Raw genomic sequence first — 1,153,433 nt, forward strand, 5'->3', positions numbered from 1 at the left:
AGGTCCACACCAGTGCTTTGCAGCAACCTAACCTGGATGTAACCAGAGTATGTTTTAACTGTAGCCAGAGATCATCTCCCCAAGAAGGGATATGGCTGACATGCTGGGCAAAGCTTATGGAAGGCACTACAAGCAGCAGTAGCCCAGGATCTAAACCAGGTGTAGGAAAGCTTTGGCCCTCCAGATGTTGCTGAACTGCAACTCCCATCAGCCCCAGCAAGCATGGTTCATAGCCAGGGATGATACACAGTTGAACAACATCTGGGCTTCCACAAACCTGATATAAATGCTTCCCCCAAGCTTTGCACCTCTTTCTTAAGGGACAGTGCAGCCCCATAACAAAGAGCATTCCCTAAATCATAGGCAGACAGTGCCTTAAGAGACAGTGCAGCCCCATAACAACAGCATTCCCTAAATCATAGGCAGACAGCACCTCTGTCTAATGTACAGTGATCTTCAAAAAAAATTTTAGCTTTCAACCAGCCTATTACTGTCTCAGGGTCTGCTTCCTAAGTTACGGAGAGTATCCTCCACAGCTTATGAAACGAGAGACCCGGGTCTCAGCTCCTTGCCTCAGTTCCTCCCCTCTCTGCTCTAGACCCATTTTTTCTGCCAGCAAAGAATCTGCAGACAGCCAAATCATAGCATTCAATAGATCTTCCAAGCACTTCCCGGGTTGCAGGCTGAATATATTTTAGTCACTAGGAAAGAAATTGCCTGTAAGGGGATTTATGGCAGTCTTTTCGTTTTGGTTTAAGAAGCTCAAGTGGATCAGAACAAAGGCAATTCATTTCCAAACTACATCAGGAACTTATTGGATTAATGCACATTTCGGCTTGAATGGCCTCCCCAAGTAACTTTATGCAACCGTTTATTTTTATTTTTGCCTCCAGTAATATCCAATGACAGTTTATTCATAATTAGAGTTTATGCAGATTGTGACATGTCTTGCTAACCTGCTTTCTATGCAGACTGAGGATGTGAGAATCATACTTGATAAAAGTAGTTGCTTCAGGCCAAACATGATGTGTGTCAGAAAATGTGCCTAGAAAAAAAACGAGTGAGCAGTTTTCCACTTGACCCACACTTTCTACACATGGGTCCAAGTGGTTTCTCCCTTGCCCTGCTCCTTTCCCCCTAGGGAAAACCAATTTTCACTCTAAATAGGAGCAAATGTCAATCCGTATAAAACCTGAATTGCTGTTTGTTCCAATTGAGCACTAAAGAGTGGTTTTCCCTGGGGGAAAGTGGCAGGACAAGAGGAAGCATGGATTGGCCTTAAGTGTGTGTGTGTGTGTGAGAGAGAGAGAGAGAGAGAGAGAGAGAGAGAGAGAGAAAGAGGGAGAGAGAATGAATGAATGAATGAATGGAGAAAGAGCTTTAAAATGCACCAGGAAAGAGCTGAACATCCCCCTTTGCACCTTGTAGGGCTCTGTAATTGAAAGTAACATGGAAGAAAGCTGGCAGGTGAGAACCAAGTTTGGAGAAGAAAAGGGTGACTAGGGGAGTCTGTGGTCCTCCAGATGTTGGACTCCACTTTCCATCCATCAGTTGCAGCCTGTATGGTCAATAGTCAGGGATGGTGTGGTCCAACAATATCTGGAGGGCCTAAGATTCTTCATCCCTGGTTCACCTACTTTTGTCTTTCCTGCCTATGCTGCACTTTAAGTCACTGCACACCCCTCACCTTTTTATAGGATACTGGCAAGCTGAGTCTTGCTGCTGCTCTCCTGTATTATCGTGCCTGTAACCTCACTGCTACAGGTAGAGATTCTTCCTATGTCACAAGGTAGTTAGTCTGGGGTACAGATGGTTCCAAATTATTGGTCAGCTAAGGAATCCAAATTACTGGTCCCTAAGGAATCCTCCAGGCATTCTGTTTATTGAGAATTCAGCTCAATTAAGCTACACAAAGCTTACACAGAGGTATGTCTACAGGAAAAGGTAATTGTGATGTGTCCATGTATCAATGATTGCATTCCATCAAGTGATCTACCACCAGAAAGCAGAAGTGCTTCCAAGCTTGAGGGGGACATAACAAGAGAGCCAGTGTGGTGAACCTCACTTCACTACAGAGTAATTTCCCATGTTGCATGTACCACTGCTGCATTGTGGGTTGCTGGGCCCAGAGAACTACTCAGACATGGTGACACCAACTAGTATCCATGCATGTGTGACATCTTACACAGTGTTGGGCTTAGGTATAACCAAACACACTGGGTTCATCTTGGTTTTCCAACCATTAATATTTACAGTCCACAGACCACTCTGACAGCATTTAGGTCTGGTGATATTTGAAACAGAATTTAACTTTTTCAGGAGGATGAGGTGGAATGTGTTGAATTTCCCTAGGTTTTAAAATAATAATAATTGAATGTTAATGTGAAAAAATGTTTTCATGTGTAAGCACTGTATGGTGGTAAATTGGAGGAGGGGTTAAATTTTGGTTTCTACGATTTCTCTGTTGAGAATAAGAAACAAGTTGGACATGCAGTGCGATTCATGTAGCTATTCTTGGAAGTCCATTGAAGTATGTTCAATGATGCTTATTCCCAGGAAAATGTGCTGCAATCTAAATTCCCAGTTTTTAGACTTTGTGCTTCAGTTTCTGCACTAAATACATCAGATTCATTTATTGAAATTCACTATTTGAAATTTTCTATGCATGAAGATGCTTGACTTGTAGCATTTGGCTGACTTTTCCACATTAAGTATAATTGTGTTCATGACCATTATTGCCACTGGTTGTCATTTCTTAAGGCTGAACTGAGAAGGAAAAGTAGAATCCATAGCCCTACCATGTTGACCAGAAGTAAGAGGATGGCTGTAAAACATTTTTGCAAAAGGAGAAACATTCAATAGCTGGTTAATAGGAAATATGAATAACTTTGCATGCACTCAAGGATAGATATGACCTGCCAAAAGGGCAGGCTGTAGCTGACCTTGCAAACAGGCCTAGAAACAGACTTTCAGAGCAATCCTAACTATAGAATATCAGTGTAACAGGTTGGCATAGTTTGACTCATTCCAAGCTCCATCTGGGAGTCTCTGGAAGGGGCTCTTGCTGGCTGAGTCTGCAGGTGAGTGTGGGCCTAAGTGTTGAGGATTGGGCCCTAGATGACAGGATGGAGCCGAACAGGGTTTTGAATAAGTGTAAGACTCCCTTTTCCCTTTCCCACAACTCCTCAGAAGTTCCCCTTTCAAGATGACTGCAATGGGATGTTGATGAACTCTCATCCCAGTGGATTTTGGATTTGGTTTGTGCTGTTCCTAAATACAAAGAGGTTTGGCTGAAAACTGTTTTTCGAAAGAGTAATCCTGTCATCTAGATATAGCCACAGCTTTAAAAAAATGAATATTCTGCTACGGTTTTCATTGTTTTACAGCGTGGCAGAGTTGACGCTGCTGTTCTAGACTTTCAGTTATGACATATGTTCTTCTTGTTGTTACAGTTTCTGCTTTGTGGAGCGTGTGGAATACTGTGTGCCAAAAAAAAATCAGGACTTGTCGTAAGTTTTTGCATGACTTGTATTACGTATCAATAGATGAAATGCAAACTGTCATGTGCCTTGAATTATTTGCTGCTGCAAGACGCCATGCTCCATCTCCAAAAGGACAGTGGAAAGTGCCCTTGGGAAAGGTAGGTACTTTCCTACTCTGGGCCAGAGGCGAGCGACTGGCAAGATTCAGTTTAATTCTGTGCTGCCCTTGGCCTAATCCCATAGGAGAGGGAAGCCCTGAGGGTGAGAAGGAGTGTAAGAATTATTCACCTAGGCTTTTAAAATTTATGTTTTGAATCTGGGCTGTACATCATTTTATGCTGTCTCTGGGCAAGGAAGATTCTTCTTATTCTTTTTGTCCGTCTTTTATCATTTATGGTTGGTTTTTGGAAAATCTATCTTCTAGATTCTTCGAATTGTAGAGTTGGAATGGGGCCACAGGGTCATCTGGTCAAACCCCCTGTGGTGCAGGCATCACAGTTGAAGAATCCCCATTGCATATACAGTGGTACCTCGGGTTAAGAACTTATTTCGTTCTGGAGGTCCGTTCTTAACCTGAAACCGTTCTTAACCTGAGGTACCACTTTAGCTAATGGGGCCTCCCGCTGCGCCGCCACTGCACGATTTCTGTTCTCATCCTGAAGCAAAGTTCTTAACCTGAGGTACTATTTCTGGGTTTGCGGAGTCTGTATCCTGAAGCATCTGTAACCTGAAGTGTCTGTAACCCGAGGTACCACTGTAACGTATTGGCCCTAATATAAGCCACACTTTCCTCCCAAATTCTGACCCTGTAGCTTATATTTGCGACCTTACGGTATGCAGCTAGGAGTGTGGGGCAACGCCCCCCCCCTGAGAGTGAGGAAGGGGAAAGTTCACCGGCAATGCAGCACGCCCCCCCCCCCCAGTATGTAGCCAGGAGCAGCAAGGAAGGGAGTGACTTATATTCAGGTATTTTTCTTTTCTTTTCTCCTCCCTCCCTCCAATTTTAAAGCTGCGGCTTATATTCATGTGCGGCTTATGTTCGGGCCAATACAGTATTGCTTGCAAAATACTTTGTCATCACCTGCCCAGGGGAGTTTTATTTATTTATTTAAATGTTTTGGGCCGCGCAGCTATATATCCGTCAGTCAGTCACTCTGCTTTTTAGCCCCCCCCCCGCACCGCAATTGCCTTCTCTGGCCGAGAAGTCCATGGTAACGTGATCTTTCTTGTCTCCTCCTAGATGATACTTTTCTCAGCCTGCTGTATCTGTGGACTAATTGGAGGAATATTAAATTTTCAGTTCCTTCGGGCTCTGACAAAGAAATCCTCAGCCCTCTATCCTCTGCATGTCACCTCCATGTCCCTGGCTTGCATCGGCATCGGTGGCTGCACTCTGTCCTCGTGGCTGACTTGTCGGCTAGCCAGCTACGAGCAAAGAAGAATGTTTTCAGAAAGAGAGCACTCGCTGCATCACTCCCATGAAATGGGCGAGAAGGTAAGTTGGGCAGTCTTCCCGAACCGTTGCGTTTCCTCTCAAAAGGCTCTTCTTGTGTTCTAATATATTCATTCAGCAGTAAGGGGAAGAATTCAATTTTCGGCTTTACAAAGGACTGGGAAATGAAACACTGTCGTTTGGTGCATGCCTCGTTCTGTTATAGAAAGCTATTTTTGGATACCGTATCTCCGCAGTACACCCATTTCAACAAAATGCGTCAATTATCTACATTGTTCCATTGTATAAGATAGACAAATGCTGAGCCGCTAAGTCTAGCACTCCCTAAATAACCTGCTTAATTAATGTGAATATACAGACACACCTCGTTGCATGGAAATATTGTTTCCAGTGATATTTTCCTAGAAAAAAAGGTGCCGGAACTCACCATGAACGCCTCCCTCATTCTCTTATAATGGCAATGGTGCCTACCTGAGAGGTGCAGGAGCTGAGTTTTGGCGACTTTTGGCTGGGGGAAAAAGCCCTGATTGTTTCCCCCTGCTTAGTACTTTGTAAAATGGAGAGAGTCCAAAGATTAAATCTATGTGGGACAGGGATGAAAAACCCATGGTCCTCCAGATTTACTTTTGAATGACAACTCACATCATCTCTGACCATTGGAAGCTGGGAATGATGGTAGCTCGGATCCCAACAACACTGGAGCCCACAGGTGAACTCCACCCCAATGTTGGAGGTCAAGCTGAACAATCAGCAACCCCATGCAATGGATGTGTTGCTGGTTTGTACTGCTTCAAACTGCAAGAATCAGATGGCTGAATTTCCCCCACATCTTCCCAGGGCATACAAAACCTGCATACCAGGGAGGTTTGAGCTAGGCTTTCTGGGGATGTACAAGGTATTCTTAGCAAGAGAATGCCCTTGGGCATCTGCTCCTATACAGTGGTGCCTTGCAAGATGAAATTAATTCGTTCCGTGAGTTTTTTTGTCTTGTGAATTTTTCATCTTGCGAAGCACCACTGTGTATTGACGGTTTCCCATAGGAATGCATTGACGGTTTCCCATAGGAATGCATTGACGGTTTTAAGAAAAAGGCGCAAGACGTTTTCGTCTTGCGAAGCAAGCCCATAGGGAAATTCGTCTTATGAGGCAACTCAAAAAACTCTTTCGTCTTGCGAGTTTTTCATCTTGCGAGGCATTCATCTTGCGAGGTACCACTGTACTCTAAAGAGGTACAGTCCAGCACTAGAGTATATTGCCAGAAGTTGCTGATTGTGTACATCTGTACAGGAAGTACAACTTTCTATATATTGATACTGACATGCTGCCTGTTTCTCTGCCTCATTTGTGACTGTTATATTAGAGATTGAGGGGTATTGAAATAACCGACCTGCCCAGCTGCCCAGTGGTACCCCCGACACCAGAGTTACCTTCAAGGTATGCTAAATTCTAGAATGCTACAATGCTTGGTTTGGTTTTTAATATCTCTGTAGCAAGTTTAGTTTCTTAGAGGAATGCATAATCAGTCTTGGGGTGGATCTACACGCAGGGGGGAAATGCTATAAATAAGTCAGAAATTAAATCTTTAAAATGAAAGAAAGAAAACACTATGGAAAATCGCAAAGATTTTTTTCCTTTTCTCTCCAGCGCTATCTGGCGTTGCATGTTTATAACACATTCAAAGTGCTGTTTTTTTACTAATGTAGCTGAGTCCTTGGTTGATGCTTTGAAATCACCCCCAGAAGTCTTTATTCACTTACAATACTTCTAGGAAACATGACACAGAAAACTGCACAGTAAGATGTTAGAGTTGGAAGTATGTTCTTCACTTAACTTATTGATCCTTATTATAAGCATCCAAATAGGCATTTTGTTGAATGTACCGGTGGACTGACTGACACCTTTTCAAATCAGTATGCACTTAAAATACAGACCCTTGTCACAGACAGCCAAATCATCTTTTAAAACAAAAAACAAAAAAACTTACACTATTTTGCATTGCTCTTTCCTGAGTTAAATTGACACGGTTGCAGTGCTTTTTTTCTAGAAAAATAGGTGCTGGTACTCACCATGAAGTTGTTACAGTAAGTGCCACACTTTTTAACAACAAAAAGAGGTGCTGGTACTGCGTACCCTTGAGTACCCCATAAAAACCCCCCACAAAGCACTGCACAGTTGGAAGCTTAGTGTCATGAGTTAAACAATTTCGTTAAAAAACTGACCACCAATAATCATAATGACTTTCAGGAGCAAAATTCAAATAGCTAACTTTATGTAAGCATTTTTGAATGAATGTACTGAGAATTTATTTCTTATAATAATTTTTATTAGTTTTCAATTACAATAATCCAGTAATAGCCTCATTATAACAATGCCAAATTATAATACAATTACCAATTATTCAGATGCCAAATTATATAATTTAGGTGACCCCCCCATGTGCTAGAATTGATGCTTTACTTTATTTCTGCATTCCAAAGTCTTCTTAATTGCAGTTACACTCCAGTCAAAATAACAATCCCTTATACAACAACATATTAACAACTTCCATTTGTATTGACATATTAAATGATTTATAAATTTACAGTTAAACATTCAAACTATTTCCTTGCTCTTCCTGTGTGTGGCAATTATTCTGTCTGTGATGTTTCTTCCTGTCCTTGTAAAACATTATGTCTATCTTTTCCCGGTTGTTGCTGTTCTCCATCATGCCTTGGGTGGAGCTAATATCCTGGCAAGAGCCAGGTACTGAGATGAACTGCGAGTGAAGCCCATTCCCCCCTGTCCCTGGGGCGAACTTGCAAGGATAATTACCCTCAATCATCCTTGTTTTTTCTTTGGCAACGATCTCCCGCTGTCGTGGGTGCTGCCTCCATTAAGGCAGACCGGAACTGGAAGCCCAAATGAACTGAGAATTTAGACCTACCCCCAATAGCTCACAAAGGATACAAAACCATGATGTTGCACTTCCCATGTGAGAAGTGCCTAAAATGGCCCTTTAACCATCCATCCTCACAACTCTCCTGAGTTGTTCTCCTTTTTCAACTATTTCAACAAGTTTGGATTTGTTTATACTATGAAGTTATATCTGAGGCTGAATCCAGTTATAATGGGTATAATCAGGGACTTTCCTCCTCCTCCTTCTCCTGTATTTTAATGTGATAGTACTCATAGTACTGATACACCCTCGTTATTTCTGATCATGTAAGCAAGCTCCATAATTTCCATTTTATAAATGGGGAAATCTAAGCAAACACAGTGACTTGGCTGACTGAGGAGCTCCTGAGTCCTCCTCCAATATTTGTTTTACTGAATGATACTGGCTTTCACTGGTGACATCCATTGGCTGCTTAATGGCTGAAGGGATGTTAAGTTTACTCATCTCACTCTGTTTCCCAGCAGACAGGTATCTACATCCCCACATCCTCACCTCAACCGGCATTATCTGGCGCCCTTCCTGGAAATCCCAGCAGAGACCAAGGTATCAAATTGTGACCCAACTGTCATCTCTTCCATAATACAAACATAGGTTCCATTTCTTCCATGGGGCATTATAAAAACAGGACAAGACAGATTTATTGTAAGAAACTGCTTAGGGCGACCATTAGGGAAGCTTTTTAATGTTTGATGCGGTATTGTGTTTTTAATATTCGACTGGAAGCTGCCCAGAGTGACTGGGGAAACCCAGCCAGATGGGTGGGGTATAAATAATAAATTGTTGTTGTTGTTGTTGTTGTTTCTGCTGCTACCGCTTGTCAAAGACACTTTTTCAGTCACATGCTATCTGCTGTCTAGGGTGAAGGAAGGGCAGATGTCCTGTTGCTGTAAGGAGAGTTGAAATAACCAGGAGGCAGATCCCAACAGCACTGGGAATGAAGGAGAAAGAAGTCAGTAGACCAGGGGTGAGGAGATAAGGAGTCTAGGGCCTTCCAGATGACCTTGGACTCCAACTCCCATCAGCCCCAGCCACCATGGCCAATCGTGAGGGATGATGGGAGTTGGAGTAAAACAACTAGATGAGCCACATCCCTAAAGTAGGTCCACATCTCAATGTGAAATATAAGTTGAAACAGAAACCTATCAGGACCTAACAGCAACTGGAGCTCGAGGGCCACCACGAAAAGAAAGTGAAAGCTAAGTTAAAGTGGCAGTGAGGCAGATGTCTAACACAGGGGTCCAAGGAAAATACCAGACAAGTCATAAAACGTAGAGGGATTAGTGACAACCAGGCCATCAATCTTAAGAACATAAGAGCCTGCTGGATCCAGCCAGTGGTCCGTCTAGTCCAGAATCCAGTGGCCAACTAGATGTTTATAGGAAGACCGCAAGCAGAACCTGAGGGCAACAGCACTCTTCTCCCCGTGGTTTCTTGCAACTGGTATTCAGAAGTGTACTGTCTTCTGAATTCATAGCCATTTGGGGTAGTCTCTAAGCTTCAAGATCAGTTGCAGGTGTACAGGGGATGTTTTCATTTTACCTTGTTACCTGTGTGCTGGAATGGGTAAGGCTGGTGTTGGTGAAGAAGCTTTTGCTCTGCTTCCGTGCGTAGCATCCTTCCATTTGGGTGGCTGAAGAATGTCTGGGGTTTTTTTCTAGCTCTCTCATGCAATCACCTTTCATTACATCATGTTACACAGCATTAAGCTCCCCTAAACGATGAGTCGGGGAAGCAGCCTCAGGCCTGTGGGCTGCAAACTACCAAGGCTTTTCCACACCCATGACTAAGGGCGCTTCCAGACTGTCACTCTTTTGGGTGGGATTCAATCATACCCGAGGAAATTCAGGCGGTGCAATTGAAGCTGATTTGGAGCCCTCACACCACAAGCCTGATTTCCAAAAGACCAGAACTTTTCCCTAGTAAGCAAAGGGATGAGGAATGACACTTGCTTGGGATGACACTTGCTTAACACAATGTCTTCTAATCTCACAAACAGATCAGAATGATGGCTCATTCAATGTTCATTTATTTATAATTTTCTATGCCACTTTTTCCTCCAACGAGCTTGAGGTGGTGTACTTAGTTCTCCTTCTCCTTATTTTATCCTCACAACAACCCTGTGGGGAGTAGGTTAGGCCGAGAGGGAGCAACTAGCCCAAGGCCACCTTTAGAGCTTCATGGCCAAGTGGGGATTTGAACCCTGGTCTCCCAGGTCATGGTCCAACACTCTAACTGCTACACCATGCTGACTCCTAATAGTCAGTGTCATCCAATCTCTCATTGAACAGATTGTCTGGCAGCTCCATACTGTCATTGTGTGGCAATGCACCCAGGGGCTGATCATTCTGGGTGGAATAATTCTAGGAAAGAAAATCTGGCACAGGCCAGATGTGAGCTTCAGTCCTTACGTTGCTTAAATCTGTACTGGCTAATTAGCAACATGCAAAGCTGACAAAAAAAATGCCTTTAATCATAACTCCCCATTTTATGCTTACAGGAAATGACAGACAACATGTGTAATGGAGGCCCACACCTAATTTATAATGGAAGAGCCTACTGAGTGGTTTACAGTTTTCAAGAAGAACAACTACTTTCAGGATTTTCTTTAAGAGGCAAAGATGTAGACGGCAGCGACTTTTGAGAGAAGGCAATGGAAACATGGCGGCTTTTTATTTGCAATAAGTTCACAGCTGAAAACAACAACAGCACAGTGGCATCTCTTGCAGAGATTCGTCTTGATTTTCTCTCCTGTTATTTGAAGATATTTTACTGCATATTTTGACGATACACAGTAGTGATAACGTCCTTAATGTTTTCTTCTTCTTTTGTCTGAATGATTTTTGGATGGCTGTGATCATATTTTAAAATGAATTTTTCAGACTCTTACTCGGGCTCGCCTTATGACGATTTTCTGAAATGAAAACTAAAACACAACAACCCGCAGACGTGAAATGGAGAGCGTTTAAACAATGGCTTGCACAATGGCAGGAATGGAAATGAGACTTGAAAGGCTCGCCTTTCCTACGCAAAGCCTAATGAATGAATTATGAGCATGCTGCAACAACACGGATGTCTTTGTTTTGAAAGACAGAATGCTTTAAGGATGCCATAAGTCAAAACCTGAACAATGCCTTGCTGTAAAGAAACTGTAAATATTTCCAATTTGTGAGGTATATTTCATAATTTGTTCATACAAGATGTCAAATAAAGAGAAACCTAAAAGTGTGACAGTTCAGAGTATTTGTGAAAATGTTCCTGAAAAAGATACATGGGAACAAAAAACCCTGATTTTGACTGACCAGTACCTCCTAACCACTACAAACAATCTCTCACATTCTGACAGAGTGGATCATTCTCCTGGCATGGATGTTGGATTATTTTAAATGGAAGATGACGACTTCACTTCCTTTCTGTCGCCTGACCTGGAATAGTGTTGCACTGAGTACCCAAGCAGACACAGCTAGTCTAGGACAGGGCTATCCAGATTATTTGCCCAGGACTTAGTTAAACACACCAGGTTGTCCTCTGTATCCATAAACAAATTGTGGATGATAGATGCTTTATTCTGGGCAGACCTGGGACGGATCTACACTTGTCGTTTATAACGTTAAAATTGTGTTTTTAAAATGTGACACTAGAGGGCACTGCAGAGCAGCGACCCACTGGCAAAGGGAAACTGCCATTAAGCATTATAGATCGTTATATTTTATAACGCTTAGAAGATCAATGCAGATCCTGCCCTGATGTTTAACACCACCACCAGACCAGGGGTCAACTGACCAGCACACACAAGTTATAACATGTAGCAGGGGAAGCAGAGAAGGAGCAAGGCTTTGATGCAACAACCCTCCTTTGACTACCTCCATACCGACCCCTACCTACGATCACAGGCATTACAACCAAAGTATAATTAAATTGCTTGGTCAAACATTGCTGCCAAGTTCACAGACTCATCCTTATCACAAGCAAGTGTATAACAACACTCAAGTAGTTCAGCCGAAATTCACAGTAAAGAGGCTTCCTCTGCCAAAGGTGCCGCTACAATGCAGAGCGCTTGTCCTCTGCATAATTGACAATCGGGATCATGTGTAAGCCTTGCTTCTGGGGAACAATGATCTGGCTTACACCCAGGTCATAGATTGCAATAACATAGACAATACTACTTTTCAGGGCACACAGATCTGCAATGTGTATATCTGCGGAAGTAGGATCTGGGCCAAGGACAATAAACCCAAAGTGTAATTGAATTGCTTTGTCAGACGTTGCTGCCAAGTTCATGGAGTATACACAAGTAGGCAAAGGACTTTGTCATACATTTGTGCACAGCATGAAAGCTCTCACAAATGCAAAACATGAAGCTGCCAAGAATTGATGTTCAGGTCACCCCTTTCATTAAATCAAACAGAGAGGCATCAGTAGAAACTAGATCTATTTGGTTTGATTATTACAATTATTTATTCAAATAGAATAGCTAATCTTCCCCTTTGCTAGAACTAGAGAGCAGTGGCGTAGCGTGGGTTGTCAGCACCCGGGGCAAGGCAAGTAATTTGCGCCCCCCCCGCTGCACTGTCCCTCCCCCAGATAGTCCCTCGCTCTCTCTCCGCACCGCACCACACCCCTGGCACCCTCCCCTCCACAGTGGGCGGCGACCCGGCGGCTCGGATCGGATTCGCACAGCCAGCACTGCAGTGAGAGAGAGTGAGTGAGCCAGGTAGGGGCAGAGAGCTGCGAGTGTGAGCGCGCCCCCCCCAGATGTTGCACCCGGTGCGGCCGGGGCCCCCCCTGCACCCCCCCACACTAAGCCACTGCTAGAGAGAGATGATATAAGTGGGTCTTGCTGTAAATGTTTGATGCATCCTTGAAGGGGACCATTCTTGCTGCCATTCACCGCAACCAGTGGCCTGCATTACCACTGTAAAGCAGTAACTTTGGCCATTAGTTATCTGCACAGTCACAGGAAGCACAACTGAGTCACATTGCTAGCATTCATCATTTGTTGTCAAAGAGAGATCTCATGCATTCATCCCTCTGTTACAGGGATGGCTCATGCATCTTGCCTTCAGAGATACAATTTTCATCTTTCTGGGCCTGTGAATAAGACCTTAGGGTCCACCCTTAGTTTCCTTTCACCCATATAGGACATTTGCTACTTCCACTTTCCACTGCAGCTCTCCGACAAACTTACTGCCTGCTGCAATGCTACAGGCATCTAAGCGACTTGAGACCACTACAGGCAGTGGCATAGCGTGGGTTGCTAGCCCCCGGGTCCACACGGGTGTGTGTGTATGAGGGAGGGGAACAGATGGCGTGCCCAAGTGCATTCAACTGCCTGACGGCATCCACGTCACCTGTGAGATCACAGCTGCCACAGAGATAAGAAGAGTCATTCCGTTGTCTAGAGATGTCACTTCCTGGCTCACATGGAGAAGCCAATTTCAATGGCTGACGGAAGCACACAGCTGTATTGAGGCAGCACCAGGTGTTGAATTTTTGTGCCCTTAACAATTTTTCACTTGGGGCAACTGCCCCTGTGCCCGCACCCCCGCTATGCCACTGACTGCAGGGCTAACAAGCAGGATACATTTTCCCTATTTAATTGTACCTTCGTCTGTTTCTGGATTTAGGGAGGCCAACTAGAACTAGCATAGACAGAGCAGTGTCATAATACTAGAAAAGCTATAATGTTAAGAACTGGAACCTGAGATTGCTATTTTTATATATACGGTAACTTCTCCTCTCTCCCTATCTGCTTTTCCTTGTGTGTCAAATCTTTTCAGATTGTAAGCTTGAGGGCAGGGACTCTCGTACTACTGGTATTTGGCTTAAGGACAGGTTATTGATGTTTAAAATAAATATGGTCTAGATCAGGGATCAGCAAACTTTTTCAGCAGGGGGCCGTTCCACTGTCCCTCAGACCTTGTGAGGGGCCAGACTATATTTTTTTTTGGGGGGGGGGGAATGAACGAATTCCTATGCCCTACAAATAACCCACAGATGCATTTTAAATAAAAGGACACATTCTACTCATGTAAAAACATGCTGATTCCCGGACTGTCTGTGGGCTGGATTTAGAAGGCGATTGGGCCGGATCCAGCCCCCGAGCTTTAGTTTGCCTACCCATGCTCTAGATTTTGATGGCTTGTTTAATAAAAGCAACACTTTCACTGCTCCTAGAAAGGCCCTTTGTCCCTCACAAAGGGGAGGGAGGAAGGAGGGTGATTGTGTGGGAAGCGCAGGCAATTGACAAGAAGAGGACCCAATCCTGTCTTGATCCCTTCTCACAATCTCTTGTGACTAATACTGATACTCAGATTGCCCACATTTCACATTGGGAGCAGTGCTGAAGATCACGGGCAAGCCACCCATTTTCTCCGCAACGAAGATTTTCGCTCAGTTGCGCTTTCTTGCTTTGTTTTTAAGAACACTTTATTAAGACTTTCCATATGAAAGAAACAACAAAACCCAGAGGGTGTACACCTATATATTTGGTTGCAGTGAATAGCAAAACGGAACAAATAAACAACATAACGTCTCCTACACATTTGCAGTCCATATCACACAGACAAATAAAGTAATCAGGGAACCATCAATAGAGCCAATCAGCTAGCCAAGCATAAAAAGAAGGCCTATAATATCACTCAGTAAAGCTGCATGAGCTGATGGAGAAAGCCGCTCATGCTCTGTGACCGAAACATATTTGATCAGTCACTTTTAAGTATGCTGTGAATCCATGCCAATAATTAACTATTTCCACTTTGCTTTGATGTGCAAGTTCCCTTGCCATCAATGGCAGATTCTTTTCCTAATGCTAACTGCTGTCTCAGGAAGGGAGAGGTGATTTCCCACCCCCACCGGTATTATAGATGCGGAGGGAAGGTTTCACCTTTGCCTTCCCAAGCACGGCACACCTGAGAACACCGGTCACCCCCATAGGTAAAGGTAAAGGTACCCCTGCCCGTACGGGCCAGTCTTGCCAGACTCTAGGGTTGTGCGCTCATCTCACTCTAAAGGCTGGGAGCCAGCGCTGTCCGCAGACACTTCCAGGTCACGTGGCCAGCGTGACAAGCTGCATCTGGCGAGCCAGTGCAGCACACGGAACGCCGTTTACCTTCCCGCTGGTAAGCGGTCCCTATTTATCTACTTGCACCTGAGGGTGCTTTCGAACTGCTAGGTTGGCAGGCGCTGGGACCGAACGACGGGAGCGCACCCCGCCGTGGGGATTCGAACCGCCGACCTTTCGATCGGCAAGTCCTAGGTGCTGAGGCTTTAACCCACAGCGCCACCCGCGTCCCAGTCACCCCCATACCTGCTAGTTAATTTATAAAAATTTGCAGCGGGTGGACTTTGGTCTTGTAAATTTCAGTGGCGCCCTGAGCAAGACCAAAATTTGGTGCCCCCTGCCTCTTGCCTTCCATGCTGCTCAATTTACTACATCATCATTGCGACTCCCTATGACATCACCTAGGCTCAGCGCCCTGCACAGCTGATTGGATGGCTCTGAATATATTATTGCCCAATTTTAAGCTATTCTCTGAAAGCTAAACTGTGTCAGAATGACTTGGAGGTGTGGGGAGGAATCTCCTTCTGGTGTACATTAACATTTAGACAGGCTGTAGAACATTTATGCCTGTGATTTATGGAAAATGAACTATGTGCTCCCATGAACAAAGATAATTTGAATTTTGACAATCAAAAGGGGGGGGACCTCAGTGCAGATTATGAGGGAGAAATTGTTGCATGTGATATATGGCTGAAGACTTTGCACTGCTCTCTCTTGAATACATATTTATCACATATAAAATGAATTAACAACTGCTTGAACGGTGGCAAAGTCAAGTTCAGTGCTAGGCTTACATAAAGCCATTCATTATCTCAGGCAGACCAATATTCATATCAAGAGTTCTCCTGGAGGCCAAGATTTTCCCTTGTAAAGTTATCGCTGAGCTGTCAGGCCATCAAGACTTGATATATAATTGGATTCTGAGTAATATAGCTTCTTAAATCTCAGACGGGCAAGTGTTCCATTTTTAGAGTGTGAGACAGGAGGTTAACAATAGCCCTAATAGATTAACGCATGACACACGCAGGCCATGGGGACGTTACACCTGTATCACAAAATTTTAAAAATACACCAAGAATGAATGTTTCGGACTGGAAGGACAAGAGGGGCTGTGGCTCAGTGGCTTTATATTCAGAACCTTCCAGATTCAATCTCCAGCATCTCTAGATTAGGGGTGGGGAAAGGCTGTTGTCTAAAACTCTGGAGAACCCATGGCAGTAAGATCCTGAGTTCTGTAGTTTGTTAAAAGTGCTGGGAATTGCAGCTCTGTGAGGGGTCTCCTAAAAACCCTCAGCAAATACAGTTCCTGTGATGCTTTGAGGGTAGCCACAATTGTTAGAGTATGAAGTGTTTCTAACCTTTGTCACGGCTCATTAAAGGCCTTGTGTTAGGTTATAGGTATGGGAAGAAATTTGCTTGGGTTGGTCTTACACGCTCTTTCTAGAGGAAAGAGAAAGTAAAGGTAGAATTGAACAAAAGAGATGTGAAATGAAGCAGAACAGCTTTCTTAACAATTGCCCTTTTCGTTGTCCCTTTCTGTCCCTAGAGGTTAGGGTCAAATTCAGCAGGTTTAATAGATTAAATGTGCAAGATTCATGAATATGAATTGAAATACAGTGGTACCTTGGTTGAAGAACAGCTTAGTTTATGAACAACTTGGATTAAGAACGCTGCACACCTGGAAGTAGGTGTTTTGGTTTGTGAACTTTGCCTTGGAAGCAGAGCATGCTTCGCTTCCAGTTGAGTGTGTTCCATTTGTAAATTGTTTCCCCCTCTGATATGGGAAAGCACGCCTTGGTTTAAGAATGCTTTGGTTTAAGAACGGACTTCAGGAATGGATTAAGTTCATAAATCAAGGTACCACTGTAATGTGATCTATGAATGTCATGGAGTCCTATGTTGTTGGGAAGAACCGTGTGCAGTACATAGTGAGCTTGTAGAACAACCCATCATCAAAAGCATATTCAGATTGGAAGAGAGGATATGTTTATGTCACGTTGATATGATTTACTCTTCACTTGCCATCCTCCCAATTCTTAGAAAGCAGGGTAAGACAATTTTACTTCACAGTGGGGATAATTTAATAATAATTATAATTTTATTATTTATACCCCACCCATCTGCTGGGTTTCGCCAGCCTCTCTGGGTGGCTTATAGCATATATAAAAAATTGTAGCACATCAAACATTAAAAAAAATTCCCGATACAGAGCTGCCTTCAGATGTCTTCTAAAAGTCAGACAGTTGGACTAGGAAGGATGGAAGGATCTTCCAGCTTTAGTTCTCTCTTTCGTTTAGTTCTTATTTTACCACTCTTCAATTCACTTCTCCACATTTTACAGCAATTCTCCATTTTTAAAAAATCCTCATGAAAATTCATCAGCATTCTGGTTTGAATTTCTCCTAATAAACACAATTTTGACTGAAATGTTGGCCAAGGTACATATTTGTGCAAGCAATTTCCCCTAATATAATGCACTAGTGAGGAATGCCTGATGTTGGCCTGGGTTTCTAATAAGCAAAAAAATACTGTGTCTTTAAAAAAAATATATAAATAAAATTATAGTGTATTCTGTGAGTTTAGACTCACCACACCAAAAATTGAGTAAAATAATGTCAAACTCATATTTTGGTCTGCTACTTTGGTTCAAAATGGCACCCAGCATCCAAGGAGCAATGAAGATACACACACACAAACACACACACACTTCCAGAACCCTTGTACCAAATTGGGCAACAATATTTAGAGTGGTGGTTCAACCTATGCCAAACAACAGGGAAAGTCATGCCCAAGTCACGGGTTGGTCTGCCATCTTGTTTCAGAATGGTACCCAGAATCCCAATGGTGACAAAGTCCACCAGCCCCACCTCAGGAACTCTGGTGCCAAGTTTGGTGACAGTATTTTGAGAGGCAGTCGAACCTATGCCCCAAAATGGGCAAAGTCTCACTGAAGTCATGATTCAGTCTGTCATCTGGGTTCAAAATGGCAGCTGACATCCAAATGATGACGAGCACTGCCCCCACCAAAGGAACTCTCATGCCAAGTCTGCTGCCAAGGTATTGTGAACCATCCAAACATACAGAGAACAAACAGAAAGACAACCATTTCCCAACATATATAGTAGATTTGTGTCTGTTACTTTCATCAATATAGGCATTTTTCTGCACCCTAATATAGGCTTCTTTGTAAGCATTTTTTGGTTGGCAAACTGCTAATTTTGGATCAGTGTGAATTTTGAATGAAAGTTGTGTTTCTGTTTGCATATTGCTTCAGAAAGTGCAAACGTGATCCATTCAGCTTCAAATGAGACCTGAATTGAATTTCTTGGCCATCCATACTTCATAGCACTTCTAACTGAAGTTAGTGTATGCTTTAATATAATCTGTGGCTGGTTTTATTCTTCATATATTGTAAGCGATACATTGAAGTGATATTTTGCTTCATGGCAAAATATGCCAAAATGCTACATTTATCTAAAAGTAAGAGTTTTCAAATCTTTTTCCATACTGAGCTTAGGCATTTGATTTCTAATGTTTATTAAAAAAAAATTAAGTAGAGATTAATATAAACTTTACATCCAAATACTGTTTCATAACTTGGCAGATGCACGCTGATTTTGTAAATATATGAACTCTTGAGCCTTTCCCATGGAAACGTATCTAATATTTCTTACTAAGAGCTTATAACAGCCAAGAATCTCAGTCATTCTATATCTATAAATCTAACATTGTCAGATCCTAGCGCTAATACACAAAATGAAAACAATTACATTAAATAATTGACATTAAAACCTGGCATGCTGGCTAGAGATTTTTGTATGTGCAGAGTTGCCTATGGAAATACAGGACACAGGTAACTAGGAATGTGGAGGTGGACGTTTTTCCACAGAAAAATAATACGGAAAACACTCCACTACTATATTACTCTGTGTACATATTCCCAGTTTTAGAAACGCTTTGTTTCTTAGCATGAATTAGCAATGGGAATCCTACCTCGCTTTACATAAGGCAGGGAGTTGGAGTGTGGAGAGGGAAAACACAAGAAAATAAACAGAAAATAAATAGTTCCCTGCTGGATAAGGCCAAAGACCCATATAGACCAGGTTCCTCTTTTCAGAGCAGCGAACCAGATGCCTGTGGGAAGCCTGCAAACAGAGCCCAACCACGACAGCGCTCTCCCAACCCACAATTCCCATCAACTGGTATTCAGAGGTATCATGTGTCCAAAAGTGGAGGTAAAACATAGCCATTGTGGCTAGTAGCCATGGAAAGATTGGCTTGCAGATGAACTAACATGTTAAACGTGCTAACACCAGTCCTAAAGGATCTTCACTGGCTCCCAGTACGTTTCCAAGCACAATTCAAAGTGTTGGTACTGACCTTTAAAGCCCTAAACATCCTTGGCCCAGTATACCTGAAGGAGTGTCTCCACCCCTATCATTCTGCCAGGACACTGAGGTCCAGTGCTGAGGGCCTTCTGGTGGTTCCCTCCCTGCAAGAAGTGAGGTTACAAAGTGGCACCCGTCCTGTGGAACACCCTCCCATCAGATGCCAAGGAAATAAACAACTATCTGACTTTTAGAAGACATCTGAAGGCAGCCCTGTTTAGGGAAGTTTTTAATGTTTGATGTTTTATTGCGTTTTTAATATTTTGTTGGGAGCAGCCCAGAGTGGCTAGGGCAACCCAGTCAAATGGGTGGCATTATCACAGTTCAGGGACACATTCCAGCCAGGCAAAAGCACCTAGAGAAAACACAGAGCAGGGGTGGTGAGAGGTGTGGGTTGGAGAGAATGCCAAGGTCCAGAAAGAAAGGCATGGAGGGCCACACTTACTGTGCAACACGCAGGAGATCCATTGCATTCATATGTCACTAACTCCCAGGTACGTGAGCACAGGATACATACAACCTTTGGCTCTCACTCTGAAGTCAAAGGAACCTGGAAGTTATAATTTTGCATAGATAGGGACCATGCACGAACGACTACAAAGAGAGACAGAAAGAGTTTGAAAGAAATCCAAGTTATCTTGGCAAAATAATATTGAAATATTATATTTGTCTGAGTTTCTTTTTCAAAAATAGAAATCATTATTACATTACTCGGTACTTTGGAAGCTAAAGAAGAAATCCTATATTCACATACTTAAGGATTAAGCATCATTGAACTTAATGGGACTTACTTCTGAGTTGACATGTAAAGAATTCTACTGTAAATCTCCCTGAAGACAGAGAAGAACTGAGAAGAAGAGAGTGCCCTTAGCAGGGCTTTGCTTCTATTTGTTTAAAGAAGTTGTTAAATCCTCTAACCAACCATTAATCCCATATTTATTGGTTAATAATGACCTCAGAAACCCACACGCCATTATTCCATTATTAGTAACAGCATACTCTGAGTAACTGTAGCCCTCAGGGAAAGCCGTTTTTTGTCTGTTTCTCATGCAAAATGTGCAAATGGTTCAACTGCGTATTTTGGCAACGTATTCCAGGAAATAATATATTATTTCAATACATTTTAATCTTTCCACCCACACAAAAACGTGCACCCAAAAAACAAAACGTGCACATTGTGTGTATCTATCTGTGATTATGACAAAATGTTGAGACTTAATCTAACAAAATGATTGTCAGAAGCTAGTGTAACATAGTGGCTACGAATCTAGAAGCCCCCAGTTCGAATTTCCCCTTTGCCATGATCTCACTAGGTAGCCGTAGGCAAGTCGCTCTTTCTGAGACTCAGCTCACACCCACACCATACCTTTAAAGCACATGGCTTCCCTCAAGGAATCCTGGGAACTGTAGTTTCCTAAAGGTGCTTAGAACTGTAGCCAAGTGAGGGGTAAACTATAGCTCCCAGGATTCTTTGCAGGGAGGCATGTGCTTTAAAGGTATGGTGTGGATGTCAGTTCAGACCCTGCATCTGCAATCATTTTTATTGTGTGTGCATTACCTTCTAGGGTCGTTGTAAGGATTTAAACCAGCGGTTCTCAACCTGTGGGTCCCCAGATGTTGCTGGACTACAACTCCCATCATTCCTGAGCTCTGACCTTGCTAGCTAGGAGTGATGGGAGTTGTAGTCCAACAATATCTGGGGACCCACAGGTTGAGAACCGCTGGTTTAAACTAACAAATGGACATGAAGGACATTGGAACTCTTGAAATTGCCGTATGCTTTCCTGTGAGCCCTATTCATGCCTTTACTCGTGTGTAATGTAACGGCGTTGCAGCACACCCCTGATCTTTGCAAGTTGAGCCTGGAGGTCTGAGCAGCAAACCCCAGCAATAGGAATGCAATGTCGGTACCCTGATGTCAGGGACTAGGCAGATGGGGAAGACTGGCAGAGACCTCCACCTCAAAAGCTGTCCAGGCAGGAGAAAGATGGCGATAGTATGCAGGAGTGGAGGAAGGGGTGTGTGGTGGGTGCGGTCTCCCCCGGGTGTTGACACTGAGGGGGGTGACAAAATGCCGGGTGACACTCACCGCGGGGCCTGCAGCGCGCCAGAGCCACGCGTCTCTCCTGGGAGAGACACAATGGCTTGGGCACTTGCAGGCTCTGTGCTGCCCAAATGGTCCACTGCTGCCTCCCCCCCCCCCCCGAGCTGTAGGGCAGCTGAGTGGAGGTAGGCAGACTCCGGAGGCCCCACGGTGTGTCCCACCCCTATGGATGGCTCTCCCCACCCTTGCCCAGCCCTTATGGGCAATTTGCCCTGCTCCTGTACGCCCGAGCTGCTTTCTCCGCCGCTGATAGTATGGACCCAGATTTCTGGTGGCGAACAGGACACACTCCAGAAGAAGAAGCAAAGAACTGGGAAATAATGGAGGATGAGAAACATGGGCAAGCTAATAGATGTTTTAGTCTTGAACAGAGACAGGACTCAGAAGTGGGAGATACAGCACAGCATAACAGTGGACACTACATCACTTGAAAGCCTGGTAGAACCTCCTCCTTCTCCAAGAACCAGGCCATCCCTTCCTATCTGACAGCAGATGGCCAAACAGAGACAGAAAGGTTTGTTGCTGGTCCCCGTAGGGAGTAAGGAGGGGTTTGGAAGCTAGGAAGTATGCAAGGGGGATAGAGAGGGCACTCTGACAACGTCTCAAGACCGAGGGAAACATAATCCATGATCTCTCTGTGTAGTCTGTTGATTTAAATAAAATAACTAGCAGAAGCTCTCTGTGTCTCTGATTTCACTAGGCAGATAGCCTGGGACACCTACATGTGAATAAATGCAGGAAAAGTGGGTAGGACCCCCTTGTACAGCCTTGCACGTATTGCTACATGTGAATGTGCATAAATATTGAGGCTACAGGGACCCCTAAGCAGCAAACTGGATTTTACAAGCAGAGTGCAATGCCATGAAAATAGGATGCAGACCCCTGACCAGATTAGCAAAGGTTCCATTCAACAGTGACCCTAAACAGGCAGCTAACTTTGGAGGAAGCTTCCTGTCTGGAAAGTATTACCTGGGAATATCTTTGGGCAGGGAGGAGGCTGGGTGGAGCTGGTGCACTCATGTGCCCTCTCCCCTCCTCGCATGTTGACTTAAACTCCATCAGAGGTGCCAGTTTCTAAAGATGATTGAGGGGGTCTGACGCGATGTCCTGACATCACACATATGTTACCAGGAGCTGGGGGCAGGGCCAAATGCCCTCTGAACACTGATGGGTCCTGCCCCCCCCCCTCAAAAAACATTGATGTGTGTGTGTGCAAGTGCTTCAACCCCTAGGAGCTGGCACTTATGGGTCAGCATCTCCGTTTTATCTAGACCAAGTTCTGGTTTGTTGCTGCTCACCTCAAGATGTGAAGGTCTGGGGTGGAATGGTGAAAAAAATTGGAGGATGGCCAATTCCCCCCCCCCCCCCATCTTTCTGATTTCCCCCCAATTTGTTTCCAAAAAGATGGGGGTAGGAACATGGACATAGCCGGGATTTATGTTTGGGAGGCAGGATTTATGTTTGGGGAGCAGAACCAAGCCATCTGCAACACGATTGGTCAGTTAGTAAAGTATTTCTATTTATTGACATGATTTAGGGAGGCAACTGCCCCCTCTGACTCCCTGGCTATGCCCATGGGTGGGAATGGGAGGGAATGTCTCCCCCAATTTTCCAGGTTTCCCCCAAGACACACCTCAACTCTCATCTGCATCAGAACAAGTTTGTGGAAACCAGAGGAAGGACGCAGGGTATATATGGAGTCTGTTATTTGATCCATCTAGCCTAGGATTATTTACGTGGATGGGCAGTGATTTGAGACAGGGGACTTTCCCAGTTCTGTCTGGAGATGCCAGGGCTTGAAACAGGGACCTTCAGCAAGCAGAGAAGATGCTCTACCACTGAGCTAGGGCCCTTTGCAGACCATGATTCGCACAGTGAGCATGCCTGAGTCCATATCCCCGGATGACCGCTCCCAGTGGTTTTCATGTTCAAGAACACAGTGGACAAGATGGAACCCTGAGGCATAACATGGATGAAAGGCCACTGAGAAACATGGAAGAAGCCATTGGGAGAGGTTCAAACCTCCAACCAGCTGAAATCAACAGAACTTAAAAGTGCTTAATTTTGCCCGGAGCAGCCCGTTATTTTGCACGTACTAACTAATTTAATTCATTTTTCATTTGGATACACATGAAAGATGTGTGTGATTGATTCCACATTGAAAACAGATTGTAGTCACAGCAACGGTGAAGCAACCATCCTCTCAAATGGCTTGAATGTTATAGCTTGGTGAAAAAGAAAGAAGAAAGAGAAATATCTAGTCTTCAGAGCATTTGCTTCAACATTCTTACAAATACGTGGGCTAACAACTAAGGCTAGATTTCTGCTACAGTTCTCAGATATTCCATGTTTCTTGTGCTTTTCTTTTTTAAACCCATAAAAAATACATCATTGACTTTTGACATCTTGGGATTTCACTGTATTTTTCACATGTGGGTGGATGAATAGGATGGTAAATAGTCAAACCCGTTACACTGAGAACCTAAAGAGCTGCCAAGTTAAATCTTAAGCTGAGTGGGAAGGAGGGGAAGAGAAGAAGCCTTCAAAACAACACTGAGGTTAACGCAACACTGAAGCACACACCAGCGGATTCTCAGCGGGGCTTTTCCATTCCTTCAGGGCTAAAGAGGCTTCAGTTTTCCCTACAAGTCTGAACTAAAAAAAAATGGAGAAGAACTAGTGGAGGATAAATGGAGCCTGGCTGAGTTCACAAAATATTGGCTCTGGCATTGCAAATGTTTGACTCAGAAGTTCAACCCAGAGAAACTTTGCAGCATAAGCACATATAGAGCCTTGTTCAGAGCTAAATCTTTAAGCAGCACCAAGAAGAAAAGGAGAGTTACCAGCAGTCAGCGGTTTTACTCAGTGCAAGGGGAGAAAAAAGAGATGCAATAAATCCTACTTGGCCCAGATCATGCCACTTTCATTGCGGTGCATTATTCGTAGTCATCACAAGCCGATTCCAAAAGGGTTTCCACTGATATGATTATAAGGAGTTGACTGGTGTGATTTACAAGGCACTGAAAGCAGCTTACTTGCACTTAAGCTGATTCAGTTGCCTCTGACTGAAGAAAACCAAGTTAAATGTTAATGGGCACATTCACAGTAACAACAACAACAACAACTTATTATTTATACCCCGCCCATTTGACTGGGTTTCCCCAGCCACTCTGGATGGCTCCCAATAGAATATTAAAGACATGATAAAACATTAAACTTCCCTAAACAGGGTTGCCTTCAGATGTCTTCTAAAAGTCAGGTAGTTGTTTATTTCTTGACATCTGCTGGGAGGGCATTCCACAGGGCGGGCACCACTACTGAGAAGGCCCTCTGCCTGGTTCCCTGTAACCTCACTTCTCACAGTGAGGGAACCGCCAAAAGGCTCTCGGCGCTGGACCTCAGTTTTCAAGCTGAACAATGAGGTGGAGACGCTCCTTGAGGTATACTGGGCTGAGGCCATTTAGGGCTTTAAAGGTCAGCACCAACACTTGGAATTGTGCTCGGAAACATACTGGGAGCCAATGTAGGTCTTTCCGGACCGGTGTTATATGGTCTCAGCGGCCACTCCTAGTCACCAGTCTAGCTGCCGCATTCTGGATTAATTGTAGTTTCCAGGTCACCTTCAAAGGTGGCCCCACATAGAGTACATTACAGTAGTCCAAGCAGGAGATAACTGTGCATGCTCCTGCACATTTCTGTGCAGAACTAAGCACTGTTGAGTTTAATGGGACTTACTCCCAAGTAAGCACGTGCAGCAGGGATGGGGGAGTTATGGCCTACCGGATGTTGCTGCACATCAGCTCCCATCATCCCTGGCCATGGATGCTACTGGCTGGAGCTGATGGGAACTGGAGTCCATCAACATATTCCCCAGGTATAGGATTGCAACCCTTAAGGCGTTATCCATTTGTCTGCCTGATTTTCATTCTTAAAGTTGATGCCCATGAGTTGCTCAACTGAATGGATATTTCATCACTGTATATATCTTTATGTTACGCTTCAGTTTCACTTATGTAAGTTATGCAACTGATGTTGATACCCTGAACTACCCAGAGCAAGTAGTGTGAAAACCAGAGGCCTTTTCTCTGTGAAATTAAGTGGTTGGTTGAAAAGATGAACTGAATGGGTCTATCCTAGTTTTCTGGTGCTGCCATTGCAGTGCCTCTTCTCCACTGCTTGAGCAAAATGTATTCCTTGCTCTCTTATAATCTCTTCCCTTGACGGTATTAGGAAAACTTCAATTGACAGAAATATGTTTCCATATCTGATTTGGAATAAACTTCTCTTTGTCTTTGTATTTGTAAGGCGGATCAGGAAGTGTGAGAAATCTCAAGAGGTCTCTAGCTGGTTTAATGGAGCAATGGAATAATCTCACTTGCTCTGTATCCCAGTAACTATGTTTTGGGCTCAAAGCAAAGTCATGCATAATTGACACTGCCAAAGGAAATTTAAACAGCTAATTCAAATATTCTAAAATCATAAGCGAGAAAGCTAAATGATCTGCAAGTTCACTCCTGGGATTAGTTTAAGTCCTTGGCCCTGTGACATGTGAACAATGACTATACGTGTGTGTGTGTGTGTGTGTGTGTGTGTGTATCTCCTCAGGGTACAGTTGTTTGACAGTTTAGGAGAGTAGTAGTTAACTGCTGGCCTTCCACACATTGTTGGACTGCTGCTCTCATTGGCCACGCTGGCTGGACTGGGGCTGATGGGAGTTGGAGTCCATCAAAATTTGGAGGCCACAGGTTCCCCATCCCTGCTCCAAGAGCCAAATATATTCATCTTCTTAGCAGTACAATGCAAACTTCACATATGTAGCTGCTGACAGCATCTGTATCCATTCCCAAATATATGCGAGCCAGATGCTGGCTAAATCAAGTTCAGCTCAGCTCAGTATAGTGCGGACAAATCCTAAATCAAGAATTACCTTTAAATAAATGTGCACAGCATTTATATTGATACGTTCTCTTGCACAGCATTCAATCATCTCTAGGATTCCTGAATAATGATCATATCACAATAATTGCTGTAACTCAAATTTTAATGTGACATTTTCCTACCATCCAACATATCAAGGGGGGAAATTGGGACACACATCTTCCAGAGCTATGCTCCTGCCTGAGCAATGTGACGTGTGCATAATTGTGCCCCTGAAATATGTGTCGGGGGGGCGGGCTTTTTAAGGCATCCCCCCTAAGGCATCCCCTTCAGCAGTAGGAGAATCTTCTTTACTTGGGCAGGCTGCCCACGCAAGGAGACCATCAATAATCAATAGGATTTATTTTTATGCATGTGTTACAATCTGACTGCAAGTCTGAATAGTACAATTACCCTAGGACAGTTGTTGAAAGTCCTGAATCAATTACAAACATATTGAGAAAACCAATCTTCAGGTTACAAAATACATCTTTGGACATGTTTATGTACGCAATATTTTAGCTACGTTTGATTTCAGAAATGACTTAAATGTAGGGGTGGACTGTATCTCCAATTTCATAGTATCTAAAGACCCTCTACAAAAAAAAGATTAAAAAATGATGGTCAGAAGCAGAGATATTTCTTGAAATGCCCATAACTGCCATCACCGTTCAAATGCTACCGTGAAGAACAAGAAGGAAATGCGAGATAACCACTGTCATGTTACTTTTACCATTTCCTATGAAAGAGTTTCCATCACAGTTAAGACTGCAGCACTGAGCACTGCAAAGGCTATAGGAACAAGTTCAGGTTCAGATTTCAGATTTCAGCAATATTTTGCAGAATATTGTTCTTCAGCCTTTTGATGCTAAATGATGGGAAAGCTTCTATTGATTTCAGAGGAGTTAAAAACAGAATTTGCAAAAAGCAATTCGAGGCTCAATTGTGCCATCTGGTGACTCCTTCCTAAACTACATTTCTTTTATCATTGTAGATTTTTCTTTTGTATGTACTCACCCTCTCCACAAAGACATAGAGAAGTTGACAATATGGGGTTTTTTTTTGGGGGGGGGGGAGATTAAAAATTCAGATGTACAAATCATGCTAACATTTACAAAAAGGGCTAGATCTAATTATTACTATTAGCTGCTTCCCCCCCCCCCGCCCCAAGAAATGAGGCTCAAGTGACTTACACAAAAAGCAATGCATGTGTGCACCCACTTAAACGTCTTGCGGTACTTCAAATAATGTGCAAGTTCAGATTTAGCCAAAAGAGATGGAAACTTCAGAACTGAAGAGGAGCATCTTTTATTATTCTTTCATGCAGGCAATTGGTGGTATTCTACTAAGTTTTACTCAGAATAGACCCACTGAAATAGTGTATGTTTAGCCTGGAAAAGAGGAGAGTGAGAAGAGATATGATAGCCATCTTTAAGTATCTCAAGCTTGTTTTCTCCTGCTCTGGAGGGTAGGGCTCACAACAATGACTTCAAGTTACAAGAAAGAGGATTCCAACTAAACATACAGAAAAATTTTCAGACAGTGAGAGCCGTTCAACAGTGGAATGGTCTCCCTTGAGAGGTTGTAGACTCTCCTTCCTTGGTAAGTTTTGAAGCAGAGGTTGGATGGCCATCTGTCATGGATGCTTTAGCTGAGATTCCTGTATTGCAGGGGGTTGGACTAGATGACCCTTCCAACTCTAAAATTCTGATTCTTATCTTATCTTCTTTTACATCAGCAACAAGAGATGCTCTTGATTCTTCCCTGCGAGGATTCATTCAGTGAATAGTGGATGGTGCTTTCATTTGAATGGAAAACAAAAAGATATTGGTATGACTTTCCATGACACTGCTGAAGACAAAGGACTTTAATTTCACATGCAAGGCCGCATAATTCTTCTAGTCTCTAACTTTTATTTAATCCCACCATTTTCCTTAAAAGTGGGCAGTGTGGCTATGTGAGCGCCAGAAATGAACATCCCCATAAGCCATATATCATTTTTTTGCAAAACGTAGGTAGGTACTCTCCTTCTGCGTTTGACTATTCCAGGGTTTTCACATTTCTGAAAACTCTGCTGTATTACATTTTGTGAGGGCAAACCACATCTCTAGAATCCTAACCAGGATTCCGTTCTGCCACTAAGACCCACACTTCGACCTATATTCGTATTACACACATGCAGTCCATGCTACTGTGAAAATAGGGTGCTTTTCGTTGGCGGTGTATTATTTGAGGGAAGAAATTCCCTACGTAATAATAGGACAGAAAAAGCAGTAAGAAAACTAATCGGTGCTCCCATTCGTGGGAGACACTTAGATTCCCCCCCCCCCCCTTTTCTTCTTCTTCTTGCTCAAGTTAAAGAGCTGTGTGGTTGTAACTACAATTTGCTACGCAAAAAAATATAGTCATAAAAACAAAGCACAATTTCAGGCAGCCAGTGCAGCCACTAACAAATATCATAAGAAAAAATAGTATCAGAGAGATCTCGGTCGCGCATTTAGAAAATCCAGTAAGTGAATTATGTAAACTCAAATAACAGGCGCACGTGATGCCAAAAAGCAAAGCAAAACGACCTTAGCGGCTCACGGTGAAACATAAACAACTGGGGAGCTAGGATTGGCTAATCATTAGCATGTGGGAGGAGCTTCCAGCTGGGCTGATGACGTTATAGGCTGACGGGCTTAGCCGGCGAGCCAACCGTTCTCCGAGCTCTTGCCTTAAAAAAAAGAAAGCGCTTTCCAAAAGACCCGGATGAGAGAGGCCACACCTGAGATGGCTGCCAAACTAGCACCGGAAACAGAAGAGGAGTCATTTCCTCCCCGCCGTCTCTTCCTCTCGGCGCGCCATTCGAGGCGAGTCGCGAAGACGTCATCGCTGGGCGACAGCGAGGAGAAGACGTTGCCTCGTGTAGCGCCATGGAGGAGGCTGAGGAGAAGCCTCCGGCCGCAGTAGCGGCTCCCCCGGCGCCCGCCCTGCCGCCCTGCGTGGAGCTGCCTTCCTTCGAGGCGGCCCGGGCGCTGACGGAGAACCGCTACTCGTGCCTGGTGGTGACTCCGCAGCGGAGGCACGTCGCCCTGCCGCCGCGCTTCCTGCACCGCAAGAGGACGGGCATCCGCGCGCAGCTCGACGCCGAGCTGCGCCGCTTCTCAGAGAGGTAGCAAGAGGCTGCGGAGCTCCGTGGGGGGGGGGGGAGGCCGGAGGGACGCCCTGCGCAGCCTCCGCCGCTTCTTCACACGGCGCGTGGTCGGGGCTTGAAAGAGGACGGGTGACGCAAACTCCCGGAGGATAAAGGCTGTGTTCTGCGGATCGAAAGCGGGGAGAGCCCCGTGGCAGCCAAGAACATTAAGCGAAGCCTGCGCTGGATCAGGCCAGTGGCCCCTCTAGTCCGGCATTCTACCAGTTGCACGTAGGAAACCTGCACAAGGGCATATTTTTCCCCAGGGGTAGATCTACTACGAAACTAATAAAGCTTAAGCTTCAGGGCCATTGATCCCAGGGGGGCTCCAAAAGTGATTCAGTCCACATTGGGTTGGTGTTTTTTTTAAGGGTCTAGTAGACGCAACTTGAGTCTGGCGGCTCAAACTGATTAATTTGTTGTTGTATATAGGACCTAGATTTTGGGCTCCCCCAAACATGAACTGTGACGAGGTCCCCTTCGATTGCATTCCTCCTTTTGTATCCTATATGTGGCAGCTTCCACATAAATTGTATCTCTAGAAGATTTTACTACTTCCACTTACTTGTTCAGGGTAATACTAGGAAGATGTACAGTGTTACCTCAGGTTACATATGCATCAGGTTACATACGCTTCAGGTTACAGACTCGGCTAACCCAGAAGTAGTACCTCGGGTTAAGAACTTTACCTCAGGATGAGAACAGAAATCGTGCTCCAGCGGCGCGGCAGCAGCGGGAGTCCCCATTAGCTAAAGTGGTGCTTCAGGTTAAGAACAGTTTCAGGTTAAAAACGGACCTCTGGAACGAATTAAGTACTTAATCCGAGGTACCACTGTACTTGAACAATCTTGGTTGCAGCTGACATTGGATATATTATAGCCTTAAAACCATTCATAGTTCTTAGTTGCTCTCCTTGAAATGTGTCATTACCCAGTGGCTTCTTTTATCTTGCAGCTTTCAAGGTGTTCCTGTGGCTTATGATGATATTAAAATAACAAAGGAAGTGGGAGATATAATTGATGACATTGGAGCTGTCCATCTGGACATTGAAGCAGATTTTGTCGTGTTCCAGCCTAAAGAAGGGAAAAAACTTGTGGTATGTAAATAAATGCTTCTTATTTACCATTGCTTTTAATGCTTAAAACAGGACCTTTGTATCATCTTTCTGGTACATGGTACAAGTATTCTGTGGGAAATCTTCACACAAAGTACTTGAGGTGACTTGCTATAGTGCTCCAGGGTGTAATTACAATTTACAGCATGATTGTATGCAGTATTCTGCATGTTGGTCCCCTGAAATTAATGGTTTTAGATGTGCCTAAATGCAAAACCTGTGGTCTTCTCTTTTTTTGTTGTATGTGTGTGAGAGTGTGGTGCTCTTTAATTGCTAACTAGTATTGCAGCAGTGCCAGCAACTGCAGGTGCATGGTGTGTGTGTGAGTGAATTATTTGTAAGCAATATATTACAGTTGCTCTTGAAGCCTTTCACAAGCATCAGATGGTCATAGGGCTTCAGAAATGTCACACATCAAGCTCTTGGATGCTTTAATTAAAAGTTAGGTTCCTGAGACCTTGCCAGTTCAGCGGTTATAGCAACAGTATTTAAGGTATCTGCAATGTATGTCAACTGAGCAGATACAGGATAAGGTTCTGAAAATCCGAAAGGATAACTGAGTTCCTAAAAATAGCAAGGATATATGTTTCTGTTTGTATTTAATTTTCTTAGTGTTTTAGCATACACCAAAGTTCCATACCCGCTTTTTGTAGCTGTAATACAAGGAGCTTCAAATGTATGCAGTGCTGCTAAAGATTGGGCCATATCCTGTGGTGAACATTAAACCTAACACATATACCCCACCTGAAGTGTTCAAGTCAATCATTATAATGTGCATTGGCAGACTAAATCTGTGCACACCTGTGACACTGATCTGCTTTAAGATAGTGATGGTGTCTCTTAATATCTTATTGTATTGTCCGTATTGAACATAGAAGACACTAGTAAGAGAAACAACTGCTTGCATTTGTGAGAAATTAGAGGCTACATAGCATACCTTTTTAATTTGTCTGTCTATTTCCAGGGTACAATCAATAAAATGGCACCTAGTCACATAGGCTGCCTGGTACATGGCTGTTTCAATGCTTCCATCCCCAAACCTGATCACATGTCAACCGATGAATGGAAAGACCTTGGCTTCCAAATAGGCAACAGACTGATATTTAAAGTATTGTGTTTTGATTCAGATGCTGCTGGAGTGTTCTGCATCAAAGGAAAACTCTGTAGAAAGAGGTACAGTAATGTGTCTTTTTGCAAAGTACTTCAGAAGAATGTTTACTTCCAGCATATAAGGGAGCAAAGTCTTCTCAGAGTGATTACATGTCAAATTTAGTTGGAGAACAGATTTGGATGAAATATTAGAAGTTGAAAGATATGAAGATGAGGGTGGGAAATAGTTTCTCTTCCACAAGTCTGTGTGTTGTTGGAGCTTCACCTATATTTAGACTGAAGAGTAATGCCTGTCTTGTTAGCAAGGATATTACTGAAAGTGAAGGTTGTAAAGTATACTCAAATGAGCTCCGCTGTATTTGACTGCACTTTAAATTTAGTGAGCTGGTGGGGGCCGAGATTGACCTTTGAGTGAAAAGTAAGAAAATGACAGACAGTATGGGGAGGAAACCAAGTCAAATTGAAAATAGAATAGAATAAGAAATAGAATAAACAGCTTTAATTCTGAGGGGCTAATAATGGTAGCTTCTCTTATTCTCATATATGATATGATATCCTTTGAAAGCTCATCTACTGCCCCCCTTTCACTTTTTTCCCAAAGCAGCATTGGAGAAGAGTTCAAGGAAAAGCACAAGGGAAAACATGAAATGCCCCATGATGTGCAGAACGGCACAGAGGAGATGGAGATGGACATAGCGACAGCTGGTATTGAAGAGATGAGAAACAACGACGGGGATAATGGAATATTTGATGCGTCAGATCGAGGGAATGGGCAACACAGAGCAGACCTGGGACTGCATGCAAGTGACTCAAGTGGCTACCATAGTGATCACATCAAATCTAAGAAAAAGAAGAGAAAACTTGGCGAGGAAGAAGGTGGACTCCCTGAATTATTAAATCCCAAAGCTAAAAAGAAGAAAAAGCAATGAGAAATAGTATGGATAATACCAAGTGCCTTAACTTGAACCTAGAACTCTTCCATCAGGTGTAGTTGGAGAAGGAATGCTGTTGTAGATTATCTACATGCACAGGAAAGATGAATAAAATAATATGAAACAATATAAGAAAAGAACTTAGGTTTTTTAGCTGCCAAAGACTGTATTTTATGGAATCCATTACCAACAAACAAACTAAAAATTGAGTCCTCTCTCTGTTATTACCTATCTTTTCTTCTGCCTGCTGGCACAGATAGGGAGGAATGGGAACTGAAATCCATCAATAACTAGAGAGTTGCTTTTTGAATGCTGCAAGTATGCATGGATTCTGTTTGATCCAGTCAGCACTAAGACCCACAAATACAAAAATATGCTTTTAATGCACATAAAGACAATGAACAATAATGGAACAGTGGTTCCATTTTCACCATTAAGTCTTTTTCAGACTTGTCCCAGTTAGTCCTTGGGAAAGGTTTTCTCAATAATTTGGGGGATGTGCTCCAATAATTCTTCTGAACCAGGGATTGATAACTTCTCAGTTAAAAGTTTTCTTTTACTGAGAGGCTGTTCTCCTGAGATGCAGATTGGATTTTTTTTGGGGGGGGGGAGGGGAGACAAAAATTGATCATTTGCCCTGTCTTCCCAGGACAAGTTGGGAATATTGTACTATGTTTAGACTGAACGCTGTCAGAAACCACCTTTGCCTTGACATCCCCAGAGCAGTCAGTATTCTTTCAAGTATTATGAAGAATTTTGGGGAGTCATGCTTTATCCTTCTCAAAATAAAAGAACTTCGGGAGAAATTTATGCTGAACATCCATAACTTCTATTTTAATGGACTAAATCTGGCATTTAGTTACATCTAGAAATTGAAGTCTCTAAAACATGTCTCTTAATTATTTGTGATGAATAACTATTTTTATAAATTTACAAAGGTGATGTGATGCCTGGAGCCTTTATGGTGTGATTTATTTTTGTTTACAGCTAGAGACCCGTCATGGTATCTGTTTTTCAGGGAATAAATGCAGTCAAAAAGCAAATATACAGAATATTCTTTTTAAAAACTCTTGTAGCAGTTGGGATTACAAGCTTAAAATTGAGGCAAATTTTAAATAAATTGCTTTTACACATAGAGAGGTGAAACTGACTGGCTGCAGTTTTACGCAGCTGATCGACTTGGGGACAAGCTTGTGCTGTCTCTGAAGTTCTCCATTCCTGTGGTCTGTATTGATTTGGTCTACTGCTAATGCAAAGAACCAAGTGGCAGCAACTAGCTGTGCTGGTGAGTCCTCCAACTACAGATAATTTGGGGGGTTTCCCCCACTGAAATCGAGTTGGGGTTTGTTGGTACAAGGAGACTTAGAGAAGGCCTATGTGAAAACTGCAAGATGTCTGAACAAAAAGTGGGCCCTTTACATTTATGAAACGGTTATCTTGTGCAATACATAAAAAAAATACTATTTGCATTTTAAGTATAAAATGGTTTTGTTGGAACAGCCAAGATAATGTGTGCTTGGTGGCCTTAATTGCCTAGGTAGCATGTGTTCAGGGGTGGGAATTCTTCTCAATGGTCACCATGGAATCTCAAGAAGCAGGAATTTGAAGCACCAATAAAAGCAGTGAAATCTTTAGACCTGGTGTGCATGGACAGTACAGGGGTACCTTGGTTTAAGAACAGCTTAGTTTATGAACAATTTGGATTAAGACCAATGCAAACCCGGAAGTATGTGTTTGGTTTGTGAACTTTGCCTTGGAATAAACATGTTTCGCTTCCCGTTGAGTGTGCTCCATTTGTAAATTGAGTCTCCCGCTGGTATGGGAAAGTACGCCTTGGTTTATGTATGCTTTGGTTTAAGAACAGACTTCTGGAACCGATTAAGTTCATAAACCAAGGTACCACTGTATAGCAGAGATGGGAGAGCTTCAGATATTGGGCTCAAACTCCCATCAGCTCCAATGACCATTTCTCAGTGGGGTTTTCTTTCTCCCTGCTGGATAGCCAGAGATATTCACAGGCCTTGCCCCTGATGTTTTTCAGTTGTTATGACTTACTGCTTTTAATAATATGAGGAGTCAGAATCGTAGAGTTGGAAGGGACCCTGACAATCATCTAGTCTAGGGACGTCCAACTCCCAAGAGACTACGATCTCCCGGGGGGGGGAAAAGGCAGTGATCTATCCATTGAGCGGGGAGGGGGGTGCAGAACTTAAATAAATCGCTCATCGGTAAGTGTGCAGAACTTAAATAAATCACTCATCAACAACACAATAGCTAACAGACAGGTGCAGTGCTACAGCAGACAATGCGACACAGGGAAAGACAAAGGGGGGAGGGGGGGAGACATAATTCTAAACAACGCAAGCGATAAGGATCCCGCGATCAACCACGATCATCTGTTCTAGAGTGTCCAACCCCCTGCAATGCAGGAATATGAAGCTACCCCGTACAAGGATCAAACCTGCAATATTGGCATTATCAGCACCATGCTCTAACCAACTGAGCTATCCAGGCCTGCTGGATCCAGATCCAAGGCCCATCTAGCTCAGCATTTTTAAACAGTGGCCAGCCTCATGCAATTTGGAAGCCTACAATGAGGCCATGAAAGCTACAGCTCACCTGTTCATTTCTGTTCTCCGGATAAAGCCTCCGAATCTGGAGTTCCCCATCACAAACTTGCCAGTTTGGTTTCATCGTACTCCAGACTAGGGCGGACTGTGAAGTCCCAAGCAATCAATCCTTACTTTCACAAGCTATTCATTCATGGCCCCATTTCCTCTGAATGACTGGTTGCACTGTGTGATAGAAAACTTTTCAACCAACAAAATAGGCCACACCTAAAGGGCAGTTAATTTTATATGCCAGGGGTCTGGTTAGCTATTGCCTGTAGATGGAAGACTTGAGTGTAGAAATTTGCATCTTTCATTGTGTATACTTGATGGTCCTTTAGACTTCTCTATCATATTCTCCCATGCCCCATGAAACCAAGAGGATTCCAAAGCAGCGTGTGATAGGATATCAATGGATTGTTTTTACTGCTATTGCTGTACTAATAAAAGCAATTAAAAATGCAACAATAAAATTTCCTAAAAACACAACCAAAACACCACATATCCAAACAGCAGGGGATCTTGAATTTGCCCAGTTAGTACTTGGACAGCAAACAGCCACTCGTGCCACTTGGACAGTCTTCTGCACTATAATGCATTACACTTTTATTTAAATTAAAGTTATCCTTTCTAAATTGGCATTTACTGTATTTTTCGCCCTATAGGACACACTTTCCCCCCTCCAAAAATGAAGGGGAAGTGTGTGTGCATCCTATGGGGCGAATGCAGGCTTTCGCTGAAGCCTGGAGAGGGAGAGGGATCGGTGCGCACCGACCCCTCTCGCTCTCCAGGCTTCAGGAAGCTATCCGCAAGTCTTGCAAGCCCGGCGGGAGTTCCGCAGGTGTCCACAAGCCTTGCGAACTCGGCAGGAGTTCCCGCGGGTTCGCAAGGCTTGCGGATAGCAGCCTGTTCTGGGGGCTGGGGAAGCTCGGGCTTCCCCCACCCCAGCCCCGTGGCTGGGGGGGGGGGAAATAAATTTTTTTATTCATTCCCCCCCCCCAAAAAAAACGAGGTGCGTCCTATGGGCCAGTGCACCCTATAGGGCGGAAAATACGGTATATATACAAATTCTACGCACATTGTAACTTCCTTTGATATTTTTAGCTACCCTAGGTTTTCAGTTCAAAGACGGTGCGATGTCACTTGAAATGTCCAAAATTTTAAGGCCCATCTAAGCTGTTTGCATTCTGGTTATGTCACACCTTCTGTGAATGCAGATAAAATTGAACTTTGTCTTTGGGATAGCTAACTTAGGCTGCTGGTTTTATTTCTTTACCATTTTGCTGAATGATTATGAGAGGAAGGGAAAGATGTGGGGATTGCTCCACAGATTTGCCCAACGTTTATCCACACCTGACTCTTAACCTGTAGGAGTCACTTGAAAAAATGATTATACAGAAACTGTTGTGAAGCTGTCCCATCTTGAGCTTATTCTGAGCGATCCTATCTTTAGGAAGAGGTGATCTCTTGAGGGTCTTAGACCCTCATTTCTAAAAGCAGCTTCTGTTCTTTGCTTTCCAAAGGTGCTTGTGTGTGAATGCTACTCGATAGTCCTTGACTGGAACCTAAACTATGTGGCAGGTGAGGGAGTGGGGTGGGGAAGGTTTGAAGTGAAGTATAGTTTTCAAAGCATACCAGAAATGGTGAGCTCAGTAGAGATACACTAAAAGTGATGATGCTGAACTTTGTAAATACTTGCTTCCTAAAACAAATACAGTGGTACCTGGGGTTACAGACGCTTCAGGTTACAGACTCTGCTAACCCAGAAATAGTACCTTGGGTTAAGAACTTTGCTTCAGGATGAGAACAGAAATTGTGCAGTGGTGGTGCAGCGGGAGGCCCCATTAGCTAAAGTGGTACCTCAGGTTAAGAATAGTTTCAGGTTAAGAACAGACCTCCGGAACGAATTAAGTTCTTAACCTAAGGTACCACTGTATGTCCAGGTTGTGAGGCTTGGCTGCATTAAAAATTGAGGCCCAGTTAAATGCTTTTTCAGCTTGGAATGTGGAAGGAGATCCTGAAAATGAGATCGGTGGTTCAGCATCCTGTTCTCAACCAGCTGTCTGCAAGAAGCCCACAAACAAGACCTGAGTGCAACAGCACTCACCCCTCATGCTGTTTCCAGCAACTGGCATCCAATGACATTTTGCCCCTTGACAGTGGAGCATGGCTGTCACAACTAGTAAACACTGATAGCCTTAGAATTTGTTTAAGGGTAAAGGTAAAGGGACCCCTGATCATTAGGTCCAGTCATGGCCGACTCGGGCTGCGGCGCTCATCTCGCTTTATTGGCCAAGGGAGCCGGCTGCTTCTGGCGAACCAGAGCAGCACACGGAAACGCTGTTTATATTCCCGCCGGAGCGGTACCTATTGATCTACTTGCACTTCATGCTTTCGACCTGCTAGGTTAGCAGGAGCAGGGACCGAGCAACGGGAGCTCACCCCGTCGCAGGAATTCGAACCGCCGACCCTCTGATCTGCAAGTCCGAGGCTCTCTGGTTTAACCCACAGCACCACCCGCGTCCCTGAATTTGTCTAAGTCCCTCTCAAAACTAAGCTGGTGGCCATTGCAGGCTGTTGCCATCTAACTCGTGAAGGTGAAGGGGATAGAAAGGCAGAACTAGTGTACTCATCTTTATCCAGAGGTATACACCCAAACAGGCATCTTTTTTTGGGGGGGCGTACTGGTGGTGGTAAGTAACTACCATATTTGGGAACTGCTTTTGATTGTTTCTTGCCAATGGTTTTGTATGGTCTAGAACACATCCTTGTTCCTGGATTATGGAGCTCCTCTATGGCTGGTGCTGGGAACTACAGTTCCCAGTGTGCTATGCAGCAAAGGGTTTTTGTCCAATGCCATCACTGCATATGGCAACATTATGAGCCATAAGAAAGCTCTGAAACAGATTTCCCTCCCTGAACGTTCATGGAGAAAGCTCATAATTACTATGCTGGTTCTGAATCGAGTGAAAATAAATTCACCCATCACCATTTTTAAAATCAATTTGAAGCCATGTCTATTATGTGACCGAAGGATAAAATATGGCAACATTTGTGTTCATGCTGCCAGTATTGTGCTTATGAATCATTTTAATAAAGATTTATAATGTGTTAAAAAGGCAACTTCAGAGTTTCCTAGTGACTTCAGACACTGCTTTCCATATGCCTAAAAATGCCTCATTCGCTGTCATGATTTGTGACTTATATTAAAACATTTAGCATGTATTATAGACATTTCCCTGCCAAAAGGACACCGTTAGGTGATGTCTAGAAGGAACCTGAAGCTTAGCCTATTGCATTTTCATTGTGGATTTAAAGGATAAGAATATAATGGAATTCCTTGCAGGTGTTTGAGACCTTTACAGTAAAAACCTACAGGGTCCGTGGAAACACTTGCACGAAGCTTAGCAGTTTGAATCCGTTAATTCCATTACGTTTGACTGTGTAACTACTCATGGTCCATTCTGAAATCATTATTTCCCAGTTCTAAGGTAAGCAATGTTGGCCAAAGGGTGGTGGCAGCATGCATTTGTTGTTAATGCTGTGACTCTATTTTCCAAGTGATGTCATCCAACATGCAGGATCTCTTCCTCCCATATAAACCTGCTTGGATCTTCACTGCTGCAGGTTCTCTTGCCTAATGAGGTGAGGCCAGTGGTTACTGCAAGTGGCCTTCTCAGTGGTGGAACCCCATTTATGGAATGTCCTCAGAGAGGCTTGCCCGAATGCATATGGGAGGAACTTTTGGGCACCAGACAAAAACCTTTGTGTTCTTAAGGGCCTTAAAATTAGAATGATTATGTTTTCGCCTTTACTGTTCCCTCCTACCCCCCCCCCCAAAAATTTGACTTCCCAAAAATGACAAAAGTTGCTTCATATTACATCATGCCAACCTTTATCCTAGTGCAGCTATTGTTTTAATTGTATTTATGCTCTATAGATTTTAACTTGTGAACTGCTCAGTGGACATGGCTAACTTGGGCAGTATATAAATTGTTGTTGTCGTTTAGTCGTGTCCGACTCTTTGTGACCCCGTGGACCAGAGCATGTCAGGCACTCCTGTCCTCCACTGCCTCCCGCAGTTTGGTCAAACTCATGCTGGTAGCCTTGAGAACACTGTCCAGCCATCTCGTCCTCTGTCGTCCCCTTCTCCTTGTGCCCTCCATCTTTCCCAGCATCAGGGTCTTTTCCAGGGAGTCTTCTCTTCTCATGAGGTGGCCAAAGTATTGGAGCCTCAGCTTCAGGATCTGTCCTTCCAGTGAGCACTCAGGGCTGATTTCCTTAAGAATGGATAGGTTTGATAGTATATAAATAGCCAAACCTAAATAAATGAGAATTTTCCCCCCAATAGGCTTGTGCCACAATCCCAAACAGAATTATGGAATTATGACTGAGATCCAGCTGCAACACACTCCAAGTAGGTCCACTGAAATCAATGGACTTAAGCACAGTTGGGTTTCTCAGTTTGCTTCTTTTGAACAGCAAAAAAAAGGGGTGGAAGACAGTGGGCTTATGAAATTTGGGGCTTTCAAAAGCTTATCACAATGCACTGCCATTCAAATAAAAAGTCTCACATGGCTAAAAGATCTTTTTGAACTACAGCTTTTATACATATATAAAACACACACACACATATCACATGAAACACATGTTACACTTCTGATTCTAAACCATTTGAACACTGCAGGATAAAACTAGCTCTTAATGGAGAAGATAGCCAAGAGATGTTAGCATGCTGCAGGAAATGAGTAAAACACGATCAAAGACGTAAAAAAAAAAAAAGTAGTTAAATGGATAGAAAAAAGACTAAAAGCCGCAGAAGGTAATCTGAGATCTATGGGAATGATAGTTTTCCAAATGGAAGTGATGTCTGTTCCATTGCTTAAATCGTTTAGGCCCTTAAAAAAAAAAAACTGTTAAAGGTACAGCCCACAGTTCTTGAAGTCAGTGGCAAAGTTCCCATTGATATTAATAAACTTCAAAACTGCATCCCATGTAACCCTTTGCTACTCAGCAGAACTCTTGCATTACTGTGGAGAACACAGAGTATATGTGCCTTTTCGAGACCCAGTCCAAATGCAGGCGTCTTAGTTAAGAGCTGTAAAAGAGAAAATCCATTTCTTATTTTTAAAATTATACTTGCTTCTTAAAACTGAGGCTCATGAGTGTTCATTGAATCATAAAATTGTAGCGTTGGAAGGGACCCCAAGGCTCATCTAGCTCAACATCCTGCAATGCAGGAATCTCAGCTAAAGCATCCATGACAGATGGCCATCTAACCTCTGCTTAGAAACCCATGCCAGAGCTCCTGGAAATGCCATTTACCTTTCCACCGCAGCAGTACCTATTTATCTACTTGCACTGGTATGCTTTCAAACTGCTAGATTGGCAGTTGTGGTCAACCACTGAGCCTCTTGGGCCTGCCGATTGGCAGTTTGAATCTGCACAATGGGGTGAGCTCCCGTTGCTCCCGTCCCAGCTTCTGCCTCAGAAAGTAAAAGGTCTTGAACTACCCTGATTGGAGATGACGAGGATGGAAGTTGGTATCTTCTGTATGTGAAGCATTTACTTCCACGTGGTTTGGTTAAATTTCTCTGGCTTTCTTTTATTTGTTTAAACAAAACAAAATAAATAAAATAAAAAATTAAAAAATTCCTTCCAGTAGCACCTTAGAGACCAAGTTAGTTAGTTATTGGTATGAGCTTTCGTGTGCATGCTTAAATTTGAAATGTGATGGAGATATCAATCTATCCACTATACATTTTTCTCAGAAGATGTTTCCACAGGAAGAAAAGCTACCCCTGTCTAATCCAGTGTTTTTAAAGAACGTAACACTTGTGACTTCTGTTACTGAAGCTTTCTAAAACACTGCTTTGTTTTTGCAAAATGCCACATGGCGGAGTATTGCTTTACATATGGATTGGCCATGCCATGCTAAAAGTAATCAAAAGGTTTCGGACACAAACTTTGGGGAATTTCTCCATTGAAATAAGCAAGCTCTGTGTGTGCATGCATGGGAGAAAAATTACTAGAGGATTTTGCAAGCATTCCCATGTATAAATAAAATTTCCAAAGCAAGCAATTGCAATAGACAGATACTATCTAGTTGTGGCCAAATAGGGGCATTCTAAATATTCTACTTTATTCTTTGCATTATACCTTAGATCTCTAGCAGCTGAAAGCACTACTTATTAATAAGCATTTTATTTATCTGATCAAATCAATTGTTTTCTATTTACTCTTATGTATGACATTTTCGCCATCCCTTAAATTTATTTAATTGCGGCACAATCTTATGCATGCCAACTCAGAATAAGTCTTATTCAATGGGGTCTTACTCCCAAGTAAGTGCATATAAAAGGCTTTCCCAATATGGTGCTCCAGCCAGCATGGTCAATGGTTAAAAATGACATGAATGTCCAAAACATATGAAAGGCACCAGGTTGAAGTAGGGTTGCTGTTCTTCAGTAGTTACTGGAACCTTCCTGAAGAGCAATTTTTCTAGGAAAAAGAGGTGCCAGAACTCACCACTAACACCTCTCTCTTTCTCTTAAAATGGCAAGAGATGCATTGGGGCCCCAAAAGTGCCTTGGCCCATAGGAGTCAGCACTGATAGTTAAAGCATTGGCCTTAGTGGCAGGTGGGAGTCAATTTGGGATCTGCTTTCAGCAGCAAAATGTGTTCAGCCAGCCCTGACCCTTCCTCCTCTCTCCACCATATGTACATCAACCTATTGACTTGCATTCCATCTTCTGGTGGATTTTTAATTGCAGCCTGCTTAGGCATCCATTCTTGGCTGGAAGCAAATTTCTAAATACAAATAAATAAATAAAAATGCAGGATCCATATGTAGACTGCCCTGTAAATCCGTCAATCAGCAGTTTTGGCTGGAAGAACAGCAGAAGAGGAAGGGTGTGGTGTGTGTGTGTGTGTGTGTGTGTGTTGAACAGACCTAATGTATTGTCCGAAGAGTGCCAACCCAAATAGGAACAAACTTTGATCCCTTTCGAAAAGCTTGAGTTTTCAGCAATGCTCAGAGCAACCCAGTCCCCTTCTTTGCAGTGCTCAGGATCTGAAGCATGTTTTAACTTTGGCTGCCTGCATTTCAGCACACTGATTTGACAGCTTGGCTTTGATCAAATGCTCTTTTCTGCTCTGGTTCTTCTCATGACCTTTTGAAAATGATAGGCTCTTCCTCTCCTGCTCCTCCCCCTCCCCCTTGGCACATCTTTTAGAATCCCCCTATGGGAAATCAATCATCATGTCTAGCATATTTTAAAATGATGCCTAGCTTTTTTTTCCAAGTGTGCCTTCTGTCGGTCTGTCTCTCTTGCTCAGATTTATAATTTTGCACGCCACTCTGCTCTCCGCGCCTCCCCAGCATGCCTGCCCTTTCTTTGGAACGACCAAGGGTGAATTATTCTGTGTTAAATTAATTCACACTTTCACGATGCCGTCTGATGCCTCTTTCCTTGGAAGTAAGACCCGCTGCATTCATCGATGCTTACTCCCTAGGATAGAAGCCTCAGTAGCCTTTCCTGTAGTTGTACGGGGTTAGAGTTTGCAAATTCCCTTGATACATTCCGTTAAAAAGTTCCATATGATTCCTTTAGCTTAACACATTTTTTAAAGTATTCCTGCCTCCTTCGGTTGACTTTTACAAGTTTCGAGATTGATGGCAGCTAGTCTTGATTAATGACTTCCCCAAACATTTAAGCAAACATTAAGATGTTTTTTTAAAAAAAAAAAATTGGTTGCAACCATTCCTCTGAAAGACCATATATATAATTAATTCAAGGTTCTCTCCCCACCCCCACACGCCAAATGCCACCTAACAAAGCAAGGCTTGGAGACGTCTGAACCATCTGGGATCTGATGCTGGAGATTGCTGCCTACTTGCAGAACCCACCCCCAATTAATTAGTCCTATTTTTTATCCTTCTTTCTGTGGGTGTATAAGCTGTTGAAGTGGTTAAACTTTCCCAAAGTAAATAAAAAATGGCTAGACTTTCAGCAGGTGAGAACGAACACTTGTAAAAGATTTGTGCATTCAGATATAAAAAGATCTAAAAAGGCCCTCATATGGAACTAGGATGTTAAGCATTGCCTTTTGGAACCATCTTGTAGAATGATAATTATCATAAATTTACCCCACCTTTTATCTAAGGAGCATAGAATGACATTCATTGGAGTCATTACAATCCAATTAGGGATGAACAGCCATGAGTGGTTGTTGGGTTTTTTGCATAAAAAAAATCAAATTTTATTTTATTTGTATGCACTTCCCTTAAACTTCACGTTCTGTATGCATTCTTCGCCTAAAATACGCATTTGCATACACATCTTTATGTGCATTTTTTGAACTGTATTGCAAAATCCAGAGAATGTCACCCAACTGATAGCTGTGCTCTAATCTACATATACGCCTGGGACTAGTAAGTCATGTTGGTTTGCCCTAAAATACAGACCATATGAATTTTTCCTCCATCACTAAATGTATTACATTTAGGCTGGATCTAGACCCATCAAAGAAGGGAAATCATGTTGAGGAAAAACAAGACTCCACAGCGCCATCTGGTGTCACAGCGTTATAGTGCATATAAAATGGTTTTTCATTACTAATGTAGCTGAGTCCTTATACAGTAGAACCTCGGTTGTTGAACGCTTTGGAAGCTGAACAATTCGGAACCTAAACACCAACAACCCGGAAGTGAATGCCTCCATTCTTGAACAATTTTCGGAAGTCTAGCGGCTTCTGATAAACATTTCTCCATTTTTTTTGCCATTTTTCCAATGGATTTTGCTGACCAGAAATGGTGCCTCAGTTGTTGAACAGTTTTCTGAGTCTTGAGAGCCAGTGTGGTGTAGTGGTTAAGAGCGGTAGACTCGTAATCTGGTGAACTGGGTTTGATTCCCCACTCCTCTACATGCAGCTGCTGGGTGACCTTGGGCTAGTCACACTTCTTTGAAGAACAAGAATATGTTTTTTTAAAGAGGTAAACAAAATACACCTCATAGTCCCCCCCACCATTCAATTGATTGCTTGTCAATGTATATGGGATACGTATTCAACAATGCTAAACAGGCTAAGTTCCTTCATCGCTTCCCCTGCCACTATTTTCAGGGCTCAGACATTAGATCTGTAGGAGGGGGGCAATGGGCCAAATAGAGATTTGCATGCGTCTCATATTGTGATTTGTCACTTTTGATTTTACCCATTTTGTAACCCAGGCTGGATCTTTACACATTAAAAAATCGCTACCGAAAATTGCATTATAAAAGCTCTTAATGGAAAACCCCATTGGTGATGAATCATAGCTTTACAGTGCTATCTGGTGTCGTATGTTTATACCACAATTCTAACAATATAATTGACCAGTGTAGCTGAGTCCCCAGTCTCCTTGCTTACCACCTAGAGATCTAGTTGCTGCCCAAGACATTTTGCTGCATGAGATGGACCATCAGAATCATGGTCAGAGTCCCATGAAACTGGTCAGTTTATTTTGGCACCCAAGGCAGGAAATCCTGCATGTAACTTTTGCTGGCAGTAAAAATACAATGAAATAAATAATTTGTTGCTTGTTCATGATACTCAAAATTAGGTTCCTGGTGGGCAGCTACCTCACTCTGCCTAACAACAGAGTGTACAATATACTTCTTGAGTTTCATACGCCCTAGCTGGAAATTGACCCCAATGGACATGTATTGTTCTAGATCACAACAATAGTGGCCTGGTTTGCATGCCACCCTAAAGCAAACCATGGTTTAGCAAAAATGCATGGACTTCTCTGGAAAGGAGATCACGGCCACTCTGCTCTCCCTTGGCTATTTTGCTGCTATGGTGTGCCAAGCCACGGTTTGGCTTAGCACGCCATCTAAACCTGGGCTTGGAGTTTGGCTGTCTCCGGGGGGGGGGGGGGGACAACCACCATGAGCTGTAACCAAGGTTTGTGCTATGGTTTATGGCTTGTGATTTGTCTGGGAGAGTTAAACCAGGAGCCCAGATGTGGATGACATGCTAAGCCAAATCATGGTTCAGTAGAAAAAGCAGGGAAGAGCAAAGGAGCTCTGACCTTTTCTCTAGGAAGCCTGCCTGTGAATTCTTGTTAAGTCATGGTTTGACTTAATGTGATCTGTGAAGCAGGCCAGTGTCTGGAAACCTTAATCAAAATTTTTGAAGCACATAGTGGCAAGGAACCTTTAGACCCCCCTTCATTGCTTTCATGTCCATTTGAAGTTTTCCTGCTGTGGATCAAAAGGGGGGGGGGAGCTTTTAATGAGATCTCCTTAATAGGGAAGCAAATTCACAAAGCATCTAACCAAATAGTTATGAAATGGAATATTGCTGAGACTTCCTGAGCCAGAAGGTGGGGGGACGGGGGACGGGACACCAAGTCCCCCCCACCCCCAACCTCTGTATTGTAAATCTTTAGAAACTGCAACCAGTAATAAATGTGAAAAAAATCTATATCAATGGAATTTGGGGCTTTTGAGAATGATAAACTGTAGAAAACAACATGAAACAGCATCAAACGTGGGCAATATTTATTTGACATGATCCTGGCTCTTTCTCCTGATCACTGGATGCATCTCATTTAATTTGTTGAGGTCTGAAAGAGGCAGGAGAGACCTCTCAGTGCTGCACTTCGTAAAACTGCAGCCAGAAACTGATAAATCTCTGTTTATTTGTCTCAAAAAATGTGCCCTGGTTTTTTTTAACACAGACATCTTGCATTTGTGCTGATGGCAACAACATCCCTCTCCCCGCTCCTTCCAGATCACAAACTTTTTGAGACACATTGCCAAGAATTCTTTAACACAGCCTTCTCCAACCTGGTACTAACCAGATGTTTTGCACCGCAACTTCCATCCGCCCATAGCTGGCAGGTTGGGGAAAGGCTGCTTTAAGGTGGCCCCTTTGCCTACGCAGCACCTGAAACTAGCTTAGCTCGAAGTCTGCCTTGGCGATTTCAATACAGCACTTGCTCTGGTAGCTAAGAATTGACCTTGAAGAATGATTGATACTGTGTGGGGGCTGATGACATAAATCTGCTAAAGTGTGCCTGATGTACAGCTTCCCAGGCCTGGAAGCTGGAGCCACGTTGCTGTTCGAACACAGTGACACTGAACAGACTGTAGCAAATAAAAAAGAAAAAGGTAAAAACCAATCTGACAAGTCCTTAAAAAAAAACACCAACCCTCTCTATGCAGAGGATATGAAGGTTTATTGCCTTGTAACCAGCAAACCACTCAAGTAATAGTAAACAAGAATTATGATTAAGTGATTTTTTTTTAAAGGGTTTAAAATGTCTTAAAAGTGTTTTCTGCAGAAATAGTTGTTGGGAAGTTTAATCACGGGGATAACCAGTGTTAATCATAATCAAGAGTAGACTCGCCCAGTGAAATAAATGTACATTAATTTTCTTGGGTCTACTCTAAGTAGGATGGATGTCACTATAACAGAGGAACCATGCTAAGTGATCCTACAGCTGTGATCCTGTAAGTAACCCCATCAACGTGGTTTATTCCTGGGGAAGCAGGTATAATACTGCAACCTTAAGGCTACTTGGGAGTAAATCTCTTTGAATTGAATGAGACTTACATGTGTGAACATGAATAAGACTAGTATGCAAGGCTGCACTTTTGTGCTCTCCAAGATAGCTATTTCCTAGTAAATATGAATGTAGTCAGGATCTATGCAACTAAGCACCAGTTCACATGACCAAACGGAAGTGTTTTGACTACAGTTTGAAGGCACCATCTTGCAATGGTCTGTGATTGTTTCTTTTCCAGTTATTCTGTATGTGATGGATGGAAGCGCCAGCTAGTTGTGCTATGAAGCAATCTGTGCTCTATCCATATTCCCAACGTGCCCTCATGGTTGTGTGAACAGATCCAAAGCCTAACCTAAACCTGTACTCAACACTTTGCCCTTCTGCAATATAGATCAGACCCCCATGGCCATGATGTAGCCACAACATTGGTGTAAAACAACTCCCCTATTGTGAAGGCATTTAGATCTCAATCTTTAAGTCCTGTTAACTAAGGTTATGTGACACGCCTTCTTCATAGTTTGGTTAGTCAGTTGATTTATACGCCACATTTTCCACAGATTTGTGCTCAGATCTTAGCATATAGTGGTACATTGCAATACAGTGGTACCTCAGGTTAAGAACTTAATTCGTTCTGGAGGTCCGTTCTTAACCTGAAACTGTTCTTAACCTGAGGTACCACTTTAGCTAATGGGGCCTCCCGCTGCCACTGTGCAACTGCCACACGATTTCTGTTCTCATCCTGAAGCAAAGTTCTTAACTTGAGGTACTATTTTTGGGTTAGCGAAGTCGGTAACCTGAAGCGTATGTAACCTGAAGAATCGTATGTAACCCAAGGTACCACTGTACTGTGTTCATGAAGTGAAGATCTACACTGAAACCTCAGTGTAGCCAAAGTATGACCCTGCAAACTTGCTGACTGCTTCTCCTTGGTTTTTTTTTTTTAGATAAATGCAGGATGCCAGCTAAGCCAAGGTTTGGCTTGGGATGTCATCCAAACCTGGGATTGTGGTTTAAACCCATCTTCATTAACCACAACCTGTTGGGCAAACCTTGGCTGAAGAACGTGGTTGTATGGAGGAGACATCTTAACCATGATCCCTGGTTTGGATAAGCAGCTAAGCCAAAACTTTGCTTCACTGCCATACTGCATTGGCCTAAAAAGCCTGTGGTGGTGAGAAGCAAAGAGACTGATCTCTTCTTTGGAAGCCAGTTTGTTCACACTAAACAACGGTTGGCTTCATGTGATGTGCACATGCAGCTATTGTGTGTGGGTTCAGCATGGATTTAATTGTACTGCTTGCTGACCCAATTTCTTAGCCCTGACAGTCACAGAATTTGTCCTCAGATTATTTTTTTTAAAACACACACCAGAGTATAGTAGGTCTGCCTACAACTTTGCCAACACACACACACACACACACACACACACACACGAACCTTCCTTTTGCTCTGACTTCCACATTTGAGCTAATGGGCACATTATGTATTTGTTCTATTATAATAATTATAATTTATATCACACCCTTCATTTGTAGATCCCAGGGCAGTTTACAGCACAAAAATGTGAGATAAAAAACCCCCAGGAAATACAAGAACAAACCAATAACACACACACACATACCCCAAGACATTTAAAAGGGTATTGGATGTTAATCAGACAAAAGCCTGGTTGAAGAGAAAGTTTTTGCCTGGTGCCTAAAGGTGTATAATGACGGCACCAGCTTAATCACCCTGGGGATTAAATAGGGAGCTACTATGGAAAAAGCCAGTTCTTGTACAGTAGTGCCTCGCAAGACGAAATTAATTCGTTCCGCGAGTTTTTTCGTCTTGCGAAGCACCACTGCATTTAAACACTGACAACGGCGGGGAGGGGCAAGGAGAAGCAGGACAGCTGCCACAGCCGGTACCTCAGACTCACCCGCGCATTGTGGCCACCGTGCGACGCGGCTGCTGGAGAGCAGCGGGGCTCAGGAGCGCAACTCGGCGGAACCACCACCATCCTCTTTACCTGAGGGAGAGAGGGAGAGAGAGGCGCTGGCAGCAACGGCTCTCTGAGGGGAGCGCGCGAGGGGGGTGGGCAGCGGTGCGAGGCACCAACTGTCAGCGGGAAGGTGGGAGGGAGCCGGAGGAGCGGGGAAGCGAGCGTGCGTGCATGCGTGCAGTGACCGTCACCATGACACGAGAGGCAGGGCCGTTTCGTCTAGCGAAGCAAGCCCTTAGGGAAATCTGTCTTGCGAAGCACCTCAGAAAACGTCTTTCGTCTTGCAAGTCTTTCGTCTTGCGAGTCTCTTTCGTCTTGCGAGTTTTTCATCTTCTGAGGCATTCGTCTTGCGGGGTACCACTGTATACTATAGCAAAATATCCCATGGTTGTAATTTTGGTTCATAATATAAGAACATTCCAAAAGAAGAGCCCCACTGGATCAGACTAAAGCCCCATCTTGCCCAGGATTCAGTTCCTACCATGGACAACCAGATGCCTATGGGAAGCCCAAAGCAGGACACCATTACTGCTCTCCTCTTTATACCCTGCTTCACCTGGTATTCTGAGGCTTACTGCCTCTGGTTCTGAATACATAGACATAAGGACTCGTTACCCTTGATAACCTTATCCTCCTTGAATATGTCTAGCCCCCTCTAAAGCCATCCATGTTGGTAGCATTGCTACTTCTTGTGGGAGCAAATTCCATTGTTCAACTGTGCACTGTCTCTTCTGTTGTCTCTTCTAAGCATAGGATCTACACACAGGAAAAAACAACAACGCTATAAATAAGTCAGAAATTAAATCATTATAACAAAAGAAAAAACCGCTATAGAAAATTGCTTAGAATTTCTTTGCTCTCTGGCGCCATCTGGTGTTGCATGTTTATAATGCATTCAAAATGGAGTTTCTTGCCTAATGAGTCCCTAATCTACCTACAGTTGTTGTTGTTTATTCATTTAGTTGTGTCCGACTCTTCGTGACCCCATGGACCAGAGCACGCCAGGCACTCCTATCTTCCACTGCCTCCCACAGTTTGGTCAGACTCATGTTTGTAGCTTCGAAAACACTGTCCAACCATCTCGTCCTCTGTTGTCCCCTTCTCCTTGTGCCCTCCATCTTTCCCAGCGTCAGGGTCTTTTCCAGGGAGTCTTCTCTTCTCATGAGGTGGCCAAAGTATTGGAGCCTCAGCTTCACAATCTGTCCTTCCAGTGAGTACTCAGGGCTGATTTCCTTCAGAATGGATACGTTTGATCTTCTTGCAGTCCATGGGACTCTCAAGAGTCTCCTCCAGCACCATAATTCAAAAGCATCAATTCTTAGTAATCAGCATAATTGGAGTACCCTGGGTTCTAGTATTATGCAGCAGAGAATAATGTTTCCCTGTCTATGCTTTCTGCACTATGCACAATTTTACAAACCCCTGTCATTTATGTCCACACTGGTTTCTTGCCTCTATTCCAGGCCAAAAAGGCCTCAGACTTTGCAACATTTCCTCATCCTTGCAGCAATCCCAAGGAAGAATTGCCGTTTGTCTTTTATAGATGGGGAAAGGTGGGTGAGAAGTAATCTCCCACCCAAGGCATCTAACCAACCCAGGGTCAACCCTTTGTTCAGTGAGCCATGGTGGCCTCCCATGTCTATAGTCTTTAGCCATACTTCCTCCGCACCTGAAAACTCTCTCTAAACGTGCAAGATTTGTGCCAGAGTCAGCTAATTTACACTCCATTAAATCAGCCAGCCAAGGAGGATCTTTGAAAATACTTCATATTTCAGAGCATATTTTAGGTGTGTGTTTCTGCTCATGCTCTTCCATCAAATGTTTGAGTAGCGTTACCATCTGTAGCTAGTACAATAGCCAGATGTCAGAGAAGGTGTGTGTGTGTGTGTGTGTGTGTGCGCGCGCACACACACACACACACACACACATATGTGGGCATGCACATACCTAACATCTTGAGGAAAGCATTTACTTTTGCATGTTCAAGTTGGAGATTTATCCCCCTGTTGTTTAAAAATATTGTTTGTACTGCTGGCTTTCTGAATAGCACCCTGCTTCCAGTAAAAAGAGCTTTGCCATTCGGTCACTTACAGAAGCAAGCAGTTAAAAGGGCTAAGATAAAACGACAGTGGCAACAATTTCCGGATGAGCCCCCAGACAGAATTTTGATCCTAAGAGACACAGATGGAAAGTTCTATCAGCCAGCCATAAACTGCTGCTTTGTATGTTGTGATAGGTGTCAGGCTGGCTACACTGTTGACATGGAAAGGAAGAGCTACACTTATTGTTATGTACTGAGCTTGGGTCCTAGAGCAATATGTAGATAGGATCCTAGAAGCTGCCCAATCAGGCCACAATAGGAAGTGAATCAGCCTATCACTAGAACAATAGGCAGGTAGGATACCAGAATGCAGCATCCATGGCCTGCAGGAGCAGCTTAATCAGGATCCAGGAGGGGAGCAGAATCAACCAATCATGCGGGACCCATTGTGTAAATAATGTATATAAAGCCAGAGGGGGTTTTCTTTTTTGGGGGGGGGGGATTCAATCATTTGTCCTATGAGCTGAAATAAAGAGCATGAAATCACTACTCAACTTGGAGTCTTAGCAAGTTGCCTATTGTCCTCACCCCAATACTTTTATACCAAAGAACATCTCACTGTGATTGTATTTTATCTGGTTAATAATTGAAAACGAAATTCCAGATTATCACACTAGCCCTAAACCAATTTGATTCTTATGGAATTTGTCTTCATTAAACCAAAAGTTGGTAGAAATGCATATTCAGCTCTGTGGATCAAGAAGTCTCCTACTTGCTATCTAATCAGACTGAGCTTTGGTGTTTTAAATATTGTGAATTGATTATGCTTTAGTTCTATTTTCTGTTCCTAATATTGATTTTTTAACAGATTTTTTTACTATATTCCCATGTGTTTTTATGTGAGCCGCTTTGGGGAAGTGGCAAACAAATAACTGTATAAAATAAACATACATAAATAAATACATTCCTGAATAGATGCAGTGTCTTCTTAAATGGAGTTTTATATACACAAATGAGTTTTCACACCTTGTGATCAATGAGTTAAAGACCAGATGTAGTGTTGTTCACATTGTTAGCCTTCTAAAAATAAAGCAGGCATGGGGGGGGAGTGATTGGGGACAGGGAAGAGGGGCCTTTATGTCTTTGTCATCGCTGCAGTCTCAGTCAGAATTGGGTCCCTATGGATTTGTATCTGGACTAGAAGAATGACCTTCAATGCAAATAGCATGAGGAAAGCACAATGCCATATCCTCCAACATTTCTCTGATGAAAATAGGGAAGTCATATCCCATCACGATCATTCTTTTGATATTTAGGTAAAGGTAAAGGACCTCTGGATGGTTAAGTCCAGTCAAAGGTGGCTATGGGGTTGCGGCGCTCATCTTGCTTTCAGGCCGAGGGAGCCGGCGTTTGTCCACAGACAGCTTTCCGGGTCATGTGGCCAGCATGACTAAACCGCTTCTGGCACAAAGGGAACACCATGACAGAAACCAGAGTGCATTGGGACCAAGATCAGAAAAAACCCCTCCCTTCCACATTAGGGTCCTGATCAGGATTAGGTCCCTCCATGTCTGATACATAAATTTTAAAAATCATGCAAGGGATAATGGCATGAATAATGCCATATCTAGTTTGGTGCTAGGGACATGGGTGGCGCTGTGGATTAAACCACAGAGTCTAGGACTTGCCGATCAGAAGGTCGGCGGTTCGAATCCCCGTGACGGGGTGAGCTCCCATTGCTCGGTCCCTGCTCCTGCCAACCTAGCATTTCGAAAGCACATCAAAGTGCAAGTAGATAAATAGGTACCACTCCAGTGGGAAGGTAAATGGTGTTTCTGTGCTCTGCTCTGGTTCGCCAGAAGCGGCTTAGTCATGCTGGCCACATGATCTGGAAGCTGTACGCTGGCTCCCTTGGCCAATAAAGTGAGATGAGCGCCACAACCCCAGAGTCGGTCACGACCGTACCTAATGGTCGGGGTCCCTTTACCTTTATTTTGGTGCTGACCCATATGGGTTTAGCATTTTGATGGCGGATGCTTTTTAGAAACAGTTCACTGTCGTCCATAGACTCTGGTTTTGTTCTGGGGTGTTTTGCAACAATTCTCAAGGATGAAAAAAGAATTCCAGTTGTTTTGAAAATAAGAAACTGCAATTTGGGGGACAATGCAAGCTTCGTAAAACCTGATTGCTAAAACATATGTACTTCTGATCAATGTCACTGACAAACAGGCTTACAAATAAGCATATAACAAAGTCATCACTTTTTAAGTTTGAATAAAGTGAGAAAAACTAATTGGCGGAAGGGTATGCTTAATAAATTGTTGGGATTTCCCCCCCCCCTTTTTAGCCAATCTCCCCATAAACCAAGAAGAATGAGAATGTGATACATAATAAACTAAGTGTTACTGTTTTCTACAATCACCCAGGCCTTACAATTTGATTAATTGCAGATCCTGAATCACTGAAAATAAATGGCAGTTAATTATCCCTAACACCTCTGCAAGAACAGATTGGGGAGGACTGTGAAATTAGCACACTGTGGTCTGAGCTAAATATATCATTTTAGCTTAACGAAATGCAATAATATTGTAATTCAAACTTATGTTCAACAAAATTAATAGCTTTTAATACCGAAATACCTCCATTTGATCTATCCCATATTTTACATGCACTGACGTTTATATGGATGGTTGTTCTGAAATAACCATCACTTCCAGAAACTGGTTTTGAAGTTTGGATTTCAGACTGCTATTCTTAAGTGAGAGTTTTAAATGGGAGAGGACTTTGTTTATCTTAATATTTTAGGTGACTTTTTGCCCTCTGTTTTATTTTTCCACATTTAACTATAGCCAGTTCTGTTATGTGTCCGAGGAAATAGTTTGTAACTAAACTGTCATCTACAGTGGCCATAAAAGAGCTTCCCACTTTAACAGAAGTTATGATATACGGTGCTCAAAGTTTCATATCTGCCCTAGAATTTATATACAGGCATCCATCTGTCTTAGGAGAGAATGGAGGATTCCATCTTCAGCAATGAAGTCAAAGGTTGGTGTCTGTAAAGAACGATACACTAGATACAATCAGGGAAATATCTGGGCCAGGATAATTCCACAATTAATTCCGCAGATGTACCTAAAGCTTTCTCAGAGTTAGTCTTTCAAGGTGTTCTCCATCCTACCCAACAATTCCCCCAAACTGCTGTGACCTGGTTTCTGTAATTCACCTTCCAGATCCTTTTCTAGAGGTGTGTGAGTATACATTCACATGCTGTGCTCTGTGTGCATTTATGTACTTCAACCAAACAGGACAGAGGTTTACATGAAGTTTGCATATGCCAACACACACACACACACACACACACACACACGGCACTTAGGCCCAGTTAAGATCATGGAGAGTTAGGTTGATTGGGGTTTTCAATCAACCTAACCTAACCTAATTTCAATGAAATTTACATTGGATCCATTCCTATATTACTTTGCATAAGAGTGTGTTGTAGGGTTATAAGTGCATTGTCCATATAACCTGGGCTACGCTACTTGGCTACTTACTCTGAAACAGGTGCAATGGAGTCATCTGAAGGAGGCCCAAGAAACATTGCGAGATGCAAAATCTAGAGTGATTTGCCAGGACAGACTAGGCACCCATCTTTACTTTGCATCTGAAACACAATTCTCAGGGTTCTGTGGGAACCGTGACTGACTGTTCAACCACTCTGAAACTTGTAGCTCTGTGAGGGAATAGGGTTCTCCTAACAACAACAAGCTTGTTCCCTCTTCCATGTGACACCCCCTGAGAGATTGGAAGATGGCTGTCATATCTCCTCTCAGTGTCTTCTTAGTCTCCTTGGTCTGTTCAATGGGGCTTCCTCCCTAGACTGTGATTTTAGCACTGTACTATGATACCACTCCAAACAGTAATGGCTTCCTTCAAATAATTCTGGGTTCTGTAGTTGGTTCAGGGTGCTGGGAGTTGTTAGGAGATCCCCATTCTACTCACAGAGCTACAGTTCTCATAGATCCTCGGGAAGAGACATTGATTGCAAAAAACCCCCCAACTTTGGGTTGGGAATAGAAATCACCTAACAACTCTCAGCACTCTTAACAAACTACAGCTCCTAGAAATCTTTGGGGGAAGCCATGACAGTTTAAAGTGGTATCGTAGTGCTTTATATTGAGTGTAGTGTAGTGTAGTGTAGTGTGGTGTGGTGTAGTGGTTAAGAGCGGTAGTCTCGTAATCTGGGGAACCGGGTTCGCGTCTCCGCTCCTCCGCATGCAGCTGCTGGGTGACCTTGGGCCAGTCACACTTCTCTGAAGTCTCTCAGCCCCACTCACCTCACAGAGTGTTTGCTGTGGGGGAGGAAGGGAAAGGAGAATGTTAGCCTTAAAGGGAGTGAAAGGTGGGATATCAAATCCAAACTCTTCTTCTTCTTCTTATACGTGTGGTGTGAATGGGGCCTTAATCTGGTAGAATTTGCATATGCTTGATGAAAATATCTGTTTGATTCAAGACTTCAGCAACAAAACACTGGACCAGTGAAGGATATAATTTCACTTCAAGGGTTGGCAGATTATTTGCCAGACACAAAACTGCATAGGCCTATATCTATGGAGCTATCTTGCTGTTGAAAGCTGAGGACGTACACATGCTTTTGAAATTAGGCCCATATGTACAGATACCCAATTTGTGTGAGCCAATGATGAGATGCGTTTTTCCATGACTACTTCAACTTTTCCTTATTAAAATATTTATTTGTAATGCAGTAGCAATAACAATATTTTGTGGTCAAACACAATATGATCCCTTCATTTCAAATGTAATGGAATTTTTTTCCACCAGGCATGCAGCAATGCCATGCTTAAAACAATAAACCAAGAAAACAAATTTATATTTATATAAAAGTATCAGAAATCACAGATAGGGCCTATAAGGAGATGGTTAAACTAGAACACCCCAGACCACAGTGTTTCTGACTTTAATCTTCCAAAATAGTTTTTCATCCAAATCTGACTAAAAAATGGCATAGCATTTTTATATGACATACTTCAAATATTGTTGCTTATGATCTCACCCTCTGACAGTAAATATTGGGTTAGCAATTTTCTGGAATTTAGAAAGAGGATTTTCTCTCTCCTCTCTTCAGCTGAGTTTCTCTGTAATAGATCTTTTGCTGACTTTGCCCTTTCCTTAGACATGAGAAGTTCCATCAATATTTGAGGACGAGTGAAGTGGGGAAAGTGGATTGAAGAAATCTATTTATTATAGACTGAAAGTATGTCTTAGGTCTGTAATGGCATCCAGTTGATTGAGGCTGGTGGGACAGTGCCCCATTTCCCCAAATGGACCACCCTCCATTGGTTTAGACAGTCTAAACATGATAATTCCATACCAGAACAATGCTTTCTATGCAGAAGGTTCTACATTCAATTATTGATATTTCAGTCTGAAGTTGCAGCCAGGGCTGAGACCCTAGACATCTATTGTTAGCCATTACAGACACTCCATTAGGTAGGGTACACAATTAAGGCATTTACACATTGCCAGAAAAAAAGAAGAAGAAAAGGAAAACTACCACCAAAAAAAGATTGACATTAAAGATGTATGTGCTAATTTATAGTATAGGTTCAAATTCAGAAAGAATCACTGTAATTCAAATAGAAATACAATGCATCCCGTCATAGTGAAGAGGTTGCCTGTGGTGGGTAATTTCAGGGCCTCTGCCTTCCCTTCTTATGGTTCATATGGGTACCCTAAACACCGGAGAAGATGGATCAATTGTCTAATTCAATGTAAGGCAGTTTCATATGGTCACCCTCTCCAGGCATCTTACTAACATGTATAGTTAATATATGAGTGGGGAAGAGCATGCCAAGCTTTGTCCCTGTCGCCATCATCCTTCCTAATCTGGAGGGCAAACTCCATAAGTAAATACACAGGAGGCTTCCTGTGTCGGATCTTCCCCTTCTAACTCACAGAGGATGAGAGAGACAGTGAAATCAGGGAGCTTGGTGCTCATCCCCACCTTTCCCAATCACATGCTTGTTTTACCCAAGAGCAGAACTCGAGAAGCATGTGTATGTGTGTGTGTGTGTGTGTGTGTGTGTGTGTGTTGGAAGAGATGTTTATCAACAACAAGTATTCCCCTCAAATGTCATTTGCTGAATTTTCTCTCATCAACCTATCCTGGGCCCCCAAACCCTCAATCTCTCCCTCAGTCCAGAGGTCGGCATCCCCCTTCTTTAGACCACCTGTGACTATTCTGCATCTTTATGGTCATTATTATGAGATATACATTGTATTCATAAAAAACGGTATTGGATACACTGAAGGGTTTTTCTCTTTTTTTGCAGCTTGCTCTTTTAGATATCACACCTGTCAGGGGTTCAGGAGCAGAGTCACAGGAGAGGGAGGAAATGGAGAGCGAGGGGGAGGAGTCCGAAGGAAATGTCAGCGATGGCAGCAGTCCGAGGTCTCTGAGTCTCTCCAGTGACTCGGAGGATTCACAGAAAGGGGCCCCCATAGTCAGGGCAAGGGGAGTGCCCAGGGGGGCACCTCGGGAAGAAGGGGCCAGAGGGGACTCAGAGAGTAACAGCTGGAAATCCGGACCAGCGTCCCCCCCAGAGGGCAGTAGGGGGGAGGAGTCCCAGGCATCGGGATCAGGTGGCGCGCGGGCAGCGGAAGAACGTGAGGCAGGAGTGACCACACCCTCGTCAGGGAGCGAGGAAACGGTCATCAGGAAAGTTAAACGCGCGCGCGCGCCAAGTTCAAATGTACAGGAGGGCGGCAAGGTGGGCAGCCCGGGTAGGGAGCCAGGTCCTAAAGCCCGCCGAAGAGAGGGGGAGGAGTCAGAGGGGTCAACGTCTGCGTCAGAAGAGTCCAGGAGGGAGGAGACCCCGGGGGGTAGTAGGACCCAGAGGAAGAGAGAGAGAAGGAAGAGGTGGAGTAAGATTAGAGTCTTAAACTGGTGCACAGGGGGCGGAGACTCAGACGGAGCTTCGCCGGTCTAGACTCCAGACGTAGAGCTGGGACGCTGAGGCTTGGAAATGGAAACTATTCTTCAATAAAGACTTTGATACTTTACTACCGGCTAGCGTTGGTCCTTGGTGAGCTGGGACCAGGAGCCAGCTCTGACAACACCTCTTGCCAGCATCTGAAATTGCCCAGTCCTCTCTCAAGAGTCCTTCCCCCCCTTGAGATATAACTCGCCTCCATCTTCAGATATTACTTTCCACTGCATTCTCATTCAACACTCTGTCAGCTCCATAACTTCCTCTTATTTCCCGCATGACACATGGATGAAGACACTAAACAATAAATGTAATTAAGGGCCATTAAATTAAATCTGCAATGAGCAAATGACAACATGTGAAGCAATGCAGGCTGAAGTATTCGGTTGGGGTTGAAACTCACCTTTGAGTTTCATTTAGGGCAGGCATGGCCAAACTTGGCTCTCCAGATGTTTTGGGACTACAACTCCCATCATCCCTAGCTAACAGGACCAGTGGTCAGGGATGGTGGGAATTGTAGTCCCAAAACATCTGGAGGGCCAAGTTTGGCCATGCCTGATAGGGCAATGGCACCTGGCTCAAGTTATGGATCAGCCAGCTGATGTCCCCATATGCTATGTTGAGCACTAATGATCTGGGGAATTGTGAGGAATTTAAAATGGTAGTCACGAGTTGCTGGTCAAAAGTGTGCCACCATTGAGTAAGTCCACCAGATGTGGATTCCACAAACAACAAGTCCATGATTCTCATTCACTTTCCATGTTTCTATATTGCTGATGAAAACTACCTTTGTTCATTTGGCTTGCTTGCAAGGTTTATTTACAGGTATTGGCCTTCTGAAACATTTGACTTTTAGTTTGTGAGCTACAGTTCCTAGAGTGGTTTATCAATCAATTCCTCTTCACAGGGCATTCTGGGAATTGTAGTTCTGGGAGGGGCAATGGGGCTTCTTACCAACTCGCAGTACCCTTAACAGACTATAGCTCTTTGGGGCAAACCATGGCTGTTTAAAGTGGGATTACAGTGGTTTAAGTATGATGGAAAGGCTGTAGTCCTATACACATTTTCCAGGGACACGGGTGGCGCTGTGGTCTAAACCACTGAGCCTCTTGGGCTTGCCAATCGGAAGGTTGGGAGTTTGAATCCCCACAACAAGTTGAGCTTCTGTTGCTCTGTCCCAGCTCCTGCCAACCTAGCAGTTCGAAAGCACACCAGTGCAAGTAGATAAATAGGTACCGCTGCAGTGGGAAGGTAAACGATGTTTCCATGTGCTCTGGTTTCTGTCAGGGTGTTCTGTTGTTCTAGAAGCGGTTTAGTCATGCTGGGCATATGACCCGGAAAGCTGTCTGTGGACAAACACTGGCTCCCTCCGCCTGAAAGCAAGATGAGTGCTGCAACCCCATAGCCACCTTTGACTGGATTTAACCATCCAGGGGTCCTTTACCTTTACCTTTTCTTTACCTCACAGTAAGTCCCATCTAGTTTTTCTTCTCTCTTCCTTGCCTCACCCCCTGGACCCTGGCCTTGTTCCTGGCACTTTTATTTTATATTTAATTGGGCATTCTTCTTTAATTTGCTGCTGTGCTGGAGGTGAGCATGAAGAAGCGGGACTGAGAAACGGGTGGCTGTGAAAAGTGTTCCTTTCCCCGGGTCTACAAAAACAAGCCAAATGAGCAGTTGGTAAAGCCATCAGCTTCTCTCCCTGAAACATACAGCAAACATGTGCTGTGACCTTCGCCTCTCCCCTTTGATTTACAGCTGCATTGGAAAGCAACTTAACGAGGTGGCATGGAGCTTCAAGAGCCGCTGAAGTCAATTTATTGTCTAAGTGTTATGGATGTTAATTAGATTAGGAATATGCTGAGGCTGTTACAGTTCCTGTATGGAGAGACGGGTGGAGGGCACTCGTTTGAAACTCCGCTTTCTGTGGCATGGAAATGCAGGAAAAGGAGAAACTCTACACCCAGGGAAATTGTAGGGTTCCACTGGATTCCACAGAATTGTAAAAAGTCCAATAATAATAGCATTTATGAAAGAGCCAAGAAAGTACCAGACACGGGCTTTTAGAAATAATAAAAATAAAATAAAATAGCCCTGTTATTCTTGCATTGTTTTCACTATGATAGTGACAACCAAGAACGGTTTAGTGAGAAAATGCAAGTAGCGGGGCATTTTCTAGGCAGTACAAATTCTAAGACATAAATGTGAATTAAATTGTGGGGGAAAGCAAAGTAGTTGAAGACAAGGGGTGACTTTTCAAATGGTTCTCTGGGGTTTCTATCTCCAATTCTAAAATAAAACCATTCTAAAACAGAGTAGAGCTGTGCTGGTGATTTTTTTTTAAAAAAAAGATAATTAAAAAATCAAATATATGTAATATTGCTGATACTTTGGGGACTGTGGGATGTTACTCCCAGCTACTTTGCTGGAAGATGTGCATGTCTTTCAGGTATGGAAACAAATAATCCAGATGAAAGGAAGATTTTTTAAGTATTCAATATCTGAGGCTCTTTTAGGGTATCATGCCATATCTGAGGCTCTTTTAGGGTATCATGCCATAAGGAAAAGGAATTAAGAAATGGTTAGTAATTTGTTAACAGCTGCTAAAATAGAGATTGCTAAGAAATGGAAAACTTCTGTTACACTTTCGATGACACGCTGTAGAGTTTGCTGTCTGTTGGGTGACAGAGATTCCCCAGAAACAGGGGTGCCAACTTGAATGAAATATGGGGGGGGGGGGCAGGTAAGCCCCACCCTGCATAGTCAATCAAAAGACGTGGTGCAAGCACAGCATTTGAATGGCAATACCCATCAACTTTTTTTGGGGTGGGGGTGCAGTCCCCTCAAGCATTTTATTCAGGGACCCAAAGGGACCTTGGCCCCTAGGAGTTTGCTCCTATGTCCAGAAAAGAACCATCTATATCATTTTTGGCAGAATTGGATGAAATTTGCAGGCTTCTTAGTTCATTCTTTTCAAAAAAAGAAAAATATTAAAAAGCATATTTCTGTTACCCTTATGGCTAAGATGGGTAATTGTTTTTGCACTTACCTTACTTCTGAGGTCACCAAGGGGTGTGTGAGAGTGCCTTTTCTTTCATTCTACAAATCACCTTTCAGCCTCCTCAGTTTGTTGAGTGATCATTGTGCAATAGAAGAGGACATTCGTTCACACCCCCCTCAGCCACCTTGTAAGTAAAGTAAATGCTGTTAAAATGAAAATATAAAAGAATTCATCAAACTCTGGGAAAGAGAAACCGGGGGGGGGGGGGGCTCCTTTTGCACAAGGCAAATATTACCTATAACAGAGGTTATTAACATTTTTGAGTCCACAGCTCCCTTGACCAACTACATTCTTTCTGTGGTACATGCGTGGGGCACAGGAGCCCAGTTATGTCACCCCTTGCCAGCAGAGATTCTCACCCTTTTTTGAACACCCTCCCTTGTGTAGTGTTCCCTCAGCCTCCTCCCCTCTCTTCTCTCCTTGGGATTCCTCTGGGCAGCCACAGCAGCTGCCCCTGGTCTCTGAGCTGCTCCCCCATGCCCCAAAGAGAGGTGCCTCCTCACACTGCCCCATAGGGGCCTGGGAACCACCCCGTGGCCAGCCCCAGAGGAACCATTCACCTGGAGAGTTTGTAGCCAGGGCTGCTGCAACAAACAGCTGTGCAAGACTTTGGGAGGCAGAGATGCAAGAGGGCGTCAGAGAAGGGAGGGAAGTAAAGAGGGAATGAGGCAGGTGTAGCCTGCGGCACCCCAACCATCTTTCAAGGCACCCCAGGGTGCCACGGCACACTGATTGAAATAATAATAATAATAATAATAATAATAATAATAATATCGTTGTTTATACCCCACCCATCTGGCAGGGTTTCCCCAGCAACTCTGGGCAGCTTCCAGCAAAATATAAAAAATAATAACACGTTAGACATTAAAAACTTCCCTGAACAGGGCTGCTTTCAGATGTTTTCTAAAAGTGTAATTCTTTATCTCCCTGATATCTGATGGATGGATGTTCCACAGGGAGGATGCCACTGCTGAGAAGGCCCTCTGCCTAGTTCCCTGTAACTTTACTTCTCGCATTGACGGAACCACCAGAAGACCCTCAGAAGTGGACCTAAGTGTCTGGGCTGGACAATGGGGTGGAGACGCTCCTTCAAGTATACTGGGTCAAGGTCATTTAGGGCTTTAAAGGTCAGCACCAACACTTTCAATTGTGCTTGGAAACATACTGAGAGCCAGTGAAGATCCTTTAGGACTGGTCTCAGCGGCCACTCCCAGTCACCAGTCTAGCTGCCACATTTTGGATTAGTTGTAGTTTCTGGGTTACCTTCAAAGGTAGCCCCACACAGAGTGCATTGCAGTAATCCAAGTGGGAGATAGCCAGAGCATGCACCACTCTGGCGAGACAGTCTGTGGGCAGGTAGGGTCTCAGCCTGCATACCAGATGGAGCCCTGGACACATAATTGACCTGCACTTCCATGGACAGCTGTGAGTCCAAAATGACTCCCATGCTCCGCACCTGGTCCTAGAAATTTGAGGGCAGGATTTGGTCCAGCACTACCTATCACTATGAACTTGGCATGTTCAGAACTCGACTTGCAGTGACTTTGGGCACAATTCTTTGGGCATCCAATATCTAACTTTCCTATATAAAAAAATCAAATCAAAGTAGTTGTCAGTTCTCCATGGATGACATGAGTCAGTTGAAGTTGGGTGCATGGGATGGATTCAAGGCTTCCATCTCATAAAGAAGCTTCCATTCACAAAGGAAGGAATGGAATGCGAACAGTGAATACTGTGACAGAGGCAAATAAGCCACAATACAGAACTGAAAAAGAACAGTTTGTGAACAGAAAGAGTCTTCTCCTTCTATGGACGGACACTCCTTTCATTCATGGATCAGAACCTATGGAGCATCTAGCTAAGAGACCCCTGGAACTGCTCACTAGAATGGCTCCATTTCCCAATGTTCATGCTTGTTGAACTGAAATCCACATTCACTACTTGTGTGGCATTTAAGATACAAAGGATTCCATGGTATGAAATAATTGGAAAGCCCTTTCAGGATCTCTGTTATGGTCATTTTGTTTCATTTGTTTAGAAAAGTTAATACATTTCCTATTTCAACGAAGTTGCCGGCTTCATGGGGGGAAAGGCTATTAATGGAACATTAAAAAAGAAAGAAAGAAAACTATGCAAGTATGATTACAGATCCTGTATATCACTTGCATCTGTGTGGTTTCCAAATGAAACTTGTGACTCCTGGGAGAAAGAGAGAAAATCAACAGGGAAGTAGTTGCCCTGTTTAAAAAATATAATTTGTTTTCAGCTTTCAGAGCCATGTGTGTGGGACCATTCTATACATTTTTTTTTATTTAGAGGGTCCCATTTTCTTAAGCTTGGTTGCTTAACAACAACAAAATTTAATCAGCGAGGTTGTAGCTGTAAGTTAACCGCTCATATATCACGCGAAAGATGCAGGTATTTCATTTATGGCACACCCACATATAAATATCCAAAGTGGAAATGGTTCTTAAGCTACTGACTTCACAGGCTCCATCTGGCATTTCAAGTACTCCATCAGCAAAAGAGAATGCCCGGTTTCGACTCGACTACAAAATGTCCCATTGACTGTGCAATTTGTCATTTCCTGAGAGAGAAGGCAATGGCTAAAGGATGCAGACATGCAGGGAATGTTCAGTTAGGCATATCTGCTGTGTAACAGCCCAGAGATGGAACAGTGTAGTGGTTAGTGGGTTGGACTAGGACCTGGGAGACCAGGGTTCAAATCCCGACTTAGTCACAAAGTTAACTGAGTGCGTATGGGTCAGTCACTATCTTTTGGCTTAAGCTGCTTCATCGGATTGTTGTAAGGATAAAATGAGAGAACTATGCATGCCATATTGAACTCCTTGGAGGGAAGGTGGTATACAAATGGGATAATGATTATTATAATTATAAAAACTGTCACTAGTGTGGATGTCCCCTACTTGCTTTCTTGGTCAACCTGGAGCATTCAATTTTATTTATTAGAAACAAAAGAGTCAAGGGCTCAGATGGAGAACATTTTAATTAATTATTTTTTTTACAAAATTTATATGATGATCAATAGTAGTATTTTCTGTGTAGTTTACAGGCAATCAAAGCATTCAGATCTCTCTCTCTCACACACAAAGAATACAAATTTTGACATGAAAATCCTGCACGCACATTTCAACAGCAGCAAGAAAAACAGCGTAGAAAAATACCCAGTGCCGCTAAAATTTATATAGCAGATCAGTGGATACAAAAGTTCATCATTTCAAAAGCCTGTGAAAATAAAAAAGGATCTTCACTTGTCACTGAAAAGAGCACTAAGAAGATCCCAGGGGAATCTTTCCAGTGACATGACTGAAGATTTCCTCTCTTTTGAATCCAATTACAATTCAGGTTAGAGGAAGGAGAAGAGCCATGGCTCAGTGGAAGAGCCCTCCATGCAGATGGCCCCAGGTTCAGCCCCCAACATCTCCAGGTAGGACTGGGAGAGAACTCTGAAATCCTGGAAGTGCAGTCAGATGGCAGGTTCCTATGTCCCAAGAAGTGGCAATAACCTCTGAGGACCATCTCTCTCTCTCTCTCTCTCTCTCTCTCTCTCTCTCTCTCTCTCTTTCAAGTAATACCCAATTTGCCCCCCCACCCCCGCCCAGTTCCTTATTGCTCCCATAAGTTTTGCCATTTTGGCATAGTCCATTAATTTAGTTTGCCACTCCCCCTTGGTTGGTACAGAATCTTCTTTCCATTTCTGAGCATAAATCATCCTGGCTGCGGTTGTAACATACATAAACAGGTTTGTTGTTGTTGTTTTTGGTATCTCTGTACCAATTATCCCTAAAAGAAAAGCTTCTTTTTTCTTCTTTTTTTATTAGAAGTTATTTTAAACATTTTCTTCAATTCATTATAAATAATTTCCAGAAAGCTTTTACCCTCTGGCAAGACCACCACATATAGTTACAAAGTACCTTCTTTCTTTTTACATTTCCAGCACGTATTTGATTTTGATTCATACATTTTTGCTAACTTACTTGGTGTTGAAGACCATCTGTACATCATGGTCAAATAGTTTTCTTTCAATGTATAACATACTGTGGATTTCATATCTACATTCCACATATTCCATCTCTGATTCCAGGTAGGTAAATATAGAGGATGTACATTATTTCCTCATCCTATCTCTGTCAGATTCTCAATAAAGTATGGGGGAAATCCTCTCATTTGTGTTGGGAATTCCATTCCACCCTTTGCTGCAGATATGTGGGGTTGTTACATGTCACATGTCTGTTTACATTCCAGCACAGTTTGCTGGAGTCCCGTGAGCGGAACATCCGCTCTGTATTGCTTTTGTTTTCTCTCTCTCCGAGAAGAACGGCAAGGAGAGAGGCCATGTTTTTCTTTGTCCTGATTTATGTGTAATAAATGCGTAGTTTAGTATAGTAGCCATGCCTCGAGTCTGATCTGTTGTGTGTTTACTGAGGAAATGTGTGCTCCTGCTAAATAGCTCGAGTTGCAGACGCACGTTGGAGGAGGATGGTTGATGGGTCTTCACAGCAGCAAGGCTGAGAAGGGACCAAGGGCCAAGCCAGCTGGCTTTCCATCCCACTGTTCCGACAATTTGAAGACTGGGAGGCATACCTCTACTTAACCGTAGCACAAATTAAGATTGAGGTTCTGGTATTAACCTCACAGTGGCCGTTAAGTAGCTGGTTGGGTGTTGCAGATCACCAACTGCACCTCACCACAATGCCTCCTTCTCTTATCAAGTGTTTTTCCCCAGGGATGCTACCGTGCTACAGAAGCTGAAGACCCCACTTGTCAGAGAAAGGCTTCATTGTGGCTGTTACAATAGGGGAAGTTAAGCCCTGTTGCTAGAGATTTGTCAAACATTTCAGAATGTGCTTCTCAGTTTGCAATCAGTTTGGCACTGGACTCTCATAACTAAACAGAGATCTCTCTTAAGAGGGACGTCTGTAGGCCTGAACAGAAAGCATTTTGTCTTCTCTAACAGGAAACCTAAGGCACTACTTAGGCAGCCCCATATATTCAGCTGTGCCTGTCAGGACAATCAACATGTATCTTTTGATCTGTGTGGCAACAAATATATGAGTTGTCGTTTTGCGCTGGAATGGAATGAGACACAAATCTGCCAGAGGTGAGCCCATGCCCCTGGAAGACTTCTCCACATCCTAAATTTTGCCAAGCTGAGACTGGGGGATTTCCAATAAATATGTCTAACAAACCCATAAAAAAATTCCAACTAGCATGATGACTTAAGTCCTAATGTCAAAATACAGAACCACATAGGCTGTGCTGCATGATTTTTTGGCTCCTGCACTGCAAATTAAATCTCAGTAGAACCACTGCTTTTTCAAACAACAAAAATGAAGTCTACCCCCTTCCCCCCCTCCTTCCAACAAGGGGAGAGAAAAAAATGCAGAATAAGCTGTCCTGAGACCTTGGGGCCAAACGTAGGAAGACTGAAAAAAAGACGTGTTCTTATATTTAGGTAATCAAATCGGGGCAGTAGCTTCCTAGTCCTGGATAGGGCCAAGCCTTTGGACCTCATTGTCTTATAATTTCCTCTTGCCATCCACAGAGAGAGACAGTATTTCACATAGCACTTCTGTTTACAAAGCAAAGGGCCTCACTTAAGCACCGTTTGCTGAAAAAGAGGGCTGTTCTGAGGAAATGTGAGTGGGCTGGAGCGGGGATCCCTGTTGAGCAAACTTGGCAGGACCCAAAATCCTGGCTCGGTCTGATATTAAAAGTGAGTCATCAGTTTACCCACACAGCAGGGCTTCTCTCCGGCCTTTGCGTACTGAGCAACTTGACAGAGCTCCAGAAGATCTAAGCCCAGTTTCTATAATTAATAATAACTGTCTGAAAGAAGCTCCTTGTTAAGAAACACTTGCTTTTGTATTGTGCGACTACTCTCAAGAGCATTTCTTTTAAAATCTATTAAAACATTGCAGATCAAATCTAGTACTTGAAAGGATAGTTCAGGCCACCATCTTATACACTGTCACCAAGATTTCATTTATTAATAAAAACTATTAAATTTATATACCGCCCTTCATCCATAGATCTCAGGGCGGCTCGCAACATAAAAAGACAGTATAGAAACACAAAATGCATGATAAAAATAAGAACAAAAATACAACTCAATGGGACTTACTTTTGATTAGACATTTAAAGCAGTTTTATCTTACTATAACAGTCATAGCTCCCCCCTCCTAAGAATCCTGCAAATCCCCCCCCCCCCCGCGCGCAAGAGCACAGTTGGACATTTTGGGTGCTGTGATCTCACACAATTTTACACCAAGATCTCGCTGTGGGGGGGAAAACCCCCACATTTTTCAGGGGCCACAATTTTGCATTGCACCCCCAAACAGGCATTTTTAGGTGCTGTGCTCTCAAGCCAGGGCACAAAGAAACATGGGAAACACACAAATGGTGGCTAACCAGTGCCAGTAAGAGGAACACTGCCACTTCCAGGTAAGATAAGGTGGAGAATTGGCCTAGGAGGAAGCCCCACAGTGGGTAATCTGTGAAGGGGGCCCTCAAGCTTTGTGCTGACTCTGGTCAGCAAAGATGCTGCTGCTCTCCCACCATGCGTTGGGGAGCTCCATAGCATAGTGGTCCCAATTTCAATCACTGGCACCTCCAGGTAGGACTGGGAATGCCCTCTGTTGGAATCCTGAAGAGCTGCCTCCATGGCAATTTTGAGCTAGATCAGGGGTCAACAACCTTTTTCAGCCGTGGGCCAGTCCACTGTCACTCAGACCATGTGGTGGGCCTAACTATATTTTGGGAGGGAGGAAATGAACGAATTCCTATGCCCCACAAATAACCCAGAGATGTGTTTTAAATAAAAGCACACATTCTACTCATGTAAAAACACCACGCAGGCACCACAAATAACCCAGAGGTGCATTTTAAATAAAAGGACACATTCTACTCATGCAAAGACACGCTGATTCCCAGACCATCTGCGGGCCGGATGTGGCCCAAACAGACCTTAGGTTGCCTACTCCTGAGCTAGATGGACCAGTGGTCTGATTCTGCATAAAACAGTTTATGATATGAGAATGAAAGTGAGAACAAGGCCTCGGAGCATAAACTGAGATGTGGGAGTCCCTAGTACAGTGGTACCTCCGGTTACAAACTTTATTCATTCTGGAGGTCCGTTCCTAAGCTGAAACCATTCTTAACATGAGGTGCGCTTTCGCTAATGGGGCCTCCCGCTGCTACTGCGCTGCTGGCGCGTGACTTCCGCTCGCAATACCCAACTCTCTGGGTAGCCGCGAGCAAGCCTTCATCTCTTGGTCTCCGAACTGTCTCCATCCGTATGCAATGTGTGGGTAATAACACTTATTTGCTATCTTTATGTATGTTTCTAACTGTCAGTCCCTGCCTTTCTACAACATACCATAAGATATTGCCTGGCATATGCCAGGTGAGACGAGTGATGCATACATTTGAACCACCAGCAAAGATCCTTCCGTAAACTGGAATCCGAGCACCATGAAGCCACTCTGAAATCCACAGGGGTCACAAAGAGTTTCATTGGATAGTCATAAGCAAGGCATAGGGGAGACAAAGTAAGTGAAACAAAGCTGACAAGCAAACTCACTTAAATGCCTGGCTGTGATAGGACAAAAACCAGAGCCCTTTCCTACTTCTGAACTGGTATTTCTGTTTCTTACATGGAGGGACATAAAGTGTGTGTGTGTGTGTCAGAGAGAGAGAGAGAGAGAGAATATAAACAGATGGCTAACCACTTTAACAATCAAAATGCATGCTTTCTGAGTATGCAAGCGCATACTATAATGTTATTCCCCACACCTGTTAGTTCAAAATACTTCAGGCATTTTAGCAATGGTGAAGAAAACAAACCTCAGAACAACCTGCTAGATATATATTTAATATACACCTCTCTCCCTCTCTCATTGGCTGCTGGAGAATATTTTACCTTCCCTGGGGATTTTACCCTAAGATGCTTCTCTCTCCTTCCTAGCTTATCAGACGGAGCATCTACTTTTATGGTTAGAAGGCTGGTGGTGTAAAGTTTGGAAATTGGTTCTGAAAGAGAAACTAACCTAGAAAAAGGCTTAGCAAGGGCGCAATAAAAAAGGATGAATTTGAGAAAACTTGGTAGCCTTTTCTAACCCTTTTAATCCAGCCTGGATATACTACGTAAATGTCCACCAAACGACCATGTTACTTTTTGGTCAGACTGTATTCCCAGATACAGTGGAACCTCAGTTTTCGAGCATCTCGGAAGCTGAACATTTTAGAACCTGAACGCTGAAACCCCGGAAGTAATTGCTTCCGGTTTCCAACAGACCTCGGAAGTCGAACAGCTTCCGCGGCATGTTTTTCCATTTTCACCATTGAAATTGCTGACAGCCCTTTGCGCCTCGGTTGTCGAACATTTCAGAAGTCGAATGGTCTTCCTGAATGGATTACATTCAACAACCAAGGTTCCACTGTATTAAGTTTTTATTATCCTCATGCACCCCGTCCTATCATTGTATTATTTTGTCCAGTGGGTGTTTCTTTCCATTTTGCTCCTGCTCTGAAATGTAATCGCTGTGTTCATGGGTATTTGTAATTTTTGTTGTCTTTTCCTTTGTTTATTTCTTTTGATTATTGTGATGTTAATGCTGAAAATTATATATAAAAACAATGAGAATTAATTAGGCTGCAATCCTATATCAATTAATCTGGGACTTACTTTTGAGTAGACATATGTAGGATTGGACTATTAATTGCATGCATAGTTTTATAGCCAAAGGTTAAAAGTAGGTATTGTAGTCTCTCTCTCCATCCCTTTTTGTCCTCATGTGTACAACTTTATGCAATGAAAACTTGCAGATGAATTTCCTTCCTTCTACAATACCTCTGATGATTGATTAAAAACCTTGTTGGTTGGACTCCAAGATTATGAATGAATTCCCTCCTCCATTTTACTCTCTCACCTAGGTTTTCTGAGGAAAGGACAATGCCACATTATCTGGCTGCCACGTCGCAGGTTCGGCACATAGTAAAATCTTTTGTCTGTAGCCTTTGCATGGCGAAGTTATCATCTTCTGCAGGGTGTTTGAGCACATATTTCACAAGCCACAAGCTAAGATGTGTCTTAATTAATTGAATCTGGCTTGCCCTCAGTCCTCCATCAAGCTTTCCAGACCTGCAAAGCTTTGAACCTTGAACATGAAAGGAAGAGGTATTTATTGGAATCTGTAGCGGGCAATGCTTTGCTGCTCATCTGAAAGTATTGCTTGTATTTCACTTCATAAAATAATGGACGTTGGAGCTGTCTTTTGTGAACTAGGCCGGCAGTCTTGTCTAATTTTAGTGGTAAAGGCAATAAAAGTTAAGTATTCCAGCAGCGAAGCTAGCTCCATGGTTGCCTTCAAAAGCTTTGCTTCTGTCTTGGCCTGTACATTAGGATATAATAATATCAAAGGCCTAGCATGGAATGAGACCTCATTCTTACAGCATTCCCATGTCACAGAAGTCAGCTCTTTATTAAGAATTTAGGATGCCGCAACTTCTTTAGTGTGATAGGAACAATGTGTAGAAGGAACGATTTCTCAAGGAGTTATTGGGCATTTCTTTTTGTTCTTTTTAAAAGTTTCATTCTCATTCATTTCCCCCTTTTTCCCACTTGTGGTTTCCTTTCCACACAGTCTTTTAAGTCTTTGGGGTACCTTTATCAGGAATATAAACTCAACTTCTTTTTGAAGCATGAAAGCTTCCCAGGAAAGTTTTTTGTTTAAACAAAATGATTTAAAAAAAAAAAAAAACTCTACAGAATTGGCTGTTTCCAGACCACTTCTTGTCACTTGGGATAGGCACGTGATGGACTCGTTTGAGATTCATATTGCATTTGATTTTATTTGGTCTGGTATATATTTTTTGGCTTGTTTCATTCCCTGCTCTCTGCTTGTGTGAGATCTTGGAAACAAAAGAAGATCTGATCTTGGCACAGCATAAGATGGCTGGAAGTCCCTTTGCAAAAATGTTGAAAGCAGCATATATCATCTTAGCTTCACACGCCTGACTCAGTAGCACTAACAGAGAGTCCCTGTCAATTGGAAATTATTTCCAGTTGCTGCCATTTCTCATTTTATAATAATTTGTGTGTGCATCAGGGGCAACGTTCCCCAGATTTCTGATAGCTGATTCTCAATTCAAATTGGAGAAACACTTTATTCTTACTCCTGGGCTATTTTTTAGAGTGTGCAAAACAAGTCACGAGGGAAGCTGATTAAAATGGAGGCAGACCATTGGTCCATCAAGCTCAGTATCGCCTTCACTGAATGGCCACAGCTCTCCAGTATTTCAAGCAGAAGACATCACAAGCCCTGGCTGGAGATGCTGATGGTTGAACCAGGGACCTTCTGCATTCAGAGTAGAAGCTCTTTCACTGAGCTTCATTTTGTTAGGATTGCCATATGTCCGGAATTTCCCAGACATACCCAGAATACTGCAGTCAGAAATTGGCAAAGTGTCCGGGAAATGTCCGGATACATGGTATCCCAATTTCGTGTTCTCATTTTGTATATTTTTTTTTATTGTGAGTCACCCTGCGATATTCAGATAAAGGATGGTATGCCAATTTAATAAACAATGCTAGAAAAATGCAACCTGTGCCATTGATAAAGATAGTTGAAAAAGACTGCTATACAGTGGTACCTTGGGTTACATACGCTTCAGGTTACAGACTCCGCTAACCCAGAAATAGTACCTTGGGTTAAGAACTTTGCTTCAGGGTGAGAACAGAAATCGGACCTGGTGGCACGGCGGCAGCAGAAGGCCCCATTAGCTAAAGTGGTGCTTCAGGTTAAGAACAGTTTCAGGTTAAGTACGGACCTCTGGAACGAATTAAGTACTTAACCCGAGGTACCACTGTATAATGAAATGATTTTAGACTGTTGTATTATTTTACTGTTGTTAGCCGCTCTGAGCCCAGCTTCAGCTGGGGAGGGCGGGATATAAATAAAATATTATTATTCTTAGGGCAAAACAGGGATAGAATGCTGGCACCCTGCCTTCTTTATAACTTCATCTGCTGGTTCATCAGCACCTCAAAGCTACCGGGAACAACGCTGAAGTTACCTTTTTCTTGAATTTTCTTGAACTTATGTAAAAAACAAGAAAAAAACTAAAAACTGAGTTAAGAATGTATAAGAATCTAGTAAAATCTGATATTGCAAGTTCACTTTATTTTAGGTAGTTTGAAAGTTTTCATGGCACTTTCTCACATATTTGATAAAGGATGCAAAATTACTCTTGAACAACTGTGTGAATATTTGTCGCCATCGTGCTGAACAAATTTAATAAACAACAGCAGCCACAGCAGCAATGTCTCAGCAGAATTCTCTGATTACACCCACATCAAGAGATTAGGAAAAAAATCTTAAGATTCTGGCTGGAAGGCAGTAGTGTGATGGAGATGCGGGTCCCCACAAAATTTTCAAGGAGAGGCCAGGCCCCCTCAATATTCTGTAGCCTGCTGCAGGCTCTGGAGGACCTTTCCGCACCTATGGCAGGCCCCATGGGACCTACCCACAGCTGTGATGGACCCTGCCAAGCCTACTCCCACTGCGTGTCTATCCTGGAAGGAGATAAGACCAGAGCAGAGAGCCTTGTGTGTGGTTACTTTGGCCTCACAAGAGCCTTCAGTTAGTTACTTGAGTACACTTCTCAAGCCTGACTTCCTGCTAATGTGGAGATGTCAGTATTCCCAGGATATGAGAGTTAGAAGATAATGAGCTGTATCAAACTAAGTCAGAGTAGACCCACTGAAATCAACAGACTTAAGTTAGTCATTCCCATTCCTTTCAATGGACCTCCTTGGAGTATGACTTAGTTGCAGACCCTCCAAGTGTCCCTATTTTCCAGGGACGTCCCTGATTTAGAGAAGTCGTCCCAGTTTCTGATTTGATCTTGGAATGTCCCGCTTTTCCTTAGGATGTCCCTATTTTCATTGGAGAAATGTTGGAGGATATGGAGTTATCCAACCCCCAAGCTGCCTGAAGGCAATCCTGTTAAATGTTTAATGTTTTACTATGTTTTTATATACGTTGGAAGCTGCCCAGAGTGTTTGGACAACCCCCCCAAAATGTGTGAGGTATAAATACTAACATTATCATTATGGAATTGGACGTCCCTATTTTCATTGGGGAAATGTTGGAGGGTATGTAGTTGCTATCTACCACTTAGTTTCCATTTGATTAGGAAGCTGACACAATGGGCATTGCTTCTTATGTGCTGAACAAATGCTGTAACATCATGTATTGACTCTTGCTATGCAATAACAAACCGTCAGCTTACCATGGCGTGCAAGTGAGGAGCACTCTTTGGTGTTTGTGGTGCAGAGTTCCAAGATCAGAGAGATAGTTTGGAAACCTGGGTCAAAATGCGGTAAAACAAGTTACCATTTCAAAACTAACCACTGGCACCTACTTATTTAAAGGTTGTAAAAAAATTTTTTTTTGGGAGGGGGTTGGCTTAGAATGCTTATTACCAGCAAAGAGTTTGAAGCTGAATACACCGTGCTGAGGTCACAGTTACTTTGATGGCTCAGCGACATGGCAGTTTTCTCCCTGAGCCGAGATTTCCTTGGTAGCTATTTTAAATGTTGCTCCTTTGGCTTTTCTGCCAGGAGAGAGAAAAGGCACCTGCAAACTCATCCACATCAATCAGCCCACAACACTCAAATATGTCAGGGTTACTGCACAAGGCAAGCTGGAGAAAATTGGCAGTCTGGATATGAAAGCTGTAGACTGGACACAGGGTGTGTGTGTGTGTGGGTGTAGCTTCAACAGATGATTGACTATGAGCAGAGGTGATGAAGCCAGCATTTTCCTAAGGCAAAGCTCCCAGAATCCTCTGGAGCCTCTAACCAACCCTCGTTTTTATACCTGAAGAGACTGCACTGTAATTGTGCATCCAGATGTTCGCCTTCCCCACAAAAGCCAGTAGCAAAACAGGAAGACTTGTTATCACTGAGGTTTGGAGCTACCGGTTCAGCTTTGACTTACTAGGGATGAGGGAGAAATTTGCTTCAGTTTGCGTCAGTTGGCAAGGGAGATACCTTGGTCATGAAGGAGGTTTTCCCAGGGTGAGGTCCATCCGCTGCATTCCGAAGTGTGCTGACCCCTGAGATTTCTCCAAATGTGGGAAACCTGACTGCATAATTTGTGGCACAAAACTTACCTAATTCACACTTTCTGAAACAAGATGCAAAGCAAAACACAGCCATCCATTAATTCCCTCCCCCTGCTTCTCTGAATTCGGCAAGGCATTTCTCCAGCCAAGTAATGTGGACCAAAATGCATAAATTAGTGTAAACTATGTATATAGTTGCATATATTAATGAAAATGACTGTGTTTATTGAACAAATGCCCCACAAAATCCTATGTGAAGGGTGAGTAGAAGCAGTGCTTTTTTCCCTGGGGGGACGCAGGGATACGCATACCCCTAAACATTTTGTGAATCTAAGTTTGGCCTCATTGAGGGGCAGTATTTCAATATGAGTAGGAAAAGTACCCCCTAAACATATCTTTAGAAAAAAAAGTACTGGGTAGAAGTAACACAGGTTAAATTACACAGGTGCAAGTAAAAGGTAAAGGTAAAGGACCCCTGGCAGTTAAGTCCAGTCATGAATGACACTAGGGTTGCGGAGCTCATCTCAATTTACTGGCCGAGGGAGCCGACATTGGTTCACAGACAGTTTTTCCAGGTCATGTGGCCAGCATGACTAAGCCACTTCTGGCGAAACCAGAACAGCACACGGAAATGCCGTTTACCTTCCCGCCAGAGCGGTACCTATTTATCTACTTGCACTCTGACATGCTTTTGAACTGCTAGGTTGGCAGGAGTTGGAACCGAACAACGGGAGCTCACCCCGTCATGGGGATTTGAACCACCGACCTTCCGATTGGCAAGCCCTAGGCTCAGTGGTTTAGACCACAGCGTAACACAGGTTAAATAAAACATATGAGAAAAAGAGGTCATGCAACCAAAGACAGGAAAAAAATATCTTGCTTCATTTGCTTCCCTGGCGAATGGAACATTGGTCTGTTTGGTTTAATGGCTGACTCTTGCTTCCACTAGTTGGGGGTAGCAAAAAGACTCTTTTGTGGGCAGCTTCCAAATGCTACAACTTATCACTGGCTTCAGCATGCACTTGGGGGAATTAATGAATTAATCAATATATTGCAGAATGGCAAAATAGGCTACCAACCACAGGTTTGCTATTATCTCCGTGGACTCCATCATCCATATACAGTGGTACTTCGGTTGTTGAACGTAATCGATCCCAGAATATCGTTCGACTTCCAAACGTTTGACAACCGAGGTGCAATGGGTGGTCGGCAAATTCCATTGAGAAAATGGAGAAATGTGCCTGGGAAGCTGTTTGACTTCTGAGGCACATTTGAAAACAGAAGCATTCACTTCCGGGTTTTTGGCATTTGGAAATCGAAGCGTTTGGCTTCCGAAGCGTTCGAGAACCGAGGTACCACTGTATTGTGTTTTTACAACTGTTAGTACAGCTACAAACTGGTGAAACATTTCTATATAACTTGGAATGTGTTAACTTGTTGCCTAGCATTCAAAGTAGATGTATCACCAGGATAAAAGCGATTTTAGACATCAGGTGAAGAAGGGTGACTTTAAAAAAAATTATATAAAAACCCATGTTAATGCTGTGAAATACATATAAGACAAACAACAACATTTTTTTCACTCCAGCTGTTCTTCAAAGAGTACCATAGAATGGAAAATGGAAAAGCTGATATTATGTTGTGTGCATTTTAAAATCTCCATCTTCCATCAAGGCTGCTCACTACTTATAGAACTTTTGCTTGATTAATAATCTCATTTGAACAGGCTAATAATTAATTTGGTTAATATTCTTTAATTTATTTAATCAACTACACCAATTAATCAATTAAGGCTTGATCCCTCACCATATGTTGTTTGTGTCTGTGTAGCACTGTGTATCCTGGACAATTTGTTTTCCCCTTTGTTCTGAAAAATTAGAAACACAATTGCTATGCAGTAGACTTATTACTGAGGCTTCAAGTGCAGGTTTACTCCTCCATACACTTAAGTCTACATTGCAAAGGGGGGAATCACTCAAATATCAGGGGAAAACACTTCTGAAACGTGGTGGCTAGATGGCGCTCCATTTCCTCTTTGAAATTCAGGGAAGGTGGTTCTTTGCTGAGAACATCAAACGCGAAAAGGGAAGATAACAGAGGATCTCTTGTAAAATGATGTTGCACAGCTGAGAAGTTGCCAGAAAATGCCCAAAAGCTTGCATGTTTATAATGCAACAGTAGAAATGTGTGAATATGTAGCCTAACTTGCAATTTTTCTGTGGCACATCTGGCATTTTACTTGCACTGGGTTGTTTTGACCCCACAAAGGACTTCATATATGCCTCTTTTCTTGATTTCCCCCAAATGCATGTCTCAAAAAGTTTCCCAGAGCAACCTAAAGTACAGGCACTTGGGAAGGTTGCCTTGCTCTGCCCACATATTTTCTTCCAACACATTTTGAAATGCATTTTGATAATATTTTGGAGCTGCAAACTGTCAGAACATTCAGGAAGTTCCAAAGCCAATGGATAGCTAAGTTCTGATCCACATATATAAGTCCAGGAGCTGCAGATAACAGGCAATTGGTATTGGAATTCATGACAACAGAATTGGATTTTTTTAAAAAAAAATATGTTTGATGCTCCTCTAAGCGCAGCATTTTTGAGTGGCAAGTGTTGAAATGGTCTCTTGGAAGGAAGCCCACTGAGAATTGATACGAGACATGGGGATTGTTTTAAATGTCGTGTATCTCTGCCTCTCCTCCAAACATCAATGCCAAGGCATATTCCCCCCTCCCCAGTTAACACCAGGTCTATATATAATCTAGAAACTTGTGCAGGAGGAAGAAGGCAGAAATTTCCATTCCAACATTTATTCCTAGGCTAGCTCAGTCAGTACAGCATAAGACTCTTAATCTCAGCGGCATGCGTTTGAGCACCACGTTGGGCAAAACTTCCCTGCTTTGCAGGGGATTGAACTAGACTACGTCTGCGGTCTCTACAATTCTATGATTCTCTGTATTTATCGCAACATACATAGTTTCCATTCCGCTGCAGTTTGCTTTCCAGCAAATACTTCAATCTTTATCTTGCCGTGTGCAATTAATACAAGTTACCTAACGGATGAAACTATTTACATAGCTTACTTAACTGGCATTCATTTCAATGTAAAAGAAACTTCAAAATTATATTTAAAAGTTGTTAATTATGTTTGCAGACTTAACCTCACGAATCAAGAAGTTCAGATGACATTGTTGTTGTTGTTGTTGTTTAGTCATGTCCGACTCTTCGTGACCCCATGGATCAGAGCAGCCCAGGCACTCCTGTCTTCCACTGTCTCCTGCAGTTTGGTCAAACTCATGCTGGTAGCTTCGAGAACACTGTCCAACCATCTCGTCCTCTGTCGTCCCCTTCTCCTTGTGCCCTCCATCTTTCCCAACATCAGGGTTTTTTCCAGGGAGTCTTCTCTTCTCATGAGGTGGCCAAAGTATTGGAGCCCCAGCTTCAGGATCTGTCCTTCCAGTGAGCACTCAGGGCTGATTTCCTTCAGAATGGATAGGTTTGATCTTCTTGCAGTCCATGGGACTCTCAAGAGTCTCCTCCAGCACCATAATTCAAAAGCATCAATTCTTTGGTGATCAGCCTTCTTGATGGTCCAGCTCTCACTTCCATACATCACTACTGGAAAAACCATAGCTTTAAATATATGAACCTTTGTTGGCAAGGTGATGTCTCTGCTTTTTTAAAAAGCTGAGACATCCGATGACATAGACTGTGATATTCCTGCATTCTCTCACTCCACACTGGTTAGGAGTCATCTGCAGGCAGCAGGGGGCTTCCCCGAACTGATGCCCCAAAGTGGTTTAGCCTGGATTCTTAGCTCAGATACATATTGAGCAGAAAAGTTTCCATTTAGCCTGGAGGACAACTTGTCTTCATTTCATTTGTTTATTTGCGATACTTAGTTTCTTGGCTACAGAAAGTTCTCGGTGGTTTTACAGTGGTGCTTACCTTTATGTTAAAGTCTTCAGCAGAGGGTTTTCTGCAGGTGAGATGAGTGGGCGCCAATGGGTGGCACCCCAATTGTGGAATGCTCCCCCGTACGGCTGTGCCAAAATGTTAAACTGTGCTCCCCGCTCTCAACCATTCTCCATTCATTTAGGAGAAAAGAGATTGTGTTCGCAAAGGAAATGGAAGATAATTTTTGGCAAAATTCTTGTGGGTGGAGTGCAGTGCTTTTGGTCGCGATTACCTTACATTCAAAGTGGAAGCTGCCTTGGGCTATGAACACACCGCACGTTTAAAGCACATTAAATGGGGATGCAAGTGCCGCTGTGGTCTAAACCACTGAGCCTCTTGGGCTTGCCGATCTTAAGGCCGGTGTGACAGGGTGAGCTCCCATTGCTTTGTCCCAACTCCTGCCAACCTAGCAGTTCAAAAGCACAAGTAGATAAATAGGTACCACTGCGGTGGGAAGGTAAATGGCATTTCCATGCACTCTGGCACTCGTCATGGCGTTCTGCGTGCCAGAAGCAATTTAGTCATGTTGACCACATGACCCGGAAAGCTGTCTGTGGACAAACGCCAGCTCCCTCGGCCTGAAAGTGGAGATGAGTGCCGCATCCCCTAGTTGAATTTGACCGAACTTAACTGTCCAGGGGTCTTTTACCTCTTTACCTTTTACTTTCAAAGACATTTAAAGCACTTTAGTTCCACAAAACAATCCTGGGAATCCTTTAGTTTGGTTAGGATGCTGGAACTTTTAGCTCAGTGAGGGGTAAACTGTACTTCCTTGGATTTGGAGGAGATCAGGTGTTTTAGATTTATGGCCTGTATGCAGTCCTACACTAAGTCAGATGGTGTGCAAGGCGGAGACGTTTATATTTTTCACATGCTATCAACAAAGGGAAGACGTTGTCAATGCAGTGTAATGTTGGATAGTTAAGTATTCTCAAAACACTACTGTGCCCTCTGTTTTGTTTAATCCCCGTTTACAACTGCCTTATGAAGCAGGACAATACGTACACTAATTTTTGGTGATGGGGGATTGAGCCATGGTTCTTGCGGGGGGTGGGTAGCTAACCATGTTCCTGCTGCTGTGTCAGTAGGCCAGAAGTTGGAGTGGCAATGGAGCACTCACCAGTTTTCTTAGTGGAGTGACTTCTGACAATCTCTGAAAAGAATTACCCTACTTCCATGGATTCCCAAGCACAGGGATAGACAACCGTTCACTCTCAAGATGTTGCTGTGCTATAGTTTCCATTGCCTTTGACCATTGGCTGAGGTTGATTGGGGGTGGGGTGGGGGGGAATCTAGCAACATCTGCAGTTTCCTCCCTCTGATTCTAGCATCTCAAGCCGTGCAGAACATGATCGTCGCCCGAGGATGTGAATTTCAATGCAAATGCATTTTACACGACGACAACAGCACAATTCCCCAAAGAAGAGTTGTGTGTGGAACTGTCGATTGAAAGAGACCACTGTTTTTCCCTTCCAGGATGCAATTGATTTTGCTACATGGAAGGCACTCAAATTTATTGCCTATTAATTTATTTATTTTATTGCAAAGTTTTGCTAACTTTGAACTGCATTTCTTCCGCAGGTATCGTTTTTTAAAAATATTTTGTTAGTTGCCACCACTCACCACTCTCCTTGTGCCTGTGTGTTCTTTTACCCATCACTGCCAATTAATCATAGTCGCTTTTAAATTGCAGCAGCTATTATTTTAAGTCGTGCTGAATCATAAAATTTAGGAAATTTAAATCCGGCTCAAATACTGGTTTTACAGAGAAGCGGGTTATTGAACCAGACAACCCGTGTTATTTAAGTACTGGGAAAGTCAGATGATATATGTGTGAACAGATCTTGATTGCAGCCAAACTACTTATAAGGACAAATTCCAATACTTTTTAAGGGGTTAGAACTGAATCAGGAAACACTCGGGGTTTATTTTTCAGTCATCAAGATGGAGGAAAATATGTTATTTAGCAAATACGCTGCATTTCACAAAGTCCTCCGTTGCATGACTAACTTCTTTTTAAATTAAATGGCAAGCATTCTTAAAGTGTAATTTACTAGCACAGCTGAATTCCCAAAGGTTGTATAAGCAAACTGTAATGCTGCGCAGTGGAATGCACAACAACCTTCCAACTATGGATAGCATCAAGTCAACAATTTTGGACTAGTATATATTTGCAGGCTCCAAAAATATAAAACAGAGGTAGAGAACCTTTTTCTGCCTAAGGACCACATTCCCTTCGAGGCAGCCTTCCAGGGGCCACATTAGTGGGTGGCATTAAAGGTGAATATAGATGGAGCAATAGATTTAGATTTTACACAGTAGGCAAGTTTCTACATACAGTCACAACTCAGTAGGAGCATGTGAAGCAAGGCTGGAGAGGACTGGGGTCTTGGGAGAGAACAGGCAGAGAGGCCTGGAGGCCCACATTCAACCCTCAGGGCTGAAGCTGCTCACTCTTGACACAGGATGTTTTCTTTAGATTCACGAACAGAAGAGCAGACCCTCCAAGTGCCCCTATTTTCCAGGGACAGTCCCGGATTTACAAAAGCCATCCCAGTTTCTGATTTGACCCTGCAATGTCCCGCTCTTCCTTAAGACATCCCTATTTTCATTGGAGAAATATTGAGGGATATGGAATTATGTGACCCCTGAACCAAGGAGATAAGTAACTGTTCAACCTTTAGAAGACACCTGAAGGCAACCCTGTATAGCAGGCATAGGCAAACTCGGCCCTTCAGATGTTTTGGGACTACAATTCCCATCATTCCTGACCATTGGTCCTGTTAGCTGGGGATCATGGGAGTTGTAGTTCCAAAACATCTGGAGGGCCGAGTTTGCCTACGCCTACTGTATAGGAAGGTTTTTTAATGTTTAATGTTCTATCATGTTTTTATATATGTTGGAAGTTGCCCAGAGTGGCTGGGACAAGCCAGTCAGTTGGGCAGGGTATAATAATAATACATCTCTATTTTCACCGGATAAATATTGGAGGGTATGGAAGAGTTTGAATGACTTTTAAGCATATGCTTAAATCTCTCCCATTAAAATCAACAGACATTAAGGCTACAATCCTATGCGTTCAGTTTCTTGGAGATGAGCCCCACTGAACAGAGTGGGACTTTCTTCTAAGTAAACACCCATAAGATTGGGTTGTAAAAATACTTATCTCTAGCTGGACTGTGCCCTAAATTCCTCCCCGTCTTTTCCAACCTCTGCGCGGTGAGGTCACTTGAGATTTCCACTGACCTTTTGAACACAGTATAATTTTGTTACCGGTGCTGCCGAAACAAAAATTATTTGACTTGCAGAAAGGGGAGCTGGCCTTTGTTGTCGAGCTGAGCCTCTTTTTGTGGGTTCTGCAAACTGTCCTCAGCACTGATTAGCTTAATCCCTGCCTCATAAAAAATATTTTTAAAGAGCACTTTCATTTTTGCTTTGAAATACCCTTCCTTGCATTTAATAGAAGATATTTATAAAGGGGTTTCTGCTATGTATCTGCATCTCCACAACCGGTTCCCAGGGCTTATTTATGTTTCGCTGTGCACGACCCTGGTTAGTTCCAATAAATATAATTTTTAGCTGTAAACAGCTGAGGGTGTAACACTCATCCCTTGAAACTCCCACTCCCCCAACCCCCCCTCTAATTCCTGATTTAAATTGAGCTCAGCTGCACCTGATAACCCAAAGTTGTATTTCAATAAAACAACAACCAAGAAGCCTCAGAACTCATTTCTTTGGAAATTATGAGCAAAATGCGACTTCATAAACCCGAAACACTTTTGTCTTTGACAGTCTTGCCTTTCGGAAAATGTGTGTTTAGGAACACCTAGAAACATAGTCTTGTAGAGTTGGAAGAGACCCTAAGGATCATTCAGCCAGATGGGCGGGGTATAAATTATTATTATTATTATTGTTGTTGTTGTTGTTGTTATTATCTCAAAAATATGCAGCAATTCCTTTTGAGGATTGAACCTGCAACCTTGGCATTATCAGACCAAGTTCTAACCAACTGAGCTATCCAGGCTGACTGGAATTGGGGATGACTTTTGCAATTAGTGACACTGTCTAACCCTAAGCAAAGGATTCTCAGCCTTTTCACAATCTTTAAAGTAAGAGCTGCAAGAGGGAATGCAGGAGTCAGTCGAGGGGGTCAAAGCAGACAAAGTGGAAGTGCCTCAAATAAGCGCTTGTTTCCAAGCTTGATTTCATCAAGTGTTGCAAGCCCCCAAAGACCATTTGCAAATACGTCGTTTTCTTCATTGCCTCTAATTAACGTTTTCCTTGGCTCTCGTGCTCAGTGAACTTGGGAGGATTTCACTGGGAGGATTTTGAAGAAGAAGGAAAGTCTGTTTCCCCACTTCCCTCTAGCAGGTGGACTTTTCCCTGTTCGACCAGTAGTGACATTGTGTGATCCTTCCACTATATTTTATTGGATTTATTATATATATATATATATATATATATATATTAGTCTTCAGCTCTGACAGAAGATGGAACATTCCACAAATCCCAGCACGGAGCTTATTTGATGAACTAAGTTTGTGCAGTGTGTCCAGGAGTTATGGAGTTGTTTGTAAAGAACTTTATTGTCCAAAAATTTATGGCAGCAATATAAACTCACAAACCTCTCTCTCTCTCTCTCTCTCTCTCTCTCTCTGTCTCCTGCAAGGAGTTGGCTTCAGTAGCCAAATGATGGATGATGTGACAAAGTGTGATAGCAAGCACAACTGCAGGGGAAACAGCAATAAATAAATAATAATAATTAGAAAAGATAAAATGGGAGATAAAATGGTTTTCAGTCAAAGTGCTAATGAATGCCTATGCTTTACTTTTTCATAAAGTAATAGCCTCCTACCAAAGTTCTCCCTTTGATCATATTTGTGGTTCTGTGAAATATACTTAAAGTCGCTTTTAAAAAGGGGTTGGCAGTTACAGTATTTCAGCCTTGGAGGATTTGACAAGTCCCCCCCCCCCCGCAATGCCTCTTAAGTAAAACATCTTTACTGTTAAGCCTTTGCTTTATTTGTTTTTTCTTTTCTTTCCTTTCCTTTCCTTTTCAGAGATATTAAGCATCTCACACAAAACTAGGGTATTATTATTAATAATAATAATAATGATAGTATTTATACACCACCCCTCTTTCTGGGTTACCCCTGCCACTCTGGGCAGCTTCCAGCAAATTAAAACTCAATACGACATCAACTTTTACAAACTTCCCAGAACAGGGCTGCCTTTAAATGTCTTCTAAAAGTCTGATAGTTGCTCACTTCCTTGACATCTGATGGGAGGGCGTTCCACTACCGAGAAGGCCCTCTGCCTGGTTCCCTGTAACTTCGCTTCTCACAGTGAGGGAACCGCCGGAAGGCCTTTGGAGCTGGACCTCAGTGTCTGGGCTGAACGATGGGGGTGGAGACGTTCCTTCAGGTATACTGGGCCAAAGCCATTTAGGGTTTAAATAAATGACAAGGTGTAGTCTTTGCAGCAGCAATAAGTTCCCTCTCCCTCCAAATGTTCTTCCAAAAACAGGCTTCATCTTAACCAACCTCCTGAAGCTATGAAGAGATGAGGCCAGTAAGAAGAGAGTCACATGTGCAAGACATTTCCACTGGGGGAAAAAATCCCTTCCTTGACTTGAGATGTACCTAAGGGTTGGTGAAGCCAGATGCCACCAGGGGTGCAGGCCCAGCCCCCCCCCCCAAAAAAAACCACCCTGGAAATTTGTAATCCATTATCTGTATAAGGTCGTGAGCTTTGACAAGAGCTGGGATCTGGGCAGCAGGAGAAATGGCAGTATGAAGAAAGGCTGCTGGAGACTATGGAGTGTATGGTGCATATGTGTCCAGCATTGCGCTGCCACTATCATGGTGAGATCCAACATGGAAGAAGCTTCCCATCCTTCTAGCACTACGGCGGAAAGATGTGCAGTCCCTCCCCCCTTTCTCCTCTCCTTGCCCTCACTCGGATGCTTCAAGTACATGGTTCACGTAAAATGTAGTAATTTCTAATGTAGCTACTGCAGTAAAGTGAGTTATTCAGGGGGAGGGGTGCCGACACAGCCCCTTGCCAAGGGCGTTGAAAATCCCCTCCTCTTAACAATTTGGTGCCCGGGGCAACCGCCCCTGTGGCCCCTCCCCCACTACACTATGCCACTGGCACATTTGGGGGTACATATTTTTTTTATTTAATGCATCTCTTTTTATTTAATGGATGCCCAGAAAGATAGCTTACAGTTTTGTTTTTAAATTAAAACATGAAACAACTATAATACCACAAAATAAGCATCAACGTTAAAAACCAGAAATAGTCACACTTTCCCAGCCTTGCAGATCAGCGTTCGAAACAAACAGTCAATTTTTGTGACAGGAAACATCCTTACTTAAGGTTGCCAGGTGTTTTTCAATGAATCCGGGGACACTTTTCAACTTCAATGGATTTTGTGTGGGGACTGATTTGTAAATCCGGGGATTGTCCTCGGGAAACGGGGATGTCTGGTAACCTTATCCTTACTGTGATTGGTTGAGGAAGCCTTATTGCAATGACGGGACTTCAAAGAGAGCCCCCCCCTCACCCCAATCATCTCATTCTGATTCACCAGATTCAGCAGCTCCTGCATTAGGGTGCATGTCCTCCATGGCCGGGACCTATGAGGACCCGGCCATGTTTGGTGTTAGAGCTTAGAATACAGAAGGTCCAGGATGAACCTCAGGCATCTCTGATAGGGCTGAGAGAAGCCCAGGAGATGTTGCTCTCCCCCTGACCAAGAGCACGGGGATTAATTCTGAGAAACCTCTTGCAAAGGAGCACCCTTCACTAGGCAGGACTGGTGCCTCCAGCTGTTCAGTGGAGACAACGATCCTAGTCAATTGCAAGTGGCTTCCCTACGGAGGGCACCATGCAGAAGTCAGGATCAGTGCTGCCACTGAATGCTTCTTCTGCAGCATGCTTTGGGATATTGATGAAGATTTCATGATACAGGTGGCAATGTCGATCCTGGGGTTCTCCTGTACCACCTGAGGCCCATTCATTTGATATTGTTAAGTGCCATTTAAGTTTGGCACTTAAATGGTCACTGTTGACCATTGGCACTTAAATGGTCACTGTTGACCATTTAAGTGCCAAACTAGAGCCAGGGAAAATTTCCAAGCTGGTGCTCACCAGACTGGTAATCGTAAATCACTGCCAGAAATTCAGTGGAGGCTGATGGCACCTAGACCTGGTGGAGCACCTAGGAGGTCCCATGGGTGCAGCGGTGCCTCCTTGTGAGATACCTTTGCAACGGCAGCACAGCTGAACAAATTTTTGGCACCTGAAAGTGTCCGAGCTTAGTTCAGAATGGGCCCTTGCTGTCACACTTGCTTGTCTGGAGGATCCCACTTCTCTTATCCTTGATATTATTGTGACAGGAGAAATACTGGATCAGGGGTCAGCAAACTTACTCTGCCTCTGGCCGGTGTCTCCAGCGCCGGTGTCTCCAGTGCCAGAGGGTGGGGGAGTGTGTGCCCATATGCATGTGCACACGCTATTTCCAGCGTACTTCCGGGTCAGAGGAGCACTGGAAGGAGCTTGTGTGCATGTGCACGGGCCTCCTCCCACCCAGATGTGCACTGGAAATAATGCTTGTGCTTGCGCCCAAGCTATTTCTGGTGCTCCACCGACCTGGAAGTGGGCAGCCGCGCCTTAGTTTGGGGACCCCTGTACTGGATCATGGTATTTGGATGTTTTGGAGAGTTCAGAATCTTGGCAAGGCTATGCCCCGCTTTGCCCCAAAGAGATGCCTCCCCTGCGAAGGGCCCTACAGACTGCAATTGTTTTTCCAAGGCTCAGGTAGCTTGCCTTCCAAAATCCAGGACTCTTGACTCCCTTTCTCTCACCAAGTAGTCAACACATGCTCACAAAGAAAATACAACGGAGGTCAAAATGGCGGGTTTTCATTGGGCAACGTGTTGATACTAGAGCAAAGTAAAACAAGAAGCTGTTTTACAAGAGCTGTCAGTAATTAGCCCCGCTTTTGAATTACATATTGGTTTCTAAATGTTGCTTCAAGCGGGTTTATTGGATTCCCTCTGAGTTCAGTCATTTAATATTGGCTTAATATAGGCATACACTATGCTGGAAAGGAACAGCTCCTGTTTATTTATTTAAAACTTTTATATGCCACTTCTTTCTTAAAATACCCAAAGCCGTTTGTGATATGAGAAATCGTAAATTGATAAAAACACAGCAAATGCAGTTTAAACAACAGCAGCCAGAGGAAGCGATCTAAGATCCAATAAAACATTATGTAGTTAAGTACATTATTGCTCTATCCAGAAGATACAAGTTCAAACATGCCCTCTACACTTAGAAGAAAAGGGCCTCTAAGAGATATCATCCAAGCACTGGCAGTGGTAACATTTTGATTTGGTAGGGCTGCAGTTTTTAACCATGCTGTTTTCGTCACAAGAGGACTTGTTCAACACTTATTTAGGAAAGTGCGCCGTTGCACATGTGCAGAGTGCCGTCATCTCCTCTGTTCTCTAAAGAAAGAAAGAAATTCTTCTGTGGACATCTATGAACAGGACAAGGCTTCCATGTAAGAGGACCAAGTTTGACTACATACTTCTTATTTAGAAATTAAGCCACACCACACAAGTTTTTGAAAATCTTTGGAATGCAATGCAATTCCATAAAAAAGTAATGGTTAAATATGATCAATGAGTTTTGAAAAATAGAACATAGATATCCACTTCCACCCCATAGGGTGTAATTTAAAATAAATCCAATATACCTTACCATATTGGGAACCTAGTGACCCAAATGCTTGCTCTTAAGATGTTTTTTAATTTTTTTATTATTTGTTTGCTGCCTTGGGCTCCTTTGGAGGAAAGGTGGGATATAAAGTTAATAAATAAACTAGAGGACATCTTCAAATAGATGTTTGTTGTATGTAAAGTATGATGCATGCACATGCCTACTATAATATCCAACCGGTGCTATTCTAGAATACCTTCCCAATACCAAAGTCAATAAATTCAGTCATGCTCAAGCCCAGCATACTAAATAATAGCAGTTACAGCTTTTAATAATGGCTCTGCTAAATGAAATTCTGGTTGCTTCGTCACGACTTTATTGATGGAAACCAAGGCTTGAGGGATATTCTGATTGACTTGTCTAAAATCCAGGACAAAGCACCCTACTATAGGCATACTAGTCAAGCAGGCTATTGGACACTTGATTGCTTGCCCCTTCTACATATTATCCCTTATTTCATGGGTGTTTATAAAGTTCTCCCAATTGTAGAGGAAAACTGTAGCCAGCTTTTTAGCATGCATGGAACGACAGTATTTTCCATAGGCAAAGAATGGAAGCCATTAAGCTGGTGTGTGCTCTGTTGTATATATAATGTGCGTACATTTCGACCCAAGGACCCAATTATGTGAAACGTGAGAACATTATCAATGGCTTGGAAAGTCTTTTAAAAATTAATTTTCAAGGAAACACTAAAGCGTAACCTCTGTGGAAATTTTATCACATCTTCATAAAAATACTTCTCTTGGAACAGTGGTGGTTCATGATTACACTGTCAAAGTATTATTTTAAGAATTCATTCGGTAAACCCTGAAAACATCTGGACAATTCCTAATGTTACTGACCAGGAGAGCATTCTTTATATTATGAAACTGCTGTAGAACAGGAACAGGTAAAAAATAGGGAGGGAGAAAAATAAGAGTAGAGAGACCCACCATTTTTACAATTTGTCTGTAAAGGGGGTTCCTGAAAACTTATAACAGAGGTGATGATGAACCTGTAGACTTCTAGATGTTGCTAGACTACAACTCCAACCATTCCTGAGAGCATTAGCCATACTGGCTGGTGTAAATGGGAGTTGGAGCTTCTTACATTCTTAAGCTTAGGACTTCTTAAGCATTTCTTCCTTTCCAGTTTAGCTCATTGCATTTGCCATAGGTATTAATGCATTGTGCGATACCTTTCAGTATGTATGCAGTGGATAGGATCTTGGAACCTGGATTTAAGAAATGGAAGTATATGGGGATTTAGAAAAGACCAGAGCTCACCTGGAAAACATCTGAGTAGGCTTTTAAAAACATAATATTATACTACATTTCACAGCCAGTTTGTGATTGCATGAACTAGCTGTATTCTCTAGGCAAGGATTATTCATTTCATACATCATTTAGAACTAACTGTAGAGATCCTACAAAGGAATGTTGTCTTGAACATTAAATTAGGAGAAGCAGCATGGCTTCTAAAGCTTTCTGATGTCTCTGATTTGAATTATTTTATTTTTCTTGACTGCAAGAAGGATATGCACAGTTTTCTCTTTTTTACTTGGAGCATTTAAGTGGAGAAAAATAAGGTTTTTGTTGGGGTAAGTTAAGCCAAAACCATGTTATTTGGGGCCATAACCCACCGTCCTCAAACCCTCCTCCACCACCACCAGCGAAACTAGGTAGAATATAAACCTAATCAGTAAACATCAAGACAAATTGAAAATAATCTCTCAACCTGGTGGGGGGGGGCAGGGGGGCAGGGAGGGAGTTCATCTTCACATACTAGGAGTATTACAGTATTTCAGATTTTCGGGATGGGCCAGGGTTTTCAATGAAGGTTTAGAGACCTGTTTCCAGATAAATTCAAATTGCAGATAATAAATTAATATATTTCAAAGAACATTTGTTTTGGCTACTTTTAAAAATCTCACCCTAAGCACTAGAGGCATGCTGTTAACATTAGGCAGGCATCCACATTATACTTTTTAAAAGATATCTACTCTTTTCATTTAAACAAAACTCTCCAGTTATATAAGTTAATATTTGCTTCTAAATTTTGCTGATTTTATCCATATATTATTTATATCTTTTATATTGTATATATTAATACTTAGAATTTTTTTTTGGGGGGGGGGGTATGTGAAGATCATAGCCACTGGTCCCATCACCTCCTGGCAAATGGAAGGGGAAGAAATGGAGGCAATGAGAGATTTTACTTTCTTGGGCTCCATGATAACAGCAGATGGTGACAGCAGCCACGAAATTAAAAGACGCCTGCTTCTTGGGAGAAAAGCAATGACAAACCTAGACAGCATATTAAAAAGTAGAGACATCACCTTGCCAACAAAGGTCCGTATAGTAAAAGCTATCGTTTTCCCAGTAGTGATGTATGGAAGTGAAAGCTGGACCATAAAGAAGGCTGATCGCCGAAGAATTGATGCTTTTGAATTATGGTGCTGGAGGAGACTCTTGAGAGTCCCATGGACTGCAAGAAGATCAAACCTCTCCATTCTTAAGGAAATCAGCCCTGAGTGCTCACTGGAAGGACACATCCTGAAGCTGAGGCTCCAATACTTTGGCCACCTCATGAGAAGAAAAGACTCCCTGGAAAAGACCCTGATGTTGGGAAAGATGGAAGGCACAAGGAGAAGGGGAAGACAGAGGACGAGATGGTTGGACAGTGTTCTCGAAGTTACCAGCATGAGTTTGACCAAACTGTGGGAGGCAGTGGAAGACAGGAGTGCCTGGCGTGCTCTGGTCCAGGGGGTCACAAAGAGTCGGACACGACTAAACGACTAAACAACAACAACAACAACATGTGAAGCAGTTTATATATGTTTTCTAAATAAATAAATTTCCCCATGCAGTCTTCCTCTTTGCAAGCCAATGGTAAGCTCTCCATTGTATACCCCCTAAAACCCCAAACAGAGGCTACCCTTACTGATTACCCTTGGAGTAACAGGTCTCATAGCAATTAACAAGTTTTCACTTTTAAAAATTAGTTTGGTGGCCTTTCCTTTTTAAAAAAGAAAGTTCTTGACTTCCTTTTACATCAATTTATATATAATTGCCGCCTCCTCATTAGTTCAGTGCAGTAGAGAAAGATTTTGTATTTCATCAGCTCCTGCTTGAACTTGTGTGATCCTGCTCTTTCCATTTAGCTCTCAACACTTTGCAGACTTAAGGAAATTTCATATCTCATTATGCTATTTGTGGAGGTTCTAGTACAATCATGCAAGATCTCATTACATTAATTTTCCATTTGTTTCTGGCATGCTCTGATCTTGTAATTGGAAATACTAACAAATGGGGAGTTCTCCAAATATGGTGCAAGCATCGTATTTCATTCCTCAAAATGTTCCAATCGGGATATTTTGATACCCTTTGGTTATATCGGGGCCATTGGAAGATGATGTGGAAATTGTGAAATAACGTCAAAAATATCAGGAGAGAGGGGCAGAATTTTGCCAGTATGATTTTGGAAGATCTTTCCATTTTCACAATTCTAAAGCTTACAGTAACGTTTCCCAATGTGAATAGAGTTCGGCCTTGGAATATAGAGCAAAACCCCTCGTTGGGAGGATGTCTCTGTGCTTGGACAAATATGAAAGTGAACAAGATGGGCCAGAAATGGAGAGGCAGGATTATGGGACTGGGGAAGTCTCCAGATGTTGCATGGCAAGGCCCCAAGCACCACCCCATTTCTTAGATAATGAAACACATGGGCACCAATATTTTGGGTTAATGGGATTAATAAGGCCACAACTTTATTGGTTACAGATGTGAGCAGTGTTGGCTTAGGCACTGGAACTGAACCGACTATACTGACTCCTGCCCATCATTCAGGTAGTCTCATAAGGGTCAACCACCAGTAGGGGGAGCCCTGTTGATGTACATCAGGGGTCAGCAATTTTTTTCAGCAGGGGGCCGGTCCACTGTCCCTCAGACCTTGTGGAGGGCCAGACTTTATTTTGGGGGAAAAACATGAATGAATTCCTATGCCCCACAAATAACCCAGAGATGCATTTTAAATAAATGGACACATTCTACTCATGTAAAAACACGCTAATTCCCGGACCGTCCATGGGCTGGATTTAGAAGGCGATTGGGCCGGATTCAGCCTTAGTTTGCCTACCCATGATGTACATCAACTGCAAACTCCCTCAGGGTCCCTGATGGGGTCGTGGCATGGTCCTAGCCCATACCTGGGCTTCGAAGAGGATCCACACCCGTGCATCCCTTTAATGGAATACCCTTAAAGAGGAGGGGGAGGTGAAGGCCACAACCTCCCCTTCCATAAACCAGGTTTACCAGTGTCTAACTGCCAAGCCTTACAAAGCTGTGACGATTGCTACGAGGCAGGTGAAAACCACATGGCTGGTGCCAATTTGCCAAGTGGGAAAATTCCTACCTGGCCCCCTCAACAGGTGACCAACCATAGGCCATAGCAAGGCCAAGATGATGAATAGGGCGGGAGATCCGATACAGGAGGAGAAAAAGGAGAATGGGCCCTGGCCACACCAAGGTTTAAATCCAGTAAGCCACACCCCATAGTTCACCCGATTGGTTGGCCATAGGGTGTGATGCAGCCGGGACTCCCAATGATGCGAGCGGCATCGCCACACCTCCCGCTGTACCTGGGGGGTGCTCATGGCCAGCCTGCATCTCCGCCTCCTGAAAAGGTGAGCGGTTTACCCAGGCAAAGGATGAAGCGGAGGTTGCTGGCCATAGGAGCCTGTGATGGCCTGGGATTCAGACTCGGATGCTGAACCTGAGGAATCCCAGCCTGCACAGGATTCCCCATCTCCAGAACCAGCTGAGCCGGGGCTGGGGCTTGAGCCTGAAGGGTCCTCACCTGTGCTGGATCCTCAGGTGCAGGCATCAGCTGAGTCTGCTCTGGCTCCTGAGGGGGTGGAGGACCCATTGCCTGCAGGTGCTCCACTCTCATCCCCGTCAGGGGAAGGTGAGGTTGTCTCTGGGTCCGGTAACCCTCCAGCCTCTCCTGAGCTGCAGAGGCTCAGGGCAGAGAAGCAGAGGGAAGTAAATTCCCACAGGAGGAGTGCTCGCCTCCAGGCCAGGAGAGGTGAGTCACCTGTGGACCGAGGCCGCCCTATGCCTCGGGGCAGGTAAAAGCCAGCGAGCCCCAGTCCCAAGTTGTGGGAGCAACATTGTTGATAACCAGATCCTGCCCGAACCCTGTCCTGCTTTCCTGCCAGAGCTCCTGACCTCCACCTCCCTGCCTTGCACCCAGCTTCAGCTTTGATGGACTGCCTCCATCCTGCACCCTCGACCTCGGACTGGACTCCGACCTTGCCTCATGGTTAACCCACAGAGCCAATTCCTAGGGGCCAAGGGGGCTCTGCTCCCCAATATTTAAGCCCCCCCCAGTTGATGGGCATTGCTATTCAATTGTTGTTCATGCACCACATTATGTGATTGATTATGTGGGGTGGGGTTTGCCTGGGCCCTTCCCAATATATTATTCAAGCTGGTATCCTTGCTGCTGGCACACTAGGGTTCTCTGTTTGGGCCTTGGAACTTCCCCAGACCACGCCCCCTCTCCCAAGGCCACACCCCTCATTTGCCCTGCTTCGAATCCCAAGTGTTTCTGCCTGGTTTGGATGCGGCCTTGAACTCTGATGATGCATCTTCATTGTACAGATGGAATACTGAGAGGATGTGTAGAAAGTAGTCCACTGGGCAAATGCAGACATTTGATGCTCTGCTTGTTTTTGCCTCTGGCCCCCACCCATCTCAGGTATTTGGCCTATGGAAGGTTGTCCAGAAGGGAATGGGACCCTGAAATTGAAAATGGTTCTAAATGAGTGAAATTCTGCACCATGCAGTCAGTTTCCATTGATTCCTTCAGTGTGCAAACTATCGTTCTGAATTTTGTAGCGCTTTACTGCAGCAGCATGTTGAGAGAATACATCAATTAAACCCTAAATATATGTATATTGCAGCTGGGAACCAAATGCAGTTCATTTTTGTCACCCGTCTAGAAAGTCACATTTGAAAAACGACATGTAAGAAAATAATTAAAATCAAGCCTGAAGTAGTATTTTATTTTACTTTCTCTTTCCAAAATTAATGTGACCGAGGATGGAGAAGGGAGGGAACTCATATTTACACTACTTAATATTGGTAGGCAATCTGCTTTCTTTTGTGTCACTTGAACTAAAACCAAACGAATGAGGCCAAGTGGATGTTTATAAGCCCAAATCAAATTAATTAGCAGTTCCATTCCCTGTCCAGTGTCAGCGGCCAACTATTGCTATACTCATGAGACTGAAAGATGAATGTCACTTATTTATATCGTAATTAAGAAGGGTTTCAATTTCCCAGTGGCAGAATTGAAGACCGTTCCACTTTCTCGGGAACCATATGATGAAAATGACCTATATTTACCCTGTTGTAATATAACACAGATTTCATCGGCTTGGAGCCCTCTGGGTTTTCTGAACTACAACTCCCATTAGCACCTGGCACCACAGCCAGTGGTCACAGATGATGAGAGTAGTGGTCAAAAATGTCTGCACCACAACAAGTGGGGGGGGGGGAAGAAGGCTGATATAACAATACTGCTGACATAATGCTAATATCGGGAAACTGCTGCAATATAAACACTTGTGCCATATCTTTTAAGTAGAAGCAGGTTATAATAGGCAGATTTTGCCTTCTTTGCAAAGCAATAACGTACAGATTCCAGTTCTGCTTTTCTAGTAGTAAATATTCTTACAGGATTGTTGGGGTGGGGGAAATCAATGTGCTTTTTTTTGTTTTTTTGCTAGTTTGTTTCCTGATTAAAGAGTTTTAAAATGTGGTTTTACTCTGCTCTATTATCTTCTAACAGGTGCTGGCTTTCATTCAAATAGAAATGCACACTGAAAGCTTTTGGCCAAGACCAAAGCTTAATCAGGACCAGAACCCCTTCTGATTCTACCATTGCTAATTTATACAGTAGTACTGTAATGAATACTGCCTTGGTTAACCATAATCTTCATTTACCTCATACATCTTTCAATTGAGTTAAGTCATTAGGGGAAAAAATAGATTAAAGAATGAAATCGGCAGTGGTATAATCTCTTCCCTTGCTGAAAGCAGCAAGATGTCATGATGCCAAAACACAGGGTGCAGGCTAATCCGAGGTCTGCTACTCAGTGAGGTGGTAAAGCTCTGTCTGGACTGTACCACTTCAGACTGCGGGGGGTGGGGGGTGGGCAGGAATCGCATGATGGAATACCCTTCCATTTCCCTCAAAAGCCCCTCTGCATAAGGCACTAGGTAAGCCTTTCCCAACCTGCTGCCCTCCTGATGTTTAGGACTGCAACTCACATCAGCCCCAACCAGCACAGCTGTATTGGTATTAGAGAGGAGCGCCTAGCCGTCCGCTTGACATGCTGACATACACTTTGTGTGGAGGCACGTTCAGTCGTGTGAGAACTAGACCCCACAGGGAGAGATCCACTGGGATGTTTTCCTGTGCATGCCCCATTACACCGAAAAGTGGCATTCCCATTCATTTAAATTAGGCCCCCACAGGAGAGTTTGTTGGTGGACTGTGTCAAAACAGTTCATTATGCAGCGAAAGAGATGTTTCTCCCCACCCTCTAGTCTTATAATTGCTGTTTCTGAGACCTTTCAGCTGTCCGTATTTCAAAACCTCAGTGGCTTATTGTTACTGCTCCCTTGCACTGCCCAAAGAGGATGTGACTATTCAAGATTTTCTTTTTTAAATGCAACTTCTTTTCGTTGGTAATGTTGTTGTGAACAGTTGAGGGGGGGGGGAGTACTTCCGTGTCCCCTTTCTGCTGAAGGATCCCTTTGCATTAGTTTTCAGTTGAGAAATCCTTAGCCCCGCCCAGATATCCATATGTGTTGAAAGGGAGGAATCCCATTCCTGACTTCCATGTGTCCTGGGGTGCCGTTGGTATACAGCAGGGGTCAGCAAACTTTTCCAGCAGGGGGGCAGTCCACCGTCCCTCAGACCATGTGGTGGGCCGGACTATATTTTGAAGGGGAAAAATGAACAAATTCCTATGCCCCACAAATAATCCAGAGATACATTTTAAATAAAAGCACACATTCTACTCATGTAAAAAGACCAGGCAGGCCCCACAAATAACCCAGAGGTGCATTTTAAATAAAAACACACATTCTACTCATGTAAAAACACACTGATTCCCGGGCTGTCCACAGGCCGGATTGAGAAGGCGATTGGGCCGCATCCGGCCCCCGGACCTTAGTTTGCCTACCCCGGTATACACCGTCCCTCCATGCATTCACTTCAATGCATATAGGTTCTTCTATGCACATCTAGTGCTGTACAGAAATGCAGGGCATGGGTGCTGCATGTGTGCTGTGCATTCAGGCATGGTTCAGATAGAACCCTTGGCAACCTGGAAGACCCGAGGCCCCTGGGACCAGCAGGCAGCACCCTTATCTACATGTGCATTTACTCATATAAATGATTGAACTATTAATATAGTTTCTATGTTATTATTGTGATGCTTCGTTTCACCATTAAATGAAGATTCATTTCATTTCCTAATTAGGTGAGCTGCTCATTGGTGGGCACAACGAGGCTGGAATGAACCAGGAATGACATCCCAATGAAATGCAAGGGACTTGCGAACTACACAAAGAGTTCTAGTTACAGGTAGGTAGCTGTGTTGGTCTGCTGTTGTCAAAACAAAATTAAAAAATTCCTTCTAGTAGCACCTTAGAGACCAGCTAAATTTGTTACTGGTATGAGCTTTCGTGTGCATGCACACTTCTTCAGATACACTGAAACAGAAGTCACCAGACCCTTATATATAGTGAGAGGGTGGGGAGGGGTATTACTCAGAAAGGTGGTGGGAATGGGTGATTGGCTGGTAGGTGTGGTAAACCTGTTGACGACTGTTAACGCCTGCAATTGGTCTTACAGGGAAAAGCAAGGGGTGAGATGGATAAAAATAGCTCTATCATATATAATGAGATAAGAATCCAATGTCTCTATTAAGACCAGGTCTCTCCATGGTTTTAAGTTTGGTAATAAGTTGCAATTCAGCAACTTCTCTTTCCGGTCTATTTCAAAGCCAACGCAGATACAAAAATCTCCACTTAAAAGTCTGTTGTTGAAACAAGGAAAGTCTCCCACAGGTGCTGAAAAAGCAATAGAGCTGGTGTCTGTCTGATATGCAACAGGAGGGATTTCCAGAAGGTAGGTGCTGCCACACTAAAGGCCTGAGTCTGACAATGTGAGGTCACTGTTTCCCTCTCCTGCAGAGTGCAGTGATTGGCTGTATCTTTTAGGTCTCCTGTCCACTGAGGTCACATGGACCTCTAGCAACAGAGATGGATACAGGACCACTCCAGACTATGTACTGGCTCCTTCTGGGGGAATATGACCCCATCCAAAGTAGGCAAGTCACCAATAATCTGAAGTCAGGAACTGCCCATCCACAACACCTCCATAATGCCCAGATTCCGACTCAGTGTTTTGGTCTTCATCCAATCCCACCACCAAGTCCAGGACTTGCATGGCCTCTTGACCCAGATATTAAAGAGAAATAGAGCTGGATATCATCAGTGTACTGGTGACACCACATACCACATCTCCAAATATCTGCTCCCAATAGCTTCATGTACATGTGATGCCCTGCGGCACCCCACAGCACAGCTGCTAGAGGGTTGAGAGATAATCACCTGGTGCTATTCTCTGAAACCAGCCCTGGGGATGGGTCCAGAACCACGGAAGAACTGTGTACTTCCCCACCAATGTTCAGAGTCAATTCAGAAGGATGCCCTGGTCAGCGGTATCAAACTTGTTGAGACACCAAGTAAGAATAAGAGGGTAACACTCCCCATGCATTGTGTGGAAAGCTAGATTTGTTGAAGTTCTCCATTTATTCTATGAGCCTGCTGGTTCTGTTTTGACTTTTGTCCCTTCAACCCTTAAGAGCAACGCAAAACTTAATCATAAGACAAATTGTTCTTGTTTTGTGATGGTAGGGGAATCCCATTGACAGTGGAGGCAAGCTAGGGTTATGTGCTCTGTGTGAGTATGTCTTCTGCTATTAGTATGCAAGGACACCCAGAGTAATAGTTTTCTTCCCGCCTAGAAAATTCACATTGAAATGCTCCTATTTCCCCCCAAAAGTGCCTGTATTCCTTTCTGGTGAAGTCAAATGCCTGCCTTGGCATTTTATACATCTGAGCCATTTGATCTATCAATTAATAAGACTTTAACCAAACACTGTAAAGTAGGGGACCATCAGAGAGGCCTCAGCCCTTGGCTGGGATTGCTAAGGCTCACTGTGAACAGCTGGCCTCTTTACAGTCCTTGTGATGCAGATTAAATGAAAATAATACATGGCAGAGAGAGAAAAAGGCAAAATCATTTGAACTTCACAAGTTATAGCCCTGAGCCATTTCACTACAGCTCATTAGGGAGTTTATGTTTATACTGTAATGCCTTTAAATATATCTGATTTTTCTAAACAGGGTTTTGTAAATTAGAACTTTCCCAAGGGGCTAACCCGGTGCAAGCTGTTCTACTTGGACTGTAGCCGGAACGAAAAGGCTACAGGGGAGCAGGAACGGATCAGAGTATGAGGGCTGGGGCCGAGATGGTACTCGACTTGGACAAGTTCAATGTCTCTCAGCCATGAAGCTCACTGGGTGGCCTTGAGAAGTCCCCCCTCTCTCTCTTAGCCTAGTCTGCCTCTCAGGGTCATCCCAAAGCTAGTGGAAATCCAAGGAAGAATGATAAAAATGTGTTGCTTAATAGATTCACATTTTCCCATTGTGATTTATGCAAGAAGTTGTTGTTTGTCTGTTGTGAGCTGGCTCCAAAATGCACAAGTAACTGATTACGTGGGAAATAACTTGCATGAGCAGCATTGCACCAGCGAGTTGTGACATTGCTCTGGATTCATGACTTAGGACAAGCTTCCTCAAACCTGGCCCTCCAGATGTTTTTGGCCTACAACTCCCATGATCCCTAACTAGCAGGACCAGTGGCCAGGGATGATGGGAATTATTGTCTCAAAACATCTGGAGGGCCAAGTTTGAGAAAGCCTGACTTAGGACATCAAACCAAGACCACAGTATCTGTAGGCAGCTGCATCTGGCACTGTCATCGTCACCAGATGTTGATACCACACATCACAAACATATTTGCCATGGAGTTTGTGCAGATGGGCGATGGCAAAGACAAGACAAGGGAAGCTGCATCTCTGCAGCAACCCAAGGGCTTTCTCAATGTCAACAACCCAGTTGTATCAATGGGAAGCTACATGTCTGTTAATGTAGTCATAAGCTGTTGGGATCGCACGCAGCATAGTTGGGCAAGTTGGGCTTGGTTGTCTCACGTAACCATGAACACTATTATGGCTACTACGCTAATCTGTGTTCTGTTCCAGCTTCACATGTCCACAGGATTAGGGTGAGCCTCAGTTGCTGCTGCTTCTCATTTATATACTGGTGGCTCCCCACTTGTGTGTGCTCGATTCACACACAGCCGTGGATGTACACTGTGCCAGAATTTTTTTTTAATAAATTGACTAAAACTGCAAAAAGGCACGAAAAGGGCAAAAACAGACTGAAAAGAGTGGGGAAAACTGCAAAAACCGCATAAAAAGGGTTAGAAAACAGATAGTAATCCCAGGAGCCTTTACAACTGCAATCCCAGGAGCCTTAGTTAATGACCTTTGAGGCCTGTGGAGATTTTGAATTTGAGAAAGGTGATTTGGAGGAAGCAATTGTGGTGGAGTTTGACCGATTTTTGGCGTAGTTTAGCACTTCAGGGAATTGGTCCACCCATCTTGTCATTGTTTCCACATCATCCTCCAGTGAAGAGGAAGCCTGAGAGCCACCATTGCCACCATTCATGCCATTCTGGTAAGTGTTGCTGGTTTTTAAGGGGTTTTCAAGGGTTTTCCTGAGGTTTAGAGGGTGTTTATAGTCTTTTTAGATGGTGTTTGTTCCCTACTATACGTGATTTCATGTATGTGTGCGGTACCTGGAAACATAACCCCCACGTCAGTGAGGAGATGCCTGTACAACTTTTTCACCCACGCATAGTTTGTGGGACTAATTTTAACAGTGGGGTATGACAGTAAGGGCTGTGTCATATATCTACTTACTACTGTCCTGTGTAAAGCTATCTGGCAACAAGACACAATGAGGTACGTATGGTTAACTCATCCAACCTTTTTGAGGGAAGTCACTTGGTGCTTTGAAATTATATCTCCTGGCCCCAGGGAATGGTCTAAGAAGATGTGAAACTTTTCCATGGCGAAATCTCACCTCAGTCAGTGCCGGATTGGAGTTCCATTTAAGCTGCTCTGAGCTTCAGTGTGATATGGAAAGACTTCAGCTCTGTGGCAAAGCACTTGCTTTTCATGCAGAATGTCCCAGGCTCAATCCTTGACCTCTCCAGCTTGGACTGGGAGAGGTCCCCATCCGAAAGCCTAGATAACCAATCAGCACAGACAATACTGAGCTAGACGGACCAATGGTCTGACTCAGTATAAGGTAGCTTCCTCTGTTTGTAACTAAATAATTGACTCTCTTTTTTTGAGAGCCAGAAAAGGTAGAGAGTTGGACTGAGACCAAGGAGATACTTTAACTGGAATGTTTTATTCCATATTTTAATTTTGACTGATTAAATTTTAATGTTTTATTAGGATTGCTTTATTCCCTATTTTCTTTTTGGGCAATTTTATTTTAATGGGAATGCCTTATTCTATTGTAGATGGCTTGCGGAATTGGTTTTTATACTTGTAAACTGCTTAGAAGCCTATTTTGACATTAAGTGGTAGATAAATAAGTAATGCATCTTTTTTTAAAGGGAAAAAAAATCACTACTCATCTGTAGACGGCCTTGGACTCATCACCCTCTTCCCACCGTTGTTTTTCAATCTAACCAGGCATGCTGTGAGGATAAAATTAGACAACCCATGCAAAGCCACCATAGACTCCTCGCAGGAGATTCAAGTCTGACAGCTACAAATAAGCCATGGACTGAATATATTTCATGCACATATGGTTATCAGCTAAATTTCAGGCTACCAATGGCTCACCGTTGGCTAATTTAAAGTCAATGATTTTTATTATTTTTTAAGTTCTGTATGCCTGTACAGAGAATTCACAATCCACACACCCCTTTCCTCCATAAATTCCACTTCACAGAGTACATTTCTGCTTCCTTTTGTGTATTTCAACAACGGTAAGAGCTAATAAAATATGGTTATTTTCCTAAAACCTAATGAGCATAGGAACTTATTCTGCATATCTCACACTGCCTTAAAGATGCTGGAGATAGGCCCCAAAGCCAGGCTAAAGTTAGCACATACTATATACTATCATTCAAAATTGTTTAGACTTTTTCTTTTGATTCATGCCGTTGCTGTATTTTGCACATCCTCCTGGCCACTCTGAGCAGCTGTAACAACACTTGTGGTATTACCAGTAATTTGCAACTTATCAAACATGATTGAACCTTGTTCTTTTGTGTAAATGAAACAGAACTCTCTGGTTAGCTTTCTTTATACTTTGGAAATAGTGCAAAGGAAACCAAAGCTATATTTGCATGCCAGACAATGAAACATAACACACAGTGTATACATGCCTTTGACATTGTAATTACTAGCTGTTGTTTAGATTCCATGTATGGTCACTGGCTTTGGCAGTGTCGAAATCAGCTGTATCAACATTTAATCAAAGTCTTATAGATTTGGGGTGTATATTTTTCTAATGTCAAAATGGAAATGCTAAGACTAAAAAATAAGTTTGAGTGGGATGAAGATGCGTGCCTGATAGGCTGCAAAAATAATGAATGTTTGCGCCATAACGAGCAAGGCCCTTCTCTGAGGTTTCGCCCCCTTAATGAAACAAAACAGAGCGAGCAATTTTCAGTTGGAATGGCTTTCCTCAGAGTCTTGGCAACTTTTAATTAGTTCTGCTGGGATTCAAATGTAAAATTGGAGTGCAGCGCTCTCCGATTCAGCAGGCTGCATTGCTTACCTATCCTGCAGAACTCCTTCCAGCTAGAGATTGAGAGTTGATCCTATCGTTGCCTGGGTTAAATCATATCCGAGCCTCTGGCACATAGCATTTGGAGTGCAACGACTTGTACCTAATGCCGTCCAATGTCAAATATGCATCACATGAAACAAAGGCTGGAGAGATTAAGACTGGAGCTTCATTCATCTAAATGCACATGGACAGACCCTGTCTATATCTTCTCTAAGTGACGGTATGTATCTCCTTGAATGCCAGTATATATATATATATATATATATATATATATATATATATATATATTGGCATTCAAGGAGATACATACATATATATATGTATTGGCATTCAAGGAGATACATACATATATATATATATAGGGACCTCTGACTATTAGGTCCAGTCGTAACCGACTCTGGGGTTGCGGCGCTCATCTTGCTTTAATGGCTGAGGGAGCAGGCATACAGCTTCCAGGTCATGTGGCCAGCATGACTAAGCTGCTTCTGGCAAACCAGAGCAGCGCACAGAAACGTCGTTTACCTTCCCGCCGGAGTGGTACCCATTTATCTACTTGCACTTTGACGTGCTTTCGAACTGCTAGGTTGGCAGGAGCAGGGACCAAGCAATGGGAGCTCACCCCGTTGCGGGGATTCGAACCGCCGACCTTCTGATCGGCAAGTCCTAGGCTCTGTGGTTTAACCCACAGCGCCACCCGCGTCCCTTGACTAAGAACAACATAGGAACCCACGTAATACTGACCCAGATCATTTGTCCACCTAGCTCAATATTGTCTACATTGAGTGGCAGCAGCTCCCCGGGGTTTCACAGATGGGGCTCTCATGTTTTTATCTTTTGGCATTCAAAGCAAATGTTCTACCAATGCCACTTAGCTACAACACTTTGCATATAATCCTTTATACAGTAGTGCCCTGCAATACGAATGCCTCGGAAGACGAAAAACTCGCAAGACAAAAGAGTTTACCGTTTTCTGAGGTGCTTCGCAAGACGGATTTCCCTATGGGCTTGCTTTGCAAGACGAAACGTCTTGCGCCTTTTTTTTTTAAACCACCAATGCATTCCTATGGGAAACCATCAATACGCATTGGTGCTTCGCAAGATGAAAAAACTCGTAGAACGAAAAAAACTCGCAGAACGAATTAATTTCGTCTTGCGAGGTACCACTGTACTAGTAACCAAAAATTACAAGTAATCACCTTGGCCTGAAAAAAATCAAAGAGACCTAATGCTTTAGATTCAGACAATAATTGTTCATAACATACATTATCAATTGGCTATAATTTGGCTAAAATCAACTGTATGTGTGTGTGTTTTTCTGTGTCAGCTGAAGCGCCACATTTTCCCTCCACATGTAGGATCAATGTGTAGAAGGTGGAGCTGCAAACTCTGTTGTGTGTTGATTTCATTAACTTAGGTAAAATATTTATACCCCATTCCTTAATCTCAAGAGCACACACAGCATCTGACAAACATAAAATTCCAATAAAACTTAAAAATCATGCAGAGAAACCAATTGGGGGTGGGGGTGGGGAGATTAAACACAGCAGCAGACTACTTTAAGGGGAAGGGGCGAGACACAGCAGCATCTTCAAAGTCTTTCAGAAATTTGGCAGAGAAGGACCCTGATGAATTGATGGTGGAAGATCATTCTAGATGTGAGGGGCCGCAACTGAAAAGTCCATGCTGCTCTGTCCTCACCCAACTCACTTCATAATAAAAAAGATACCCTGAGCTGTTCTAGAGTGCATGTGGAGTCTGGCATGAGAAGTGCTTTCATTCTGAGCCCCCATTGTTGAACTAATGAGAGAGCTTTCTGCCTGTTTTTTTTTTTTTTTTTTTTAAATGCAGGAATGGTTTTCACATATGATTTCATGGAAAGGCACGGTGACTCGGTGATGTTTCCTTTCGTATGAGAATTGGGTTTCCATTGCTTTCACAATACCTGAATGGTTCGTGATGAAGACCTAATTGAAATGCATCATGTTATCTGTAAAAGAATTATAACCAACATGTGAATTTATAAGCATTTTGTAAAGTGAGTATAAATGATCAGCATTATTGTGTATAGGTTATTTGATTATTATTTTTAGAACATTGTACAATATGTTACTATGCACTATTACTTTTTCATCATTTGTGACCTTTCCAATTATATATTACTTTTGTACAATTTCAAGTGCCCTTTCTTTGTTTTGTTTTCTGTTTTTCGTCCACAAGAGGCCTTTTTTTGTTATCCTAGTGAGAACCAAGAGAGAATACAATAATGCATCTTTTCTCCTTGGCCTGTGGGTTCAGCTGCCTACTGATGCTTGTTTGTTCTGTGTTTTGCTAGTTTGTCGAATTTGTTTTTGTAACCAACAAGTAAGTGCTCTCAACTGAGATGTGCTGCTTTAATAAAATAATCAACCATCACAACCATCTCTGTGCTCTCTCTGACTTTGAAGCCCGAGGCATTTTAGAGAGCTAAAGGATTTCCTGAGAGCAGGACATGGTGGAGATCATGAGAGATAAGTAGCACAAGGCTATCAATGACTACTAGCCCCAACTGCCACTGTTGGAGGCAAACTACTTCTGAATGCCACCAGTGGGAAGAGGGTTTCTGGGCTTCCAATAAGTATCTGGTTGGCCACTGTGAAAACAGGATGCTGGCCTAGATGGTTCATTGATTTGATCCAGCAGGGTTATTCTTATGTATATAGGAAAGTACTGCTAGCGAGCTCTCTACTCTGGCCCAACAAGGGGTCTGATCCCTGCCTCTTTCTCCTTAAAGTATTATAGGACGGATGAGTGACTAAGCAAACAAGTGTGGCCATCATGAGCTAGCAAGATATTGGATGTCCTACAGTGTTCAGCTTCAAGCCTTTCTTTAAATTTTGAAATTAAGTGAAGAGGTGGGAAATTTGATTCTGTTCACATTTAAAGTCAAATCTTTCATTTTTGCATTTTCCAAAACAACATGAGAAATGAAGCACAGCCATCCTTCCGAATTCGCGGTTATCTGAATTTTGCAATGCAGTTAGCCAACCAAACAGTATTAACAAAAATGCATGTATTAGGGGGAATTGTGCATAAAAATGGATATATTAGTGGTAAAAAAGCATCATGTTAGATGACATTGCTTGTGAAAAGGTGTACAGTGCTAATAGCTGCATACAAAATGTGTTTATTTGGATAAATTTTCACAAAAATGCTGTAGAATTTTCATGCAGCAGAATTTTCATGCTGTAGAATTTTCATATTGTTGCAGAAATGTGGAGAACTGAATTTAAGAAACGAAAAAATAATAAGGTGAGAGAAGCAAAATTGATAGGCCTTTCTATCCCTAAAAGTGAATGAGAGACAATGGGAGGTTAGTCAAAGTAGATCCATTGAAATCAATGAGACTTCCTTCCATCGTAAATGCATGAGTTATTTAATATTTTTTATTTAAATATTATACCAGCCTCCAGGCAAATCTCAAGGCAGTTTAGAACAGTCAACGATAACTTTTTAAAAAATACATTAAATAAGCAGACTAAGATACAACAGACGAAGAGGCATGCTGGATCAGGCCACAAGCCCAACATCCTCACAGTGGTGGACAAGATGTCCTTGACCAGAACATGAGCACTATAGCACTCTCCCCTCTTGTGATTCCCAGCAATTTGTATTCAAATGCATAAAGAACCACAGAGGCAACAATAACCGTAACAGCCAGGCAGTCTCTCAAGGCTTGGTATCAATAACCCATAAAGTCTAGAGGAGTAAATACATTTTCAGGAGTTACTGCAAACTCAACCTTCATTCAGGGGGAGATGGCTCTGCAGACACACAAAAATCCCTCCCTTGGTTATGCCAGATGTCCTTCAGTGGTTTGCAATAAAAAAGGGTCCTCATCCTGAGCTCTTAATAGCTGGTCTCATCACATAGGTGAAAGCTTTCTTTCAGTGATCCAGATCTCAGGTTGTTCAGAGCCGTATAAGTCAACAGCATAACCTTAAATTTGGCCTGGTAGGAAATAGGCTGGATTTTCAACAGTGGATGTTATGTGATCGTGGTAGACTGCTCCAGTTAGCAGTCTCACCACTACATTTTGTAAACCATTGTGTTCCTAAGGCAGCAATTGTTGTGCATGTTTTGCTTATAAAACTAAACTATGTTTGGACTTTAGTTGCAGCTCAGGTGCATTACTCAATTGATGGTCATTTCTAGGGATCTGGGTTCTGAGAACCATGTGGAGTCACTATAAATACTTGGGAAGCAGAACTGCTTAGAGAGAGAGAGAGGAGGAAACCAAGGCGGAGATCGATGACAAAAGAGGGCTGAGCTCAGCTGGGTGGGAAAGACCATTAAGAGGACAAAGTCAAATTGTTTTTCAAGGCCTCAAAGGCTATGCCTGCTGGACTGTAACATTGCTGAAGCCACTGGAGAACTGTGGATGTATCACCGGCTGAGAGAGAAGAATGAGGTCCATAGAATTTTCCAAGAGGTGTGTGCAGTGGCTCTGGGCCAATGGCTGAGCACAGTGGAAAAATGTTATTGATGCCAGTGACTGGAGAGATTTCTGTCCCTCTGCAAGATTTGTGAATGATCCACACAAGGATTTGGCAGCAGATACTGAAATACCTGCATGTCACATGTGCACAGCTGTGTATATGAGCCATGCCTTATTGACCCCTGAGGTCAACCATAGGGCAATCCATAGGGATAAATGCTGTACGCTAATGAACCATTTATCCCTTCCTTTCTCTAACTTAATTAATTTATTCTCTCACCCATTCTTGGGGGACTTCAATTAAGTCAGAGAAATCTGTCAAACATGCAGGCCCCCTTCCTTACTAAAACATTTGCTGGCTACGCGGCAATCCCAAAATTCACCGAGCGACGCCATAACTCTGGTCGTGTCTTCCAGCAAATCAAAACGGTTGACATGAAGGAGCAATCAATCAGACCTATTCCTTGGGATGTATAAAATATGTACACGGCGAGGTGCTTAAGCCACAGCATTAAAGCAGCTGCGAGTTAGTATTTAAACGGCAAATATGCTAAATATATTTTAAAATTTGCAGCATTTGCAATTCCCATCATCAAATGAAGTTTGCAGGTGTTCAAATACGTTGTTAATCCTGGAGGTTTTTCAGAAAACTATTAGCAATATTAAATTGAAACTATGGAACACAGGCAAGCTATTTGGTTGGAGGAAAAAGTACAGCAATAAATAATGTCTCTTGATGACTGATACAATAATTCAAGACCTTTTAAGGTGGTCCTGCTTTTGCCCCATTTCAAGCACAGTAGAGCGACTATTTTAATATTACTATAATGCAGATAAAAACAGTTGCATTGGGGTGGGGGTGAGGAACAGTGCTCCTTTGTTTAAGACAAAAAAAGGGAGGAAAACAACCCCATAACTTTATTTAGCCCATCAGAGTAAAAGTTCAATACTGTGATGAATGTAAATGTTCCTTACTCTGCACCAAAGCAAGGAAGTATATTTGTGGCACCATATCCCCAGCCCAAGCCCACCTTGCTCTAACCAAACCTAACAAAGCAAGTATGACTGGATGTGCTGGCATTTCCCTCAGTGGGAGAGGAGAGCTGAAAAGAATGTCAATATATCTCACATCTGGCAACCATTGCGCCCATTTGATTTCAGATAATACATGGGTAAAAAGGTAAAGGTAAAGAACCCCTGACAGTTAAGTCCAGTCGTGGACGACTCTGGAGTTGCGGAGCTCATCTCACTTTACTGGCTGAGGGAGCCAGTGTTTGTCCACAGACAGCTTCTGGGTCTTGTGGCCAGCATGATTAAGCCACTTTTGGCAAACCAGAGCAGTGCATGGAAATGCCGTTTACCTTCCCTATTTATCTACTTGCACTTTGACATGCTTTTGAACTGCTAGGTTGGGAGGAGCAGGGACTGAGCAACGGGAGCTCACCCCGTCATAGGGATTTGAACTGTCGACCTTCTGATTGGCAAGCCCAAGGCTCAGTGGTTTAGACCACAGCACCACCCATGTCCCGTTATGTGGATAAATGAGTCTAAAAAGCCAAGGACACAAAATTTCATGGCCCTCTAGCAGCCATGGTGGCTCATTTATTGATTCTGACCAAACTAAGCCTCCCGATGTATATTTTGCTCTAGGAGGCTTAGTTTGGTCAGAATTGAGTATGCACTTCCAGAGTTAACACTAAACACATTACTTCTGGTAAATGAGCCACCATAGCCGCTAGAGGGCCATTAAAATTTGTATCCCGGCCTTTTTAGATTCGTCCACCCATGTACTATCTAAAACCAAAGGGGCGAACTGGAATGCCAGATGTGAATTTTCTTTTTCAAGCTCTCCCACCCCACTCCCTCTTTTTCTAGGGCATGACTACTTCCCACAAGTAGCAAGTGGTATTGTCACAATCTGACTACAGAGAAAGGTTATCTCCATATCTTATTATTCATCGCATGCAGTGCTGTGTTTGTTCTGCTGTAGTTCGACTTCCAACAAAAACAGCATCATTCACATCTCTGTCTGCTGCAGCAGAATTTTACAGATCTAAATGTAAAATCCATAGATTTGGAGAGCTAGGAAAGGTTCAGAAATGCACAACCACAATGATTGTGTGTGTGTGTGGAGCAACTCCCCTGCGAATAAAGGTTGCAGCAATGGGAACTTTTTAGTTCAGAAAAAAATGGGGAGTAAGAGGTGACTCAATAGTCATTTATAAAATTATCCATGTCATGGAGAAGACAGATAGATAACACTTGGAGCATCTAGGGATAATAATAATAATAATAATAATAATAATAATAATAATAATATGTAATTTATACCCCACCCATCTGGCTGGGTTTCCCCAGCCACTCTGGGCAGCAACCAACATAATAATAATAATAATAATAATAATAATAATAATAATAATAATAATGTGATAAAACATCAAACATTAAAAACTTTCCTAAACAGGGCTGCCTTCAGATATCTTCTAAAAGTCAGATCGTTGTTTATTTCCTTGACATCTGATGTGAGGGCGTTCCACAGGGCAGTTGCCAGCACCGAGAAGGCCCTCTGCCTGGTTCCCTGTAACCTCACTTCTCGCAGTGAGGGAACTACCAGAAGGCCCTCGGAGCTGGACCTCAGTGTCCGGGCTGAATGATGGGGGTGGAGACGCTCCTTCAGGTATACTGGGCCAAGGCCGTTTAGGGCTTTAAAGGTCAGCACCAACACTTTGAATTGTGCTCGGAAACGTACTGGGAGACAGTGAAGATCCTTTAGGACTGGTCTCAGCAGCCATTCCCAGTCACCAGTCTAGCTGCCGCGTTCTGGATTAGTTGTAGTTTCCAGGTCACCTTCAAAGGTAGCCCCACGTAGAGTGCATTACAGGGATGTTCTTTAGTATATGCTGGGTTCACACTGTATAGAATTTTATAGATAAGAAGGTGAACTTGTCATGCTCTAGATGTTGGGGGACTACAGTTTCCATCTTCCCTGTCTTCCCTGACCATTGGGCTTGCTAGCTGGGGCCGATGGGAGTCATAATCCAACAACATTTGGAGGACCTTGGGTTCCCCTGACCGTGACTGGCTGGAATAATCAGCAGCCGGTATAATCCATATTACTGTTCCTTCCTTTCCATTCTTCAAGCATGAATAGCAGAACAGTACCACAGAACTGGAATTTCAAAAAGCTGTGTCTTTATTCCTGCCTCATTGCTTTAATCTTAAAATGGATACCAAATGAAAGTCGTTCGAAAACTGTACACAGCAGCTGTGACTTGTTGAGTCAATCACAATACAGGATATTTTTAAACCTGTTTTAAAATAGTATATAAAAGAGCCATCTGGAGAATATTGAGTTTCATAACAGGCAGGAATTATTCAATAACCTTCTCCCAAATAGGAGTAACAGCTTCTGGATCTTCAAAGAAGAATCCTGAGCTTAAGAAAAGAGATCTTATGCTGTTTAAAATCAGGAAACATGTAGAATAAGGAACTCTTTTTGGTCTACCTTAATAGCTTGTGGGCTAAGGAAATGACCTCCACAGCTGTCAAAGTTTAGCTTATATAGGGGTGGAGATGAATTTTTCTCCCTGTAAATATAAAAACTTTGAGAAATCTAAACTCTTGTGATCTGTATTGCTAGTGTGACTAGGTTATGCCAATATTCGTACTTAGAGCGCAATTCAGTTAGGATCAGTTAGCCAACCTGGTGGCTTCCAGCTTTTGTGAATCTGCTTCTCTTAACTGGGACTGGCAGGGGCTGATGGGAATTGGAGCCCAACAACATCTAGAGGACCACATGATAGTCAAACACACACCCGCACATTCAGGTTGTGCAATGACAACTGATTAATGCTCTTGTTCAGTAAAACTTCCCCTAACTGCCCAGCCCAAAAGATAAAGTGATGACAAAATGCACCAGAAAGTGCGGAATAACAATTACTTAACACAACGCCGTCTAATCTCTCTGCAAACTAATCAGAATGAATGCTCGATAAATAACTGACGTTGTCTAACCTTCCTGCAAGTTTTGTGCAAGCAAATCAGGATGGATGCTCAATACAGTTCATCTGATCCGAATAGAATTGGAGCTTCTTTTCTTCTGCCTGTGGCTGGCTTCATTAAGCGTAGCACTTAGAAATAGGAATGGTTTGCACTGCTGAACTCGGTTAGCAAAGCATTACCTAATGCTAAAAGAGCATCAGTGGTGTAGTAAAGCTACTTGGAAGAAATGGAAAACATTAAAACAAAAATATAACTCCCTTTTAAGAAATCATGCTCCTGAGCATGTTGGAGAGCTCAGATTTCTTGCACAGCTTTCTGAAAATAAAATAAAGCAAGCTGGTTTTGAATATAGCTTGCTATTCTGCTTTGCCATTGCGAACGTGTGTGTTTTTTCTTCTCCCTTTTTAAAAAATATTATTTGTCTATTAGAAGACAACAGCTTCTCTCATCATTAGGAATGCCTTTGGGGAAAAGCAACTCTAAAACAACCTCATTTGGAACACCCCTGGTGCATGAACTCTTTATAGAAATGACATGTTATCAGTTTGAAAGGATACTAGCTCTTTGAGTAAACACTGATCTGTAAAAATAGAGATTATGCAGTTAATAACATTTAATATTTTGGTATCTCAACCTCCTCCTGTGTAGATCAGCCTGGGATAGATATGTTTGTTTACTTGCTGCATGTGAAAGTTCATTCTCAGTATCAAGTTTGTTTGGTCCACTAACTTTGTTAACCTTTGCATTCACTTGTATTATTTGGTGTCGTTCCATGAGTAGCCCGGATAGAAATGGTTACATTGGGGTTAAAGGTCATAACCATTACGGGATTTCAAGTTAAAATACACGGTGCTTTTTTGAGGATCAGAGTCTGTTTATGCTTAATTATTTTCTTTGTGAGAATTTCTATGAAGAAGATTATTATAATATATAAACCATCTGGTTGAGCTTTAATACCTACCTCGTTTCTTAATGAAATAACAATCCAAAACTTTACCGAGAAGCAGCTAAATTCCTACTAGAACGGCAGGGCTTCATATTCCGCAGTCACCGCTGCTTATGGAAATTCAATTAACCAGAAGTGGGAAGAAATCAGTGCATGGTGCCAATATATTTATTAAAACTGCTGCCACTCTTCATATTGCACCACAAATTGAGAGTTTTACAATATTTCAAAAGGATTATTTTATGTTGCATTAACATAGCCTTCAAACACACATGACTGTGAAATTCCCTTGTGTCATACGTTGCTGTCGAATGTAATTTTTTTTCTTTTTTAGTCAAAACACCAAATAACTTTTTTAAGGTCTCATAAAATGATATTTATATCTTTAAAACATTGCATTCCTAATCACCAAGCCGAGATTCATAGCGCTCAAGAGACACTGAAATCACTGCTTAGAAACAGTATTTGCTGACTTCACCAGGGTAACAGTTTAATCCTTAAAGTAATCAACTTTCACCCTCGTCTTTGGGTCTCCTTGACTTTTAAGTTCTCCCTCGCTTTTTCAGAGGGGGGAAAGAGGCCTGGTGCTAGGCGACAGCTATTATTCTCCTCCATGGGATAGTCCACTTCATTCAGACAAGTAATATCATCTTCTATTTACACTCATTTGAAGCAAGTGCACAGAGGTCAGCCGCCGGTACACTCTGAAGTTACACCAAAGCAAAAGGAAAAGCCAGGGCAGCAGGAGACAGCAGGGTTTTGAAACCAGAATAACCTGGGAAGCAGATACTGCATGCTTATTTATTTCTTTTATTTGATCCTTCAGGGGAAAAAGAAACAGACGCACACACGGAAACATCCAAATCCCAGTGCCATGTCGTCAAAGGATTTCACACAAACTTAAGCAGGGTAAATGGAAGATGCAGCCCTGGGCATTATTCCTTTCTTGCCCATCCATAATGCCTTAGGGCTAATCTTGGCAAGCATATCTCAGATAAGGAATGCTCAAAATATAATGCAAAAAAATGTATCATTTGTGTGTGGGTTGGTGGAAACAAACAAAGATAACTTGGAATGACAAGAAGTAGGGCTATCCACCCAAAATGAGGAGTGATTTTTTTAAATTAAAAAAAATCTATGCAACATGGAAGTGTAGCAAAATTTCCACCCAAGATCACCATTGTAAGTTTATTTTAATACTGTGACTCACCCTGAGACCTTATAGGGTGAAGAGCAGGCAATAAAATATGATCATCATCCTGGCTGGTCAAGGACCATTTTTTAAGTCTTGGTAGGGTGATAGTAACTTTGGATACCACATGCCTCTGTAGCAATATGCCCAACTGAAGGATTTATCACTGAGCAACAACTTTATTGCACGATCGAGTGAAATTTCATTTATGTGCTGCTTTTTCTCTGAGAGCAACACACATGGAATCCTTCTTTTCTCCTATGAACCAGAGGGATAGCTCAGTCAGTAGAGCATGAGACTCTTACCCTCGGGGTCATGGGTTTGAGCACCAATGTGGGGTGAAAGATTTCTGCATTGCAGGGGATTGAACTAGATGACCCTTGTGGGCCCTTCCAACTCTTCAAGTCTGTGATTCTGAGATAGATGGGGTACACCCTGAGATCAACCAGTGAGCATCACAGCTGAGCAGCAACTTAAACCCAGAACTCTCTATTTCAAAGCCACCACTCTGATCGCTACAAAACACTGGTTAACGCAAAATCTCTAGCATTGAATGATGCACTTAGTCAGCACTATGTGGGAAAAAAGTCTGACATTGTGGGCATTGTTCAGAAAACATGGCTAGCCAATGTTGGACTCCAATTCCCATCTAATTCCCATCAGCCCAAGCCAGCATGGTCAATGATCACAGATGGTGGGAGTTGTCATCTAACAGTGCTACATTGGCTACACACCAATGACAGTTCTATACAGTTCTAGATTCAGGTAGGTAGCCATGTTGGTCAGACACAGTTGAAATAAATTAAAATAGTAAAAAAAAATTGTCCAGTAGCACCTTAGAGACCAACTAAGTTTGTTCTGGGTATAAGATTTTGTGTGCATTCACACTTCTTCAGATACACTGAAACAGAAGTCACCATACCCTTATATATAGTGGGAGGGTGGGATGGGGTTTTTCTCAGAAGTAGGAGACGGGTGATTGACTCAATGGGTATGGTAAACCTGTTGACGACTGTTAACGACTGCAATTAGTCCTACAGGAAAAAGCAAGGGATAACATGCAGATGACCAAAAATAGCTTTACATATGTAATGAGACAAGAATACAGTTGTTGTTGTTTAGTCATTTAGTCGTGTCCAACTCTTCGTGACCCCATGGACCAGAGCACGCCAGGACTCCTGTCTTCCACTGCCTCCCGCAGTTTGGTCAAACTCATGCTGGTAGCTTCGACAACACTGTCCAACCATTTCGTTCTCTGTCGTCCCCTTCTCCTTGTGCCCTCAATCTTTCCTAACACCAGGGTTTTTTCCAGGGAATCTTCTCATGAGGTGGCCAAAGTTTTGGAGCCCCAGCTTCACAATCTGTCCTCCCAGTGAGCATTCATGGCTGATTTCCTTCAGAATGAATAAGTTTGATCTTCTTGCAGTCCATGGGACTCTCAAGAGTCTCCTCCAGCACCATAATTCAAAAGCATCAATTCTTCGGCGATCAGCCTTCTTTATGGTCCAGCTCTCACTTCCATACATCACTACTGGGAAAACCATAGGTTTCACTATACGGACCTTTGTTGGCAAAGTGATGTCTCTGCTTTTTAAGAATGCAGTACCTCTGTACAGACCAGGTCTCTCCATAGTTTTCAGTTTAGTAATAAGTTGTAATTCAGCAACTTCTCTTTCAAGTCTATTTCTGAAATTCTTTTGTACTAAGACAGCTGCTTTGAGAACCTGTATTGAATGTCCTGGGAGATTGAAGTGTTCTCCTACTGGCTTCTCTGTCTTGTGGTTCCTGATGTCAGATTTATGTCCATCTATCCTTTGGCGTGGGATTTGGCCTGTTTGTCCAATATAGAGAGCTAAAGGGCAGTAGGAAAACACTTCCATACTATCTTGTCATCTGCATACCATCCCTTGCTTTTTTCTGTAGGACTAATTGCAGTCGTTAACTGTTGTCAACAGGTTTACCATACCCATCTCCCATTACCCTTCTGAGAAAAACCCCACCCCACCTCTCACTGTATATAAGGGTCTGGTGACTTCTGTTTCAGTGTATCTGAAGAAGTGTGCATGCACAAGAAAGCTTATACCCATAACAAACTTAGTTGGTGTCTAAAGTGCTACTGGACTTTTTTTTTTTTAAAAAAGAAAAAATATCTATACAGTTCTGTTCATTAACCTGATTTTACTAGCTACTCTATTCTCTTCAGTCATTGTTGAATAATATGGCCAGTATCCACAAACTGTAATGGGAGCTCTTGGTAATTTAACCACACCCGCTAAATGTGTGTATGGTTGTTTAAAGAAAAATTGCTAATATTTATGTTTAGCATGCCAGCTTCCAAACGGCATTCACAGTTTCCAGTGGAACAGGTGTCTTTTCTTTCATTCATAAATTCATTCATAACTGCAAGTGCATATCGGTAGCAGCTACTACTATATAGGTGAACTGCAGTGGATCGGCAGCACTCACTAACCAATGCTCCAATTCTATTCATAGTTACTTGGGAGTGTCGCATAGAAATTATTGGGACTCGCTTCTGAGCAAATATGGACCAGATCAGTGCTGTGAGCCATTTAGTGTTTTGCAATGTCAGTTGTCTGCACAAAATCCTTTCATCCAGGCTAAATATTATTTAAAAGATATCAGAAGGCAATTTCCTTTCCTAAATCATATGCTACATTGCCATATATTCAAAGCAGTCTCTATCACACACATGATCAAACACAGCCAATACCATTTGCCAATTTGCTGTATCACCAACTCTCAGATTACTCTCAGGACCGACAATCTGGATCAATCTGTTCAATCAGCACCGTAATGAGAACCCAAACCTCATGATCTTCACTGACAACATTAGGGAATGCTGTAAGTGTGGCGCAGCAAGAGGCCATTGTCTTTCTTTCTGTCATGCAACAGAAATTTCAGCCATAGCTCAGTGATAGAGCACATGTCTTGTATGCTCTGCAGAACAGTCCAGCTTCCGTCCTGATCAGCTTCAGCTAGAAGACCATTGGTATATCTGGATAGGTTCCAGGAGGCCTGAAAAGCCATCACAGGTTAAAATAGACATTGCTAGCTTAGATAGACCAACAGTCTAACTCATTGTATGGGTAAGAGAATCTGAGAGCCACGTGCCACTTTAAAGACAAACATGTGTAAGCATAATCTTTAAAGGACCATGGTCCACTTTGGCAGATCCAGGAAGGCATATGCCCCAGTAAATAGATAGTCTTGAAGGTGTTATAAGACTTTTTGTTCTTGTTGTTGCAACAAATTAACACAGTTATTCTTCTAGAAATCAGTATAGGGCCATCATCATCATCATCATTTGACTAGGTTGCTTATCAGGACAAAAATTGTGTGTGTGATAAAGAGACAGAGTAGCAGGGAGAGGGAGAGGGAGAGAGAGAAAGAGAATTAGCCTCATATCAGTGCCAACAGGGCTGGCCCAAGACATTTTGCTGCCTGAAGCAAAGGATCAGATGGTGCCTCTACTCCACTTTATGTACGCAACACCTATTGGACTGACAGCCGGGTGTTACTTGAACTCTGGTGGTGTCCTCCACTGTATCAGAGGGCAAGAGACTAGTTTAGGTGGCACAGGGCAGGGTGTCTGGCAAACATAGGCATGTCCTCCAACATCTGAGGCAGTTACCTCACTCTGCCCAATGGCAGGGGCAGTTCTGACTGCAGAAAAATGTGGAATTGACTTGAGCACCACAAGTTACTCATATTGGCCTACAGACACATAGGCTGCAAGGCTGCAATCCTATGCACACTTCTCTGAAGAAAAGTCCCATTGAACTCAGTGTGGCTTGCTTCTGATTAGAGTCATGTCTAGGATTGCACTGTAAGTTAATAATGCTCTCTCCTTGTATTGCCACACTATTCCTTTCCAAAGTAAAGGCTCAAAGTAGAGAGTACTAACTGATACATCTATGTAAAATCTGCAGATGACTTCTGTGGGTTTACATAGTTGATTTTGAACACAAAACATTTCTTTTTGGGCACAGAATATGGATCTTTTACAGTTTTGGATGTATAGTGTGAAGAACTTTGCCTATTGGCTTCAGATGGGCTAGACTAGTATTAAAGGGATTATTTATTGCTCCCTTGGTCAAATAATGCAGAACACAGAAGCAAGTTATACAATACCCCTCTTAGTCAGGCATGGGATGTAAAGTTATAGTATAATGGTTGTCACACAATTCTTTGGAACTCCACCCAAAAAGGAGATTCCTCTGGTGTGTTAATAAAGTTTGATTTAATGAGCCCATCATTCTCTTTCTACTTCTCGAAACCAGTAGCAACCATCGGATGCCAAATCAATAACTGAAAGCTGGTTGCAAAATGGAAACTCTCGTCTATAAAATACTACAGTGTTTTGAGATTTATTTTCATTCCTAGTTAGGGTGAAAAGTTCACCAAGCAGAGAATTTTTATGCAGGAGAAAATTTTCAGGGAAAAATCAGTTTAGTTGTGAGTTAAAGCAAACATAACCCTAAGTGTGCTGCTTCAAGTCAACTCAGAAAAAGTGAAACAAAAAAGGCACTTCCATCATAGGTTTACTGCAGTGTCTACAATAGAAACCAGCATGTTGAAAACCAATGAAGGAAAATATATATATTTTTGGAGGGGAGGTGTCATTTACCATTATGGAACTCATTGACCTGTAGTTGTTGGAAGGTTATCAATTGCTCAAAAACAGTAAATAGAGATCATCCAGATTTTCATAGCTCTCTACAAGATGGAAGCATAAGTGGGTAATAAAATAATGTATCTTTCTTAAACTTTTCTTTTAATTCTGGAATACCAAATTATAGAGTCTTGTGCTAGCTAGCTAAAGCATTTTGTCCATTGAGAGTTGGATCAATGCTGACCAAAGCTGGAAACAGGCAATATTTTTTAAGAGAGCTGAAAGCACGATAGAGTCATCATATCAAATTCCCCTTGTCTTATTCTTCTGTCTGGTGAAATATATTTTCCCGAGAGGGGACTACAAAAATGGGTGTGACCAAAGATGATAGTGGAACAGAAATTCTGAAAAAGCCATAGTCTTCAGAAAATTGCTGGGTGTAGTTTTCAGTATAAGAAAGGGAGGAAGATGGCATAAGTATAATGTATTGATCTTATTAGATCTTTCTTTAGCATGAGTTGGGGGGGAGAGCTGTGCCTATAAGCATTTTTCAGCAACTGCAACTGTACTTGATGAAAAGCAACAGCAGCCCTGTTCATGCATAAGGAAAATATTGGAGAATACCCTTTTTTTCACTAGATGTAGCAAGAAGCTCACCTTGTGACAAGCGTGAACTACCAAAAGCAAACAATTCTGGTGCTGAACTATTTCCATTGCCCTCTAGGCACAATGCAAAAATGGCTGGCTTTAATTTGAAACTCATTTGTGCCTTTACTTCACTGGTTTGGTCTACAGCACTACTCGCTCCATAGTAAATTACAAGAAGTACCAAAGCAGCGCTAAAAGGTGAGAAAGTGTCACAGAGCTGTTAAATTTTGTATTTTTCGACGAGGGTTCTTACCTAGGATTTGCGTAACAATATGACTTGCATGCTTAAGTGATTACAAAGGCTTGAACTCCCTGTCTCCATTTTGAGCATATTATTTTTAGGTCTACCAAGAGATTTAAGTAAACATTACTGCATTCACCTGTACAATCTGCACAGTTCTTCCAGTAAATTAATCCGTTTGCACTTCAGTCCTTGTTCGTAGAAATTGTTCCACTGATTTTAAGGGTGAATATATCCAAGTAAAGGATATATTCCAGACATTACTTTTGGCCATTTTCCTCATTCAGCGGAGAAAAGGAGACTCAAACGAACAACAAAGCAGGCGATCTGGGACCTCGTGGTTTTCAGTTATGGCAACATCTATGATTTCAAAGGAAGCTTAATGCTTAGGATTGCAGTCTGTCCTTAAGCAAAAGTTTAATTCTGGAAGTATTTATTTACTTGGAGAATACACACACACACACACACACCGCTTCCATCCAGGGCTGGACCAAGACTTTTTGCTGCCTGAGACAAAGTTCCCATCCAAGTTGAGTGTCCAGGTTATTTTGGCACCCCAGGTAGAAAATCCGACAAATGCCTCTCCCCGTCTGGCAGTCAAAATACAACCGCCATAACAAAATATCAAACCCATTCGTGTCCTTTCAGAAGGGCTAGCCTAGTTCTGACCTAAAGCGCAAGATTATTGGGGTTGCCAACAGTGCCCATGGATATTAGTGTGCCCACTGGTACTTCCTGTGGCACATGAAAAATCCACAAGGCATGAGTGACTGTACCTGCTCAGTCCTATTTACATTGGCTCCTCCTCTCCTACAGTTACAACATATAGAGCGCAACAGGCTCAATGGTAATGTTTGTAACAAATTTCTTTACACTACTAGTTACTTCCTAACGTACGAATCAAGTGCAGGATGTAAACCATATACAATCCTTAAACAAGGTATATAACCTATTTAATTAAATCCAATGCAGATATATTTCTTCCTTTCTTAATACTTTCTTGTTTGAGTTCATATATTATAGACGCCTCGAATGTGGTTAAGGAAAGGTCCCCGGAATGTCACAGACAATACAGCTGATGAGGTCGGCTAGCATAGGTAGCAGACCCAGGCAGGCTGGCTCAGTGTCTTGTAACTTGTAACTATTGCATCTGCGTAACAAGGTATTGTATTTGTTTTGACCCTCCTCTCCTACATGCCGCCACAGCAGCCATTTTGTGCTATATTGCATCCCCACCGCAGCCATTTTGTGACAGATGCACACAGCACTTTGTCAGCATTCCAGGTGTTGGGCCCACTGGCCCAATCCCTGCACAAGAAGAACTTGGTGGATCTGACCATGGGTCTATCTGATCCAGAATTTTGTTGTCACTGTCGTTAAGTAGGTGGCTATGGGAAACATACCAACAGGACACGAATGCAACAAACCTGTCTTGCTGATTATTCCCAGCAACTGGTGTGCACTTAATATTGGAGGTAATTTAGTTATCATGATGAGTATCCATGACTAGTAATCTATTGTCCTATCCTCTGTGAATTTGTCTAATGCTTTTGAATGAATTTCTCAGGGGAGGGTGTGTGGAGAGAAGAGGTGGTTTTTTTTTAATCTATATACAGTGGTACCTTGGGTTAAGAACTTAATTCATTCTGGAGGTCTGTTCTTCACCTGAAACTGTTCTTAACCTGAGGTACCACTTTAGCTAATGGGGCTTCCCACTGCTGCCACGTGATTTGGGTTCTGATCCTGAAGCAAAGTTCTTAACCCGAGGTACTATTTCTGAGTTAGTGAAGTCTGTAACCTGAAGCATCTGTAACCTGAGGTACCACTGTACCCCCCACATACTTTTGGTGCTATGGTGGAGATCCGAAAATGCAGTTTGTGGTAGGAATTGCCAGGAAGTGAAGACCCCACTAATTTTAGCCTATAAACTTCAATGTCTTGCAAGAAGGAACTAGAAATATATCTGTCACACAAAGCAGCAGGTCCTTTCCAGCCTCTCCCCGCTCCCCTGCCTTCTATCTGAGTTCCTTCCAGTCAGTTTGCTATTATCCCTCACACAAACAGCATCAAAAGTTACATTCAAAGAAAGGAAGTAGCACAAGATAAATGTCTGAAAATAAAGTTTGCTACTGGAAAATGTACTTTAAAAGTTTCCACATGGCTGTAAAAATCTTTCTCCTGGAAAAAAAGAGGCACTTGATCATGAAATAAGCAATATGAATACGTTTGTCTCAAGATAAAACTTCTATGGCTTTTGCGTCGGTGTATTACTGTTATTTAACTCACCACCCCATATGTGCCTATAAAACTCACTGCAGTTTTTATTATATTTTACTGAGCAGTGTTCAGCTTTGGGTATTGGAAGGAGTACTTTTATTTTCATTTTTCTTTTAAATGTCAACTTTTGTACAATATCTAGACCTATTGTGTAAATGGTAAGTGCCGTATTCTTAGAAAACAAGCAGGTAGACCATTGGGGGCGTATTTTATCCATTTATTAAATTTGTATTCCATTTTGTAATATTGCCTCCACCTTTTGCTTTCTAACTTTAAAGGTGCCCCATTGACTTACTTTAAGAATAATAATCATGAAAGCTTAGAGTTCAGTCCTGCTTTGGGGGAAGTAGTGAATGTGAAGACAAATCAGAAATCATTCACAGCTCTACCGCAAAGTGAAGTTAATTCACCTTTAGTTCAGTCGGCAACTATAGGAACTCCTTTCAGGTGTAGTTCAGCAATTCCCCCCACCCCTTTCAACTGGACTAGTTAATTCTAATACTGGTTTTGCCTGGGAGTGCCTGAGTTTGTTTGTTTACCTAAACTTCCTACACATGGTAAATTGGGGCTGTGGCGTGGGGTGGTTGGGTAGATTTAACCCTTTGCCCCTATCACAGTTCAGATCCTGCTTCCCTTGCTGCTGCAGCAATTTTTGTTTAAAATCATGCACGTCAGGTCACACCATGTGAATAACATCACATGTAGGTTGCCCATGAATAAACATGCATTGGATTGTGCTGTAAAGTGGGGAGGAAAGGGGAGGAGGGTTGCCAGGCCAAGACTGTAAAAATAAAAGGCCAAACAGATGTTACAGAGCTCATCTCATTGTTCTGAAATGATCACTTAAATCAGCCCAACTTTTGCACTGAACAGAATAATCAGGGATTGGTTCAAGCAATGGTCTCTCTTCTGTCTTCAGGATAATTCCACCATTTGTAAACAGCCCCACCAACCTCTTCACTCTTTATGAAACCACACACATGGCATATGATATTATTTGGGCTTGATACTAAGAGGCAGGGACTAGTGAGTCATCGTGGGCAATGAGATCCATTTCTGACTCTGGGAGATAAATTGATTCACTACAAGGGTCATTTGTAGTATCTTCGTAGGCTTTCTTCCTTTCACTTAGCAATCGCCGTTCCATCAGGTTGAAGAACAGAGTTGCCCCCTCTCACTGAGTGACAACCATTCCATCAGACTGCCTGAGTCGTTTCGGTTCCAGCTGGCCCTTTTATCAGCTGTAACTTGAAGAACCGTTGCCGGAGCTTGCCTTTCCCTTCTCCTTTCACATCCTTTTTTCCTTGTGTGCTATGCCTTTTAGTGCAGCGACTATCCTGCTGCCTTTTGTAAGCCACTCTGGGAGCTTTTCTGGCTCAAGAATGGGATGGAAATCTTGAAGTAAATAATAATTTATAGACAATGCGGTAGAAAATGAATTTGATGACCAATAGTCCCTTTCTTCTCCACGCTGGAATGCACATTTTTGCAAGAGTTAAAGTGAACTTTCCCTCTTGTTTTCCCCTCATTTTGCCCCTTGTATTGTATAGTTTAGTTTTAAGAGAGACTGTTTACTTCCAAAAGCCTGTCCTGGCACTTTTCTCACAACGTGCTAATTACAATGTCTTTGGTACTCCTTTTGCCGGCTGCATCTGTGTTTACATATCTTCTGTGATCAGTCAGAGGCCTGCTCTGGGGCCTTTCAGCTCCTTTCAAAGCTAGTCCTCCAGGAGTTTAACCAAACTCTGCATCGCTAAGATCAGTTACTCCCAGGAGTCTTCCCTGGTCAATTTCTACCATCCACTGACATTTTGACATAAATAGGCAGGCAAGCGCTCCCTAGTCTGGAGATATGAGACTTGGGAAAGTGTGAATTCAAATGACTGTTGATAAATTGCTCTATAAGGCCTTCACTATTAATTTCTGTCAGTAGACAGTAAAATGGCAATGGCTGCTCAATATGGTTCCAAAAACAACACTTTCTGCTGTGGAGCAGAGCATACAACACTGACAGATTGGAATTAATCTCGCTCAATTGGATATTGAGTGCTATCTAAAATTACACAGCTGGTGTTGAACAGAGGTATTGTTCCCTCTCCAGTTTATGAAATATAAACACAGGCAGGATCATGCCCCTCTGATTGGCTTGCAGAGGGGACGTTGGCTTTCTCTGGACATTGCAGGGAAAGGTCATTGCACACTATGGAAACTTGCAAAGGAATGGGACCAGGGTGGCTCAGTAAGGATGTCAAGACTTTGAGAGGGGGAAATAGGTCCATTTCTCATTTGCACGCGCTGACTCATTCAAATAACTCAAAATCTGAAGTTTCCCACTGACTAGCAATGAAGTAAAAACAAAGGTTGCCGTAGACCTTTTTTTTAAAAAAAAAACCACACCAACATGATTCATTGTATGGGTTGGGTTTTCTTCTTTAAAACACTATACAAAATTCACAAATTGTGGCATGGCCTTAAAGCCGTGCTTCGAAAAACTTAGCAAGTTGCTAGCATGTTGTTCAAGCTTATGGCTGAGCTGTAATGGTAAGAAATGCCATTAAGAGCAGCTGGTGAGAGCAAATGACCATTTGGGCCTTGAGCACACAGAGACAGGCGGACCTTACCTGGAATAATTGGAAAAGAAATGTTTAACTCTGAACACAACCTCTGGAGTTTAAGTATCTCTTTCTTCCCACTACCTTTGTAACATGTCTGTCATTTGTAAAATGGTCCTCACATATCAAGGAAGGGGAGATTATTTGAATGATTTTTTTTTTTTTACTCTCTCTTCTCACAACTGCCATTTTCAACATATCTTGCAAAGAGTGCTTCTAATGTAATGGGCATTCAGTGGTCTTGTTTGCTTAGCCATGTTTTTTTAACAAATCATGAGTTTTCCCACAGATGATCAAACAAAAGCATGGTTTGTTTCTTCAGAGTTTGGTTGGTCTTGCAGCTTCTCTTGCCTCATGCATTTGTGAATAAGGATGGTCAAACAAACAAAACCATGGCTAAAGATGGGTGCCAGGTTTGCACGTTACACCAAGGCATAGTTAAACCAAGGTTTGTAAGCAAATAGCAACCCATGGCTTCAAATCATAGTTTGTTGTCAGTAAATAAGCCATAGTTATGCCACTGGGCAGAGTTCAGATGATCAAACAAGCCATGGTTTATTAGTATTATGTGAGAACCAGGTCAATGAAATACAGGGGGAGATGACTGGAATAAAAGCATAGTTCCACTGGTGGTCATCTGCCTAGAATTGCCATAGACACTTGTCTTCTCTCACAGATGGTAGAGATAGGCTTTATCCATAAACGATAGCTTAGAGCCTAACTACACTTAACTTTTCATGTAACTGTAATTCCATCCCCCCACGTCCCAAATTATAATACAAGCTTGAAGGAGTGATAGATAAAAGGGTGGAAATGAAGTGTGAAATCTCTATGAAATACAGATTCCTAAACATACCAATATATTCCTTTCTCATTATTGTGCTAATTTGGAACAATGCCTTATATTTGTGATAGTGTTTATTTGGCACAGTTAATAGAAAAGGTACAAATGGAGAGTAGGCATAAAGTTACACACAGACAAAAAATAAATCAGGAAGATCACTTTGTTCTGAACTTTTTCATCAAAGTATGGAGTCCTTTTTAATCACCTTACTTTTTGTTAACAGGCTGAACAATTATCCTGCATGTATTTGTGAAGTTCTATTACAATTAACTTATGTTGACGAACACTTATATATGATGTTTTACTTTTTGTCCCTCTGAAACTTTGCATCTTCTACCATGTACCATTTTTCTAATAGTCAAACCATTTTCTTCTAGTTATGAGGGAGGACTCTGGCAGATTTCTTCCAAACCTTGATGCAGCATTTCCAAGTGAAACTGCCTGCTTTGGAGCAGGGGAATTTATTACCATTTCCCCAAAACTGAATTAAGCTTTCTTTGTGACAGCAGAAGAGTGTGAAATGACCATAACCAAGCCATTAACTCCATGCTTGTAAATAGATGTCACTAGAAGTTTGTCCTTGATTGAGTTTCTTCTTTTTAACTACCGTATTTTTTCCTCTATAAGACTCACTTTTCCCCTCCTAAAAAGTAAGGGGAAATGTGTGTGCGTCTTATGGAGCGAATGCAGGCTGCGCAGCTATCCTGGAAGCCAGAACAGCAAGAGGGATTGCTGCTTTCACTGCGCAGCGATCCCTCTTGCTTTTCTGGCTTCTGAGATTCAGAATATTTTTTTTCTTGTTTTCCTCCTCCAAAAACTAGGTGCGTCTTGTGGTCTGGTGCGTCTTATAGAGCGAAAAATACGGTACATGTAAGTAATAAGAAGCAATAACATGGAAGTTCTTATAAATAAATATGCCAGTACTAAAAGAAATACAGAAAAGATTCAATTTAGCATTACTGTAAAGAACAGTGTCTAAGTAGGATATCTGAAGAGATGCCATCTTTTTTTCTAGTCCAAGTTATATGAAGGAATCTAGCTTTGAAAACAAGATAAACGACTCAGTCTCCCTGCATCTTTTCCCTCCCCTATAGCATCCTTGCACCTGCAAGAGTCCCGTGAGGCTCTTTCAACTGCCCCAGAGGTCAGCTGTAGCTTCTACATCAAATCCAAAACTTTGATGGGACAGCTGAAAAGAACTCTGTGCTCAAGAATTTCACCCAACAGTTTCTACCAAGAAATCTACAGTGCAGTCATATATATTTACTCAGAAATGAGCCCCATTGAGTTCAATGGTTACTGGAACATGGCTTACTTGCATTGTTGATGGTATCAACATGTGGAGACGAGCCTTTGGCTGCCTTGCTGACAAACTGTGTTGGTTTTTGAAGCACGGAGTAGAAAAAAAGAGAATGGGGGAGGCTTGACATGAATCGGTAATGAATGCATACATTCCTCTGTTTATTTTTGCATGCTGAAGCTGTGAGAGAAGGGTACGGCTCACATTTCAATCCTATTCTCTTGTCAGGTCCCTGGGTATATTTTTCTACCCGTCAACGTATCTGCAAAAACAGAAGAAATTCTGAGAATAGAAAAACTTTGGTATCAATTGAGGGCTCAGAAGCTGCAATGCAAACAGACTTGGTTCCAGAATTGCCACACAAGAAAAACCCAATTTCTAGGAGGAAAGGATCTGAAAATAATGTGGCCCTAATGTTAAAGTATAAATTTGCCACCACGGTCTGGATTCTGGAGCAATAAAAGCAGATAACAGAAAACTGCATTTGGAAAGCACTTCAGAACATTTAAAGTGCATCCTATGCATGATGTTGCAATTGTTTGCAACTTCCTGTAAGGCAGATCAGTATTGTTCTCCTCATATTGCAGCAGAAAGACTGAGGGAGAGTGGCATGCCCAAGGCTTTTTACTAACAATTCTTATTCGCTGGCCACTTTTTAAAAGGGCAGACTTTGCACCATGTCCCATGTCCTCTTACCCTTAAAATCTTGCTGAGTACTTTGTGGTACTAACAAGAAGCAGTATTGTACTGTTTGTTTGTTTCATAATATTTATACACCACTTGGTTGTGTGTTTTTTTTAAAAAAAACAACCTCAATGCAGTTTATTTTTTAAAAAAAAACTCATTAAAATTAACAACAATAATTTAAGACTTTTGAAAGGTTAACATAACAATAGTCCAAGAGCAAATGAAAACTTGCAACAGCTTTCTAAATGTCATATTCTGAGTACAGCAGTTCAACCACCTCAGCTCAGGGAAATGGGATTCTCCTGCAGTGGGGCTTCTGGGGATGTGGGATTTCCCAAGGTTGCTTCTAAGGGGATTCCTCTCCCATTCTAGCACCTCCTCAGAGTTCATGGCCTCATCCCTTGGGACCACAACACCAACATACTCCACACAGAACTTATCCCTTCTGACCGTCTTGTCTCTATGCAGGGGGTGTTACAAGACAGAACCCACCATCATCTTTTAGAACCCTGTTGATTGGAGCCACTTCATCTTGGGATGCTTCCACCTACCAAAATGGTGTGTGTGTGTGTGTGTGTAGAGAACCGGAACTATTGGAAGTGATTTCATCTTGCAGGATACCACATAACTGTGAAACAACTATACATTCCCTACGCAATGAAATCATCTTCTAGAGGAGGGGTCAGAAACCTAAGGCCCATGGGCCACAAGCGGCCCATGGGGGTCATTTAACCGGCCCAAAAGCCGCCCCCGAAACAAGCCGCTCGCTCGGTGAGTCCCTGTCTGCTGCGCTAAACCAGTGAAGCACGGCACGGGGACTCGCTTCCGCAGCACCAAAAATTGTGTCTGTGCCAAAAATTGCAGGCATTGTGGCCTACAGAGGGGTCGTCTCCTTCCAGCCGTCCCACTGCGAAGACCCATCAGGCTCTGCTCTGATGTAAATCAGCGACCTGGGCGTCAAAGCCAGGGCACACTATATCAGCAGAGCAAACTGCACACAAACATGTCATCCCTCTCTTTTTCTTCTTGTTGAGAGAGAGAAAAGCAAAAGCTATACACACAACGGAAGTTCCCAGCAAACTGTGCTGGTATGTAAACAGACATGTGACATGTAACAATCCCATGTCTGCTCTTTAAGGTGGAATGGAAATTCTCAACACTCCTCTGGAGTAAACCTTGCCGACCCCTGTTCTAGAGTGTCCCTACAGTTGTTACCAATCTGAGCTGGATGCAAACCATCAATCTGAGCACAAAGGCTAAACATATGAGCCATTCTGTTTTCCCCAAATAATAGCTAATTTTCAAAGAAGTCTTATTTAGTGAACTCAGTTCTTAGCCTAGGAGAGATCTGAGAGAGCGAAAACTTGTAATGGGCATATTGGCACACATCTATTGCTTCTGCTGTAATCAAGCCAATTTCAATAAATAATTGTTGAGGTTTGTTTTAGAGAAATCACTCAATGGGACATTATTTTTTTTGTTATTTTTAGAATTTGCCATGATTAAAGAAGTGAAGACTGGAAACAGACGGTTTCGGCAAAAGCCAGTCATGCTTTCAGAGTGAAAGGAAAGGAACAATGCAAGAGCCAACTGCACACCTACATAAATACTCCCATGACAAACCATCCTTGAAATATTTCACCTACTGTTTATTCTAGGGCAGTGAAAAGCGACAAAACAATTAATTTGCCCTGAATTCTTTCGGCATCCAAAGATATTATTTTGCTGGCAACTTTTAAAAAATATATATGAGCCGCAAGGGTCACATGAAACTACGTTGCTGTGGAACGTTAATTTCCATGCATTTAAACAAAGTAATGTCAAAATCAGGATAATTGAAAGTGTGCCCATTTTTGCAAGTTGCTTCCCAGCATGTTCCCTTTGCAACAGCTGCTGGGTGAGCTGAAAGAAAATAGTAGTGTTGGGTCAGGTGGCATTAGTATATTCATGACACACCCAGAAGCTTCATAAAGATGTTTTATGATTGCACAAAACTCTCAGTAAAGGTGGAGGCATAACCTCCATGCCTCATCAGTACTCATTTTTATGCCATTGGTCAGGAAACACAGAATCCATTCCAGGGCAAGTCCTTTAATACCTACATACAATCTATTGGAATCAGCTGTTCAGTGGTTACATTAAGCATCTTTGAAGTTCTGCACCTAGCAGAATACCTGAAGGAGCGTCTCCACCCCCATCATTCAGCCTGGACACTGAAGTCCAGCTCCGAGGGCCTTCAGGTGGTTCCCTGCCTGCAAGAAGTGAGGTTATAGGGAACCAGGTAGAGGGCCTTCTCAGTAGTGGCACCTGCCCTGTGGAATGCCCTCCCATCAGATGTCAAGGAAATAAATAACTATCTGACTTTTAGAAGACATCTGAAGGCAGCCCTGTTTAGGGAAGTTTTTAATGTTTGATGTTTTATCGTGTTTTGAATATTCTGTTGGGAGCTGCCCAGAGTGGCTGGAGAAACCCAGACAGATGGGCAGGTTATGTATGTATAAATAAAATTGTTTCATCATCATCATTAGACTTCCTTCCAACACTGATCAGCTGACTGGTGCTGACAAGAAGCCCTGTTTGCAAAGGAAGAATTGGAAAGTCACCTTAGGCTTCCAGTTGTTCCTTCATAGCTGTCTTCATACCTGCTCCACAGCTGATGTCACATGTGACATCAAGTATAGGCCAAGTGGGTGTACTTTGTGGGCAAAAGCCTTGCAGGTCAAACTGAGACCTGTGCTGGACTTAATTAGGCTCACGGGTCGGTGAACACCACAAGAAGATTGGGTACCAGGATCTAGGATGCTGACTATCCATCCCAATAAGCCAGAAGAAGATGCATGGTCCGTAATAGACAGGGACCGTGTTCGAGAGCAGATCTCAAGGATCAGAAGGAGACAGAAGAAGGAGCATGGAAAGAGACAACTACTTTTTTAGGGCTCTTTGGAAGGGCACCTACTTGGCATGCAAACGGTCCCAGGTTCAATCCCTATCATTTGCAGGTAGGTTTTGAACCCTGGGGAATTGCTGCTGCACTAGATGAATGAGTGGACTGAGGCAGTGTAGGGCAGTTTCCTCTGTTCCAATGAAAATAAGCATACAGTATGAAGATGGCATTAAGGAACTTAAGAAAACAGTTTTAAAAGTAAAAGTAAAAGTAAAAACAAACAAACCACAAACACCCACATAAGTTGAATCATTTCAGACACTCTAAATATGAGATGGAGAACTGACGGTTAAGTCCAGTCAAATTTGACTAAGGGGTGCGATGCTCATCTCCGCTTTCAGGCCAAAGGAGCTGGCATTTGTCTGCAGACAGCTTTCCAGGTCATGGGGCCAGCATGACATAACCACTTCTGGTGCACAGAACACTGTGATGAGTGCCAGAGAGCACAGCAACATCGTTTACCTTCCCATTGCAACAGTACCTATTTATCTACTCCTGCTGGTATGCTTTCGAACTGCTAGGTTGGCAGGAAATAGCAACGGGAGCTCACCCCGTCATGTGATTCGAACTGCCAAACTTCTGATCAGCAAGCCCAAGAGGCTCAGTGGTTTGGACCACAGCGCCACCCACATCCCTCTTGTCTACATATAAAATCATCTACATAGTGAAGCATTTCCATTGGCCTCTGGTTGTCAGTCAGCATGTTTGATTGGTCCTGAAAGTAGATTTTGCAATATCAGATTTGTTCAGTTTCTGTTAATTGATTCTCATGAAAACTTACAGATTCTGGCTTCACACAATTAACTCAAGGCAGTGTCAATTTACTCTTGGCAGAAAGCCAAGGTCTGCTTGACCTAGAAACTACCTACTCTGATTGGTTAACGACCAGCACTCAACTCTGTTATCTAGGAATGCTAGCACAGTTTGGTGTTAGGTGTGTTAGGAGTAGGAGTGCTGTGTATGGTTAAGAGAGAGAGAAAGAAAGGATTTATTTTGCTTTGTTTTGTATGCAGAAACTCTGCTGGTTTCTTTTCCTTTTAATAAATCCTGTAAATAGTTATTCTGAGTCTAGCTGACTAGTCATTTCCACCTCAACTAGCTTCTTCGCTGTGCAGGAAAACTCTGCTACGTTTGGGCTAAAGCCATTAGAGCTATGCCTGACACTTCAAAGGCCATATGATTGGCCATACCTATTGCTGTAATTCGACAGTGCTCCAGACCATAATGTCATGCTAGGATTGCAGATATATAACCCCATTGAAAAATATGTAGAAGCAGAAAGGTGTGTTCAGCTTGAAAGCACCTACAACTCTCACCCAGTAAATTGAGACCTCTTCTTTCAGTAAGCTATGATATACTGTAGATTGACCACACACTCACTAGCATACAATGTTGGAAAGGAAATCACAAATTTCCTCTTAATGACATCATGACTTGGCAGGAGCTGGGACAGAGCAATGAGAGCTCACCCCATCGTGCAGATTTGAACTGCCAACCTTATGATCGGCAAGCCCAAAAGGCTTGGTGGTTTAGACCACAGAGCTACCCACATTGAGACCACATTCATGTCACACATTTAAAGCACTATGATACCACTTTCAACATCCATAGCTTTCCCAAATAATTCTGGGAGCAGTGGTTCATGTAGGGTGTTCAGAGTTGTTAGGGGGCCTCTTTTCCCCTCCCAGAGCTAGTTTTCAGCGTGGTTTAACAGTCAATGCCTCTTCACAGGGAACTCTTGAGAACTGTAGCTCTGTGAGGGGAATAGAGACCTCCTAACAACTCTCAGCACCCTTAACAAACTACAGCTCTGAGAATTATTTGGAGCAAGCCATGACAGGGCCAGTTCCACTTGGAGGTTCTGCTTCAGATGGCTGATGGAAATCATCTCCTCCCTTTCCCTATCACAGGGTCAAAGAATTACAACTAGCTATTAAACAGTGACATTGCTGCAATGTGTATGAAAGAGTGCTATAGAGGCAAAAAAAGATGCTATGATGTATTACCACTTCCTTCAAGCAGTTGCAGAATGATTAAGGGTTGCCCTCAGTTATGTGGTTAACTTCTGAACATCTCCAGATGCGATGTTCATGGAAAATATTAAGTGCTGACATGCCCCAATTCAGATTGCAGTGAGTTATGTGTCTGTAAAGGAAGTGTGAGATTAATTGCAATTATGATGAAGATGAAGAAGGTGAACATATATTGTGCATAGTTTTGTCTGTGAGAAGGATAAATTTATTATGAGGAAGCAGTTATCTTGGTTGCTCATTTACCCTTGCTGTCCTCAGTACAGTGGTACCTTGGCTTACAAATGCTTTGGGTTACAAATGCTTCAGGTTACAGACTCTGCTAACCCGGAAGTAGTGCCTCAGGTTAAGAACTTTACCTCAGGATAAGAACAGAAATTGTGCGGTGGCGGCACAGCGGCAGCAGGAGGCCCCATTAGCTAAAATGGTACCTCAGGTTAAGAACAGTTTCAGGTTAAGAATTGACCTCCGGAACGAATTACGTTCTTAACCAGGGGTACCACTGTACTAGAAACCTTGTACCAGAATACTACATGGTAACACCTCTCTCTTAACTTAATTGCCTCATCAAAAGTAAACCTGTGATTTCTATCAAGACTTTGGGTTAATCTCAGGGATCCTCATATTCAAACTGGCCTTATTTGTGGTCGCTCTTGACCTCTCATCTCCCTGACAAAATGTGAGACAAAATGCTTTTCTGAAACTGCATCCCTCTCAGAAAGTTGTTTTCACAATGCCCCACAGTAAAACACATGAAGGTTCTTTGCTCCTGAAGATGGTCACCATATCATATAATTGCTACTTTCAAATGCCTGACTCCCTTCCTTCTTTGAAAGTGCGTGAACACTTTGTCAGTCTCAAGTTATTCTTTCACTAGAGATGGCAAAGAAATTTGATTCAGTTTCCATTGAAAGGCAAATCCATCTAATTCACACTTTCTGAAACAACGTGCAAACTGAAACACAGCCATTCTTCACAATTCGTGCTTCTCTGCATTTTGCAATATAGGTACAAGAATGCATGCATTAGAGTAAAAGTATGCATATATTCATGACAACAGCACACAGAAATGCATGTAAAACGTGTGTATTAAAACAAATACACACTAAAATGTTGATAAATTTTCATGAGGAATAAAAAAACCCGAAATTGCAAAACGATGTGGAAACAGAGAGAACTGAACTTAAAATTGGAAAAATGAGAAACTGAGATTTGCATATTTGTCCATCCCTTTCTCTCACTTTGCAGTGAGATCTGCAGAGTGATCAGAACCCCATTCTCTGCTCCAAAGCACAGGGTGAAGTGAGTGGTTAAACTATGTGCTGCAATTTAAAGGCATCTGAAAGCTGGGGGGAGGATTCTTACCTCAATCTCCTGTCTGCAAAGTCCAGCAGAAAGTGAGAGAATTGGTTGACATCTGCCCCAAGCCCATTTGTACACAGGACACAGGGCTTGGAGGAGGGGAGGGGGTCCCCTCTACATATGTATTTGTCAAATTAAAGTACAGATGATTGGTGGGTGCATTTGTAAATATCATACTGGGATTTGGTTGGTGCTGGTCAGGAAGTAATTCATTTGGAGCACCCCCTATGCTGATCTGTTTGGGATATAGCTATTTGAATAAATAAATGTGGCCCAGTTCACCCAACCCTTTGTGCCTTGCCTCTTTATTTCTCTGTGCGGCCGCAAATCACATACTGATGTGGTAATATGGCAAATGGAACCTAAAACTGGAGTTCGAGAAACTGAAAGCAATGGATTCTTCTACCCTTAGTGCATTGTGACTTTTAGCGATCAGGATTCTGGTGTGACCAGAGGAGCTTGGTTTTTAGGAAAATAATTATCATGTATTGAAAGATGGAACAGAGGGAGCCTGGTAAATCGGCACCAGAAGGGAGTTCTACAACTGTGGCATTACTACCAAGAAGACTCTAACCTCTTGTACTCATCCACCAGATATTATACATGGACTGGATTGAGACCTGTTCCTCTTGCTTCCTTTTTCTTTTCTCCCTGCAGCTCCACTTCCCACCTTATCAGACCAAGCTGTGCACTGTAAATAAGAAAGTTAGGACTGCAGTCAGGGACAGAAGTTTTTACAGACAGAATTAAGGGAAACAGCTACTAGGAAGTGACTCAGTATGGAGACAGAGAGTGCTAGGAGTTGAATGCAAGTTAGTTTAAATGAACTTCTTTCTTTTCTATTACTTCTGCTCGGTGATGAATTTAATTAACCCCACCTGAAACATGTCCCACCTTGATGAAAGAATCCAAACTTCCCCCAAAGCAGAGGTGGATTTAGTGCAATGCAACCGGTTCCTCCACGAGGGGTGCCAAGCCTAGGGGGTGCCGAGGGCACCAAAACTATGATGTAGTGAATTGAGCAGAATGCAAGGCAGTAGGCAGGGGGTGCTGAATTTGAGCCTCACATAGGGCGCCACTGAAATCTGAAATACCAAGGTGTGCCACCACCGAAAGAAAGCAGGATTAATACAGTGGTACCTTAGGTTACAGGGATGCTGGTGGCGCTGTGGGTTAAGCCACTGAGCCTAGGATTTGCTGATCAGAAGGTCAGCGGTTTGAATCCCTGTGACGGGGTGAGTTCCCGTTGCTCGGTCCCTGCTCCTGCCCACTTGGCAGTTCAAAAGTACGAAGTGCAAGTAGATAAATACGGTAGGTACCAAACAAAAAGCTGCCCTGTTCATTGCCTTTTTTGTTCATCCTGAAACAAACGCAGAGCCCTACTTATTCATCTTGCCTACACATATATTGCTTCTCTCGACCATTCCCCTCTTTCCTTTTCCGTTTGGTGACATAGATTCTTTTGCGTGGTGTTGCTCGTGCGTGAAGTTTAGAATTCCATCAAAGGGCCTCTAGGTTCTGCAGTAGCAGATCTCAGAAAGTGTCTTCGCCTGAGCTTTGTGAAGAATAAGGGGAGGAGGGTGTTTTGGTTTTTTTAACCTTGGGTACTTAACTTTTGTGTCTTGAACAAAGAGCCCTTTAATGTTTCTTCCCCCTCTCGCGTGTTTGTTTAGTTCTGCCGGCATTTGCTCTTTCTCCCATTCCATGCCCACTTCAAAGCCAGGCCTTTGCCATAATCTTTCCTTTTAGCGAGATTACTACTGTTCATGCAACTCAATGTGCCTGTATTGTTTTGATTAACATAGGAGGCGGCATCTTCTGTCACACCAGAGGAATTTGTATTATACCCATGTCTTACTTCAGGGCTTCGGTACGACACAAACCAAATACATGGAAAACTGAAGGAGGGGGGAGAAGATTCTGTTCAATATACCTACAGATCTTCTTCCAAATGCCATTTAATGTGTGGGTTGTAGTAGGGCTGCCCCTCCAGCTTCCACTATTCATAGCCTTCTCTTTAGGCTGTTTCATTTCAGCAAATCATCATCATTCTTCCTTATCTACAATAGAAAAAAATGAAATTTTCTCCATACCTCCAGGAAACATTTGTATCTTACCCTAGCTACACTTCTTATATTGCTTGCATTGTTGTTGTTGTTTGCTTTTGTGTTTCCAGAAACACACAGTATCTATTCATTTATCTTTTTTATCTTTATATTTTTATTTATTCTCTGTCCTTCATCAAAAGCATTCCAACGTGGTATACAAAGGTGGTGGTGGGGAAAACTATTCATGCAACATATAAATGCAATATCAAAAATCAAGAAAAAAAGTAGAACAATCTGCAGCTGAAACAGGAAGCAGACTAAAAAGATTAAAGAGTAGAGCGGGGTTGAGGAACCTGAGACCCTCCAGATGTTTTTGAGCACCACTTCCTATCAGCCACAACCACCCTGGCCAATGATCAGGACTGATGGGAGTTGTAGTCCAGCAACATGCAGAGGTCCACAGGTTTCCCAGCCCTGAACTAGAGGAAACTTCTTCCCAATTACAACTCTCATAGTGACACCTATAAGTAGAATCAAGCACTACACGCCTATGAAGTTCATAGAATCATAGAGCTCGAGGGCCATCTAGTCCAACCTGATGTTTGATGCTGGAAATCCAGTGCTAGAGTGTCCCCAACAAATTTTGTACTGACTGCTTGAAGAACTCCAACAAGGGAGAGTCCACCACCCATCTAGGTCATTGTTTCCCACTGTTTTTTTGGTGTTTTTTTTAAAAAAAACAACAACCATGATTCCCCCAGTTTCGGTGCTATGATGAACTGGGGTTGTTAAAAGTCAGAATCAAAAGTGTCTGATCTCATCCTCTGATGTGTATGGGGCAGGGGAAGAATGGAAGTCTGAGACCTGCCATAGCTCATTCTCGTAACCAGAAACCATGAATGAATCAGGCTACTGAATTCTGCTCATACATTTGGCATTACATGTGTCAAGCATAGCGGTGCAGTTTTAGCACAACTGGGAATCAGCACAGATGGACTGAAGTCTAAAGCTGCCACACACTGATAGGATCAGAAATGATGATATTACATCATAGCTCTCACCTGTGTACTAAGATGGCCTTTGGAGTCCACAGATCTTGTTGCAATGAGATTTTGGACACTACTTTCAGAGAACAATTTCAGACGTTATAAGCCATTCATATTTTTAAAAGCTCATTTGAAAATCCAAATTTCTTCCTCGGTGCAAGATACTTAGGATAAGTTACAAAACTTTATTATTATTGAGTTTTGGGTGGCTATTTTCTATTTTGATGATAGGCCTGGAAGAACCTCTGGCACACATTGGTGACGTGGTTTCGCCATATACATATTGCCATCGGAATGGCTTTTCATGACAGTTCTGGAGGCATTATATAAATACCAAGGGAAATGCTCATAAATGGGGGGGGGGGGAGTCATCGTTAAGTTCCCAATCATCAGTTTTCTAATTAGAATAGCCTGCAAACAGTTAATTAATGATACCCTTATTGGAAAACTATAACATTTCATTTCAGATCACTGTGATGAACGTTTTTCTGATTTTCCTTTTAAGAGTTCTGCCTCTGAGGATACTGCATGAAAGGTAAACAAGACCTCTTCTGAAATCACTCACTATGCCAAATTAATTTTAATACTAATATGCCTGGCCTTTGCTAGTTTAACAGATTAATAATGTTGCGGGGGGGGGGGGGGGTTCACCATTTGAAAAAATGGGGAGGAAAATGAACAAAAGATTGTCTGGAATTGGTGTGCGCACTTTAAAGCTGTGTGCCTTGATTCCTTCATTCCATAAAATTCCAATTGCAGTGCCTCCCCAGATGTTAAGCTTTGTAATTCATGGCAGTGATTCAAAAGGAATATGAGCTGCTATTCTGCCACTGAGTAACATGTATTTATTGGTCTTCTTGGCTTTCATATTAATTCAAAAGAACCTCTCTCCCTCTGTGTGAAGTCACAGTAGATCTACCTGCGTCGATGGCCAGTCTCTTCCCTCTCCCCACTTGCGAAATTAAAAAAAAATCAGAAAATCCTAGAGCAAAAAACCAGAAAACCTAGAGCTGAACATAAACAGCGGAGGTTACTTGAAGTCCTAGAAAAGATGTTGAAACGGATGGCTTCTTCCATTCTCATCCGGACAGTGGAATTGCAAAATCAGTAGAAAAGGCGAAAAATGCCATTTACTTACTGTAGCAGCAGGAAATCGAGGAAAGAAAATAAACAGGGTTTGGATTCTCGGGCCTTTTAACCTGCTAGTCAGGCAGCTTTTCTATAGTTTCAGATCTGTGCACGCCGGTGCGCTGGTAAGCAGCAGAGGGGAGGCAGAGGGACTGAAAGCATGCGAGATCGGTGGAACTCCCACCACTATAAGCACAGCTGTACAAACACAGGGAAGGGCTTTGTTAAAGTCGGGTGGGCAACGGAGGCTGAAGCTATTGAGCCTATCTGACCTATTAAACCCCTTGCAAAAGCCGTACCTGAGCAAAAGCCAGGAGTTATGCGCAAATGTTTTAAGCTCAGCCAATGCCCCATAGGTTTCCTCCTCTTACAAAAAAAGAGAGAGAAATTAAAAGGAAAAGGAGAAAGGGAGAGGGTGTCTTATTAGCCAGATAATTTCTGAAGTTAATATATGTAGGTGCTTGCAATGACTCAGTGGCGAAGGCTTGATTACCTGCCAGTGGAAGGGGAGGAGAAGGGGAGAGGAACTAATAACTCAGTGAGTCCTTCAAATGAATTTTGGAGGTTTTAAAGGCTACACCATAAATTAAACGGACTGGGGAGGGCAGAGCTGGATTAACAATTATGGTACTTGGTAGGGATCCAGCAATATGAGGCATGGCAGGTGAAAGCAGCTCTGTGCAAAAGGGCAGATGCATATCGTAGATGGTGAACAAGTTAATTTCTACGAAGGCAGTCCTGGGACGCCTCAAGCCTGCCTTAAAACCAGTGATCTTTGCCGTGGTTGCTTGTGCTCACTGTAGGAATGGGAGAGGATTTCAGTTTGCATTGAAAAGTGAACAGATGCGATTTGCACTTTCCAAAACAAACCAAGATGCAGTTGTCTCTCAGATTTGCACATCTCTGAATTTTGTAAGGCAGTCCTCTAAATGAGCATAAAAATGCTTATGCTAGGGTAAAGTGTGCATATAAATACATACATAAAGTACAAAACCCAAATTATTTTAGGGGATATTGCAAAAAAAAGTGTATATTAGGCAAAATCACACAAAAAAATGTGTGTGGAGAGAAATTAGGAGAAATTCTTAATCAAACGCTGACGAATTTTCATGAGGACCTGTCAGAGGGAAGAATTGCAAACTGATGTGGAAAGGTGGAACACTGAACTTAAGATTGTAAAATTGAGAGAACATGAAATTGACAGATTCTGTCCTTCCTAATTAACTGATTTGGTTTGTACCATATACAAAGGCAGCACTTGTTTCTGGGGACTGAAGGCAACTTACCTTTCTTTTCTCATCTACATTTTCTAGCACTTATTTACTGGAACACAGAAAAGATTCAACTCCCAACTCAGCAGCGAAGCTCATGCAATCACGGACTCTCAGCCTAACCCACCTCCCAGGCCTGGAAGGAGAAAAAACATGCAGGGTGCCTAGAACTCCCTGGAGGAAAGGTGGAACATAACTGTCACCATCAAAGCTGCTTATGGTCAAAATAAAACAGTACATACCCTGGAGAGCCACAGCTGGTCAGTGTAGGTTATACTGAGTTAAATGGACAAATGGTCTGATTCAGTATAAGACTGTTTCCTGTGTTGCTGTGTTCTGCAGATGAAGACTCAATTTGTGTGATGTATCCGTGGTTAAAAAGGAGTGCGGGCAGAGAATTTGCTTGAATAGGAACTCTATTTTAGTGGGTGCTCTTTGGAGACCCTGATTGCGTATGCTTAGTGAGGCCATTCTTTTTTTGTGGCTGGTTTGAGCTCTGCACACCTTGTGAGTTGAGCTGCAGGCCAGTGTCCCAATAGACAACCCAGAGGGCAAGAAGGATATTCTAATAGTCTCTTGGAAGAGTGCTACTAAATATGCTAAATGTCAGGAACTGGGCAGAGGAGAAATGGTGGAGACCGCCTCCCCATCCTGACCCTTCCTGGGAAGAGGAAGAGGAAGACAGTGTAGATTTACAACAGGGGTTTGAGGGAGGTGGCAGCTCAGAGGCAGATGAGGGGGAAAGCTGGGAAATCATGGGAGAGCTGGGACAACACCCAGCTGACACGTTGTCATTAGAAAGCATTCCAGACCTTCCATCTCCCAGAACCTGGCGAGTCTTAAAAGTAGGGGAGCAAAGAGATCAAAGACAGAGGGCACGTAGCAGCACCCGTAGAAGTGACAAGTGAGGAAGTGGGAGATGCTGGGAGTAGAGATTCACTTGGGACAACACCATTATCCAAGAGGCTGGGTCCTATAGCCTGTAAAGATTGAAATAAAAAAGGATAGTAAGAAACTTTTCCTTGTCTTTATACTTTCCTGGGCAACCAGCCGGGAGCCGCTGACAGCATCCTGACACACTGAACAGCTTGACCCAGGTAATATAACGGCACTTCCAGATCACCTGTTTATTGAACATTCATCCTGAATTGCCTGCAGGGAAATTAGATGGTGTTGGCCACTTAATGGGCATTTGGTCTGATTTGTTTGTGGAGAGGTTAGATGATGTCATGTCAAAGCAAGTGTTATCTCCCACTTTCCATACATTAATTTCAGTGGGTCTGCTCTAAGTATGGTTAATATTGGATGCAACCCAATGGCTGGTATTCAGTTAGGTTTTACACACAGTAGGACCATCTCACTTAATGTACCTTAGTCATGCTCCTTAATTTGAATGGATCTGCTCTTTGTAGAACTTAAATACCACAAGATGTCTCTAATCCAATATTTGCACAGGCTGCTCTACCAATAACGAACCTTAAAATAGTAAACATAACAAAATGATCAAAGATAGATGAAATCATCAGATTTTAAAAACATGATGTGGTCCCAATGAAAATCACCTCCAAACAAACAAACTAAAAAAATCACCCTGGAAGCGAAGTTGCCACTGGAACTTTCCGATCTTGTAACAGGACTTTCAGACCTTAAAATGAACATGTGGAGGTGGGGGCACACTCAATTATAGCCCCCCATGTTCAAATAATGTCTGAAAGCAAGAGGGGTGCATTGAAAAGAGCCCAATAATTATGGAGCTCCATTAGGAAACCCGTTAGCACCAGAACTACAGATTTTCCACATAAACTTAAATTTCTTTTGTTTACAAAGGCTTTTATTGACGAGGACAACATTGGTTTTAAATGAACTGCTTTTTTTAAAGGCCTATTTTAAGGCTTTAGATTTAGGGGTGTTTTTTAGTTGTTGGTTATTTTACTATATACTTAAAAAAAGAAAAGAAAAAAACCTTTAACCTAGAACAGTTACAGTTATTGGAAGGAGATCCTTGCAGCAGCTGATGTGGAATGTTCCTGCAGGAGACTGCTAGTTTCCCATTGTACTCTAGTATTGTGGAAAGGCATCTTCATTAGTCACAGGGGAAGTATCAGAAAGGCTCAGCTGAGTGTCCTGAAAGAGCATCCTTTGAACATCAGCTATTCTGGAGATCGCAGAGCTGCCATCAGAATCCCCTCCAAAAAAGAACTTTCTCAGATTCCTCCCCTCCCCTCCCCTACTTTCCACCTCTTTCCCAAACATTTCTGAACTCTGCGTGACCTCTTTTAAAACCGAATCCCAGCACCTCCAAACACACGGTGGAGTTATAGCTTAGAAAGCAGAGCAACACGGTAAAAAACAATAGAAGTGAAACAAAGTAATGGGACATGAAACATGCCGGGCTTAAAATGAAAGTCAGGTGGCTTAAGCCCGGAGAGCACTAAAATAAAACACATGGATTGGAGCATGAAACACCGAGCAAAGCATGTCGTCTTTGTTGCCTGCGCCCGCTCTTGCACCCCGTAACAAGCCTTCCAAATACATGAGGGTAATTTCACACCTGGGATTTATGAAACAAAGTCGATGAGAGCAAAGGGAGTAACGTCACTCCCGTAAATGATCAAAACCCACCAATTATGGGGAGGTGCTAATCCCCTTCTGACCCTGCTGCTGCCGTCGCAGCTTGTGGAGAACAAGCCAGCCTAGTGGTGCTTAAAGATGATTTGTTCCAAAAGCACTTTAAGAAAGGGAGGTACCTCATCTGAGCCAACTCCAGATCTGGTCATTGCTTGTAGCAGAGGTAGGAGTAGTTGGGGAATCTATAACAACACTGTTGCGCTTCTTTCCTTTGTACAGATGTGAATCCAAAAGATGGTTAAGTCAGGATACCAAGAATATACAGTCAGTGAATAGCAGAGGTCGGTCCACAAGGGTATGCTTCATACCTGCTCTGTGAGAATATTCAAGGGTTTAGAATCAGAACAAGGCTCCATTGGAAGGTATGTGAAGTTGATTCAACAGCTCTGATCAGTGCTTAGATAGATGATCCACAAATACCGGCATACGTTAAGATTGGTGATGGCATAACTTTCTTTTGTTAGCATATGTTACACTTATATCACACCTTTCTTGCGAGGCGCTCTACATGCTACACACACACACACACACACACACACACACCACCCTTCTCAAACTCAAAACTTGTCTAGGGTGTATGAACAATCTATGTCATGAGTATCCAATGTGGTGCTCTCTAGATGTCATTTCACTTCAGTTCCCATCATTCCTGAACCCTTGGCCATGTTGGCTGGGCTCATGAGAATTGATCCAGCAACATTAGCTACCATTGATCTGTTGCATTAGCTGAAGCAGAATAGTGTTGCTCACTTTCATTTTCCATAATGATAGAAAGAGGTTGGCACCATTTCTAAATGCTTACCCTGGGGTATAACAGACCAATCCATTCATAACTTTGACATGGATTTGTTTTTTTAGATCTGCGTGGGGACATATCCATTCCCTTTAGAAACTGAAGCCACTGGAATGCTCCATGGGAAATGTTCATGGAAATGTTTGAAGATGCGTCAATGAATATTTCACAATCCTGATGAGAGCTTTTCATCTCACCCTTCTGTAAGTTTGGATTAGTTTTAATTTGACGTTTTAAAAAAACCAACCCTGCTTGGGTTGATATTGTCTGTTTCAAATGAATGACCAAGCATGGCAGCTTCATTTCCTAATGACTTGACAAAAGAACAAATTTCTCTCCAAATGACTGTTCCTCATTCCACAGACATTAACAAATATTGCTTCGTCCTCAAACCAATGAACTCAAGACAGGAAGCTAGTATGTTTATAGAAATGACAAGTAAACCTCTAGAAGTGCTATAGGACAACAGAACATGAAGTGATTGTGTTAAATATATATTAACATTTTTTCCAAGGGTCAAGTTTCATAAAAGAAGCAATGTTTTTCTTGGGGAACTTTAGCTCGACTCCAAGTGTTTGAAGTTCTGCCTGAGATCTGTGTGCCTGTCTGCACTGTTAATCTCCTGTCTTCTTTGATGTTTCTGTATGGCCAGGCTACCTGAGACCATTCAGAATTCTCATAAAAAGATGAGAACCTAAAGCAGTACTTTTGATTGGGAAGGTTGGCAATATGGTGGTATAGTAAGCAGATTATCTGGATAAACAATGCTTTATTTGCACATGTGAATTCAGTTAATTCCTATGTATGTGTGTGCATTTATATATGCATCTAGCTAATGAATAATATTTCTTAAGCATATGTTTTTACCTTCCAAGCACATCATACTGTCATTTTTTAAAGCAAAGCAAAAGATAACAATTCATGAAATTTCTACCGCAAGATATTGTGAAGGCTAATAGCACAGAGAGCCTGAAAAGAGGGATCAGAAACCTCAGACCTGGGGGCCAAAAATGGCCCTCTGGAGTCTATCTCTCTAGCCACACACATGCCTCCCCAGCTATACTCCTCTCCCAAGGCCACATCCCTGTTCTACACCATCTTGAGTATCTTTGCCTGGCTGGATGTATTGAACTCTGATAACGCCTAGGAAGAGGATATACAGGGGTGGGTGTAAAAACTAGCCTAGTACAAAGGTGAAATCTGCTTCCATTGCTCTGCCCACTTTTGCTTCTAGCCAATCACTGATGTGTGGCCCATGGAAGGTTGCTTGGAAGGGAATGTGTCCCTCAGGCTGAAAAAGCTTCCCCATCCCTGCTTTAAGAGGAGATTTCACAAATCCAAAGAGGTTAGGACTTCGATGCCTGTTTCTCAGGAGCGCTGCATGGAATGCTCAGGTTCGGAGTGTGTAGGCCTCAGTGGCTGGGGAGGAATAGCAACAGAAGACTATTTTCTTTTGCCTTCATCCTCAGCTAGTGAAATTCACAGAGGCAGCTGACTGTGAAAAAGGGGACGCTGGATTTGGTGGACTGATCCAGCAGGGTTTTTCATACCTTCCAATTTTGGAATTTCTATTGATGCTTTAAAGATTTTCTTCCTCAGTGCTGAAAAATATATATTTTTAATGACTGTTTAAAACAAAATATCCAGATTCATAGAGATGCAATGAAATCTGTTTTTGGATAAACTAAACCAGGGTGGTAATGGTCCCTACTAAAGCTTCCACAGTCCGGATTATATGGACTCCCATTCAAATCAGCTCCTTTTCTGCCATAAAGCTTAGTTACTCTTTGATTTTTCCAGAAGAAAGTAAGATTTCTGGAACAGAATCGGCCATTTTGTACTCTCTGAAAGCCCTGTGTACTCACTGAAAGTGGAATTAAGCTGAGAACATTAATCAGATATCACAGATAGGTAATAGCTGTTTTTCAGAAGATGGATTGTACCCATGATTCAATCCCCAGTCTTGTTCACATCCTCCCTGTGGTGGTTCAGTAGATGCTAAGGTATAATTTTCCCCTTGAGCAGTCTCCCAAAATTTCTCAGTAATCATACAAGGTCAAAAAGCTCTTACACTGAAGCTTTGGTGAAAGTGACCCTGTCCTTCAGGATAGTTTTGTGAGGTTAGCTTCTCTTGCATTATGCATTTTCAAACAGCTCATCCACATTCTTTTTTCAGTATATTTTACAAGTTCATAAAATGAAATTATTCTAAAATGTATGGTTCCTGGTTCAATGCCTACTAGTGATTTTTCTATCTGGATAAATTTAGGATACGTCATCTAGGGCTGAAGAACATGATGCTCGTATGCTAGATAGCATGTGTTTTGTTTGTTTTCTTCGGCCCTGCACACAGGTAATTTAAATAATTACAATATGTTTATATTCCAGTTCCCATCAGCCTCAGCCAGCATGACCAGTGTCAGGGTCAGGGATGATGGGAGTTGTAGTCCAACAACATGAAAGGCCACAGACTCATCACTTGTGCCCTAGATTCTTTCCAACCTTGGCTAGAAGTTCCTTTTTCTTCTTTCAGCTTACTGCTATTTTGTAAAAGGCGATTCTGCAAAACTACTTTTGCGCGGATAAGTTTAAATAAATACAACAGAGCGACACAGTCATTTCCAGAATTTCACAAGGTATGTTGGGGGGGCGGGTGAAATAAAAGTGTGCAACAACAAGATGATAGTGCTGTTTACCCAAAAAGCAGATAGACAGGAGTAGACAATTCCTGTGGTACCTCACATTTATGTGTTACATTCTAGGCTCTGGCTCCCATCAGATGCCCTCCCAAAGATGGTTGAGTGCAATGAAAAATTTGTTTTAATTGGTTCCATGTGGAATCAATTACTGTAGATGGAGACAAATTGAGGAGGTGGTTACAGATCTGGTATTGAGAATGCTTTGGTAAGCTTTGTCAAGGAAACACAGATTAATGGCATCAGAATTAATGAGAAATAAAATCTACTTCTTTACTGATGGAATTTTGCTTGGCAGCAGTAAACTAAATATTAATTAATTTACAATGATTTAAGGAAAGCAGCCTTCAATCAATCAGTGTCCAGTACAGTTTCAATAGCTTAAAACGGTGAAATGAAGATCTGCCTTTCCTATTTCAGAATGATCTGCCATTTTTCAAAATTTGCTTGGAACTTTCAGATAAACGCTGCAGACATAACTAACACTTCTGGCCTAATGTAGTCTGTAGTTCTGGCCTTTAGATGGTCATTGAAACAGTACGCTGCTTATGTCAGCTACACTGTTGACAGTGTACACTTCTGTTTTAAAAAAACAATGTTCATCTGTAGACCCACTTCAAAAGTTGAGCATATTTCATCCCTTAGAAGCTTGACAAATCGGTGACTAATGCTTTCAGTTCTTTAGACCGCAGACTTTAGACCGCAAAGTTCTGTAGGATTCTTCCCTATAGGGTATGTATGCATCAGAAGATCCAAAACAGCTAGATAAAAGAGATGAACAATTGGAAACCCTGAGTTCATAGAAGTGCGGAAACCAGAAAGCCAATGCCTGATTTTAACATCTGGAAAGGGCATTGCGGCAGCATTTTTCTGATGCTGACATTTGTAGAGTATACTTCACTAGCTCTGTAATCCTGTGAGTGCTGTATAAAATGTACCAATGCAAACTAATGGATGATACATGCACAATACATTTGATAGATCCCTGTCAACTGTATTTCTTCAGGGTCATTAATTGTGGGCCCAACCACAATCTGTGATCAATGCTACCAAGCAATGGTCACAGTTCTAAGTCCATATTATATTTAAAATGGCTATGTTCCTAGTCATTTCATAATTCCTAGAGAAAAACGGGTTTTTTTGGAATATTTTTGGAGGTCACACCATTTGCAAAGTAAATAAATACTAAGTGAGGAAAGGATTGAACCTCTTTCACTCACCATTGCTTTGCTTTCAATTGCCTTCTGTATGGTTGCTTTTCCTTTTTAGAAAGACAAACAATTTTGAGGTTCAAGTTACATGTATCTAAGTGTAGGATTTACCCTTTCACAACTTCTGACTCTCTTCTCCTTTTCTTCCATCTTCTAATTTTCTATGTATATTTTATTTCTTTTTACAGTATTTATTTCCATTAATGCTTATTTTGGAGATTATTCAAAGTGGCTAATGGGAAGAACCAACATCAACAAATGCATTATTACTAAAATATAAGTATAAAAAGAATCAATATATTGATTAGCAGTCAGAATCACAAATCACAATTCCATATTTTAAGTTACATAGTTCAATAACAAGAAATATTTCTAAACTGTGGACATAAGTAAAACAACTAAGAACCTAAAAAGCAAGTCATATATCAATCAATCAATCAATCAATCTCCTTTATTGGCATAGAAAAAGTGCATCACATACATGGATCAGAACACAAGAGAGTTAATGAAACATAGTAAGAGATACTTTAGGATAAAACTGTCCAGATGAGTCATATATAAAACATTACCAAAATACATCAAAATACACCAAAGTACAGCATCAGAATGCAACACAATTGCTGTATATATCATCATGAAAATCTCATGAAAGCAACAGATATAGTTATCCGATAATCCAAATCATTCATATACACATTCACATTACACATAACTAATCTAAAAACCCCGACCCACATACACAATCACTCAACAGTCATAATCTCCTTATACCCACCACATCTCTCCTTCCTTCAATGAAGCACTCATTTGTTCATCTAACCAATAACCATGTACAGAGAAGTATCTGTTCCAAATAAGAAAAATCAATAACATCAGAAAAAGCCAACATCTGCCACCCCACATTTCTCTCACCTGGAGCAATGCAGATACCCTCTCCCCACTCTCCCCTAAGGAGATGGAGCCCTTCTCAACCAACATAATCTCATCCTGTAGGCTGTTGGATGCAATTACCAGCACACCTGATGCTCACTAACTCCCAGAAGATCTCCCAGAGGTACACCAAAGCATCATGTGATGCTTCCAACTAAAAATCTTCAGACTGCAATGTACAATGGTCTACCATTGTCCAAATGTTTTGAAGCAGAACCCTTAGTAGTGGTAATCCTGGACAAGGAAGAGGGACAATGGATTGGCCCATACACGGTGGGTAAATGTTTTAACACGCTGCATGTCCCTTCAGACTCTTGTCCTGAGCTACAGCCTAAAGAGTTATCCCTTTGTTGGGGGGGGGGGGAAGATTTATCCCTATCACTCTTGTGCAGATGAATGCTGCTTGTTCCAATGAGATCAACCTGTTAGTTCATCAAAAACAGGATCGGGGAACCTTTTCCAAGTTGAGGGCCACATTGCTTCCTGGGCCACCTCCTGAGGGCCACATGCTGTTGGTGGGTGGAACCAGAGGCATAAATAGGTACAGTTATGAAGGTAAATTGCACCCAGGCACATTAGGCTAGTTTCTACACACACCTTTCTGTCTTCCATCCAGATAAGCAAGAGGCATTGTGTTCAAGGACACATTTGAGTGTAGGCAATAACACCCAAGAAAGTGAGGGATCTGGGTTGGGATGAGGGGATATAGCTTGGGGAGATTTCCAAGAGTCAGGTAGAGCCTGAAGGGTTGCATTGGCCTCCAGGCCTGAGGTTTCCCAACCCCTGATCTAAAATGTGGTGAAGATGACTTCTGCAACCCACAACTGCCATCACTTGACCCTCCTTAACAATACCCTTCATTCCCTTTTCCCCCAGCCTCACCACCATGGAACTGGCACACGTATTGCTATCACAGTTTTACATTCTCCAGGAATATATTCAACTAGGAGAACTCCCAGCTTTGTGCTGATGGTGGCATTTAACTGTCTGGAGAAGAGCTGAGAATATGCCTCACAACAGTCTGGTTGTAAATATTTCCCAGCCATAATCTGACAGAACAGACACAAGTAGGAATGTAACGGCTGCACATAAAAATGCTGAATCAGGAAACAATATGAGAATTCCTTTTTTTGTCTTTAAAGCAATTCCAACTCCCCCCCACCCCCCACCCTATTCCACCACTGAAATTTTAATCCGGACCATTTGGAAATGGTATATATACATATTTTTTTTTCAGCATGTTGTGTCGAGAATGAGCAACACAGTAACTATAAAAGCAACTTTTCTATGCAGCTGAGGCCAAACTCAAGCTGCAGATGATGGTGATTACATTTATGGTCTACCTTTCCTCCCAGGAGTTCAAGGTGATGCACATGGTTTCCCCCATTTCCATTTTATCTTCACAACAAACCTGTGAGTTTGGTTGGGCTGAGAGATAGTGACTAGCCCAAGGTCATCCAGGGAGCTTAATGACTGATTGCAGATTTGAACCCTGGTCTCCCAGGTTCTAGTCCAATGCTCTAACCACTACACCACATTGGCTAATTTGTGGCAATGGGCAGACATGTTAGTACAGCTCAAAACTGTTTATTACTAATATTAACCCGAAACACAGTCCAGTTTAGCATCTACATCAATACAAGGCCCTGGGTCAATGATTTTTTCTTTTAAAAAATGTTTAGGGATACTCTCATTTTCCTACTCATACTGAAATACTGCCCCTCAATGAGGCCAAACTTAGATTTACAAAATGTTTAGGGGATGTGTACCCCTGTGTCCCCCCCAGAAAAAAGCACTGGATTTATGTAACTGTCAATGTAATTAACTGCTATTACACTAAAGTTCACTTTTTAAAAAGACTTGATATTCATGTCTATTTGGAATTAAGATATTCTTTTTGGTACAAAATTAAAAAGTGCAGAGGTAGTGACAATACTGTGTTCACATGATACTTATAGAAAAGAGAGCAATGGGTTAGATCACCTAATGCACTAATTCCCACAATGTGTTTCAAGACCACCAATGGACTGAAATGACTCTGTTAGGCCAGAAGAGAATTTGAGAACATTTTGAGTTCTTATTATTAATGTGTTTCTCCTAGTATAGCATTGATGCAAGTATTAATGGTGAATTTGAAGACTAAGCCAAGACTAAACTAAGGTAGTATTGAGACATTACAGTATACAAATGTCTTTGGCTCCCAGATCTTCATTGGCTCCCAGTACATTTCCGAGCACAATTCAAAGTGTTGGTGCTGACCTTTAAAGCCCTAAATGGCCTCGGTCCTATATAACTGAAGGAGCGTCTCCACCTCAATCATCCAGCTCGGACACTGAGGTCCAGCGCCGAGGGCCTTCTCAGTAGTGGTGCCTGCTCTGTGGAACGCCCTCCCAGCAGATGTCAAGGCAATAAACAATATTTTACTTTTAAAAGACAACTGAAGAGGGCTCTGTTTAGGGAAGTTTTTAATGTCTGGTGCTGTATTGTTTTTAATATTCAGTTGGAAGCCGCCCAGAGTGGCTGGGGAAATCCAGTCAGATGGGCAGGGTATAAATAATAAATCGTTGTTGTTGTTGTTTCTTTTAAAAAAATCTTTGGGGAGTTTTTTTCCGGAAGCATCCTCAGAAGGAGTTAACCATATTATCAAACAGAAATATCATATGAACCAGACTCTTTCCATTCAAAGAAGAGATCATAAGATCGATTTGGGTCCAACGGTATATATCTAGTTTCTGCACACATGTTCAGAGATTATCAAGACTTTAGCATAGAAGTGCTTTTCCTAGTTGCATCTGGAATTAAGCACGGCTGCAATTTGAAAGGTCACTCTCAACGTGCTGAAAGACTGAAGAACTCAGCAATGTTCAAGACATGCTTGATCTCAGAAGAGAGATCCAAATTTTAAATCAAAGATAAACAGGTGAGTGTGGGTATCAGTCCTCTAATCCTTTGGGGTTTCATCTCTCTCTCTTTTAAGTATGACACCTTCTTTTTCTCCCCCCTCCCTTTTCGGATGAAACATCCTAGTGAGCCATTACATCATTCAGCAACCCCTTTATTTTCTTCCCACATGTGTTCCTTATGTTGGCTACCCCACCCCGCTCCTCACACGCATACATAAAAGGACTGTTGAAGGATGAATCAGCTCGCTAGGATTCTCCATCAAGTGAATAAAATACTACCGCTGTAACTCACAAACTAGTTAAAGCATAGAAGTCTCTAATTCAAGAAAATGACATCAGTAACCCTCCATTGACGTAAATCAGTGGGACTGGTTTACTGGATAAGGTTGTAAGCATTTGGAATGTATAGAATGCATTTTTGTTTGATGTTGTCTAAAAGTTCATTAAATAGATGTTGGTGGCTAAAAAACCGAAATCTGTTACCTATAACAGAGTATCATGGGACTTTTAGAAGAAATTGAACTAGGGATTATTTTTGATGGCTTAAAGATTCTAACCACAGTTTGTGTAAGCCCAGCAGTGGCCTGCATATCCACTGCTGGATAAATATATCCACATGTCTACTCGCCAGTGCTGATCAAAACTGACAATGGAAGGTGGGCAGGAGAGAAGACTTGGGCAATCCCCTCCCTACATGAACAGGTGCTGGGCATTGTCAAAGCAGATAACGCCAATCATATGACTAGCGCTAATTGTACAGTCCAGCCTAAATAACCAGAGCCACATGCTTAGTCTGTGTGTGACAATCCAGCCATGTGGGCTGTGCAAGTGGCACTCGCTAACCCACGTGGCAGATGCTTCTTCATAAGATCAAGGCAAATTTTTGGAACTTGTTGGTAACAGTGCTTGGCAGAGTTGATGGAGAGCAAAACACAGTCCGAATTTAATTTCCCTGATTCAGCAAATATGATATCTCTACAAGGAAACCTATTTCTCTGCATACAAATCATCTGTCGGGAGCTGATCCCACCTGCACAATTTAATACAACATGACTGGCGCTGTAGGTTCCGTGTCCATGGAGTTTTCTTGGCAGGGATACTGGAGTGGCTTGCCAGTTCCTGCTCCAGGTGGATCACGTTTGGTCAAAACTCTCCACTATGACCTGTCCATCTTGGGTGGCCCTGCACGGCATAGCTCATAGCTTCTCTGAGTTATTCAAGCCCCTTCGCCACGGCAAGGCAGTGATCCATGAAGGGGATCTATATGATAGCTTACTGAAATAAGAAGTCTCAGTTTACTGGATGGGAGGAGTTGTAGGTGCTTTTGGGCTGAATACACCTTTCTGCTTCTAAATATTTTTCCATGGGGTTACATATCGGCAACCCTAGCATGACACTATGGTCTGGAGCACTGTCTAATGAAAGCAATAGATGTGGCCAATCATAAGCTGATATTGCAAAATCTACTTTCAGGACCAATTCAAACATGCTGACTGACAACCAGAGGCCAATGGAAATGCTTCTCTATGGAGGTGGTCTTATATGTAGACTAATCATGTTTTGTAAGCAATGTACCATGAGGAACAGCCCAGTGGCAACTGTGTCTCCCCAATCAGATCAATCCATACAGAAAGTTCCTTTCAGATTCCATGACCCCTGTATGAAGCCTCCACCATAGATATGTGTTTCCATTCCAGCAACCACCACATGGCAGCCGTAATATTTGAATTGACGCTAAGGCACAGGCAAACACCGGAAATGGTAAAATGAGTCCGTGAAGCCACCATGTGTTGGCCATTCATGAGAATGTGATGACATGCCATCTCTCACTGGCCCACTCCAGATTTCACTGTGAATCCAGGGAGTGAAGACTGGGACTATCACTACTTGGCTGCGATGTGTCAGAAAACCACTTGAAAATGCAAGAAGAGGTATGCGAGTGTAGGTGTTAAAGTGGGCATCTTCAGAGACTAGAAAAAGAAAACAAAGAAGCCTCCTTCTCAAAAAGAATGAGTAAATCTAGAATTTTAAGTGCATTCGTTCATAGCCCCATGCCCAAGTATAAAAATAAAAGGGGAGGTAGAAGGGCACAACTACCAGAAAGAAAGACTGTGATTAAAAATAAATACAAAATGTAGAAGCACAAAAACACAATCACCTCCTAATCATTTGAAGGTAGGTAAGTAAGAAACAAACATCTCAGGGATTATGGAGGCAAGTTTTACTTCCCACACAGAAAGCCCCAAGACCGATATGTCTGCAATTCTGCAATTCAGTGCTCTTCATGTCTGTTTTGCTGTTTATTGATCACATGTTTTTGCTGCTGCTTTGTTGGGTTTGGTTTATGGGTTTTTGTATGGGCTTCAGTTTACTATTGTTTTAAAATTTTATGTTATGCTTCACAGTCATAAAATTTTGCAAGTTGCTCCAAGGCTTCTTATATGGCAAGTCACTAACAAGTTGAATAAATAATCATCCATCAGAAACAATCCAGCCATGGCCTTTATTTGAAGATGTTCCATAAAAGATGACTCCACCAAGTCAACAAGACACTCACCAACCCACTCCCCTCCAACCTGCTGCAAGAATTACATTTGCATTGGTTCTGGGCTACATCAGCATTGCTGTGTCTGTTGTTTGGCCATTTGCACAAATTATTCCATTTGGCTAGTTTGGGTTATTTTATTGCTGCTTTTGCTTGAAGGCATTCAGTTACTGCTAAAATTAGAATGAGACTTAACATCAGGCGGTTCATAAACCTGTAATTCTTTTAATTCTAAGACACTTTGAGATAACTGTACATGTTACAATGTGAATGAACTTGATGTGCATTATTGCCAGAGGTGTCGCAGAACTGGGAAATACACCCATCATGCAAATTCCTAATTTCAAAGCTCTAACCAATACCAACATGGAAGGTGATTACAGTCATACCTCTTGTTACGTTTGCTTCAGGTTAAATCTTTTCAGGTTGCATCCTGCGGCAACCCGGAAGTGCCTGGAAACCGGGTTTCGCCACTCGCACATGCTCAGACACTCAAAATAATGTCACCCGCCTGCGCAGAAGTGGCGAATCATGACCTGCACACGAGCAGATGCGCAGATGCGGGTTGCGTTCTGCTCATGTTGCAAACAGGGCTTCGGAACCAGAGTTACCACTGTGTGTGTGTGTGTGTGTGTGTGTATCTGTGGTATAAATCCACTTTCCATCAAATTAGTAGAATGTAGAAGCAGATTCAAGCGGAATTGTTTAATTTACCATTCTGAAGACGTGATATCATTTTTAACAAACTGTGAAGGAATGAGCTTTGAAGAAAGATTTCAAATATACTGACTCATTTCCTGATTCAGATATGAATGGGCTTTCAAAGCTGTCATTACCCATGGGCGCCATGGGTGCAAACACATTGCAAGAGCGACCCTCTGCAGAACAGATGCACTCGGAAAGTCGATACAGCCATAGTGAGGACCTTTCTTTTATAGTGCACTATTTTGAGCCTAGGGAGATGCAAATCATTACCCTGATCTGGTTATTTCCCCTCCCCTTTCCTGCCAAGGCGGAAGGAAGGGCCTATTCTTCTAAACACTTCCAAGACAACTGCCTCCCAAAGCGCAGCTGAGAGTATGCTCTCTGTAATGGCATAAAACAAATGTGCAATCTGGACTGCTTAATGAAAAGAATTCGCCCTACTGCAGTCACTTGAATGTGCGGTGGGGATAATTAGTGCACTGAAACGTGATTGGATTAACACCAGACTATCCCTCAATGGAGTCTTATCTCCACACTCCTGGTGGGTCAAATCTGACAAATGGGTGGAACCGGCCACCTATCAGCCACCTGACATTATTATGATGTGCTGTGAAATCCTGATTGTTGGGATTTCCAACTGGACTGTTTGAAAGCCCTGTTGCAAACAGCTCTGCACTGCTCTCTAAGCCTCTTTAAATTGTAAACCTCTGATTCTAAAAGTGAGGTGCAGCAGGGCTGTTTGCAAAAGGGCTTCAAACAGCCCAGCACTGCTGTCTGAACATCCAATTTTCAGAGGTTTCAGGTGTTAACAGAAAGAAAACACTAGAAAGTTGTGTTGTTACCATCTCATTGTTTGAGCAAAGAATTTTTCATCCAATAGTTGCTGAGGATACATAGAATCTTTTAGAAGAAATATAAAGTATTGTAGCTAAGGATGAACAGAGACAACAAGTCTCTAGACCTCATTGTCATGAAGCAATGTGTTGCACGGCCTTTGTGCCACTTCCATGTAATGCATTTTAAACCGACTTCGTTTAAAATGAAAGAGTTTGAATTAACACATTGTGGCATAATATGGATTTTATAATGTACTTATTTCCCCATCTTGTTCTTAAATGCTCTGCCACTCTGATCATAAAAATTAACACAGACATTCCTGTTAGTTTTGCAAGAGTAATATCCTTACCATGCTTACAGGATGATTATTCCAATATACCTTTTGGAGATCTCTTCCCCCCAAAGATCTCAGTTGCTTTCCCCCCTCCCCAACCCTGGGGTATGTAAAAAACATTTATTTCAAAGACATCAGGAAAGAATAGAATTGTGTGCTGACTTATTTCACAGGATAGCAACACCAGGAAGGACAGGAAATAGAAAACCAATTATATGCTGATTTCGGTAATGTTATTTTTCCAGATTAAATGCCACTTGGAGTTACAAAAACTAGCACTTGAAGCTGTCAGTTTTCTGAATGCCTTCACATGAAACTCTGTCATAGCAAACAGAATGTTGGATAGTTCAGCTCTATAGGGGGCCTGCAAAACGTTGACAGAGGTTTAACGGCCCTTGAAATTATATCCCCAAATCTTAGAGAGCCTGCTGATTCAATGGGAAAAGACATAAGCTAAGCAAGTTATAAATAAACTCTTTTTATCACAGGCAATACTGTCTTGGTGACTTCAAAGGCCATGCTAAGGATATACCAATTTCTCTGAAGTTCCGTAGACAGTAGGAACATTATTATGCTGGATAAGCAGGTTTCACATCAGTGTCGCAATGTGATAAAGACGTCCTCTCCTCACTACTCTTTGCCCTGCTTTCAGATTGCCATGGGCGAAAGTGTGATAAAATGAGATAATTTCAACGTAATACAGCATTGCCAAATTTGGTCATGTTACTTTAACAGCTTGCATGCCCTTGCTCAAACTTGGACTGAAAAGGCGATGAATGAAAACGTCAAGGTTGTGAGCTGGCCATCTTGGTTACTGTAACCCTATCTGCTGTGAATGGGCCCAAGAGAACTAGCAGGAGCTTGACAAAAACAACAGCACTACAAACAGAGAAAACATTTATCATTCACCATAAATGAAAATTCTAGTTGCTAGTAGCTATTGCATGCAAAATCTTCCAACCTTGGGCTCCTTCTGCGCTATACATGTAAAGCAGTTTCATACTACAGTGGTACCTCAGGTTAAGAACTTAGTTCGTTCTGGAGGTCCATTCTTAACCTGAAACTGTTCTTAAAGGTACCACTTTAGCTAATGGGGCCTCCCACTGCCACTGTGCCACCACCGTGTGATTTCTGTTCTCATCCTGAAGCAAAGTTCTTAACCTGAGGTACTATTTCTGGGTTAGCAGAGTCTGTAACCTGAAGTGTCTGTAACCTGAAGCGTCTGTAACCCAAGGTACCACTGTACTTTAAACAGGCATGGCTTCCCTCAAGGAATCCTGGGAACTCTAGGTTTTTTAGCATGTTGGGAGTTGTTAGGAGACCCCTATAATTAATCCCTCTTCCCAAGGAACTATGGGAATTATAGCTCTCTGAGGAGAATAGGAACACTCCTAGCAACACTGCTAGCCATTTTGCACCCACAGACTTATCCCATGCTGAATTAATGACCTCCATGTTTCCATGGTTTCCTTCTGAGCTGGATCCCACTTTCGCATGGAGCCAACTCCAGAATGTATGTGGGCAACCTTTGCCTTTTTAAAAAAGCACCGCTGGTCAGGCATGCTGAATGGACTTTTTAGTAAGCCACTGATCATGATGATGTCTGGCAACCCTTTAAAATAGAGGGCTGACTTCTGAAAGCAAAACACATGGCTACCCTGTAAGAAAGAGAAGGAAGAAGGTTGCAGAAAGAGAAAGGGAGAGGGAGAGAGAAGGAGGGAGAGGGACAGAGGCAACAATTTGATAGGGGGGATACTTTTTGCACTGGGGGGGGCCCCTCTTGTTCACAATCAGCATGTACCCCTGACAGACTACCCTCAAGGAAATGCAGCCCTCAGTAGGAGGGGGGAAGGTTGCCCAATGCTGCCCCACCAGGGTGAGGTTTGTATGTATTGTTGTGTGTGGGATTGAGGCAGAAGATTGGCCTACCTGGTCCATTTACAACTGCTATTCAACATTTTTCAGCATAATCAGTGATCCCCAGATCCCTTTCCTTGTAATTTATTTTATGATTCTTGCGTAATAGGTGTAAGGTAAAAAGTAACAGTATGGGATACAAAATTATTGGCATAAAGGGAATGAAGGATAGGTTGGATACAGTATGCGATGAATGGCCTGCACATGGCTTTTGTTAACAATTCATTAACAATTATCTTAATGGTACCATAAATGTACAGGGAATATAATCAAACTGCAGGATAGCATAAGCGGCAGGCCACCAGGAGCTGAGAGAAGCGAGCAGATAACACTGGACCTCCCCAGCACCTACCTCTTGACAGTAGGGATGGAGAAACTGTGGTCCTCCATACAATAATTGGACTACAGCACCCATCACCTTTGACTATTGGGCACACTGGCTGGGACTGGTGGAAGCTGGACTCCAGAAGGCGACAGTTTTAATGCCAGTTCTCCCATTGCTAACCTTCTAGTTTTCAATACAGGGTCAAAGTAAAATGTCCAAAGCTGGAGATAGACCTGAGCAGTATGGGAAGCTTAGCCACAATGGGAGAATGAGATTTCTTTATAGTAAAAACATGTCAGTTCCTGCATACCACAGGTGGGTTGGCTTCAATCTTGCATAGCCGGTTTCCTCCTTTTTCTTTCATTACCAGAATCACCACAGCCCATTCAATGTGTTTCAAATGTACAAAACAGGAAAGCATACTTGGGGTATCTTAAGGCATAACTAATCTGGGTTAAGAGGTTAAAGGAATCCCACCAAGTAGATGCTCCACCAGAAATTAGCCAGGGACCTCCAGTGGTCCATGATGAGCTTCTCTTACCACTGCCACACACAGTTGTTGGCAAACGCGGCATGCACAACCAATCGTTCATGATGGACAGGAAGGGATTGCTCTTAGTATAGGGATTCAGGTTGTTGGAACCCCTTTGCCTCTTCAGTCCCAAGGCAAAAAAAAATCTGCCTCCCCCCCCCCTTTTTTATTCATAAATAGCTCAAGTTTTGACAGTGAGGAAAGTTGCTTGTGGCACAAGGACTTTTTGACACACATATGAGCCGTCCTTCATGCAACACTCTCTTTCTCATGCGACTCCTTTGATGTTCAACAATATATTTTATTCGGCGGGTCGCATTTCACCTCTAATATATTTCAGTTTTTGTACTCGGTTCAAGTATCACTATTAGGGTTGTTGCTTTTTTCAATATTTTGGTCTTAGAAGCCTAACAAATCTGCAGCCAATAAAAACTCGTTCTTTTTTTCTTTTTCTTTTTTTTTTTTTTGTTCCATGCCCAAAATATATCATCATGTAACTAATAAATATCATATTTTGGTTTCGATATCAGATGGGCAGAACTCGTTACCTCCCAGAAGATTAACCTTTGAGGCTGTACCGATTCATTAACTATGCACATCAGTCACCAGACTGTGGGGAAATTTATTGCAATTAAGGGTTGCTACACTCTTGTGCCTGAAAAGGATTCGCCATTATCAGTGCCGTTAATGGTTTTCTGAACAGCTGCCAGTTCATTCATTCACCCCACCCAGTCTTCAATAATACAATAATTTTGACAGAGAGCCCATGTTTCAACGTTTTTAATAAAAACAAAATAAAAAAATAATATCGGTAACAGAGCAGTAAAGTCCCCCCCTCTCTCCTCCTTGCCAAAACTAACAGAAAGGAAAATGTCAGCCTGGCCCTGGTCCCAAAAGGGAGGAAATTGAACAGTCTTAGTTCTTACTCTTTGACTGGTAGCATTGTGTACACAGAAGACTTGACTCGTTTTGACGAATCTGAAGCACAGATAAGAATGTCGAGGACTAGATCCTCTAATTTATAGCCAATGATTCTGTTTAAGATCTTTCAGTACCACATAACAAATCAATGTGATTTAGAAAATAACATGGTTTCTGCCATTGACATAAGCCATATGTGAGCTGCTGAGCTACTAGGTAAGCCGCAGCTGTAAATTTGAAATTGTTAGGAAGGGATCTTTTTTATAAAAAAATAAATATATGTGCTCCATACAATTATCATAATTCTGAAAATCAAGTAATGAACTTGAGGTACTCCCTTACACTGTGGGAAGGCACAAGGCTCTCGACAAATCTGTTCCATCTGCAGCTCACTCAAAGTACAGAGTGCATCTCACCAACATCCGCTTTTCTAGAACAAAACCAGCAATATGGCTTGTTGTCCTGCAGTCATCAAATAGCAATACAATCATGGGATTAAGATGCACATGTTCCGTTAACTGGCTTGGGCGTCTTTGTATCACTTCCAGTTTTTATTTTCTAATTAGAGGTTTAAACTCAGCCTGAACTGCTTGCTGAGAAGCTCCTTAAATGCTTGTCAAAGCCTGAGAAATGTCAAATTTTGTGTTAGCTTAAAGAACAAAGCCATAACTGAAGTATCCCCCCCCCCCAAAAGCACAGGGCTTAAAGCATATGAAGTCAAGACATGACCAACCAGAACCTGGCATTTGCCGAGTTGTCCATTTAGCCCAGTATTGCTAACTCTGGCCATTTTCACGCCATACATTTAAAGCACTGTGATACCACTTTAAACAGTTATGGCTTGCTCCAAAGAATTATGGGACCTGTAGTCTGTTCAGTGCTGAGAGTTGTTAGGAGACCCCTCTTCCCCTCACAGAGCTACAATTCTCAGAATTCCCTATGGAGAGGTATTGGTTGTTACATCACTCTGGGAATTGCACCTCTCTGAGGGGAATAGGGGTCTCCTGACAATTATCAGGACCCTTAACAAACTGCAGCTCCCAGAATTCTTTGGGAGAAGCCATGACTGTTTAAAGTGATGTCATCGTGCTTTGTTCTCATGGGTCACATAATGTGCCTGCCTGGGCAAAGGTATAGCATGAATGTGGCCTCTGACTGGCATGAATAATTTCTGCTACCAGATACTTATGTAACCTGGAAATTAATCCTGGAAGTTTCTGCATACGGTAATTGTAGAGATTTTTTCAGAATTCATTTAGTTTCTGATGATTACCTGATGATTCCACATATCCCAGAACAGGTTTTCTTTTGCAGTTGATGCTTGAACCCATTTTACAAGGTGGTTCAAGAGCTCCCTCTTGATGATTTCTTCAAAATCCTTTTTATTTTTATTCTACAGGTAATAGCCAACCAAGTGGCCAAGCAACTTCCACTTCTGCTGCCATGCACATTCAAAATGTGACTGCAAATACCTCTGGGAGCAATGGGATGTGATAGTGATGATGATGATGATGATGATGATGATGATAATTTTATTTATACCCCACCCTCCCCGGCCAAGACCGGGCTCAGGGCAGCTAACACTGAATATAAATACAGTGAAAACAGTAAAAACATTTTAAAAACTGGTTGATTAAAATATAAGTTAGAATACAGTTTAAAATGCAGCTTAAAATGCAGCCTCATTTTAGTGGTAGCCTATAGATCAAAGCTGTAAGGGGAGAAGACATCAATGTGATGACATGCTGTCCCTTCCCAAGGACATGAGAGGTGGCCTGTGTGGGCCCATTTCCTTACAATGTCCCTTGGATGGTACCATTTAGAATTCAGCTACCGTGACAGAGATTTCACAACAGAACATCTTCACACATCACCTGCATCACATATTATCTTGTACACCAGTAAGAAAACATATGCTCCCAACGCCTGTTTTCACACATGCAGAATTCCTGGACAGTTTCCCTGTGCCTATGAAGGTTATAGCTTCCAGACCACAAATACAATATTAATTCCATGGAAGAACAATCATGCCTCTTTAATGCGGCATGTTTTCATATCAAAGCATACCCTGTGCTTTCAATGATCAAGGTAGATTTGTCTGACTGATTTGAATGAGCACCAGACTTCATGTCAATATACAAACAGAACCTGTTTATGTGGAAAACTCACAGTATTTGCACTATCATAGGAATTTGTGGTTAACGACCCTAACTTTTCTTTCAGAATTTTGTCGATTTGATCTTGATCAACATGTAATTGGCAGTTGAATGACCAGCGGACGTGTGTGTTCCTTTTCTCAACCACTTCAGAGGAATAGGTGTGGGTTTGTATCCATCTAAGTTCTACTCAGATTCCCGCCTTTCAAACCAATGTATCTATATTAGCCGTCCCCATTAATTTCAATGAGACTACTCTGAATATGACTAATGCTGGATGCAAGGAGAGAGGGCGTAGCAATGGACTCCAACAGTCATTCCCAACATAATAAACTATTGTTTGTGATCACCCAGTCAGTCCACTGGAAATGAATGTTCATAGAAGGCAGCTGGGCATACACCACAGTTTGGAGCAAAAGTTAGATCTGATAAGAAGCACAAAGTCAACAAACTCTATGGTTTTAATCAATGGCCATTAACAAGAGCTCTTATCCATCTGTCATCAAAGGTCTAGTGCCCAATTCAAAGCAACTAATGCATTAACAACAGAAAGCTTTCAACCAGGAGGCAAATCATTTCACTCCTAACTTAATTTTATCCATCTTAATCTATGCCACGCTATTTCTAATTCCAGTTCACTTTTTGAAATAACTTAATGATTTATTGTAGTAAGTATTTCCTGGTATACATATGAAGTAAAACCTGTCAAGGGACATTTATTTATTTATTATTTATCTTTTTTACTTTGGTCTCAGACTTTAAAACAACTAAAAAGGGAGCCTTATTTGACTACAGCTACACCATACAACTGTTTTGGTATTTTTCGTTTTCTCTCCTGTAGTGACATTTTACAATGGTTACTCTGTTTAAGACTTTTTTTAGGATTGCTGACATTAATGCAATTATTTTTGACAAGTTAAAAATCTTCCTGTAATTGAATTCCTATTTGACTTTCATGTTTACCCCATTTAGGAGTCCTCGTTAAAAGATTTTGAGCAGTGATAATAATATTTCCTTCCTATATTATCAAAAAATCTAATCTGTTTTTCTTTTTTCAATCAGTACTGCTCTGAATGGGTAAAAGGCATTTATAAAGGTGAAAGTGCTCTTGAAAGTGGCCTGCTGTTTTTGACAGGTAACTGACTGATATAGGCAATGGAATAAGAAAACCAGCAGCTAAATCAAGGACATCTGAAGTGCTTGAACATTTTAAGTTCTGGAAAAACACACTGTACTCTCCGGCTCAGGCTGCATACAAACCACTATCCCTCAAAGAATTCTGGGCACTGTAGTTTGTAAAGGATTGATGGGAATTGCAACTCTTTGAGAGGTAAACTACAAGGCCCATGATTCTTGGGGGGGGGATGTGCTTCCAATGTGATTTAAAGGTATAGTGTGTACACACTCTCACTCTGTGCACTAAGGAAGCCTATAATGCAAGATTGGGAAACTTATGAGCCTTCTGATGTTGTTGGACTCCAGCTCGCATGAGCCCCCAGCTAGCGTGGCCAACAGGATTGATGGGAGTTATAGTCCAGCAACATCTGGGGCCAAGGCTGGCCCTTGACATTTTGGCATCTGAGGTGAACCATAAAATGGTGCCCCCTCAGCCAGGAATGCAGTGGTGAGTGAAGACCTACATCAGGAACGAGGAGGGGGAGGAAACGTCTCCTATTCACCAAGAGGCCACTGTAACTTGAGTTCAACACCTTCTGAAACGGTGTTGGGATGTTGAGAGGTTATACAGTGGTACCTCGGGTTACATACGCTTCAGGTTACAGACTCCACTAACCCAAAAATAGTACCTTGGGTTAAGAACTTTGCTTCAGGATGAGAACAGAAATTGTGCACGGCGGCAGCTGGAGGCCCCATTAGCTAAAGTGGTGCTTCAGGTTAAGAACAGTTTCAGGTTAAGAACGGACCTCCAGAACGAATTAAGTACTTAACCCGAGGTACCACTGTACTTTAAAATGGAGACCGCAGAAGCACATTTCCAGTTCTTTAGATCCCACCTCTCCGTTATTACGCACTGTGCTTTAAACAAGATCACTTCAAGGACATATACATCAAGGACAAAAATAGAGGCATTCTCAAGCATAATTCTAGAGCCACATCAAACACTGTGAATCTTACTTTGAAGTGTACAATTCAGAAACCCTCCATTCCACAAAAAGGGGGTGGTATCCTTGCAGGGGTCTATGAAAGATTGCATTGCTGGTACAGAATCTGATTGGAGCATTTGCCAGATTCCCAGCCAGGGGCTCAGCTAATATCTTGAGTACCAAAACTGGGGCGCATGTCTTGCTGCCCGTGTTCCCGTGTGAATCCCATTACCGGCGTGAGATCACAAAGCCCCAAAGACATACTTTCTTCAGGGCAATGCTTGCACTTATTTTGGGGTGAGATTTCAGCACAAAATTGTGGCACCCAAAATGGCTGCCATGCTCTCACACAAGAAAACGGGATGTCCTGTTTTTTTCTAGGACACTTGCGAGATGTGCTAACTTAGGTGGCCCATTAGGGCAAATGGACCACTGTCCCACAAACCCAGTATCCTATTCTCACAGTGGGCAGTCATAGCCCATGAGGAGCCCTCAAGAAGAACTTGAGCACAACAGCACTCTTCCCACTTGTGATTCCAGCAACTTCTTTAATCCCATTATAAAGCCATAGAAAAGTCACTATAGAGGTATTCTCAGCAGGCATTTAAAGGTTGAAACAGAGGGCACCTGCTGAATCTCTGTGGGCAGAACATTCCCCAGGACTAGGTCAATGTCACTAAAGGCTCTGTTTCTTGTTGCTTTCAGATAAACCTCACCAACTCAGGGGCAACCATTTGATGCTCCTGCAGATGATGTTAGGCTGGGATATAAGGATCTAAGCAGCCCTTATATTTGCTATTAACCTAGTAATTCTGCTAGAGAAATTTGGGGTTTAGCTTTATTTATTTTCTGAAGTAAAATATTTTTTAAAAAATCAGATTTAAAAAATCATCCATTTTTATCTACCCCGCTACGCAGACCAGTCCAAATCTAGCTGTTGACTGGATCATTCCATAAACAGTACTTTTTCCACACTTGGTTCACGCTATTATATTTCTGTGGGAAATATGTTTAAGACTAGGCTGGCAGTGTGATTTAAATGTTATTGAGGTTACTAGTTTTTTTTTTAATGTCAATACTTGCCCAAAGTCTGTGGGACATTGTAAATTATGCATTTAACTAAATTAGTAAATAATAATAAAAAGTATTTTCTTCCAAAAGAACTGTGTATAATTTTTAAAAGCTTTCTAAATAAGATCAGAAAAGTCCAGAGTACCCCAACTGCAAAAAGAAGTAATACTCCCAACCTGCCATCTTGAATTAAGAGAATTTAATAGGTTTTGGAAAGAAAACAGAAATTCACACCCATTATCTAAAGCACTGGCACTGGGTGGGAAGGATTGAAATATTCTATAATAATAAATCACAGAAGTTCATTGTAGACCCATTCCACTTATATACCGTGATTTCTGCAGCTGGCTCAGACTTAGACCACCCCCAAGTTCAGCTATGCTGCCCACCAGAGATGTTTCTCTACTATGAAAACCACAGTTTCAAGATGGATCTTCTTTTCAAACCTGGTTCTGATTGCTTTGTAATGATTTTTCAGGGTGCACTGGTGCTGGACTTCAATCAGAAAGATTTACTAGATTATTGTAGATATGCTCTCACTGCAAGTAATTTCAAGTGGTGCTGCAACAAATGATCGTAGCATTGAGTTCTACTGTTCAGGGTCTGATGCGGCTTTCTCTTCACTATACAGTGGTACCTCGGGTTACATACGCTTCAGGTTACAGACTCTGCTAACCCAGAAATAGTGCTTCCGGTTAAGAAGTTTGCTTCAGGATGAGAACAGAAATAGTGCGGCAGCGGCACACTGGCAGCGGGAGGCCCCATTAGCTAAAGTGGTGCTTCAGGTTAAGAACAGTTTCAGGTTAAGAACGGACCTCCGGAACGAATTAAGTACTTAACCTGAGGTACCACTGTATTGCATTTTTGGAATTATAGTGTACGTGATGGTTGCTTTTTAATTGCTGTTAGCCATCCTCTGAGGTGCATAAGTGGCACTAGAAAGGTAGAAGCTAAGTCTTTGTATGATTAAATGAGAAATAAATGTCCTCCCATGTTGTTTATCCCCTTGGTTAGTCAGGACACAAGAGCCATTAAGTACTCAGTTGCCATTGGGTATCACTGAGCTATAGCTCCTATGAGCCCCAGGAAGCATGGCCAGGAGTGAAGGAAGTTGCAGTTCAGCAACAGACAGAGGGCCAAAAGTTCCTGGGCTACAGCATCCAAAATTTAAACATCAGAAGTAAAATTATTCTCGCTTATTTGAAACAATGTTCTGGGTCACATTTTTTATTCCCCATAAGTGACCTTTTCTGGTCTTCAAGATGTGCCCATGGGGAAATGCAAGCCATTCAGGTATTTCATCACCACTGAGTGACCAATGTGTTCCTACAAAGCCCCTACCCCACAAGCGTCCCAGAATAACCAGGACATCCCATTTTCTCGTGGAAGAGCACGGTGGCCATTTTGAGTGCCATGATCTCATGTGATTTCGAGCTGAGTTCTGCCCTGGAAAAAGTGCTTTTTAAAGGGGTTGTGAGGTGCCCCCAAACATGCAATTTTTGGCCCTGTGCTCTAGTATGAGAGCACGGCCCTCAAAAAGTGTGTCTTTGGGGCACCATGATTTTGTGCAGGTCACATGAGCACAGCCTGGAAGATAAACATCCTGGTTTTGGGACTCAGAATGTTGATATGCAAAGCCTAGAGGTAAACTGAGACCTTTTCTTCCTCTACCTTCTGTCTGCCTCTTAGTCGTCTCCTTTTTGAGAATTACAATCCTTAAAGGGCTTGCCATCTGGCCTGCAGCCAGGTACTTTTCCCGCAGTCTCTGGACTCCCACTTTCTTAGCTGATAGAATGATAAAAGTAAGTTGGGGTTCACTTGGCTCCTCCAGCCCAAGGGAGGGCACCCATGTGGGTCTCAGCAATATGGGGCCTGACACTGTGGCATCTTCCCCAGGGAGGTACTGCATTCCAGCCTTGGGATTAGTACCCCCTCCCCAACATCAGTATCAGAGTCAGGAACCCAGTTTGTTTCAGTAGCAGGTAACTCTTCAGCCTCTGACTTGGTGCCTTATTCACTGCTCAATTCTGGTGCCACAGCAATTCAACAAGAATCCACCAACAGCATACAAATCAATATGGCTAACCTGATCCAAAACACACCCACACACCCCACTCACACATGAAAACAAAGTTCACCACAGCCAAGCACAAATGAACAACCACACCCTAGGCCAACCCCAACCTCTCTCACCACCAAAGGAACACAAGCGAATAGCAAAGAGAACCTGCACAAGCGACACTGACACAAAACCCCACACATACATTAAGCAAAATAGAAACATTCCCCCCTCCACCTCTTTCCCCCTTTTCTTCCTAATGTAACACTAACAAATGAAACTGATCTGTAGAAAATGTAACTTGAAAAAAAAGACAATGCACATACTTTTGTAAACCAAGAAGTCTTTAATAAAAATACATTAAAGACCAAAAACGAATGAACATAACATGCTGCAGTCAAGATTTTAAAAATAAATACCCCTTGCTTATGTTTGCTTCAGGCAAAAGCTTTTCGATGTGATTTGAAAGTATTAATCAAAGATGCATTCACAGTGCAAGCCTATGCTCTACTGAGCCCAGTGAGATTTGTGGAAGCACATATAAGATTGCAGTTCACCAATTCCCCCAGCACTCCTTGGAAAGCTGAGGAAATTCTCTGGAACAGTGTGGAAGGTGCCATGAGGAGCTGCCGCAGGTGGGAGGCAGAAATCACCTCCCCTCCCACCCACCAGGGGGAGCCCCTGTCAGATCTTAGTCCCTTCCACAATTTGCAGCAGCCCTTCTGGGCATGTAAGTGACACTCTGTATATCCAGCCTATGGTCTTCTATGTATTGTTATTTTAAGGTGGAAAATCATTAAAAAACAGCAAGAGTGAAGGAAGATGGGCACAATGAAGGATTTCAATGAGAGGTTTGCTAATTTTGCCAATGTGTAAACATTGTTTCCTGCTTTATGCTGGATTGGTTTAATGTTTATAGATAGAGAATAATTAATTCTTTTACACCACTTTGTCACTGCATTGTGAATCATATCCTCAATGGCTACTTCCCACGTATTGGGATATATTTTAATCTCTGTGTTTAGTCATTGCCTAACGTTATGTCTGTGTTGTAAAACCCAATGAATAAGCTGATTTATGACAACTTTGTGGTGGGGCTATATAAACTAAACTCCACAAACCATTAAAAATGCACACATTGGGTTTGCTTTTTTAAAAAATGTGATCACACACAATACTTGTTGCAGAAGCCAATTCAGGAAAGTCCTCTGGATTTTCTGTTTCATTCAACAAGACTTCTGCAGATGAATTTTCCGGTAGATACTGCTCTCCCAGTTTTGTTTGAAGATCACTGCTGGTCAAAAGAATATGAGGCTTAGCTAGATTATGAATATTGATGAATATTTATTGAATGGATTTTTAAACACTGTTGCAGACACACAGTAACAATGTGGACAAACCCTGAAACTTAGACGCAGGTTTGGGTAAGGGTAAAATATAATCTTGACCATGTTTAAAAAAGGTAAAGGGTCCAGTTGTGGACTACTCTGGGGTTGTGGTGCTCATCTTGTTTTATTGGCCGAGGGAGCCGGCGTACAGCTTCCGGGTCATGTGGCCAGCATGACTAAGCCGTTTCTGGTGAACTAGAGCAGCATACAGAAACGCCGTTTAACTTCCCGCCAGAGCAGTACCTATTTATCTACTTGCACTTTGACGTGCTTTCAAACTGCTAGGTTGGCAGGAGCAGGGACTGAGCAACAGGAGCTCACCCCGTTGCGGGGATTCGAACCGCCGACCTTCTGATCGGGAAGTCCTAGGCTCTGTGGTTTAACCCACAGCGCCACCCGCCTCTCTGACCATGTTTACTTGGAGGTAAATACCACTGAGCTCAATAGTCCCACTGAGTTGTATTCAATGTTGCAATATGATGAACTTTACATCAGTTCAAGAATTTTTCCTTGCACAATAGAATATTCTCCCCCTCTCCTTCCTAAATCTGTTCTGGTGATACTCCCAACATTCCAGAACAGATTGAGGTGTGGCATGCAGTTGGAAAGAGGAAAATTGTGCTGTGCTCGCACTAGTCTTTGCTGAAGTACAAGAATTCAGTTGAATACTTCCCACTAGTTGAATACTAGTCTCCAGTCTAGTCTAGAATTCAGTCTTTGGCATACAAGCTGACCTGATCCACACCTCTCAAATAAACGTGAAGATCAGGGCATTGCTATCCATCAGACTTGGCACTTCCAAAGATATTTGGAAGCAGTTTTAGTAATGTGTTTATAAATGCACATTAGCTTATCAATTACATTTAGAAATGCATGTTTTAAAAGAAAACGCGTTTATAAATATGCATAGTAATACATGTGAATTTTTGTCTGCTCCACCCACCCACAAAGCAGATTAATGCAGAAATGGCAGAGAAGTGGCAGAGAAAATTCATGAGCAAACCAGTGCGGAAGTGACATAAACTGGAAACAGACTGATCTGTCCACCCTCATCTCTAGTACAGGGGCAGTGAATATGGTGTCATCTAGATTCTGTGAACTGCAATTCCCATCACCCCTGGCTACACTAGCTGGGGATGATGGGATCTGTAGTCCACAACTTCCCATATGAATAAAAGTATTGGAATGCAGTCATACCTCAGAAGTCGAAGAGTCCGTTCGACTTCCAAAACGTTCGGAAACCAAGGCGCAGCTTCCGATTGGCTGCAGGAAGCTCCTGCAGCCAACCAGAAACCATGGAAGCCATGTCAGATGTTCGGATTCCAAAGAACGTTTGCAAACTGGAACACTCACTTCTGGATTTGCGGCGTTAGGGAGCCAAAACATTCAACTTGCAAGGCGTTCGCGAACCAAGGTATGACTGTATTGGAATACAGGTTCTTAAATTATTACACTGGGTACCCTGCTTAACTGTGGCTTGTACTGCAGCCCTAGAATAGAAAGTTGTTAGAATACTTGCCACTGGGCTAAGTGCTATGGTTGCATAATGTAAATATTGTGGTATTTTTAAAATAAAAAAATCAATCAATAAAACAAGAATGTTAAAAGTGGATTGAAATGAATTCAAGTTTGCTGGATTTCTTAATTTCAGTTTTATCACTGTTAGTCTAGGCAGGGCTAAGGAGGACATATCAGTGAGTCATCAAGCAGAGAGGAGCACATATTTTTTTTTGCCATGCAGCAGAAAGAAGAACATTGTTCGTATCCCTGCGTTCCCACAGACGCCTTATGCAAGTTCAGAAATGTGTACGGATGTCTCATACCCAGTTGCTGAGGTGGTTTTCCTGTAAAACAAAGCCTGGATAAAAAACACTGTGCAGATGCTTCCCAATCAAAGGCCTCTGTCTTTACAAGTTAACTTTACTGCCTGATTTTGAAGTTTTCATTTTCAGTGCCAGACAGGTTCAAAAAGAATGTCTGGTTTTATTTCATCAAGCCTAAATCCATACATAACATCCTTTCCCACTATTTACTAGACTGTAGCTATCAAATAAAGATATGATGTCTGTGTTTGGGTTAGTTAGTTTAAATTCTAATGAGCATGATGTAATCACTATAATCAAGCAAAGCTTGTCTATCTTTAGATTTAGCTCTCTTTGCCATCGGCCCAAGATGCAGTCACTTGCCTTGTCATTAAACTAACCACAGTTCTGCCTAATTTTCAATTAGCAGTAAGCCAGCTGTATAAAGCTGTGTGGCCCTAATTTAAAGCTCATTTCATGGCATGCTTTGTTCTTTCGTAAGTTTACTAATATTTACATAAGCATCCTCAATTTTCAGCAAATGCCTTTGTGAATTGAACTTTCCCTATTGCAAGCCATTGTCGTTGTCCCCAGATTCAATGTTACTCCGTAACTTCTTTCCCTGTTTTGAGGAGGCATTTGGACAAGAGTTTCCTGGAAATGCCTAAATTCAGACCGAGGCAGGTAAAAGACTCATTTGGTATCATGTTATCCTGTATACCTCTGTGACCACACACACACACACACGCACACACACACACACGCGCACACACACACACAGAGAGAGAGAGAGAGAGAGAGAGAGAGAGAGAGAGAATTGTGGAAGAGATTAAAGCTGAACATCAGACCTGACAGACAAAATAAACACAATTATTCCTGACTTAATAACTATGAAAACTATGGAAGCATTAAAAATTTAGGTTTGTCAGCTAAAACCCATACAATATACATATTATATAATGTCCCTAAAAGTGAAATTACGGCTATCTTTTCTACTCATTACCAATTGTCTCCTTTGGAAAGACTTGGAAAGGTAGCCATAGTTAGGTACTACTACTACTACTACTACTAATAATAATAATAATAATTTATTATTTATACCCCACGCTCTGGCTAGGTTTCCCCAGCCACCCTGGGCGGCTTCCAACAAAAGATTAAAAATACATTAAAACATCAGTCATTAAAAACTTAGGGGAGCAAATGGCAATTGTTTAACTGACAATAATGTGAAAAAAAACCATATAAGACAAGTGTGAATGGCTGGAAGCCAGTTGTGCAATACAGTGGTACCTCTGCTTATGAACTTAATTTGTTCCAGAGGTCTGTTCTTAACTTGAAACAGTTCTTAACCTGAGATACTACTTTAGCTAATGGGGCCTCCCGCCACTGGTACACAATTTCTGTTCTCATCCTGAGGTAAAGTTCTTAACCCGAGGTACTACTTCCGGGTTAGCGGAGTCTGTAACCCGAAGTGTTTGCAGCCCGAAGTACCACTGTATATAAAATGTGGGTTAGGGATTGTATTGTATGCTAATGTAACGTTTGTAGCATAAGGAAAGATAAAATGTGGCATTTAATTATCACATTAGCTATGAATTCTTATTATGAAATATTTGGGCAGGAGCTGTTTTTTCCAATATTTGGAGGAGCACATGCATATCCATGTTTGATAGATGGATAGATAGATAGGTAGACAAATAGATACTCTTAAAACATCCTTTTATTTCATTATTGTGTACATTAATTCATGTACATTATTGTGTACATACTGCAAAGTCATTAATTTCATTTATGAAATTCCTTAAAGCTCTTTTATGTGGGCTACATAAACTTTCTTCTTCTCTCATATAGTTTTTCAGCTCTCTTAATGCTGTGCCTTAGGAGTGAGATCTGCCTGTTGTGCAGCTCCCATTACTTCAGTGGCACTCATGTGGCAGAACATCCTGGTGGATTGTGCCACAGCCCTAGGCCTTTAGCCTCCCAAGCATAAATCAACTGATCACATGTCATTAGTCAATTTCCTATTCTCCTCAGTGCACCTGCACCATTCACTATTCACGGAAAGATAAATAAATAATTCCTTACCTAAATTTATTTTTCCCTGGACTAAAACAGAAAGGGGAGGAGAGCTATGCACACCCCACATTTACTTTCTTTTGCATTTTAGAATATTTTGTCACATTTACCGTAAGCTTAGCTGTTGCTTCTAGCTTCGCACCAACTAAGATCAATTCAAGCTATAACTATATTAAAATTTCAGAATAAATAGAAAGCTCTAAAATCTATTTGCATTGAAGCGAATACATTTGTCATCCCGCTCTACCCCACAAGAACGATATAAACAAATTAAGAGGGTGGCCATAAAAAAAAGGGAAATGGGTGAAATCAGTGTGAAAAGTTAGTCCTGACCAGGTGGATTTAAATGGGAACTAAGTAAAACTAGTTTACACAAAAGTTTCATTGGCTATCATTTTATCCTGTGGCTGCACACACACATATGGAATTGTGGAAGAGATTAAAACTGAACATCAAACCTGACAGGCATTTTCAGGACAGAATCTCCAACAAATAGGGCTAGCCTGTTGTGAAGAAACAAACAGGTAAGGATCAAACAGGAAAGGATCAACTACATTTTTTTATGTGAAGCTGAGGCTCCCATACTTTGGCCACCTCATGAGAAGAGAAGACTCCCTAGAAAAGACCCTGATGTTGGGAAAGATGGAGGGCACAAGGAGAAGGGGACGACAGAGGTCGAGATGGTGGAACACTGTTCTCGAAGCTACCAGCATGAGTTTGACCAAACTGCGGGAGGCAGTGGAAGACAGGAGTGCCTGGCGTGCTCTGGTCCATGGGGTCACGAAGAGTCTGACACGACTAAACAACAACAACAACAAAACACACAAAGACAAGTGAGAATCACCAGTTCAGTGCCAAACAAAGAAGATAATCCAGTTATGCTATAGAAATCATATTTATTCTGAAATGCCAATGCTACCAGCATGAGTCTGACCAAACTGCGGGAGGCAGTGGAAGACAGGAGGGCCTGGCATGCTCTGGTCCATGGGGTCACGAAGAGTCAGACACGACTAAATGACTAAACAACAACAACATTTTTTAAAAAAAATCTAGAGAACAGAGGGGGGAAAGTCCTCGATGTTAATGTCAAAGGGGTTTGTTTTATTTTTAGCTGTACAAATGCTAAAACAATAACTGTGAGGTTTATGAAGAATAGTGACTGTTGAATGAATGTAAAAATAGAAAAGGGCCATGTTTTAAAACCGTTGTTGGTGCTTATTTTAGAAGATGACTACACAAAGCAAACCTAAGGAACGGGATTGCATTTCGCATTTTATTGGCATTTGGGGGAACTTTATACGCTGTCTCTGGAAAAATCAGAAAGGGAAGTGGTTGTATGAAATCCACATAATAATGTATGGGAACGCCAAGTGGGATTTACAAGGGAGTGGACTATGCTGGCATATCAAAGTGCGGCCAGATCACATGATTCACAATTAATAATAGTGAGGTGCTCTTGCTGCAAGCCATAGCTCTGCTTTTCTCTCCTTTATTACCCATTCTGTTCTCACTTAGGCATGAAATCGCTTGTGCTCAGCTACTGATGCAAAATGCATGTTGCTTTTCTGTTGCAAAACCAGGTCTCAAATATTGCTTGTTGCAGCTTTATATGGAAAGGCAAATAAATAGTGTTGCCTGAAAAATCTGATTTGTTTTCTTTAGCTGGGAAATAATACTTCATAGCTGACTGTTATAAGACACCAAGTCATCACTAAAACTTAAGAGTTTCTGTGGCTGAGTTGGGAGGCACATTTTAAGTCTATGGAATGAGCTTACTCGATGTGCTTTTGACTGCGTTCCAATTTTCCAGCTGTGACTCCCAGTAAAGGATGTTTATAGACAACCACTGACAGAAAGGATTTTGTTTGAAAGTCTTTTCTGTTGCATTCCAAAATGCCAGATATCACACGTGTCAGCATAGTGTCGGACCACGTGATTGGGCAGCCTCTGGCTGAATAATATCGCTCAGCAAAACACACATCCTTATAAAGCAAAAAAAAATAAATAAACATGCCAACTTTGTCTAGGAAGTCTGAGCCTCAAAACAAGCATTGGCCAAACCTAACCATTTTGGGTTGGGTTGGTTTTTTTAATACTCTTCCATATTTAATTGCAGCATGATTATTTTGTACAAGAATGACAAAGAACATTTGTATTCATGTGGAGAAAAGTAGGAAAGGGAATAAAAGTTGTGTAGGAATGAGAAAGAGCACTGGGCCGCCATCACAAATATGCGTCTCCCACTATCATTGAAAAGAAACAAAATTCTCTATTACGAAACTGGAATTTCAAAACAATCCTACTTCCTTCAATAAGATAATGTTCCTGGAAGTGATACTTCATTTCATCCTCAGAACAAATTTATGAATAGTTTAGGCTGCAATCCTAATCCCAAACCTAATTACCTGGGAGTAAGGCCCACTGAACGCAGAGGGACTTATTCCTGATTAAGCATAGTTAGGATTGCAACCTATGTCTTAATACTTGACCCAAAGTTAAGCAGTCGGCTTAAAAACAAAATAACAGCCTGCTGGATCAGGCCAATGACCCATCTAGTCCAGCAGCTTGTTTCATGGTGCCCAACCAGATGCGCGTGGAGAAACTGCAAGCAGGAGCCTAGCACAACAGCAATCTCCCTTCCTGAGGTTTCCAGCAACTGGTATTCAGAAGCACTACTGCCTCCAACCATTATGACTAGTATCCATCATGACTAGTAACCATCAAAAGACTTTTCCTACATGATTTTGTCTAATCCTCTTTTAAAGTCATCTCAGTTGGTGGTCACCACTGTCCCCTGTGGGAGCGAGTTCCATGGGCTATGGGCTGCATAAGCATAATGAATAACAGTTCAATCCTATCCATTTTTGATAGGGCTTGTTCCCAGGTAAGTCTGTCCAAGTCTTTCCAGGGCAAGTCAAACATTCTATGTACCACAACACACTGATACAAATTACCATCCATTTTAAAGGCATAGAAGATAAGGTTATCCGATTATTATTTTTTAAGTGAATCCGGAGACACTTTTCAACTTCAATAGGAATGATAGGATTTTGTATGGGGACTGATTTGTAAATCTAGGGACTGTCCCCAGGAAAGAGGACATCTGGTAACCTTAGTAGAAGAGGAGTTTTGGAGACTATTGGATGGTGGGGTGAAAAGTTTGGATGTTTGGAACTAGCCTATGCCTTTTTATGAATTTTTTGCAGGCAGAAACACATTTAGGCTTGGAGAAGGGGAGATGGTAAATTACTATCATTTCATAATGTAATAGGCCCTGGCTTTAGGGGACAATTCTCAATGATCCAAACTATGGAATGTGATGTGAATCAAGAACTCTGTGACATGAAGGCTGCAATCTTATACCCCCTTAGCTGAGAATGCACTCCTCTGAACTCAGTGAGACTTACTTCTTAGTAAACACATATAGGATTGCTCAGTCAGTGACTTTTCTGGGAATCCTCCAAGAACAAAGACAAATGTTAAACACAAGAAAATTGCAACCCAAAAAGGGGGGATAGGGTTAGAAATATTCAATTCAGAGTCACCAATATTGAAACCTCCTGCATGAGTCCAAATAGTACAATCCTAATTGTACACGCTTATACATAATTACGTGCGAGAGAGAAACCCAAAGTTTGCTACTGTACTCTGAATGTCAGGCTTCTTTGTGAAGAAAATTCAATCATTTGTGCTAGAAATTCAGAATGCCGTGTCAAAATGAATGTGGAGATCCCAAATATTTTAAAGAAGCCAGGAAGTAACAGAATGTGTCTTGTTTTTTTCAGAGGGCCCAAAATTTAGCACCATGGAAACCTGTGGTCCTCTAGAGTATGTTGGACACCCATAATCTCTGATCATTGGCCATGGTGGAGCTGGGGCTGATGGGACTTGGAGTCCAACAACATCTGGAGAGTCTCAGGTTTCCCATCCTGGGTCTAGAGCAACTTCCAACCAACAACAAAGTATGGCTGCAGCATTAGGATCTAAGACAGGTGACACAGGCAGTTGTCATCCACATTGGCCTGGTTTGCTCATCACACTAAGCCAAATCTTAAATACATGGGTGTGCAGGCTCTGGGAGAGAGGCTTACAACATCTCTGCTCCTTCCTGGTTGCTCTTGGGTAGCTCAGTCGGTAGAGCATGAGACTCTTAATCTCTGGGTTCTGGGTTAGAGCCCCATGTTAGGCAAAAGATTCCTGCATTGCAGGGAGTTGGACTAGATGACCCTTGTGGTCCCTTCCAGCTGTGCAATTCTATGATTCTGCTGCTGTGCTTGACACAGGTCCTAGTGGTGTTGTCCTTGCCCCTCTCCTTTCCTAGGGAAAACCCACTCTTTAGCTCTAAATCGGAACAAATAGCAATCTGCAAAAAAACCCCCAAATTACTGTTTGCACTGACTGAGCACTTAAGAATGGTTTTCCCCAGGGGGAAAGAAGCGGGGCAAGAGGAAGTGTGAATAAACCCTAATACATGGCTTTGCTTAATACGTTCTCCAAACCCAGCTCTCCTGTACAAGATATGAGCCATAAACCTTAGGAGAAACCTTGGTTATGGCTTATCGCCAGTATGAATAGAGCTAAACCATGAGTCCAGGTTTGGATGACACACTAAGCTAGACCATGGTTTCGCTTCACTTACCATTGCAATCTTCTCTCATGAAGCCTGCATGCTTACATGTTTTCCTTAAGTCGTGGTTTGACTTAGCATGGTGTGCCAACCAAACCCTTATTTCCATACGGAAAAGGTCTACATTCACAGTGTGTTTCCATTATCTGGTAACGTGATGTTTGCCCTCTTTCAACAATCCCCGGATTCCTTGCTGCAATGTCTAAGACAGGGCAATTTAATTATTAGCACCCAGTCCTGTAACAGCAAGACACAGCAGCCACTTTGACTTAGTTCACAGAGTTAAGGAGCACAGCAAGCACAAGCTAGCTGGCATCCTGGAGTCTTTATTTAAGGATATAGGTTTTTGTGGAATCTTCTTTGGCAGTGAAAAATGCTTTAGAGCCAGATCTTCATTGCCATGCCTTAAGAGATGTACCATTTGTGGCAACCAATTTACAGCACAGAATCCTAAAATGCATTTTCAGCCTCATAAATAAAGCAAAGTACCTCTCATTTGTACGTCTGCTATTTCAGAAGCTGACCACCTGAATGATGATCCAGCCAGCAGTGGCTTCCTAAATAAGATGGCCAGTCCATTATTGTATAGTACACATATAATTATGGGCAGCAAATTTGTTTTGACAACACTGACTGCTCTGGCCTGGGTAAGCCTTCTCCAGAATCTCTGTGTGCTATGCTTCTGACAATATCTAGAATTTACTGTCTGATAGCCTTTCTAGTGCTACACAGTGAGACTGAACAGAAATTGAATTCCTGGTAGGCTGAATCAGAGTCAAAGGAATCAATGGAGCACACCAAAGAAAATGGTTTTATTTCCCTTCCTTCAGAAAAGAAAATAATAAAAAAGAAAAGAAAAAGCTCTTAAATGAAAAGGTGGATCTTAGAGTCCAAAATCCAAAGTCTACCAAAATTCTGTTGAAAAAATTAATGCTGCATTCCTATACACACTTACCAGGGATTCTAAATGAAGCCTAAGTAAACTCAGTGGGGCTTCTAAGTAGACATCCATAGGACTGTGCTGCAAAAGGATTTGTTTGTTGCTCTGGATTCTCATGTACTCCTATTAATAAGTTTCCCTGTCACCCAGCCTTCCTCCTTCCAGATGTTTCAGACCACATCTTCCATCACTCCCATCCAGCATGAGCAATGGCAGAGAACAATGGGATTTGTAGTCCAAACCATCTGAAAGGCACCGGGGGGGGGGGGGTGAAGCAACTTACAAAAATATCTGAATCTTCCACTAAAAGCACCTTGACATGGCTTGACTGGGAGATGGGTGGCAGGGTTGGATCAGAGGACAGTCTGTCGATTTGGCCAGCATTGTCACCAGGCAGGCAAGCACGACTTCTTTGACGAAAATCAAAGAAGAGGCTTTAGAAAAGCAGCTAACCAAAGGGGCTAGAGCCAAGGAGCTCGTCCAAATGTGATGAGCTGTCAACCAGCCATCAAGAAACCTCTTCCTGATTCCTTTTATAGAAACTGCTGAGTATCTGGAGCCAAAGAAAACAGGGCAGTTCAAGCAAGCTGAAATGTCTCAGGGAAGAATTTTCCAAGAAATTTTGGGAAATTTTCTTAGTCAAGCTCCTCTTGAAATGTTGGGAGAATTTCCGTCTTCCTCTGAAGAATAGTTAGGGGAATGGCCTCTTCAGCTGAAATCAGGGTGAAAGCTTGGGAACTTATTGCTGGTAGAAGAAACAAGTTTGGCTTGTTGCTAAGCATTACCTTCTTATGGGAAGATCTGGCCTTTATTGATCCTCATCTGGGAGGAGAGGAAGTCTTGAAAATAAAAGACACGTGTTTGGGGTTGGCAACCAGTTGCTGCAGCAGGGCTCTTGTGCTTTTGATAGCGGCTTGCCCAACTGCGATGTGGCAGGTGCAGTGGTCCAGATGGCCCTAGGCTGGAAAACCTCCACCACCTCCAGAGCTAACTGCAAAAAGAGCTTGAATGGGTGCAGGAGACTGCTGGGAACAGTGAGTTGGTCATACCCCATGGAAGCTCAGCTGGGAGCATCCTAGTTACTGCTGCTTATGGGGTGAGCCTCCTTTGCAGTGTATTGTGGGTCCTGTAGCAGCTGCCTTTGGGGAGCAAGTGAAGATACAGAGAGTAAAAAGAAAATCCAGAAGCGAAAACAAACATCACTGGACCTCGATGCATAGAAGATTTTAAGCTTTTTGTGTTTTTTTAATGGAAAAAATCAAACAATTGAATTAAATGGGAGGGAAATTCATTGTACCAGGTTTGGGGCCCATTAATGAACGGGTGGAAGATATGGCATAGGTTTGCTCATCCCCTATACTTGCTGCATCCCACCCATGGCTCCACCCTGTTTTAGCCATTGCGCCACAGAGAAAGTTCCCATATGCACAACTGAGGCACCTAGATTGGCAGCAGATCTTGCATTTCACCACTACGGTACCTCCCCTATCACATGAAGCCACACATCAGCCATGGATCAGAAGTCATAGATCGGATTGTGTCATAAGTCAACAACAACTTGTAAGTTAAGCAGTGAAAGCTATACAAAGAGAGAGATGGTAGCAGGCTCCCTTAGCTAGGTCTGTAAAAGTTTTGAAGGTGGAAACCTGGTGGAGCTTTTCGTTGTCTACAATTATAAGAACAAGGTGGATTGTCTTCTCTACTGTGTATCTCCTCGGTGGCACTTTCAACCAGTTCAGTTCATTCAGGTCAGTGAAGCTCAGCTGCATTTAACTGCCAGGAATTGAAAACTCCTCCGGTCCTGTGCCAAGGGAAAAATCATTAGAAGATGACTGAGCTGGAACAACCTATGACTCAGCTAGTACAGAGGATCAAGGAAACTGTGTGTAGTGCAGCATTGATTGCTTGTTTTCTAGGAGGGTTGAAGGGTATCTCGGGTGAAGTATAACTGCCAATTTGCTGCTTCTGTGATAAGAGGTCCCTGAGCATCCTCTGCCACATTTAAAACAGGAACAGGAACTGTTAGGAAGCTGTCACATACTGAGCCAGACCACTGGTCCGTCCAGCTTGCTGTTGTGATCCCTGACAGACAGCAATTCTTTCACAAAGGCTCCTTTCCCAGCAGCTACATTCCTCTGCAGGACACATGGAGCCCAAGCAATTGCAGTGTTTGCAATGCATGTGGTATATTTTGCATAAAGAGGACAGTTTTCTTTTGAGAGACAAAAACGGCCAATTGATCACAGCTAACAACTGAGTGATGTGGTTTCAGACTGCGTGCCAAACTACAATTTCATCCCAAGCCATCTTCCAAACAAAATCCCAGCCTTTATTGTGCACTACCAGCTTTTCTCTGGTACTGTTCTCTAATTAAAGAGGCCTTTACGAGCTGCTTTTCCAATAACAAAAAGCAGCCATTTGGATATCCACCATAGAGAGAGAGAGAGAGAGAGAGAATAGGAGTGTAGGTGTGGAAGGCTGCAAGTCTTTACTTTAGATTTCCTCCCGATATTTTTTTTTTTTTTAATGTCAGAGAACTAATATTAAAAAGCGCTTTTTTGAAATAAAAAAGGAGAGAAGTATATCATCATTGTCTTCATCATCTTCATGATTGCTATTATTACTGTTAGTAATTACCCACCCTTCACCAGCAGGGCAGGTTACAACCATGTAAAATTCAGATTTAAAACCAGTTAAAACATATGACATTCCAAGAATACAGTGGGTCATGCAAACACACATACTTCAGCTGAACTCGCATCTCCTAGTTCATGTAAAAGTTTTGTCAGAAGAGTGGGGTGGAACCGTGACATTAGTTTCCACCAGGCAGGTTGCTGTTGCTTACCAGGAGGAGGAAGGCTGAAGCTCCAACAAAGCTGCAAATGCACTGGTAGGAACACTGGATTGGCTCTGCTGGTACAGTCGCACCCTGACAACCTTCCCATCCCCTCCAGTCAGAGGCAATTGAGAGCCAGTGTGGTGTAGTGGTTAAGAGCGCTAGTCACATAATCTGGGGAACCGGGTTGCGTCTCCGCTCCTCCACATGCAGCTGCTGGGTGACCTTGGGCCAGTCACACTTCTCTGAAGTCTCTCAGTCCCACTCACCTCACAGAGTGTTTGTTGTGGGGGAGGAAGGGAAAGGAGATTGTTAGCCGCTTTGAGACTCCTGAAGGGGAGTGAAAGGCGGGATATCAAATCCAAACTCTTCTTCTTCTTCTTCTTCTCTGAATACCAATTGCTGGGAATGGCAGGAGGGGAGAGTATGCTTGTGCTCAAACCCTGCTTGTAGGCTGGGCAAGATGGGCTATTGGCCTGATCCAGAAAGCTGCTGTTGTTTGTGTTCTTAAGAACAACACGTGCTTAGTGGCTACAGATGCTGAGTTGATGAGACAGAAGTGTAATGGAGTCTCTTGGAGGTGGGCATGGCTGGCTGGCTGGCTGGAGCCCTGGTGTGATGGTCTGGGAATTGGATTTGGATGCTGAACCTGAGGAATCCCAGCCTGCACAGAATTCTCTGCCTCTAGAACCAGCTGAGCCGGGGCTGGGGCTTGAGCCTGAAGGGTCCTCACCTGTGCTGGATCCTCAGGTGCAGGCACCAGCTGAGTCTGCTCTGGCTCCTGAGGGGATGGAGGACCCGTTGCCTGCAGGCGCTCCACCCTCAGCCCCGTCAGGGGAGGCTGAGGTTGCCTCTGGGTCCAGTAACCCTCCAGCCTCTCCTGAGCTGCAGAGGCTTAGGGCAGAGGGAACTAAGTTCCTGCAGGAGGAGTGCTTGCCTCCAGGCCAGGAGAGGCGAGTCACCTGAGGATTGGGGCCGCCCTATGTCTTGGGGGAGATAAAAGCAAGCCAGCCCCAGTCCCAAGTTGCGGGAGCTGGCTGTCAGTTCCAGCTTGATCCCCCACCTGCTTCTCTGTCGGAGCTCCTGACCTCACCCGACGCCCTGCCCTGCACCCAGCTTCAACTTCCACGGACTGCCTTCATATTGCACCATCGACCTCGGACTGGACTTGGACCTCGCCTCTCGGTTAGCCCCCGGGACCAGCACACCTGGAAAGGAGAACTCCACACTCCAGCGTTTTGTTGCAGGATCAACTTTTTAAGTTTCTCTATCTTTTTATGACAATGCTTGGCACCGTGGGCTTCCGATATGCTGCCAGACAGAATGCAATCAAGAGGGAAATTACAAACAAGATGGGCTTTTCAGCTGAGTCCTGAGAAAGGGATTATCATGGCTCTGCTGCGGACAAGAAGCTTGTCGAGAGGCAAGGTGACATGCAGAGCAGTTTGGGGCTTCACCAGGGTATGTGCTTCTCAAAATGCTCAATATATCACAGTGGCACATAGCGCGCTGCACTTTGGGGAGCCTGTTGCTAAAAACCTCCCCCCTCCCCTCTCCCTGGACAGGGGTGTTTCATTACAACAGTGTGGAAATTCATTAAGAAAAAGACCTGGTGGTCCAGAACATGCACGGGAGGCTGGCTCAGAAGGAGTTACTTTTATGAGGAGCAAAAAATTTCTGTGTAATACAGTATTTCCCAGCCTTGTTATGAAAGGAGAAGATTGGGGCTGAGTGGAAAATCTAACTGCATGCTGTGTATGTGGTTGAAGTGGGGAGTGTGACCTTGTGCGTGTGTTTGCACACACACACACACATAAAAGAAGGTGAAAGAAGGGTTACTGTGCAACGACAGCAGAATTGTAAAATTCTATAACGAGGGCCACACCAAACCTGTGGGGAATTTGAGTATTTTTTAAATAGAACTTTATTTTACTATACAGCCAGTTTCAAAATAACCGCTGCAAGTACATTCTCTCTAGCATTTAATCTCACTTACATTGAAATAAACAGATTGGGGAAATGTAATGACAACATAACGTGTGTAATTTACGTGATTAATTGCATCGATTGTGAACGTTGCTGAATTTTGCCGCAGCAGACAATGAGTTGAGTTACGTCACTTTTGGTGGAAGGTGAACTGCAGTGGAATGGAAACAGCGCTGCCTGTGAGGAATACAGAGCAAAATGGAAAACAATGTCTTCTTACATCCCTAGGGACAGCAGCAGAAACCCACCCCCATCCCCAACAAGTCCTCTTGAGGTCCTCAAAAGTTTCTGCACCATCACCTTCAGTGATAGCAAAGCTTGCTTGTTGCTGGTTTTGATGGCTGCCTTGCATGCCCTTATGCTAGCCTGCTGCCCAGAGGTGTGGTGAATTTCGACTCAACTACCACTCTGTTTGCTGTCTGAACTTGGGATCTGAGTGCAGAAGGGCATCACCTTGTACTTTGCCTCAGGCAAAAAAATGTCTGCATTCCACACTTTTCTCGGTGTGGTCATGATCTCTGAGCACTAGAAATGCTGTTTGACGTAAGCTTTCACTAGCAAGGTAGCAATGGTTCATTCCTGCACCTATCAGTGACAGCACATTTGGGCCAATAAAAAAGTATGCGTTTTCTCCTATGGCTCATTCGCAGATTTACTTGCTATACTTTTTTTTTTTTTTTTGGCTTGGTTTTTCTTCTTCTGTTCATTGTATTTAAATCTTCCCCTCTCCCCACCAGTACTCACAGATGAAAACGTGATCAACACTCTGCAATACAGCCCCTTTGGGTCTCACCATCACAAAACTCTACCAGCTGGTCCTTTAACGGGCTTGAACAGCATAGCCCTTTAAAAGTCCCCATTCTCCCTGGCAGCCCCAGAACCCAAGATTTACAGACTCTTGCACCTAGTATTCTTAATGTTGGCAACAGTCCTGTTGCACCACCTGTTCTCTGGAACTGTAGACACCAGCAACCCATTGTTATGGTGGCTTTTTTCAGGTGGTTCTTACACTTCCCTCCCATTTTTTCTAGGATTTGCACTCATCATACATAGTGTGGAGGGGGGGTAGATTCTGTTTGCATTTAAAGGTAGATCTATCAAATCCACACTTTCCAAAACAATATGAGAAACAGAGAGAACCAAAATGGGCAAATCCTTTGATCCCAATCAAGCAATTACACACACACACACACACACACACACACACACATCTGAAAGCATCCCCCAAAAGAAGACATGAAAATGAGCATGGCAGTTTGTTGTAGGGCAACCAGTGTATGAGTAGTTGCTTACAAATTCCAACGAGCCAATGTGACATAGTGGTTAGAGTGTCAGACTAGGACCTGGAAGACCAGGGTTCAAATACCTACTCAGTCATTTATCTCGCCGGGTGACTACCACCCCAGATTCTGGGATGGATGGGGGTCTGCACTAGGTATTAATCTTCCTTTGTCAACTGATTGCCAATGATGCACTTGGGGTCATGCCTAGTCCAGTCCTGAGCCAGGGCTTCCTCCTAGGGTACCATATGAGAACTTATTTGGAACTTCAGAGCACAACTCTGGAGGATGTGAAATGATCAGAGTGACTGCGATCATGTGCAGAGGAAGGAAAAGAGGGAAGAGAGGATCAGAATCTTTTACTGAGAATGAAATCCTCCCCTTCTCATAGAATCATGGTACCTTGAGGATCATCTAATCCAGGCATGTCCAACCAATAAACTTGGTTTGGCTCCTCTAAAACAAGCTCAGCAAATTAGACCTGGATTTTTAAGGATTTCTTCCTTCCTTAAAAAAAGCTCAACAACTGCGACCCAAAAAAATCTTCCAGATTTTTCTACCCTGGGGTAGATCACTGCCAGTCTTTAACTTTGTGAGTAGATCGCAGGAAAGTAGATGCAGGAAATGTGCTGCTGCACCAACATGTCTGTTAGGAGATAACCCTACATCTGCTTAAATATCTCTAATGAAGGAGAGTACCTGTTACAGGTACCATCAGGTCTCAGGACAGTTTCCTTCCTATGGAGAATGGCTGGGTTTTGATGATGATGACAATGATAATTGTTGTTGCTGTTGGCATCTACCTGTCTCAAGAGACAATGGAGTGCACCAGGGTGAAGTCAAACTTCTGTATTAGCAGCACCAAAGTGACCTCCAGGGGCCAGGCCTGGGCAGTGTGCATGGAGATCCTGGGCTCCCCAGTTGACAATGGATCATATCTTCACTAAAGGGTTGCATTTCCACTATTTGAGCATTAGTTTATTCACTAAAAGAGTGAAGGCTTCTCTTCAGTGCCTCCTGACTCAAGCCACAGCAAGAATGTTTAGCCTTCCCCATGATCTTCCTTAGAAATAGTTCACATTTGATGAAGGAATCATCCATTTGGTACTACGAGGTGTAATAAAAAGTGCAAAACTGCTTGAAAAGAGTGTCCCAGCCATAATTCTTTTGGCACTGAGGAGAAATCTGAAAGATTGGACTTCCAGCAAAACCAGAGCTGAAGCCAAATATTTGAACACTGGCACACACAAAAAGGCCTGCCATCATGTCAAATTTTGAAACACCCATAAAAATTACTTAAAAGTCACAGCTAATCTCAAGATAGTATTTTTTTCCAGCCCTTAAAAAAAAAACCTGACTCATCAATATTAAGGGAGTATATTTTTGGCTGCTCTTCTTAGCTTTCTTCAGCATAGTTAATATTTACTGAGTCTCCAGGGCTCAAAATTACCTCAGTTTTTTTGCTTCAGGTCTACAGCTGCACTTTCTTGCTGTCACCATAGCAATGTCTGGAATGTAAGCATTGTGTTTCCCTTTCTGCTAAGAAAATAAGTAAAACTAAAGTAGCCAGCTCCACCAGGAGATGGGCTGCGGGGAATGCCTTTCTGCACTATTGCAATAAAGAGTCTAGCTTTGCATTAACATGGCTCTGTTGTGAGAGAGATAAATCTACAAGTGAGAGGCACGTAAGTCACCTAGGGTGCCCAATCTAGCCCAAATGCCATTGAGCTTTGCATATCCAGCTCTGTTTATCAAAGTTATCCTAATTAAGCAATGTTTGCCAGAACTGTATAGGAAACCGCAGAAGCCAAACCTTTGAAAAATGGCTGGAGGCCTTAGGCATAGGAGTGCAAATCAATAAACCTCCCAAGGATTCAAATTTCTGAGGGTGTGTGGTCAAATGAGCCAAAAATCTATTTATATATATATGCCCCTTTTTCCAAAGGGAAAAAAAAAATCTGGGGAGAACGGGGGAAAGCCCATTTGTAGTTGAGTCCATAGTTGCTGCTGGCATCCATCTGTCTCAAGAGACAATGGAGTGTGGCTCTGGGGTGAAGAGAATCACAGGGCCTGCTGTGGCTGCAGAGGCCAGTAACTTGCAACTGCTGCCTCCTGTGTTGTTTTTGCTGCCTTAGCAGCACCAAAGAGACCTCTCCAAGGTGCAAGCCTAGACAGTGTGCATGGAGGTCCTGGGCTGGCCAGACAATAAGACTGTTATGTACTGAGTTGAATAGGATCCAAAAGGCAGCAGTCTGATTAGTCCTAGAACAATAGGATTCAGAATGCAGCAGTCTGATTGGTCCTAGAACAATAGGGTCCAGAATGCAGCAGTCTGATTGGTCCACAGGAGCCACCCAATCTCGCTCGAGGTGGAAGTGAATCCGCAACTTGATTGGCCTACAGGTGAATCCCGGAATTAACCAATCACATGGGGCCCATTGTGTAAATAATGTATATAAAGCAGACATTCTGGGGGAAGTTCCATTCCTCCTCACCACTATGAGCTGAATAAAGAGCATGAAATCCACTCTTGGCTCCGAGTATATTTCAAAGACCTTCCTCTCAGCCTCACTAATATGGTCTAAAGGAAAGCAGAGCAATTCATTTGACACCAACTTGGCTGCAGGAGGGGTACAAGAGACCATCTAACTGTCTTAGGGACACCACTCTGAATATGTGTAGGGCTTACTCCTTAGCCTTTTCTTCTCCTGAAGATGTTCCGCAAGGTAGCAGGTGAGAGTCTATGGTAAGCTGCCGTTGTCAGACCATTAGTCCATTTAGCTCAGCCCTGTCTACTCTGACTGGTAGTGGCTTTCCAGAGTTTCAGACTAGGATCTCTTCCAGCCCCACCAGAGCTGCCCAAGGTTGAACCTGGAACCTTCTGTGTCTAAAACAGATGTTCTGCCACTAAGCTACCACTCCCAAAATCCTCTCTTTCTGTTATGCCAGGAAACATGTAGGTCAGTAGATTGTTGGAGCAATTTGGCACTGTAATGATCTTGATTCATTTGGTGGGTTTGTTTCTCTGTTAAAAAAATATATTTGTAGCCTGCTGCTTTTATATCCTTTAACTGGGGCACCCAAGGGGGATAACACCAACATGATGAAGAACAACCACGTTTTGTTGTTTTTTAAAAAGGGAAAGTAGCAGATTAAAAACAGTTTATAGGAACCATGTACAAAAATCCAGAGAAATTTTAAAACATTCACATTATTCTTTTTCCTGTAGTTTGCAGATCAGAGGAATTACCAGCTTTTTTGTTTTTACTGTCAACATTGCTTAGATGATATTCTCTTCTTTTCCACTGGAAAGTGTTGGGGAAACAGTGAATTGTCTTTAAAAACATGGTTTTCAGTTATTCTGGTTGCAGACAGTAACTGGATTATACGAACGCCGTTGCAACTACAAATTTCAGAGGGGGGTCCCTGTGTTTTGTGGCAGAATCTTCAAAAGACAGGCAGCTACCCTGTTTGCAGTAACCATCACCACTGTTGATGATGCACTACCAATCCTCAGTGCACTGCCAGCTGTGAAGGTAAGTTACATATTATTGCTTGCCCGGTGCCTGTGTGGTTGCATTTAGACAATATGGGTGGAGCAAAAATTTCAGTAACTGTAACTAAATCTGGCACTGTGGGGCTTTTAAATTTTTCAACGTTTACATTCTAAGATTGCAAAGAAACGGTATGGCAAAGAAGGTTCTGTAACCACCCTGCTAAACTGGTTTCTTTCTTATTCATGCCAACAAATAAATCTGGGAAACTCTATCAACTACTAAGTTAGGTGGATAAGAAAACTCTGGGTGAATTCTATAATAAACGTATCATGTGTTAGGCTTAACTACCTATGATGCCTACAGCTGTGCCAGAAAGATGCCAGCTTGTAACTGTGCTCTAAGCATATTTGCCAATCTAGTCTGAGAATCAAAGATGGAGCATTCACAAGGAGAGTGCTTTGCTTTCTGATTGTGCAGCACCATTTCCCACTGCCAAAAAGACAAGCAACTTTTAAAACCAAAGAGTGGCTTGCCTCTTTGTCACAATGAGAATGGCTGCAGCTACACCTCTAGTTTGGATCCTGGTGGGATATGCGCTAGTTGTTTGCCAGTCAAAGGCTTAACACAGCCAAACTGTTTCCTTTGCCTTTTGATATAACTTTACTGGATATATGTTGGGCAAAGACCAACTTTACAAATCTTCGTCAGCTAGCCTAAAACAGAGAAACCTGCTTCCTACATTAATTTCAGTACATATTTGGACAGCAAACTGTAATCTGAGAAACCCTTAGTCAGATAGCGCAATCTGAACACATGTTCACAAAGGATCCAAGATAAGGATCTGGCAAATGAAATATGAAAGCAAACATCACTTATCAAAAAAAAACAGAGGGGATGAGAAGAAGCAAAAGAGAAGAAAATATCAAAAAGAGAGGAAATCTTATCACTGAATTTCCTGATATTTACTCCATTCTACTTCCTGATAATATTGTATCTCTCCTGAGAGCTACATTTCTTTATTTGTGTAGTTCCAAGTTTTCAAAAAAGTAAGGCATATAGACCTGTTTCACACAAAATGGTATGCTGAACTATGAATTATTGTGACCACGTGAATATGTGAGGTCCCCAAGAGGAGCTCCCAAACACTTTGATCCTCCCCAGCCCTTTTTTACTGCCACACATTGCTGAGCTCTCTCCTAACTTACCACAAGTTGTAGCCAAGAAGAAACCTATACAGGTCATGGTTAGTGAGGAGAGAGATTCACCACAGGTCCTGGTCTGAGCAACCCTAAGCCAAACCTTGGTGTAGCTCAAAGAGGCATAATGACTGCAAGCTCCTCTCTGAGCAGCATAATGACTGCAAGCTCCTCTCTGAGAGTTCACATGTTTGAGTGGTCATGATAACCCATATTTGCACTTACCATGTCATGTGAACCTGGTCATACAGCGGCTATGGTTCAGAGTGTGGGATGTAATCCACTGGGAGCAGTCAAGTACAACACTCCTTGTAATGCTAAAGTGGACATGCGGGGAAATGTTTGGTCCAGCCAGTCAAAACTTCCTGTTCCTCCTGGCTGGAGCATCCTTCCTTTGCATATGACTGAAGGTGGGCATGACCTTACCTGTCCAGGTAACAAAAGGACGAGTCACGCAGCACACCTCTCTCTTTTTCACTTCCTTCTATGTTTGACCAGCTTTCAGCTAAGACTGCTCTGCTAGCTCTCAGATAGCTAAAGCACTGGGATTACCCCCCCCATGGGGTAGATCCACATGTACATATTTGTAACTAAGTCTGCCTTCAGGGATCCAACTGTGAACTGATGTAAGTAAACTTATTTTATTGACTTTGAATAAGATTGTGGTGTCTTTATTCTTTTAAGAGGGATTCAATGGACCTTACCAGGAACGTACAATTCAATCTAAGATGGATTGAGTTGTATAATTGTGAGAGGCTTACACAAGCCTGCAACCAGCTATCTGTATGTATGTGCATGTAAAAGGGGAATGTAAACTCTGCTAAGTAAAGGAACTTGCTAGCGCAATTTAGGAAGGATATTAATAATCAATACATCCTCTCCTGCCACCCTTAACATTCCCACACAGAGGGCTGCTGCTACCAAGATGCAGCCTGCTTGATACAATCATTGGCGCACCCTGGTGGAGAAGAGTACTACGTACTGTCTATGATGATGCAGCATGTCTCCCGGGTTTCAGATGCACTCCCAGCCCAACCTGGAGATGCTGGGGATTGAACCTAGGGCATTCTGAATGCAAAGCGCATGTTCTTCCACTGAGCTATGGTCCACCCCAAGGGTGATAGTAACCAACATCCCTTTCTCCTCCTGAGGTCTTAGACAATCGGTTGGGCAATCAGTCAAGAAGGAGAGTCCCATAGGGGTGTGCATCACCCCAACTCTGCACAAAGATGAGCAAGGTATAGGGAAGTATGTCATGTGGTATTACAACAGCATTTCCTCTCATGCCCATTGCCTCAGATCTGATGGAGATGCCCTTCTCTGCCAGTTGCCTATACGCAAGTGCAGTTGGTGGTGACCAGAGAGAGATGGTTCAACTGCCCACCCCTTGCATTATTTTGCTCTGGCTAGCAAAGGCCTGCATAATCCAGCAGGCTTTTTTCCTTACCAAGTAGACAATGTTTTGATTTGAGAAGATTTTTTTTTATGCCATACCCAACTCTATTGTAGTTTACTGGTATAGTGTCCATTACAAGCCTGTAATTTTGATTGATGTCACCTGCCTTGAGTGACACAGGCAGCAGAAAGGCGGAGTTTTAAATAGCCATTTAGGAATAAAGTAAAGGAACACAACTGGAAATTTGTGGGCTTCTTCAGAAATTATCCTGATTGCATTTTTCATTCCTTGGCATTATGAAACTTAGATTGGAGATCCCCTGTTTTGGAAAGGGTGTTCCCCCACGCTTGCTACCATTTACAGCACATACTGAGGCCCTATTTGGGTTTCCTAAATTCCAACTATGAGCTCATTCCTTCAGATTCATTTGTATTAAGACAGATTTACAGTCTCTTCTAATGAATATATATATCTTTAATGTGTGTGCATCTCTCCATATTGTTTGTTCCAGTTTATGCAAGCCAAAAAGCATGAGCGAGAAATAACCATCCTTGTCTTGTGATATCCTGAAACAGCTTAGATGTTGCTACTGCTGTAAATCTACTTTATGAGCTGTGCCATTGAAAATTGCCTCTTTGGCTGAGGGCTATGAATAGCCACACTTTATGTTCGAGTTGGAAGACTATGTCTTTGCTGTGGTCTTCCTCCATTCGTGAGCCAGCATCGTTTTTGCCAGCATCCTTTAAAAAACCATTTTTATCTCCACATATATAATGACATAATTGTCGTGGCAAACAAGCTAGTCTGAAACACCTTTAAGACCCCTGCAGTACAAGGCATGAGATTTATAGGGCCAGAGTGAGCTCACATAAACACATTTACCAGATGAACTGTCTGACAGGCTGATGGTGCTGCCTTGGACAATTGTCAAGAGGCTCTTTAAAGTCTCTCTCTTTTTTTTAATCATGTCCCAAAGTGTATCACGTCTCGCAAATAATGAGACCACAGCAATCCCCACAGAGTCGTTGAGACAAGCAGATAATAGAAGTGGAAAGCATTGGTAAAGCTTCGCTGTGAGTTAGAAGGTTTTTGATTTGGCACCAGTTCTACAAGTGATATAATGAAGTCTGTACTTACATGATACATGATCTAAAAGGAAAGTCCAGAAGTTAAGTGTGTGTGTCTTGCAGTGGTTAGGTTTTAATTCCCAGGACTTTCGGGAGAGGAAGAGTGAGCACCCTCCCTCTTGAAATATGAAACTTATCATCATGCATATCCATCATTTGGAGGGTGATAATCTTTTTTCAAATGACAGAAATTAGGAGGAGGAGGAGTGATGGTCAGCCTCTGGTATTTGCTGTAGTTGCCAAAGTTGTAAAAATAAATAAAAAATCTTAAAGAGATAGTTCTGATGGGCCGGTTAATTTAATTCAGTGTTTCCCAAACTTAGGTCTCCAGCTGTTTTTGAACTACAATTCCCCTCATCCCCAACCACTGGTCCTGCTAGCTAGGGATGATGGGAGTTGTAATCCCAAAACAGCTGCAGACCCAAGTTTGGAAAACACTCATTTAAATAAGAATATTTTTTTTGTCAGGAATGAGGAAACTTGTGGCTCTCCAGAGGTTCTGGACTACAACTCCCATCATCCCTGACCATTGGCCATGCTGACTGGAGCGGATGGGAGATGGAGTCCACAACTTCTGGAGGGCCACAATTTCCCCAACCCTGTTTTAAGTTGTCATCAATGAACTAAATTCAAATTCTGTGTTGTTGTAAACAAAACGCATGAACTTCTCACCAATGTTTTTTTTAAAAAAATTCTTTGTTTTATCAGGAAGGCGTCTGCTACAAACTTCCTCAGTGAAGATGGGAGCAAGGTAATATGAGCAAGACTGGGGAGCTATATCCCCTGTATAGATCAAGTGTGAATTCAGAGATGAAAATGGTTCAAAAACTTCAGCTGGTGCAGAATTCAGTGGCCAGGTTGCTCACGGGATCATAGTACACCAATCCTGACCTGACAGCACTGGCTGTCAATTAGTTACTGGGCCCGATTCAAAGTGCTGGCTTTGACCTATAAAGCCCTAAATGGCTCAGACCACATTACCTCAAGGACTGCCTCTCCCCATATGAACCGACCCAGACTCTGCAATCATCATCTGAGACCCTTATTCGTATGCTCCCTCCATAAGAGATTTAGAGGGTGGCAACACAATGATGGGCATTTTTTTGTGGTGGCTCCCCATTTGTGGAATGCTCTCCCCAGGGAGGCTTACCGGGTGCCTTCATTACATATCTTTAGCTGCCAGGAGAAAATGTTTCTCTATAACCAAGTCTTTGGGTGATTAAACATTTCATGGCCTTTTAAATGTGCTTGTGGGTTTGTTTCTGTTTTATTATGTATGTTGTGTTCTCATTTTATATCTTTAGGTTGTGTGCCATCCTGTGATCTTCAGATGAAAGGCAATACAAGAAGAAGGCTGCATGAGTAGTAGCGTACACCATGAATCAAGGACTTAGTGTTGGAGTTCCTTAGGCAACTTATTTCCAGTTCTGGGTAAAAAATTAAGCTGAGGAACTTTGGGAATGAAACTGTCTCATGTTACGTTTGCTTCAGGTTGAGCGTATTCAGGTTGCGTCCCGCGGTGACCCAGAAGTATCGGAAAGGGTTACTTCCGGGTTTCGCTGCTCGCGCATGTGCAGATGCGCAAAATGACATCACGCACATGCGCAGAAGCAGCGAATTGCGACCTGCGCATGCACAGACGCGCAGACGTGGGTTGCGTTCTGCTCATATTGCGAATGGGCCTCCAGAACGGATCCTGTTTGCAACCAGAGGTACCACTGTACTTTATTTAACAAGCGACCAATGAGGGATAAGGCATAATGGTAACAGCTCAATACTTAGGGTTAGTCATAAATGCTGTTGATAGGCTTAAATGAGAACTTCCACAGAACTATTTCAGTATAGCTAATTCTCGGTCTTAACCAGAATTCAAAACCTAGCTAGGAAACTGCGTAAGAAAATAGTCAGATACATTTCCTTCTCCCCAACCATTCTTATTGAGTTGGCAGCAAACTCCAATTGGATTTTTAGGCCAGATTTAGGAGACCCAGGCTTTGTAAACTACTTTAAGCCCAGCAATAATTAATCTGATCCGCCTGAAATAATTCTGGATCTCCTACCCCTGGACCTTTGAACCCTCTGAATTTGTTGAAGCTCTTCTGGAATGCACTAGCCTTTCCAGATATGCCACACAAAATTAATCAAGGGGTAGGGAGGCTCCAATCTACACCAGAGGAAAACGCCTGCCCAATGATGTCTTCAGGAGCAAGCTTTTGGGGCCCATTTTAGATATCTAGTGCCTAAGCATGATTGTTGGAAAGTCCATGTTCTCTGGACCACCTGAGTTCTCCAGCAACCCTAAATAATCATCCATCGGGCTCATTCACAAATAGGTGAAGCCACTCAGGTGCCACAGAAGTGAAATGAGCATCCCAGTGTTTTGGTCCAAAAAGGTTGACTGAAGTGTTATCCACTGAATTTTATCTCCTGCTTATATCTGAATATTTCCTGTGTTGTAACATATCTGGGTTTCCCTATATGACAATACCACTGAATCTTAGATGTCCATAGAAATTCAATTTAGGACCTGAGTTTTTGCAGCAGTGGGTGGGGAGGAGGTCAGGATGACTTCCTCTCTGCCAAAAAGTCTTCTGCCCCACAAAAGAACCTTATTGCAATAAATAATAAACATACAGTACTCCTTCCTTAACTAGATTCCAAGAATTTTATATGCTGTAACTTAATCCTGAGAGAACTAGAGGATATTAAATGAACTAAACTGTCTTAGCCAGCAATCTCTGATTTGGACTGCCCCTTTGATGTTTTCATCTGAAACTCTTTGATGTCTCAACATTGTTTCAGAAATTAGGGGGGAGGGATCCAGATTTGTAAATCATTTTGGGATTACCTACGTTGGGACGACAATATGATGATGAATGGCACAGAGTTTTGAAAGAAATTTATATTTTTTCTGAATATTAAATTAATCACAAACCAAAGATTGTCTAGCATTAGTTTCTGGTGACTTCAGAGATCTTTTGGCATTCCAGATGCACAATGAGTAAAAAATATTTTGACTTTATTAGGAGCACCTTTCCACATCTGCAACCCTGTTATACAATAAAGTCTTGTTCTTTTGTTGCGAGATTGCAATGGTTCATATATATATATATATATATATATATATAATTTAAAACATGTGGCCAAAGGGTAATCCAGTAAACCATAGGCATTTTATATCGGAGCTTTCATCCAATCACATATAACGTCAACCATCTGGATGTATGGCTAGATACGGAATTTTTGTATTGATAGATTGCAAATGATAGCGAGATGAAGAGAAAGCGGTCCTCGGGTCTAAATATATTTTATTCTCTTATACCAACTCACCATTGTGTCATTATCATTCATTTTGAGACAATGACCTCTTTATACAATGAGTGTCCTGTTTTGTACCAAGACTGGAGTAAAGACCCAACAGAAGGATGACAACCACATCTTTGCACTCTCCCTTTTTACATACACAAACACACATATGGATGATTCTTATCTAACTTTTGGTTGCTTTGCATCATACTGGCAAGCTAAAGGGAATGAAATAGAGTCTCGTGTTTTGATTTTTTGTTACATAATGTAAAACAAGAAAACAATTATGCATTCAGAAGAATCACAGATGCATAAATCTTCTCAAAAGGTTATTACAAACCCTTTGAGATAAAGGTACAATAGCACTATCAAAATAATAATAAATGTGAAGGTTTCTCTGCCTTAGGCTATGATCCGAAGTATGATCAGGGAAGTTTTTAACGTGTGATATTTTGGTGTATTTTTTGTTTCTATGGAAGCCGCCCAGAGTGGCTGGGGAGGCCCAGCCAGATGGGCGGGGTATAAATTATTATTATTATTATTATTATTATTATTACTGAATTGTGTTTGGACTGAAATCCATTATACCTGGTTCCAAGCAAGTCATCTGAGGGAGATCAGCATACATAGGGAGAAAGTTAACAGGTGCAATCAGGAATTATGCAGACTTAACAACTGATGTGGCCTACAGAGATCCCATGGTGGGAAGCTTCCCCCAAATCTACTCCATTGGACTGGGCACAATTCTGGTTTCTGAACCATATCTGCAGCAATGGGCCAAGAATGAAAACAACAATAAAAACAATAGGAGGGGAAAACTAGGAACATGAAAATGACTTCCAATAAACTCTGTATTGAAAAAGTACAATCATAAAATCATGCGTGCAATTTGTGTGCAAGAAGTAAGGAGCCAAATGCCTCAATCTTAAGTCCTCCTCTTAAAATCAATACTTTCCCAATATAATAGCATCCACGCGCAGGATCTGTCAGCAATCAGGGCTTTGGACAGCAGAATTCCAGGGGGTGATGCCCCCACAGAGAGTGGCACAGCATGGGGAAGCTGTCGGGGCGATGGCCCCAGGCACATTTCTTGGGCACTGCTCAGGAAAGTGATGTTTGATGTTTCATGGGGTCACACTTCTGCTTGAAGCTGATGTTCACAACTTCCGTATCTTCCCAGACCCAACCTTGCTGGTGGATACCCTGGTAGGTTTACTCCTAAATTAATATGTATTCAACTGTAACCTTAGCCTCTTTGGACTGAAACCTAAGTATTTTATTATTATTGTTATTGTTATTATTTTATATACTGCCCTATATCCGGAGGTCTCAGGGCAGTTCACAGAATATCAGAGCACTTCACATAGTACAGGAACCTTTGGAGTAGGTTTAGAACCTTAACATCTTTGAAAACACAGCAGAATCTTGATTTCGTTAGGTGACTATGTCTCTGAATGCAGAAAATGAGTTTCAAAACCCTCTGCTGCTACCTAAAAATCTCTGTGTGTGTGTGTGTGTGTGTGTGTATATATATATATATATATATATATATATATATATATATATGCCGGTTTTGTTTGCAGTTTAGCTTTGGTGGTTAAATTTAATTTATGTAACATTAGACATGAACATTAAATGCATTTTGCCCAGAATGTGCATCTAAACGTACTTAACATTTTTATTTGCTTCCTTGCTTCCAGGTTATTAATTTCACAAAAAAAGTGAAATTCATAGTGTTGAATAAAGGGGAGGGAAGCATTTCTCAGCTAAATGTTCCTAAGATCTAATTGCTGCTAATAAACAGCATCTCAGTACTTAGGCACTGAATGTGTCTGTGTGTTTCATTCCCCCCCCCCCTCTCTCTCTGGATTTATGACAATTAGCACAGCCACCTAAAGATAAGGCCAAGACGGATGTAGCAGAAATTTTGGCAATAGTACACTGTCAGCTTTCCCAAACAGCATAACTCTTGCGCAGCTGAGAAGAGTTAGCTTGTCGGAGTATTTAAATGCATGTATGATTTTCCCTGTGGGACTTCACCTCTGCTTATTGCAGATTGACACTGAGCTTTGTTCCTGGGCTCTCCATCTAGTGCAACCGGCTGGGAGATGAGGCTACAGTAAGATAAAAGAGCAGCCAAAAATGTGTGACAAATGGCAATGACAAGGTCGCATCTGCAGCCTCTGAAGCAGTGAAATGAAGCCCTTTGCTCAAGACTCCAAGGTTGAGTCCGCTGAGAGTCTCAGCCGTGGACAGGCCTGCACCTGCTCACTCAAGTTTGAAAGCACCGGCTAGAGACACAGCCTGCAGCCCCAGTGTTTACAAAGGGCTAATGCAGTTATGATTGTGGCAACATGATAGATCAGAATGGATCTATGTTGCACCTTATTCATGTCAAAAAGGATGATCTGTGGTACCCTCTGCAACAGATTTCCCCATCTGTCTGCTCTACAAGATTAATGCAACCAGAAAGACTTTATCTGCTAGACACCAGGGAAGAGGAGTGCTGTGCCAAAATCTTGGCCTCCAGTTTCTCAGAAGTTTTCTTCCTCTCTGAAAGAAGCTTCCATTTGTTTCATTTCATTATTTTGCCAAATTAAAGTTGCTTTGAAATTTGGGTGAGTGAGTGGCGGCTTCTGAGCTTAATTTACCATTGCAAAGTGACCAAGGGGGATGTGTGTGGTCTATGTGATTTTCTTTCTAGCAGACATTTTCTTCCAGCACTCTACAGCCTCCCTGGCTGCCTGAGCTTTCTGGTTTGAAGAAGTCCCATGGAAGAAGCAGCTTCACGTCGCGATTAGGGATGTTGTGGAATTCACATCGAAACAGAAAGGGAGACAGAAATTGCTGCTGTTCACATATTGACTTGTTGTCAGAACTGGATTAACTTCTTGCAAATGCAAGTGGAAATGGTTGACACCAAATTTCCAAGCTCTGAATAGCAATCACTACTCATGATGTCTTCTGCTAGGCTTTAATTGAACCATAGACACCCAGGAAGGCTGGGTGCCCAGACTACTTAAGTTATTCAATGGGACTGAATAAACAAGAAGATATTCACCTGGCCTTCAAGATGGTGCCAGGTGAAACTGTCTAGGAAGCCTGTTTGATAACCAGGAAACCACTAAACTTCACTTTTTAGCCCCTGCCCAATATGGCCCCAGTATTCATTTAGCTGAAATTAATTAACCTACTTTTTGTTGCACTGCCCCACTGTTTTGTCATTCAGAATAGTTACTTCTTACTGGTATGTATTGACATTGTACTTTTACCCAAGAGGGCGGGAAGACCGTTGAATCACCTTGATTCACCTCATTATTTGGCCCACATACAAAGCCAATGCTTGGGATAAAGTGATCGCCGTTTAGGGGTAGAGTCACTGCTGGTCAATGCAAACAACACAGAGGGAACCAATGGTCTGTTTTAGTATCAAACAGCTTTCTGTGTTCCTAAGGAACAAGGTAACTAACCCATAGTGAATGGCAGCTTCTCTGGTCTCTATTTCAACCTTACAACCTTATCACTTGTCACTGCTTCTGATCAAAGTAAGTTTCCAGTGAAAGTGAAGCCTTTAACACGCTCTATAACCACTCCTTTATCACAACCTGTTGTTATAGTGTTGCCAAGTAAACACATATTGAGAAATAATTGTGTACGGTCATAAATTCCATTAGGCCAGTTTACACTTCTATGCTTTTAGGAGTAATATATATATATATATATATATATATATATATATATATATAATTTAAAGAGGTCCAAAGCAAATACATGTGAGATAGTTTAAACAAAATATCACCAATTGCTCCACTTTTTCCTAAAATAAAGCAGTCCAGACATTTATAATTCTTTACAGTGGTACCTCGGATTAAGAACTTAATTCATTCTGGAGGCCCGTTCTTAACCTGAAACTGTTCTTAACCTGAGGTACCACTTTAGCTTATGGGGCCTCCCACTGCTGCTGCTGCGCCGCCGCCACACAATTTCTGTTCTCATCCTGAAGCAAAGTTCTTAACCTGAGGTACTATTTCTGGGTTAGCGGACTCTGTAACCTGAAGCGTCTGTAACCTGAGGTACCACTGTATTGTTATTCAACAATTGTTAACAAGCCTTGGTTTTACTCTGTTGCATACCTGTCTAATCCTGCCCCAATATATGGTACTCAAAAATGTCAGAATACTGATCACTAGAAATTAATCATACAAAATAAATGGCATTAAGATGTATTTATTTTTGATGAAACGCTTAACACTCTCACAAGCAGAATCAAGCTGGAATGCCACCTCAAACAAACAAAAAAATCCTGTAGTAAACTGATGAAATTCTCTGATGAAATTATTCATGTTTATACCTAGCTTAACAAGATGTTGCCCAAGGACAAACTAACCGTGTCTGGGTCTATATGATTAAGGAATCGTTTGAAGAAGTGGGGAAGGAGAGCAAGATAACCCGACTGTGCGGTAGGCAAATGTTGTTTACCTGTTGCATCCGCCTTGGAAGACGCTGAGTTCCGGGAGCTGTCCAATGTACTTAGCAGGACCTTTGTATCCACAGTCTCCGTCAGAAGGATGTTCTCTCCGAGCTAAGCTGTAATATCATTCTCCAGGGATTGCCTGCATCCGAGATGGACCAGATTGTTCATTTTCAAGACGTTAAGGGAAGCGAAGAAGGGCAGATCTGTTTGCCTCGCCTTGAAAAGGAGTCAAGGAGGACTAATCTTTCTCCCCTCGTTTCCCCGCTGCAAAGGCTGGTTTAATCGCAGCAGCTGCTGCCCAGCCTGCAACAAACAGGGTCGATTTTTGTGCTCGGTGGGGAATGTTTACTGACCTGGAGTCAAACAAAAGCGATGCTCTTTGTTTGAGGATAGTTGAAAGAAAATCTCCCAAAGCGAAGGGCTGTTATTGTTGTTGTTATTATTATTATTGTCGTTGTTGTTGTTGTCGTCATCTTCATTCGTCCTGGGCTCAAGGAGAGCCAAAACATTCGTTTAAAGTACCTGTAGTAGGAGGAACAAATAATAGCCTTTGGGTGAGTTAGGCAATAACATTACAGCTGAAGAAGGGATTGAGGAGAAAAAATCAGAAGGCCAGCTTAGACATCGGCAGCCAGGTGGTATTGGAAGGGTGAGCGCGCACCTGACAGAGAAGTAAGCTTTCGCTGGGGTCGCAGTTAAGATCTAATGCCCCGTTCCATGGGAACGTACTGGGCTGTAGGAGGGCAACAAACTAGTATTTGCTTGCTAATAACCACAGCACCCCGCGGCCGCTGCTAAAAGCAATAAAGCCCAGGTTTTGTTCTGGAATAGGAAATGAAAAGCTCACAGCTCATCAGGGGTGCTATTTCAAGTTTCGGGAGAGGTTGGTCGCAGAGGTCACATCCGCCCCATACATATAAAGCTCTCTTAATAGTACTTTAACCATGGTGGTTCCATTCCTCCCCCCCCCCCCAAAAAAAAGAATCCTGGGAACTGTAGTTTGTTAAAGACGCTGGGAATGTAGCTCTGTGAGGAGTCACCTAACAACTCTCAGCCTCCTTGGAAAATTACTGTTCCCAAGCTTTTTTGAGAAAAGCCATGACTATTATAAGTGCTATATAGATTTAAGGTGTGGAGGGAGAGTCACGTAAGGTACTTACTGCTAGATATTTGCAAAACGAAATGAGGAAGGAGAAAATACAAAAAAATCATCGAAACCCTCCAGTGTCTTTTTAGAGCATTTCCTGCAGTCGAGTTAATATGCTGTAATGGTTAGACAGTCAGACTAAGACCTGGGAGACCAGAGTTCAGCCATTCACTGCTTCTCAATCTAACCTTCCTCACAAGGTTGGTGCGCAGGATTAAATGGGGCGGGGCAGAAGCATGTCCACCACCGTGAGCTCCTTGGGGGGAAAGATGGGGTGTAAATACAATACAAACAAATAAAATGCTTCCTCACAAGAAATATGGATGTCCCTGAAGAATAGCCTCTAACAAGCGAAGGGCAGTCCCTATTATGATTTATTATTATGTCTCAATTTCTCAGCCCAGACTGCTGCTAAAAGGCACCTAAAACGTGTTCGGAGACCCCTGGAGACTCTCTCGGGTGTCTCCCCCCCCCTCCCGCCTTTATAAGCCCTGCTAAGCAGAGAGCTGTTTGCACACTTATGCCAGGAAAGGGGTGGGATATTTGAGGAAGGAGTCCCAGAGTTACCACTGGGAATGCAATGGAGGGTCTCCTCCCTCCCTCTCTCCCCTCACCACCACCTCCCCAACTATGCTTACTTAGGCTAATGGAGGCCTTCCCATTCATCTGCCATTGCGCTGGGATACGGGGCAAACATTCCCCCGTGACCCTTGGCAGGCAGGTTCGCTCTTCAGGGCATCATTAAAAGCATCCCTGCGCTTGTCTGTGACATCCATTGAAAGGGCTTCTTCTCCCCACCCACCCCTCTCCTTGGTTCTACACACACACACACACACACACACACACACACACACACACTACAGGCCCAGTGTCCCTCCTTCCCTCCCTCCGCCACCCCTCCCCAGCTCTTTCCAGAGTGAAAATCCTTTGGTCGCGGCTGCAGATGGGGATGAAAAGGGTCTCTCCCCAGGTGGCTAAGAGGGGCTGTTGCCAAGAAGGAACTGGCGGCCTCATCTCTGGGGCAAGGGCTGCTTCGTCCCCGGCGGCAACTCGCCTCTGGCAAGGCTCCTGTGTCTCCGACAGCCTCGCCTGTCGCTTCGCATCAGCCTCGCCCCTTTGGCCAGCCTCCTCCAAGCCCTTAATCCGGTGATCCTCCGGGGTTATAAATATTAATGCCCACCACGAGCATCATCACCACCAGCAGCGCCTTCCCGTCGGGGCTATAAGCGTCAGAGGACGGCTCAAGTCACTATGACCTCCGCCACCACTAGTCCCAGCACATCCTCCACCTCCAGCGAATGGCCCCCTCACCACCACCACGAAGGAAGGCTGGGGACCCCATCCATGCTGGACCTGTTGGCCGATCTCAGCACCGAAGGGCTTCCCCGACTGGCGGCGGCCCCTTTGGATCTCTACGCATTCCCCTCCGGAGCTCCCTTTGGCCAAAGGTCTTCTACTGCCTCCGGAGGACTGCTCCGCATGGGTGAGGAAGACCCCGAGGTGGAAGAAGAAGACGAGGGGGAGGAGGGGGAGGAGGAAAGAGAACGGGGGCCAGATGGAGGGCTGAGGAGGGCCGCTTTCCTGGGCAGACCCAAGCGTAAGCGCCTCATCACGCACACCCAGCGCCAGGCGGCCAACGTGCGGGAGAGGAAGAGGATGTTCAACCTCAACGAAGCCTTCGACCAGCTGCGCAGGAAGGTGCCCACCTTCGCCTACGAGAAGCGCCTCTCCAGGATCGAGACGCTGCGCTTGGCTATCGTCTACATCTCCTTCATGACCGAGCTGCTGGAGGGCCGCGGGAGCAGCTAGGGCGAGGCGGGGGCGCCGTCCATCCAAGGATGGAGAGCACTCAGAAGCCCATAGCTGCGCGCTCCCAAGGCAGGCTGGAAGGCGGGAGAGAAGACGCAGGGAGACATTTCCTTCAGGCTGAAGGCAGCTCCTGAGTCGGTCTTCTCTAGAGAAGCTAAGGAGCGGGCGCACGTCGAGGCCATATAACTGGCACTCTTCAGTTATCACGGCTGACTTGCAACGAAGGACTCCTCTGCCGCTTCTTTTGGACGGGGGAGGAGATCTGATGGGATGATGCTGCAACTGACAAGGGAAAGGGGTCGTTTGGACCCCCAGTGGGCGACCTGACACGCTTTCTTCCCGAGAGTTGGGATCCCAGGGCCATTTGTTTTCAAAGGAGGGAGCCAGAAAAAAAAATTCTGAGGGGTTGGCGCAGAAGGGGCAATGTATATTTCTAGGTGGGTGAGAAAGGAAAATAGCAGCCTTTTAATTATAGAAGTGCAGAAATGGGGGACAAATGGGGATTAGCTCCATGTTTGTGGGGTTTCGCCCCTCTGGCGCAGCCCAACTGGGGGTGCGGTTCCAGGCAAGGAAGGGCGCACTGGACGAAAGTTGAAAAGACATGGAATAAAATCCAGGCGAGGTAGAAGAGGAGAGCGAGGGGGGAAATGCTAAGGGATGTGAAATCAGCAGGTAGCTTGGAACATTAATGGGAAGCTGAAAAGGGTTTTTGATTGAGTTTAGGGGATGCAATGGCTGTCGGAAGAAGAGAGTGGAGATGAGCAGATTGGGGGGCAAAGGCATTTCCAGTCACGGGCGTAGCGGGGGGGGGGAGAGAGAGGAGGGCCACTGCCCCCCTAGATCAAGTAAAACAATAAAAATACTTAACTAACTGACCAAACACGTTGGTTCGGCCCCCTTACCAAAGCCCTGCCTCTCTTAATAAAGTCCTGCCCCCCCCCCAAAAAAAAATCCTGGCTACGCCCATGCCTCCCGCGCCTCTCTCTCGCCCTCTTTCAGAATGCGGGTGGCGATGCACCTGCTTCCATTTCCTTGCTTTTCCATCTCGGCAAGGGAAGGAAGGCAAGACAATTCTTGAGGAAAGGCTTCTTGGGGGCAAAGTGAGTGTAGCGGAATACAGAGGAACTTGTGGGTCCCCGGAGTGCTGGGTGGCTGTCAGTTGGCCCAGATTTGTTCACAGTTCCCTTTTCCATTCTCTAATTAACGCACCAATCACCCACCCCTCCTCCCAGCGATGGGTTTTTTACTACCAGAAAGTGATCGGATGTAATCTTCGTTTTGACAAACTGAACGATTATGTTTTAATGATCTTCCTTCTCTCCTTCATACATAGTCACCTGTTCCATCAAGGAACTGAAATGCTGGTGGGGTGGGGAAGCTGTAGAATTTTCAGGAAGGTGGGGGCTGAGAGAGCAACGACCACACACACACACACATACAGTCTGCTCAATCCACAAGCCACATGGTTTTAACCACTAAGCAAAGTCAAATACGTTGTAATGTATGAATGAAGACATAGGTGGATGGCTTCTTGTTCCCACCGCCACCATCTTTGGTACATGTGCCAGGGGGCACTTTGGCATCAAATCCACACTCATGTCGTCGTCGTCGTCCCCTCCACCTGCAAAGAAGGAGAAGATGCTTCCATCGCATGTTCCAAGGTGAACATCTTTCCCCTGACGTAGAGTTTAATTTCTGGATCATATAAGATATCATGTGAAGTGGTATTTGTGCTTCCAAGTACTTTGGCTGAACTGGATTGTCTTTAACTTTAATATATCCATCCAGGTTCAATGTAGTGTTTGTTGCTTCTCTCTTTTCTATTTGACTCCAGTGAAATGTAAGGGCAAACTGTAACAGCATTCACAATTTGCATTAGATGCCATTGTTGCCTTTGTAAAAGTCTGGAACTATGCCAGAAAGGTACTCCTTTGTATTTCTGACAATATATCTATCGCAGTTGAAATTTGCCTCCAAATATTCTTTTTACTGATATTATATTGTCTTAGGTGGCTTCCAGACTCTCACTTTTTTGCAGGTGGAATTCAAGTGCATATCCGCAAATTCAGGCTATCCAGTTACAGTGGCTGTTTTGTGCAACAAAATCTGCTTGAGAAAGAACAGGACTTTTTGTGGCGATGGGGAAACTGCACTGGAAAGTGTGGGGACAACAATTGCTTGATGCAACCTTGTATAACCTCCCCACAAGCATTTCAGAATGCATGTGTTATAAATAGCTGGTGTTGTATAAGCTCCCTACAACCTAATTAGTATAATGCTCAATAAACTGGAAATGATCTAGATTATGATATAGTATTTTGTGTATTTGCTAAAATGGCTCCCTAGACTTCATCCTTTATCTCAGAGTTAATTGAATGTCTTTTCCTACAGAGACTGGCCTGGAGTTCATGGCATAACTGGTGGATTTCACATACCAGGATATTTGTGATCAGATTATATTTCACTCTGTCACTGTGGACAATGTCAGACACAGACAAGTTCATTAAAAGTATTCAGAAGTTCCCTGATATTTTGGTTTCATAAAATAAATACTGTGTTCATTACACAACTCTGCTTTCCACCTAGTGTGCTTTGATAAAATTAAAATGCTATCACTATTTTAAGTGGATTTCTTAATAATTAAGCACATCTCTGCCAAATAATACGAATGTTGTTACTTTCCCCTTCTTGGCTTAATGTTAAAACACTCGCACATGACTAAATTGCGTTTTTCTACAATGAAAAAAATTTAAAGCCAGGGAAAAAATTCTGTTCATGCTTCATCCCCAAATTCATGGTCCTTATAGTATTCAAACAATTAGTTATTATGACTTTACTATAGCAGAACTTTATAGTGGAGCAAGGGTGTCGTGCCAGGTATCAACCAGTAGCCAGACACACAGAAAATATAAATATCTGTTAAAAGCATGTAAATAGTTTAACCATGTAGCAACTGAGCTTCTGATACCCAATATAATCTTTGGAAGACAGAATTTGATTATCTGACTAGGAGATGTTCTGGATTAAATACAGGCATTGGAAATGTGTGTCATCTGTGGTCTGTTCTACACATACATCAAATGGATGTGATGATTTGCTGAATGTTCCCACAGGAATTCCAAGCCTGGAGGAAAACCCATATCCACATTAGATCACCCTCTTTTGGATCCTGCTTCTGATAGGTGAGAACATATAAATAGCTCATTGGTGAAGAGTGCAAGTAATTTGTGGTTTTCCTCTTCAAAATACTCAGAAGTGGAGACTTGGTCCTTCTCGGGCTGCTGCTGATCACAGGTGTAGCGAAAATGGTGTCTTCCAGATGTTCATAGACTACAGCTCCCATTATCCCTGATTATTTGCTTTGCAGGCTGGGACTGATGCACACTGGAGTCCATTCTCTAGAGGGCATCACATTGGTTACCTTTCACATACAAATATGATGGAGAAACACCAAATTAGGGAAACACACTTTATAACTGAAGTGATTGTGCGTTGGTTGGTTGGTTTTATTTAGCTATCAGAACCAGAGTACAAAACATATCATAAGAAACCACCCAGGAAATAATTATGACCTTAGTTTCTGGTTCATAATTTCTTGGGAATATTCAGCAGGTGCATCTTATTCACCTGCCTTTTTCTTTTTTTAATCAGTTAGGGCAGTGTTTCCCAATCACCATGGGACATTTTTAATTTAACTTATATACCATTTTGTATTTCAACAGTAACATCTAAGTGGTTTACACATCCAAATTAAAAAAAAAAAATCATATTTAAAAATGCAATGCAAATTCCACATTCCTAGCATAGATTCCTTCAAAGAAACCTGGGAATTGTCTTTTTTCTGAGGGCTTTTGAAATTTTTTATTAGAGACTTTTGATTCTAAAACTATAGTCCCAGAGTTCCTTAGCTGGCAGTCTTGAGTTAAACAGATCTGGAACTGGTTTAGATTTTGAATGGAGATATGCCCAATGAGCAGCCAAAAATAAATGCTCCTAACAGATGGTTACTCAATCACTAATGTTGTGCTTAAGAACATAAGGAGAGCCCTCCTGGATCAGGCCAAGGACCCATTGAGTTTAGCCGTCTGTTCTTACAGAGGCGAACCAGATGCCTATGGGAAGCCCAAAGCAGAATCTAAGTGAGGGAGTCCTCTTCACTCCTGCAATGCCCAGTAAATAGTCTTCAAAGGAATTCTGCCCCCAATAGTTAAATAGTCATCATGGCTAGTATCCATGGAGGGCCTTACACTCCATGAATTTCGCTAGTCCTCTTTTAAAGTCATCCAAGTTGGTGGCGTAGCGTGGGGGGGTGCAGGGGGGGCCGGCCGCACCGGGCGCAACATCTGGGGGTTAGGGTTAGGGGGTGCAAATCCACAGGCTAGGGGGCGCAAATCCACGGGTTAGGGGGGGCAAATTACTTGCCTTGCCCCGGGTGCTGACAACCCATGCTACGCCACTGGGCCATCGCTACTTCTTGTGGGAGCGATTTCCAAAGTTTAACTATGCACTCTGTAAAGACATACTTTATTTTGGATGTCCTGAATCTTCCAGTAGTTTTTTGATGTACTTTGGGTGTATGTGTCACATGGCAAACCTATGTCAAAGTGGAAATTGGGTGACAGATGGGTGTAATTAACCCCCATAGACTGCGATATAATTTTCTCCTTCCCCATTCCCCACCTACCCTGGGTGCATGAGAGTTGTCTTCTGCTTGGTGTTCTGGAAGGTATTTTGGCTGCAGAAGACCCAGTTTCATGATCTATCACAGGGTTCCCCAAACTCAAGTCTCCAGCTGTTTTTGGACTACAATACCCATCATCCCTGGCCACTGGTCTCACTAGTTAGGGATTCTGGGAGTTGTAGTCCAAAAACAGCTGGAGGCTCGAGTTGGGGAAACCCTGATCTATCACAATGGCTGATTAACAGAGTTGTAAATGCTAAACTGGGACGCGGGTGGTGCTGTGGGTTAAACCACAGAGCCTAGGACTTGCCGATCAGAAGGTCAGTGGTTCGAATCCCCGCAACGGGGTGAGCTCCCGTTGCTCGGTCCCTGCTCCTGCCCACCTAGCAGTTTGAAAGCATGTCAAAGTGGAAGTAGATAAATAGGTACCGCTCCTGCAGGAAGGTAAACAGCATTTTTGTGCACTGCTCTGGTTCACCAGAAGCGGCTTAGTCATGCTGGCCACATGACCTGGAAGCTGTATGCCGGCTCCTTCGGCCAATAAAGCGAGATGAGTGCAGCAACCTCAGAGTCAGTCACTATTGGACCTAATGGTCAGGGGTCCCTTTACCTTTACCTTTAAGTGCTAAACTATACCGCTACTTTCAAATGCAGAAAAGGACCCTCTCCCATCACCAGTGTTAAAGATGCAACTACAAGACCACTTGGGTTTTGTATGTAGCCATCATCATCATCAATGATTTCATTTATTAATTTCTTCCAAGGCCACATTCACACTATACATTTAAAGCACAGTGATATCACTTTAAACAAACGTGGCTTCCATACCCGCACGCTTAATGTACATGAGAAGAAGTCCTATGTACATATCAGGCAGTGAAATGTCTTGATCTATTCCTGAATAGCTGTATAGACATGGAGATTTCAGCAGGCATAGTATGCCTTGCAAGCTACACCTGCTGAAAACCCATTTTCTACACAGACTTTTAGAGATGTGTCTCCTTTACACTTCACTACACCTGCTGAAAAGCCATTTTCTACACAGACTTTTAGAGATGTGTCTCCTTTACGCTTCACTACCACAGTTAAAAGAATTGTTGCACTGAGAGCCAGCGTGGTGTAGTGGTTAAGAGCGGTGGAGTCGTAATCTGGTGAACCGGGTTTGATTCTCCGCTCCTTCACATGCAGCTGCTGGGTGACCTTGGGCTAGTCACACTTCTCTGAAGTCTCTCAGCCTCACTCACCTCACAGAGTGTTTGTTGTGGGGGAGGAAGGGAAAGGAGAATGTTAGCCGCTTTGAGATTCCTTAGGGTAGTGATAAAATGGGATATCAAATCCAAACTACTACTACTACTACTACTACTACTCTTCTTCTTCTTCTTCTTCTTCTTCTTCTTCTTCTTCTTCTTCGTCTTCTTCTTCTTCTTCTTCTTCTTCCTTCATGGATCCTTTTATCTCTTGAAACTGAGCAGTAAACTGAGTGTGCTCTCCCTCTCTCTCTTTCTCTCTCTTCCAACGCAATACTATTTGGGGGGTGGGTACTGTGTCTTACATCTTAAAAAGCAGCAGATCTGAGTGGATTGTTTGATTTGTTCACTTCTTAAGTCTGAGGAGAATAATCAGATCTGTAAGAAACTGAAGACTAAAAACTTTATAAGAGGGCAGAAATAATGGTTTGTTTGTTTTTGGTAAAATTCCTTTTGTATGGAATTAATTTTATTCTGCATTGGAGTTGGTATTGAATTTCCACAAAATCTTATCAGATCTCTGGAAACTTTGCCAAATGATCATTAAGCTGATATTTTAGCTCCTCTTAAGATGGTATCTTCTTCATACACAAGACACAACTGTTAATCATGGGCGGGTGTAGAATTAAATGTTAGCCAAGCAACGTTTCCTTGGCTTCTTACAATCCGATAGGAGGGGGAGAAATTTGTGGGTGAGGCCCAACAGACAGTTCAACGTCTAACACCCTATAGCAGTACTAAGCTATTAAAACAAAATATACTCTATGCTTCCCAAGGCTACAGTGTAGCAACAAACAAGCCTGATGTACATCACTGGTATATTTTTACACAGTGATATGTTTGACACCCCATTGACACAATGGGATTGTTCATTCAAATGTCGTGTCTTCAGCACTGTAAGTTAATATGAGAGCAAGCTCAGTTCCCATAGCCTACTGTGCTAATAACCTAAACCTCTCCCTGTATGTTGATATAGTACTTTGGTAGTCTGATAAATTGGAATCTATGCTGTTTTGCTAGGAGCTCTGGATGACTAAGATATGAACATGGATGGGATCAGAGATCTCTAGCCCTCTAGGCATTGTTGGGGCACATTTCCTATTGTCCCTGGCCATTGGTCACACTGACTGAGACTGATGGGAGTTGGATTCCAATAATATTGGCATGGCCACGGGTTCCTCATCCCTGGTGGTCCAGATGGCAAACAGTACTATATGCCATTATTCAGAACAGAGTTTTTCTCATAAGGTGGTAACTGTCCAAAAAGAAGAAAGAAACTGGTTTCATCTGCTACACATTGTGCATACATTGAGTGGCTTTCGTTGAAGGAATCTGTGAAAGGCAGCAGCACAGTGCTAATGCTTCCCACAAAATGCACAAGACATGCTCAATGTTCAATAGGAACAGAACATCAGTGGGGAAAGGAGTCTGGGTATTGTCAGGACCTCAAGGCATGTCCCAATGGCCAAATAGCCATACAGCTATTGAAGCCACATCTTACCAGGAGAGTTCAACTGTGGGCTAATCCTGCCCATAACCACTGGTGCACCTGACAGCCACACACACTAACACTTTCTGTGTGCATGAGAAGGAGCCCTGTGTATGTGTGAACATACACACATAGAGCATCTTCATGCAAGGAGAGATCCTCATTGGCCCTGGACCCCTCTCTGCTCCCATGGAGGTGTTCTATGCACTGATATGTACATAGGGCCTCTTTCTATGTACATCATGCATGCAGGTAGCGGGCATGACTAGTGAGGTGGTAGAAGGGGATGCATCTGTGAACATCCCTGCTATAAAAGCCAATAACTTGAGCTGAAGTAATTCATAGGGATTCAGATCATTGGTTCTTCATGCAAAACAAAACACACACACACACAAAACCACTCAGGATATAGGTTTTGAAATTGGATCTTGAATGCTGAGCAAATTTGTCATTTGGGGATTAATTCCAATGTATGTGGAACTTAGGTGTGACAGTAAGAAATTGCTCAGATTTGAGTGAGAAATTGAATGCTGGCAAAAACTTATAACTAATTTCAAATATACACAATCTGAAGCCTAAACCAGTGATATTCCAGAAAGAGATATCATCGCCCTCACTTCCCTTTAGATGCATTGTCCCCTTTCAGACATGATCACACAGAAGTCATAGAATCATAGAGCTGGACGGGACCCCCAGGGTCAACCCTCTGCAATGCAGGAATCCTGCCAACAGCTGTCCTTGGGTGGGCTTGAACTTCCAACCCTCTGGTTAATAGCCAGAAAGTACATCCTGGCATGACTTACTGCACTGCCCAGGTCTAGAGAGGAACCATGATAATTGCAGAAGGTATGAAATCAGCCTTCATTTACATGAGCTTTAAATTTCCCTAGGTAGATGCCATTCCCCAATTCATTAGCCCAAGCTGATCTGCTTGTGTGGTCCTTAGCTGGATTGGGAGGGAGGAGGAGTTGGAACAGCTCCAGCATTGGCTTCCAATCAGTTAGGCTGGCTGGAAAATATTTCAATGTACCCATAAGGGCATATACGTGCATATTGGGACAACAAGCTTCTGTTTCTTTTCACTCACACCAGCCACTGAATACAGCCTGCTTCTAGTAAGAACGAAGATTTACTCTGCCCTTTCCTTCTTCAGGTACACACACACCTGTTCACTGTTGTAAGGCAGATGATGGCCACTTTGGTCCTCATGGGTATGAATTCCATTCTTTTAGCGAAGAAGCTTTGTATAGCCAGTACGTTCCATCACAGAAAGTTGTGATTCAAAGCTGAGCTCACATGCCCATTCAGCCATTAGTTGTCTCATATAAGTCCTGGTCTAAAGGCCTTTTCAAGTCATTTCACATGATAAAGCCAGCAGTTCTCACATGAGAACAATGCTAAGCACTCACTCTCCAATATCTCATAATGTTGCGCCAAGCCAATCTTTGACTGTTAATTTTCAGGAATGTAGTTTGGGAACTCAGGGCACTATATGATGTTCTCATGCCCATTTTTTGTCCTCACAATTCTGTGAAGTAGATTGAGCTAAGAAACACTAGTTACACATTTCCAAGTGAACTTTGTGGCTGACCGGGAATACAAACCTGGATTGCCTTGGTTCTAACACTCTGCTCATTAAACCACAATGACTATGAAACTCCATTTCACTTAATTTGCTCCTTACATGTCCAAGACTGATATATAGGAAGTCTTTGAAGACCTCCACCATCATTTGATACTGTCTCCAGAGTCAAACCATCTTCTTGTATCCAGGGCTTTTTTTTCAGCCGGAACTCACCAGAACTCAATTCCAGCACCTCTCAGGTGGGTGCCATTGCCATTATAAGAGAACAAGAAAGGCATTCATGGTGCAGGTGCTTTTGTGGGTGCTTGGGCACCCAGGGCCCCAGCGAGTTGGCACCTATGTCACGGTGAGCTCCAGCACCTCTTTTTCTAGGAAAAATTAGCACTGCTTATATCAATCTGTACATCTGTCTGCTGAGACTCTTTCTCTTGCCTTCATACATTGCTCTGTGAGGACCAACGTCTAAAAAATGGCTTAAGCTACTTTAAATTGTGGTGGAGAACCCCCATCCCAGGGAGCAGAGACAGTCCTACAGGCCTCCCTGACCAGCTCTTGAGATTCTCCTCACATCACAACCCTTATCAGCTCTGCTGCACACTTTGCTTGAGTGCTGTTGCCTGGTGGGAATCTGTCCTCTTGCTGGCCTGGAGGGAGACAGAATGTCTTTGTAGATACATTCTGCAGGGATGGAATTTTGCCTACAATAGGTGAGAGTCACATTGATTGATCTGACACTTTTGCTTCTGACTCTGCCTACTTCTGCCAGGCACACCCTGGATGGTTCCCCAGCAGGAAAGGTGACCTCAGCCTGGAAAGGGCTCTCCAGCCCTGCTTTCAATAAATAATAAAGCTTCCATGCTTGAGAGTAAATTCCACTGAATTCAGTAGGATTTCTCTTGGAGCAAACATGCACAGGATGGTGCTGCAAGCTAGAAAAGGGAAAGCTGTGATGCTGAGAGGGTGCTGGTCCACAACATCTAGAGGGGTTGCTGGTTCTCCTGCCTCTTCTGTAAACAGGATTTCATAACTGGCGCAGGATTTCAACCAAATATTTCACCTTGTTTACATTTTAAAAGCTCATAGTAGTCACTTACACCATATAGTATTTACAAATTGGCACATGACTGAGCTGTAGCAAGTGTGACAGAACTAGTATCCCCACGGCTACTGCAAGAGCTGCAATACAAAAATTATTTACTGTTATTCTGTTGAAATTCTTCTGTCCTGAAAGCTAATGAAAATATTAATGTTAACGTGCAGGGAACAACAAATGGAACTGCCAAAACCACCAGGATTAATCCTAAATAATTCCACAGAGGTTTAAAGAGTGGTCCTGGATTTTCTACTGAGAACCCTGTATGCAATATACTTGTTTATACCAAAGTATTACGCAGAAAATGAGAGTTGAACTGATACAGTTTACTTAGCTGATAGGCTTCTGATCTTCTTCCTGAAGCATTTTTCTTTAATTAAAACGGGGTTCTCTGGGAAATTGCATCCTCTTGTGGCCATTAGTAATACAACACACTCCCTTTCACACCTCCTGAACAAGGATCCAAAGTGTACAGAAGTTTGAATTAAAGAAGATATTGCTGTCATTTGGTTTACATCAAAATAGTGTTCGCATTTGAGATTTAAATTTTATTCCCATGTTATTATATACTGATATACTTTCGCCTTGCTAATCAATATTATGATGGATTTTTAAAAAATGTACATTTTAAAAAAACGAATGGGAACAAGTAAAATGACTCTCCATCTTTTACATTTCTATTTGTGGTTCTAAGGACCAGATATGGTTCTTAGAATTTCGAAGTACCAATTTGTCAAGAGGAAGTTTGATTTTAATGTGTAAAAATATACAGAACATTGTTATTTGTCTGAATGAGCAACCTTAAGGGTAACCCAGTCTCTGAGTAATCAGCACAGCACTGTGTATAGGACTGCATTGACCTGAGACTTCGTGGCATATCCATAAGATTTCTCCAAGCCTGAGCCACATATCTTCTCTGATGTGCCTGTGGAGCTACATAACTTTACCATTCAAATATATGTGAAACGCCCTCCCATCAGATGTCAAAGAAATAAGCAACTATCTGACACTTAGAAGACATCTGAAGGCAGCCCTATTTAGGGAAGTTTTTAATGACTGGTGTTTTAATCTATTTTTAATCTTTTGTTGGAAGCCGCCCAGAGTGGCTGGGGAAACCCAACCAGATGGGCAGGGTAGAAAAAATAAATTATTATTATTATTATTATTATTATTATTATTATTATTATTACAGTGGTACCTCGGGTTACAGACGCTTCAGATTACAGACTCCGCCAGAAATAGTACCTTGGGTTAAGAACGTTGCTTCAGTATGAGAACAGAAATCATGAGGCGCGGCGGCAGCAGGAGACCCCATTAGCTAAAGTGGTACTTCAGGTTAAGAACAGTTTCAGGTTAAAAACAGACCTCTGGAACGAATTAAGTTCTTAACTTGAGGAACTGCTGTATTATTATTAGAGGCAGTTAGTCCTCTCCTCTCACGGAATATTGGACTTGACTGACAGCTTTATATCCCACATTATCATCATCATCATCATCATCATCATTATTATTCATCCTGTGTGTGTAGTGATTGGTCTTATTCTCTGAAGGGAAAAGGGATGAAGGCACTTCTTTATGTTTATACCAAAGCCTATATTTTTACAATATACTTCAACAGAAAAATATTGTCCAGATCAAGGAAAGTAATAGTACCACTCTATTCTGCTTTGGTCAGGCCACATCTGGAATACTGTGTCCAGTTCTGGCCACCACAATTTAGGAAGGATGTTGACAAGCTGGAACATGTGCAGAGGAGGGCAACCAAGATGATCATGTAGGGTTGCCATACATGCAGAATTTGCAAGACATACCCAGAATACTGTAGTCAAAAGCAGTATCCAGGCAGAAATCGGGCAAAAATAAAATGTCCAGGAAAATCCGGACATGTGGCAAGCCATGTCAGCAGTGTCGTTTTTGCCAATTTTCCTTTAAAAATAGCTCAAGTACAGCAATTTTTTGTGCCCGGTTTTTCACTTTTTGAAATATGGCAACCCTGTGATCACAGGTCTGGAAACCAAGCATTAGGAGCAGTTGAAGGAGTTGGGCATGTTTAGCCTGGAAAAGAGGAAACTGAGAGATGTGATAGCTTTAAATATCTGAAGGGCTGTCACATGGAAGATGTAACAAGCTTGTTTTCTCCTGCTCTGGAGGGTAGGACTCGAACCAGTGGATTCAAGTTACAAGAAACAAGATTCTGACTATCCTATTGTGAATTAGAATGCTTAATACCCAACTTTTAGTTATCATACCAACCTCTCTTCAGAGCTCTCTCATACCAGTTCTCTCTTCAGAGTCTGAAGTTGCAATCCTATACTTGTCTACTCAGACATGTTCATTGGGACTTACTCCCAGGTAAGTGTGTATCAGATTTCAGCTCAAAACTGCAATTCTAGGCACTTACAAGAAACCCAGTTGATCTCAGACTCTTACTTCTAAGTAAAGATGCATAGGATTTGACCACGCATATGTCAGGGATGGACAACTCCAGATGTTGTTGGACTCCAACCCCCATCAGCCCCAACCAGCAAGGTTAACTGTCACAGGTGATGGGACTTTTAGTCCAGGGATATCTAGAGAGCTATGGGTTCCCCCAGCTTGAGATTATCTGTATATTTAGGAACACGACTTTCTTTTTTTAAAAAAAGTTTGGAATCAGTTGTCTTGACATTACAAATACTTTATAAATCCCAGTGATAGTTAACGAAGTCAATCTAACCTACCCTCCCAAAAACCGAGCAAAAAGTAAGAGGCACCATTTTGCCATCTGGCGAGGTTCCAGTTCCATTGCCATATATGTGATGCTGGACCTCAGCAGATCCTTTCATTTTCAAGGGCCTCCGTCCAAGTCTTGGCTGAGCCTGGCCTTGGGAGTTAGCAAAGAGAAATTCAACCCAGGTCAAGCTGACCAAGGTCAAAGCTTGCCTCTGTTCATTAGAGACAGCTGGTTATTGCCTCTTTTTATTGTCATGGCTGACCAAGCCCCTTCCTACCCACCCCCAAAACAACTCATTTTAATTTTTTAAAAGCATTTGATGTCATGGATGTTTAACTTGCTGATCTTCATTTTATGACTTTGTTAACAAAGATCCAGATAACTATCTACGGAAAGGGTCAGTGATGGGGGGATTCTATGCTGTGCAGGTCTATCTCTCACTCTGGACAAGGTCCAGGGCTCTAAAGGCCTGCCAGAATGACTTCGGTCTCTCCCTCTCCACTGTGAAAATGGGCCCTTTGTAGGACCAATAGTGTTCACCTGATTCCAGCATGGAGGATGGAATTGCCACATCTCTAAACTGAAACAACATCCATGATTCTGTACGAATATTGGAGCAATCTCTATACTCTACTGAAAAACAACAACAGTGTAGACCACTGATCCCTGATCATACATGGAAATACTTGTGGTTTGTGATTCTCACAGCCTCAGTTTCCATGTTTTGTAGACCAAGGAGATCTAGGGATTGATGACCCAGGCGTGCTGTATAAATAGCCACAATGCTTCTGTTGATTTGATAGATTTCCATTGATTGGTTCCTACTTGAATTTGATTTCAATGGGACTTCTGTGTTAAGTGTGTCCTACAGTGTGCCTGGTGTGAGATATATATTTGTGTGTTTGTGTGTGTGTGTGTGTGTGTGTGTGTATGGAAGGAGCCCTTATACTCCTTTTATTGTGCTGCTGATTTCAGGATGTGATAATCCAACCCATGTTTCAAGTTATTAAATAAATATTGGTTTGTTTGTTCTTCACTACAATGTAATACTCATGGGTCTGCCTTTGAAGATAGTTCAGAAACTGCAGCTGATGCAGAATTCAGTGGCCATATTGTTGACTGAGACCAAGAGGTCCGAACATGTAACACTGAGCCTGGCCCAATTGAATGAGCTGCTCAATTTGGTTTGGAATTCAGCCTGATCAGTTGCAGAGTCCTAATAATTTGCAGTCTTCACTATGTTCATCATATTAAAAGTTCATCATGTAAGGTAAGGGACGGTTTGGTGTGCTGGGTGGAAATGGAAAGCAATACAGAAATCATCTAAATAAGGAAACATACTGGATAGTGGGGTGGTAAAGAAAAGAGAGATGACTGATGCCCTGCTTCAGAGAGGCATCTAGGCACCTTCTGACAGGGGGGTTGCTGAACTAGGTGGAGACTAATGGGGGCTAATAGGGCAAAAACATCAGTTTCCAGGAGGTAAGCACCACTGAATTCCTTCTGGATAGACACGGTTAGGATTGCACTGGTAGAGCAATTTACATGTCCTTTTTCTCAGCAAAAACAGCAACATCAAATCCATTATTTGGTTTAGGTTTCATTATGGCCCAAGCTTCCCTGGGCTGCAGCAGTGAAGTGGTCCATGAAAGCTTAGAAATGCGATTGTCTTTAAGGTGCCCCAAGACATGAGCCTGTCTCAATTGCAGCAGCCTAATAAGATCTTGCTTATCTGTTGCTAATGTTTTTGTTGCAGGTTTGAAAGAACAGAACCCTCTGCAAATGCAGCGTGCAGTCTAGTAAACTGGGCACCATCTAGTAAGCCTAGATATTAAACTCTTATTGCTGACGGATTTAAGAAAAGAAAAAAACACACACACAGCCTCCGGTGTGGAAACACCTTTCCTGTCACGTGTGAAAACGCCCCAAGGCCCGTGTAAAGTGGCCCTTCGCTTTCCGTTAACTGCCTGAGAGGCTAAACCCTCACTCTTTTTAGTAATTATCCACCAAATTTAAGCTCAAAAGCAGCTGGGAGGGGGGTTTAAGGCAGGCCTCGCTTTTTTAAGGTTTTAACTAGAGACTCTCTTCCAGGACGCTGGCAATTGTATTCACGTGCAGGAAGAAGGGGGAGAAGGGGGGGGGGGTCTGTTAAGTTTCCAAGATTTCTCTCTCTCTCTTTCGTTGGCAGCACTTGAAGGGGTTCCGTTTATTCCTTTTTTCCAGCAACTGACTTGTGGCTTATTAAAAAAATTAAAAAAAAGCTGCATCTCGTGCGTTTTTGTTGGGTGGTTATATTAGATTGGAGTGGCAAGTTCCAGATAACGCAATCGCCTTGTCTGCAAAATAATAATAATAAAACATTATATCTGGTGCTGTTAAGCAAACGGGGCATTTCGACTCGAGATGCGAGAGGGAAATAAATAAACTTGGCAGACTCGGGCAACCCTCCTGCTTCGGAAGAACACTTTTTTTGTTTTGTTTTCGCTGCCAAAGCTGCTTCAGCGCGGCCGAAGGTTGCCCCGTGGGTTGCTCCAGCGGAGAAGATAGAGATTAGCCTTGATTTGATTCAGGACGCTCTTAGGTCGATTTCATGGACCGCCCGGGAAGAAAGGGAAAGTTCGCTTCGAACAACTCTCAGTTTCCGCTCGATAGCAAAGCGGCCTTTCGATACCGCCTGGCCAACATTCCTCTGGTGGGTGGGGGACGCGTGGCCTTCGGAATTTTGGTGGCCTCCAGCTCCCATTAGCCGCAGCCATTCAGGATGATGGGGGCTGTAGTCCAGCAATTTCTGGTCCACATCCCAGCATGTTGCAGTGGGAAGAGCTCGGAATTTCCACTCTTTCATTTCATTTCATTTTTAATCTGTACGCCGCCTTTCTATATTACAATACACAAGGCGGTTTACGACATTCACAGTCCGGCACAGGCAGGAAATTCAGTGGCTGTTCACACACCAACACACGCTATTTCTCGCAGGCTTAACCTACCTCGCATGTTGGGAGGATAAAAAGGGAAATGGGGGTGGAATATACGTCGCTTTGTGTTCCTGAAAGAGCAACCGGGTAGAAATCCAAATGATTATTGCTTTCTGTTTCAGTGGGGTTTTTTGCAAAATTATAAGAGGTATAACAACAGCCCTGGGACAAGTGAGACAACAAGCTACATCGTAGGCAACCTTTCCGAGCAAAGATTCTATTTCCAGGGCCTGCTAGTTCACACATACGTGCTAATCATATGTGCACGTGTGAAGGCCCTGTGAAAAGGACACCGCTTGCCTCTTTCCTAAGACACAGCGCTGACCTACATTCAGTCTCTAGACATTAAATATTAACTAATCAAGTCGAGCGAAATCAGCGATGTGCCCGAACGTGTGAACCGGCTAACGCGGAAGACTTTTGTAACGCCTAAACCGGGAGAACGCTTGGAATCAGGATACCGAACCCTTATTTTCAAACTTCTTCCCCGGGTGTGCTTACATAAGACTTCCGAAGGACTGGAGCAACTCGCCTCAAAAGAGACCTGGGTCCCAAACGGTGTGTTCTTCAGATGTCAGGCCGCCACTCCGATCCTAACTTCCTTTTCTTTGAAGCAAGCCTGGTTGAGTTCAGTGGAACGAGGTCAAGTAAGTGCTCGGTGGCCTTCAGCTACAATGGAATGTATTCCCGAACTAAATGTCAAAACCGAAGGAAACAGGCGCTCGCAGCAGCGCAATGGGGAATTGGGAGAGACCTAGGGCGGAGGAACGGTGGGCGGGGTGAGGTTGAGAGACATCCTTTCATCTCCGCCCCCCCTTCCCCTTCCAGCGGTTCTCAACCTGTGGGTCCCCAGATGTTGTTGGACTACAACTCCCATCATCCCTGAGCTCTGGCCTTGCTAGCTAGGGGTGATGGGAGTTGTAGTTCAGCAACATCTGGGGACCCACAGGTTGAGAAAGGCTGCTAGGAAAAGCAACGCTTGGGATTTTGCTACGCGTGGCCTGCAGTAAGGCGCTAGTCCGTGGCTTTACAGAATAGCACTGAATACCCAAGCCTGCCCAGCAAAGTCACCAGTTGCAGACTACAAATTATACAGCCGTACATAGAATAGACTATACGCAGAATAGGCTAACGTTTTGTTTTTCTCCCTTCCCCCTCCCACCCTTTTCACCTCACCGTAAAGACCGTACATGTTACTTTCCCCTCCATACTCTGAAAAGCAAAGCACAGAGGACCACGGAAATTCTGATCCGCCGACCTTCAAATGCTGCCCAGGAAACCTCCCAGGCCAAAAGAGACGGTTTCCAATGCAGCTGTTTCTCTTTCTATACCGCTCGCTTGAGCAGCCTGCATACCGGCACAAAGTGCTTGGCTTTCGGATCCTCCAGCTCCTAAGAAGGCCACTTTGGAAGTGGCTCAGTTGAAGAGATCTTTGGCCCAGGGATGTGGCTCTGCAGATGTTGCTGAACAACAGCTCCTACTAGCCCTGATCATTGGCCCTTCTTGGGGCGGGAGCTGAATCCAGCAACATCTGGAGAACCACAGGTTACCCATCCTTGGGTCAAAGATCTCCCCTGAATTACCCTCAAGAAAGTCCTTTTCAATGTGGCCTTCTTCTTAAGAGCTGAAGGATCCCAAAATCAAGCACTTTGAGGGGTCTGGATACTGCTCACCGAGCTTTAAAGAAAGAGAATCAGCTGCATTGGAAACCATTCACTTTGACTTGTGAGGTCCAAGGAACTGGACATGTAGAAGGAATGCCTGGAAGAGCAATGCTAGCACCCTTCCAATGAGACATTAATCCGGGCTACCCCTGAGCAAAGAACCAGTTACTAGATCAGATTTCCCAAAACTAGGGTATCCAGCTGTTGTTGGACTACAACTCCCCTCATCCTTGACCACTGGGTCCTGCTAGCTAGGGGTGATGGGAGTTGTAGTCCAACAACAGCTGGATACCCTAGTTTGGGAAACTCTGTAGTAGCTAGATGGAATGAGCGTAAGTTACAGGAGGTTTTGGCTGAACATTGGGATTCACTTCCTGTCCTCAGGTCTGACAGTGGAACCAGTTTCCTAGAGAAGCGATGGGCTCTTCCTCGCTTGAGGACTTCACGCAGCCACCTAGCTCTGGCTTCCCTACACGGAACAGCGGAGTTGGACTACAAGATCTTTTCCAGGTCTTAAGAGTCTCTTCATAGGCTTGGGTTCAGTGTGACAGACGATCGAAAAGATAGCAAATGAAGAAAATGGGCGTATTTTTCTTTCTTTGGCGATCACTAGTAGCCTAGTAAGATTGTCTTCCATGAACACGGTTTCAACAGTGAGTCTGTGACTGTGGAGGCCAATTCTGGATCCACACGTCCTTCCACAGTGGGAAGGACGGGCGGGAGTTGATTAAGGTGAGGGTTTGCCAAGCGTGTCTTCCTCTTAGCACGCTTCTCCCTTTCATCCTGAGTTCGATCGTCTGCAAAGTCTACGACACCTTTGAGAAAGGCTGTTCTCCAGTTGCAGCGCTCGCATGCCAGTTTCTCCCGATTGTGGAGATGTTACTCTGCCATGTCATGTGTGGAAAAGGGAAGTTGTTTACCACCGTGAGGATGATGTCTTCGTTTTGCAAGGTGCAGGTGAAGCCTCTCCTCGCCTCTTCTGGGGTTCCCATCCTCGCATCCTGAGATGTCCTCCAGTAATTCGCTCATTCATTACCCTAATTCAAGAAAGTGGTCCACATAAATAGAGTCCCCTGACACCTGTCCTCCACGCGCACCATTGACAGCAATGCGCTTGGCCCATTTCAATAGTTTAGGGGTGGTGTAGGCGTGGCTTGTGCGTCCGAGGCGCCCAACAGTCTCCCCGTCTGGACGTCCGCTGGAGTCCCTAGACAGCATTCTTCCCCCTTCCCGCCCTTTGGGAATGACTTCGATCGATCAGCAGCCGGGAAATCAATCCTGCGGGTAACCACACGAGTATACTGCAGAACAGGCGAGGCCTCTGCGGGTTTCCTTACGTCTAGGGTGGGGCTAGGAGGGTGCCTTTGAAAAGCCCACCTGTACGCTTTTTATGTTATTTGCGAAAAGGAATGCGGTGGGCGGCACATGCTTTGCATTCAGTTCTACACGCTTAACGGTGAGATTCCACACATCCGTCCTTGTAGAACAAGAGGGTCCCTGTCTTGGAAAAACAAGCAGGATGTTCTCAGGGAACTCGATTCAGGTTTTTCTGCAATGGAGACACATTTTCTCCGCACATCCAAATATCGTGGGCCTTACCAGTTGTGCCTCCGTTAACAAAACATCCCGAATTTTTAGGAAATGAAATAAGATAAAGTCAGGCTGGATAAAAATATTTTTTTAAGGGACAAGGGCTGGGATATCTTTTTCAGATAGACAGCAAACTATTTTCCCTTTGTTTAAAATTAGAGGAATAGAATGCAAAGGGGGAAAAATATTGTAGATCTTGATTCTGTTTTTTATTTTTATTTTTTGAGATAGATGGAGACTCAACAAACCTTTTAGAAATACTGTATGCAAACTCTTTTCGTATTGAAGTGACCTGATTTTTTTTTAAATTAAAAAGAAAACCGCATTTATTGCCACTCACTTTATGGAGGTACATTCCCCTCCATGGGCTGTTTACTTACTTACTTACTTTTGGGGGGAAGCGGAAACAACCAAGCAAGAAAACCACCTGTTCTGAAATGGGGGAAGCGAAGGGGAATGCTAGAATCAGGGAGGAAGATAGCCAAATGACAATATAAAATCGAATATGCTCCAGAACAACAAGACACCTCCCTTCAAATAAAATAAAATAAACGGAAACAGAAAGTCTGATATAATAAATCTCCTAGATTTCAGAACGACTCCTTTCTGTGTAAGGCTTCGCTTCCACACACGCTGTTTTAGGAATATGTGCCTATGGAATTTCACTGGGGAGAAAAGCAGGGTATGTGTGGTGTGTTTATGACAGCCAAGCAAGTAGATACATCTGAACCGCTTTTACTTTCAGAAAATAACATGTCCTCAAAATGGGCCCAGCAGTGTCACCTTCCATTTCCCTCAAACACCTTGGCGATTCTAATCCCCTGGATGTGGAGCCATTCAGATCCACATGGCTCCTTTTCTAAGCCAATGGCCTTCAGATTAGGTGCTCTCCTCGGGGCAATCCTCAACCCCTGGCCCGCTGGGGAATCTGATGCCCAGTTGACGCTGAGGATTGCCACAACACCTCCAGTTCTAAATCCAGTTTGACGACGAGTCTCAACTCAGCCGAGGTTTGTGTTCTTCGGGATGGAAGTGGGTGTGAGGTGACCGGGTCTGAATATTTCTTCTCCTTTTTAACCTTTCCCAGTATTGTTGCATCTACTGAAAATCAGCGGGCATGCCTGTCCCAAACGAGCCCTCCCGCCTTTGGAAGCCGGTCCCAGCGGGGTTCCCTTCCCAGCCAGCCAGCTCAGCTCTGCTGCAACCCACGGAAGAGGATTCGCTTCAGATCTGATTCGTATTGTGGACACAGCCTTTCTTTCCCCCGCGAGTGACATCACCCGGCTTGCTGACCCACTGCCCGAGAAGCAGAGAGATGTTTTGCCTGGGCGGGCTGCGCTGAGCGGGCGCAGAAGCGCTTAAGGAAAAGGGAGCCTCTCCAGGTCGCTTGTCAATTTCACCTCCTCGCCTCGAAAAGCCGCAACTAAGGAGGGGAAACCGCCGAGCGAGGCGCAAAGCGATCAAGTTCCCCGAACTGCCATAGGCGCTGCGGTGGAGGGTACAGCCGCCGTCCTCCCGGAGCGATCCCCAGAGCCCTTAAGCCGGGCTACTGGAATGCAAGGTCGCCCCTTGATGATCTGAGGGTTTCACTTCCCCGCTAAAGCGGTGGGGGGCTGGCAGCTGAGTTCACACGCTAATTGCACTGCGGAGCGAAACTGGATTAGAGGCTTAAGTAAGAAGCACTGCGGATTGGGAGCTGGTTTAAAATTTGAATCCGCCAGCTCTGCAGAACTCCGGTTCCCCTCTTAGCCATCTTCACCCGGAAGGAAGTCCCGTGGATTCTTCACGGGGATTCACTTCCAGAACTTGCGCCTACCTTTAGGATCGCAGCCCTTCCAAGGAAATGCGTTGGGGATCGGAGCGGAAAGGAGACTGGTGGAGATTTGCTTTAGCTGGATTGTTGCGGGGATTCTCCCCCACCCCGCGGTCACAATTTGATCCCCAACCCCATTGATCTGGAAGGCTCATTGCAGTTGCGAACCAATGGCTGCAGCGATCCCAGACCTGCTGAAATATACGTGCGAATGAGGGTCTCGGAAGCCAAGCCTATGGAAGCCAACGGGCCCTACTTTCAAGGAAACGGGGTGGGATGCGAAGGTATTTATTTTGATCTGAGCAAAAAACAACTTTGCTGAGGGAGTGTGTTTAAAAGCGCAGTCTCGGAAGGAAACGGCTTGCTGAGCTTAGGAGGCCGTCAGAGGGGGAATCGGGGTTCTCTTTTGCTATACTTAACAAAAGCTCTTTTTCCGAAAGGCGGAGAGCAATCTGCTCCGAGACCTACTTCAAACGAGGGGAACCCGGGGTTTTGGAAGCGGGGGCTCCTCCACTCGATCTCTGGCTAACGGTCTGGGAACCGTTTGGGAGGGGAGGGTGCGGGGGGGAAGCGGAAACTTTCCTCTCAACCTCGGCAAAGTCCCTCCTCTCCACGTCAAGCCAATGACACCGCTGCCCCCGAACTTTCCGCCAGCAGGAGCTATAAGAGCGTCCCTGGCTGCAACTTTCTCCCAACTCCCAGCCAGCTCCAAGGAGCCATCGGGAGGGGAGCTGACACCGCCAGGGAGATTTCCACCGTCCTCGTCGTCCTCTCTCTTTCTCTTTCTCTCTCACTCTTTCTCTTTTTCCCCCCGGCTCCCGATGGCCTCCCCCCACCCACCCAACTGAGGCCCTCCCCCAAGCCCCCACCCACCCACACCCTGGTCCTCCTCCTCCTTTTCTTCCGCAGGCCCAGGATCCAGCCAGGGGGAGCTGGCTGGCTAGGCACCCTCTCCTCCTCCCCCCTCTCCTCTCCCCTCCTCCCTCGCCCCCTAAAAAGGGCTGCTCAGCGCGCTGCGGGTTGGCCCCCGAGATGATGCAGCAGGACGAGTCGAACTCTCCAGTCTCGCCCGCCGACGACAGCCTGAGCAACAGCGAGGAGGAGCCCGACCGGCAGCAGCAGCAGCTTCAGGGCTCCGGCAAGCGAGGGGGACGCAAGAGGCGATCGAGCCGAAGGAGCGCCGCCGGGGTCGGCGGAGGAGGCGGAGGCGCAGGAGGCGGAGGAGGAGGAGCCGGCGGGGGGATCGGTTCGGCGACCGAGGAGCCGTGCAGCCCGGCGCAAGGCAAGCGGGGCAAGAAATCCGGCGGCGGAGGCGGCGGGAGCAGCGGCGGCGGCGGAGGCGGGAGCAGCAGCGGAGGGGGCAGCCCGCAATCTTACGAGGAGCTCCAGACGCAGCGGGTGATGGCCAACGTGCGCGAGCGGCAGCGCACACAGTCGCTGAACGAAGCGTTCGCGGCGCTGCGCAAGATCATCCCGACGCTGCCGTCGGACAAGCTGAGCAAGATCCAGACGCTCAAGCTGGCCGCGCGCTACATCGACTTCCTCTACCAGGTCCTGCAGAGCGACGAGCTCGACTCCAAGATGGCCAGCTGCAGCTATGTGGCCCACGAGCGCCTCAGCTACGCCTTCTCCGTGTGGCGCATGGAGGGAGCCTGGTCCATGTCTGCCTCTCACTAGCCTCCCGCGCCGACTGGCCCGGCCGGAGACCGAGGTAAGCGGGAAAGGGACGGGCAGGAGAGAGAGAGAGATCTGGGATTTGGGACGAGGAGGGGGGCCGCGCTTAGACTTGGCCTTCGCCGTGGGCCTGCTGGAGCAGCCTGACTCTCGAGGAATCCCTCTGAGACGGGCGGGCGCAGCTGGACTGCAGCCTCGCCTAGACTGCGAAAGGAACTCGCTTTGCGCACGATCTCGGGACCCCGGACACGCATCCGGGTGGAGCGGCCAAGTTCCCTGGAAAATCGGGCCCTTTTGCCTGCAGGCCAAGCTGGGCTAGGCTTCCTTGTGAGGAAGCACTCCCGTCTCACAACCTCTCTCCCCTCCTCTCGATCCTTTGCTTAAGAGAGAGAGAGTGAGTGAGAGAGAGAGTTATCCCCCATTCCCTTTGAATCCTCACTTCAGTGCTAGTTAAGAATCCGTCCAAGGCCGCTGGTACTTGCAAAGATCTATAGGGAGAGAGCCTCTCTCTCTCTTTCTTTCTTGGAGACGGGAGAAAGAAGGCCTCTAGGACGCTCCCTCCTGGTTTCGGAGATGCTGAGGCTCGCCCGCCACTCTGACGCCTCCTTAACTTCCCGCATCCTCCTGAGTAAGTCCCTCTGGACTCCAGAGCGGACTAACTTTTTTTCTGGGGTGGAAAAAAAGCATTCGAGTAACACGCCCTGCCTTCCCCCAGCTTTCAAAGATGGAAGGCTGCCTTTCCAAAGCAGCGCGCGTAGGCCTTAGCAGCCCGGCTTAGGCTGGATGGATTTCCGCGTGCGGGATGAAGGAAAGTCAGGCTAGACCAATAGCAGCAAGCGAAAAAGCGAGGGTAGCAAGTCGCCCGGGATGGCAGAGAGCGGGGTCCACCCCTGAACTGTATTGTTAAGGCATCCATCTCCCTCCCCTTCTGAACACGTGCCCTACCGGGGTGCACCCCGGATCGTCTCTGCCAGAGCCAAATTCCTTGGTGGTGGGGCAAGGTTGAAACGGGACTTCCGGGCCTGCAGCCTGAGAAGGGAGTTAGGCCAAAAATCAGGAAGAGGGGAAAGCCTTTATTTAAAATTCCAATTGCTAGACACCCCTTCCATGCACGCAGGCACCCCTCTCGCAAACAATCAGCGAACTCGCTAGATTCGCCAACCCAAAGCAGAAAAGCTTCCACTTCGGCATTTACTGTATTCGAGTCGCCCTCCACTTCGGGGGAGATCCGGGTGATCCCATCCCAAGAAAGCTTCCTTGGAGGCCACTTGGGCTTGAAAAGGAAGAAGTAAATTCTTGAGTAGGAAGGGTATCGCATTTCCTAACGCCGACCCACAAACCCACCGCTAGATCCTAGACACACGCTTTCTTGCGGAGGTCCTCTCTTGACTTCAAGGCTGGTTAACTGTCCGTGGAGCCAGCCAGAAATAACACGCAGTCCACAGAAGCGTCTCCTTTAAAGAGCATGTGCCCTGCGTTGGACCGTGGCTGTGGCGTTAAGTTTAATGTTTTGTTTAGTTTAGTTAGCCCCACCCAAAAAAATCTTGCGGAATTTCCAAATGCGTTGATTCCGAGGGAGCTCCTTCCCAAGGAAAAGGCTGTTGGAAGCAGATCGCTTGGTTGTGGGGAGTCTTAAATGCGCCTTTTCCTTTTCTCGGAAAAAAAAATCCTGTATGCCTATGGCATCGGGGTCCCGAAGGACTGATGGGACGTTGACTGATTCTCGTTGGGATTCTTCGGCAAGTTGGATCGGCCGCCCTAAACGTAATCTCTCAAATTACGCAACTAAACTGGTTTGGGCGTAGTGGTGACTTCTTATTTAAGGTTTGCAAAGCGTTCTATGTTGGGTTAGAGTCTCAGAGTCAGCGCACACCGCTTCATTTTTTAAGAAGATCAATGAGCCCCCATAATCAAACAGGTCCTTCTTATGACTGACTGTTGCAGCCTCTTTCCATGAGTAAATTCCACGGATCCCAGTCAGACCTGCTGCCAAATTAATATGCTTAGGTCAGCAGGCGGCTCCTGTGCATGTTTCCTCGGAGGTAGGTCTCACGGAGTCCGGTCGAGCTGGTAGACAAGCATTGACTTGTCCCAGCCTAGAGACCGGTGGCGCCACCATGGAAGAATCTCAAGAACATTTGTACCTCCATCCTGATGCTGCGATCCTCTGCACACAACACCTAGGGAGAAAACCTAAGGAGCAAGCATGGATAGGATCGAGCTGTTAAATCTGCTTTCTTGGAAACTAAATGGATTTGAAGCCTTCATTCGAACCTTTATCAGTAGTACATATCAATACTGATCGAAATGGTGCTGGGATGGAGCCTTACTCTGCTGAGGGTTACTCAGCCACGTAAAGCTGCGGGAGAACTCAAAGAGACACTCCGCTCCCAAACGTTTGTAGTTTTTAATCTCTCACAGAGCTGCAATTCCCAGCGCCCTTAAGGAACTACAGTTCCCGGGGTTCTTTGGGCGAAGTCGTGAGTTTGAAATGAGTGGCGTGTAGGCAACCTAATTCTCAGTATTCTAACAAAATGTGGCGTATAATGAGATGTTCAAGGGGGAGCCTGGCCTGAGAGATGGTCGCAGAGTCTCCCCTATTGGGGCTGCAGCTCCATTAACTGACTTCCGAGTAAATATATAGAACGAGGCTGTAAGTCTCCTGGCTTGCGGCTTTGAGGAGGACAGACACGTGGGAATGTACTACACGTTCCTGTCCGTGGAATCTTCAGGAAACGCTTAGGGTGGCGTGGGAATTTGGGAGAGAAGGAAGCACCGCAACTCCCGATCCCATGCATGTTTACTGGGAAGTCAGACCCACCCAGGAGCGTAGCTTAAGGTCTAGTCTTGTGCAAACGTACTTAAAGTACCAACCCTACTCAGAGCTGCATATGACATTCCCCAGGGAAAACACGAGCAGTACCCGGGTGATGCATAGCTGCAATCCTATACTGTACACGCTTCCCCCGGAGCAAAAAGTCCCATCGGCTCAGCAGCGGGGATGAATTGGTGTGCAAATGAGACTATCCGGGCAGCCAGGGTTCCTCGCCACCACAACTCCCTTTTGAAGGCATTTGGGGTTTGCTTCCAAGTAAACATGATCGCGATTGGAGCATTACGTGAAGCCAAGGGCCGCCCAGCATTTTCTCCTCCAGTAGCATCAGGCGACTGCTGAGCTAGGCCGGAGGTTGAGGGCCCAGACCAGAGCGCCTACCTGGTCAGGTTAAACAAAGCAGCTTAACTGTCACGGGGATCGCAGCTTGCAATCGAACCGCAATCGGCAGCCTGCCCGCCAGCCTCCTACTGCCTCTCTCCGGATGGGCAGAGACCCACGACCAGCCTCTGCTTCCCCTCCACCCCCCCAAAAATATTTGTTTTGTTTTAAATTTGTGCCTCAGTCTCCTAGCAGTACTTACAGCGCACACAGGGAAATTAGGTTGGGGACAACTCATAAACCATTATTATTACTATGATTCCTTGAAGCGACTGGGAAAGGATCCACCTCGGGTTGCTGAACAGGCTTCCTTGAAAGCAAGCTACCCCCAGATCTGAGGGGACCTGCTTCCAAGTAGCTGATCTTAAGAGCACCAGGGGGAAGCGGTCCCCATGCACTAGATTCTCCTAGATATCCGTAACACTCCCCTCTGCGCGTTTCCTAATTTCATGCCTCTCCAGCAGGGCCCTCCCCCCTCCTTCCTTTGTGCTTTAATTCCTCCTTCCCCCCACCCCCGTGGACACACAGAAGCACATTGTGTAGAGCAGGCTAGAATCAAACATTTGCAGCGGTGTTATTTGCTGGAATTGTGACGCGTATTTTTATGCCGCCCTTCAATCGTACTCAATCAGGGCGGTGTACCAAAATATATACAGTGGACATGTGCAGAGATAGGAAGTAACACAACCGAAAGAAGGAGGTGTTTCATTTTTTATAATAATTTTAAAATATGCCTCTTTCTTTTAATATATGTGCGCAATATATTTCATTTTCCATTTCCAGTAACCAACATTCCCTTCTTCTCTTTCTGTTTCTGGGTTTTTGCAGATGACATTTGTTCCCAAAGAAGGAGAGAAAACGGACAATCTAGAGAGAGACTCTGCACTTGGACTCGGCTCCCCTCCTTTGTTTTTCTCTCCCCCCTTTGTTCCCTCTAAGACAATATATAACGCCAAGGATTTTCTTGGAAATTGAGCGGCGTTCTTGGCCCACGTTGCAAGGAGCAGGGCGTTGGGAGACCAGGAGAGGCGAGAGACCCGGGGGGGGGGGGGGCTCCTCGGATGGTGAGGCGGCTGATCCAGAAGCGGCCAAAGGGCCCTACCAGACATCTCTGCATTCTGATCAAAAATCTGAACCGGTTTTATTTTTATTTTTCTATTTTGACGAAGAATGTTGGAATTTAACTTTTTTTCCTCTTTACTTCCTTTTTTTTGTTCTTGCATGCATGCATTCCCAAGAGAGTTTATGAGCCACTCATGAAAGGAAATACGTTACTGTGGACTCCCCCCATTCCCCTCGCTCTCTTTTTGGAACAGATCTAATGACAGAGAAACCCGGAAAGAAAAAAAACCCGTTTAGAACGAGTGAGAAAGGAAAATATATTTTTTAAGAAAATATGTTTAGGGTAGCTATGCATTATGGGCTCCAAAACTCTTATATCCTGCTCCTCTTTCATTTATATTTTATTTCTCCTGCAAGAAAAAAAAGGAGGGGGAAATGGGGTGGGGGGAGAGCGAGAGAGAAACAAAATGAAACATTCTATTTATTTATTGATGACCCATGTTAAAAAAAAATGCAAATAGATCCGGTGTCTAAATGCATTCCTATTTTTATGATTGTTTTGTAAATATCATTGTATATTTTTTTCCTGCAATAAATAAATTGAAATGTTAAAAGGATTTTAAAGTTTGGTCTGTACGGAGGAAAGCGGGCTTGAAACTGAAGGTAAATAATGCTCGACCGCGTAGATCTGAAATTACCCAGGAGAGTAAGGGGCCAGGGTCAGAGAGAGGGGGGGAGGGAATATAAACAAACGAGAGAAGAACGCAAATAAACTAGCTACTGACAGACACATGAGTGTTAATTATCGAGACAGCTTTATGATTCTGCTTGAAGATTTTGCAGGACTTCGGATTCTCTCCCCCTTTTAATCAAAATAGCGAATTTTATAATGGTAAAGTGTAGTGTATTAATATTATTATTATCATCCTCATCCTCCTTCGATCTAAATTAAGAACCACCCATTGGTCTGCATGCAATTTCTCCACCGCTGTGTTTCTTGTTATCTCGGGCGGGGGGGGGGGGCGGGCAGATAAAGGTGCTCAGCGGTCGCGTAGCTATTTGTGTTTGTTGAGGGTTTGGGGCGGAGTGGAGGTTGATTGAAGCCCATCCATAAGCCAAATGCATCCAGAGTTTTGTTTTTGTAACGAATTAAGTCGGGAGCAGGGAGTGGGTGGTGGTTTTTCACACCTGCCTCCAGAAACGTGTGTTCGAAAGTAAGCCGGGGGGGGGGGAGGGAGAGAGAGAGATCGCATTGATTTTTGCTGGGACTGACTTCCTCGGATCAGGCACGCTGGCTTTCCAATGAGAAGTGGCGAACCCTTGACGTGCGCGGCGTTGCAGATAGATGACCGAAAGTTTGAGCCTCAGACTTGAGGTCTTCAGACTGTGTGTGTGTGTGTCCCCTTACCCCCCGATTGTTTTGTTGCCATCGATCAGACAAATAGACGGTAGTGCCGCAGAAGGAACTCGACGACGAATGTCCATGCAAGAAAACAGCCCAAGTCCAACTCAACGCCTTGCAAGCAAAGAAGCCCCCATTCATTCGGAGGGAGCTTTGCTTCCAAGCAGCGTGTCCGGCTATAGCAACAGCCCAGCGGTGATCAAAACGGTGGCTCGGAGGCGAGCGGCTTACTCCAGGAGTAGGGAAAACCAAGGTCTCCTATTTCACTGCTTTTCTTTTTTTTAAGGATCAGTTTTTATGTTGTTGTTTCACACCAGGCGAACAAATGGCACGTCGGGCAACCCCTGGACTCGCCTTATCCCTTCCCAAATGACGCCCACCCCCCCCAGCCCCTTCATTCCACTTTATATAAGCCGAAGTAGAGGCACTCCCGATCTAACGGACGCGGTTGGGTGCGACGCGATCCTCCCCGCGGTGCCCATTAGACAGAAACCCGTTGGCGCCTCTAGCATTTCTCAAGCCAGAGGCAACTGGGCTTCCTTTCGTGTAAACGTGCAATAAGATCCGGCAGCACATCTCTCCCGCCCCCGCCCCAAACCATTCGGATCGGCTCGTTTGGGTTGAGCTGCAAAATCCAAAGCGCCTTCCGACGCCGACCTGCGGTTCAGATCCGCGCGGGTTTACACTCGAGGAAGCGAGCTGCCTGCCATGCAAAGCGGTCCTTGAGGTCCTTGATCCGCATTTGTGTTGAAATGGAAGCATCTGGGAGGCAGCAGATGCCAGTTTGCTCTGCCTTATCCATGTCTGATTACTCTGGTCGTATAAATAAGTCCGGGCTGGTCTCCCTCATCCCAACCATCCCTGTTTGTTTTGCTCAGGTTCGGGTTGACGTTTCCGGATGCCTTGTTTACCTTTCCCTGGCCATCCTTTTAGGCCACCTCTCGCCGCCTTCCCCAGCTCCTCACGGTTCTCACCATCGGCCGTGTCGGGGGCCGGTGAGCGCTGTTGACAGAATTTTTAAAATAAATAAATAGATAGATAAACGGCAGAGTTTATTTGTGTTTAAGGGGATTAGCCAGGACTTTGACAAAACTGGATTTGAGGCTTGCGGAGGTCCATCTCCCGCCCCCCGTCAGAAGGAGGAAGGGAACCCTGGCAGTGTCGCCCAGCAAGCTCTGGAATCGACCGGATTTCCCCAAATGAAGTGGCCTGAGATTGCAGAAGATCTGGGGGGCCAGTTCCGACCTGGAGGAGAGCTAGAAAGCAGAGAGGAGGAATCAGAGCATGGTCTGTGCTGTTGAAAAAGGTAAGGTACAAAAACCTTTGTCTAGTCTCCCACTTGAATGGACTTGATCCTAAAAGTTGTCCCCGATTGGCATCTCCGAATTTATGGGTGGAGATGGTGTGCGGTAGTTGCCATTGGTTTTTCAGGAAGCCTGTTTCTAAATCTATGGATCCCCATGTAAATCTGACGCTCACGCCCTACGCCTGAAATTCAAATTCATTCACCTACTCCGAGAGGAATTGGTTTCAGTTCGGTTCCTCGGGCGCTTGCGAGGAGTGAGTCTTCCCCTTGGATTCAGTGGGGGTAAATGTGCACAGGATCAGGCTATTTAGTACTGTATCCTGGGTCCCTACACATGGGACTAACCCTTTTTGAATCCAGTGGGACGTACTTCTGAGCAAACGTTTAGGCCTACCCGCCTTCCTGTTTTTTCCCCAGCCTAACTTTCTTCTAAGAAAGTATGTTCAGGATTGCTGCTTAGGGCTCCAAGGCTAAAATGCACTTCCTGGGGAGCTGAGCCCCTTTGAGCCATGTAAAGATGCATAGAATTATCTCAGCCTTACAGCCAGAACTGGACAATGCTTACTCGGAAGTAAAGCCCGCTGATTTCCCGCGGAACTGATTTCCAAGTACTCTCGTTTCCAAAGGCTGCCTTAGGCTCTGGCGCTGAAAGGAGATCCGATGTCATTCTTTGCATACTTCTGTGCGGAAGTGAGGGCAAACACCAGTGGGATTCGCTTCCAGGTAAAAGGCGTCCGGGTGCCTGCTTCGGTTTCATTGGGCGTGCTTGAAAATACAGGCGACTTTCACTGGGATGGGAGCCTTGAGGTGTTATTCGTTGCGCTGGAGGGTGGGGAGAACGTCCGTCACGCCTGCAGAGGGTTTCCAACTAGGGCAAAGAGTGGAGAACTGGTGACCTTCCAGAATATTGTTTGGACTCCAGCTCCGATCACCCCTGACCATTGGCCACGATGGCTGGGACTGATGGGAGATGAAGTCCAACAGCGTCCGGAAGGCCACCGTCCCCCCTCCCCTTTCAGAACAGGGGCCAGAGGCACCTTTCTCTTCCACCCTCTTTATGCTGGCTAGCTGGGGGTATTGGTATCCTTCCTTAGTAAAGGATCATAGAACTGTAGATATCCGGTTTTTTTTATTTCACCCCTTGTTCCTTTCAGAGAAGGGAGGAGGGTGGGGGAATATAGGAGCCAACTCCTGGGCGCCAAGGTCCCCTCAGCCCCCCAATAAAATATTTGAGGGGGCCATGGCCCTCTCAAAGTTGATGGCCATTGCCATTCAGATGGTGTACATACGCCGAGTCTTGTGATTGATTATGTGGGGCAGGGTTTACCAGACCCCACCCTAATATTTTATTCAAGTTGGCACCCCTGGGAGGAAGGGAGAGGATGCTGCCGTCTCAGTCGAGATGGCCCTTTAGGGAAATGTTTGGGATTTAGGACATTGTGGGATTAGCTGAAGCAGGAAGGCGTTCGCTTGGTATACTAAAGAGCCATCGGATGGATTCTCGCGTTCTCCAGCTCGCCTCCTGCTTTGGGTATTTTGGGGGCCGCTGCAGACTGCTGGCCTACCAGTCAGTACCTGAGAGACCAGGGTTCAAGTTCGCACCCCACAGGAGCCAACTCCTAGGTGCCGAGGTCCCTTCGCCCACCCCACCCCAAATAAAATATTTAAGGACTCTGACCTCCTCAAAGTTGATGAGCAACGGTGTGTGTGTTCCCCGTCTTGTGATTATGTGAGGCGGGGCTTACCCCCCCCCCCATTTTTTATTCAAGCTGGCCCCCCTGCCCCCCCTCAATGGTGATGTCCACTGGGTGACTTAGGCTTAGCCACTGTCTCTCAGTTTCACCTACCTTGCAGGGTTATTGTGAGGATAAATTGGAGGAAAGGTGATCGATAGATGATCGATCGATAGATAGATAGATCTGTGTGTAACATAAAAAACAAGGATGGCTATAGTTTTCTGAGTATTGAGAAACTCGCTGAGAATTGGTGGGGAGAGTCAAAGCTGCATTTGGAGCAGCCAAACTTTTCTGACTTCTCTCTCTCTCTCGCCCTCCCCCCCCCCCCCCAAGCCTTGTACGTTCCTCACCCACTGATCTGCTTCCCCATAAGGAAGCCGGCCATGTTTGGTTGCCATGGTGTTCATCCTCTTGCGAAACCGGGCTTTGATGACTGGCGAGAGGACTTGGACCACTCAGAAACCTGGAAGAAGACAAATGAATTCTGGGATACCCCCCCCCCCCAGCAACCCACTTCACACACGCACATACCTCCCCCTTAATTTTGCAAAGGCTCCTGGGACTTTTTCTTTTCTTTTTGCCAATCAAAGGGGGAGAGAGCGAGGGCTCCGGCTGCCGGTGGCCTGGTGCAGCAGGGAATGGAGTGTGCGGCGCTGGGGCTGTTGCTACTGCCCTAGAAGCAAGGCAACCTTTTGCTGCAACTTGGCCCGCGCGCCGCAGAGAGAGCGAGAGAGAGCGCCCGCGGAGCCTTCTTGCACATTCCACGGTTTGGCAAACGCCGATCTAGTTATTTTCTCTAGTCCAGTATCAAATTCTTCTCAGGCATACGATTTCACTTGAAGTCCTGCCCAGGAATCCTTCAAAGTGAGCGTTTGTCCCCGCTCTCATGATGTCAGGCGGTTTTTCCCTGCATCTGTAATCTTTTTTTAAAAAAGTTTTTTTGTTGTTTTTTGAGGGGCGAGGGGAGATGAAAAACAAACTTAAATGTGCGGGGAAACAACAAATGTTAGGGAAATCCAAGCAGATCCAATGAAAATTGGAGGAAGGGCGCGTGTATTTGGGTGGCGTTGGTGGTAGTGTTTGTGCCTAAGTCTTAACTTCGTCCCATGCAGTGACGGGGCTTTGGGCTGGGTGGCGCTGTCCTGGGCATGTTTACTCGCGAGTAAGCCCTTCTGATTTCCATGGGGCTTGCTGCAAAGTAAAGGGCTGCGAGGATTGCTGTTTTAAAGGACGATCCTAGGCAGGTCTACTCAGAAGTCAGCCTCCTTGAGATCAGCAGGGCTTACTCGAATGTAAGGTTGCACAGATACTTTAAGGACACGGGGCCCCCGCAGACGTCTTTTCACTACCCTTATCGTTAGTACTTACCACGGTGGTCGTGCTTTCAATACTTTTTGCTCCTGCAAACGTTTCAGGGTATGCATGCTGCGTTTCCAATTGGTGCATGTCTCGTAACTTTTTATGCCCCAAATATTCCGGGTTTGTGTGCCTCTTTTGTTCAGCTATAGCGGAAGAGCGTCCCTGCAGACCGCGCTAATGCTGTAACGTTGGGAAGACACTGCAGAACAACGAATAAACCGGAATACTGTGTGGATGGACCAGTGGAACTCCACCAGTAATTCAGTATTATTGTGTCAACGATGACACGTTGCAGAATACACACCCACACACAAACCAGTCTGGAGGGCCGGGTCCACTGGGATACCTTTAATTTTCATTTCCGGAGGGGATGTATTCGTCTGTTGAAACACAAACAGTTATGAGTCTTGTGGAGCAGTGACAAATTCGTTATGGCATAATCGTGGAGTAGAGCTTACCTCGAAGTAAAGGGGTGCTGGACCGCAGCCCTGCTTGGGAACAGGTTCAGGAAATGGATGGAATATTCTGAGTAAATAAGTGGGTGGGTTTTGGTTTAGGCGGGTATCCAGGTTGAGAAATGCTACGGCTTCGAGAAGACGCGTTTTGGATCTTAAGCATGTAATGGGGTATATGATGAACGGCAGGAGATCCTACCTAAAACACCCAAACCGAAGCAATTACGTTATATCAAACGATGCAATCCGTTAGCATGCAAATATTAGGGCCGGGGGGGGGGGGAACAACCCTCATCAATTTATATCATATTTATTTAACCGGATTTATATACCACACAACCCTCATAACCTCTAAGCGGTTTACATAAATTATGCATTATTGTGTTAACTCAAAAGTGTCCTATTATTCACCTGGATTCATCTTAGGGTACACTTAAAAGGTAAAGGGACCCCTGACCATTAGGTCCAGTCGCGGAGGACTCTGGGATTGCGGTGCTCATCTGGCTTTACTGGCTGAGGGAGCCTGCGTACAGCTTCTGGGTCATGTGGCCTGCATGACTAAGCCACTTCTGGCGAACCAGAGCAGCACACGGAAACGCCGTTTACCTTCCCGCCTGAGCGGTACCTATTTATCTACTTGCGCTGCGTGCTTTCCAGCTGCTAGGTTGCCAGGAGCAGGGACCGAACAACGGGAGCTCACCCCGTCGACCTTCTGATGGGCAAGCCCTAGGCTCTGTGGTTTAACCCACAGCGCCACCAGTAAGTACACTTACTGGAGAGTAAATCCCACTAAATCCCATGATACTTACTTTTGAGGAACTACATACATAGAAGCCCTCTGGTAGAGCAATGGGGTGGGGATCGCAGCTGGAGTGTCGTCCAAGCAGCGGTGAAAGAAAATCCCAGGGCAGTCAAGGAAACATATTTCGAAGTAATATGTGTTCAATATTTAAGCAAGGAGACCTACTTTCCTTGTCAATATAAATATGATTACCGTGGCTGTGTAACACACCATACATTAAAAGCACATGTAAAGCGTACTCCCCAGGAATCCTGGCAACTGTAGTTTGCCCATCGCAACACTGTAATTTGCAGCACCCTTAACAAATTTCAGTGCCCAGGATTCTTGGGCGGGTGGGTGGGTGCTTTTAACACATCTATGTGCTTACGCCGCCCCTGTGTGCTTGACTGAGGTTGTAAACTGAGAGTCAGGTTGTAAACCTGAAAGGCACCTTACCCTGAGCCAGACCATAGAGAGGTATGATTTGGGGATAGCTCACGTTTTATTTGTGGGGTGCAACTGAGACTTGTAAATCTCAGCTCTTGACTGAGGCTTTTCCTGCGGCTTTGGGTTCAGTGAGAAACTCGTGGGAAAGAGCCCTCTCATTCGAGTACTGCCTGGAAAACCGTTTCGGGGTGAGTTTCCTGGTTGCTACTGGACTCCAATTCCCATCGACTGGGGCTGATGGGAGTCGGAGTCCAGCAAAAGCTGGAGGAGCCGCAGTCTCCCTCCCCATCCATGATGCGGATCCGTGACCCTTAATTCCTCCTCGCCGAGGAGGCTCCATTAAAAGCCTTCCAAGGACTCTTGGGTGCCAGTTGGTACAACAGACCAGATTCAGGTCAGGAGGAGGAACCTCAGAGAGACATGGGAAGAGAACCCCACAAAGCCACCCGAGACCGTGAGACTGAGCACCAGAGATAGGCGATGAGCACCTCCAGCGGGTCTTGGCACCACACAAGAGCACGACCCCTCGCCTCCAGATTCAGCCTTATCTCGATCGTTGCGTGCATTTTGAAGGACGGGTAATAGCAATAAGTGATCGCGATTCGCCTTCTTCTTGCGGTTATTGTGATGATGATGATGATGATGATGATGATGATTCCCCTTTCATTGGTTTCGATTCCGATTCGGGATTTTGCATTTGCACTTAGCGTAACACCTTTTGTTTCGGTAATAGAGCAAAGGGAGTCAGGTAGGTTATCTGCGCATCCCAGGCCTCGGGTTGCGGCTCAGTAGTGCTTACTCCAGAGTAACTGCGCTCATGGGAGAGTGCATAGAATCGCAGGCTTGGTCCATTTTCTTTAAGCAATGCCATCGGAAGGAAGGAAGGAAAGAGAAAGAAAGAAAGAAAGAAAGAAAGAAAGAAAGAGAAAGCCTCTAGGTTTAGCGAAATAAATGAGGTCAGGCCCCGCTCCAGTCTGGAAGCCCCTGGAAAATTAGAAGCTTTCGGCCCCAAACCGGATCGATTCGTTCACAAAACAACATAATCTCCCCGCTTCCCCTTTCTCCAGGCAGAGAACATTGTACAGCATCCCCCACCATTTTTTTAAAAAAAACCCATGCGTTTTCTTTCCCCCTCTTTCTTTTGCAGTAGTGCTTTTTCTTTTTTCTTTCAAACTTCGGCCGACTTTAAATGTTCTTGGCAAATCAAAGCACGTGTCCTTTGAAGAAGGTGTGTAATTGGCGTTTAAGGCATGTATGGAATTCCCAGATGTCTATAAAATAAGAAAGTGCATTTGGCAGGTCACTTCAAGGTGGAGCAGGTTAAAATCACTCGCACAGGCTGCCCCCCCTCTCCACATCCCCCGCCCTCTTCTGAACAGCAGACCCTGTTTCCACTTTAGAAGCAACTGAGCACGTGATCGGCGAATCCAGAAAGGGTTGCCTTGCTTGGGAATAATCAATATTGGATTTAAAAGATGCCGAGAAAGAGGTTAGTTTAAGCAGTCGCATCCTTCCCCCCCCCCCCCATCTGAGCTTCTACTACATAAAAATCACGTGCTTTAGAGCAGACAGCTAAAAAGAACCAACATTGGAATGGGAAGATCTCAGCCCTTGAACTAATTTACTTGGGAATAAATCTCATCCAAATCAGTTGCATTTCGCTTCCCAGTAAACGTGTTTCCTATTGGGGAGTGGCTTTTCTCTCTCTTTCCTAAACAGTGCTTCGACATACCCACGTCGATCTGACCGGTTAAAGGAGTCCTTCATCAGCTAGAATCCCTGGAAGTGGTTCTGAATCATAAGATCCAACCCTCAATTTAGAAACCCAAAGAAAACCACCCGGTTGCTCTTTCCTCCGAAAATGTCATCTCTCTAGATCACGAGGTTTTAATATAAGGGAGGGAGAGAAAAAATATCTTCATGAAATCGACCGACGTTCATGGTGGTGTGGTGTGCCCGCTTTTGTGTGATACAGCACTCTTCCTCATGACGCTTGTTGGGGGAGGGGAGGAGAGGCGTTTCTCTGAATACAGACTATCTCCACCTCGTTTCCCCTTCTTTCTTCAATTGCCAGCTTTGAGGAGGAATGGTGTTCTTCACATCAGGGACACTAGTGTCATTTCCGGGGGGGGGCAGGTCTTCCCCAATCTGCCTCCTAAACAAGTAAGCTTTCCCCCCCGGGTAGATACTCTCCCAGTAGGCTAAAGTGGTTAAATACAGGTTAGATTGCAATGCAGAACGGCCATTTTTCTTTTGAAGGTGGGAATACAAATTCCTCTTTTTATACTGACCAACCAAAATGTTAGGAGAAAGTGATCAAGCTTCAGAGTCCAGGAGTTATCATCGATATTAAGCCAAGCGGGAGGGGTGGAGGTGAGAAATTTGGCTTGATATTAAACCCACGATGTCGGCGTTGATCAAAAAGTAGTTTTTTGTTGTTGAAACCTCTTAGAAGGTTGCGAAGAAGGAACTATTCCATTTCAGAATTTACTCTGTTGAAGAGTCCTGAGTTACTGAGAAGCTGGCACATTTCTGAACCTTGCTTGATCCCAATAAAGGTCTTCTTTTACTGTCTCTGTTTGAATTTTGTTCTAATGGCCAATATGACTTCCTGCTTTTGATTAGTCTCAGATGCGTCTTTTTGCCGCAGCTGTGTATGAAATGGTCTATCTTACACATACGTACATGGTAAGCTTTTTTTTTTTTTTTTCAATTCGATTTAAAAGGGTGGAAACACGCCGTTCAAGAAAGGAGCGGCATCTTAAAAGACTTAACAGTGCAATCTGGTATCTACTCAGAAGTAAGTAAAGGGCGACTCTTCGTGACCCCATGGACCAGAGCACGCCAGGCACTTCTGTCTTCCGCTGCCTCCCACAGCTTGGTCAAACTCATGTTTGTAGTTTCGAGAACACTGTCCAACCATCTCGTCCCCTGTCGTCCTTTTCTCCGTGTGCCCTCAATCTTTCCCAACATCAGGGTCTTTTCCAGGGAGTCTTCTCTTCTCATGAGGTGGCCAAAGTATTGGAGCCTCAGCTTCACGATCTTACTTACTTACTGGGACCTTACTCCCAGGTAAATTGGCACAGAACCTTCCTTGGGCAGCGGACGAAATCTGATGCCCTCAGAGATTTGCGATGCTGCCAGCCTCCCTTTCTTGGGAATAAACGCCATGGAACTAAATGGGACTTTGCTTCAGGGTGGGCACGTATTGTATTGCTCTGTTGCTCTCTCCAAATGCCGCAAGCCTCTTTGCGGTGACAAAACCCTAGAATAAAAAGTTCAAGGAAGTAGGAAAAAACTCGACCCCCTTTGAGAGCGCTCAAAATTTCTGATTTTTCATGCGCCCGGTTTTTGTTGACGAAGAGGAAATCTTTCCCTGCAGAAGCTGAATGCGCCGGCGGCAGCTGGTGGCATTTTCTTTGCTCAAAGAGAGAGTCCCATTCAAGGCAATGGGACTCCCGAAGTCAGCCTTGTAAAAGGCACGGATCTTGAGGGCAGCGTCCAGGCTTTCGTATTTTCTTTGGAGAGGTGTCAGTCTTTCCAAAGAGAGATGTCAGTCGCGTCTGCCTCTTTGCCTTCACAACGGACGTCAGTCTTGTTGTAACCTAATCGGCAGTCAAATCGGGTTGACATCTGCCTGTCGTGGCCTCGAACTGTCGAGGCTGCGCCGAGAACGCGCTTGTTGTCACGCCAAAGCTTCAGAGCTGAGGAGGACAGAAGCTTGACTTGACAATCCTTCTCGGTTGTCACCCACACGTGCCGAGAAAGGAATATAAAACAGGTAAGGGTCTCTCGATTCGAATTCGAGCGGAAACACCCACCAAACACCGACCGATCCGAATCTTCCTCCCCTAAATGGAAGCCTTGACGATTCTGCATTTGGAACGGAAAGTTATCTTGCAAAGGAAATAGGCTGCCGAATGGCAGCAGGGTGAAGGGAGGTCAATGCGACTTTCTTTCACTTTGCACGGCCCGATCCGATGCGTGTTTACTCGGGAGTAAGTCCGAGAGAATTCCACAGCACTCCGCACCCTTTAACTTTGCAGAGGAACTGGCCGCATCCGGTCGAATGTACGCAAACGGGCGCATCGGATGGCAGATTGATCTTACGCGCATGTTTACACGAAAGTATAATTCGCAAGTGTTGGGTCCCAAATAACTGCATAGGATTGTAGCCTTAAGTGTTACAGCTTTTGCTCACCGCCAGCCCCCGCAGCTGCTGATTTTGTTCCAAATTATGTTTTCTGTGATTATGTGAGGACGGACACATAATTTAGAGTGGGCGGGGGGCGATCCTACTGCCAGCACTGAAAAAGGGGAGCTTCACAGCTAAGCAGGTACCTGAAGGAGCTTGATTTTGGCCAGATGTTGGAACTGAGGGTGGAGGGATTGTCACGTGAAGCGAACAGATGTGGAAATTGCCAGCCGGGCGCTTCCCCCTCCCCCTCCGTCTTCTTGCCAGTGAACAGCCAGAGCCAGGCTTGGAAGAAAGGAAGTTGAAGTTTAAATCGAGGAAACAACCCTCCGCTCCCCACAATGCCCCATTTTTTTATTGCTTGTAAAGACTTTGCCTTGCAAAGAACGTAGGAACGCAGGAAGCTGCCTTATCTGGAGTTAGACTGCTCGCTCAGTATTGACAACGCTGAGTGGCAGAAGGTGTGCAGGATTCTCTTCCAGGTCCTACCTAGAGATGCCAGGGATTGAACTCGGAATCTTCTGTATACAAGACAGATGCTCTACCGCTGAGCCAAGAGCCTTCTTCTTTCCCATTGCCATGCCTTTGACATAGTACACACACACAGAGAGAGACCTCCACCGCTCTTGTCCTATGGTTTTGCCCAACATGGGGCTCGAACCCATGATTAAGGGTCTCATGCTCTACCGACTGAGCTTTCCAATATCATCTCTGAATGCTGAGCCTTAACCTTGGAACCTTGGAACCTGAGGAGACGTCATCCTGCGGGTTGCAGAACAGAGTTGGTAGGCCCCGCCCCTCCAGGTGTTATTAGGTTCCATCGCCAATGGCCATGCTGGCTGGGGCTGACGGGAAATGGAGTTCAAAGACACCCTGAGGGCCGCCCACAGGCGCCTCATTCCCCGTGGTCGAACGTGGGTAGGATACCTGGCTGAACTATTAGGAGAGTTTCTGAGTATGCGACCCAATTCTTGAGAGTCTTTAGCTGACAGAGGATCCCGTTGGCTCCAACGAGGCTTGGAGTCCAGTATAAAAGACGCGAGCAGCCCATCCATGTAAGGGAGTCCTAGCCCAGTGCTAGAGCCCACACCTGGAGCTGACATACCGAAGGTCCCATGCTGAAGTTCCTGGCATAACTAGTCAAAAGCAGCCAGTGATGGGGAAAAGCTTCTTCCTACCTTAAACCCTGGGGAATAGCAGCTGCCAGCCAGAGCAGGTGACACTAGGCTGGGTGGGGTCTCTGACCTGAGGCGGGGCAGCTTGCTGTGTTCTTATATGCAGAGTTCCCACTGAATTTCAGTGATCCCAAATGAGGGCAGCGCCCTAACGAGGAAGTCAAGTTTCCTTCTATTCATTTCAGCCGGGCTTGCTTGCCAGTCACTCTCTCCCTGCCTAGCCTACCTCACAGGGTTCTTGAGAGGACGACAGGGATCTTGTTCCTAAGAGGAAAGGTGGTCTAAAAATGTATTTGTTCAGACAGACGAATGTAGCAGGCGGACCTTTTGTCCATTTCCAGAAGGAGAGCCAGGATAGTTGTGGCAAAGATTCGGAAAGAAGGATATACATTTGTATCCGCTTCCAAGCACTCTAGTCCTCAAAGGCTTAGTCATAGGGGAGTTGTTCTACTCTTCAAGCTTTTTGATAGAATCATAGAGTTGGAAGGGGCAATGAGAGTCATCTAACCCCCCTGCAACGAGGGAGCCTACGACTCGCTTCTATAACAGTCTTCAATCTGGGACAGGCAGCCATTGCTTCCTCCTCCAGATGTTGTTGGACCACAACTTCCATCAGTCCCAGGCAGCATAGTCCACAGTCAGGGATGGTGGGAACTTCAGCAATATTTTTTCCTTGGATAACCCTTGTCACTATTCTTATCCCTCGCCAACACTGTGGGGGGACTTGTAAGAGACACACCTTTGTTCCCCACCCCTCTGGAATGCCTTCTACAATAGACAGCGGCGGACAGGTGGTGAACCCCTCTGTACCCCTACTCCTTGTCTTCACTGGGCTGCTCCTTAAGTGATCCACCACGGACCCAAGATGAATTAAGTGCCTGTTATAACATGGCGCTCTCCAAATACTGTTAGAATACAACTCCCATCTTCCTTGAGCATTGGTCATATCGGCTGGGACCGATGGGAGTTGTAGTCCAACCATGTGTCAAGGGCACCATGTTCGGTACCCCTTTGAACAGAAATTAAAGGGAATAGAATTGATAGTGCCCTATCCTGGATGCAAGACCCGTCGATATCTTTGGCTTGGGGTGTGTCAATCTGCTATCCTTAGCTAGCTTATCTGAAAGAAAGAGCTGTTGAAATCCGAGTGACCGACTTGCAAGCAATCGCAGCGATGGAGGCTGCAGAATTTCATTGGTATGGGGGCTCTTTGGAAAGTTACTTTCTGAATAAATTTTGCAGGGCAATCATCTGCTTGTGGGAAGCCCCATTGTGCAAGGTAGGTCTTACTTCCGAGTAAAAATGGATAGGCTTGCACTACAGATCACGACTATATTAGCAGGCTCCAATCCTATACACACTGACTTGGGAGCAACTCACCAGGAGTTATGTATTGACCTGCGCATATATATTTCCTCCTCACCCCAAAAAACAAAACACCGCAATTTGGATTAGGAGAATCCTCCATGCTGAAGGATGCTGAGTTGAATTTGCTTAGGACAGAGCTGACTTATACACTGCCTTAACACAACGCTGGTCGCCACATCGGGTATGAGGTATCTTCCATCTATTTTACTATTTTGTAAAATGGAACCAAATCGAACAACTTCCCTCGTGTGTTTATGGTTCGGAGAGCCGAGATGAATTTAATAAAGGGTTACAGAACGTTGCACTCCACTAAAGACAAAACCCCACACTTCAATACCTTTTTTGGGGGGTAGGAACTGAGCGCTGAAGTCCCTGAAAACAGGTGTGCCTTATTTAATACCTGGAGGAAAACGAGGGTGTGCGTAGCGATCACACGACGTGGTCTTGGCTATGACAATCCCGGCTTCAGGTGTTTCTCCAGAAATCCAGCGGCGGGTGACCTCGGAGGCAACATCTTAAGCCGATGATCTGACTGGGTGATTGTTGGGAGTTTGAGAAAAAACACATGGAAAATACGCGATGTAAGCCGTTTTCGACCCTTTTTAGTAAATGGCGGCGTCTTTGTTTTGGAGAGTGCTTCCTTCAGAACTTGAATAACACCCACAGCTTTGCCCCTCACGCGTGCAAATCACTTCCTAGAAAATGCCCAGCGCAACCTGCACGTCTAGGATTAATAGGGGTGGGGGCAGGCGAACCCGGCCGCCACCCATAGTCCGGGAGTTCCCTGGAGGAAATGTACTTTTCATCTACAAACCAGGAATGGATCCGAAGCTGGGAGTTAAAGTCAGGCTGCAATCCTCAGGCTATTTCTTTGACAGCTGAACACCTCGAAACAAACAGGATCCCTTCCAGAGAATATAGGGTGGGATCGTTAAAGTGGCATTTCTGTTACAGAAATCTGAATTAAAGAGGACGCTCTCTGGGCCCATATGTCTGGGGACACCGTTGCTACAAAGGAAGCTGCCTTCTGTCCATTGGTCCATGTAGCTCACTGCTGTCTACACTGACCGGTAGTTGCTCTCCAAGGTTCATGACTGGAGGTATTGCAAGCCCTACCCGGAGATGCCGGGGACTGAACCCCGGAGGTAGAGCTCAGCCAATATAGAGCACGAGACACATCATCTCAGGGCCGTGTGTTCAAGCCCCGTGATGAGCAAAAGATGCCTGCATTGCAAGGGGTTGGACTAAATGACCCTCGTGTGCCAGTGTGGTGTAGTGGTTAAGAGCGGTGGACTCCTAATCTGGTGAACCGGGTTCGCGTCCACGCTCCTCCACATGCAGCTGCTGGGTGACCTTGGGCCACTCACACTTCTTTGAAGTCTCTCAGTCCCACTCACCTCACAGAGTGTTTGTTGTGGGGGAGGAAGACAAAGGAGAATGTTACCCGCTTTGAGACTCCTTCGGGTAGTGATAAAGCGGGATATCAAATCCAAACTCCTCCTCCTCCTCCTCTTCTTCTTCTTCTTCTTCTTCTTCTTCTTCTTCTTCTCGTGGTCCCTTCCAATTCTATGATTCTATGACCTGCTAGGATTAGAAAGGGGATTTCCAGCTCTTGTAGGCACGTTTTATACCCTGTGTGTAATTTTTTAGAGGATCTAAGGCCAGAGCCCCACTGAGCCCCACTAGTTTCAGTTTCGACCAGACATCACAGGACTGTGTGAAAGAATCAGCAGGAGCAGGTTTTTGTTATGGCACAGGGAATGATGTGGCAGAAGAGACGATGTAGCAATAGGCTGGGCAATGGGGACGTGTCCACCTGTTTAAGCACAGACAGTGGATGGGCGGCTGGGAATCCTGAGAGAATGCCTTTGCATCTCTGGATCAAGGCCTCTGGGTGTTCCTAGCTTGGATCAACCGTTTTGTTAGGAATGATGTGTTTTTGGTTTTCATTTTTTTATTAATCTATATTTCTAATAAACTTTGTATCTTGGGAGGAGGGGAAAAACCCACATATTGCCATTTGCTCCTCAACTGGCCTTGGTGGGACCCTGAATGCAGCTTTAAGGGAGACCGCAATAGATTTTGCCTTGGAACAAGGGCATAGCGACCAGAAAATGAAAATCCATATGGATCATATACAATTGCCACACTAAATTAATTTCCCCAGTGTTGCCTCCTACCAGGAATGGTGATAGATGCATTGTCTGTGGCAAAAAGCAAAATTGCTGTGATCCGGGATCAAATGACAAGAAAGACATCTACAGACACGCTCGCTCTGTAAGAACCTCTTGACAGTCCGGCTTCTTCTGACTGGTTTGGGCCACGCCTTCAAGTGTGGGAGGTGGTTTTGCGAACAAAAGACTCCACCAGGCCCCCGCCCCGAGGCGCTTACACGTTGTAATAAATCATAGAATTATAGAATTGAAAGGGACCCAGATGGTCATCTAGTCCTTGCAGGAATCCTGCTCACAGGATTGGGCAAAGGGGTGGATGATGGAGAAAGACTGAGCACTGAAGCTCTGCTTAGTTGCTGCATGGTAGAGTCCTGCTTGTTCCCTTGCTCTCTATCCCATAAATGAGCATCTCGCACCCGCAATGTATTTCAGCCATACAGAATCGGAGTCACACCGGAGTCACACCGCAACGCTCTTAAACTTCCGAAGATGGGCGCGCATCAAACCAGCTGGAAGGTTGGTTGCGTAGGGCGCGACGGGATTGTGCGTGAGTTACCGTCGAAAGAGACTCACCCTGCCACGAATCCCATTGAACTGAACGAGAAGACGGGCAGCGCTCCCAGCTTCTGTTCTTTTCAACGACTTCTCCGTGAATCGGGCCCTCTGTCACGATTATTATTCCAAGCGGGACTTGAATTATCGATGCCACTGCGCAGCTCGCTCGGATTCGGGCCGCACTGACTTATGCTAAAGTTAGCCGAGCACACGAGGACTTTAAACTTCCGACTCAACATCCTCACGGTCGAGCTGTCGGGATTTGGGCCGCTGGTTGGAGGCAGCGGACTCTAAACGCACCTTTTCCGCACACCCGGTTTCGGGAGGGCGGCTCGCTTTTCGGGTTTTCGCAGGAAATCGATTCCTGCAATGCATGAGCCGTAGCCCAAGAGACACCGAGCGTTAGAAATTCACGGTGTTTCGTCCCTTTTACAGAGTCTGAGTTAGCACGACCCTGAGACATACTCTTCTCGCCCTCCAGGAGTTAGATAGATAGATTGATAGATAAAATGCACCGAATTAAATTAGGATAACGAGCGGAACGAGGAGTCACCCCTTCGCTTTCCTCCCGGAGCGTTTTTATCATAATCGCTCTAGCCTTAGATCTTATTTTTATTGCTTAAAAAAAGGGGGGGGGTATCACCCACATACACAAACAAATACGAGCGTCTGGTAGTACCAAGACTAACAAATGCAACCTCAGGCATGTCTACTCGGAAGTAAGACTCACTGAGTTCAGTAGGCCTAGGGGAAGTGTTCCGTTACTTCAGTTTTCTCCGGGCAGAAGCTTTTCTGAATTTGAGTCCATTTTTATTAAATAACAACCCGGGAAAACTTAAGCAGCCTGTTAGTCTTTAAATGGCCACACGATCCTGACCACGTGCGTGAGAGTTTATGTGCTGTAACAGACCAGGGCTGCAATTCTAACGCAAATCCTACCTATAAACCCGATTTTCCTATCGAGTTCAGCCTTTCTGAGTAAAGACGTGGTTCGGATTGTGCTGTTAAATCTTGTCCCCTTTTCAACCTGGGAGTCAGCCCCATTGGATTCAATGGGACCTACTTCTGAGCAGCGACTTACAGAATAGCTGCAGTCGCTGCCCGTTTAACTGGCAAGAAGCCTCACCGAACTGAAAGGGACTGACAGAGCAGGCATAAGATTGCTCTGTGAAAAGCGCCCCCCCCCCCACTTCCAAAAGTCGTCGTGTTGCGCTTCGCCTCTGATCTTGTGAACAGGAGCGAAAGAAATTCAGTTGTGGGGCATGGTGGTGGAATAAAACAGCAGCTGGGCTGTCCCTCCTTAGGGTAGCACTTCGGGCCATGACTCAGTGGGAGAGCAATCTCTGGGCAAGCAGAAACTCCCGGGTTCCATTCGTGGCATTTTGGGGGCTGGGGCCACCCCCTCCCCGAAACCCTGGAGAGCCGCTGCCAATGTAGACAATAAAATAAAATAAAATAAAATAAAATAAAATAAAATAAAATAAAATAAAATAAAATAAAATAAAATAAAATAAAATAAAAAGAATATATTCCTTCCAGTAGCACCTTAGAGACCAACTAAGTTAGTTATTGAGCTAAATGGTCTGACTCAAGTTACTGGCTAGCGACACACCTTTAGCCCCCCACTCCACCCCCGCTTCCCATTTCACACGATTTTAAGCAGCAGCCAGTTTTGCCACGGACTTTAACAGATTCAGACCCGGTCTACCGCTTCGCAGTTGGATTGACTGGAACCTTTTAGGGTCAGTGCTCTACCTTGCAGGGTTGTTGTGAGACTGAACGACGCAGCGAAAGAACGACGTGTGGCGCGTTCCTAGGAGGAAGGGGAAAATATAACACAGAATCACACACACGTGTGTGTGTGTGTGTGTGTGTGTGTGTAATAGTATGAGGAGGAATTGCATCTTGCCTTCTGTCCGGATAACTTTCTGACAGTAGTAAGAGCTGTTCCAGCCAGGAGAGGTGGTGGGCTCTCCTTAAAAAAAGCACCCGTCAGGTATGCTCGAGTTGAGTTTCCTGCATAGCAGGGGGTTGGACTAGATGACCCCGCGGATCCCTTCCAACGCTACTAATTCTAGGATTCAGAGGAACAGCGGTGCCTTTCCCCCACCAACGATCAAGCGAGAACGAGGAGTACCCGGTGGACCTCAAGCGGTGTGGAACCGGAGGTCTTTTCAGACGTAAGCCCCATTGTAGTCAATAGGACTTACCGGTACTTCCAGGTATGCCCGTAAAGGACTGCAGCCTTCTTATCCCATGCAACCTTTAGCCACGTTTTGTCATTATTATTAATCATATCAATCATATTGTTGTTATATTAACAAATAATAATAATCATAACAACAACAATAATAAATGTTCATTATTATTATTATTATTAACCATCATAATCATTATTAACCTATTATTGACCTATTATTAACCTATCATCATCATCAATTACCATTGCCTTGCGTTTTCCTTCTGACGCTGGGGAGAAGGCAAACATTGGAGCCACGTGGAAATGTAACATAATCAAATATTCCAGTTATGCCGCGGCTGCCCCCCGCCCCCCCCGCCAGTTTCTTCTGTTCGCGGAGCACCTTTCAACTTCAAGGGCTTTGCACCAATATAAACCAGATCCAGAGCCGGGCGGCTTTTCCTCCCCGCTCCGCCGCCGCCCCACCTCACTCTCTCCCTTCAGATCTAAACTTAAAACATATATCATAGATCAGTTTTCATCCTGCGAATTTAGGCGCAACCCCGAGACCTGTCTTTTCAAAGGCAGTCGAGGCTGGAGTCTGCTATATTTAATCCAGCCAGCTATTAAATGTCCTCCGGCTTGAATCGCGAATTTCAAACAGGAATCTGGAAATGGGGATAATGACAGGGTTCCCCCCCCCTTTCTTTTTCCTTTTCCTTTTTAAACAGTTGAGTTAGGGAAGGAGGGAGAGGGAGGAAGACAATTCTTGGGTCTTTGATTTTGATTCCCCGCCCCCCCCCCACAAAAGGAAAAATAAAAATGAAGAGAAATAAATGAAATATCAATGAAATATCAGCTCAGCTCTAAGACCCTGCACAATTTCTAAGGGCCATGAGTTTTTTTATATATATATAAAATAAATAAATATCAACAATTGTCCTCTTTATCCTAATTTCTGTCATGAGATGCAGCTGGTCCTACTTGGTGTAAAACAAACACATTGTTATTTCCCAGAAATTGCTGCTTTTGCCTGGGACATGCACCATACATTTAAATCACATTTAATGACTCCCCCAAAAGAACCGTGAGAACTTTAGTTAACCCATCATAGAACTACAATTCCCAGCACCTTTAAACTACAGCTTCCAGGTTTTTTTTGGGGGGGGGGTGCAGCAATGTGCTTTAAGTATGTTTTAAATGAAATATGTTTGTCATTATTTACAGGATTAACAGATTAATTATTATGAAATTTTTATGGATCACAGCCCACTTCATCTCGTGCATCACACACACACACACAGACACACACACACCTTTCTTTCATTTGCATAATAGGAAAGATCTGTGATAATAATTGTTTTTGATGCAAAGCTCAGAATATACAAGGTAATGTACTGAACCATCCACAACAGCAGTAGCAGCTGGTGAGAACAAAACCACCCTAGCTTTTATATGCTAACATTACACCTGTTGTGGGAGAGAAAACCCTGGTCTGGATTGAGTCCTAAATACATGGAATCAAAGGTTGCTGAGACTCACATGCTGGAATCTCACTTTGAAGTTCCTGTGCTGAAAAAAATCATTTCACTCTATCCCCACCCATCTCCTCATTATTCATTTTGACCTGCCTCTGACCAGTTTGTTGTGTCCACATAGCTGCTAAATTTCCCTTTCCTGTGTTGCCACCCCTGACTTGCAATCGGCTCATCCTCTCTGTGATTTTTCACGCTTTAGTGGAGTTGAATTCATCTATTAAAAAAAATTGTGGCGGCTCGACACACACACATCTGATCAGTGACATTGTGGATATGATTCCAATGCACACTTACCTGTAAGTATCACTCCCTTGAACGGAATAGGATATACACATCTGCATTATTAAGTATGTTTAGGATTGAGCTGGAAACTCTCTTCCTTGAATCAATGGGATCCGGGGGGAAAAGCTGATCTCACAAATTACCTGAAAGCAAATTTCCACAGCAACCTATGTCCTCCTGAATATATGCAGATGTTTTATGCCTGAGCATCAATGTCCTTTCCCAGAAGTTTCTAGGATCTGAGTCCCGCTGACTCCGTGTAAACAGAAAAATGTCAGCAACAATTTCTTGTTAGGAAATGTCTCCAAATAATAATAATAATAATAATAATAATAATAATAATAATGATAATGATAATAATAATAATGTAATAAACTACAAGGTACCTGCAATTGGGACTGCTTGGAAAAAAGTCCGGATATCCATGTACAAATTAAGAAATAAAATCCTGATATCATGTAGCAGTTCCCTGGTTTATGCCACAACAAATTTGTGAGGCACCACAAGATGGTTTGCTGTTTCTGATACAGCAAACCAACAAGGTGACACTTCTGGAATTTGAAATCAATGGGACCTAAAAAAACCTAAAAAGCCTTTAGGTAAGCACATTTGTTGCTGTTGCTGCTGCTGCTGCAATTTAATTAGCAGAAATAGCAAAAAAAAACCAAAAAACCCAACAACATCAAAACATTGTCAGATCACATTAACAATAAGATATAATCCATTGATCCTGCCTTAAACATATACATTAATAAAAACAGTCCATATGGATATCAAAAAAAGATTGAAGATTGGCAAGATTGATAAGGCAAGAGGTTCAAATGCAGAAAGGAAAGTGAGCTCATCAGATTGCCAAGCAATTTCAAGTCTAGCTTTTAACCTGCAAAGTGCATTACAGTCCTTTTCATAATTGGTGATGATCACCCCTATTTCACAAATTGGAATAGCCACATGCTGTATCCCTGGCAAAGGTGAGGCATGAACCAAGCCAAATCTTGAGACAGTGGAGAGTGTTAGCTTTTTAAAGTGTGTGTGTTAGTTACTAACCAAGGGTTCTCTGTAGGGCACATTGTGAATGAAGAGCCAGTGTACTCTAATGGCTGATAAAGCAATGGGGATGGTCTAGGGCCAGGGCAGGGAACCTGTGGCCTTTCAGATGTTTCTAGCTCCAACTTACAGCCTCCCTGACCATTGCCCGTGCTGGTTGGGGCTGATGGGAGTTGGAGTCCAACTGCACTGGGAAGGTACCAGGTTGGGGAAGGCTGTTTTAGCCTCTCTTACAGGGCTCTTGTGGAGCTAAAATGTCATTAGGCACAAACATACCATATGCTGCCCTGAACACTGTGGATGCAAAGTGGAATACAAGTGTGAAGATGAATGTTTCTGGCCACTCCATACACTCTTGCATATGGTTGCTGCTGTTAAAAATATTTATTTGCCACTGAATATTTTTAAAGATATAAAATGGTCTACAACACAGAATTATAAAACACAGCAAGGACAATGAATCAGGAAAAAGCAGTCCAAATTGACAGGTGTGTATGTGTGTGTATGTGTGTGTGTGTGCAGGCAACATTGTTTCTTCAGTTTATATCTCATCTTTTAGCCACGTCTCTTAAGGTGGCCTACATGGTTCTCCTCAGCATGCACACATTTTATCCTCAAAGCAACCCTGTGAGGTAGGTTAGTCTGAGAGAAAGTGCCTGAGTTTCATGGCTGAGCAAGCATTTGAACCTTGATCTCCGCAGGCAGCACTATTTAATCTCTACACTGCCCTGGCTCTCTTGCAACAGCCTGGTCTCATTTCATGGCTGATCTGTTTGGAAGGCACACCAGCTTTTGACCATGGAGATCTCAGCCTTTGTACAGTACTTGCCATCCTATTCTGCCCTCCCCCTATGCCCGGTCTGAGAGATAAAGGAGATAAAACCTTCACCTGGAGTCTGAGGACATCTGGAGGGCCACAGCTCCCTCACATCTGTGTTGCAGAGAGAAGGGGTGGGGAGACTTTTAAGCAGGTTGATTAAAATACAGAAAATACAGTGCTTTCTGTTAATGTAATTCAAGGGGTTTGCTGTTGTTGGTTTTTGCCTGATAGAACTGTGAGACAACCTGTTGGGGGGTGGTGTGGAGGTCTCAGAGAGGAAAACCCAGCCCCCCTTCTTCTCCCCCCACACTTTCCCCCTCCTGATCAAGGTGCATCCTCTTGACAAATCACCCTTTGCCTTTCCTAGGTGTTTAAGGCTTGAGGAACAGCCTTTTGATCTCAGGACCCGGGAGGGTGAAACCTGCGAGGGGTCCCAAGGCACTGGGGGCGATGGGAGCACCGTTTGGCTTTGATTTATGAGCAAAGGCTTCTTTCTGACATCGCCAGATGTAGAACCTCTTACCCTGCAGAAAGCAAAGAGGAAGGGGGAGGGAAGGGGCTCTGAGCTTGATTCCACACCAGCCTGGTTTTGCTTATTCCTGGAAATATACCATGCTGTGGAAACCTATGCATGTGTACTCAGGCATATGTCCCAGTGTGGTGATGGAATTGCTGCCTAGTAGGTGTGCCTAAGATTGCCTTCCGTTATGGGGTAACAACAAAAGGAAGATAAGATCCAAAGATCTCCTCTTAAATCCAAAAAGATCTTAATTCCAAAGATCTCTGCTGCTTTGGGAACCTAGCTTGTACTCTGGAACGTTGACATTCCTGAGCTCTGGACCACAATTAGCACCCCGTTGGAGCAAAAAATATTGTTGCCTGCATCCCAATCTCCAAATGGTGGGGGCCTCAGCTGTAAAATGACTCCCACAGATCTGGGATTAGGAAGCTGAACTTCCAGGTCAGAGGGAACAATTTGAAGGCAGACTTCTGTGCCTCAGCACCTGTTATTTTTGAAACAAAGCAATGTCACAATGTTACAAGGGTTCGGGCTGTTTGGTTTGGATTTCCTCTTGATTACAAATGAGGCTTACATTGTATGATCTCTGTAGCATCCCTGGTTCAGTCATTTGGTGCCCGTGGTTAAGATGGCATGAAGATGGCCTCTCAAGTACCTGGATTGCTCTTCCTGCTAGATGCTGGCTTGCGTGGCAGCCATTCTCATCCCAGCTGAAACATATTTGTATACATGCACAGGGACTCCCTCCATGGAAATGCAAACCCTTCCTTCTATCTCTGTAGGCCTCCTACAGAATGGACATGGCTGGGAACCATGGTTGGATGGGGTTGCACAACAGGGTCATAGTCTGAGGTTGGTGCTATCCCTGGATGCTCAGGTGACACTGGTGGCCAAGTATGCTTTTGTCCAGATGAGGCTGGGGTGCCAACAATACCTATTCCTGGATTCTGAAGATCTGAAGATATTTATTACATCATGTATGGACTACTGCAGAATGCTCTATGTGGAACTGCTCTTGAAAAGTGTCCAGAAACTTCAGCTGTCCCAGAATGTAGCAGTTGAGTGGAGCTGCCTATTGGGAGCATGCAAACTCACCTGTTGAAACAGCTGCATTCTGGGACAGATTTGACTCAAGATGCTGGTGATGACCTTGAAAGCTCTTATGGGATTGGGATCAGGTTATGCTTTCCTGTATGAACATGCTCCCTTGCTAAGTGCTCCATCAATCCTAATGGTCCATCATACTGGAACTAGCAGAGAGAGAGAGAACATATCAACATAAGAAGAACCTGCTGCACCAGGCCGATGGCCCCTCTAATCTAGCATCCTGTTCTCAGAGTGGCTAACCAGATTCCTCTGGGAAACTGGCAAACAGGACCTAGGCACAAGAACCCTCTTCCATCCTGTGGCCTCCAGAAACTGGTGTTCAGCAGCACTGCTATCTCTGACTGTGGAGAATCTTCTCAGATTCTCCTCCTAAAAAGTGCCTCCTAAAAAGAAGTTGGTCTCACCTTCTCCCCATATAGCAAAGACCTTTCTTTTTATAAAGGCTTCTGGATAGTCACATACTCAGCTTGGTTTTAATCTGACTGTTAATTATCCGGGGGTGGGGGTGGGTTGTTGGGTTACTTTTTGCAGCTGTTTGATGGAACTTGCTCTGCTGGGATGTCTAATTTATCTCACATTTTTCCTGCTGTTCCAAAGTGAACTAGTACTGTGAATTTTATTGTTTCCAGTTTATGCCGTGAGCTGCTTTGCAAAAGCAGGACAGGCATTTTAAAACTAAATAGAGTTGAATACAAAGAAGGGCCCAGGCAAACCATACCAAGGAGAGCATTCCTCAAGCCAGGATGCCACCACTGAAAAAATGAGAAGTCCTAACACCTCAGAGGGTGTGGGCTCCCAAAGGATGGCCTCTGAGGAAGATTTCCATTAGGGCTGGTGAGCCTGTGGTCCTCCAGAAATTGTTGGACTGCACTTCGCATAATCTCTGACCATTAGACATGCTGATTCTGAGGTTGATGGGAGTTGTAGTCCAGAAACACCTGGACAGCTACATGTTCTCCATTCCTGATTTGAATGAATGGACAGGCTGATGGCTGCTGATCCTTCAGATCCCAAGCTGTACTGGACTTTGAAGCTAAATCACTTGTATAATGTTACACTGTTAGCTTCTCAATAGTTTGAGGGTTACAGATATTGGGAGATGTGAAACAATGCGAAGATTGAATCCATGCACGTGGAATCAGTAAAATTCCTGCTCCAGCTGTTCTTAACAGAGCATGGAACACAACAGATGTTTCAGATGCAGAGGGGATAGTTTACATTGGTTAAAGACCAGGGGATTTCCCATTTCACACTCTCAGCCACTGCATTACCCTGCACCAGTTCTCACTGTTCACCTGCACACTATCCTTAGTTAGTTTCCAGTCCATACAATGTTATCTATGCCCTGTGTGTATACCATCTCTGTGTGCAGAGGATTGAGAAGTCTACCGTCAAGGTTAATCAAACCTCATAAACAGCTCTCTCTTTAATTGTGGGCCAAATTCACAGCCACTTCTAGGATTTTCTTTGCCATTGTACGTTGAAAGTGAATCGGTGAAATGACAGTCCATGTTTCCTATCACTCATCCAAATACTGCTTAATTGATTTAATGCATACTTGTTTCAGGTTCCTATGTACACTTTCCTGGGAGTAAGTCCAGACAATGCTTCACAACCATTCCCTTCCAAAACACAGTGATGAATGAAGCCTCAACAAAGGGCCACTTGGAGGGAGGTCATAGGTTAATGGTAGAACTTGCACTTTGCATGCAGAAGGTCCCAAGTTCAATCCTAGGCTCCTCAGTGTCAATTCTACCTGTGTTTATCAAAGTGTTGGCTGGGACCCAGTAGTGGTTCCAGAACCACTTTGAGGGGGCATCAGTGCCACAGGCTGCCCAGTGCCTCTTCACTTGCCTACCATAGCTCCTAGCGATGCCACAGCCCATTGCAGGCTATGTCTTTTGTGACTGGTGGGTCCCAATATTTTTCAGCTACCTCAAGTGGACCTTAGGGGTAGGAAGTCTGAGAACCTTTGGAGTACACAATACCAAGCTAGAGAGTATAAGGTAGTTTCCCATGTAAAAGAAGTCTGAGAATCACAGGTCTCATCAACAGAAACGCCCATAGTCAATTTACAGCTGTCAGATGTTGTTGCTGGCATCCGCCTATCTCGAGAGACAATGGAGTGCGCCTCTCGGGGCGAAGTCAAAAGGCTAGTTTAGCAGCACCAAAGTGACCTCCATGGGCAGTGTGAAAAGAATTTAAAAAAGCTTAAAAGATTACTTGAGACCCAAGTTAAACCAGAACCACAAGTTGAGTGGTGGAATGAATGAAGCAACAGGATATGGGATGATGACACTATGTATGAATTTAGTGTTCTCCATCTTTTTGAACTTGCGCTCCCCCTCGCCTTCTTAACTTTGCCTTCCTGGACCTTTCCAGCTTGGTTTTCAACCATCTGTTTGGCAGGTGAGTCTGGGGAGGGTATTTGGCATGTGTGAAGGAGAGGAAGAAAGAGAGATCACAGCAACATCTATCCTGCTGCTACATTTGAGAATGTGAAGACTGAAGCGGAGGAAGATAAGCAGGAGAAGCACCAACCTCTTCTCCCCACAGACCTGTCATCCTCCTTCTCCTGCCTGGCAACAGGACCCACCTGGACGCTCTAGGCCTTGACCTCAACAACAGGAAGTGACTGAGAAACTTCATCTGCTGGGTGCTGCTTCTAGGGTTTGAGGGAGATGTGCGAGCTGCTGCCTGTTTCTCTGGAGCAGGGGATCACTCCCAGGTCCCTCACATTAAAAAGCAAACAAATGGCTGTGAGCCCCTTACAACTGCTGCCCAGGTTCTAATATGTGGGTTAAGAGCCTCCATATGAATGATTCACACCAGTTTCTTTCTACTCTGCAGAAGGAGAGAGACTTGAATGGGAATGACCACTCCCCACATTAAATGGGGGGGGGGCACTTTGCGTGGTCACGCGCAGCCCCTTGGACCCTATGCGGCACCATTAACACAGGCTTGGCTTCGCTTTCCCCAAGTGGGATACCTGGAGGTTTCCACCTACCTCAGCCAGTTGCCCAATCCTGCCTGGGGAGGCGTTACCAAGGTGACCAGGCCAGGTAGGGGGAGGGACTACCTGCCCGCACAATAGAGGGAGGATCTTACCTGGGAGTCTTCACTTGGCTCCAGAGCTTCTCCCACCCTACCCAACCTCAGTTAATACTTCTTTTGCAGGTTAACCTTCTCTCCACAGGTACGTGGGCGCTGCTACGTCAAGGTTGCTGTTGAAGGGCCAGAAAGGAATTCTTCTGCATTGGCAGGTTTGCCAAACGTCACAACTTTGGCAGTTTCAGGCCTTGGGCGGAAGCCTTTAGTCTGTCTTCCCTAAATTGAGGGTGGGCGTGTAGTGGTGAATCATGCCCCCCTTCTCTTTGCGGCGGTGATACCAGGATTCCCCATTAAAGGGGTTGTTTTGAGGGGAGGCTTTGGCCATACGCTGAGAGGTTGTCATTGCTCTCCCCTGCGATGGCAGCGTAACGGGGGCGGGCTCTGCGCTTGAACATATGTTCTCCAGAGCCAGCCCATCCCCCCCCCACACTCTGGATAACCCTGGTGTTCCCCAGATCCCCAGTGGGGGACTGGGAGGGATAAACGGCCAATGCCTGAGCCAAGGTCTACCCACACCTGAAACATAATAAAGTTGTGGCCAGTTTTAATCCCAAGGCACGTTGTCTTGAGTTGCTATTCCACACGGGGGCCGCCCAGGGTTTTGGGGGACTCCGCCTGTCCACGCAAAGATGGTGGCAACAGCTGTATTTTCGGATGGCATGCGACATCAAATGTGATCACTTTTCCAGCTTTGCACAGCCTGGGATAGGAGAAAGGAAAGGAGCAAGGATCCAAGCCGGGTTTAGAAAACAAGACTAGTAGCGGTGGCGCTGGGGGCGTGTGTGTATTTGGCCAAGATGCGGGATCCCAAGGACAAATCCATTAATCTGTGGCTACAACAATGAATTTTAAATTAGCATTGGGAATAGGATCCTTTCCAAAATGAAATCAAATGGAATTTGGCTAATAGAGCAGACATAGTATTTGAATTAATTCTGTGGAAACTCATTTTGGCTGGAGGCTGATTAGCACATTAAAAGACATGATATAGTCGTAGCTGCGTTGGTCATTGGAGATGGAAGAGGAATCCATTTCAAATTGGATTTCTGTATTATTCAGACTCAAATGCCTACTTATGTTCAAGCTGCTTGTGCATTGCTGGGTTACTTTTTTTTTTTAATTAAAAAAGTCCAACTAATTACATGCAAAAATATGCACGAAAACAATCAGATGCATAAGATAGATATAATATGTATAAAAGAGTCAAGCCCCATGCTGTATTGTACTTCTGCAATTGTATTTCAGTAATTTTATATCAATACATAAGGAATTATACAGTTATATGCATAGTTTCATTTAGTTGTTTATGTGCTGGCAACTTTCAGAAAATTGGAGTATATATGCAGATAATATCATATGTATGACAAAGTATATAATATGCACGATTTGTCCATATTCATAGGAGAATGAGAGGTAACCTCCCTTCTTATAAAGGAATGAGAGCCTGGATAGCTCAGTTGGTTAGAGCATAGTGCTGATAATGCCAAGGTTGCAGGTTTGATCCCCGTATGGGACAGCTGCATATCCTGCATTGCAATTTTGTAGGGGGTTGGACTAGATGATCCTCAGGCTCCCTTCCAACTCTACAATTCTATTATTCTATAAAGAGGGAACTGGGCAGATAAGCACATTGATACTTTTCAGAAAATCCCATCCCTGTTGTCCATTGTTACAGTGACACTGGCATTCTAGGAAGTGTAATGTGGTCACTAGATAACTATTGACGTTGGATGATTGAGGGTAGATGATTTGTTTGGATTAAGAGGGGAGCTTTATGGATTATAAAGAGCTGGCACCCATCACCTTGGTCCAATGTGGGCACATTTGGAATTTTGAAAAAGTGCTGTTGATGCTTCTCAAATTAGCTGGCATGGATGTGTGGCACAATACAAAATGACAGCCACATCTTGAAGGAAAACGAGACAGGGAAAATTGTGTGGGCATCAATGAGAAAAAGGTCACCCACATTAGCTACTATCTGGCTCACTGAGACGCTGTTACGCATCTCCTCCGTTCAGAAGAGATGGGACAGTGGGTCTCCAATCTTGGCATCCAATGAAATGAGGGCATGTTTAAGAGGACTTGTTCAGTGTAGATGAGGCTGTGCCAGTGCAAACAGGAATTGAGCAAGAAGAGCAAACAGTCTCCCATGTATTGTGGATGCTCATGACAGCCTGGGAAATCTGCAGCCCTTCAAATGTTGTTGGACTACAACTCCCATCATCCCTGATCATTGGTCATGCTGTATGGGACTGATGGGCATCAGAGGCCAGCAACATCTGGAGGACCACAAGTCACTCATCTTTGGTAGGGGAATGCTCCTCTTTCCTTTCTAAACACATGGAATCCTTGCAGCCCCTGAACCGAAATCAACCATATGTTCTGCAGATGACCATGCAGCGATCTCTTGCATTCATTTGACTGCACGAGCCCATCAGATGAACACGAAGAGGGTCTGTGGGCATTGATCTAACTTTAGAAAAGGAACATAACAGGATCTTTGATACCAGGATATTCACAGGAAGCCATCACTAGAACAAAGCAGTAGCTGTTTCTTAGCACCCCGCTACAGGGCAAGAGGATGGCGTGACTGGGGAGCAATTCTCCCTCACCTCAGAAAAACCTAGTCTGTGGATCTAGATTCCTCTTCACTCAACCTTACTTCAGGATTCTCTCCCTCAGTGGAACTCCCTCCAGGTGTTATATGGCCCATCCTACAGTTTGAGGACAGGGTAGACAGCTTCCAAGGATCTCCATAAGATTTATTTTATTGTATTTAAAATACCATTTAAACCAAATTGGGTTTCAATTTCATAATAACAAATTATTATTATTCCCAATTATTCACCCTTTACCCGCAACAATTGAAAACACAACTTTAAACCAATCACAAGCATAAGGTGGGTCCTATACCATAAACCAAATTTATGAAAACAACAACAATAACAATTGGCCGAGCCGCCAAGAAGATTTTTAAAATGCTTCCAGTACTTGAAAAGCCTGGGAGAATAAAAATATGGGAGAAAGGAGATATGTAATTCCTGTGTGGTTCATACAGTCAGATCCTCTGTGAATAACTCTTGTGAAATTGTTCTGCTTCTCCAGTGGGAATCATATTTATTTTGAAAGTGGGTTGGAAATCATCTTTTAAAAATTACAAAAAAAAAAGGATTCCCAGCAAGAATCTTATAAATAAAATTATTCTGATTGCTTTTTAATTGTTGTCATTGTTATGCCATTTAAATAGCTTGTTTTATTACATTTTAAAATTGTGGATGCTTTTAATAGCTTTAATGAAATAGTTTTATTATGTGTTTTATTTTTTATCTTAATTGTGCATTTGTATGCTTTTAAAAATTGACTTTATACCTGTAAACTGCTTAGAAGCCATTTTGGCATGTAGACAGTAGATGATGATACATCTTGATTTCCTGTTTGGAAGACAGAGAAGAGTAAATAAACCCACTGAACAAAGGAATAATGTACTTCCATTGCTCCACCTACTTTTGACTCTGGCCCTGTCCACCATTGCCATGTGTCTCCCAAAACATTTCTGAGAAGGGAATGTGACGCTTAGGATGAAAAATTCTACCCCACCTCAATATAAGGCAATATTATAAAACAACAGAGACACAATGTGTGTGCAGTAATATACCTTTTTTTAAAAAACAGTGTATCTATCTTGACTGTATGTCTCAACAGGAATGGTTACCCCAGAGTTGAGAGGTCAAACTCATTAGCAGCCCATCCAGTATTTGAAATCATTTGCTCTTGGCTAAATAAACATTATTTCTTGTTCAGTAGACCAGGTTGGCTGGGATTGCAAGAATGCTGACGAATCCATCAAATCAGATTTTTACCGGATGGTGCTGAAATGACATAACACCCAACTATGTGATCCTGTCCATGTTGGTTTCTTTGAAAATGGCAACTCTGACCTTTAAAAATAAAATTAAAAAAACAAAGAAACAAAATCATTTTCTTTAACCCCTCCCTCGCCTGCTTGGCTTCCTGATGATCACCAAGCAGATCAAAAGGTATGGATAACTTTTGTCCTGTTTCATGAACATTTTGGAGAGAATTTTAAAAGCGATGCTTCCCCAAACTTCAAGCCTATCAAATGTTTAGCAGCTGAGAAGGATATTCGCTTTTAGGAGTGAGGCCAAAATGTCAGTTAAAAATTTAATTATTTCTGAAACATATGGGAGCACTTAGAAGAGAAGAAGAAGAAGAAGAAGAAGAAGAAGAAGAAGAAGAAGAAGAAGAAGAAGAAGAAGAAGAAGAAATTCGCAATATTGACATTGAGAGGAAAGTGAACAATAAACTTTCATATTTGCTGGTCAAAACCTTGTCCACTCTCTTCCTCTTGCAAAGGAAATGGTGGCCACTGATTCTGCAATTAATCCTGACAGGCGCTCCAAATCTTGTACTTATGGGATGCCCAGTGGCACCTGCATCCATTTCCATGACAGATGTGTGTCTATAGCTTATGAGTGTAACCAGCAAGGAGAAAAATATTTGTAAGGGGAAATGGTTGCAGTCTGATATAGTTTACTATGTCCTCTGTACCGATGAGCCTGGGGAAAGTGCATGGTTTGTGGTGCCCAATCATGATCTCTCTTCTTTGAAGATAAAGACTTGGAGTCTATAACTGGGAACCACAATTATAGCAGGTCAGTCCAGGGTGTCCAGAACCCTGTTTATGGTTGGATGATCTTGAAGTTGGTACAGGTCATGGATGTGGAAAAGATGTTTGGTCAGGTCTATACAATTACTTGTATGCTTGTTCCTTGCCCGTTGTGGCTTATGAAATCTAGCAGCTGGGCCAACAAGGTGATTAATACATAGGTTTTTTGGGATCCATTTCATTCACGTTTAGGTCTGGATTTGGCACTGTGAGTGTCTTGCCCACCCTTGGAAGAGAGGTGGAGAAAAATGGCCCTGTTGATTTTCCTTAATTTGTCAGCAGCTTTCAGTACCATCAAAGATGCTTCTGGAGTAACTGTCCAAATTGGGAATAGCTAGGACTGCTTCGCCATGGTTCTGGCCCCAACTGAACTACCAAATCCAGAAAGTGGTATGGGAGGTGGTATTGTTTGACTCCCATGGAGCTATCAGTATGGGGTTCTGGAGGATTTGTTCTTATCCCTTATGTTTTTCAACATCTGCATGAAACTGCTGAGTGGCTTTATTTGGAGTTTCAAAGTGATTTGTTATCTCCTTTTCATTGGCACCTGAACTGTGGCAATGGACTGGATGAGGGCTAACAAACTGAAGCTCAAGCTAGACAAGACATGCTGTGTGTGGTTGGTTCCTTGGCCTAGATAAATGATAGATTATACCAGGGGATACACCTGGATCTACTACTGTCACTCGAAGCCCAAGTGGCCTCTGTGGCATTGAGTGCCTTCTACCAACTTCAGCTGGTAGCGAAGTTATATCACTTTATGGATGAGCGTAACATGGCAGGACCCAGCAAGCAGCAAGCCCCTCTCAGGAAAGCCACCTTTCCATTTTCATAGGGTAAAAACATTTTACTAGAAATCACAGAGGGATTCAACCTGCACCTCCCTGGTACACTCTTTTTTTATGTCCTGACCCTTCTGAAATGACTCTCCAGCCCCAGCAGGTCCCCCTCATCATAACATTACTGGTTATGGGCTAGCTCTGTGGGAAGCCACAGTTGACTCTTGACGGCCCACAGTATGTTCTAGTGTTATAACATCTGTCCAAAACCTCCTCATCACAGAATATTTCAGGAATCTACTCCTCTCTCAGCATTCTTCCACAGATGGATTTTAGCGACTGTTGATGGGATCACTGTGAATAGTATCCACCATAAGCTATGTTGGTGACACTTGCGGGTCAGAGAGTGGTGGGGGTGAAGAACATAAGCCACCCCACAAGCACTACAGCTGTCCATCAAGTGACAAGTGCCATAGAGAAGTGTAGCATTTGGTCAGATTTTTGGTGCTTGTGTGCTGAAGTAGGAAGCTGAGGAGATCTGCTTGTCCTTATCTTGTTCCTCATATTTTGACAGTAATAGTTCTTAGGCTCATTAATCCAGATAGATTTGTGCTTCAGCAGTTCATTTTTATTGTGGCAGGAGGAAAGCATTTGGTTTGATTAGTTGTGCTAGTGTTTGCAAAAGATGATGGATATGGTCCTGTTTATTTGCTACTTTGCTTAAGAAAGGAATTAGTCATCAGGTTCGAGCTGAACTTCCCTTCCCTTCCTCGATACATCAAAGCTGAGGTCTGAAGCCTTGTAACCTTTTCTTGTGAAAGGTTCTCTCGTGTATTTCTGTTTCTTGTTTTGTTTTGTGGTCACTAACCACAGGAGAAATTTGTCTTTTTAAAAAATGCTGGAAATAATTTACTGCCCTTGGAAATATTAAACCACAAAAAAGACATTAAAGTAACGTGAAGGGTCTGCCTAAAACCCTCAAAGAGCCAGGAATGGAGAGTTAAAGCTAAAATTCAGGGCTGACACTCCATCCAAAATTCACCTTGGAATAGTTTGGTTGGACTTCTCAGGCTTGAAGATGAAAGGTATTTTGGGATACATGTCCTGAGCTTCTTCTCAGGACGAGTCACATGGATATTGGCCCCAAAGCTAATTTCTGGTCTCCTCCCACCCCCAGAGAAAAATGCAAAGGGTTGATTCACAGACACCTTCTTTTCATGCCATAACAATCACTTATAAGGGAAGCAAAATCTTTCCCAGCTAAATGTCCCATTAATATCCCCCACTTCTGAGTGTCAACCCCCATCTGCTGCACCATGCAGTGGGCACTTCAGACATTACAGCCAGATTGGTGTAAACTCACCATGTTTGATTGCAGTCCTTTGCTGGCTAGTATGACATGTAGAGGTTAGAATGTTGGACTAGGACAACCAGAGACCATGGTTCAAATTCCTGCCTAGCCATGAAACTCACTGGGTGACTGTGGCGATCACACAGGGTCCCTGGACGTTTGACGGTCTATTGATCCCTGTGCCACCACTGTGAATGCTTCCCTGCTGCCACCAACCTATTTCTCTTGGGTACACACGGAGTCCAGACAGTTGTTAACATTAAACCAAATAAACAAGTTTATTTTATAAGCCTTAACAAGTTTATGGTTTCAGATAATTTTTCTTGTCAGTTTCTTAATCTTAGTTTCTTTACCAGCCTATACCTTTATAATAACTTCTAACTGATTATCCCAACTGTCTATCTGACCCCTATTAACAGATTCTCTCACTCTCTCACATCAAACTATCCCAACCCACAGACTTATCCTCACTCTCCCTTCTCCAACTCCCAACTGACTTCCCAACAACTTCAACTCTAACTCTAACTCCTTCCCTTGGGTTCCCACTGGCCAATCACTTCACACACATTTAACCCTTTCCTTATGACCCACCTAGGAGGGCAAACGCCACAGTGACCTTGGGCCAGTCACAGTCTCTCAGCCTAATCTACCTCACAGGGTTGTTGTGAGGTAAAATGGGGAGGAAGAGAACAACGTATGCCACACTGAGCTCCTTGGAGGAAAGCTGGGATATAAGTGCAATGAATAAAATAAACAGCGTCTCCATACCTTTGAAATGAATGGGACTTGTACATTGAAAGTGCGCTCCAGACTTACCGTATTTTTCGCTCTATAAGATGCACTAGACCACAAGACGCACCTAGTTTCTGGAGGAGGAAAACAAGAAAAAAAATATTCTGAATGTCAGAAGCCAGAACAGCAAGAGGGATCGCTGCGCAGAGAAAGCAGCGATCCCTCTTGCTGTTCTGGCTTCTGGGATAGCTGCGCAGCCTGCATTCGCTCCATAAGACGCACACACATTTCCCCTTACTTTTTAGGAGGGAAAAAGTGAGTCTTATAGAGCAAAAAATACGGTACTGATTCCAATGGAATTTCAGCACACCTCACTCTCTGTGTGCCTTGAAGTCAATATGTCTAAGACCATGGGTGTAGCTGGGGGGGCAGGGGGCAGCTGCTCCCCTCTAAATCAAGCAAAATAAATACAAATCTGAGGTTTTGCCCCCTAACAACAGCCTTCCTTCCTAAAAAAAAAAAAAAAAAAAAAAAAGCCTGTACCCCCAGCAAAAATCATGGCTATGCCCATGTCTAAGGCTACGTTTTGATTTTGATCCTCTACAAAGCCAATCTTCACACTCCCCTCCCCTGGATAACATTGGTCCATTGGGGCAGCATGCTCCAATATGGGCTATAATAAAGGCCCACTCTGGCACCCCTTTTTCCAGGTTGGAAACTGATCTGCGTTACAGATGCACTTGCTGTCAGACGTCTGGGTTTTAACTGCTGCATCTTATAGATAACAGCATTTGGAGATTACATCACTTTTTTTAACCCCCTCCTCTCTTTGCTTTTAATTCTCCCCCTCTCTCCACCCTCCCCTTTCGTAAAGCTTTCAAGATGGCACAATCTTAAATACCTCGCATGGAAATGATAAACGGCTTGGTGTGCCTCCACTTTGAATGGGCTTCCCCTGCAGAGTATCATATTTAAATAAATTGCCATTGAGGAGACCAGGCAGCCCAATCATGTGCCTTGGAGAGGAGCCTTTTGATCATGCTCTTCTACAAGGCAATCAAGAGCCACATGAGGATTCAAGGATGTAATGGACATTATTCCATGCTAAATAGGTAATGGCAAAGGGAAGGATAGAGTATTAATTGTGAACCTGGAGTACTTGACAGAAACATGAAAGCCCAGCTCTGCCTCTCCGGGTTTTTAATTTTATTTTAGAAAACTTGTTTGTGTATAACAGCAAAATGTTTCCTGATGTAATACAAGATGATCAGCATTCACAGCCAAAGAGGGTTAATGGAGTATTAGAAATAAATATAAATCACCACTCCCCTTCGTTCTAAAGGACTTGTTTTCCCCCCTCCATCCTCAGAGGATCAGGGATCACCCAATGGGATCACCCATTAGGAATTGCTAACTGATGGATTAATTGGGAAAAACTTATGGATGCTGTTGAACTTCAGCTAATAATTTAGGGGATTAAGCAGAGGCAACAGATGTGGAGGCGAAAGCTGGCAGAGAATGAGCTGCTCGGCTTGCGGAGATGCTGTGTCCTCATTTCAGTTTCAAATGAGAAAACAAATGCAGCGAGAAAGTGATAAATGATGCTGTTTAGAGATGTTGCACACGACAAAGATGTGCTTTCTGACAAGGGTGCGCACTCTCTATCTCTCTCTCTCCCCCCTCCACCCTATGTGTATAATATTATTTCCCTGGTGCCCTCAGTGTCTCCTCTCTAAATTAAGCTTTAGATTAGTTTCTTTTATCTTATTGTATTATATAAAAAAGTTTTAATAAAATATTATGGGGAAGGAAGGAAGGAAGGAAGGAAGGAAGGAAGGAAGGAAAAGAAAGAAAGGAAGAAAGAAAGAAAGAAAGAAAGAAAGAAAGAAAGAAAGAAGCATTCTGTTGTAGCCAATGGATTACCGTAGGTTGTGGTTTGTGCTTGCGGTGTGCAGAGGCTGTTGTGTTTTCCAGTTTGTAAATGTGCACAATAAGGTTGATGACCTCTGGCATGAATATCTCATTCATTCACATACATACATACATACATACATATATACATACATGTTTAAGAGATATTCAACCATCATGAAGCTACTTGCTTCCAAGTCTGGACTAGAGCTCAGCTAGAAAACTGAGATCCTTGTATTTCAAAGATCAGTCCTGCAATGCCTAAATTAGCTGTATTAAAGGGGGGGGGGAGTCCGGGTTTTAATTATCTCATTTGACCGAAAACCATATGACTTATTCAGCATCCTGCTTTTGTCAACGTGGCCCACATTCCTTGAAGCTAGAAAGCTGCACGGAGAAAGAGGGAGTAGATCGCACAGAGGGGTCACTAATGACTTAAAAGTGATGGAAGGTATCCAACTGAACACATTACATATACTTTCCCTCCGAACGTATTCCTGTATATATATATCTACAGAGGTTAAAATCTGAGACAGGAACAAGTCTTCCACCACACTAGACTGCTCGTATCCAGATTCAAAAGGAAAGGCCAAAGTTAGCCAAGCCAAGTATATAAATTCAGGGTTCTTTTCAATGGGAGGTCAAAGTCCCTTTTGAAGTGCATAATTCAAACTGAAAGCCCTGGTAGAACATGCTCTCTTTTGCACGAAACAGTCTTTCCATTTCAGTTTTCAAAACAATAAAAAAGAAAGAAAGCCGTCCCTCTGATGAGTTTCCAGTGTAAGATTCCCACATTCAGACCCATATGGATGAGTAGAATGAGAGTAACCATGACCTAAATCATTTAGTCCTAGTCATTTGTGGTGCTGTGGCACACAACATGAAACATAGGAAGTGTTGTGGACAGAAAACAACCACCAGACTCCCCTGATGGATGTGGGAAGCCAGCCATATCACTTTTGCAGCCCTGCTATTCCCTCTTAGCAGTGTGGACCTCTGTCGTGGGAAGAATCCTCATAGGTGTTGCAATAAATGGAAGCACTGGTACAGGGTTCCATGGAAGGGCTGTAGCTCAGAAGGCAGAGCATCTGCTTTGCATGCAGAAGGTTCCAGGTTCAATCCCAGGCATATCCAGGGCTGGGAAAGATCCCTGTCCAAAATTATGGAAAGCCACTGCAAGTCATTGCAGACACTACTGAGCTGCCTATGTTCTAATATTCTATGAGCCCTAAAAGTCAAGATTGATGGGATGCGGGTGGCACTGTGGGTTAAACCACAGAGCCTAGGACTTGCCGATCAGAAGGTCGGCGGTTCAAATCCCCATGAGTGCCATCCTTGTTCTCTTATAATTGCAATGGTGCCCACCTGAGAGATGCTGGAACTGAGTTCTGGTGAGTTCCAACTGAAAATGCCCCCTGAAAAAAATCCTCCCCAGGTTGGTGAGGTTTTTTTTTATGGTCATCCCCACATCTTCTGGCAGAAAATTCAATAATAATAATAATGATGATGATGATGATGATGATGTTATTATTTGTACCACGCCCATCTGACTGGGTTGCCCTAGTCACTCTTGGTGGCTTCCAGCATATACAAAAACATAAAGCAGCAACATCAAAAAACTTCCCTATACAGGGCTGCCTTCAGATGTCTTCTAAAAGTTGTATAGTTCTTTATCTCCTTGTCATCTGCTGGGAGGGCGCTCCACAGGGCGGGCAGCACTACCGAGAAGGCCCTCTGCCTGGTTCTCTGTAATCTCACTTCTCGCAGTGAGGGAACCACCTGAGATAAACACCTGCTGGGAACTTTTCTATTCTGTCAGGCCTATGTAGGCAATAATGAATACAGTACACCATCCCACAATAATTAGCTGATTTCTGATTTTTACTTTTTTGTAAGGTTATTTTACTGTATGGTTTTGTGTACTATTACTGTAAACCACTGTTTTTCTAATGAATAGCTGTATACACATACTTTTTAGAAACAAAACAAATAGAAAAAACAGAAAAATAATCCGAAGAAGGGAAAAGCACAGGCTTAGCTCAGTGGGGACTGAGCATGCTCCGTAGATGTGGAATGCTGACTGACTGTTGGAGGGAAGAAACAGAAAGCTGGGGGTGGAATGAAGTATCCTGGAAAAGGGAGCCCTCAACAGAAGTATTCCACACTTCTCTGCCATATAATATATGTCTATAATGTGGACAATATCTAGGTTTCCCCCTCCTCCTTTGGACTTTATCTTAGATGGATATGTGTCAAAAATCTTGCTGACTCATCTTAAGGCAATAACATTAAGTTCCCACTTGCCAAATCCAATTAGTAAAGGTTGCATCAGCAAACAAGGTCCATATGTAAAACTTTAATGCTTTTCTGGCCTGCTCTGACGGCCCCGGACTTGAATGGCAGCAACACTCCCCTCAGTTTGCACAAGAAACAGAAGGCACAGTGTGTAGGACATAGCCCAAGAGAGTTCACTCGTAGTGTTTTATAAACATGTAGGCTGCGGCAAACAAAACCCCCAAACTGATCTGCTAAGGAGTTATTCAAAATGACATACAAAGCACTTTGGGAAGGGATGTTGCTCAGCAGTCGAGCACCTGCTTTGGTCCCAGATTCAAACTCTGTCATCTCCAGGTAAGGTTGAAAAGGGCTTCTGCCTGAAAAGCTAGAGAGCTGCTGTGGCTTTGGTTGCAGGAGCGTCCTGCACTCAAACGGAAGCCACGTCATACGTTTGGCTTCCAAAAAATGTTTGAAAACCAGAACACTGACTTCCGGGTTTTAGGTATTCAGGAGCTGAAACGTTCCAAAACAGAGGCATTTGGGATTTGGTGTGACTGTAATGCCATATATATTTAGTTATCAAAACAGTGTTAACTTCTGTTCAATTTTCTATTCAGAATGAAATATTTACCGTATTTTTTGCACCACAACACTCACTTTTTTCCTCCTAGAAAGTAAGGGGAAATGTCTGTGCGTGTCATGGAGTGAATGGTGGCGGGGGGATATGCTGCAGTCGTGAGCAGAGGATCCATGGTTCCCCTTCCTTCCCTCCTCCGTGGTTACAAAGCATGGATCCACACGGATCCTCAGGATTTTTGCATTGGGCTACTCCAAACTCACTGTCAGATCACATGTCTGTGGCCACAGCATGAACCACAAAAATCATATATCCACTATTTCGTTTAGAATTTTTTTCTCCTTGTTTTCCTCCTCTAAAAACTACGTGCGTGTTATGGTCTGGTGCGTGTTATAGAGTGAAAAATACGGTAACTGTTTTTGTGATGGCAGAGAAACCAGAGACAAGCTTGCTCAGAAATTCAGTGAGCCCAATCTGTCCGTCCAGAAGGTTTCCTTACCTCATCTTACTGGTTCTGCAAAGAACTTCCAACTATTACCTGAGTAATAGTCTTCTGCTCTCTGTAGGTGTTTTTGGGTGCCGTTATTTGCCTTTTTTATGGGTTCTGCTTCACTGATTGATTTTTTAAGAACCTATTTTATAGCTGCCCCTCACTACAGAGGAAGGATGAGACATAACTCTTTTAAATAATAACCAAATTCTGCTGTTGGGCACAACAAAGACACTGGATAACAGGAACCGAGAATATAATATTATCAACCAGAGGTAATCTCCATCACTTACTGTATTTCTGCAATGTGGGCTGCAACACTTTTGTCTCCAGTGCATTCCTATTAAGTCGTCCATCCTTGGAGAGTGCATTCCCCATATTGTCATTGGTCTACTCAGCAGCAACTGGACTTCTGCCAAAGTTGAGCCTATATGGGATCAGGATCTATTGTCCATCTTGGGTTTAATTTCTCGTTTAACTCTCTCTTTTACCAAACAACCAAAATGATCAAAGGGCTGGAGAGACTCTTCTGTGAGGAAAGGTTGCGGCTTTCAGGAATTCCTAGTTTGGAGAAAAGGTGGGTACAGTGGTACCTCAGGTTACATACACTTCAGGTTACATATGCTTCAGGTTACATATGCTTCAGGTTACAGACTCCGCTAACCCAGAAATAGTACCTCGGGTTAAGAACTTTGCTTAAGAGAACAGAAATCGTGCTCCAGCAGCATGGCAGCAGCGGGAGGCCCCATTAACTAAAGTGGTGCTTCAGGCTAAGAACAGTTTCAGTTTAGGAACAGACCTCCAGAACGAATTAAGTACTTAAACCGAGGTACCACTGTAAAAGGTGGCATGATAGAAGTTAACAAAATAATGAATGGCATGGAGAGAGTGGTCTTCCACCTTTGAGTAACTGCTCCAGTGTTTCCTTCCCAATCGCATATGTTTTGAGCGCGTACTGAGCCGCAGCCCAGAAATTTGCCCATTCCATTGCTATGATTCCCAAGATAGTAATATCACACCAACACCAAATCCCATATGTTTCTATTGAAGATGAAGAAAGTTGGGGGCACATCATCCTTATCACGCCCCTCCCCCACAGGAGCAAAAATAAAGAAGTAATACCAGTCCATTACCCCATAACAATAAGCAGAGCTTCCCCTCATTGCCTTCCCAGTTTTTGCCACATAGCCCTGGTTTCAATTCTCTTTGCGTAACTACTTGCCAAAAAAATATCACTTGATGTAATTTCGCAGAAGGAAGCCTCTGCACTCCCCACCCACCCCTTTCCTGGTAAACGCTAGCTTCCCACTGAAGATTTCTCACCCACTTCTGATTTTTGCATCACAATCTGAGGCCTTTTGTAACACTGACTTCTTAAATAACCACTTTGTAGCTCGGGCTACGGAGGATGAAATGAAGGCGCCGTGTTCTGTGCCTGCGTTTTTTTCCACGCACGTCTTCCTATGGCTTTCCATACATTTGGGAGAGGGCGGGGTGGGAAACAATAGTTCAAAGGGAGCCAATATTTGTAGTGGAAACTAAATAAAATCAGATGGGAATAAGCAACGGCAGGGTAAGGGGAAAACAAATTTCAATCAGCCAAGCTGGTTCTCACTCTTAACCTCAGTTTGAAGTTAAAGAGAATTTGATTGTTAAATGATGTCTTCCGTTGACTTCATAAGATTTTCGTGTGACCTCTTGGGACATATGGAACGTCTTTTCTCATATGGCTCTATTTTAGGCAACTTCTTTTTTTAAAGGAACTGAAATATTAGCGTGGCATGTGATGAACAGCCTCTTATCATATGAAATGCAACTAATGGTTTCTTTCTTTCTTTCTCTCCCTTATCCCTGTTTCTTATCAGTGATAACAGGGCCAAATGAAATCACACCATAATGTTGTTTTAAAGATCAAGTTGACATCTTTGGGATCCGGAATTGGTGTGCCTTCCTTTCTATCTCATTTAACATGGCATCAATGCATATTTTGAGAAGGTGCTGAGTAGTCTATCAAGCATGTGAAGCCCACTGGGTGCCCATGCGTCCTCATCATCATTTAGACTAACCTGTCTCAAAGGGTTGTTGAGAGCAGAAAGCATTGCTCTCTGAATTTGCTTTGCCATGTGACTGCACAGCCAGATCTGATTGGCTACATGATGTTATAGTTTCATTGCAGATGAGCTCTGGTTGGCTGCTATTATACAGTCAACCCAACAATGTCAATGTTTTAAAATGACAGCTGATGAGTGGGACATGGAACATACACACACAAAAATGTGGAAAGGTAAGATTTATGTTTGGGGACAGGGAAATATTCCAGACCCCATCTCAGCTCAATCTCCCTTTCATACCACAAATGTGCATTTGCATACACTCAGTGAAAATGTGATAAATAATAATTATTCTATTTCAAATATATTATTAATTAGTAAGCTTATTCCTTGCCTTATACCGATCATCTCTAGGTCATTTACAATGCAAGAAACATATCAACTGTTGGCAGTGGGTTTTTTCCTGGAGGGGGTACGCATACCCATAAACATTTTGTGAATCTAAGTTTGACCTCATTAAGGGGCAGTATTTCAATATGAGTAGGAAAATGAGAGTACACCAAACCTTTTTTTAAAAGAAAAAAGCACAGACTGCTAGCATATATAGACTCAAGTCAATTGCATGTCATGGGCACAGAAACACAACACTGGGCTGAGTTAATTAGCAGTCACAGAGGTCTTCCTCCTTCAATGGCCATGATTTGGTCAGAGACAGCACACTTCCTTTGTGCAGCAAACCTTTGGCCCTCCAAATGTTGTTGAACTACAACTCTCATCAGCAAGTCCCATGAATGGCCAGGGATGATGGGAGTTGTAGTTCAGCAACATCTGGAAGGCCAAAGGTCCTCCACACCTGCTGTAGATCCCACCCATCTCTATGTAGCAGGAGATTTAGCAAGAGGCCTGGTTTGTCTTTAATACTGCAGAGCTTCTTTAGGAAGAGCTTGGTTACTCCAATCTCAACATCAATATTTCCCAGCATTCCACAAATCAGGTTTGCCCAACTGATGATGAATGGCAAGGTGATATCCTGAGGCATGGACCTGCTAGAAGAGGAGTAGATAATGTAGTGCCTACAGATGCTTTGGAGTACAACTCCCATCATCCTTGGTCATTGACCATGTTGGCTGAGGATGGATAGAAGTTGCACTCCCAAATATCTGGAAGGCTCCATGTTGGCTGCCTCTGAGCTAGAAAGCAGAATGGTAGTATCTGAAGCCCTGGGAAACTGGCCAGCCCCACATGGATCTGATGCAAAGGGACATAATCCCTCCCATATAATGGTTTGTCATAGTTTAACTATTGATATACAAACTCCTTATTATGGGGGGTGCAAGCCACAGATTTTATAATGGTGGAGATGTGTGGTTGACACATAATACAAAGAGAAAGCAGGAAGTGTAGGTCAATTCTGCTTCCTGTTGCTGCCCTTTGTAACAAACAAGCTTAGTACAGTGGTACCTCGGGTTAAGAACTTAATTCGTTCCGGAGGTCTGTTCTTAACCTGAAACTGTTCTTAACCTGAGGTACCACTTTAGCTAATGGGGCCTCCCGCTGCTGCTGCACCGCCGAAACACAATTTCTGGGTTAGCGGAGTCTGTAACCTGAAGCATATATAACCTGAAGCATATGTAACCCGAGGTACCACTGTATTGGCTTTCCATTGCTGCAGCAGTGAATATACGATCCCTAGTGTTGATTCATGCTGTTCATGCCTAGAGTTTTCATATTGCCATATTCCATTTAAAATTATGATCTGTTACTTCACAAATCCACTGCAAATGGTGGTGATGTTTGAATAACATGCTATAGTCTCATGTTTCCTTATTTTTTTTAAAGGCTGTTTCAGCCATCCCATCCCAAATGTTTGTTTAGGAAAATAGGAGCATGTTCAGGGTATATATGTACTATGTGTATATAGCTATAGCTATAGCTATAGCTATAGCTATAGCCATAGTTAGATATGCTGCCCACATTACTAGACTTCTAGCATTTTCTTCCTACATTCCATGCAACAGGATGTATGATGATGCAGTTCCCTATTTACTGGGGATAACTAGCTAGCTAGCAACTTTTATATGGCTTCTCATAGAAGAATGCTTGTAGAGAACAAAATGTGAGTTTCTTTTTAATGAATCATATCCTGCCATGTCCTTGTTTATTAGACCTATCTCATTTTCAGAACAACCTCCAGTAAACCCAGAGGAGATCATTTTGACTGTGCACAAATGCAGGAACAAATCAACAAAACATATGAAATCAAATAATTCAAATTCATTACTGTGTGTGGGTTTTCTTTTAAAGATATGGTGTTCCAGATGTCAGCCCTTGAATGGGATTTTGATGAATATATCTAAGTATGTATGGAGCATTTTTCCACCAAAAGATCCACAAGTCACCAACATCTCGCATGAGAGGGAAGTTCTGCCGGATGAAGAGCTCAAACTTTTTCAAAGTTTTGCAGTTACACACCTCAAGGTGTAGAAATCAAACACTGTGTGCAAGCAAGATGTTCTTAGCATGGGCAGTGCCAGGGGTGTGTGTGTGAACGAGGGAAGTTCCCTCCTGCCCAAAAACTTGCTTCCCCTTGCCCTCACATTGTTGGGCTCTTGTTATTAACATGTGAGACACAACTCACCCATTTAGAAATATCCTTTGCCCCTTCTCCTTCTCCCCCAATTTTTTTCCTGCTGCCACCACGGGTTCTTGATGTGACACCATTTTTCAAATGGAGAGAAAGGAAGTCCGGTTGGGCCCTGACACAGCGGCAAAAGAAACCGAACTAAGCATAGAATCGTAGCTCAAAGTTGCCGTCTTTAGATCTGCATAGTTTTCTTTTTTCTTTCTGTGGTTTTTTAGGCTGACAAGTATCATTAGTTTCAGATTAATGCTCGCGGTTCCTTTTTTTTTATGCACTCCAGCTTGATGGTGCTCAGAGACATTATATTTTAAGAGCTAAATCCCAACAATTCAACGAGGGTGGCAAGAGCAGATGCTACTTCCGAAACTTCTATTTCATCCAGGTCCCCCCCCCCTTTCAAGTGGATTCTTAATATATTTATATATTAAAAAAGGAGAGACAAACATCAAATGTTCTTATTTCAAACAGGGTTTTTTTTAATGCGCACAAGAATGAGAGTATAGCCAAATAATTATACAAAACACAAGACCAAAGGAAACGCCCCCCCCCCGCTTTCAGCCTGATTGAAGACTACATCAAGCAATCCCAAAGCCTACATATTTACAACAGACAAAGATTTGGAGCACAATATGACTTTCAGTTATTCACTGGATGCTCTCAGATACAAAAACGTATCAGGAATAATAATGAGAATAATGCTCCACAGGTTCCTCCTTGTCATACCAAGATGATTCCTTTTAGTGCCTTTTATAGTACCCTAGATGAGCTTTGCTCAGTTAAAACATTCCCAGTGGCAGTGAAGCCTTTGTGCCTTATCTGATGAGGTGTTAAATGCACATATGAGTTTTGCATGTTTTTTTTTAACTCACAAAATGATATCTGTGGTAGGGCCTGACCAAGACTGGGACTGCAGTGTGTGGGTGGGGAGTAGGGATAGAGGAGAAAATTGATTCCGTGTGCATTTCAGCTGACTCTATCAAATTCACACTTTCCAAAGCAGTATGAGAACCACAACGCCACTATTCTTCCAAGTTCACACTTATCTGAATTTTGCGATGCAATTCTCCAACCAAACATTGCTTACAAAAATGGATTATTTTAGGGGAGGTGTGCATAAAAATGAACTCAAAAACACATATCAGAGAAGTTGTTTGCAAAAGGGTGTGCATTAGTCAATACAGCATATAAAAACGTGTTTGTTAAGAGACATTCGCACTAAAACGCCGATGAATTTTCATGAGGATTCGTGTGCTTTTGTTTTGTTGTGTTGTTTTTTTAAAAAATACAAGTTGTTGCAAAATGTGGAGAACTGAATATAAGACATGAAAAACGAGAAACAGAAAGAACCAACAATGACAATGAAGTGGCCCCAGTATCAGGACCTTTCCTCACCCCCACAGACCAACTTGGGACACCTAAGGATTTTGTTCCTTGGGTGACCCGAGGTGGTTTGTGGAGCTGGAATTCCAGAATAGAACAGCAGTGGGAGAGCACTGACAGATCCCGCCATCCCTAGAGTGGAGGGAACTTTCACCGGTGTCAATAGCAACCCCAATCTGAAGGAAAATAACCATTAGGGAAGGGGGAGATTTTAACTGGGTCTGTTGTGCAGGAAGAAACCTATGTGTTGTGTCCCTGTCCCTGATTGGGAGCCTCCATGGCTGTTATTTTTAAAGTCTCATCTGGTTTGGTCCTTGAATAGTAGGCAAAATATACACCCTCCCCACCTAGATTTACCTTATAATGGAAGCTGCAGGAGGCAGGGGTGAATTAGGGAGTAAATATTGACTTTACTTTTCCATATCAAGTGATCTTATAGTAAGGAGATGCTTTTTTTAAAAAAAAATGGCATCATATTTTAAAATGTTTTGCAACAGAAAAAATAATGAGAGAGATGGATTATTCTTTTTTAAATAGTGATTTAAAAAGTTCATCAAGGTCTATGGAAAGATTCTGGGGATAGAAAGGGCTGCTATGTATCTAAATTGTCACTTCTGCTTTGCATCTTAAACTCAGCTCTTCCAGAATTCAAGCACTTAAGTTTAACTCACTCATATGAATCCTATTCATCGCAGCCCAGTCAATATCATGAGACACTTGAGGACCAGACCAGATGAGATGTGGGGGATCAGTGATTGGATTGCCTGGTGTTTTAATATGAACAAAGCACAGCTGTGGGACCACCCCAAACTGGATTGCCGGAGGGGATCTGAGGGAGCTGGGTCTTAACTCTTTCCCTGACCTTGCACCAATCTAAACTAGGCCCCTTTCAAGCTGCCTTAAAAACTGTGTCCCACCCTCTGCAATTGGGACTCATATGTGGGGAAATATCATGCCCTACACCCAGCCCTGTGGTCCCAATTCCATTTCTAGGAGAAGCTCTGTAACTACTTCTAAGTTGAAAATGATGGGAACCCAGATCACTCTCGTCTGTTTTGATCGGATTTTGATTTGTGTCGGAAGTGGTTTGAATAGGGATCACTGTTCATAGTCTGTGCACTCATCCTTTTTGCTCCCCCTTTTCGGGGCCCTCCCCCCAAAAAGAAAACACCTGCAAAGGCTGTTTGATCAGAAGGAACTGCACAATGAAAAAAACCTGTGGACACACTACAGTTCCTTTCAACTGCCTTTTAAAAAACTGTTGTCTGTCTCCCAGCTCTAGCTGGCGTCAGCTACATTTGGATCTGGCTGCGTGTCATTCGCTTACTGCAGATGCACACGCCAGCCTGGAATGTAATAAATACCGTTGGGAAGACCTTGAAAAATTAAAAGCATTATCTGTGTGCTTTCCTAGGAGAATTTGCTGCCAAATCAAATGTACGTATATTCAGAAGCGAGCCCCACTGACTTCAGTGGGGACTTGCCTCTGTGGGGACTTACTCCCTAGTAAGTGTGGATAGGATTTTGCAGCCTTAATGTTGCATCAGTACAGTACTTTAAGAGAGTATTACACACACACACACCACATAAGTGTATGGTGTAAGTGAAAACTTCTGTACTTATTATGGGGCATTTATTCTTCTTGCAATTAATGGCGCAATATTTTGCATTCTTATGTACTGCTTTTTCTTTATTGTCTGAAAGTGCTTCTCTGTTATAGCTGGCTAACTTAGAACCACATACAGTAATTTATTCAAGGGACAACGACGATATCCCTCTCTCTCCCACCTAGAACTGACCCAGCTGAAGTTTGCTATGTCCTTGCAACTGAGTTACTTGTGACCAACATAGTTTTAAAGGGGCATAGCCTGATCCTATGCATGGAAGTCAATCCATTACTTTGAATTCTCTAATACTTCTGCCTCCATAAAGTTTCAACATCAAACAAGCATATCAACAGGCACCTGAACTACATGCACAAACTTTTCTCCTCCGAAAGGTTCAGAATACAACTTGCAGGCAGCCCAAAGCATTTCTCTATGTGCAACGTTTGGGGCTTCAAAAATAATAAGAGGGGATTCGTTGGCTGGTGTTTTCTTTTGCTTGCTGTATTTGAACGGTTTCCTTATCGCAAGCACATCCTGATATCACATGGAGCTCCCAGTAACCCAGATTGATGACCATGAATCCCTGGCCCATATTAAGCCGAAGGGCAGTAGCTCAGTCTCTGCTTTGCCTCCAGGAGGTCCTAGGTACATCATCACCTGGTAGGGCTGGGGAAGACCTTTGCCTAAAGACCTAGTGAGCCACTGCCAAAACATTTTACGCAATACTGAGCTAGGTGAGCTAACACAGAGACTCAATACAAGGCACTTTTCTGTGCTCTTAACTTGTTTAGCTGAAGCACAGTTGCAGCAGCTAGTGTCCCTAGACTGTGGCTTTGACGTTGCTGTTCAACTTAGCTTTAGCACGGCAAAATGAGGATGCGTTACACACAGTCATGTGTGAAATCGAAAGAGGAGTCTGGCTTACAGTCAGATAATAAACGCATGTTTACTCGGAAGGAATTCCTCCTGCATTCAACAGAACTTACTCCTGCTTTGTTTTGGCACAGTTTCGCAAAGTATCTGTAATAAGCCGAGTGCTCTGCAGCTAAAACAGGCACATTTCCACACTAGAAAATTAAAGCTAAATGGGCAAATCTTAATTGTTCCTATTTTATCCCATTAATTTCAGATTAGGCTTCAAAAGGAAAAGAATGGATTTTAATAACTATTAAGTGGAGGTTTGCAGCACTTCCATGTAAAATATGATGCCACAAGTTTAAACCATGAAAGTCAAATAATAAACACCATTAGGCATGGTGGTTGATTTTTCATGAAGCATTGTTTATAGGACGACTATTAGACAATTGGAGTAATTTGTCAAGTACGATCATTCAGAGAAGCAGTTAGAACATACTGCCTTACAAATGTAACCCTATTGGAATCAAAGCACAAGAGTCAGTATCCATTTCCAGATAGTTTAAAGTTCTTCAGATTACTTGCAATAGTCAGGAAAACTGGAGTTGGATGATAAAGCTTTGAGGAGGGTTTGATTTTTCAAATAATGAGTTGTAAATGCCCATCTTATCATAACACTTTTATAAAGGCATGTTCAACCGGGCTGAATTCTCCTCCAACTTTCTATTTCAAGCACCGTCTCAAATTTCCAAGTTATATCAAACAGTTTCCATATAAGAAGGAAACAGTCTTTCAAATTAAAATGTTAATTGTAAACAAACCTAAACACATTGCGGGGGTGAAGGTGGGGAGAGAATGCAGGCCGCCTATATAACAAAAGAGAATTATATAATTCCATTTGAGTGAAATCTTTCATCTTTGATTTACAGGTTTGAGTCTGCTGTAACTCAAACCACATTTGTTCCATATCTTTCATACCACAGCTTTCCCTAAAATCTTGTTCTAATTAAGGTCCCTTTCAGATTTCTGAATAAAAAGCATGACAGTGTTCATTTATGGCTTTAATGTATCCTTTGAGCTTGGAAAATATATAGAAGAAGAGCATCACTTGCCGTTCAAACAAAGGGAGGCTCTCGGATACTGAAAAATGGAATGATGGAAGGTAGAGAATAATGCACTGTGTTCTTTAGATGTATGTGTGTGTGTGTGTGTGTGTGTGTCAGGGGGGAGAGGGTACTGTAACTCCTCTATCACTATTTGCATCCCTTAAAAATTCTCCGATTCTGAATAAGTGCTATTTCCCTTTCTGTGACAATAAGGCAACATGTGTGAAAGTTTTAAACTTTCATTATCAGCAAAAGGCACAGTTCATCATGCATCCACAGTTACCCACTATACTGGAAGGAGAAAAATAAATAACAGGAGACACCTCTTGGGTTGTTTTGTTGTTTTTTTTAGTACTAGGATCCAACCCTTGAAAAGCCTCAAAGAGAAAAGAACATCTGATGCTCTGGTCAGGTTTAAAAACAAGGAATCTGCGGAAGCACCCAAACCTTGAGGGAAATGCAGGAAGGTCCCTTCTGCTTGCTTGCCTTGAAGCTGGAGCAGAGCAACAGCTTAAAGCAAGGTAAAGGCAGGGGATTTTTGTGTGTGAGCTAACTGGAATATTTGCAATCATATACTGACTAGCTGATATCAGCTCCAAACTGAGCAGCATTCTCCCGGAGTCAAACCACTGCTCGCTCTCTCCTTGCGGAGAGCGTTTTGTTGCACGGGTTTATAAAATGCCACATGAAAAGTGAGAGAACAGAAAGCAAAATAACCCCCCCCCCCAAAGAGAGGAATGGGGCGAACTTAAAAGAGCCATGTTGCACATTTCATTAGGGGACAGCTGAAAAGCAGTGGAGCAGAGCTCTCTTTCGGCTGAGTCCTCCTGACTCAGCATTTAAAAAATGGCACTACAGAGGAACGGCCCACTGTTTCATTACACCGGGAGCATTAAACCAATCCTATTGACTCTTTTGACAATGTGAAGAAAAACAAAACCCGATCCAGTAAGACATGTTCAAAATGTCAGAAGCGGTGGGATTTGTGACACTATTTTGTTCCTCCCCTTGATGTTTCGCAGGCTGCTTTCAATTTCCCTCGGCAACCATAGCTGAGAATGTAGAATTGCTTTAATGTTTCTATTCTACCATTTAGGTCGGCAAGTGGATCACACAGCACACGAAAGCAGGCTCTAGGCTCAGGCTCGCTTTGCAAGCTCTGGTTCCCTGTAACTTTAGAATGGCAGCGGTTACATGGAAGGAGTCTCGGAAGAGCCTTTTAAGTCCATCCAACGAACAAGTGAAGCTGCTGTTCAGAATTCTGTGCCCAGTGTTTATGCTCCATCTGATCTCTGCCACCCAAGCAGCAGACAAGACATGTCTAAGGGTGCTTTTTTGGGGTAAGAGGAGGGGGAAATACACAATGATGTCACACACAGGAAATATCAGAGAGAACTTGGCATTTCACAAGGCTGGCTCTTCTTCCATAGGCTCGCCGGCAGCTCTAGAAAAATAAACAGGCAATCAGAATATGGAACCAGAGTACACAATGACATTGTAGATTTTCATGCATAATCAAAGCTGATTTTTCAGCTCTCCCCCATGTTTATTTGTATTCTTCAGCTATCCATAAATAAAAATTTCTTTCCTAGGAAGTATAAACAAATGTCAAGTGGAAAAACATTTTTGTTCCAAGCAATCACTGCAAAAGGTTCCTGTTTATATTAAAATTGTCAGAATATTTTATAACTTTAGGTTCAGAAATGCACATGCTTTGTGTCAGCAAAATCAGAAAATTTAAATGGAGGGAAAGGTGCAAGCCCGCCATCTCTCCTTCTTTCCCTCTAATTTATCCAGTTTAGTGACAGAGAATACCCTCTTCAAAATCAGGTAACACGTAAGGAATGAGGCAGAGTTTCCAAGTCATCTTGTCGTGCTGCTTCGCTTTCAGGACCCTGTTGGCTGCTTGCCTGCCTAAAACTTCCGAGCTCCAATTCTGAATTTGATTAGCAGACTGCTGCCATAAAGCAGGTATCTAATAATAATAAATAATCTGATTATGCACATCGTCTTTATTAGGAATCACCTGGGAGACAGCCAACAGGCTGAACTAAATTGGCTGTTGGGAATGTAAAAACAGAGAAGACAAAGTATTTTCCCCCCTGCCCCCTCCTGATTGCTCTGGAGAGTAAAGAATGAGAGATTATTTTTAAAAACTACGTTGCCGACAGAATGAGAAATCAGATAATATGGGAATCTAATCCTACAGCAATGCTTCAGAACAAGCACACACACACACACACACAGAGAGAGAGACTTTGTTACTGTTGGATGCCCATTTGCAGATTACCTTCACCAGGGAAATTGCAAATACAATGAGGGAATTTATTAACATCCAAAATATTTACCATTGTAGCTTGCTCTGTGTTCCTTGAATTGCTGCAAGAAGGAAACTAGGGTGTTTCCCCCCCCTCATGGACGAGCATGTGCCTGGTGCAATGGTGATTCTTTCATGTTGTACATGATGTGTCACAGTCCTCACACAAGTTTGACTAATAGCAGATAGCCCTACTCTGCTAGGAATAATATTGAGGGACTCACACATGGGAGCCTTGTTTTTATGTCTGCAAGTGATACAGAATGACATTTTTTTTTACATTGGTTTGATGTTTCCTTTACATAAATGTAAGATACGTTAAGAAGTGCAAATAGCTACCTAACATACGTAACTTACATTAAACAGTGGACAGCAAGGTCAATAATACAGTATTTAGAGGAAACTGAACTGCAGTAGAATAGAAACAGGGCTGATTGTGACTAATTGGCTACCAGGTTTGTTCCTGGGCTCAACTCAAGGTGCTCATGTTAGTCTTTAAAGCCCTAAAATGACTTAAGCCCCAAATATCTGAGAGACCACTTCCTTCCCTACACACGCTCACAGAATGACCCTTACAGAACAGCAGGGGGCCCCTTCTTGATAATTCCACTTCCCTTAGAAATTTTGGGTTGTGTGGCCTGAGAGAGGGCATTTTCTGTGGGGTTCCCTCAAATTTCCCTTGCCACCTGAGGTGTGTGTTTTCAGGGCGCACCTTATTCCTGTGACTGTAATCTGTTTTAACTGTACTTAATTCTGAATTTTAAATTGTTCTAATCCATCCTGGAACCTGCTGTTGAAAGGCAGGTAATCAATTAAAAATACAGTAATAATAATATTCGTTGGAATGGAAATCCCTCCCTCCTTACATCCCTAAAAACAGTCTCAAAGCCAGCAGTACTGTTAGGAAAATGCATCCTTGACTGGGTCAGTAGGTAGATGTGTTGATCCATTATTTTAGTTATAGATGTCTATTTATTATCTATCTATACAAACAGCCCGCCTCCAATGCTTTGCGTAAAATACAAGATATTAGGTCCCTCATGATAGCAGTATTATGCATAGCTACCTGAGTGTCAGGTCCAATGATCACAGTGCTGAATCCTTCTGACTGCATAGGTTCAAATAAAACACACTGAGTTTTAAAAGGAAATATTCAGCCAGCTGAAATGCAACCTCTAGCTTTTACTCAGAAATGCAAATGGGTTTGCTGATCAGAAGGTTGGTGGTTTGAATCCCCGTGACGGAGTGAGCTCCCGTTGCTCTGTCCCAGCTTCTACCAACCTAGCAGTTCGAAAGCACACCAGTGCAAGTAGATAAATAGGTACTGCTGCGGCAGGAAGGTAAACAGCGTTTCCGTGCACTCAGGTTTCCGTCACGGTGCTCTGTTGTGCTAGAAGTGGTTTAGTCATGCTGGCCACATGACCTGGAAAGCTGTCTGTGGACAAATGCCGGCTCCCTCAGCCTGAAGCGAGATGAACGCCCCAACCCTATAGTCATCTTTGACTGGACTTAACTCTCCAGGGGTCCTTTACCTTTTACCTTTTGCAAACAAATAATGCAAAAAAAGGAAGAAGTTCCTATTGAAACTTCAAAGAGTCAGAACCTCTTCCTCTACACTAAACTGTTACAAACAAGCTTCAAAGTCTCATTATTATCTCATTCAATTGTTGGAGCAAGCACAGTCCATCAAATTACTCTGGTGCTGTGGCAGACAATATCAGCGCTACCATTCTATCACCACCGCAGCATTGATATATCTAGATCTATTCTCAATGAGAGCAGAAGCTAGCAACGATGGTACCTAACTTCCCTTGAAAACCAAGTGATGTGATCAAAACCTATAGTGCCTGACTTTGCAGGCATGTGAAATATAAACACAACGGTGAAATTTCTATAACAGCTGTTAAGCATAATACAGCACAGCACTGAATGTTGTTCATTTTTTGGCACTTGTTTTGGGGAAAATGCATAGCTCATTTGCAGCATAACACTTTCTCATTATAAAGCTAAGCCTATCCTTGTATTTTTCTTGGTATCCTGGGTTCTGTAGATAAATTGTTGGACTTGGGTCTTGGAAATGTCCATTCAAATTCCAGCTAAGATTCACTTGGACAAATTGCAACATCTCAAAGCTGGTTCTGCATCTGTAAAATGGAAGTAAGAGCAGCTTCCCTTAACATAGAAAGAAAAGGATTGCCTTGCTGGAGTGATCTAATCCACCATTTTGTTTCCAATAGTTGTCAACTGGGTGACTATGTAAATTCAGCTGATGGCCACCCCTTCCCATTGCCCCTAGCATAGGGTAGTCAATTATATACTGCATGTGTACATAGAGATTTCCTTTTCCTATTAGGACTGCTGGTAGACTGTGTTCATGTGCTCCCATGGTATTGTGAGCAACAACAAAATGGAGATGGGGCTGTCCCTACAATGAGGCAGAGTGAGGCAGCTGCCTCAGGTGGCAGATGCCGAGGGGCAGGAAGCAGCAACAGCAGCAGCAGGAAGGTGTGGGGAAACAGAGCTGTAGCCTACCTGCAATGCCCCTACGCTAATCTGCTGCACCCAGGCACAGTGGACGATGCTGTCCTGTCACTAGTGTTGAAGTAAGATTCATCTGCATGCCCACTTCTCTTCTGCACATGGAATAGGAGAGGGAATCATCCTGTCTGTTGCCACAGGCAACAAAATATATTGGAGGCAGTAAAGCCCGTAAAGCAGTTTTATTTATATATCAGGGATGAGAAACTTGGGTCCCTCTAGTTGTTCCTGGACTGTAGCTCACATCAGCCTTGGCCACTGGCCATGTTGGCTGGGACTGATGGGAGATGTAGTCTAGCAACATCTGGAGGGCCCAGGTTCTTCACCCCTGAGATATATTTGCATATTTGGGTAGGATTTTTATGTTGTATCACTTCATCTGCCCCCAGAATAGCCTAAATCGGAAAGCATGCAAAGGCAAGCTCCCATACCGTTTCCAAAGTCAGTGATTATTTGGATATAGCTCTTGGTCCGACGCAAGGCTCTAATCAGTCTGGTGTAATCTCATTTCCAAAAAGGAATGGGTACTTATCAGCACATACGATGCACAGGGCATTACAGGGCCATGGCTGCTGTTTACGGATCAATCTTTTCATTTAAATCAATCGTAGCCTCATTTTCAGCCCTTTTCTTTCATCTTGAACCAACCCCATCTCTCTTCCCTTTTCCCTCCCCCCTCTCTTGACAATTTCAATTAAGTTCCGAACGTAGAGAGCTCTCATGAACATAGAAAGCTCTGCTTTACCAAACAAAACGTTAAAACACCCAGAAAATCACAGCTTCCCCCTGAAGCCTGCTCCATTTGGCATGTCAGAACAAATCAAAATGAAATAACTGTTTACTCGATGATGTCACTTTAACAAAAAGGAAGAACGAGAGAGAGAGAGAGAGAGAGAGAGAGGTGCTCAGCCAAACCATTCTCTCTTTCTTCTCTTGGTGGTAAATGAGTCAGATATTAGTTGGCTAGGGAAAGAGATGCTTTGTTCAAACTCTGAGATGGAAATGAATCATGCTACTCAGCGCACCAATATAACCTCCTATATAATTGGCAAGTCTTTTGCAAGGAGAATGTTTTTCTCACCAAACACACATACACACAACCCAAGACCACGTTCTGGATAACAGATGTCAACTAATCAATCAGAACACAAGGCTGGGTTTTCCAGCTATCCCCGTTTGAAGTGAGTGTTTTTTGTGTGCTGGCGAATAACACTGAACATCATGGGATGCCTTGCTGACAGTTCTTAACTGAGAGGAACCCTGGAGGAAATGGGAGAATGCTGTTGTCTATCATTGGAATGTGCCTTATATCTAGTTGCACTATGATGGGTTCTTGGTGAAGACTGAATGACGACGTGAAGCACAGCAATTTGGGGTACTTTCTCTTCCATCCCCTAGTGCAATGCCAATAACACCCCCCCCAACGAGTCAGATCAGGGCCCCCACAAAGCCTTATGTTGCTTTGTTGTTTTTGTCTGCTGCTGTACCTTTTTCGCTCTATGCTTTCCAATATCTCCATGCTTGTCTAGGTCCAGTCTTCCATTTTGCAAGAAATGAGGCTGTTCAAGAGTTCCTTGTGGAGCACTAAAGAGCGCTAAATGATGTTGATGATGATGGTGGTGATGATGATGCACAGCAGTGGAGGATATTTTTAAAAGTTAAAACCTTCATTTAAGGTTTTAACTTCATATATTGCTCTGTTAACCTTCATATATTGCTCTGCTTTACCACAGCAACAAAAAATTCACAGCTCTTCAGAACTCCACAGGCAACATTTGGACTGTCACCCACTGTAAGGCTCATTGGAAGCTTGTAAGGCTGGGGCAATGGATACAGGGCATAACATAGACCTAAACTCTGGAAGAATGATTTGGAATTTACTGCATGTTATACCTTGAAAGAGGAATTATATGAAAATGATGCACAGATGGTATTTAACCCCGAGTAGGTTGGTTAGGATGTACAAAGTTGGATCAGATCTGTGTTGGAAATGCAGAGAAACAGAAGGGACATTTTTCACATGTGGTGGACATGTAAAATGGTTAAAGGATATTGGGAAATAATCTACAATGAATTTAAAAAAATCTTTAAAACAACGTTCTCCAAAAACCCGAGGCCTTTTTGTTAGGAATACTTCAGCCTGAAGTTCCTGGTTGTCAGAAAAAAATTTTTATGTACGCAACCACGGCAGCTTGAATTTTGCTAGCCCAAAGATGGAAAGTGAGTAAGATCCCTAGTAAGGAAGACTGGCGACATAAGATGATAGAATTTGAGGAAGCAGCAGGTTTAACTTACAGAATAAGAGAGCAAGAAGAATTTTTATTCAAAATGGAGTAGATTTTTTTTTGCTGAATATTTAGAAAATAACTGTACAATTGAAAACACTGGTAGCATTTAGATAAATGCAACAGTATGGCAAATATTTGAAGGATGTAAAATACAGAAACAATTAGATTGGCCCCTCGGCTAGTAAAGCGAAATGAGCGCCGCAACCCCAGAGTCGTTCGCAACTGAACTTAACGGTCAGGGGTCCTTTACCTTTTTATAGTAAAATATGGAGGAATGATATAAGTAAAGTGAACCATGAAAGGGAAGGAGAGAAGTCAATTGTTACATGGTATTATGTAAAATGTTTATTTTGAGGTGTATAAACTGAAAAATTAATTAAAAAATTATAAAAAAGAAAGCTTGTAAGGCTGGAGTGACGCTGAAAGTTAAAATAGCATTGAGGCATTAATACACACCACTCGATTGCCTCCGAATTATGTTAAGGTAGGAAAAAGCATGAGGCAACACACCCTCACTCCCCACCTCAAAAATATGAAACTTGTATGGATTTTGGCCAAAGAAAAATATTACCTTCATTGGGATTATGGGAGAAAGTGAATCCTTTTACAGTTCAAGATGATGAATGTCTACTGATTTCAGTACAGTGGTACCTCGGGTTACATGTGCTTCAGGTTACGTACGCTTCAGGTTACACACTCCGCTAACCCAGAAATAATACCTCGGGTTAAGAACTTTGCATCAGGATGAGAACAGAAATCTTGCTCTGGCGCCGTGGTGGCAGCAGGAGGCCCCATTAGCTAAAATGGTGCTTCAGGTTAAGAACAGTTTCAGGTTAAGAATGGACCTCTGGAATGAATTAAGTACTTAACCCGAGGTACCACTGTACAGACTGATGAGATGAGAGGAATCTGGAAACTGAACTACAGAATTCATGTGATGATGTGCCCTTGTATCTTTATTTCTCTCATTTTCTTCAACGCCAGTCTTCATTTCAATTTGTGAGCTTGTTTTCTTTCCTTTCTTTTTTTTTTAAAAAAGGCTTGGAGGCTGAAATGACCACATGCGATGCTCTGGTGGCTTGATATTTGCAGAAGCAAATGCGTTGTTAGAAGAAGAGAAGGTGGCTTTATTTAAGCTCCTAGCAAATCAATTACTGCTAAGTGGCAGTGGTTTCAAATTAGCACACTCTCAAAATATGACAATTAGCTGCTAATTAGTTTAAACTCTGTAATTTGATATGCCAAACTAATTATGCTTCATTTTCATTAGCTGAAAACTTGGCTTTATTTCACCATAAAAATTAGGTTCACTCAGACTTCAATTATGGCTTGCATTGCATTTTGTTTCAAATCTCTTCACATTGGTAAAAGATGTTTCATGTTCACATCTTTGGCTGATAAAAAGAACTCGGCAGTTATTTTACATATGGCTCCCAAGAAAAGTCAGGATCTGCACTAAAACCAATAAGGTAAATTCTGCCTCCCCACATCTAAAATCCCCATGAAATTAAGGCCACAATCCTGAACCCTCACTGACCCAAGAAGCAGCCCCACTGAACTTCATGGGGTTTACTTCTGAGTAGACTACAGCTCCCATAATCCCCAGCCAATTTAGCAAAATATCATGGATGTTGAGAGTCACAGTCCAGCAATGTGCAGGGACCCAAGGTGGATGAACACTGGGCTACACCGAATGTCTCAAACTCCTTCTTTCAATGGTGTGTCCAGCTTCACTCGCAACATCCAAAGAAGTTCATCTCTAAGGGATTTGGTTCTCCTCTCCCTGTTTCCCCTTTCTTCCACTTAATGGATTCAGACCAGTTCCGCTACATTTGGACTCTCCTTCGCTGTTCAGAAGTGCCAAGAAGCATTTGGCATGAATAAACGCAAAGAGCTCTATAACATCCTTTTTTACAGAGTCGCTTTTCTGACAATATGCTGTTTTGCGCATGGAACTATTCACACATCATATTGAAATACTTGATCGGTGAAGCGCATTGGCAGTTGTTCTTTCATTTTACGGAATTGTTAAATTCAGGTCCAAGTCAGTCGTGTTAGGTCAGTGTGAAACAACAGCTGGCAGGCAGGGAAAAGGAACACTCCCATCCTTATTCATTGACTAGCTGAAAGTGCCCAGTGTTGCCCAGGAATTCAAAGAAACAAAAAAATAAATTTAAAAAAATTGAGATTTTTAAGTGGCTCATGTAATTTGTTAGTTTTAGGGCTCTTTATTACCCCATTTCCATTCTCTCTGACATGGCCATGGCATCACTTGAATCCAGTTGTGTTTTTTTGGTGTGGAATGATGTTTAATTTGGTTTTTTAAAAACCCTATATCAGGCATAGGCAACCTCAGCCCTCCAGATGCTTTGGGACTATAGCTCCCATCATCCCTGACCACTGGTTCTGTTAGCTAAGGATCATGGGAGTTGCAGTGCCAAAACATCTGGAGGGCATGGTCAGGAGGGGTTGGCGATGAAAGAGTTGCTGCATCTCCTTTCCCCCTCCCCTCCTGACTGCACCCCAGAGAGCAGGAGGGATGTATCCTGCTGGGCATTGCTTTGTAAGAACATCCATTGAAAGCATTGAATAAAATATTGGGGGGAGGGGTGGCTGGGTAAGCTCCACACCACATAACCAATCACAGTATGCAGCACGCATGCACACCATTTGCATGGCAATGCCCACCAACTTTTGGGAGCTGCTGCCCCATCAAATATTATATTGACCTCAGCCCCTGGGAGTTGGCTTCTATGCTTGTGAGAAACAAGCTGGTGAAGCAGTCCTCTGCAGCCACTGGGAATGCACCCTTGAGACATGTTTCCTGCTATGCTGCCTCACATGCTCAGCTGCTGTGCCAGGCATGTCTTGCCTTCTCATTCTGCCATCCCCAATAGTTGACCACCAACACGCCTCGGTTTGGTGTGGTTCAGGTCCCAGCTGTTCTGGAGCCACTATCAACAACAGTGCTGCCTCTCCCACACTGTAGATCATGAAGGGTAGTTCGTTAAAGGACTCCGAGGGGCGTCGCCTCGTCCGAAACCTACGGAGGCTAGGGCCTAAAGCGCCCCCCCGAGCGGTAACCCCTGGGGGGGCGCCTACGGATGTACATCTCGGGGGGCTCCCCCTGTTGGTGTTTAACCCTTCCCGGTTAGACCGGATAGTCGGTTAGGGCCAATGCCTAAAGCCAATACCTCTCTACCTGTAATCAATAAAGTTGTGGCCATTTATGCCCATTAACCTTAATTCTGGTGTCCGTGTCTTTATTTCTACTCATGTGGAGGGGGCGGGTATTGCCACGCAACTCCTAATTTTGGCCAAGCAGATCTATGGAAATATATTTTCATTAGTGTCAGGGAACTGCCATCAGCTCAGGGGCGAGAGGGGAAAAGCCGGATGGATTACAGAGAGCCCCCAAAGATCGTGGGAAGCAGCACCTCCTCAGCGGAGGAGAGTAGCCATACCTCCAGTGGAGAGGAGCTGCAGGGCTCGGGGGAGGCGAGGCGGTGCCAGGACACCTTGCCTGAGCAAAGCGGGGAGGAGAGAGGTCCTCTGTTACCCACACCCTCCTTGCGCAGTAGGCTTCCGTGCAGAGAGGGGAAGCGCAGACTGGGTGTCAAGAAACCACTCTGCTGGGGAAGGTTTCAGGACCGCCCACTCTCAGATTCTGCCAGTGAATGAGCGAGCCACGGAATAGTGGCGCTCTGCATGGTGAAGGGGTTTTTTTTTTTGGCACCAATAACAAGGCTTTACAACAGACCAGGGAGGCATTTGCCTGATTGCTTTCGAAAATGCAACCACCCTGATACCCTTATAGTTAGCATAACAGTTCTTTGACAACAGAGGAAATCTGGGCCTATCCTTTATATTTTGTATATTCAAAATATACAAGTTTCTACTCAATCAGGCTTTCGTTTCATTTCATAAACATTACTATTGAAATATTGCAAATGGGCACATGGCATAGGTGGGCTCCCTGCAGAAACATTTGCTAGCTGTGACCCACGGAATGCATTCTCTTCTCTGTCAGTGCCAACACAGAGAAACACATTTTCCCACTCACATTTTAGAACACATGTAGAGAGACAGCTAAAATAGTGGCAGATACCAACCAAATTATTATTGTTTATATCACACCTTTCCTCCATCATGAAACCTGAGATACACATGGGTTTTCCAGATGAGCTTCCGCACAGCTATTGACAAGGTCTTGATCTGCTTGACTTTAGCAAGGTTCCTGTATCACGTGCTTTCGCAGCCAGCCCCTAACTCACTGCCTGCCACAAAGCCCCTGCCCATTTCACTGACCTGTTCATGTTAATTTGTGAAGGCTGTGCACTTCGCCTCTTGTGTAGGCTGGCACCTCCCCTGAATAAAGAAAGGGGTCTTGTCAATTTCAACGCTCCATCAGGTGAAATTGACAACATTTTGAAGCAAGGCGTTTCCCCATGAATATCCAGTTCCCATGGGGAATGAAGAATACAATCTAGGAATAACGCACTGGAAGAATACACAAGGGTAGAAAATATGGCATGGGCTTTGCCATATATTGCAGGGTGATGCAAATCAGCTTCAGAGAAGACAGGTCCTAGATAATGGCACACTAGCATACAGTCCAATTAGTCTGGGATGACAGGTAATTGAGTAAAATGGCTAAGCCAGTCTTGGAAATAAATTTGTCCTTTTGTCACCTGGCTCAGGGCTTCTTACTGTGTAAATACAGCCTGGTGATCCAGAGAACTGTTACAACTTAATTCTATAGTGTGGGCACCAGTGCTTGAATCCTGTTTTTGTGATGGTTCCCTCAGAAAGCTGTGGCAGAGGGCATGATTTGACTAAAATCTGGAGTCAGGGTCTGGGGATTGTGGTGTTCATTAGGGCCCTCAACCTTTCCCTCCACCATTTTAGCTTTGTTGGGCTTGTTGATAAAAGTTTTGTTGGGCTTGCTGACAAGAGTGGTCAGAGTTTTGTAGGTGTGACAACAAAGTTCATGAAGATAACTTTCAAGCAGTACAAAACGATAGAATATTGTGGCCACTAGATTTGGGGGCCCCTCCAAAGTGGTGTTTGTTTGGATTGTGTGCATGTGTGTTGATTCTGAAACATGTCATTGATGCAATAATAGTGCATTAGTGGTGGATTCGTACTGGACCATCCACACCTCATTCCAATTTATTAGTTGTTCTGCAATGCTTTCCCAGTGTTGCCACATTATTGCCAACCAAAGGGGAACTCTTGAGGTTTATAGCACAACAAAACCAGGAAAAATGAACAGCAGCAGCAGCAGCAGCAAACAGGATTGAAAGTGGGACTGTATATAACCATTCCAATACCATAAGTGCTGGTTTTGACCTATAAAGCCTTAAACGGCTCAGGACCGCAATACCTCAAGGACCACCTCTTTCCATATGAACCCACCCAGACCCTGAGATGATCTTCTGAGGCCCTCCTTTGTGTGCCTCCTCCTCGAAATGTGTGGAGGGTGGCAACACCCTCTGCAGTTGGCTCCCTGTCTGTGGAATGTTCTTGCCAGGGAAGTTTGCCTGGCACCTTCATCCACACCTTTAGGCTCCAGGCAAAAACGTTCCTTTTTTAAACAGGCCTTTGGCTGATCTGTTTGACATTCTATACCCTTTTAAAATGTGGCTCTTTTCAGGGGTGGGCAGGTGTTATTGGGTTGTTGTTTTTATTCTGATTATATATGTTGTGATCTTTTCTGTGAACTGCCCTGAGACCTCTGGGTATAGGGCGGTATATAAACACTAATAATAATAATAATAATAATAATAAATGCACAATAAAAAATGACATCTAGAGCAGCCCAGTTTCCCGAAAACCAAACAATCCAAGGCAACTATAGAATGCTTCTCTGTTTCTGGTTGTTCCAACATTGTCAAGGAAAACAACATGAAGTTAAAGCATGCAAAAAGACTCTGGATTATAAAAAAAAAAAAGACTTAAAACACGTTCCTTCAGTCACACAACAGAAGTACGCAAACACTTGTCACTTGCCGTTCTAAGATTTTGCACGTACCTGGCATGTTCATGTGAAAAAGGCTGGTCCACATCCACCGAGAGTAAGGCCATAGCTGAGACTGCCTCTGTCTCCTCTGTTTCTTGTTTCTGAGTCTCAGCCAGCTTACAACTAACTGGCACAACGTAAGGCTCCACAGACTTCCAGTACTTGCCTAAAGAAAATACACCATAATAACTCTGCAGTCCCATAATTTATGGGAAATTTAGCTAGCATGGTGGTATAACCCTAGTAATTGCTTAGGTCCAACGCAGAGTGCTTATAAGTGTGTGGAGTGGTTGCAACAGGGAATTTCAAACGGCTGTGATGAAGTTATGATTCTGGATCCCACAGTGCCAAGTTGGAAAGTGCTCTCTTTTCCAAGGTCTGTGTCACAGCCCTTCCTAAGAAAGCAATAAAGTGAAAGAACAGCACACAGTTTAATGAACTCTTAGTATCTGGGAAGCTGGAGCCGTTGGTGGGCTACTTCTAACAGTGTGAGCATTTCGGCATTTGCAAAATCGGAGATTTGTGAAATGGCAGGTACATTTAATGCAACCATAAACGGCAGGCAGTGGGAGAAAAAAATCAGAGACGACAGCAACTAGAACAGAAGTTTGGTATGCCAGAAGGCACTACGCATCTGTGTTGCCAGAACAATCAGGTTTGTTAGTCCTGGATGTTCTTTTGCCTCTAACCTCAGGGCGTGCACTAGAACAATAATTTATTTAAAATGTTAATATATGTACTGGCTGCTATGGGAGCACTGCGATATATTATAGGGTAGCTTAGAATAAGGCCAACAAGGGAATATTGGTACATTATATAATGTGTGGAATTAAAAAGCAAACCAACTCAAAAACCAACCCTGAGTTTTCAAACCTCCTGCTTATTGCAACATCAAAAAGTCTCTGAAGCAAATTATCCAGGCGAATGAAGAACAATCGCTCATAAATGGTACATTATCCATGGCACATACTTATTTATTTTTATTCAGCAAGATGTATATAACATTTAATGGATATCTCCAAGCAGCTTACATAAAATGGTATAAAATATCCATTAAAAATAGCAATAAAAGCAGGCTTTTAAAAAGTAGCCATGTCGAAAGTTACCAAAATTTAGATAATGCCAATGGTTTAGAAGAGGAAATGCACATAATAAGTGCTTAGATTGGCTTCCTTAAACAAAAACAGTTTAAGTAGGTGTCAAAAAGGGCACAATGAAGGCTCCTGGTTACTATTAATAGGCAGTGAGTTTCAGAAAATAGGTGCTGCAGCCTATTTATTCCAGGGTGAGCAAACACACTGCAGTAGCTGGAGCCCAGATCAGTTCTGTGTATATACCCAGAAACTAACAGATGGCCTCAGGTTGGAGAACATCTTCCTTGGAGGAACTCCTAAAACCCATTAACTTCTTTGAAAAATTGGTACCTTTTCAAAGCTCAGGAAGCCAGCCTACAGCAACAAGAGGAGAAAGGAGCACATTGAAAATGGGCACAAATATTTCCTATAGTTTAAGAATTCAAATTTGGACGAATAAATTGTCAAGCTTGGCTTTTATATTTATGAATACAATCTCATGTGGCAGAGTTGGGGGTTTCCTATGACAGGGTGAGCTCAATGTTGTTGGCTGGTTGGTTTTTTAATCCCCCTGACATGCTAAGTATCAGGCATGTATTCAAATCCAATACAATTGGACCTTGGTTGACGAATGCCTTGTGCCTTGAACAATTTGGCTCCTGAACACCACAAACCTGGAAGCTCCAGTTTGCGAACGTTCTTTGGTACCCCAAAATCCAACGTGGCTTTCGATTGGCTGCAGGAGCTTCCTGCAGCCAATTGGAAGCCGTGCCTTGGTTTCCGAACATTTTGGAAGTCGAACGGACTTCCAGAATAGATTCCATTCGACTTCCGAGGTACGACTATATGTGTCTCATAAAACTGATGTGGTAAAGACACCTTAGGCCTTGGTGTGAGCCTTCAGATGCTGAGCTGGGTAGCTCTATCAAGCAGTTTGCCATACCAAGAATAATCCAGAGATACCAAATCTCTGATAGTCCTGGAAAATTATAGCATCCTATCCAGGAGACCTTGACGTAAGCTTGTCATAATAAAATAGAAGATCTATGCTAGGGTTTCAATAGCAACCAGATGATTTGATTATACTTCAATTGTAAATGTTTGTCTATCTGACTCAGTACTGTCTACACTGATTGGCAGCAGCTCTCCAGGTTGTCAGGCAGAAGCTTTTCCCAGACTACCTGGAGACATCAGAGATTGTACCTGGGACTTTCTGCATGCAAGACATATGCTCTACCACTGAGTTACAGTCCTTTCCCAATACTGAGTTGCACCATTGGTCTATGAAGCTCGTTACTGTCTGACTGGCATCAGCTTTCCAGGGCTTCATCCGAGCCCAAGGATTGAACTTGAGACCTTTTGCATGCAAAAGATGTGCTGTAACCCTGAGATACAGGGTTGAAGGGGTTCAACAGGTAGTATGAGGGTTTAGAGCTGAACTGGATGGAATTCTCTTATTTATGATGTAGCAAAGCTTGAATCCTTTCAGGAGATTGTATCTCCTTCATTCACAAACAGAAGAGGGGACATCAATGGAAGCCAAGCATCAGGAAAAGGGCAATCTGTTTAATCAACCAGTAACATGATAGGAAGGTGGTTTCTTGGACATAAAGCCTCATGACCATTTGAGTTGCTAGCAGGATCCTTACAAAACAGAAATATTTAAGGGGATTAAAACTGCAGCATAGTATGTATCTTAAAATAAAAAAGATCCAAGTGATAGAAACTTGGCTTTTCTCCAATAGTGTAAAATCCATCACTTTAAAAATGATGTATATAAAGCACCGAACAATCACTGGGTCTGGCAAATTCTATTAAAAAAAAGCAAGACAGAAACATTCTCTATTAATGGTGCATTTAGAGACTATAATCTCTATTCATTAAAACAAAAAAAAAAAATTAATAAAAAGGTTATATGGGCATTCCACAATGTTCCCACAGAACATTCACGCAGCCCTTAGTTTGCAATGAACAAGCAATTCAAACTCCATTATTTATGGGTTTCAGGGTGGGGGCAGTTCTTTGCTAGAAAAACAGATGTGCAAGAAAACCAGATCTGTTGGCATGGGAATAATACCCTGCTCTGTCATAAAAGAAATGAACCCATGTTCACCACTGGAGTTTTTGCAAGGGAATGAATAAAATAAAGCAAAACCAACTTTTGACTCTCTTCTTTTTGATTGTGACCCCCACCCCGCACTCCAAACCCAACAGAGTTGAACAGCTGATTAATTGCAAACTGAACTGGGTGCCAAAATTGAACCAGAGTGGGGTCAGACTGCTGGCACTCACAATAAAAAAAGAAGAGAGTAGCTTTTCAGCTGATACCCAGCGGAAAACATACAGGAGCTGAGGAGCATCCGGTTTGGGATGGGTCATTCTCAAGGGATGAAGGTGAAAATGTTCATGGTTCTCTAGAGGGAGGAGGGGCAGAACTAGACAACGGAAGTGGAGGGGGACAGGAAAGTAATTCAAAGAGGCCGAAACACTACAGGGGGACCCCTGTGTTAAAGAGACTTGGAGAGAAAAGACGGTGGAGTGACAGGGGAGGACCGGGGGGGGGGGGAGGTGATGGCCCCGGGTGCAGAATCGGGGGGGGGGGGAGAGATGGGTGCAAACCAGGCTGGACAATGTTTCTTCCAAAAGGATTCAGCTTTTATGCATCCAACTGCTTCATGCTGACAATATTAATACCTGCAATAGTAAAGGTAAAGGGGCCCCTGACCATTAGGTCCAGTCGTGGCCGACTCTGGGGTTGCGGCGCTCATCTCGCTTTATTGGCCGAGGGAGCCGGTGTACAGCTTCCGGGTCATGTGGCCAGCATGACTAAGCCGCTTCTGGCAAACCAGAGCAGCGCACAGAAACGCCATTTACCTTCCCGCCGGAGCGGTACCTATTTATCTACTTGCACTTTGACGTGCTTTTGAACTGCTAGGTTGGCAGGAGCAGGGACCGAGCAACAGGAGCTCACCACGTCACGGGGATTCGAACCACCGACCTTCTGATCGGCAAGTCCTAGGCTCTGTGGTTTAACCCAGAGCGCCACCCACGTCCCTAATACCTGCAATACACTATCACAATTACGTTTTCTGGGAGCATCAAGCTCCTGAATCTTCTTAGAGACTGGTCCAGTTGGTCCCTTATGTGCCCCCTTAGGTATGGGCAGCATAGCTTCCAACTTTTCCCTTTTCTTGCGAGGAATCCTATTCGGAATAAGGAGATTTCCCTTAAAAAAGGGGAAACGTTGACAGCTATGATGGGCAGCTGTCTCATGAGTGCAGCTGCACACTTATGAGAGGTCTGCTGATGGAGAGAGGGAGACAGTGTCAGGAAAGTCCTGTGCATTGATCTGCACATGGTGGGAAAGTTAAGCGTGTATGTTTTGGAATGTCCATGTATCGTCCAGCACTGCTCAGTTAGTAAGAGCTAGTAGCTCAGCACTGCTCAGTTAGTAAGAGCTAGTAGCTTTTTAAAAAGAAGAATGAACAAACCTTGCAACTTACTATGAATTTTGGTGATCTTTTGCAAAGAAGCCATGGCATTTAAGTTTGGGGTTCGGTGGAGGATGTCCTCGGACAGGGGCTCCAGCTGCAAGACAGGAACAAATCAAGTGCAAAACGGTAAGAATCTGCAGTTAGCTGCACGGAAGTAAGGCTCGCTGAAGACGCTTAAGCCTTGTGAAAATCTCAGCCAAAGAAGTAGCTAACATGTTGCGGGGATTCCTCCCACCAAATGAACAGGGGCTCAGTTTTGCTTTCTGTTTTTCAGCCATGTAATTGAATTCCAGGGGGCCTTTCCAGTGACTGCAAGACTAATCCACGAAGCCTCTCAAGCAGGTGCATGGCTGTGCATTAGTCATTTAAAAATGCTAGTTATCTGGGCAATTTTTTTTGTAGGCTCCTCACAAATCAAATTCCAGTGTGTCTCTATGTCCAGCTGTATGCTGAAACAAAACATTGTTGAAGTTGCCTTAGAACTTGATGGGGCATGCCATTGTTCTTTTTCTTCTTCTTATCCCCTTCTCCCCATAATTCATAAAAGAAAAACACCAGAAATTTATTTTATGCACAGAGAATTCCATACTTCAAAATAACTACTATAAAATATCTTTTCACAGACATAAAAATGTGCAAACATTTTTCGAATGTTCAAATAAATGGAATAAGAAATAATTCCATCAGTCCTTTTAATGGAAGTCTGATTTTATAGTTTTAACTGATTTTTACACCCCCCCCCCAAAAAAAATATTGTACACTGCTTAGAGGTTATGAAGTTAAGTGTATATAAATTATATGTATACATAAATTGACCACACACGCAAATTTGTCCTGATGTTTTCTTCATTTCTGTATGTTATTTTGCAGCTGACATCTTGGGCCAAGATCAATTTACTATCCTTTGCACATTCTTGCCTAAGCGAAGATGTGATTTTGTGGCGCACAGCAATTCCCATTAATTCATTAAATAATGACCATTGACATCCCACTGGAACCTAGTTACGCAGAACAGGCTTCTATGGCTTTAGGAGCACAAATGCAGCATTTTATTGGTGTACATGAGTTACTTACTGCATGTACAGCATGTGCAAATGTTCTGATCGCTTCTATAGAACCAATACACTCCATAAGATGTATATTTAGTCCCTCCCATTTCTCGTCCTGGCTTAAATGAATGGTGCGATGACTGGCTTTTGGAGGCAGGATCTGTAAACACAGCTTGTGCTGCCATGGATAGAAACACACAGTTGGTTTGGGTCCATTGAGCTTTCTTGGGATAAAGGAGGCTGCCTTATAGCAAGTCAAACCATTTATCTGTCTAGATCAGTATTGTTTGCAGTAACTGGCAGGGGATCTCCGGGGCTTCAGGCAGGACCCTCTCCTAGCCCTATCAGAAGATACTGCAGATTGAACCAATTCAGGTGGTTCTACCTCTGAGCTTCATCCCTTCCTCAAACTTCTGAAATGATGTTTGAGAATTTCTATCTATGGCATTAGACCTATGGTGGTTATTCACACATGCAAGGATTAAGGTTGCCATATGCCCTCTTTTTCCAGGACATGTCCTCTTTTTCGTGGGCATGTAAAATGAGAGTCGTCATAGAGATCCATAGTTAAAAGTTGAAGTCGGCAAATGTGCCCTCTTTTTTTGCTCTTCAAAATACGGCAACCCTAAAGTTGCCACGGCATGATGGACATACACGAGAGAAACAGTACTTAATAGCAAATGGTCTATAGAGCTCAAAGAAAAAGGCTACCATGAAGGAATTGTTTGCATGAAGCTTTTGGGACCTTTTAAGAAATTAAATAAAGAATTGGTTTTAATCAAAGATTTTTTTGGTACAAAGCAAACAGATAAAAAGGGAAAGGTACATCTATTGTCTCCACTTGCAGTTCATAGTCTTTTTCACAGTTTCTTTACATTTAGTGAGAGACACTTTTGTCATAGACATCTTGCATATGGGGGGAGAGGGGGGGAGAGAGATAGGGTATTGTTCTTTCATTCTATTGACTATTATTGACGTAGGGGTCTGTGTCAGCATCAGTTCTGGACCTTCCTCTTCCCTGTACTGTGTATGATAATCTGGATGCCTCCGTTGGTGTGAAAAGGGGTGAATGTAGAGAAAGGCAGAAAGGACCCCACTTTATGATAAGGAAGAAGATCTGGAGCTCCTAGATTCTGTTTAAAAGTCCCTCCTGCAAAATAGTTAACAGCTCATTCATGAGATGGCCTCTATTCTCTTGTCAGTTTCTGCTCCATGTCAGTAAAACCTCATCAGCCTTCGGAGGTAGGATCTCACACCCTATTTGACCCAGATAGATGCGCCATTGTTACGAAAACACCACTAAAAAATAAAAGCCAGCGGATTATAGTAAGATATGTCCTTTTGAAGAAAAAAGGGAGACTGTCTGCATCAAGAATAATTTCTGATGGCAGTGATCCATTTTTAAAATAAAAATAATCATTAAACTAAGTAGACAAGAGGGTGTCCCTGGAAAATATCATGAGACCCAGCAATGAACAAAAGAAATCACTCCGCAGCTGACAGACATAGCAGTGTCACCTTCACTCCTACACTTCTTGGCATTTTATAAGCTCCGGAGCCAAAGAGTGAAGGGGTGAGGGGACTGCAAAAAGAAGTGGAAATACATCTTTATAAAAGAATTTTGCATAAACAACTGACTAAGGTCAGCGCAGGAGCAACAAAGCTGTTTGATGGATATGCTTGAAAAAGATACACCCAGGGATAGTTTTTTCAAAGGGTTTGAAGCCAGCCCAATTGGCCTGTTGCATGCTTTCTTGTACTTGCTTCCAGATAAGTCGGTATGCACGGCGAAAGGGCTTTCAAAGAAATGGCATCCCGGTGCAAGCCAGGTGAGGTTTGCCAGCGCTTCACCGCCATGTCTTTACAAGCAGATGTGAGCTAAGCTGTATTATGGCGTTGTAAAATTCTTGGGCCAGAAGGGAAATGGGCGAGGTGAGATACATGGTTAGACACAGAGAAGGAAGGAGGTGCATTATACAGAATAGAATCTATTGGGAAACGTCTTCCTTCTACTTAAGGAAGAGATAGAAATTCTGCTTTCAGGACAGAAGGTAGGGACCTGGTTCAAGCCCCAGAATCTTTGATTTAGAAAGATTCCCTGTCTGAAACCCTGATGAGCTGCTGTCAATCAGTGCATACAATATATAAGAACAGCCCTGCTGGATTTATTCGTCCTGTTCTTACATTGTCCAACCGGTTATCGATGGGAAGCCTACAAGCAGGAGTTGAGTGCAACAGCAACTGGTTCATAGAGGTACACAGCCCCTGCCATTGGAGGAACCATATAGCTAGATGGACCAATGGTTTGAAGTGGTAAAGGGCAGCTTCCTGTGTGTAAGCAGGCATTGGTCCATCAATCCAATACTGCCAATACCATTTTTCTGGCACCAGTTTTCCCTTGACTCAAGAGGTTTCTTTCCAATTCCCATCACTTGGGATCTGATCATGTGAGTAGCCACATATACACCAGCTGCGTCGTTTCACCCGAAGCCCATTTTCTTCTTAGAAACAGGCTGGATTGCTTCAATTAAATTAGCTTCCTTAAGGCAAATTTACTTCTTAATGATTTGATTAAAATGATTTTACCTGCATGCACATAGATGCAAAGTTTGGGGGAAGTATGTATTTACGCCATTCTACCAGCATGCTGCCAACATAAATTCATCACACACCCATAGAAAACCATCATGAAACCAATATTAAGCAGCCAAAAGCCCACACCAGTTTTTAGCTGATTTTAACCTGTAGCACAGGGGTAAGGAAATGTGTTGGGGTGTGTGTGTGTTTGCTGTTTTGTTTGTTATTATGTTATGTGTTTTTTTGTTTTTATATTGTAAGCTGCCATGTGATCCTCGGAGGATGGTATTCAAATCTGATAAATAATAATTGGAATAATAATGATTGGCCGGTGGGACAGATGTGGCATCCCTATCCAGCCAATGTCCTCCTTTCCACCAGCACTGCATTTAGGCTTCAAAGACCTCCAACTGGAGACAATAAGAGATTGTATTATTATTATTATTATTATTATTATTATTACTATTACTAAAGCTTAAAACTGGCCTGGGGGAGAGCACTTCTGCATTGGAAGGATTCCTGGCATTGACCTTTGAAAAATCACTCAGATTCCATCCAGCCTTCCAGATTTATATTACATTTGCCCTAACGAAAGGTCACTTTAGTCCAGTTGTATTTCTTTCTTTTTTTAAAAAAAAGGTGTGTCTGTGTGTATGAATAATAAATTTCGGTTGACTAATTCAGATGCTGTGGAGGAACCCCCCCCCCCATTCTGCCAAACCAGGGTCTCAAATTGCAGTCTAAAGCTGTATAGCCCTCGGAAGAACTTGTTCCTTTGCAACCTACTCCCCCCCCCCCAATTAGCTGAAACCACCCGTTCCTTTTGTTTTGACAGATGCCAGTATAATGGATGTGTCCTAAAAAGTGCTAACTGAAGGCTTGGTGGGTGTATTTTGCAGCAGCTTAATCTCCCCCTTCCTTTCGATACCTGAATTAAGGATTTCAGTATTTTTATTTCGGAGTTCAGGGGGATCCAATTGCTTAATCTTTTCACACCTCTCAAGAGGCTTTCCTCCTAAGAGGCAACCTATGGTGGGAAGTGGGAAAGAGGCTTCTGATTAATATTTCCTTCTTCTTCTTTTTAACAGCCATTGGTTCCTGTCCACTGATACAACTCACAAACCTGGACTTTGGGTACCCTCACATTCTTAATTAATTTCCCCATTGTTTGTCTTTATAAACTGATATAGATCCCTCTGGGAGGAAGCCCATGGATTCTCAAAGGTATACTGAAACCTAAAAAAAAAATAAAATTTGCACTTAGAAGTAGGTCCCACTGGTTTCCCTGGAATGCAAGTAAGTGTGATTTGGATCCAAGTTAGGTTTCTGTGTATTTTCCAAATTTGGGCTGCAGCCCAAAGAACACATACTTGGAAAGCAAATACACTGAAATTAATGGGACTCCCTTCCAAGTCAAATGTATTTAGAGCTGAGGCATAATATTCAAGGGGAAGCAGGGTTGGTTTTGACCATCCAGGCAGTCGCCTGTGGCAGCAAAATTGAAGGGGGGCAGCCGTCAGGCCAAAGTGGCACGTGGTCTGTTGTTTTTCCCCCCCAGCATGGCTGATCTTCATAAGGGAACAGGGGTGGATCACTGCATCTTCTGCAGTTCTGGGGAGCATTTTGGGATGATGTTGGGGCTGCCTGCTAATCTTAGTTTGGTAGGAAGTTTGGGGCTGGCTCTGGAGCAGAAATGTGGCATCGAAGAGCAACTGGAGTATGTATCATGCCTTGCGCAACAAAATTTTGGGTTAGCTTTAGCTTGACAGCGCATATATGAATTTCCTGTCCCCAAGAAGGTTATTTGGTCAAGCTACTTAGGGTTCAGGATGCGGGTGGTGCTGTGGGTAAAACCTCAGTGCCTAGGACTTGCCGATCGCATGGTTGGTGGTTCGAATCCCCGCGGCAGGGTGAGCTCCCGTCTTTCGGTCCCAACGCTTTCCCCCTTCCCCCAATCATTTCTTCCTTCTCTAATTTTCATCCCTTTCTTAAGTGGGAGACAATGCTATCTTCTTAAACTGATCACATTTCTGCAAGCGACAATGCAGAAAGCAATTCTTCTTCTCCAGCCCGGTCCTCCATTTATTCATTTCTTCCACATTGTTGGGATTCAGGATGTTTTCCTTCCAGAGACAAAATTAATTCAAACAAGCCCTTCTTGCTGCTGAGTCTGGGACATTACATCTGCATGTCTGCCTGGCTCCCCATGAATGCTGGAAGGTCCCTGCTCATTTGACAGTTGCTTGTTTTGTAGATTTTTGTGTGTGCACGGGTGTGCATGTGGGGTGTGTGTGTGTGTGTGTGTGTGTGTGTGTGCTGATAGTAGCATGGACAGAGCCGCATACTGCTGCATTGACGAGTCCCAGCCAAGAACAACAAAGGCAAAGCAAAAGTATTCCAAAGCCCCCTGCATTCATGTTTATGAATTCTAATCCTCAGCACATGAATAAATACGTCTGACAAACTGCAGAGTGCCTTTAAAAGGCCTTTCCTGACCTTCCTAATTTAAGCTCAATTGCGTGTGCCGTGTTGAGAAGGCAGCGTTGGCCTTGCCAGTGTTTTCTGAACTACGGCTAGTGCTCTGCTAGCACTGTTTGCAGAAGGGAATTGCTGGGAAATGAGTTCTAATTACCCAGTTAAGCACCTGCAGAGAACGGCATCTTCTAATTATGATAATGCGTGGCTCAATTTAACCACTGTTGTTGTTGTTGTTGTTGTTTGAAACATAGTTTTCTGCTGGCCATGAAAGTTAGTGGATGACCAGTCATATTCCTAATATACTGGGCTTTTAGCTATTAACAAAATTAACCTAGCTTAGGGTGTGCATTGGGAGGGCTCTCAGAGGACAATCTTCTCTTGGAAGGAATCTCTGGTCCGTGTCCATTTTAAAGATTAAGAAGGGAAAGCAGAGGGGTCCTTGATGTCACCCACCAACCATTAGCCCCTGAAAAGGTCACCTGGTGACAGCCTTCCCAACTATGCTAAGATGGATTTCATTTCTGTTTCAATTATAGTAATGATTTCTAAATTTGCACATGCGCGCGCACACACATAAATGCATTTTTAATGTGAATCTGTGTCCTCTCTTTATGATGTAATGTGTAAGCAGTCAGTCTAGCACTGCTCCATTTGAACACAAGACTTCAAAGTGGTTTGTAGGATATTGATTATGGTGCTTTCTGCTTACAGAAGGGCAGTTTTAAATGTGTGTTTCCCTCCAAGATCCTTCATTCTCACTGTTCCATGGTTATCTGGTGAAAATGGTGGAGAGATCCTTTTTTTTAAAGGGGATGATAGGGGCAAAGGTTGCCAGCCATGTGGCCACCATGATCTCACATGTTCTGGGGCCACAATTTCGCCCTGAAAAAAAAACACCATCCTACATCTTTACAATGGAGAAGAAAAAGAAGAGTTTGAATTTGATATCCCGCTTTATCACTACCCGAAGGAGTCTCAAAGCGGCTAACATTCTCCTTTCCCTTCCTCCCCCACAACAAACACTCTGTGAGGTGAGTGGGGCTGAGAGACTTCAGAGAAGTGTGACTAGCCCAAGGTCACCCAGCAGCTGCATGTGGAGGAGTGGGAAATCGAACCCAGTTCACCAGATTACGAGTCTATCGCTCTTAACCACTACACCACACTGGCTCTGGAGTGTAGAGGTTTAGAGAACCTCTGGCCCACAGGCCAAATGCAGCCCTCCAGGTCTCTCTATCTGACCCAGAGGAGACCTCCCTCAGAACACTGGCCCTGCTTGAGTGTTTATGCCTGCCTGGAATACACCCTCAAACTCTTCTAATGTTTCTTGCTTGTCTGGATGAAGGATAGAGTGTGGTGCATGAACGTGTGTAGAAACTAGCCTACTGTACAAAGGTAACATTTACATCCCTTACTCCACCCACTTTTGTCTCTGGCCACACCTACCACCAGCATACGGTCTCCCCAAAAGGTTCTCCAAAATGATAATGTGGCTCTCAGGCTGAAAAATGTTCACTGCCACTGTTTTACAAACTACTCATTGCAATCCACATTTGGAGATCTGGGCTTTGCTGCCACCATGTCAAGTTCTGTCCCCAAACATACCTGGGTGACATTTTCATTCTATATTTAGGACAAACCCACCCCACCATCCTGTCACCCTGATATCACATACTATTAATCCACCATGGCGCGGCAAAATATACAGGAAGCATGCATTGTTTGTCAGCATTTCGTCCTATTGATTACCTCATTTCCGAGTAGGGCATTTAGACAGGCTTCTGAGGCATCACAGATGGCAGTAAGGTCATGTCCTCCCTCCAAGACCAGTACCATGCGACCACCTGCAAGCGTCAACAACTGTTGGATGAGGTGACCGAAACCTAGCATGCAGAAAAACAACAACAACCATGCAAATCGTTACAGGAGAACAAGCACACATTAAGTACAACTAGAGTATGCATCTTGGGAGAAAAGCAATGACAAACCTAGACAGCATCTTAAAAAGCAGAGACATCACCTTGCCAACAAAGGTCCGTATAGGTAAAGCTATGGTTTTCCCAGCTGTGATGTATGGAAGTGAGAGCTGGACCATAAAGAAGGCTGATTGCCAAAGAATTTATGCTTTTGAATTATGGTGCTGGAGGAGACTCTTGAGAGTCCCATGGACGGCAAGAAGATCAAACCTATCCATTCTGAAGGAAATCACCCCTGAGTGCTCACTGGAAGGACAGATCCTGAAGCTGAGGCTCCAATACTTTGGCCACCTCATGAGAAGAGAAGACTCCCTGGAAAAGACCCTGAGGCTGGGAAAGATTGAGGGCACAAGGAGAAGGGGACGGCAGAGGACGAAATGGTTGGACAGTGTTCTCAAAGCTACCAGCATGAGTTTGACCAAACTGCGGGAGGCAGTGGAAGACAGGAGTGCCTGGCGTGCTCTGGTCACAAAGAGTCGGGACTAAACGACTAAATGACAACAACAAGAGTATGTTATGCAGTAACACATAGTGATCATAGGGACATTTGGCCACAAACCCAAACTGGTTGTGTGCCACCACTGACTCAACCCACATAATGACCTCTTTCTAATTCTACCACTGCCATTGTGCCCACAGATGAATATTTGTGTGTTTTCAGGATTGGGGACTTAATAATGATCCATTCTCAGTGTTTGTAACACCACCTTTGTCAATCTTTATCAGAGATCTCTAGAATATGGATGGGGAATCTGTGGCTCTTCGGATGCTGACTGCATATGTTGATTACAACTCCCATCATCCATGATCATTTGCCATATTGGCTGGGCTTGATGGGAGTTGGGGTCTAACAGAGGGCCACAGCTTCCCTATCTTTGCTCTAGGGTGCGAGTTGTTGGAAAATTCATCTTTCCAGGTTTGCTCTTATACCATGCTGTGGCCATTTTGCTGCTTTCAAATTACACACAGGTTAAAAAGCAATATTTAATTCTGCAATTTAATCTCAATAATGCTGTATTGTTTTTAACACTCGATTGGGAGCTGCCCAGAGTGGCTGGGGAAACTCAGCCAGATGGGCGGGGTATAAATAATAAATTATTATTATAAATTATTATTATTTCCTTGGTGGAGAAAACTGGAGGGGTGGGGATACTTCTACGAAAGACTAAATTTAGACAGGATAATAAAAAGCAAGGAAGGAATGGGATGTGGGTAAACTTCGATGTTTTGCCAATTGTCACTTTGTGTTTTACCTTAAGGATCTCTATTTCCATCTGTATGTTATACATACAATCTTCAGATGCAGAATATCAAGGCAGTGCAGGGGGCAGTGAATTGTCTTTGTTGTATTACAGGAAATTAATGACTAATGGGCAACTTACTTCCATAGACTGTTTAACTGTGCAAGAAACTTAATTCTCTCTTTTTTAACTGCTTCTGTTAAGAATGAAAAATTCATCTTAGTCTAATATCTTGTTTGCATTCCAGAACTGTATTAAATCATACATATGAGACCGGAAACATTTTATTGTAGTAATGTGATTTTCTAAAACTTGGGGGGAAAGTTTCCTGCTGATTTTGTAATATCTTCTGAAATAGTTTCATTTTGACCCACCATACAAGACTCTCAAGATGAATCTGATGAGGTGGGCTCTTGTTTGTAAAAGCTGATGGCACAATAAGAGTGCATCCTTAAACATGTCTCCTCAGAAGTCCTACATTCACTGGGGCTTCCTCACAGAGATGTGGATACAGGATTGCAGCTTTAGGGCTAGCTCCAGATTGGCAAAGCAACCCAAACTCTGATTTGCCATACTGGACTTTGATGGGGAGATGTTCCTCTGCCCAGATTTGCCTGGCTGTGTTGGGCTATGCCAGCAGGGGGCCTCTGTCACCTTTGTGCTCACTTAAACTAATGGGGGGGGGGTGGAGGAGAATTTTGATCTTGTTTGCATTTTAATGAGTAGCTACTATTTGCACTTCTCAATCCAGTGCATGAAGTGAAATGCAATTATCCTTTGAAATTTGCACATCTCTGAATTTTGCAAACCAGTTTTCCAATCAAAGAATGTGTACAAGAATGCATATGTTAGGGGGAAGGGTGAAAAGAAATGCATATGTTTGTGAAAATTATTATTTCAAAAATCCACTATAGCAGGAGAAAATGCATGTCAAAATATATATCTTAGAACTGCATGCAAAAATGTGTGTTTTACGAGAGATTCACACTCAAACGCTGAGCAATCTTTCTGAGAATTTTCGCAAGTTGCTTTGAACACGCGGAAAAATGAATTTAAGACTGTGAAAAATAGGAACTGAGAGAAATTGAAATCGAAAGGTTTATTCACCCTTTGGTGGAGGCTCCTGACAGAAGGAGCTAGTCCACACTCCCCAAACTGGATGTTTCAGAAGTGGAACTAGCATCCTGTTCTCACAGTGTCAGAACAGATGCCTGTGGGAAACCTGCAAGTGGGATTTGTGCAACTAACTTGGTCTCATAGGTACATCAGGACTTCTCTCAGCTTTTCGTGTAAGTGACTAGTAAAATGTGTCCTTTTATTTAAAATGCATCTCTGGGTTATTTGTGGGGCACAGGAATTCGTTCATTTCCCCCCCAAAATATATAGTCTGGCCCATGACATGGTCTGAGGGACAGTGGACCGGCACACGGCTGAAAAAGATTGCTGACCCTTGATCTATCTGATGAAGTGAATTTTAGTCCAGATAAGTTTCTGCCACAATAAATCTGTGAAAATTTTTAAGGGGCCACGAGACTACTTTTGTGTATTCTTTGCTGTAACTGACCAGCACACCTACCCTGGGGAGTCTGTTTGGTGCCGTGGAGACTTACAATGTGCTTCAGGGCTTATTTCTGCCCACTCTCTACCACAATTTTTACTGGTGACATCAATGGAAGAAGACATTGAGGAATTATGTCTCTGGCAGCTGTGGTTAAAAAATAATTATTATAATATATTCCCAGGAAGACCAGTGAAAAATATTCCCTGTAAAAGGTACCACAAATTATGAATTCCCTGGGACAAACCACAGAATGTAAGCAAACAATTTGATTTTTCTTTTCTTTCATGTTAATGGAAGGCAATCTACTTGCTGATGCTTCCAGGAAATATCGGTGTGGAATATTTGTTGATGTCTCTGGAGACAATGCCAGATGTTTATTTTGCAAGGACAGCTGCCAGGACTCAAGTCTTCTTGAAGCTACCATATCTGAAGGGGAAGGCCAGCCTCATAATAAGGGATGGCCTGAGCATACTCAGTGGTAAGGGAAAGACACTCTGACCATGCTCAGAGACAACGTCTTCTTCACATTTCTCAGCGCATTTGAAATTATTGCACTTCAGTGTACAGTCTGAAAGCACATGAGGCAGCCGTCTTGCTGAGACTGGGTATATTGGCTAGTTAGGAAGCACAGGTACGCTGCCTTGGGTTCTGTAATGTAACGAAGGTGTTGTATTAATGTAAGAAATTAAATAAATGAATTATTAGGATCTGGGATAAGCATAGTGAGCCCAAGCTCAGATTAAGCCCCAGAAAACGCTTATGCAAACAACTGCACTTTTGGTTTACAATCTCCCAGTAGAAGAAGAAAAATGTCGTTTATCAATGTTCAAAGTTACCAGAATAACAATTGGGAATTGGGGCTTTTCTTTGGCCTAATAATACGTGGTAAAAAAACCCCACAACCACCCAGGTGACTTTGCTGCATGGAGTGGAAATGACTTTGCCCAAGAGCCCCACGGCAGCCTGTGGAAAATCTTAAGGCAGGCTTGGATCCTGCATGTTCCAAAAACCTTCAAAAGACATTAGCTTCCTAAAGGAAATCCCCCTGCAGTGCGAGAGGAGCAAAACAGCAGAATAGAAATCCCAGACATGCCTTTTGATGGGCTTTGGTTTGTGCCAAACGATTAAGAAAAACCCCAAAGCAAAAACCAGCATAGTCACAAGAACTTGGAGAAGCGAGCTGTTCTCCTCAAAACACAACCAGGACAATCAACCTTCCAAACTCCTGTCAGAGGAGGAGGTAGGACAAGGGAGAGGTCAGCGAGGACATTTTGCTTTCTTCCCACGTCTTCTGAGTCACACGAAACCTCAGAAACCAGGAGCAGATCCTGGCCCTGGCCTTCCAGATGAGACCACGGACACTTTGTGCCAATTGTGAAAGTGGCTTCACAAATCCCATTTCCATTTGGGCATACCGTACTAGAAAGGAGGTGGGTTTGTAAGATTTATAGTAAAATGGCCTTTTCTACGAACTGTTACAGTTTGGGGAAAACATTTAGAATGGAAATTCTTTTTCAACTGGAAAATCAGGTTTCCAGTCGAGCCTTAAATAGAAACCCCTTTTAGAACCACCAGTTTGGTGGGTGCCAATATTTGCCAGCCCAATCCATCCCAAATCATTGTTGCGTATCAGGCAGCAGCTATGTTAGAGCAGTCCCACCCATTTCAATGATCCACTCCAGAACAATGGAAGCTGAGCAGGTAAACTACACCTATGAATTCACTCTTCTAAGTCCCTCTGCTGGAGATGAGTGGTAGCTCAGTGGCATAGCACATGCTTTGCATTCGAAAGGTCCCAGGTTTAATCATTGGAGTTGCAGGTAGGTTGGAGAAACAGGTATGTCTGAAACCCTAGAGAAGACTTCCCCTCCAGATGCTGTTGTACTACAAGTCCCACCATCCCTGATCATTTGCTGCACTGGAGAGGGCTGATGGGAGACATGGTCCAACACCAACTGTCTGCCCTAGGGATCTATTCCTAGTCAGTGCAGACAGTACCGCTCTACGTGGACCGATGATCTGACTCAGTATAAGGCAACTTTCCTAAGTCCTCAAGTGAAGACTCCGAAAAAACTAGTTTGGGGTGATAATGACCATTATTCGGTTAGCAAAGATTTCACTGTGGACAGAGGCATACCTAGGGGTTGGCGAAACTGGATCCTGCCTGAGAGCCTCAAGAAAATAACAATTTTATAGTTCAAATCAGGAAAAATAAATACAGTAAATGGACAAAAGTACAAAGATTCACAAAATGTTTACAGGTATGCGTACCCCTGTGTCCCCCCAGAAAAAAGCACTGATAATAATAATAATAATAATAATGCAGTAAAGTGGTTCTTTTTTGGGAAGGATACAGCTCCTTGCCAAGGGTGCAAGGGACCCTAGGTACAGCTCTGAAAATGAATTACATCATACACTGTGCCTGAAAGCTAGAGGGGGAAATGAGGCAAGGAAGGCTTTTTTGTGGGGAGTGCCCTTTAATTTTCACTACGCTTGGTCTCATCCCTGATATATATATATATATATATATATATATATATGCTTTCGTAGATTTTCACGGGTACAGGAATGCAGGTTTTGGTGTCCTCGGGTGTCTTCCCGTGTAAAAGTTGGGGTGTCTAGGCGACGTTTCGACGAGGTCTCACTCGTCATCTTCAGGCTGGTGCTTTCGGCTTCTTGTTACTGGAACAGAGCAGGATCTCAGTGTTTGAGTTCCTATAAATACTGTTGAGGAGGTGTGGTGTATAGCCTCCAATGTTCTGGGCAGAGAGGAGGTTCCCAGGCTAGTGTGCCTTTTCTTCTTTTGTTCCTTAATTACTTGAGGGATATCTTGAGTGATTTCTTGAGTGATTTCCTGAATCCCACTTAGGTGGGTCATTAGGTGTGGATTAGTTGCTAAAGCCTTCGTGTCTTGAACTCTTGAACTTTGTGAAGAGTTTTTCTGAGAAGATGGCTGTACTGCACTTGGTTGTGCTCTGGCTTGGCTTCGTGTATAGGGGCGAGCTGTGGTTTTGTGGCCTGTGCCAGCCAGATCTGTGTAGGGATTGCAGGGGGGTGCAGCATCCGGAGGTGCCACCCTGGTTTGGCTACTGGATGGTGTCTGTAATTTATCTGTGGAGAGGGTCTGGGTTTGGGTCTGGTGTGGTTGATTGGTGATGGCGTTCTGTGTGCCTCTGGATCTGGTGTCAGATTTTGTGGGGAGGGCTAATTTCCAGATGTCTGGCAAGCGGGATGTGTCGTCACGCTTGTTCATGTTGTGAGGGTGTTTCTCTATCTCGATGGCTTCCATGATTATTCTCTTGTGGTGATGTTCCATGTTAAAGAGCAATTTGGAATCTGCAAAATTAATTTCGTGTCCTGTTTCTTTCATGTGTTGGAAAAGAGAGGAAGTTTTTTCTTCTTTTTTGACGGCATTCTTGTGTTCTGCGATCCGTGCATTTATTCGTCTGTTTGTTTGTCCAATGTATATATATATGACCAAAGCCCCCTTTAAGTGTATGGAACCACCTGACGTCTTTTTTAGATCGTGGGCAACAATTATAATTTCAGTCCATTAATTCATCAGGAAGTTGATCAATAAGCTAACACTCACAGGGTGCCACCAAGTCTTCCTCCTCATGCTTGTGCAAAGAGCCTTACTCTCATCTTCTGGAATATCTCATTTTTTGTTTTGTTTTGTTTCATAGGCAATTTCTCTAAAACGCTTATCCCACCCACTGGGGTGGTCTGCCTTGGCCAGCTCACACCTACCTGCCTTCTTAACTTATAACCAGTCCAGGAGCTTTCTGCTGCTGCTTTGTCTTGGTGTCGCCCTTGTAGAACTCAGCAGGGAGGAAGGTGGGGATGAAGACGGAATTAGTTGGCTCTGTCTGTCATTGGATCTGGCGCCACCTACTGCTTGGCTCCCAGCCTTTCACCCTACCATTCCCAATGGACGCCAGATCCTCCTGCCTCCTCCTGCACAGCCCCTATACTCCCCTCATCCTCCTTGAAATCCATGCTGAATTCCTAGGAAAGGAATTAGCTATTCAGAGGAACACACTGAGGACACACCACTCCTGCAACTTTGGATCTCCACTGTCCTTGTCTTTTAGTCATGCACTTAACCATTATTTACCATTTAATCATACCATTACTCTCTAATTTGCTTGAGCATGTGTTTTCCTCTCATTAAAACCTTTGTAGTGGCCGCTGCCAAGAGTCTTCCCACCCACCAATGTTCTGCACTTTATCCTTGCGGTTCTTTCATGACCGTTTGATTAATTTTCATTGATATGCTTCCAACAATAGCATCTAAAATTAACTGGGTCATGTCTTTTTTTTTTTTACATAACTTCCTGAGTCATCAGGCTCTGTGTCCTAAATAAATACATCCATACAAGCATGAAATGATAGTTCACCCTTCCAGCAACGGGCTGGAGCTAGTGAGAACTAAAGAAAACAATGTGCTAGTTTAGAGGGCTGCTGTATTTCTCTCCTAGCATAGCATCGCTAAAAAACAAAAAATAAAAAAGAGAGGAGATGCATCACCCAAAAAGAGTTTTGCATTAAAAGTTGCATATGCTAATATATATAGAGGGATGTTATTTTTAAAATAATTACTATTACTGAAATAGAAATACAATCTATCCCAACACAGTGAGTGACCAGGTGACCCATGTGGCCGGTCAGTCTACTGTTCAGGAGTTAACTGTTGGTGTGGACCTCTCCACTTCCTTCTTAGCCTTCTTTATCTTTACACTGGCCTCGAATCAGTCAATTCTTCAAAGAGAGGACTCTTTCAAATGCAGGGCCATCACCCCACACATAGAGAATTGTCCTCTCTAACGTAAGACATATGCATTGTTCAGCTCGGACACTGAGGTCCAGCTCTGAGGGCCTTCTGGCCGTCCCCTCACTGTGAGAAATGAGGTTACAGGGAACCAGGCAGAGGGCATTCTTGGTAGTAGCGCCCGCCTTGTGGAATGCCCACCCATAGGATGTCAAGGAAATAAACACTATCTGACTTTTAGAAGACATCTGAAGGCAGCCCTGTTTTTAATATTCTGTTGGGAGCCACCCACAGTGGCTGGGGAAACCCAGCCAGATGGGCAGGGTATAAATAATAAATCATTATTATTACTATAGTATTTATTGAGCCCATTTTTATATTGCCTCTGTTCCATTGTGGAACTCAATTTGGCATCCAGGTGGTTCCAAGGCGGGCTCTTATTCAGGCATTCATTAGACCCAGGCCTGCTTAGCTGCAGCGATGTTGCTGGGGCATATGCCTTCAAGTTCAGAGACCACTCTCCTTCTACTCTTCCAGCAACCTCACATTTTTCTATGGCAGTAGCATTCTTACTGGGCTCCAGGGAACTCTAGAATCCATTGGAAGCTTCTCAGGGGTTCCTCAATAAAAAGAGCAGTACAGGTGTACTGAAAGACACCTTGGCCACCAGTGCTGTTAGTTCATGAGGGCCAGTGGTGAGACCCAGCAGGTCTGGTCAAGGCCATACGTGAGCTGAAGGTGCATCTTACATCATGAAACAGGCTCTCCCACTGGGTTTCCATGGCAGATGTTCAGTGGTTCCTTGCCAAATGGGCCAATGTATGGGGTTCTTGGAAGTAAGAAAACCATTAACTTAAGGCTTGCTGTGGTGACAAATAAGTAGAAGGCAGGAAGCTGCCTTATACCAAGTCAGATCATTAGTTAATCTAAGGGTCACATCCACACTATACATTTCAAGCACATCTAACACACATTTAAAATGTATGGCTTCTTCCAAGGAATCTGGGGAGCTGCAATTTGTTATGGGTGCTGGGAACTGCAGCTCTTCAAGGGCTAAACAACAATTTCCATGGTTCTTTGGGAGACACCACATGCTTTAAATGTACTTAGATGTGACTTACATCAATGTTGTCTACACAAAATTGGAGCTCCAGCTGCTTTTGGACTGCAGTTCCCATCATCCCTGACCACTGGTCCTGCTAGCAAGGGCCTTCTCAGTAGTGGCACCCTCCCTGTGGAACGCCCTCCCTTCAGATGTCCAGGAGATAATTACCCAACTTTTAGAATACATCAGAAGGCAGCCCTGTATTAGGAGGTTTTTAATGCCTGATGTTTTTACTATATTTTTAGATATGTTGTAAGCTGCCCAGAGTGGCTGGGGAAACCCAGCCAGGTGGGCAGGCTAATATTAATAATAAGAAGAAGGAGTCCCAAAACAGCCAGAGGCCCAAGTTTGGGACACCCTGGTTTATATGACTGACAGTGGCTCACCAGGATTTCCAACAGAAGTCTTTTTAGCCCTACCTGAAGATGCCAACAATTGAACCTGGGCCATTTTGAATGCAAAACACATGCTCTGCTACCAACCTTCCATAGTGGTTGGATCAATTGCTTCATGAATGCAATATCCCCAATAGGATCGGCGCCATAAGAAGGCCCCATGTGTCACATGTTCCCATTAGCGTCATATATACATAAACACATGTACACATTCCACAGCCATTAATCCTAATCCTAAAATACCTCATTATGAAAGGTATACCTTTGAACTTTGGTAGTAACTAGTGTTTCCTAATTTTAGCGGGGAGGGCAGGATGGACAGCTTTTAAGAAAAAGAGAGAGAGAGCTCTCAGCAATCATTTAAATGGTATGTTCCTTACTGGCTTTTAATTTTGATTGTGTTAGACAGTAATTGTATGTTAAACAAATATCGGCGGTTTTAAAACACACTTTGCAGGAAGACGCGATTTATATAATAGATCATTTCATTATGTGGCTGTTGGTTCTGCAGTAATTTGTTTTCAACAATTAATCTTTGATTGCTAAATAATAACCTATTTTAACAAGTCCATAGAAAGTGGAGCAGAGCCCTCATCTTCTAAACTGTGGTTACCTCAAACTTTTCAGCTGTATTTTGCCAACTTACTGTTTGTCATTTGCATAGCCATATTCTAGTAAGCAGCACCATAGGATCGGACCATTAGTTTATCTGGCATTGTACACTGACTCTCCAGGGTTCAGACAAGAGTCTTTCCTACTCCTACCATGAAATGCCAAGGACTGAACCTGAGATCTCCTTGCATGTGCTTCCAACCATACAAATAGTGATCTTTTTATGTCTTTTCACTGGCACTTGGATACACGAAAACACATGAATCCACGTTCAGCCTTTTCATGTTTAAAGGTAAAGGGACCCCTGACCATTAGGTCTGGTCGTGGATGACTCTGGGGTTGCGACGCTCATCTCACTCTATAGGCCAAAGGAGCCGGCATTTGTCCACAGACAGCTTCCAGGTCATGTGGCCAGCATGACTAAGCTGCTTCTGGTGAACCAGAGCAGTGCACGGAAACGCCGTTTACCTTCCCGCCAGAGTGGTACCTATTTATCTACTTGCACTTGACATGCTTTCAGACTGCTAGGTTGGCAGGAGCAGAGACCAAGCAACGGGATTTGAACCGCCAACCTTCTGATCGGCAAGCCCTAGGCTCTGTGGTTTAGACCACAGCGCTTACTCAGATATAAATGCCACAGATTTTCTCTTGGCCTTGCTCTCAAGTAAGCCATGGATAACCATGTTAAGCATTGCACCGTCACATTGCTACTGCTAAAAATTATGTCAAACAGCAATTTACACTGGGAAAAATATGAAACTAAAATAATAAATTAAAATCCGATTATTGAAAATGCTCCCCACTTAAAATGCGCTAGGACTGTATATAAAAGGATAGGCTGTGTCATAGCAACGACCAGTATAGTCTAGTGCAGGGGTGAGGAAACTGTGACAATTGGGATGCTGTTACACTCCAGCACTCATCAGGTCCAGAGAGTAAGACAAATGGTCAGAGAAGATAGGAATCTTAGACCACAGCAACAGCAGGAGGGCTACAGGTTTTCCACCCATGACCAAGTACCAGCTTTCTACCATGGCTGACAGATGGCATGCTTGGAACAGAATACGAGCCTGATGGATCAAGCCAATGGTCCGTCTAGTTCAGCACCCTATTTCATCAGAAACCTGAAAGCTGGAGATGCGCACAATAGCACTCTGCACACCTGTGTTTCCCAGCAATTGGTACGGCGAAGGTTCCTGCCTGGTGTTAATAGTCAAGGAGTTCCCTCGATCAATTTCTTACAAATGTAGAATGGGCATTGTATGGTACCTGTAGGAGTGCCACTTCCATTTTTTATCCTATTCTGCAGCTGATAAAGGCTCCCAGAGCAGCTTCCAAATATCATTGATGACAGTATTTGACCATTTGGGCTGAAAGAGTGCTTTTTAGGCAATCTGATTTCACTTGTAGCATCCCAATGAACATTTGTGGTTGGATGAAACAGAGAACCCTGAAGTCCCCTGAACCCCAGGCAAAGGTCCTAATGAGTAGACCTCATTGAGATCCTGTGTATGAATAATCCACCCCTTCCAAAAGCCACAGTAGTACAACAGGAATGAGTTTTGTGTTAGTAAATGGCCTCGGGGGATCGGGCTAAATCTCCTGGCACTGATTAGCACCTACCCTTTCACTGAGTGTCGAAAGTGCTCAGCACCTTCTGGATGCGGGCCACTGTGTTTAATCAATTCCATTTCATCGGAGCAGAGGGACTCTGAAGCACAGTGCATTTCTAAGGGATTACTGCACATCTTGGGTAGTTAGTCACTTTCCTTTTGGCTTCCTGCCTCCTCGATCCACCTGACACATGCCATAATCAGCCAGAAATGCACCGCCTGTCATTCTTTATTGCAGAGGTAATGGATGAAATTCAGCAAAACAGAGGAAACTTGTGTTGAAATTGAGTTTTGGCCCCTCAAAGCCTCCTGATTAATTGTAATTTCCAAATAAAACATCTTGAGCAACTTTCTGCTACGTTCTATTACAAAGATGTGTCAAGCGAAACTTGGAAGTTCTTGCCAACACTGTATAGCCCATTGGAGCCCGGCCAGAGGTACTGAGAAGCTGTTTCAATGCCTGGATTACTTGTTACAATTTCCCCCGAGGCACCTAAACTATGGCTGATATACAGACGACATTGCTGGTTCTACCACATTGAATTCCCCCCTCCATTGGACAGTGTGATAGAGTCCTGTTATCAATCAGTCAGAAGACTAGAGGCAGATCCCCAAGTGGCTGGGTATTTAGGAAACACGGACAATTTAGAAGTTGCTGAAATTTTATTGTCAAAACTTTTCAGAGTAATCCTTCCTAAACCAGAACATTTTCCTGTTAAGAAATGAGTTATTGGAACTACCCTAGGAAACCTAGGAATGTGGTTTCTAAAAAGAAGCAGGCAATGTGTCTCTTCCAAGAGACAAGGAGGAATCATAGTCGTACTCTAAGCATGTCCCAGCTGATTTAATCTCTCTCTCTCTAACCGATTAAAAGGGCAAATTGACATATGTCTTGTCCAGTCTGCTCTCATGGCTGCTGATTGCTGATAACTCAAAGTTGTTTGGAGAGAGGGTTCTTAAGGCATGCTAGGGATGCATATTGGGGGGGGAGGAGGGAGGGGAAAGGCACACTTTAATCATCATCATCATCATCATCATCATCACATCTCTCAACTCCCCACAATGTGTATAATGTTGCAGCAAAAGCTGTCAGACAGCATACAGCACTTTGGGAATGTTTACATCACATCATTTACATTATATCAGCCAGCTTGAGGCCAGAATGATATTACTCCCGTGTTGCAGACTGGAGGTGAGTAGTGTTAGGAAGGTGAGAGACAGTAGCTTCTCTATGGCCACCTAGTTAATTGTTAACATTTGAATCAAGGATTTCTCCATGCTCATGATCTTAAAGGTAAATGACATGTCGGAGGTCCATGGCTGACTTCTTGACTTTTAAGCCATGGCAGGGGGGTGGGGCTATAATTTGTTTGGAGTGGAGGCATACCTAGGTTCCCATTGGCTGTATTGGTGCCTCTGAAGCCAGGAGAGGCCACAGACCAGAAACTCAAAAGGTTTGCTTCCTTTTATGCTCCACCAGTGACTTCCTCCGCGGCAATCAGGGTTGGGTCTGCTCTGTTCCACCTCCCCTCCTCTTTCAATCCATCCATCCATCTCCCTTCCTGCCTCCTCCCTCCGCTCACTGCTTTTCCCTCCCCTTCCTTCCTTCCTTCCTTCCTTCCTTCCTTCCTTCCTTCCTTTTGCTTCCTCCTGCAACTTTTACGTGTTCTCTCCATCTTTCTTCCCTCCAAGCTCCACTCATACGTCTAATAGCCAACTGGGAAGCCGGCCCCACAGGGCTGCTGCCATGGCCAATGCCAGTGACACCCAGATTCCTCTGCCAAGGCATCCAAAGGAGCCTGCATGCCTGGCCTGGCCTCCTAGAGTGACCCAAGGAACATGAAGATGAGCAACTTTAAGCCAGAGTGAAGAGGTGTGATTTTTGCCGGGGGGGGGGGGGAGGGCAGGCCTGCACCTTTGTTGGAGACCAGCCTGCCCAATCCCAAGGTACACCCCTGGTTTGGAGCAATGTGCATGTATGTGGGGGCGAGAGGAAGGAAATAAGGCTGTGGAATCTATAAATTACCATAGACGTCTCTAGTTAATCACAGTGGGGAGCAGGATGCTGGACTAGAGAGGTCTTTGGTCTAAGCCAGCAGGGCTCTTCTTATTTTCTAACAAACGGTATTCAGGGCAATAATGTGGGGGCAGCTTTGTAGGCCAGCATTTCAAGAAGGAGAAAAACACATAGATTCCCCCATGTTACATTTTTAGATAGAAACCACTCCTGCAACTTACAAATGTAAACTGTGAAGCCACCTTGAGTAAGGTGGCAAGTGGAAAGACCACCACCACACCCATAGCTCTCCCATTCATGGTGGCCAGAGAGAAGATTGGAGGGAGGGCAGTAAGCTCAGTGCACCAACCAGGATCCCAAGCCTGACACAGACCTACTCCTGCTCTCCCTTGCAATGCCCCATTTGGGGTTTTCCCACTGGTAACTGCTGGCAAAGGTCTTGTCAGCAGTCAGCCCACCCACATGATTGGCACATGGAAGTGGGAGGTCAGTGCCAACAAAATGATGCTTCCATTGCTCCGGCAGCATCAGCCAGCAAAGTGCTGGCTTAACTGGGAGACCTGGGCATTCCAACTGCAACAACCCCAGCCAGGTGTAAAGAGAAGTTGGATTATTCCGCCCAGTAACCTTATTTTGCAAAGAATATTTCACAGCAAGCTTTCAGCTTTTCACTGGGGTGTGAGCAGAGTTAAACTGCCAGCTTAATAGGGAGCATAACTGCATACAAAAATGTTAATGGTAGCTTTATCACTCCACGCAGATGAAAAGAATCTCTCATTCTTAATGCTGGATATCTAAATATAGTTATTGCAATAAGACACAAAATGACCCTACATTCCAAATCCAAACTCCAGAATGTGCTTAGATCCAAACTTCACAAATGAATCCTCCCTCTTATCCTGATATAGTTCCTAAGTGAGTATATATGTGGGCGGATATTGGCAATTGAAAGAAGATTTGCTCAGGGTGTGTCAGCAAGAGAATAAACGATCTGTGGTGTGTCAGTGAATGACTAAGACAGCGAATGAAACAGATTATGCACACTGGAGCCAAAGAGATATTGTGAGTGTGTGAGAGAAAAGGCTTGATATATCCAATATCCTGGTCCTACACACATTGGATATTATCCAGAAAAGGGCACAACGAGTGCATATAACATGTTCTCAGGCTTCTTTTCCAGCTTGCAGTTCACAAATCAGCAAATTGCATTTTTTAATCTTTTAAAATGTGGAGCAATTCTGGACATTATAAAGAAGTGGGAAATGCAGTTCACAGGGGCTTCTGCAGCTGTTTTTGTGCTTCAGAAGGAATGTCCAAGAGGCAGCTCATGCATCTCTTTCATGGAGATACCTGGGTTATACCAGCCATCCTTGACCTGGTGCCCTCTGGATGTTAACTACAACTCCCATCTCCCCTGATTATTGGCTGTGCTGGCTGGGGCTGATGTCAGTTGTAGTGCAAAACACCAGTAGGTTGGAGGGAGGCTGGCAATTCCAACGCCTACTGCCCATATATCTCACTATGGCAGAGAATTGTACATTCATTCCCCTTCCTATTATTTAATGTACAAATCTGCTCTAAGCAGTGTATTTTAAAACAATTTGATAAGCCATTTGAGGACAAGTTCTGCATTTATACCAGGCTCATGCAGCAGGGCTGGTACCATAAGCATTAATGGTTGCACAACACTGCCCCTGCAGACAATTGCAGTGCCTGGAAACAGTCAGGTCTGCATTGGTGGGCTTCTACAACAGAAATACAATGGACCTCCAGAGCGAATTAAGTTCTTAACACGAGGTACCACTGTAAATGGAAAGAGGTTGTGTGTGTGTGTGTGTGAGAGAGAGAGAGAGAGAGAGAGAGAGAGAGAGAGAGAGAGAGATGGTAGATAGATAGATTAGATAGATAGATAGATGATAGATAGATATAGATAGCTATAGATAGATAGATAGATAGATAGATAGATAGATAGATAGAGATAGATTTGCCTCCTGCTCTTATATAATCTGTAGTAGGGGAATGCTAATTCACCATTTGGGTATCACATAAATCCTATATGTCAAATGCCTTCAGGACTTTCTGCAAACGTGACCATAATACAGCCCTGTGGCTTTGCTGCCCAGAAATGAATCCCTGGGCTGAAAGTGCAGAGGTAACAGCCTACAAAAAACTCTACTGGATTGCAATTTGTGGAGTTTGGATGCTCTTCTACGTTGTTGAAGGATATCGGGAATATTGGAAGACAAACTTCGGAAAGCAAGATTCCAGCCAGAATGGAAAAGAACAAGCCATTCCTCATCGGGACAATTGCACTGCACTCCATCAAGTAGAATTACACTGCTTCCTGTCGCCCAACATTTTGCCTAATGCAACCTGGGCTGCAACCCAGGAAATGCTAGCCCCAGAAGCAACTGAAGTCAAATATTATGCATTGTGTTTGAGATACGTAATCTACTTGCTTAAAATCAGGATAAGCCCATAGAAATAAAGCATTTCAGATTATTAACGAGCCAATGCATGTTTTTATTTAAGAAAGGCTCAAAAATTTTGGGTCTTCCTAAAAGAAGCTCAACAACTTTCGGGGTGTCCTGGTTTTTACTTTTGAAATATGGCAACTCAAATCAAATCAAGTAGAAGTTGTTGGGTCTTGCTGGATGAAATGCTAGATGCTTGATTTATGTAAAAACATCAGACATAAAAAAAATTCCAGAGGCAGGGCTGTTTAGCCCCCCAATGCATAGGTGCCAACTCCTTGGGGCCCTGAGTGCCCAAGCACCCACAAATTTCCCCTTGAAGGGGCCAGGCACCCACAAATTTCAGAGCCAGGGCCCCGGGCACCCATGGTCACGGGAACAAACTGGGACTCCTGCCCCAATGTATGAAACTGTGTATTTGTGAATTTTACTGGTCTATCCTGCTAAAGAAGAGCAAACCTCATGTTTGCTGCCATCACAAGAATATATAGATAATTCTCTTGTGCTGATATACAAAGCCCTGGACAACTTGGGTCTGGGATACCTTAAGGACTGCCGGAGCCCTTATTTCCCAACTCAAGTCACTGAGATAATCTGGAGGACTGCTGTTAGTTGTCCCCTGTGTTACAGAGGCTTGACTGGTCTGAAGTAGACATCAGGTATTTAATGTTGATGGTCCCCTGCTGTGGAATACCTTTCTAGGAGATTTAGCAGGCATCCCCCCTATCAATTATTTTTGAAGACCTTTTAATACTGACAGACCTATGCAGCTGTTAAAAAACCTTTTTGATTAGCCAGTCATTTTAATGATTATTTTGTACTGCTTTGAATAGGACTTTATTTTTTATTATATCCCATCCCGATATTTTATGAGTTGGCAGTCTCCCTCCCTCCCTCTCGCTCTCTTGCTCTCTGTGTGTGTATATATACACACACACAAAAACAAGCAAAAAGAGGAACCCTTGAATAAGCATTTGTAGGACAAGGAGAAAAGCAATTTACAGAAAATGCAAATGATTGTAACCCAGAACCCTTTGGCATGTGGTACACTTCCATGGTTGCGTTTAATATCCCCCTTGCCTATTGAGGCAGGTTTGCTGTTTGCTAAAAATCATACTTGTCTGTCAAGCCACACCACAGCACACTTTTAAATGTTTAATTTTATTCCATGCATGCTTGAGAAACTAAGAAGCCAGGATCCAGTGTTCAAACGTATTGTGACAACTACCTATTTTATTATTGTACTTCTTGGGGGAGGAGAATGGAGTGATCTTTTGCCACGGCACCAACATCAGAGTTAGATCAAACAAAATAAAGGAATTTAGAAAGAAGAAAGAAAAAGAACAAATCCAGCAAGCAAGCAACCAAACCTCCACATCTTTAAAGGAGCTGATTTCGTAAGACGCAATTCTGGGGAAAATATGAGAGCTAAAACAGCACATTTATTTAGCTCTAATTTTTGTGCTGTCATACTTCAGTGCTGGAGTTCTGATTTAGAACACATGCCATTTTCCTTTGATGTTTGGGGCTGCTTTTTTAAACAATGGCAAGAAAGATAGAAAGGAATTAAACTGCAACCCAAATCATAAAACTGGGCTTTTGTGCTCTTAATTTACATAAGGCTATTTTGGTTTTGGAAAGGCATTTGAGTCCCCAGAGCTTCAGAAAAGAAAAAGCAACCATTTCCATCAAACCATTATTTCTGGGGGTGCAATGAGGCTGTTATGTAAGGTCAGTTCCTCCCCACCACCCTCCAATTGGTATTTAGTTTTCTCCTGGCCTTTCTTTGCCAACTCCTGCTGCCCACCTCCCTTTGTCAGCCCAATCCATTTCTCTGTAGGGGGTGTGTAAGGAAGAAAAAAGGTCTCTCCTTATTTGCCTTTCCAATCCTACATTTTCATTATTAAAATCTTCATTTGTTTTGCAATTCATTCTTGAGAGCCCTGCTGAATCTTATGGGAGTTTTGATTGTTCCTCTCTTGAGGGTTTGAATATATATATATGCATGCTAGCAGTGTGGAGGGCCCTATTTCCCAGCACTAGAGAGTGTAAGTGTTAATTTCTGCCCAGTCACAGTGATCTGGATACCACCTTGCACCAGACCCTCACAGTTGGCAAAAGGAAACCAGTTATGGAACATTTATCTTCAGTGAACACTGTACTCAGAATTCTGAGTTTTTTAAAAAAGCCATTTTAAAATGAGCTAAAGAAAAGGGGACCAGAGGCAGTTTTAGGGTACTGCCATAGGGGGCGCCACAACAACGATGTAGAACAGAGTGTGAGAGGCACAGGGGCACCAATTTTTAGTGTTGCACAGGGCAGAGGCGGAGCTAACTGCTGTGGTACCCAGAGCAGTGCACATGCTGTGCACCCGGGGGAGGCGTGAGCATCTGGGGGGCGGGGCGGCAATGTCACCTGGGGTGAGCCACACCCACCGCACCCTCCTTCCTCCGCCAGTGACTTTGAAATCTGAGAGCCCAAAGTCAGCCACTGAGGGGATTTCTTTACAATCAGCAAATTCAACTGAGGATACTTTACTTGAGATTTATTTTCCTGAAATGTGTTCCATTTGCAAACAGCACGCACGTAGCCTCCAACATTTATCCAATGAAAATAGGGACATCTTATTCCCTACCCTCCAACATTTCCCCGAAGAAAATAGGGACGTCCCAAGGAAAAGTGGGACATTCTGGGATCAAGTCAGAAACTGGGACGGCTTCTTTAAAACTGGAACTGTCCCTGGAGAATAGAGACACTTGGAAGGCCTGCATGCTAGGCACTGAGAAAAGTCGAAAATAGCCTTCTGGTGCAATATGATCAATGGGGAGGTTGGTTCCTGCCTAAACTGGGACAGCCTCATACTGAAGCCAGTTTCGATCACAGAGTTATTGACATGAGTTTGGTACAAGACAAATCGCAAGCACAGATGACCTGCAATTTCCTAAAGACAAAGTAAACCAACAAGCCTATGCTAATACATTAAACAAAGGCTTTTTACAGAAGGTCAAATCAGGGACTGAATATACGAACCCACTTTTTCCCCGGTATTCACTGTATATCCCACTTAGACCTTGAATAAAGGAGAAAGGTTGACATGCTAGCTTTTTGTGCTTAGGTTACACATTAGTGCGTTCCAAGGCCATACTTGAAAGTCCCTATTTATAGCACTTCATTTCCTGATTTATAGTCCAAAATATTGTCAGAAAGGCACAAAAAGCCAGAATAATTTGCCGCAAGGGGAACATTTCTTTTCCGGTCCCTCTCAACCCAGAAATAACAACAAAATCTGCCCTAGTTGGCTTTCTACAACCACACTTTTCTGTTTTGTTTCTTTGATCACTGGTGTTACCTTCAGGCCACTGGCATTATTATAAGTGTTTGGAATTGGAATGTGAAGGACTCACAGTACACCCCTCAGTTTGTGCAATGTAATTTAATTTTGCACTAGGACTGTATACACACAGCACTTTTAAAGCATATTCAAAGCACATCATTTCCCTCAAAGGATTCTGGGCACTGCTGTTTGCTATGAATTGCTGGAAACTCTAACTCTGTGAGGGGTGAACTACAGGGCCCATAATTCTTTGAGGAAAAGACGGTGCTTCAAATATGCTGTAAAGTTACAGTGCACACACAGCCTAGGACTCCAAGCTCCTTGTTCTCATTGATGGGGATGAGAGCTGGTCTATGAATTGCGCTTGTGAGGCTGTCGCCACAGCTATGTCCTGCTGTGACACCATTCTTTGCTTCATCGGTGGGTGAACCTGTGGCCCTCTATACAGGGATGGCCCAAGACATTTTGGGACCTGGGACGAACCACAAAATGGCAGCCCCACCCCGTCAGGGAAGAAAGGGTGAGTGAAGACCTACATCAGGAACAAGGGGGTGAATACAGATCTACATTGGGAGCAGGACGCTGGTGGCCCTGTGGTCTAAACCACCGAGCCTCTTGGGACTGCCGATCAGAAGGTCGGCAGTTCAAATCCCCGCGACGGGGTGAGCTCCCACTGCTCTGTCCCAGCTCCTGCCAACCTAGCAGTTCAAAAGCATGCTAGTGCAAGTAGATAAATAGGTACCGCTGTGGTGGGAAGGTAAATGGCGTTTCCGTGCGCTCTGGATTCTGTCACCGTGTTCTGTTGCGCCAGAAGCGGTATAGTCATTCTGGCCACATGACCCGGAAAGCTGTCTGTGGACAAACGCTGGCTCCCTCGGCCTGAAAGCGAGATGAGCGCCGCAACCCCATAGTCACGTTTGACTGGACTTAACCAACTAGGGGCCTTTACATTTACATTGGGAACAAGTAGGGAGCGAAGATCCACACTGTGAGTGAGAGCATGGGGGTTGAATCAAAGGCTGCAACAGGGGAGAAGGAAGGGGTCTGCTCTAAATCACGCCGGGTGGCTGCAGAGCTCCACCCGTACTCTACTCATAATAGCTTGAAAAATAATTCAATACACAGAACGTGCTGTTTGCTTAGAAACAACAACAACTTGGGCATTTGCTTGAGATAAAGGGAAATGCATTGGTGGACTAATGAAGGAAGGAACCCAAATACTGAAGCTAGTTTAAAAATATGTGTGTGTGTGTGTGTGCGCGCGCGCAGACCATGAAACAAATGGCCTTTAATTGCTTGATGGGGTTAAAACACCACAGCAGACTTTTTAGAGACTCCTTAACTTGTCTGTCCCTACCAGGATGGCCTCTCTGTCAGATTAAAGGTTATTGCCTCTCTGGCTTTCCCTGTGCTCAGCTTTTGAAGTCCATGGCCAAGGGGCCAGGGAGAGAATATTGCCTCAGATAAGAGGTGTTTGCTTTGTAAAATACTTGAGGTAACAATCCGTGGAGCCCTTAACAGTCCAGCAGGGACCTATGAGCTCCAGCTAATGTCTCCCGGTTCCCTGTTGGTTTCAGGGCTACTCTCCATAAATAAATAAACACCATCGCTATTTACTTGCTGATCTCTCGTATAAAGATCCATTGAAATTATGTCACAGACTTGCTGTACTTATAAAAAATGCTTCTCCACTGCCCTGCATCTAAAGATTCCAGGGCGTTTTACCAAAGCGTGGTTAAACCACTTCACGCAACTCATCTTAAATACAATTTCAAAACATAAAAACTCTAAAGCGGAAGTGCAGATCAGGTCAAAGTTCCAAAAGTAATCCAAAAAGCCTGTGCAAATAAGAAGATATTTGCCTTGTGCCAAACAACAACAACAAAACAAAACTTCTAAATATTAGGGCATCAAACATTCACTTTAAGTCGGCCTTGAATAGGAAGGGGGTGAAATTCTGATAAATAAAGACCTAATATGAGAAAATCTCAAAAGTTCTTAGGAATAATGTCCTGAGAATGCAGTGTGATATAGTGGTTATAGTGTTGGCCTAAGACATGGCAAACAAAGTCCCACTCAGCCATGAAGTTCCCTGGATGACCTTGGACAACTCACTAACTATTAGGCAAGTCTACTTTGCAGGCTTGTTAGGAGGATAATAAGGAGCAGTGTACACACACACCTGAGTTCCTCAGAGGAAAATTGGGATATGATGCAATAATAATTACAGTGGTACCTCAGGTTAAGAACTTAATTAGTTCTGGAGATCCATTCTTAACCAGAAACCATTCTTAAGCTGAAGTACCACTTTAGCTAATGGGGTCTCCTGCTGCCGCCGTGCCATTTCTGTTCTCATCCTGAGGTAAAGTTCTTAACCTGAGGTACTATTTCTGGGTTAGCAGAGTCTGTAACCTGAAGCGTCTGTAACCTGAGGAATCACTGTACTCATATGGTAGTTACAGCTGGGCACAAATGGTTTTGTGAAATTTCCCACCCTATTTCAGGGTAGAGGAATGGGAGGTGGGAGACAGGGACAGTTTCTTTGGGGTTGGACTCTCAATTAGTACTGGCAGCAGACCAACTTATTTTTTCTTCCCCTGAGGTGTCTGCAACTGTGTTGGCAGCCTGGGCAACCTTCTGCATTTTCCACAATGCCCCAAACCTAACATTACTCTGGGGCGTTGGAAACATAGCATCATAGAGTTGGAAGGGACCCAAAGGTCTTGTGAAATGCCCTAGGATCTGCAGGTATAGGGTAGTCTATAAATTTAATAATTTAATAAATTAATTAATTAAAAATAAAAATCTGGTCCAACAAATCTGGTCCAAAAATCTGGTGCAATGCAGGAATCAACAAAAACATATTTAATATACAATCCTCAAATAAAGGACATATCTGATATGAAATTGTAAGAACTGATACTACACTTGATTAATGGTAGGCCTTGCTGGAAAAAAATGGTGGAGAATATTCAGAGAAAAAAATCATTAAAGTGACTTCTGGGGCGGGAAAATTTAAAAAATCTCAGCAATTTTCTCTAAAATGTAATTTCACCTCTTCAAAACACAGACAAATCTCAACACAGAGAGAGGAACAGGAGTTTGGCAAAGTTTGCCAGTACTGCATATACTTGAAAATTCATTTTATCATGCCATACTGTAAACATTAGTGACTCCAATAATTGGGCTCAGAAGCAAGTAGATAGCCAATCTCACATTGACTGATGTGCCTTCTAAATATATGATTTGAGGGCATCTTTTGCTAAACTACTGCTAATTGTCAATCCACTTTGCCCCATGGTGCCAAATGTTTTCTTTGAGATAACAGAGAAGAAGCAAGAGTCAAGTTCTAGAAAGTCACAAAGTCAGGCCTTTCTGGGAAAGGCAGAAGCTCCCCTTACCCCTCTCTCCCCGTTGCCACCACAGACAAAAAAAAGTCACCCAGTGCTTTGTTTGACACTTTACTGTTTACTATCTTTGAGATAGTTTCCATTTAATGGTTCAATTACTGCACCGGGTGATAAGGTAATATCAAGAACTTTAGGCACAACATTTTTCTCCCCAAGCATTTTATGATAAAGCAAATACAAAGGGCACAAAACAGCTAAGGTTAAGTGTTTTCTGTTTTTGTTTTCACATCCCACCGGTTTCTGTGGGAGACACTTAAGCACATGCTTAAGATACTCCTTTAAATGAACAGGGTTTAAAACTGCTTTCACTGCTGGATCACAGTGAAAATATTTTACATACAGTTCTTTATTCAAGACAGACAAGAAGGCATATGTTATTTTTCTATTATTATTAAAATTACAAGATGCACGGAGAGAAAAAACTTTAAAGTATAGAAATATGATGATGATGATATATTATTTATACCCCACCCATCTGGCTGGGTTTCCCCATTCACTCTGGGAGGCTCCCAACAGAATATTAATAAATATGAACTAAGGAAGAAAATATCATTTTTTCATGGATGCAAATGCACGTCTGGTCTTGAACACCAGTTAGGAGGTTGGAGTATTGGATCTCAGTCACTCACCAGCTCACAGAGTTTTAATGAGGGCAAAAATGAGGAACTGTCATATATTCTGCCCTGAGTTTCTTGGAGTATGGCTGGGATATAAATGCAATTTATAGAGATGGTAGTTGGTTGGTTGGTTGGTTGGTTGGATGGATGAAAGAATGGATGGACATTTTGGGTGCAATCCTATGGTCCCTGAGAGGGCCTCCTGGGAGACATAGGATACTGTGGAGCTTTCCTTCCTCAGAGAGGAAGTGGCAGCTCCTCTGTCATGAACTCTCCCCATCTTGACCTCCATGGGATTGCTCCTCCCATTATTATTGTTTATTTACAAAAATGTACAGTCCCCAGTCAGAAGATCCTCAAACCAGAGAACCACAAATCAAAGCAAGAACAGTAACACAATGACGTAACATGAAAATAAAAACTCATCAACAGAAGTCAAAATAGCACCACAGGTAACTAAATCTACTCAGGGTTAAAGTCTGCCTGAAAACAAACAAACAATTGTATAGCACGAGAATTTGGTTTAACTTAATGCGTAGAGATGAAACCGTAATGCAGAAATACAGAACATACCAACATATGCTCTCTGTTGCCCATAGACCATGGGTAGGAAAACCAAGGCCTGGGGGCTGGATTCGGCCCAATCGCCTTTTAAATCCAGCCTGTGGATGGTCCGGGAATCAGTGTGTTTTTACATGAGTAGAATGTGTGCTTTTATTTAAAATGCACCTCTGAGTTATTTGTGGGGCATAGGAATTTGTTCATCCCCCCCAAAAAAAAATATATAGTCCAGCCACCCACAAGGTCTGGCCCCCTATGAAAAAGTTTGCTGACCCCTGCCATAGACCAAGCCCATATGTGGAGTCCTTGCATAAGCAGACTCTTCCTTTCAGAGGACAAATCTCCGCATGTCCAGTGGAATGCACAGGTATCATTTTTCTGTCCATTAAAGTGAATGGTTGGAGGAGCTCTATGTATGCATGAGAGCACCTACCCCCTGGCATATCCTGCTGGATGGGAAGCCATTGGGCATTATTATCATGGCAATCTTTTAATATTTCACTGTTGATATGGCTCTCCTCCTCTTTTTCTCCTTTATCTTTTTATACAGTGAATATTCATAATGCATTGTGAGCCATGCTGATGTTACAGGTTGTCTTATTAAAAATTTAATAACATTTTAGCAGTGGAAAGGAAATGCTGAAATTATTGAGCGGGGTATAATATGGCAAAGGGGAATATCTGGATCTTGAGCTGCACCAAACATTTCCATTGATATCAACAACTGCTGCGTATGAAGATCAAAGACAGTATATATGGTCTTAATCTGGGGCCTTTGGGAGACCCTTTATGGGGTGTTGCACTAAAAGTCAATATAGGATCTGAAGCAGCAACATATGATCCAGTTTATGCACTATTCTGAAATGAGAAAAAAGTGTGTGTGTGTGTGTGTGTTTGTCATGGCCTTTCTTTCTTTCTTTCTTTCTTGTATAGCAATATCCAACTGAGTCAATTATTTACTTAGTTAAGGTAGAAACAGGGTGAGCGCTCCAGAACAATTGTGCTAATGTAGTAAAGGTAAAGGGACCCCTGACCATTAGGTCCAGTCGTGGCCGACTCTGGGGTTGCGGCGCTTTACTGGCCAAGGGAGCCGGCGTACAGCTTCCGGGTCATGTGGCCAGCATGACTAAGCCACTTCTGGCGAACCAGAGCAGCGTACGGAAACACAGTTTACTTTCCCGCCGGAGCTGTACCTATTTATCTACTTGCATTTTGACGTGCTTTTGAACTGCTAGGTTGGCAGGAGCAGGAACCGAACAATGGAGCTCACCCCGTCATGGGGATTCGAACCACTGACCTTCTCACTGGCAAGCCCTAGGCTCTGTGGTTTAGACCACAGCGCCACCCGAGTCCATGCTAATGTAGTTGGGCCATTAACTTCACCTTTGCTTCAAACCCTTAGCAGTGAGTCTCCCCAAGGAGCAAAGACTATTCCTGCTATGATCTCTGACTGCCAGACTCAAAAACAAAAACAAACCAGGCCAAATGAACACCCCCCAACAAAACTTATGTGGTGCTACAATAGCCAGAATGTTGCTTATGTCTTTGTCATGGGATGCAAGTAGCCATTATGAATATCAGACACTACCGCCTATCGACTCGTGTGTTGACTTCGCACCTTGCTAACTGCTGCAAAATGGTTATGTGAGCATATCAGGCAAAACTTTGGCACCACCTAGAATAACTTCCTTGGGGGAGAGACAGAGACTTTTAAAAATGCGTACGTACATTTAGCTGTCAGTTTGTACCCGCCTAGAGGAGGGTCGTGGCCTTCCACGGCATCAAAGCCAGCCGATACTAAGACAAAGTCGGGCTCGAACTCAGAGGCGATGGGCATAATCACAGTCCTGAAGACAAAGAATAGGCAAACGGTTATGAACAAGAGGCTTTCATTTAAAATGCACTGATTAGCATGATATCATAATTAGCTGTCATCTAGCTCACCTCCCTCGAAGTTTACTTCCATGTTCATTTTTTCCCTCTCTCTCTCTCACCCTACTTTCTGCAGATTTTTAATATTATTATTATAAAAAAGACCCCCATAATTTGCAGGTACATGCGAGAGCTTCTAACGTTACACCCACATCTGGGCCTGTTTTACCTTCCTGCCTATAAAGGCTGACTCTTTGAGGGAAGTGACTAATGGATTACAAAGAGAACTCTGAAGTCTCAGTGGAAACCAGCATTGCTCCAGTGAGTGAGAACTTGGTGTAAATTTGAACGATAAATTTCTTTGGGGGGAAATGTTTGCTTTTTAAACTTATTCCCATCCTCTTAACATTTTAAAATGTTTGTCAAGATGGGGGGGGGGGGAGGTAACTCTTGTAGAAAGGGTGGGGTGGGGACACATACAAATTCCCATAATCAAATTCAGGCCCCGCTGTCAGGCATTTTCTGAGGTCATGCCTGGTAGGAATTTGGCTACCACAAATCAGGAAAAGCACCCCCTGCTGGTTTCAGGAAGAAACTTCGAGGCTTTTCGATTCTCGACTTATTAACTCCTTCTTATCCAGTGTTTTATATCAGCCTCTTCGTTTCAGGCCAGCCCTACAAGGGTTAGGTGAAGCAGTTCACTTTGGGCAGTGGAATTAAGGGGGAACTGATTTCTGAATGCGGAGACAAGCCTATTTTTAAAGTGTTGGACATAGCAAAAGGAAAGAGGTGTCATTTGGCAGCAAAACGTCTTAGGCTGGCAAGAATTTGGAATCAGTTTGTCAATGTTAAGGTGAAGGCTTGTCTAAACCAGAAATCCTCACATTGGTATTTCAAGAGTCTAGCCCTCAGTGACTTGAAAATTCAACGATATATTTAGTAATTCAGCAGGATGGTCACTTACAAGTCACCCCCAAAAAGAGGGATGCCTCAACAGCAACAAAAAAGGACACATATTTGCAGAAAATGTGCATATGTTGATTCATGTATAAATGCAAATTTTTACATAATTACTATTCTCCAAATAGAAATACTCTCTAAGGTCGCACTATAGTGGAAACACTGTGGCCAAGCAGCCTGTAAGACTCAGTCTGCTATAACTGTTGATGGGCTGCCTCAAGGCTCTGGCTCTCCATTCCCAGGACTTGGACCAGACAGCCCTTCAAACAGAGAACTGTCAGCAACATACTTCAGTTAGAGGACTGTCCTATGCAGGGACGTATGAAGGGGAGTGCGGGGGTTGCGGTCCGCCCCAGGTGTCATCCTTGAGGGAGGTAACAAAATGGCACACCGCAGGGGAGGCACTTAACGTGGGGCCTGGCCTGCAGGGCACCCGAGGCAGGCGTCTCTCCTGGGAGTGACGAGGTGGCTTGGGGCCCAGCGCTGCCCAAAATGGCAGCGTGGGGCTTGTGTCTGCCAGGTGGACTCTGTGGGCAGCTCGCCATGCTGCCCACCTGGGCGGATCACTGCGCCACCCCCTGAGCGGATCGTTGCACCACGCCCCCATGGGTGGCTCACCCCGCCCCATGGGGGGCTTGCCCTGCCCCTGCCGCTCTGGGTCCCAGAGCAGCTAGCTATGCCCCTGGTCTTCTGCAAATTAGGATATATGACAAATTAAGATTGCACCTGCATGGAACTGACTGCAGAATGCCAGCTCTGCAGCCTAAGAAGCCACATAGGACAGGACTGTCTGAATCCAAGATCTTCTGGTGGCACTAATGACGCAGGAAAGTAGCGCCATACTCCTTATGAGAGCTGATATATTTCAGATGTTATTTAAACACCATTGCCATCCCTGCCACAGAGTTGCATAGGCCTTCTGGAACAGTTTCCTCCCTTCCAAGCAAAGTATCTCTTCCTGTATTCCAAACTTCTTGCTCAACAACATGTTCTTGGGAGTCTGGAGAGATTCACAAAAGAAACTTTCCCCTGAGTCCTAATACATTCAGTCTGGTGCATTTTGCTATCTGTAAAGAAGTCACAGGATGGTTTCCAGTCATTGTTAAACCATCTAGCACGCGATCCTTGCTTCTAACACTATGAATGTCAGATGCAAGTCATTCAGGCAGCGAGAGAGGGTTATAAACAAAAACCCAACAACCTTGGAACTTCCCTCACCACTCTCATTTATCTTGTATGGGTTTTACAGCACATGGAGCAGAGATGCCTGTGAACTGAAAATCGGGGTGATGCTGCCCCAATTTCAGTGAACATGCATAGAGGGGGACACAGTCATGAGGAGGAGATATATCTTCACGGAAGGTAAGGGAGAGGCTATTTACAGCTAGTCCCTGGCTCCCACCCCTCCCTTGGCCAGGTTCCTGGTTGCTCATCCACTAGTCTATGAATGCTGTTGTTTAATGCCAAATCAGTATGCAATAAGATTTCACTCATCCGTGATTTGATTTTGGATGAGGGTGTTGATCTGGTGTGTATTACTGAGACCTGGGTGGGCAAACTGGGAGGAAATAATCTGACCCAGCTGTGCTTGCCCAGATACTTGGTACAGGCTGCAGAGATGGAGGGGGATTTGCTGCAGTTCATCTCCTTCACCAGGAAGCCCCTCTGTTTTGAAGCTGGCTGCCAAGGCCTGCACTTGGTGCCGGGCCAAGTAAACTAGGCTTGTTGCTGGTGTACCACCCAACCTGCTTCCCAGCAGCTTCTTTGACTGAGTTGGCCGGCCTCAGGTCTGGTGTTGGGGGAAACCAGAATGAGAATGACTTCAACATCTGTGTTGAGGACTTCATTGCCTCCATGGGGCTGTCTCAAGTTGTCATCAGTCTGACGCACAGGTCAAGGCTTGGTGTTTGCTCTAGATGCCGGAAGGAGTGACCTGTAAATGGGAAGGCTAGATGAGGGGCAAAAAACTGGCCTTGACCCCAGCAAAACAGAGGTGGTGTGCTAAGGTGTTGTTGGTCAATTGACTGCTTTGGATGGGGTCATGTTCCTACTTAAGGAGCAAGTTCATTGTCTGGGGGTGCTCCTGGATCCATCTTGGTCACTAGACTCCCAGGTAACCTCAGTGGCTAGGAGTGTTTTTACCAGCTTCAACTATGGCTATTTCTGGAGGGGGTTAACCTGACCACTGTCATCCATGTGCTGGTAACCTTCAGATTGGATTACAGCAATGCACTCTATGTGGGGCTGCCCTTGAGGTTGACCCAGTAACTGCAGCTAGTGCAGAATGCCAAGACTTGACTGATCATTGGACCAGAAGATCACCATCATATTATGGTGCTGTTGAAACATTTGCGCTGGCTATCAATTAGCTACTGAACTAAGTTCAAGGTGCTGGTACTGGTCTACAGAGCCCTGTACAGCTTGGGGCCAGGATACTTAAAGCAGCATCTTGCCCTTTATATACCCAACTGATTACTGTGCTCTGCAGGATACCATCTCATAAAGAGGTCCCTTCTGCACAACGTTGGAAATGGGTCTTCAGTGCTTGCCTCCCCTCTTGTATTTCTCACTATTGATAATTTGGTGTCAGCTTCTTGTGAAAGAGGCATGTCTTTTGTTTATGTAACTCCATAAAGCAGCATGTACATGAATCATCTACATATTAATTTCAGTGGAAGAATAATCCACAATATATGACTTCAGTTTGGAAAATGGGGGGGGGGGACATAATGGGGGGGGGACCGACTGAATCACAGTTTATGCCTGATGGACCAAAGCAAATTAGCCAAACCTGGAATTAAAGTTTTGCCAAGTTGAATAATGCATGGCTGTTTAAAAGGGGAAAGACAATGGGATGATCTGACCATGCATTTTAGTTTGGCACTGAGATACACATTTTTCAGAACAGAAGAAACTTAATGGTTATAGTACTGAATCCATTTCCATGGCAATAAGTTCACTTCAAAAATTATTCTCTCTTATAGTTCATGTCTTCTAACTTAATATTATTTTACTCCACCAGCACTCACAAAACTAGTATACCAGCTTGCTATATTAGACAGTCTATTCTGCAAAGTTACTTCCAGCATTAACCAAAAGAAATGTAACTTGGCTGGACAAAAACAATATTGTTTAAGCTTAAGATCTCTTCTTCTCTATACCTTAGATGCTGAAATCTTGCCTTTGGGATATTTGAGTTGCCCGCACACCTTATCAGAGCCCACCAATCTCAAAGACAGAGTTGAAATGAGTTTCTAAAAGTATTTTTGGTTGTTCATTTGACCGCCTGGTTTTTAATCATTCTCACTGCAGAGCTTTCATAACTAGTCTTTCCCATTGCTCAATAATCTTTCAACTGGAAAGAATTTGAAAGTTGCGTCCTGGATTGATTCCTTCTACGAATCAATGTTTTGTGGCTGTCCTTTTTCTTCTGGAAAAGGCTAAGTAGAAAAATGAAGAAGCTGAAAATAATGACATGGAAATTTCTTTCCATTTATAAAGGAATCTCTCTGATCTAAGTCAGGAAGATGTTGACATTAGAGATGGCAGCAGCATCCAGTACTGTTGGCCTTCCCGAGTCTCAGCAGAGCTGTGAACTTCTCACTGAAACGATGACACATTTTTCCCAAGACAAAAACATTAAATTGGTACATTCTTTTCAAAACATCTATTTAAAAGGGCCAGCAGGACTTTAGACACTAGTTAAGAACAGACCACAGACAATGTGAATTTCATAATACTCCAAGTGCCAGTAGAGCTGATGTGCTGAATTCGTCAGGGTATTATAAAGAGATACAGCAGTCATTCCAGACTTCAATCTTTCAGGAACTCTGGGATAACTCTTGACATTATTTGTGTCTTTTTAGTATAACTGAAACTTGCTTTCATTAAGAGCTTTGTGACAAAATTAATTAATTAATCATCAAGGTAATGCCTGAAACGAAAAATTCAAATTGTATGTGTGCAAAGATTTGTATGTACAACCAGGACCTTGCAGTATCCTAAATGAACACACAAACAAACAAATAAACATAAGAGACTCTTTTAGATCTTAGAGGGAGTTCTGGACGGAACTGCAGCCTTAGTTTCAGAAGCTGCCTACTTTCTGACTGGCCGAGCACCCTCAATATTACAAGTTAGTTATGATCTTCATCCAAAGATCACAGGGTGATTCACAACATAAAAATACAAAATGAGAACACAAAATACACAACGTATAGTTGACTAAAGTAATTTGGAGGCTTGATTCAGCTTCATGTGCTCTGCTTATATTGTGTGTGTTTACTCTGGACAGCTCCTGCTTATATAGAAAATTCCCTTGTCACTGATAGGAAGCTCCGGGACATTTCACTATTGGTAAAGGAACCTTTCTCATTCTTGTGAGACATCACAGTGGGGCAAAGAGAACCACCCTGAAGAATTGCCTGGGCCAGGAACAACGTAATATGTAGGCCAGCCCTTTGTCCCAGAAGTTCCTCCAAAGCTAGAACACCTGATGTCCAAGAGACCTTTTCTATGTGGAAATATAAAACAGGGTGATTTTGCACAAATAATACAATGTCAAGATTTTGCACAGCATCAGAGACGGTTCAAAACATTCTGGAATCCAAGGCAGAAACATCCAAAATGGTTCTTCCAATGATGATAAACCTTATCCACATGAAAAGCTCTCCCTATATAAAGGGGCAGTAGCATCCATGACAGATGGCCACCCAACCTCTGCTTAGAAACCTCCAGTGAAGGACTGTCTACCACCTTCCGTGGCAGCCCGTTCCACTGTCAAAACAGCTCTTCCTGTCAGAAGTTCTTCCTGATGTTTAGTTGGAAGCTTTATTGTAACTTGAAGCCTTTCCATGTGACAGCCCTTTAGATATATGAAGATGGCTGTCACAGCTCCTCTCAGTCTCCTCTTATCCAGGCTAAACATACCCAGCTCTCTCAACCGTTCCTCAAAAGGGTTGGTTTCTAGATCCTTGATAATCTTGGTTGCCCTCCTCTGCGCATGTTCCAGCTTGCCCATATCCCTCTTAAATTGTTGCTCTAAAATGACTCCCATGCTGTGCACCTGGTCCTTTAGGGGCACATTTACCTCATTCAGGACCAGGGAATTCCCCATACCTGTTCACCCCCTTTCCTCCAGAAACAGTCCTCCTGTCTTTTGGGGATTCAATCTCAATCCGCTGACCACCATCCAAAGAACGCTTTGGATAATCTGGAGAGGAGATTTCAGAACAGCCCTAACAATGTCAGTGAATGTTCTGCAGCACTTGCGTGAGTTTAGTCTTTGTATCTTTTACTTCACTCTTCTCTTGTGTGCAGTCATTTAATTTATAAGGAATCTGCGGTGCCTGTTGTAATATTGATTACAGATTTTTTTGGGGGGGGTGCGTTCTTTACTAGGTGCGTATATAATATAAGAAAGGAAAAAAGAACGGAAGAAATTATTCCTTCCCAATTGTCATATAAAGTATGCAAGCAATATCCTATTAGGTTTTATTTCATATTTGGTTCTGAATCTTACTTTCCCTAACTCCCCCTTTGATTTTCATGCTCCCCCCCACCTTCTGCTTGCTTTCATCCTTGCTCTTACTATGAAATCACATCCATATGATTTAAATTAGAACAGTTCAGTTTCACAGGAACAAAGCTGCAACTAGGAGCATGATGTGCCGTAGAAGATGGCTCCCCTCAATGGTAGTTTTGACCTTGTTAACAAGTACGTGTGCGTCTTCACACGGAAAGCCAAATAAAGAAAGAAGTGTGCTAGGGCCAGTTCTGCTTCTATTAGCTATTTTGCCTTTGAGCCACATTAGCTACCATTTAGAATCATAGAATAGAATCATAGAGTTGGAAGAGACCACAAGGGTCATCGAGTCCAACCCCCTGCCAAGCAGGAAACACCTTGTTTTCTGAGAGGTTCCCCCTTAACCCCTTCTTGCTCTTTCATGCTTATTGCAATCAGGAAAGCAAAAATTATAATAAGTACTTTTCTTTTATCTTCTCTGTCACCCCCCACACACCTCTAGTAATCTTTGAGAGAGAGTTCAGTCTATGAATGATTTTCTTTTTTAATTATTGTTTTACTAGGAGATCCTATGTTCAGCTTTTCAGCAATGAAATGTTCTCTATCTGCTAACGCTGAGTGAATTCCAGAGTGGAAAAAGACTAATGCTACATTTACACCATACATTTAAAGCACATTTTGAGTACACCCCCCCCCTGCAAAGAATCCTGGGAACTGTTGTTTGTGGATGGTGCTGGAAATTATAGCTCTGCGAAGGGTAAGCTACAGTCCTCAGGGCTCTTTGGTGGATCGTGCTTTCAATCTATGGTATATAGGCAGCCTAATTTAATCTACCTTCTTTGAGGGAACCTCGTTTCGTGGTTCCCTCATTTTCTTCTTGATCTTGAACAGGCTGATCCCGAGATTGGCTGCAGAAACAAAAAAATGCCAGCCCTGACCCGCAGCAAGGGAGGCATGCTAAACCCCCTTGCATACCACAGCGTTTCCAAGCCACAATATCCTGACAGCTGTCCAACAAGCTGAAGCCAAAGCGTGCCACAGAAACCTCTAATGCCACAGGAGTTGCTGCTGCAGAATACTGTAGGAGAAATTATGATGTCCTTGCCTAGAAAGGGGCTCTCTGGATCACAACCTAGATACCGGTCCCCATATTTATAAGTGGCTCTTTTGCCCGCACCCTATCCAGGAGATTCACTGTGGAGTTGGGGATCCAGTTCATGCAACAAGCCTCTCGGCTTGCAAGTGCCCCCCTACTGCCTACTTCAGCAAAGGAAACAACTTTTCACATGTACAACACTTTTAACACCCATAGAGCTTTTCCCTTGGCTGAAAAGAGCAGCACACACATGCAGATATGCAGTTTGTGCACTGGAAGCCACATAGTGCCTCAGATCAACTCAAATGTATGCAATCCAATATCTTAGATGTCTCCTTTTGGCAGGTGATTTCCTCTGTAATAGCAAGTACCTGGAGTGTTCTATTTCCACCCATTCCAGCTGAATGGCTGGATCATGGGCAATGTGTTTAAGGTTGGTGTGGCCATGTCTTCATTTCCATAAGGTGACACAGAAGCATCTTTTATGCTGGATGCACACTACAAATAAAGATTTATTTACGTGGTTAAGTATAAGTCCTTAGTGAGGCGAAAGAGAGGAATGAATTAACCAGAGGATCATGGGATGGAATGACCCTCAATGGTGCAAAAGACCCAATGCAGCTGAGATTTCCTCAGTGGCAAGTAAAACGACTCCCTGAAAAGAATGGCTCAGACAGTTTCATACCATTTTCATTTGCTGATTGGTGAGCAAACAAGCACAAGCAGTTCTGTGCCACCATGAACCATTGAAGATTTATTCTGGAAAAACTAAGCTTTGTTCGCTCACTTTTTAAGAGGCATCTGCATGACGCCATGAGAAAACCGTCCTCCTTCCCATGTGTTCCCCCCTCCAGCGTGTTTCACGCCCTCCCCTAAGCTTAGAAGAAAACTCTGACTTCTTAAAAACACAATCAAAAAGCTGCGTAATCTCCGCAGGTGTAGATGAGCCATCCCACACAGCTGTTCAATAGCTTTCTCAGATGATCATGGCTGGTACAGATGGCTCTAGTCCCTTCCTTATGATCCGTCCCTCCTCTCTAGATATCTTTTGCTTAAACCAGGCATGGCCAAACTCGGCAACTCCCATCATCCCTACAACTACAAACTACAACTCCCATCATCCTTAGCTAACAGGACCAGTGGTCAGGGATGATGGTAATTGTAGTCCCAAAACATCTGGAGGGCCAAGTTTGGCCATGCCTGGCTTAAACCTTCCCTTTTGCAAAAAAACACAACAAAACGAAACAAAACCCAACAACATCCATTTCTCCCCTACGTTCTAAGATTAAGCCATAAGGAGAGGAACACAATCAAGGCTCAAACTGCAGTGAGGGGTGAGGGCGTGTTTAACCCTATCTTGCCATGCCGTGGTGCTGCCAAACACTCTAATCTTAGCCTATGTTTGAGTCTGGGGAAAGGGGGGGATGTCCTCCTTGTTAGTGAGAACCATTTGGATTCTAGAGCCCTGGAAGCAGAGTTGCTGTTCTGTTTTCAGCTTGAAGCAGAATGATTAGAACAGCTAAATTGCCATGACTGGTGACACCCTCAGTGTTCGTTCACCAAGGAAAAGTCTTATAAACGTCAGTGTTTCTTATGCACCTTTGAGATTTCCCCATTTCTTTGTTTGCAAATGCTTATTAAAGCAAGAGTGGAAGGAGCAGTTGGCACATTATAAAGCCAACCGGTTTCGGAACTGAAACACAGTAATGCTTTTTTGGTGGAAACGGCACAATAATCCACTTTTTAGAAGTAGGGTAGATAAAATCTACCTCCACTGCAGGGAGTCCTCACAGGAACTCCTCCTATGTTTCCAGAACACCTTGCATTCACTCATATTTTCCTAAACTAAGATATTAAACCAGATATAGGAGAACCAACGCTTTAGGGCGTTAGGCCTCACTCTAAGGGTTTCCTCTTTAATTTGCACTTCAAAGAAGCATTAAGAATCCATTCTATTTGCAACGCACCTTAAACTTTGGTATCTTTCCCTTCAAAGGTGATTAAATAGCCCCTTTTTGTGAGAATCCCAACCTCAAAAAAAAAAATGGAAAGGCTTCCTTCACAAATCAAGCACAAACAAAATGTTTTGAAAACTAATCACTTGGGGGTTTTTTTCGTGGGAGGGTTTTAAAAAAATGTTTTTTAAAGTAGAAATCTGACTTCTGTGTTGTAAGGAATGTCCACACATAGCACAGTGAAATTCAACACTGGTAAATGATCCGACTACCTCAAAGTGAAGTTTTTGCCTTCCTACAGTGGCCTTTCACCCTGCCCTTTCCTCCAATCTGAGGAGAGCTGATGTTGATGGAACATATAATGGCTCCTTTCCTGTGTAGTAAAGTCAGCAATAAAGCTTAGTAATTAAGGTGACCGGGGAGGCCCGGCCCAGCAGGCCAGTGGTGTGGCGAACACTTTTAGAACTTCAAACAATATCAAAGTCATTGAGAAATGGGCCTAGTTCAGGACTGGTTTGAATTAAGCCTCACTTCCACACGCACTTTTCAAATCCAAGCTCAAACAAGAAAGCCAAGGCCTTCTGGATTTCATTAGAGCCAATTATCTTATCTGTTTCATCTCAGGCCTGACCCTAAGGCTGGCAAACAGCTATTCAGTGCATTTGGTTGTTTGAGAAAGCCTCCAGCCAGCCAATGGCCTAAGGTACTGATAATTAAAACATTGTTGCCCCCTGCCTCTTGTGATTAAATATTTTCAAGCTTTTGTAAATAATTTTCCCATTCTTTGCCCCAAGCCTCAAAGGTCCAATACACCCAGCAATTTACTGAGCTTGTCAAGAAAATACCGCTGGAAATAAGGCTATAATAGAAAGGGAGGGGAAAGGAGAAAAACACACACACACACCAACGTTCGGATTGTACTTCTGAAAGTGTTGTTTGACGCATTAGCAAAATGTGCATAGGAAGTCTGGTATAGTTTTCTTCCCCCCACGCCCCCAATAATATTTTTATTTTGAAATCAGGCCAAGGATTCCGTATCTATGAGGTCACTGGAGGAAATGTGGCATGTGAATGTAACAAATAAATAAAATAATAAAGAAATATGCAGGGTATCTTAATTCAACAACAGGAAAGGAGTAGATCAATAGTATTTTAAACAAACAAACAAGCAACCTACATCAGATCCATTATTTTAGGTTCTCCAGAACTGATAAATAAATAAGGGGTGTCTATTTTATTTATTTACATTCTCCAGATAAAAAAACAAAGGAGAATGGGAAAGAAAAACCAGGGAAGAAAGGGGTGGGGCAGGGAAGGAAGGAAGGAAGGAAGGAAGGAAGGAAGGAAGGAAGGAAGGAAAATATTAATCAGATTGTTCCTATCACAACATGTAACAAAACTGTGTTCTGGACCTTCTCACGCCAATAACGGACAAACAAGCTGCACTTCTGCATAAATGAGTCATTTTGCTGTGTTCCTTCTCTTACTCTGTTAATATTAGCAAGCTTAACCATATAAAACCAATCCTCAGTGGTTGACAGATTCATCAGTAAATGTGCAGCCATTTCCCTATAACCAAAGGTTTTACACTTCCACATAGCCTAGTAGAGATCCACAGGCAGCTCATAGCCAGGGATAATTTCATTTCCTATCAAAACCCAATAGTTTCTTATTTGGGGATAGGACCTTATTTCATATAAGATAGCACAAGCTGCATCCCATGTCTAACAGCTGACTTACTATCAAAACCCAATAGTTTCTTATTTGGGGATACGACCTTATATGAAGATAGCACAAGCTGCATCCCATGTCTAACAGCTGACTTTCCCGTTGACGTATATCCATCTTAATCTCTGTGGTGTTAAACACACCAGAAAACCAACTTCCTTTTGTCTCTGTAAAGTGTTGGAAATGTTTCCATTTCCGTCTTGTTTGTGAGATGTTGGTATTCATCTCATTTTCTCATTATCCTGGTATCTTGTAGTATCTAGATAAGCTAGAATTTTATATAGTTGACTCAAGATTCCTTTAACTGATTTACCAGTCAGCAGCACCTCAAATTGTGTGCAGTCCCTCAATGAACTATGCTTAGCAATTATAGAAGACACTATGTAAATGTAAGGGATGCGGGTGGCGCTGTGGGTTAAAGCCTCAGCGTCTAGGGCTTGCCGATCGCAAGGTCGGCGGTTCGAATCCCCGTGGCGGGGTGCGCTCCCGCTGTTCGGTCCCAGCGCCTGCCAACCTAGCAGTTTGAAAGCACTCTCGGGTGCAAGTAGATAAATAGGGACCGCTTACTAGCGGGAAGGTAAACGGCGTTTCCGTGTGCGGCTCTGGCTCGCCAGAGCAGCGATGTCACGCTGGCCACGTGACCCGGAAGTGTCTTCGGACAGCGCTGGCCCCCGGCCTCTTTGAGTGAGATGGGCGCACAACCCTAGAGTCTGTCAAGACTGGCCCGTATGGGCAGGGGTACCTTTACCTTTACCTTTACCTTTACTATGTAAATACTGGGGAAATGAAATATGGGAAATGCATGTTTCACCATCACCAATAATTTGCCTGCAGATCTTTGTTAAACCATTTTCCAATAAATTTCTGGTCTCAATTAGACCATAATCTCCCCAAATTTGTAAATTTCCTAATACCCATTTATCTGCCAGTTCCTTATTGTAATGAATATCTGATGTCATTTCAAGTCTGAATTGATTTGTTGCATAATAGTTTGCACGAACTTCTTTAATGCTGTGAATTTCCAACATAACCAAGCTCTGGAAAGTAATGAAATCATACCAGTTCTAGAATGGATTCTAAATTATATGTGCTTTAATCTTATGTCATTGAGGGATGTGGCACCATAGGAAACATGGTTTGGGAAGTACCGGTATTTGTTCAAGGAGAAAAAAATTCAGGGCAGCACCATGAGGTCTGGAAACCAAAGAATTGTGTGTGAAGGTGAAAGCAAAGCCTCAAAATGAAATCATTGTGAAATAATAGTGTGCCCAACACATTCAATTGTTTTGTCTTCCACAGTTGCTTGAAACAACAAACCAAATGAAGTACCACAGTAATAGGACGCAGCTATACAGCTGCAAATAAAACATTTCAAATGTATTGTAAAGTGCAATATACAATTGTGATATTAGACAGAGACTGTGAGCTATAGCAAATTCAATGCATTTTTCAATATACAGTGGTGCCCCGCAAGACGAATGCCTCGCAAGACGGAAAACCCGCAAGACGAAAGGGTTTTCCGTCTGCAGAGGCGCTTCGCAAGACGAATTTCCCTATGGGCTTGCTTCGCAAGACGAAAAATGACGAAAAAAATCGATTTTTTTTTTTTTTTTTGCTCCAAAACCCCTTATTCTGAATCGCTAAGCTGCTAAAAGCATTTTAGCAGCAAAACCGCTAATCCCCCCCCAAAAAAGCTGTTTTTAGCCCTTTTTTAGCCAATAGCGCTAATAGCGCTACTCCGTCAATGGGCTTGCTTCGCAAGATGAAAAAACCGCAAGACGAAAAGACTCCCGGAACGGATTCTTTTCGTCTTGCGAGGCACCACTGTGTATATATATATATAGAGAGAGAGAGAGAGAGAGAGAGAGAGAGTTTTCACTGTTATGTATTGAAGTTCTCACCCTGGCCACCAGGAGTATCGTGTATATAGTTTTCACTCAGGTCCTCGTCAGTTACTTAGGCGGGAAACCCTGGGTTGTTGTTGTTACAATGTTGACAGCTGGCTGCCTATAAAAGTAGGCCGACTGAGCTGTTTGCTGTTCAGTTCTGTTCCAGCTTACAAATAAAGAGCTGCTTTGGAGAAATCGCTGCGTCGTCTGCTATGTCTACCCACTATTTAACATTCACAACATTTTTAACATGTATGTAGATCCCACCTAAGTGGAACAAAATCCCTTTACCACTGAAGAAGGCAAAACAACCTAATCCATAATCTGTTTTAAGCATCACATGAAGTTTTCCCTTTTATGGTTTTGCTTCAAGAATTTGAGGAACGTCATGGGAGGGATGTTTTAGGACTGAGGTGAAACTGCAAAGCTCCCTTGTTATTTTTGCTGTTGTATGCTGCATTATGTTTAAGAAATTTTGTGATATTTAAAATATGGAAATGTGGTTTATGGATGTTATTCTGTCTTTGTTTTGCTGTGTTCTTATGAAATTGTTACTATCTTGTTGTTTGACTATGCCACTATGAAATCGATATTACGTCATTGTTTTGCTACATTATTATGAAACTCTTTTCGTACTGTTTGTTTGAAATGCGTCCCTGTTTCTTTGTTGCAAGCTGCTTTGAGCATGGTTTTTGTGTGTGTGGAAAAGCCTCATGCAAATAAAATGAGTGAATGAATGAATAAGTTCCCAATCATATTCCATGCAGCTGTGTAAAACTGTGCCACCTATTTGGTATCACATATGGAACTCATGTTAGACGGCACCGTTTTTTGTTCCTCCTCCAAACCCCCTTAAATTTGTCATTTAAAGAAGTACGCTGATCCCGTTGGTTTGGCTTCAGACAGGGTAGCCAACAGAGTACCTTCCACAAGTTTTTTTCATTTCATTTATTGATTTCTTCCCAGAAAACATATTGAAGCAATTTAACTATTAAAACATCAACAATGAAAACAATGTCATGAATAAAAACAATTTGAAATCCAACACAGATACAGACTGAGCTAAAACTAGAGGTCTCATCAGCCAATGATCAGCGATGGTGGAAGTTGGGATCCAACAACTATGCTGGCTTCTCCTAATTTAGGATTAGCCAGTTCAATGGTAGCTCTCTTAAACTTGTTTTGTTTAAACCTCTTCTAGTGTTCCACACATTTATGATTATGAATTTATTTATTTATCCATTTATATTCTACCTTTTCTTCCAAGCACTAGCGGAGGAAGAGGAGTGCAGGGGGAGCGAACCGCCCCCGGCAGTGTGATTCTGGTGGGGTGCTATGGCGGCTGCCCCTCTGCCCCTACTAGGCACCACACCCCCTCAGGTGGCGTGCCATGCCCCCAGGACGTGTGCCACACTTCTGTGGGTTGAGTGCCACGCCTTAATCCAACACACAGTAGCTATAATTTGAACTGAGGTTTGAAAAGAGATTGCCTTCCTAAGTGAGGGCTGAATATTCAGAGGACGTTGGAGAAGAAGGGGGAGTTCTGAGGCAGGTAAGGAGGGAGAGTGAAAAACCAAGGTGCTGTAAGGTTAGAAACATACGTAAAAAGGTAAAGGACCCCTGGACGGTTAAGTCCAGTCAAAGGAGACTATGGAGTTGTGGCGCTCATCTCGCTTTCAGGCGGAGGGAGCCGGCGTTTGTCCACAGACAGCTTTCCGGGTCATGTGGCCAGCATGACTTAGCTGCTTCTGGTGTGATGGAACACCGAAACCAGAGCAGTGCATGAAAATGCCGTTTACCTTCCTGCCGGAGCGGTACCTATTAATCTACTTGCACTTTTTGGCGTGCTTTTGAACTGCTAGGTTGGCAGGAGCTGGGACTGAGCAACGGGAGCTCACTCCGTCACAGGGATTTGAACCGCTGACCTTCTGAGGCAAGCCCAAGAGGCCCAGTGGTTTAGGCCAGAGCACCACCCACGTCCCTTTTAGAAACATAGGAAGCTGCCTTATACTGAGTCAGACCAATGGCCCTGTAGTGCCACAAGCAATATGCGGTCTGCTGCTGCTGAAAATTGCAAGTAGGGTGAGTGCTATTGTGCTCATGTCCTGCTTTTGGGCTTCACAGAAGCATCTGCTTAGCTAAATGGGTGTAAAACAGCCAGGCTGTTCTTAGGATCTTACGCATCATATATGCTGACTAGCAGCAGCTGTTTGTCATTTCAGAAAGGAGTGTTTCTGAGCCCTACCTGGTCAACCACTGAGTCACTGACCAGGCCACTCGGCCCTCTTCTAATTACTGTGTGGGACTCAAGGGCACCTGAAACGTTAAGATGAGCCTTATCTCCTCCTAAACAGTTTGCAGCCACAGGCAGGCAGGCAGACCTGCCAACAGGACCTCTACTTTGTCTGGATGGGGTGTGTTTACATATTAATAGGCAGAAACAAATTTATACAGCTGCATCCACACTGTGACATTTTTTAAAAAAAAATTTAAGAAAACAAACAAAAAGAATAGGCAGAGGTGGTCTCATTAGCTAAGCTACATAAAACAGATATTTAAAAGAAGCATGTGGCTAACCTGGTTTCTGCTACTTTGGAAATGACCCTTCCTTCTCATTCTGGAAAATGAGACCTTAATAAAATATCCACCAAAGGAAAGCAGTTAAACAATACATATAAAGCACCAGGGTGCAAATGCTGTAATGATGTCAACTTCTAGAAGGGTTGCATCAAAGACCCAAATGCTTACACAATTTTACATTAGAACTGGGCTGGACAACTAAAACATACTGGGCACTGGCACAGGAAAGTGTGCCAATTCTAGATATTATTTTCAGCAACCTCAGTACAGATAATCAAGAGTTTCAGTCTGATTCTATATACTGAGGAATTTCCCCAACTAAACTGTCCATTTCAGCTTCTCTCAACCTGTCATTTTTACAACCTTAAGTTTACTTCTCCTCTTTTATTATTATTATTATTATTAATTTTATTACCTGTACCCTGCCCATTGACTGGGCCGTCCCAGCAACTCAGGGCAGCTTCCAGCATAAATAAAAGCATCAGTCTGAAATTTTATACTATTTTTAAGCCCTCACCGAAGTGTGTCAGGACTTTACTGTGGATTTCACCCAACATGCCCATGTTTGCATGTGATTTTGCCTAATTGACACATTTCTACAAGCAGTTCCCCATAGCAGAATGCATTTTGAACTTTATGTTCATTAACGTATGCATTTTAAGCACCATATACCTATTCATGTGCACATATTTTTTTTTTTTTGGTTGAGGAATTGTATCACAAATTCGGAAAAAGTGCAAATTTCAAAGGTGGCCTGCATTTCGGTTCGCATATTGTTTCAGGAAGTGATAATCAGGTGCAAAAAAAATCTGAATTTGTCCCCCATTACTATTGCAAACCCATCATCCTATAAGCCCCTACTAGCCATAGTTGTGTCAGGATATTTCAGGGTCAATCAGTGAATTATATTGCTCCTTCTAACTAACCTGGAAACAGCTGTGGTTAGCTACAGCTTGCAGGTATCCATACAATTCAATGTATGGGGAGAATAATTTAAAATATTGATGAATGCACCCACAGAAACTTGGGGTTCCACCCTGAGACCTCCGGGTATAGGGAGGTATATAAATTCAATAAATAAAAATCATAATAATTTTGTTTTCTTTTTTTCAAGGATCTTGCAGATGATTTTTCTCATTTCATTGCCAGTTTATATAGAACATTTGTATATAAAATGGGGAACATGATTTATCACCCACACACTTGCAATATTTCATTTCACCATTTTTTGTAAATGTTAGAGACTCTTATGATAAAGCCTGAACCATTCTTGGAAAATATCTAGAGGCTAGGACTTTAATCAGTTTTCAACTCAAATCACATAAAAGTGGATGCATGCACTGTTTATTATCCTCTCTCTTGCCTGCCCCCTATGCAGACGTGCCAATAAAAGGAATTGTGCATCCGTAAGAAAGTTGAGTTGCAGTAATTAATTTGTGCAATGAAAAGGTTTTGTTCTGGCTCTCCAGTGGATTAAATGAGCTTCATCTGCTGTTTTCAAAAGCTGGTTTCAGGGGGAATAGCAAAGGGAGTCAAAGGTGTTTTGGCGAGAAGAAGTTGGAGTTCCCAAATAAAAAAAGGAAAAGAAAGAAAGAAAAAAGGAGATTGTGTGTCACAAAATAAATGCAGGGTTGCTGGTATAGCTTTATTGTAAACTTTGAAGTATAACAAGCCAGTCAGAAGACCTCTAGGTGTTGCATTTTCTCTCTCGTTCCCCTAACAAACCTTTTTCCATTCCTTCCTCCAAACAATGTCCCTTGGACATTGACATTAAAGATGCCAAGAATTAAGGCATAGTGTGCAACAACTCAGACTGTCAAGAAAATCAACTCTTGCTCAACAGAATTAAATAAACCAATAATTATTATGGAAGTGCCACATAAATCCTTGTACTTTTCTGGAGAAATTAATTTTTATCAAGGACCCCTTCTTAGGGTTTCTCACCATTTCCCCACGAAAGCAGCTGGTGCTCTTCAGACAAGCTGCAAGACTAGACTGTTCTCGGAAGTGAAAATGCAAGAGGCAATTCCCTTGCCCCTTTTCAGGAGTCTACCTAACATTTATTGCTTTGTGGTGCGATGTAAGGTCAACCCTCTCTGCAAGTTGCTTTTTTAAAAATTAAAAAACAGTGACACTACAGAACTTAACTCAGGCACATATAACAGGAATAAAGTGCAAAGCAAGTGAGCCCACGGATAGTGAGTTTTATCTCGCCTCATCACTTTTCACCCTGATTACACCATATGAGAACAAACTTGGAAACAAGGACAAACTTGGAGGGAATGTGATGATTGTGGAGCTCTGGGAAATGTTTTCTGGCAATTCCTGAGTTCTGTTCATTTTCAAGCACAGTATGTAGCTCTCATATAGTTCTCTCCCCGCCCCCCCCCGCCCCCGCCCCCCGGTCAATGCTTTCTTTCTCGCTATTGTCACTCTAGCCATGAAGACACCAGTTAGTCTATTTCTCACTTGTCATCCTGAAAATATTCCCATTTCACTATTGAACAGGGTGCTATAGTGATTACCTCCACTTTCAGAAAAAGTTCTTTGCTTTACATTAAAATAAAAAATCCTTCTGAAATTATGTCCACCTCTTTCTCGAGGATTAATGCTGGTTTAGAGACAGTGTGGCCCACTGCTTTAGACAAACTATACATTACAGACTTGCGTAGCTGTAGCCCCTTTGGCCCCTGAAATGTGGAAGAGCTGGTTCCCAAGGGGGTGAACGGGAGCAGAGGAGCACATAAGCCTTTCACAGACTGTCCTTTTCCCTGCAGCTTTCCCCCCCCCTCCCTGCCCCCGCTGCCATGAGATGTTAAATGTGAAGAAACACGTGTGAGTCTCAGAAGAGTAGAAGCCAGAGGTCTAAATCTCCAAGAACAGGCCCTGTGAGAAATCTAGGAAGCAGTTAGTCAGTCGGTTTGACTGTGTGGCCTACTTTACAGAGTACGACCCTCCAATTGCTGGAGTCCTCTTCTTGAAGAGCTGTCCAGCCCAAGTCCAGTTTAAATGCAACAAACCACAACCAGAGACAGCAGAGGTCTTGAAGTTGCCTATCAACTCGACAGCAGACCGAGCAGCCACAAACGGCACCTGGTCACAGTCTTCCCTACTATGTTTGGTCTTTCTGTTTCAATTCAAGTGTGTTGTAATGGTCCACAGTGTTGGGCTTTGGCCTGAGAGACCAGGCTTTCGAATCCCTACTCAGCCATGAAGCTCACTGGGTGAAATTGGGCCTACCACTGTCTCTCAACCTCACAGGGTAGTTGTGACGATAAAATGGGGAGCAGAAAACCAAGTGCATCACCCTGTGATCCTTGGAGGGAAAGGCTGAATATAAATGTAATTAATAAATGCATAAATTCTTATTTATAAATTTGCATGTGTAGAAATAGCCCATGCACATTTTATGCAAGTTGGTGTCTTCCTCTTTTGGGGGGTAGAAGTAGTGGTGTATTTCCTCTTTTCTTGGATGCTGCAGAAGTGTCCCCCCATAACCACTTCTGGAGGGGTGCAGTGAGCAATGGCAAGGGGTTGTTGGGGAGAGCTAGGCATCCTACACTGCTCTTCTTAACCCAGCCTGCTCCTCTCAGGTGTGATGCACAATGCTGTCCCATCACAGATACTGAAGATTCAGCTGCCAGCCCAGTTGGTTTTGAATAGGTAGCACCATTGTGTCCTTCACCTCAGACTCTGCTGACCCCTATTTGCCCAATTGCAAAATGGGAAGAATAGTAACAGGCTTTGTTGGGTTGCTCGATGGCTGAACCAAAGAACTGAAAATAAGCTGCAGGTGCTAAAATCAGGGCTATTTTTCTAGAAAAATTGGTTCCAGAACTCACCACAAACACCTTCCTTGTTCTCTCAGAATGGCAATGGTGCCCAGCTGAGAAGTGCCAGAACTGAGTTGCGGCTGAAAAAAAGCCCTGGCTAAAATAACTAAATAAGTCAAACTTTTTTCTTTTTTTAAAAAGCATCCATGAATAGACACACCCTACAACACAACTTTCACAACCATACCATGAGCAGCTAAAAACGCCCCATGAACATGAAATGTAGAAACACTGAGGTTTGAAATGTGAAATCATTGAGGTTTTGCATAATTGCTGCAAGAAACCTTAAAGGCAAGTACAAAGGTAGGGAATGAACTTGGCTCCTTTGCTTTTAAATAAATAGCCCTTGGGATACTCTTGCTGGAGCTATCACTTCGGAGCTCCCTGCTGACTCCAAACTAGCAGGCCTGGAACTTTTATCTCACACAGGAGAAGGCTGTGGTTGTAAAAGTAGCACTCAGCTTCAGTTCCCTCCACTGGCAATCTACTCAAGGGTATTCTGTTACGTATCTACAAGAAAATGGACTCTTTTGGAGGCCCATACAAGGATGAAACAATCCCTGGGAAAACTTGTTTTTCCCAGAATGAAACATGGCACAAAACACACACACACCCCTAATCTCGGCATCATTCTTCTGTACATAGTGAGCAAAAGAGAAGAAGGTGAGCCATTCACTTAAGCATTATAAAATGCCCCCATTGAGAAGCAGGGGAACATATGGGGAACACAGGCCAATCCTGGAGGAAATCGGTAGACACTGTTCACCTACACATTTTTGGAGTTATAAAAATGTTTGTTGTTGTTTAGTCGTTTAGTCATAAATGATGCTAAAAGGACAGGTGTTCAACCACCCCAAGCTGCTTTTCAGATAAACCTTATGGGACTGTGCTAATACTAATTTTTAAAATGGCCCAGTTTAAAAAGGGGAAAGTTTTGGGCATTATCATCACTTAAGGTTGCCTGTCAGCTACTACAAAAACTTCCCAATCAGCAAGATTGCATTTTGATAGGTAAAGAATATTAGAGTATGAAAAGTCAGCTAACGTCAAAGCCAGGTGGGTAAAGATATATAATTATTATTATTATTTGCAGTGCTCCTCCTAACCCCCCCCCCAATTCATGTCCCATCAGACACATAAGATTTTGTCCTGACTTTCCTTTATCTTTGAACTGCAGGATTCTGTTAGGCAGGGAGCATTCAAGAGCTTTTGTTCAAATACTTGAGTGAGATTGCTTGTGTTCACCCTGATCTTACGACCTTCCCCCACTTCTGCTGCCTTCTCTCTCCCCACTCCCAAGACCGAGAACTTATTTTAGGATCCTGCAAAAGGAAAGTCATGGTAGCAGAGGGTATGGCTGGGGCTATTTGTGCCCATTTCTCCTCTCTGAGCTGTGCAAGCTGATCAACTGACTTCCAGTCCTTGCAAAAACTTCACATGGTGTGCATTAGCCCTTGCAGGTGCCACCAGTCTCCTCCCCCCATTTGTCTCAGCCTTCTCCCCACCCAATACCATAGATGATGCTAGGTGTAGAGCAGGTGAGTGTGGCCAAAACAGCCTCATGGGCCAAATGGGGAGGCCTGCACTGAGCACTCAGGCCAAAGCACTTCTCAGGCCAAACTATGGAAGGCCTGTGAATCGATTGCCTGTAATCGACTACTTTCTACTGAGCTCCTTCTCTGACCTGTCAGGTTCTCCCCTGGCTCCATTTTTAATTCACCAGTTTCCATTCTGGCTCCCCTGCCTCCATTCCTATGGCCCATCTTGGGAAGCCAGCGTCTAAAAATCAAATGTTTGCAGCTGTCATCATTGCCGGACCCCTAAAAAGAACGCCCGCCCCATTCATTTTCTTTTGTAAAGTGAGCTTGAGGGAGGAGACGTGTTCATTTTGCTTTGTTTCCTTTGTGCATTTAAAGGGTTTAAATGAGGGGGGTGTGTGAAGCCCACTAAAGGAATAAATTCCATTGGTAATTCTGATTTCCTGCCTCCCCCAGACAGATATATGCGGAAAATCCATCGCCCAAAGCAAAAGGTCTCCGTCCTTCACTGCTTTTGCAATTGTTCTTTCTAATTCAGACCCACAGATATTTCGGCATGAGCATTTTTGCTCACAGCCACACTGGAAAGATTCAGACATAACTCTGAAACCTATGACAATGCATTAAAAGAGCAAGCAGGCTGTGTCATAGAATCTTCAAATCTTAGAACTGTAGAGCTGGAACAAGTGTCATCTAGGCCAACTTCCTGCAATACAGGAATCTTTTGCCCAATATGGGGCTCAAACCCATGACCGTGAGATTATAAGCATGATTTTGTTCCACACGGCATGCTCCCTGCTCTCCTTTCACCATCTATCTTCCCTTGTGCATTGGCCCCTCAAACAAGATATATTCTGAAGAGCATGTTTATATATTTACGCATCTTTAAGGCTACATAATTAACCATTAACCATAATAAACCACGAACCATTCTCATTAACACGTACCAAGCCTGTGGCGCTACTGCAAAGCAAAGGTTGTAGCATCAAACCATAATTCAAGAAAACTGGGAAATAAACATTCCCAGTTTGAAAAGGATCTTGGCTCAAAGAAGTTGCCACAGGCTTTGGAAATCTTAAAAGAGTGGTTTGGTATGGAAAGAGTTAGAATTCTGCAAAAAGGAAGAGATTTCAAGAATCCATCCTGAAAATAACAACCTTTTCTTGGATAAAGAGGTGGCAGATTTGAAACAACAGCAATTCAGATTTTGATGTGGTTTTTTGCCAATATTTTGAAACATTTTCTATTTCGACAGAGCCACCATTTTTGTCTTGCATTGCATTTTTGTTCATTTTCAGAGTAACTCTAGTTTAAATTATCCTGTCAGGTCTAGGCATGCCCCCATTTTTTGCATCCCAATCACTGGGTATTTCCTCCTCTGCCATACCTAGCCAAAACCAGTGTCTAACTCTTCCTTTAATCTATCTGGCTGAACAATGATTTCATATCAGTAAGAGTTTTGACCACTTACAGTCAAATAAATTTTTCTGCTTCCTTGCTTACACAGTACCCCCTGTGTAACTATGGGGTCGGTCCTGTAATTTGGGAGTACACTTCCTTTGAATTCCCTTCTCTACATTTTAGGACATGGGCACAGCAACTGTAAAAATTATGGAGAGCATATGTAACAGAAAATCCCTGACCCATAAAGAAAAATAGAAAGAAAGAGCATGTGGGAGCTAATCCATTAGAGTGAAATGAGCACTGTTCAGTCTGCCACCAGCCAGCTACCACCTGCTTGCCTTTTCACTTACAACAAGTCTGGGGTGAGACTCCTCTTCCTTAGTCTCAGTATTGCCTCAGCATAATCCTAGCAGGAGAAAGGATGGGGACAAAGCTAGAATAGATTGGCTTTGGCTGTCGTTGGCTCTGGCGCCACATACTGTTGGTCTTCCTACCTTCTGCCCATCCAGTCCCTAAGGACACCAGTCACCACTGGGTGGGTTGGGGAGACCATGACTATGATAGTCAAGAAGGCATAGCAGCCATGGAGTAGGATGTTCAGTTTATGTCCCACACAGGGCTAGGCGTCTTATTTTACTACAAGGGCATTCAGCCCAGGCTATCCGCCTAAGTAAACTGTTCAGTTAAATGGGCTAAATTGCTCTTTCATACACGAAAGGAAGCGAAATCAAAGCATGTGGATATGGCAAGGCAGCCGCTTTCCTTGACCACAAGCAAACCTCCACAGCATCAGAAGCCATTTGGAGAGTGGGAGCACTGCATAATTCACTTCACACTGCAGGTTCCAAATGTTCCTTGATTCTGAATGAAAAAGACAGGGTTTAGTTTCAGTGACTGACCCATGTGCTAAGTTACCTCAGGGTGCATTCCTCCCTGCCCCTTCAGATGAGATACCATCGGTCCAACTGTGGTAATTTTTCTGATAGCCATGCGGTTGAACTAAACACCAAATGTGCTTGGCTCAGCTTCTAGTATTCTACCCTTATTCCCTAACTGGGGTTGAATGTGAACCAAGCTTTTAGGAGGTGAGAGAAGTTGAACTCCAGCACCAAACCCTTGTGCCATCTAAACAGCCTATTTCCCCCCCCCCCAACTTTTTGATTGACCTCAGCAAATGATTAATGAAAATATAGCAGTGGGTACCATCTGAGGTTCACCAGGTTGGAGGGAGTACCTTAAAAGTAATTGAATCTTTGACAAGGTGTTTTCCACGATAGGCAAATTATGTATATGAAATCAAAACCCATTTCACAGAAACAGTACGAGGCTGTGATTTTATGTTGCTTGTGTGTTTGGGGTCGATGTCAGGTGTGTTATGTCTGAATATAAAACCACCTCAGCGCTGTGCTTTCCTGGACCACCCAAGAGTCCTGGGGGGTAGAGGAAAGGCAGGTTTTATAGATTTTGTGGTATATTTGCAGTGCAGCGAAGGTATGCAGCAGATATAACATTTGCAATTATAAGTTCTGACATTGGTCAGAGCAGAAATTAGTGGTTTCGTTGTCAGCTGGTAAAGTCCTGAACTAGCTTTTGCAAACTTGACCTGGCATTCTTGACCCAATGCCAACTGTTTGCCCACTCCTGACATGCATTACTTCATCAAGCAATTTCACTGTAAGAGGGAGGAGAGAAAAAAATGAGCTGTGCAGCTGCAATAGCAGAAAACTGGACATGAAAGTACTTTTGCGTATGTGGTAGCCCCTGGGTAGAGTACACAATACACTACACTTTAAACTGTCTGAAACACCTAGGCTAAAATATAAGGAGAAATCTTTAGCACTGGCTGCTACAGTTGGTAACATGGATAAGATTAAATATCTGTTGTCTGGTTGATACAAGTTTGTAGTGCTTAATATAGCTAAACTCACAGTGAAGGCTGCTCAACATAGACTAGGTAGATGAGATTTAAGATTCTGTTCTTTCATGTGTGCTTTATTTATTGCATGGATCATGGGTTTTTTTTATTTATATGTATAATTCTTAGCTACATTTTAAATTTATATGCTACTGTTTGGCAACAACCTGTATTTGGCTGCCTTATTAATACATTTGGATTTGGATGTGAAAGGCAGGTTTGATATCTTAAAGCAGAAAATCGGCGAGAGATGCCACATTTATTTGATTAATTGGTTAAACTGTGGTATCAACAGCCAGGGACCAAGAGGTGGTGTGGCTATATCCAAAGGGCTGTTTCAGTGTGTTGACATCTTTGCTATCCCTGAACCTGTGAATCCAACAGCAGTAATGTCTGCCCACTCCCTCCAAAAGAAACAGAATGAAACCTGGAATATGATGACACCAGCTGTCAGGGACAAGAAAAATCTGCTGAACACACTTCTATGGGTAGGGAACTGGATGCAACAAAGAGCTGGATCCAAGATTGGCCAAGCCTCCATGAGCAGCTTTGACATGTTGGTTGGGCTGCCTACCTATCAATCACTGAATGTGCCACATGGTGTCAGGTAGTTTTAACTTCCTTCTACAGGTATAAAGGGAAAATGGGGAGTGCACTCTAAGGCCACATCCCACCATACATTTAGAGCACTTTGATAAGTCATGGCTTCCCCCAAAGAATCCTGGGAGCTGTAGTTTATGCTTTACAGATACAATTTCCAGCATCCTTAAAAAAACTACGGTTCCCAGGATTCTTTGGGGGAAGCCAGGTACTCTATATGTAAAGGTGTGAATGTGACCCAGGTGCACTCCCCCATTTCCCCCCTTTGAATTGAAGCTGAGGCTGCAAAGGAAGTTTCTTCAGGCCCAGCTCAAATTTGGTGCTTTTTCTCAAGATGAGGTGCTGTGCAGTGTAGAGTATTGCTTTCCTGTATTGCTTTCCTGTTGCTGTAGAAAGCTGTAGAAAGCAATACAGGAAAGCAATATAGGAAAGCAATACTCTACATGCAGGATGATATAAAAAGGTATCAAATTTTAAAAGCACAAAATTCGAGCTACAGCAGGAAAGGAAGAATCAGGAGCATTCTTCCTTTTGAATTTGGTACATCCACAAGTTAGCCTATCCCACCAGGTCAATGTGCCTTGACTGAAATGACCTTGTTGGCCAAATGACGATGCTGGGGTAGGGGGGCTAATTAGCCCGATAGGCTGGATAGCTCAGTCACTAGATCATGAGACTCTTAATATCAGGGTTCGAGCCCCACATGGGGTGAAAGATTCCTGCATTGCAGGGAGTTGGACTAGATGACTCTTGTGGTCCTTTTGACTATATTATGCCTTTTGACTATTTTAATTGCAATGCAGGGTGTGAATAATACACAGCAAACAAACAACTGACCAACTAAAAATATTGCAATTTGCTAAAGAATGCCACTAATCTGGCAGCAGATTCTGCCTCCGTTATTTTAAATATAAAGACTTGCAAAAATTGTAGCCATCCAAGAAGAGGCACTCCCCTCTTTTCCCAAACTCAGACTGAAATATCTCTTCTAGGATGGTGACACACATAGGACACAGTACACACATAGTATAAAAACAAAGGATACTTTTTCTCTCTGCAGAAATAATATTTAACCATATGAAAATCTATGTACATATAATTAATTAATTGGCTGAAATGGTCAACTAATGACCCAATCCTGTGTGGATCTACTCAGAAGTAAGCCCCGCTGAATCAATGAGGCATACTCCCAGCTAAATATTTATAATATTTCAGTCTAACTTTTCTTTAAGAGGTGAAAACTCTACTTTTCTCTCTCTTTCAATGAATATTCATTTGTTGACCACAATACACATGTGCAATCCCCCTTGTGTAGCTCAGCTGACTGGGGAACAACCGAGAGTGGTGTAAAGGAGGTTGAACATTAGAAGAAAGTTAATATTTTTCTGGAGTCCTCTTGGCTTGAATGGTATGTTGTGGGCTATTTAAGATTAGGCCGTGGTCCAGAAGCAGCCTGGAAGGGGGTCACATTTCTGAATGAAACGCAGAAAGAATAAGACATATTTCATGGAGGTTGTGCATACTGACCAGAGATTGTGCATACTGCCCAGAGAATGTACAAAATTCAGCCGAGATAGGCACATCCCCCAAAGTCTGCTATATTGACTCGGGAAGATGCACAATTCCCTCTTCACGAATGGATTGTGTCCATATTCTCCATGAGGCCAGGGGAATGTGCGCAATGGCTGCTTGTGATGCCCATTAACCACTCAACTTGCATTCCCATTAATTGACACCCCCATTATTAAACATCTTACATGGAAGATTATGGATGTCATTGGCAACAGTAGGTCTTAGTTCCGTATATGTTTGGTCAGGGTGTAACGGTGAGTTTCCATATACCAGGAAGCAAGTTCTAGGGAATGAATGGGAACTGAGCGTGATCCTGGTTAGATCATGATGCCAACACTTTACTCAGGATTTTCATTATATGTCTTACCTTTGAAAAGGCTTCTAATTTTAACCAGTTTACAGGGTGGGGGCAAAAAACCAAAACAATCCAGCAATCTAGGCTACTTCATGATTGCTTCAGGCATGAAGTGGTGTGTGTGTTTCTCTCGTGGGTGGCCAGCAATATTAACATTGACTCTTTATGAAATTCAGCAAAGTCTCCAAACACTACATAATAACAGATCTTTCTTTCTTCTTTTTTTTCAAAAACTTGAAGCCAGGTTCCACCATGGGTCACGTTTATGGCTTTCAAGATTGCTGCAGTTCTAACTCTTGTACGTTTCAAGCTCGGTTACTTCTGTTTGGCACTTTCAGAAGGAAACAAGAACCAACCTGTATGCTGTGAGGTACTCTGCGTCTCCCATGGGGGGATCCAAGCCACCTGTCCAAGCAATATTTATATTATAACCTTCGCCAGGGCCACTTCCAACCTGAAAGGAGAAGGGGGAGAAGTGCCAGAGGAAGGGGGGTGGGAGAGAGGAAAGGCCAGGAGTGAATCAAAATAAGAAAACATCCAAAAAACGTCCTTTTGAAACAAACATCAAACGGCATGTCAAATCAACCTGGCCTCCATTTGACAAGGACTGTTCTGGGTTATGCACTTGTTCTGCGCTGGTCCCTTGGCCCCAGTGGACTATTTGGTAATCTAGTGCAATTTAAAGCACCAGTCGAGGATGAGAAAATTAGGGGTAATCATGCAACGCAATTACCCGAAAAGATACAAATAAAATTGGGGCTCTAAAGAAATAAACCTAACCTCATTTGGGGCTCCGCTGCCAGGGAAGAAGTTGCCTTCATCATAGCGATGGAGAGAGACATACAGGATGCTGGGGTCAGCATAAAAAGCCTGCTGTGTACCGTTGCCATGGTGAACATCCTAAAGGGGAAAGAAAACAGATGACAAACACAATCATGTCCAAGCCAGTGTGCCGATAGCCCTTTTGCTTTCTCTTCTCCTCCTCTTTTTTCTCTCCCTCTCTTTGTGTTTCTCCCTCTTTCTTTTTCCTTCCTTCCTCTTCTCTCTCTCTCTCTCTCTCCCCCCTTTCCACCCGCCCTTCACCACCCCAAACTTCCTGAACTTTCAGGCAAATTACTCTTTAATACACTCATTTTTTAAACCGGCTTCTAAAAATCAGGAAACCACAGTGAGCATGCCCTTGAGACTCCAGATGAGCAGTCATTGAGAAATCCCAGTCCTTTTGTACAATTAGATATTATACACCGGCTCTTTGTACTCCTTGTCTCAGTGATGGAATCTAGCATCCTGTTTTATGGAGGAATTTTATGACTTATTAACTGCCAACAGTTCATAACCCCTCAGGCTTAATTAACTAGTCTCATTGGCCTAAAAAAGAAAGAAGAAGAAAGACTAATGTTTAAAATACAAACTAGAATTCTGCAGGAGGATCTATGGGCTATGGAGCATTTTTGCAATTCTTGAAAGAGCACTAAATATTCGGGTATTCGTTGATTTGCCAAGTTCCACTATTGAGGTCAAAGGGTTTGCAACCAGCTGAGTAAATTGGCTTCCTTGAAATGTTCAGTTCAGTTAGCAGTCCCTCCGCAGCGAGATCCACATCAAAAGGGAACCCAGATGCAGAAAGGACTTCATACTTTATGTTCATAAAATCATGACGGCTGCAGTTGACGATGTAAGAATATGATCTCATTAGCTTGGAGCAGCCTGATCCTCAAAAGGCCACAAGTGCCATTCATCCTCTATGCTATTTGCTGGCAGGCCACTTTGAAGAATGAATTGCAAATCCTCTGACAAAGGACAGCATAAAAGATCTGCCTATTCCATCAGTACAATGCAGCTACAAACATACTAATCATGGTAGCAATAACTTACTAGCAACAATTATTAGCAGCTATGATCATATTTTAAGCTGCAGTGCTAAACACACATGCTTGGAAATAATTGCCACTGAAAATCCATGGAACTTGCTTCCAAGGAAATACACTGAGGATAAAGGTAAAGGTAAAGGTACCCCTGCCCATATGGGCCAGTCTTGACAGATTCTAGGGTTGTGCGCCCATCTCACTCAAGAGGCCGGGGGCCAGCGCTGTCCGGAGACACTTCCGGGTCACGTGGCCAGCGTGACATCGCTGCTCTGGCAAGCCAGAGCCGCACACGGAAACGCCGTTTACCTTCCCGCTAGTAAGCGGTCCCTATTTATCTACTTGCACCCGGGAGTGCTTTCGAACTGCTAGGTTGGCAGGCGCTGGGACCAAGCGACGGGAGCGCACCCCGCCGCAGAGATTCAAACTGCCGACCTTTCAATCGGCAAGCCCTAGGTGCTGAGGCTTTTACCCACAGCGCCACCCGCAAAAATAGCTTTCTGAGACTGAATTTGTTCACAGCCACAACAGTCTTGTGAGGGCTGCTTCCATAAAGTTTGTGTATTGACATAGATCATTACTGTTCATTCCCACTGGGCAGAGGAAATTACAAGGAGAGCAGCCAAACGAATAACAGCCACCCAGATCAGATTTGCCAACCTGGTGCCCTCCAGGTGTTTTGGACCACAGTGCCCATCAGCTGAATGGAATTGTCATCCATAGCATCTGAAAGACATCAAGTTGGTGAAGTCTGAGCCAGAGGAAGTCATGTGACCCTTTTAAGAAGGGCTGAGGCCAAGCTAGGAGCACTCTTTTGGTCAGAGCAACAAAGGGAGAGAGTCACCTGCCCAGCCACCCTATGCCAATTCCTAAGCAACCTTTCACAGGTGTCTTCCATAACCTTGCATCTTAGATCACACTATCTCATATCATCTATCACTGAATTAGCAGGTACCTGGTGGTTAGCTAATGAAGAATGCAGTCCATGCATCTTGTAAGGGACTGTAAGGAACTGAAATGTACCTATTGGGAGCATGGAGCCCAAGTAGGAAAGCCAGGAGGAGTGGGTAAAATATGTCTGTGTACTAGGGCAGCGAACTTGGTGTGAGACTGGTTAGAAAATCCTATGTGCTCATTTTGGGGTTTTTTTTTGGGGGGGGGGGTCTTTTTTAAATTTGTTGAATGCATCAGGAGAACTGTCCAGTCTCACAAAGTTTCTGTTAAACTACTACAAGCATCGCTGTTTGCCATTTCATACTGGTGAAAAAGTTGAATGTTTAAACTGAGAATATTCCTATTTCCTGACTTGGCAGTGAGATGCAATTACAGGACTGGCAGTCATAAGGAAAGACTTACGATTGCTTAGGTCAGTAGTTCTCATGCCGTGGAACTGTTCCCTTTTGGGGGTATGGAAGATTTGGTGGGGGGGGGGCATGAAGTTTCAGAGAAGGTTAGGATCCTGAGGCAGATGCTGCCTTCTTCTCCAACAGAGTCTCATGGTTCAAATGCTCCTCTGATGAGGAACCTACAAAAAGTTTTGGTTTCTTTGGATTTCTGTGTATGTACCCAATCATCTCAATGTGATTTAGGAAGAAAGGGCCTCTGCTATTTTGTTCTTATGAGGTTTCCTTGTGCATGGTTTTAGGGAATGGAATGAAAAAGCCAGCCTACAGATCTTCACAGATCAGCTTGTATCTATCCACAAGTGCCCACTTTTGTCCACTCTTCTGTGGAACAGATTATTGATGCTGGCTTTGACCTGGAGGGGTCCAAGCTGAAACTGATAGAGGAACACCGGTTAAAGTGTTTAAATTATAACAAATAAGGAAGAACACATGCCAGACGTATTGGAACTTGGTCTTGGGGTAGATTCTGCAGCCACCATACAAAAGCAAATATGGTCTGCCTAGCCATGGAAGGGAGACTCTATGGAAATTCCATATGCACAACATGGCGCTCTATGGTGGGAGGCGGGATAAAGGAAGGCGGGATAAAAATGCACTAAATAAACAAGTCAGTCAAATCTGTGCTCTAGATAATTTCCCCAAACTGAAGCATAGAACTACAATTTAATTAGGTTGCTGAACAAACCTATTTGTGCTTCTCTTTTGCACTTGGCTCTGTGACCACTATGGATTTCACAAGGCCACACATCAAGTAAAAAAGGAGAGTGGGTGACCTACAAATCTTGGATCTGCCTCTCCGTGTCATTAAATGCATTCAGCACCAGTGGGGATACGAATCTTCCAAAATAATGAAATTTGAGCATACTGGCTATCTATTCTCTATGCAAGCTGAGGTTTAGTTTCAGTTATTTTGGGGTAATGCAGAGTTGGAGTTACACAGTAATCCTGCAGGATGTTTTATGAATCCATAATATTATTAAGCTATTATTGATACGTTCAAATTAATGCTGAAATGGGATTGTGTTATTTCATTAAGGAAAATAGCTCCTGGGGAAATGAAAACCGCAAAACATAGTTTAAGGAATTTTAAAATTCATGGTGAGCTCATTAGTATGTTCAGCAAAACCTGTTCCCAAGGAGCCGTGATGGCTTATTGTGCAGGTAATCATCGCAATATATCACAGCACGCCATTCAAAGATTTCCAAGTATAATGAAGCCAAATGTAGTCTAGTTGCAGTTGCTGCTAAAGGCATGTGTGTTGCCAACTCTTTAAAATGTCAATTCTAAGTAAGACTCGACCAAAATTCCCTCACAGTTTCCTATTAGTTAATAATAATAATAGTAATAATAATAATAATAATAATAATAATAATAATAATGGGCAGTGATTTTCTGCTGCTTTCTTAGGGCAGAGAAAAACATCTCAGAAATGGTTGAGCTTGCAAAGTGCCTTGGAAGTAAGACAATACGACGTGATGTGGCATCAGTCCTAGTACATTCCTGGGGGAAGAGCCCTGCGCCACTGTCAATATTGCAGGGCACTTTTGAGTAGCACAAGAACTATTGCTTAAAACCAAACAAAGAGGGATGGGTGGTGGTGGTGATGGGAACCATGACCAACTTGTAAGATTAGGTAATGCAAGCAGGAACCTCCTTCTGAAAAACTGAGAGAAATTCTTCCTTTCCCATCATCTTTCAGGAGGGTTTCATTGAAAAACATTTCATTGGCATTTTCACCTCAGCTCTAGTTATTCACATTTAGACGCACTTTCTAAGCCACATAGGCCCAGAAAGTCTTTCGATAATCCTAGAACATCAGCCTAAAGGGTGTAAAGGTAAAGGGACCCCTGACCATTAGGTCCATTTGTGACCAACTCTGGGGTTGCGGCGCTCATCTCGCTTTATTGGCCGAGGGAGCCAGCGTACAGCTTCCGAGTCATGTGGCCAGCATGACTCAGCTGCTTCTGGCAAACCAGAGCAGCGCACGGAAATGCCGTTTACCTTCCCACCGGAGCGGTACCTATTTATCTACTTGCACTTTGATGTGCTTTCGAACTGCTAGGTTGGCAGGAGCAGGGACTGAGCAACGGGAGCTCACCCCGTCGTGGGGATTCAGCAAGTCCTAGGCTCTGTGGTTTAACCCACAGCGCCACCCTCATCACAATCTTGCAGAACACAATTTAATGGTGGCTCAGGGCTGCAACAGAAATGACCTAGATGCCACTTAACAGTAACACTACTCACTAGTTTAGCTCTTGAGAACTTTCCCCTCTTGCTATGCTTTTCTTAGGTGTCTCCTAACGGAGATAGAGCGATTGCTTTAACCTCCGGGGAAAGCTCGATCATCGAGAGGCTATTGGGGAGAGCACAAGGACACTGTGCATCTCAAAAGAAATCCAAAAGGGAATTTTGGGTGCAGAGCTTCGGCAGCACGATTTGCAGGCTCTCCTGCCCTCCCCACCATGGCAAAAGGTCTCTTTCTGCCAATGCATGAGCCCAAGATATGAGCTTGTGAGATAACTTCTATAATAATACATGCCATTCAAGTTCTCAGCACTGATGCGCTCTTCAGAATATGCATTCCTAATTTGATATTTCTGAGACATACAATGACATTTATTTTCTCTCTGGAAACTAAAGGGCAGGGCAGGGAAGGCTGTGGCTCCGTTGTACATCACATTTTGCATTAAAACTTTGACATCTCCAGGCATTGCTAGCAGAGACCATGGAGAGCCACTGCAGTCAATGTATAGAAAATACTGAGTTAGACCAGTGGTCTAACTTATATGATATTGTAAACATTGTTTTCACAGTATATGGTTGTTACTCTTCCATTTATCTGTACAAATAAACGATTGCTGAGACAGCAAAACATGGGCGGTAAGCCTCTTGTGCAGGCTATTTTTTCTGTATACGTTAACTTTGTGTATGCTATTTCTAATATTGCCACAAAGGCTACACTGCTACACATACTTGTCTGGAAACAAATCCTATGGAAGACAATGAGGCTTTCTTCTGAGTAGACATGTGTAAGCCAAATATATTATTTGTTCCTTGGAAACAGATGCTGCCATAAAGGATGTTGGATAATTCCATCAGAAACAGAAACAGGAGTGGAAACTGTGACAATTTGCACGTTTGTCTGAGGCCAGGAATGAAAATCATGCAAGCAAATATGAGTGGTATTCTCTATCTCTGTTGTTTTTGTTTTGTTTTTTAGATTACAAACACTGCATAAATGACATTATTGTCTGCATTGTTCTCATGGTTTTCCTTCCATTGAAACACACTGAAGTTAATTATGTGATTAATTACATTAGTTTCAGCCATATCAGATAGCAAGATGAACATTGTATGTTTCAACAGAAGCTGAACTGTAGTGGAACAGAAATGATGCTGAATGCAGCAAACACAGGGCAGAGTGGAAATTTTTGCCTGCTTGCATCTACAGCTGCCACAATTAATTTTAACAAATTGTTGTAAATACTGATGCATTTTCTCCCTATATGTGTGGGATAAAAATGGAATACACATTATTTTTCAACATAACATAAGTAGTAGCGCTGATAGACAAAAAAAGAGGGCAAGTCATTTTTTTGTCTGATAAATGGTTACCTCAACAGAAATAAAGGAAATAGTTCCAGCATAGTTGCTGATAGCAGGATAAATGGGGACATTTTTCTTGCACAGTGCATGGTTGAAACACCAAACCTTTGGGTTCCATGCACAATTTTATCCAAGGGCAAAGCTAAAGAAATGATAATATTTTTGATCCATTCTGCATTTTTGTGGGGTGCTTCCACAAATTATTTCCGACACGTAGTAATGATACTTCTCTTCCCACCAAGGAGAACCTTCTCAGATCCAACGTAGGCAATGATGTGGAAGTTACTGTCTCAAACTACCAGTGCACCAAAATTGGTTTTAGGTTCTGATTAAAAAAATATATGGAAAAATGTTTAGAGGTCTGTTGGATACTTGATTCCCTTGAGAAAAAGGAGGCAGCATGAAAGAAGATGGGTATCTTCAGGCCTGATGGCAAGCAGGATGTTTATTCTGATCCAGCCAAACCTTGTAGATTCAGGGTGGATGCACAAAACTCTCCTGGCTTTTTGTTTTTTGATTTTTTAAAGCATTTACTGATTCACTGCAATGGAGGGAGAAGATATTTCATATAAATGGATGGAGCTGGCTTCTGCTGAATGTGTAGGAACTTGGTGTGAACATGCAGTATACATAAAGCGTTGAATGGGGATGGTGGTATTATTTTCTGTTAAGTAAAGAAGATGGAGATAATATACAGCCTCATGAGCTTCACACAAAAGCAGGGCAGTCCCATTTAGGGCATTTGGTTCGGGAGCTGTATGGCACACATGAGACAGTCTCCTTCAAGAACTATTCAGTAACTATGAGAAAATTCGTCCTATGCCATTCCTATTTTTCAGCATGTAAACACTGAAAATCCTTTCAGGATTGCAGATTTAAATCTTTAAAAGGAATGGTAAAAGCTCTAAGGATCAGAAGGAGGGAAGTTAGTTGAAACAATCTGGCTTCATTATATTTTTTCAATGCACATAATCCCCAAATCCAGGAGAAAAGCAGTTTCCAGGGCTGAGTCAAATGTTTAATATGTGTCGGCAGAAATTTCAGATAGAAAAATACTGTAGTGTGAGCGCAACACATCCACCAGCTGCAGCTTGGCACCTGCCATCTTTCTTTCAATATGTATATTGCGGGGAACTAATTGATGCAAATTACCCACTGCCATATAATTCATTATACCTTTCTGAAGTCACCCTCTGTGTCAAAAATAAGTTATCTGTTTTTTGAGCTACTCTCTGTTTGTTCTGGACCTACATCTCAGTCCATGATTTACAGAATGTGGGATTCCGAGCATGCACACATGTACAGTGGTACCTCAGTTTATGAACTTAATCTGTTCTGGAAGTCCTTTCTTAAACCGAGGCGCGCTTTCCCTAATGAGGCCTCCCACCGCTGGTGCCCTTCCACCGTTTGGCTTCTGTTCTTAGACCGAGGTAAAGTTCTCAAACCAGGACACTATTTCCAGTTTTGTGAAGTTTGTAAACCGAATAGTTCGTAAACAGGGCTGTTCTTAAACCGAGGTACCACTGTACTTTACTTAGTCCTGCTGAAGGAGACATCCTAAAGGGAGGCAGACTTGTGGAATTGCTGGGAGTGTTGGTGGCAAGCTTCTTCCTGGATGGTGAGCAATGGCAGGGTTACTGCTGTGGGTGCATTTTGCTGCACTGCTGCTATTCTTGTGGCGCAATATCTGCTGCTGATTTAGCATAGGACTGCAGCCGGTAGAGGCTTCTGAGTAGAACAGGACTCTTCCCATCACTTGCCCAGAAGTGTACAGAACCATCTTCATTGTTTTTCCTGCTTAATTGTGCATTTCATATCACATGATTAAATATATTAGAAAACAATTGTTTTTCATAACTAAACCACAAGCCCTGTTTTCTTTGCACCATCCTCCGCTGGGGCAACATCACAAGGAGATTTAATTATGAGCGCTGATATGAATAAGATTTAAACTATTAATTCCGTAGCTTGGGGGGTGGGGTGGAATCTTTAACGCATTTTGTCTTTAAATCTTTTATCACCTGCAAAAATTAATTAAATGCAGATGTAACAGGTTAGGTTTGGATGCCAGGGTTCATTTCCTGTCTATGCTTTTTCAGACAACTTATTACACCTCCTCCCAAAGTGTAGGCAAAACAAAAATGGTGCTCATAAATCAACCCCTGGCTTTTCCTCCAGGCTATGCATGAAGTTGGTCCTTAAGTAGGAGGCAAAGCTCAATTCATTATTCACAAGCAGAATGGATAGAAAACTTACCCAGTGACAACCGCATTTGAACTAACCATTTGTTTGAAACTGTACTATGCAGCACAAGATTAATCTAAGCCACAAAGGCTGGCTCTTTGTTGTTATTAAATTAGATTTCCTGCATGGAAGGCATCCCGTACTGGCACACGTGATTTGGAACCGGGCGAGGGTGGGCTGGGGAGAGACAAGGCCTCGTTCCTTTGTTTCAATAATGTTCGCCTTGCACAACTAAGCTAAGCTATTGTCAGCTTAAGGAGGGAAGCCAAACTGGTTACCAAACCAAAGCCACGCAATTTAACTATTTCAAATTTATATTCTGCAGGGAAAAGTAAACGTTGGTACTTGTTGGGTCATTTTAACAGTGGAAGTATCAATTCATTTAAGGACCATAAAAGTCACCCTGATCTGCGCCTTCTTCTCATTAAAATTGCAGTTAACACCATTAAAGTGAAACATACATGTTTATGGTTTCAGTCCTGCCATCCTGGATTTAATGAGTTCCCAAATTCAGAGGAAAAACACACACCTTTATTACTCCTAAGTATTAAAGGCAGGAAAGCCTAACATATAAAAGAAAAACACAACCCCCCCTTTTCCCTCCCCCTTTCCATCCACCCCTCCCTGAACCATTTTTATCTGGATCCACCCAAATGATGATGCTTGCCAAGAATACATACCAGATCTACAATCAATATCTTGCCTATATTTAGCTTGTCTCTCAAGTATTTGGCAGTAATTGCAACCGAATTAAAAAAGCAGAACCCCCTGTGGAATAGAGAAGAACAGAAATTTTACAAAGCACATCAGTCAGGAAAACAGTTATAAATAATGTTCAGGGCATGCGTGTGTGTATGTGTGTGTGTTTTTAAAAAAACCCCACTATATGATCTCTAAGACCATAAATCTGCTTCTGTGAGTACCTCGAAAACCTTTTCAGTCATCTGCTAACAATTAGAGCTCCCCAGAGACATGCACAATGCAGGTGATTGCCAGTAACCCTAGCACTCCAAGATGGGCAATATTCCCTGGTACTTACATGGCTGTTGATTCTTCAGCATGATGGCCTGGGGGCCTTACAACAGCAAAACCATTCTGTAAGAACAAGATAGGTTTTCAATTACCAGATTTTAAAAGAAGAAGGGGAGTGATCTCTTCTCTTTTCTGTGGAGCAAAGAGCAGCAAGTAAACAGGTTTGGAATGTATTAAAAGCTACTAAACGCATCCCCACACCAGCACTCATTACCCTTTCATAGAATAAGTGGGGCAAATGCAAAGGATCTCAGCTGAGTGGTTTTTTAAAAATAGGTCATGTGTCAAGGATTCCAAGCTAGCCAGCTAGTTCACCCCAGAAGCTCACAACCAGGGCATGTTAACATACCCTCCAACATATCTCATACCAAGAGAATTTTTCTAAGCAGGGAGCAATAAAACCATGCAAGTCAGTATAAAAATTCAAAACTTTGAGAACAATTCAGTGGTACCTCGTGTTACGTACTGCCCTCCTTACGAATGCTGCCGGTTACGCGCTCCGCTAACCCGGAAGTAGATGCCCCTTGTAGTGACCTTTGCCCCGGGATGAGAGCGGAAGTGGCACTCCAGCGGCGCAGCAAAAGCAGGAGGCGCCATTAGAGAAAGTGTGCCTCATGTTACAAGCGGATTCCGGTTACGAACGGATCTCCGGAACGGATTAAGTAACAAGTAACACGAGGTACCAGTGTAATGCAAAAGCTGGTCATGCTGCAGGGGCAGCCTGGCTCAAGAAGAACATTTTGAGTAAGTGCAAAGGATAAAACAGAGAGAGCTTACTTAACATGCTATTTCTGAACATGGAGCTTCCACTTTGCCTCATGACATGTGACCATTGGATAGACTGATTCTGCAACCTAAAATTCCACATGACTACTATGTGGACGCAGAACTGCAACAGCAGAGGTTGCCCATTCTTTTACATGTCGGGGATGTGTTTGGATTGAGACTGACCCAGCAATCCAAACTCTCTGCTGCTGAACTTCTACTGTTGCTTCCACAGCCTGGCCACTCACGGTAGCTGCAGTAATAGAAGTGGGAGCAGGTAGATCAACCCCAGTCCTTGTGCCAGCTCCAGGCTGGTGCAGAGATCAGGCCCAGATTGAGCCCAATGGCCATCTGCCCCAGTTGTGAAGTCTCAGCATCTCCATTTCCAGCAGATTCTGGGCTGTCTCTGCCCCTTCCTATCCTCAAAAGGCCCCATTTGGGGGAGTTCCACCCATGAGGATACCACCAGTGGTCCTTCTGCCTGTTTAGTGGGCAGAAGGGGGAAGTCTGCAAGGATGGACTGATGCTTGTGCCACTCTGGTAGGGGCAGAGACAGGGGGCTGGTTGAGCTGACAGAAGCCAGCAGAGGAGGGACTTGCTGATTAAATATATGATTTGGAATACAGGGAAGGGAGGTGTGGGGAAGTCGGAGAAATAAGTAAATGCAAGGAATATTATGAAGTTGGAATTGTTTTTATTATTGTTTTTTCGTTTTGATGTTTTTTGTTGTATTTTCTCTGCTTTTCTTGTTCTTTTTTCTTTCTTTTTTGTCTTATTTTTTGTGCAAAAAACTTAATAAAATATTTATTAAAAAAAACAAAACAGAAGCCAGCAGAGGGATACTGCCTAGCATAAATGTGGCTTGGGACTGGATTGCAGCCTAAGTCATACCTGAAATCAATGGGACTTGGACATGGCTGACCTAAGTCCCAATGATTTCAGTGGGCCTACTGCAAGCATGACTAAGCTGTATCCAACTCAATGTGCATTTGTTGCCACATTGGGTGAGCATTAGAGGCATCAGAGGCCTCAGTTGAGCTGCTGTGGGGAGAAATATTTAATATTTAATGATTTAATATTTTCTGCCAACCTCCAAGTGTTGTTCATACCACAAGATAACCCTTTTTTGTTTTTGTGCACCTTTACTCTTAGTTGCGTACAGCTGTTTGCACTGTCTGCTTCTACCCATTGATTCCCTATAGAATAAATATTTTCTCTTTTCCTTGTGTCTAGCTTTGGTTATGCTAGAGTATAAGAGATGTCTTTTGGCAGGGCTGGAAACATTCATTTATGTTCTCCAGTTATGCACTGATCACGGAAGAGGAGAGAAAAATAAGAAACTGCATAGAAAATATGCTCAAATGGGCAGACATAACATGAAAATGGCATACCCATCAACTGCCTCAGAAAAATCGGGACATCCTGTTTTTTCCTTTGAGAGTACAGCAGCCATTTTGGGCACCTTGCTCTCTTATGATTTGGGCTGATATCTCACCCCTCCCTCCAAAACCCCCCCACTTTTTTCAGGTCTGTGATCTTGTGCTGGATTTTGGACCCAGAAGATGGAGTCCCAGATTTGGGTTGTGTCGTGTAGGAGGGTATGAAATGGGGCAAATGTCTTGGTGGCAGAGCCCCAGATATAATGCGAGATTTTGGTCAGCGTTGAGTTTCTTGTGCTAGAAGCAAAATGGTATGATTCAACCATTGTTCAACCCACCAAGGCTATGGAAACATGGAAGCCCTGTGGTTTCACTGATTCCTAGCTGTGCCCATGCAGAAACTGCAGGCAACATTAATGGAAGAAATACATTAAATCAAGATAAGCCATGCGTCGCAAGGGAGCAGCACAAACAACCTGTTATATCCAGAAGGCACATATGACAAGGAGGCTAGAAAAACCACAGAACCATATTGAATTGTGATGTGCTAAAATGTGTTGTCTAATTCAATTTAAAGTCTTCTTTCTCTGAGCAAGAGAACATTTGTCTGCCTTATTCTTGGGGCACTTTACAATTTCAGCAGGTGTGGGGCTGAGTTTACCTTATTGTTGCTATGTAAGCAAGGGGTGTTTGCCTGGGAGCTTCCCCCACCCCACCCTCTGCCCCACTGAACATTTCTCCAGTGCTCTGCAACCTTCCTGACTGACTGCACTTCCTGATCTGGAAAGGCCCCATGATAGGAGTCAACTCATGAAGTATTCCCTCAGGCTTTAATTGAAGCACAGCTACACAGGGAGGCTGCAAAACACAGACCACTGTGAGAGAATTTGTAGACTGAAGGGAAGGGTACAGTGGTACCTTGGGTTAATAACTTAATTCGTTCTGGAGGTCCGTTCTTAACCTGAAACTGTTCTTAACCTGAATCACCACTTTAGCTAATGGGGCTTTCCGCTGCCACTGGAGCACGATTTCTGTTCTCACGATTCCTGAAGCAAAGTTCTTAACCCGAGGTACTATTTCTGGGTTAGCGGAGTCTGTAACCTGAAGCGTCTGTAACCTGAAGCGTCTGTAACCTGAGGTACCACTGTACTTAGCAACACCTTTTGATCACCTGGAAAAGGAAGTTCAGCACATCCAAAGCCCTGCACCCCACCTATGAGAATTTCGCTGAATTTCTCTCTCTCCCTTTTTCAAATGCAATTTCTTTTCATATTAATAAATTAAGAATGGGGGGGGGACCCACAGGAGAAATTTTCCACGTAGCACTACATTTTAAAATAAATAAATAAGGGAAATGTAGATCGCTCAACATACGAACCAATTCAAAACTATTTTAACTCCTTTTCTTTTACATCAAATTGCTTCTAAAACACTGAATTTTCCTTTTTGTGTGACAAGGATGATGAGCCCTCACATCACAACAAAAAAGGGTTGTTGTAGATATGAGAAAAAGGATGATGGAAATTCCATATTTCGGTAGTCTATAAATCTCATCTAGAAGCCTGCCAAAGCTTGCAACTTTATTGGATTTCCTAAGTCAGTTTATAACACACATTCTGGACATTTTATAGGAGGTTTTCATACAGAGCAGCCATCAAAAGTTTTGATTTTCTAGGAATACCTTAAGCTACTGCTTCACTGCAATGCACCACTTACAATGACCCTCCGTTCCCTCCCAGAACACCATGAAGCAAAGACCTATAAATCTTTGCTAAATGATGACTGCCCCCCAAACCCAGGGTAGGTAGCAGATATGCAAACATTCTTTGCTGATAAGGAGCTTACTGTTAACCAACACCTGATTATACATCTCTCAATGAATGAGGATGAATTATTTTTTGTTTCCATGAGACAGTAACTGCAAGTGCAACTCATTTCTCTCTGTGTGTGTTTGACATCATAGCTCCAAACCCAGATGCCAGAGTTCACTCTCTCAGGTTTATACAGATGCAGTGGAAGAGTCAACATTACACAAATGAAAAGAAAGTTTCAGGTTAAGTTATCTTCATTTTCTTTCTCACACTCATAATGAATATGGCAATGACTGAATGTATACACTCTATTATTCATTAAGCTGCATTTTTAAAGTAATGAAACTGGGAAGTGGGGACTGGGGCATTTGGTTTCATGCTGCAGAAACCTTGGGTCTACAGATATTGTTCAACCAGAGCTCCCATCTTCTCTGACCATTAGGCTGGCCCTGTTAGCTGGGGAGATGGAGGTTGCAGTCAATCTACACCAGGGGATTTCACAGCACAGGGTCATAGCTCAGTGGTAAAGTATTTGTTTTGAATGCAGAAGGTCCCAGGTTCAATCCCTGGTGGTTCCAGGTAGGGCTGGGAATATCTCCTGCCTGAAACCTTGGAAAGCCACTGTAGTCAATGCAGACAATACTGAGCTTGATAGATGAATAACCTAACTCAGTATAAGGGAGCTTCCTATTTTCTTAGGCTAGTGAAAACATCCATGAAGCTTCATTAAGATATAGACACAGACGTATAATGATGCTTTTGGAGTTCATAGTATTCTTTCAGGAGGTAACTGAAAATAATAATATAATAATAATAATTTATTATTTATACCCTGCCCATCTAGCTGGGTTTCCCCAGCCACTCTGGGGGACTCCCAACAGAATATTAAAAACATGATAAAACATCAAACATTAAAAACTTCCCTAAACAGGGTTGCCTTCATATGTCTTCTAAAAGTCAGATAGTTGTTTATTTCCTTGACATCTGATGGGAGGGCCTTCCACAGGATGGGTGCCACTACCGAGAAGGCCCTCTGCCTGGTTCCCTGCAACCTCACTTCTTGTAGTGAGAGAAGCACCAGAAGCCCTTGGCGCTGGACCTCAGTGACAGGGCTGGAGGACGGGGGTGCAGATGCTCTTTTATTCTTCTCTGTTTAGGAAGGCTTTGAGATATACTTGATATCTTCAATTTTTGTATGTACAGTGGTGCCCCGCAAGACGAATGCCTCACAAGACGGAAAACCCGCTAGATGAAAGGGTTTTCCGTTTTGGAGGTGCTTCGCAGGACGAATTTCTCTATGGGCTTGCTTCGCAAGACGAAAATGTCTTGCGATTCTTGCGATTTTCCCCCCGCTCCCCACCCCCTTTTTCTAAGGCACTAAGCTGCTAATAGCCTTTTAGCAGCTAATCCCTTAAGCCTTTAATAGCCGCTAATAGCCGCTAAACCGCTAATAGCGCTAATCTGCTAATAGGGTTGCTTCGCAAGACGAAAAAACTGCAAGACGAAGAGATTCGCGGAACGATTCTTTTCGTCTTGCGAGGCACCACTGTATTTATCTATACCATGTATCTGTCACCTAATAACAACAGTTCCCTTGGACGATGTACAAAATAAAAACTAATTAAAAACCATAACTCAAAAAAAAAGCAGCAGGAAATAAGGCTGAAATAAGAAGAAAAACTCACTTTAAAACAGGGTTCAAGGGATTAAAATACTGCAGCAGTGATCAACTAGAACAGAGAGCCAAAAAAGAACAAACTTTTCACAGTTTTTAAAAATAAAAACACATAGTAAAGTTTAAAAGGCCTGGGAAAATAAGACAAGAAGACATTAAGGTAGATGCCAGGTGGGTTATTGTGGGAGAGAAGACATTTTAGTTCCACAACTGAGGACGTCACAGCAGAAAAGGTCCTTTCTCTTGGACAAAATGGCCCTTGTGGTTCCTTCTAGGTCTACAGTTCTATGATTCTCTCAGCCACCCACCACATCTCCGTTGGTGGCGGCACATGGAGAAGGGCTTTAGTATGTAAGGGAAGAACAAATCCTTTAGATATGGTCCCAAGTGACAAAAGTTGGTATAGTCACCCGGAGGAAACCAGCAAAGAAGGGTGGCCAGCAAGGACCACCATGCATCTGGCCTCCCATCAGCCAAACTGCTATTCTTACTGAAAGCAAGAGGAGTAAAGCAGCAGAGATGGTGATGTGGTGAATCAGGTGTAGAAAGAGATGGGAAATACAGGACTGGCCTCATATGTTCACAATGCTCATCAGTCCCACTTAATGCTCTTCGCACCATATTTTGCATCAACTGAACTTTCCAGACTGTTCTTTGTCTGGATTGATTGGCACTCATCCAAGCCATCCTCCTCAGCCAAGCACTGATTTAACACCTCCACCATCTCAGCTGGCTATATGAAAATGAGAAATAGAACTACATGTCATCAGCACACGGGTGGCACTAAATCCCAGGATGACCTCACTCAGTGATTTCATGTAGGAACAGCAGCACAGGGGACAGAATAGAATCCTAGAAGACCCAAAAGTATAAATGCCAGAGCAAAGATACCCCAGGAACAACTGGAAACAGTTCAGCCAGAAGAATGACACTGTTGATGGTACAGAAACCCCATAAGAGGTCCAGAATAATCAATAGAGTCACACTTGCCTTGTCTCTAGCAGGGCAGTAAGGTAGTTTCAGTGCCTAGCTGAAAACAGATCTAGAAAATCAGTTTCACCCATCAACAACCAGAGTTGGTTGACTCTTTCTTAAGCACCTTGCCCAGGAAGGGAATGTTGGTTACAGAACTGGAGTTGTTAAGATATTCCAGATCCAGAGGAGGTGTTTCTCAGGAAACCCAGCCAGCCATCCCATTTCTGCTAAATCACCCATCAAATTATGGGTTGCCTCTTCATCCCACAGAGCGAATGGGAATTTGATAGTGGGAGTTAATACAAAATAACTTTCAGAGTGGTGTGGGTTTTGCTCAGAGTCTGACTCATTGTCATTTGATTGGGGGACAGGAATAGCATTTGTTTTTCTCAAGTTTTCTGTGAGTGCTCCAAGCCATTGTGACTGAAGCAAATGGGCTGGTTACTTGCTTGACTCAACCTATTACAGTTTAGGCTCTCTTGGCCTATGACACGCTATTGTCTGTATTGTGTATGTTAATGTGTGTTAATGGATGGCCAAACCTTGGATCAGAGACCGAGCAGAGCATCTGTCACTCCTGCAATATGTCATCCACAGAAGTATGTAGAATTTCAGGAGACCCGTTCTTCATTCAACCCTAGTTTTTACATTACATTTCCTCCCTTTGGCTGTTTTCCAAAGGAGATCTTAGGCTATCTCAAGATCATCGTAATAGTTTTTGTGGTGGACGGGGTGGGCTATAGTATGACCCTGGTACTAAATTACTTTGAGGGCATGATATTTCTCCCCACAGCAAATGACTAATCAATCTTAAGCACTTATGCCAGACTGAGCTAATCAGCAGTTCTCCATTTCTCCCAAAAATCCTCACACGTCTGTGGCTACTAGTTCTTCACAACATTGTCCCATATTAGCAGGAGGGAATGTGAATTCATTTATTTGGGCAATACTAAATACCAGACAGTGATCTCAGAACAGTGGGTGAAGGTCAGACAGAAACGTAAAAATATACTCCAGAGATAGACAGTCTAACATGGAGCGATATGTTGAAAATGTAGCCAACACACATAAATTCAAAGCATTTTTACACAGACGCTTGTTTATACTAGGATACAGACACCATTATACGTCAACAGAAGGTTAAACTGACTGACAGAAATGCACATTAGAGGAGAGATTCATGTCTTTGTCATTATAAGCCTGATTTTTGTGTGTTTTAAACTTCAGGATATGATGGAGTAGAAATGCATCAAACTTGGTCTAAAGTCTAGAAATGCTTAAAACAGGAATGACAAATCAGCAGTATATCAAAGTCTGAGTGGGGAAGAATCACTCTTTCATCTCATATCACTGGCCTATTGGAAAGGACAATGAAAGCCCAGTCTCCTCATTTATAAAGTATCACTCAGTTACGTGCTAAATATGTGGCATATTGTTTATTTTCCAAACAGAATGAATCCCATACACCATCTTCGTTTTCCTCACTGGAATGCAGTTCAGGAATTTTCAGATAATGAAAATAGAAGCCTTCAGAACACACTTCGGGGGCCTGATAGAAGCCATGATTGGTTTCTTGCAATCACTTTGGCCAACTAGTGAAGTTGAAAAAAATAATGCTGGGAACCATATTGGATCACCAAGGAAACCAAGGAGAGGAAAGAAGCAATTGGCTCAAGCTGCAAGTCAGCTTTAGGTTGAATACCAGGACATGTCTTCTAATCACAGTTAGTCAAGGAAACAAACTGACTATCAGTGACAGTTTTAAAGAAGAATCTGGTGCAAATTGATGTAAGACTAGAGAAATCTATTACTTTAGTGAGCTGGCCCAGATAATCCCACTACTATGTTTATATTATTTTAAGTGTAAGCTTGTTAGCCTGTGCTAGTTATTGAGCATCAATGACCATACTGATTCGTTTAAGTGCCTTAACTTTTTAGTCACACAGTCGTTATTCTTTGTCTCTTATTATACAGATTCTCAATTTGGCATTCCTTGTTGGCATTGTTATGCATGTGGGAGAGATACTCTGAAAACCCCCCAATGAACCTGAAACAAAACAGTCATCTCAGAGAAGTACAATCATGAACTGGATTATTTTATGTTAACGAAGCAATAACATTATTACGCAAAAATTTCCCTGTGCAAATCAGCTGGTGTCCCAGTTAAACATTGTCGGAAATAGCACAGAAATGGTTTGGCAAGTCTTTCCACCTCACAGAGTTTATGATACGTGCTTTACAGACTGACAAGGAAGAGTGATTCACAGCATCTTAAAAACACCATCTGCCAGGTTTAAGATAAGATTCAGAGACATGGAAAATTTGTGGTCTGTGGTCCCTAGATTTTCAGCCGGCAACGCCTCAGCCCAGAGCTGCCTGTCTCTGTCATCCAGACTTTATCTTTAATGTGATGTTCCGTTGATTCCTCTGTGGCAAGGGAAAGTCACATACCTCTGCCCCTGGCCCTTATTCTGTAGCAATTCTCAGTTCTTTCCCCCCACAATGGCTAAACCAAAATGGGCTGTTCTCATCCCTTTCTCAAATATATTTTACCATGTGAAAACAAGAAAACATGAAAGGAATTCTGCCCCATATCCTGTCTCGCATGGAGGCAGGTAGCCACACCAGCCCTCTGTAAGGCACCACAGTGGAGAAGAGCTGATGACACTGAAATAAACAAGTGGGGGGGGGGCTAGAAAGGGCAAAGGTCAGTTTCATCCAATGTTTGGGACCAGGGTGACATCACCTGTCCAAGGTAAGCAGGGGAAGTGGAAATTCCTAGCCATCATCTTGGTAGATAGCATGTCCAAACTGAAAAGGTGGATTTTGACTTGACCAGTTGAGTGTACATCCCACTTTATTTATTTACAAATAAAGTTGTGGCTCATAGTTAATCCCAATTATTGTATCTATGTGTTCTGGGACTGGAGTTAGGGCAATTGTTTTCAGTCAATTGTATTGACTGAATAAGAAAAAACACACATTTTTGCCCCATATTCTGGAAGCCTTTAAGGCTGATGGATATTTTGAGACCTCTGCCCTGTGTATTTGACTTTTATGGCAAAGGCCTTGGGTAACATCAAACATATAAACTTATTTGAAATAGCAATTTTATGTTTCCTTCATGTTACCCAGAAATAGCAAACAGGCAGCAGCGTAATAGTGACTGGATACAGCAAAAATCGTTCTGATACTGATCAGTCTTGACATATCAAAAGGAACCATCCCAGGAAAGCCTACAGTTTTAGTTTCCAAGGATATTCATTTCAAACTATTTTAATTCTGTTAAATGATCCCTGACTACCAAGAGGCCAATTCCATACACTCCATCTGAAGAGGGGTTTCAAGGGACTTGTGCTTGTTTTGCTTCAGTGCAAATGGATGTGCAAGATAATGTCAGAATGCATCATCCTGAGATGGATTACCCCTCCCCCACCAACCTATTCCAGTGGTTTTGCTCTTAGCTAGTTGAATTTTAGAAGAACATTTTGAAATTTACAGGAAAACGTATTTCAATTAAACATATTTTTAAATTATCTTTTTTAGTTCTGTTTTGTTTTACTTTTTGTGTAAAAAATCCAATATATATATATTTTTTAAAAAACAAAAACATATTTTTAAATTAAAGGGGTGGTGCTGAGCAGTTTTTTTGTGTGTGATGGTACTCACCAGTACGGAGTACAACCATCCCTTTTTGGGATGCTGGTGGCAGCCATTTTGTTTTGGCAGCCACAACACTTTTATCAAGATATGAGTACCGGTGGTACAAAAATGTTAGAAGCAATCAAAATGTGACAAATAGCAAGCAAGCTTTTCAAGTTCTTCAGAATTCTTCATCAGGCTAGATATTAAGCAAGAGAGAGAGAGAGAGAGAGAGTTGGCAGTCTGATAAAATCTACTGTAGACTTAGTATCTAAAGGAATAGTTCAGCCTTAATGCCAAGAGATCTATATGGATGTTAGGTGATCAAGAGAACATGCAAGTCACCAGATCTGGTGGAAATAGCTACTCCAAAACTCACTGGAATTGGCTATTCATTTGATAGATCCTATTACATATATATCCTGCAGTTCATGACACCACATTTAGTGGTGCGAATTTCTACAGCAACATGTCTTTCTCATGAGCACCGCCACTGAAAATTTTCAATATTTAACTTTGATTCTGCTAATTCAGAGCACTGCCTTGACATTTCTGGCATCATGGCCTAAATCCTTCGTGCTTTTGGTTAATCCACCATGCAGTCAGTCACATGATAAACAATGAGGTTTTGAATACTTTCGGGCTTCTCAACTACAAGAGTTGAGCATTATAATATGGGCCTTAGTGAGCAACCTGGTAGGGCACTGCTGCTTACCTGCCCTCTGGTTGGTTGTATCACTGCTGCTTACTTGGAGGTTTGCTCCTGCTGCATTTATAGCAAAGTCTCAACCCATTTATGCCAAATCACCTCTTGTGAGCAGTATGAATGATGCGCTTCAAAGAGATATAGTTTTAAGATACAGGTATAGTGGAGCTATCATTCTTAAGCACTAAAGCCCCCAAACTGCCATGTGATCTTGATACATGAGATATGCAAGCACATTAAAGCACACCAATCAATCTGCCAAATCCCAATGCAAGCCCAGAGAAAATTCACTTTTAAGGTTCCAAATGGCTGAAATTCAGGGTGGGGGGCAGGTGAGTTAATGGAGTGCTAAAGCTCTCCAGGAGAAGGGAATCTGACTATCTCCTTTAGGTTTCATGTCTTAGAAGCAACCGTGTATAAAAAGTTAAGTAGATACAGGGTGAGAATTGAATGAAAGCGAGACCATTGGACATCTCATCATTTATGATATGCTTACACACCAGTGATCTAGGGTCCTGCTTAAAAGGTAGAGTGATATGCCAAATATCCCTGAACTGCGCCCACATAACAATAGAAAAAGCTTGGTTTTGATGGATGATTTCACCCACTTTTATATGTGGGAAAATATTCTTGTTCAGATTCCACAGGTAGAGGCAACATTCTCCTAACCCAAAGAAGCCATTTACTATCTCTCCTTAAAGTGGGATTCAAGTAGGCTGTATTGTTTTACAGTTTCACAGCTGGTATTCTGTCCATTAGCCAGGAACAATAAAAAAGACCAAATAGTTCACAAGGGATTTCAAATGGAATGGAGAGATGTTTATTATAGCTACGGATTCAGGGTTTCAATCAGATTCCCCTGCTTTTTGGTCAGTTATCAAGTTACGTTGCTGATCTGAGACTTACGTAAGATAGGAGGAGAGGACACAAAGGATTCATTTCGTTCAAAAAATTAAATGTATTTCCAGGTCATAGTATAGAATCTGGCATATCTGTACAAGGAGTCCAGTGGTGGGAATAGCCTAGATTTTGATAAATTGGCTCACTGTTCAGCTATACCACAGGCATGTTATGTGACCATAGGGAAGTCTCCATATATTAGCAGTGGAATCCTACACATGCCTACTCAGAAATATGTCCCATTTAGATCAATGGGACTTATTACCAGGTATGCCTAAAAATGAAGCCTAAGTGGACAAAATAGTGAAATCATAGCTGATTCCTTCCTCCTTTCATTTTAAAAATATGTACAGGTTCATGTAAACAAATCCATAATAGACTGCTGTTTAAAATCAATGTTGTGAACTCTTCTGCATGAATGTGTAACCAAGTAAATAGGCAGAAGATTGCAGCCCTAATGTCTACTTTGACTGCAGCAATCCTATACCCAATTATCTCCAGGTTTCTGCTGGGGACATTTCCAGCCCTATATGGACTCTCCTGCACTGGTGGTCTTCAAGCAGAGGTTGGATGGCCACCTGTCACGGATGCATTAGTTGAGATTCCTGCATTGCAGAGAGTTGGACTAGAGGACTGACAGGGGTCCCTTCCAATTCTATGACTCCATGGTCCTATGATCTAGGAATGGTGAGGATTGATCCTGGGACCTTTTTGCATGTGAAGCAGTGTTCTACCACTGAGCTCTGGCTCTTCCGCTTCAGTGTCTACGGTCCCTCACCCCCCATGTCCATCAAGACCTTCAACTGAGGATAGCACTTCATGCTTATGCCACAGTAAGCCTATTTAAGGTGCCACAAGGCTCTTTGTTGTTCTGGTTGTAGGCATAGCATAAGCCCAAAGCTTGTATACTGCAAGGTTACAAGAGGAGATGATAGCTGGTGAATGGAGCAAGGAGAACAACAGAGGAAATGAGAGGCAAGAACGTTTGAACAGGCTTCATAAAAAATATGCACTGTGCGTGCTTGTTCGCCGCATAAGCTAATCCCCATTTGATTCCTGGTGTGTGTTTTTCATACACCCAAGGTATTAGGAGTGGCAACGAGATGGATGTCTGAAGGAGGATCTTAGGTGTAAGCTGATGGATCTGTATTAGTGACTGTGAGGACAGGACCAGAGGGTGATAGTTATTCTAAATGAATATGTTAATTTGGGATAAAAGTGTGTCATCCTGTGGCTATCCTCTGCTGACCTTCCCTGGTGCCTCTGAAGGCAAATAAAAGAGTGATTTATAGTCCCCGAGTCCCATAGTATTTTAACGACACTGTGTTCTCAAATTGTAATGCAGTTGGTATTCTGCTGTAACACTATGTGCGTGACCTTGATCTGCAGGATTCAGTTCCAGACAAACATTCCATTTGGAAATCTTTTAAATCTTCTTCTTAAAATAAACTGCAAATAAATATGGGTGAGGGGAAACCGCGAGGCCCCCCCCCCAACCCATGTAAGTATTTGTTGCTTTACTGCAGCTACTTCAGTGGCCATTGAAAAAATAGATTGATTGACAACTTTGTTTTTAAAGCTCTTCATTACACAGAGATAAACAGTGAAGAGTAAATCCACGATGTGAAAGACCCCATAAATCCTGGGAGATAAGCAATAAAGGTCCTGCAGCAAATCCTGGTTGTGTCAACTGCACATAAAGCATGTCTGATTATTCTTATCTAGGCCAGCTTTTAAATTCTGATATATTCATCATCCCAATTATACTTTCTAAGCAGGGAAAAAAATGGAAGTCTAAATTATTATTTTTGAGGATGTACGTCTGCATACACATCTTTCATTTAAAGCACATGACTTGCCTCAAAGAATCCTGGAAACTATAGTTTTCCCCTCATGGAGCTACATTTTCCAGCACCCTTAACACACTTCAGTTCCTAGGCTTCTTTGGGGGAAATCATGTGCATAGCCCAAGTCTGTACATAGCCCAAGTCAGTTAAAACAAGGCGTTTCCTGTAAATTGCTGTAAAATCTGGCAGATAGGTCATTGACTGGAACTAGCCACACAAAGCCTAGTTCACCTGCATTAAAATGGCTCCATGAGGTTCTTGTGTGTTTCCAGACAAAAATTAATATGCTGGTGTGTGTTTTATATGGCTTTGGGCATGAATATGTAAGGGACTGATTGTATAAATCTGTGATTCATGTTGCGAACTTCCACAAAGGCAACTGTGTGGGTGCCTTTCTTTGCAGGGTAGACAGTCTATCAGCAACAGGGCCTTCTCAGTGGTGGCACCTACATAATGGAAGGCTGTTTTCATGTTAAGCTTTCAACACCTGTACAAAACCGAATTATTTGCCCCTGCTTTAAACTAAGTAATGATCTTAATGTTTACTACTGCTTTTATGCTTTATCGCAATGTTTCGTATTCTATGCTGGTTTTTAATGGGTTGTTTAAGTGTCAAACTCATAGTCAATGTCCATCGATTTCATCCGGGTTTACTCAGAGTATGACTCTCTCAGAGAGAATCCAAGCTATTTACTGTTTTGTTATTTTATTTGGAATTTATGCTTATTTTCAGCTTTGAGGGATTCATTGAAAAATTTAAACTGAACAGCAGGAAGCAAGCTATCTAAATAAATAAATAAATGATACATAAAGCAAACATGTATTGGCTGTGGCTTCTTTGGGAAACTTGCAGCATGGTTGGCTTGAAAAGTGTAGAAGGTAGGACATATTCAGAGCCTCTGTAGAACATTATTCCACGTATCCATAGTTAAACTTTCATGGACCTGTACCCAGTGAAGGAATAGTTACCATGTATCTGCAACAACTGGGAAAACTGGAGAATAGAGGTCGCAGTGATGATGCCTATTCCTTTTAGCTGGTGGCTTCAGATGATTAGCCTTCTGCACAGCCAGAGCATCGCCATGCAATATGTCCTCAAGAGGCCACCATTTTGCAAACGTTCAGATGGGTTACAATATAAATCCCTGTACACCATATAAATAAGGTGCTTTTGATCTCTGTACTTTAGTGTCTTCATTGTTCTTCACATTTTACAGATAGGTGATTGAATCTAAGGTGTAGTGACTTCCTCAGTAAGCATGTAAATATAACCTGCTAATGGAACCATGCTTAAATCTTACTGAAATCACTGGGATTTAAATAAGCTGTTCATTACAGTTCAGGTTTTGAGGGATGGTGTCCCAAGGCTATGGTAGCCACGGCTAGGAATAAAAGAACCTGTCCATTTCAGTTCTCGCAGTTTCTCATTCTTTCAATCTCCTATCCTTACCCCCCCCCCAAGCTGTTTAGCATAGACGGGCAGGTATCAGGAAGTGCCCCATCTCCTAGGAGGTCCCTCAAAGCACTCACCCATTTCCCCCTCTCCTTCACTTCCAATTCACCCAACCCCACACTGCATTTGCCCCAATGGAGGAAAAACAAAAAAGCCCCAAATCACCATGAAACTGTAAGCATGTGAAAGAAAGTTACATACTTTTCATTTAGATCTGAACCGTAACAGTAGACTTTGGTCACTGGGTGAAATCCATTGCTATTTTACCTAACATCAATTGTATTGATGGCGTGTCACGTCCAAGAAAGTTCATTGGGGTATCTAACCATTTGGGCTTTACAGAGCCTACCTTTAAAACCGGGTTGTTATAACATCAAACAAAATGTCAACGTCTGTCGAGCATGCAGGTTTTATAAATTGTTTAGACTGGGGATAATTTGGGTTTTGTATCTCATTCTTTTCAGATCGTGTAGAAAGGAAGCTCAAAAACCGAGTTTGGGTTGGGGAAGTGCTTTGAATTTGCGATTGTTTGATGGAAAGGCATAGCCTGCACCATTACCCTTCCAATCAACAGTTTCGTTCTTTCTTCAAAGCCCACAGGTCCATTATTTACTTTTCTTCGCCTTGGGTGGCATTTTTGAGGCCATGCTTTCAACCCGATAATAATTTATTTAAAATTCATTTCAAAAGGGAATTTCAGAATGGCGTGCCAGATCTGTACATCCTCTGAGTCATTTCTAACTCGGACAACGGTTGTGCAATTGACTCCGGGGCGGGGAAAACAAAAAAGAGAGAGAGACTGCAATAATACTGTAGTACGCTGGCAAGCAAAACTCTCTCTAGTGAATTGGAAGGCTTCGAGTAATAAAACGATCTGCTGATTGCCAAGCGAGGCTATTTAGATTACCACACCTTAGTGACCCGCCATCTTCCCCATTCTCCGGTCTCCGCTCCCCTTCCTTCAACCCCAGAACAACAACATCGCTTTCAGCTCTCCCCCCGCCCCACTTTTCCCACACACAATGCAACCCAGACCTCACCTTCAGCTCTCCTGAGGCCACTTTGGAAGCCAATTCGATGACACAGCCAACAGCCATGCGTGCAGCACCGGACGAATGCAGCTCATTCCAAATGGTGTCACTGTCCACCTGAGCAAACAGTTAGCAGAGGGGGTGGGGGAGGGAAAGAAGAGAGAGAGAGAGTTTAAGAGAAAACAAATCAGTGAGGGAGGGCTGGCAGGGTGACAGCCAATGTACAATAACATTAGTCTTCCGACTTGGCCAGCTGAAAAGGCCTTCTGGACATGGCTTTGCTTATACTTTTTCTCTACACCAACTTCTCCAATGGAAACACATTCCTGTCATGCCTCACTGCCATTCCCTGTTTAGATTTCTCATTACAAACAGCATTACATAGGCCAGAGCTGGCCCTAGCTAACAGGCCCGTTAGACACCAGGCCGCGGTAATAGATGCAGCATACGCTCAGAGTGGCCTTACTTCTAAGAAAAGAATTTGCTTTTGCAAAAGCCAGAACAAAAGCTTCAATGAAATGGCATGTGCTTACAGGAAAGCTCTGTTATAATGAACTCAAGCTGTAGCAAACACCTTTCTTTTTTTTAGTGTATTGGAGGGAGGCAGCTATGGTTCATATTCCTAAAATAAGAGGCATTTCAAAGTCGCTGCCAACATGAATCAGAAAAGGGTCTGCAATTTAGCACCTGTGAGCAGGCAGGGAAGGCAGGTCAAATTTGTGGGGTATGACTGTGAGAGGACCCCACCAATGTCCAGAGCAAATGGTCTCCTCTCTTTGCTCCCACTGCCAGCTAACACAGGTGGCAGCTGTGTCATCTAGATGGTCAGATGGGGGGGGGGTAGTTGTACAAATAAGGGGGGGGGGTCTCCACGGGCATCACCTTCCTCAGGGATTAACATTTCACTCATGGGAGCAGCAAAAAAAAAAACAACCAAAAAACATTTGGTACCTCAAAAACAAACCTCTTTTGCAGATTCAAGCTCATTCCGTCACATACATGAAATGAAATCTTAGTTAACAGGCATATAGGAGAATATGCTAAGGAGGCTGAATGGCAATTGGATACAACCATTGCAGTAAGTGATCAATAAAGCTTAAATACGCATTAAATAGATACGCTTTTAAGGTTCTGCAATAGCAGAATTGCTGAGATGACTATTAAGTGCTAGGGCAGGGAACCATTTTCAAGAAACTGCCATAGATAGCACAGATATCCTAGCATTGATAAGGACAAGGGTGATAGTGCTAGTTGTATTCTTCTAGTGGCTATCATTGTGATTTCCCATGGTTCTCCAAAGCCCTGTAACATTACTCAAAAGTAATTAAGAAGGATAGCTGCCCAGCACTTATTGGAGCAGAGCAAAAGTGGGCCCAGGCCAATCGGATCATAGACGGGAAGCCACCAGTAACAGCTTGATGATTACCACTAGTCTTCTCTGTCCCTTAGAATTTATTTTATTTTACTTTTATTAAATTTATATTCCCTCTTTTGGGGGGGCAGTTTTGCAGGGCAACTTGCAGTAATATATAAATTAAACAAATTTATATATTGGTTTATATATAAATTGGTTTATATAAAAACCAAATATGTTAAACAAATATAAATTCAACAAACTGATGTCACTATAAACACATCAGCGTTAAAACTAAAAGGAAACTATCACAACAAAATCGAACAGAGGCAGCCAGAAGTAACATTAAAACAGTGGTCAGAGCTATAAAATCAGTGATAGCAAGATAAAACAGCAACATAATGACAGCACAACTAAAATCCTTAAGATTTTGAAAAGCTGATAGTAAACAAATATGTTTTCAGTTCAATGATGGAGATGGTTGAATCCTAAATGTGGGCTCCAAAATGTGGGGGGGCCCCATTGAAAAAGCCCTCTTCCATATGTCCACCAGCCTGAACCAACATTGCACCATCTAAATGATATGGAACACTATAGGTAATATATATCCAAGGGAAAATGAGCGCCAACACTTAAGTTTTGAAATACAACTACACTAAAATTTAAGGCATCAACATTGTTCATATTTCAGCAACACTTCAAACAGGCAGAATTATTCATGACAATGTTACAAGCCAGAATATGCCGTCCCACTCTGAAGTCTAAGACTCTTAAGGCACATATGGATTTACTTCATTCAGAATTTCCTGAATGAATATAGTCGTTTCGAGCTTTTCCAAATACATCCTACGTAGCTCAATCACTGGCATGTGTAACAAAGCTAGACCATAGGAAAGCCCCAGATGATAGAAATTAAACTACCTGTCCCAGAAGTGTGTGTGTGGAGTTATTCAAAAAGGCTGAATGGCTTAAATAAAAATTAATTTACATCTATCCCATGTGAAAGCTACCGGATTTTTACCTACAGCCTGCATAAGTGTGCCTCCCCCCACCTGCAACTCTTGCAGAAATAATAGGCCCATGTAATATGTTCTGAAAGGAAGATGAGTTATTCTCCTCTACACTCTCAGCAGCACTCTTGTGCTCTGGAAGTGTGGAGTGAAAGCTAGTGTTGCACACACACACCCCAGTCTCTGACTGGCAAGAGACTTCAGGGGTTCCAGTGCTTAGCCAGGGTTAGGTTTCCTTGGAATGAAGGTCATCAGAGACTGTGGTGTCCCTGGGATACAGTGGTACCTCGGGTTAAGAACTTAATTCGTTCTGGAGGTCCGTTCTTAACCCGAAACTGTTCTTACCCTGAGGTACCACTTTAGCTAATGGGGTCTCCCACTGCTGCCGTGCTGCTGCCATGTGATTTCTGTTCTCATACTGAAGCAAAGTTCTCATACTGAAGCAATGAAATTCAACTAAGGGGAAGCGAGGAAGTTACTTAACAAAGTTAATAACGGTAATTTTCAATAAGGCTATGATTTATGTTTGTTATGTTTGTTTGTCTTGTGTGTTTGTTTGTTTGTTTGTCTTGTTTGTTTGTTTGTTTGTTTATAATATTGTGAAAAGCAATACATTTTTTGGAAAAAAACAAAGTTATTAACCCAAGGTACTATTTCTGGGTTAGCGGAGTCTGAAACCTGAAGTAACCTGAAGCGTCTGTAACCAGAGGTACCACTGTATATGGTTTCATTTGCACATGTATACAAGCTGAGCATAGGACAGATGGCCTTGCTTCCTCATTGGGTTTCCAGCTTTAGTCAAGAGCCACAGCTTTAGTCAAGAGCAAATATGAGCCTCTGTGTCTCCAACTTCCAGCATCAGCCAAACTCAGGCTCCTCCTCCTCCTCCTCCTCCTCCTCCTCCTCTTCTTCCATACACGGTGATCTCATGTTCAGCCAGGTGAGGGGGCTTACCCCATTTGCCTCACTGGTGACAGGGTGACTTCTTTTTAAAGTACATGGAAGTACTTAACTAGTCAGCTGAGGTCAATGCCCTAACAAAGGAAATGGCTGGGCAGGTTTCCTCTTATAGATTCTGAACTCACAGATACAGGGTTGCAGGTTTGGGAAGGGATCTGCAGGTATCATCCACAGCGACAATGAGAAGTCATTCTGGAAGCCACAGATTTGCCATGTCATCTGGTGATTTATGCCTTCTTTACTGAATCCATGTGTCTCCGTAGGTACCAAAGCTTTTAGAGGCTCACACTTTGCCGTTTGCTTCCAGAGAAAATACACACACACACACACACACACACACTTTGCCCTTTAGTGGCAAGCAAGTAGAAACTAAATCCATCCCTTTTCCAAAGTGTTCCTGCCTTTAAGAACTCTGTGTGCCATTAAGATCCAAGTGTCATCAAAGAACCTGCCATTCCCAGGCCTTGTTGGCAGAAGTCCATGAGTCTAGGTGAAATATACTTGCAGTCAAGTGTGAATTTCATGCTCTTTATTCAGCTCATAGTAGCAATGAATGAACATTCCCCCAAATGTCTAGCTATATACACATTATTTACACAATGGGCCCTGCGTGACTGGCTAATTCTTGGCTGCTCCTGTAGGCCAATCAGGTTGTGGATTCACCTCCTCCAGAAGCCTGATTGGCTGCTCCTGCAGGCCAATTAGGTCGCTGATTCACTTCCACCTGGAGCTGGATTGGGTGGCTCGTGCAGACTAATCAGACTGCTACATTGTGGATCCTATTGTTCTAGGATTCAGCTCAGTACATAACACTAGGAAAGGTGACGCAATCTAGCACAGAAGCCTGCTGTCGTTTCAGGGTGGGGACTCAGCTGCTGGGCGGTCAGGTGAGCACCGCTGCTGCTGCTGCTCCACTAATGTTGTCTGCTGCTGAAATCCAGGACCCACCGCAAAAGAACCAGGGCACGGGTCCCCGGATGGCAGCAATTAACAATTTCTTACTGTGAAAACATTTGTCTGAAATGGTCTTTCCAAGCCGCCTCACTCTGAAGCAAGTTGCACTGATTTCATAGAACTTAGATCTACATAAATATGCCTAGGATAGCTAGGTAAATTTCACAGGAATGAAATTGCTGCACAATTGCATGCATCATTTTGTTATAGAGCCAAAAGTTCAGCTTCTCCACTTGTGTTTAGTTTTCACACGACCAAAGAGGCAAAGACGTATATGTCAGAACTTAAGTCACCCTTAGTGGATGGCTTGTCATATGTTCAGGGTCAGATTTAGGTTTGATGAGGCCCTAAGTTATGAAGGTAATGGGGTCCTTTATATGACCAGCTGTCCTTTGTCAATAACAAATTGTTGCTGTTTTCTGTGTTGAATATATGCTGTATGGTAATTTATGGATCTAATAGGTATCTAAAGCCATCTGCACATAACAAAATATGTATTTTATCAAAGTAATTGTTGAACTGAAATACAATTAAGAAGAAGTATATCAACAGTGAAGTAATTATTAAGCTCTAACTTAAAATGATTTTTTATTCATAACAAACTTAATAATGCAAACGCATTGGCATTTGGCAATAACAAAAGTTCCTTTAGAAACACAGTTTACAAAGACTCATAATCTAGTCTCTAGAAACTTGCTATAACATGAAATAATAATAGGTGTAAATGTATGATGCAAACTGCTAATAAATATAAATAGCAGAATGTACCTGTTTACCTGTTATCTGGGATGTGGACCTGAAATGGAAGACCTCATTCTGCATCCCTAAGTACGTGGGAACAGATAAGTAGGGCTGTTGCCAAAGCAAGGCATGAACTAATATATTTATTTGTCACTATCGCACCTGAATGCTGAGGATCAATGGAGAGGGGCAGTTGCTTCACCTCTGCATGAGAATCATAAAAGAAATACTCAAAACCAGGTGTACTGTGAACTTGTCCTAAATCAGGAGTGGTCAAGCTATGCCTCCAGAGCATTGTGTTATCACACACCCAAACACATTTTCTATTTGCACTAAAACTTTCAGAATTTTTATTTTTTTAAAAAAAAGAAATGGGAAGTATTTCTGGCCATTTCATGAAATGCAAGGGGAAATCTTATGCCAAAACCAAAACGAAACCATAAAGTAGTAGAAAAAGGAGGCACATAAAAAGCAAAACTTTTAACAGTATAATTCTCGGGATTCCAATGGTGGTTCTCCCCCCCCCACCCCCATTCTTACATAGCCAGTGCTTTATCAGACACTGAGGATAAGAATATCAGAAGAAAAAATATCCTTCTTCAAAGAGTTCTAAACATGTGCCCATTGATGTTGGCAGCCACCATGTTCATGGAAATCATAAGCAGCTAATGCCAATTACATGCAACTAAACCACGCAAAAGAGCCACAACTTTCTGGCTCACGATGTATCACCATTGTATCCTTCTGCACAAAAGATGTTGCTTGGTCCTTTCCTAAAAAGATTTCCCCCCTAAATCAGAAGGGTTGATGCACCTTCACTCCCCCCCCCCCCGAGGTACTTTTGTAGCACAAACATCAAATCATTCTGATCTGCTGAAAGGAGCTTGGCTGACTCCAAGGGGATACAGCGTTTGGCACATTGAAGTCTGCAGCTAAGCCTAATTTAACACTTCTGCCCTGCCTGCCTGAATTCCTGCAAGGTGTTACATTGGCACTTCCTGAGATCATTCAGCTTGGGAGTCTGACACTGCACATTGACCTTTCCCTTTCTGCTTGCTCCTCCCGGCCTCCTCCTCCTCCCTTCTTTATTTTTTAAGCATCGTTGGATTGGGCAGCTGCCTCGTTTTATAAGATAAATGTGGAATTCTCTTTTGTCTGCAGTACAATCCCTGGGGTACCAGGACTGAAACCCAAAATTTGCCCCGGCACAGCTTGAGAGCCCATTCTTCATCTAAACAAATGCCGTAAGACCTTTTATGCTCGCTCACTTGCTTTTTTTTTTTTACAGCATGTCAAAAATCATATCGACTGCCAATAGTGATGTGATTGGTGTGGCCTCCTTGGAGTCATAAAAGAGGCAGTCTGTTATCAATTTCTCTGTGTGTATCCAGGGAATTTTGGGCAGGTTCACTTCCAAGTTATAAATGACAACAACTCAAATGCCACAGAAGTTTTGAAGCTGGAATCTGATTATGCTATCAGAGGCCCTGTTCTTCTTTCTTTCTTTATTTCCTATTAATAAATCATAGATAGATGACAGATAGAGCTATATCACTATTATTTATCATTTCCATAGCATCAACACACCATACCAAAGTTACAACAGCAATAAAAACACCTTAAGAAGATCAAAGCATTTTTAAAATATACAAATACCAGTTGGTTAAAAGAAATTCACATATGAAAGGCCTGTCTAATTAACATCATTTTAAGACGTTATCTAAAAGAAGGCAGGGGTGAATCCTGCCAAACATCCGCTGGCAAGGAGTTCCACAGGGCAGGACCTGCTACACTAGGAAAGTCCCACCTTATTTTAGATTGTAGGTTTCTGGAGGCAGAGAATTGTCCATTCTTGCCCATTGAGGTGTTTATATATCAATAATATATGTTTCATTGATTTTTGCATACACTGAGTAATAAATACATTCTTACAATCTATCCATACAGCCACATATCAGCAGAGCATGAGAATCTTAATCTCAGGGCAGTGGATTCAAGACCCATGTCGGGGAAAAGATTCCTGAATTGTAAGGGGCTGGACTCGATGACCCTCATGGTTCCTTCCTACTCCTATTCTGTGATTCTATGATTAAGGAATCTCAATGATTGAACCTGGCACTAATGCAAAGGCGACATTGATCGTATTCCAGTAGCTTGAGTTTAGATACACAAGGCAGCATGATCACATTTCCTCTGCCAAGGCTACATTGTTTATTATTAATGTATCCCCGATGAAGTTTGCAATACCTTGAAGACAAATGTGTGCCTGTCGTGTATTCATTTGCATTTGCACACCAGGGCATTGTATGGAGTGCTAGAACTGTGACAGTTGTAACTTGGTTAGAACAATATGGCGAAACCATCCACATATTGTGAAGCTTAGCATCATGAGCCCAATCAATTTTGCATCTAGCTCCCAAAATGTGTAACCAGAGTATATATATACACCACTGAGTTACCCAGCAGAAAGCTATTTATGCTACCTTACTACACCAAAGCGAAACCTACTTACCCCAAGGCCTCCGCAGGGCAACAACGAAAATAGTTTCTGAGGCACACTACCTATATAAAAAAAGAGGGGAAAACAGTAAGCATTAAGATAGTACTTCATGTTTTGGATGACAACTCCTATCAGCCCCAGTCAGCACATTTGTAACGGGATAATATTTTGTGCAATGCACAGATATACAGTGGCAGATTTACAAATAGTCTTCAATAAGAGTCAAAAATATTGACATTTAGGAAACATCCAAAGCAGTTAAATCGCAGCAACTGGAACCCTGGTTAGTCTACCTTGGTTCCAGGAAAGCAGTATTGCGTAAAGTCTCATTATCGAATTATTTCTGTGGCTGAATTTGCAATCTTTGGAGGCTCACTTCTGTTGAAAGCTGATGGTTTGGTGGTCACGTGCCAGTGTTTGTGTATGGGAATATCTGCCATTGGTTGCAAGTTAATAGAAACCAGGAGAGGTCTGGAGGTCCTTAGTGGTTTTCATTATCATCACTTCAGGCCAGTGGTGACTCTGGTAAGAGCATGAAAAACTTGCTTCAAAGCTGTAATATATTCACACATACTGTCCAGATTCTTTAGAATGTCAGCTCTGCTTAAAATGAAGCATTAGCCATTGTGATGGCCTGACACATAATTTTGGCATTTATAAATTTGCCATAATTAGGAATAGTTGGTTTTTAGAAATGCTATGTTCGTCAGGGTGGCAGTGGGGGAGAAATGGAAACTGAAAATGGGCAATTGTTCTGAATTGTGCTTATTAAAGGAACATGGTATGGTGCCAATTTGAAAATCATGATAATTTACATCACATCAAGATGTAATGTTGTACGGCACATTGTAATGAACTATAAGTTGTCAAAGGCAGCATGTTAAAGGATTTTTTAAAGTTACATTTGGTTTAGGAAACCTCTTAAGTAGATGCTCAGTTAAATGACATCAGGATATGAACACATACTTAACCATCTTCTAATTTCTGCTTTAGTGTTTTTGAATTTACTTCTTAATGTAAAGTTCACGAAAAAGTATTTATTCACATTGCTAAATCAGGCTCAAAATCTATTTTCTGTAAGTCTCTTTTTAACTCCTCTTTGAACCTTTCTTTACTGATGTTTTGTAATACCTGGCTGTTTTGCTTTTATGGGAGTGGCATTTTTAAAAACCACATAGTAGAGTCTTGTACAATATGAATGTTCTTTCACTATCTACTAGAGTTTAACTTTTTTTGGGGGGGGGGAGATTTTGGGAAAAACTAAAAAAAAGTTCAACAACTTTGGCCAAAAAAAAAAGCTCAAAAACTTTTGTGTCTGGATTTTCACTTTTTGAAGTATGGCATCCCTAATATCGTCCAACTTTTTCAAGCCCCAAACTGGGACATGCATCTTCTAGGATGTGCTCCTGGAAAAATCATGTGACCAGCGCCTCAGTTTCATCCCCAAAAAAATTCCTCTCAGATCAGCTGATGGGGAACATGAGTGAGAGAGGACCATTATACTCACATCCTACCTGTGGGATTTCCATAAGGATCCAGTTGGCTACTATGAGCACACAAGTGCTGGGCTAGATGGACTTTGAGTCTGATCTGGCTGGGCACTTAGTTTGTTCTTAGGTTCTTTGTGTCCAAATAGTCCAGCAATAGTCTTTTGAATGTTGGTTCTAGCAAGGAAGTTGGACCATTTGGCCAACAAAATGTATTGGGCTGACAGAACTAAACATTACTGCGTGTTGTGTTATCAGGTGTATTCAGCACGTGCTAGTCAAATATATTTTCGTACGTGCAGCATGCTCCTTCTCCTAGGACTAACACTTTAAAATGTCTTGTTTCGGGCCTACAGAAGTCCTGCCTTCACTTATCCCTCCGCTCCCTTCCTGTTGCATGCACTGGCGGAGGAAGAGGAGTGCAGGGGGAGCACATCGCCCCCAGTAGCGCGATCCGGGTGGGGTGCCATAATTAGGAATATGGCACCTGCTCTCCACCCCCCCACTGGCTGCATGGCAAGGAAGAGTCCTGTGAACTAAGTCAAACAGCCTTATGTTCAGGGTTCTATTTGCCCATGCAATTTAAATACCATTGCCACAAAAGGGTTAATGTCCAGAGGATAAGAAAGCAGAGACAGAGAGATAGAAAGAGAAAGATCTTTACTTTCCGGCAAGGACCTTTTCCTAATCTGTGTTGGCTGCTGCTGCAACATTCTCTTTCTACAATGCAATGCATTTGGAAAAAGTGATACTTTTTCTTTTTTGTTATACTGCTTGCCAAGTATTTTAAACTGACACCAGCTATGACTAATGACAGTGCTGGAATGTGCTGTTCTCAGTAGAATAGAGCCCTTTACAGACCTAGGATTTTCCTGGGGTCCAGCTTCTGTCTGTTCAGGGGGCTGGTGCCATACAGCAGTGAATGATGTTCAGAGTGAACCAGCTGTATTTCTTCCAGACTGGCTTTTCGACCTCGGATCCGCTGAAAGAAAGCAGCAGAGGTCTACAATATTCCACCGATAATATAAGGAAGACAGGGAGTGGGGGGGGGGAGCAAATCCAAAATAACATTAAATAGGATTAATCATGGGCAGCAACTGCATCATATGAGAATGTGAGACTGCTTTTGTTTAATATTCTTCAAGAAAGGAAAAGCAAGGATGGTTTGAACAAATTGCATTGGTCCCGTGGTAAATCACACATGTTAGAATAACACAGTACTTTGCATGCAAAAATTAAATGCCCCGCCCCCAGGCAGGTTTCCCCTCCCCTCCCATGCAAAACCACAGGGACACCAGTCACATGATTACCAATGGCTTCAAGTTACAAGGAATGAGATTCTGACTAAACATTAGGAAAAGCTTTCTGACAGTAGGAGCTGTTCGACAATGGGATGGTCTCCCCTGAGATGTTGTGGACTCTCCTTCATTGGAGGTTTTGAAGCACAAGTCGGATGGTCATCTGTCATGGGTGCTTTAGCTGAGATTCCCGCATCGCAGGGGGTTTGGACTAGATGATGCTTGTGGGTACCGTACAACTCTACGATTAGCTAGCACCAAAGGCCCTGATCCAGAGTGGGATTGCAGCAAGGACCAAAGGTTTAAAGCCTTCTCCTTCCCCCCACCAGGGTCTTGGTCAGAACCTCCATGTCTGCTGTTTACACTTTAGAAGCCCATCCAAACAAATGTTCATAGTGTGAATGAGGTTACATTTAGTTTTGTCCCAAGGCAGGGGTAGTCAGTATGGTGCCTTCCGGATGTTGTTGGACTACAACTCCCATTATCCCTGATCCCCGACAACAAAAGATGGGAATTGTAATCCAATGACATGTGGAGAGCATCAGGTGGACTACTCCTGCCCTTATTTAATCCAAAAACAGCAACATGTTTACTAATTAATATGTCTTTAGGATATTTGCATTGGAGAGTCATTTATTCACAATATCTGATGCACAGAGTTTGTCTGCAAAGAGTTTGTCCATGGAAATTTGATGGAAGTTGAAATGGTTTATCATTCTTGTAGAATGGTCGATGGTCAGTCTTGTTTATCTAGAACAGGAGTGGGCAACAATTTTCAGTATGAGGGCCACATTCTCTCATGGGTGTCCTTATAGGGCCTGTATAGTTTCATGGGCAGGTTCAGAGGCAAAGATGTAGGTAGGGCAATAAAGGTGACTCTTATCATTGTGCAGCCACACAAAAGTCAGAGGATTTCTACACACCTGTCCATTCTTCATCCAGGAAGCAAGAGTTCCCACTGGCAGCTCAGTGAGAAAGAGCAATGTAACAGGAAACGGGAGAGGTGAGTTTGAGTTCCATTCCTAGAAAATGTGCCTTCTTTTAAGTACAGTGGCCATAGTAGGTCATGCTTTGCAATCCCTGGAATCTCCACTGACAAGGGGATCTCAAGTACTAAGGCTGAGATGCTGGATAGCTGCTTTCAGTTGGAACAGACAATAGTAGACTAGATGAATCATATAACTCTTCATCAATCAGTTTCACATATTTGTTTAATCAGTGTAGATGTGGACAGTCAAGGGGGCACAGTAGGGGAGAAGGGAGAAGGGGATCTGATTGTGAGTGCAGTCATTCACAAAACCACATTTATGGTCAGTAGGGATGGATTAATCCATCGATTCTGGTTTCTGTGCTTCTCATGTTTACAGTCTTCAATTTAGTGATTATTATTAACTTTGTGATTATTATTATTTAAAGCCCTCATGAAAATTCACCACCACTGTAGTGCAAACCTCTCTTTTCTCTTTGATATAATAAGAATGTAAGAGTGTCGTTATGCAGCTGTTGTTCGTGTGGCTGCCAACAGATGGCGCTGCAAACTGCAGAATGATGGCAGAATTCTGAGAGTGGCTCACCTTTGGGTGGTCCATCACAGCTGCACTGGAGGAGAAGATGGAGGCAGGGGCGGAGCTTCATGCTCCGGCACTGGGGGGGGGGGCGGAGAGCAGGTGGGGGTGGGGCTGGTACACGTCCTGGGGGTGAGGGTGCTGCCCACAGGGGTGTGGCGCACATCCTGGGGGTGGGGCATGCCGCCTGCGGGGGCGGGCTGCCTGGGGGGGGGCAGCTCCCGAGATTGCGCTGCCAGGGGTGGTGTGCTCCTCCCGCACTCCTCTTCCTCCACCCGTGGATGGAGGCAGGGAAGCAGACAGGAGGGATAATGGACAAGCAGCCCAGGGAAGGGAGGCAAGCAAGGAGCCAAGAAGCCCAGATTTACCTTTAAATGTGACCTGAACTGAATTTCTCCTCCATCCCTAACATTGGCCAGTAGTACCAGCCACATGGGAGGTTAAAGTAACTGCTTCTGGCCCCTTGCAGGTCTTTGCTAAGATGAAATAGAGCGGGTCAACACAACTTGCAGTCAGAACTGATAAATTTATCAGGAAAAATGCTATTCCCAGTATGTTTAAATCAGACTTCTTTAGAGGCAAAATGATTTTATACTGATAAACATTTGGCATAGGTAACGTAGGAAGCTTCCTTTCTGGAATCTAGCACTGTTAAAATTCAGGGATCTATTTTTCCTTATACTGATAAAATGCAGCCAATATTTACACATGCCTTTGATCGTGTTGCATTAATCTGCTGTTCCTCGCTCTCTGTCTTGTTTCAGTTACACAGTTGCCTCCTCTGGAGACATCATTGTCTTGCCCTGCTAATGGCATGTTTGGATTTTCTTCACAATTGCTTACCGGAGACGTAACAGGGCTTTGCCTAGTAAGAAATCAAGAGCATTTGAAAGAAATTTCTGGTAACCAAACTTTGAATGTTGTTTCTGCAGCAGGAGCCAGAAAGAAACTGCACAAAAGATTTATACTCCTTACTAGTATTCCAATGCAAACATTGCTTGTTTTCAAAGGCCAATAAACATTTAAGGGAAGAGGGTATTTTCTGCGACTGTCAACAGGACTTGATATAATAAACTGAATCTAGGATTTAGCCTTGCCTTTGCCTAAAAAAATGGACTATGTTCCCTAAAACTTTGAGTTAAGTCACAAAACAGTCTCCAAATGAAGTAGTGGAAGCCTCTATTTTATTTCTACAATTTGAAACTGAAACGTACCCAATAATTCAGGGGGATTTTGCTATCCAAAGACGTCTCTGAAACATCTTTATTTAGAAGTAACTTATTTCAGTTAGGGAAGGGATAATATTTTCTCCCTTTATGTTGTTAATCTTCTTCAAACCATTTCAGCTTCCATCAAATTTCCATGGACAAACTAGTTTGCAGCACCATGACTGAAGAGTTTTTCTCTTCCCACTCCGGCCCCCCTCAGTTTACTTCAAAATATGCTTTGGTTGAAATGTTAGCATAGACTCTCATGTCGGTGAAATTTCTTTCCAACTTAATACGGTACTTTAGCTTCACAGTCTAAAGAACTTCACAATGGGGTTTTAAATAACTGATTTCTCCACCTCTCCCAGAACTCTAAGAGAACTCACAGCTGAGGAAAGATGTCTGAGGCACAGTTGCCTAAAGTCGAGAACACAATGTTACTTTGTGAAGACAATAAATGGTTCTTCTGGGGCTGCTTAAATAACAAACAAAGCTACAGTGTTCTTCATACGTCAGGTGATTGATAACGTTCTCTTGCTCTCCTAAAAGTTGTATGTATGTATTTTCTTGAAGGAAGGCAAAGGGGATGTGGTATAATATAAATGTTTTTCCTGGAATGGGCTTCAGATGACTGCATAGCAAATCAACGAAGAAACCCCAGGTGGCCAGTACTGTGGAAGACCCCTTCCATTTCCACTGAGGGTTGTGTATTCTATAAGAAAGCTAATTAAAATATTTAAGAGGCTGGGGTAATTATTAGTCATTGTAGCACTTTTGTCTATTAGTCCAGACACACTGAAGTACCATAAACCTCATTGTACTTAAGGAGATAAGAACAACAGCTAGACTGTTGTTTTAAATTTTAAAAGACCTTTTGAATGATTTGCAGTCCAATCCTCAACATGTTTACCCAGACCAAAGTCCCACTGAGTTCAGGGGGATTTGCTTCCTGCTAAATATGCTTAGGGACTGCAACTCTCATCTAATTCTTTTTTAATGCTCACAAGAGCATCATGGTTTTCACATTGTATATTTTAAGGATGGCTCACTGCTGCGCCTATCCCATTGGAAGTCCAGGCTAACCAAAAATATATCTCGTCACATCCTAATACGTAAGGATATGTGACAAGGCACAGGGAGCAAGTTGTGTGTTTGCTGCATGTGTGCTTGTGCTTTCTAGTGCATTTTGCTAAGTATAATTATTTGACACTGAAATGGTGAATGGCTATGTGCAGTAATGAAGGCTTTAACATGGGGATTTTCCATGGGGCTATATTCAGGCCAAGGATGGGCTTTCTGAGCTTTAACTAAGTGGATAATTAACTGTTGTCATTCTCTAGTAGCTAACACTTGAATGTTAAACTTTAGATCACATGGAAGACTATTGAATTCAAAGTCACCATCTTGGAAAGTTGTCTTTGTTCCTAGACTTTGTGGAAGAAGGATGTAAGTGAATCTCTACGGGTAAGCAGCCTGATGCAGGCTGGAATGCAAACCTGTGGTTCTAGGAACTGTTTGGATTATTTCATATTTTGTAAGATGCTGAGCCTGTGCATTTTACTGGCGTATGTCTTATGCAACTATTTGGATGTATCATTTGATGTTTTAATTCTGTTATGAAGAAAGTTCTGCAAGTAAAGTTTTGAATAATATCTAATTGGTCTGGGCAATGCTTCATTTCCAGAAGGAATCAGATTTTATGCATCCAGACACTTCAAACTGTGCAATATTAATATCTGCAATACATCTACTGTCTGCACATATATGAACAGTTGGTCTTACTGTAAGTGATACAGCAGAGAAACACCTCTAGATGATCACAGAGCAACTCTGTGTAGGGGCTACCCTTTAGCTGCACAGAACAGAAAATGGTCCCTTTCTTTCCCAGTGCATGTTCTTGTAGGCCACAGAAGTAGCAGAGAATAGTGAAACAATAAAAGTTTCATAAAGAAACAAAGGAAAGCGAGAGGCCAGGACATGAAGATGAGCATGAGCAGGGAAGAAGCAGTTGCCCATTGGTCCCAGGCTCCTGTGCTGATCTAAACATCATGGCCCCTATGTAGAGTGTCAAAAACTATCTCCATGTGGTGGATTCTCCAGAAGACGTCATTTAACCACATTCCACCTTGACATTGTGTTGGGCATTTTCCACACCTTTATCACACATCCATAGGACTGGCATGGTGATTTTAAACCACAGATCTTCAGCAAGTAGAGGTATACACCACAGCCCACAATATCAAATGGAAGCATTTGGAACAGCTTCCATGTAGAGGCCATAAGACGAAGATTGGTGTAGCTGGTGGGACCAGGTTGCTGAGGGAATTGGGGTGGTGGAGGTGGTGGATGGAACAGTCAAAAAAGCTGAGAGGATACACATAGGTAGCTATCTGTGAATGGGTTCAAGCTTCACCGAGGAGCAGAAGGCAGAGGATTACTACTTGCACTGCTAAACACAGGAGCCACCAAGATCAAATGTGTGTGTGTGATTGCGCCAATCTCCTATTTTCACAAGGTTGCTCAAATCCTAGGCTCCTGCCTTGTGTTCCACGATGTCGGAAAGCCAAGCCCAGCACTCATTGTTTATGAGCCCCATAAATAAAAGCGTAGTGAACCCATAGATCTAGCACCTGGAAAAACCAGCTCTCTGTCATTTTTTCCCAAGGCTTCGAAAAGTTGGATGGAAAGTTCTACCAGCTCAATCAGATGCAAATGTATGATCAAGCTTTGATCAGCACAGACGTCAAAATAATGCTCAGAATAAATGTAACTTGGATTGCATGTAAAGAATGTGGCATCATAAAGCTTGGCTTGCTTCACCCAATATCCATCATATCATTATTTTACTGCCAATACATTTCTTATGGGAACTGAGTATGACCTTTATGACAGCCTGATGATTGACTTAAGAGCGAATCCGAATATTTTCAGTTCACAGCGTTTATCCGGTGATGAGAACAACGCTCCTAGATTGTTTCAGGTTGTTCAATTGTTCGGTGGATTCTAAGTGGAAACACAATCCTTCTTTTTTTATCTGTGTCTGAATAATCACAATCCTCTCTTTAGCTTCTGTCAAATCTAACCAAGTCTGGTTGAATTTAGGCAGCATTACCATGAACTGCAGCAACAATTTACTTATAGTTATTTATCCCAAACGATAAAATGAATGACTTGTACAAAATGTAACACTCCTGGAGAAAAAACATTATACAAAGGAGTTGCATTCATAGAAGCCAATACACCACACTTTTAGATGCAATGAGACCTGTGCCAGCAGTTGGTACTTCCTGGAAGCTGGGAAAGAGACTGATCACCACTGACCTCCTCAACATTTGCCTTTTGTTGCTGCCAACCTTCTCTGGAGTCAGGATATGGGAGTCAGCTGTATGTCTTCTAGTCAGGTGAGAGGACCCCTCCCCTCTGAACTGTATTTAAGCCAGACTCATTAGAGGGCAGGAAAACCAATACCAGACACTTGATTGTCAAACCTTACATTTGCTTTGTATATATGCACTTAAATACTTTGTACTTATGTACTTAAATATTTATGTACTTCTTTAAATATATATGTATATGTATATATATATAACTGAATTTATTCTGTGTTTGTTAAATTGTTGGCTTTTGTCATTTTTTAATTTAACGGCATGCTCTGCGTTTTCATATATTTGTATTTTGATGTTTTGAATGTTTGCGGCAAGTTGCTTTGGGCACAGCTCATTGTGGAAAAAAGGCACATAAACCTACTCAATCAATCAATCAATCAATTTGTTATCTGCTGTGGTCTAAACCACAGAGCCTAGGGCTTGCTGATCAGAAGGTTGGAGCTCCGGTTGCTCGGTCCCTGCTCCTGCCAACCTAGCAGTTTGAAAGCACATTAAAGTGCAAGTAGATAAATAGGTACCACTCAGGCAGGAAGGTAAACGGTGTTTCCGTGTGCTGTTCTAGTTCGCCAGAAGCGGCTTAGTCATGCTGGCCACATGACCCGGAAGCTGTACGCCGGCTCCCTCGGCCAATAAAGCGAGATGAGTGCCGCAACCCCAGAGTCGGTCACAACTGGACCTAATGGTCAGGGGTCCCTTTACCTAAAGATTATTTCCTTCCTATAGTCATCCACTATAGACATTTTGCTAATCTAACTGTCTCACAGCTATTGGGTTAAGTGTTTGGGGGTTCTATAGAATGAGACCCCAATCCAGCAGCACTTCGATCTAGCAACACATTAGAGGCCTGCTGGTTCCTCATTCTTACATCAGGAAAGGATCAGCTCCATCGATTCACAATGGCAGCATTTAGATGATACATCCTGGCCAAGTTATGAATGAGCCTCATACACCCCACATGCAGCTGCTTTGCTCTTCCCTTCATGTGAACTGTAAACAAGTCAGAAAGCACTGAAGTACAACTTCCCATTGTGATTAAACTGGTGGGGGACTATGGTCAATGGCTCCAAACAAGCCAAGGGTAGCCAACTTTAAACCATGGGTTCAATATCACATCTTGTTTGGAAACAATTCACCATAATTTCCCATTTTTGACATAACAAAAAGCTACAGTTACACAATACATGTAAAGCATGTTACTTTCCCCCAAATAATCATGGGAACTGTAGTTTGTTAAAGGGTGCTGGGAATTATATCTTTGAGGAAGATTTGCTTTTTAAATCTGTGGTGTGTATGCACTTGTTCACTCACTTGTAGAAAGGAAAGAGGGAAGTTGCTTATTATTGTTATTGTTATTGTTATTATTAAAACCTATGTCCCCCCCAAAAAAAATAATTTTATGCTGAAATATGATTGTTCAAACACTTCTAGTGGTGCCCCCACAAATAATATATGTATGCCTCAGAGTTCAAATGGAAGCTGTACATCATGGATGGAGTCACAAAAGGGGGAAAATAACTTAATCTGTCATTTTTTGTATGTGGATATTATGATCCACACATGAATCCACTATGAGTCCATAGTTTACTTATTTTATATCATGAAGCACAAGGGATATTTACAGGGCTATCTGCTTGGTGCTTACAGAAGGAATAGAAACACACGCTAATAATATTGCGTCTCTTAACATCAAACCTATCTGTGTGGCCATGTTTTTGATTACCTCACACTTGTTTAGCAAGCCACTTTCTTGCAGCCTCGACCAGATGCTTTGTATTCTCCCAGCGTGCTCAGGGTGGTTGCTGTAATTTCCACACATGCACTGGTGCTTCAACATTAGCGTGTCGTACGCAACACCTTCAGCATAAAGACAAGATAACAAGAAATGATAAGTACATTCTCAAGGACCACCTCTCCCTATATAAACCTACCCAGACTCTGTGTTCCTCTTCTGAAGCCCTTCTTCATGTGCCACCTCCATGAGAGGTTCGGAGGCTGGCAACGCAAGAGCAGGCCTTTTCTGCAGTGGCTCCCCATTTGTGGAATGCTCTCCCCAGGGAGGCTTGCCTGGCACCCTCATTACATATCTTTAGGTGCCAGGCAAAAGCATTTCTCTTCAAGCAGGCCTTAGACTGATTAACGTTCTACAGCCTTTGAAATTTATTTGTGGGAAGGGGGTGTTATCATTTTGGTTTTAACTATTTATTTGTGCATTTACCTTGCATTTTTATCTTGTGAACTTCCCTGAGATTTTATGATGAAGGGAAGTATATAAAAACACACAAACAAACAAATGCCTAACCATTTGCCTTCTCAGTAAGCAACAGAGGGCCAACTATATGTGGCAACAAAGTTTCACAAACCCTTCCCAGTCTCTTAGGGTGCAATTCAATCTTGTGCCTTTCTGAGGACTCTCCCAACTTAACTCTGGTTTCTCTTCAGATCGTATAAATCTTTTGCCTCAAAGGATCGTTAATTCTGTTTGAATCCAGTAAAAATAAAATAAAAAAATGCTGCATTTTTTGGCCTTTGTCAGAAACGTTCAGCTCAGACTGTTTGACAGTAATTTATTTGCCCTTCTAACTGCATCGTGTCTGATGAAGAGTTTCTTGGTTTCAAAAAATGAAATCTGAATGGGTTCCTCCCCCTTTCCTTCTTCATTCACTTCAAACATCTAAATTGATTTAGGATGTGCAAATAATTCACTTCTGCAGCTGCGGGTCACGCAGCACGTGTGCTACAGTACCACAACACAGCAACAGAGTTGCCTTCTAAAAATAGACAGTAGGATTCCCTAACACAATCCAGCCAAGGCTACGGCTCCCACCCCCAAAGTAAAGAGAGAAGAGACAAATGTTTTCAATTGCTAGCTGCTGTGGAATGTTAGTGGGAGATAATTATTCGGCCTGGAATGTTGTCTTCATTGAAGCCAGTGGCAAAATTCCCCACTGAAATCAGAAGATCCAATATTTTCACTTGCTCTTTTCCTCTTTCTGCAAAACCCTGCTCCTGCTTTGAGTCAGATGCTCATCTAATTGCAGTCCTGTAAATCGCGAACTTGCCTCCGCAGATGTCAGGGTGGAAATTGACCTCCAGAGAGAAATATACATGTATTTCAAATGCATCACTTTTTATTATCCTTAAGGCTCGCAGTGGGTGACAACCTTTATGAATGTTCACTGAACAGTGCGATGAAATATAGAGCAGGGAAGGATCCCAAACCTCTCCCTTGCCGAGTGAAAAGCTGGGCATCAGTCTCAGAAAGTGGTCAGACTATCTGCTGTGAAATGGGTGCCATGAAAAGGCAGCAGAGGGGCTGTAGCTCATGCGGAACGTCCTGGGTTCAGTCCCCAGCATCTCAAGGTAGGGCTGGGAGAGACTTGTGGGAATGTTCAGGGAGGCAGGAGAGGATATATTGTTTATTAGTATCCTTCCTAACTTGCACTAGCAAGTTCTACACCTTAGCAGAGTTTTAACATTCCCCTTTAAACGCACAGTGGGTAGCTGGTTGCAAGCTTATTTAAGCTTCTCAATATAGATTTCTAGTAAGATCCCTTAGTTCCCTCTTAAAAGAATAAACACGCCACAATCTTGTTTAAGATATATAGAAGTAGTTTACTCACATCATCAGTTCACAGTTGGATCCCTGAAGGCAGACTTAGTTACACACACACACACACACACACATACACACACACACACACACACATATATATATATATATATACACACACACATGTGGATCTACCCCATATGGGGGGTTAATCCCAGTGACTGCAGACTGGCAGTCACTGCAGCTCACACGACGAAAGGAAGATGGAGAAGAAGGGAGGAGGGCTGCGGGCCTTGTGCTTTTGTTACCTGAACAGGTAAGGCCACGCCCACCTCTAATCACATGCTAGAGGAAGTATGTCCCAGCCCAGGAGGAAACAGGAAGTTTTCGACTGGCTGGTCCAAACATCCCCTTGCATGTCCACTCTAGGAAAACAAGGAATGTTGTACTTGACTGCTACTTATGTATCACATCCCACAAGACTCCAGTCTGAAACCCTGGAGATCCACAGCCAATTAGTGTAGACAATACTGAGCTAGATGGCCAATGGGTCTGACTCAGTATAAGGCTGAGTTTCCTCTGCTCCTAGCTACTCAATGTATTACTGTTGCATTTTTACTGCCGATGTGTGGGAGAGGTGCTTGCAGAATTTTCTTTCTCGGTTACCAAAATAATTTGACTTGCCTTGGGTACTGCTCACCTTGACTCGTGGCGACCCAGAAGTGGCCAGAACAGGGGGTGGAATGGGCTTATGTGTGCTCCATCATTCACATGTGATGACCCGGAATGCAAATTGAGGGTTGTCTGCATATAAAGCCCTTAACAGCTTGCAACCGGTTCACATAAGGCCTTGGCCCCATTCCTGCCAATTCAATCACTTCGATCTGCGAAACCTGCACGTCTACTACTGTCACACAAAGTTCTTTAGCGTGGCAGCATTTGTGCTTCAGAACTCCCTGCGACCTCACTTAACTCTTTCAGATGCCCACCAAATCCCCTCTGCTTCAGCAGCCCTGTCTAGAGCACACCTATCTGTTTTTAATGCGTTGTTTTTAGGTGCTTCTAACAATTTCTAAATGCTCACAATATGCTTTTGCCTCATTTATAATTGTATTTTTTAAACAACAGGCGTGTTTGCCACCCTGCCCAAAGGAACGCACACAGCAGAGAGTTAACTTATCAAAGATAACACTTACACTCGTTTCTACAGCTCTGGAGACCTGCACACACCAATCTGGCATCTAGACAGCTATTCCCAGATTTGCGCTCTGTGAAGCAGTTGTAGCATCAGAGGGCCATTCTTCCATTTATGCACCTTCCCCTGATGGGTTGTGCACATGTAGCCTGAGACTGCACCTGAGTGGAAGTTGCCTCTGTGCTTTCTGCTTCAATTCTTTCCTGTTTCAGGGAGACAGTGGGGCAGGGGAGGTAGGGCAGCACCCGGCCATTCACTGGCCTGGCCTGCATCTTCTTCCTTCTCTTCATCCAGCTCTGAAGATTCCCCTGCCTCTATTCTTTCCACCTGGTGGGTACAGGTCAGACTCCAGTCCCTGGTACACACTCATCATTGTCCTGTTAGTCCCTGCATACCCCGGGCTCCGCTGGGAGGAAGGGTGGGATATATATTTAATAAATAAATAAGAAAACAAACAATCACCCCTTGGATTTGCATGAGACTCTGTGAAAGGAAAGTCCCACAAGCCGGGCACAAGCAACACATATTCCTCTGCCTTTGCTGTCAGTGACTCAGTGTTGACATTTGGAACATGGAGAGCGTGTCTGTATGGCCTTAGTTGAAAGCCTTAACGGGAGGATTAAGAGATTTCAAAAAGCTCAATATCAGGTCCATTAAAGTGAACCCACAGTGGGATGTGAAGAAAGTCAAGAAAAAAATCAAACAGGCTTTAAGATGAGATCAAACCCAGTAAACGTTGCTATTTTGTAATTGTAATTATTATTCATTAAATTTATATGACATCCTTTGCCTGAAGATCTCAGGGCAGTTCACAAGATAAAAATAAAGGATAAAAGCACAAATAGAATAGTTAAAACCAAAACAAACCCATAACAATAATTGTAGCCCAATGCAATCCAAATACATTTCACATATCATTCCTCATTATGGAAATTGTACTTTTTTTGTTTGCAAAAGTATCAACTTTCTATTATGGCTGAAATTTAGTGGACTTGTACATTTAGTGGAAATGTATCTCTGATACATTTGGATAAAATGGAGAGTGTGGGATGTCGTTGGGAGGGGAACCTACCCGCAAACCCTGAAGCCCCCTTCTTATCTCTCTGTAATTCAAAGAGCACATGCGCCAGTAAGCACCTACAAATACCACAAGCACATGTCAATCAGCCTTTGCCAAAAGCAGGTATCCCTTCCCCGTAACTGATCAGGTCATTTGTGTCTCGATTGTGGCTTTGCTTGTCGCAGTGAAGAACAACACCTTCTGCATCAGAGAGTGGCATTCCTACTGGAGGCGAACGACGAGCCTCAGCGTTACATATACCCCAGTCATGCAATTTCGTAAGGGTCTTGTTTCAATTTGCTGGTGGTCTCAACAGAGGCAAAAAAGAGGCAACATGGAGGGAGGGAGAAAGAAACAAAAGGGGGGGTGGAAATGACATGAGTTGGGGAGGGAACCGAAATGCACCTGTTGCTCAAGTTATGGAGCCAAGTCATCGGTATTAATTTATGAGTGTGTGAATATTATCTCTTATCAGCTGCACTCGTTGACTGGCAGCCAATAAAGCATCAGAAAGTCCAGTAGGATTGAGGTTAGAAATGAGTGCATTGCTACGGCTACGAGAGGCATTTGTGGCATTTAAATCAATTGATCCTACATGAAGCGTGCATTTACTCCGCCTGTTAAGCAGAGCCTTCAGGGAGTCCTACCAGTCATGAAGCTATGAGCTACGGGCTGATCCACTGCTGGGTGAGGTAATGCAGGAGTCGCTGGGGAAGACTGTGTCCTGGCAATGGGCTGGCGTCTGTCCAATTGCGCCATGCCAACTGCAGCCATCTGAGCCCGGTACATTTGCAACTGCTGGATTCGCCGGCGCTCCAGGATCTGCTGTTGTCAGGAAAGAAGCACAGTGGAAAGAAATGTGAGGAGGGATCAAGCGGAAGACTGGAGGGAAATGTGTGCAAAGTAAACAAGGGTGGGCAAAGGCCCACCTGAGAGCTACTCAATAAATCTACCCAATAGATGTGTTCACACTGAACCTCTCCAAGTGCCCCTATTTTCCAGAGACAGCCCTGGAGTTACAGAAGCTGCCCCAGTTTCTGATTTGATGCCAGAATGTCCTGTTTTTCCTTAGGATGTCTCTATTGTCATCAGAGAAATGTTGGAGGATATGGAGCTATGTGGAACCCCCCTCCCACACACACACACAAACACCGAGCCAAAGAGATAAGTAACTATAGATCCTTTAGGAGACTTCTGAAGGTAACCCTGTACAGTGGTACTTCAGGTTAAGTATTTAATTCGTTCCGGAGGTCCGTTCTTAACCTGAAACTGTTTTTAACCTGAAGCACCACTTTAGCTAATGGGGCCTCCTGCTGCCGCTGCGCCACCGGAGCACAATTTCTGATCTTATCCTGAAGCAAAGTTCTTAACCTGAAGCACGATTTCTGGGTTAGCGGAGTCTGTAACCTGAAGCGTATGTAACCTGAAGCATATGTAACCCGAGGTACCACTGTGTAGGAAAGTTTTTTAATGTTTAATGTTTTATTATGTTTTTATATAGGAGGTTCCCTATTTTCATTGGAGAAATGTTGAAGGGTATGTCAGAGCCTGCATCTCTTGCCAGGCCCAGAATAAGTTCTGCATTCTCCACCAGGGAGCTGCAGAAGAAAACTCTCATCAGGGGAATACAGAGACTGGAAAGAAAGGGATTCAGTAACAAGATTTCAAACGAGGCCACATGACCTAAACAGAAGAGATCACCCAATACAGCTTCAGAGAGATGATCAGATAAGGTGGACGCTTCAGGAATGATTATTGATTCAAGCAACAGATAATAAAATTATTTTCACAGTGACTCAGCCCTTAGGTATGACTCATATCAGTTTTCCTAATGCTCCAGTACAATTCTGATGCTCCATTGCAGAACTCCATGTGGGCTTTGACACACATGTGTAGCTCTTGTGCATGCAGGATGTCATATATGTATTTCAATGAAGGGAGCAGATCCTTGGAAAGAGAAAGGTTCATTGAGATCTACGTCTCCCATTGAAGTGAATGGAGTATTATTTCCACATCAGCAATGACCCCTTGGCTCCATTCCCAGTTATTTAAGAGGTCCTCCACCATGTGAAAAGGGACCCAAGCCTTACATCTAATAACTGTCACACTAACGTGGATTTAACAAAACAACTCTTCTGTGTTCAAGGACTTTACATGGGAAAACTCTATTTCGGAATAATAGAACACATGATTTTACCCAGTAAAGTGGTCTCCTAATAAATCATGCTATCTCAACAGGGTATGAATAATATCATTGTGCTTAGGCCTGCTTATTCAATTCCTCGCTTGGGCTTTCCGAATTATTAGGGTGCTTTCGCAACAGGCAGCTGAAAGTGGGGGGATGCTTTGCTTGGGGAGGGGGAAATTCCGATGACTAGAAATACAAAATAGACACAAAATATTCCGCATAACCCCACCCAGCACCCCTGCAAAAACCACATCCAGCCACACACACTAATAATGTGGGAATATTTCTTTCACACACAAGCCCCAATTGCACTATATATAAAAATCATAGAGTTGTCCAACGTAGGGCACGAACTCATAACTCTGGAATTAAGAGCCTCACGCTCTACTGACAGAGGTATCTCAGGTCTTATCCTGACACTTTAAACAGTAACGGCTTCTCCCAAAGAATCTTGGGAACTGTAGTTTGTTAAGGGTGCTTAAGAGTCATTTGGATACCCTTATTGCCTTCGCCACAATTCCCAGAGTCCCCCAGCAAGAGGGACTGACTGTTAACCACTCTGAGAATTGCAGCGCTAATTTTGTACCTTTCTTGAGCATAGATGTGCACAAAATGTGTATAGATGCAAACTGAGAATCACTATAATTTAAATAGAAATTCTGTACATCTCACCATCGTCGGGAAGACTGTGGCCGGGTGATCACTGTTGATGACCAACCTCAAGGTTCCTTTTCACCCTTCTTATTCTGCTTTGTTTTCAAAGAAATGCTTTTCCAATAGAGAACTGTCTGTAAAGGGCCACCCTAAATCTCTCACTGCCATCTCTGCCCAAAGCAACTCCCCTAAAGTGATCTTGGAAGCTATGGAGGTGCTGTTAATGCGTTCGCCATTTCTCAGGGAGTGGAATCTTTGGGGCATTGCTGTATTTAATGTGAGATCACTCATTGCCAGAGTGAGTTAATTTCGGGTTGGGCAGGGAGGAGTGGGGGTGTCTATACTTGCTGAGCTAGGTAGAACGAGAGGATCAAAATGTGGAAAATAAAATTAGGGCTGTGTTAGCACATACTATATTATAGGCTGTGCTGCACAGCAGAGTTTCCAGCTTCTGATGTCTCCAACTGATTTTGGACCAAGGAAAGCAGAATACATTTTAAAGTAATCATAGCAACTGAGACCAGTGGAATTATGTGGATGTACAGGAAAGCCCCAGTAAATGTTAATGGATATTCTGGCATTAGCAAGACTTGGGGGGGGGGGGAGAGAGCGGGGAGGGAGATGAAATCCCAAGGGTGCAGAAGGAAAGAGAGATTTTATTGGCCCAATGCACATTTTAAAAGCTCGCCGCTGCGTTCTCTTGTTGTCCTAACAGAATTACACCACATAATGGCATGCTTTCAAAGTACCCCCAAAGAATTTTAATTCAAAGTGCACTTTGAATAAATAAAATATTTATTTTTGTGCACCCCATGGGGTTTCACCCCCCCCCCCACTTATTTCCCTGTTATTGGTACTGCCTTCTCTTTCTTTGGTTTCTTTAGCTTGTGATTGGCCACAAAGGCAAATGCAAATTAGTGAGCGATCAAAGCATTAAATCAGTTCTCCCATTTGGAGCATCAGGAAGATGCTATGGAATTGGCTTTTGTCTTCTCTCTCTCTCTCTCTCTCTCTCTGTGTGTGTGTGTGTGTGTGGTGACTGCTGCACTATCTTAAAAATCAAACCATAAGTAGATCAAGGACTTCTGCTGGCACTTTGGCACTGGGGCCTGATTCTGTACCCCCACAAGCGCAATTCCATTGCACTACTAAATAAACCAGTTTTCATTACATCCAGCTTTTCTAGCATTCACTCTTCCCAAAATTAAAGCCACTCCAGAATTTATTTATTTTTTCATCATTCACTGAGAGAGAATCACAAATCAATTGTTTCGTTGTGCAGTTTTGGATCACGTAACACACCATGACACAGTTTCCTAAGCACACACCACTCTCTTGAGGAAAGCCACAATGTGCAACAAACATACATGCCATGTGTAAATGTGGTGGGAAGCCATGCAGGAGATAGTCATGAAATAGACACTTATGAGTCTGCCGCACATTCTGGCGCACAATGTGCTCTTCCTACAATGTGGTGTTTCTGTAAGAAATTGTCTTAGTTAAGGTATTCCAAAGAGGGAAGTTAAGCAACACCACCTTAGTTCTTTTCTGAGGATGTGAGAACTTAGATTACAGGCTGTAATCCTGGAGACAGATACTAGGGAGTAACTCCCATTTAACTCAGTGGGGTTTTCTGAGAAGGCATATACAGTTGTACCTTGGAAATCAAACGGAATCCGTTCCAGAAGTCCGTTCAACTTCCAAAACTTTCGAAAACCAAAGCACAGCTTCTGATCGGAAGCTGCAGAAGGCTCGTCGGACATTCGGCTTCCAAAAATAGTTCGCAAACTGGAACAGTCACTTCCAGGTTTACGGCATTCGGAAGCCAAAATATTCGAGAACTATGCTGTTTGAAAACCAAGGTATGACTGTATAGGATTGTACCATTAACCTGAAATCCTCTATCCACTGGCCTAGGAATAAGTCGACTGAACTCAGCCAGACATGTTTCTGAGTAGACATTTACATGAGTATGCTGTTAAACTAGACTCCTATGAACATTTGCTTAGGAGAAAGATCAGTTGAGCTCCCTGGGGCTTACTTCTGAGCAGGCATGCATCTGATGGTGTTACTATTTTTTTTAAGCTGAAATACATACCATAACATGCATACAACAATATTTACTTGTTGAGGGGATCTGTGCTGTGTTTTTTTCAAAACCAAATCTGGGTATGGAATGAGATCTAATTATTACAGATGCTCGTCCATCTTGCTCATGCGTGTTCAATGGGAAAGGGATCATGCGAGTGTGATTAATTTTTCAAAATAAGTTTTAACTATACATGGTAAGAGTACGAAGACCTGAAATCTCAGATCGTGCAAAATGTTGATTCTAATTGTTCTGTTTAGCTGGCCTTGGCTTGTGACAAGCTTGGTATTTTACAGATTTCCTACCTGCCACCCTCCCTTTTAGCAAGTGAAGTTACACAGATGACTCTTCTTGAAGCTCACCTCTTTATTCCTAATTATCTTGGCCCTGTGTTCACTCAATGAAATACTGCCGTTGTCCCTGAGAGTTCTCATTCGGGATGAGTGACAAACTAAATTATCCAGCATTTCGATATGTAAAAAGAAAACCTCACTGAAAGGCAACCATGCATTTTAATTTTTTTTGCTACCAACAGATTTTTCACTGCTGTATTGGCACTGATCTATAACTTGATGATAGAAACTGCAACAATACCCAGAGGGTCACAGGTAGTATACAAGAGCTAGATAAGAACAGTGATCTATACACAACACTAGCAATTGGTGATGATAGTGTCTTTTTAGGTATGCTATGCTAATTTAGATTGTAGGTGGAGCTAAATCTGCTTTTCCAGTTAGGTCTGCCTTGCACAGAATTAAATTTGCTAAGACAATCTAAATTTGCTAAGACAAATTTGCTAAGACAATCTTAAAAAGCAGAGACATCACCTTGCCAACAAAGGTCCGTATAGTAAAAGCCATGGTTTTCCCAGTAGTGATGTATGGAAGTGAGAGCTGGACCATAAAGAAGGCTGATCGCCGAAGAATTGATGCTTTTGAATTATGGTGCTGGAGGAGACTCTTGAGAGTCCCATGGACTGCAAGAAGATCAAACGTATCCATTCTTAAGGAAATCAGCTCTGAGTGCTCACTGGAAGGACAGATCGTGAAGCTGAGGCTCCAATACTTTGGCCACCTCGTGAGAAGAGAAGACTCCCTGGAAAAGACCCTGATGTTGGGAAAGATTGAGGGCACAAGAAGAAGGGGACGACAGAGGATGAGATGGTTAGACAGTGTTCTGGAAGCTACAAACATGAGTCTGACCAAACTGCGGGATGCAGTGGAAGACAGGAGTGCCTGGTGTGCTCTGGTCCATGGGGTCACAAAGAGTCGGACACGACTAAACGACTAAACAACAACAACAAGACAATCTAGGTCAGCAGATTCAGCTCTCTCTTTATTGGAGACTTTGGGGTCAACAAGGGAGTGACCTGGGAGACTGAAATGTTTCCGCACTAGTTTCTGAATGCTGCCATTTTTAATAATGCCTCTTTTATTTGCTGTATTAAAATATTTGCACCCTGCTTTTCCAAAGAAAAATCGAAGTGATCTACAATTAAAAAGGCAAAGGCACTGTAAAAACAACAGCATTAACAAAAATACCCAAAAAGCAACAGATGAGCCACTTATATTAGTGCAAACTGGCAGTTATAAGTACTCCCTCCATAGTTGAAAGAATGTTTCATGGCCATAGAATGCCTCTGAAAACCCCTTGCTGGGACTCACAATGGAGGAAGAAAGTTGTTGCTCTCAGGTGCTGCTTGAGGGCTTCCTACGGGCATCTGGTTGGCCACTGTGAGAAGAGGAGAATATGGTCCCTTGGTCCTCTCCAGCAGGACTCTTCTTCTGGAAGGGGCTACCCACTGGGACTGCTATCATATTTCATTGTTTTGTGTTATGTACCCAGAAGGTAAAACTGGGATCTGCACAACTGATTAAACGGCTGCTGAGGAAACAGTCAAAGACGAATGCTGGATTCGTGGTTAGGCAATATAAGCCACAACTGGGATTCCTAAAGTGGTTTAACCACCAGAGAGCATTGTGTGGGGTGTGAATCAATGGTTCACCCTTTCAAGCCCCCCTCATGTTTGCTTATCATATGACAGGAAAGCGGGAGCAATTTAAAATGCCTAGAACGTCTACCACATGAGGAGTTTAATTGCTATGTATGGTACACCATAGTGGGATATTTGCAAGTGCCCTCCGAGTGATACATATCATTCAGAATAATGAGTCCAGTTCATAGACTCAAGACTTAAAATGGCTGACCACAGAGCCTCTCTGTTCCACAGACCCTGTAATTGCTCTAGATTCTCTCCTATTGACAGCTCTGTATTTCAACAGCCTCGAGTTTTATTCCTATAGCTTTATCTATATTGCTATTGATTATCTAGCTAGATACAGGTTTAAATCTACACACAGAGAGAGCTGAATTTCAACCTTCATCATAAGAGTTCCCTTTTAAAAAGAGACATTGAAATTCACCCTTAGTTCTCCTGCATGTGGAAACATGGAAAGCACAAGAGCAGTGTAGGTTTGTGACAGACTTACGACATGTTGTAGCAAAAGGAAATCTTCCTGGATCTATCCATGACATGTTTTGTGCCACCAGTTACTTTCAAAAGCACACCAGAGACGTTCTCCTGGGTGATTTTCCTAAGTTGCCTCACTCGGTAGTATTTACCCAGAAGCCTAATGCTGCCCTCAACCTGTATTGTTTTTGTATGGAACATTTTTACCTCAGTTTCCTCACTTTCTTTCCTATGTACAGCGCCTGCTGGTCCCTATGTCCTGGTAGAACGTCATTGGCTTCATTTAAATCCTCCAAGATAACAGAGACGTTCTCAGCCAGTAAGTGCTGGTGAGTCAGTTTGCTAGCTATAACTGCCGGGGAGAGTGAATTGTTATCTGAGTCAGGGGTGGTGATGGAGGCAGGGAGTATCTCAACCAGCGCCATGCAAGCACTGGTACGACCATGAGCAAGGGTAGCTACAAAGTGCTAGCAGAGGTGTCCTCTACTCCACCTCAAGGGAACAAGATAGTCATCCAAAAATTGCAGAGATGTCCTTCTCCACTCAGCTGCTAACTAGCAAACTACCTCCCTGGCTATCACTAGTGCACAATAGTATTCATAAGGTGATTCAGATATGCTTCTCAACATTTGCCATTCCCAAATAACAGGAATCAAGTAGACCTGGGTTGTCTGAAGAGGTCCAGCAAGCAAGGAACATCTTCAGCTATATAGCATATAAAACTCCTCAGTTTCTCCACTTGACACAAATAAGGGACTTAAGATTTGTCCCATCATGAACAACCATAATTTTTGGAGAACTAGTTTTAAGCAACGGATGATTAGCTACTTTGAAAACCTTGTTCCTTTGAGATTTAAGCTGGGTTGACCTTGTAGCTAATTATGCAGCCCGATGTCTTTGAGAATCGCCAGCATTCCTGATTGCAGTCCCCGGGCCTTTGCCTGCTCAAATTAAGGGAAGGACAGGAGATCAGGCCAATTGCCTAAGGGTCTGTTTCCAGTGTGGTTGATCAAGGCACACAATGTCGACAAAAATCCCCATGAGTGGAAAGGGTGGATTCACTGGGATTGATTATCCGTGTTGCGTGTCTGTTATGCAGTTGAATCAGGGAATGGTCCGCGAGTAGTTCTTTTGTCATTCCAAAGAGGAATTGCTATTCCTTGCAACGCATCTTTTAATGATAATGTACATTCATCATGTATGTCTCACCAGCTTGTTCAACCACTAACTCCCAACTGGCATGAGTGGCATGAATTTTGGCAACATGCCTTCCATTCCTTCGGCTTTTGGCAAAGGACTGATGAATACCAGCAGAAACATTCAGAGGCATCCACAGCCATTTGCAAAAGAAGAAACGGTTTATATCACAAATGTTCAAGTGCACAATACGCAAGGCACCTTGAATGAGATGAGCTTTGCCATTTTTGGGTGGTGGTGGTGAAACAGGGTTCAGAGTTTGAGTGCAGTGCATATGCCAGTTCCTCCCAGCCAAACATTTCAGAGAGTATCAGCACAATGGTCCAATTATTGACAATTTTAATAATGTTTTGACAATTTAATAATGTTTTGCAGATGTGTTTACTGATTTTATTATGATTTATTGTGATTTTGGATGTTGTATGACATTCCTTGATATACAGGATTATAAACAAACAAAGAAAGAAACAAGAGGAACCGGGAGCCAGGAAGTTCTCCAGAAGATCAGAGTTGAGGGACGAAGCCAGGCCTGGAGACCAGGTTGGGCTCATCACAGGAATAAGATAGGAATTATTGTACAAATGAGTGGCTGAGTGCTCTGTGGCTTTTGGGATCTTAAGGAACCCATGCCCACATTTATGCAGAGAGTCAAAGCATCATCATCATCATCATCAGGTGGTGCAAATTCCTTCACCATAGATGATGACAGAAAGATAAATCAGCAGAAGTTTTGCCGGACACAGTCTCTCCTTCCCTTCTATTCTGAGCATGGAAAAGGGAGAAGCACAGCAGTGGCCTCTGACCCAGGCAGATACAGAAGAAGGTGGTCTCTGTTGTACTAATAAAAGCGACTTTGCTGAGGAAAAGATGGATGGAGAGATGATGGAAGAATGAATAGGAAGTCCTGGGGCTGGTGAGGTCTCTGTTTGTTTTCGTGTTTATTTGTTGTAGAGAATGGCTTATTCCTTTGTTTCCTAGCTAACAGTGAGAGGGCAGGTTTCAAGTTAGCAAAGAAGTTGAGGAGATTTGGGGGTTGACAGCTCAGCTGCAGGACAGGAACAGCTGGTTTTCCTTCTCCTTAAGTGCCCTTCCCAACTGTTGCTCTTCTTGACTATAAGGCCAGCCAACTGCAGCTTGGCAGGACTCTTACAATAAGTCATCAGAGGGGTAAGGAGAGCTGAGTCTTTGTCAAGGTGGCATTAGAAGGATTGAGGGCCCTGGTGCTGTTTCTAAATTCCCCCCTTCCCTACAAAAGGAATATACAATATGGACTAAAAAAATATTATTGAGTTAAAGTGCATTTATTTTGTCTTCCTATATAAATAAAAATGTATGCTATCGTCACACTCTGCAGTTTGTGTGCAGCTGTGCCAATGGCAGCATGAGGAACGATAAGCAGGCCATTTAACAGAGGTGGGGTGTTTCACAGAGATTTAGCAAACCACTGTGTGGAGCACCTCCCCCTCAAATAAATGTGCTTGCAGCAAGCTGTGGGGGGAATAGGCAAGGGAGTTGGTAAGGTGTAAAGGGAGGGGGGTTGGTCAGGTGTGGGGGAAGACCAATGGGGCAGGCAGGGTTGGCAAGTGGAGCAAGCAGGAATGGCACCCTCTAGTCAGAAATATTTGTACACTGCAACAAATATTTGTACAACTGCAAGATGGAGATGACGAGGCATGAAGTGGGTTAAATGACAAGGAGTTGAGGCAAACTTGCAGACATTTACAGGTTCTTAAATAGAGGTTGGAATTGTGGCCTTGGCATATTTAGGAGCCTGTAGAGGTTTTGGCCAAGAAACCAATAAAAAATAAATGTCAGAACAATTTTTTAAAAAAATAATAATTAATTAATTAAATTCATAAATAAACCAGACAGGCAGTGATCGTTTCAGGCACACCCATCACATCAAAACTAGAAGTAACTCGAAAATGTCACAAAAATGGCAGAACAGAGCAGGAAGGGGGCAGAATGGGGTGTTTGCAGGCTTTTTCAATGGTGTTTCAAATATACGTGATTTCACTGTAATTAATTTAATTTTAATTAAGTCATAATTAAAACTTTGCAGTGTCTGTGATTCTGTTGGACTCAGTTGGATCAAAGAACACTAATGAAAGAACACTTTGGGCACTGCTGTTGTTGGACTCCAACTCCCATCAGCCCCAGCCAGTGTAACCAATAGTCAGAGAGATTATGAGAGTTGTAGTTCAGCGTCGTCACAAGTTCTCTATTTTTGCTTTATGGTGCAAATCACAAAGCCAGTACAGATGTTACTGCAGGCAATTTACTTGCAGGTAATTACCGTATTTTTCCGTCTATAAGACTAGGTTTTTTTCCTAAAAAATAATGTCAAAAATTAGGGGGTGTCTTACACATGGGGCCATCTCCCCCCATTTTCTTAAATCTGAGTACCCCAAAATAGGGGGCGTCTTATACATGGGGGCGTCTTATAGACGAAAAGATACGGTAAGTCTTGCTACTAGCTAGAGGTCTGCCTATTCATGGGACCGGTGTGACTTAATGAAGAATATGTCTCATCTTCTGTGATTAGAAAAAGCCACATCCTGTGGAAAGGGAAGTGTGTGGATATCCGGACACAAGGGGAGTAAAGTCAAAGGAATATAAAAGAGTGGCTTCTAGACTCTTAAAACCCAGCCGAAATGTTTTAGAAGCGGAGACGGCAATAGATGCAGACCAGATATTTCCCAGATACTTTTTCTCTACAACACAAGGACTTACATACTTTCCCCAAATTAACTGGAAGCCTTAAGATGCCAGTCAGCTGCTGCTTGAGCATAGCTCTGCGGGAGACCACATGCTTTGTATGAAGGCGAGATGTTCCTGAGCTCACTCAGTCCCTGACAACTCCAGCTAAGATGGAAAGCCCCCTTCCTGCCTCAGATCCTGGTAGGGATGGATGGAGCACTCTCTTTCTGGGCTGCGTCCATTTCACATGTGTTTATTCCTAAATCCCATTCCCACATTAATCTGCGTATTTCTAAAGAAAAGAAAAACCATACAACATTCTTATTTAAATATGTACTTAAATGTGTGTTTTAAAATGCAAACCCACATATGTACTATTTCACAAGATACCTATTTAAATCCACATTTTATCCTAATACAGTGGTACCTCTGGTTACATACTTAATTCGTTCTGGAGGTCAGTTCTTAACCTGAAGCACCACTTTAGCTAAGGGGGCTTCCCACTGCCGCTGCACCGCCGGAGCACGATTTCTGTTCTTATCCTGAAGCAAAGTTCTTAACCCGAGGTACTATTTCTGGGTTAGCAGAGTCTGTAACCTGAAGCATATGTAACCTGAGGTACCACTGTAAATGCAATTCCAAAACTATTTTACCCCCAAACACACCCCTTTCCATGGATTTTGGCATGCTTATAGAGCCAAGAATTGTATTGCAAAATTCAAAGAAGTGTGAATCCTGGAGGCTAATTCTGTTCTGATCTGCACATTAGTCTCAGAGGTGCACATTAGGTCAGGTTGCAATCAAATGTGGGCCAAACATAATCATCCTCCATCCCTTGAACATAGCTTTTCTAAAAAACAGCTATATTCACCCTTCTTCTGTGAATGGATAAGTCCTCATTCCGGACCACAATGTTTGGAGTTACAACCCTTTTGGTTGTGTTTAGCTGCATGAGAGAGAGCTACAAATTCTCAGCAGGATGTACAGCAATGGAAGAAAGGGAGGAGATTCTAGAAAGGAAAATTGAGGCATTAAGGGGTTAATTGCTGCCATCCATGCATATTCTCCAATTGGTGTCTGAATAAGTACCAAACAAGGTTCTAGGTTCCTATAGACTGGGAACATGAGAAATAGCAGGCACTGAATGTGATGCTTCAGAAAGCAAACATGGACTTGGAAAGCTCAATAACAATAATTTAAATAATTTAATAATAATAATTTTATTGCTGACAGCCTGCCCATCTGCATTATTTGATCACATGCTCTGCAACAGCCAATCTTACTAGCTCATTCCAGAGTTCTCCCTTTCCTCAGATGGACTAGTTCCATGGGCTTTGACATACTGGCTAGACTCTGAATGCATCCATCACCAGCACTACATCTAACAATTCTTTTCAAGGTCAAGACATGGATTAGCTATCTGTTAACACCAGTTTATCCTCCCTGCTGGTTTAATGGGATGGATTTATTCCAATCCCTTCAAGGAATGCTTATGGGCAGAGTGGGGATTCTAATCTGTGTTAGTAGATTAAGAGAATGATGGAGAGTGGTATTTATTCTAAATTTAATTAGCATGAAGCACAAGGATGTGGACGCAGCAGAAGGTTAAGAGCCTCTGGTCTCAAAACATATTTGAATGTAAACTTGGCAAAAGCCCTGCAGATGATCGAGCCTGTAATGTAATTACGGTCTGTTTTTATCAGACTTGGAAATTCTCCTTTTAACTTTGTATGGATGCGGAGATTTTCCGATACCCAAGCTTTATTTTTGTATATAGATATTTTTTTTAAACCCACATATTTCAAAACATTTGGCTGCCTGAAATGGAAGACATTCAATTTCCCTCCTCCCACCCCACCATCTAATTTGCTTGCTCCCTTCTACTCTTGGAAAGTTATTGTGCAATTTTTAATATATTATATTTAACATTCCGTTAGACACATTGGTTCATCAGTGCCCAGCTTTTTGGAGCTTCTGTGTATTTTATAACAAAACTCTGAAGAATGCTTCCATAGGCATCCTGCCAAAAGATCAACTTGCTACACAAATGGTGAAATCTTTCCACTGAGCTATCTCTCTGTTGCTTTGCTGTGATGCAACTGATCGACTTCGAAGATGAGGGGAGGAGGGGAGGATATTTATTCCTTCTCCAGGGCAGGGAAAACAAAGGAACTTCTATCCTGCCATCACCCCAAACACTGTGATGCCATCAAGACAACTAAAAGCCAAAAGAGAATTGCTTAAGTAAGCAGACCAGCCTCTTCCACGCTAAAAACACAGCAGCAGCGTCTATCTATTTGCTGACCACAAGAACTGTTTTGGCAAGGGCTGCCTCCATCCAACCAACAGGCCACTACAGGGCACTCGCCGCAAGGCAGCAAAAACCCTCATTGGAATAATTCTTTGCAGATGGCAGGGACCGGAAGTTTCGAGAAGGGGGAAAATGAAAGCCATTCACTCTTGCAATGACATGGACCTTTGATACCCACACAGTTATTTGGGCAGAGAGCGGCAAGGTCAGGAAGGCACATCAAGATTGGTGATTAGAGAAATACTATATCAGCAAAGTGTGGTGAGCTATTAAAAGAAAAGGCAGCTTCTATGATGGTGTGGCAAGGGCTTCCCAGAAGCTATTTGTATTAGATATTGAGTTAAGCATAACTTATTTAGCCCTGGCATTCCAGAAAACATTTTGATGTGAGCTACTGCAGGAAAGTAAACACAAAGGGAAAGAGGAAACAAGACTGATCCCAAACAGATAATTTTTTTGTAATTTTATTTTCCGAAGCCGTGCATTTTTAAAGAGCATCGAGACGAAGGAATTTTCATAGGATACTTTCAACTTGGGGGCAAATAAGCCCCTATCTAGTTACTTTGGCTATTCAAAAAGAAACAAGGGGAAGGCGTACATGCAGTGGCATTTAAAAAATAAAAATAAAAATGTCTGTATATGTATTGTATGTGTGTGTGTGAACACATAAAATCACAGTTAGACTATTCAGTTGGACAATCGTAATGTGGAAGTGAGTAGGGTGCCTTTTAATGGCTTATCCCTTTTGAAGCATAACTTAACAGACAGAAACACAAACACACACACACCCGGAAGAATCTCATTACCTTCCGATGCCCAAAGACAAAGAGCAAATGATCCCAGCCTACACTTTAAGGTTAGGTGTAGGAGATGATGACAGCAAGGCCATGTCCAGAGAGAATCAGCCAGCACCCCAGAATGCTGTTAGTTTACAGAGCCTAAATTTCATTCTCTGCCTCTTTCTCATTTGTCTTAATCCCGTTTAAAGATGTCTAAGCATGATTTCCCATGGAGACAAATCGCCTGTAAGTTCCCTAACAAAAGAGACACTTGCCAACTTTGCCCAGGCTCCCAACAGAATCTTTAAAAAATGCAACCCCACCTCTACAAAAACAAATATGCCATGAAATAAGAAAGATTTAGGATTGGGGCGACAACCATGTACAAATTAGGGAGCTGGCCCTCTAGAGAGTAGGTTCTCACAAGCAAAGGAGTTTTTGTTGGGTGATCTGGTCATATAGTTCACAATCGCAGCACACAGCAAGAGTTTTATTATGAGTAAGGGGTTAGCTTTAAGGAAATGTCTATGTTTCTGTTGAATGCTTGAATGGTAAATAAATAAAAGCCTCGTCATTTCACTGCAATCAGCAAGAGCTTCACCAGGAGAAAAGGGCTAAGATTGAAGATGCTTGGTGCATTTGATTACAAAGCAGCTGCAAAGCCACCTGGACAGCCTAAACATAGGCCATGTATGTGCAAAATCTTATTTTCCATTCTGAGCCAGAGAAGACATTCCGGGCCAAAATAAGGTTCAGTTCATAATGCAGCCAAGCATTAGGAGCTGGGCACATCCATGCGCCAAACCTGGTAATTACAAACCTTGGTAACATATCTAGGGCCTTCTCTTCCTGCCTACGTATATATCCATCCATCATAATCTGTGCAGCCCTTAACAGGCCCTTAACATACCAATTTTGCAGCATTTGGACAGGCCAGTAGCCAGCAGGAAGATCATGAGCTGATGCTTTGCAAGATTCACAAAGCATGTGATTTGGAAAAAAAACTGTGTTAGAGTGCAACATTGACATTCTGTTGCAAACGGTTGTAATAGCAAATTGCTGTTTCGGAGATCCTGCAATTCTCAGCCCCCATTTGGAAAGAGTAATCTTATAGAATGGCGTACTGTTGTTTTCTTCTCCCTCACATACTTTATTATATTTTAATCTTCATATTTTCCCCCAAATGGAAGCTCCCCTCAGTCCATGAATATTCAAAAGCTCCTTTAAGATGCCACTATGGTCCATTGGTCTAGACTTAAGGATGCATTGCATGCAATCACACAAGCAAACACACAACACACACACACACACACACACACACACACACACACACACACACACAGAGTGACCCATAATGGAATTTTTTAAAAAATAAGGTATCTCCATAAAATATTTTCAACTTGTAAAACCCACTGAGTGTGACTGGGCCAAGGTCACCCAGCAGCTGCATGTGGAGGAGCGGAGACGCGAACCCAGTTCCCCAGATTAGGAGTCCACTGCTCTTAACCACTACACCACACTGGCTCTCAGAGCTGTACCCCCAGCATCCTCCCACTGTGATGCTGCCTGCTGTTGCCGATATGCATCCTTTGCTTTCATACCCAGGGGTGGAGGAAGGGGAGGGCGGTGGGGCGGTCCACCCTGGGTGTCACCACTGAGGGGGGTGACAAAATGCCATGCGGCACTCACCTTGGGGCCTGCAGCTCACCCGAGCCACACATCTCTCCTGGGAGTGATGTGGTGGCTTGTGTGCCCACGCTGCCTCAAACAGTCCGCCCGCCGCTCCCCCTCAGCTGTAGGGTGGCTGAATGGGAAGAGGCAGGCAGACTCCTCAGAGGACCCACGGAGCGTCCTGCCCCGGCTCGCCCCACCCCATGGGTGGTTGGCCTCGCTCCTGGGTGCAGGGCACGCACACCACCCCAGGCACCCAATCGGCTCCACCGCTGTTCATACCCATTTATCCCAGGGCTTCTGCTGAAATGATCCTGCAGGGCTGACTCAAATCATTACTTCACTGTTGGTACCTAAATGTGCCTAGATATGCAGATTCAAAATAGGAAAATTTCCATTTGCTGCAGCTATTGTAAATAGCATTCCATCTGTATTTCTGTTGGACCACAGTAAAATTTTAATCACTGGGACTGTGAATTAGACACACATTTATGCTGTTGGGTTTTTTAAAACCCCAACCTTCTTCCAAGAAAGTAGCTTTTCTTTATTCGGATATTAAACTATCTCTTATTCCTTATGATATCTCAAAAAAGGCATCTGCAGTGAGGTTTCTGAAAATGCAAATATATTGAAATGTATTCAGTTTGATTGATTTAATCAACTGAAAGACAGATGATAAAGCGACTCAGAAACGCTTTCATTGCTCAACAGCCCTGCTATTTTGGATGGCAACTAAATATGCTGGCCAGGAGCCAAGGGAAATGTATAGAGATGAAATCCCTGTTGCTTTGGAAACGGCTGTCTCTAAGGGGCACTGGGATCTGCTGGTGATCTTTAAAATCAGTGCCCTGCAACATTTTCTGCCTTTTACATAGTTTTGCCTGGCTGTGGTAATTGGCAGGATGGCAAGCGGTGGCCCCCTCAGGGCCCAAGTGCTAGGAATGGCATGACATCTATATTCAAGCCATGTTCTTCTCATTTCCGAAGCTGCTGCTCTTCTGGGGTACAGGAAGAATCTGGCAGGAACCGTTGTGGAGAGCCTAATTGCACAAAGCTTATTCCTCAGAGGTCACTTCTAGGATAAATGTTAGTCTAATTAATATGTTCAAGCTTTCCTTTGCCACAAAGTTATATACTGAAGTTATATACCTCATGATTGGATCAAACATCTGCTCAAGTCTGTGGAAAGACTTTCAGAGAAGTGGGGAGGGTGTTACTGGAGTAGAGAGACCCTTGTTGCAATGGTTTGCATTATTTTCCCATCTTTCCTAAACTTCTACACATCACATTTGCCCAGATTCTCATATACTTTTCCTCCTCCAACCTTTCTGTCTCTCTTCCATAACTGTTCCTCAGTGCAACCCAAACCCCAGGTCTGCTGGGACAAGCACATTTGGAAGAGGTAGAACTTGGGCAGTTCCTGGCTGATTTCAGACTCTGCCCATGTAATTCCCACATCCTGGTTGAGCCAGGAATATACCAGCCTTAAGATCCTCAACCCAGCTCAGCTGGTGCTATGTTGGCTCAGCTGGCAGAACTCCCCCCAAAGGGGCATTGTGTGGGCACTTGTTGGTACAGTACAACTCAACTTAAACCACTTCCCCTTCCTGAAATAGATGTGGTTTATGTAAGATTTTGATGATCAATCAGTTAAAGAGGCATGTAATGGAATTTGGAAATTAGTAACGGGGGGAGAAAATACCAGTGAAATTCTCATTGGGGAGATGGTGCAGGGTTGTTTTTGTATGTGTGCTTACCTTGCTTCGAATGTGGCAGGGTTTTTGAGTGCCCTTTCCTTCATTCTACAAACCATGTATCTGGTGGTCTGCATTCTGCAGCCTCCCTGGGTGACCATATTTCTGAAATATCCAATGGCTGTCCTCGACTGAGCTTTCATCTAAGTTTTAAGAAGCTGAGAAGGCTGCCTGTTATACCCTGGACAGCTGTTAGTTGTTTGTTTTTAAAATGAAGTCTTTATTTATTTATTTTTTAAGAAATCAGAGCAGAAACTTTCTAAATGTAAAAGCAAGGATTTCTCCTTTTAAAGAAAACCAGCAAGTGTGTCAATCTCAGGCACTCACTAGCCAGCCTCTTTGGCTTTCTTTGCTTCAATTTAAATATGATTCAGTCACAGCCCAGGGGAAGACATCATGAGGTAACTCCTCCAATGGGTGGTTTTTGTTTTTTTCAGATCAGGTGCAGGCAGCTGGGGAGGCTGCAGGAAAACATATGCAAGAAAACCCCCATTGCCTCACAGCAATAAGGTAAGGTCAACTTCACACCCACCAAAATTATAAAGCAATTCTAGAGTGCCCTGCAAATGGGGTAAGAACAATTTCAGTAAATTGGAAGAGAGTTACTAGCACAGCACTAAGCAGCCTTCGGTCTAGCAACCAATGGCAGATAATGCAGGGAAGTTTACAAATAGAGCACAATATTCATCCTATCTTGTTATCCCCCCCCCAAAAAAATGTTGAGCTTTCTGAAAACTTAAAGCTTTGGGTTATTGCCTTGTCATTTCGCTTGTAGCTTCTAGCATATATTGGTGTGGCTGAAAATTATCTGAGAGTCACAGCCTGGTTACTTGTAACTTGCAATTTCAGGAATAGCTCAACCCTGAGGGTATCTATATATGTACTCTCGGGATGGAGAACCCTGCAGCCACCCAGAAGCTGATGAACTACAACTCCCATCATCCCTGCCCATTGACCATGCTGGCTGGGGCTGATGGGATTTGGACTCCAACATCATCTAGATGGCCCCAGGTTCCCATACTTGGTGTACCAAATGAACAGAGGCATTGTGACGGAGCATAATTGTCCATTGTCGCTTCAAGATGCTTTGCCTTTGAAGATAACATTCTGTTTACAATAAACTCTAAGGACCTTTCTGGTGTCTCCTCCTTTATCTTGCATTTTCACCCTCTGTCTGAAAACCAAGTTAGTTGTGTCAAGATCAAGGGAGTCCATCAAAATAGAGACAGTCCAGGACAAAATCGGAATATAAATCATTGTCACCATAAAGAATGTAGATACCCTTTTTATGAAGAGGGCTGTCCTGATTTGTTCCCTAGGCTGGGGGAGGCGGCATTTCCCATTCATTCACCTCTGGAGGAACCCCTCATTCATTAGATCAAGCAGGTTGCCATGTATCAGCTCTCAAACGGGCTAATCGAAGACTGAGATAAGCCAGCTCTTGGCCACTTCTTGCCCTTTGAACACTCCAGGGCCACCTCTTGCCCTCAGACTTTTATCTCACTATAGTTAAAGAGGGCAAATTAATCCTGGGGAGAAAATGAATGGACAGCCACTGGAGCAGACCATCTTATAGGCCTTTTAGGCTTTCATCTATTGCTACCTGATCATTTCCCTTCAGCAATCGGGTCCTCATTTCATGGCTCCGTCCACTCGGTGCCTGCATTTAACTCTTCGGTGCAAAGCAAGCAAGCAGCAGTAGTCCGGCGACTCATCTAGAAGCCGAGAAAGGCCAAAGGAAAAGGTCATCATTTTGTCTCCGCTCCTCCGAGTTTGATGTAGTGCTGTTTTCACTTGCAAAATAGGAAAGTGAAAACTGTAATTTATTACTGTACCAGCAATTCAAGATGTTTTGCTTGGATGCTGGGCTTGTAATCGGTCACCAGCATTCCAGCTGCTCTTGCTTTCATTGGCCGCTTTGCAGGGCTCTGAAATTTCATTCTACAAATTTGCATTTTAAAACTATTTAATGACGCTTTTGATTTTGCATGGGGTGGTGGAGAAGCACAGTGGTGCATCATCCCGTTCTCTTGACCCATGCTGCATTTTTTTTTGTTTTTGGACCGGTGTGTGTTTTCAAAAGGCCAGGAGGATGTTAAGGAGTCCCAAACCTAAAGGCTCTTTCATGGCCATCAATTTCACTTCTTTTTCTCCTCTCTCTCCCTTTTGTCTGCTGCAAGCTTTTTGGCACGGTGCGCCTGAGAAGTAGGGTCACTCCAGTAGCACAGCAGTAGCCTCTTGCATTGCCAAGTGAGATGCCTGCATTTTATAGTGGAACTGGGAGTCCCAGGCTGTGATTGAATTTGATGCTCTTGGAAGAGGCTGCAGGACTCTGCTGCTCTTACAGCAACACCTGCTGGACACTACGGGATGCTGTGCCTAGCCTTGTCCTTTGGGACACCACAAAAGAAAGAAATGAGATAATCCATTCCTTGGCTGTTTTTGTTTCAAAATGCATCTCATGGTTTCAGAAGCTTCCATTCCGTGAGGAGCATTGGCCCAAGTCTCATAACCCTAACTCATAAATGTATTTTCCTTTATACCCAACAGTTCAGGGTGTATATGTACATTTGCATTCAGTTAACCAGGACTGGAGCTGGGAGCCCAAGATCATCCTCTTTGTGGTTGCTGATTTTTTTTCTCCTTAATTTTGTTTAGTTTTTTCAGATTTTGAAATTTACAAACAATTATCAAACAACCTACATAGAAAGGGAATTCTGGAGAATCTCCTGGTTTCCCTCCTCCCCTTTGTAGTTCCTTAGGTTAACTTTTCTGCCTGCATCTTGTCTATTAATCCAAATCTATTAAATCTTCATTATAGTGGTTGCCTCTTTTCTTTCCCTCTCTCTGCCCACAGCAGCTGCTTCTTGGCACAGAACTTCACCTCAGCTACCAAGAGCAGGTCTGCACGGGTTTCCTCAAGAGAAAGAAAACCCACCAAATGTAATACTGGGCTCAGAGCTCAGCTTCCTAAACATCTTGATGATTGCTTTTTCTTAAAAAGCAAGTTTCTAGGCCTCTCGACAGCAAAGACGTGCTCAAGAGACGTCAGGCAATGCGTATTTCAATCTTAAAATCAGAAAGCCAGATGAATAATTTCTGGCAGTTGGATGCAGAGCTTGCATAGGTTCCTGCTTCCATACCACTGAATTCGGCATATGCAGAACTGTCGTTATTCTATTTGCATAATATACCACTCATAAAAGAAAGATGGTGACGGAGGAGGAGGAGGAAGAAGGAGAAGAAGTTAAAGCTACCAGTGGCTGGTAGCCACGACAAGTATTTTCTATCTTCACTGCCAGAAGCACATTGCCGCTCAACAGCAGTTGCTGGGAATCTGAAGTCAGGACAGCACTGTTGCACTCATGTCCTGCTTGTGGGCTTCCTACAGGCATCTGGTTGACCATTGTGAGAACAGGATGTTGGATAGCTCAGTTGGTTACAGCGTGCTGCTGATAATGCCAAGGTTGCAAGTTCAATTCCTGTATGGGACAGCTGCTGCATATTCCTGCATTGCAGGGCTTTGGACTAGATCAGAGGTTTTCAGCCTTTTTTGGGTCCACGCCTCCCTTGACCAACTACATTCTTTCTGCGGCACTCCTGTGGGGCTCAGGAGCCAGTTACATCACCCCCTGCCTGCAGAGCTGGCAGTTTCTGACCCTTTTTCAAACACCCTTGTGGAGTGTTCCCTCAGCCTCCTCTCCTGTCCCCTATCCTTGGAAGTCTTCTGGGCAGCCACTTCTGCCACCCACCCCTGGTCTCTGAGCTACCCCATGCCCCAAAGAGAGGTGCCTCATCACACTGCCCCACAGGGGCATGGGAAGCAACCCCTGGCCAGTTCCAGAGGAGCCATTCGACTGGGGAGCTTGTAGCCAGGGCTGCTGCAACAGCTACTCAAGCCTTTGGGAGGCAGAGATGCAAGACGGCCTCAGAGGAGGGAGGGAAGGAAAGAGGGACAGAGGCCAGTGTTGCTTGTGGCACCCCTGGCCATCCTTTAAGGCATCGGTTCTCAACCTGTGGGTCCCCAGATGTTGTTGGACTACAACTCCCATCATCCATGAGCTAGGAGTGATGGGAGTTGTAGTTCAGCAACATCTGGGGATCCACAGGTTGAGAAAGGCTGCTTTAAGGCACCCCAGTGTGCCCCCGGCGCACTGGTTGAAAACCACCAGACTATAGGACCCTCTGCAGTTCTATGATTCTGTGACTAGAGGAGCTATTGGCTTGATCCAGCAAAACTTTTTGTATTTTCTGATGGTGATTACTAGCCCAGTATACTGGTTACCTGGATCCAGTTTAAGAAAACAAATCAGAATGCATACAGCCAAGACTTATGAGCAGGTGTATGGCAATCTTGCTGTGTGTGCACTTAAAAAAAACCCACATGTACAATTTGCGTACGTCGCCTCCCATATACAGGTTTCATGTGGCAAACCATGACTATAAGAAAAGGCCTTAAATTTGCAGATTCTTTGGAAATATATATTTTGTAGCTGCTTGGGCATGGGTTTGCCAAATCTCCATGATGACTAGTTTTAGGACAGCTATGTAGAGCCCTTAGAGTCAGCTCTCTTATTTATATTTCTCTTTTAACAAAATGTTTGGCACATGAGGAATGTGCGGGTCCAAGCTTTTTTCTTCTTCCTGCATAAATAGATGTTGTCTCTCTACTTAAGAAGACAGATTCCAGATTTAATAACTGTGGCTCAGTTGCTTTGATTTTCAGAAGGATCCTTGTTAAAGAAAGGGTACTAATGAGCAATTCAGAAAAATAAAATAAAAATACATGAATTTTCTGTGTCAGGACTGAATGTGCCTGTGAACAGGATATAAGAATCCTTGCCTGTCTAAGACCCACAGAGAAAAGGCTCTCTTGTGAGTTAGCAGAGAGGTTTGTGCTTTGTGACCTGCTCTATCAGGCCCAGACATCTTTGCACATTGGATAAAAAGAGGATCAGCTGGTTAGCACCATACAACCAGGGATATTGATCCAAGGGATAGTGAGAGCCAGTGTGGCTGGTACAATTTACAGGCCATATATATTTACACACACACACAGTATGACTCTAGTGCCCCTGCCTGCCTGACAGAGGATGGAGCTATGTAGAGGCACTGGCTGGCTTTGCAGTCGCCCCCCCCCCCCATGGTGATTTTTGCAGGCGCCTGCTCTTGTGATTCGCTGCACCCTGCAGGAGGCAGGGAAGAGTTGAGCCAGAAGAGTTAACAGGGGCTGCCGGAATCGAGAGAAGCATTCACCTAGCTTCAGTTTTCCCCACATTGTGATTCTTGCATAGCACACCCACACACACCATGATTTGCAACATATTGCCAGATCAAAAAGTATGAAACCGATATCATGATATGGACTTCAAACCAGTTTTGGATGATATATCAATATATCTCCCAGCCCTATTTTGTCAACCTGTTTGCTATGCTATGTTGGTTCGCCACCAGCTGCAAAGTAGAAACTGTGTCACTTTATTCAGAATGGGGCTGGATTCATCACAACAAGTGGGTTGATGCCCTGTGAGAAAGCTGTCCACCACACACATGTGAGCCCAGGGGCCGCTGCATTAGACTGCAGCCCATCAGAAAAACCCGGGATAGAAACGAAATGTTAAGAGGCAGAGCCCTGAGGGGACTCACTTGGTTCAATGCCTCGCCATTTATTCCTACTGTCTTGTGGACCTGCTTGGAGACATCACCACGGCCCTTACACATTGTCATTGTTAATATTGTGCAAGCCGCAGTGTATAGGATGTTGAGCATTTAATGTGTGTGTTGGAATTAATGAGGGTCTCGGGGAGCGCACTGCATGCTGCTGAAGATCTGCATGCCATTTGGCTGGGAAAACATCAAAAGCTCCCTCTCTGTCGAAATGTAAGTATGGAAATAACGAATGGTAATTTATGTTAAGTAGCAGTTGGAGGTAAATATTCATATTGGAGGTGGTCTTAAGTTTTTCCCCTCATCCCTTTTACCTTGAAGCCAAATACCACAAACCAGAAACCACCAACCAGCAGAGTCCCACAGTAACAAGATATTAATAGCCCATGGAAAAAATAACATAACCGTATATTATGCTGCTTGCTGCACCTAGCCAGTATGTTTTTAATGCCTGAACCGACTGACATGCAAGAAAAAGCAATTGAATAGAGTTTCTTGGAAGAGCTGAAATGAATGGGTCCTGCTCCTGCGTAAGACGTACTTAGCACAGGGCTGCTACTGACATGTGCAAACCTCGGAACACTGCCAGTAGTTCTGAAGGTACTTTCAAGTACAGTGGTACCTCGGGTTACAGACGCTTCAGGTTACAGACTCCGCTAACCCAGAAATAGTGCTTCAGGTTAAGAACTTTGCTTCAGGATGAGAACAGAAATATCGTGCTCTGGCGGCGCGGCAGCAGCAGGAGGCCCCATTAGCTAAAGTGGTGCTTCATGTTAAGAACAGTTTCAGGTTAAGTACGGACCTCCAGAACAAATTAAGTACTTAACCTGAGATACCACTGTATTTCCTTCTCTTTCAGAAAACACTTCTTGAAAGAGGAGGGCAGAGTCAGTTTAAGAGTCACCCCGTCCCAAAAAATTGTTGTACATTTGGCCGCGCCTCCTTCTCACAAGGGGGATAATAGCAGTGCTTTTGTCTCACCACCCCTAGTTATACGGGCCCTATTTGCACATAAAGCTCAACTCATGCGTGTGTGTAAGCATTTAAGTCAATACACGGGTGTTTTCGTTTCATGGTACAAGAGGCATTTGCAATTCACGCTGGAGTGTCTCTGAAGTGACCCACATATGCATGGGCAGGTAGGAAAGTCAGCAGTGGGTGAACTAGTAAAGCCCATTTGTAGGTTTCGTTTAAGCATGAAATGGCCGTGCAGGGAAACTGCACACATCTTGAAATTGGTGGGGTTAAAATAAATAAATTAATAAAGCCAGGGATGGGTTTCTATCCTTTCCTGTATCTGTTTTTCAATACATTCAATACATTTTCAATACCAACTTCCTGCGACGTGGGAGACTGTGTAGAAGTAATTTTTGGAACGTTCTTGCTATGAACTGGGCATTATAGAAAGAGAAGCTCATATGTCAGTCCCGGTGTTTACCAAAACACAAGACGCTTTCTTTCTATTGTTATTATTATCATCATTAAAAATTTAATCTTAGGGAATTCTGTCGCAAACAGTATAGAATGTTTTGAAACCGGAAAGAAAAACCAAGGATTCGGTTTATTCTTTCTTTCACGGCAAACACCCTGAGGCCTTCCCTTTTGCCTAAACTTCCTACCCAAAGGCCTCAGATGCCTTTGTGCGTTGTCATCATTAAAGCTTAGTATGAGTTGCTAAGATATTTGCCAGTTCTAAAGCCCCACTCCAAAGAGCCTGCTCAGGAAAATGCTACGTGAGAGAGAAGGAATACAGACATTATCGCTAAAGACTAGCATCAGCTATAAAGGGGAGTCCGAAAAGGCGAACCCATTAAGCCGATGATTTACTAGGCTAAGATGTTAAATGCATAACTTTGTTCTCCTGGGCAAACCGAGAGTCCCAGTCAAAGTTCAAAGATGCAGTTCTGGGTCATAGCAGACACATCTTTTCTTTCTAAGAATTACAAGCGCTTTCCAGCTCAAGGTACTCTCGCAGCTGTATTAAGCTGAATTGCAGCCGTATCCTGTGATCTTATGAAACCTTTTGCTTCTGTTTATATTTCTGATGCTAAAAATCAAATCCAAACCAGATTGGGAATGGGGGAGCGGTTGTGTGTGTGTGTGTGTGTGTGTAAAGGGAGAGTGCATTGATTTCCTCCGCAGTGATTCATGCGGGTCACCCAAACGGAGTGAGGTCTTGCTGAAAGGATTTAAAAGTAGGCAGTGATCTCAAAAGTGAAGCCAAGCTAGTAGTAAGAGCCCCCCCCCCCACATATTTTTGGTAAAAGTTCAGGGACGTGTTCCAAAATCGCTGTCTCCTCCGTTTTAGGCAGCCTTCCCTCAAAAGAAAAGAACACTGCATGCTACTTCGAATTGCCACGATTTGGGCTTGTTGGTTCTTTTTTGAAAGGTGATAAACCACATAAGTGCTCTCTGAACCGAGCCACTCCACAGCGCCATGAAATTTGGCTCCCCATCCCCTCCGTAGCCAAGTATTTCGTTCCGTCCTCTCACCAAAAGCTGGGCGATTTGGATCTCTCCGTTTCCCCAGTTATCGTTGGCCAGGGCATCAAATACAACGATAATAATAAACCACCCTTCCTTGAGTGAATTCTAGCCACCGAACAAATACACCACCTATCAGACCAAAGGCGCCCTCTTTAAATGCCCTCTTTAAATCACAGTCCCATTTGGCAGCCAAACCTGCTCATACCGTTAGGCTCAGCATATGCTATAAATCTCTCATCTTGGACATCACTCACTACCTCCAGTGCCTAAGCCCAGATATTACAATCGTTTCCGCAAAGGGGTCGGTTGCCACGAGAACATGCTGTAGGTGCAGCTCCTAGGCCCTCTTCTTTCAAAACATCTTGAATTGTATTTCATAAGCTTGGCCCACCCACCTTTCACATTTCTGGCTTAGACCAGTAAAAAGCGGGCTGCTTTGCTTTTGAGTCCTACAATCCTGCTCTCGGTTATAGGAGGTATCTGCCTGGCCACTGTGAGAACACGATGTTGGACCAGATGAGGCTTAGACCTGATCCATCAGGGCTCTTTTTGAATCCTGCACACTGAACCCCTGTTTTTGGCAGGATTTAAGTACACACAATGTATAAGACTGCAGACAAAACATAGTGCTTGCACCTCTTGCTTTCATTGGCTTTTTAACCAGGTGGATCTGGAACCAAATTTTTGGCTAGAGTGTAATGGGAGAATTGAACGGCTTGGTCACTTTCAGTTTCTCTCCATTTTCTAATCTCTTCAGTTCACGCCATTTCCACAGCTGTTTGCGCCCCCCCCCCCAATAAAACATGAACCAAACTAATTTCTCTCCCATCCCTAGAAAACATTAGTATCATATTCCTTAAACTAAGTGGTTTATTCCAAAACAGAATTAGAGATGCAAGAAGCATTTGACACACTTGCTTCTCTCTGTGTGTTTTAAGAAGATCAGACCAATGTACCTATCCTACATTGGACTACTGCAATGTGCTCTATGTGGGGCTACCTTTGAAGGTGACCCGGAAACTACAACTAATCCAGAATGCGGCAGCTAGACTGGTGACTGTGAGCGGCTGCCGAGACCACATAACACTGGTCTTGAAAGACCTACATTGGCTCCCAGTACGTTTCTGAGCACAATTCAAAGTGTTGGTGCTGACCTTTAAAGCCCTAAATGGCCTCGGTCCAGTATATCTGAAGGACTGTCTCCACCCCCATCGTTCTACCCAGACACTGAGGTCCAGCGCCAAGGGCCTTCTGGCAGTTCCCTCACTACGAGAAGCCAAGTTACAGGGAACCAGGCAGAGGGCCTTCTCGGTAGTGGCACCCTCCCTGTGGAACGCCCTCCCACCAGATGTCAAAGAGAACAATAACTACCAGACTTTTAGACAACATCTGAAGGCAGCCCTGCTTAGGGAAGCTTTTAATGTTTGATGCATTACTGTATTTTAATATTGTGTTGGAAGCTGCCCAGAGTGGCTGGGGAAACCCAGGCAGATGGGCGGGGTATAAATTATTAATTATTATTATTATTATTATTATTATTATTAACCTTTGGGAGGTAGGATAGACTTGGAGATTGCAACCTCCACAGGGCCAATGAAAGACCTTCCTTCTTGAGAATGGAACTAGGCATTATGCTCAAAATACAGCTGTAGCAAGGAGGCACCACCTTACAGAATTCACCCCCTTTGCCAATCAAGATGTCAGCACACTAATCCATGCCATCACTTATCATCATGTGGTAATGCAAAGATATTTGACATAGGAAGTTCTCTCAGCCAGCTCAGACCATAGGCCCATCTAGTCCAGCCCTGTCTATTCTAACAGTGATTTCTTCACTATTTCATGCCGTTATCTTTCCCATCATCTGAAATGTCATACTTAAGAACATAAGAAGATAAGAGTATGCTGGACTAGCAGGGCGAGTAGAACCTGAACACAAGAGGATTCCCCTCTCTTGAGGTTTCCAGCAACTTGTATTCAGAAACATACAGTCTCTGACCATGGAGGCAGAGCAGAGCCATTAAGGTTGATAGCCACTGTTATCCTTTACCTCAATAACTTTTAAATAACAAAGCCAGGGACTGAACATGGCACCTTCAGCATGTTGTCAGTGTGGCAGCATCTCTTAGCTATATCACCTGCATTCTCTGTCACCTGTGCTAGGCAAACACCTTTGCTATATTGTTTTTAGGCACCTGCTAAAAATGTGTTCGATAAGGCAAGCCAATCAAGACATACAATTTTATTATATAATTATATTCTATACTTTTTCTTATATTTTGCTTAATTTTAGGTTAGCTTGCTTTCAACCTTTGATTTTACCAGGGGTTGGGGGGATTTAATGAACATTTTACATTCTATGAAAACCCCTTAGAGGTTGTGGGTGATTAAGCAATCTATAAATCCCGCTAAATAATAGTCCCCCTTGAATAATATTTCCTGGAGGGTTGTGGTCAGAGATTTGTTTCCATTGAACATGGAATTTAACGTGGCCTTTGAACTACTGGTGACAAATGAGTGTTCCTCTCCCCCTCACAAAAAGAAAAGAAAAACCACCTGGATTGATGAAAAAACCATTTGCCATTTCCAAAATATTTTGACAGCATTGCCGCTGAACTCTAACAATGCTACTAGGTGGCACCTAAGATAACAGGACTACTTTTCTGCTTACATTCCACAAGGTTATGGGGGTTTGGTTTTTAGCTCTAAGGAAGTTTGACATCCAGACCTCAACTTAACACTGCTAAAATCTGTATTTGCAAGGTAAATGCACAACCTTGTCTGTCTCTTCGCCCAGACACACACATCCTTGGGATAGCTGTGTTTGCATTTGTACCTATTACACAGAGAAACCACAGAAACACGTGTGCAGCAGTTTCGCAGGAGCCAAGGCTAGGCTGAGCCCAAGCCTGTCCTATTATTTTAGTGCACTCCCACTAACCTTTCTAGAAGTTGTGGTGAACCACAAAGAAGGTAGGGAGCTGCTCCCTCCATAAATTATCTTCAAAGGAAGGTTCAATCACAGATCATTTAAAAAACATTGGAAGCTGGAACGGCAAGAGAGCAACGTGCAGAGACCTTCTGTGTTAGCCGCAGAAAAAGATTTCCAGAAACTCCTCGCAGAGTCACCAGTTTGTTAAGTATCTTCTACAGCCAGAAGAGTACCAAAAGCAGCTATGGGGAACAGGGATGAGTGAGGGAAGGTTATTGTTTTCTTGGACCCAAAACCAGCAATGACTTCCTTGCCTGTAGTCCATTTGCCTGTGTTATGCTGATCACCTGTGCCCTCTTAATGCCTCCATTTATTCTGCTACAGCTGATAGCTGCGATCACATCTAAACAGGATGCGGGGCAAATTTCATTAAAGCCACATTCGCAACATAGCCTTCAAGTACTGTGATACTGTTTTCAACAGTCATGGCTCCACCCACCCCCAAAGAATTCTGGGAACTAAGGGCGTTGAGAGTTCTTAGGAGCTGCCTGTTCCCCTTAAAGAACTGCACTTCCCAGAATTCCTTGGGAAGAGGGACTGGTTGTTAAATCCCTCTTCATGTACAGGCTGGTTTCTACACAAGCTCATGCCTCTCTATGCTCCGTCAGAGGCATTGTAGGAGTTCAAGGGCACATTCCAGCCAATCAGAAGCACTGTGGTGGGGAGGGGGGGGAGCAAGGCCAGTGATGGAAATTCCCTCAAGGGCCTGGCAGTGATGCTTGGAGGGCTGTAGTCAGCCCCCCAGGCTTCTTCACCTCTGTCTTTATGTCATTTTCCTATATTTTTTCCAGTTCCATTTTCACTTTGTGGACTAAGGTAGTGAGGATTCAGAGCAGCTCCCAACAGCCCTCACTATTAGCCATGCTGGCTGGGGACGATTGGAATTGGAGCGTTGGATATAATAATAATAATAATAATAATAATAATAATAATAATAGTTTATACCCTACCCATCTGGCTGGGTTTCCCCAGCCACCCTGGGTAGCTCCCAACAGAATATTAAAAACATGATAAAACAAAAACTTCCCTAAACAGGGTTGCCTTCAGATGTCTTCTAAAAGTCAGATAGTTGTTTATTTCCTAGACATCTGATGGGAGGGTGTTCCACAGGGCGGGCGCCACCACCAAGAAGGCCCTCTGCCTGGTTCCCTGTAACCTCACTTCTCACAGTCAGGGAACCTCCAGAAGGCCCTTGGAGCTGGACATCAGTAGATGGTTAACAGAGACCACAAGACCTCCTTTTTAGTAAACCTGCACCCCATTATCCACCCAGATTATCCATACCCCCCAACATTTATCTGATGAAAATTGGGACATCCTATGCCCGTCATGACCGGGTATCACACACCTCTGCTGGCAAGCAAGGCTGTTTCCATCTAAGCAGCGTGGTGGGTCCTGCTGGTTTAGAAACTGGATCAAAAGAACACAGCCTTATAATGAGTGAAACCATTGAGCCATCTAGCTCAGTACTGTGTGCACTGACTGGCAGCATATCTCCTTTAAACTGGAGCCTTTCTCCAGCTGTAACCTACAGATTCTGGAGACTGAAGCTGAGAGCTTCTGCATCCATAACACCTCCCACTGAGATAGCCCCTCTTGGGCTGTGCTCATAAGTAACTGAATTATTGTTTATTTCCCATTCATATCTAACTGAATCTACGGAAGAAAATGAGGGTGTAATCCTGAGACAGACATGCTGAAGCCCTATTAAAATCAACAGCCCTATTAAAATCAACAAGCCCTATTAAAATCAACAGGTTGTAAGAGCCATCGATTTTAACGTAACCCAGTTTTGCCACCCTTCACTTTCTCCCTGAAGTCAACAACGTGAATCTTCCTGAAAGTTCAGTTTGACAAAGTTCCACTGAAAGCAATGGGGCTTCAGTCAGCCACTGCTAACTCGTTCCATTGGTTTTGGCGAGCCTGAATCACAACTAACTTTACCTGGGCTGGGCTTAAAGAGTTCATTCTAGAATCATTAATTTTAGCACTTTTACTGTGGCCTGGTATATGGGAATCACCTGGGGAATTGGCCATGCGATAGGTTATTTGGAGTAATTGGTTTAGAGTTGGTTCCTGTTCCCACTGAGCTCCTTCTTCCTGATGGGAGATTGCATTTGCTTATATACACAAACATACAGAGTGCCTTTAATAAATTGGGGCTGAATGCGTTCTATACATTTTTTGGTTTTGGCTCAATTTGCTGTACACAGAAATTTGTTCTCAAACTATGTTTAAATCATTACTGGCCTCACGACTGTGTTTATTGAGATAAATGCCATTTCCCCCTTTCGAGTGGTAGCAGTTATCTGTGGTATTACAAGCTGGCTTCCCAACAGAAGAATAATCAGTGGTCAATTTGTCTTTCAGGCACTTCGTCAACCAGCTGGGTAAATATTAAGATGGAGATCCCACAGGAAAAAACTGCTCTTCGTTTACACACACATCTCCTAACTGCAGCCAAATTCCACCTGAATTTGTAGAGCTGCTCCATTTGTGGAGGTGCTCCAGGACCGCACAGGATCCTGTACAGCTTTCTTTGATAATCTTACCATTGGTGTGAACCTCCAGCCAGGACAATCAGGACCCTGAAGACCAGCTTGTAAATAGCTACATGCCTGATCACCTGTGGCAATTCAAAATAATATCTAGGCAACCAGGCAAAACTTGATAAACTGAAGGAGAGTTTCCTTCTGCCATCTATGTACCACAAATGGAGGACAGGTATGTGTGGGCAGGTAAGGTAGTAAAAGTTTTTTTGCGAGCAAGTCACAAAGAGTGGTGGCTTGACTCTAGTGTCGTCATAGCTGCATTCCTGCCCCACAAGATTCGGAGCTTTGAAGGCTACAGGTGTGATCTCTACATTGACAACTGTTTTTCTAATGGCCAGGCTATTCCTGCACAGATATGCAGACAAGCCATCCCAGTTTTCTGAATAACTCTGGTGTGTCTCTCTGCCCCTCACCCCCCCCCCCATTGTGCTGTGATTTGCACAGAAATGCAATGCATCTCACCATGGGGGGGGGGGGGAGAGAGAAAATACTGTGAGTGGTAGACAACTTCAAGGGCCCTGCTTGCTCTCCCTTCTTTGTCTTTAAACCAGACATGGACCAGGCAGCCCTCCAAATAGAAGACCGTCCTCTGAAGAGCAGAATGCACAGCAAACGGCCCCCGATTCAATCCCTGGCATCTCCAGGTTGAGCTGAGAAATGGATCTTGTCTGAAACTCTGCAGAGCTACAGTCAGACTTGGTAATCTCCAACCTTTTCAGAATCAGACCCACCTTTAACTGAAAAGGTTGCACCTGGAGATCCATTTATTTTATTTAAACGGCCTTGGCCCAGTATACCTGAAGGAGCGTCTCCACCCCCATTGTTCTGCCCAGACACTGAGGTCCAGCTCCGAGGGCCTTCTGGCAGTTCCTTCACTGTGAGAAGTGAGGTTACAGGGAACCAGGCAGAGGGCCTTCTCGGTAGTGGCACCCACCCTGTGGAATGCCCTCTTGTCAGATGACAAGGAGATAAAGAACTATACAACTTTTAAAAGACATCTGAAGGCAGCTCTGTATGGGGAAGTTTTTAATGGTTGATGCTTCATTGTGTTTTTAATATTTTATTGGGAGTGGCTGGGGAAACCCAGCCAGGTGGGCAGGGTATGTATGTATGTTTAAATAATAATAATAATTAATAATAATAACCATATATTTGTATGGGTGGCAGTGCTGATGTTGCAGCTCACCCAGCAACAGATCCTGACCTACCAACAGAAGACCTTCCAACCATAGCTGTCAACTTTTCCCTTTTCTTGCGAGGAATCCTATTCGGAATAAGGGATTTTCCCTTTAAAAAAGGGAAATGTTGACAGCTATGCATCCAACACTTGGACTTTGTTATTTAACCCATATATACCTGTACTTACTCCTATGTGCCCATTTTACAGCTTTGTTTTCCATCTGTTGTTATCTCTGCTTTATATACCTTATGGAATGAAATTTTTAAAAATCTTCACACACAAAAACTGTGTGTAGACTATGAAGGGCTATAGCTCAGTGGTAGGGCATCTGCTTTGTGCAGAAGGTCTCAGGATCTCATCCTTGGTGGAAAGTCTCGCATTCAACGAAACCTCTACCTGAGTCCATGAGCAGCTGCCTGCCAGTGTAAGCTAGATAGACCACTTCCTACACCCCTGTGAATTAGTTCAAAAGGAAGCAGTCGTTTGGTGCTTGATGCATTAAAAATGAAGGCAAATTAAAAACAAAGTGGTACTGCCAGACCACCAAAAGCTAAATAAAAATTAAATTCATTATAATGAAATAAACACAGCCGGGGCCTTCCTCCCCACCCCTCCCCACATTGTGCCACGCTAGCAGCAGAGTCTAAAATAAACTGTGATTCATGTCTCTTTAATTTCTGCTAACAAAGCTCATTTCTAAACCAGAAAACTTTTTCATATAGGAAACCTCAGAATGTGACAGTTCATCTTCCGATCCTTAATGTTTCTCTTTCAGCTCAACAGGGCCAAAATGTCATTCTCTCTCTCTCTCTCTCTTTTGCAAAGCAAAAAAAAGAAATCAAAGCCAAATGGTAAAAAATGCAAAGTTTGGTTAAACAAACAGTCGGCATTTCAGGGTTTTTTTTATCTGCAGCCTGCAGAGCAACTAAACAAAGCCAAGATATTGTCCATCTCTTTGACAGACAATGAGCCTCACAGGTCCAGCATGACATGCCCGGGGCTGGCACGTGATTGGAGTAATTAAATTAAATAGCAGGAAACATGTTTTCCATATGCCACTGCCTGGCCACACACAAACTGTAACAGTAAATCTTTTATGCTAGGCCAGTGCTGGGGAAAGCGTAATCGTTTGAGAAATGTAAGATGCTCACAAAAAGAAAAGTTAAAGTTAAGAATAATAAAGACCCTTCATCAACTCCCGGCCATTGTGCCCAAATGGCCTGCGTGGATATACGTGTATTTGGAAGGCTGCAAGGTCAAATTGGCAAGATCCAACAGTTTAGGGAATCGGTAATGCTCAAGTTTCGTGTTTTCAAGAACCCTTCTGAATCGGTGTAGCCTGCCCCTGTCAAAACTGTGCAGATGCACACATTGTTAAAAGAGATTCACATTTCCTTTGAGAAATACGAAGAGTCCTGCTGGATTAGGCAAAAGATCCATATAGCCCGACCAGCTAGATACCTCTGAAAAGCTCTTGAGCAGCGCTTCAAGGCCATCATCCTCTCCTGTTATTGCTCCCCCAACAGGTGGGAGGAGCACAGAGAGAAGAAATGGCATGGCGCATCTGAAGCAGCACAACTGGGTGCCCCAGCTGCAACAAAACATGTCTCTCCTCCATCGGTCTCTACAACCTTCCAACAGTTGGGTAAAAGATTCCTGCATTGCAGAAGGTTGGATTGGAGGACCCTCGTGGCCCTTTCCAACCCTACAAGTCTATGATTCTATGATACTTTCTATGAGGATGTCTTCCCCCAACTTCCAGTCTGGCACTGAAATGCAAAACTCAGTGCAGGTTCAAGGTAGTTCCACTGCACTTTAGGTGACCTGCACATTCGGGGGCGGGTGGTGGTGGTGGAAAGTACATGGTGCAACCTCCCCAAAACTGCTGCGCTCCTTCAATTACAGGTGGTTGGATGATGCCTCTTGCCTATGGGAAGTAAGCATGTCAGGTAGATACTTTGCCTTCTTCCTAACTTGCTGGTTTTCTACACACAGACATTTTTTAAGAAAGCTGGGACAGAGATGGGAGCCTGTGGTCCTTCAGATGTTGCTGGACTCCAGTTCTCAGCCAACCAGGCCAGTGATGATGTGAGCTGAGTCCAACATTTGGAGGGCTACAGGTTTCCTATTCCCGACTGAGAAGATCTTCCATCATATGATGGCCCATTTGCATTGTTAAGGAGCCGAGTCCCAGGAAGGCTGTACAATATGGCTTCTTCTTGATGTGTATATTGGCTCTTAGTTACGTAGTAGATTTATCAGCACTTTCTGATGTTTCCAGTGAAATTGCCATTGGCAGGCTGAACTAATCTGTCACCATTGGCTTTGTTTGGCAGAGGATGATCACAACTAGCTCAAATGTGTGCTGGTAAAGAACTCCTAGCTCAGCTGCTCAGCAGACGCGGGTGCCAGATTAGATCACCGGTAAAGCTTAGAGGATCCATCCGCCAAGATTACTAGCCTATTTGGAAGAAGCACCTCATCAATGATTGTCATGGTGGTAGAATAGATTAATCACTACTATTTTTAAAAAAAGAGATGTCTAGAAAATTTCTCATACATGATAAACTTCAGCCATCATTATAAAATGTGTTTCAACATAAAGAAGAATGTATTTTGGAAAGAAAACCCGGCTTGGCAAACTAAGATGGTTGTTTGCCCAATAACCTTTTGGCAAAGCACTAAACTAAGTACTTATTTCACTTCATTTAATAAGAAATGCACGCAACTTGCACAAATGCGCCAAATATATGTCGTTTCTTTTTAAATGCACCATACCAACGGAACACAAAACTTGTAATGAACACCCTGAAATCCAGAAGTAGTAGTCACTGTGAGACTAAGATATTGTGCTGCCTGAGGCAAAGAACAAAGTCCACGAGTCCAACTCCATGTACCAAAGCCAATCAGACCAGGTGTTGAATCTTACTTCAAATTTGGTAATGGAACAGCATGCTCCACTATATCTGAAGGGTGCAAGCTAGCTTTAGGGCTAACAGTGGGCAGGCCACACAGCTACACCACTCCCTAAAATCTCAGTGCCGCTCCCCACTCTCCAGCATCTGTGGTCCGAGTCAGCCACCCCGCTTGACTAATGGTAGGGCCTGTTCTGGGTAACAGCACTGATATTCAATGATGCAGCCCTGTGTCCATCAACAGGACTCTCCCATTGTGAAGCCAGGTTAGGACAAAATCACCCAGCTATAGACCACCTCAGAATAAGGAATATTTAAAGAACAATATTATAGCTGTTCACATGGAAGTAGACCCATTGAAGTAAGCCCAGTGTTTTACAGGATTATACTTCTTGGAAACATCTTAACAGAAAACAGTCAGAGAGGCAGGTCTTGGGCTTGAGCTTGAAGTTGGCTTTTTTTAATGATTACATACTGTACTGCAAAAATCTAAAGTACCTTCCTCTAGGTATTGGAGGCTGGGATCTGAATAACTGTTATGGACCCATGAGGGAGAAGCTCATTGTCATAAACTGGCAGGACAATGGCAAGGAGAAAGAGGATCCCGGCAAGCGGTGTAGCTGTGACTGGGACACAACGGGGCAAGCAGGAGATGGGGAAGTACTCACAGGGTGACGGAGGGTGGGAATCAGGAACCAGAGCAGCAGGACCCATCACCAGAGCCAGAGGGGCCCCTGTCTCCATGATCACAGTGGGCTTTGAACTATAGGGAGCAGCAGGAGGGACGCTCTAGGAGGTTGAGACAAGCAAGGGCCCACAACCCAGCTCCCTAGCTGGCCAGGTGGGGCTCGCTAGCTCCAGAAGGAGGTGTGTGATTCCTCAGCTGGTGGAGGCTTGGAACAGGTGAGGGTCACTTGCCTCGTCAAGCCCAGATGCTGCAATCAGCAGGCAAAGTACAGAAGGGAAGCAGAACTGAGATGCTGTGTCTGCTCAACTGCCCATGGCTTGGATGCTTCTGGGCCTCTATGGGACTGTGCTTGGGGTATGACTCTGGACTGTATCCTGACTGTTGGACTTGATTTAATTGGATTGACCTTGGACTTTGTTTCCTGATCTTCAGACTTTGCTTGTGTGGATTGACCCCTGGTCTTTGAACTTTGGACTTGACATACTGACTTGCTGCCAGGTAGGCCAGGGGTTCAGGACACTCAAGCACAGCTGAGACTTCATTCTTTCCATGCAGCTGTTCCCACAAACTAGATGAGCAAACTACTTTTGAATCTAAACACAGACCTCTCTTTAGCAACAGTAAAACAGTAGATGAGCACAGACAAAGCAAGAGATGACACTCTGGCTACCTACTCGTGTCATTCTCTCTCCTCACATCTAACCTTGCATGCACATCACTTCTTTGGATCTTGGCCCCATGCAAAACTTGGCTATTAAACTGACCATTTATTTTTTTAAAAAATAAAAAAGCTAAGCAACAAGTGTGCTAGTAGGCAGGGGTGACCCCAGAAAACACTCGTTCATGGACGTGAACGTACAGTAAAGACCTTTATTAGTGGAGTAAAAATTTAATCCATACTATAAAGTTAAAGGGGCCCCTGACAGCTAAGTCTGGGATTGTGGCGCTCATCTCGCTTTACAGGCCGAGGGAGCCGGCATTTGTCTGCAGACAGTTTTTCTGGGTCAAGTGGCCAGCATGACTAAGCCACTTCTGGTGAAACCAGAACAGCGCACGGAAATGCCGTTTACCTTCCCGCCAGAGTGGTATCTATTAATCTACTTGCACTTTTTGGCGTGCTTTCAAACTGCTAGGTTGTCAGGAGCAGGGACCGAGCAATGGGAGCTCACCCTGCTGCCGGGATTCAAACCGCCAACCTTTTGATCGGCAAGCCCAAAGCTCAGTGGTTTAGACCACAGTGCCACCCGCGTCCCAATCCATACTATACAGGACCTTAATACAGTCTGATAGAGAATTAGTCATCACTGTTGGTAGGGTCCCTAAGTATCTCAATAAAATTGCAGGGACAAATAATTTCAAATGTTAATTTGGAATATTAAAATTTTAAATCTAATACATAGGAGAGAGAAAAATATATCTTAGTCAGTTCCTGAGTGGAGAATGGAATCTCCTGCATCTATCTAAAAGTACCTCAGGATGCCAGTGAAGATAAAACAGGGAAAAGAGAGCTTGGAATTACAAATTTTGAACATGGCGTGTGACATCTAGTTGCAGAGAAATTGGTCAACAAAGATTTGCCCTTTCATTCACTGCAGCTAAGATTTCAGACAATGATGGAAATGGAAGATGTTGAGTGAAATTTAGTTACATTGAAATCAGTTGAGACTTTGCCATTAATTCAATGCAACTCCATCCTTTACTCAAGGATGGAAATGAAGATGGCAAGAACAGCATAGTTGCATTGAAAAGAGACTGAATTTATTTCAGTGAGGACTTTGGTGGGAATGATTGGATTGCAGGACTGTGTTGCCAGTGAATGAAATTGCATTGCTCCGCCTACATTAGTTAATGGCAGGGAACATCTTGAAGATCCAAGAATCATGGCAGCATTTGTAGCGGCATCTGCAAAAATGAGGGCCATTTATAAAACAGCTGGAACCCACAGAATATGGTTTGCATATCCAGATGCAGAGTCCAGTCGGCCAGTTATGCACATTTTGCCTATTTTTAGATCTCTCTTTCTTAAAAGTTGTATGCCAGCAATGCATTTCCACAACATGCAGACCATAACAATGTCATGGAAGTATTCTAGTTCCATGAAGCACCTTTAAAAGCCACCTTGTCCTCAATGGGGTGATCACCCCAAGGAAGCATGGCTGGCTTCCAAAGGCAATCTCTTCCCTGAGCTCCCTTGGCTCAGATTTTACTCTTGCTTGAACTGAAGGTGAGGTGCTCTCTGGTTCCTTCCTATCCAGTCCACCACCAGTTGTGGTACCTATTGCACACATGCAAAGATCTCTGAAGACCACAAAGAGTGGGGATCAGTGTGTAGGCAACCCATTTGCCCACAGATAATGAAGCGCAGCACATCCCATACCAGACTGAATATAAAGTTCTTACAGGGGTTCTGAATGCTGCTCAGAAACAGGGGCCTTATACCACTCTATATATGCCTCCAGGACCACGTGTCCCATTGATTTCGCTGAAACTTAAATGTAACCAGTTTGTTCCAGACTGAGGCCACTAGCTTATAGGAAGCCATCTTCAAAGGAAAGGTCCTTACCTGTGATGTTTTAGCACTGTCATTTTATATATAGATATAAAGACCCCAGATCTGCAGTCATCGGCATCACTTAAAACTTCTGTATCTTTTCATAAATAAATCACTTAAGATTTTTTTTGGGGGGGGGGGCTTTGGGGTAACAATTGCTAGCTATCAAAATTCTGGATAACCAGAAAACTGGTATTTACTTGTGTTGTTGCAGTTTTTTGATGATACAATGGTTGACCCACATGTTCAAGACAAATGTGATGAGGATAAAATGAACATGCACAGATACTTCCATTTTTGCACGATGTGTAATGGCTGAAGTGGGATCAAGTAACAGGTCAAAAACAGACTTTGTGTAATGGAATAAAAAGCATGCTCCTAAATCTGTTCCTTCCGCAATAATAAGCAAATATATTTGCCTATATCAAAGAGAAAGCAGTGCCTTAGAATTATCAAGTTTACACAAAGCCAAGTATGTGAAAGGGAATCTTTTGAGAAAAAAAACTTTATTTGAGAAAGGAATATATAGACTTGTATCAGAAGGCAAAATAGGGAACATACAAACAGAATATATTTACAACACAAAACAAGAGATCACCAAAGGTGTAAATTATAATAAATACAATAGATTTAAAATGTGACAATTAGCAATTAGAAAGATGGTTGCGTAAACCCAGTTTTCCTTTTTCACTGGTTCCAGGTAACTCCTCTCTTTTAAAAAAAAATGAGTGGCATGAAAGTCCACTGGCTATACTGGGGAAACTCTCCTCAATTCTTTATAAAAAATATCTTTACAGTTACACATTTTTGAAATATTTTTGTACAAAAGTTTGCTTATATTCAGGTATCCGCCCAAATAAAATGTATTTTAAAAGATGCTCTATCCTTTGTTGAGTGGGCTAAGATCAGACTGTGAAAAAGAATGTACAAGATGGGAAAATATATTTTCACAAATGTCTACTTTATGGATCTAAATATCAGATTTCTTACTTTTCTTCAAGAAGGAAGATGATCTCTCTGTTTACATTAAAGCCCTTAAATCTGGAAGTCGGTGTTCATGCATCTTCTAATAAAGCTGATGGAAGCATTTTTCGCTGGCCCTCTATTGAAATCAGCATTTTGTTCCTAAACATTGGCATGACATTCTGCACTGCCACCACATACACAAGAAAATGGGCTGCATGCATTTAAGAGCTTGTCTGAACAGTGGATTTCTATATTTCTGCTTGAGCTAAGCTGCACATAAGCAGGATTATGGCATAGAGGCCTTTCTTCCTAGACTAATTATCACAGGTACTTTTTAAAATCAGAGGGAAATAGTGGCAGCGGAGCAACTTACTCAGCTGGACTCCAGGGAATACAAATGTTGGGGAAATGTAACCAGTTCCTAAAATATGACCTGTCTGGACAACTGCGGTCTAAGGCTGGGCAAATTCTGATTTTCAACATTGTGATAGATCACCAGTTAAACATTGCAATATACTGATATATCATGATGTCTGAAATAAGGATGGAGCTATGTAGAAGCATTGGTGGGCTTCATGTTTTTTCCAGCATGGTGATTTTTGCCAGCAGCTGCTCTTGTGATTCGCTGCGCCCTGAAAGAGGCAGGGAAGAGCTGAGCCAGCAAAGTTAAGAGGGGCTGCAGGAATCGAGAGAAGCACTGGCTGGCTTCATGGTTTCCCCCACATTGTGATTTCTGCCTAGCACACACACACACATCCCATGATTTGCAATATCATTGCTAGGTCACAATGCAGCTGATATCACGATATGGACTTCAAACCCGTTTGGGACGATATAGCAATATATCGCCCAGCCCTACCGCTGTGTTGAAGCAATATCTTGAAACAGTCAGAATTGCTTCACACAGCACCACATTCTTACCTTTAGAGTTTTTTTCTGTGAAAGTGTGGGGGAGGAATGTACACCACCACATGTGACAAGCACTCACATTTCTGCTTTGCTGTGTGTATACATGACGGAAAGATGCAATGAGCTACTGCTGTCATGGAATAGGTGTATACCATGGGTAGGCAAACTAAGGCCTGGGGGCCAGATCCGGCCCAAACGCCTTCTAAATCTGGCCCACGGACGGTCTGGGAATCAGCGTGTTTTTACATGAGTAGAATGTGTCCTTTTATTTTAAAAGCATCTCTGGGTTATTCGTGGGGCATAGGAATTCGTTCATTTCCCCCACTAAAAAAATATAGTCCCCCCCACCCAACAAGGTCTGAGGGACAGTGGACCAGCCCCCTGATGAAAAAGTTCGCTGACCCCTGGTGTATACACCTGTCACTCAAGACAGTGTGTCTCTTGTTTACACATGTCTTTCTACACTGAAATGATATATTAATAGGAAAATGGTCAACTGTGGCACAAATCATATTTACTGGTGCAGCAAGCATGAAGGATCTGTTAGCAAGTCTCTTTGTGATACAGAGGTTGCGGGTAGGATAATGTATCTTTGTAGCATTTTATATGGGATTCTAGAAAATAAAAATGTAAACACCACGTGCTTTTATTAGAGCAACTTTTCCATTTGGCAAAACAGCGCTCTCTTTTTGAAAAAGATACTGCACCTTAAAATACCTTAGAAATATAAATATTTTAATAAGGGTGGGGGGGGACTGACAAGGATTCCAGGTCAGTTTTGGATTATCCATATTAAAGGGGGCCTTAATACAATGCATCTTTAGCTTAACAAAAGTAAACCTCTACAACAAAGTAAACATATCAAAAGGGAATATAAAGGAAATGTTTCACTGGAAAGCTTCCTTAACAATTTCCCTACTTGCTTTGTTATTTTCTTTGACAATAAATCATTTCATAGAGTGCCCTTTAGAAAACAGAGAATAAAACCCTATCCTCTGCTTCCCTTTGCCCCCTCTTACATTCCACAGTGCATGAATCACTTGGACTTCCTGTTTCTATAAGGCATTTCCTGTCCACCTTCACACAATTACTTTTCTGCAGGAGAACAGCAGGGACCTGACACAGCAATGGCTTAAGTAAATGGCAGCTTTTGCTACAGACTGAGCTGTTCTGGTTTTAGAGCATTCAAAAGGACTATGGTCCTTCTGGAGCTGCAACTACCTATAACTGCACGTGTGCCTTAGTAAAGAATACTTACAGTATTATTGAAAAGTATTTGCCAACCTGCTCTGTTTTTAGACATCCTTGGACAAATTTCCCAAGAGAATCAGACCTAGACATTCCCCTGTACTTGACACCCGGAGTAGCTGGCAAGGAGTCTGGGTAAACCAAGTACACTAAGGCTCAATGGCTTTGACTGGGCACTCTGGGATGAAAAGCTGACTTATTTTCCAACTAGGAGAGGAGGGTACTGGGAAACGTTGGCCCCAAGATGGGTGCTGGAAACACAAATGTGCTCCCCTGCTACTGGTATAAGCATGTAAACCTCCGTGCTAGGCTGTGTGCTACTTAGCTTTTGCTGAATAAATAAATTGGCAATCACCATCATAATTTGGTTCCTTGCCACCACCATCTCAAGACAAATACAGGGATATCATGCATAATGTTGCGCATGAGGAATATCCTCAAAGGAAACAGATGGAGATAGTGATAAAAAGATGGGGCATAAAATTAAGTAGCACAGATAGGGAAAACCAATTTAGTTTTTAAAAGTGCGTTCTATGCCGGTCTTCATTTGCCTTCCAACTCATTTTCTCCAGGTTACATTCTATATACAAAGCTCAGATCACTGGTATTTGGGCTGGTAGTACCAAGGAAGGGGTAAATCCCCTTCTTTTTAACAGTGTTTAGGACTACAGTATGGTACATTATATACAAATTGACAAAAGTATACATTGAGATGTCAAAGAAGTTTAGAAATGGAGCAAAACCAAAAGAGAAGAGAAATTCCGAGGTCTGATCAGCAGTAGCCTGATCAGAAAGTTCACACAACAATGAGTTCCATTTCACTAGAACTAATGTGGTAGAATCCATTGGAACGAATAACAATTCTACGAATTACCCAAAAGCTCACACGGCAATAAGAGTTTCCCGATCTAACAAGAACCTTCTCGCTATGCTTAAGGTGTGAACATATCTGGCGTTGTTAGATTTGCTGATTGCTAAAAACACGCAATTCAATTGAACCCTGTGGATGGGGGAAGAAAAACACATGTTGTTCACCAAGGATTCAGAAATGCTTATTATAAGAGTATTCAGATAATCACTTTAATTACGAAGCCTGGAGCTAAATCTTTGCCTATTACCTGTTGCACAAAAGCAGCTTTCTCCCCAGATTCCATTTGCTGACTTTGAATATCATCATCACTGTCCCGTGGTTCCTCTTTCACCTTCACAGCCCCTAAAGGCTGCCCCAGTCTGTCGTCCAAAGAAATGCTACTGCTGTCATCCCTAATGCTGCTACCAAGAGAGGGCGCTCTTTCTTCCTGCATCAAATGTTCTCCGTGAAGCTCTTCCTCGGCTTCTTCGAGGCTGCCGGGCTGTTTTAACTGTTCAATAGATTTAGAAAGTATCTGAAACAAAGAAAGAGGATTGGGTGGGGGAAGAAAACATAGAAATAAAAGATGAAATAGCTCTGATTCTTTACAGAGGCCCAAAATGTAGATATCAGAGAACTTCAAAGCACTATTAGTGGAAGTCACAGTGAACTGAAGGATTGCAAAAACAACAACTCTGAATGGTGTTATGAAGACTGTGCACACTACAAAATTTGTATGCCAAAGAGCTGGTGGGGCAGAAAGACCACAATCTAATGATCCCCAGTTGTCTCCACTTCAGGAAAGAGCAACAGGCAGGCATAGACTACCTCAGAGGCAGTTCCAGGTAGTCCACTTCCCTATGTGGCCATCTACCATGCTAGAAGGACCTGATGAGATACAGGGATACTGGAGAAGACCTCCCCAGAACCTCCTGTAGCTGAACTATCCTCCCCACCCATAAAAAACAGCATCAGAGCCTTTTACCACCAACTGCACTATGGGTATTACCAGTATCTGTGTAAATTGATTTATACATTAACGAATTGTGGCTACCTTGAAATGGAGAACACAGTGGTCAGCGTTTAAATCAGTGGGCTGGATCAATCAACCCTGTTGGATGCTGTCCATATCACCAATTATATGAATTACTTTCTTAGGTTCAACTATCACTCAAAATATGTTATCTTCATTGACATAGTTACTGAAAATAGATATTTCTGCAGCTAATGATGCAAAACAGGGGATGGAGACAACATCCCCTCATTCTATAGCACACAATCACTCTCCGCTTGCAATCAAAATGGGTGAAGATGACCAAGTATGCAAAGATACCAGCCACTTATATTCAGAATGGGCAAGAGATAGTGGCATTGGAAACATCTGTTGCTGAGCCACCAGGAGTGGCTGACTGCTGAATGGGGCTAGCAGAAAAGTACAGGCTGAAACATCTGTGTGACAGATAATCATCTACAGCTATATGAGTCACTGATGCTGGGCCATCTGTAAAACATTCCATATGCCAGTTCCTCGGCATCAGGTGGGTTAGCCTTAAAGAGAATCTGAGAGAGAATGAGATCCAGACTGCCGCCCAGTTAGGAAACATATTTATTCCCTCACTGTACTCCTTCTGCATGCTTTCAAGTTCAAAGTGGGGATATCTTTCTCTTTTGTGATGCATTATAGCACCATTCCTGCAGACCTGATAAGACAGATGTTGCAACCCTCGTGTGACATATGGGGTAGTTCATGGAAAGAGCACCCTTGGAGCAACTTTACCATTGATATATTAAACGAATTCCAAGGCTTTTTGTAAAGTTGCAGAAAAGTAAATGCATGCATACAGGTGCACTGATGTAACTTTTTTAAAAACACCAACAAGCATGAATGTCCCTGTTTCACAAACGTGACAGCAACATTTTCCCAAGATCATACGGCTGTGAGTCAGTGTGCTGAAATTCAGGCGAGGATCCGGTTAAAGTATCCTAAGTTTAAATTTTAAGACAGCCTTTGAGCTTCCCCAACTGTAACTGAGCACTTCCTTCCCAAGCAGTTGCCACAGATCAACTCCAGATCAAAATGCCAAGGGGAGAGACACACATGGTTTAGATGGGGGCAGGGGGGAATCTGAAAACCAACCCTGTTTTCACAGGAGTGAGGCTTGGAACTAGGGATGCATTTATTTGTCTCCTAGCAGCTGTGAAGAACTGTGAATCTGGCCGCTTCAAAGCCAGCACAAAGGAGAAAGCTGGAGAGATCTATCAGAGCTAGGGTTGCATTTGAACAGAGGCACACAAAAGCACTGGGGTGAAGCAGCATGGAATTGTTTGTGGCCTAGCAAGTGGGAAGTCAAGTTTGGACAGGGAAGAGGAACTGGGCTTGGGGGACCTGGAGTAGCCAGAACAAGGCTGCAATGTAGCAAGAGAAGGCTAGATGCCTCGGCACAGAGGTGTAAAAAGAGCAAGAGGGATGATTTCCGTGCTTGGCTAAAGTACTGTTAATGGCACAATATTTATTTATTTATTACATTTATGCACGAGCTTTATCTTCCAAGTAGCTCAAGGTGGTGTACTTGGTTTTCCTCCTCCCCACTTTATCCCCACAACAACCCTGTGAGGTTAGGTTAGGCTAAGAGATGTTGTCTGGACCAAGATCACCCAGGGATCTTCATGGCTGATTTGAACCCTGTTATGGTAACTTTGGTTGCATGAAGCCCACAGAATTCTAACACTCAACATGAAAGGTAATCTACCCTAATATTTTGGTGCAAATAGGACCCTTAACTGGTATTCAAAGGAGGCAATCATTAAGATGTACTTTTTAATTTATATATATAATCTAAAATATATGAAGTGCTGAACAAAACAAAACAAACAGATCTAGAAAGACAGTACTGTTCTTTAATAATGACCATTCAGCCACGTTAGGGCTAACTGTACCAAGTGCAGTTCTCAAAAGCAGTACAGTGGTGCCTCAGGTTAAGTACTTAATTCGTTCCGAAGGTCCGTTCTTAACCTGAAACTGTTCTTAACCTGAAGCACCATTTTAGCTAATGGGGCCTCCTGCTGCCACCGCGCCGCCAGAGCACGATTTCTGTTCTAATCCTGAAGCAAAGTTTTTAACCCGAGTTACTATTTCTGGGTTAGCGGAGTCTGTAACCTGAAGCGTATGTAACCTGAAGCGTATGTAACCCGAGGTACCACTGTATTGGCAATTGATCCAAACCGAGAAAGTTACTTGGTGGAACAGCTTCCAGCAAATGGAACCTGGACCATTTCATTTCTTTTGTTTGCAGGAAATTAAACCGTCAGGAATACGTATAAGCCAAAGTAAACAGCAGCAGCACCAGAGGAAGCGTTTGGAGAAATTAGTCTAACGAAGAAAGGACTTCAAAAGGCAGCTGTACCTGGTTCACTCCGCAGGAAAATATGGTAAGTAAATAACCTAGCCGCAGAACACAAGCCGTATAAATATATTATATATTTTGCTTACAGCAAGTCTTTTCATGTATTCTTCCCCAAGTGTAAGCTTTCATAAAATCCATAATTTCCTGAAACCCTTTCAATGAAATTGCTGCACAGACATTCAAAGAACAAAGTGCCCTGAGTGTACCTACGAACAGGAGCAGCGGCATAAAGGACTGTGCAGAGATGAGCTGCCCTGTGTGCTGTCTGCAAACTAATCCAAAAAGCATGACACAAATGCCTAAGGGGCATCATTTATACTAGTCAGTTGAGCTAAAACCAATATTATGCACAAATCTGTCCACGCACCTAACCACTTGTGGCAGTAAGCAGAGGCTTGGATATCCAACGAAAACATATCGTCCCACTCCCATTCAACTTCAAACCTTTGAGAGAAAATATCTCTACTAATTGAAAATTAATGCTTTTCGTAAGCATCCATAGCAAACAAACAAAGAAAGAAAGGATAAAATATTCAAGGTTTCCTAGTTGTGACCTGTTTCTAAGTTCTAGCAATTTTTTATCCTAAGACCAGTACAAACTGGAGTAGCCATTAACTGACAATTCTTTTTTATTTTATTTTTACAATTTATTGATGTGGCTGGGGTTGTAGCTGAGCAGCACTTGGAGAAGGGAAAGTAAGCAGATTGCATCATTATCCTACCTCAGGAAAGCCCAGACACCTCAAGCTGAGACTTTTTTCTCTGTAGTGTGAGAATGATAAACTCATTCTACCTTACAGGTCTGTTTTTTTGTAATGATTACTAAAATGATTTCAGGGAAACACATCAAGCACTTAAGGAAAACCACTTTTCAAAGTATTTAGGATATTTATTAAAGCGTACAGTAATTGCAAATCTGAGTGTGTATTCATCACGCGATACAATGTGATCACAGGGTTCATAATATGATGCAGTAAGTTTGGATACAGTTCTGAAGACACACTCTATTAATTGCTTTCCAGGGCTCGTGAAAATATCCGCTATCTTGCTTTCCCTGCAGTTCTAATGTTTTTAGATGCATGCCAATAACCCGGTGCCAATGGTGCGAGTAGAAATTGCATCTTTTAAGTTATTTGCAAAGACAGGAACAGGAGTCAAAACAGTAAGAGTTCTGTTGTAGAGCCAGTCTTTTGGTACCTATGACAATTAGTTTAACTGGAGCTGCCAGACATACTATCCCGTTTATTGGGCAGAATGGAGTTCTAAAAATTGTGATCAAAGGACTCTACGAGGAAACAAGCTGTCATCTAGACAGAAGTATATTAAATCTGGCAACAGCAAAGACTATCTTTAAAAGGGAAAGCCCAGTTCAGGTTTCCACACGTTCATTTTTCAAAAGCAAGGGCAAGACTCTCCACTGACTTCTGGATGAGATGTCAAAATTTGCATTTCAGCTAAAATGTTTTGAGAAGGTCAGTGTATTGCATCCCTTAGGTATAAACTTCAGACTCCAATGAAGAGGTATACTGTTTCCCACTTCAAACACATGGTCTCTGACAAATGACAGAAGAAACCATGGGGGATCTTCTCCTGCTATAAGGAAGTAAGGCAAACTTTTTGGTCCAGTTGATTGTTTTATTCTTTTTATAGCAGAAACAATTCGGGGGGGGGGGGAGCTTTACCTTTGGCCTGTGTTAGCTTTTGCTAGTTATCACCCCAGTCACCGTGCTGGCTTATAGCTGGGATTTATTAACTTTATCAAAGAAAAGAACTCGATTGATTCCTGCAACTCTGCAAGGCTAAACACTCCAAAGGTCTTCTTGTAGATCAGAGCTTGTGCTAACGCAGAGGTGATCTGTAAAACTGTAAAAGACTCCCAAAGTCTTTACATGGCATTGCAATTATGCTAAAAATGAGCAAAAACTACTCATGGCACAAACAAGGACTTTTCATTCTTACCCATGGGGTAATTTGATTTCCAAAGCAACTTGTTGTTGCTGTCATTATTACTCACTTTACAGATTGGCATCGAGGGACAAGTCACAACTTGTCACAGTGTGAAACAATTCATGCAGATGCCGGATCATCCTTAATGTTTAAGTGGTTTTCCTGATGTTGCTAAAATGTGTTGATCCAGGTGGGCATCTCTTCATACAGTATCACATGGCAACTTTTCAGACCGGGAGTTTTCCCAGTTCCATTGTTACCTCCTTCAAGTGTTCCCCAAACAAAGTAAGGTGGGTAGCAACCAAGGAAGAGGCCTTCTTGGTGGTGGCATCCTGCTTGTGTAATTTCCTCCAAAAGAAAATCACTCAGCGCAATATTATTATTTTTGCAATCAGCAAGGAGGTTTTCATTTCCCTGAGCTATGAATATACTGTTATTTCAATCGTTTCCGTTTATTATGATTGTGTGGTAAATTCATCCATGACCACTGGTCCTGCTAGCTGGGGATGATGGGAGTTGTAGTCTACCAACATCTGGTGACCCAAGGTTGAGAAAGGCTGTTCTGGAGCAACCAACTTTTTATATTGAATGGGACAACTCAATAGAAATAATGTGTATACTGCAGCATAGCTGGTTGCTGAAATTACAGTATTGTTTGGTTTTTAAAGAACTATCTTCATTTCAAGTGAGAAAAAAATTATCTCCCCACACCATTTGCAGTCAAAATGACATCTGGACCTATTTCAGTTCGTGATAGATGTAAGGTTGGTGCCTGACATGTGAAAGGCCTTAGTTGTATCTTTTGGTGCATATGAAAAACCTATTTATTTAGCAAAACAATGTTAATACCTAGTGAAACGTTACACTTTTTTCTGCTGGGGTTTGTAATATTTATGATTTTAATGTATCATACAAACTGCCCTGGAATTTGATAATGAATGGTGGTATAAAACAATTTTTAATAAAAAAAAAAGTTTGTTAAAAGTTGAAAATGAATACAGATCCATCTTATTTATTAACATTTATATTCATTTTTTTCAGTCCAAAGTAGAATCTTCAAAGTAGCTTTTAAGGATCCAGGCATATAACACAACCCTGCACAACTTGTGACCCATCAAACCAAATTTGCACCATGCTATGTATGGCAGCCCACCGGGGGCATTACTAATCTGCCTGACCTGAGTTGCAAAAATCAAGGGATGTTGTGTAGCACTTGACAGACCATAATGCATACCTGGTGGATTATGTTTGGCTTATTAGTGGGTCTGTAAAACAAACAACCCTGTGCAAAAAAGCTCAGGGAAAAATGCAAGATGAAATGGTGGTTTAATTCTTTCTGAGAGAGAAAAAACCTAGAAGGTAGCTAATCGCTATTTATTTTGGACACCCTTGGGAAAAAAATCACAGAGCTTCTGTCTTTCAATCAGTAATAAAAGCTTGCTTTTGTTCAGACAATTGCAGGAAGGTGAAATATTTTGAAAACCAAGATGTACCTATGGCATCTTGATTAAACATATGGAACACATAGTAAATGAAAAGCCAAGTGGAGTCCAAGTTGAGTAATCAAAACACCCAAGTTGAGAGGGGTTAACATGCAAGGATCAGCTCTGAACTTTGAAGTTCTCTAGTTTTCATTTTTCCTAATTAAGATGAGATTTAATAATCAAACCACTGTACAAACTATGTACTTAAACTCAAGGTTGTGTTTTTAATTTGGTTGGGAATTCTTAAGAGATTCCAAGAAATCAGCACCCATTGGGGGAAGTGTTCCTTAGCAAGATTGGTGCCCCTATACTTTTTATTTTTCATTATGTTTCCTTTCATGTGATTGCCTATCACATCCACTGCCATAATGAAGAGATTCTGTGTCAAAGCCCTAGAAATTTCTTAAATAACTTGCCTATGGGAATAGGCATAGCAGATGTTGAAATCACTAAGGAGATATATAAAATACATGACAGAATAGTCTGTCACCACAGTAAACTATGACATAGGCCAACTAAACATTGGCAGTTATATACATTCTTAGTCCCAGCTAATGTTTATCGTTGGTTTGTCTCTACATAAAAATTTACTTCCAAAAATTGAGAACAAGATCTTATGCGACTAATTTGAAGCTGTTTGGTAGGAAATATTGAAAATTAAAATGGCTATTGTTTATGTGTGCGTTTTTAGTAAGATGAGATATGGCTTATATCTTAATAAGATGAGAGGTGAATGATCTTTCTGTCCATGCATGCATTCTCGTTCCTCTCAGCATGCTTGAATGCCACTAGAAGTCTTCAGTTAAACAAAGTTTCCCATTTTCGGATGAAACAATAAACTATATTTCATTGACAACCTCTACACTGCATTCATGCAGGCAGTGGAAAAGCAGCAAAAAGGGTTTGTGTTTGGAGGCAATAGTCTTCATGTCTCAGTTTACTAAACTGTGATCCTCAAAACTGACCTATAACCTTGAAAGTAAAAGCAGTTAGCTCTGCTTGGTCAGTTTGCAGTGAAAGCTTCATAATTTTATCTGTGATAACAGAATGAAAAGTTCAAATGTGAATGAACAATGGCTGTTTAGAAGTCTTGGTAACTTGAGCAATTTACCAAAAGCCTAACGTTTACAAAGAGGTCATTAAAAGGAACAATCTGGGTATACAAAACAATACTTATTTCAATGACATAATGAAAAATAGCATGTACTTGCAGTTTGATGCAAGAGACCTTCTCTGGGAGTTGGTTTGGCAAACATTTTTTTATCAAACCACTTTTAATATAAGCAAATCTTACTGTAAACTGGCATGCAGGGCTTTCCCTTTTTCTTCAATGGCATGTACACTATACAAGTACTGTATTCATTGTGTGTTAGGGTTTTGAATGGCATACTTACTTTGTTCATGTGGATCTGTTGCTGATACTGTTTTTGCTTCTCCAGAAATTGCTGATGCTGTTGCTGAATAACAAGTTGTGCCAAGGTGCTCTGAGGAAGCGGAGCGGATTGGGTCCGATTTAGTGGCCTGTGTCTAGGTAACTTATGTGCAACTCTTAAGCCAGGTGAGACTCTTTCTTTTGTTGCCAGTGGAGACTGAGGATGAAGAGGCACCCCTCCTACAAGCCAACAACATTCCAATATTCAAATATGCCCACCAATAACATTGAGGAGTCTTCTTAAGATGCTCCATTGAAAACCAAACCAAACATGAAGGAACATGTGGACTGGAGAAGCTTAGGAACTCAAGTGTGGGAGCCCTTGAATTATCACACTATAAGGAATGCTCTTCCATATGTCTTTTTTTAAAACAACGACAACAACAATCACAAATAAGAGTAATAACTAATGAAGTGACAGCCATACTTACATATTCTTAACCCATCCCCCTAATATATATATTTTTAATCAGCAAATACAAACTAATAGGCTTTGTAAATCATGGGGCCAGAAAATAAAAGAGCAGAACAGCTTTGACTTGAAAGCAGAATCACAATGGACAATTTTTTTTTCTCCTTAGGGGAATTGGCAGTGAGGAAACAGTGGATGAACCAATAGCTAAGGAGGACCGGAGCACATGCAGAAGTGGAGGTGTACGTAGGGTCCCTTACACAATACCATTGCTATGGGAGAGGGGTTAGCTAATTTTTTTTGCCCCGGGTGAAGTTTCCAGAGGGGCGCCGTTGAGGCTTCCAGCCTGTGTGTGTAGGCAAATGTGCGTGGGTGCCAAATTGGATCTTTGACCCAGGTGAAATAAAGCCTAGTTTCGCCCCTGCCTTACACCCTTGGCAAGCAGCTGTATCAGCATGCACACACACATCAGGAAAAAAACCACCGCAATATTACTATGTTTTATGTGACCCAAGTACTCGAAGTGTCTGAAGGGTGGGTGAGGTGAGGCAGAAGGGTGAAAAATATATATGCACGCCTTGGTACCATGATGTGAAAAGGATGGGAAGCTTCTCCCATATTTGATCTTGCCAGGATAGCGGCGGTGTGTTGCCACACACATATGCGTAATATTAGGGCTGATATATGTCTGGGATTTGTCCGTTGGAAATAGCGTTTGGGCGGAATTCCTAAAATCACTAAAACGTCTGGGGAAACCCGGATGTTTGGCAACCCACACGTGATTTTTGTGCGCCCTGCTCTGACAGGGCTGGTTTTGCCAACCTCTAGATATGCCTTTGTGCAGAAGATTCAATCTCCAATCCCTGGAATTTCCAGTTAAAGGGACCAAGTAATCAGACCTTTGGCTGAGACCCTGAAAGGCTGCTGTGGGTCAGATTTGACTAATTGGACTAGATGGACAAGTAGTCTGGCTTTGGTCTAAAGGAGCTCCTTATATTCCTTTATAACATGTTCATTCTCAAAAAGGAAGAATCTGCCCAGAAATAGTCACTGCTAATTACCTGGAGCCAGGAGTTTCTGCTGCCTCATTTGTTCCTTCAGTAATAAATGCTGGAGGAGAGCTTGGTGGCTACTGTTAGGCTTTCCTTCTAGGACAATTGGCTGAGGGGCAGAAGGTGAAGAGATGCTTCCTCTGTACTGTCCTGGCAAAACTACTCCTTGCCTGATTGTCTGGGTCTCACACTTCTGTTTTTCTTTGAATGGCGCTGATGCCTGTATCAATGAAAATGATAGTTAAACAAACAAAAAAAGTCCAGAGAATAAAGGCTGATGAACCAGTATCAAATTAGTTGAGAGTAACTCACTATTTCCACAGCACAAACTAAGGTTGAGACCCTGGTCTCCAGGAAACATTTAAGAAGTGATGTGCCTATGAGGCAGGGCATGATTTGGAATGATTTGGGTAAGGGTTGCTTAACCCTCCTTGCAAGCTGCCATTTCTCTTTTGTGTTCTTCTCTTATAACAGCCACTTATCTCCCAGGTGGACAACCATGTCTGAAAAGCTCAGCTTAGAGAAAAGCAGTGGGAGGAGAAACATGAAGGAGAACAGGGAGACCTGTTGGTCTGCTGTGTCCTTGAGGATTTAGTTTGGAGTATAACATGGAAGTAGCCAACATGGTTGCTCCCAGATGTTGTTGGCTAAAACTCCCATCATCCTTGCCCATTGGTCTTGCTGGCTGGACTTAATGGGAGCTGGAATCCAACCGCATCATGTTGAATATTCCAGGTGTGACAGAATGAAAACTTTGTATGGATTTTTAAAGATTGCATGAACAGCCCACACTTAAATGACACACTTTTAATGTAAAATATACATTTATCGATTTATGAATTTGCTATTTCTAGAGTGTGTGAGTGTGTGTAATTGGTGGTATAAGTAAATGTATAATCCAACTGGAAGTTGCATTCCAATTCGTAAGCAAGTTCGGAAGCATCAGGTTGAGTTGGTCTGCTGAGAAAAAAGTGAACTTCTCTATCCCTACTCACCACAGTGAGGAATACTTTCACCAGACAATCTGTGTGTCTGCCCAGTCTGCTGTCTAACTCTTGATGGATCCCTGTTCTTTCTTATGCTTCTTTGTCTTTAAACTGGACTTGGACCAGACAGTCCTTCAAGCAGAAGACTGACCTCTCACAGCCCTTCAAAAAGAGGGTTGCCATCAGTAAAGACAAAGGACCTCCCTATCTGGTACAAAATTTAACAGTAGCATTGCCTAGAACCAGTCCAACACTGTCTTGAAATAACATCCTGAGAGAATGTTTTGCAATCTAAAAGAACTGATATACCTTGAGTGATCCATAGCCAAAGCCAATGGAAATACCCCCTAAATCGATTACTTACACTGAGTTGTGGTTGCACGGCTGGAAGTCCCAAAGTGATGTTGGGCAAAGAAGGGGATGTGTAGAGACTCAAAAGGTTCATTGATTCTTCACTGATGCAAATGCGTTGTGGTGGAACCAAATGCTGTGGGGTGGGGGTGGGGTTAAAAAGAAAGAAGGTCACATGTTGACTAGCCAAGTTTATTTCCACAATTGTGCCATGGAAGCAAAAGGAAAGTATTTCTCCTTTGTGTTAGTCACGTATCCTTTATAGTCATGCATCGTCAACTAACGTATCCTGCTAAAGCTCTAATAGTAGAGGAAATTGCCCAAGTTAGTGACTATTGTCGCCTGCTCTTGGAGCAAGTGCCATAGTTGTGAATCTTTCAGCTTCACTGGACGTCTGTGGATTCTAGTGAGGTTTTTGCATTGGCCCTGCCCACTACTACCACGTGGCCCCCAGAAGATTAGCCACAAATGAGAATAGCCCCTGAGCTTAAAAAGTACCCTTTCCCTCTGCTTTAAAGTTACTGCAGGCCTCCAGGAATCATACAAATGGCTCTGCAGTTTCTCCAGTACTCTGAAAATTTCACTTATTTCAGAGGCTGCTAAGAACTAGAAAATTAACCTGCTCGTATTAAAAATGTCTTTCACTGTTTATTAACCATTTCATAAAATGTATGGGTATGTGTGGCATTGTGAGAGATCATATCCTTGCATTGATAGTAGTTTAAAAAGAACAGCAGGTTCACTTTTAGCCTTTTCTTCTCTGATGTTCACATTCTTCAACATGTGGTCTGCTATCGTTACTTAAATTACCTCTCTTTTTTCTTGTTGTTTAACTCCTGCCTCCCTCCCAGACCCTTTGCACAATAAGAGCTACAAAAGGTCTTATTAGACTTCGGAACTCTGGCATGATATAGTCCTCAAGGGAACAACATCCTTGAAAAAGAATACCCTCTGTAACAGTATGACACAGTGACTGCTTTCTTCCCAAACAAAAAGCATATGGGACTCCAATAATAGACCACCTCCACGAGGGATCCTGTGCACCGAGGCTTTGACCAAAATAAATATAATAACTTGTCAAGCATGTTGTGGGGAGCTGTAGATTTTCCTCTGGACAAACCTGGGATATCAATTAACGTTGGAAAATGCCTTGGGTTAATACAATGCAACCTCAGACTGTCACTAAAGAGCTGGGCAGCGTGAAAACACAGGATGTTATTCCAAAACATAACCTTCCCCATACAGTTTGTTTGGAGACTAAACCTATCGCTGACATAATAACAGAATAGTCTATATATGTCATCCCTTTCCTGCCCCAGCATTGTAGTAAACTGAATGAGAATCACGCAAAAATAAAGATTTGATATTTTTGTTACACAAGGAGCTGCTTTTTACATTTTCCTGATGTCCTGTTAACCTGGAATTGCCCTGAAAGCATCCAACAACATTAAATGTTTTCAATCATGTTTGTGCGATTTTATTTTTTTAAAAAGAAGAAGCCTACTGTGAGATAGCTTAGTTAAGGGCTTTGTATGGATGGTGAAAACTTCCAAGCTCCATTACGCCATCTACATATACTTGTTGCAACCAGTTAAGGGGAAAAATTGCTTGCTTTGGAGTTAACCTTGTGTAGAAACAAAGATGAATTAAAGGGTGGTATATAAGGATAGGCAGATCTATCAATTTCATTTTCTCTCATTTTTCTCGCCTTAAGTTCTCCAGATTTCCCCCTAAATTTATTCATTTATATTTTTTAAAGTCTTCATGGAAATTAATAAGCATCTTAGTGTGAATTTATCCTAAAATGCACATTTTTGGATGTTATTTCCACCATTATATGCATCTGTATGCACACTTTACCCTAGCATGTGTAAATTTTTGAACATACGGTATTACTTGGCTGGAGAACTGCATTGCAAAATCTGGATATCTGTGGCTTTCAAATGATGGCTGTTTCAGTTTCTGACTGTTTCGAAAGATGGAATTCTAGATGCTCACCTTTAAATGCAAGCTGAATCCATTTCTGCCCCACCCCTAGTGACAGATTCTTCTCTTATGCTTTAGAACACTGTTCACCTCCAAATTTTAGGCATACAGAACATGTAACATCTTTGTAATGCTGACAATGAGCAACTGAATATTAAAGGGTGCTTAAACCTATGTTTTAAAATGTGCTTATATTTTACTTGAATATTTACGTACATGTGTTTTGGTTAACACTTATTTAGTTATTATTTATTTGTAAATATATTTATATACTGTCAAACCATAAAAATATATCAAAGTGGTCTGCAACATTAAAAAGATAAAAACCATACAATAAAAGCAGAAAAAGTTAAAAACAAGCAACATCAGGAAGGATGAATAATTTTTAATTGGCATTTGTTTAATTTCAGCCTGGTTCTTCCCCAATGCTCTTTCCTGTGCTCCTACACTGTCTTAATAGGATTGAGGCTTCCCCAGAAATACTCTTGTTGGTTTTGCCCAAGGACTGGTTCATCAGTAGATGCAATCTTCTCCAAACTGCAATCCCTGGACTATAGCGCATGAAAGGCAAAACCTTCCTTGCTGCAATGCACAGTATTACTGATGTTGGAGCAATTGCATTGTCAGTAAGGAATTCATTTCCTTTAAGGAAGCTAGGATTTAAATATAAGAAAGTAATGAAGTGAATTCTTCAAAGTATGGTCCCTTGGGTTCCACGATGGAAGAACAGTGGGATATGTATGTCCAGAAATTAAATCAATTTAGGGTGTACAATAAACGACAGCAGAGAAGATGCTCCAGTGAATCTTCATGCATCTGTAGACATCTCTGCCTAACGCAATTGCTTCTGTTTGTATCCTGACATTCTAGTCTAGTCTTACATAAAACAGAAACCCAAATTTGAAAGTATTGGGAACACAGAATCATTTGGGTGAAAGTTATCCAAAACCAAGAGTAGAGGAAGCTTCTCCACTGCAGATTTCCTTCAAGAAGTAGAGTGCAACAGGGACAGGGAGCAGAGCTAGCATCCCATCCTTACATTTTCATTTAATCTCCATAACACTCTCCCCATCTGCTGCTACTGTTCCTCTGAGCAGACTGTCTTTCCAGTTAGTGCAGTGTGCCACATTGTTTAGGGTTCTTCACTGACTTTGGAAATCTTAATTGATTAATTTTATGAGTTTTACTTAACAGATTAAATCGGCTCATGAAAAAAACACCACAGGTGCTTTTTGGGGGAGGGGGGGAAGGTGGCAGGGCAGATAAGGCAATCATGCTTTGTTTTAGATGATGCAAATGTCCTGACAGCCACTTATCTCAGGGCCAAATTAGGCATGACACCAAGATTGTATTAGACAGAGGAAAACCTTCATGCTTACTTTTCAGTCTGTTTAAGAATGTGATTGCAATGAGTAATATGTAAATGCGCTTTCAGAAAACATTTTTCTTTTTAAAAAGGCTTCCAGATTGTATGGCAGGACATTTAAGAGCAAATTGCTACTTCAATGGAACAGCAGAGTGGTTTTAAATGAGACAAAGGCGCTTTGCAGCAGGAAAGGGCCATAGCAAGGAGTGATCATTTACATTCCCGACTCATGTTCGTACTGGTAGAGGATTCTTCTATCACATCATCATGCTGTTCCCCCATCATTACTTGCTGCCATGAAAACCAATTGGGGAAAAAACACATAAGCATAATAGGCTGTATGATAACAATTGCAAAGTTATTTACTAGAAACTACTTCTCAAAACGGGACGTGGGTGGTGCTGTGGGTTAAACCACAGAGCCTAGGACTTGCTGATCAGAAGGTTGGCGGTTCGAATCCCTGTGACAGGGTGAGCTCCCGTTGCTTGGTCCCTGCTCCTGCCAACCTAGCAGTTCAAAAGCACGTCAAAGTGCAAGTAGATAAATAGGTACCGCTCCGGCGGGAAGCTAAACTGCGTTTCCGTGCGCTGCTCTGGTTCGCCAGAAGCGGCTTAGTCATACTGGCCACATGACCCAAAGCTATACACCGGCTCCCTCGGCCAATAAAGCGAGATGAGCGCCGCAACCCCAGAGTCGGCCACGACTGGACCTAATGGTCAGGGGTCCCTTTACCCTTTACCTTACTTCTCAAAACAGTGTTTCCGTGCACTGCTCTGGTTTCACCAGAAGCGGCTCAGTCATGCTGGCCACATGACCCAGAAAAACTGTCTGTGGAAGCAGACAAACGCTGGCTCCCTCGGTGTTTAAAGTGAGATGAGCGCCGCAACCCCAGAGTTGTTCGCAACTCTGGTCCCTTTACCTTTACTTCTCAAAAAATTAGATACAGCTTCTCATAGTGTCAAAATCAACATTGTGATTGTCACTCTTCTAAGGAATACATCAGACAGAAAAATACAAGAGAAGGTGAAGAAATTAGAAATGCATGTATTATGGCACTGACAAAATAGGATTTGTATTTTGTACATTCTAGACTTGGTTGTCAACTGAATAAGCTACATTTTAATATATTATGTCACAATGCTGATTTTGACACTATAAGCTGTATCTTATTTTTGAGAAGTAGTTTTAGTAAATAGCTTTGCAATTGTTATCTTACAGTCTATTACGTTTATGTGTTTTTTTCAACTGGATTTGTGTAATATAGGCATTCTGGTGGTTTTGCCATGAAAACCAAGGCTGTGCACACCCGGTCAGATGTGAAAGTGACACTCTGTACAGAATGTCCCAACATTATACAACAACAATTACATGTGTTGGGCTGGATCATGAGGTGGGGAGGACTCAATAGCATGGTGGTGTTTTTTTATTATAAATAAACCACTTAAACCTATTGTTAGAAATGTTTCTTCCATGTCTGATGAAGAATTGATTTGATAGCTAACCTTTGTGAGCCAGCAGCCAGCGTACAACTTGAACATTCTTCATTCTTTGGTTACTCTTAAATAATCAAAAGAGCCCCAGCTCAAATCAATCATACTGTCCCTTGGAAAAATGTTTCGGCTCACAGGACCACATCACTAACCATCAAGTAACTAGATAGTGGCAATGGTACATCTCAGATGCAGAGTTACCACAACAATTTCTAATGTGGTTGTGGGTAAAGAAACTGGGGACATGAGAGCATCAAAACTATTCCCACTATCATGTGCTGTCTGCTTTCCTCACACACATTTGCCCTATTTCCATCTCACTGAAATTGCGCTGAAGCCAATAACATCACCTGAGAGTTTCTCAGTAATAAATTATTGTCTGAGAACTGAAGTGTCTATAGTTAAAAATCCTGAGAAGTATGCTAACTATGCTATTAACATCACTGGACCACTTTTCAAGTCATTTAGTGCAGTTTGATCTTATTTCTAGCACAACAAACTGCTGCTGCTACTGATCTAAATGTGCTGGCTGCTTTTTTAGCTATTGCTCATGGCAATGTATAGCTTTGAAACAACCAAGCATGAAAATGACACTTAAAAAACAGTACTGTGTAATACAAAGCAATGGCAAAGGAGGAGTGGTTTTGCATGTGTCCTATGACAGCATCATTTTTAGAAGCCTATTCTAAGCCCATCATATAGAGGATTTTAACAGGTTACATAAAACTTGTGCAGGGCTGGCCAATGTGATACCCTCCAGATGCTGTTGGGAGTCCAACTCCCATGAACCCCAGCTAGCACTATAGTCAATGCTCAGGGATGCTGGAAACTGTACTCCAGCAACATTGGGGGGGGGGCAGCATGTTGACTCCTCCTGGTCTAGTGAGAACGCTGATGAGGGAGTTCCCTAATTCTGACAGCATTGTGGGAAAGCCCTACTCCAGGTGCAGCCACTGTGGTACCCTCCAGATGTTGTGGATTATAACTATCACCCCTGAGCATTGACCAGGCTGATTGAAGATGATGGGAGTTGTTGTCCAGAACATCTGGAGATCACTATGTTGGCTACCCTTGCTCTACTCCCTTCTTCTGCTCAAAATGCTAGATCGCTGAGCAGAGTTTCCCCTGAAGACCTTAGTGTCCAAGATGGTTCATATGACACCGTAGCATTATTTTATTGCCTGACGCAAACTTTGTGAGCTGACAACATCGAAGTATGGATTGGCCACCCTGCTTTGAAACTCTACACAGTCTGAACTTCCTGGAATCCTGCACAGAGGATTATGAGTCAAACCCCCACATGTTTGCTATCAATGTAGTCTTTTAGGGAACGGGGTTGTTCTGGGCCAAAGAAAAGCTACTTATCAGTGTGAAGAGGTCACACGCCTGCCCCTTGGATCAGAGTCCACACACACAATTAATTCATTATTAGGGAAAGTCACTGTTGGAGATTGAACTGGGCTTTTCAGTCTTCAGGGGTTACTGTCCTGGCAGTGACCTGAAGAAATTATCCCATTAGCCTTATATCTGACAAATTACTTTCCCTTATGTTCTTTTTTTAAAATCAGAAGATCCACACATAGTTTCCATGCAATTAATAGGATTAATGCAATGCAATACGGTACCACGTAATTACATGCTGATGTCATAATAAATGTGTTAAGTCTTTAAGGTGCCCAGATTTTGATGCAAGTTTGAAGCTGCAGATGGCAATCATTTCCTGCATGTTCAGTATTATCGATTAAAGTTATTAAGGTCGTTAAAAACCTCACGTGGTTATGCTATATTAATAGTGCGATACTATAACACTTCTTTTGAAGTAAACCTGCTGATCTTGGTAAGACTGGCTTCTGAGTAAAACTGCAAACTCTATGAACATGGATAGCTGCAAAAAAGTATTCTGAATGCTCCATGTAAGAAGATCACAAGGAAGGTATATCAGTCAAGGCAACAGGCATACTATAAATAATATACCATACACATAATAGCTGCTTTTCCTGTTAGTAATAAATTTATATTAAAAAGTAGTATTGCTGGTAGCAGCAGCAGAAGTAATAACAACAGAAGCTATAACATGCCAAGCCATCAAGCAGGCATTTTCTAAGTGAAAACGTCAAGGTATGTCCACCTATTATCAAGTCTGTGATGACCAATCTATGAGAGCTAGGAACCTACATTTTCTCATAATGAAATATTCTCCTTTCTAATAATTCTTTAAGAAGGTATGAAGCTCTGTGTATATATTTAAGACACCCACTCTTTTGTGTGGTGCTCACACCTATTAAAACCTTTTAACCAACCTCTCATGTTCATATGTGGGGTGAAAAAAAGCATGGGACTTTGACAAAAGCAGTGAAGAACCAGGGGGTGGGGGGAAACTGGGGGATAGAGCAAAACCTTCCTCTGAATTGTTTGTTTTAATGGAATTAAGCCAATATGGTACTCAATATGGTTCTCAGAAGGTTTCAAGATTGAAGTCTGCATACTTGCTGTTTGCCCCCAAACCTAGATTTGTTACACTATCTCACCCTTATTATTATATTATATTCCTGAACCTGGTGTTTTGAGCTACAGTTCCCACCAGCCCTGGTCACCTCAGCCTGGGGTGCTGGGAACTGTAGTTCAAAATATTTGTAGAATACCAGGTTGGGGAAGGTTGTGTCACCCATTTGCCTCTATACATCTATGGTAAGGAAAAGTGTGAAGATTTTAGTGGAAGAGGCATTTATTCAAGCTGCTGCTATTGTTGCTATTTTATAATAAACAAAGCTACGTATCTCTACAAAGAGATTACGGAACTGGATACAACTGGAGGGGAAGGGCAGATCTAGTAAGCAGCTGATGCTGTCAGACATGAGAACAGCAATTTAACACACTTTTCCGTTACAATTAACTAATTAATTAATATACTGATGGCATGCCAAAGTGGCTTCTAAGCAGCTGACAAGCATAAAATCAATTATAAGATAGCCACGCATAATTAAAATACACAATACAGCAGTCCCATCATAGCATTAAATACATCCAGAATTAAAACATTCAGTAAAGCAAATAATTGGTGCTAGGTTAAGATCTTGTTTGTCTGCTTAACAGGGCAGTCCTAACGAGGGGACATAGAGGAACAACATGGCACATCTACTGCTATATCCCAAGTGCTGCTGGCTAATGCAGAAGGTGGGATTGCTTTGGGTTTTGTCTTTGATATGCCACTTTGGGGGAAAGCCACCAACTTCTTATGTAGGGGTTATATTACTACCACCCACTATGATGAAGCTGGGGCATCTGCTGCAGCCCCACCCACCCACCACAGGGTGGGTGGGTGAAGTTTGGGTTATCCATATTTGAAATAAATGAACAAAGCAAGTATTATGAACTCATTTGAAGGCTGCAGGTATATACATAAAAAAATTGCATGCAAGTACAATTATAGTGTTTTGGGGGAAAGTATGCTTTAACTCTATTTTAAAGGGTACACATTTGAACATGTACATTCCTCTAAGTAAGCAAAAGAGAAACTTTCTCACTACCAGCTAGTGATGACTGTGATGCAAATGCCCCTCTCTTTATAGATGTTCTGTAATAAGATTACTAAAGTATAGTACATTTATACTTAGAAACAGAACACTTGCTACAATAAACTTCCAGAGAGTAACCAGACAAATTATTTTACTGCTTTTCAGTATGTACTTCAGGATAACAAACAATACGTTTAATCTAGACAGGAAATTACCAACATGAACCACAACTCAGTAAAGTCAAAGTACTAAACTGGCTGAAATCCAAGTAATTTGGGCTAAATGGGTTGTATGCAGCTCTGGCTATGTGTCAGTTATTGTATATATTTTTGAGTTGCATGCTCCAAATCTAGGTTTTCTGTTGTTCTCCACACACTAAAAGCTTGTGTGCCCCCAAGGCAGCCGTATTAAGAAATATTTCTATAATCTTCATTTAGTGTTCTGCTCAATTGGAGGCTCACATTTATATCAGAAATATTTTACTGCTGTGCATCACAACTAAGGAAGAGAAATATGTCAGTTTCAGATTCCAGTCTCTTCAGTTCTCCATATTTCCACATCGGTCTGTGATCTTTTGTCCCCATGAAAATTCATCACCATTTTAGTGTGAACTGCTCCTGATATTTTTCTTAATGTATAGTTTTGCAAAGAAATTCTTACTAATCTAATGCAAACATTTTGTATGCTGTTTTCACTAATATATGCATTTTAATGCACATTTTACCCCAATAAATGCATTTCTGTACACTTTACTTGCATTGTAAAATTCATGGAAGTGCAAATTTTGAAGTACGGCTGTGTTCCAGTTGGCATAACGTTACCTCCCAAAGCTGGTGAAATGATTCCCAGGCCAATGAAGGGATTCTGGTCTTACCTCAGCTTGGGAATTCATTGGCAACACTGAGGTGTCGTTCTCTGTATTCCCAGCCGGGGCATTACTTGGTGAACTGGGACCTGAAACTGGTGAACTGCTACTGACTGATGATTCTGGGGGTGGAAAGAAGAAATAAAAATAAGTACACATAGTATTTCGAAAATATCAGCTACAGCAAACAGCGTGTTACTACTACTACTACTACTACTACTACTACTTCCTGCTCTTCCTCTCAAAGGAATACAATATAAGGGTGGCATATAAGGGTGGCATATAAGCAGTGGCGTAGCGTGGGGGGTGCAGGGGGGGCCGGCCACACCGGGCGCAACATCTGGGGGGGGGCGCTCGCACTCGCAGCTCTCTGCCCCTACCTGGCTCACTCACTCTACGGGGCGCAAATTACTTGCCTTGCCCCGGGTGCTGACAACCCACGCTACACCACTGCATATAAGACAACTAAGTTCTATTTGCAATGTATTTTTTTATTCACTCTCAGAATCAATTCCATGATTCTTCCAATAGACAAAGGGCACAATTTAGAACTCGGGCAATTCTACCCCCTCTCACTGCTGCCTCAGAGATAGCAAGTTACTCAGCGGCAGGAAAATACTGAAAGGGAGTTACTAATGAGTAAAGGAAAAGGAAGTACCTTTGGCTGCATTCTCTGCTGCCTCTGTGAGAGATCAGCATGACAGAGATACTGGACACTCAAAGGTCATAATAACATGTCATCAATTCATGAGGCCTACTGCCATTCCTAGGCTGTTTGGATAAACCCCTGGAGGACTTCAGTTGTGAACCAGCCTTTATATGAGTAACTAATAAAAAACAATACCTCATTGGCAGTGCATCTCTGTCAGTGAACTCTGGGGGAAAGCATGAAGCTTAAAACATCTTAACGTGGCGTTTTCATGGTTATATCTTATTTTGTTTTGATGCAGTACATTTCTGCATGCTTTCTAAAGAATAAAGGGCAGTTTTCACTAATATATCACACAATTGTTTAAAGATGTGAGGTCCTTATTGCAGCTGAGGAAAACAACAGTTGCTGAATTTAGATCCATGTGGTCAGTCAGTAAAAATATCACCCTTACTATCAATTTTAATGCAAACTTTATACTGAAAAGCAAGTAAAAAGACCAGCTCATTTTCTACTCATTTATTGTTGCCCATTTTATCTCTCTCTCTTTCATGCCTATTCCTAACACTTTAGGGGTAGTGCAGCCCCCCCTTAAAAACCCCACAACATTTGTACCTTCAGTTGTAGTACATCTGTGAAATTTACACATTTTAAAATCATATTACAGTGAACCCCAGCATTTCATACAAAGGAAGGAATTTTTTTTTTTAAAAAAAACTGATATGAAAATTTTCTGAACTATACAAAGGATTAAATCCTTTGATTTAAAATAGTTCACTTCCCCTCATCAAACTCAACAACCCTGACTGTGTATCTTATGGGATGTAGTGTTAATTTTTCCAGAGGAATAAAGAACAAAGATGACCACTGTTTATTTTGTCCATCTGTCTGAGATGTCACACATTTCAGTTAACACTAGAACCTTTAGAGAAAAAAAACCTTTAGAAAAGAACACAGAGCTCAAAAAACAATAACAACTATAAACTGGTGATAATTACTGAAAGATTGTTGGTCATTTTCCTAATAAAAGGATGCTTCCTTCTACCACCTAGTTTTGTGCAAACACTGATTTTGCAAAAAAAGAAGAAAAAGATTTTCATTAACATCAGAAGAATTGAATACATAGAGTTCTCCTCAGCATCAACTTTAAGATATGTATCATTTGGACTGACTTTTGTAAATTATCGGCATCATCTGATTTAATTTACACAACATAGGGCAAAGAGTAAAGGTAGCCATGGTAGCCTGGAATAAAAATCCAAAAGTCCTTATTAGGGCAATATCTTTGTGGGATCCACCAAAACATAAATAGTACACAAGGTTTTGAGTTCCCCAGAACCCTTTACCAGGCTAGATGTTTAAACTTACCAGATGCAGACATGGCTGGTTTGACAAACACCCAAAACCATTTTTTTGCCAGGAGTGGCCAGTGTGGTGGTGTGAAACTGCTCTTCCAACAACAGTGTCATTGTGACTTCCTGGGACAGTGAGGGAACAGAAAAGGGCAGTGGCCTCACCCTTGCACCATCCCAGGAAGTAGATCCATGGCCCACCACACCAGCCGCTCCCTCTACAAGTTTCAACATATAGCCTGATGAAGAGTTCTGGTGAACTCAAAAGCTTGCACAGTACTCTGTGGCAATTTGGTTGTCTCAGTAAAGATATTACTCTAGTATGGACTTAATAAACATGCTCATTTATAAGGATGATATTTCTCCCCAAATGCGAACAGCATCTCTCCGGTTCAGTCTTTCATTACCTGTCACCTCAAACAATCTTTTCTTGAAGGAGCAGACAACGGTTCCATCCTTTCTCCTGAGTAAAGGGCTGCTTCTCCTTTCCGTCACCTTTTGTTTTAATCTGGAGCGAACTTTTAAGTTGGGCTCGGAGGCTGGGAATGGAGACAACAAAATACATCTTTATGATACAGAAAGCTAGAGGTCAGGAAGTGGGAATAAATAGTTTTTCTCCCTCTTAAATCATAAGCAAGTAGGCAAGTCAACGGCACAGTAGGATATCAGTTATAAATAGTTTTTATTCATAAGCATGTTTTACTCTCCAACTTTTTTAAAAACTGTATTCACCTTCACAACATCCTGTAAGGCAGAGCAATATTATTTAAGGGATGGAGTCTTGGGCTTGACTAGAGGCCAGGTACTAAATTCATGTCAGAGGTCACATATGAACAAAGAGAAAGGGGGGGGGTCAAACTCCAAGATGCTAAATAACGATTTATTTTCAAAATGCCTGATGCATTTCAAGTAATAGCCCTTCATCAGACACAGTGCTATATGCCAGCTAACATCATGAGAGATTCCTGTAATCTCAAAGCAGCTTCTCATCTTAAAAAACGCTAACAAGATGTTTATTATTTTAAATCCTAGGTAGCCCTGCACTTGTCCTACATACTGCTCCTGGTGTTTCCGTAAGCACCATTCCCGGGTTGTAAGGCAGGGATGGGCAGCCTGTGCCCCTCCAGCTGTTGCTGAACTCCCATCAGCTCTAGCTAGTATGCCCCATGGTTGGGGAAGATGGAAGTTGGAGTCCAGCAACATCTGGAGGGCACAGGTTCTCCATCCCTGCTCTAAGGGGAAAGCTAATGGGTAAATAGGGGGTCTACAATAATTTCTCTTGATGTGTTTTTCTTTGGGCTAAAGCATTTGCAAAATAGAGATCTGGCTCTGATTTCTGGTCCCAGGTAACTGGAGTTTACAGTGGTACCTCAGGTTAGGTACTTAATTCGTTCCGGAGGTCTGTTCTTAACCTGAAACTGTTCTTAACCTGAGGTACCACTTTAGCTAATGGGGCCTCCTGCTGCTGCCTGAAGCAAAGTTCTTAGCCCGAGGTACTATTTCTGGGTTAGCAGAGTCTGTAACCTGAAGCATATGTAACCTGAAGCATATGTAACCTGAAGCATATGTAACCTGAAGCATATGTAACCTGAGCTACCACTGTAATCCTCCCCCAATATAACCATTTCCCTGACACATTGGATATCCCTGCCCACCATTACCCCCTGCTATTAACTGTGTAGATGGAGGAGAAGAGGAAAAGGCAATTGGTGGTGGCTACTGGCAATGATGGCTACGCTGTGCCTCCACAGTCAGGGGCAGTGAGGTTCTGAATACCAATTGCTAGAGACAGCAGAAGGGGAGAGGGCTCTCCTGCTTACGTCCTGCTCGCGGGCTTCCCAGAGGCATCTGGTTGGCCACTGTGAAAAGGGGATCCAGGACTCAGTGGCTATTGGCCTGATCCAGTAAGCTCTTCTTATGTTCTTAAATACAATGTGAGTACTTTTCTTCCACCCTCCCATGGTTAATGCTAACTTCAGGGAGGATTTCAATTGAAGAAACAGCAAGAGAGATGTTACCCAGGACAAGATCCCAATGCCAACTCTCTTCCCCACAGCTCCTTTTAAGGACAGAAAACAATATTGGCAGTCTGATCAGGCATCTCCCACGTGACACCTAGTTCATCACCTTTCAACAGAAATAGCCTGTTAAAAGTGCTTCATTTCACCAGTGACAGTAAATCAGTTCTGTTTTTAATGTTTGCAAAACAAATACCTGCTCCCTAAGAAAACCTGCCCTATCAGCATGCAAAAGCACTGCACTATCACCAAGTTGTTTTTTTCTCTCTTTCAACCTATAATCCCACCTGACAATAATTACAATTTGCCGTGAAGTCATCTCTGGCTTCGACTCAATTTACTTGTAGGGTTATATTCTATTTATAGGTCTCCATGTTCCTCCAACTGCTGAAGTGTTCCATATTGGTGCCTGAATGATGGGATGTAGTCTTCAGGACCTGAAGAAGAAGCTCCTCACCATTTCACTAGGGAGAAGTCCTACTTGCCTCTGAATGTGTTTTCATGCCCAGCTGCTTTGATTGCCTTTCTATTTTTATCCACCTCCCCATCGCACTCTGCATTTCAATCAATAGCATAAACACAAGACCGCCTTTCTGTGGAGGACTGAATTTATGCTCCAGTGGAAAAGATAAACTACTTCCATTAAAGATGAAGCATCGTTATTTAAATGAAAACTATTTCACAACAGGGGTAGAAATCAGATTCCTACCTCACCCCTTGCTGGAAGAAAGGAAAGAAATTAAAAACTTTACCAAATGAGAGAAAACACCTAGAATAGGAGTAAGCAACATGTTTTTAGACTGTAATCCTCACCATTAGCCATGTTGGCTGGGGATAATGAAAGTCCAGATCTGGAGGACTGCATGTTGCCTACCCCTGTCCTGAATATGTTCTTGATATACCTAGGACAACTGGACTAGAATTTAGCATGACTGTTTCAAACAGTACCTTGGTTTTTGTTTATTTATTGAATGCATATCTTGCAGGGAGGCAAACAACAAATGATTCTATCTATCTATCTATCTATCATCTATCTATCTATCTATCTATCTAACCTTTAAAACAATTTCAATACAGAGGCAGACTGGGAAGAATCTCAATTTTAAAATGCTTGTTAAAAAGAGGAAGGTAGATGCTGAAAAGACAACAGAAATTGCTCATGTCTAATATGCAATGGGAGGTGCCACAATGCTAAACACCAATTCCTATGCTGTGTGGAATGGACCTCCCAATAAGATGGCATCTGCAGGTGGCCCTCAACTGCACAGTGATTGACTGGGTATAGAAGGGATGAGATAAACTTTCAGGTATCCTGCTTCCAATCTGTATTGGGCTTCATACATCAAAACCATCACCTTGAACCTAACCATGACCTTGATTTGGGGAGGAGGGCATCTGCAACATGGAGAAATCGACAGTAAGGTAAAGGTAAAGGGAACCCTGACCGTTAGGTCCAGTAGCGAATGACTCGGGTTGTGGCGCTTATTTTGCTTTACTGGCCGAGGGAGCCGGCGTACAGCTTCCGGGTTATGTGGCCAGCATGACTGGCGAACCAGAGCAGCGCACAGAAACACCGTTTACCTTCCCATCAGAGCGGTACCTATTTATCTACTTGCACTTTTACATGCTTTTGAACTGCTAGGTTGGCAGGAGCAGGGACCGAGCAACGGCAGTTCAGCCCATCACGGGGATTCGAACCGCCAACCTTCTGATCGGCAAGCCCTAGGCTCTGTGGTTTAGACCACAGTGTCACCTGCGTCCCTTTAGAAATTGACAGTAGAGGCCCACAAATATCTTTGTCACCAACTCTGTCCTCTCCATTGTCTGGTACGTGTAAAAGGCTGGGGGACTGAAGCAGGGATTTCTCTTATTTGTGCTGGGAAATGCTATATAAAGATTAGATTCTGACAGATAACAGACTATCATTCTCAAAAGATCCCAGCAACAAAACAGTTCTTTGTATCACTATGATTTGCTTGAATTGCAGATCATTACTTAATGAAGCATGAGAAGGTATACTATTTAATTGGTGTACAAAAAAGAATCTTGCAAACTGTAGTTAATTAAGGGTGTGGAGAATTTTAGCTCTATGAGGGAGAAACTACAACTCCCTGGATTCTTTGAGGGTACAGATTGTGCTCTGAATATATCTAGTCATAGTGAGCAAGTTCTTTATCTCCAGGCCATACGCTCATATATATGAAACTAGAGTTTCAGAAAAGAACCTTTTGTCATTACTTAAGATGATATTATAAATGGAACATTTAGCTTGTAGGCTGTACTTAAAAAACAGGACCGTAAGTGTCCAAATTACTAAATTTGGCCATGGTGCTGTTTATTGTGACATGCCCCAATTTCTCAGTGATACCATAATTTGTGACAATATATTTAAGAAAGGTGATATGAGTACAGAACTTTGTGGTACATCCAGAGAGGGACGGGGGGACCACAAGTGGTGTACAAAACAAAAATAAAAGTTGCCTGTTGTTGTTTGTTTTGTTTGGAAAGTGCAACACTGTTATCTGCATAATGAGACCCATTATGGCATAATGAGGCTAGGCTTGAATGCCCACTCAGCCATGAAGCTTCTCTGGTGACCCTGGGTCAGGGCAGCACAACCTACCTCACAAGGTTAACAGGCTAAATTGAGGGAGGTATGTTGTCTTTGGCTCCTTATAGATAAAGGTGGGGCATAAGTGTGTTAAATATAAGAAAGGCTGCAGGGGAAAGGAAAAATGCTACCTCTTCATAGTACCAGAGGATTTGCCTCACTAAGAAAGTTGATTAAAATAAGCTCACATTAAGATTTGGTCCTTTCTATCTGGAGTTATAACAACAGCAAAACTTAATTAGCTTCATACACAATGTAAAACCTTCCATCTGGTAGAGTAATTTAGCAGAATTAATTGTATACCACCATAAGTCAATGAGACACTGAGGAAAACCATTGAAATGCTATTTCCTTTCCTTTGGAAGGGAATTATGTACAATTCGGCATGATTTGCATTGCTAACAGTGAAATCCAACTGGGAGGAATCACTCTCATTTATATTACTTTCCCATGAGAAAATCAAGAGAGAACTATAAAGCTTGTGCTGTTATTCATAAATAGCTCTGAAATACTTAGAGCTTTCGGCTTTAGCCAAGACATGCTACTTGGCAGCAAGAACCTCTAATCACAGGTCTGATCACATATCCAATGTTAAGTGTGCTTCTTTGTAACTTCAAATGTATCTTTGTTCAATAACCTAAATAATCTGTTTTAGAGGTCTTGACTACTACGGCCACAACTATGAAGTCCTAGGGCTTCCTGCACTCTCAGAGTGGTGGGAGTTTTTACTGTAAACACTCCTTCATGGGCCAGTTTGTATAAGTAAAATGAGATTCCCCTGATTCTCATGTAGCTTTATGGAGATTTGGGGTAGCACAGTTCACTAGCTTTCTACCTTTCTTTTTGCAGATCTGCCATAGTCGTTCATCAGAACCTCAAATTATGCGGTTTCCTGAAAGGAGGAGGAAGATGATCATTTCCTCACTTGACCCAGTGAAGAGTAATTATCAAGCTGCATGCTGGCCTCACATTGGAGGAATCACTATTGTTCACTAATGCTAGTAGTATCATGAGGAAGTAACTGGAGAACCTACAACAGCCTCTCCCAACCTGGTTCTTTCCAGAGGTTTTGGACTACAACCCCCACCAGACTGAGCTGTCATGGCCAATGGTCAGGAATTATGGGAATTGTAGTTGAAAACCTTTGGAGGGCATAAGGCTGTGGAAGGCTGCCTTGTAACATGTGGGAATATGTGCTACCAATGGGTGCAGTTTGATCAGCAGAACGGGGATGAAAAAAAACGCAGAACAAGCATGTATTCCACATGCCAAAAAGATGTAAATTTGTTTGAGTTTCCAAAAAAAAAGGAGACTAATTATTAGACACTGCCTGGGAAGAAGAAATCAAAGGCAAATGTATAAATCTGATTCTCAACTCTGCAATGTTTCACCAGGCACTTGAGAAGAGAGTTCAATATTTTCAGAAAATGCCTTCTAATTATGACCGCCACTATTCCAACCATATAAAAATCAATCTCAAGTTACACTTTGTTTCTAAACAATCAGTACTTTTGGCATTTTATACAATGGGAATTTGTCATTTTATACAATGGCAATGCTACCTATGATGTAAGCGAGCTTTGTACTGTACAGACTGAGAGCCAGTTCTGATATAATGCTTAGTACATTTTATCTGTGGGAGATGTGAGCAATGCAATTTCATCCTTTCTGGATTCCAGTGCCCATTTTGAACTCCAACCACATACACCAAGTGTGGGGAAGCTTTAGCCCTCCAGATTTCACTGAACTACAACTCCCATCACCCCTGGCCATTGGTCATGTTTACTGGACCTGAACCTGTAGTTTACCCCTACACCTGGTCCCCAAGTATCCTCCTTAGCCTCAAAAGCATATTCAGATGGGTACCGTTGATTCACTTGATATACTCAGCCCAACCAGAAGCACTCCTGCCTGTGCTCTAGAGGAATTCTGAAACAGGCCTAGTCAGCATAATTAGTTGCACCAGCTGGTGCTAGGGTGGAGCTATGGAGCTGTCCTCCTGGCACTGGCTTTGCTGTAGCTTGCCTGGACATGACTGGGGCAGAGCAAGGGGTTGGTTAGGTAAGGACTGTGCACACACATCAGCAGAGCCAACTCAGTCCTCCCAACAGTGTGTCTAGCTGTCCTCCCCACTCCATCTCCATCTCCATCTCCATCTCCATCATCTCCATCTCCATCTCCATCTCCATCTCGGTAAGTGGTAGCTATGTTGGGGCTGGGAAAGCTCTGTCCCACTATACAATCCACTAATTATTTGTCTCCCAACCTAACTCCCCTCTTCTTCTCATAAACAGAGCAATACGCAGGCCAGACTGAGTCAAAATATTGCTAACCTACCCATCCCATCTCCTCTGTTTGTGTGATCATATATGTGTGTGTGTGTATTCAGCTGTAGAAAGCAACTGGATGGAGCCCTTAACCAGACTTCCTAAATAATCAGCTTTTTTCAGTCCAAATATACAGCTGTGAACTCAGAACCACACAGTTTGACAGTTGTGTGTTAACGTTTAATTTAACAGTTGTGATAGGTAAGAATCCCTGTTCCCAGCCCCCCGCCCCAAGCCTACAGACAAAACAAAAGTTAATGCCTATGAAGCAGCAGCCTCAAAATTAGATTAAAACATCACACAGTCAGCATCAACAAACCTGCCGGCTAGGAACGAGTATCTCTGACCATTCATAGCCCAAGAACAGGGAAAGGAGGGAGAGGAAAGACCACTTCTTGTGACAAAGGTCAAACATTTGCGGGCAAAGAACCTGTCTATACATATGAGTGGTTCATGGGACAGCTTTGTCTGGTATGGTCCCAGGAGGATGTCGTAGGCTCCAGAATGTCCCTTTTGCCTAAGGGATGGCCCCATAGCCATCCTGATCAGTTTAGGGTCATTTCACTCGTGTCATCCTGGTTCCTGTTGCTTTTCCCTCTAAAACTGTTAGGCAATCATTGGGAGCTTTGTGAATATGTAGCTGAGGGCAGAAATTAGGACCACTTCAATTAGGGGCCCCACGTTGCTTACTTAAACAGGATACATACAATACACGAACCAATTCTTAAGAGATGCAGTAAAACAAAATGGGAATTTTCCTAACACATAGCTCACTGTACTGATGTTCTGCCTATGCTTTCTTTTTTTAGTTTGAAAACCTGTCACATAAACAGAAGAACAGAAGTGACCAAAAATGAGATCAGCTCATTATTCATCTGTGTATGTCATATGTTGTGTTTCAAAAAGAGCCTCGTAGTTGTGCATTTTCTCTGTAGCTGACGTATGGCGTGCCCAAATATTTGGAATAATGTATAGAAAACATCTGGCTTTAATTATATTGTAGCCCTCTTATGCAGACAATGAGAATTGAATTAAGGAATATTTATAAACCCCCACAGAGATGTAAAAGTATTAACAGCTGCACCAGAACAATACTGTTAAAATGTTTGAAAATGTTTGGCCTTACCAATCAACAATTTTACACCTCATAAATATCAATAATGCTTTTTTAAAAAGAGAAATACATTTTTAAAAAAGGGTGGGGGGGGGCAATTTAAATGTTCAAACTGTAGTATAATCCAGGCAGGAATAATATGTTTATATATTATATTGGGACTGGAGAAAATATAATTGAAATAGCATTCTTTGGGCTGAACCCCTTCATTTTTATATATGTAATCAGCATTTTAGTGTCAATTTCTCCTAATAAACACATTATTTTATGTATATTGAATAATAAACACATTTTACAAACAATATTCTCAAATAAAATGCATTTTTGTATGTTTTCCCCAATATACGTGTTTTGTGTACCTCTCTCCTCCCCACAAATATGCATTTTTGTATAAATTGTTTGTTTGAAGAACTGCATTGCAAAATTCATAGAAGTGTGAATTTTGAAATATATCTGCATTTGGGGCAGGGTAGTGACAAAATCAGGGCTGCACAGGTACACTAGTGGAATTGGCTCTGCCCTTGTGTATACACAACCCCGACCCCCTTGCTCCACCCCAACCATATCCAGGAAGCTGCAGCAACACCGGTGTCAGGAGAGTGGTTCTACTCCACCACACCAGGTCTGAGGGACAGTTGAAAAAGGTTGCTGACCGCTGGTCTTGCTAACCTCCTCTATGCATTTGAAACACAAGCAACAACTGTCTTTGAGCATTTAGTGTGAGTAATTCATACCATGCATGCACAATATTGAAGCACATGGTTGCAATACTTAAATTTATGAACAGAAGAACATTTATGGGGCAATGGAGCTCACCTTGGGTTGCACCTGGACATTACAAGCTTTTTTGAGCTACTCATTCAAAGTTTATCAGCCCTTCTAATGCAAATATGCAACAGAATACAAAAGTGAAATTAGTGGCATGCAATATTCTCATTAGAAGGTGGTTTAAATTTTAGCTTTGTCAGTGAATATATCCTAGATAACTTTGATATTGGATGTTCCTTTACGTTCACATTGTATCCGAAGGTCAAATTAAGCTTCATATTGGTTAAAAAATGTTTGAGGCAGAACCGAGCTGGAATTTAAGGTAAGTTTATTATACTCACCGGTTTTTCGAAGCGGGAAATCATCCTTGGCCTCTTGTGCTCCTGGTAACGTGTATTTGTAGGAAGGGGACGTTCCACTAAGGGGAGGAGAACTTTGATCCAAAGAGGTATGGTGGGCAGCCCTACAGAAGACACAGATGGTCAATGCAATGTCTGACGTTATGTGAATTAACCATTTATACATGCAAGTTACAGAAAATGTTAAAGCTATAGATGCAGCTTGATTCTTCCAAGTGTGCAAAAAGCCTATGGGGCACACATAGTTATGGGGCACACGTAGCTAACAGTAAGTTATGGACTGCTCAGACTTCACAATCATTTTTCTCTGGGTAATTCATAAAATGCACGCAAGAGAAGTGTCATGGCAGTGCAGATAAAATTTGCCATTGGACTAGTCATTTCAGTATCATTAATAGAGACCGACTCATGTATGCTGCATGCATATATCAAGATTTTCACCTGGCACCTTCATTACGTATCTTTAGGCACCGGGCAAAAACATCTCTCTCTCAAAAACATCAGCAAAAACAAGACCTTTGGCTGATTAACATTAAATGTGTTTGTTGGAGTGGGCTTAGTGGTTTGTTTTGTTCTTCTTGTTGTTCTTATTATATATTTCATATTCTCATTTTATGTTGTGAACTGCCCTGTGATCTTCAAATGAAGGGTGGTATACAAATTTATTTTTTTAAAAAAAGTAAAGTATTGTTTTCCTTTAGGGACAAAACAAATTCTTACGAAGAAAAAGAAAGTTTGGGTCCCCTATTTGGTGTGAAATATCTGCTTATGAGAAACCTCTTTTTGACAACTGAGCATAAAAAAAATAATAATTACTAATACTATGTACCAAACCTGATGCCCTACTTAGTAAAAATGTCGGTTCCCTCGGCTTGAAGTGAGATGAGTTGCCTTTGACTAGACTTAACCATCCAGGGTTTTTACCTTTACCTACTTAGTATTCCACCAATCAAACTCAAACTTTTCTTTAAGTGAAAAAGGCAGTGAAGACATTTTAGAGTCAAGGAGCAGCCTAATTTATTCTGGTCTTCAGTCAAAGATTAATCAAGAAACTCATTTATAGTTGAAATGAGAACCATTTCCCCCCAAATTCTATTCCATTTATCCTATTAAGGTGTAGAATAAAACACCCGTTTTCATTTTTCTCAAGAATCTGCACAAGAATATCAATCTGAATGCCTTGCTTGGCATTTTGAACAACAACAAAAAAAATCATCTGACTATTGTAATGAACTATTCAGAAAAATGGCATAAGCTAAAAGCAAATTCAAAGCCTCCAGATTGCTCAAGGATATCGGAGCAAAAATAGTGAATCTCAGTCCTGTTGATGGGAACAAGTGGTAGATTGTGTAATTTGATCCTGAATGTGGTCATTTTGGTTAAACACAGCTGTTTACATTGGTTACAAAACTAAAGAGTGTTGGCATATGTGAAATTCAATAGGGAAATATGTCTCCCTATTGCTTTTATCAAGCCCTATTCGATACTAATGATACTTCCACAAATTTAATACTTCTAATAAGCTAAAAGGGGAGGGGGTCCTTTAGGCTGTCACTATTTTGTGGGAAGTACAGTATTCAATCACAGACCAGAAATTTAGTTTTGTCCAATCCAAGTGGACTAGAGCACTCTGTTATCCTAGTGCAACAAATCCACTTAAACACACCTTTTGTGGTTGGGAATGTGATGGGAATATACAGTGGTACCTCAGGTTAAGTACTTAATTCGTTCCGGAGGTCCGTACTTAACCTGAAACTGTTCTTAACCTGAAGCACCACTTTAGCTAATGGGGCCTCCTGCTGCTGCTGTGCCGCCGGAGCACAATTTCTGTTCTCATCCTGAAGCAAAGTGCTTAACCTGAAGCACTATTTCTGGGTTAACAGAGTCTGTAACCTGAAGCGTATGCAACCTGAAGCGTATGTAACCCGAGGTACCACTGTACTCTGAAAAGTGTAGGAAGAATGAACATTTGATGGGGAAGAGAGGTAACACCTTGCAAGCAAATCAGGATGAATGCTAAGTAAACAAGGCATCTGGTGGATCTACATGTTAGGTTTTTATAAGTAAAGTCAATATCCTGCAGAGGTACATTAGCCCTTAGGATGCAAAGATGATGATGTGCAGCATCTTTCTCAGTTTGCTATCATTTTGGAATCTGGAACTTTTAAAACTTGCTTTTCCACTTTATCGGATGGGGAGGGTTTAAGATAGCAGAAGGCTAAACATACGTGTACCAGAGCTTGGGGTGCCGGCTAACGGAATGGTTCTTCCCATTGGCTGGAGAGTCTTTCGTTGCAGATTTGCTCAATAAAAACTCTTGAAGTTTCTGCTTCACTTCTGTACTGGCCACTGCTCCTAAAAGAAATAGGTTTGTTTCCCATGTTTCTAATTGTATAGAGTGTCCAGAATTCATTAAAAAAAACCAAAACAGATGCACATACAAAAGCAACAGTTTTGCTAGAAAAAAAATGTAAGTATGAGTGTCAGACAATAGTTGCATCAAATAATGCCTTTCCCCTGATTTCCTTTCTTTAGAGAAGATGTCAAATACTGCAGTCATTAGAGAAAAATGAGAGCCTGGGTACTTAAAAAAATATTATGGATAGTTTTTGAAAGCACAGTATAAACTAGGGGGGACACACTCTGAAACGTGTGTCATTGTGATCACTGAAGTAATACAGGTCTCTGAGAACCTTGTTTCAAAACTTTGAACATGGCATTATGCTACTGCTAAATTTATATAATTTCCCTTATAAGCCAAAAGCATATTTAAAGAATGTCACAACATTCTCTATTTTGCTAAATATTAGTACATACTTTATTATCAATGAGAAATTCCAGGGGGATAATGAATACATTTGGTGTTTATAAATTGTTACCCCATGTAAATAATATTTTTGAAGCACTGAAACAGCTTAGTTTTCACTCCCATTCCATTTGCGAGGGGAATTATATGTATCTGCCTCCCCCTAGTGAGTATCACATTCCAGTAATGCCGTTTCTTTTTTTGAATTTATTTGCCTAGAAGCCACAGTAATAGAAGACTGTCAATTAAAATCATCGTGCCCTATCTATCTATCTATCTATCTACATTTCCATACAAATATTAGCAATGCAATTAATAGGGATGATTTTGGATTTTAATGGAACACACAATGCGGGCAGTTCCAAACTGTTGCTATTTTTGGGTGGGATTCAATCAAATTGTGACAAATTTAGGTTGCACATTTATAATTGTTTGAGAGGTCCTGCACAACAAACCCACGAGAGATTAGACTTTTAGAATTAAGAAACATGATGGGAAAATGCACTGGGAAGTATGGAATAACACTTGCTTTGGCATAACGTCCTCTAGCTTCCCCACAAACAAATTGGAATGAATGCTCATTAATTAGCCAGCATTGTCTAATCTCCCTGCAAACAAATCAGGATAAACGCTGAATAAACAAATCACTTGGAAGTGCCCTGGAACTGAATGGAATTATATTGCCAGACCATATTTTTATATATGTAGTCATTTACTGGAGGGGCAGTGGTGGCGGAGGAAGCAGTAGTGAACAAGCCAATAGAAGTTAGATAGCTGGACCTTGGCTGAACAGATCTTACTTTCGCGGCTTCTTTCTTTGCTTCTGATTGGAGGAAGCTGCTCCCTGTGGTGCCTTTCCAGTTCCTGTTCTTGCCTTTGTTGCTCCAGTTTCTGCTCTTTCTCAATGAGTTCTTGCTGTTGCTTGATGGCTAAGAGTTCCTGTTGTAACTTGCAAAGAAGACATAGTCATAAGAAAGTATAGTCTTAAGGCCGGAGGCGGTCATGCCCAGCCACCACCCCACTTCCAGTCCATGGTCCTACAGCAAACAAAATCATCCGTGCATTAGTCCCTTTGAAAGCTACTGGAATTACTTTCTCTGGGACTAACTTGTCCCACTGATTTCAAGTGAATTCATAGTTGGATTGTATCTGTGCTGACTCAGAAGCACTCAGCCAATTTCACCAGGACTTAAAAAGGTAAAGGTACCCCTGCCCCTACGGGCCAGTCTTGACAGACTCTAGGGTTGTGCGCCCATCTCACTTAAGAGGCCGAGGGCCAGCGCTGTCCGGAGACACTTCCGGGTCACGTGGCCAGCGTGACAAGCTGCATCTGGCGAGCCAGTGCAGCACACGGAATGCCGTTTACCTTCCCGCTATAAAGCGGTCCCTATTTATCTACTTGCACCCGAGAGTGCTTTCGAACTGCTAGGTTGGCAGGCGCTGGGACCGAACAACGGGAGCGCACCCCGCCGCGGGGATTCGAACTGCTGACCTTTCGATCGGCAAGCCCTAGGCGCTGAGGCTTTTACCCACAGCGCCACCCACGTCCCTTACCAGGACTTACTTCCTTACCAGGACTTACTCCCAAGTAAATCAAGAATATACTTGATGGCAGTATATATCATTGTTAAGCGAGCACTCATAAATGTGGTGCTGGTTCCTGATGGCCAGGGTGGAAGGTGGTGGTGGTGGTGAGCAGATTATTTATTCTTGCCGTACCAACTCTCAGGCTGGTGCAGTAGAGGGTCTTCACTGGGCCCTTTGCTAGGAAATGGTCTGACGTTGGATCCTGTGGATCTGCCACCAGTCCTGCTCTGCTGCACACCCACCATATCCCATTTCAGGGCCATATGACAGCTACCATTAACGGGAGATACTGCCAGCAGTAGTGTGTGTCCCACCATGCCTTCGGTGGGCTCAGCAGGAGCTTCCACAGCTGCAAAGCCCACCAAACTGCAGCGGAGGCATCTCTGCTGAATCTTAACATCTGCCAGCAGCACAGATTATGGGACAGAATTGCTGCACCCCTTTAGCTGGATCAGGGCCAAAGAAAAGTAATTTCCTTCTTTGCCTTCAGATTTCTTTTGCTCCAGTGTTCTGATTTTTCTCTTTTCAAGAAAAGGGCCATAAAATGTGACACAGCGCTATAATTATTGTTATCTTAGTGTTTTAATCTCCATATAACCAGATTTTTTCTTTTCTAAGCACATTTTTGGTGCTATTTTTGCACATTTGCCATTGTGACCAAAGGCTCTGGTTGCTCTTCTCACACACCAAGCAAAGAGCAATTATTTCATGCCCAACTAATCACAGCTCTGAAGCACCGTGAGCTACAGATGGAGGCTATAAGCATGAGAGGCAAAAGCCCATCTTGGACTTCCTTGCATTGCTTAAGCAAAAGCCCTCATTTAATTTTTCATTCTCTTCAGCAGAGCTAACTTTAAAAGGTCACATTAACTGTTTTCATTTTAACAGGCACAGAGTCAGTCCAAAGCTAACAAGCATTTTACAAAGAGACTCGCCAAAGCTAACACAATTAGGGGCTAAACACAACTGGATGCCTTTGGTGACTCTTCTGAAGATCTCACCTTTTTTTATATAGTTGTACCTTTTACAAATCTGGCCAAATTTCTGGATGCAGATAGGTAAAGGTAAAGGGACCCTTGACCATTAGGTCCAGTCGTTACCGACTCTGGGGTTGCGGCGCTCATCTCGCTTTATTGGCCAAGGGAGCTGGCGTACAGCTTCTGGGTCATGTGGCCAGCATGACTAAGCCGCTTCTGGCGAACCAGAGCAACGCACGGAAATGCCGTTTATCTTCCTGCCGGAGCGGTACCTATTTATCTACTTGAACTTTGAGGTGCTTTCGAACTGCTAGGTTGGCAGGAATAGCACAGTGCAAAATATGGCCGTGTGTCTTAGAGAAGGTCTTCTGTGCCTACGTGTCTGAATCAATCTGTGACCCCATACATAAGCGAAGAGAAGGAAACAACGCACTTCTAAAGCAGATTGATACAGCTCTCAATGTGTTCACTATTTGGCTGAAAAGTTTTCAGAACATTCCAATTTGGAATACTATGCATTTCTGCAAAATACATGAATTTCAGGTGGCTCCCTCTGTTGTGCACCCCTGCAAACATTTTTATAAACACATTTGGGGGAATATCCACATGCTAACAAATGTGTGCGTTCACCGCATGCGCCGCTCATATAGCTGAAGCTTCATTCTGCTGTATGGAATCCCAAGAGACAATGCCCTGAAGTCTTTGAACACTTAGCTTGCTGTGGTGCAATCTGGGAAGAGAAGAAACATGTTGCTACCTTTATGTGTTCCTGGATCTGAGCTTGGTGCTGTCGCGTCAGGTTCTCGTGCTGCTTTTGAAATTCTGCTATAAGGAGCTGTTTCTGAATTTGCTGCTGCTGCTGGATCAGGAGCAGTTCCTGCTGTAGCTGCTTTTCACGTATCATTGGGTCCACCATGGGAACCATCATCCTGAGATCTGTCCGCAGGTCTAATGGCGTGATAGGTTCTAATCCCACAGGAACTTCTGACTTCACATCCACTGATATACAAGGGGGGTGGGGAACACAAAGGGTAGGGGGAGGGAGGGGAAAGATCAGACAGGAGTTTTATTAAATCATGATATTTGCCATTCACCAGCTATTGTCAGTCATACAGCCTGTTGAATGTTACCTTTTGGCAGCAACAGAAAGAGGACGTCAGCATTTATTTCCATGGCCAGCTTGGAGAGGGCAAGGGATGACTCACTGAGGATTTGTGAGCATCCTTTGTGAGCACTAACATAGGAAGCTACTTATACCAAGCTGGCCTTTAGTCCATCTGGCTCAATATTGTCCATTCTGACAGTGATTCTGCAGAGTTTCAAGCAGGGGTCTTTCTTTGCCATGCCTGGTGATGAAAAGGATAGCATGAACCTTCTGCATGCACTGGACTACTGAGCCACAGATCCTTCCTGTGACGGTTGCTGCAAGGCGAACAGACAAGTGCTCAGCCACCCCAAGCGGTGACACATGCAGAGATGCAACAGGAATGATCTCCTACTCCATTTCTGAATGTGGAATGATTGAATGATTAATGATAACAATTGCAGAGATAGGGAAGAATTACCAGTCCCAGCCAGAGACTGACTGGAAGAAGGTAAGGCCAGAAAAGTAAATCATACAGAATAAATTTATAATAATAATAATAATAATTTTATTATTTGTCCCAGCCCATCTGATTGGGTTGCCCCAGCCAGTCTGGGTAGCTACAGGGGACATCCTTCTTGATGGATAGGGATCTCTGTGGGCTCCTGGGTGCTTTTCATTGGCAGCTCAGTGCTTTGCTCATGCTTTGCACACAAAACATCCCAGCTTCAAGCCCCGGGAGGCTGAAACTGCTCCTATAAGTGTTGACAAGACTCATCAATGGCCTAAGTCTAGATAAGGCAGCTTGCTATGTTTTTATGGGGTGTTCTCTCGCAGCACTGTTTGGGATTGCTGCTGTAATACTCCTTGGCACCTCTGGAGGCAATAATGAGAAGAGAAATGAGAAAACATTTACAAGGCATAAACCCATGCTTGTCAGGATTAATTCATTTCTGAATTTCAGAATTTGGTGCTGTATTTCCAGTGGCAGAGAAGGGATTTCTTGTCAGAATAAGAATTTCAGCATGGCTTCCAAGACTAAATGAAGTTGAAATATTCGCCTTTCATTCCCACCCACCCAACTTTTGGCATTCCTGCCAAACTTCTTCCTACAGTCCAGAGTATGTCCACAAAATTGAAAGAAGGAGGAAACAGGAAATTTAAGACTCCTTGTCAGTATCACCTTTTGTTTCTAGAAGGCAATTGGAACTCCCATATACTCCCATCTTTAGGTGTGGTTGACAGCAGGGTCCTCTCATAGGGTTATGGTGTGGGAACTGGGAGCTCTGACAACCATTATAAAACCAGTGGGAAAGCCAATATATGGGGTATTTTGAGGTAGCCCTTAAGAGTCCCCTAAAATGCCATTTAATCTAACAGCACCAGAGTCACAGAACATAACAAATGTCCATTGCTTTACAGACTGTAGTTTCGGAATCCTCCAAAGTTATTGACACTTTCTCCTGGCAGCTGGAAAACATATGAATTCATATCACATATCTACTCTTTAGAATTTTATGCATTGTTTTCACAAAGATGAACTCTTCTCTTGTGAGCAGAATAAGGCCCATGGTGCACAGTAGATCCAGTAGAGGGCAGGAGCAGCCAACTATACCAGACAGCGTTTTAGAAAACAAAACTATGAGTTAGTCTCTTTGCCCAGATCCGTATATCAGAAGTATGTGCATGTGGGCATTGGAAGAATATCCTATCTCTTAAAATCAACATCCCCTTTCTTTGTTTCACTCACTTTTCTTTCACTGCCACAGTTCAATACAAGGAAAAAGGAGCACTATATAAACATAATATTAGTGCTCTGGCTCTTCAAAAAGGAACGTGCAGCATAAATGCAAGGCTCTTTTTTAAAATAAAAATGCTTGCATACATATTTTTAGCCCCTTAAACCACTTGGGAATGTTCTAGCCTAAGGGAAGAACATATGGATGATAGAAGATGCTGAGTCTCTCTTACATTTTTCTATCAACAAACAATTATCAAACATAGTTATCGGTTTTCTCTCTTTTTCAACTTTCAGAAACAGCTATCATGAAGCTCAAGGCATAGCTTATGTACCAAGCATTTTTAAACCTGCCAGAAGGATATTGCCCAACTCCTGGCTTTTGTTCTGAGGCAAAATTGCAAAGAAGGAGAAAAGAAATCACCCTTAAGTTACAAAAACTACCCTTGATTATAAATAATTGTCCCAGACCAAGAGAAAAGCGGACAGCGAGATCCCAGCCCTTTCATCCAATTTATTCTGCAGCAACCCACATTCCATTTGTCTAGACTAAATATAGCAGCGTTTATACAAGAAATCAATAGTGCTTGGAGAGCGAGCGGAGCAAAGGCATGAATATTTCATCAAACTCACAGAGAAATGGCAATCAGCAAACTGACAGCTCAGTGGAGGCTGACTCCTCAGGCCCTCCAGATAAGTCTTTGTTATTTGGCAGTGGCTCATCCCCTTCAAGCCACTGCCTTATCACAGGCGCTTGTCTATTTTTAGCATTAATTGCATTGTAGGTGACAAAGGCTTATCATGTTTAAAGTGGAGAGATGGATTTTCTTCTATCCATTGTGCCACATAATAAGCCTCACTGGGGACAATAAAAGATGCCAGAGCCGAGCAAAAAGCCTGCTCCCCAGGACTGCCTGCAGTCTGCGCAGGTTGAAACGTTCCCAATATTGACAACAGGAAAAAAATATTCAGGCCCAAAATAGAACACAGACACACACCTGTGAGCATGGGGAACAAATCCTGCCACAAAGGCAGGCCACATATTTTCATGGAGCTACAATGGATCTTCTTAAAAACAAAACAAAACTGTCACATGATGACTGCAAGGTGCATTTATTTGGCCTTGTTCCTCCTTTTTCTATGTTTTATAGGCTTGTTTCTAACACCACAAGTCCCAAACAGCCAACAGCCAATGGTGTCTACATAATTAGGAACATAGGAAACTGCCTTATATGGAGTCAGATGATTGGTCCATCTAGCTCAGTATTGTCTCCAGTGATTGGCAGCTGCTCTCCAGGGTTTCGGACAGGGATCTCTCCCGGCTCTACTTGGAGATGATGGGAATTGAACATGTAAGGAAGATGCTCTACCACTGACCTATAGTGATAAGCAAGTGCCCATATTTTGGGCAGAAAATCCATTACAGAATGGATAAAGAAAACACCAGAAAGGTGAGCTGGCTATACACAGAAATATAATACAGGGCAGCTTTGTGTCTGGAGAGGTCAGGAATGAGATCCTCACTTTTACAACCATCTCTGGGGCACATTAAGTCAAGAGGTGCCTGCAGAATGTTAGAAAGGGTTGACTTCAATTGCCCTCTGCTGCTTCAGAGGTCTACGGATGTATCCTTCTGTGTAGATTTGTCAGTGTAGGACACATACATATGGTTCCCTCTATAATATAACTATATGCTGTGTAAAGAAATACAGTGGTACCTCGGGTTAAGAACTTAATTCATTCTGGAAGTCTGTTCTTAACCTGAAACTGTTCTTAACCTGAAGCACCACTTTAGCTAATTAGCTAGGTATCCTCCTGATAATTTTGACTGTCCCTTACTTGTCCACCTCTACCATACCTTGTCTACCATACCTCTACCTTGTCCATCTCTACCATATTCTTTTTGAAGAGTGGCAACCAGAACTGGACATAACGTTCCAAGCGCAGCCACGCCATAGATTTGCATAGCAGTTTCATTTCTAGTCCTTTTCCTAACGATCCCAGATGTGGAATGTTCGGGTTAATAAATAAGGGAACAATACTGGGTGTTTGCCAGGGGTGCTAACTTGCATAAAATATTGGGGGGGGGGTGTGAAGATAAACCCTGTCTCGCACAATCAGTCACATGATACAGTGCACACAGACCATTTAAATGGCAATGCCCATCAACTTTAGGAGGGCCCAGATCCCTCAAAAAAATTGGGGGGGGGGGGCTGAAGATCTCTCAGCCCATAGGAGTTGGCTCCTATGCTGTTTCCACAGGAGAGTTGGCTGATTCTTCACTTTTTTCTGTAGCCCCTTGTTGCTCTAGAAAAGGGCCACTGAACCATTTTGGAGGGGGCTTTGAGGGAGCTGTGATGAGATGCCACCAGGTGGAGGGCAGGACTAAAAGCACATCTCCATGGACACCACATTGGTCCCTGTCCACGATTATTATTACTATTACGCTTTCTTTCAAATGCATGCATGCCAAAAAATGAGAATTAAAACAACTGTAAACAGTTATCAGAGTTTTGATATGCAAAGCTCTTCCCCTCCTCCTTCCAATAGCCTGAAAGGGAAGCACAGACAACCCCACACTAGTAAACCATCGCTGAGTTGCATTGAAACCGTAGCTGTTGAAGAGAGCTAGCGGGCAAGCTGCTTGAAAACTAATGGCTTTATTTCACTGATTCTCTAAAATCCGTCTTGCTCTTTGGAAATATGCAAACAAACCCAAGCATAACCATGAACGGCCCCCTAATTCCAAACATGTGACAAGTTCCTAATTGTTGCATTACGGAGTTCCATCGCTTAGCAAGCACTTAGGAAGGGAGGCTTTATCTGCCTGCTGTCTTAGAGGTTCAAGCCAGCCTCTTGCTATTTGCCAGCAGGGGACCTGGGGGGCCTGATGAAACAAATTAAGGAACTCATGACAAACCGCAAAAATATGTCAACAGGAGAATACCTGAAATATATCTCAGCTTCTCAGTGTGTGTGTGTGTGTGTGTGTGTGTGTGTGTGTATTTCAGCAGAGCCTTTAAAGCTTCCCTGCATGCAGCTTCCTGCCAAGTAATCAAGCAACCCTCATTTTTCAAAAAAGGGTTCTTTTTTTCCTTACAAGGAATCTGAGCATCTTTCATACAGCCAACTTCTGCTAAGGGTGAGATAAAAATAGTCCAGAAATAAATGTGGGTTTTAACCTTTGAATTTACTCGAGTGCTTTAAAGATGAGATTGCCATGATTATGCCAGCGAGCTGGCAAGCAAAATCATGTATGCTAAGATGCCTCTGGGTGGGGATGGAGATATATATATATATATATATATATATATATAATATCAAGCCATCTTAGTGCCACATCCTGAGTTGCTTGGTGATGCCAGTACAACACCACATGCTATGGCAATGCGCTGCCAAAGCAGTCCCTGTTCCCAAGCCTACACAATTATTTGCTGGCAACGCAGTTAAGAAGATTCAGTAATGACGTCTCCGTATGGTCTTGCGAATACATTTCACAGGTAGTGGTCCTCCTTGTGGAGAAGCGCCCAAGTTTGCCTCCCATCCACGATGCACATAACAAAAAAGGTTGTGAGGAGCCAGCTCCATATGGAGGCCTCTGCTCACGGGGCCAGATTAGTAAAGTTCTTCCTTCTCCGAGTCACATTGATTAAGCTTATGTGCACGTGAGCATCTTGAAGTGCCCGCTTTTCCACATGTCATTATATACACAGCAGATGAGACATTGCACCCCTCCATGTAGAAGCAGATAGGTTTTCCCTGTTTTGAAATATTGCTAGTTTGCCAAATGCAAATTAAAATAATTTACTGTAAGCATTAAAAAAAACCTAACAAGAAAACTTCTGAATGCACAAGATAGTAAAGGTAAAGGTACCCCTGCCCGTATGGGCCAGTCTTGACAGACTCTAGGGTTGTGCGCCCTTCTCACTCAAGAGGCCGGGGGCCAGCGCTGTCCGGAGACACTTCTGGGTCACATGGCCAGCGTGACATCACTGCTCTGGCGAGCCAGAGCCGCACACGGAACGCCGTTTACCTTCCCGCTAGTAAGCGGTCCCTATTTATCTACTTGCACCTGGGAGTGCTTTCGAACTGCTAGGTTGGCAGGCACTGGGACCGAGCAACAGGAGCGCACCCCGCCGCGGGGATTCGAACCGCGGACCTTTTGATCGGCAAGCCCTAGGCGCTGAGGCTTTAACCCACAGCGCCACCCGCGTCCCCAAATGCACAAGATAAGTACAGGCAAATTTCTACATTTAAGGAAGGGCTGTGGCTCTTCCTTGCACCCAGAAGGCTCCACGTTCAGTCCCTGGAATCTCCAGGCAGGGCTGGCGGAAGGCTGCTGCCTTAAACCCTGGAGAGCTGATGGTAGTCCATGTAAACAATACCAAGATAGATGGACCAATGCCCTGACTCTGCATAAGGCAGCTTCCTGTGTTCCTAATGTTGTGCTGCTCTTCCATGTGCACAGTACAATGTCCTTTTGAAAAAACCATGCATCACTAGCTGCAACCTTGTTTTAAAATAGAGAATAATGTACACCACAAGTATGCTAGAGATTTTTCTAATCCCCTGAGAAGCTACTCCCCCAAGGCTGGGGAGCACTCTGGAGCAGGTGCCGAGGGGACACACCTGGAAGGGGGAAAGAAGCAACTCCCTTATGGATGGGCTTTTCACTCCTCCATTGTGGAGGGTGCAGCAACTTATGAGGTCCAGCACCGAGGGCCTTCTGGGGGTTCCCTCACTGAGATAAGCAAAGTTACAGGGAACCAAGCAGAGGGCCTTCTCGGTAGTGGCGCCCACCCTGTGGAACGCCCTCCCATTAGACATCAAAGAAATAAACAACCACCTGATGTTTAGAAGATATCTGAAGGCAGCCCTGTTTAGGGAAGTTTTTAATGACTGATGTTTTAATGTACTTTTAATCTTTTGTTGGAAGCAGCCCAGAGTGGCTGGGGAAACCCAGCCAGATGGGCGGGGTATAAATAATAAGTTGTTATGATTATTATCTTTTCATTTGGGGGGTTATTTCAGAAGCACATTCAATCTTGTGCCTACTTTTAAAATAGGCAACCTGTAGGGGCTTTTCCCTCACACAAAAATCAGGTAATGTAGCAAATTGTACATAGGAAGTGGCATATGAACCATACATTTCAAGCATGCACACGAACAACGCCTGATAATCCTGGAAACTCTAGATTACCACTCACACAGTTACAATTCTCAGCATCCTTAAGAATCTACAGTTCCCAGGCTTCTTTGCACAACCTCAGTCAGAACATAGGCCAATCTAGCTCCCTTTAGCTTAAACTGACTAGCAGCTGCTCTCCAGGAGTTCAGGCAGGAATATTGCCATTCCCTACATGAAGATGCCAGGAACTAGACCTGGGACTTCCCGGATGCAAACTGTGTGCTCTGTACTTCTTGCAATGTGGCCATGCTAGTTGAATGCAGTCTGTTCTGTTTACAACTAAGCCAGTATGTACTGATGATGAAAACCGCCATGATGAGAATCAATCCTCAGGGGGGGTCACTTGGGTTGAAGTATGAAGCAATTAACAGTTTGAATAGCTCTGAAAAGCTTTCAGCTCCTTAAGTTCATCACAACAATCATCTGCTGCAACCATCATTTGTTTTAGAGCAGCTCAACTGACATTAATAGGGGATACTCAGAGTGAGTGAGTTGCAAAGTATAGCTGAGCCAAAGTTCCCACCCACCGCATTTTACAAATCTATTTGCAATTTGCCAAAGTCCACAGATTTTCAACCACGTACCCACAGAGAACAGATTTGTTATTTTCTTTGTCAGTTTGATTCCAGGAAGCATGTCACATAGCCACATCATTGCAAGCCAAGCATGGCATGGCATTTTGTTTACAGAACCCATCACGAACACCAGTGTGGTGCCTCGGCAGCCCCCATCTTGCCTAGCAGGAATGAGGAGTGTAGCTGAAAGAACCTACCCAGCATTCATTCGCAGTTATGAGAGTGCCGTAGTTCAGTGCAAGAACATCTGCTTTGCACGCATAAAGTCCCCAGTTCAATCCCAGGCATCTCCAGGTATAGCTGGGAACATCCTCTGTCTGAAACCCTGGAGAGCCGCTATCAGTGTGGACAATACACCACTAGATGGACCAATGATCTGTTTTGGTATAAGGCAACTTCCTAAGTTTCAGTTCATTCCTGATTCTAAGAGCTCCTATATTTTTTTCCACTTTTGTTTCACAAGGAGATGCTTTGGTAGTGCAAGCTATGGATTTAGCTACTGCCTGTGAAATACTGGACTGCTGCCAGATCAAGTAAGGAACCTCTTCCTGATCCATGGTGGGCTTGGGGATGTGTGTGTTTGCAAGTACAATCCAGATTGCTTTCAAGTAGCAATTGACAGATCAGTCTACAGTGGTACCTCGAGTTAAGAACTTAATTCGTTCCGGAGGTCTGTTCTTATCCTGAAACTGTTCTTCACCTGAAGCACCACGTTAGCTAATGGGGCCTCCTACTGCTGCCGCGCCGCTGGAGCACGATTTCTGTTCTCATCCTGAAGCAAAGTTCTTAACCCGAGGTAATATTTCTGGGTTAGTGGAGTCTTTAACCTGAAGCGTATGTAACCTGAAACGTCTGTAACCCGAGGTACCACTGTACTTCCAAACTCTGTCATTTGTGCATGTGTTATGTGAATTATGGCTTTGGGGAATGATCAGAGGGCAGTCACACACACACAGGAAGAGCCTGCTGGATTAAGCCAATGGCCTATCTTGTCCAGCATCCTTTTCTCACAGTGGCCAACCAGATGCCCGTGGGAAGCCTGGCATGGACACAACAGCCATACTCTGTCCATCTGTGGTTCCCAGCAACTGGCATTCAGAGGAAGTGGAAGATTGTCATTGTGGCTAGTAGCAGTTGATAGCCTTACCCTTCGTGATTTATCTTCGTATATTCTATTCAAAGGACAAATTAAACAGATCCCCCACTAGATGAAGAACTTTGGAATAAACATGATTCTGAATGTGTGACAACCTTCCAAAAGGTCATTTAACTGACTAATCGGAAGCACAGACTGCTAGTTTTATTATGCACAGCATTTTTGGACCCATCGGAGAAATAGAAAACATCACAAAGAAAAGGGCCTCGTATCAGTGGAAAAGAAATTAATTCCCATAATTTGTTTCTTCTCAGCAAAACTAATGTTCTATTTTGGATATATTTCAATGAATTGTTCCATAATTATTATACATAAATGATTACACAGTATACATAATTATACATAAAACAACCCAACCAACAATAATTACCAGATTACAATAATTATACGAAGGATTTAAATAATTTAAAATGCCATTTGTGATATTTTCCTGGAAATGTATGTTCCAATATTCAACAAATGTTCACCCCGTGTCCATAATATGTATTAGTGAAAATAGCATACAAAACTGCATTATATAAAGTGGGAATATATGCAAAAATATCCTGCCTGTTTTACCATCTCATTTGATCTTTTGGCCTGGGGAAAATGGCAGCAGGGGGGAGAATCAGGCTCTGAGAATCAGCTAGGAGACCTGGAAACTGCTAGGGGGACCTCCAGTCCCTGGGTCAGAAATTTGATTCAATTCACATTTAAATGTGAACTAACCAGATTCACGTTTTCCAAAACAATATGCAAATTGAAACACAGCTTTCCTACCCTTTGAAGTTTGAACTTCTCTGGGATCTGAAAAACAGTCCTTCCGCAAAGAAATGTGTACAAAAATGCATATGCCGTGGTCAAGTGTGCATATAAATAGATAAATCGGTGAAACTAACATACAAAATGCATCGTATGAGGCAAAGTGCTTTGCAGTAATATGCTTGTAGAAGGAGAAATTGTGGTGCTTAAGATTGGAAAAGTGAGAAACTGAATCCAAAATGGACATATCCACCTATTCCTAGCAAGGATTTCCAGATCGGATGGCTCCTCATGATCACTGGCAGTGTGAAGATCTCCTGTAGTGTCCAGCTCCTCTTTCTCATTTGAGGAGACGTTCAGTTTGGGGTGTCTGAGCAGGGCTGAAATACATCTCAGGGATGACCGCAGAGTTCATATATTTATTAAACACATGTGTTGCTGTTCAGTTGAAAGACAGGGATGGCCGTTAATCTGGTACACAAAAGAGAGCAAAACCGGCCCCGTTCCCATGTTATCTTTGCCACAATATACAGCATTAGGCATTTTCTCATTGCTGCCTCCTGTACCATATTGGAGCCAAGGAAAAAGCCCTGCCCCACACAATTTGGAATATAAATTGGCCCATCCTGCCTTGCAACTGCATCAGCAAGAAAGTTTGGTCCTCGGTCGAAAGGCAAAAGTCAGGTGATTGTGGGAACTAAACATATATTCACATTAGGGGCTGCCACCCCTGCTCGCTCTGCTCACCAACTCCACCTCACCCCTCCACTTCTCCTGTCTCCCTCAGCTCACCCCACACCAACTCAATAGTATAGGAAGAGGAAGAACTGTTACCTAAACCTATCCCCTATCGTTTTGACAAGCCATAATTTCCAATACCATTTGCAGACTGAAGGGTGCCGTTTCCACCCCTACCTCCCGCCGCCAAGATGACCCTTGGAGACTATGCATATTTGTTTGACAAACATGGCCTAAAGTGGCACTTCTGTTGTTTTCAATAAGAGCCTTCCCTCACCCCCGGAGCATTTTTATTTCCACAGATTTCACGGCTAGGCAATTTGGCAAGCCTGCACACTATAGCAAAACAAGCCAGATTCAATAATGAAAGCCAAATATAAGAATATCTTTGCCTTTAATGACCTTTGCTATCACTAGGCTCCAGCGTCTTTATAATGTACAGAAAGATTCTCTGGCATGCTTTTACTTATTGCACATGTCATGAACCATTTCTTGCAGGACAGATACTTCTGCGATGACACCAGGGAAGCATTGCAGAACTAATAAAACAGAATGATATGAAGGCAGTCCAGTGTAAATCCAACACAAATGAACTATTATTTCATCAATGACATGTTGCAGAATATATCCACAAGAAAACCACTGTAAAATATATTACATTAGCACCTGTGGCCACCAAAGGTAGCAACAACCTAGTTTTGCATTTTCTTGCCTTGGGTTAAAGATACTCGTTTTCTCCCTTAACTCTTCAATTACTAGATTTTCAATTTTATCTAATGTAAATGTTATGCCTGCTCTTTGTAACCCAGTGTGGTGTAGTGGTTTGAGCACTTATCTAAGTTCAGGGAGACCCAGGCTCAAATCTTCACTCAGCCATAAAGCTTGGACCAGTCACCATCTCTCAACATGACATACCTCTCATAGGGCTTTTGTGAGACTATTATGAACCAGTGAGCACCATGTATCAACTGTAAAAAGGGTTTGCAGGGGGTTTGGTACAAAGACACAGCTCTATTTCAGCCTGTTGCTATGCCATTCACTTTAATGTTTGGGAGTAGTATTCTAAGCTCCTCTATAATATGCAATGGAACTGCTAAATCAGGATGCATTTGGGAGACATATTGAACACAGTGCAACTTCTAATGGCCTTCAGTCTTCTAAACAGATTCTCCTACAATCCTCTTAATTATCTTCTGTGAAAGGTAGCAAGAGCCATTGGTGTCGGGGCTTTGAAACTCTCTCTTAGAATGAGACGAAAAAGTTACCAACCCAGCCAACGTTTCTGATACAGTGGTACCTCGGGTTAAGTACTTAATTTGTTCCGGAGGTCCGATCTTAACCCGAAGCACCACTTTAGCTAATGGGCTCTCCCACTGCCGCTGCGCCGCCAGATCACGATTTCTGTTCTCATCCTGAAGCAAAGTTCTTAACCCGAGGTACTATTTCTGGATTAGTGGAGTCTGTAACCTGAAGTGTATGGAACCCGAGGTACCACTGTATTTGCCACTGTGACATAAAGTTTGTTAATTAGTAAACTCTGTCTCCACATATGACTTTTTGTACTTTATTACACAGTTTTGGCCAACTCATATTCCTATTCAGTTTTTCCATAACTATCACAACTGAGAACAGTTGTAGCAATAATTAATTTTGATGTCATTGTGACCTAATAAGTAATTCCTTATGGTTCATGCTGCTCAATCATTCTTTGTCATTTTAGAAAACAATGTCCTCGATATATAAATACCCTCACAATTTCTCTTGTCTGAAGGGGAGTAATTGAAACACAGTGGAATGAAACAATACAAAACCACCTGTTCCATTTAAAAATTATTAAGGCAGCTGCCTCCAGTTCCAGTCACTGTCCAAGCTCCAATGATACATTACTACACCTATGCAGCATATCTCCATCTCTTTCGCATTCATCATTTTGGGAGACATTTATCATATTTAGAAGTCAATAATAAAGTTCACCCTAATGTTACTGAATGGGACACTGGAGCTCACACATCTTGACTTTTTGAAGTGCGACTTGAAGAAGATATTCAGGGAAGAAAATAAGATACACACACACTAAAGCTGAAAATGGAGCAAGAAGCAATGTGAAAGGTTACTATGTAGACTAATCTACCTCACGGGGTTATTGCGAAGATAAAAAGGACACGAGGATAACTGTGTTCACCACCTTGAGGTCCTAGAACGAAAGGTAGGATATATGGGGAATAAAATAAAATAAAATAAAAATTCCTGTCTTGGATCACCATAGGCTCTCTAGGTGGTCTAATGTTGAAATTGCAGTGCCACCTTTCCCATTGTGATCAGCCCTATGTAGTTGGTCCAGGAATGCAGAGTTGCTTTATTTTATTTCTCTGTGATTTCCCTTCTTTTCTTTCTTTTCGTAGTGTTGCAATGCAATGTTCGAAACATGTGCTGAATACCAGCAAACAATTCCTGCTGAACTGCAGTGGCCCCAAGGCCCAACTCTGCCACGGAAACCAAAGACTCTAAGCCACATTCTCCTGAGTCACACAAGTGTCAGCACATTACCGCAACTGCTGGGTAAAATGATTAATGGGTCAAAATACCTGTATTCCCCAGCATGGTATGTTCCTAATGGTTTTACTGGGCATTTTGGAGACTGCCGTTTGTGTTGCCATAAAAATGTACCCACTGAATGTTTCTTCTTGAAATGTACAATTACCTTGATTTATATTCCACAGCATCTTTTTGTGTGCCATTAAAATGCAGCCATTTACTCTTCAGAGCGACTATAATCTTTTTTGGGGGGGTGAAACATCCTGAAAGCAGGATTCTTTAAATTTTTTATTTTATAATAAAACCTGCCACAAGCAAATAAACACAACTCTGAGTTAAAGTGGCAGAAGTGTTGAGTTTCAGTGCTACCATAAAACAATCAGATTTTGGAGTGAGAGACTGAAGACAAAAGCAGCTCAGGTCAGATAGATTAACTAGAACTCCTCTCCCCCATCCTGGCCTCGCAAAGATTCACAACATTTCCTTTTATTCTTTCACTGGGTCCTGGTACATGTTCAATTTACACCCAAGTAAAGCCACTACATGTATTGTAACAAAAAATAAGGACTGCTTTCAGTGGCAAGGAAAGGTGTAGGCCACAATCCAATATTCACTTCCTTGAGAGTAAGCTGCATTGCATTCAATGGAACTTACTTCTGAGCAAACAGGAAGAGTGATGCACTCTAAAGGGTTAGGGCAGAGCATCCCATTGTTATATTTATATATGAAGTCATCACGACTTCCAGGGCTGGCCCTGCCATGCAGCAGGATGAAGCAACTTGCTTCAGGTGGCATAATGAGAGGGAGAGCAGAGATGAATACAGAAACATTGGAAGCTGCCTTACAATGAATCACACAATTGGTCCAGCTACTTTAGTGTTGTCCTTGTTGACTGGCAGCAGCTCTGATGGGTTTCAGAGACAGGGTTGTCTCTTTGCCCTACCTGGAGATGCTGGAGATTGAACCTTGGGACCTTCTGCATGCAAAGCATACCGCTGAGCTTGAAATCAGTGTCTCAGTTGTATAGCACATCTTTTTAAAGTGTCAGCCCTACTTTGGGATTTGGCTGCAAAATGTGTTGGGCCAGCACCTAAAGCAGGCATAGAGAAGCTGGAGCTCTCCAGATGTTGCTAAACTATAATGCCCACCATATCTGGCCACTGGCCACGGCTTATGGAAGTAGGACACAAGGACTATCTGGAGGACCAGAGGTTCTCTATCCGTGACCTACAGTAGCCATTATTCTTCTCTCGTGGTATATACATCCATACAGGTCATGGCCCAGGCAGTAAGCAGAATGCGCTAGAATGCATTGACACGCTTTGGTTGATGTCGCCTCCCATCTCAGGAATCTTTGAATCATTTGGCTGTGGTTGTACATAAGAAGGGAGAGCGCTCCTAATGTCGCCAGCTCATTCACTTCCAGCAGTCCTCCTTTCTTTTCAGGTGGTAGTGATCCCTGTACTGCCAGCTGCTCATCACTCCTAATGCAGTTTTAAAGTGTTTAGGGTTCCACCATTTTCGGCTCTCGTCTTTCAATATGGTCTAACACTCTACCTCAAGCTTTCAAACTCCTCTTCACTGTGCTTGTGGTTTGCCCGAGGGAAACAAACCACAAGCTCAGGTTCATACAGTATGTCACAGTTGGTTTCTGGTGGCACAGGAACAGCAGGACTGGAGCGGAAACATTTCAACAGCATGGACTGGCACACCGTGCAATCACATTCAACAGATATGTGAACTGGGCCAAACCATGGCTAAACATAACTATGGTTTGTTAACTTACCCTCCAGTATGACTAATTATTATTCTTCCCAAGGACTATGAATGCAACAACCCAAATTTGTAGTCCCCTTGTTTTAAGTTTCATTGTCATTCAATAGCCTAATTTCTATTTCCTAATTTCTTATACTTTATTGAAATATACGTTTTGATTAAATAAATGAAATGAATGATTAAACTGTGCTTTGCTGAAGCATGCCACATTTCATTCCTAGTTTATGAAGCCAGCTTGCTTCAACAAACCATAGTTAAGTTTGCATTAGGATGACACACCAAAATGTTAATCCAAAATGGAAGCAGAAGCAGCTATGCTAGAGCAGAGGGGAGGGACAAGCACACAAGCCCGATATTCTCTGAAGGCCTTTCCCACAATCCAAATGCACCCACTGTCTCTAACTAATGACAATCGCTGATCTACTGGGTGTTTCTGGAACATGCAGCTTTTCTGTTCAGCCTCCCTTCGTCTTTGCTCTACAGTTTGCTCATAAGCTCTGCAACCAGAAATAGAAGCAAAACATTTAATTGAAGGCTTCCCTGATGCTGAATTTAGCCAGCTACTCTGGGAGCTTGAAACAACAGCTTTATAACAAAAAGAAATGATGGCAACTTAAATTATCTCAGGTTCCTCATAAGACAACAATATTCCTAGAGAATATTTTTGTGTTGTAAAACAGCAAGAAATTGCAAGGAAAGCTTGTTTCACTGCAATATAATTATAAGCATCTAAGAGCCATGCTAAACACTGCCTGCCAGGGTTCCCAGAGCATATGTTACTTCCCCACATGCTATGAAGAAGACAGGTGTAACACTGGCGTCTCCCTCAGCAGGTGTAACATGTTAACACTGCACTATAAAGCATGCACCAAGCACTTTGCTCACCTAATGAAATCAGTCTCAATTGTCCCAGTTCAGCAGCCCCTGGGCCCAAATTTCATGAAATGTGGAATGAAAAAAGAAACTGTGGTGCAGGCGAGTGAGAGATGAATGCTTTTCTCAGCTGAAAACACAAGACACCTCCTTAGCAATACTTATCATCTTCTTCTCAGCATTCACTGCATTGTCACAGGGTGAAGTCTGGCCCCGGGAATAGTTGCACTGGCTAATTTTGTTATAGCTTTGCTACAGACAGATACTATTAGGAGGCTGACGCTCACTCAGATTTTACAGAAATGCAAAGTCTACCTTCACAGTCACGTGCAACATAAGATCGCTTGACAAACAGAAGCAGGGGAAAAAAATAATTTGCTGAGAAAGGCACCATAATGTACATAAACACTACACTCAAGACCAAGTTACCTGAAACGTTAAAGTAAAGGTAAAGGGACCCCTGACCATTAGGTTCAGTTGGGGCCGACTCTGGGGTTGCGGCACTCATCTCGCTTTATTGGCCAAGGAAGACGGTGTACAACTTCCAGATCATGTGGCCAGCATGACTAAGTCGCTTCTGGCAAACCAGAGCAGCATACGGAAACGCCATTTACCTTCCCGGAGGAGCGGTACCTATTTATCTACTTGCACTTTGACGTGCTTTCGAACTGCTAGGTTGGCAGGAGCTGGGACTGAGCAACAGGAGCTCACCCCGTCGTGGGGATTCGAACCACCAACCTTCTGATCAGCAAGTCCTAGGCTTTAACCCACAGCGCCACCCACGTCCCACCTGAAAGGTTACTATCCCTGTATAGACCTGTAACATCACTGAGATTATCTGGGAAATTCTATTCATCATAGCTTGTCATAGAGTGGTGACCCAAAGTTGGCCTCTGTCCGCTATTACCTCTTTTCCCATGACGGCTCTTTCCCCACTATTTCCACTTTTGCCATATGTGAATCAGCAACCATCAGCTGCTTCAGACATCTTGCAAAAACATCTCTTCTTGCCCAGGCTTTCCTTGACCTATAAGATCAGACCTGTTCTTATCTATATGAATTCTTGCTTTTGTTTGTATATACTTTGATGCTACTGTTTTACTGGTCTTACGTTACATTTTTGTATTACTTACTCTCCCCCCCCCCACTGCATTTATGTTGTACACCACTTGGAGATATTTATGAATGCTTTAAATCAGTGGCTCCAAATGGGTGGTCCGGGGTTCCCAGGAGTCCATGTACGGTAATCCACCCAGGGTGTCTGTGGCACCATTCACGTAACAAAAAGTACCATAGATATATCAAAATTTTCAATATGCAAGGGGTCTGCGGTACTTGGCTAATTCAGAACCACTGTTTAAATAAATGAATGAATAAAAAAGAAACTATGAAGGCCCTCATCCATGGCAGTTTCTAAAAATGTTACGTGAACCTCTTGATCTTACAGAGAGAGTGCATGATAACATGGAGAACTCCTCCATCTCATCAGGCAAATAAGAACTGCCAAAACAAGTACTTTTCCTTCATAAATATGAATAGAGATTCACTCTGCTTTCTCATTCTGAACCTATTCAATGTAGTGCTGCAACTCCTCAAATCGTAGAACACTAATGGGCTATGGAGCTGAATGTAGGAAAGTAGGTATTTTGGAGAGAGTGTCAGGAAAGAATGGGAAAGAGCTGGTTTAATTATAGGCTTATTTTATATAAGTAGAAAATAGAACCTATAAAGAATTCACAATTTTTAAAATATCTGAAAAAGACTACAAAGAAATGCTACAGCCGTGTTGCTTCTAAATTGGATTATAAACCTTTTTTAAAAATAAAAAGCTAGGAGGTTTGTAGAGTCCTTTACATGATTAGGCTTGATTGCAAATTAAATAACTCAATTTTAAGGTTCTGCTTTTCGCTCTGAAATGCTTGCTACAAAAATACCTCAAAGAACCAAAGACTTGTGTCTTCCTGGGTCTTTATTAAGAAAATGCTCAAAGTCCTTTACTTTCTATGTAATCAGAGCTATAATTTCTTTGGGTTATTTTAGGATCTGGCTATAGCTAAAGCAGGAACCTCCGCTTTATTCTGAGCTCCAGATATGTCAATGCAGCAAAGCAGTGCTCCAGTTTTATAAGGTATCTCCTTACATAAAGCATAACACTACTATTAGACTCAGTTCCCTTGCAAATGTCCCATACTGGCTACTATCTATTCTTGGAGCACACTGAGAATCATATAGTCACTGGTTCCTGTATACTTAACTATGCATGTGCAATAATTACACCACATATTTCCGTGTTTTTGAATAAACATCCACCCGTGCTTAATGGGTCATAAATTTGCAAGGCCAACAAGTGACCCAAAGATTTTCAGATCCTACCATCTCCATGCATGCCTACTGCATGACAGAGGCTGATTTCACTGACACACAGCAGCGCAACCATGAAAGGTCTCACTGGGTTATTCAACCACTGACTTTTTTAACACTAGAGAAAAATTTGGTTATGCTGACAGCAGACTGAATTAGAATAGCCCGATCCAGGGATTCTGCTCCATATAATTTGCATGATGTGGGGCAGGACAGCAGGACTGCCCCTACAGGCTCCACCCCTGTGTCCCCATTGGGTCTCATCATTACAATTAATGCATTTAGGAGGAGGTATGGAGAAGCTAGCCTGATCTATCTGCATAGGGCTCACCCTGTGATTTATAATCCCATGTGATCAGGATTCTAAATGGTGGGAGGAGCATACAGGTGTAGAGCAGGTTCACCTCTTCTAACCTTGCCCTTTATATATACCATAGATGGTGAGGTACAGGGCCAAAGGGGAGATGGCAACAGAAGCAAGGCTATGTGATGCTAACCACGTGGAACAGAATATCCAAACAGGGCTAGCATCAGTTTTCTAATCCATATACCAGAGGGAAGAGGACATCTAGCCATGTCTCATATAGAAATCACACATCCTTAAGGTCATGCTTAATTTTTTTACAAAACTTCTTTTATTTCAGTTCTCAGTGAACTGAAATGTGATATGCCTTATGCTCCGGAATCCTGAGAATACCTTGAGCTAGATGCCCAGAGCCTTAACTAGCAGCTTGGGTGCTTGGCTAAGAATCCCACTAAGATCCAGATGCACCCTTAGAACTGTAAACCATTGTTCATCATGGCACTGATTCTTTGGAAAATCCTCCATTGGGAGGTTAGCCTGGATCCATCTTTACTGGTCTTCAGGAGGGCAATGTAGACAAGTTTGGCTCCTTCTACTGGTGAGTTTTGATCTGTTTTGCTGACTTGTTTTGTATGATTTGTGGTTATGCTGTATGTATTTCAGCTCAGCCTTCATTTTGCTCCAGTTTAGTGAGAAGGTCTGAGACATGGTCCCCAGTTGCAGGGAGGCTTCTAACTGTGCTCAGCTGAAGGTGCTCAGAAACCCTCTTCAGACCTTCCCACTCAACGTGGAATGGGTGGAGTTGGTGTATACTAAGACACTGGGGCTGAGGGTGTTTCCCCTGCACACCTTATGCCTTTACACATCTGAACAGGACTATCGTGTGCTTTCCATTACCTATACTATGTCAGAAATGTTGCTCTTTAATTAATTGTAAGTGATGGTGTTAGATTGCCGTAAAGCTTTTACACTTATTCATGGTGTACATGGTAAAACATACATCATGCATCACTTCAGAGCAGGTACTATTCTCCTTGTAAGCCAAGTGCACCGTGCATAAAAATAAAACATTTCAAAGAAGTTCAAGAGAGAGGAGAACTCAAACAGCACAAAATGTAAGAACAAATTAGCTGTGACACTGCAGCTTTCAGGTTTTCTCAAGGCTGTGGAAAAAATAGAATGCAGATAGTACTTCACTACTTTGCAGCAGCTTATACTAGACCTTAAAGCAAAAGTGTCACTTCTGATTTGTTTCCCCAAATCAAGCGTATAATTTAATTAACTCTTTCCTTCTAGATCTTTTGGTATTTGGTGGGACTCCTGAGCGGGATTCCGAAAGTGTCCCACTGCTCTGTTGAGTTCGAGATGTGTCTCTCTGGGATGAATCCTAGAGTATCTCACCAGGATGCAGGTGGAATTGCCCCCAAGTTATGGCTGGCCTGACAACAGGTTGGCAAACAGTCCTGCTGGAGTAAGGGCAAGGCTTGCCAGAAATGAGTCATAGTGATGCACTTATTTTAGAAATGAAACATAGTTGTTCATCAATGGATGTCTACAGAAGAGAAGCCAGGATCATTGTCAAGAAGACTATCTAGAGAAGACAGTGATAGGAACTGGAAGACAAGGAAGAATGATCTAGAAATTTAAACTGGTCTAGAAATCTAAACTGGTTGTCCGCCTTCCTCAAGTGTCAACAGTGTCCAATCTGGAAAGCCATGGGTGTGGTCAACCAGGTAGTGAGGGAGAATGACGCCTGCCATTGGCGCAGACTGGAATTCTCACCTTGCAATACATTTTGCCATAGTCTTGAGTTTCATAGTTTGCCATTGTTCCTGGTTTTCCAATTTAAAATCACTGTAAAATACAGATGAATACTACATGTTCCTTTGCACATATTACAGACTTCTTAGTTTCACATTAAATGTTTGAGGATTGGTACTTTTAAACCGCTATTTGCATACCAAATAGTTCAAAGAGAAGCCAACAAATAAAAAGCACTTCTGAATGAGAAAAAAGAGAGAAAGAGAGAAAGAGAGAAAGAAGAAATGAAAAAGATGAAAAGACTTCTGATTCTCTGTCTGTCAACTAAATCTACAGTAGTAGCTTGTTCAACATATTTACTCTGAAAAAGGGAATGATTGTTGCAGCACTCCACTCAGCACCCTAAATGAACTAAATCTCCCATAATGTTTCGGTGGAAGCCATGACTGTTTAAAGTGGCATCACAGCACTTTAAATGTGTGGTGTGAATATGGCCTATATCTCATCTTCCTTCTACAAGTGCTTGTCTAATATTGACCTGCATTTAAACCCTTCCAGTGTGACCCCCAAAGTAACAAATCTCACATCACTTTTGTTCTTAATAAGCATCACAAAGATGATTAGAAAAATAGTAATGAGTTTTAAAATCCATCTTATAGCATTTCACAGGGGGAAATATACATAAACCTAACATCATTTTCTGCAGGGAGCAATAACATTTCCACAAACTGCCACTGGCTTTCTGGAAGGCAACATTTTTAATTAAACGATTTTAATTCAAGTTAAAATGAGTATTTTATGTTTAGTTTACAGGGAGATAATGTCTTGGGGTCTGACTTCCACTGAAGTTATATCTGTTTTGTAAACCTAGTGTTTGTCTATGTTATTAATACATGGTATTCACCACGTTTCCATATATATATATAGCAGCTAGAAAATGAATTTCTAGATACTATTTCATATTAATAGTTTACCATTATCATACCTAGGGGGGTTCTTTCTCTCCTCCTCACTTGTTCAAAGAAAACAAAGGATGATCCCTGATTTCACATTACATCCAAATTATGGTATTTTTCACTCCAACAAACCCTTATCCTTAAGCCAATAACTAATCTGGCCTATGAATCAAACAAGCCACAGTAAGAGGAACAGGAAGCCAGAAATGATAGTTTGTTTGCCTTCAGTGCTAGAACGAAGAAGCAAAATCGCCCTCTGATGTGCATTCACAGCAAACTGTTAACTATGGTTTACTGTCACTTGATAACTGGATAAATGTAATATATGCACACCAGCATATGGCCATGTTAATTTTAAAATATATTTCTGGTCACAGAATGTCTTAGATTCAAAGTTCATAGGCTTTGGACACCCGGGGTTCAACATGAGAAGGGAACTGCTTGTTTCCTTCTAAGTTGCGGAACATTCTACAGACGCAATACATAGAATGAAACACAGCAGAAATTTGCCATGCCTAAATGATACTAAATGGTAACGAGATGAAAGAAGAAAGTGATTAAGTAGTATCTTAATGTACCAGATAAACATATATATGAAAAATGGTAGAGAGAGTAGACACCCCTCCTATCTTCAAGTGTCCCTAGAAAGCAACAACCACACAGTTGTGGTCTGCAGTAATGCTATCCAAGTACTGTTATTTCACTTTGCTGGATGACTGCAAGCATCTTGCCATAGATGAAGACTATGAATCCTCGGAGCCCTCTGATGACAGCAGTTCCAAGGATCCACTGCCTAGTCTGTCGCATGCAGAATCACAGGCACCAGAGCCTGTATCTCCTCCCCTGAACGCCAAGGATACATCTTGGCCACCAGGGTCCAATAACTGGTTCATAGATTTCTCAGAGGACAAGGAGAGCCCCAAGGAGATATTCACATAACTTGAGACCTGAACGCCTAGAGGAAACCAACAGCTGCAGAGAAAGGCAGCAGCATAAGTGGCCAGATACAGCATTAAGAGGAAGGCCTAGTCAATGAATACTTAGTCCTGGTTATAAAGATCTGTCAGGTGGTCCAAGACCCTTGCATGTTGAGGACCCTGCTGAGACAACCATTGTCTTAAAACCCACAGCTAGGTATATTGGAAAACTAACACACACACAAACACACACACACACACACACACAAATAAACACCCTATGCCTCTCTCCAAGGTGCTGATTGTGCCTTGCCTATCAAACATCTTCGGCTCATGGTTCTTTATATTTTGCAGGCAACAGTGAGATCATGCTGTACACACAACTTGCTAGATGGGACTTATTGTATCTAATGGTAAAATGCTTCCTTTCAGTTTTACACTCCTATGCATGTCTACTCAGATATAAGCCTCAATTCGTTCAGTGGGGCTTACTCTCTGGTAAGTGCATATAGGGTTGAACTCTCACTCTGGAAGACACTAGTTCTAGGCATTCAGGAGTTGTCTAGACAACAATAGAATTGGTTGGCAATGCCTTAAGAATTCAAAACGCTATGGTAAGTGGAGCATTTGTCAAACCACTTAGGGGACCACATAAAAATTGATTAGCTGTCATGTTGGTCAGATGCTGTTATTTTACGGTAGCTTTTATTTTATTTTATGATACCGTTATTTTTTGATAGCAGACCACAACTCACTGGCCCTATCCCTGACCTTGGTGTGTTCAGCTAAAGGTCTGAATAGTATTTACACATGCATGTGCAGCCTCTTCCCACATGACCAGGACCCCTGCAAAAGGCAACATCCCTGACCACCTACTGCTGTGTACACACACACACACACACACACACACACACACTTTTCAGGTCTTCAGCAAAAGGCATTGAGGTAAGCAGCAGGGCCAATGCTCATGATGCCATTCCTTCGCTCTCCTCATTTATATCCACACATTTATATCCACGTCTATGTCGCATGGGATGAATTTAAAATAAAATAACTCATGCGAATAAAATCGTTCCCACAAAATAAACACAACAAAATCCAGGCATTCAAAACCTCATTATAATTGATTTTTGCAACTATAGAGAAGACTGTCAGGGAGAAAAAGAAGAAAATGTGAACTTATATAAAGACAAGGTTTCTGCCAATCACAAACATGAAATGAGTAAACAAAATGATAAAGACTTTACAGAAAATGACAGCTGCCTCTTGGTGTCAAGACAATGGGAAAACAATTCTGGATGGCTCATTCAAAATGTAATAAGCATTAGAACATCGCTATATGCCAAGCAGTAGGCAAGATAACTGGATTTTCATACCCTGGCCACCTTCGTTTTGTGAAATCTGTCAGAATGAAGGTGTGTATTTGCCACTCACTCTTTAAGCAAAAATAGAAATATGGGAGAAAACAAATCTGAAAATGTTAACAGAGCAATACATCATTATGGCATAAATTCAATTGTGCAGCTAATTCTTGGGAGAGGAATTCTACATTAAACCAACTACGAGGTGCTTTCATTACAATGGGATCGATGGTAATAATGCATTCACTTTTATGTGTGTGCAGTGTCCACACAACATCACTGTCCTCAAAATGCTAGCCCCTCTTCAGTCCAGATTGACTCCTTCCACGAAAATCTGATGTTAAAAGTACCTGTCACCCATGACCAATTTGCAATATCTGAATGTTCATCTACAATATTAAGACCCCATCCGAAAGCACCCTGAATATTTGTTTAATATTATATCTGATTATTATGATACCATAATACTAAAGCATATAATTGTCATTCTCTTGTTGAGTTCCTTATGTTCGAGGACAGAGATGCTAATAACTGTATCTTTCTTTTTGCACAGTACCTTTCTTTTGCACAGCACACCCTAAAACATCTTCTAAACTTCCACAGGTAAAAATAAATAAAATGCTCGATTGCAGAATGGGAATGCTCCTTGATTTCCAATAGTTTGTGCAGATGTTCTCCCAATACAGGAGAGAATAGGAGAGTCCCTACATAAATGTGTGGGGAAACCTTTGGCCCTCCAGATGTTCCTGAACTACAACTCCCATCAGCCCTAGCAGGCATGTTCAATGACCATGGGGGTTGCAGTTCAGCAACATCTGGAAGGCCACAGATCCCTCACACCTGCCCTACTTGCCCATAACTCCTATATGGAAAGGTTCAGAGCTTTCAATTGTGTCTGTGTCTTTGAGCAGAAGACACATTGCCTTGGGTGCTTCTAAAAATTACATCCCACACCTGCTATGCTGCCATGATTGGTGCAACTGGATTGGCCTCCATTTCTATACAACAACACACCAGGAGTGACTGCTGGGGCAGATGGGAGTAGAGGTCCAGTAAAACACAGAGGGCCACTAGTTTCCCATTCTGGGCTTCAGTTATGCTCAACCTGTGGATCTGAAAATAAGCTCAAATATTGCCAAAACACCATAAACCTCCAGCAATCCCTCCTTCTAAAGGAAACTAAACCCAGGTGAGAACTGTGCCCCTGAAGCTTCTCACCGCCCAGGGAAGTGAGGCGCAGGAAACAGTCCTATAATCCTAGATGGAATAGCTTTAATTAGAAAATAAGGCATCCTGTGTACCACAGCAGAACTTGGTGAAGTAGCTCTAGTCTTCCTGCTATATTATTTCAATACCACCACAGCAGTTCCTTACCATGTATTGACACACTGGTGTGCACCATCTATAGTTACAACCAGAGGCTTTGCACATGGTGCACAGGCAGAGAGCTGATGTCTACATAACCATTCTGCAAACAAAAATGATTGGAAACATGGCTAGATGATATAGAGATGGCAATCTATTAACAAAGGAACATGTGAGAATTTGTCTTAAATGGAAAAAAGTATCTGGTTTGAGGGTCTGGGAGTCAGTGAATAAGGGAGAATTAACTAACATAGTAATGGTAAGCACCAGTTGAGAAACGGAGTGTGTTTGTAATATACTTGAGCAAATCAATGCAAGGAAATATTCATCCACATACATTCTTAGGGATGTTTATAATATTCAGGAATAATTTAATGATCAAAGTAAGCCTTAGCATACTAATCATTTGTTGCTATATGGGGAGGTGACAGTTAATTTCTTGCTCTCTTTGTTACGGTTGTTAAACCTTTTTGTATTGCTTATTGTTTAGCGTCAAAACAATAAAACACGCAACCTCTAAACCCAATATTTGGGAATTATAGCTGTACACAATCCACTGAAAGCAACAGTGCTTATGTGATCCTTGTTGTGTTCTGCATTTAAATTGTGTGGCCTTAAGTGTGATGTGCTACAACTTTTGCTAGCTTTCATTGCCATTACAAAAAAAAAGCCTTAACAACCAGCTTTCGGCCTGCCTTCCATCTCATACCATCTTTTGAGAGAACCAATATTTTTACCCTTCATTTATATTGTTACCTTGAAGTTATTTATAGCATATGATTATGCTTTCTCCTCCAACCACCAGCTTTTTCATTTAGAGACTATAAATAGAGATCCCTTAATCCCCATGCACATGCTTTATCCTCCTGTCTTTTTGCAACTCTCTTCTGTATTTTCAATGATTTTTCTTCATCCTTATAAAAGTATCTGGACCTTCAGCAGAATTATTATTTTTTAACCCCGAAAAAAATATCTCTATAGCACAGGAAAATAAAACAACAACAAAAGCAGAGTGTTCTTTCTATCTGTGAAGGTATCATCACAAATGATTTTTCCTGGTATTCTGGATATAAAATGAATCGTTCTCTTTCAGTTTAATGATGAATAGCTCGTTCTCTAATAGGATTGCTCCTCTTCCAGAAAAAGAGGGAGAACATCCACATCACATTGACCTATACTAGTGGGTCGCATCCTGTGTTGTCCATCTGCTTGTGCAACAGAAATCCCCTGGACTATTAGTTTCTCTTCTCTGCCTCCAGCCCCCTGTATCCCCCCAAATCAACTCCTAAGGGTCCACCAACCATCTGGAGATGGTCCTTTTGTGCAAGCAGAACCTGCTAATTCCACACAGGATCTCATTTAGCAATATTAAGGTGAGCTCCAATTAAGTCATACACAGAAAAGACTTGGGTCTAAGTTAGTCATACCTATTAATTTCAATGGGTCTACTCTGAGTATGACCACTTCCGGATTCAACCCATAACTGCAGTAGTAATAGAATTTACTTGTTGCTCTACAGACTAACAAACACAAAAGGGATAGATCTCTGCCCTGAGGAGTTACATTCGAAATTGAGGGCAGAAAAGGAAGAATCCTCACAAATGATATGTACAAATGTATTATACGTGTGCACATTTAAAAGTTAAAAGTTCTATCTTAAAACTCTCATGGGAAACAAAGCTCTATTGGCATGAAAAAGCAACACTTTTCTAGGAAAATTTATGTGACCATTTTTGCAAGTGTTATGAATAAAGAGATACACGTCGCCCACACACTCTTCTGCATAAGTCAGCAACAGCTGAAGCAACCTCATTTACACTTGGCTTATTTTAATCTGATTGACATTTAAGAAATACTGAATGAAACTAGTCTTTGTGCTTCTCATAACCAGAGAGAGAAGTTTCAATGGTTCAATAGTGGCTTTTTAAAATCTGCAATTTATCACATTAAAAAACAGTAATCCAGTTCACTCATTGATAGGAAGAATTGAAGGAAAGAATGAATACAGGTGTCATTTTTTGCATTGTTTACTGTAAAAATGAATTGAAATGATATGGAAACTAGGCTAGTTCTTTTTTTGGGGGGCAGGATGGAGAGTCAACCAAAATGACCACAAGCAGCTCTTCTATAATGATATCCATTGAAATTTTTGTAAAAATAATAATGCTTAATTGTGACTTCTATGAGGACCCATACAAAACCCTGGTCAATGGGTAATCCAAAATAGATAGGCATGTGATAACCCCGTGTCTCCACTGGGTCATTTATCCAAGATAAACTGCTGTCACCACCCACTGAACTATATACTGCAGTAGGACCCTCCTTAAATATGCTAAACTGTGCTGATAAGAGGCAAAAACAAGGAGTGAGTTATATTACCCTGGAATCTGCCCAGAACAGAATAGATCAAGTGTTTGGGACAACCATTATATTTATTTAGAAAACCCTTATTTCCTTCACAGAGGTACAATTCTCAGAGTAGTTTAACAATCAACCCCTCCTTCCAATGAACTCTGGGAACTGTAGTTCTGTGAGGAGAAGGGGGGGGGTCTCCTAACAGCTCTTAGTACCCATAATAAACTGTGGTTCATGACTGTCTAGACTGGTATAATACAGGTTTAAATGCATAGTGCTGGTGGCAGGTGTGCCAACTCTTGGAGGCCGACGTGTCTCCGGCCCTGTCAATCTCTGTTGGAAAGGGGCTGAGGCACCTCAATGTGAAGAATCCTGGTGTGCATCTCACATGTTGTGGCTTCAGTGGCCAGCTCCTCCAGGGTACGCAGCCTTCTTTAGATGACATATCGTGCGCATGTTGCTCGCATGACATCACACGCACGCTTGCTGCACATGTGATGTCACGTGCACACAATGTGTGCTGGGCCTTCCCAATCTTGGGGTCAACCTGCTAGCCTCTTGCAAATGGATCCCTTCTGAGATGATGATTGTAGAATTATTTTTATGGGTTGCCGGTCTTGTAAGCAACCTAGGTCTTGAAATACGTCTTTGCAATCTGTATCAGCATCCCCTTGATTTTGTGGTTTTATTTCTATTAAATTATGTACTGTATTGGCATCAAATTTAAATTTAAAATGTAGTTTAGTTCATATACCAAAACCTAATAAACCTCAAATTCGTATTACATTTGAAGTGGGGGGTTTTTTTTACCAGAGTATGCTACAAATACTGTAGTTTACTGTTGAAGTCATTCACCTTGCAGTGCTTTGTACACTTTTAATAGGCTCCTGTATCTATTTTAAAACCCATTGTTTTCTAATCATTTATGAGAAGATCCACATAGCACTTGTCTCCCAGAACTGAGAAATTCAATGCAGCACTGAAGAAACTGTGTGGGGTTTCACCTGTTCCTGTCATCGTGAACATATCTCTGGCTGGAGATTTTCCTGTTCCTAGTTTTACATATTTTAGCAAAATGAGTAAATGTGCCACATTTTTGGCACTCTTTCCCCAATCCTGTTGAACAGGCTTTTATGCTATGGCTGATGTCACACTAAAACAGATCTCTGCCCGTTCTGTATATCTTTGCGGCATTTGTCTCTGTCTGGGGTGTTGGTACAGTGACCATCTGTCCTCCTTTACAAAGGACAGGCCTCTTTCTGAAGGGTTGCCTGATTCAAGTCCTGTTTAATGGTAAAGAACCATAAGGGAGAAAATTGACCTTGAAGTAGTACCTGAGCAGCAGGCTGAGAAGGTACAAAGGTAAGTAGGAACAGATTGGTGGAGAGAAGAATTAGCTTGCTAAGTCAGGTTCTGGCTAGAATGCCCTACTAGAGCAGATACTATTTCTAAGCAATATCTACAGCCATTATGTTGAAATTAAGGAATGGGGTAGAAATGTGATTGAGCTCACATTTTAAGGTGAACTTCACCTAATTTGCACCTTCCAAAACAATATGCAAACCAAACCACAGCCATCCCTAAGTCGGCTAGATAGGATTTGTTCCTTATATAGTTTTAGGTCTCGTTTTATCACTGTTTTATATTTGGTTTTAAAGTTTCTTGTTATTTTTTTCTTCTTCTGTGTGTCCCTACTGTGTAAAAAGCTACAAATAAACACAATAAGCCATCAACATCATTGCCAACATCCTTTGATACTTGCCTTCTCTGGATTTTGCAATGCAGTTCTCCAGCCAAGTAATGCATATGACTAGAGTGAAGTGTGCATATTAGTGAAAATAACAAAAAATGCACTATATTGGAGAAAATCGCTCTGCAGAAATGTGTGTATTGGTAAAAAAATGCATATAAAGATATGTATATTATGACAACTTTGCACCGAAATGCTGGTGAATTTTCATGAGGGCTTTTTTTGAAATAAAAAATCCCCAAACTGTTGTGGAAGCATGGGGAACTGAATTTAAGATGGGGAAAATGGCAAAATGGTCATATTTGCCCATCCCTAGTTGAAACTGGAGGCAGGTGAAGAATGGAAAAGCATTAGAAAGGATCCATATATGAGTCTTCACAGCTGGACCCAGCAGGTTGATGAGCTGGCTTAGAAAGTTAGATACACACCAGATTTCCCTCCCTGGGATTTGGCAGTTTCCCCTGTATTTCCTTGCTCCTTTCCTAGAATGTCCTCTTATTTTCACGTCAATTTGCCCAAATTTGAGTTACCTTGAATTAGGACTGTATATACTTCTGCTTGAGTGGAAGTGAATGGTATATGCTGTAGTTGAATATTTGTGTCTATTGCTGAATAGGGTGCTAGAAATTTAATCTGACTGGTTTGTTTAATTGTATGATTGATTGTTATACGATGGTTTGGAAGGGTTGGTTTATTTATTGTTTTCCCAATTGTCAGTTATGTTATATAATTGATTTTCATTTGCAATATTTTACTTTCTTATGTTTAGAGGCTCTTTTGTTTAGCTTTGAACTTCCCCTGTATTTTTGTAACTGATTGTTATGTCTAGTGTTTATTTTGTTTTATAGAATGAAGGAATTCCATGGATTCTTTTTTGTTGTTGTATCTGTTGTTTATTTAAGATATTTTAACCAATGTTGTAAAGCACTGAAGAGTTTTTATGAAATGTAAGTGGTATATAAGTTGTGCAAATAAATAGTTGGACTAGATGATCCTTGTTGTCCCTTCCAACTCTACAATTCTATACTATCGTATAAAAACAGAAAAATGAATAAAAAGTCCTTTTCCTGTTAACTTGTTGAGAATTTCTTCTACATTAGGCAGGTGAATAATGTTCTCTTATAATTTTTATTCATAGCTCTTGGACCTACACACATTCTTCATTTCTTATTTCTCAACTTGTCTCCCTTTATTTTCAACTTCAAGCCTCACAATAGCAAATTGCTTTCTTTTGATTTGTTATAATTTTGCATTTTGGAACCTGGTTTCTTAATCTTTCCTCTCATTTGTTTCCATCAAGAGCTGCAATTCATATGATATGGCATCATTAAATACAGATATAACCCTGAGAACAAATATGCAGCTATCCTCAATAGTCTTTTTTCCTTTTTTAAGAAAAAAAGTCAGTACTTTTTGTTAATCTGAAAATGCAACAGTGAGGAAACGCCTTGAAGAAAACAATGACAGCAAGTAACGAATCCATCCTTTAGGTATACATTACCTAAATAAATATACATTACCTATAATTCTTTTTTTGCTGTTTATATTCATGAAGTCTCACTGTGGTAATTTCCATTCTCTCCTCCATCACTTGTGTGCCAAGGTATGAATGTTGCCATTAAATTATTCATCACAGCACAAATTCAAGAAAGCTTGTATTTAGAGGAATCTTGTGTTTGCTACTCTTGTAATTTGAATACAATTGCATGCATTTTACGCAGCTCGCAAGTAATTTTTTTACAATTTTGTATAGGGCTGTCAAAATAGCAGTGCTTGTGTCTGTGTTCATGATTGCTTAGTAGTTCCATATTGAGCTATAAAAAGCTAAGATCAGGTTGCATAAAGTGAAAGTAAGGATGAAACAGGCTTGTAGAAAGCTGAAAGCCTGGTCCTATGATCAGTTGAACTTGGGCAAAAGGACCAATTCTGGCAACATTATTATTAAGCAACTATTTTACTTTTAAAAGACAACTGAAGGCAGCCCTGGTTAGGGAAGTTTTTAATGTTTGATGCTGTATTATTTTTAATATTTGGTTGGAAGTCGCCCAGAGTGGCTGGGGAAACCCAGCCAGATGGGCGGGGCATAAATTTTATTATTATTATTATTATTATTATTATTATTATTAGACCCTGATTGGTTTTCCAGAAGTATCTGCCTGCTTACCTGCTCCTTCCCTCTTTGAATTCAATTTGATTATATTATTTGACTAAGAAAACAGTGCTGTTAGCAACAGAAGCAACCAAGTGCCACCCATAAAGGTAAAGGTAAAGGTACCCCTGCCCGTACGGGCCAGGCTTGACAGACTATAGGGTTGTGCGCCCATCTCACTCAAAGAGGCCGAGGGCCAGCGCTGTCCGGAGACACTTCCGGGTCACGTGGCCAGCGTGACATCGCTGCTCTGGCGAGCCAGAGCCGCACACGGAAACGCCGTTTACCTTCCCGCTAGTAAGCGGTCCCTATTTATCTACTTGCACCCGGGAGTGCTTTCGAACTGCTAGGTTGACAGGCGCTGGGACCGAACAGCGGGAGCGCACCCCGCCGCGGGGATTCGAACCGCCGACCTTTCGATCGGCAAGCCCTAGGCGCTGAGGCTTTAACCCACAGCGCCACCCGCGTCCCATAGTGCCACCATACTATTAGCAAAATGCCAATGTTGTTGAAGTTTTATGTTGTCTTCATAGGTAGTATGCATAATATGCTCTGTATTTTTTTAAATTTTTATCATTTTAATATGTTTTAATGTACACTATCTTTTTTAATCAGATGGTGATTTATAAATATTCTTATAAATAATTTACAACAGCTACAAATATCAAACAGACGTGCCCCTATTTTCTTTATTGGCAAAAGATGCTCTCCTAAAATTTCCAAATGCTTCTAACAGTGTCTCAGTAACACTACAACAATCCTGCAAATTAGGGTCATATTTACAATATTCATATTACAGATGTGGCGGTGGAGGGTCAGAGATATAGCTTTGCTTAAAAGCAATGTAGCAAGCTGTTGCTATTAATAATAATATTTACACTATACCATCTGCGTTCTTGGTACTTTGCAGAATGGTATAAGGGGGAAAAAGATATTTTTCTTTTCTGTGAGGTTTGCAATTAAATTATTGATGGTAGAGGGAGCAACTGAGAGAGGGATCAGAAACTGGAAAGGAAAAACAAATTTCACTTGGATGATGTGGCCATTGGGAACTTTTCAGCGTTTTTCAGAATGGGTGAGACACTGATGCTGAAGAATTCTGATGGAAATTGAAAACTTCCATCAGAAGTTTTTGTTCACTCAGGCCTGTTAACACCTTAATATACATATTAAAGCCAACATTCATTATCTTTTTAGTTTCTACTCTTGGCAGTATTGAGCACTGTATTTTTACCCCCCACCCCATTGCTTGGTTGGCTAATCTATTTTGGGTCTAATGACCACTTTATAAACATTTGAAATAAGCAAATAAATCCAATTACAGTCAGTGCTGTTTTTCTATAAAAAGAGGTGCCAAAACTCACTGTGAGCACCTCCCTTGTTGTCTTAGAATGGCAATGGCGCCTACCTGAGAGGTGCCGGCACTGAGTTCCAGCTGAATAAAAGCCCTGATTACAATGCACACCTAATGACACTGCCCCTTATAAGGCAGCTAGATGTTTTTATTTATTTGTTAGTTTAAGGTAGCTGAATATCGCTTAATTATTGGCATTTCTAGACAGAGCACATAAAAAGGAATCTATAGAAAAAAGGACAATAAAAAAAACCCAGTAAAACAATAAAAATTGTAAAACCGAACACTACATGAAATGCTAACTTTTTGCTCTTGGGGTTAGTGAATTTCCACTAGAATGGTCTATGCTAGGAATTGGGAGGGGAGGGAGCTGTGTGTGTGTAACATTGCTTAGGCTGGATGCAGAAGTCAACCAAGGTGTCCCCTAAAAATAGGCAATGGACATATCCCTAGTCATCAACGTTAGCCAGGATAATGTGTTCTTTCTGACAGCATATTTCAGTTTGGTCTTCTTCCTCTATCCAAATGGGAGTTGAACAGCTGGTATATTTCAGTATGCATTGTTGTTTATTTTATGGTGTGGTTGCTTGTTTTTATTTCATTTTATGTTCTGTAGCCCGCCCTGCTATCAGTGTCGAAAAAGGGTGGGTGATAAAAATTTAAATGCATCCCAGCATATAAAGCTGGGACCAGTTTACCTGTGAGACTGCCTTACCCAGTATGTGCCCACTCGACTGCCTCAATCAGCGGAATGGGCGCTCTTATGCATACCACATAATACCCACCACCACATCTGTAAGAACTCAATAGTTTAATGAGATACTTTGGAACTCCCTGCCTATTGATATTAGGCAGGAGCCTTCACTGTATTCCTTTTGGTGTCTGCTGAAGACATTCTTATTTAGACGAGCCTACCTGGATGTTTAAAGGGACGCGGGTGGAGCTGTGGGTTAAACCACAGAGCCTAGGACTTGCCGATCAGAAGGTCGGCGGTTCGAATCCCCGCGACGGGGTGAGCTCCCGTTGCTCAGTCCCTGCTCCTGCCAACCTAGCAGTTCGAAAGCACGTCAAAGTGCAAGTAGATAAATAGGTACCGCTCTGGCGGGAAGGTAAACTGCTCTGGTTCGCCAGAAGCGGCTTAGTCATGCTGGCCACATGACCCGGAAGCTGTACGCTGGCTCCCTCGGCCAATAAAGCAAGATGAGTGCCGTAACCCCAGAGTCGGCCACGACTGGATCTAATGGTCAGGGGTACCTTTACCTTTACGTTTACCTGGATGTTTAGAAAGTTTGCAGGGGTTTCGATTTGTTTTAGTCTATTTTATTTCAGTCTTACCCTCCTGTATGTTTTAAATTATGAATATATATTTTTAAGATCATTTTATTATTTTACCTTTTTTGTAAATCTCTGAGGTTTTTTTCTACAGTCAGGTGGTATGTAGATAAAAAAGAAAATATGCAGATAGATCGATAGATATATAGATATAGGCAACTGCTTTAACATATGTGTTTCTTATACTATTAAATCACTTTTAGATGCTTCATAGGACTATATATATATATATATATATATATATATATATATATATATATGAGAGACATGTTTACAAGTCCTTATACATTGTCATCATCAACCAGGATATTGTGTTCTTTCTGACAGGACGTTTCAATTTGGTCTTCTTCCTCTGCCCAAGCAGGAGTGAGCTATACCCTCGGGCATCTCATTTTACTCTAAAGCAGTGGGGATAAAAGGGTTGTCGCATCTGCAACCAACACACGTTTTGGAACAATATCGCTGTCCCCTCAAGAAGCAGTTATCTTTGCGCTGCTCTGGCAGCAGGAAGGAATCTGTGGTTTTTCTTGACTGTTACTCTTCTCTATTTAAACTACTAGAAATAACTCAAAAATGACAGAATGCTCCCTCTATAAATAATCATTCCGGTGTAGAGTTATATTAGGAGGTAACTCAGATGGTATGATAACGCCTAACCAACTAATCTTAGACCTGTAATGCCATAAGATATAAATAAACGAAGCTAAGAATAACTGACCCAGAGGAGTCGGGCTGTTCTAGAGGACTAGGCTGTAGATCAGCATCCAGTATAGAATAATTCCTGTCAACTTATTTCATCAGGGCGTCTCTCCCTCCCTCCCTCCCACTCTCTGTTTTCCTTTAAAGAAAACAATGTGAGCATGTAAAGACACGGAGAAAAAATCCAGATAATAAATGCAGCTATCCCTGACCAGTTTAACTGAGGTGTTTTATTATTAGGGACCAGCCAAGCAGTTGAAGAACATGCAATGTAACTGCATAACTAACACTTTCTATAATTTGGTATACCACTTCAATGGTATTTGTACAGTAATAAATATCAATGTGTGTGCATTTGTATCCATGACATGCACAGCTACTCAATACCCATTTATAATAAGCAAGCGATTTCCCTCATTCCCCCCTTAACGTGATACGAAACAGAAGAAAAGGAAGGACTAATGGATTACAGATTATGTTCAAAGGATAGGAGTAATGCTCAGGAATAGCACTGCCGTACTTTGCTTTTCCACACATCATTCCTGTGAGATAGGCTACTGTTTTTACTGCAGTTGTACCTTGGTTCTCAAACTTAATCTGTTCCAAAACCAAAGCATTCCAAAACCAAGGCAAGCTTTCCCATAGCAAGTAATGCAAAGTGGATTAATGCGTTCCAGACTTTTAAAAGCAACCCCTAAAACAGCAATTTACATGAATTTTACTATCTAACGAGACTTTGGAGCCATGAAATGAAAGCAATAATCAATGTACTGTACTATAAAATAAAGAAGGCAGTATTGTAGATGATAAAAACTAAAAATTTTTTTTTTTTCTTACCTGCACTGATGATAATCATTGTTTATTGATTCTGCAGTCACACAATCAATCAGTAGCTGAACTGGGTTCCACACAGTCACAAACACAAATTAACTGAAAAAGCCTCAAAAAACAAAAATGCAAAATAAAGAGCAAAAACAGAAGCTTCAAACTTAATCTGTTCCAGAAGTCTGTTTGACTTCCAAAATGTTCGAAAACAAACGCACAGTTTCTGATTGGTGCAGGCACCCTGGAAACAACAGCCGACAACCACATCAGACGTTCAGCTTCCAAAAAATATTCGAAAACCGGAACACTTACTTCCAGGTTTTCGGCGTTTGAGAACCAAGGCATTTGAGTACCAAGGCAATTGAGAACCAAGGTACTACTGTATTCCCATTTCACAGGCAAGGGAAGCAAAACCGCATTCCTGTGCTCTTCTAGAGGCCCCTCAGCCCCACTTATGCCTGTGAAGTGAAGTGCACAGCACTGCTGCTTAATACGCTGAGGGGTAGCATCCTGCTTAAAGGTATACCTGAGTATACCTGAGGAATACAGGCTTCTTGGGGCCTAATTACAGATTTTAACGAAGTTCCACGTTTGGAATTCCAAACGTAATTTTCTTCTTTGAAAAGCAAGGGCTAATTTCGACCACAGCTGTAGATTTCTCTCCACACCAGTTCCATCAATTTAAATATCACCAAGGGTTGGGGGAGCAGGGAGTTGCTATTAGCCTTTGAAGGAAAAACGCACACAGAAACAGGTTTTTTTTTGGGGGGGGTGATATTCTCCCCACCCCCTCATGGCTCATCACAGCTCCAGAACGTGCTTTGGCCCTCAACTAAAATCCAATCACCTGTAGCAGGGAGGGGAATGTTGCTGGACCAAACCTCCCATCACCCATGCCCATGGGTCGTGCTTGATGGGCTGAAGGGATACAGGCCACATCTGGAGGGTCATAGGTTCTACAGCCTGCGATCTATGCAGCAGTCTACAGGAAGCACATATGCTATGGCAATCAAAACATATCATTTTGCAAAGGTTTCTTTTCTGTTTCATTCGGGCTTTTTCTTGCTGGGGGTGTTGGGTGTGGGAGGGTGAGAAGAAGGGAGAGTTGCTCACTATGACTCTGCATGAGTCCTGGCCAGGGATATACACTTAGCCAGGCTTAAGAATGACCATCTCCCATGCCGTGGAAGGTTAGCCTAGTCTTTATCCACATGCAGATGGCATGCTATTTAGCTTGTGTAGTCATTTCCAATGCTTGTATTTATTTATTTTTATATACAGTGCTACCTCGGGTTACGGATGCTTCAGGTTACAGACGCTTCAGGTTATAGACTCTGCTAACCCAGAAATAGTACCTTAAGAACAGTTTCAGGTTAAGAATGGACCTCCAGAACGAATTAAGTTCTTAACCAGAGGTACCACTGTACTGTGCTATGGCTAAATAAATAAATAAAACTTTGAATGCATGAACAGAAAGTGAATCAAAAAGGGGCTAGTGAATCGCCGATGGCGACATGGTTCCAGGTAGGCTGAACAAGATGCGTTGCTGCAGAGCAAAGTGGTTGCAAGGGAAGAACTCTGCATGAACTCTCCTCTAGCACCTGCCATATTAAGTTGCCATCAAGTCAGTTTATCCTAGGCTGGATCCCAGATAACAGAAAGCATAGAAACAAACAAACAAAAAGCTCAAAATATGAGTCACAAAACCGAGCATATTCCTAGGCAACCACTATGGGAGAAAGTAGTTATTTGCTATCAACCCTATGCCTTAACACATCTTCCAGCACCCTTTCCCCCCCAGTTCAATTAACAGACAGATGACTCTCTGCAATGAGAGGCCTTGTGATATATGTCTAGCAAGCTATAGCAGTGAACAAATGATCACTTCCTGTTGGGGAATATTTGGGGGGGAGGGAGAGAATAAAATGTTAATAACAAACTTTTCTTGAAATTTTCCTTTATTTCAATATGAGTTTTCCTGCTAATAGCATTAACAATAAAAGGGGTTGTATTCAGTTCGGACCATTATTAAGGGATCTACCACTCCCCAGTGTTTTGTATCAGCAACATTTTCTACCATTTTTGTAACTGAGAAAAGAGAGGACACATGATGCTCATTCATAAATACTGCTGCTTAGCTTGAATGGGGATAGTTTCAATGGCACATGCCTGGAAATATCTATGATGGGAGCATGTGCATTTGGGACTTTCTCCGAATGGCTTGGGTTGAAAAACAACAACTCCAGATTGTCTCACAAGTGGTCTGTGTGTGCAGCCTTGCATAATGCACCATGTTTAGAAGTGCATCCTATAGGGTTTTAATGGCTCTTGGTTATGGCATCCTCACTGGGGGGCCCTAACCTGGAAGAGAAAAATACATGCAATCTGAGAACTATTTGATCTTCTTAGATATTCTGTGCAAAGTGAAAAGGGTAGCAGTATTAGGCCAATGGGGCCCTTGCTGGTCTTTGCCAACCTCTGGAACCAGCCCTGATGTGCAACGTATGTGCAGTTTTGAGACCCAAGGAATAAAGCTGAATAAAGGATATGCGCTCAGCAGTTTACCAACCTGTTGAAAAAGAGGCTGGAATAATACCTTGGCACAATGAAATGTGAGGAAGAGGACAAATAAGTGTGTACTTAACTTGCAAACAGCAGAAGCAAAACAGCATTTCTGAATGTCTATATGCAGCAATACCAGGCAAGAGTTGCCACAGCAGAATAGTGACGGGAAAAACTATGCATCCGAAAATCAGGTGGATGGGTTTCTCATGAGCCTGGGTAAATTTGAAAGGTGCCTTCTATTTGGTCAAATGGAGTGAAGACAATTGCAGAGGAGGACATATTTTTAATAGCTTGGTTCCTCCACTTGAGCTATTTGCTTTTCTGCAGTGTGCTGCCCTGCGGTTGGATTGCTAAATCAGTCTGGTCAAGTAGCGCAGCTAGGGCTGGCCCTCAGGTCTCCAGACCCCTCACCATTGCTCCTCAAGACCATCAGAAGACAGGGGCAATGGCAAACAAACCTGGTGTCAGCATGCCAGTCACCAGCCCCACCCTATGAGCTGACACTGATTGCCACAGCATCCTCTATTTATTAATTTTCTAAATGCTTTATCATCAGGGGGCAGTGGCCAGCCAGCCAAATATATGGCTACAAATATGTTATTATTTTTTGCTTTTAAAAATTTATCATCCTTTTCTACAACAAAATAGGGCTTCTTCCCAGGTAGATGTGCTTAGCAGCAAGGAAGAAAAACAACATTTTACTCTTATACTCCATAAGTGGTGTTATGACTGAGTTCAAAATGCAAAACTGCATATGCTCAGAGACTTTCTTTTCTGCCTCTTTTAATTCGGGTTAGCCAAATGCTTTTGTTCTGACATATCAGGAAGGTAAGAATGACTATAAAGCATGGAATGGCAGTGTGAGCGGGGGAGATAAATGTTAATTGGGTGCTTTACAATTGAAGTAAGTGAAGAAGGCCATAAGTTCAGCATCTAAAATTACCTAGATGCACTACTGATTTGGTGACCCAACCATCTGCACATACTCTGGTCACCCTCCAACTCTTCTGCGATTTGTTTGAATAATGTCTCAGAATAGCCCACCTCACAGGGTTGTTGTGATGATAACATGAGGAAAGGAGAACTATGTGTTTCACCTTGAGCTCCTTGGAGGATCACTGGGGTATCAATGCGGTAAATAAACAAATATCAGCCATGGACGCCAACTTCATCTTCCTACAATGCTGCAAGCCACCACACCCTTTTCTCTGCTGTTTGGTCTTGCTAACTTACATTAAGTTATACACTGATGCAACAATCCTGAGCCTAGCTATCTATACTTAGATGCCACATGTTCATGTGAGTGACAGAGAGAGCTAAGGGGGAACTGGGTGCATCAAAGCAGCTTTTTGAAATAAACATTTTAAAAAGAAACTAGTATCTCTCTCTATCTTGGTGGAAATTCATTTTCCGATCCTTGAGCTAGTGGGTGTTGGAAGCTGTTACTCTCTAGCTTTTCTTCTCTTTTTACTGAAGAACTTTACCACCTGATTTTTTTAAAAAACAAAATAATAATGGTCGCGTCATTATTATCACACAGTAACATGCAGGTGCCTTTATTTAGCACCCTTCTAGAATGCCTTATTCATAACCTGATTTCTGATTGCTACCTCTCCGGTTCATCCCATTCATAATAGGCGCTGCAGACAGAGAGGGAGGCAAATGGAGGAAGCAGTAATTAAGGGAATTCTAGAACTGCTGCTTCAAATGACAGCAATATTTCACGAGCCTCGTAGCCTCAGAAACTCCTGTGACAGTTTAGTTTGTGAATGTGTATCCAGTGCCAACCCATTCCGTTTTATTTTTTAAGATTGAGTCGTCTGAGCTGAGGAATGCTTGTACAATTTATTTAAGGCTTTGTGACTGAAACAGAACCCATTTAGTATGCGCTTCATTTGTGCAAATTCCTAATTGTTTTTCATGGCTGATGGTAGGTGGTGTAAATAAGCCATGTTGTGTTTCTGGCTAAAGGAACTGTTTATCCACCACAATTAATGCACAGGAGAGAACCTTCCTTATGCAATCCGAACACTAGTCCATCTAGCTCAGGACTGTCTACACTGAATAACAGCTCTCAAGGGTTTCAGGGGTATCCCCAGCCATACCTAGAGAGGGCAGAGATGGAGCCTGGGGCTTTTTACCTGCAAATCATATGCACCACCACTGTGCTGTGGTCCCTTCCCACATCCTTAGTACATGACAAGCTACAGAGCAATGTAACCAATTATATCGTCCACCAAAGAGTGCAGTGCACAGCCATTCATGTGAAAGAGAAAACCAGCTCATTTTTTTGAACACACATCCATACAGAAGCAAGGCTCACCAATTTCAAATGAACTTAGTTTTGATCCAAGTGCACGTATAATCATCGCGTAAGGTAAACAAGATGAACCAAGTAAATCCTAGCATTTGATGGTTGATGGATTCACAATCAAAGCTGCCAACTTTTCACTGGTCTGGTTCGGAGGACTTAAGTTTTCAAGCAGCCTGGCAGGCAGGAAGTCACCATGGAGATAAAGTGAGAGGAACTGCTGTGGGGCCTGGATATTGTTATCCAGAGACTCACACAATCAGGGTCAGGGGAAAAGGATTTGCTCCAATGCTTTCTCGTCCAGGTATCCAAACTGTACATAGTGAACGTAAAGGAGCATGTGGAATTTTAAGTCTGTGTTACATGAAAAAAAATCCATTAGATTGCTCACAACATTTTTTTTAAAAGCGGGATCTAACGGCTGGCACCTGTGGTCAAAAAAGCACAGGCAATATGCCAAGTCCCTTGAAATTCCTTGTGACCAGATGGGATGCACATACCCAATCCATGAGCTCTACACCGAGCAGACTGGAGCCCTCAGCGCCATGTCTGCCTGGGTCTCTTCCAGAACAGACAGGGAAAGCAGAAAGCATGCGGTTACCCAGAAACAGCAGGCAAGCATTTTGGCAGTTGCCAGGCAACCTTCTCTACATGCTTTCTCCTGCCCCGACCTCCCCCAGATGAGGGCTGAAGGTTCTTGATCAGCTGTGTAAGCAGAATTGATAGCAGCGGCCAATAGTAAGAATACCCTGGGACCTACTCTAGGTTCATGCTCTTCTTTCCGGTGGCCTTGTTGTTTTCACACCACTGCTTCCTTAGTGCCTCCTTGCTGTTTGGTCCCCTTTACTTCACCAGATCTACCTTCCTGAAATCCCTGCTGTGCCAGGTCCACCACTGCTTGCCCATCAGGACCTCTCTTTCTTAGGCCCTCCTCGTCTGTTGACGTGTTTTCCCTTCAGGTCTATCTAGTGTCAACACGGACTGGCAGTAGCTCTTCAGGGGTTATAGTCTAGCTCTACCTGGAGATGCCAGGGATTGAACCAGTTGTTCTACCACAGAGCTATGGCCCTTCCTAACTCTCCTTTCCCCTCCAAGTGACATACGTACACTTTAAAAAAGCACTATTCGAGTGGACACAAAGACCTTGAGGATAGCTCAGTCAGTAGAGCATGAGACTCTTAATCTCAGGGTTGTGGGTCTGAGCCCCACGTTGGGTGAAATCTTTCTGCATTGCAGGTGGTTGGACTAGGTGATCATCAGGGTCCCTTCCAACTCTACAATCCGACGAGTCTATGATTCTAACCCCACAATGGACACACCCTTAAAAGACTTCTTGCAAGAGAGAGAGAAGGGCCAGCTATAAAGACCTAGGAACTTTATTATCCTGTCAAGCCGTTCCAACAGATGACAATATGTAGAAGAGCACTGGTCAAACATTTAAGGATCATGCAACTTTAACTGTTGTACAGAAGAGATGATTTTGGCAGATGCTGATTCTCGTGTTACAGGCCTGCAGGAGTTTGAAAAGCTACACCTGCCCAAAGTCCCTTTTCCATACACCTGTTTAGTATAGGAGCCCAACAGTGTAATCCTAATTATGTCTGCTCAGGAGCAAGTTCCACAATGTTCAGTGGGACTTACTCTCAGGTAAATGGGTATACAGAGGCGCCAGCTTGTGAGGGCGATGGGTTTAGTTTTCGAAATGCCAACTCACCCCGTCCCCAATTAAATATAGAAACATTGCTCCCTATACTGTCGGCGCACTGGCACATCAAGCTCAGTACTGTTTACACGGACAGGCAGCCAGTGGCGTAGCGTGGGGGGTGCAGGGGGGGCCGGCCGCACCGGGCGCAACATCTGGGGGTTAGGGTTAGGGGGCGCAAATCCACGGGTTAGGGGGTGCAAATCCATGGGTTAGGGGGTGCAAATTACTTGCCTTGCCCCAGGTGCTGACAACCCACGCTACGCCACTGCAGGCAGCAGCTTTTCCTGGTTCCAGGCAGAAGTCTTCCCCAGCCCTAGCCAGAGATGTCAGGGATTGAACCTGGCACTTCCTGCATGCAAAGCAGACACTATGCCACTCTGCAACGACAGGCACTCCCCTCTTTTTGCTATGAATTACTATCTGCGCAACAATTCTCACCACAACCTTTGAAGAGGAGATGGGCAGCTGTGCACCCAGCGAACCTGCACCCTCAGCAATCCAGGTGCGCCTTTGAATCTACATAATACACAGCAACAATTGTGGGGCCAATGGAGGGCATGCACTGCATTGTGCTCACCTTCACATGGGGAAAGGTCCTGGTGTTTCAACAGAAGCCCAACAGGCAGAAATCAACAGGTATAACCTCTCCCTAGCATGGGGGTGCAGTGATGGATAAAGCTTCAGCTACTGGTTTCTACCTGCTATGCATTAGTTAAAGGTACAGAAAAGGGTACCAGATGCACATGGCACAAACCATAATTTGAGCCTACAAAAACAAGGTGGGAGTAATTAGGAAATAAAAGTGTAGGCTTTTCAGGGTTCTCACTACAGCATGCTTCCTACAGTTCTTGTTCAAACTGCCCAGCTGAGCATACCCATGAGATTCCATCGCTATGCTTAGTTTTACTTATAAAACAGGAAGGGCAACAGATTATCACATATCCTATATCATAAAATCCCATAGAGATCAACAGGTGCCCTGGGAGTATGGACATTGTAATGGGCAGGCTGTCAACCAAACATTTGTTTCCTCTCCATTAATTATGGTTGCAGCCACTTGAAGGCTTGAATAAGATTATGCAACTGATCAGACATTTCAGATGAGCAAGCCTTACACAATTTTAAATGAATGAAAGGAGTTAAAGCACGGAAACGAAAAACTTCATTGTTATTTAAGAATGAGTAGAGTACCACGGTAGCCCCACACAGTGCCAAGCAAGTACTGTGTCTTGTATTCGGGAGCATTTATGTATTTCTCAATTTATTAAAATGTGTGTCCAAAAACAATAATACTTTTCCTATGGCCTCATCAGCTTCTGTGAATTTCACATGCCATGCATTGCAAACAGGTGGTTACAGAAGCCAGGAGAGCTTCTAAACCTGGAGAGGGGGGTAGTTTCAACAATTTGGTAACTGCATCTTTAAAACACCTGTTCACTAGATACTTTCAGCGACTCATCGCATCTAACTTTCACTTCAATGTTCCCAAATATGTTTCAAACCATGGAAAGGAACTACAAATCTGGTACAAACAGATGCACTTTAGAACTAAGCTTACAAGGCACCACTAGGGAATCAGAAAAGCATGCTAGCAGAAATCTTTCAGTGTCTGTGATTTCAGAGGTAATATTACAGAAGACAGCTTTAAGCCTGTTTGCACCAGATAGGATGAGTTAGATCTTCCAATTCTTAGCTGTTGTCCACTGGTAAATTCCACTCCCCCCCAAAACAACAACAACAAAAAATGCTGAGAAAACCTGAGTAGTCCTAGCAACTGCAGTAGAGGTCTGAGCCTCTATGGGAAATCAATTTTTAGGATTGCAAACAGCTACCACAACCCTAAGCCTCGCTGGTTCAGATGGCTATATTACTGTGGTTTGGAGTGCAGGCTTACTTCCAAACAAAAATGCTTCATAATACAACCACCCCTCAAGCCCACTGTAAGCAAGACAGGAAAATGCAAAAGAAAAGAAAATTACTTTATTTTACTTGGAAACTAGCATTCCTCAGAGGGGCAAGAAAACACAAGCCACGAAACCAGCAGAGGAATATCTCAGAAGTAATACTGTGGCAGAGCTCTAGCTGAACAAGGAGCTGGATATAAACGAAAGATGCAGATGTAGAACTCAAATTCTTGACAGGTTCTGTGTATGTGGGTATATAATACATGCATACATATATTATATATGGAGACACACACTGTCACAGACACATATGCAACTATCTATCAGATCGAGAAGCTGAGTCAGCAAAGAGCTTCTTACCTGAGCTGATCATGCTGTGCATTCTTTGCTGAGCCAAGAGCTGGTCACGTCCCGAAACTCCATCTGAGGAAAAACACGATTCACTCTCGTAAATTGTCTGCAGCATATTCCAATCAGACTGCACTTCTGCTACATGAAAGATTCATCATCAACCGTTCAGAGGCGTTGGAAACGACCCCTTCTGCTCCTGCTTCCTCCTCCCCAGGATGAGTGGGGGGGTTTTTAATAATAAAAAAACCGAACCAAAAACAATACTAAATGGCACTAAATTACCAACATGTGCATATGTATACATATAAATGAAATATTTCTATACACAGGGTTTTCTTAAGCATCAACTATGACAGCAATCCAGTTTAAAAACCATTTACTCTGCCGCAGAAGCTTAAGGCACAATGATACACAGGTATTATTATTATTATAAAAAAAGAAAATAAAACTGTTGATTATTATGCACCTCTCTAGTTGTGTTAGCTGTGCTCTGGAAGCCAAGAGCAGGTGGAGGAGGGATATATTTCTCCCTCAGGTTATTCTTGGGAGTCGAGTGAGAGAAATAAAACCACTTAAAAACAAAAACAAGCAAGCACAGTTTCTAGGGACTTGACTCCCTAGGGGTTTAAGTTTCAATTACTCCCAACCCTGGCAAGTGATTCTGTCTCTGGGTCCTCTTCCTCCTCCTCCTCCTCCTCCTCCTCCTCTTTGATTGCCTGCCTGCCTGCCTGCCTGCCTCTCTCTCTCTCTGTGCAAAGTTGGCCGGAGCTTGTGAGAGCTCATTTGCATACGGATCAACAACAGCCTGGCCCACAAGCAACAGAAATAGAACAATGGCTGGCCTGAGCCAAAAATAGGTCAAGCATGGCCAGATGATTGGAGCCTGCATGAATGCATTTAAAAATACCTCAGCTCACCCAGCTGGCCAGTCCCTGTCTTTAAAAAAAGCCAAAAAAAAAGCTGCAGGTCTCCAGCGCGATCCCCTCCAAAGCGATTACTTTGTCCTAATGCCAAACCTGCCTCTGTCTGTATTATGTGTTTAGGTTAAACATGCCTCCCTGCGTGTTTATGTGTGATGGAGAGAGACCTGCGTTTCGATTGTATTTTTGATGCCCTCGCTCCTTTTGAGTGGACCATGTGTCATCTTTTGACAAGAGAGCAAAAGGGGAACAGGTCCGTGCTGGGTCTAAAATAATACCGTGGAAGCTTCTGCTCATAATGTGGCTTCTGCTTCTCCTACGCGTAGCAAACCTATTTTTGTTGCCTGCCTCTCTGGCTGTGTTGCAGAGAGTTGGCTGGAGCCTTACTATCTCGCCGCTCAGTTGCAGGATGTACAGGCAACTGACAACAAAGAAAGAAGCTAAAACATAAAGACAATAAGCCAGCTGAAAGCCATCGCACCCACCCACCCTGCCGCGCCCCACTCCCCGGGGAAGGGAAAGCACATCCAACAAGGAATTGTACTTTGATTTCTGAATAGATTGTTCCCGTTAATGTCAGTTTTCAGCTGCAGCACAGCGTGTTAAGCACTGCAAGCTACAATACCCTCCATCTGAGAGGAGGGAAGTGCTAAACAATTTATACTGCAGAGCGCTCTAAATATAAAAGGAAGTGTTGTCTTAAAATAGCTGCTTCCAGAGTCGCATAGCAATGTTTAAAGGTATACACACTGGCACGCCTCGTCCTGTCTTTCAGAGCTGCTCATGGTTTACACTGCAGGGAGAGGCACAGAAGCCAAGTGGGGATACGAGACCATCTCTAAGCAAATGTGAAGCAGCAGATAACAAAAGCAAGTGTGTTGTTGTCACGTGCATTACTCCAAGTGTCATTGCCTTCATTCTGAATGATGTGTGTGTGACAATATGCTTTTTTGCTTTGGCATCTACTTATACTTAGAAAGGACGTGGTTCCCTGCTTACATTTTTTGTGCACCTGCCTACAAATTTGGATAAAGCTGGGTCCAGTCCAGCCTGCATTCAATGGTGCCAACTGAGCATTGAGAGGAAAGCCACAGTTCCCGTATCTCTTGCTCTACACAGCCCTTTCCTCATGTCAAACAATTGTATTCCAGTTTGCTGCATACACACTCAAAAATGGTCACAAAGGTATCATTCAGTACTTTATTCATTTATCTGGAGTACCGTATTTTTTTCCTGCTTTATAGCTCCGAGAGCTTCTCAAAGTAGCTTACGCAAGGTCCTCAAAACAAAACCCTACTCAATTCTGGGAAGGGAATGACAACCCAAAAAAAATATATTACACAGCGTGTCTATACGGAATCAGGATTATTCAGGCTCTTGTCTTTGTTCTTTGTGACAGCATACCAGACAGCATCTCTCACAAAAGACTCCTCTGAGGCCAAGGAGTGGGCCTGAGCTATTGGATCCTCCTCAGCCATGATGGAAGCAGGCTTCCCTTTGATGCCAGTTGCCAGTTGCCAGGCAACAGTTCCCAAACTCAGTCCACGATGGATGGTTTCTCCATATGTTGTTGGGCTACAATTCCCTGACCACCAGGCCTCCTGGTTGGAGTGAATGAGAGCTAATTGCAATATCATCTGGAGAGGCTCCCATTCCTATTGTAGACTCAGGCCTCATCTACACTACACACTTAAAGCAGTATCATACCACTTTGAACAGTCATCATTCCTTAGGGAGAGGGATTGATTAAGCCACTGCAGGAATTGCAGCTCTGTGAGGGGAATTGGGGTCTGCTAAGCAATTTTCAGCACCCTTAGCAAAATACAGCTCCCAGGATGCTTTGGGGGGAAGCTACGACTGTTTATAGTGGCACAATAATGCTTTACACGAAGAGGGCCAACGGTGCCTCACTTAGGAAAGGAGCCAGCCAATGAAAGACAAATAAATTCACCATGTAGCTTTCCATATATTGGATGTAATGAGATAATGGCCTTGTATGCACAGAACGGAAGCAAACCATGGTTTACTACAAATGGGCACCATGTGCATGCTGTTCAAATCATGTCTGCTCTGCTTCTCCCCTTTCCCATGGTGGGAAAGAACAAACTACCGTGTCGGCATAGCATTATGTGCAAATCAGTTTTCATAATTTGTTTCTTCCAAACAAATTACAAGCAATAATAATAACCATAATAATATCAAAGAGAGAGTGAGAGAGAATCAAGAGTGAAGTAATTATGGGTGAAAACATGAGCAAAACCCAGCCCCACTGCTGAATGGACAGCAAAGGAAGAGGACTAGGGCTGAAAGACCAGGGGAAATTGTAGGTGCATGAAGGCAGCTATCCTAAGCACAGTATAGGGAACTGTAGCCCTGCTTACATGGTAGGTGCCTAATTTAACAATATCCATAGTTATGCCTTTTGGTACATGGGTGGGTTTTTCACTAGTGCGTTTTTCAATCCTACAATGTGTTGCAAATAATGTAGAAAAGAATACCTGGTCAAAATGCAAGAGACTTGTAATCACTCTCCACAAATGCATCTTAAACCAACCCTTTTTAAATATTACCTGAAATCGCCATTATTTAACAAAAATTAGTGGGGCAGACTTGAATAAATAAAGCTCTCTTGTTTACTAGTTTCTTCTCATGTGTGGTTGCTCACAAATCAATATGAAGCAAAGCAAAGTGACCAAACTGTATGGATCATTCTTTCTAGTGACGTCAAGACAATCTAAAATGTCACTGTGTCCTCTCACTGGGTGTGAGTGGCACCTAATCTCTATATTCTAATGTGGAACACAGGAAAATTACAGAGCATGGCTATCCATAGCAGGAACAATTCAGCAGGAGCTTATCTATATCCCCCACTGACAGAAATGAAAATCTAGGAGTGTCTTTGTGCTGCACCCATTAATTTAAGTGGAACCTATTCAGAAGATCTTCTCAATGGGCTGTGCATTTGGATTTGCAGGAAATGAAGGAAAACCAACAAAGGGAAAGCTAGCTTTATTTATTTTCCTTAATACTGTCTCCCACCATGACAAAAGGTTCAGGTAACTAACAATCAACTCAAAATAGAGACAGCACTGTTTCAAAACTCATTGTTACTTCCAAAACTAGGTTATGCTACTCCGTTACCCTCTAACTGCCAAATGTCATTAATGTGGTGCCCATGAGTGCAAGAGCATTCTTGAGGTCTTTCCCTGGTGCTCACTGGGTCTTTAAGTCCCTAGGCCATAAGTGCATACCCTCCAACATTTCTCCGATGAAAATAGGGACGTCTCCGATGAAAATAGGGACGCTTTTGGAGGATCTGTAAGTAGTGAGAGTGCTTACCCTTTTCTCCCTTGAAAAGTACATAGACCTGAGGAAGGAAGCTGGAAAAGTGACACTCTTTCCCACTTATTTCAGCTCTATGTCATTTTCAAGCCTCGGGTTAATTCTACTGGATCCCAGAACTCCTGGAAAAGAAAATGTTTATGTGTGGGTTCTCTGTGTGTCTCTCCCCGTGGCGAGGGCTGATCTGTGGGATGGGGGAGAGGGGAGAGAAGTAAATGGAAAGTGTGGTGCCCATAGCACTTGCTCACAAATTTAGGTTGTGTCCATGGGCCTACAAACATCGTTGTACCCCATGTTAGATGCTACCGTCCTTTGGCAGCCAACTTTAAACTATTAGCAAGCTAACAAACCCTTCCCAAGAACCAGAAAAATGGGGCAGGTCTGGCATCTTGGGGTGAGCCTTCAGTTGGCAGCTCAGGTTGGTACCAATCTCTCGGCTTTACTCAGCTCTCATCCTTTTCAAGGCACAGTCAGGTAGCAGTGGCCTGCTCCAAATGAGGTATACATGCCTGCAGGTGGGAACTGAATGGTAAATTGAACCACAAATTCTAGAGCATAGAACTGGATGACTATCCTCTAAAAAAATTATTGGCCTCGTGATTTGTTTTCCAGATTTGTTGCATACTTGATAAGCTAGCAAACTGTGTATCTGATACTGAAAAGTTTTCAGTAACATTTTATACATGCTTATTCATGAACATAACATATGGTCTCAACACTGATTCCTGTAAGATTATTTTTCACCAGACTTTGACTTTCAAGTAACTTTCAAACCTCCGCTCATCCATGAAACTTATTGGGTAGCTTTAGGCAATTCATCTCACCTTTCAGCTTATCGTGGAGTTATTTTAAGGATAAAGTAAGCCTAAATTGTAGCCTGCTCTGCATAAGAAATATAAGACATGTAAGCAACTGAAATTACAAATCATTCAATAACCTTGTCATGGCAGACTAGAGTAATCAAACCTGAATTAGAGGATTGGGGAGAGGTGTGTGGGGGAAAGACAGTCTTAAACAGCTCTGAGACTAGCTGTGTCTCCTAAGGATATTTGAGCGTGTGAGATTTTCTGCATCATTTGACCTGCTAGGATAATTACTAACCTGCTGTTAATACCTCCCCTTTTCACACTGAAATACTTCAAGGTATTTTTATCTTTGGGGAATTTGTGGCTAGTTTGCATGATTCATTTCCTCTGCAAGGGAAAATAACATGGTGCAAAAATAATAGAACAGTACAGAGTTGGAGTGGCGAGCAAAGCTACCTTGCACTTTTTCCCCCTAACAGGTGAAGTGCAGGAATGCACACAACGAGTTTGACAGCAGTGTGGGGACAGGAAAGGTCCCAGAGGACATACCTATCTCTGAACCCTGTTTGCAAGAGAAGCTACCTTATTCATAGTTTTTTGTATCAACACACAAACCAAGGAAGAGCTGTCCCCATTAGCCGATGGCGTGGTGGGATTGTGCCGCTCACCTGACCTCCTTTCAGCAGCATTACTGCTACATGCTGGTACAGAAAAGGAGGAGGGAAAGGCAGTGGTGAGGTCAGCACACTGCAAACACGACAGTGGAGCCAATCTGGCACTCCTCTTGGCACATTCGCACCACTCCCCCTCTCTGTCCCATGATGCAGCAGAAATGTAGGCAGAGGGAGGTCGGGGGAGTGCTGTAGCTCCACCACGTACTGGATATCCTTTGAAATCTGCACTTCTCTGAATTTTGTGATGCAGTTCTTCAACCAACCAACCAACATGTACAGGAATGCATATAGTAGACAAAAATGTGCACAAAAAGTGTGTATTTGTGAAAATAACATACAGAAAACCATTGTTTGCAAAAATACGTATATTAGGCAATATGTGTTAATTCAGAGTAATGTAGCCATATTTGCACGAAGGTTGTTTTTTTAAAACAACAACAACACAGAAATTGCTGTGGAAATGTGGAAAACTGAATTTAGGATTGAGAAAAATGAGAAACTGAAAGAAACTGCCTGAGACCTCTGAATATGGGGCGGTATTTAAATTCAATAAATAAAAAATAAACCAAAATGGGCAAATATGCCCCTCCCTAGTAGGAGCAGCGATCATAGAATTGTAGAGTTGGAAGGGACCCTGAGGGTCATCTAGTCCAACCCTTTGCAATGCAGGAATCTCAGCTAAAGCATCTATGACAGACGGCTATCCAAACTCTGCCTAAAAACTTCCAATGAAGGAGAGTCCGCCACCTCTCATGGGAGCCTGTGCCACCATCAGAGAGCTCTTATTGTTAGAAAGTTCTTCCTGACGTTTAGCTGGAATCTCCTTTTTTGTAACTTGCACCCATTGGTTTGGGTTGTGTGCTCCAGAGCAGGAGAAAACAAGCTTGCTCCATCTTCCATGTGATATTTGAAGATGGCTGTCATACAATACAATGCAGCTATACTCCCTCTGGTTATGGAATTCTGCTTTTCCTAGCAGGCTGATTTCCTAGCAGTGACAATTAGGTTGAGGTGGTTTTGAACACAAAGAAACTGCTTCTCCTCCTCCTCAAGATTAGTCCCATTGAACAACTTACATGCTAGCTCAAGGATGTGGAGGAGCTGTGGCCTTCCAGATTTTGTTGGGACTTCAACTCTCATGAGCCTCTGTGTGGCCAATGGTCAAGGATGATGGGGAATTGGAGTCCAGCAACAAGCGCTTCAGTTTCCTCATCCCTGAACTAACTAACTGAACTAACTAACTAACTAACTGGAGCATGGTTAGTTAGTTACTCAAGTTAGTATGGCAACTCAGACACGGTTGTTCTTGCCTTCACATTTGGATGCAGTAAGCTTCTGAATATTGCAGAAGGAGAATATTACTGTCCTACTTGCTAGTTTCCCCACAAGGCCTCTGGTTGGTCACTGTGAGAACAGGATGTTGGGCTAGATAGGCCACTGGCCTGATCCAGCAGGACCCTTCTTATGCTCTACCGAAGTGCAAACAAATAGCAAACGTTGCTTCTTCCTTGGGCCTCCCACCCCACTGTGAGAAATAACAGATCAGGGTGCCATCTGAGAGGCCTCTTGGCTCCGCCATTGCTTGGCCACATTGGATGCTTCCTTCCTAGCTCAGATGAGACACAGTTAATTTCTCTGGGCTTTTTAGAGTTGTGGTCAAGTTTCTGGGAACTGTTTTCTCCTTGCTTATTCATGATTTTGTGCTTGATTCTCTCATTGATTGGAGTAATGCTCTTTATGGACCAACAAAAGAGCTTGCCATTTCCCACACGCTCCAGCAACAAGGAAACATAACAACTCTGAACTGAATCAGTCTTTGCCCAGAATTTAACAGCCTGGGTCCTACAGCTCACCCTGCATTTATAGCTAACGCAACAACAATAAACGTGTGAGGCCCACGAAGCCAGCTGGATATGCAGTGGTTAATGCTTATAGGCGCACTGTGGCCAAGCCAGTTCACTGAAGAAGGGGGAAAAAACAATCAAGAAATTGGTAGGTTATATAAAAAGATGAGCACTGTGGCATCATGGAAGAGGTATGCACGCAACACCTAGCATATTATTGCTTTCAGCTCCAGCTACTCCCGTGCTGAGCTCTACAGGCATGCTGCTCAGGATGTGGAGAAGAACGCTGGCAAGAAGCATTACATCGCGTCTCAGGAATCTCTCCAAATGTTTTCCTTTCCACATGTGATAAATAGTGCTGCAATTTCCTCCTCGTCTGATTTAAAGAAAATGCCAAGGTTCCAAGGTTATAGAAAGCCCATAGCAGACTGAAACTTGAACTCTACAACTTTAGCTACCTGGGAAGGGAGTCAAGTGTTTTTTGACACAATTGATCATACATTGTAAAATATAATGGCTAGAGGGGCACATCAGTAAGTCCAAATGTTGGCACTTGCAGTTTTGAAAATTGGATAATTATCTATTTACAAAAATGGGATGTAGTATGACAACCTCACAACAGAAGGGAGGACTTTTGTGTGGTGGGGGCTCGAAAAAAACAAAATAAAACGGCATTTGCTGCACCACCGAAAGTGAGCACTGATGTAGCCAGGCAGGGAAGCCTGAGAGTCACTTCCAGATCTTGGGACACCACACCTGAAAAGGCTGTGTCTTGGCTATCTACCTACCCCATTTCTGATGGGCCCAAAGCAGGACTGCAGAAGGAAGGTTTTGGGGCAGGCTCATACAGATGAAGGTGTTTCTTTAAATTGTCTGAACCTGGTCCTAAAGTCTTTATCACTTCTCTTGTGAACGAACAGGGTGGTGGCTGATATAGATCCCTTTCTTTCTAGTGACATGAGTGATGAGGGGCATAACTGCACGTGTTCCTGTCTCTCTTTCTGCTCTTTCATATGTGGCAGCCATTTCGTGCCATTGAACAAACACACCCTGAAGCTATTTTGTTAGGCCTTGCCCCTTTCTGTGTCCACAATACTTTCTCAACATTCCAGATGTGCCCATTGGCCCTCAAAGGTAAGCAACCTCTGAGTCAGTGATTGTCCTACCTGGCATAAGCTATAAAATGCAGAACACATTTTAAGGGGTCTCCTACTTTCCTGGAATGCTTTGTTCCATCTTACCTAAATCCACACTTTGACACAACTTCACTGCCCTCCTTCACCTGTGATAAAAGCTGGACACTACAGATAGTCCTCTAGAAATGGGAATACTGGGCACAAAGTTGCTGCTGTGCTTGCACAGGGGGTCGTATAGTAGGGAATTAATAGGCCACTGCTGCTCACTGCCCCACTCCCAAACCCAGCATTTTTATTTCTCTATTTCCCATCATTCTCTGTAGCAGGACTTGTATTCTGAAAATGCAGATTGCTTCTATGTAACTCATAGGAATATATATATAGCCCAACTATAAGCTAGTTTCAAAACTGCAATAAAACTCATTCCATAGGGCAAGTTAGACAGGCTGAAAATATATTTATATGTGAGGATAGAAATAAATATTAATTCTTTTGTGAAAGGGGTTATAAATAAATATCCCTGAATAGTAAAGCTACAAGATCCAAGTGTTTTATTGTGCCACCTGGAGACAAGAGCTGACAAGGTAATTGTTAGTTTCCTTCTAAATCTACCACAATAAAGAGGTCTATTATGCAGAGCTGGTGCACAGCTTATTGCTGCTTCAAGTGCTAATGAAGCCTCTGAAGGCAAATTTTATTGTAATAGTGTCACGGCAGGAATTCATTGCTCATGGAACTTTTCAGCAAAACTAATGTATTAGCAGTGTAGAATAGCTTCTTTTATTACTAGCAAACACTCACGAATGAACATCGTGGGTTCACAATGTTTTGCTTTGCTAATATTTGTCTATGCACACAATTTTAAAGGCAGGCATAGTAAACATCAAAGGGCACGATCCGACAGAAAGCACTCACGTCTAACAGTGAAATTCTAACCGTGTCTACTCAGAAGTAAGTCCTATTGAATTCAGTGGGGCCTACTCCCAAGTGAGTGGGATTGAGATGGCATGCAGCCTGTCATTTCCTTGCTCCTGAGAAGATATGGCACTGTTCATGGTTATTTTAGCGAATGAACCCTCCTGTACCAGATCTATGCAAACTACACCTCTAAGGGCTTTGTTATTGTGGTGCTCAGCAGTAAACTAAACCTGATTTAAACAGCATCTATTGGTTATTTCTATCCTTCCCTTTCCCCCCATAACCTCTGTGGAGGGTCAAGGTGTCTTCCAGAACAGCCTGTGGGGGGGGGGGGGGGAGCTGATGGAGGAAGGGGAAACCCTCCAATGTCTATCAGAGACACTTTGCATGAGATGTCTCCACCTGCTTTGGTGCAAATTCCCACTCCTGCAGTTCATGAGCCCCAACCCTGCAGAGAGGGTTTGGGGGTGCGCAGGAGAGAGGAAGTGCTAGTTCCTTCTACTCATGCAATCTTATTGTGGTTTCCTTTTCATTGTTCACTTTAATGGATAAGGCACAGAAAGCCCAAAGCCATGGATTCATACTTATAGCTCTGACCACAACTTTGTTGAGATTTCTATTCCACCTTAAGGAGCAGATGTGTGGAACTGTTGCATGTCACATGTCTGTTTACATTCCAGCACAGCTTGCTGGGAACTTCCGCTGTGTGTATAGCTTTTGCTTTTTCATTGGGACTTCAGCTCTCATGAGAAGACGAGAGAGAGAGAGAGAGAGACGACATGTTTCTTTGTCCTGATTTATGATTAATAAATCTGTAGTTGTAGTATGCTTCCACAAGCCTCATGCCTATTCTGTGTGTGCAATTCGCTCCGCTGATAGTGTGCCCTGGCTCTGAAGCCCGGGTCGCTGATTTATGTCAGAGCAGAGGCTGATGGTCTTCGCAGCGGGACGGCTGGAAGGAAACGGCCCAGCTGGGGCTTGCCAGCTGGCCTCCCGGCCTTCTGCATGTTGACACTTTTGGGGTGGGGGGCAGGGAGGTGTTCTAAAAGTAATTTTTTGATCCTTAAGTTTGTAGGTACCCTGAATGTGGACATTATTGCAACCACGTGTACAACATCGTATTGTCAAATTTAGATTTTGCAAACACAAGGTATGACTTTAAAACACAGCTGAGATTCCAAAAAAAAAAAAAAAAATATCAAGTAGGATCCAGCTTGTTGGCCACACATTGACATAATTAACTGATAGTAGTGTCTATGTTTAAAGAGCAATATACCTCTGGTAACCGAATTCGAGGGGCACAATGGATCCATGGCACTATCTTCTCCTGGCTGTAAAAATTCCAGGGGCATTTTTTTTGGCCACTTGGAGGCAGAATACTCTGTTCATTCAAAAATGACAAATCTTGTGCTGATACATTGCTCAGTCCTCCTCCCTTAACTATTCTAACAATTTTATTTGGAAAAGACTCACCTCCTGCTGACAGAAGAGCAATGCTAATCTTAGGACTTTGATAGATGGGCAGTATATGCATGCAATAAATAAAATCTTACATTCCAGGGTTTTTGTTTCGTTTTTGTTTTACAACCCTTTATTTTCCTTTTTTCTTTCCTTTACTTATTTATTAAAAATTTACTTTATTTGCAAGCACTAGAGCTTAGCATGGGACAGCTGTTGAGTAGAAATAAGCATCCCTGTTTCAGGAGACATGTATGATGCCATGCCTCTCATAAAACTGTCCCGTTATAAATATGCATATCTGAAGTGTTTCACTCTAGCTAAACCCTTTGTGGAAGAACACCTTGTAAGGCTCTTCTAAATGGCACAACCTTAAAAGCTCTGGGGGGCCATAATTCTGCAAACTGGAAGCCAGTGCAGACAGCAATTCCCTGAGCTGAACACAAATCTAGGAAGTCTGCTACCAACAACAACAATGAAATTCTTTCTTTTATTATACTGTCTAGATTTTAAAAGGTGGGCAAAGCTAGGTAATATGAACTGGAATGACTGATAAAGATATAGAGCATTTGAAAATGCATTGCATAGGAATGGGCTGATTTCTCTAGCCAGGTATTCTGCCTTTTATAGTGTCTAGAACCAACATTTTTAGGAAATGTGTTATCAGAGCAGTCATACTTTCCCAGCCACGGCAGTTTAAATTGCAACTTCAAAGCTTTTGTGCTGCAGAAAACCTCTAGGGCCAAATAATATTAACAACAACAACAACAATAAATACCCCTTTCTTGGCCATGTGATTGTGGGGACGTGTTGGCTAGGATAGAAAGAGTGAGGTACACACAAAAATAGTTACTTTTTAATTGACATGGAGTTTATTAATATTACTGTTTTGAAGTACAGGAAACTGCTACATCCTCTAATTCCTGGCAAAGGAGGCAATGCTTGCTGTTAGGGAAGACTCACCAGTGTAAATTTCTTTTAAAAGCAAATGAAAGAGGAAATGAATGTGCCATTATTTATTTTAACTTAAAGCTAAATGTAAAAATAAAAGTGATTGTGAAAAATTGTGGGGAGGGTCATTGGTGTGAGTTTTTCACATTCATCTTTGTCCAATCTGCCTGAGGGAGGGGTGCAAATTTTCCAAATCCCACACCATTTGGATGGAAAACACTGAAGTTGCAGCCAACAGAAGACAGGATAGCAGTGGCGTAGCGTGGGTTGTCAGCACCAGGGGCAAGGCAAGTAATTTGCGCCCCCTAACCCGGGGCAAGGCAAGTAATTTGCCCCCCCCCCCCGCTGCACTGTCCCTCCCCCAGATAGTCCCTCGCTCTCTCTCCGCACCGCACCGCATGCCTGGCACCCTCCCCTCCACAGTGGGCGGCGACCCGGCGGCTCGGATCGGATTCGCAAAGCCAGCACTGCAGTGAGAAAGAGTGAGTGAGCCAGGTAGGGGCAGAGAGCTGCGAGTGCGAGCGCCCCCTCCCCCCGATGTTGTGCCCGGTGCGGCCGGGGCCCCCCCTGCACCCCCCACGCTACGCCACTGCAGGATAGGGCTCCTTTGAAATGAATGGCAAAACAAAGGTAAAAAATGAATGCAATTACAAAAAAAACCCCGAAAACAAAAGATGAAATGAAATTTGCTTGATAGCACGGGTTTTAACAATTGTGTTGGGGGCAGAAATCGCAGAGTTTGAAGAGCAAAAGGGTCAGCAGTTTTTGTGCTTCATATACCCCCAGCATCACTGCCTAAGTGCCTTCAAGTAATTCTGGCATTAAGTCTGAGACCATTAGCACTGATACTAAAACTGCTAAAGGAGACCTGTTCACAGCCTGGCACCCTTCTGTGACACATACAATTATTTGTGATTAAGCCAAATTTCAAATTAAAGGAAATGCTACACTTAATAAACAAGGAATTAAAAAATCAATGCACAACACAACTGAGTAGGAATAAACATTTACGTCAAACTTGCTTGATCCCCAAGGAAAAATTATGTCCTTATTATATCACTGTGAAAATGAGCTCTGAAGTTATGTTCCCCTCCGAGGAATGATTATTATATTCAAAATTTAGCCTGGATTTGCAGTTGCCTAGTAGCTAAAATACCTTCACCTGGTACAAACTGACTTTAAAAGGTCCCTGTTGACAACTTTAGGGACAAAAACGAAAACAAACAAACAAAAAACATCCCTCTCAAGCTGTAAAAATGAGTCACATGCAATTTCAAGTTCAAAAACAAGATATTTCTTTCAGATTTTTCCTATAAGCCATGTCCCTTTATAGCCATTTTCTTATCTCTTTCGGTAATAATTGTAGTCAGAGCTATAAGTATGAATCCATGGCTTTTAGCATTGTATATAAGCACTGCTTTTTTGACATATGGGAATTTTAACACAATCTAGCTTGAGTCTGCAATATTAATGATGCTGGGGAACAGTGTTTTGCTCTATGACTGATCTCAGAAAAGTGAGGTACACATGTTAAGATAAATAAATGTTGTAGCTTATCATACATCAGAGTAGCCCAAAATGGTGTTGTGCATATCCAGAGCGTACACAAAGCATTAGCTTCCATATCTCCCCTTTGAAGACATGTGGAATTTCCACATGCAACACTTACATGTCTTAGGATGGAAGTAGGGGAGAAAGAAGGGAAAATTCTTCCTTTGGACACTACACAGGCAGTGAGAAAAGCCAATGTTTCACATAGCTTCCCCTCTTCATCATAACTATCCTGGGCTGGATCGAGACACATAAAAAAAGTGTTTCAGAAAAACGCGTTGTAAACCTCAAAGTGGGAAATCACATTGGCAAAAGACAGAACTCCACAGCGCCATGTTGTGTCACAGTGTTATAATGCATATAAAACACTTTTTCTTTACTAATGTAGCTGAGTCGCTAGCAGGCCTTTCCTGTGGTGGCTCCCCACCTTGTGTTTTGAATATTTTGTTGGTAGCCGCCCAGACTGGAAACCCAGCCAGATGGGCGGGATATAAATAAATTATTATTATTATTATTATTATTATTATTATTGAATGCTCTCTCCGGGGAGGTTGCCTAGTGCCTTCATTACATATCTTTAGGTGTCGAGCGAAAACATTCCTCTTCTCCCATGCCCTTGGCTAATTAAACAATCTATAGCCTTTTAAAATATTGGGGGGGGGGGGAGTTACTGTTTCATTTGTTATTATGTTATGCATTTTGGTGTTTTTATACCAGAAACCACCCTGTGATGATCAGATAAAGGGCAGTACATAAAATTAATAAATAATAATAACCACCACCAACATCCTTTGGCTTCTGTTGTCCACCCTGAACCTAAGGAAGATAAAGCACAGAGTAAAATTATTTAGAGATATATGGGGATGGGGGGTTTAAAATGACTTAATGCAAGGGCATCCTTCTAATGTAACTTGGACATTATTTGGTGAGCCGAATAGCCACCCTTAGGCACATGCCATTCCTGGCTCCTTTATACACTTTCTGGGTAGGTAGCAGCCACAGATCAGTAGCACAGCCCATGGTTTGCATGCAGGAGAAACCAGCTTTAATTCCTGGCAGCTACAGGTAAGGCTTGGAAAGGTCTGCTGCCTGAAACCATGGAGAGCATAGACAACTCTGAGCTGGACTAGAGGGGCCACTGCTCTGACCCCAGCTTCCCATGTTCTATTAGCACATCATTGGAAAGAAACAAGATACTCTCTCATTTTGGCCAAAGAGAGCTGTAGGATTTTGAGCTTTAGTTAATTGCTTAGAAAGCAAACGAACATCTGCATTTACAGGTCAAAGGATAACTTTTCATGTGTATATGCAATTGTTTACTGTTACTAAATGTAGAGACGGTTCCATTGCGTATGAAAGTACTCAGAAAAGTACCCGAGGGGATTTGAAAGTAAATATTTACAAAGTTCATCACAGAGAGAAACACTGTTGTGTATACCAAGGGCTGCATTTTCAAAGGATGGATTTCAAGTGCTTAGGAAGGATTGTTAATGACAGGCTCGCCTGCGTGAGTCAAGTTATGGAGTTATTTTAATAGGTTTCTTTACATGAAAAACAAATGAAAAATGAGGATAAATGAAAAAATTCTGGTTTCTGTTGAGTGCATTTGTATGGCTGCTCAGAAAATATTTAGATGATTCTGCTCATAGTATCATCGCTGCAAGGGCATCTGTATAGAAGCCTCTCTGCAGTTAGGGCTTTATCTTGAAATGTCGGGGTTCAAATGTGGAGAGGGTCTTTCAGTAAAAGCATAACTTTCCTCTAACAGTTTTCAGAGTAGCCATTTTAGCCTTTTGCAGCAAAAACAACAAAGTCTTGTATCACCTTAAACACATTTATTATACCACAGGCTTTTGTGGATTTGAGTCCACTTAATCACATGCACCTTCACGGTGCCACAAAACAATTTGGAAGTTGTTACTCAGTAGTAAGGAAAAGACACTACTGGATGTTCTTGAGAAGAATATTAAGGCAGTAATGGACCCTGAAGGTGAGACTCCAATACTTTAGCCACCTCATGAGAAGAGGAGACTCCCTGGAAAAGACCCTGATGTTGGGAAAGATGGAGGGCACAAAGAGAAGGGGAAGACAGAGGATGAGATGGTTGGATAGTGTTCTCGAAGCTACCAGCATGAGTCTGACCAAACTGCAGGAGGCAGTGGAAGACAGGAGTGCCTGGCATGCTCTGGTCCATGGGGTCACGAAGAGCCGGACACGACTAAATGACTAAACAACAACAAAATGGACTCTTGCTCTCCTGAGTTTTTGAAATGAAAAGAGCTTGAAGAAACACCTTGTCTCATACATACCAACAACTTCACTCCATGTCCCACCACCACCTCAGGTCTGATGGATGGCTTCATGATATATAGGGCCTCCTTGGTCACTGTGTCTCAGCAGTGAAATGTCATACATCCACAGACACCCACTCACACCCCGGAAAGACAATTTAGTACAATATTTTTCTGTGTTCCAGCTCATGATCAAAACCCAGCTTTTTAGGAAGGCTTTGGAAAATGTGATCAAATAGTTAAGGGCAACGTTGTTTGGCTTTTCAGTCGCTGTATTGCTCTCTGATTGCTTTTAGCCACCTTGAAAAGCCAGAGACAGTGGTACCTTGGTTTACGAACTTAATCCGTTCCAGAAGTCCATTCTTAAATCAAAGCATTCTTAAACCAAGGTGTGCGTTCCCATAGCAGCGGGGGACTCAATTTACAAATGGAACACACTCAACAGGAAGCGAAACATGTTCTGCTTCCAAGGCAAAGTTCACAAACCAAAACACCTGCTTCCAGGTTTGCAGCGTTCTTAATCCAAGTTTTTCATGAACTAAGGTGTTCTTAAACCAGGGTACCACTGTATTTGACAGAACAGTGCAATATGAATCCTTTAAAAAATAATAAAATAACTACATAAAAGTATATCTATGAAAGAGAAAAGAAAGGGCATGAGGAGAAATTCAATTGCTTTTCTGTTTACTAACGAAAACTCTCAAACCATTATGAGCAAGACTCCCAATGTTTCTTGCTGTGTTGTCATGAACTCTTCTGGGACCTGACTGGGGAGATGGGATGGATTTACCTTTCCAAATCCACAGGGTGGATTTACCTTTCCAACTCCATTTTCTCCTTCTGACACAGAATAGAGAACTTCTATATTGTCATGTTCCTCATCTAGTGACAGGAAGACGTGAGCAAATTCTGCCATTGTGTTTGCGTATGTTCCCCCAGAGATAGTAACCCTGAAGCTTCTGGCCTACACTATAGAGATCCTATATATTACAGGCAAATGCTGGAGTGCATCAATGCCATAGAATTAAAAAGAACTAGAAAAATGTTTGATGAATGTTTGGCATTCAGACTGTCAGCAAACAAATAGAAGATAACAAATGGAAATCAGAACTATTTTCCTGCTAATGCATCTGCCAGAACAGAATGGAACAGAACATAGAGAGGATACCCAACCTGTCTCTCAACCAGTATCCTAACGACATCCTGTGATAGACAGATGGGCAGGACAATCCACTGTCAAAGTTGGCCTGTGAAGATGGGGCCAGGTTCAACATTTGATCCACAAAGTCAAAAGGGCTTCCCATCTCTGTTATAGTGGATGGCACAGAAACAACTATGACAACACAGTTAAAGCACAGCAAAGCAGCTCTGAATGGGATTGGCACAGCTTGTTATGATCCCTGGCCTGCTGTTGTTTGCTTTCTTTCAATCAGAGGCAGGAGACAATGTCAGTCATTCGGGATGTTTATGTTAAGCAGGTTTTTGTTATTTACAGATAAATAGACACATACAAACACACATGCTGGACACTTTTAGTTAAATTTTAAATGCTAAGTTTCTTTAAATTTTCCTATTAAAATACATATTTGATTATGTAGAAGGAAGATTAAAATGCCATTTTGTATGATTTTTTAAGTTCCCTTTTGAGTTCATCTAGTTAAAATTCCTTTTAGCAAAAGGCCCTGCTGTACTGCTGGGCACTATAATGTCCACCACTTATTATCATAATGTGAAATTGCTCTGTAGTAACAGATTGCCATACATAGCGCAACATAGCATTTAGTGCATCCTGGAGTAATTAAGAGTAGACTTGAGAAAACAGGCAACAGGTAAAAATAGGCAACAACGAAAACACAGTCACAACATTATGGTGGCGCATTATGTCATTTAGAAAATAATGGTAGGGATTGTTTTATTGCCTCCCCCCCCCCCTTTTCATAGCACCTTCACTACTAGAAAAAGAACTAGGATGAGAATAAACAGAGGTAGAAAGTAAGTGGAACAACAACAGCATATTCCCATAAACCCAAGCATTGGCAACAATTCAGTGAAATGTTCTTGCAAAATGCAGACATCGGCACGTAAAACAACACTGCAAGTTTTTCTTTCTCAATAATAATTCAGTAAATCTGAGCGCGGATCAAAGAGGAAATTGGTGTTCTTTTTTTAATAGCCCTGAAACAGTATGCTCCTTTCTAAAGATTAAAAACTACAGCTAAAAGCAAGAAATACAGATCTTAGTTGGCTACGGAGTGATAAAGAAACACAGTCCACCAACAAGACTGCGTTCCAGATTCCAACTCCACATCCGGAGACCTCAACTCTACTCATGTTCTTTGGACTTCTCTTTAATGTTCTTTAGCAGAGATTTCCCAGTATGGGTTGGTTCAATGGGTGCCAAGTAACCTTTTTGACCCACACCAAGTATTAAAAATAGATTGGTAGACAGGCTGCATACACACTATACCTTTAAAGTACATTTAAAGCACAGTCTTTCCCTCAAAGAATTCTGGACACTGTACTTTACCCCTCAGAAAGTTACAACTCCCAGCAACTCTTAACAAACCACAGTGCCCAGAATTGTGTGTGTGTGTGCATGCACACACACACATTTTAAAGATATAGTGTGTACACAACCTTAGTGAGCAAACTGCACTGGAAACTGTACCCTTTAGTACCCTCAGAAAAAAAGCACTGATAATCATAACCATCCTCCTCATCTACAACAGTAAAGAGGTAAAGAGTGGGTTTTCCCAGAGAAAGCGGTGGAGAAAATGGAAAACTGCTCGGAGCCATGCCTAGAAAACACAGGAGAAGTGGAAAACTTCTCAGAGCCGTGCTTCCTAGGCATGGGAGAAGCAAAGTATGGGCAAGCCCACGTTGCCACACTGTGCTCTTCCCAGAGACACAGTGGTGCCAGTCTGTTGAAGAAACCTTATTTCTACACTTTTCAAACATTTTGAAAAGTCCTCTTTGTGCCACAAAATCTAGCCAAATGTTAGAAAAATCACCCTTTGGGGGAGTGACAGTAGTTTTAATGAAATCAAATCCAATCCAAGAACATTAATGAAAACAAATAAAAACACTCCAGACTTAAAAAGAAAAGTTAATTGTTCCTTGTTTGAAAAGGAACTGAGCAAGTGTCTTCCCGTTTCCTGAGGTGATTGGTGCCGAAACATTATTTGAGAAGAAGGGGAAGGAAAGCCTCTGGAAGGTTCTGTTGGCAATCCGGAAAACTTGGACTACATCAGAGTGGGGGACCTTTTTTAGCCAGGGGGTCACACCCCCTCAAGCCTTCCAAGGGGTTGAGCGGGGTCCTGAAGGCCATATTTGTCCCCTCCCCATCCTCCTAGGCCTGAGATTCCTCACTCCTGTACCATATACAATCCCATGTATGCAATTGCACAGGGAACACATACAAGATTGTGCTGCTGTGGGGGGTTGGGGGGTAGGCATATTTATGTATGACCTGATTTTCAATGGAGAATTTCCACCACTCCAAAATATGTTCTGATATATTATTTATAAGGCTATTCGTTTATGCAGAAACACTGACCTTTCTGTTCTTTTCAGTGAGGGAAAATGCAAAGGGAGAAAAGAATAATTTATCCAGCTATCTATAAATAGCCCCTAGCTCTACAGAGTCTTCTGTGAACAACAATGCAGAATTAAACGGCAGGTTTAGAATAACTTACTGTAATTAGATTGGCTGTGCTACTTAAAGAAAGTTGTGTCCTGACACTAATAACTAAATTTACCTTCCGTGATTAGTGAAAGCTGATTATGCTTGATTAAGCAGGTAATCTGTTGGCTGAGACGTGATTGTTATTTTATTGGGGAGGGGTCACTGTGGTTTTTGTTGCAACTGTAAATTTCTCCCTTAAGATCTTGACTGATACTGGTCTGCTACCCAGCAACTAATGTATCTTGGCATGATGAAGCACTGTCCAATTGATTAAGCCTTTTGTTATAAGGAGAATACAATCAGAATCAGTCTGCCAGTTTTCAGAGAATATGCAAACTATTTGCCAATTTTCAAACACCAGTGGCACTATTGTGCCATTCAACATATCCTATGGAAGGCCCAGGAAAGAAAGCACTCCTGTATTTCAGCCTATGCAGGAAACAATAGTACAGTATTATGCAATAAAAGCCCAGGAGAGGTTTGCGACTGGGCAGTGTGGCTCGTGGGCTGTTCAGATAGGCAAGTGTGGGTGCAAACAAACAGAAACAGAAGGAAGAGTCCTTTGGAAGCACAACAGAGATTTCCCACCTCTCTACTCATTGTTTCTTCCAACAACATGCTGAGAGAACTTGGAAAGTGAAGGAAGCCTCAAGATTGGAGGTTGTCAGAGCAAGGAAGATTTGCTTTCCAACTCATCACCCCTGAAGTCAATGGCTTGAGCAAAAGTGCATCAAACAAAAAGGATATGCAGCACCAACCAAGCAAAGGCCACAAACTAGGCTCCTAGTTTTATATCAGGCTTGGCCAAACAACAGGCTTCATTCTTGCAGCTAATGCAAGAGGATAGAGCAACTCCTTATCATCCCTGGCCATTGGACATGCTGGTTGGGTCAATATGAGAAATCATTTCACCATTAGACTTAAATTATCCAGGTCAAACACACAAAAGGTCTTTACAAACGCAGGCTTCAGTGGTGATTTCTGGGAGGCTGTTCTTGAGTATTTGCAACATTCACCTCAATAATTATATAAAAGCTCAGTAGGAATTTTGCCATTGAGATTTGCAGAGAAAAAAGACATCTCTCTAACCCACAATAAATACTACTGTAGTGAACAAATGGGGATACAGTTACCAGTAAACTTGTGTTACTGCTATATACCCAACCAGGGTAGATGATTATCTATCAGAAATGATATATTAGCATGTTAATGTCCCTATGATTCTATGAAGATATGGAGAACAATTGCAGTACATAGCTCTCTTAAACATGCCTTAATACTAGTAGTTCTATATGGCTTTCTCAACCTAAATGCTATTCCATACAAACTGAAGGGACAAAATTTATGAATTTTCCAAAGTATACAGAATAAAATTTTGAACAACAGCACGGAAAGGGCTTACAGTGGTACCTCGGGTTAAGTACTTAATTTGTTCTGGAGGTCTGTTCTTAATCTGAAACTGTTCTTAACCTGAAGCACCACTTTAGCTAATGGGATCTCCTGCTGCCGCTGCACCGCTGCTGCACGATTTCTGTTCTCATCCTGAAGCAAAGTTCTTAACCCGAGGTACTATTTCTGGGTTAGCGGAGTCTGTAACCTGAAGCGTATGTAACCCGAGGTACCACTGTATTAGCTCACACATTCAAGTACTTTTTCAGATCAAGTATTCAGGAAGTAAATGTCATCAGGACTTTCTCTTTTATTTTCTCCAGTGCACACTTTGAAGGAGAACATGCTTCAGGCTGACCCAGCACAGGTCTATAAATGACAAAGGTAATACCAGCCAAAATGGGAGCAAGAGGATAGAAAATGGAAGAGTGCTCTGACATCACACCTATTCTCCTCTCCAGGAAAATATATTCCAAGAGTATGGTTGTTTATTCTCTTTGGGATCTCCTGAAATAAATGACATGCTCTAAAGCATTTAAGGAGAATCTTCCAATATTATTATTATTTTACTCCAGTGAAGAATTTTCTTGTACCTCAAGAATCTCAATATGCCATAACTTCCTGCCATCTGGTGGAGCACTGAAATTTGCAAGCAATGTGCATGCATAAATTCTGATCAGACTCAGTACATCTTCAAATATCCAAAGGGCTGTCACATGGAGAATGGAGGAAGCTTGTTTTGTCCTTCTCTAGAGGCTAGGACCTGATTGAATAGATTCAAGTTACAAGAAAGAAGAGTCTGGCTAAACATCAGGGAGAACTTTCTGACAGCAAGAACTGTTTGACCACCACGAGAGGTGGTGGACTCTCCTTCCTTGGAGGTTTTTATGCAGAGGTTGGATGGCCATCTGTGATGTATGATCAAGCTGAGATTCCTACATTGCAGGGGGTTGGACTAGATGGCCCTTGGGGTCCCTTCCAACTCTACAGTTCTATGATCCTACCATAGTGTCTATGACTGTATGTCATTATGGGATCTGGTTTATTTTAATGTTTGGCAAATAAAAAACACTCAATTGCATTAGCTTGCAAAGTTGCATTGTCTTTTGGTCCTCAGAGGTCAGGAAATTATTCCTCTTGCTTTGACTGGGTACATATTTACAAACTCAAATACAATACTAATATAGCAAATGGCTACTCATCAAGGCCCAGTTAATGCCACCATAGAGACAGAAGTCCTCCTCTGATGGAATTCTGATGGCTTCTTTGTGTCATCAGCCTTCCAAATAGCCTGTGAAGCTTACTGGCTTGTCATCTCTTGCCTGGCAGTCTTCACCACCAACACCACAACACACAAACACACACAAACCCAATTATTGACAGTTACAGCAGTCTTGCTAAAGAAGCTACACAGAAGCCTTGAGTTCAACTGTAAGCAAAATAAATACTGACTGGCTTCTTTATAAAGATCACTGCTAATGCCAGGGATGGATTGATGTGGGACTGACTTCTCATTTGTACCTCCTGGAGTGAAGTTTCATGACTATAAGCTTCCCTTCCCTTTCGCAGTGTTAAGAACGTTGGACAAAAAGCCCCATCCCACCTTTATGTCCCCATCTGCAGAGTGAGAAAGCGGGCATTTCAATTAGTTTTGGGGTGTATAGGAAATATTAGGGTAGACAGCATGAAACTTGCCAGCTTGTCAATGCTGCCAGCTATGATGTTTAATTCCCCTAAGCCAGACAACGAAGCTATGTTATGACACAGCAACATTCCCGGTGGGGAAATGGAGATAATGGGCAGCCCCATCTAGTTCCACCATGAAGCGGGGAAAATTCGGAAACAGTTCCATTTGCAGCAATCCTGACACATGGATGCACAGAAGCTGCTGTAATCCAATTTTTCAACTACCATATATAAATATGAGCATTTTCTATTATCAGTAGGACACTAGTGAGGTTCAATATATAGTGGAAAATAGATGTTTCTCTCCTTATTTGTATATAATTTATGAATATTGTTTGTTTGTTTGTTTGTTTGTTTTAAAAAAGGAGAGCTGGTAGATATAAAATGCTATTGTATTACTAAATCAGTTTTTTCCTGAATACTTGTTGTAGAAATGAAGGAATAAATAAAATGTGATGATGGCCAAAGCGTACAGCCACATGCAAACACCCACACAAATATACATTCCACATCAGAGGCAATCAGATATATACATCCTCTTTTATAGAACAGCTTACTTACCAAAAGATTATTTTAGCCAGGAATCCAAATGAAATTGGGGCTAACATCAGCTTTAATTAAAATCAGCTCAGTACACTTGATACTGGATTTCCAGAGCTAAATGGGGGTTTACAGGGCTTTAATTAGGATATAAAGTCTCTGTTCCCAGCGGAGCGGATCCTCAGTAAAGCCCTCTACTATTCCATTATCCCCAGCCCAGCTTGCGTCATTTGGGCCCTCTGACTATTTTAACCTTATTAATGTGTTTAGGCACATCCACTAGTGAATTAGCTCAATCTAGTGTAGAATTTCAGGACTGCAGTCTGTTATTTCCGGTGCAACAACCTTACCTCTCAGCCCCCACCTGTCCAAAAAAGGACTCCCTCTTGCCACTTCTTATACATAGCAGGTATCACGACAAAATATTATGTTGACTCAAACATTCCTGCCGTTGCCTTTTAGAAAGTAAATGCCCACATATCTAAAATCAAGATTTGCAGCCATCCAACAGCAACACCATCATTTTAGCTAAATTCAGCACAGCCGTTCATTATCAGGACAGATGGAATTTCAAAAAGCTCTCTGCTCTGGTATTATTTTCAGTGGGACCCAAATAAACAGGACCTACAAATAGAACAGTAGACTTTCAGGCTCTGTCTGCACTGACTGTGCAGCTCCAACCACTGTTAATGGAAGATCTGCATAGAACCCACTGTGGACACTCTACAATGCATCACTACATTGAATCTTCAAGGTAATAACTAGCTGCTCAAAAGCTAGTTCAAACTAACAACTGGGTGAGCAAATACAAAATCCTCCTATTTAAAAAGCCCCATTCCACTAAAAAAATGGAACCTAGAAATTTTTGAAATTCAGGTTCAGTTTGAACTGAGCTTTGCCATCTTTCCCTGCCACTTTCTCCCAGTTGCCATCCAAAGAAACATTATTATTTTTTAAAGCTTACCTTTGAGAAGAGGAAGATGGCAAGCAGCAGGGAGGGCTTGCTAGAGACAGAAGATGTCTCAGCCCTTCCCACCACCAGTTGATTCCCCCACCAGTGGTGGGCAGATCTGTCAATTTTGGGTTCCTGCAGTTTCTCATTTCCACATCACTTTCCCTTTTTTAAAGTCATGAAACTTCATCAGCATTTGACTGCAAACATCTCCTAATATGCTCATTTTTATGCAATTTCCCTGAATGCTATTCATTCCTTTCACCAATATATGCATCTTTATGCAGTTTACCCTACTTAATGCATTTTTATACACATTATTTGGCCGAAGCATTGCAAAATTTGGAAACGTACAGCTGTGTTTCCGTCCACATACTGTTTCAAGAAAGTGCAAATCTAGTAAGTTTGCCTTTAAATGCAAAGTGCATCAAAATTCTCCCCCATATCTAGCTTGAATTCAGGTTTGCCATTTCCCACCCCCATCCCGCTTTCTCCCAGTTCCCTCCCAAGAAAATGAAAATAACGCCTTGCTTTTGACAAGAAAAAGATGATAAGCAGCAAGGAGGGTATGCTGGAGACTATCCCACTGCGTTTGCCCCTTCTGCCTACTCAAAGGAACGTGGGAATGGCCAGGTCAACCCTTATCCTGACCAGATTTCACTAAAGGAGACTTCTGCAAGATGGCACTCTCCAGCTGTTGGTGGACTACAACTCCCATCAGTCCCAGCCAACATGGCCAATGCTTGAGGATGAGAGTTGCTGCAAAGCATCAGGTTTGGGAAGGCTAACTTAAAAGATTTTACAGTAACAAGCCTGTTATGTACTGAGTTAAATAGGATCCAAAAGGCAGCAGTCTGATTGGTCCTAGAACAATAGGATTCGGAATGCAGCAGTCTGATTGGTCTACAGGAGCCACCCAATCCAGCTCCAGGTGGAAGTGAATCCGCAACCTGATTGGCCTACGGGTGAATGAGCCAATCATGTGGGGCCCATTGTGTAAATAATGTATATAAAGCAGACATTCTGGGGGAACTTCCATTCCTCCTCACCACTATGAGCTGAATAAAGAGCATGAAATCCACTCTCGACTCTGAGTATATTTCACTGGAGACGAAGGTAGGATCCCGCTGAGCCTTAGAGAAACAGAGGAAGCTGTCCTACACTGAACCAAACAAGGGTCTAGATCAGTATTATCTACATTATACTGCTCTACTACTGAGCAACTACAGCCATTCCCTCTTTTGCTACGAATTAGTATTTGCATAATGGTGCAATTCTCACCACAACCTTTGAGGAGGGGAGGGGCAGATGTGCACCCAGTGAACCTGTACCCCCAAACCTACCCCCATTGCACAAATGCACATTAGTAGTGCTATTTTTCTAGAAAGAGAGGCATTGGAACTCACCATGAACACCTCCCTTGTTCTCTTATAATGGTGCCCACCTGAGAGGTGCCGGAAGTGAGTTCTGGCTGGGGGGGGGGGGCTGCACACTAGGAACATTTCAGATGCAATATTTACAGAAAATAAGGAAAGGTAACTTTGTGATGCAGCTACAATCAGCTTGCTGTGGCACAACTTATTGTTATTGTGGTCCATTCTTGGTGACTCTTTAGGTGTTGCCCAAAATGTAGAGAATCTCTCATGTTGATCTGAAGTATTTGACTGGCTCTTGAGCAAAGGTCTATTAGGATGGGGCAGCGAATATAGCAGCTGCTTGTTAGCTCTTTGGGACGGCAATAAAGCTTGGGCAACACATATAATTGTATTGGGGATCAAAGAGCTGGGCTCCTACTGAGAAGCAAGTGTATGCCCTGCCAATATTTCATCACTCAGAGCCACTTTCCCCTCTTCTACCTAATATGAAAGTCATAAAAACAAAACACAAAAGCCCCCGAAACTGTTATTGTTAAAGCCAAAAACTAATTAGTCATTGCTTCCCCAAGTGTTATGTGAAAAGTTGGTAGAAATAATAGGTTTGCATTCTCAAATTTTATAGGTTTACTGAGTCTAATGTTCTCTGGCATTTCCTGTTTCCTTTGCTAAGAAAGACTGAGCAAAGTTTACAAGTAATCTTGAATAACGCATAGCCATTTCAATAAAAGGCAATAATTTGTGGATTCATAAACCATACGCAAATAAAAGGCATAGCGGTAAATAAAAGCAACAGGAGGATTATTTTCCTTACCCCCAACATTCCACATCACAAACTTACTTAAAAACATTTTGTCTGCAACCCGTAAGCTACTTATGCCAACATAATCCCACAAACTTTAATAGGCATAACCTGGAAAATCATGTTGTGGGCTGCATACGTCATTTCCAGACTTCTACAAAATAAGATTACATAAAGGTAGGTACAATTACGCATTTAATCAGATTTTGATGTGCAGAAGGGATTTTCAAATAAAGTTGTAAGTGGCCTTCCTCAAATAAAAAAAGGAGATCTTTTGGGACCTCACCGTGTTGGTAAGTCATAACAAACCTGGCTCAGTTGGCAGCATATCCCCATGGCCTGAGGCACATGGCAAAGAGGGCAGCTTCTGGCAGAACAGACGTTCTGTGAGCTTTAAGAACTCCCACAAATGATGTGTTTGTTTGTATGTTTGTTTGTATAAAAATACAAAAAAAAAATCATATTTATATATTTATTAAATTTGTATACAGTGGTACCTCGGGTTACAGATGCTTCAGGTTACAGACGCTTCAGGTTACAGACTCCACTAACACAGAAATAGTACCTTGGGTTAAGAACTTTGCTTCAGGATGAGAACAAAAATCGTGCTCTGGCGGTGCGGCAGCAGCAGGATGCCCCATTAGCTAAAGTGATACCTCAGGTTAAGAACAGTTTCAGGTTAAGAGCGGACCTCCGGAACAAATTAAGTACTTAACCCGAGGTACCACTGTACTGCCCTTCATCTGAAGATGACAGGGCAGGTCACAATATAAAAACACAAAATGAGAACACAAAATACATAATAAAAACAAAGAACAAAAACAATCCAATAACCCCTCCCACAAACACATTTTAAAGGACATAGAACATTATTCAGCCAAAGGGCTTGTTAAATAGAAATATTTTCTCCTGGTGCCTAAAGAGATATAATGAAGGCCCAAGGCAAGCCTCCCTGAGGAGAGCATTCCCCAAATGGGAGCCACTGTAGAAAAGGCCCATTCTTGTGATGCCACCCTCCAGACCTCTCATGGAGGAGGCACACAAGAAAGAGCCTCAGATGATGATCACAGGGTCCAGGTCAGTTCACATGGGAAGAGGCAGTCATTGAGGTAAACAATAACATAAAACAATAAAGTTATCACTAATGGCTGGGGCATCCTGTTTGAGACTTTGGGGGCAATTTATCATCTTCTACATTGTTCTGCGAAGCAGTTTACAAATAAAAAAATGTGCCATTATTTGTTTCTTCTCCTTAATTTTCTGATAGATGTTCTGTGAGTAAAAAAGTGGAATATTAATAAATGCACACAAGCGTGCATGAGCAACAAAAAGTCCCAAGCAATATCTACACTTGCATAATATGTTTCAGTGCAAAACAACAATTAATATCATATCTCACAGTGGGCCATCATGGCCAATAGATTTCAGTTCAATAGCTGCTGTGGCTCTAATGCTAAGATGAAAGACTCTACGCAAGAAAGAAATGGATAGGGTTGCATTCGTAGAACCCATGGAAGGACATAGTAGGCAAAAAGAAACGTTCCTCTTCCTTCCTCTTCCCTGAAGCCCCAAATCTCCCACCCCCAAATTCTCTGTCAAAGGACAGGAAACCATGCTGAATGGGATTGGATAGGGCACTGGAACAGAGAGGAAGGGGGAGACCATAGAAAACTGGGCCCGGACACCTTTTCTGAACAGAAGGTCCTTGTTGCAAATCATGGGTGTAGGCAATTCTAGTCAGAACCATGACAGAGGTAAAGGATTAAAGGGATCACTCACTACAACAGCATTCTGATCTAGCTTGGTTCCCCACCCCCCACCCCCATGCCAGCTATTTGCAAAAGAAAAGAAAAAAACTCGGCAAGGACAAACTATGTGACAAATGTTGCATTAGTTTAGCCCACAGGAAAAGCAAGGTAATAACACAGCTATGTCCGTTTCATATACACTGGCTTAAGAAGCTATCCCTGGTGAGCCTGGTACACCAAAGACTACACACTGCCAATATAGGCCTATTTAATTCTTATGTTCCCTACCAGAGCCACCTTCATTCAGGTGTCTGGCACAGCAAGTTGACTCTTAATGTAGGACCAAAAAAAGCCCCCTCATAAAGTCATAAAGTTTCTAGGTTCTGTTTTTAACACACACAGCTTTGGGGTTTTAAAAGTTCATAAAAATCTATCAAAATATTTTTAGAAATGAAATCCAAGATACCTGTTTTGAATAAACTGCTGTGTTCTGAGGTAATTGGATTGTAAAAACAAATATGAGTATTAATAAAAATGTTCCACAAGGTTAAACTTGCTGTAATTTAGAAACATACAGTCCACCAACTTGATAGTGTCCTGTTGTAAAGCTACTTTGACATAAAAATAATGAATTTGGGAGTTTCAAATTCTACTGTACATCAATTATTTGACCTATTCCCCACTGTAGAATGTACTGTAAGTACTGAACAATTCTGAGGACACCTAAATAACATGACAAGACTATCATAGTGCAATCAAAACCATGTCTTCTTTGAGGGAAATCCTACTGAATCCAGCGGTGCTTTCTCCCAGGTAAATGGGGGTTAGGATTGCAATGTTAGAAATCAAGGGCAAGCAAATTTTATTTATTTGTTGTATTTACCATATTGGTATGGCTGACCATTAACATATCACTTAAGCCTTTGGAAGGGTTTGCTGTGACTCAAGGTCAGGCAGACCATCGTGCTTTCACCGTTGTGAGATGGATTTTTTAACGTTTTGATTAATGTTTATATGGTTTGATGGTACTCATTGTTGTTTTAGCTATTGCATTCTGCCCTCAGATGATGACCAGTGAATGCTGGTTTTAACGGTGCAGACAAAGATATTCATAAAAGCTGTTACTTACACATGCAGATTTATAAGGGTGTAGTTTTCTAGGGTTCTTTCCCAGCCCTACCTGGGGATACCAGTGATTGAATTTGGGACCTTTTGCATGCAAAGCGTCTGTCCTACCAATGAGATACTGCCCTTTTTGAGTGAAGCCCATTCAATTCATTCATTCATTTGTTTCTAGAAACCACTGAATCAAAGAGGTCTTCAAACTGTGTAAAAATTTTCAATTATTGCCATCCATCTGTCTCACCCAAAATGTATCCAAAACCTGAAACCAGCATTGCTGGTGAGGGTAAGGAACTGGAGGGAGTGTAGTCTTCTTTCTAGCCTGGTAGGCACAGATCACATCTGAAGCCTTCAGTGTTGGGGTCAAGTAAAACTCTGCAGCTCTGTCACCAGCTCTCTATGGCTGTAAGAAATGTAAATGAATTTTCACAGAAACTTTTGCTCATCCCTTTTAAATGCTTGGAGGGAGCAGCAGGTCACACTGTGGTGACTCCTCCCACTATTATAAGAGACTTCAAACTCCACTTCTTCCTGTTGGGAACACAGAAGTCTGCCTTACGCAGAGTCAGACCATCAGTCCATCTAGATGAGCATTGTCTACATTGACTGGCAGCAGCTCTCCAGGATTTTTGGCAGGAGTCTCTCCCAGCCCTGCAGAGGCTGGTGACTGAACCTGAAACCTTCCTGCATGCAAAGCAGGTGCTATGACCTTTCCCAAGCAGGTCTCTATGTCCCACAGAAGACAGGAGAAAAGACTGAAGGAAGGAAGCAATAGAGCAGAGAGCTTTATAAAAAGATATGGCCACAGGGACCAAACCAAGCAGCAAACCCAGATATCCTGCCCCCATGTCTATTCTATGCATACAGTCATACCTTGGTTGATGAACGCCTTGCAAGTCGAACGTATTGGCTCCTGAACACCGCAAACCCAGAAGTGAGTGTTCCGGTTTTTGAACGTTCTTTGGAACCCAAACGTCTGACGCGGCTTACGCGACTTCCAATTGGCTGCAGGAGCTTCCTGCAGCCAATCAAAAGCTGTGCCTTGGTTTTTGAATGTTTTGGAAGTTGAACAGACTTCTGAGGTACGACTGTAAAGGGTAGAGGGACCCCGACCATTAGGTCCCGTCACGGACGATTCTGGGGTTGCAGCACTCATCTTGCTTTATTGGCCAAGGGAGTCAGTGTACAACTTCCGGGTCATGTGGCGAACCAGAGCAGCACACGGAAATGCCGTTTACCTTCCCACCAGAGCGATACCTACTTATCTACTTGCACTTTGACGTGCTTTTGAACTGCTAGGTTGGCAGGAGCTCACGAACAACGTGAGCTCACCCCGTCATGGGGATTCGAACTGCCAACCTTCTGCTCTGCAAGCCCTAGGCTCTGTGGTTTAACCCACAGCGCCACCTGTGTCCCTTTGGTACAACTGTACTATAATACTATATTGTCATTCACAACCATCAGGGGTTCGTTCAGCAGCTCATCTTCCAATGTGTTACATGCCATCATCAACAGTGGTCAACAGGGTGGCCTTCTCAACACCAAGCATCACAGCCAGTTCTTGAGAGGAAAAGGAGCAAGGAGTTCAGCACAGTGCGTGCACAGCAGCAGAGCTAACCTGCTGCCCCTGCTGCCATCCTTACACTTTGCCCTTCCCCTCTCCATCTCAAGAACTGGCAGCACCGCTCAGCATCGGGAACGCAGGTGGGTAGCACCAGCCTCCCTGCACTGTCCATTATCTGCCAGCCATGGCCTTCTGCATTCTACATAGAAGTAACAGGCCAGTCAATATGCAAAACAACAGATGGGTATAAATTGGATATCAGAAACGGCAGCATCCAAAAACCAGTTGGGGAACATTTCAGCTTCCCATAACAGTGCGTAACTGACATTAAAGTCGCCATATTTGAATAAGGGAAGGTTTAAGGGAGATTTCCATGTGAAACTGCTGGGTTACAATTAATCAAGAGGTTGTCTTGTGAACTGAATGCTTTTACCACACTGCATTTGCTAATTGATTTACCACCGCCAGGATATCTTTCTCATCATCAACTACATTTTGTGAATGGCCATTATTAATAACATAATTACAATAAACTGCACTCTCTGCATTTCATATTCTTCTGAATTAATGATTTACAGTCCTCATTCATGCCCCCTTAACCATGTGTAGATATGTCTGTAACTCAGGATAACTCATCATTCAGTTAATGGTTGGAGTGGTTGGAGTCCACAAAAGCTTAAGCCATTAAAAAAAAAAGTCAGTTTTCCAGGCGCTGGAAGACTCTTCACTATTTTTGTTGAGAGTAACATGGCAGACCTTCTGGAAATGTCTACCTCTGATTTTATAATGTTACACTCCTGATTGGGACTCAGCAACACTGAATTCAGATAAAAGCCTCATTAAAGTCATAGGGAGCAAATCAAGCCAAGTGGCTAAGTTCGAATCTAGGCAATGAACAATGTCCACTACAATAAGCAATATATTGTGATTTTATCCACCCTGAAACCTACGGGTATAGGGCAGTATACAAATTTAATAATAATAAAAATAAAAATAAAACAATAATATGGAAGGAAGAAAAAGACTGAATATGTCTATGAAACATATTTGTGCGAGATATCAAGTTTCTTTTAGAGTTTGAATTTAAACTGGCATAGTAACAGTGTGACTATTTCTCCTAAGGGAAAATTAGGAACACTGGTTTTTGAGAAAAAATATTGTAGAACTTGCAATATGATCGCATACGTCTGCAAAAGGAAACCCAATGGAGTATCTTAGGCTTGCACACCCATAAATTCAGAAACCAGCAGACTCGCAGAACAGAGTTTCCAACGACTTGTAAATCCTGAAATACGGGAAGCACTCACAGAGAGGCTTCCTCATGTGATGGGGCAGATGCAACAGCCTCTCATGCAGTTGGACTTGATCTGACGGCAGAAAAATCAAAAGGGAACCTTTCAAACCACAGGCAGAATTTTTTACATAACAAACATTTGAGCTCAGGACTGAATGGTGCATTTAAATGCCCCGCTGTGTTTCTTAATTCAAAGGAGAGAATACTCCGGCTAATTATTTTTTCCTGTGTTTTTTCTCTCTCCAAAAGCAGGGCTCTTTTCAGTATTTCCAGGGGGTGGGGGATACTTTAATGAGATCAATAAAGATTCCTTAATTGACTTGCATTGTACGAGAGTATTAACGTCTCCACTTTCACAAGAGGCACATGAAATATACAGTTTTATTATATATTGCTAGCACAGGAACTTACTTCTCCCTCCCCCATGAACCACCTGCAATTTTTAATAGTCGTGTATCACCAGGGTACCAGAAACCCATAAAAGTTTAACCTGCCAATTAACAACTAGGTAAAGTTCCAGAGCATGCACTATTTAGATGGCCCACAAACTGCAGAAAATATTTCATTCAAGCCTTCCGTCATACTTTTGATGTGATTTATAGGCCTGAAAACTAGGAGGGTGGGGAAGGGAACTGAAGGAAAAGAAAAAGCAGTCTCAGTGTAAAAATGGCAAACTATCATAAAAAGTAATGTCTATGTTAGAATTATTTTCATTTGCAGGTGACAAAAGCATATTGGATCCCTAATGGCAAGCATATTATCCAAATTATTATTTTTTTAAATTTCTTTTTCAGAAGGGAAAAAGGCTATGTGATCTCTGTATTAAGCTGCAAAAAAAAATCATGAATTTCTCATAAAATGTGTTTTGTTTCGTTTCTAAGACAGAAGCCTCAACAAGTTAGCCAGCATGGAAGGCATGTAAAAGGTCAACTTCCCCCTGCCCCAGTTTTTCCTGTGATGATGATGATGATGATAAGAAGTAGATATTATTTATACCCCACCCATCTGGCTGGGTTTCCCCAGCCACTCTGGGCGGCTTCCAACAGAATATTAAGATACAATAGTCGGTCAAACATGAAAAACTTCCCTAAACAGGGCTGCCTTGAGATGTCTTCTAAAGGTCTGGTAGCTGTTTTTCTCTTTGATATCTGATTGGAGGGAGTTCCACAGGGTGGGTGCCACTACTGAGAAGCCCTCTGCCTGGTTCCCTGTAACTTGATCTGATTGGCTCCCATCCACTCTGCTTAATAGTACAGAATGTTCATGCTAATGTGATAATGGTCATGCGATTTGGCCGGATCCGGCCCCCGAGCCTTAGTTTGCCTACCCATGCTATATACTATATTATGTTGCCTACCCATGCTATATACTATATTATGTTATAATTTGGTATTCACCTTTCCCCCCCCCTTGCATTTTTAGTAATTTGTCAGAATGCAACATAGACATCTGAAGGCAGCCCTGTTTAGGGATGTTTTTGATGTTTGATCTTTTGTCACTATTATTATTATTATTATTATTATTATTATTATTCTGTTGGGAGCCACCCAGAGTGGCTGGGGAAACCCAGCCAGATGGGCAGGGTATAAATAATAAATTATTATTATTATTATTATAATCATGGCCCTAGTACAGTGGTACCTCGGGTTACATATGCTTCAGGTTACATACGCTTCAGGTTACAGACTCCGCTAACCCAGAAATAATACCTCAGGTTAAGAACTTTGTTTCAGGATGAGAACAGAAATTGTGCAGTGGCGGTGCAGCGGCAGCAAGAGGCCCCATTAGCTAAAGTGGTGCTTCAGGTTAAGAACAGTTTCAGGTTAAGAACAGACCTCCAGAACGAATTATGTTCTTAACCCGAGGTACCACTGTATGTTTATGTGCAATAGTATGTTTTGCAAAAGCAAGCTTAGCAGCAATTTTAAAAGATCTTGTCAAGGGAAGGAATGCTAGACCCTGAGAACAGCCGTGTGACAACCACATCAGCAGCCAATCAACCTACCAGATTTGTTTGCAAAGTAATGGAGAATCTGCCTTTTTCTTTAGGAAGGCTTGAACACTTGTTATATTTGATGGAGAGGGGTTGAGTGTCTTACCATATCGCTTGACTCAATACCACATCAAGGACTGTAGAGATTACATTTGTTGCACACTAATGAGCTACCGGGACGCGGGTGGCGCTGTGGGTAAAACCTCAGCGCCTAGGGCTTGCCGGTCACATGGTCGGCGGTTCGAATCCCCACGGCAGAGTGAGCTCCCGTCTTTCAGTCCCAGCTCCTGCCCACCTAGCAGTTCGAAAGCACCCCTAAGTGCAAGTAGATAAATAGGGACCGCTTACTAGCGGGAAGGTAAACGGTGTTTCCGTGTGCGGCTCTGGCTCGCCAGAGCAGCTTCATCACGCTGGCCACATGACCCAGAAGTGTCTTCGGACAGTGCTGGCCCCCAGCCTCTTAAGTGAGATGGGCGCACAACCCTAGAGTCAGACACGACTGGCCCGTACGGGCAGGGGTACCTTTACCTTTTTAATGAGCTACCAAGGATGCGGGTGGCGCTGCGGGTTAAACCACTGAGCCTAGGGCTTGCCGATCAGAAGGTCGGCGGTTTGAATACCCGTGTCGAGGTGAGCTCCCGTTGCTCGGTCCCTGCTCCTGCCAACCTAGCAATTCAAAGGCACAAAGTGCAAATAGATAAATAGGTAATTTATCTGGCAGGAAGGTAAACAGCGTTTCCGTGCACTGCTCTGGTTCGCCAGAAGTGGCTTAGTCATGCTGGCCACATGACCCAGAAGCTGTACGCCGGCTCCCTCGGCCAATAAAGCGAGATGAGCACCGCAACCCCAGAGTCATCTGCGACTGGACCTAAAGGTCAGGGGTCCCTTTACCTTTACGTTTACCTTTAATGAGCTGCCAGACTAGCCATTTATCAGCTTCATGAACAAGTCGAAAGGAGAGGAAATAAAGAAATAAATGTTCAACATATTTTTATTTTATTTTTAAACTCCACGCTTTACCCCATAAGACCACTGGGAAGAAGGTGTGAGGGAAGCAAAGAGCAATATGTTTACTAGTATTTATTAAAATATATATGGCAAATTTTTCAGCATGTTCAAATCATTATGAAATACGTTATGTATTTATGGTAAATTAAACTATATTATACAACTTTCTCACTATGACTGCACCCTTGAGACCAAAGGGATTGTGCTGTTTCCAAAAAAATGTGTTATTGTAAGGTGCTGCCCCGGTTCAGCTTAAGTTGCACTTTCCCTTATAAAAAAAATCAAAAACCATTTCCAGAGGGTCATTATTTAGACATAAAAACTAAGCCAGACTCAAAATATTACATGAGAATCCTCAGCTCTGGGTATGCAGAATCAAAATAAAAAGGTACGAAAGAGTCTAGTTTTTTGTGGTTTTTTTGTAATATCCTGGTGTGCAGTCAGACAGCTACAAATACCTCTATGGGACACTTCAACATTATTTATTATTATTTAATATTATTATTAAAAGGTAAAGGTACTCCTGACCATTAGGTCCAGTCATGGCCGACTCTGGGGTTGCGGTGCTCATCTCACTTTACTGGCTGAGGGAGCCAGCGTACAGCTTCCGGGTCATGTCGCCAGCATGACGAAGCCACTTCTGGCGAACCAGAGCAGCGCACGGAAATGCCGTTTACCTTCCCGCTGGAGCAGTACCTATTTATCTACTTGCACTGGCGTGCTTTCCAACTGCTAGGTTGGCAGAAGCAGGGACCAAGCAACGGGAGCTCATCCCATCGCGGGGATTCAAACCGCCGACCTTCTGATCGGCAACTCCTAGGCTCTGTGGTTTAACTCACAGCGCCACCCATGTCCCTTATTATTATTATTACCCTGCTCCTAAATGCTCCTAACCTTCACTGATCTGGTTCCCTCTGTTCTGGTTGGGGGCAGGGAGATCAAGGGAGATCCAAAACAACACTGAGGGCATCAGGCTCAACAGAATTGTTCTAACATAATCTTGATTCAGAGAGAGGAACATATACAAATTCACAATAAAAAAGAAGTACTTTCACCGACCTATTTTTATTACTACAGTTGCTGATTTATATGTTTATGTGTGCCTCTGGGCAACTTAATATACCAGGTAGCTGAGGAATCACCAGCCCTGCACTTTGCAGTGCGCTCAGCTAAATAAAACTTTTAAAAAGTTTTGGAAAAGGGAGGGGGAAAGGCCCAGCACAAAAGGACAGGGGCTTGTAGGGTCTGGGGGTCCCTGGGACCATCCCCTAATAATGCATTTGGAAATTGGAAGTGTGTGCATGCTTTAACCATATTCTTCTAGGTCTCCCATGACGAGGTATCTCACACCCATCCTTCACGTAGTAGGCACTATATGAGTTTCAGGGGTTCTTTCTAATATTTCAAGGCCCCTTGTGAGACGCTAAATGGAGATTTACTCGAGGACTTAAATACACAGAAACCTGACACACTCATTTTTTAATAGGCAGGCAGACTGCTGTTTATTTAGTTTTTGAGAACTAGTCTAAATTAGGCCTTCAGAAAGGGAGGAAAGAAGTCTAGGTTTCAATTAACAGATTGTCTCCCACTGTCTGTGGGATAATTTGGGTTTGAGAGAAACATGTTATAAGAAGTAAAAATATCAGCACAGCCTTAACATGCAAGTTTCAAATGAGTTATCTGCGCTTTCATTTTCTGAAAAGGGACAGAAATTCTCATTCTTTAAAAAATGCACATAAAGGATTACTCTAAACTGGCATTTAAAAGCATCACAATATCCTCACTTTGGCTGGCTTATAACACTCCACAAAAGAAACGAGATTGATACAAAACGGAAGAGTTTCCATAAGGAACATGTCAGTGGAAAGTGGCAAATGGAAATATTATTGTAAGTGAAAGTGATATTGTGCTTAAATGTCAGTGTCAGCTTTGTAAAAGCTCGGGTTTCCTCTTCGCAAATTACTGGTCTTAGTCTGCCTAATTAATAAAACAGAATATTCTTTTTAAAAACAGCAATGGAGGCATATATAATCCCAAGTGTTTAATTGTCACAAAGCAATTAGGCATTTCCAAACCCATCTTATCAGTTCTGCAGTGCATTAGTACTGAAAATTCCTCGGGACAGATTTTACTTCCCTCATTTGTGTTTTTCCTTCCTTACAGTCTAGGTGCAATCCAGCAAGAACATTTTGATACAAGCTGCCCCAAATGGATAAAATCAGGGAGAACAAAATTTTGATAGATCTCCTGAGCAGCTCTACTAAAGGATAATGTGAAGAATTTGAACAATGTGAGCAAGGGTTTGATGTTGTATCTCTCTAAACCTCTGGAGCAGGAATTATACAATGTCAACAACAACAGTGGGCAGTTCCAGTAAATTGTCTCCACACAGAGACCCATTGCTGGGTAAGACTCCTCACCTGCTCCCACTTAAAGATGCTCAGCGTAGTCAAATTTGACAGCGGAAATCACCTGTGGGAATGTCTCAATTCAGATCCTGCCTCCCACTTCCTCCCTTTATCAGGTGAGCATCACTGTCAAAGCAGCCTGCGCTAGGACACTTTTGGAAAACATCCCATTTCAATTCATTCAGAGTATCTGGGCCCATAGGAGCCAAATCCTAGGAGCTGAGGTCCTGCCAACACCCCCATTAAGATATTTGAGGGGGTCAGACCCCCAAAGTTGATGAGCACTGCCATTCAAATGGGGTGCAACCTGCCCCCCTATTTTATTCAAGTTGGCACCCCCATCTGGACCGGTATCCTCCTGGGGAAAACTGCAGCTGCTTAGAATCATAGAATCATAGAGTTGGAAGAGACCACAAGGGCCATCGAGTCCAACCCCCTGCCAAGCAGGAAACACCATCAGAGCACTCCTGACATATGGTTGTCAAGCCTCTGCTTAAAGACCTCCAAAGAAGGAGACTCCACCACACTCCTTGGCAGCAAATTCCACTGTCGAACAGCTCTTACTGTCAGGAAGTTCTTCCTAATGTTTAGGTGGAATCTTCTTTCTTGTAGTTTGGATCCATTGCTCCGTGTCCGCTTCTCTGGAGCAGCAGAAAACAACCTTTCTCCCTCCTCTATGTGACATCCTTTTATATATTTGAACATGGCTATCATATCCCCCCTTAACCTCCTCTTCTCCAGGCTAAACATGCCCAGCTCCCTTAGCCGTTCCTCATAAGGCATCGTTTCCAGGCCTTTGACCATTTTGGTTGCCCTCCTCTGGACACGTTCCAGTTTGTCAGTGTCCTTCTTGAACTGTGGTGCCCAGAACTGGACACAGTACTCCAGGTGAGGTCTGACCAGAGCAGAATACAGTGGCACTATAACTTCCCTTGATCTAGATGCTATACTCCTATTGATGCAGCCCAGAATTGCATTGGCTTTTTTAGCTGCCGCGTCACACTGTTGGCTCATGTCAAGTTTGTGGTCAACCAAGACTCCTAGATCCTTTTCACATGTACTGCTCTCAAGCCAGGTGTCACCCATCTTGTATTTGTGCCTCTCATTTTTTTTGCCCAAGTGCAATACTTTACATTTCTCCCTGTTAAAATTCATCTTGTTTGTTTTGGCCCAGTTCTCTAATCTGTCAAGGTCGTTTTGAAGTGTGATCCTGTCCTCTGGGGTGTTAGCCACCCCTCCCAGTTTGGTGTCATCTGCAAATTTGATCAGGATGCCCTTGAGTCCATCCTCCAAGTCGTTGATAAAGATGTTGAATAAGACCGGGCCCAAGACAGAACCCTGTGGCACCCCACTAGTCACTCTTCTCCAGGATGAAGAGGAACCATTGATGAGCACCCTTTGGGTCCGGTCAGTCAGCCAGTTACAAATCCACTGAGTGGTAGCATAGTCAAGACCGCATTTTACCAGCTTCTTTACAAGAATATCATGGGGCACCTTGTCCTTCAGGAGTCACTCGCTTCACACTTCAACATCAACCATAACCATTTATTCTGGCTAATGGAGGAAACAAATAAACCTGAACTGAAAACCAAGCACGTATTTTAAGAATGTCATAAATATCTGCGTGCAGGTCTTAAAAGAAGAAGAAAAGAAACCGGCTATTACATTAAAGGAGTGATGAGGAAGCCACAAGGAAAGAGAGGTGGGGAGAGAGAAAGAGAGAGGGATTTGGGTTTTGTTTTATGTCGGGGTACAGAGCACCAGCCCCCTTTTTTGTTTTGTTTTTAATCCAAAAAGCACTGAGTGTAACACACTCAGCTAATTTCTTGAAACTTTCCCTGTCCTTAATTTATTTTGATTACACACACACACACACACACACACACACACACACATTTAGTCAGTACGATGCAGTACGATGCCTATAACGTCTAAAACAGAGGGCTCCAGGATGTCTGCTGCAAAAAATATAGTCATTTCCTTTATTATTATTTTAAACACTAATGCAGTTGGCAACTGTGTCTCGAGATGATTTACAAGTTTGTGGGCCAGGCGAAGAAAGGCTATCTGCAAAAGACTATCTGCAAGAAACAGAAAAGGCTTCAGCTGTACTCTTTTCACCAGTTGATAAAAGTAATACAGTATTAATTATGGAAAGGTGAGTCTTCTACTACAGCTCCCTCTACAGGAATCAGAGAGGTAGTACCAAGAAAAAAAATCAGCAGCTTAAAAACCTGTGCGTAACTTTACTGTTTTGTCTGTTTATTATGGATACAGTTAGCAACATGTTAAGATTACTTTTCAGGTCTCCATCTGGACTACATGGTGGGACATCACCTCGTTACTTTTCACTGAATAGTAACAGCCCCTCCTTTTACTTTTTCTTTAGTACATCTCAATTTTTTTCAGTTATCCATCCATTTCTGATCTGTCTTTGTCTCAAATGTGTTCAAGCATAAATCAGTTCTATGCCAAAGGACGTGAATTTAAAAATAAAAACAGCACAAAAGTTGGCATTCATATTGTATGCATTTCTCTTAAAATATACATTACATGTCTTTTCCATGCATTTGCCTCCAAAATATGCATTTCCAATGCATTTTTGTATGCAACTTTCAATAAAATACACATTTAAATATATTTTTAAAAAACAAGAATTGCATTGCAAAATTCAGTACGGAAACCAAATGATAAATTGTGTTCTAACACTTATTAGTCCGGATAGTGTGAAATAGATTGGCTCACTTTAAAATGTAAACAAAATGAAGTTGAATAGCATCGCTACAAGCTATACGTAGTAAATATTGGACAGGCTATCAGTATTTCAAATTTCCCTGCAGTTGTAAGAAAATAATTTCATAGCATGACGACTGCCAACATGTTCTGAGCTGTGACGAACTTCAGACCCAAGAAAGGAACATTTTCAGATAGCCAAACTCCAGCAGGTCCTCACTCTTTGCTAGAGACCCTTATAATCTGCCTACCCAGAACCATTCCTGCTGTCATAATTTTCATCCAAAAAAAGAGGGAGAACATGAATAGCAGAATCAACCTGATATTTTTTATGCCAGAAACATACACATTCCTGTCACCCCTCGTTGCAAAAATCTCCATGGGTTTGTGTGTGTGAGACACATAAACATAACCTACTAGCATCATTTATAATGCAGGAGAAACATCACATTTTCAACCTGGTTCGTTAGTCCAAACCTCTATTAACCAAACAAATTTACAGGTAAAGAAATGTTTTGAACGCAACATTCTACATGTACAGGATATGTGATTGTTTTTCCTTGACTTTTTATCGGTACTTTTATTTCCCCTTTTTCAAGTGGATTTGTTGTTGTTGTTTAAAGCAATGTTTGAGCACTGATTTTTTTTCCCATAGAATGGCTTTAGATACTAGGGATCTTGACAAAACTCATAGCTGAGCACAGTTTGATGTATAAAACATGACCCTAAGAAAGTATCAGCATTTTGTTTGCCCGAATGCTGGTGAGAGACCTCCTTACTGTGTAAGTTTCTCTATTATTACTTCTTTCCCTGGGGTAGCCCTCCACAGGAGCACAATGGTGGCAAAGTGCCTGCTATTTCTGGATAAAAATTTCAAGAGGCCAAAATACACACACACACACAATCTATCTATCATCTATCTATCTATCTGTTGTTGTTGTTGTTTAGTCGTTCAGTCGTGTCCGACTCTTCATGACCCCATGGAGCAGAGCATGCCAGGCACTCCTGTCTTCCACTAGCACCCGCAGTTTGGTCAGACTCATGTTTGTAGCTTCGAGAACACTGTCTAACCATCTCGTCCTCTGTCGTCCCCTTCTCCTTGTGCCCTCCATCTTTCCCAGCATCAGGGTCTTTTCCAGGGAGTCTTCTCTTCTCATGAGGTGGCCAAAGTATTGGAGCCTCAGCTTCAGGAGCTGTCCTTCCAGTGAGCACTCAGGGCTGATTTCCTTAAGAATGGATGCGTTTGATCTTCTTGCAGTCCATGGGACACTCAAAAGTCTCCTCCAGCACCATAATTCAAAAGCGTCAATTCTTCGGCGATCAGCCTTCGTTATGGTCCAGCTCTCACTTCCATACATCACTACTGGGAAAACCATAGCTTTTACTATACGGACCTTTGTTGGCAAGGTGATGTCTCCACTTTTTAAAATGCTGTCTAGGTTTGTCATTGCTTTCCTCCCAAGAAGCAGGCGTCTCTTAAATTCTATCTATTAATCTATCTATCATCCATCTATTTATCATCTATCTATGCAGTCTAGAGCCACAGAATGAAGATCCATGAGAAACTCAAAGCTGTGTCTGAGCAAAATATTGACCAGATTATGGAGCCAGACCAGCCAACGGCTTTATGGGAACAAATGGAGCCCTACTGGCTTACTGGGTCACCTGATCCCTTCTGAGTCAGATCTGCAATATCATGCTTCACCAATCTACTGTGGTGGCACTGCAACACAGCACAAAGCAGCAAGTTAGCCGTTTCCTTTGGCACGCTGCCATAGTTGCAAAGTGAGTAAAGGACCTGGGTTCTGCCGCTAGCATTCCAAGTCAAAGACGCCTGTCACTTTACTTTGTAAAAGCTACATTTAAAAGGAGAATAGTGTGTGTTGTGTATACATCTGTGAGCATGCATGCCCAAGTGGGTAGTGGCTGTGTTAACACAGAGCGGTATATAAAACACTGCTCTTCCTATTAGTCAATTTCTGCATACTCGGATGCCTAGCTTTGTAAGGACTGATTAGATAAGCTGGTCTACTCCCCAGGGATCCACAACCATTTATACAGTCAACCTCATCCAATTGCATAGTGAAAGGTTTGTACATCTGGGCAAATTGTTTCTCCAGATGGACACAACTCAAATCCAAACCTGCCCTAGTAAATTCAAAAGAAGGTCAAAAGGAAGCACAGATAGGTTTTTTTGTTGTTGTTCTATAGTAAAATGGTTTCAAATAATAAAGTGAGATTTTTCTTTTCTTCCAGCAATGGCAATGTCTCTAAAGACATACACAACTCCATACTTCAAAACTTTAAGAGTGACTGAAATGCAGTAAAACTGCTCTTTGCCATATTATGTTTCAACAGGTAGTAAGGAGCTGCTACCAAGTTAACAATAAAAAAATAAGTACGCTTTAGAAGCCCATTTCCCAAGCTGATCATCCAACACTGGATGAAAATGAAGGACAAAATCTGTCCTTGGCTTAGTACATAAGGTTGGCATTAACTTCAGTGGGATCTAAGTGCACAGAACTGAGAATAGAATTGGCCTAAAGGTTTGTTGCTGCTCTATTATTAGAGCAATCAAAACGCCAAACTTCAAGTCCAGAGCATCTGGGCCTTGCAAGTGTGTGTAAAATGTGTCTGTGGACTGAATACATGTGCCATGAACATATTCATCCCACTGGGAGGCTAGGAAATGTAAGTGGTAGAATTAGACGCTGGTAGAATTGGCATTAATCAGCTAATAAAGTGAGGCACTGAAATTGCCTTTGACATCGAGGCATAATCGCAAGCCCTTCAAACTTCAATGGAGAAGGCTGTCTGAAGCCCAGGTTTCACAACTGCATGGCAACTGATGTGCCATTTTATGGGTTACAATGGACCAAGGAAAATCCAAACAATTTAGGTACAGTGGTACCTTGGGTTAAGTACTTAATTCGTTCCGGAGGTCCATTCTTAACCTGAAACTGTGCTTAACCTGAAGCACCACTTTAGCTAATGGGGCCTCCTGCTGCTGCCGCACCGCCGGAGCCCAATTTCTGTTCTTATCCTGAAGCAAAGTTCTTAACCTGAAGCACTATTTCTGGGTTAGCGGAGTGTGTAACCTGAAGCATATGTAACCTGAAGCGTATGTAGCCCGAGGTACCACTGTACTGTATTTAGACAACACTGTTCACACAGGGCTATGATAAGATGGTACTTCAAAGAGATTAGTTTGAACAGGGAAGATGTTTTGCTCCACGTAACACAGATGATAGGGTTCATATTGCATAACCACCTGTAGAATTGTGGTTATGACAAATAGCTGGCAGCAGCCTTTACTTCTGCTGCTCCTGCCTGTATTGGAATCCTCACCCATTAAATATACCAGTGTCCCAAAGTAGCCCCTCAGCAACACCCAGTCATAACTCTCCAGACCTTTGCCATCTTGGTAGTCCCAAAGTCTACTCTGTTCTTCTTTCCCCACATCATCAAGGGCTGCATCAAACTTAGGCTACAGCTCACCATAGTTGTACTCAACATAAGCAAGTTTCATTCAGCCACCCTGAATCCCAAGGCAGGATATAAATACATTGTACTACTACTACTACTACTACTACTACTACTACTACATTGCTGTACAAACCTGGACTTCATCCTACATCTCAGAGTCCCATCATCACAACTTATCACAACATCACCCCTGCATTATATGACAACTACAACAATGTGGAGCAATCTAAACTGCCTCCAATAAACACCAGTCACATCCACACCATACATTTAAAGCACATAGCTTCCCTCAAAATATCCCAGGAGCTTTAGTCTATCCCTGACAGAGCTACAATTCCCAGCACCCTTAACAAACTACAGTCTGCCAAATGTTCTTTAAATGTTCGGCATGACCGAAAGTGAGGTTTACACTGGGGGGATGCTGTAGGTTTGGCATTGTTTATTTGGTGGCTGGTTCTTCACCCAACAGGAAGCGAGGGGATTTATAAATGAAACAATACAGTCAGAGACAGTTTATTTTTGATATGCCTAATATATTAAAGTAACTAGCAGGTGACTTGGAAGAAAGAATGTCCCTGAGCCTGATTGATGTATTATTATGAAAGCAAACATGATTTCCTCTTTACTAGTAGACGGCTGCTCCAAGGATAGTACGCGGCATTCCTCAGATGATTAAATAAGCATGTAGCCTCACTTTAGATGTGTGTCTGTTAACATAGGGCAAAATCCATCAAGCCCTGCTGTTGTACAGCCTCCATCCATCAATGGGGCTTGCCCAGAGATGGAGAACAGCATATTCATACGGCTGGGTTTTTTAAAAATGTAAATCCTGGAATCAGACTTGATTCCAATAAAATAAAATAGGAGAGAGCTTAAATCTCCAAAGAGTTAAATTTCATAGAGAAGCAATGAAAGCGGCAACAAAAAGCAGGAAAATGGCAGGTTGGCTCACAGAGCAGGAACAGCAAGGGAGTAAATCTGTTAGCAATTCTTTAAAGTCCCTTACAAGAACTGTCATGATCCTAAAAGCAGAACACACATATATATCATCATAACTTTGTCCGTAGAAAACGGAGATTTCAAGGAACAGCTGAGGAATGTTAATGATCAATAAAGAGAGTTTGCCTCACAGGTTCAAAGGGAGGGGATAGCATTAAGCGCATGACTCTTGGAGACCTTGTGTTCGCTTCAGTTACTTACATTTCGATCCCACCAAAGTCTGATATGGTGAAAATGGTCTCGCTCCAGTGCCATGCACTGGCGGAGGAGGAGAAGGCCTTGGGCTCCAGATCTAAGCCAAGATGGCCAAACTGAGGCATCTTGCCAGGAGTCAAGGCAAAACTAAGTTCAACTCAGAATAGACCCACTGAAATTCATGGAGCTAAACGAGTCACGTCTATTAATTTCAGTGGATCTACTCTGGGTATAACTTAGCTGACTATGCCATCCATCATTTGGAGAGGCAAGCTGAGTTTAGTTACAGGTAGGTAAGGCAGACATAGAGAAAGGAAGCAGCTAGGTAGGCTGATGGGGCTGAGGAATCAGGTAAGGCTTGCAGGATCAGAGAGATGACCAGGTTAACTGAAGGGCCACCTGCTCCTCTATAGTTCCTTAGATCATTTGGGAATTTTTTTACTTGTGGCACCCTATAGAATATCACAAGGTGGTGACCTGAAAATGGACATTTTCCAGTATCACCCCTGGACTCTGGAATGTTTTTCTTTCTGCCATACGTGAAACATCATTCATCAGTTGCTTCAAACATCTTGGAAAGATACATCATTTTGCCCAGACTTTTTCTTACCCAAAATATGAGGCCCTGTTGTTACCAAATTTACGTTATTATCTGTTGTTGTTTTTAACAGGTAAGGTCCCATTCTTCTGATACTCACCCACTCACCCACCCCAAAACCATTGTAAGGCTCTTACTTCAGGCCCAGTGGAGCCATGAGCAAGAACACTCCTTTTCCAGGTAGAAGACACACCACATGTTTGTTGCAGGTCCCACTTTGGGGTGATAATAATCATAACATAAGTTACTATAACTATTGCAAGGCTCTTGAAAGGATTGCTATGATTATGGATGTGGAATGCCAAATTCCAGCACACTGAAGCTCTTGTCTGTGCATGCGCCATCATCTGGGCAGGCGCAATAACTGCCTGAAACGCACACATTTCCGATAATCCTCAGATTCTGTTTTCTAATTGGATGGAGGCTGGTTTGGGGGAAAGCGCAACAAGCTGGAGTATTTCTCACTAAGCTACAGGATCCCTATGGATTGTGGCTAACGTCGCGTGTACTCGACTTCAAACACGAGCCATGGGAGAATGCTGAAGCTGGAGAAAGCAGTAATCTGTACACAGCCTCAGTTTCTGTGAATCCTGAAGCAAGCTGACCTAATCCACACACTCTGGACTAGGGTAAGCATTGAGCCATCATTAGTCTTCAAATTTCACACTACTCCAATTTTTTGTGATATGGTTCTCAGCTCAAAAAAACCCCCACCCATACCATATGTATTAAGAATGCATCTTAGGGACAGAGACTTAATTATGCATCTTATAACTGCAGCACATCTTGCTGTTGCTAAGCTCTTGAGGATGTTAAATGCAAACTTATATGGAGCTTGGTATGCTTATGTTTGGAACTTAATCTTGATGGGAAAGTTGACAGAAAGGGGACAAGAAGAAAGAAAACATAATAACAATCTACAAAACTTTTATAAAACATAGCCCACTTTTATTTTATTTGCAACAAAGAAAGATCGTGCATATAAACCACCCGAGACACCTGTGGGAACCTGTGGAATGACAGCTATTGAATTAATGTTTTGTTTTATTATTACTAATACAAATGAACGTAGTTGGGGTTGTTCTGAGGGTGGGCAATGTGGGGAACTGTAATTGATTGTATGTTTGTTCCTATATTCAAAGCTCTCTCTCTCTCTCTCTCCCTCTCCCTCTCTCTCTCTCTCTCTCTCTCTCTCTCTCTCTGTGTGTGTGTGTGTGTGTGAGAGAGAGAGAGAGAGAGAGAGAGAATGCATATTTTAGGATAAAGGGCACTTTAAAATGTGCATATCTAGAGAAAATATGTTCATATTTAATGAACATTTCAATAGAATTCTTGTGTGGGTTTAAAAAAATAAATTTGCAGATTAATGTGGATACAGGACAGAACACACTTTTGATTGAAGACCCGCAATATTGCCATGGACTGCAAATAGACCTACTATCCATCCCCAAATTAGCTCAGAATCACTCCGGATTCAAGGCCTTCCTGCTCAACTGCTGCTTGGATGCTTGCCCCTCAAGTATCTTTTTATCCTTAACACCTTCCTTGCACATCTCTTGTTATTATGTGTTTATATAGCAACTTGATACAAGCATTTGTCCAACAGAACACAAACACAATGTACAAAATGCCATTCAGTTGCAACAAAACCCAAGCAAATGGCTCAGCCAGCACAAAACTGGGAAATGGAGAAAATTCTAATGCTTAGTTATAATTTCTTCCTTCAACAAACCTTCTAAGGCAGGCACATCCAACAGGTAGATCGTGATCTACTGGCAGATCACTGGGCGTCTGTGGTAGATCACTGGTAGATCACTGAACCCCAAAGAACAGGGCTTTCCTTCCTAAAAAAAGTTCAACAGCTTTGACCCGAACCCCCCAAAAAGGGGGTAGATCACTGCCAGTTTTTGACTCTATGAGTAGATCACAGTCTCTTGGAAGTTGGCCACCCCTGTTCTAAGGTATACACAGTTGTTTTAACTATTTTACATATCCAATTGTTTTGTATATGGTTTTTATTGTATTGTAAAATTGCTCTGAGATGCTACAGAGGAAGCAATTCATAAATGATATAACAATGATGATGATACTATTTTGTTAAGAAGGTCTTCTCACTTAGTAGTACTAAGGAGAATGCCACAAGTTATTCAGTAGGATTCATTTGCATGGTGTCTATTTTGCCGTTGATTTCAAAACCAATTCCAAAAAAATATTAACATGTCCCTTGGTTATGATTATAGTATATTATAATTATATTATATTTATTTATTTATTTTACAGAGAAACTAGAAAGGTTTGCTTAGGAATTTCATGCCGAGGGTTCAGAAGTGTGCTCCCTAACCCTTCCTCCCCACATAATTCAAGATAAACGCGTTCCCTGTGACAGACATTTCAAGAGATCAAAGAAGGGTACAAAGACTGGGGGGCGGAGATGACATAAAGTGTGAGTTCTGGGCCATTAAGATGAATGGACGGATTAGCTGGAAAATTCACGATGACATGTTGGGATGGCTGAAGTGGTTCTGTTTATGTAATTACAGCCAGGGCCCTTAAGTGAGAAGAAGCTCTAAACAATGTTTCTGCAGCCGTGCCTCCATATAAGAGCTTCTCCAGGATTTCAACAAGCCCGTTCATCAGTGCCAATCAGTGCGTTTCACCTGACATCTTATTATGACCTTGTAGCAGTTAAATGTAATTCAGCCCATACAAAGAGCTCTTTAGACAAAATGTTATGGATGAAACACAGTTTCTCAATTCATATCTGAATGCATTGGGGGGGAAATGAAGGTGGAATGCAAACAGGATCTGGCAGAGACAATTATCACGATATACATGCTAAACAAATGATTCATGTGTGTGTGTGTTTTAATGGTCTAATCTACAGTCCTGCTTAATTTCAATTATTCTGGCTCAATCGGTTTCTGTACTGGCAGGCCTCAATGCTAAATATATCATTCAAGGAGTTGCAAAAACACAAAATTCAGAAAAGGTTTTATGGGGTGGGGTGCAAGGACTTGTTCAGAGGTTTTCCTACACATTTGTGAATTGACTCTAGCTAATGATGCAGCCAAAATTCAGAACTGGATGGTTCACTGTATGAGCTCCCCTAGATCAGAACTTCCAAGCTAATTACCAACAGTGTCCAAACCTTTCTGAAGTTTGAACTCAGCTCATAATCTCCTTCTGGACTACAGTGCTAGCCAAGTAGGAACCACATATTTAAACTGACAACATCAATGTCATCAATGTGAGTTCTTGAAGACAACTCAAGAGGGCAGATAGTGTTATCCTCATTCTGAATAGGCACTGCCATGGGGGGAAAACTTTTTTTTTTTAGTCTTGGGAAAGCTTTCATGAAAAACACACTCCCCATCCCAATTTAAACTCTGTCCTAATTTTAACTAGCTGCACCCTCAAGACTTGCTGATATTGAGAGAACGGAAAGCTGACTATATGAGTCTGGCAACTCCTACAGTGCTGGGATACAGGGATTATGGAAATAGGAGGAGGAATATATGATTTCATTAACTTTCTTGCAGGTGTTTTGACTTGAGTTGCCTTCTCAGAAATAGCTACATATTTCCAAGGTAGAATCTCCTCTAAAGAATGCCTTTGTTACAAAGTTCTGTAATTTTATGGTGAGTATTATGGTGAGATTTTGAAACTTGTAATAAAAAGTATAAATGTCAACTTTTTCCCCTCAGAAAAGAGGCTAATCGAATGTTTGCGATAAAAGACTTCAAAAGCTGACCTGAATGAACTTGTGAAGGCTCTAATTAACGAAACCTCTTTAAACTTAAAAAAAAATCTTCTCAAAGCAATATCATCATCTCCGAGTCATAACTTTGCAACTTTGTGATTAGCAATGCTAGAAAAAACAATCCAAGTAAAATGGTTGTTACACACACACACACGCACAAACACACACACATCTCCATGTGCTTCAATGCATTTAACATACCTGCAGTTCAGGAAAACAGAGCTTACCTACCACTCTTTACAGAGGATATCTGAACAAACATGACAGGAAAAGCTTACTGTGAAAGGCAATCATGTCATCAACTACTTTTACAGGAGGGCCACTTTGAGGAGATGAAATTATGGAGAGTAACGAATCAGGTCTCATTGATCCATCCTGGGCCCCAATGTGGAATGACAAGTCTAACCACAGCCACCATTTCCTCCATGCAACTTTCTTCCCTCCATGTTCTTTCCTCGACCTCCCCGTGCTAAGAGGTGACGGAGAATTAACAGGGACATGTTTCCCTTGTCTCTCTCTTGACAGAGGTCATCATACAGGGCGGCCAAAGCAGTTTCTTTGTCAATACCGGGCCTAAACCTCTATTGAAATGGATCAAAAAAATCAGTTTCTTCCAAAAGTGCCTGGATCTGGTCCTGAAGTCTAACTTTACCCCTCCCCCAATGATGCAGTTTTCCATTATCTCTTGAGACAGACAGATGCCAACAGACATCTCCCATCAACCCCAGCCAGCACCCTTATGCTGGAGCTGGATCAGGAACTGGGAAAATCTCCTTTTGGTTCATGCCAATGGCACAAGCTGCATCTTCTGTTGAAACCAGCAAGGAAAGAAATCTAAACCCATTTCCAAATATATTGAGGTAACTCAGGTTACCTCCTGAGAGACTAAGGATATGTTCCAAGACTGTGCTGCTACCTGAGTAATAAAGCTTGTAGCCTCCATGGCTAGTAAGGTTCTCTAGCTATCTGATGAATACATGACAATGCTTAGAGGGCAATTGCCATTTTTTTAAAACCACATTATTTTATAGACTCGTTTTATGCAATAGGGGTTTGCAACTGTACCTGTGCTACTGGACACACTATTCCTTGGAGAAAGCAAAGACCTATCCCCTATCTCCATGTGGGTGATGCTGCCATGACCTTGCTAGCTGTGCTACGTCTGTTGAATGAGTACAACACTGGACCCAGGTTTCACTATTATAAAGAAGATATTTTGACAGGCAGATACATTCCACACTGTTCCTAAGCCTCTTGGTGGCTTGAGGAAAGTAAAAGAAACAAGCCAAAGAACAACTTTTTTTATAAATGCCCCTCCGAATAGTCAGTGACTCAAGAGAGGTGTCTTGCTTGGAGAGAGGGAACCCAGCTCCCAGAAGCTCTGATTACACTGTCTGCCCTTTTCTGTAGCCACAGAGCAACCAACAAATTCCAAACGGGTAGTTAAAACAAAAGACCACACAAACAAACCCAAGAGTCTTAAAGACTGTTGCATCTTAAAGACTAACCAGTTTATTATTGCCTAAGCTTTCATGGCCTTCACTCAGATAGTTAGATATACCATATGAAGTAGGCTTTGGCTCATGAAGGCTTATACCACAATAAATTGTTTAAACTTTCATGCTGGGTAGCCAGCATGGTGCCACCCAGATGTTAGACTAGAATTCCCTATCCGCCTCAGCCACTGTGGCCCATGGTCAGAGGTGATCAGAGTTGTAACCCGCCAACATCTGGGGGAGCACCATGTCACTTATAAGATTTCACAAACTTACAGTAATTGTAATTCCTGGAGAGGGGAAGAGGGAGCTCCCAGGAACCACCGGTCCTCTAACGAAGGGCTAAAACCAGTCTGGCTGTCACTTCGAGAGCTGCAGTCAGGTTCTCATATCTCTTTGATTCTCTGGATAACCTAAACAATTAGTACTTACAGAAGGAAGCAGATGGGGCAGCCTTCATTCTCGCTTGATGTAAAGAATATGCCCAAACCGGGATCACCACAAACTAGCATTTCGGTTTCATTTGCTGCCTTGAGACTCGCAAGAGTGCTCCTTCATTTGTGCCTCTGCCATGTGTGAAAAAAGCTCACATTCCCTTTGACACCACGTAGCGAAGCTTACAATATTAGATCACTCAAAACAGCCTAGCAAGTCAAGCAGTTCTCTACAGCCAGAAGAGCTATGGAGCCTGTGGGACCTTTCCTCTAGCTTTAAAGGAGCATTGGCCAACCTGGTGCCCTCTAGATGCTTTAGGGGCTGTAGCACAACAACAATGAGGACACCACACTGGCCACTCTTGCCAGAGGACAGCATGATGATGTTTACGTGGGCAGCTGGACTTCCAAGATATATCTTTGCCGTACATGTAATGGCCTATAACAGAACCCTACAGTAACTGCTGGCTTTTTTTGGAGGGGAAGGAGTTCACAGCAGCTGACTCTGACACAGCATGAGAAGTTGCTGTTAGAAATTGGGGGAATTGGAAAGCCATCCATGCACCTACAGGAACATTACAGACTATAGCCATCATATTTAAGGTTACTGCAAATCACTGTATTCTCAATACATCTTATTTCACTGGCGAGTCCAAAGTGTGATGCCAAGTCTCTGCTTGACGCTTTCTTCCAAGCTGCAGTATTTTAGCGAAGTAATGGGGGGAAAGCAAGCTTACTGAACTTTCTTCTTGGCTGTGAGCAATCTAATCACTACATAATGTCCTAAATATAGTTCGCCAATGGTTAGTGGGTTGTTATTTTTAAACTGGAGTCCCTGCATGACACCACTTCTGCACACCTGCAGAAATCAGCAATATTGCAATGACTTAATTGTCAGCGCACTGAGGGGATAGAGGCTTAAGGGATCACATGAGTATAGATGAAGAGTCTTCTCTGTGATTGAAATCTACCTGGGAATTAAGAGAAAATCACAGAGAGGGTGAAGATCAGCAAGGGACAGGGAAGTGTCAATTCTTCAAGAGCCTTGTCATAAATAAGCCAGATGCTAGGAACCGGAAGGAAAGAGTTGGGCCAGAGAGTCAGATCTGAGGAACAAAGTCAGGGGTCAGAGCTATGGGAATGCACAGGAAAATCCCCAGACCCAGGAAGATGTTGTGGGGAAGGATTCAGATGATTTGACTTGAGAGGTCATGGGGTCATATAGACTACCCCAACCGTAAGTGGCATGCCCTCCCACAACAACTGAATGTTTGTCAGGATCCCAGCTGACCCAGGCCATGGAGAGATATCTTCAGAGGAAGAGGGTTGAGAGCACCCTGCTACGGAGAAACCCACATACATGGGGAAACCCACATTGCTCAAATGGCACCTGTTGATCTCATGCTTCACCTGGGTTTGCAAAGGACTCCTAAGTCCTACCTTGATGACCAGTTCTTCCACTACAATCCCCACACCCCAGCTTCAAGACTAACAGTGGTGGCAGGCCAGGCTGGGAGCCCAAGTCTCAGGAGAAGCACCTGTTTGGCTGCCAGATGGTTCCAGAAGCAGGAAAAGAAGGAAGGGTCTACTTGGAAGGATAGACTCAGGAGGGAGAAAACAGGGGGAAGCAGAGAACCAGGTGGAGGCAGGGACAGTGCAAGTCCCTTAGTTTCCTCTGGACCTTTGGCAGGTTAACTTTGAGAGTTGATGAATGTCAAAAGCCTCTGCGCTTGGACGCCCTCCCATCAGATGTCAAAGAGATAAACAATTACCTGACATTTAGAAGACATCTGAAGGCAGCCCTGTTTAGGGAAGTTTTTAATGTGACATTTTAATGCATTTTTAATCTTTTTTGGAAGCTACCCAGATGGGCGGGGTACAAATAAATTATTATTATTATTATTATTATTATTATTATTTGAGGTGAATGTAAAAGCTACTGTTCCAATATCCCGATAAATGTAGGATTTCAATTCATGCATTTCACAGTGCAGAACCTGGTCTACAAAAACCTGAGGCAGTAACAAACTTGTTAATCTTTAAGGTGTCCCAAGACTGATAGCTGTTTTTCATTCTAATGTGAAAGTGTCTCATCTTTTAGTGGTGTGAAAGTTTACAAACACCACAGCCAGAACAAGGCAAAGTCTATATTCAAATTGTGGTTGATTATAGTATGGAAGAATCAAATTTGAAATTATCAAATAGCCAGTTTCTACACTTGGTTTCCCCCCTCTCTTGAAAACTCAAATTTGAATTTCACATCTCAAATCAAATTTTGGAACAAAATGTTCAGCATAGTGATTGAAATTTCAATGAATCCTTTCTTTTATGATTACATGTTGAGTTTCTCATATGAACCTGAAAATTATTTGGACTATAGGTTTCAGAATGTTCCCGAAAATGGTAATAAAACAACAATAAAACAACAATTTTCCAATTCAGAATCAGCACTTGTGTAGATGAGGCTCAATTTTACAGTGAAATCCAATGCATGTTTACTCAGAAGTAAGTTCCATTGTTTTTAATGCAGCTTACTTCCTAGTAGGCGTGCTTAGGACTGCAGCCTCATACTGTGAAGTTTAAGGGCACTTCATGGTGCAGGGGAGCGGTAAATCAAAACATGTGCTTACATTTGTTTCTAGGACATTCTGGCCACAATCCAACACAGAGTTAAGTGAGGGTAAGCGCACTAAAATGAATGGGCTTAATATATTTGACTCTGTGTCAAGCTGTGGCCAACAAGGAGAATAGGATATAAACATATCATATAAATGAAAACTACGGTTTCATCCTTAATAGCTTAACGAAATATAAACATAGGTGTGTGTCTTGCGATCTTCAGCCTACTTCCTTCCAAGCCATTTCACTAACTTTTAATAGGACTGTTTTGGAAGACAGGGATTTATACGACATAGCATTTCACACTATTTTTCTGGGTGGATAGCTTAGCCACGGTTATGCATGCTCTTGATAACCTCCAAGATAGACTACTGTGATGTGTGATATATGAGGCTCTCTTTGATGGATGTTTGGAAACTGTGATTTGTTTAGAGAGCGGTCGTTAGGTGGCTGCCGACTGGGCCTGGCCAATTGAAATATATCTTCAACAGCTCCAGTAGCTTGAAGCCTCTTTTCAAACACACTGTATGAGTCAAGTCCTGTACGGTTTGGCCCTGGGGTACCTGCAGCACTGGAGTGCCCACTCCCAACATGAGCTTACCTGTGCACCGCAGCCCTCTTCCAGCTACTCCTGCAGCCTGAAATGATGGTGACTGCGGAGGAGGTCTTGTAGCCAAAGCCACACCACTAATGATCAACAGGGAAATTTCAGTAAATCTGGGGCAACTTCAAGGTATGCACACACATGAAAAGAAAAAACTATGGGATGTTGCGTTAATGGGTCGGGGATGAACCTGATGAGTGGTTACAGGGAGAAGTAAGATTGAGTAAGCGGGGGAAGAACAGGAGAATATTATACTATATTAGAATGGACCATTTCATTTCATTTCACATTTAATTTGTATACCGCCTTTCTATTTTACTATACCCAAGGCTGTATAGTGAGAATAAGTCAGACTAAGTCGCTTCCTAGTTCATATCGAGAAGCTATTTTTTCAGTGTTCCAATGACAGAAGACAGAACTGTCCATAAACATCAATGGAGAAATGAAATAATTTAATTTAGCTTTGACGAGTGTCCACCCCAGCCTCCATTCAACCCCCATTTAGGCGGAGTGGAAATAAAGGGATTGTTAAAGCCAAAACAGACAGAGCCTGCTCAGTGGGCATGGGATGTCAACTGATGCTTATGGAAGGAGGAAAACAAGAAAGAAGGAAAGAAGAGGCTGGAACCCACAACAGAAGCACTCCACACTGCAACGTTTTGTTGCAAGGCCCCACTTGTATATATTTATTTAGCCTTGGAATGAGATTACTACACAGGACGAGTCAGCGATGCGATAGGGTTTAGTATCCATCCAAAGCAGACACAATGGAGGAATTTCTGGGTTGAAACAGCTGACACGCACACATCCTAAGGAAACTATTCCTTAGAATTCTTTTTAAGCATAAGTTTACAACGTGGCAAGGAATTTCACCGCATAACATGCTGTGGAGTTTTAACAGAGAACCAGTGACAGTTCCAGCAAAGTAGATGGAAATGACATCTGGCATCCTCATGTTCGAAAGTCTGTATTTTTGGCTACCATCAGGACTTCCCTCCCACTTTGTAAAGCTATGAAGTGAAGCTTCATAAACAGAGAAGTGTGCTAATTCAGACTACATAAGACAGCAGTTCTTTCTGGGAAATAAGGTCCAGTCTACATAGTTCAGCTGTTGCATAATTGTTACCTTTACACATAAACACTGAGGGTCAAGCCAAGGTGATCAGCACTTGCAGAGGAAACTGCAGATACATTTATTTTTAACCAACAGTTTCATTGTAATAATTGAAAGCTTAAACATTTTTACTCACAAAGGAAACTACAGTAGTTTGTTACTATCCATATCTCTGCATAGGCATCAAAATGTAACTAACCAAAAGAATTATCAACAATAAGAATGTAGCAAATAAATAAAGTCCTAAGCAAGCTTTTAATTTTCCAATTCCTTTTTCTTTTCTTTTTTACCTCTCGCATCTTCCACAGAAACGCCCCAATCTTTGGAAATATGTAACAAGTTCTGTCCTCAAAACTTCACTTTGGTGCCAACTCTAATTATCACCAAAGGGTGGCATTTGCAATAAATGTTTCCTATGCCAAGAAAAGTTCTCAGAAAATCTTGCCCTTGGTCAGACACAGCCATTCTGCTTTTTCTTTATGGCAGCAGCACCTCCTTATGTATGCCATTTATATACGACCCCCAAAAATCAATTACAGGAAAAAGTGCACCTCATAAGGTTAGGCATTCTACAAAAGGGGAACTACCACTAAGAAGGCCCTGACACAAGTTAATGTGAACAGGGCACCCCCAGTGACAGCACCAGCACCAAAGCTTCATCTGTCATTATAGGGTCCAAGATGGTTAACACTGGGGAAGTGCCCTGCTAGGTATTCGGGCCCCAAGCCATTCAGGGCTTTCTTTACATGCTAACATAAATATATTGATTTGTGTCTTGTAGCCACCAGTATACAGTTTTTAGGACTGGTAGCACACAGTCCCATTGGGCTGTCCCACCTACCAACCTAGCTGCAGCCTCCAGACCATCTTCAAGGGCAGCCCAGCATACAGTGAGTTACAGCAGTCCAGACAGGAGATACCCAGACCACAAAAAACTGAAGCCAGGCTATACTTGAAGGCATCCACTTTTCAATGTTTATTTGTTTCAAGCCATTCTTGGAACTGTTGTCAAAGACAATCTCAAGGCTTGAAGAAAATGGTGCTTTATTTCCATCTCGCACAAGAGTCGAAAACCATAACCAGCCGCTTAGACCTAATAGCTCTTAGCCATGGGGATTAATGTTTGTTCCCACACAGCATTGGCCAGAACTTATGAACTGTAGCATTCCAAAGAACATTGCTTCCTGCACAATGAACTGTTTCAAGAGCAATCCTCGTTGAAACGGAAACTTGCATGTAAAAGTGGTTTGGAAAGCTGGTTACTTTTATGCTCTGGTTTTCCCTTGCAGCCTTCTTGATACCCAAGATATACCCAATTATGTCATCAATTTCCTTCAATTACTTCACAAAGGGTTCATGGGCACCCAGGGAATAAAAGGTTGCAACAGTAGCTTTTGTATCACTCAGCAATGGAATCCAGCATTCATAACGAGGCTCAGAAGCACACGGTGGGAAGGGGAGGGGAGTCATTTGCTTAGCATTCTTTAGCTCTATGTGGTATAACAGGAGCCTGTCATGATTTATCGCTAAATAGCACATTTATTTTGCTCGTGAGAGAAACCTTTCATAACCTGCTCGTTTCTGAAGCGCTTCTGGAGTTATGAGATCTGAGAGCCCTCATAAACGTGTTGTCGTGCTGAAAAGCTCCAAGATAGCCATCTCCCTTCAGAACGTTTCTGTACCGAGAATTTTCAAACTCTGGATTAAAAACTTACAGTTACTGGAGAACGACACATTGGACTTGACACATCTGTCTGTAACACCAGCAATAGCATAATCTTGTGACACTGTGCTGGCTTCTGGAGGAGAAAGTCATAGGTTGCGTTTCAAAAGAAAAACTAAAAATGCCCTGGGCAGTGGAGGTGTTCCTAATAAAACAATATGGCAGCCATCTTGTAAAATGTACTTTCAAATGAGATCCTCTCAGGCACTAGCACTTTCTTCATTTAGACATTTTGTTGAAACACAACTGAGTACTCCCTCAGCTTGTTATATTATTATTATTAATAATATTAATAATATATTATTGTTATTGTTGTTGTTGTTGTTGTTGTTGTTGTTATTATTATTACCTTTATTGTCATTGTACAATCTGTGTACAATGAAATTAAATGAGCCTCCTTCCCCCCACCAAACACTTAGTCTCGTTGTACTCTGTGTACTTATTATTTTCGTTCGACAGCCTAACAGCCCACGGATAGAAGCTATGTTTTAGCCTGTTGGTACAGCTGATTATACTTCTATATCTCCTGCCTGAGGGTAGAAGATTAAAGAGGTGATGGCCAGGGTGTGAATCATCCCTGAGAATTTTTCTCGCTCTCTTAAGGCAACGATCCCTTACGACATCATCTAGCAGACTCAAGGGACAGCCCATGATATCATGTGCTTTATTCACCACCCTCTGTAGAGATTTTTTGTCCATGGCTGTCAAGCCAGCACACCACACTGTAATATAATATGAAAGGACACTTTCTATTATGGACCGGTAAAAAGAGTTCATCAATTGTTGTTTAACATTATTCTTTCTCAAGACCCTGAGGAAATGGAGTCTCTGTTGGGCCTTTCTGACCACCTGGGTTATGGTGATTTTCCAAGTGAGGTCCTCAGTAAGGTAAACTCCCAGGAATTTAAATGAGGAGACTCTCTCCACACAGAGCCCCCCCCCCCAATATACAATGGGGTAGGTTCCCCTCTCTTCCTCGGGGAGTCCAACACCATCTCCTTTGTCTTACTAATAGTTAGGTGCAAGTTATTCTCTGAGCACCATGCAGATACTTTTTGAACCTTCCCCCGTATGTTGTTTCATCTCTGCCTGCAATTAGGCCCATTTTGGTAGTATCATATGCAAACTTAATAATTACTGTGAATGGATCTGATGATATGCAGTCATATGTGTACAATGAGCACAGGTAGGGACTTAGCACACATCCCTGTGGGGTACCATTAATGATGTTGTCTCCATGAGTGCTGTTTTATTAATTGTTGTTTTGCTCTTAGTTCATGTGTGTGAGAGTGTGCCCTGTATGATGTTTTATTTTTTATTAACCCCCCCCCCCCCACTTCTATTTCATTTTTTGAAGAAGAAGGAAAGAGTGAGGCTATTTATTTTTAATAAATAAATATGTTAACGGATATCCAACTAAGATATACAAAGAAATAGACCCATCAAAATTAATGGACTCTTGAGTATGACTAACATGAGCCATCACCCACTGTACCAAATGCTAGTCCTATTCTGAGTAGATTCACTGGAAATAATGGACATGACCAACGAAGGGCCATTGGTTTTAATGAGTCTACTCTGAATATAGCATAGTTGGATACTACCAAGAGAATACAGCAATGGAAGATTTAAAAGTTAGCCCCTAGAAATGTGGGCATACACCTTGAACAAGGGCTGGGGCAGTGGGAGAGAGAGCCAATATGTAGTTTTACCACTTTGCTATGACATTTCCCTCCAACGAAGTAATTTTGTCCTGTCTTCCTGACTCCAGTTCGTACATTTTTATGAGCTGACATATGATAAAATGTTCCAATATACAATCCACATATCCTGGAGCAGATCTCACTGAGTATAATGGGACTGATCTGGAATAAATGGGCATTTAACAGTTATATTAAAATATGCTTTTTCATGAAGGTTCCTTGAAAGACTTCAGGTGTTTTCAAACTATGGAAACAATCACCACACTTGTTGGTACAACTAAAACAAGTTTCTCATTGGTCCTTACAGTCATTAGTTAGAGCATTATGGCAAATACCACCCTAGAAGATTTTATTTGGTTATTTACCACTAAACTGAGATGTAAAACCAAGAGCACAAAACAGCAATGCTACACCGCCCTCTAGAGGTGTTTCCTTTAGCAGTAAATTAGGTTTGTTCGTTGTTTTGAGAGCGAATCTGCAAAATTTTCTACCTTGCTATTTCACAACCCATAATTGAGAAATACATTTTGTGATTCATATAAATGGAAATCTCTTTGTTCCAGGAGCAGATTAAAAGCTGCAGAAAAATCAAAGCCATGCTAGGGAGCATTAAAACCCCAGGAAAGCAGAACAGTTCTTAACCAATGTGTAAAACACAGAGGATTTGATGTCAGCTGAAAGAATAAGGGCAAGGCTTTCTACAGAAGTGCTGCCAGCACAGCCTCTCAGAGGTCCAGATGGGCCCAGGCCACTTCCAACATTTGGGGCCCAAACCCACAATCAAAATTTAAAATGACAAATTAACACACACAATCTAAATAAGGTGCATCCACACACAAACACAGTTCAACAACCAAAAGCTGCTTCACTGCTTGCTTCAGACTCACAGCAAGAAATAAAAATGTTCCACATCAAAGCAAGTCTGAGAACTAAACAAAGTAATGGGGGGAAATTGCACAGTTGAAACGTGTCAGATTCTCAAATATTCAGGCTGTAATCCTAACCTCACTTGGGAGTAATTCCTACTGAATTCAACAGAACTTACTAGTGAGTAGACATAGTTAGGACTGCATTGTAAACAGCTGTGCACATGGCATTTAAAAAATATGGTTTGTGGGGCAGGAAAATTTAGAACTTCCTAGCAGTATATGATTATTATCTGCATGCAAAGGATACGCCATTAAACCTGTGCATTGTCTTCATGAAACTTGCTTTCTTGATTAGAGTCACATTTCATGACTTTTGGAAGCCTATAAAGAGTGGGAGAAAATCCCAGGAAGTGGGACTTTTGACAGTACTAATGCAGAGTCAAACTTCGCATATGAATTTTTGTACACATTGATTGGAGAGCTGCATCGCAAAATGCAAAGAATATTTTGAGGAATAGCTGTGTTTTGATTTATTGGTTTAAGAAGTGCAAATTAGGTAGTAGCTTCTCATTAATAACACTGACATTCTCTCCCATCTCTATAAGAAAAGCGAGCCTTCCTTAATCTCAGACTCTTTGAAAAGAAATCAGATAAATCATTTGTAACATCCGACTCCTATGATTTTCTGAAACATCTTACTTGAATTGCTTTTCTGCCAACTGCAAATTTCATACTGGTTCTAGAGTTGCTAAAGAACCTACTACATAAATTCTGACTCAGGCTAGCAGCAAGCTAGGCACTTACTTGTCTTGCCTCTATCCATCATTAAGGGGGAATGACTATTCCAGCTTGTTTGGGCTTCTGTCCAAGCTACCTCTTCACACTGGGCAATACAGAGAGCACCAAAGCAAGCTGTACAGAGTTTTAAGCAAATAGCCAATATCCTGTTACATAACAGAACCACTGAGCATTCCCTCTACTATGAGAAGGGACAAGTTACATTTATCAAGACGGCCATTTGATCACGAGTGATAAATAGTTCATACACAATTTAATGGGAAGTGGATACAACTTAAGTCAATCTTTTAAATATAAATGAGAAGCCTTGGAGGAAACCCAATCCCTCCCAAAGCAGCTTTGAATCTACTCCCCCTTCAGCTATGAAACTGAAAACTGTGGCGCGCACACAGCTTCTGTTGAGATTAGCGACCGGTCAGGAGAGCAGGGCTGCACCTGCAAAGTTGTGTGTTATGACATTGGTTAATAACCTGCATAAATCATAGTCTTTGGGAAAACAAATAAAATAACTCTCAGGGTCCTTTGACACGGGGTGGTTGGGGAAAACACCACAGTTTATTGTGGAAGCTGAACCATTCCAGACGCGGCTACCTGCCTCCTTGTGTAAGCAGAAAATCAAGGTTCTCTACATTCACAAAGCATTTCTGAAGAAATGGGAATAAAGTCTGACATTCAAAGAGAAATATGCAGGGTCTGATCCCAAGATACTTTGGGGCAGTTGCTCTGTTCAAACCAGGCAACATTTGAAAACGTGTCACACTTCCCTGATCTATTCAGTTTCAAAACACTGTGTGTTTACTACTTTCAGACCGAGTTATGTTACTGTAAGAAATATGTGTACAGTCGTACCTCGGAAGTCGATTGGAATCCGTTCCAGAAGTCCATTCAACTTCCGAAACGTTCAAAACCAAAGTGCGGCTTCAGATTGGCTGCAGGAAGCTCTTGCAGCCAATTGGAAGCCCCGTCAGATGTTCGCATTCCAAAAGAACATTCGAAAACCGGAACACTCCCGGGTTTTGATTGTTCAGGAGCCAGAACGTTTGACTCCCAAGGCGTTCAGAAGCCGAGGTACAACTGTATAGGGTTAAACCAGACTTTCTACCTAAGAATAATATTGGAACCAGCTATGGTTGAAACTGTGGTGAAAGCTCACTGGAAGTGGGAGTCTTTTTACTGTAAACTGCTGCCACGGGAAGGAGGGGTCATCAGGATTGGCGCTGTGGCACCTGAAGAGGGGGTTTAATTCTTTCCTTCCATGCCATAATCCTGCTGAAAAACTGACATCCCACAGCAGCTCTGGAGGGAAGCCCAAGGAAGCATCATTCCCTGATGTAATGGACTTGCTAGATGCAGAGAAGTAGCAGGAGGCACCAGATGGCGAACCAGATTTATCTGTTTATTTCTTTAACCTTATTACTTGAGAACTCCTAGCTAAAGTTGATGCTACACTATACCGTAGGTAAAACAACACACGTAAAATAAAACAACACTTGTTATTTGTTTCTGTAAGTATACTGCACGCGGGTTATGTAAAAACTATCCAGCTTTTTAGGAGAGAAAAATAGAGAAGTCTTCCCTTGAGGTCTTGCTCATAAAGTATTTAAATTAAGGCTCTGAAGCGATCTGAACGCAAACAATAACTTCTAGGTCTCAGCACTTCTGTCAGAACTATCATTTGCTTTTGCTTTTTTTAACTCAACAAAAGAGCTCCCACAGCAAGAGCAAACACTGAAACCATTTGAATGTATAACCACACTGCAAAGTGCAATTACATTTTTGAATTTACTCTTATTGCATCTGTAATGCAAATGATTTGTCTCCGGGGGCTGCTCTTTGCACTTGCAGCGAAGCCGCTGAGCACAGGGAACGCTGAGCACGGCATCATGATTCTGACATGGTGTGGCCGGCAGGGGGGGATGTAACACCAAAATAAAAGTGTGGCAATGGGAACCTTTGAAAGAGCAGAGAGATACAACTCTGCATTTATGAACGCAGGTAGTTAACCACCCAGTTCAATTTTCTAAAACGGCAATGGAGCTTTATTTTGCAACCTAGTGTTAAATAGCGCTGAGGACGCTTTTTTCTGGGGAAGTTTCTAAGGTTCCCTTTTCTTTTTCTCACACCCTGCTCTCCCAGGAAAAGGAATTCCACTTTGAAGAAGTTTCTCCAAATGTTCATCAATCACTCTGTAATGGTGGTCACTATCCTGGCAACCCCCTCCGCCAACTATTCCTCAGAATGACACCCAATTCTAGACACAAGCTGGCAAAGGCGCCTTCCAACCACCCTTGCCTCTCCTTTAAATTCTCCTTTGCTGACGAGAAAGTCACTACAACTGTTGCAAAACAACAAAACCTTGTGCAGGTGTGAGGCAGCTGTGGTGACAATGGGTTAATTTCTCCATCTCCTGAAGCCACCAGGACAAATATTGTTGAGTACACATGGCTTGCCCAGAGATGCAAGAAAATAAATAGACATGAAGAGTTGTATCCAATGTAGCACTTAGCAGATCCTTCTATCAGCGCATGGATTTCTCCTTGCGCAGCAGAACAACATGCCCTTCTCCTCCCATCGCCTCCCCAAATCTGTTCTAATCCCTACACTAGCACAAAAATGAGTTGAATACTGCCCCAGTATAACTTGTTTGGGGGATGTGTTGTGCACAGCATTCCACCCACAGGCACAGGAGATTTTTCAACAGGGTTTAGTAGCTCCCCACTTGTGGTAGTTGTCTCCTGAGCTCAGAATAGAAACTTTGGTGGCTCTTAATGCTCACCCTTTATACGAAGGGAGGCCTTAGGACCCCAGGGTTTATCTCCAGTGATCTGAATCTAAGCCCAATAAAAACTCAACTTATTCTCTCCCTCCTCACAGCTACCAGCGGGTCTCCAAATCTCCCACGTATTCTGCTTACCTGGCTACAGATAATGATGATCTATACTGTATCAGAGACATGAAGAACTGGAAAATGCTATGTTGCCATCTAAACAGCAGCGGTCAGGTACCTTGAGAAGGGTACCAGTGGTACCAGTGGTGGGAGGATCAGCCCATTGTGCCCTGGACCCAATATGACTCTGATTGACTTAGAATAAGAATAGTTCTTTGTCTACTCTGCCAATTCAGGTCAAGTTCCTTCACTAACATAAGCATCAAAAGAACAAGTCCTTCCCTAGAGGATAGTTCAATCTAAATGGCAATGGTGGGGGGTAACAATATATGGAAAAAAGTAAAGGAAGAGGCAAATGAGACAAGAGATGACTGAGAGAAATTACAGCACTTAGGTTTGGATTCAGTTGGGGAAGGGGACACAGTGTATCAAAGAAAGGGGACAAAAATAGTATCTACATTCTCTTCCCTTTTCTCTCTGCCACTAGCTTCTCAATTTTGGTCTAATTATGTACGAGATATTTTGTTATGGAGAAACTGGGGGGAGGGGTTGAAAGGGAACAAGGCTCCTTGTTCCCCTTTCATAATTAGCTCAAGAGACACCCAGATGTTTGCTAAAGGCTGCAGAAGCATCATGAAATCAGTGCGACATCGGTGTGTTTCAAGATTTGCCACAGTTCACAACCAATGATCAATCTGTCCCCACCCCCTCCGCACCCATCCATGACCACTTGGCTGGCATCTGGCACCATGTCTGCATCAGCAGAGGCAGCTGGAGCCCTGCCACCGAGTCTGCTCACAGCGCATACCAAAAACAACCAGCTTGTGGGCACTGGGAAGGAGGAACAGGGAGGCAGTAGACACTTACCAATACTGCACATTCCTGGAAAGGGTAGCCAGATGGCTGGTAGGCTGCCAAAGCAGACACGACACATGGCACTCTGGCCATCCTGCTGAGAGAAGCTGCCGTTGGTTTTCGCCATTCTTGGTCCCTGACTGTTTTAAGAATCGACTTAGTGGTTGTGCTGCCTGACAAGGAGCAAAGTGTGGTTGTCTGCATAAGGCAAGGGAAGAGAACTTAGCTGGGGTGTTCCTGAGGGAAGAGAGGAACTGGCTTCGTCAGGGACTTTCCCCTTGTGCTATGGCAGGGAGGGAATAGCTAGCAGTGTTTCTGAAGGATGTTGCAAGTACAGTGGTACCTCTGGCTGCGAACGGGATCCATTCCGGAGTCCCGTTCGCAACATGAGCAGAATGCAACCTGCATCTGCACGTTCGCGCGTCACGATTTGCCATGTCTGCGCATGCATGTGATGTCATTTTGCACATCTGCGCATGTGCGAGCGGCGAAACCCAGAAGTAACCCTTTGCGGTACTTCCGGGTCGCCACGGGATGCAACCTGAAAAAACGTATCATGAAACAAACACAACACGAGTTATGAATGTGGGGGTGGAGGGAAAAAATCTGGTAGGCAAGAAGGTGTAAGCCAGGGATAGGAAACTTTTTTTTTTTAAGCCTGAGAGCTGCATTCCTTTCCAGAAAGCCTTCCAATAACTCAGAGCCTCTGTACGCTTCAGGTTGTTTCTGCTCCCAGCTAAAGGCGCCATCCTTTCCTGCTGGCTTGTTCATATGGGTAGATTCAGTATAACCCGTTGTCATTCCAGTGCTGGATATAAAGCAGGGCTAAAGAACCTTTTTCAGTATTCTTTTCTAGGCTGTCTTCCAAAGGCCATGCCCCAGTAGTGGGCAGTGCAAGAGGCAAATGTTGGTGGAGGCAAAAAAGCAAATTTTACCACTGTGTAGTAGGCTAGTTTCTACACATACCTACACACCTCTCTATCCTCCACTTAGGCAAATGAGAGAAATTACCATAATTCAAGGACATATTCCAGTTAGGTAAACACACCCGGGGTGCAAGGCGTATCCATGAGAGGCATAGCCTGGGGTTGGGGGAGATGTGATGAGGGGGAGTTCTGAGGATCTGGCAGAGAGGCTGGGGGGGGGTCACATTTTGGCCCTGAGCCTGAGGTTTTCTACCTCTGATTTGAGCAAAGTTGTGTTGTATATATTGCTTGCAATGCCTGGATAATCAGAGTGAGATATATGCATGCATTCTGACAGAGGGGATGTATGGATGGGCAGGTGACTATGCCCTATCTTCATGCAACTATAAGAAAAGAGCACTTGACTTTTCCAGCTTGACCTCTAGAATTTTCAAAAATGTGATAGGGAGATAATGACATACATTCTAAATGTTGCACACAATTAGCAACATGCAGCCTGCTGAGCCAGGAAATATAGCAGGATGTTCTAAAATGAGGCAGTATGAGAGGGGATATTTTTGTAAACTGCCCTAGGAATATGACTGAAAGTGGGGCTAAGGGGACTGGTGTGGGTGGGTGCCATGAATGGCATTTCAGGATTGGCTAATCCCCAAGAGTTAGCTTTTTATGCTACAGAATTCTTAAAGCCTTAAATCATTACCTTTGGAAGTTGGCAAGCTAGTTCTTTATCATTTACTTAATATAACGGTCAGCCTCTTTTATCAATGGATTAGAAGTTACAAATCTGCCAGACAATTGAAGCACTCTAGGACTTGTTCCAGGGAAACAAATGGAACAGCTACGGGTTTCCTTGTCTTTCACTAGCATTATGTACGTGTAACTGTGCAGCTTATAGCCCAAAACAAGTCAATTGGTTTTATGAGCTCTGACATTCTGATATACTGAAGCCATGGGTCTCAGTGCCCCAACATTCCTGGGAAAGGGCCTATGTACAATTTTGTTATGTCACTGAACACCTTGCAAGTTCCAGAAAAAAGTCAGGAGTTCAAGAAGCTGCCTTATGCCCAGGGCTTTTTTTCAGCCAGAACTCACCTGAACTCAGTTCCAGCACCTTTCAGGTGAGCACCATTGCCATTATAAGAGAACAGGGGAGGTGTTCATCATGAGTTCTGGACCTCTGTTTCTAGAAAAATAGCACTGTTTATACCAAGTCAAACTACTTGTCCACCTAGCCCAATACTGTCTAATCGGACTGGCAGCAACCATCTAGGGTCAAGCTGCAAACTGCCCCAAGGTACTGCATGCTAATATATTTTCTTCCTTTAAAAAAAAAAAATTATTAAAGGTTTTATTTGCTTACGAAAGTACATGCATTGTCTCTTTTTTTCATGTCGTAGAGTCTTTTCTATCTATCAGTTGCATTCGATGTGAGACCTTAGTGTTGTATACAGTATAATCATCTTAGGTCCCTTCTGCACCACACAGTTAAAGTGGCATTATACCCCTTTAAACAGTCATGGCTTCCGCCAAAGAATCCTGGGAGCTGCAATTTGTTAAAAGTGCTGCGAGTTGTCAGAGATTTCCACCACCCTCACAAAGCCGCAGTTCCCAAAGTAGTTTAATAATAAATTTGGGGGGGCTCTGGGGAAGCCATAACTATTGATACTGTTTTAAGTGTATACTGCAGAATGGAGCCTTAGAGTCAGGCAGCTTTTCCAAGGCACTTCCAAGACTCCCCCCCCCCCCATATAGGAATTCCACAGTGACACCAACTTACACCATTCATATTCAATGCATAGAACAATTAGTTTCAAATGTTCTAATTTGATGATGCTACAAGCCCGGGAGAGCCTGGATGCTGTGTTTCAATGCGGCAAAAATGGTGCACTGCTAAGACCATAGATGTTCACAGAACAGGGAAGAAGACATTCATTCCACCAACTGAAGTAAACTCTCAGCCACTTTTTTTTTTAAGGGAGTATTATGCATTTTTAAAAAACGAATTTTCCTGCAGTATGTACCGCACTGATCACAGTCACATTGTATGTCTCCATGTGTGTGCTTCAAATATTACAATACAAAAAGGCATCTCTTCAGGGGGGAGAAAAACCACATGAAATTGGGTTGGGAGGTAGCCTGGGAAACACGATTACCTTGGCAATAACCTAGGGGTGTACTGCTTTGAGGGAGCATATTATTTCCCAAGCCAAAAAGATATGTATCTGCTTTTTAAAAAGAGAGTGAGGAAAGCTGCCATAAGGAACTGCAGGTTTCAGCAACGTGATTGGAAAAAGGCCTCTGTGTTCATAATTTCACTTTCAATGCCACGTTCATGCAGCAAGCAGTTTCAAATGTAAATATGCTTGAACAAATTCAGTGCCACAAAGGAGAGACTTTTTGAAATTACTGCTACCACATTATGACTTTATTTCGCAAAGGGATTTGAAGACATTTAAAAAGGCCTTCTAGAAAAGCTGAGTTGGTTTCACACACAGAGAGAGAGAGAGAGAGAGAGAGAGAGAGAGAGAGAGAGAGAGAGAGAGAGCTTTTTTAAACAAAGCAATGTGGGATATAGAACGTGCTTATCTCCACAGCAGTCATTTGGGATAGAATCAGAATTTAAATAGGATGCAAAAAAAAAAAAAAAAAAAGCTACTTTTCAAGGGATAAATTAATGTGAAATTTCTCAGGAGGAAAAATAAGAAGAAAAGGCAGCTGTTTGGTTTACCATATCAAAAAAGAAAGGAAATACTTGATTACACTGCACCCATGGTTTAAAGTTAAGCTAAGGCAGCACAAGTCTGACTGGTAAACATCATTTAGCTCATTCTTAAGAAGCTTAGGGAATGCCACTGTTAAAATGTTTTGCAGCACATTCCTGCAACAGCCAATAGGATGGAGGGAAGTTAAGTGCATATGAAAGAAATCAGAAAAAAGAGCTTGAATCGCTTTTTGAAAAAATGAACACCCTTCTCAAAGGATTTGCTACTTCAATCCATGAAGATGTGTCCCTGAACTGCATCGGTGTGAGTATCATCATGAAATAGGGAGACTTTCCTTGTTATGACTTTATTAAATCCAAAGCATATTATATGAAAGCATTAGATTTACCAGAAGCTTGTTCAGCACCTGAGGTCCTCAGAACAAATCCAGCTCCTTTATTTTAATGCAACAGCAATTCTTTATCTTTCTCCTTGTGATTGTTAAATACGGCAAATGTCATTATTTATAAGACTACTTAATTAAAGTTGCTAGTTGCCGCAATACCAAATGGTCTCTGGGCAACTCACAACAATTTTAAACCATATTAAATTTTAAAGCAACGACAACAACATTATAATATTACAAAAAGCATGATCAGCAGTTCAATAATTAAGACATATCTCATGTAATCAAATATCTGGGAGAAGGAGGGATAAAATAAATGCAAAAAAAAACCCCAATAACCTGTCCACTACCAGTTTCCAATCAGTTTTAAAACCATGAATTAGACACACAGAGACACAACAAAAAAATAAAAAGACACTTTTAAAAAGAAAGGTTGTTTTCTGCTGCTCCAGAGAAGCGGACACGGAGCAATGGATCCAAACTACAAGAAAGAAGATTCCACCTAAACATTAGGAAGAACTTCCTGACAGTAAGAGCTGTTCGACAGTGGAATTTGCTGCCAAGGAGTGTGGTGGAGTCTCCTTCTTTGGAGGTCTTTAAGCAGAGGCTTGACAACCATATGTCAGGAGTGCTCTGATGGTGTTTCCTGCTTGGCAGGGGGTTGGACTCGATGGCCCTTGTGGTCTCTTCCAACTCTATGATTCTATGACTGGTTCCAATTAGGTTATGCAGCCTTGGCCTAGATTCAATTAAACCAGTGTGCTAGTGGAAGTCTACGCAAACCTCCTGATAGCTAGTGGCACCCCCCAGCCCCCACCTAAGACTTGTTCCTAAATGCTTTTTGCTTGTTTCCAAAAGCAAACATCCTCTGTGACCACAGATGAAAAAAGGACCATTGTATTTTGCTATTAATAAAAATACAGAAGTGTTGAAAAGGGATGTATGAGACCCAGCTGGTTTCACTATACTTGTCCTCCCTCCCTCCCACCACCACACATCAGAGCACAAGTTAAAGGCACTTTTGGTCATGAAAGGATGGTCCCCAATTTCCATTGACTCTCCGATCTGGCATCAGTTCCCCACACCATATGAGACCATGTGAAGGTACATCATGCACTCCCAAGTGTTACAACATGGGATGGAGAGGTGAGGGAGGCATGGCACATTGGTAGGGCAAATGCTTTGCATACAAAAGATCACAGGTTCAATCCCTAACATCTCCAGTTGTAGGAGATGCTGGGAGACACACCTGCACAAGACCTCCAAAGCCACCGCCAAACAAAATAGTCAATATTAGGACAGATGGACCAGCAGTCTCACTCAGTACACGGTAGCTTCAAATACTCACTAAAGAGGCAGCCACAGATTTACTTGTATTTATTTAGAAGTGCCACCAATGGTTGACGGAGAATGGTATGCGCAGCCTGGTCCAGGATCTTAATCACCCTACCTAAGGATCCTGTTACGAACCCCTACATTATGATGGAGCTCAACGGTGCCAACTGGAATTTCTGGGATTTCACACACACATACACCCCAGTGAACTCTGAATAGACAACTATTCTTTACATTCCTTTTGAATGCAAGTCTTAAAGTAAAGCCTTCCTATACAATGACACAACAGGTCCGTACTGGAAAAAATGTAAACTTCTTTTGAAGTTTAAGTTTAGAGTCATTTGGAAATTGGAGCTAACCTCTATGCAACTTTCTGATTTTCTACAGATACTCAGAATGGAACAGATCTCATGAAAAGGCCCAACGACAATCTATCTCTACTAAGGGACTTTTGCAAGTCTCAGATTCCCATAAATACTGAGACGTCGCTCTCAGCCTTGCCTTCCTGGAAACATCTAAACAGAATCTGAAAGATGTTGTAACTCAGAACCTGTCTTCTGGAAAGAACTCTGCAACTTGTATCATAGGATCAGTAAAAGCTGGTGCCAGTTGTGACTAGTAGGAGAGAAGCCAGGGGCCCAAAATTAATAGAATCAAGTCAAGGATAGGTGGAGCCAACTAATTCTGGTTATGTTCCCATTCTCTTCCCTGCTGAATTCCACAAAGGAAGGAAGAAGCTGACAGCCATTGCTACTTCATTGACTGGTCTTAAGTAAGGGGGCAGGCAGGTAGGTGCTACCTAAGGGCAGACTAGGGGGGGGGGCAGTGCCCCACATGCTCTAATGGACCATCCTCCATCCTGCTTATTATGAGGGGCTGCAGTTATTACTCCCAAAAGGAAACGAGGAGACTTCCAGCACTGCTGAAATGTACTGCTGAATTTTCAAAGAGAAGAAGACAAACTCACCCAGCAAAGGGCAAATGGACCAAAGAGCAGAAGACAACTTTTCTTCTATCCATTCAGAAAACACAAATTCTTGCTCCTTGGATCTCATCACATTTAAAGCCAGCAGCTTCTATATGTCACTGAAGCAAACTGTGATAGATTGAAGTTCTTCACCATTCCACTAACTCCTTAATTCCACTACCGCCTTAATTGCCACAGGGAAAAAGAAATTGCCATCATACTTCAAACATCTAAGATTAATAACAAATGCAGAGGATAATTAAATGGGGAGATTTAAACTCAACTAAATTCATCCATTTATTACACACTTGGTTGCCTGACTAAAATTAGGTAACTAATCTGAATATGACTGATGAGAAATAATAGTCATGAAAGAACATTTTTTTATTTTTAAAAAAGCACAGGACAAAGATAAGTACTTGCCCTAAGTGCAATTTTTGCTCTTGTTTACAAAGACATCCCATCTTGCATTGTATGTGGTATGTGTGATTGCAACGCATAAATGGAGCACACTGTTAATTAGTCAACACAAGCAGGATCATTTGTTTTTGCTCATGTTTAGGCTTTGATCTAAATTTCTCTTGCAATTCCTGTCAAGATTGTTTGTCACACTTTCACACAATAAGTGAGCAGTAGCGGAACTGCGAAGCCCATATCCAGCCGCTTCTGCTTGACTCGTCTTGCGCTATGTGTCTTGAAGGATAGGAAGGTAGCATTTGATGCTCTGCCTCAAGCAGCAAGGTGTCTTTCCGGAAGGCACATCTGAAATCTCCTTTCCCAGGCCACTTGGAAAAAGACAGAGGTTGCATTGCAACTGGTAGAGGGACACCAGTGAACACAAAGACGGGCTCCATTTGGGACTGTTAGAACAGGAGCTATGTTCACTGCCACCAGCTGCTGGGAACTGCAAGTGGGAAGGCTGATGTTGGGCTAGATGGGCCTTTGGCCTGATCCAGCCTGGTTCTCTTTACGTTCTCAAGGGTTCCTTTTGCCCCCTCCAAGGGTCTCTTGTAGGATGGGTTCCTTAATAAGACATCTGCTAATGAAAGCTGCCTTTAACTGTGGTGGTGACATTCTGCAGAAATTTCTCAAACAAAAGTGCTCCAGGCCACGTTTTGGAAACAAAAATATATCAAACTCAGCAAAAAAATACTTTAGAAAATGTTGGGAAGGAAATTGTCTTTACCATTCTTTTTTTTTTAATGTTCAAGGAACGTAGAATGAAAATAAGAGCTGATAGTTTCTGGAACGTTTTCTATACTCAGAGTTTTGCTTTTGATGTTGCCAGCTTCATATAGCTAGGAAGACATGTGTGACTGAGCGCCATGGGAGAGTACAAAAAGAAACTGGAAATAAGCTCCTGTGTTTAGAAAAAAAATTACCACGGCCTGAGCAGAGGGTTTGCGACTGAACAAAGCCGTTGTGAAGAAGCCATGCCCATGGAAGAGAACATTTTGTGGTGGATGTGGCTGCTGGTGGCACATGGATTGCTAATGCTAGTAATAGAACTGCCAAGTGTCCTAGAGAAATCATAGACAGAGATAAGCCAGGGAAGCAGAGCAGAGGAGTGTGGAGAAACAAAGCAGAGCCAGGGAGACTCTGTTGTTCAGGGAAAGTCCCAGTCTAAACAGGGAGACTTTTATAGCCCTTTCTGTCCTGGTGGACCCAAAAGCGAGCTGGGGTGGGAATTCCAAAAGCTCACTGGAGAGGGCAACCACACATCCAACCCAAGATTGGTTCTGACCCTGGTGCGCACACAGAAATTCCTCTCTCAATTTCACTCTGCTAGTGCAGTTGTTACCTTCTGTTCAAGATTTAAGAAGTAGAAGGTGGAATATGAGATTCCCAATGAACGCCACTGTCAGGGAACTGCCATCAGCTCAGAGGCGAGAGGTGGAAGGACAGTTGGGTTACAGGGAGCCTCCAAAGATCATGAGAAATAGCACTTCCTCCATGGAGAAAGGAAGCCACGTCGCCAGTGGGGAAGGGATGCAGGGCTGAGAGGATGCAAGGGAGAGCCAGAGCACCGAGCAGGAGCAAAGAGGGGGGGGGAGGCAGGTCCCCCTTTGCCCACGCCCTCTCTGTGCAGTCGGAGGCATAGAATGGGGGTCAAGAGACTACTCTGCTGGGGAAAGTTTAAGGACCGCCCACTCCCAGATTCTGCTAGTGACTGAGCAAGACATGGAATTGAGACGTTCTGCACTGTGAATGTTTTTGCACCGATAATAAAGCCTTTGAAAAGACCAGCAAGGGTCTTGCCTGTTTGCTCTCGAGCAACCACGCCAGCACACATAACAGTCACCCTAGGTAGAATCATGGTGCTGAGGCAACATTTCAAAAGGTCCCATAGAAGGTAGGTATTTCTGAGCCCTTCTACTTCTTATATATGTAAAAGGTGTGTTATTACCATGGGACTGTGGCCTGTCTCCAAATATGTGAGTTTAGTCCATGTTGTTCTGGTAGTATCAAAGGATTGAAATTTGCATCCTGGGGCAAACTAGCATTGCCAAGTTGTATTTCAAGAACGTGGGCACTGGGGATGGCTCATATAAAGAGTTTCACGGGAATGTGGTCCTTATTTTCTATGTAGGTATCTGATACAAACAAAGCCTGTACAAAATGTGAACCACTAACCCAGGGGTAGAAATCTTTTTTTCAGCTGAAGGGCTGCATTGCATTCTGGGCACTCTTTTGAGGGCCACATGTCAATGGTGAGGCTGCTCATAAATTACTGTGTTTGTACAATTTGCTAATTTCCACACATACGCACACCACACACTGTTCTCCAACAAGAGGCATGGTCAGAGTTCAGGGATTTATTCTAGCTAGGCATAAAACACTGAGGCTGTGAAGCAGGTCAAATGAAAGATTTCCGAGGCCCAGATGTTGAGGCCCCCAGCCAGAGTTTTCACATAACTGTAGTAAGCCATAAGCAGCACCCCATTTAGGCTCAATCAATTTCTAAGGCTAAATGAATCTACTGCCTTTCTAGGACTGCAAAAATGGTGGAATTCTCAACCACTTCCCAGGCCCCATTGGTTGGGTGATGGGTTGCATTAGGTCATAAACAATACAGGCCTAAGAATAAGAATAGATGTTTCAAGTAATGTAAAGCCTTTGGAACTTTGCAGGCTGGTCAGAAATAGTATAAAGACAGCAAGAACCAAAGTGTTCTGTAGGTCGGTGCAAGGATAGATGCCATGCTGGGAAACCCTAGCAGAGAAGTGAAACTTCAAGCAGCAGTTATTCTGAGTTCTGCAGTTCTAGGAGTGTTGGGCAAAGTTCATTTGTTCCACACTTGTCTCCTGTGATAACATTTCACAAAGGTTGCAGCAGCAAATATTACAAGCATGCACCTCATACTCTTCAGATCATACCATCATGTGCCTTGCTTTTGGTGGTACATTACATGGAAATCATTTTTGGGATCTCTGGACACGAAAAACAAAGTTTTGGGGAACAGGTTTATGCTAGGACCTAAAATGAAAGTCCCAAATAGATATGCAGGTAAGAAACTTGGGGATGAACTTTGCAATCCACAGCATCAATTCAAAGAAACAAAGTAATGGCCTCAGGAACAACACTGTGAAATGTAATGGTAAACAGAGATACATGCAATCCTGGAAACAAACATAATTGTCTTTTTATTAGAACTGGGAAGCGAAAATGAGAATAAGGGGAAATGAATGGAGCTAATCAGGCAAAGCTAGATTCAGTTGGCAGCCTGAAAAGCAAATACGCACAGTGAAAGTATTTTTTTTTAAAGAAAATAGTAATTCCATTATAATAATAGTTATGCACACATGCTATATGTATGGCTCTAATCCATCCAAAATGTTGTCTCAGCACTCACACCTCTGTGCCAGAATGTTTTCACTGCATTGTTTCAACTTCCTTCTCACACACACACAAAGGTGAAAAGTTACCATTAAAATAGGTTAAAATAACTCCAGAGGTTTGGAGAGAAGAAACATAAGCCACAAAGGTTCTGCTAAAACTCACTCTTTCGTCAACCCACCCTATTGGGCTCACTTCATCAAGAGGGTGTGTTTTATATATATTGGCAGACTGAGGTATTAAGAAAATGAATCTCAACATGAAATGAACTTTCTGCCTTTTTCAGATTGGGCAGGATTATTACATATTTTGGATATTAAAACTGCAAAAGTGAAATAAATCTTTTCTATAGACACATTATATACAAAATATAGACACCATGAAAACACAGAGCAGGATGCTACTTCCCCAGTGTACACCTAAGGGAACTGGGAGGGAGGAGAGGATGCTGATAGCCACCTCACATATTCCAGGATCAAAACGGGTGAATTTAAATCTTGAGGAAAATAACATTGCCAGCTCACATTAACAATGAAAGTAATCTATCAATCCTGACATCAAGCCGTGACAGGAAAGAGTCAAGGGTCAAAAAGATCAAGGGTCAAAGGAGCTTGTGGTTGGCACTTTGGGCCTCTCCATCAAAAGCAACACACCTTCTGGCCTAATTTTATCCTCATGAAGACTTGAGATGCATATGAGAACGTGGTTTTCTCCAGACCAGTTCTTCTGACACCTCCAAATCTATATTTTATGAGAATCTGTCTAGCTGATACAAGCTGTTGCTTTGGAAAGTTTTGTTTGAAGAATATTCCAAGTTTGAACGGGGCAGGGGGTTTCCCCACAGGTTCATTCATGGGCAGTCCCATTTACCTCAGTGGGTGTAACATATGCTTTCTGGGCTGTTTGAGATATGCCTTCTGAGTGATCTGCAAATTTCCGTATGCCTATAATTTCCAACTGCACTATGCAACTGGTAGTCAGAAATTACTGCGGTGCTATTACTCAGTCACTTGATTACACTGCAATTTCTGTAAAAGCAAGCTGATAACTGTTTAAGGGCTGGGTAATTTATACATTTGTTGTTAACTACTTTAGGATTACCTAATGCTTGAGAGAAAATCATAGGCATAACAGGCCTTCCCTTTTGCAGAACAGGAGGCACCAAATACCATGCACTTCAAATGGTAACTGAAGACTCATCTGCTTTGACAGGCTTTCCTTGATCTTTAAGTTGTTCTTAAAGTGTGTTGCTATTTTTATTTTTATTTTTGCCTTTTTAAAGATTATTTTATTATATGGTGTGTATTTCAGTTTCATTATTTGATTTATGCACACACATACATTCTGTTATTTGCCCAGTTCACATTTTGGTTTGCAGCAAAGTGAGCACTTTCTATTCTGGTTTATGCGAGATGCAGATAAGTTAACTCTTTATTCAAAGAAATGACACACAACTTGGCAACACTTCCCAGTAAGTCTTGTCCCCACAGAGCAGTTGCCAGGACGGATGGTCCCTGCCTTCAACCCCTTCTAAGGTTCCTCCTCTGCCAGATATTTCCCAAGCAGTCTCAAACTGTGTATGGGCATCTCTAATCTCTGTTCCGCTCTACACATCACTCTGCATGTCCTTGGAGACTTGAGACTCCGAGATTCTCTATATGTGGTAGGGCAAATACTTTAATTGATGCTAAAGAGAAACCTAGGAGCACTAACAATGGTTACTTGTTACACTGAAACCTGGCCAAACCATGGTCATTCTTAACCATGGTTTGGTGAATGAAAAACACATATACTTTTACATGAAACATTTGTCTGCTGCAGCAGCAAGCCATAGGACTGGCAACATATTTTAAGTGTGCTAATCCTATCTAAACACTCAAAAGCTGCAATTCTCTGACATTACCTAGAAATAAAGACCAGGAGGCTTACTTCTGGCTAGAGCTGTATAGGATTGTGCTGTTACTTAGAATTGTTGAGTTGAAAGGGATCCCCAAGAAATTTGTTCCACTGAAACTGAGAAGTCTGCTTCCAGGTAAATGTATGTAAAACTCAGCTGAATCAAGGCTTCAGAAGCGACTGGTATTTCCCCCCTGGATATTCTAATAACTTTAAGAAAGTGAGTTAGCACTTCATTTGCATGTAGTAAATGTTTAGGGAAGCTAGCAAATGTTTAACCATTTCTCACCCATGGGGACTGCCTCACCCCTCCCCGAAACAAGAATCCTCCCATGCTTAAGAGTTGATTTGCTCATCTACTGTCTGTCTGCTAGCTGAACAGTATTTGGGTGGAACCTGAAATGTGTTACTTGTCCTTTCAGAGAAAATTGCCAAGGCAATATGACAGTCCTTACCTGGGTGCAATTATTTTTGCCTTTACTTTATTAGGAAATTGATCAAACTTACTGAGCAATCCAGCCACTGACCCACCATACTCAAAGAGATTTGGATGGGGTGGAGGCGTTCCTCTGCCCAGCTGTGCTGAGCTGTGTCAGCAGGGAGACACCCCACCCCATCCACCAAAAGCTCAGGAGGGCTGAAGCTACTGCTGGCAGTATTAATACTGCTGGTAGCCAGCATAAAGCTCTGAAACAGGTCATTTCAGAGGGAAGGATCGTGAGCTGGCCCAGCAACCACAAGTTGCAGTAGGGGGCTGATCCAGGCCTATTAGCCACACCCGTCCTGGTGCTGGTATAGCAAAACAGCTTGCTTTTCCTACCCAGTGTAATCAACAGGGCTGTGCAGGCAGTAGTGACTTTGCTGCTCCATGGAGCCATGCTGCTGTCCAGCCACAGTGCAGCTTGTGCCTTTACTCTTTCAGTAATACCCAGAAAAGAATGGGTCAGGGATATTTACATGACATTACATACACTTTATTGGGTCCTTTTACCATCCCTGAAAACTGGGTGTTGCATTGCTAGAAGAAATGTGAAGCCTTGCACACTTACTTATATATATACACACACATCAGCTTCAACATTTATGTCACCGCAAGACACATATAAGCTATGCGTAGGTGGGAGAGCTGACAACAATCAATTTTTCTACATGACTGTCTGGGAAAAGGGAAAATTGCATGTAGATAATAAATAGCGTGGCAAGATGCTGCATGTATTATTAGCACAATAACTTGCACTGTTTGAGGTGTACAGGAATTAAGATAACTGAAGTTAATGTAAATATGCCATTGACCTCTCAGTACCACAAAGCAGTCATCCATGTGTACTAAATAAAAAGTGTCGCCTTGAAGACATCTAGCTTCTGCTATGAATATTTCTAGCACAGTCGACCCAATTTGAGCACAGAGAAATATTTTTGCTATTCTCAGCAACTCAGGCTTAATGTAGATGAACAAAACCCAGCTGTGTTTATTCTGCTTCATAAATCATCATCATAAGCCAGAGATAATGACAAAGGAAATAATCTAATTCTGACTTCTCGGTGTTTATTTTCATTTACAAATGGCATTAACTTAGAACTGGGAGACTTGCTTAAACCCAGAGGTACAGGAATAATCAAAATGGAACCAAAATAAAACTCTCATATGATAGTTAAGGAAAAGACTGCACCCTGAAATAACAGGAGTAGCTCTCTCCCCCACCCTTAAAATCAGGCACCTCATTACATTTTGGTTCAGTTCTGTGGAATGCTCTGAACACATTTTAATAGTGCTTCAATAGGTTTTGCCCATGCGGCTTGTTACCATAGTGAATTCTGATTATGACAACCTCATGTCCTGTCACTAGAAGCACCTTTTGAAAGCCACAACACCTTGATCCAAAAATAGTAATCAGCTGCAGAAGCAGAGCTTTGCCAGACACTTTCTCAGCTGTCTTAGCTTCTGCAGTTACAAAAAGACATGCACATCGTCATGGCATGGTGGGCTTAGCATGCTCAGCTTTGTGAGCACCCACCACGTGTATGGGCAGGGTTCAATCCAGTCTAGCCCTTGTCAGTGTTGATTCAGCCAGGTATCTGCTTGGCCAGCATGAGGAGCAAAATTAGTGTGTCCTGCGGCAGTGGATTCAAGCCAGTGTTCAGCAGTGGTTGGGGCAGAGGGAGCAGAGACAGTGTCCTCTCAATGATGATGGCGCTCTGCTTGTTAGGATGGGGTGGAAAGAAGCAATGGTAAGGTCAAGAGAGTTCCTGGTTGATGGTGACCTATATGCCTGCCTGAACCTGCAGGGTTGACCTCCTCCTCTGACCTCACTCCACCCCAATCTGACTAGTGCATGCTACCATGGGAACCAAAGTATGTGCCAGAAGACAAATGCAACAATTTGGTCAAGCTGCTAAATGGAGCATTTCCTTTCTTTAGAATTCAAGTGACCCGATCACCTGTAGGTGCATCAGTCTCATTCTAAAGCACTCATAGATGGTCTGGTCCAAAATATAGGGCGTTTCAGGAAGGTATCAAACTTTCACTTTAATGAGCTTTGCTTTGAATCTTAGGGACTGTACTAATATCCTGCATGAAGAATTCATACTGCTAAGCGGATTGATAGTGCATCCCTATGCAGTCTCACCAAAGGTAAATCATGCTGCACCCAATGAGCCTTTCTTCCCAGTGGACAAAGAAACAACAATAACTCACCTTCATGGGTTCCTTAGCGGATAAATCTGATTTAAAGCATCAATTACGTACAGCCTGCAGGCTGTAGAAAGAAGAGCAGTGAAGCAATAGCTAGACCATCCAGTTCTCAGATAAAGGATGGCTATCCCACCTTTCACAAGGCAAGAGGTTCACTCTCTTTCTTTCACAGCAGTTCCCCAAATAAACTAAGTCTTTTGCTTCTTCTCAACAGCATTTTTAAGTGTGTGCTTTGTCACAGCTGCTACCTGAGAAAAACAGATCCAACGCTAGCAAGACACACTACCATTATATTGCTCATTTACAGCTATGGCAAAAGTGAGAGTGTTGAGGGTGGGGTGCGGGATTCTTAAAATAACAGTGTTCACCCTTGCCAGAAGAAACATTTCCATTAGTGGTCAAACATGCAAGTGATCCTCATCTTCCTTTTTCCAAATTTCACAACAAGAAATTAAAAGTCTTGAACAGCCAAGAAATATACATTCTTCTGTGTTTCTATAGGATTGCCAACAATTCCCTTCCTTTATTGAAGACAATATTGATTTTCATCCTACCTCTTAACATCAAGAAAGAATGGAAACATATATGAGGTCTGGCAGGCTCAACAAGTGGCTAGTGATTGATCACCCGTACAGTAGCTGCAACTCAAGAGGCCTTGCATTCAGCACAGATACATGTTTTTATGCAACCCATAAAACAGAAATATACCTTATTTTAAAAGAAACGCGAAGCAAATTTTGAAAATATGGACCCCATCCCATATTCAAGGCTTGAACCTTGAGACTAGGCACCACTTTACAACACGGATAATACTTGCTATAGGGAGAATACTTCACTGTTCAGAAACCATGTGTAAATCAAATATACTACATCACTTGTGATGGCACACAAACATCAACTATGTCATATGTGCATACACATAAAGAACATGAATTGAAAAGCCACATACAATCATACCTTCTACACAAACACAATGGCATAAATGTGGTCTGTGAGATGTTTTCCTTAATGACATGATCTTTGGGTAGAAATCCATTACATATGAAGTTGCCATAAATTACTGCTTCCCTAGTTATAACAGGAGGAATTGGCTGCTTTCAAGTTTTATCTGTTTTAGCACCATTTCTTACAGGCTTGGAATCATGCCAGCTAGTACCCTGGGTGCTATTCCTAGTGGCCTCATGGAACAATTCTGCTATCTGTTCCTTCCAATGGATGAATAACTTTCAGGGTTGTACAGGCTAATCTTGTGCATATTCGCTTAGAAATGAATACTGTTGTTTACATTGGGGTTTAGACCTAAGTGTCAATAAGATTGTAGCCTAGCTACCTGTCAGAAATAGCAGTGTGCAAAACTGCCCTTCAGTTAGCCAAGGCTTCCTTCTCTTCTTTTGCTCCTAGTCTAATCAATTTCAACAGTTAAGAAATTCACTGACCTCTTCTGTCTTGTTAATGACACAGTCTTGTTAATGATACATTGCACTAATCCAGCAGTGGACTACTGGTCAGGCTGTTAATGATACATTGCACTAATCCAGCAGTGGACTACTGGTCAGGCTGTCTCTGTCAAGAAACAGCCACAGCTGTTGAACCAGACAAAGCTAGTAAAAGGCTTTGTTCCTCTAACAGCAAAAACTAGTTCAGTAAAAGATATCACTTTATGTACTTAACATATGCAGAGTAAGTGTGATATTCCACTATAATTTTTTTACAAATAAATCAGAGTGATTATCTAGGAGGGAAGTCAACCATCTGGAAAAATTGCATATTTAAGTCCAATTCTCTATATGCCATTAAGGCAGCAAGGTTTCCAGCAAATTGGCAGTTCTTCCCATAGTTATAAAACTGCAGTGCCAAAGTCCTCATTAGAAGGCTGGGGAATTCCACCAAACACTGGTTATGAAACAGTACTTTCATTCTCTAAAAAGAAAGAAGCATTTTATCTCTAAAATAAAGCAGTAGTCAAAGCCAAACCATGACAGAGAAACTGAAAGAAGATATATATAACTCATGTTCCTCTCACTTCCAGATAACTATGTTTGAGATGCCCACAGACACAAGAAAATACTACTGGGAACTTAGACTAACATTGGTGGTGGTGTTTTTTATTGGTCAGATATGCCAGTAAAGAAAAGACTCCACCTTACACACAGTAGTAGCATTACTACCAACAGTATACCACTAACTGTAATACAAAGTACTGGATACTCACCCATTCCATTTTATGGGTTAATGCCAAAGATTGAATTACTCCAGCTATTGTATATATTATGAAATTACTTTCTTTCTGGAGGTATAATCTACTTCTATTACATATTTTGGAAAGTGATTTTCTGTCTCTCTGTTCTCTATGAATCTGGGAGCCTCTTGAGATATCACCACCCAAATTGGCATGACTGCTCCCCATGTGGATAAGCCACTTTTGTAATTTTTGGACACCTTTGGATGCCATTTTGAATCAAGACAGCAGACCAAGATGTTCCAAACAATACCAGTTTAGAAGCTTCTCAAGATATCATTGGTCAACTTGGCATGAAAATTCCCAAGACAGAGAAGTGAGTTCTGGCTTACATTTGGATACCATCAGACACTGTTTTGAGTCCAGATGCCGGACTAAATCATTCCAAACTGTGCTGATTTGGACACCTCTGGAGATACCACTGCTCAATTTGCCATGATAGTTCTCAAGATCAAGGAGAGGGTTTTGGTCTATGTTTAGAAACAGGTGGATGCCTTTTGAATCAAGATGGTGGATCACACCATTCCAAACTACACCAATTTGGATGCCTTGGAAGATATCATTGCCCACTTTGGTAAGACAGGCCCTGAAATTGAGGTGTGAATTTTGGTCCAAACACCAATTTGAATTACGATGGTGGGCTAAACAGCTGAACTGATGGAGTCAATTGTGGGTGGCAGGTGAGCTGGGTTCAGCTCAGAAGGCCGATTCCTATGAGTAGCAGGCAGCTGTGTAAGTGACAACTGGGAAGAGGAAGTGGTGGCGACGGTCATGGGGACAGCTGGGACCTGAACCAGCACATGTTGGGGCAACAATATGGGAGGGAATAGCAGAATGAGGAGGTAAAGCAGGCCTGGCCCAGAAACTGAGTCATTAGTCAGGATGCAAAACAACTACAGTGATTGATATAAGGAGTCAATGAATGTAGTGATAACTTAAAAGCAAGTAAAAGGGAACTTTGTTCTTTTCTTCTCTTAGTTCATCTGTGTCTATAGCGATACCAGCATTTTGCAAGGAGGCACACTAGACAACCCTTACAAGGACTATGACGATAGCTTGAAAATATTTATGAATTGCAACTGGCAGAGAAAGATAGTGATAACACTTACATGTTACACTAGTAAGTGCCTTGAAGGTGTGAAGCTACCGGCATTAGTCACTACATGATGAATCACCACTGATGACTCCCTTGCACCATTGTAGGCAAATGCCCCAAATGGAAACCATTGATCCATGTTGACTCAGCTCATCACAGCTGATGTCAGAAGTGTCAATATGCAAACACACCTAAATATTACTTGTTTCCCTCCCATTTAAAAGGTTTTTTTAATGGTTTGTATTGGTTTTTATTGGTTTTAAAGGATTTTCATCAGTAAATCTCAAATTTTCATCAGCACAATCTTATCCAAAATAAGCACCTTTAAGTCCCCTTCATTTCAGCAGGAGTGATTTTAAGCTTAACTCTGATAGAAATTAATTGCAATTAAAAGCACTTAACTATAATGGTTTGTACATCAGGGGCCAGCCTGGTGTAGTGGTTAAGAGCGGTGGACTCGTAATCTAGTGAACCGGGTTCACGTCCCCGCTCCTCCACATGCAGCTGCTGGGTGACCTTCGGCTAGTCACACTTCTCTGAAGTCTCTCAACCTCACTCACCTAACAGAGTGTTTGTTGTGGGGGAGGAGGGGAAAGGCAATTGTTAGCTGCTTTGAGACTCCTTAAGGAGAGTGAAAGGCAGGATATCAAGTCAGAACTCCTCCTCTTCTTCTTTCAGTGGCAATAAAGTGCAACGATAGGAACATCAGACAAAAGAAAGTATTTCTTCAAATGGGGAACAGTTAAAATAGCAAACTCGCTCAGGCAATATGTAGATCTGCCCACTAATCTGGATAACTTTGGAAGTGAATTAGACAAATTCATGAAAGATAAGGGAATCAATGAGTGTCAGTCAGGATAGCTATATTATCTCTAGCATCAGATGCATTAGGCTCATACCAGTTTGGAGATGGGGGATTGCTATTGCACTTAGGTCTGCTTCCGAAAGGCATCTGGTTGGCTACTGTAAGAAGAGAATGCTGGGCTAGATAGGTATTTGGCCTCATTCAGCACGGCTCATATGTTCTTGCATCAACAGTTCATATGCTCATGCGCGCACACCTAACACATGAAGAGGGAAGGGGGCATGCCTCCTGGCCCTGCTCCAACCACAGTGGACCACTGGGAAGGGATACCTACACATATAAGAGCTGTCCACACTAGTGGGAATCTCAATCATGCAGGGGTCTTGCTGGCTTGGAAAGTCTAGACATGTACATTATAGCCAACCTTTTCTAACCCTCCACTGAATGCATGGAGGTCAGCAGCACAACCAGGAATGTACCTATAGGGCAACGGCCAGCAGGTTTTGTTATATGCATGGGTTGGAAGCATCTATAAAATCATAATTTCTATGCACTGCAAATATCAGTAGCTAGAGTTTTCTAAAATTTCTAAAATCTGCCTTCAGGAAAAGGCTAAGTGCAATCATATACTTATAAGTGTTAATTATAATTTCAATTTATTAGTCACTTTAAGCAATTTACAAAACTTAAAAGCTTAAGGGTGTCATGAAACCAGAAAAAGCACAACACGTTACAATAAAAAACCCATACAATAAAGAAATATAAAACAAACATGAACAAAACAGCAGAATAACCTCAGCAGAAAACCACATCGTTCAACAGTAAAATCATCATTATCCTAATCAGTCAAATGAATGGGAGAAAAGATATGTTTTTATCCCGTGTTGAATGGCACTGGGGAGTGCATTCCACAGGTCGGCACTCACACATGAAAATGGCAGCTCCCTTGTTACAACCCTCTGAGCCTGCATTGGAGGGGGCACCTGTCAAAGGCCCTCTGATTAAGATCAAGAGGTCCAAGTAGGTTTGGACTGGGAGAGGCACTCCAAAAAATATTAGGGTCCTGAGCCACATAATGTCACTAAAACCACTGGAAAAGTGAAATAGGTAGTGGGCAATGGACAAGTAAGCCAGGAAGCAATGCAACAGTTTATTGTATCAACCAAGTTCATTCATACAATTATTGGAAATGGAACTATCAGAACTATTACTGAGGGCTACGGTGGTTGTCATAGTAGCAGTATTCTGGCTCAAGAGATATTCTACACAGCTAGTGATCCTCACAAATTTCTCTGCATCAAATTTTCCACAAAATTTTGTAGTTGCAGATACTCGAACTTGTTTGCAAAGTAGCAAACATTTTTCCATTAAAAAAAAACAACACAAAATTAATTTTAGGCATTGCTCTAATTGCCACACATGTTCAGTTTTCCTACAATTCTCCATTCACGTCTTATTCTTCTCTTCCTCTCTGCTAGTTACAAGTGTGCATTAGGACACAGTGATTAAAACGATCACATAATCACATCTAGAATCCTTTTTGTGCTGCAATTTAAGCAATGCATTTTTCCCCCTTCTGCAATCTCCCTCCATTCTCATGTGCATGCCCACACATACTAACATACTATATGTACTCACATTTTTGAGAAATACCAACAGTGTCTGATGACTGGACTCTGGAGTCAATGAACATTATTTTCCTTTTAGAAAACATTTCAAGAAGTCAGTTTGTCCACTTCATTCACAAACATCTCAAGATAGGACCGACATTATTTTAAATTATATCTCAATTCCTTAATTCACATTCATGCAAGGCAGGTTCTGTTTTAGTTAAAGAGGAAGTTGGATTCCTCAGTTGTGGCATGAATGTGAAGAAACAGAAAAAGGTTATTCAAGGGCAACTAACTGTTTACATGTCTTCCAAGTTTTTCTTCAACACATCAGTGATGACGGGGTAGATGAATTTCCTCTTTAAATAAATGTTGATTTGAGACCAAAATAGCTTCACTGGTAATATGTATCACTCCTTCTGGCATTTTTAAACATTCCTTACCCACCTCATAGTTAAAAAATAACATACAAATTTAACTATCACCAATACTTTAAAATGCTTAAAAATTTAGTTGTTTCATGCCTCATTCTTTTTGTTGCTGATCTTGGGATATTTTATCAACTCCCTTCTATTTGGATCTCTCCAGGTACATGCAAGGGGATGTCTGGAGGAAATCCCTCTTTGTTACTGAAGTTGATGTGACTGCATGCACATCATATATCTGAAGCACATTTCCCACCAAAAAATCCTTGGAACTGTAGTTAACCCTTCATAGAGCTACAATTCCCAGGAATCTTGGGCTGTGTGTGTGCTTTAAATACATGGGGCATAAACAGCCCTAGTTAAAAGGGGGAAGAATGAAACAGTCCTTGCATCTTCATTTTATAAGGCCAAGAGGATATCTAACCCTAAAGAATAATCATTGCCTATACATAAAGGAGGAGGTTCACAAAAAAGAACTGTTCATTTAATACCCAATAATAACAACCCTTATGACTCACAGGTTTCTTGTTAAAATACAAAGCACATAGAAGGGTGTGGATAACCCAACCACTTTTATTCCAGTTTGTTCCAAATTGTAATAATGGAACATAAGATGCTTTTCTTGAAAACAGCATTTAATGTTCCACTTCCCCATTATTCCACTTGTGAAGACTGCATCTAGCTACTTTCCAAATGAATCTGAAAAGGTTTATCATCTGTCAAAATATTTCCAAGTTGCCTAAATCTGGTGCTATGTCACAATATTTAATTGCAGAGAGCCTATATCATTAAGCAAGCAGCTCCATCAAACTGTTTGAAGGGAATACACTGTCAAAGAAACAAAACAACTGCAGAGAAGTCTGTAGAAATTCATGACATCTATAATGAGAGTTTAAAAATGACTGGAAGGGTGGTGAAAGAAATGGAGAATAAGTAATTAGATGGTGGTTACTCTGCTTCCTGGTGGCTCCAGGATAATCAGGTACTTATCAATAACGTTTTATGGATCAAAATTAAAACAAGGAAGAGGTGGCTTTGAGGAGATGAAGTCTAGTCAGAGCCTCCATATGCTCCAGTTTGTTTCTTCTACCAACTAAAGGCTTGATCCTTACTCACTGGCTTGTTGATATGGATGGACTCAGCATAACCCCATTGTCCTGCCCAGACTGAGGGTTTGTAGATATTTCAGAGCTGGATATAAAGCAGGAATGGAGAACCTTTCTTCACATTCCCTTCTAGGCAAGCATCCAAGGGCTGTATCCAGTGGTGGGCAAGGATGGAGGGGAAAACGGGAGGAGCAACAAATGCAAATTTTATCTTTGCACAATAGGTCTGTTTCTACACACCCCTCTCTATCCTCCATCAAGACAAGCAAGAGGTATTATTGGAGTTCAAATGCGGAGGACCAGATGGAGAGTCCCAGAGCTCCACATTTAGGCCCTGTGCCTAAGCTTCCTCACCCATAAAGGGAAAGGTATAAAAAATATGCTTTGATGTCCTTGCACATCATTTGTGGTTAATGTGCATGCTCAGTTTTCAAAACTGTAATAGCTTGGAGGTGGAAAACAATCTGTAGCCAAATGAAAATGTAGGTGCACCTTGGGGGGGGGGTTGGGGGGACCCCAAAACCCATTTTTTTTAAATAAAACACCATTATAAGAACTTGTAGTCTCAGAACTGAGGGGATTAAGTGATTGAAAGTCCAGTTCATAGAAGATGTTTGCTCACACAATATAAGCTGAATTATATTGCAATTAAGCACAGGAACAGTGTATATGGCAAGAGTGGAATGTCCAGGGTAGAAAATATGGAAGTCAGTCACCAGTGGGTTGAGTATCTAAAGAGAAGAGAAGGAAGGGAAAAGGGGGTAAGGATTAAAAGGAAAGTGATACTGTCCAGGCTAATATTTCGTTGGAGGCCTCAAGTTTGAGCTAAATGCTCATCTAAAATAAATCTATCAGTCTTGGCACAAGCTATGAAAAGCTGTTAGTCAAAAACAGGAAACTCAATTTCATATATAGCTGGATTTCTCCACCTGAATTTTCATATGACATTTAACTTCCCTTCAAAGAATTGTGTGTTTTCTTTTTAAAACCCAGTGGTCTCCCCAAAGCCCACAATAAACACACTGCTGGAGGTAAGTTATAAAAATAGACTACAGCATGTAGCTGAAAGCAGGAACATCATTATTTTGGTTACATGCAACAGCAGAAAGATAATATTCTGAAATGCCGTTCTATTTTCTATTTTGAAATTCCAGTTTGATGCAAGGCATTTGCCATGACATTTCCTGTCATATTTTAAAGTAAAATAGCACCTGGAAAATAGTCAGATGATTCCAATTCCAGTGCAGGTACACCTGTCTATACTTTTCTGTTTAAAAGCTGTTTAAATGAGTCCAGCTGCTGCTGAGGCTACTTCAGGGCAAGCTAATTTCTCACTTATGCAAATTTAAAGGATTCAGATGCAGCCCCAGAAACAAAACATAGGAATTTCTCACAATGTAGAGGCATTTAAGACCCATGTATTCTTTTTCAATGGGAAAAACAACTAGACTGTATGATCAATACAAAACTAAGTTGTATGCAAAAAAAATGTATGATCAAAACAAAACTAACTTGTATGCAAAGAATAAGTATCCCAGTTTATAAGATGGTATAATTAAACATAGGATTCTGGAGCCTCAATTAAGTATATGAACAAGGGGAGGGAGAGATCATTCTTCCTTACAATGTGATAGGTGCATTTACATTTTTTGATGAGATTACTTTCCTCTCCAACACACTACCCAGAGGCATTTGAAAAGAGAAGGACAATATTATATTGGGTTAATCAGAACTTTATTTCCTAAGTAGGTCAGATTTTGAAGCAAAATCTTGAAATCTTATGCAGTGTTACAGGAGAGATGTACAGCCAAGGTGTTAATCACTTTTTAAAATACAAAAAAGACTTCTGCATAAATGTTAAATGTAGCGCTTTAAAAATGCACAGTCACACACCTGAGGCTGTTCTTTCACTGTCATCTTCATCCAGTTTTTAATAACCAACTGAATTTTAATTAACTGAATTTCTGTATTCATTTACAGTTCTTATTTACAAAAGACTGGGAGCCCCTGACTCAATATAGTGTGTCTTTAACCCTTCTTTATTTAAGTAGATTAAGAATGGCCACAAGAAAAAACAATTACTTAAAATAATATAAAGAACTAGTGAAGCAAAATGGTATTTGCCCTTCGCCTGTAAGCTGGGACAGGGAACGTAACCAGACATCCCAAGGAAGTTCCACCATCTTTGTACCACCAGTTCAACAAACTAGCTTCATAGACCATTATCTGAAGTTGGCCTTGGTTTCAACTAACAAGGTCACCGGTACAAAAGAAACTACAAACAGTTAAGCAAACACTTTCAAACTTCTCCTCCTCCTGGCTGCACAGGAGAAGAATGGGGGAGGGGTGAACTCAGGATTAGCCTAAATTAGTGGTGTCCATTAGAGGGCCAGATTTGATGAAGTGAAGGGCCGTGAGGGCCGACCAAAGTTGTTGACCTTTTTTTAGGATTGCAGTTGTTAACTTTTTAGATGATTTTTACCCCAAACCGACTGGGCCCCTGAAACAGACTTTGGACATGTCTGGCCTAAATCAAGGTTAGACTTGTTCACATAGTGATAGACTATGGTTGCAGTTGCATTTAAACAAGGCCCTGATTTATTTGGGTATGTCCGTTTCTTTCCTAACTTAAAGGAAACCATCTGGTTGCAGGAAATCTTACAGTAGAACGGCTAAGTAACATCATCACCATCATTTATTAATATTATTAGGTGGTATCCAACAAAGTAGTTCTGTTAATGAAAGGATTGGTTACACAACAGAGAAGAAGGAAGGGAATTTCTGTTGCACAAGTGGAAGTTTTTGTGCTAGCAGAAGTACAGTCGTACCTCAGAAGCCAAACACCTTGTGAGTCGAATGTTTTGGCTCTCAAATGCCACAAACCCAGAAGTGAGTGTTCCGGTTTGCAAATGTTCTTTGGAACCTGAACGCCTGACGCTGGTTCTGCAGCTTGCGATTGGCTGCAGGAGCTTCCTGCAGCCAATCGGAAGCCGTGCCTTGCTTTCCAAACATTTTGGAAGTCGAACGGACTTCCAGAACGGATTCCATTCGACTTCTGAAGTACGACTGTACTTCACTGCATACCGCCCATTATTTAATTTATTTATTATCCATCCTTGACCATAAGCTCCCAGTACAATATTTAAAACACTTTAAAACAAGTTCCTAAAACAGTGCAATGTGCTGAGGGAGGGCAGATGGGGTGATGCTGTGGCAGACTGGCTCTCTGAATGTCTTCTTTTCTCAAGAGCTGCTGTTGCATTCCTTTCCCCTCCTCTAATTGTAGGCAGGTGCAACATGAGAGAGGCTGAAGTGAAAGCTCAAGGGAATCCAACCCAGATTCTTTCTCCCAAGCTAAGTCTTGAAGCACAGCTCCAGGGCCGTCTTTACCGCTGTGTCCTTGTTACAGGTGAGTGATTCCCCCCAACAAATTCAAGTTTGGCCGCCTCCCCAAAAAAGCTCAATAAAAGTTAATTTGGGGGTGGCCAAACTAAATTTGGGGGCACTGGACGTATCTTTGCACCCTGGCGGCGCATATGCTAAAGACGGCCCTGCACAGCTCTTTAAGCACAATGGCTTGAAGATAAAACTTGAGTGCAGACGTGGAATTTCCTACCTTTCCTGACAAAAAAACCCAAGCTGTGGCTATGGCAGATACACCTATGGTATGTACTGTTTCACTCTGGGTCCTCTGCCAGAGCTCTGCACCTCAAGGACAAGTTCCACATATCCTGGAAAGTTTAGTCGCCACTTATTCTTTCCACACTTCTTCTACTAAGGAATGTGTGTCACATAGACAATCCTTCATCTATCAGTAACATAATCCTGCTCATCAGTATAAAGGTAAAGGGACCCCTGACTATTAGGTCTAGTCGTGGCCGACTCTGGGGTTGCAGCGCTCATTTCGTTTTACTGGCCGAGGGAGCCGATGTACAGCTTCCGGGTCATGTGGCCAGCATGACTATGCCGCTTCTGGTGAACCACAGCAGCACACAGAAACGCCATTTACCTTCCCGTCGGAGCAGTACCTGTTTATCTACTTGCACTTTTTAGGGTGCTTTCAAACTGCTAGGTTGGCAGGAGCAAGGACCGAGCAATGGGAGCTCACCCCGTTGTGGGGATTCGAACCGCTGACCTTCTGATCGGCAAGCCCTAGGCACTGTGGTTTAACCCACAGCGCCTTCTGCGTAATAAAGAATACTTTATTATTCTACACTGAAACAACATACCACAACAGATGCCTATTTATTCTTTAAAAAAAATCAAGAGAAAAAATGTTAATTTTACTTCACCTTGCTTAATGTATTTATTTATACACACACTCCTTAATGCCAGTATGGCTTCTATGTTCTTAGCAAAACATAATTTTTTTCCACAATATTTGTAAAATAGAGAAATAAAAAGACATCATAGTTAAAATGCACAGTAAAGCATTCCCACTGAAACACTAAAATATAAATTACACATTTCAAACATAAAATAAAACAAAGCACTTAAAACATCACAGCAATTGAAGCAGGTGACACAGGTTGAGAGATCAAGCGATTGCATGTGTAAACAGGTGCATGTTAAAAATCTGGTTAAATGCCAATACAGATGGTTTTCTCATATTTCAGCAGGAAGGGCATTACACAGCACTGTGGCCACCAGTGGAAATGCCCACCTCCACATTATTGCAAGCCAATAATCATAAGGCCATGGTAAGACAACCTAGGTACCATCTGCAGATCTTAATGCCCTTACTGGGTAATGGAAGGGAAGTTGGTCTTTTAGGTAAGAAGATCCAGAGCTACTTAGGGCTTTATATGTAGGTAACAAGACCTTAAACCTGGCTTGGTGGCTAACAGGCAACCAGTGCAGTTTCCTTGGCCCCAGTAATGGGCACCACTCACCACCCAGACTAAAACTGCAATCTCCAACCAACTGTAAGGGAAGCCCCACACAGAGCACATTACCGTAGTCTAAACATGAGGTCACTAGGGCATGAGTGGCCAAGCTTCCCTTGTCAAAGAAAAGGTGCAGTTGATGCAACAGTCAAAGCAAGTGGTAGACACTCTTCATCACAAAGACCACCTTTGCCTTCATGTATAAAGAAGGCTTCAAGAGCAGCAACCTGTTTCTTCAGAGGGAGTGCAAGCCCATCTGGAACAGGCAAGATTCCCAATTCCGGACCTGGGAACTGCTTACCTGCAGCATCACTGCATTAATATGATTCAACTGTTGGGCTTCATCCAGCCCATCACTGCATCCATGTGCTGCTTTGGCTTGTGCATGCTCTCTCCTGGCACAGATTTAATGGAGGAATAGAGCTGGATGTCAGTCACCATACTGATAACAGCATGCCCCCAAACTCCTGGTGACTGTTCCCAACAGCTACATGTAGATGTTAAATAGCTTTGGGGATAAAATAATGCCTCGAAGCACCCCACTTTACATTGTCAGGTGCAGAATCATAGGGCAGTAGCCAGCTAAACAGATCTGCTATGACATAAATTTGCATTTGCACAATAGAACCTTCCCTTCCCAAATCTGTTCTGATGAGGGGGGTTTTTTTGGGGGGAGAACAGGCAAATAACTGCATCCTGTATTCAGAAAACTGAAATCAGATTAGGGGTAGAATGCTTTCACTTCATGCCAAAGATCAAGAATGCCTATAATGTCTCTCTCGAGAAACTGTTCTTTAAAAAAACGATTAAAAACAAAGGCAACAAAAATACCACCAATGTTCCAAAACTCATTTTCAGTCCGATTTGTCGTCATGCATTACTGTCATTCCTTGAGGAAGTGTAACTTTTAGAAGTTTGGACGTGCTGTTTCATTTCCCCTAGCTATTTCTTTCAAATGTGTGTGCCCACAGATTTTTCTTTTCTTTCTCCCTAAAGAACAAAATCCATGGTGACAGGAAACAAATTGACATTTTCAAATGACCTTTGAAACATTCCTCAAACATTTTGATCTTGGGGCCCCTTCTAAATTTACTCTACCTTCTAATTCCTGTCCTTCTCCCTCCGCCAAAAGAAAAAAAAATACAATCATTTCTTCAGCAGAGGCAAACAGAAACCTCACACATGTCTGGACATAGATAGCCCTCTGCTATGTACACTGGGACACTCTTAACATATCACAGACTTCTGGCTCTGCCTGCCTTGGCATCCTCTCTGTCCCTAAACCTTACCATCACCCATTTCAGGTCTTTTGTTGCCACTTCCCAGGTCATTAACACAGAAGCTAACCTGAGCCATGTGACAGCTATTCTAAGTCCTATTGTTGTGCCTGTCACCAAGAGGAGATCCTGCCTCTGTAGTCCCAAGAGCTGAACAAGGAGATATATGGGCCCTACAGGCCCAGGATGTTCCTTAAAATTGTTGGTTTTGACCAACAGTTTCCCCTCCTGTGGCCTCCAGCGACTAGCATTCAGAAGCATTCCTGCTTCCTGCCTTTGATAGCCCTCTCCTCCAATAATCTGTCCAATCTTTTAAAACCACCTAGGTTATTATGCCAATAAGGCTGAATGAATGAATGAGGTTGGTGCGCATCACTGACTCCAGTGGGAGTAAGTTCCTGTGGGAGTGAGTGTGAAGAAGTGCTTTCTTTTAATATAATGCATGTTCAGAGCTCATGTCTGTGTTGATTAAAAAACACACAACTATTTCCAACCTGGAAAACTGCAGGGGCAAATTAACATAATTTGGGGGTGGTATACAGTTCTTTCCTGCTATTTTCAAGGGCGAATCCTAGGGGATAGAAGCACGTGTGTGCAGAAAGGCTGGGGGGGTAGTGACATTGTCCAATGGCATTTGTTGTCGTGCCACACTATGCCCACTGGTGTCAATGAAATTCAGCACAATGTGCTGGTATACAAGTCAAAACTCCACAGTTCCAAAGCACTACAGGTACTGTAGTGTGAAAGGAACATCAGGAAATGGGACTGAAGCCTAGCATCATTATCAGGGAAACTAATACAATACTCCTGTGTCTGGATGCATTCTCACAGGGAAGTATGCCCCTGATTCCAATTTGGCCCCCTGCAAACGTCCTTTTCATTGCACATTCATGATGGCTTGTCTCACAATGGCATTGGGCTGGATATGCACGATGCCACTATGCTGGTTGGGTCTGCAAATTTTTCAGCAAAGATATACTGCTTCATTTCCAATTAGTTCATGTCCTGTAACTTCCTAATAAAATCCCAAAACTTTCTATACACAAATGTTTCAGTTTCTTTTTTTGCCCTGCTTGCATTGCACTATAGTACCTTTCCAGACAGCAATAATGCAACAACACTGGGGAAGCATCACAGGAACAATTAATAGGGTGGAATGCTGAGTTCACAGCTCATCCTTTATGACCCGATGGCTTGCCTTTTTCAAATGCTGCATAAAAAGAAGTGCTCATAACCTATTTCTTCCTTTCATTGCCAGTAAGCAACTAAAAAGTACAGCAGCTTGTTTTAAATCTCATTTATTGCTAATTTTATTCAGCCCTGTCCATGTACTTGACACTTCACCTGGGCAAGGTTTACAGGTCCCTGCCCTGTGAAGCTTACAATCTGAGACAGACAGAGAGAAAAGAAGACCAACTACCATCAGAGCTTACATCTGGGAGTGAGGAGTAAGAGGCTAAAGTCAGAGTCCTATGTGTTCACTAGAATGCAAAGTTCAACTACATTCACTAGAGTTTACTCCCAGTTAAGTGTGCATAGGATTTCAGTCTAAGCCATGTATTTGATTGAACCATATATTCAATTGCAGAATCCAAGAGTTCCTCTCTGCTTGCTTGCTTGCTTGCTTGCTTGCTTTAAAAGAACAACACCACACAATTGCAAGTGTCTCCCCCTCATGGTTGCAAGGAAAAGTTCAAAGCATACTAGCACTGTCTGTTGTGATGTTAATATTTAAAAGAGATGCTACACAGCACCATGTAAATATTGAAGTCTGAGCACTGCGCCAATTAAGGAATTTTATGCACACACACACAAAACATGATCTGCATATCTCATTTTGAGCCCAGAATCTGGGGTGTCCTTGAACGCAGAGTGTGAGTCTTTGTGGGACAGAGACAAGCCACTTTTTATAACGTTATCAGCACACAACACAGTTGCCATTTCACATGAGTTTGTTCCCTGGCCTCATTTAGAAACCACAAGAAACAATATTTTGCTGGGTGCTGTCAGTAATGGGTGACAAAAAATAAGTGACAAGGAAAGAAATCTCATCCATATGCTCTTATCTCAGACGCTTTGGTGGCAGATTCTCATAAAACATATGCTGCAGGTTTGTTTTTTGTTTTCTTTAAAAGACAACTGATTTGCTCTGACTGCAAGAAGCTCTCATCCCACCAACATATCATATAGGCTCAGAGCAGGCAACTTATTGTTACACACATAGACCCTTTCACCCAGAAATGAGAAGATGAGGCTTTATTGCAACCAGATTTACAATGTATGCTTATGCATATTTACTCAGAAATAAGTTCCATTCCATTTAACGGGGCTTACTCCTAGGTGCAGCTCACATTTTCAACTATGGCTGTTGCATAGTATTGCAACCTTTGCTTTCTTTACATGATTATGATGATAGTTGTTCATAATAATTGTTATTATGGTGCCATAGCCATGTTCTGGTTTGGTGTGCCACCCAAGGCCAGATTTATGGTTTGTCTCACTCAAGACAAACCATGAGATGTTACTTTAGCTTGTTCTTGGGTTTATAGCACAGCAGCAGGTGATTTGGCTGAACACTGCATGAAAACCAACCCAGTGGTTGTCTCAAGAGATCATCTCATAACCATTACCTCCCATGAGGAATCATCAATTAACCACACTGGACTGTTAATTAGCAATCTGCCTATCTCAAGAAGTGGTTGTCCAGAAGCTCTAAGGATGTATATGTTAACACCCAAAAAAAAAATGAACAAAAAATTGCAAATAAAATCAGTTATTCATTCTCACAATTACTTAGTCCTGAACGGATGAGAATGTAAGCAAAATGGTCTGTGATTAGCTCCAAAACATTTTTCAGTTTACAGCTTTGGTCTCAAACCAAGAGAATAATGTTGTATTGTGCCAAATAGGAAAGGGCTTTGATGGTGAATGCGAATTTATTCAGTACAGCATTCTAAATGAATTCTGAACCCAAAAGTGTTTGAGGCAAGGACTGTTTTGTGGAAGACAGCTTCCTGAGCCGCCTTCGTGTATTCTCAAAGTTGGCTAACCAACTTTATTATATAGTTCGTCATTTAATATTTACACTGCCGCATTGATGCTTTACTGCAAAAGCAATTTGGAGCGGGGAGGTTGCCCCCTGTAAAGTCCCCTGTGTGGTCAGGCTTGGACATAAGGAGTCTGTCTGCATCTGGAGCCTTTTTCCTCCATCTCCAGCCCTGTGGCAATGAATTTCCTTTTATTTCCTTTATGTAGAAAAAGAGCTTATGCCCAAAGGGAGTGACAATTAAAAATTTGACAATGATGACAAATTTATGGACGATAAGGCTATTGATTGCTACTAGCCATGATGACTATGTTCTACCTCCTCTGTCAGATGCAGTATGCCCAAGTGGGGTGGTTCGGTTTTGTACTCTGGTCCTGTTTTCCTATTGGCATGATGCTAGAGTAGATGGGACTTTTGGCTTGATCCAACAGGTTCTTCTTAGGTTCTTGAAGCACTATCAGTCCCCAGCCCTAAGCGAACCACAAGAGTTTTCTATGGCAAAATTAAATTTGTGGTTGTTATGGGAGTCCCTTTTAGTTCCCAAATTGTTCTATGTCATGATAATGTAATTGCTACTCTCATAGTGTTGGGTAAGTCCCAGAACTTGCTGTGCTTTTCATAATTCCCCATTTTCCCTTCCTTAAAGTGAAGCCTTTTTCTTTGATAATATTGTTTCTCATTAGCGTACATCTCCTTTTTTCTCACAGCATGATCTGACCTCATACACCATGCACTTGGTGAGAACGGCAAAAGATGAGTGGAGTGCCAGGTGATAAAACTGCTACAGAAGAGCTGCACATTTCAATAAAACTTTTGAAATGAAACACAGAGTGAAGACACGAATCCTCATTCATTCTTCCTCCAATAAATTAAATCTCATCGTTGTATCCATGCGTATCAGCAACTCATGCATGAGGGTTGGAGCATTGATGGCAAGTGCTTAATAGGATCCTGCCCCCTGTGTTTGATGTCTCATTTACCAAAGAGCTTAAATAACAAAGAGAAAAAGAGCTGTAAGTTTTCTACCAGTATCTGAGAATGAAATAATGTGACCTTTTGCAAGGGGCTCTTTCTTGTTCATGTGCCATCTAGATTGGATCCTCAGTATCTCTCACATTCTCAGCATGGGAGGAGAAAGGCTAATCATTGACATCTGTGGATAATTATTTTACTAAAAAAAACAACCAACACAATTGCAAATGTTCTCCTATGAAAAATGATTGCAAAGAAGAGATCAGCATTCTGGTCAGCTGAAAAGAGCCAAAAGTGGAAAGAGACAGAATCAAAATACCTCCACTGGCATGCAAAGTAACTGTTCTCCTTATTTTGCATTTCCTAGCAGAGATTTTAAATTGTGCCAAATATTATTATCAGTAGTACCAGTAATATTTATTTATTTAATAGATTTCTAGCGTACTTTTCTGAGTCAAAGAAAACCCCGTACAAAGTGGATTACAACAAGCTTTAAAGTATAGTAAATAAAGTATGTTATTATAGTAAATAATCAAACCAAAAAAGAACTATATGTAGTCAACACATGAATCATTAAACTAACAAATAAGGTATCAAGCACGAGATTAAACCACAACTGAAAACACAGCACACCCAAATTAACCAACTGCAGACTGCAATAAATAGGTCTTTAAAATCCTCCAAAAGCAAAAAGAGGGGCATACAATATACTTCTTGGGAGAAGTATACTTCAAAGATGTGGAGCCACCATAGAAAAGAACCCATTCCTGGTACTTGCTAATTCCACAGCTCTCATGGGAAGATCAGAGAGGAGGGCTTTAAATCTTGATCTCAATGCCTGGGCAGTCTGGTACAAATTCAACCCTTCAGCTAGTCTGGTCCCAAACCATTTAGGGCTTTAAAAACACCACCTTAAATTGGACCTGGGAATGGATAGGCAGGCAATAAAACTGGTGGACAACAGGTGAAACAGGAATGCTATATTTATTTAAAAAACAAAACAGGCTTGTATGTGGATGGAGCTGACTCATGACAGGGTCTCCTTAGTAGTGGTCCTTCATTTATGGAATTCATAACATTTCTGTTCATCTGGGCACTTGATGGCTGAAATATAATGTTCCTGGAAACACTGAAATGATATAGCTGTGAAGATACATGATTTTAAATACTCTTTAAAAATTGTATTGTTTATTGATTTACTGCTGCCTGGGGCTTCTTTCGGAGTCAAGTCCCTGTGAGATACTTCTAATATTAGAAAGCCAGAGGTGCAGGGGTCCCAATTCAGCCTTTAATGAAAGGATGAATCATTATGTGATCATCCTAGTTTGGCATCACTGCTATGTCCATTTTCTATTGATTTGTCAGAGAAATACCTTCCCTTCTGAAAGTTATATGTATCTATATAATTTCTTTTTTATGCATACACTTCTCATTTGCTGAAGAACATATGCTCTTCCTCAGAATCCCTTGCTATTTTTGTACCATTATTCATCTACCAAGTTGAAAGTGTTGCCGCAGTTAAATTTAAATCTATTTTCCCTAGTTTGCACATAATTTCAAACCTCTTTCACCATAAGGAGATGTTTATCTAAAATGGTTCCTTCTCCCCCTAGTACATCCATCAGTGAACTACAACAAAGATACTAATAACAATCACAACAACAACAATCACCATCTAAATTGCATGTCTATTTTACGAAAGATCTGGTGGGCTTCTGAATAACTTTCTCACATAATTATTCTAGCCAAACCAGTTATTCTAGTAAAACCTTGCTTAAACAATACTTCCTGGAAAATCTGGCACTAAGTATTTGCAACCAGTTGTCTGTGCTCCACGTCAGGGTAGAGAAGGGATTTCAAGCAAAGGATGTGAAATTTTTATTGTGTTCTCTGTTCCTATGCCCTCCTTACCCCAGTTAATACTATAACCCTTCGTGGCCTGGGTATCAAAATAGTTACCTGCTAATTTTCTTCCTTCCTTTACTGGTAGGCACCAATAAACATTACTCTGAATTGCCAACCCATACAACGAACTATGCTGTGATGAGCTCTCTGAGCTTAGGGTAGGTTAGTCAAGCATGTGTATCAAGTGATAATGGTTTTTATTTACTTATTTATGTGGGGGGGGCATACTCCTATTACCAACGAGTGGTACAGTGATTTCTATGCATGCTCACTGAATGGAGATTAACCAGCCCTATCTAGAGTAAGTTCATACATTCAAACTTGTAGCTCCATACCAGTGCCAGACATTATGTTCACAGGCAGTCTGTGTGTTTAAACATGGAGCTGCCCCAATTACATAGAAAGAGGAGTGGGGGACAGCATCTATCTTAAGCAGCCAAAGGGTTGTGAGGATAAGGAATGCAGAGCCATCCTCTCAACACCCAACCCTACCCCTCCACAGACCTTCTCTCCAAAGGTTCTTCTGATGTCATAGTTTAGCTGTAGAGAAAAGTGTTGGGGGGTGAACAGGCTGCTGGGGGTGGACAGAAAGAAAAAAGGGTCCTCTAAAGTAGTAAGAACCTGCTGAATCAAGCCAAAGGCTTGTTATTATCCGGGTCTCACAGTAGTCAACTAGATGCCTATAGGAGGCCTGCAAGCATGTTGCAACAGCGCTCTCCCCACTTGTGATACCCAAGAAACTCACACCAAATGAATACTTCCTCTGGCAGTGGAGGTAGAACCTAGCCATCATATCACTTTTGTGATGTTTGTTCCCAGTTTAAGATGTTCTGTAAGAAGCTCTAATCAACAGATGCTATCTATACAGCCACTTAGTATTAACACTCATTAATGCAGGCGGTTACACATATCCATGTTATCAAGTAATTAATACATACTGAATCACTAATATAATGTATATTGTGCATGTTGTGACAGCTCACTCTTAGGTAGCATGGGGATGCCATGAGTTTTTCAGATGGATTAAAGGTCATTATGCTCTGTACATATTAAATATCCTAGGAGTAAACACATCACTTACAGGAGCAATATATTTCCAGTGCTGGAGACTGAGGTGATCACTATTGTGCCTTCCCATAGGTATTTAGTTGGTCACTTTGGACACTCCTAGAAACAGAATGATGAGCTAGATCAGCCTTCTCCAACCTGATGTCTTCCTAATGTTTTGAACTACCATTAGCCCCAGCCAGCATGACCAATGGCCAGAGATGATAGGAACTATAGTCCAAAACTATAAATACAAATAAATCAGTAAGATTTTTGTCTTTCCTAGTTTCAAGCCTTATACATAGCAGGGAAAACATATGCCAAAAAAGTCCCTCTGAACAAGATGATCAAGGAACATGTTACCTCAGTGAAGCTCATGCTTACTGGTTGCTAAGCATCACCTCCACACACCCATCTTGAGTAGCTGATTAACACTGAAAACAGAATTAACCCTTTGAGTTACAAAGTGAATGATCCTTGCTGCTGCACCTCCAGCAGAAAGTCCTCTCCCAGAATGCCATTTCCTGCTGTTCCAAAGTTGACAGAACTACCAAGAGCTGAACCTAGAAGTCTCCTTTCCTACCTTTGGAGTTATGTTAGAAGACAATTAATCAGGGTGATTGTTTAGAAGTAAAAAAGCAAATTAACTTTAATTGGTTGGCTGCCTAGACTTCTGAAATATCTCATATTCATTCAAATAACATATAAGTGTTCCCAAGGGCCACAAGTACTGGTTCTCCATTTTTTTGCTTCCATTCTCACTTCATCCCATTCTGGCATGTTGCACATTTTGCCGAAGCACTGGCTTGTAAAATGAAAGCAATGTTGTTGTCGTCCTGCTGCGCTACTCAGAAACAATCCATTCCCCTTATTGAGATAAAGTATGAGGGTGCAAGCCGAGACTGTCCAGTGGGGAGCCAGATTACTGCCTCATAAAGCATTGCAACTGTGCCATTATCACATAATCATCGTCATTACTTCACTCACAGCCATACTGTTACTTCTAATCCTAAATAGTCTTTGCTCTTCTATCTTGCTGAATCTCTCATCCCACGCTGTGAAATTAGCATCTTCCATTTTCACCAGTGCTCAATGTAATCACAAGTTAAAAGCACAAGCCTCTGAGAACTGTTCATTTCTATTGTTACTCATGCAAGTCTACTCTAGCTGAGAACAAAACTTAAAACACACACACAAACAATAAAGTGGCAAAAGATCATAAATAAAGGCAAATAATGTACAAGTAGCATACGGCGTACAACAGTATTTATTTTAGTCCTGCTTTGCAGAGTGTGTGTGGTAAAATAGGGTATAGGATAAATGATAAGACATGGTGCAATAAGACCCTAGCTCAGCTCAGATGCTGTGGCCAAGCAACAGGTTTCTATAACCATCAGTATTGAGCACAAACAACCCACAGGACTGACTGGATGAGGAAGAGTGGTGGAATATGCCCAACCAAGAGCGCCCCCCCCCCCCCGAAGACACAGAGGAAGAGGATTGCAAGCCTGGGGATTGGTGGTGGGACACTGGCCACACCTCAGAGGAGGGAATGAGCTGGGAGTGCGAGAAGCAGTGCTAGAACAGGACAGGGTAAGGAGGTTTCTAGTTTGGACGCAGGTACCGACAGTGATGACAGAGCCACTCTGACAGCCCCCACACTCCTAGAAAGAGGCGCTTATTGCATGTTGCTGAGCAGCAAGCCAAGTAGACATAGTCCCTTGGAGCTTGTCACAACAGAGGAGCACAGATGAAGAGGCCTAACACAGAGGGCTAGGGAGTGAAGGACGGGCTACACACCAGTTCAAACAACTGCTTCATTAAGACAGGATTACCCTTTAGAAGTCTACATGTGTTCTTTCTTTTGCTTTCCTTAATAAATAAACTAACTGTCAAGCCTCTCTCTCTCTCTGTGTGTGTGTGTGTGTGTGTGTGTGTGTGAACTGCTCTGCCTTTCGGCTCCCTGACAACAGGCTTCGCATTGCTTGCTGATGCTGCACACGCCTATTCCCTGTACATCTTTAAAGAAGGCTCCAAGGTCTGAGCCCACATGGTACGTGGAAGCTCATTTGACGAACTGCCCAGTACAGTCCCTGAAGTTTCTCAAATTAAACTGACAGGGAGGCATCCCAGCCACATTGCAATTTGCTCCTCTAGTGAAACAATCTACTATTATACAAATATGAAGTGCAACAGAACACTACAGCACATGAGGGAAATATTTCTGTAACTAAAAGTTTTAAACAGCTAATCTAGCTCATCCACTTAAAAAGAACATAGAGAGAAGTACAAAATACTGTCTACTCACAGGGATGTTCCTGAGCTGCAAAGAAGCCACTAAGCTATCCTAGGAGATGCTCCCACATTCCTCTAACAGTTCTGGAGGGTAAAACAATTAGTTAAGAGATTAATTCATTCCGATTGCTTCCAATTATAATGGACACCATTTCAATGCAAAAACATCCCCATTGGGCTTAGAGTGGATTTCTCAGGCTATTCATCCAAATCTATACTTAATCCTGGTTTCCTGGTGGTATTTTTAATTAGTTCTACCATCTATTCTTCTTTGTCCTTTAACCGCACCATTAAAGGCAAGTTAATGGTAAGCGAAGAATTAGTCACATCCTAATTTTTTCCCCTTTGTTCTGCACCTCTAGAACTGAAATTCTGAAAGGCATTCCGTGTTATAATGAAATCCCTAAATGCTGCCTTTGGTGGGAATTAGGCCAGACCTTGTTGAAGTATCATAAGAAACGTGGAGTGCTGAAAGTGAACACTGGATTTGCTCCACCATATCCAACATAACATGCATCTCCAGCCAGTCAGTAACTTTAGAGATATAAGCTAGCGCTGTGCTGAAACTGGTCCGCCAGTTTCTCAAAAGATTTCTACCCCTGCAAAATAATTATTAATTCGTTAATTATACCACTTCTATTACAGTTTGTTACCTGCCCTTCACATGAAGCTCCCAGGGAAGGTTACAGCAATTAAAGCACAACATTAATATTAAAATGCAATGTTAAAAACGGTTTAAACAAGTTAAAATTACAGAAAGAAGGTGGGTCCTAAAAATATACATCTCAAGTGTCAAAAGCCAGGGTGAAGAGATGTGTATTTGGTATTCTGCCTCTCCTGGGCAGCGGTGTAGCAACCCTAAATGGTGCCTGGGGTGGACCAAAGTTGTTGAGTTAGGAAATCTGACGTACCAACCTCAAGCTCTTCTGCTGCCCAGAATCCCACCCCTGATGCACAGCAGCCACTGTGCCACCCTACAGACCCCTGTGGTGCCCTACAGCCCCCCCTGCCCAGTGCAGACCACCCCGCCCCACCCCTGGCTAGCTATTCTACTGTTCCCGGGCCACCACACTTCAAGCTTCTGAGGGCAGAGGAGCTACCTAGAGAGCACCCAAGATGAAGGAAGCAGCCTTTCAGGTATTTGGGACCCAAATCGTTTACTGCTTTTAAACATTAAGGTGGGTACCTTGAATTAAGCCCATAAATGCACTAGCAACCAGTGCAGCTATTTAAAAACAGGGGTTATACAAGATCTGAAGGAAAACCTAGCCAGCATTTTTTCCCATCCAACCGAGGTTTCCAAATATTCTACAAGGGCAACCCCGTGTAGAGTGCATTACAATAATCCAATTGGAAGTTGCCACAGCATGAAGTACAGTGGCCAAGTCAGAGGTGGAAAAAAGGCACAGAGGCCAGTGACAGTGTTGAATCCAGGAGCATATCCAAACAGCAGGTTGCAATTTCCAGGGGAATGCAACCTCATCCAGATCTAACCGTTTCCCCACTTCCCAGTTATGAGAACCTAGGATACAGAACACCTCTGTCTTTTCAGGACTCAGCTTCAGTTGATTAAACTACATTCAACTCATCAGTGCCTCCAAGCACTGGTTCCTCAACTGCCTCTCCTAATGCAGTTGGAACAGAGAAACAGAGCTGGGTGTAACCTGCAAATGGATCACACATCACTCCACACCTCCTAATGACAGCTCCCAGAGGCTTCATATAGATGTTAAATAGCATGGGGGACAAGATGGAACTCTGCAGGACACCACAGGACAACTCCTATGGCACTGAACAGGAGCTTCGCATAGCTCTTTTCTGGAAATGGCCCTGGAGGCAAGAGTGGAACTACTGAAGTACAGTTTCCCCAACCACCAATAATACTCCGGAAGGATATTGTGGTCACTAGTTTCAAAAAGGAGAACATGTAAGGTCTCACTCTATGTCCCTCCTGATTAATGTCACCAACAAAGGTGACCAGCTTTTGTTGCCATGACAAGGCTTGAAGCCAGACTGTAATGGATACAAGGAATCAGCTTCCTCTAAGCATGCCTGAAGCTGGACAGCGACCATCTTCACAAACATCTTGCAATTTGCCACTGGGTGGTAATTGTTTGATACTTCTGGGCCCAGGGAGGTCTTCTTAAGGAAAGGGCGCACCATCACTACCTTCATGGTAGATGGAGGCAATGTGGCAATGGCAGAGCAGGAGCAGGGACATGGGTTAATGAGCATACTAAATGTGCTGCCCCAGAGGCTCTTTCACCATGTTTGCGCTCTATATCTGAGTAACATGTGAAGAAGACTTTAGTCAGTAGGACAATCTCACAATCTCACAAAATAAACAAAGCACATTTCATTATTTTGTGTAAAAGTGCGGTTGGGATAATAGGCAAATGAAGTAGGTTACATGGAAGTAAATTCTATAGAATTTAGTCACAGTTGCTCACGCATAACTCTCTTTAAGACTGTAGCACCCACTTTGTGTTGGCATAAAAAAAAGACCCAAACAACATTTTAATACTTTGGTGGTTGATTCTCCTAACAGCGTCTGCTCAGATTTAAGTCCTATTGAACTCAAGGGGATTTACTTCTAAGCAGATACGCGTAGGGTTGCCCTGAAAAAATACTGAAAGTAAGATTCAGAAATTCCATGCAACATATTTAAATAGGTAAAATATTCAGGCTGTGATTGTAGGTTTTCAAGTAGCGCAGCAGATCTGCTATTCTATTTTCAAAGAAATCAAAACACTTCAGTATTTTCTTACATACATCATTATGCAATATATAAGCGTTACTACTGTAGCTTGCTCTGACAGCAAGATCTACTGCCACTTTAAAATGTTCCCTGTTCCCGATTAAAGATAAAAGAAAGCAACAACAATCCAAAACTTGCAGCTGTGATTAGGAACATTAGTAAATTCTCAGAAATTTAATTATTAATCTTATCTCTCTGAGCACCCAGACGACTTGCTGAATGCATCTATCAAAGGTATTTGCATTTCCTTTGCATCTGAATTGTTAAACATTTTCACCAGATTAGAAAACTTGAACAGGAATTGAAAGATATGGAAACTCAATTCCTATGAAGCTGTTTCTGACAGCATTATTTTAATTTATTCAGGATGGAGATGCAAATAAGATCTTTTAAGCACATTCTGAGCACAGAAGACTGCCATGAGACTTAAAATATAATTATTGTGACACAAGGAAAAAATTGAGAAAAGTATTAGCATGAAGGCTTAAGAAAACCATTCAAAGCCTGCAGTTCATCAGATAACTACTTACACAGGGGTCATGCTGCCTCTGAATCAAAGATTACCAGCAGCAACAGTTTTAACGATTATCAAAAATGTTGAAATAATAAATAGAAGTTTTTAATGAGAAAGCTTGATAGGAAGGGGTTTTTTTTTAAGGAAAGAAACAGAAACAGAAGAGGGATGGTAGGATATGGGGTGCCTTTTTAGTTGTTTGATGCTGAGAATATCTTGAACTGATACTACTTTTATTAAGTTTTATTTAACTGTTTTTACTGTTTTTTATTCATGTGGGTTTCTTGCTGTTGTTGTTGTTCATTTTTATTAAGGGGGGGAGATGTCTCTGGGAGGAGGGAAGATGGGGAGAGCAAGCAGGGCCCCCAATCACAGTGGTTAGTTACACACTAGTGAGATAAAATTAAGGTAGTTAGCCCAATCACAGTGGTTAGTGACACACTAGTGAGATAAGATTCAGGTAGGTAGCCATGTTCGTCTGACGGAGTCAAAATAAATTAAAAAATTGTCCAGTAGCCCCTTAGAGACCAACTAGGTTTGTTCTGGGTATAAGCTTTCTTGTGCATACACACTTCTTCAGATATACTGAAACAGAAGTCACCAGACCCTTATATATAGTGGGAGGGAGGGGTGTGGTTTTTTTCAGGAGGGTAGTAGGAGATGGGTGATTGACTCAATGAGTATGGTAAACCTGTTGACGATTGTTAATGACTGCAATTAGTCCTACAGGAAAAAGCAAGGGATAGTATGCAGATGGCCAAAAAATAGGTGCTACTGAACCTTTTTTTTATTTTTATTTTTTATTTCGACCAGTGAGATAAGTTTGTGACAGCAATGTATCTGGTCCTGGGCAGCAACCAGAACTCAAATATGGAGAAAGGGCCACGTGAGGATTGTCAAATGCAGCTGGGATGTCATCAGACCAAGCTTTATGCACCCAGTGATCTATCCATGGTCCTGCAAGTCTCTTATCTCACCTTCCAGCTTCTCCCAACCTCTGGAATATGCATAATCTTTCTGTATCTACTTGCATAAATCATAATGAAATTCCTCAACTATCATGGTTCTAACTATCACCCCTGAACTCTGACTCTCTCATCTTCTGTGAGCTCTGCTGCTTCAAAGCAGCAGACTCTGGAAAAATGTAGAAGCTACCCAAAACATTAATTTAGCCCAGCATTGCTTACTCTGCCCAACAACACCTCTCCAGGGTCTCAGAAACAAGCAATTCCTAGCCCTTCTTAGCACATGAGATATGCTCAGAACCTATCTTTGTAAGTGAGGCTATAAGACGAAAGGATAGGCTTTGGGACGGCGTCCCACCCACTTGAATAATAACGGTCTGGAGGAATAAGTGTATATCTCTTGCTTAAAAAGCAAACAAGAAAGTCTGAGTGAAAACAGACCATATTTACTGAATTGACACCAATCATTATATATATATAGAGAGAGAGAGAGAGAGAGAGTTACAATACAATACATTTTCAATCAATATATCCCCTCCACAGACACCTCTATGATGTTGGTGGCATTAAAAGATCAGGTTTTTCTTCAATAAAAAAGATACCAGATGGTGTCAAATGTATTTTTTGGGGAGCTGCCTTTCATTAGTCACCGATGGTATGTGAGGCATTCTGATAGAGCAATGCTCCAGATGTTATTAACCCAAGCCTCTATTGGTATTTTAGAAGTTTCCTTCCATCTTTGAGCAATAACTAGTCTAGCTGCTGCAAACAGGAAGGAAATTTATTCTTTAGATTTAAGGGTAGAATTTGGGATCAAATCTAATGATAATAATGCCAAATTAGGAAGGATACATTGTTTAGTGATTTTGGAGGTCAGACTAAATGTTTTTCCCCTAAAGGTGGAGACCATGGTACACTCCCACCAAACATGAAATAGGAACCTCGTTCTCCACAACCTTTCCAACATAATGGTGAGCTTAAAGGATTTATGTTGGCAAGGCGTGTGGGGGTCCAATGCCACCAACATAAAATTTTAAGGGATATTTTCTGGAGGCAAGCCAAAATTATTTTTAAAAATGAATTTTGCCATATTGATTCCTATGCTTTTCCACTTATTGAAATTCCTATCAATTATTGAAATTCCTGTCAGTTTCCCATCTCATTTGAATATCTTCCACATTTCCTGCAAAGCTGTCTAATATCATACCATATATCATTGAGACTGCCCCTTTTGTGTCATGCCCAGGTCTGTTACATAGTGATTCAAAAGGTTTCAAGGGTCTGAAGCCCTCATCCCTTCATTCCAGATGTTTTGCAAAAGTGCATAGTTGATACAGAAGTAGCCAGGACCATTTTATGTCTTTCGCCTTTGCCACCAGGTCCTCTTTTGAAATTGCTCTACCTTTTACAAACAGATCTCTAATTCTATAGAAAACATTTGTTTAAAGATTTCTGAATTGGTTATATTTGTCTGCATGTTTAAATGAGGGGTGATCTAGCAGAGGCATCAGTGGTGAAGGCCTAGGAGCTGATACTGAGTTCCACTTCCACCACACTATTAATGATACTTTTAAAAATGGGTTGCTTAATGATGGTCTTGTGTGGGCACTTTCTATCTGTATCCATGGAATACCCACTTTGCCTTTAATGAGAGGTATCAATGATTTAATTCGGAAAGCTGCATAGTATAGTTCAAGATTCAGTATTCCCAAACCCCCTTTATTCCTATATTTACTATTTTTTTATTTTGCATAATGAATTTGCAATCCTGCAACTTGATGAAAACTTTCTAAATGTTCTTTCAAAGATTGAAGTACAACAATTGGATCTTGCACCATTATTAATATGTCATCCACAAACATATTAACTTTATGTACAACATTTCTTATTTTAACTCCATTCACAGAGGCATCTGCATGTAGTTGTATAGCTAAGATCTCTATTGCCACTGCAAACAGCAGTGGCGACAGAGGGCATCCTTGGCAGGTGCCCCTGCTGAGGTTTATTGCAGCAGCATCATATCCATTTATCATAATTATAGCTGAATATTTTGAATAAATTTGTTGAATCATGTAGAATTTCCCCTCCAAATTATAATTTAGAATGTAAGAGTTTTAAATATGACCATTCAACCCTATCAAATGCTTTAAAAGCATCAAGTGAAATTAATGCCCCGGAGCATTTCGTAGCTGCAAGTCATAGATTACATCAAGAACTCTCCTTATAGAGTCTTCTATATTCCTTGAGGGTATAAATCCTGTTTTATCTGTGATGATATATTGACCTATTAAAACATGTAATCTCTTAACCATCACAGCTGTGAATAGTTCTGCGTCCACATTTATTAAAGAAATTGGCCTATATGAATCAGGTTTTTGTGGCGTCTTTCTTGGGCTTCAATATCAAAGTTAATTTTGACATGTGCAAAGTTAGAGAGCTATGTCCTCCCTCTAGCACTGAGTTAAAGAGTTTAGTTAGCCATAGTGATAATTCTACTTTAAAGGCTTTAAAGTATTCTCCTGTATTCTCCAACATGACTGACATCAATTGTATTATCTGGATTGATTTCTGTTCCAGACTTGGGACGGGGGCGGGGGGTGGGGAGTTGTGATTGCCACCTCCATTTGCAACAGAATTCTCTGACATCTCTGAACAAGACTATCCATGGCTAAAAGTGATGGTTATGTTCTTTCTCCATTGTCAGAGGCAACATGCCTCTGAATAACAGTTGCTGGGAATCACAATTTTAGAGAGTTCAGTGCACTCAAGTTTTCCCATAGGCTTTCCCATAGTTGTTCACTGTCTGACCAGGAGGATACTGGAATAGATGGGTGTTTGGCCTGATCCAGCAGGCTCTTCTTATGTTCTCATGTGCAGAGCTGGTGGATTTAAAGATGCCAGCACCATCCAGTTAAGACAAATAGTCCCAGATCAGTGCTAGCGCCAGAACACTCCACTCCCCACTGCCAAGTCTCTCCTAGCCACCGCTGTGGGCAGCTGGGCAGCCTAGAGATACGAGCACCATCAAGCAGAAACAGTGGTAAGACTGTGTTCTTAAGCCAGTCCTGCCTCCTAGCCAAGTCTCAAGTGCTACCAATGATTTACACAGCCTTTTATTGTCTGACGTCAAGAGAAAGTGTGTGTGTTACACATTTCCTCTTAAGAATACAGGTTGTCCATGAACAAATATAGGTCCAGCTCTTACCAACACCACAGCCCAATGGAAAAACAAGTTAACTACATGTTTACATGTTGGCTTTGGGATTAGGTCGTATGCCTTCAAGAATTCCGTGCCATGCTGAAAACCTCTTTTGACTTACCCCTGAAGGGAAGGATTAAAAGAAATTAACATTTTTACTAGCTTCCTAATTAAAAGTGTCTGCTCTAAAACAAATATGTTTATCAAAACAGTTTGACTGGTAAAATACATTATTGAAGCTGCAGTCACCCAAATTACATGCTGTCTAAAGCAAAAATAAAGGAGGGGCAAAAGCCATCTGGCTCATATAACTTACATTTTCTAGACAGCTTGCAGCTGGTTCTGATTAAGCAGCATCTTAAAAAAAAACCCTCACAGAAATCTATTTTTATCTTTGCAAGTTTATTTTTAGTGCTCGCACATCCAAGGCGCATGGTGTTTACATTAATAAATGAACAACCACCTACAGTTAAGAAAGGGTTTGTGTGATTCTGATGGCAGACTTGCCATCAGGCAAGAGGGACAGAGGGAAGGCTGGGAAAAATAGGTTCTGCCCTGTTGTTGTTTTTTCATTAAAAAAAAAAGGTTTCTCCAACACAAACATGCCACACCCCCCACCCCTGAAACAGATGCATGGAAAGGAAGCTCCTTAGAGATCTGGACACTGCAGGAAATGAAGAAGAATAAAAATCCTCACAAAAAACTGAGTCTAGATTGCATGCTATGTAATGGCTTTTTCTGTCCCCCCTTTCCCCAGGAATCCTCTGTCCATATAGTCAAAATAGGCTTGGTGGTCCCTTCCAAGTCTCCACAGGATGCCAAAAGACCAAGCTAACTGCCACTGTATAATTCAGAACAATTGGCAGGCAGTGCCTGTTCACAGTAACTAAGAGTTAGTTCCATACATCAGTGCACCTAACCTTTTTTTTCCACCCGTCTCTGTACAATTTCTTCCCAGAATTCATGGGCATGAGATCACAAGGAGGAATATTTGTGGGGATTTTTAACTGATACCAAGAAAGGCCAATGTTGGATTCTATTACCTGCTAATGCTGGAGGCATTGTGCCTTTGAATCTCAGCTGCTGAGAATCACAGGTGCGGTGTTGCTTGCAGGCTTCCCACTGTAAGAGCAGAATGCTGTTGTTTTCATTGACTGCCGGCTGTGAACATGTGCAGCCTTGTTTGTCCGCACTGTGGGTGATGTGTGCCCAAAGGCACCATGTTGGTGACCCCCAGTATGGAATCCTGCAATAACACGAGTGGACTGTACCGCTACAGGCTGTTGAATGCTTCCCCCCAAGTGAAAAGAAAAGAAAGGCATGTTGTGGTGAATGGTTCTACCTGTCAGGGACTGACAGGGCTCTGAGGAGTGTGCGGCAGAGGCAGCGGGACCCTCAAGACTTATCCAGAGGAAGAAGTCAGTGATTTATGGAGCTTTGTGCCACCTGTGAGGCAGGAGGCAGGGCTGGAGGAAGGGGAATAGTCGGAGCAGTCAGAGACAGGGGAGGATGTGCAGGACGTGTCAGAAGTGGAGGAAGAGACTGTTCTTGAGAGGGGCAATAGAATCCGCTCCATCCCCTTCCCCTCTGTCTCCAAGGACCAGGAGGGGCTTGAAGAGGCAGGCACAGTGGTGGCTTCCCAGTAGAAGTCACAGGTTGATTGTGCACGCCCCATCAGGCAAGGGTACTGAAGTTCAGGTGGAGGCAGGGGTGCACAGCTGCTCCAACAGTCCAGCTTGGAGCACAAGCCTGCAGAGGGGATGCCAGCCACTTAGCTGCCAGAAGTGTGCATGTGTGTACCTTAGAAGATACTGTAACTGTGTGCTTTGTCAATAAAAATTAAACTACCGGCTGTTTGTCCTCCTTGGGCTGGGTGTGCTCAGGACGCTAACCAGGTCATTTCCTAGTTGTGTTACTCTTCTGCTTGCAGTAAGTTTTTCACGTGTAAGAGCCAATATATTTCAAAAAATATATGCAATCCTAAGAGCCTCATTCCCACCTCATTTTGCTGCAGGCACAACCAGGTCTTAGCTGGAGAACTGCTGATTAATCTTCAGCTGCTTAGAAGCTGACACAAAACTCCCCTGAGTTTGTAAACAGGGTTGCCAACTTTTAACTTCCTGTGTGCCTTTGTTTCCATGGTGGGGGGAAACCTTCAGCAGCTGATTTCTGCAGAGGTGCTATTTTGGTCAACTGGCAAACATATTGGTAATAGAATCCAAGATTGTAATAGCCAGTGGTATGGAATTTCAGGCTGGGTGGGGGATGTCAAATGCAACCCTCCAAGCCTCTCTATTTGGCTCTCAGGACTCTGCACAGGCCACACCTCTCACCAGCCCTGCTCCACCTCCTTCTCAACTGGAATGGAATGTGTGCTTAAACAGTAATATTGCCTCTTGCTGGCACAGAATGAGAGATGTTCATGTAGGAATCTCTGGTCTTTGAATGTCTGGACTGTAACCTAGTGTACAAAGACAAGAGTTGCATTGTTTGACCACCTGCCATTGGCACGTGGGCCCTGAAAGGGTGTCCAATAGGGAATGTGGCTCTCAGGCTGAAAATGGGTTGCTACCTCTGGTGTAAATACTAACCCTAGCACACCTTGGAGAGAAAGAGTAAACTAAATTTACTCCGAAGAAATGCAACAAGACGAGTGCAATATCAGAACCTGGATTCTTTTAAGACCAGGCCTTCTCTTTTCTGACCACCAACAGCCAGTTCCAGATTTCATGCACAAGAAATATCCATGGAAAAAGCTGTCTTAAGGTTTTTGCTGTTTGCTTGTTTTTAATGTAAGACACCACCCTATAGAAGCTGACTGTGGAATTCTGTTTTGAAAAAACAAAGGTGCATATAATGCAATTAACAAACAATATGGAAATAAATCAAAACACCAGGCAAATAAACAACTTGACACACAGACTAATATACATGATGCTATTTGATCCATGCAAGTGGTTATTTTCACAGGAGGAAATTAGTTTGTAGCACTGGAGGATAAAGTATGTGATGGAAGAGTAAGCAAAGCAAATGGGCATGTGTAATTATGATTTATTCCTTTCCAGTTTGTGATAAGCAGTAAAACTGAACTTAATCATTTAGTACTTCAGGCGGCACTGGGGTGTAAATTCCAATCTGTTTTCAGTTCAAAACAAACATTCAATCGAAGTGCTTAAAAGCCCTGAGTGATGATAGCCACACCTCAAGCTCAGGGGGAAATAATCAAGAGAGAGAGAGATACAATTGGCTCATTTTCAGGGTTTATGTACCCTGGAAGGCTTGGATTAACTATGCAAGACATTTATGATTTCTGTGTATTAGGGACAGAAAACAACCTTTTTAATACTAATAACACACATAAGGCTGTGCAACTGCATTTGCTAGTATCCACTCTTTGCCACCCTTACCTCTACCATTTCTCCTTTTCTGGTTGTTCCTTTGTTCATTTTATTTTTATTATCATCATTGTCCACCCATGGAATATGGTCCCCAAAGGTTACTCAGAAAGGAATGTAGCCCACTGGCTGATAAAGGATCCCCACTCCTCACCTAGTCCTTCTCACAGTCAAAAGTTTTTATGCTTCAGAGCTGCTTCCTCCTTTCTCTATTTGGATGTTCCACCATTTTTTTGTCCTCAGATCTTTAAGCATTTCAGAGGTCGAGGTGGGGGGGGGGGGCGAACAGTGAGAAAGAGGCTGGCATCAAACACTGGGCATGCAAAATGCTCCTTTGTGCAAGACAGGTTTTCAAAGGCACTCTGCACTTCTTATTCAAGTGCTTCATGGAACTTCCACCCTCTCCCTCCATGGCGTGCTATGTCCCTGCTACTCATAAAATAACCAATCTGCAAATTACCTTTTAAATGCTTTCTCAGATTCATTGGAAGTAAGTTCTGCTGCATAAAAAAGCACATCTGGGCTGCTAAAGAGACAAATGAAAAAGCAGAGAGTGGGTGGGAAAAAATTAAAAGTTGTCAAACATGCTTTCTTTGGGTGTTCAAAATAATTTGTTATTCTAATTATTACTCCAATATTTAAGGCAGTGAATCCAATTAACTCAGCCACTAATGAAAAATCCAAGGTGATATAATAGTCCCTTTTATGTATTTCTAATTGTTTCTAAAAGTTGCTTTGTAAAAGAAGCATTTTTTTTTAGGTTTGATGCACAGGTTACAGCTGCCTCGTGGAAGCAATATAACAATCAGTGGCTCACCTAGGGCCCCTCTCCAGACAGTCAGTATTTTGCAGAAGGGATTCAAGCCACAGAATTAAGGCTTACATAATTAAAGTGGATGGAAGTGCTCTGTATAAATCCACTTTAAAAATAAACTGCCTTTTTTTGCAGTTAGGAAAGTGATGGAGAAATGTGTCGAAAAGTGTGAAATGAATGACTGATTAACAGGAAGATGCATAAACACCCCACAAGAAAATTGGGATGAATGCTTGTTGGTGAATACCCTTCCTGTAAACAAATCAGAGTGAATGCTCAATAAAGACCAAATATAATATATGCCTTGTGCAAATCAAATCAGGATGAATGCTCAATGAACAGGTTGCATTATGTTTTTTTCTTGGTTGTACTTTTGATTTCATATTTATAAAAACTTAAAATTAAACAGAAAAGTTGTATGGAGGATCTATGTGGCTCAAGTCAATGAGTTGGATACAGGCTGCATCGAGGCTCCATTGATATAAATAGGACATGACTTTAATCCCATCGACTTCAAAATTAACAAAGTGCTGTTCACTCACTCTGGATTCAATCTATTCTCTCTATAGCACTGTACTATATAAAAAAAGGAATTGCATCAAGGCGAAGGTGGAAAGAAATTCCCAATCTGTGCATTTCTTCTTCCGGATTATGGCTCTAAATAATCCAACAGATACTATGCCATGCAAAAAATATAAGAAGAGAGAGGTTAATGTAAGGGAAGAAATAATGTGAAGCACAGAAAGATGTAGTGACTGTCATCTTGCAACTTACTGCTCTTTTGGGGGGGGGGTTAGTAAACAAGTTTATTTGGGGGGGGGGAATACTCAGTTACATGTGCATTTTTCCGCCCAATGGAAAGAACATTGTGCATGTGTACATGAAGAAGTTTGGGGACTGTTGCCTAAGTCAGTATTTGTGTGCAAATGTTTTGGACTACAGCCCTTAAAAAAGCTACTTTGTCCACATGAATACAGTCAATATATTAAAAAGGACTAGCAATAAAGTTCCACATAAACCAGGTGGAAAACCTGAGGCCCTCCAGACACCATTCAACTGCAATGGCCAAGGGTCAGGGATGATGTAAGATGGAGTCCAACACTACTAGGAGGGCGGCTGGTTCCTCATCACCGACACTAAATCGGCTACTATCCAGACAACCACAAAGCCCATGCTGAGCTATTCTATCAAAATAGTACCTTAAGTTCATCCCTCCTGTTGCACATATCCATGAGTATGATGTAGAATTTGAGATACAGGATCAGATTGTTTTTGCACTTCATAGCAGCCCCACTGCACAGCTGATCTGATCAAAAGAACAGCACCAGAATCCTTTACCATTTCCAGCTATGCAGTGTCCTCACCCTTAATGGCTACTAGCTCAGTGGAAGAAAAGACATAAATACAATATGTGAACCTGCTTTTCCCTGATCCCAACACCATCCCCACCACCAAGTGAAGCTAATTGCGATTTGGATAGGTGAGTCAGAGAAATGACACACTGATGAGGCCCTTCTTTCTTAGCTACTCTCTTTCCTTTCCTTTCCTTTCCTTTCCTTTCCTTTCCTTTCCTTTCCTTTCCTTTCCTTTCCTCACCTAACCTATCTACCTGCCTTGCTTCCCCTTGTCTCATCTTACCTGTTATCAGCCCTCACCTGGGTCACCTGACTTCCTCTCATCTATCCAACCAACCAACCTGACATTTCACCTCCAGCCTGTGTATGACTACACTGTCTGCTCCTTGCCCTCTAGACAAAAATGTGGAGAGGTTGTGCATACAATAGATAAAACTTTATGAAGTGCTTATTTTTACATTTTTCTTCTTTTTCACTAGATATAATACATCACACAGCAGAAATTTATCTGTTGCCCTGTTCTTTTAGTTTGTACATCATACTAAGGGCTTGTTGTTCTTACTGAAACTAATAATGGTCTTTATAATAACAATAAAAAAATTCTTTGGGGGAAGCCATGACTGTTTACAGTGGTATCAGTGTTTTAAAGGTATGGTGTGAATGTGGCCTATGAGATACGTTAAAAAAAAAAAAAGGAATGAGACCCAAGACAATGAAGGAAATAAAGAACAATAGAAGCAAGTCTCTGTAATACTTACCCAACTGGCACTTCAACTTCAACAAGTCAAAACATGTGTCTGACCACAAGTTAATGCAACAAAAACTGCTGGGCATTTTTCCTAAGTTTCACGTCTCTGTCCATTGGCCATGATAGCTGGGGCTGATGGGAGTTGAGTATGGTACTGAGTCAAAATACTGCCCATGAAAGCAATCATTAGCTGAAGGATTTTTTTTATCACAATAACCAAGTTTGTCATACCTCAGGCAAACACATAGTTCCTGTTACAAATCTGCTATTCCCACAACATTCAAACTCCATAAAACTAGGCATCCCCCCCCCAAAAAAGCCACAAAAAAGTTGTGTACATGCTTATAACTCCAAAATTCACTGGCTGGAGGAAAATGAGGATACGTAAGGGGTGTGACTACAGTCATGGAAGTTTTATCAATTTGGGAACAATCCTTCATTAGGGTGGAAAGGAAAACCCCACACAGTCTCTGTAATAACTGTGACATGTAACAGGTGCAGACAATCAACGACAAACTTGCGCCTAAAAACATTGGATCAAACAGCAACTACACCACAATAAAGAGCAAATGTAAAGAGGCCCTCAGATTCTGCCCCCTCCCATAAATATTGAGATCATTTGCAAAACAAATTAAAATAAAAACTCTTAATATTTCCCAACATGTTTATTATCTACATCAGGGTGAGAAACCTTTTTGGTCCCATAGGTCAACTCTTTTATCAGGTTCTGCCTCACTTGCCAAATTTGAATGTTGGGTGGGTTAGGAACCTGCTGCATAAAGAAAAGCCATTTTACTTTCTTGGTATTGTTTAGGAAGGATTAGAGAGCACTTTCCCTTACACATACCTGCTTAATGAATATATGCACCACACACTTTCAGTATGAGTACCCTCATTATTTCTTTATGAAAAAAATATTGGTTAGTTTCACTGCATGGAAGATAATTCTCTGAAGATACCTGAAGTGATCTTTTCACTATCACCAACATTTCTTCACAGCCTCTGCTGACATTCAGGGAGAAATGGTTGTGTGTGTGCCTGGTAAATTGTGGCATTACCACAAACTGACTGGTAACAAAGATGAATAAAAACTATGAATTAACTAGTGAATGCTAGATCCTGGCTGATGAATAGGCATAAGAAAAATATACCTCCAAGCATCCTTTGTTCCCAAGCATTTCCACCTATGCAAATCCACCTGAGGACTTGAACCTATTTATTCATTTTCAAAAAGGCGAATGTGAAATGCTTTCTGAAACCATTACAAACAATGCCTAATAATCCACCCCTCCAAAAGCAAACAGAGCTTTATTTATTGCATTTAAAAAAACAACTTATTTTGATCCTTACATCTTATGCACACCGAATGGTTAAGAACATGTAACAGAAACAGGATGTAAACATTTCCTTAATGATAGCATAGTTTAGAACAAGCAAAGCAAACAACAAAACACAAGCATTTACCTCCTCCCAGTGGGATTTGGCATTTGCTTTATAGCTGCAGGAATTAGCCATTCATTTAGACAAGGCCTAGTCCCTAAAGGCTCACAGAGCTGTGTTCAATTAAATTGGTTCTGGTGTTGTTGTAAGTAAATGTTACTACACAGGAGGCCTGTTTGTTGCATCATGCAATCGAAGGAAACACTTATTTAATGGTGCACAGAAAAAATACTCAAGCAGTGTCCTTCGAGATCATCTGAGTAACAGACATACCTATTGCTTCATTTGAGACTCACTCTTTCAAACTGTCAGTTTGCTAAGGTTGGTTGCAAACCACTGAAATCTATGGAAGTTTTGCTACTTCAGAAAATAAAAAAGGAAGAATAAAAAGAACTCATCCTATTGTGCACCACTGAACGGTATGGAAGTTGCTCAACTGTAGCTCTTTGAAAGACAACAGTTCTCTCTTAAGATGTTTTTGCTTCCAATAGCTATGGATAAAAGCGTCAGTCGGGGTGGATACGCAAGTAACTTGCTGCTTTTGATACTTTCCGTGAAAAGTCTGAAAGGGGAAAGCAGATGTGTGCATATACAGCTTGCACCTCTCAATGTGAAAGAAAAAGACATTTAAAAAGGCACAACTGAATGTTCATCTGTGTTCAAAGACGGCCACATAAAATAATTATACCTTCTATCAAGTGGGCCAGAAAGAAATACTTCCCACACTTCCCAGTTCTTTTGAAATATGAAATAGCTTCATTGAAGCAAACACCACTCTTTCCACTTAATCAACCAGTGTATATAACTTGCTTGCATTAACATCCAAGAGAGAGAGACTCTTTTTTATATATAAAGATACTGAAGCATCGTATGGCAATACAAATACCAAATACCTGAAAATATTATCTTGCTCTGCTTCTTAACATTTATTTGCTTCCAACACTGTGTAAGCACTGATTTGCCGTCTTAACACAGGATTGCAGCCAGCTAAGTTTTGCTCAAGAGTAGACCCACTGAAACTGATAGACCTGAGGCTGCATTCACGCAACAGTTTATACTCCCCCCTTATGTCTCCCTAACTGTTAATATCTGCTTCACATAGGGCTGCCTTCAAAAACTGTTTCAAAACCTCCAGTTAGCAGAGTTAAGAGGCAAATAGATTATTTAAAGCAATTCTGTAATAACTAAACAGGCTGCCTGTATACTTCTGAGACCAACTCAAAGTGCTGGTTTAAATCTACAAAGCAGTTTACAGCTAACAACCCCAATATATTCTGGAAAGTCTCAAACCGGGTCAGCCAGAACTTTATTTGAGAACATTCTCTGGATCCCTTGCTAGAGGGAGGCTTGGAGGGGGATGACAAGGGATGGGAGCCTTTTCAGTTGTGGCTCCGCATCTGTGGAACACACTCTCCACTAAGGTCTGCTTTGTACTTTCACTGATGTATTTATAGTGCCAGGTAAATACATATTGGGACGCGGGTGGCGCTGTGGGTAAAACCTCAGCGCCTAGGACTTGCCGATCGCATGGTCGGCGGTTCGAATCCCCACAGCGGGGTGCGCTCCCATCGTTTGGTCCCAGTGGCTGCCAACCTAGCAGTCGAAAGTACACCCGGGTGCAAGTAGATAAATAGGGACCGCTTACCAGCGGGAAGGTAAACGGCGTTCCATGTGCTGCGCTGGCTCGCCAGATGCAGCTTGTCACGCTGGCCACGTGACCCGGAAGTATCTGCAGACAGCGCTGGCTCCCAGCCTATAGAGTGAGGTGAGCGCACAACCCTAGAGTCTGGCAAGACTGGCCCATACAGGCAGGGGTACTTTTAGCTTTAAATACATATGTTTTCCCCAGGCTTTTGATGGATAGCAATGTTTTCACTGAGAGTGTGTTTCTAGAGCTTCTATACCACTCCTTTGGGGGGGTTGGGGAGTGCCTGACTGAGCTCCAAGAAACAACTGGATTAGCACAATAAAAAAATGGGAAGACCCACATCAGAACCTCAGTCTGCTACTGCAGAACCCTGAGTGACGTCAGCAGAGTCAATTGCTTTCCCTGTGCTCTAGATCCCTAGAGTGTTTACAAAGATGATTACACCAAATATTGCAGTGAACTCAGAGGCTACAATAATGAGAGGCCTGAAAATGTGAAGAATATAAGTTCATCCCTTTCTCAGCCTCTTGGCAGTCTAAGCATGCCAACCTTTTTTTTATTATCACACCTGAAAGAAAGGTATTTCCCCTGAACAGTTTAATGTGTCTATTTATAGTAACTTTCCAGGATGTTCCTCATTGCTGGAACAGACTTGGAATGCTCACCGTCTATAAGCAAAGAGGTTGTTTCAATATATTCATGCTTTATTAAGAATCCGAACTGAGTGAGGTCTAATACCCTCCATTCCTTGCTATAAAAAGCCATGTACCTGCAGGTGGAATTAATGGAAGTTAAACCACACTTAATGCAGATTGAACCTGCATCTTCTAAAAAAGATAATTTTACAGGCAACCAGCATGCACTCTTCATCAGTTTAAAAGAACATGGTTATAAGCAGAAGCTCCATGCACCTATGGTAGTACGGGTCAGGTTTCAAACCACTTGTTATTGTTTGAGTTTAAAGCAGTAGCAGCCAACGTGGTGTTTCCCCAAATTGTTGCTGGATTCCACATCACCCAACATCCCTGTTGGTTGGCCATGTCAGCTAGAGCTGATGGGAGCACGAGAACTGGAGGGCACCATGACATTGGCTGCCCTTGGTTTAGAACTGCCATCACTTCTTGCTGGATTAAAGGCCTGCTGGATTAAATGGAATGTCCTTCCAGTGCAGCATCCTGCTTTCCATAGTGGCCAGACACCACCTTCAGGAATCCCACAAGCAGGAGAAGGTGGCCCTGGCCTTCATCCAGCAACTGGTCACAGCAGGCTACCATTTTAGCTATGCATAAGCCAAAGAGTTCTATACCCACACATCCTCCATCCAGACCAACTAGAGGCATTGTCACCATTCAAGGACAAATTCTAGCCAAGCAAAAGCACTCAAGGAGAGTGTCTGGAGCAGGGCCAAAGAGAAGTGTTTTCCTGGAGTGGAGGTGTGGCCTGGGGAGTGTCCCAAGGGCTTGATGGGGGTACCTGGAGGCCACATTCTACTCCCAGGCCTGAGTTCACGCATCCATGAATGCACAGTTTATTACAGAGACTCATCAAATTAGATACCGAAATGAAACATAAAGCTGGTTTAAACAGTTAAAAACAGATACATATAAGTATATTTCTTTCTCTCTCTCAAGAAGCCAGCATAGAATTTCAACTTATCTGCATTGAAGTCAGAATTAATTAACCCTCTTAGTAACATAAGAGACAACTTCCCTTAACCAACTTTTTAGGAGATCTTCCTAGAAGAGTTCTTAACACTGGGAGAACCAACCTTTCTATACATGCATTCTGCACATTATGGTGAAGAAGAACATGATCAACAGATTATATTGCTCCAGCCCTACACAAATACAACCATTCATTAACCATGGCCTTCTTAAATCATCCACTCAACCGTGCAGAAAGCAGCACATTAAAATGAGCAAGGATAAGTTCTCTCCTGTTCTCAGAGACAGTTAGTGTATATGGGAATGAAGCTGAGCGGATTCCATAATTTATAGGGTTATTAAGGAGTAATGGGGACAGGACTTGTTAGCTGCAGTTCTCACATACTGTAGATCTAAATCATTAATCTTTGAACAACAAGGAGTTGAGTCCTGTTTAACTCGTAATTGTCCAAAATTTTAACCTGTAATTGCCCAAACGAAATGCCTCCTTCTCCATCTCTGTCATCAATTGACTAACTATCTGAGGGCAATAAGGAGATATAACTGGCAGGAGCTGCAGAAAAATGCAAACTTAGCCACTGTTTCAGGGCATCAGCCCAAGCTTTATTTTCAGGTGACTGAATACACACTTCCTAATGAATTCCCTACAATAGGTGACAAGCCCAGTATCTTCCTAAGGAAAGCAGACTGAACTATTTAGTTAGTTCACATCAACAGATCACATTCAACCACTGTTTGCCACCCAGCACTCCCTTGGCATTGTAGCCCACAATTTAATTGCCCTCACTATTTCAATTTGCCCTTTTCTGCAGGCCCTCCTGTCCGTAAGCCACACACAAAACAGTGTGAGTGTGGGTGTGTTGATTTATTTGTTTCACCTCCTATGCTGCTTTTCTCCATTTCTCGAAACTCCCTAGCTCTGACATTCTGCTCCCTGTAAAATCTTTGTTTGGTACATTGCAGCAGGCTGCTGTGCTACAGTGTGGCCCACATTCCAGGAACTTCAAGTGCACATCTAGCTGAAGAGACAGTTTGCTTTTTTATTCACCCCACTTCCAGCCAATATGCTGCATAAAGCAGCAACATAGAGATCTTCTCAGAATTCATTCGAGTTGACAAACATGATTGCAGACATACTAAAAGCTTTCAGAAGAGTAATGTGGAATTTGTTTGCGTGAAAGGTTCTATAACAGGAACAAGATGCAGTTGTCTCTTTCTTTCTTTCTTTCTTTCTTTCTTTCTTTCTTTCTTTCTTTCTCCATCCCTCTCTCTCTCACACACACATACCACTCATACTCTAAAACTCCCTCTTTCTTTTTTCCCTCCTCAGCCCCAGGTTAAGAATATAGAAGTGAGATGGTTGTGGGCTCCTTCTCTGAAAGGACAGCCTACTCCTTAGGTTTTGGAAATGTGACTGAAATTTAACATCATGAAATTGCAGCTAATTATTGATATTTTAACACCACCTACACAAATTCATAAACCAAATAGCTTGCAAGGCTCCTTGGGAACTTAGAGAAAAATAGGTCAGCTAGACCCATAAACATTCAGGTTTCTTTTATTTCATACAGTCCCAGATCACATGAACCCGTGTGTATGCTTTTAATGCTCCCCACCTATTTTGTAACTACCACAAATTCCCTTCCTCTCCCAAGCTTACTGCAGGAGAATAATGTGGAGGTAAATATGCAAAGTTTGGAACTCCGATTATTCTTTGCTGTTCTTTTTCTAAACATAATTATATAAGCAATTGCAGCACAATGTGTTTGGCAAGAAGATTACTCTGGCAAACCTCAGCTGCAGAACGTTCCTAAATTAAACAAACGGAGGTGAAGCAAAAACTTGAATTACACTTCTCTTGCTATTTGTTCTTAAACTGATATTAAAATATTACACTTTCTTTGCTGACTTCTAGATTCCAACTGTTCGCTTAAAAAGACAAGCCTTAAAAAAATTATTTTATCAACACCACATTGCGAAAACATGCACACATTAAAGCAAGGATTGGGAACCACTGCCCTTCCAGATGTTGCTGGACTTCAATTTCCCGAAAGAGCATGGCCAATGGACAGGGACAAGCAGAGTTGTTGTCCAACACCTGGAGAGACACAGCTTCCCCGCTCCTGAATTGAGAGGTATAGACCATTTCTTCTAACAGGTGAGCAGGCATATTCCATTCTAGTAAAAGAAGCTTGCATTCTACAAATAAGTATGCATTTTTGGCAACTACTGGAATTCTCCACTGTCCACAATGGGGATTGCTAAAGCTGTGATACAGAAAACCCAACAGGTTTGATTGCTTTCCCACGCTTTAAAACTTGTGTTCTTTTCCCCACTCCTTCCTACATGTCCACCTGAGGATGTTTCAAGCTTGCTAAAGAGCAGAGGAACTCCAGTACACCAATGTTTCTTATGCTTTAGATTACTCAGTGCTAAAGCGTTAGATGCTGTTAAGAAGCAGACCTCCATGTCCTGATTTTCAAGGCAAAGCAACAAAAAATTTAATTGTTTACTAGTAGAGGGTTTTTTGTAATGATAGTATGTACCGAATTTCAGCTTCCAGAATGTTTTGGGAGTACTTTAATTTTAATATCATCTCAGTAAGAAAGTCAGACCTAAGCAGCTTTGATATTGCAGTGTTTCTTTCCGTAGAAGGAAGTAAATGAATTGTAACTTCACACACTCACAAAAATCAAGCAGTATATACTTCATGTTATCACAGGTGTATTGTATCCCAATTTAACATGTGGATTGGTTAATCCAGTAGGACTTCTCTGCTCTGACTGATAAATAGGTCACAAGGAAATGTTATAGATGAGAAAATACAGATTAACAAGATGTGAAACTTGGGTTATTCAAATACACGGAAAAATTATGTTCTGTTTGTATGTTTGTATGCCGCTTCTTCTTTGTCAACAAGGGACAAATATTGATTCTGTACATCAGCAGGAGGTTAAACGAAGAGAGACTGACCTGGTTGTGTTGTTGAACTCATTGTTGTTGACGGAGAGATGAACATTTGACACAAAGAGATCAAATCACAGCAACTGTAGTTTGGTTTTCTATAAGCTCACCCAAGTTGATGCAACTCTGTGATTTCAACCTATTAATGAAAAAAAAAATCATGTAAAACATATTATCCATACTTGTGAAAGCTATCTTTAATCATCCTGGGATCTTTGGATAAAGGGCAGTATATGAATGGAATAATCATCATCATCATCTTGCGGAATGAGACAATAGAGCCCTGATCCACCAACCCCATTGAACAAATTACAAGAGGTCCACATTGACTTCAGAGCTGGACAAGCTGCCACGCTAATTGTAACACCATCCTAGAGATGTGAAAAAACTATGATAGTGAAACTGAGGGGTGAAATTTGGAAAGCTTCGCATCTCTCTGATGTTAGTGGTTGGGTTGAAGAGACTTACAAAGAACCTGTCCATATTTAATTCTTCTCTCACATGGATGCATGCAATATATAAAAGCTGGTAACTTGCAAAAGCCCAAGCCCTTGGGGCAATCTGAAGGGTGCAAGCCAAATGGCTCGCATCCAGTGCCGGATTTATGTATAAGCTAAACAAGCTATAGCTTAGGGCCCCACTCTCTTGGAGGCCCCACAAAAATTTAAAGGAAAAATAACTGGATGTACATTTCCAAAATATAAGATAAAAAACATAGAATAAAACCTACATATAGCAACAGTGTTTTCTGTTGTGTAGGCTCCTATGATGTAAATAATGGGCCCCACCAGCTTGCCTGCTTCCTAAAATATCACTGGTTTGCTCATTTCTATATATACTTCTTCTTAATTGTATTTCAGTTCAACAATTACTTTAACAAAATACATATTTTGTTATGTGCAAATGCCTTTAGATACCTATTAGGTCCATAAATTACCATATAGCATATATTCAACACAAAAAACAGTGGCAGTCTGTTGTTGACGAAGGACAGCTGGACATATAAAGGACCCCATTACCTTCAGTAGCTTAGGGCCTCATCAAACCTAAATCCGGCCCTGCTCTCATCCAAGGGTAAGCAATCAGAACACAAGATGGAAAGGACATTAACGGAGTGTCAGTTCAGGCAGGATGATGATGGAGATGGAGGAGGTGAAGAACCAAATGCCTCTAGAACCGTAGTGCTGCCCAAGTTATGGAACACCCTGAGGCATGGATGGCCACATGTTTCTTGGGAGCTTACTGCTCAGTGGAAATTTACTTGATTTTTCTTGCTTTTGCTGGCTATGGTTAGACTGTTTTTGACCCATGACCTTGAGACTGACCGTGTTGACGTTTTACTGTTATCTTAATTGTGTTCCGTGATTTGCAATTATACAAGTTATTTGTTTATTTTATTTAAACTGCTTGGAGGTCACTTCTGGAAAAACGTGGTACAAGTGACTCCCCACTTATGCATGTTTGACTCACATGCAACCACATATACGCATGGTACCAGGAAATTAATAATTTGATTTAAACTGCAGAAAGGTGCGGAAAGGGGGGAAACGGGCCCAAAAGAGTACAAAAACTGGAAAAAAAATGTGTGAGTTGGTAAAATGGCTAGCAATCCCAGGAGCCTTTGCAATTGCAATCTGACCCACAGCCAAGCACTTTGGAGTCCCAGTCTACCCCCTTGTCATTGTTTCCACATTGTTCTTCACCAACGAGGAAGACTGAGAGCCACCATTCATGCCAGTCTGCTAAGTGCTGCTGATTTTTAAAAGAGTTTTTAAAGTGTTTCCAGAGGTTTTTTAGGGTGTGTTTTTTAGGTACCCCTGTCCGTTAGGTCCAGTCGTGGACGACTCTGGGGTTGTGGCGCTCATCTCAGTGGCCGAGGGAGCCAACGTTTGTCCACAGACATTTTTTCCAGGTCATGTGGATGGCCTTGACCAGGCTGCTTCTGGTGAAACCAGAGCAGCACACAGAGATGCCATTTACCTTCCTGCCAGAGCGGTACCTATTTGTCTACTTGCACTTTGACGTGCTTTTGAACTGCTAGGTGGGCAGGAGCTGGGACCGAGCAATGGGAGCTCACCCCATTGCGGGGATTCGAACCGCCGACCTGGCTTTTTAGATGGTTTTCCCCAGTATATGTGATTTAACATATATGGCAGTATCCGGGAACATAACCCCCACATAAATAGGGAGTCACCTGTATATACACATACTAAATTAATAATAATAATAATAATGTATTAAAAATTAGGCCCAGAAAACTAAAAGCAACTTGGTAACTATTAGGATAAAATAAAATGTGAACTCTTCCAACACGAGGCAAGTTAAATGCTAGCAAAGCACATAATGATAATGGTCTGCTTGAATGTCCCTAAACACATCTCACATTTTGAAAATTCTGGCCCTTAAAGAATATATTATAGAGGTTATCTCTGCTTAGTATAATTCCAACGCATCCAAGAATTCAGCTGCAAGCTTTGCAGAGTACTTGCAAACGAGTCTTTTTATCAATTCTTTATGCTGTTACTAATACATTTTGTGAAATTACAACTAGAAATATGCCCAAAGAGAGATGATATACTCGCAATTATTCATTTCATACTGTGTGGAACTTTCTTTTTTTAATAAATCAAAGATTGAGGCATATCAAATTGCACTGAAATTGAACAAGAATAATATTTTCATGGGTATTTTGAAGACTTCATTCTGCCACATTTAGCAGATTTTATACATGCATCCGAATTGATCTCACTGTTGTAACATCTTTACTTTTTGAAAGCTTCTTAGAATTGGCATATCTTAGAAAGCAGAATATTGAAACAAAAATTTGTTTAGTGGTTGTCACATCAAAATCAATCAAGAATGCACTACTGTATTGCTGAAACTTATTTACTAAAAATGTACTAGACTCTTAGACATAAAACTAGAGCCTTCATACAGACAGTGGCATATGGTGGGGAGATAAATTTCTAAAAACAAAGTGTAATTCCTTCTCCATTTGTTCACAATGAAAATTAAACCCCAAGGGGGGAAAGTGAATGCTTTTTGAACATAATTATATGCTAACAGTTTTTGTTGTTGTTGTTGTTTCATATTGTCATGCTTTCAAGAAAACCTTCACTTTTTATACATTATGGTTTAAACATGACATAGAATTCAATCCAAACCATGTCTACCCAGAAATAAGCCTGTTTGAATTCAATGTGGCTTACTCCCTAGTAAATGGCATTAGGATTACAGCCTTAATTAACTGGCTTGAAAAGAAGCAAAACATTTCCAATGATATTTTCTTCATATGTCTAGCAAGTCGCTGAGTGACCGAAACATTGCAAAAAGAATGCATGCCTCCCCTCTCCTGCAACTCCCTACTTCCCAAGTTTTCAAAACAAACCCTTACTTTTGCAAAGAGGAGGTGGTCAACCAGCAGTGGGTCAGGCATCCTAGACACAGGAGAAGAAGCCTCACATGTTTCTTATGGTCTTCTACAATGGGTAGGGTTTCTTGGCATGCCAATCAATGTGAAAAATTATGTCTGAAGGTAGGAAGTTTTTAAAACCACTGATGCACAGATGGAAAAGCGTCATGTCTGCTGGCTTTCCAGTTGACCCCAACACTCACATTTGAATGTGTTTCATATACAAGGTGTACACATGCTCTCTCTGCACAGTTAGGTATCCTGAAAATGCAGAATACCAAACCATGTAGAGAGAGCCTATGCACCTACAAGTTGTATTGGCGCAGGAACATGGAGCATAGGAAGCTGCCTTGACTCAGTCCATTGGACCACTGAGGTCAGTATTGTCTACACTGTCAGTGGCTCTCTAGGATTTCAGGCAGGGTCTCCCCCAGCCCTACCAGGGATTGAACCTGAGATCTTCTGCAAGCAAAGCAGATGTTCCACCACTGAGCCATGACCCTGCCCTTGATCTCTGCACAGGCAGATACACTTCATCAGCTCAGACTCCCTCTAATTTGCAAAGCTGGTTATGGCCTTCTTCTCACTCAGGATGCAAACTCATAACTGGACTGTCCCATCTCAAACTGCACGTCCGGTGGATCACATAATTGGATTTCCCTCCATATGAAATGAAATCCTTCCGCATAAAGAACTGCCATATCATGGGAAGAAGCCTAGCAAGCCAGTTTTCTCATAGAGCTTACACACATCCCACCACAGTATGCACCTATAGAAAATCATTGTCTGTTCTGGTTTACAAGTTCTGCTGGATGCTCAGGTAGCAGCCTGGTTTACATGCCATGCTAAGCTAAACCATAGCTTAGGGCTTGTCCACACTTCTGTTTGTCCTGTGCTTTCTAGGCATGGGTACAAGTGGTTTTGCATTTGCCCTGCAACCTTCCCCTAGAAAGCATGTTCTTAACTGCTGAATTGGGTGGAGAGAGGAAGATGGCTGCCGAGCTTGAGCTCCGCGTTAGTACTGTGTTATTTGTGCTATTTTATTAGTCTTTTATTATTGTTTTAAGTGATAAGGGAGATTAATAGCTGAAGGAAACCCGCTGTGAACTTTTACTGCAGCTGAGTGAGTATAACTCCCCAAAGGAAAAGAACGTGACTAGAGAGAAATTCTTGGGAGGAAAGAAAAACCGCTTACCTGATAAGGGCCTGGAGAGGCCTTGGAACCCCTCCTTATTACTCAAAACTGCCTTGTGGAGAGCCCTGCGACGGAGCTAATGATCCTAGTTTAGCTTATTAAGTTTTTAACTCAAAGTTTTAAGTTAATGCATTGTAGCGTGTTTATTACAACAAGAAAGAAAGAATCCACAACTTTAATGAAACAATGGTGACGACCAGGAGTGGCCGCAAAACCTCAGGCTTTTCTCTGAAGGCTGTAAGACCCACCTTTAAAAGAGCCACTCTAAAGAAAGCACAAACAAAAATCACTTGCTTCTACAGGAACAGAGCAAAATGTGGAATAAATGAGGAAACGACTGAAATGAATGAGAACAAGAACAAGAAGGGAAGAGAAACTCTACTCTCTCCTACCAATCTTTCTTACAGCCATAGTGAAGGACAGGTTATGCAAAGAAAGGAGTGCACTAAAAGCAGCGATAAAAGCCTGAAGTACATCGATACAGCTGATGAAGTATCCCCGAAACTGAAAGCCAAATCCCAAGTTCCCCCCGAACCATCGTTAGATCAAAAAATGGAGGAACTAATGTTAAAACAAATTTCGGAATTGGCCTCGGGAAATATTAAACCCTCGAAAGACTCTTATTCTCATTCCCACGAGACAAATGAAGAGGGTTTATCTATCATCAAATGGCTAGTGCTCCTTACTGAGGACATCGAATCCATAAAGTCCTACATGGACATTTGCACAAAAATTTTCACCATCATGGCTGACTTATGTAAATCTCTCTGGAGAAAACCCATCGGAATGCCTGCAGAATCAGAGAGTAAACATGGCCTCGCATCCACCCTCTGTACGAGTGGCCCATTAAGGAAGGGTAAGAAAGCCTGCAGAGCTAATGCTTGTAAAAGGAGATCCACAGTTGTAAAAAATGTTAAAAAAAGTAAAAACATAAAAAATTTTAAGCCAGTGTATTATAAAAAAATGGTTTTTAAAAAGCTTTTTAACCTACTAGAGAGCACATCAGCCTCTGGGACTAGAGGGAATATGGCGAAGCCTTTAGCCAAGAAGTCAGTCAAACAGGATTTGCACCCAAACGTCTGTGCTGATAAAGCTCTGGATTGTCTAGAATCTTCAGCGCTTGCTCCACCATCAAGCTCTAAGCAAGATTTATTACTCCAAGATCCATGGTCCTATGTTTTAACCATAGACAACTCCAAATCCTATAAGGAGAGCATTCCAACAAATAAGAACTGGAAGCTGGTGTTGCTTCAAAACAAGCTTGTTTTTTCAAGCTATCCTAAGCCTCCAGGATTCTTATCTCAAGAGGATCGCAAAGTCCATTTACTGAACTTCCTTAAGGCATATATGCCAGGTACTCTGAGTAATCCCACGGAGTTGGACCAAGTGGAATATCTATATTTTGATGGCCTGCATGCCAGGGCGGTGGCTACATTCCATGATCGGAGATTGGCAAAACTGGTATATAAACACAGAGAACGCCTAAAGACAAGTGGTGTAAAAATATCAAGATACTTTAAAAATGAGGCCTCTCCTATCCCACTATTCCCCAGCTCTGCAACTTCGACTGCAGCACTTCATCAAAAGGCCGAATACCACACTTTAATTGATATAAAAGCCACCGAGGACTCGCCTAATCACCACCCAGAGTTACTTACTAATGATCTTCAAAGACCAGACTCTCCCGGGACTTTATATGAGGTGAGCCAAGGTAACGGGTTCGAAAGTTTTGAAAATAACTTAGTTTACTCCTACTGCGCTCTCCCCCAAGAAACTCAGAACAAAATACTTTATAGACTGAATAACCTCCGTTCTTGTCTGACAAATCTGACGAAGGACCAACCAGGACCACACAACCAAAACATATCTGATTTTGCCCCAGATCAGGCTTCATACCTCTATCGTCACGAGCTGGATTTGTGGGTCAGGAAACCCTCCGTTACCCCAGGCCAACTGGTTGCTGTGGAGATGAATCCATCCTCTCAGATCTTGGAGCCGAAACGCCCCTCCTATAAACCAGCCCACATGCAATCCATCCCAGAGGCAAACCTGGTCACTACATTAGCATGGGATAAAATGAGAGAACTTAATGAGACTGAATTGGGCTCTCCAAATAAAGTGCCCAGCATGGGTGCGCCAGGTTGCAACCCTAGCATTCCACCTTCCTCAAATGTGAGCATACTGAATACATCTTTAAACATCATTGAATTAGCATCTGAACTAGCTGAACCCGCTGAAAGGGCTAATAGCAAGAACCAGAGGAACTTGGGGTGACATCCGGAATGCACCACGCATACCTCACTAGCACCCTTAAATCAAAGATCTCTCCAAACTCTATCTATTATGTCCTGGAATGTAGCTGGACTCTCATGTAAATTAGCTGATTCTGATTTTATAAATTTTCTTGAGTCTTATGATATAATACTTCTGCAGGAAACCTGGTCTCTTAAACTTTTAAATATTCCTAATTTTATTACTTATAATTTACCCGCTACTAAAATGTCAACAAAAGGCCGACCTAAAGCCGGTTTGATCTGCGGTATTAAACAGTCTGCTAACCTTAAAATTAACTATACCAGAAATATTGGACAGTATGCACAATTGTTATCATTTTCCATTGCTTACAGGGAAATTCTTCTTTTAAATATATATTTTCCTCCCATAGAGTTGGAAATTAGACCAGATGATGGTTGGAATATAGTCTCTGAAGAGCTGTATTTAATACGTAGTAAATCTCCAAATATCCCCCTGATTGTAATGGGAGACACCAATGCTCGAATTGGATCAGATAATACAGCTCTCTATAAACGTTATGTCTCAAATCTAGCTGAAGATGCCCCACTTCCATTGAGAATAGGGAGGAATTCAAAGGACATCATTATTAATAAAGCGGGAGGAAAACTTTTACAATTGGTTTTAGAATTTAATCTCTCATTTTTGAATGGCTCAATGTGGCCGGATATTCCAGGAAATTTTACCTTTAGCTCCAAAAGGGGTAGGAGTGTAATCGACTATTCTCTAGTTTCAGTTGAAATGTTAAATGAAGTTGCCTCTTTTACAGTTGTACCTCGCTCAGAGAGTGACCACTTCCCAATAGTTTTAGAGATGTACAGGAATCCTAGAAATAATGATATCTGTCCTCTTATTAGTATTGATAAGACTATTTATGCCAAAAGAATTTATATAAGTGATAAAAATAGGGAGGATCTATTAGCAGTATTTGAAAATAACCCAGTTACTCTCGAACCTGTGGCTAACCAAAATTTGATGCCGCTGGAGGACAATGATTGTTATTATAAGACTATCCAGGAATTATTCTCTTCTTTTTTAGACCCTCAGTTCAGCAACAAACCTTCAAATAAGTATAACTGGTTTGATAAAGATTGTATTAACTATAAGAAAAAACTTAGAACTTGTCTAAAAGAGGCCTATATTACCAACTCTCAAGATCTCTGGCAGACTTATTTTGAAATGAAAAATGCTTTTAAGAACATGCTCCTGGAAAAAAAATCTGAGTTTGCACTAGCCAAATGGTCTAAAATTGTTACTGCATTAGAAATTAAAGATACCAAAACTTTTTGGTCACTTCTCTCAATAAAAGATATCACTGATTTCCCTAATATAAGCGATGAGGCTTGGATCTCACATTTTACTGCTGTTTTTTATGATCACCAAGTCTGTAAAAAGGAAAATTTTATATTTTCTCTGGTAAAAACTACACAATTTCAAATTACTGTTGAGGAGATGAAAAGGATAATTTTCTCGTTTAAGCAAGGGAAATCACCTGGTATGGATGGCATTCCAATAGACCTGTTGAGATTAGATGTAGAATGGTGGGCCTCTAAACTTGTGCCGCTTTTTAATTCTATCTATCACTCAGCCCTTGTACCTAAGTCGTGGAACAACTCAATAGTGGTACCGATCTTTAAAAAAGGTGATAGGAATTGCCAAGAGAATTACAGGCCTATAAGTTTGTTACCATGCATAAGTAAAATCTATGCCAAATCTCTGCTTATTAAATTGGAAGAATGGATGCTGACAAAAGGTCTACCTGGTAAAGAGCAGGCTGGTTTTAAGGCAGGCTCGTCAACTCTTGACCACTGTCTAGTGTTAAGCCATCTTGTGGATAAATATGTCATGAGAAATAAACAAAAACTCTTTGTGGCATTTGTGGATTTAAAAAGCGCCTTTGATTCGGTCGACCGCAACAAACTATGGACTAAACTAGAACATCTTGGTATCGACCCATATCTACTTACATTGATTCAAAGTTTACATTCTAATAACCAAATATATGTTAAAGTATCAAAAGACGGTAGACTTGCAGGTCCCATTGTGAATAATCGAGGAGTTAGGCAAGGCTGTATCTTGGCCCCTACCCTATTTAATCTATTTTTATCTGACCTACCATTATTTCTTCAAAACGCAACGACTCATACTCCTTATTTAAACAATAGCCCACTCTTTTTATTACTTTATGCAGATGATGCTGTAATTATTTCACTCTCTGTTTTGGGTTTAAAAAAATTATTTAAGAGCTTCTCAAACTACTGCTCTCTCAATAATCTCAAAATTAATTACGAAAAGACAAAGATTATGCAGTTCAGAAAGAGAGGGAACCCAAAAGGCTGTATAATTAATGGACATCTAATACAGGAAGTTAAGCACTTCAATTATCTGGGAATCACATTCAAAAATAATATGAATTGGAATACACATATATGTGCTGCAATAGCTAAGGCCAAAGTGACAGCCCAATATATTAAATCCTACTTTTTTTCTCCAGTAGGAAACAGATTTATTCCAGCTGTATTGCAAGTGATTGACATGAAACTCTGTGCCCAACTTCTATACGGCACACCAGTGTGGATTTCAGGTGACCTCAAAAGGTTGGATAAATTTCACGCATCCCTTCTGAGGTCATTATTAGGACTTGCAAACTCTGTAAAATATGAAACATTATGTTGTGAGCTGGGAATATTGCCTTTATCAGTAAGAGCATGGCTGAGGACCTTGAAATATTGGATCTTCCTCCATTATAGAGCCCTATCCCCAAATTCTCTACTTTACGATCTTTTAAGTGATAGCGTAATCTACAATCTATCATCGATTTGTAGGAGAAAACTGGATTCGATAGGGCTCACTCTAACTGACTTTGAAATCTCTGATCCAAAAGATATATGGGAAACTATCAGGAAGACCCTTACAGAAAAAACTGTTCTCACCATGCTTGAGGTTGCAAAGCACAGTATCTGCTCTCCTATCCACTTAAATCTCCCTTTGTGTAGAGATTTCCAAAAGGGATACATGACAAATCTGAAGAAACATGAATCGTGCAGGCTGTTTATGTTGGCCAGATTTAACATGTTTCCCTCGGTGGTAGTGAGAGGAAGATACTTAGCTATCCCAGAATCAGAGCGTCTCTGCAGATGCGGAAAGCAAGAACCCGATACTCTGGAGCATATATTTTTTTCCTGTGATTTTGGCAGGTATGCCAGAGGACAATTATTTGAGGCCCTAGAATTGAATGGGCAGATTTTTGTACAGCCAACTGTTCAGGGCCTGCTGGCGGACGGCGATGATCGAGTCACTTTGATAGTGGCTAAATTTTTGGGTGCTGTCCATGAGGAAAGAGTGGCCCATGATAAAGAGTCTTAGTGGTTTTTAATGGTAGGTGCTGTTGTGTTGTATTGTACTGTCAATGTGCATTGATTTATTTTTTGGGGTTGGGATTTGGACTGGGATGGGCTGTGTTCGCTGAGCCCGTATTTTGTGCAGTCTGTGTATGGTGTTTGTATGTTGCTTTGCGATGTTTTATGCCTAATAAAGGATTTTGAATTGAATTGAATTGAATTGAACTGCTGAATTGGAACAAACAGCAATCCACAAAAAAACCAATGCCCATTTGCTCCAATTCAATGGTAAACCACAGATTTTCAAGGGGGGAAGCAGTGGGGCAAGCAGATGAATCCTTAGGGGCAACACACACACTCCTGCAGATAAGATCAGTGTCACTTAGCTCTTCTCCAGGATTTCTGCTGCTGTGCTGAGCTAAACCACGCCCAGCTTAGCATGTCATCTGAAACCAGGCTCATAGTTTATCTCCCCACAGACTAACCATGAGCTTTAGCTAAGGTTTGTTCTTGGTTTATGGCTCAGAGCTTTGATCACAGGGCAACAGGGCAACAGCAGAACAACCAAGGAAAAGCAAGGCAACCACAATCGCCTCCCCAAGAGGGAGGCATGGTAATGGCCTGCGTGTAATTGCAGTCTTTTATCCTCAAATCTCTACATCTTGTCTACGTGGAGTAGATTGCTTTGTTTGGAGGGGATGTTCAGTGAATTGGGCCTCCACCTATTGCCTCACATGATACAGCCAAAACAGACCTATCTCAATTTATATCTAATTTCTGTTATTGTTTAGATTACTATTAGGAGGCAGGCATGATGCTGGCACTGGGGGAGGAAGAAAGGGAAACAAAACCATGCTTCAGTCTGATGAACAGCCTTCATTGTGCAGCCAAAGATAATGATGATCTCCAGAGTGTGACTTACAATGCAGTCTGATAAACTGGCAAATTAGCTTCCAAATAGAGGTTGACAAAATGAAATCCATAGTTATCCATGAAGATGAGACACACACACCCAAAAAAATCTGATGAAGTGGATTCCAGTCTATAAAAGCCTATGCTATAATAATTTGTTATTCAAAGGTGCTGTAAGTCTCTCTGTTATTTGCTGCAACAGACTTAACATGCCTACCTCTCTGGAAATAAGTAAATAGATAGAAATAATGGAAATGGAAATGAATTTATATATTAGGACACAGGAAATGATGTTAAGTGACAAATGAAATGGGCCACCATTGTTTCAGAAGCTATCTGAGAAGTTAAAGAAATAAAGTTATCACAATAGTCACAAGTAAAAATTATGTATTCATATCATGATATTTTCTTCTTCTTCGTAGTAAAGACTCAAGTGATTTCCACAAACCTTAAATTAGCATCAAAATAATGAATTATAAAATTATAACAATTGAATCAACAGCATCACAACTGTTGCAGATGCTCAAGAGCTGCATACATAAATACAGCCTGGTAGGTATTTTAATGTTAAAAACATAGGTAAAGGTAAAGGTACCCCTGCCCATCAGGGCCAGTCGTGACCGACTCTAGGGTTGCGCGCTCATCTCGCTCAAGAGGCCGGGAGCCGGCGCTGTCCAAAGACACTTCCGGGTCACGTGGCCAGCATGACTAAGCTGCATCTGGCAAGCCAGCACCAGCGCCGCACACAGAAACGCAGTTTACCTTCCCGCTAGAAAGCGGTCCCTATTTATCTACTTGCACTTAGGGATGCTTTCGAACTGCTAGGTAGGCAGGAGCTGGGACCGAACAACAGGAGCTCACCTTTCGATCGGCAGGTCCTAGGCTCTGTGGTTTAACCCACAGCGCCACCCGCGTCCCCGTTAAAAACATACTGTGCCATTAACATGCATATAGTTATGTTACATGAATGTTTGTTAGAACAACTCTGCAGGTGCACCAATTCAGTACTGTAAAAAATAATAATCTAAAAATAAGTTCATAACATATGCACAAGGATAATAAGGGGAAAAAATAAAGTAAAGAAAGTATATAATAAATATGGGGGGCTAAGAAGATAGATGGATGGATAGATGAAATAAAACCCATCTATCTATAAACTTGACTTTGTGAGTTATTTTTGGCCCTTAGTTGATATATCATGTTGATTAACAATGCAATTTCCAATGTTTTTCTTATCCATTTAATTAACGATGGAGGATTTTATTTTTCCATATTAGCCAATACATAGTCTTGTACCAATTAAGAGGCTAACAACAAGCTGAATATCAACTTCTCTTATTTCTGTTTACACCTAGAAGAGTTGATTTTGGATTTCTGAATAAAATACTCATCAATATGCATAATCTCCAGCATATATGCCTTTATTTTCCTAACTCTAGTTTAGAGGTTGGCAATCCAGCAGGCAACAATCTAATTTTATACAGCTTCTTGTGTTCCCTCCCACCAGCACACCCTGAGAGTGTGCAAAATGTCCGGTTAATGTACAAAATCCTATCAATGCCTTCACATTCCCCAAGACCTGTTGGGAGATTGTACAGTGGGAAATGTGCGCAATTCCCTCTTCAGAGACAGATTATGTGGACATTCTCCATGAGCTGTGGTGTATGCACACAATGGCTGGTTGTTATATACCGTATTTTTCGCCCCATAGGGCGCACCAGCCCATAGGGCGCACCTAGGTGGTTTTTTTTTGGGGGGGAATAAAGAAAAAAAAATATTTCCCACCCCAGCCCCCAAAACAGGCTGCTATCCGCAAGCCTTTGGAGCCCGGCGGGAATTCCCACTGCGCTCAGAAGGCTTGCGGATAGTTGCCCGAAGCCTGAGGAGCCCAGCTCTGCGCTGTGGAGTGCACTCCTGTCTTCGGGCTGCAGACTGCTGCCCGCAAGCCTTGGGAGCCCGGCGGGAGTTCCCACCGGGCTCCCAAGGCTTGCAGACATCTGCCCGAAGCCCGGGGTGCGCTGCGGAGCGCTCCCCGGGTTTCGGGCTGAAGGCTGCTGTCCGCAAGCCTTGGGAGCCCGGTGGGAACGCCCGCTGGGCTCCCAAGGCTTGCGGATAGCTTCCTGAAGCATGGAGAGCGAGAAGGGCCGGTGCGCACCGACCCCTCTCACTCTCCAGGCTTCAGCGAAAGCCTGCATTCGCCCCATAGGACGCACACACATTTCCCCTTCATTTTTGGAGGGGAAAATTGCATCCTATAGGGCAAAAAATACGGTACATTAACTGCTCAACTCAACAGATTATGTTATGTAGACACACACATACAAGTAGAAGTAACCTCCCAATTACAGTGGTACCTCAGGTTACATACTCTTCAGGTTACGTACGCTTCAGGTTACAGACTCCGCTAACCCAGAAATAGTGCTTCAGGTTAAGAACTTTTCTTCAGGATGAGAACAGAAATCGTGCTCTGGCGGCGCGGCAGCAGCGGGAGGCCCCATTAGCTAAAGTGGTGCTTCAGGTTAAGAACAGTTTCAGGTTAAGAATGAACCTCCGGAACGAATTAAGTACTTAACCCGAGGTACCACTGTACTACATTTCACTTTTCCTGTTTTGCATTTTACAGAAACAACATATCTAAAATAACCTACTAAACACACAAACAAGATACAGCCAAACACAGCTAGCTGAAGCAAGAACTCTGCATTCCAAAGCACACACTCAAATCTATCACCCTTAAAGTGATTAACATATGGATTTCATTTCTCATTTTGACACCTTCCGTTGGATTTTTTCCCACTGCCTCTGTTTTTAATACTAATTAACACATAATATTTTGACCGTTTACAACATTTCATAATTAGAGGGTAGTATAATATTTTACAACATTAATCCAGGTTAACGTCCATGCCAAAAAATGGAATATTTTGATAGAAGGCGAAGCAAGGTAGGTGGCAAATGTGGTGCCTAGGCTTAGAAGTCAGAACCCTGGTAAATTAGCTGTTAACAGCTGCGAAACATTTCAACACAATCCCCTCCGTTTCAGACACCAGTTTGTGTCTCTTCCACTAACAGCTACAATTGCCAAATGCGTTATTCAATTCTAGACTATAAGAAACACACAGATATGTGTCTCTTCTTGAAATAGCAAGTGTTTAGGTACAGAGGCAGAATATAATGTAGACAGGACTCAGAAGCATCACCAATTCTAAACTTCAAGAAATGGAAATGAGGTGCTAAATCAGGGGTCAGCAAACCTTTTCAGCAGGGGGCCGGACTATATTTTGAAGGGGTAAAAATGAGCGAATTCCTATGCCCCACAAATAACCCAGAGATGCATTTTAAACAAAAGTACACATTCTGCTTATGTAGAAACACCAGGCAGGCCCCACAAATAACCCAGAGATGTGTTTTAAATAAAAGGACACATTTGACTCATGTAAAAACACGCTGATTCCCAGACCATCCACGGGCTGGATTTAGAAGGCGATTGGGCTGGATCCAGTCCCTGGGCCTTAGTTTGCCAACCCATGATCTAAATCCTCACCCTGTATCCACAACCCTTATAAGCTACAAGCCCTTTGCCCATGCATTTTTCACTTGGCTGAGATGTCAAAGTTTCACAGATAAAATCTTTCAGAATAGTGGGGGAGAAGGAGGAAGCTGCAGGCAAGAATGCTCCTCAGCCTTACACCCCACCATCTGCTACAATTTGGTACCCCCCCCATAGCCCATCTTTCTACACCAGGGGTGGGCAACCAAATTTAGTCCAAGGACCAAATGCATCTAGGCCACAACCCTTACTAGCCTTGCTTCAAACTGTCCTTGAGTGTTTTTCCCTTGCTGGTCTGTGCCCTTGAACTGAAACTGTAGTCTCTGGTTGTTGGGTTTTTTTGGGGGGGGGGGGTTGGGTTACTGTACCCTGCCCTGTGATAAAGGCATATTCAAAATACTTTAATATTTTAAATCACATCAATACATACATACACATGCCATGTGGGAGCGCTGTTCTAAATGGCAGCTTATATTTTTTAAAAAAACCAACCGTAATATTTAATAATTATTTAATTTGCACAAGATTTCTCCTTGCAAAACAAAGCCTTCATTTGCAGCTGCAATATTAATGGAGCTCACGAACTCATTTCCCTTCTCAGTTAACCAATGAACACGCATATAATGTTTACAGCAATGTTAGTCCTACTCAAAGTAATCCCACTGAGAGGCCGAGTGTGACTTGCATTGGATATCACCTGTAGGCTGGAAAATCTGCTTCTTAAGAGGCACGTATTAAAGACAAGAAATTGCAGCATGCATTTTTTTCACCACGTACTGTTGGTGTTATGACAAGGTAGTATAACCTTTAACTAATCATACTTTAGCTGACAAATTCTGGAGGTATGTGTTTTTAACTAAATAATCTTGTCTACATGTGTTATTTATAGATAATTCAGCCTGTCAAGAATTATGGATGAAGAGGGGGAAAGAGCAGGCTGCCTTTTTAAAAATAAAATTAAAAAAAAATCCCTCAAACTTTCATCCAAGCTATGTGAAAAGCCGATATTACCCTGGCAGACATCAAAGATTTACATTACATTCCTTTCCGTTCACTGTTCAATTTTTTTAAAAAGAAAAAAAAGAAATTTTTACCACCTTCAGTAAGCTGTTCTCCCATGTGCAGTTTGCGCGTGTAGGTCCCCAGGCCACCCCTCAAATAACTTCACACATAACACGTAATTTAGTTTTGGTTTTTGGGCACTATTTTGGCCACAACTTTATTAAAATACAAAATCAGTGAGTGGTTGTTTAGACATTGGTTATGACTATCTGTCCCCCCGCCTGGGACAGAACTGGCATCCCGAGGTCCGATCGGTAGCCAGTAGAAGAGAAAGTCAAACTGGGGGGTCACCTGAGCTAAGCGTCGGACCCACGCCGCTCTCCCCAGCAGCTCCCCGAAAGCTTGCCATAATCCTATGACAAGGATTGCCCGGTCCTATGACAAGGATTCCCATGACAGGGATTGGGCGGCCCTGGTCCCATGACAGGGATTGGACGAAAACATGGCAAGCCCCAGGATTCCTTTAACAGAATTCCCTTCAGCGCAGTAGGAGGGGCAGGCACCGCCTGTTCAGACCCCTCCACCACCAGCATATTATAACCAATGCCTAACCGCAACCTTACAAGTTGTGACGAATTGCAGAGTAGTAGGCAAAAACCAAATGGCACAGCCAATCACCAAATGGCAAAATTCCTACTAGGCCCCTGCACCAAGGCAGACGACCCCCATGACAGGCAAAGCAAGGTCAACCGGAAAAGAGGGCGGGTGGGCGGGTGATCCGATGCACTCTGCAAAGAGAAAGAGAAACCAGAGTGCACCAATATTTAAAGACTATGGTCCCACCCACCCAATTTGCAACATATAATTTGCCCCAGCAACCCGGGTTTCCAATCACAAGTGCCAGGCAATAACTATTAACCAGCCTGGCAACAAGAGGCCTGGCCCGGTGGCCCACACCGCAACACGTGCTCTCATTTATTGGAGAACACGCTTTGCGCGTGTAGGTCCCCAGGCCACCCCTCAAATAACTTCACACATAACACGTAATTTAGTTTTGGTTTTTGGGCACTATTTTGGCCACAACTTTATTAAAATACAAAATCAGTGAGTGGTTGTTTAGACATTGGTTATGACTATCTGTCCCCCCGCCTGGGACAGAACTGGCATCCCGAGGTCCGATCGGTAGCCAGTAGAAGAGAAAGTCAAACTGGGGGGTCACCTGAGCTAAGCGTCGGACCCACGCCGCTCTCCCCAGCAGCTCCCCGAAAGCTTGCCATAATCCTATGACAAGGATTGCCCGGTCCTATGACAAGGATTCCCATGACAGGGATTGGGCGGCCCTGGTCCCATGACAGGGATTGGACGAAAACATGGCAAGCCCCAGGATTCCTTTAACAGAATTCCCTTCAGCGCAGTAGGAGGGGCAGGCACCGCCTGTTCAGACCCCTCCACCACCAGCATATTATAACCAATGCCTAACCGCCACACGAGCTCTAACGCTCGCCGCCAACCACTCACAAACCCAACCATGAACCCAATTTACTAGCCACCACATCCAGCCAAACATCATTCCCCAAATTGGAGAGGTGCACTCCATCTGCCCGGTAAAGGGCCTCAGCCTTAAAATTAATGTCTGGGTGCGAAATCACCAAACCACCCAGCTCCAATACCTTCATTCAAACAGCAGAGTTAATGCGCTTCCTGGCCCTTACAGCGGCCTCCGGGCGGGAACACCGCGCCAGGTTTGCCTCTGCAACCGGTGAGACCAAATTATTCTCACTGAAGGTAATAAGGCTGCCAATGCCTCCAAATCCCTTGGATTGAGGTGCGCAAAGCAAGGCAATCAATAGTTGCCACATCATTTTTTCCCAGCTGCACCACTATGGCCTTCCTATGACAAGGATTGCCCGGTCCTATGACAAGGATTCCCATGACAGGGATTGGGCGGCCCTGGTCCCATGACAGGGATTGGACAAAAGCAGCCGGTGACCAATCAGCGGCATAAACTCTCCCCATGACATTCCGCGTCTGGAAAACCATGACACTTGCACGTGCTGTGGGAGGCTGAGACACGCTCCCCTTGCAGACTGCCTCGCTCTGCTGCCAGCCCAATGAACGATGCTGTGTCCCACTATCCAGACGCGGACCAGCGTGGGATCTACAAGGGTTGAAACAACAAGCATTAGTACCAAACTCAGCATTTTGTTTCGCACATAACCCTTGAAAGCATACGATTTCCATCTCCCCAAATCCTTGATCCTGGCGGCTGAGAAGCCCCAATGGGCTGCCATAGTCGCTGCACCTATGCGAAAGGAATGAGGAGCGAAACCAGAGGCCGAGATCCCCAAGCAGAGATGGCCTTACGTATGACTTATGTGAACTGGTGTCGTGCCAAAGGGTGACCATTTTATTGCATGAGTAGGGGGCTGTCCCCAGGAGGTCTCAAGGCCAAGTACTTCCTTACATCCTTGACCGGGAACGGGCCCACCTCCCCAGTCACTGGGAGGCGGACAACCTCCCCCCGACCCAGCTGGTCAGTTTTTGGAGTTGTGCACTACAAGTCTCAACTCCAAAAGGGAAACACATATATCCCGAAGCAGCAACTCACGAGAACCAGCAACTTCTAGAATCGGGCCAGCCCCCAGGGGAACGAAAAGCCAAATATTTCTAGAATACAATAACAGGGCAAGGGCCCACCTTACCTGTGACTGGAAGCCCGATGATGGCAACCCTGCCCACTAGGTCTGACTTAGAGCTCCAGACACTTATGACAAGCTCCAAAGCAGATAAGGAAACATCCAGAGGCAATAAGCCTCCAAACTCTCAGCCTCGTGCTGGCTCCAACACAATTTCCCCAACCCTCAGTACACCAAAATTACAATGGAATACTGAAAGAAGTCTCGTCTAGAACTAGAACTAGGAGACAAGTATTAACTTGTTGCGGATACTGCATAGGTCAAGATTGACCGGCTTCCTGCCTGCAGTCCTGTGAAGGCTGGAGCCTTTACCAACTTTCCGAGACCCTGCGCACGACACACTTTTAGAAGGGTCTCTGAAAAATTAAAGCTTTACTCCAGCAGACATTGCAGCGGACTGAATTCTGATAGTTTTAACAGTGCATCCGATCTGCAGCAGGTGGGCGAATTACTGCAGGTCCTGCTCAGAGAATGGAGGCAAGTTCCTCTGAATGGCCGAGGACTGCCAGCTAAACGCTAAGAAATCAGTCCAGGCCTTCTCATAAGACCTGAAAGCAGAAGGGGAAATGTAAGCTACTCCTCCTCTTAATTATCAATTGTTGCCAAAGCGCCACAGGAGCTCCAGAAAATCCGGCTATAGCTGGGCGTCCAGAGCCCAGGATCTGAAGCTCTCCAACTGAAAACGGGATATAGTGACAGCGAAAACAATAGATGATCCCGTAATAAAGCGAGCAGAAACACAATATTAAACCTTAAGCAGTGCAGCTGGAAAGCACATAAAAGGGGGGCGGAGACTGCCGAAGCATGAGGACCATTTTGCCAGGACCCTCACACTGACTGGTTATCAGACCAAGACAGACCCGACGGTCCCTGCACTCCTCAGTCCAGATGTGCGCTGACACTACAATGGGGAAAACTCAAGAAAAGTTAGGTCACATGTGATTGCCTTGCCCTGCCAGGCTCAAGGCCACTGTACAGGATGATGAAGGGACCCAGGGCCATGAGACCACCTGGCCAAGCAGGAATGGAAGGGGCAGCCTGGAACAACCACCCTGCATGCCATTTTTATTTTATTTTATTTTTTAAAACTGACCTAGCAATGATAGAATCTGACAAAGCAACATTTGCTATCAGAGGAAGTATTACAAGAATAACGTCCTTCACGGCAAACAGTTTTTCCACAGGCAAGCAGAGGTATGAGCAACGGTATCCAGCTAGCCCCCAAATACGTTAAAGGGGCAGTGGAGCCACTGTCCTAACCACTGGGAACACCCAGCTCCTCAGGGAATAAAAGGGGCGTACAGTAAGCCTTAGCAGAGGCTGATGTCACATGAACCAGCCAGTAAGATAATCCAAATAATGGTACCCCCAGTTAAACGAGTCTTGACTCGCAATGTTCAATCCAGAAAGATGCTAAAGAACTCGAGTGCTGAACAGCCTATAGTGCAACCCATTGGCATCGCCTTATAAATGCAAGGACCATCCAATTAAAGCCCAACTGCATATAATCTAGAGGGTGAACCGGCAGCAGCCTAACAGCCAATTCAATATCGCATAATGCCAACCAGGCCCTCATCCAATTTGTTGGTAAGCTCAACTGCCTGATCCAAAGATGCATATTTCACGGAACAATTCCAGAGAGTCATTCACTGAGGTGCCTATGGGATGCGATAAATTATAAGGGGGATTATATGGGGCTTTCTTAGGGACAATCCCCAAAGGGGATAAATGAAAATAGGAATAGCAGGAGAATCAAGGGGATACCTCCATACGTCCCAATGAAAGCTGCTTCCTAACCTTCTTACTTGCTACCACAGGTAGCTCTCTGACTGGCTTTGAGTTGCTGTGTTCTGAGCCACTGGCTGAAAAGCCAGAGGAATCCCAAACCTTGGGAAAAACCCTTCTCACAAGCACAAAACCACTGACCCATCTAGATAACCTTTTAGCCAGGCTTTCAAGGAAGATATTTTTATGGAAATATGGGTGAGAGGTATCGAGTTATTGCTTGCTAGTCCCCAGCCCCCACTTGGGCAGAATGCCCTGCCTTGAGTTGCCACCATGATGTGTAAATTTACAGGGCCTACGCCGGCCAGAAACCCTAAAAAGTCCCAACAAAGCTGCTGCCGGGCCAGCTTCCTGCATACAGCTTAAGATTCTATTGCTCAGGGAATTTCCATTTGAAATGTGGAGCTGCGCAAGTGGTCCACATGTCCCCGTCCCTGTGATCCTAGCAAGCTGAGGGGATAATGGCAGCCCTGCATCTAACGTTCCCATAGTGAACTGCAACTTAAAGAATAGTGGGGTGGAAGGGACCCTGAGGATGATCTAGTCCACTCTCCCACAATATAATAATAATAAAATAATAATAATAATAATAATAATAATAATAATAATTAATAATAATAATTAATAATAATGATGATGATGATGTATTTGTACCCCGCCCATCTGGCTGGGCTTGCTCAGCCACTCTGGGCAGCTTCCAACAACAGATTAAAATACAGTAATGCAGCAAACATTAAAGGCTTCCCTAAACAGGGCTGCCTTAGATGTCTTCTAAAAGTCTGGTAGTAGACATCTGATGTTGACGTACCTGCAAGGAGGTGTAAGCATCATCCCTGCTCCCCTTTTCCCTGCTCCTGGATCGCCGTCTCTGAAGAGGCTTCCTTCTGGAATAAGGCACCTAGGCCATCAGCAAGTCAACCTCTGCAGGAGAAGCAATCTCTGGAGGCATCTGCAAAGGCTCTGTCATAGTCTGCAAAAAACTAAATGAGAGGAACTGGTGAAACCAATGCTTTGTGCACCACATGGGGAAGCTATTCAGGCCGTAAACGCTGCCAGAGGCCATCAAATTCTAGGGCCAAGCGGGCCAAGCCTTAAGATCACCTGCTAGGCCAGACATAAATGTTTCCAATGACTTAACAAACTCGAGGCAGCCCACCACCTGTCCAGGTACACCTGTTTGCCCTTTAGAGGGAAGCACGCCCTCAAGAAACCCAAAGTTCTTTTTAGGAGCAATATCACAAGTGGGCCGAACTACCAAGCAACAGAATAGTCCAAAAGGAGCAGCTTGTTTTGTTATGTGATAACAATGGCTAAGTGGGGGATATGAACCCTGTCTCCCAGGTCCTAGTCCTGCGCTCTAGCCACTAAGCCACAATGGCTCGTCTCTAAAATGGCAGTTGCCACTATCAGGGCAAACAAACTTGAAGAAAATAAACTTGTTCAGAAACAGCATAGTTAAAGAGCATACACAGAGTGCTCACTGGAGGCACAGAGAGCCTCTGGTTCCACTCTGTCTGCCTAAGATATACATTAGCAAAAAGTGAGCCTGCAAACAGATAAATTCTTATAGAGAAAGTGAGTCACATGCCACAGAGACTTAACAATTGCTGTACTGCTAACTGTAGCAGGCTTAGGCTTAAATGATATGTGCAGGCCGAGAAGGCCGTGAAGGCCTCCCAGCTTCTGCTCTCTGCCTTTTTTGTCTCATTGCAATATTAAAGGAACTCAATATAGTGCTCCTGCCCAAGGCTAAATTAAAACTTGGCCAACAGCACTGCATGCAACCAAAATAAAGCCAACCTCTGGGGATACTATAGACGAAGTGATTCTAGCTAGGCTGGGAACAGCCCTGACTAGCCCCACAATTAAACAGGCAAAAATGGGGGAAACCTCTTTGCAAAAGAAAGCCCCTAATGGGGGCTCCCTCCCTATTGGGAAAGGCAAGCCCAGGAGGATTATGCACAGGCAGCGCTCACAGGTACAGGGAGAATCTTCCCAAAGGGCAGGGAAAGGGGTGGGGTGAGAAATCAAACAGGAAAAAAGGAGAATTAAATTAATTAAGGGACTAGAGAGGGGAATTAAATTAATTAAGGGACTAGAGAGGATTAAAAAGAAGGGGGAGAATAAAGAAATGTAACCAGACAATGAGAAGATTGCTCCTGATCCGATGCACTCTGCAAAGAGAAAGAGAAACCAGAGTGCACCAATATTTAAAGACTATGGTCCCACCCACCCAATTTGCAACATATAATTTGCCCCAGCAACCCGGGTTTCCAATCACAAGTGCCAGGCAATAACTATTAACCAGCCTGGCAACAAGAGGCCTGGCCCGGTGGCCCACACCGCAACACGTGCTCTCATTTATTGGAGAACACGCTTTGCAAGATGTTTTGTCTCAGTACAGAGACCAAAAGTAAATAAATAAATCTGGATTCATCAGCAAACAATTCACAGGAGCATGTTGCTAACTTGCAGTCACATCCCACATATTTAAGGCACATCCTATGGAAGGAGACAGAAGCAGCATTGGTGAGCAGCTAGCAAAGGGGGTTTCACAAGTAACAGAAAACACACTTTTCTGAACAAGACCGAAGATAGAGAGGGGGCTGACTTTGCCATTACGCAGGGTGAGGCAGCTGCCTTGGGCAGCAAATACCATGGGATGGCAACTGGACCCAGATTCACCATGAATCTCCTAAGCATGTCACCTCTGTGCCTCCCTGCAAAGCTAGCCTGTTCCCCTCAGGAATGGTGAAGGATTTAGACACATCCCTATGGAATTTTTCTCCAGGAGCAATTCGACTGACTGTTAATTTTCATGAGCGTCTTGGAGAATGTTTTACGGCAACAGGCCTGTTTGAGTTTTAATTCTGATAAGATTAGCCAAGTCATCTGAATGATTATTCCATAGCATTTTTATGGTACTTCACATTTTATTGTATTGGTATATATCTCATTGTACACAACCTTGATATTTTACATGCAATATTGGTATATAAATACTTTGATAGATAAATAAATAAATAAAATTGCCAGGGTCAGACCAAGATTCTGCTGTCACTCTGGTCCTATTCTGTCTGTGGGAGAGGCAGGCACCACCTTATCCTTTGCCTCAGGGAGCAAATGTTCTTGGGCTGGATCTGAAGGAACAGCGGCTTTTTGTGGCATATACATGCCTCGCTTGCACCTCTACTGAACAGGTTTTTGCATTGTTTTAAAAAAAAGCCTTAAAAATCTGTTTCAGGTGAGAAGGAAAATGTTGTGTACTATACCAGAGGGAGAAATACCTCTCCTAAATCATTTTAAACTTTATTTAAAAGCTACGTCTGTCTCTGGTCTAGCACATTACTTCTTTTCGATTTGAATCCCTACCGATCAAGCAATAGCTTTGAGCAAACCAAATGTGCTGCACTGATGTACTCATGCTACTAATACAGGCCGAATGTTAAGGCTCTCCACCTGGGAAGTCTGCCCTCTACTGCATGAAAACATGGGAGATAGGAGAGCTAAAAGCTTATCATAATGCCAGTGGTTATGGTATCTCTTTTGGTGCCTCCTAGATCCTGAGGGTGTGGGTTTCCCATCTCCCTTGTGGAATGAAGATGAGCTGAAATAAACGAAGTAAAAGTGCTTAGTCCACCAAGCAGAAAATAGTCGTATGTAACCCAAATTCTGACTATATATCTTTCCCACACCCTCTTTGGTTTAACACATAATCAGCAACATTTTTAAGACTGTTCAGCACCTTCTAAAATATCCTAGCGGGCTGTTCAGACACTTAAGACACTGTCATGAAAACTGTTCTTCCTGAATTTAGTTGAATTTTATTCCTTAGGCAGCAATTTGGAACTATTGTACTTTGACTAATTCTCTTCTGAGGAAAAGTCCTCTGAAAAAATACATTTTCTAGGTACTTCAAAGCTAATAAATAAGATAGCTCTGTGAGAGGCAACCAGACATGAGGCATCATAAATTCAACAGGGAAGAGATATAAACCCATTACGTTTTTTTTACATCTGCTAAACGGGTTTTGAAGGATTGTTTCAAAAACCTGCAAAATTTGTTTAACCACAGTGGACAGTGGGATAAAAGAAAGGTTTTACCTACTTTGGGAAGCAAAAATTCTCCCAAACCGTTTTCAACTTCATCAGGTTCAAACTAGAAGATACATTAAATGTATACATGCTTTAATTATATAAGCGAATTTAATGTGTCTTGCTTTTTATTTATTTTTTTAAAAAAATATCTGCAGTGCAGACTGCACCATGGAAAGAGAAAGTTAGCACTTTCCCCTTTTGCTACATTCGCAACAAAAAACGTTCCATTCCCTCCTGGGGAAAACTGCAGCTTAGAGGTATGTTATTTTCAGCTGGGACTGTAACATTAACAATCCTGCAAATCATGGTCCTAGTCCTGATCCCGTCTCCCCACGCCAAGTTGAGAGGTAAAAAAAAAACACATTAAATGTGTGTCTCTTAGTTTAGCCCTTTAAAACAATTCTGTTTCATGCTTTAGCCTGAGCATTCTCCTGAAAGCCTTGCATTTATTTCACTTTTCTCTTTCTTTCCATGTTACAAGCCATTTTTTGCTTGTGCTGCAGTGTACTTTGATTCCTTCTTGCTGTGTTAGCAGCATGCTGCCTTTCCCATATGTTTGTCAAGCATTTATCTTGCCGTGTCCTGGTTTTGTCCATTCAGCCTGTTATTTGCAGATGAACGGAAGAGTACAAATCAACAGAACTGATGCTGCTGACACTGCGCGCGTTGATTAGGTTTTTGTGTGTTCAGTTACAAATACACTCCTGTATCTTTATGGCTATGCCTTCCAGGGTGAAATATTGGACTGTGCCCAGATTTAATGCTATACCCACCCAGAAAATTCCCCTTCATTTCCATCTTATCAATTAAGGACTTGCCAGACCTTCCAAAAAGCATGACTGGTTTGCCTGCGGGGAAGAAGTCCTTTCCCAGCAAAAGAAAAATATTCTCCTTGGCCACACTGTTTCACCGCACCATGTTTGACGACAACTTTGCTATCATAAGCTGTATCAACAGTATCACATTTGGCCATTTGCAACTTTAACACTGTTGATACAGTCTAATAGCAAAGTTGCTATTGGCCAAATATAATACTCTTGATACAGTCTGTGGTTGTGTATTCGGTCATTTGCAAGTCAAGAGGCAAAACACTAAGTCTGTACAACTTGTAACCTACCAAGCTATACACAACTTCCCAGTCATGTTTAGCAGTCCATTAGGAGCTCAAAAACAACAGTGACCTTTGGTCGCCAAAAAATGGGACTTTGGGGATTATTGCAGCACTTTGGGGATTATTGCAGCACACGGCAAGCCACAGAGAGCTGCAGCGAATGATCTTCAACAAGCTGACAGCTCTCAACTCTATCTCTCCCTTCCATCCCACCTCAAAAAAGACAGTGAAATTCTGAACCAGCACCTGAAGTCACTGATGGACCTGCTATGGACTAACAAGCAGAGATTTAATGCAGAGCAAACAGAAGTGATTTAAGGAACAGAGATGAGATCTGTAGTCTTGTGGAAGTATTGCATTCTCTTTGGAGAGACAGGTTCGCTTTTTGAGTGTCACCCCATGCTATGGAACTCACTGGCCCAGGAGATCTGTAACCCTTGCCTTAATGGTGCTTTTGACGTCAAGGAATTCTTTTTGGTCTACTTTTCCTAGCATGTTTATGGCATGACCAGCTTCTAGTTACTGGAGTTGGGTTGGGTTTTTTTTAATCCATTGATCTTTTGAAAATCTGTTTTACCTGCTATTTTTTTTGGTACATATTTTACACTAACACACACACACACAAACAAACAAACAAACAAACAGTATTTTTCTGTGTATAAGACTAGGTTTCCCCCCCTAAAAAATAATGTCAAAAATTAGGGGGCGTCTTATACAAGGATAGTGCTGAGGGTGGACTGGCAATTGGTTGTTTCCCCCCAAATAGGGGGTGTCTTATACATGGGGGCATCATATAGATGGGGAAATACGGTGTGTGTGTGTGTGTGTGTGTGTGTGTGTAGATAGATATAGATATCTGATATACAAACATTTACAATAAATAAAAAATCCACAGCAGGTGGGCAATTGGTTTGGTGGGTCTTAAACTTCACAGAGCCTCAACAAATCCTATTGATTTAATGGAAGTCACAAAACTACCTAACCTTTCAACCTCTGTTCAGTTTTGCTTTTTGATTACTACAGTGGTACCTCAAGTTACATACGCTTCAGGTTACATACGCTTCAGGTTACAGACTCCGCTAACCCAGAAATAGTGCTTCAGGATGAGAACAGAAATCGCATGCCGGCGGCACAGCAGCAGGAGGAGGCCCCATTAGCTAAAGTGGTGCTTCAGGTTAAGAACAGTTTCAGGTTAAGAACAGACCTCCAGAATGAATTAATTTCTTAACCCAAGGTACCACTGTATTGCATTGCTGCCTTTTAGACCAGGTCAATGGTCACCACTGGCCTTGAGAAACTTCTAGAAGATAAATGCTATTGAAAAGGGAGTAAACAAAAGAAGAATCACAGTGATTACAGTATATATCTGTTGTCATGAGCACAATTTGATACAACTCTTCTTTCACTCTTCCCAGCACCCAGCCCCCTTCCAAGAGTGAAAGAAGTGCATTGCTCTCAACACAAAGGTCAGACTTCCAGCCTCTAAAGGGAATCTAGAACATTAACTCAGACACATAAAGAATAGACCATAGGAAGTAATCTTATACAAAGTCAAGGCATTTAGCTCAGTATCGCCTACACTGACTGACAGCATCTCTCCAGGATCTTCTCTACCTGGAGATGCCATAGAGTGAGCCTAGGACCTTTTGCCTACAAATAATGTGGTCCATCACTAGAAAAATGTGGTCTTTCACCAAGAAATACACAGAATTTAGAAATGTTAGAATCTCCTTTGTATCTTCCCACTAAAATCTTGCTTCCTTGAGCATGCAACAGAGGAGCTGAAGGCAAACAGAAAGGTCCTGAAAACCAAACTGAGCCCGCAGGCTGCCAGCTGCATATCTCCAGCCTAATTCTAAGATCTTCATTAAATGAAATAAACCATAAACCATAAACCCAAAATGCAAAACTGTCGCCTGAACATTAGTTGCTAAAACTACATCTATCATTTTGATGCAGTTGTCCATTAAGCTTACAACATCTCACACAAAAAAATACAGCACTGGATTTTCTACAACTCCTAACTGAACAAGAGAAGTTACTGAAAATAACCATTTTGCCCACACGGAACACTGAGTGATTGACAGGAGAAGAGAGCTGGACAAAATGGTCCAGTGTCTCTGTGTACATTCTCACTGTTCCGAGAAAAGTTTCAGAGTCGTCACTGTGCAGTGATGTTTTCCTTTGACACTGTAGCCAGTTAAAACAGTATATACTTTTAGTCACTTTTCCAGCTATAACATTTACAGCCAATTCCAATTTTGAAAATGGCAGCGTTTTGGCTGGTACTAAATGAAGCCTGTTGAATGGTAGTTTTTCCCTGGCAAAGCTGACATTCTATATTAAGTTTTTACATTCATGGAACTGAAAAGGAAATCATTTACGTTTCTCCATTTCAGCTGGTAAATGTAGTTTAGAAGATTAAAGGATAAATCACATTAGCCCCTCACAGGCAGAAGTACTGTGACATTAAAAGGGGAAAAAACACATTTAAGAACTAGTTGCACCAGTGCCCATCTATGCCCATTCAATTATGTATGTAGACTACATTGTACCATCAGCTCCATGGAGGCCAGGAGAGCCTCACTCCAACTCCATCTATTAATAAGAAAGAGTGGTCTTGCAAACTGAGTTAGCATAGAATGCCACTATGGCCCAGTTCAGACGCAAACAAGCAGATAATCCATTACAAATGCGCCACAAGGCACTTTAAAACTCTGCTACTAGTTAGCAAAACAATTACAAGGTTTCATGCTGTTCCATACTCAGCAGAACAGGGTTTGTTCAAACCATGATTTGTTAAAAAAAACCTAAGCTACCAAACCAAGATTGTTCACTGTTGCATCTGAGAAAAGGAAATAGTTGTGATGCATTTAAAGAGTTGTATTTTTTCAGAGCAGATTCTTAATTATATGTACATTATGTGAAATCTATAGTTAAACAGGACAGTTAAGAAGAAAGCAATACTGATTAGAAAATGAGGTGCTGGTATCACGAAATGCTCGCCGTATGATTCCAGGAGAAGTAACAGTGTCTAAAGATGGACAGCTTGTGTCTTGGTGCACCATATAAACTATGGCCTCTGTGTTGTATCTAACATTGATCATACTCAGGACAAAACCACTGAAATTAACAAACATGACTACAGTGGTACCTCAGGTTAAGTACTTAATTCGTTCTGGAGGTCCGTTCTTAACCTGAAACTGTTCTTAACCTGAAGCACCACTTTAGCTAATGGGGCCTCCTGCTGCTGCCGCACCGCCGGAGCCTGATTTCTGTTCTTATCCTGAAGCACTATTTCTGGGTTAGCGGAGTCTGTAACCTGAAGCGTATGTAACCTGAAGCGTATGTAACCCAAGGTACCACTGTACTCTGAGTATGACGAATGTCGCTACAACTCTTTGTCTAGTTTTTTGGCCTTTTAAAAAATTAGCCAGCACGCACATTTTAGCATGAAATTTCATTGCAAATTAGACCACAAAAATTATAGAGGCCAAACACACACTGCATTGCCTGATTCTAAACAGCAAACAACCGAATCCTAATAAATTGCATCATTTCCATACTAAATTGTATCACAGTTTTGAGGTGAAGTTTCCCCTGTGATCAGTGATGAGCTATTTAAAAAACAATTATGCCAGAATATTACACTGCCTTCACTGGCAGAAGCACTACTGGAAGCAGGAAGGAAGGAAGGCAGTCTCTCAGCATGAGAAGACAATGCCCCAGGAGCCCCTGGGAAATCCTGTATTCCCAAGGGCTACTGACTTTGTTAGCAGCCCTTGGGAAAACTATTTCCCAGGGGTTATTGGACCTTTCATCCTGGAACCAGATTGAAGGGGAGGAAGAAGGCAGTCTCCCTCCTTTCTTCTATTTGAAGCCACTTCCCGCTGCTGGCAATGCCAGTCAGGTACGTAGGGTTCAAAAGGAATCAAGAATAAGACTTGGGGATCAGATGATAGAAAGCAAAGGAGGGCCGGGGGCTAGGCTGGTGAGCAGAGGTTTCAATAGGAATTCTTCTTTGGTTTGGAGTAATCCAAGCCCAAGAAGAATCTGGGTCTCCTAATACTTATCATTTCTTTGAGGGAAGCATTGCAAGCCTGAAAACTCATATCCAAATCCTGGAAGAAAGACTCTCCTCCCCAAGGGGAGGGGAGTGGTTGTGGGCGGGAGCTCCAACCCCCGCCCACGCAGGGGCGTGAGCCCCTGCCCCTTCCTGCTCACCTGGCCGGCGCCTCACGCCCAAGGGGCGGCTCCCACCTGGAGCCGCCCCTAGCAGGGGCGTGCCTAGCCATCCTTTATCTTCAGGCGCCGGCCCCCCCTCAGCCTCTTTTCGTCGTCGCCGCTCTGAGAGTCACCCACCCTCCACTCCCTTTAGCTCAGGGTTTAGTTCTTTCTCTGGCCTTGCTATGGACCTTAGGTTGGTCGCCCGGTTGTCCGGGGGCCTGGTAGGAGTTTTTCCTGTTGGCATTAGGCCTTTGGGTTTTTTCGCCTACCTCGTAGCAACCGTCACAACTTTTGTGGTATTGGTGGGTAGGTTAGGCATTGGATTTGGGTGTTATGCTGTGTGGGAAGGCTAGGTGTGGCCATCGCCTACGCCTTCGATTTGGGTATTCCGTTAAAGGAATCTGGCGGTCGTGTATTCTGTCCGATGCCTGCTTGGCTGGAGGCCATGGCACGACCCCCGGTGACATCATGGGTGAGCCTATAGTTGGATAGGCATCAACTGGCTCCATCTACTGGTGGTTCAACCCCTCTGCTGTGGTCATCCAATGCCTAAGCCAATACCTTTTCATTGCAGTAACCAATAAAAGTTGTGGCCTTTTCCTTGCCCATAAACCTTATACCACGTGTCCTTGTGTGTTTATTTCCACCTCACGGGGGGGTTGGGGTCCTCGAACCACAACTGGCTTCACCAGCATCTCCAGTTGCTACTGCAACACATATACATAACAGCAAACGATTCCTCAAGTGCAATCAGTATAACCATCACACTGAATACCTCACATCACTGAGCCCATGATATATGCCAGATGGAATTTTTCACCTGGAAACCTTGATGTTTCTTATCATTGTGCAGCTTGATGGCCACAGACACTGGACTGGAAAATTAGAAGGAAGTTGAACTGTGACTATACTGTAAAAAAAAATTAATTCAAGAAAATGGAACATCAAGTGCAATCTGTGCATTACCGCTGACTGAAATAGCACAGGGACAGACTATGTGGGGGCTGTTGTTGTTGTTGAACTCCTTTGAGGGTAATTAGATGTCAGCGTGAGACTGCTTCAAAAGAAAAACCAATCCTCTTTCAAGATTCTAAATCTATGGATACTAGAATCGTTTATAGTTCGCTTTTTTTAAAAACCGCACACTTTTTATTATATATCTCACAGGGGCACCCTTTGGCCTGCCACCTGAAGGACGGATTATACCCACCTAATTCCATTCAGTGGTACAGTAGCAACAGGTCCTCCCTGTTGCTATCCCTCTATGTTTTAAGCTTTTTCCTTTATTTTGCTTTTTGCAAAAAAAAAATTATTATAATACAGATAGGTTGGGGAATCATTAGCTTCAAAAGGACCTCTGTATATCAAGAGCTGGATCTAGAATCAAATATTACTGGTTTCCAATAGTTACACTTTTTCGGTTAAAAAAAAAAAGGGTGCAAGCACCCACAAAATTGTAGAGTTGGAAGGGACCATGAGGTCATCTAGTCCAACTCTCTGCAATGTAGGAATCTTTGGTCCAACATGGGGCTCTAACCCAGAACCCAGAGATTAAGAGCCTCATACTCTCCCAACAGAGCTATCGACCCCTGCTCTTTATTTTCAAGTCCTTTGGGTGCCAGCACAAAATGGCTCCCACAGGTTGGGAAAAAAGAGGTACACTCCATACTGGTGAGTAACAGAAAAAAGAAGCAACCCCCATTAAGCCAATTATGAGAGAGGAAGGGATGGAGAGAGCCATGCCTTTCATTTCGCTAAGTCTTGGTCACTATCAACAGATGCTAAGTAACATGGAAGTGTTGTATCAGATCATCCTGCCTTTTTTGACAATGATTTTAGCTGCATGGAGGAAGAAAGCAACAGTCCGCTTTATTCAGTCTCAGCACTGGGGCTAAGAATAATGACAGGAATAGTTTTGATTGGTAGCTGGGGGGCTGCAAGGGAAGAATTTGGGGGTTTCAGGGCTGATACTGTCTCTTTTGTTGCTGTGAATTCTGGCACCATCTGCCTGTGTGTGCTTGTTTCTCTGCCTGCAAAACACCTGTTCTGCCTGTAGTAAATAAAAGAGATAATTACAGGTGCCATAAGGCTTCAGCACTCTCTCCTCCAAAACAAACTGACCCTGTAAGAGATTGTCCTTAAGTTCCCTCTGCTTAGGGAAGAGAAGCCTAGAACAGTACACTGTGCAGCTTTCCTTACACAGCATGTTAAGAAACCAACTAAAACAGTTCAATCTGTAAGGCCAAAGAGCATGTCTAACCTCAAGCACATTTCAGCATGCAACTCTGGGGAAATCCTTTGAAGTGAATTTGGGCTGTTACTGCCATTTAAAAGCCAGAGTTAGCTATGTTAGTCGGCTCCGGCAAAACAATATCAGAGTCCCGTGGCACAGACAGTCAAATGTTTTGTGGCACAAGCTTTTGTGGACTACAGCCTGCCTTGCCAGACACTATTGTAAAATTTTAATGCCAGCATTTCACTGGCCACTTTGCAGAACAGAGATACATTCCTTTGCCAGTTTCAGAAGGACATGGAAGGGAAAGGATGGGATTTGATAAAGCAACAGAAAAATGCATTATGGAAAAACATTGACGGATAACCAACAGCCAGGTGAAGTTAACGTTGGACCTCTGAACATTTTGTGTTTGAATGCATTTGCTTGACTCAAAAAGGATGATGAAAGTCATCCCAGACACAGAAGCAGCATCCAGGACCACACAAATGCAGCACCATTTGTGTGGCCTCTCAGCTGTGGGGTCCTCTCCCCTGGGAAGTACACAGGGCCCTATCAATAGCAACATTCAAACAGACTTTAAAAAACATTTGATTGAATTAATTCAGCATTTTACTGAAGATTGTCTACAGGCTAGATGTTTTAAGGAGCGATCCTAACCCAGGCTGCTGCCTGGTGGGGCTGCATTGAGCAGCAGGGCAAACACGACATCTACCACCCTGCTGCACATAGGCAGGAGAGGCAGACAGGTAGCTGCAGGGCCAGCCAGGAGATGGCACAGCAATCAGCCCCATACCAAGTCGAGCGCCATCGTCTGATGGCTACAAGGCCAGCTTTGGATCTCTTGTTATTTGACACATTCTTAGAATGGCCTGTTTTGAGGTCTTGCACTAGCTGTCACTAGCAGTGACCCTGTCAGGGCTATTCCCACAAACTTGCACATTCAGCAGCCAACAGGGGAAGATTTTCACTGGCGAAGTGATGCTTTTGTCCCTGCATCAGCGGTGGCTGGTAAGAGGCTGTCTTCTGCCCGCTGCTGCATTTTTAGAATTGTTTTTCAGGCTTGTTTTAATGGCAATACTTTAATAGATTGTTTGTTTATCCCTTTGTAAGCCATCTCTTGCAGGCTCGTGGGAGCGGCATTTGATTAATTAATTAATTTCAATGGAAAACTTAAGCAATGGCAAGATAAAACAAGTTGTCCTTATAATTACAACCTTGAGTAGTGTGGAATAAAAGGCATAATTGGCAAAATGCTTTTACTAAATTTCTTCAATAAATGTTAGCATTCAATTATAAAAGAGAGCTTTGTTCCATTATTAATATTTTACACCCAAATTAAAATAGCTAGAGTGCTCTTGGCTCTCATTTTATTACAATGGCAAAACAAAAACCATTTTGCTGAATTTTCCTTTATTGACACAAACTGCTCAGTCCCTGAACTAACTTTACATAGAGGGGATTTTACAGTAAGAGACAACCCCCCCCCCTGTCAGTTATTCAATCTAAATCCACATTCTGCTATCACTTATCCTCAACTTTTAAACCCAAACTTGCACATCTGGATGATGTGGTCAGTGCTGACTGGAGTGGGACCAAACCGGAAAGAGACATGAATGAGAGCAACTACAGGTCACCAGATGGAATGGAAAGGAGAGGCTAGAGAGAGTTTGTGACTCTACTCCTTCCCATCTCTTTTCTAAAGGATTCGTGAATATCTAGCCAATTTTAAAGGCTAAACCTATTGCTGTACCATAGCCAAGCATTATACTGGAATTATTTCGTAAATGCTTCCACAGTATTTATTCTTCTTCCACATCATCCAGTAATCAGTGGATAACATGATTTCCCCCCTGTATTCAAGTGGCAACGCTTTCAATCTTACATCTTATATATGAAGTTTCTACTTTTCTGACTGCACATTTGCTCTGATGTATTTCTCTGATCAACACCAGCACATCAAATAAGCACAACTAACAGGAGAAGTCACCCTATGATGCTATGTGCACTTATCTGGGAGAAACTGAACTCAGTGGAACTTACTTCTGAGTAGACATGTAAAGGACTGTGCTGCTAGCCTCCCTATCTCCTTCCAAACAAGGGAAAATATCTTTTTTATTACCTTTCTCACTACAATGAATTTTCTAAGAGAGCATATTTTTCATAATACACCCTTTCTTGAAATCAAAACTAGGATGGCATAGTAATCCCAGAATAGTTTTCAAAACATCACAAAATAAGCAACGGTTAGAAATATAACAAACATACACAAAGAATGTGATTATCTCGGGGTGCAGGTAGGTTCACATATACAGAGGCAATCCTTGAGGTATTGAAGTCCTGAGCCATTTAAGATCAAAACCAGCACTTCGAATTGGGCTCATGCAGTTGGGTCAGGATTGGTATCATTGGAACCAACTCCTAGGTGCTGAGGTCCCTTCTCCACCCTCAATAAAATATTTGAGGGGGCCAGGCCTCCCCAAAGTTGATGGGCATTGTCGTTCAAATGGTGTCCATACACTGCATCTTATGCAAGACAGGGCCCTGCCAATATTTTATTCAAGTTGGCAATATTTTATTCAAGGCTGCCGATTTGCCAAAGGCACCTTTCTACCGTAATTAAAGTGCTAAACATTAGTAAAACAGTTTTAAAACAGGTAAAGTGCACAGTGCATGCATAGTCGTATTCTATGATTTTATCAAATAATAACTAGTTCTAACTTTAAATCTAAAGCTCACAGATTTCCAGGTAGTTGCAAGAACACGAATAATTTTATGTAAAAGGGGTCAGTCATATCAACAGTATATTAGTAGTTTATGTACTCTAGAAATTGTTAAATAATAGTTTATTTGTACAAGTAAAATACAAGTTTTGGAACCAGATGAATACTTTTAAGAAGAAGAAAAATATTTTGAGAGGGTTTTTATTTTGGTAAGAATATGCCACCAACAGTTTTCAGAGTCCAATCAAACAAATAATATGCCACTCCGAATATACTTCCTACCAAATTAATGCATGTTACACAAACCACATTCACTTAGCTTCAAACTTCACTTTTTTCATCTGGGATTTATGCCTTCTCTTTCTTGAATATCTTATACTCTTGCCTCAGGCTAATCCACCTCTTTTGAAAGCAAAGCCAGAATTTAACAGCTTTGCCTCCTAGAGACCTAATGATAGATGTCAAAAATGTATCATTAGGATTTTGTCCAATTAAAAAAAAACAAGACTTAACAGAATGTATGTGTTATACAACTTTCCCATGTTGGACGAGGTAAAAGTTTGGAATAATGAAAGAGTATTCCTGTTACACAACATCTCATATATCCTTGAGGGGAAAGGTTTACGACTTTCCCCATTGTAAAAACATATTATGCTTTCAGGTTTTATTAGAGTAGTGATCCTGATCCAGGGTTCTTTGTGTACAGTGACAAGAAGCTCAACATGATTTGTCCATGAAATAGATAGGCATTATGGATAATACTTGATCAGAGAGTCAGTTTGGTATAGTAGTTAGTGTATCAGATTAGGACCTCAGAAACCAGGTTTGAACCTTGAGTTCTTCAGAGTAAAGGCAGGCAATAAATGTAGTAAATAAACAAGGCGTTTTAGAATTGACAGCACAAAAGAGGGTAGATATGGAATTTCTTCCAACACAGCACCGTTTACCAGATACAGAAGATTAATCCAGATGCCACATTTCCAAACAGATACAACTCTTTCTAGATCAGGGCATATATGTAGAAATATTTAAATCTGAATTTATACATCACTATTGTCAAGGGTTGTGAATACAAAGGTTCTATAGTTTTTCAGGGAAGCGGGTGGCACTGTGGTCTAAACCAATCATAAGGTTGGCACTTTGAATCCGTGCAACGGGGTGAGCTCCCGTTGCTTTGTCCCAGCTCCTGACAACCTAGCAGTTCGAAAGCATACCAGCACAAGTAGATAAATAGGTACCACTGCAGTAGGAAGGTAAACAATGTTTCTGTGCACTCTGGCATTTGTCACAGTGTCCCATTGCACCAGAAGTGGTTTGATCATGCTGGCCACATGACACTGAAAAGCTGTCTGTGGACAAATGCTGGCTCCCTCGGCCTGAAAGTGGAGATGAATGCTGCACCCCATAGTCAAATTCAACTGGGCTTAACCATTCAGGGGTCTTTCACCTCCTTTATAGTTTTTCACTACATCCTGTATTTTATTGTTATACTGATCCTAAATATGTGCAATGATTTCCAGACTGTGTTAGTCTGTTGCAGCAAAAACAACAGTCTTTTGGCATCTTAAAGACTAACAAACATATTATAGCATAAGCTTTGATGGATCAGAATTCACTTCACCAGATGTTGTAAATTAAAGTTGCCATATTTCAAAAAGATTTTGCAAAATTTCCCCCAAAAATGAAGTTTTTAGGGTATCTTGTAGGGAAATCGGCAAAAAATCAATACTTCCGATATGGGCTGTCATGCCTATCTGGGCAGGTCTATTTTCTTACTGTACCAGTGACACCTCCCTTCACTGGCCTCATATCACAGATGTAGTTAAGTCAGTTTTGTGGATATAAAACTTGCATAGATAAAACCCAAATCTCATCACTAAAAATTGTGATACAAACATAACCTCCATAAGCAATTAAAACAACAACAACTTAAAAGTAACTTACAACTTTATCCTGTTTACTTCTATTTGTAGGGAAGCTCCCCTAACTTTAGTAAATGTGCAAAGAGTTGCAACCTTAGACTTTAAAGCTAAGTGCTAAATTGTGAACTTAGAAAAGGGCATTGACTGGATGGCAAATGTCCATATGTAAACTGAAAAGATGAGTTTTAAGCAAGAATTCTACATGAACATATTAAAATCTTATTTTCTCTCTTCCAATATGATTTCAGTTCCGCTAAGGAGAAGAAGCTATATTCATTTCAAGCCCCTAATGACTTCTGTTTGCATAAGAACTATGTAAGAAGATTTACAATGCGGGTAACCTATTATTAAAGTATATGCTAATCACTCTCAATCCATCTAAACTAAAACATCACCAAGAAAATATGCATAATGTGTTTAAACCAAACACAAAACAAAACCATTATTTCTTATTTTACATGTACAGTAGTTAATTATTTCCTAATTGGCTATAAACCTTTAGTGTTAAAGTATATGGATTGTATTTTAATTTAGTTTTTAAAACTCATACCAAAATAGAAACATTTTCATAAATATTTATTGGACCTTTCAGATGAAATGTTTCTCTTGCAAACTTACAGCCTGTGCTTACTTAAAAGGAAGTTCCAATGATTCTAGTATAATTCACTTGCAATAAGAATACTTATGACTACAGTCCCAGGTTCTTACCACAGTGTTAAAACAGTTAGGGGAAAATTATCCAGTTTTAATTCCAATGAGGGGATGTGATCTCACTGCAGTTTGGATTTCTGAATCATCACTGAGAAATCAGTAAAATGAATAAATCCCTGCAAAGGTATCCTTCACAGACGCTACAAAGATTTTATTGGTAGACTGATGTGGGAATATTTTAAGGCAGCAACTGCCTACAGAATTTAAACACTATCGTTCTGTTGCTGATCCATAGCAAATTGCCTGCAATTATTGTCATACGATCACCTTAGTAATACAGACTGACCAGGGACAGCAGCAAATTAGCAATATGGCCTGTCTAAGGCATTTAGGCTGGCATCCTTCCCACTTAGCTGTAATCTTAACCCCCAATGTAGGGGAGTAAAGGTAAAGGTACCCCTGCCCGTACGGGCCAGTCTTGACAGACTCTGGGGTTGTGCGCCCATCTCACTCAAGAGGCCGGGGGCCAGCGCTGTCCGGAGACACTTCCGGGTCACGTGGCCAGTGTGACATCGCTGCTCTGGCGAGCCAGAGCCGCACACGGAAACGCCGTTTACCTTCCCGCTAGTAAGCGGTCCCTATTTATCTACTTGCACCCGGGAGTGCTTTCGAACTGCTAGGTTGGCAGGCGCTGGGACCGAACAACGGGAGCACACCCCGCTGCGGGGATTAGAACTGCCGACCTTTCGATCGGCAAGCCCTAGGCGCTGAGGCTTTTACCCACAGCGCCACCCGCGTCCCTTGCATGTAGGGGAGTAAGCCCTACTGAATTCAATGGGACTTAACTTCTGAATAGACATAGTTAGGATTGTCACTTTGGCTGCGAATAAGACCTATTGGACTTAACTGGACTTGCTTCTGAGTAGACATGTATAGGATTGTGCTATCGATCATCAAAATTTCTCCAGCCATACAGACATCATCAAACCTCAATACATGCAGCCAACATAATATCATGTGTACAGCAAGGGTCCTAGCCACACCACACTGTACCATCATCATATTATTTATGTAGAAATAGAGGTGAGGCCTGAAACGTTTCATCTAACAGTAATGTTAGCATTTTTCCAAAATTAAAAAAATAAATATATCAGCCTACTGAAAGCAATGAAAAATATTGTTATGTCCAACACAACGTGGTTTAGTCTACTTCTTAACAATGCTATATGATAAAAATTATTGTTGTTTCCTTCTAAAGTTGCACATATTTCACAAATTATGTACTTTAGGAATCTTAACACGTCTTTTTTGTTCACAAACCTTTCAGAAATTTGAAATCATATCTCAAAATACTCCAGTGAGGGATTCTTGTACTCAACATTTCTAAAATAAAACTACACAAGATTTCAGAAGTTAAGCTAACTTATATAAAGTTACCCGTACGAAAAGAAGAAGGCCAGGAAATTGGTGGAAAGTCCTAAAAAACTAATAAAAGTACTGAAAAGTCCTAAACACTAATTCCAGGAATTACTCAACGTTCATCACAGGTTTATTAAAACCAGAAACCTATTTGTGGAAAAGTATAAAAAAGACAACAGAAAAGCATATGCATTACTTGAATCTATGAAATATCGTTTTTAAAAGGCACATCAATATGCATACAAGTGTACTCAGAACAACATAATCTATTTACTATAGTTTAACATTACAAGAATTACCCTTGTTGCATTTACCCTTAGGACAGTTGTGTGAAGAAAGTGATTGTGGTCACTGTTCATTGTATCTGATTTCAAGATACTTACATCTGAGGTCAGGATGTATTTTTTCTTTTGCTTTTAGCTTTTTAAAGAAGTGAAACTAAGGCTAACATACTTGGCCAAGGCCACACCATGATACCATGACAGAGGACAGACATAGACACCAGATGTCCATGATCGAATGTGATGTAATGGAAGTGTTAGTCAATGATGGTGGGGTTGGGCATATAGGGTCACTAGACCCATACTATGGAACAAAAATTCAGCAGGCACACTCCCATCCGATTTTCATGCATCTCTTAAAGACCAATCTATGCAATCAAGCTAATACAACGGGGTTTGGGAGGGGGGGTTCATTAGAATGGTCATTTTGTCCCTTTTTTTGGTGTTTTATATTTTATAGTATATATTTATTGTATATATTTATAGTTTCATTGTATATATTTATAGTTTTATTGTATATATTGCTGTACACCGCCATGTACAAAATAAATGCTTAAATAAATAAATATAAATTATTTATAAATAAATATAAATAAATAAAAATTACATAAATAATTCCCCAGTGAGCCACAAACCTCTCCTGAATCAGCTATTCTCTCTCAATCTAACCTACCTCACAGAGTTGTGAAAATAAACTCTTTGGAAGAGAAGGGTGGGATTAAAAGGTAATTAAAATAAATAAATTTCTGCACACTGTTCCACACTGAGGACCTCTCTCTCTCTCTCTCTCTCTCTCTCTCTCACACACACACACACACACACAAATTCCAGGAAAAGATACCTTAATGTGCTATTCTGAACATACTTACGGTACTTACTGCCTCACTGAGCAGAGTGGGGCATCAGAGTCAGAGCAACCTTAGGCAGTTGCATGGGCCCCAGCAGTTAACCAGGGAATGCAAGACTTCTCCACTCCCCACCCCGGCCTGGTACTCTAAGCAGCTCTGGATAATGGGGTCCAGTCAGGGGCATCTTACCCATAGAGGCTAGTGACGTGAGGCACCAGGGTGCCAAGTTCTGGAGGACCCCAGGGAAGAGGCGGAGGCTGGATGCAGCACCTCCCGGCATCAGCTCACTGCCCTCGCCCACCTCTGCCATGCCATGCCGAAGCAGCGCCATGCCCAGAGCCTCCATCTGCCATGGTCACCGTGGCACAAAATGGCCAGCTGAGCCGGGGGGTGCCGCGTCCAGCCTCTGTCTCTTCCCCACCGGAGGAGCTGCCCTCCAGCCACTGCCCACGTCCTCCAGCCCTGCCGGCAGCGCTGTCCTCCCTAAAAAAAACACTGGGAAATGGGGGGGGGGGCGGAGGGAGCTTTGCATCATGGCACCGGGTATGCTTAAGATGGCCCTGGGTCCAGTTGCTATTTTAATTTTCCACAATGCCCCAAAACAGGGAGCAATGTGAGAAATTGAAACTGTAGGTATGACCCACCAACACATGAAGAACTGTTGCCTTCTTTGCCTCCTAGTAAGCCCGCCAAAAGAGAAGGCAGCCCACCAAAGAGCACTTAGGAACAAAGGAGTCAGACCATTGGTCCACATAGCTCAACACTGTCCACACCGACAGGCATCCTAGGATTTCAGGCAGGGGACATCCCTAGCCCTACTGGGAGATGCCAAAAATTAAACCTAGGAACTTGTGTGTGCAAAGCAAGTGCTCTAACACTGGCTTATGGCCCTTTGCCCAGGCCACCCTCAAAGCTGGAGCCAGTTCTGCCCTAAGTAAATGATACGTTTGCACTGTCAAGAATGCAACCTTAATGCAAGCCACACTGAACACACTAAAAATTACTTCCAATTAAACATATGAGAGAATTGCTAGAGTAGATGTCAGGATGATCAAGGAGGGCCTCTGTCAGCTGAATAAAGTCACTGGGTTGAGGAAAACATTGATATATACTTAATTTATATGGACATATAAATTAAAAGACAAACCCTATGCACATCAAAATGATATTCTGGGGATTTAATGCTATTACAAGTGTAAACATAATAAACAATTGTAGCAATGCCATATTGCAGTAGGAATTCCTCCCAATCATTTCAGAAAAAAATGAGTTTCATACACCTAAAATCAATTTAAAATATAAAATATGTAGAGTAATTTATTATTATTGTGTCCTTGAGAATGACACAGACCTTTTCAAAAGGTAGCTATTATGTATCTCCTTAGTTCTCCCTTCATTTTAGATCTATATGCATAATTATTTTATAAATGTTATTTTATTTTCCCTGTTTTCTCCATAACTTGTACATTTTAACACTACTTTAAAATTCTGGTGATCACTACATTTTCAAGGCTTACGGGAGAGTAAATCCCATTCAGCTCAATTATTCTGAGTAGACATATTTAGGATTGCACTCCACCAGAATACATTTCAGCATTTTAGAGGCAGATATATTTTCCTCCAGTAAAAATACAGCCTAGTTGCTTGTTGCAGTAAGCACACATCATGTTACTTTATTCATTTCTAAACTCATATCTACATATGGATTTTAAGTATTTTATAAAATAATTTGAATATTAAAATAGCTGGGGGTCACCCCCCCAAAGAGTCATTTCTAACCATTGTACAGACTTTCCTCCCCTTTCAAAACAAAAAACAAAACCCACAGCAGCTATTTCCATAGTTACGGGATCCAGAGTTATTCATCGTGGAAGTTTGCTTTGTGGAAATACATGACTGTTAGGCACAAAATCCCAGAACAGCCCCATCTCTCTACAACTATGTCCTGAAAGAGCCCAAACACATGAATCAGTTGCAACAATACTTACTCCCCCAGCTCTAAAATCCGGATATGCCTCACAAGCACACAGCACCTGCAGACCAATCCCATGCGCTCTGACTTGGAAGTAAAACCCACGCTGTTCAATGGGACTTGCCTCCAAGGAAGGGTGCAAGAAAACGTGCACAGGATGGCAGCCTTCCTTCTTCCAGAGGGAAGGGGGGGGGGGAGAGAATCAAACAAACCGATCGGCTGCAACGAACGCATTTCTAGCATTTACACCAATCCCAGTCCATACCAAGAGGCACTGAAGGCAACCCTCCCGATGGCTCCACGCGAAGATGGGAGTCCATCCCACCTGTTTGATACCCAGGAAACATTCCCTAGCGCTCATCTCGTTAAAGCTCTGTCGTTACCTGGTTCAAGTGTATCCCACGGAGCGCGTTCCTACCCGCGGTTTCCTCTCTCTCTCTCTCTCTCTCTCTCTCTCTCTCTCTCTCTCTCTCTCTCTTTTGCCAGCTTCCCAAGAATGAACCCAGCCGCCTCGTTCAAATCATGGCTGGATGAGAGGAACCCCAAAGTAGTCGATATACACACAGGCACCGAAAGAGAGTTTGGTGCGTGTATGTGTGTAGGATTCCCCTTCCAACCCTAAGTGCCAGCATTCCCCCCCCCCCCAAAAAAAAGCAATGGCAAAGTAGCAGAGCTGCAGCTTCCCACCCAACGAAATCCCGGGGGGGGGCGGGTTACAAAATAAATAAATTCCCAAGGCATCTCGAGAGAGAGAGACCCAAGACTGAACTTCTGGTCCACACACACACCTTGCTCCTCCAAAGGAGCCCATTCAGTTGCATGGGAGGGATGTTCGCATCTGCCACGCCACTCACCTGTGTGCAAGATGCTGCTGTTCAGCAGCTGCTCCCTTCCTTCCCTCCTCCTCCTCTTTATCTCTTTGCTCCGGCCGGGCGGCGACTGGCAGGCGTGCCCCCCACTGCCATCTTCTGCTGGAGGCGCCGAAGCGAAGGGACTGTGGGGCGGGGGGGGGCGAGGAAAGTGGGGGGCAAAAGAAAGTTACCTGCCGCCGCTGCTAGTGCTGCTGCTGCTGCTGCTGTGGGCAAGGGGGCTTCATGTGAGCCTGGCCCCGGCAGGCGGCGGAGCAAGCCTCTCGCCGGGAGAGGAAGAGGAGGAAAGGAGGCGGGGATAAGGGAGGGAGGGAAGTAGCAGCAGCAGCAGCGAAGGGCTGAGCGCCGCTCTCGCAGCCCGCCGCCGCCGCCGCCGGTAGCGGTGGTGGCTCGAGGAGGATTTACTATAAATAGCAGTCGATAAGGGGCGGGCGAGGGGGGGGGGGGAGAGGAACCGGGCGGGCGCGGGAAGCGGAGAGGCCGCCTCAGCCAACACGCCCAGAGTTGGCGACGGGCTGGGGAGGAAGCCGCGCAAGGGGGCGAAGTGGGGCAGCGGGAAGGAAGGCCGTCGAAGCGGCCTCTTGTCAGGGAGAGGGCGAGCTCATTCCGCTCAGAGATAGAAACAAGGCAATTGTGGGGGGTTTGGGGGGGTGAAGCGCCTTTCGAAGCCGCCGCGAGGTAACTTTGGGCGCTCGAGTGGACGAGGGTGCTGCTTGTTCGCCCCAAGGAGGTCTTTTCCCTTCAGGCTCGGCGGCCTCTCCCCCCCCCCCCCTTGGAAGACAGGGAAGGAGGCTGGCGGTGTGTGGGAACCTTCCAGGTTCAGTGGCGTAGCGTGGGTTGTCAGCACCCGGGGCAAGGCAAGTAATTTGCGCCCCCTAACCCTTGGATTTGTGCCCGCTAACCCGTGGATTTGCGCTCCCTAACCCTAACCCCCAGATGTTGCGCCCGGTGCAGCCGGGCCCCCCTGCACCCCCCACGCTACGCCACTGTCCAGGTTAGAGTTGTGCTGTGTGTCGTCGAGGGGAAACGGGGCTGCGTTTGGGAAGCGCCTGGGCACGAAGCCGTTTTGCCAGGCTCCGGGTTGTTTCGTGGCACACGACAAAGTTAAAGCCCCAAAGCAGGAGGGGGGGTGACCGATGTTTTTTTGGGGGGGTGGGGGAGCTGAGGACCACTTTCAACCGTGAGGCGGGACCGGGGAGGGGGTTGTTCCATTCACGCGCACAGGACAACTGCACCTGCAGAGAACATCGCCGAGCCCCCTCCTCAGCGGGGTCTGGGAAGATTGGCATCCCTAGCAAGGCGCAGGGCGGGCTGATTTCATCCTCTCGCTACGTAGCACTGTCTACTTAAAATAAAAAAATTAAAAGCCTATTAATAATTGCTATCACTGACAAAAAAATTTTTTTGGGGGGGGGGATATCTTTTTGTGGGTCCAAAAAGGAGTTCGATACTTCTCCTGCAAACAGGAAGACTCACGTTCGAGTCTCTGCTCATTTGAAGCACATTTTGACTCTTTTTTGCTCCCAGAATTGTAGCTCCGTGAGGGGTAAACTACAGTTCCCAAGAAAATGTGCTTTGGATGATTTTTTTGAGGATGAAATGAGGTTGGGGGAGAGAACTGGGTCCATTTCTGAGCTCTCCTTGGAGGAAAGGCGGGATGTCAATAAAATGAAGAAGGCACAGGCTGGGAAGATGCTTTGGCATCTCTCTTCAAACTTCCAGTGTTTGTTATTTCATGATGCATGCACATCTATTTTATAACGTGAACAGGGAGGACACATGAACAATGGTCCCATCAAATATGACTGGTTTGGCCCTCAACACTATCACCATACTGCAACCCTTGGGTTTTGAGGAAACTGGAGTCTCATCCACACTATACATTTAAAAGTCTCGTGCCACTTTAAACAGTTGTGGTTTCCCCAAAGAATCCTGGGAAATTTAGTTTGTTAAGGGTGCTAGCCACAGAGACCCTAATTCCCTTCACAAAGCTACAGTTCTCTGAATGTCCTGGGAAGCGGGACGCAGTGTTAAACCACTCTGCAAGTTGTAGCTGTGAAAGGGAAATAGGGGTCTCCTGACCCCTCTCAGCATCCTTAACAGATTACAGTTCCCAGGATTCTTTGGGGGAAGCCATGACTGTTTAAAGTTGCATGATACTGCTTTAAATGTATAGTTAATATTTATATAAGTAAATGATTATATATGTTAGTTGCTTTTCTTGTAAAGGCAACTCAAAGCGACTTACATTAAATAACCCTGATGGGGCCCAAATCAGCTAAACTAGTATAGAATCAAGGTATATTTGTAGTATAGCCACATTCACGAATTTCCAGAGGGAAATTGCATCAAAAAGAGCAAATAGTTTTGTGGCACCTTAAAGGTTAATAAATCTTATTATGACATAAGCTTTTGCTAACAATCTATTTCATCAGACACAGGGAGAGTGAACCTGAGATGCAGGTACATATAAAACCCCCATCCACCTGCAGTTCAGGGTCTCACTTCATGCATCTGACGAAGTGGGTTGTACTAAATTTGTTAAGTCTTACAGCAGTGACCAGAGGAGGAATGATGCTGGGAGGAGTGCAGGGGAAAAAACCATCATGGTACACCTGCATCAGCACAACCAGATGCCTTCATCTGCCCCAGCTGCAACAAAACATGTCTCTCCCATATCAGTCTCTACAGCCACAGCAGGCACTGTAACTCTCCAATGGTTTGACTTCACCCCCAAAAGCGCACTCTTCCATTGTCTCCAGAGCAGACGGATGCCAGCCTTTAAGGTGCTGGAAGGTTCTTTGTTGCTTACACTCCTGAAGTTATACTGTAGATCACAGCCTTCATATTCAATGTTTAATTAAATTGTCTACTGAAAATGACTTACTGTTTTTATAACCTTGTCAGATGAGCCATTCTGTACTTCTGTTTCTTTAATATATTTTGCTTTGATTTTATTTTAATTGAGACTTTTTGCACCACATAGGTATATTTTCATAGATATATATTTTAATGAGTTTGAAGTATTGAAAGGTATAAAATATTACTGTACATAATAATACAGATAACCAGCAAATTCACAATTAATCACATAAACTCGAATTTCTGCTTTACTTTCAGAAAGCGTGTATGAAAGGGAAGGCAAGAAAACGTTGTTACCAGTTTTTAGTGACGGCAGCTGGTGGGAGCATTCCATGAGTTAAGTTCCATTGTTGGGACAATCCCACCAATAGAAGGAAGGAGGTGACTTTTGCCAATCCCCCCCCCTGCATCCCCCTCCATTCCAGAGAGTTGGGATCCCCTGGAAGTGTTGGGAGAAGCTGCAGGGAGAGAGAATTGGAGAAAGTTGACTCCCCATTTCCACCAATTTTACAGTGATTAGATAGCAAAATTCTGTGTGTATCTACGTAAGTGAGTACAAGATTGCAGTCTAAAGTCTGTTAAATATCTGCATTGTGGTTAGTTGGTTAGTTTTCATATGTATGCTATAAAACTAGAGATAATGTAGCTTGCTTCCATCCAAATGTTCATTCTAGATTACCACCTGTACTAGCAGGAGGCATTTTCTGAAGAGTCCAAAACTCATTTGCATATGTTAATCCATTCAGATGTATGACAAGTGAAGAATTCCCCTAGTGCCCAGGCATGGCATCAAGGGATCACATCTTCCCATACTTATTTATACACTTTTGCTGTAGGACCTGTGCATGGAACAGATTTTACTGCCCTGTCTGAATGGTTGGCCAGCTATCCATCTGCCCTCAAATGGCTAACCACCCCCCTCTTCTGTCTTTTCTTTCTCTCTGACATCTTTATCTTGGCAGCAGGACTGCTTCATCAATATATTCATTCACTGTAATGCTGTATTCCACCCTCTGAAATGCACTTATGCACAGTAACATGTATCACACTAAAATAAAACTCCCTTTGCTTGCATGACAATGTTACAACAATGAAAAACTTCGAGTCTGTAGCAAAATACATAACCGTAAGTTACACCCTTGGATCTAGCTCCCACTGTTCCTTTCCTATTACATGCCAGAAAATATGAAACATCAGCTTTAAGTGTATGACCTTCACTTTACTCTTCAACTAAAGCTGCAAATCCTACATACGCTACTGAAGAGTAAGGCCTACTGAGCTCTGTGGAATTTACTTCTACTTAAACATCCACAGGATCAACATGCATTTTTGCTTTATATTACTTTGATGTATTCTTTTCTTATATGCCATCATTTCAGCCAGAAGTAGAATATTAAATATCTTCAAGCAGACAATAGTCCACTCCATCTCTCTCTAAAGCTCTTTCAGAGCAATCACATTTCTTTGTTCTTGGGTTGCCCAGAGAATTCTTTTCTGGGTGTTCTCAACCTAGAAAACAGTTGGTTTTATGCTTTAATTTCTCCAAGAAAAAATGATAGTATGAAAATACTGTCTTCAGAAATTTGAACGAAAGATGACATTCAAATACCTTTATTTGACAAAATACAGTTGCTTTCAAGACACAGACTACAAAACACAGGCAGGCTGTTAGGTTTTTTTGCTTTGCTTTGCTGAGCAACAAGTTCTTCATAAGGACTGTTCTTATCTATATAAATAAGTCCCGCTAAGATATAGGGGTGTGTTTGGAAAGTGGAGTAAAGGTAACGGGACCCCTGACCGTTAGGTCCAGTTGTGGACGACTCTGGGGTTGCAGTGCTCATCTCGCTTTACTGGCCGAGGGAGCCGGCGTTTGTCCGCAGACAGTTTTTCCGGATTATGTGGCCAGCCGCTTCTGGCAAACCAGAACAGTGCACAGAAACGCCGTTTACCTTCCCGCCGGAGCAGTACCTATTTATCTACTTGCACTTTGCCATACTTTTGAACTGCTCGGTGGGCAGGAGCAGGGACCGAGCAACGGGAGCTCACCCCATCACAGGGATTTGACTGCTGACCTTCTGATCAGCAAGCCCTAGGCTCTGTGATTGAACCCACAGTGCCACCCACGCCCCAGAAAGTGGGGAATTTCTTCAAATTATACAGGGGCAGAGCTGGAAGGGTTCCATCTGTGCCATGGTTGAAGCAGGCAGGATCCTCCACAGCCAATCCTGCAGTAGTTTACCCATGCCATTCCAAATGGTGGATTTTACACACAGGCCAGGGATGCCTGTGTTAGACATTTCCTGATAGCTGACCTTAATGTCCAAGGCCACTGTCTTGTTTTTGCTTCTGTTGCCCTTTTCAGGAACTTTGGTCCAATGCACCCAAATCTGTTCTTGCGCAAGCATCTGTAAAATTAATTATGGGCCGGTGACATTGCATGGGCAGGTGTGGATTATGCCCATACATTCATAGGGTTGCAGTTCAGTGATAGAGTATCTTCTTTGCATGTAGATGGTCAAAAGTTAATTCACCTAGATCTAAAGCAGGGGTCAGCAAACTTTTCCAGCAGGGGGCCGGTCCACTGTCCCTCAGACCTTGTGGGGGGCCGGACTATATTTTTTTGGGGGGAGAACAAATTCCTATGCCCCACAAATAACCCAGAGATGCATTTTAAATAAAAGGGCACATTCTACTCATGTAAAAACACACTGATTCCCGGACTGTCTGCAAGCCTGATTTAGAAGGCGATTGGGCTGGATCCGGCCCCTGGACCTTAGTTTGCCTACCCATGATCTAAAGGCAGGTCTGGGAAAGTCTCATCTGAATCCCTGGAGAGCCGCTGCAAGCCAATGGAGACAAAACTAGTTGTTGTTGGTATTAATACCCTGTCCATCTGCTAGATGGACCAGTGGTGTGATTCCATATAAGACAGCATCCTACATACCTGTGAGATAGGAAGTTGCCTTTTACTAAACCAGACTATTGATCCATCTATCCTGAATAGCAACAGCTGTCTTAACCTCCAGCAGATCATCTGCTAGTTGTCCATTAATTGGAGAGGCCGAGGAGTGAACTTGAGGTCATCTGAATGCAATGCATGTGCTCTACCTGATGTAAAATGAGCAGCAAGCCAAGACAAGGTAGTGGTGTTTGAATGCAACCCCAACTCATTTTAGAACACCAATTCCTGCTTTTGGTGCAAATAATGGAATAAATATTGTTTTGTTTTATAAACTAACAGTCTGTGGTAGAAATAATCCTTCTGAAAGGCATCAACAACAGTGCTGGCATTTCATTATGGAAATGTAAATATTACAGCGAAGAGAAAAGATTGTAAACAATTAGCTCCTATGACCTTTTATGAAGGACACACTGAAATAGGAAAGCTTCGTAAAAGGTTAAGCAGCATGAATGTGACATGTTGGTTGAACTTGTCCTCTGAAGACCTCCAAGTTTTTTGCTGACCTGGACTGGAGTAGTCCTATTGGAAATCATGAAGCTAATTTACTGATTTTAAGCAAGACTAGTAACATTTACCTATTTTCCCTAAATAAACTTTCATTGCGGAAATTGAATTGAATATGAGCAAAGAAAGGAACTGTCATATTTGTTTTGTAGTGACAACCTCACAGGTATTTATTATTTCCTGTTTTATACACACACATACACACAAAAGCATTGCAGCAAAATACAGCATGCATATGTTCTCTCGATATAAGTATATAGCTTTGTTTTTGCACAAAGATACTGGAAAATCAGGTTACTCATCACACCGAAAAAGATTCATCATATTTGTAGGTTTGCAAAATATGTGGCCAGGGCTGTATGAGGTGCTCGGCACCCATGACAGTGAAATCAAATGAGAATTAAAGGGCTGCATCAGAATTTCAGGCTTTTGCAATGTCATTCTTTCAGCTTGTACAATTGCTTTCAAAGCTTCTGCTACTCCTTCAGAGTTCTCTTGGTGGCATTAACTTTTAGTGGTCAAAAATTGATCAGCCAAGAAAAACTCCTGTTAACCTGTAAACTGAGAGATAGAGAAAGTTATTTACACATATAACATGCACTGAATTCAGATGGCTGCACTGTATTCAATGAAATAGTCTGTGGCAGCAATCCTGTTCACATTCTTACTTGAAAATAAGTTCCATTGCATAAGCATGCATAGGATCAAGCCGCATGCTTGACAAAGTCAAGGGGTTGGTGTTTTCTGATATTTACGGTAAGTGAGCAGCATATATCAAACAGCTTGTAGGAACAGAAAACCCAGAAAACCTCTGCTACTCTGCAGTGCCACCATTTGTGGATGACCTGAGGAGGTACTGCAGCTCCCTTCATAGAAGGATCAGGAAATAAGCAACTGGCCTTATTATATACTCATCAGCCCGCCCTGAATCCCCTGTGCCGGCTCCTTGCCTCCTCTGATATCCAGAACAATTTTCTTGTCCTAACCTTAAAATTTCTCCATGCCTTGCCTCATATCCCAGTATTGTATCCTTGCCCACAATCATTTATCCTCTTAGCATCTGCTCTGAGATGTCTTCTGAGGGCCTTACTGGCAGGAGTGACAGGACAGTCCAGTGGCAGCACCAGCAGCCCTTTAGAAGTGTCTGAGATCACAGGGGCAAAGCAGCTCTCTGACAACCCGCTTGAACCTTCCCTGAATCCAGCTCCTGACCCTCCTGTTCACCAGCCCCCTCTACTAGCTCCAACCCTTCTTGAGGCACCAGTGCCACATTTCTCATCCCACAACTCTCATCTCTCTCAGGTCGTCTATCTCCAAGGCCTTAACTCTGAATCCACTCCTTTGAGATCCTCCCACCTCCTCCATAACAGCTCTATGACATCACTGCCATGCATAATCTTACATACTTCTGTTGCCTCCTCCATCAGCTGTTTCCCTAAGCTATGAAGCCCCAAGTGTTGCAATCTCCACTGCCTAGCAAGATGCTCCAACTTGTAGCCCTGTTGGCTCAGCACATGGCCATGCATATAGAGCCCATGGGTCCTCAGTTCCAGCCTTGACAGCTCCCAGCAATTATCCTGATGAATAGCAAAGTAGGAAGTCTAAATTGCTGCAGTGCTGCCAGTATCTATTGTGCTGGGTGAGCAGTTACTTAAGTCTTTTTTATTTCATTCCTCCCTGGGAGTAACAAGCGAGGTGGCCTTTATGGCTCACCCATAATAAATTAAATCTTCCACCTGAGGCCATTTTTCCAATTCATTGAATGTTCCAGGTCACAGAGCTCCCATTCAGCTTTAATCAATAGGTAGCATCTTCTTCTACAATAAAATTAACACTGATACACAGATGCTGCATATGTTAGATGGGCTGAACGCCTCCCGTTTCTGTGAGATTTTCACGAGATGCCTTGAATGCTGCAGATAACATGTAGGTTCTGTTAAACTGGATCAAAAACTACCATTTGATTGCTGGTGTTATAGGCAGTAAAATTATCTCATTGCTAGTGCTAAAGCAAGGTTCAAATGTTATGGTACACCCTGCAGGTTAAGAACATATCTCGATGCCATTTTATACAGCTGTGTATTGCATCACTTGGCTGTAATGCAACTTCATCAACAACCAAACCAAGAAAAAGAAAAAGAAAGCTATTTCTGTGTTAGATGAAGCGGGAGGGAATACAGACTGGTGATTTTTGAACCTTGAAAACTTTAAACTCCTTCCATTCCACTCAAAAGCAATAGTAAAAATATATGAAAACATAAAGCTCTTTCTAGTTGACTATTTTCACTGTTAGCTGTGAGCCCATTGCCTATTCTGGACTAAATGGGATGTGAAATGCAATTGGATTCTCAAGATTTTCAAGAAGTGTATCTCTCTTCTTCAGCCAATTCAGAAACCTGTGCTAAAAGCAGCTTTTTGTTTCCAGCGCTATGATAATATTTTCCCATTATATAAGTTTGTGGAGCAGATTCCTCCTCCTTTTCACCTTAGCGCAAACCTTGTCGCCATATGAGCTTTCAACTATATTTCTTCTCTAATCTATACACTTACAGACAACTCAACCATCTCTGCAGATGTCTAGGGTGTCTATCTGAAGAGGTTAGCCTAAGATCCTGGCACACAATTCACCCGGCATCTGAGATGATTGTGTGTATACGAGAAACAGAAATGCCTGGGCAAAGGTGGGGGAGGGAAGCTAGATTTATTCATTGTATCCATTCCCCCAAAAGCTAACAGGCAGCATCCAGAGGTTCTACCTGTGAGTCATTTCACAGATGAAGTTCACAGAGTGACCAACTCAGTCCCAAGATTGGGATATCCAATCTTGTGCCTTCCAGGCGTTATTGGACTCTGGCCACACTGGCTGTGGATGATGGGAGCTAATGTTGAGGGATGATCCAGAATTGCAGTGCACTGGAAGGGGAACACCATGTTGCCTTCACAAAGGCGGCTTGCAGATGAGGTGGGTCCACTGCTGCTGCAAGCCAATTTGGCCTAGGAAGTTTGCACACACTATCAATTTGGGGCAATAGGAGAAGTAACTGAGAAGTAACCTGCGTGAAAAGTGGCCCTTTGCACATCGCAAAAAGGAAAAAATGTTACCAATTTGCATACTCTCATTTATCTCTCTAGAGAAATGACACTGTCTAGATAAATAACACTTAGAAACAATTGCTATCATCTAAATCAGGGGTCAGCAAACTTTTTCAGCAGGGGGCCAGTCCACTGTGCCTCAGACCTTGTGGGGGGCTGGACTATATTTTGAAGGGGGGAGGGACATGAATGAATTCCTATGCCCCACAAATAACCCAGAGATGCATTTCAAATAAAAGCACGCATTCTACTCATGTAAAAACACCAGGCAGGCCCCACAAATAACCCAGAGATGCATTTTAAATAAAAGGACGCATTCTACTCATGTAAAAACACACTGATTCCTGGACAGAGGGCTGAATTTAGAAGGCGATTAGGCTGGATCCGGCCCCTGGGCCTTAGTTTGCCTAACCATGATCGAAATAGAAATACAGTGCATCTCACCATAGTGCAGAAGACGGTGACCAGTGTGCCCCTGGTCAGTCTGCTCTCCAGCCGCTTAACTGTTGGTGGACAAATTCTAGGCTCCTGCTTGCTTAGGGTTCTTTATCTTTCAACTGGACTTGGACCAGACACCTGACAGCCCTACAAAGAAAGTAAAGTAAAGCATATGGTCATTTCTCCATGCAGGCTGCTTGCAGGAGGATTTGTGGGAGGGGGAGAGAGAGGGGTGGCTGGCATGGTTAGAGCAAAGAGTTTGCATGCATAGCATTGTTTGTTGGGGATGGAGGGTTGGGCTGTATGCCTGAGTCCCTTCTAATTCCTGGATCCCGCAAGGATTCCATTGCTGAAAGAGCCAGGCAAGTTTCTTGGTGAGTTAATATCCCTAAGTACAGGGTTGTTAATATAAGAAAGGAAGCTGCTCTGTGCCATTGTGAACTGGTTAAAACATAACCAAAAATGCTAACTGCTCCATTCAAAATTCAGGGACTTGACAGAATTGAACCAGAACTTCATAAATATTACTGAATATTTCATGATCTTTTATGCTCAGGGGAAGTGCATCCCTTTTGCTTGTTATATAATGTGTTCTGGGCCACTCAATTAGAAAGCAACAAAAAAATGTGTGCACTGTGCCATGCAGTTCCAATTCATGTGTTTTACTTTCCCAAATGCCAAGTATTTTGAGCCTGATTGGGAAGACTCACATTTTAGAAACACAGGCTCGGTGGTTCTCCCATAAGGGCAGACTTTCCACACTCAGCTTGGTTTCATTTCTCAGAAAATAAAAAGCAGCAAGGCAGTGATCTTGTGCTTCACTTATGCGAAAAACTGAGTCAACAGAGCTATTAAGAAGTTTGGGCACTCTGTGACTCTCCTTGACATGCCTTGTTAACAGTGCAATCTAACTAAGTAACATGAAAAAATACCCCAAATCACCCTAATTCACCCCCTTGGGGCCCAAACACATCCCTAATGTATATCATCTCATCCTGCCCAGTCTCAAAACATTTTGAGTAAAGATTACTAAAACACATACCAGTCACTTCCCTAGTTTTTGTGTGCTAAATGTCCTCTATACAGGTCAGTAACTTTATGTATATTCTATATTTAGCTATGTTCTTAGCTCAACAAACATCTGTGTAGTTATATCCCAGGGTCCTGTGTTTATGAGCTTTAGATGTCCTTGATACCTCCTTGAAGATTGCTTTGTCCACCTGTTCCCTGCTGGTTAGAAAGCCTATGAGAAATTATTCACCTTTATTTGGTGTGTGTCCCCCACATCTCTTGTTGATTTACACACACACACACACGCCTGTTCTTCTCAGGAGCACCAAGTGTATGTGTATTTGGATCGTACTATCTATTATGAAGACAGAACTGAAGGCATTAATGGAGGTATTTCTAATTATTGTTGTTGCATACCCACACCTATGAACACTGCTCTTCTACTGATAAGTACCCTTGGCATCTTACAAAAAAGGATTTAAATGCAATTATATGATTAGGTAGGGATGTGGAACCTGAGGACCTCTCAATCAGAGATGGTGAACCTGAGGATTTCTAGATGTCATTAAGACTACAACTCCCATCATCTCTGACCACTGGCCATGCTGGTTAGGGCTAATAGGAATTGGAGTCCAACAACGTCTGGAGGGTGACATGTTCCTCATCCCTGCTCTCAACTGTATTGAACTTCAACTCCTATCAGCCCCAGGCTGGTTGGTAGGCAATTGTAGTCCAACAACATCTGGAGAAGTGTTGCATTACCATTCCTGCATTCAGGAAATAAATATACAATACTGTAAAAAAAACCCTAAAAAAAACCAGCTGACCTTAAAAAAGCAGATAGTAAAATAATTAAAAACAGTAGGAGAGCTGGACATGAAATGCCTTTTAAAAATAAAAATGCTTTCTATTTCTGTCAGGAGAGTGCCAGACAAATCTCCACAGAAAAGGCGATGTGGTATACAGGAAGATCCAGGGAATGAAGCAAGACTTTCAGGGATGAACCAAGAAGGAGTGATTTGTTGGTCCTTATGCCTCCGTAATAAGCCTTATACACACACACACACACACACACACACATTGTGAACATTTTGTGCAGGAGGGAAAAATACTCCCTGTTCATCTCTAAAGGCATTATCTGTTGAAGTTACTAATGGTTCATTAGTTGTTAATAATAATTATTAAAATGATGTTGATAAGTATAGTTGGAGGTCTTAAAGCACCCTCAAAGAACTACTCTATTATCCCAGCTTCAGATTCCTCACAAAGCTTCTTCCCTTCTTTCATTATGATGTCAAACACATATATTTGCTTTCTTCTGATGTAACCACCCATATATAATTGGGTATTTTTTAATATAAAAAAGGGAGGGGGAAGAACAAATCTAAATATTCAAAAGGAAAAGTGAAGAAAACGCCCTGAAGTTTTGAAATTCTCACACCTCTTGAGTGTACTGGAGGTTGCATTTACCTCCATCTACACTTCAGTGATTGTCATGGGGGGAGGGGGAGTTAAATGGAAATGTCAACCGCTGAGAACGTGAGGCAGCGAATGTATGATTGAACTCGCAAAGAAAACACCCTCATAATAAACAAGCGAAGATCTATAGGGAGGGAAATTTCCCCCTGCACTTGAAATTTAACAGTCAACTGTCAACATCCTACACATAACTGTCATGAAGAACCTCTAAATCTGTCCTTGTTTATGGCATGTGTTATGACAAGAGTTGAGAGTTTCTGAAAGAGCTATAATTGGCACCTAAACATCCAGCGTTTTGTCAACTGCGATCGTGTTTAGGGAAAGCTTTAATTTTGTTTCCTTCCTGAAAGAGTTGACAGAACTTTTATTTGCTCATTAGCATTTGCAACTCATTTTTTCACCTCCTTAGTAACATTTTGCCCGTCGGAGACATAGGGACCTTTCAGTGTAAGCCAGGAACACATAAGGGAAGCCAATATTAATTCAGTTGCAATAAGACCAGGATGTTTATGAATGTTTTGATTACTGCAGACACTTCTCATTATCAGGGTGGTAAGAAATGACCTCTGGATAGCGTCTAGTAATTTTTGCTATGCTATCGTAGGAGAACATGTGAGAATCTAGGAAATAACCCAGAAAATAGTCTTCCCCGCTTCAATCCCGAATATGCAAAAGGCATAGCAAGATGAACAGAGTAAATGAGCACTTAAATAAAGACAATTATTTTCAGTAGTGTGTTTTCTGCATGGTGCAGTGATCAGAATATCAGGCTAGGATTCGGGAATGCTAGGTTCAAACCCTCACTCAGGGATGTTGTGAGGATCAAATGAGGAGCGGGGAACTATGCACCCTTCCCTGAGCTTCTGGGACGAAAGCTGGGCTTATAAATAAAATATTAAATAACCACTCCCATTGACAACTGAGGCATAGTTCCAGAGTTTCTGAGTTACTAATGAATTTGAGCACAACGGTGTCATTCAAATATACAGACTGACTGTTCCCTTAAGTCCCCCACTGTGATACTATGATGTCTTGTGACCCCCTAATACCTCCCCCATAAAATGTGGCCATTGAAAAACCCAAAAGCAAATAAATAATAAATAATTTTAAAATGTGTCTTTTTTTAGAAAAAATACTGAGCGCTCCAATGGATGCAAAAAGCACCCCCCAACCAGGTGTCTATCTTAATATTAAATTTTAATGGAATGTTTGAATTCCAGGAAAGCAATTTCTCAGTTTGGGATTAGGATACGGAGGGATGTCATTGTCATTCTCCCTCTTTTCCTTCCAACCTGCCATTTTTCTTAATCCACTTGGACCCGAAGCTCCGATCTCCCGCAGATAAAAGCCTAACAGCAGAGCTTCCCAATGTATGTTGAAAGATCTGAATTTTGGTTCTCGTCCTTGGAGTAATCAAATCTCAGTGATTTAAAGAAAGGCTGGATTTCTTACAATCACCCCACCTAGTTTAAATGAGGTGGAGGGGCTAGCAGGAGTTTCCTCTCTCTCTCTCTTGGACTTAGTGCCAAAGTGGGGGTGTGGTTGGGGAAGGAGTATCTCATTCAGTAGTTTCTAATTATAGTAGAATCATCTATCTGTGTCAGCATTACAGACTCCAAGAAACAAGTTACCCGGAGATGAAAAGCAGCAGATCAATAAAAGCTAGATGGGTTTTCAGGAGTCTCCTACTACGAGAGCACAAAATGTAGCAAAGCAGCAATTGTCAACAGCTACAGTGCTCAGCTAAAATTTCCCCAGCCCGCAATGAAATACAGCACTACTAATAACAAATGCCTATAGGGATTCCCTTTTTCTTCCTCGTCTTCTTTCCATCTACAATCCAACCAACCCCTTATCCCACAGAGGCACACCAGCCTACCAAGGTGGGGCCGGCCCATTGCACTCCCATCAGCACAGCCACAAGGACCAGAAGGGCTAAGAGAGGTGGACTCTCCAGGTAGGAGAAAACCAGCAGCAACTGCAATAGGAACAGCAGATGCCAGCATTGTCCTGGCCAATCAGTTTGTGGCTGAAAACACTTTTGCAGCTCCTTCCTGGAGAAAGGCAGCATCCAGACCTTCCTGTTCAATGTGGGAAGACTGGGGGATAGAGGGGCATAAGTGCTGCCACGCCCCTCACATGCATAAGAATTAAAAACAACTGCATATGGCTAAAGAGAGAGGGCAGCAAACAGGAGATGCAGACAGGGGGAGATTTTTTACACAGTTAGAAATGGATATCATGTGGCAGGTTGGGATTAAACGTGGGCCCAAAGACTGAAAAGGTTGAAGGCTGTTGATTGAATATGTACAGCAGTTCGCTGGGAAGAGAAATCCAAGTTGTTTTTTGAAAGCCTGGCTTGGGGTCAGTGGTGGAGCTTCACGCTCCGGCACCAGGGGGTGGAGAGCAGGTGGGGGCAGGGCTGGCGCGCGTCCTGGGGGCGTGGTGTGCTGCCCACAGGAACGTGGCACTCAGCACGGGGGGGGGGGGGGGCAGCCACAATGGCACCTCACCAGGATCGCGTTGCTGGGGGCGGTGCGCTCTCCCTGCACTCCTCTTCCTCCGCCAGCGCTTGCGGTTACAAGCTCCTGTTCTTCTCTTTCAATTCGCTTAAGCAAGAATATTGGGGCTAGAAGACAAAGCAGGGTGGATTGTCCACTTGGACACTCACCTCCTTTTAAACAATGCAGGTCTGCAGTTCACATATTCTGCTTCTTGGAATCAGCAAGGATGCCAAACTGAACATTTCCACTACTTGGCCCTCCCTACTTTGCAGGGGCCATCTCCCGTCAGCAACTCAAATTTTCCACTTTGAGGATGCTTGTCCCAATGCTATTAGCGATCATTGGCTAGAATGGCCATTCCTCAAAGTTCCATTCCCTCTCCAGCATCTCTGGAAATTAAGTTTTTGAGGCTGTGTACACACTATAACTTTAAAGCACATTCCCCCACCCCAAAGAATTCTGGGGCTGTGGTTTCTTAAGGGTTGCTAGGAACTGTAACTTTGTGAAGGGTAACGTTCAGTGCCCAGAATTCTTTGAGGAAAAGAATATGTTTCGAATATGCTTTGAAGCTACAGGGTGTACACAGCCTGCGCGAGGCAATTGCGTTTCATCTCTAATGCACAAACAAGGAAATGCACATGCATGAATGTGAAGAACCCAACATGCTCCATGGAGCGCACAATCTGCCAGGCCACATGGCGGTGATGCTTACTGTGATCTGTAGAAAACAGATTGTTGCACAAATAGCCTGTCCTGTTTTTGAAATGCTGACCGCAGGGCAGTCTGTTCCCAAGAAAATAAAAACAGTTGACAGAGTAGAATCGGGCTGAGGGAAACATTTTTCCACCCAAAGGCTTGCATTCTTTTATGGGCAACTGGATTCCAGCGGCCATATTCCAGGTGGTGGGTGGATTCTGAGGCAAAAGTTGGGTGGGGGCAAATGGGATACTATTTATTTATTTCCATTTATGAACTGCTTCCAGTAAGATATCTTGAAGAAACTTAACTATATATATATAAAAAAAAATCAACAATGAAAATAATAACAGGAATTGCTGATACAAAAACAATGTTGTATACAAAAACAGAACAGCAGGGGAAACGGCCTCTGCATTTCAAGCTGCCACCAACTACATCATTTGAGGCTAAGAAGGAGGAAGCTGACAGGCTGTCATAAGTCAGAAGGCAGGCAGGTGGGGCAGGCTGCTGGCAGACTGGCAGGGCCCCATTCACCCAAATAGACTCACACCCTCTAAGCGTTACTGCTTAGTTTGGAGTGTTGTTTCTTCTTTGTTCATATTCAGCCTTCTGTTTATGAGGGGTCTCTGACTCCATTCCCAAACCCACTCAAAATATATATCCCATACACTCCGATCTTGGGCTTAACACTCACCTAACCCCAAGCCTCAGCAGTCAGGTGGCCTACTTTACGGAGGGCAGTCCTCTGCTGAAAAGGCTACCAGTCCAAATACAGTTTAAAGACAAAGGAGATCAGTGATCTTGAAGTTGATTCACTGATAGTTAGCCTCTGTGCAGAAGACTCAGCAAGCATATGGGTCACCTGGTCTAAGTTCCCCCCACTATGGTGAGATATGTTGCATTTCTTTGTAAATTAGGACAGTGATTTCACAATTTTCATCTATAGCCTATGAATTAGCATATGCCAATTTTATGCAAACCTCCTCCGTCCTCTTTTTTGTGTGTGATCTGTTTCCACTTAGTGCGATGGGACACTGGACTTCAGCGGACAGTCCAGGATCCACAACTGGGTTGCAGCCTTTTCTAATGTCGGTCATGACAGCAGCATTGCCAACATACACTGGTTTTCCTTTGGTATTCTGAATCACCTTCTAAATTCCTTGCCTTTTCTTAGCCCACTATAGTTGAGTTGTGTTTCAGAAATGTTTATCTTCTGTCTGACACAGATCCTCGAGTATTTCTCTTTATGCCTTGGTAACCTCAAGATTCCATGCAATAAGTTGTTTCCAATTTGGCAGTTCATTGCCAGAGTGGTACTTTGAAGTGGCACTGAATCTTTGAATTATTTCTCGGAAAATGAAACACATTTTACAATGGCCAAGTTGCCCTCTGTCTTTGAATAAGTGCACTACCCAATCTGTTGTTGACTTGTGATGCTATATCTAAAACTCTTTAAAAGGAACAAAGAACTACCAATATATCTGGCGATGACACTGTTCATTCTAAGTTTTAAATTCCAGGTTTTCACATTTTGCAAAGTTTATACCTCTAAAAAGGAGAGGGCTAAACCATGCCCCATGAGCTAGGTGAGGCCTGCAAAACATTTTTTAGTGGCCCACTAGTCAGATGACAAATTTTACTGGGAGTGTTTTGTTGGTAAGGTAAAAGGTAAAGGACCCCTGGATGATTAAGTCTAGTCAAAGGTGACTATGGGGTTGCAGAATCATCTCGCTTTCAGGCAGAGGGAGCCAGTGTTTGTCCACATACAGCTTTCCAGGTCATGTGGCCAACATGACTAAACCGCTTCTGGTGCAATGGAACACTGTGATGGAAACCAGAGCTCACAGAACATTCATTTACCTTCCCGCCACAGTGGTATCTATTTATCTACTTGCACTGGTGTGCTTTCGAACTGCTAGGTTGGCAGGTGCTAGGACAGAGCAATGGAAGCTCACCCCGTCACAAGGATTCGAACCACCAACCTTCTGATCAGCAAGCCCAAGAGGCTCAGTAGTTTAGATCACAGCACCACTCATTGGTAACTTCTGTGGCACAACTTCAACAAAAGAAGAGCCTGGCTCAGGCCAGTGGCCCATCTAATCCAGCAGCCTGTTATCACAGTGGCCAACCAAATGCAAGCAGGATTTGAACGCAAGAGCACTTTCCCCTGCTGCGGTTTACAGCAACTAGTTTTCAGAAGCATTGTTGCTTCCAGCTGTGGAGGCAGAGCATAGCCCTCGTGGCCAGTAGCCATCAGTAGTCCTGTCCTCCATGGATTTGCCTAATCCTCTTCTAAAGTCATCTGATGTGGTGATCATCACTGCCTCCTGTGGGGGCACCAAATGCATGTCTAAAAGTGTGTCCTGGGTCTGGAAACATTGAAGGCTTCTGCTACAGGACAAATGGAAGGTAGCTCTGACATGCTGAGATTCAAGGCTAGGAGCATAGGAATGTAATCCTCTAACCCTGGAACTCAGAGGTCTTATGCTTTATGGAATAATTTAGCAATTATTTATTTACACACACTTCTTTGGGTCCCCCAATTTCTATCCATTAAAATTGATAGCCTTGCTTTGCTCAACAAAATACTTCCTGGCAGGAATGGGAAACAATACAAAATTGCGTTCCACCTATTCTTTCTCATTCTGATTATGAAGGTACTCTTTTTCACCTTGGAAGATAGGGAATAATACCCAGGCTGAATGAAGGGCAGTTAAGGCAGTGTATGGTTAAAAAAAGTGTATGTGGGGGAAAAGTGAAGGACTCTCATTTGTAAAGTCACCTCGGCAAGTGTGCTGCTGCTGCTCTGAATTTGGGCAGTTTAGCAAGGTTTCATTTATCTCTCTCTGTATGTGTGGATCACGGTGCATGTGTTTTTTAATATTAAAAAAGCCCATTTATGAACACATAATTTAGGAGGGTAATTAGTCATGCAATGCAGCACTGCCCTTCAACAATTTATTTCTATCAGCATTATTAATCACAGCAGAGCAGATGTCTTAGGGACAAGCCAAGGTTAAAAACAAATGGTACAACATAATGAACTAGTGCACAAGACGATAACCTGCAGAGTTCCTCAAGTTGTAGGAGAATGCAGAAGGGGCTTGCGCCACATCTTCCTGCAAACTTGTTTCATAATCCCTCATTACCACGATATGTTATCGGCAACATTCATTACCACCTATTAGTACTGTTATTTACTAGTACTGTTATTTATTTACACTATCAAGAAAGACAAGGAAGTATGAAGACAAAGATGTCCCACGAGGCTTCTGTTTTTGATGGACTTGGTTGAGAACTGATAATATGCAAGGCCCCGCCAGCACAGCCTATGGTCAGGGATGGTGGAAGATATCCATCAACATCTGAAAAGGCCAGAGGTTCTTTATCCCTGATCTTGGCTGTACTGACTTTTTAGAGCAGCCCTTGTTTCTACCCTTTTAAAAAATACTGTACCCAGCTGTCCACGGTTAGTATTCTACAGGTTGTTGCTTTGGTACAATTCTGCACACACAAATGCACAATGTTCTCTCTCTCCTCATGCTAGTACAACCTTGCTGATAGTTCCAAGGTTGCAGGTCCAATCCCCGTATGAGACAGGTGAATATTCCTGCATTGCAGGGGGTTGAACTAGATCTATGATTCTATGTAGTGAGTCTGTTGGTGTCACTGTAGGCAAGCATAACCAATCAGAATAAGGTCACTGCTTTCTAGACTGGTGGTGACACAGAGAACATTTGCTCTCCTCTAAGTATGCCCAAAAAGAAGAGAAAGAGTGAAGGGGTTTGCATTATTTTATGCATTTGGATTATTTGCACTCCTACTAACTGGAATTCCCAAGTTGGTTTAAAAGGTAAAGGTAAAGGTACCCCTGCCCGTACGGGCCAGTCTTGACAGACTCTAGGGTTGTGCGCCCATCTCACTCAAGAGGCCAGGGGCCAGCGCTGTCCGAAGACACTTCCGGGTCACGTGGCCAGCGTGACATTGCTGCTCTGGCAAGCCAGAGCCGCACACGGAAACGCCGTTTACCTTCCCGCTAGTAAGCGGTCCCTATTTATCTACTTGCTCCTGGGGGTGCTTTCGAACTGCTAGGTTGGCAGGCGCTGGGACCAAACAGCGGGAGCGCACCCCGCCGCAGGGATTCGAACTGCCGACCTTTCGATCGGCAAGCCCTAGGCGCTGAGGCTTTAACCCACAGCGCCACCCGCGTCCCATTAAGTTGGTCTACAACATGTTTAAAATACAGTAAAACAGGCAAGAGTGATTTATGTGCATTTAACACAAATAGGCAAATATTTTCAGGGCCTATTCCAAACAAACAACCCAAGAACAACAACACCCCATCAAAATATATGGTCAGAATAGAAGACTGACTTTTTAAAGGCAGATAGAAGCAACATAGATAAAAGGCCTGTGTTGTTGTTGTGCCTTTTAAAAACTGTTGAATGCCTAATTCTAAAAATGCATTAATTTATGTTGCACACTGCGTTGAGATCCAAACTGGATAAAGGGTGGTATATAAATGTTTTAATAAATAAAAATAATAAAACCAGAGTGGGCACTACTCATCTATCCTCAGATGGCAGAAACACCTGAAGGAGAAGCACCTGATCATGACCTTGCTATTCTTGCAGTCTCTGAACTGTCTTCAAAGCATTAGAGCACTCTAATCTGAAGGCTGCAAGTTTATGGAAAAGAATTGCTAGACTGTCTCTGTCTAGAGCGATTGCAGGTAGCACACCAGCTTTAGCTGGGGATAGGCATTCTATGACAGAAGCTGCTTGTACCTTCCCTAGTTCTAGGAGTGTCCTAAAACTATGAATCTGTTCCTTTAAGACTGGGGTGGTTCACTTGGGCCCTCCTGATTTTGTTGGATGCTAATGTCCATGATGGGACGCGGGTGGTCCTGTGGGTTAAACCACTGAGCCTAGGACTTGCTGATCAGAAGGTCGGCGGTTCGAATCCCCACGACGGGGTGAGCTCCCGTTGCTCGGTCCCTGCTCCTGCCAACCTAGCAGTTTGAAAGCACATCAAAGTGCAAGTAGATAAATAGGTACCACTCTGGCGGGAAGGTAAATGGCGTTTCTGTGCACTGCTCTGGTTCGTCAGAAGCGGCTTAGTCATGCTGGCCACATGACCCGGAAGCTGTATGACAGCTCCCTTGGCCAATAAAGCAAGTTGAGTGACGCAACCCCAGAGTCGGTCACAACTGGACCTGATGGTCAGGGGTCCCTTTACCTTTAATGTCCATGATACTCTGGCCACCTCATGAGAAGAGAAGACTCCCTGGAAAAGACCCTGATGTTGGGAAAGATGGAGGGCACAAGAGAAGGGGACGACAGAGGACGAGATGGTTGGACAGTGTTCTCGAAGCTACGAACATGTGTTTGACCAAACTGTGGGAGGCAGTGGGAGACAGAAGTGCCTGTTGTGCTCTGGTCCATGGAGTCATGAAGAGTTGGACGTTACTAAACGACTAAACAACAACAACAAATGTCCATGAACCCCATCCATCAAGGCTAATGGCCAAGAATGCTGGAAGCTGGAGTCCAGCAACATCTAGAGAGCCACAGGTTCCCTTCCCTTGCATTATGGATGCAATAGCGCAGCCATAAAAAGCAGCAATTGAAATAATTAAAAACAGCAGCAGAGCTGGATCTTAAAAGCCTTTTTCAAGGAAAACGTTTTCAATTTCTGTCAGCAGGGAAGGAGCCAGGCAAATCTCCACATGAAAGGGAATGCAATGTACATTAATAATCAAGGTATGGGAGTCTAGTAACATTTGAAGGACTGTAGACTCTGCATCTCTACAAACCCATACAGAACAGGCCAGGTCTGCCAACCCATTTGTCAGGCAGACAAATCAGTGATCTGAGACACTGCTTTAGAATGTTTACTTCTTTGCCGAAATCAAAGGTAATTTTTCTTTTTTAAAAAAAAAGATCTAGAATGACTCTGTATTTTTCTTACCGTGCTACTGCTGTTATATTTCTGCCTTTTCATTTTTTGCTTTGTTTATAAAAATGGTCTGAAAATGCATTTCCTTTTCCATATGAAACACACAAATATTAAAGAAATAAAGAGAGCAGGATTGTTAGCTGTCGGAGGATTCTGCTGCTGCTCTTTGCTCCCTGCCGCCTCTGCCACCCTTGGCTCTGTATCCTGCCATAAATGGGTTTCTCAGGACTGGGCTGCCTATGAGGCAGAATGAAGCAGCTGCTTCGGGTGGAGAAATCCCACAGGAGAACGAGAACGCTCACGAGATCTTGCAGAGCTTGCATGAGAGCTCGTGAGATCTCACTGGAAGCCACTACTGCTGTGCAACCCCAGTAAGTGAGGCTCTGGTAGACTCCAGACTTCACCCCAGACAGTAAAATGGGATGGGCTGTTCCTGAGGTGTCCTATTCAAGAGGGGCATGGATAAGGACTGCAATGCTTCCTCTTGGAAGCTCTCAGCTATCGCAAGCACAATGCCTGCATTCCAAATAGAGAGGTCTGCCCTTCCTCACGTTTGACAGCAAGGACTGGCCTGGCTTCTGCCCTCCCTCTGGGGTTGAGATTGGTCTGCCCTTCTCCTCCCCATCAAGCCGTGTACTTAGGTGAATGTTTGTGAGCAGATGTAGGCCACTGATATACAGTCCCCAAGCAGCTCTCACCATTGGATATAGTTTTTACAGGCTAAAAGATTGCCCACTCTTGCTCTAGGAGAATAATTTATCCCCTTATACTTCTCTCCCCAGCCCAGACATTCACCAGAAGGAGACTGGCTTTTCACACCTGATGAATCTCACCTTCCCTTTGGCTCAGCTCTGAAAAGAAACCAAGTAACATTGCCTAGTAATTTAAAGCTGAGTTTCCACAAGCTACGTGATCTCTGTCCTGATTAGGTTTCACCTCCGTGACTAAAGACTGGCCAGGTGGATATGAGAGAAGATGAGACAGTATTTAACTCTTCAAGCCTTTTTTGGCTAAGAGTAACTGGGAATAATTCTCCCTGCACAAATTTGTTTCATCTACTGAATGGAAGATGCCTTGCAGGCTGGAAAAAGGATTGCTGGAGCAAGGCAGATATGTACACTTACTATAATTACATGTAGTATGGTTTATTACAGGTCCATTGCATGTGCCTTAAACAACAACTGTGCTAAGTATTAGGTTTAACGTGGCAGCCCTTAGTGGCTTTGGACTATCTTAAGGAACACTTGGTCCCAATGCAGAGCTGGATGGGCTTCAAAATGGACCTACGTACAAAGCCTTTCTCTCAGTGCATGAGCAAGAGGCCTTTTCAGTGGTGGCACCATGTCCTTCCAGCTAAGTTGCATCAGTTGCACTCTCTAAGCACTTTTTCATGGAAGTTGAAAATGTTTTGATAGACTTTTAATACTTGACATATGAAATTGGCTGTTGCCTCAGTTGCAGCTATGTTAAACCATTTACAGTCGTACCTTGGCTCCCAAATGCCTTGCAAGTTAAATGTTTTGGCTCCTGAACACTGCAAACCCAGAAGTGAGTCTTCCAGTTTGCAAATATTCTTTGGAACCCGAATGTCCGACGTGGCTTCTGATTGGCTGCAGAAGCTTCCTGCAGCCAATCGGAAGCCACACCTTGGTTTCCAAATGTTTTGGAAATTGAACGGACTTCCGGAACGGATACCGTTTAACTTCCAAGGTACCACTGTACTCCCAGGTAAGCATGTTGCAGCCATAATGTATTTGACTAACTGCTTTTAAATTACTGTTTTTAATTGGATTTTATGTATGCCTATGTAGGTTTTCTTATAAGCCCTTCCAAGTGCAACTGCAGAATACCAGGATATAAATAATAACATATTATTGCTGTAACTACCTACTACATTTTATCTAACACTGCTCCATGGATAATCAAGACTGTAATTTACTATCAGATTCCACTCAAGTCATTTTCACCCAGAAGCGATACGTTCCTAAAAGTGTGCATGGAAGACTGTGTGTAGGTGTTGCTTTTTATGGGCAATATCCAATCGGTTGTGGATTTGTTTTGACAATTGTGCATCCATTGCTGCAGTGTTGATAATGCTCCTGTGGGATACAGCTTAGATTGCTATAAGTCCTTGCAAAACCAGTTTAAGTTAGTCTACCTTCAGCAATATCACTGCAATGGCTTCCAGTAATTACTGTGTGTACATAGCATGGGTGGCCTTCAATATTTAAAAAGCTGGTCCTCCTTGAATTCGAAGACACATATCCCTACCAATTAAAAATGCATTGCAACATCTGTGCATGGAGTGGACTTTAAAGACTCAAGGAAACAAGGGAAAATGATACATGAATTAAAAAGCGTAACTATCACACTGTAATAGATTATACAGAGAAATCATGTGAAAGATCCCAAAGGCTGTGAAATAATTCCATTTAAAGGACAGACAATAGTTATTAGTTTGCTTTGTTTCTATAGCAAAGAGAACAAGTGGAACAAACTGTGTTTTGACATTGAGCAAGTTTAAACTCAGTGAAAAGCCTTGTAGTAAGAAAACACTTGCAAAAGAAAATATTGTATTTTTAGTCTCCAGTTTTTTGCCTGAACTTTAAGACAACAAGATACCATGGTCAATTTTTTCAGGGTTACTGACCTAACTAAAATTATGCTGATAAAATCTAGAGTAGTTGTCATGAGCCTCATGAGAATGTCCTGGAGAGGCTGGTCAGATCAGGATGATGCTCGAGGAGTTGGACTTGGATGAACCCGGGGAGAGACTTAGTAGGTTGAGCCAGACCTCGCCTGGTCCTCGGGAGGTTTCAGAGTTGTATGGGAAGGAAGATGGGGGCACAGAATCAGACCCCAGAGAGGGACTCAGAGGGCTGTTTGGAGAAGGAGGTGGGTTAGGCATCAGCCATGATCAGTTGGCTCCACAGGAACTCTCCCAACCACCTTTCCCTAACAGCGAGTCTCCACCTGCATAGGAGATGCTGAGGCACAAGTCTGGCTCTGAGCCTGTGTTGTCCCCTCCCCTGTCACCTAAGACATGGAGATGCCACTCTGAGCAGATGGCTCAGGCCCAGTACACTGGAAGAAGTGCCTGTTTGCTTGCCCAGTCCAAATATGCTTCTCCCTTGCCTCACTAAAGTTGGCTATGCTGGGCCTCTAACCTTTGCCTTGCCTATGTACGGCTCTGATTTGAGCATTAAAGATTTCGTCAGAAACCACAATCCAAGTTTGAGTTCTTCATCCATTGAGAGCCAGGACAGTAGTAAGCATGCATGCTTCTTTCCAATCAGTTCTTGCTCAAAAAGTGTCAAGTCTCAGAGTTGTTGCTCATTATCAGCTCTTACAATTGAGCTGAATTAATTAAAGCTTAAACCATGGTAAAAAACAGCAACCAGAACTGTGCACAAGGAACAAGGTGCTATGATTGTGGTCTCCGTGGGTTCTTGGACCAACTTACTGATTTTATAGCAGGCATTTATTTGAGTCTGAATTAGCAATCTTTTGTCTCAAAGAATACATTGTGTGCTGCATGTGGTTTCGGGAAAGAGCTGTATGAATGCCACATCCAAATCCATAGAAAGTTTCATAATACTCTGGAGTAAAGAGGAAACACTTGCTGAGTGACATGAGAATTATGAAATAAATGTAGCTTTTTATAGGCAACAGCCTTAGTGTTAAGTTCCAGTGTGTCACATCCACTTCCTGTTATGCTTACAAGCTTTGCCTCACTTTTTCCTTGAGATCTTTATCCTGTTTATACACCCTTTCTACGTTTGTTTTAAAAAATTTAAGCTTATTAAGCCATAATGGCTTATTTTGAATCAGAACAACATGACTAAGGGGCTACTGATAATAGTACTTGAGTGAAAAAATGTTGCATGCTCCCTTTTTTTCTCAATGAAATGTTCTAGGTTCCGCTACCCAGATTTGGCTTCTTTCAGATGAAAGCAAACTGAATATTGCTGGTATTATTTCATAATGTTTTCTTCATATAATTATTTTATTTATTTAAGAGTTTTTTAGATGGACTTTCAGCTGAAGATGATTAGCAAAATGAGGCAGTCCGGAACATATAAAAATCAAAAATTGCAACAAAGCAGGAGATGAAAGCAGCACAAAAAACGCACAAAAACACTGATAAAAACAACAAAAAGGAAAACGACAGGAATGAAATTAATCATTAAAAGCTTAGGACATAAGAATGTATTCACTAAGTGCTTGAAAGGTAACAGCACTGATGCCTGCTGAATATTCCTGAGGATAACATTCCAGAACCAGGGCACCACCACTGCAAAGGCTGTACTGCTGGTCATAACCTACCTTACGACCCAGAAGGTGGTACCTAGAACAGGGCATCTGATACAGGCTCATATGGGAGTAGATAGTCCTTCACTTGCTCCTAAGTCTTGTAAGCCTAAAAGTCAAAGTGAGAACCTTGAAGTTAGAAGCCAGTGAAAATATTTACATCTTTAAACACACACACTCACACGTTCTAGGTTGTAACCAACTCAGAGTACATCCAGAGTACATTTTGAATTACTCGAACAAAATTTGTCCTATGCATTAATCCCAGTGCATCTACTCTGAGTAAGACTCATGCTGGATATAACCTATTGAGTTCATCAAGTCCCAGGCAAGTGTGGTTGTCAGGAGCCAGCCCAATCCACAATGTGTTAGGCTAGACTATTCTGATCCTAGCCATTGAATCCTATTAGATATTCCTGAGCAACTTTCACTGTAATATCAGTGGCACCAAATATTCACAGCTCCCGTTGAATACTGTGAGAAAGGGAGCAAGCCTTCCATTAGTGGAGATGTAATCCTTTGTTTTTGACATTCCAGCTGGTAGCAATGGAAAAAAGATTAAGATATTTGAAAAGCAAGGATTATGACCTCACATAGGGAATAAGCAGTAGCAACTAATGCTATGAGCCTCGCTCCGCTCATGAAGCAACAGAAAAGAAGAAAAGTTTGGTTTTTTGCAAAGTACTCTGTGAGGTATTTTCAACACTATAGCTACTAAGGTAAATGTAAAAAGGTAAAGGATTCCTGGACAGTGAAGTCCATTCACTATGGGGTTGCAGCGCTCATTTCGCTTTCAGGCCGAGGGAGCCGGCGTTTGTCTACAGTTTTCTAGGTCATGTGGCCAGCATGACTAAACTGTTTCTGGCACAATGGAACACTGTGATGGAAACCAGAGTGCATGGAAACACAGTTTACCTTCCCACCACAGCAGTACCTATTTATCTACTCGCACTGGTGTGCTTTTGAACTGCTAGGTTGGCAGGAGCTGGGACAGAGCAATGGGAGCTCACTCCATCGTGGGGATTCAAACTGCCAACCTTCCGATCAGCAAGCCCAAGAGGCTCAGTGGTTTAGACCACAGCGCCATATATTTCATCAAATAGCAGGGAAGCTGAAACAGGAATTGTGATGGGCTCTATAGGGCACGTTCAGATGTGGGGAATATTGTGTTAGTTTTCCTGAACAAGGTGTGCCTGAGTGCAAGGTCCGATCAGGATTTGTTTTCAGTATCTGAAATATAGAAAGCTGCCTTGTACTGAGTCAGTCCATTGGCCCATCTTGCACTATATTATCTGCCATGACACACCAGGGTTTCAGGCAATGCCAGCACTACCTAGAGATGCCAAGGATTGAACCTGCGACCTTCCACCTGCAAAGCAGATGCTTTTCCACCGAGATATGGCCCCTCCCTGAGCACAGTTTGCTATCTTTCTACATTGCAAATATATTCATTTTCTCCCCAGCTTTCTCCATTTTAGCAACCTGATTTGGAGGTCTAGTGCAGGCCTCCTCAAACTTGGCCCTCCAGATGCTTTGAGACTACAGTTCCCATCATCCCTGACCACTGGTTCTGCTAGCTAGGGATCATGGGAGTTGTAGGCCAAAAAACATATGGAGGGCTGAGTTTGAGGAAGCCTGGTCTAGTGGGTGGGGAATTGCTCAAAGAACTACCAACAGATCCTCATCAACCTTGTTCACACCTGATCTAAAATCTTAGGTTCACAGTAAATATATTGTGCCAAAAGCCTTGTTCTAACCCACCCTGAAGTAGCACTTGAAGTGTTTGCCACCCACAATGTGTACAAATTAAACTGATGCTTGTAACTCAGACTGCCATGCCATTTCCCATAGTTTTACTTTTTCATAAACAGTCAGAAGCATAAACTATAGCATACTACTGCTTTCATACTGATGCTTTCATCTGAGAAAAAATGATGGAATAAGCTGCCACCTAGAGTTTGAGAACCAGCTTGATATTATGGCTATATTTTACTTCTTGCTCAGAGATAGTACTTGTGGTTAGACAGCATTGTTTTGAAGCACAACTCGAGGGGGGTACGACGCAGATGCCAATTACAAACAAGACTGACGACACGTCACCCTAACGGATGGCATCTTTGCTGTATGGTGAGATTTATATATTCCGCATCACTGCAACAGACGCAGTAACAATGGTAGCTTTCAATATTTCTGCAACACAGGAGCTGTTCATCAGGACTAGGTGCGTAATTTGTTGTGTCGGTCGTGCCGCTTTCGGATATAAGGGACAGATCACATCTCTGACTTCTCAGGGCACCACAATTTAAGAAGGATATTGACAAGCTGCAACATATGCAGAGAAGGGCGACCAAGATGAGGAAGGGTGAGGGAGCGAAGCCTTATGAGGAACGGTTGAGGGAGCTGGGTATGTTTAGCCTGGAAAAGAGGAGATTGAGAGGAAATATGATCGCCATCTTCAAATATCTAAAGGGCTGTCACGTGGAATATGGAGCAAGCTTGTTTTCTCCTGCCCTGGTAGGACCCGAACCAATAGATTTGAATTACAAGAAAGGAGATTCCGACTAAACATCAGGAAGAGCTTTCTGCCCGTAAAAGCTATTTGACAGTGAAACAGACTCCATCGAGAGGTTGTGGACTCTCCTTCCTTGGAGCTTTAAAAGCAGGATGGACATCTTTCATGGATGCTTTGTTGAGATTCCTGCATTGCAGGGAGTTGGACTAGATGACCCTTGGAGTCCCTTCCAATGCTAAAATCCTATGGTTCTATGACCTACAAAACTAGCATGTCTTTGAAAAGGACTCAGCCTAAATGTGCTACATTTCTATATGGATTTTTGCCTTCAAAGGGGACATTAAAATGTACACACACATTTAGAACCTGAAGTGGTACAATCCAAGATAAATCTTTCTAAAACTTTTGCATTAAAATGCTGATGAATTTTTAAGAGGACCTTTTAAAAAAATTCTCAAGGTAATATTGAAATGTAGAGAGCTGAATTCAAGATTGGAAAAATGAAAAATGGACAGAAAGTGAAACTAACTTATTCACCAATCCCTAGCTATAAGTTCTTCATCTACTGGGTCAGACCAAAAGTCCATCAAGTCCAACATCCTGTTTCCCCCAGTGGTCAACCAGACACTTCTGGGAAACCTGCAAGCTGGGAATGAAGAAAAAGATCTCTCCCACTGTTGCTCGTCAAAGATACACTGCCTCTGAAATCAGATGTTGCAAATGGCCATCAAAATGAATAGCTGGGAATTTGTCTAAGCTTTTTGGAAACCACCTAAACTAGCAGCCAGCAGTGTGTGGCAACAAATTCCATGAATTCATTATGTATTCTGTGAATAAGTACTTTCTAGTGAAGTGTATGGAATTCTGGGATGCTCTCTACGTTACATTTTAAAAAAAGAGAATACCAGCACAGTTTTTAACATATGAGCTTGAGTTTACAAAGCTATAAATCGAAAATGAAATTCAACAAGTCTGTACAGGCACCTTTGACATACATCTATTTACTGGGAAATTGAAAAATACTCCTCATTTTGTACCATTAAAAGTATGTTTCTCCTTTATGCTATTGCCTCAGCAGCAATTGCTGAGCAATATGTGCCACCTCACAAAGTCTCTGGCAACTAGAAATGTCACTTACTTTGGCTGCATTGAATTGTTGCTGGACTTATTTAAAATCATTTATATATCTTTTCAGGTTTCAAAAATCTCTACATGCTGTGTTTCCATCTAAGTTATATTGTTAATGCTGCTGCTATTATTAGCATGATTTTATTTTGTGAACCATCCTGAGACCCCTGGGTATAGGGCGGTATATAAATTCAATAAATAAAATGATAATATAGCAGAATGCTAGCCAAATGCAGTTTTTGAGTATCCAGAATATTGTTCAAAATGTTGCCTTGCTGAAATATCCAGTTTTTTCACCAATTCCACCATCCGTGTTCAGCCTACAATTCCCAATGGGTTTTTGCGTATGCAAGCAACATGCCTTTTTGAATGAAAGCATTTTCGTTCATTTAACTTTTTAAAACTTGCTGCTTGCATGGGATTAACACATGCAATGCAATAAACTGACCAGCAGAGGGATTTATAGTTCTATTGAAGCTCAAGAACTGAATAAGCTTTGAATGCTCTGTTCTATTTAACCATATAATAGCACTTGAAACAGTCATGGCTCCCCCTAAAGAATTATGGGAGCAGTAGTTTGTTAAAGGTGGTGACAGTTTTTAGGAGGCCTCTATTCCCATTCCAGAACTACATTTTCCAGAGAGTTTTCACAATCAATTCCACTTTACAGGGAACTCTGGGAATTGTAGCTCTGTAAGGGGAATAAGGGTCTTCTAGCAATGCTCACCATCCTTAACAAACTACACTTCCCAGGATGCTTTGGGGAAGCCATGTCTGTTTAAAGTGGTAACATAGCACTTTAAATATATGATGTGCATGTGGGCCCAGCGCCCTCTAGAGCAGTGGTAGGCAACCTAAGGCCCCGGGGGCAGGATGCAGCCCAATCGCCTTCTCAATCCGGCCCGCGGACGGTCTGGGAATCAGTGTGTTTTTACATGAGTAGAATGTGTGCTTTTATTTAAAATGCATCTCTGGGTTATTTGTGGGGCATAGGAATTCGTTCATTTCCCCCCCCCCCCAAAAAAAATATAGTCCGGCCCACCACATGGTCTGAGGGACGGTGGACCGGCCCACGGCTGAAAAAGGTTGCTGACCCCTGCTCTAGAGCATTGTGTGGGACCCTGGTCCAACCTATGGATCTTTTATGTCATATACCCCCCCCCCCCCATAGGTTTAACTGCTAAGGAAGCCTTACCACTCTGATATTGCAGACTTTTTGTAAGGAGGCCAACACCTCCTGACTTTCAAAGGCTGTTTCATGTGGATATCCTGGTGATAGCTGGCCTTTTTCAACATGGTCTTTTTATGTTTTTATACTAATGGGGTTTTATCCGTCAAAAATTATTTTTTAGCTTACCTATACGTTAAGAAAGGTGGAGTGGTACATTTATTAAATAATGACAGAATGTCCCAGTTTATTGGTGCCTGATCCCAATTTAAATAAATTTAAATAATAGTAATAATAATAATAATAATAATAATAATTTATTTATTTATACCTCACCGATCTGGCTGGGTTTCCCCAGCCACTCTGGGCGGCTTCCCACAGAATATTAAAAACACAATAAAACATCAAACATTAAAAACTTCCCTAATAACAATAAATAATAATTTATCTGGGTGACCTTTTTAGGTTTTATAGGGTCATCAATCTCCATGCCACTGCCTTTAAAAAAAAAAAAAAAAAGCTTCCTACTCAAGTAGCTGTCTAGTTATCAAGTCAGAAGCTGCCTTATATCAAAGTCAGACTACTGCAAACAAGTATCGTTTACTCTACTGGTGGCAGAAGCAACCTGGCCTCAATGCAGGTTAGGCTGTGCATCTATCTGGTCAGCTAAACTCACACCCAAATCCACACTTTCAACTTTGTTGATCACTACTTGGGCACAACTTGAATGGTAAACTTCTGAATGAAGGTGTAAAAAAACAATTAATAATGGGTGAATCCATGGCTGCATACACACCATAAATTAACCCCCCCCCCCAAGAATCCTAGGAACTGCAGTTTATCTTTAACAAATCTACCTTTAACAAACTACGGTTCCCAGAGGGGGGGGTGTGCTTTAAAAGTATAGTGTTATATAATGTATAATAAGGTAAAGGGACCCCTGACCATTAGGTCTAGTCGTGGCCGACTCTGGGGTTGCGGCGCTCATCTCGCTTTATTGGCCAAGGGAGCCGGTGTACAGCTTCCAGGTCATGTGGCCAGCATGACTAAGCCGCTTCTGGCGAACCAGAGCAGCGCACGGAAACGCCGTTTACCTTCCCACCGGAGCGGTACCTATTTATCTACTTGCACTTTGACGTGCTTTCGAACTGCTAGGTTGGCAGGAGCAGGCACCGAGCAACGGGAGCTCACCCCGTCACGGGGATTCGAAACGTGTTTAACCCACAGCGCCACCCACGTCCCTTATAATGTATAATATAACATGTATATTATGTATACTAATGTATGGTGTACGCTACATGAAATGGTTATGGATGATGTGGAAATATAACAACGAGGCCAGGTCCCCAGGCTGCAGAGAGCAATGCAAGAGGGAGGGTCCCCCCGGTCCCCCCCCCTTCTGAGGTCTGAGCATGGTTAGATAGATGACACAGGAAAACCAAGCATGGCATGATAACAGATTCTAAGACTTGATCAGATGCTACCAGACCAACAACGGAAAAATCAAAACAGTTCTACATGCAGAAACTAGGGGGCAATATAACAAATCACATTACGCCCACCTGGAGCAAAACAAGCTGCTCACTTGCTACCTGACAGTTTCTGTCTGAAGATGCCATTGATCAAATCAATGGCTTGCAAAGCAATGGGCTTGGATGTGGAGCAATTCTCCTGCTCTCTTTTTTTTCTGCAGCTCTTCTGTCCCATAGGTTTCCGTACAGCACTAAAAACCCCCAACAAAATTCCTACTCCATTCTTCAGGTATTCTTAAATAATGCTACTGACAATTTAATATGGGTTACAAGAGCTGAACAGCTATCCGTTTCTCTGCTAGTTGATATAACCCTTGTAAGAGAAGAAGCCCATTGGGATGAGCTCATGCATTCAGAAATGTGATCGGCTGCAAAGGGCTGATCTCTAAAAATTTATAATCTGTTCTTCCATCTCTCCACAAATAATTGAGATGGGTCTCAAAATAGCACAGAAAACAGACGGGGGGAACTGCTAGGCACAAAAGGTTAGTGCCACATGGTATATAATGTCCCTCTTCTTGGTATCAGCCAATGCAAGGAGAAATTATCTGAAAAGCACACACCACTGGTATCATACACATGGCCCCTATCCGGGAAGGGGCCCTGCAGACTTCTGGGGAGAATGTGGCCTTGGAGGCTCCTGTTTTGTAGTGGCAATCAATGTCCTCTGGCAGATGTGTTTTGGGATGATGCTATTATCGAGAGAAGCCTCATTAGCTGCTACGCCACGGCTAAAGACCCCAGCCTGTGCTTTTAACCCATAGTTTTTTGGGTGCTAATCTGGTAGCACCTTCTAAGGTCTAGATTAGGTTGATACTTCTGGCAGCAAGTTTGTCATACAACACAATGTTTTGGGACTGAATATCTGTCATGAGCCTTGAAATGCCATCGGGCTCGGGCTGGAGTTGGCAGGCTGTGAATGATGAGGAGGAAGGAGAAGATTGAATCAGGTGGTTTGTATGGTTCCGAAAATGGAAACCCAGATTAAAAAAAGACAATGGAGAAACTCCCCTATGGGAAAAGTTCCCAACATTTGGAGAGGTGGTGCCATGGGGGTGCGGGTGCGTGGAGGTGGCAGTGGGGGTGGAGGCTAGGCACCCACAGCAAAAGTCTGGTGGGTGCCCGGGTCCCTGAAGATGGTGGCAGTGATAGGGTCTGATATGCAAACAGCAACCATGATTGGCTGGCCTTCATGTATGCATGGAGGAACTGTACACACATTGGTCCTTTTCACATTGATGCTAATTGTGTGGTTGTCAAGAAGCATGGTGAACATGTACAATAGCCGACAGCCACATTGGATGTTCGGCTTCCGAAAAATGTTCAAAAACTGGAACACTTACTTCCGGGTTTTTGGAGTTTAAGAACCAGAGTGTTTGAGAACCAAGGCATTAGAGAACCAAGGTACCACTGTAGTGAACATAAAGGTCAGCATATAGTTTCCTTTTCACATTTTCTAATTGCTTTAAAATGGTTAGTTCTTGGATGTTTTAATGAAATGCAAGCTGACTTTGGATGGGCTATGCCCAAAAAGATGACCTATAAATAATAATAGTATTTATTATAAATATAGGGGATTATTCTATTTTACCTAATTATTTAATTCATATGTTATGGCTGCCTGTGCCCCTGAAGACTCTCTTCACTCCATCAGTATTTATTCATTAACTATCTCATTTCCTGTTTGTTTGCTAGACCACAGCAGTTTTGTGTGATGTCTTAACTGAAAATACTGCTCCAAAGCCTAATTTGAATTCATAGTTTGCAAACCATTATTATGAAGTTAGAACTAACCATATTTTCCCAATTGGGATCTCATGGCAAACTACAGTGAGTGAGAAAACAGATAATATGTGAGCCTACATAAATGATCCCACGTGCCAGATTGTTTTGGTGTTTATATGTGAATTGAACCAATGCAGCAATATTCAGTCTCTTGTTTTTGCCAAGGAAACTTACATTCAAAGTAGGGAAAACAATGACTGAACATACTCAGCCTAAAATGTACATAGTAATTGTGTTATTTACTTATTGTTGTCTGTATGACAGATGGTAACTTCATTTGGTGTGGGTTGACTACCTTGAAATAATTTTAGAAATTCATTACCCTACCACCAGCTTCCTTATTTAGTTGTATAGGGTTTTTTTTTTAAGGAAAAAAAAACCTGTAGTCACTTCTCAAACTAAAGACTGAAAGTAGGTTCAGCTCTAGGGGAAATAATAAACCAGGGGCTTACACAGGGCTTACACAGAAAGACGAGAGACAATATGTGTAAGAAGGGAAATTCAGACAGATTATTATTGTACAAGTTGCAAAGAGAGAAGTGAAGAAGGAAACTGAAACAACAGCTGGTACTAGAAACCTAGAAAAAGCAAAAAAAAAGGAACTATATCAGCAGTGGCGTAGCGTGGGGGGTGCAGGGGGGCCCGGCCGCACCGGGCGCAAATCCACGGGTTAGGGGGCGCAAATTATTTGCCTTGCCCCGGGTGCTGACAACCCACGCTACGCCACTGTATATCAGGACCTTAAGTAGGGATATTGTCTTGTATTGGACAAAATGACCTATGGTGATTCTGCTTTATACAGTTGCAGGAATGGAAATAATAGAATTATTATTATTATTATTATTATTATTATTATTATTAGTTTATGAATCACTTTTCACATATGTCTGAAGGCCATTTATAACCTTACAACAGGAACTAAAAATAGGTTTTAAAATGATAGCAAATTAACACCCAAGGACATAGGAGCCAGTTCCTAGGGGGTGAGGGATCTTCACCCCTGATAAAATATTTGAGGGGTCTGGGTCCCCCAAAGTTGTTGGGCATTGTCATTCAAATAGTGTGTGCACACACTATCATGTGATAAATTATGCAGGGTGAGGCTCACCTGGGTCCCCCAATATCTTATTCAAGTTTGCACCCCTGCCCAAGGGAGTGTCCTATATTTATTCAACCTTGTTGAAACAAAAGTGACTTCAACATGGGCAAAATGTAGTTTCTAGTTGGTTGAACCGCAACAGGATAGCTATAGTTAAGGCATAACACTTTGGTCTCGTTCACATGTCATGGTAAGCTAAACTACTGCTTCCTACAACCGTACATATGTTTGGGCTCCCAGAAGGAAGTTGACAGCCTCTTTGCTCCTTACTTTGCTCCCCATACCTATTTCTCTTTCCTCCCCACTTCCACCTCCAATCTGTAATTGCCACTCCAAGCAATTTGGTTAATCAATCTATTCCCAGTGACTGTGGAGCTGAAGTTTAGCAGGTGATCCCCAGCCTGCCGTGACAGCATGCTGGATTTCTGCTACAAGCCAAACTTGGCTGATCATTCAATTTCTAATGATACAAGCTATGTACAGATTTGGAGTAAGCCCTATTGGATTAAGTGGAGCTGACTTGCTGCCAAGTAATTGCACATAGGATTTCAGTTGCAGATGTGGTAGAAGCATGTTCAGTGCAGGGAATGGAATTGCCATTGTACAGTGCATAACCATGATAGTCACAATCACACCCCTTCACAAGCGTCTAAGTTTATACGATAATCTTATAATTATAGCGTCATAACAATTATGGGATGTGTTGCAGGAACATATGCAGATCTCCATGTGTTGCCATTCAGCTTGATCTACTATTTCCTGTGCACATACTTGGGAAATTATTTGGAGTGCTGCAATGTCTTCTTTCAGTCTGATTTAAATTATGTTTTCTGTTAAGTTCCAAGGTAGCAGAATTTGCACACTGTTCTCTTGAAACTCTTGTGTTTTCAGTGTTCCTAAATGTTTACCTTTGGAGCATCCAGTGGGCAAAAAGCTCCCCCTTCATGTTGACTGGGCGGTTTTAGGACACTGGAGGGACTCTGCTGTATAAATAGTAACGGGCAGTGCTTTTTCTGGGGGTACGCATACCCCTAAACATTTTGTGAATCTAAGTTTGGCCTCATTGAGGGGCAGTATTTCAATATGAGTAGGAAAATGAGAGTAACCCTAAACATTTTTTTAGGAAAAAAAAGGACTGGTAATGGGTCCTCAACCCCCTGTAACCCTGGACCATGGCACCACTGTGCTTAACATAGTTACTCCAAATCCATTCAAAGTGAGATACCATTGTCCAGTCTGCTTGTCAGAAAAGTACAAACCAAGTTTTCTCTTTTTATGAAACAAGACAACGCATGGAAGAAACTCATCTATCTCATCCAGGATTGGGAAACCGCAGGCCTGCGTCCCGTCTGTGGGTCTCGATACACCTCTTTCTGGCCCTTGAGACTCTCCCCAGGAAACTCCCCTCCCTGGCCCTGTTCCACATGTTCCTCAAATGTTTTGCCTGGCTGGAATGTGTCCTTCAACTGTGATCATTCCTCTTGCTTGCCTGGATTGAGGATGGAGAGAGGTGTATTTGAGTGTTTAAGAAACTTCCAAATATGTCTGGAATGCAGTCTACTGTACAAAGCTAAAAGTCACATTAGATGCTTTGCCTGCTTTTCTCTCTGGCCACGGCCACAACTGGCATGTGCCCCCTGGCCCTAATCTTTCGGATAGCGTTTACCCAATGTTGCAGTTAAGGGTCAATCTACACATTAGTCACCCTAGATTTGGAGAGATGGAGTAGGAAAAAAGAAATATGTTGGTTATAGTTAGCAGCATATTCAAATTAAATGCTTAGGACCAGACACACCTCTTGAGCAAAATGCAGCTGTGTTGCCCCAGCAGAAAAGTTTTTAGCCTTAACCCTTCCTCCCAGACATCATTTTCCTGCCAAAAATCAGCCCCAGAAGTTCCCCTAACAGTGCTATTTGCATCACTGCTCAACACTTCCTCTTTCAGTTCTAGGTTTCAGCTACTGTCACTGGGAAATCACTTAAAATTCACTTATTCTGCTTCTGTTCTTTATTGCTTTCTTTCCATTAACAGGCTTGTCCTAGGCTGGTATTTAGAAAATGAACTGTAGCTATTGCATTATTATTATTATTATTATTATTATTATTTAAACTTATTAGTTGCTTGTAACTCAAAAAGTTCCCAAGTGACTTAGACTGAACACGCACACACACACAACAACAGAAAAAAGGGGGATCATATAACACAGCTCACCCCCATAACAGTAATAGAAAACTTTGGCAGGATGGTAACAACAAACAAATCAATATTCCCATTAACCAGAAGACAGAAATAAAAACTCAACCCTGACACCTGCTCCCTATCCCTAAAACCATTACAGTGTGGGCATGAGGTATTTTGAATATAGTTTCTGCCCAACCTAAAGTATGTGGCTCTTCCTCTAATCTCTCTTGGTTCAGAATGGCGTGTCAACATAGTTTAGTAATGCTCCTTTGATGTTGCTTCCATTCCACTAATAGTGTGAACAGCTGAGAATAATTGGCAGAAGACAATTAGTGATAATGAAAACATATTATGGAATGTTTTGAATCAAATACGTCAGCTCCAGTTTTGTTTCAATGTCACTGGTTACCAATTTGTTTGGGGGAGGGTAGCTTTTAAAGCCCTGAGTGGTCTGGGGACAGGATGCTTTAAAAAAGGGTTGGGAGACCTGTGGACCTCCAGATGTTGCTGGACTACAACTCCCACTGCACTGACAATTGGCCACTGGCTGGGTCTGATGGGAGTTGGTGTTCAGCAACATCAAGAGGGCTGCAGTCCCCCCCCCAAAAAAAAACTTCAAGGACTCCCCTTCCATAATTGTCTATTCAAACTCCCATGTAAACTGTCAGAAACCCTGTTCTGTGTCTCCTCTGGTGGCAGTAAAACCTTGGCTTTATCTGAAAACTGAAGACACCTTGGGTGTCTGCTCTGAGCTTGTGACAGACAAGCAGGGTAAACGTAATTTCACCAAGACAAACAAGTGTCACTTTGGATGTGTAGTAATGCAGATATTCATGCTCAATTTGGTGGAAAGAATGCTGCCCATAAAACATCGCTTCATAGCTTGCTTGTGCGGCCTTACATTCTCTAATAAAAAATAAAAAATTCAGTGCTAACGTCTTAAAGGAGCTTCTTGTTTCTTGGGTAACTGTTTTGGCTTAACATCTAATATTTTAACCCAGGTGTGAATGAAGAGAACAAAACAGTAGAAACAAACAGCCACAACCATGGCAATTCTGAAACTCTCAAGAGAGATCACAGAAAGAAGCTGATGATGAAGGCATACATTTTAAGCTGCAAAGTGGCGACACATATAATACAGGGTGGGGAGGGAGGAAGGTGAGCAGAAAGTCAGAGAAGGAAAGAATGGAAGAGAACAAAAATACCAAGATCTGTGGATTAGGCAAATGCTGATGCATCAGAAACGGCAGGTGCTGTTTCAGAAAAGATGTACAACACTATTTATCCTTGAGGACATTTTGCTAGACCTCACAGTTTCATAAGAACACTGCTTCCTCCACCTGGTGCACCGGGTGGATTAATGGACTACTCAGCCAGGGAGCTTTCTTAGCAATGTAAGTGCAAGGTTAGAAATAAGAGCCCAAGTGGCTACCACCAAGTACAAACATGGCAACTGAGGAATATGGTGGCCATGTATTCCACTTCACAGAGACCAGCTGTCCTATCCAAGTCCTGATTAAAAATAAAGAACCATAGGAAGGGAGAGCAAGGGCCTTGAAATTGCCCGCCAGTGGTTTAGCTCTTGGACAGCAGCATTCCCTACAATGGTATTTGCATTTTAAATTTTAGTAATTACTTATACATTTGCAACTATACATATCAGCACATGCAAATTTTATGGTAATCTGTGTTCTCTCTTTTTAGTCATGCATTTCCTCTCTTTTCTTTGGCACAGCACACATGGTGGGGATGGACAAATCAATTTCAGTTTCTTACCTTTCCAATCTAAAATGCAGCTCATGATTTATATATATTTGTTTGCAACTGTGCCAAATAAATAAAGTTTTCCCAAGGATTTTACCTAACAACATGCATTGTTCGGTGCTATTTTTACTAATGCATGCTTCTTTTATGAACACATTACACAAATACACCTTTTATATGTATTTTATGGTTGGAGAATTGCACAGAAAATTATGAGAAGAACAATTTCTGAAGGATGGCTGTGTTTCAGTTTGTATACTTTTTTTGAGAAGTATGGTTTAAGTTGGGTTCACATTAAAATGTAAATTAAATCAAATTTCTTCCCCATCCCTAATAAGTGGTCACCCTCTTGATAAGGCAAAGGATTTCTCACACTCTTTTCTTGATTCTTCCACAGAACATGTTGCACACAACATATGTATCACTCAAAGGATTTGTTGTTAAACATGACCACCATTGATGTTCACAATCCTGTTTTGCTTTAATTCAGAAACTTTGTTGCACAAACAATACAAAGCCTTTAACTTGTCTGTTTGGTATTCTGCTTGTTTGCAGTTCAATAACTCTCTTGAAAACTGATATACCAGAATGAGATTTTGTAAGGTTCAGCATTTCAACTCTGAATATCAGTTCTACTTCTCCCCTTTTTCAGTCACCTTAGATTTCTGTTCTGACAGGTATCATAATGCAACCTTTCAAATACTGGAATGAAAGTTGGCATTCATCTTAAGGACATCACATTCATATTTGATCTTCTTTTCCCTCATCACAATGTAATACATCCCTTGAAAATTGAGATATTGGAATGATTTCCCCTCTCCATATTTCTCTGAAGTTAGAATATACTTTCAGTTGCCATATTAATTTGTGGTGGCAGTTGGAAGATGGAAGTCAGATTGTAATGCAATATCTGAAATGAAGAATCTTGAATACTGTGATTTACCCACTCTAGTTTTGTAACTATTTTAAGTACTATTTTAATAGCACCATATCAGAACTGCATGATTTCTGCAAAGAGGCAAGTGCATACATGCCTATATGTCACACCATCTACAAATCCGTGTGTTATTTTATGCAAGTAATCAGACTTATGTACACTTAAAGGGGGGCTAGCTCAGTGAAAAAGCACCAGCTTCGTGTGCAAAAAGTCTTAAACCCAAAACAGCTACATGATAACTGAGCACATTTAGGGGGGAAAGGAGGGTGGTGAACTTTGGGGTAGTGAGATGGAATGGAGTACCCTGGAAAGGGCATGGCTAGCTGATAGGGAGCCCTGAATGGGACACGCCACACTGCAGCACTTTGTCACAGATAGTACTTGTTGAATATATCTCAATTTTCTCACAAACTCTCACCCCATCACAATAAGTGGTGTGGGAGAGACATATTTTCCTGACAACTTCAACATATTTGGAAATGTTGCATCTTTACTCCAGCTGCGGTCAAGCCATCTCACACTTCATCATTCAATGCACAATCACTGAAAGTCCTCTCTAAACACCGTCATCCTATTATCTGCCTGTTCATTCGTCTTGTTTCCAAGTTATTCCAGATGTGTCCACTGCTTTGTCTGATCATTGCTTTTGTTATCTACGTTAGCTTCTTGCTTCCACTGCTAATTGGACCACTTATCATCATTTCCCTAACCTAGAGTGCTCCGGCCTGCTTCTCTCTCTACTCTGCTCCCCTCAACTCTTTTTACCAAAATGCCGTACAAAACAAAGCAAAAGCAAGTGAGCAGCAATGAACAGCAGTCACTATTTGCCTGCTACTCTGGCCTTGTGCGTTATCATATCTTAACGCTGCCCAGCCGATGGCTTCTGGACTCATCATGAATTTTGCTTGATATTCCGGTCCAAAAGCTCTCGTACTCTACTCTGACATCCCTACCCCAACCGAATCAACAAGACTACAGTCAGGTGTTCATTCATTCCCTTTCCATACAAAGTCTGGAGCGTGTTTTATAACCATCACTAGATGACACCCAGCGTACTGGAAGAAGCAAATATCACCAATGTCGAGGGAATGATTTTTCAACATCAACTTCATTGGACTGATCATGTTGTGCAGATGCCAGATTATCGTCTTCCTAAGCAACTACTCTATTCCCAATTTAAGAATGGAAAGCGTAATGCTGGTGGTCAACAAGAGAGGTTCAAATATTCTCTCAAGGCAAATGTAAAAAAATGTAGTATAAACACCGACAACTGGGAGAAATGTGCTAAGAGGAAGGCACACTTGGCAAACCCTCACCATGACCAACTCTCGCCCGGAAACCTATGTCCCCACTATGGAAGGACGTGTGGGTCCAGAATTGGCCTCCACAATCACTTACGGACTCACTGTTAAGATCATGTTCATGGAATACAATCTTACTTGGCTAGGAGTGATCACCAAAGAAGACGACACCCATAAGCAAGTGCTGAAAGGGGTGTGAGAAAAAGGCCCTGTCTGGGGGAGGCGTGATCATATGTATTTGAATTGATTGTCTGATTTTATGTTAATACGTTATACATTTGATTTTAGCTGCTCTGAGCCCAGTTTTGGCCAGGGAGGGTGGGGTTTAAATAAAAATTATTATTATTAAAATTATTATTAGTATTATTATTAAGAAAGGAACAGATTCCTTTGGAATTCGGACGGGCAGCACATTCCTAAGCAGAAGCTGGACCCCACTTGCATTCACACAGTGGGCCATACTCCATAGAAAGCGCGTCCAGAGGAGGTTTGTGCCTCCAACTTGTCCTAGAGCCATTTCTCTCTCCCGCCTCCAATCATGACTGACTTTTTGCCACCAGTCCAAATTGCAAGGAACTCCTCACAACGACCTCGGCAAGTTTTTGTGAACGTGAGCCCAGCTCTCCTCAAGTCTCTCACAGCGCGCCACATACTGACTGGCCTGTCCCACTCCATCGCCCTTTCCTCACGTCCCGCCGCTCCAGACCCGCGTCGCTTGAGGGGCGAGTCGAGAGAGAGGCAGCGAGCCCGCCCTCAGCCCGTGCCTGCGTGAGGGGAAGCGGTTGTGGGCGGAGGAGGGAGGCGGCAAGGCGGCCTGGCCAGAGAGAGGCCTGCCCAGCAGTGTCTCGCCGCCCCAATGGGCGGCCGCGCCGGCGAGAGTAGCAGCGGCAGCAGCGTCGGCGGCGTCTCGCGCAGCCTCCTCAAGATGGCCGCCTCTCCTGAGCGACCTGCGGAGGCGGCGTCGGCTGCTGTGGGCTTGGCGCTACGGAGGCACCGCTGAGGAGGGTGGCAGCCGGCTGGCGCCGTTCCCCCTGCGGCGGGCGGCGGTGGCCCCGGGCAGACGTTGCGAGCTGCAACACCATGCGGCGGGGCTAGAGCCGGAGGCTCCCACCGCGAGCAAGGATGTTAGCTGAGGTAAGAGAGCCGCAGGCGAGACGGACCGGGCAGCGGCGGCGGAGGAGAAAAAGGGGCCCGGAGGCTGCAGGCCGCTCGCCCTGCGCGGCGCTCCGAGAGGTCCTGCCTTCGTGACAGCGGCCAGCCGCCCGCGAGAGACTCCTCGGGCCCCGTTTCCACGGCGGCGAGGGCCGTTGGGTCTCTGGATAGTTGTTTTTTTTACCCCCGCGGGCCCTTGTGGGTGCTGCTGCCGCCCCTCTGCAAGCCGGCCGAGGGTGGCTTTGGGTCGTTTCATAAGGACGTCGGTGTGATGAAGCTGAATGCCCGGCTGCTCCCGGTAGGCCTCCTTCGGGAGGCGTTGGCCTCCGGATGCAGGTCCGCACCTGGATTTCCTTCTCCATCCCTTCTCGGGGTCTCCCCTCCCCCCAGGGTTAACTGACGAGCACCGGGGCAGCTTTATTACCCCGAGCCGAGAGAGAGGCGGCCACCAGCTCGGCACTTTCCTTATCTCCCTCAGTTTCACTCATGTGACCCTGCAGCATATCTCGTAAAGAGAAAGCGAAGCGAGTTGTTGATAGTATTGTTCTTGGCGGTGGTAATGTTACGGAACTTTCTCAGTGTAAAAGAAGCAACCCCGAATTATTATTATTTTTTTAGGGTGGTTTGGGGGTGTGTGATGGGACAGGAACTCAAGTCTTGTTTTCTCAGGACTGCCTGCTGCTTGGACTCAGCCAGCCTCAATGGCTTAAACTTTTTAGGGTACTGTAATTAGAATTGTGGTTTGTGAGTGTTGCCTCCTGTGTTGCTGCTCATCTTTTGGTGGAGTGGGTAGGACTTGGGGCCCTTACAAATGTGTTGCCGGAAAAGCATTTCATGTGTTTTGTCCTCTCTGTTGTCTGGTTTTTGTTTTTATTTTTGTCAAGCTGCTTTGAGACTTGTTATTGGGGGGGAGGAATAAAAATGACTTCCTGTACTAAGTAAATAATAGCAGCAGCAACTTGATTGAATGCTAGTGTTATGCTTTTGGTATAAAGTGTGCTAGCTGTGTTCTTCCAGGTTAAGGAGCAAACACTCTTTTAGTGCAGACCTATGTACCGTATAGTGACTCAGAAGTAAGCCCCATTGTGTTCAGTGGGACTATTCCCAGGTAGGTGTGCATAGGATTGCCACCTTGTTATGTTTTCCGCAAAAGTGTCATCAAGCTTTTAAGTTACACAGAAGTTGCACGAGGCTGCTAATTCTTTGCTGTTGTATTTTTCTGGATACTTAAGTGGTCCAGCTGCTGGTGGTTAACGGGTCAAAGGTATTGTTGAATAATACATTGAATACCTTGTGATAACTCAAGTCGCTCACCAGTGCCGTGACCCTAAAGGTATTGGCTTGGACCATACTGAACATATGAAGCTCCTTCATACTCTGAGATCATTAGTATTGCCTATTCCTAAGTGGGACCAGCTTCGTGGAGTCCAGGGCAGTGGGTTTTCTCAACCCTGCTCCCCTAAATTCTTTTAATTGATAAGTGCAACTGGGGTTTCTGGTTGCAAAGCAATTGATGCACTCTTGTCATTAAATTCTGCAAAAGAAATGATTAATAAGATACCTTGCTGCTGCTTTCATGTCATTTCAAACTGTAATGTATGAATCTGAGGATTATGTACAGTACAGTGGTACCTCGGGTTACATACGCTTCAGGTTACATACACTTCAGGTTACAGACTCCGCTAACCCAGAAATAGTGCTTCAGGTTAAGAACTTTGCTTCAGGATGAGAACAGAAATCGTGCTCCCGCAGTGCAGCAGCAGCAGGAGGCCCCATTAGCTAAAGTGGTGTTTCAGGTTAAGAACAGTTTCAGGCTAAGTATGGACCTCTGGAACGAATTAAGTACTTAACCCGAGGTACCACTGTATATGAATTCAGTAACTATACGTGACAGTAACTATACGTGATGGGACGCAGGTGGCGCTGTGGGTTAAAGCCTCAGTGCCTAGGGCTTGCCGATCGAAAGGTCGGCAGTTCGAATCCCCGCGGCGGGGTGCGCTCCCGCTGTTCGGTCCCAGCGCCTGCCAACCTAGCAGTTCGAAAGCACCCCTGGGTGCAAGTAGATAAATAGGGACCGCTTACTAGCGGGAAGGTAAACGGCGTTTCCGTGTGCGGCTCTGGCTTGCCAGAGCAGCGATGTCACGCTGGCCACGTGACCCGGAAGTGTCTTCGGACAGCGCTGGCCCTTGGCCTCTTTGAGTGAGATGGGCGCACAACCCTAGAGTCTGTCAAGACTGGCCCGTACGGGCAGGGGTACCTTTAACTTTTTAACTATACGTGACAACCAAATAACATGGTTACTGCTGCCGGCACTAGACATTTCCATGTAATTTGGAAGCTTGCTTGCTTTTTCACCAACAGAAATGATGACATAAGAAGAAACTGCTGAATCAGGTCAGTTGCCCATCTTGTCCTGCATCCTGTTCTCAAATTTGCAGCCAGATGCCTACGAGAAGCCAGCAAACAGGACATGAGAGCAACAGTAGTCATTGCAGTTCCCAGCAACTGGTATTCAGAGGCATAATGCCTCTGACAGTGGAGATAGGTGCAAACATATTATTCTCTGAAGTGGTGTATAAAAAAATTATTAGCGGATAGTAACAGATAGTATTTATTGCAGTGCTTTGAGCGCTCTAAAGTGCTTCACATATATGCCTTGATAATGCTTACAATAGGCCTGTATGGAAATTCACTCTTATTATTTCCACATTGCATATTGGCTGAGACTAATATATAATGATTCGCCTAAGGCTGCACCTAATCATTGTGAGGCAGATGCATACTTGTTAACTATGCAGTAAAATACATTTTTTATTTACATTTCCTGTTCATCCTGTGATCAGCTGTTTAAAAGTTCACTTGACCTGATAGCATTTAATAATGTATTGTGACTATTGAAGAAATACTGTTTTGAGAAGTTATTTTCTCAGGATTTATGTACGTTTTTGGTACGTGTCGGACACACAGGAACTTTCTATTTTGATCTGTCTCTTTCATTTTGTTCAGATATGTACATTCCAGAATGAAAGGTGCAGGGTAGTGCTAGTGGATTTCTATCAGCATAAGAGCTGGAGACGGAGATGCCTTGCACAGTGAGCACTTGACTAATACTGCTATCTATGTAAAATGAAAGGAACTTAGAAGCAGCACTGGCACCCAACCTCTGTATCAGCCTTGCAACTCATTTTGATTAAAAGATCTAGCTTGGGGGTAATCAGAAAAGTGTGAGCATGAAGTATTACACATATGTCATCTTTAAATTGCTTACAGCACTGCCCTATACATGTTTGTTTGAAAGTGTGTCCTGCTCTGTTCATTGAGGCTTAGTCCCTAATGTGTAGGTCTACAGTCCTAAAATAGCTTCTGAGTATCAATACTTGTTTAATAAGTATTGTAACACAGTTTTACTGGTGCTTTCATTGGATAGTAGTTGTGCATGTTTGACTGAACTTATTCAATCAGTCCCAGGTTTCCTTGCTGATATTTTAGTACTAATCCCCCCATGCATTTTTATAGAAATTTCCCCCTCCCTGCCATTTTTTACAAAGTTCATAACACTGGAGAGAACCAAATAGATTACCTAGTTCTACCTTGAATGGAATATCATGTACCTGAAATGCCTGCAATGGAAGCCTGTGCAACTTAAAATTAAACAAATAAACACACTCAGCAAATTTCCAGGAAAAGGGGATCACCAGTACCAACATTTCTTATAGTTACAAAGTTTCCCTCCCTGAACTCACCACTCTAACTTACAAGTGGTATGCTATCCACATTGGCAAAGTTTGGAAGAAGAAGAAGAGTTTGATTTGATATCCCGCTTTATCACTCCCTTCAGGAGTCTCAAAGCGGCTCACAATCTCCTTTCCCTTCCTCCCCTACAACAAACACTCTGTGAGGTGAGTGGGGCTGAGAGACTTCAGAGAAGTGTGACTAGCCCAAGGTCACCCAGCAGCTGCATGTGGAGGAGTGGGGAAGCAAACCCGGTTCCCCAGATTACGAGTCTACCGCTCTTAACAAGTTCACAACTTCTAGTCAGTTTTGATTAATGAAACACAAATATTCATCATTCTCAAATATAAGATTGATATTTGTCTACTAGACCTTTGTTTTGCTAATATTTGTAGCAGGGTCTATAGTGGGAGGGGAGTATTGCAAAGCAATGCATGTGTTCGTGAATATTCCATGGTAGAGTTAGAACCGTTTCCTATGCCTTTGCCAGCTCACTGCAGCCGGGGCAGGAGAGGGTGGACATCTTTCACCTGCTCTGGTTTTCTCCTCCCACCACCAAAAAACTTGTTCCCATTGATTGTCAGCTCCAGAATTTGTATAGCTGTGGGATCCTTATGTGGTGTGTGAGGAAAGATTGAGGGCACAAGGAGAAGGAGACGACAGAGGACAAGTTGTTTGGACAGTGTTCTCGAAGCTACTAATGTGAGTTTGACCAAACTGTGGGAGGCAGTGGAAGACAGGAGTGCCTGGTGTGCTCTGGTCCATGGGGTCATAAAGAGTTGGACACAACTAAACAACTGAACAACAACAATAAGGATCTTGGAGCTCACTGCTCTCTTGTTGTAGTTTGCTCTTTTGAATCAAAAGGTTATGAGATATGGGCATTCACATCTGTATTATAAGAAATACAACGTTTGATGACCCAGTCTTTTCTAAGGCTGATGGGCTGGCCATTAATCATGTTATTATAACTTTGGTCCTCTAGTTTTCCAGGTCCACCAGATTATTGCTAATATAGCAGCATGGGCTGGGACTGATTTGGTTGACAAAAACCATCATCAGAAGAGATCACTGTCAAACTGCATAATGATTTGGTCTAGATTGGAGAGCCAATGTGGTGTAGTGGTTAAGAGCGGTAGTCTCGTAATCTGGTGAACCGGGTTCGTGTCTCTGCTCCTCCGCATGTACTCCACTGCTGGGTGACCTTGGGCTAGTCACACTTCTTTGAAGTCTCTCAGCCTCACTCACCTCACAGAGTGTTTGTTGTGGGGGTGGAAGGGAAAGGAGAATGTTAGCCACTTTGAGACTCCTTTGGGTAGTGATAAAGCAGGATATCAAATCCAAACTCTTCTTCTTCTTCTTCTTCTTCTTCTTCTTCTTCTTCTTCTAGATTTTCCGAGCTTAAAAGTTGAAAGAAGCAAAAGCACAAGTCATTTAGAAACATCAGTCTGCTTATCACATGGTCCACAGCCTACACATTTTTGATGTTCTGATTAATGACATAATAGAACTAAAATTAGGACATATTATTTCTGGGAATAGGAGAATTGCTGACTGTCTACATTTCTTGAAGGGAGCCAGACTCTACTTTTGAAAATAAGCTATAAATTATTAGATAAAGCTGAATAGTTCTATCATTCTATTGCTATTATTCACACCATATTAATAGATATGGGTACCAATAACAATGATTGTCTTATCTCTACTAGAATTTATATATGCAAACTGCATCTTTGCAGTCTTGCTTGGGGTAGGACAAACTATGATGAATAAATCAAAGCAATTACATGCTCACAGTCCTGCCTATATCAGTCATAAAATTAAGTTGGTAAAAAAGTACAAAAGTCAGAAATGGCTAGTTTTAAATAACTAAAGCTATTGGGTTATATTCAACATTGGTCATACTCTCAATGGCTCCATTGACGTTAGTCTGTTGACTTCAGTATGTCTACTGACTTACTAAGTATCACCCACTATAATGGGTAGGAAATTGGATTTTGCCAGCAGGCTGTGTTGTTACCTCCCTCACTATTTCTGCAATCAACTGATGCCACAATGACACTGAAATCAAAATATGTAGATAAAGGCACAGTGAGGATACGTGAAGGCCCATGCTTGGAGTTTTGCAAGCCCTGACAATTTGCTGATAGTTGGAGTTTACAAAACATGGTCACAGTGCTTAGCAGACCCCAGTCAACTGATCAGAACTTTAAGCACTGCTATGTACTAGGTTTCACAACACCAGCATCCGGTTTTTTGGATAGATGCTTGGATGCTAGAAGTGCTCTGGACAGGGTGTGTAATAGTCAAAGAAAGGGTACTATATAGTTTCCAGGTGATACATACAATTTCCTCCTTACTTCCAAGTGTATACCTCGCCCAGAGGCAGCTGTAGGGGAGCATGACTGCTGCGATTGCATCAGGCATGGAGCTTCTGTTCTGGGGCACTTTTACTCCAATGAAAGGTGAGAGACAGGAGGGCGGGGCAGGGCTGGCTTTTGGCATCTCACAGGGTGCCGCTGAAATTTGAGATGCTGAGGTCCACCACTGCCTTGGCTCTATGCTTATGGTTATTGATTTCCCAGCCATCCATGCTTGATTTCCCAGCCATCCAAGCATTAATTTATGCTTACCATCTAAACTTGTGCAAATTTGAACTGGCACAATGTATTTAAATAACACATTTTTCCTAATGCAGAATATGGGAGTTTCTCAGTATTTTTGCACCATCAGCTGTAGCTTGTTGTCACAAAATTTTATTTTATTCTACCTAGTGCAAATATATTTTGAAGAGCATATTTTTTCCTATGTTGAGGAACCTATCTAAGTAGTAGTTCTGATGTTTATATATCCACAGAGATAGAGAATTGTGTCTAACACTGACTTTAAATAAAACAATTACCGTACAATTTTGCAGACTAAAGAAAATTCTGGTATATTTATAAAGTATAAGCGAAAAGTTCAAACACTATAGGCCTTTCTCATGTGATTTATAACTGCATAGACAAGCACAATTGTGAAACACCATAACTGAGTCATACATCTATTATAGATTTTAAGAGCTGACTGTGAAAACAAGCTGGGTGACACCTTGTTATTTGCTCTCCAGGCCTTTGCATTAGGACCACATTGTCATCCTGTTTGTTACGTCAAGCAGAGGATACAATATGAGATAATATGTGATCATGCACACAGAAAACTTTGCCTTTTTGTGTTTAGCAACCCCTTTCCAAGTGCCCACTGAGTGATTGGCCTATAAGGGCAAAGAGGACAGTACTCTGCCACTCTTGCAACCCAGAGCCAGAGGCACTCTTCTTTAACCTTTCCCCCCATGTTATGTCTACCTCCTTGGAGTCTGCATCACTACTGCCTGGGTATATATACCCCCATAACCCTCCAGGGAAAAAAAAGACAAACACCAAAGTCTATCCCGCATGTTGTGGGATTATTTTCAGTCCATGCGGTCAGCTGATGTGGCTAAGGGGCTGGTGGCTATCACATCTGACCATGTGCCTTCAAGGCATATTAAATCTAGTTGAGTGGGTGTTGACTGGTTGGGTTCAGAGCGTGGTGAATGTTTCATTGCATAAGGCAGTGGTTCCTGTAATGATCAATCACTCTTAAAGAAACTAGTCCTGGACACCTTGGACTGGAAAAACTGTCAACCAGCTGCAGATACCCACTTTTGGGGGCAGATGGTGGAGAGAGTAGTGGCATGGGAACCATAAGCATTATTGGATGGCACAAGTAAACATACATTGGATTGGACTTGGTGTGGTAAAATAAATTCGTTTCTGAAGGTAATATTTTCTGACTTCTCTATATGAATGATATGGTAGCACTATATGTAATTATTTATTATAATGTGATTTCTAACACAAACATATGCATTTTTACTCAAAAGAAACTTCATTGTGTTCATTTAGACTTGCAGTCATTGGAGTACATGTACAAGTGCAAATTTGCAGTGCTTTGCCTACCACCAGCCCTGCCTATTGTTAGCCCTGGCTCTGCCTGCTGTTAACTGCCCTTCCCACTGTTCAACCTACCCCAGTGGACACCAGCTTGCATTGGTCATGGCTGGTTGCAGTTGCACACAGAATTCCATGCACACTATGCCACTGGTGCTGCCTGTACTCTGGTAGCAGTTGCTCACTAGCAGCATAACCCATGACTACCACACCCAGGAAGAAAAAGTTCCTGACTTCATACTTCTGCTGCTGCAAATGCTTGGCTGAAAATATCTAATCTTAGAATGCACGGGTTACTCTTGGGCTTTTGAGCACGGGGGCATTGGCCCTTCTTTGTAAAACTGATGGCTTGACACAGGAACATGAGTGGTGAGAAATAAGTCGTTAGGATTGTGTGTAGCTGCTGCTATGACCAAGTAAGCATATAATTGCAAAACATGCAGTATTGCAGGCAAATATGCAGATACTTAGAATTAGGGCGTTAAGTGGTAAAAACTTCTTGATATCAATCTTAGTTGCTAGTTATAAGCCACTTATAATTTTACTATTCTCTTGTAGGCTGCCACTGGATTTGAAGTATTGTCACGTGCATTGTTAATAGTCTTAAAGTATCATCATGTGTAATGTCATGTGCATTGTTGAAAGGTACTATACTGCAGCCTTGTAAATAAGCTTGGAATAATTACTAGACTGCAGTCCCTTTTCTTACTAGTTTGCTAAGAAATTAGCAGCCTGCTTTTCCATGCTGGCCCTTAAGGAGGTTAAGCCTCTTAGCAGGCAAATAAAAAAGCCTTATAACAAGTGGACTAGCGGAGGAGGAATGAGTGATCTGCGAGTCTGCTTCAGATTGTAAAAGAGTAGACTTCCATTCTTCAGGTGGTACAGAGACAAAGTGGGCTGCTGGAGGAGGGATGGGGTCCTTCCATGAAACCTTCTCACTGTCTGACATGTACCAAAAATGTACATTAATCCTGAGAAAAGAACTTCTCAAAACAGTATTTCCTCAATAGTCACAATACATTATTAAATGCTATCAGGTCAAGTGAACTTTTAAACAGCTGATCACAAGATGACCAGGTAATTCTGTACACTTGCCTTCCATGGAATTCGTGGCTTCCTATGGCTGCTAGGCTAGTGCTTCTATATGTGTCTGTTGTAATGCTTACATCAATGTTTGGCTTTTAACAAAGCACTTTAAGATGGGAAGGTTGACCCTTATAAAATGTTCATTAGTGATGCAGATGGCTCGAAATATGTTGCCTTTAGTATCTATCTAGTTTTGTTTCAGAAGCAAGTGCTGGTGAAGAGTGCTAAATGGGGATCTTAGAACAGTCAAAAACTAAAAGGAGATGGACAAAGCAATATGATTATCAGTACATCTTCCCTGTTCCTTCCATCATCATTAATTCAAATGCTCTAGTTGCTTTTCTCACCCAACTTTGGTAGGTAGTCATCTCAACATGCTTTCCATATTCTAAAGTCATTGTTCTTGTTAATAATAATAATAAATTGTTAAGTTTTAAATCTCTTTTCAGTGTAATTCTAGAACTTTTAATAGACTGATTCTATTTTTGTAGTTTAAAATATTATGTCAACTTGAAATAATGAGGCACAAGTCTCATCTTCACAAGCTTCTATTTTTGTTTAATGCAGACATGGGCAGACTTCAGGGTGGTGAGATCTATTTTGTTTTTTGCAGGAATGCTGAGGTTCACCAATGGGACCCAGCTGGAGGATGGGGCCAATTATGTACTAAACCCAATGAACTGTGAACTAGAGGAACTTGCATATATAAGTACAAATATACACCTGAGTTACCACAGATCAGGAAATTCTAACAGTCTCATTGACAATTACTTTGAGGGGTTTGTGTGTGTGTTGTAGTTGTTAAATAATTGGGAACCAGAAAACATGCCTCTGCAATGCAAATAATCCAGGGATCAATCTGCCTTTGCTTGTCTCTTTCTTAATGAACTTTGCTTGTGGTTGTAATGGGGAAAAACCTTTATACAGTCATTGTTGTTGTTTAGTCGTTCAGTCGTGTCCGACTCTTCGTGACCCCATGGACCAGAGCACGCCAGGCACTTCTGTCTTCCACTGCCACCCGCAGTTTGGTCAGATTCATGTTTGTAGCTTCGAGAACACTGTCTAACCATCTCGTCCTCTGTCGTCCCCTTCTCCTTGTGCCCTCCATCTTTCCCAACATCAGGGTCTTTTCCAGGGAGTCTTCTCTTCTCATGAGGTGGCCAAAGTATTGGAGCCTCAGCTTCACAATCTGTCCTTCCAGTGAGCACTCAGGGCTGATTTCCTTAAGAATGGATGCGTTTGATCTTCTTGCGGTCCATGGGACTCTCAAGAGTCTCCTCCAGCACCATAATTCAAAAGCGTCAATTCTTTGGCGATCAGCCTTCTTGATGGTCCAGCTCTCACTTCCATACATCACTACTGGGAAAACCATAGCTTTTACTATACGGACCTTTGTTGGTAAGGTGATGTCTCTACTTTTTAAAATGCTATCTAGGTTTACCATTGCTTTCCTCCCAAGAAGCAGGCGTCTCTTAATTTCGTGGCTGCTGTCACCATCTGCAGTGATCATGGAGCCCAAGAAAGTAAAATCTCTCACTGCCTCCATTTCCTCCCCTTCTATTTGCCAGGAGGTGATGGGACCAGTGGCCATGATCTTCGTTTTTTTGATGTTGAGCTTCAGACCATATTTTGTGCTCTCCTCTTTCACCCTCAATAAAAGGTTTTTTAATTCCTCCTCACTTTCTGCCATCAAGGTTGTGTCATCTGCATATCTGAGGTTGTTGATATTTCTTCCAGCAATCTTAATTCCGGCTAGGGATTCATCCAGCCCAGCCTTTCGCATGATGAATTCTGCATATAAGTTAAATAAGCAGGGAGACAAAATACAGCCTTGTCGTACTCCTTTCCCAATTTTGAACCAATCAGTTGTTCCATATCCAGTTCTAACTGTAGCTTCTTGTCCCACATAGAGATTTCTCAGGAGACAGATGAGGTGATCAGGCACTCCCATTTCTTTAAGCACTTGCCATAGTTTGCTGTGATCGACACAGTCAAAGGCTTTTGCATAGTCAATGAAGCAGAAGTAGATGTCTTTCTGGAACTCTCTAGCTTTCTCCATAATCCAGCGCATGTTTGCAATTTGGTCTCTGGTTCCCCTGCCTCTTCTAAATCCAGCTTGCACTTCTGGGAGTTCTCGGTCCACATACTGCTTGAGCCTTCCTTGAAGAATTTTAAGCATAACCTTGCTAGCGTGTGAAATGAGTGCAATTGTGCGGTAGTTGGAGCATTCTTTAGCACTGCCCTTCTTTGGGATTGGGATGTAGACTGACCTTCTCCAATCTTCTGGCCACTGCTGAGTTTTCATGCTTCAGGATAAGTATTTTCGGGTTGCGCTTCGCGGTAACCCGGAAGTAACGGAGCACGTTACTTCCGGGTTTCGCCGCATGCGCAGATGGTCAAAATGACGTCTCGCGCATGCGTGGAAATGGCAAAACGTGACCCGCAGACACGCTGTGGCATCTTACGTTCTATTCAGGATGCGAATGGGGCTCCGGAACGGATCCCGTTCACATCCTAAGGTACCACTGTATATTGAACCTGTTTGTATATTACTGCAGGTACATCATGAGAGATAGTAACTTATATTGCTGAAATTATTTCTAAATAATAGAGCATCGTGATAACACTAATCACCCATGGGTGTAATACCTAGTTACCAGTTTGAGGTCCTGTATTTCTTACTTGCCTAGTAGTTGTTTCAACATTAGCTTTATGTTGCTGTTTCACTTGTCCATGATAGCAACAGCACCATTTCATCTAATGGTATAGCATTAAAATAATAGAAGGTTGATGTCACAAGGTAAATGCCATAATAGACAACATAAATAGTAATGTAGTGTTTAGATGAAGGTCAGTATCATTTGGAGCAATATAATGCTTTGTTATACATAGCACTGTTCACTTATGTCTTTATGTTAATTGCTTAAATTTAGTTGACTCAGATGTCTTTATTTGGAAGACAACAGGTTTGAAATTTAATTAATTCTATGTTGTGGGCATAGGTGGAATTAGATCATAACTGAAAAGCAGCTACATAGAAACAATATAAGGTTTTGTAATCTTGAGCTCTCCTTTATCCCAGACATCAAGGGTGAGCTTAGCTGACATGCTAAAAGTGCAGTTCTCAGTAAGCGCTTTCAGAAGTAGATGTTGGTGAGTTCAGTGGTACTGCCAAATAAGTAGGATCTATGCACAGGTTTGTAGTCTAAGCCTAGAATCTTAAGCACACATTTAGTTTTGGAACTTGAATCTCTTTGCTTGATGTATTTTGGAGTTGGAATGTAGAATTTCCATGACCCTTGATTTGGAAGTAACTATGGGATACAGTTGGCTGAATCCCTGTTTTTGAATTTGAGGTATGTTGCATGTGTCATAATTCATTGTCTCCCCTTGCTCAGATCACAGGAAGTGGAATTTATGAATTAAGCTTTAATATGTACTTTACTGTGTATGCATATGATTTAAATTGCTTTCTTCCTGACATGTGCAGAAAATCTTAGCCACCTATAAATATCCACCCTAATTCCTAATTTGCTAATGCAAGCATATTGCAGATTATTGACTGCGTCCTACTCTCACTCTTGTTTTCTTGTGGAAGAGAAAAGGTAGTATTGTGGCAGCACCACAGCTAGCACCCTCAATTAAAACACAGTGATTCTGTAAAATCTGTAGGAAAAAACGCAAAGGAAGCAGCCTTCCTCAAGCTGGTGTCCTCCAGATGTTGTTGGACTTCAACTCCTATCAGTTCCAGCTAGCAGGCACAACAGTCAGGGAAGCAGCTTGGGAAGGCTGCCTTCAGGGATAGGGAATTTCTCAGAGCAGCCCAGGACAGATTCTGCGTTCTGTCAACACTGAGCATGCTTAATCTCTATTGGGAGAAGAATTCACCCCGAGAGGAATTCATCATATTAGAGAGAGAGAATCAAATTGAATCGAATCATAGAGTTGGAAGGGACCACGAGGGTTTTTTGCCCAACAACTCTTATTGATCCTCTCCTCGCCCTTCTGGTCTAGATTGGTGCTATACCAGATAGCCAGATAGATACAGCTGGGTCACAGTAGGGCAGTTCATCAATTTAGGTCTCAGTAATTTATGCCAGGTCAGTCTGCAATCATAGGAACATAGGAAGCTGCTTTATGCTAAGTCTCACTCCTGGTCCATCTAGCTTAATGTTGTCTACCCTGCGAAGCAGTGACTTTCATAGTCCTACCTGGAGATGGTCAAAAGACATTTGGGTTCAGGTATCAATAAACCTGGTTGACAAAATCACCCAGTGCAGTAATATCTCAACCTGATTGAACAGCTCCAAAGAGCCCAGTGGGCAAACAACAGCTTAGTGGCCGATAAAATTCAGTGTAAGATGCAAAATAATGTATACAGACAGTGACTAGGACAGGGGCGAGGCACGCAGGGGCTGGGAATGGAACCCCCACCTGAAATCGTCATCAACTGTATTGGGATGAATTACCGGTATTTGTTACATTTCTAGATTGCCCTTCCTCCCAAGGGAGCCCAGGGCAATGCACAATAAAATAGGGGGTGGGGAATAAGTATTCTAAATAAAACCTAGCAATAACCAATATACTGTAACATCAGCAAAACTCAGAACCATTAAACACAATATACCACTATCTTCAGCTGTATTAAAGCAAACTAACCTCAGTTTGTAAAAGTCTGCATAAACAAAAATATATTCAACTGGCATCTAAACATGCAAAACAAAGATGATGGGGGGGAGCAGCCTGGCCACGGAAGCAGATGCTGCTTCTGCCATCCCTTTTCTTAATTTGCCCAGAGTTTCCCAATGCCATACTGTGACATACCTCCTATTCACTACCAGTAAAGGCACCTTAGTCTCATTTTCAGCTCATGCAGGCACATAATACTAAATATCTAATTAACAAAAACAGCTATAATGCAGTGAATCACATTGGTACATATAAAAAATGCAAATAGAATTATTAAATTGTGTCATATGAGCAAGGTACTTAAAGTGCTCAGCATCAATACAGTGGTACGTCTGGTTACGAACGGAATCTGTTCCGGAGGCCCGGCTGCATCCTGAAAACTTTGTAACTGCAGGCACCCTTCTGCGCACCCACGCAGCGCAATTCAGCGCTTCTGCACACATGTGCAGAAGGCTTCTGTGCATGCGTGCATTGAAACCCGGAAGTATACACTTCCGGGTTTGCCCCATTCGCAACCCGAAGTTTACGTATCCAAACGTAAGCAGAGGTACAACTGTATATGCAAAGCAATAGTAATAGTTGCAGAAAACTAGTTGCAGATAACCAAAATAATAAATAGTGTAATAAACTTTTAAATAGTGTGATAAGCTTTTAAGCTAGTAAAAACATTTAAACCTTCAAAAGTGTACTATACTTCTAGTCAGTGCTTTTTTTTCTAAAAAAAAGTGTTTATGGGTACTCTCATTTTCCTACTCATGTTGAAATACTGTCCCTCAATGAGGCCAAACTTAGATTCACAAAATGTTTAGGGGTCTGCATCGCCCCAGAAAAAAACACTGCCTATAGTATACAACTGCAGTTTATAATTCACCTTAAAACTCAAGATATTCACAAAATATTTAGGTTCCTAATTTATGTCTCACATAAGTTCAACCCTGCCACTCACCAGAAAGAACTGAAGTATGTTCACTTGCACTGTCATTGAATGAAGCACTATGTAGTTCGCAGAGTTCCACTATGAGCTACTCTAATAAACCATCCACCAGCTTGTGGAGAATGGGGGGGTGTGCCCTGTCCCCATGATGAGTCCGTAAAGGGTTAACTCCCTTTGCTGTTTCCTCAACAGGATCAGCCCACAAGTTGCCTCCCACAGCCAGATCAGTTTTAGTGAGCTCCACCTGGAAGGTGTTTGGTTTTAGCTTCTAATCAGTCCCAGTCTGGCTGCACTTCATGTCAGTTTGCTGATGAAACAGCAGCAGTTGGTGGAAAAAGCAGGTGGGCTGCATGTTATGGCAGTGTTGTTTTTTTTCTCTTGTCGCTGACTCACTGATACTGTTGGAGTTCTTCTGTTCTCATCTTGGTCAGCATTGAACAAGACAGTTAAAACACATTATTTATGCATTCAAAGAAACGTTTTTAAACATAGTTAACATGAAGTGAAGATGTTAGGCTTCATGAAGCCATTATTTTTATTTTTATAGAATATCTCATACTTTTGCAAAACCTAACCCAGGCTACCACCTTCATGTATTGTTTCCAATAATATAACACATGTTTACTAGATGTAAGTCCTATTGAGTTCAAGTGTTTATACAATGATTGCAGCCTAATTAATATACATCAGACTAGGTTGTCAGTCTAAATGCTATTGTCCTCTTGTTATTTCACAAAGAGCAGAATTGGTGGAACCCCTAATCATCACACCAAAATTGAAAATATTTTTCTTTTAATTATTTATCGTTGTTTTAATGTAAATGTCAAACAGAAAATTCAATACTGCAATTCAGCCTGAAAGAAAAATAATTTGAGCAAATAACTGAAAATTCAGCTTTTATTTGAACACTATGCTTAATCAGAATTTCATAGAATTTTAAAATCAAGTAATTACTATGTTAAGGAAGTTTGAATGCAAAGAAATAAAACAAGACCTTTATATAATTACAGCATATGAAGTTAACCAGTAATTAAAAGCAAGACATGGTTGTAAAAATAGATGATAATAAGTAATGAATAAATCATCGCTATTTCACAGGCTGGTCCTTGGTATATGGTAATTTTTTTCAGCAACTCAGCAATGAAATACATTACCATCCTTTTTAAAAACAGCTATGGGGTCTTCCTCGTCCATTCCCATTGCTCTGAACTATATCATACTACTGTAATCTGATGTGCTGTTTTCCATCCTGGTTCTAAACACAGTTCTTGAAAATCCATTGTGTTCAGCAGGACTTGTTCTGTAAAACTTTGATTAGGATTTTGAGTTAAAATATCTCAGAATGTACTGTGGAGGGGAATTCACAAGTAGGATTGTACTAACAAATTTCCATTCGTGGATTTCTATTGGATCCAGATAGTTTTGTTTACTTGTTCATAGAATGAGAAGAGGCACCTTAATGCAGTCCAGCATAGTCCTCTTCCCCACCTTCAAACACTATTTGGCTACTGCCCTTTCTTTTTTTCTCCCTGATGTTTCTCTTCTCCAAACTGCTGCATGTATTGAGAGGAAACTCTTCCTTTCTCAGTCCCTCTGGTAAGTGTACAGAGGTGGAAAATCCTGCTGTTCATTCTGTTCTTCAAACTGTACTTGGGAACTGCTGAAGGACTTTGCAAGAAGACCAGGGGCTTTCCCCCTTGGTGAGTGAGATTGTTTGTGGATGCCACTTTGGATGATACAGTATTGGAAGCAGCATGACATGAACTGTTTGCTGTGGTAATATATTTACCCCTACGTGTGCACACACGCACATTCAATCAATCAATCAATCAATCAATCAATCTATGTTTTAAGATTCCTTAAAGGCTTGTCAGGTGTCCCTCAGTGGGAGAATAATAATGACAGACAAGCTTTTCTGAAGTACAGTTGCAGAAGGAGTGCTGGGTATGCAATAAAATACATTCATGTGAAGCTACAGAGAAAGCATGGCCACTACTCTAAATAAGCTGATTATGCTATAGGATCATCTGCCACGTGCAATGCATCTGTGTCTGACATTCATGGCTTATTTGGCAGTCAGTTTTCAGTGTTCCTTGAAGGTGAAATATTTCAAAGCCACTGTTATTTCTTCCTCTTATTTTAATAGATCATAATAGTCCTTGACCTGAACTGTTTACATTGTAACAATGAGTTTCTTACAGGAACAGAACAAGGCAATTCCAATTGTCATAATAAACAATGAACTTGTTGCCTGCCAGCCCATAATCACCAGTTCTTAGTTAGAGAAGTGAAAGATTATGAAGACAGCTGAATAATGAAGTACTCTTTAATGATGCACCTGTTTAATGCTAGGAAAATGGCAATATTGTGGAATTTCTTTTTAAGGTTGTTATAAAAACGGTATGTTAGCAGTCTAATAGAAGACATGCAGTGAACTTGGCAGATAGGACTCAATGCAACCAAAAATTAAGCACATTTGAATTCCCGTAATTCAGTGGGAGATTTTAACCCAATTGATAGTATGTTGAAATCAATGGGAATTAAAAGTGTTTTCATTTGTTTGAATCATGCCCTTGGTTTTTAATGTCTTTCCTTATCTTGGCTATGGACAGGAGGAAGAAAAGAGAAAGATGAATATTTATCTCTAGCTCTACTGGCCTTATTTGGGAATTCTCTAGGGATTAAAGTTCTATTACAGGGCTTTATTTAAGAGTCAAATACATTTGTGCAGTACTGGTGATCCTTGAAATATGCAGGCATGTGCCTTAGTGTCTGTGTTTATTATAAGTTCAAAAGTTGTTCATACTTTTAGCACATCTCTTGAGAAATATAACTCATTGTACATGTCACAACCAGTTTTGTCATATATATTTGCACCTTCAGATGTTTTAAATATCTCCTGATACTGTCCCCATGACAGCAGGAAAGAGTACAACCCAACATGCAAGTTGTTAAAATTAATCAACCATGCTGTTTTCTGTAAAAGACAGATTTAAAAATAGAATGCAAGATTAGTATTCTGGATCTCTCAATCTTGGGGGGGGGGGGTGGATCTATGGAGATGTTCAATTCTAAAAAAAGTTCCCCCCCAATGAACTGCTTCTGTGGGAATTTTCTAGAAGCATTCCGGTGTTGAAGAATGCTACGTTGTAAGAAGCCACCTTAAACCATTAATCTGGATATGTTTGACTCGATGACTTACAAGCACTTCAATAATTCTTGAGATGGAAGGAGAATGAGATAGAAACTTTTTCTGATAAAAAGTTTAATTGGAATGCAGGTTATGTGCAAAAGTCAATGGTCAACATTGTTACCATAGTTTTGGTAATAAGATGTTTGTGTTCTGTGCCTACAAGTTTAAGAAAACACTGGTTCCTTCTTCAGCCAGCTAGTAAAAAGCAATCTATTTGGGCCCACGTCATACCTGCATAGTATACTCTGTGGGAAGGTGAGAAGAATCTACCAGGAAACAAAATTATTTTTCTGCAGCTGCAGGGCATAAAACAAAGTGACATGTTACTGAGAGGCATACATCACTTTTAATGCCAGTTTTTGGAAATGGCAGGTGGGGAGAGTGCCTTTGTGCTCAAGTTCTGCTTGCAGGCCTCCTATGGGCATCTGGTTGGCCACTGTGAGAACAGGGATGCTGGACTAGGAAGAGCCATTGGCCAGATCCAACAGGGCTATTCTTTTTATGTTCAGTTCTATACCAACATTGTAAAATGTCCTGTTTTCTGAGTATTTTACTCTTGCTGGAGTCCCGGCTTGTTCAAGATCCATCTGTCATTTCCAGCCTTGGACAAAATGTGTTAGCATTTCCCCAAAACATCTCTTAGTTCCCTATAGTGTACTATCTCCCATTTATTGTTGATAAACAGATTTTTCTTCCTTCTGGGAATAATCAATTTAAATGGTAAACCATACGTGGATTCCAAAGTACTCCTTCACTTGTTGCCTTTTCTTTTTGAATAAAGGGAAGATAACAAAGATAACCTATAACAAAGAATAAGGTCTTAAAATTGAATAGGCTAGTTCCTCATTAAGATTTTTTGTTTTAGTACTGTTTCCAAATTACTATATGAATGATTATGAAACACGGGGTTTTAAAATATGTTTTTGGAGTTGCTTGCAATCTAGATGGAGAAAGTTGAGCACTTATAAAGTGTATATTGTAGTTTGGACTGTGGAAATGAGGTGCATTTTGTCTCCAGATGTTATTCCAGGATCTTTGCTCCCTGTCCCCAGCAGACTAAGAGGTAATGATAGCAAATATTGTTATAATATTAAGAGGAACTGATTGATTGCCACAGTTAAGTTCCCATTATCTTATGTATAAACTTGAAGAAGTTAGCGGTTTAGCAACTGATTTTACTTGATTATGTGTTTTAGTAAAGAATGAAAGATACCCCACTCTCCCGAGTGGTCTGCAGAAAGAGCCATTGTTATGACCACCCATTTCTTCTGCTTCTAGTCTAGAATTATGAGGGGTCAGCTAGTGGTCATGGGCCTAGATTAGCTCTGATCTCTACAGTAGGCTATTTGTAAATATTGCTCCTACAGTAGTCTTCTCTACCAGAATGAAGAAAAGCTTGCAAGATTTAGAACAAATTGCTTCTAGAGTCAATACAAATGACTTTTACAAACAGGATTGTAACAGGCTCCCACTCTCAGACGAAAGATGCTTGGCTAAGCAAATCCCAAAAGCTTTATTGATAACATCAGCAAACAGTATCACCACCAAGTACAGGATATACAGTGCAACAGTTCTTAAGCAAAGTTCTAAGCAAAGGCATTGTCCCAACACTTGACATGCCCCTCCTGCTCTGCTTTTAAAGAGCAAGGCCTGTCTTTTACCAGTTCAGGGCTGCAGCTATAATAATAATAATAATAATAATAATAATAATAATAATAATAATAATTTTTATTTATACCCCACCCTTCCCAGCCAAGGCCGGGCTCAGGGCGGCTAACAAGCAATAATAAAAATAAGTTGAATGAATACAACTTAAAAACAAAATTAAAATAGAACATTAAAATATTGAAACATTAAAATATTAAAATGTAGCCTCATCGCAGGAGGAGAAAGGGAAAAAAAAAGAAAGAAAGAAAGAGGGGAAGGGAATCAAATTGGCTCCAAACCAAAGGCCAGGTGGAACAACTCTTGTCTTACAGGCCCTGTGGAAAGAAATCAGATCCTGCAGGGCCCTGGTCTCATGAGGCAGAGCGTTCCACCAGGCCGGAGCCAGAGTTGAAAAGGCCCTGGCTCTGGTTGAAGCTAATCTAACTTCCTTAGGGCCCGGGACCACTAGGGTGTTGCTATTTATGGACCTTGAGGCTCTCCGTGGGGCATACCGGGAGAGGCGGTCCCGTAGGTACGAGGGTACCTAGGCCGTGAAGGGCTTTAAAGGTCAAAACCAGCATCTTAAATCTGACCCTGTACTCCACCGGGAACCAGTGCAGCTAGAAAAGCACTGGGTGAATATGCTCCCATGGCAGATGGGGAGCCTCGCTGCAGCCTTCTGCACCCGCTGGAGTTTCTGGGACAGCTTCAAGGGCAGCCCCGTGTAGAGCGAATTACAGTAATCAAGCCTGGAGGTGACCGTTGCATGGATCACTGTGGCCAGGTCGGGGCGGGAAAGGTAAGGGACCAGCCTATGTGATCAGAGATTGCCTGGCCTCAGTTATCCATGCTCTGATAACTTGCAGGTTAGACCAATATAATGTTCTAAACCTGGGGCTACTTTTGAATACTGTTTGGAAACTACAGTTTGTTCATAAAAAAAGCTGTCACATTATTAGCGGGGACTGGGGATTATGATTGCATTATGCTTTGCTATATTGAATGCACTGACTCTCACTTTATTATTCTTTTAGCACCAGGAAAAGTAATTTTCATTTTCCTGAGCTTTTAAGCGGCACTTTTAATGATGTTGCTTTTATAATGTTATGGCTTTTAGCTGATTTTAACTTTCAGGGGGTTTTATAAACTGTCCTGGGATTATAGCTGAATGGTGATATTATAGCTATATATCTATATCTATGAATGAACCATTTGTAAGCTCCAGTGATTTCAACGGGAGAGTTCAACATGTTTTTCAGTGTAGATATAAGGTACTTAACTTTGGTAGCATTGTGACGTGTGTTTTGAAACCCCACTTTTAGTAATGTGACACTAGTAAAACTCAAAATAGAAATAATCTACTTAACCAATAAACTGCACCTGAGTGATCTTTATCTCTTGGCTTGGAAATGAAAAGGATTAGTCTAAGTTCAAATGTTCTCTGTTGTGGTCTTTGCAAGAGTATGTACGCACTAACCTTTTCTCTTTGCTTTTTCTGTGGTCCAATTTGGTTTATGGCTATGTGGTAAGATCTGGTATAGCAGGGACGACAGATGCGGCTGTGTTTATGTTGTGCATTCAGTCTAGTGACCAGACCTTCAGGATTGTCTCAGTGCCTGAAGCTAATGTGTGCATATTGGGAGCAGAAGTACATATCGTGCTATGTTGCTTTTGTTTCACTGTACTATTTCAGCTAAGATGGGAGATTTAGTGCTTGACTGTTTCTTTCTCATATATATCTCCTGAGAATGGGGAACAAAATCATAGTCAGAATATATCTTCTCCTTTATATGCTGTGTGCAGAGAAAATGAATTTGCCTACTGTAGTCTGAAATAACTGAATCCAGACATTGAGGCTCTATATTTGAGGGAAAGAGGCTAGGGCCTAGGCTAGGCTATGAGGTTGGGATCATCACCCTTTGATAAGCAATGCTGTCTTCCTTACATAATGTAGCAATTTAGGCAAGGGGTAGTGAGTTCCACGAGTCGACAGTGTCCCTGGAAAAATGAAAAGCAGCAGTAGCCTGGGCACCTAGTGGTTGAAATAAAGTCAATCATGATGAAGACAATTCTGCTGTAGATATTTCCCACCCCCATTTATGTGTTACTAAAACTATATAGAACATCTTTCTTCTTCATTTTCATATGTGGCAAGTTTCACATCCTACAGTAGCACAATTAATGGTTTCTGTTGTGCTTTGCATGAAATTATTTATAGATTCGTGTGCTCTATTTTTAGTGAGCTGGCTCCATCTAAATAAGCTCTGTCACTCACAGTTCAGTTATCTGTCTTGCAGAAAAAAAGACTGATTGCTCTAGCTTTCTTTCTAGGAGCAACTTGATCCTACTTTTGCTACTGGGGAAGCTAGGCACTATTCAGTGAAATAGCATGGTGAAATTTGCCCAGAAGTTCCAGCAGAAGTTTGTTTCTCTTTCTTTATTCTCAAACATTATGAGATTATCCCAGATCCTTTCTGCATTGCCCCCAGTCTTGGAATTTTGCTGTGTGTTCACATTGCAGTGGGTTAGACTAGATTAGTCCTAGGGTCCCTTCAAACTCTTTGCTTCTATGATTCTGTTTAATGCAGAGCCGGGTTCTCTCTTGCTGTTAGAAGGACTATTTTTTTAAAAAAAAGTAAGAAAAACAACCATACTGCCCACAAGCACCTTGTGTAGAGAAGGTAGTGTTGACATTTACCAGTGAACGTACGGTAATTATTTTAATTAGTAAGCATTAAAGTGTACTGAAGTCCCTAGGTGCTCATATTCCCATTTTCTTAAAAAAGAAAAAGAGAGAGAGATATGGTTTTCATGCATACCACAGTTCTGAGGAATATGTTTGCTTTGGGATATTGTAAGATGTATATCTTACAAATCCTTGCAAAATGATATTAAGGCTAAGTAAGCACACTGGCAGCATAAACATCTCTTACAGTAAAGGCTGTGCTGCTGCTGGCATCCTAACTCTTAAGTGACATAACTAACCTAGATAAACCTCTGATGCATCAAAAGACTTGCAGTTTTGCTTTCACCCCACCCCCTTCCCCTCAGGGATTGCATTTGAAAAGAGGGAAGGAGAAGGGAAGAGAAGTCTGTACAGAATTCTGTATAGCAGTCATAACTGTTTTATATTGCAGCATTTTCTCACACACTAATGAAATAATGCTGCCAAATTAAAGGTCTTTGAGCCCAGTGATATTGGTGGAAGAATTAACTAGCATTTAATGATACTCTAACCAAGTTCAACTGACCTGACCAAGTTCAACCTTTAGCACAGAGTAGGGAACATCTGGCCAGGGGACCAAATGAGAGTATCCAGGCCTTCTGGCCCTTGGGATTCTTATATACAGGTAAAAGTCACATCCATTGTTTGTGGCCACACCCTTCACTGGCATGTGGCCCCCAGAAGGTTGTCCATGAAGGAACGGCCCCTTGGGCTGAAAAAGGTTTAACAAGCACTACCCTGTGTGCACAACTGGTCAACTATATTCTAGAACTAGGTTTTTTGCACCAGTAATGTTATATCTCTGGCTAGTTCCTGATTCCTCAAGAATGAACAATTTAACCCCCTTCCCTAGTATATTTAATCTTTTTGAACATTCTCCTGGTCCAAGTACCTTGCTCTAAATGAGGGCAAACTTGATGTGATATTACAGCCAAAGTGCATATGCTGTGTAGTGTAAACAGCACTTGCTGAGTGGAGCCTGGGCTGGTTTGGGATTGTGGAGACTTGGAGAGTGAGGAGAGAGTGTTTAAGCCACTGCTGCCAAGTACCTAATACAAAGTGTGCACATTGATTCCTTTCACACAGTTAATGTCACATCTTGTTTAGCCCTAAGCTAAAGTATGTGTAACTGAAGTAATCACACATTCTTCCCATTTACCATTCCCTCTCTTTTCCCCTGGTTCCTCTGATGTTTCTCTTCTGTCTTTCTTCTAAGGTAGAGACCAGTCAAACCTGTCTTTATAAAGCTCTGTGTATATAGACAGTACAATATAAATAATAAAAAGAAAAATAAGGCCTACCCCTTTAGGGAAGATCACAGGAGCATCTCATGGACTTGTATTGTTCCCCCTCCCGTCTGGCCATCTGCCTGCCTGGTGCGCGCTCTCTCTCTCTCTCTTCCTTTTTCCTTTCTTCATCTTTCTTTCTTTCTTTCTTTCTTTCTTTCTTTCTTTCTTACAAAGGCATTTCTTTTTCACTTTCAGTTTGGAAGCTAGCAATATTTATTGTTTAGGTCACCAGTGCTGGGGTTTGGGTTTGGGTTTTGATTTTGTTTTTTTGCAAACCATAACTGACTTCTAACCATGGTTGCAAATTTTGGATGTTAAGAATAGTTTAAAAGTAAGTTTGGCCACAATAAATTTTGTTTCCCTTTAAGAAGCAACATAATTGTGCCCATGGTACCCCCCTGGCTGAAAGCTGTTGACAAATATCACGACTGTGTGATTGGTTGTTCTGTGGCGATTCGGTCAGCTTTTTTTCAGACCACCTCCTATGGCAGGCTTAGGGGCTGCATATCCATTTGTGGATTACCTTATTTGGCATTAATGTATCTGAGTTAATTGTTTCTCAGTGAATCTGAGTGATCATCAGTTCTTCGTCGTAAAAGCAAACCATATTGTAGTTATTAAAATAAAAATACATTCCGTTCATATGAATATGTTCTACCTTGCTCCTGAAACATAACGTGGAACTGAAGTCTCAATAATTTCAAGAGAATTTATTTCTGTGTAAAGCCACATGTTTGTCTGAGGGGTGTGTGTGCTTAAAATGTGCATTAGAAGAAGTTTGGGGCCAACATGCCTCTCTGTTCCATGTGTGCCTGACTCAACTCACCCCTAAAAAAATGGGAGTTTAGGGTTTGGGAGGAAGCTACTGTAACATGCACCCTTCCCCTAACCCCCTCATTCTCAGTACTAGCTATGTATAACTGCTGCTAGACCTTGTTAAAGTAAGCCTAGCTATTCTAAATTGGCTTCCTCTATCTGTCATCTATTTATTTCAGTAGAAAGGAAACATTGTTTTGTTAAGTAGCAAAAGTGTAAGGAGAGATTTGGCTATTACTGCTTCCCATACAAAATGTAAACATTGCTTGTTTTGTGTCTTATTGTATTCCAGACCAGTCTTTCCATATGGGGATGGGGAAGCCTTGGCGTCGTGCTTTTTCTAATAACATTTGGACCATTCGCTATATTTTACTTTGCATTTTATATTCTCTGCTTCGTGGGTGGGTAAGTATGCTATTTTGTGTGTGTTTGATATATGTAAAGAAAGCATTGTACTTAAGAACGATGCAGTATAATTAGAACTATTTTGATAAATATGTTCCCTTTAAGAAAGATCAAACAAAAAGAGATTATAGTCAGCAAGACAGGTTTCTTAAATAGGTCCCCAGCTTCTTGATGTCTGCAAAGACGAAACATTGATAAAGAACCTTGTTATTATTATTCATCTGTTTGGCAGTATTATTCATCCTTTCTGCTTCTTTTCAAGATAATCAAGCATATTTAAGTAAATTACTTCACTGTACCTGCACGTTTTTTGATAGCACATTGTTATACCCATTATGAGATAAAATTCAACGAGTCATTGACTGTATGGAGGCCTCAATTGAAGAGTTCAGTCAAGGACAAATTAACTATCACGAAAATGTATAACCCATATTCACCCAAGGCTTTCTTCAAGACAGGTTAAAGTGAAATCACTTTAAATGCATAAATAATTTCTCTGTTTTATTTTCATCTATTCCTATAAACCCATTTCTTTCTGTGAATGCTGCAACTCAATTTAGGGCTTATCCACACTTCCATTCCTTCCAGGCACAGTCTTCACTTAAAAGCTCTGTATCCAAGTGCCCTTTTTGTTGTTGCTGCTTTGTCTGCGAAATCCAATCTTTAAATTCAGTCGGAGCAAATGTCAATCTGCAGAAAACCCAAATTGATGTTTGCTCCAATTGAGCTCTAAAGAGCAGGTTTTCACAGGGAAAACTCCAGGCGGCGGGTGTGTGTGTGTGTGTGTGTGTGTGTGCTTTAGAGCTTTTAAGCACAGAGGTATGCCTGGAAAGAGAGGAGCAAAACGTAAATGTGAATAACTTACCATAAGTTAATACCATATTGTATTAACTTTTACTATGGATGAATTGGTAAATTCACAGGAATGAAGTTAATTCAAAGATGTTAAGCAGGATTTGTGTTCCAAAAAATAAGTTTGTTTAATACAAATATTTTTGCAGTATTTAAACAACATTCATTTAGCACTGAGTAGGTGGAGGCTTGGGGAACAAGTTTTGGCTATTTTTTATTTAGAAAGTTAGTAGATTATCTCACTGTTTGAAACTTACAATATAGTTTCATTCTTCTAGGGGCTTTGTGGTAACACTCTTGTTTGGGAAAAACAACTCAGAGACGTACCTTGAACGGTGTGAACACTCCTATCTTCCTCCAACATCATTTGGTATTACTAAGGTAAGCAAAATATACTGGCATTATTTTTCGCAATTTATTCTCCGCAAGTCAAACTTTTTTGTGCTCATGCTATCTGCCAAATTTCCTTTTCAAGTTAGCAACCAAAGAAAAGGTATTATAGGCAATTTAAAGAACACCCCCCCCAACCTTTGTTATTAAACAACTTCTGCTGATGGTTGATATATCAATTTTGGTTATACTGAAAATGAAGTCATAAATAAAGTAAGAATCGTGAAGTACTTTATAAACAGAATAACATGATGATGTGTGTGAACTCCCAAATGACTTTTTCTCTCATGTGATTTCTCTCTGAAACTTCAACAAGATGATGCATGAAATGCGTGATAGCATTTCTGTCAGGGTAGATCAGGTTTGGGACTGTGGGGCATGTAGAGAGGAGTTTAGCTTTATTTCAATCTGGTCTAATCCAGATTGGAGAGCGGTACAGCTGCTATTTTTAAAACAACGAACAAACCCAGATACATTAAATGCAACATTACATCTTGCTTATCGCTTAGTTTAGCTTTCTCTCTTTTTCTAATATTGTATTTTATGTATATTTTCTGCAAATTAGCCCCAAAGTGGTTTTTGCTGTCTGTCCTGGCAGGATCACCATTCCAGACCTTTCATCTTTTTTAAGTTGATACATCTGCTTCTTCAGCTGACTTAATTGGACTTTCATAGTCTTAGACTGAAAAGTAAAGCTTGTGCTTGTAGTACATGCGGGAAGCTTGCCGCCTTTGGTTTAAATTCTAAGTTGCTAAGATAGACAAGGTATGAACAATGAAGCTGTCTTTAGTGGTTTAACTAGAAGCTGTTGCCTAAAACTTAATCTTGAATGTCGGGTCCTCCTCCTGCAGTTTGAATAAAATATGCTTAGATATATATCTGTTTTTGTGTCTGTCTGAATGTATTGATGAAAACTATACTACATTAATGCACTGTTTAACACTGGACCTGCTACAAGCTCTGTAATCTCAGTGGATTTTGATCATGGCTATCCTTAACAGCACTTCCATGTGCTTTTTAAATATGGTATCCTCACACAAAGGGTTGCTGATAGCACAAAATCCAGTAGGTGTGTCCTTTGCTGAATCCTTTTTGCATCGTAAACCATAAGCATGTGTCAGAATTTAATTTTTTTATGAATTGACTTAAGTGTCCATTCTCTCCCAAAGTGCATAGAAGAAATGAAACAGGAAAGCAAGCCTATTAAGATTGATAGGAGGTTGACTGGAGCCTATATAATTGATGAACCTTTGCAACAAGTAAGTTTTGAAAAATAATTTAATTGCAAATCAGACTATAGCCATGGCCATGATATTCTGTGACATTTGCTGTAGTAAGATTTTTTTGTGGGATGCTGAAATAGGAGAACTTTCAAGCTGGTATATATTGAGTACACATATGTTCTTATTCCTTGTCTCCTTGGGGCTGAAATAATGAGCATACTGGGCTGAATATGGTATGTCTCTGACCATTTTACACTTCACATTATTTCTGGTGATAGATCAGGTAGAAATCACGTCCTAAATGTGGTTAGCGCCTTTTGAAGTGACTTGGACTTTCTGGCTGTTATCCCAAGGAACTGAAGGACTTAGTAGTGTTTTCATTGAATCACATCTGTCTCATATATTTATTGACATATGTGTTAAAGTTGTAGATAGCCAATACAACACGTTTCCCCCATAAGTACATGAGTATAACCTGAAGGTGCCTAAAGCTACCATCTTACTGAAGCTAAGGAGGTCTGTTTCTGGCTAGCCCCTGAATCGGTGTCTGCCAGAGTACCACATGGAGCCCAAGGTGGCATGCAAGATGGAAGAAAACTGGGTTTAAAATATAAGAGAGTAAACTGGCTAAATAATACCTTGTCCAGATTGTTTTTGCATTCCTTGTTGTGGGTCCACTTCAAAAGGTCTTACTAAAAGAGCTGGTTTACATGTAATGCTAAACAATGGTCTGAAGCAGTTGTTAGTTGCTAAACAAGCCAACTATAAAATATGTACGGTTTATATTCGGTCATTCTACATGCTTAGATTATACTCTGAATTATCACCAGGTAGACTTTGGTTGTTCTGGTTGAAGTGGAGGGTGGGGGGAAGGGGCAGACGATGATTACTGTTTACTTATGGTCTTTGCCCCAGACATGGTTGATGTATGTAACCAGAAACAGATAGCACAGAACTAGCACAGAACTGCAGAAGCATCAAGCAAGATCTAGAACTGAATTGTGGTTTCCTCAATTAGGAATGTATATCACTACTCTTGCTTGCTCCCTGGTTTTTAGAACTTGAAAAATTAAAGTCTTTCTGACACTGTAGTATATTTACATTATATTTAATGTAAATTCATACTTTGAAAGGACATGTGCTGCACCCTTGAGGAAATGCACTTGTGGATGTAAAGGAGGACATAAATATTTAATAAATGGTTCCCCACCCCCTCTAAAAAGAGTCAAATGCTCTATGAATTTTGAGCAGAACTCTTTATCAGGGCTAAAATATATGTTAACCATTCCAATCAATTATAAAATGCAGTGATAGGAACAGGCATGAATCTTTAATTTGCATACTCCCTACTCTGCTTATCCCTTCTCCATTTATGAGGGGAGGGGATTAGAAGCTTCCATTCCTTTTTTTTGCTTTTTTTTGCAGCAAACCTCAGTTTGCTCTTTAATCCAAACTCAACAAACTATGGTTAAAGAAAACTAGGATCCCAGACAAAGCTGTAAACTATCATTTGCTGCAAATAGATATGGAGATTTCTAATCTCCTTTATTTCCACTTTAAGTAAGAGAAGGAAACAGGACATGTACGCAAGGCTTGCCCTGGGTCATACTCAAAATGCAAAATAGTTTTGCTGGTTTTTCCAAAGCCTTTCAAAGCTTGCAAGCAGCATGATTACTGAGGGAAAAAAACTTTTGTACTTTTTGTACTCATTAGCTAAGGGGAAACTTCTGTATAATGTGGGGTGGGGGTGGGGTGGGTGGTTTGTATGTTTTTGTAGGGGTGGTGGTAAATTTGCCTTAGCACTGGGTGGATTTCATGACCTGGTGTCTTTGAGTCCTTGACATCATTCCTAGACAAATACTGAGATTAGTTTGGATATCTGGAGATTTAAAGCGTAATTTACTGTTTGCTGTTTTGTCTTAACATTTCAAGCTTTGATCCTCCCCCCCTTCCCCTGTATTATTCTCTACTGTTGCAAAATACATAAGGCGTTTAACCTCTCATTAACAACAACAAGCTTTTATATATTGTTGTTGTTAATGAGAACATAACCCCTTTATGTAAGTGCTTAATTCTAAGATTTGTGGAATTAAAATCAAAAGCAAAGTAAGCCTTGTGGTGCTATTTGTAAGATTTGGAAAACACTATTGATGGTAGTTTTACATCATAGGTACCTGTGGCCACAGTTCACTGTAGGTTTGGTGAAAGGAATTGTGAAGTTTGCCATGTTTAAAAAGGCACTGACTGCTACTTTAGTCAGAAAAAGTTTTTCAGTATTCTCATGTAACAGAGATGTAGAATAAACTAGACATTTAGGGAGTGGACTTGTGAAATCAGGCAACACATATTCATTCTCTCTCCTGCACAAACATTCCTTCTCCCTTGATGTACTCTACCAAGAGTCGCTGTATAAATGCAACTGTAACCAACCTGATTTTAAGTAAATCAAGATAAGGGCAAAAAAAACCCCTCACTCTGATAAGCCACTCTGAGCCTTTATTTAAGCAAGTGGCTATGATCCAGAACACGAAAGGTAAATACTCTTGAGCCAATGTGTTCAGTGACCAGCAGCAGGAGAGCTCTGCAGTGTGCTTGTGATCATGAGCACACCCAGAATTGCGATTCATGTTAGTGTTCCGAATTTCTCACATTCTGAATGAGAATTGTGTCGCACAATTATGGCTTCATTTGCATGTTATGATGAACAACAGTTGATAAGTTATTGTAATGACACCTAAGATGGGGCTTTTGGTTCTATCTGCTTGTTCATGAAGCATCGAGGGTTGTTTTGCTCCTAACAAACTCTGGTCAGCAACCCAAGAACAAACCTTGGCTACAGATTGAGGTTTGCTAGGATCAGAGTTTGTTTTCTCCAAATTCTAGCAGGGAGGAGGGAAGCACACCACATAGTTGTATGAACTTTGGTATACTGTTTTATGTGAACCAGGCCAGCATCACAACTTTAGCCCTTATAAGCGTTATTTGTTTAGCACAATTTTCAGATAATGTAGAAAAATTATACACATGAATGTTTTAATATTTTATTTATCTAATTTTATACAATTTTAGGTTATCCAGTTTTCCTTGCGTGACTATGTCCAGTATTGGTATTACACACTAAGTGACGATGAATCTTTTCTTCTTGAAATCAGGCAAGCTCTCCAAAATGCACTAATTCAGTTTTCTTCTAGGTAAGAATTGCTTTTGTTTTTCAAACAAACCACAAAAGCTTTCCCTAAAATTATCCCAGTAGCTTACAAAAACAGATTAAAAATGGTTCTTAATTCTTCCTTGCAATATATTAGTAAGTTGCATGCAATAAAAACAGATGGTATCACAAAAGGTTGCACACATATATCATGTTTTGTGAGTTTGTGTTACAGCTGATTGCTTACAAGGACAACTTGGCTTTTTTAAAGAGGGGAATATTTAATAGGTTCCGACCTAGAATCATAGAATTGAGGAATAGGAGGGGACCACAAAGGTTGTCTAGTCTCACCCTCTGCAGTGCAGGAATATTTTACTGAACATGGGGCTTGAACTCAAAACCCTGAGATTAAGAGTTTCATGCTCTACCAACTGAGATATCCCTGGATGTATACAAGTAATTGACATTTCATATGATGATCAACAACCTTTGAAAACTTGCCTGTATCAAATGATAGGAGAAACTTATTTTGTTGTTTCAGTTTACTGATCGAAGAAACCACTTTTTCATCTCATAATGAGAAAGTAATTAAGTGGCAATAAGGTGCTGTGTAACTTGTGAAATTCAGCCAAATATTATCATCTTTTTACTGTGAAATATGACCCTTCATATCCTGAAAGTTTTTAACATTACTCACTTCTGCTCACTGAAATATAATGTGGTTTCACTGCTTGTTCTCACAAGCAGGAAGAAGTTGGACATCTTTTTCCAGCTCATATTTTCAGCATTTATTAAAAATGTAACGATAAGTTGGAGCCACAGTAGGTTAGTTGTACTTAGTTCTCATTGCAATAAATGTGAATCATTTGTCATGATTTAAATCCTTTTGGTTTCAGTAGGAGTTTAACTAGATTAATCTGCTTCTAACCCAATATGTACAGATGCTGATTAGCCATTTCAAACTACCTGGATCTCCCTTTGGGCATTAAATGAAGTTTCTTTAGGTGGGAGTCTTTATTTAGATCCACTACATCATCAGATACTTTATTTCACAGAACTGTACACATATTATTGTGTTACACAAAACAGTTTTAACATCATAACCTTCAGTTGTTGAATGGTTAGATTGTTCACCAGATGTTACTAATACTTACAGAGCATAATGCCATACATTTGGGATTGGTTTTTGTTTTGTTTTGTCTCTCTGGAATAGGGATGGTTCCAGGAAACAAATTATTGGGCCAGTTTGTCATGGGATAGGACAAAGTTTCATTCCATCCTGTTTCTGCATGGATTTTCAAAGACAAAACTATATGTTTCCTTTAAAATCCAGAGGTTTATGACATAAAAATTTAGAAAAGAACATGAAGTGGTCCAAGGGCTGCATCTCTGTCATATTTTGATGTATTTAAAAAGTAATTCCAGATGCTTATGAGTTGTTTGATTATATGTGAGATTCCTGCCATCACATGCATTGAAATCATTGCAGCAAGTCTTTCTGAGAGTGATGGGTCTGGATGACACGCTGTTGCACTATAAGGAATTTTAATGTACATTCTACATATTTATGAGTACGGTAATTGGACATCCCCTTAGTTTTAGGGGCAATTGAGTGTAAAATGCATGAAATGTATGCAAGGTTTCCCTGAGAGTAACATCACACCATCAAGACTCGGTGACGTTTGCTATTTTGATTTCTACATGTGATGGCTGGAGACCAGCACACTTTGTAGTGGCTGAAATAACTTATAAAAGAAACAGATAGGCAAAGTTCAAACCACCTCACATACCAATCCGTAAGAGAATGGGAATTCAGCAAAGCACAGTTTTGGAGCAAGCCCCTGCTCTGATCTCTGCATTGATCCTCCTGGCCAATTCGATCAAAGGTGTCTACTTTAGGATCACAGCTTTCTAGTTCCTTCCTCCCTCATCCATGTGCTTGAGATGTCTTGAACAGCATTTTTATGTAAGGTTGCCACCTACTGTTGTATTCTACTATGTGCAACTTAAGTACTGTAAAGAATTGCTATTACTTGAATTCATTTTTTGTAACCAACAACATGCTAATATTACATGCTAATCATAATTCTATAACAGTTCACTGTAAAACAAAACAAACAAAAAACCTTCTCTAAACATACTAGGGAGTAAGGACACTTTTGAGTACAATGTACAGTGGTGCCTCGCAAGACGAAAAGAATCCGTTCCGTGAGTCTCTTCGTCTAGCGGTTTTTTCGTCTTGCGAAGCAACCCCATTAGCGGATTAGCGCTATTAGCGGTTTAGCGGCTATTAAAGGTTTAAGGGATTAGCGGATTAGCTGCTAAAAGGCTATTAGCAGCTTAGTGCCTTAGAAAAAGGGGGTGGGGAGCGGAAAAAAATTGCAGCAACTCGCAAGACATTTTCGTCTTGCGAAGCAAGCCCATGGGAAATTCGTTTTGCGAAGCACCTCCAAAACGGAAAACCCTTTCGTGTAGCGGGTTTTCCGTCTTGCGAGGCATTCGTCTTGTGGGGCACCACTGTAGTTTACTGTTGAGAAAACATGTTTAAAATTGCACTGTCTGTCTGCTTTATAACATTATGTCTATGTAGTATTTCTTTATTTTGAAAGGTCAAAAGAAGTAGATTGGCAGCCTTATTTTACCACCCGGCTCGTAGATGACTTTACCACTCATCTAAGAGTATTCAGAAAAGCTCAGCAAAGGATAACAGAGAAAGAGGATCAGATTAAGGGTAATGGCTACAACTTTCATATGTTGTTTTAAAATTTGTAATTAATTGAGTTGTGTAAAAGGTAGCCTGCAGCTATTTCTCAATGCATTTAGCTGCTGTTATCTTACAGATAAGAGCTTAGTGTGTGCAATATCTTCTTTTACAGTGGTTTTAATTGCCACAAGTGCCTTAGTTTGGCATTAAATATGTATCTACTAGTGATAAATAAATATCAGGTTTAAACAATATGGGTTCCATTGTTTGACACAAGAGTGCAAGTTGTCTCCACTCATATTCCTCCTGATTTCCTATTCTCCTGCTCCCCAGGAAGGGTTTTTCAGGGAGGCAAAGGGAACAGGAAATTATCTTTGTGGGGGCAGAGTATTGTATGCCAGCCCTCTTCTGTCTTGACGGAAGTCATTGGGCAAGATAGATGCTCCTCCGCAGCAGAAGCTTTCATTTCTCTGTCTAGATAAATGTATTCTGACTGGTAGCTAACATAAGTCTGCTTGAAAAGGCAGATTAGGTGATTCACTGGTTTGGGATGTGATTGATTTGGTCTTCTGGTGATTTTCCCAATTGAAAGAACTAAGTACTTAAACTGGAAACTTATGGTATCAGAAATAAAAATTACAGTACAGCCTGTACTCTAATGGTTGAGAGAGCAGTTGCTTCCTGTCACACAGACTTCCATTTTCAAGGAAAGCAGTTGTGATTATTCTTTGTGTATGTTACCAAACACAAGGACCAGAGTCCCTGCTGTGGCCATTTCCTGGCTTGTAACTCTTGGCTTCTGTTTTGACTGTAGTGGAAGTGCACACAAATGTAGTCACTGAACTAAGCTTTAAGATTTTCCTCATTGTGAAATACATATCCTGTCACACATGAGAAAAGAAAATTAAATTGCTAAGCAGATTTATATTTAAATAGTTAAGAAGTTTCTCATAGAGGTTCATTTGGAAAAAGAATCTCAGTGCAGCTGATGTGCTCAAATTTTCCAATTCTATTTAGATGGGGCAGAAGACCTTGTAAATACATTTTTTGAAGTTGAAGTTGAAACGGAAAAGAGAGTCTGTCGTGATCTCGTCTGCACATCTCCCAAAGATGAAGAAGGTTTTTCCCCTTGCTTTCTTCAGTTTCGTTGTGACTAAATTAGAGCAGCAACCAGTCTCCTAGAAATAAACTGAGATTTCTAAGTGGATCATTGTTAATCCCTCGTATTTAATTAAGTGTACTTCTGCTGCATAGTTTTGACATTGAATTTTGTTATTAATTAGAAGTAGGAATAATGTATTTGTAACAGAAAAATAAAATTCTTTTCTATTAGTTTAGAAGTGAGACTTGTGGCTCTACATTATATATTGCAACCTAATATTGTATTCCTAGAAAATTATTACCAAGAAGTGATTTTCTGGATTATTGTCATAGAAAATGTGGTGGTGGCATTTATTGTAATATATAATGATTTCTATTCTGCTTAAAATATTTGAAAGGAATATGTTTAACACAATATTAGATTTTGTTATCCACTGTTTTCTTTTATATCTTGTACCTTTAGGATTCCTAAGGGATCTGTGTGAAGTTTTACTGTATTTATTGCTACCTCCTGGAGACTTCCAGAACAAGATCATGAGATATTTTGTCAGGGTAAATTTAGTTTCCTACCCTACTCCAGGAGTGTCCAATACTCCTTAGCCTAGGAACTGCATGATGTTTATATAATCAGGCACCATAAGATTTTTATATCTAGCTCTGTCTGGTAATTAAAGCTTTTGCAATTCTCTGTTTAATTTCAGTCAATCTGTTTTTAAGGTATAAATGACTTAGGTTGCTATCCTGTATCTACTTACCTCATTTCTGAGACTCACTTCTGAGTAGGCCATATAGTGTTGCTCTGTGAAATATGAATGTGGAGTGTGAGAAAACTAAAAATGAAATGGCGTGATTAAAAAGACCATTAAAAATGAAATGGCATGATTCAGTCCACCACTGGGTACCCAAGCAAGGAAGGTTCCCACAACTAAAGCCCAGCTTCCTCCTTGCTACCACCACCACCAGACATGTATACTCACCACTTGTATATGCTCATGTTCACTCACAGTGTGTTTGCTGTTAAGGGATGGCCAGCCTGTCGTGTCCAAGGGGAGGCTAGATGAAGTTATTACTACTTACGTTGCCTTTCCATATGTATTCTAATACACATACAAGGGCAGGAAGGGCATTTAGAAATATGGGTGGAGCTGCTTCACTCATGGTGAGCTAGATCATGCCTGTTATACAAAGAGTGCATACAGTATTGTACCTTTTGGAGGAGCAGAAGAAAGAGGATATTTTAAGAGAGAAATAACTTCTAATTCCAAACAGTCAGTTAACTCTAAATATAGAAGAGTAAAAGAAGAAGAAAAGACAAGCCTGAAAATAGTACTGAAAAGCTTTAACAGAATATTAATTTGCCCAGTAGACTGTGGAAACCTTCCTTGGGCACTGAATGAACCATCATAATTTAAACAATGTTAAAATATTAACAATGCAACATGTATATGGTATTCATAGTCATTAGTTATATTAAACCTATGTTAAAAAGTACATACAATTTGACTATGAACAACTTTGCATTCTTTGAATTATGGTTTGTCATTTCGTTTCCCCTGAGGAAGGTTGCTGCTGAAATGCATTCAGCAATTTATTATTTTATTAGAGTTCCTTACACTTTTCAGTACTATTTTCAACCTTGCCTCTTTATTCTTTTCCTGCTCCCTTGTGTTTGAATACAGATCAGAAAGGAATTCCATCTTTAACTTACATATTTAATTATGTTTTGACTTGAAGATGGAGCTGGAATTGTGGTGGCAAGCCTTTCAAGACGCCTAAGCCCTAGAGTTCTTGCTTGTCAGTCACATCATAAAGTGGGGGAGGAAGAAATTCATATTGGTTGGTAGGTTGCACTGGAGAATCAGTCAGAAGGCTCTGCAAATATTGGTTTATTTGAGAACCTATCTCCTTGTGCTATAGAGGGAGGTTGCATCTTCTATTGCATCCCATTAAGTGCAAAGCAGAACTTGCTAATAAGACTAGGATTCTCCAGCCCTGCAGAGTCGCCAGCTATGACAATTAAACCCTTATCTCCTGTTTGAGCAGCTCAGCTGCTTCTCACCCCTGACAAGACATTTGTAAGATTACATTGCTAAACATGAGCCCTTTTGCGATTGCAATAAGGCAGAGAACAAGGCTGTGCCTGTTGTCCCGTTACCACCAGCAATGCTTCCCCTTCTCCCTTCCCTATCTATGTGTTGAGATGTCTGCAGTAGAAAAACCTGCTGAACACATGTAGGCACTCCATGTGATCATTGAGCATTCCAGATCATGATGAGCTTCTGCATGCCTTCAGCAGGACTCACCTTTCTTTACTAATATTTGGATAGTGGAGCAGGGGTGGGTGGGTTGCTGCTGGGTTGATGGAGTCAGGATGGAACTGACACAGCCCTGTTCTCTCTCTCTCTCTCTCTCTCTCTCTCTGTGTGTGTGTGTGTGTGTGTGTGTGTGTCTGTCTTTCTGTCTCTCCCTGCCCTCCACCCCCATTATTATGATTGCATGGAGTAAAAGGAGCTTGGCCTTACTGGCATTCTCTGAATCAAGGGAAGATGGGCCTGCTCTATTTGGGTGCTTTTGTGTCAGTTTGAGTTTGGATATAAGTACAGTGGAACCTCGGAAGCCAAACACCTTTGAACTCGAACGTTTCGGCTCCCAAACGATTGAAAACCGGAAGTGATTCTTCCAGTTTTCAAACGATTTCCAGAAGCCAAATGTCCGGCGCAGCTTCCGATTGGTCACAGGACACTCCTGCAACCAATTGGAAGCCGCACCTTGGTTTTCAAATGGATTAAATTTGAAAACCAAGGTATGACAGTATAGGTTTACGAATCTGGCTCTTTGAAGCTGACAAGGCTTCAAAAAGTGGCTTTCTGGAATATTTTTTTCTAGAAAAAGTTGATAGAGAATTTTATTTTCTTTTTATTCGGCTTGTTTTGCATTAGTTTTTGTTTTAGTTGAGGTCTGGCCAATTTATTGTTCCTTATTTTTCAGGAAATCCTTGCTCGAGGAATTCTTCTTCCATTAATAAATCAGCTCAGTGATCCTGATTATATTAATCAGTATTTCATATGGATGGTAAGCTTTTTACACTTGAACAGTATCTAGTATTTAGAATGTTTGTCTACGCACATGGGGCTGGTTAACATGTCACTTCAAAGCACAGTTAAGCTAAACTAGGAATTAAAGCTGCCTGCAAAGCTTGATGAAGATACACCCACTTTGCTTCTCCATTCCTGGCACACTGCAAGGAGCTGAGCAATGGTTGGGCTTAGTGCTTGCATCTGACCCCCGGCTTGTAGGCTGTCCCACTCAACCCCCACTCCCCAACTTACAATTAGGGTTTGTTGTTAATTTACCTCACATGGTTTGTCTGGGGAAGACAAACCATGTGCCTAGGTTTGGACTTAACGCTAATCTCAACCATGATGTAGCTATTAGCAGGGTTGCTGCAGCTGCAATCTTTGCTCAATACAGCATCATACTGTGTGTTCACCTGTAAAACATAGTTAAGCATAACTGGTTAAAATTGAGATGAGACCCAAGCCATTATGTTGTCACTTTTTAATATACTTAAATAACAACAGATATATTGTAGAAGTTGACAGTGCAATCATTTAAAAAAACACCCAGTGCTGTTAATCTCTTTCAAGGTAATACTTCCTAATTTTTTGAAGCAGCATTAGTAGGAGTGGAACATAGCTTGAAATTAGGAGAATTGTTCGATGTTAATAACAGTAGAGTGAAGATTGGGTTGCGAAGGTTATTGCTTAGAAGGTCCAATATGAAGATTTAACAAACACCCAGTTGAGGGGAACTTAAAAAGGAAGGTTGGACTGTAATGCATTGAAAGGAACTATGTCTTGATATATCAGTCTAGCCTGCTTGAGAAACAGTAGATTAACATGTATTATCTTTTTCCATGTTCATTAGATTCGTGATTCAATTTGCAACTATGAGGCCTTTATGAACATTATTAAAGTAAGTGACAAAGTAGGGGAGTTGGAAGCAGTAAGGGATAAAGCAGCAGAAGAACTACAGTATCTTCGATCTTTAGATACAGCTGGAGATGGTTAGTATTTAAATTACAATTGCAAATTAAAGCATCAATAACATACTACTTGGTTTAAATATGTAAAGGACTGAGAATTCTTAGTTTGAGAGCTGAAGCATGGAGGAAAAACCATATTTGCGAGTGTGTTTTCATAAAATGTAATCTCCCCCCCCCCCCTTTTGAATGGCTAGGCAAACATTGAGCTAAATAGGGTGACTTTTGATAACATTTGTTCTTTTAAGAGGTGTACTGGATTAGAAGGCACAGACAAGGAATGCAAAAGCACCTTTTTTTGTTTGAGTTAATTCTTACAATGCTAGAAATGATGAGGACACTTTGTTAGCATTTATTTACCTAAAACCATTGCCTTGTTTTCTCTGCAACAACCTATGCAGTAGGCTACTTGTATTACCATAGGGTAACTAAGGTTGCTGGTGATCTGCAGAAAGCTATGCATTAAGTTCATAGATGAACAGGTTTTTGAACCTTACTCACTCAGTTCCAAGACTCCACTTTTAAATGGACCACAGAAGATAGATAGTGGCTTTTCTAATCGGAGGGATGGGATGGAATTTCAGAATAATGGTTTTCCAAGTCTGGAACTTTTGTCTATCTAGAAGCTATATCTATTCATTCTTGCCATTTGTGGCTCTCAATAATTCTGCACAGTAGAGCTACATTTCTAGTGCGAGACTGAGAGATTGACTCATTTAAAATTTGTTACTTAAGCAGTTCAGGAAAGAGGCTTGAGAAGGGGCTATTATGAATATACAAATGACCCTTGGTTTAAATTGGATTGTGCCTGGTTCAAGCACTTAATAAGTTTATCATTCTTGTGTAAAATGTATTATTGCAGATTGGTTTTTAGTTCTTAGTGACTTAAAAGTTTATCCTGAAAATTTGCAAATCTCACCTATATACTTTTAGTATTTCAGAATAGTGGCCATTACTGGTAATGGCTCATATACTTTGTTTTCCAAAACAGTCACATATTTCTGCAATGTGTATTCTGTATATTTACTTATTTTGGCCAGCTTATTCTACTTAGCATTGGACAGGGAAAGGGACTAGGCAAGGGACTAGCCCCCAAACCATGAATTAGAAATCCTGTTCATCCTAGACCTGGCTTGTGAGATTTCATAAGGCATAGACTGTAGGATGAAAGTGTATATTTGCATCTGTAAGCGCTATATGTAAAAATAAAACCAGGATGGAGTAATTCTATACCTCAGTAGAAAATATTGTGCAATCATAGTTGTCACAGCATCAGATGATTCATGCAACCTTGATTGTGGGGCTGAGTACCTGAGTCGAGATATAAGTGCATACAAAGTTACAGAACTGCATTTGTATCCTAAATCCTGCATTTGTATCCTAATTTTAAAAACCAAAGAAAGAGTTTTTAATGTTCATTTAATTTTTGTGCCATTTGTTTTAAAATGTTTATGATACCACTTTCTAAAAATATTTCTAAAAGCTGGCAAACGGAATCCAAAGGCAAGAGTGGCTTGATGTTATATCTCTCACTTTGCATTTTTAGTATTTATTTAAGTTAGTGAAACCAATGACAATTTCCTTGACTTTAAAAATAATAATCAATATATTCCTCCGTTTGTGAAATCACTGCTTCATTGTCTCTTGGTCATCTTTTTTCTGTACAGACAGCTTTAAGCAATACTTATATTGTAATACTCCAAATACTTCCCATCTTTTTGAGTCTTACTTCTTAGTGTGTTTGTTTTCAGATATCAACACTATAAAAAATCAGATAAATAGCTTATTGTTTGTGAAGAAAGTATGTGATTCAAGAATACTGAGGCTGCAGTCAGGAAAAGTAAGTGTGTTTTCTCTGCTAGAATGTGTTAAAATCAACCCAAGTATATATGTATAATCTATAACAGGGATGTCCAACAGGTTGATCGGGATCGACTGGTTGATCCCTAGTAGGTTTTCATAGGTCACGGTCGATCTTTGGCTCCTTCCTCTGGCCCCGCCCCCTTGCCCCATCCTCTAGGTTGCTAGAACAGAAGACAGAGTTTTCTTAGCAAGGCTGTCTCATTAGTGATCTCTCGATGAGCACTTCTTTTCATATTTTGGACCTGAAACCCCCCAGGGGTAGATCACTACCAGATTTTAAGTGTGCAAGTAGATTGCAGTCTCTTGGACGTTGGATGTCCGTGATCTATAACATCACTGGTCCCCTCTCCTGGTCCCCTGCCTCTGCCCCACACTGACATGATGGGAGTTCCATTCATGTGATGCTCTTGCCAGAGGAAGAGAGCAGAGGCGATGGTTGCTGATGCCGTCTGTGGTCCCTTCCAGCCCCCCCCCCCCCCAAGCCTAGTTAGTATCAAAGCCCATTATACCTATGGCCCTCAAAATGTTGTTGACTCCAGCTCCCACCAGCCCCAGGCAGTATGGCCAGTGACCAGGGATAATGGAAGTTGGATTGCAACAAAATATGGAGCGTTGCAGGTTCCCCACCCCGATTAGCTGAAGGACCTCGTGGGCAGCAGACTTTCCATATTACTGGAAATGTTGCTATGGCAAAAGAGAGAGTTTTTTCTTGGGAAGAAAACATGCATGATGCTACTAAAATGGTTTTACGTTGTGATTGTATATTGATTTTAATCTAGGAACCTATTAACATGATGTGGTCTTTATACAGGAAATAGATACTGTGAAACTGGCTGCAAACTTCGGAAAACTTTGCACAGTCCCTCTGGACACCATTCTTATTAACAATGTTGCACTACAATTTTTTATGGGTAAGAGAACAGTAGTTGTGTGTTTTTAAAACTATGAAATGCCATCATAGCCTGCAGTAGGCACAAATGAATTATAAAGAGAGGAGAAATTAATTTTTGGCCACATCCACTTCAGTACCAAACCTTGCTGTCCATACTATCTAACACAAATGAGGAGAACCTTTTCAAAAAAATTTTAATGTGAATGGCTCACTTAATTCCAAGGCTAAAGAGCTGCAATGTATTGCCAACTCTGCCATTTTTAAAGTAGCATGATTCCTTCCAGAGCAGCAAGGAAGCAGTAGATAGGACTTAGGGAGCAGCATGTAAACACCAAACTTCAGAGTAATTTGTTAGTAAATATGCTGAGCGTATAATTTTGATTATAATTATTCTGATCCAAAATCAGCACCACTTTGCTAATTTAATTTTTTATCTACCATAGTTCTTCAGGGCAAATTATTTGGGTAGGATATTTGTATCCTAATAGATGTGACTGAATTATTATTTGTAGATTACATGCAGCAGATGGGCGGCCAAGCACATCTCTTTTTCTGGATGACCGTAGAAGGATACAGGGTTACAGCACAGCAGCAGCTGGAAGTGCTATTGAGTCTTCAGAAAGATGGAAGGCATCAGACTACAGAAACCAAAGGCCTATTAAAGTCAGCTGCAGTTGGAATTTATGATCAATATTTGTCAGAGAAGGTAAGAATGGGTTTTAAAGGGAAATTAATCTATATGATAGCTGTATTCTAAAAGTTGCATAGGCACCTTAAGATCAAGCTGCTGAACCTCAGTCCAATATTTGAAGATGCCGAGGCTCTGATGAACTTAATAAAATTGAACTACAGAGGATCCGTCTTTACCTTTTACACAGAATAATGTCCTTCATTTTTATTCTTTATGTTTGGCTTTCAGCAAGTCAATTTGAATTTGGGGATTCAGACCGAATGTGACAAAGTCTTGTTTGGTTCCTTTTTTTTATTTCTCTTGTCTCTACAAGACTAACACACATGCATTTTAGATACATTTTAAGAAATATATTTTCTTCAGATACATTTTAAGAAGCACATTACATTAAATGCCATCTATAGGCACCATCCCCTACTCTTCCTTGCTTCACTCTTGCCATGAGCAGAGGTGGAAACAGTAGGTCCTGACTAGCATTTCTAGAATCTATTTATAACTCAATATCTTTCTCCCTTGACTAGTGATCTTGGTTTGATGAAAATAATTTTTGCAGTCTTTACTTGTTAGGTGTCTATCTTTACCTTTATTTTTTCTCTCTGCAATAAAAATTTGAGTTTTATTTTTTTACAAATTAAAATAAGGTCAAGTGGTGCACAAATTTATTGAGTTCTCTATGGCAGGCATCACCAAGAGTCAATATTGATGATACCTTGGTTGCAAAACTAGCAGAGAAACTGAATAATGAGGATCCAACTCCTGAAATATTTGATGAGATTCAGAGAAAGGTATAGTATGCTAATTCTCCTTTTCATATGTATTGGTGGAAGTTGGTTGCTAATAACTGATTTTGTTGATTTTCAATGAAAATTCAAAGTTACCCCAGAAATATTGCAGCATTTCCATTACATGCAACTCATAGCTTGCTTTCTGTGGCTTGTGGCAGATGTAAAAGTACCAAACTTCTTAAAAATGGAGTGCTCCCACATATGAATTCTCTCTCGCTTCCTTTTTTTCAGAGTTAACTAGGGTGCCATGTTGAGTTTGCTCTGAATTTGATCATAACTGGACTAAGCTTTAATTGGGGCATGCCCAGCTTCTCAGTTCCAAAATGCACAGCAACAAATTCATCAGCAGCTCAGCAAAATTGTTCTGGGGGCAATTTTGCGTGAATAACACTGCTTTATTAACAGCATGGCAGAGAAATTGGTTGGTTGGTTTAAATATTGACCCAGTTTTTAGACCAGAGCTTTCCAAACTGTGTCATGACACGTTGGTGTGTTGCACAAGCACTCCCCACGCTCCTCCCGGGGCTGGAAAGGGGTTGGTTTAACCTCTGGTTTGCTAGTAAACCTTAATTACTGTGTCGCAAAATGATGCATGTCTAAAAAGTATGTCACCAACATGAAAAGTTTGGAAAGCCCTTCTTTAGACCTTCATTAGTTAACTGCTTTAGACCTTCATTAGTTAATTAACTATTGTTTGGACCGGGGTAAGCAACCTAAGGCCCATGGGCCACAAGTGGCCCACCGTGGTCATTTAACCAGCCCCCGGTCCACTCCCATACTGAACTGCCTGCTCAGTGTGTCCCTGCGTGCTGTGCTAAACCGGTGCAGCGCAGCGCAGGAATTCGCTTCTGCGGTGCCAGAAATTCTGTCTACACATGTGCGGACGCTGAAAATCGCATCTGCGCAGACACAGATGCTGGAAATCACGGGCACACGTGCAATCCGGCCCTCTGCTGGAGTGAACCGGCCCAGGCGAGGTAAACCTTGCTGGCCCCTGGTGGACGAAAGGGGAAATGGATTCACTACAAATTGGAAGCAAAAGCTTTACAGTGCTTATGAAGGAGAAAGGGAAGGGGAGGTGGGAAGTTTTTGAGCCGAAGGCACCTAAAGACGAGCTGTGTTCTGAATTGAGATACTCAGGTTTATAATTGGGAAAGCAATGTTGTTCAACCTGGTAAGGCCTGCCATTCTTCCTTGGGTGCTGTGCCACAATTTAGGAGACCTTTGAAAGTCTAATCTGCTTGATTCCATAATTGCGAGTAATACTGAACTTTCCATTCCATAAGGTATATGATATGATGCTCCGGGATGAACGCTTCTATCCTTCATTCAGACTGCATGTCCTCTACGTCCGAATGCTTGCGGAGCTAGATATGCTAAAGGACCCTAGCTTCAGAGGATCAGATGATGGTGAAGGGGGTAAGTTTATGTTGTGAACCACCCTGTGATCTTTGGATGAAGGGCTATATACAGATTTAATAAATAAAATAAAAATAAAGTTTATTATAGATTTTAATTGTTATGTTTTATGCTTATTTGTGATATCACTGCAGCATCAGATTTACTGTGTGATGTTTTTAAAATCTGTTTAAATGTTTGTCCCGTCTCATCCTGTATGCCCAGTAACAATTTAAGAACCAAGATATATGCAAGTCCAGTAAAATGAGACCAAAGTACATTAAATCCCAACCTGATTACTCAGTTCCAGTTTCCAAAAGGGAGCCCACATTGTGCGTGTGTGCATGTGTGTGTGTGTGTTTAAGATGACAGGCACTGATATGCCTTAGCAGAAGGAAGTTTCACTGTTGGGTTAATTGTGTGCCATACCCATAGGACTTTAAAAACGTGCAGTCATTCTGCATTGAGCTTGCATCGTGCATGACTAGAGAACAGTTTCCTTTGGATAAACTATACACTTTATGGTATGGAAGAGAAATATATAAACATCACAAAATATAATTATGATCTCTATCCAATCTCTTTCATCCTGGTAATTATGACATGTTACAAGCAGCCCCTTAGTAAACTGAATATGAAACTTTCTTGCAAACTTTTCAAGTCTATAGCTTGCTCAATAAAAGAGCACTCAAGTGTCATTCTACAATTTCTTCCCCCCATGCTTTGTCATATTAAGTTCTGCTGTATGAACATGTATTGTATTGTTGTGGCCCATCCCAGATAAGGAAGACACACATCTGATAGTTAACTCTATTGGCAAGAGAAGCATTTCCAGCAGGTTCCACAGTGCTCTGATGATCACATGCTTATAGCCTCTAGGCAGCTGTCTATAGGTCTAGAACCTGCAGAACAGTTGCAGTAGCTGTGGGGCTCCTTCCCTCCTCCAGCTTATATGCCTTCCTCTGATAGGTTGTGTACCTGCAACCTGAGACTTCTCCTGTGTGGAAATCATTAATTTTTTTACCATAACCACTCCTAATTTTATTAATGTGTCAAATAGGGTAATATTATATGCTAGTAGTAGACAAATAACAAGTGTGCTTTGCTGCCACCTAGTGGTATAGATTAGTGATACCTTTAAGTTTTAAAATTAGGGCCACACTTGCATGCCTGCTAATAGAGTTTACTGTATTTGTTCTAATCTAATTAGGAATACTGTGATGCATGCAACTTTCAGATTAACCTAAAATTCATTGTTACGTTAAGCTATGTGGATATCAGTAATGTTTTGTAATTAGATCTTAGTTTACACTTTCTACTCGGAAAGAAATCCTGATATGTAACACTTCACATGTTAACTTGCTTAAACATTTATGTTTTGACATACAGTTCTGTCTCTTATTTTGACAGAATCATTCAATGGTTCTCCTACTGGCAGCATTAATTTGGTAAGTGTGTTTTTTCAACTGTAATGTTGGCAGCAGTGGCAGGGTGGGGTAGGGTAGGGGGAACAGGACTCTTTCCTTATGCTATCTTCCAGATAACTATCACCGTCAACAGCTCTTTATCTGACAGGGGAAAACATACCGGTGCTTTCAGTCATTCAGTAACAAAAAGTAGTGAGGATATCAATAAGAGAAAGATCATTGCTGTGACAACTGCATCCTATGGCATCTCCTTTTCTGACCCTGCTCCTGACTCTTAACAGAAATTAGTTGAAGCTTTCCTACAACTTTTATCCGGGCCAGGAAAATTTCACCCACCCAAATTTACGTTTCACCCACACAAATTTACAATGGGCTTCTGCCAAAGATAAGGATAGTTGCAGGAAAAGTAGCAACATATTTTTGGTAGAATTTTCTATTCTCGTTTCAAACTACAGACACACTCCCACATCCCACACATACGTGACCGCGTTTATGCAGGCCACTGCAAAATAAATAAGTAAATAAACAGGCCTTCTCTTGCTCAGGACTGCTGTCATTGATTGACTAGAAGCAGAGCAGGAGGCACCTTCTCCCTACCTCTGCTGCCCATCTGTGCCCGCATCCTGGCACCAGTTCTGCTTGGCGCCCTTCTCAGTCCTCAGCCTCCACGTCTGTCTGCTGCTATCACACATACTGGCTCACACAGAGGCAGGCAGGCAAGCTTGCAGGCTCGGGACATGCTGGGCAGTGGCCCCGGGTGAATCTGCCTCTCTCCCCCTCCCTCTCCCTCATCCTCTCACTCTCATCCCCATTCACCCTCCCTATTAAAGTGGGCTGCTCCCCACTTTATGTGATTTCACCTATGCCCACGGGGACCTGGAATGTAATCCCCATGTAAGTGGGGGACACCTGTAATTGTTTAATTGGGAGATTATGTAATTAAAGCTTTACTTATTTAATTAATGAGAAGCAAATTTAATTGATGCTGGTGGGACTTAATTGGTGGGGTTTTTTATTTTTATTTCTAGTGATCTATTTTGAAGCTAGTTTATTAACATATCAAGGAGAAGGATATGGTAACCTTTCTTTCAGGCAAGCTTGCCTGGAGGACATTCTGTTTTTACTTAGAAAGCATCCAGAAATATGGTTTTCCCTCTACAATCTCAAGTGATAGCATTCCAAATGAAAACCCTATTCTCAGTATTGTGTAGATACAATTTAGATACCAACCTTAAGAAGGAATTGTTCAAGGATAGGTCTATTGGCTACTTGTAGCTGTGATACCTAAGTGGAACATCCATATCCAGGGAAAATATACATCTGAATACTGGGTGCCTAGGACCATCATAGAGTTTGACTTCCATTTTTGATGGAACTGCTTGCAAAGTTGTAGAGGCATCCACTGTAGGCTTTCAGAAATAAAATGCTGCACAATATTGGCTCCTGGTCTGTCAAAGCAGTTTGTCATTCTTGCTATTCTTCTTCTAGTCATTGGATGATCTTTCAAATGTGCCTGCCGATGAGTCAATACAATTACATGCATATATTTCAGATACCGGTGAGTTCAGTAGTGATGCTTTCTCTTTCAATATTTGGTCATACTATCATGGCTGTTGTGTTCCTTTTATTCATAAACCTTGATTAACTCTGCCGTCATGTCCCTCTTTTAAACCTAACTACTTTCCGCCATAACCTTTTTGTCCTCATGACCTCTGCTTGCTTGGTGTGGTTATTGGTACTCACAAACCCCAGGAGCAAAGAACTGCTTAAGACTCATGAAGGGGCTTGATGTAGCCCCATAAATTTTAAAAGCTTATTTTTTCTTGAGCAGCTGCCACACCACTCATTCAAACCTTTTGAAACTTTCCTTAGTTTCAAAGAAGTTTTCCAGGCAAGCCTATAGGTTTTTGGGGGGTTATGGAATTATTTGGAGTTCCTTGGCTCCTAAGCCATTCTAATTTTGGATTTCCCCCCTGTATTATTAAAATGTCATTTAGTTGTGTTGAAATTCCATGAATGCCTTAGACTATTCAACATAAGAATGAGTTTGTTTCATTTTCATTTAATGTAATGTCACCATTAAATTGCATGTATTGCACCATAATTTCATTTGTTCACATCTAACATTCACCTTCTATTTACATTAAGCAAACATTTGTATTACTATAGCACACTCAGATATTTTTCTTAAACAATAAAGAGGTCTTCAGATCTATCTGATGGGGGAACAGCTCTTTTCATTCCAGGCATGAATACTAGCAGCCAATTTTTCAGTTGTGATTTGAAACTCTTTTTAAAGTGTTGAGTCTATGGGTGGTATTCCAGTAACAAGGATGTCCACTCACACAGTAGGACTCCTGCCCCCCACCCCCAGATCTGCTCCAGAAGTTTGGAGGAACCTCTCAAACAGATTTAGAGGTGCATGGAAGGACAAATTTCACAAGCAGAAATTATTGATGGAACGATTGCCTTAGCAGTAAGTTGGATTCCAATATAAAAAGAGCTGGAAATGAAAATATGCCTAAAAACTGAAACTGAAACATGCCTGTAAGTTAAATGTCCTAATATTACAGGGGAATCACCAGTTACATGGGGATTCCCTTCCTGGCTGCTGCGAGTGGGGATTCTCCTGTTCTGCCCCCCTTTTTGGCACTGAAAACAGTGGGCATGTCAGCGGGGGTACTCGTGCTGGTTGTACACAAGTGGGAAGATGCCTATAGTTGCTAAATAATAATAATTATTATTATTTATACCCCACCCATCTTGCTGAGTTTCCCCAGCCACTCTGGGCAGCTCCCAATCGAGTGTTAAAAACAATACAGCATTATTGGCAGGGCTGCCTTCAGATGTCTTTTAAAAATAAGATAGCATCTATCACTACACTTCATATTCTGTTATTGGTAATAACCACTGAATATGACAGCTTTACAGAGACAACAAACTTCTGTGATCCTGGGAGTCAGGAATTCTTCATTTGGTGTGTGTTCCCCTTGCCCCCAAAAAGTTTATTTTCTATATATGACAGTTGTTGCTCTCTAGCTTTCAAATCTCATATATTTACCACATACAGCTTCAGTTAGTTTGACATATCCAGTTCCTAAGTAGCTACAGATACAACCTAAACCAACAATGGAGTAGTGGGATCAACCTCCTGTTGTTGGTACCCCTTTTCAGGTACCTGCCCAGGTACATCATAGGAGTCAGAAGAAACAAATGACCTGAGACTAGTATGCCTGTGTCCATTCAATAAATCTTATGTGACTTCACTGCCAGAAATGAATGAAATAACTTGTATGCAGCTGCATCATATACTGTTACTCTGGTATACAGCATTTGATTGTACAAATAGAGCCCTCCCACCTCCTTCCCAAAGCTGGGAAGGTGCTAATTAGACTTTGGGGAGGAGAATGGAGAACTCTAGGACCCTTTCAGAGCCACCACGCCTCCTTCCCATAGCTCAGCACCTAGCTCACCCAACTTTGGGAAGGCAGCACAAGGGTTGAAAGGGGTGTCAAATGTTGTCAAGGGCTGCCCTAAAAGGCCTTGAAGGCTGCATGCAGTCCCCAGGTTTCCGGTTGGACTGCCCTGATCTAGACAAGAACATTTTGCTAAAGTATCGCTTGATTATAGGATGCTATGATTTCATACACAGAGCAAGGCAGTTTGTTTTCTTCCTCAGTTTGCATGCCCATTTTGTCTCCACTTCCTTGTCATTTCCAACATCTCTTCATTTCATGTCTCTTCTGCCCTTTCGCCTTCTTCTTTTGTGTTCCTTTCTTCTTCCTTCATTTTTTGTTTTAAAATGCTAGTTTATGCTGATTATGACCCATATACTGTGGCAGGAGTTTGCAATGACCACGGCAAGACATACGCGCTATATGCTATCAGTGTTCGTCGTCGAACCCCAAATGGTGACGAAGTATGGAAAACATATCGTCGCTACAGTGACTTCCACGACTTCCACATGAGGATTACTGAGCAGGTAATATTTGCAGTTAAAATGTGTTTGTGGAAAGAGCAGGTGGCTTCCTCAATTAATTTAAATTAGTGATGAAAGAGGTTCAGTGAGCTTAGCCGGTCTGTGCTCCTGATAATCTACTGGAGCTGGGATAAACTAACTATAAGCTAAGTCCAAACTTAGGAGAAGTTATGGTTTGGCTTGCAGTGACCTCAGAATAAAGTAAGTTAATATCCCAAACAATCCCGTTCCAAACTTCAGCTGCATTGCTAATTTAAATGAGCTTTTAGTTCAATGGTAATTTATGTTTCGGTCTCTCTGTCCTTAGTAATTCCAGGTGTGGGTGGGAAAGACTCCCATCTGAAATCCTTTAGAGCAGGCATGGCCAAACTTGGCCCTCCAGCTGTTTTGGGACTACAGTTCCCATCATCCCTGACCACTGGTCCTGTTAGCAAGGGATGATGGGAGTTGTAGTCCCAAAACAGCTGGAGGGCCAAGTTTGGCCATGCCTGCTTTAGAGCTGTTGCCAGTTAAGAGTCATGCTGCCCTCCAAAGGTTTTGAACTACAACTCCTATCAGCCTCAGTCAGCATGGCCTGTAGGCAAAGATGATGTAGTATAGACATTTGGAGGGCATCACATTGGCTACCCTTGATCCAAATGGACCAATGGTTTGACTTGGTATCAGGCAGCTTCCTAGGTTCTCATACTACTACAGAATTGATATTTAGGATCACATTACTGTGCAAAGAAGTATCTTGTATGCTCACACACATATGGAAAAAGAATGTGTCAGGGAGAAACCTAAGCTAAATCTATCCTTGACATTTTCATTTCCTGTATGTAAAGGGTATCTTGTGTACACAGATAAATGGATAAGACTAATGGTCCTTTATTCTGCATGGTTGAGCATTCAGTTGCATGAACCCACATTGTTAGCCCGAAGTGGTACAGTCTAAAACAAGTTGTTCACTTGTCCAGTTAATGTTAAACATTCATAGCATTGGTGCAGATATAACATTCCAGATGTTTCCCATCACAGTTAATTCTGGGGGTGAGTGAGGGAGCTTCTTCCTGATTTCTTAAAGTAAATAGATTGGAAGTGTTGCATGTGAAATGGACCCGAGATGTATTTATGAAATGAATGCATAGTAATTCAGTTTGGATGTAGAGGTTAGATATATATTTAAAATAAAAAATTATGGGTTCTTTTCTAGTTTGAAAATCTAGGAAGTATGTTAAAGCTTCCTGGTAAAAAAACATTCAACAACATGGACAGAGACTTCTTAGAAAAAAGGAAGAATGATTTAAATGCATATTTGCAGGTATGCTGTTATATTCAAATTTTTCATTATGTGTGCTTTAATAATTTTTTTCCTAATTTGATCTCTTGAAAATTTGCAGCAAAGTTCAGGGCTGCCTTCAGATGTTTTCTAAAAGTCAGGCCCTCTGCCTGGTTCCCTGTAATTTCACTTCTCACAGTGAAGGAACCGCCAGAAGGCCCTCTGAGCTGGACTTCAGTGTCCGGGCTGAACGATAACTTGATATGTTACAATTGAAAGTGTTTTCAGGCATAGTAGTTCTTTTTGATGGTATGAAACATGTCATAATCTTCTACTGGTGTCAAGGTGTCACTGGATTGGGCTCTGAATCCACTGTGATCACGAGGCAAGAGCAAAGATTCTGGGAAAGTGGGTGGCTCCCATTCAGTTTTTTTGCTGCTGCTTGATCAAAGCCATCACATCGCCTTAAGCTCCTGTTTTTCTTACATTTCCTCAAGCTATTTTCCCCCTCTTTCTACAATTCCTTCATAACTTTGTGAGACCTTTTATCTTACTTCCTTTCCATTCACTATCCTTCAAAGAAAGATTGCTTAAAAGACAAAAAGATACTAGTAGAAGATAGTACAATTGGTACTGACCTGAAGTGTAGGTCTCTGTGACGTCATGGGGTCTGTGGGGCCACTCCCTAATATGGACTGCAATGTCCCTTTTCCTTTTCTTACATGTTCTATGCCCTGTTATTTAAGGGGAAAGCGGGCATCTTTTATTTCCTTACTACCTGAAACTCCGATGAGTGTTTGAGCTTGGCGAGTCCATAAAACTATTTGGGAGCCCATAAAACTGATTGGGAGCCACCCACTTCCCCAAAGAGTCTTTAGTTCTGCCTGGTGGTCAAAGTGGAGTTGCAGCCCAATCCAGTGACCCCATGACACCATAGAGGTCAGGGCCAATTCTACTTTTAGGCACAGTTTCAGTTGCTTTTATGGAAGATGCCTTTAAAATGTGAGAGTAATGGTTTGCCTGTCACCTTTATATTTTTAGATGGAATTGGAATAAATGTACAGACATACTAGCTTGTTCTGAGGGCACAAAGCCCACAAAATGTCAGACAAAACTGATAACATTTGACAGGTACTTTCAATCATGAGAGGGTTTGGGTTTTTTTGACTGGGGGAGGGACTGAACTGGCCAATTCTGCTTAGGAGAAGGACTACTAGTCCTTTTAGGAAGCAGGAGCTATGCAAAAGCATTTAAAACATCTTATTTCTGCTCTGCTGTAACGTGTTTTATCATTCAGAACCAAAATGCTCACCTTCCAAAATTACCTGCCTCCTTTACTTCTTAGCTTTTGTTAACTCCTGAAGTGATGAAATGTTATCCAGCTTTGATACTCTGTGTGTATGACTTCTTGGAAAACAAGGCATACAGTAAAGGAAAGGGAGAGATTGCTCGGAAGGTAAGAATATTATCTGTTGTCTAGCAAGGCTCAGTGATGGCTGTCGTCCTACAACCTTGTGCACAATCAACATAATCTGTTGTTCATATTGTATGCCCTTTGTTGTTTAGCTTGTATTACATGATTTATATATGAATGGGCACATGGTAAAAACGCAGTATGCAAATAAGGGGTTGTTGTTGTTTTTTGAAACAGAAGCATTTATTTATTGGCAAAGAAGCCAAACTTGCATAAGAGAATTGTTGTAATACAAAAAGTTTCTGTATTGTTTATAAGTTTGCTATCAAGCCTGAGATGCACCTAGTGTTGAAAGATGTAAATATCCCTTCCCTTTTATTTACCCTAAAATCCTCTGCCCATTCCAGGCACCACATGCTTCATGACTCCAACCACCTGCTCAAAAGAGAGAATGCATGTCTCCCTCTAAAACTGGTTTTTGAGGCTGTTTCACATCAAAGAGCAAAAGGAGCTAAGCACCAAATTTTAAAATGCAGCACTTTGTCAAAGTTGATCATTTATGTGCTTGAAGTAGATCAACTTGCAGATTTTACATGCTTACTTAGCCCTTTTGCCCTCACAATTCCTTTCTATAAATTAGGCACAGCTTTCTGTGCTATTCTAAAAAATTAAATTTAAGTAGAGGTTGAACTAAAATACATGTGTCTAAAATGATTCAAGCTTCTGTAACTTCCTGGAGACTGAATCCTTGTTGTTCTTAAACTTTTTCATTTGAAAAACTTAAATTTAATAGTTAAATTAGTGCATATTCATATTGTGCCATGGTTTGTACAGTTCCTATCAGCTCATTTGCATGCCACTTTAAAATATGTGGTTTTCTTGTTTGGCCAAAAAGAGAGAGCCTTTGCCCAGAAACCCTTGAGGGCTGGACTGAGGACCATGTTGTCTCTTCAGGAATCGCAGTGCTTCTGCCTTAAAAAGATGGTGGGCTTTAAATCCAAATGCATAATTATATCTGAAAGAGGTTTCTGTATTTTGCATGATCCTGCATTGCAATTCCATTATAGATATTACACAAGAGCAATATGGACATGGTAAGGGAGTGAAAGTAATGTATTTTTACATTTATCCCACAAGGATTCTTAAGATAGCTAACATACAACAGGGACACAAAAACATATTGACAAAACCACAACAAAATGTTAATGGATTAAAAAAAAACCAGGCAAATTTTGTTGGGTAGCAACAACAAGCATCAAACTCTAATAAAAACTAAGGGGAAAAAACATTCCTACCCATTTTCTGGCAGGCAAGCAAACCTAGGACATTCCAGAGATTAGAGGCCATAAAAAGCCCCTCTCTCTAGCCACTGTCAACACCTCAAGAAGCAGAAACACTCAGACCAAGTCCTCAGAAAAAGGTATTGGGGTAGATGTCATTCTTTTCAGTCCCAGACTACTTAGGGCTTTGACGGTCAGAAACAGCACTTAAAATTGTGCCTAGAAACAAATAAGTAGCCAATATAGATAGATTGGTTATTTAATTTCTATACAACTTAATATATAAAAATATTTCTAAGCGGTGTGCAAAAAAAATGAAGCAACAACAAATAACCTAAAGAAAAACACACTGTTACATATAAAAATGTTAAAGACAAAATTATATATAAATCAATATCAATTCATTTGTCTTTTGACACTGTTCTTTAACTGTTCTCTGTTCTCTCATGTTAGAACCAATTGACTATCTAGCAACTATATTTCCCCCCAGTTGTAGCTTCCAAGCAGTCTTTAGAGGCAGCCGCAACAATTGAGGCTATCAGTGGAGTTTCGTTGCAAGAAAAGCCATACCTGGCCAATCATCCAAATGCTCCAGAGAATACTAGAGCATCCATCTGGAAAGGGAGGTCTAATTTCACGGCAGGCTGTAATTGGCTGGCTTTAGAGGTGTGAATAGGGACACGGGTGGTGCTGTGGGTAAAACCTCAGTGCCTAGGACTTGCTGATCGTAAGGTCGGTGGTTCGAATCCCCGCGGCGGGGTGAGCTCCCGTCGTTCGGTCCCAGATCCTGCCCACCTAGCACTTCGAAAGCACCCCTAAGTGCAAGTAGATAAATAGGTACCGCTTTATAGCGGGAAGGTAAATGGCGTTTCCTTGTGCGGCACTGGTGCTGGCTTGCCAGTTGCAGCTTCGTCACGCTGGCCATGTGACCCGGAAGTGTCTTCAGACGGCGCCAGCTCCCGGTCTCTTGAGCGAGATGAGCGCGCAACCCTAGAGTCGGTCACGACTAGCCTTTACCTTTTAGAGGTGTGAATAGGCTTGATGCTACATTTTTCTAGGTTCTCAGGTGTCCCATCAATTATATTTGCTCACTTGGCAAAACTCTTGGACACAGGCATTTGTCCTTGCCTCCTCCCAAACAGTTGATTTACAAACAGCTCATGACCACTTTGGAAACATGCCCACTGCATTAGAAGTCTTGGGTGAAACACATTACCATATATATTTGGAGTTGTAATGGATTTTAGATATACGCAAACAACAGAAATCAGCAAATAACATAGTTCTCATTTTTTTTTAAAAAAAAACTTTTTTTTTTTACTGGACCAAAACAGGGACTCTAGCTTGGCAGGGAACATACTCTAGGAGTGTGGATAATAATGCTTAGAACACCTGTATAGATTACATTATAGAAGTAAACTAGTAATATAGAATCACACATTATGAACTATCAGAAACAATGTGCCCATTTCAAATTATTTCCCTGTATAGTAGAAAATAATCTATGTTTTGATGTCACAGAATTATCGCCCCCCCCCCCAATATTATAGGCTGATGGGGCTGGCTGATGTGTAGTATTAAAACTTAGATTAGTTCTTTTTAGATCTTTGATGCATTACAGAGGTGGAGGAAGACCACATACGGCTGCCATCTTCAGCAGCAGTGCTTTGTTAATTGGAATGTGTAGGCGTCATTTAAATTCTTAATAGATTTTTACTAACTCCACACAATCTTACTCTTTCAAAATAACAAATAAATGCACACAGGATAACATTTTTCTGCTTCAAGGGCAAGGGTCTATTATCCCCAGTAGCTGGTGTGTACACTTCAATGGATGAACACTTTAATTTAGTGTGCACTCTCTCGCTCTTTCTCTCTCTCCTCTCCCTTTTATTTTCTCATCTTTTTTGTTGCAGCTCCCCAAAAAGCTGCTCTTAAGGGTGTTTGGACTTTTTGGAACAGTATGAACTTTGGGTTGGGGGGATACAACTGGAAGGGAAAATCTGAGACCTCCCCCCTGTGTGGGTGGAGATGTCTTCTGCTTGAGCAGGGGCTCTCTAGCTTCCATTCCATTAATATTATTCAGCACCAGTAAACATGGTACTTTGCATAGTAATGCTACAAAAGTAAATCCCTTGCCCAAGAAACTTGCTGTCTGTGGATGACATTTCTCTCAGTTTTGATTATTTTCAAAGTCAGGGCATGTATTTTACAAAATTAGCCTTAGTGATGCCTGAAATTAACACAGTAATATTTTTTCATAGCAATGGCTTTGTATTACTGCTCTCCAAAACAGTGTGATGTTTTCAACACACATTATTGGATGACGAGTCATATCCTCATAGATTTATGCAATCGTGGTAAATGTTTTCCTCTTCAGATGGACACATTTGTAAACCCACTGCGTAACTCTATGAGAAATGTTTCAAATGCTGTCAAGTCCTTCCCTGACAGCTTCGCAGAGGGGATGACTAAAATGTCAGACAACATGGGCAAAATGTCAGAAAGATTGGGACAAGACATAAAGCAATCATTTTTCAAGGTAAGAATGCATTGAAGTAACGCACATTAGACTTGGTTCCATTTTGAGCCGCCTCATTTAAACATGATCAGACTAGGCAAAGTATGAGGTAACAGTTATGTTTAAAAGTGTTGCCTTTCTTTTTATTTGGAAGAATGTAAAAAAATAACCTAGGAAGCAGTGCATAAGAACATAATCCTGCCAAAGTCCTTCTGGACACATGGACCCTGTGCAAGCCCAAATCTTGCTTGGGGTCATTTCACCTTATACACGTAATGCTAAACCATGGCTTAGAGATACTTGCAAGCCAACACTGTAAAATTGGGCAGAGTGAGTGAAACGTCTGTGGGTTCAGATACGTAGATTAAAACAGCTGCTACCATCAGTTGAGAAGCTTGATTGTTAAGTTGCCAAACATTCTCTTAAACAGAGTGTTTGGCAACCGTGGGCCATCTTCTTCATGAATGGTGCACCCTGTCATTTCTTTTAATCATTTTTGCCTTACCGATATACTCCTGAATATGCAGTTACATCACTGTATAGGGTAGTTTTGTTTCAAAGACATGTAAAGCTCCCTGATGTTAATTTAGGGTGGGCCACTACTGAAAATGCACACTCCCGTTCTTAATTTCAGAACACTGTCTGTGCTCCAGCACTTTCCTCAAATACTGCCAACTTTGCAACCCTTACTAAGTTACCAGAACACCCAGGCTTATTTTAACATAGTTTTCCTCCCCACATTCCCACTTACTGGCTGCAGCCCAGAGCTTTTCAGTGCTTCAGTGCTCACACGATGCTCTGCCTAAGCAGAGGCTGTCCTCTGTTTCCATGCTAGGGAATGTTCTGGCTTGCATCAAGCATCATGTGTGCATCAAGAGCTCCGTGCATACACCAGAGATGCTGGAGAGGGGAGACAAATGTCTGAAGCAATTTTTCCTCCCATTTCCCCCCCACAGACCTTGCTTTCCATCAGTCCCCTTCCCCACCCTTGAATAAAATATATTTATTCCATTTAGCCTTGTCATTGCTAACCCAACACTTCTGCTGTGTCACACATTAATGCATCTTTCCCAAAACGGAATATTTCAAGTGTGTAAAGTTAAAATAAAACCATGCAAGATGAGTATTTTATCTCCCTTTCCCCTTTTCTCCTTTTTGTTGTATTGCATAAATATTGCTGTAGAGCTGGGGCAGGGAAGCCTGTGGCATTCCAGAAGCTGCTGGGTTCAAATTCTCATTAGTTTCAGACAGCTTCGCCAATTTCCAACAGGCCACAGGTTTCCCCACCCCTGTTTTAAGGTCAGCAATGTAGGGCCTTACTAACCTTTAACAAAATGCACCTGCATAGTAATAAACAATATTGGAACCTTTTCTTTAAAAATGGACTAAAGTAAAATTTGAAAATGCAGATTAAGCAGTAGTTTATGCCTTTAGGAATAAGGCATTTTAGAAGCATAAACTATTTATGTTATATGAGATTTAAGCAAAAGCAAGTCTTAATTTTTCCATTATATTTTATAAATTGATACAAACAAATCCCAAAGAAAAAGTGTGAGAATGCAGGCTAGTTAGGCTTTTTGTCATGTGACTGTTAGATGCTCCTAATGCTGCTTAATTTGTCCCATACTTTTTTTGAATTTTTATTAAAGCACTTCCGCAGTGCTGTGCCTTAGCAGATTTTATACCAAGCAGTTAAAAGTATTTTATGAACTAAAGTTTATAAAAGTATTGGTTTTGAATTGAGTTTCAGAATTCTATGGCTTTATAAAGGATATTTTTTTCATCACTATTTTTTGCTTTCAATAATTTCTCTTTGGGATTTAGGATCCTCCTTTAATGCAGAAGACATATGTTGATCCTAAGCACTGCCGTGTTGCAGCACAAGTTGAAGACAATGTGAGTTTGATGGTTGCTTTTAAACTAACCTCACTTTTGCTTATAAATGAAATGTATACATGTGTGTCTATATGTGCCTGATTGATACACACACACACACACACACACACACACACACACACACACACTCTAGTGTGCATGTGTGCACACTAGAGTTTACCCATGGTATTACTGTGAATCAGTGGTGCCTAAATATGCCTAAATATGTAAAGTCCTCTAGTTGAGGTCCCAAGAACAGCTATAGGCAAGTTGAAAGGCAGCATGCTTCATGGGATTCCCACCACCCTTTGACAGCAACCTTCATGCCTTATTTAAATGTAAAGGGAAACTCAGTTTTGAAGCCTGATTGCCATGTCACATGGGGGATTCCTGTTAAAGGAACGTGACCCTGAATCCCATCAGGCATGCAAAGCTACTTGAATAGTTCTTTGGATCCCGATAAAACTTCATTATGAAACGTGTTACATATGTATGTATGTTTCCCCCCCTACTCCTACAATATTCAAATGATCAACAAATTCTGTGTCAGTTCTATAAAAAAAATGGATAGCTTCCTTTACTACATTTTCATAAGAGTTTGTTATAGTTCCATGACCTCAAAACATTAAACAACTTCTTTGGTCATAGATGTAGTTGACTTTCTTATTAAGTGCTCCAAAGTGAGTGTATGTAAGAATATGAAGGTGAAGATTAAAAGGTTAGGTTCCTGATGTTCTCATAAACTAGGGAATTTCTGATTTGGTTGAAACACTGATTAAATATGTGAAGATCAGTTCAAAAAAATCTTTTATCTTTAATGAGGACAGAAGGACCATAAGATTACCACTGATTATATGCAGATTTGTCATGGTCATAAATCTGCACCTGTTCTACACTTCACATCTTTTTCTTGCCACATCAAAGCATTCCACTCTATATATCTGAATAGTGTCTGCTGCTATGATTTTAGCAAATCCCCCCTTCTTTAGGAGCATTATATGTTTTATGTTTTCATTGTTTTGATCATCACAGAAAGAACTTATATTCAGTTCTCTTTCGTTGCTTTTACTGATTTCGATTTATGGTGCATCATGCTAGTAATGGAGTGTGAAGATTCTACATGTGCTTGTACAAGCAAAATATTTTTCCCAAAATGCTAACTATGGTTGGGTTTGCATCTTTCAGTGTTTTCATGTCACAGAAGAATGTGTTAGTCAGCTTGTAATATTCAGATACACAGTGGGTGTATCAGTGATCCACAAAGTTTTGTTTGAAATTAAGAGCTACCAAGACACTGTGCAGCATCCCAAGGGCCACTCAGCTGATTCCACACACTCGGGAGTGCTTCTGACTTGTTTCTCTTCAAACAACAAGTCCCATGCTGAGCGGCAAAAGATTTCTGAAACTGATAATGCAAATTCAGTTTGTAACATGCTGTTCATTGAAAAAAAGTCAAAAATTCCAAGGGGCCAGTAGTTCATAGAACATCTTTTTCCTTTCGATTTTGATCTCTTCTGTTTGTCCTTCATAGAAAAAAGTGTTGCTAAATATGATTTAATGTTCCTAGGCTATAACTTTCAAAAACAGGAATCTGAAATGAAGCCCTATGAGCTAGATTTGCATACTTTGTTGACAAATTATTGATGAGGACTGACAGATATAAACACATTATTTCATTACTTTGTCTTCCAGTCTCTCTCTGGGTCCTATTCCAAGTTTTGATATTAACCTTGAAAAATATGTCACAAAAAGTTCAATGCTAGGGTATCTATGGGGATAGAATCTGTAGTATGTAAATACCAGATTGCTTTCGTGCTTAATGTAATTATAACATGAATTGGTTACAATGGGATCCTGAGATCTCTTGTTCTCCCAAAATCTGCTGCATTGGATTTGAGAACCCTCAAGAACAGTGCAGGAGATGGTGCAGGGAGACTCCATGAAAACTGTCCCTTTGTGTTTGTGGAAGCATCTGCTGGATCAAACCAATTTCGTGAGCAGGACTCCTTTCATTTGAAGAAGGACTGTGTTAGATCCAGCCTTGTGTATTTGCTTGAGCTGAAGTGTTCCAATAGTTTCATACTTTTGAACAAAGCAAGCTCTTCAGAGTTCTGATATGCATTACTGAGATGAGGAAGATTCATTCACTTGCCAAAAAGTAATAACCTTTTCACCCCATTTTATAGGTGGAGGACAATGTTCCTCTTAAAATAATGCTGCTACTCATGGATGAAATCTTTGATCTAAAGGAGAGAAATCAATGGCTACGACGAAATATCAAAAACTTGCTTCAGCAGCTTATTAGAGCAATGCATGGATATACAATAAATAAGTACTGCCTTCCTTCTTTATAATTATAAAAAACCTATTTATTCTGTAAAGTACATGTGAAAAACTTTTGTCTTTTAAGCACTCATTTTGGAGGCAAAATGTGATGTGATTTAATTTTTGTAGGGGCGCAATAAATGGTTCTCTCACTCCTCCTCCTCCTCCTCCTTCAGACAGTGTTTGCTGTCTGTCTTGTTTCCTTATCCAGCTATCTTATAAAACAGATCCATTAGACTCACCTGAAGGGTGCTTCTGCATGATGGCGTACTGGACCCAGGTAGTCATGGTCAGCTTTTGAGCATATCACCTGGGTCCAGTATCCCTTTGTGGGAGATTACCAATATTTACTTAGTAAAATTACAATTCCTTTTCCACCCTACTCTCATGTATCTTAGATAGGGTAGGGTAATGGACTGAATGCTGCATTTATGTGGTGAACACCTTGGATCAATTTCCTGCTCAGCTGTGAAGCTTAATATTTGGCATTGAGTTAGTCGCCGCCCTGGTTGCATGACACTGTAAGTGAAACTATGTCTTAGTGCAGGCTATTGGTCAGAGAGGAACTTGCAGTCGTTGTGCTTCTGCATTGCCCTTTTTATTGCTGTCCTGTGGTAGATTAAGCCATAGATTGGCTTAGCGTGTCATCCAGACCAGAAGTCATGGCTAAGCTCTCTCCTCACCAACCATGAGCTGTAGCCAAAAACAAATCTTACTAAGTTTGGCTTACCGTGTCATGCAAAACAGCCTTAGCAGTCTCTTAGGACTATTCCTGAGAGGTTGCAATTGGTACTGTATCCTTTGCAACTATCCAGCTTTTCTTTGGATAGTAATATGTTAAATATAATTACTTTTCTGAAATATGTAGGGGGGAAATGAAGGTTCTGGAGTCTGCCCCTTAAAGCTCAGCTTTCTGTAGGCACCTTTGCATGAAGGTATAGAAGCATTTAAAACAGCAGCAAATTTGTTTAGAGAAATTGTGTGCTCTCCTTTCCTTACAGCCCCACAAATGTATTTGGCAGATGTGTTGCAGAGATACAGGTCTTACCAACCCTTTCAGGTGCTGCTGTATCAATGAATGTTGGGCATGAGATTTGTCCCTTTTATTTCTTGCATTCGATTTTAAAGAATACAATATATTAAAGCAATATGCCCATCTTAATTTCAGAAAAATAGTAGATCATGTTGATTGGATGACATCTCCTGAACAAGTAGCTGATGCAGTTAAACGTTTCAGGTATGTCCTTTTAACACATGCTGTACCCAAAGCATTTTATGTTTCCTGCCTATATTTACTGTTGTTCACATCTATATAATGTTAGCTGACAAATATTCTTACTTTTCACGAGAACCACTTTCTCTACTAGGTTTAAAGAGATGATTAACCTTTTCTAGATAGTCGGTCTCTGTAGAAAGCCTCCTTTGCAAATATGTAAAGTTACTTGAAAAATAGATGTACATTCTTTGACCCAACCAAAAAATAAATAAAAATCTGCCTAATTAATGTGCAATCTTACTATCAGCCTTCCTGCTTACAGGGGGAATCAAGGCAACATTATACAGTGAATAATACCTATATCCTGTATGTTTTCCAGCTTTGTTTTGTAGCAGTTAGTTTAATTTCTCTTTCCCATAGAAAGTTTAAACTGACATCATTAGGAGTTTTCTACATTCCTCTCCTTTGCACTAGTGGCTTTTAATGTCTTGATTTGTTGAGATAGCTATAGCTGTCTTTGCATGTCACATCCAGCCTAGTTGGCACTGGGCCTCCAGCATAGTGCTATTCCTCCTAATTAATTATGCTCTGGTCAGGCTAGTAAGCACCTGAAAAGTCAACAGCAACAGTGGCTAAGCTATTGCCTTCCAGATGTTGTTGGACCATAGTTCCTTTCATCCCCATGGATTGGATTTGCTGGCTGGGGCTGGTGAGTATTGGCGGGCTTCAGTCATTTGTCTAGGCTAACTATCACTGGCTGTGATCAGTCGTGCACAGCCAGGGTAGTGTGGCTCTCTAAATGTTGTTGGGCTCCAGTTCTCATTAGCCACAGCCAGTGTGGTCAATGATCCAGGTTTATCATCCCTGTTGTATAACCAGGATCTGAAGAAACACACCAGCTAATCTAGAGAAGCCACTTTAATATTGAGGTCTTAATATGGTACCTAAGATTTGCATGCGCAAGATGTGTTTTGAGTTTTCAGAGGAGAACTATAACCTGGTTTTTATTTTAACCTGTAAACTTGTCTGCTTGCAGAGATGCCTTTTGGCCCAATGGCATTTTAGCTGAGACTGTTCCCCGCAGAGACAATGCCATTAGAATGCGAACGAGAATTGCTGGAAAAACAAAATTACTGGGGATGATGCCAGGTGTGTGAAATTATTTCTCCTTGATCCGAAGTGGAAAATGTCCTTGTATGTGTCACATAGGTTTTAAAGAAGCAGAGTCTTGTTTGCCTGCATGTGAACAGTGTTGAGAAACTAGTTCTCTAAGGAAGTTTGCGACCTTGCATTTAGTGCGAGGGCTATTTAGGGAATGATAGTTATTTTCTAGAACATTTTAAGAATCTGTACTTTTACAGCAAATAAGCATGAAGATTGAATTGTTACTGAACTGTCACATCATTTTGTGATTTGTCTAGATGAATTGAAGCATATCCTAGGTGCTGAGACGACAAGGAAAGGCATTCTCAGAGTCTTTGAAATGTTTCAGCATACTCAGCTGAATAAGAGGATGGTATACGTCTTTCTGGAGGGCTTCTTGGAAACTTTATTTCCAGCAAATGAATTCCCTGAACTCTTCAAAAAACTGCATTCACCCTCAAAGCAGATGCAGCGATATAAGCAGAGACTGCAATCTACACAAGCGCCTTCTTTACAGAAAAGGTGACACTCCAGATTTTTATGTTGGTGTCCATTTGCCCAGGACTTGGGCAGGTTCTCTGGGGCTTAAAACTCTCATGCTGTTATTTCTGCACCGGTCTTTTAGTGTCACATATTAGATTATTAATGCATCCATAAGAGATAATCGTTCCTCTCATCCTCCTTCTCTTATGCAACCACTACCATGAACTGGGTTCATGTGTCTAAATGATTTGGTGCATCTTCATGCAACATTGAGAAGAATATTAGCCCGCTCTGTAAGAATGTCTGTTCCTTCCACTCTTGACGGAATCTATGATTGCCAGCAATGAAAAGTGCTAGACTGTGTCAGTTGAGTGATAAGTAAAGCACAACTGTGGTGATAGCAATGGAGGACTTGGCTGCTTTGCTCGGAACTGGGAGATTGTGCAATGTGAAAATCAGGTGCAATTTGATTTGCATTATGACTGTTGAGGCCTTGTAGGTCTCGCTGAGTGGCTCTGAAGTGGTTGAGCTAGCATGAAAGAAGTCTTTTGAACAGATGGTTCTGAGAAATTTTATGATTTTCCCAAACTACATTTGCTAACTAAAGGTTGAAGTAATATCTGCGAAAGCCGTGTTAGCTTCACTTTCCAGAATGATAATAATAAATAACTAAGTAAAATATATTCGTTGGTTTTATTACTTAGTCAGGATGGGTACACATAAAGAAAAACATCTTGGTTTGAATTAGCCCGCTTAGTGGTCTTGTTTTGCTCTTCAATAACAGTTCTTGTATTCTGCATATATTTTTTAAAGAAGAAAGGCTCATAATAGCACTTAGTGAAGGGAAGGACAGATGTTTAAAAAAGGGGATTATCACATTTATTTATTTATTAGGAGTTTTGGGGGCTAGGAAACAGAAGCAAATTAAAATACAACGTTCTCAACATTAAGAAATTATCAGAATGGTTTTACTTTTTGCCATTAATTGTCACCCTTAGCTTTATTTAAGTGTGTTCACCTTAAGAGGAAAATTGCTGAAATGACTTGGTTTCTTACTGACATAAGTCTTCTGGACTTCATTGAACAGTCATATGCAAACAATTGCAAATTCCTGAATGCACCACAGTGTATATATGAAAATAAGAGACACAACAACAATATTTTTTTAAATAACAATCTTTTTTATTTTTTGCATAATGTAAAATTTTAATAAATAAACTTCTTCTACACAAAAAGCCCCCTGTCTATCCTCTTTACTTCCAGACATAATGTCTAATTGAGAATGAAGTAATAATTTACTACTTTTGCTGAGCCTTAATTTATCTTGGAATCTCCTTTTCTCAAATCTCCTTGAGGAGCACCTCCCATGATCAAGGAATTTCAAAGCATTAGATATAATCCCCGTAATAATTTACTATATAGTTTGTTTAAGATCCCAAGAAAATAACCCAAATAGTAGTCATTTAATGCTCTGATACTAAACACATTTGATTTTACTCAACAGGGCTGACTTAAAAACAATGTGTTTCAGGTTTGGGCGTAAATGCAGTACCTAAAGATCTTGCAAAACAGGTCCTCCCATGTAGGGGGAAAAATCAGGAGAAAATGGTTTTAACCTCAAAAGAGAAAAAGAAATATTCATTGGGAGGGTATCCAAGAAATACATGTGTTTTTAAGGCATGAACAAGGAAGTCTACAGCCCTTCCCCTACCCACTATCCTTATTTGGATTCCATTCTTGCTGTGAAGCCTACTCAGTAATGGCAAAGCTGTAAAAAAAAGAAAAGATATTTACATCTTCATTACAGTATGCATGTCTTCAAGTGCAATTGTTCTCCCCCATCTCTACAGATCCATACTATACGTGTGATTCCCTTTTACCAGAATCAGAACAGCTTAAGATAACATGTATGAAGTATTCTTTCTGTAGCCTCCTCAATGCTTTTAAATATAGGTGGCAATTGACATGAATCTCTCTCATATATACACACACTTAAAAAAATATATCTTAAGATGTGTTCCTCAGTCTGTGGCCTAATTCTAATCGAGGTAGTAGAACTGTCTGGATGCTGTTACTTTAAATTGCAGGGGAAGACTTGCACGATTAATTTAAAAAAAGAGCTCTGCAGGTAGAACACAAACCCGTCACGTTGGAACGAAATAAGCTTGCTGATCTTCCCCTGTAAAGTTGGTTTTCAGTGTACAAGCATCACCTGCAATTTGAAGTTGAATGATCTACACAGGTATACTACTCGATGAAAACTTAAGCCTATGCCAAGCTCTTAATGACCTTTATTCCTGCCCCGTTTGACTTCTAAAATAGTAGAATGCTATAATCCATGTGAAACACTGGATAATAGGAGAAAAGGCAGGCCTAAATACAGGTCGTAATACAGCCTCAATATATGACTCTGGTCTAATTTTCAACGCTTCAAAATGGAAATGAATAACAATCAATATAGTATGTGGTATCTCTTACCCCTGGGCCATCTACATTAGACTTCAGAATTATGTTCAATTGTTGAATTTTTAAATTGATTACATATCCAGAAAATGTGTAAATGAAACAAAGGTGTGTTGTTTCTTTGAATGCAATTATTGCACAAAGGGTTTTTTCCATCTATATTTAATTTCAGAGCGTGCCTGTAGACAGGAGCAGTCAATTTGTACACCTCTTCCTGATTAGTTATTATGCATTGTTCCCATGTTGTCCATTCACATTATCTCGACTGTAGCCCCTGTGTTATTTAAAAGCGCCCCGGAATTGATTGTGTAAATGCAGCAGATACTTAGCCAGGTGTGACCTGGTCTGAGAATGCTGTGACCAGCCTCTGAAAATAAATGTGCCATTGTCCAGCAAAATGCACTTAATTTTAGCCTTAATTGAGAGAGAATGAACAGTAAGGTGGAATATTTCATATGGTTCACCCTCAAGCTTCTGCCTCTGGTGTTTGCTATGACTAAACAATTTTAAATGCTACCAGAATGTGTAATAATTTTTAAAAGTAAAATACGAATTCCACAACCTCAGTTTTAATTTAGTGCAATATTTTCCTGTAACGCATGTGTATTTGAATAACTGTTTAAAAAAAGAGAGAAAGTTTTTAAGGTTTTGAGATCAAAGGTATACTGTCTTAACCAACAATGTATATTCTGTTATTGCTGCTGTGTTGGCTTATCTAAGGACTTGTTTTAAAAGTCTGGTTTGTCACTCCTTGTAAATCCCTACTTCTCTGTGCTCGAATGAGCATGGTTCTTACATTGCAAGGAGCAAAATCTAAAGAGCACATCTGAATATAGCTGTTAAATAAATGACTTGTGCATATCATTGTACAGTATGTGTCAACTGTGTGCCTAATGGTTCTTTCAATATCTCCCCCTTTTTCTTTAATGAAGAATGAAAACAAATTTGGAATGCCATGGTCTCTCTTTCTGACGGCTAAGAACTCTAAGTTTTTATTTGGAGTTTGCATTATGTTTGTCCAATAGAGAAGTTCAGAAAAGTACACTAATAAAAGTATTAACAAGAAAACTTTGAATTTGTCTTATTTGCTTGATTTGACTATAGCCCATGTGAAATAGCAGATTTGCTGCAGTGAGATCTTTGCAATGGTAATCTCATGTTTAGGAGAACAAAACAAAGGAGATTAAAGAAAAAGGTTATTGGACTGAATGACGCATAAGTGTAATAGCAATTGATTTAGAAGAAATGTGTCATAAGAAAACTTAATGAACCTCAAACTTCAGTGCACCCGCAGTGCAACCCCATTAGTTATACACAATAGCAGACCTTCCGCAAAGTATTGTGTATCTTTAGTGCAACAATTTCCGATAGGGGTTTCCCCCCTTAGGTTTTATTTTCACAACAGCTGGACCTGCATGCAAGAACTATTCTTCTACTTTATATGTAAAAAAATTCCAGCTGTTTCACATTAATCCTACCAACTCCACAGTACCAATTTCTAAAACGTCACTTGTTTGTCCCCTTGAAAAATGTTTATTGTAGCTCTTTTCTTACCCAGGTATCTAGTAAAATTGGTCCTGAGAAAGAAGTAAATTCATGGGGGGGGGGGGACCAGTATGGATGACATCCAGTGTTACTTATACTTAGAGCAGACTTGCTGAAATCAGTGCACCCACTTTGAGGATGGTTATCATTCTATGTGTTTGGATTACAGAGTACATTGGATCATAAGCATAGCATATGTGAGAGATCAGTGATCATTAAGAAATTATTATGAATGCAAGCTGGTGAATATGAGTGATCCGGAGTTCCTTATCTTATACAGCATGACAATTAAACTTAATTTTATGAAAAACTTTGTGCTTTTCTCAATATAAGAACCAGCTTCCTCTCTGTACCATCCAGTGTTAACCTGGACACTCCATATCAGCAATGAACCTAAATAAACAGTTTCTGAGAGCTCATGATTCTCTTGAAGTAATTTAAGAGCAAGTGAAAGAAGCAAGAAAATAGTTCTCTATATCCTGTGCACACCAGAAATGATCTTTTAAGAACTCCTGCTAAAGTATGTAAGTGTTTTAAGCCAGTGACGGAATCTCTCCATGTGAACGCAGTGTTGCCCTTTCACTCCGGGTAGCATTTCACCAAGCCAGTTCAACAGTAGTTGGGGATTTTACTGTTTTAGCTCTTTGGAAAAACATCTACCTGCAGGTGTTTTTCCCTTTTCTTTACGGGTGCTCATGGAGGTCACGGAAGCATGAAATCTGCCCTAATTCAGCTTAGCTGCTAATCACACAGTGAGAAAAGAAAGTGTGACTGAATATGGAATAAATGTCAGTTGGCACCTGTTTTCGCCATCTCAATTTGTTTTTCTTCTCACGGCATTTTACACCTCTTAATTTAATTTGTGACTGGCCTTTTTCTCCTTCCAGCTGTCTGGGGTTATACAACACACATTCCATTTGTGTTATCAAGGGCTTAACAGGCCCCAGCCACTGAGCCAAGCAAATTAACAGGGCTGCGCTGAACCTGTAGCCCTTCTGCTTTCTCGGCATCTTATCTCGCTCCATGAGGGTAATTCAATTCTCAGCTCTGAAATAGAGTAGGCATAGTTTTAACGTGCCTCGGAATCTTTTCCCACCCCAACTATACAATTTTTCTTAAAAATAATAATAATAAAGAAAACCTTTAGGGTGCAAACCAGAGTACACTGGTTTTGCAGATGGCGACAACGCTTCTACATTACTCCTAACAGCCAGATCCTATGCATGCTTGCTCTGAAGGCTGAAGAGCTATTGGGTTTCCATTTCATGGGTACAACACAAATAATAATCCTATTATGAGACACAGCAGATGGAGGTGTGACCTCGAAGTTTTTCTTTGATCATCCAATACACCCATCTAATGGGAAGAGCAGCTCCAAAATGTGAATTCCAGCAGCTGACTCTGCCTGGTAGCACCTTTTCCTGGAGAGCACCTGCTAAAGGTCGAGCGACTTGTTTGAAGTGAACCTTTTATGTTGTCAAGTGAGAGCTGGCTGTACTATATGAGATGGTAAGTGAGAAGCAGCACCAAGATTGATCTGAAACGTCGCTGAGGTCAGCAGCAAAGGACCACTGCATTTTGACGTCGGTTAGTTGAGATGGGTGCAAGCTTTCGATTCTTTCTTCATTGGCACAAAGTTGCCCTTTACATGTTACATGCTGTCCTGCTCAGGTGTGGTAATGGTTAAAAAAAAGAGAATTCCTGGCAAGTTAGTGATTGGCAGGGTTTAATGATGATAGGGGCACTCTCACTACTCTGTCCCATCACAAGCAGGGGACGAACACAGACCTCGGGACTTGTGGGAAAATGGTGTCGCAGTCCTAATTGGTGGTTAGGAGCATGTACACCGTTTCTAGGCAAGAAGCTGGCAATCCTAGTTTGCAAAAGGAATCTTGGGTACCATAATTCACTTGTTAATTAAAATAGTTCTAACCCGTTAGGGATTATAGGGACAGAAATTGATGATGATGATGATGATGATGATGATGATAATTTAAAGTTGTATGTAACAACAGCAGCTAGGATTCTATACACACAGAAATGGAAGGAAGAAGTTCCAACCAAAGAAGGGATAAGTCAGATAATGGACTACTCTGAACTGGCAGAATTAACAGCAAAACTAATAATGAGTGTTTTATAGAAGAATGGATGCCTTTTTTGGACTAAAGAAATATAGTATGATGAACTCGCAAGCAGGACTTGAGCTATGAGCAACAGAAGTAATTAGATTATAATATTGTGGTTGTGATTTGATAGAAGATAGGGTGCAGTAGAACGGGAAGAACAGCAACTCAATGGAAAAAGGGGTGGGAAGTTGACAAAAATAAGAGAAAAGACGAAATTGTGTTTTGACTATATGTTTAAAATGTTGAAACTTAATAAAATATAATATAAAATCTAACCTGCCCCATATCTTGGGCATCAGGTACACTTCAATTAAATCCACACTTCATAATATAATCAGCAATAATACTCAGGCAGTGAGCAGATGATGCTAAGTTGCAATTAGCAACCCCCCAAATGCTTGAGTAAAACATCCGGGTCTTTACTTGGGGCCAGAGTGCCATCAATGTTGGCACCACTCTAGCCTCCAAGGGGAGAGTGCTCTCTGGCTTGGGCGCCATAGTGGAGAAAGCCCTCTCCCATGTCTCAACATAACATACAACTCCCACCAGTGGGATGCAGGACAGGGTCCTCAAGCAAATCTTAATGCTCCGGCATGTGTATATTAGGAAGTATGTTCCATCAAGTAAACGGGCCCCAAGCTATTTAAAAATAGCTTGCTGGATCAGGCCAGTGGCTCATCTCATCCAGCATCCTGTGGCCTGCCAAATGCCTTTGGGATGCAGGACCTAAACACACTTTGGGGGATTCCAGCAACTGGTATTCAGAAACATACTGTCTCTGGCAGTGGAGGTAGAACATGGCCATCAGGATTAGTAGCCTTTGATAAGCCTTTGTGAATTTTTCCAATCCTCCTTCAAAGCCATCCACATTGGTGGCCACCATTTTCTCTTGTTGAGGCCAATTCCATAGCCTGACTGCACTGCGTGTAGGAAATACTTCCTTTTGCCTGCCCTGAATGTCCCATTGCTCTGTTTCATTGGATGCCTCTGAGTTCTTGTGCTATGATGTGTTTTATCTATCCCCTTTCTCTGTACTGTGTATTATTTTATACACTTGCATCATGTTTGCCTCTTACTCTCCCTCTCTCTAAAGTAAAAAGGACGAAAATGCTGTAACCTTCCTTCGCGGGGACTTGCCCCATTCCCTTGATGGTTTTCGTTGTCCTTTTCTGAACCTTTTCCAACTCTACAATCTCCTCCTTGTGGTGAGATGGCCAGAGCTGTGCTAAGCATTTAAATTGTAGGCTTGCTGTAGATTTGTATTTGTATCTGATATCAGCCATTTTCTTTTCAATTCCTTTCCTAATGCTAGGAATCATTAGGAAAGGAATTGAAAATAAAATGGCTGATATCAGATACAAATACAATTCTTTTGGTATTTCAACTTTCCCAACATCAGGGTCTTTTCCAGGGAGTCTTCTCTTCTCATGAGGTGGCCAAAGTACTGGAGTCTCAGCTTCAGGATCTGTCCTTCCAGTGAGCACTCAGGACTGATTTCCTTCAGAATGGATACGTTTGATCTTCTTGCAGTCCATGGGACTCTCAAGAGTCTCCTCCAGCACCATAATTCAAAAGCATCAATTCTTCGGCGATCAGCCTTCTTTATGGTCCAGCTCTCACTTCCATACATCACTACTGGGAAAACCATAGCTTTAACAATATGGACCTTTGTCAGCAAGGTGATGTTTCTGCTTTTTAAGATGCTGTCCTTGAACAATTCAGTATCACCAGCAAACTTGTCTACCTCGCTGCTCATCCCTACTCTATGTGGTGTATGAACAAGTTTAAAAGCACAGGTACCACTAAAGATCCTTGAGGGATTCCCTTGTCTACATTCCTCCCAGTGGCGTAGCATGGGTTGTCAGCACCCGGAGCAAGGCAAGTAATTTGTGCCCCCCCCCCGCTGCACTGTCCCTCCTCCAGATAGTCCCTCGCTGTCTCTCCGCACCGCACGCCTGGCACCCTCCCCTCCACAATGGGCGGCGACCCGGCGGCTCGGCTCGGATTTGCCCGGCCCCCCCTGACCCCCCACGCTACGCCACTGATTCCTCCATTGGCAGAACTGCTCTTTTGCATTATGGCTCCTGAGATGAAGCAGGCTTTTCAGATGCAATTGGAGGCCATTTTGAATCAAGATAATGCACTGATTTTAACCACAGATTTCAAAACGACATTTATTTAGATTATTCCAGGGTTTCCTCTATTTCCCTCCCAGGAGCAGTTTTATTACTGGATCCTGCCTCTTTCTCTGTCTCTTTTTAGCATTATTGTCATAGCAGTTTTTACTCCTTTCATTTTCCTTTTGCAGGTGATGTGTTCAACTGCCGTACCAAATGATTTCCTGAAAGACTTGTTCTCTAGCTCCACCCTGTGCCCATACAGGGAAGAGAAATAAGATTTATTTTCTGCTGTGGTCTGAGATGCAAACCTGAGTCTTGAACCAGGCTTTGATGAAGACTCCAGGCTTAGATGAAACTTGATCAAGGCCTAGTTGTCACCGACAACTTTTGAGGGGAAATCCTGTGAGGTTTGAGCAGAGGAGACAGGGTTGGGGGGTAGAAATGGGGAAAGGAGGATAAGCGCCTGGTTGGAGGAGAGAGATGGAATACTTGGCTTTAAACTTTTGATTCATATTTTTATCATTGTAAACCATGTTGTTTAATTCAAATACTTCCACGCTATCCCTCCTGGTTTTGAGACAGCTTCAATAATAAGAAATATAAATATGTGATACCTCAGGTGGCTGTAGGGGTAAATTCTGAAGTGCAGGTACTCATCATGACAACTCCCTATAGCTACACCTTCATAAGCCGCGGGTGGGGTAGTTACTGTTGTTGCTGTTGGTTTCTTATATTTTTCTTATATTTTTCTTTTAGATTTTGTTCAGTTTGGCTATGTGTTTTTAATGCTTTACTTATTGTTTATGACTACTTCTGTTATGTTGGAGTTATGTATATTTGCCATTTTGTAAGCCGCCTTGAGCATGGTTTGAACAGTGGAATGGAGCACACAAATAAAATTATGTATGTGTTTGTACGTTAATGGCATGTGAATAATTAAGCCTTCAGCAATTTCAAAAGGCAGACAGGGATTTATCAAAGCAACATATATTATTATTAGGAATAGCTAGAAAGGTCTACAAAATATTGAAATAGATATGGACAATCTAACATTCAAATAAACAGTTTGGTAACATCAAGATGTCTTGGTCCTTTTCTATGATTTGTTTGTACTTACATTTTGATATATGTTTGAAACTATTTTTTTGTGATATTGTGTTAGCTCTTTTTACATGCTCTTCCTTCTTTTCCACTCAGTCTTCTGATAAACAAAAAGAGAGCGAAACCAAGTCCATTTTGGAATTAACAATTCAATTACATATCCTTTCGGGGGTTTTATACAGCTGCAAGGAGTTATTTGATAGTTTACTGCAGAAACATTTTAGGCTTATGCTGCCACCTGGTGAGCGCTACAAGAATGGACAAATCTATTCTTGATTTGACAAGCACACAAATACCGTACTTTTCCATGTATAAGACTAGGGTTTCCCCCCTTAAAAATCATGCTAAAAAGTGGGAGTCATCTTATATATGGATAGTACATAGGGTGGACGTTTGATTGGTTGTTGCTGTGGCTGGCAGTGGCTATCGTGCATGTTATTGGATGCTGTGTCAATGGGTGTTGTTGATTGGCTGGCGCTGTGGAAATTGAGTGGGCGATTGGCAGCTTCTGCTGGTGAGGGGACAGACAGCAGGCGGATTTTGTGATGCATGCAGGTGAGGGATGCATTTAATCAGGCACCGCGCCCTGCCCAATTGGATGCCCTGCCCCCTTGGCGTGGGGGCTACACGTGCGTGTACACCCTCGCCCACTCCTGGTGCCAGTGGGGATTGCTACACCGGTGTCTGAAAGAATATGAGAACTGAAACACAGCCACCCTTCAATATCCACTTACCTGAATTTTGGATTCTGTTCTCCAACCCAGGTTTGCAAAATGCATACATTAGGGGAAAGTGTGCATAGAATATTACACACCAAAGTTCATTATATGTGAGGAAATTGCTTGCAAAAATGTGTGTGAGTGTGAAATCTGCATGAGAAAATGAGTTCATTAGTGAGAAACTCACACCAAAATGCTAAGGAATTCTCATGAGGCTTAAACATAAACACAAATTGCTGCATGCATGTGGAGAACTGAATTTAAGGTTGGAAAGATAATCTGAGAGCACCAAACTTGACAGATTCTCCCACTCCTGCTCCACCCTGTAATGTTTTGTTGAAGGGCCCCATTTTTTGTAAATATGTTTGCCCCAGAGCAGTGGTTAGCAATTGGTGGTCTGTGAACCCAAGGGGGCCTGTGTAGCCCACTCAGGGGGTCCATGGCACATTCCCATTAACTGTCTGGAACATCCCGTTTTGGGGAAAGCCCCCAAAATGTGTGAGATTGTGCTGTGTCTTGTGCAAGATTGCGTGGCCCCAAAAAATGTGTTTTGAGGCATCGTACTCTCCCGTGGGTTACGCGACTCATGCAGGAACGTGGCCTAGCTTTGCTCTGGGACATGTTGGAGGGTATAGTGGCACCATTTACATAATGAAAGCTCCACAGAGATATAAACATTTTCAAAAGTAAGGGGTCCATGGCTTGGCTTTTAAAAAGTGGGGGGTCTGCAGTACTTAGTTGGTTGGGAACCATTGCTCTGGAGCCAAGTGTTGTTGATTTTTTATTCTCTCTCTCAAGGGATGCGGGTGGTGCTGTGGGTTAAACCACAGAGCCTAGGACCTGCCGATCAGAAGGTCAGCGGTTCAAATCCCCGTGACAGGGTGAGCTCCCGTTGCTCGATCCCTGCTCCTGCCAACCTAGCAGTTCGAAAGCATGTCAAGTTCAAGTAGATAAATAGGTACCGCTCCAGCGGGAAGGTAAACAGCGTTTCCGTGCGCTGCTCTGGTTTGCCAGAAGCAGCTTAGTCATGCTGGCCACATGACCCGGAAGCTGTACACCGGCTACCTCGGCCAATAAAGCGAGATGAGCGCCGCAACCCCAGAGTCGGTCACGACTGGACCTAATGGTCAGGGGTCCCTTTACCTCTCTCTCTGTGTGTGTCTCTTTCTCTCTCACACACACAGCCCTCACAACTCTCAAGTGTTGTAGCAGTGGTCGCCAACACGGTGCCTTCCAGATGTTGTGGACTTCAGCTCCTATCCTCTCTGACCACTGGCCAAGTAGGTTGGAGCTTATGGGATGGCACCCTTTTGGCTGCCCCTTTTCCAGAGCCTGAGTGTGCTGAGATTCAGGGTGGGTGGATGAAAAATACTTAACTTTACGGGTAATGGTCTAAAGATATTACTAATGGACTTTTGTTATTATGGGGTGTGGGGGGGGGAGAACATCTTTAATTTATTGCCTGAATTAGAAGCATAGAGACCATTTACAACACTTCTCACTTCCAAGCCAGATTTCCACTTAAGGTCACCTCTGTTTATGCACTGAGGTTTTCAGCTTGAGGGTGTATATGTGCTATTTTTTTCCTATGATGCAGCAGAATTCCTGAAATACTTGGGTGTGGGGATGAGCTTTAAATGTTAAAAGGAAATTATTCCTAGGTGGACTCACTGAATCCCTCATCAAGTTGACCTTGTTTAGTCTAGATGATGCCTTTATGCAAAAATGCATGTGGTCGCCAGCAACCTTTCAAATGCAATTGCTTATGTTATAAATGCTGGAAGATGGCTTTCTCAGGAAAGGGCATAATCTTTGCATCTAAAATATCTTTAAAGGTGTCAGAAAACCACAGCCATGATTTTTATACAGTGGAATCAGTTTTGAAACCTAGCTAATATGTGTAAAGAGAGAGTTAATGGGGCCAAAGAATGACTAAGATTACTCTTTTTGATAGTCCATGGAAAATCTTCCAGACACATTTCTTTTGTTAGGGAAAATACAGGTGATGCATTTCTATCGGCTCTGATTATTAGGTCAAGGCTGAAAGAGGGCATGGCCACAATCCTCCTGACTAGGGATGTGTACTCTTGATGTTTGTGTGTCAGGAGAACAATCGATTACAGCACAAGTTAGATACAGTGGTACCTTGGTACTCAAACGCCAAAAACCTGGAAGTAAGTGTTCTGGTTTTCAAATGTTTTTCAGAAGCCAAAATTCTGATGCAGCTGTCGGCTATTGTTTCTGGGGTGCCTGCACCAATCAGAAGCTGGCCTTGGTTTTCAAACATTTCGGACGTCAAATGGACATCTGGAATGGATTATGTTTGGCACTTTTGTTTTTGCTATTTATTTTGCATTTTTGTTTTTGAAGCTTTTTCAGCTAATTTGTTTTTGTGACTGTGTAGAACCCAGCTACTGATTGATTGATTGATTGATTGATTGTGTGACTGCGGAAATGGATAAAAGCCCCCCATCCAAACAATGAATATCATTAGTGCAGGTAAGAAAAAAAAAATATTTTTTTATTTTTATCATCTAGAGTACTGTCTAATTTACTTTATAGTATAGTACATTGATTATTAGGGACGCGGGTCGCACTGTGGGTTAAACCACAGAGCCTAGGACTTGCTGATCAGAAGGTCGGCGGTTCGAATCCCCGCAACAGGGTGAGCTCCCATTGCTTGGTCCCTGCTCCAGCCAACCTGGCAGTTCAAAAGCATGTCAAAGTGCAAGTAGATAAATAGATACCTCTCTGGCGGGAAGGTAAACGGCATTTCTGTGAGCTGCTCTGGTTCACCAGAAGTAGCTTAGTCATTCTGGCAACATGACCTGGAAGCTGTACGCCGGCTCCCTCGGCCAATAAAGCGAGAGGAGTGCCGCAACCCTAGAGTCGGTCACGACTGGACCTAATGGTCAGGGGTCCCTTTACCTTTACCTTTACATTGATTATTGCTTTCATTTTATGGATCAATGGTCTTGTTAAATAGTAAAATTCATGTTAAATTGCTGTTTTAGAGGTTGTTTTTAAAAGTCTGGAACGGATTAATCCATTTTGCATTACTTTCTATGGGAAAACGAACCTTGGTTTTGGAACGCTTTGGTTTTGGAACAGACTTCCAGAATGGATTAAGTTTGAGAACCAAGGTACTACAGTACTAAGATACACTTTTTCTGAAAACCAGGAATGGAGAATTTGTGGTCCTCCACAAGTTGAACTCCAAATCCCATCAGCCCCAGCCAGTGTGAGTAATGGCAGGGATAATGGGAGCTGTAGCAGTATCTAGAGAGCACAGCATCATTAAACACCAAGAGACTTGATACAAATACCATTGTACTGTAAGTTCATTATACAGGTGAGTTCTTATTGAGCCTCCTCAACAGCCTCTTTGAAAAGCTTTCACATTTTGCCTCTGGGGGCAAGGAGGGATTCTTCAGCACTTGCTCTGTACACAAGGAACATCAATCACAAATACAACAATTCATCAAAACCAATGCACAGTGGATCACATTAGCAACGCACCATTGCAGGTTCCACTCAAATAACCATTCTGATTATTTTGTTTGTTTTTTATTATTGTGTTACTTCTCCAGCCCACCTTTCATCGTAGGCTACTCAAAGTGGTGCATATTCTTCTCCCACCTCAACTTTTTATCTTCTCAACAACCCTGTGAGGTAGGTTAGGTTAAGAGACCACGGTCACCCAATGAGCTTCATGGCCGAGTGGTGATTTGAACCCTGGTCTCCCAGGTCCTCGTTCAACTCTCTAACCACTACAGCACACTGTCCTGTTAACTTAATCACCACACTCTCTTTCTCCAAAACTCCCTGCTAGTTTGGTCATTTTAAATAACTGTGTTCAACATGCCTAGTCCCCAAAGAGTTAAATAAATTGTTTTCCTACTCAGCGTGCTCCTCCGATGGATTTTATGGCTCCAGCATCAAAAGAGACGCACCACAATGAACCAAATATTTGGAAATCTAGTTATCCTCTGGGAGGGGGACATTTACGAAAATTCCAAACTTGAAAATGTCAAGTCTTACTCATCCTCGCCAGGGCTGTTTTTCTGAAGAAAGCTTTTGGATCCCTTTGGCAGCTCTGGACGTTATCTGTAACTCCCGGCTTTGCTATTTGGAACTGAATGCCGGGCATACAAAGGGATGACTAATACCATTTGCCGGAATTTGACTGTTTACATCAAGGCCACAGTTTCCATCTAATGCTTTATGGCAAGAATCAAAACAAGAAACTGCAATTTGATCCCCCGTTGTTGTTGATAAGTATGGTAACAATTTGGGGACAAAAGAGGACTTTTTAATAGTTACTTCCAAAGCCAATGAAACTGCTGGAAACTGTTTCTGGCTGTGTGTGTGTGTGTGAGAGAGAGAGAGAGAGAGCGAGAGAGCGAGAGAGAGCACCACAGAATACATTAAACGTAGGCCCCAGCAACACTATGTACATTGTATATACAGTGGTACCTCGGTTTCAAAACGTCTCCATTGACGAACGTTTTGGAACCCGAATGCTGAAAACCCGGAAGTAAATGCTTCCGTTTTCGAACGTGCCTCGGAATTCGAACGGCTTCCACTGCGTGTTTTTCAATTTTCTCAACTGAATTTGTAGACAGCCCTTTGCACCTTGGTTTTCAAACGTTTTGGAACTCGAATGGTCTTCCGGAACTGATTATGTTCAGGAACTGAGGTACCACTGTAGTCATGACAACAATCATGGCTCCCCCCCCCCCCCCGGGAACTGTAGCCCAATGGGATCAGTAGGGCAGAAAGTAAGGAGCTTGGAAGTAGGTGGCAGCAGAGCCAATGCTAGGCAGAACCACAGCCTGATTGGTTGTAAGAAGGCAATCAGGTGGGCATTGGCTGAGATTGGTGGGGCAGTGCTCCATTTGCCCTAAGGGACCAGCCTCCACTGAGGCCACGTGGTCTCTCAGGCGTTGTGGAATAGCATCTGAAGGGGCTTATATGCCTGCAGATGTCTTTCTTTAGACTGTGAGTATCCCACCCTTAGGATGTGTTGGCAGGTAGCAACCATGTCCAGAAAACACCAAGAAAATTGGAAGAACATAAAACCCAATAAAAGTACTGCTCTGCGCCTCTCCCTTACCTGCTCCCAATTGCTGGTATGGACAGCTCCTTATGGGTATAATAACTATGGCTCAGTTAAGGGTTGTTGCTATATTTAATAATTGGCCAGACAGATGGAGAAGCATCCCTTCATCACAGCCCTAGAGCCACATTCCCTCCTGGACAACCTGCTGGGGGGAACCACATGTCTGTGGCTTAGCAGGGCCAGAGGCAAATGCAGGTGGATAAATGAGTGTAAATTTGACATTGGTATAGTAGGCTAGTTTCTTCACACTTGCAAATCCTCTCCATTCTCCATCCATACAGGCAAGAGGCATTACTAGAATTCAAGGACACATTGCAGTCAAGGGGGGGGGGCGGACTCAAGGGGGGTGAAAACCAGCTGGCTCAGAAAGCTGTCCAGAAACTGAGAGGGTGAAAGAGAGACAAAGAGAGAGGAGTGGAGGGCCACATTTGGCCCTGGGCCTGAGGTTCCCCAGCTTTGCTGTAAAACTAGCTGTACCTGCATAAATTCCCTCTTCTGTCCACTGATTAGAGTTCCCAGAGGCATGTGGTCTTGAAGCCAATGTCTTGAAGCTAAGCAGCCCTGAGTCTGGTCCACTTCTGGATGAGAGACCACCTGCCTGACTCCTGGGGAAGAAACAGAGAATAGAAATAAAATAACAGAAATGAAATAAAATGATAAACGAAAGGACTTTTCTCTGTGCCTCCCCCTCTATGAGACACAGCTGGACTTCTCTGCCAAGCTTTCTCTTTTTATAAACACACACACACACACACACACACACACACACACACACACAGTTATTTAGCGACAGCTGACATATAAGGGTCTTAGTTTGCCATGCAATGCTAGGCATTTATGCCCAGTTTTTTTGCTGTTGTTGAAGGGAAGTATGCATGTGACAAGACTTCTTTGTTTGTGTTCATAGAAGAACTAATACTGAAACCAAATACCAACTTGGCTTTGGTCCTGGGGGAAGTGTTTCTCTTCTACATTTTCATGCTCAAGTTGCACTTTGGACTAGATTGTCATATTTGGCAAAGATCAATAGGGAGGAAAGGTAAAGGACAGGCCAATGAGGCAAGTGGCCGTATGCAGCTCACTGGCCATGTAGCCTGTGAAGTGGGATAGCTCCCTTTATAGGTGGTCCCAGATGGACTATAATTAACGTCTTATGTCAAATCCAGCAAAACCTGTGGCAATACCCAGGAAGGCCTGCCAGAGGCAAAGCCACCCCTGCAGGACCCACTGGGGTTATTGTTTGGCCCCTCTAGAGTTTCCTTGGACATTGATCTTTTGGCATTTCAACTTTCACACAATGCTCGATGCTGAGCTGGAGCATTATGGGAAAATCAAAATGGCAGTTGGCTCCCCAGGCCTCTCCATTGTTCCCAGGTAAATCCGTGGTCAGGGGAATGAGCAGACAGCTAGAGAAGTGGGGCAGTAGCCGGGGCGGGGAACTTTAATAGGAGGAGCCCCACTGGACGGAACTTAGCCAGAGACTCCCTCTAACCAGTTCCTGCAGCTCTGCAACCGGCTTGTGCTGGTCTGGGCCCAAACCATTTGAACACTGCACACAAAGAGAAATTTCATTATTTTCCAATATATCACCATTTCCTGTCCTCAGCTTTTCCTTTTCCTGCATTTCACTAACTTCCTGTTTATTTAGAGGATGCACCAATATTGGGCCGTCAGGTCCTAAAGCCAAAAATCTGGCTGGCTCTTTAAATACTTCTACTCCAGTCCCTCTGCCTTTGGTCTCTCTGCCTTGGAGCATTGATAGAGACAGGTGTGAGGGCTGCCACAGAACACCTTTAATTTGCAAAGTTGACCCTAGTGTGGATGCAACAGCTTTAAGTCTTCCTCTGCTTTCACGGCCCCGGGTGGTATTAAGGCTTGCCCAAAACATTTCAATGTCAGTGTTGCGGACTATTATTCCCATATAAGAAAGTGTTTCTAAATTATAATATTTCATTACACTCCACTTCCCTTGTTCACTGACTCATAATGGCTCCTGTTTCTGTCCGTCTTGCTCACCAATAGTATAGAGGCACCCTTATTCATAACTATTACATAGTATATGTTATGTATTCAGTGGTCTGTGTTGCCTGAGCTTGAGTCTGGACTAAGGATTCTGAGCCCCTGTGTTCTGATTCGATACATGATATCCAATCAGAGAACATTTCAGGATTTAGGCCTCTGCCATTGGCCCTTAAACTGTGACTTATGATTCACAGCCTGGAAGTTTAGACAGCCAATCACGTTGGGAGCGGGAGTGGCCCAGGCCTCCAGAAATGTATATAAGCAGTTGCTTTGTCCCTGTTGTCCAGTTCTGTTAATTCAATTAAGGTTCTTGCTGTTACCATTATATTTTGCCTACACTTCAGTATATTTGTTTTCTTATGTGCCATTTTCTCACTGAACAGTCCTTCCCTCAAATCCCTGCCTCCTCTGCTCCTCCTTTCACCCCTCTGCTTCCTCCAGCTACCTTCTCAGTAGTGTCAATGCCTCAGTCCCTCTGCTTTCTGAGTCTTCTTTTCCTTCCTTCACTGCCTCTTATTCAGCTTCCTTGAGCATTGCTCAACTTCCATGCTTCCAAGTCATCCTCCTTCTCTAGTCCCTCTTCCCACAAATGTCACTGAGGTTTTACTGTCCGTAGGCCATGAAATGTATGTTCCACCCCAAACTGACCTTTTGCTGCTCTCACATGTATATTATTGTTTTCTCAACTGACCTTTCCTTAGCAGTTGGAATGTTTGTGACAATTCTGTGACATTACAAAAACCCAGTCAATTGCTGCTCACAGGCAACAGGTGAAAAAGCTCCCTTGCCTATTAATTAAGATTTGGAACTACCGGTAAATAAAAGTGAGCCTGCTGGTCTGTTTATGAATGTGACATTTCCCAAAGCAAATACTTAAATATATGTCCTCCAGCTAGCAGTATTAAACTGTAGTCTTGTAGAGCTACCTCCCATACGCCCTTGGCTATTATAAGGGGTCAATTTACGTCTAAAATGCATTTTCTGCTTTTTAAGTGAAACTGGTCTTGAAGCACTATCAGTTAAAATTACCAGTAAAACCACCATAAATGAAAGCTTTGTTGAATCAATATATTATTTATCCTTCAACTACCATACTTGAGGTAGCTTTCACCATCTTCTTAAAATTCTAGTTCATGTTTTAAAAGAAATCCCACAATAATGACACAAAGAGGGGGGTTCTGGTTATAAACCAGGTTTAACCATTTAACTTCAGGTCAGAGCCATCCCTGTGGGCCATCAGATTTGGTGATCTATCAGCCCTGGCCATTAACTGGAGGACTGATGGGACCTCAAATCCAGCCACATCTGGGACCCCTGCTTTGGTTATTTTAGTATTGATGTTGCTTGGAGGGGATGCTGTGGTTTTCCTTCTAGTCCCATCTTCTACCAGCAAGTGTCACTATAAGGCAGTGGAAGTGATAGGAAATTAAGGACTGGAACATTCGCTTGACATTATGACCTTGCTTTGGCAATGGCTATAACCTAATGCTATGTAAGTACAGAGGAAAAAAATGGAATATGCTGGTCAAGGGAGAAGAGGAACATCTCTGGAGCATCAAAGTTCCTCCATAGTTGGAATTTATTATGACTGCCTGAGAAAACTGTGTTGAAATAACAGGCAAGAATCTAGCTCCTGATTTTCCATTTGTTTAATGGACATGTGCGCTAAAATAATAAACTAATAAAATTTATTAATTTATATACTGTTGAATGCCAAAATAGGTTTTTGTGCATGTGGCACAGAACAGTTTGATCACCTGCTTTTTGAGTGCATGCATCCTGTCAGTGCCCAGATGTGCTTCTTTGTGCAGATAACCATGTAGCCTAAATTATAGACAGACACACACAAAAAGAGGCCTTGGCTAAAAATAAACTCTTGTGTAAAATGGTGTTGGGGGTGCGCCAGTGAGATATTTTGGTTTTCCAATTATGCTCATGTTTGGTAAATAGATCTTCTGCCAAGTACTCATGCAACTTCTTTCTAGTTAAGTAGTGAGTCAATGAAACAGTGCGTAGGGAGACGCGCTTGTGTTTTAGGCCAGCTCTCAAAGTTGCAGTGTTGCTCCTACCCATCCCATTGCAGTCCTCATGTTGAGAATAATGTCTGCAGCAGGGAATATTATCTTCGCTGGCTTTTTCAACCTTCACAATGGTATTCTTCTGACCCGACTTAGTAGGATGGGTACTGGAGGCACTATTTTACAGTGGCTGCAATCCTATCTCTGGGGTCGGTTTCAGAGAAGAGTGTTGGGTGATCGTTTTTCAGGTAGTTGTTTTGTGGGGAGCTGCTGCATGGTACCACCTTGTCCCCAAGGCTGTTTAACACCTATATGAAACCATTGGGAGTGGTTGTTGGGAAATTTGGGGGTAAAGACAAAGGAGAAGGTCCTGAAGGATATGAAAGAACAACAGATAATATCATGGGCAGGGCCGTCTTTATGGGGGTGTGTGCAAGGGGTGCAGGGCACCCAGGTGCCCAATTCTTGGGGGTGCCAAATGTATACCTACTGTATACTGGTACCTATTGACTGGCGGCAGTGAAAAGCAATGGAGCAAAAGTCCCCACCCCCCTCCTCTGTCACTCTGTTACTTTGTAGCATCAAATATTCCCGACGAGTCAGGAAACAAAAGCAGTTTTTTTCTGATGTGTTGTTGTTACAAGTGAGCACCCCCCAAAAAAAAAACTTTGAGTTCGCCCTCCCCCAAAAAGATCAACAACTTTGGCTTCCTCCTCCCCAAAAAAGCTCAATAAAAGTTAATTTGGGGGCAGCTGAACTAAATTTGAGGGCGCTGGGCAGATCTTTGCCCTCCGGTGGAGCTTTTGCTAAAGATGGCCCTGATCATGGGAACCCCTAAAAAGAATGAAAGTAGTAGAAACAGGATTCATGAATGGAGAAAACAAGACTGCATGCTTTCCCAGTAGTTCCTAGGAAGAGCAACTGATTGCAAATCCACTCAGGAAATTTTAGCTCCCTGGGATCCATGACTGTTAGAAGTGGTATAATACTGCTTTAAGTGTACAGTGCAGATGGAGGCCTTCCTTAAAGCTGCATTAAAATACCAAGCACTTCTTCCCCCTCCCTCCCCTTTGTTGTTTTTAACTGCCGTCCTAATGGTTTCTGCTTTCAAATCCTTCTAAGTGTTTAGCTTCCTTACGACCATCTGGCTCACTTAACAATATCCACTAACTAGAAATTAAATAAAAAGAGCACTTGCAAATCCACTTTCTCTCGATAGCTATTTATTAATGTACACAATTGGATTACGGGGCTCAAAATAGAATTGGCTTGAACAAAATGAGAACTGACCTACCCCTTGGTATGCTCCAGTAAAACGGATTTCTTTCTGTCCTTTTTAGTTTATTGTCTTGAATTGTGATGCAACCTTTTGTTCTCGGAATGCCAAGGTCTAGTTTTATAGTTTTATTCTCATAGGGGCTGTGTGGGTTAAGTCACTATCATTTCCATTTCGCAGGCTGAATGCGGCTGGCGTGCCCAGCCTGGAACAATCTTGCAATTTTGAAGGCTTCATAGCATGTGTGTGTGTGTGTGTGTGTGTGTGTGTGTTTGTGTGTGTTTGTGTTTGTGTGTGGCAGAGATGGTGAGAAATGTTTTATTTAAAGGGGCAATGCACATCTTTGAAGAAATATACCTAGGAACCCTAGCCGTTCTCCATTTCTGGAGTTATGAAATGCATATCTTCATTTCAAATGCTATTGTGTTCTTTGAGTGACATGTGGTGGATGTGCTAAAAAACAAACAAACACATCTGCTGCCAGTGTGCTGTAGTGGTTAAGAGCGGTAGACTCGTAATCTGGTGAACCAGGTTCACGCCTCCGCTCCTCTGCATGCACTCCACTGCTGGGTGACCTTGGGCTAGTCACACCTCTCTGAAGTCTCTCAGCCCCACTCACCTCACAGAGTGTTTGTTGTGGGGGAGGAAGGGAAAGGAGAATGTTAGCCGCTTTGAGACTCCTTTGGGTAGTGAAAGGCGGGATATCAAATCCAAACTCTTCTTCTTCTTCTTCTTCATTCATACAATGAGAGGTGGTCATTCGTTCAAGCTCCCAACCCCAACCCCCCATCATGTCTATGAGCAGTGCTGGCACCAGTTGGCATCATCATCAGAATTTTATCGATGCCCAATGCTAACAACCACAGCAACTTGTATATCACTTTACACTAAAAAGTCTCCAAACAATCTCTCTCTCTCTCTCTCTCTCTCTCTCTCTCTCTCTCTCTCCCTCCCTCCCCCCCCCTCTCTCTCCCCCCAGTGGTACGTACTTAATTCGTTCCGGAGGTCCGTTCTTAACCTGAAACTGTTCTTAACCTGAAGCACCACTTTAGCTAATGGGGCCTCCTGCTGCTGCCACACCGCCGGAGCCCAATTTCTGTTCTTATCCTGAAGCAAAGTTCTTAACCTGAGGTAATATTTCTGGGTTAGCGGAGTCTGTAACCTGAAGCGCATGTAACCTGAAGCGTATGTAACCTGAAGCGTATGTAACCTGAAGCGGGGTACCACTGTGTGTGTATATATATATATATATATATATATATATATGCCTAGATCTGCCTCTATTTATCTAACAATTCTGTATAGCAATATACAAATTAGAGCCAGTGTGGTGTAGTGGTTAAGAGCGGTAGTCACGTAATCTGGGTAACCGGGTTCGCGTCTCTGCTCCTCCACATGCAGCTGCTGGGTGACCTTGGGCCAGTCATACTTCTTTGAAGTCTCTCAGCCCCACTCACCTCACAGAGTGTTTGTTGTGGGGGAGGAGGGGAAAGGAGAATGTTAGCCGCTTTGAGACTCCTTAAAGGGAGTGAAAGGCGGGATATCAAATCCAAACTCTTCTTCTTCTTCTTCTTCTAAAACTCCTGGGTTAAACTATGCTGTTTCCTGTCCATGCGGTTAAAAAGGTAAAGGACCCCTGGATGGTTAAGTCCAGTCAAAGGCGACTATGGGGTTGCGGCGCTCATCTCGCTTTTGAGGCCGAGGGAGCCAGCGTTTGTCCACAGACAGCTTTCTGGGTCATGTGGCCAGCATGACTAAACCGCTTCTGGAGCAACGGAACACCACGATGGAAGCCAGAGCACATGGAAACGCCATTTACTTTCCCACTGCAGTAGTACCCATTTATCTACCTGCACTGGCGTGCTTTCAAACTGCAAGGTTGGCAGGAGCTGGGACAGAGCAATGGGAGTTCACCCCATCGCGGGCATTCAAACCTCCAACCTTCTGATCAGCAAGCCCAAGAGGCTCAGTGGTTTAGACTACAGCGCCACCAGTGTCCCAGCTATATTGTGGGGATCATTTCTAAACTGACCTAAAACAAATTCATTGTCCCCCATATAAATTCAGTACTGTGGTAACCCTGATTATCAACACAGTTTGGGTATCCATCAAGCTAGCCGGAAAATGAGATTGTAGACCTTGAGATAAAGTTTCTGCAGACACTGACAAAATGGTACCAGGACATTGGCAAATGAGTGTCAATATCCTCTGTAACAGGAGAGCTGAGCAATCTAAATATTAGTCAGGATTTGTGCCATTGTTGATGTTCCAGTAACTCTGGAGCTTGCTTTGGAACATTTAATTTTACAATCCCTAGAAACCAACTTGAAAAGAATAGCTTGGCAACTATAGTTTTACTGCATGGTAATTAATATCAGAAGAACACATTCTTTTGTGATATTAAGGAAATTAGTCTTGGCATTCAAATTACTTCCACCTATTCCGTACTGAATCTCTTCAAATGATTAGTTGAACTAATTCTCTTGTAATTTAAGTAAATGACTCCATATCTCTTAATCCCATTAAAAAGAGAATGGCGATTATTTTGTTAAAGAGCTCGTTGGAAAAATGATCTAAAGCTCGCACCGAATCATTAAACAAAGCTCATAATTGAATTATGCAATACTTGGAAGGAATGCTTATTTACTAGGTCCAAGGATTTGGCAATTTGTGTTTCCAAGCTGTAGCATTAGACCACAAGCACCAGAACTGTTGCTCTGAAAGGTTTCTCTTACCACCAGAAGGAAATGTAAGGTAAAGGTGGCATTGCAGAAATAAATTCTATGGATGGAATTAATTTGGGCTGATCACTGCATTGTGCTTTACCAAGGAATTGGGTGTGGCTTTTTCAAAAAGTTTGGTATTGGCCGGCTTCTGAAGATGATTGTTATTATTATTTATTGCATGCACTGCAGTCCTTGCCCATTAACTCACCACAATTTCCCATATGAAACCAAGACTGCATTCCTATGTAGGCAAGTTTACCATACAACATTTAGACTGCGGCCCATACTATGTTTTCTTTATTTAACATTCTTATGCATCGCTTTATATCATGCAGACCTCAAAACGGTTTCCATCAAAGCACACATTAATAAAAACAAAATCAATAAAACATCATAAAATACAAAGCATGCATAATACTGTAATTCGTAAAAATATAATTTCGGTTAACAACATTGCGAGAAAAAGCCGACGAAAAGAAAAGCACAGGCAGTCTCCAAAGGTGTTTGAAAACCATTTTGTTTTCACCAACCTGCGAAAGCCCATTAATGTTGTGGCCATTGATTCTTCAACTGGGAAAGAATTGCATAACTGGGGCACCACCACTGAGAAGGCCCTTTTCTGGGTCACTGCACAATGAGCAACACTCATTGGCAGGCACAGCAGCAGGGCTTCCTCTGCCCATCTCATGGCTTTGGACATGGGGTTGGTATGGACACGAGGTGTTCCTGTCAAGTCATATAGGGCTTTATCTGTTACAGTTAGTACCTTGAATTGGGCTTGGTAACAGGTGGGCTTGGTGCAAAATTCTGTGGTTAGACCATTGATGGGGACAGACTATTGCCAGCACATAACTCCCATGCTCAAATGTGCATTGACTGCCCATATGCTACCAGGCCAGTTTAACGTTCTTTTTATTAATTCACAAGAACTGTAACAATTTGAGTCCAGGGTGCCTCAAGGACTGCTCAGTCCCTCACATCCCTGCCTAATCTTGGAAGTCCTGGGCAGAGGTTAAATTGTTAGCAATCCCACAATGATTCAGATGTGCGGGTTGTATACCGCCAGGAACCATGTGTTATTTTTTAAAAACTCTCTTCTAGTTGAGGTGAGACAGGTCGCTTCCCTACTTAAAGCCTTTCATTATCCCATCAGGCATTTAAATTGATATTCAATTTTATAGTTTCAACTGCTATGTAGGCCCAGTCCAGTGGCTCCTCCTCTCCTACAATCTGTTTCTATCCCAGCTGGTCATTAGAAGAACTTGTAACTAAGAACTAGTACCCAAGTTTGCTCATTTCCTCCTCCCTCCCGACTCTTTTTCCTTTTGTGTTGCGCCTTCTAGTTCTGCACTGGAGAGATCCTTGGTTATTTTGGCATAATCTCAAACATCGTACTTGGGTAGTTTCTTTCCTCCTTTCCCAAACAGCCTGTGATCCTTGTACTGTTGACAAAAATTTATCTGCTTTTCTTCCGCACATAATATTTGCCATTTTCACAGATTTCAGTTATTTCCTCATATTTCTTTCGTTCACCGTGATTCCATAATGATGATCTCATGCTAATAGCATAGCATGATAGCTGAATATAAGAAGGCAGTGAATTCTTAAAGGGACATTCTTTTTGGTAGAGTGAAGTCCTTTAACATCAAATAAGCCTATCAGTCAATACTTCCCAACAATGCTTCCAGTGTTTAACTGTACTTTCCCCCTCATAGGTCACTCCACATTAGTTAAGTGTGAAGTTATTTTAAAACAAACAGCCATTGAGTGATTTCCCCACCCTGGCAATCTTTTGCATCTGGATTGACAAGCAAAATGGTGACATCTTTCATCTTCCTTTGGGGCTGCTCTGCCCTAAAACTGGAGAGGTGGAATGGTTGCTGCTGATTTATTCCAACGAGAGATGAGAGGACAAATGGGACCATTATGATGCCAAATCCCACTGTTTCCCAGTAATAAGCCTGCAAGTTCAACACAGCGGTGTCAGGTTCGATACATCTACTGGGTTGCCACGAGCTCACTCAACCAGCAAACTCCCAGAGCTACTGCACTGTATACTTAGTTTCTGGAGTTTGTTTTCTTTTGGAATTTGGATTGCTTTTCAATCCAATTTGACATAAGCTATTTAGTTTTGATGAACGCTTTGATCACCCGGTGAAGAAGGGGAATAAAGCCTTCAGTGATCAAATTAGAGATTTGCGGGATGACTTGGCAATAAAATGTGTGTGTGTGTGTGTGTGTGTGTGTGTGCTCACATGCCAACGACTGAGAGCGGTAATTCCCATTGCTACGCCTCCAAGAGGAATTGCCACTCACTGTGTTACTTACAAATATAAATTAGGCTCAGGGTGGTTTTTTATTTTATTTTAAAGAAACACTAGTTGCAACGTCACGTTCAGCCGGGCTCTTCTCAGAGCGAAAACAGAAAAGCGGAAGCCCTCTGGGATGTATCTGTTGCTGAGTTTCACCATTTCAGGTCGCCTGTGGTACTGAATGTCTTTTTTTATATATAAATAATTTTTATTAACCGACCAATCAAATCAAATCACATCACATAAATTCCGAATTACAAAGCCGAATTTTAAATTTTGTTGAGGGGACCCATATTTCAAGATCCGAAGGGGGATTCTGATCATCTTCTTGCTACTGCGTTAATGTCCGAATCAGTCCAAACAAAGTTCATAATTCTATCTAGTCTTATCTTGCTGTTTCCGCATCTCGTCTTGTTCGTATATTTTCTCTTTTTTCTTTATGATTCCTTCTGATAATCTCCTTAAACCGATAAACACCAATAATAATCCTGTGTGAATTTTCTGTTCATCCAATCCTCAAATCGAGATGGTTTCCATATATCATCGCATTCATAGATAACATAGCTCTTTCCATCATTAATCACAGAACTGTCGTTCTTAAGTCCCTCTGAGAAGTTTCACTCACAATATAAAAACAGCTCTATTTCTCCTCCAAGACTTAAGTCCTCTGACAGAACTTCCCAATATGGCGACGGTATTTTTAACTGCGTCATTCCAAAGCCCTTATACATTCCACGCTCTTCTTAAAACATGCTTTGGTTAGAAAGTTTATCTCCACACAGACATAAATCCACAGCTTAAGTCCTTCAAACAACATTTCTGACTTGTGGAGGGGGGGGATTCTTGTTTAATCACTTAGAAGAAAGAAAGGAAAGTTTTTTCTCCTCCCCCATCCAGTCCTTTTGCCATACCAAGTCTTGGTGTGTCTTCATCTGGTTAATTCTTGTTCTTCCGACTCGTCTCGTTTACCAGAGATCTCTTCTGTTAGCAGTCTTTACTCCCCCTCCTTCTTTGAAATATGTGCATTCGCTTCATCCTAATAGTTTCTTTTGAAGTTCTTGCAGCTAGAGGCGCAGATCAGAGGCAGTGTCCAGGAGCGCCGATATCCATAGAAGGGCATTCTGCCTAGTGCCCCCATCCCCTCAAATTCGGGGGTGGTATAGGGCACAGCAGGCAAGGGCAGGCCCCCCCCCAATCCTGGGGGGGGGGGGTAGGGAGGCTATTACTCCCATCACAGCCTCCAAATTACCTTGTGTGGGTCAGAGAGATGTTATTGTCAGCCATCTTCTGATGCGCCCCTAGTGGCCCCTCCGTGGTACTGAATGTCTTAATGTTGAAAGCGTTTTGCTTGCTCTCCAGCAGGGCAGTCCAACATGTGGCCTGAGCGCCACATGTGGCCCTTGAGACCTTTTTTGGTGGCCCTCAGCAACATTTGATGCCTTTGCACTGCCTTCTTAATGCTGGGTAAACAAGGCTTTGGTGTTGGGACTCTGACAGGGTCCTAGAATCCTTCTTCCTCCTTCCCAAAACCTAGTTAGCACTTTCCCAGCTTTGAGAAAGAGGTGGGAGGGCTTTAGGGCCTTGACAGAGCCTCATGCCTCCTTCCCAAAGTCTGGCACCTTGCTTAGCCAGCATTGGGAAGGCAACATGAGGGCTGGGGAGAGGCACATCAAATTTTGGCCTCCCTCCCTCCCCACACAACATGGCAGTGTGTGGCCCACAGGTTCCATTTTGAAGTACTCTTGTGGCTCAGTTGGTATGAAAAGTTGGTCCACTCTGCCCTAAAGCAAATGTGGGGAACCCTCATGCCTATGTTCAACCTCCACTGTTGGAAGTATTATGCCACAATGACTATGCTATGACTTTTCCCGCTATGTGAAGCTGTTGTTGTCCAGGCAGTGCTTGTGATGCTGGTAGCCCCCCTTTTATTTACTGACATTGCGGTTAATTGGTTGCCGCTTGCTGCTTTGGTTTCTACAGGAGGAAAGTGGAATCATTTTTAAACAGAATAAATGTTCTCCAGAAACGTAAACAAGTCCTTAGGATGTTGAGGAGGAAGTTCTCAGCTAGCCTTTCCTGGGAAATTCTAATTTTATACGTTTAGAAAATTATTTGAGGAAGCAGCCAAATATCTGATGCTCTCTTCAAGGCTTTTGCTTGCCAGTTTTGGCTCAAACATGCTGGAAAGAAAAAAGCTTAGGGGTATGTGAAGCCCAGTCCTAGCCACCACTAGTCTCCAAGGTCTAGCATGGTAATGGTAGCCAATTTGCAAATGTTTGATGTGAAAGAAAGTGGCATGCATTAAGGATTATGTAATTTCAAGGGTCTAGGAGAAGGAGTAACAAAGCAAAAGATTCAGAGATAAGGAGGAACCCCTGTTCTCAACCAGGCCCAAAGATTTCCGAGTCCCAAGTTTTTAAGACCAGCCAATAAGCACAGCTCTGTGTGTGAAGGATGGAGTTTCAGTGTTAATTCTAAATTTCCTTTCCATATGTATTATAGAAACCTAATCAGACGTTGAACATTATTTTCATAACATTTCAAGCTACCCAAGTATGTGCTCTACAATACGGAGCGATACAGATCTGGGATTGGTGACTCAGACACTCTCCTTGTTTTCTTATATCTTATATTACACTTGTCAACAGGATGTGGGATAGCTCTGTGCTGCCAAGATGCATTTAAATATAATAAATTCAAGAATTCCTCTTGCATTCCCCATCGTCTGAGAAATGATCCTTTATCTGAACGTTGAATGGCAGTAAACAGAGAGCATTGTGACAAAGATTGCTCTTTTCCCACCCTGCGGCCTGTCTACACATTTTGAACATGTTTGCTTTGGAGATCTGTATTAATTCACAGCCAATGAACACCAGCAAATTTATTCCTTGGATCCCACTGTGTAGCCAAGTGCTGTAAAGATGTGAAGATCCTCTCTTTGCACAGAGTTTATGGCTATGCTTTAAGCTTGACAAGTTTAAACTTGGTGTTGAATCTTGATAACTTGGTATTATTAAAAGCAAGGCCAAAGCTAATATTACCAGGATGTCTAACTCAATGTATTTCTAAATTAAGCTTTTGGGCAAACATCACATGGGGATTGTCATTGCTTGTTCACACTTAAGTTGACCTTAACTCCCATTGATTTCAATGGGAACTAAGTTACAGTGTCACGAATGTAACCCAGTGACTTCAATGGCACCTAAGGATAACTGCAATAGTAAAGAAACAGCGATTTGAATGAGCTATAAACATGCAACATCAGATGGTGCCGGAGAGCAGGAAATTTAAAAACACAATTTTCCATAGAGATTTTTTTCCTTTTCCTGTAATGATCTAATTTCTGAGTTATTTATAGCATTTCCCCCCTGTGTTTAGATCCACCCTAAGTCTAGATCTAAACCAGATTTTGATTCCTTCATGGAAAGACAGCTGTAGGCCAACCAGTCTCTGAATTCTAAATCTATCCGGTAAGAAAGAGTTTGAAAACTTTAAAAACAAACATATCAGCCAACAAATCTATCAGCTAATAAGCAAAATTCAAGCACAGCCACAAAATTATTTGGTGTATTTTCCTGTTTATCTCCCTTCCACAAAGATCCAGGCAATCAGAAAAATAATGTGCCTATGTGAAAGTTTAAGCAATCCAGCTCTTTAAATAATAGTTTAGAAGTGCTTGAAGATTTCAGAGAAAATGATTCAAAGCTGAAGAAAATGCCAGGCCAGTCCTATGCATAGTTACACATTTTATGCTCACTGAAATCAACAGGCTTAGATTCAACTAATTGTTCACACAGTAAGCCCAGGCTTTACAGAGGATGCAGTGATTGAATCTTCGGGAGCGGAGAGACTCTCCTAAACCAAATAAATTAATGAATGTCAGAATCTAGCTAATATTTGGGGACAAGAAGGCAAAATGCAAGCCACCGTACTGTGCCAGACAAGGAATCCCTGGGCTAGCTTATGCAAACCATCCTGTGCAAGCTGGTTGAATGCAGGGATGGCAATATTGGGGGAAGGGTCCAGGTAAGCCCTGTCCCATATAATTAACCACAATACATAGTGCACACACACCATTTGAATGGCAGTGCCCATCAACTGGAGGTGGGGGTGGCCTCAAATATTTTATGGGAGGGGGCAAAGGGACCTTGCCCTCTATGGGTTAATGGAGGAGTGACATAAGGCAAGGATCGCAATTAGCACCTGAGATCCCAAGATAAAACTGCCTTGGATGAGCTAGGTGGGAATAATATACAGTGGTACCTCGGGTTACATACACTTCAGGTTACATACGTTTCAGGTTACAGACTCCGCTAACCCAGAAATAGTACCTCGGGTTAAGAACTTTGCTTCAGGATGAGAACAGAAATCACGTGGCAGCGTGGCGGCGGCAGTGGGAGACCCCATTAGCTAAAGTGGTGCTTCAGGTTAAGAACAGTTTCAGGTTAAGAACAGACCTCTGGAACGAATTAAGTACTTAACCCGAGGTACCACTGTATAACTATGCTTTACAACAATAATTATTGAATGGTAACTGGCTGGAAAAGGTTATTAAAACAGCAAGAATTAAAAGCACTCATTTCCAGGACAGGACTTTTAGGACAATGAGCATCTAAGCACACACACCTGACTCTCACCTGATGCCAACAAAACGTGCCCTTTACTGTGGTGTGTGGATGAGCCCTAAAGCTGACTGATGTGTTTGAAATAGTCTCTATAGGGCCCTGTAGGCATTTCACTGCTACAGAGGGCAACATTTACGAAATCAAGCAACTCTTTCATATGTTCATTGTCCTGGAAAAAAATTATACGCACACTGCCGGTAACTTTACCATACTTCCAACTTCCGTTTCAGAACATTTCTGTGTCAGCTTGTCAATGAGCATTAAGGTTTGTAGGCTAGCGTCACTTTATTTTCTGGCTAAGGTACACACCACTTTCTCTGTTCTGAAGTATGTTAAATGCACCCAGCCATTGGGGGGGGGGGGATCTCTATCTGTCATGTTGAAGAAAAACGGAAAAGTGTACAGACATCCAGAAATCATTTTGTGGGTGAGAGTTGTCTGTTGTGGGCTTCTCACCCCAGGGGTTCTTTTGGAATGTGCTTGAATTTGGTTTGTGGCTTTTTCCAGAACAAAAGATCTGGCTTATTTTTAAGTGTAACATCTTCTTGTGAGGAAGACAAAGGGGAACACTGAGGCTGAGCCAAAACATCTCTCCAGATGACATTTTAAGAGCAAATTTAAAAAGAACACTAGAAAAGTTCCTCAAAAGTAAAAGCCAGGACACCCCAGAAGTTGTTGAGCTTTTGGGGTAAGGCCCCCAAAATGTGAGCTTTTTTTAAGGAAACCAATGAAACTGTTCATCCTTTTTTAGGAACCCCGCCAAAACACACCATATCAGGCCACACAACTTTCACTCCTCTGGTGCTTTTGCCTGACTGGACTTTGGTGCTTTTGCCTAACTGGACTTTGTCCTTGAACCACGATAAGACCTCATTGCTTGTCTGGATGGAGAGATGTGGGCAAGTGTATTACATATAAACCTCTGGTTTTTATATGGCTGGAAAGTATCAATTTTCTTGTCTCTTTTGCCTCTGGCACTTCCCACCATTGTCATGCAGCCCCCAGAAGATTTCTGCACTTAAGGCAGGCTTTCAAGGGATACAAAAAGCCACCCCACAAAAATACTACTATTGTGCCTTTCACATTCCCCCTCCCCCCCAAATACTCTGCCTCTCTGCTACTGGTTTGGCACCATGATAAGGCCTCTTTCTTCTTGGAGGAATCCTAGCCAATCAGGTATCACACAGAAAGCGTAACAATACTATCAAACACAGCCAGGAGGTGATATCACTGAGGGCAAATGAAGACAACCCCTTACCCTCAGTTGGGGCAGGAGAGAGAGAAGGAATGTCACCATTGCTGGATTAAATCTGCTACCTTGGTAGTATGATGAGCCAGTGTGGTGTAGTGGTTAAGAGCAGTAGACTCGTAATCTGGGGAACCGGGTTCGCGTCTCCATTCCTCCACATGCAGCTGCTGGGTGACCTTGGGCTAGCCACACTTCTCTGAAGTCTCTCAGCCCCACTCACCTCACAGAGTGTTTGTTGTGGGGGAGGAAGGGAAAGGAGAATGTTAGCCGCTTTGAGACTCCTTAAAGGGAGTAATAAAGCAGGATATCAAATCCAAACTCTCCTTCTTCTTCTCTTCTTGGTGCACTAGTTTACTGTTGTTTTTTCTTTGGCAACGGGGATCCATTCTCCCCTCCCAAACACACTTTGTGGGTATTTTGCACTTTTTCACACACGGCAGGCCCTTGGGGAGAAGTGTGGAAACAGTTGGGGAACTCAGCTCCTGTTTGGTTTCAGCTCTCATTCCTACAGGAAACACAGTGTGGTGTAATCTCTGCATCAAACACCAGGAATGGATGTTTTGACAGAAGGCAATGGACACAGCCCATCCTCTTGCATCCTCTCTTATACCTACTTGGCTCCCAACGTAACTAATAGTGCCAGCTTCAGGACTCGCATTTTGGCATTTGTTGCCAAAGCAGAAACAGAAGCACGGCCATTTTCATGAGGAACTGTTTTTCTTCCCATCAAGAGCTCTTTCTCAAGCTCAGCGTAAGCTTTCTGGGAGCCTAGGATTGCTCAATTACATTTCTGAACATACGAGTGCTGACTTTTTTTGGCCCGGCTCAACTGCCAATACATTTCGAGTTCTTCCAGCAAGAATAAAAACACACCCAAAGATAAAAATGGAAATGGAAAGTATCCATGCTCATATTTAGTTCCACCCGTCCCGTGTTAAGACTCTAGCCCTTTTGATATTTCTAAGCAAGGGCCCCATGGTGATTACGCACCATGTCTTGTGATCGATTATGTGGGGCAGGGCTTACCTTCCACCCTCCCCCCAATATTTTATTCAAGTTAGCATCCCTGCTACAACCCCATGGAGCCAGCTGTATCTTCAACAGCCCAACATATGGAAAGGAGGATGAAGTTTTGAGCCTTCCTGCCATGATTCTCATAAGAAGTTAAGAAGAGTCTCCTGAACTGGGCCAATGGCACATCTAGTCCATTTCAGCATATTACACCGATCCTGGTCTGACTGCACTGGCTACCAAATAGTTTCTGAGCCCAATTCAAACTGCTGGTTTTGACCTATAAAGCCTTAAACGGCTCAGGACTGCAATACCCCAAGGACCACCTCTTTCCATATGAACCTTTCTTGACCCTGAGATCATCTTCTAAAGACCTGAGTCTTCCAACTTCCAGCTTCATTGAATGTCCACAAATTCTAGTGTCTAGTCTTCTGATCCCACCACCCATCTTGTTTTGTCCCAGAACTGTTAGTGTAGAAGATGGGTGATGGGACCAAAGGTGAAATGGAGCAGGCCAAACCATGGCCAAAGTCTTTCATGGCTGCAGGACTAACTAAATAAATAGGAGTGTTTTTAGGTTGTGACCTAATGGCATCTCTAATTATAATCTCATGGCAACCTTTGCAGCTGGCCTACTTAACATGTTCCAAATCAGGGATGGAGAACCAAGTGGGATTTCAGATGCTTTTGGACTCCAAGCTTCCATCCACCCTAGGTATCATGGTCGACAGTCAGGTATAATGGGAACTGTAGTCCAAAAATATCTGGAGGGCCACAATTCATATTCTACTAGGCCAATGGCACTTAATGTGAACCACAAATCCTATCAACTAATCCCCTGCCTTATTCTTGCTTTCCAAAAACAGTAATTTTAAGGGGTTGGATGCCACTAAATATAAGGGGGCTGGCCATTATGTAATCTGAGCGCTGATCTCATGCTACCATCCAGTTGCCAATGTGTCCAGAACCACAGACCTACAAAACTAAAACCATGAACAATTCTTTCATGAGTCGAAGGACAACATCTGTAACTTCCAAGCTCTTTTCTTCACATGTTTGCCAGGCACTGAGTACCTGCAGCCAGAATGTTATAGATCTTTATATACTGAATCGCACATTCAAGAGTTGAACTCTCCGTAGAGGATAAACATATGTGTATTTTTAAACCAAGGATTGCAAATCAATTGCAGCTTTACTGAAGTGAGGCAAAGACCTTCCTGCTTCCCTCTCCCCAAATAATATATTTGTTTTATATCTAGAGATGCAGAATCCCTCGTGCCGGCAGGTATTTCAGTTCTCATTTGCCCTTTGTCACCTCTTTCCCTGGAACACAGATAGCCAACGTGGCTTTTTCCATATGTGGCTGAACTACAGCCACCACCATCTTTGATAATTGGCCAGGCTGGCTGAGGTCAATGGGAGTTGGAATCCAACAGTGTTAGGAGAACACCAGATCGAGGAAAGTCGAGGTATTAATTAATGTCTTCTTCAATGAGAAGATTTTTCAGGGAGGAAGAATAATCTATACAGTGGTCCATAATACCATAACTGGCCAGGACTGTGAGCCAGTGTGGTGTAGCTGAGCTAGGTTTAAAAATCCTACATGACCATTAATCTCTTTAGGTTGCCAAATAGGGATGCGGGGGGTGCTGTGGTCTAAACCACTGAGCCTCTTGGGCTTGCCAATCAGAAGGTCGGCGGTTCAAATCCCTGCAACGGGGATTCAGTTGCACCAGAATTGCACCCAAATTGCTACCCTGCCTAACAATTAACTTTATCTGTAAAAGCTTCCATGGGTGCCAATGGGAGCTTTTTGCCCCTAAGGCTAATTGCTACCAGAGGAGTGATTCCTGTTAGGATCATCACTAGGAAGGGTTAAACTTTCCCTCCCTATGTGCCGTGGTCCTACTAGACACAGCCTTCCTCTGCCTAGTATTACATTAAAAATAAATTTAAAAATCTCCCGATGTGGTTGTTAACTATGCAATTTAATTTGACCCTCCACACGGTTCATCTTCACAAATTCCTAATGGGTGGGATCACTCTCCGACTGTCCATTGTTTCCAGAAAGAGAATAGAGATAGATGGTGTCTGTCAAAACAAAACTTAACAGATCACAGTTATGGTTGAAGTACGCAGATGCAGGAATAAAAAAAACCACACCACCACCTAATTACATAATCTCTCAAAGAATGTGGAAGAGTTTAATTACAAAAGAAATGTACCACCGAGGAGAAGGTTTTCATTCTCGAATCCCAAGGCACTGTCATTATAAAATGATTCTTCTTCTGTGACTCTCCTGAGTTCTGTAACCCGTCTGGCAGCAAACTCTACAAGCGCTGCCAAGTTATGCTTATCTAATATTTGGCTTTTTCCTTTGAAAGTCAGCCCAAGCCCCGGGCAAGGGGACAGGCATTTCACTTAGAAAGGCGGTTTTGTTTCTTTCCGTTGTTCCTGGAAGATATACTGTCGAAGGCAAAAAATGGAGTGCTTCTTCTGCGCTTTAACAAAGATTTAATTGCTTCCTTACATTTGGGTCCTGTGTGTCTGTGATCTGTGGTTAAAGCATTTAAAATATGCATTGGAAATCGAGGAGGCGTTTCCAGCTGACGTGTTCTTTAATTTTAGATAGGTTCGATGGCAGCAGCCGAAAAAGACGATGGTTGGTGATTTTTTTATGAACTCAGACCAATACGAACTCTGCTCCGATAATACTTTCCTTATTTTTCAAGAAGCAGGTCCTCACTCATTGGGTAGTCCGGCTGACACCTCAACCAACTATCTAGTTAGGTCAATTCATTCAGGTTTGTTCTTTCTAAACTCAATGAAAGTTGGGTTGGCTAGGATCCCCCAAACTATGAAAATAGTTCTGTGAGCCCATGGCTAATGGTCAGCGGTGATGGGAGGGGACCACATTGGCTACCCCTGTTCTGTACTGATCGACAGCTGTTCTCCTGGGTTTCAGCCCTATTGGGAGATGTTGGAAATGGAACACCTGAAATCTTCTGCATGAAACGCAGATGCTCTACCACTGAGTTATAGCCGTTCCCTAAAGGGAGAGGGAAATCAACTATCCAAATAACAAAAGGAAATAAATTCCATTTGGCTAATGTAAAACCTTTCTGTGATCCCAAGCAGCCCCTTGGATCTCAGCCTCTGATTCTGTTCCAAATAGTTTGATTTAACTACATTCTGGACTGAGCTGTAAGACTGCTTAAAACCATGATCCTCACTTGGAAGCACCTTAGATCTGTGAAATGTCTATCCCAGTCAATGTATTTATGATGGGAGTGCCAAGTGGTGATGGAATTATTTAGGAGTAACAGTTGCAATCCAGAGAGAAATAAATGTGGTTCAATCCCATTGAAATAAACTGAATTTATTTATTTTTTATAATGGCATTTTAGAAATAAGTATTTATTTTTTCTAATGGCATTTTTAAATTGGCACATGACAAGATTTTTTTTCTCCTTTTGTGAAAGACGTCCTCTCTGGAGATAAAATGGTTCATCCTATTTGCTTATAGGCGTCAGTATCAAAATAGACACTTCCTTATTTTAATCAGAGAATCACATCAAACCAGAATGGAAAGTCAGACCCGAGTTATACTCTGAAATGAAGCTGAACCTGAATCCCTACACCACAGTTCAAAACAGAGGTAGCTGACCTGGTGCCTGTGAGATGTTAGTCTCTAACTTCCATCAGGCCCAGCCAGCAAGGTCAATGATCAGGAATGATGGGAATTATGGCCCAGTAAAACCTGGAGGGAACCACATGGGCTACGCTGGTCCAAAACAAAGGATGAGAACTTCAACAGGAACAGAACAACAACAAAACCATAGTCACACAAGTGGTTCAGTAACCAGAAGCATTGATCAAAGGCGGATGTAGGGGGCATGGCCGGTCCTGTTGCCCTGGGCACTGAGCCTTGGGGGCACCCCAACATTAGCCATGACTAAGAGGTCCAATGGAATGCAATAGGTGAGAGGGGCACCAGATTTGGGTGTTGCCCAGGGCGCCACAGAAATCTGGGGCACTAAGGTCTGCCACTGCATTGATGCTGTTATTTTTTTAATTTTAATAAGGCAGACTGATGAAGTTTAATATGACTATGAAAGTGAATAATCTGGAGGAAGGGAGAGGGGATCAAATTCTGTGCACTGCAAAACCTCTCTCTGTAGCTTTCCCATTCGTTTTGTTTTCCAGTGGTTTGAATTGTATTGATTCCTTTTTTTCATTCATTATTACTTCATTCATTTTTTAAATTTCTGTTTCTTTTATAACTTTGGTGTTTTCAATTCCAGTGGTGTGGAATTTGCAGGCCTTCTGCTGTGCCACACTGCTGCACCACGCTATTAGTCCTGCCAAGTTTTGGAGAGATTGGACAATGAGGCTCGGTTTTAGAAGCAATTTAGAAGCCTCCCATTACTTTAAATGGGAAACCCAGTTGCCCTTCTTCTGTTTATAAAATCTGTTTGTTTCCTTTTTTTTTTTACATCCAATTAGCATTAAATTTACAAGCTTTATAGTACCCCTCTAAAACATCAGATCTGACAAATTTCAGATAGATTGGACAAAGTGTCCCCATTTTATGTACAGTTTAGAAAGGCATACAGATGTAACCTACTATTTGAACTAAAAATAGAGTTTCTAGTTTGTCCATTTTCCCACTCCCTCACCTCCACCCCTCACTATCACCTTGCTGTGAACTGTACATTGTGTTCCAAAGTATGTATACAATGAAAAACAGTGTCTTCAGCAATAGGAAGCAATGAAGCAAATGGGATTTTGTTTTGCTTTTTCTTCGTTTTTGTGTGAAAATGAAAACACAAAAACAAATGGGGCTTGTTTGTATTGCTTTTCATTTCCTTGCAAAAGAAATTTGCATACATTTCACATTGTATAGGTGTAAAAGGCTATTGTGCAGAAACCTTTTCGTTATAACTATTGACCCAATGAATAATTTATAGTCATTGTATACGTCACAGCGAGCTTCACTGCAGACAGGCTGTACTTAGCTAGTTAGGACTGCAGCATCCCACAATAAGAGCAAATTGGAAAAGTGTTTGGGGCTTTGGAAGTGATGGGGACCATGGATTAAACCTATTAGACTATTAACAAAAACCATTGCAAAGGCCTTTTTGCATCCCTCTGTCTTATATGATACAGGACATTCTGAGCTTGCAATGCTAACTGAAAGCTTTTTAGACAAAAGCCTTTCTTGCCATCTTCCTCCCAAGTTCTTTAAAGAATGTTTGCAATTAAGTTAATTTAGATAAACCCGAAACCTCCCATCTAGCAAAACATGGCTCCAAGTCAACTTTGAATCGAAGGTGGCAGCGACAGCAGTGGTGGTTGGAGGAAAGATACACTGAGATTCTTATCTTCATTTTTGTAAACAAAACATATTGGAAGAGAGACAGTGAAGTTTGCCCTGCCTCCAGGTCTGCGGCGTTTTTTGTCAGACTGTAATGTACATTCACTCATATTCTTAATGGGGTACCCTTGGCACTTGGATATCAGTCTTTGGAATTAATCAGATTCTGTCTGACATTAACCCAGAAGTAACTGCAAGGGTGGCTGAGATTTTATCAATAGTATTCAGCGGGAAGAAACTCCAAGGAAAATCCTCATTATTACATATTTTACATCGCTGTTTATTTGCATATATTTTAACATTTTCTATATGGATGTTTTATGGTGACGCTGTGGTCTAAACCACTGAGCCTAGGGCTTGGCGATCAAGAAGGTTGGCGGTTCGAATCCCCATGACAGAGTGAGCTCCCGTTTCTTGGTCCCTGCTCCTGCCAACCTAGCAGTTCGAAAGCACGTCAAAGTGCAAGTAGGTAAATAGGTACTGCTTCAGCAGGAAGGTAAGCGGCGTTTCCGTGCGCTGCTCTGGTTCGCCAGAAGTGGCTTAGTCATGCTGGCCACATGACCCCCCTTGCTGTTCTTGCTTCTGAGATTTAGAATATTTTTTTTCTTGTTTTCCTCCTCCAAAGCTAGGTGCATCTTGTGGTCTGGTGCATCTTATAGAGCGAAAAATACAGTAAAAAGTAGGATTTAATCAGTTGATAGTGCAATCCTATACTTGCCTATAGAGAAGTCAGTCCTAATAAGTTCAATGGGGCTTAGTCCCATATAAGTGGATACAGGAACACAACCAAAAGCCACTTCCACACTAAACTTTTAAAGCACCATGGCAGTCATGTTCTGGGATCCAATCAGAAGCCGGGATGGCTTCTATAATTCTGGGATGTCCCAGGCAAATTGGGACAGTTGACGGGCATACAAATAGAGAAGACACTATTTATAAAACTGAACGTGACCCATTATCTGATTACCCAGAGGCCCAGAGAGACCCTCACCAGAAAAATAATGTGAAACTTGGTGATAATTCCACAAAAATTAGTTATCGCAAATTAGTCCAATTCTCACCTGGACAGAATGCATAACATATTCTAAATTATATTCTAGCAGGAGCAATGAGGCCAGATGATCTTATCTCCATAGAATGTTTGTACCATGATGGCTATAGGTCAAGGGTAGTGGTTACATTCAAGGATCAAGAAATATCAAGGCGGGCAGGCAGATGTGCACTCTGTTATGTGTTTCACAGCAGGCCTGAACATTCGCCATTCTGATACTGCAACCACAGGAACTGGAAAGAGGAACAGTTATTGGAGTCCATGGAACAAATACAAATATTTGCATGAAGCATTTGTTTAGTCTTCTTTATATATATAGCTCATGGCCACAATCTATAATGAGCAAAACAACCCATAGACTGTCAAAAACAAAAGCAGATTGCCAACACTTCCATTACAATGAAGATTACGACGAGTCTCTCTTACTATAGTAGAGCAGATTCAGAAGTGTCCCTAGCACTTTTTGTTTTCTTTTTTGGGTTGTAAACAGGTTTGCCAAATGTCTCCATTTTTAATTTTAATATCAGCCTTGCTTCTCTCTCTCAAATTGTAAACCACACAATAAGAAAAGAAAGATGGCCACTGGGGTGATTTCATTGCTTTGCAATCGCCTTTCCTCAGTTAAGTGGGGTGTTGGGGGAAAACCTTGTTGTTGTTGTTTAGTCGTTTAGTCGTGTCCGACTCTTCGTGACCCCATGGACCAGAGCACACCAGGCACTTCTGTCTTCCACTGCCTCCCGCAGTTTGGTCAGACTCATGTTTGTAGCTTCGAAGACACTATCCAACCATCTCGTCCTCTGTCGTCCCCTTCTCCTTGTGCCCTCCATCTTTCCCAACATCAGGGTCTTTTCCAGGGAGTCTTCTCATGAGGTGGCCAAAGTATTGGAGCCTCAGCTTCACGATCTGTCCTTCCAGTGAGCACTCAGGGCTGATTTCCTTCAGAATGGATAGGTTTGATCTTCTTGCAGTCCATGGGACTCTCAAGAGTCTCCTCCAGCACCAGGGGGGAAACCTAGGAGACTCCATTTCCTCTGAGGGAATATAATGCTCTTTGTATTTTATATATTTGCAAATGTACAAGATGAGCAAGTATTGCAGGGCAGAGGTGGTGGGGTCCAATCAGAAGCTGGAATGGCTTTGGTGATTCTGGGAATGTCCCAGGAAAATTGGGACATCTGAAGGGTGTGCAGGAGTGCTGCAGCTGCATTGTGCCGAAATTATTTGCATTGGTCCAACATGCATCAGCATCCCAGGAATCTTTGTGAGAAGCCACCATTATTTAAAGCAGAGTCATAGTGCTATAAATGTGTGGAGTGAATGTGGCCTTAATTGCTCACAACTGGTACTGGTATGAGGTCGTACCTCAGCCCAGAATGTAGAAAAGAGGGCATGAGACAGGGATGAGGTTGGACTGTTTTGCCTACGTGGCAGTCTCACCAGCCTTGAGCCAGCTGTGTTGGCCCAATTTTATGTGCCTAAACGTTTGGCTGTAACTTCTAATAATGTATTGCGAACAAGTTGACAGTAAGCACATGGGACATGGATTTCCCCACTTGGCAGGAATTCACAGCACATGATCAGCACAAGCTGCTTTGTGTGAAGAACAGCTATGTTCTTGCTCACATAAAAAGTTGGTGTGCTCAGCAATGCACATCCATAAAATCCCTACAACATGGGATCGACAAGCAAAACACCAGCCATATGCCACATGCCATAATTGAAATGGCATATGGAGAAAAGCCCATCTTTTAACCATATGTCATTTTAATTATGGCAAAAAAAGAGAAATATATAACTGCAGATGCGGACAATTCAGGTACAGTGGTACCTTGGGTTACATACACTTCAGGTTACATACGCTTCAGGTTACAGACTCCGCTAACCCAGAAATAGTGCTTCAGGTTAAGAACTTTCCTTCAGGATGAGAACAGAAATTGTGCCCCGGCAGCGTGGCAGCAGCTGGAGGCCCCATTAGCTAAAGTGGTGCTTCAGGTTAAGAACAGTTTCAGGTTAAGAATGGACCTCCGGAACGAATTAAGTACTTAACCCGAGATACCACTGTATAGGAATCCAGGCTTGTGAACATAACAAAGCTAAGGACACATATAGAAGCATTTTTTTATTTTATTTTTTGAGAAATCAGAAGAAGCAGACTGATCCTATGTATGCCTGCTTCCTGCCTTGAAGTCATGACCTCAGTGGGCTGGCTGACCTATTTTGGAAGGCATAATGGGAGGGTGTTTCCAAATGCGAATCAGTGGACAAGGTTAAGGCCAAAAGTGGCCTTTTAGTTGTTGCATCAAGATTGGGAATCTCTCCCTAGGAAGGTTTGTCTAGTTCCAAATATCAGGTCTTTTTTCTTTTCTACAACCAGGGTTTTCTTACTTGCCAGGACCTTTTAGATTCTGAATTTTAATCTATGTTATAGTCTAGATTACTAATTTTTCCACTGCTGCTATTTTCTGCTGGCTTTTAATTTGTTGCTTGAATGCATCAACCATGTTAGCTGATGATCTGAAGCACAGCAAATCAATTCCTTAAACAAACAAACATTAAGCTGGCAATTAAACAAATACAAAAATTGGACTGCTTTTAAGATGTAGTACATATGCAGAAAGTGAGCAGAAATAACCTCACCATTCAAAGCCCCAATACTCTCATTAGTTTGTTTTTGTTTTTTTGTTTTAAATTAAAATGCCAAAGGTATTTCTGGTGGTCCAGAAATTTACACAGTTGAACAGTTTTGACAGAGAAAATAATGAGAGTTTAGGTTGGCCTTTGGCAGCCTTACAGAATGTCAGCTACTTAGCGTAATCCAGTAACTGAATTTCCCTCTCTCAAGCTAATTGCTTTACCATAAGGATTAATTTTTTCCCACAAAAACGGCAATGACAATGATCTTTTTAGTTCTATAATAGATCCATGTTGTTTATAGAATTACGGAATATTATTTTGGTTTGATAATTTCTTTGGATAGAAATATCATCCAAACTATTGTGAAATGGCTTCCATTTTGGTTTGCTCTTGTGGCCTGTGGAAATGTCCTAACAGGGTTGGAAGCTAACTCACTAAGATCCAACCCACTGCTGCCTGCCTCCTTGACCAAACAGAAAGAAAATACTTTCAACCCTTCGTTTCACAGATTGTTATGTCTCTCCTCTAGTCCTCCTACCAACCAAAACAAAACAAACCCAGGAGTGGGCATGTGACAGCCTTTGCTTTCACCATCATTGTTGCCTCACAATTCTGGTTCTGCTCTATGGTAGCCCTAATATTAGTTACCCAACAAATCTCCAAGTCTCACTTGGTCTTTAAACATTATCTGTGATTGGGACAGCTGGAGTAAATTTTCTATGACCTAACCATGGAGCCTGGCTATGGAAATGGTTCTCATCAAAAAGGGGAGCTGTTGGTTCCTCAGGAAAGACACAGGTGGTTGAGTCATTGAGCCCTCTCTTTTAAGGCATTTTCTATTCAAAGGACTGTCAAGTCCAAATTAAAGACAAAGAACACAGTGTGGTGAGATTCATCACAATGTTAGAAAAATTATAGCCATTATTTCTAAATTATTTTCAAATTTTAGACAAATCTGTCTTCTGTCCCCTTTTTTGGTGCTGTGTAACTGGCCATCCCAGTTACTTAGCTAGAATAACATTTATTCCGCCTGCCAGCCCAACTGTATGATGGAATATGTTTTTCAAGAACCAGGGAGGTGCAACATATTCTGATGAATCCTGAATCCCAGTGAGGGAAGCGGGTTGCCTCAGAAAGATTTTTGGCTCATCAGATGAAAAGCGGGAACTGTATGAAGTGGCCCAGGTTGAAGCAGGGGGCCTTGATGTGCTTTATGGTGCCTTGGCAATCCAGACATTAAAAAATGCTGCAGGCAAGGATCCGCTAAAAGCAATGTCTCTAACCCAGAAGTGGCAAATTCCCTCATGGGCAGCCTTTCAGGAGTCTCATGCCAAGAGTGGGCAAAGTAGGACCCTTTTAAATTAAAAATATATCAAAAGCAGAAGGTAAATATGCATAATTACTTTTTTTTGCATTCTCTAAACAAGATACAGACACGCACACCATTGTTTATTCACCGTCTGTTGACGTATGTCAGATTGTGGGGATCACTGGCCCACTGCAAAATTCCACCCTTTCTTAGAGCTATAGCATTTTGAGAGGGTGCCAAATGCATCAGAGAAAGGCTACTCTTAACTACTCCCAATAGCTATGTCAATGAAGGGTCTTCGCATGACCACCCCATGTATTTAGTGAACACATGAGGATGGAAGAGCCCCATGCCCACTGGTCCCATCCCTTGGCAACTTCCCACGCCTCCCAAATGGCTGTACATTGAGCCCTAGCGAGAAATGCTGTACATGTGTGGTTCCTTTACTATCTGAGAGACCTGATTGGGCAGGAAGCTGTACTTGCAAGAGGGCCCACTTTGCACTAACACTGCATTCATGGCTGCCACGGACGCTGGTGGCGCTGTGATCTAAACCACTGAGCCTCTTGGGCTTGCCAATCGGAAGGTCAGCGGTTCGAATCCCCGCAATGGGGTGAGCTCCCGTTACACTGTCCCAGCTCCTGCCAACCTAGCAGTTGGAAAGCACGCCAGTGCAAGTAGATAAATAGGTAGCGCTGTGGAGGGAAGGTAAACGGCATTTCTGTGTGCTCTGGCTGCCATCACTGTATTCCGTTGCACCAGAAGCAGTTTAGTCCTGCTGTCCACATGACCCAGAAAGCTGTCTGTGGACAAATGCCGGCTCCCTCGGCCTGAAAGCAAGATGAGCGCCAGAACCCTATAGTCACCTTTGACTGAACTTAACTGTTCAGGGATCCTTACTATTCATGGCTGCTGGCTATGTGGCCATAGATGTGATCCTACCCTGCTCGCCTAGATGCATTCATGGAATCCATGAGTAGAGGTTGTGTGATGAGCCCTACTCATGTTTCCTTACTTGTTTGCTGACTGCACCCCACCCAATCCCATCTATGCCCCCAACTCAGTGAAGCTTCAGGAGTGATCTGTATAACTGTACAAAGAGGTGTATGTAAAAAGAAAAAGAAAAAAGTGGGGAAGCCTCGGAACATGTACAAACACATTTGTACACATCTAAGAGACTCTTTGAATCATAACCCAGAGTCATTTTTAGATGGATGAATGAAATTCACTGAACGGAGCAATTACATCACTGAGAAGCTGGACTGTGGACTCATGCTTTTAAAAAACTGCCGTTCTAAATACATCTGATGGTCACGTGACAAGTTATACAAATGAACTGGAATGTAAGCACATAAAATAAACTTCACCTTGACCTGATTTCCACACTTCACTAAATTTGTTGTAGCAAACTGGTGACACATAGTGGATAAAGAGGAACACATGTCTGTGTTTGGAAACAGAGAACAGATGGTAAACTGACTGATAGAGGCACTGTTATACAAGAGTGCTGTGTATAATTCTGAACTACAAGATCATTTGAAAGCTTATCATGGTGGATAAGAGAAAAGGAATTTTGCAGTAATGTGGAATGAACTCCAAAAATCTATTTTCTCTCTCCTTGGGGTTACAGAGCTGCACGATTCACAAAATCAATTATTTTTCACTCTTCCCAGTTTGGGGAATCTGGTGAATCAAGGATGCCGTAATCAGTTCCTGCAGATAGTGGACTTTCCACATGATTGGCCAAAATTTTTCCCTCTTGCCTTCCTGATTGCTGGTGTTTTACAGCTATAGTTGACCGCACCAGTCGTGCCATTCAGAATTACAGGTACTTCCGGGTCTGAACGCGATCTGAAGATGGCTGCTTTCCTCTGATGTCTCAGAGGAAAAGCTCTGAGAAGGACGGGGTTTTACTGCTTCGACGACGCAGAAACTCCATAAAACCGCAGGCGGGGAAAGCCTACGGCCGTGGGACTCAGCGGGCACCGAAAGCGCAGCTCCAGATCGTCTCCGGGTCGTAAATAGCCCCGGGGAACGGAGGGGGGGCCGGCGTGGTGCTGTGAGGCTATCGCTACCTTCTCAGAGCGACGTCGCACTGCCAATCAGAAAAGCGTTCGACCTCTTCTTGTTACAATTTGGATTACAAAACAGAATAATCGTGAGTAAACTACAGTAAATTTGAAGGACTTTAATTTGGAAAACCTGAATTGGAAAAGAATCGGGACTTTAAATTTCTTTAAGAATGATCGGAACAGAGGCGGGAAGGTCTAAACAGGAAGTCAGCCTTCCGCTTTGTATATAGTAGAAAGTAAAGACTATGCTTTTAACATTCTAAAATAAGAGATTGAAAAAGCTATTCTGAAGCCATAGAAAGGATTGCAACCCCCCTCCCAAGAACTGGAAGGAGGGGGAGTATTTTGGGAAAGACTAAATCCCCCGGAGAAAGAGGCTGCGGTAACAAAAACATCGCTCTGACTCCCAGGTCCTGAGCTGTCGAATTTGAAGATACTAGCCTCATAAAGGGGATAGTGGACGGCGCTTGACTAATGAGAGTTAAAGGTGCTATAAAACTGTTATAAAGGTGTTAGAACCATAAAACTGTCGCCAAAAGGATTGATGATACAATTCGGTCTTGACTGTAAACCAAAGGACATTTTGTTTCTTCTGATTGTGGAATCTTAGAGTCCCCCTAGTGGGCACTGACATCGTTACAAGTCTATTGGTAATTTTCCACTGTAATATCTTACTGCAATTTCTTATCGGACTGTCTGTGCCACAAGCCTAGCTGCAGCTGCAGTCTGACCGTGGGAAAGCTTGGCTTATGGCTGAGAAAGAGAGTTACCAGAGTTATCAGGAAAAGACAACAAGATCGGGCAAATCCTTTCTTCCAGGAAGAAGAGGCTCTCTAGACCCTACAGGAGGCATTGCCTTACAGCAGAAAGGGAAAGGAATGTCTAGTACAGATGAACTGATAAATTCTGGCTTTTCAAAACTACAAGGGGCCATTGATAAACTTACAGCTGAGGTGTCAGGGACGAAGAAGGAGATTGCAGAAATCAAAAATCAGGTGTTAGAAACGAACAGAGGGATTGCAGATGCATCTTCAAAAATAGATCAAAATACGCTGAGCATCCGGCAAAATACAGCTGCAATAGAGAAATTATTGGGCGATTCCGATAAAACGCGAAAGATTGCAGAAGAAGCTCGACAGGTCGCAGCTGCCACGGAGGAGAAATTACCATCGATGACCAGACAGCTGGAGGACTACAAGGTTAAGTTTTCTTTATTGGACTTGAAAGAACGAGAGGCAAATCTCAGAATTAGAGGTCTGCCTGAAATTGAGAAGGAGAGCCTGCGGGACTACCTGTCACAAGAGTTTGTGAAATTTTGGGAATTAGATCCAGAAAAGGAAGAAATAAAAATTTTGAGTGCCTTCCGACTGGGAAGAGCAAGTAAAAAGATTAAAACCAGAGATTGTCTGATCACATTAAGATCCAAGGAGGAGAGGGATAAGATCCTAGGTCTGCATTTTCACAAACCTTTGGAAATTTCTCAATCGAGAGCTGAAATTTTTAAAGACATCCCCAAACTTTTGCTCGATCTCAGAGCCAGATATAAAGACTTGGTGACCTTGCTGAGAAGAAATAATATCATCTTCAGGTGGGAATTCCCAGAAGGACTCTCCTTTAGTTTCAAAGGACGAAAGATCAAAATAAAGTCAGTGGAAGACAGAGACAGTTTTTTGGAGGCCTGCGGGGAGGACCTACAGAAAGGGACAGCAGACCTACTAGAGGAAAGAAGGAAGAAGACAGCAGAGGCAATATTGAATCTAAATCTAAATTTGGATGGAAAGACTCCACCAGGAGCAGAAGAAGACAAGTTATCAGAAGCAACGGGAGGAACAGAATAACAATAATACAACATGTCTCTGCAGCTTTTGAGTTGGAATTGCAATGGTTTGAACATTTCTCGGAGGAGGAAATCCATTTTTCACATATTAAAAAAAGAACATGTGGATTTGATTTGCTTGCAAGAAACACATGTGACCAGGCTTCACAGAAAAATTTTAGTTAACAAAAAGTTGGGACAAGAATTTATCTCATCGGACAAAGTTAAAAAAAGAGGAGTTGTAATTTATGCTAAAGAAGGCCTGGCGCCAAAATTTGTCTTTAAAGATGAGCAAGGAAGATACTTGGCTATTGAAATACAGTATCATGGACAGAAATATTTGATGGTGGGCGTATACGCGCCCAATGAAGGAAAATCAGAATTTTTTAAAAGACTGCATGAGACATTGTTGGATTATATGGAGTACAATGTGATTCTAATGGGAGATATGAACGGAGTAGTCTCAACGAATATGGATAAGGCACAAAGACAGGTAGTTACCAAAGATGGGAGACTACCGAAAACCTTTTTTGAAATGACTGATAACTTGGATTTGATTGACATTTGGAGAACGAAACATCCCCTGGAAAGAGAGGGAACCTTCTTTTCTGAAGCCCAAAAGACTTGGACTAGAATTGACCAAATCTGGACCACTAGAGAACTGGCCCCAAAGATAAATAAGGTGGAAATCTGCCCAAAGACTTGCTCCGACCATAACGCTATTAAGATGGTAATGAACTTACAACCAACTGGATCCTTCAGATGGAGGATGAATGACTCTCTTTTTAGAGATGCGGAATTTGTGAAGAAAGCCCAGAAAACTCTGAAAGATTATTTTGAAATAAATTTGAACACTACGGTGGAGAAAAGAATTATATGGGACGCAAGTAAGGCTGTTATGAGAGGTTTTTTGATCCAACAAAATGCACTCAAGAGAAGATTACAACAGGAAAAAAGAGAAAAGATTTTGGATAAGATCAAGGAAGGTGAAAAGAGATTGAGAACAAACCCAAAATCACAGGAAATATTAAGAGAGATAAAGTTGTATCAAGCACAATACATGCAACTAATAAACCAAGAGATTGAATGGAAAATTAAACAGATGAGACAAAGAACATTTGATTCGGCAAATAAGTGTGGAAAGTTATTGGCATGGCAAATAAAGAAGAGACAAAAAATGAACACTATTACAAGTGTGGAGGTTGAAGGAAGAATGTTGCAATATCCCAACGAGATCAGGAGTGCTTTTCAAAAATATTTTAAAAAGCTCTACTCTCAACAACCACAGAAAGAAACAGAGATAGAAGAATTTTTGAAAGTGAATGGGCTACCAAAAATATCGCAAGAAAACAAACTTAAACTGAGCAGTAGGATAACAGAACAAGAGATAGAGAGTGCCATCCAAAATATGCAACTAGGCAAAGCTCCGGGACCTGATGGGCTGACTGCAAGATATTACAAATCATTGAAAGACTGGCTAACTCAACCCCTAAAGGAAATATGTAATGAAATACTTCAGGGGAAAAAGGCTCCAGAATCGTGGAAAGAAGCTTTTGTGACTCTTATACCAAAGACAGACGTTGAAAAACATCAACTTAGGAATTACCGGCCTATATCATTGTTAAATGTGGATTACAAAATATTTGCGGATATCCTGGCGAGAAGATTGAAGAAGGTACTAACAGAGGAGATTCATAAAGATCAAGCAGGCTTTCTCCCAGGAAGACATCTATCAGAGAACGTAAGAAATATAATTGATATTTTGGAACTTTTACAGGAAAATATAAATACAAAAGCGGCGCTGATATTTGTGGATGCGGAGAAAGCCTTTGACAATATCTCTTGGAGTTTTATGAAGAAGAATCTCCAAGGCATGGGGGTAGGCCAAGAATTTGAAAATGGTATAGGGGCAATCTATTCTGAACAAAAAGCTAAATTAATAGTAAATAATGTTTTGACAGAAGAGTTCAGAATAGAAAAAGGAACACGACAAGGGTGCCCAATTTCCCCACTACTTTTTATATCAGTCCTGGAGGTGTTGCTGAATACGATCAGAAAGGACCAATTGGTCAAAGGGATACAGGTCGGAGCTAAACAATATAAATTAAGAGCTTTTGCAGATGACCTGGTTTTGACGTTGCAGGAGCCAGAATCCAGTGGAAAAAAAGTTTTAGAACTGATTCAAGAATTTGGCCAATTGGCAGGCTTTAAATTAAACAAAACAAAAACTAAGGTTTTGACAAAAAATCTGACAGAAATTGAAAATGAAAGGTTTCAGAAAGAAACAGGTTTAACAGTAGTGAAGAAAGTTAAATATTTGGGAATAAATATGACAGCAAAAAATGGGAACTTATTTAAAGACAACTATGAGAAGTGCTGGACGGAGATAAAAAAGGATCTAGATACGTGGTCTAGCTTGAAACTCTCACTACTGGGGCGCATTGCTGTAATTAAGATGAATGTATTGCCAAGAATGCTGTTTTTGTTTCAGACACTGCAGATTATTGATAAAACTGACTGTTTCAAGAAGTGGCAAAAAGATCTATCTAAATTTGTCTGGCAGGGCAAAAAGCCAAGGATAAAATTTAAAATATTAACAGACGTTAAAGAAAGAGGGGGCTTTGCCCTGCCAGACCTAAAACTCTATTATGAAGCAGCAGCTTTCTGCTGGTTGAAGGAATGGCTACTTCTTGAAAACACAGATATATTGGATTTAGAAGGGTTCAATAATGCATTTGGCTGGCATGCATATCTATGGTATGACAAAGTTAAAGTGCATAGAATGTTCAAAATTCACATTGTCAGAAAAGCACTGTTCAATGTTTGGACTAGATATAAAGATCTTTTGGAAAACAAAACTCCAAGGTGGTTGTCTTCAATGGAAGCTAAGGCAGTAAAGAGACTCAATATGGAGGCAAATTGGCCGAAGTATTGGGAGATTTTAGAACAGGATGGTGACAAACTGAAACTGCAGAGTTTTGATAAACTAAAAAGTAAAGTCCGAGATTGGCTTCATTATTATCAAATAATGGAGGTATTTAAAATGGACAGAAAAATTGGCTTCCAGGTGGAAAAATCAAAATTGGAAACAGAACTATTAGAACCTAAAACAAAAATATTGTCTAGAATGTATAATTTGCTGCTGAAATGGAACACACAGGATGAGGAAGTGAAATCGGCTATGATTAAATGGGCTCAAGACGTTGGCCATAACATAATGTTTGCTGACTGGGAAAGGTTGTGGACCACTGGAATAAAGTTTACGGCATGTAATGCCTTAAGAGAGAACATAATGAAAATGATATATAGGTGGTACATGACACCAGTCAAGCTTGCAAAAATGTATCATATGCCTGATAACAAATGCTGGAAATGTAAAGAAGCAGAAGGTACCTTTTTTCACCTTTGGTGGACGTGCCCAAGGATTAAGGTTTTCTGGGAAATGATTTATAATGAATTGAAAAAAATATTTAAATACACATTTAGAAAGACCCCAGAAGCCTTTCTCCTGGGTATGGTAAACCAACAGGTTCAAGTGAAGGATAGAACTTTTTTTATGTACGCTACAACAGCAGCAAGAATACTCATCGCGCAATATTGGAAGACGCAAGATCTACCCACGCTGGAAGAATGGCAAATGAAGCTCATCGACTATATGGAACTTGCAGAAATGACCGGCAGAATCAGAGACCAGGGAGAAGAGATGGTGAAGGAAGACTGGAGGAAATTTAAAGACTATTTACAGAAGCATTATAAAATTACGAACGTTTGAGGTTATCAGATTGAATGTAAAAGAATGTTATTATAAAAATGACAATGTTAAAGAAAGTATATTTAATATGACATAGGGAAATGTAAGGATAAATAAGATAATAATATTAATCTGAACCAAAGATACGCCAGAGGGAAAGAGTTTACTACCAGAATATAAGACCTAGAATACAGAGTGGGAAGGCATGGGGAAGTCGCAGACCTAAGTTAATGCTGAAGAATATAATGATACAATATTTGTTTTTAACTCTTTTATTCTTACTGTTTTTATTTTTCTTTATGTTTTTGTATAATGTATGTATTGTTTTTCCTTTGCTTTTTTCCTTTTTATGTGTTTGTCGATTTGTTCTTTTTTTTGTTTATTGAATGTGGAAAATAAAATATTATATAAAAAAAAAAAAAACAGAATTACAGGTAGGAGAATAGCATGTTTCTTGTTAGACCTAACAGCTTTGCTAGAAATTTAGAATTTAGTTTCAGTTATATTTGATAGCCTGAATTCTACGGTGCTTCACGATATATACATTGATGGTGCCAACACACAAGAAATGTCAGTTCTTGGGAACTTGCCATTAGATCCATCCATCCAAGCTAAGCATTTTTAGTCCCATCGACTTCAATGGCAAAAGAAAACACATCTCCCCAGTTGATATCAATGGACCTTCAAAACTTTGCTCAACTTTGGCTGCATCATGCCTTTTGGTGTAGACGTTTCTCCCACTGATATTTTGGACAAGTTATTGCAACACTACATAAAAGCCTAAAACTCATGTCTGCAGGAAATTAGCTATGCATTCCAAAAGACTTTTAAAGTGGAAATCTGGAATCTGCTCTTTTCTGGTCTGCCCAATAATAAAAAATAAAAAAATATCGTCCAATGAAACAGGAAATAGAAGCTTACTTATCCTTCTTCAATATACTCAAAACCCTAGACTTTTGATAAGACATTTACGTTTAATCTTCATCGCTGGTAGATACATTATTTGTGACTGTGGCAAAGCTCTAGTGGGTAATCTGGCTAAGGTTTTTGTTTTGACAAGAGTGCGTAAGTGAAAATACATGAATGGTTATAGCAGAACTTGTAATACTCATATACTTTGAGGGAATCACAATAGCCAGGAATGTGTTGCCTTCTGCCCCTTCTGCTCACCAAACATGCAGGTAGGTGAGGTCCTACTGGCTACTGCTGGTAGTAGCCTACAAAACACCCCTAAATGCAGACCCTTCAAGAGTCCCTATTTTCCAGGGACAGTCCCAGATTTACAGAAGCCATCCCAGTTTCTGATTTTATCCTGGAACGTCCCGCTTTTCCTGTTTTCAGTGGAGAACTGTTATAGGGTATACAGTTGCGCGGTCCCCAAGCTAACTATACAACATTTAGAAGACATCTGAAAGCAGCCCTGTATAGGGAAGCTGTTTAATGTTTTATTATGTTTTTATATATGTTGAAAGTCACCTAGAGTGGCTGGGGGCAACCCAGTCAGATGGGTGGGGTATAAATAATAAAATTATTATTATTATTATTGAATTGTTGTTGTTGTTGTTGTTTAGTCATTTAGTTGTGTCCGACTCTTCGTGACCCCATGGACCAGAGCACGCCAGGCACTTCTGTCTTCCACTGTCTCCCGCAGTTTGGTCAGACTCATGTTTGTAGCTTCGAGAACACTGTCCAACCATCTCATCCTCTGTCGTCCCCTTCTCCTTGTGCCCTCAATCTTTCCCAACATCAGGGTCTTTTCCAGGGAGTCTTCTCTTCTCATGAGGTGGCCAAAGTATTGGAGCCTCAGCTTCACGATCTGTCCTTCCAGTGAGCACTCAGGGCTAATTTCCTTAAGAATGGATGCGTTTGATCTTCTTGCAGTCCATGGGACTCTCAAGAGTCTCCTCCAGCACCATAATTCAAAAGCATCAATTCTTCAGCAATCAGCCTTCTTTATGGTCCAGCTCTCACTTCCATACATCCATACATTCCATACATATATTATTGAATAGGACATCCTTATTTTCATTGGAGAAATGTTGGAGGGTATGCAAATGGGACATTTGAAAAGTAGAAAGGGCCTGAGCTAGCCCAGGATCTGTTGGATGCCAAGCTAATCTCATTCATTGCTGCCATGTGAGAACACCAGGCCTGATCTGGGGCTGTTAGCCAGACTAGCTCAAGGCTGATGCAGCAATTTTACCGCCCCCACACTTTTTGCTCCAGCCGCTATGTGCAAGGCTGTAGATGCAGCGCTCTGTGGAAGCCCTGCCAGCAGGAGGCAGGGAAGGTTTGGCTTGCAGCCCGTGTCACCAAAACCCACCTCAAACCCCCACAAAATTTCTCAAGCGTCCCTAGTTCAGACAGCTCTCAGGATCCGGTGCTAGTCATCCCTGCTTACTTTCCTTCATGGCCAACTCTGGTAAACAAAACAAAACTTTATGGACCTGGGAAAAGCAAAACTCCTTGCAGCGTAAGAACAGAAGAAGAGTCTGTTGGATCAGGTCAACCCACAGGAGGCAGTGATGGCTACCAACAGAGATGGCCACAAAAGAGGATTACAGGAGAGGGCTATTGATGGCTACTAGCCACATTGGCTATGCTCTGCTTCTACAGCAATGCTTCTGAATGCCAGTGGCATGGAAACCACGGGAGGGGAGAGGGCTCTTGTGCTCAAATCCTGCTTGCTGCTTTCCCACAGGCCTCTGTTTGGCCACTGTGAGAACAGGATGCTGGACTAGATGGACCATTGGCCTGAGCAAGTAGGCTGTTCTTATGTTGTGTGGCCCATCTAATCCGGCATCCTGTTCTCACAGTGGCCAAACAGAGGCCTGAGGGGGATGACAACCCAGAAGCAAGATCTGAGCACAAGAACCTACGATTCTTACCCGTGGCCACTTACCCCCTTTTCTGGTTGGGCGTCCTGAACCAGCTGAGCCAAAGTTCCACCTACACCGGTAGTCAGTAAAGCTGTGGCCATTTTTAATCCAGATCATTGTCTGCTTGAGTTCATCTTATCGCCCCTTAATTTAACCACTGCTGGGGGGAGGGTGGCACTGGGACTAGGACCGCAGCTAGTATTCAGAGGCCTACTGCCTCTGACTGTGGAGGAGCACTAATGTGTCTGCGGTCAGGTCTCCATACCACTAAAAGGGCTCGCCCTTCTTTGCTCTTGGGGGTCCTCACCATCTGAGCCTATCAGCTGCTGTGTCAGCATCTCAGAACAAGCCTACGACGGGCCTGTTCCACAGCGTCTCGGGCAGCATATTTGAGACGCCGATTAGTGTCAGCTGACATTTCTGTGTTGGAACACAAGCACAATAATTGTGGCCAAATGTTTCAAGGCTGTTTTGAAATCCTTCCTCAGCTCAGTGCCTTGAGTTGCAAAACACCCATGGTAGGCTCTTCGTTTCATGTAAAGTGGCGTTCATATGGGAAGGGAACACTTTAAAAGAGACCGCAGTGTTTGTTGGAGCAGTTTTCGCCGCTTGAATCAGCCGAGTTCCCCATTCACGTTTCTCACCTCATCCGATGCAGTGCAAGAACTGGGCTCTCGCTGTGTATTGGGCCACTTTGGAGCTGAAGCTGCAGAACATCTGGTTTCCAGGACTGTTAAAATGTGATTCTCTCCCCCCACCCTTCCAAATTCTTTGCAAAAACTGGCAATAACCTATTGGGTGGGGGGGGGGGACCTGGCAGAAATAAGTAATAACAACTGGAAAGAGCTTGGTTAACCACAAGAGCAGCTGATCTGAAAATTGAGAACTGTTCTCAGAAGACATCTTTTGTTCTGAGAACACAATGGCAAAGTAGGGGGTTTCAATTTGTGTGTTATTACTTTCCATTTACCCTTATTAGATTAAAATAAGTTTCCTATAGTGTCGGTGGTTCAGAGGCTGGAACCAGGGAAGCAATGGCATAATTTGCCCCCTTAGGACAAATCTAGATGCACTAAGATCTGGTGAAGATGACCACTAGACCAAGTTAGTTCTGATGAGGCAGTGGACATGTGAGGCAGTGGATCTGTGCTGAGGCTGGGCCAGTTTGAACCTCATGGTCCATTATTCTTATTATTTTCTTTTTCTTTTTCTTATTCTTATTCAGTTTTATATACCATCATTCATTATAAGATCTCTGGGTGCTTCGCAGAATAAAAGCACCTGTGATTATTAATTGCTGGTCTTCCATACAGGAATCTGAAGGTCTTGCTGCTTCCTTCTCTTCAGCTTTCTTCAGGCATTACTAAATAGCTACAGTAAATATGTGAGGAGAGTTATATGCAGCTGAGCATCCTAGGTCCACTGCCTCAGTTGCCATTTCTGTCAACACGAGAATGGGCCTTCTCTGCAGTGGCTCCCCGTCTGTGGAATGCTCTCCCCAGGGAAGTTCACCTGGCGCCTTCATTACACACCTTTAGGCACCAGGCAAAAATGTTCCTTTTAGACCAGGTCTTTGGTTGATCTGATTTACATCCTATGCCCTTTTCAAATGTGTGTGGGGTTTTTTTTGGGGGGGGGGGCTATTGGGTTGTTGCTTTTATTTTTATTAGGTGTTTTGTGGTTTTATATCTTGATTTTATTCTGTGAACCACCCTGAGACCCCTGGGTATAGGATGGTATATAAATTCAATAAATAATTAATAATAATAATAATCTTCCAATGACGGATGGCATGGAAGGCAAGAGTTGGAAGCAGGCCACCACCTTGCTGAAACTAAACATGCCTGGGCCTACTCAGTGCCTGGGAACCATCTGTACACTGCCTTGGGTTCCATGATGGATGAAAGGTGGGGCTGAGGTGAAAGGAAATGAACAAATAAACTGGTCTGTCTCCAACTAAGTTCTACCCAGAGTAGAAATTAATGGACTTAAGTTAGCCATACCCATTAATTTTAACAGATCTGCTCTGAGTATTGAATGCATTTTTTGAATGTATGGGGGCATTTTGGAACCTGAATTGTGCAGGAGTCTAACATGCCCTCCCATGGCTACAAAAGTCTCCCTGCTACATATTGTTACCTTTGATGTGGAAGGTAACAGAAACAGCAATGGAGGAGGCAGGGTTAGCATGGTCATCCCTGCCTCACTCCACCCCCCAACCATGTGTTTACTATCACCATTCAGTTATGCCTGGAGAGGAATTACATTTTTCCAAGGATATGTGTTGAAAATGAAGGCAGCTTCACACTTTACTGCAGAAGTATGAGCTAGTGTGGTGTAGTGGTTGAGAGCAGGGGACTCGTAATCTGGTGAACCAGGTTCGCGTCTCCGCTCCTCCACATGCAGCTGCTGGGTGACCTTGGGCTAGTCACACTTCTCTGAAGTCTCTCAGCCCCACTCACCTCACAGAGTGTTTGTTGTGGGGGAGGAAGGGAAAGGAGAATGTTAGCCGCTTTGAGACTCCTTCGGGTAGTGATAAAGCGGGATATCAAATCCAAACTCTTCTTCTTTTACTACTAATTAGAACACTTGGCGTCTCTTTGCTGATGGAAGTCTCTTTGATCCCACAGAGCCATCTGCCAGTGGACAGGGACCAAGGCAATCTTTAGGGGGTCTCCCTGCCCTCCACAGCATCCCACAACCCCACTAGAATCTTCTGCAGAAGGTTGGGAGACCCTTCAGAAAAGCATGAAAGGTGGCCTGTGGGTGGGATGCTACAGGGGCAATTGTCAAGATGGCCCCGATCCCAGTTCTACTGATGGAATGATTGGAGGGGGGGCATCATTTGGCAAAAGCATGGTGCCAAGCATAGCGTTCGATCCAGAGACGTTTCCTCTGATCCATAGTGTTATAGCCAGTGAAGTCCTACCCAGAGTAGACCCATTGAAACTACTGGACCTAAATCAGGGCTCATCCACACTTCTACTTTTCTTGTGCCTAGAAAGCACAGATCTGAGCAGTTTTGCAGTTTCCATGCAGCTTCCCCCTGGAAAGCATGCTCAGTTCAGTACCACTGAATCGGAAGAAATGGAAATCTGCAGAAAACCTGATTTCTGTTTGGTCCGATTCAGCGGTAAACTCAGAGTTTTCAAGGGGGAAAGCGGCAGGGCAAACGGAGGTATTGATGAGCCCACTGTCGTGTTCACTCATTTCAGTGGGTCTCCTCTGAGTGAGATTAACATTGCACACAACCCATAAATTCTGAATACTGATTTGGAGGTAGAAAGAATCTTTGGTATTCTTCAATTAGATAAAAAACAAAAATAACTAATAATATAGATTCTGTGTTGCTGGAACTGATGCGGAAATGGCACTGTGTAATAATATCCAATGTGAAAACCAGATAGAATCGAATAAAAGTAGCCTGCAAGTTGACATTTAAATAAAATGTTGACAAATGGATGGCTAGATCCACTGTAGCTGAGAAACAAATTCTGCCATCTATATTTATGAGTTCGGGGATCAGTAATCGGGTTTGATGACAATATACAAGAAGCATTTCAAACAAATATCCCGCAGCACTAGTTGCCCTTGGTGTACAGTGTGAGTGATGTTTTGATTCAGAGAGCTAATAGAACAGATTGTGATTTGCAAATCAATGCCAATTTCTCCCTTTGGGCATAAAATTGTGTGGCCTGCGACTGGGGCAAAGGTCTAACAAACAGGAGAATTGAGTTTTTCTCTTGACTAGGAATCAGTATCCTTTGACAAATTATCCGCTTTTCAATGGATTTTGCTACTTACTAAAAACTCCATATTCTCCCAGCCTGCAGTTATTTACAAGCTTCAAAGTCACCAAATATTATTCTGTGTGTCACATGGAGGCTGCTTTAAGAAGAGTCACTTGACCTCATGACTTTCCAGTCAGCAGAGATTATAGAAATCAATCGCACACGATGTCAATAGAAACAGTCTAAGCTATCCAACTTGGGTCTCTTTGCTTAGGTGAATATTAACTCAGAGTTTCTAAAGCTCCTGATAAAAAATAAACTTTAACGTTCTCACGCACAATAAAATCAAACATGTTACCTATTTTTAGTAGAGTCTATTCCCTTTGCCAGTTCTAAGCATATTGGTCATGATTCAAAAATCACATTGTCATTAGAATGAAGATCTTTTAACTCCTTCTGGTGGCTGTTCCTTGTTTTAATCAATTGCCTTTTAGTTTCCTGTCACTTGGCTCTGTTTCAGGTTAATTCTGCTTTCAAAATTCCAGGTTGTCGCCAATTGCCATTCACGTAAAATCCAGAAGATCCATTTGGCCAGCAGCCTGGCAAAGTAATCAAGACTGATTAGTTATCTGTGTTCCTGACTTCTTATCCTGTCCTTTTAGATGGGGAAGCCATTTTGTATTGTGCTGCATTTCCACAGAAGCTATTTTGTGTTATGCCACGCAACCATGTAGGTTTCTTGTGACCGGTGCCCACAGCACTTTATTTTGGCCCACTGGCCAAAAAGCTTGGCGACCCCTGTCCTACTGCACTCTTTCTGATTCCTAATGGGATGACACAAAGTATTAAATCAAGGATGGGCAACCTGTGGCCTTCCAAATGCTACTGGACTAGAATGCCCATCACTCCTGGCAATGGGCCTTGCTGGCTGGGGATGAAGGGAACTAGAGTGCTTCACAGTCTGGAAGGATAGGTACCCCTCTGTTAAAACCACTATGGCTCATGAAACTTAAAATCAGGTTGAAAAATACACATAATTTTTTAATGTCACTCTTCATTAGTTAAGAAGCCTGCAACTGCGCTTATTTAATCATTTGCATTTATATCTTGCTTTCCCCCCATTGTGAAACTCAAAGCAACAAGCCATCGCTGATCAGACCCAGACCTGCTTGGCTTCAGCAAGGTGATGACCTCATGTGCCTTCAAACCATGAGCTCAATTTCCTAGTTACTATGTAGAGTATCTCGGAAAGGATATCCTTTCTCCTAGCTAGCAATTAGGTATGACAATTAGGAGGAAGATAGCAGGGATCACAGCCTATCAACATATAGTTGTGTAATTGGTTTAAGATGTTTCCTCACAGTCAGGGCTGGATTTAGATGAAGAGGGGCCCTAGGCCCCTCCCCAACCCTCACCCTCACAGCTAGAAGAAAATGGAAGAGTGTTATAAACAAAATTAAGTGAAGCCAAGGATGATGACGGGTATTTAAAATTCTGCAATTTCTCCTTTAAAGAACATAAGATATTATTGTTAAATACCATGGTGATTTCAAAAAATGCATAAAATTAACACTGAAAAACTTTTGCGATAACTGAACTTTCTAAGCCTGGACAGGCCGGGTCTTCCTGTTATATACCTGCTGGGATTGACAAGGCATCTGATCCTCCCCTGAATCTCATAGCTCTCCTGACGAGTGCTTTGATCTACCCACCAGATACCAGGCACTCTACTATTCAGATTAGGCCCCAGTGTTTTTGTTACAACCCCCTTTTCAATGAAGTAATCAATTTTAATCTAGATTTTAAATTCTCAAAACTTTCTTATTTGTTAATTCAAGCAAGTAAACTTCTGCTCTTACTTCATTACAAACAGTATTTCTACCTGCAACACACTTCAGCAAACCTGCTCCTCTTCCTTTCACAGATATTTTGTTGCCATTTGCAACTGTAGCTGCCTCTGATTAGTCATCATTTATCTCTTGGGGGAAATAATTAGCATCACACGTCATGCGCATGGAATTTGCCGAACCAATTAACCAACTAGAAGGATTACTGTTAATAGCACCAGTTTTCCTATAACTTGATATTGCTGGATAGTTTTGATGAACTGCAAAAGCATTTTTAGTTTGCTTTCTGTTGTCACACTGGAACTTTTCTGAGAGCCAGTGTGGTGTAGTGGTTAAGAGTGATAGACTCGTAATCTAGTGAACCGGGTTTGCGTCTCCGCTCCTCCACATGCAGCTGCTGGGTGACCTTGGGCTAGTCACACTTCTCTGAAGTCTCTCAGCCCCACTCACCTCACAGAGTGTTTGCTGTGGGGGAGGAAGGGAAAGGAGAATGTTAGCCGCTTTGAGACTCCTTCAGGTAGTGATAAAGCGGGATATCAAATCTAAACTCTTCTTCTTCTCTTCTATTAGTGCCACTTTGTTTTGTACAATTCCTTGCACTGGGGAGCGGGCAGGCTGGCGAGGCCCCCTAGATTTAGAGGCCCAAGTTGTCCTGCCCTCGCATGAAGTATTGGGTTTACAATTTTGGGAGAGGGGAGACAGCAGCATTGGGGAGAGGGCAGGCTGGCGAAGCCCCCTATTTTTAGAGGCCCTAGGCTTCAGCCTACTTAGCCTATACGTAAATCCTGCACTGCTCACAGTACAAATTGGATACAAATCTCCATAACTGGAGATTTCAGCTATTGCAGCTATCCACTACTCCCCTCTCCAACCTCCCAGAATGCTGTCTGGGGACTCAGCAATTTATATGCGTTGTATGTGTGATATAGCATTGTGCCACCAGAAGGCGACGTGGAGTTCCTTTTTTCTTTACCTGATTTCCCTGTTTAAATTTACAATACTTTAAACTGAAATGCTTTTTTAAATGTGTCTGGATCCAGCCTGGGAGCATGAACTTGTTGCCATTCCATTCTTCTGGCTTTCTGCCAAGACAGATTTGCTCAAATGCAAACGCAGTCTATTAAACTGCCACTTCTTCCAGCAGCTCCTTGGAAATCGCCATGGAAACCAGAGGAGCGTAAGGGGGTATCAAGAACCAGGTGACTACAGTATATGGTTGTGGATGGGAACCAGCAAACATATTGAATACATGTGTGCCGACTATTACAAAGGGTTCTCCTGTGCAGATGCTCTCCTCTCTATTCATTTGCTGTCTGAGGTATGGCAGGTAGGCATAATGGTGGCAGGTCTTCTCTGCCGTGGTGTCCAAACTGTGCAACAATCTCCACTGGCTTTTGGCAGACAACGAAGGCTATTTTATCCAGTGTGCTTTTATGCTGCCCATAGTGCACATTCAGACACACAGATACTTTCTGTGTGTGACAAGGAGTTTTCACTTAAGTGTCCACAATGGCTCCTTGCGTGTATCTCCATTGTACAGGAGAAAATGGCTCCTAAGCTGAAGTGAATGTGAAAATCCTTCATTGCATCTTGAAAGCTTGGACCCAGCTGATCCTGTGTCACAGGTGAATGGTGAACCTGTGGCCTCGAGATGTTGCTGGACTATGACTCACTGTTGACCGTTGACCATTGACCGTTCTAGCTGATGAGAACTGTATTCTGCTCTGGTCAGACCTCACCTGGAGTACTGTGTCCAGTTCTGGGCACCACAGTTCAAGAAGGACACTGACAAACTGGAACGTGTCCAGAGGAGGGCAACCAAAATGGTCAAAGGCCTGGAAACGATGCCTTATGAGGAACGGCTAAGGGAGCTGGGCATGTTTAGCCTGGAGAAGAGGAGGTTAAGGGGGGATATGATAGCCATGTTCAAATATATAAAAGGATGTCACATAGAGGAGGGAGAAAGGTTGTTTTCTGCTGCTCCAGAGAAGCGGACATGGAGCAATGGATCCAAACTACAAGAAAGAAGATTCCACCTAAACATTAGGAAGAACTTCCTGACAGTAAGAGCTGTTCGACAGTGGAATTTGCTGCCAAGGAGTGTGGTGGAGTCTCCTTCTTTGGAGGTCTTTAAGCAGAGGCTTGACAACCATATGTCAGGAGTGCTCTGATGGTGTTTCCTGCTTGGCAGGGGGTTGGACTCGATGGCCCTTGTGGTCTCTTCCAACTCTATGATTCTATGATTCTATGAACTGTATCTCCACACCATCTGGAGGGCCACAGTTACTGCACCTCATCCTTGCTGGAAGGCATAACTCCCTTCAGCTTTTACGCCAGCCATGCCTGAATTCCAGAGAAAGCCTGTCTGGAGGGAAGCCTTGTTTACAGCCAGCATATTCCTTCAGCCTCATGAAGCTATTCTGGAACCTCTTCCCAATTCCTGTGTTTCAGTGACACCCAAGAAGAAGCGGTGTTCTGTTTTGTTGTTGATAACACAATCCTGAACAGGATTTCTGTCTTTGCTTGGAATTCGTTTGTTGGTTTCGTGACGTAACCCAGAAGTCACTCCTCAAGCTTTGCATTGTCCCTTCATGTATTCACTATCCGCCAGGGAGTAATGACCCCTACACAGGAGTCAAGGCCAGTCCCTGCCACAGACTACTCTTCCAAAATTGCTCCATTGAGCCTGCTGCTGACCACGAAAGTGTTTCTCATTCCAAATCTATTAGCAACTTGAACTCTGGCTCTGTAGAAAGCCATTTCTTGTTGACCACACAACTCAGCTAGCATGAATGGCTTTTTGTCTCATTAATTAGGCCAATAAAGACAGTTCTGTGGCACTTCTCCTGCCTTTTCAGGAGCTGCCTGCCGTAGATATTGTTCAGATCCCCTATTTCACTGTCAAAAGAGGTAGTTTTCATATATACTTGATATACACTCAGCATATTGCTAGTCTACACTTATGGTTGTTTTATGATAAACATTTAAGTAATTATATAAAATGAGATGAAGGTAAGTGGCGATTACAGGCTGGCGTGGTAAGCTGGGCCAAAAAAGGAGCCGTAATTCTAGGCAGTTATAGGTTGATGACTGGGGATTGCATATCCCTACTGTTATGGAATGGTGAGTGCCTGAATAGGCCAAGGACCACTTTAAAACTGCTGCTCTTATTGCTGCTTAAAAAAGACAGGCACTCCAGGGGAAAGGGTGGGGAGAAACTCACTTGTATGGTTTCCCCCATTCCATCTAAAAGAGCACCTTCTCACAGAGCTTAGAGTGAAGTGAAGCTGAAATGTTAGCATATAAATATAATACCTTCTATTCCTCTTAGTGTAAAGAATGCCTGATTCTAATTAGTAAGGATTAGTTACAACATGGAGGACCACTCAGTCTCCTCATTAAGGCCTTCAGGTATTAATGTACACAGTCCCAAAGCTGAGTGAGCTTCCTTTTTGGAAGCGGTGGTCTAGCTAAATCCTCAGCTGCACCCTGTTTTACGCCCAGACGTCAGGAGGAGTGACTACTCAGTGTCGCTCTACATCTGAGTTGCGTAGACTGCTGAAGACTTTAGTACAGTGGTACCTCAGGTTACAGACGCTTCAGGTTACAGGCTCCACTAACCCAGAAATAGTACCTCGGGTTAAGAACTTTGCTTCAGGATGAGAACAGAAATTGTGCGGCGGCAGTGGGAGGCCCCATTAGCTAAAGTGGTACCTCAGGTTAAATACAGTTTTAGGTTAAGAACGGACCTCCAGAATGAATTAAGAATTAAGTTCTTAACCCGAGGTACCACTGTAAAAGCGCAATCTTATACATGTACATGCAGAAGTTAAGTCCCATGGAGTTCCATCTGTATTGTGTGGCATAATAAGTGGATCCAGGATCACAGCCTTCATAGCTGATCCTGGCAACAATCCCATGTATGCATACAGCCTGATCCTATTCACATTTATTAGCTTCTGTGTAGCAACGGCCAACAAATCTTGGTAGTTCCTTGGCGAAGCACCGTTGTCAACAGAAATGAGGAGTTGTTTAGCTAATAAGTGAATGTAGCTAATTACTACTGGTGCTAAATAATCTGGAATCTAGCCTAGTTTGGGGCAGTAAATTCTTTAGTATGATAAGGACAGGAAATCTGATTTTGCAACAATAGGAAGTGTAAAGGCTCTCGTTGCTGCTTACTATGCCATAAATCAGAGTTAAATTGTTGTTTCCATTAGGATAGGTATAAAATAAACTGATGAATGATGGAAATAGCAGGATTGCATTAGTCATACGAGCTCCCTTAAGCTGCTCAGAAAATGAATGCAGTGGAAGACATCTAGGCTATGAGGAACGGCTCTATCCTGTGCTAAGAATCGTTTTGTTGGTTTGTTACTAAAGACCGTGATTGAAAAGAATGGTCCCATTTAGTCATTTACAATTGACCATTTTGTTATTAGGACTCTAATGGAGCATCCTCTTAATTAGGCCTCATTGGGGTGGATTATCTGGGACCAGGCATTTTCCAGGAAATGAGAGTGGGGGGTGGTCTACAGACTCCTGCATCTTGGTTGCACTGTGAGCACAGCATATAATTTGGGGATCAGAATTTGCAAAATAAAGGACTCACTGATCTAAGGGTTGAATGGAGAAATTATCCAGTATCAAGGCTGTGATCCTGTCTGTTAAAAAATAAGAGAGCATCTCCCTTTCTTATGGGTATCTTACGAGACACCCCTTCAGGCTAAACTATAGAACAATTTATGCTGAACCATTCCGGTGCCAGAAGGAGCAAACAGAGCGTCTGACTAGGACCTGGGAGAACCCGGTTCAAATCCTTACATGACACTCACTGGACGACTTTGGGACAGTCACTGCCTCTTAACCTACCTCACAAGGTTATTGTGGAGATAAATGGGTAGCAGAAATACGTGCAGCATTTTGAGCTCCTTAGAGGAAAGGAAATATATACAGTGGTGCCTCGCAAGACAAAAAGAATCCGTTCCGTGAGTCTCTTCGTCTAGCGGTTTTTCCGTCTTGCAAAGCAAGCCCATTAGCGGATTAGCGGATTAGCGCTATTAGCGGTCTAGCGGCTATTAAAGGTTTAAGGGATTAGCGGATTAGCTGCTAAAAGGCTATTAGCAGCTTAGTGCCTTAGAAAAAGGGGGTGGGGAGCGAAAAAAAATCGCAGGAAATCGCAAGACATTTTCGTCTTGCGAAGCAAGCCCATAGGAAATTCGTCCTGCGAAGCACCTCCAAAACAGAAAACCCTTTCGTCTAGCAGGTTTTCCGTCTTGCGAGGCATTCGTCTTGCGGGGCACCACTGTAAATGCAATAAAGAAACAAAAAAAAATTAGAAAAATAAATTACCTGCGCAACTTCCACAAAGCCAGTGAGATGCCAAGAGTGGAAATGAAATCAATATTCAGTTCATCTGCCCTCAGTCATGTCTTTTTATTCTGAGAGCCATTGCAGGAAACTATAAAGCTGAACAATTATGTATGAGTGACTTCACTTTTCAAATATTTTGCTAGATTTGTCATCAATTTTAACCCAAGTTTGGCACTTGATTATTTTTAATTGGTGCAAAATACCATTATAGATTTTCAAAAAATGCATGTGGGTGTCTTCTGGTTTACTTTCTTACCATTCTGGCAAAACTCTAAATTCCTTTCCTTCCATTGTGTATAATATTTTGCCAGTCTTTCTCCCTTGAAGTGTTTCTCGCTGCAGAAGCATGTGCTTTGACAGCACCTTTTAATAATATTGCAAACCTTGCCATAGCAACACAAATATTACCCCAGGAAAGGTCACAGAACCCGCTAAGCGAAAAAGATCAAGATTGCCAGAGGGGGAAATTCCAGATGAAAACCAACTTTTCAAACTTGATAAAAGATACACTCTTCCAACATTCTCTCTTGTTCCATTTAAGATTACAGTGGAATTTGAATGACTGAACTCCTTGTGATTTAGTTTGCTTATCGTACGAGGAGAAACAGGGAATTCTTGTTTACACTACGAATTAGGAGAAGGAAAACATATTTATAGGAACTTTCTCAAGAAGCTGCTCATTCAAAATGCCTGCATTCTCCCCTTAGCAAAACAAGTACTTTCTGTACTAGGAACCTATTATAGATGCTGGTCTCACATAAATGATTAAGTAAGTTCAGAGTGATTTAGGATTTTGCGTGTAACCCACCCGGCCCATCAAGAGTTTGATAAATATTCTGTTGCTGCTGCCAGAGTGCTGCAAAAAAAAAAATAGGCTGTCAAGCGCAGCTTGCCACAATATATGGATTGCCTTCAGCATAATGGGATCGTAAGTTATGTAGCGGCTATAATAATGAAGAGGTTTTCACACAATTAAAGGGCTAGTCTGTCTATGATGGTCTGTCTATGATATGCATTGGCATCCAGCATGGGAGACCTAGGCACATATAACATTGTATCTGGTATACAAGTGTATTTCATCAGTATTGGGGGGTGAATGCGTTATGATAGCTCAGTTGGTAGAGCATGAGACTCAACATGGTTCAAGCCCCAAGTTGGGCAAAATATTCCTGCATTGCAGGGGGTTGGTCTAGATGACCATCGGGAACCTTTCTAATGCTACAATTCTATGATTCTGAGAGCTCCATCTAACCATGGGCAAGCTGTAAAAATGAAGTTGTGGAAAGCCTCTCCTCCTTCCGGAGGGGAGGGATTGTGAGCGGGAGACAATTCCCGCATCTCGCAGGGGGCGTTCCGCCTCCTGCCCCTCGTTATCGCTGGCATGCCACGCCTCCCACTTGGCCACCCAAGCATGTGGCACTGGGGGGGCGTGGTTTAGCCGCTCAAATGCGGCCGCACCAGTTCTCCCTACCATTGCGCTCCTGATCGTCCTGTGTGGCAGGGGGCCATGGAACGACCCTCGGTGACATCAGGGGAGAGCTTATAGTTGCATTTGCATCAACAGGCTCTCCCCATTGGTGGTTAACCCCTCAACAGACTCACCCCTCTCCGAGTGGGTGGAGTCAAATTTCCTGTGGTCCAATGCCTAAGCAATACCTTCTCACATGCTGTAATCAATAAAGTTGTGGCCTTTTTCTTGCCCATTAACCTAATATACTGTGTCCACGTGTTTTCATTCCCCAAGCGGGGATCGGGTCCTCGAATCACAAATTGCAGCAGCCACAAAGATCATGACAATATTACCTTAAGGTCATCTGGAGTCTCAACAGTGACAAGAGTAACCATCCATAGGAAGGGATACAGTTCAGTGATGGAGCAGCTGCTTTGAATGTAGAAGGTGTCAGGTTCAAACTCCAGAATCTCTAGATATGACTGAGAGAGACCCCTGTCGTAAACTGTAGAAAGCTGCTGTTAATCCATGTAGATAATAGTGAGCAAGATGGACCAGTAATCTGACTTGGCAGAAGACTACTTCCTATATGTCTAAGTTTTTGGAGCAAAAATGGTTATCTGAACCTCTGGGTTTTGCATACAATGGAATCCCCTCTGGTTTGTTGCTTTAATTAATTAAATTAGTTTTGGAACTTCACGAGAAATGTGTCTCTGTCCAGTTGAATGGAGCCACTCAGGCAGTGTGTTTAAATATATTTGAAATGTGCATTTAAACTGGGTGAATATTCTTCAAAACCCCAGAGCTGCTTCCATAGTTTATTCACACACAGAGAGAAACCACATAAATATTTGTTCAGCAAACAGAAGATGCTACAGGTTCCATATATCTACAAATAATCAAAGGGTCATTTTCATATTTTATTTTTACTGATTGCTACTGATATTTTTTTTAAGCCTTTGATCTAGCTCTGCTGTGTGCATTATTTTCTTAGATGGCATTCAACTGCCAGGGCTGAAAAGTGACAGTATGACCCCTTAAACCTCAGTGAGGTTGTTGAACCAGAAGAACTAGCATAGCTTGTCAGAGGCAAACCTACAGGATGGCCATGGGGAAAACCAGCTCTCTTTCCCTTGGTCATGTTCATCCTTTTTTTTTGTCTGTCTCTTCACTGAAAGCTCTGGAAACAGTCTCTGAATTAAACAGGCTCCAGACAATAGAAAGGCTGAAATCCTACAGGCTCTATTTTGGAAAAGAGTTTAATGGAAGCAATTTAGTCTTAAAATGAAAAACAAAAAATCTTTAGAAACTAGAATGGATGAAACTATCCATTTTGATTTCTCATTCTTCCAAATTTAAGTTTTTTCCCCAAATCATTCTGCAGCTTTTATTTTTTAAAAAATTGTGTGAATATTCATATGCATCCTTGTGCACTATTTCCATTAAAACACCATTTTGTATGCATTTCACCCAATATATATGGCCGGAATGCTTACTGATCATAGGACCGGGATATTTTTCCTAGTGTAAATCCTTAATTTCACTCAGCCCTCCTATACACTGTCGGTAAGTCTTGTCTCTGACTATGGTAACAGAAGCCCTGTATCTATTTTCATGCCTACTGGATAATTATTGAACTGTACAGTTAGGGCTCATCCATACTTGCCATTGCTCCACATTGTGGGCACAGGTCTGTTCTTTCCCGGTTGGTGTCTGACTGGTGTTTTTTTTTTGCCCTTTTGCTTTCCCCGCAAAAACCTGCTCTTTACTGTGGAGTCAGAGCAAAATCCATGGAAAACCCAAGCTGCCATATGATTATCCTCCAGGTTCCTGGAAAAAAATGGGACAACCCTTTTTTGTGTGGGATCATTTTGGGTGCTGTGATCTCATGCCCCCCCACGAAGCACTTTTTCGGGGCTGCGATCTCATGCGGTGCCCCCAAATGTGTTTAGACACCTCACAAGATTGCACCCTGATTGGAATTTGAAATATACCACAGTTATGCTTGGCCTTGGCTTATAGGTGTTCAACTAGATCTTGGCAACGCTGCCTCATTTTTATGCCCTGGGTTTTGTGGTTGCGCTCAGCTTCTGTAAAGGGAATAGGTTTTACAGCCATAAACACTGAGAAAGGTTGCTTTTTTGTCACCCTCAACAATTTCATCAGCAAGGAAATAGTGTCTCTGTTTTTCCTGCCATACTTCTATTCCTGGATTAAATTAATCTGACATCTGATTTTTCCTAACACCACTGTTACTATAAGGCAAGGTTATTCACTTCCTATGCCCAATGGATAGGAAAAATGAAAGTATCCACAAGAACAAGCTAAAGGGTTCAGTCTTTGTTCCAACCCACAATAATTGGAGACAGTGTTTAACCAGTTATTACAAAAGGAATACACTTATTTTCCTACTGATGAATCTTTTTCTTTATCCTGAAATGGGTAACTCATACTGCATGAAAAGCTATTGCCCGGAGCCAATTGCATCCCCGATACATCTGATAGTGTCATCAAATGCTTTGCTGACCCATCTGTTAGAGGAAGTCTAACAGCTTTATATTTTTGCTATAATCATAAAACAGACAGGAAAAGGCAGCAAAGGCCTCTACGTGTTTCCCATAAAGCATTTTTGAGAAGTGCAGATAATTATAGCCTATGGCTGCAGGTGCATTTGGAGGCAGCTGAAACTTTTTCCTTTAGGAAAAAAAGGATGTGCAAAGCTCTCAGTCAGCACCGTCGAGGGAGCACTTTTAAGACATACAGTTCTAACTGAGGTGTAAATTGTAGTTCAGACAAGGCCAGGATCTGAACCGCACAGCACAGCAATGTCATGTGCTCATCCATCCTCAGTGCAAATTGCATCAAAGGTTGGTTTAAAAAACAAACAAAACAAAATTTTCCTATTCATAAGGAAAATAATTTCATTTTCAAAATTTGTGACAGGTAAATGGAGCACACACTTTAATGTTCCCTGTTCTTTGGGGGCTTTGTGTTAAGTGCTCCAACCATAAACTCATACATTACATCAGCTTTCCCAACTTACTTCTTTCCAGCCTTGGCTGCGGTTGATGGGAATTGTCGTCCCAAACATCTGGAGGGCACCAAATTGGGGGAGGCTGTGTCACGTAACGGAGAGAATGTTACTATTGATCCTGAAAACCAGTAAGGAGATTAGATTCTTGCCAAACTCAACACATTTCCAGCCATTGAAGAATACAGAAGATGCCTGAGAATAAGTTAGAACATACACAGAGGAGAGATTTGCATAACATTTGCAAACACAAATTTATATCTATGAGCGCACATATAGGGAAGTTGTTAATGTGTAATGTTTTATTAAGTTTTTGCTTGAAGCTGCCCAGAGTGGCTGGAGCAACCCAGTCAAAGTACAAATAATAAAGTTGTTGTTGTTAAATGATGGCTATTACTTAAAGAAAAATACAATTCAACTGACCACAGTAGGGAAAAGTGTGACCAGGTGACATGGGTGCCAGCATAATTTGCTCCTCAGGTGTGGACTGTTGATAGGGAATTTCAAGGCCCTTCTTAACACTCTGTATCTTTAAACCAGACTCAAGCCAGTTAGCCCTTCAAAAATAGAGGGCCTGCCTCTGCAATGTAGAACACATGAAGCACTGTCAGGGGAAAAAGTAGGGTATAAATAAATTGATTGATTGATGATGACGATGATGGCTATCCTACTAGGGATGCTACTATAAACAATCAGAAATTTCTGGTGTTTCTAGAAGTAATATAAAAAGAGGGCAGCTGGACTGGAGCACTGTGTAACATGAATACTGAGAGATTGGCTGTGACTTCTAGGTCCATACACATGGTGATGATAGGGTCCTAGTTCAGATACAATCCAGAGTCTGGATCCAATTTCTTTGGACGTTTACACGACATCTGGATAATTAATTTAGCTACTCCAAAGCAATTTCATAATTTATTTTTTCTGGGTCCACCCTCATTACTGGACTGTGCACTGAGTTATTAAAAAGATTTGGGTTGTTATTTTAATCCTCCCTGCCTGAGGACTTCAAAAGTCGCCAGATTCAGCTACACAGACAGAAAAACTAGGCACGACACATAGAAAAACTAGGTGCCAATATATGCAGCAAGCACTAAATACCGTAGTTTTTTTCTTGGGTACCACTAGAAAAAGGAAAAGTGAATTAATGTTTACCCCAAAAGACAACTGGGTGAAAATCATGTTTCAGCTACAGGGGAAAAAAATCTTCTTAAAATGATTTATTGTCTCCCAGCCGCAATGTATTTTCTCTGATCAGTATAAACCGCTCAGCCGTAACACTTGAACTGCAACGAACTTGTTCTATTATCATTTGAACCTGCCAGAGCTTGTTCTGTGACTCAGAGCTTTCTTCCAGGCAAGAGTGCCTGAGGTTTTCTCTGACTGGAAAGAGGCTCGGTGGGTGTGCACATTTTTTAATTTTTTTAAAAAATAACCTTACTTGATTTCTCTCCTCTTTCAGGTAACCTTTGCGCTGATTAGAACAATTACTGTACGGAACATTGGCGCTCACACTTCCTGTACAGAGATTCATTTTTACATTGTGAAGAAGTCCAGTGCGAACTGTCGGCCTCTCGCAATGTCAAATAACTAGAGATTCCGCCCCCTCCTTCCCTTGGATTTCTAAGCTATCTACAAGAACATGCAATTACTGCAGACACATCACATTACCTAATGAACACAGTGCATGCATTGTGTAATCAGCGAGTGCTTACATGATATTCAGAGCTCTGTAACTTAATTACCTACAAACCCTGCAGTCTGCTTTTGTTTGGTTTTCCGAGCACTCTCCTGTGGAATGCCCTGCTGGCATTAAAAACACACACACACAGGAAAAAGATAATCAGATATCTGTGGCCACCTATGTTCTTATTTAGCTTGGGTTGAAGAATGTCAAAATGCACTCACGGCAGCAGTAGTTCATAAGGATGTTTGTTTCCAGTGCTGTGCTGAAAAGTTATCTTACTTTTTAAACCGCTCTCCAGTGGAAATTATGGAGAAGTCATATGGGTTTTAGTGGTGCTCACCTTACTTTCAAAGGGGCCAATGGGTATTTGTTAGTGTGCTTTTGTTCTACAAGTAACCTCTCTGGGGTCCGGTAGTCTGGAACGAACACCCACACCCACACACCCACACCAGGTGTCAGCAGTTGCCACCATGGGCACATGATGTCCACAGCTAGTGTAGAGAGGACTGAAGCAACATACACGGGAGACTGGTATTGGGTTGAATTAGGCCACAACTTCATTGATGGAAGCTCCTAAGGTGCATAAGTTTGATGTGGTTATGTAAGCCCTATCAGTGTATAAGTCAGAGAAAGAAGATTCCACTTTTTGTCATCTACAGTAGGTCTCTGTTTAAATAATGTTTAGAGGGTCTGGAAGTCAAGTCTTATGAGGAACAGTTGAGGGAGTTGGGCATGTTTAGCCTGGAGAAGAGAAGACTGAGAGGTGATATGATAGTCACCTTCAAATATAAAAAAGACTGTCACATGGAAGATGGAGCAAGCTTGTTTTCTCCTGCTCCAGAGGGTAGGACCCAGACCAATGGATTCAGGTTACAGGAGATTCCAACTAAACATCAGGAAGAACTTTCTGATGGTAAGAGCTGTTTTACAGTGGAACAGACTCCCTCAGAAGTCGGCAGACTCTACTTCATTGAAGGTTTTTAAGCAGAGGTTGGGTGGCCATCTGTCATGGATGCTTTAGCTGAGATTCCTGCATTGCAGGGGTTTGGACTACATGACTCTTGGGGCCCTTTCCAACTCTACAATTCTATGATTCTATCTTCCCCATCTCTATAATGGGCAAATGTCAAAATTATTACTTTCTTGGTCATATAATGAATATAATGTGGGATCTATTGCCTGCAAATTTGCTAATTTTCTTACGTTGCCTGCTCCCCCTGCAGTCTATTTTGTGGTTTCTTCCTGTTGGCAAAGCTGTGGTCTGAAGCGCACTAAAGATTAGATTGATCAGTGATAACCTGCTAGCAGTGTGTGGATGGCATTGCTTGAAGGTGGAAGACTTGTAAGCTATATGCAATCTTAGATAACCAGAGCTTTGCACCTCCTAAGCACACTAAACTCCACCCTTAACCCACCAGGTTCTCTCTCTTGACTTGTCCGATTCTGGTGGTGGGAGTGGCTTGACAGGGTGGGTGGAGTCACAGCACTTTTGGGAGAAGCAATCGTGAGGATGATGCAAGAAAAAGAGAAAGACCAATATATGCCTATCTACCCAATAGAACATGATGACCCTGGTTATATAAACAGACTCAGATCCTATTTACTATGAAAAGAAAGAGCCAGCATTAATAAGGATTAGCTTTCCTGCTAGTGTAGATATTCTGTGAGACAGCAATGTCTCTTGTTGATACAATCCAGATAAATAAGCTATGATTTCCTATTTTGGCATCAGTTTTTGATTAATAGCCTAGCAAATAAATTCTCATGAATGGCCAGACCAGTAACAATGAAGTGACATGGATGTTGCTGTGATCCTACGAGGGTGATGCTACAATAGAAGTCAGCAAAATTAGTTAAGAAACCATATTATTAATGGAAGCAAACCATTCTTATGGTACCATATAAGCTAGTCAAGCCAAAAAAGAAAGATAATATGGGTGTTTCATGCTGAAATCCACATTTATTTGGAAGTGTGAGCCTCCTAGATTTACTTTTCAGTTGTTGTGTGCTATTAAACTACAGAAGGACCACCTCAGAATCCTATATATGTTGCTGTTAATCTGGTGATAAAAGAATGGGATATACATGTAAAACTAGACAGACATAGGGCGGCATCTTAGTTTCATGTGTGAAACATGTATTCTTTTTAAAAATATTTTTTATTGATTTTTCCATGTATACTTCTAACAATATATCCTTAACAATTTTTCATATTTCCACCTTCCTCCCCTAGACTTCCCTCATACTCCCTTTTTTTTAATTTCTATATTGTTCACGCTGCGTATTCCCCCCAAAAAATTTGCCCAATACATATAGTCTTATTTTTTGTTGTATGCAGTTGTGATTATTTACTCAAACCCTGCCAATGAGTCAATTTCTTTATGTTGCCTCTTCATATATGTTGTAAATAGTTCCCATTCTCTTTTAAAGTCTTTGTTGTCCTTTTCATGTAGTCTTTCTGTTAGTTTTTGCCAGTTCTGCATATTCCATAAGTTTCCCTTGCTATTGTTCTTTCGTTGGTATTTCTTCTGCCTTCCAAGTGAAACATGTATTCTTAATTATTTTAAAATGTAATTTGATTGAAATCAATCAAATAGCAGCTCTAAAATAATGACAGTAAATAAAGTAGAACTGAATGAAATCTGACAGTGCAAGCCTGTTCTTATCTATTTAAGAGTAAGTCTCAATAATTCCCATGGGGTTCACTCCTAGGTAAGTAAGCATAAGAATCAGGTGTATGTTTGGATGAGGCCTGGCTCCATCACTGGACCGCAAAACAGAATGAAGACGGAATGTCTTCTCAGCTTCCTCCCCCCCCCCACCAACATCAATGGTCTGTTTCCACAGTAAGCTCAGAAAACTTGGGTTATATCCAGGGCAGATTACAGATAACGCTCTAAGAAGCAAAAGCTTCATGAAACCTCCTAAAGACAACTTTTAAAAGCGCATTCATTTTAGAGGCTATTTTTAATTTTGCTTCAGCCCAAACATGTTTTTATTTTAATCCTCTTTTCAGAGGAGGCCGTGATGCTTTGTACAAGACTCTTTCACATTACGGCCTTAGTTTACACTCTGTGTCACAGAGAGGAGAAGAGGAAGGGGAGGCCAAACAAAACAGAACTGGCTCACAGTACCTGCTTAGTTAAGGGTGGGCTATTGCTCCAGCATCATGGTCTACTGAGGCACACACCAGCTTACAAAAGTGTGTGTGGGGGGGGGGCATGTGATGATTTTAAATAATAAATAAGTGCATCTAGGCCACCTAGTTTGTTGCAGCTTCACATAATTCATCCCTCTTATTGATGATGAATTCACAATTGCCTGAGGACACACCTCTTTATCCTGGCCTTTTGCTAGTTTATGATTTGTGTGGTTTTTGTGACACCACCCCTGTTGCCGATCTGCATTCTTTGGTGTGTTTTCAATTGTTCTTTTGGGTTTTAATAGTGTATGATTATATGGCTGCTCTGGGACCTTGTGGCGAAGGGTGGTTAAGTCATCTCTTTAAAAAATAAATAAATCTTGAAATGCAAGATGGAATCTCTTTTATCCATGTGGCCTTGGAGACAGTTAAAAGGTTTGCTAATCTAAACCCCAGGGGGAAACAGAGGCTAAAATTGACAGGAGGTTAATTTGCGCAGAGGAAACCTAGGAAATTGGTAGAACAATCCTATATTCCAGTTATACCAACTTTGGGTAGAGGGGTGGGGAGATATATAACATATAATATTATAAAATAACATAATATTAATAATACACATGCTTCCATTGCAACTGCCTCCCACTCTTCATGCTGGTTCAGTTCACTGAGGGTTTCCTGTCTGGGCTATTTCTAATTTTCCTGAACTACATGGGCACCACAACCAGGGCATTTTTTTTTCAGGCGAAACTCTCTGGAACTCAATTCCGGCCCCTCTCAGGTGGGTGCTGTTATGTACTGAAGTTCTCACCCTGGGCCAGCAGGGGGATACTGTAGATAGTTATGCAAATAAGGGATCAAAAGTGACATTCACTGATTGGATAGTTTTAGAAAATTGTTACAGTTACATTGCACTGGAACTCTATATAAGCAGGCTGACGGAACCCTTCAGTTCAGTTCTGTTCTGGCCTGTGAATAAAGAAGAGCTGTGCGAAGAATCACTGTGTCGTCTGATATGTTCACCCACAACTTAAAAGGTGCCATTGCCATTTTTTAGAAAAAGAGGTGCCACTGAAGTTGAGTGCCGAGGGCCTTCTGGCGGTTCCCTCACTGTGAGAAGCCAAGTTACAGGGAACCAGGCAGAGGGCCTTCTCGGTAGTGGCACCCGCCATGTGGAACGCCCTCCCACCAGATGTCAAAGAGAAAAACAACTACCAGACTTTTAGAAGAAATCTGAAGGCAGCCCTGTTTAGGGACGTTTTTAATGTTTAATAGGTTATTGTATTTTAGTGTTCTGTTGGAAGCTGCCCAGAGTGGCTGGGGAAACCCAGCCAGATGGGCGGGGTATAAATAATAAATTATTATTATTATTATTATTATTATTATTATTAACCTGAAACTGTTCTTAACCTGAGGTACCACTTTAGCAAATGGGGCCTCCCGCTGCTGCGCCGCCAAAGCATGATTTCTGTTCTCATCCTGAAGCAAATTTCTTAACCCGAGGTACTATTTCTGGGTTAGCGGAGTCTATAAACTGAAGCCTCTGTAACCCAAGGTACCACTGTACATTATTTTTGTTGCTTTCTCCTTGTTGTCATACAAGCAATATAAACAACGTGGAGACACTGTTTTTTTGGGGGGTGAGCGGAGAGGGGGAGGAAAGGAAATGATGGTGGTGTATCACCCCCCCCAAAGAAAGCTCAACAACCTATGGCAACCCTAGTAATTATAGGTTGTCCAAATATCCTCATAAGGTCTGAATCAATGTTGTCTATGATAAGCAGTGTGCACCCTGAGGGACAAGGGTTGTCAAGTCCCTTGCTCACCGGGCAACAGAGGGGGTTGCTTTTGCCTTGCAGTGTTGAAATACCTGGATTGGTGGCATGTAGTGAAATTTTTCGTAGGGGAACAGTTAGGACCAGAGGCCCTAGCTTGCAAGGGTGATTGTATGTGTGTGAGGGGGCAACACTGCATGTGTGACATCATAACATCTTGACGTTGCTTGTGGGAGCATCCTGCTTCCCTCCCTAAACTGGGCAGAAGCTTCCTGGGCTTTGGGAAGGAGGTACCAGGTCAATATTTTAATGTACTGGGAACATTTAGGAAACTCGCCTAGTCCCCCCAAGTCCACTCACTTTGATGTTCCCCCACCATAATAGCTCTCAGTGTTCAGTTAACATTGACCTTCCATCAGACGACACAATATGAGTTTGTAATTTGGGATTACGTTAACATATACAAATTCCAAAGCTTCATCGAAAACCATACTAAAGAAGAGTACGGACCTCACTACAGAACAAGGCCATTCCTTCACACGACCACATTGTAGGAAGCAGTCGGCATCAAAATGTCAGCATTGATCTGACTTCATTGTGCCTTTTTGAAAAAGGTGGAAGTTTTTGCTGTATATTTTTTAAAAAATGAGTCCAGAGGAATAAAATGAATTAAGGCAAGGATTGTCATCCATTGCTGTTCATGTACCAAGCAGTCTAGATCTCTGGATCTCTTTTTGTTATTATTTGAGAGTTAGATTTTGTCCTGCCCTTAAAGTCTTTCCAGAACATAATAGCTGCCTCTTATATCACAACCCTTTGCTGTTCCATACTCTCCCCTTAACATTGATTAGGCAACTCTATCTCACTTAGACTACTTAAAAGGGAAAACAGCCTTTTTGGTAGGTTGCGTACCTCCTGGGAATCCAAATTGCTTTCAGAAGATGAAAAATCAATAACTCTCCTTTTGCAGGGAGGAAAAAAAAGATATCTGACTGCATAAGTGACTTGTGGAAGTTATTTCAGCAAGAGAAAGGCCAAAGGAAAGCTAAGCCTTCGATGCTTACCTTTCCGAAACCCTAGTTAGAACTAATAGCATGTTTACAATATAGGAAACATTAGTTTGGGGGTGGGGAGAGGAAAGAAGAAAATGCTTTCTGGCTCAGCATGACATCCTTCTTTGTAGATTTTCAGTCTCTCTCAAAACCGCAGGCAAGATCCATTTCAGTCTTCTGATTAAATATTTCTTCTCTCCGTTTACATCCTTCCACTAGAGTCGACGGATATTTCCACAACCTTATTAATGTCCCTCTTGCTAAAGAGAGAGGGAGAAATAACAAACAAGCATTGACTTTGACCTCCCCCTGACTTTTGCTTCTCTTTCAGAGAGGGGAAACATTGTGCAGACCCCCTTTTGGGAAATCTGTTTCTCTGGGGTTGTCACCTCAAGCCCGAGGGGTTAGCTAAAGAATTCGAGTGCACTGTCTATATCCATTTGTGCATCCTGCATTGTTGTTGGAATAGCTCGGCTCTCTGCTCGCTTCTCCCGATATCTCTCAATTCAAAGCTGCCCACCAGCAGCTTGGCTTGATAACATCATGTCCCTTTAAAAATAAAAAATAAAAATCTGAAAGACATCAACAAAGGGCACACTGCATGCATTGCTATTGCTAGTTCAGGAAACAATAGCCAGTGTTAATTGATTTGTTGCCTCCGAATAAATTATTCCCAATAAATCGAAACTTCAGCTCGTCTGCTCAGGAAGGTGATATTCATTCAACCAGTTATGGAACAAACCACCATTCAGTCAGTCAGTTTATTTGCATGCTGCTTTGCCTCCCCCCCCCCCCCAAAAAAAATTTTAATGCTCAAAGTGGTGTACAACAAAGAAACTAGGAAGTGTGTGTTTGAGTATCACACTCTGCCTTTTGGGAGGCAAAAAAGCTCAACAACTCTGAGGTTCACCCTGCCCCCCAACACTCAACAACTATTTGGCCAATTTCTTGATATCATCAGACCTGTCACGAAATTCTGTTTTATGGCAACGAGGACAAGACAGGCTGTGGCGAGAGTGACGGCCGGCGAATGAGTACTGATTTTATTCTCTGGAATACAGACGTTAGCTGAAGGAGTGCTATTTTTAATGTAAATAAGTTTATAGAGAGTTTGTAATTACGTCCGCTTCTTGATGCAGATGTGGCTAACACTGCTGTCTGGTCTTTCATCGTGATAAAGATTGATTGATTTCCGAAAAAGAGCTCAATAACTTTGGTGTCTGGATTTTTATGGCGGCAACCCTCAAAACTTTCTTTTAGAAAGTGCTATTCATACAAATGCTATTCTGGCAGCAATCATGCACCTTTTCCTAGAAATAAACTGTGCTCCATGGGACTTGTACAGGATTGTGCTGTAAGGGAATTGGGTCTTTGCCAAGAAGGTGGTGCAAACAATTGGGCACAATGTGACGAAAATGCTGTGGATCCCTAATGATCTGATAAGCATGACCCGCTTTACACTGTATCATCCTTTGAAGAATAAAACAAGATAATGCATCACACACCTTTTTATTTAAGAATTATATCATACTGAGTAAACGAAATTTAAAAAAAGTAATTCAACTTCATAAGAAAACTGCTATAAGAAAATCTTGCAAAATAATGGCTTCACTTACATTATAAAACATTACTTTAGCATATTCTAAACTCAGTATGTTCTCTCACTGCAGGATAAAAAAGGGGGTGGTTTTATCTGTCTATCTATCTATCTCCATGAAACTGTATACATTTCTGAATAAAAAGTTTGCATGTTTATTCATTTTGCATACTTTCCAAACTTTTGAGAACCCAAGGAAAAAATGTTTTGGCAAGATAACTGGGCACATTGTTTAATGCTTTACTATCTTGGAAAATATAAGCTGTGAGGGTATTTGGGCTTTCCAAACTGGCTACAGTCTGTGTATAGTAACTCCATAAAAATGCTTTTACATAATTCAGTAAGGATAGGTTGTATATATCTTATATATGTAAGGTAGGTAAAAGTAAAGGACCCCTGGATGGTTAGGTCCAGTCAAAGGCGACTATGGGGTGCGGTGCTCATCTCACTTTCAGGCCGAGGGAGATGGCATTTGTCCACAGATAGCTTTCCAGATCATGTGGCCAGCATGACTAAACCGCTTCTGGAGCAACAGAACACTGTTACAAATACATGTAATGATGTGCAGAAAGAGTTCCAATATTGCAAGAGTTTTTCCCATAGTTTCCAGCAATTGGTATTCAGAAGCATTAGTGCTTCCAACTGGTTATGTGATTTGTTATGATTCTGTCAATGGAGTCAGATGTGTTCTGTGGTTTGATGGTAGCTGGGATGAGAACCCATGGGGAGGGATGCAATTTCAAATATATTTTACTGAATCTAAAAGGGTAAGTTCTGTGTATGCATCTTATCTCCCTCTGGACCCGTGGCACCACCTCTTCCCTTTCCCCACCCTGGCACCTCCCTTCCCCTCTGCTCGGTCTCCCAGCTTGCTGTTCTTTCCCTTCTACCCTCTCAGTTGCTCCACATTCTATGCAACTGCTCAGGAGTTGGTCTGAGATAAGAAAACCACATGGAATTGAAACAGGAAGTGGGAAAGTGTGTCGCTCTACACAGTTCAACTCTATGTACTTTTCAAGGGTAACAAAATGGTCCCTGCCCACCTCATAACAGAAGAAACAGTGAGGAGGGAAAGGGGGTGCTCAGAGGTTTTGTGGATGCCAGGAGAAGTTCTCAAGGATGCCCTTGAGTCTATGTACTTGCTGGCCATTTACTCATTGATCACTTGCTCACTACTACTACTACTACTATTACAATTATTATTATTAAAAATGGTAAATTAGGGCATAATGTCAAGTCTGGTTTTCCAATAATACAATCTGGTTTTTAAGCAATGTTGATCACCTCTTTTATGAAATGTACGGCCTTTGAATTCCTCAGTAGCACAGTCCTCACCCCCACCCCAGTGACAACAGCAGAATATTGTCTTCAACTCTTTCCTCAGCAAAAGGTCTTGAATCCATGCCAGGAAAGTTTGGGGGTGGGGGGAAGGCTTGACAGATCAGAGTCTATAGTGTTTATTCACTCCCTTTCCAAACCAATCCCTGAAGGAATCCTACTTCCCCCCGCCTCCGCTTTATATAATGAAGTGAAACTCAAGCAGCAGGAGGTTGCCACAAAAGTTATAAAAGCATTTCTCCTGGCACGACATTTACTAGTACAGACAGATGCCACTCATTCAGTCTGTTTGGTAGGAGTGGGAATTGAGTTAGGCAGAGGATTAGACTGACTGTCAGTCACAGCCATCCTTGACTAGTACATGGAGAAACTGCCGATGACAGGGAACACTCAAGACGCAGCGAACCTAACAGAAAACAATAGGTTTATTCACGACAAGCAAGGGAGTCTCCCTGCAGTGCAGCGGTTTAATATGCACCAGTTACAAGTGACATGATGATCAAACGGCTTTCTGTCCCGCTGACACTACTTCTGGCATGGCTCCGGGTAAGCAAGCAAGTTGTAACAGCAGCCCGATTGGAAAGGAAGAGCTTTCGACTCGAATTTCTTGAGGACGATTGGAGGATTTGTTGGCTGGGTAATGGGATATGCCTCTTTTCATCTGCACAGCTTTGGCTTGACTCTGCCAAGGATAGTGGTTACCAGAAGTTTGTAAAAGAGTAAAAAATTAAAAAATCCATTGGATTAAAAAAGAAAGAAAACCCTTTTAATGTCAGCTAAGTGAAAACAGCATGCCCAGTTCATGGCATGCAGTAAATTCTGATTGCCATCAGCAGTCCCTCTATTGCCACCCTTAGCAAAGTCATCAATGTGGATAGGCCTTGACTGTCATTGGGCAGGGCACCTGCCCTATCATTAGGCAAATGCTGAGGTGGCAAATGCTGACGTGGAGATGGAGCAGGGCTGCATGAGCCACATGGCCTGCCTAAGTGCCCTAAGCTGCTCTCGAGTGCAGCTGCTCTCGAGTTATGGATTCAGTCTCACTGCTAGTGTTAAAGAAAAATCCGCTGCCAAACTGGCCACTGTTTATACACAGAACGGGAAAGGCAGCATGGTGTCCCTTTGCCTCAGGCAGCAAAATATCTTGAGCAGATCTTGTTCCGTTACTTTTAAGTTTATTCAAGAGTTTTTGGGGATAAACATTATCCAAAGTATTTCCAAAATTCCAAGCACTGGATCACATGCTTACTAACACTCTCAAAGAATACTTGAAATTTAGTGAGACCAGACTTACCTTTGCAGAAACCATGCTGATTCTTCAACCAGACTTGTTCTTCTTGCTGGGCCTGTTAAGAATCTGATACCTAATTCAAACTATTTGCGTAGATCTCTTAGTCTGCTGTAATATAATGCTTTGTTGAGTTGTACCAGAATTATAAATTCAATAAATAATAACAACAACAACGTTTAAAAATGGCTCTCCTTAGTAATTCTTTGAGAGACGATAGTCGATAAGACATTTGACTTTCTTCAGGGAGACTTGTGCTCAAATCCATACGCAGCTACCAAAAATCAATAGGTGGCTTCAGCTTTCTGAACTTTCTTCTTGAGTTTGCTGTGGAGATGAGCAAGACAAGAACGGACAACATTTTGCCATTGCTTTAGCTTCTGTAAATTAAGACCTTCGTGGCTAAAAGGCAGGCCTAGATCCGATGGGCACAAAGTTACAGGAGGACAGATTTCAGGTGAACATAGAATTGCAGAGTTGGAAGGGACCACGAGGGTCCTCTAATCCTACTCCCTGCAATGCAGGAATCTTTTGCCCCATGTGAGGCTCAACCCCACAACTTAAGAGTCTCCTGCTCTACTGAGCTATCATGAGGAGAAACATATTAATGGGAAGAGCAGTTTGACAATGGAAGCAGTTACCCAGAGGGATGGTGGATGCTCTCTCTCAAGAACTGGCTATCCATCTTTTAGGACTGCTCAAGCTCTGGAATTCCTCAGTTGAATGGGGGCTTGGGCTGGATTGCCTACAGATCCCCCTCCCTCCAACTCTATGATTGATTTACAATCTAATGCTTTTTGATGCCAAAATGTTATATTAAAAATGCCTACTCTGAATGAAATTCCAAGTCTGTAATATATGCCCAGTCTCAGTGTATGCTCTTTTGCTGTCTGTGACTAATGGATGTTGTACATTTGCGAAAAGCATAAATGCAAAGAAGAGCAAGCTTTTGAGTGAAGCAGGGAAAACCAAGATGGCACAGTAATGAAGAGGCTTATTTGCATCTCCCTGGGCACAAATTCTATCAGGAGCTTCGTGGGCTCTGTTTTGGCTGCAGCGTTTTGGGAGAATTCATTGGATTTCTTATGTTTGCATTGTCTGTGTGTGTAATGGTAGTCTAAGGTTACATGTTTATTAAAAGAAAAGCTATAGGGCTTAGCCAAAATATGATCATCTCAGATAAAAGCTGATTCATTTTGGCCCAAGGGCAGAATCACTGAAATAAATCCCACTAAGCGCTCAAAATCAGGGAGAATCAAAGCTACAAATCTGGCAGGCAAGAGTATTAATCTAGCAGTGCTATATATGTTGCATTATAGTGAGGATTTTAATGTGTTCATTCCTTGCGAGGAAGAAACCCCCCCCCCCACATCTGCTTTACATTAGGCCTGCAGAGAAGAGTTAAGTTGATTTCAACCACACTGTAGGCACAGAAAACCAATAAATGGTTTCTGGGCCTCTCTCAAAATAACTTCTGATAAGAGCACATCAGCAATTATTCTTGAGCTGCTAGTTTGAGAGCCTAAATATAACATAGGGAGCAAGCAGAAAAGCAGAGTTTTCAAAATCACAACAGAGCCAAAGCTCCTTGGAAACTGGGGAATTCCACAATGCGTTGGGGAGCCTCCAGTAACACAGCAGCCCCACCATGGCACCAAATGCCTCTGGGCATGCACAGATTGCATTGCTGAAGACTTGGAGGCTTATGGAATCCACTGGATTCCTACATCTTTGCCACCAGAATCTAAAACAGATCTTCAGGGGGATAGGGGAAACGAGTTGAACCTACTGGGTCCATGCATCTCTGTTAAAAGCACAGCACAATCAAAGCAGAAATCCTACCTTTCCACTCAGGTATTTCATGGGCAGATGGGCATTTCTTATCATGTAAGTATACTTTGGTGTTAGTGGAGAAAATAGTATGATGTGTTAAGCTTGTAAGTAGGGATGAATAGATCCACATAGTTGTTTCTCTCTGTTTCTCATTTTTAAGCTTGGTCCTCCCCATTTCTGCATTTGTTTCTTGAAAAACTGTTTTAAAGTCTGTATGAAAATTGATATGTGTTCTTAGGCACATGTATTGCATATTTTAAACGCAATTTTGCATAGCATGTATGCCTTTTTCCCAAACAATTTCCCCTTGGACAGAATGCATTTATGTATGTTATTGCCACTAATGCACTTTCCCCTAATATTTACATTGTTGTGGCCATTCTTTGGTTGAAGCAATGCACTGCAAAATTTGGGAAAGTGTCAATGTTGTTATGTTAAGGTTCACCATTGGTTCAAGAAATGCAATTTTTGTAGTTTCGCAAATTACCATTTCATGAAACAATGCACAAACCAAAACACAACTCTCCTTTAAAATTCACCACTTCTCCAAAGTATTTTTGGAGAGGTATTTTTTGGGGGGAGGGTTAAACTGATTTATTTGGGGTAAATCAAATATTCAGCCTAGAATTCCTAGCCTCACTTCTCTCTTTCTCAAGTGCTCTCACAACAAGGTCTTTAAAAGAAATAAGAAACAGCCTGTGTTGCATGGATAAACATAACTTGCTGGAATTTTAATGGAGAGAGACAGTTGAAAATAATGATCCTTTGATTCTATACATTATGAATAACTATAGCAAACAATCTTATAACTAGTGAACCACATACCCATTAGGGTCACTTTATTACAGTTTGAATATGATGACAGTTTCTATCGCTCGGTTTCGAAAATGGTTCCAATTAGAGCTCTCTTTATTCACATATAGTTCACTGAAACAACATCCTTTGGACATGGAAGCACATTTGCTTAGTACTTAAACACTTCTGAACAATCCCCTCCCCCAAGTAAAAATAAATAAATTAAGGCCACATGTAAATCTTTTCATTAAATGTGATCTGTTTTGCTTCAGCATAGCCTGTCATACAAAAGAAGGATGAGAATTAATGTGGTGTAGTGGTTAGAGGCGTTGGGTTAGGACTAGGAAGATTTAAGTTTGAATTCGCACTCAGCCATAAGATCACCAAGGCTGTAATCCTATCTGGGAGTAGGCCCCATTGAATTTACCACAGAAAACGCCCGTTCTTGTGTTGCCACTCTCCAGACCTCTCATGGAGGAGGCACATGAAGAAGGGCCTCAGATGATGATTGCAGGTTCCAGGCCGGTTCATATGGGGAGCGGAAGTCCTTGAAATTCAGTCCCGCCCCCTGCCTTAAAGCAAGTCTCAAATTGGCTTAACTTAAAAAAATCCAGTTGTCAGGCTTCGGGGAATAAGATCCCTCCCCTGGTGGCAGCAAAGAAGCAGATAAAAAAGAAAGAAAGAATGCTGTTGTTGTTTAGTTGTTTAGTCGTGTCCGACTCTTCGTGACCCCATGGACCAGAGCACGCCAGGCACTCCTGTCTTCCACTGCCTCCCGCAGTTTGGTCAAACTCATGCTGGTAGCTTCGAGAACACTGTCCAACCATTTCGTCCTCTGTCGTCCCCTTCTCCTTGTGCCCTCCATCTTTCCCAACATCAGGGTCTTTTCCAGAGAGGCTTCTCTTCTCTGGAGCCTCAGCTTCACAATCTGTCCTTCCAGTGAGCCCTCAGGGCTGATTTCCTTAAGAATGGATAGGTTTGATCTTCTTGCAGTCCATGGGACTCTCAAGAGTCTCCTCCAGCATCATAATTCAAAAGCATCAATACTTCGGCGATCAGCCTTCTTTATGGTCCAGAATAGTTCTCACCAATTTTGTTGTTGTTTAGTCGTGTCCGACTCTTTGTGACCCCATGGACCAGAGCATGCCAGGCACTCCTGTCTTCTCTTACCAGAGACAAAGAAATGCAGTCCCACTCTAGAAATGGTGTTGCTCCAAGTAAAGTCCCACCTCAACCTTCGTCTCCCGTATTCTATGTCAGTCCTGTATCTGCTAATCTGAGCCTTCTGCCTCTGAGATCTCTGTTCTACTACCCTCAATTCTGGTCCTGAAAGAAGGGGTGTGTGTCCAGGAATGCTTTCCAAGGACACTGAGTCTGTCAGCTGTCTCTCCCCTGGTGTTTCTACTTCTTCCTGCTGTTCCTCTTCCAATATTTCCCAGCTTCTGCCCTCTGCAGCCTCTGAACTATGCCCTTCTGCAAACCACTGATCTAAATCTATACTGTCCTCCTGTTCTCGGGAAGGTTTGGGAGAAGGGAGGGGAGCCCCCACTATTCCTCCTCAGTCCAGCCCCTGACACCAGTACATTTCAATGGCAATCAATTAAATATAAGGAAAAGGGGGGGGGGGAGCCACCACTGCAGTGTCTGCTAAACCGCTAGAAAAATAATTGTCACAATAATGAGAACCACCAGCATAAGCATTAAAATGGATCAGACTAAAAAATACCCATTGGGAACAGCAACAAAAGTGCTAAAACCATTTGCAGTCCTGAAATAAAAGGAAGGTCTTCAGCTGGCCTGAAAACTGATGTTTATGCAGACATCTGGTGAGCTTCTTAAGGGAGAGCATTTCATAAGGGGCAGAGGGAGGGGGTGATATTTTTGGATGGAAATGCCCACCATCCTTTACAGTTGGGGCTGTTGGAGTTAGAATACATGACAAATACTGTGTTGGCTATCCCTGGAGTAGGAATTTCTCTAGGGGAAATATGATACTGAATAGCTATGCATTACTGTAGCTATGCATGCATTCTGGAATAGTCATAAATGACAAAATGGCCCCTGATGGTATAAGCTTCATGTATGTTAAAGCTTAAATTTGTATGGGAAATTATTTAAGTGGGATGTTGCCAAAACATTTGTTTGATGCTGTATTAAGGATACACCTTTAAAGACTTTGGGGTGGGGTTGAGGACAGCTGCTTCATATTACCTCACAGTACATGTTCCAAGAACAACTGAGGGCTTTTGTTTTTACAGTGTAACCTATATATATATAGTTTGCAGCTTCAATGTAAAGTGGAGGCTCATGAAATTGTTTGTTTTGGGGACAGTTAACATTATCCATTGCCGTTGATTTAGTTCTGAAGCCTAGTTTCCAGTAAACCAACCCGAGAAGTTTGATGAGAGCTGTTCCTGTGAAATAAAATTTCAGAGAATGGGAGGCACAGGGCAATCCAACTGTAACTACAAATAGCAAGAAGCCCCATTTTTGGAGGATGATGAGGAAAAAAGTGCACTAGCATGAAGGTATCTTTTTATCTTTTCACTTTTCTCACCTGCTGAAAGAAAGTAGATGCATCATAGCCATGTAAAACCTAACAGATGCTCACTTTGTCTTCAATGGAGGCATTTGTAGCAGGAAGGGACCTCTTTTAGAAGAAAAAAACTCTGATGGAAGTAGGGTGACTCTACTGTGCTCAAACAATACAGAACGTGTACATCACTCAAGCTCCCATAATTTAAACGACTTGCTGTTGAATGTGCCAACAGATGGCACTGACAATGATTGCATTTGAAATGACATCCTGCAACATGGAAATCTTGTGATGTTAGATTGGAGAGGGCTCATTCAAACATAAAATCCACAAACCAGCTGCAATACAGGGATCAAGGGACACAGGTGTGAACTGGTCCTCTTTTTAAATTATTATTACATCCAAAGACTGCAGGAGCACTAAAATAAACAGGAGCAGGTCCTTTGGCCACGGCCTGCATCCGTTTAAAGTAGCTACTATTTTTCACGTCATTATGTGAGATTTGCAATCTATCCCTACAGAAGAGATGAGAAAGGTGTAAGACTACAACTCCCATCATCTGTGACCATTGGCTGTGCCGGCACCAACTGATGGGAACTGGAGTATAAGTACCTAGAGAACCACAGCTTCCCTCTTTCTGCCTTAAGAGATCAGGCCCCAGGAATAAAAGACAATAAATGGATCGTGCTTTCTTGATGCAATCTTATGCATGCCTGCTTAGAACTATTTCCAGTGCAGCTTACCCACAGGTAAGTGGAAATAGGTATGGAACTGCAGTCTGCATTAAAGGGCCCTCAGGCAGGTGAGGCAATGAAATATATCTAAAAGAGGCAGATAAGAGCAAATGTTGTGTACAAGTGTGCTTGTGTTTGTTCATCCATTGTGAAGTGTTCAGCAAACAAAGGAAATGAATTCAATTAATGTTAAATTCGCCTTGATCTATGTGGCAATTTACAGCAATTTTATCACTCGCTTTCCAGTTCTCTCTCTTTTTATGTCTCACTTCTGATTTGGTGTTGTGTGATAACAAGGAAGGATTATGGAACACTGTGCCACAAAATCTACAGAGGAGCTTTCCATCTCTCTAGTGGTGGGTGGGGCGGCCTCCAAGTTTTCTTCGATGCCCTGTGGGTTTCATTCTCGTATTCTTTCCATTCTTTTATTAGTCAGCAATCACAAAGGGTATTTATAGAACTTTATTATGTGAACTTTTCGGAAGAGCCAAACAGAGTTCTCTCTGCCACAACCGGCTTTCTTTGCCACAGTGTTGAATATACAGGCTTATTTTACATAATCAGAAATAGATGTAAGGAAACACCCTGTGGTTCTCCATTGCTGGGGCAGAAAGTGTGTGTGGGGGGGTGTTTAAAGGTACAGTCAAAATGAAAGAGCTTAAAGACCTAGACAAGATGTAGGTTTTTTAAAAAATGGACCAAATAAGTTTTTACGCAGCCCATCTCTTTTGCTTAATAGCATCTTAGGAGGATGTCAATTGCCTTCAGCTTCAAAGCATCTTAAGTACTTCACCATGGACATGAGTCAGTAGGAAAGAAGGGTGAAATAGAGTGCTATAGACAAGATTCCCCCCCCCCCCGGGGTACCAGAAAAAGGGCTTGGCCTAGTACTAAAACAAAAGGTGGGGGTGGGGGAGAGAAGCTGCCCACAGTGAAGGGGAAAGTATGTTTTCTTTAAAGAATGTAGGCCATTTCTAAACTCACCTGCCACCTTTTGACAGCCAGGTTTTGTTTTGCTTGCTCTTTTATTTTTTAAAAAACTGAAGATTGAGCTAAATGCATTGTGATTGGGCCTCTAGGGCAAGGAACCAAAGTAATGAAAGTACAACTAGATGAAAGGACAGAAAGCCAGAGGGAAAATAAACTATATCCACACACACACACACCACTTTAGAAAGAATTCCAGAGCTTTTCCTAAAAAATGCCCATAAGGAAAAAGGCAGAGACAAGGAACTTATATTTTTGTAGCTAACATTCTGTATTGTTCATGCTCTGCTGCCTGACACTTTTAAATTGCATCTGAGATAAGGGGATTTCACCCAGTCGCTGCGTTCAATTGGTACTTGCCCCAAATGCTTTTGAGCATTCAAGGGGTGTGGTTCTGAATTATAGCACTGGACTTGCCCCCTGAGGTAGCACAAGAAGCACGGTCAGTAAACGAGAGCGCAAGTACAAATAAATGAAACTGAGTGCCATCACTTCAGACTGAAAATACTGTTCACCTGCAACGCTCTGAAATGAGGTGACTGGAGGAACTTCGATTCCACAGTGCTCAACCTACACAGCACACAGTTGTAAGGAATATGTCTAGCTTTGAGTGTGAGCAAGCACTGGGCCATTAAAGCACAAAGAAAACAAAGCACACAATGTCAGAAGAGAAGAGAATTTATTCTGAAATACACACAGGGAAGGGGAATCTGTGGCCTTCCAGATGTTTGTTGGGTTACAACTTATCTTACTGTTAAGCCATGCTGACTGCGGCTGAAGAGACTTGGGAGCACATCTAGAGGGCTACGGCTTCTCCATTCTTGCTATAATACAAAAAGCTGGGAGCAATAATTGCTATGTGCTTACAATGAACACACATTCTAGAAACGCACACGTGAACGAGCTGCACAAAAATGCACACATCACCACATTCCAAAGATTTTGCAGCTGAGTGACAGTTCACACCCTTTTTTTTTACACCTCTTTTCATACAGCTAATCGGAAACTCAGGGGCTATTTTCCCATGGAACACCAAACCTTTCTGGTATGCACACTCCTTGGACAGATTTCTTTTAACACCTGAAAGCAACTGCCTTTCATAAATACTGCATGGCTGCCTTGCGCATGCAGATGACTGCCTGCAAAAACAGCTCATGGAACTGGGACACTCCACTGAATGCACCATGTATTCACATATCCCTTGAAACAACAAACAGCAACAGATCAATGTGTATTTGCACACAAACCATGTTTTCGGGTTGCTAATTCCAACGAGGCTGTCTACTGGAATGGGTCGGCAAGGATACTTTATGCAAGACTGAAGAATAGAAACCAAATTTAGTTTTCCACCATACTCCATAGCAACAGAGGGGGGAAACCTGCAGCCTTCCAGATGTTGCTGAAGATAGTAAGTGGTCCTTAAATGGGAATAACGACTCCCACCATCCCTGACCACTGGCCATGTTGGCTGGGGTGGGTGTTCTGCCACATCTGGAGCACTGCAGGTCTTCCACTTGTACCAGTAGAATGTTAAATGCTGCATTTCATCCTGGTAGCTAAAGGTAACTGATTTTTAAGTCTAAGGGATAGAGTTAAATTTTGTGGTCGACAACTACAAGTGACCTTTTCATTTTTCCTGTCTTATATACGAAAGGGAAGTTGAAGCTCACTTCAGTATGCCTGTAAAACAAAAAGCTTTTGTTCTAGAGCAGCCTTTCTCAACCTGTGGGTCCCCAGATGTTGTTGAACTACAACTCCCATCACCCCTAGCTAGCAAGGCCAGAGCTCAGGGATGATGGGAGTTGTAGTCCAACATTATCTGGGGACCCACAGGTTGAGAACCGCTGTATCTAGAGGCTTCAATGTGAAGGGTACCAAAACAGCTGCAACAACAGCATCCCAATCTGTGCCACACATTCACAAAGCATTCAACAGAGGTGAACAATTCTACATTAAAGTACATGAGTTTGAGAAGAAAGAGTTTGAGAAGAAAGCAGGATGTTGGACTCTGATGTCAGCTCTCAACCCAGCTAAAAGTTATCCTTTATGGAGTTGTCAGTGTTTCGAAGACAATTTCTCTGAAATCCCACAACCAAAAGAATGAAATATTATGGTTGCAGTCGAAAGGTTCCCATGCGGAATTGTGTAGCATCAACCTTGTGCCAGTCCGCTCTTCTGTGCAGTCCTAATAATGTGAGCAGAATTACATACCACTGTCATAGTGCTGAAGCGGAGATCTAGCTGCTGAGATTAGCCAAAGGAAGAGAGTACCAGCCTTGTACAAAAACATGCTTCTGTGCGTGGGACCCATCTTGTTTGAATAAAAATATTGTCTAATATTATCCAAGGTCAGGTCTAGCATTTGGAAATTCTCACTGGGGGGGCAATGTCAGAACAAATCCTACCGTCAAAAAAATGCCCCCCTTTACTTCCTCCCTCGTCACACGCAGGCCTTAGATCTGGACCTTAATTATGCTTACAGGAGACCCAATACAACAATGGAACTTAAAATATAGTTACCACTGAAGTCCCACTAGCTTTAATGGGTTTCTCCTAAGCATAACAAAGTCTAGATCAGAGCTTTCCAAACTTTTCATGTCGGTGACACACTTTTTAGACATGCATCATTTCGCGACACAGTAATTCAGTTTTACTAGCCAACTGGAGGTTAAACTAACGCCTTTCCAGCCCCGGGAGGAGCACTGAGCGCACTCACGCAACACACCTACACACTGCAGCCGACACACTAACATGATGCAACACAGTTTGGAAAGCTCTGGTCTAGATCCACTTCAATTGTTTTAAAAGTAGCAGCAAAAACTAGGTGAAGCCTCATTTTGAATTCTATCATCCTTTCCACTCTGTTCTGTTTGGCATTTGAAGGAGGGGTTCAAAGGCACCAAAAGCATTTTGAAATTCTTTCTGTTACTGGGGAGTAACACGAACTCAGCTGGTACCTTTGCCAGAGACAGACACCTGAGGGAGTATGCAACAGATGGTTATAGAGAGAGGGAGGTCTAGCAATGTTGGATCTTGTGTATGAAAGAGGGTTGTCCATCCCAAGCAGTCCTGGAAACCAAGTTATTCAATATGCTTTCAAGTGTCTGTATTATCTTCTAGAACTAGGAATAAAGTATGGTGTGCTGTGGAAAAAATTACGTATTAGCTCTAGTCAGGTGATATTTTATTGTCGTATATTATGCTTTACAAGTTTGACTGAAGCTCATTAAAAGCACTATAAAATTATACCCCAACACGTAAGAAATTAACTGCATGACATAAAGCATAGATAACAAAGGGTGATGGGAGACAGACGGAAAGGGGGAAAGCCAAGACAGAATCTACAAAAATGGGTAGTCTAATACTGATTAAAACTAGGAAATAATTTGCTTGGAGGTGGGAGGGTAAGTGTGGGGTTGGTGGGGCGATAAGTCAGCAATTCATCACTTTTGAGAACAGTTTGGTGTAGATCAACAGTGCACCACCAATACACAGGTTTGTTACATATAGATGCAGCTAATGCAGAGAAACAAGTTGATATTACACATAACAGAATTAAACTAGGCTACAATAAAGCAGTACACCAGTTTGTACTGCAGGCCTTGGCACTTAGTGGCGGGATCATATTTGGTTTAGCAGAAGTGATATGATATGCAGGTCTCAATTTGTTGTGGAGTTTAATGTTTTGTTTTTGTTTTGGTCTTTTTCTTTAAAAAAAAACAACCCTACATTATCCCTTTGAACCTTTCACATTTTACAGTACAGCTACTGATTGTCAACATTACTCTTGTAATAATAATAAGAAGAAGATACTGTTACAAAAAATATTACAGCAATTGTTTGGAAAGAAGATAATAAGAAGCAATCAATGGCTACTAATCTAATGCGTTTAGTGATGGCCAAAGCAAAGTTCAATGCTTAAAGGGCATTACAGCCCAAGCTTCATAGCTATTATTGAAACATAGTATCAAACAATATTTCCTTTTTAAAAGCAGGGCTAGATCCTAAATTTGAAGGTCTACAAACTGCCTGGCCATCTTTTCTAGAAGGACAAATTTACATGATTTGTGTAAGCAAAATTTTACCATGACTCAGATTTAAGATGAAAACAACAACACCGCTTTCAAGTGATTAAAATGAGTAGCCACCTCCCGCTATCCATACAACCTTACCCTTAAAAACATTCCTTCTTGTTATATAAACGTATATATATATATAAAAAACTTAACTGAAACTCTTTTCTCATCAAAAATTTAAACACCACCCTGGAGGGAGTTGGTTTATTATTATTTTTCTTTTTTGAAGAGTCTACACTGTCATTTACATTATACATATGTATGCAATAGACATTTTAATAATATGGAATAACACTTTAAAATTAACTGTTTGTAAAATATTTTACAAAGACATCATTAAATGGTGCTTATTACATATTAACAGCATGTAAGGATATTCACTTGTTTGAACATGTACACATCCCTCCCTCCCCCCCCCATTTAAACTACTATGAAACACCAAACATTGGTGTATGCGGTTCTAAAAATCCTCAGATAAAAATGTTTTCCATTTTTAAAAACAAAGCTTAAAATATCCTTTTTTTTTGTTACAAGGATCATCTCTCTCTAATTTTGAACTAAAATAAATTTTCAGTTTTTTCATCTCTTGAACAAAGACATTTAAAGTGAATTCACATACACATAGAAAGATAGCTTTTTCTTTTTAGAGTGCAATCATCAGGGATATTTAACATGAACAGACCCTCTCCCCACTGGAACGGTTGAAAAACAGCAGCCAATCAAAATTTGACCCTCAGTGTAGAAATTTTATTTTACAAAAGTAAACTTTAGTACTATTTGCTACTGAGACATTGCTTTCCACTGGTTTTTTAAAATTAACCTATCTCAATAACCGCTTTAAATGGAAGTATTTGCATAGAGCAGCCTTGTACTTTTTTTTTAAAGAGACCATTTGACAAGTGTTGTAACACAAGATAAGGCACATGTTTTCAGTATTTGAAATTCAGAGCTAATTCCGAGGAGACAATTTTCTCCTAAAAGGTTTCTGTTTTTACCCTGTTCTACCTGAAGAATGCAGAAAAGCAACAAAACACAAAATCAAAAATCCCAGTCTTTTAACAAAGTAAAAACTCTGCACATATAGGATAATATCAAATTCTAAAGAAAAACAATATACATTTAATAGAGAAGGAATACACTGCTTATAGGTCTCTAGCTTTTTAAAAACAAACCAAAGTAATCACTAAATAGTCACAAAGTAAATATGATTTGTTCTTACAGTGAATCTCCTTTTTCCTAACAAGCTCCTTTCTGAAATAAGGTAGCAAAGTTGTGAGGCACTTAAGGCTAACTGTAAAGGAGGAATGCAACGGATTTGGTTGTACAAAACCTAAAACTGTGTATCAAACCCTTGTATTAAACCGTCTACTAAAGTGCTAGAACCTGACATGTAAAGTAAAAGGATAAGCTGAAAAACTACTAAATAAAATTAACTGAAGAAAAGACATAAAAAATTGAGTGCTTCACTTGCTCCTCTATTTAGAACATGGCTTTTCAAAAGGCCTAAAATAATCTAAGATTAACTATCTTATACCATTCCAAATAAGATTGTCGAAAGTGCCCATTTTATCTGCTAAACATAAAACCATTTGCCTTATCTTATGTTCTACAATGTGATGCAGTAATATTGCAATAGTGCATATTTTCACACTCACTGAAAATTACATGTGAACACTTTTAGGCCACGATTACAGCTCCAACTTCCACCTATGAATATTAGGTTTGGGATGACAAATCCTATATGCATGCGTTTTAAGTGCAACCACACATGATTTTCAATCTCTGTTCAATAATCCAGTCCTGATCTCTTTCTCTATATGACTTTGTTCTTGAACTACATAAAACCACTGGATGCCAAATCAGAGAAAGGTCTGGATTCTGCTGGATGATGAAGAGGCTGAAGATGTGTTCCAGGCTGGGTGTTGACAACATCTAATTGCGGTGGATATGCATCATTCATATTTCCTCCATTAAAACTATTCTGGAACTAGAAAAAAAAAAGGCAAGGTCTTATTAAAGATAAATTGCTTTCTTCTTAACACTGCTAATTTATATCCAGGTACAGAATAAATGATCCTGCATGCAGTATTCTAATTTCACTGCTTAAGCAGAAACTATTTGATCCCAGCTAAGCTAGTTGCACTCGGGTCCTTTGGGAGCCAATGTGAAAAGTTATTTCAATGAAAACTAAATGCAACTTATCCCAACACCTGTAAAATACGTAACACAGAATCTTAACGGGACACATTTAACTGGTAGTTGAAAGGACAACTATTTTCTTTCCTAGCTACCTGAAATGATTCTTGCCTAGCAGGAAAGATTGGTTTCTGCTGAATGAAGAGAAAAGATTTCATTTCCCCCATTTCTTCTTCTAAGTCTCTCCATATAATACAGGTGTGTGTGGTGTGGTGTGGTGTGTGTGTGTGTGTGTGTGTTTAAAAAACAACTTATGGTTTTCATCTTCCTAGCACAGTATCTACCTAATATCTGCTCAAGCAGGCCTGTTTCATCCACCTCACCTCAAGAGGAAACCCTCAACAGTCCATAGGTGCTGGATGCTGACAGCATGGGCAAGCTCATTGGAGGTTTTATAATTTGCTTTTTAAAAGTACAAACTAATATAATTCTGCATACTTTGGCAGTTTACCAAGTATGTGGAACATACCACCTAATTTTAGGGTATTCCACCTAATTTTAGGGTATTCCATTAGAAGTTATTATGGTGATGAATTTGCTCTCAAAATTTTCAGAAAATTTATGAATTCTGAATGTTTTGATACATGTTTAGCTAAACAGCCTCAGAGTATTTTGCATTTGGCAGCAGCAGATATTCACTGCTATTTAGTGCCCTCTGGATTTTGTTCTAATTTCACTCGCCCACCTACCCATGAAAACATTATTTCACAGGCAGCAAAGATCACATTTCAGTCTTTGAATCAAAGATCTAAATTTCACATTTTGTTTCAAATGCTTTAGTTTCAAGCTCTAACACAGGCAACATCAACAAAAGCAGAAGTAAAACATCTAGCCTGGTTTCCGAATATGCAACATCTTCTGATTGAAGAAGTGTTCTATCAAATAGATTATACACAAGTATCAAATACAAATAACTGCATTTATAACACTATAACTTAGATATGCAGTGTACAATCCTATACATGGCTATTCAGAAATAATCCCCAATGAGTTCAATGGACTTATTCCTACATAAATGTGTACACGTCTGCAGCCTAAAATATATACGAATATGAACTGCTGCAACCTCCTGAAACCTATTTAGACTTTTGGATACTGAGCCATTTGACAGCTCTGAAATCTTTTTGTCAGTTGTAGAGAAAAATTATAACAAAATCCAATGACTTGGAAGATAAAGCATATTTTGTATCACTTGATCTGACCACAAGTAAATCTCGGCACCTTAACAGGTCAAAAATTTAATTTATATTTCTGTCAGTTAGAATATTTTGGAGCCTGTTTTCCGGCTACCCCTAACTTTAGATCTTTCTAGTTTATATAACGGAAGTTCCACTAGCTCTTGTCTGAATCATTCCTTTCACTGAACTCTTCCTCTTAACAGTGTTTTCAAGTTCATTTCAGGCCAAAAGCAGATGCTCCAAAAAGCCTGAAGAGAATTCTTCTTAAAATGAGTATAAAGTGCATCAAAAAATTACACATCAGCACCCTCAGAAATGGCTATAAATCATAAAGACAATCCAGCTCTATTAAATGCAACGTTCTACAATGCAATTTTTGTTGAGACATGAATAATCACATGATCCAAATAATTACACCGAGAGGATGTATAATAATAAATACATGCATTAACAAAAAGTCTCTTTGTGGGATGCACGGTGGATGCGTATGCAAAGGCTAGTGATGTTCTCTTAAAAAGTGGACTTGGATGGCCCCAGAGGAGGTTTTCTAAAAGATCAATAGCACCAACTAAGGCCAACGAAAGTGCAGCCAAGGGCTGTGCAAGCATACACTCCAAACTGCCAGAGCATGTTCTACCCCAAGTCATTGACCTTTATAGCAAGAGATCTAAATCCTACAAGCACAAAGCTTTAATGAAGAGTTTCGTAGAATGCAGAACTTATCATGTCATGGTTTGGCATTATATGCAAGAGTAGAGGAGAACCAAGCTTTAGCCTTATGTGCTTCCTTCCTCCTCTTGCGTGCTGGGGTTGTTTTCTTTTTCAGAAATGCAGTGTTTCATAAAATTAACTGGTAACATATTGAATTGATACAAGTCAAATCTAAAAGCAACGTTATCAACAATTTTTTTCCAGGTGACTGCTCTTAGAAAAGCACATATTCTGATGCACACAAGCATTCTAAAACTATTGTTTCAGTGCCTTTCTCCCCTTTAATATCAAAATTTTATTTGGAACCCACGTTGAAGGTCTTGACTTTGAGCAGCAAATACCTGACAAATATGTTATTTAATCCTGACAGTTCTAAGCCCCCCCCCCCCATTTTTTCATCAACATGATGGGTGATTGTTCACTGGTGTCTGTGCATGAGCGGAATGGCCTTTTGCTTGTGCAGCAAGACTTCTTCTGCCTCTCCTCCCATTTGCAGCCCCCTCCCAAATCTGCTCCAGAGGGTTAAGAGACATTCAGAGGCAGATGAGGGAGGTTCAGGGAACTCCAGGGATGGGAAGGAGAGTAAAGTGAAAGTTGGGTCGGGAAAGAGAAAGTCCACTTACACTATACTGAATTTCACCAGGTATGAGGAAGTCAGCCCCTTTGATTTCAATGGATCAAAAGAGAGATTATATTAGGGACACGGGTGGTGCTGTGGGTTAAACCACAGAGGCTAGGACTTGCCGATCAGAAGGTCGGCGGTTCGAATCCCCCAACGGGGTGAGCTCCCGTTGCTCGGTCCCTGCTCCTGCCAACCTAGCAGTTCGAAAGCACGTCAAAGTGCAAGTAGATAAATAGGTACCGCTCTGGTGGGAAGTAAATAGCGTTTCTATGCACTGCTCTGGTTCGCCAGAAGCGGCTTAGTCATGCTGGCCACATGACCCGGAAGCTGTACGCAGGCTCCCTCGGCCAATAAAACGAGATGAGCACTGCAACCCCAGAGTTGGCCACGACTGGACCTAATGGTCAGGGGTCCCTTTACCTTTTTACACATATAAAGAAGCTTAAATTTGATAAGATTTCATATGTCATTATCTGTAAGCATCTATTGAGACATGGAACTGTAAAAAAATATATAGTTTGTTCAATTCATGTTTACTGAAATGAATAAGAGCAGCATGATTGCTGATATATTTATTAAGACAATGTGCAAATTTGGCATAATCTAGTTTACTGGCCAGGGATGGTCCCTGTAGCCTCATGCCATTCCTTATCCTGCAGTTTTTCCAACTATCCAACGCTTCCTCTTGCCTAGGTACAAATTAGTTTTGGCCCATGTAGTGAGGGATAGGGAAGGAAACTTCTGGTTGTTGCTGTTGTTGTTATAGCTTATGGGAATTTCACATCCATGGCCATTACACTTGCAGTCCATAATGTTTATTACATGCCAAGTTTGTGTAAACAAGAATAATTCACTGTAGCTTCCGAACAGCACATGTTTTCAATGTGATTTTTAAAGATGAAAATTTTTGCCGCAAGACATGGAGAGTATGGTCAGTGAAGTGATCTTGGGGGAACTGTCACAAGGGACTTTATACACTAAACTACATTTTAGAAATCAATCTAGATCCCAAAGCTGCAGTTGAAGAAGACATAAACTGTTTTTTTAAAAAATCCTAACAGGATGAATGTGAGTCCTTCTAGAAAACCTCTAGTTTGGAATCTGGATATATGCTCCAAGCTAAGCAAAGAGAATGGCAAACCAAACAAAGGGCTTGTGTGAAAGTTTCTTTACATTTGTTGCCTGACACATACTATATGGCACATAAAAGTCTATTTTGGTTTTGAAGATTATACGTCTATAACACTTGTTGGGGACAATTGCCAACTAATGAAAACTACTGTGGATGAAGATTTAGCTGTGGGCTTTGTTATAGGGTCTCAGACTCAGAATTCAAACTTACTGGAGTAAAAAAAAAAAGTTTCAATGCAAACTAAAGTAAACCTTCAAGCTGGGTGAGTCAGAGAGCTACTGAATGAGTCAAATATAATAGCTTGAAGGCAGACCCAGCTGCATTTCAAACAATGATGGAAAAATGTCAACTATTACAGCTATGGAAGGATTACAGTTCTAGCCACGCAACACTGTACTAAAAGTTGAAAGCATAGCTTTAAGCAGTGGCCAGCTTCTAATATCTTGTAGTGTTTTGATTCTTTTTTCATGGATCTACAGCAGTACTTCGTCAGCGGAGGGTCTGGGGCCATCAGTGGGCCCATGTCTATGACTAGATGGGCACCCAGTGCTTGGGCATACTGTAGCCTATTGGACTGACCAATGCAAGCGCAGCAGCATCTTGCAAGCATGGCACATAGGAACATGTGGTGGTGATTCTGAGAGCAAGGTTGTAGCATGCAAAGTCAGAGGGGAGGAAAGAAAGAAAGAAAGAAAGAAAGAAAGAGAGAGAGAGCGATGGAAAACAGATGATGGACAGACTGAGTAGCAGTTTAGAGAAAGAAGAGAGTCTGAGGGAGACGAAAAGGAAAGTGCCTGCAACTGCAATATACAGTCATACCTCATGTTACGTTTGTTTCATGTTACGTTCTTTCAGGTTACGTCCCGCGGCAACCCGGAAGTACCAGAAAGGGTTACTTCCGGGTTTCGCGGCTCACGCATGCGCAGAAGTGCAAAATGACATCACACGCATGCACAGAAGTGGCAAATCACAACCCACGGGTGTGCAGATGCACCGCTGTGCGTTGCACTCTTCTCATGTTGCGAACGGGCCTCCGGAATGGGTCCCGTTCACAACCAGAGGTACCAATGTATATATAAATAAAATCAACAACATCAGGGAACAGAGAAGGGAGGGGAAGTTGTTATAAGAGAAGGAAATATAAAAAGAGAAGAGATGTGAAGGAAGTCAGCAGGTTGGTTTTTCGGGGTAGGGATAAGGTTATTTCATGGTTTGAGGTGACAAATTCAGTGCAAAAGGAGAAGGCAAGAATAAATGACAGGAATGACTTTTGAGACACAGAGTGGGAGAGAAAATATAAAACAAAACACTTTCTCCACAAGGAGCCCCTGGTTTAGCAAATTCTACCTAAAATGGGGATGCTGAGTCACGACACCTCCAGAGCCAATGCCTATATTTAGGTTGAGAAATGCTGAATGATGGACCTCCTTGCCACAAGGAAATTTCTGTGGCAAAGAATTTAGCAATTTTCAAAGAGAAAGTAGGTGTCAATAGAAAATGCCAGTAACTGCCAGCTAGTTATGCCAAGGTCTACCTCAGTTTACTATCATTTTGTGATTGATTCTGCCTTTGGCTCTGTCATTTTCTGGCTCTCGTGAATTTTCAGCCCTTTCAAATGAAACCTGGGAGAAGAAAGTTCGAGAAATCCTGGTCTGCAGCAGCAAGTAATCGTTACTTGCAGCAGCAAGTAATATCAACAGGGTTTAGTTTCCTGTGTATACAAATTTAACAGAACTGAGGCTAAAATGGTTTAAAGATCAGAAAGTCCAATTTTAGTCCCAAGGCAAGATCCTCTTACAGATCAGCCCATATGACAGTTTGCCAAGAGAAGCTGCCAGCTGGGGTTGGAAGACTCATCACCAGACCTGACCTACACCAAATAACCATCATCAGCCACATTAGTTTTTTTCTCCTAATGCTGTCCTAAGGAGACATCATAAATGTGTTCTATCCCACAAACTTCTGAATGCCAGACAAAATTTATTCACCAATAATGTGAAGCCATTAAAGATAATATTGTCCTTCTACACTTATTTTGGTTCTTAAATAATTGCTCCGTATGACTCCGAAAATAATCTGACAGCATTTGATGCTGACCATGTGAACACACTGAAATTATGTAGATATTGTTTAAATCTATTTCTTCCCATGCAAAAGTGCATTAATCACTACTTTAAATATCTTAAATTACCTACAGTAATGTAGCAAAATTAAGTTTCCTGACCCTAATGAAGCAAATAATTCACCATTTGACATGACTGATCCTTTTTTCTTCATAGTTACAGTTAAAATAATTGCTAAGCAATAATGAGGCAGCAGGAGAAAAGGATTCTATTGGAGGGGTACCAGAAAATTTATGCTACGCAGCTAAGTCCTTAGGTCTCTTTAGGGTGGCCCACTGAATAAAACTCCATGCACAAATTAAGATGCAAACCAATCAGATGGTAACAGTTCATTTGTACAATGAATTTGTATATTTAAAATTGTTAGCTAGAGAGCAACTCTCAGAACACTGACACAGCACATTTCCAAGTTAAAAAAAAGCCAAACAAATAATTTCAGAAATGCCATACCTTGCTTAGCAATGCTTGCTGTCCAGATACCACAGGATTATACTGCATTTGTTCTGTGCTGTTTGGTTGCGTTTCAGATACACACTGATACATTGACACAGCACCTGCATAGCACGTCTGTGGAGTTACTATAACTTGCTGAGAGTTTACTCCACAAGGCTGGCTTTCGGGAACCTGCTGCAAACAACTGAGAAAATCCTCCAGACCAGAAGGCCCTGAATAGGATGATCTGTCAAAGCTTCCTACTGGGAAGTCTATCTGTGTAAAATCTGAAAGCTGTGACACCATGCTGGTTGGCTGCTTGTAGGGAATGAACTCCTGCCTACATGCGTATGTTGCTGTGTTGACTTCAGATTTGTAAGGGAACTCCTGAGTTACTTCCTGCATGCCAGAAAAGACATACGGCTGTGTCTGTTGCTGTGAAGGGTTAAGGGGCATGCTGCTGACAGAGTTCCAGTTTGCGAGCATCCCATTGACGTGCATGTGCTTCATCTTCTGACACAGCTGCTGCTGCTGCTCCACCCCTGGTTGCTTCTGCTGCTGCTCCAGTTGTTGCTGCATTAAACAAGTCGAGTTCTGAACCATGGGCTGCTGTTGCTGCTGGCAACCCGAATACAAGAGGTCAGACTTGTTTAAAGACTCCTGAACATAGGTCAAGATTTCATCAGTTATATCTATGTCTCTAATATCATCTGCCCCAGAAAGTTCGTTTTTAAAAAACTCTTCATCCTGCTGAAAACATTTTATATCTTCAAAGTCAACACCCAGAGTTTTCATGATGTTGTACAGTTCACTGTTTTTGTTATCCTGAAAAAGTCCCACACTGTCTTCAGGAAGCATCAAGTTGCTTTCCTGGGGGCACTCAGTCTGCTCCTGTTTCAGAATGCTGTTATTCCTCACTGGTAAAACATTATCCTGCCAATCACAGGCCATCATGCTACCCAGTTCATCCCAGGTGTCCGCAAAAAGGTTCCTCTCAAAGGACATTTTATTTGGAGCAGGTGGGCAGAGATACACAGATTCATCTTGCTGCAACATTGCACCCAGAAGTGAATTGGGATCAACAGATTCTTTGCGCAGTGTAGCCTTAGACGAAGCTCCTTTCCCAATGCTGCTTTTAACCTTTGCCTGAGAAGAATCCATTAAGCCAGGCGGCTGAAACATCACTTCATAGAGCACAGCCTCACCTGTCGCGAACACGAAGGGCAGCTTCATGTTCCGCTTCCGTAAATGCTCTGCCCCTTCTTCATCTCTGAATTGCAAAATAACAAGAATAGCAAGTTAATAGCAGGAACTGTAAGAAAGAAAGGAAAGCCATACAGTCATACCTCGGGTTACAGACACTTCAGGTTGCGTTTTTTTGGGTTACGGACCACTGAAACCTGGAAGTACTGGAACTGGTTACTTCCAGGTTTTGGCGGTCGTGCATGCGCAGAAGCGCTAAATCGCACTTTGCACATGCGCAGAAGTGCCGAATTGCAACCCACGCGGGTTGCAAATGCTGTGGGTTGCTAACGTGCATCCCGCATGGATCATGTTCACAACCTGAGCATCCACTGTATTTTACTTTAGTGCTGCAACAGACTCTCCCAGTACCTGAACAGATACAGAAAGCTATTATAATTGGGGGAAAGGCACAGCACTAAAACTGCACACCTGTATAAGAAGCAGACACTAATGGTAGGCTGGGAGAAAAGAAACATAATTTACATATTGACCTAAATCCAAAGGACCACATGACAGCTTCCTTATGCCTACAGGAAGTTTGAACATGTTTTTGAAAGACACCCCTAGCTTCTGCCAATTCTGCATGGCAAAATGTTTTTGAAAGCACAGGGAAGGGTGGGGAGAGATGACTGGACACTCTGCATCCTAGTTATTAAGTTCAATTTTTATATCAAAACTATTTGCTAATGGAGATTAGAAATTCTATCAATCCTGTATCTATAAACAACAGTCAATAATGTGATGAATATTCTGCATAGCATTAATAATGAAGAACAACAACTGAAAGGACACCCAAGTATTTTAAATGATTTTGTCATTCACAGAAACATGTTACAGAATATTTACTTTTCTGTATTTAGGCGAAGATCCAAAAAAGTGAAGATAGTTCTATGCACCTCAGGGGGCATCAAGAACCTTTCTGATTAATAACAGTTTCCCTGGCTGTATGGGAAATAGCTTTTTCAAACTGAGTAGAGTTAAAAGCAGCCTGTGATACTGTAGTTATTCTTCAGAGACAATAAAAGCAAATAATTTCACACTGGGCTAATGCAAGCCTCTAGCATGTACTTGTTTGGGGTTTCAGTCTATAAGATAATTTACCCACCGTATCCCATTTTGAAGGTTACTAGTAACTCATACAGCGACACCACAACAATTAAAAAAGTTTAATATAATTGTTTTAAATACATATTGCCCTGCAAAAAGGGCCAAACTACCCATAGAGAAAAGAAGAACAAAACAACATTAAGCAAGTCCCTAAACAAAGCAAGGCATTTTTTCAGATCCCATGTAAAGGAAGCGCTGATTAACTGTGGTTAAGGGGGAAGCAGGCATTGTCAAGATTCTCATAACTAACTACAGAACCAACATTTTGCCTGCATTTGCTCCATAGGAAGATAATGCTTTTAGTGGAAGGATAGGAAGTACAGAGCTAGAATTCTCCCCACAGGACACACTTTTTTTTGGGTTATATATCTCTGTTTTGAATAATATATCCTTAGATCATCCCAACTGCAGTGTCTCTATAAGTCAGTGGCTACTTACGTAAGAGGTCTCTGTGTAGCAATAATATAATCTGGTCTCCCATTTTTGTAAACCAGGCGTGCATTTGCTTGAACCCAGGCCCATCGATTTTCTTTGGTAAGAAGTCGAAACACAGTCATACCACTCTCTCCTGTCTTCATCACTAAAAAAATTGAGCAGGAAAAAAGAGAGAAGCATCTTTAATGATGCCCAATAAAAAGTTTGGCATGCCTATTTACATAGAACTTACAAACTAATCAAATCAAAACTACTTAAAAGGTTAAGTCCAGCTAATTTTCAGGATCAAATGCATATCCATTTAAATGGGCCTTTGGTTATGACTGACTCATGTCCCATTGATTTCAGTGGTTTACTCTAGATATGACGAAGTTTGGATCCAACCTACTGTTCTGTATTCTATTCTCAACAACACAATGACTGCATTTGCATGCCAGGCTAAAACATGGTTTGCTGAGAATGCACAAGCATAATTAAGTCTCAGGATTGTGTGCTGGACATAGAACTTCTCTTGTATAGCTGGAATAACTTTTGAAACTTTTCATTCTGCTTCTAGCAAATCACATTTCCCTGCACTGTACAGTCATGAAATTGTGGTAAATACAAACTGTGGTTAGTTTAAACAATTTGGCTTCAGAAAACCATGTTTTGAATTTGGCTTGATTTAAACTGACCATAGTCAGTGTTAAATTCCAGTTAACTAAATCTGTCAATAAGAGCTTCCAAAAATATCTTCCGAGCTATATAGGAGAAGTAAAAGAAAGTATGCAAGCCCAAGTTCATTGCAAATTGTACATAACATACTAAACCATGGGTCGGTATTATGTACAAATATGATCAATATTTCATAGATAAACAGAAATAACAGCTATGGAACCCAAGAGGTTTCAACTGCAACTTATTTAAAACTTTTCAGCATTTTGGGGGAAAGGGGTGTATCTAAACAGGATAAAAATATGGAATATTTTAACTGGTTTTAGAAAACAAAGTTATTTCCCATATTAATGGAAACTGTAGTTTAAAAAAAGCTTTCAGCAAGGAAAGGAGAATGGAAGGCATCTCAAATAAAATGCTATATAGGACAAAGAAAGAGTACACCCCTTCAGCAGAAGCTATAGAGATGGTCAAAATTTGTGACAAAGGGATTCAAATACATCAAGGTCAGAAAACGTTCTAAATTTAGACTTTGACTACTTTGAAGAGATTTTTTCCATCTGCCTGAGAAAACTGCTGAACTGGCAGCAAGAGAGGCAGAGAAGAGGAAGTGCAAAGAGCAGGATGTGACAGGAACATGGAGAATGAAGCTAAAGGAATCCACATGGGAAAATTAAACACTGCTTCTTCCAACGTAAGCTCACATGTTTGGTCGAAGGACATGCCTAGAAAAAAGCCCTTATTAGAAAAACAATACGGTTAATTTTGGATACATTTCTGAATTTATTTTGGCACACTTTGTTCTGCTTCACGGCTCAGCAGAAGAGGGCACTTACTTCGGACGTGATTCTCAGCACAATAAAGCATATCAGCTGCGTGGATAAACTGGTATCCTGTTCCTCTCATGCAGAGTTCTGCTTCAGTATAACCCAGCACAATTCGGCCTCTGCAAAAGATATTTAAAACATTTTAAACATATTGTGCAATCCTTTCACAGCTCAAGAGCTTGAAGAAAAATAAATAAAACAAAACCCAAAATAAAATCAGAATTTCCCACTGAAAATCTGAACAAGCAGAAAACAACAACTACTCAGCAATTCGCAACAGCTAAATGTTGCCCAAAATAATAATAATAATAATAATAATAAGTACAGTAGGCCAGTATCACTGATCAGTGGATCCTTTTTTTAAAATTGTTTTTTAAAAATTTAAAATTGTTTTTATTTTTTATCCATGTCATTTTAAATTGTTATTGATTTTAATGTTGTATTTTTTTAGTTTTAGATTTTATGATTTATGTGGAAATTGTTTTCCGTTTTGTTGTGTACCTTCTGATGTGCTCTGTTTATTGTTTATGACTTTTGTTATGTTGGTAATTATGTAAATCTTGTCATGCTATAAGCCGCCTTGAGCACTGTTTTAACTATGGAAAGGCGGCATACAAATAAAAAATGATGATGATGATGATGATAGAAGAAAAGTGTTCCATATCTTGCTTCCTGAAAATGTGGCTTAAATTCATTATTGACCAGTAATTCTCTGAAATATGTACATTTGGGTCATTAAAGATACAAGAAGATCATGAGTGAAGCTGTACTTATTTAGAGGGGGTAATTAATTGAACTTCAATGGAAAGGGTGTAAGGACTAAGGATGCAGAGCAATTGCCACCGGGGCTTCATAGACTTATATATTACAACTTTAACCTGTACTTCTGAATTTCAGCTATAGTGTATAATAATTCTCAGATAACCTTGCACTTACTTTGCATCACATCCTATAGGTGTGAAGTCTAGCTTATGCTTAGTTCTGAAGATGAAGTTTTTGGTACGTATTTCAAGAATGGATGGAGGCTGAAGTGGAGTAGCCACTGCAAACAAAGCCAATTGGGGGGATATAGACGCGCCATCCTTTCCTTTCTTGTTCTGTCCGTGGAGAAACTTTAGTCTCCCTTGAAAATTCATGGCCTTTAAAAGAAGAAAACAGGTTATAACATCATGCCACATTTTTAGATACAATTTCATTTTTGTTAGATATAGCTGTGATAAGCTATGCCACTGTATATTTTAAACATCATCCAAAAGAGCAAGTTTACCCAATTTTACTATGGGACGACCAATCATGTGAAAGGATAGTGAATCTTAAATTAAGAGATCTGATGAACAGCCATTGCATCATGCACTATTGAGAGTGAATCCCTTTACTGTTATTTCACAAGTAGTTACTTTTATGCAAATATGCAGATTACTTTTTTATATCGTTTAAACAATTCTTTTGAAAGTACAGTCATACCTCGGGATATGAATGAGGTGGGTTGCGCGTTTTTGGGTTGTGGACCGCGCCGAACCTGGAAGTACCGAAACGGGTTACTTTCGGGTTTCGGCACTTGCGCATGTGCAGGAACACAAACCGACTTCACTGGTACTGTTAGCTAGGGATGATGGGAGTTGTAGTCCCAAAACAGCTGGAAGGCGAAGTTTGTCTATGCCTGGCTTAAGGCTATGCACTTGCTAGCTCCGATTCAAGGTCAATATAGCCCTACTCACGCATACAGGATTCAGAAGTGGAATAGCTATGATAGCTTTTTGTTTCTTTTAAAAATTGAGTGAAATCATAGTATCCTGTTAGGTGTAAACCAGACATTAATGCAACTCTGTACTCACCAAGAACCCGGATGAATTATCCAAGAGACAGCGTAATCTACAGATGAAGTTTCGTTCCATAAAAGAGGAATTCTCTGGAGGTAGCTGCTCTGGGTTATAATATGTTGCTGACTGTGAAAAGCCATTATCACCTATATGAAAAGATCATTTAAGACTTCCTTTTAGACAAACATTTGTTCATATGATAATGGCAACTCCCTTTGTAACCAAGGTTTCAAATACTATTCTAAACAAGAATGACAGTGGGAGGTATCGCTAAGGCATAACACACTTTATAAATATCTGCCATTTGGAAAACCTCTAGATGTGTGATGCATGTCCCATTAGTATCAGTCCCCGTTACAGATAAGCACCTTTGCAGGTAGTAGGAGAGAATGCAGTGTGAAGTTTTCTCCCCAATACCTATAAACATAAACATTTCTTCATAGATATGTCTCGTAAAGACAGACACAAATTATTTGCTAGTGCTACTACCAGATACTAACCTTGCATTATCTGTCCAGAATCTGTAGAATGTACAGGGTTCAGAGCCCAGTGAAGCTGGCGCTGGAATTCTGGTCTGTCTTCCGTGTGAATTAGTTCAAATACACTCTGGTGTATAATATCAGACTATATTCAAGAGACAATGATAGCAAAGAAAATGCTAAGTAATATTGCTGTGCTTTATTGCTACAAAGATTACAGTTCATCACATTTTAAGTAAGACAGTCCATTACAGTTAATGGACTCCTATAGAATTAATCCAGCAAAAACCAGTTTTTTAAATCCTTCATAATTGTTTATTAAAACTATTTGCACAATTGGAAGCAAAACAAAGACCACAATATCCTTGCAATACATCCAAAAGGTGCTAAGCATATAAGCATATCTTGAACAGGGTTGAAACTGGTCTGCTTATTTCAAATCTAACTGGAGTATACATTCAACTGATGCAGTGCCCGCCAAAGTTCCAACAACTGGATATAAGTTAGGTAGTGCTTAATTCGGAATCAAGATAATAAAATATATTACCTTTTTTTTTTTAAGGGACTAGTCTACTAATCAAAGTCACATTTAGGCTGTGGACTTAAAATCAACTTTAAATCTCATAGTAAGAACATTATTTTTTGAGGGTGCTGGTGATTGTTTGAAATTCTTAATCCTTTCACAGGAGCTACACAAATTATTTACTTATTTTCATATTTTGTGCAACACTTGGTGACCCCTCTCCTTCTGACCTTCCTGTGTTTCACACATGTGCTTGGAATTGTTCTTGAGGCCTTTGCACCGGAAGTGAGAAGGTGGAGGGCTGGTGCAAAACACCTTTGTGCCACCTACATACATTCAGATGGAAACCTCAAGAGAGCTACTGATAGCAACAAGTGACAGAGCCCAACTCTCCATATAATCTCCCCCAGTGTCTTCATGGAGCAGTTAAATTATATGAGGCAGAAGGCTGGAAGTTTGAAACAGAGGTAGTTTTTAAAATAGGCCATAGTTTCTTTATAAGAGGTTTCTCTACAGCTTCCTTAAGACCTGCTTGCATCTACCATTGTTACCCAGGGAGGTACCATTTCTGGGATTTCTCTAGAAGCCATCATGACAAATAAATTTGCCTTTCGAAGCAGACCCAAAACTTTGAAAGTACTCTTTCTGAAAGAGGAAAAAGTGCTTACCTGCTGAAAACCCAAGTAATCCTGGATTGTAGAAGAAACATAAAATATGAGTGCATCTGACGTGACCACCAGCACAAAGCCGTTTAATGCCTGAAGATAGAACAGCAACAAGTTTAATTTGAAAAATACATTGATACTGCATGTTGAAAAAGAGGATTTAAAAATGTAATTTAATATATATTACAAGAAGCACAGGAAAAATGTTAATATAGCCACAATTATTATTCTGGCCAATACCAAACAGCAAATCAGCAGCAGAAAACAATGTTAAAGACTAAGTTTTTGATTTTCAAAGCATTTACATAAAATCTACAATAACCCCCATGAGTGAGATTGCTAGTACATTAGGCATGCAATACTAACGTCCAAGGGTTTTATGATGTGAAAATTAAATCCAAAGTTAAATCAAAGACACTTGTGTAATAATGTTAATGTTCGATGACCATTTCATAGGAATGTTACCTTAGAAATGGCATCTAAGAAAATGTGGTCCATCATCTAATCTAACATCTACTATATCTCTTGGGAAGAGGTTTAGACCCATCTGGCTGGTTGTTTTACCTGGGTTTGGGCAACTCGAGATACTGTCATCCAATTTGTCATGACTGTTCCCATGAAAATGGAGTCGGTTTTTGTCTATGTTTGGGTGTCAGGTGCCAGCTGCCAGCAACACTGAAGGAATCATGCACCAAGGCTGTAGCCCCGCTAGCTACTAGGTCTGCTTCATTAGTTTATTTCTTGCACGGAATGCATTGTCAAAGCAACACCCAGCAGGAGACAACTCTCCTGATCTCTGCAGTGCATTCAGGAGAAGGCGGAAAGGAGATGCAGTCCCTCTTTCCCCTGGCCTGCTAATTAAACATTAGCCCCACCCCAAAATGGATTCAGGACCAAATCTGGTCAGGTGTCCCCCAGGTCAGATCAGGGCTCTGTGTCAGGGGGTGGGGGCTGAGCACAGCCCTCAAAACTAACAACTTACACTATTCATTTAAAAATCTTAATCTGTTTTAGTTTCTTCGATTCCCAGGCAACACTGGGCACTTTCAGGTAGTGTTACTATAAAGCATCAAAGGATTCTGCACACATTTACAGATTAAGGTACACCTATGATGTTATATGCTTAATGCTTTAATTATGGGATTTTGAAAATACATATGCGGTCCAGAGCTGAGGACCTAAAAACCTGTAATTCAGATCCCAACTTACTAGTTTGATTTAAGCCCAAAATACTAACATTCACTCTGGACAGTGTTTTAAAGAAGCTAGGAAATTAAATTATGCAAATAAGCAAAATGAGCAACATAGTGTGTATTTAACAACTTGCTTGGTTGTCATAGGTGACAAGGAAATCCGTACAGGCCAGTGAGTGGGCTGGCAGAAGATGGACAAATTTCTCCTAGCCTGTCAGTTTAGTATTTGTGCTAAAGGTTGAGGAAGGAAAGTCTTTTCCCCTGTGACCAGGACATAAATGCCCTAGACTGGTGGAAGAGGGGTGGGGCCATTCCATCCCTCCTTTGCCAGTTAAAGCCAATAATTTTATTAGCCTGTATTTCCATGAAGAAGGTTCTCCCTGTTCTGTAGCCAAAACTGAAATGCAGGCCATTATTTGACTAGTGAATTATTATTATTTTTTAGTAGCCTAGTAACTTTTGTAGGCTTACTTACAAGGCTTAGCTAGTAAACAATGATTTTCTGGCTCAACCCATTATACATAGTAAGGCATTATGTTCTAGATCTTAGAAAAAGATTAAAGAAAAGCCTGAAGTGGTAACTGGAATAGATGCAAAGTTTTTGCTTATGCTTTTCTTGATGAATGAAGCAAATTAAACCCATGTTCCAAGATTATTTCCCACAGAAACTCTTTCAACATGACCACAAGTACCTGTAGTAAAAGTTCTCCTTCCAGCATGGTCTCGCTAGGTTTAATAGCTCTGCCACTTTCTTGAATGCCATTTCTGTCAGACTTTGCAGAACTGGATGATTTTAGTGCAACTGCAGAAAAATAAAAATGTAACATTTCTGTGAACAAATTATCACTTGAGTTGATTAACACAAAATACCAAAAAAGTACTATTTCTAAAACTACATATTCTGGAAATGCTTATTTAAGATGGAAAACTCCAAAAATAACAGAGTAAGTATAATTCTAAAAGCGATTATCCAGTGCTGCAACATTGATAGGTTTAAGCTTTCTCACAAAGGAATTGGTTCTTGTATTTGCTCCAGTTCTTACTGCTACAAATTCTCATGTAGTTTTGTCTTTGTAAAATAGGATAACACAGCATGTCTTATATATAATTTTTTAAAAAATAAAAAACCGCAATTATTTGAAGAAGCTAGTTCAACATTTTGCATTATTAATTTCATATTTAACAGGGAAAATGAAGTGAACTGTTTTTCATTTGAGGGTCTTATAATTTTGAAGATATACGAAACCTCTTTGGCAATAACTAAGCTATAAATGAAAGGAAGAGTGAAGCTAGTAAGAACACTGATTGGAGAATATTGATCAAAAGCTCAAGAAGCTGTGACTACATAGCAGAATTTCACTGAATGGCTGGGACTGGGGGTGGGGAGACAAGGAAGCATGCATGCTACAGATATGTTCACTGCATTTTGAGGGCAAACTGCTATGAAACACATGAATTTGCTGATAGAAACACTCATTCTGGCTGCCTGGAACTAGTATTGTGGTTTTCTGCTCTGTGACCTGATTTTTCCTGCCTAGGAAGCTACAATTTTCAAGAATTATGTATATTTGATTTTTATTTGACTCCTATTTGCATTTTTGGCAATACATAAATTAAGACCATCTTAAAAAGAAATACGTAGGCAGCTCCAGTCTTCATTTAAGCACATGCTTTTTTTATATAGAAGGCTCAGTTCTCTAGTTTTTGTCACTAGGTCATGTTGTTTTGGTGCAGTGTGTTCTCTTGTTCTCCGCCCAGAATGAAGCCTCAAATGCAGGTTTGCAGAACAATAAATCTATTCTCTTCAAGCCAAGCTCCATAGAAGGAAGGTGACATGGAGGTGTGGGGTGGGGTGGAAGATCAGAAAGAAAAGAAAATAAGACATGTCAGCTTCCTCAAGGAAGGCCCCAAACAATACACTATGCAAAGTTTCGAAGTCATGGGACTCCACTTAGTGTGTAGTCTGAGTCTCAGGCTCTGGCTTCCAAAATGCCAGGTTTGGGAATGCAGATTCCCTAGCTTTACTTCCTACTAATGCAGTCCTAAAATAAAGCCAGATATTGTGAATGAAGTGGATGCCCCTCTATGAGCAGGCCACTGCCCTTCTCTCACCTCCATTAAACGAAACGTAGTTGAAAGTGAGAAGAAGCACGTCACCGGTGATATGCTGCTGGACACACAGTTTTTTGAATGACGCACCCTCTACGATTCCCCCCCCCCAACTAAAATGATAAATCAGGCAACCTGCTCTCCCTAATAAAACAGTCTCCAAATGCACCACGTTCCTTAATGTTGATACATGAAGTCATTTTGTGTTCCAACGCTGCAGTTCAAATATTTGGTTTATTTCTCAACTCACAAAGCAGCAAATTTACAAGATGCAACTTACAGAAAAAGTCATAGCCTGATTGTACAAAATTCACGTGAGTTTCATGCAAACTGATGGCTGGGATAAAATAAAAATGATCACACATCTCCTTGGGATATCTGTATCACTGAATGATATGGGCAGGTTTCAGAGAAATGTGAACAGAGGTCTGCTTCTCCAACAGGACTTCCCCACCTCCTCCTTCCCACTGAAGCTGTATGAGCCCACAAAACCCATTCTCATGGGGGAAACAAGCCGAAATTGGAGATACCACTCTTGCCCTTCAACCATTCAAAGGTTTTTCTGGGTCTCACCCTTGGCTTTACAGATAAATATTTGGCTTTGAACCCAATTATAACTGAAATACATAAAAATCATAAGCCCATTTCACACTCCCACTAGTGGATTGAAAAGGCCAAGAATTTTCTGCACATAGCCTGGTTTTCTCAAAAATTAAAACTCAAGCGCATTAAATCCAATCTGCCAGTTCAAGCACAAATATTTTAGATAGCTTACAGGCTTACTAAATTCTACTACGCACTAATAGAATACCACCACTGTTAGTAAGAAACAATAGCAGTCTACTGCAAACAAAGGCATATTATAATCTACTGAACAGAGTTGCACTGAATTTTTCAACTGCAATTTTCTTAAAGCATTCTATCACAGGAAAAAGATGTGCCCTCAACAGTCATAAATTGTTTAGACATTCTGTGAATGACATTTTGTGCCACTTTAAATTCAAATCTGTTTCTCTGCATACAAATATCCATGGTCAAGAGGGGCAGATACAGGAGGCAGGATATCGAAGTAGGTTGAGAAATGGTACCTGAAAAAAGTTCAAGAACACCAGTGATCTTCACTGACCCCAAGCAAAATAACTTTTTCACATTTAAAGTATCTGTTTGATTACCACTGAGGCTAAGGCTACCAGCACAAGCTTCTCTATTTCCCAATCATACTGTAGTCTCAAACCATCCATCATTCCCTAGTCATTCATTAACTTGGTATGGTAATGGAGGATGGACTTAACGTAAACACAAAGCAAATGAAAACAAATAATTATTCCTCTTGACTGTAGTCTGTGTCAGTGGTCAGTGCGCATGTGTTTTTCTATTTTGCCACCTTCGTAAGGTCTCATGTGCACACATACTTGAAGATTTCAGGATATTTTGTCACTTGTTTCTTATCAAACCTCTTGGGCATGCAGGTGATGGTTTTTATCATCTGTGGGATACCTTTTCAAACTTTGATTTTTAAACTCAGGGAAATTTGAAAAGCAACGTGACATGCTTTCAGTGTTAAGGGCACCTGAGTGCATACCTTAGTCCTTTTGTAGCTTCTAGCTTTGAAGACAAAGAAAATGATTTAATCTTGGTCTGTATTAAAGAAAACTAAAGTACTTGTATTATACTGTGATATTGTACTGTGACTGAATGATGCAACTCCAGAAAACTTATGGAGGAAATAATAATAATAAAAAAGTTAAAGTTCATATTGAAAATTACAAAAACTGTACATAGTATGCAGGTTTAGTGAATTCTAATATAGGGTGCTTATTTAGCATTTATAATGCAATTGTGTGTTTTATTATTATTTTATTATTTTCTATTTCTTTACACCCCGTCTTTTTCCTTGACAAAGAAAGTACTTGGGCTAAGGGGGGGTGGAATGTGGTCCTAGAAAATGAAAGAGAAGTTCTGGGAAACACTGGCATAGAATATTTCACGTTGGTGGCTGAAACTAAACCTTGCTTATATTATTTGCCATTCTGAAGCTGACTTCTTTTGATGGAGATAAGCTTAAGAACAGTAACAAGATTAAGTACAAAGAAGCACTGGCTGAAAGAACAGAGAACAGATGAAGATTAGATACATCAAAAGCTGTAGAAATATTGTTCACAATACTAAGACCAGTGGCCATCCCAGTCAAACATACTGTACTTCAGAGGTGCCACTTACAAGCATGTTGCTTTAGGATAGAACAAAAAAACCAAGGATGAGAAATGTTGTCTAGTGCCTGACATTAAGGAAGGCAGGAACTGTCTTACACAGAGCCTCAGTCTTCTCTACACTGTCTGGTAGCAGGTCTCCTGTTTTTCCCTACTTGGAAATACTGGGGATTGAACCTGGGTCATTCTACATGCAAAGCAGATGTTCTACTACTGAACTATGGCCCATTGTATGATCACTTCTTTCCGTTGCTGAGAATCCAGATGAAGACCTTAGGGTAAAACCTGTCATTGATATTTGTGGCTGCTACAGTTTCCACAACTTCATTTTTGCAACTTGCCCATTGTCAGATGGCATTCACCATACGTTCATCTCCAAATACTGATACAAAACTGCATATGGTACACAATTGTTTATGTGTGTACGTATCCCCCACCAGACCTCCAGACCTAATATGTGAACATCAGAAACTGGCTGGTCCTTTAACTGTGTGGAACCCTGCTCGCTATAACAACTAGTACTGCACAACTTATGATTCCACAATGCTGAAGGCAGTCCACCAACCATATATTGGGGCAAACTGTGCTTTACACCACTCTGCTTATTGCAGTGCTCAGGCAGGAACAACAGAATGTTTATCAAACTCTTGAAGGACCACCATTCATGATTCGTTGAGTGGGTTTGGCTGGTTGGGTTATACACAGAGGCCAAAACAACACTGATCTTACTTAATGTTCTACCACTGAACTATAGCCCTTAATTGTGCTACAGTTTTCTTAGAAGCTGCTGCCAGGATGGGAGCAGTCACTGTGACCATATAACACCAATCCAAAAAGATTCACATTGGCTCCCAGTACGTTTCCAAGCACAATTCAAATTGTTGGTGCTGACCTTTAAAGCCCTAAATAAATTTGGCCCTGTATATCTAAAGGAGCGTCTCGACACCCATCGTTCAGCCCAGACACGGAGGTCCAGTTCCAAGGGTCTTCTGCAGTTCTCTCAATGTGAGAAGTGAAGCTGCAGGAAACCAGGCAGAGGGCCTTCTCAGTAGTCCTGCCTGTTCCACTCACGGGAACACCCTCCCGTCAGAGGCCAAGGAAATAAACAACTTCTAAACTATCTGACGCTTAGAAGATATCTGAAGGCAGCTCTGTATAGGGAAGTTTTTAATGTTTTATGTTTTACTTTGGCTTTATAATTTGTTGGAAGCAGCCAAGAGTGCCTGGAGCAACCAAGTGCCATATAAATAATAAATTATTATTATTAGAAGTGAATCCCACAATGTTCAGTGAAACTTATTCTCAATTGTAGTAACAGATGTCTTCTTTTATATTTTAAAAAATAAACTACAATAATAACATGGCTGTTCCAAATAATGCCAATGAAGATAATCAGTTTGCAATGAACTTCCATAAGTTAAGTAAAAAGGGGGGACATTTTAGAATACCAAATATTCAGTTGTTGATGGTTGTTTACCAGCTTACGTTAATTTCAGGAGACTGACTTCTCTTTCAGATTAGGTAGCTGACAAAACAGCACTGAAATGTCAGAACCACTACATGCCATGATACAGAAGAGCTTCAAAATTATACTTTCAGTGAAAACACACATATATCATATAAGCACAGAATTGTAGTGTTGGAAAGAGTCCCAAGGGTCATCTAGTCCAGCCCCCTGCAATGCAGAAATCGCAACTTGATCATACATGATAGGTGGCCATCCAACCTCTGCTGAAAAACCTCCATGGAAGGAGAGTCCATCACCTTTTCTGGGAGTCAAACAGCTCTTATTGTGAGAAAGTTATTCTTGTTTATTCAGAATCTTCTTTCTTGTAACTTGACCCCCCTGATTCAGGTTCTAGTCTCTGGAGCAGGAGAAAACAAACTTGTTCTATCCTCCATGTGACAACCCTTTAGATATTTAAAGATGGCTATCATATCACCTCTCAATCTCCTCTTTCCCAGGCTAAACATACCCAGGTCTCTCAACCATTTCCCATAAGGCCTGGCTTCCAGACTAATCTGAAAATCTGATCTTTTCTTTAGCTAATTACACAACAATAATTTTTGTTTTATGGAAGAGTGGGGGGGGGGGGACACACACAAAAGGCTGAAGAAACAATAGGAAGAATGGAAAAGGTCACAGTTTTCTACTTGCTGCTCTTCAAGGAATAGTTTTTGAAAGCAGTTAAGGGTGAACACACTGTATATATTTCACACCAAGAAGGCATTTAACAAGACGCGACAAGCAGGCAATGCCTGCACACCTCATCCAGACAGAGTAGTATTTTTGTGGCTCTTTAAATCTAATCATTTCAACTTCAAAAAATGGTTAGAATTGCAAAAGATTTTTAAAAAAGTTAAAATACAAATTCTGTCTTGAAATACTAACATTTTCTAAACAAAATAATTAAACCAGCTTCAAATTAAGAACCCCCCCCCAACTACAGAAGATATAAGATTGTTCAAATATATACTCAGTTTAAAATAGGCGGCGGATATACTGGCTGAGAAAGCACCCTGGGAACAGAGTTTAAGACTCACCATCTAAATATTTAATAATCCACCAACAATATGAATGAGACTGTATGAGACTCATCAAGAAAGCTCATAACCTTAGCAACTGGCAACCTGAAGGGCAGGCTGAAGGGCAGCCACACCATACAAAAGATGCTTTGGGAAAACAGCTAGAGTTAATTCTGGACCCCTCCCCCATTTAATACCACCACAAGAGAAACATCTTGACTATAGCAGGCTTTGGGGAAACAAGGCACTTCGAAAACGTTTCACACAATGCAAAACAATGATTCATTTGCAAATTATAGCAACTTCCAAATTCCAAGTCTCCTAAATAAAGCAAATCCTCATAAAGATCTTTATAAGACGTATGCTCACAACAGTATCCAAAATATTATCTGTTTTTAGGGGCATTTCCAATGACAGATTAAATGTCATTTAACAGATAACTGAAAACATTCAGCACTTAACATACAAGAAAAGGCTCTAGTCCATCATTTTATTTCAAAAAAGGAAAAATGAGATCTTTTAATTTTTGATTGCACCTACGGTGCAGTGCATCAGATATTCTGTACAAATGTTTTAATTTGTAATAGCTTCTGTTTGGAAAGGAAAAACTAGTTTCCAGGGCATTGGTTAAACAGACACTTTTGAGCATTTTTGTGTGGATGCAGATGCCTTTTGAAAAGCTATAATTATATAGCGTAGTCCAAGTTAGCAGGTGTTCCTTTAGTGCAAGACAATAAATTATTAATCCATAGCTGCATGTGAGGGGGAAAGGCTTTGTCACTGTTAAGAAGGTCGCTGTTTCTCAAGCCTCACCCCCAGCATGACAGGAAAGTTATATTATCTTGCAGCACAACTGCAGTGTCCCTGAAAGCTTGAAGAAGTAAAAGCTGTTTAAATCATGAACTGGCATACAAAGAAAATCAATCTCACTACTTACTTAATGGATAGGTGCAGGGAAAAGATGCAGGAAGCTGACATTTTTTTAAAAACCAGGAAGTCACATTTCTCACTGAACCTGCCAAGAGAGGGTGTAGGCCCCCGTATTCTCACCACATGCCCCCAAACTATGCAATTCTCTTCCAAATGGGATGGGGCGCGGGAGAGATCAAACTCACACCCTACTGTGGCCACAGGTAGCCGGCAGGACTTTGAATGAGGCAGTTGCTGCACCATGAATTCTCCATGTCTCTCCGTCACACTGGCACCCTCCACACACATGCAAGGAAAACAGGACTGCATTGCCCAAAGGGCCCAAATACCTATGGCATCTCAGGTTTGGTTGTTCACACATGGTGAGGGGACCTGAAGGAGGACTAATGCCTGCTACTCTCTTCCTAATGAGGAGGACACAATATCTGAGTAGATATTGTGATGGCTGGCTTTTGTCACAGTCTAGCAACAGATGAAGTACAATCCAGGATCTGCAGACAGGAAGAGACTTGATATTCAGTGCCTACCATTAAGGTGTTCAAGAGAAAACAGACTACAAATAAGGAAGACTGTTGGAGAACTTGGCTTGCTTTTCCACACTTTAGTCACCAGGATTTGGACATTTTACTAATTAGATTTGGAAAAATAATGGCTCAGAGTAGATATGAGTATGGTGAGTTTGTTTCCAAAGATGAAATAAGTCATTGCGGACTCTTAAGCTATGCACTGGAGTCTTTGCAGAACTTCATATTGGTGACTAAAGGCTTTAATTTCTAGATCTATCCGCTTTGGAAATTCTGTTCTAGAAATGTAACCACACACTAAGTGGTACCATTTCCATACATGCAAGCAGATCAAAGGTTTTAAAATTGCCTTCAGAATCTACCACAAAATTATAACTGTTCAGGAAATGGGTTCTGGCTACTAGAAATATTCACTATTTAACACCATCTGTAAATGTAAAAAGTTTCACCCACGATTATGTCCAGATCTAAATAGGATCTTCAGAAAAACATGTTGCATTTTGATGTGTGAGAGTTTCCTCTGATGGCAACTTTTGCAGTACTTTAACTCAAACGAAAATTAACCTTTCTCTACAGCATAATTAGAAAAGCATACAAATGGGGGGGGGGAATTAACATAGTTTTCACATACAATAGGCAGAAGTCAGCACTGCTTGGCCCTTATCCTTAAGACAGTAAGAACTCAGCAATTATACTTAGATTTATTTGACTTGCATTGCAAATAAAACTCTACCCATCTCGTTAAAAAGCTCAAAAATAAAAACCTTTCCATTCTGTCTTTTTCCTACATATTTTTGGCAAGTCATATAGGAAGCTGTCTCTTTTCTAGTATAACATATGTGCATTTTTGTAATGTACTACCGTCCAAGCGTGTTCAATTTTTGTTGTGCCAAAATGACATTATGAATTTTGAGAATTAGGACAAATTCATACAACATGCTAAAATGAACAAGAAAAACAGCTGTGAAGTTCAATGCAATAGAGAACATCCATGTGAATTTCTAGCTCAGAAAAAAAATAGTTACTTGGCAAAAAGCCTTAGAGCTTTAGGTACTTTAGATAACCAACACTTACCTCATTAGATTACAAAGTATGCATATATTATGAGTCTTTCAGATTGATTAAAATTTTCATCAAAATGCAACGTGTGCGCCTTTTATTAATTTTTGGAAAGGAAATCAATTTGAACCTACAAGCCTGCAGTGTCATGCATCTCACCCCTTTAAGACGAGGTTAAACAAAAGTTGCACACAGTAGGATCCTTACAATTTGCCAGAAGAAATAACATTCACAGTGGCAAAGACTGATCTGTTTCATAATTATGCATTTTATTCATTCCAGATGCTTACAGAACTTGAGATTTGCATAAAAGTGGGAAATATACACCAGTGCTCTCACTAGAGATCAAAGTGTTTATGCAAATCTTAAATTAGCATGTAAAATTCAGTAAATAAGTGTACATCATTATGAATGTTGTTGATTCTCTTATTGTCCCTCTCTGATTTAGAACATAATTGTTTAAGGCATTTCTATCAGATGCTAGGGACTCAGGAAACATTACTGTTCTTTTGTTCAAGAGAATTTCCACCAGCTAGTAACCTCTAATCCTCAGGCAGCCACAAGGTCATTATGAAATCCTAAGTGATTGATGTCAATGAGTTTTATTCTTCACTAACTGTGGAATAAGATGATCTAGGCTACTACTCTCTTCAGCAAGTGTACACTGGGTTAGAATAATTTTGGCCCAGACATTCAGGACTTGGTGTGAATCATGGACAAGTCCTGCCACTGGAATTCTTTTTATTTTATGTTATAATTTTTATTAAATTTTCTGTTTTACAATTTCTAATAGACATTGTATATACAGTACTTTAAAATATAAAAACTGGCAGAAAGTAAAAGATGCTAGGTTCCTTATATTTCAGCAGACTGTAGCGCCACTTGCAAAAAATAAATGAATTTGAAACATTTAAACGTAAATTTGTAATTGTCTGAATAACAATACCTTAATATATAATATACACAATACATTCAGGTATTTTTGTCTGGCCATTTGTTTTGAGCTTTCTAGGATTCTCATTTTATCTATGAACACATAAAGTTCTGCATACTTAGGGAGTCCAAGCATGAGGAATGCACAGTCTTATTTTTGGGTAACCCTGTTTCATATCCAAACAAATCACCTTTGGTGGCCGACTGACTTATTTGAATGAATGACTGCCAGTATATGCCTACTTTAACATCTAAGATTATTTACCAAGCAACTATTCTTCAGCTTGTGCTTCATGAGAGAATTCACAAAGCAGTGTTTGTTTTTGCAAAAATGGAGCATTTGTTTATATAGGGGAAACATATTATGTTATAAACGGCTTTAACTGTAAACATCTACAAAGCTCCGGTATGTAAGAAAGCCTTACTTCCTTATCGGAATTCTGATGAAATCAAAACAAAAAAACAGGAATTTCTGTGAGAAACAAAGTGTAGTTGCTGAGTCATGCAGAAGAATCTGATCTTAAAAATATGCTTTGCCTTGAATTCTCACTTAAGCTACACAAAGGGTGTTCTAACAGTGTCATTAAACTCAAATCCTTTACAAGTCTTTTATGTTTATCAAAGAATGTCTACCTGATGGATGTGTGGTGTCTTAAACTAAGGCAGAGTATTTGGAATATCAGTAAAATAATGTTTCTTACAGCAATTACTAAAACCATGTTTTCATTTGTATTAGAATTTGGCAGAGACATATTGGCTACAGCCTAGTCCTTTAAACTGATGTCCCATGTACTTTTGAGCAATGCAAACACACTTCTTAAAAACAGATTAAGCTCATTAAATGTTACACCAGCCTTGGATTTAAGCACTCATATGGCAGCCATAGGTGACAAAAAATTGCATGCAGGTGAGTGAGTTTGTATAAATGCAAGTTTAGGCCATTCATGTTAGCATACCACATATCGAGGCTGTGTTAAGTTTGAAAGAAGACATTTTGATGCTGTGTTTTTGCAATTTGAAGCCCAACTATCTCCCTTCTTTAAGCAAGTCTTGATGCAAGGCCAGATGACTTATAACATACTGGCATCAAGTCTTGTTTTCAAAACATGGCTTATTCCGAAACTACAGCTGTCTGAATTTGGGTATAACTGGGAACTATGGATAATTTAAAAGGACTGAATGCCTCCATTCTCCTCCTCCTCACCATAAAAGGGGATGGATGGGAATAAAGTAAGCCCAAGACTCATGCACCAGTGGAAAAGTGTGAACAGATCCCTCAAATATATAAAGGCACTTAGCCACATAACAATAACCACATATGAAGTCTACAGCCACTGACATGCTATCTTCTTGGAGGGAAGAATTCAACCTGCTAACTACAAAGGAACTGGACAACATGCATTCATTAACTCTTTGCTAGTGAAAATCCCAAGCTTGCAATTATTGTACTGGACACTTGAGTAAACAGAGAACTGAAAAACTGCAGCCTCAGTGAGCACATGACATCCCCTCCCTGTTATTTCTAGGAACTGCTTTCTCAGTGTATTGGAAGGAACACAAAGGTGTCACCTCAGGCCTGTGTTACCAGAAAGTGCGCAAATATATTCTTTCAGTCTTTAGGAGAATTCTTTTCTAGTTGGGAACAGACCGAGAGACTGAATTGCTCAAGGCCATGTAAAAGCACACACTGTTTGAAACCAAGACCCCCTGGAAAGACACTGCAATACTAGAGTTCCATGTTATATAAAAATATAGCACACATTTGAAGCAGTGATCATAAAGGGAAAATACATTGCCCAAAGTATAGGTTGAAAGCACAGTTAACAAACATGTACAGCCTTGAGACATTAAGAAATTATTTCAATACCGGTAGCCTTGTTACCTACTGAGTTTGCAGCAAAAACAAGCTATGTTGATGTCATATAGACAAAAAAGCAAATAAACAGTTCTCTCTTGGGAGAGCAAGCCGTTTGAAGTTTTAAAAGCTTACAATAAATTATATTGTAATTTTCAGTTTAAGTTTTGTATTAAAACACAATATGTGATTTCTAGCTCTCATTTAATGGTTTACAAAATCTTTAAACCTAGAATTCAGGCTTTTGGCTGCTCATCATTTTAAGAAGAACTAATTGCTAATAAAAATCTAAAAGCTGACAGAGAAATGCTATTCATTTTGGAGTAGTCAATACAAAGACTACTGAAGAATGATGTTTTTCCCCATCTTTAGCACTGATTTTACATATCAACTGAACTAACACGACAGGACAGGTTTTACATCTATTTTTAACAAGTTTTATGTGCCTAGCCCTAGCTTTAGGAAATCTGAGATAATTAAACATGAAGTTAAAAGCTAAGCACAGGTAAAAAGAACTCCCACAAAATGTCAGCACATACTCACAGAAAGTACATATCCGATTACCTAGTATCCTATTTTCCAAAAGCGCAGCACAACCCTTTTAAATAAAGCATGATTTAACTCAACAGTTCACTTACTGAAAAGCATGATAATCCCTCCTAAAATTTTGTTTGCATTCATCACATGCAAATGCTGTGCCTCTAGCCCTGGAGAAAATTTTGAAACATTGACCAGAAAAGAAATGCAAGACAAATGTCTTATTTTAAATGTCAAATTGAATTGGAATTTTTCAGCATTCTTAACACTTGTAAAGGCAATTGTGTTGAATCCAGAGAATGCTTTTAGCTCCACCCCTGACGATGTATCACCTTCTTCCAACAACGCTGTGTTGTGTTCACCCAATGCACGAGCAACCAATTGCTCATTGGGGTTCTTTACAATGAAAGGGGCAGAGCTAAAAGCATGCCCCTGCTCCGGATTAAACCCAGCAATGCCCTACATGCAAGAAATGTAGATGTAGGACTTTATTCATAACTAAATGCCATAGTTCAGATAACATATTAAGCTAAGGTAAAGCCACAAGATTCAGTTTGCAATCACACTCTTGCAACACAAGAATGTTAAATCTTTATACTGTATACTGGAGGTTTAGAAAAACCTAAATTTTAGGAAAAATTAACATGTATATACTAAAAAGAAGTTCTGCCCCACAAAATATAAATAATCTGCAATGTAGACATTTATGCAAATCTGCTTAATTTAACTGTTCCTCAGTGGTGACTTAATGATTGTGAGTGTTTGAGTCCTGAAAAACAACTGCTTAAACTGTACATCTTACATGAACAGTAAGTAGGTGACATATTCCAAGCCACATGTGAACTGTATATAAAATAGATACCTTCAGAGATTACACATTTTTAATAAGATCATTAGACTAATTCTTTGGTTATGTCTAACTAATCGACTTCCAAAATGGATTATTTAAACACAGAAAAATGCAAGTGTTTCTTTTGGAGAGGGAGACTATTGTTATAGCAAATTCTTGGGTTTCCTTTCAAATGCGATTATATGATTGCACGTTTATATTTTACTTTCCTCAGGAATTCACACACCCCTCATTTGTATCCTGTTATTCATTTAGCATTTCCCTTCACATCAGTTAACTGTTAACATGAGCCTAGGAGATGCAACTCCACATCACAATATGCATTTCTACCTTTAGCAGATATGTTAAGAAACAAGTGCTTTTACTTGGTGCTGTATCTAGAAGAACCTGATCCTTTTGACAAACTTCTCTTCCTTTCACTTGTTCTTCTATGTTTACTCTCTTAGGCAACATCATGATTAGCAAGAGCAGGGGAGGAGAACAAACAAAGGAAGCAAGTACATGGCTGCCAGTGCACACTTTCTTAACCTCACGGGTTGCCTCTGAAAAAAGCTGCCACTACACTGTAGTCTAAAGAAGCAGGACATACTGGAAACAGTTGGCATTACAACTGCATGGGGTGGGGATGGGCGCAGAAGAAAGACGAGAAGCCAGAAGTGCACAACACAGACATGGCTTTGTTCTGATATCCAAAGTGTGGGAAGTCAAATGATAAGCATTTCTAAAGCAGTTTGCTTGTTTAAGCACAGCAGACTTTATACTGCAGGCATGCAAACTACATGTAGAGACTTCTGCGCATGGTGCGTGAGAAATTAAGGGAAGTAATAATTTAATAGATCAATGTCTCCAGAGATAGAGGATGTCCGCCACCTCAGGGGAAAACAATCAGGTTCTGGTTTACAGTGAAAAGTTTAGGATTTTTCTACTAGTTGCTTAGTGTCTATTGATAGATTAGACTTACATCCCCAAACTGCTATATCGTTTGGGTGCTATGGGTGGATCTGTACATTCTTAGTGTTTTCAAAGCCCAGCCACTGCTTCCTTGTCTGGCAATTTGTAATTTGTGGTGCAACTGGATTTCTGTTCTCTTTCCTCCTGCAACTCTTGCCCATCAATTGTTTTTCTCCCAGCTCAGGTTCCACACCCTTGCTTGTGATGAAAACTGCTAGCTGCGGGGAAAGTAACTGATTTAAAAGTTTATCTGTTAAATGACATTTCTAACTTTCTGTAATTTTGCCCTGATATGGTTATGGTATACTATTAGTTATTAGTTAATTAACTACCTAAGATTGGAGAACTTGCACAAGGGCAAATATCCAGTTGTGTCTGTTAGCTAACAGAACACACACCAGGACTTCCCCTTCCTCTCCTTTCCCTTATAGCCCAACCCACACTTGGGCAACATCATGATTTGAAAGAGCAGGGAAGGAGATCCCTTGGGGTTGGAGATCCTCTGGAGAAGATTTGTAGGACTGCAGGGGAAATGCTCCAATGTCAAAAATCCCTCACCCTATATTTTAAAGCCAAGGCAGCCCAAACACTGTTTCACATATTTCACAAAGTGTTTCACAAAGCAGCAATCCCTATACTGTTCAATTCTTTAATTACCATGCAATGTGGTGAACACAAGATCCATTATGCTATCATATGACTAACTTAAGTATACTTAATGGAGCACTGTAAAGCACAGAGAAATTGTAAGGGAGAAAAATATCCACTTTGGTCCCAGATACCCTTGCATTGGCCCATCAGCATAACTATAACAGAGTTTGGCCGCTGAAACACTTTTACATTCTAGAGGTTAACATGAGTCCTCTAATGGGTACTAATCAGTTTAGGTTTTGAGTGTTATAACTTGCATATTTCCTTGAGTCTAGAAGGAACTAGACAGCCAGTCCAACTCCCTTGGAATTTGATCTCATGGATCCCTATTTGTTAAAATTATAGTGGCTGCATTCTGCATTATATGCAGTTTTCCAGTTCCCTTCAGGGCCAGCCCCATATACAACACATTACAGTAATCCAATCAAAAGGTGACCAGTCCATGAAGCACATAGCCAGACTATTCCTAACCAGCAATGGTTACAGCTGCTAAACTAGACAAAGCTAACAGAAAGCACTACCAGCCATATGATGGTTGGATTAATAGCAACCAGCCCATTTCTTCCTCCGGGGGCGGGGGGGGGGGGCAGGGTCGAGAGATAGTTCACTTCTTTGTTAATAAGGACATGTATAATGAACAGCCAAATATGTAGTATTTGACAATGCTCCAGGGGTCACATTCAGTAACAGTGAAATTATGATCAACACACCTCCATGTTCAAGCAATAGCTCCTTGTAGTCAGATTAGGGCTGTTTTTCCCCACATCATGCCTCAGAAAATATTTGCATGAGGAAAAAATGTGGGGTGAGGAAAATTCTGCAGGCTGATTAAGACTATTTTAAATTTTTAGTTAAGAATATGTCTTTCAAAAGGAGTGCAACTCTTTTTTTATTATTCTTACCAGCATACTTGGTCCTTCAGTACTTTAGTTTAGTTTTTTTTAAAAAAAAAAAAAAGCAGCAGCAGCATAAGACTAAAGTTACAGTACACACATTTCATAGTCAGTTGTGAAAATAAACTCAAATTTCTTACCATCAAAGAAACTTTTGGCTCTTAGGTAGCTAACGCTGAGCCTAAGCACAGACAGTTTATCCAGCTTGGCAATAACATCCTGAGGGAATGGCAGGAGACTAGCCAGGCGATCCAACTCTGCATTCAATCGATCTCTATGCCTCTTCGATGGATTAGACTTGGCTCCTTCAGGAGGTGAAGGTTTCACTCTGCCATAGTAACAGAACATAGTATAAAGTCACATTTTAAAATAACTATGCATTTAAATACATTATCATTAATAAAGCTTTTATTGGGGCACTCACAATATTTTAATTCACACATTTCCTGAATAGTTCTGTCACTTCCATTAAGGTGATGCATCCCCAGCACATTCTTCCTTTTAAAGAAATTCTCTCCATTCAAATGGAAGCTGTGAAAAAGGACTAGGGAGCTAGAAAATATTATTCTGACCCACTCCCCCAAGGTTTGGGGATTTAACAGCTTCCAAGTATTTTATATATACTGCTCTGTGGTCATTTGAAATTGCAAGGTTGAAATCTGCAGAATTACACTGAAAGTCACTTACACAAACAGCTTATGAAATAGGGTAGTCTGTACATAGTTGCATTTTAAAGAGCCACCCACACAGCAAGGTTCATGTGTGAATTGGGTCACAGGACCAGTAGTTTGAATTGTTCCCAGTTAGTTAAGAGCTTGCTTTGTTGAATGTCGAGCACATTATGTAACCATACATAGATTTTATGTATTCAATGCAGAAAGTCCAGTTAACCTACCTAATGAGTTCTAGATCAGACACTATTTTAGGACTGCCCTCTGAAGTAACCATGTTTTAACATATCTAATTCAATAAAGTCTGAGCCAAGCAAACCTCAATTATCAGGGTCTTCCGTCAAATGGGTAATACCATAGAGAAGGATCAGGTATGTGAGTCCTAGATTATTTAAAGATCAATCCACATCCTGTCCTACAATCTTTCAGGATTTCCTTTTTATTCCAAAAAAGGAACAATACTTTTATGATTTAAATGAATAGAAGGATCACACTGTTTCCTTCTTAGTGACTGTTCCACCCTGCTTGTTCAGCAACCCTTTTTTCTTTAAAAATGCTAAATTTGCTAATTGTAAACATACAATTTTTCACCTTTAAATTTTTCTTATATGTTAGATCTATTTACTTCACATGCCAGCTCCCTTGCTGCCCAACAGCACCATTCTGTTTCTTATTCGGGTCTCTATGCTATCATCTATGCTCAAAAATCTCCATTTTGTCTGTAAAGGTGAGCTGACAAGGTCAATAAGTAGCACAAAATGAATTTGCTGTTCCTGCTGTCATACATTGCTGAAATGGAAAAGGAAGGAAGCCAACATGTATGCACTCGCCTGGGAACTCTCAGCTTTGCTAAAGGCTGATTTTTCTATGCTCCCCTTTTCTGTGTTCCTCCAAGATAACACTGTATCACAATTCAATTGGCTACTGGGAACAGAGCTCTTTGGTTACGTTAGTAAACACTCCTTTTGTAAATGGGGATAGTCATTCATCCTTCTTTTGTTCACCAGAAAATCTTACTTCCAGTGACTGCCTTAACCTTTTGTTTTTCCTAAGCCTATAACTGGTTATAGACTTCTGCACTCAGGGAGACCTGACAAGATCTCAGAAGCAGTATGATTTCAGGAGAGCTGTCTTGTTAAAATAAATTCATCCCAACTGTCTCCTAGAGCTCTTGGTTTTGTGTATCTGTCTCTGCACTCTTCATCCAATGGCCATCGACTGTTAAAGCCTTATCACAGCTAAAGAAAGCCTTTTTCTTTTTGGATTTGCCCTGATGCCAAGGACATCTGCTAATTTTGACATGTTTTCTTGCATATCACAAGGAAGGAAAAGCATAACTGTCTCTCCTGCCCTGCCCTGCCCTAGCCCCAGCTTCCCAATCTCCGCTCGCTTCAAGCCTCGCTCCATCCTGCTCCCTCAAGCACTGAAGCAGCACTTAGTCCCACTTGCACCTCTCTTTCTCTATGGCAGTCTCCAAAATTATCTTGCCTTACTTTCTCAATAGAAACCCAATTTTGGTTAGGGGGAACCTCTGATCTCATCTCTGTTGCTAAGTATCTTATGACAGAAATTCTCAACCTAGACTGTTGCAAAACGTCTGTGGTTGAAATGCTAATTCCTGAGTCAGCTTTACTGGACCAACAGAAACCTGTCCTCCGGCAGAAAAGAGCCAGGTCCATAGACAGAAAAGTTTTCAATGGAACTAGAATTAAATTCCCCCTACTGATTCAAGTTCCAGAAGGGCTGAATATTAGTAAGTAGGTTTCTGATGTGTAGAAAGATGAATGTCCAGAACAAGTGTGGCAACACTGCCTCACAAAAAATAAAAACAAAAACAACTGCAGCAAGTTTGAAGATACATACAAGCATCACTATGCAGCAAATGAGTATTTGAAAACAGCCTGCCAAGAAATCCCACAAGTTTAGAAAGCAAATATGCCACCAGAAATGCACCAGGATTAGTTGCAAGACAGGTGACAAAACTAAAATTAAAGCTTGATAACTATGTTACTCTAGGTACCCTTCCTGAAATAATGGCATAACATCATTTCAATACCATCTCTTTTGCCATTACCATTAATTCAATTCTACACAACAAAGAAATTATATTTATTTATTCATTCATTCTCTCCCGTCTTCCTAATGGGACTCTAGGCAGCTTAGACAAGGAAATGCAGCAAAAATGCAAATAAAGACCAGATCTTATGTGCAATTGTTTATTATCAAGAAACAATGCAAAAAATAAATCTACAATTGTTCCCAGACATGGGTTAATTATTATCAATATCCAAAAAAAGAGTTAGCTATTTTGTATATAGTTTGATACCTGAATTATTAGTTCTCAACATATCTGCTAACACCTGTATCTAAAAGGCAGACACATAATGTAACTTAAGTACTCTGATTTAAAGCAGTAGAGTTGCAGCAGTTTCAATGTAAGTAGTTTGGTTTAAAAACTGGTTACAACAATTTGTCTACATTATCGAATAATGCATTTGTTTTATTCATTATTACCCTTAAAACCAAATTTTGGCCTTGTTCCAGATTGAAAAACACGTGAATTTTCAAATAATAGTTGGAGTTGCTTGTAACAAAGAAATGTTACAAGAATAATTATCAATGTGTCTAGTGCTAGTTAAGAAAAACTAATTAGTTTGTGTGTAAATTTAGCATCTCCTTGCTGTCTTGAAATGCTTTAGATTTACTGAAATGCTTTGGCTTCCACCACACCAATAGCATAATCCTTGGTTTACTGGTGTGGCTGCCTGCCTTTCCTCTCAGCCCCACCCCCTTTACTTTAAATACAGAGGGTACTAATTTCAGTGAAAGTTGACAAAGGTACTCTTTTTCCAGTTTTGGATCAGACCAAATTACATCACTAAAACATTGTGCAACTCAAAACTGTCAGTAGCCTAATACAAAGCAAGCTGCTCAAAGTTGGATTATGAAAACCTAAAACAGGGTCTCTTAGCATCTACACACAATAGAGAGAAGACAAAAATTATAGGGGGGAAATTGATCATCAAGCAGAAATAGTAGGAACTGGCCAAAGGAAATTCATCCTAATTTCAGAAGTCTTATCCTTAACAACGAATGGAAATATTTTGCTTCTTGTTCAATTCAATAGGTTTGTCACTCTGGTTAAGTGCTTGAATTTTAAATTTACACATCCCTTGTTAATGAATTAAAATAGGTTATTTTCACTCTCTTGATATCTGCTAACAAATAGCAGGAAACTCTATTGCAAAGACTGTCATTTTCCCTCTCCTTTCAAGATCCAGAATTTGCATTCCAACAGAATACCATGGTACAAAACAGTGTAGAGTAAGGAGTGTCACCTTTATATCTTTTGGGGCTTTCAAGATTTAAAACCAGCTTTCTTCAACAGGAAAATAAAGGTTCAAGAAGGGTGGCAGAGTTGGCCAATGATGGTGACTGCCTGTTAATGGTCAGAAGGCGGGTGGCACTGTGGGTAAAACCTCAGTGCCTAGGACTTGCTGATCGCATGGTCGGTGGTTCGAATCCCCGCGGCGGGGTGAGCTTCCGTCGTCCGGTCCCAGCTCCTGTCCACCTATCAGTTTGAAAGCACCCTTAAGTGCAAGTAGATAAATAGGTACCGCTTTATAGCGGGAAGGTAAATGGCGTTTCCGTGTGCTGCGCTGGTGCTGGCTCACCAGCTGCAGCTTCGTCACACTGGCCACGTGACCCGGAAGTGTCTTCGGACAGCGCCGGCTCACGGCCTCTTGAGCGAGATGAGCATGCAACGAGTCGGACACGACTGGCCCGTATGGGCAGGGGTACCTTTACCTTTATCAGTACTTTGAGGTTGACTCTAATACCTCAAGGGACACAGCTCTCCATATACACCTACCCAGACCCTGATGAGATCATCCTCTGAGTCCCTTCTTTGTGTGCCGCCTCCATGAGAGGTCCGTAATGTGGCAACACAAGAATAGGCCTATTCTGCAGTGGCTCCCCATTTGGGGAATGCTCTCCTCAGGGAGGTTTGGTGGACACCTTCACTGTACACTTTTAGATGTCAGGCAAAAACATTCCTCTTTAACCAAGCCTTTGGCCGATTGACATCCAATGTCCTGTTAAAATGTGTTGTACAAGGAGGGATTATTGGGTTGTCATTGTTTATATTTTCATTATGTATTTTATATTCCAATTTTATGATGTGAACCACCCTGAGGTCTACAAATATATGGGGGTATACAAATTTAATAAATAAATAAAATTTAAATATCTAACTATAAAAAGAACCAAGGCCATGTTTCCCACAGGACTAATCAATGGAATACATCTCTTCCCTGGAGTAAGCAATTATGTTAAACCTATTTCACTATAATACAATATTAAAATAAATGTTTTAAGAATATATACTCTCTTTTTTAGCCAAAACAATACTTAAAATTTATCATTCCACTGTGACATTTAATAGAAGAACACTTCTCAGATTACACAGAGTTCCAGGAATATTCCCAGTTGCACACCGTTTAAAGCTCCCCAAATCTGAACTGTTTTAAGTTCTATAGGCAGTTTATAATAGAAGTGTTTTGCTTAACTTAAGTAAATCACTCTTAGATAGGTAAAGGTAAAGGTACCCCTGCCCATATGCGCCAGTTGTGTCCGACTCTGGGGTTGCGCGCCCATCTCGCTTAAGAGGCCAGGGGCCAGCGCTGTCTGGAGACACTTCTGGGTCACGTGGCCAGCGTGATGAAGCTGCTCTGGCGAGCCGGCACCAGTGCAGCACACGGAAACGCTGTTTACCTTCCTGCTATAAAGCGGTACCTATTTATCTACTTGCACTTAAGGGTGCTTTCGAACTGCTAGGTGGGCAGGAGCTGGGACTGAACGACGGGAGCGCACCCCGCCGCGGGGATTCGAACCGCCGACCTGATGATCGGCAAGTCCTAGGCGCTGATGTTTTACCCACAGTACCAGACAATTTTCAGAAGAGCAGAAAAATATAAGCCAATTAAATATATTTCTCAGTTGTAAAAGGTTTACAGTTTTCCTTTAGCTAGTAGACAGGTAGTCCAATGCTATGTAGAAGTTAACCCTACTGAATGTAGTGAGACTTACTCTAAGGCAAGTGCATATAATTCTCACAGCTTAAACAAGTATTGTTATAGACTTCCTGGTATTTATGTAATATTTTATTCCACTCTGTAATATTGTATTTCAACACTTGAGGGGGTGGAAGAGGTTATACATATTCAGTTCAGATATGCAGAAGATGCTGTGAACATGTAAAACACAGCAGTTATATTAAAGGAACCTGCATTTTAATGTATGCATGGACAGAATCCTATTCTATTCTTACTGACTCAAGTGATTTCCAAAAATGTTAAGAAAATTATCCTTAAACATTCTATCACTATTGTTTGAGGCCTCAATCGCCTGCTTTCAAATGCTCCAACAGATAAAAGGCAAAAAGAAAATGGCTTAATAATTTTAATGTCATGTGCCTATAAAAGTAAGGCCAGAAGGAGCCTTTCTCTATTATTGGAGATCTGCTGTGTTCAATACAGTACTGAGTAGAATTACACATCAGGTCATGTGCCCAGAATAATTAGGAGGTTCTTCATACCTTTTAACCTGTGTTAAGGTTTTAGACTTCTTAGAAGTTCTTGTAAGTTTATGTTAAATCTGCTGCAACTCGATTTCTTATGTACAGTGCCAATCCTGAATGTATTGGATTTGTGACCATTATGCTCATTTGCCTTCCATAGCAGTAACGCTCTGCTGGATGAAATATTAATTGTCTCTAGTCTATTTTTTGGGAATCCTGCAACGAGTTTTTACTCTGCTAACTATACATTGGAGTTCTGCTCTTGCTCAATATTGAGTAGAATTCCATGATAGTGTTATGGTGATCAGCAAGTGAAAGGTGTCCACTTATTTACTCTATGTTGAGAATCTCTTAAGTAGTTCACAATAAAGCAGGGGTTGGCAAGGGTTACCCGCCATGGGCTGGATCACTCCCTCGGAGATTGTCTGTGGGCCGGACTGGCGCAGCACAACGCCAGAAATTGCATCTGTGCATGTCTGTGGCACCAGAAATTGCGTCTGCGCATGCCCAGACGCCAAAAATCACACCTGCACAGAAGCACAAACTCTGACGCCGTTCAGCAAGTCCTCCATGCGCTAAACCGGCGCAGCATGGCGCGGGGACTCGCCGAGTGGGCGGCTCAGTTCAGGGGCAGCTTGTGGGCTGGTAAAACGGTCTTCATGGGCCGCATCCAGCCCACGGGCCGCACATTACTGCAGTAAAGCAATACAATTAAAAGCAATCCTAAAGGCTAGATTAAAAATAAAACAAATAAAGTTGAGCAAAGGACAAAGCAGCCAATAAAGTTGTCTGTATATGTATACACGTTTTTAAGGTAGGGGAATAATATTTTATGTGCATTTGACAGTGTTGGTGGATATGTTTCACAATTTTATACTTTCCCCTGTGCACCTATGGATGAATATAGGCAGCATATGACGATGAAACTATTCCACTATTTCCCACATCTACATATGACATGGTTCTTAAACAAAAACAACTTACTACTGAAAAGTCAAATTAAATGCAAATCTTTTGAAACATTTTAGTCCAAGTCCATAAAAGTAACAATGGTTGAATCTGTCTCTTTAATTAATGTTTCGTTTTTTAAAAAAACCCTTTAAGTATATATATATATATATAATGTTACCATAGAATGACATCTAAAATTAATTCTGATCCTAAATACATTCATAAACACTAGTACTGAAATGAAAAGGAGCCACATAACACTTTCAGTTCTTAGCCAAGGAAAGGTGCCAAGAACGACAGCCTGGGAAAAAACAAAAACATGTTAGGACAGGAATTCCCAGAACCATGCTGCAGGGAGGTTCATCAAGCCACAGAAGGGAAGGCGAAACAACAGGGGGGAATTATCTGACTGCCCCCTGGCAGATTCCAATAAATAACCCAATCGTATGACCCACTGAATCTACAAACAATAACTTGTCAGCTTTTATGCCAGAATCTTGCAACCAGCAAGTCTACAAATGGCAGTTTCAAGCGAGCTATAGCCCCACGGTCCCAGTATGAGAGCAAGACTTGGGGGGTGGGGTGGGCTGCCAATTCATTTTGTCCCCTGAATGATATCAGCTCCATCAGAATGTGAGGACGTTCTTCATTGTATGCTAGGCCTAGGAGGCTATTTGCTCTTTTTAGATACAGAATGTTGTAACAGTTGCAGGGATAAAAGCCAGCACTTATATCCTGAATGTTCTGCACTTCCAATACAAAGTTGCACCCAGTATCATAATGGGCTTCAAAAGGCCCAAAGAAAATGTACAGAAGGAAAGCCATATGTGAACCTATATTCTCTCTATTTCATATTCCTAATGGGACAACAACAACACAAAGGAGGCATAAACCACATCAAACCAGGGCTTTCTTCAATTGGTTCCTTGTATAATGAATCAGTATTCATGAAGGAGCAAAGCACCACATACATGTCATGTTATACTACAGTGGGAGGTAGGCCACACATCAACAGAGCACTTAAATATACTGATAAAGCCTGCCATACTGATAAAGCCTGCCATTAAGCAAGCTCAAAGAAAGCCAGAATATAAATGCAATAAAATAAATAAATATTAAGAGCTCCACATACCTCTGAAAGGGGAGGAGTGAAATCTTAAGCACAGAAATAAGATCCTCTGAATTCAGTGAGATTTATTCACAGGTGTAAGAATTAAAAAAATATTTTTCTAAGGAAGTGTTTTGTCTACTCTTCAACAACATTGGTTTGGAATGTTTTTACTTCCACAAAGTAGCCCTGAAGAATATTTCTACATTGCAACAGACTACAGCACACAGGAAGGAAGGAATTCTCTTAACTTTAATCCTATACAAAGATTAAGTCTAAGTGTTGCCCTCCTACATGAATTGGCTTCGTAAATCAAGAGGAGTTCTCTATTAAGTAGAATGCTTACTAAATTAACTTTGTTGTGAGCCTGATTTGTTTCATAAGTCAACAATCACATAGCTAACAAACCCTGTTTGACATGAAACTGTGGAGAACAAGGAAGCTCAAATACAAGCTTCCAAAGATTTCACATTCCTCACATGATATGCTGGTAGTTGTATCTCACAATAGTACGGTATATCAGTGAGTCTGAGTGTTTTTCCTAGAAGGAAGGGGATCTCTTCAGCAACAACCACCTTAAGACTATTCCGTACATGCTAGACTTTTTTTCTATAGGATACAGTGTTAAAAACTTACTGCATTTGCACATCAGGAGCCTGCTTCTGTTTACAAGACAAACTACAATGTTACTTAACAGTAAGTGTTGCATAACCGTCACCTCTAAAGTAAACTTTGGAGACATAATGGCTATCCTTTTTATGAGAGTGCTGTTTTTCTAGAATCCAGAAACTACTACATAATGTACCTAAGGCTGCTTAATAAACACAAATAACTTTCAAGTACTGTAATGTGAAGTCAGATACATAAAGTACACTGGCAAACTCGCCCCCCCCCCAATTATTTATACTGCATGGCAGTAACACCTGCCAACCCCCTGCCCCAGCACTTTGATGCTGGATTAGAAAAATAAACTAGGATTATTATTATTTTTTAAAATCCTGCATCTCAAGGTTAACACTAGCACCTTGAGGACAATACTAGCTTTGCCAAAAATTATAGAATTCAATTTATATACATTATTCCGATGGATTTCCTCCTGCATTTGTTCCTATTAACAATTTTAAAAGGCTAACCAGTTAGACTCCACAATCTACATTAAACATTGGTATGCACTTTAGTAAACTTTAAAATTGCTAACACAGCACAGACCGCTCCCATACCATTCCATTTAATCTTTCTTGAAGTCCTTTGGGAAATCCCACCAAGCTCAGTACAGTTACTTTGTGTTGGGGAATAAATATTTCATCAGCAGTGCTACTTAACCAATAAACACAGATTAGTGAAAAGTGGTACTCATAAACACTACAGAAAAAGGATTTTTTAAAACTAAATATTAATTTTAAATCAAACACCTAAGGGTAAACCTTCATACCTATGATTAACTTTTTTAAAAAATTAACTATTGATTTCATATATTCCTAGGATCAGAATTTACACACCCATTAAAAATATAAATCCATTTTTTTTCTACGATTGCTTATCATTTTCTTAAAGATGAAACCAATCTATCTGAAAGTACATAGCTTTGACAGCTTGGAAAACATGTACATTGTACAGTTTTACATTTGTAAAGCCTCGTTTGAAGAATTACAACCATTACAATAAATACGAAAAAGTGCACAGATTACTGACACACTTAAATTATTCCATCTGTATCACAACACTCCTGGCCTCCACAACAGCAAGATGCCGCTCCAGAGACTGACACTGTACAACATTGTGGCCTACGGTGGTGAGGTAGAGAGCGGCAAATCACAATACTGTACAATATAATCATCATAAAACCAAGCTGAGCAAATGAGTAAATGATCGTCTTCGAATCACAGACGAGCCCACTGCAGTGGCAGAAGCACAGTCAGCACAACGTGGCTTTCTGCACACACACCATACATTAACCAGCAATCCCTGTTAAGACAACACAAGTCACAGCCCACAGCCAAAATAAGCCAAAAGCTACATCCATTGCCGCAAGCTTTTGATAATAATCTTAAACTTACATTGAACAGACTGCCAGACCATCACCTTAAATGCCTGCTGACATCCTTGGTCAGGGAGCCCAGCCACACTGACCGACAGTGCAATCCAATGCAGGTTTACCCAGAACCAAGTCTCATTATGTTCAGTGGGGCTTACTCACAGGTAAATGTGCACAGGGATGCAGCCTTACACTCAAATCATTCCTTCATCCCCTCCCACCTCCCAGTCCTTGTTCTGATTTTAATCAGCTGTTTGAATTTAACTGGGTCATCAGAGCCTGACAAAAATAGGGCCCCGAATCAAGGCTTAATTTTACTGCAACTCAGCCCAGGAATCCATTTCCAGCAGCACAACTAACTGCTGAAATATATGTAGCTCCTAAGCTGCCCTGTGCATGTGCAGAGTGCCTTTCACTCCCTAAATCACAGCCTGTCGCCACAAATTTAGAACAAGCTCCAGAACGGTCCCCATGGCAGGCCATTCCGAATCCCAGCCCAGTTTTTCCAAGATGAACAAAATAAAACAATGAGCACTGCCTTCAAATTAAGACTTAAACCTTTCAACCGAAGAACAAGAGGCTCCTTTAGACCTTTACAAATTATTTACAAACATCTAGGGGAGTCACTAGATGTGTTTCTACCAGAGCAACGTAAGGAGGGATGACACAGATTGCGCAAACGGTTAACTCGGGCCACCAAATCCCTTTGCACATGTTTAAGAGTTATCCCAGGGTACCTTGAACGAATAATAATAATAGGATATACAGTATAGATAAAATTGGGGGGGGGGGGCGTGATCCACAACTGACGACTGCTCGACAAGCTCGGAACACAATAGCAAAGCATAACCTTACAGGGGGGGGGGGAGAGCGAGAGAAACAAAAATACAAAAAGTTGCAGTGCGGGCACTACGAGGGTTTGGAGGCGATGCGCTCGCAGCAAAGCAACGCGCAAGGTTACAGGGAAAAGGGCATCAGGGTTAATTGGAGGAGGAGAGCCGTGCAGTGTATGTGTGTGTGTGTAGAAAAGAGGCTACAGCTTTGCAAAGGGGAGCGGGGAGGGGACATCCAGACCTTTTTTTGCTCTCCAGGAACATCCACCCCACCCCACCCTACCCCACACGACCCACTTACATTTTCTGCACGGGTTTCCGCCGCTTGCGGCTGGCGTAGGTGACACTGGGGTTCATCCTGCCCCCGCTGGCCGAGGCTCCAGCTCCTCTCCTCCGGCTCCTGCGGCAGAGAGCGGCAGCCCCTCGTTACTTCTGCACCGCCGCCCGAAACAACAACCGCCACCCCTCGGCTTGAGAAGCAGAAACCTCTCCGCAACTATGTCAGCGGCGGCTTAAGAAGGGACCTTGTGTGTGTCTGTGTGTGTGTGAGAGAGAGAATATTCCTCTCGGGGCGAAACGGCTCCGCCCGCAGCTTCCCGGCCTGCCTTGACACCGTTGTTGTTCGTCGTGCTGCTGCTGCTGCTCGCCCTGATGCCACTCCTGCCGCCGCGGCGCGGACTCCCCTGAGAGGCGGCCGACGGAGGGAGAGAGGAAGGCGGGCGGGCGAGGGAGAGAGGAGGAGGCGGCGGCAGGAGGAGGAGGAGGAGGAGCGGCTGCGGCGGCGGCGGGGGACGGGGCCAGGTGCTCGGCGCCGGCTACACCCACTACGGCCGCCCTCCTCCTCCTCCTTCCCTCCCTCTTTCTCTCTCCGTCTGGCCGGCGGGAGTGCGAGACAGGTGCGGAGGCGGCGGCTGCGGCTTCCCGGGCAGCTGCCCTCAGTCGCCGTCTCTCCTCCTCCTCCTCCTCCTCAGGAGCGAGGCGGGAAGCGAAGCCTCGCTTCACCTCAGCAAACGGCGCTGTCGTCGTCGTCGTCCTCCCTCAGTGTCGGCCAGAAGGCCTCGCTACTGTTTTCCCCTCCCTCCACGCACCCTCTCCCTCTCTCTCTCGGCTATAGCAACGGCTCTTTCCGTCTCAAAAGCCACCCCGCCAGCCAGCCAGCCAAGCCTGCGCTCTCTCCCCCGGGGCCCGCCCCGCCGCCGCCCACAGAGGAGGCCCTTGTGGGCGTCGTCGGCGTCAAGGGGGCGGCGCGGCGCCATGTTGGGAAGGTCAAGCGAGGGAAGCGAGCAGGCACGGCGGGTGGATGGGGGAGAAGCCGAATCAAGGCGGCAGGGCCTCCTCGTCCTCCGGCGGTTTTCCCGATGCCGCGGGGTTCTGGGCCCCAGGAGGAAAGGGTGGCCACACATCAGGACAACTTTGCCGCGCTTGCGGGGAGGACCATAGACCCCCCACCATAACAAACAAGCGACGCGGTCAGATTGAGGGTGGCGAGAGAGAGAGAGCTTCTTCTTTTTCTCTCTTCACGCAGTTTGCCGAACGCGCACGTGCGAATCAGACTGGGAAGTGGTTGGCCTGAAGTCCTGTGTGAGCGCTGGAAAGAAGTTGCTGCAGGAAAGTGGCTCCCCGCCCGCATGGCTCACCTGCACTGGCAGACAGTATTAGAAATGGATTTGGTCAGCTCTCTCTCTCTCTCTCTCTCTCTCTCTCTCCCTCTCCCTGCCTTTTAAAAAGAGAAATTCCCCAGAGCTGCTTAGACCACAATCCAAAGAAAACACACGTTAAATCTAGGCAGTAAGTAAAAAACTCAAAATAGGTAAGAAGCAGTAGTACTTCGGTGCGATATCAGAAATTGCAGTCTCTCAGAGATAGAACATTTTGATTTATTTATTTTTTAGTTGGAAGGGACCCTCAGGGTAATCTAGTCCAAATCTGCAATTTGGGGATCCTGCCATAGACATCCCTAGGTGGGCTCGAACCACCAACCTTCTGGTTTAACAGCCAGACAAGTAGAGATATGGGGTGCAGTTGTCAACACAAGAAGCATCCCAATCCTGCACAGTTGTTTGTGACCATCTAAAAAGAACATCCATAGAGATTATTTGCTGAGTGAATGCTATTTGAAGGAACTCCATTAATTTTAAAAGATTGCTTTTTTCCCATAGCTTCACACCCCCTCAAACATAGCATATATCCTTTATTTTATGTGATTTTAGGGAAGCGCAGCTCTAATAAATCAACAAAGATTCTTGTAGTACCTTAAAGAAACCCCCACACAGGGTGATGCTTCCATTAGACACAATTCCATCAGGTCAACAATTCTGATGAGATATTCTGCAGAGTAAAGATGGATAGGCATGAACCGGAGCTAACTGAATAAACAGAAAAATAATTGTTTCCTAGGACAGATCCTACTGTCACTGTTTTAAATGAATGCTATACAGGGTAAGGAGATATGTGTTATAGTCTTGTGCTGACAGCGTGTTATAGATCAAATAATACCAATGGAATCAAAGGGCTCTACAACACTCTTTGGCACTTGAGAAATCAGTTATCTGCCTTTGTCTTTTTAAGGTGCATTGATGTTTTTGATGTCTTTGCTGTAACTACAAGGAGAGAAAAGCTGAGATAATGAACTACATTTGATGGACGTATGGATTAAATCCGGCCACAGATCCAGGAACTGCAAAACAGTTCGTGACCTATAGGGTTATATAACCTCTGTGGTTACAGCACTCCACAATATAGTAGCTAAGTGGATTCTTTCAGTATAATAATTACAAATAAATTTATTAATTTATTTCATAGAATCAGAGAGTTGGAGGGGACCCAAGGGTCATCTAGTAACACCCCATGAAATGCAGCAATCTCAGCTAAAGCATCCATGACAGATGGCCATCCAACCTCTGTTTAAAAACCCCCAAGGAAGCAGAGGCCACCACCTCTCGTGGGAGCCTGTTCCACTGCCGAACAGCTCTTACTGTCAGAAAGGTTTTCCGAATGTTTAGTTGAAATCTCTTTTCTTGCAAATTTAAGCCATTGGTTCGAATCCTACCCTCCAGAGCAGAAGAAAAGCATTTTTAAAAAAGATTTCTAAACTGCTTAATATTTTAAAATCTCCAAGTGGTACACAAAAATACAACATAAAAACAAATATAGCTAGTCACATACTTCAGAGTTCCTGACAAATAACAGAAGATTTTACAAGATACACCTTTGTGAAAGGAAACAAAATCAGAAGGGTTTAGGTTTGTAAGAGTCCATATAGAGAAGTGTATTGGAGTCTGCATGTGCCTTATAAATTACCTGTTAAAAATCAGGACCAAGATGTGGGTAATCCTACATTGTAGGTAATACTGATAAAATAAGGGCTGCGGACTGGTAGTAAGCGAAACCAGGATAGGGATAGAAAACCAAACCACCAGGCAGGAAGTGGAAACAGGACAGAGAGCAACTACACTATTACAGGCCAGTTGGCTTTGTGTCTGTGTTGGAAAAACTAAGAACATAATTTGAACCTTTTGGATCAGGCCTGGGGTGCAGCTAGTCAAGGGTACTGTTTTCACAATGGCCAACCAGATGCCTATGCGAAGCCCAAACAAAAGTAGAACCTGAGCACAACAGCCCTCTCTAACTTCCTTGGACAAACTCTATAGAAACACAGTAGTACAGTAGCTCCTTTTATCCATTTATCATTGAATGGGTACTTCATATAATTAATAGGAAACAGTGTTTATGTTTAGGTCCGCACCCAAATGGGATTAGAAGTCATGATCTAATAGAAGTATACACACAAACAACTCCCATCTATATGCTTCCTCAGTGCAGACATTCACACCAATGCACAGAATTCTAGCTGCGTGGAATTACTGCTACTAATTGGAGTGAAGCACTCCTTATGCAGTTAAGAGGGTTCTCATGCATTACATTGAATGAGTCGCTATGGAATGTAACAGTTGTTCACTTTAACATATAAGCAATCTGCATATACAAATAGTGGGACTGTAGAAATCAACATGTGTACATCCTTTCACACAAACATTTGTACGTGTGTGGAGACAGCTTGTGCCTGTGGTCATTGTGATTTGTGAACAAGTCTAATGTGTGATGGAGACCAATTTATCAGCGGGGGGGGGGGGGGAATAGGCCAAGGTTGCAATCCTACACAAATTTACTTGGGAGTAAATCCCATTGAACTTAGTGGGACTTACTTATGAATGAATGTGCTTCAGATCACTCTGTGAAGCACAGTAAGTGGTCTAAGGATGTGGACTATCTTCCATTGAAACAAATGGCAAACTCCTTAAAGGAGAGAGAAAGAGAGCGCACAATTCTGAGATCACTTGCAAGGTGATGATACATTTTGAGAGCTGGAATTCATTCCTTTAAGAAGATGTGAAGGATCATTATGCCGTTCTTAGTTCAAAGGTAGCTAGTCAACTGATATATCTCTGGTTGCAAACCAGTCGTTGAAATGTTTGATTGTCAAGCCAATTTGGGTGGAAATGGTCCAGTAAATTTCAATACTACTATTGCAGAGTAAATGGCTTCAAGATTATAGACTTTATATCTCAGAGTGTTTTCATATGTAAGACTGAAGTAGTCTTTGCCTCTCTCATATTTATGTTATGTCTGATCATTGTTAATGCAGCCTAGAGGTATTTATAATATGAATGGGTAGTCTGGTCAATGTAGGTTTTACACTTAAGCCTAATGTGTGGAAATACATTGAGAGAACACCAATAGTGTTATTTTTAAAAATTCAATTCCCTAGAAGAAGCGTGCCAAAATGGCTTGGTTTAGCAACATCCTCTTAAAGTGGAAAGATTCTTCCATTTCGCAGCCAAAAATCTACTTCTAAGAATACTCTGGCACTAGTCTTGACAAGCTGGAATCTGGGTTCCATCTTCTTCTGCATCCCAGCGCAGCTTCTGTAGAAAGGGATGAAGTAAGATAGTCTTTCAGATACACGAGGTCATCTCTTGCTCATTTCCCGCTTTGACAATAATGATAAAGATCTTTAAAAGGACATGGTATCGAAAAGGTTGGGCAACATAGAACAGTGTGGACTAGTTGCCTTATATAGCCATCAAAAAGCTGTGGCTTGAACCAGTTGAGTTTTCCAGCTCACCAGAATCATTTCAGACAGGAGTCTGTTGCAACAACCCGGCTTGATACAAGCTTGCAAAAACAAGAGCGCCTGTGTTTTTTGATTATACTGTAATGTGACATTATTAGGATTCCTAAATTCTTATCATAGTTATTATTTAAGTCTCCATAAATATGAAGCCCCATATGAAGCTCCATAAATATGAAGCCCCAAAGCATATGAAGCCCCATATTAACAGCTTCATTTGGGGGGCCCAAGGCAAGCTAGCTCTGGGAGAAGCATTGTGTACATGTCATTGTGCTTGTATGTATGCAGGTCTGGGGGAAAAATCCAAATCTCAAGACCGTGAAGATGAAATAATCGATTGTGGGTGTCTAGGTCTCAGCCCAAATGCAGAGATAACACCCATGTTCTGAGAAGACTTCTGAGTGTTATTTGTGAAAAATTCCTACCACAAATTGCCTAAGGATATGCTTCTGATTTTCTGTATGGGGCCAGAATGATGTGGCTATATGCCACCTGTCTTGATGTAATTGGTGTGTGTTTCCTGTTTGGATCATATTCCTGGGACAGTGCAGTGGTTGGTTTTGGAGTTAATCAGAATCCTGTCTGTTGTGACACTCTGTGTGTGTGTGTGTGTGTGTGTGTGTGTGTGTGTGTGTTGGGGTGCAAGGAGCATTTATGTTCTCTTGGTTGACTTCACTGACTCCATTGCCAAGGAGGAGTAACTCAAGTACAGTGGTGCCTCGCAAGACGAAATTAATTCGTTCCGCGAGTCTCTTCGTCTTGCGGTTTTTTCGTCTTGCGAAGCAACCCTATTAGCGGATTAGCGCTATTAGCGGTTTAGCGGCTATTAGCGGCTATTAAAGGCTTAAGGGATTAGCGGATTAGCTGCTAAAAGGCTATTAGCAGCTTAGTGCCTTAGAAAAAGGGGGTGGGGAGCGAAAAAAAATCTCAAGAATCGCAAGACATTTTCGTCTTGCGAAGCAAGCCCATAGGGAAATTCGTCCTGTGAAGTGCATTGAAAAACGGAAAACCCTTTCGTCTAGCGGGTTTTCCGTCTTGCGAGGCATTCGTCTTGCGGGGCACCACTGTATAGGAAATGCTGCTGTTGATTGCAAAAAGCAGATTGTTGATGCCCAAGACTAGGTTCACACATTAATGTCTGTCACGTGAGAACTTCAGCTATCGCTTGAACATGTGACACTGCTGTCATAGATAATTGCATAGTAACATAGAATTCCTGCCATATGATAGGTAGAGCATTTGGACAATGAAGGTCCATTTTTAAATCTCAGCCCAACCGTTAGATCCACAAGGTGACAACCCCCTCCCCCCAGCATTTTTACAGCAATTGCCGTTTTGTTAAAGTGTGTCATCTGCTTTAGTTATGCCTCAGCAAAAGACCCAGACCTGCCCTATTTCTTAGCTTATCTTCCTAGTAAAGGTATAGTAGGCTTTAATATGAGATAGGGATATATTACAAAGCACTCTGAGCCCTTGGGAAAAGTTAGAAAGAAATCTAAATATGTAACACATAAGCTGGAACATGATAAGCCTGTCTTAGTAGTTGTTGTTATACACCAGCTGTGTGAGCCCGAGAGTCAGTTTTTCACCTCTATGGCATTTCCAAGCTTATTTCAACTTCTGCCTACAAGCAACATTAACCATATTTTGCTGATTAATTTTTGCTGATATACCTATGGAAAAGAAAAATGATCTGACCTCTTTTCAGTGTTAGCCTCTATTTTGTGGATGTAGAAATGTTTAAAGGGAGGCTTTATTATTATTATTATTAATAATAATAATAATAATAATAATAATAAAAACAAATATTCTGTTAAGACTGACAGCCAATATTCCTGCAGACCCTGAAACCTGACCACTTTGTGGGGTCTGATACTCCCAGGTCCAGATAAGTAGACAGAAAAGTATTATTATGACAGTTATTAATTGCCTTCCAAACCACCATCTCAAGGTGATCTACACATTAAACAATTAAAAGACAAAAGCCTTGATAAGTGGACACTCATTTATCCAGCTGGGAAACAATCATAGAAAGGTACATATATACATACAGTAAACATTTATAGTCACACAGATTAGAATTCCTACTTCATTCATAAACATGCAATGAAACATGCTTGACTGAGACTACAAGGGCATTTGAAAATGTTAGCTGGTAACAAATCATGTGTGCAGACAAACCCTTAATTGTTCTGAGGAAATCTGTCCAAGGGCTGGGGAATACAAGATTTAGCTTGCAATAGAGTCTTGTTTGGTGCTCAAGTTTGCATTTACATTCTTTCATTGCTGCATGCAACTATCTTTTTGATGCCACTCTATTCCCAAACGTTCTTTGCCAGAAAGCTGTCACTCTTTCAAAAATGATTGATACTTGCAATGTATAGCAGGCAGCTCACACGCCTTCCTCTCCATGTGTTGCCTGCAGAGTGATCAAAGGCTCTATCTTATCCAAAGAACAAGATATACCTCAAGTGGAGATCAACCCCCCCCGCCGAAAAATTGTTTGGATTCTACTTCTTAGGGGGGGAATCATCTTTAGTAATAAGTAAAAATAAATACATGGAAGAACAGGTGAGAGGGAAGTGACTTGCTATTATGAGAATAATTAACACAAAAATTCAGTCATGTGAAAAATTCATGTCTACCATAGTAGAGACATCACCTTGCCAACAAAGGTCCGTATAGTAAAAGCTATGGTTTTCCCAGTAGTGATGTATGGAAGTGAGAGCTGGACCATAAAGAAGGCTGATCACCAAAGAATTGATGCTTTTGAATTATGGTGCTGGAGGAGACTCTTGAGAGTCCCATGGACTACAAGAAGATCCAACTTATCCATTCTGAAGGAAATCAGCCCTGAGTGCTCACTGGAAGGACAGATCCTGAAGCTGAGGCTCCAATACTCTGGCCACCTCATGAGAAGAGAAGACTCCCTGGAAAAGACCCTGATGTTGGGAAAGATGGAGGGCACAAGGAGAAGGGGACGACAGAGGACGAGATGGTTGGATAGTGTCTTCAAAGCTACAAACATGAGTCTGACCAAACTGCGGGAGGCAGTGGAAGACAGAAGTGCCTGGCGTGCTCTGGTCCATGGTGTCACGAAGAGTCGGACACGACTAAACGACTAAACAACAACAACCAAAAGTATCTGTTTAATTTTTCATAAAAATGTAATCAACATCACTTTAAGACTAAGAGATATTTAGTATGTTAGAATGTTCTTCAAATAATTTGGTCATCTCTACCCTTGAAGTATCCTCAAGGCTAGTGTATTGTTTTGTTCTAGGAAGGACTGGGTAAGATATCTATCCACCTGCAATCTCAGAGAGCGTGTCCGTGTAGGCAGCAAGTGAATGAGCAAGATGACTCAGTAAAAGACAGCAATTCATTTTACCTTTGAATTTAAGATCCATCAAAACAATATTACGCAGGGATTTTAACCTGAAGGACAATCAGTTAAGGATAACACTTCAGCAGTATCATGTTCAATCTCTTTGTCATGCTGGGAATTATGTTACCTGAAGCAGCTTTAGAAAGAGATACAACTATAATGCCTACATGTTTCAAACTAGTCAATGACATGACTTAATAAAATAAGCCAGGAGCTCCCATACAGGGGTCCATAGACCACTTTTGGTCCACAAGCTTCATTCAAGTGGTCCATGGCATGTTTGCATTAAATATTCACATCAATTTAAAACTATATTTTTATTGCTTCTTTCACATCATTTCATTGAATTATAATTTTAATTCCATGGAATGCAAATTGCAATACGATACAGGAAACATTCGCGTTGTATCAGTCTTGTCACTCACGTTTAACGGATTAATAAAGTGCAGGTTTCGTCCAAGGATCATCAAAAGGTGACAAAGTCTGGAGAGGAAGAAAAGTGGAATGTTACTTAAGTCAATATTTTCTTTTAAGTGTGTTGCAGCTAAAAACATTCCTTTTAGACTAGATTTTTTATTAGGGGTTTGTTCCATCTACTCAAATTGCCTTGGCATGAGATGTAATTCCTCTGGGCATAATGAGCTTACTGCTTAATATAGCACTAACAAATGTAACTGCTATACATAGTCCTATGGATGTGAAGATGAATGATTCTTTGTACAAGATGAGATATGTAAATATGCATGGATGATGGGTGTAGCTAATATCCATTAAGACTTTATTTAAAACAAATAAAACTGGCGTATTACAGGATGGAGCAAGATGTGTCTTGCAATACTTTGAATCACTTCACTGAAATATATTTTGATATGCATTTCGATATGATCCATTTCTAATAAAATTATGAAATCAGACAGTTGTTGCAAAGACCCCGTATGTCCTAATTTGGCCCTATTTACCAAGCACGATCTGCACTTCTCCTGCTATGTGTTGCTGGTAAAATGTTGCCCCTATTTTGTCTTCTTTTGGAGGTGGGGGAGATGGGGAACACCTCCTTTTCAAAACTGCTGTTAGTCTCTGTATGCCTCACAGCCTTCGAGCCGCTCTTCAAGGACTCAAAAATGTCTAAGGGGGAAGTCTACATATGAATATTAAAATAGAAATTGTATGGCCATATTCAATGTAGTTTTGCATCAGGAGTGCATCCACAATATTTTGTCTAATCCTAGACCTATTTTCCAGAATTCTTATCTGTACACATCTCAGTGCCATACTCACATACATTTTGCCACGCAGGTATATAATCCCTTCCACAACACCTTCCCTCTGCTTTTGGCAACAAATGCCTAAGTTCTCACCCTAAATACCCTCCCAGATTCATATATCCCATATTTTTACCATTTTGGTGCAAAATGGAAACAGTTTCATTTGCCCAAGCATTTGACTGATGCTATGCTTTTACTGCCTACTGTCTCTTTTATTGCTTGTTGGTTTCTTTGAAGGTTTTCCATGATCATTTGCTAGAGAAAATTTTGGATTGTATATTTCAGTGTTTGAAATATATAAGCAACCTTGCAGGCCGCTTGCGTCATAAGCATGCAAATTATATTAGCAGAATGACAGGAGTTTGCTCATGGCTAATCTGGGTCATGGTTAGTGTGAATGTTGCCCTTTTGTGGAGGGGAAACTCTGTGTTTTTAATCACCTGGAAGATTCTTGAGCAGCCTTTCAAGGCAAGAAAACTGGGAGTAATTGTCTTCTAAAATGGAATGCAGATAATATAAATTCACAATTTTACATGAGTCCAACTGGATGGATGAGCCAGAAATGGGGTGGAGCCAGTTTGCTCAGGAATGTCCCACATCTGAGTAGGGAAGGTGTACTGGAATAGCTGGGCCATGCTGGCTGTGGTGGTCTGTGGTCTTCAAGACAAAATGTGGACTATGAAAGCAAATTTTCTGCTTCAATGAAGACTGTGCAATCAAGGTTAGACAAAAAGCATTGCAAATGTCTCTTTTAAGCTTTCCTGATATTCTAATACATACATTTGTAGCACAAAATCATTGAGATTTCTTGAGCTTCTGTGAAAACGTTGGCTTGAGATCCTCCTTGTATTGGTCATGGGCTAGTTATAGAGGCACCCAACCACTTCTACTTTGTAGAGCGAAGGTTAAATTGCCCTTTTATCAACACCCCTCAGAAAGTGATGAAAGATTTTGCTATGGTTAAAAGAAATACCTGTCTCTTACCTAAAGACAGTATTGGAGTCCGCTTATATTTTCAGTAGTCGCTAGTCAGGGTCCTGCAGTGTCAGGCTTGCAAACAGTCCGTTGAAAGTACCAGAGGCAGTGACATAGCTCAGGCGAGGCCAAGTCCAGAGCAGTAAGCAAAGGAGGCAGGGCAGATGCACAGACAAAGTGAGGAAAATGCTCAGGTTGCAAAAGGTAGCATTCCAGAGGAAGAAAAGCATAACACAGGAGCCCGTGAGCATTAAAACAATGGGTTCAGAATAAAACTGAAGCATGAGTTTTCATGGTATACCCAAGAATGCACAAATCATATTCATACATTTCAGTCCGATCGCTTCCTTTAAAGCATGTGTTCAAGCATACCAATCTTAAATACATGGATTGTGATCCAGCCAAGTCCTATTGTCATTTATGGAAGAGAGCAAACACTGCAAGCAAAAGCTGCTCCGTAGCCAGCAGAGAGGAAAACCCTGGCTGGATCGTGACCCTTACGTGGGAGGAAATTCCATTAACGCCTATAGCATTTACTTCCCAAGTGTTGTGCCTAGGACTGCAGCGTAAATGGACCACGTTTGATGCAAAATGTTTGTGGTGAAGAAACTGTGTAACTGACTGTAATACATCAGATGACATTCAGACCCTAGCATACTTCTCCCCCCCCCTTTTTTTTTTAAAGGCAAATTTAAACCATGCTGGAATGTTAAAGAGGTTCTTTTTTGGAATCCCTTATTTTGGAAAAATTCTAAACAGCCCTGGTGGAGAAAGAATACAGAAATTGAAAACAGGACGATAGTTACGTTTAATAGCCGTCTGTGCTGTTCCTCTCATTACTGACAACGCAAGCACAATCCCTACAGTTTTTAACAAGATGGGATGTGTGCATTTGTGTAAATAAGCATCTGATATTTGGGGGGGGGGGAGGAGGCTCTGTGCGCACTGCTGCCAGCAGCATAATGAGATCCTCTTTTCCCTTCTCCATTCTGGGTTACTGGAAAGGGGGATTTCTTCCTTCCTCCGGTCCCTCCCACTCCTCCAAGTTCACATAGGGACAAGGCATCTATCTTTCCAGCCTTTATAATCAGCACTTGATTTGCTCAAAGCATATGGGCTTCAGAAAAGGCCCTCGCTGCAAATCAGAAGCAGGCCTTCCATGTGGGCACAGTATTAGCAACATTCCCATGACACCTCATCAAACAAACTCAAGTCCTCTGGAGGAAAAGTTTAGATTAACGTTTCAAAAGCGGCAGTACAGTAATGTGCTCTTGGAAAGTAGCGTTTCATGCGAGTCCTCTTCCTCTTCCTTCCCTCTCAAGTCCGAAAAAGCAGAGGCAACATCCCCGCAAAACTGTGGTCCGCACAACAGACAGAGTTTCATATCCTTTGTCTCTTATTCTTTCACTTTCATGCAGTCAGGTTATTGGGTTGTGGTTGTTGTGGTGGTTGGGTTTTTTTGCACATTATTGTTTTATTTCCAGAGCACTTTTTACTTTTCTCACTGCAAGCCGCTGTTTCAGAGACACTCTGTTTTCTGAGCAAAGGGGTTTGGTTTTGTGCCTGGGTGTGTGTGTGTGTGTGTGTGCGTGTGTGTGTGTAAAACGCTGTCTCTCCCCCCCCCCCCAGATGGCACATGAATTGCTAATGTCATTGCAGTGTGCATTAAGTCTTTCGGAGGGCAAACAGATGCTTTATTTATTTCATCAATTGATATGTAATTGGCTTAATTACCATCATCTCTAAAGGGTGTGCAATAAGCTTAGCAAGCAGCATAGAGATATAATCAATTAAATACTAACTATAAAAGTAGAAATGGCTTGTGCCTGCTGAAATAAAAGGGCCGCTAGATGCTGGAAGTTCAACAGCTTCTAAGCGAAGAAAACAAGACCAGCAGGTCTGATCATGGATGTCTCACACCATTTCTTGTTTGGTCCTCTATCGTTTGTAATGTAATTAGCAATCAATAGAACAACCCTCTGCCTACTCAGTCCAGGCAGAACCACTAAAACTGGCATTACTATGTCAAATTCTTTCTTTCTTCTCTAATGCTTGTAGCACCACTAACTCCGGCTTCTATCAACCTGGTGTCTAGCTAGGGTGCATGAGAGTTGTAGTCCAAAATACCCAGAGGGCACTAAGTTGGTGACGGTTGGCTTTCTCCATGCTATGGCATCATCACATTGGGTGTTTCTCAGTTCTACTTCATTAGCTGTCACCAGCAGGGACAAAGGAACATGCAGAATGATAGCCACTTTCATGCATGTGCCATGCACCGGAGGAGGTAGGACTACATTCTGCCAGGCCCATCCCCAAAATTAATCCCCAGCCTGACAAATGCTGAGGTCTTAATGAAAATAGTCTCCCTGCAGCTTCTGGTGCCTATTGAAAATTCTCTCCCACTGTGAACAGAAGCTTCTGGTACAGTTTTCACGGGACCCACGGAGAGGGCAAAGGCAGGAGTCTATCACCACCACTGCAGTGCACCAAGACATAATTGCCTTCCCACTCCTCCATGCTTGCTATTTAAATTAAAGAATTAGGCACATTGACTGCAATCACACAATGAATGTCACATCTAGTTGGGCTCTAAGCAAACCCTATGGAAGGCTCTATCTGGAGATGGGCATTAGTGGATAATACCGTGTTATATAAATTGCTGTGCAGAACCACACTTTTAATTTTGCTTCCCACTGATTATGCATTTGAATTGCCACAGCAGCTGTAAAGGACCCTGGGGGGGGGAATCAGGCTAAGAACAGCTGGATCAGAATGTCAGTTCATTTCCCTAACTTCTTGGAGATAAAACATAAAGTCTATTGAATAAGCCAAACAGAAGACAGGGGTCTTTTGCATGGCCATTTGCCAGCGCATCGACATCCTTTTGCCCTCAACCATCCAGTTGCTGGGAGCCAAGATGCAATGGCAAAAGTTTGCACTTTACTGATCTGCATTCGTGCAAATGTCATTATTAGCATTCGGTACCTGCAAGAGGCATCATAATCATCACAATCATCATCATCATCATCATGTGGCCCAACCTGTCAAGCCTGTTCCTCCATCGATATTGCAGGAAGTGGCTGTAATAACAGGAGGAATGTGCGAAAGAACAGGAGACTCCACTAAACATTCTTCATAACATTGTGACTCTGGTTGCTTGACTTCTGGGACCATTTCCAGGAAACTACAGCCTGAAGAAATAGTACAAATGGTGACTATGAAGCCCACGAAATTAGGAATGAATCTGGCACAGAAGTTAGTCATTTTAAGGGAAAAGGCCAACTGGGAACTGCTCTGTAGACCTGGCAGCTGATGAATAGCCCCTATGTGTGGGGAGGAATGATACCTTTGGCAAAGAGATGAAACAAACTGCATTAGAAACTTCTAAATTAAATGTTTTCAGGGCAGAGCATGATCATGCAGCGGGTAACAGAAATGGATCTATGGAAAATGTATAACATGTGATAGTCAAGGCTAGGCTGATGTAGCCTGGTGGATCATGGTATGTCCCACAAAGGCGGCTGAAGAAAAGAAACCAGGAATGCCAGTTAGCAGGGCCATTAAAAATGCCCAAAGACAACTCTGCAAAATCAACACAGCTGCGAGGACAAAGAATGGGCTTAAACACAGACAGGCCTCGTTTTATTTTGTGGATGGAGGCATTTTGCACAGCACATGGGACACTGACCCTGCACCACAGCTGGTCTTCCAACTCAGAGGTAGCCAATGTGGGGCCCAGATGCATATCCAATCGTCAGGGATGATGGGAGTTATAATCCAACAACATATGGAGGGCACAATATAGGCTAAATCTTTCCCTGCCCTTGATCTCAAGCAAGAGATTCAGCCAGTACACTATATTGGAAGACAGAGTAATCTTTGTGTTTATTGTACAGAACACATACCGTATTTTTCCGTGTATAAGATGCCCCCATGTATAAGATGACCCCTATTTTTTTGAACCCAAAATTAAGAAATCAACTTGTTGAGCTATTTTGGGAGGTCACTGTTGCCAGTCGCTCACCCAGCCAGTCTCCACCCCTGCCAATCACCCACCCCCCTCTGCGTTCACAAATACGACCCCCAATTTCTGCCTAAATATTGTTGGCAAGAAACATCGTCTTATACACGGAAAAATACAGTAGGTTTTGAATGTATATTATAGGCACTGGAATACTTCATGAATTGTACCTACTTGTTTTGCACACAAAGAGGTGCAAAGGCTTAATATATCATTATAACAGTCAAATATGAATTCACGTAGCACAGTTATTTTTATCAAAACAGCACACACGGACATTTTACTACAAGACCCACATTTCAAGATGTGGACATTATCATTATTTGACATATATACAGTGGTACCTCGGGTTACAGACGCTTCAGGTTACATGTTTTTGGGTTGTGCACCGCACCGAACCTGGAAGTACCGGAATGGGTTACTTCCGGGTTTCAGCACTCACGCATATAAATCGTGCTTTGTGCATGTGCAGAAGCACCGAATCATGACCCGCGCATGCGCAGACACGGCGCTGTGGGTTGTGAACGCTGCGGGTTGCGAACGTGCCTCCCACATGGATCACGTTCGCAACCCGAGGTTCAACTGTACCACTGTCCAGACAAGAAGTTGCTATATTTGTCAATCGGTTTAGGAAAGTGATAGAAATGTACCAAGAAAAGAAACACTTCCCCCTCTTTGTATGTCTCTTCAGTATGGCTGTCAGGTGCATGGCAGAAGGGCCTGGGGCCTTTCAAGATGGCAAAATCTGCTTGAAGGTCATTTTCCTACACATCACTTGATCTTAGCCAAAAGGCCGAGAAGCGAAGTTCATTTTCCTGTGTTACTGTGGCCTATGAATATCTGCACCTTTTCACTCCCGAAGCTCCCCTACTCATACCTTGCTTGTTATTGGTTCTGCTCTGGAAGGCCGTATCCTTCATTTTTAACATTTCCTCAGCCCCCATGCTCAACAGTTCTTGTGGGGCTTGGGTGCTAGTCTAAGGGTCAAACTAGGCAAAATGCCATTTGTGCAATTAGCAAGTGATTGACTTCTAAAAGCTCAATGGCCAGTAGAGGGATGCAATCTGCATTGGCACCCTGGCTCTCCAGTGCAAATAGCAGGTACTTGATGTGGATTGGGGCAAAAGGTTAAACCCAGGGTCCCAAACCCTCCAACATTTCTCTGATGAAAATAGGGATGTCCTATTTAATAATAATAATAATAATAATAATAATAATAATTTATACCCCACAAATCTGACAGGGTTGTCCCAGCCACTCTGGGCAGCTTCCAACATATACTGTATAAAACATAATAAAACATTAAAGATTTAAAAAACTTCCCTGTGCAATTAGCCTTCAGACGTCTTCTAAAGGTTGTAGAGTTATTTATCTTCTTGCTTCGGGGGGAACATACGTCCATACCATCCAACATTTTGCCCGAAGATAAGAGGGACGTCCTAAGGAAAAGTGGGACATTCCGGGGTCAAATCAGAAACCGGGACAGATTCTGCAAATCTGGAGGGCTGTCCCTGGACACTTAGGGGGTCTGGGGTCCTGAGCCAGTTTTGTACCTACACCTACAATGCACTTGAAATAGCCATCACTCATTGTATAAATGGTGTCTCATCAATTTTGGCCCTAAGACTGGACCAAAAGTGACAGTGCCTGTGAGCATCAGCAGTTTCTAAACAGTGACTCAGGGAAGATGATACATTCACATGTGGCATTGTGGAACTCCAGGCAGAAGTGGAGCCATCACCCCAAGTATTTAGCATGGCATAGTGGTTAGTGTGTCAAGTTAGAGAGAAGTGGGGAGAACTAGGTTCAAGCCTCCACTCAGCTATGAAGCTCGGTAGCTGACCTTTTACGAAAGGACAAGAGGCAGTACTGCAGCCCTCAGGCAATACTGCAAATTCTTCCTCCATCCTTAGCCAACTTAGCTGAGGACAAATCAAAGGTGACATGGATCCCCAACTGCATCTCCTGGAAAGGAATGAACTTCCTAAGTCATTTTCCTCGCAAGAAAACTACCATGAATGCACTACCAGCCAGCAAGGGGGGGGGGGGGGGAGTGTGTGGGTGTAGGAGGAAGTTCTGGTCTTTTTGCCAGCCACAGCTGGGCAGGCACTGAGTCTGTGCTATCCATTAATCATTATTAGGAACTGAGTGAAATGTGCTATTATTTTCAAATCTCTTTTCAAGCTAAACGCTCAAGATTGCATCATTTGTTTAATTTCTAATTAATGTTTAAGGAATAAAACAACACTATTTTTTCAATACAGTTTTATAAATGGTTTAGTATGCAATGTGGCCAAACTACACATCATTTTAAAACTTGTGGACCCATTCCACCCCCCCCCCTTTGAAACTAGTAGCTGGGAGTGGGGATCAGAATTGCAGCATGCAGTCAGTGGGTTAACTCTTCCCTCCCGCACTTTGATCCCAACAAAATTTCTCCCCCACCCTGTTTCCATTTGCAAGTGTAGGGAAGCTGCTATTGGTGAACGTTACACACTGACTGTTAAGTGTAGATTGACCCACAGTATTTGATGTTGATGAGGATCCTTAATGGTTTCATGTATACAACTTTATTTAGGCACAGCAATAAAACATAAAGCACCATAAAAAAATACAAATAATCATGAAAGTGTCTGCATAATAAACAGTTTCTTTTTTTATTTTATTCAAAATTATAACAAGACATATTATCCAAAAACATATCATCCTTGTCGTCCCCCCCATTTTTCCTCCCTCCCCCCTCCCACACAAAACCCACCCACACCCACCCCACCCTCAGTTCCAGTCTTTGGTTTCTCTGAGACTGCTGTTTTCTGCATGTTACAAAGTTGTATAGATCCTCAAACTATTTAGCTGATTCTTATCCATAAAAAGTTTGTGAATGTTTATTCAAAACCTGCCAAGGAGTCCAGTTCGCTTTGTTGCGTCTTCAGATACTTTGTAAAGGCACAACAAAGTGAACTGGACTCCTTGGCAGTTTCAAAGCCACAAAATGGTCTTCAAGGGATGCCTGAAAGTTAGTACTGATGATGCCTGCCAAATCTCTGCTGGAAGATTACTGCACAGCATGGAACTAGTGACCCTAAATGCACGGCATCTAATGGAAGCTACTTGGTCTCTGTAACACAGAGGATAACTAACAGTGGTCCTCTGGACGATCTCATGGTGAACACATTGGGGACAGGAGTGGAAAAGCACACACTAACCCCATGCCAACATCCTCATCTCCTTTAGCTGCGACCCTAATCCTTTGGACATTGAATGGAGCTAGCTAAATGCAGTTAGAATGTTCTATGATCACTCATGGTTCCTGGTGATGGGAAGACACAGTCATCCAAATACACAAAGATTACTCCTTCAGGCATGTACAAAGGCCAGGGTAGTGGCAGCAGGACGGGGCATATTGGAGGTAGGGCTACCCACTCCTCCCATCACACATTATGAGAACGCCTGAACTGGGTTTATGCAGCCGAGTGGTCAAGCCAATAAAATGGTCATGATTTTTCATAACGGGACATGGTGGACTCCTAACATTCGCCAGAATTTTGCATTTCCTGGTATTATTAAGCATTCTAAAATCAGCAATCTAAAACCAGTTTCCTCAAGAAGATGGTGTTGCAGCCGAATGTAAAGCAGACTGGGGTGTAGGCGTGCTTATGTCATAATTATGAAGCACATAGAATGAGACAATCATACACTGGAATAGACAGGAGATTGATGAATGGAGAGATTTTGTGATAAGAGCCAGCCTGCGTGGTTAGGTTGACTAATATTGTAAGTGTGAGAGAGAGTGCAAGCAACCAGAAAACTTATTCATCAAACAATGGAGCAATTTCCTCATGCCCTGGCGCAATGAGATGTGGGATGATGTTCAACTGCACAGCCTGTTGGAAACAATATAGTAATGGCTTAGCCTCACGTCTGCTCACTCAAATGAAATACGGATGTATTTTATTCTTTCTCATATATATGTGCATATACGTAAACACACACATACATGTACATAAGTGTGTAAAGTGTATTTGTTTAAGTTTATATGTCTAAAATATCTAAGATCAATTCTTGCATGCCTGTTATAATCCATATAAATCTTTTAAAGAGGAATAAGTGAATGCAGTGAGGAAGTGGTTGTCTTCTGTCAGGGACCGTGCTGAGGAGGGCTGTACTGAGGAGGAATGGTGGGAGCCACCCCTCCCCCTCCCCCTGCTCCTGATTCAGATCCTGAATCTTCCCAGAAGCAGGGAAGTAGTATCGATTTGGAACAGTGGTTTACAGTGGGACATAGTTCAGAAAACAGAAGCTGGGAAATACGGTACTGGATGGGGAACAGCTAGGAGAAGAAACACTGGGAGACAGAGGGTTAACAGATTCACTGTCTCTGGAAAGCATTCGTCTACTCTTCCCAAAGTTAAGAAGAGCTGAAAAAGTGGCAGAACAGAAAGCACACAAAGCACAAAGGCGACAAGCTCATATTACAAGACGGAGCAGTGATGTGGATTAATAGGGACATAAGGGGGTGGGATTCTTAATTGGGAGCACCGCCATTTCTAGGAGATGTGTTCTTTGTTCTCTCACTGTGATTATTAAAGTTTCAAACTGGTAAGACCCCTTTTCCTTTGTTCTGCTTATCTACTACCACAGGGGGAGGAAGCTGATTCCCTGAAGCCTGACATCTTCTAATTTATAGAATTAAAGGTAAAGGGGCCCCTGACCATTAGGTCCAATTGTGACCAACTCTGGGGTTGTGGCGCTCATCTCGCTTTATTGGCCGAGGGAGCCGGCGTACAGCTTCTGGGTCAGGTGGCCAGCATGACTAAGCCGCTTCTGGCGAACCAGAGCAGCGTACGGAAACGCCGTTTACCTTCCCGCTGGAGCGGTACCTATTTATCTACTTGCACTTTGAGGTGCTTTTGAACTGCTAGGTTGGCAGGAGCAGGGACCGAGCAACAGGAGCTCACCCCGTCGCAGGGATTCGAACCGCCAACCTTCCGATCGGCAAGTCCTAGACTCTGTGGTTTAACCCACAGCGCCACCCGAGTCCCAGATTTATAGAATTAGAATAATATAAATTCCTCTTGGGAAAAGGTTCTAAATATTTGTATAGAGGGCATGGACATCTTCTAATAATAGAATACATTGTTCTAGAGCAGGCCTGTTTAACAGGTCGATCGCGATCTACTGGTCGATTGCAGGGTGTCCCTGGTCAATCCTGGTCGCTCTTGTGATAAAGCTCAACAACTTTGGGTAGATCACTACCTTTTTTTATATAGTGGGAGTAGATCACAGTCTCTTGGAAGTTGGACACCCCTGTTCTAGAGCATGGCAGTCTGGACCCAGTGAAGACGAAAAGGCACTTAAAGAGTGGGCAGGATTGAGGAGACAAAGGTATAGAGGGCATGGACTGGAAAGCACTTTGGAACTCAAAGTGGTACAAATCAGCACCTGCACATGTGAGGGAATGTTCCTAAAAAAATTGACACTGATGACATCATCTTTCTCATATTACTTCCAATACATCACCAAACCGTTGGAGAGATTGTGGGAAGGAAGGGACTTTTGGTGGTGATGCCAACAGATTGTTTTATTATAGAATGAAAATTATCAGGAGTTAGCGAAGATGATTAAAACATATTCTAATTTCTCCTGAGTTAGCCCTACAAAATATGAGGACAGAAAGACACCAAAAGGATTTAAAAAAGAAATTACATGGATGTTGCCAGCTGTCAGGATCTCTATAAAGCACAACAGTGGAAAAGGTTTTTAAAAATCTGCCTATATCCTTATGGTATTAAAAAAAATCTGGAATTGCAGAGAAAAATAACACATAAGTTACAGATCTCTAAGGGACATTTCTGTTCAGTATGGTGGGCTTTTATGTCATATACAGTGGTTTATTTTCAGATTTACAGGTCTATCTCCCCACATCCCCTAGAGAAAAAAAGAGAAAATATCTTAAAAGAATCCAGCTAGTGAACCTTCAAACTGTGTGGTCTTGGATTCCTATCTGGCCCATATCAGAAATGACTAAATTATTTCCTATATATCATATGTCTTTGCATTAGTTTGCAGCTGTGCTTGATCTCTTTTTTATCACACCTCTAGTTTGTTGGGATTTATTTCCCTTTTTGCACTGCTTGCATGAGCACAGAATTAAGGATCTGGGAGAAATTAGGTTTGGTTCATGTTGCCCTGCAAACTTGCGCTTCTGGAAACAATAGATGAACTGAAAAGCAGCTACCCTTCAAACATCACACTTCTCCTGAATATGATGCAGTTCTTAATCGAAATATATGTGTGCCAACATGCATATTAAAGGAAAGTGTGCACAATATCACATCTTTTAGAGAACGTGTGGCAAGCAAAATTTCAGAATGGAAAAAATGAGAAACTGAGATCGACAGATTTGTCCATTGCTGCATAGCACACAAAGAACAACAAAGTATAATGTTCAAACAAGCTGGCAGTAGGCCCCCATCGCCAACTTTCCCCCCATTATTTATTTACTTACTCAATTTATATGCTGCCCTGCCTTCTGAAGGAGCCCAGTCCTTTCATTAAAACTACTGTCCAAGTCCTCTGCTTCTCACTCAGCTTATTTCTCACACAAAAATCTAGCAATCTGGTAGAAAATGAGGACAGGAAGCTGCCAGATCAAGTTATGTAGCTCAGCATTGTCTGTTTTAACCAACCGTACCTCTCTGACATCTCAGACCAGGGCCTTTTTGGACCCACCTGGAGATGTCAGGGAATGAGCCTGGGACCATTTTGCATGCAAACCAAGTGTTTTCGCACTGTGCTATAGACTGGAGAAGAGAGAATACTTTGTTCAAATTTCTGGTATGCAGTGATCATTTAGCTGCAGGATGTATTGATTTCGTAATCAAGCCAAGGGACCGAATGCCTCCACAATTATGTTTGCTTACATTCTTTTGTTAAATTGATCTCCTTTATGCAATGACAAACCTAGACAGCATCTTAAAAAGCAGAGACATCACCTTACCAACAAAGGTCCGTATAGTTAAAGCTATGGTTTTGCCAGTAGTGATGTATGGAAGTGAGAGCTGGACCATCAAGAAGGCTGATCGCCGAAGAATTGATGTTTTTGAATTATGGTGCTGGAGGAGACTCTTGAGAGTCCCATGGACTGCAAGGAGATCAAACCTCTCCATTCTTAAGGAAATCAGCCCTGAGTGCTCACTGGAAAGACACATCCTGAAGTTGAGGTTCCAATACTTTGGCCACCTCATGAGAAGAGAAGACTCCCTGGAAAAGACCCTGATGTTGGGAAAGATGGAGGGCACAAGGAGAAGGGGACGACAGAGGATGAGATGGTTGGACAGTGTTCTCGAAGCTACCAGCATGAGTTTGACCAAACTGCGGGTGGCAGTGGAAGACAGGAGTGCCTGGCGTGCTCTGGTCCATGGGGTCACGAAGAGTCGGAAACGACTAAACAACATGCCGTAATGGGCATATGGGGCTTTCATAGCTTCAATGCACAAAGTACGCAAGCCCTGACTGCTGACCGTTGGGGCTCACAAAGCTCTGTGTGTGATGTTTTGCAAGCCCCACTGATCAGCGGATCAAAGGTGTGGACAAAACTCAGGTCCCTTCATCTCATTGTGATGTCAGGTGATTGACAAGTGGGTGGTACCACCCGACTGTCAAACTCAGCCCCTGGGGGTGGAGGAGATCAGGATTCTGCCCACGCCTGCCTTACAGACGCCTGCCTTACATGGGCATAAAGAAGTGGTCCAAGTGTGGTGGAAGTGGTATAAAAATTTGCTGCATTCTAAGACATTCCTTCTTAGGGCTAAAGATGTGTGTTCAAATGACTTTCACCTCACTGTAGAATGCCAGTCTCTTTTCATCCTATATGCAGGAAACGGGGAAAGAAAAGGAGAATGCACAGGCAAGGATTTCCATAGTAAAAAGCATTGCCTTCATTTTTTTCCTCCTTATCTGATATTTATCCCCTTCATTGCTTTTACATACTGCAGGGCAGAAACCAAAGCAAACAAATAAGAATGATTACAGCCGACTTTTGCTAGTAGCTAAAATCAGGATTGTTGATGCATGCAGACAGGTCAAATACTGTTGTGATTTCGAATCAGCTTCTCCTGCTTTATTTCCATATTTTGAAAGCTCCCTTTAGGTTATGGCTGAAAACAAGAGGGAATCTATCTCTTCACTCTGGAACACAGGGAGGGCTCTCCTCACGAAACAAGAGCAGCATTCTGCCGGTGGGCTTGCCAGAAGGTACAATGTGACTGAGAGGATGAACTGCCCTCACTTGCCCTCACTATCAAGACAAAATACCTTTGTTTTGATGTACCCTTCATGAGACACAGAGGGATTGCACATCTTGAAGGACCGGTTACTTCCACTCTCCTGCTCCTACTTATTATAATGTTAGCTAAGATATAGAGCGGCATCAGTCCACCAAAATTGCTGGTCATTCCTTTGCTGCGTCATCCCAGTATCGAGAGAGGACAAGCCACCATCACGCAGCCTTCCCCTCTGACTGTTGCCCATGGTAAAACACAAGCAGATACCTGATGGATCAGTCTGTCTTCTTCAGGATCCTGTTTCCCACAATAGATAATCAGATGCCTTTGGGAAGCCAGCAAACTATTTTAGAAATTGTTTTAGGAATGAACTCACAGCTTAAAATAATCAACAAAATGTTAAAATATGTTCTGATGCCCAGAGCGGTGCAAACGTTTTATAAAATGTTGTCTTTAGAGATGCTGAGGAAGAATACAAACAGATACACTAAGGATGAAGCCTTGGGAAGGGTAAATCATCAGACGAAGGCAACTTTCAGCTGTGCGCCTGAAGTGCGATTGCTCAGACTCCATCATGTAGAGAGTGCGGCCATGTCAATACTTGGAAGGATCTAAGCTTTCTGCAGAATGTGTCATTGTACAGTGAAATATACTCGGAGTCAAGTATGGATTTCATGCTCTTTATTCAGCTCATAGTAGTGAGGAATGAATGTTTCCCCAAAATATCTGCTTTATATACATTATTTACACAATGGGCCGCGCGTGATTGGCTAATTCTGGGATTCTCCTGTAGGCCTATTAGGTTGCGGATTCACTTCCACCTGGAGCTGGATTGGGTGGCTCCTGTGGACCAATCATACTGCTGCATTGTTCTAGGACCAATCAGACTGCTGCATTCTGAATCCTATTGTTCTGGACCAATCAGACTGCTGCCTTTTGGATCCTATTCTACTCAGTACATAACATACAGTTACTGCCTAGTGAACGTGAGCACGTTCTTAATCACGGACATAGTTGATTTCATTACATCTGAATACCAACATATCATGCAAATGGGATGATTTTACTACATCATCACCATTATGCAAAAATGTGCAAGGAGGATTCCCCATGCCAACTTGGGCTCTTGTTTCAATCATTCACACTTCCCATCATGAAGATTTCTGTTTAGAACGGCCAATATATTTGTTAACTTTATTTAGCAGAATTTGTACACCACATAGGGGTAACGACACGTAGACATGGCCAACGAGCACGTACGTTTATCCAGTACATACTATTTCTACAGACAAAAGTTTCTTGGTATGCATTGTCTTATGCAGTGTGCGCTGGAGAAAACAGGATTATCTTATGCATGATTCTATCAGTATGTGAAACGAAAGATAGCGAGATCAAGAAGGCTCACAATACAATGTGCAGTTCCAGGAATACATCAGACTTTGTGTGAGTTTATCTTCAGGAAATGGAATCGTATTAATCTACTTTGGTTAAGAGGTTGAGGGCTCTCTTTATCTTTTTTAATAAACCAATTACATATTAACTTCATTTGATTTAGCAGAAAAAGGGAAACAGTCTCTATATTATTGATAAAACAGAAAACATGAGCAAGATATTCTGAGCAAATTAACCCTGTTTTTAAGATGACACTTACTTTGACACACAAGAACACAACCCTGCTTCATTTTGGTGTCCTCCTGATTGTTCTGCTGCACAGAGCCTTGGATGTCTGCCCCAAAGCCCTGAGGCCCACAGTTCTATGGCACAGATGTGCAAGGGTGCCAGTCATGTGTTAATCTGGTGATCCAATCAACACCAGTGCACCATGGCCAATCCTGGCCAATGCACTAAAATCCACTGGATTTCAGTCAAGGTTCCATTTTCCTCAGTAGCAACCCAGAAGAGTACACGATAAAAACCACAGAATCCTGGCTGTAATTGAAACAAATGGCTGTTTAATAACACACAAAGCTTAATAGTATTATTAAATGATATAGAATGGAATTATGAATGATATGAAACTTGATTGGATCACCTGGTTAACAACAAAAGGATGTCAGGTGTCATACTTGGCTAGAACTAGTCACTTGAAAGATCTCCCACTGCTTTGGATATCCTTGGACCCAAGTGCAAATTGACCTAAAAAGAACAGCAAGGCACTGCAGGCTTATCCACACTTATCTTCCCCCCTGCTCTGTCTAGGCACAGGTAGGCAGTGCACTTTAATAAAAATAATAAATAATTTTATTATTTATACCCCACCCATCTGGCTGGGTTTCCCCAGTCACTCAAAAGCCACTTTAAAGTGAGAGCATGTTTGTTTGTTTTGCCCCAGAGTTTCCCCCTTGAAAACCCCCTTGAAAATCAGAGCAAATATCTATTTGGGTTTTCGCAGATTGACGTTTGCTCCAATGGAGCACTAAAGAGCGGGTTTTTCAAGGAAAGCTCCAGGGTGAAAGAAATGGTCCTCGGACACGGAGCTTTAAAGTGTGGTGTGTGCCTGGAAAAAGAAGAGGAAAGATAGGTGTAGATAAGCCCTGAGTTGTCCCCAGAAGGGACAAAAGTCTCCCAGGTCTATTTCATCAACAGAGAACCTTGCTAAAACAGAAGGTTTCCTTCTAATACAGAATCTTCTTCTAGCTTACCCCAAATAATCATAATAAACTCCAGTGTTCTATATTTATATACTGAATCCTCATTTTTAATTTGTCATAAAAGTACTTTAAACATCAATGTAGTTCCCAAATTGGTAGCATAGAGACATAGTGCTGGAGGAATTGCATTTAAACACCATTCACCTTAAAGTAATAAATTGCAACGAGCTACTTTTGAACGTTTTGCTGATTTTTTGTTGTTGTTATTACTTGACATTGTTCATTGTAGATTATTTTATAAATGGAAATAAAATATTAAAAACAACAACTGTAAAAATATGAGTTGTAATAGCACTGGTGACATACAGGAAGCTTCTGGATCTATTTTTAACCACAGAAATGCTGCCATTCTGTTAACTCTTTCGCCTCTGAACCACTTAACAGGTGTGTCTAGGAAATGCACTTGTCGACTATGTGCAGAGTGCCTTGCCAGATTCCTGACCTTCTGCACCTTGAAGAGGGATCGTATGAGACCACCACATTCTAAATACAGCTGCGGAAGTAAAAAAAGAAGAAAATGGAACTGTCAGGTCCTGATTTGTCCTCCTAGACAAACAGGGAATAACGGTCAACATTCCTTCCTGCCCCCACCCCCAGGTCAAGCTCAAATACTTGTTTGATCAAATAATTGTAAAAAATCTTCTTCTTCTGCATTATCCTATCTTCCAGTTTGGATGATACATGTTTAATAATAACATTAAGCTGGTGACTACAGGAGCGCACGTTCTATAAATAATAGCTCCTCCCAAACACCCTATTTTTAGATGTCATTACATCTAAGACTGGTGTCATTCTAGAATGTTGCTTTGGAATACAATGCTGCTTCAGCATCAGATATCATGCCATCCTAACAGCCACTTGGCATTCATGCAAACATAACGGCAGCAAGATCGCTCCTTTGATTCATTTGGGCGTGCAAAGTGCAGAGGAATTCCCCTGCAGCTTGTATTTTTGTGCTTCACACCCCAAATAACAACAATAATAAATAATTATTTGTTGAATTTATATACTGCCCTATACCTGGAGATCTCAGAGCAGTTCACACAAAAAAACCACAAAATACATAATCAAAATATAAACAACAACCCAATAACCCCCCCCCCCCAAAAAAAACACACACACCACATTTTAAAAGGGCATAGGATGTCAACCAAAGGCCTGGTTAAAGAGGAACATTTTTGCCTAGTGCCTAAAAGTGTATAATGAAGGGGCCAGGCGAACTTCCCTGGGGAGAGCAGTCTACAGACAGGGAGCCACTGCAGAGAAGGCCCGTTCTCATGTTGCCACCCTCCGGACTTCTCAAGGAGGAGGCAAATGAGGAAGGGCTTCAGAAGATGATCTCAGGGTCCAGGTAGGTTCATATGGAAAGAGGCGGTCCTTGGGGTATTGTGGTCCCGAGTCATTTAAGCCTTTATAGGTTAAAACCAGCACTTTGAATTGGGCCCAGAAGCTCATTGGTAGCCAGTGCAGTCGGACTAGGACTGGCTGCTGAATTCTGCACTGTTTCCGAACCATCTTCAGAGGTAGCCCTACGTATAATGCATTGCAGTACTTGAACCTTGAGTTTACCAGAGCATAGATAACAGTAGTTAGGCTATCCCTGTCCAGATAGGGGCGTAGCTGGGCCACCAGCCAAAGCCGATGGAAGGCACTCTGGGCCGCTGAGGCCACCTAAGCCTCGAGCGACAGCAAAGAATCCAGGAGTACCCCAAAGCTATGAACCTGTTCCTTCAGAAGAAGTGTAACCCCATAAAGAGCAGGTGATCTCCCACCCATCCGGTCCAGGGAACCACCCACTAACAGAGCCTCAGTCTTAATCTGGATTGCGTTTCAGTTTGTTGGCTCTCATCCAGTCCATTACCAAGGCAAGACACTGGTCCAGCACTTCCACTGCCTCATCTGCAAATGTAAAGGAGAAACAGAGCTGAGTGTCATCAGCATACCGCTGACAATGTATTCCAAACCTCTGGATAACGCCACCCAGCGGTTTCATGCAGATGTTAAACAACGGAGGGGATAGGATTGAGCCCTGCAGAACCCCACATTGAAGGTTCCATGGGGCTGAAAATCATTCCCCAAGCAACACCATCTGGAAACGACCATCCAAGTAGGACTGGAAATACCCCAAAGCGGTGCCACCCTCCCCTAGTTTGGACATTCGCCGCAGAAGGATACCATGGTTGATGGTATCAAAAGCCACTAAGAGGTTGAGGAAAATTAACAGGGACATGTTTCCCTTGTCTTTCTCTCGACAGAGGTAATCATACAGGGTGACCAAAGCAGTTTCTGTGCCAAAACTGGGCCTAAATCCTGACTGAAATGGATCCAGAAAATCATTTTTTCCAAAAGAGTCTGGATCTAGTCTGCGACCGCTCGCTCCAGAACCTTGCTCAGGAAAGGGAGATTGATTTCTAGGGTTTATTAATTTCTAGGGTTTGAGGGTGTACCACCCCCACCCAAATTTATAAGAGAGGATTAGGACAACAGTCAGGGATAAAAACTTGGTGAGATGGAGAGATAGCCCAGGTTAAGGGAACAGCTACCAGGAAGTAATTCAGCACCGAAAGTTTAGAGCATAGGAGCCAACTCCTAGGGGCCCAAGTCCCTTGCCCCCCCCCAAAAAAAAAATATTTGAGGGGGCTGGACCACCCCAGAGTTAATGGGCATTGCCATTCAAATGGTGTGTGCGTGTGTGCGCGTGCACACACACTGTGTCATGTGATCAATCTTGCATGTCGGGCCTTACCTCCCCCCAATATTTTATTCATGTTGGCAGCCCGGGTATAAAGAGATCACAGGAGAGTCAGAGTTAGAAGCTAAAAAAAGGTTGCTTAAAGGAAGTTGCTTGTTTTGGAGTATTTCTGTCTGATCCTTAATGATAATTAACAGCACATAAAACAGTGCATGTGTCCCAATTGCGCAGAGCTCCTACATGTGAACAGAGGTTTGTGCAATGGATATGGAGCCCCACTTAGCTGCCAAAATGGATATGCTCTACATACAAGTTACACATGGATAGGTCTACAGTAATTCCCACCTAAACTTAATAAAACTGAGTCCATAGCATTTCCTGGTTTAGAACCTGAATATCTGTAAATAACAGAGCATGCATTTCAACATGGCTCTCATCGTAACAGAACTGCTGTTTCATTTCTAGTGAATCACAATTTCCGTCTGCACAGAAAATATTGGCTTTTCTGTTATCTCTCATTTGCAAACAAAGTTAACTTTTTTCCTGAAATCACAGCACATGATCACCATCCGTAACAACCAATGATAACTGAAGGCAAGAGCGTGCCAAGAAAAAAAGTGAAGGCCAGGGTAAAACTGCTGGCTGAAAAGCAAAAATGTTTCCAGAATAAGAAGAGTTCTGCAGGCCTAAACATTTTTATTTGGAAGGAAGAACAGAAGTGGAGGTGATGCCAAATGTGAGTTTGCCAAAAACTGCAGTCTTTCATCCAGGTTCCCCTCTCCTTCCCACAACATTTAGTTCCTGAAAATCATGTTGTGATGTTTCTCCTTATCTTCCTAGAACAGCCCATAGAGGGATGAGACAAGCAAAGGCCAACATTGTGCATCCCAGGAGCTAGCTTTTACAGGAAGAGAGGGAACTGGATGGTGGGTTGTCACTTGTGATGGGACCACATCTAGTTTTTGCCTCCCGCCTCGTGCTTTTTAGTGGAACTTACTTCCAAGTCAAACTGCTTAGGACTGCGTTTCTTAACCTACATGACAATGTACAAAAGGAAATCCTTCAACTTTTTACAAGCAACAAAAAGCTTCCCACTAAACAACTGTTGACAGGATTGATGCCACTATTAGGCAGGACCAATCCAAGCAATTTTGCTGCCTGAGGCAAGGGCAAGATGGTATCCCCATTTAAGATCAGAAGCTGACTAGATTTATTTTGAGTTTGAGTTTTATTTTGACACTGGTGATAGAGTAAGTGTCAGCTACCAGTCTTGCTGGCTTTATACATGGAATGAGGGAAGGCACCATCTTGTCCTTCACCTCAGGCAGAAAAATGTCTTGCGCTGGCCCTTGGCACAATGATGCAGACGGCTAAATAAAAGCATGATGTCTTCCATCTGCTGCTGACATCTGTGAGAAAGAAGAAGTGCCTGTTCTTGAAGAAGTTTCTTTTCCCTATATAATTCCAAATCCCCAGTCCTTTTAAAAAAAAAAAAAAAGTATTGCTTTTCTTCTTGCTCCATAGCAAGATAAGCAGAAGCACTGAAATATGTTGTGAAATACCAGGAAGGAACTTGTATGAGATAGTATTTCACAAGTTGATGGAAACATCAAAAGGGGAACTTGGTATTGGTTAAATTAAAATGCAGTAGTACCTCTGGTTAAGAACTTAATTCATTCCAGAGGTCCATTCTTAACCTGAAATGGTTCTTAACCTGAGGCGTGCTTTCGCTAATGGGGGCTTCTGCTGCCGCTGTGCCACTGGCACGCGATTTCCGTTCTTATCCTGGGGCAAAGTTCTTAACCTGGAGCAACCACTTCCTGGTTAGCGGAGTTTGTAACCCGAAGCGTCTGTAACCCAAGGTACCACTGTATATTAGATCATTCTGCTATAGGGAGCTAGGCGAGTGTGGTGGCCAAGTGAATAATTTCTCTGTACAAAAATCAGATTTGAATCACCATTGAGCCAAAAAGCTCACTGGCTGATCTTGGACAATCACTATGTATCAGTCCAGAGTACAGTGGTACCTCGGGTTACATACCGTTCAGGTTACAGACTCTGCTAACCCAGAAATAGTACCTCGGGTTAAGAACTTTGCTTCAGGATGAGAACAGAAATTGTGTGGCGGCGCTGCGGCAGCGGGAGGCCCCATTAGCTGAAGTGGTGCTTCAGGTTAAGAACAGTTTCAGGTTAAGAACGGACCTCCGGAACGAATTAAGTACTTAACCCAAGGTACCACTGTACCTCTGAGGGTTGCTGTGAGGAATGTCCCACATGACTTTTTGTCATTTTGTTTCTTCCTATTATTCCCCTCCATATCCAGCCTTTCGGTTTGGTGCTTCAGCACACCATATAATGTCAGAAATTAGTCACAGACCCCTCAAGCAATTGCTTCTCATGAGTAAGCAGACTCTACTAACTAGGTAATGTCTGACACGATATCTCGTACCTAAACCATTGTGACAAGATCCAGCCGTTTCTTGAAAAAACAAAGGAGAAGGTTTCATCCCGGGGGGGAAAAACCTGTGACCGTAATTGTGTTATATTAAAACAAAGGTCTCAGAGAACCTGTGGGCTTCACCTGCTAAGTACACTCAGATTTCACACTACTTTTAACTGCTATATGAAAGCAGTAATTGAGGTGGGGAGGCAAAAATTGGTTTGGAGATGAAATAGCAAAACACTGTCTCTGTTGATGATTCAGAGCTAAGGTTTGCAACATGCACCACATGATGCTCTAAACAAAACCCTTGGCACACACACAGGCTCCGGCCGCTCCCATTTTTTACCAGGTATTTTTGGTTTTGTGCTACCTGCTTCTCCTTTTCTTTTTTCTTTTGGTCTATGTTTCAATCGGCTTGGAGTTTCTGCGTTTTCACTGTTGTTTGTGGCAGTGGTGGTCTGAGGTAACCACTATTTTCCTGTAAAATCTGTATTATTTTATACCCCCCCCCCCAAAAAAAAGTTTCTTAAATTTCCAAATATGCTCCTGGACCCCCAACAGTTGTTTGGCTTAAAGCCTTAAAAACGCAAATGACTACAAACAAACCTGGAGACCTCAGAGTAGAACTCTCTTAATGACTCATGACTGATTCATACAGTGTGTCACTTCCCCTTAGCTTGTTGCCAAAAGAATGTTTCCTACCGCATCTTTACTATTATATGGCCACCCTGTTATTGACTTCATAACTCCATTCCAGCTGGAGAGACCAAAGCAGGAGAAAGGGAAAAAAGTCAGATAGCACTACACATTTGTTTAGGAAAATGTGGATGTCAGAAGCTGCTTTATACTGAGGCAGATCATTGATCTATCTAGCCCAACTTTGTCTACATTGGCTGGCAGTGACTTCCCAGGGTTTCAAACAGGGGCCTTTCCTCATCCTCCCTGGAGATGCTGAGGAACATGCAGAGCACATGCTCTACCACTGAGCTATGAACCTCGTCCCCATCCCATGTTTTAAGTTTGGACATCTCTTTGCAGCCATAACAATGCTATCATCTGGGCTGGGAGAAAGGGGGGTCTTGTGAATTCTGCTTTTTCCTTGCCACATCTTTGGTTCATTGAGTTTTTGCTCCTTGCACTGGTGGGATTTCCCCAGCCACAACTTCCCACTGGTAAAGGCTTTTGCTATGCTGGCATAGATATTTTTCTGATTGTATGGCTCCATGCAGTTCTAACAAAGGAAGACTGAGAAGCAAGCTAATCAGGATAGGCTTGCTGTGTTGCGCACTTCTAAGAGAGCGAGTTAAGCAGATGCTTAGACTTCTCTCTTTGAAATCAGCTGGACTTCAAAGTGCTCAGCTTCATCTGGACTGTGACCAGTGACTCTCTTCATCAGATGGGGCTTAACTTTGGAATGTTTGCTGTCTCCATTCCATGGATTAGAGCACAGAGTATTTTTGATATTTGTGCAACTGGGTAGAAAGGCAGACGGACAGATATTACCTTGTATTAGTAAAGTGGTTGCATCCATGATGCAAACTCAGTGGCTTTCCAGGGGTTGTTGGACTCCTGCTCCTGTCAGCTGTAGCCTTCATGGCTGATTGTCAGGCATGAGGGGAGTTTTGGTCCAACAACATATGCTGGGCCACAGTTTCACCACCCCTGGAAGAAACTATGTACATTAGCACGCATCAAAATCAGAGCTATGTGAAAGGTTCAGAAGGATGTTTCCTTATTTTAGGAAAAGCTCAGGCCTTGAAGTCTAATGAGAGAAATTGTATATATATTTCATATTCCAGTGTCTATATCTGCAGTTCTATATCCTTGAACCCCCTAGTTATTTAGGAAATATACCGGTAATTCATTTTTTAAAACTTTAAAAGCCTGAATAAAGTAATTCTTTTCCTTTTAAAAAAGCCCTTGACTCATAAGCAAATGAAGTTTTTACTCAGCACCAAATGCTTCCTAAATTGTCAGATTGTATAGACCAGGGGTCGCCAAACTTTAGGGGACAGTAGGCACATTTGGAAGTTTGAGTACCAGTCACAAAATGGTTGCTTTGAGGGTGACATAGCACAAAATGGCAGCCACATTTATGAGCATGAAAACAGAGGGGACCACAAAAGGTACCGATATGCCCTCATTCACATGCACATGCATTTTTATGTAGATTGGAGCCCTTTTTGGTCCACCTTTCTTTAGTAATGCATTTTCTCTGTGTGTTCTCTCTCCCTCTCTGTGTGTGTGATGTACAGTTGGCACCCTCATATGTTTACCAAATCCAACCTAGTTCTCTAACCATGATATATTTGGGATTGGCAAACCATGATCTATCACACCACCATCCCCAGCTGGTTTGTGCACCCCAAAACTTGAAAACATAGCAAATTAAAGGTTGCCTGAAAAAAAATCTCAATTTCGACCTTTTACAAAAGTCTGCCCTTGATTCCTAAACAAATCACAACCCAAAAGTAAAAGTGTGCCTGCTTATTTTTAAAGGCTAACCCACCAGCAAAACTATTTTCTTTCTACGTAGCCTGCATTATCACAGTCTAGATACAGGCCAAAGAGTATTTTCTTCTCAACAGCTGTTGCTGGCTGCTATGTTGCCTTGTATCTTGACATTCAGTGTCTCCACTTCCCACATGATTTGCCAGGGTTTCACATCAACACATAAGCCTCCATGCACATTTATCATGCAACACTGAATATCAATCAGTAGTACCATTCAGCTGTGAGAGATTCTATTACTATCACTCTCTGAAATATGCATTAATGCTAACTGCCATTCTGAATAGCTCGGGTAGACTTTCCACTAGGAGAGGGAGTGGGGAGTGGGAAGCCACTTTTTAAAAGGGTGACATATTGCATAAATATCTTGCTTATGTTTTGCATTGCTGCACCACTTTCAGCCTTTACACAAAATAAAGCAACTGAGGGGAGCGTCGTTCATTCACACAGCATGATCTCCCCAATATTAACTATGATTCCTATAGGGAGCCTTTTCAGAATAACTGGTCAAAGTTAAGTACGTATATTGGGTTGGATGCCGACAAAGCCAGTTGCACTCAGTGCCTATTGAAATCAACAGAATGGCACCTCATTGTGGTGTCCCAAGAGCATGGTCTGAAGGCACGTAAATCCCCCACCTTGCTGAGGCTAAGCAGATCTAGATCTAATCAGTGCCTGAATAGGAACCCTGTGAGCACTGCGTCAATTGCGGGGGGAGGGGGCGGTATTCTTTCACCAGGATCAATCCTAATGGAGTTATCAGCCACCAAATGGGTTGGCTGATTCAGGCTACATACCCAAGGCCTATGCCAAATCTGACTTACATCCGTAATCAATAGAGTTGTGGCCATTTCTATCCCAAGTTGGGTGTCATGTTTTTCCTACTGCATACACATGGTTAAGCCCCTCCCTCAGTAACCACTCGCCTCCTGTGCTTTGGCCCATTTCACCCATGTTCATTTCTCATGGCCTTCGGTCATTTCACATTAGTTCCTTTTAGTTTTCCCGCAGAACTTAGTTGATTTCAAGATAGGTACTTGAGGAAGTCTTCTTTCATTTTCCCAGGGCAATGAAACCCTCCAGCAAGCAGACATTACTGTAGGATTTAGGGAAGATTAAACTTTTACTAGCCTGCCAAAAAGGAATAATTAAAGTAACCAGGGTCTGCTTATGTAAACAGCTGTCACTTCACTTTAACTGGGGCTTTTGCCTTTTACCAGTGTCAAACAGAATAAGCTTTCACAAGACTCGGCTTTCAAGAGGCTCTCCTAAGCAACATTATCTCTTAAGAAACATTATCTTTTCTGAAGTGTTAATAGAACATGCTGAGCTACTGCAGAGAGGACATCATCCAGGATGTGATTCTAAATGGGTTGGGATTGTTATAGTACACGTACACACACACACACACACACACACACAGCACAGCAAATGTAGTAGCTCTGTTGCCAAAAGGTTCTAACCTCAGCAAATGTCTTTGCTTCCTTCCTGCATGGATAAGTTGGGTTTCAACTTTCATAAACACACACCAAGCTGCTTTATAATGAATCAGATCATGGATGCATCTAGCCCAGAACTTCCTACTCTTACTGCCAATGGGTCTCCAGCGTCTCAGGTGAGGTACTCTTTCACAGCTCTGGTACCTGAGATGCTTTTAACTGGAGATTCCTGTGAACCTGGGACCTTCTGTATGCAAATCAGGTGCTCCTCAGGAGAAGAAAAGGCTAAGGAGCAAACCTGACATATCTATGGAGTGGAGTCCCTATTATCGTTGCCTGGCATCTTGTATGCCTCCTTCCGGCAACTCCTGCAGCCAAGCTGGTCCCAAATGTATTGCTCTGATTTCCTTTGAACCACATCAGGGAGGCTGAGAGGGAAGGTCTTGTTGTCCGCCCAAAACCTCCATACACACTGCCCAGTCTTGCACCCCAGAGAGGTCATTTTGGTGCTGCTAATGGAGCAAAACAACACAGCTGACTTCGCCCCCACAGGCGCACTCCATTGTCTCTTGAGAATGATAGATGCCAGCACACAGCACACACAATACTGCAAAATTGTGCTCAAGCATTTGTGCTTAAGTCACCTTCCTAAGAATTCTTACAGACAAGCATCTAGGAAGATGAAGCTTGCCATTTTGTAACAAGCAATTGGCTTATCCAGTAGCAAATCGGTAGCAAATAGCCTAGAGGAAGCTTGATGAGTGGTTTTGAGAAAGCCAGAACTTTCTAATCTATACAGAACTAGAGGAAGGGTTTTAATTTATCTAGTTCCCAGTTCTTGCTTTCTCTCAATGCTTGCAAGTAGCTAGATGAACAGCAGAACAGAAAGCAATTCTGCCACACATTTCAAAACATGTTGAGAATCAGTAGAGATGCAAAGTCTATCCCAACGGCTGGAGATGGCGACAGCACTAAAATAACAATAATGGTTCCTGATCAAAGAAAGAGAGAGAGAGAGAGAGAGAGAGAGAGAGAGAGAGAGGAAAGGAAAGGAAAACCATTTTTCTCAGTATTAATTTGCCTTTCCCCTAGAATTACTTGGGAATTGTTTGTCTAAACCTTGTGGGTGACATTGAGTAGAACCTAAGGAGATTTTTATTTTCGCTCCAGGGCAAGGTCAGATGGTGGAGGAGTGTTAGCTTTTTCCTTTTCAGTTCTGCTCACAAAGTGTGTTCTGTCACTCCAGATGCTGCTCAGAGCAAATTGTGCAGACATGTCTATTGGGCTCATTCTGAGGTTACGTCCTGTTGTGTCGTTGCTTTTTAAATGCTCAGACAGCTGAGCTCAAAACAATAGTGTTATCTTATGACCCAGTGCTATAAGAGGCTGCAAAAGCCAGTAAGTCTATATAGGACCTGCCTGCAAACACTCTTGAGGCATTGCACTGGGAGTGCCAGCTAGCCGGTTGCATCAGCATTGCTTTTGTTTCGCCAATAGCCTCACAGCTGCCATGCATCATGGTTTTATAAGAATGAATATCATGCTTAATGGATACATGCGACTGGATTGTTCCAGGAGTGCAGGGCAGAATGGTTCTGTTATTCTGGAGGCAGCCATTGTGGTGCCTTCCATAAATTCCAGTCAGCTTAGCTAATGGCCAGGGATGATGAGAATTGTAGTATTTTGACTCCCATGAAGCTAACTGTAACCAGATTTTAAACAGACAGGCAGCAGCAGCAAATCACATTTCCTTACTTGTGTGGCATCTTAGATGCTACTGCAACTAGTTTATCAGAAGCCATTTTATGTGCTTCTGATCAGTGGCATGTGGTTGGTGGACTAGGGGGACTAGACTAGGGAGGGAAGCACAATGCTCTGATGGGTCCAAGAACCCTCCAGCCACCTTCCCAAAGCCCAAGCTGTCAAAAACCTGGCACATCTTTCCCTGAACCTGGAAGCTTCTGCCTGGTTTAGGAAGGGAGGCGCGGTGCTCATGTGTGCAACATCACTACGCCTCCCCCCCCCCCCCCGCAATTGCCCTTGCAAGCTGGTGCCTCTGGCCTCAAGTGTTCCCCTACGAAAAATTTCACTGCATGCCACCGCTTCTGATAAGGATGCTTGGTACCAAAATGACATCACAAATGCAGCTGTAATGCTTGGCTGTTTATATGACCCTCGTTTGCAGGCATTTGATGAATTGCCAAAATATAGTCCTTCACTGAGCACCAAACCTGGTTCCTGCGTGATGCAGAAGGGCAAAGACGAGTCTGGAGATCAGGTCTCTTGATTGCTCAGATCAGTGAAGAATTTTGACGCAGAAGCTTTTATAAGGCTCAAACGCTATTAGATGACCAACTGATATGGGTTACCTCCTTGCAGCTCTACTTTGACCAGAGTAAGGTGGTGGGACCAATGTTAAATCTCCAGCTGCCACCTCTCAGATCATGGCAGGTTTGGGATCTTATTTCTCTTGATCATTCTATGACCTGGGTTTTGCAACCCAGCTCCCAGAGATGATCCCCCCCTTTCTTTTTAAAGAGAAATGCCAAAGTTTATACCTGCCTGGAACTTATGCTTTCCAACATGGAAATCTTCTTTCCTAATGTCAGATGTAAGGAATTGGCTATGGTTATTCAGCGGTGAGATAAACTTCTGCATATGGTTGGAGGGCTTCCATGCTTCCCTTTGTTGTAACTTTGTATGGCCCAAGGCTAAGGGAGGTGCACTATACCAAGTTAGATCTTAAGTCCATTTAGCTCAATATTGTCTTTACTGGCTAATGGTAGATCTCTGGGTTTTCAGATGGGGCTCATTTTCAACCGTAATGGAGGATGTAATGGGCTCATTTGCATACAAAGTGTATGCTCAACTGCTGCATCTGTTCCTTAGTAATAAAGATTCCCCAGTAATTGAGGTTATTGTATATCCCACCTTTCCAACCAAATGTTCAAAGCAGCTCACAGCAAAGCAATAAGAATAACCCAAACAAGTGCAAATCTGCCAACTCCAATATCCAAATGGTTTTCCAATGGGAAGACTTCCAAATACCTGCGACTTCACTGAGGTTTCTTGCAGGTTACAGCTTTCTGCAATGTATTTCAGAGAGGAGACTGGTCCTTGGGGAGGGAATTAGCAAAAGAGCTTTTTCACAGAAGGAAATGGATAGTGCTGAATGGCATGTGGTCAATGACATAATAGTAGTGGTTAGCTGAAAAACAAGAATGTCCTCTTCAGTCATGATAAGTGGGGATTTTTCAAAAATTGTTTTTTATTAAGGATTTCTGGGGTTACAAAAGTACATACTCTAAAGCAACACAGTGTTGAATGCACTGGAAGGCTGGTGGTTGACTAGTGACAGTCTGCCAATGACTCATTCTGGAGGAACAAGTAGAGAAAGCATCAATGAAAAGCAAGACTGGAGAACCTTATTCAGGCCCAGGATCATATTCATTCATGTCTAACCTTCTGGGGGCCACTTACAGGTTATGGGTGGGGCTAAAGCCAAAAAGTAGGTGGGACCAAAACAGAAGTGGGAAGGGCACTCCATACACCCATTCTCACATGAACATATCCATTCATGCATATCCACCTATCCTGCTGGTGAAAATGGAAAGATTTTCCCCCAAACCTAACAGCTGAAGGGGTGGGCATCAGACAAGGGAAGACCAGGAGGAAAATGTATGGGCAAGAGAAGGCCCTTTGGAATCCATGGAGACCTCTGGAGGTTCCCTATACAGTTGTACCTCGGTTTTTGAACATTATCTGTTCCGGAAGATAGTTTGAGTTCCGAAACGTTCAAAAACCGAAAACTCAATATGGAAGCCTCAAAACGTATGGAAAACTCAAACAAGAAGCCACCTCGGAAGTTCGACTTCCAAGGTACGTTAAAAATGGAAGCATTTACTTCTGGGTTTACGGCGTTCAAGTTCTGAAGCGTTTGTCAACGGAGATGTTCGAAAACCGAGGTACCACTGTATCTGATGTAAAGAAATGTATATAAATTCTGGGTGCTATTCATTTCTCAGAAAATGATAGTATGTGTCAAGCACACTCATTTGGGTAGCCATCACTGTGAAAAACAAACACATTCATTTTACTAAGAAAAAGAACTGTGGGAGGAAAGCAGTTATATTTAAAGAACAATCTACCAAGATGTTCTCCTGCACATTCTCCATAGAACTGAATGGAAGCTCTACAAGAGCACTGCCCCATGCCCTCCAGTATTTTCATCCCCCCAATTGGCACTCTGGGGCATGTCAGAAGAATGCGGAAGGTGTTTTGTTACAAACCTAATGTTAATTGCCAGAGTGAGTGCTTTTGGTTTGGTGATCTGGCGCAAGGATTTGTGCCAGAGCACCAGTCCAGAAAATTGGATGATCCAGGATGTAAACAGAAGCCAGGAATGGCTTCTGTGATTCTGGAATTTCCCACTTAAAATGGGACAGTGGTGGGGTTTGCTGTCCTGGTATATACTGCCATGATCTAATGTGAAAATGAAGAACACCAGGGATTTTTTTCTCCAGCCAGAGCGCAGCTCCAGCACCTCTCAGGTGGGCACCATTGCCATTCTAAGAGAACAAGGGCAAATTCATTGAGAATGGCACCTCTTTTTCTAGAAGAACAGCACTGGGAGAACACCATCCTAAAAGGGGCATTCCCTGTTCTCACAAGAGATGGAACACTTTTCCTAAAATGATGTCTCCCGATACGCATACATGCATCATCTAAGGACAAAGGAAGGGTGTTCCTTTTCGTTTCAGAACTATCACTTTATTCACATGCAAATTTAATAAATTGCTTGATTGTAGGGATTTACACCCCACCCTTCAATCAGACCGGCAGGCTGACTTACAAAATGCAAAACTCAATTAAGTAAGTTTAAAACCTACCACATGAAAAGTAGCAGAATCTGTAACAGGGTGGGGAACCTGCAGCCCTCCAACCCCCATGAGCCTCAGTCAGCATGGGCAATGGTCAGGGATGATGGGAGTTGTAGTTCAGCGACATCTGAAGGCCACCATGTTGGCTGCCCATGGTTTACATCTGAAATGACAAATAGCACATTGATGAGAACTTAATTTTCACTCGAATTTGCAATGTTTTGGAAAACCAGTATTATGTATTACGACTTAACGTATTTCACAAGGATTGCTGTTAACCGTCAAGGAAATATCATACCCCACCCCCCTGACCAGAACCTGCTGATTCTGCCATTAAAATGAGTAATTTACCCTTTAAAAATATAAATGACATATTTATTCAACATCCTCGAAGTGGTTAAGGACAGCACTCTGCTAAAGCCACTCCCGACCTAGAGAGGGGGTGGGGTTGCGGGCTCTCGCCCCGCGACTGCAGTCTCGCGGGGCTGGGAAGCACCGCGGGGTCAGGGATTCCCCAGCTCATCAATATGCACATCCCCTGAGGCCAGCCAATGGCTGGCGGGGGGGCAGTCCTTCCCGGCTAATTTAAGATCGGGGCAGCCCTGGCTCGCCCCTTTCTTTGTTCACCTTCGACGGAATTTCCCACCCACCCTCCCTTTAGGCTTGCATTGGACCTTGCTATGGGCTTTGGCTGGTCGCCGCAAGGGGCCTGGTAGGAGTTTTTCCATTTGGCTAATTGGCTGTGATTTTGAAGCCTTTGGTTTTTTCGCCTACCTCGTAGCAATACGTCACAACTTCCCGGTTTTGGCGGTTAGGCATTGGCGGGGTATTGTTATGCATATTAGGTCGGGGGGGAGGAGCGCCATCACCTCCCCCACTTCACGAAGGGTAGTTCGTTAAAGGACTCCGGGGGGCGTCGCCTCGTCCGAAACCTACGGAGGCTAGGGCCTAAAGCGCGCCCCCGAGCGGTAACCCCTGGGGGAGCGCCTACGGATGTGCATCTCGGGGGCTCTCCCTGTTGGTGCTTAACCCTTCCTGGTTAGACCGGTTTGAACGTTAGGGCCAATGCCTAAGCCAATACCTCTCTTACCTGTAATCAATAAAGTTGTGGCCATTTACACCCATTTAACCTTATATTCTGGTGTCAGTGTCTTTATTTCACATACCTGTGGGCGGGGGCGGGTATTGCCACGCAAATGGTTCCAATTAGGAACCAGCCAAATAAGCATAACTGTGACAAAAAAAAATATGGGGGGAGGGAATAGTTACATTGACTGGATGAGTCACAGTGAATTAGAAAAAAGAATGGCAGCTGGTTGTGTATGAAAGTCTACTTTGAAACTCTTTCCTATTTCGCTCAACCAGAATCCAACCAGAGGTCAAATCGGCAAGTGTGCTTTCCCATTAAACTGAAGTGCATTCAAGTTAAGAGCTTAGAAGGTTGGATTTTAAATGTTTGCTGTGGTTAGAAAAAAGCAATCTTTTGAATGTCAGATGAATAAGAAATAAGTGTGTGTGTGTGTGTGTGTGTGCGTGTGTGTGTGTGTATAGAAGGGGCAAAAGAATTTAGCAAACTCAATAACAGGATTTGGAAATAATATTTAATAAGGGGCTATGAGTAAAGTTTGAGTCTGCAAGACAGAAGAGGGAATCAGACATTTAAACATGAAAACCTCAAGGCAATTTGAAGATGACCAGTACTGCATATATGATGGGTGTGGTTTTGGTTTTTTAATCCATTTTTTTTCAGAGATCTGTTTAAATTCTTACACTGAACTGATTGATCCACAACACATTTCAAGATGCAGATGCCCACTGACAGAGAGCATCTCAGCTCTACACATTTATATAATTTGTGGAAGCAAATGAAAATATCTGGAAAGGCATCAACACCGTAGGAAAACACTTGAGGCCTGGTTCTGCTATCATTTACACACATGTATTCCATTGACTTTCAGTTCCATTACATATGTATAAATGGAGAGCAGATGCTAAAGAAAGTATCATAATTTTGACAGTCATGGTATCTGGTCAACACTGGGGTACGTTTAGAGGCTTTTTGTGGGGAAGGGGGTTGTTGCTGTCACCGATATTAGTTTTGTGCATCTTTATTTTAGATCTTACTAAGGTTTACGCAGAACGTGATTAATTTGGTCGTGCCCTTTTTGACGTTTCATTTATGGTTTATTATGGCTACTTTTGTTGTTTGTAATTATGCAATTGTTTTTCATGTTGTAAGTTGCACTGAGCATGGTTTTAACTATGAAAGGGAGGCATGCAAATAAAATGATGTATGCAAGACAACAAGAGATTGTTCCAGTCAGCTACTTCAGACTCATTTTCCATGTACCATATTTTCCGGCGTATAAGACGACCCCCCCAACTTTTCCAGTTAAAATATAGAGTTTGGAATATACTCGCCGTATAAGACTACCCCTCTTTCAATGCACACCAAATAAAAATTTAAAAAACCAGTCTCCAGTCTGGCTCAGAAATCCACTCCACTTCCCAGTGGCCGGGGGCTTCTGGGGCCAATTTTCAAGCATATTTCTGCTTCATCTAGAGAGCTTGGTGTCCTCTGATTTAATTTGCTGTCTTTTTATCCTTTGGTGGGAGTTGCTGCAGGAGCTGCTGCTGTAGCCGGCGTATAAGACGACCCCCAACTTTTGAGAAGGTTTTCCTGGGTTAAAAAGTAGTCTTACACACCAGAAAATACAGTGGTGCCCCGCAAGACGAATGCCTCGCAAGATGGAAAACCCGCTAGACGAAAGGGTTTTCCATTTTTCAATGTGCTTCGCAGGACGAATTTCCCTGTGGGCTTGCTTCGCAAGACGAAAATGTCTTGCGAGTCTTGAGATTTTTTTCCGCTCCCCACCCCCTTTTTCTAAGTCGCTAAACCGCTAATAGCCTTTTAGCAGCTAATCCGCTAATCTGCTAAGCCTTTAATAGCCTTTAATAGCCTCTAAACCGCTAATAGCGCTAATCCACTAAGCCGCTAATAGGGTTGCTTTGCAAGACGAAAAAACCGCTAGACGAAGAGACTCGCAGAACGAATTAATTTCGTCTTGCGAGGCACCACTGTACAGTAAATTTTTTGCTCAGTTTTTGAGGCAGGAGTGGAGTTACTGAGCTGTCAGCTATGGGCTGTTGTAATACCTTAATGATGCATTGCAGGGGGTTCAACAAGTTGATCCTCGGGGTCCCTTCTCACTGTACTAACTATGATTCTATGACTGTTATATGATTGTTAGTGTGAGTAAGGCAGATTTTATGCTATATCACAATATCAGGGTTGTACAGAAGAATGTTCTGGGGCAGGACGTTCTGTAATTGTCCATGAATGTCCACTTTTGGGAGAGATATTGGGACTTCTCTGGGGTGACACAAGTTTTTGCACACTTCCTAGAAAGAAGTGAGCTGGAGCTCTGTGTGAAAAGAATAGAAACAAAGGAGATAAAGTTTGAGAGAAGAGAGAGTTGAGCCGGGATGTGCTAGCTAAAAATATCTGGAGGTACTGGTGTGATTTGGGACAGTGGATTTCTTCCTTTGTAGGACCACTTGTGTGCTGTCTGTTTCCATTAATGCTCAACTTGTTCCCAATGTTACGTAAAAATACAAGAAGAGCTCCAGGCTAATGGCTCACCTAGTCCAGCATCCTGCTGTTACAGTGGCCACCCTCATGCCTGTGGGGTGCCTACAAACAGGACCTGACTGTGAGGGCTGGAGGGTGTGGAAGGAGAACATAGTGTGGTTAATAGATGGTCCTGGTTACGGGCAGGCTCTCAACCTGGTTCCCCCCACCCTGGTGTGGTTGGAGCTATCGTCCTCACACTGGGGTGGCACCACAATCACCCAGGGCTATTGCCCAATCCAGTAAAGGGTGATAGTGGGGGAAAGTATAAAAGCGGCAGCGTGACAAGTGCCAGGCTCCTGCTTCGCGCTGCCAAACAACCACCCACCCTCTCTTTAATTTAGATCCTTTGGCCTTGCTTTGGACTTTGGTTGGTTGCCCGGCTTGAGGTGGGGGCCGGGTAGGAATTTTTTCCATTTGGCAAATTGGCACGGGCCACTTGGCTTTTGTCTACCTCTTAGCAATTGTCACAACTTTGTAAGGTTTGGCGGTTAGGCATTGGCTTATGGTGAATGGGGGAGGGGAGGTCGGCTATCACCTGCCCCTCCAGTTTCAAGGGTATTCTGTTAAAGGAAGCCAGGGCCTGGTTCCTGTCCAAAGTCCGCTTGAAGGGTGAGGGCCATGCCAGGCCTCTGGGAACACCAGGGGAGATGCAGGCAGGTTCCCCCGAAGCAATGTCCCTTTGGGTGGTTTACCCTTACAGACTTCCTGCAAAGGGGGTAGGAGTCAGATATAGTCTTGCCAATGCCTAAGCCAATACCTCTCTCATTCCTGTAATCAATAAAGTTGTGGCCAAATTTTTGCCCAAAAACCTTAAACAAAATGTCCGTGTCTGTGTGAATTTATTTATCCTACCGTGCAAGTAGCTATTGATAGCCTTACCCTCCAAAGTGCCATTCCATCAGCCAAAAGCCAGCTCAGGTAAGCACTGCCCTTGAAAATTCTCAGTGCTCAGGAAATTGCAGAGCATGTAAAAGCTCACAGAAATGGAAATAAGAGGCTTGTTTTCTGAGACATTTCTGAAATGAATGTCTCAGAAGTCAGTGCCATAATCATATTCATTTTCAGGGTGGCTTACTTATATTTAAAAAAACCACCCCCACACAATTTATTTCCTGGTTTGACTTTCATCCTGACGGAAACTCCCTTTGTCAGCCACATTGCAGCCATTTCTTTGATTATCAGTTTTGATAAAGATGAACACAGATGTTCACTGAAATGCTCTTGGTTGGGTGTCATTCTGTGCTGGAGAGCTTATAAAAGGGGAAAACATCTTATTAAGAAAACATGGTGGTGGTATTTTTACATTTCACAAGTATACTGGGAGGGTAAAGCACATCAAACTCTATGAAACAAGAAAGACTACAAAGTATGGTGTGGTTTGGAGTGAAAATTGTAAGCAACTTCATTTCGTTCAACAGAAGAAAGAATCTTGGCTTCCAAGCTCATAGCCTCATTTTCTAAATTTAAGTGCCCTTTAGTTTATGGTAAATGTTAAATACTTCTATTTATAGCGGGAAGGAACAGGGTAAGGTACTCATTCTTGCTATTGCTAATAATTTATTATTTATTCTTACAAAGTTTCGTCCTACTAGAAGTCCAATTGTTTCCAATCGGCTTTCTCTCAGGTAAATGTTTCCTGGAGAGCAAAGTTCTGATATTGTTATGACCAGTGCTCCCCCCCTAAAAAAAAGGTTTAGGGGTACTTTCATTTTGACTCAAGAAAATCACCATTTTATAGTTCAAATTGGGGAAAATAAACACAGTAAATGGACAAAAGTACAAATATTTACAAAATATTTAGGGGTATGCGTACCCCTGCATACCCCCAGAAAAAAGCACTGATTATGGCTCCATCTGCACTATTCATTTAAACCTGAATCACACTACTTTTAACAGCCCTGGCTTCTCCTGAAGACTCCCAGTGGTACCTCGGGTTACAAACACCTTGGGTTACAGACTCTGCTAAAGACTCTCCTCCCTGGAAGAAAGGGGAGTGGTTGTGGGTGGGAGCCCGAGCACCGCCCCTAGCAGGGGGCATTAGCCCCCTGCCTCTCCCATTCACCCAGCTGGCGCCCACGCCCATCGGCGAGCACCCAATCAAGTGCTGCCGAGGGGGTGTGTTCTGCAGCCTATATGCTGTGGCGCCAGCCCTCCCCTCGGCCTCATTCTCCGTTGTACCGTCGCGAGTCACCCACCCTCCACTCCCTTTTAGCTCAGGGTCTAAGCTTTTCCCTGGCCTTGCTATGAACCTTAGGTTGGTCGCCCTGGTTGTCCAGGGGGCCTGGTAGGAATTTTCCCATTTGGCATTAGGCTTTTTGGTTTTTTCGCCTACCTCGTAGCAATCGTCACAACTTTCGTGGTATTGGTGGGTAGGTTAGGCATTGGAATAATGTGTTGTGGTGTTTTGAAGGGCTAGGTGTGGCCATCGCCTATGCCTTCAATTTTTGGGTATTCCGTTAAAGGAATCTGGCAGTCGTGTATTCTGTCCGATGCCTGCTTGGCGGGAGGCCATGGCACGACCCTCGGTGACATCAGGGGAGAGCCTATAGTTGGATTAGCATCAACAGGTTCCACCTACTGGTGAATAAACCCCCTCTGTTTTGGACATCCAATGCCTAAGCCAATACCTTTTCACTGCTGTAACCAATAAAGTTGTGGCCTTTTCTTGCCCATAAACCTTATATCACGTGTCCTTGTGTATTCATTCCACATTGCGGGGGTCGGGTCCTCGAACCACAACCCGGAAGTAGTACCTCGGGTTAAGAACTTTACCTCAGGATGAGAACAGAAATCACGTGGTGGCAGCGGGAGTCCCCATTAGCTAAAGTGGTACCTCAGGTTAAGAATGGTTTCAGGTTAAGAACGAACCTCTGGAACCAATTAAGTTCGTAACCAGAGGTATCACTGTAGTTAATTTGTTAAGGAGACAGTTGTTAAGAGACCCCTATTTCCCACATGGAGCTACCATTCTAAGGGTGGCTGAACAGTCAATCCCTCTGTCCAGGAACCCCCTTTTCTTTTTAAATTAAGTCTTGTGGTGAACTATCCCCTACTCTATTTACATGCCACTGCCAGAGGGTGATGCTTGGAGAATGTTATTCAACCCCATGAAGTCCTCAGTGTGGGGCTCCTCAGGGTTTCCCTGCAAGTCTTGCAAAGCAACATTGGGCTCAATGCATTCAAGCAAACTACCTGCATATCCCATTTCAATCAGTGTTAAAAGTCAGTCATGACCTAAATGCCATTAATTTTCAATAGGAACTAATTGTAATCAGCTTGGCCTGGCCCTCACCCACCATGACCTACGCTGATCTGCATGGATTTATGTAGAATTTCAAGATGTCAAAAATCCAGTCTTCAAGAGGTGTCATTGAAACGATGCTTTCTCGCCTGGAAAAAAGAGAGAGATCCATATGGCTGCATGGAAAACATCTAATTTCAGAGAACATAGAACAGAGCACATCTCTAGGGCGAGCCAGCTATAGGAAATAGGAAACAAACAAATAACACAAGAGATGAGTGATTCAGAGTCACTGACTCTTTTGTTTAAAAAAAAAGAAAAAGAAAAAGCTTCATTGATCTCCCTGACATAAACCATCATCTCATGCCAAGGGGAAGTGCCAAAAACAATAACAAAATTGAGCAGGCATTTAGCGAGAAAACATAAAAGCATTTTCCAAGGGAATGTCATACAAATGTACACATTCGCATCGCTGTTCTGCCTAGGCCTCAGCGACCTTTGGAAAGTCACTTTAGGATCTTCTGAAGGGAGAGCCTTTGCCAAAGTTACGTTACTTGGGGTTATACAGTATGCTGCTAATGTTTGCCCCCTGAAGAGGAAAGCGATGTCTCCAGCAAGATGTCTCTTTGATGTGAGCGTTGCTGTTCCAAGCCGAGCTCGCCAGCTTTTGGTGCAGAAAGATGACATCTAACACTTGCTTGTCAATATGACAACCTCAGCACAATGAAGGAACTGAGAGGTCATGCCCCCAACGGGTCTGGGACCGAGCTGAACTTTAGAGGATGACTGAATCCATGCCGTAAGACGAAACAGAAGTGCAAGTGTGTGAAAGATAAAAAAGATTTTTTTTTTAATGTGGCCATGTGCCTTACCACATGACTTGAGATGAAGAAGTTCGCAGAATCAGTTTCTTGAACAAAGGCCATTTCTATTCCTTCCTTTTTGAAAGCACTTTACATTATTTAATTAGCCAGCTTTTCATCTCATGCTTCTTTTTGTGTGTGTATTGTAATGTATGTAAATGAAAAAGTAACCACAACTGAGCCAATGGGAAATTACATGCTAGTTTTGATCAGGATGAGAGTTGGGTGCCTATTTGACCACATTCTATTTCCATTCACAGTCATCAAAAACAGAAGGAGTCTGGCCATGGCTAGCCTTGCTCTGGTAAGCCTCCCGCTAGACTACTGCAGTGCATTGTACATAGGGCTGCCTTTGATGACTGTTCAGAAAAGATAGTTAATCCAAAATGCAGCTGCTAGGTTTGTAACTGGCCAATGGGTGAACAGAACATATTACTCCAGTGCTGAAAGAATTGCACTGTTGTGGTTCAGGTTCAAGCACAATTCAAAGTGCCCCAAGCTTACCATTGAAGTTTTAAAGCATGACTTGAAACCAGGTCCCACCAGCAACATACCAGCAGGATCTTGTGTTGTGCTATGCTCTGGAGGCATTCTTTAGAGTGACCCTACAGAATAACATAGGACCTTGATAAAGAGAGAACAGCTATTCTCTGTGGTAGGCATACCAAGGACAGAGTTTCTTTATAATGGCCAGATTATTCTGTTGCTCTAAGTCCTTCAGATGCTGTCCAATTAGCCTTTTTGCTTTAATAAAGCCCATCGTGAGAAACTGATGTGTTGCCATGGCCGTTGGCTAATGCAAATAAAGTTTATCTATCTATCATCTATCTATCTATCTATCTATCTATCTATCTATCATCTATCATCTATCTATCATCTATCTATCTATCATCATATCTATCTATCTATCATCTATCTATCTATCTATATCTATCTATCTATCATCTATCATCTATCTATCTATCTATCTGTCTATCTATCTATCATCTATCTATCTATCATCTATCTATCTATCTATCTATCTATCTATCTATCATCTATCTATCTATCATCATATCTATCTATCATCTATCTATCTATCTATATCTATCTATCTATCATCTATCATCTATCTATCTATCTGTCTATCTATCTATCATCTATCTATCTATCATCTATCTATCTATCTATCTATCTATCTATCTATCATCTATCTATATCTATCATCTATCTCTATCTATCTATCATCTATCTATCTATCTATCTATCTATCTATCTATATCTATCTATCTATCATCTCTGTGGTAGGTACCCAGCATCTATGGAACTCTCTTTCCTCAGATGTTTGTCTTTTCTGCACCAGGCATAGACTTAATCTTTTGTAACATGGCGCCCTGTGCAAGGCCAAAATTTGGCGCCCCTCCCCCAATGGATCTTCTCATATATGTATCTTCTCAATTTTGTGCCCCCTCGGCTTGGCACCCTGTGTGGTGGAACCACCGCTCGTGACCCTAAATCCAGAGCTGATTTATTTATCTTCCCCAGACTTTTTAACATCCAGTGTGATCTAAGCACCAGCTTGGCATTGCATTTTGAGGCCGTTTCCGCCTGTGCTTCTCAAATTAGCTTCTCTTCGGCTTTCTGGTTTAAGAGATTAAAGTTGATATGCTGTGGATTTCACTGTCCATTTCTCCTGTGGAAAAATGGAACAACTTACACTCTGATTAATGGAAATAACAGGAACCCTAGATTGACTCGTGTGTTGTTTTTTCCTCCTTTATTTTTTAGACAATAAAAACTTGTTCACTTTTGGCTTGCACTAACTACTGGTCATTTTCCAGTCACAAATTATTTTTCAGCCCAGAGCAAGTAGAATGTGACATTTCGGCCCATAGCTTAATTTTTTGATACTTTAATAGAATAAGAAAGCTCTGGATGGGATTTATTTGTGGTTCCCAAAGTGGAATGCTGGTTGGCAAACTGAAGATCCTCAAATTGACTTTTGGCAAACCGAAGATCTTCAGTTCACATCAAAATGGCAGACTTCCTTGGGTTACTACCATTCAACTAGCAGATAAATAGAGCAGAACCTCCATGATATACACTTCATTTATGCTCAGGACCTTGAGCATTGTTCTAGTGTTAGCCTAGTTCTCACAAACCACAGATGAGGTGTTAATGCTATGTGTGGGTTGTACCATTTTAGACCATGGCCCCATCTTCTCGCTATATTTAAATTAGAATCATACCACCTTAAACAGTCATGGTTTTCCCCAAAGAATCCTGGGCACTTTAGATTATTAAATTTGCTGAGAGTTGTTAGGACACCCCTATTCCCTTCAGAGTTCCCTGGTAAGAGGGATTGGCGGTTAAATCTGCTTCTTACTGGGGTAGATCTTGAACCCATAGGTTCCCTTCTCCAGGTCACCAGAGACCCTTCCTCTAATAGCAGGAGGTCTGAATCTTCGGCCATGATACCAGTGGAGGAATGGCTCATGCTAATGAAGAGAATATACTATATCTATCTATCATCTATCTATCTATCTATCTATCTATCTATCTATCAATCTATCTATCTATCTATCATCTATCATCTATCTATCATCTATCTATCTATCTATCTATCATCTATCATCTATCATCTATCATCTATCATCTATCATCTATCATCTGTCTATCTATCTATCATCTATCTATCTATCTATCTGTCTATCTATCTATCATCTATCTATCTATCTATCTATCTATCATCTATCTATCATCTATCTATCAATCATCTATCTATCTATCTATCTATCTATCTATCTACTATCTATCATCTATCTATCTGTTTGTCTGTCTATCTATCTATCTATCTATCTAATCTATCATCTGTCTATCTATCTGTCTGTCTATCTATCTAATCTATCATCTATCATCTGTCTGTCTATCTATCATCTATCTATCTATCTATCTATCTATCTATCTATCTATCATCTATCTATCTATCTATCAATCATCTATCTATCTATCTATCTATCTATCATCTATCTATCTATCTATCTATCTATCTATCTATCATCTGTCTGTCTATCTATCATCTATCTATCTATCTATCTATCTATCATCTATCATCTATCTATCTATCTATCTATCTATCTATCATCTATCTATCATCTATCTATCTATCATCTATCGTCTGTCATCTATCTATAATCTATACCCCACTTTTCTTTTCTTTTTAAAGACACCAGAGTGGCTCAGAGTAAGAACAACACTTCCATTTTTCTTTCTTTCAAAAAGGCAAATTCATCTCCATTTCACAATATATAATGGGAAGAATAGAGGAAGTGGACATACTAGACAGCAGAGCAGCAGCATTGTCTGTCCAGGAATCTTCCCCTTCTCAAGTGATCAGAAGGCATGATTAAAAAGAAGAAGAAGAGAGATTTTATCCACTATTGATGATTATGTTAGAAATTCCTAGAGGTAAACAGTAAAAGTCATGTATAAAATATTATAACAACAACAATATCTTCAAAGAAAGACAGTGGTTAGAATTTAGAGTATTCTTGCTAATATTGAAAGGAATGATATCTAATGTAAGAGAAGAGGCCTTATTTCATATGTGAGTCCTGGAAGACCTGCTCCCTGCCTTGCAGACCTTTTCCCACTTGGCTTTGACTGATTCCAGCTACAAAAGCTGAGGATTATGGTTTTCTGTTGGTGGTGGGGTTGTTGCTGCTATCAGTATTATTTTTTTGTATCTTTACTTTAGATCTCATGCATATACTGAGGTACAGTGTGTAAATAAAATGAATACATTAGTGAAAGTAACCTATAAGAATGCATTATGTAAGGGGGGGATTTGCTTTGCAAAAAAAGTGCACATTAGGCAAAGTTTCACACAAAAATGCCAATACTGGGAGAAATTCACTCTAACATGCTCATGTATTTCCATGAAGTTTTTTTTCCCTTCAAAGATCCACCAATGTGGAATAGATGTGGAGAACAGAAGTTAAGACTGGAAAAATGAGAAACTGTGCAGAAATGGTCAGTTATGCTCACCCCCAGTTTAGATGAGTGGTGATATGGGGAGGAGGACAAACCCTGGTATATATATATATATATATATATATATATATATACACCCGTTGCAATGAGCAATACCAATGAGGTCCACTTCCCCACCATCTTAATCTCCACCCCCTCCCTGAGACAAATTAAGGAAGGGTTAAGGAATGCTTTTGATAACGTAGATGGACACATGACGTCCCACCTTTTATGCTCATAATGAGTTATTAACCTTGTCTTTTTTATCACTTAATTTTTAATCATTTTATGCCACTATATCGGTGAAACACTGCTCATTTGTCCCTATGTTACATTCTCCCTTTCCCCCCTGCCTTCAAACTCCACCTCCCCTCCCATGGTATTTGAGGGGCAGTGTTCAGGGAGTGAGGAAGAATTAAAATATGACACCAGAGGGCGGAGCAAAGCAACCAGCCACCAGCAGCAGGGAAAGAAACAGCATTTTGGAAAATGGTGTGGCTGGACATTACTTACATTTGACCCCCCCAAAAACCTAAGGTAAAAAAGGTTTCAATTCACAAGTATGCCCTGTAACATTTTAGAACGACATATCTAATATTGTTCTGACAGGGGGAAATAACGTTTGACAGGTCAGTGTAGATCCTGCCCAAGAGCCAAAGGGTTTTATTTTCTCTTCTGGAAGTCCGTCAAAAGCTGCATATCTATATATAAATTAGCACTGGCATATCCCCGTGATGGGGTTAGCTCCCATCACTTGGTCCCTGCTCCTGCCAACCTAGCAGTTCGAAAGCACGTCAAAGTGAAAGTAGATAAATGGGTACCGCTCCGGCGGGAAGGTAAACAGCGTTTCCGTGCGCTGCTCTGGTTCGCGGCTTAGTCATGCTGGCCACATGACCCAGAAGCTGTACGCCGGCTGCCTTGGCCAATAAAGCGAGATGAGCACTGCAACCCCAGAGTCGGTCACGACTGGACCTAATGGTCAGGGGTCCCTTTACCTTTATCTTACTGTATGCAAATCTGTGTCCCTCAAGCCTTTTAAGTTGTTTCCAGTGCACATTTAGAGATGCTGATGATCGAGACAGGTCTGTTTTTGTAAATGATCCATCCATTAGAAGTAAATAAAACTTTTCTTCATGCACTGAGACTGTGAACTCTGCATATCTTGTGCTTGTTGTCGGTTGGCGTGGGGCTTTCTGTACATGATCGACTCAAGTGGTTCTTTCCCTTTCCACAACTCCCAATTGTGTCTTAAAGATAACCGGGTAACATTACACTTGCAGTGACTCAGAGCGTAAGCAAAGGTCTATTTGCTTTTCGAGAAAATGTGCATCAGGAAAAAAAAGACAATTGCTTCAGACCACACACAGCCTCAGCATCTCTCTGTTATGTATACCTGGCATTGAAAGCAACTCAAATCGTGGCTGAATCCATTTGCTGCACTGTATTTGAAGGTTGTTTAAAATCCGTAATTGAAACAGTCATGCTGAGAAACCATACTAGGCATGGTTTTTATCTCTTGTAAAATAAAATAAAAAAATCATACCCAAAGACATCTGGCTGCAATGTCATGTGTATCTGTTTAATTCTGATACACAACTCTCTGCTCCTCGTTGGCTAGTGGAAAAGAGTGGAATTCACCTTCAATACAGAGCAAAGCATAGCTAGAAAGGGTCTTTCCGAGGTAGGACTTCTTGATTGCATAACTACAGCTTGAACAATAAGTGACTCTAAGAAGCTCTCATGAACAGGTTGGGGTTTTCCCCTCTGACCTCAGAGTTAGAGAACTGCAGGTTAGTCAAGGTCATCGATCAGAAACACAGCATTTGCTCTGCACACAGAGGGCACCGGGTTCAATCTTCAGCATCACTCACCAGGAGAACTGGAAATGTTCCCTGCTGGTATAGTGGTTAAGAGCGGTGGACTCGTAATCTGGGGAACTGGGTTCGCTTCCCCGCTCCTCCACATGCAGCTGCTGGGTGACCTTGGGCCAGTCACACTTCTCTGAAGTCTCTCAGCCCCACTCACCTCACAGAGTGTTTGCTGTGGGGGAGGAAGGGAAAGGAGAATGTTGGCCGCTTTAAGACTCCTTCGGGTAGTGATAAAGCGGGATATCAAATCCAAATTCTTTTTCCCTGGGTCAGCAACCCTTTTCAGCCGTGGGCTGGTCCACTGTCCCTCAGACCATGTGGTGGGCTGGGCTACATTTTTTGGGAAAAAATGAACAAATTCCTATGCCCCACAAATCACCCAGAGATGCATTTTAAATAAAAGCACACATTCTACTCATGTGAAATACGCTGATTCCCAGACCATCTGCGGGCCGGATTGAGAAGGTGATTGGGCCGCATCCGGCCCCCGGGCCTTCGGTTGCCTACCCCTGTGCTAGATAGCCACCGCTGCCAGTCATTGCAGACAATATGGAGTTAGATGAACCAATGGTCTGACATGGTATAAGGCAGATACATTCCTGTGTTCCATCATAATTTTGCCCCCCTCTGCCAGCTGTTTGCTCCAAGGCAAGAAGATGGATGATGTCCTCCTTTGCCTCCATCAACCCTTCAGAGCAGATGGGGGCGGGGAGTAGAAATTGCAAATTCCTGTTGCAATGCCTTTGTTGGATTCAACCCTACATTTCTAGGGTCTCTAACATGGCACCTGAGGTCACTATGCTGCAGCTCTTTGATAACTGCCAAGACCATTTGCCTCTCCCTAGATTTCTTTTAAATTAGATCTTTTCCATTGATTCTGGAGCAGATTGTCTTCTTCTTTTTGTCTGTGTTTTATTTGTATTTTGGGGGTCTGCAGCCGCTTTGCCAGTCTTGGGGATGTTCTGAGCTTCGCCAGTTTTTATTCTGTGAAAGGGTTCTTTTGTAGTACCCACAACAGTTTCTTAGATAGAAAGGTTGGGAACCCCTGCTTTATTTTATTTCCCCAAAATTTCATAGCACTCAACATATAAATACCAAAATGGTGCACAATCTGAAAACCAAAAACCCAGTATAACACATACAAAATAAAATGCAAAATATACAGTGAACGGTTATCAGCAGTGTAGACACACGCTGAGGGACTAACTAAGCTGTGTAGCGAGATAAGTCTTGATCAAGCACCTAATAATACGGTAGGCATTTCCCAAATGTCCAAAGGCAGAGATTTCCATAGAGTTGGTACAGCATGCTGAAGGCCCAGTGATTATGGAGGAGACCTTGGGAACACATGCCGTAGTAAAAAATGCAACTCTTGAAGACCACAGTGACAGGAGAAGTGGGAAGGAAGAAGGTGGTCCCTCAATTAGGCTAATCCTAAGTAGCAGCAATGTTACTTGCCCATGAAAAATGCATCTTTTTAAAAATTGTATTTTGATGAAGTAATAATCATAAATAAATCAGAATAAAAATGTGCACCCCACCACTGAGACCATTCCATTGTAACTACCCAACCTCCCAAAATTTCAACACCTCTTGCGATGCTTTGACCCCTTTCCATTTTAACAGTATGAATTCTACAAATACCCTCCACATCTCCTCAAAATCATTTCTCCTGAATCTTCCCCATCTTACCTTAATGGCACATATTAATTTATCATTAATAGCTATATCCCACATCTCTTTATACCATTCTTCCATTTTATATTCTGCTTGCCCCTTCCACCTCCTAGGTATAATATTGTGTGCAGCTGTCAATGAATTTGTGAGCAAGTCCTTCGTAGCCTGTGAACCTTCCACCCCATTGTAAATTGATAATAATGATACCTCTGAAAAATGTATCTTGGTAAGGTCACCTGAGGTGAAGCATATGAAACTTATAGTTGCTGGAGTTTTTTATATAAAAAAAAATCATGTGCAGTATATAAAGTATACGGAATGTTTTACACCACCAGTGGCTTTGAAACTGGTTTTCCCTTTAAAAAACCAAAAAAAACCCCACAACAGTAGAAATTAACTTTGTTGTAGCAGTGAATGTACATAATGTTAAACAGCATTCATCTATATAGCATTTTTAAACACACATAGACATATAAAACCTGGGTTTTGCCCTTCAAGTTGTGCCTTTGAGGATACAAATTGAATTTCCTGATTGCAAATGGCAAACTCTGCTATTACATACTTTGTGATTTCAGAAAGCATCTGTCATCACACAAAGACAAATACATTTCTCAAAGAAACATCTGGTGCTTTTTAAAACAAGCCTCAGGCCAGGTCTGTGCAATGAATGAAGTATGTACTATAGATAGAGTGTTATTTAGTGCTGCCTTTCATTTAATCAACTGTGCGTGGAATTTTTGCATTGAGTTAAATATCTCTGAAATATTGGCTCTCAAGAGATTCTTGATAATATAGATATAAATATATTAAGATGATGCCTTTAGGATGACAACCAAGAGCAGTAAATAAACTCGACTTCTTTTCTTGAGCCTCTTTCAGCAAAAGGCAAGAAAAGTATTTTTACTTTAGGAATTAGAAGACCATTCAGCCAAGCATTCAAACCCCAGCTAATGCAATATTCTCAGTATCAAATCTGAAACACAAAACCATTAGCCCCAGCTGGCATAAGAGATGTTCCCACCCTGTACATACAGCTGTCCTCTTACTCTGTTACCAAAAGAATGGAATTTGATATAACATGCCTGCCATTTTCTAACCTGTCACTGGTGTGGGATCTTTACTACTGGGCCACCTGCTCTCTCTCTCAGGCCTTCTGTGTGATGTTCTCATCCCCCCCGCCCCACAATATTCCCATTTTAGGAAAAGTTGGTGGCCTTCAAAATGGTGCAGCTGAGCTGCGGGAAGGAATAGACTTCCAAAAGGCTTGTGCACGATTCACAAAATGTATAAGGGAACTGGATAAGATCCAAGTGAAGGAAGCAATGCAGAGTGATGAGAGAAATGCAATGCCATGCTTAAATAGAAGCCAAATGAACATAGTACAACATCTTTCCAAATGTCATCAGGTGGTTTGGCTTAACGCCATATTGGCTTACAGAGTCTCAGGCTACCCAGTGTTTTAAATGTGAACCTTAACATTTGGGTTTTGGCTTCGAAATATGCTGGAAATATTTGTTTCACCCTATACAGTGGTACCTCGGTTTTCGAACAGTTTAGTTCACGAACAACTTGGAACCCGAACGCTGCAAAACCGGAAGTAGGTGTTCCGGTTTTCAAACTTTTTTTCGGAAGCAGAACGTGCTCTGTTTTGAGTTCCCTTGTGTTTCCTGTTGCACTGCTAATTTGTGTCTCTCCCCCCCATTGTAATTCTGCCAAAGTTCTTTTCCTGTTCTGTGTGCAGAAAAGAAAGCGTGGTATAAATTGTTAATTGTTTGATATGTGGGGAAGGGCAGAAGCTCATCAGTAGAGCATCTGCTTTGCATACAGAAGTTTCCAGGTAAAATCCAGGTGCTGGTAGGCTGTGATCCTAGACACATGTATCTGGGACTAAGTCCCATTGATTTCAAATGTGGGCATTCAGTGCAAGTTAAGGGCAAGGTTTTAAAAAGCTTTAAGAATAGCTGAGGTTCTTTAAAAGAGAGAGAGTTGGTGATTTCAATGGCTCTACTCTGAGTATGAATTAGTTGGATAAAATCCATTGCCATCTTCCACACAAAGGACAGAAGGTAGAAACAGACAATGATATTATATGTGCAAGGCAGTGACACTGAAGCCACTTTCTTCTGCTTGTTTCTGTCCCACAGGTCTCATTCAACGTCATTATGCCACCATGATTCCTTGTCAGAAAGCAGATGAGATTGATTATAGCAAATGTGACAATGATCAAAGCTGGTTGGTTTTTGTAATTCCCTTCTCACCTAGGGTTGTCATATTTCAAAAAGTGAAAATCCGGACACAAAAGTTCTTGAGCTTATTTGGACAAAGTTGCTGAACTTTTTAAATTACAAAATCTCAAGAAATAAAATGGATTTTTAAAAAGCTATTTTAATGAAATTCTCTAAAATCTACACTTCTGACATGGACTGCCACATGTCAGGCTTTTTCTGGACATTTCAGTGATTTCTTCCACAACACTGCTTTTTGTTGTTGTTTAGTCGTTTAGTCGTGTCCGACTCTTTGTGACCCCATGGACCAGAGCACGTCAGGCACTCCTGTCTTCCACTGCCTTCCGCAGTTTGGTCAAACTCATGCTGGTAGCTTCGAGAACGCTATCCAACCATCTCGTCCTCTGTCGTCCCCTTCTCCTTGTGCCCTCCATCTTTCCCAACATCAGGGTCTTTTCCAGGGAGTCTTCTCTTCTCATGAGGTGGCCAAAGTATTGGAGCCTCAGCTTCACAATCTGTCCTTCCAGTGAGCACTCAGGGCGGATTTCCTTCAGAATGGATAGGTTGGATCTTCTTGCAGTCCATGGGACTCTCAAGAGTCTCCTCCAGCACCATAATTCAAAAGCATCAATTCTTTGGCGCTCAGCCTTCTTTATGGTCCAGCTCTCACTTCCATACATCACTACTGGGAAAACCATAGCTTTAACTATATGGACCTTTGTTGGCAAGGTGATGTCTGTGCTTTCTAAGATGGGCCTAATAGTGGCTAACCAGTGGTGGCTGGCGCCCATTGGGTGGAAGGCAGGGAGCCTAGCAGTAGGTGGCACCAGAGCCAATGACAGGCAGAGCCAATTAATTCTCCATTGTCTTCCCTGCTGAGACTAAGGAGGAGGAAGCTGAGAGGCAGTGCCACCCTGCAGACAGAGTAAGAAGACAGGCAGATGGGGGTTGGTTAAGGATAGACTGAAGTTGGTGGGGCAGTGCCCCATTTGCCATAATGAACTAGACTCCACTGCTCCTAACAACTGAGGATACAGCAGACCACTAACTGAATTATATCTAATAATCTCCCTTGCAACAAACAACAACAACTCATGCGTGTCAAACAGGCACTTTAACAGCTTTTTGTATTACGTTGTCTAGCATGTGAGTTAAGGGTTTCATCTGTGATAAGGAGACATGCAGATATGCACTTTGATCTGCTCCTAACTATTTCTGAGTGTATACGTGCTATAGATAAGTCATTACATAAGAGATTGCAGCTGCCGCTGACATGCTAGCTATAACCATATGATACATATTTACATTTAAAGCAAAGGGTACCAAATTCAGACTTGCTACAGGCAAAGCAAATTCCATTTTCATCACTGAGAGCAGACCCCCAGCAGTCCATCACTTGTCCTAACATGACCTGGCAATGATTTTTTTCTCTCAGTTTTGCCAGTTTTTATAGAACCTTCTGATCTATGCATTCAACACCTCCTTGCACTCTCTACATATCAAACTATTACTTTAAAAATACATTTCAATTTTTTTGTATAAAAATGTAGGGGAAAACTGCGCCTAAATAATTCCAGCATGCAAATCAGGAAGACCACTTTGCCTAGTGGTTAGTGTGTTGGACTAGGATCTTTGAGACCAGGATGCAAAACTCCACTCAGCCATGAAACTCACTGGGTAATGTTTGGGTGGACAGGCAGAGATGTGTGGGGATTGGGCTGACCCTGGAAAATGTATGCTTAAGCAGAGAGCCCCCCCCCCCATTTTGCCGCAACGCAGGGGAGATCACTGACAACCTATGGGCGTATGGCCAATGACTCCCCTCAAAACAACCCCTTTAACGGGGAATCCTGGGATCGCTGCCGCGGGGGGGGGGGGGGGGTCACCGCTTCATGCCCCCCATTTATCAAAGATAGACTATAGGATTCCGCCCAAGGCCTGAAACCGCCAAAGTTGTAACATTTTGCTATGGGGAAGGCAAAACCTGCCAATGCAGAAAAATTCCTTTCCAGCCCTTCAACAGCAACCATGACATAGCAGCGCCTGCATACCTGTGGAGAAGAGGTTAACCTGCAAAAGGTGGCATAATTGAGGGAGGGCAGGGTGGGAGAAGCTCTGGAGCCAACTGAGGACTCCCAAGTAAATTCACCCTCTATTGTGTGGGCAGGTCGGTCCCACCATACCTGGCCACTCCCCTGGCAATGCCACATCCCCCACCGGGATTGGTTAACTGTCTGAGGTTAGGCAGGAACCTCCAGGTATCTAGTGTGGGAGGAGGCAAAGCCAGGTTGTATTTTAGGGATCTGCGTAGGATGAGGGGGGGCTGCACGTGACCATGCAAAAAACACCCTCCATTTGATGTGGGGAGCCGTCATTTGTTAGTCACTGGCTCTTGACCTGCTACACCTTGTTGTTATGAGCATAACATGGGGAGGAGGAGGAGGCAAAGTTGTATATAAATGTAGTAAATACCTTCTAGTTCTTTTTTGGTTCACTTGTTTTCTTACACACATTCTCTCTTTTGCTTAGTCTCAGTCCTAAATAATTTTAAATTTAATTGTAAATCTTAAATAAACTACTGTAGGCAATCGAGCAATTGCCAGAATTTTTTGTCGCATCTGGGAAAAGATCTCTTTTTGCTGATTTCAGGGGCACACTGGATCTCAGGCTTCTTTTGTTTACACTGGCTAATGTTTGGGATTATTATAAAAGAGCAAAGGAGAAAGAAAAAGCTAAGCCGAGGGTATGCAGACAAAGTGCTTGATGTGGTCAAAACAGGAAGCCTGTAAAATTGTTCAGGCTGATGGTGATGCTAGCAGAGATAAGAAACCAGTAAAAGAGGCAACGTTTTTAAGTTAAGGAGAGCAGACTCTCGTAACGCAGGCCATTACTAAGAGTTGGACTGGCATGCACAAGATAAAACAAAATGGTGCTGTGGGTTGCTTCACTAATTTCCAAATGCAATGAGCCAGACCTGTTGCGCTTGGGGGTCATCTTGCTCATTCTGTGGCCCTGGGCTTCACCCCCAAACTCCTGCTCTGATAGCACCATTGAGAAGCACTGACAGCTCATGGCTGAAGTGCACGTTTACCAACTTTGTAATATTTCCATGTAGAAAGAAATGCTTCTAGCTTAATCTTGCATCAAGGGAATTTCTTAAGAGTTCCATACAGGCATGGCTGTGACAACACTATGAGGCAGCAGAAGACACAGGAGCCGTTCATATCTGTGTCCAGGAATGAGTCCAGAAAGTGACACTGACCGCAAACTATTCAGACACAAGCATTAGGATGCTGGCCATAGGCAGAACTGCAGATGCTAGCCCTTCATCTACAGCTTCACTAAATATAGCAAGATAAGGTTCCTTCAAAACAATAAACATGGATGTGACAGCATGTCAGACTAATTGGACGGCGGTAAGTGATGAGTGTCCGAAGCATTCCAAAGAACGTATAAGAAAACCTTCATATAATATTAAGTGTCTGATGAATACAAGCTCACACTCCATTCTCTTATTAAGCTCCCCCCCCCCCCCCCCCCCGGTGGGGACACTCACTTCTATTGGCAGAGATGAAGTATACAAAAAATAGAATTTTTAAAAATGCAAAGAAATGTTTCATTGAAGGCCAGTCTATTTATATTTTGCTTAGCTAAAGCCTGGTGACTTAAAAAAGAGAAAGGAAATAAATTTCTAGGGCTAATGTAACCCTAGTGAGCTGCAATCCAGCAGATATCGCAAAGTTCACACTGACTTGTGCCTTTCAAGTTGAACATATGCATGTACGAAAAAGCCCTTTTAGGGCAAGGATAGCCGATATAAGTCCCTCCAGATGTCATCGGATGGGAACACCCATCAAACAGCATGGTTAATAATTAGGGTGATGGAAGCTATAGTTCAACAACATATGGATGGCACCATATTGGTTGCCCTTGCTGTCGAGTCACTTGCCAATCTAATATTATAGCCCTCTTCAAACACCCTCCCTCCATGTTTGCAATGGAAAGCAGAACCACATCTGTTGACTTTGCCCACGGCCAGTTGTCCACCCCACCTCTGATATCCGTGTGTTTGGTGCAAGGATGCCTACATGTTTATGACTCTCCATCCAGCTGGGAATCCCAGTTGTGCAGGGTGGCTCAGGAGGAGGAAAACCTAAACCTGTGCAATTCCCAGTATCATGTAAGAAGCACTTTCAGAAGTTGTGCTAAATGCACAGACATGTGGGTTGAGGCTGGGGGGCTGGGAGGAACAGGGGCGTTGTTGCCTGGGCTGCTCCCATCACCATGTCCACACATTGGCTTCTTGCATGGAGGGTTTCTTTGAACACCTCAGCTGTAGCAAATTATTACCACAATATTTAAAATGACACCCTAAATTATGACATCCCTAATAAAGAAACCCATCATCCGTCAGTGTCTGAAACTGTATGACTTGCCCACCAGCCATTAGCAGTTTTCACAGGGAGTTTCATAGCTTATGGAGCCCCTTCTTGCAAAAGCATTCCATAGATTCATTCCTTGGAGACAAAAAGGATAATGACTCGCAAAGTGTCATTTCAAACTCGGCTTTATTTATTCTTGTTGTCAATTACATGAGTGGAAATAATCTGTCGTGCCGACAATGATTTTTTCGAGATGTGTCATGTGTTTATGGTTTAAATATGTTGAACGTCACATGAAAGTTGACAAAGTTATGGCTCAAGGGGGGAGCACTGTCAAACGTCCTCCGATTCAGAGGCGGCTGTTGTCATCAAACTGATTGTTTCTGTTTGATTCCAGCGTGTGGGGCCCCGAGTTTTCATATCATGACTTTTGAGAGACAAGGAGCTGTTTCCGAGAAATGAATCTGGTTGCAGGCAACAGTGCATATGCGCTCACAGCTGCCTCACCTAAAAGAGACTAAACCCAGTAAGTTCTCTGAGAGAGAAGAAGCCATGCAGACCAATCCCTTCCTCAAGGCAGGATCTGCAATGCAGGGTGCAGCAATGAGACTCCATTCATACAATAAACAGTGGAAGTTTAAAGTGCTTTGCAGGTGTGGATCCAAAATGGTGCAAGGACCCCAGACCCTCTAAGTGCCTGTTTTCCAGGGACAGTCCTGAATTTACAGAAGCCATTCAGGTTTCTGATTTGATCCCAGAATATCCCACTTTTCCTTAGGATGTCCCGATTTTCTTTGGAGAAATGTTGGAGTGTAAGGAGTTATGCAACGCCCGAGCCAAGTAGATAAGTAACTCTACAATCTTTAGAAGACATCTGAAGGCAGCCCTGGATAGGAAAGTTTTTTAATGTTTGATTGTTATTTTTTAATATGTTGGAAGACATATTAAGGAGTGGATAGGACAACCCTGTCAAATGGGCAGAGTATTAATAAGAATAAGAATACTGACATTCCTATTTTCATCAGAGAAATGTTGGAGGGTATGCAACAGCAGTGGTAGGCAACACCCCGCCCTGAACCTTCCTATGGAGGTAATCTGTCAGAGGCTGGAAGCCAGTACTGGATGGCAACAGAGCCCATAAAGGTAAAGGGACCCCTGACCATTAGGTCCAGTCTTGGCCGACTCTGGGGTTGCGGCGCTCATCTCGCTTTACTGGCCGAGGGAGCTGGCGTACAGCTTCTGGATCATGTGGCCAGCATGACTAAGCTGCTTCTGGTGAACCAGAGCAATGCAAGGAAAAGCTGTTTACCTTTCCGCCAGTGGTACCTATTTATCAACTTGCACTTTGACGTGCTTTCAAACTGCTAGGTTGGCAAGAGCAGGGACCAAACAACGGGAGCTCACCGCGTCGCGGGGAATCTAACTGCCGACTTTCTGATTGGCAAGTTCTAGGCTCTGTGGTTTAACCCACAGCCCCACCTGCATCCCTGACAGAGCCCATAGTGTTCTGAATTAACTGCCCTGCTTCAGTTTTCACCATGGCTACCACAGATTAGCAGCAGTATCCAGCTAAACAGATCTGTTAGCACCAGGATTTCCACTTGTGCCATGCAAATTCCCTTCACTCTCTTCTCCCTGTGCACTTTCCATGCCCTCGCCTAAGCTGCTCCAGAGAGTTGGGAGGAAACTCCAGAACAAATTTAGGAGGGCGTGGAAGGTGCAAGGGGAGAGGAAGAGGGGAAGTTCCTTTGTACAGCCCAACAGTCTTGCCCTATTGGATCATTTTAGCTGGATACCACTCTCAGATTCTGAATCCTGTGCAGGTCTTCTCAGACATGTCCCACTGTATTTGATGGGGTTACTGTCAAATAAGTATACAGATTTTATTTTTCTAGTTGCAACTGATGAATCCAGGTACTGGTCTGGGAAGCAAGTGACAGCAATTCCTTTTTTTACTTATGTGGGACATGCGCATGCACACACAAAAATATGCACACCTATACCCATGGAAGAAGCTACCAGTTTGTTCTTAGACTGCAGAAGAGCATATTTTCCACAAGCCCCACAACTAGGCAAAAAGATTGTAAATAATCAAAGAAACCATGGTTAAGAAAGGGTGCTGGGTTCACCTGCAATGTTAAGCCGTAGTTAAAATAGACCCAAGGTTCATAAGCTAACAACAAACCATGACCTTAATGTCACTGTGACCTGGTTCACATGTGACATTAAGTCAAACTATGGCTTAGCACAAATGCACAGGTGATGTTGAAATCTGGAGAGCAGAAAGTAAGGAAACTGAAACAGAGAGAAACCTAAATTTGCCCATTGCTATTCACTACTTATGTGCCCTTTTTGATGTAAAAGTCAGAATTCCTGGCTTGCTTTATGCGTGAACAGAATGGACACATGTATAAACAAACAATCATGACTTCCCTAAACTTAGGCCCTTTAGTTGCTCTATATACTGTACCTAGTTTGCCCTCTGTTTGACTGAACAAGTCCTGCTGCTGATACATTAGGAATAATCCTAGTGAAACCGACACTTTTGCAAAGTGTTTGCTTTTTTTTCATATTTAGTCTCCTGTGGTTTTTAGCAAACTGGCCAACTTCAGTAGCAGTTGACTCAGAGGATTATCGCTGCTGTAAACCATTTTCCATGGTGATTTATAATATTTTAATTATGTTTAATACAGGGATTTCTAACACAGCTGGAGCAGGATTGCAAGCACACCACGAATCAGTATGAGCTGGCAGCCAAGATGTGACTTTCAGCCAGGGAGATTTTTATCAACGGTCCAGTCCCTTCCTCATTAAGAAGGATCATATTATAAATACCTCCTATATTTACATGCACATGCCATTTTAAGCACAGATGATTCACATTTTATAACATCCAGGAGCCAGCATAACATGTGCTACTGTGGACTTTTTAGAAAAAATATTTGCGCTGCCTCTTAAAAATGCAACAAGAAAAGGATGGTTATGCACATTTTCCAGAGGACTGCATGCATAGAATGTGAGCTAATTTGAATGAGCCACCTACAGAAGTCTAGATGCCCTAATCGGAGTCACGCTGTCACCTCTTCTCCTGGAGGCTGACAGATCTGCTAACCTGCAGAGCTACAACAGCTGGCATTTGATACACAAGGTACTGGTACCTGGATACTTTCCAGTCAGAATAATTCAGCATCACTTGAATCATAAAGCTGTCCTGTGATGGAAGCAGAAGACATTCAATCTGGGGACGATCCAGCCTCAGTTGAGCATTTGATTTCCCCAGAGGACGGCAGCCCCTGTGTATTATAGGGGTGGAATCCCACTCCTGTTGTCTGCCTCCCCTCTGAGTGCTGAAAGGAAAACCTCTCTCTGCTGCAAAGCTCATTTCCACCTGGCCTAGGAGGTGGGACCCAGACTCACCTTGAACAGCTAAAAGCCTCCTGGGAGGCCAGAGGAACATTGCTGGAACAACTCTTGGGTTGGGGCAACTGGCTAAAATGTTTTAAGCAGTTCTAATTTTGGTTCCTCTGTTTCCTTTTTGTCGGGTTGGTGTTGGTTAAATATTTAGTTGGGGTTGGCGGTTATTTTAATTTGGGTATAACTGGAAACTGTTGGTTATTGTTATTGACTGTTTGTTGCTTATATGGGGTATTTTGTTTTTTAATGTTTGATGTTTTGTCGTGTTTTTATATATGTTGTAAACTACCCAGAGCGGCTGGGGAAACCCAGCCAGATGGGCGGGACATAAATTAATTATTATTATTATTATTATTATTATTATTATTATTATTATTATTATTATTAAGCCAGCATGGCTTAAAAGCTGCTGGTCCTCAAGGTTATGATGTTAAAAACAAACAAACAAGAGGATACTTTTTTCACATAACTACTTCCCTCACAATACTTGAATTTTCCTTTCTTTCTTTTTCTATCCACCAAACTATGTGAAACTGTGATACCTCGACATTTATGACTGCTTTGCTAAAATGTGTATTCCGCTCTTAAGTAATCAGATATGGATCAATACCATTGGGATATTTACTAATTATTCTCCTTAGACCTCCTGTCAACTTGGATCATATGACAGACCATGGGGTGGGGGGGTGGGGGGGGAATCATTTGATATTCATTATTTGGTCCCTTTTAAAAAGAAAGAAGCTAAAGAATCTAAGTTCCAAGCCATTTGAAAAAGATTTCACACAAGGAGTTATAGCTTGTTCTCACTTTCCTGCTTGTGATAGTTCCTGTCTTAGCTCCTGTGCCATATCCTTGACTACAGCTTTGTTTATGTTGGTTTACTTCTTTTATAGATGTTACACCTGCTCATGCATCTCTTTTTCAGCACTGCTTTGTTCCAGAGACAGTGTCTGGCATATTGTTGCCCTGGAGCAAGAATGGCATATCTGTGACCCTCCACCTGTTGTTGAACTCCAGCAACCATCAGCCCCAGCAAGTACAGCCAGTGGTCAGGGATAATGGGAGCTGTAGTCCAATAACACTTGGAGGGCACCAGGTTCCCTAGTCCTGTCCATGAGCTCTCTGTCCACTCATTGTCCCCCTGCTTGGACCTTACATTCCCCAAGAGCAACTTCATGTCTCAAATCTAAACATACATATCAGCAAACTGTCCTTTGTTGGCTGTTTGGATCATTCCCTCCATACCTCTCAGTAACTTTTAAGGATGTAAGAAGACTTTTGCACAGTCCACAATTTCCACTGCTTTGTGTGGGAAATTGCAGACAAACGTAATGATGCATGAAAGCTAGTTGGTGCATGAAGGAGTTAAAACCAGAGAGTTCTGTTCCTAGACTCAGCTAGGTCACATTCCCTTTTTTCCGGGAGAAAATGATGTCAGGTGTGGGACAGGCAAAGGCTGGGCTTGGCTGAAAGGAGTTTTGGTGATTTCTGCAAAGCCCCTTGGAAGTTCTTCTCAAGGGCCGACTATCAGCTGTTTGTCAGCTCTTGCGAGATGCTTTTGTCAGCTCTTGTGAAATGCTGCACCCATTTTGTTTATTTCATTGTCATGTCGGGCAATTGGCAGGTGGACAGCCATACCCCCTTGGCTCATGGATGTGGGTCAGGTCCATTTCCCCACCTCTGTTTTATATTATGGTAGAAGATCTAAACAGCAGATTCTTGTCTGTTCTCCTCTTCCAGTTATAGAATTCCTTTCCTGGACGCCTACATATAGTATTCTCCAAAGAAGACAAACTGCACAATAGCTGTGCTGGTTCACTAGGTGGCGGTGGGGACGGAGGGGTGGGAAAACCATGCAGGGGTCGTAAAACAAAGATCAAAAGAGTAAGGCTTTATTGTTTGATCTTTTGAGGTCTGTGCCAAAGACTACAAGCTCTAAAAGCTGTTGAATTGCCTCTTTTGGGAGGTTATCTCCAATTTATCTATTCTTTCCATGCTATTGGATCTTTGAGAATTCAGAATTAATGCATTCAATAGCTGAAACCCAGCTTTGGAGCCCACTCTTAATGCAAACATTTAGGCAAACATTGGATATGGCAGGTTGAATGCTGCGGGTAAAATTCAACCAAGAATGTCTCATATTTCACAACTCCCATTGGATCATGTTCTATTTTGGAGAGAGGAAATACACGAGCCCATATGAAACACGTACAGAGAAGCCGTTTATGAACAAACACGAAGGCTTCAGTTCAAGGTTGAATCGCAAGTTAGACTTTTTGTTTCGCATGCTTGCATGGAAGGCCTTTCTATATGGGGAAACTTATGGAAATTGCTCATGGGCTGCAAACTGTGATAAGCAGGTATGTGTGCCTTCCTTCATGCACTTGCCTCTTAGCAAAGCAACCATAGGGAGCCACTAGCTCTCCCATCCATCTCTGTCCTTACCTCCTCCTTAGGCACCGATAAAGCTGTTGTCCCCATTATGCTTTCCTTCTTCTGGCATAAAATGACAAGATGTAACATGGCTGTGAGCACCAGCAGCCCCTTATCTGAATGGCAGGATGAGGAAAATGATAGGAGGAGTGATTTCAAGGCAGAGTTGCCTATACAGTGGTACCTCGGGTTACATACGCTTCAGGTTACATACGCTTCAGGTTACAGACTCTGCTAACCCAGAAATAATGCTTCAGGTTAAGAACTTTGCTTCAGGATGAGAACAGAAATCGGGCTCCGGCGGCGCGGCAGCAGCAGGAAGCCCCATTAGCTAAAGTGGTGCTTCAGGTTAAGAACAGTTTCAGGTTAAGTACGGACCTCCGGAACGAATTAAGTACTTAACCCGAGGTACCACTGTAGTTGCTTTGAGGACTGGCAACTATTACAGGTATTGAAAGGCTTCATTATGCACAATGCCTCAAATATGTGGATCAGGGCACATGCCAGGAAAATAACTCCAGCTGCAGCGTACACCTACAAAATGGAAATAGAAATATCCTTACACATATATTTCCAAACTTGAGAAATCTCAGTCAGATAAGCATCCCAACTAGAAGATCAATGCCCATAAACATAACTGATTAATGAGACTTTTTTTTGCTCCTGTTAATGGAGGCTGGATGTATTTACTTCACGGTGACCACAGACGTGGAAAAACCAATGGCCAAACACATAACAAATATGACGCGTCATTGTAAATCCCAGCCAAATGTTGTGATGATAAAGTTGAGCATGGTTGCGATTATTTTCAAAGACAGAAACAGGAGAAGACTTGTCCAAGATGATACAAAGGAGGATAATTAAATGTTAAGGGAAGCAGAGAACAATTTAGGTGATTCCCCCCCCCCCCAGATAAAATACTTTGCCTGAAAAAAAAGTTTTTTGGGGGCATGTTATTGCAGTCTCATCATTTTCATCATTTAAAACTAGAATGAGAACACTTGCTGCAGGACACAATTCCTGATGACCTAGAAACCATCAAACATACAATCAAAATTACGATATCTAAGAACAAATGTCCTTTTTATTCCTGCTGCAAAACATGTGTCAAATTAAAAATATTTCTGTTTTCATCCTGCTGTTAGGCTGGCAGCCCTGAAGACACTGGTTGAAATTATGTTTTTACCTGTTTTCGAATGCTTTTTTATTTATTTTAAGGAAGCTATTATTGGGTCCCCCAACCCACCCTGGGCTTCTTCGGGAGGAAGGCAGAGATATAAACTGAATCAACAATAAAAAAAGTAATGATTTATGTGCAATCAGGAACATATCTAATGATAAATGTTTTACTTATGTATTTATTTATTCAACTTCTAAGTCACCCTTCATTAATTAAGATCCCAGGGCAGTTTACATACAACAGATGAAGTCTGTGGGACTTTCACCCAGGTAAATATTGATAGATAGGACTGCAGCTTAAATCTGATGGACTTTATTAACAGACAAGCGTAGTCATTTCGTGGGATCCATACATAGTCATACCTAGAGCAGACACATTTGGAATCAGTGAAAGTCGAGCTAGTTATGACTATCTTTGAAGGTTTGGCATCATTATAAGGAAGATTGTTAGACACCTTTGATTAACTTTTAGATAGACAAGTGGGGTGTAAATGCCTTTATCTTTCAGATACCTCATCAGAAGTGATCAATAAATGAAATAAATAATTGTGCAAAAACATATTTACATAAAAAAAATATGCCAAAAATGTTGTAAAGCACGTGAGAATGATTGGATTTCAAACAGAACAGAATTTATCTGCACAGAAAAATAGAATTATGCATGAGCAGACTTTTTCCGCAAATTCTACCATCCCTCACATATAGCTAGACTGGCTGGGACTGATAGGAACAGCTGTACAATGTCTGGAGGAGTGCAAGTTGCCCATCCCTGATCTAAGGGAAACTCCCTACGTCAGCTTCATTTTACATTCCCTCTTGATGCTGTCTGAAATTTATTTATTTATTTAGCAAAATTTATATTTCACTTGCGGGTAGGAAAACCTCAAAGCTGTTTACAAGAATCTAAAATGCAATGTTAAAATTCTCAGTGAAGAAAGTTAAAAACAGATACTTAAAAGCATTCAAAAGATGATAAAAATGAACAGATAAAAAACCCCGCATGCAGCTTTTACTTGTCTGGATAGGCTTGCATAAACAAAATTGTTTTAAGATGGAGCTGCTAGGTGCGAACACACCTACCTGATGTCACTAGGCGGGAAGTTCCAAAATGTAGGTGCTGCCACACTAAAAAAAGAAGATTTCTTACAAGTACTATGTGGCACCTTTAACAGTGCAGCTCATAGTGGTTAAATGAGCATATTTGAGGGGAAGTGATCCCACAAGTAAACTGATCCCAGGCTGTTTGGGGCTTTAAAATGGATTAGTTTTAATTTGTGCATGGTACCTAATGTTTTAGGAATGATTATGATCTTTGGTGTGTTACCTCTACCACTGAAAAAATAGCTCCAGTATGACTGGTCCAGATTCTAGAGCAGGATTTATGTCCAAGAATACTACACAGATCAGACAATGGCTTCAGCTTCATATTCTAGATTTGTGTTATGGAAAAGACAAACCCTTGTATGTCGCCGTTGACAAAAGAGAGCCTGACATGGTTGACTTTATGAAAATGTGGTTTCTTTTTAAACAGACCTTCCATGGTTGCCCCATCCCAATAGTTTTGGGGCAGTTTTGCCAATGTTTGATTTATGTTTTGGCTAGAAGGTCTGTGTTTTCAATGCTGGATTTTATGGTTTCATTGTTACCAATAGCAGTCATTTTCCATGGTTAAGAATACGAACATGGCTGTGGTCTTTTGCACAAATTGTTAGAATTCCAGCTCCATGATTGCAGTCATGGGATTTTTGTCTATCACATGATGGCATATGGTTTGACTCCACAGAGTGGGAAGTGACGAAGACAGGATATTTGTGTTACTGTGTCCCGTGAAGTGGGACTATTGTCCTTTGTTCTTTTTCACTTTGCTGTCTGATGCTAGAGAGAGAGGGAGCCATGTTGCAGTGCTCCGTGTGTGTTTATATGTAAATAAAGTAGATTAGCCAAAATGCTGAGTTTCTGAGGTCTGTTACGCTTGATGCGCAAACTCTGCGGATCCCTAAGTGTGCCGGTGTCAGTTAGCATCGGTCGCTGTGATGTTCGGGCTGAAGAAAGCTTTTGAAGCTCCCGAACGATCGACCAGGAGGGAGAGAACATGCCAGTAGGGCATGTGTCTCTACCAGGGTCCTACTCGAGTGTAGGATTAGCTCCTGACACAAATACCTAGGCAGTGGTGCCAACTCTAGGGGACCAAAGGGACTTCATCCCCCTCAAAATTTGTTTTAAGGGGGCCGGGTCCCCTGAATCTTCAGACGACCTTGCACACGTTGTGCGCACGAGATGTCATGTGCACAACGCATGATGCAAGTCCAGTGGCCAGCTCCTCCAGAGCTCTTGGCTTCCCGCATCATGTGCAGGTTGTGTGTGCAACATTACACAAGCAAGCAGGATCTGAGCAAAGACCATTCTGCCCTCCTGCAGTTTCCAGCAACTGGTGTTCAAAAGCACCATTGCCTCTGATTATGGAGGCAGAACGTACCCATCTTAGCAAGTAGCCATTGATAGTTTTAAGACAGTGATACATCCTTCCAAGTAAACATGTGCATGGGACTGGCCTATAAACATTTGATCCACATGCCAGGGTAATTCAGCAAGATTGCACAAGTAATCTTAGAGGATGGGGTGGGGGTGGGGAATTCTAATGCAAATGCGCAAAGGTAACAGCAAATCAGTTGTGACGCGTTCTAGGAGTGTGTTTGAGAGAACTTTTTCTTCTCCAGCTTACAATGACAGGCTTTTGTTGGCTTCTAGTAAGCAAACATTTCATTTGGGATGCATTAAGTCATCTGTGGGTAAAGGCTGCATTGTTATGCCACCCATTTCATGTTTGAACAGTTAAGCTTGAATCCTGGGCCCAGTTTGCTTAGGTAACCATGACTCGAGGAAGAACAGAAATCTCTGGCCCTGGTGTTTAGCTGCTGTCTGTCATGGCACTGCCTCCCTGCTCCTGCTGACTCATGCCGTGTGTGTTCAACAAACACTTAGAAACATCTGGCAAGATGGCAAAATGCAGGCAAGGCAGGTTGTGTTTGTTTTGGACTGGAATGGGGTAGATTTCACAGTCCACCCACTCACGTCCTGCCTGCCATCTTGCCAGCTTTTCGTTTCAATGAAATCAGGTCTGCAGAACCCCATGGTAGATCATTCAAAACTGATTTGACTATGAAGGTAATTTTAATCTGTTTTAGTGTTTTAACTTTGGCATGTTTTAAAGTATGGCTGTAATTTTTCTTGATTTTCTTGTTTCATCTCTTTGTAAACTGCTTTCAATGTGCTTTTTTATTATTACAATCAAGTGGTGCATAAATTTTATTAATTAAGTAAATAAAAATAAATGCATCATCTTCTCCCACTGCTGGTGGGAGTAAGCTCCCAGCTAGGACAGTATGGAGTGGATCCAAAGTCCCAGCAACTCTGCTGATAAAGAAGGGTAGCAAAGAAATTTAGTGGAAGACAGGAGTGCCTGGCGTGCTCTGGTCCATGGGGTCATGAAGAGGAGGACACGACTAAATGACTAAACAACAACAAAAGAAATTTAATAAATAATAGTAATACAATCCTGTAAGTTAACCCCATCAGGTATAGTTCGGAGGTTGTTACACAGGTGCCCACAGATGCCTTTCTTGGCACCCAAAGAATCTTCTCCTTCCCACCATCTACCCACTGAAATTAGGGTCAAAAGAAGCACATTATTGTAGCAAGCAGACTAGGTTGCAATATGGGCTTGGTTGTTTTGTGTGTGTGTGTGTGTGTGTGTGTGTGTGTACATGAACTCAAGGGCCCAACAAGATTTTCAATCCCTGATCTAGGGGAACAGTGAACAAGTTTTTACCCTCTTCTCTGTGGCAAGTATCTGCTGTCTTCTATTCTTCAAAACCTGTAAGTGAAAATATTTTTTCAGTCAACTCTGTACTGCTTTTCCTCCTTCCACAGGGCATTCAGATGCCCTACTTGAAACTTGCAAAATGAGCCTATTTCTATAAAGTCTGCTCAGAACAGGCTTCAGAAGCCTTGCAGCACTAAATGCAGGAAATCCCAAGGATATCGTCACATGACTTTTCTGAACAAAATACAAAAGTGACGTGGCCTTGTCTTAAGAAGAAAGGAACAGGAATGGTACTATTCTGTTCAGGGCCTGGGGTAGGGGAGATGACAGAATCAGATTGAAACCAGAGTAGCTATTGGAATTGAAGCCAACACAATTAAGAACAATTAGGAGAGAAAAGTGGATTTAAAAGAAAATGATCACATGGATATAATTTGACAATACCATTCAACTAGTAAACAAGGGAATAGCTTAATGAAAAGAGGAAATTGCAAGAGTGGTGAATTTTAAAATGTGAAAGGGCCATACAAGACGTGAACACAATTTAATAGCATTTTTTAAAAATGCAAATAGCAGATGAAGGGAGATCCAGAGAACAACCTGGGGACAACCAGGGCAGCAGAAGTGGGAAGGGGGAGGTGGCAACGTTGAGTGGCAAAGCTTAAATCTTTCTCTCTTTGCCATGATTCCAACAGAAAAAGCTTTTCCTACTATTTGCATCAAAACCCTAATTAAACATAAGGTCAAGGGCGGGGGCAAAAGGAGACACATGGCTCCTTCTTGCCCCCAGCATGTTTAATCGGGGTTTAACCTAATTGAACATGTGGCTGGTGGGGAGAAAAGGAGATGCACATACCAATGCGTCTCCTTCTCCCCCGCTCCTGACCACCAGGCCACCAACCTTCTTGACCTCTCCTGATCACTCTGGGTTGGCCCAATCCAACCTGGGGATAACTGGGGTTGCCTCTGTCTGATCTGGCTGAATTAGATCCAGCCAGATTGACCTGAATTGGCCTGATTCGCTTTGGGATCCAGGATTCAGCTTGATCTGATGCACAGCCCTAGTATATAAGGGACACACAATGGTATAGTATACAGCAATATGTGTTAGTTCACTTATTTCAGCATTTAGTAATTTACCTTTGCTGCTTTGCACACACACACACACACTAATTCTGCTGAATTTGTGCTCCAGTGTCCTGTCCTGATCACACAACTAGGACCAAAAAGACAATCAGACTTGACGTAGGGATTTGCCAAACAATCTGTCTGACTTTATGAAGCACGATTATAATTGCAGTCATTGTCCGTTTCCCCATATTTTTGGCTGTTCTGTCACTAATTAAGGTCTGATTTAGGTTAATTTTGCTGCATGCTTTGACTCCCTGGGTCTTTCTATCCTGTCACCTCTGTTCATTCTATCAAGCAATAGGTGTTTCTAGGGGTAGGTAGATTTCAGGCTTAATTTGTTGGTAATATACAGTTCTTCTTTTTCTAAAAACATGTTTAGGGGTGCTCTCATTTTCCTACTCATATTGAAATACTGCCCCTCAATGAGGCCAAACTTAGATTCACAAAATGTTTAGGGGTATGCGTACCCCCAGGAAAAAAAGCACTGGTAATAAATCACAGCATCCATTCAGGTTTTTTTTTTAGTAGATTGAAAAACCCATCTCTCTACATTTCACTGAGGTTTTGTTTTGTTGTTTTACCCCACCTCATTTATTCTTTAAAATGTATGTCTTTTCATGCCATGACATTCTAATGCTTGCAATCACTTTTGAGTTATTCCGTTTTTAATATGATGCATTACGTAATTGCTAATTTATACGGAGATGGAATTTCCCATTAGTTTACATTTCTGCTCTCTCTCTTTGTTGGATTCACAATGTTTGCTAGCGAATATAAAGTTCCAGCATCACTTACAAAGGATTACACAAGGCTATTGTATTGCAATGCAATTTTTGGCAAGACTCCACATGCTGACTTGCCAAGTGTGTGCCTTTGTAATAAAATAGATACATTTGTGACTTTCTGGAAGTGTTTCATACATGCATCTTAAGATGAGATGCTTAACATTGTCCTTCTTCACTTTTCAGATCCACACACAAAAAGAACTGAATAGGCACTAGGTTACCAGAAAATTAAGGCTCAAATATTCAGGCAACTTACTCTGGACCAGATCTGTTTATTTTTAAAGTCCTAAAACGCAAGTAAGGTAAGTTGTTGACTGCAGCCAGTTTAACAATTATCCCCATTAAATGGTAACTTGCAGACTTGGCTATCCTTGGGACAGGGATTTAGGAGATCTGTTTCAGCTCCATGGAAGCCAGTTGGCAGTTTGAGTTCATTCATTAGCAATCATCTTTAGTTCTGGTTGCAGTCTATCTCATATGAAATGTGAAGTGTTGAGGAAACCATCTTTACTAATAATACATAGCACATAGAAAATAAGCCCATTTTGGAGCCACAACTTGTAGATAAGACAAGTGGTATATCCGTTATTTCCCATGCAAAATGATATAAGCATCTACTCAGAAGTAAGCCCCACTGAGTTCAACAAGACTTACTCTCAAGGGGGAAATATTCCAATGTTACTCATAATTCCAACTCCCACACACCTGAGAGTATTGGTCCATTACTACCTCTGATATGTATAAAGACATTGTCTGAATATAAGCAACAACTATTCACATTTATAGCTGCAAGAGATCACCGATATTTCTTCATGGGTGGGTGGGAGGGAAATCAAAGAATGTTTAAGTAGTTACTATGAGCATTCAAGAAGGGAGCAGAAAAGCTTGTGCTAGGCAAGGTCACAAAATATTTAGAACAGTTCCATTGTTTCTAAAGCATTTCTGGCAAGGAAGAGATATGAATGATTCCTTTTTTATATATAAAACACACACACACAACTTCCCTCTCCAGGCAACTTTTGAGTCAGCACTCAGCAATCATGAAACAAATAATTCAAAACTGACATCAGAGGCAGCTTCAGAGCTTAATGTCAGCAGATGACAGTGAAAGGAAAGGCAGACATCAGAGATGGTTCTCATCAAACGAGTTTTGGGATCTATCTTGGGTTGTCTAAATATAGGCCTGCTGAATTAGTCATCTTGCTCTTTGACTTATCTTTTATTCTACTATGGGAAGAATTTATTCTCCTTGATATTTTCCTGTTTTGATTTTAGCAGCAGTTTTGGGGTGACAGGAATAAGGTGCCATCATCCTGACAGCAGCAAAGTCTTTCCTGTCTGGAACATTAAGAAGTTTCAAAACCAGTCAACTGACTCACACCTAGAAAGTGCTACTTGAATGTCTACAGAGCCTAGGTGAGACTTGTGTGGTTTAACCAACAGATTTGCATCCCAAGTTCCTTTAGCACTCTGAGCATTGGCACCGCCAGTGGCCATGAGCTAGATGAACCATACCTTCTGCACCAAACAGATCAGCGGTGACATCACAGCAGGCCAGCCATTCATTGCCAGATGACTCACAGCTTGTGGCCTCTGAAGTGCTAATTTTTACCCTGCACCATTCTGAATCACCAAGGCATGCACTAAAAATGTCAAAGGGAGAGGGAGGGAGAGGGACAGAGAGAGAGAGAGAGGAGAGAGAGGCAGGCAGGGAGATGAACTATGGTGTGCAGTTTTCTTTCAAAAGCACAATTTTAAATCTGACATTGTAATATGTGAAACTTTTAATGGGCCAAAGATAAATGACTAGATAAAAGGTAATGCCTTACAAAAACATTATTTCATTTAAAAAACCCCCGATATCCCTGCCAAAATTCACTGCAGCTAGTTTTCCACAATATGTCAAAAAGTATCAGACAATCAGGCGTCGGTATGATTAATATCACCCCTCTTTCTTTTTCTCCTCCAATTGACCTCTGGGAGCTCTGGCCTGCGATGAATAAGCTTGCCATTCCAGCATGTTAACGGAAATGTTTGTAAACATATGACATCCTTTTCTCCATTAGCTTGTCTCCAGTCAGACATCTTGACCTATTATATCAGAATGATTAGTGTGAGTAATCGCTGAATACTGCTCTCCTGTTTTGATTTAACCCCTCTGCAACGTAAGGGGGAAACAAAATTAGTGCTGGGCTGCAAATGGGAGCTAAGAATTTAAATGATATTTTTGTGCATCAAAACTTTGGAGGAACTGCTCAAGATCAATCCACTATGGCAGCTGAGCTCTGGATTGGATCTAGATGTCCCTTCTTAAGGGAAATGAAGAGCAGAAGGTAAATCTGCTCGGTAGAATATGTGAGTAGGTAGAAAGGGATACTGAACTGTTCTCCTTCCCAATGATTTGTCCCTGAAACTACCTCCTGGTCATTTAAAACATTTTTTTTGTTGTATTTCTCCCCATCCAGATTCTTAAACTAGAAGTAAAAATCAGCTGGGGTTGGTGAAGCAGATCACACAGCCGCTGCAGGTGGGACTAAGTACTCTTCTCTTCCATAACCCTTCCTCCCCAAAATTAACTAATGTGGGGCTGGGATCATGCATTTGGCAAGATGAAGTCTAGTTCTACCTCCGGACTGAGATAACATTCCACAGTCATACCTCAGCTCCCAAACGCCTTGAGAGTCGAACGTTCCGGTTCCCAAATGATATAAAACCAGGAGTGTGTGTTCTGGTTTTTGAACGTTCTTTTGGAAGCTGAACGTCCCACAGGGCTTCTGTGGCTTCCAATTGGCTGCAGGAGCTTCCTGCAGCCAATCAGAAGCCGCACTTTGGAAATCGAACAGACTCCCGGAACGGATTCTGTTCAACTTCCGAGATATGACTGTATAACAAACCCAACGCTGATCAATTTTGGTGGGAAATGTTTGTTATTATTAGGCCTCGCTTATGATGAACTATTCCAGGCATAGGCAAACTCAGCCCTCCAGATGTTTTGGGACTACAACTCCCATCATCCCTAGCTAACAGGACTGGTCAGGGATGATGGGAGCTGTAGTCCCAAAACATCTGGAGGGCCGAGTTTGCCTATGCCTGAACTATTCTATGCTCCATTGGAAGCTTCAGTTATTCTTCCATTGTCTTTGGCCTCAAATTCCCATCATCCCTTGCAAACATAAGCAGAAAGAGGCTGAAATCAGGGCAATCCACAGTTCCTCGGTGGGAGACAGTTTCTGTCTTTCCCCATATTTATTCTTAGTCCTCTTTGCCTCTCTTCACCCCCAAATAGTGTAGATTCCTTACATGTGTTCCAAGGGTAGGCACACAAAGGGCTGGTATTTTGCATAAGCACTAAGTCAACATGTGCAAAAAAACTCTCACAGAGCTATAGCTTTCAGGGTTGTTTAACAGTTAATCCCTCTTCTTGGGGAACTTTGGAAACTGCTACTATGTGAGGGAATAGGCATCTCCTAAAAAGCTCACAGAACCCTTAACTAACTACAGCACCCAGGATTCTTTGGGGGCAGCCATGACTGTTAAAGTGTCAGGACAGTCCTTTAAATGCATGGCGTAGATGTGGCACTAATAACAAAATCTGAGAAGGCCCCAAGTAACTCAGAATGTATTCAGTTCTCTCATTGCTGCCAGAATCTGGCTCCTAACTCAATTAAATGCAGTTATCATTAGCCTCATTATCTTACCCACTGTTAAATGTTCCACATGTTTGGTTCAAAAGAAGGTAATATAATAGGAGCAGACAACGATGGGCAAGTTCTCTTTTGCCTCAGGAGGAACTAAAAGTATTTCTCTCTCTCTCTTTTCCCCCCATTCTTATTTCTGTCCTTACGTGGTCTTATTTCACTTCCTTTGTGGTTGCATTGCAATAGATCTATGACGGCAATCCTTGGTAAGGGATACGTACAATTCAGCTTCAGATTTATCAGTAAAAAGGGAAGAGCAAAATCACATTTACCAGAAAAACAATTTGGAAGGCTTCATGAAACTTCCTCCTTTTGCTTTCTCTCATTCTCCCCCTTTTAAAGGGTCTAATTAGGGTGAATAATAGTTCCTTGTCTTGTAATTCAGCTGGGAAGATTAAATTAGTTGCCCCGAAGGCAATATGTTCTATTCCAAATGGGGGGGAGGGGGTGCGTGCTCAAAAAAGTTGAATGGAACCATCTCGCTCCTAATCCTTCCTTCACCAGAAGTCAAAAATCTGTGTTTTATAGTTTCTTCCCACAGAGACAAAAATAAATGCCAGTTTGAAGTGGAGAATACAAGCAAAGTATCAGCCTCCCCCAAAATTATGCCTTAAATCTTTTTTTAAAAAAAGTTATAGCTGAGTAAATCAAGAAGAATGCATTTCAAACTCTCTCCCAAAGCTAAGTAAGGGCCAGTGGCTTCAACAAAAGAACATATCGTCATGAAAAAGCCTCACCACCAAGTTCTTTTTCCTCACAAACTTATTAGAGATGAAAGAATGTTAAAGGGCATCTATAGTTCAAGCCACAGAAAGAGTTGGAGCCACTTCTAGTAGCCTTGACCATTTCATTCATTTATTTAACATTGATATCTCACCTTCCTATAAAAAAATATACATCCAAGGTGGCTAAGGAATATATATTTTTTACATCAAATATATCAAATTAATCATTTAAAAGAAATAAAAAATTATTGAAGCAAGGTCACAAAGTTGTCTAAGAGCAGCTGCCGAAGCAATCTGAAAGTCATCACACATCATGCCTGTCAGGGAACTAGCATCAGCTCAGAGGTGAGAGGTGGAAGGGCACTTGGATTACAGGGAGCCTCCAAAGATCGTGAGAAGCAGCACTTCCTGCACGGAGGAGGGAAGCCCCGCCTCTAGTGGAGAAGAGATGCAGGGCTCAGAGGATGCAAGAGAGAGCCAGAGCACCGTGCATAAGCAAAGCGGGGGGGGGGGGGAGGCAGGTCCCCCTTTGCCCACGCCCTCTCTGTGCAGTCGGAGGCATAGAATGGGGGTCAAGAGACTACTCTGCTGGGGAAAGTTTAAGGACAGCCCACTCTCAGATTCTGCTAGTGACTGAGCAAGACATGGAATTGAGACGTTCTGCACTGTGAATGTTTTTGCATCAATAATAAAGCCTTTTGAAAAGACCAGCGGGGGTCTTGCCTGTTCGCTCTTGAGCAACCATGCCGGTAGGCATAACAATGCCAATCAGAGGTAAAGGTAAAGGTAAAGGACCTGTTTGTCCACAGACAGCTTTCCGGGACATGTGGCCAGCATGACTAAACCGCTTCTGGTGCAATGGAAATGCCGTTTACCTTCCTGTCGCAGCAGTATCTATTTATTTACTTGCACTGGCATGTTTTCAAACTGCTAGGTTGGCAGGAGCTGGGACAGAGCAATGGGAGCTCACCCCATTGCGGGGATTCAAACCGCCTACCTTCTGATCGGCAAGCCCAAGAGGCGCAGTGGTTTAGACCACAGCGCCACCCACATCAGAACATATTAATGGCACCAGTTCCAGTTCAATGGGAGGGATGCATAGGATCCCCTTATCCTGTAATAAGCTGGGTCTAGGTCACGGTAGGAAGCTGAATCTGACTGACAAGCAATATGCTTATCTGCCACTATGGGGCCAAGTTCGGCAGAGTTTGATGTTCTTCACCCCTCGCTTTCATTGTAAGACTATCCACATCCACTGCAATCCCTCCACAGATTAGCATGTACAATGTATATTTGTTGTGTGCTGACAAGAGCTGGCAGTAGCAAATAGAGATTGGGGGGGCAGGGTGCAATTTGATTCAGTTCACATTTAATTGAGAACCTGCTGAATTTGCATTATTTGAAAGGATAAGCAAACAGCCAACAAATTCGCCCTCCTCCAGATGTTGCCATGCAGTCCTCCCATGAATGTATTAATGAAAGTAATGTACAAAAAGGCATTAAATGAGAGGGTGAAATCGCATGCAAAAGAAGTCAAAGCTGCATCCAAAAATACTTCTGTTAGTAGAAAGTCTTACTAAAATGCTTACGAATTTTCAGGAGGAATGTTTTTATTTTAAGATTGAAATGTGGAGAACTGCACTGAAGACTGGAAGTATGAGAAATTGATAGAAACTGAAATGGAAAGATTCGGAGTAGCAAGTGATCCAAGACCTTTTCTACAGAGACCTCATAAAAATTGTGTTGTGCTCTCCCCAGCAGTTCAGTTGCTATGGCCCTTGATCTTCTTTGCATTTGTCCCCTTTTGAATTCAATCCACATGACCCTGGGTGACTCAATTCTCAAATAGAAGCTACAGACTCAAGCTTTTTTCTTTCTTTTCCTTTTTAAAGTGGCCAACATTTTAACTTTGCTAATGTTTGGTGTTCTCACTTTGGGGTTCAAACTTCCAATGGCTGTTTGCATGAGTGTAAATTTCAGCCAACAGATTCACCTAATTTCTTTTGACACCACAGGGATGTCGGTAGGTTCGCAAGCTCTTTATGTAGAAACTGAATGGACAATGATCTAAACAACCTAAACAAACACATCTGCAAAGCGAACGTTTTGCAATTATTCCTCTCTTTTTTCTTAAAAAGAAAAATTGTGAAATGTGTTTGATGTGTTCATGTTACAAAGACCAGACTGCAAACTTTTGCCATCCTCTTTGTAAAAAAAAAGAAAAGAATGTAAACTGACCTTTTCTATTGCATTTGTGAAAGCCAGGAGCTTTTACAAAAACAATTAGAAATGCTAAGATGATTTAATGATTTTTATTTGCACTTTTAAAAGAAAATGTGTAGGAGTTGGTGCCCTTTTCCATTATTTTGCAAAGAAGTAGAAAGCTAAGTATCTACAAGGAAATATGTTCCAATAGGTTAATTTAGCCAAAAGAAATATTTGCTGTTTATTTGCAGGCAGTGTTATTGGCCTTGTTGAGCTGCAACATACATAAGTTCCTAAAATACTACTTTTTAAACATCCCACTTTTACCTTCCATTAAGTGCTTATATGTAAATGTAATCTTACTCATTAATGAAAACAGCAACAAGCAAGGCCAAGTCACTGGTCATCTCTACATCACACATTTAAAACACACAGCTTCTCCCCAAGAATACTGGGAACTGTAGATTACCCCCTCACAGAGCTACAATTCCCAGCACCCTTAACAAAATACAGTTCTAAGGATGCTTTGTGGGAAGCTATATGTGTTAAGTATATGGAATGGATGTGACCGTACATAATTTTACTAATCAGAACACAACATTTTACAAAATGCTATTTTCATAATCTAAACCAATGTAGAGACATGGAAGGTCAGAGCAAACCTAAGTAGGGCCAGGAAGAGTGGCGTCTCAGACCTTGCCAGATTATGCAGGTCAAAGTTTAGGCAGAGAAAGATCAACTAGCACAGTAGGCCATCAAAGACCAGATTCCTTTTAAGTTCCTAGTAATGGTACCAGGCTTGACTTCCTTGGATAGCTCCAGTATCTCCAGGCAATTTGTTTCATACACACTCATAAAGGAGTGATATAGATGTTTCACTCAGTGCCTTTGATCTGTTTCCAGAATCACCTGTGGTTTCAGTTTTCACCAGATGGAGGGAATATGGGTACACACCAGGTGTGAGGAAACTTTGGCTCAGAGGTTGCTGAACTTATCTGAGAAAAATCTCCTCTTATATGTAAATCTCCTTGCGACTGGTTTAGAAAGTGTTTAATAATAATAATAAAGTAATAGGGATTTATTTCAGTGGGAACTCACCAGAACTCAGTTCCAGCACCTCTCAGGTGGACGCCATTTCCATTCTAAGAGAACGAAGGAGGTGTCCATGGTGAGTTCCAGCACCATTTTTTCTAGAAAAATAGCACTGGTAATAATAGTAATAGTAATAGTAATAACAACTCCTGTTGGCCCCAGCAAACACGTGCAATGGCCAGGGATGATAGGACTGTAGTTCAGCAACATCTGGAGGGGCAAAGGTTCCCCACACCTGGTATACATAAAAGTTCAGTGCATTTGTCATTGAACACTTATCCCACTGTCAACACGGAGTTTTTGTGGGTGTGCTGAGATCTGACTCCTTCCATACTCTATTCTCTGCTTTCACTTTTGGACTGCATATTGGACCACTGTATTTTGCCTGTTGTGCTATGTGGAAGCTCATACCCCTCAACTGTTCCAATTTGAGCGGGACATTCAGGAATGACAGAAGCCATCCCAGATTCTGATTGGATCCTGGGGTGTCCCATTTTGGTTCCTGTGAGAGTGTGGCCCCCAAAGACACCCATTTTTGGGGGGGACGTGATCTCGCAAGAGTCACCCAGCTCCTGCAAGAGCACAACTCCAAAAGAAGAGTGTCCCAGTTTTCCTCTGCGACAGTATGGAAGCTTCCTATATGAAAAGGCTTTGCTCTATAGTTATATCTGATTCCTGTGGGAATGTGTCATGTTCTATTTCACAGTAGAAACAATGACCCTTAAGGAATGCTCGTTTCCCTTGGAAAATGTAATATGCTAAAATGCTAAACAAATAAAATGTTGCCGTTTTAGCCAGCACAACTAAATATCTCAGTTTTAGCAACACTTTTGATATGGCCTGTAACATGAAACAAAGCAGTCCACAACAAAACAATAGGATTCAGATGGTAGAATTTCATCCAAGAATGCAGTTGTACATACAATAACTAAACGATACTTGAGATTCTACTCCTAAGTAACTATGCATGAAACTTTCTTTTTAGGCTGCAGAAAGGCAGACAAGATTTTTAATTCAGGAAAGTCCCAGTCTCATTAATGCACTTCCTTTTTTTTCTAGATCAAGAGTTTAAAGGATTCTCAGTGCTGACGTGTGTTGCCATCAGCCATGATGTTGCAGCAAAGGTTCAGGTCCCCACTCAGCAGAGGGGCCTCCAATTGCCAGGGCATCAAAAAATTTCAAGCAAGTGAGGTTGAAAAAGTAAATAAAGCAGGGCCAGCCCTGTCATTGGGCACATTGAGGTGGGTGTTTTAGACAATTGATTGTTGTATTTTTACTGTCAGGGGGCAGGAAGATATGTTTGTGGGATCTACTACCTCTGGTTGGCCTTGTCTTGCATGTGGGGTTGGGGTGGGGAAGGGGTTGCTAATTTATTTCCATTTCAGGCACCAAAATGTCTTGGGCCAGCCCTGAAGGGGGCCCTGTGGGGCCATTAAATCCAGAGACTAAAATTATTTAATGGCACCAACTCAGGCCACTTCTGTGTTGTACATTTAGAGTACTCTTTTACCATTTTAACTGCCATGGCTTCCCTCAGAAAAATCCTGGGAACTGTCGTTTTATGGATGCTGAGAGTTGTTAGGAGACCCCCCTATTCCCCTATAGAGCTACAATACCCAGGGAGATTTAATAGTCAATCCTTCTCCCCAGGGAACTCTGAGAATGGTAAGCTCTGTGAGGTGGCGCTGTGGTCTAAACCACAGAGCCTAGGCTTGCTAATCAGGAGGTTGGAGGTTCAAATCCCTGCGACGGGGTGAGCTCCTGTTGCTTGGTCCCTGCTCCTGCCAACCTAGCAGTTCGAAAGCACGTCAAAGTGCAAGTAGATAAATAGGTACCGCTCTGGCGGGAAGGTAAACGGCGTTTCCATGCGCTGCTCTGGTTCTCCAGAAGCGGCTTAGTCATGCTGGTCACATGACCCGGAAGCTGTACGCCGGCTCCCTTGGCCAGTAAAGCGAGATGAGCACCGCAACCTCAGAGTCGTCCACGACTGGACCTAACAGTCAGGGGTCCCTCTACCTTTTTTTTTTTTTAAAAAAAAAACCTTAAGAAACTACAGGTCCCATGATTCTTTGGGGGAAGCTACGGCTGCTAAAGTGGTATATTACTGCTTTAAATGCATAGAGCAGACATGGCCTGATACTGAATGGATTCTACCTAGATGCTGACATTTCTAAGGAGACGCCAGTGTCTGGGTTTTCCCTTAGAAATGGGATAGTTTGAAAGTGTAAAGCAAGGTCTGTGTTTCAGTCCATGCCAGACAGTGACATTTACTAAAGGAAAAGGAGACATTTTTGGCGGTGATGCACCTTCATTAGAACAAATGTCTATAAACCTCAGTAGCCAGACTGCAATGAAATGCTGTCATTAGCGCATATTACAGCCTATCATTAAATAGCTTTAATCCTTTCTTACAGCAAAGCAACTAACACCACTTACGTTTAAGGTCTTCTGCTCTCGTGATACATCAGAGGGTAATTTGCGTGCAGTAAATAAACCAGATGGAAATGCTAATACCAATTACATATTTCCCTGTCAGATACCGAGTTGGCTGCATACTTTTCTAACATAGACAGCTAAAAGAGGATTTGATTGTATAATGTGCAAGATTCTGAAAACCTCAGACTCTCTATTAGGAACAGCCAGCTATACGGTTAAAAGGATAGGTAATAAACATAAGCAAGCAATGGTTATGTATGTGAATTATGCTAATTAATGAAATAGGTGGCTTTTAGAGCTCTGCCTACTTCTTCATTTCCTCTTCCCCACTGTTGACCAGCACCAGCATTATATTATGGATCAGGAATGCCTGGCTTTTAATTCAGCACAGTGAGTAATACTGGCAAGCTCATCTTGACAAATCCCTACAGCAAAAGGGCAAAATGGATCCCAGAGGAAAAATGTCAGCATGGGAAATATCTCTTAGGCCCGTGAGTCAGTGTGACAGGGTCACAGGAGCAAGGCCACAATAAAGCAGGAAAGCCAGAAACTGCTTTAGGCTGTAATCATATACCCTCTTACCTGGGAGTAAGCCCTACTGGACTCAGTAGGATTTACTTCTGATTAGAACCAAATAGGATTGCACAGTGGGGGCAGGGGACAGCTAGAGGGGGAGAGTCCGTGATCAAAGAATGAAGCAAAAGGAGGATGCTAGTCAGTCCAAAGAGAGGATGCTACCTGAGATGCTACACAAAGGAAGGAGGAGTTTAGAGGAGCAATGTAATTTATTTTGTATAAAGCTACTAAGCTGAGTCCCGTGGAAAAGAGAGCTAAATCTCCAAGGGGGTTTAAAAGTGGGTGGAAGCTAAGGTGGCCAATTATGCACTGCCTAAAAAAGATGATACCATGAAAAGAAGAATACTGATTTCCATATGTTAGTATATATGCATTGCTGCCAATTTGGGGGGGGGGGGAATACTGCAGTTTAAACAGAAATATAATCAAACTCACCATCATGGGGAACAAGAGCATGAATGCTTGCTTAGTCTGCTGTCCAGGTGCTAATCTGTTCATGATCACAGTTTGCTCTCCTTTATAGGATTCTTTATTCGTAAACTAGACTTGGAGCAGTCAGCCCCCAAATAGAGGGCACCTGCAAAGAGAAGACTGTGCTCTATAAAGTAGAACTTTAGTTCTGAACTGACTCAGTGCAGACACAAAGGCACTCATGATTAAAAAGAACTTGGAGGTGGTGGTGGTGGTAGGGAGTAGCCCCCAAAATGGACGCAGCTGCCCAAAGACCTTTTTAGTGGTCTGGAAACCCTAAAGTGAAAGGAAACCCAGGTGATCTGTGTTGCAACCATAAACACACACTTGTGAGGGAGCCCAGTTAGGGCTTCCTTCTGAATAAGTATGCATATTTTGCCTTGTCAGATGAGTACATTGTTGGACCACCAGTGTGTTGAATAAGATCAAGGCAGCAAAAGTTTGAAAGGAAGTACCCACCCTTAGAGTAGGCAGTTGTTGGACTCTGATGTTGGACTCCAACATGGCCCCAGTGGTCTGGGATGAAGGGAACAGTAATCCAGCACATCTGGACAGCCATAGGTTCCTCACCCCTGCCTTAGAAGCAAAGGGGGAGCCACGGCCCATTGCTTAAGACGCTAATGGTGAATAAAAAAAGGGATTGAGATTGCAATCCTAAACATTTTCACTCAATAGAAGTCCTGTTGTACTCATTGAGGGCTTGCTCGCTGGGCCCTTGGGTGCCTGATCACCCACAAAATTCCCCATGAAGGGTCCGGGCACCCACAAATTTTGGTGCCAGGGCCATGCACGCTGCGTGGCACCCACAGCCCTGGGTACCCATGGTTGTGGGGCCAAGTTGGCACTCCTGCTCCCTATAGTGTGTTTTAAGTTTGCGTGTTAAATTTACAGCAACGTTAAGTTTCTGTGTTCAGAAAAGGAGGCCCTTGTGATGATGAGGGGATTAATAGCAGTTGAGAAAAAGGAAGAGGAAAAGTCGCAGCTGAGGATAATGGAGCATATCAAATAATGTCCCCCCCCCCCCCCCCGCCTGAATGAGCACTGGGGTCTGAGGAAATAAACCCGAGGCATCTTGAAGAAGTTAGTGCATCAAAGAATTGCCCGTCTAACGGTCGTATACTGCCCTGGCAGATGAACAGAGGCCTATCTATAAGAAGAAAAGTAATTTAGGGACTTGCAGGCCTTCTCCCTCTCCACACTCCCCCCCCCCCTTTTTTGGATGGCATTCCAGCAAATAAGAATAAAATGACTTTTTAAGTTACCCTAATGGGAAATGGAGCATTTACTAGCTACTATTGTCGTTATATAAAGATCAAATCATGCTAGAACAATTCAGTTTCCTTTGACAGAGCAACTGGTTGGGAACACACAATGTGGGTTGAGGTGATGCTATCAGTTCATGCCTTGCCAGAATTTAGAGGTCTCTTAGCAAGACTAGAGCTACCCAAGGGCCAATCCAGCTTTATTTTGGCCTAGCATAGACTCCAGACAGTCTGGAGCCCAGGCCCAAATGAATTTGTGAGAAGCAAAAACAAAAGAAAACCCGGGTTGCTTGAAGACTCTGCGGGTGATTCTAGGGCTTGTGGTACAATTGATAAAGGAGGTCATTGATGTTTGGTTGATTCCATAGACACCCAGGAAACAAGAGGCATTTAGTAGGACTGCATGAAGGCAACAATGGATAAATCCTTCATTTATGTGAAGTGGATGAATGACCCAGGAGCTGCAGCGGGTTGTAATGATTGACACCTGTAGAACATCCAGTCTAATCTGTTTGCAGAAGGAGCAGCTTGCCCAGTGGGGTGGAGTCACAGCAGTAGCCCCCTGCAATAGTGGCTGGTAGGGTGGAAGTCACAGAGACCAACAGTAGGTGGAGCCAGAGCCAATAACAGGCAGAGTCATCGTAGATGCGGGCTGACTGTGGACAGATTGAGGTCGGTGGGGCAGTGACCCATTTACCCTAACAGACCAGCTCCCACTAGCTTCCTGGCAGTGACATGGCTGCTGCTGCTTACCTAGAGGGGGAATAACAAGGTACAGTGTTTTTTTCTTTTTTAAAAAATGTTTAAGGGTACTCTCATTTTGACTTAAGAAAATCACCATTTTATAGTTCAAATTGGGAAAAACAAATACAATAAAAAATGGACAGGACAGAGAAGACTTATTCCAAAAGGTGGCTTTAATTTTTTTTAAAAAAAGGAATCCCAGAGGGGAAAACACAAATCAGACCAAAATTTGTGGTTCTGCCCCCCCCCCAAAAAAAAAGAAAAGAAAAGAAAAAAAGGAATGAACTGATTATCAAGGACCATTTTTTAAAATGTATATATATATATATATATATATATATGCTTTCGTAGATTTTCACGGGTACAGGAATGCAGGTTTTGGTGTCCTCGGGTGTCTTCCCGTGTAAAAGTTGGGGTGTCTAGGCGACGTTTCGACGAGGTCTCACTCGTCATCTTCAGGCTGGTGCTTTCGGCTTCTTGTTACTGGAACAGAGCAGGATCTCAGTGTTTGAGTTCCTATAAATACTGTTGAGGAGGTGTGGTGTATAGCCTCCAATGTTCTGGGCAGAGAGGAGGTTCCCAGGCTAGTGTGCCTTTTCTTCTTTTGTTCCTTAATTACTTGAGGGATATCTTGAGTGATTTCTTGAGTGATTTCCTGAATCCCACTTAGGTGGGTCATTAGGTGTGGATTAGTTGCTAAAGCCTTCGTGTCTTGAACTCTTGAACTTTGTGAAGAGTTTTTCTGAGAAGATGGCTGTACTGCACTTGGTTGTGCTCTGGCTTGGCTTCGTGTATAGGGGCGAGCTGTGGTTTTGTGGCCTGTGCCAGCCAGATCTGTGTAGGGATTGCAGGGGGGTGCAGCATCCGGAGGTGCCACCCTGGTTTGGCTACTGGATGGTGTCTGTAATTTATCTGTGGAGAGGGTCTGGGTTTGGGTCTGGTGTGGTTGATTGGTGATGGCGTTCTGTGTGCCTCTGGATCTGGTGTCAGATTTTGTGGGGAGGGCTAATTTCCAGATGTCTGGCAAGCGGGATGTGTCGTCACGCTTGTTCATGTTGTGAGGGTGTTTCTCTATCTCGATGGCTTCCATGATTATTCTCTTGTGGTGATGTTCCATGTTAAAGAGCAATTTGGAATCTGCAAAATTAATTTCGTGTCCTGTTTCTTTCATGTGTTGGAAAAGAGAGGAAGTTTTTTCTTCTTTTTTGACGGCATTCTTGTGTTCTGCGATCCGTGCATTTATTCGTCTGTTTGTTTGTCCAATGTACGTGGCTGGGCAGACTTTGCAGGGTATTTCATAGACCCCTTGGTTTTCCAACTGAATTTTATCCTTGGGGTTTCTGAGGATATTGGCTATTTTTTGGTTGGTGCAAAAGGCTGTTTTGATATTGTGTTTATGGAGGATTTTGCTAATTTTATCTGTAGTGCCCTTGATATAAGGAAGGAGGGCTATGCCATTGTTTTCTTCTGTGTCTTGGTTTTTGGGGGGTGTTTCTTTTTGGATTAGCTTCGTAACCCTGTTTTGCTGGTATCCATTGGCAATTAACACATTTGAGAGATTCTGTAACTCAGTTGTCAAGTGGTCTTCGTCAGCCAGGCGTTTGGTTCTGGAGATGAGAGTCTTGGCTACGGAGTTTATTTGTGCAGGGTGGTGGTGTGATTGTGCATGTAAGTAGCGGTTGGTGTGTGTTTTTTTCCGGTAGATAGTGTGTCCTAGGGAGCCATCAGGTTTTTTGTAGATTAGGACGTCAAGGAAGGGAAGTTGGTTGTTGGCTTCTATTTCCATAGTGAATTGTATTTTGGGGTGTAGGCTGTTGAGATGTGTGAGGAAGCTATCCAGTTTTTCCTTCCCGTGTGGCCAAATTACAAAGGTGTCGTCAACATATCTGAGCCAAAGTTTGGGTTTGTGTTCTGACTTGTCTAAAGCATTGGTTTCAAAGTGTTCCATGTACAGGTTAGCGATGACCGGTGAGAGGGGTGATCCCATAGGTGCTCCTTCTATCTGTTTGTATCTTTGTCCATTGTGGATGAAGTACGTGTTGGTTAGGCAGTGGTTGGTCAGGTCCAAGATGTATTCGGGGGGATTGTATTTGTTTTGAATGGCTGTCAAGGCTTCATTAATGGGCACTTGTGTGAAGAGAGATACAACATCGAAGCTCACAAGTAGGTCATTGGGTTGTAGGTTTTGCTTCTTTATTGTTTCTATGAACTGGAAGGAGTTTGGAACGTGTGAAGAGATGGATTCTGCATAGGGCTGAAGTTGCTTGGCGAGAAATTTAGCGAGATTTTGTAGAGGTGAGCCTATGGAGCTGACTATTGGTCTGAGTGGTGTTCCTTCTTTGTGTATCTTGGGGAGGCCGTAGAGTTTGGGGCATCTGGATGATTTTTCTCTGGGGATGATTCTTAGCTGGATTTCTTCACTGATAGGAGAGGCTTTTATTTTGGATTTGGTGGTTTTTTCCAGATAGGTGGTGGGATCTGTTTTTATAGGTTGGTAGGTAGGGTCTTGGAGTAGATTTGATAGTTTTGCTTGGTAGTCCGATGTGTTCATCACAACAGTGGCATTACCTTTGTCTGCTGGGAGAATGATTATGTTGTTGTCTTTCCTCAGGTTGGTGAGTGCTTTCTGTTCTTCTTTGTGTAAATTGCTTCTGGGTGGTTTGCTGGAGCAGAGGATGTTGGTGACTTCAAGTCTGATTTTATTGGCTTCATCTGGATTGATTTTGGTTAGGCTAGCTTCGACTCCGCATATGATGTTTTCCGTGGGGATGCGTCTCGGGGCGACTGCAAAGTTGAAACCTTTGGAGAGTACTTTGGTTTCAGTTGAGGTGAGGATCCTGTCTGATATGTTATGTACTGTTTGTTTCATGGGTTATATATATATATATATATATATATATATATATATATATATCCAGAAAAGAAGGGGAATTTAGATCCTTCCACAAAAGCCTTCCTGTATCCAAAAATAAATGGTAAAACAGAGGGGGACAACAACCAGACATTGACAGATACTTCAACGAGAGGGAGGTTCTCGCTTAGTTATGGCTCTTAGCTATGGCACTGCTACTGGTCTGCTGTTCTGAATAGCTTATTTCTTCTCCTCTCTGCCAAAAACTAAGTAAAAAAAAAAAAACTATTGAAAGACCATAGCCCTAAATCACATTACTTTTGGGAGCAGAATACGGGTGTTCACTTAAACACAATGTACGATTATTTTATGTTGCTAAAGGCATGAGCACATTTCTTGGGAAATGAAAGTACTCGGAGGCAGAGATGCAGTGCAGGTGGTCCACGGTATTCCTCAGCCAGGTTGGCAACCTCAAAAACAAAAAACGGTTGAAAAGGAAGTGTTTCGCAAGAACCAGTCTAGAAGCTTCAAAGGTTTGGCAGTCATAGTGATGTTTTACATGCTCCCAGGAAACTGCAACCTTCTAACAGACTGCTAAACGTTGCACAATGAAGCAAAGCAAATAATGAAAACTATTTGTAAATAATTAGTTTCTAGTAAGTTTAATCAACGGAATTATAGTTATTTACTTATAAATACATGTATTTTAAGTGCATCCCACCTTTCTTTTAAAAAACAGTCTAAGGTGGCTCACAACATGTAGGAAAAGCAATGGGTGAAGTCTAATTAGAATATAATTGCACTCACAGGAGGATTTTGATCCAGTGGACACTTCCATCCATGGAAGAGTGGAGGGATGATTCTTGGTGTTTTGTCCTCCCCCCTGCAATCCCCCTTCATGGCAACTTCCACCTGGTTCTAGAGGGTCCATCAATTCTCTGGGCCAGTTTCAAAGGCTACTGGGGGCTGCATGTGGTAGACAAAAATCACCCTAATCTTCCATTAATTGAGGGAACTTTTGGATCAAAAAACCACGAACCTTCTCTAAGCGCCAACTGGATTGCACTCAACAGTACAAATCAAGTTCAATTAACGCTTTAACAAAACCAATTAGAACAGCAAAAAGCGAATGGTGAGGTAATGCCTAGACTATGGTCCACAAGGAAATCTCTATGAGCATTAAGGAAAAGATTGTTTATGTGACTGAGTTGTTTTCATGGTCGCTGTTTGAAAGTCCAGACAAGAATGTTCAGTCCAAACCACTCGCTTTGTTTCTGTGGATTTGTGGACCTTCAAATAATAACCCAGCAAGAACTGCCAGACTCAACTGTCAAACAAAAACTCAAAAATCTGGGCCATTTGTCTCTTCAAGCCTCGTACAGCAATATTTGGACTACTGCAATATTGGAGGAAAATATGCCTATTCCAAGGGAAGAAGAAACCACAAACATTCAGTGCCATATGGTGGAATTTTATTTAATGTGCCAATACATCAGATGTGCAGAAATGCATGTCAGTTATGGGCAAGAGACTTGGGATTGCATTAAGTTGTCCCTATTTTCAAAAAGGGGAAAAGAGAGGACCCAAATAATTACCGCCCAGTCAGTCTAACATCAATACCAGGGAAGATTCTGGAGCAGATCATTAAGCAAACAATCTGTGAGCACCTAGAAAGGAATGCTGTGATCACCAATAGTCAGCATGGATTTCTGAAAAATAAGTCATGTCAGACTAACCTGATCTCATTTTTTGACAGAATTACAAGCCTGGTAGATGAAGGGAACGCAGTGGATGTGGTCTACCTTGATTTCAGCAAGGCATTTGATAAGGTGCCCCATGATATTCTTGTAAAGAAGCTGGTAAAATGCGGTCTTGACTATGCTACCACTCAGTGGATTTGTAACTGGCTGACTGACCGGACCCAAAGGGTGCTCATCAATGGTTCCTCTTCATCCTGGAGAAGAGTGACTAGTGGGGTGCCACAGGGTTCTGTCTTGGGCCCGGTCTTATTCAACATCTTTATCAACGACTTGGATGATGGACTCAAGGGTATCCTGATCAAATTTGCAGATGACACCAAACTGGGAGGGGTGGCTAACACCCCAGAAGACAGGATCACACTTCAAAACGACCTTGACAGATTAGAGAACTGGGCCAAAACAAACAAGATGAATTTTAACAGGGAGAAATGTAAAGTATTGCACTTGGGCAAAAAAAATGAGAGGCACAAATACAAGATGGGTGACACCTGGCTTGAGAGCAGTACATGTGAAAAGGATCTAGGAGTCTTGGTTGACCACAAACTTAACATGAGCCAACAGTGTGACGCGGCAGCTAAAAAAGCCAATGCAATTCTGGGCTGCATCAATAGGAGTATAGCATCTAGATCAAGGGAAGTTATAGTGCCACTGTATTCTGCTCTGGTCAGACCTCACCTGGAGTACTGTGTCCAGTTCTGGGCACCACAGTTCAAGAAGGACACTGACAAACTAGAACGTGTACAGAGGAGGGCAACCAAAATGGTCAAAGGCCTGGAAACAATGCCTTATGAGGATCGGCTAAGGGAGCTGGGCATGTTTAGCCTGGAGAAGAGGAGGTTAAGGGGTGATATGATAGCCATGTTCAAATATATAAAAGGATGTCACCTAGAGGAGGGAGAAAGGTTGTTTTCTGCTGCTCCAGAGAAGCGGACACGGAGCAATGGATCCAAACTACAAGAAAGAAGATTCCACCTAAACATTAGGAAGAACTTCCTGACAGTAAGAGCTGTTTGACAGTGGAATTTGCTGCCAAGGAGTGTGGTGGAGTCTCCTTCTTTGGAGGTCTTTAAGCAGAGGCTTGACAACCATATGTCAGGAGTGCTCTGATGGTGTTTCCTGCTTGGCAGGGGGTTGGACTCGATGACCCTTGTGGTCTCTTCCAACTCTATGATTCTATGATTCTAAGTTTTCTCTCCTACCCTATACGTGGACCTTGTCCTTCTTACTTCTCCTCTTTTCTTCTTTTCCCTGAAATGTCTATGTTGTGATCTGACCATGGCAACTTCCACCTGGTTCCTAAAGATCCACCAACTCTCCAATACAATTTAGGGACCACTGTGTTGGGAAGGTCTTGAGGTTTGTTTGGGTTTTGTTTTTGTATATGCTGATCTTTTTTGTTCGTATGTTCTTACATATTTGAAAGCCTAATAGAAAATAATTTTTGGAAGAGTCCATCAGAGCAGTAATAAGTAAACAAAACAACCAGCAACAACATACATGGAGCAACAAGCAACAGTTGATGTAGATGTCTTTTTAAAAGATCTATCTTCTTCTCAAGGCTTTCCCTGACTCATGAGATCAGATTCTGTTTTTATTTGTATGAATTCCCTGAGTTCCTGTTTTCAATATGCTTTTATATAACCATTTTGCTGGTTTTATGTTGTATTTTTCTAATAATGTTTCTTTTTATGTTGTATACCACTTGGAGACTTTTAAAATATTATGTGGCTTTTAAATAAATAAGTACCACTCAGCATTACAGTCATGCTCAGTCTTGTAGCTTACTCAAAGAATGTTCTTCAGCATTCGGTGAAAGGCCAATGGAGTAGAGGGGCATAAGCCTCTCTCATTGGGTAGTTCCAGGGACCAGGTGCAACTGTCTGTAGTTGTGACAGACAAACAGGATGGATGGAACATGTAAGACTGCCTCCACAGATGACCTAGCAAGTAGATAGATTCCTACTGGGAAAGGTTGTCCTCAAGATAAAAAAAGGCAAAGGTAAAGGACCCCTGGATGGTTAAGTCCAGTCAAAGGTGACTATGGGGTTGTGGTGCTCATCTCACCTTCAGGCCGAGGGAGCCAGTGTTTGTCCACAGACAGCTTTCTGGGTCATGTGTCCAGCATGACTAAACCACTTCTGGTGCAAAGGAACACTGTGACAGAAACCAGAGAGCACTGAAATGCCATTTACCTTCTCTCCACAGTGGTACCTATTTATCTGCTTGTGCTGGCGTGCTTTCGAACTGATAGGTAGGCAGGAGCTGGGACAGAGCAACAGAAGCTCACTCCGTCGCAGAGATTCGAACCGTCAACCTTCCGATTGGCAACCACAAGAGGTTCAGTGGTTTAGACCACAGTGCCACCCGTGTACCTCAAGATAACCTGGTTCCAACCAGGTAGGCTTTAAAAGTCATAAGCCGTCATTGGAATTAGTCCTGGAAACAAATCATCAATGGGCTATAGGTAACCCATGTAGAGAGTGTTGCAGATGATATTATTAAACAAACATTCATATTATATGTTGATTTGTGTGGTGATTATCTTAATCAGTGACTCTGAAGCACAGTTATCAGTTTTGTGGATAATACAAAACTGGGAGAGATTTCCAACATTTTTGAGGATATAGCCTAAAAATTGTCTTTGTGATCCGGACAGCTAGGCAAATGTTCACAGTTTTGTATTAATCACGCCTAATCTAGTGTTCCCCTTCATGGATCATTGCCTTGCCGTGGCAAAGGGGCTTGAAGAACTCAGAGAAGCTTTGAGCTATGCCATGCAGGGCCACCCAAGATGGACAGGTCATAGTGGAGAGTTTTGACCAAACGTGATCCATCTGGAGCAGGAACCGGCAAGCCACTCCAGTATCCCTGCCATGAAAACCCCATGGACAAAGGCAACAGGCAAATAAAAGTTATGACGCTGGAAGATGAGCCCCTCAGGTCGGAAGGCATCCAACATGCTACTGAGGAAGAGTGGAGGACAAGTACAAGTAGATTCAGAGCTGATGAAGCGGCTGGGCCAAAGCTGAAAGGACGCTCAGTTGCGGATATGCCTGGAAGCGAAAGGAAAGTCCAATGCTGTAAAGAAAAATATTGCATAGGAACCTGGAATGTAAGAACCATGAACCTTGGCAAGTTGGATGCAGTCAAAAATGAGATGGCAAGAATAAATATTGACATCCTGGGCATCAGTGAACTAAAATGGACGGGAATGGGCGAATTCAGTTCGGATGACCATCATATCTACTACTGTGGGCAAGAATCCCGTAAAAGAAATGGAGTGGCCCTCATAGTCAACAAAAGAGTGGCGAAAGCTGTACTGGGATGCAGTCTCAAAAATGACAGAATGATCTCGATACGAATCCAAGGCAGACCTTTTAACATCACAGTAATCCAAGTTTATGCACCAACCACTGGTTCTGAAGAAACTGAAATTGACCAGTTCTATGAAGACTTATAACACCTTATAGAAATGACACCAAAGAAGGATGTTCTTCTCATTATAGGAGATTGGAATGCTAAAGTAGGGAGTCAAGAGATAAAAGGAACAACTGGCAAGTTTGGCCTTGGAGTTCAAAACGAAGCAGGGCAAAGGCTAATAGAGTTCTGCCAAGAGAACAAGCTGGTCATCACAAACACTCTTTTCCAACAAGAGACGACTCTACACATGGACATGGACCAGATGGGCAGCATCGAAATCAGATTGATTATATTCTCTGCAGCCAAAGATGGAGCAGCTCTATACAGTCAGCAAAAACAAGACCTGGAGCGGACTGTGGCTCAGATCATCAGCTTCTTATAGCAAAATTCAAGCTTAAACTGAAGAAAGTAGGAAAAACCACTGGGCCGGTAAGATACAATCTAAGTCAAATCCCTTATGAATGCACAGTGGAAGTGAGGAACAGGTTTAAGGATTTAGATTTGGTGGACAGAGTGTCTGAAGAACTATGGATGGAGGCTCGTAACATTATACAGGAGGCAGCAACTAAAACCACCCCAATGAAAAGGAAATGCAAGAAAGCAAAGTGGCTGTCCAACAAGGCCTTACAAATAGTGGGGAAGAGAAGGCAAGCAAAATGCGAGGGAGATAGTGAAAGATGCAGGAAATTGAATGCAGATTTCCAAAAAATAGCAAGGAGAGACAAGAAGGCCTTCTTAAACGAGCAATGCAAAGAAATGTAGGAAAACAATAGAATGGGAAAAACCAGAGATCTGTTCAAGAAAATTGGAGATATGAAAGGAACATTTCGTACAAAGATTACCATAATAAAAGGCAAAAGTGGAAAGGACCTAACAGAAGCAGAAGACATCAAGAAGAGGTGGCAAGAATACACAGAGGAACTATTCCAGAAAGATAAGGATGTCTCGTACACCCCAGGTAGTGTGGTTGCTGACCTTGAGCCAGACATCCTGGAGAGTGAAGTCAAATGGGCCTTAAAAAGCACTGCTAATAACAAGGCCAGTGGAAGTGATGATATTCCAGCTGAACTAATTAAAATTTTAAATGATGATGCTGTTAAGGTGCTACACTCAATATGCCAGCAAATTTGGAAAACTCAGCAGTGGCCAGAGGATTGGAGAAGATCAGTCTACATCCCAATCCCAAAGAAGGGCAGTGCCAAAGAATGCTCCAACTAACACACAATTGCACTCATTTGACACGCTAACAAGGTTATGCTTAAAATTCTACAAGGCAGGCTTAAGCAGTATGTGGACCGAGAACCCCCAGAAGTGCAAGCTGGATTTCGAAGGGGTAGAGGAACCAGAGACCAAATTGCAAACATGCGCTGGATTATGGAGAAAGGTAGAGAGTTCCAGAAAGACATCTACTTCTGCTTCATTGACTATGCAAAAGCCTTTGAGTGTGTCGACCACAGCAAACTATGGCAAGTTCTTAAAGAAATGGGAGTGCCTGATCACCTCATCTGTCTCCTGAGAAATCTCTGTGTGGGACAAGAAGCTACAGTTAGAACTGGATATGGAACAACTGATTGGTTCAAAATTGGGAAAGGAGTACGGCAAGGCTGTATATTGTCTCCCTGCTTATTTAACTTATATGCAGAATTCATCATGCGAAAGGCTGGGCTGGATGAATACCAAGCTGGAATTAATATTGCCGGAAGAAATACCAACAACCTCAGATATGCAGATGACGCAACCTTGATGGCAGAAAGTGAGGAGGAATTAAGGAACCTTTTAATGAGGGTGAAAGAGGAGAGCGCAAATTATGGTCTGAAGCTCAACATCAAAAAAACTAAGATCATGGCCACTGGTCCCATCACTTCCTGGCAAATAGAAGGGGAAGAAATAGAGGCAGTGAGAGATTTTACTTTCTTGGGCTCCATGATCACTGCAGATGGTGACAGCAGTCACAAAATTAAAAGACGCCTGCTCCTTGGGAGAAAGGTGATGGCAAACCTAGACAGCATCTTAAAAAGCAGAGACTTGCTAACAAAGGTCCGTATAGTGAAAGCCATGGTTTTCCCAGTAGTGATGTATGGAAGTGAGAGCTGGACCATAAAGAAGGCTGATCGCCAAAGAATTGATGCTTTTGAATTATGGTGCTGGAGGAGACTCTTGAGAGTCCCATGGACTGCAAGAAGATCAAATGCATCCATTCTTAAGGAAATCAGCCCTGAGTGCTCACTGGAAGGTCAGATCGTGAAGCTGAGGCTACAATACTTTGGCCACCTCATGAGAAGAGAAGACTCCCTGGAAAAAACCCTGATGTTGGGAAAGATGGAGGGCGCAAGGAGAAGGGGACGACAGAGGATGAGATGGTTGGACAGTGTTCTCGAAGCTACAAACGTGAGTCTGACCAAACTGCAGGAGGCAGTGGAAGACAGGAGTGCCTGGCATGCTCTGGTCTGTGGGGTCACGAAGAGTCAGACACGACTAAACGACTAAACAACAAATCTACTGTTTCACCTAGATTATCTGCATTACAAATAAAAATATATAAATAACAAGTAGAACTGAAATGGAACTTTTCCTGCCCTGCTTCTCAGACCTAAATACCATCTTTGGATGGTAGCTGTTGGAACATGCCATCTTGGATGGTTTCAAGAAAAGAATTGATCAAGCATCTGCCAGAGTGCCTATGCATTCCTGATGGCAACACCTTTGATAGGAATGCCAGTTTGGACTACGTGCTGGACCTGAATGTGCTCCATGTTCTCAGTATTCCTTTTCAGAGTTATGGTTCTTGCTCATATCTATGTCACCGGCTCTTTGTAATAAACAACAGCTTAGTTTACAGAAAATGCTTCATAAAACATGCTTTTCTGCAGAAACCTATTCATGTTAATCCACCACAAAAAAGCATTTGATATATAACTCTGAACCACTTGGGAGATTAGACCATCATCTGATCATCCCATATATTATATAAAAATCTGCAGTGCATTTTCTAGCTAATTAACAAGGCAAGTCTTCAGTGCTGAAATCACATCTTCCTTTAATAAGCATAGTGAGCACACTTTTTATAAAATAAGATACATAGGTTTTAGGTTGTTCTTAGGTTCTGAAGCCAAATCCGAGAAGCCTTAGGAAAGACTTGAGTTTTTTGCGAGTAAATGCCAAGTATTTTTGGCTTAGTTTGGGAATTTAACAGCTGAATCATCATAATTCAGCAATGGGTTATGATGATATTATCAAGCTTGCATAGAAAATGATAGCCTAATTTATTAAAGAGGTCTTCATTTAAATGTAAATTAAAAGCAGTTTAATATGCTTTGTTATGTGTATTTTGTAGTTCCAAATGCATATGCACCCTTTTATTCTAATTTAGTGAAGAATGTAAAACATTTTTGAGCATGTCTGGCTAGGATTTATCAAACTGACTTCTAAAAATGTATTCCTGTACTATGTAATTGTTTTCTGTCCAATAGGGGAAATTTGCTTAGTGCTAATTGAAGAAATTAGCATAAAGCAAATTTTTGATCTGAAGGGCAAATCACCCGATGCTTCGTTTGCCCCTCACTACCTGTATAGCATAACTTGTACATCTTATTCTCATTCCTTTCCTTTATGGAAATTTAATTTGTGTGTGTGTATAGTTTTGCTAACGTTGCTCTGTAAACAATGTGTATATTGATGGTGATATAATATAAGTAGCACAAGGGCAAAGTGACAAAGCACATTACTTTAATATAGTGACTGAAATGATCAAATAAGAATTCGCTGCAGCTGAGTCCAGCGTAGTTTCTCTCTTAGGCAGTTCTCTGGCAAGCCGTCCGCTGAGGATATGCAGCTGTGGTCCTTCCATTGCTCAGGGACAGAAGAGTAACCCTTTCCCTGCCTGTTGTCAAAAGTGGACATTTTGCACAGCATTACAATGACTCAGTAGAAAACCCACATTGCACAGGCTGGGAGATGCTAAAAGCCCCAGTTATGTTCAGAAAGGCAGTAAATACTAGACTTGCTTAAAATGCCATAATTTTGCCTTACATGCAAATGAGTCTCTATGGGCATCTCTACCAGTGCTGTTAATCTGATTGTGTTTTGTGATGCTGCGAAAGTGGGTGTCATTTAGAAAAAGCAAGAGCCAACTTGCCAACAGAAACCCTGGAATTAATAAATAATAATAACAACAACTTGTTATTTATACCCCATCCATCTGGCTGGGTTTGGCGGCTCCCAACAAAATATTAAAAATACAATAAAACATCAGACATTAAAAACTTCCCTAAACAGGCCTGCCTTCAGATGTCTTCTAAAAGTCAGATAGTTGTTTATTTCCTTGACATCTGATGGGAGGGCGTTCCACAGGGCAGGCACCACTACCAAGAAGGCCATCTGCCTGGTTCCTTGTAACTCTTCTTGTAGTGAGGGAACCACCAGAAGGCCCTCGGAGCTAGACCTCAGTGTCTGGGCTGAAAGACATGATCCACACAAACTGATCTGGAATTATGGAGAACTAGAATTAAGATTTGAAAAATACGAAGCTGAGAGAACCAAAACTGACGGGTCCATCCATTCCTAGTCCTGTGTGACATCACATAAAGGGCAGGTAAAGGCATGGCTGTAGAAAGATAGATTGAGGAAGGAACAGGCAGTTCAATCTATCTTTCTACAGCCATGCCTCTACCTCTGTGCAAGCTGAAACCAGTAGTGTGATTTTTTAATATTTGCAATGGAGAACTGGTCTTAACACTTTTATTGCAGGGCTCTGAATATCAGTGCTACATAGTTTTAGCAGTGCCAGTTTGTTAACTTCCATGGATTCCATTGCTTGTTCAAAACAGGATCTAGCAAGATAACCCATCTGGGCAATGTAAATATTTTGCAAAGTTTATTGCACTGTGTAACAGGGGCAGTTGACTCAAAGTTACATCACATCCTTAGTGCTGGTTTAAAAGCCTATTGTCTTATAGGCTTAAACCTCTCAATAGATGAATAGATAGAGGTGTGCCTCAGATTTGCATTGAAATGTGAATTCTTACAGAGACTTTTCTGCTGTTTGTTAACATAAGCAAGTAAGACAACAGAAATACATTAAAAGAGTTTTCGAATGGAAAGACAATGTTTTTGGAACTCCAGAACCTATACCAGGAAAAACTCTCCACAATTAGCATTTGTGAGAAGGGGTGGAGGAGGAAAATGTTTATGTTCCTTCAAATAAGTATCTGTTTTCATTCAGCAATCCATAGCTTTTTCACAGCGACTCATGAATGTCAACAAATTCAGAGAACATGGAGCTCATGCAAAACGAACAGAGAATTCCTGACAGGAACAGGCCAAAGGGCAGATTTTACAGGAGGGAATTGCAATGGCCGTATTAACAGTAATGGTGGTTTAACAGCTCGAGATGTCTTAGGTAACTCAGAAAATGGCTGTAACCCAACAACTTCTGGCTGACCTGGTATAGCCCATTCACTAACAGCAGCCATAAAGAATGTTAGACTCTCTTTTCAGATTCTAATTTCAGTCGTGCACATGGAACCCTATTCCACTAAAGTCAGCAAAGAATCCCCAGAGCTACACAACAATAAAATGAAATGGAATTAGGCATATCTCTGGTTTGGCATCTTCCGTCTGCTTGAATTGCCAAATAGTTTGTAAGTAGAACTACTGCCAAGGAAAACATGGACACGCGCATCAACAGTAAATGAAATCTAAGCATCATCCATCATTCTGCAAGCCAAATCCTAGTGGCTCCCAAAAGTGAACAGATCTGTTGTTTCCACTGGATATGATAAAGCATAGATGCTGCCTTTCTGAGCATCATGACCGATGGCTGAATCTGAGAGTGATGTCTGGGGAATGAAACACACACTATAAATGCCTTTATTTTTGTTTGAAGGAGATTGGAGGGAAGCAACTGTGCTTGTGGGGCAAGGTTTACGTTCTTTGAATAGTTGAAACAATACCAACAAATGAGAAAATGGTATCTACAGGGATATGGTTCTGAGCAGGATTGCCAAGAATGATCGCAATACTCAAATGCAGACACATAGACAGTGCACAATTTTCCAAAGAATCATGTTCCTTGATACCATGAGATATAAGAATCACCTGCATCCTTTTTGTTTGAATCGGTTAACAGGAGACCATTCCTGCATAGTCACTCAGTAAGCTGGTCATCTGAATTGTCTTGCCAAGTGATGGGGAGAATATTCCCTTGTTCTCTGTGGCAGGATTTTTCCTTACTTATACAGATAAACAACTTACCAAACCTCTTGGCCAGCAGTTGTGTTGGTAGAGCATTCCTGGCTGATACATTTCCAATGCTACTTATAGAACATTAAAAAAACCCCAAAAACACAATTTCCCCCCTAGTTAGACATTAATAAAACTACACATTTTGAATCTGATCCTTCCATAATCAAGTCAGTTTCTACTAAGTCCCACTGAATTCATTCAGGCCTGCTCTCAAGGAAATATGCATAGAATTTCAGATTTAGGTTGCAAACCTACATCCATTTATTTGGGAGTAAACCCTATGGAACCCAAAAGTAAGTGTGTATAGGATAGCTATTTGTTTGAAAGGAGGCGTCGTTGAAGCCTTCAGGACTCCCAACTGGACACATATAGGATCGAGCTGCTGAAAAAGACCATTAGACATTAAAAGAATGTGAGGTAGAACTTCCTTCATTTAATTCGATAGTGTTTTGTTCTTCCCCTGTAACGTCTAGGGTCCAGGACCTCCTTCAACCAGTTTGTTAGATTTGGCATTATGGTTTTGTCCTTGTTTCCCCAAAGTTGTGCAGTGCAGATCTTGGCAGGACTGAAGAGAAAATAAGGAAGATCTAATGTGGTGTCGTGTTGGGTTAGGACATGGGACACCAGGTTTCAAATCCCTGCTCAGCCATGAAACTCACTAGGTGACCTTGGGTAAGTCACAAGCTTTACTTACCTCACAGGGTTGCTGCGAGAGGAAAATGGGGAGGAATAGAACCACACACACCGCCTTGAGCTCTTTGAAGGAAAGGTGGGATATAAATGCAATAAAGAGATACTAAATAAAACCATACAACAATTTAACAATTAAATCTACTTTCTAGCCCAAATGTAGGCCTCACACTTCAGTTACCAGCTATGAGAAAATGCTCAACCCAAATGTGGGTGTCATTTGTGAAAATGGTCTCTGTCAACCCGTTATTTCACTCCTTTTTGTTATTAAAACAAAAACAAACAAAAAAGAACAGGGTGGTGGTTTCACAGTGCTCCTAATATTTACAATACAGACACAATTGTCTTTATTAGCTATTGAGTTTTCCTTAACAAATTAACATCTGAAAGACGGCATAATTCCCTTCAGAGGGTCTGTTGTGGGGAAAACAACCCCCTACAAACGGCCGAATTCCTCACGCTCACTGCAGTCATAATCGTTTGATGTAAGGTACAGATTGCCTTTGTGTTTCCCTAAATGGAATTAATGTCTGGAGGATTCAGTAGTGCCTCATTAACAGGCAAAATGACTGAGCGCAAATGACTTCCAGCTAATGACTTTGGTAATATTAACAGTGTGCCAGGGAAATATATACCCTAAATGGCTGAGCTATTCCTTTTGGCTTCAGCTTCATATCTGAAAGGCTAATACTGTGTGAGCGAGCATAATTGCAGAGCATTTTCTTATTATCTCTGCCTAAATCTCTGTGTGGGCTAAACAGAGAGGCAAAATTCTAATGCTATTTCCTCTCCCTGGAGAAAGAAGCTGTAAATATACCGTGGAGATTTTTTTTTACAAAGGAGACATTATATGTTTAAGCATGGTAACTAGCCTGCGGCATGAAGCTACTGCTTTCCTATAGAGCAAGGGTGGAGAATATTTTTGACGGGGGCCACATTCCCTCAGAAGTCATCTGTCAGGGGCCACATGCCAGCAGGCAATGGTGAGTAGAGCCAAATATTTGTTTCTTTGTTTCATAAGATTTATCTGTCACTTGTTTGCAGCATACAAAGATGTTCTCAATTAATTAGTCTGATTAAAGACCACCCTTCTTCAATTTTCATCATGGGAATCTCAGATTCACAGTTCAATACAGGTCTACTCAGAAGTAACTCCCACTGGGTTTGATGGTGTTACTCTCAAATAAGTAGGCAGAGGAGTTTAATTTTATTTTTTAGTCCAACAGACCAATACAGATTCTGGTCAGGAAAGCAAGTGAAAGTAATTCCTCTCTGACTTCATTGTGTTAAATACATACACATGGCAACATCTTACTAAGTTGTTTTCAGACAGTTGGGTATGGATGGGTGAACTTATTTTCCCCAAGTCATACAGCCAGAAAAAAGTTTTTAAAACTTATTTATTCTTATCAACTATTTTTTTTTAGTAAAGGGGCTTCCCTGCAGGTAAGTCAGAAACTCAAAAGCAAACCTGACATGGTCCATAAAGACATTATTCTAAATATAAATTAATGTTGTGGTTTTGTCAATTAAGTGGGAAAAAAGGCCTCAGAATGTTTTCATTCTTCATAACTTCCTAAATTCTGCACCCCAACAATGTACAACATTTTAAATAGAAATCACAGAGGGATAAGTGTCTATGCATTTCTTAATCCCCAGAAATTTAAAGACTACCCTTGCCCCCATCTTTCTGAAATTCAGTAGGCACCATCCCTACAGAAGGGGCAACAATGCCTGCAAATTTTATCTAATTATGCTAAAATGGTTCTACACTCCCTGCACCCCAGGCCATTTCTCCATGTAAGTCAATGGAGAGATTTTGGAAACCTCTGGTTTTCCAAAGCAAGGTTCTGATTCAGCCCTGAGGCAAAACAAGTTGTGCCCGAAACATTCTGTCAAACTGATCTGCTTTCCAAAATGGGGTCTCAAACTGAATCATCTTTGGTGCACACCCATTTTGGACAGGAAAGGACAGGAAAGTCTATGGGTAAATGTATGCTGCAGTACAAACTGAAGGGCGACAGGATAGGAATTTGAACTTCTGCTTACAATCCCTGCTAAAGCTGTTTGTCCTAAGTTTCCTCAGGTTAAAAAAGAAATGAGGATGTGAAAGAAGATAAGCTAACGATAAGTAATAAAAGTGCCGGGTCTAGAGAGACAGGTTCTGATCTGCAGGTCACAAGGAGATGCTTTGAAATCCTTAGATCACCGATGAATTCTTTCGGCGCTGCTTGATCAACAAGCATGTTATGAGTGGCCTCAGGCCACAAAACAAAAAGAGCAGTAGCCCTTTTTAACTTGTTAAAATGTGGTTGGCAGGGTTTGCAATGTGGGAAACATTCATTTCGAATACGAATTGTGAAAGGAGGAAGTTATGGGGGAAACATTCTGTAGAGAAAGGGCTAAGCACTCCCTCCTCTTGTCTCCTCTTCAAATTGTCCCTCCCAAGAGCTTCAGTATGCTCAGCCACAGTATAAGATGGTGCATGTTGCCCTTCCCAACGTGGTGAGACATCCTAGGAATAGTGCTTACTTGGGCTTGGCTTCCTCTGGAACAGAGAGATCATTAGCCATTTCTGTAATATTTGAGTTTATTTACAAGGTGGGAACAGCCTAGTACTCCCTACCAAGCAGCACATCTGCTGTCCCACATCAGAACCCCAGAAAGGCATCCAAAATGTTGACCAAAGTCATATCCCTCTTCCTCTCTTTTCCAATATGACTCAAACTGCTTCCATTATTTTAGCCCTTTTGCACCAGCTTTCCCCAATCGGGTTCCCCTCAGATGTTGAAGGACTCCATATCCCATCAGTCCCAGACAACTGAAAAGGATGTCCTGCCTGTGGACTTCTCAGTACATCTAACTGGCCTCAGCTGAAGAGAGACGGGTAGACTAGATCATAGGTAGGCAAACTAAGGCCCAGGGACCAGATCCAGCCCAATCGCCTTCTAAATCTGGTCCATGGGTGGTCCGGGAATTAGCGTGTTTTTACATGAGTAGAATGTGTGCTTTTATTTAAAATGCATCTCTGAGTTATTTGTGGGGCATAGGAATTCATTCATCCCCCCCCCAAAGAAATATAGTTAAGCCCCCCACAGGGTCTGAGGACAGTGAACCGGCCCCCTGCTGAAAAAGTTTGCTGATCCCTGGACTAGATTAACCCCGAGACTAAATATCAAATGGGTAGTTAAGATTTCCTCTGACAATTTAATTTATAGCTTTCTCTTTTATCAACGATAGGAACTCTGTTGATGTAGTTGGACTACAGCTCAATTGGCCATATGAGAGAAGTAGATGGATTTTGAGATGTCAAATGCTTTTATTAAGAATATGCCAGTATTTGCTCCAATGAACTTGCTTGGATGTTGAGGTCCTCTTCAGGGCCCTCTACCATGGTTAGTGACCAGAAATAGGGTGCCACCACTGAAAAGACCCTATATTTTGAATATTCTCCTAAGAGAGGATCTCCTTTATCATTTTGCTGCTAGGAGAAGAGTCCAACACAGCTTTTAAAATGCTGCTTATTCTTGATAACTCTAGTTTATCTGTTTTTTTAACATCTAATTTTGCTATTTTAAAGTTATCATTGTTGATTCTGATTGCACCTAGTTGCTTCAGTGCATTATGAGTGGTGAGCCACACTGGGAAACCTTTGGACTGAAAAGCATAAAAAGAATTTATTAAATAAACAAGAAGCAGCAAATTTCTCTCTTATCAACCACATTTCTGGGAAAACATTGTTACTTTGGGTATTTTAAATTCAGAAGAAACAATGTGATGCAAAATTGGACGAAAAGAAGGATTTAAAAATAATATTCACTTGAAGCTTATTTTGTGGAAGAATTGCAGATCTGAGGCATTAATGTCATTCACAGGGAGATAGATCCACTACAGAATGTGTCAATATCAGTTTCTCTCTGTTTATTATTTTCCCAATCTTAAATGTCTTCATGCAAATTAATTAGCATTTAAGTATGGATTTCTCGTAACACACACATTTTTGCATGCTATTTTTTGATATGCACATTTTTGAAAAGCAATTTCCCTATAATGCATTTTTAAAGTCATTCCCACAAATATATGCATTTTTCTGCACACTACCCTAGCACATGCATTTTCATGCACATTGGTTCACTGGAGAACTGCATTGCAAAATTCAGAGCGGTGTGAATTTTAAAGGGTGGCTGTGTTTTGGTTCACATCTTGTTTTGAAAACTGCTAATCAGATAAATCTGCCTTTAAATGCTAAATGAATCAGATTTCTCTCTCATCCCTAACTAAAGAAGGTGGTAAATTACCACCTTCTTTAGTTGCAATAACGTATCGGAAATCTAACAAAATGTCTCTTGCATGTACTCCAGTTGCCAATCTGCCAATGGACTCATACAAGTAGTCCACATTCAAAGTATCTTTTAAGTAGTCAGGTTGGCCTGCAGTAATCTTACACTCAGCTTGCTCAGTTGTAATAAATTTCTAGAAAATGTTAAATAGAGCATCTGGCCACTAGCCTATGCATGCGAATGAATTCCATCTAGGGCTACCAGAACATCCGCTAATCAACATGCCCTTTTCCTAATGGCTTATTTGTACACACAAAAACTGGTCTTAATGTCTAATGGCCCAAGAAACCAGAAGCTTATTAGCAAAATTAACTAGAGTGCAGAGAGTTTGCTATGTTTGCGTGAGAGATAGTGGCTTCGACGTGATCTCAACAGGAGATGTGTTTTGCTGAACTGCAGATCTGCTCTGAGTTCAGCCTGGGGGGTGGGGAGAACATACAGAATTCCCTGCAATATCCAGATGCTACTTCAGTGATTGAAGCGAGGGAGAATTCATACTGTAGTCCACCATTTGGAAAAGACTGATATCTGTCCCAAAACTGGACAAAGAGACTTTTATCTGCACCGACAAAAGACCTCTTTGAAGCTCTGCCATTCAGTCAAGCAGCATTTTGTGTCTGGTCAACTTTCTGTTTGGAACCATGAAGACTGGATAACTACACAGACATATGGGTGGTCTCAGAACATCTGGATGAGAGCCAAACACATGCCCTAACTTAAAAAGTCAGTCACTCCAATTTTGAAGAACAAAATGGGAGTCCAGGATCATCGGTGGAAGCCATAGATGAACCCCCAGCTTAAGAGATGCCACACGTATATATAACAACTCAGACCACAACATGCAAACAAGTAAAAAGGCAGATCAGCTTTATTTATTTAAAACATTTCTACACCACCCTTCACCACTGATTCCTGGGTGCTTAACAGCAGTACATGTGCATTTCTAATAAAAAAATCAACACATTAAAATATGCACAAATTACCTCAAAACAGCAGCAACCAACAGGCCAATTTCTACTAAAAGCTAACCGCAAATGTGTGGACGAACAAACAAGGCTATAGCAGACAGTGAAAGCTTATTGAAGTCTATGCTTGCCTGATTTCAGAAGAAAAATGATTCTATAAACGGCACCACAACAGAAAAGGCCCTCTCCATAGCTGACACACAACAAATCTCAGCAGACTGTGACAAAACCAAGAGGAATGCACCTAACAATCTCAACATGCAAGAAATTCTAGCTATGTGGGATATGTAAAAGGTAATGGAAAATGACCCCTGGATGGCTGAGTCCAGTCAAAGGCAATTATGGGGTACAGTGCTCATCTCACTTTCAGTCTGAGGGAGCTGGCATTTGTCCACAGACAGCTTTCCGGGTCATATGGCCACCATGACTAAACCCCTTCTGGTGCAACAAAATACCGTGATGGAACCCAGCATGCACAGAAATGCCGTTTACCTTCCCGCCGCAGCTGTACCTATTTATCTACTAGCACCAGTGTGCTTTTAATAATAATAATAATAATAATAATAATAATAATAATTTTTATTTATACCCCGCCCTCCAAGGCCAGGCTCAGAGCAGCTTACAAGCAATAATAAAAACAAGTTGACTAATAATAATAAAAATAATTTATTATTTATACCCTGCCCTTCTGGCTGGGTTTCCCAGTCACTCTGGGCGGCTTCCAACAGAATATTAACCGCTAGGTTGGCAGAAGCGACACACACATACACATAAACGGCCTCGGTCCTGTATACCTGAAGGAGCATCTCCACCCCCACCATTCAGCCCGGACACTGAGGTCCAGTGCCAAGGGCCTTCTGGTGGTTCCCTCCCTGTGAGAAGTGAGGTTACAGGGAACCAGGCAGGTGGCCTTCTCGGTAGTGGCGCCCGACATGTGGAATGCCCTCCCAGCAGATGTCAAGGCAATAAGCAACTATTACTTTTAAAAGACATCTGAAGGCAGCCCTGTTTAGGGAAGGTTTTTAACGTTTAATGCTGCATTGTGTTTTTAATATTTGGTTGGGAGCCGCCCAGAGTGGCTGGGGAAACCCAGCCAGATGGACGGGGTATAAATATTGTTGTTGTTGTTGTTGTTGTTGTTGTTGTTGTTGTTGTTGTTGTTATTCACATACTAGGGTGGACAACTATCTGTGGATGATATTGCAGATTCGTTTCCGGGCCATGAAAGGGCCACCCAACCACTGACTGTAGCTCACATAAACGACTTGTTCTGCATGCACCATATTCCCAAGAAAGCTGCACCCATCTAAAAGCAAGGCTAGGCAAGACAGTTGCCAGCCTCCTGAAAGCTTTCTTTTTCAGAATTACAGCTGGAGGGAGAATGTGATCCAAATTTGGAGGAGTGCAACTCATCTCTTTTCCCCCTGCAGGAGGGCAAGCAGTTGAGAGCAGACAATTTTGACACACATGAGAGGGAGGGAGGGAGAGAGACAAAGAGAACCAATGAAAATGTGTTAAGCACTCTTTCCACTCTTAACAGCAGAAACATATTTCTGTATTCTGTGATTGTGACAGCATTTGGGGAGCTGCTACTGTCACAGAAACACTGGTGGGAGCAGCCCACCTTTTTTCCCCCAACCATGTCCTGGTGAATCCTGAACACCAAATGCCAGTTTGTTATGCCTGCATTGCCAGAAATCAAAACTTGCAGCACTACAACCACCTTCTGCTGTCACTAGACAAAATCACAAATGCAAATGCTGTGAACTGCATGTAGTTACATTTCTCACGGATGCCTCACACCTGCTTGCGGAGATACCCCAAAAACTTCCCTTAGGCCATATCTCATCTTTACCAGTATCATGAAAATAGAGCCCAGCTTCTAGATCTGAGCTGGCTAGATCAAAATGCTAGATCTAAGGTGCCTATAGAGTTGATAAGAGTGAAAGACTAAAACCTATACTAATGCACCACTGACTGGTACAGAACTGGAGAACTTTGAAAATGAAATGCATGGATAGGGACAAGAATCGTCCCCGGCGCCCACTGTTTCCACCTCTGACTTGCATATATTGACTGTTCTGTGCACACAATATAACTTGTGTATGCAGCAGCGTGGTGCATGCAGTGTACAGAGTTTGCGTGTTGTGCAGCTTTTGCATTTGGGGCACTTAAGAGCATTCAGTGCATGGAGAACAAGCTACAGACCAGGGGCAGGGGTGGGGCACATGGCAGTGTGAGCTGGGCAAAACCGGGCAGAGCAACAAAAATAAAATTTATCTTTGTGCAGTAGGGTTGTTACTTATGCAGAGTCTCAAGCAGCCTTCTAGCTATGCTCCAGTCAGGGAAGCAAGGGGCATTCTCAGGTTTCAAGGACAAATTTCTGCTTGGGAGAAGTGCTCAAGAAGGCTGCAAAGCAGGGTTAGAGAGGGGCATGGTTGGAGAAGGTGTGTGGTCTGGGTGGAGTCCCCAAGGCAGTGGTGGAGGAACCCTCTCCGGGACCCGAGGCAGGGCAGCCCGTACGGAGTGCACATGTGCGGCATCCCATATGGTCGCCATGCGAGAGGCAGCCCGTATGGACACCCATATGGATGGTGCACAAGAGCGGCAGCCGGTACGGTTGCTGTGCAAGAGGCAGCCCATACGGACAAGTGTGCAAGAGTGGCAGCCTGTACATACGTCACGCGAGCAGTGCCCATATGGACTGCGTGTGCCCTCACCCGCTCTACAGCTGGGGGGAGGCAAGGGCCATCTTGTCACACACACACACACACCAGAGTAGCACCCGGGGCAGGCCACCCCCTCTGCCCCCCCACTTCATACGCCCCTGCCCCAAGGGCCTGGAGGGCCACATTTGAATACTGGGCCTAAGGTCTCCCATGTAGACATGTGGGCATGATAACCCATGTGCTCCCTGTACACCGTTGGAAGTCTGTGAGATAAGGATCATAGAGTTGGAAGGGACAACGAGGGCCATCTAGTCCTACTGCCTGGAATGCCGGAATCTTTTGCCCAATGTGGACCTTGAACCTACAACCCTGAGATTAAGGGTCTGATGCTCTACCGACGGAGCCATCTGATTCAACCAATGTGGCATGCAAACATCTGTATCAGCAACCTCTTTGGAGAACAAGCTTTGAAAAATATTCCACAGATTATTATTTTTACCCCTTCTAATCAGCTAATTACCCCGGAAAGTTTATGCAATTAATCATGTGTCTGCAGAACAGACAAATAAAAGTTTTTATAGGGGGAACAAGCATTTTATTGCCTATTAAGTTGTTTGCCTTTCTCTAGGAGAGCATCCTTTTTATTGAGGTGTGTGCATATCTGTGTGTTTGCACTGAAATCCACTGGCAATTACAGAGACATAAATAATGAATTGCATTGTTTAATGTTGTTTAAGAGTTATCAAACAGATCACATGCTCATAAAGGACTCATTTAGATTTCTTAGTAATTAGTATAATGGTTGCGCTTTATGGGAACATTCCCACCCCCTCGACTGCATAAATTGTGATTTGAGCTTTATTCCCCCACCCCACCCCTGTAATCTTGCTTTTAACCAAAAAGAGAGAGTAAAGAAAAGAGAAGAAACTAAACGAGCAAAACTCTCATTTGGTGCCCTCTATTGATCAAATCATGAACAGCACTATCTGGCATGATTATGTTGTTTTCAGGTACATAACTGCCTTCTTGCATTTCTATCAGGGAAGGAAAAAGCTGATTCAGAGTGAGTGAGTGCCACTAATATAACTGAAAAATGCAAAAACTGAGGTTTGCAGTGTATAAAGGGTCCTAACAAGTCTCCAAAATTCATGAAGAAAGCTGTACACTGAACACGTCAACATACATACCGAAACTGGTCTAAATGTTTCAGCTTTGTCCCTGTCCTGAAAGAAATCACAGGCATTATAATTCTTGGGAAGGTGGCATTCTTAAGAAATTATACTCGGCACCCAAACTTTGTTCTTTTAGCTCCTGAAGAATCATAAGCATTTTGCAGATGTTTAGGGGAAATGTATGTTAGCTTAAAGAATGGAGTCAGCACATGCAAGCTCCCCTGAAAAGTTATTGTGTCTGCCAAACCTGTCTGCATGGAGAAGGAAGATCTGACCGAGAACTCCTTGCAACCAGGAACCCTGATAAAACAGGGTTTCTGATCATGGGGAAGATTCGAAGTCTGTTCACCTGAATCCAAAAACTACAACTAAGCCAGCCAATCTATTCATCGATGCACACTGCAGCAGATGGGCATTTAAAATGATCTCCCATACAGAGATGCTCATCTCTAATCTGCTAGTCCCAACTGGATTTAGATTCAGAATGTCTATAACCTCCAGACAATGCTTAACTAGTAATGAGTCCCATGGCAAATGAACAGCAACGACAAAGATTAATAAAGTTTCTTGTGAATGAGTTCCCAAAAAACAATAACTTGGTAATCCATTTTAGGGCACCTTATGATACCACATTTCTAGTAGTGTTTGCTTTCAATTACAAATTTGTAGAGGGAAGTTAACCACAAACCAGTTCAGTCCAACATACAGTCCAATTATCCTGCAGAACTTTAGATGCATTTAAGTTTCATTTTACATTAAGCAGGCTGAAAGCTATGAACGAGTGTTAAACTGCTATGGATTGCTGTATAGTCACTGAATTAACTTCCTTCCTTCTGTGGAAAGCACATTCACTATACACAACAAACCACTCCCAAGAGATCAGATCCATGTGTCCTGACAGCTGCTAGCCATATGTTATGTTAAAACTAGTTTTGTTCTAGGGCAATGCTATTATTCCTTATTCACTAGCGGGGGCTGATGGGAGTTGTAGTCCAATACATCGAGGGGCCGTCCGTTTGTCAAGGGATGGGCTAGACCAATATTGCTGTTGCCAACCAGGTCATTCCTTTCTGCCGTTACTTCACTTTGAAAGCTTGATTTTGTGAGAGACCGCTGTTGCTTACAGGAAGGAAAGTGCCAAATGGGAGTGTCAAAGCAAGACAGAACTTGAACCCCGGAGGGAGGCAACAGGTCTGCTGTCACCATGGCAAAGGAAATACCAATTAGATATAAAGAAAGCAATGCTTTGGAGATGAAGCTTGGATCTTTTATTTATGGTGGACATAAATATTGGATTTGTTCATGAATACTGTTGTGGAATATTGAAATTCATGAATATTCCAGAATGGTGGTAGCTAGAGAATACTAGATTTGCATACGCTTTTCCTAGAGGTATAAGATACTAGAACAATTACTAGCAAACCTAAAGGATAACGATTTGGAATCCAGACTAAGTGAATTGTGCAAATTAATGCGACACAAGCAATGATTAACTTGTCCCACTGGATTTAATGGGAATCAAGTTCAACTACTGGGACGCTGGTGGCTACTGGGATGCAGGTGGCGCTGTGGTCTAAACCACTGAGCCTCTTGGGCTTTCCGATCAGAAGGTTGATGGTTCAAATCCCTGCGACGAGGTGAGCTCCCGTTGCTCGGCCCCAGCTCCTGCCAACCTAGCAGTTTGAAAGCATGCCGAAAAGTGCAAGTAGATAGATACCACTCTGGTGGGAAGGTAAACCGTGTTTCCGTGCACTGCTCTGGTTTTGCCAGAAGCGGCTTAGTCATGCTGGCCACATGACCTGGAAAAACTGTCTGCAGACAAATGCCAGCTCCCTTGGCCTGTAAAGCGAGATGAGTGCCGCAACCCCAGAGTCGTCTGCGACTGGACTTAACTGTCAGGGTTCTTTACCTTTTTAAGTTCAACTAACTTAGCCTGGATCCAACCCAATATGTGCAAATTAAGGGTTTGGATTCAGATGTGGTCATGGTAAGAACAGACCCACTGAAATCAATGGGGAAAATTAGTCATGACTTAGATCCCACAGCAATGAAGTACAATTGAATAGGGCGTTTTGGATGCATGGTGGCATAGACATCGTACTGACAAGATGCTTCACACCTTACAAGCTACTGCAGTTTCTCTAGTGCTCACCCCATACTGCTGAATGTACATGTAAAAAGCGAGGGGGAGAAAAAGTACATCTTGAAATACCCAGTGGAAAAGCACAAGGAAGCTACTGCTTATTACAGTTCTCTGGCACGCAGGCATCACAGATATATAACCGTAGAATTGTAGAGTTGGACGGGTCATCTAGTCCCTGCAACACAGGAATCGCAACTAAAGAATCCTTGTCAGATGGTCATCCAAATTCTGTTTAAAAACTGCCAGGGATGGACAGTCCACCACCACCCTCCGAGGGAGTCCATTCCACTGTCAAACAGCTTTTACCGTAAGAAAGTCATTTAGTCGACATCTGAATCCACTGGTTCAGGTCCTACCATCTAGAGACACAGAAAACAGGCTTGCTCCATCCTCTATGTGACAGCCCTTCAGATATCTTGCAAATGATATCACATCACCTCTCGGTCTTCTCCAAGCTAAACAAACCCAATTCCCTCAACTGTTCCTCATAAGACTTGGTTTCCAGAGCCTTTAAATCCATCACTGTATGGTGATAAGCACGTCCCTTCACACTTGATGTGTTTACCACAACAAATACTGGATAAACACCAGTGGCACTTGTGTGGAGCCGTTCTCTCTTATATGTAAGGAGCATTTCATGTATGCAACCTGACCACTTACTTTTTCCATCTTTCTAGTGGTGGAAAGGGCTTATATGGAGAAACCTCTGCATGGACAGTCAAGTCACTGGTGGTTTTACCATTTTCCTGATCATCTGCCTGGCCTTCCATGCCAATATGCAGGGAATAAAAAACTAGCCTTAACTGGTAGGAGAGTCTCAGATATTGAAATTTGCACGTGTGCTTTGTTTAGAAAGCTGGTGGCAAACCAATATACTCTCCATCAATGGCATAAATATTTGGCTATCCTGTCCAATCTAGGTCATATGCAGAGCAGCAATTGCTATTAGTATATTGACCCTTTCATAATAGCTACATGTAGCTTAAAGCAGGAGTGGGAAACTTATTTTATGTTAAGGGTCACATAAGACGGGGTAGAAATTCATTCTTAATTTCAGTGCAAACCTATCTAATTTTCACTTTCTGAAACTAAACCGAAACACAGCGATCCTATGAAATTTGCACTTTTCTGAATTTTGTGGTGCAGTTCTTCAATCAAATAATATGTACAAAAATTGTATGTTGGGGAAAGGGTCATAAAAATGCACATATTGCTGCTCTATAAAACTGTATTCTATTATTGCCAAATGTATATATCTGGCAAATGTTAACCTCCCCCCCCCAAAAAAAAACCCTATTAGAAAAAAATTGTCATAAAAAGTTGATTATTTTTCACAAGGGCCTTTTGAAAAAATAATACGCAAACTGATGTAGAAATGTGGAGAACTGAACTTAAAAGTGGAAAAATGAGAAATGGAGAGAAAAAAAGAAATTGACATATTTGTCTATTCCTAGGGTCACATACCCCAGAGGAAATATATTGGGGACTCTGTATGTGTCCCTCCCTCCCTCTGTTTCCTCATGCTTTCTGCTACAAACCTTTCCACGTGGCAATGAGGCATGGATAGAACTTTTCTCCCTGAAGCCTTATTGACATAGGAGATTGGGGGGGGGGGACACAACTGCAGTGCAAAATAAGGGTTATTCACTCTCCTCCACAGCTGCAATCCCCCCACCCAAACTTGCCCTCCCCACATGGCAATTGGGCTTATAGGAGCCTAATAATCCTGCAGAGGAGTAATCAACAGCCACTAAAAACATACGATAGACACTTAAATATTACATTTCACATATAGTCCCACACCCCAGCTGGAAATTTATGGCAAAAAAAAAGAGGACTGCACAAAACCAGAATGGTTGCAACCAAACTTTTGATGCTTCTTAAAGAACACATGAAAAGATTGTATCATTTGTGTTAACCATTAATGTAAACCTGCTGCATAAGCATCTCTGGATATGTCATTTGTGACTAATTACCATTGGCCCCACCCATTTTATGGAGCCAGCTGCAGAGATGTGCTCATATTCTCCAGAAGAAAAGCCAGAACATTTTAATTTTGGCAGATGCTGTACCATCACAAAGGTTCCCCAGGAGGGGAAAATATTTAAAATGGTCCCACAGTTGAGTTCGATGTTCTCTTAAAACCATTATACAGCATTAAATAAAAATAAAAATCTAATAGCAGCTCTTGTTAGAAATCTTTTCATTATGCTGATTATTCTAACCCTTATCTGGAACATGTTTAAAGAACCTCACTACAAAAATACAGTATCTAACAGTAAATTTAAGTTCTCTTCCTCCTTTCTGAACCGTCAACTACCGTCACTGGGCTGATCATTGGAAAACACCTCTTAACAAAAGAAGAACTGAATCTGAAAAGACTTCAAAAGGAGAGAGGTCCTCTGAAAGCTGAAACCACTCTGAAATGCATTTATATACTTAATTAACTGGCAATGTTTATGTGCCATCTCATGACATAAAGCATTCACTTTAATGCCCCAAGCAACATGTTCAAAGACCATGTCAGCGCAAAAGCCTGAAAATAACCTTCAGATTGCCTAATTTGCAGTTACAGCTAAAGGACTGGGTTTTGTCCAGGGATGGGGGGGAGAATTTTGATTCAGTTCACATTTAAAGGTGAACCTACCTGACCTGCACTTGCTGAAACTATACCAAAACCACAGTTCTTATTCAACATTCACACATCTCTGAAGTTTGCAAAGGAATGGAATAAGCCAACCAGGGAGCACCCTACAATCAGGTCTACAGCAAAAGTCACATGAACCAGATTAACTGTGTTCTGCCTATTCCTACTGCAACTCTTGCATGAAAAATAAACGTTCATGTCAATGGGTATAGAAACCAGCCTGTCTATTACATAGTAGATTTGCTTATTTTATAATACGGGCTTCAGTTGTCAAAGAATTCGTGAGGTTAATCACAAAATTCACACCAGAAGAATTTTGACTTAGATACTGTATTATAGAAGCATCCTTCCCCAACATAGAGCCTTTCAGATGCTGTTGAACTTCAACTCCCATCAGCCTCAGCCAAGTTGGTTGTTGGTCAATGGGAGTGGTAGTCCAACCACATCAGGGGAGCACCAAGGTGGGGAAAGGGTTAAAAAACTGATATTAGCTGTCATTTCTGCCTTATACACAAGGTGGCTAAGTGGGCGTTGTATTATCCTGGTTCTTCCCCACAGTAACCTGTTGCAGGCTTAATCTACAAAGTAAAATATGAAAATAATTACAGACAGGAATCCTCTTGTGTGTTTTGGATATAAAATACATTGCTTTGTCTGAATCGGTTATTCTCTCATATCCAAATATTTTAGTTGAATATTTGGCCTGTGCAAGAGTAAACATTGTGTTCATGGCTTATAGCCTTTTTATTTTAAATCTCCTTGCACTGTCATACATTTGTCTAGAGTGTTACATTTTGACCCACAAATACATACAGAAATCTCGTATATCGTGAACATGTCTACGTACCCTCCAACAATTCTCTGATGGCTTGTCCTATTCAATAATAATAATAATAATAATAATAATAATAATAATAATAATAATAATAATAATTTTATTATTTATACCCTGCCCATCTGACTGGGTTGCCCCAGCCACTCTGAGTGGCTTCCAACATATATAAAAACCTAATAATACAAACATTTTTAAAAAACGTCTCCATACAGGGCTGCCTTCAGATGTCTTCTAAAGGTTGTACAGTATAGTTACTTATCTCCTCGGCACAGGGGTCACATAACTCCACACCCTCCAACATTTCTCCAGTGAAAATGGGAAAATGGGAAAATTAGACATTCCAGGATCAAATCAGAAACTGGGATGGCTTCTGTAAATCCAGGATTGTCCCTGGAAAATAGTGACACTTGGAGGATTTGTGACTATGGGTTCCAAACAGTAAGAATCTGACAATACAACCATTGTTCTCTTAGGTCAGCTTGGTGTTTTACTTCTTTTAAATAGTATCTTTGTCCTGTAATAAGCTGCTACCATATTATCATCAATACCATTCTTAGAAACATTGATCAGAACCAGTGTTTGTCATTTACTCCATTCTGATTACAGAGCAACAGGGGTAAATGGGAACTAGGGCCTTATTAACTTCAGGAGGCTTGATAGAATAAACCACCCAGACCATGATGGGCAGTCTGTAATGACAGACCAGATAGCAAGCAGTTACAGAAGAAAATTTATTAGAAACTTCAAGAGCATCACTCAAAGTACAGGTAGCTCGGCTGTGATTGGCTCAGGGAGGTTTACTCCTTAGCAGGGTGCAGCTGGCTCAGTCAAGAGTTCTTGGGTCTCTGAAGTGGTTTCCTGAAGCTTGGAGAAGCTGGAAATAGCTGCTGACTATAACAGATCAGGTAAGGCAGGGGGAGACAGCAAATAAGGGCACCTGCCAGACTGGAGACCCCTTAAGATACTCATTTGAGGTTTGAAGTGCAATCTACTCATGTCTACTCAGAAGTAAGACCACTGGTTTCAATGGAGCTCACTCCCAGGTAATATACACTAGTGGCCAAAATTGTGGAAACCTTTTGGGGGAAGTGTATTTCCGAGGTCTGATGGCTCATAACACCTGATTGGTTCTCTAAACACTCGTGCTTATTGGCTAGATCCAAAAGAAGGAAAACTACTGCATATCAACCTAAGCAAGTTGTGCTTCCTTTTTCTGGTTATTTGGCTATAACTTTTGATACAATACAGATAATTGTTGCATTACATTCCTCATTAAAGTATCTTTCCATTGATATATAATGTTATAGCATTACTCCCAAGAAAGTGGTGTTATGAGCCATCAAACCTCAGAAATACACTTTTTCCAAAAAGGTTTTCACAGTTCTGGCCACTAGTATACCTCCCATTCAAGGGAAGATGCCAGAAGGTTCTTTAGATGGTAATGTTTGAGGCAGCAGTTTGCTCGTGTTGCAAAAGCTGTTAATGAAATCTCTATTCAAACACTAGCTAGGATAGGAAACAAAGAGAAGAAACAAAAGACAACTTCCTAGAGATGTTAGTATCCTATGGAGAATAAAATGTATAGGCAAGTGTACTGTAAATACATTTCCCAATCAGGACAGCAACAGAATGCCAGAATCCCTAAAAGCAACTTTCCTAGTATATATATCTCAAGACCATCCTTTGTTCTGCAGAGCATTTTTTTCTTAAGAGCTGGTAGAAATGTTTGGTTTAGCAGATGGAAACCATTAGTTTCAGGCTATGAAATAATGCTGGTTATTTGAACTGCAGCCGAGCAGGTGTATCCTCTTGCTTTGATTCTAAGCAGTGTCATAGGTATAGAGGTTCAATGAAATTAATTTGTTTTCAATAATGGGGATTAATTCAAAAATATCCGCAGCATTGGCTAGCCCAGTCGACACACGTGAAAAACATTTCCCATTCTTCCGAAACTGTTTCAAGAGGGATCTGGTTTTATTTGACTGCTCTGCGTCCCTTGTCAACCTATTGTTTTAGCACTTCCTAAGTATCTCCTGCTAAATCTCGGTTCCCTCCTTGACGCTTTGACATCTAAGCCTTTTGCCATCAGCAGTAATGAAAGAGGATTGTTTGCAATCAACTCTTCTTCTTTCTCTCTCTTTGCTATCATACACTTCCCAAAATGCATACACAGATCTGACTTCCCCAACAGAAACATCTGTGGCATATTTCCTGTAATCGTGTGGTTGAAACCAGTTGCCTTATTAACGTGCAGATATTCTATGGAACAGAAAGATGGCAATTAACCGGAAGAATCTTTCTGTATGTTGTGCTGCCAAGATTAAGACGAAAGAGATCATCTGACAGGGGTGGAATAACCTAACATGTTTGGTGGAACTGATGAAATGGGTTGCCTCAGCTAATTAGATGTGGAAGGTCTGAAGCAAAGACTAAACGCCTTCTATGTATTTAAAGACCTTGTGTATATTATTTGTTTTGTGTATGGCTGAGCACTCCCATAGTATATTATCATGGTCTACTGCATTCACAAACAAGATAAACAGGAGATTTAAACTTAATCGCATTAACGTCAGGGTTGAAGTGCACAGAGGGGGAGGAGCATGCACTTAATTCCCACCCCCAGTATCTGTGAATGAAAGGCTCACCTCAGATGTTCACACATTGAGTATCAAGATCTGAAGCAGGTTTCTAAGAGTGCCCAACTGAACACTGTTAAGAGCATGGGTAGGCAAACTAAGGCCTGGGACCCGGATCCGGCCCAATTGCCTTCTAAATCAGCATGTTTTTACATGAGTAGAATTTGTCCTTTTATTTAAAATGCATCTCTGGGTTATTTGTGGGGCCTGCCTGGTGTTTTTACATGAGTAGAATGTGTGCTTTTACACAGTGTGTCCTTTAAAAGAGGCCCCATGGATACAGAGTACACATGTTCCAAGGGGCCTCTTTTAAAAGACTCATCCTGTATTTAAAATGCATCTCTGGGTTATTTGTGGGGCATAGGAATTCGTTCATCCCCCCCCCAAAAAAAATATAGTCCAGCCCCCCACAAGATCTGAGGGACAGTGGACCGGCCCCCTGCTGAAAAAGTTTGCTGACCCCTGGTTAAGAGCCTCGTCACAGTTGGGAATCCTGATAACATACCCTCCAACATTTCTCCAATGAAAATAGGTACTTCCTATTCCATAATAATAATAATTTTATTGTTTATACCCCGCCGATCTGACTGGGCTGCCCCAGCCACTCTGTAAAAACATAATAAAACATTAAACATTTCAAAAGCTTCCCTATACAGGGCTGCCTTCAGATGCCTTCTAAAGGTTGTTCCGTTACTGACCTCCTTGGCTCAAGGATCGCATAACTCCATACCCTTCAACATTCCTCTGATGAAAATAGGGGTGTCCTAAGGAAAAGTGGGACATTCTAGGATCAAATCAGAAACCGGGACAGCTTCTGTAAATCTGAGACTGTCCCTGGAAAGTAGAGACACTTGGAGGGTCTGTGAAATGCAAGATTCCTGATCTCACAGGTGTTTCTGTTAGGATATTTCCGTTCCACCTTAAAAGGGAGCAGGATGTTTGTGTCACAGCCTGCGCATTTCCAGTTTCACAGGATGTTTCTGTTGTGTCTTTGCTTTCGTTTCTCTCTCTCTGCCGGAGACATTGAAGCAGGCAGTCATGTTTTTCTTTGTTCTGATCAACGCAGAAATAAACTTGTAAATAATGCTCTCCTGAGTGCATCTTTCGCTGTGTGCATTATCTGCTGATAGAGCGTGCACGGCTCTGGAATGTGGCAAGCTATTTCTGGAGCTCGTGTTGCTAATTGCTGATACTGCGTGTCTACGGGAGATCGATGGACGTCCGGAGACGATGTGGAGTCATGATGGACTGTCTCTCCCTGGCAGTATCCCAACAGTTTCTACCTACAGTCAGCTGAACACATGCAGAAGGTGCTTTCCAACCTTTGTGCTCAGTGTGTGATGGTTTAAGAGGACCCTGCACAGGGACCTTGATGGTGAGGAGTTGCATATGCAACCCTGCCCCTCTACATACTTTTATTCCTCACATGTTCAGGCAAACACCTGAAGAAGACTATTATGTCACATGAACTCCTTCCTCTTAGCATGTTCCCAAAGTTAGTTAAATGAGTAAAGAATCTGGATTGGGAAGCTTCCTTTCATTTCGAACGCATGTGCATTTACTGAACGATACCATGAAATTGAGAGATGCTTGTGGTTCCATCACACTGTATAATGGATAAGGAATGGTAGAACTTCTAACTGTTACGAGGCTGAATTTGACTTCATTATTTTTGCTATCCCCATTTTTGAATGGTGAATATGGCCAATGGTGAGAAGGGTGGGGGAGACTTTGACTGGAAATATAACAAAACAGGAAATGGTTATTTCAAGTCCAAGGTAGGAATAGATATTCACAGCACATGTGATGTTTCTATCAATACTCTGCCCTTCCGGCTTGAGAAACCTTCAAAAAGGTCAGAGTACTAAAAAAAAAAGTGCTTGTCTACATGTCAGCCATCAGCAATTAATTCAAACAACTGCCGCTTCTTGTTCACAAAGCTATTACATTCTGAGAGATAGTTACTGGGGTGTATTCTTCTTCCTTGCAAGATATGAAATAGCATTTTTAAAGAGCATTGGGCCATGAATGTCTCTTGAAAATATATTTTAAGTATTTTGTTGTTATGTTGTTCCTGCCACTGCTAAAAATACACAACAACATGACCTTTATATTGCAGCAAGCATGCCTTGAAATTTGGCTCCGAATTGTCTTTCTAACCAATATCATGGTTAGTTCAGATGAAATGTTTGGTTTAGGAAGCTGTTGCCTACAGCCCACTGTGAAATTTCTTGTGACCTCTGCATGCCTTATGTAGACCCAGGAAGATGATAGCGACCTCATTGCTTATTGAATCAGAAAGAATGGCCAGCGACAGAAAGGAGGGGCTCATGAGGTGAAAGTTCTCAGCCAACCTCACAAATTACTATGACTTAAAAGCAATGGCAAAAGGCAACATAATTGGAGCTCACAAATAAATGACCAGGAAGCATAGGAACCAACTCCTAAGGGCCGAGGTCCCTTTGGGCCTCCCATCAAATATTTGAGCCCCCCTCCCCAAGTTGATGGGCATTGCCATTCAAATGTGCCCCCTGGCACCCCTGGCAGGAAGTGAAGTAAGGTAGAGCTAGGTCAATATTCTCAACTGGACCCTTTTCAGGGAGCTCTGTTGTGGGGTGAATGGTGAAAAGATAAGCCGTGTAATATGCATTATAGATAATACAATTTTAAAGTACCGTATTTTTTGCTCTATAAGACTCACTTTTTCCCTCCTAAAAAGTAAGGGGAAATGTGTGTGCGTCTTATGGAGTGAATGCAGGCTGCGCATCTATCACAGAAGCCAGAACAGCAAGAGGGATTGCTGCTTTCACTGCGCAGCGATCCCTCTTGCTGTTCTGGCTTCTGAGATTCAGAATATTTTTTTTCTTGTTTTCCTCCTCCAAAAACTAGGTGCGTCTTGTGGTCTGGTGCGTCTTATAGTGCGAAAAATACGGTAAGTGCAAAGTGTGGTGAAATGGTTAGAGCTTTGAACTAGGACCATGGAGAATGAGGTTCAAATGCCCATTCAGCCTAACCAAACTAGTTATAATGATAAAATGCGATTGTGGTGGGGTGATGCATGTATACATTATTGTGGGTAGACCTTGTTCCAAATTGTCATGGAGGCCACGGTGGCACAGAGTGTCTATGCCTAGCTGCAGCTGTTCCTGGACCACTTGACTACAGTGACCCATGCTCTAATATTCTCTTGAATGGACTCCTGAAATTGATTTTTAAAAATCCTCATGGCGAGATAAAAAACAGCACCACATACCAGGGGAAAACACCACGGGCCCACAAATTTGTTCCCAACAGTAAAATCATGCTGCTCTATTAACCATAAAAATATATAGCTATGGCTATCAAACTGACCAATGTAACTGAAAGGTATTTCTGCTCTTTGTGAGGACATGCATCCCACTTCAGGGATGAGAACCTCTACATTATGTTAGACTACAGTTGCCCTCATCCTTGACCATTGGCTGTGCTATCTGAGAGTGATGGAAGTTGGGAATCCAAAACATCTTGAGCACTGCAGGTTCCCCATCCCTGAAGTGAAGGTACCAGACCCACCTCTGTGGGAGGGAATTCTACAACTTAGGGGCTGCCCCAGAGAAGGCCATCTCCTGGGCCACCACCCTCTTAACATCTGGGGGTGGTGGGGCTACCAAGAGGCCTTCTTGTGCTTACCTTAATACGTGAGAGGCTCTGTGGGGAAGAATGCAATCTTTCAGACATTTGGAGCCCAAGGGCTTTAAACACTGTTGCTGAGTACTTTAATATAGAACATTGCCAGCACCATATTCCCCTTTTCCCATCGGTTCAAACAACAACACTAGAGATATAAAATAGGCAAACTTTTAAGAAAGAGGTCAAAAATATCCAGAGGAGAGAAATCCGCCTTACAGATCCTGGCTCTCTACAACTTTTCTGTCTGGTTCTCAGCTTCCATTGTATAATCATTTAAAAACTCGAGGTACAGTGTTATCAATACAGGAAAACGTCGATTTAAAAAGGCAACGAAAGCAAATCTTCCAGCAGATGCCTGGCTGACTCATTTAGCAGCTGCCCCAAAGTTCTCCAATCTGTTTCTGGAAAGCATTCTCATTTCTGAAGTCTTTACTGGGACCTTTAAATGCAGGGGAAATTAAGTGACTTTTCATTTCTCGTGGCATTCTGAATATTTCATTTGTGAACATTCAGCGGCTTCATAGCACAGCCTAATTTCCTGGCTCTTGACCTTAAAAATCTGGTTTGGCTTTTCCTCCATCACCTGCAAATTATTTTATACATAAATGTCATAAAAAACCCACCCATAAAAACTACATTTCCATATTTGAACGAGCCTCAGGTTTTTTTACAAGTTTTTTTTTTACTTGTTATTTGAGTCAAATTAGTGCCACTCCTTCAACTACAAGAAGCCTTGAGGAGGAAAGCTATGGAATGCATGGATCATACTGATATCATGAAGATCAATCTGCTGCAAAAACAGAATTTGATTGCATTTATTCTGAACACGTCTACTGCTCCCGAAATAGATCCGAGTCCCTGACTAATTTTGTTGCGTGTTTTTTTCACTTCCTGGAAAATTACAAGAAAACCAAACACAAAATTGTTTGTGGTTTGCAACCCAGTAAAGGATTCTAAAATTATGAGTCGAAGATGCGTCTGTGTGTGCAAATTCTAGGCAACGATTCACCCTATCGGACAGAGTCATCGTCCCTTTGTGTCACTTGTATATCATGGATGGGGACACCCTGGTCTTCCAAATGTTGGACTCCCCAAATCCTATTAACCCCAGCTAGCAAGGCCAATGGTTAGGGAAGATAGGAGTTGTAGTCCAACAACTGGAGGGCAAAAATATTTGTATTCTGGCTTATATTAATTCACAAATTATCATAGTTGCAGCTTGGGGCTGGTATTTTTAATTGTGTATCTAATCTTCCCCCTTCATGGATCACTGCCTTGTCGTAGTGAAGGGGCTTGAATGACTCCAAGCTTTGAGTTATGCCGTGCAGGGCCACCAAAGATGGACAGGTCATATTCGAGAGTTTAGACTAAATGTGGAGAAGGAAATGGCAAACCACTCCAGTATTTTGCCAAGAAAACTCCATAGACATAAAAAAGGAGAAGCTTTGAGAAGAAAGTGAGCATTTCCAAGGCATCCTGTGGTTCATGGGGTCACGGAGAGTCGAACATGACTAAGATGACTAAACAACACACAACCAATCTTCCCATTACACTTTCCAAGCTTCTTCACTATCTCCATCTCCAGTTCCTCTAACCCCTACATCACAGGACACCTTGCAGACAGGAATGGACCTGGATAGCTCAGTTGGTTAGAGCCTGGTGCTGATAGCACCAAGGTTGCAAGTTCAATCCCCCTATGGGGCAGAAGCATATTCCTGCATTGCAGGCAGTTGTACTAGATGATCTCTTCCAACTCTATGATTCTATGACCTGAGAGAATGGTGCACTGTTAGAGCTCAGGTTGAGAAGAGCCATGCACATGGAAGCCAGGATTCATGCATGAGAGCCAAGGTGCTTCTAGATTGTTGCTTCTTTGACGTGGGAGGCAATCACATACCGGCACCATTACACTGGATTGGAAGGTCTTGCGCAACAATCCCGCTTCCCCAAAGACGGTCATCTAACTTCCCTGCAAACAAACCTGAATGCTCAGTTAACAGGTCATCTAGAAGCAACCTCAGAGCAATAAACCAAATGAAGTGTCCCAGGAACAAGTGGGAACTAGAAACGAGACTTGGTGGGATGAAGCCACAGGCAACACCCAAAGATGTCCAGAAAATCATCTGTGCTCAAGAAGAGCTTGTAACTGAAGTAAGGCTTAGCTTTCCAGGAGGCTCCCATTCATGGCCAGCCTGGAGGAGCTGGGCCACTCCTGAACTTGGAGATACTCGCAACTGCAATCTGTAGTTCTGCCATTCACCACATGTTGGATTTCATGTTGTGTTAGCATTCTGTGATGTTAGCTATTCCTGATCTTCCCTCTCCGTGTCATCTGCAAATCAGTGTTAGATATTGAGATATGAAAGCTAGGAGCTAAATGGCACCTTAAACCTAGGTTATGGGTGCAACAGCAGAATGTCTAGACGTCCTTTTTTATAACAAGAATACAAAGCTGAAAATGAATGAACTGCAGCTAAAATCTTATGTTCATTTTTCGCATGGTCTAGTCCTCATCTGAAGACTGCAAAAAAACAAAGCCATGCTTCCCCTGCCCACCCTTCTAATATTTTTAAGAGGGTCTCTTCTCCAGTCTTCAGAGAGTAGCAGGAAGTGGGGAGGCAGAAAAAGGTCCTCCTTTCCTTCCGCTGTGCAGTTTTAATCTGAAAACCAGAGCTCAGAAACTGCTCACGCTAATGGACTTCCTTGTTGCAAAATGCACCAACAACAATGGGAGTTTCAAATGCTGCTGCCAATTTAGTAAGGATTTCCTCCACCCCTTGATCTAGCACCAATTTTTAAAAGGTATTAAAGAGTGCAGTACCAAGGACTGGAAACTGCAGCATTACATTTGAAACCCCCCTTTAGTCTGATAGGGAACCACTGATAAGCACTCTTGAGTATTTTACAACAAGCTATGAATCCATGTGATGCTCATCTAGCCCACACTGAATCCGTTCTGCTTACCAAAATGTAATGGGGATCTTTGTCAAATGCTTTGCTCGAATCCAACTTTTAAAGCAACATGTATGATCAGCCTTATGGTTCAACCAGAGCATAAATACCAGAATCTTTCTTGGACTGGTTTCTGATGTTAATGATATGAGCAAATACAGGAAACAACAGTGGGCTTCCTTTCCTGTGTTCATGCTAGATGGTTAAAATAATAATAATCAGAAAATACTTCCTTGCAGTCCAGAACTCTCAAACTCTTCTGAGTACCCAACAAGTCCATTTCCTCCAAGCTGCATTTAAATGATTATTAAAACAACGAATCAAACAGTGCCATTTTAAAAAATGCACAAGAAGAATATTTGCAATCATATTTTTTTGCAGCTCTCCAAAAACACTGTTGGAATTATTTCAATATTTGCATGGTGCTTTTGTTCCAGCAGATGGCGCTTGCAGCATAAATAATGAATTCATCTACTTTCACTGCCCCGCATTGAAGCTAAACAATAAAATAATTTAATCTTGCCATAGTTGTTCAGGAAAGTTATCTAGTTTAGCAGTGTGGAAGAGACGCTTCATTCTAAATACTCCCAACAGGTGCAATCAGAGATGGAAAGACTAGCACAACAACAGTGGCTCTAAAAAGACTTCTTCTTCATTAAAGGGACTCATAGCAAAATATTGGCATCTCTGCTGTGGTTAACATAGATAAAATGCATTTCAACTTCTTCAGACTGGGAAAGCGGTGGCAAGATGGGGTCCTCATGCGTGGGGTTGTCTGGGGCCAGTGCTGCAGAAAATTGCCTCCCATACACAATCACCTTCTCACAGTCCATGGTATCATCTCTCAAATATGGACAATCAGCTATTCAATCTTAAATTCTATGGGTTTTGCTCTAAGAACTGCAAGAGGAAATATTTATGCAGGAGTTCACGCAGTGTTAAGATTCTATTATTCGTCTTTATTATTCATCTTTATCTGCCTGAAAGAACCCTTTTACTGAGCTCTTCTGATCCTGATGTCAAGACTGAGCTGTGGGCTGTCTGAAGGGAGCCAGGAGCAAAGCATCAGGAGCTCTGAGGCCAGCAAATACTGGACAGAAGAATGCATCAAGAGGGCAAGCCAGGGGTCAGGATAGAGAAGCAAGTCAGATTCACAAGCGCCAGCTGATGCAGAATGTGGCAGCCAGATTACTGGCCAGCTTTTGTTAAAAGATCTGAACCAGCTGCCCATCCACTGCTAAGCGAAGTTCAAGGTCGTCATACTCATTTTCAAAGCCCTGAACAATGTGGGTCCAGAGTACCTTAGGATCACCTAAGCCCTTACATCTAAGATCAGCCACTAAAATAATCTGGAGCAGCATCAGTTGTTGTCTCCAGTGTTGGCAAGTCTCATCTGTCAACAAGAAACCTTCCTCTTAGCCGCATTGATCCTGTCCTGTGGAATGCTCTGCTAATACAGATTCAGTGAGTGCCTTCTGTTTCAACCTCTAAATACCTGCTGAAAACTTTCTTATGCCACCAGGTTTATGCAGGTGATTAAGAAAAAATGATTAGTTGATGGTCTTTCATTTTAAATTTTTGTGTGCTTTTAGTATATATAATTTTGGAAACCACTCTGATATATATTTTTTTTAAAAAATGATACAGCAGTATATAAATATTTCATAAATTTTTGGGTTGAAATAAACGACAGACGAGTGACAAGTGTCATATGGGAGGCATCTCTCGAGCATGTCTCAGAGAGTCCCTTTTATTGAGTATTACAGCATTGCCACATATGTGCTTGTTGCTGATTGGTTAACATACTAAACATACTATCAGCTCTTTCAACTGCTCCTCATAAGGCTCGGTTACCAGCAATAACTAACTACACATCAGTGCTCAGGAACAGAAGGATTCACAATGGTCAGCTGGAACAGGAAGGCTTCTTATACTCTTTCCTGTCCAGGAAGAGCCAATAGGCAGCCTGGGTAGGCGGAGTCAGTCTACTTCTGTGGCAAAGCTGGCACCTGTAATTCAAAGGTTCACCACCTGGGAGAGCTGCCCACATATCCAGGATTTCCTGACACCTAATCGGTGACCCAATTGTCAGTGTATTCCAAGCAACAAAAAGGGGCAAAGATAACATAGGTGTGTAACCAAAGTAAACAACCCTCTGTTGAAAGCACAATGAACTCAGCAGAACTGCATTAGAAAACACAATTAAAACCCTTGCCCTCCTTACTCATCCATAGCTCAATCATTATTCTGTGAAAGGTGAGGACTTTGGGTCCCCTCCCCTTCTCTGTTAAACTTTTTTTTTTTTTTTACCTTGATTTCTTAATTACATTTTTTCTGCACAAAGGGTAACTGTTGTATCTTCCTATTAGTTTCATCCCTAATCTCAGAGTCCTAGTGAACTCAGCCATTCATTGGAAACAATAGCACCTCCAGTTCCAACTTTCATTGCTGGTTTCTTATTTCACTGAACTGGAGCCAGGCTGTAGCCATTTGGGAGGAAAAGCCACAGATGCACACAAAAACGCTACTTTCCCCCCGTTCCAATGCAATGACACCTGATACAAGCAAAGATGGGGAGGGAAATCTGAGCATTCAATATGCCAGGATGAGAACTTGCAGAGAAGTTTAGGGAAAGGAGGGAGGGAGGAGGGAGGGATGGGACAGGGCCAGGCATTGCTATCCCTTTTTCAAGGAACTATACTGCTGTAAAATCTGGATGAAGGGACCGGGCAGGTCAGCTGTTCTCAGATCTATAAATCACACCCACTTTAAAACATTTGCTTCCTTGGCAAGGAACTTTCGCCGGCGCAACTGATCGGCTCCGGTGAGCAAAAATCCAGAGTTTTTAACATCTTTTAATTGCAAATTTACTTTAAACAAAAGAAGCAAATAAACCGGGGCAGGAAGAAGTTACACACGGTCTACCCATTTTCTGTGAAATCTCTTGGCTGTAATACCAGTATTTGAAGTAGATTTCACAGTGTTGTAAAAACTTGCTGACAATGGGATTGTGTTTATCCAGGGTGGGGTCAAAGGTTTCCAATAGCAGCAGTTATGACTTATATTAAGGAAGAAGGCGGGAGATTTTCCCAATGAGAAAAATGTTTCATTTTTAAAAGAAAATTATATTTTAATAAAGTTTAGCGGCTAGTGATTTGTGTGTCTTTGAAGAATCTTGTCTGCCATGGTTGGCGCGAGCTTTGTCTTTGCAAATTGGAAATGGTTTCTCAACAATATCTTATTAATTTCTTTAATTAATAAGATAAGAAATTTCTTTAATTTCTTATTTAAACAGGTGTGCTTAGTGCTTGCTGTTACTAACCTCTGCATCTGACAGCGATAATATTGATTGTTTAAGGTCTCCTTTTATCCGTAATAATTTACTATGTAGAGAATTTGGAGCTAACCTTTTTGTCCTCAGGAGAGATTTCTTGGCTGAGAACAAATGGAAGAAAAGCCATTCCATACAACTGGTGTCAATGGCGCAATCCTATGCATGTCTACTCAGAAGTATGTCCAATTCAGCTCAATAGAACTTACTCCCAGTTAAGAGTGTATAGGATTACAGCTTAATGCTGCAATCCTATACCAATTTGTCTGGGAATAAATGCTTTGGAGACTTACTTCGGAGTAAATATGTATAAATTGCATCGGTTCTCTTAAATGAAGTCTTTTGCTGTGAAGGTAAAATACTTATACCATGAAATCCTAATTTGTCTACAAAAGCAATTACTTTTACAATTTCAGAATTTCTGGAGAATGAAGCAGCCACAGCACAATCTTGTGACAACTTCTCAGTAGACATTTATGACTACGATCTGTTGTGACCCTTGCAAAGTGCATTTGAGAGAATTTGCCAATATTAGCAGAATTCAGGTTGCAATTTTAGGTCCACCTTTCCCTGGGTAAGCCCCACTGAACTCAAGGGAGACCAACTTCTGAGATTACAAGATTGTGCCGCGACCAGCCATGTTTACAAATGGCCCATTTTGTCCAGGTCTTGTTAAAAAAGAAAAGAAAGAACAGCGGAGATTAGTTGCTCAATGAAATTTGCAATTGTTTCTTTACGGAACCATATATGGAACCACTTAATTTAACATGAAATGGGCTGGTGCAATGAAAGGAAACATTCCCTTGAATATTCAGCAAGAAGGTCAACCAAGTTCCTATGGGTTTATTATTATTATTATTATTATTATTATTATTATTATTATTATTAACATTAACACTGCCTAGTATTGGGCAAGCCTAGCATTTGAATTTCTGGTTAGATGTGGGAGAAAATTGAATTCAAATCACAGCTATCGTCAGAAGATTTGTGGCATTTTTGGTGCCTAGCATCATAGAATTGTGGAGTTGAGGGGACCACAAGGATCGTGTAGTCCAACCCTCTACAATGAAAGAATCTTTTGCCCCAACATGGGGCTCGAACCCACAACCCTGAGATTAAGAGTCTCACATTCTACTGTCTGAGCCAAACTGAGCCATTTCAGTTCTATTAAACATTTCATGTTCCATAAAACAAGAGTGAGGGGGTTGCACTAAATTACTACTTTTTAAAAAAATGCAAAATTACCCTTCGAAAAGTCAAACGTTTCCCTACAAAATGAGATTTTTGAATATCAGACAAGTATACATTTCCTGGTCACCGTCTGCTCATAAGAGTCAGAGGGATTGTTCTTAGTGATAATTGTGTTAATGGGCAAAAATTAAAATGAACCTGAAATCACTATTAATCATTCAGCGTAATCTGCCTGTCTTTTTTCATTAATACGTGGGTTTGGTTTCAGTAGTTTGTGAAAGGAAATTCGTATCTCTTTCTTAGAATAAAAAAAGTATCTTATCAGAACACATACAAGCACAGCTTCTCAGGAAGATACCAGGTTAAAACATTGACTTTCTCTTCCATTTATCAAGGTCTATCTTGAAGAGGGTTGAAAGAAGACAAAGATGCACTCAGCGCTGGGCTTATCTTTCATGCTAATTGCTGTTTCCTCCAATTTTGCAATGGCAATCAAAAAGGAAAAAAGAGTTCCCCAGACACTCTCCAGAGGTACTGTAGTGTCACTCTGTTCTTTGGATTCCTGCACGATCTTGATTACTTTTTAAAGTTCATTCAAAACAAGTAGGTGTTTAACGAGGTATGGAAATTTTTAAAGACAAGGAAATTATTATTATTTAAATAACCACTGGATCAGGAAGGTGGTTTGAAAGATGAACATCATTGCTTGCTGGTTCTAGCCTGAAAGTATCACATCATCCAGACTCTAACCTAATAATAATAATAAATAATAATAATAATAATAATAATAATAATAATAATAATAATGTATTACTTATACCCCACCCAACTGGCTGGGTTTCCCCAGCCACTCTGGGCGGCTCCCAACAGAATATTAAAAACATGATAAAACATCAAACATTAAAAACTTCCCGAAACAGGGCTCCCTTCAGATGTTTTCTAAAAGTCAGGTAGTTGTTTATTTCCTTGACATCTGGTGGGAGGGCATTCCACAGGGTGGGCGCCACCACCGAGAAGGCCCTAGAAGAATGTGGCTTCTCCTTGAATATGGTGGTGGGCTGGTTTTTCAAATGGTGTGAAAACACTGTCCCACAAGCTCTCACCTAAATATATGTGCGCCTGGTATGTGCCCAAATTGTCATGAGAAAAGTGGAGCCTAATAACAGAGAGGATAACGTACAAACTACTGATCAGCCTCTATAAAAAGACGGAAAGGATGGACATTTGCAATTTTCATTGTTGGCTTAGATTACTTTGAAAAATATATTGGATGACTGAATGGACAGTGATCTACCTTGAATCTGTTGTTCCAGGATGGGGAGATGATATAACTTGGGTACAGACTTATGAAGAAGGGCTCTACCAGGCAAAACAAAGGTAAGATTCCATCCCTAAAGCTGTTTAGGAGAAGGAATTTTGCTCTAACAAAACATCCCTTCCAGGCTGACAGTGTAAGAACTATGCATATACAGTAGTATCTTGGGTTAAGTACTTAATTTGTTCTGGAGGTCTGTTCTTAACCTGAAACTGTTCTTAACCTGAAGCACCACTTTAGCTAATGGGGCCTCCCGCTGCCACTGCACCGCCAGAGCACGATTTCTGTTCTCATCCTGAAGCAAAGTTCTTAACCCGAGGTACTATTTCTTGGTTAGCGGAGTCTGTAACCTGAAGCGTCTGTAACCCGATGTACCCCTGTATCTCCGACAACTCAAGGATGGGGAAGCAGTTTCCATTCAATGGAAGCTGATTCTCCCTCCCAGTACTGCACTCTGAAGCAGCCGCATGCTGCTCCTTTCAATTTCCAAAAGCAGCAGCAAGGGAAAACTTGCTCCGTGTGGCTCCTTTCCATTTCCATCCGGGGTGGAAAGGAGCAACGTGGGGAGACTTGCAAAGCTTAGGGCTGGCAACACCCTTTGAGCTGTGCTTCCCAAGCTTGGGAACCCCGCACAAGGGATTTTGGCAGGTGGGCGGGATAATCCACCTGTCAACTGTGCGGCATCATGATGACATCGTGTGAATGACAGGTGTGTTGCCCCGCCCATGATTCAAAGTTGGCCCATGGGGTGGGGTCACAGTCAAAAAGGCTCCCTACCCTTGCTTGTTAGGTGTAGTGCCATGAGTAAAATTTCCCCCAGTTATCTAATGGAACTTACAGGTTGATATAGGGGTAAGTAATCTTTCACATAATTCATTTCCAAATTGTTATGGGCTTTACGTTTGAGGTAGGAATCTTGAGATGAAATATGGAAGAAGGTATCAGACATTCAAATATGGTTCTTATAGTTGCTCTACAGGTTTCATGTTTCACCCGCGCCTGTCAGGAAGGGGAATCCTACAGGGGACGGGGTAAACAAACCTACACTGCTTACTGTATTTTTCGCTCTATAAGATGCACTTTTCCCCCTCCAAAAATTAAGGGAAATGTGTGTGCATCCTATGGAGCAAATGCAGGCTCCTTGGCTTCAGCGATAGCAATGTAAAGCCTCCGAAGCGCAAAGGAAGCGGTCCCTCCATGCTCCGGAGGTGGCTATCCCTGAAGCCTTTGGAGCACAACGGGACTTCGCACTGCGCTCCAAAGGCTTCGGGTTCCTTTTGCTGAAGCCGGGAGAGCAAGACTCTCCTGGCTACAGCAGAGAGGGAGAGCTGCACAGCACCCCTTCAGTGAAGCGGGAGGAGAAATGGAAGGGGCTCCGTTTCTCCTGCCGCTTCGCTGAAGGGGGGCTGAGCAGAGAGGGGGAGATTTTTTTTTCTTGTTCTCCCCCTCTAAAACAAGGTGTGTCCTATGGTCGGGTATGTCCTATAGAGGGAAAAATATGGTACTTTTCTTGTCCCTTTGCAGAGGATTTCTCTGAGCCTGTTGAATGTACTTTGTGATTGTTACTTAATTCATTGCCACAACATTTGCCCATCATCCCATTTATGATAGAAAAATGTATCTGCATTTAACCTAATATGTTTTTTTATCTCCTTGGAAAAGTAATAAGCCACTGATGGTCATTCACCATTTGGAAGATTGTCCGTATTGTCAAGGTAAATCACGCATGTTTGATTTGAAGCGACAATTTCTTGTATCTCTCTGCAAACATAAATGATTCTACTGTGTGATGCACTTCAGGTGGCTGCTTGCATATTCCCTGCAAAAAGGAAACAGGATACACATTTGACTCTAATTTAAGGTTACCAGATTTTTTTCAACGAATTCGGGGACATTTTTCAACTTCACTAGGAATGATGGGATTTTGTATTGGGACTGATTTGTAAATCAGAGGACTGTCCCCAGGAAACGGGGACATCTGGTAACCGTACTCTAATTCAAATAGAAATACAACATCCCTTACCTTGGTGGAAAAGACTTTGACTGGGGTGCCAGTTCTGTCTTCTGTTGTGAAGAGGAAGATGGGGTCATGGAAGATATGACCACAATGGATGGTTCTATTTTGTATTGTTCTATGTCATAGTCTTGTTGTAGAACAACAACATGCAGAGTTCAGTGGAGCTGGGAGACTAGCCAACCAGAAGAGTCTCTGAGGTGCACTTGCCTGGAGGTCAGGCAAGTCAGCATCCAAAATCAGGTCCAGTCCTAGGATTGGGCAAACAGCAATCTATGTGGTCAGATGGTCCAGGGGTCAGGGAATCTGATGATCATGGGGTCAAGACGAGCAGGAAGCATCAAGGTAGGACCAGGAGCTACAAGAGTTGTTGCCAGCATCTGACTGCTGCTGTAATCTCTGCTTGAGAAGGCTGAATCCAGCTGGTTCTCATCAGTGCCTTCTTCTCCTCTGTGTCCTTGAAGGCTGATCAGCTGCAGGTAGAGTGACTGCCTTCTCCCCTTTCAGGCTGCTGTTCAGCAGGCACAACTGACTCCTGGCCCACAACATTCTAATAAAGAGGAATGCTTGCCTTCTCTCTTTGCATTTGTTGTATTTTGCACTTGGAATGACGAACTTCCTTTGCTCTCTCCAGCACTAAAGAAGGTTTTCGTGGACAACCAAGAAATTCAAGAGATGTGCCAGAACAACTTCATCATGCTCAATCTGATGGTGCGCACATGTAATGCACAGATTAAACTTTTTTTAGTTACAATGCCTGATTTAGTGCTAAAGGTTAAGATGGTGTGCATTCTTTTCTTTTTTTTTTTCTGCCAGCATGAAACAACAGACAAGAACATGTCACCTGATGGACAATATGTGCCTCGAATCATGTTTGTAGGTATGTGTTGGATGTGACTATGACCCTAAAATGGAACCTCATCTCAATGAAGCATGAGGATTTCCAGCAGCTGGTTGACACTGCAGGAGAGTCCATGGGTGGTGAAGGGAAAGTGAAATTCGCCTGCTCCTAGCAGTAATGTAAACTTAAAATAAATACATGCCTAACATTGCAGCAGCAGATCTCTACAATACATTGCAAAGGTGGTCAACTACAGAATGCACATTTAACACAACAAAGTTAACAAAAAAAAAAGATTATCTGAAGGATTTCAAAAGAAAACATAATCAAAGGGATACAAAATACTCATCTAAAAGAGCATAATTAACAAGAGAATACAGTAGTATCATAAGCATAGTACATATCTGCTGTTGTTGCTGCCAATCTTGCCAATGGTGGTTTGTTTAACAACAACAACAATTATTTTATTTATACCCCGCCCATCTGACTGGGTTTCTCCAGCCACTCTGGGTGGCTCCTAACAGAATATTAATAATAATAATTTAAAAAGTGATAAAGCATCAAACATTAAAAACTTCCCTAAACAGGCCTGCCTTCAGAAGTCTTCTAAAAGTCAGATAGCTATTTATTTCTTTGACATCTCATGGGAGGGCGTTCCACAGAGCGGGTGCCACCACCGAGAAGGCCCTTTGCAATGAACAGGGTAGTGATACAATGACTACTGCAATCAACACAAGATAATATCACCAAGGCAACTATCTGTAAACAAACACTAAACATTCATAAAAATGGCAAAGGTAGTTTCTTTCCCAAACAAGTTTTATCTTAAACAATACCAAACACAGTAAATAAAGAGTCCACTTGTGATATACCAGTGGTTCAGTGCTCAGACGTTCCGGTAATCCGATGTTTCGTCGCTAAAGAGCTTAGTCGTCGAGCTTTGTAGTAAATAATATACAAAAGAAGACAGTATGTAAATGACTTAAAGCAGGTAAATCTGTCTCCATCTGCATGTAGCCATTGGGAGGAGCTTAGAAAGAGGACGCTGTCCTTCAATTTGTTAAACCTCCTGATGGTTTGTGGCAGGTGGCGGCGGTGGAAGCTCAGGCTCGATGACCTGGGTCTTCAACTAAGAGACAGCCAAGATAGATTCCTACCCACATCCCAACCGTCCATCACTGTTGTGCAATGGGTTGGTTCACACTTAATGCTAAACTATTGTTCGGTGCTATAGGATCAAGATTTTACACACATGCTCTCTCATTCCTCTGCTTCCATCTCCTTCGAGTGCTGTACTAATTAATTAGTAATGTCCAGGTGTTCAAAAAGCCATAGTTTGCCATCACATCCAAACCAGCAAACTATGGTTTGTCCTTGCCCTGAGAACCATAACCGGAATCAGACTCTAGACTGAGCCATATTAAAATTAATTTCATTACAGACAACTGAGTAACATCCCTCAAAAATCTTAATTCCTACCTCTTAGCATGAAATAAGAGTAAGATGCTGTTATATCAGGGATGACTACGATATTTTGTTTGCTTTTCCAGATCCTTCACTTACGGTAAGGGCTGATATCACTGGAAGATACTCTAATCGACTCTATACTTATGAGCCTCAAGACCTGCCAGTCTGTGAGTTGATCCCTCAAACAAGCTTATGTTTGTGCTGCCCATACAGGGAGTGCTCAGGTGAACCCCTCCAGGAGATTACAAAATACCCAGAGTGATAAGCAGGTCTGCACTTTCTGCTTACTGCTGTGCCAAAAATTTACCTCTTGCACTTTAAAAAAACAAAAAACAAAAAAAACCTATTAATTAATGAGAAAAGAAATGGCTTTCAAAAATTATCAAAGTGGGAAGAAAATGTTACAGAAACTCTCACAGGTTGGGTGCAGGTTTTTTTGTCTTGCTCACCTTACTTTTGAAGAAACCAAGGGGTGTTTAAGAGGTTCCTTTTTTCACCTTACATATCATCCCAGCAGTGGTCTGCACTCCGCAGCCTTCCTGGACATGTGTATTAAAGCAATAAATTCTAGAATTTTGAGGACAGCTGACAGCACAGCACAATGCCTGTATGCTTTACTGGCCCCATGCCCTGATGTCTGCATGTTTAGTGCAGCATCCCAAAAGGGAGCTTTTATATACTTACATGCACAGGTTGCCGTTTCAGATGTGCTGAGCATATGGACATTGGCCGGGGGAGGGGGCGCGCAGTGCACTGCTATCCTTGTGCTGGTGGCATATATATACAGTAGAACCTCTACTTACGACCGCCTCTACTTGGGTCCAGTCCAAGTTGTGACTGCGGCAAACCCAGAAGTAAATGCTGGTTTTGCCGCGATTCGCGCATGTGCAGAAGCAGCCATTTGCACACGTGTAGAAGTGGCTGCCGCCGTCTGCACATGCGCAGAAGTGTGCTGCCACCGAATGCACCTGCACACAATGGCGCTTCTACCAGCGACCCAGATCAACTTACGGATGGACCTCCGGAACTGATTACGTCCGTAAGTAGAGGTTCCACTGTATATATATTCGAACTGCTAGGTTGGCAGAAGCTGGGACAGAGCAACGGGAGCTCACCCCATCAAGCAGATTCCAACCGCTGACCTTCCAATCTGAGAGAGGGGTTTTCCCCCCAAGAAAAATAGGCACCAGTATGCACCATGCCTCCACCTTCCCCTCTGCCTCCATTGCTTGTCCCCTCCACCCACTCAATCCCTCCCCCTGCACCTTTGCCGCTGCCACTTCCCACAGCTACAGGCATGGCCTCTCGGAGCCACACAGTTGCTGAAGAGCCTTCCAAGGAAAGCTCCTGACAATTGTGAAAAGGTCGCACCACCATTTTACTATTGTGTGTCAGCCAAGATCCAGATATGGGGAGCCAAGCCCATATCTCCCCTTCCCCGCACTGGCCCCTTCTGCTGCCTTCATACTTATATGGAGCTGGGGACAGGGAGAACAAACAGAGGTCTGTTGGGCCCAGGCAGAGATTAATTGGTATGTGGCTGAATTGCACCTGCACTTGACTGGATGGAGCTCAAAGCATTTCTGGGTTCTTTTGTTTTGCTCTCCATGTGCAAGAAGATCCCAGCTGTTGCTTCCAAAGGTCAGGGGTGGGGTGGGGAAAACAGCAAGATTTTTGGTAGTTTCTTTTCTCTATTTTTAACCGTGATCATCATTCACGTCACTATCTTTTTCTCTCCTTTTTTTCAGTAATAGAGAACATGAAGAAAGCATTGCGTCTTGTTCAGACTGAACTATAAGTGCAGCAGTGAGATCATCGCACCCCAGGGAAGCAATGTGAATCAAGAAGTGTCTATCTGACCCATCTCTCTTTTCCCTCTCTGGAATTTTATTCCCAACCTGCCGTTATCCCATTCCAGGCCTATCTTGCCTCTTCCAAGGGTGGTGGTAGTAGTAGTAGTAGTAGTAGTAGTAGTAGTAGGCTCCATCTGCAGTATCATGCCACTTTAAGTAGTCATGGCTTCCCCCAAAGAATCCTGGGAAATGTAGTCTGTTAAGGGTGCTGAGAGTTGCTATTCCCCCTACAAAGCTATAGTTCTCAGAGTGGCTTAACAGTATCCCTCTTTCCACAGAATTCTAGCAATCGTAGCTCTTTGAGGTGGGGATAGGTGGCCTCCTAACAACTCCTAGCAAAGTTAATCAACTACAGTTCCCAGGATTCTTTGGGGGAAGCCATGACTGTTCAAAGGGGCATGATGATGCTTTCAAAGTATGGAGCAGTTGTGGCCATGGATGCAGTATCAAACCTCAGTTAGTGAGAATGAAGGCACAGTTTTACCTCAGGATCCTTCCCTTCCTGGAACTTTATATCACAAAGCCCCACCCCCACAGAGTCTCATTCCACAGTTCGAGAATCTGCAGTTGGAGGAAAGCATACATAGCAATGCTTATATTTGTGAAAATAAAATACAAAGTATGTTAGGATGGGGAAAACTGCTTTGCAGAAATGTGTACAGTAGGGGAAGTTATGCACAAGCATGCATCTGTTAGGATCAATTAGCATGAAAATGCTGGTGAATTTTATATACGTGGAAGTGTGGAGAACTGAATTTAAGATTACAGAAGATCGGAGAAATGGAAATTGACAGATTCACCCGTCCTGAAAGCCACTAGCTGGCAATGTCATATAATACCCATGCAAACATATCAGCACAAATAGTTTTCCCATAGCCTTCAACCTAGGGTGTAAAATGCTCTGTTTCAGCGCATCCCAATCATACAAGATGCACAGATGAGCATCAGTCCATGCTGGATTAATAGAAACTAGTGCAGACCAGTGCAGGCTCTGCAATCTAAATAGCTAGGAGCTGCTTCTAGCATAGGCGTGCTGGAGATGAAAAGGTATTTCTCTTTTCCAGTGATGCTTCTTGTATTCCTGGTTACCTGGATGAGAATCTCCTGCTGCATTTCTTGTGTCCATTAATTTACAGTAGTTAGCTCCCAGTCTTTATAACGCTGTGTAGAAATAGGCTTTTGTGCAGAGTTATCTTGAAGATGTCATTGCAATCTGCATTTGCTAAGATAGTGTGAATGAGCGAAAGATCAATTTCTTGCAACGCAGTCCTAGGAAAGTTTATTCAGAAATCATTTCCACTGATTTCAGTGGGATTGACTTCTTAATAGGTGGCTTAAGAGCACAGCTTTAGTTGTTCTGCAAAGGAATTGGTTGTGTTATCTGCACAAATAATTGGTTATGTTATCTGCACAAATTACTCCAAATTATTTGAATTTTGTATGGAAACACCCCCCCCCCAATAAAATAATAAACTGCTGACAAATCTTTCAGACCTTTCTGTGGTGTCGGTTTGTTTAATGATTTCTGCCTCTCGTTTCCAACTACAGTTCAAAGCACCTTTCATCAAATCTGAAACTGCAAATCTTGGGGGGGGGGGTGGCAGGCAAGGGAGGGGGCACTGGGCATGCTGTGACCCACCTGAAAGTGACCCAAGGCTGTTTGAGAAACACTGGCACAGAGGATGTGCAGTCCCCATCAGTGCCACAGGTGGGCACTATACTCACATGGATGTTTCTCCAAGCAGAAGAAGAAGAAGAGTTTGGATTTGATATCCCACCTTTCACTCCCTTTAAGGAGTCTCAAAGCGGCTAACATTCTCCTTTCCCTTCCTCCCCCACAACAAACACTCTGTGAGGTGAGTGGGGCTGAGAGACTTCAAAGAAGTATGACTGGCCCAAGGTCACCCAGCAGCTGCATGTGGAGGAGCGGAGACGCGAACCTGGTTCCCCAGATTATGAGACTACCGCTCTTAACCACTACACCACACAAGCTCTCTGCTCCAGACCTTTTAAGCACAACTGTTCTACTTGTTAAACCACATTCCCACTCCGAAGCCCTTCCATCTACTCTTATTCAGTAACATCTAAATCCTTTTCTCCACTTCCACATTACCACCTAGTTGTTCTGTGACCAAGTGGCCATTCTAAACCTCTCCGTTCGCCCTCAAGCACCAACAGTGACTGCATCCATCTAAAGCAGACGATGGGGCTCTTATGAAGGTATCTTCTCAATTCTGCGTTCTGAAGCACACAGTGGGAGCCAGAGAAACAAGAGTAAGGAAAGAAGCAGACATGTCAATAGCACAGGTCAATGTGAATATAATGGGGAAAGATGTAAACAAGACAGGCAGGGCACCTACTCAGAGGGTGCTTAAGCAGCAGTGTGTTTCTTTGGAGATTCTCATCTTCCTAGAATAGATGTGAAAAATCAGGAGCAATGTTTTTCTTCTTTTTCAAACTGCATCCACACAGAGAGGCCGTCTCAATCACTCATCACTCTGGCTCATTGCACCCACTGCCCTTTTGTCCTGTGATGTGGGAAGAGAGTTCCTACTGTTCTTTGATCACATTTAAAGTTTGTCCCTTGTAGACTGACTTGATGGCACTTCTACCCTTTTGTGGAATTGCTGTAGAATAAGAATTAGAATTATCAACTGAAACTTGCAACAAAAGGTGGGTTGACTATGGCATCCTCTAGTTCTCGTCCGTCCCTCCGTTCTGCCCTGCCCCATAACCATTAGTCAGGATCCTATAGCCACTCATTTGCCTGTTCCATTGGGGGGGAGCACGCATCTCTTCCATTTACAGTGGTACCTCGGGTTAAGAACGTAATTCGTTCTGGAGGTCCGTTCTTAACCTGAAACTGTTCTTAACCTGAAGCACCACTTTAGCTAATGTGGTCTCTTGCTGCCACTGCGCCGCCGGAGCACGATTTCTGTTCTCATCCTGAAGCAAAGTTCTTAGCCTGAAGCACTATTTCTGGGTTAGCGGAGTCTGTAACCTGAAGCGTATGTAACCTGAAGTGTATGTAACCTGAGGTACCACTGTATATTTTTTTCTAAAGCGTTTTTGTACTTTTGCAAAACTTATTCCATGCCTGTTAAACACTGATGGTGCTATTTTGTGTATTTTGTGTTTTCTATTTTACAATACTCATTTTACATCCTTAAGATATCAATGACTTCCCTTCTTCTCTTTCCATGGTTCATTTTACATATCATAAATCCCTGCATATTTTACAAAAACGATACCATTCAGTATTCCAGTATTGCATCCATCAAAACTTGTTTACATTGTTGAATTTACCTTAATACTGCCAGTGTTTTCTTGATGGTGCTGTTTTGGCTCGCGCCCTGAATATCAGGAATGGAGGTAGCAAGTGGGACTTGTTGCAACAAAATGCAGCAGCGTCGAACATTCCTAATCACAGAACCACAGAACTGTAGACTTGGAAGGGACCACGATGATCATCTAGTTCAGTGCAGGACTTTTTTGCCCGATGTGGGGCTCAAACCCACAACCCCGAGATTAAGAATCTCCTGCTCTACCAATTCAGCTGCCCTATTCCAGCCAACCACCCATGTCCTCTTTCAAGAGCCTCTCTTTTCATTTCCCCTTCCTCCTGGTTTCCCATTCGCCCATCCAACAATCAGCTGGGCATGCTTACAGCATGCATAGCGCCCTCAACAAACTAGTTTCCAGGATTCTCCATGACTGTTAAAATGGTATAAGAGTGCTGTTAATGTACAGTGCAGTTGTGACCTAAAGGAAATACAGTGGTACCTCGGGTTAAGTACTTAATTCGTTCCGGAGGTCCGTACTTAACCTGAAACTGTTCTTAACCTGAAGCACCACTTTAGCTAATGGGGCCTCCTGCTGCTGCCTTGCTGCCGGAGCACGATTTCTGTTCTCATCCTGAAGCAAAGTTCTTAACCTGAAGCACTATTTCTGGGTCAGCGGAGTCTGTAACTTGAAACGTATGTAACCTGAAGCGTATGTAACCTGAGGTACCACTGTACATAGTCATAAAGGTAAAGGTACCCCTGCCCATGCGGGCCAGTCGTGTCCGACTCTAGGGTTGTGCACCCATCTCACTTAAGAGGCCGGGGGCCAGCGCTGTCCGGAGACACTTCCGTGTCATGTGGCCAGCGTGACGAAGCTGCTCTGGCGAGCCAGACCAGCGCAGCACACGGAAACGTCGTTTACCTTCCCGCTATAAAGCGGTACCTATTTATCTACTTGCACTTAGGGGTGCTTTCGAACAGCTAGGTGGGCAGGAACTGGGACCAAAAGACGGGAGCTCACCCCGCCGCGGGGATTCGAACCGCCGACCATACGATTGGCAAGTCCTAGGCACTGAGGTTTTACCCACAGCGCCACCCGCGTCCCTGTACATAGTCATAAAGCCTGTTTTTCTGTGCATTCTCAAAATGCACATGGAGTCTCCTGCAGTACAACAGGCTGCCTGCTTCAGACAGGTTCCTTCCATGAGTTGTAAGGTAGTAGGAATGGCAATGGGAGGGAGGGCAGAGTTCGCACGCTAGTCCCTGTTCCACCCACTGCATGCTTCCTTTACACTTTCTCTGTAACTCCTGCAGAGGGCTGTGGTAAATGCCTACAAAAGGACACGCCGAGTTTTCCTTCCACGACTTGTTTCAGACTGAAAATGATGTGTGCAGAACGGGGTGTGGGATAAGCCTTGATACGATTCCCAAGCAAATTTGCGCGCACCGCGTTCTTTCCTCCTCTTATCGGCAGCCAGTAATCTGAACAGGAAGCAAACAAACTCCTCCAGCTTCAGAACTGCACACGGATGGGGATGCAGAAAGTCGAAAACTGACGGAACAGGTCCTTAGCCTGTATCCGTCTCCTACCAGGTGGGTGGTGGCTCCCCTCAGCAGATGGCAGGTCCATAAATATATGGGGCTGAACATTTCACTCTGTACAAATATTTGCTGTGAGCTGTAACAAAAGAGGGAGAAAATGTTTGCCATGGAGACCAAAGGCTTTGGAACACCTCAGCATTTAGGTGACAGAATAAGCATGAACTGGATGAATGAGCTCTGGGGCTGATTTACGTTTCATTGTTTTATGTGTTACACCTCCTTGTAAGCTGCTAAAAAGGGCCTGTGAAGAGGAAAATTCCAAATGCTGATGTGTCTTAACCTGAGGACCAGTCAGATCCAGAAACACAGCTCTCCTTTATTTGGTTGTAGCAAGTCGCTGTGTTCCTTCACACATAAATTCTGAACGCTAACTCTGACTGCCTACATACAATACAATTAAAGCACATTTCTCCCCTCTCCCCAAGAATCCTGAGGAATCTAGTTTACTCCTCAGACACCTACAGTTCCTAGCACTCTTAAACTTAAGTTCCCAGGATTCTTGAGATGAAGGCTTTAACTGTATGGTGTGTACGCCGTCTCTATTTAAAATCCTTCAAGCCCAATCCTAGCTCTATTTACTTGATGGGGGTATTTGGGTTGCCCCCACCCCCATAATAGGACTTTAGCCTGAGACAATCATCATAACAGAAGACTTACAGCAGATGACTTAGGGATTCTGAATGCTGCTTTTCTCCCAAGGAGGTTCCGGGGGATTGCATAAATATCTGTAATTCCCAAGTAATTCCACTTTAGACATCATGCTATTTAAAGGCCAGGGCTCAAAGAGTTATGTTAAGTTTGCCCCTGGATCTGTTAAGTTTGCCCCTGGATCTGGATCTATTACAGGATCTGTAATAATAATAATAATAATAATAATAATAATAATAATAATAATAATAATAATAATAATGCAGATCAGAGACACATGCACACCCACAGAGTCACATATTGCAAACTGCTTCCGTAAAATTCCTTCAAAAGAGGTTTGCCAACAGCATGGAGAGTTCATTTTCAAGAAACACAAGCCCACATTCCCTTTGAGCCAGCCCAGCCAGTTGTACAGCTGTTTGAATCCTGTCATAGGATTATTTGCAAGGGGGCATATGTCCTACATTATAGAGGACTGTCCTTTGTTTGAGACGTCTGTCTGTGATTGGTTGAAAGAAAGGAGAGCAGAGGCCTTGAAGTTGTCCGTCAGCCCTTACCACCCAGTAAGCACACAAGTCTCTTGGTCCCTAATATGGTGAGATGCATTGCATTTCTATTTAAATCACAGTAATTATTTCCAAATTTTCACATACCAGATTTATGTAAATCCTTTTCTCTTCTTTTTGGAGAGACATAACTGGCCTTCCTATGTATTACAGCAGTAGGTTCATAAGCCTGTTTAGGAATGGGGAAATCTATGTATTTTACAGCATTTTAAAACTTTGAGGCCGAGTACACTATCCGCTTAAAACAAGTGGCTTTCTTTTAGGAAAACTACAAGTGGAGGCTCACCCTGCAGGTGAGTACAGACAGGAAGCCTGGTGAGTGATGCCCTTGCTTCCGGTGGTGGTGAGAAGCTGGTGGTGGACTGGAAAAGCTGCTCCTCTTTGTCCATCCTCAGCAGCAAAGCAAGCAAGGCAGGAGGGGAGATGGGGACACAAAGAGAGGTGGCCGACAGGGTCAGCAGACTGGCAGGTGAGAGGCCCAGCCAGGTTCTGCTGCTCCGCTTGACAGCAATATAAGGCAGTAAAGAGACTCTGAATCTCCTGGACCTTATGCAAAATGTCCAGGCTTGCAAACGTATTCCAGACTTGGAAGCGGATTTTTTTTCTTCAAGAAGATAACTCCAGAGTGAGCTCTAACTTGTGATTTATTTGTTGTTGTTGGTGGTGGTGGTTGTTATTTATGTACTGCCCTATACAGGGATGCGGGTGGCACTGTGGGTTAAACCACAGAGCCTAGGACTTGCCAATCAGAAGGTCAGTGGTTCGAATCCCCACGACGGGGTGAGCTCCCGTTGCTCGGTCCCTGCTCCTGCCAACCTAGCAGTTCGAAAGCACGTCAAAGTACAAGTAGATAAATAGGTACCACTCCAGCGGGAAGGTAAACGGCATTTCCATGTGCTGCTCTGGTTCGCCAGAAGTGGCTTAGTCATGCTGGCCACAGGACCTGGAAGCTGTACACCGGCTCCCTTGGCCAATAAAGTGAGATGAGCACTGCAACCCCAGAGTCGGTCACGACTGGACCTAACGGTCCAGGAGTCCCTTTACCTTTACCGCCCTATACCTGGAGGTTTCAGGGCGGTTCACAGAACAAAATCAAAATATAGATTAGATTTCCAGAAGAGACTTTTACAGTGTGTGAAAGCTCAAATAGAAGGTGGAAATTAACTGGAAACATCAGGGAAGTGGAGTAAATGGCAGCATTACAGTGCTTCCTATTAGAATGAAGAATGAGAACCAATCTTCTCTTGGTCTGAGAATGGTATGTTCTAGGGGCTTCATTTCTCATGCCTCTTCTAGGTAAATCCAATATAATGGTTAATTAAACTCCTTTCTTTTCCAGCAAGGCTTGACTGTAACTGCTGTTTGTGTTTCATTTCCCTCACTCATGGCTGCTTTTCTTTTCTTAAGATGTAGTTTGTGTTGTGGCCCCCTTTTTTTTAGTATTTTATTGATATATGGGCTGTGGTTTTTTTTGTGGAGAAACTTTATTGTTTTACTGGTGCTTATTTTATTTTTTATTTTTTATAAATGCATCGCCCCTAGTCATTTTCGTTTTGGAGGTGAAAATCTGGGGACTAGTGTGCATAAAGCTAATTCAACAAAAGGAAATCTCCAGGATGTGTGTTCCTCTAAGAATGAATCAGCAAGCGGGCTGAGTGCATAAATGACCTCACAGCATGCTCTACCAAATTATGAAAATACAAAGGCATTATCAACACCATTGTGAAATAAAGAATTCACATAGGTGCAAAACTGGGGGCAATTACATGCTACAAAAATCCTTGAAAGAGTGCTATGAGACAGGTAACGGCCCTTATAACTCAATGAAGAAGCCAAGCCTGCTCCAAAGGATTGGAGGGGATGGGGACCCAGAACAGATTTAGGAAGCACACATGGGGACGAGGGGGGAGGGAAGAGTCTCATTGCATAAAGGAAGTCATCCTGTTTATGCAAGATGCCACTTAATTATAATCCATGGGGGAATGTGAACCACACTTCGCTTTTCCTGTGCCTATAAAGCGCTGGTGCAATAAGTTTTCGACTTTTGTGTGTGTCAGGTGGCAGAGGAACCAACCCCCACAGCAGGATGAGACAAGGGAAAGTTCTTACCGTCTGCTTTTTATTCAACGTTTACAGAGAGAGGCTTGGGAATGCAGCCTCTTGGAATAATGGCGTTGCCCCGAGCAGGCCCCAGAGGGGGGGCCATATGGGCCACTTGGCACGGTCCTCCGAATCCAAAGGGGGCCTCGGTCAGCATATTTATCTATATTTTCCATTTTGTCTTTATATGCAGATACGGTTCAAGCCTTGAAATAAAATTACCGTATTTTTTGCTCCATAGGACGCACTTTTTCCCCTTCAAAAATGAAGGGGAAATGTGTGTGCATCCTATGGAGCGAAGACGCCATAGCCCCACGACCCTCCCGGCTGGAGAGGTGACACGCAGCTATGGTAGGAACCTCTATAGCCGCCCGTCACCTCTCCAGCCGGGAGAGCGCGCGCGGGGCTAAAGCAGCCCCCCGCGACCCTCTCCCGGCTGGAGAGGTGATGCGCAGCTATGGCAGGAACCTCTATAGCCACCCGTCACCTCTCCAGCCGGGAGAGCGCGCGCGGGGCTAAAGAAGCACCCCGCGACCCTCTCCCGGCTGGAGAGGTGACGCGCAGCTATGGCAGGAGCCTCTTTAGCTGCGTGCCACCTCTTCAGCTGGAAGAGCCTGTGTGGGGCTAAAGAAGCCATAGCCCCGCGACCCTCTCCCAGCTGGAGAAGTGACGTGCGACTATGGCAGCAGCCTCTCCGCTGCGCCTTTCCACTGCTCTCTGACCTGCTCTTTGGGGCTTGTGGTGGGCTTCCCCCCGCCAGCCCCATAGAGCAGGTTGAAAGGAACCTGAAGCCTGGAGAGCAAGAGGGTTCGGTGTGCACTGACCCCTCTCGCTCTCCAGGCTTCCAAGGTATCCGCCTGAACGCACCTTAAACAGCAACTTGTTTTAGAGCGGGAAAACAAGAGAGGGAAAATTCTCCCTCTCTGCGCAGCACCTCCTGCCGCTTCGCTGAAGGGGCGCTGGGCAGAGAGGGGGAGATTTTTTTTTTTCTTGTTCTCCCCCCTCTAAAACAAGGTGCGTCCTATTGTCCGGTGCGTCCTATGGTGCGAAAAATACAGTATTTGTCAGCATAACTTTTGTGAAAATTATTTATATACTTACTTATTTATAAGACTTCAGTTATCCCCAGGGTAAAAAAAGGGGGGGGCACATTATATACCTGGCCAGGCTCTGCAAGGCCCTGGCCCCAAGTGGCGCTCCATCCCCTTTTCTCCCACTTCTTCATTCGTCACCTTCTCCCTTACAGATGGCGCTGAGAACCCTTTGCTTCTGAGCCCTTTGCTCTCCTACTTTCAAGGCTCGCCGGGTTCTGGGAGAGGGGAAAATCTGGAATACTTTCTAATGACACTGTTTCCGCCAGCTGTTGCCATCCTGTTGCTTCTTCTTCCTCCTCCTCCTCTCCCATTATTTCCCAGCTTTCCCCCTCATCTTCCTCTGAGCTGTGATCTCCCTCAAACCGCTGTTGTAATTTTGAACTGTCTTCCTCTTCTCTGGAAGGGTCAGGCTGGGGAGGTGGGTCTCCACCATTGCTCCTCTGCCCAGTCCCTGACACTGTGCTTTCTAGGCAGAGGTTCACGTGGTTTTCCTTCCTCCCTCTGGTGGTCATTTGAGGAAGAGTATGGAGCAGTGGTGCTCTTGATAACATTCTAGATGCCCACACTGGCTGCAAACATATGCTATGGCAATTTCCCTCATAAATTTTGCATTCCTATATTGGCAGCAAAGAGCAGTAGCACATTTGGAGGAACATAGGAATGTGCCTTAAACCATGCCCTCAAACCATTTGCCCATTGAGCTCAATACTGCCTACACTGGCTGGCAGCAGTTCTCCAAGGTTTCAGACAGGACTCCCAGGAATACCTGGAGATGCCGGGGATTAAACCCAGAACCTTCTGCAAGCACAGCAGATGCTCCACACGGAGCTACAGTCCTTTCCAAAAATCTGTTTATCTAATTGTGGTTTCAAACTGTTGAATTTCAAGCTGAATTTAAGTCAGTGGCCTGTCATGCCCTGAGGGGGGGAAATGACCTGTGAAAATGCTTAGATTCGATTAGCTTAGTCCTGTCAACTTTCATTTTTAGAATTAAATTACAAATTGATTGTGCTTAAGAATGTACAACACCGCACCCACTGAGATCTTGAGCTCATTTGTCAAACCAGTCTTACTGTAGTTTTAACCTACATTGCCAGACCATTCTTGATGTTGCCTTTTTAAAAGTTTTTTTTATCTCTTCTGGTACTGCTTGGAAAAGAGCGAGGCACCATCAGGGTGCACAATAAATGCTTTCTAAATCTCTGTGGGCAACAGATGAAGCATATAGAGACTCTGAGGAGGAATATGGTCAGTTGTTCAACTTGCAGATCCACAATTTAACCCACAAGGCTGGCCCTACCATTGGACAGTTGTCATAGGTGGTGGATGCTGGGTGTGTGTGGGGGGAATAGTCCTAGCTCTCTTTGATGGATGAAGAACTTGAGCTTACAGCACCAGTTCTGCCCAAGTCTTCAATTTTCAGATTAGATCAGTACACAAAGCATATCCCAGGTTACCAGAATGCACAGCTACGTGAGAGGTTAAATGCATGGGTAAGCATAAGCTAGGATGTTGATCCAGCAAGCAACACACACTTCCTTTCGAAGAGTGGGGCAGGCACACCTTTGGCATGACAAGCGGCTGGAGTCCTGAGATTGGGTGAGCCATTGAGCAAATCTTCAGGTGGACTGGACTTGTGCTGGTGCTGGCATCTCCATGGTGAGAGATAACAGCTGGATCAGCATCACACTTTCTGCTAGCCACCTCCTGGTGGTGATGGGGGGCTCCTGAGTGAGGGGGAGGGAGAAGGATAAAAGAATCCTCTGTTAACCCACTTGGATCATCACTGGGGGCCAGGTCTCTATCGCTCAAGCCACTGGGCCCTTCTGTTCATGTCTATGACTGTGATGGCCTGGGACTCGGGCTTGGACTTGGAACCAGAGGAGACTCACTCCGCATCGGATCCTTTGCCTCAGGCATCATCTGAACCATGTCTGGGGCCTGATCCTGAAGAGTCCCAGTCTGCACAGGTTCCCCTACAACAAACACCAGCTGGGCCGAGTCAGGGGCCTGAGCCTGTCCTGGCTCCAGATGCAGGGATTACCTCATTGCCCTCTGCTGGGCAATCACTTACAGCTGCTCCACTACTGGTTTGAACAGGGGAGGCTGAGGCAGCCCCTGGGTCTAGTAACCCAACGATGTCTCCTGAGCTGCAGAGACTGAGAGAAGGAGAGAGAAGGAGGAGTGCTTGCCTTTGGGCGAAACAGGGAGCTGAGTGGCCAGGGGATCAGGACCAGCCGCTACCCCGACAAAGATAAAAGGCTGTCGGACCCTGCCCCAGGTTGCGGGAGCAACACTGCTGTATGCTAGATCCTGCCTGAGATCCTGTACCTGTCCTTGCCTGGTTTCCTGCCTCATGTCCTGCCTTGGCCCTGTCGGAATGACTCCCCGAATCCTTCGGATTCTGGACCAGTCCTGGACCGCATTTCACGGGTTGCCCCCCGGCCCAGCACAATGACCACATAAAAAAAGAAAGTGATAGGGTCCTTTCCCATGATCAGAAAGCCTCTTGTGTCCCAGAATCAATGACCTGCAACCCGGTGCCACCCTTCCTGCGGTTTTCCAGCACCTATCCTCTAAGCTCCTCCCATTCCTCCTCTGACAATGCCCTCCACAGCGCCTCCTAGTGACTCGAGTAAGGAGCAGCAGCAGCCTTCTAGCTGAGCCCCACAGTCATTCCCTTCTGTTCTGTACCTCAAAGGGCAGACAGGTGTCTGCCTGCAAGTTCAGCTGGGGACACCGTCTCATCTACTGTGTTTAAAAGTCAGATGTCAGTCCAGGTCGTATCCAGACTCTCAGCATTTTTGCAGAAGGGAATTATAGGAGGCTGCAGCACATAACACTGCTTTCTCGTGCTGCAGCGTATCCATGGAGTCGGAACAGGTGCTTTTAGAAACCTCAGCCACTTGCTGTTTATCACACGGCAGCCTAACCGAGGTCATTTGCAGTCAACAGAGATTCCAAATGTATGAGTATTCAGAGCCACCCTGCACACGAGGAAATGCTCTCGGTTCCTTCTCCTATGAAAACTGAGTGCAGACACCATGCCAAAAGAGATGATGGTGCCCAAGAGTGAATATTTTCAGACAAATATTTGTTTATTTGCAAATGTTACACCCCGCCCTTCAATACTGCCATTTAGAGGACGGCAAATATAGACAACTTAAAGGGACATAATTCAAGTGTTCTAAAGCTCTATTCGTGGCCTCCAAATCTGGATCAGGCCAATATGCAGCACAGTTCTAAATCTCATTCAGTTTAGCAGGAAGGCCATGATGTTGTTGTGTAACAACAAGTGGCTCAAGTGAGGATTCAATCTCAATACAGAATTGTAGGGTTGGAAGGGACCACAAGGATCATCAACTCCAACCCCTGCAATGCGGGAATCTTTCGCTCAAGGTGGACTAGAACTCATGACCCTGAGATTAAGAGTCTTATGCTCTCTACCAGCTAAGCTATACCCAGCTGCCTAATTGATCAGATTGCCTTGGGTGATTTCCCCATAATTTCATGTGAATTACCTAGGTGGTATAAAGAAATAAACAAAAACCAGATTTTTATTATGGCTCTGCTTACTGGAAGAAAATAACTGGAAGTCAGATTGTCCCATGAGAGGCATATATTTGAAATAACGTATGTTAAATGTGCATCCTATGCAGATTTTAAAGGACGCGGGTAGCGCTGTGGTCTAAACCACTGAGCCTCTTGGGCTTGCCAATCAGAAGGCTGGCAGTTCGAATCCCTGTGACGGTGTGAGATCCTGTTGCTCTGTCCCAGCATCTGCCAGCCTAGCAGCCCGAAAGCACACCAGTGCAAGTAGATAAATAGGTACAGCTGCAGCAGGAAGGTAAATGGCTTTTCCATGCACTCTGGTTTCCATCATGGTGTCCTGTTGCATCAGAAGCGATTTAGTCATGCTGGCCAAATGACCTGGAAAGCTGCCTGTGGACAAACACCGTCTCCCTCAGCCTGAAAGCGAGATGAGTGCCGCAACCCCATAGTTGCCTTTGACTGGACTTAACCATCCAGGGGTCCTTTACCTTTACCTATGCAGGTTTACTGTACATGTATGCATCCACTGAAGAGATTTATGGACTTCTCTTCATCACTTGATCCCAGGACGGTTTACAATAATAAAATAAAATGCATAAAACTGTAAAGCCAACAATGAACAGCCACAACTCGCAAACCTTAGAGCAGCAGAACACAGAGCAACTCTTGAGGAATAATCTCATGTGATCTGCAACATGGGGGAAGCATTCTGCTATTTTTGTTCAGGGGCATCCCTGGTCCTTGCTGACTTCATATTAGAAAAGCGGTTTCTGGGTAAATAGAGCAGCGAAGTATTTCTATTCCAAGTTCTTATATGCAGACTAATCAGTAACCAGCCTGCTCTGAGACGGCTTTGAAACAGTAACGAACTGGTTTGCTATCGCTTAATGAAATATTTGCAAGCTGAACTAAGCATGCTTAGCACTTGTTATCTGACTCCCCTTGTTCGGCTTCCAGTACTACACACTAAAGATGGCAAAGATACAACATTGATTTCACCATAGTTGACGGGCTACAGAAATAAGTACAATTCTGCCAATCAGTTTTGTAAGCAAGCAATAAGCAGGAACTGAGTGCAACAAAGTTCCTGGAAACTTGCACCAGGATCTGGTTCATATGCCCGCACCATTGTACAGACATTTTTCAGGGTTATATATTTTTCCCACTAATTTAATAAGTTTTTCTGCCTTGTGGGTGTGGAAAAGGAAGTCAAAGTTGTTCTCAGAGATCAGGATACCTAATGAAATGATGTTGCCCAATGAAATGATGGTGTCTATCTTTATAAGCACACCATAAATTTAAAGCACAATGAAACCACTTGAAACAATCATGGCTTTCCCCCAGAGGATCCTGGGAAATGTTGTCTGTTAAGAGTGCTGAGAGTTGTTAGTTGTTAGCCTTATTCCCCTCACAGAGCTACAGTTCCTAGGGTGGTTTCACAGTCCATCCCTCTTTACAGGGAACTCTGGGAGCACTAAACCTCACCAACATGGTCATCCCCATCCCAATCCCTTTGCTCACCAACTCTGCCTACCCACTCACCAAAAAACTCTCACCAAAATCCCAACTACACCTTGGTTACCACCAATCCACCCTCAGACTTCACCAACCCCCTCACAGAATGCTAAAAATGCACCCCAGATCTTGTAAAACACACACACACAAACAAACAAACAAACAAACACTATACTCCACAAACCCCTTAGAACAGGGGTTAGCAAGGTTTACCGGCCATGGGCCGGATCACTCCCATGGAGATCATCCGTGGGCTGTAATGGCGCAGTGCGATGCGGAAATCACGTCTGCACATGTTTGCAGTGCCAGAAATCACTTCTGCTCATGCCCAGAAGCCAAAAATCACCCCTGCGCAGAAGCAACTTTCAGCATCTGGACATGTGCAGATGCGATTTCTGGTATCTGTGTGTGCACAGACGCCATTTCTGGTGCGACTCAGCAAGTCCCCGCATCACGCCAGTTTAGCACAGCGCGCAGGGGACTTGCTGAATAGGTAGCTCGGTTTGTGGTGACTCGTGGGCAGGTAAAACAGTCTTCGTGGGCCGCATCCAGCCCATGGGCCACACGTTGCTGACCCCTGCCTTAGACCGTCCCTTTCTACCCCATGCCACCATTGCAGCCAAGCAAGATGAAGAGTCAACCTGGCAGAAGGAGTTCCACAGGAAGAAGGCCAGACAAGACCTTGGGTCTGCTGCCATCTTATCCAGACTGACTATCCTGAGAGGTGTCGGCGGCGGCAGTGGATAACCAGGCTGAATAGACACCACTTTAAGCTGCCTTCCTTCTTCCTGAGCTGTCAGACCCTCCAAGTGTCCCTATTTTCCAGGGACATCCGTGATTTAGAGATGCCGTCTAACCCGGTTTCTGATTTGATCTGATCCCAAAATGCCCCACTTTTCCGTAGGATGTCCCTATTTACATTGGAGAAATGTTGGAGGGTGTGGCGTTATGCGACACCCCCCCCCAAGCCATCTGAAGGCAATCCTGTATAGGGAAGGGTTGTTTTTTTTTAAAAAAAAATGTTCAATGTTTTGTTATGTTTTTATATATATTGGAAGCTGCCCAGAGTGGCTGGGGCAACCCAGTAAGATGTGTGGGGTACAAATAGTGAAATTATCAATATGGAATGGGACACCCCTATTTTCATTGGAGAAATGTTGGAGGGCTGTTCTCCCTGCCAGGCCCACTCTTCATCCTAATCAGTGCCAGCAGAAACAGCAGCTTCCCAGGCTGACAAGAATGGGAAAAGATAGCCAGCAGCAGTGCCAACTGGCCTAGAGATCTGGGTACTGGGGTCAGTGGCCTGACACAACAGACCTGGGGCTCAGGGCCATTTTCAAAGATCACTAATCCTGAAAAAAGTACAGGCTAACATAGATCGTGCATTAAAAACACACTTATGCCTCTCTAAGAGTCAGCCATCACTCTTCACAGTCCCCTGTGAAGGGAATAGAGGTCTTCTAACAACTCTCAGCACCTTTAAACTACAGTTCCCATCATTCAGGGAGGGGACACTACGGTAGAACGGTGCTTTAAATGTATGGTGCAGATGAGGCCCAAGCCTCAAAAATCCTCAGGTAGAAATAACATTCTGTCAAGCCTTGGAGTGATGACTAGGCCTTAATATCTTAACAAAGCACCGTGGTTGTTTGTTTTTAGGGATGGGACACTCAGCAAGGCTAGTGCAGCGTCATAGCTCAGCCCAGCAGGATTTGCCCTAGAAGTTAGGTACACATCATCCAATGACATTTCCGGTCTAGGTGAAGCAGACTTGACACATTCTTGCATGTTTCTAGAAACCTGCAGCGAAGTCCAAGTGCTCCCTAGAGCTTTTGCTGTTGTGGCACAAGCCAGTATTTGCATTTGCAATGGCGAGCGTTGCATTGAAAGGAAGGAAGAAGTCGATGCAGTCCTTAGATGACCTCTGATTCCGAACATAAGGAGTAAAGAACAACACAAAAATGTTGCACAGACCCAAGGAATACCTCAGTTTCTTCCACACTATAGCACAGAAGCCATTTTCACATTCACTGAATGCGTGGAAGGGAGAGCTCAGGGTCACACTCATTGACACTGCTCAACTCAACCAAAGACTCAAGCTGATTTTGCTTAAGAATTATTGGGAGGGGGGAGTTTAAGTACATAGTGCCCCTAAAGGAGGATTTATATTTAAATGTGTTCACTTCACTAAACATGTATCTGGGCAACTTGGAGGATCTGTCTTTTTCTGCATATAGTGTCATCCTACTTATCTTTTTCCATCACCCCACCCTATCTTAAGCTAGCGGGTGCCAGTTCTTAAAGAATGAGCAGCTGTTGCATTTATGAGCCAAGGAAGAAGCAAGGAAAGAAGAATGCATCCAGCGAAGCAAGGTGAACACCCTTTTTTACCTGGATAATGATGACTGGACTTTGTAGCCTGTTACAGTCTCCACCTTAGGAAACATATTTGCTATGGCATGAGAGACGGTGAGATCTGCAGCTGGGCCTTAAGTCAACGTGTCTTTACAACTTTTTGGTACGGCACACCAACCAGGTAAAGGTTAGGTGGACTTTACTGATTCTAATCAATCAATGCCTGTAAGGCAATTGATAACTACAAAGAGTCTTAGGTGGTGCATTAAAGACTGGTTGCGGCATAAGCTTTTGTGAACAAGAGCTGACATACTTCCCTAAGTATGTGCATTTTTAGTATTAATCAATATTCCCTGGAAGGCTTACAAACAAATGGTAAAATACAATACAGTCATACCTTGGTTTTCAAACAGCTTAGTTCACGAATAACTTGGAACTTGAATGTTGCAAACCTGGAAGTAGCTGTTCCAATTTGCGAACTTTGCCCAGAAGCTGAACGTCTGGCGTGGCTTCCGCAGCTTCCGAACGTTTCAGAAGTTGAAAGGACTTCTGGAACGCATTCTATTCGGAAACCAAGGTACGACTGTATAGGAAGAATAAAATCATCAACAACAAAACAATAAAAGGCAGCAAAAAATTATGTCAATTATATCAGAGACAGCATGAAACATCCAAGAAATGGTGGTGATGGTTGTCGCAGGCCTACTGTGACTGCCCTTTCCATTTTGCAGACTCTGGACCCCACTGTTTACAAAATTTGCTTCCCCACCCATACACTTCGGTAGCCTTCTGTATACATCCACCAAGGATAAATGCTTCATTCCTCTCACAAAGTGGGGACACTGGGCACTGCCTCCCACTGAGTCAGACCATTGCTCCATCTAGCTCAGTGATGTGCCTCTCCAGGACTTCACAGAGTGGATATTCCCAGTCCTGTTTGGCAATGCCAAGAATTCAGTCAGGAAGCATTTGCATTTGAAACAGGTTCTCTATTGCTGCGAAAATGCCCCTTCCCCATAGTTAGCAAAACTACCAATGACTGTATGTTTGTAGCAGGCAGTATGGCTCACTTTAGTCCATGGAAACATATGCTACATTATCATGTTGATCTTGAAGGGGCTACAAAGTGTGTGTGTGTGCGCGCGCGTGTGTGTGTGTGTCCTACAGAAGGTTTACCTGCACTATCAGGCTTTCATTACTGCGCTATCAGAACCTGCACAGATTTTGTTTTTTGTTCCATTTTTAAAGTATTTCACAAAGATTATTTCAGACATCAATTAAACATGCTAGTTATATGTGGATCGGGGGAGGGACTGTAAACTATGGAGTCAAATGCCTGTGAAATGTACAGTGGTACCTCGGGTTACATACGCTTCAGGTTACACACCCCGTTAACCCAGAAATAGTGCTTCAGGTTAAGAACTTTGCTTCAGGATGAGAACAGAAATCGTGCTCCAGCGGCGCGGCAGCAACAGGAGGCCCCATTAGCTAAAGTGGTGCTTCAGGTTAAGAAGAGTTTCAGGTTAAGAACGGACCTCCGGAACGAATTAAGTACTTAACCTGAGGTACCACTGTATAGAGTACAGTTCTGCAACAATTAACCTTTGGCTGGATTTTCACAGACTATGCTTTTTGCATTTCACAGGCATTTTACCCACTGGCGGAAGAAGAGGAATGCAGGGGGAGCACACCGCCCCCGCAGCACGATCCCCAAGGTGCCATCGCGGCTGCCCCCCCCCGCCCACACTGGCCGTCCTGCCCCCGCAAGCAGTGTGCCATGCCCCTGCAGGTGACGTGTCCCACCCCTGGCACGTGCGCCAGCCCTGTTCCCACCTGCTCTCCACCCCCAGGTGCCGGAGCATGAAGCTCCACCACTGATTTTACCCCACAGTTTACAATGTTTATTCCCTACAGCTGCATCTGCTGATGATAACACTTCTTGCATCTAGCGAAGTGGCCTCTAATCCACAAAATCTTATGCCATTATATATTCATACATCTTTAAGGTGTCATATAACTCTGTCATTTTTTACATCAGGAGAACACTGGTAGCTGTTAAGGCTTAATGAGAGCAGCAAATATCTGGTACAATCTGTGCCAAACTTGGTGTTGTGAGGTGATGCTTTAACAGCTCTGCTGGCTTCCTCTTCCCTTTCTAGCACAATTCAAGGTGCTGGGTATTGATCTAGAAAGTTTTAAAATGGCTTGGGCTGTACTATTTTTGAGAGTGCATTACGCTCTCTGTTCAATTACAGCCTTGAGAGATGGCAACTCAGAATGGGGTCACTTGCAGTTCTCTGTTCCGTCTCCAATCTTCCTGCTCTTAGAAGCTTCCCCACAATCAGAAAACATAGTAATGTAGGGGCCCTGATCCACAGAAGGATGGTCAACTAGTTTATTTGAGCCCACCTTGGTAAGAATCTCCCTTCTATGGCAGAATTCGAATGATTTCTGTATAAATTAGTAACCAAAAAAGATCATAAGGATACAAAAAGATGTTGGAAATTATAAGACAATACTAACAGTAAAGGTATCCCTGACAATTAAGTCCAGTCGTGAACGACTCTGGGATTGCGGTGCTCATCTCACTTTAAAGGCCGAGGGAGCCAGAGTTTGTCCACTTCCGCAGACAGTTTTCCCGGGTCATGTGGCCAGCATGACTAAGCCGCTTCTGGCAAAACCAAAGCAGCGCACAGAAACGCCGTTTACCTTCCCGCCAGAGCGGTACCTATTTATCTACTTGCACTGCATGCTTTCGAACTGCTAGGTTGGCAGGAGCTGGGACCGAACAACAGGAGCTCACCCCGTACATTATACTAACAGTATAATATAATAATTATTACTACAACTGGAAAATAGAATCAGCAAACACATTGGGGGGGTGTGATAGGAAGTCTTATGTAATTGAGTAAGAATGTTTGGTGAAATGAATTGTTTAGGAATGAAGCGATTTTTACTTGTATTTTTTGTTATACCATTCATAAGAATGTTTTGTTATCTACTAAATTCAATAAAACTTTATATATATATATATATAAGAATCTCCCTTCAGACCTTCCTACTCAATGCAGTCCCTGGCATGTGCGCTCCTCAGTACTCACACACAGATTCCTAGAATGTCTGCAAAATTAAGGGTATGCACTTGTGAAATACAACGTTCACCACATCAAATTGCATGCATGGTAGTATTGATAAGCCTCCCTGATATAGAAATTCACTTAGCAATCTGTTCAGTTCAGCATCTATTCCTTTCGTTGCTAGGAAACAGCTACAGTACCAAGAAGAACACCAGGAGGGATTCAACAGTGCACTCATTTGAGTGCTCCATCAATGACCTCCCCTCTCCTTCCTCTGCCTGCTGTCCTGGGGGTTCTCCTGACTCTCCAGAGTAGATTTGGGGGAGATGGGGTGCCCAGGCGAGAGGAGAGGGAGGCAAGCCCCTTGAGCTAGCAGGAGTCTCAGCACCGGCTTCCACTAGTGTACTGTCTTAGTTGAACCCAGCCCAATAAAATCATTTCACACTGAAGGCAGAGGGTCTGGGCAGCTCCCTCCGTAAATGATGAGATTCATATTTTCAGCATGGTTTCCAACACTGGAGTGATGTAAAAGGCACGTTAAAGCAATGGTGGGGAACCAGTGACCTTGCTGTGAGGCTCCAAGTCCTATGGGCGATGGGAATTGTGGGCCAACACCGCACCCTGCTTTGGAAGATGAACTGTCAGGTTCCATTTTCATTTGGCATTTCCCTTGGGTTCTTTGATCTGGATCAGTGCCCTGTACTCAGTAAAATGACCATCTAATTCACACTTAAATTCATATCCAATTTCATCTTCTCAAAGGAATTGCAGACCTGTGCTTTAGAACGAAGCTTCTGTCCAATCACAAAAAGCCAGATCAGCCTTCAGGCAAATCAGAAGCCTTGATTTATGCTTACCTGGATTTGGCTAGCTGCCCACATCAAAAAATATATTTTCCCAAACTCTCATATACACCTATAAATTTGACTTTTCTAAAACTAATGATACACTGTACGCTGGTGGCATTTCTTTGTTTCAGAAATTACTTGCAAACGTCTTGCCTTTTATTTATTTACTTTAAAAACGTAAAATAAAATAGAGGTTTCCCCCTGCATCAGAAGTATTCAAATGCCACAGCTTGTGGGTGGGGATGAGGTGTGCCCAGGTGCATAAATAGGCATACCATACCTTCCTTGTTCACACTGAAACTTGGAACACTTTAGCAGTTTCTCAAAGGAGGAGGAGGGCAGAGCAGGTAAGATGATCAGCTCTGGGCTTAGCAAAGCACCTGTTCAGAGTCCTCTGAGCCTGTGAGTCAGGTTACTTATTGATGGGCAGGTAACAAAGAACAGGCTGGGAAGACTGGAGCAGTGAAAGGGCAGTGAAAGGGCTGTGCAGCAGTTCTAAGAAAAGCAACTAGAGTGTTTTGCTGTTTCTTCCACTAACTATGCTGACGACCACAAGTGTGTGTGTGTGTGTGTGTGTGTGTGTGTGTTAAGCTTTACAAACCTTTGTAACTTTTGTCAGTCATTGCTTTCCCACTGGTTCTGCTAAGAGCTCTGATCCCCACCCCCTTGTCTGATTTCCTGCTTGGCAAGTGCAAGCACTTTCTAACGCATGGGTAGGCAAACTAAGGCCCAGGGGCCGGATCTGGCCCAATCGCCTTCTAAATCCGGCCCATGGACGGTCCAGGAATCAGTGTGCTTTTACATGAGTAGAATGTGTCCTTTTATTTAAAATGCATCTCTGGGTTATTTCTGGGGCCTGCCTGGTGTTTTACATGAGTACAATGTGTGCTTTTATTTAAAATGTATCTCTGGGTTATTTGTGGGACATAGGAATTTGTTCATTCCCCCCCCCCCAAAAAAAAGTCTTGTCCCCCACAAGGTCTGAGGGACAGTGGACCGGCCCCTTGCTGAAAAAGTTTGCTGACCCCTGTTCTAATGTCTTTGTCAAAGCTCTGTTTTCTTCTATGGTGCTATGGTTTCTGTGTACTACATTTACCAGTCTTGAATCTTCTCAGCTGTCTATCTTCTGCTGATTGGAAGGATCGTGCCCCACACCCACCTACTTCTTCTATTTCCTGCCCAGTTGTGTTTCTTCCCGCTTCTCTGATGCTGACACAGTGCCCATTGACATTAGCTGTGCCATAAAAAGGGACTCCACTAGATGCATATTGGCCTACTTAAATGCCCCTGTGGTTTCAAAGGATGACAAGATGTCTTTGCTGCCTGTTTTCTTAAAGAGCCAAATACTCCTCCAAAAACTTGCCTATTTTAATTTCCCCCATGAAGACATAAGGATGTCTGTCACTTTAATAAAACAATCCTGTGCATGTTTATTCCACAAAGTAAGTCCTAACATGTTGCATGGCATGTAAGTGTGTACAGGATTGCAGTCCTTTTTTTAAAAAAAAAACCAGAGATCCAAAACCTGAAAATCAGCCCCATTCGATATCATTCAAACTTCCTTCCAAGTTAATATGTTTAGGATTGAAGCTTCAGAATGCACATTTTGGCCACCATTGTTTCCTGATTGTTGTGGAAAATATGAGCAGAAAATACGGAAGATGAGTAACATGCTTGAAAATTGTATTTCCTGATTTTGAGCATAGTAGACTTAATCCTGACCATATCAGCCCTGCTTGATCTTCAGAGCAGGGTCTTGATTATCTCAAATGGTACCGTTATTATTCCATCCTCAGCCAAATTTGATGGAGGCAGACCTACTCTCTGCAAGGCTGCCCCAGTGACCTGGGGCCAATCTAGAGACCCAAATGGGGTGTGCAGCTGAGACCCCTCTCTGCTACTTACCCACAGCCCCTCATCCCAGAACTTTTTCTCCCAGCCCTGTGTGCATCTCCAGCATCAAAGCTCACCTGGGTGGAGAGCATGTGGAGGGACATACTTCTTCTTAAGTTGGACATCTGCCCTCTCTCTCTCTCTCTCTCTCTCTGTGTGTGTGTGTGTGATAGCTGTCAACTTTTCCCTTTTCTTGTGAGGATGTGAGGAATCCTATTCGGAATAAGGGAATTTCCCTTAAAAAGGGGGGAAAGTTGACAGCTATGGTGTGTGTGTGTGTGTGGAGAGAGTCATGCCTTTAAATAGAATTTCTGCTGTTCCTTGCAATTGGGGTCTAAACTGAGATACTGATCAAAACTCCAGGGCCGGTCCTGCCATTGGGCAGAGTGAGGTGGAATCCTCAGTTGGAATGGAGGACCCAGCTCTGTGCATCATGCAGCTAAACTAACCAGTCTTTGTGTAAGATTAAACAGTAACAGCCCATGCTTCAGTATGCCACCACTGCTGAACTGGTCCCGAGACCTGCAGAAAACCCTTTGCTTCTCTCAAATTTGCAGTCTGCCACCTTGAGTGAGAATTGTCAGGTCTTAGCATCAACTGTCCGTCCCCCGTAGCGATGGATGCTATTTTTAAAAGTCAGGATTTTGAAACCAACAGATCTATAATTGGACTAAAATGAGGTTAATCAGATTCATTCAGAATTGTGTTCACCGTCAAGACAGGGAGCATTGGAGATGCTAGTAGAATTAGCATCTTGAGATGCCTTCATTTGAAAACTTACTGTGTGACTTAGAAAACTTCAAGGCTGCAGTGCTCAATATATACACTTACAAGAGAGCAAGTCCAACTGAACACAGTGGGGCTTACTTCTGAGTAAACATGGATAAGATCAGGCTGTATATTTGGGGGGGTGCATCATATGGGGGGATGCATCATATGTGAAGACACACAGTACAATCTTAACACATAGATTCATAGAATTGTAGAGATAGGAGGGATCCTGAGGGTCATTTAGCCCAACCCCCTGCAATGCTTACTCTTAATTAAGTGCCCCTGTGCTCAGTGGGTCTTACACAAGGGTAACTGGGCATAAGACTGCAGCTTTGGGGTGCATTAAGTGGACACTGGCTGTCAGAGCATAGCCAACGTGGCAAGCCTAGGGATTTGAAACGACTTTGTTTTCATTGTCTCCTAAATATTTCCCTGTTGTCACTGCACTGAGAAAAGTGTTTCGCTCCTCACAACCCAAGGCAAGTGCCTTGTAAATACTTTGATTTGCTTTGCATGGCTCCATTTCCTTGAAGTCCACGGTAAACACCAAATTAGTGACTGGAAAATAAAGGTTAGTTTTAATTCAAAGTAACAACTTTGAATATCACAGTAGAGTTACATTTAGCTCTGTTTGTCTTCATGATGTAGCCGTCAATGGAAGGTTTCATTATAGGGATGGGGAAGAAATTGGACTCAGTTTGCTTTTTAAGTAAATCTACCTAATTCACACTTTCTAAAACAGTAAGCAATGAAACACAGCCATCCTTCAAAATTCACACTTCTCTGAATGTTGCAATGCAATTCACCAGCCAAGGAATGTGCACAAATATGCATATACCAAGGTAAATGGTGCATAAAACTGCATATAGTTTCCCATCCCTGCTTGAACACTGGACTTACTTCTATGCATACTATACACTGAGTCCCAAGCCGAGTTTCTCATGCATGTTGTATGTAGCACTTAACATTCAGTTGCTCCTTTTTTTTTTTACTGTGACCAAGCTGGAACTAGAGCAATTTCATTCCATTGCTTGTAACTTACCCAGCAAGATTGATTGCATGCCTCTATTGTTCCATACCTAATAGTCTCCTGTTCTGTAGTGCAGCTGAATAAATCCTTAATGCTTTTTTCTCCCCTTAGTTTCAACCATGGAAAAGAGCCTCATATCGGTGTTGCTTTTGCTTGTCGCCGTCTCATACATTTCGGCGAAAGACACTACTGTGAAAAGTGAAAAGAAAGATGTAAAAGAAACCCGTCCCAAACTACCCCAGACTCTCTCCAGAGGTAAAGGAATGCTAGCTGAGTGCAGTGGGAAGACAGGGTGTTGTTGTTTTTAACCCTTTCTCAAAATACTAGAACCCAAGACCATCCAATGAAGCAAAATAATGGGAGATCCAGAACAGAACCAAGTGGGTTGTGTAGCAATTAGAGTGTTAGACTAGGACATGGGAAACCAGGAAACCAGGATTCCAATTCCAATTCACTCATGAAGCTCACTGGGCGGCCTCGCTTAGTCTAACCTATCTCACAGGGTTGTTCTGATGGATCCTGCCCTTTGAAAACTTACAAAACTGAACAATCCGACATATGACATATGTCTACTTGGAAGTGAGTTTCACTGAGTTCAGTGAGGCTGACCCCTTATAGGTTGTTATAAGATTGTAGTGTAAGAAGGTCTTTTCTCAATAAGGAGGGGTGCACATTATTTAAATAAGGAAGCCTCAGGGGACATTCTTCCAACAGTTTGTAATTATCTAAATTTCACATTGAACTTGAAATGAGTGCTAGCTCAGATTAATGCCAGCATTTGAAGAAATCATTGCAATTAATCAATGGGTCTGGGGGAAAAATAGCATATTTATGTAAATCTAATGCACCATCGAATCTAATGCTCACCTCAATTTTCAAAACCAAAAAAAGTATTTGCTGGTGAATGTAAATGTGCCACCAAATCTAAGTTTCGCCCTAATTTTTGCAACGTAATTTGGCCGAGAAAGGTGCATATTACATTTGAGAAAATACAGTAACCCCTAAAAATATGGTGTTGGCAGGAGGTATATGGGCTAACTGGCATAAGGTTATATAGATGGAAATTAGAGATTTGTTTTATTTTATTTTATTTGCTGTATTATGTTTCTATGCCACTTTTCATTCGAATGTATCCCAAAGCAGCTTACAAACAATAAATAATAATGGCATGACAGAACATAATAGGACATCACAAACACAGCATAAGTCATACAGAATAATTAGCAAATCATCAGGGAAACAATTGCAATCTATAAAATACTGTTAACAAAACAACAACTAAAAAACAAGCCAAACATCACAATGTAAGCAAAAGTCATATTATATGATTAACAACTACAGCATTTATAATCTATAAAATAATATCAACGCTAACAAAATAGCATTGAAGACTCATAATCTTTCACTCTGTTCAGCTCATTAAAATACACATACACATCATGTGCATGGCTGCAACTCCCTTCTGAAGGTTCCTTGGACTGGAATTGAGGCAGCACAGATTAAACCAACCAACCCCTGGTGGCAAACAGAAAGTCTCTCTCCCCTCACAATTCTTCCCCTGGAAATAGCTCCCTTATCAGGGCTTCTAGGGCTGGAGGGTAGGGCAAGGCAGGTGGGAAAAGCCATTGCCTGATGACCAGCACTAAGCCTCACTTAGAGTTGCCTTTGTTCAGGACTCAGTTCATTTGCCATATGTCTTCGTTTTCCAGGACACGTATGTAAAATGTGTGCTGTCATAGCAATCCATAGTTAAAAGTTGTTGTTGTTGTTTAGTCGTTCAGTCATGTCCGACTCTTCATGACCCCATGGACCAAAGCACGCCAGGCACTCCTGTCTTCCACTGCCAATAGTTAAAAGTAGAAGTCGGCAAATGGGCCCTCTTCCTTGCTCTTCAAAATATGGCAACCCTTTAACTGGTTATGGGATTAATGCCTCCTCAATCACAATATGCTTTAAAACTAAATTCTATTCATCATTTCCTTTCAGGCTGGGGGGATCAGCTTATCTGGACTCAGACTTATGAAGAAGCGCTCCATAAAGCCAGGACAAAGTAAGTTCCCCTATCTCCACATGGTTTTCACTATGGTGTGTGAAGGTCTCCTCCTTCCACTCTAAGAAATGAGAAATGTTTCAATACCTTTTTCCAGGACCTTAAATCTTAAGTCATTGAGATTTTTGTCTATCATGAGTTTTGCTCTTTTTATCGCCTGCTACCGTGAGATTCTAAAATTGACCTTTTCTTCTTTTCAGCAACAAACCTATAATGATCATCCACCACTTAGAAGACTGCCCTCACAGTCAAGGTACCATTCTTTCCAACAGACACATAATTTTTTGGTCTACATCCAAGCAAATAAAATTACTACCAATAACAACAACAACAAACCGGCTCTTTTTACACTGAAAGCGTAATCTATATTTTTATCCTGTTCTTAATAACTGGGGAGGTTTAGATGAATGGAAGGCAGAAATTTCTATTTACATTTTCCAGCCTCTCAGAAATGATCACAGTCAGAAACAGAGATTCACAAATTTGTTCATAATGATAGCCTGTCCACACATCGTATGAATGCCCAAACTCCATGCATTCATTGACAGTTGTGAATATGTTTTCTGTTCACTTAAGAGACTGGCTTTCAGGCAGGCCTTAGATCCAGCACATCTCTCCTTAGAAATTGTACAGTAGTACATTGGGTTACAGACGCTTCAGGTTACAGACTCCGCTAACCCAGAAATAGTACCCCGGGTTAAGAACTTTGCTTCAGGATGAGAACAGAAATTGTGTGCCAGCAGCATGGTGGCAGCAGGAGGCCCCATTAGCTAAAGTGGTGATTCAAGTTAAGAACAATTTCAGGTTAAGAACGGACCTCCAGAACGAATTAAGTTCTTAACCAGAGGTCCTACTGTATAATTCAAACTAGAGTGGCATAGCATGAGTAAGTCAATAAGTGCAGTTTCCTGTCTTAAGCTGCAATCCTGTGTCTACTCAGAACTAAGACCCCCTGAATTCAGTGAGGCTTACTCCCTGGTAAGTGGAGTTTGGATTTCAGCCTCAGGCTTCTTGTGAATTCCTTTGCTAAGCAAAAGAATCCAGGTTTCAAAAACCCAAAACATTGATTGCGATAACCTTGACCTCCTTTCGTTCCCAGACCTGTTTCTAAACTTTTGAGTCTTTAGCTTATCTCTTTCATTTTACAGTGATTTGTATTAGGCCTTCAGGCCTTAAGCGTTCATGAATTTTTATTTGATCTGTACTGACAATAGATACATAATGTTCTTTCTATGTTTCAGATTCTTTCTTTTTTTCTAATAGTGAGTCTAATTTCTTCTTCTCCCATTCTAGCACTGAAGAAGGTATTTGCTGAACACAAAGAGATACAGAAATTGGCTGAGAAGTTTGTTCTCCTCAATCTTGTTGTAAGTTTTCTTTGACACTTGACCAAGTGCTCTGTTTTGTAATAAAGCAATTATTCTCTCGGCCAAGTTTCAAGTAGATCTACCGGTATTTAATTCTACCTAGAGCTGGTTCACACAGGGCATCTTTCCAAAATGGAAACAATCTGTATAAGGGTGGTTGCTGTTTTGAGAAAAATAGGCAAGTGTTTAGATTGCCATGATTATTGGAAAAGTAATATATAGATAGGGTTGCCATATTTCATGAAGTAAAAATCCAGAGACAAACAGTTGTTGAGCTTTTTGGGGGGAGAGGGGGATCGCCCAAAAAGTTGTTGGCCTATTTTTGGGCAGACACTTCCTGGTTCTGTTTGCAAAAACCTGGAAGCTTTGTCAATTTTTAAAAAATCCCCCTTGGATGGAAATTTCGCCATTGGAATCCTGGACATGTCAGGGGGAAACTGGACACATGGCAACCCTAGTATAGAGCAGCTTCCCAACAAAATGGATACCTGTGCATATAACTCTTTAATATACATTTTTCTTATGTGGATATTATCTCCATATAGGGAAAAATACTGTGTGTGAAATGCAGTGGGTGGATGTGCTTGCTAAAATAATTACAATGCTCATCAAAGCCTCATTGTGGTCCAATTCTGTTATATTATACATTATGGGATGGCTGTCACATCATCATCTATTCCACCTAACCTTTCATTACATTGAAGTAACTGGCAATGTTTAATAGATATTTTGACTCTTCTCTGTGTGATCTAAATGGCTTGCATCACAGGTATTGGTATTTTCTTTTTCTTTTCTTTAAGTATGAAACCACAGACAAACATCTTTCACCAGATGGCCAGTATGTTCCCAGAATCCTGTTTGTAGGTGAGTAGTTAAAGGGTCAAAGAGTTCTGGGGGTTTTTTTGGGGGGGGGGGAACCATGCCAGCCTGAATACAGTGGTACCTCTGGTTACACACGCTTCTGGTTACAAGCTCTGCTAACCCAGAAGTAGTTGCTCCTGGTTGCGAACTTTGCCCCAGGATGCAGTGGGAAGTGTCATTAGCAAAAGCATGCCTCAGAATAAAAATGGTTTCAGCTTAAGAACGGACCTCTGGATTTAATTATGTTTGTAACCAGAGGTACCACTGCAGCTGAGATGAGTTAATATTTACTATGGAACGAAAGCTTGATTTATCTCCAGGTTGCATCTCCAATATGGGGAAAACAGGGTTTTGCAAGCATTCCAACTGAAGAATGTGGCTGTTGCTAGCGAAACCTGAATCTCCTGTACCACTGGTGTTATTGGTGTTTTTGCTCCAAGACCTATAGGATGGGTCCCATAAAACCGCTCCTAACATGCAATACACTGTCCACCCAGGAATTTGAAGTAGCTTTCCCCTCTCCTGTTTTTAAGGAGGGGATTGATAAAGGGCCAAAAAAGGTGGTTGTGTAAAATGAAATGTTTCACATTTGCATCTGCAACAATAACCTGCCCAAAATATATTTCCAATATACTTGCGTCTCTGCAAACAATGGAGCGTATGCCCCACTCGTTTTATTAAATTGGCTAAGGGGTGGATTTTTTTACACACACTCCAAGGAGTTAATGAATGACACTGATCTTAAGAAGGTTCCCCCTCAGGCTGATGCTGCTCATTGCTTTAATATCTACAGCTTACATTTTACTTAGTTATTGTTTAGGATGCGGGTGGAGAAATCACCAAGGCCCATTTCTGCCCACCAGCTCTTCAGTGGAAGCAGCTGAGAAGGAAAGCTTTTTGGTGTACAAAGCCTTGCTATGGACTTGTGGGGAATGTAGATTTCCCTAAATGCCTGGGTGCCAGATTCTCTCCATAATTCCTGGATGTAGAATTAAGCTTTGCCAGACACAGGAGCCCCCTGGATTTAGCTATGCTAACAAGCCAAGCCAGCTTAGCAGAGCAAGCTGAATGGGCCATTAGTGGAGGAGAAAGACCGGGGATGGCCCATCAAGGAAACCATCAAAGGGCAAGAATGCCAGGCAAAGGGGAGTGAAGCCTCTTCTTGGCTAGAGGGCAAAGGCCAGGTTTTGGGTTTCAACTCGGAACAGAGGCGCCGAGTTCTGCCCAGCATTGTGGGGCCCCATTGTACACATGTGTGAGTGACATTAGGGCCACCACAGCTGCCACAAGGCCCAGCAAGGCCTGCTGCCACTGCAAGGCCAGGCTCCTCAAGATGGAGGAGGGATTCAGCCCCGTCCCAACAGACTTTGGGCGGTGGGGAAGGGGCTGAAGACATCTCAGCCCTGTGGAGTTGACACCAATGTCACTGAATGATGTGTAGGCTGGGGGAAGTCCGTGGAGTCGGTTAGCAGCATGGAGGAGGAGGAGAGCTGGGGAAGACAGACTGGAACGAAGGGACACCGAGGATGACTTTTTGCTGTCCTTTGAATCCAATGCTGCCCTCAAGAGGGGAGCCAGACCCTCATAGGATGTGAATGCCCTACAATTCCTCCATCTAGGGGCGGGTTGTTTATATGTGTAAATAAAGCCATATGTCATAAGGACATCATAGTCTCAGCTGTGTCTTGTTGTCCCAAAAGGGAACACAGACTTTGGTAAGCATGCCAGATACCCCTGGAATCTTACGCTAAATGTGGAGATTCGAGTGGACTGTAACACCACGCAACGACAGCTCCTTCCTACAGAAGCAGGGAAACATTTCTCAGCATTTCCCCTGCAGATATGCAAAAAAGGGACTATGCATAATTCCATACTGGAGAATTAGAGACAACATTCATGTGGTTAAGCATATTTTGCATGGGGACAGTAGAAGCCATTTTCATTGAGGGTTTTTTGACGGCTGCAGATGGAAAGTTAATGCGATCATTGTTTCTCCAGATCCGTCACTGACAGTTAGAGCAGATATTACTGGAAGATATTCCAACCGCCTCTATGCTTACGAGCCTTCAGACATTGCATTACGTAAGTATTTCCTAGCAGAGCTTTTCACATAGATTTGGAACAAAGGAAGGTCTGAAATTCTGCTTTGGAGATCCCTCCAGTTGCACAATAGCATTGCAAAATGTGCATAAAATAGTAATAAATGCTGGTGAATTTTCATGATGACTTCTTTTTTAAAAAAAATCACAAATTGATGTGGAAATGTAGACAACTGAATTTAAGACTGGGAAAATGTGGAATTGAGAGAAAACTAAATGGATAGATTTCACCATCCTAAAGTCTGAATAAATATGCATAGCAACACATAGAAAATGACTGATACCATTTATGTAAATGGTTTAGAGTCTGCCGTTTTCGATATGGATTCCATGTGAATGTCAGCTGAAACTGATAATCCATCCACATAAATGGTCCAACATGGTGCAATTTGTTTTCATGCCACTGCCAAAATATTCCCAGAGCAATTTCTGCACCTGAGATGACCTACATGGTGGGGTCCTATGCACAATAATGGCTCGCCTCATGGAAACCTCAGCATGAGAAGCACCATTAAATCCATTTAAATCCATGTTATCCAATTTAACTGAGTTGTCAATGATGTGTGGACCATTAACAGTATGCACTGCTTCTGCTATTGTAAATGCCGGGAAATTAAAGTGAGATTTCGTTTATTGCAATTTGCATAATTTAGAAAGTTCAAATTGATGTGCATCCCGCCTCCCTGATTTATGATCTGTTTGTTTTTCTAGTATATGCAAATATGCAGAAAGCTCTGAAGTTGTTGAAGACTGAATTGTAAAGAAAGAAAACAGACACACTCTCAGGTCTTCCACCTCTAACGCAGCGTATGAAAAAATAGTTCTCACCGAAGAGAATGCGTAGGCTGCCCTTGGATATGCATATCAACAACTCACCGTATGCATAAATTCCAGGAGGATAACTGTGTTATAAATACTCATTTGTAACTGTGTGGTATTATGTATTGATTGCTTTTATAAAATAAGACTAAAAACACTGTATGCTCTTTTCTATAAATCAAGATTAAAAAGAAAAACACTTTATGGAGTTTGGACTTTTGTAATCTGTTTTCTTTTGCAATCTTGTACAGAAGCATCTATAATATTTCCAATGAGAGAGCCAGTGTGGTGTAGTGGTTAAGAGCGGTAGACACGTAATCTGGTGAACCGGGTTCGCGTCTCCACTCCTCCTCCACATGCAGCTGCTGGGTGACCTTGGGCTAGTCACACTTCTCTGAAGTCTCTCAGCCCTACTCACCTCACAGAGTGTTTGTTGTGGGGGAGGAAGGGAAAGGAGAATGTTAGCCGCTTTGAGACTCCTTAGAGTAGTGATAAAGCGGGATATCAAATCCAAACGCTTCTTCTTTTTCAATGACACAAATAACACAGCAAACAAATTTTCAAGAACCTAATTCCATGCAGACCATCAGTCCCCAATATCTGCAGACAGGGCTGGAAAAGTCTTCTCTCCATTCTTGGGAAGTTGCTGTCAGTCAGTGCAGACCAGGGCTGAGGAAACTCTGCACCCCCCCTCCCAGATGTTGTTTCATTCCAACACCCATCATCCCTGAGCATTGACCACACTTGCTGGGGCTACTGGAGTCCAGCGACATATCATGGGCCACTGAGATAGATGCACCAATGATCTGATTCAATGCAAGGTAGCTTCCAATGTCAGCAAATGGACAGCAGACTTCAAACTGCCCAACAGCAATGTGAATGATTGCCAGTTGTATTTGTGTGACTGGTGTCTGTTCCTGACTGCAGAAGAACAAGCAAACTGCCTGGTCTGCTTATTTTCATTTTTGGTCAGAATTCTCTGACATCCCTACCTACGTGGGGATGCCTTATTTGTTTATGAACTTCAGTTAATGTTAGCCATAGCTTACAGGTATGAACCTGGACCTTCTCTATTATCATCACCATCCAAAAGCCATGAGTGAAGAGCAGCTCTTCCAGGCTTTAATGCAGGGAGAGGGGGACACACATAATAAACAGAGCTTTGTCTGCCATACGCCTCAGCTGGTGATTATGAATTCATGCGGGTTTCTGTCTCTTAATACTAGTCAGTGGTGGTGGTGGTGCCCTCTGGTGGACAGGTGAGGGTGCTGCCACCATTGCTGCTGGTGAGGGCGCTGCCATCTCTATGCTGCTGGTGGAGAAAGAGAAATCATGGGAAGCAAACAGCAGAAAACGTTGAAGGTCAATATTTGATTTGGTGTGTTAGTGAGGACCCTAGCTGGGTGTGTCAGTTACATCCTTATAGGTCTCAGCATAGCTGGTGCAAAAAAATTATACAGCTTTTGCAATACCTGAGAAATGAATTATATTTAAGGAAACCTGATGGAAAAACTTTCAATAGTGTCTCACTATTTTCTGTCATTTGTGAAATTTCTCTCCCTGTGTGTTTTCTTTTTCTAATGCTTCATCAAGCCAATATTTGGGTTTTTTGTTTTGTTTTTTAAAAAAGAGTCAACAAGACCATTGCCCACCACATAAAAATGCTGGCCTCAAGATGCAAATACTGTATTGAAAACGGATATTCCTTTCCCCCAAAACTCTGATGATTTGCTAAAGGGTTTTTGCAGTGAGTCAAGCGCTCGGATGAGAGACACAAAAACAGCCCACACCCCATTCTTCAGTGATTCCTTCTGGCACATTAAAGCAGGACAGGGAACCTACAGACCTCCGCATGTTGTTGGACTACAACTCCCATCACTCCTGACTATTGGCCATGCCGGCTGGGGCTGATGGGAACTAGTGTCCAACTGCATTTGGAAAATCACAATTTCCCCATCCCTGCACTAAAGTAAATATGGGTCCTTGAATAACCGAGGCCTATCAATTGAAGGCAACTGCGGTTGTCTATTGGACCAATAAAGACCATGGTTTCATTCTGGCTCAAACCATTCCTGCCAAGTATGTTCCCATTCCATCAGGAACATCTAAAATACTCCTGCTGAATGGAGGAAAACCAGTCAAATAACTAAGTGAGTTGAAAGAGGGCTTCTCACAAGTCAATGTGCCAGAAAAGTCTCCATTACCTCACAGGCAGTCTTAATTTACATAAAAGTGTTGAATAGTTAATGTTTGATTAGCTGGCTCGTTATGTCACGCATTCTACATCGGAGCGTGTAAATAAATAACTTGTAACCAAAGTCTGGTCACCTAATAAATACCAGCATTTAAATATTCATGCTGTACATTGCCTGACCAGGATCACAAAAGGCAGACAGAGCAACCAAACATCACCATCCACTCCACAGCTGAACCTTCATAATCTGCTTGCTCCTGCCCATTCCAAAACACACACAAATGCCTGAATCTTACTTCAACACACCAGCAAAGGGACAGCATCCTTCACTGTACCTCAGCCTAAAAGGCTAGCATTATCATCAGTGCTTTCTTTCAGCCAGAACTTGCCGGAACTGAATTCCGGCACCTCTCAGGTGGGCACCACTGCCATTCTAAGAGAATGAGGTGTTCAAGGTGAGTTCTGGCAAAGTTGTTTAATTAACCAAAGGCCTGGGCAAATATGAATGACTTTGCCTGGTGACCACAAATATGTAACAAAGGTGCCAGGCGAGCCTCCCTGGGGAGAGCATTCCACAAATGGGAGCCACTGCAGAAAATGTATTAATAATAATAATTTGTTATTTCTACCCCAGCCACTCTGGGCGGCTTTCAACAGAACATTAAAAACAGAATAAAACTTCAAACATTAAAAACTTCCTTAAACAGGGCTGTTTTCAGATGTCTTCTAAAAGTCAGATAGTTGTTTATTTCCCTGACATCTGATGGGAGGGCCTTCCACAGGGTGGGCACCACTACCGAGAAGGCCATCTGCCTGGTTCCCTGTAACCTCATTTCTCGCAGTGAGGGAACCGCCAGAAGGCCCTTGGCTGAAAGATGGGGGTGGAGACACTCCTTCAGGTATACTGGGCCGAGGCTGGATCCAAAGATTTTTTTTTAAGAAGCAGCTTAATGATTGCCTCTTTCAGCAGGGCTGGGAAGACTCCCTCACAGAGTGAAGCATTCACCACCCTGCAGAGCCCATTGCCCAGCCCTTCCCGGCTCGCTTTTATTAGCCAGGATGGGCAAGGATTAAGGAGACAGGTGGTTGGTTTCACTTGTCCAAGCAGCCTGTCCACATCCTCGGAGGTAACCGATGGGAACTGATCCCATGCAACTTGACTAGACAGGACTTTAGCACTCTCCCACCCCGGCCCTGCTCCCACGGTGGAGTCCACCTCTTTCCAAATCTGAGCAACTTTGCAAAATCATTGCAGGAGATCTTGGGGCCTTGTCAGGCCCCGATGGCGCAGGTGGTTCCGTTAAATTACGAACCACCTGAAAGAGTCTCCTGCTTACATGCTGCCACCCTCCTTGTGTAGGGGGCACAGGAAGAAGGGTGTCAGATGGCGATGGCAGGGTCCAGAGCCGGTACTTGAAGCATTGTAGTCCTGAGCCCATGTAAGGCTTTAAAGGTCAAAAGCAGCACTTTGAATTGGGGCTGGAAACTAATGGGCAGCCACTGTGGTAGGGCCAGGATTGGCGTAATATGCTCAACCTTTCCTGCCCCAAGTGAGCAACCTGGCCACTGAATTCTGCACCCGCTGAAGTTTCTGGACCATCTTCAGAGGCAGCCCCATGTATAATGTACTGCAGTAATCTAACCTAGAGGTTACCAGTACCTAGACAATTGGTGTTAGGCTATCTCTGTCCAGATGTTCCACCAGCTGAAGCTGATGGAAGGCACTCCACACCACCAAGGCCATCTGAGCCTCAAGCAATGGGTCCAGAAGAAGCCCCCAAGCTGCATGCCCACTCCTTCAGAGGATTTGTCAAAGCTCCTTTTAAAGCTGTTCACGTTGGCGACCATCATGGTATCTTATGCTAGCTTGTGCCAGAGTTTTAAGCGCATGCTTCCATTAAGGCTTTCCACAGTCTGTTCCTTGCAATGAGTTTACCCTGCTGCTCCTGCTTTGCATTTTGTTATTTCCTTGCATCTCGTTTTCGTTCTGGGATTTTGTAAGGCTCCCTACCCCTGAAATAATTCACTCAGATCTTTTACTATTAAAAAAAAGCACAATGCCTAACTTCAAGGTGTGTTCTTTTGTGTGTGTGTTTTTAAGCGATCCACGCACGTCATTTTAGAACGACAGCTTTGACGAGGAAGCACAGTGCTTTCCAGTCCAGTCCTTCACTGGGAGCTCTCAACTACAGTGCATGACACTTGACTCTACCTGTTTTGTTTTTTTAACATACTTCCAAAAAAAGTTTTATTTTTTTATCCATGTGCTACAAAGATACATAACTGTAATGTTCTAGTTCACATTTACGATCAAATATTTTAAATACCGAGTGCGGAAAAAGTATTTTAAATAGCAATGACTGAGCATAATTAGTTAAAGACCAACAGCAGTATCACAATTAACTTACTACACCGATTAAATTTATATGAGAACTCTAGGCATCAAGACTAGTTTTTCTTAGTGTGATAAGCTAACTAAACATTATTCTCTCTTTTAGCCACTTTAAACTACACACAGGTCATTCAAATGCAAGTTATTGGGTAATACAATGAAGTTTCATATCCCTGTCCATCTTCACTTGTCGCATGTTAAAGATAAACTCTATATCAAGGGTAAACAAGCTGGTGCCCTCCTGATCTTGTCAGATTCTACCTTCTACCAGCCCAGTTGGCAGGCCAGGGTGTGAGATGTAATACAGTACATCTGAAGCACACTACATTGGCTACCCTTATGCCACACTTTAAAGTCAATGGAGAATCTATTATGAATTTTAACCATTCTGAATGGCAAGGAGCCATTGCAGTCCAATGTGTTCATGTGTGTGTATACAGAGTTGCAGTGAATTAAGAAGCTCACATACAATCCATTAATGCGGTGAAATGACAAAACAGGGCTCTGGAATGGAATCACTGTGTTTCCATGGCAATTCTGAAATAGACGGACAACACTAACTAATGTACACAGGTTTTCACATTGCCTATGGAAACAAGGGAAGAAGCAGAACACAGGGTTGGAGATGATTTTCTACATCCTGTGACGTCTACGTTATTGGGTGGTGGTTGTGGGTTTTTTTTTAACACCCCATAATACCAAAGTTGGAAACAACAGCATCATAATTTACATCAGGTTTCATAACACAGCTTTGGGCATTCAAAACTGATCTTTCAGAAAGAATTTCTGGCAGACGAAACAGATCAGAAATCTCTCTTCTCCTCTTTGCCCACCGAAGGCAATAGCAAGCAATTGTCAAAGACCAGAATGCAGGGTTGGACAGTGTAACATTAGAAGAGCTCCTACAAAACTCCCCCCCACATTCCTAAAGTATCCAGATTCTGATTAGGGGCACAGGTGACATTCCAAGCCAGCTAATCCAAGGGCAATACAAGAAAAACCAAGATGAGAAGCAGCTGTAGGCAGGCCATCTTATCTCAAGTGCACAAGGCCGAGGCTGATGTGGAAAGCAGCCAACTGGTAGAGAATTCATGGTTAAAAACAGAGGAAAAGAAATATTCAGTCCCCCGAGAAAGTTTCCAGGTCAAAGAAATGCACTAGGATTTGCCCGAGGATCCTTCTGGTTCCTGTATCTGTAGGTGAGCCACACACCCAAGATCTGAAGAAAGGGAGGGGAGGGAGAGAAGAGAGGAAATAAATCATTTGTTGGGGATCATAAAGTTCTCAAGTTCCATATCCTACCACCACCACATTTTACCTAAGTAGCCAAAACATAGTAAACATAGCTGTCCGGGGAGGCCAGGTGGGGGCCAGACCGCCATCTGGTTGTGTTGAAACAGTGAGCAAGGGAGGCAAAACCCTGAGGTTGGCCTGTCTGCATACTTGGGCTGGTGTGTGAAGGGAGCTCCATCTGACTTGGCCACACTCCTCTTGCATGAAAGAGCTCTATGCACACCTACAGTGTAAGTATTCACATAGAGCAGATAATGGTAGATGTCAAGCTTGATGGACCTACTTTGTTTTGTTCTGGTGGTTTGTATTTTGTTTCCACAGGAGTCAAATTCGGGAGTTAAATTGCAGATGGAAGCAGAGAATGAACAATGCCTCAGAAACAGTTCAGATTTTTTAAAATAAAAAAATGCATACCCTTATTATTTCCCAAGTGGTAACTTACTTGACAAACCAATAATCAGTTGAATGATCAACTCAATGACAATTTTGCCACCACAGAAACCCGTAGCAATGATTCAAGAGGAGAGCTTGCAATTATTTTACGTCAGACATTTAGCACTTCTCCCCAAAAACCTTGTTGCTTTTTACAAAGCAAAAGCCGTGTTTTTCTTACCTCCGTGAAACTAAAGAAGAGTCCAATGCCTCCTACAAATCTCAGCACCATCCCAGAGTATTCTTTGATTATTGGTGCACATGGGTGGCATGACTGTAGCTTAACACAGCTCTGTAATGAAGCAAAGATTAAATACACTTAAGATGTCATATATCCCTACGCATCAAGATCGTTTTCCGTAAACAAGGGATACTTCTAATTTATGTCCTTCCCCTCAAAAAAAAAAAAAAAATCCCTAGCGGTGCTGCTAATTTAATGGCCAAAATTCGCAACTACTGTCCCAAGGTTATGAAAGTTATAAAAACACTCCAGGTGTGATTAAACTCCAATAAAATGCAGGTACCTCACATGCAAGGTAAACAAATTATTTCTTTCAAAGACAGGCAACTGTGGATACTTGATAAGAGTTAGCTGTCCAGTACTTCTAAAAACAGGCTTTGGAGTGGAAAATGGAACCGAGTTGTTTACTCACAGCCAAGCATGTGTCCGCTTCACTGACATTATTGAATCCGCAACAGTTTAGATTCCTCTCAATATCCTGCTTGGCGTTGTTTGTGTTGTTCCACCCAACTTCTAGAAGTTTGCTCTAGAATACATAAAGAAGTTATTTAGCAGGTGGGTACCCTTTCTTTGTCAACCATTTGATATGACAGTTCTTATTCCTCAGCATGACTGTATAGTGAGATGTGTCGGCACTATCACCATTGTTCCAGATTGGACATTATATCTGAACTAACCACACAGATGAAATTCATGTTTCCCTGTAGCTTTATGAAGGGCACAGCCATTCACTCATATCTTCACTCATATCTTTTTATGTCTTTGACCACCTGGGACTTAGGGTTGTATTCACCGTAGTGATAAGTTAAAGTCCTCCCTTTGTGGTATACACGTTGCACTGGTGGAACACTGTTGTGCAAAGCAAATTGCAAGCACACTACCAAAGGTTGTCGCACAACAGATTGCACAAAAGAGCTGTTGTGCAACAAGCTTCCACTAGTGCAACTGTTGCACTGGGATTCCTTTGTTGAACAACCTTTAGACTTCTGCCATGTGCTAGTAAATGGGCTATTTTCTTTTCGGACGATTATCTGGCAATTCTTTGCATTACTACTTTCCTTGCTACAGCACACTCATGCTGGTCTTTTCAATGAGCTTTCTATGACAATTGCAAAATCACTTTCCTAAGTCATTGTGGCAAAAACCAGCAGAATAATCAGTGCTATGTGCAGAAGCCATTTCCAACTCTCTATGCAAAAACCCTTAAAGATATTAGGTTAACAGAGTTTCATGTCTTCACAGAAGATATTTAGTTCTCCCAAGTTGTACACATCCCAGTCGCTGTTTGGGGCAGTTAATCTGCAAGTAAGGTAAAGGTAAAGGTACCCCTGCCCATACGGGCCAGTCTTGACAGACTCTAGGGTTGTGTGCTCATCTCACTCTAGAGGCTGGGAGCTGGCGCCGTCCACAGACACTTCCGGGTCACATGGCCAGTGTGACATCGCTGCTCTGGCGAGCCTGCACCAGCGCAGCACACGGAACGCCGTTTACCTTCCCGCTATAAAGCGGTACCTATTTATCTACTTGCACTTTAAGGGTGCTTTCGAACTGCTAGGTGGGCAGGAGCTGGGACCGAAAGACGGGAGCTCACCCCGCCGCGGGGATTCGAACCGCCAACCATACGATCGGCAAGTCCTAGGCACTGTGGTTTTACCCACAGCGCCAGCCGCGTCCCAAGTGGAGGAACCCAAAATTTAGACGTGCAGGGAAGACAAAAATCAGATCCTTCTTCTTGAAGGAGGGTCAGATTGACACGGAAGAATCAGACTGCTTAACTTGATGGCTGGTATGATGGGTGTGAGGCTTGGGCCATACCTAAGTATGTGGCAGTTTTTGAAAATTCCTGGACCCTCTGTAGCTTCCAAGTGGCATGTAGAGCATTCAGCCATCAGTGGTAATGGGTGGAGGAATAAGTGTCAACTGTGACGGTTCATATGTGTGTGAGAGAGGGTGATATATGACAGTGGCTGTGGAGCTCTATAACACCATGTATCTGCCTGCTGGGAAAGGGGGCCATTCTTTTCTTCAGTGACAGATGCAGATGGCCCCTCTCGGGAAGATGGAGGAGGGTTAATGGGCAAGCTTTAAGGCTGGCCTCTTGATGTCCACAACACAAGCACAGGAGGAAGGAAAGACATACAGAGCAAGACAGCAAAGTAGTTAGCTGACCAACCATCATCCCATAACAGCTGTAAGAAACCCAACTACTAGCTCCTGTCTTGGCCCTTACATGGGGCTGGTAACTGATTATACTGTTGGTTAATCTGTACTATACTATACTAAAGGGATACGGATGGCACTGTGGTCTAAACCACTGAGCCTTGGGTTTGCTGATCAGTAGGTTGGCGGTTCGAATCCCCGCGACGGGATGAGCTCCCGTTGCTCAGTCCCAGCTCCTGCCGACCTCACAGTTTGAAAGCAGACCAAAGTGCAAGTAGATAAATAGGTACCACTGTGGCAGGAAGGTAAATGGCATTTCTGTTCTGCTCTGGTTTTGCTAGAAGCAGTTTAGTCGTGCTGGCCACATGACCCAGAAAAACTGTCTGTGGACAAACGCCGGCCCCCTCGGCCAGTAAAACGAGATGAGCGCCACAACCCCAGAGTTGTTCACGACTGGACTTAACTGTCAGGGGTCGTTTACCTTTTTATGCTATACTAAACTATAGTATAGTATAAAGGGCATTGGTAAAGGACCCCTGGATGGTTAAGTTAAGTCAAAGGTAACTATGGGGTTGCGGCACTCATCTCGCTTGCAGGCCGAGGAACCTGGCTTTTGTCCACAGACAGCTTTCCGGGTCATGTGGCCAGCATGACTAAACCACTTCTGGTGCAATGGAATACCGTGACGGAAGCCAGAGCACATGGAAACGCCATTTACCTTCCCATCACAGTGGTACCTATTTATCTACTTGCACTGACGTGCTTTCGAACTGCTAGGTTGGCAGGAGCTGGGACAGAGCAATGGGAGCTCAACCTGTCGCAGGGATTCAAACCGCCGACCTTCTAATCGGCAAGCCCAAGATGCTCAGTGGTTTAGGCCACAGCGCCACCCACTGCCCAGTATCTCAGGCTTATATAATTGAAGCTTGATCTTATCAGTGGACAATAAGTTTTAATGACTGCACTTGCCTACTCTGTAACAAATTTTAAATTTTAAACTGTTTTGATTGCTCTGTATGTTTTGAATTGAATAGTTACAATATTATTTCTAGCAATGACGCATATTCCTGCTCTTGCCCTGTTGCAAGAAACTCTAGGCGCTTCTATATGGAAAAGCAGCACACAGATTTAGCCACGGCTATGAGCAGTTTTAGGCAAAGAAGTCGCAAGCCATCTCTTACCTGCTGTTCCTTGTTCAATGTCAAACAAGCACAGGAGACCGAAAACTGTATAATAAACACTAGCAAGAGAATAATCATATACTGAAGTTATGTAGTTAAGGTCAACAAGATCATGTATATCGTTCATGAAAATGCAATGTTAACTGTATGCACAAAATGGGGTTCTTTAGCCAAGAAACTAGGCTCTCTTGGCTTGGAAGAGATGGAGTCCAATCAAGAAGTAAAGTAAGGTAATCATCACAGACAAGAGGATTTTTTTCTGGTGCCATTAAGGGTGAGAATCAGAAACAAACTACTCTAAACTATTCTCTGTTTTGGTTGATTGACCAGCCTGCCAGTCTGCCTGCCTTGGATCAAGTTGTTCTTTAATCAATCTTGGTTCAATCATTTCTTCATATTACCTCTACTGACAAGTGGCATTCCTAAGCCTCATTACTGGAAGTGCCTTTGCTAAGCCCCCACATGACACAAATGCAATGGAGGGCGGGGTTTATTACCCATCAATCATTTTTAAGCAGAAAAAAGGTCTTTTGTTTCTTATCAAAGAAAGGGCCATAGCCAGTATATGTACATGATAAATCTATTCCAGCTGGGAAGCAGCTAGGTAAGTAATTCAAACAGGGCTTTTAGGCAGCTGGGAAAGGGCAAGAATCCCATGTACAAGAATTCTTCTCTCGCTGGGCTTCTAAGTATGCACCCTACAATCTTGTCTGTGACATAAGCAGTGCTGCCTTCTAGAAGAAAACAGGATTGCTGCAGGAAGCGTAAGGTATATAATTGCTTCAGAAAGCCCAGAAAACAAGCTGGCATTCCTTATCGGTGATCTGTAACTATTTCAAGGAAACCAGTTGTACCACCACTGTCTTGTGATCCATTTATAGGTGGAGAACTGTTTGCTTTATGAAACAGCTTTTTTTGGAAAAAAATAAAAATGTCATAACTGGGTCAAGGGCCAACCATGTGATCAATGTTCCTTGTGCTTTAGGTGTTCCTTGTGCTTTAGGTGACTCTGCGCATTTAGACTGAGGTGCAATGCAAGGAGTCGTTGAGGCAGATGAAGGGGGAAAATAGGGTTACAAATAGCTCCGTGGAAAATGGGTCGTGTGTTAGAAAAACTGCCCAGGTCGAAGGATACGAAGAAGAGCAACACCTGGTGGTGTTTGATGGCGCCGATCAACCCCACCAGAGCAATCAGGAAGAGAAATATCCCCACAGCAATGACTACTCCGACTACCCGAAAGCTGGAGATGAGGCCAAAACCAATGCCCCATGCTGCAATTCCAATCAGCAGCAGGCTCACCAACTGGAAGGAAAGCGAGAGAGAGAGAGAGAAAGGATTACTAGGATTTCCTAAAAAGCAAAAAAGAGAGAAAGATATAAAGATGAAATCCATGCACATTGCAATTAGTCCCATGGAGCTCGCTGAAACTTACTACTAAGTTCAAGGTCTTACCTTTAATATAATTTGGGACCTTAATATTTTGGGACCAGTTTCCCTGCAAGATCACATCACCCCATATATACCCACTCGACTGCTCCACACTGCAGAACAGTGACATGTAATACTCACTCTGCATCTGTACAAAATTGACCTCTGGAACTCCCTGCCTATTGACAGCAGGCAGGCGCCTTCACAGCACTTCTTTGTAGTGCCTGCAAAAAACTTCTCCTTTTTTGCAAGCCTATCCAGATACGTAGAATGATAACAGGTGCTTTAATTTGGATTTTAGCTTGGTGTGGAGTTTGCTTGTTTTTAAAGTGTTTTAAATAGCTGTTTTTAACTGGGTTTGTGTTTTTTTACTGATAATGTCATTGTTTTGTCCTGCTCTAGGGGACAAAACAATCAACTGGTATATAAATTCTATGAAATAAAGAAATAGAATAAAATTATCAAGCCAAGGATTGGCTTGCATAGCTCATGTTGAAAACTTTAAGTGAAAGTTTTGGTGTGTGTGTTTTTAAAGAGAGGAAGAATGGGGGGGGGCACATGGAGGAGCGGTGGATGGAAGGAAAATAGCTTTCATGTCCATTTTCCTTTTATACAAGTTTTGCTTCCATGGAGCTTCCATTATGAACTGCCTTCTACTAGTCCCAAACAACCAGGAAAAGATTGTTACTCCAAGCAAAACAGACTTTTTGCCAGCTGGGATGAGTTCTTTCAAGTCACCAGTGCCTACAAATAGGGAGTTTTTTCTCATGGGCAGGTATCAGTCCTATAACATTCTTGGAAATATTCTACTAGGAGGTCAGACCAGGCCGTTGTGTAATGACCCAGAAGGATGAATAATATGTTGTTGATTTGTTAGGTGCATTTTTTCGACACCCATGAGCAAGTGAAGAGAAGTGCTTTAAATTCACAACAATTAAGTCGCACAGGAAATTAATTGCGATCCTCGGTTGTTCAAACGGCTTGAGAAATCTCACACCACAGAAGCGTAACTGCAGACTGAGCTGCCAACGTGTTATCTTCAGCATTCTCTATATTGCTGACACAGGAGGCAGCGAGATGAAGACTTGACCGAAGAGACGTCATTTGCTGGGAAGAGTGCATTCAATATTGTTAATAGGAAGACAGCTTTTTACTGTCACCAAGCCCTTCTTGTCTGAATTTGATCAAAGCAAGTCTGAAAACCTTGGGGATACAGCTGTTTTTCCTGTTCTGGATGACATTTTGAAGTGGAAGATTAGGTTCAGCTAGGTCAGCTTGGAAGGTCATGTTTTATATGCAGGAAGCTCCTGCCTTTCCTGTGTTTCCGTAAACCACAGTAAGTTTGAGCCACCTAAGTCTCTGCTATAATGTGGGAGAAGTGAAGGCAACATCAGATAGCAGTGAACTGAGAAGGCCAATAATTTATCTTGCAGAAGTATCTGAAGTTTGAAGGTTCACCTAGCAAATGAACAGACTGGACTGCAACATAAATTGCAAGGTTTCAATTTTCAAAGAAGGTTCTTCCCAAACCAGTAATGCTTTCCTCCAGTACTCTAAACTGGGAAGTCTGCTAATACAATTCACAAAAACAGGAACCAACAACTTTCGAAAGAAGCCAGAATCCAATAGTTCCTGTTGTATTTTTCCATTGATCATCAGGGCCATCTTGTGAAGTAGCTTGACTCATACACGCACCTTCTAAGTTATAGGAGTTATTACAAGGGCCTTTGGTGTAGCTCACACATCTTCTACGAGATATGCCAAGCAGGTTGAGATGTTGGTTGACTGCACAAGTATTGCTAACTGCTTATTGTTTGGCATATCAAAATATCCCATGAAGTCAAAAATCTTTTATGAAGGGAGGGGCCTACATTTATCATGGTGTTACCAAATAAAGGAATGAGGGCTTCTTGCTCTATACTCCATTAGGAGCCTAAATATACACACGTGAACAGCAGTCACATTTTTTACATTCACCTATCACATCGCCTTTGAAAGCTCCCAGTGATTTCCGCGCAAGAATTAATTCTTTTAAAGCAAAATTGGTAAAACAGTCCTCAAGCTTCCAAAATAAAAGCCAAGAAGAACTGTTCAGTCTCTTGAGTAACATGCTCACCGCTTGATAACAAAATTGGAGATTTGGTGATTCTTACAGAGCATTCCCATGCATATTTGATGCTGCAAAAAACCCCACTGAATTCAAGGGTGGCTTACTCTCAAGTAAATGGGTACTGTGTTCAACAACACACTCCCAAGCATAGGACCACAGCCTAAATAAGCAACAAATACTTATTGGAAACATGTTTCTTGCAATATAAGCTAGCAAAATCTGAAATCTGCAACAGTCTGAAGCAGTGGCAGGGAACTGAGGAGCTGGAGGCTGAATGGGACCCTCAGAAGTCTCCTCAGGCCACAAATCCCCCTTGCTGTGCTTCACACCCTGTGTTTTCCCCTCTGACTGAAATGTGAACCAAAACACTAATGATTTCTTGCTTTCCTGGACAGAGAGGGATGTGAGAATGTGCGTAGAAACTAGTCTACCGTATAAAGGTAACATTTACATTGGTTTCTCGGCACATTTTTGCCTCTGGCATTCACTGACATGTGGTCCTTGAAAGGTTGCCAAGAAGGAAATGTGGCCTTCTGGCTGAAAACTATTCTCCGTCCCCACTCTAAAAATTTCCCTAAACCACTTATCCAGTTGTGCAAGCCAGTCACGAATGTGCCCCTACCCGCTTTGCCTAAAGGAAGGAATGGTTTAGCTCAGTGTCCAAACTTTTTTCAAAGAGGGCCAGATTTGATGAAGTGAAGGGCCGTGGGGGCAAGATTAGGGCCCCAAAACAGACTTTGGACATGCCTAGTTTAGCTCAATCCATTATTGATGCCAAATGTTCCACCTGTCCATGGGCAGGAGCAGCTATTATGTTACAGCACAACAGAAGCTTCCTCAAGGAAACTAGCGGTCTATGCCATGTTCCACTCAAACTGAGGCTGCAGGTGCAGCAACTACATCAGAAAGGCTTGACCCTGACCCTTATGGAAAAACTTACTTGCCAGCTGAGGGGAAGAATCCAAGGAGAGAAAAAAATGTTTGTGTGCGTTCATGTACAACGGTTAGTTTAATTTATTATGTTTTGGGGAAAGAGCATGATTAGGACTTCCTTCATCAACTCATGTGGGGCTTTACGCAGAGATATTATAGGAGGACTGAGTTAATTTTCTTCTTTTTACATTTGGCTGGTTGAGTACTTCTATGATGGCTCCCCAATTGTTTCAGTTAGTGTCTATTTTTGTATGTGTTGTGGCCTCTACATTTGTGAAACATTTTCTGTCAGCTACATGTTTTTCTCTTACATTTGCTGTAACCAAATAGGTGTATATAAGCTCTGAGTTTTGTTTCTTCGTTTGTTTTTCTTTGATATATAAAGTCATAATAAACGGTTCTTTCTTTTTTAAAGGGTTTGACTCTCAGCAGTAAAGCCAACCCAAGTCGGGTGTTAAGGAACCAGAACTAGAAATTAGGTACAAGCACCCAAAGCAGCTGTCCAGAGCATCCATGTTCCAAAGGGCACCAATGAAGCAGGGAGTTCTCCATGAGGTGCATTCTGGGGTGCCTTGAAAAGGATACAACTCATACTCAGCCAATTCAGATACAAAGCTCACAAGATTACCACAGAAATTAGAGAGGTCCCTATTTCAGGTCAGGCTCTTTATCCATGTAGCCTTGCATTACAGACTCTGAGACCCTGGAGAACATCTGCTAGTGCAGGCACCCCCAAACTCGGTCCTCCAGATGTTTTGGGACTACAACTCCCATCATCCCTAGCCAGTGTGGTGTAGTGGTTAAGAGTGGTAGACTCGTATTCTGGGGAACTGGGTTTGCTTCCCTGCTCCTCCACATGCAGCTGCTGGGTGACCTTGGGCTAGTCACACTTCTCTGAAGTCTCTCTGCCCCACTCACCTCACAGAGTGTTTGTTGTGGGGGAGGAAGGGAAAGGAGAATGTTAGCCACTTTGAGACTCCTTCAGGTAGTGATAAAGCAGGATATCAAATCCAAACTCCTCCTCTTCTTCTAACAGGACCAGTGGCCAGGGATGATGGGAACTGTAGTCCCAAAACATCTGGAAGGCCAAGTTTGGGGATGCGTGTGCTAGTGATTCCTTCCCATCACCTGATTCCCCCATCCCACTCCAGCCATTTTCAGCACGCAAAGAATGGTCCTCCACCCATTGAACGATGGCTCCTTACATACAGTCTGTCTATATGAGCCTAACCTGGTGCTGTGAAGGTAAAACACTACTTATATACGATTATTCTGCCATACAAGCCTGTTTACTCCATAAGAGCTGTTGAGCAGACTAGTTTTTGTTGTTTTTGAAGCACAACTGCAGGGAGGGGAGTGACATTTTTAGGTCAGAGGGCCACAATCCCCCATGAAAACCTTCTGGGGGAGTTGGAGCGGCAGGTGGGGAACCTGCCAGTGTGGCAGGCAGGGCCAGAAGCAAAAGTAGGCTGGGTGAAAAGTAAACAGGGGCAGAGCAAAGGATGTGACTCACTCTTGGACGGAAAGCTACATTCCGCCCATGCAAAAGTCAGGAGCTTCTAGATACGCATCGCAGTTCAAGGACACATTCCAGCCAGGCAAAAGCACTTGAGGGTTTATGAGGAGCGTGGTCTGGGAGGAGGCAAGGCCTAGAGAGTCCCAAGGGCCAGTTTCAAAGGCTTGGAGGGGTCCTTCGGTCAAAGATTCCCCACCCCTGCACAACTGGACACAGCAGAGGGCTTTCTCTATGCCCCTGCCAAGATAGCGGGACCCCCTCAGGAGTGTATTCCTGCAGACATTTAACATGCCCTGTTAAGATCTTTTCAAGGGATGGATACCACCCACCCCATCCTGTTTCTAGGCAGACAGGTACAGCAGATAACAAAGTTATTGCTCTTCCGTTGTTTAATTGTAGTAGTGTTTTATTTTTCTCCCAGCATTTCAACATAGAATCCTAGAATTGTAAGGGACCCTGAGGATCATCAAGTCCAACCCCCTGCAATGCAGGAATATGCAGCTGCCCCACACGGGGATCGAACCTGCAACCTTGGAGTTACCAGCACCACGCTCTAACCAACAGAGCTGCTCCAGCACAACCTGATATTACATTTACATTTTTGCAGCCCACCCTGAGTGCTATAAAGAATGCCGCGATTCTTCTAGTAATTAATTTCAAAAACTACTCAAGCGTCCGGATTTTTAACCAGTATCAAATTTTAACTTCAGATGGCTGCAGTAATCCCTTGGAAATCCCTAAATAGCTCTCCGGAGTCCAGCATTATTCAAACACCTTGTTTACCAGTCTCCTTGATCTTGTTCCCCTGCCTACTCCAGTTCCCTGCTCCAAGTACATAAAGGCAGGTAATCAAACTGAGCTGACAGGTGTAACTTATGCGTCCCGTAATTAAATGCCTAGCAGATGACGAATGGCCAGACCCGGAGATGTTCCACACATTACGGGGCAAGGTATGCACCTTTGCCATGGTTACATCCTTGCCCACAGTGTCCAAATCACACACATGTATCTGTGATGTTTTCACATGTTTGTGTCAGGATGTAGTGTACGGTGTGGCTTTTGACATTTTACGAAGAACGTCCTTGGAAGGGATACACCCCTGGCTGACACAACATGGTCAGCTTTTTCTTTTTCTAATAGCACAGGTAAGATCCTGCTCCATTGTATCCACCCCAGGCTTTCCTCTACTCCTCCAGTCAGCCAGTCAGTCAGCATCTCATACCACTTTAAGGCAGCCTTTCTCAACCTTGGGTCCACAGATGGTGTTGGCCATCATCCCTGACCATTGGGTCTTGCTAGCTAGGGGGCATCTGGGGACTCAATGTTGAGAAAGACTGCTCTAAAGTCTCACTGGCATATTTTTAGTTGACTGTCTCCTCTGTCTTCCATTTTGGCTTCCCCCCACCCTGAGGGGGAAAAAGTCCACCAGTTACATTAAAATCTTGGATATGTCCGTTAATGTCTATGGAGAACTCTCTGTTCTGTCCCCGGGGACATTTTTCAGTGTGGACCAAGGAAAGACCTATGCAAATATTCTTTCTACATATCTTTTTTGCCTCCTTTCTTTCTCACCACTTCATTCTATTCCCCCTCCAACTCAGTTGTCAGTATGCTTCCTCTCAGACTCTCAGGATTATGCACTGCCTTAACTTTTCTGATTCCTTTCAGCTTTCCCTTTTTAGTTTGGTTCCTTTTGGATTTTCCTTTTAGTTCTTTTCCTTTAAAGTTTGTCTTTTTTTCTTTTTAAAGCTAGGGGTAACTCTCTCTTGACCATGACTGATGCTGGTAAGTGTACACATGGGAAGACTTGAAGCAGTATTATTCTCTAGGGTAACAATACTTGAGCTTGTTTTTTGGGGATGCAATTCAGAAAGTGATGTTACTGCATTGCAGGACTAATATTGTTTCCCAAATGTAACCATCATAATTTACTGGGCCATCTTTACTCAGGGGTGCAATGGAACAAAAGTCTCCTTCCCCCTCCCCGTTGCTCTGTTACTCCGTAGCGTCAAATATTCCCGACAAGTCAGGAAACAAAAGCGTTTTTTTCCAATTCGTCATTGTTACAGGTGAGCAATGCCCCCCCAAAAAGCTTAACTTTGAGTTCGCCCCCCTAAAAAAAGGGTCAACACTTTGGCTTCCCCCCTCCCCAAAAAAGCTCAATAAAAGTTAATTTGCGGGTGGCAAAACTAAATTTGGGGGCGCTGGGCGGATCTTTGCACCCTGGTGGCGCATTTGCTAAAGATGGCCCTGATTATTTGAGGGGGGGAGCAACTGCTGTAAGAAGTGGGCACAGGGATCCACCAATTCTGTTTGTGGAAGTGTCTGTGGAATGTGAGATTACTCTAAGGTAGCTCATATGAAGTCTATCTACTCCAGAAGAATGTCTTCCACAGCAGTCAACCAATGGACTTCTCTAAGTCCACAAGCAGGTCATGAGGGCAACTGCCCACTCCCTAGCAACTAGTATTCAGACTCAATCTAATCTCTTAACCTGGAGGTGGGATATATATTGATCCTGACTTGCGGCCACTGACCGCCTATGGAGAGAATTTGCCCAACTCCCTTTTAAAGTCATTTAAGCTATGTATGATCCAGTGTCACATTTTGCAACAGCAATTTCTGTAGATTAACTGTTTAAACATGTTTCACTTCCAGGCGGATATCACGTTGTACAGTATTTTATCCTGTTCTATTTTGATATGGTCTGTGCCCTAATTCCAGTGCTTTTGGGTGGGAGTGGGGGGCGTAATCAGGGGTAAGTAGTACCAGCACTTTTTTCTTCAAATGTTAAAAGTATGGCACTTGCTGTAACAACTTTGTGGTAAGTACCAGCACCATTTTTTCCTAGAAAATAATAATGACTGATTAATTCTATTCAATCCTAAATTACCGTTGTACTATAGCAGTCCTCAATGTTTTGGGGGCTGGAGACATATTTGGAAGCTTAAGGAACTTCCACTGGCAGCTCAAAATATCCATTTCACAGAAGAAACAGTGTCTGAGGTGGCGGTTGTGCCCATGGGCACCGTCTTGGAGACCCCAGAACTATATGAAGTAACAGCAAAGACTGTAATGCATTTTGTAAACTAAAGTAATTCTGGCCCACTTAAGCGCCATAGGTTCCTACTTCTGGCTCAGTTAGCCAGAAGTAGCTTCCACTGATTTCAATGGAGCTTACTTTCAAATACAACTGCACTTAGGGATCCATACCAGCAGTTTTGTTTTTAAGAAAGCAAACAAAAGTTTTGTCCAACCTACAGTCCCAGTCAAAACACAGAGATACAGGGCATCTTAAATAGATTAAAGAGTTCACTGCTGCCACATCAGGGAAACAAAGAATAAAAGCTGTGATCACATGGCTTATAGGCAAGCTTCCTAAACAAAAGCACAACGCTTAAACTTAGGAGGAAATTACTTCTCTTTATATGTTTTAAAGTGAAAGGGATTGAATACGAAAAATAGGTTCAAGAGATTAATAAAGCCTGTGGCATTCAAAAAAATATATCAATGTATATTATATCAAATATATCAAAATATATCAGAAACGTAAGAGACCATTTTCCATAGTATTGATATGTTACTATTTTGAAACAACAAAACAAAGGGGGGAAAGCAAGGCAGGCATCACAGTCCTAAGCATGTCTACTCAGTTCCATCCAGTTCAGTGAAATTTACTCCCAGGTAAGTGCTAGAAAGGATTGCAGCTAACATCCTGCAGTACCTTGGAAACTAGGGAGTTTATAAGGTTCATGGGGCAGAATTGACTTCCTCACCTGGCAGGTGTAGTAAATATGGCATGTAAAGGATAAGAGCTAAGGGGGAAAGGTAGATGTCAAGTTTACCTGCTGCCTGGCCCAGTTCTTTTTTTGAATATAAGGCTACGTCATGGAAGATTTTCCAGCTCAATATGGCCCACAGCACCCCTTTTGCCATTTTCTCCTGGCAGGTGTCTGCTTGTTCCTGGAAACAGATGCCTAGCAGGCAGAAGCTCAACAAGTGAAGCTTCCCCCACGGTTGGGAGGGGGAGACACCACGCTGAATTATTACTGCCTGCTCTGCAGTCGTGTTAAAAGCATAGGGGCAAGGTGGGCAAGCTCGATGGGGAAAATTTCAGCGCCACCCAAAAAAACCAAGCGAGGAGCTCGCTTCCGGAAAAGGGACCCCCCCCCCCCAAAAAAAAACCAGGCTTGTGGCCACGCAGCCCTTTACACCGGCGTCAAGGCGGAGAAAGGGAGCGGATTGCAAGCTGGCCCCTTCCTCCGCCTCGCCCCAACAGGTGCAGCCGGCGCGCCTAAGGGGCCGGGCGGCTTTTCAGGGGCCGTTGGCTACCCGGTTTCCCAGGCCAACTCTGGAGGCTCCGCTTGGCGACCGCCCAGGCCTCAAAGGTGGCCCTTTCCCGACCCACCGGAGAAAGGGAGAGGTGGGGCCGATTGCCTCCGGGCGGCGAGGGAAAAGAGGCGCGCCAGGCTCCCCGCGTGGGCCAGGGAGGCGCGCCCCGCCCGGCTCCCCCCGACGTGCGCCTCCACTCACCGTATAGAGCAGGTTGAGGGCGCACAGGCAGTTCTTGGAGCAGGAGAAGCCGCCGCAAACCATCGCGCCTCTGCGCTTGTGGCCGCCGCTACTGCGGCGATCGCCTGCCGATCGAGTAGATTTCAATAGCTGGGGGTGTGGGGTGTGGATCTACTCTACCCCACCCCCTCTTTGGCTGGCTGAGGAGCGGTCCTCAGCTGCCGGAGGATCGCACGCTCCTGGCAGAAAGGATCAGACGCGGCGAGGGCGGCAGAGAAGCCCCTGTTTCCCAGCTAGCTGGAAGAAGCGGCGGCTGCACCAGCTATGGGAAGCTCGAGGGGGCCGGGCCAGGAGCAGCAGCCGCGCGCGCCCATTGGCTGGCCGGAGGAGACAAAGGTAAAAATATGCAAATAGGCGCCCGGCCCGCTGACCCGGCGGGGGCCGAGATCCGGGAAGGGAGGGGCGCCTCGATCGTGGCTGCGCGCGAGGAAATGGGAGAGCCAGAGGCGCCCCGAAAGCCAAACAGGCGCACGCCCATTTCTGGTTGCTCCAGGAAAGGAGGGAGCAGCTAAGAGCACCGGCGTCAAAAAGAGCTTTGCGCCATTTTCTGCGGGTTCGTGGGTTTCCAGTGATCCACCACGGTGGGTAGCCAACGTAGTGCCCTCCAGGTGGTGGTGGGTTCCAGGTCCAATAGTCAGTGGGGATGGGAAGTGGAATCCAATAACATCTGGACCGCACCAGGTTGGCTACTCCAGTCGTTTGCCTACCATCTGTTCTAATCAATCACCTTTGGTTGTGTGCAGTCTACTCAATCAATCAGTCAGCCTTCAGGAAATCGTATGGGTCTCTGTGTTCTTTCGGGAGGAATAGGGGCATCCCAATAGTTATCTGGACCATTGTTTAAAGTATGTTGGAGGATGAATCGTTGTATTTTGAAACTGTTCTTATTTTTTTATATGCCAGGTTCCTTGCCACCCTGAGACTGAAGGCAGCATCAACATCATCAGAATAAAATTTTGGTTATGGTGCAATGCTATGGGTTTTTTGGGGTGGGGGTGGTAAACCTCTTAGACTTAGAAGTTTGATTACAATCAGGCAGCTTATAAATGTAGGGGAAATATGTGTGTTTACTCAGAAGTAAGTCCTACTGTGCTCAATGCAGTCTACAATCTAGTAATGGTGTTTAGGATTTAAATCTTTGTAACAACCTGTCTTGGGTTATCTTAGCCAAGACAGCACCCTTAACAAACTACAGCTCCCAGAATTCTTTGAGGGAAGCCATAACTATTTGGTGTCATAGCTCTATAAATGTATATTATGCATATGGCCAAAGTGAGCACTACTGGGCTTTCAGTCTCTGTATTAACCAACTCCCAGAGTTCCACTTCTGCCATATATTTGACAACCTTTATGAACTCTGTACTCCATTATGCAGTTGGTCAATATAACATGAACGGTCATGAGTATCTGCACACTCGAGGTGTTTTATTTCAGTGAATTGCCCAGCTAGCTAGGGTGAAAAGATAAAGGCCTGTGTCAATATTTGGAGTGGCAAGTCCACAGTTTAAAGAGCAAGCTGACACAGATGCTACGTCATGCACAAGTCACATTTCATGCAGCAAAGTCAAAAGGAGGGAAAATGCACTAGGTAGAAAGATGCAAGTAGGCTGCCCAGCTGCAAAGGATAGAACTGGTTTGAGAAGCATTATGGATGAAACATGTATGTGGGTGAAAGGACAAAAGCCAGGGATACCTGGCTTACTAATATAGTACATGTGAAAAGGATCGAGGGGTCTTGGTGGACCACAAGCTTCACATGAGTCAACAGTGCGATGCAGCAGCAGCAAAAAAAGAAAGAAAGAAAAAGCTAATGCTATTCTAGGCTACATCAACAAAAGTATAGTGTTCAGATCAAGGGAAGTCATTGTACCACTCTATTCTGCCTTGGTCAGACCACATCTGGAATACTGTTTCCAGTTCTGAGTACCACAATTTAAAAAGGATGTTGACAAGCTGGAGTGTGTGCAAAGCAGGCCAACCAAGATGATCGAGGGTCTGGAAACTAAGCCTGATGAGGAACAGTTGAAGGAGCTGGGTGTGTTTAGTTTGGAAAAGAGGAGACTGGGGGGAGATATGGTAGCACCACTTATTACCACCAATTAATAATGTGGCAGATCCACTAACTGCCCTCAATTAAATATAGTGCACCCACCTTACAGTATACCAATTAAACACATTTCTACAATTTACCACAGATTATCTAGTGGAGGAATTGTGTGAGGGAAAACTTAATAATTTAGACTCTAAAGAAAAGCTTTATTAAACAAAAAAAAAGTTTATTAAATGAAGTGAGTCAAGAAATGCATTCTTTCAGGCAGACGTTAACTTATTTACTTTAAGTAACTATGAGATGACTCAGTCTTAAACACAATACTATAGGAACAACTCTTTGTAAACTTCAGTTACAAAAAAATCAGGTGTTAACACTTCAGGTGGTAAATATCCAGGTTTCCAGTATAGTTGGTAAAATGCTTGACTCCATTTCTGTCACTTAGATATTACAATTAAATACTTTTGACACCATCCCGCTTCCTTTATAGCTTAATACTTTGGTTCACTTCTCCTCTGTTACCCACTCTTTTAACAATCCTACACCTGAGGTATTTTCAGACCCAGGGGATCACCTCACCCCTTGGGCTAGGAGTCTTCAGTACCTAGAAAAACTCTTCCCTCCTGGCTATACTGGCACCCAGGTAGCCCTCACAAGATCTACCTTTCCTGGTTCACTCACAGCCTTCCCAGGACACTCTTGTCTCTATACCTTTCCCAGACCCTCAACCAGGTCTCTCTATCCAAGCTGCAACGCTCTGTCCTCTCGCTATGGATAATCTCCTCAGTGTGTAAGTTGAACTTCACTCAGAACCAGTTATCCTTATCTCATTCCCTAATTCCCAACTCCAATCAAACCATATTTCTTAACCTGAACCTTTGCCCCTTCTCAAAACCAAACCCCTGTCTAATCTTCTCCCTCAGAAACTGCTCCTTTTATTCTCCCCCCCCCCCAAACTGACTCTGTAGCCAGTCCATGAGAGGCTCTAGCACACTGGTGGAATTTCAGAGGAACTGCATCACCAGACTCTGCTGTCCGTCACAAAGCTGTCTTCAAATATCTAAAAGGCTGGAAGATGGAGCAAGCTTGTTTTCTCCTGCTCTGGGGGGTAGGACTCAAACCAAGTAACCAGAGAGGAGATTCTGACTAAACATTGGGAAGAACTTTTCTGACAGTGACAGCTGCTGTGACAAGAGGTGGTGGACTCTCCTTCCTTGGAGGTTTCTAAGCAGAGGTTAGATCATATATGACCTAGTTGCAGAGGGTTGGACTAGATGACCCACAACGTCCATTTCAACTATACAATTCTATTATTCCTCTTGTTGAGAGCCAGAGTAGGTAGCAGTTGTGCACATGATCCACACTGGGCTCCTGGCGTGCCTGTTTGATGTGACATTCTGCACTGGTTTACGCATGTGAGATGCTCTCTTTTTTTTTAATTGGTCCATTATTCTGAGCTCAATAAAACAATGTAGGAATGCATGCAAGGAACTGCCATCCTGTAAGCATGAAGCTGTTCACTGGGATCAGTGCATTTTCTGAAACGGGACTGCAGTGTTTAATCCTTTATCCGCATGGACGTGCAAATTTGAGTTTTAAGGTAGTTTATAAAAAAAAGATCTGCTGTCTAGACAAATTGACACAACTTCATAGCCTTTCCTGCAACTCCGATACTTTACACAAGCAGATGATTTGGTGGAGCCAGCAGAAAAGCAGAGATCAAATAACCAGAGTCATGTTCCCTTTGTCATAGCTCTGAATTTTTCAGCATCGCCTTCCACTGTCCTGGTCCCTTTCCATCATGCATTATTAAGAGGGGATCCCCTCCCCCAACTGACTGGCAGTCTTTTTCTCACCTGGGGGGGGGGAAGCAAGCAAGAATTGGGGAGAATTAGGAGCAAGCAACCAAAAATAACATTTGCAGCATCACATTTTCACAGGCACAAATAACTTTTTTGTGGGTGAAGACAGTTTCACTCTGCAGACTGCAAAGTTTAGTAAGCGAAGTAATCACAGCTGGAGGTGAACTTTGTACTGTGAGTCCAAATATATTTTACCCAGTTTGTTTAATCTGATGGAAGTCACATTTCCCCCCAAGACTCAAACAAGTTGCTGGGGAAATGCTACCCCTTCCTTCGTGAAACCCAGCCTTACATACTTATTTACCTGGAAGTAACTCTCATTGAACTCAGTGGAGCTTAACTCTGAGCAGAAATGGGCAGGATTGCAGTGCAGAATTAGTGATTGTTATAAAAAGCCACATGCGTGTATGTGTGCAAGATTCAGATTTTGGCAGGCAACTGCACATACTGATGGACAGCAATCAACAGACAAATGGACAAGATAAACCTGGTTCACCCAAACCCACTGAATATACTTGTAGCTGCACATAATATTTTTGCACACCTGCAAAAGTGATGCAAAACCTATGGTGCAAATATTCTAAGAAAGATGGTGCTATGTGTCAGATGCAGTGCATGTGTCTTCTTCCCAAGGTTGATATTTTATGCATAGCACAGTTCTTTTGCACTCGCGTAATATTGCTGCTGCAAGCAGACTTGCAGTGTCTTCATTCTTGCTTGCTTGCTTTGTTTTGAGTCTCCTTTATCCCTGCTCCGTCTCACGCACAGTCCTTGTTTCTTTCAGGCCCCTTTGTTGTCTTTCAATGGCATCGCTGGCAAGTGGACAATATATCTAAGCAGCGGGAATCATCGCTTCCATGGGAAAGGGCAGCAACTTTCCCCTGGTGACCCCATGGCTTCTCTGGCTATCCATGAGTGAACTGAGCAGACGATGGATGCTGTTAGAGTATTGGGGTTCAGGACTCAATAACCTGTAGGTTCCGCCTAGACGGCCCATGAGAACCAGTTGTCAGTCAAACAGGACATTTTTGCATGTCCTCCAACATTTTTCCAATAAAAATAGGGACATTCTAAATAATAATAATAATAATAATAAAAAAAAAAAAAATACCCCACCCATCTGACTGGGTTGCCCCAGGGACTCTGAACAACAAACATATATAAAAGCATAATAAAACTTTTTTTTAAAACTTCCCAATACAGGGCTGCCTTCGGATGTCTTTTAAAGTATAGTTACGTCTTGGTTTGGGGTTCACATAACTCCAGATGCTCCAACATTTCTCTGATGAAAATAGGGACGTATAGTAGAGGGTGAAATACCCATGAAAGTGCTTATTCTTTTCCTCTACGCAGTAACAGCGGCCAGAATAATTTATGCCCAAAGGTGGAAGGACAAAAATAGTCCCACAAAAGGAGACTGGCAGAATAAGCTAATAGAATGCGCTGAGCTAGCAATGCTGACTGCAAAGATAAGAAATGGAGATGAGTTGGATATAAAAGAAGAGTGGGAATGCTTTGGCGAATATTTAAAGAAACATAACAATCAGATAAGCTTCCAAGTGGGGTTAGATATATGAGCAGCAGTTAAAAATAAGCAAAAGAGGGGTGGTAATTGAGGTGATGCAGCTCAACAAGGACTAAATAAGACCCCCACAGAGGGATGTGTGGGGGAGCCAAAGAGTGTAAGATAAACAATGACAATTGTATAATTGATATACTAAGATATGTAAAATGCATAAATGAAAGTGTGTGTGTGTGTGTAAATAGGGACATACTAAGGACGCGGGTGGCGCTGTGGGTTAAACAACAGAGCCTAGGACTTGCCGATCAGAAGGTTGGCGGTTCGAATCCCTGCAACGGGGAGAGCTCCCGTTGCTCGGTCCCTGCTCCTGCCAGCCTAGCAGTTTGAAAGTACCTCAAAGTGCAAGTAGATAAATAGGTACCGCTCTGGCGGGAAGGTAAACAGCGTTTCCGTGTGCTGCTCTGGTTCACCAGAAGCAGCTTAGTCATGCTGGCCACATGACCTGGAAGCTGTACACTGGCTCCCTCGGCCAATAAAGCGAGATGAGCGCCGTAACCCCAGAGTCGGTCACAACAGGACCTAATGGTCGGGGGTCCCTTTACCTTTACCTTTAAGGAATTTGGACCTTCTGGATTCAGATACCTGACGGCTTCTGTAAATCCTGGACTGTCCCTGGAAAATAGGGACACTTGGAAGGTCTGTTTTCTTAAACACAACATTGTAGCCAGCAAGTAGTTGAAGGTAGCACAGCAAATATGAGAACAGCACACGCTTTTATACACTTCCAAGCAAAGGGGCAGTTAGGCCTTTTATGGCTGTGCTTCCTTCCACTATAATCATAAGGTGTAGCAGCTTTCTTATCTTTCCTTCCTTCCTTTGTCCTTAACAGTTCTAGCAATAGCTCCTGCATACCTGTTTTTCCATCCTTCTCTTGCAGTGACAACCTTCACATTCCAACCTTCACTTGCTCAACCTTGCTCACCCACATTTCAACCTTTAATGTTCTCATTTCTGTATATTTTTCCCCTCCAGCAACACAAGGCAGTGTTGCAGACTTTCTCTTTTTCTTTCCATGGGCAGGGCAGTTGACCATGATCGAAAGGGATTCATCCATCCTATGACCATTTGGGACCCTGCTATTTCTGATGGTTTTCAGTTGTGTGGATTTCTTGTTCAGTTTACCTTACCTTCTCTCGCTAGGCAGCTGTGTAACCCAACAGAAGGCAACCCAACGTGGCCCATGAAATATGTGCTGAGGCCTCTTCAAACCTGGAGCTGGTCTGGCATTTGCTCATTGTCCAACCGGGTGCAGAGCTTTGGTTTGCTGGTTTATGGTGACTTTTGAAGTGGAACCTAATACAAAAGGTTGACGTGACTGCAGCTTTGGGGCTTTTACATATTTAGGGGGTGAAGATTGTGTATATATGAGTATTTCCAGAGTTTTAAGGTCAGTATAAGGATGAACAAATCTGTCAGTTCAGCGTCTCATTTTTCCCATCTTAAATTCATGGCTCCTCATTTCTGTAGCAAGGAGAAATTAAAATTTTACATCACTGTAAAATTTACCAGCATCTTAGTACAAATTTCTCCCAATTTTGGCACACATTTTGACAAATATACACAATTTTTGGTTAGCATTTTCCCCTAATATAATGCCTTTTTGTGTGTTTGTTTCACTAATATGTGCATTTTTAGCATGCTTTCCCCTAATATATCCATTTTTGCACACGTTATTTGGCGGGAGAATAGCATCACAACATTCTGAGAATTGCAAAATGTGAAGCACAGTTGCGCTTCAGTCAAGTATCAGTTGCAAACAAAATCAGATTTCAACCCCATCCCTGGCGAGTCTCATTTTCTTATTTTTGTACCTATTATTTTTAACATTAGGCTAAACTCCTGTCAGCTTGTCAATACTAGGGAGCCTATTCAGCTGGAAGCGAACTGTCGCAGCTCGCCTTGCAGGTGACAAATCCCCCAGCACAGCACCAGATAAGGCAGATTGCGACCTGACTTCCCAATCTGAGCCTCTCTGGTTGGTGACAGGCTGACATCACCCAGCAATACGGCAGCAGCTGATGGGAAAGCGGAAAAAACGAGACCCGCTCACTGTTAAATAAAACATCACCAGTTGAAAATGAAGGTCTGCTTAATGAGCTCGAAGGAGCTGGAGAAGCATTTAGCAGCCCAGAAGGCCTCCTGCTGTTCTGCCATATGGTTTCAAAAGGCACATATCCTCTCATATCTCCGCGCCTGCTCCGAGAAACGTAGCTGTCTAAAAGAACCAGAAGTGTGAAAGAATCCTATTTTAACCCATCAAGCAGCTTGGCGTGGCCTACAAAGTTCTCCCCTCCTGCTTGCTTTTATCTTCACAACGACCCTGTGAGGTAGTGCAGGCTGAGAGAGAATTAACTGGCCCAAAGCCACCCAGTGGGCTTCGTGGCTAAACAAAACATTTGAACTCTGCTCTCTTCACTTCCATTCTCCCCTTATCATCTGTTTCAGCAGTGGTTCCCAGATGGAGACCTGTTAATTTATTGTCACATTAATTTTGGAAGCACGCATAGAATCATAGCTGGAACCAAGTACCGTTTTGACTTTACCCCTCTCAGAACACCCTTACATCCTGGTCGTTGCGTACCATCGTTATTGAACAGAATTAAAGGATATTCAGGATTATCGGAGTTGCTTTCTATTTCTCTCCCCTCTTCCATTTTCTTTTTTGTCTGATGCTGCTTAAAGAGCAACCCTAGGCACAAGTGTAAAGCAAGCCAGAGCAACTTAAGCCATGGTAAATTTATGCCAGATCAAATCTCCATTTGGCAGCTTGGCTGCAGTGGCGTAGCAAGGTCAGGTGGTACCCGGTGTGGAAAATTTCTTGTCCCCCCTCCCCCATTAAAATCTAGTTGGACTCCCAAGAGACTGCGATCCACTTACAGTATAAAAATACTGGCTGTGATCTCCCCATTGTCATTGCCAGGAGTTGTTGAACTTCTTTTAGGGAAGGATTGACCAAAGTTCTTGAGCTTTTTTTAGGGGAGGGTTGGCCAAAGTTCGTATCGTATCGTAAAACCTTTATTGGCATCACATACAACACCCAAAACAAAGCAATACAGAATTACCACTTCCCCAGTGGCACAAAACATTTGCTAAAAGAAAGGAGGCAGAGTAGTCTATCGTTATCTCTCAGTCTCCAGGGAGATCAGACATCTGCAGTGTATTTTGATGACAAAAAACCAAATAGAGATATTTAGCCACTAACTTGGGGAGCTCCTGATCGTTCCCCAGTAATAGAAAATGTTGGCCAACGTTGTTGAGCTATTTTTAGGGGAGGGTTGGCCAAAGTTGTTGAGCTTTTTGGGGGGGTGACAGGGTTTGGGTCCTGACTTGAGGGAGCTTCTGCTTCTCCCCTCCCCTCCACCCTCCTCTTGTTTGCTAGCCAGCCTCCTTCCTGTCATTTCCCTGTCTGCCTGCATGCCCACTGCAGCAGCCCGGGAGAGCGGGATACTGTCAAAACGAACGAAGAAGGCCGCCGGCAGAGCAGTGCAACTCACCCCCTTCCCCTGACGGCTCGGGGTAGGTGGGAGTTGCGGGCAGGTGGCGCACCGAATGTCACCCCCCTCCATGATGACACCTGGTGCGGTCCGCCCCTACCCTGTCCCCCCCTGATTGGCTGTTGTTGCTGCTGCTCCGCCTAACCCTGGCCGGGGGGGGGGGGAGCCTTTACAGGAGTGTTCTGTGCTGGATTGCTGTGTCATGTATCCAAACTAAATGGGTTTAAGACCCCACCCCAGGACTGTCCCTTCTGAGGGATTTACACTGGCTGTCCTGTTTGTGGGTTTTCCGCAAGCATCTGAAAGGCTTGTCTTCTTTACGTCCTTATTCTAAACTTCTCGTCCTAGCAGGTCTTGCCATAGGATTACCCCCACAGATTGTTAAGAGCAGGGCTTTCCCCCCAAGGGGAACTCCCAGGAACTCAGTTCTAGCACCTCTCAGGTGGGTGCCATTGCCATTCCAAGAGAAAGAGGGAGGTGTTCATGGTGAGTTCCGGCACCTCTTTTTCCAGAGAAATAGCACTGGTTAAGAGGAAAGCATTTTAATGAAACGCCGACCAAATTGAATGCTTTGGATGAAAAGCAGCACATAAATGTGGTAGATAATTAAGAGGAGAATAAATAAATATCTGACTTCATTTTAACTTGATAGTGAGAGCCCAACCACTGAATGACAACTGTGCTCTTTGTTTGGTTCAGATGACTTGAAAGATAAATTGAATCTGCATGCAACACCCAGTAAGTCACACTAGAGGGCACAAAGAGTCTACTGTATGTCTAGAATACTGCCTGACTAGCTTCCAGCAAGGGAAAGACTTTCCCATGCAATAAATAAACGAGCAGGTTTCACAAAGTTGCTGTTTCCAACTGCAGGGTTTAGATAATATGTAGAATCAGTTGCTTTGCAATTAATGACACTTCAGTCTAAATAGAACCCAAACGTGTTCTTTTTTTCACCAAAGGCTTCAGTGCAATTTTGTATTAGATTAGATTTGTATTAGATTAGGAGCAAAGCAAGTCCAAAGAAATCACAAACTTCATTTATTGGCAGATCAGAATCAAGCTGCAGCTAAAAGATCTGGGCTTATGCCTGTGAAGAGGTTCATCCAATGCTCATCTACCCTATTTAAATAAATAGTCCATGCTTCCTCCGCGAGGTAGATAGCTAAGAAACAACAAAACTCTAGTGGAAATGCAATGCAGCTTAACACACCATGACATCTTAGGTTTTTTTTTAAAAAATATTTTTTATTAACCAACCAATCAAATCAAATCAAATCACATCACATAAATTCCGAATTACAAAGCCGAATTTTAAATTTTTTGTTGGGGGGACCCATATTTCAAGTTCCGAAGGGGATTCCAATCATCTTCTTGCTGCTGCGTTAATATCCACAAATCTGTCCAAATAATGTTCATAATTCTATCCAGTCCTATCTTGCTGTTCTCACATCTCATCTTGTTCGTATATCTTTCTTTATGATCTCTTCTGATAATCTCCTTAAGCAGGTAAACACCAGTTATAATCCTGTGTGAATTTTCCGTTCGTCCAATCATCATGTCGAGATGGTTTCCATATATCATCACTTTCATAAATAAAAGCACTCTTTCCATCATCAGTCTCACAAATCTGTTGCCTTCTTCAGTCCCTCTGAGGAGGCTCACCCACAATATGAGAACAAATCTATTGCTCCTCCCAGACATAAGTCTTTCGACAGAACTTGCCAAAATGGCGACGCTATTTTTTGCTGCGTCATTCCAAAGCTCTTATACTTTCCACGGTCTCCTTAAAACATGCTTTGGTTAGAAAATTATCTCCACACAGTCTTAAATCCTTAGCTTAAGTCATTTAAACGGCATTTCTGACTTGTGACTTGTGGGGGGGGGGGATTCTTGGTTAATCCCATAGAGAACACCATGATATCTTAGTAATCATAGGAGTTGTGTGCCTGCCTCTTCCATTTTCCTCATCCATTATTTTTGTGTGTTGACTGGGGCTGATGGGTCCAACAACATTTAGAAGACCACAGGTTCCCTGCCCCCACTGTAAGGGAAGTCAGTATTCTTATCCCTGTGTTGTCAGAGGCTGAGAAACAGGCTCACCTCAGGCAACTCACTCTGTTCATGGCGGAGACGAATATTTCATACATACTGAGTGTACACTCTGCTACCCCAGGTCTGCATATGGGAGCTGCCTAAGGGCTGATCTTGTGTGGCTCATGTTCATTTCAGTTAAGTTTGCACAGATAGTATGTGCTCAGTAGGTTAGAACTATTGCCAATCTCCATGACACCCAAATTCTGCCATCTGAAGCAGCTATCTTGTCATGTCTCATGGTAGGGCCAGCCATAAGAGCCCTTTAGATATCTGGTTCAGGCATGCATGCCCCAAACAACCCACGTATCATTCCTAACCATGGTAGGGTTCAGTGATGGTATCAGCGTAGCTAATTTGTAACCAAACGTGATGAATAAAAGCTCCTTTAGTCTATCTTACACTTTATAAAACCCCATGGATGTCAGTGTTTTGTGGGAGGGATACTAGCACATACTGGGAAATTTAGGTTAAAGTGCCCTAGCACAACAAATTCACCTTAAAAGGGAAGTGGACTGTTTGCAGTTAGGAAAGTGATGGGGAAATGCATTGAAAAGTGTGAAATAAACAAATGATTAATAGGAAGATATATAAACACCCTATAAGTAAATCAGGATGAATGCTCATTGCCATATAACCTCCCTACAAACAACTCAGAACAAACACTCAGTGAAAACCAGATAGAATCTAACCATTTCACGAGCTTTTTGCAAACAGATTTCGACAATTATTCAATGAACAGGTTGCCTGGTCTGGAGGAGTGGTCTAGTCTCCCATCTTCCAACAAGGAAGCAAATACAGTTCACAAATTGAGACCTTTGTTGAGGAAATGTTAGAAATGTGAGGAAGAAGCCAACTCTCTGAAGTCATGTCGATTTTACAAAAAAATTGCATCAGCTTCCTTCCGCAACACCATCATCCTAAGTCAAGATCTGTGTTTAAGTTAGTACTTTTCATCAAATATAGGCATCAGAGAGCAGTTCAAATGATGGGATATGAATAAGAACAACTCGGAGAACAAAGCACCAGATGCTGACACTTTAGGGATTTCCTCTTGGCCCTTAGTAACTCCTCAGGAAATTGCTACAGAAGCAGACATTTAATAACATCCATCCAGCAAAGCAACCCTTCTGCAGGATAATTTTCTATTCCTTCCTTTTTCTAACAGACTGCACCATGAGTCAACAAAGGAGGCTTTAACAACCTTTGAGTGGAGTCGAACATGCAAGTATCCTTTTATGACTATTAGGAAGATCGGTTTCAACCAAATTAAAAAAGAAAGACCCTTTGTTTCCATATAAACATATTTGTTTGAATAAGGCTATTGCATGGCTTGGCACCAAGTGTTTGTGCAAAAAAAGGCTATTTGTCCTTGTCAGGGATGTATGGATGCTCTGGACCCACTGATTCCTCAAGAGAAACACCAGGCGAGTTCTCTTTTCTACACTCTTCTGATGATGATGCTCCTTCCCTGTTTCCTAGACTGTTGAAGTGCAGAGCAGCCATTGATATTTCACGGTCTGGGAAACAAATGTGAACATGCAAAGCAGGGTCTTTTGGAGAGCTCCCGTTGCTTGGTCCCTGCTCCTGCCAACCTAGCAGTTCGAAAGCACGCCAAAGTGCAAGTAGATAAATAGGTACCGCTCTGGCGGGAAGGTAAACGGCGTTTCCGTGTGCTGCTCTGGTTTGCCAGAAGCGGCTTAGTCATGCTGGCCACATGACCCAGAAGCTGTACGCCGGCTCCCTCGGCCAATAGAGCTAGATGTGCGCCGCAACCCGCGAGTTGGCCACGACTGGACCTAATGGTCAGGGGAAATGGCTTAGGCAGCAAGGTGGATGTTTTGGTTTATCAAAAATGGGTTTACAGAAGATGCCAGCAGGTCAGTTCTATGCAAAGCAAAAGCCAAATTGTCTAGCCCAAAGTTCTTCCCCCACTGCAGATTCCTGATGCTGTTTAGACTGCTCTGGCTAAAGGTAGAAAATAGGTACTCTTCAAGGTCAGCCAACATGCTCAAGATGTAATATATTGTACTGTGTGTGTATGTGGACACATGCATACATATAATATATATGCACATACATCATCTAGTATATATACATACTGTGTGTATACACACACACAGACACGCACACACATATTTTATATGTACATATAAATATTGTATATGTACTCTCTCCCCCCAACATACACAACACACACACACACACACACACACACACACACAAACATATGTGTGTGTGTGTGTGTGTGTGTTGTGAACTGCCGTGAAATCTATGGGTATATGGCGGTATACAAATTTTAACAACAACAACAACAGGAGGCCCTGTTATTGTGGGCTAGAAACATGCACCCCCAATGAGAAAGTTATCCGCTTTTCAGATCCAGCAAAATACTATTGTTTCTGATGCAGAAGATCAACATGGCTACCTCTCTTTTTTTTAAAAAAAAAAACAACAACCACTAATGGAGCTGATGAGTATTTAACAATATTCTCTGTACTTCAGTGGCTTAAAGACAGCACTGTTTGCCCACAGTGACATCACTGCATAAGGGCACCCTACTGCTCCTCACTATTTCCCCGCAGGTATAACTGGATATGGTCACACACTGTTCTATTAGCAATTTCATTATTTAGTTGTCATAGTTACCGTAAGCCCTTTACATTTTGCTTTCAGAAAGCAATACACCTTAAATTATTACTTGGCTGAGAGCTGTCTGCTAGTAGGATTTTGCTTTCTACTTTTGGTGCTGTGACTTCAGTGAAACCATGGTACGCTATTCTATGTTCCACTTAGATGACAAAGCTTATACAGTCTTACCTTGGAAGCCAAACGCCTTGGGAGTCAAACGTTTTGGTTCCTGAATGCCGCAAAACCGAAAGTGAGTGTTCTAGTTTGTGAACATTCTTTGGAAACTCCTGCAGCCAATCGGAAGCCACGCCTTGGTTGTCAAACGTTTTTGGAAGTCAAACGGACTTCTGGACCGGATTCCATTCAACAACCAAGGTACAACTGTACTTTGAATCAGAAGCAGTGGGCTTTAATGGTTAAAGCCTTCCCCCAACCTGGTGCCCTCCAGATGTTTTAGACTACAACTCCCATCAACCTCAAGGGAGGTACCAGGTTGGGCAAGGCTGATTTCTATCCCACCATTGCACCCCCTTTTCAGGGCATATGCTGGCCTAATATCCACTGGGATCAGCTCAGCTGGCCGGGTCCTGGCTGAGCCAGGATTGAGGTGTTACACTGAGGTCTCTCTCCAGATGAGGTGAAGATGACAGAGCTAAGCCGGCATAGCCTGGCTGCGTTGGGAACCTCCTGGCTTAGCTGAAGATCTGCTGGATCCAGCCCAGCAGATCTTGCTGTAGGATAGCTCCCTAATCATAAATTGTATAACCAATCAATTACATTCATATTAATTTTCACTTGGGTAAATGCAAGTTTGTTTTAAAATAATACTCCTGTGTTGTAGCAAGCATTGTGTTAACAAAAGGCTTTCCCCACCCCTATCTTGTGAAAAGCAAATTGCCTCTTGAGATGATGCTTGCTACCAATTTACAAGTCCTTGTATTAAAAAAATACAGTCATACCTCATGTTACGTCCGCTTCATGTTACGTTCTTTCAGGTCACACCCCGCGGCAACCTGGAAGTACTGGAAAGGGTTAGGTCTGGGTTTTGCCACTCGCGCATGCACAGACGTGCAAAATTATGTCACGCGCATGCGCAGAAGCAGCGAATCACAACCTGCACGTGCACAGATGCGCCGCTGCGGGTTGCGTTCTTTTCATGTTGCGAACGGGCCTCTGGAACGGATCCCGTTCACAACCAGAGGTACCACTGTATTTTAGCTCTTTTATTAAAAAAAAAATCCTGCCAATTAATCAGTCAGTGTTTTAAAATTTATTTATTTAACATATACAGAAGTCTCTTAAAAGTTGTTTTAATCGATTATTATAACCAATTACAGGTTCAGATTAATAGAAATGGGTTTTAAGCTGTATAGAATAGAAAGAAAAACAGCAATGGATGACTTGTATGAGACAGGGCAGGGAATTCCCAAAGTTGTTATTTCTTTTTTAAAAACAAAGCAACCCAAACTCAACTCTAATATAGGTGTTTTAGGGTTGGTAAACATGCTAGTAACATTTCCATGTGGAAAGTTGTTTTTCCCTTTGCTGTAACACAGGACTAGGGGATCTGTCTTCCATCAGCCCCAACTGACATGGCCAGTGCATACAGGGTTGTAGTCCAGAAACATTTGGAGGGCCACAGAGTTCTCAGCTCTCCTGGAACAGATAACTGCCACACATTTTTCATGGAAACCCTGCAAGGACCCCAAGAGCTTCGAACCCAGCACCATTTGTTCCTAGAGCAGTCTGTCACGGGTGTAAAAACGATGATGCAGAGAGAGTCACACCAAGGAAGAAGCTTGCCACATTCACCAGGTGGAGCAGCCTTTGCCTATCTGGTTTCTATAGATACTACAACTCCCATCACCCTCAGCCAGCTTGGTCATGCTTGCTAGGGCTGATGGGAGTTGTAGCCCTAAATACCCAGAGAGCACAAGGTTGGCAAAGCCTGAGGTAAACTGTAGACTGGGCCTTCCAAAACATCTGCCACAGTGGCTGGGGCAATTCAGTCAGATGGGCAGGGTGCAAATAGCAAAATTATTATTAAATCCTTCTGCGGAAGGTTAGCAGTAGTTAGTCACATGCAAGCCCACTTCTGAAGCAAAAGAAAAATGCGCAGAAACATGAAAGTAAGATTTTTAAAAGCCATTTAATTTCCCCAAAATGTGATTATGTCAAATCACACACAAGCAAATATTGAGCTACACGCACAGAACATCCCTATGGAGAAACACTGAAGTGTTCATATGTAGTACCTGAAGACTGTTAATAAAAAAGGAGTCCTTAAAGGATATTACTTCAGTTTTCCTATATGTTGTTTCCTTGCTGAATGCCTCTGCCTACAATAGTGTACAGTGCGCCAGAGGAGGAGTCTCAGCATTTAATGTCTCAGGGCTCCAACATTTTATTCTTCTAAACAAAAGGAAAGCCTAGCCTAGAATTTTCGGTATGACACTGGAGTAAGAGTCTTTCTCTTTGAACGGTACAAAATTCCGCAAGAAGCAGCCGGCCACAGCGAATACGTTTTGTGCTTTGTTCAGCCATCTTGGTTTTCTTCCCCTTCAGATTCGGATTCTGAGAGGTGAGAGAGGGAGGGAGGGAGGGAGAGAGAGCAATGGAAAAGTGAAGATTTTTCTCCAACTATTAAAACAATTCATGTGGCAACATTTATACAGTTATTCCTTTAACAAGCCTCAAATGTTATTTTAAGGCTGTATCTACTACACCCCGGGGGAAAACCACTATAAGTCATAAATTAAATCATTATAACAAAAGAAAAAAATACTCTATTAAAGTCGCATAGACAAAGTTTTGTGCTCTACAGCGCCATCTGGTGCCACATGCTTATAACGCAGTTACAGTGTTGTAACATGGCTAATGTAGCCGAGTCCTCAATTAATGAATCAAATGCACTATATTATACTGCAGCAGAGGTGGGAGATCTGTAGACTTTCAGGTGTTATTGGGCTGTATCGTCCATCAACCAGCAAGTCAGGGATCATGGGAGTTGTAGTCCCGCAGCAGTCCTGCGCTAAGGATACAAGACCCCTCCCATAGCCCTTGGGACGAAAGGCTGTCTCCCCACTCTCATGCCCACTGTCTCTCAGCGGCTCCTCAGCATCCCACATGGAGGCTTGACCCCCAATGGCAGCAGCTTCTCTGGCACGAGAGACGGGACAAGTTGGTCTTACACCACAAAGGGATAGAGCAGGCATAGGCAAACTCGGCCCTCCAGATGTTTTGGGACTACAACTCCCACCATCCCTAGCTAACAGGACCAGTGGTCAGGGATGGTGGGAATTGTAGTCCCAAAACATCTGGAGGGCTGAGTTTGCCTATGCCTGTGATAGAGCCAAGATTCCCAATGCATCGCGGTGGATCAGGATCTGCTAGTAGATCTCTGGGGAATTTGAAGCAAGGATCAACAAGGATCTCCCACTTCCTAACTGTATAACAGTGGCAACAACCAAATGATTCCTCCCCTAGACTGTATGGCTGCTGAACTGAAGGAAGCTGGGCGTGTGGTAGTTGGGGATGAGGGAGGGAGAGAAACAGATCAGATCAGTTCAGTTCTGGTATTCAAGGTAAAACCCTGGGCCAGATTTTTTAAATTCTAAGCATATGTCTTTTGCACCTGACTTTGGCTGGTGACTCTCAGGATAATAATAAACAACAACAACAACCTGCATGCCTTCCCAGCCCTGCAATATACTGTATCTGATTCACAGCAACACAAGCAAAACGTGTATTAAACTAATTATCTCTCTTGTTCTCATGTATGTATGTATGCATGCATTTGACACATTCATTCTGGTTTTCCAGAGCCTTCTCTTTATTCTGATTTCAGCTACACTTTCTGAAATTGCAAGAGGCAGATTAAAGACAGAAATATCTGCAGAGGAAAGGGGCGGAAGCAGGTGCCTGCTGTTTGCCAAATACAAAAAAAAAAGAAAGAAAGCCCCAAGATATTTTTAACTAAAAATAATGTTTCAGGGCTCTTTGACATTTCAGGACAGAATGTTTTTTGCTAACATTTCTATTGGAATCATTACAAGATCTTGACACAGGTTGTTACTCTCCACATCAATTCTAACAAGTAAGCCCATTGCCGTAAAACATAAAATAAAAGGAGGGAACCTTGATTGTTGATAGAAACGGACTAAAAGCAAATAATAAGCTTGGATTTTGCAGGGGAAGCAGGCGAGTCCTAATAATTACAACCTGCCAATCTCATGTGCAGCTAATATGGGATTAGTCTTCAAGGGGAGCTGCTTAAAGACTTTCTGCAGAAAGCAAAAATAACTCTCCATGGGTGGTCATCAGAAGAAAGGTGGGGGAGAAAGCAACTCTTGGAACCAGAAAAACGACTCTGTATTACACAGTCCAACTCAGCTTCTACAGTTGAGCTGGCGCCTTAAAAATTATCTTTTTCCATTAGAGTTTTTCCCTCCCAGTCAGTCCTCTCCCTTTCTAACAGGATTCGTATGACAAAGCAAGAAGAGTTTTGCCTATGGGTTTGAATCCATATCTAACCTTCAGTCCAGTGATTCTGGCAAATGTTCACAGATTTGTATGCAAACTGTCTGTCATGACACCTTAGTGTGTTGGCTGCAGTGTGTAGGTGTGTCGCACAAACACTCCCTGTGCTCCTCCCGGGGCTGGGAAAAGGTTAGTTTAACCTCTGCTTTGCTAGTAAAACTGAACTACTGTGTCACAAAATGATGCACGCCCAAAAAGTGTGTCACCAACATAAAAAGTGTGGAAAGCTCTGGGACAGTTTTTCCTTTAAGTGTTTGCAAAGGCCTGGCCAGTAGGATTCACACTCACCCTCCTTAGCTAGGCAATTGGGCCACATCCGTTTCACAAGTGATTTGCCATAACACACAAGGAGGTGCTAAGACAAATCAAGAGTCTGGATCAAATCAAGAGTGGAACGGCTCATGCTGGTGAAGAGCTCTGCACATATTGGAGCCACACCGATCGTTTGGTTCAGGAACAGAGTAAAGCTAATGTTCCCATATCTATCACTGAGAAGCATGCTTCGCATCGCAGCTGAAATCATGCCCAATAAATGAGCTCCTGGTCAAAGCCCCTTCACCCCAAATAAATACATATTTGTGGCATGAAACCCACAAATGTTTTTGAATCACATATCATTACTGTATCCTGTTTTATATATAAGCTATGCTATAGTGGGCAAACTTGACTGACATCTTGTTTGTCATCTGAACTCCTTTCATAGGCTGCTGCAAAAGAAGCAACTGCTTATTTATAAACAACCATTCCTTTAGAATTCTTTCCTGACTAGAACGAGGACAAGCTAAAATCCCCAATTGGGGGCGGGCCGGGATTCAAGCCATTTAACCAACATAAAGTGTATTTGGGTGGGTGGGTGTGGCCACATTCACACACATTGGGGGAGGTTCAATTTTGTACTACTGTGCAAAAATGGCCCAGACACATGAAGAACCCACCAGCTGGAGATGACCAGTGCAATCTGAGGGTTGGGAACATCAGGCCTGGAGGCCAGATTGTCAGTTTGCATTTCTTAGTGCATAAAGCATTGATCTGATGTGCAGAGATCTCTCCTATTCTAATTAATTCAAGAGGGTTCTGGAAGCTTCTTTGTGTGAAAGAAGCAAGCAGAAGGTTCATGATGTTTGGGTTATTCCTTGAGAGAAGTTGAGTACAGTTGGCTTAAACTGGTTCTGTTACCTCTTCTGTCAAGGTCATGACTATAAGAGGCAAGAAGGAGCCTGGATTTCATTTTCTCTTTCTGTCTCTCTTTCCTTCTGGTGTGGTGTTCTGTATGTAATATTAAGGTTTAGTCTTAATATATGTTATTGTAAGTTTAAGTTAAGTCTGCTGCAACTGGATTTCTTATGGACAGTGCCAATCCTGAATGTATATTGGATTTGTGACCATTATGTTCATTTGCCTTCAGTAGCAGCAAAGCTCTGCTGGATGAAATATTAATTGCCTCTTTTGGGGGAATCCTGCAACTTGTTTAAGTTTTTACTCTTTATGCTGGAATCTGCTCTGGATCAATATTGAGTAGAATTCCATGACACAGATGTGGCCCTCCAGGCCTCAGGACTCTTCCCAAGACCCTTCCTCTTTGGCTGAAGCCCTCACTGGTTCTCCTACACACCCTCTCCAGGTCTTTTGTCTGGCTGGAACATATCCTGAGCTCTCAGTAATGCCTCTTGCTTTCCTGGATAGAAAGTTGCAGGCATAGAATACCTCTGATGTGCGTGACTGGAAGACAAAAATAAGAATCACATCTGTTGCACCTGCCCACCCCTGGCATGTGGCCCCCAGAAAGTTGTCCATGAGGGAATGTGGCCCTTGGGCTGAAAAAAAGTTCCTCACCCCTGATGTAAGTCTTGGTCCCATTGCGGAACCTGGGTGATGTGAAATGAAGTAGACGTTTCCTTAATATCCCAGATATACCAAGAAAAAGGAGGAGGAGGAGGAGGAGAAGAACCTTACCTTCTTCAGCATTTTGTAGCCACTCAACAAACTTCTTCATCTGGTCAAGGAAGACACTTTTGCCTTTGGCAACATGTGCCTCTTTGTACCACTTCAGGATGGCTTCTTCACTTAGGACATCAGCTGCAATTCAAAACCAAGGAGTATACAGTTAGGAAGTGTTTCTGGGCAGAGAATCAGCATACACAAACCCCAAAATTGCTGCTTTTTTGTTTTTTGTTTAAAAAAAGGGCTTTAATGTGACTACACCACTTCAATCATCAGCAAAGCCTGACAGGAGGGGCTGCAGCTGGAAATGGAGAAACAAGGGAGACTTAACTGTGCCGCTAGTATTCAGTGATCAAGCACTTAAAATAATTTCACGTTACATAAAATTGCTTCCTCCATTTCTGGTTAAAACGTTAACGATCTGCAACGCGTCAGCCATGCGAGCGGCCACCAAGAGGAAGGGAAGTTGCCCACCTGGTATTGCCTATTCAGTCTCCATCAAGGGCAAAGATGGCCATCTCTGTGGGAGCCATCTGGTGTCTATAGTCTAAACATGGATTCTTTATTTCAGGTTGCCATGGAAAGTAAGCCCCAACAGAGCATCAGAAAAGCCCTGTTGGGTCTGACCAAGGTTGCATCTAGCCCAGCATTTCTGTTCTCACACAAGCAGAACGTAAGCACAGCAGCACTCTCCCACTCATGACAATTCAGAGGCAGGCTGCTCCAAAACGAGAGGAAATCATGGAATCGTAGAGTTGGAAGGGACCATGAACACCATCTAGTTCAACCCCCTGCAATGAAGGAATCTTTTGCCCAATGTGGGGCTCAAACTCATGACCTTCAGACGAAGAGTCTCACGCTGTACTGACCAAACTATCTCTCATACTAAATATAATATTCAATGTAGGCATCATGACTAGTAACCACTAGCAGCCTCATTAATTTACAACTGTCTTAAGTTGGTGACCATCATGACATCTTGCAGAAGTGAGTTCCAGAGTTTAACTGGGCGCTTTCTTTGGTCTGTCCTGAATTTTACCACATTAGGAATGAAGGAAATTGTCTAATACCAAGCCACCCTATTGGCTCCATCTAGATCAGTATCGTCTACAACAACTGGCAGAAGTTCTCCACAGTTTCAGACAGGAAGTCTGCTCTAGCCCTAACTGGAAATGCCAGGGATTGAACCCAGAACCTTTTGCATGCAAGGCTGAAGCTCTACATCTGAGCCACAGGGACTGTTCATCTCCATTGGTCAACCTGGGTCCTAGCATTAGGTGAGAGAGAAAAACTTCTCTCTACCTACTTTGTTTAGACCATGCATAATTTTATACACTGCTGTTGTACCATCCCTTAGTTTTCTTTCTTTTTTAAAAAATTAAAAATCCTGCAGTGTTGTAACATATCCTCAAAGGGGAGCTGCCCTAGTCCCTTTACTGTTTTGGTTGCCCTTTCCATGCTCTAAGTAGCAGGGATCTATCTTCCATAGATTCCCACAACCATTTTAGAAAGCCGGTCACATTTGCACTGACTGTGGCAAAGAACTCTATAGGTCCAGGGCTACTTTGGTACACGCTGTCAGAATTCCGTCACAGAAGCAGCTTCCACATTAGGGTTTTCACAAATCTCACATAAAAACTTACACATGTGTCATTTATTGTTTGCAGAGGCCAATCACTGATGCTTGCAGAGAAAATCCAATGACATCATCATCCTTATATGGGATTTATCAACTTTGACACAGCAGAGACTTCTATATAACTGAAGTAACTTTAAGACTGGGCCCACCAGATGCTACTGGACTCCAACTCTGATCATCCTTTGCCACTGACAGTGCTGGTTGGGACTGATGGGAGTTGGAGCCCAACAGCATCAGGAAGGCCACAAGTTCCCCAGCTCTGCTGTAAGCCAACATCTGTTCCCAGAACAAACTAATTGAAGAGCCATTTCTTGATTTTATGTTCCTTTTAAGGCTCGCTGCACTTATTTTGTGAATAGCTTTGTCGCATTTGTTTTATGTTGTGCTGTAATAATCATACATTGGTTTTAAACTGGAATCAACAGTAATCCCAGTTCTTTGCACTGCAGACCCCCACAGCAAAGGCAGCCTCTTCTGCACTCCCAGGTCTTATTAGACCCTGTGAGAGTTCCCACTGTCTCCTGAGAGCTCTGGAGTGGGTGGAATAGCAGTGCATTGAAAAGCATTGGCCACCCAGAGAGCTGCCTTATGGTTTCAAGCAGAAGACAGCAAAACGGAAAAGGGTGTTGTTACCCTAGGATGATTTGGGGGGTATTGGGTAGGGATGAGGAACCCATGGCTCTGCAGCTGTTGTCAGACCCCCACTCCCATCAACCTCAGATGCTCAAAAGTTACAGGAGTTATGGTTCAACATCTGGTGAAAAAGTCCTTGAAACAGGGACAGAAGCTCTTCAATGTTGCCGGTGTTGAAGAACAGATTCAGCTGTAAGGACCATTTTACACACGTTTTCCTGACTTGGCTAGGAAGCCTCTCAGCTAATCTCACATGCCCACCGGGACATTGTAATTAACTGCAAGACAAATGTCAACAAGTATTCTGTGTTGGGTTCTGTTCAGATCACTTAGCACTTATTTTATGTACTGCTTGAAGTCCTACTGACCGCAAAAACTTGCAGGCAGGTGCTAAAACTGACTTGGATCCCTCATCTGGTCGCTGCCGGGGACTGGAATCCATTTAGGTAGCTAGAGCTTTCTGAAGGAGACAATAGAACTTGTAGAAGGAAAAAACAGGGATCACATGGAAGTGGGAAAGAACTGTCTTCCTTATGCACAACCTGCTTAAGAGTCAAACGAGAATGAAGGGACCTTGAACAGGCCTTGAATAAGCACAGAAAAATAGATTGAACGAGTCACCAGTGCAAATTAAAAGGTCAACTGAATTTTCCTTTAATCTTGAGAAAGACAACTTGAAATTTATTCATGCCTTCAGTAGTTCCCAAAAAATATAATATTCTCTTGTCAGAGAGTTGCTCAATTAAGCAATCATGCAGGACAGGGTGCACTTAATCATACCCCTAGGTTGCTTTCTGAAGTACAAGGAACACCAGAGGGGGGATTTATAGTTAGCTATTTATGATTAAAAATGATTAAGATGACATTTTAAATGCTGCCGCAATTTTAGCTGAGCAGTTGTGGGAAGTGTAGCTCCCCCGTTGCTGCCCCAAGTGATGTCAGTCTGAGCAAAGCCCATGAAGCAATTCATGGAGACATTCCCGGTGGCTGGAACCAATTCCAACCACCCACTCCTTCGGCCCTGGGGGACTGTTAAAGACCCGAGGAGCAAAGGCCCGCACACCTGCCTTTAGGGGAATCTGCAAGGCAACAGATAGCTCCTGTTTTACAAATCTGGGATTTAATCAATTTTTTAAAAATGAACTTAAAATTAATTCATATCATAGGGGCACTGGGTTAGTTGGCAAGATATCTCCAGTTAAATAAAACACATGGCAGTTGACCATGTGATGCATCTTTGGGATAGTTGTAGTTCTGCAGGAGTGGCCTCACGGATCAGGGTTTGATGCTGACGATATGCATCAGCCTTTGCCAACTTGGTGACTTCCAGATGTTTTGGACTACCAGTCCCATCCAGCACAGTCATAATAGTAGCAGTTGTAGTCCAAAACGTCCAAGGGACATCAAGTTGCCAAAGGCTTGAGGGACATTCATTATATTTACAATATGAGAACAGCCTGCTGGATCGGACCAATGGCCCATCTAGTCTATCTTCCTACTCTCATAATGGCCAACCAGATGCCTTTGTGAAGACCATAAGCAAGGCCCGAGCACAAGAGCACTCTCCAGCAACTGGCATTCAGAAGCATTTGCAAGCTGCGACCACTGCTTCTGAAGTGGCCCGGTGTCTGTCCTCACTAGAGTCTTCATTCCCCCTCCATTTTGTCAAGGGCTTGAGTGTTGTCTTTTTTAGCTACATCAGTGAGTGAGAAGGCGGCTCAACAACTTCCAGCTGCCAGACCCAAATCCCTCAGTCTACTGATGTCATTATGGCACTACAATCAATGCAAACAAGGAGCATTATGAAACTTCCCTGTTGAAGACTTTCCCACCTCCTTCCACTATTTATAGCAACAATGTCATACTATACTCTTAACACCTTGCAAAAGAAAGACAGATAGTCTCTATGACAACAAGCCACGGACCCATTCCCTTATATAAAAGGAAAATGGAGGAGGGGGGTGGGGATTTGACAGCTTAGCTAAAGAATTGAAAGTGCCTTCCTGGATCTTTCTGAACAAAGAGATAGAATGAGAGACGTGCTGTTAATTGAAATTTCCAAGGGAAGCTATTTAGAGTCTGTTAAGGTGTAGGATCTCTGTTTAGCTTTCAAGCGCTTTCAGTAGACACCCAATTCAAGAGATGCTCAGCCACCAGTTAAGAGTCGACAGCCCCAAGCTACCAATTACAAACCCTCCCCAAAGCCTGCTTCTGGCCTTCTGCAGCCCTCAAGGCAACTCATGGGATGGCTCTCCTTATCTCCAGGAAGCCTATCATGTGAATGGAGCATAGATCATCAAATGGAAATTGCTTCTCACATCCTGCACTGCTCCTTAAACTGAGCAATAAAGAGGGGGGGAGCTAACAAGGAAATGCAAAAGAAGGGGGCAAATTAGGGCGCACAAATCTCCTTTACTGGAAAGTGGGAATACGTGAAGTTGAAGAGGACACAGCAAGAAACAGCAGGCTCCTTCTGGATGGGGCAAGGCTGTGGGTCAGACGAAGAGCAACCACCTTGCATGCAGAAGGTCCCATGTTTGATTCCTGACATCTACGGCTAAGGCTGGGAGAGAACCCTCTCTGAAACCCTAGAGATGCGCTGCCGGTCCAGCCCAGTATAAGGCAGCTTCTTGTGTTCCTATGTAACAATTCCAGCGGACAAGTTCCAGGTTTAAATGCGCCTGTATTTCATTGCACTGCAAGCTAAAGCAGTATCCCCAGACATCTCTTAAATGGGAAGTATTACAGCACAATAACACTGGAGCTGCAGCAATTCACAGGCCAGGAAGATGCAGGCCAGCCCGCAACTTAGCAGCACAATCCCGGCACATTCAGCTTTTATAGAACATAAAGAGAAAAACAGGCAGTGGACACATCCTTTCATGTGCCTCATGCAAAACCTATTGGAGTCCTGATGTTTTAACTCTGAACGCTCTTTAAACATTTTATGTAAATTGAATAATGGAAAAAGGAAGGAAGGGAGGAAGGAAAGAGGTATGGTCAAATACCTTTATAAAAGAGCACCACAATCTTCTGAAAGGCTTTCATAAAGTGGATGTTATCATAACAGTACTCCTGAACCTTCTGGAGAAGGATCAGCTCTGATTGGCCCTGGGTGCTGAATACAGCCAGTAAAGGTGCATATTGCTAAAACAACCAGAGAAGAAATTAAGTTATTCTTTCAAAGGCTAATACAGAAGAGAGTGTTATGTTTCGCTGCAAAACAACCACCACCACCACTCCCCAGGATATTCTTTTAAGGGTGTGGGAATGCAGAGTATTGTCGCCTGCCACATCTGCAAAACACACCAGTGGGATATTCACTCTGGATAACCTGTCCATTGCATGCCTGCAGTTATCCAGTAAACTGATTTACAATGAGCTGCTCTCAAAGAGCCTTGAGTGAATGAACCTGGGAGCTCTCCATGCTCCTCCCGTTTTGAATATGCCTGCAGGCTTTGAGAAGATGAGATCTATCACTGCGACCAGCGCATAATGCTAGCCTTCCTTGCCAATGCAAAGCAAGCTTTCTATTGGATGCGCATCTCCTGTCTTTGACAGCCATGCACACACATGTGCTGGGACTGCTGCACAAAAAGGGATCCAATCTTCCATTCTTACTGTACAAGCCAGCCGTCACTTGCACACCTTCAGATGTTTCAGTGCTTGCTCCGCGACCAGCTCTTCTTTCTTGTTCCATTCAACAGCGTTCATTATGCAGGTCCACAGGAGTCCAATCACAGCCGGTTCTGGCAGGTCGTTCCTCTTCATTTCTTCTTTTACATAAAGCACCATCTGCAGTGGAAGATTTTTTTTTTAAAAAAAAGAAGAAGAAACTGAAGCTGTTCTCTTAAGTCACACCTCCTGTCTGCTGCAAAACTCCCTCCCAATAATTTTATTTGCAGGGCTGGATGAGTAATAAAAGAAAGCATGTCTTATATTTAATATGAGTTGCTGATTTGGTTCAAATGCCAATGTTTAGAGAGAACACTCAGGCCAGGGATTCATTCAAGAGTATAAATTTTAAAGAGGGTTCACTGCACTTCACACCATGCAGCAAGTGAGCATTTGTACTAGGATACTGTCAACACACCATTTGGGGAGTAAAAATAATTCTCCTGGCAGCCACTAGAGGACAGCCATCACACTGGAAAAACAACAAGCAGCACTTCTCCCAAAAAACTGTTCCATTTGGCAAGGCCGAGGCGGCGGCACTGCTTTCTGCTCAACCAGTGCAGTGCCAGCCTACAAGGTGGCCTATAATGAAATGTTGCTACTGTTCTTGTAATGAAATTCCACAGAATACTGTTCCAGAGCAGAACTCCCAATGTTTAGTTAGCAGAGTAAAGACTTAAACATGTTGCAGGATTCCCCCCCAAAATAGACCAGAGGCAATTGTATTTCATCCAGCAGAGCTTTACTGCTTCTGAAGGCAAATGAGCATAATGGTCACAAAAGCAATACATTCAGGACTGGAACTGTCCATAAGAAATCCAGTTGCAGCAGACTTAACTTCAACTTTCAATAACTTATAATAAGACTAAACCAGGCATAGGCAAACTCTGGCCCTCCAGATGTTTGGGACTACAATTCCCATCATCCCTGGCTAGCAGGACCAGTGGTCAGAGATGATGGGAATTGTAGTCCAAAACATCTGGAAGGCCGGAGTTTGCCTATGCCTGGACTAAACCTTAACACTAAGCATACTATGTACAAAACACCACACCAGAAGGGAAGAGAGACAGAAAGAGAAAGTGTGAAACCCAGGCTCCTTCTGGCCTTACTTTTATAGTCAGCATGACCTTGACAGAAAGAGATAACAGAACCGGTTTAAACCAGCTGTACTCGGCTTCTCTCAAGGAATAACCCAAACGTCATGAACCTTATGCTTGTTTTTCTCACACAAAGAAGTTTCCAGTACCCTCTCTACACATCAGATCAATACTTTCTGCACTAAGAAATGTAAACTGACAATTCTCATGCCACAGTAAGCAATGATGCTCTCTTGGCAACGGCTCAGCATCAACAGCTGCTTCTATATATGACAACACACCTTCCCACAGAGTCAAGCAGCTAAAAGAAGCACCCAAAATGTTTCTAGCCACTTCCAAAGTCTGCATTCTGAATTCAGAAAGTACTTCTCTCTCTCACACACACAAAGTCTTTGCCAAACTAGTGACCTCCAAATTTTTGAATCACAACTCCCATCACCCCCTATCTGATGCATGCACTTACAGAATATATTTTTAATAGGCACACCAGGTAGCTATCCCTTTCTTAATAACTCAGTGTTGCATCCTCTTTTGCAATCAGCATTCTTTTAACACCCCCCCCCCTTTGTTTGTTCTAGTTTGAAAAGCTTTCCCCACCTCTTTAATTGGGCATTCCTGAGAAAGGCGCTCCTGAAGCTCTTTCTGTAGTTCTTTCCGAGTCCCCAGCGACTGCTGGACCCGGAGGAAATCTGACAACTCCTTAAGGCCAGCATCAGTGAAATACTTGGCAAAATGTTCTACATTCTGCCGGTTGGCTGGAAACAGTTCCTGGAAGGAGGAGGAAATTCGCTTACTTTTTGCAAAACCAAGAAAAATAGATGTAGACGTGAGGCAAGGATATTTATACAAAAGAGAAACACAGAACCTCTTCTTAGTAACTTGCAAAAAAGCAGAAGCAGTGCAAGGAGGCCATTTATTACAGTCATACCTCGGGTTACGAACGCTGTGGGTTGCACATTTTCGTACCAGAACAGGTTACTTCTGGGTTTTGGCACTCACTCATCCGTAGAAGCACAAAATGACGTCATGCGCAGAAGCACTGAATCATGTCGCACACGCAGACGTGGTGCTTCAGGCTGCGAACATTGCGGGTTGTGAACGTGCCGCCCGAGGGATGACTGTACCTAGTCGGTAAATGGATCTGCGCATGTAAGTGGCAAAGCATTGCTGGTAGCTCCTTGCGAGGCTCCAGAAATTGCACATTTCCTTAAAATCTCCCAAAGGAATGAGGTTGGTTTAAAAAGAAGAGCCTTGGCTAAGTACACAGTTGGAGGTGGCAGTGTGCAGTTCTGGCTAGGAGCCCTTTGGACGTGTTGCACTTCCCATCCTCGTGATGAAAAGGCATTCAAAATGACACCATGGAGCATGGTTGCACAAAGGCAAGGTGGCATCTCCTGTGGTTCTCTCTATGACTTCTTGCATCAGATAGCAGAATGTGCACCAAGCAAGGATGCTTCCCATAGTTCTTTTCCTAACCATGGTCAAAAGGCAAAAACTGAATATAGGAAGGTGGGGGTTTCTTTGTTTTTGTTTTTAAAAGAGTAGTATTTGCAAAGGAAGTTTACAATTTTGAGATATTCCCTTAGTATTAAGAAGTTGGTTATTTGAGTATTTGCCCTAAGGTCACATGACCTAGGCAGTTCCAAAGGCCTAGTTGTCATTACAGTAGCTTGCATTAGAGGCTCTGGAGAATAAAACGGTTTTCAAGTTGGTCTTCAACCCTCTTGTCTGTTTGCAGCAGGGACACGAACTTGGGCCCCAAGTTATGGATGCTCAATGGCACCCGTGATGTAACATGATGTTGTGATGTCATGACATGACGTTACATCAACGTGCTGCAGCGGTGCTTCTGAGGCCTGGCAGGGCCTCGGACGTGATCTCTGAGGCCTTCTGAAGCTTTGGAGATCACGCACGAGGCCTCGCGAGACCTCTGACGTGACTTCAGGTTTGTGTTGGAGGTTGGGGTCCAACGTCGCCTTGGGGGCCCGACGCGACTTTCGGTAGAAACCAGAAGTTGCATCACGGAGCCTGCATTGTGGGTGCTGAGCAACCCAAAAAAACTTTGTGGGTATCTGGGCCTCCAGGACCCCCTATAGCTGGTTTGTAGGGTCTGAATCATTATAGTACTGAAGTCATCAATTGTATTTCCTAAGGCAGGATCCAACCTGAATACACAGTAGGAGAAATTACATCCATTTCGCAATGCCCCAGGCAAACATTAGGAAAGGAAATACTTACTAGCAACCTCTTGTCTAAGTTAGCTTTTCTTAAAGCGGAGGTGACTGAATTGGCATCCTTCTCGAGCATCCATGCTTTAAACAATTTGACAGCGAAAGAGGCTGCAATACCTAGAAGAGAAGCGGGGGTACTCAAAAGTACATCTTGCTAATACAGTCATATTTAGAAGGATCTTGCAAGAATCACTGAAGCAATAACATTAATGATGGGAATGACATAGATTGCAGGCAGAAGTTATACCAATGAGATGCTGCTTCACAGATTTATGGATCTCTATTACAGCTACCTGCTGCGTGTACCTACTAAAACCGTAATGTGGGGAATGTAGGCAACACAGGGCTGGAAGGCAAGGCCAGCTGGGCCTCTGCTGTGTTT

At 42.5% G+C, this 1,153,433-nt stretch overlaps 11 protein-coding genes and 8 long non-coding RNA genes across 42 annotated transcripts in view; 12 read left to right on the forward strand and 7 right to left on the reverse strand.

Moving 5' to 3' along the window:
- The window catches only part of TMEM196 (transmembrane protein 196), a 23,835-nt gene extending 12,737 nt beyond the window's left edge, over nt 1-11,098 (forward strand). For 3 of the 5 annotated variants that reach the window (XM_083405686.1, XM_083405687.1, XM_083405684.1), the window contains exons 2-6: nt 3,453-3,509; nt 4,723-4,977; nt 6,296-6,369; nt 8,332-8,413; nt 10,368-11,098. In XM_083405686.1, coding sequence (XP_083261812.1) covers nt 3,453-3,509; nt 4,723-4,977; nt 6,296-6,369; nt 8,332-8,413; nt 10,368-10,430 — 531 coding nt within the window. In that variant the 3' untranslated portion in view covers nt 10,431-11,098. The remainder of the gene's footprint in view (nt 1-3,452; nt 3,510-4,722; nt 4,978-6,295; nt 6,370-8,331; nt 8,414-10,367) is intronic. The other 2 variants (XM_083405685.1, XM_083405688.1) reach the window with 2 other exon arrangements.
- Nucleotides 11,099-29,079: 17,981 nt separating this feature from the next.
- POLR1F (RNA polymerase I subunit F) lies at nt 29,080-33,713 on the forward strand. Of its 2 annotated transcripts, none has more exons than XM_083405511.1 (4): nt 29,080-29,493; nt 30,469-30,610; nt 31,593-31,801; nt 32,343-33,713. In XM_083405511.1, the coding sequence occupies exons 1-4, from the start codon at nt 29,255-29,257 to the stop codon at nt 32,665-32,667; spliced, it is 915 nt and encodes a 304-aa protein (XP_083261637.1). In that variant the 5' UTR covers nt 29,080-29,254; the 3' UTR covers nt 32,668-33,713. The 2 variants fall into 2 exon arrangements, with proteins under 2 accessions (XP_083261637.1, XP_083261636.1); XM_083405510.1 differs by having other exon boundaries at nt 29,201-29,493; nt 32,340-33,713.
- Nucleotides 33,714-197,465: 163,752 nt separating this feature from the next.
- FERD3L (Fer3 like bHLH transcription factor) lies at nt 197,466-198,216 on the forward strand. Its single transcript, XM_083405642.1, has one exon. It carries the CDS (start codon nt 197,510-197,512, stop codon nt 198,065-198,067), a length of 558 nt encoding a protein of 185 aa, XP_083261768.1. The 5' UTR covers nt 197,466-197,509; the 3' UTR covers nt 198,068-198,216.
- Nucleotides 198,217-219,469: 21,253 nt separating this feature from the next.
- Nucleotides 219,470-225,482, forward strand: TWIST1 (twist family bHLH transcription factor 1). The gene is made up of 2 exons (XM_083405689.1): nt 219,470-220,628; nt 224,634-225,482. Exon 1 carries the CDS (start codon nt 219,950-219,952, stop codon nt 220,592-220,594), a length of 645 nt encoding a protein of 214 aa, XP_083261815.1. The 5' UTR covers nt 219,470-219,949; the 3' UTR covers nt 220,595-220,628; nt 224,634-225,482.
- Nucleotides 225,483-227,047: 1,565 nt separating this feature from the next.
- On the reverse strand, nt 227,048-229,763 carry LOC310660710. 2 transcript variants are annotated; one of them, XR_014503616.1, is made up of 3 exons: nt 229,662-229,763; nt 228,141-228,443; nt 227,048-227,525 (listed from the first exon to the last, which is right to left on the reverse strand). It is a non-coding gene; the product is annotated as an uncharacterized lncRNA (long non-coding RNA). The 2 variants fall into 2 exon arrangements; XR_014503617.1 differs by lacking the exon at nt 229,662-229,763 and adding an exon at nt 229,423-229,542.
- A 5,399-nt stretch (nt 229,764-235,162) lies between these two features.
- LOC310660698 lies at nt 235,163-240,106 on the forward strand. The gene is made up of 2 exons (XR_014503611.1): nt 235,163-236,134; nt 239,445-240,106. It is a non-coding gene; the product is annotated as an uncharacterized lncRNA (long non-coding RNA).
- A 31,657-nt stretch (nt 240,107-271,763) lies between these two features.
- On the reverse strand, nt 271,764-695,655 carry HDAC9 (histone deacetylase 9). Of its 7 annotated transcripts, XM_083405349.1 has the most exons (28): nt 695,180-695,655; nt 692,006-692,145; nt 649,492-649,621; nt 526,230-526,292; nt 482,249-482,490; nt 479,728-479,875; nt 478,350-478,476; nt 476,104-476,225; nt 467,332-467,463; nt 464,933-465,045; nt 455,715-455,837; nt 454,374-454,584; nt 452,863-453,080; nt 444,902-445,168; nt 402,463-402,640; nt 397,731-397,864; nt 389,415-389,535; nt 387,079-387,128; nt 379,557-379,664; nt 363,371-363,426; nt 363,012-363,099; nt 353,990-354,109; nt 353,566-353,663; nt 326,117-326,235; nt 300,451-300,584; nt 292,610-292,694; nt 288,046-288,199; nt 271,764-276,312 (listed from the first exon to the last, which is right to left on the reverse strand). In XM_083405349.1, the coding sequence occupies exons 3-28, from the start codon at nt 649,535-649,537 to the stop codon at nt 276,273-276,275; spliced, it is 3,297 nt and encodes a 1,098-aa protein (XP_083261475.1). In that variant the 5' UTR covers nt 649,538-649,621; nt 692,006-692,145; nt 695,180-695,655; the 3' UTR covers nt 271,764-276,272. The 7 variants fall into 7 exon arrangements, with proteins under 7 accessions (XP_083261475.1, XP_083261470.1, XP_083261469.1 ...); XM_083405344.1 differs by lacking the exons at nt 649,492-649,621; nt 692,006-692,145; nt 695,180-695,655 and adding exons at nt 286,320-286,379; nt 590,572-590,727; XM_083405343.1 differs by lacking the exons at nt 649,492-649,621; nt 692,006-692,145; nt 695,180-695,655 and adding exons at nt 286,320-286,379; nt 590,561-590,708.
- LOC310660671 lies at nt 523,408-888,629 on the forward strand. The gene is made up of 2 exons (XR_014503597.1): nt 523,408-523,499; nt 886,125-888,629. It is a non-coding gene; the product is annotated as an uncharacterized lncRNA (long non-coding RNA).
- On the forward strand, nt 733,949-800,431 carry SNX13 (sorting nexin 13). 9 transcript variants are annotated; one of them, XR_014503516.1, is made up of 26 exons: nt 733,949-734,382; nt 758,775-758,887; nt 760,018-760,120; nt 761,299-761,388; nt 764,422-764,543; nt 767,110-767,231; nt 768,222-768,323; nt 768,769-768,857; nt 771,294-771,377; nt 772,233-772,371; nt 774,099-774,187; nt 775,022-775,121; nt 775,615-775,808; nt 776,474-776,578; nt 777,865-777,997; nt 779,387-779,424; nt 780,892-780,961; nt 783,246-783,385; nt 784,578-784,685; nt 785,989-788,003; nt 788,364-789,879; nt 791,683-791,754; nt 793,920-794,065; nt 795,227-795,295; nt 796,311-796,423; nt 796,696-800,431. XR_014503516.1 is itself a non-coding variant. In XM_083405350.1 (26 exons), exons 1-26 carry the CDS (start codon nt 734,371-734,373, stop codon nt 796,941-796,943), a joined length of 2,907 nt encoding a protein of 968 aa, XP_083261476.1. In that variant the 5' UTR covers nt 733,958-734,370; the 3' UTR covers nt 796,944-800,431. The 9 variants fall into 9 exon arrangements, 7 of the variants coding, with proteins under 7 accessions (XP_083261480.1, XP_083261476.1, XP_083261478.1 ...); XM_083405350.1 differs by having other exon boundaries at nt 733,958-734,382; nt 783,213-783,385; nt 785,989-786,099; nt 789,718-789,879; XM_083405352.1 differs by having other exon boundaries at nt 733,961-734,382; nt 785,989-786,099; nt 789,718-789,879.
- AHR (aryl hydrocarbon receptor) lies at nt 887,585-934,226 on the reverse strand. The gene is made up of 11 exons (XM_083405383.1): nt 933,341-934,226; nt 922,004-922,191; nt 906,528-906,637; nt 904,646-904,735; nt 903,476-903,599; nt 902,991-903,121; nt 902,092-902,294; nt 901,165-901,274; nt 899,678-899,819; nt 896,906-898,157; nt 887,585-890,480 (listed from the first exon to the last, which is right to left on the reverse strand). Exons 1-11 carry the CDS (start codon nt 933,394-933,396, stop codon nt 890,328-890,330), a joined length of 2,559 nt encoding a protein of 852 aa, XP_083261509.1. The 5' UTR covers nt 933,397-934,226; the 3' UTR covers nt 887,585-890,327.
- On the reverse strand, nt 915,298-921,102 carry LOC310660672. Its single transcript, XR_014503598.1, has 2 exons — nt 916,157-921,102; nt 915,298-916,019 (listed from the first exon to the last, which is right to left on the reverse strand). It is a non-coding gene; the product is annotated as an uncharacterized lncRNA (long non-coding RNA).
- Nucleotides 934,227-1,004,734: 70,508 nt separating the features above from the next.
- Nucleotides 1,004,735-1,008,782, forward strand: LOC310660711. Its single transcript, XR_014503618.1, has 3 exons — nt 1,004,735-1,004,812; nt 1,007,570-1,007,688; nt 1,008,662-1,008,782. It is a non-coding gene; the product is annotated as an uncharacterized lncRNA (long non-coding RNA).
- A 27,605-nt stretch (nt 1,008,783-1,036,387) lies between these two features.
- AGR3 (anterior gradient 3, protein disulphide isomerase family member) lies at nt 1,036,388-1,073,082 on the forward strand. Of its 2 annotated transcripts, none has more exons than XM_083406988.1 (8): nt 1,036,388-1,036,542; nt 1,064,505-1,064,640; nt 1,065,423-1,065,486; nt 1,067,087-1,067,139; nt 1,068,073-1,068,149; nt 1,068,255-1,068,318; nt 1,069,830-1,069,913; nt 1,071,495-1,073,082. In XM_083406988.1, the coding sequence occupies exons 2-8, from the start codon at nt 1,064,538-1,064,540 to the stop codon at nt 1,071,542-1,071,544; spliced, it is 495 nt and encodes a 164-aa protein (XP_083263114.1). In that variant the 5' UTR covers nt 1,036,388-1,036,542; nt 1,064,505-1,064,537; the 3' UTR covers nt 1,071,545-1,073,082. The 2 variants fall into 2 exon arrangements, with proteins under 2 accessions (XP_083263114.1, XP_083263115.1); XM_083406989.1 differs by lacking the exon at nt 1,036,388-1,036,542 and adding an exon at nt 1,062,313-1,062,411.
- On the reverse strand, nt 1,059,772-1,067,676 carry LOC310661223. Its single transcript, XR_014503842.1, has 3 exons — nt 1,067,448-1,067,676; nt 1,067,112-1,067,243; nt 1,059,772-1,059,877 (listed from the first exon to the last, which is right to left on the reverse strand). It is a non-coding gene; the product is annotated as an uncharacterized lncRNA (long non-coding RNA).
- Nucleotides 1,073,083-1,075,386: 2,304 nt separating the features above from the next.
- LOC310660661 overlaps nt 1,075,387-1,153,433 on the forward strand; it is a 197,679-nt gene continuing 119,632 nt past the window's right edge. The window contains exon 1 of the long non-coding RNA XR_014503587.1: nt 1,075,387-1,075,614. This is a non-coding gene — a long non-coding RNA (uncharacterized lncRNA). The remainder of the gene's footprint in view (nt 1,075,615-1,153,433) is intronic.
- On the forward strand, nt 1,092,516-1,103,334 carry AGR2 (anterior gradient 2, protein disulphide isomerase family member). The gene is made up of 8 exons (XM_083405536.1): nt 1,092,516-1,092,587; nt 1,096,046-1,096,189; nt 1,097,921-1,097,984; nt 1,098,185-1,098,237; nt 1,099,278-1,099,351; nt 1,100,152-1,100,215; nt 1,102,211-1,102,294; nt 1,103,023-1,103,334. The coding sequence occupies exons 2-8, from the start codon at nt 1,096,054-1,096,056 to the stop codon at nt 1,103,070-1,103,072; spliced, it is 525 nt and encodes a 174-aa protein (XP_083261662.1). The 5' UTR covers nt 1,092,516-1,092,587; nt 1,096,046-1,096,053; the 3' UTR covers nt 1,103,073-1,103,334.
- On the reverse strand, nt 1,107,540-1,123,908 carry TSPAN13 (tetraspanin 13). Its single transcript, XM_083405530.1, has 6 exons — nt 1,123,545-1,123,908; nt 1,114,159-1,114,326; nt 1,113,024-1,113,104; nt 1,110,095-1,110,208; nt 1,109,623-1,109,733; nt 1,107,540-1,108,935 (listed from the first exon to the last, which is right to left on the reverse strand). Exons 1-6 carry the CDS (start codon nt 1,123,605-1,123,607, stop codon nt 1,108,861-1,108,863), a joined length of 612 nt encoding a protein of 203 aa, XP_083261656.1. The 5' UTR covers nt 1,123,608-1,123,908; the 3' UTR covers nt 1,107,540-1,108,860.
- LOC310660648 lies at nt 1,123,810-1,131,530 on the forward strand. Of its 2 annotated transcripts, none has more exons than XR_014503571.1 (3): nt 1,123,810-1,123,919; nt 1,128,280-1,128,410; nt 1,130,222-1,131,530. It is a non-coding gene; the product is annotated as an uncharacterized lncRNA (long non-coding RNA). The 2 variants fall into 2 exon arrangements; XR_014503572.1 differs by lacking the exon at nt 1,123,810-1,123,919 and adding an exon at nt 1,123,928-1,124,164.
- Nucleotides 1,139,427-1,153,433, reverse strand: part of BZW2 (basic leucine zipper and W2 domains 2) — a 46,014-nt gene continuing 32,007 nt past the window's right edge. For both annotated transcript variants that reach the window (XM_083405454.1, XM_083405455.1), the window contains exons 7-12: nt 1,153,059-1,153,168; nt 1,151,418-1,151,588; nt 1,149,697-1,149,843; nt 1,149,057-1,149,195; nt 1,143,789-1,143,911; nt 1,139,427-1,139,870 (exon numbers count right to left, since the gene is read on the reverse strand). In XM_083405454.1, the coding sequence (XP_083261580.1) occupies nt 1,139,833-1,139,870; nt 1,143,789-1,143,911; nt 1,149,057-1,149,195; nt 1,149,697-1,149,843; nt 1,151,418-1,151,588; nt 1,153,059-1,153,168 (728 nt within the window). In that variant the 3' untranslated portion in view covers nt 1,139,427-1,139,832. The remainder of the gene's footprint in view (nt 1,139,871-1,143,788; nt 1,143,912-1,149,056; nt 1,149,196-1,149,696; nt 1,149,844-1,151,417; nt 1,151,589-1,153,058; nt 1,153,169-1,153,433) is intronic.

Source organism: Podarcis tiliguerta (genome assembly GCF_965153285.1).
Source record: "Podarcis tiliguerta genome assembly, chromosome: 12".
Lineage (NCBI taxonomy): Eukaryota > Metazoa > Chordata > Lepidosauria > Squamata > Lacertidae > Podarcis > Podarcis tiliguerta.

Excerpts from the sequence above, each read along its gene's own strand:
- POLR1F (XM_083405510.1), top strand. The coding sequence starts at position 29,255 with ATGGAGGAGGCTGAGGAGAAGCCTCCGGCCGCAGTAGCGGCTCCCCCG. Across the intron at positions 29,494-30,468 it reads CTGCGCCGCTTCTCAGAGAG|CTTTCAAGGTGTTCCTGTGG; the intron begins GTAGCAAGAGGC and ends TTTATCTTGCAG. Across the intron at positions 31,802-32,339 it reads GGAAAACTCTGTAGAAAGAG|CAGCATTGGAGAAGAGTTCA; the intron begins GTACAGTAATGT and ends TTTTTCCCAAAG.
- FERD3L (XM_083405642.1), top strand. The coding sequence starts at position 197,510 with ATGACCTCCGCCACCACTAGTCCCAGCACATCCTCCACCTCCAGCGAA.
- TWIST1 (XM_083405689.1), top strand. The coding sequence starts at position 219,950 with ATGATGCAGCAGGACGAGTCGAACTCTCCAGTCTCGCCCGCCGACGAC.
- HDAC9 (XM_083405343.1), bottom strand. The coding sequence starts at position 590,675 with ATGGCGAAAACCAACGGCAGCTTCTCTCAGCAGGATGGCCAGAGTGCC. Across the intron at positions 478,477-479,727 it reads CAAAGAAAGAAGCCGCGAAA|GAGCAGTGGCCAGTACAGAA; the intron begins GTAAGATCTGTT and ends TATTTCTTTTAG. Across the intron at positions 445,169-452,862 it reads AACAGATCCACATGAACAAA|ATACTTTCTAAATCTATTGA; the intron begins GTAAGTATGCCA and ends TCTTTGTTTCAG.
- SNX13 (XM_083405350.1), top strand. Across the intron at positions 767,232-768,221 it reads GAAAGAGGATCAGATTAAGG|ATGGGGCAGAAGACCTTGTA; the intron begins GTAATGGCTACA and ends AATTCTATTTAG. Across the intron at positions 783,386-784,577 it reads ACATGAGGATTACTGAGCAG|TTTGAAAATCTAGGAAGTAT; the intron begins GTAATATTTGCA and ends GTTCTTTTCTAG.
- AHR (XM_083405383.1), bottom strand. The coding sequence starts at position 933,396 with ATGAACCCCAGTGTCACCTACGCCAGCCGCAAGCGGCGGAAACCCGTG. Across the intron at positions 922,192-933,340 it reads CGGAAACCCGTGCAGAAAAT|AGTGAAACCTTCACCTCCTG; the intron begins GTAAGTGGGTCG and ends TTACTATGGCAG. Across the intron at positions 899,820-901,164 it reads TGCTGAGAATCACGTCCGAA|TGATGAAGACAGGAGAGAGT; the intron begins GTAAGTGCCCTC and ends CAATTTTTTTAG.
- AGR3 (XM_083406988.1), top strand. The coding sequence starts at position 1,064,538 with ATGCACTCAGCGCTGGGCTTATCTTTCATGCTAATTGCTGTTTCCTCC. Across the intron at positions 1,065,487-1,067,086 it reads CTCTACCAGGCAAAACAAAG|TAATAAGCCACTGATGGTCA; the intron begins GTAAGATTCCAT and ends TCCTTGGAAAAG. Across the intron at positions 1,068,150-1,068,254 it reads TCATCATGCTCAATCTGATG|CATGAAACAACAGACAAGAA; the intron begins GTGCGCACATGT and ends TTTTTCTGCCAG.
- AGR2 (XM_083405536.1), top strand. The coding sequence starts at position 1,096,054 with ATGGAAAAGAGCCTCATATCGGTGTTGCTTTTGCTTGTCGCCGTCTCA. Across the intron at positions 1,099,352-1,100,151 it reads TTGTTCTCCTCAATCTTGTT|TATGAAACCACAGACAAACA; the intron begins GTAAGTTTTCTT and ends CTTTTCTTTAAG. Across the intron at positions 1,102,295-1,103,022 it reads GCCTTCAGACATTGCATTAC|TATATGCAAATATGCAGAAA; the intron begins GTAAGTATTTCC and ends TTGTTTTTCTAG.
- TSPAN13 (XM_083405530.1), bottom strand. The coding sequence starts at position 1,123,607 with ATGGTTTGCGGCGGCTTCTCCTGCTCCAAGAACTGCCTGTGCGCCCTC. Across the intron at positions 1,110,209-1,113,023 it reads CATTGAACAAGGAACAGCAG|AGCAAACTTCTAGAAGTTGG; the intron begins GTAAGAGATGGC and ends TATGTATTCTAG. Across the intron at positions 1,108,936-1,109,622 it reads TCTTCTTTAGTTTCACGGAG|ATCTTGGGTGTGTGGCTCAC; the intron begins GTAAGAAAAACA and ends CCCTTTCTTCAG.